At 41.8% G+C, this 1,153,433-nt stretch overlaps 8 protein-coding genes, 1 long non-coding RNA gene and 1 pseudogene across 15 annotated transcripts; 7 read left to right on the forward strand and 3 right to left on the reverse strand.

Moving 5' to 3' along the window:
* Positions 1-828: 828 nt before the first annotated feature.
* Positions 829-78,892, forward strand: ptch1 (patched 1). 2 transcript variants are annotated; one of them, XM_078396161.1, is made up of 24 exons: positions 829-957; positions 10,482-10,674; positions 31,644-31,833; positions 32,959-33,028; positions 33,139-33,230; positions 37,711-37,909; positions 38,161-38,282; positions 39,348-39,495; positions 41,255-41,386; positions 42,424-42,579; positions 45,164-45,262; positions 46,819-46,944; positions 50,338-50,456; positions 51,891-52,302; positions 52,934-53,246; positions 60,206-60,348; positions 61,752-61,935; positions 66,163-66,443; positions 68,540-68,677; positions 70,104-70,246; positions 72,160-72,259; positions 72,531-72,785; positions 73,823-74,347; positions 76,093-78,892. In XM_078396161.1, the coding sequence occupies exons 1-23, from the start codon at positions 955-957 to the stop codon at positions 74,345-74,347; spliced, it is 4,143 nt and encodes a 1,380-aa protein (XP_078252287.1). In that variant the 5' UTR covers positions 829-954; the 3' UTR covers positions 76,093-78,892. The 2 variants fall into 2 exon arrangements, with proteins under 2 accessions (XP_078252287.1, XP_078252286.1); XM_078396160.1 differs by lacking the exon at positions 829-957 and adding an exon at positions 8,836-9,358.
* A 31,002-nt stretch (positions 78,893-109,894) lies between these two features.
* Positions 109,895-228,772, forward strand: fancc (FA complementation group C). Its single transcript, XM_078396157.1, has 14 exons — positions 109,895-110,065; positions 111,454-111,538; positions 115,364-115,458; positions 150,211-150,312; positions 155,706-155,770; positions 164,751-164,915; positions 178,237-178,393; positions 193,270-193,325; positions 202,213-202,312; positions 203,380-203,449; positions 217,420-217,504; positions 225,007-225,178; positions 228,126-228,329; positions 228,408-228,772. The coding sequence occupies exons 1-14, from the start codon at positions 109,895-109,897 to the stop codon at positions 228,576-228,578; spliced, it is 1,698 nt and encodes a 565-aa protein (XP_078252283.1). The 3' UTR covers positions 228,579-228,772.
* aopep (aminopeptidase O (putative)) lies at positions 228,421-397,917 on the reverse strand. Of its 6 annotated transcripts, XM_078396156.1 has the most exons (18): positions 397,671-397,775; positions 395,454-396,090; positions 395,129-395,348; positions 390,209-390,372; positions 372,522-372,681; positions 370,365-370,613; positions 335,762-335,951; positions 330,534-330,640; positions 324,188-324,290; positions 322,187-322,294; positions 321,528-321,571; positions 318,092-318,152; positions 303,303-303,365; positions 302,982-303,071; positions 258,988-259,104; positions 256,666-256,752; positions 251,793-251,952; positions 228,421-229,218 (listed from the first exon to the last, which is right to left on the reverse strand). In XM_078396156.1, the coding sequence occupies exons 2-17, from the start codon at positions 395,956-395,958 to the stop codon at positions 251,812-251,814; spliced, it is 2,409 nt and encodes an 802-aa protein (XP_078252282.1). In that variant the 5' UTR covers positions 395,959-396,090; positions 397,671-397,775; the 3' UTR covers positions 228,421-229,218; positions 251,793-251,811. The 6 variants fall into 6 exon arrangements, with proteins under 6 accessions (XP_078252282.1, XP_078252278.1, XP_078252277.1 ...); XM_078396152.1 differs by lacking the exon at positions 397,671-397,775 and adding an exon at positions 397,874-397,917 and having other exon boundaries at positions 395,129-396,090; XM_078396151.1 differs by lacking the exon at positions 397,671-397,775 and adding an exon at positions 397,841-397,860 and having other exon boundaries at positions 395,129-396,090.
* A 14,046-nt stretch (positions 397,918-411,963) lies between these two features.
* On the forward strand, positions 411,964-428,902 carry LOC144592005 (fructose-1,6-bisphosphatase 1-like). Its single transcript, XM_078396158.1, has 8 exons — positions 411,964-411,982; positions 412,286-412,471; positions 419,818-419,983; positions 420,700-420,792; positions 422,099-422,239; positions 425,116-425,253; positions 425,339-425,458; positions 428,334-428,902. The coding sequence occupies exons 2-8, from the start codon at positions 412,302-412,304 to the stop codon at positions 428,526-428,528; spliced, it is 1,023 nt and encodes a 340-aa protein (XP_078252284.1). The 5' UTR covers positions 411,964-411,982; positions 412,286-412,301; the 3' UTR covers positions 428,529-428,902.
* A 631-nt stretch (positions 428,903-429,533) lies between these two features.
* Positions 429,534-484,514, forward strand: LOC144592409 (fructose-1,6-bisphosphatase isozyme 2-like). The gene is made up of 7 exons (XM_078396980.1): positions 429,534-431,239; positions 440,549-440,711; positions 445,215-445,307; positions 458,904-459,044; positions 463,399-463,536; positions 481,291-481,410; positions 483,515-484,514. The coding sequence occupies exons 1-7, from the start codon at positions 431,070-431,072 to the stop codon at positions 483,707-483,709; spliced, it is 1,020 nt and encodes a 339-aa protein (XP_078253106.1). The 5' UTR covers positions 429,534-431,069; the 3' UTR covers positions 483,710-484,514.
* A 3,282-nt stretch (positions 484,515-487,796) lies between these two features.
* Positions 487,797-497,262, reverse strand: ctsla (cathepsin La). Its single transcript, XM_078396159.1, has 8 exons — positions 497,107-497,262; positions 496,322-496,445; positions 496,121-496,243; positions 495,528-495,683; positions 495,217-495,441; positions 493,661-493,829; positions 488,465-488,582; positions 487,797-488,378 (listed from the first exon to the last, which is right to left on the reverse strand). Exons 2-8 carry the CDS (start codon positions 496,442-496,444, stop codon positions 488,279-488,281), a joined length of 1,014 nt encoding a protein of 337 aa, XP_078252285.1. The 5' UTR covers position 496,445; positions 497,107-497,262; the 3' UTR covers positions 487,797-488,278.
* Positions 497,263-511,177: 13,915 nt separating this feature from the next.
* On the reverse strand, positions 511,178-662,413 carry dapk1 (death-associated protein kinase 1). Its single transcript, XM_078396163.1, has 26 exons — positions 662,044-662,413; positions 660,981-661,155; positions 596,038-596,259; positions 589,543-589,681; positions 584,139-584,268; positions 578,087-578,135; positions 577,973-577,999; positions 576,887-577,039; positions 575,733-575,778; positions 574,784-574,873; positions 572,067-572,159; positions 571,031-571,150; positions 563,814-563,912; positions 563,402-563,500; positions 559,588-559,686; positions 552,940-553,137; positions 549,989-550,186; positions 549,122-549,220; positions 544,394-544,471; positions 540,321-540,543; positions 534,974-535,162; positions 534,371-534,568; positions 527,411-527,549; positions 526,928-527,048; positions 521,602-521,790; positions 511,178-513,363 (listed from the first exon to the last, which is right to left on the reverse strand). The coding sequence occupies exons 2-26, from the start codon at positions 661,040-661,042 to the stop codon at positions 512,125-512,127; spliced, it is 4,299 nt and encodes a 1,432-aa protein (XP_078252289.1). The 5' UTR covers positions 661,043-661,155; positions 662,044-662,413; the 3' UTR covers positions 511,178-512,124.
* On the forward strand, positions 624,142-624,835 carry LOC144611296 (uncharacterized; annotated as a pseudogene).
* LOC144592009 (uncharacterized) lies at positions 661,871-675,769 on the forward strand. The gene is made up of 3 exons (XR_013547057.1): positions 661,871-662,187; positions 669,214-669,315; positions 675,554-675,769. It is a non-coding gene; the product is annotated as an uncharacterized LOC144592009 (long non-coding RNA).
* A 237,988-nt stretch (positions 675,770-913,757) lies between these two features.
* On the forward strand, positions 913,758-917,845 carry gas1a (growth arrest-specific 1a). Its single transcript, XM_078396164.1, has one exon. The coding sequence runs from the start codon at positions 914,058-914,060 to the stop codon at positions 914,889-914,891; it is 834 nt and encodes a 277-aa protein (XP_078252290.1). The 5' UTR covers positions 913,758-914,057; the 3' UTR covers positions 914,892-917,845.
* Positions 917,846-1,153,433: the final 235,588 nt, after the last annotated feature.

Raw genomic sequence — 1,153,433 nt, forward strand, 5'->3', positions numbered from 1 at the left:
CGCTATTCACCCCCCCCCCCTCCCCCGTCATTGCCTTGAATGTTGAGTTCGCATCTTATTCTGTAATTCAACTTCTTTCCACGTCCAGTCCCCACGTTACTAAATACATGAACTTTAAGCAATAAAATAATAAAATATTGAACTTCTGAAACAGTTAAATTGCTTTAAAGAATTGTATCTGAGCGCAGCAAGGACCTTTTCGTTGCAAATGTAGTGTTTGGGTGGAATGTGGCTGCACGTTCACGGTGCCTATCGTACTCTATTATTGATCAGTATTTTGGGGTATTTCAATTGTTTTTTATAGAAGACGAACTAAATGACTCCCTTTGCCAAACGTGACAATGTAAAGTATACAATTATGCAAGTATACAAGTATAAAGTATACAAGTATACAAAGTACGCAAATTCATCTTTGAAACCAGTCGTGTTTATACAACCGTTTCTCCAACCTATATTACCATGTATTTATCAGTTTCCACAAATAATTAGTGCCATTTCAAACAGTGGATAAATAATCTCCTTTTCTAGTTGTCAATATTTCGGAAAGTTTCGTGTGGATTTCACAGCAATTGAGCACAGTACGTGGTTTCTTATGGTCTGCACTGTCGCGAGTGTTTACACAGGACTGATAGCACGCTAGTTTCGTTTATATTTAACTTTAGTTTATTGTGCAGGGGGGCGGCGGTGGTGTTGGGCAGTCACGTGACGGTGACAGGTCCTGCCTATTGAGAGCAGACCACCCACCTCGAAGACCGCGCTGCCTAATAGAAACAGGCATGTAATTGTGAGACCTTCCAGCACACAGCAGAATGACTGCAACCTAGCAGGATTATTACAATCCCTGTTCCTTTAAAACCTTTTTTTTTTAATTTTGTGAAAAATAACATATTTTAGCTCCTGAAAATATCTCGACAAGCAAGACCAGCGCGATCATACGAGGGAGGTTCGGGAAAGATGGTAAGTTACCTTTGATTAGAACACATAGAGACCGCAGAGCTCTTGGAGTGTACGCTTGGCAGATGGCATAAACTCGTTGTGTTACTGATACAGTTATTTTAGCCTCTGCTTCTGTCGCTAATAGTGGGATTATTGTGGTTGGGTGGTGCAACAACGTTGATAAAGATCCGAGGTGATTTTGCTGTTTGATTGTACTCGAAACACCCAGTTTGGTTTAAACTGGTCGCTGAACAGACGGTGGGTTAATGGAAAAGGTGACAGAGCTAGGGGTCCCGAGGATCCCTCGCTCATTTTCACGCTCCAAGAGGTCGCCCCCAGCTTCCGTTCAGCGCAATTCTTATAGAGATGCACCTCTGGGACAAAAAGAAATCTCTGATCGGTGCTGTCTCCAGCAGGGAAAAGGACATCTATATTTTCTTCAGTTGAACTTCTGCAAGTAGCGTGGCTACGATAGAGTATGATTGCTGTTTTCTTTCATCCACCTCCGTTACCAAAGTATTCGCGTATATAGTACTTTATCATTTACTTTGTCCCCAACTATTTAGTACTTTATACTTAAATGTTACTTAAAATACAGTGAGCCGGTTGTTCAAAGTACATTTTATAAAGCGAAATCAATCCTCGTTGAAAAAAAGTTCTCAAATTCATTTATTTCGGATCAAAGACTACAGTATAAAATGAAACCTTGTAATTATATTTAAAGCGTGGCCATTTGAAAAAAAGAACTTCCACTATAAAAATGAGTGGTGGAAATAGGCGCGTGTAAATTAATGCATTAATCTTTTTTTATTTTGGCTGAAATAGTTTTGCCTCTAAGACTTCAGCATCCCCCCCCCCTTTATTTTTTTGCTGGTAATAGTCCTATTGAGTGATGTAGGCGTGAGGTGTAAACCGGATTAGCAGAGTCAAAGGGTGAGTACAATGAGGCGGAATTGTTTTACTTCCTTTCATTTCTCACGCCTATATATCTAATAAATTTGTTGCTACAGCAGTAGGTCAAAGGATCGTGTCGCCAATCGTGTTCGACAAGACGTGATGCTAGGCTGTCAAATGAATGGCCCCTGAAATGATTAAACTTACTTACTGAAAGCAGAATTGTGTGAGTTTGTCGATGTATATATGGCTGTGTGTTCTATTCCTAATTCGGTATCCATGCTCTGGGCAGCATGCAATGCACTGCTCTTTCAGCTCGATCAGGGGTAATTAGTTGCATTATTTTGACAGTTTTTGTGAGTAGTGCTTTTCCCCCCATCGTGTGTGGGAGAAGCAGAGGGGAGGCTTGGCATATTGAAACCAGTTACAAGAAAAACTACCGTGTGCTGTGTTTGAAGATTAAAGCACGTTGGAGCACAACGTCAACTTCTATTGAAAAAATTTGTTAACAGAAATTAGTTCAAAGAAAATTGAAAACATCTTTCACAAATTGACAATTCTTTATTAATTAGTCCGGGCTAAATCAACACCACTGAAAATCTAAACTTTGTTGTAATTTAGAGGTGAATAACGATGATGTGCAATGCATTTTCCTCAGTGCTCCAGAATTAAAGTTAGTCTGAAAGCTAAAGCTACACACTGATGGATCTAAACATTTTATGTAGATATATACATTTTCTTCTTTTTTCCAGCGGTTACAGCATAAAGTCCCAAAGGTACACTTGGTTGGTCTGAAATAATGTAGAAAGCCCTATTTCATTCACATTTATAACAATCGAAAATGGTTTGATTGATTCGTGTCAATCAGAGAGTAACATACTGTTACACGATTGGCGCCATGTCTCCTAGAAATCAATGGAGGCTCCAGACGTAAAGATGAAACACCTGTATTTGGTGGATTCGGATAAGGTTGCTGTGAGATGTGATGCCTGAATGTGCCACTGACGCAAGGTTATTGACACTCTATTTAACAGAAAAAATACTGACATAACTTAAAATCTATAGATTAATGACAGCATGATCAGGAGAGTGGAAAACCAGTGTATGTTAGATGGATGGAGATATCTAAGGGAAAAAGTAACAATATTCATTCTTATTGATAATTTCAACAAACAGGTACAATTACTAAAACATGTTATTGATTAAATCAATAAGATTTAATCCTTCCTGTAAATGTAAATCATAAAACGTGGCAGGGTTCACCAAATCAGATTATGATGTTGAAAACGGGAATACGAAACATTGTAGGGTATTGTATTACATTGTGCCCATCTAACCATGATTTGAAATGAGAAATAACAAAATGACATTTTAAATTTGCATATTGTGGATATCATTTTAATGGTTGGCTCAATATACACCGGACATTTGATGTAAAATAAATTGCCGTTGCACAAGGAAAGGTTCAAACGCAAAAGATGGGAAATGCTCCATAATAGTCAAATGACAAATAAAACTGATTAAATCCATTTGACAAAAAAACCCGATTCTGACCATTATGAGAAGACCCATAATGATTTGTTGAAGTTAACCCAACCGGTCGCCCAACGCCGTTTACATGAACAAGGCATGCATATTAAAGACAACAATGCTTCCAAATGTAAATAAGGCTAGATTGATTACGAACAACATTATCGCTTCGCAATGGAACACTCGCATGCATTAGTAATGAGGCAAATTGGGGGCATCCATAGCTGACCACCCAGGTTGAAAGTTTGAGCTCACACTTCTTCCTTTCTCTGCAGCCATACAGAAGCAAAGCAATTACATGCCAAATGTACTTTATCCATTCCCTATGCCCATGGAGCACAAGTTTAAAATGCACCGCCCTTTTAAACATTCCTTTTTTTAAAATAGAACAACCACTCATTATAAATTGGAAGACGTTTTGACATGGCACCTTTAAAAGAAAGTCAAAGAGAGCCTTTGGACATTTGGTGCCATTTACCATCAACCAAATACCTTGCTTATCGTATTTGTGTGCGCACAATCATTGTGGCTAAAAGTGGGTGCATGGAAGTGAGGTTCGCGGCAGGTTTTGATTGATGCCAGGTGGAACATGATAAAATTTAATTTCTGTCACGTTAGCAAACACATTTCTCAGTTGGTCATCATGGTAATCTTAACCTTAGGTAATAAGAAGTTTCTGATTAACCTTATTTAACTTTAAGTTAACAAAATTTGTTAATACAACTAACCCCTTGCTATTTGTAGACCACCAACAAAGTAAATTGACTTAATTTTTCATCTTTATTATGGAGAAAATTTAATTGTGTAAATTAAAACTCGCCAATAATGCATCCATTTGAAAGAGTGACATTAATTTGACATTTCATAGATCTTTAATGTGAAAATTTATCATTTCATATGAGCTATTTTTCTGACTAGTCTTCTCTTGAATTGAACACAATTTTGTTCTATCACATTTCGTCTGTTGTGATATTTGATATTTATAAATGTTATTGTAAACGGAATACTAAAATGCGCAGAGGGTTATATTATATTTAGATTCGCAAACTCAGAGAACATAAAACCCAATTTGGAACAAAATACAGCTGATGTAATAGTAAATGTTCGTTCAGAATTTAGATTGCATTTTGACTAATTCCTCAATCTTCGTGCTTTGTTGCAATACCACTTGGGACCTCTAAGGGGAGTAATGTAAAATGTACTTTGAGAGCGCGGTTTAATCATATAAACATAGCACAAAAAGTAAGGAAATTTGTGTTTGGTAGATTATTTCTTTGTTGTAACAATGCTTCTTGGCAATAAATCTTATACCGTTGGAAAGCCTGTTTATTTCCCTTTTAGATGGTGCCACGTTTGTAAGGAACATGCATTTGTGGGATGAGCAGCAGAGCTGAGTATATGGGTTGCGCCCATGAAAAATTTGCCAAATCTTCTCTGCCAATGCCAAACAGCTTATTCTGCTGTTGCTATTGACTCTTGTTTTGAGCTTCTGGTACCCCCAGGTGCTGACAATCAGGTACCTGATTGGCACCTGATTGGCAGCATCTGTGAGCATGGGCCCTGCTACAGTGGTCAGTAGGTGTCTGCTCCAAGAATCGGCATGCCACGTTTGACTGATCTGGATAGGGCCCGTGCGATAGGGCAACTTCAAGCTGGTGTTCCGCAAAACCATGTTGTGGCATTATTTGGAGTGAGTCCTAGTACCATCTCCAAAGTGAAGGCCAAGTTCCATATAACGGGGGATGTCAGAGACAGGCCGCAAAGTGGGCATCCCAAGAAGACGACACCCAAAGAAGACCGTTTCCTCACCCTGTCAGCACTTAGGAACCGTAGGCTGTCTTCTACAGATTTGCAGTCAAGGTTTGCAGGACGATATGGCCGACGGCTCTCTGCCCAGACAATTCGGAACAGACTGCACGCAGCCGATCTCCGGTCTCATAGGGCTGCCAGGAGGCCTGCCATGACTGCCCTTCACCGTCAGGCCCGTTTGCGCTGGTGTCGGCAACACGTGCACTGGAACCTGAACATGTGGAGGAACGTTATGTTCAGCGATGAGTCCAGATTCTGCCCACGGCAGTTGGATCATAGGGTCAAAGTGTGGAGAAGACGCGGAGAACGCTATGCTGATTGCTGCACCGATAGAGTAACATCTTTTGGTGGAGGCAGTGTGATGGAGTGGGGCGGCATCTCCCTCACTGGAAAAACGAGGCTTGTCATCATTGGAGGCAATCTCAATGCAGAGAGATATCGAGATGAGATTCTGCAACCAGTGGCAATCCCATATCTCCACAGTCTGGGACCGAACTCTATCCTCCAAGATGACAATGCTCACCCTCACAGAGCAGGGTTTCTCAGAGACTACCTCCAGAATTTGGGAGTGGAGAGGATGGAATGGCCTGCCAGCAGTCCTGACCTCAACCCCATTGAACACTTGTGGGATCAGCTTGGGCGTGCTTTTCGTGCCAGAGTGACCAACACAACCACGTTGGCTGACTTGCGACAAATGCTGGTTGAAGAATGGGATGCCATCCCACAACAGTGTGTGACCAGGCTGGTGACCAGCATGAGGAGGAGGTGCCAGGCTGTTGTGGCTGTGTATGGTTCTTCCACACGCTACTGAGGCTCCTGTTTATTAAATGAATAAATTGTTAAATTGCCAATATGTCTTGTTTCTTCAGACTTCAATCATCCAATCCACCAAACAACACCGAACAAGAGTCAATGGCAGAATAACCTGTTTGGCATTGGCAGAGAAGATTTGGCAGATTTTTCATGGGCGCAACCCACATACTCAGCTCTGCTGCTCATCCCACAAATGCATGTTCCTTACAAATGTGGCACCATTTAAAAGGGAAATAAACAGGCTTTCCAACGGTATAAGATTTATTGCCAAGAAGCATTGTTACAACAAAGAAATAATCTACCAAACACAAATTTCCTTACTTTTTGTGCTATGTTTATATGTATCAATTCTAAGAGTGGTTAGGGTAGACATTGATTACATTTCCCACCAGACAGATGACAATCGACCATATTATCAAGCTAAGATTTGGAGAGCACATTTATAATTATCAGATTTGCTGAAATTAATAATCGAAAACAATGTACATTTCCCAATTATCTGTATAATACAGGAAAATAGGCCGAATTGGATTGAGATAGACAACGATGAAATAACAGTTAATTTATGCTTAAATGATTAAGCTAAGGTTAAATAATTGAAAGTTAATATTTAATTGATGAATGGAAGTTAATTATTGGAAACTTGGATTATGAAATTTAACTTCCCAAAATTAAGGTGTTTGCTTTAATGTGAAGTTGAGAAAGTTGTAGACATTTGTTGTATAGCTTATGTCTATTCATATTTCATACTGTCGTCAAAATAATTTATTGGGAAAAACATGGCTTCAAATCTGAATCTAATTCTGATTTTATGAAGTGACATTCTGGATTAGAGCGGTATATCTCTGCTGATGCGAGAAATCAAGATGCGAGAAATCACGAAAAATCAATTCCGTACACCCAGTCGATACACTGCATGTAACTTATATACTCTAATTTTAGCTATTATATACTGTGCCATTTATGCTCCCACGATTATTTATTACACCTAATGTAAAGATTAATTTGTTATAATATTTTGTGTAACTTTACAGCTTTGGCTTCATAGAGCATAGTAAATGGGATTGCTCTAAATTGGTACATTGTGTCTGCATTGATGTGGTTGGTCGAGGGAGCGGTTTTAGTGTTGACCGTCTTTATGAACCGACATCAATAAGACCATTTTGAGGCCTTGATAAGGTTTGACACCGAATGGTAGAATGATTTTGGAAAGCAGAATCTTCCTGAAGTGGTGTACTGCCCTCCAAACTTTAACTCAGCGAGTTAAAATGTTCAACCGTGTGTGTTGGTTTTGTTGATTGAGTCAGAAAATTGAAATCCCACACGGGATATTTGCGCAAAAATCTGTGCTGATTCGCACTGAAAGGCTACTCCATCAGGGATGCCGTCAATCGGATGAGAAGTTAAAGCGAGTTTCCGTCTGTTCTCCCAAGTGAATGTAAAATACCCCAGGCCAATGTTTCACGGGAAAGCACGAAGAGATGCCTTGTTTCCTGGCCGATGTTTTCGCCTCGTTGACATTCTGGAAAGCAGATTATCCTCATATTATCATGTTTTTGTGCCTGTGGGATCTTGCTGTGTACACGTTGGCCGCTGCGCTTCGTGTGTTGAAACAGCGATCCTTCATTGGCTGCGAACCGCTTTATAACGTTTTGAAACGCGCCATATATAAATGGACGTAGTTCATAGTACAGAATGACGGCGAATGGATAGACCTTGTTTGGAGCTTGCCTCAAATTCTTTACGCACAGGCGCACATGAATGTGAAATTCAACTGAGCAGGTTTCCTTTCCTCATCCTATCCCTCACCACCCCTTTCCCTTCTGGAAATTAACAGAAGTCTGTTAATTATCCATGCAAATCACATTGATCCTGATGGGGTTTGACAGGACCACTGAGGATTTTGTTTTCTTCCTTTGATACTACTGTAATTCAGCCATTCTCACATTGTTGCAGCGCGTCGCCCTGGGTACGCCGGTCACATGACCCCAATGAAACTCCCCACATCTCCCAATGAATAAAATGAAAATGTGTATGGGTGGTTTGTGCGGGGGCGGTGGGAGGGGTGTGTGGGATTTCTACGATTAAAAATAAAAGATATCCCTATTTGTCTGAAAAGTCCCAGATAGGGAACAAAAAATAACGTTTAATCATTTTCCAAAGATTTATATCCACTCGGGTGCCTTTCCTATTTATTGTGGGCGAGTTTTTAAAGTTTGTATTCTTTTCATTCGCGTGATTTGAGAAAGAGCAGCTATTGAAACATTTCGAAAGAGAATGTGCGTGCGCGCACACACACACCTCGTACTTCCAACTGCACGATCCAAGGGCTGTCATTATCCGTGCAAGCCTGCTAATTCAACTGAGACCTCCCAGCATTTGTTACATCTCGATGCCAAGATAAAGAATTTCCATTGAAACAAGAGCAAATGGTTAAAAAACAAACTTCAAAACCATTCGCGAGAACCGGACTCCCTGTAATCTGCAGAACCTGCTGTTACGGGAAAAAATAGCTAAATTGCATCTCCGTCAAAAATATATAAAAGTTTGTTTTACCAAGTGCGTGCAAAGGAGAGAGAAAGAGAAAGACTGTGACGGGAGTGAAAGGCTATGATTTCTTTCAGCCGAACCGCGGCTCCCCTGAAGTGGGGATGGATGCATTCGCAGCCTGGGTGGTCTCTCCACTTTGGTGAGCTGTTGCTAAGCAGCTAATAATAGTCGTGTTTGCTGAGTAATTTCAACCTTCCTCAGCCAATCAGAGCCAAGCAATACAAGCCTTCACCCAGCCATCTGACGGCCCTGGAGGCGGGTTTTTGCTTTCCTTCCCCCCTAAATGGAGAGACAGACTTTTTTTCCCTATTGAATCAAGGCTCACCGAGCTCCGGGGCCTGTTTGCACAGAATGGTTCAAGCGAGTGATCGGTGCGGGTAAACTCCCCGAGTCTCTGCAAGAAGGTGAAAGTTTTCAAGCTGCCCTCTCCGGTCTCCTTTAAAGCGCGCTGTGCCCCCCGTGAATGTAGAATAACTCCAGGATCCCCCAGATCGCGAAATGTGGGAATGGAAGGCGCAAACTTTGACTCGCCATCGCTACGAGGAGTATGAAGTTTGCCAGGCAGCGTCTACTTTGTTGAGGATTAAAGTGCCCGTTTGGTGGAACCTAAGACGGTGTGTGATTATACTGCCCAAGTCCCATCAACAACATGGCCTCGGCTGTTAACATTACGGAGCGCCGAAGGACAGAGGAGGAGGAGGAGGACCATGGTCAGCAAAACAGGAGGAGGATAAGGAGAAACCTGCGGCATCCGACAGCGGTTTTAGATTATCTGGAACGGCCGAGCTATTGCGATGCTGCCTTCGCGCTGGATCAGATCTCAAAGGTGCATTTCCAGCTTGTAAAACCCTCTTTATGTTTGCTTCTCATTTTGTGCATTGGGGGCCTTTTGTGTTCCCTATTCTTATCCATAAGCGGTAGAGTGGGAGCTAATCGCCGCCGCATCGATGCGTGTTATCACTGAGCAGCAAGTAGAAGTGAAAGTTTTAAAACGAGGATAACAAAGCTCAGCTCTCCCAGGCAGGCGGCGTTTCCACAGTCGCTGCAGTCCAAGTAGCACGGAGGGAGCATCGACTCACTTGGATGTGTGTGTGGGATTTCTTGTTTCTTTAACTCGCCATGTTTTTGCGTGGAGTTGCTTTACAGCAATGAGGATTTAGGCTTGCCTTCAAAAGATACAAAAAATCTGCAAAGTCTTAGCTGCATGCTTTAAGTTTTAAAGTAAACAAAAAGCGAAACATTCTTTAAGCGATCGTATCTGTTCAGAGTAGTTATAAGCTGAAATCCATGTGGCTCCCTCTTCCGTTCGCAAATATTGTCGTAACTCTCAGATGGCTGTTTCACTTCCTAATTCAGATCACAGCGTCCTGATACTGCTATGGAAATGAATTACTCCAGCTTATGATGTTACAGCAGAGCAACCACGTGGATGTTCTCTTTGCTACTATGTATTCCATTAGATGTCGATCCAATAAATCCGGCCGTTACATTCACTATGTTAAATACAAAAACTTAACACGTCGATTCTCTCGGGGTTTAACTTTTATGTACACAATATATTTGCGTGCATTTATCCTGTCCTCTTAATTTATTTGTATTTTTTAATGTACCGATTGGATTTCACAGCATGAAATACTGACCTCCTTTTGCAGCAGTGTTTCTGCCCCTGTAAGTCTGTCACCGCTGCAAGTTGGATTGCAATTTCGACGGATGAAGTGACAGTCGCTGCAGAGACTTGCCGTCACTTTTAGTAACATAATACGTAATATGAGATAATCCAATGGGCAGTGTTTAATGGCGCTAGTTTAATTAAAAGCTTTGGGCTTTAAAGCTTTACTTATTCACAAAAAGACAATTGTTGCAACTCGAAATCGTCAATTGAAAGGAGTGCTGTCTCTTTAAGGATGCAATTGTCCCTCAGATTACCAAGTGTCTCTTTTCTCTTTTAGGGAAAGGCGACTGGAAGGAAAGCACCGTTGTGGCTTCGAGCTAAATTTCAGAAACTGTTTTTTAATCTGGGCTGTTACATTCAAAGGAACTGTGGCAAGTTCTTCGTTGTGGGCCTGTTAATATTTGGGGCGTTCGCAGTGGGATTAAGGGCTGCTAATCTTGAAACCGATGTCGAGGAGCTGTGGGTGGAAGGTAAGACCTTTCCCCTCTCGGGGGGAGTTTGTTTTATTTTCACCGAATCCAGGTTTAAAACTAAGAATCAGTGCTACCAAATCACTGTGTGGTGGGGAGGGGAGGGGAGATGAAGAAACATCATACCGGCGGACTGCGATTGTTTATTGTATGTCTGTCTGGCCGAAGGCCAAGTAAAAGTTACAAAGACGTTGCTGTGATCCTTTATAATGAATCTCTACGTTTGTGTAAACCTCACGGCGTCTGGGTGTTGTGTGTGTGGGGGGGGAGAGTGATTTGTGGCACCTTGTTTGGCGGGGTGTTGGTGTGTGTGGGGGATGAAGCTTCTCTTTAAGTGTGGAGCTTGTCAAAGCCGCCATTTTGTGAGCGCCCCCAGCAGCAGCAGTGACCGGTGCGGCCGAGCGGCGGGCCAACGGGCGGGCGGGCGCGCGGAGCGGGCGGGCGGGCGGGCGCGCGGGCGGGCCGACCACTGAGTGACTGAGTCAGTTGAGTGTGTGTGGTCCTGTTTTTGGACTGCTTTCAACTTTTTAAAAAAAACACATTTGTCTCAGGAAAAAAAGTGAAGTCGTACAGACTGGAACGCATGTTTGCAAAGTAGATTAATGTAAACTAGCGGGAGGTGACGTATGTTTAATGTAATTGCAGTTAGTATTACATTTTATATATTAAAAGGATTGTCTATAAGTGGTGTTTTTTTCCGTGGGGAGGGAGCTAAGTTCAAAGATTGAGCTTTGATCTATCTTTATAGTGATTAAAAACACAAAAATGGTGAATTGTTAATCGATGCGTGAGGAGTCTACGAAATGAATTAAAGTTATTCAACTTTTTAATACTGCAAATGAACAGTTTTCATTGTTTGGCAGGGTAAACGAAAACATCGTTTATTTAAATGCTGTCAAATATTTGACTGGGAGTGCTTACTAATTAAAGGGTGGGAGGTTTGTGCATATGTTGGGAAAATATTTTATTTAAAATCTGCATAAATATACAGTTGAAGTAATTTTATTTGTTGAGGTTTTTATATATTTACTATAATTTACAAAACTACCACCTTTCATATTAAGTTATATAACAATTAATATAAAACGTTATAGTATGTATAGCCATTGATGTTTTTCTGACATTAACTTAAAAGCTTTTTTTCTGCCCTCTATGGCAGTGCTTTTTTATGGTTTTTGCCTTCTCATTTGCTTTAGATATTGTCTTTGTCCTTCCGTCTTCCCTCCCCCCTCTCCAAATGGCTGACAGCAGCAGGAATCTTGTAGCTGTGTGTGTTCTCAGTGGAGTGTGTAACTCTTTGGTCACGAACATGGGCACTGCACAAATAAACTAAAAGAGCAGCAGTTGCATATTTCTGTGGTTAAATGTATAAACAGAAGGCAATACAGAGCAAAGAACTGAACAGAGGGGAAGTTATGCAGGTGATGGAAGGGTGTGGGTGGTTGGGTTCTGTAAAATGACCAAGTTAGAATATGAATGGACTGGGAAATATATCAGCAATGACAGTTTACATGTTTCGGTCTATCAAATTTTGATCAAAGAGCTTTGAAGCATTTCACAGTAAAGCTAATTTATCCCACAATGTAAAGTGTTGTCTGCAGATCATCAGGTACTGATGAAATATTGAAAAATATATCTTCTTGATGAGATTGTGTCCTGATTTCATTGAAAACAAAACTCAGTTGATATGAGAATGCAAAATTATTTTAGCCAATTCATTGTTTTGACCAATGAAATTTTATAGCAATTTAGTTCAGAGGTTCAGCATGGGAACAGCGAGGCAACAACTCTCTCAGCTGGGCCACTGTGCTACCCAAATTTCTATAGTCGTTTACTAGATTCTCATATTTTGTGGAAGTTGTGCACGTACCTTTATGTACATATTGGGAAACATGCAATAGTTCCCCTTGTTGAAGACGCCTGAATGAAAACCTTTACTACATTTAATATTCCTACCAAATGCAATAGGCTGCTGGAATATTTCAGTTTTCTCTCAACAAACCAGAGTAATACAGAAGTGTTAAATATATAGGAAAGAACTGCAGATGCTGGTTTAAGTCGAAGGTAGACAAAATGCTGGAGTAACTGGAGAGAAGGAATGGGTGACGTTTCGGGTCGAGACCCTTCTTCAGACTCGATGTTTAATTTATTGAAGATATGAACATGTCAACATTGGTAAAATTTGTTGTGAAAAATATTTCATGTGTTTATGATAATTGACCTTTGGAACAACTTTCTCAGCTTCATCTTCTTTCATAGCCATTGCATCCCATTAATATTTGTATATCATTGTATGTACATTTTGTGAGCATCCAGTTTAATTCAACAACTCTTGAGCCACATGTGGCGTGGTCAACACCAGAAAGAAAAATGTTCGGCCTTGATTGATAGTCACTCTCAATGAGAAACTCGAATGTCATTTGTTACTAGAATTGTCGGAATTATTAAGCTTCTTTTCAAAATAAATTCTGTTGAAGTTTCTTTTTACATGTCAACTGATATGAAGAATAATTAAGCATATTGAATATCACAATTTATATTCACTGCCTGTTACTGCTGCTAACCTTCCAAACAAAAAACCCTTCCATGGACATCTATCTAATTAAAACTATTTTGAACATCTATCTATTGATAGCACCAGTACCCTTGTTAATAAAAAAGAACAAATATTCATGCCATAAAACTGACTGGACATAACCATTTCCAAAGATTTTTTCACTGCTTACCTAGGATATTCAATGGAATTACCATTGCTGTGTCCCCAAAAAATACTCCTAGAGGTCATCGTTGACCAGAAACACTGCTCAAGCAGCCATTGCTAAAGACAATTGCTACAGAAGCAGATCTGAGACTGATGCACTAAAACTTTACCACTTTAGAAGGCACAAATCATGAACAAGTTGGAATACTCTCCCTTTGGATGAGTGGAGGACCCAGCAAAATTTAAAATTGACACTATCCAGGGTGATTGATTGGCCTTTAATCTAGCGTCATAGGATTATTGCTTTTGTTTGTTCTGCCAACAAAACAAAACTGCAGTTACTCTTACAGCATTTCCCAATCTGCAATCTTTAACACCAAGAAGGGTACTGGATGTACAAGAACATCACCTACAGGTTCCTTCCCAAGTTGTGCACCGAAATGAGCTGGAAATGTTTGGCTGTTTGTGCATCATCGCTGGGTCTAAACCCTAGAACTTCTTACCAAATGGCACTGTGGTGTGCATTCACCAGAAGCAACATTTCAAGAACAGGTGGCTCTCCAACACATTCTCAAGAGCAATTAATAATGAGTAATAAAGGGGCTGGCTCGGCAAGTAATGCCCACATTCCTAACAAGAAGAATAAATGTAGATTAAGTTGTTATTTGTTAATTATAGAGAGGGATCTCACTAAATCAATCAAACCCGTGTGCATTTTCATACTAAGATGCATTGTACCCATAATCCTGCATTGTGTAAACTGGTTTATTTTCTTCCACCAGTAGATGTAATTACTTGCTAATTTAAATTGTTTAAAGAATATAGATGACAAACCTCGATCCTTGCACCAAATGGTCAACTTTTGTTTGGTTGTTTTCTGTATTGGTTTACTTATGCTACTTGTGCATCAGACTATTATTATGCTACTATGTACTGATCATAAAATTTCCCCTATAATAGTATTATTTGATCACCATTCTAAAATAGTAAAATGCCCAATTTTGACAAAATGTTTAAACTTGCATCATTAAATTTACCAGACATATAAATTGCACCACCTCTGGAAACAGGTTATGAACAAAGTGAGGAAAGTGACATTGTACCACACATCAGCCCCATGTGATTTAGTCCATAATTAAATAGTTTTTAAAAAGTATTTTCCACGCCACTCTATCCATGAGTTCTGCTTGCATGGTCTCCAAAATCTTCAAAAGCATTCTCGCCTCTCATGTCATTTCTATCTCTATGTAAACATACTATTTGACCAGTTGCAAGATGCTCCCTTTCAAAACATTATGGTGCCTTGTTATAAATTTAATGGTTAGGTTGTCTCAGGAAATTTACTACTTTTGATTTCAAATAGTTTCTTATTGATAATTCCAATAGTTCCAAGATCCCTCTATCAATAACATTTCTGCCACTGTGAAATGAATCTAGCGATTAGCAAGCCTTTCCATTTTTTCGCATATTGCTCTTTATTGAGCTTCCCAGTCTCGTCTGGAACAATCTACCAGGAAGGAAAAACTAAAGATTTACCAGAAGTAACAACTCAAAATCAACAGTAGTGTATCACTAGTAAGTGTACATGACTATGGTTCATTGTGCAAAATAAACCTAATTTATGGTGCCAGCATCATCAAAACTGAATACAATTAATTGAGAGTCTAGTTTCATATAATTAATCCTCAGCATGCAATAAACAGTAACATTCTCTAGTCATATGGGCAGCACTGACATGGCAGTATGTAAACTTTATATACTAGAATGCAGAATAAATTACCTTTTGAACCGTGGGTTTTAAATATTCATCTCTGAACCCATTGTTCAAGGTACAGGCATCCTATCCTTGGAATGTCTTGACAATTCACAACTGCAAATTTTAGAGAATTCTGTTCTCTGAGACAAGTATGTACTGGGTCTCCAGAACTATATAAATTTGAGCAAAATATTTTTGCGTAATCTTAATGCAGCTGATCATGTCAATATATACATGAATTTGTGAACTCCAATTCTATTCCAAATTGCAGGCTGGGAATGCTTTCGTAAGGTGCTGTTTTTGCATACCTGGTGGACTTTGAGAAGTGTCGAGGCCAGGGCAGAGTGGAATTCATCTGCACTTCAGACTTGTTTCAGGCTTTTTTATTTCAAATTGGCACTGCATTCAGAGTACCAATTAAACTCTTCAAATCTATTGAACATTAAAAATGAGCTGCAAATGCTGGAAATCTGAAAAAAAAAGCAGAAATTGCTGAAAACACTGGTATGCATGGCAGGATTCCATGAAAACAGAAACAAAATCTAATGCGTCAATGACCATTCATCACATCTGCTGTTATCTATGTCATGTATTTCTCTTACATTTTGATAATGTGGACCACATTTATTACAATCTTCTCAAATGATACATCATTACTAAGTGGAAGCGATTCCCTTTTGGTTGAGAGAAATGTTACGTATTTCGGCTGCTGATTGTACTCCTACAAATTCTTTTACATCGACTTCAGTGGCAAGAGATTAAACTTACTACTTAAATTTTATGATGCCATTAACTATTTCTCACCACTAAATCCCAAACATAATATTTCTTTCCTAAACTGTTTTCCCAGGGAGGACACCAAAAGTTGTAGACATTACTAAAATGTGCCATTAATTAAATTACATCTGATATATGAAGAGTAGAATATATTGCTTTGCATTGTAATCAAACTCAATGAGATGCAAGGTTAGCATAGTATTTTTTAGCATTGAACTATAAAAGCTTCAGCTTGTGAAGTCAATATTCTAACACAGTACAAAGCAGTTTCCAAAACACCCATTTTTCTAATTACTTAAATCCCATATAGCACCCTTGAAAGCTTTATTTTCTGAAAGATTATACAAAAGCTCTTGCAGGAGGAGTATACTAGTGCTTTTCCTCTTGATTCCCCAGTGGTGTTGATGTTAATGGATGTTGAACTGTTGACAGTTTTTCAATTTTAAAGTTGTATTCATTGATGCTTTCAGTTCTTCAGATCTGTCCTTGGATCAAAAGAAGCTCCTTTGGCCCAGTGAATTATTGGTTGAAATAACGATCAACAGTTCAGTAACCTAATAAACAGGCAGTTCCAAAAACTGAATCTTAGGCTTATGAAGTGCTAGCCTTTCATTGACAAATGTTGTTTATTCTCATTTTTAAAGGTAACTTTTTTTTCTGTAGTTGCTGTGATAAATAATTGGATTAGCATTTACATTGCCACATTGACGTCAGATTATTGGTCTGTGGCCTCGACTTTGTTAATAAAACAAGGCATTTTGCTGTTATATATATATATATATATTGATTTTTTATTTTTTTTACTGTTTTACGTTCTTTAATTTATTGCTGCTTTTTAATCAATTCTGATAACATGACTTCTATAATGAATTTTTAAAAATCATTTTTTGGTTCTTTTTGACTTATTAAAAATAGTTTTGGCTGCCGTACCTGGTCATTCTAATCAAAAGACTGTAACATATACTCATTGCTAGTTTTGAGTTCAAAGTTGAAACATTAATTTTAGATTTTTGAATATGCTCATACATGGGGGCTTTTCCTGCAAGATTATGGTAAAAATTGGAGAATTCGCTCATCAAAAACTGCTTTTATTGTTATCAGTAAACAAGAAATTTAAATATTTGTGTTTCATTCATATCTGTTGCTTTTTGTTTTTTGCTTTCAATCACTGAACATGAATATTGCTGGAAATACTGGCATTTATTGTACATCCCTTATTGAGAAGGCAGTGATGAGTCAAGTCACATGGGCGATCTGGAGCCATCTTATGGCCAGAATGGATACAGTGGAAGATTTCTGTCCCTGAAGGACACTTGCAAACCATAGGAGGCTTTTGCAACAATCTAGTAGTTTCATTATCAATATCAGAAACGAGTTTAAAATTGCAGGTTTATTAAATTACTCAAATTTAGATTTTCCAACTACTCTGGATCAACGTTCCTGAATTGTGGGGGCGAGTCCACTTACTTTACTATTACACTATCATGCTCCATGTTCTGCGTTCTTTTAAAACTGGTTAATGGAGCAGAATTTAAGTTTAACAGAAATGCCATATGTTTGCGGAATCGTAAGAAAACTCCTTGATATTCTGTTATAGTTGAATATCTCACTTTGCAGTATATGCATTTGAATTATTGTCTGACAAATACAAATCCATCCTCAGGATAGCATTGAACAGCCCAGGGCAATGCATGTAGATTAATTTTACAGGACATATGTGTCCAAGCATGTTTTTAAATGACATGTTTTTGTGCACTGGACCAATGTTTAAACTGTACATATCTGTTCTTGAAGACTAAAATAAGACGGCTTCCAGATGTACGAACTGAGTGATCCATTTGTTTAGGTTTTGCTCCACAGCTGATGCCTAGATTAGTGCTGGCTGGACAAAACTATGGGAGATTTGTCTGGTTTCCACGATGCCATGTTTATATTTCATTTGGATTCTGCCTTCAAAGCTGACCTCCCTGTGACCTGCTGATAGACTATGTCCACCAGGGTACTCACTCCATCTTGGCCACAGCTGATCTCCGATTGAAAAACTGAGATTGTGCCTTTTTTTCCCCATTCTGTTTTCATTGTCCTGCTTTGGGATTAACTTTGTTCAGATAAATTTGGACCTTGTGCTGAGATGTTGATAGTTGAAAGGAACTGGTCAATTACATCTTGTTACATTATTGAGAATGTGTTTTGACAACAATTTGGCCTGCTATATGTGTAGATTAAGATGTTTCCGTGTTATGTGTTTATGATTAAATTAGATTAAAAAGCAGTTTAATGCCATTGTTGATGAAATAGAGGGCAAAGTGGTTGATGCTATCGAGCTTAGTGATTAAAAATCCAAATAAATGTCTTCCAAAAAGGAAAATAAAATAAATGGCTAGTGTACAGTTTTTAAAATAGTATTGCTAAAAGACTTTTGGCTGAAGACTCAGGATTCCGGCCCAAAAATGCCATATGTATTACACAATCAAGCACTGAAATGTAAACAGAATACTGTGCCATAGAATCAGGGTGGTCTAAACTTCCATCCCACTACCCCCCACAGCCCCCTTCCCCCCTACCATTTAAAAAAAAATCTCTGCTGTGAAATGACCACAGTAGTTGTAGTGTTATTTCTGTTTTGGCTGCTGAGCCAGATTTTGGAACAAAACTAACAGTGAGCATTTTAATTATTATAAGCCTCTGGACTGCCAAAGAACTGTAACTGAATTTAAAATTGGGTAGAATCTAGGTCAAATGTAATTGTCTCACTGTTTAAAAAGATTATTTGTGAGAAATGTTCAAATTCCAGTACCATAATTTATTTCTGCTCAAAATTTTCTGTAAAGTGAAACTCTTAAGTCTTTTGTATAAAAGAAAAGTGAAAAATAAAGATAAAAATAAAGTTACATCTATTACCATTATAAGCTATTTACTTCATCAACATATACTGCAGATGATTTATATTTAAAGGCCTCACAATGTGTATCATTTTCTCTTTAAGGTACAAGTCTTTCTATTCATAAGAATTCATAAGATGGTTGTGCAAAGTATCTTTAACAAGTACAAAATTATTTTATTGTTGAATGGTATTTAATTTATTCTCTCTGTTATATTGGAAGAGTTGATTTCTCAAGTTTTTCTTACTACCTCTATTGTCTCAATACCTGACACAAGAGAAACAAATGCTCTTCATTTTAGAGATTTTGGGAAGAAATGAGTGGATCTAGTAGTTTTCCTTTTTTTTAAAAGGCAACTGTTTCACATGCCTTGCAAAATATAGCTCTTCGTTTGTTTCCCACACCAATTGATTTATCATTTTGCTTGCAAGCAGACTTAGAATGTTAGGGCAGGAGCACACTCACTTTTTTCTCGTAACTTTTTTGTTGCTGGCCGAAACCAGTTGACTTGAATAAATTTTTCTGCAGTCTGAATGAAGCCAACAACGTGGAAAAATCTTACCATTCAGGGTTGTCTGAATGTACATTTCAGCCACACAGTAAGCTGTATTTGTAAGCAGTGGACTGCTAAATACAACCATTTTTCGCAGTGGAGAGTTAGACAGGTGATTAGCATAATTAGCACAGACCATGCTATACATATGGAAATGTTAAGTGTGTAAATGCCAGCTGCGGTGTAAAATTTATGTCAGAGGGTCGACAGGGCTGTGTGAAAGTATTGTGTTACAGCTGCAGGTCAAAGCCTCCATTGCTTACCCCCTTTCTTTTGATAGTGAATGCACTAAACAGAGAGGAGAAAAAGAACTAGAGAGAAGAGAAAAAAGAAGTATAACAGATAACACTTAGAAACTTTTGGAGAAATCATGTTTTTCAATTTTCTTCAGTAGATTTTCATCTTCCGTGCCTTCCTGCATTTGTCCACTGCTGACCATTTTTCATCAGAATTTCCAAACAGTCTTCTACCTTTTTCAATTTCTAAAAGGCCTCAAGTTTATTTTTGAAAGGAAGCAACTGTTTCAACCTGGAATGAAATGTAACAGCAACTGCTTGTAAACATTTGAAACTTTTGTTTTCTTTAAAATGTTTCTTCAAGCACATTTTTATAAATTAGATGGGGAAAATTGAATGTAAGTTTCATGAAAGCAAATATTAATAATTGCACATTTGAGTAAAATTCATCATCAATTATAAATTATTTGTGCAGTATTGGGTTTTGTATCTATTTTATGACAGACTTGTGCTGGTGGTAGAGAATAGTTAGCATCACACTGATCCCGCAATGAAACTTCCTCATAGCTGCGGGGGGTTCTTATGAGTCAGTCCCTAATCCAACTAATCCTAGTCGCAACAAAATCATGAAAGTGGCCCCCAGTGATGTGTGTTTCCCTGCACAGATGCAGAAGGAAAAGTGTTGGTTATAAATCACTCCAAAATGATCCATACAGACTGGGGAGCTTGTGTGAAGCTGGAGGCAACCATTGTGTTTGCCCATGTGGCCTACAGTGGAAAACCAATGAAAAGAGACTTTGTTGCTGAGAGGTGAGGCCTGTTCAGAACTGATTGGTGATGTCAGCTTCAAAAGAGGCATGGGGTCAATGTGACGCAACAGAAGTGAGTGGATTGACATGAAGTTGCAGCCTTAAACCAGCGGCTGTTTGTTGAGACGCTCGGCAACACTCATTAGATCTAAAAGTGTAGATATTTTAAGTAAATGATTTATTTCCGTTTATAAAATTAAATTTGGGTGTTTTAATGTTGTCAACAAAAACATTTTTTTAAAGGATGAAAAAGATTTTTTATACAAAACATTCATAATTGTAAAAGCATAATTGATAATTTGGCCAAATTCTAAAATTTAATGCTACAAAACCGTCATCTTCAGTTATATTTGCCGCAGTGAGTGAATGCACTGAATGGTGGGGTGCACAGTTGCATAGACCAAGCTTTCAAGTCTGATCTTCGATGCGTTAAGTGTTCCAGTTAAGCAGACCAAATATCTTGCTCATTGGCAGTACTGCTGTTTCACACATGGTGGTACATTAATGTTGTGTAGATGGTAAAGATTAATTGTTTTCAGTTTCACAATGCAATACCTGAAGGAATATGGATCTCAAAACCCGACTCTGATGGAAGTGAGATGCTGATGCACGAGTGAGATGGAACATCGTCCAAAACCTGATACATACTTATTGATAATTGACATAGAATGTGGTAGGGAAAGGATTTTGTTTGCAACAAAATTAATATAAGAATAGCCTGACAAGCAGGGGTTGGTTCCATATTAATTAAAAATGATCTTTAGACTCTCCAGTGAGGAACGGATTGGACTCAGTGATGTGTCCAGTTCTATTTATTAACAAAAAATAGTCCAGGCTTGGTCCCAGCCCAGAATCCCAATCAGAAATGCATTAGTACTACTAATATTTGATCTCAGTCCTAATAACATTTTATTTTCTTGAGCATGGCCAGACCTGCTAGCAGCCCCTTTTACAGTCCATCCTACAGTAGTGTAAACTTGTCAATGAACAGCATCACAATCTGAAAAAAAGCCAACTGATATTCAATCTTACTTTAAACATTGGCAGCAGTAGGAGATGGAATCATGTTATTTTTGGAATGCTGATTGGTATTTTAGCTGTCCATAACAAAGAGGGTAAAGTGGGTATTTTGATTGCCAGTAAGACTGGCTCAGTAAAGCGTCACTTTCTGATTTTAGTTGTATCTTATGTTGGTACTGTGCCATGTATAGTTTTGTGCCATGTAGCATAGGTGAGATTGGGCACTCATTCAATTTATTTAAGAAAACAAGTTATTTTTATGCCTGTGGGTGGCAGCAATCTTGACCTAGTGTTGTTGAAATTATCCAAGTAAAAGGGTAGCGTTTTATTGGGGGGAAAATACTATCTTCGGCCTTAATTCACAAATATAAAAGAGGTTTGTTTGACTGAAGTTTTTTTTCAAACAGCTCTATCATGGTCTACAACAAACATGGAACCATACAGGCAGCGACTAAATCTGTTGTATACATTTGGAAATGTTGATGCCACTTGATCAAGATGGGCAGGGAGTGACTATAAAAAGGAGTTTTGAAGTTTTGTGCCAATGCAAAACAAATTTTTGAGTAAGACCTCACAGCAACAGATGGAGCAAACAACTGGTGGTATTAAATTGTTTCATTGAGCCATAGTCCAGTAGGGGTTTGATTCTGTCAATAAGTAAAATAGCCAAGGCCATATTGCAGTTTAAAATAGAACCACAGCGTTTGTGATTCAAGATCCAATCCCTTCATTCCAATTTATTGAAAAAAATATATTACTCTGCTTACTAAGAAGTTTCTTGAACACGTTATTAATCCATGTTATGAAACAAATGGCGGCTATTTAAGCAGTACCTTGAAGTAATTTGCTGACATTGCTGTTTGTGAAATGACAGATTATAATAGTGCATTAAAATACCTCTTTCTAATGAAGGGCTGATTGATATGAAAATAATTCAGTCCTTTGCCTTTGCTTTTGGGTGTGTACCACAGACATTTGATCAATATTATGATCATTTTGTTATTTTCCCTGAATACATGCTAAGGACATACAGGTGGAAGTTGCCTCTATTTTCATGGTTTGTATGTGGATGAGTATGAAGAAGGAATCTAGTATGAGTCCTAGACAGAACTCCAAAATTGCATGTCATGGGTGTGGGAAAGAAAGCCATTGATGAAAGATATTCTGGTTGCAAATGGATGGATGCGACTGAAACCAAGTTAAACAACAATTCTACAGGGCTTGGGTCTGAGGGAAGCTTAGTAGGTCATTGATTCCAAGAGGTCACAAAATAAGAGAATTGTGGTTTTATTTACTGGTGTAAAAATTGTATTCTAGGGATTCAAACAGGTTTGTGGGAGAAGTGGGATTGCAGCTGTTGATGAGAGAAGGGTCAAGAGTGTAATTTTTGAGGAAGGAATGATGATTTTCAAGTGGAGAACAGTGCCCAGGAACATATACCATTTACAGTATTGACTAGGCTGGGGCAGGCCTGGTAAGTTTTATGTTATCGTTAAATCAGAAGATGAGCTTGAATGTTAAAGATTTTGTGTTCATGGATAGAAATGCGAGTTATCAAAAAAACACTTTAAGCTGAAACCTATGCAATAATCATGAAAGTTAGGTGTAGAATAAAAAGTTCATCCTAAGCTCATTAATAATATTGTAAAGAGATGTGAAGATTATGAAAGCATGAGAGAAAGGAGAGCATTTTGTTTTAACTGAAGGTGGTGTTGATCTTCAATCTCACTTGTTTTAAAACTCTCTAGACGATAAGGCTTATCCATCATGGAGCCTTAGGCTCTTGTGGCAAAATTAAGTGTTGATTAGTTAGTTGGATATTGTAAGTTACCCCAGGTATAGGTGGATGATAGGCAAAGTCAAGCCATGAGAGAAAGTGTAGGTGGGATAACTAAAAATGGGACAATGGAATTGATGGATTTACTGAGCTGAATTACCTCCTGTGTGGTTATGAAATAATCTGGGTCTATTAAAAGTTGTTCCTTTCTAGGAATTGTCAAACTATTACCTTTCTAAAAGTACTATCAGTGATTATGATTTATTGATTAGTATCTATAAACTGGTTTAAGCATGAACACAATTTCACCTCGAGCCTTTGTTATTTGCTCCACCCACATCCCAATCGCAACCCCAGACCCCACCTCTTTTCCAATATTCTTCCTCCTCCATCAGCCCTGAAGAAGTCCTGATCCAAAACATAGTCTGTCCATTCCCTCCACAGATGCTGCCTGACCTGCTGAGTTATTTAAGCATTTTCTGATTACTGGCTGTACCTGGGTAGCTAATGGTTCCATTTTTACAGATGGCCATAAGGCATTGCAGTCCTTATGTGGGAAAATACACACAAATCACTCGCAATGGTGATCATTTGTAATGAATGGTTTCAAAAGCACACTAGACTGATAAGAAAGCATAATGACTAAAAGTTGGGGTGGGGGGGAGGAGAGAAGGAAGAGAAGAAATTAGTCTGCCATTCATAAGAATGTACATATGTAGGTATTTTGAACTTTTGCGTTTAGTAATAACATGGGACCTCGTTAGCATGCAAGGGTGTCCCATAAATCAGACATTTTTCATCTGGGGATGGCCTGTATATTTAAAAATAATTTATTATTTAAAAACAGCACTGATTTTTGTAAAATGAGAGAATGACAGTTCATATGTTTTTCTTTAGGTCTCAAGTTTATGCTATTAACAGTGCCTTGTACCTTGAGTAACAAATGTCTGCAATGTTAAGGGTTTTTCAGTGCAATATTTATAATCTGACCATTTTGGCAGATTATTGTAGATTACGTTAGTAAATACCATAACTGGTGCATTCTGTTGAGGAGTAGATAATCATTGACAGAGACTTCAAAACATCCATGGTTCTTACTAATATATGTGCACATCCAAATTATTTAAAAATGGTGAGCACCAAATGCTTCTCTTTATTCACCATTACAAATTCCAGGTCTGCCAAGTGCATCTGTAAATGGGAAACGTAGAGCATTTAAATTACTGGTTTGGGTTGTGTTCAAGGAGCATCATAAACATGACAGACCATTGATGCTATACTTCAACCTTAAAACACCACAAGCTGCCTACCATTGCCACATATTTTAACAATTTGCTGTCATTCGTTTATTGTTTTAGTCAATGCAAAATTTGATGTCATATGATAGATAAGAGAATCCAGTTTAAAACATCTAAAATTATGAATTTAACACTCTTGATGAATTTAAAATTACTTTCACTTGAAACTCTGAAGAAGGGTCTCGACCCGAAACGTCACCTATTCCTTTTCTCCAGAGATGCTGTCTGACCTGCTGAGTTAGTAGTTTTTTTGTGTCTATCTTAGGATATTTATTAATGTTTTGTACTCGGAAACCATATCTCTGTACATTTTGTAGATAATTACAGCAAAATAATTACAGGGTGCAATCAGATGGGCCAGACATTGGAGATAATTGCATGATTTTTTAATAGTATATTCAAATGGTAGGATTCGGAATTTTTTTTTTCCTGAGTGTGGGGCAATGTCACATAACATTGATCCACAATCCAATCTCTTCAGATCTCTAATGGAATTTGACAGGAGCTTGTTTGTGAAATAATAACTACTGTTGATAGTAAACAGTTAGTCATTTTGAGAAAAGATGAAGAATGACTTGCTTGTCCCGGTCAGGATTTGTCTTTGATGCAAATTAGTGTTAAATTCCATTGATCCCAAAAGGAAATATCATCTCAAGCAAGAATTTGTAATAGAGTACCTTTGGTATTGAATGAAAGGCTGGCTTCTGCAGTTGAAGTTTTTTTTGTCGTGACCCTTCTGGGGATTTAACATCTCTTATTAGGCAATACTTTATCCGTATGGATATCAGGCCCTCTACTGTTTCAGCTTTCAGTTTTTCTTTGATTAGGCTGATGGTGGTGCTGGAAAATATTACAGCAGTACTGATCCTAAGGACTGGTGCAGAGTGTCTTGTTGCTGGATTAATGGAAGCTCTGAGTGATTGTTAATGAATTGTGTAAGTTAATCACTTTGGACTCCCTTTGCAAGATGCTGATTACTATGGCAAAACCTAATTCTTTACAAAAATGGAAAATTAAGGCCGAGAGTAGTAAGAAAACATGCAGTTCAAGTTTCACAATATAGTGATTAATGAGAACCAGGAAGTAATTGTCATGATGGGAAATAATAGCATGTGGTGCACAAAATTACTTTCCAGATCCCTACAGTAATTTAGATTTGAAGTACAGAAAATAATTTATTTTAGTCTATGCTGCATATTTCTTAATTTGTTTTGTTTATGTTAGCTATTTTGTTATGATGATAACACAGCATTTCCTATAATAGTTTGTCAAGTGGGCTTTTAGTAAAAATTGTCTTTAGTGCAGAATTTAGCAATGAAATTTGGGATGTAAAATTGTGATCTAAGTAGTAAACAGCAAATGTGCTATTAGTTTGCAGTTGTATTGGCTCATTTAAAAAAATTGCACACATTCTCTTTTATTGGTGTGCGTGCAAACTCAGTTTTGGTGGTAAGAATAGGAAGGCAGAGTATTATCTGAATGGTGTCAAGTTAGGAACGGGGACGTACATTGAGATCTGGGTGTCTCCTAGTGCATCAGTCACTGAAAGGAAGCATGCAGGTACAGCAGGCAGTGAAGAAAGCCAATGGAATGTTGGCCTTCATAACAAGAGGAGTTGAGTATAGGAGCAAAGAGGTCCTTCTGCAGTTGTACAGGGCCCTAGTGAGACCGCACCTGGAGTACTGTGTGCAGTTTTGGTCTCCAAATTTGATGAAGGATATTCTTGCTATTGAGGGCATGCAGCGTAGGTTTACTAGGTTAATTCCCGGAATGGCTGGACTGTCGTATGTTGAAAGACTGGAGCGACTAGGCTTGTATACACTGGAAATTACAGGATGAGAGGAGATCTTATCGAAACGTATAAGATTATTAAGGGGTTGGACACGTTAGAGGCAGGAAACATGTTCCCAATGTTGGGGGAGTCCAGAACAAGGGGCCATAGTTTAAGAATAAGGGATAGGCCGCTTAGAACTGAGATGAGGAAAAACTTTTTCAGTCAGAGAGTTGTGAATCTGTGGAATTCTCTGCCTCAGAAGGCAGTGGAGGCCAATTCTCTGAATGCATTCAAGAGAGAGCTAGATAGAGCTCTTAAGGATAGCGGAGTCAGGGGGTATGGGGAGAAGGCAGGATCGGGGTACTGATTGAGAATGATCAGCCATGATCACATTGAATGGCGGTGCTGGCTCGAAGGGCCAAATGGCCTCCTCCTGCACCTATTGTCTATTGTTGCAGGTTTGTGCAAGTGCCATAGAAGAAATGTAAAATAATTATCAATACACATTGCATAACTAGTCCATTTAGCATTTTTGAAGATTAGGAGAATTTGTTTTGCATCAAAATTGTGCTGCTTTGGCATTGGATGACAATGGTCCATTTTACAGGAAAAACATTTTGCATGACTTATCAAAATTCTTGACCATTGCTTACTTCCACTGCATTTTCAGGTCACTTAAGAGATGTGACTCACCAGTCATGAGAATTCTGTCATAATTTCATTTGGAACTCAAACTCGCATAAATGATCAGGTAGATGCAGTAATTATTTTTCATAACATTTATGCATTACAAACCCATGTATTATCCGGGCATTCAAAATATTCACTTCTATGTAAATTACCCATTGTAATAATGCTTGATTTAATGTCGCTTATCCTTCCAGTATTCCGTGAACCTTAACTAACACGAATTTTAAATAAAAATACAATGTAGATCTTTTCATACATGGTATTGGTGTGAATTACCCTGTCATTAACACAATGAATAAATTATTTGTCCCTACAGAGTTAATCCTATAATTGTTTCACACCTGTTTTACAGAATACAAAAAATTGGTATTGTCATTTCTCAGTTTTTCTAACCTTTCTATGGATTCTTAATCATTTTTGAGTATGCGCTGGTTTCAAAGATCTTTCATACCAAGTACCAACATGGGTGAAAACATTCATCTTAATATGAGTAAAAAAAACAAACTGCTGGGGGAAATTGGCTGATCAGGCAGCATCTGTGGAGGGAAATGGTTGGAAAATGTTTCGGTTGGAACCATTCTTCAGATTGATGGAGCAGGGAGAGAAGAAAGCTGGAGATGGGGCTGGGGACAAATCTGGCGAGTGATGGGTGGATAAAGGTGAGGGAAGGGAGTGGTGATTGTCACATGGGTGGAGAAAGTGACAAAGGCTAAATGTGAAAAGGAGACAAAGGGGTGTCAGATGAGAAGTGAAGTGTAAAACTGGGGAGAAGGATATATGTGGAAAGGTTGGCATGAGGGGAAAGCAAGGGATAAAAATGTATGGGAGATGACAGTATGGAAGTGAGGAAAGGAGCAGGGTGACTAGGGTGTGGGAGAACTGTGTACTAGAGTTGGGGTGGAGGCAGAGGAAAGGTGGAGGGTGGGTGGGTGCTTTGCTTGAAATTGGAGATTTCAATGTTCATACCGTTGAGTTATAAACTACCCATCTGCTAATCAGCCCCCCTCACCACCAATCACTTCCCATGCTTGGCCCCACCTCATCCCTCGTTTCCATCTACCCCCTCAACTCCATCAGTCTGAAGAAGGGTTCCGGCCCAATACATCATCTGTCCATTCCTTCTGCAGATGCTGCCTGACCCACTGAGTTCCTCCCGCATAAGTGGAGGATATCTGACATCAAAAGCAAAAGATGTCAACATCTGTAGTTTTGTGTGTCTAAGTCCTAATACGAGAATTGATTTTGTTGTGCACCAAAATGTTGATTCCGATCTACAGAATGCATGTTGTACGTGCCTCTTGTAGTAATAATATTGTCAAGTAGAAGACTATTGAATGAATTACAAAGTTTACCATGTGCCATTTAAACAGTATTTTAGAAATATTAGACTCAAAATGAATAGCTACAGTAAAACTGGTTAGATTCCACCCAATGAGCTGTTATGGTTGTAATGTTGGAAATGCAGCAGCCAGTTTTCAAGTGAGTTCCCATAAATAGCAATGAGATAATATTCAGATAATCTGTTCTAGTGATGTTGATTGAATAATCAATGCAAGCAAAGACACAATACATTTTCTTTGGGAATGGTGGCATGGGATCTTTTATTAATTTTTAGTCCACTTGAGTGGGCAGCCCAAATGCTGCATGATTGCTGAACCCTTTTCTGAATCTATCTGACCACATAGTTGCATCTCGCCACTAATCAATTTTCCCATGGGAGTGTTGCTATCCTTCAGAACTAAAGAGAAGCTATTCAGCCTTCAGCAACTACACTTCAAGACCATGGTTGTTATCCTGTGCATGCATTTGCACTTATTTGGAAGCTAAGCTCTAAGCTATCGCTGACTCATTCAGTGAAGTACACGAGAGAATAGACCTTTATATTCAACATCGACAAGACAACAATCCCTTATTGACTTATCCTTGCTCTCCAATGATGTTTCACGTTGAGACCCTGGAAAACGGACAAATTCCCATATCTCAGAAGCTACCTCTCATAGAAGACAATGAGATTTACCATTGCCTTCGATACATCAGCACAGTCTTTCACTGGGAAAAAAGGGTATCTGCAGATCAAGACCTCAGCCCTGGCATCAAAATCTTAGAATACGGGACTGCAGTGATCCGTACCTTCCATGCCCTTCTGAGGCCTGGACTATTTACAATATACATCCACTAATTTTGGACGATCAGCCGTGATCATATTAAATGGAGGTGCTGGCTCAACGGGCTGAATGGCCTATTCCTGCACCTATTTTCTATGTTTCATTGGAAAAATAACACCAAAGCTGCCGCTACAAATTCATTGGAAGTATAAAGTGAATCAATGTCAGTGTCCACTCTTGGGCCAATAACCTCATTATTGAGAAACTTGTCATACTCAATTGGATATATTCAGCAGAGCATGTTATTCACATGCTTGGTACCAGGCTTCCAAATCATACTGGAAACGAAAATAAGGTCACCATCACAAATGACAAGTATCGCTTAAGCAAGGAAGACGTTGAACGCATGGTTCAGGAAGCTGAGGAGTTAGTTTTTCAGGCAGACAAAGGGGAATTGTTCAAGCGTGCTCAAAGACGCTTTGAAGGGAGGCAACACCTCCACCAGCTCCTGGGAACCTCTGCTCTGTGACCACTCAAAGCAGAGGAGCATTTGGAATGGTTTTAAGAAAGAGTTTCAAGTTTATCTGAGGTTACAGAGGCCCTGCATACAGAGATCCTTATCTCAAGCTACCCTTCCACCAGCCCTATATGACCCATCTGTAGAAGAGTCATCTGTTCCCACATTGGCCTCATTAGGCAGCCCATAACCCAGAAATAAGTTGGAACAGTTTATCCTGAATCTTGAGGGATAACCTCAGAAGAAGAAGCTGCCAAATAAGAACCTGAGCTTACCATGCATGTAATAACCATGTTAAACTGAAGGAAGAGAATATTAAAACATCCAACACAACACACAAGAGCATGCTGGTGGTGCTGTTCACAGTCTCATATTTCATACGGAAAGGCATGTTCTTTTGTTGGTATTTATCAGGAATACCGATTAGTAGCAGGCTGAAAGTCTGACATTGTGTTGGAATTCCAGAATTTGGGATTGCTTCAGCATGGGTTAGAAGTACGTACTAGATTGTGTGGTTTCAGGAGGATTCTAACAGGTGTTTGGATCTAGTTGGAAATTGAGAACTGACAACATTTTGGAAAGAAAATAAATCCATTCCCACAAACAAACTTCACTCCCATTTTAAGAAAGTATAACAGCAAAGTTCTTAATTAAGTGCAATTGACCCAAAATAAATCTTTGGGACTTAATCCTCTATTTAGTTTGAAATTCAGTTGAAGCTCCCAAATATTAACAGGGTGACCACATTTTTAATAATTTTCTCTTATTAAATGCTGACAAAGTTTGTAAAATATGTAGATGCATTCGGCCTTCTAGAGGGACGGGAAATATAAAGTTTAAAATAAATTGAATAACAAAGTTAATCGCCTATAAAATTTAAAATTTTGTTTAAACTTTGTGAACACTATAATTTTGTTACTAAGAAAAATATTTTAATATTTTAGATAATTATAATTTGTCAACAAACTGATAGGCAAATATTTAAATTGAAAATGATAGTTCTAAATATTAGGAAAAGTAATTTTTTAATGTGCAAAGATAGCATTGTGAAACTTGAAATGTACACAAGTTTTTCTTGAAAAGAAAAGGAAAATGCAAAACTTAGGAATTTCTTCTTGCATTTTACATATCATGTGATTAGTATCTAAGCTGCAAATATTTAAATAAATCGAGGATATTTGGATGTTTTTTTTAGCTGGTACCAAATTGCCAAACTGAATCTTGAAGTATAATTGAGTCTGTATTAGTGCTAAAGTGCATTACTTAATTTTATGATTTATCAAGAGACACTGGAGTAAACCTTTGTGTATACCATCTGTCTGGATAGAAAGGGGTGGGTGAATTGCCTGTCTATTAGCAAACCTGTCCAGTTTGCTTTGCATTAATCAAAGAGAAGGCTATGCTGATGGCATGCAACCTCATCCAAGTTTAATCTCTCCCATTCTCTCAGGCAATACTTAATGCCCATGGTAGTAGCAATGAAGATGGTAGTAGATTGAAGCACATTTTGTACAACATTTTAAAAAGAATTGTGATGGTTTGAGGGGCAGCACAGGATGATAATCTGGTCATTGAATTTAGTTACATGTGTAAATTAAGATCTGAGAAGTTGACTACTTTCTCCCCAACTAATCTCAATGTGATTGATGCCTCCTGATTTTTAAGTATGCATCTTTCAGAAACAACAATGGAAATGGCGATATGGATATCAGTGTTGTTTTACATGGGAAATGACCAGTTGTTACTTGTGCTTATTTTGTTGCAATGTGTACATAGATATGGGCGTGTCAGTCTGAATCTAATGCCAGAAAGCTCAAAAGTGTTGTAAAATGCATCCAGACTACTTTTTTTATTGATTTTTAAAAATGGAGTAATTTTACTTCTCACACATTTTCTTCATTCATTGCATCAGAAATGCAATAATGTAATTGACATGAAATGCTGATTAAAGTATAAATTTTGAAGTTGTATGTAATTATTTATTGGTAATCATTAATTATGAAATTACATGCAATTTGTACACCAACATTTAAGTCATTTTAGTAATTATTAAAAAATCAATTTTTTTCCTCAGTTGGTGGCAGAGTGAGTCGAGAATTATCATACACACGAGAAAAGTTAGGAGAGGAGGCCATGTTCAATCCACAGATCATGATTCAAACCACACCTGAGGAAGGTGCTAATATTCTAACAGTTGAAGCACTGCAGCAACACCTTAACTCTGCACTAAAAGCCAGCAGAGTGCAGGTTTATTTGTACAACAAGTAAGTTACAATACAATACAATATCTTTATTGTCATTGTACAAGTACAACGAGATTAAGAATGCCACTTCCATATCGATGCTATAAAATAAATAAAACAAAACGAAAATAAAAACAACAAAAGGAGGGGGGAAAAAGGAAACAAGGTAAAGTGCAAAAAAGATTCATGCAGGGTCAGTTGTGCCAGATGACCATGGGGGCAGAGACAGATCATGGGGGGGCTCTCAGCAGGTCCGATTCAAATCAGCTCTAGCTCTAGGAATAAAGCTGTTTCTTAGTCTGGAGGTGCGGGCATAGAAGGCCTTGTAACATCTGCCAGATGGAAGTAGTTCAAACAGTCGGTGGCATGGGTGTATGGAGTCCTTGTTGATGCTGGTGGCTTTCCTGAGGCAGCGTGCGTTGTAGATGTCCTCCAGGGCTGGTAACTATCCCAATGATCCTCTGCGCTCTGCAGATGACCCACTGAAGAGCTCTCCTATCCGCTGCCATGCAGCTGAGATACCACACATAGATGCCGCATGTCAGTATGCTCTGTGGTGCAGCGTTAGAAGGTCATCAGTAATTGTTGTGGCAGACGGCCTTTTTCAGCGTTCTCAGGAAAAACAGCTGTTGCTGTGCTTTCTTGACCAGCGCAGCAGTGTTAGTGGACCATGTGAGGTCCTCTGAAATGTGTGTGCCCAGAAACCTGAAACTGCACACTCTCACCACTCTGTCCCCGTTGATGAAGACTGGAGCATATTCCGCATTCTGTGACCTTCTAAAGTTGATAATTAGCTCCGTGGTCTTAGTTGTGTTTAGGGACAGGTTGTTCTCTGAGCACCAGCTCGCCAGGTTCTGCACCTCCGCTCTGTCGGCTGATTCATCGCCGTTGGAGATCACTGAATTAATCACTTTTCTCAATGTTATTGACCTTGCATGAAGAACATTTTGCCCCAACTCAAAGGAAATCTTTATTTTTCATAGAAATGTGACTTTTCAACTGACAAATACACTACCTTTTTAAGTCTGTGAAGTTGAGTCAAGTCATTTTATCGAATTGCCATCTAATCATCCTGCTTCCACATTTTTAAGTTGTGTGCGGATTTTTAATTATACTCTTTCTAAAACGTTTTCCCTTTTCCTTCAGACCGTGGACTTTAGACCACTTGTGTTATAAATCAGGAGCACTTGTAACAGAAGGGGTTTTGATGGCCCAGGTAAAATTAGAATGTTGTTAAAATTTTAAACTGTTACAAAGTATTGAAGTATTACTTCACTTTTCATCATGACTATCCTTATTAAGCTAATTTTTCTATGTTTTTACCAGTTTATCGAACAATTGTATCCCTGTCTAATAATCACACCATTGGACTGCTTCTGGGAAGGTGCTAAATTACAACTGGGAACTGTCTACCTGCCGTAAGTAAATCTCCATTGCCTTCTATTATAAATGCCAACTTTATATTGCTGGCTAATATCCTCTGAGTTTTCTTGTTCATATTTTATATTCTTGCGAAAGGTATATTTGGATAATTTATAAGGAAAAGCAACCGACAAGGCAAAATGCTGATCGTATATAGGTTCAGCATTTTTGAGTTTCTTCGTAAGGACAACAACCAGAAGACCTTGCTGATACATCAATTTCAACTTTGCCATGTCCAATACTATTACCATTAATAATCAAGGTTATAAATGTCTTGACCTAATATCTTTTAAACAGATAAGGTTAAGAGGACCTTATTGTGCTTGCTTTATGGACAAAAATAGATGCTATGCACCCTAGTTTAAAGCGCTGAGACCTTATGGTCCAAAGACACCTGAAAAGCAACTGAGGCTAAAGAGTCAGAAACAAAGAATTGCAGATGCAGGTTTATACCAAAGCTAGACACAAAGTGCTGGAGTAACTCAGCAGGTCAGCAGCATCCCTGGATCGAGATCCTTTATCGGACTGAAATTAAGTGGGGGGGGGGGGGGGGTTTGAGGAGCTGGAGGTGAGAACAGAACAGGACCAATCAGGGCCTGTTGGGGTATCTTTTAAGCAGAAGGTAGATACAAAATGCTGGAGTAACTCAGCAGGTCAGGCAGCATCTTGGGAGAGAAGGAATGGCTGACGTTTCAGGTCGACACTCTTCATTCTGAAGAAGGGTCTCTTCCCGAAACATCACCCATTCCTTATCTCCCGACCCGCTGAGTCACTCCAACATTTTGTGTCTACCTTCGATTTAAACCAGCATCTGCAGGGTTTTTTTCCCTACTATCCTTTAAGCAGATTGTCTTAGAACCTATGTGCATGTGGGTTTGACACCTGTTTAGGCTGTCATGGAGAAATCAGACATACATCAAGGCAGGGTCGGCACCTGTTCTTCACTGTCTGTTGCCGTTGATCAAGGAGGAATAGCCTGCTTCTCAACTCCATGGTATTCCAAATGGTGCTTGAGAACCCCTCAAACTCAACCCTCCCAACTACCAGGGAGATAAGTGGCCTGGTGTTTATTTCTTCAGCTTGTTCAGCTGCCTGTGCCATCCTGACAAGAACCAGCAGCTCAAGCAATTAACAGGTTCAAGGGCCATTTTTGTCCAAGGCTCAGATCTCCTGGCGGTGCCCAAAGTGGGGCTTGAACAAATATTTACCCTGCAACCTTTCCACTCAGTTCACATAGCTAATACTTTAGTGGCATTAGCCTCTGTTCCACTATCCATTCCCATCAATCAGCAAAGACATTTGGCTGCTGACATCAATTAGCAGAGAGTAGTGAAAACATATTTTCTCACATGTGGCTGTTTATCAGTCAGTTGGATTTAGTGTTTTACTCACAGAATGTATAGATTTACAAAATTCTGATTCCCAATTCAAATCATGTTTTTTTTTCTTTCTGTGGCTGAAAGTTTGTTGGAAAAATAGGCATGGGCAAGGAATTGATAATGTAAAAATTGAATTGTAAATAAGAGTTTTGTGTTTTCTGGTTGGGAGAATTGAAATAATAACTCAAGCCTGGTTAGGCAGATACAATGTGGTTTGAACCACAAAGTAACCCAGCCAAAAGCTTCTCTAATCTGTCAGCAGCAGGAAGAAATTCAAAAGGGGGGGATGTTGGTCGATTGCCAGACTGTCAAAAAGCATAAAGAAGTAAGGTATCATTAGCAGTAATAAAGGTAAGGTACTATGATTGATTCAAGAATAAAAACAGCTTTTATTATTGTAATACAGAAGACATTATGTCATGATCTGTTGATTCAATTGGATTTTTTTAATCCTGTCAATGTGTAAAAATGACAACTTGGTATGATAGAAAGATTATTTTGCGATAAACGGAAAGTGTGTAGGCTGGCAGAACTTGTGTATTCAGAACTAATTTATATCTCTGCATTAACCAGTGTAGCAGTCAGACAAACTTTGGAATTGCTTATCTGGTGAAATAGGAATTATATTAAATAGATTAAACTTTGGGAACAGGAATTATCCCAAAAGTTTTTTGAGGATGATGGCAGCCAAATGTTTGGGGTTTATATAGAAATAACTGATAATTTATTGTACATTTATTTATTGAATTGTTACATTTAATGTCCCTGTTTATGACAATGAAACTCTTGATCTAATTTGAAGAAATGTAGGCACTATAGTAGAAATTATGCTCCACATTCTCATCTTTATATAAATGTTAATATTTTTATCCTCATCCTATTATTGTGACAACATTGATTTTATTGGACTTCTCACCTAAGTTCAGTGCCTGGTAGAGGATGGGATCATAGCCATACATTGCTGCTGGAAGCTGCTAGGAGGTGCTGACGTTCACCTAACTTTCTATCGTTTCTTCTGGGAAACGCATTAGCCTCCCTCTTGATGCAGATCAAAAATGAATGTTAATCAGAAGCCACAGCACCTGCATATCACCTTTTCAACACTTCAATAACTCTGAGGCCTCAAAATTCATTTTAACCCATGGTACACTGAAGAATTTTAGTGCACAGTTTTAAAAAATGTTGTTTGTAAAATGATAGTGAATTATGACATTTTTGAATTCCAGTCCAATCTATTTAAAATAGTGTATTTATGAGAGCAATTTCACAGATGTCCATTGTTAACATTCATTGTTAAGCTTAACAAATATGGTTGAAAATACCAAGTTAAACATATTGCTAAAATTTGCAATATAGTCGGGCCGCTCTCCTAATATGAAAACCTAGCCCACTTCATGTACAATGAAGGTCATTTGAATTAAATTGGTGGATCTGTCAAATGCAGGTTCAGAACAAGCCCCTGAGACAGCAAAAAAACCCACTTCAGTCATGTCCACAAACTTAGCCAAAACTCTCATCTTTCAACAAATTTGAACGGTTCTGAATGTCACCCAAACATTGACATTTCTATAAAATCAATTAACAAATAATAAAATCAATGAAATAATTTTTTTAACATATTATTAAAATGAAATAATGAAAGTACATTGAGGTATTACAAATATTTAAGTAAACTATTGAAAATGTAAATTAATTTATATCATCAGTGCATTACATTTATGCAGGCAGGCTCTGTTAACAATCCATGCGACTTCTGAGGTTCATTTACGCAAATGTGGATGGTCATAACATCCCAAGAGGTCCTAGTCACTGTTAGGCTGCTGCACTCCTTGTGGAGACCAGTGACATAAGCAGACTTCCTGCAGCTTCTCGCAGTTACGCCGGAAAATGTTGGTGCTGGACCTCTTGTCAGGTCAGACCTGGCTCTGGTTCAGCAAATCTCTTCATTTCAGGGAAGAGGGACATCTGTGAGGAACAGAGGAACAGAGTTCTGTGTAATGTAGATATTTTTAAAATTAATTAAGTTAATTTAATTGCCTTGTTTCTCTTTGTTAATAAACTTTTCAATTTTTAGAATTTTAAATTTAAAAATAATTATTTTTAATTCAGTGATTCATTTTATTAAATTGTGAATATTTTGTGACATTTGTGAAGCTCGGGTACATTCATAAAAATTTGAGTTCTTGCATAGTTTACATAGTCGATAAATTGCCTTGTTTAGCTTTCAAAGCATTTCTGTGTTTAGGACTTATCATTTACATCAGCAAGACTTTTGCACTTCACCAGATATCATTGCTGAGAAACCAATCTCAGGAACTTGTGTGTGCAACTTGCTGCTCACTCTGCAGGCTGGGCAGTAAAACATTTGCAGGCCTGAAATTGATCCATGCTGTCATATACGAATTTAGTCTGTCGCTGTCGATCCTCTCCAATAAAATAAATTGGCTTTCTGTTGTGCTAAGTCAAGCTTGGCACAGTTTTAGTGGGAAATACCCTTGCATATCCGTTGTGGGTTTGTGAGAAGTTCAATGAGTACTGGCCCTGTGTATAAATATCTGAATCCATATGGTGTCCTAATGAACAGCTAACTTTTTTGCATCTAGTTTACCGAATAGAAACTCACCATGTGCTGGTATTTATGCTCCATTGAGTCAGTTCATGCAATATCTCCTCACAAGATAGGAAGCCACTCTGCCAATGAATCGATACCTGCTCACAGAGCAATCCCATTTCCCCACTTAACGTGTAACCTATTCTCTCTACATTCCCATCAGCTCCGAGATTCTTTCACTAATTTACAATAACAACAATTTACAATAACAATTAACATAGCAACACTGGCTGTTTTTGAATGTGAGAGGGAAGTAAAGCACCAAGAGGAAACCCATGCATCACGCAGCGAACATGCCAACACCATGCAAGAACATGGGAAGTCAGACTGAATCCGTGTCACTACAACTACTATGCCTCCCAAATAACAACCAGTTATCTAATTTTTGATCTATACTCAAATGATAACAAACAAATTGCCAATGTTTTTCATAAGCAACTACCACTAGTGCACGTTTGCTGAAAGATGCAATTTGTTTCTTGACAGAGGGAAGCCACAGTTGCAATGGACAAATCTTGACCCCATAGAATTCCTGAAGGAGTTAAAGGACCTAAAGTATGATGTGGATATTGGGGAAGAAATGCTGACCAAGGCTGGTGTGGGACATGGTTATATGGATCGCCCTTGCCTGAACCCTGCGGATCCTGACTGCCCGTCTACTGCCCCTAACAAAAACTCAACAACGGTAAGCAGTAATGCCAGATATTCTACTTGTATTTCTGTGCAGTTGTTTTTTTCAAATCAGGGATATTGTGTATATTACTGGATTTTTGTTTTGCAATGGCTTAAATATCATCCTTGGGCATTGCTGTACCAAAGGTAATAAAACTGCTATTAGAATTAAAAATTGTAAATTCTAATGAACTTGCGAGTTATTTATCTAATCATACTCTGGTTATATAATCACATGTCTGATGATGCTTATTATATTTACAGCCTCTTGATATTCCTCGTATATTAAGTGGTGGTTGCCAGGGGCTGTCTAAAAAGTACATGCATTGGCAAGAGGAGCTAATATTAGGCGGAACCACCAAGAACAGCAGTGGGAAGCTTCGCAGGTAAGCAACTGAGCTAGAATGGCAGGGAAACCATGTCAAGTCAAGTCAATTTTATTTGTATAGCACATTTAAAAACAACCCACGTTGACCAAAGTGCTGCACATCTGATTAGGAAAAAAAAAAAAGAAACATACAGTGGCAGGCAGCCAAACACAACGGCGCGGCCATCTTGAACAAAATGTTTAACTAAAGCAGCAACCCAAGTTGCAGCTGATTTCAATGATGGGACTTGTGCAGGATATGGGATTCTCTTGTCTCAGGACCTCATTCTGTAATAGCCACAATAATAGCTCAAATTGTAGACCTTTAATGAACCACAAAAAAATATTTGCTTTTCAGTAAAGGACAAAACTTTGATCCTAACCCTAAAATGGTCAGAATCCAATTATATTCAAAGGAGTTTATAAAATATAAGTTGCAATTATCTACTGATCCATTACTTGGGAGGGTGGATATTGTATTTAAACTGAAAAAGGAGGCAATCAAGTATCTTTATTCATATACCTCTATGGACCAGAGAAGGTGATGCTGAGATGGGATGGGGTAGTATTTTCTACTCTTGCTTGAATTCTATAATTATTTTAATCTGAATATCAAGATGAAAACACTGTTGGTGATAATCATTCCGTCCTTAGTTACGGCTTGCTGCTTTGTAAACATTGTTTATTAACAAAAGAACATAAAGAAACAGATAAACAACAATTACCTTGTCCTTAAAAAGTACACTTTCTAATATGGTTTCAAGTGCCTTTAAACCTCATACTATATTGGTCTTAGTCAACCAACTAATAATAAAATAGGACCATTATATCTCGTACTACATTGAGCTCGGTCAACTAATTAATAATAAATTACCATTTTTTCTGTACTACAAAGAAAAGCTGCAATCATTCATTTGTATATTTATTTACAAGTTACTCAAATTAATGCTTTGTAAAAGTCAGATTTTTAGAGAGTGGAGGAAAGTAGCAAAAACATTTTCTGCTATTCATTTAAGGCTTTGTGAACTGGGTTGATGATGTTTATTTTTGTCCCCATCCCCCATCTCTGCGTGCCTCTATTCAGTGCCCAGGCTTTCCAGACCATGTTTCAGTTAATGACCCCCAAGCAGATGTATGAGAACTTCAAGGATTATTACTACGTTTCGGATATCAACTGGAAGCTGGACAAAGCAGCAGCCATTCTGGAGGCCTGGCAAAGGAAATATGTTGAGGTAAAATGGAAAGAAACATAAAAGTGCTTATTGGTATATGCATGGTCCTGTGTATTGGATCAGAATGTAACAAAACATTTTAGGATTTAAAGGGGCAGCTACCACTATATCTATTTGCTGTACAACATATGAATGTTGGATCTTGCTGTGCGCATTATGACTGCTGTGTTAGCTCTATATAATTGCCAGTCAGTGCCCTTCAGAGAAATATCTGGTGTGTGAAGCATTTTGATACATTTAGCAGAGATTTATACTTTTCCAGCCCTTTTGTACAAAACTGCCCTTTGATAGCTTGCTCTTCAACTGGCCTTTATTTTGATACCCCCCCAATAACACTGAAAACATGCGCAAAGACATACTTCAGGATTCAGTTCTGCTTTTTTTTTTTGTTGCAGCAGTAAATTCTATTTAGCAATATATTTTACATCAAGCATTCATTTTGCATTAGAAATGCAGTTTTCAAACATGCTTAGAGTACATAACAACCACGTTTGTTTATGCTCAATACAGCAGTCTGTAATGTGAACAGATTAGTAAAATGGTGTACAGCAATGGAAGAATTTTGTACAGGGATTATTTATTATAACCTATTTGGTTGTAATTTATGATAGAAACTGAAAGTTAACATGTTGCCTACAGATTTTTAAATAATCCAAGTAACCTGATCTTGCTAAACAAAAACACTCCAGAATATGAATCAACATTTATAAATCTGAAATATTCTGGTCCTTAAAAAAAAATTTTAAAATCCCATTGATGCTTTGGTGCATTTTTTTTATTTTAGTGTGTTGGAAATAAGATGCATTTCAGTTGAGAAAACCTTGCATGTAAGGCTATGTGTAAAAGGAAGGATGTGTCTGTCAAATGGTCAATTTAGCCTCCAGATGTGGCTTCCTGCAGTGAAGCCTGCTTCTGTCTCTTTTTGCTTGCACAGTTTTTTTAATGTCCATGCATGCAGTGCCTGAATTGAGGTAAACCTGTTGGGATTCAGAACGATCAGTATAGTTTTTCTTTACAATACTATCTGTGGAGAATACAGCAGACATTATGCTAAAAATTCAAACATATTTACAATGATATTTCTTAGCATTTACTTGCACAGTATGGAAACAAACAAAGCCAACACTGAACTGAGCAACAGTCGCCCACTACGATTGTTACTCTGTTTATTAAAAAAAGGTGTCTGGAAAACATTAGCTAGGCACAGATTCTTCTCACAGCTGCAGTCCCATTGGTAGGGTCATGTGACATCATCTGGCATTTGTTTCCCGGGCAGTGACCTTTGTAAAGCAGCCTGTGACCCTGTGTGCTAGCCAGCCAATGAAGCGTGAATGAGAAATTCTGAAGATTTTTTTTTGTTTGAGTGAAGAAGAACTTGATGAATTACCTAAGCTGTGACTTTTACTATTGGTCGGGGGGGAAAAAAACAAAGATTGGTTTGCATACAAGCAGAACAGGAGGTTCATTAAATGTCTGTAAATCAGGAATGCAGTTAAACTAAGGTGACAAATATGCAGTAGTTCATCTCACTTTGTAGTATTACTTAACTGGGGTGTACACTTTACAAATTAATGCATAGATAATATGCAAGAACCGTGTTCTGTTTACTTAATCAATTAAATATTTTGTCACAACTTTTTATGTTTGTGCTGCAGGAAAACTATAGAATTTGAACACAATTTTTATGGAAAATGTTTCTTAAATGATCCAATCAGTGATCTCCTTTTCAAGTTTCCTTCATGGTATATTTTTATTGCAGGCTGTTCATGAAAGTGTTGCACAGAACTCGACCCAAAAGGTTCTTTCGTTCTCTACTACTACCCTTGAAGACATCCTCAAGTCATTTTCCAGTGTCAGTGTTATACGAGTCGCTGGTGGCTACCTTTTAATGGCAAGTCATTCTGTGTATCTCATGATGTAGCTATGCAAGTAATAGCACTGCTTATCACTCAAAAATAATGTCTGCTACTTAAGCACTGGTTATGCGCAGCATCATAAAATTATCACAATTTATGGCATTCATGTGTGTTTTGTGTGGACAAATGTATGAATTTATCGTAGTCAATAGACAATAGACAATAGGTGCAGGAGTAGGCCATTCAGCTCTTCGAGCCAGCACCGCCATTCAATGCGATCATGGGGATCACTCTCAATCAGTACCCCGTTCCTGCCTTCTCCCCATACCCCCTCACTCCGCTATCCTTAAGAGCTCTATCCAGCTCTCTCTTGAAAGCATCCAACGAACTGGCCTCCACTGCCTTCTGAGGCAGAGAATTCCACACCTTCACCACTCTCTGACTGAAAAAGTTCTTCCTCATCTCCGTTCTAAATGGCCTACCCCTTATTCTTAAACTGTGGCCCCTTGTTCTGGACTCCCCCAACATTGGGAACATGTTTCCTGCCTCTAATGTGTCCAATCCCCTAATTATCTTATATGTTTCAATAAGATCCCCCCTCATCCTTCTAAATTCCAGTGTATACAAGCCCAATCGCTCCAGCCTTTCAACATACGACAGTCCCGCCATTCCGGGAATTAACCTAGTGAACCTACGCTGCATGCCCTCCATAGCAAGAATATCCTTCCTCAAATTTGGAGACCAAAACTGCACACAGTACTCCAGGTGCGGTCTCACCAGGGCCCGGTACAACTGTAGAAGGACCTCTTTGCTCCTATACTCAACTCCTCTTGTTATGAAGGCCAACATTCCATTGGCTTTCTTCACTGCCTGCTGTACCTGCATGCTTCCTTTCATTGACTGATGCACTAGGACACCCAGATCTCGATGAACTCCCCCTCCCCCTAACTTGACACCATTCAGATACCAGCGGTAGTGATTGATTCAGCGATGAATTTAAGTAACTTTGTGTTTGAAAAGTATCATAATAATTTGGATTTCAATGTTTGTTTCTCCCTTGTTGTGCTTGCAGCTTGCCTATGCCTGTTTAACCATGCTGCGGTGGGACTGTGCCAAGTCCCAGGGTGCTGTTGGGCTAGCAGGTGTCTTGTTGGTTGCACTGTCAGTGGCTGCAGGATTGGGCCTTTGTTCTTTGATTGGAATTTCCTTTAATGCTGCAACAACTCAGGTATAATATAAAGTCAAGTAATTTTAAAAAAAACCTTATCAGTTATATTTACTAACTAGACCAAGTGGACCCATTGGGCCAATTCCTCGTAGAGGGGGGACATGGAAGGGGAGAGGGTGTGAGTGAGTGAGCCCTGGACCCAAAGCCTTTCCTGTATTGTAGCACCCTCAATCCCCCTTATCCCCCCATCTCCCCCCACTGACCCACTCCATCCCCCCTACCCACCCCCACTTGCCCCTCCCCTGCCTCCCCCCACTTGCCCGTCCCCTACCGCCAGTCCCCCCAGCCCTGCCTCCACTCCCATTTCCCCCTCCACACCCCTATTCCCCCCTCCCCTCACCCCCACTCGCTCCCTCCCCCTACCCCCACTCTCCCTGCCCACAACCCACTCTCCCCCCCACCCCCAATCTTCCCTCCTCCCCATCCCCACTCTCCCCCACCCCATTCTTCCCTTCTTCCCACCCCCACCCTGCCCTCCTCCCCACCCCCACTCTCCCCCCACACCCCCACTCTCTCCTCCCCCACCACCTCCCCCATTCTCCCCACTCTCCCCCCCACCCCTACTCTCTCCACCCCCTCCCCACACTCTCTCCTCCCCCACCGCCCCTTCCCCCCCGCATTAGTCAAAGGTCTGGGGGAGGGGGTGGGAGCGCATTAGTTAAAGGTCGGGGGAGGGGAGCACATTAGTTAAAGGTCCGGGGGAGGAGCGCATTAGTTAAATGTATGGGAGGGAGCGTATTAGTTCAAAGTCAGGGGGGGGGGGCGAGAGGGAGCTGATCTCTGGAAGACGTGCGGGTCGCATTGTGACGTCACACGCTGAATACCGGGGGGGGGGGGCACGAGCTCATCTCTCACAGGCGCACGGGTGCCATTGTGACGTCACATGCTGAAGACCTTCAAGAAATTAGTTAGAAAGGAAAATTTTAAACTTTGAAATCTCTCTAGCTTTAAAAATGTAGCTTCAATATGCAGTAACTTTGTGTTTGATTCATTAGATCAAACTCTGAATTTTAGATTTTCCAGTTTAAAAAAAACTTTGAGTTTTAAAAAAAGAACTCATGAAAAATGTCACCAGTATAAAGAGGTAGATATGACCCCAAAATGTCTGCAGAACACATTTACTGCAGATTTTCACTCAGCAGTTGGATTACGCGAACTGCTCCTTGGAGTAACTTAAAATACCATCACTTAAAGATTTTTTTTTTCAGGAAAGGGAATTAAATGGGTTTCTTTCAGAGCTGGGAAGCTAATGTCAGAGTGCTTGCTTTTTATGTAACCTTATCCTGAACAGAATTTGTAAGGATTTTTAATTTCCATATCTGGGCTGTATTTCAAACTGTCAAAATAGAACAAAAACTTGTGTTTTTAAAATCATCTGGGGCATGCAATGTAATAAAATAACATTTTTCAATTTGTGGTATTGCTGCCTTTTTTGATATTTTGTATTGCAAATTGAACATGTGTTTATCTGATGCTTGCTTTGTTTAGATGCCAGGGCAGCAGCATCAATGAGCCAGAATAGGTATTGTTATGTGGTGGCAGAATAGTAAACCTAACTTTCATTGAGCTACCCCAGCTAAAACAGGTTATGGAAGCCACATCATAGACAATCGTCCCCATGGAGAAGACGTGAATAAAAATCAGTATAACCATTGCTCAGAAGAAAATTGTAAAAATAATGATGTTGATCACTGCCATCAAATGAAATCTTTAATGAGTCATAGACTTTGGCTACCTTTTGACCTTGTTGTGTTTTAATTAAAACTGGAGTAAACCAATTAGTACATCACCGGGGTGTGTTTGGAAGAGTTCCTGCTTCACCTTTGGAATTTGGTAGCACATCTCGAAAAGGCCTCAGTAGGAAGTTTGCCAACTAAGAACAATATGAGATTTTGAGAGCTTCAAAATGGTACCAAATCTTTTGCGAGCATTATTATTTTTCATTTGTGATTAAGCTTGAATGTTTCTTTGGAGGTTGAGGATTTGGGAGATTTTTGTGCCACATTGAAAGCTTTGGACATAACCATGTTGAGTTGTTTTGGTTAATCTGTTGCTGGGTCATAGAAACATAGGAAATAGGTGCAGGAGTAGGCCATTCGGCCCTTCGAGCCAGCAACGCCATTCAATGTGATCATGGCTGATCATCCAAAATCAGTACCCTGTTCTGGCTTTTTCTCCCATATCCCTTGATTCCCTTAGCCCTAAGAGCTAAATCAAACTCTCTCTTGAAAACATCGTGGACCACATGTGTTTGTCTGGGTGCCACAGTTGCCTGATCTATCTACATTGGTTCCTGCAGTAATGATAGGGTAGAGAACTTTAGGCACATGCAAAGCTTGCTCTACTTCTGCTAGCAGAGCAGGCCAATCAGACCTTTGATTCCTGAGGTCTGTTGGATTTTGCACTGAATTATTGGGCATTGCAAGCACTTCATGAAATAAAATATACAGTAAAGGTATTCTGTGATGATTTGTCAGTGAAATTTCACTTTATCAGTGAAATTTTTGCCAACTGTAGTAATGATTGATTCAGCCTCTGAAGTTCTTAGTGAAATGAGATGTTACATATGTGTTTTATTCTGCAGGTTTTGCCTTTTCTTGCTCTTGGTGTTGGAGTGGACGATGTATTTCTTTTGGCGCATGCATTCAGTGAAACAGGACATAATAAAAGAATTCCATTTGAGGTAAGTGATAATCATTTTGAAATGTTTTTACTTTTTTATGTTTCTACTCGTACAATAGTATTTTAAAGTAAGTTAATGTCATTTTATTTGCAATCTGTACTTTAAAAAGAAAATAATCATCTGTATTTTAATGTAACAAAGGGCATTTTTACATCTGTATCCTAGGTGTGGGCTTCTACAGCTCCATAATAAAATAATAGTCACAAAGAAGTTTTCTATTCGATTTGCTTATTATCCTCTTCTCTACACCTGCCCCAAACCTGTACATGTCCCAAGATATGAAAACTCCTCAGTTTCTTTGCAAGTGAGTTTGTCATGCTTTGCTTCTGCAATAGCTTTAAAGTGGCTTAGATCAAATAGTAAACAGGTTCTTTGGCAGAAAAACATTGTCCCTTTGGTTTTGAATGGCAAGCTGACTTAAGATGTGATCTGGTATTTTATTGCTGCAAACGTATTTATACACAGGAAGAAAAGGAGTGGCACACGTTTTTAACCCAGCCGATATTCCATCAGCTGGATGCACGGAAGCCTTGGGAATAATTGCATCAAAGACACAAACTGTTTAGCTTTTATGAAAAAAATGAACTCCCTCCTTCCCAGCACAATGGGGTTGGAATGCACTCTTTTCTCAAGGGAAGATTTATCATAGATTATACTGAACTAAAGAGTAGACAATAGACAATAGGTGCAGGAGGAGGCCATTCGGCCCTTCGAGCCAGCCCCACCATTCAATGTGATCATGGCTGATCATTCTCAATCAGTACCCCGTTCCTGCCTTCTCCCCATACCCCCTGACTCAGCTATCCTTAAGAGCTCTATCTAGCTCTCTCTTGAATGCATTCAGAGAATTAGCCTCCACTGCCTTCTGAGGCAGAGAATTCCACAGATTCACAACTCTCTGACTGAAAAAGTTTTTCCTCATCTCAGTTCTAAATGGCCTACCCCTTATTCTTAAACTGTGGCCCCTTGTTCTGGACTCCCCCAACATTGGGAACATGTTTCCTGCCGCTAACGTGTCCAACCCCTTAATAATCTTATACGTTTCGATAAGATCTCCTCTCAGTCCACTGTTTTCATACAATGCAGGAGGTTGAGTCTGGTGCTTTGCATCCACAGAACTTCTGACATTCGAAGAGTTTATGACTACAAAAATGAGGCCCATTTTCTGTTTTGTGAGGTATCGGCCTATAAAACCAAATGGCTAATTGTAGTTTTTCGTAGCAGTATATGAATTTTTGATATGGTGGTCAATGCCTTTGAAGAGTTAAAGTGAATGGTATCTTCAATCAAAGCAAAAATACAATTTTCTAGTTTCTAAATTGGAAAGTTGATTATAATTAGTTTAATATTTGAATAACATTGGCTTCCAAAGCCAGATGACAATCTAAATTGCCTTCATTCACTATTGTTATTTTTTCTGAACAGTACCAGTCCGGAATGCTTTATTCTTGTTTACAGAAAAAGTGCATTGGTTTCAATGTGTTCTGGCATTTAAGGTTTTTTGGGAATAGCCAACATAAATCGCATATTGATTTTTTTCCACTTGTCTCCAACAGGATCGAACAGGAGAATGTTTAAAAAGAACTGGAGCAAGTGTGGCCCTTACCTCGATCAGTAATGTGACTGCCTTTTTCATGGCTGCTTTAATACCGATTCCTGCCCTAAGAGCATTTTCCTTACAAGTATGTGAAAACATTCTATTGAGAACAATTGTATTAAAAGTCATATGCATGATGACTGAGCCAAGTGTTGTGTTGCCTGAAAGTAAAGTAGAGAAACTGAAATTGCATAAAACAAAAGGAATTCTGATTTAATGAAGCAATAATTTGCTCTTGGGTGAATTTCACCTCTATCAAATCTGTCACTCTCATAGGATTAAAACCATCCACCAGTTATCTTTTGATTGAAAAAGTAAAGCTGAAATCCACAATATAGTCAATGAGCTGTCAGAAGAATAACAGAAACCTATACTCGGCATCTTACCATGGTAGATACAAAAGACTGCAGTTGCTAGTATCTTGAGCAAATAACAAAGTGCTGGTGGAACTCAGTGGTCGGGCAGCATCTGTGGAGGGAATGGACAGACATTTCAACAAGGTGAAATGTTGTCTGTCCATTCCCTCTACAGATGCTGCCAACCCGCTGAGTTCCTCCAGCATTTTGCTTTTAGCTAACTATGGTAGTCCTGTCAAAGTGAAATACTTGTACATTTGCTCATGTCATGGAACTGTGATCATGTTTTGCCATTTGAACATGGTCAAAGTTTAATGACATAACAATGCCTTAATTGCCAGAAGTATAAACACTGAGATTAAAATTCTTTATGAATTTAGTTTTATGTTTCCAGTTGTTTTTTACTGCTACGTAGGTTAAATCTAATTCTATTAAAATTAGAATCTAACTTTATCGTTCAAGATATTGTGAAGCAAACTTCCTTCTCTGCTTGTCTGTAAAATATATTTTTTATCAATAACCTGATTGGAAATAAAGTACCAGGATCATTGGGCAAGGAGCCGAATGAATTTGCAATAATCCAAACTAAAAATCAATGTTGTAAAAATGTGTAAGAGCTAAATATAACTTGTTTTTGTTTCAAGTAGTCTCTTATCATGCCAGAAACATCAAAGGTAGATCCTGCCAGTTAGCTGATGCGTTGACATCAGGAGGATTTTATTCATTTTCAAATTTGCTTATTGGAGGCCTAATTTCTTAGCTAAACGGGGAAACATTTTATGAGGTCAGTTAACATTTGCAGTGGAGATTAACTGTACTATTTCAGAAGAGCATTTTTACATTCGTAACCTATGTCCCCGTTCATTTTTCACGCTGTTTGATCTGTAACCTCCTCAGCAGAAGTGAAGGGTAGTAATTATTCTTGATACATGGAATAATATTCAAGCAGCTAAATACAAAGGCACAAAGTTAGTTCTTTGAAAACAAGGATGATAATTTGGCCGTTTGATTACAGTCTTAAAATGATGTGGGGAGGGAGAAAATATTTAGCAGCTTATTTTGAAAAACATCGCATAATATTTACTGCCATAATAGACTGAACAGAAACAAACGCTCACTCTTCTAACTCTTGAAAATATAGATCTGATTTCCCTAACCACGTGTTCAAATCAATTTGTTTGGCTTGCCAAGAGGACATTTAGTAGCACTTGGGAACTTTAAACAGAAAGGAATGTCTTCTCATTTTTGATTTTGATTTCTCCTTTTTTTCCTCTGGTTTAATAATGAGTAGTAATTCCTCCCTTGATTTATTTGGTTATGAAGGGAGTTGACCTTTTCCTTAAGACATTGTGAGATAATTATCAAAGCATCCATGTCTTTTGAGGCCCAGTATCTGTAAAGCAATCCGGTTGTTGAGGGAGAATAAATGGTTTCCTGATTAGCTCTTGCGTATGCAGTCTGCTTTCAGTCTTGCGTGTCAGTGGTTTCTTCTTTCCTTTTTCACTGTGATTTTCTTGGAATGTTTGGTGTAGTTTTCTCGTCTTGCATTGTTGATCATGTAACAAATCTCTGTTTGATCAAGTTATGGTGTCACAGTTGACAAACAGTGTGGTAGTGTATTTTAAGCTAATCAGATCTAACTTGGTAATTTTGTGGAACTTGCACAGGCCTGTAGAGAAGACTGGCTGAAGCACTCTAAAATGCATTTGTACACATTTTTATAGTATGTTTAACATTCATTGGAAAACTTTAGAGTGTATTGAGGTGGGGGGTGGTGGTGGTGGTGAAATCCTTGGCACAATTGTGGCAGATTGAGTAAGTGCAGTGAATGACCTACATAGCCCCCTTCCCCAATTCCTTAACCTTTGTAGACCCCTGCCTTGATTGTATGACAAATAGAATTGCACTCTGAAGAAAAGCTGTTCTAGCAGTTAAGAACAGGGTATTGAAAAGCACAACAAAAGGAGGATCTAACAGAGTTGCAAGCAGGCAGAAGTAAGGTGGGAACTGTGGATGACAGGCCTCATCATCTGCTCATCACCTCTGGCTATGCAGTCTATCCATGCTCTCTGGGTGGTCCACCGGGAAATGGCATATACAGCCTGTACCTTGGAGTGGGCCCCACCAACCAGTCATGCTGGCTTCTCTTTGTGGATCTTGTGCACAGGCTTTCATTCTTTTTAACCTTAGCATGAAGTAACCAGTTCTCTATGAACGGCTTATTGATGATGCATATTTGAGTTGTTTGTTTTATTTGAATTCTAAAAAAGTGAGAACAGCTTCTGTGTTTGAAACCACAGAGACATGAATTTTAAAGCCTAATCCCTATCACTTTCAAGGTTGATATGTTCATTTGGAAAATGCTTTTGAAGGATATCACAAGTTATCTTTTTTTGTTAGAACTACTCGGTCTTATAAGAAGAGAAATAGAATTTTAAGAATTTTACAGGAACAGCATGGATACATGATTTCCCATTTGGGACTGATATGTATTTTAAGAAGCCCAGTAAAAAACACTATTTTATGCTTAACCCGTGAAAGTGCACAATTTTAAATATGGTTATATTCATTGTAGGCAGTCTGTAGCTGGGAAAATTAAATATCTCTGGTTTGTTACTGTTCCCACTAGTGTTGCTCTTTCACTGCCTGTATTTAGTTATAGCACAGAGCACGTTAGTACATGGAGTTTTGACTCCATTCGTTTGTACTTGTTGATAAATGCTGTGTAAGTTGCATTTAATAATGAATTTAAAGATTTGGATAAGATTCACTAAATGTGCAAAAAACACCTGGCAAAAACCAAGTCAATATTTTCCATTTTCAAACATCTTTAGGAGAAAAGGGACTTTTGATTTGATTTTTAGAATCTACTTGTACAATACCTGGCAATCCTTCTCTGAAAAATAATCTTTCATGAATGGTCATGATTTTGCTCATTTGAGTTGTAATAATGAAAACTGCCTCTCAAAGGATAAAGTAAATCTTTTATCCGTAAACCTTTAAAGACAAGACTTTAAAATGTAGAAGTTATGCCTAACTTCATGTGCAGTACATGTGTGGAATTACTTTCATCACAATGGTTGTCTTTTCTCAAATGGACTACCTTTCCATTTTGTTTCCAGGCTGCTGTTGTTGTGGTCTTTAACTTTGCTATGGTTCTGCTCATCTTCCCTGCCATTCTCAGCATGGACCTCTATCGCAGGGAGGAGAGGAGGCTTGACATCCTCTGCTGTTTTACCAGGTATGAAGGAATTAACATTTTAAATTTTGTCTATGGAACTGATGCGCTACAATTCTAAGAACTATATTCTGCACTTTTCAGTGCCTATTGTACTTGATTTTGACTTTATTGTATTTATGTATGGTATATCTAATCCATTTGGATAGCATGCAAAACAAAGCTTTTGTTAGTGCACATGAAAATAATAAACCTAAACCTGAAATGTGAATGGTGGACAGCCATAGCAAAACTAATAATGAGTAGATTATGGAAGAGCATGGCTTTAGCATTGCTGGACCGAGTTATTTCATGAAACCTGAAGGGCCTCCTGCTTGGTTCCTTACCATAACCTTGTAACCTTTTATAAGATAATACGTTTGCTGCAGATTTCTCTCACTGTGGAGGAAAATTTAACAAATATTGTGGGGTCAGGATTAGTAGGACATTAAAATGTAAAATAACATCATCTTGACCTCAACCCATCCATTTCTAATTGTAACCGAGGGGAGATGAGAGACAGATGATTATACATGAGGTGACTAGGATATTTGCATCATATTTAAATTTCATTTTGAACCTCGCATTGAAAAGCTGAGTGTTCATGACCTTGAGAAGTCAGTTTTTAAAGGGAGATGATATCTGCTGGAAGCAGGAGTGAAAAGCTTTTCCATTTACCTGCTTGATCAATTATGCCTGTTTCACCAAACCCTGTGATGAGATACTACTACATCCTGACAGTTCTGATCATGTCCTGACTTTATAATCGGACTACCCTGCTTCCAATTTAGCCTCTGACCTTGCAGTCTCTCTGATGCCCTAACCCCATCCTCCAGTCTGCTTCCATAACTGGTTTACCTCATGGATCTGACCCTAGGACATGTAGTTCTCCAGTGTCCATTGGTACTTGGCCAGAACATCAACATCGTACTGCAACCCCTCCACTAGTGCCCTTTGTCTCCCCAGCCATAGTCATACAGCATAAAAACAGACCTTTTCGACCCAACCTGCCCATGGTGACCAAGATGCCTCATCCATCCCTCCGCTCCATTCAACTCCATTTCCCAACTTTAAACCAACCCCATACCCCTTCACTGTCGCCAGGATAGAAATCTGGATCACTCACAGTTTCTGGGGTTATATAGGTGATGTAACTGGTCTCCAAGAAAAGTGTAAAGAAAATGTTTTGGGGGTCACTTTTTTTAGTGAGCTATTTTCATTAGCACCTCAGCCACCAATAACCACTTACTTGACGTTTTGTGTCAAGATGATTAGATAAATGTTGGAGTTTAATCCTGACTTCTATTGCACCAATAGAAAGTAATTGATGTAATTCGGTGTAAAAGTCCAATGCGTGTTTAGTAATCTCTGGGGTTCCATGAAAAATGTAAATAATACGAGTTGAAGTAACTGATAACTGCACTGTCAACACATTAATTTTTCTCCTCTTTCTTTTAGTCCCTGTGCCAACCGAGTTATTCAGATTGAACCACAAGCTTATCGAGATACAAAAGACAACCATCCTCGCCCACTACCACCACCACCACCATATGTTAATCAAAATTTTACCCATGAGACCCAAATTACCATGCAGTCTACAGTGCAGCTGCGCACAGAATATGATCCTCATACCCAGGTGTATTATACAACTGCAGAGCCTTGCTCTGAGATTTCCGTTCAGCCAGTCACTCCAACTACACAGGATTCACTTACCCCTCAGAGCCCAGATGCTGCCAGTTCAACACGGGACCTTCTCTCCCAGTTTACAGATCCCAGTAATAACTGTGCAGATCCACCCTGCACCAAGTGGACACTATCTTTCTTTGCTGAAAAACATTATGCACCGCTATTGCTCAAACCAACGACAAAGGTGAGTACTAGAGTCAAACCCCTTACTTTTTGTTGAAATTCTGTTTGCTGCCATAATATATTAAGCAATATTACAGTAAAATATTTCCATTCAGTCCACATGGGAAGATAAAATAAGAACTATTGGAAAGCCTGTCTGATTTTCATTCTATTCAGTTTTGTATGGATGTTTAAACTACTTTGAGGCATAATAACAATCTTTGCAGACTATATATGCAGAATCAAGCACAATATTTGGATTGGGCTGGGTGTGGGGGGGGGGGGCAGAGAGAGATGGATGTTTAATATGAACTATATTGCAAGCCACAGACTTGCAAGCCACAGACAAACTAATACATTTGACATATCTCAGTGATGTTATGAAATAGAGCACATTTTGAAAAGAATGAAGGGGTACATTAATTCGAAGGACTTTAAAGTTCAATAGAATGGAGAGATCAGCAAAGGAAATAACACATTTGTTTTTGCTTATGAATATATCACATTCGTTTTTTTAACGTGATTTCCGCTTATCATTGTGTTGATCGTATAATTTATTTGGCCTGTAACCAAGTGCCGCCAGAAGTAGTTTTTGTAGATCCGTTGTGAATTTTGTTCATTTTTAAATTGCCTTTTTTTCCCTTTTACCACAGATTGCGGTCATATTTCTCTTTTTGGGTTTACTTGGGATCAGTCTCTATGGAACTACAACAGTCAGAGATGGACTGGATCTTACAGACATTGTGCCTCGCGACACTCGAGAATATGACTTTATAGCAGCACAGTTTAAATACTTCTCATTCTACAACATGTACATTGTAACTAAACAAGAAACAGACTATCCTAATGCTCAGTATCTGCTGTATGACCTGCACAAAAACTTCAGAAATGTGAAATTCGTTTTATTGGAAGAAAATGGAGATCTTCCAAGAATGTGGCTGCACTATTTTCATGACTGGTTACAAGGTAAGAACAGTATTCATTTCCTCATATTTTAAATTATGGATTGGGGAAGATGAAAGAAATGTTACACTTAAAATCATACAATTATCAAAAAAGCACCTATGAGCAAAAGGAACTTCATGTATATAGCAGTATTTATCCCATTGAAGAGGAATTTACAATCGGCATTTGTATGAACATGCTATTGATTTTTAATTGTTCACGCATATTGATGTTTTTTGTGTTAAAGCACTATGTAAATACATGATGTAAATTATATTTAATTATTACTAGATGAAATTAATTTATCTCAAAATGAAATCAAGGGGAAGGCCTTGTGAGTTCATAGAGATCATCCTTGATCTTTATATAGAAGTCTAATCAAAATTTCAGAAGATCGCTTTGAGTCTATTGGGTCAAATGTGAATTGGGCACATGGGACTAGCTTCAATAGGGCACCCTGATCGTAGAGATGAGTTGAGCCAAGGGACCTGTTTCCATCCTGTAGGACTTTATCTAAAAATCTACAATGAAAGAGCGTGTTTCGTTCTGTGTGCTGGGTGTTTCTTCCATTATTGGATTGACTGGGTTTTGAGGGCCCAGATGACATGCTTATATGCCTCTCAATGCGTGTTCTGTTCTGGAAAAGATGATTCTCGGACATTCACCTTTAGAAAATAATTCTGGAAAGTGCAGTGGGAATGGTCCAATCCCTGCATTAATCTACTTATCACCATCCCTCTGTGGCCACCCCATCCATCACAGTCTGTTCTGTAATCTTTCATTGGTATTCCCTATTAGCAGCCTGAATTTAATCTGGCAAATACTTGTGACACACCAGGACACATAATAAATCCCTTATGAACACTGTAGGACCATAGGTACTTGATGGTCAGTGTAGACCCAGTGAGCCAGCTTCCTGGTGACATGACTCTATGATAACCACTGATCCTGTGTCTTCTTGATATGATTGCCTTGTTTGGAATAGGTAGACACTTTGCATGGTAATCCAGCTAGTTTAGAACATGTTTGGTGTCCAAAACCTACCTGCTCTCACTGTGTGAATGCAAAACTATATAGTTGATCAGGTGACAGAGTACTAGTTTTTCTTCCTTTTCATGTTTTCATGAATGCCTACCTAAGGTGGTAATACCCGCTGTATTTTAAATACTGGAAAGAAATTAGAGTGTTTTGTTATAAGGTGCTTGAAACTAGATATTTTTGCATAGTTGACAAGATTTCCTTCTAATTGTACATGGCAAAATAGTGTAGATGCTGGAAATCTGACATCAAGGCAGAGAGTACAGGCGATATTGAGCAGTTTGGGCATCGTCTTTGGAGAGAGAAAGAGTTAAAGTTTCATGCTGATAACCTCCCAACTAAAAGAGAAATAATTTCTATTGTAAACGTGTTTCTGAAAGATAGGAAGAGAGGCCAGGACGATCTAAATTATCTCTTAAAAAGGTCTAAATTTTCAGACGCCATGAAAGCAAATGGGAATATTTAAATTTGAGAATTGTCGGAATTTTTCTAGAGAAAGAAGAAATGATCAAAAATTGTCTTTTTGGATCAGGGGATCAGGGGGTATGGAGAGAAGGCAGGTACAGGCTACTGAGCTGAATGATCAGCCATGATCATATTGAATGGCGGTGCAGGCTCGAAGGGCCGAATGGCCTACTCCTGCACCTATTTTCTATGTTTCTATGATATATCAAGTGCCTATTCTATTAACTGCTGGGTGTAATTTTGATATAATTGCCAATATTTCCCTACTAAATGCTGAATTATAAAATTTACACCATGAAATGCAGAAACCACTATAAACAAAACCATTTGCAGCTCTGTAGTTGTGACAGATGGCCCTGCATCTCTAATCTGAAAGGAGAAAGATCAGGCAGAAACTGCCTTTGATCAATAGCTAGTGACCCCTGTTGGAAAACATGCATCCATTTGTGCACTCATGCAGATTAACTGGTTAGGATTAATACATTTGTGTTGAGGACCTGCTCGTTTTGCTGTTAAAATCTACAAAGGTCATTTGGTTTAATCAAAATCATGATATTTCTGTTCTCATTGATCCTCACAAATAATTTGGTTCACTCACTGATGTACCACTCCTGGTTTATATTTTAAACTACCTTTTAGTCCTAGCTTTGGATTTTGCTGTGATTTCTGGCTGGAATTTTAATATTGTAATAATATTGCCAGGTTAGCGATTGTTGACCCAGTAAACAGTATCTCTGATTCATAACAACAGTGGTAGGGAGATAACAGAAGACAACAAGATGTTGCTTAATTAATTGCCAGAAGGGGGGGAAGATTGCCATTGCTCACTTCCATGGGTCTTCATTGTGAATGATATTATCGATGTGGAAAATCCAAATTCAACTGGTTGTGGGGGATTTGTAATTAAAAATGGATTTGTAATTGGATGAGCACTGATGTCCATGAATGTCTGACATACCAGTGTGGATCTCTACAACAAGTGCCTAGTCTGGTTTTTCAAATGTCAGCATTTTCATCTGGAGATTATTGCAATATGGTTCATTCCAAATTAAAGATGAATATGCATCACTGTGCGAAAAGTAATAAGTGCTGCAGTGTCCACCTTTGAGGTAAACAATCTTATTATTGGTGGGGCACACATGTTCATTAAATGTTGTGCCGGTGGGTGTTTGTGTTGACGGGATAGAAGATAATCCAGTTGTGCTATTATTATTTAGGGAAACTAAGCTTTGAAAGCATGTATGCAACCCAAGGCCACACTCAGTGGAGTGCTTTGAAATCACCTAGGTGGTATTTACGCATTGGTTCCTCTTCATTCCAAGGCATGTCTGGGAATGTGCATCAAGTTTGGCAGGTGTGCAGTGTGTGCTTTTGAAGCTCTTGCCATTGTTTCAAACCAGTTTGTTTTAGGTTGGAGTCTGCAAGTCTACGTGGGAGTTTTTTTCAATCTGGAATGAGCAAACTCAGCCCTCGGGCAATGGCATTTGTGCCTGGCTTTTTTACCCTTATCTCCTTACAGCTGTAGTTAACCTATCAGATTTGTAATGATGGTTTTGATTACAGCTTCAGTGCAGCTGTGAGGTGGGTCTAAATGTTGGGTATGCGGTTTGTCATCTGCTCACACAGAGGCTCGTTGTATAGGGTTGTGGCTTCCTGTTCCAAATCTGATCCAAATTACCTGCTTGGAACAGCCACTGATCTTCTATGTTTTTTTTAAAAAGGGTGCAGAGGAAAATAGCAGTTCAGAATGAATAGGTGTTGGCTGTGATCTTTACATATGCTGGCAACAGATCTCACGACTTGTATGTGCTGCCCAAGTCAAACAGATGGAATGAATTGAGGACAGTGCTAACTCATGCTGTGCTCGAGGAATGGCTGAGTTCCTTTTTCTTTTTAACTTGGACGTTCATACTGTTTTCGCCCTGTGCTGTACACATTTTCCTCCGGTCTGCTGTGTGAAACTTAGTGTGTATAATTGCTGTTAGAGAAAGTTGCCGTCTATCAGGAACACACAGGTTTGCATTCAGGTTTTTGTTAAAACCCCTGTAACTGAAAACAAGGACCCAAGCAGGAGCTTAGAGACATTAACAAAATTGATTTTAAGCTGGCACGAGATGTTTTAGAGGCTGAAGCTGTTGATGACCCATCTATCTCAATAGGGAGTGAGAGCCAAAGTACAATCCGATTCATTGGAGTAAAGCCATCCATCCTAAGTAAGTTGGAGCCAAAGGTTAATATGCAAAATTAAAATGGAACCAATCTTTTAGGAAGAATGATTCAAGCACTGATGAGGTACATCCGTATGAAATGCAAAGGAAAGACAAACTAATTCACAGACGCCATTTATCAAAGAGATGCAGAGGAAGATGAAGCCAAAAAAACAGCTACTAGTGACACTGTATGGTTGTAAATACCATAGACCAACTGGCTGGTTATAAAAGAATCGGGGGGGGGGGGGGGAGAAAGTGAAAATTAAAATGGGAAGTGAAGTGACCATGTGTGGTATTCTCTGGGCATATAAATGATAATACACAAATTAACGGAATCCATAAAGGACAAAAATGAGAACTTGCACATGAAGGCTGAAAGAGTACTTTGCATTGGTGTTCACCAGGTGCTTCCAAAGTAATCGTGGAACAGGAGGTGGTGCATCATTGGATATGTTAAAATTTGAAGGTAGACACAAAATGCTGGAGTAATTGAGTGGGTCAGCTCCAGTGATGTTGCCTGACCCGCTGAGTTACTCCAGCATTTTGTGTCTACCTTCAATTTAAACCAGGATCTGCAGGTTTTTTTCTTACACATGTTAAAATTTGATTTGGATATGTTAAAAATTGATTGCATGTATATGTTAGAAAAGCTTGATGAACTCAAGTCATCAGAAGTAGTTCGGATCTCCGTAGGATTTTGAGGGATGTGCAGGAAGAAATGATCTTAATTCTCCTCAACTATTTACACACGGGTGGTGTCAAACTGCTGGAGAGAAATAAATAAAAGTTACTCATTCAAAGGAGGGAGCAATGTTATGGTCTACAACTACAGGCCAGTCACTTTTATCACATTGGTGGGAAATCTTTTAGAAACATAGAAGCTTTTAGAAACATTGCAGGGTTAATAGGGACCCGGAGAGAAATGGAGTCATGTGAGCCAACACAGATTTATTCAGAGCAAATTGTGTTTAGTATTTTAATAGGACTCTTTGATGGGGGTAAGGCAGTCAGTATAATGTACATGAATTTAAACCCACATAACGGGTTCATCGGCAAGTTTGAAATACATGGCGTAAAAGGGATATAGATGGGATGGATGTGAAGTTGGCTATGTATTGAACAGTGGAGGCTTGTGGTGAATGATTGATGATTTATCTGACTGGGGAAGGTGAAATAGTTCTCCAGGAATCTGTGTTTGGGATCAATGTTTTAAGAGAGAGAGGCACAAGGGACTGCAGATGTTGGAATCTTAAGTAAAATAAAAAGACTGCTGGAGAAACTCAGCGGGTCAGGCAATATCAGTGGAGGGAAATGGACAGGCGACGTTTTGGGTCAGGACCCTTCAAATTGTTTTCAAGACTTGACACAGAAGTAAAATGCAGAGAAGTTTGATGTGATGCATTTTGGAAAGAAGAATGAGGAGATGCAATATAGACTGAAGGATGCTTTTCTAAAAGGGGTATAGGAATAGAGGATCTTGGCTGTGTGTGCATAAATTATTCCAGATGGTACAACAGGTTGAGAAAACAGTTAATAGGGTGCACCCAATTCTGGACCATCAATTGTGGCATGGAGTACAAGATAATTGAAATGATGCTGAGCTTTATAAAATATTGATTTTGTGTTCAGTTCTAGTCACCACATTAGAGGAAGGAAGTGAAACCATTAGAGAGAGTTCAGAAATTATTTCTGAGAATGATCACTGAGATGAGGGACTACAGATACACAGATAAATTAGAGAGGTTGCAATTGTTTATCTGGGTTTCATTGAAAGTATATAAAATGATGAGGGATCTGGACAGAGTGGATGGTGGGAGGCTGTATCCTTCGGTGGAGGGGTCAAGGGCTGGAGATCACTTTTTAAAAATAACAGGGAAGAGAATTAAGAGTGACATGAGGAAACACATTTTTACACAGCTTGTGGTTGGAATCTGGAATGCACTGCATGGTGGAGATAAGTTCCATTGTAGCCTTAAAAAGGGAATTGGATACACGTATGGCGAAGAAAAATGTCAAGGCAATGGAGAAAAGACCAAATGAATGGAACTCAAGAGCCTCAAGTGGAGAGTGAAACTGACATGACGGGCAGAATGGTCTCCTTTTGTGTTTTAACAATTCTATGATTTCCTGTCATTGTAGATGAGTAGAGGTCAATGAAGAAACTCCCCACTTCCCTCACCCATCCCCACCCCATCCTGTCCAATTCTCTTATATTATTTATATATTAATTATTACAAATCTCTTGTCTGAGACCTGAACTGTGTCTGAAGAAGAGTCCCAACCTGGAATGTCACCTATTCATGTTCAACAATAATGCTGCCTCCAGGCTCCAGCACTTTGTGCCTTTTGTTGTAAATTGCAGTTCTTTGTTTCTACATTCTCATGTAATAATTATTTGCATCTCTTTATTATGGTGATTTATAATTGGTTACAGCTCCAATTGCAAAATGAGACCTCTAGTCTTAGAGTTCTTTTCATGGATGAGTCCAAACAGCGAATTTGCAAACTATTCAAAAAACAAATTCCTGGAAGGACTCGGCAGAGCCAGCAGTTGTTTTTGCTCCAGATTCCAGCATCTGCGGTCTCTTGTGTCTCCTTTTGCAAACTATTCAGTCTCATGGGCAATGCACAACCAAGACTTTTAAATTTTTTGAATCTGTACCAATGTAGTTTTTATCGATCCTTATTGCTGGCAATCAGGAACATCAATTCTGACCAATGTTCTTCTTTAGCCTAACCTGCGTGTTGCGGGGTATCTCCAATTGTTAGCTGTCGATTTCTTATACTTGTGCATATGACCCTCTTGGGAAATATCCAGTTGAATTTCTGGAGTGTAGTGAAATGACATAAAACTTATTGCAGAAATCACTTGTTGCGAAAGTCGTAGTTACTGCATTTCACTGTAAAATAAAATTACATTTTCAATCACACAAATTTCTCAGAGTCCATCTTGAGCTGACTATAGGAATGACTAGTTTACAGATATAAATAACAGGTCTTGCCATTTTCACGAGAATGGACTGACTCCTGCAGCCAAACTGGCCAAACACCACAAAACGTTTTAAAAAAAACATAAGGTTTCCATTCATTTTAAAAAGAAGAGTTATGCAGAAAGTTGAATCACATTTTCATGCATCTTGTTGTGTTTTATGTATGTGATTCTGTGAGTTCATTTCATTGATTTAAATCCCTTATGTGAAAAATGACATGTTTTAGAATTGCAGATTATTTATTGTTTACAAAATATTTTAACTTTTTGATAATCAGATCTGCAAGATACCTTTGACAGGGAATGGAAAGCTGGAAAGATCACCCATAACAATTATAAAAATGGGTCTGATGATGGTGTTCTGGCATACAAGTTGCTAATTCAGACTGGCAATAGGCACAAACCTACTGACTTAAGTCAGGTAAGGGTTTAAGAAAATCAACACCTGCTTTATTGATGAGTGAGAGAATAACTGCATTTTATTTGTGTTTTGAGTTGCTGAGTGTGAACCCAAAATTCCTCAAACATTTTAGTGGCCTCTTTTGTGGTAATACATTAATTCTCCACATGGTTTCTGCACAAAAGGTTACAGAATTGCAATTTTTTATTGTCTGCTTTCATTACAAATGTGACATCTCAGTGGAAATGGTACTCAGCACTGAAAAGTAATTAGATTCTCACTCTAGCCATTTGTCATTTTTGCCTTTTTTTGGCAAAGTACCATCAATAATGTTCTGAGAATAGTTCTGTTTATTCTCTGCTTTCTCTGCCATATTCAATGTGACAGTTTTACAGAGTACATTGTTTAAAATTATTACAGTGTAAAACATGTTGCTTTTCTGCTGGCTACAGCATACCCGTTAACACTGAAAGAATTAAGAAACAAAATACTGATCAAGAGTTGGCCTGAATAAGCATTTACCCTGGTAAGCTCTAAATACAGTAGTTCATTCTTTACCAGGTGTAGCTTGTGGGACCAAATGTTGGGACTGTAACTTCTGATGTAATTTCCTGTGCCTGGGAGGGAGAAAAGTGTGCCATGCCCACAGGGGTTGCAGGCCGCACTGTTTGATTCCGCATACAGCAGAAGACGTACAGTTGTCGAGTATCCTGTGGATTAATTGAATCCAGATCTAGTGTATCACATTTTTTCAGTACCTCTGTCATTCAAATAAAAAACTAAAAGCAGAGCATGACAAGTGCATTTAAAAGTAAAACTATACAGTTTCCATATATTTCATTTAGCTTTTCATTTCTCCTTCCAAAATGTGCAATTTTTGGCAACAAAAGCAGTTCTTTTTGACACTAAAGTCCATGCTGTTTTCTGTCTGAGATGAACATTCAAAAGAAAACTGCTCCACGGGTGATCCAAGCAAGATTCTGCTTCTGTCTGTTTTTTGGCATGGTGCATTATCTGAATATACACAGGTCAGATGAAGCAAGTGCTAGCAAAATTTGTACAGATGTTGGTTTATTTTTATAGCTCTCTCCCATTTGCTGGGTGGCATTTCCTTTGGCGTTAACAACAGAGGTTAACTGCGCACAGACGTGCATGGGGGACTCTTGCCAAATATTCTTTCGTTCCCATTTTAGATTTTTCTAACAAATATATATGTATATGGAATGCTAAATACTGATGTGTTTGTGATATATTTTGAACCTTTAACTGAAGTAAAACTTGGTTTTAATTCATTCCTTGTGACAGCAAGATTGCTTTATGTGAGGATTTAGGTTGTTCTTTTGCTCTGTAGCTGTGAGGTATGTTAATGAAAAAAAAATGAAATAAAAATACTGTGATCTAAGCGGTTTCTCATTGTGTTGCAGTTGACTAAACAGCGATTGGTGAATGCTGATGGAATCATCAATCCCAATGCTTTTTACATCTACCTGACTGCCTGGGTCAGTAATGACCCTGTGGCTTATGCTGCCTCCCAAGCGAACATTCGGCCACCTCCTCCTGAATGGGTTCACGACAAGGCAGACAACAGGCCAGAAACTGCACTTAGAAGTAAGTCTGCTGTTTTCCCTTCCTTTGTTTTGGATCTAACTTCTTAATCTCAAGTATTTTCTCTGAGCTATTGTGCGGTTGTAACCAGAGATCTTTTAAGTTCAGTTTTTTAAAGTGTTTTTAGCATCAATACCAAGTAAAACAAAGGGGAAAACACAGGGACCAAATAAACCAGGATATTCTTGGAGAACATCTTAAAAATAGGCAGGATCATATTAGTCTCCCACTTGACTTGATTTGGCTTTCAAGCTGTCATGAAAGTTGAATTGCACACTTTAATTGATACCAATGCATGGTAATGTCACTTGCTCAATCACTGCAAGATCCCAGAGAGCATGGAGTACCTGTCCTTATGTAACTATTGCCAACGGATGTCGGCAATGCTACAATGATGATAATCTGTGCTGTATTGATTACAGGATGACAAACCTTGGCTCAGAATAATTCCTCTGTTCTTTGAGAAGTGCTCAAGTGGTTTTATTAATTATTCAAAAATGCTTGAATCACAGCAGATCAGGAAGCATCTGTGGAATGAGAAAGATTTCAGGTTGTAGACACCTCGACAGATCACGAAAAGAGAGAAAGCGTTAGTTTTAAGTTGCAGAGAAGGTTGATGAGGAATGGATAGGTTGGAGAGAATATCTCTGGTAGTTTGATGTCATGTTTTTTTATTTTCGTGATAGGTTTTGAAATAGTCTTAAAATCACATCCAAATGATGGAGGTTTGCCAATGCTGCACTCACTCAGATATGCATAAGGCTAACTATTGTATTTCACTGGAGTAGGATTTGAAGTCACTATCATCGAAGTGGGAATGCTGGCAACTAAGTCAACACTGACTCTGAAATAGGGTGAAACACGTGTATCAATCCCACATAGTAGCCAGGAAATTTAAATTCATTAATTAAACATGTGGAATTAAAGTTTCTCTCAGCACCAGTAACCATGATTCAAGGGTAGCGCAGTAGCTCAGCTGGTAGAGCTGTCTCACATCGCCAGAGACCTGGGTTCAACCCTGACCTTGGGTGCAGTCTGTTTGTAATTTGCACGTTCTCCCTTTGACCGCGTGGGTTTCCTCCGGGTACACCTTCCTCCCACATCCTAAACTCGTGCAGGTGTGTAGATTAATTGGTCGATGTATGTAGGGAGAACTGGTGTGTAGAGAGTGAATGGGTAAGTGGAATAACGTAGAATTAGTGCGATGGGCCTGTTTCCATGCTGCATCGTTCAATCAATCGATTTGTTTGGTTTGTTGCAAAAACCCATCTGGGAAGGACTAATGTCCTTCTTCCACATTCCTTTTCTGTTTTGGCCTGTAAATGACAGCAGGCACACCAACATGGTTGAGTCGACTGCTTCCTCATTTCAGGGACTGTTAAGATTGGACAATAAATGTATCTCCAGTAATGCCCACATTCCATGACCAAATATCTAAATTTATCTATATATTTGACTAAAACTCAGATCTTGTATACTTTTGAAATTTTGTTGTGGACATGTGGACCTACAGCCAAAACGGTAAAACATAGCACCACAATTTTAGCACCACCTTAATCACCATTGTCCCGGCAACTGTTAATGAAAAGTTTTATATAAATTGGTCTTATATTTTTAAAGATAGAGAGATTTTAAAGTTTAAAAATTACCATTCAAACCGACTTCTTAAAGGTACTCAGCGTGTGACGTCACAATGGGTCACGTACGTCTTTAATTGCGCTTCCCTCCCCACTCTCCCAAACAAGATGGCCACTGGCAGGAGGGCCGCCCGGGATCAGTGGCTCCTTCTCCCCTTTCCTCTCCCCCCTCGCCCACACCCAGCCCCAGGGGAGACTCCGAGCAGGAGGGAGATGGTCGTCCACCCCGTCCACTGATCCTTCCCTTCCGTCTCCTCGAGCGCCCGCTTCAACCGACGGTGTTGTCGAGTCCCCGCTCCCGCCTGGGCCCAGCTCCCCGCACCATCACCAGAATACAGCCCCCCGCGGCCAGCTTCTTCTCCTCTTCTTCTCGCGTCCCCTCCAGTGGCCGCTGCAACCGATGCAGGAGACTCCAATGATTTAGCGATTTTGCAATCCATCTTTTGATAGGACACCATTGCAAATTTTCTGAAACTTCATGTCACAAACCTTTACACTTTTTGAGAATTTTGCGCTAGGCTGGTTCACGAGCATCCCATTTAAATCAACTCGAACTGCTTTCTCTTGACTGCCTTTGGAGAAGGCTGTAAAAACAAAAGGAATCAAAAGAGTAAAGATGAACTTGTGACTTCACGATATGATATGTAGGCACAGAAATCACAAAGCTGTTGATGTATTGTGATGTTATGACTGTGAAGCTGATGATCTTAACATTACAATAATAGTAAAATCTGGATCTTGTTATCTTATAATGCCCTGGGGAGTTTGGAAATTGTAAATTGGCGCAAGGTGTGGAAAATGACAGGAAAGCTTCTAATCAAGTCCATCACTGTTGTTTTGAAAATGCTGCTTTTCTTATCAATAATATAATAAAGGAATCATTTTTTTTAAATTGCATTCTGGAACTGCTGCTCCTGCATAAATTCTATTTTTGAAAATAACACTATATAAACCCTGTCACTGTTACAATAAGAATGCTGAAGGTCAAATGAGCAAAAGTATTACATGTGCATTTTTGTTTTAGAATTCATTTGATTTCCTGTGGAAAAGACGCATGTTTTACTCCCTCCACAAACTGTAAAGGCTTTTCCATAACCATTAGTCAATGATATGATAGCAGTATGTGGGTTTTTGCACACCTGTGCTTCATCACGATAATTCTGTGTAGTATTGGCCAGGGAGGGGGTCCTTTATGTCTCAAGGAGGGAACTTGGATTGATTTAATTTCCATTCAGGTTTCAGTTATGTGACTGCTTGCAAGTCGAGGTTATTGGTCTGCTGAGTGAGCACTGGGTATGTGATTGGACAAAGACGTTTCACTGTATTCCAAACCCTGGAGCCTAGTGGCAGCCAGCCAAGTCTTGTCTTAATGAAAATTTATAGTTGAGATTATAATAGGGCAAATCATGTTTAGCAAGTCAGTTGAATGACCCTGCAGGGTCTGGAACACACAGCAGCAAAAACTCAATGCTGGTTTTGATGGGGAATTTTTTGGGTAAAAATCATGTATTTAAAAAGAAAGGAAAGGTACTTGGTAAAAACAATATACAGCGAGACCTTCAGATGTAGAGATTTCACATTTTGATTTTTAAACAAAGGCTTAATTGTCACAGTATGATCAAACTTGCTTTCAACAGGTAATTAGGTCTGGATATTGTTTAATTTTTATGCCATTGAGGCCACCCAGATATATATTTATAACCTGAATTTAAATAGTGATTCTGTACATAAGATACAAAACATGATTATATTTTTGGAATTTATTAAATTTCTTTCCAAAAATTTATGTCATTTCCATCATAAATGTGGGTATAGGTAAAATGAATGATTATATTAGCAGGAACCTTTATGCTGTATAATTAGTTTTCCAATGCATTGTGGCTCTTGGAGTGGAGAGGTTAAGCTTAATAAAGCATTGCTTTTAAATTAAGGACCAATTTTACTTTTCATTTTTGGGGCCGTATGGTGTCCTTAGCCAAAACATTTTGCCGCTATGGTTGTAATATTTTACCAAAGAGTAAAATAAAAGTTGCTGCAAAAATGATGCAGCATATTGATTGATGTTATAAAGCTAATTAGAAAGGAATGTTTGGGGGTGATAATGAAATTTGGCTGGGATGCAGTCGCAGAACTGACTGCAGTGGGTTAGTTATTTGCCCATTGTGCATCTGACTTTCCCTCCTATATCAGTTATGACCTGTTTTGTGCCTTAATCAAAGTTCAATTTCTCACTCCAATTCTTAATTATTTATCTTCCTTACCCCGACTCTATTTTCACTCTGTCACAGAGGCTCTAACCTCAGGAGGAAATGCATAATAATCAGAAACAAAACCTTTTCCCTTCAGCCTAGGAGATGGTATAAACTACAGCTCAGCCAAGATTATCAAATTTACAGTCCCATTGCCTGGAGACTGAAGTTAGACCTGATCTGAATTGAAGGGACAGTTATTTCATTATAGGTTTAAGAAGCTATTATTTAATGAGTAATTCTGATTAGCAATAGTATAATAATTCCATTAAAAAATAAATCTCATTTATGCAATGAAAAAAATGAGTTTTTTTTACAAATGTAAACTGGTTTATTTTGTTTAGTTCCAGCAGCTGAGCCCATTGAATATGCCCAGTTTCCTTTCTACCTCAATATACTGCGTGAAACAACGGACTTTGTGGAAGCTATTGAAAAAGTCAGAAATATATGCAGCAACTTCAGTAACCAAGGACTTGCCAGTTATCCGAACGGATACCCGTTTCTCTTCTGGGAACAATACGTTGGGCTCCGACATTGGCTGCTGCTTGCCATCAGCGTGGTCTTGGCTTGTACTTTCCTGGTGTGCGCCCTTTTCCTCTTGAACCCCTGGACGGCTGGGATCATTGTAAGTTTAGAAGGAGCTTTAATACTGCTGAATTCCATTTGGTATAGCTTTTTAGTTGGGAAACGTTTTGTTTATGTCTGGGCCTTTGGTGGGGTATGCCTGTGACATCATTCATGAGATGTTTATTCGGCTGGGAAACATGACGATGGTGAAAATTTAAGCAGTGGAAAGATAAACTTTAGAGTTAGTTTCAAGTTTAGCAAGGAGTGTGTCATCTAAAGGAAGAAATGTGCCCTTGCTTTGACTAATTTAAGGGAAGAGGAAAATTGGTGAAAGCATTAGAGGCTGTTAATAAAACCAGATGTGAGCTAATTAACTGATACTGTCACAAGCTCTGCACGCCAGTATGTTTAATGAAGAGAAATGTTTAGTTACAATATGTTGGATAGAGTGTTCTGTGATTTAGAATATCACCTGTAATTTCACTAAAATTTAAAGCAATGTCACACTAAGCTCTGCAGCTCCCTCAAATAAAATGGTTGGTCAGAACCTAAAGGAAAAATACTTTGCATTTTGATTCTGGCCTCACTACGAAATATCATTGAAATTCTGTGCAAATCTTCTTGTTTCTCTTGGCATACATATTTTGTTTTTTGATAGCTAGATGGGAAGAAAGCATGACTTTGTCTCAAATATAATTGTTGAATTTAAACACAAACCAGACCAATTTATTTTTGTAAGGCAAAGAGGCTCCGGTAATCTGACACTCATCAGCCAATAATAGCATTCTTGTCTTTGGAAGCTTTTAGTCCAACCTGATTCATCTTCACTTACAAAAGCATTTTGCAAAAGTATTTAAAATAATCCAGATTTCTTTCTGAACCTTTGCAATTACGTTTTTGCCCCTGCACGACACTAAAACACACCCTCATCATCTGACCATGGTACTGCCTCCCTCTGTTGCTCCGCCAACTTTGTTCCTGCTTTGACCTAGGTGACCACAGCATCCTCCTTGTTTGCCTCTCTTCAGTTATAGGTTTATACAGTCACCTGGTCCCAACCTCATTTATTCAGTTATAGCCGTATTGTACAAAGATATTACAACAGCTACTGCATGTATTTTGACACCACCATTTTACAAACTATAAAATTCTAAGCTGTGCTGATTTCACGTCCTTTCCATTAAATAAACCGTCAATGTAACATTGTCTTTGTTTCGACCTCGTCTAGCTTTGCTAGATGCAGGAAAAATGTTCCCAATGTTGGGAGAGTCCAGAACCAGGGGCCACAGTCTAAGAATAAAGGGGAGGCCATTTGAAACTGAGGTGAGAAAAAAAAAATTCACCCAGAGAGTTGTGAATTTGTGGAATTCTCTGCCACAGAAGGCAGTGGAGGCCAATTCACTGGATGAATTTAAAAGAGTGTTAGATAGAGCTCTGGGGCTGGTGGAACCAAGGGATATGGGGAGAAGGCAGGCACGGGTTACTGATTGTGAATGATCAGCCATGATCACAATGAATGGCAGTGCTGACTCGAAGGGCCAAATGGCCTCCTCCTGCACCTATTTTCTATGTTTCTATGCATCTGCTTTTGGCACTAAATCAAGTTTTATCATGCTCCAGACTCAACCATTTCAATGCCCTTCGGATAGACCTTTGATTAACCACCTTCCATAACTTCATCTTATCCACAAAGCTGCAATCCACATATTAAATCGTCAACTCTAAGCTCATGGACAAGCGGATTTTTTATCATTCTCCTTAATATCATCTTTGACACAGTCTTTTTTTAATTGATTCACCTTTAATGAATTGACATAAGTTAAATGTGTTCTAAAATGTGTATTTCTTGGTGAATGAGAGCTAAGTACAAATTTGAAATATTTCCAGTATAAAAATAGGGGCATAGTATTTACAAAGTGATGGTCTTGCTTGCCGCCTCATGCAAAGAATGCTCAGAACCTGTCAAACTCAAAAATATGACGCTCTTTGTAGAACAGTTCAAATTACATTTCAAAGTTATTTTTTGTTCATGAAGAAACTAGCAAAAAAACTGTATGTGTCTTCATTTTTGTGAAAAGAGTGATCCAGTCAAATTAAAGAATAACCATAGCAAGCTAATGTATTTTGATTTTTTTTTTTCAAAACCACATTCAGGTATTGGTCCTAGCACTGATGACAGTGGAACTTTTTGGGATGATGGGCCTCATTGGAATAAAACTCAGTGCAGTTCCTGTGGTGATCCTCATTGCCTCTGTTGGAATCGGAGTGGAATTCACTGTACATGTTGCTTTGGTATGTGAAAGGTTCTTCAATTGCGTGTTCATTTTGACAAAACCATGCATACACTTTTTCTACAAATACTTCTGAGCTACTGTGTTCTCAGGATTTAATAGGAATAAAAATGAACTACCTATGGGTAGAAATTCTTAATAGAAAATTAAGTGCTTGTAGTTTGAGACACAAGCAAACCAAAGCAATGTTTTGATTGTTTTTAAGCAACAAATATGATTGTTTAATTTGGATGTGACTGTGAAGTAGGTTAGGATAGAATCTCCATATAAGTAGGGCGGCACGGTGGCGCAGCGGTAGAGTTGCTGCCTTACAGCGAATGCAGCGCCGCAGACCCGGGTTCGATCCCAACTATGGGTGCTGTCTGAACGGAGTTTGTACGTTCTCCCCGTGACCTGCGTGGGTTTTCTCCGAGATCTTCGGTTTCCTCCCACACTCCAAAGACGTACAGGTTTGTAGGTTATTTGGCTTGGTAAATGTAAAAATTGTCCCCAGTGTGTGTCGGATAGTGTTACTGTGCGGGGATCGGTGGTCGGCACAGACCCGGTGGGCAGAAAGAGCCTGTTTCCGCGCTGTATCTCTAAAAACTAAAACTAAATTAGACGAAAACCTGTGCATGTCAGTAATTCTTTGGGAACATTCCTTGAGGAAGTCCACCATTGAAAAAGTTTATAAAAATGACTTGGTAATAAAATAACTCGTGAAATAATGCCCACACGAAATGGAAATTTAAAGATATGGGTTTAAAAAAAATTAAATCATGTCTCTGCTTAAAATATTGGTACAAAAATTGTTATTCCAGGAGTATGTGAGTCGGAGTACATTCAGTGCAGTAGGATCTGACTGCTAAACGCATTTTCTGCATTAGGTTAGACGTGGCTGAGAGCAGCTTTCTAAAAATAATTGCTCCAGTACTCCGTGTAATGCAGACAGCTGGAACATTAAAGTTAAATGCACATAATACATTATTACTCAGAGCGAAATCATAAATAACTATCAATTTTAAATAATGTCTGCTTTATTTTATGGTGAGCAAAGGAAACATTTTAAATGATAGAATTGATGAGTCAGTATCTGGTTGTCATCTTATTTTACTGTTCCAGAATGTCAAATGTACATTATTTTATTGTAACATACAGTTTCTGGGTTGAACAGCCTCCTAACAATTTAACGTAATTACTACAAAAGATCCATAAAAACAATGAAAAGTTCTATCAATTCATCCCTTCTATTTTTAGATTCTTGGGTATCATTTTTAAAAATGGTGTCGATTTTTCTTTTGTAACTTGCTTGGTAAAAAGTACCTGAGGCAATCAGTTTATGAGGCATAATCACAGCAGCTGCTGAACTATTGGGTAGGGCTTTACAAATTTGATGTAATGTCTTCAGTAAGTACCACACCTGAGTGCATTGATTTTATCCCCCACAGGCTTTTTTAACTGCCATTGGGGACAAAAATCGTCGGGCAGTCCTTGCACTGGAGCACATGTTTGCACCTGTGCTGGATGGGGCTGTGTCGACTCTTCTTGGTGTTCTCATGCTTGCTGGGTCTGAATTTGACTTCATTGTAAGGTAAGAAACTATCTTCTTCCCATTCAGTACCAGAAGTTCTGCACTTCATTATCCTTGATCGTTTTGAGCTGCATGGTCATTTCATTTAAAATCTTTGTCAGTGATGTTCCATAGTGAAATATGTTTTGCTATTAAACCTTACTTTCTAATAATTTACTGGCTGTAATATTTTCTAAAATGAAAGTGTAAATAATGGTTCCTGATTGGGATCTATTTTACCACATTTACTGTTTAACGTTTACACCACGTCTGTTGTGATTCTATAATTTCAACAATGGGAAGTGAATGATTGACCCCAACCCACTGGGACTCTGGTTCCTTTGCTTACTTCCAACTCACCAGGGTCCCAATGAGCTGGAAGTACAGGAACCAGAGCCCCAGTAAGTTGAAAAGGAGCACAACAAACATCATTTGGTGAGACAGATGCCAAACCATTGGGAGTTCTGAATAGTCAGATAGTGGATTATCAGAGTTTTGCTGTATCTAGTTAAATTCTGAAACTGGACTTGCTAGGGAGTTGGAGACTATTTTCCAATTATAGATTAAATTGATACTTCAATTATATTTTGTAAGTTTATTTGTTTTAAAGAGAGTATCCTGTTAAGCTTTGGAACTTTGTCTCATTTAGCAACAGCAGAATTTAGCTTGGTCTATGCATGTTTATATAAATGAAATATTAAATAAACACAGGATATAGTTGCAAGGCTGCAAATGGGGCCCAATAACAGCTTCAGCCAGTCGTCAAACTAGGGCAGCCATTAAACCAAATGACAATGTTGGCTTAACATTCGCTATACATTTGAAGTGAACAGATGTAAAATCTCTTTTGCTCCATTGTAAAACAGTGGATCAAAATGCTCTATAACACAATGCTCTTAGTATGATAGGAATACTGACTTGCTTATATTGGGGTTATACTGACAATGTTTGCACTTTGCGAACAAAATCACAAATGGATGACATAATTCGTTTTAAAGCCATGTTGACTGCCACTTGATGTATTCTTAAGTATAGTAATATAACTGTGTTTCTGTACAAGATATTAGATGGATAGTTATCTATGTCCTTTACTCATAAGTATATCCACAAGGCTTCTCCCAGGTAGTAATATATTCACTTTTGGTTAAAAGGTTACCTTTGCATTCCTTGACCTTAAGAAGTTGAATAGATAACCAGTTGCACACTTGCAAAATTGAAATACTTAATGCAAAATAGGATATTCATAGAGGGCAAGTTGTACCTCAGAAAATATATATTTTGCTGTGCAATGATGCTATTGTGAACTGAAATTGTGAAATAATCTTATGAAATACAGTGCCAGACGCTGCTATAGAATTGGTAGCATTTTACATCAGAACCCTGATTCATGCTCAATATTGGATTTAACTATTTGGTAAAACAACAACTCGGCTTCTCTGAGTAGGCAGAAAGGTTTGATTAGTGTTGTGAGATGATACACTATAAATTTAATTAGTAGTGATTCTTTTGTGAGATGCAGCAGTGTTTCACAGTGGATTAGCTGGCTGAGCGTTTGCTTCCCCCGCCTCTAGTCTAAATTGTTTAAATTCTACACTCTTTTGCTGAGGTTAAGGTAATGGGGGCCTCTCGCATTGTGCATGCTGTATGAACCTGTTTAGCCATTCATTCCACATTCCATATTTTTCTGTGTGTATAACAAACTTCATGAATAACAGTCCATACTGTTAGTACAATTAACAAACTAATATAATCTTCTCTTTTTTTGATCAACTAACACTTGTTGTAGGAAATAGCCTCTGATGTGAAAGGTAAATAATTGCTTTGATTTTAAAAAAATGTATACTTACACAAAGGTTTGTTTTTATTTGTGAAAAAGATTTGCATTTTAAGGAGTTTCGTGAAATTAACTGCACTATTCTTTACAATTATTATAGGTACTTCTTTGCTGTCCTTGCCATTTTAACCATTCTGGGTGTTCTCAACGGATTAGTTTTGCTTCCAGTGCTGCTGTCCTACTTTGGACCACTTCCAGAGGTATGTTTATCATGATGAATTTTAATAAAAAGTAGAATTATCTGTATTGCCCATGATGTAAAATCATTGCTTTACAAACTAGAGCATACTTGGTACATAATTGATGTGGCAGTCAATTGTCATGTTTGACTTTATCATGTTAAGCTTGCGATTGTCCTACTCTAACGCCAAGTCAATCCCAAGATTTTTGTTCTGTCACCTTACTGTAACCACTGCAACCAAGTTATGAACTCCCAGTGATATTAATCATTCTTCACACATTTGTCCATAGATCTCGCCTTCTGAAGGAAGAACAAGGTTACCTACTCCATCACCAGATCCACCACCTCGAGTTGTGAGGTTTGCAATTCCAAATGAACAAGGGAATAATGGATCTGATTCTTCAGATTCTGAATTCAGCTCTCAAACTACAGTTTCTGGAATTAGTGAAGAACTTAAGCATTATGAATCTAATCTCAGTTCTACTGCAGCACCCCACCAAATCATGGTGGAAGCAACTGAAAATCCTGTTTTCCCCAGGTCTACAGTAAGTGAAGTAATTATTATTTCTAAATTTTGTTTGGTGGTGCAGGGATACATATTCCAAACTAGTGGATATTACGTCTATTAATATTCCAACACATTTTTAACTCACTTTTGTTCATGTTTACAATACAATACAATATATCTTTATTGTCATTGTACCCAGGGGTACAACGAGATTGGGACATTGCTAAACCATCCAATGAATCCTGTGAGTTTACAAGAAGTACCATATATGGGGATACAGTGAGAGTGATGGGTTTGTGGGATACAGGTTCAAAGTGAGTTTAACGCAAGCATGGGATTCAGAATGGTAGTGAAGTTAAAAAAATACTGGAACTGGTATCCTGGTGAGTTTAAAGGGGCTGCGAGAGACAAATTGCAGTGAGCTGGAAGCTGAATCATAACGATTCCTGAATAATCAGAGTTTTATCGATGTAGGTGAAAATAATCCATGAGTTGCATTATATCCTAGTTATTTGATTTTTACAGCAATAGTTAAGCATTAGCAATTCTAGTGTATTATTTGCTAATGATACTTATAATGTCATTCATTGTGGATAAATCATAGCTACAAATAAAATTTTAACAAATTCTTTACAAATGTAATGTTTTTCATTTGTAAACGATGTTTACATGGACAATGCTTTCCAATTATGATAATTACCACAATTCCTGTCTATGCCCCTCTCCCCAGATGCAGTACCAAATTAAAAAAATATTTATTTGATGTTTGCTGTTGCATAAACCTGATCGATTGACACAAAAATCTAACTGTTTGGGGAGTCTCTATCTTGCTGTGTTACCAAAATCCCTTTAGTAATGCACTGATTTTTTTTTTTACTTGAACCACCTTGTGGTGCCACTTAATGTCTTCCCTGCCTATTTATTTCACTTAAATTTCTTTGGATTCAATTGGCTTTTGTGTGCCGAAGTATTTCCGATGATGCTGTGATTTGTGTGCAGCATAATTGGAATACTATGTTATTGCAAGATTATCGTGGATACTTCTGTATCATTAATGATTTGCTTTAATTTCAGGTTGTTCAGCCGGAATCCAGATTCCATCGACCAAGACCTCGGCCGCCCCCTCCACAGAACATCAAACACCAGCAATCCCGGAGGAATTGCAGGGACCATGGTTTGGAGGCGAGAGAAGGGTTTCGACTGCCTCCTTATAGACCGCGCATGGACGCTTTTGAAAATGCTCACGAAGGGCATTCTAGACTCGGCAATAACGATCAATCGCGTTATCGGTCACATTTTCATAAGACTAAGAATCCAACATTCACTGCCAGTGGTGTTTCTGCACCAACATACTGCCAGCCTATCACTACTGTGACTGCCACAGCCTCTGTTACTGTTGCTGTGCATCCTCCAATCCCCAGCCAAAATGCGTTTGGAGGATGCCCACATCATGAGGAGTACAGTGAAAGTAAGGCGGGACCATTTGTTGATCCTCATGTGCCCTTTGATGCATCTTATAAAAGGGACTCAAAGGTGGAAGTTTTAGAGTTGGAAGACGATGAATGTGAAACACAGAGCAATGGAAACCGAACACATTAGGTAAGTTTCCGAGGGGCATTCTGTGAAAGATGCCACGATGCTTAAAACATTTTTTTTAAACTATTCATCTGCCATCTGATTAGATTAGATTAAATGAAAGCAAAACTATTCCTGATTTGTTCTTTTTTTTAAAATTTATAATTTTTTAAAGCACATGTACAAATAATAATAAACGACAAACTGGTTATAGAGTTCTTACATAGCTTCAATTTTAAATTTTTAAAGAAAAAATAAAGATGAAAAGAGACTGAAAAAAAAGACTATAAACTAATGGAGAGAAAGCAAAGAAAAAAGAGAATTACAAACGTAAAGATTATGGGGATAGATCTGGGAGTTAGTGAGTATAGTTGTACATCCAACCCTAAACTCAAGTTTTAACTTTAGTTTTAAATTTTAGTTTTGTGACAAACCCCATTTACTTTTTTAAAAATTCAATAAATGGAGACCATATTTTAAAAAATAGATCTGGTTTGTCAATTAAGGCAAACCTTATTTTTTCCAAATGCAAGGTCTCGGTCATTTCCGTAATCCACATTTTAATTGTGGGGGTTACTGGTTTTTTCCAAAATTTAAGTATTAATTTTTTCGCAGTTATTAAACTGTAGTCAAGAAAGCGTCTCTGATTTAGTGTAAAGTTTGTAATGTGTTCTGATAATCCTAAAATTATTCATTTTGGATCTAAATCCAGTTGGTTATCGATAACTTTGGAAATGATTTTTAAAATATCGATCCAAAAATTTTGCATATTTGTACAAGTCACAAAAGTGTGAGTTAAATTGGCTTCTTGAAATTGACATTTATCACAAATAGGAGAGATACTTGGGAAGATCCTGTTTAATTTTGTCTTCGAATAATGTAGTCTGTGTAATATTTTAAATTGTATTAATGAGTGTCTAGTGTTTAACGAACATTGATGTATGTGTTGTAAACTTTCGTCCCATATGTCTTGCGTTATGGGTTGAGCCAATTCGTCCTCCCATGCTCGTCTATATGATTCTGATGACGGAATGTCGGTATCTAAAAGAGTGTTATAAATATAAGATATTAATTTATTTGTATTGTAGTGACGGTTCAAGCATTCATCAAGAATTCCTGGGCCTCTAAATCTATATTCTTGCGTATGTGATTTTACATAATCTCTGAGTTGTAAATATCTAAAAAAAATATTAGCATGTAATCCATACTTCTGTTGTAATTCCTGAAAAGAGAGAAAAGTTCCCTTATGATAGAGGTCTCCCACCATTTTAATTCCATAACTTTTCCATTGAATGAATCCTCTATCTGAGACAGATGGTTTGAAAGAAGGGTTATTTGCAATGGGTAGGAAGAAAGATAAATTACTCAATTTTAAAGTGAGTTTTAATTGTTTCCAAATACGGATAACACTATGTATAATCGGATTTCCTCCATATGTTTTTTTATTCAAAGTTATTGGGGCGAATAAGATCGCACCAATGTCAAATGGTAAGCAATCCTCCTTCTCCAACTTTAACCAATCTGGTTGCCGATCAATGTCGTCCAGCCAGAAGGTTATATTTTTAATATTAACCGCCCAGTAATAAAATAGGAAGTTTGGTAAAGCGATTTGTTCTAATAAGTGGAAAATTATTTATTCAAATACCACTCAAGTTAAATTTGTATTAACAAGTAATATTTGGCTTGAGTGTGAAATATGTAGTATATATTTTATGGAATGTAAAACACTGTGATCAACTAATGGCTTTGTTTTCTTTTATTTTATCCAGTTGGAATTTGTGATGTACAGATGGCCAAAGATGGGAAAACAGTTACTTTGTGTAGTCTGATCATCGAAGCTGCAGGCTATGAATACAGGCGATCCTGAATTGTGAAAACAGTTTACTGTAACTGTTAATCTATTGTATTGTTAAATATTGCTTCTCTATAATATTTAAAGGATGTACACATATGTATTATACAAATGTACAATGTAAAATAGTATAATTTTAAGTTGTAAAACTCCTGTGAATGGATTGGGAACAATTTTGTGTGATCCATATGGTATGTACATTGATCTGTTTATCTGTGCCACATTTAAGCTTAATTTAGTCATAAATGTCAGCATATGTTGCTGCTGCTTGAAATATTGTATAATTGTATAATTATTCTATGCAAATATTGTTCAAGTGATAGGATTTTTGTAAAGGTACACATTTTGTTAAAATATTTTAATTTTGTATATCACAGATCTGTGGTAGTATAAAATGTCACTGTTAACTTTCAAACACGCTATGCGTGATTTTTAAAATGACCAGATATGAAGAAAAGCACGTTAATCTTTATGATCTTAATAGTTGTTTGACTCCTTGCAGTGTATTATACATGTCCATGTTGTTTTAATTTAACCCTTAGTGTGTGTGTCTGTATGTGCGTATATTTATTGACACCCTGAAATTCTTTGAATGATAAACTGTATCTGCAATTTCGAACTGTCAGGCCTAACAAAGACAGTTTTTAATTTTTTTAATTTATTATCAATCTATGTTTTGTTTGCAAAAATCCCACCAGTAAGCTCATACACTGTTCTCTTTAGCAAAGATTTGTACATTTGTAAAAATACATCCAGCCAAGTAAACTTGTGAAAGGAGATTCAACTCCAATCCCATCTTTATTTGTAAATATGTAGGGAGGCACGCAGGAACTGTCCCTTCAAAGCACTGGTTTATATTAATGTTAAGCTCATCTACTATTATACATGTTTGGTATCATTGTACTCAATCTAGGTGGGCAGGCAAGGTCATAATTCTTCAATTGCAGCTTCATGTAAATTTTTATTTACACAAACAAAATGTGTCCTATATAAAAATACAAGGCATTCCTACTTTATAACACCAACCGCACTTCAAAAGTATTTCTTTGGCTGTAGCGTTTAGAGGGATCCTTGGTCATGACCAATATTTTTTTTCATTGAATGTTTCATTCCAAAACCAATTTGATAACATAGTTTGAAGCACTAAGGTCAATGACTATCCAGATGCCTCATTTAGGTTTTTTTTTCCGATTTGGTAGTGAAAGACCATTGATAGGATAAAATTGCCTTTCTAATATTTGTAACATATGTCCACATAAAATTAACCTGTTCATAATTTTAATGCATTTATTAATCCATTAACAATAAGCAGAAGGATTCCATACAATTACAAGAATGTTCAATAAAAAATTCAGATGTTCAATATTGGAAAAATTGGGAGTAATTTGTGCCAATAGAATGTAATGGATTTTGGATCTACCCAACGTAGATATATGGAAATGAAGATCAGCAGAGGTCAATAATGAACAGCCAATCTGAGTACTAATGCCAGAAGTAGAAATTGAATTTTGTGTATTTTCAATGGTGCCACTTTGATTGAAGTAACAGATGATGCCAAATTGTGTTTCAGGTAAACTGGGTTTTGTCTTTTCTTTTTAGTGTTAAAATAAGCTACTGCCATTAGCACACTAAGGGTTAACCTTAACTGCCTTTTTTTAAATATTAAAAACATCTCTGGCATAGAAATGTGTGTGATGTTCAACAACAGACTTCAATATGGCACTTTGCAGTGACCCATTATCCAGAATTCACAAAACAAATGCTTGTTGTTAATTGGAACTAACTTCAGTTGCCATAGTGTAAATTTTGTTAGAAGTTCAGAATGACTTCCTACTGCTTTTGCCTTGGTGTATGTCAATTCCCCCCCCCCCCCCCCCCCCCCCCCCCATTTCCCTACTTGTTTAACAGCACAGAATCTATTAAAAGCAGATATATGTTTGTGTACCTTCTCCACACCCTTCTCCACTGTCTGCTGCTTCTGCACAATGTAGACATTTTCTCCTATAGTCTCACTGGCAAAGGGAGAATTTCTCAATGGCTGGCAACTATGTTTTTAAGAAAATATGTATTTTTGTGATATTTATATTTTTGTATCATAAGATTGTTTCTTACAGAATTTGTATGCCAGTTTATAACAAAAATGCAGGGATTTCTTTTGTCTGTTTGAAACGCTATTACAGTAATGTTTTTGTAATGGATTTTTAATCTGTATAAAGTGCTTACTAATGTTAATACTAAATAGGAAAGATATATAACTGTTACATTAAGAACGTAGATTTTAGTATGAGGATGCAAAAGGAAAAATATTCAAACTGGGTCTCATCACCTGCCAGCGTTGGTAGGGGTGAGTTTGTGTCATTTCAGTTACAAAGATAAATGTATGCCATATAATTTATTTATATGAAAATTTATTTTTGTAGTGTACATAGTAGTCATCAAGTCTTTTGACAGAAGTATATTTTTAAAGAGTTTATATGTAATGATACAATTGTGTTGGATCATAACTGAGACAGTTTCAGTGCACACTTTCATTGTAACTTACAATTGGAGATGTTTTACAGTGTTAAAAAGAAAGCAACTATTCAAAATGTTACATAATTTGGTTTCAACTTTCACGGAATACGTGCCTTGTGTATTTTATCTATTTTGCATCATGGGAAATGGATATTGTGCAAGCTTCCTAAATATTAATGTTCAAACACTGATAGAATTTCTAACAAATAAAAATAATATAACTTTTAGTTTGGTGTTCTTGATACTTGGCTTCTGTTTTAAATGTTTTGAATTTACAGTCACATAGTGCATATTGTCGGGGGGGGGGGGGGGGGGGATTTGGGTTTTAAAAAACTGCATCTGCAATGAAAAATAGGTCATGCACTCAACCCAACTGTTATGTGCTCTGAGAATTTCTTTAAGTTGGGTTAGGCAAGCAACAACAAGAATGCCTGGTTGTGGTCTGCAGTTGTAAAAGAAGGATCAGCAAAATGCCAGAGATTACCAGAATTCTGGATCGACTCACATTTGCCCCCCATCTCCCAGAGATAAATATATTGATGAAAATTGCACCCATAAGGCTGTTCTTTACTGATTTCAATGTCAAGCTGACTGAATAAAAAAGATAAAAAAGTAGGATACCCATTTTCCTGAAAAGGGGTTGATTTCCAGTTCTTGCTCCCATCTTCAGAGGATATGTAACGGGGCCTAATCATCTACACAATTGTCCCAGTTTTACCTCTCCATCAGGAACCACTGACTGCACTGATCCTGATTTTTTTTTTGTGGCAGATTATTACATTGAAAATGTTTTCCATTTGCAATTAATGTATTCATAAATTGCACACGAATACAAACTTGGGTGTATCAGTGACCTTGTGCAAATTGTTCAAAGCTACATGCCTGATATAGGGAGTTGACTCTGCATTAAAATTTGATAAGCAAGTCAACGCTGTGGTAAAAGCCAGCTTCTTCCAACTTCGAACCATAGCTAAAATCAAACCTTTCCTCCAATTCGACGACACAGAAAAAATCATTCACGCTTTCATTTCCTCCCGCCTAGACTACTGCAACTCCCTATACACTGGGATCAGCCAATCTTCCCTGTCCCGCCTGCAACTGGTCCAAAACGCGGCAGCGAGACTCCTGACGGGTACCCGTAAAAGGGACCACATCACCCCGATTCTGGCCTCTCTCCACTGGCTCCCTGTACGGTACAGAATCAACTTCAAGCTCCTCCTATTCACGTATAAAGCCCTAAATGGACACTCCCCCCCCCCCCTACATCAAAAATCTTCTAACCCCCCTCTCTAACTCCAGGTCCCTCAGGTCGGCCGACTTGGGGCTACTCACTATCCCGCGGTCTAGGCTTAAGCTCAGGGGTGACCGCGCTTTTGCGGTTGCAGCTCCTAGACTGTGGAACAGCATCCCTCTCCCCATCAGAACTGCCCCCTCCATCGACTCCTTTAAGTCCAGGCTCAAAACCTATTTCTACTCCCTAGCGTTTGAGGCTCATTGAGGAGGCGCTGTGAACTGTTTGCGTGCTACTGTATGTTTCTTTTTTTTTTCCATTGGAACCTAATCAGATGTACAGCACTTTGGTCAACGTGGGTTGTTTTTAAATGTGCTATACAAATAAAATTGACTTGACTTGACTTGATGTGGTCATTTGCTTCAGTCAATTCACACTCCTAATGATCACAGTTTTTTGAGGACCAGGTATCTTTAAAAAAGTTGGAGCTGATCGAGTATAATTATCTAATGATGTGAGAGAAAGAACATATTCTACTGGCCTGCAATTATTTATCTTGCAATTATCAATCATTTAAAGCACATTTTGTATGAAAGATGAGTGATGCTTTAAAAAAAAAAGTATTTATAGGACAGAACGTGGCAAACAACCTCTGTTCCCAGGGGCAGGTATATGCATAGCCAGCTTTCGGAGGGGGATGTATGCAAACCCTTAATGAAATGAATAAGACTAGTGAACAAACAAACGTTTATTTGCACTGCCTCGAGGGTAAATTTTATTAAAGTGAAAACACTCAGTAGGTCAGGTAGCACAAATGGAGAAAGAAAAGGTTAAGGTTCATATTTCAAATTAATCACTCTTATGGTGTGGATTGGTGGGTTAATGACAGTCAAGTTAATGATGATCTCCTAAAGCACCTTTTTATACTTGAGGTTGTGCATTGGATATGCAAGTTCAGATGCCTGATTCAATCAGCAAGTTCATTAACCTATGATGTTTCACAATGTCATGAGGTCTCTTTAACATCCCTGTTATGCTTTTTAAATTTTTTGGATATCCCATACATGGTTAAAGGCTAAAATTAATTATCTTTTTCTTTACTTGCTCTTTTTGTTCTGTGGTTCTTTTAAAATAACTACTGTTGGGATCCCCAGTCTAGGCGTCTAGGGATTTGATTCTTAAATGTGAAGTTGGCAATTCAATTCTTAAACTGAAAGACCTTTTCCTTAGGACGTTCCCAAATCAGCATTATTTTTAGTGTATAACTTATTTTATTTATTCCTGCATTTGTGCATTAAAAGACCCATTTGCAGATTACCTTCTATTACTGTGGCTAACAGCAGCTGCTTCATTTGCAGTAAACAGAATGGAAAGATATTTAGAAAGCAGTCATGAAACTGGATGTGGGGGGAGTCCAGAACCAGGGGTCACAGTTTAAGAATAAGGGGGAGGCCATTTAGGACTGAGATGAGGGAAAACATTTTCACCTAGAGAGTTGTGAATCTGTGGAATTCTCTGCCACAGAAGGCAGTGGAGGCCAATTCACTGGATGTTTTCAAGAGAGAGTTAGAGTTAGATTTAGCTCTTAGGCCTAAAGAAATCAAAGGATATTGTGAAAACGCAGGAACCAGGTACAGATTTTAGATGATCAGCCATGATCATATTGAATGGTGGTGCTGGCTCGAAGGGCCGTATGCTTACTCCACCTATTTTTCTATGTTTCTATTTCAGTTGTCTCGTGCTCACATTTCAGTTGTCTCGTGCTCCAGAGGCTATGTCCTCGGACAAAAGACACTGACTTGATGATGCTGGAAAATAAATTGCTTTACGTTGTGTTTTACACCAATGTCACCTTGACCCCATTCAACAAGCTTAACATGGTGAGCTAGGTCAATAGCGCTCAAAATCACTGCAAAATTATGACTTTGCACAACTAATTTATTTTCAGGCATACTAGAAATGCATTGACACTTAAAATAAGCAACAAGCTTTTTTCCCCCCAAAGATGGTAAGTCTGAACATTTTTACTATGCAAAGTAATCAAAGCAATATCAATACTGAACCATTACCAGATGACAGACTTTCTAAATTGTGTGGCCTTATTAATGGCAATCTTGACTATCATTGCAGATGTCAGTCTGTAGAAATGGGAGCAGAATGATACAAATTAACGTGGGACAGTCTGGTAGCATTTTTATCTTTCACAATTTGCCATACAGGCAGGATGATTGGTCAATCTGAATATTGCAGCTGAAAAGCTCATTCCCCAAATGTCCAGAGATATTCCTCAATCTAATAAATAGAAAATCAGGGACAAATACACATAAATAAAATTTGAAAAAAATACTTGACTGCGAAGAACATTCAATATTAAACCCATAGTTTAATCTCAGTTTCAGGTAATATTTATAAATGCATCTTGCTTCATGGCTTTAAGGTCTGTTACATCCAAATCATAATGTGAAGTTGCTGTACAGTTTGAAATGTTGGAAATGAAATTGGTCTTGCAAATTAGAATGAATCAGATGGGAATGAAATAGTAAACTATTTTACAACCTTTCAATTTTAATTTTCATTGCAACACATCAGCCTGCCCTGGTTGATATGAAATAGATCGGAAAGGATTTGAGGTCCTGCAGAGTGCATCTTGGGAGTTGGGCAAAAGGTTAAAAAGCAGGAGCCCAAGGATAGTGATCTCCGGATTACACCTGGTGCCATGTGCTGGTGAGGGAAGGAAAGGGAAGGCCTGTTTCTGAGCTGTATGAATCTATGACTGACAATGGTGACATTCTGTATTAAAAAATTGTTAATTTTAAGAATAAAGTAATATTTTTAAATAAACGCAGTGCATCTATTTAATCAGATTCCCAGCATGCACACATTGCTTCCAGTTTATAAAATGTTACTTTTGATTAAAAGTTGTCAAAGTATTTGAATGCTCTGTCACTAATGATGCATAACACCAGCACAAATGAATTTTGTGTGGTACTGGACTTTAAAAAAATTAGCTTACTACCTTTCTCACTACAATCCTGAGGGTCTGATATATTAAATAAAAACATCAATTCCATTTGAATTTGACTTCATTGGTAAAGATCAAAAGAACAATTAATTCTATTGGTATCAATCAGTGTTATCACTATCAATGAGCCATATCACAAAAACAAGCATGTAATAATCTCACCAGTGCACAGTATAATATCTGGTTCTTCTACAGCTGTATGGTAATTAATTTCATTTTTATATAGTAACATTTCTCAGACACCATTTATCCCCAACAATAATTGTCAAAACAAAATGCCACATAAATAATGTCTCATTGTAAAATTAGATTAGATCCAATAGGGCGGCACGGTGGCGCAGCGATAGAGTTGCTGCCATACAGCGAATGCAGCGCCGGAGAATCAGGTTCGATCCTGACTACGGGCGTCGTCTGTACGGAGTTTGTACGTTCTCCCCGTGACCTGCGTGGGTTTTCTCCGAGATCTTCGGTTTCCTCCCACACTCCAAAGACGTACAGGTATGTACGTTAATTGACTGGGTAAATGTAAAAATTGTCCTTAATGTGTGTAGGATAGTGTTAATGTGCGGGGATCGCTGGGCGGCGCGGACTCGCTGGGCCGAAGGGCCTGTTTCCACGCTATATATCAATCTAAAAATCTAAATCCATGTTTCCAAAATGTCATTGTTATTGGTCATTTGACACTATATTTACAATGCCAATAGAGATCCAATCCTTGGAATCAAAAAGTTGTTAACTTTTAGGAAGTTTGTTCATCAATTAGCTGAAAAAATAGGTAAAGATGTTCTTTTGCGATAAGAACTTGATTCACATGAATGATCTGAAAAAAAATCATGTTGGTTTGCTGCAGCCTTCTGCGCTTCAGAATATTTTAACATATTGGGTTCCCAAGCAGATGTTGGGTTGCTCAGGTGTTTCTTCATCACATCTTATTTCAATAATGGAAGAACTCAATGGGTCAGATAGCATCTGTGGAGGCAATGGACAGACAGCGTTTCAGGTCGGAGCCCTTCAGAAGGGAGTAACTGAAGGGAAGTTACCTGGAAAAACGAATGGGGGTGGGACAAAGACTGGCAAGTGATAGGTGAACATAGATGAGAGGGTGATCGAGGTGAGGGTGTTGGGGTGTAATGGCAGACAGGTGGAGTAAGTAACAATGGTTAGAAATAAAAAGGAGACAAAAAGATGTCAGATAAGGAAAGAAGAGGATGAAAGGGGACAAGCAAAATATGGGACTCAGGAATGGGAGATGAGCATATGGAGCTGGGGAAAATGTAAAGTAAAATTAAAAACAATCAGGATCAATGATTTTCTGCTGCAATATGCTTCAAGAAATAGTATGAAAATTGAGATGTTAATGAAAATCGTATGACCTGGAATGACATCAAATGTGATACACACAAAAAACTGGAGTAACTCAGCGGGTTAGGCAGCATCTCTAGAAAAAGGAATAGGTGACATTTCGGATCAAGACCCTTCTTCAGATTGCAGAAGGGTCTTGACCCGCAATGTCACCTATTCCTTTTCACCCAAGATGCTGCCTGACCCGCTGAGTTACTCCAACTTTTTTTTGGTTTAAACCAGCATCTCCAGTTCCTACACATAAAATGTGATACTTTTGCTTAAGAGTTAGCAGTTTTATTTCTATGTGAAGGTCTTATGTTCAGCCATGATGTGTGAACTTAAGTCATTATTGAGACTGGAGTTGTAAGTAGGCCAGAGATTCTTCTTTTCAGATGAGGTGTTATAGGCCAAGGCAACCTAAATCCTTTCTAGATGCACATACAATATTCCATGGATCAAAAAAGAGACGTACCTCAAAAGACGTACAGGTTTGTAGGTTAATTGGCTTGGTAAATGTAAACATTGTCCCCAGTGTGTGTAGGTTAGTGGTAATATGCGGGGATCGCTGGTCGGAGTGGACCCGGTGGGCTGAAGGGTCTGTTTCTGCACTTTATCTCTAAACTAAATTAAACTAAAAGAGGGGAATAACGCCATAATTTAGACTAATGTGCGGTTCTTAAGAAATATTATAAATAGAGTTGATGCTATCGTTGTTTAGGCGACCTTACTGGATGAAAATTTGCTCCTCTTCTTTTCAGCATTATAATTCCAATGGTATTTCAAAAGCACTTCATTGCCTCATTGCCTGAAAAGTGGTTTGATATTTCCCAATGTCATGAAATTTCAGATGGCATTCAAGAGTCAACCATATCGCTTTTATTTACTGACACTTTTCATCTTCCAAAAATAGGAAAAGGAGAGAATTGTGTGGATCTGTGAACGTATTCCTGAGGACGAATTATTACAATTTGTTGAGTTCAATGGCGAGAACATACTTCTCATAACATGCGACTTTCAGACCAGTTTGCTGTAACTCACCCTGAGAACTGACTGTGCTTTATGCGCAGAGGTAAAGAGAGCTCGAGGGTATTAACCATGATGCCTGACTTAGTACTTGGGTCAGGATTTTGATGAAAGGCATCAACCTGAAATGTCAACTCTATGTTCTGTTTTATTATAGATCACATTTGTTAGTATGTAGGCATAATGAAATGATATTAGGAACATTTGTTTTCTCTTTAATGCCTTGTTCACACAATAGACATGACCAATCATTATACATCGGAATACAACATGTTGAAATGGTAACCAGAAGGGGGGAAAAAAGGATGAAATTGCCTCTGCTTGCAGTAACAGTCTATTCAGTACTCCCACTGGAGGAAGGAAATTGGTGTCATGTTCCAACAAATTATAGTCCAATATAGCTTTTTATTACAGTTTATGTGTGAAATTTCATGGGAATTGTGAGCTGCTCTGGCAGTCATTACCAACCACATTTTGTTTGGAAATGAGAGCATTCCTACTGTTTTCCACTGTATATTTTCAGAAGACTTGTATTGTTTCGCATACTTTTCAACTATTAGGCAATCTATTATAGGTAAAATAATTATTTGTTCCATCAATATAGGAAGTCAGATGGTACTTGGTTTGTGACTGCTGGTGCATTCTGTGTTACCTTGGCTCAACGTTGTCTCTCATACTAATTTGAGAGATCTCATCACATTATTATGAAACCTTTGCACAAGTTAAATTAATTTTCCTGAAATTGTAACTACTGTCACATGGGCTAAATTTTTAAACTTTGATTGTTGCAAAGCTGTGTATAATGATGTGCCTGCTGTTATTATTCAATACCTAGATCCAAGTAATTGCAAAAATTATTTTGAAAGAATTTGAATGTGTTTGCAAGGCCAATACTTGTGCATTATAGGCAAAATATGTAGAGTAATATGTAGAGTAATAAGTCCCACAAATAGTTACAAGATTTGTGGCCACACAGTTTGATGTGGTGACACTGGCTGGGGGGGGATGAATGGTATTCTGTTGTTGGAAAAAAGGCAATTTTGTTTTCATCCAATTCAAGAGCTCGAAGGTACCATTTATTTATAATTCTATCTGGGAAACATTACCTCCGATAGTGCTTCACAGTCTCAATATTGTACTAAATTTCAACCTTGGTTAAGTGTTGTAGTTCTGGAGTAGAAGGGTGCAAAGGGAGGTTCCAGCCTATATCATCAGCCTATTATATTAAAGTTTTTGCATTTGAAATTTATCCTGTGGCATATGTGCACTTTGGTAGTGAAATTCCATTTCTAAAATTCAGTTCAATTGCTTGCAGTCAAAAGCATAATATGTATGTCGATTATATTATGCTGAGTTCCAACTTTGCTGCAATATTCACAAACAATTCAGAACCATTTGCATCTATGTAGACCCAGTTTGAAAACAAAGGAGTATATAGTACTTGAATCAATCTTGATGTGTTGGTCCAGGAAATGATGTTATGAATATTTTAATTTGTGATAATTTTTTGAGAATACTGGTTATATATCTTCATTTGGGGTGCCAACTATCTCACTCCCAAATAAGAAACAAGGTGATGTCACCGCCCCGCGCTCCACGTGACCTCACCCAGTCAGCGGCCACGTGCTCCCGTTCCACCATTGGCGGCCGCCCGGGCCAGGAGGCGGGTTGCCCAGCAACCTCCATTAGGCGGTGCCCGGACCTCCGGACCTACACTGTCCGGACCTACACTGTCCGGACCTACAGTGTTCGGGCCTATAGCGTCCAGGCCTACAGCATCTGGGCCGACAGCGTCTGGGCCTACAGCATCCCCCCGGGCCTAATACGGAACAAGGGTGGTCCAATACGGGACAATCCAATTTAGCCCAAAATACGGGATGTCCTGGCTGATATGGAACAGTTGGCAACCCTAATCTTTATGTGCAATGCAGATTATTTAATCCAGACCTAAGGATAATAGTACTGAATCATTAAGCCTTTGCAAGATTGAAAAATATCTCACCACAGATGCAACTTACATTGGTCAAAGTTTAAATACAGTAATGGAGATGATTAGGAACCAACGTATAGAACACTTGGTGGAGGCAGAAGGCAAAAAAATCTATAATGTTGCAGTTCTGAAAGTGAGTAGGTTGCCCTGACTAATAGGAATCATCCTTGGATATTGTGGAAATAAAGGTAGAAATTGCAACAGTGCTTCACAATTTACCAATACATCTTAGGTATAACGGTGGAGGGGAATAGATAGTGAATATAATGTGTTTCCAACTGTTCTGATTAACCTACTGCTCTCACCCTATCCGAGATACTCCCCTTTTTTAATCATCCCTCCCCCATCTTGTCTGCTACTGAAAACTCCCTTGTTTCCAGTCTTTCCCAGTTCTGATGAACGGTTGCATATCTGGAATGTTAACTGTGTAGGAAGGAACTACAGATGCTGCTTTACACCTAGGGTTGCTAACTGTCCCGTATTAGCCGGATCATCCCGTATTTTGGGCTAAATTGGTTTGTCCCGTACGGGATCGCCCTTGCCCGTATAAGGCCAGGACAGCACTGTAGGCCCAGACGCTGTAGGCTCGTACACTGTAGGCCCAGACACTGTATGCCCGGACACAGTAGCCCGGGGGCCGCTGCAGTCCCTGGACAGTGCAGGCCTGGAGGCCCGGGCGCCGCCTAATGGAGGTTATGTAGCAATCTGCCTCCCGGCCCGGGTGGCCGCCATTAGTGGAGCGGGAGCACGTGACAGCTGGCTGGGTGAGGTCACGAGGGGTGTCGGGCGGTGACGTCACCGTTTGTCCCTTATTTGGGAGTGAGGAAGTTGGCAACCCTATTTACACCAAAGATAAGACACAAAAAGCTGGCGTAACTCAGCGGGTCAGGCAGCATCTCTGGAGAAAAGGAATAGGAGACGTTTTGGGTCAAGACCCTTCATCAGATGGGTCTCAACCTGAAATGTCACCTATTCCTTTTCTCCAGAGATACTGCCTGACCCACTGAGTGACTCCAGCTTTTTGTGTCTATCTTTGGTATGTTAACTATTGATCTTTCAATGTTCACTGTTTCAAGTTTTCTCTACGACAAAGTTGTTTGTAGGAGTTTCCAGTGTCAGTGTGGAGGAGTCATTTGAATAAGTAACTATGCTTGTTGGAACTCCCAAGTCTGTTTTGTTCACATGATAGAGAACCCAGACACTTCAAAATATTAAAAAGAACCACTTCACCGAACATAATCCTTCCTTCTCTCACCTCTATCCTACCACCTCACACACACAGCCACACAGATCTATAAATATCTAAACACATAAACCCACACACAAGCACATCCACAGCTACGGCACGGTAGCGCAGCGGTAGAGTTGCTGCTTTACAGCGAATGCAGCGACGGAGACTCAGGTTCGATCCTGACTACGGGTGCTGCACTGTAAGGAGTTTGTACCTTCTCCCCGTGACCTGCGTGGGTTTTCTCCGAGATCTTCGGTTTCCTCCCACACTCCAAAGACGTACAGGTATGTAGGTTAATTGGCTGGGTAAATGTAAAAATTGTCCCTAGTGGGTGTAGGATAGTGTTAATGTACGGGGATCACTGGGCGGCACGTCCTTGGAGGGCCGAAAAGGCCTGTTTCCGGCTGTATATATATGATATGATACTCCCACACACAAATACATTAAAGCATTACTTTATAACTAGCACTCTGAAATGAAAGGATGGAGCTCTAAGACATGTTTGACTTGGATCCCGATATGTTATTTAATGAGTTCACCTCAGAGCTCACAGAAGAAGAGATTATGCCATAAAATATTTTTAAAATTTGGAAAATGTATTGAAGCCAACATGTTTATGTATCTGCCAGTAAAAGTATTAGGAAAACAAAAGTTAAAAAGGTACATAATCCGAGTAACTAAGAAATGGAACACATACTCCACAGTGCTGCAACTATGGAAACAGAAATAACTGCTGTATTTCATACCATCCTTTATATTTTGCACCACTGGTAACTAACTACTTCCATTTGTCCAAGAGAACAAAATCAGTTACCAAGTTAATTTTTCATCATTTTACATAGTAGGAGAGGGCTAGTAGAAGTGTGTCAACAATTTAAAGCAGTGAAAGGCTGATCCTAGATCCTCACACTCTTGGAATGGAATGTGTCAACATTAGGCTTTTATCATTCATTCTCATAGCTGTTTGCAGAGATTTTGTATTTAGATCAGCTCCCCGCCACAGGGAAGAGGAAACACCATAATTGGATTAATTAGATTGACAGTGGGGAGAGAAGTTTTAAAGAATGTGTACATGAATTACAACAATCATTCATTCCTAAGATAGACCCAAAAAGCCGGAGTAACTCAGCGGGTCAGGCAGCATCTCTGGAGAAAAGGAATAGGTTATGTTTCAAATCGGGATTCTCTTCAGACTGATTGTGGTAGAGGAGAGAGAAATTCATTCCTGTCTGGCACAAAAATAAGTTGGGAAAGAGGCCTCAAATGCGACTTATTAAGGAAATTAGAGATTGTATTAGATCCAAAGATGAGATGATATAATTGCCATGCAAGACTGCAAGCCTGAAATTTGGGGGCAATTGATAATTCTGCAAAGGTGAACAAGATTTATAAAATGGGCAATGGTGGAATACAAAAGAGGGCATGCAGGGAACATAAAAAACTGGCCTCAGAGATTCTAAGTGCAAAAAAAGTTAGTTAAAACAAATGTAGGTCTCCTACTGTGAGAAATAGGGGAATTTATTGCCAGGAAGAAAGAACTGGCAGAACAATTAAGCACATATTTTGCTTCTATCTTCATAAAGGAGGGCTCAACAAGTAATCTCCCAAACATGTTCAGAAACCTAAGTTCTTGCGAAACAGAGGAACCAAAGGAAATCAGCTATCGTAAATAAAAACTGTTAGGGAAATTAATGAGGCAAAGGACAGACAAATCTTCAGGGGCTGATAATGTATGTCTGAGAGAATAAAAGGAAGTGTCTCTGGAAATTGTGGATGCTACATGATCATCAACATAATTTTCTGGATCAGTTGCTACAGATTGGAGGGTGACAAATATGTCCTTACTATTTCAAAAAGGAGAGAGAAAAATGTGAATTAAAGATCATTGGATTTAAAATCAACTGCGGGGAAAATTGCTAGAATCTATCATAAAAGATGTAATAATGGAACATCTGGAAATCATTAACGGGATTGGATAAGTCAGCATGGGTTTATGAAAGGGAAATCATGCTTAACACAATTACATCCTTTCACAGATTGCACAAGTAGAATAGATACAGGAGAACCAGTTGGAACTGTTATGGGGCATCTGGATATGGAAAATATCATACCATACATAGTACTGTTAGTGAGTTGGTCACACTTCGGGTGCAGAGAGAATGGATACGGATGACCATCAGGAAGGGCAGCGAGTGCAGGAGTCTCCTGTGGTCATTCACTTGTCAAATTGTTATACCATTTTGGATACTGTTAGGGGGAATGGCCTCTCATTGAAAAGAAGCAGCAACAGAATTTGTGGCACTAGGGTAAGCTCTGATGCACAGAATGGGCACAGAAAAATATAGGCCAGCAGTAAAGATGGGGATTCATTAGTAAGGGCACCAGAGAGGCATTTCTGTGGCTGAGATACAGACTAGAATGGCATGTTGCCTCCCTGGCGTCAGGAACAGGGATATCTCAGATTGGGTACAGAATGTTCTCAAGATGAAGGGAGAACTGACAAACGTTATAGTACATGTTGGTACTAATGACATAGGAAGGAGGGAGGAGCTTTTAAACTGAGTTTAGGGAGTTAGGCAGAAGGTTAAAAAGCAGCTGTAACATGACTTCCCAACTCCTGTACTCAATACCCTGATGGGTGAAGGCAAGTGTGCTAAATGTCTTCTTTATTACCCTGTCTACCTGTTCATCACATTCATGGAACTACGTACCTGCACCTCTAGATCTTCCTGATCTACCACTCTTTCAGGTCCTACCATTTACTGTGCACTTCCAGCCCTGGTTTGTCTTTGTCCACCGGGTGGCGCCGCAATGGCAGCCTCGCCTTCAGTCTGTGTCCTTTTCGTCCTTTTTTTGTTATTTTTGGTGAGTTTTAAAAATCTGTGTTAATGTTCTCTGGTTTGTTTTATGTGGGGGGTTGGCGGGGAGGTCGGGGGAAACTTTTCTTCAATCTCTTACCTTGCCGGAGATGCGATTTTCCAGATCGTATCTCCGGTCGCTCTGTGGCCTAACATCATGGAGCTGGAGGCCTTACCCGGGACTGACCTTGAGCCCCACCGCGGGGCGTGGACTTACCATCTGAGCATGCGATTCCTTGCCTGGATCGATGCTCCAACCGCTGCCTGCAGACTTTAAAATCAAGGAGCTCACAGTCTCGGGTTGAGACCCAAGTCGGGAGCTCCAAGCTGCACGAATTTCAACAAGCCCCCACCCGGGGTAGATCGCCCGATGTGGGGGAGTGAGATCCCCCCACCGATGCAGGAGCATGATCGCCCCGACGAGGAAGGCCCGCTGTCGGTCAAGATCGTCCCGTCAATGGAAGGTGAGAGGCCTCCGACTGCTGGAGGACAAAGAAGGGAGAGATTGAACTTTTTTTCGCCTTCCATCACAGTGAGGAATGCGGAGGAGTCACTGTGGTGGATGTTCATGTTAAAATGTACTTTGTGTGTCCTGTTGTTTTTTATTGTTGACCGGCAAATGAAATTCCTCGTATGTTGCAAAACATACTTGGCTTATAAAGTAGGACTGTGATTGTGATTGTGAAAATGCAATACTTCATTAGAATGGATGTCAGAGGCTATGGGGAAAAGGCAGAATGGGGTTAGGAGGGAGAGATAGATTGAATGACAGAGTAGACTTGATGGGCCGAATGGCCTAATTCTGCTCCGATCATTTATGGACTTCATAATTGATCTGAATTAAACTCCATCTGCCATTTCTCAGCTATTTGCTCAGTTGGCCAAAATACCTGAGTAGTTTTAGATAACCTTCTTCACTGTCCACTATACCAATGTGCAAGATACATCTTCTGGATGCACTGGGACGCATCCTCAGTGATGTGACCTGGGGCATCGGGTGTTTCGGGTCTCACAACATCTGACACCCTCGCCCAGGCGACCCAGCCGGGGTTGATCAGGCCCCGACTTGCGAGAACGGCCCACGGATCAGCCCTCTGAACAATTCTAGTGTCATCTGCAAACTTAGTTACAAACTAAATTTATATTCTCATCCTAATCGTTTTTATAACCTGCAGTGGAACCAGCACCTGCAGCTCTGTTTGTTTCAGGTCTCCTGTCTGAAAATAAAATATCCTCTTCCACAACCTTCAGTCGCCTACCTTCAAACCAATTTTGGATCAATTTACTGTTTTAATATCAAATTTCCACATCTGCAGTTTAAAAAAAAAAAATCGGTATTTTAGGTATGTTGCAAGCTTGAATGCCTCATTTGCAAGTTTGAAAGTGATTTCCATAAATCTGGAAATTTGTCCGTCTGCACTAGAGGAAATAAAACTTATGGGCAATCTAATTGTCCTAACTTTCCAGATGGTTCACACCAATACTTTAGGGTGAAGAAGGAACTCACAATACACGCTTCAGAGAGCGATAAATGCGTTATTAATACATGTTTGGTCCATCGGATAACACACTCCAGCAAACTTTTCTGAAAACAGCACCTTTATAAACTCAGCAGCTGTCAATGCTGTGTGATGTGTGTGTGTGCATGTACAGTTTGATCTAAGTTTTCACATTCGGGTTTGTAGTTTGCAATTCGCAGCTGATGGCATTAGCATTATTTTCATGACAATGTTGAGATTTTCAATTACATTTCGAGCTTTTTGCCGAAGCTGAGCAGCTCCCCGGAGCAAAGGGGCGGCCTGGGTTTGCACGATTGGAGCCAGCAGTCGGGCGTCAGTTGTCAATCAGAGCCTGGCGGGAAACTCCAGCAGTTCCGGGTGCAGTGGACCGGCTCGCAGGTCAGTCACATTCACATGCAGTTTTCAAAGTTATAAACAATGCCAAGCACATTTACCTGAATGCAAACTCTTTCCATGTTGTCTCCGAAGTTACGTGTGAGGTTTAGCCCCCTCGTGTTTGTAGCAGCGACTCATTGCGGTCCATCGGATTTATTCAACGTCAGGGTTTCTAAAATCCAAATCAAAAATCATTGCAGAGATTTATAAGCAATTGCAAGTCTTGCACAACAGTAGTATAAGAAGATAACTGCAGATGCAGGTACAAAACGGAGGTATTTATTCACAAAATGCTGGAGTAACTCAGCAGGTCGGGCAGCATCTCAGGAGAGAAGGAATAGGTGACGTTTCGGGTCGAGACCCTTCTTCAGACACTGTTGTACAACAGTAACTTCCATTCATGCAGCGCCTTTGATATTACGGGGGGGAAATCACTCAAAGTTCTACCGTAATTGCAACAAAAAAAAGGCTTCCATCAGGCTAAGGGGAACTTAATCAAAGAGGTAAGTTTTGAGGAATATCTTGAAGGTGAAAGGAGAAATACAAAGGTTGAGAGGTTTGTAGACAAGCGTTCGGGTTGAGATTGTTACTATAGTGTTGTTAGGTGGGTAGCTTAACAGGTGGTGTGCTCCCAATAAATGGTTCTCACTGCATCCCCAATTCTCCATTTCCATTCTGAATTGTCATGGCCCAGGGGTTTGGTACAGATATTGCATCCTTGAATCAATAGACAATAGGAGTAGGCCATTCGGCCCTTCGAGCCAGCCCCACCATTCAATGTGATCATGGCTGATCATTCTCAATCAGTACCCCGTTCCTGCCTTCTCCCCATACCTTTGTTTCCTTCATTGTCTTACTGTGATGGAGTTTGGTATCTCATGTCTGTTTGTGGTTTGTTAGTCTGATATTAGATATGAGAGTGACTTATGAGAGATACTGATTCACTTATCCTTTCTAGGGAGGATTTTACATAATCAGCATTGATATGATGCTTTAAGATGCAATATGTTTATTATACACAAAATGCTGGAGTAACTCAGCGGGTCAGGCAGTATCTCGGGAGAGAAGGAATGGGTGACGTTTCGGGTCGAGACCATTCTTCAGACTGATCATATCATATCATATATATACAGCGCGGAGACAGGCCTTTTCGGCCCACCAAGTCCGCGCCACCCAGCGATCCCCGCACATTAACACTATCCTACACCCACTAGGGACAATTTTTTACATTTACCCAGTCAATTAACCTACATACCTGTACGTCTTTGGAGTGATGTGGAATGAAGAAGGGTCTCGACCCGAAACGTCACCCATTCCTTCTCTCCCGAGATGCTGCCTGACCCGCTGAGTTACTCCAGCATTTTGTGAATAAAAACCTTCGATTTGTACCAGCATCTGCAGTTATCTTCTTATATTATATGTTTATTATAGTTGTGTACTGAGATAGTGAAAACATTTGTTTACATGTTATTGAATCAAAACATTCTAAACATGAGTACAATCAAGCCATACACATTTACAAGGGGTAGTGTGAACAGAAATGTACTCGAGCCTATAATATGCTGTTACAGCGTGGCAGTTACAGAGAAAGTGCAGACTTTTTTTTAAAAGTGCATGGCCACCATGAAGTAGGTTGGGAGATTTGGACTATTTTGGACATCAGCAGCCTGATAACAGCGGGTAGAAGCTGTTCTTGAATCTGGTGGTATGTGCTTCCAAGGTGTCGTATCTTTTGCCGGATGGAAGAGGGGAAAAGAAGAAATGACTAGGCTGCTTTCCTGAGGCATTGTGAAATGTAGTTGAAGTGGATGGGGGAGGGCGGGTGGTTTGTGTCATGATGTGGGCTATATCGAAAACTTTACAATTACTTGCAGTCTTCTGCAGAGCTGTTGCCAAACCCAAGATGCATCCCGCTGCAATGCTTTCTATCGTGCATCTGTAGGAGTTGGTAACTGATTGGAGACATCTTGACCATCTATTTTATGAGGACATAATGGCATCGGTATGCTTTATTATGCATAGCTTTAATGTGGTTGTCCAGGACAGATTGCTGTTGATATTTATACCACAGAACTTAAAACTCTTCACCATATTTACTTTGGCACCATTGATACTGACTGGGTCATGTACAACACCTCCTGAAGTCTGTGGCTAGTTCATTCTCTGAGGGATCCAGGAGGGCAGGGATCGTAGCAGCCGGGTAGACCACGAGCTTTGTGCTAGTTTTGAGGTATTTTCCTTCGATGGTCAAAAACTGAATTGGTGCACTGAATGCAATGGTGAGTTTCACCAGCAATGATGCCTTCATTGAGGAGTCCTGAGTCGTGGAATGTGGTCATGTTTACCAGGGTCTTGCCCTGCACCTTTATCATTGAGGGCAGTGTTGTAAGTTGGTTGGGAGAGGACCTTTTGTTTTACAAATGTCAAAAAACTGTTCTGTTGAATGCTTCATGTATACGTTGACGAGAACTTATGCCGATTAAGGTTGGATTTGGAGAGGTGGCGATATTGGTTAAACATTTTCTCAGTTATCCTGCACATTGTTTTTTCTTCAGCAGGAAGCTTGATGGAGGTGAGGTGCAGTATTGCAGCAGAAAAGATTGTTAAGGTGATATTGCAGCTTGCCTTGACATCGTCTGCACCAAGATTGGGTCTGTTGTGGACCTATTGTTTAAGATCATGAGTTGTTTGCTATCACACAGCAGTTGTAAATGAGGGGCAGTTTTCTGCAGATGCCAAATTTGAAAAGATTGTTCCACAATACCTTTAATGCACTTATCTTGGAGTTGACATTAAAAAAGATTATGTCAATATTTCCTTTAGGTGGACAGCATCCATACTGTGATTCCGGGAACAGCCAATGGGAATAGGCAGTGAAGGTGCTGACTTTCCCAATGAATTATCTCCTTTCTTACAAATGGTCATGCTTATGGGTCGCTAAAGTCACCTGGCACGTTCTCTTCCCCCTGTGGTGGGGGAGATGAGGTTGTGAGTTTGTGCTTACATTTTTCAGTTGGTATATGGCCTTTTAAGTCTGGACCTGGCATTTTGACGTGGGGATAGAAACATAGAAATTAGGTGCAGGAGGAGGCCCTTTGGCCCTTCGAGTCAGCACCGCCATTCATTGTGATCATGGCTGATTGTCCCCAATCAATACCCCTTGCCTGCCTTCACCCCATATCCCTTGATTCCACTAGCCCCATGAGCTCTATCTAACTCTCTCTTAAATCCATCCAATGATTTGGCTTCCACTGCCCTATGTGGCGGAGAATTCCACAAATTCACAACTCTCTGGGTGAAAAAGTTTTTTCTCACCTCAGTTTTAAATGGCCTCCCCTTTATTCTAAGACTGTGGCCCCTGGTTCTGGACTCTCCCAACATTGGGAACATTTTTCCTGCATCTAGCTTGTCCAGTCCTTTTATAATTTTTTATGTCTCTATGATCCCCTCTCATCCTTCTAAACTCCAGTGAATACAAGCCTAGTCTTTTCAATCTTTCCTCATATGTCAGTCCTGCCATCCCAGGGATCAATCTCGCGAACCTTCGCTGCACTACCTCAATTACAAGGATGTCCTTCCTCAAATTAGGAGACCAAAACTGCACACAATACTCCAGATGTGGTCTTACCAGGGCCCTACACAACTGCAGAAGAACCTCTTTACTCCTATACTAAAATCCTCTTGTTATGAAGGCCTTGAGTTAAGGTCAGAGCCACTGTTGTAGAGACTTTCAAAGTGCCCCTTCCAGTGGATTATGTCTGTTCCACTGTCCTCAATAAGTTTGCATATTTCCTTGGGGGGGGGGGGGGGGGGGTTAATTCTGTTCTTGGCCCTTAATAGGGTGTGCCTTGGGGTTTAGACAGTAGATGCTGAATGACAATGTTGAATAATTTGTGCATGTGATGAATTGCTAACCGCCTTCGCTCTTTCCACCCACCATGTTTATTGGTCACAGGTCTTCTTTTGAACCTCAGCTTTTAGGTGAGGATGGAGCTATTTATTTTTCCTTGGGCTTTTGATCCAAGAACATCTTGTGCTCTCATAAATTTAGCTTGTGTGCCTGCTGGCAATTCTCATCACACCAGTCTTGCTATTTGTTGGTGGAAAGGCCAGAAGTTTTTTACTTATAAAGACAGTCCAGGCACTGTGGACATTCTGCGGCTCCTCTTGTTCAGGGTTGTGAGGTCACCTGTGAGGTAAACCTGTGAAAAATTATCTTCTTGAGGCAACATTGCTGTGGTTTTGGGGGCAGATGGTGGAGATAATATAGTAAGTTAACCTGTTATCAGCTTAATGGATGGCGTCACTTGTCATGACACAGCCAACAAAATTGTGCTTAAAATATTCCCGCTTCCTGAATTGGGAATATTGCCTTGAGGTTTTGTTGGGAGGAGTACTCTGTTAATGTTATCTTTCCCCTACTCCCTCCTTGTTGATCTAAACTTTCCGGAGGATTGCATGTGAAACAAAACACTTTGCATGCTCTCCATGTATTCTGAACTAAAAGCAGAAAATGTGGGGAAAAATTCAGCAGGCCAGGCAGGATATGTGCAAAGAGAAACAGTTAATGTTTCAGGTTGGTGACCCTTCATCCGAACAAATAATGGAATACAAGAAACCGTAAGCATGAAACACTAGTCTGAAGTCAAGTCAAGTTTATTTGTCACATACACATACACGATGTGCAGTGAAATGAAAGTGGCAATGACTGCGGATTGTGCACAAAAAATAATTACAGTTACAGCATATAAATAAAGTTAATAAAGTTAATATAGAGAAGACAAAATTTAGTCCCTGGAGTTATAAAAGTTAACAGTCCTGATGGCCTGTGGGAAGAAACTCCGTCTCATCCTCTCCGTTTTCACAGGCGTTTGCCTGACCGTAGCATCTGGAACAGACCGTTGCTGGGGTGGCAGGGGTCCCTCATAATCTTGCTTGCTCTGGATCTGCACCTCCTGATGTATAGGTCCTGCAGGGGGGCGAGTGTAGTTCCCATGGTGCATTCTGCCGAACGCACTACTCTCTGCAGGGCCATCCTGTTCTGGGCAGAGCTGTTCCCAAACCAGACTGTAATGTTGCCGGTCAGGATGCTCTCTACAGCCCCAGAGTAGAAGCAATGAAGGATCCTCAGAGACACTCTGAATTTCCTCAGCTGTCTAAGGTGGTAAAGGCGCTGCTTTGCCTTACCCACCAGTGCAGCAATGTGCGTTGCCCATGTCAGATCCTCTGTGATGTGGACTCCCAAGTATTTAAAACTGCTCACCCTATCCACAGTAGACCCATTTATCTCCAGTGGCGTGTATGTCCTTGGATGTTGAGCCCTTCTAAAGTCCACAATCAGCTCCTTAGTTTTAGTGCCATTCAAGAGGAGGCTATTGTCTTGACACCAGAGTGCCAGATCAGTCACCTCCTCCTGGTAGGCCTTCTCATCGTTGTCGGAGATCCGGCCCACCACCACAGTGTCATCAGCAAACTTGATGATGGAGTTTGAGCTGAACCTAGCCACACAGTCATGTGTGTACAGGGAGTACAGTAGGGGGCTAAGGACGCAACCCTGGGGGGATCCTATGTTCAGGGTGAGGGAGCTAGATGTGTGTTCCCCCATCCTGACCACTTGGGGCCTGGCGGTGAGAAAGTCCAGGACCCAGGCACACAGAGGGGTGCTAAGCCCCAGTTCCAGCAGCTTCTCAACCAGTCTGCTGGGGACTATTGTGTTGAATGCTGAACTAAAGTCAATGAACAGCATCCTCACATAGCCCCCCTGGTTGTCCAGATGAGAGAGAGCGGTGTGTAGAACCTGGGAGACCGCATCATCCGTGGACCTGTTCGGACGGTATGCGAACTGTAGTGGGTCCATGTTGCGAGGAAGGAGGGCACAGATGTGCTTCTTGATTAACCTCTCGAAGCATTTCATGACAACCGAAGTGAGGGCCACCGGTCGGTAGTCATTTAAACACGCTGGAGAGGCATTCTTTGGCACCGGTACAATGATGGATCTTTTGAAGCATGCAGGGACCACGGACTTGGCCAAGGAGAGGTTGAATATTGTGGTGAGCACTGGAGCAAGCTGAGTAGCACAAGACTTTAGTACTCGCCCAGATATACCATCTGGGCCTCCAGCTTTCCTCGTGTTCACACGCATCAGAGCCCACCTCATCTCATGCTCGGACACCGAGAATGTGTGCACATCCCCGGCGGTGGATCCCCCTACAGCCTCGCTAGCCAGCGCCCCGTCGGTGTTGTTTTTAGACGGCGAGTTAGGGGTGATGTTACCCGTCTCGAACCGTGCATAAAAAGAGTTCAGGTCATCAGCTAAGGAGGAGCCGGCACTTCCAGTTGAGGGGGTGCTGGACCTGTAGCTAGTTATAGTCCATAGCCCTTGCCAAAGGTGCCTGGTGTCCTGCTGCTGCTCCATCTGTGATTCCATCCTGTCCCGGTACCTCCTTTTTGCTTCCTTCACTGCCCTTCGCAGTCGGTAGGACTCTACCTTGTAGTCGTCCATGTTGCCGGATGCCAGGCCAGAGTTGTAAGCAGCGGTGCGAGCATTCAAAGCCACGCGAATAGACCTGTCCACCCAGGGTTTTTGGTTAGGAAAGATACTGACCCTTACCGTGGGGACGATGTTATCGGCTACAAGTCCGTAAACCGCTTCCGCAAACTCACTGACGTCTCTGGAACTTGCTTGGAACATGTTCCAGTCGACTTCGCTCAGTGCATCCTGCAGCATGGCCTCTGAATGGTCAGCCCACCGCTTTACGTCCCTTGTCACTGTCGCTTCCCGTACTATCCGTTATTTATACTCCGGCAGCAGGAAAATGGCAGCGTGGTCAGATTTTCCAAAAGGAGGGAGAGAAACGGCCTTGTAGCCTTTCCTGAACGGCGTGTAGCAGTGGTCCAAAGTTATTTCCCCCCTGGTGACACACGTGATGTGTTGGTAGAAGTTGGGCATGACCGTTTTGAGATTTCCCCTATTGAAATCTCCAGCCACCACCACAGCCGCATCAGGGTTCTTGTTTTGGTGTCGACACAACACATTGTGTAGGGTCGACAGTGCCACGTCGGTGTCCGCATGTGGTGGAATATAGACGGCTGTGATGATCACCGAGCTGAACTCCCGGGGAAGGTAGAATGGTCGGCATTGGATAGTCAGACGCTCCAGGTCCGGTGAGCAGGAACGAGAAAGCGTCTTAATATTTCCAGGATTGCACCAGTTATTATTGGTCAAGAAGCAGACTCCTCCGCCCTTGGATTTCCCGGATTCTTCCGTTCTGTCCGCCCGGAAAACAGTGAAGGACTCGGATGGGCAAATCACCTGGTCCGGCACCAGCGGGGTCAGCCATGTCTCAGTCAGACAAAGGATGTTGCAGTTCCTTATGTCCCTCTGGGAATCTGATCCTTGCCCTGAGGTCATCCAGCTTGTTCTCCAGGGACTCGACGTTGGCCAGAAGTATGCTGGGCAGAGGTAGACGTAAGGCTTGGGCTCTCAGCCTGTTCCGAATCCCCCCTCGCTTCCCTCGATGTTTTTTCCGACTTTCCCACGGAGCCGCCCTCCCACTGCTGCTGCTGCTGCTGCTGCGGTGCGTTCCTTTAATGATCTCTATCGGCCACGTTGAATCGGTGAGTATAGTGTTTAATAGTCCTCCGGTTGCGCTAGAGTTTAATTTTACGAGCGTTTCCCGGTCGTACATTGTTTAATGCTAGTGCTAGCGTGTTAGCACTTAGAGATAATTTAAAAATAAACATACTAGTTAAAAAAAACGCACAGTTCCCGCAGAGCTACCACGACGGCGACTGGACTGGACTGCGCCATCTTCCGAGAATGGGGAGAAGAAGGGTCCTGACCCGAAACGTCACCTATCCATGTTTTGCAGACTGAACCGCTGACTTACTCCAGCACTTTGTGTCTTTGTTTATAAACCAGCTTCTGCAGTTCCTTGCTTTTACATCGTGCATGCCTTGCTGCACTCGTACTGCATTTTAGTGTAACTCATACCTAGCCTATTTGCTTTTTTAATTCTGTCACAGTCGGATATTTTCTGTTTTTCTTGCCATTATTCTCTCAGAGAGAATTGAGGATGTCAAAGTGAGAAGAAGTTTGTATTGCTGATTTATTTACATTAGTTTTATTTTTACACATAACTCTGTCGCTCTTCAGCTGGGAACATTTTTATCTCATCGGCGTGGAATGGGCTTGACGCCAGGCCCCAAAAAGTAAAGGTCAATTTTGCTGTGCCTTTCAGTTCCCAAACATGAAGATATTTATGAAGTTAAATGGAGCGTAATGCATCTCTGCTTTTCTAATTGATATAGTTCTGGGTGAGTTTGAACTAAAATTCTAAACCTACATTTCACTGACTTTACAAGAAGGAGGAATGACTTTGTATATACCATTGATAAAGAGCTCATTTACTGTGTTTGCATGAAATAAATCTGGTTAGACTCCCCTCTGCCTTCTAGTTTGTTAATAGATTAGGGCCATTCTTCTAGGCTGTGGCAGTCTGTTTCTAAGGAAATGTGTCATGGATTGATACAGCATAGAAACAGGCCCTTCGGCCCACTGAGTCTGTGCCGACCATCAACCACGCATCCTACATTCCATTTTTATTCTCCCCATATTCTCATCAATTCTCGGATTCAACTACTCGCATATGCTGGGGACAATTTACAGTGATCAATTAAACCAGCAAACTGTAAATCTTTGAGATGTGGGAGGAAACTGGCACATATGGAGGAGATCCAAGCAGCCATTGAGAGAGTCAGCAAACTCCGCCCAGCCTGCAGCCGAGTCTCTTGAGCTGTGAGGCTGTGGGTTTACTGGCTCTGCCACTGGGCCACCCCAGTTTCATTTGTTCCATTGGAGGCAAGCCCTACACTTGTAAGTTCAAGGTTTATTGTGTGACTGATGGCACCATGTCTGTTGCTGTGCTCTGTTACTGGACACCGGGGATTGGTCATTAGAAGGTTTTGTTAAGATTTCCCTGACAATCTCTGATTCTACAGTAGATTAGGTTTGGCCTGCCACCAAAGATCTAATTCATTTCAATGGGGATTCTCAGATTGGGAAACAATGTGCGAGATGGTTTTTTAAAAATCTTTGTTTAATGTTTATAACTCTATTTCATTATTTTAGTTTAATTGTTTAAGTTTTTAATTACTTGCATGAATTTTAAGTTTATAAATGTTCCTGAATGTTAGAAAGATTTAAGAAATATTCAGATAGAGGCTTTGACAGCAGTCACACTGATAAGGTAACAAAGGTCAACAGTGTCCTTCAGAGAAGCAAATCTACTGCCTTGCCCTTTCTGGCCTCTATCTGACAGCAGGCCCATATCTGACAGCAGGCCCACACGTATGAAGAATGCTTCAGTGCTTCTGAGATTATCAATCCATCCCCACAGTTGTACCAAATTGGTAAAAACAGTACAATAAGAATAAAGTAATGGTTATTTCCCCCCCTCCCTCCCCCTTAGCCAGTCTTACGAGTATTCATTCATTGCCCACTTCCAGTCTTCACTGAGGTGGTGGCTGTGTGCCACCTTTATAAGTCACCGCAGGAAGGTTATTTAAACAGAACTAAGAGATTGATCAAGTAGATCTGTAGCAGCCACACATCCAGACAGCTGAATGATATTCCATTACACATTTGTTTTTGGAGTAGGAAAGGAAAGCTATTACAGTATTATATTCATCCTCTGTTGTAGTAACTACAGCATTTCATTTACCAGTGCCTGTTAAATGATGACACACAGAAGAGGGATGCACTAATTGTTAGGCAGCACAATGGTGCAGCTAGTAGAGTATATGTCTCACAGCTCAAGCGGCCTGGGTTAAATTCTAACCCTGGTTTTCTTCAATATTAAAGACCTGCAGGTAAGTAAGCTAACTGACCACTATAAATTGCCCCAAGTGTGTGGGTGAGTAGTAGGGATTCGAGGAGAAAATTACAGGGGGGGAGGAGAGGAAGGGATTGAGCTGTGAGCTGGTTTAGATTTTGATGGGCCAAAATGGCCTTCTGTATCGTCAGTAAATATTGGATTTGGTTGCTGCTTGTGATGGTGACATAAAATGTTCCTGTCTTGAGATTAGTTATGAGGAAATATCATGCAGCACCTTTTACAAGGAAAATGTATCATTTTACATTTTCATTGGCAAAGAAGCTCTTTATTGTGTTGGCACTCTTTTTAGCAATCAGCAATCTCGCGAGGGTTATTATTTCTGTTTTCTTTAGTTGCACTAATCTGCTAACTGCACAGAAAATAAAAGGTACATGAATATCGTACCAACATGATTATTGAGTTTATTAATGAACCTACAGGGCATTTTTTAGTTAGATAGAATGTTTTACTTTAAAAAAAAAAAAAATCAGATCTAATATCCTCTGTGTTTGAAGCTTGCCTTTAACAATAGTTGTTTTGGCAGGGAAGCTACATATTTTCACAAGGAAATTTGGGTGAAAATTGATAAATTATCAATTAAAACAAATTTTGGACTACATAATTTAGATCATTAGAATGCTTCATTTTTGTAATGCATCAGAATCCAGCACAAAAAAGTTTTTGGGATTTTTCATGAAGGACAATGGAAGGCCTGTGAAATCTTCATGCAGTGGGATTTTGGTGGAAGTTTTCTATTATGTCTACTTGGTTTGTGGGAAAATACTCAGCACCGCAGTTACATATCTCTTTCAAAGTTCTATTTTTTGTCTGGAGAGTGTATTTTGTGCTAGTGGAAATGATAGGACATCCATCACTGGCAATTTGAAGATCACACAAGAAGTATATTGACATGGCAGTAAATTGTGTTGCCTTAAGTGATTTTTAGGCTCGCATCCCAGTGTTTTGGTATTACTTCATGAGGAGCTCTTGGGAACAGCATAGCTAATGGGTGCACTGGTTTAAAGTGAATTGACTTTGGGTACTTTGCAACCTGTTTCCTGTGGATGTACTCTCACCGCATAGAGGAGTATATAATTTGGTAATGCTGATGAGTGATCATATTGCTGGTATTAGTTTATTAAGGAGTGGGTCCCTGGTTTGGACTGAAGCATAGTTTTGAATAATGAGATTATAAACCAGGCTACATGGTTTCTAACTTAGAAGTGCTTAATGTTGAATGGAAGTAAACGTATATCCAAATCTAATAACATCCCTTAACAAAAATACAAAATTCATGAAAATATATCAAGGCTGAAAGACTAAGATGTGAATTGGATAAGGATGCTCATTTAAACATGAATTCATAAGTATATTCCTCATTGGCAGGAGGTACTTAAGACCTTGAAAATTAAAAAAATCTGGTGAAACTCTGCAATAAAACCAGAAAATACTGAAAAACGCTCAGCAGGACAGGCAGCATCGTACCGCACGGTAATACACCCTTAGACCCAACTCATCCATGCCTGCTAAGCTGGTCCCATTTGCCTGTGTGGCCCATATCACTCTAAACCTTTCCTATCCATGTACCTGACTAAGTGTCTTTTAAATACTGTTGGCAGCGCGTGCAGACGCAGCGACCCCACACTCTCCCGATTTTTCGAGTGTTTTTAATGTTTTATCAAGTTCGTCATGTTTGTCACTTCAACAACTCTGGACAGTCAGCAGTAGACAGTATAGTCGTGAGTTCTTGCTGGACAAGAAAACAACATCATCAACACTGGACGCTATGCTTGCAGAGGAACTTAGCGGCCTCAGAATACTCTGACTGACCTCGACCTTGGCCTCGAGTGCTGCCCCCCGGCTGGAAAGGAGACACCGCAGGCGGTGTGAGAGGAAGCAGAAGAGGGGTAAGCGCGGAGGCATCCGGGCTAGGCTGGCGGCTAGCCCACACAGACCGGCTATTCCGAGCATGCTAATGGCTAATGTACGCTCACTGGACAATAAAATGGACACTATAAGACTTCTCCGGTCGACCCAGCGTGAGGTGAGGGAATGCTGTGTTTACGTTTTTACGGAAACATGGCTTAATGACAACATCCCGGACTCCGCTGTTCAGCTCGACCGGCTAACATGCTACCGATCGGACAGAGCTACGGTTAGCGGGGGGAAGACTCGTGGCGGCGGTGTGATTGTTTACATCAGTGATGCTTGGTGTCGGGACGCTGTGTTGGTCTACAAACACTGTTCACCGCTGGCGGAGTTTATGGTTGTGAAGTGCCGACCTTTCTACCTCCCGAGGGAGCTAACAGCTATCCTGTTAGTCGCTGTTTACATCCCTCCCAGTTCCAACAACAAGGACAGAGAGGAGGCACTCTGTGATCTGTACCGGGCCATCTCTGAGCAGCAGACAGCACACCCAGATAGCTTTCTCATCGTAGCTGGGGACTTCAACCATGCTAACCTAAAAACTGTCATGCCCAAAGTATACCAGCATGTTGATTTCCCAACACGAGAAAACAACACCTTGGACCTTGTCTACACGACCATCAAAGGAGCATACAAGGCTTCCCCCCTCCCCCACATCGGCCTCTCTGATCACCTCACCGTTCTGCTGAAACCGGCATACAGACCCCGGGTGAAAGTCACCAAACCGGTTTCAAAAGAGGTACGTGTGTGGTCAGAGGACAGCACAGCTGCACTCCAAAACTGCTTTGAGACTACAGACTGGGACATGTTCAAGCAGGCAGCAACATACAACAACACAACCAACATTCAGGAATACACAGAGACAGTTACAGGCTACATCACCAAATGCATTGACGATGTGACCCACACCAGAGCCATCACCATCCGGGCTAACCAGAAGCCATGGCTGACAGGGGAGGTCCATGGGCTGCTGAGGGTCCGCAACGCTGCCTTCAGAGAGGGCAATCCAGCCGGTCTCAGAGCAGCCAGGGCCAACCTTTCCAGTGGCATCAGGAAAGCCAAACAACACTACACCCGGCGCATCACAGCCCACTTCAGTGACAGCAGAGACACACGGAGCCTGTGGAAGGGTATTAGGACTATCACGGACTACAAACCCTTACCACAGACCTGTGACAGTGACACCTCTCTCTTGAACGACCTCAACGGCTTCTTCGCACGCTTTGAAGCACAGAGCAACACACCTGCGCAGAAAACAACTACTCCCCCCAACGACCAGGCTATTTGTCTGTCTCCAGGCAGTGTGAGGAGCACACTGTTAAGGATTAACACCCGGAAAGCTTCTGGACCTGACAACATTCCTGGTCGTGTGCTAAAAGACTGCGCAGCTGAGCTCACAGATGTCCTCACAGACATCTTCAACATCTCCCTGAGCCAGGCTGTTGTTCCCTTGTGCTTCAAAGAAACCACCATCATACCTGTGCCCAAGAAGTCTTCTCCATCCTGCTTCAACGACTACCGCCCTGTAGCGCTGACTTCAACCATCATGAAGTGCTTCGAGAGGCTGGTCATGAAGCAGATCAGATCCAACCTCCCCCCCTCCCTGGACCCGTTTCAGTTTGCATATCGAGCTAAGCGGTCCACTGAGGATGCCATCTCCTCTGCTCTACACCCAGCCCTCACCCACTTGGACACTAAAAACTCATATGTTAGGATGCTGTTCATAGACTTTAGCTCAGCATTTAACACCATCATCCCCCAGCAGCTGGTTTGTAAACTAACAAATCTGGGCCTCAGCCCCCTTCTCTGCAACTGGCTGCTGGACTTCCTCACTGCCAGACTCCAGTCCGTACGGGTCGGCAGCAACACATCGGACACCATCACGCTGAGTACGGGTGCCCCACAAGGATGTGTGCTAAGCCCCCTGCTCTTCACCTTGCTGACCCACGACTGCACACCCACCTACAGCTCCAACCACTTCGTCAAGTTTGCGGATGACACAACAGTGGTGGGTCTCATCAGCAACAACGACGAGACCCACTACAGGAAGGAGGTGGACCAGCTGGCCGCGTGGTGCACAGACAACAATCTCTTCCTGAATGTGGAGAAAACAAAGGAGATTGTTGTCGACTTCAGGAGAACGCACACCCAACACCCCCACCCACTGACCATCAATGGTGCTGCTGTGGAGCAGGTGAGCAGCACCAAATTTCTGGGGGTGAACATCACCGAGGATCTCTCCTGGAGCAACAACATCACGTCCATCGCCAAGAAAGCCCAGCAGCGCCTCTACTTCCTCCGCAAACTGAAGAGAGCGGGAGCCCCCACACCCATCATGTACACTTTTTACCGAGGTGCCATCGAGAGCATCCTCAGCAGCTGCATCACTGTGTGGTTCGGAAGCTGCACAGCCTCCAGCCGTAAGACCCTGCAGCGCATAGTGAACACTGCTGAGAGGATCACTGGCGCCTCACTCCCAACACTCCTGGTCCTTTACACCACCCGCCTCACCCGCAAAGCATTGAGCATTGTGGGTGACCCCTCCCACCCCTCCAACAGCCTCTTCACCCTCCTGCCTTCAGGGAGAAGGTTTCGCAGCCTGAGGTCAAGCACCACCCGACTAAAGAACAGTTTTTTCCACCAGGCTGTCAGGATGCTGAACTCTCTCCCCTCCCTTCCTCCTCTCTCCCCTGCCCCTATGGGACCTGGACTTTAACACCCCACACACACGCACATCCAGCACCAGACACTTTTTTAAAAAAAAATTTGAAGTGACTATATTTTATATTTTATATTTTATGTTGATTGTTGTTTGCTGTGCCTTTTGTTTTATGCACTTTGTTCCTCGGGATTGTGGGAAACGGTATTTCGATTTTCTGTCTGTGTAAACTGGCTGAGGATTGACAATAAAATTGACTTTGACTTGACTTAATGTATTTGCCTCAACTCGTTCCATATACCCACCACCCTCTGAGTGAAAAGGTTGCCCCTCGGGTTTGTAATAAATCTTGCCCCTCTCATCTTAAACCTCTTGTTTTTGATTCCTCTACCCTGAGTAAAAGACTCTGTGTCTTCACCCAATCTATTCCCCTCACGATTTTATTCCCATTTTATAAGATCATCCCTCAGCCTCCTGTACTCCAAGGAATAAAGTCCTGGCCTGCCCAACCTCTCCCTGTAACTCAAGCCCTCAAGTCCTGGCAACATGCTTCTAAACCTTCCCAGCGTAATGATATCCTTCCTTTAGCAGGGTGACCAAAACTGAATACAGTACACCAAGTGTGGCCTTACCCATGTTTTACACAACTGTAACATAGTGCCCCAACTTCTATACTCAGTACCCTGACTAATGAAGGCCAATGCAACAAAAGCCTGAAGAATGGTCCCAACCTAAAAGGTCAACTATCCTCTAGAAATGCAGCCTGACCCGCTGAATTACTCCAGCACTTTGTGTCTATCTTTGGTGCAAAACCTCTTCTTGACTGGCCCTATCATTTACTGTGAAGGTCGTGCCCTGGTTTCATTTCCCAAAATGTAACACCTAGCATTTATCTGCTTTAAACTCCCTTCGTCATTCCTTAGCCTACTTACTTGGCTGATTAAGATCCTGTTGTAATATTAGATAACCATCTTCTCTATCCACGATACCACACACTTTAGCGTCATATGTAAACGTACTAATCGTGCCTTAAAATATTTTGGCCCCAGTGGACCACATGCTTCATAAGGAATAGGTGTATAATTAGGCCATTCGGCCCATCAAGTCTACTCCCCGCCGTTCAATCATGGTTGATCTATCTTTTAGTTTAGAGATACAGTGTGGAAACTGGCCCTTCGGCCCACCGAGTCCGCTCCGACGAGCGATCCCCGCACATTAACACTATCCCATACACACAGAGAGAACATACAAACTCCGTACAGACAACACCCGTTGTCGGGATTGAACTTGGGTCTCCGGCGCTACAATCGCTGTAAGGCAGCAACTCTACTGCTGCGCCACCTCTCTCCCTCCTGACCCAATATAGGAGCCGTGGCACTGCTTGTCTGCCCAACTCTATTCAGTAGGGGATGGGTAATTTTCCCTCCTGCCTTTTCCAGCAGACAATCATAACAAATATTAGGTCTCGATCCTTCGATATTGTAAGGTTTTGCATATTGATCTTGTTAGTGCCACATCGATTTGCTTTGTGTCTCTGTCTAAGCTTATGAAAAGCCAAACCAAAATTATTTTTTCCCAAAGGGGATTCTTCCACTGTTCCCCCCCCCCCCCCCCCCCACCTGTACTATTTAAATTCGTGCCAACAATCTTAACAATTCCAACTAAGTGTTTCATTACCCTATTTAGTCAGACCTTTAATATTTTCAAAGGAAAATTCAAATAAAGCAGCAGATGTCATAAATATGAAATAAAACATCCCTTCTTTTCATTTGGTCTTGACACAATATATAATTGGTTAAGATTCTTGTTTCATTCTTTTTGAAAAGTGTGGTTGTGTTGTTACTTTTCACCAAGCAGTATTTAACTGTTATTGTAATGAAATGCTGGTGACGACAAATTCAGATGGTTAAAACTTTGGGACCCAACTGGGCAACACATTTAAAAGTAACTTTCTTATTGGAGTTATTCCTATTGTTTTGAGACAAAATGTTAATTATATTTACATCTTTGATTTTGTTTTGAAAACTTGCTCACCTTATCGAAAAATATTGAACATTTCTTTCAACTTTTTTTATTAAACAGATTACAGGTTTGGAGGAAGTATCCTTTCCTTTTGGATGACTATTAAACTTGAGTTTTGTAGCTTGTGGTATGACCCAAGCAACTTCCATTCCACCTTCAAGTTTTGGCTTTGAACACTGGTTGAATAAGTCTGTTGAATGGGGCCAGGCCACTACTTTTGAATCCCAGCAAGATGTCTGCTTGCACCTGCCTAAGTTACAGGAGTTCCTGAAGCAGATTTATGGAGCCATACAGCATATGGTAAGCAATTCACAGATGGAATCAATCATTAATGCCAATCTGTTGCACAAATTCGGACAAATAGAAAGTTAGTAGTGGCAAGGAGACTGTTTCAATTTGCTTTTCTGGAACTTGCTACATCTAGTTGGGGAAACAGGCTATGCCTAATGCTAACGAATGTATTTCCTGCAATTGATTTATTATGAAAGGCAACATTCTCTAGATTGGCAAAGATGTTACATGAGACTTTCAAGCCAATCAAGTCATTTAACTCATTGAAATAAACAGTTGTAAGGTTGTGAATTGGGTGACTAGCCGTTTTTTTAAACTTGCAAGTTTGTACTTTGGCCGTGAGTTGTGTCGTGTTGATTTTAAACACTGACCTGGTGACATAAATATTTCAAAGCTGAAGACTATAAATGTATCCAGAATTTAATAGTTATGAGAACTGACTTGCCATTTTGAAATGAAGGGAATTGGTTTAAATATTATAGTGAAGGAAAACCCTGTGTTATGCTGCTTAGGTTACGGAAATTCACCCGTATGAAGAAAACAAATCACGGCCCAAAAATCCTAGATATAGAATAAAATTGGTATGCGCAGAATTTATATGGGGGAATAAATTAAATAAATGAACACCAAATGTGAAAGAAACAACAGTTATTGTCTTTTTTAAGCTCTCATTTCTTGATGCATGTGCGGATAATGTGTCTTTCATTTTAATATAGTAGGTTAATTTTGCTGTTTTGCTTTTTTTCCAAGAATTCTCCATATTATTTACCCTCAATATATTTGAAGCAAGTTTAAATGCAAGTTATAAACATAAATGTTATTGCGAGTTATATCATTAAACACAAAACAAGCAGACAACTTTTTTAAACTCTTACGCCCTCTGACTGTCTCTGTCTTCCTCTCTCTAGCTCCATGGGTTTGTTTCTAATCTTCACTGGTTTTGCTCTTCCCAGTATTGTTCTAATTCTGCTTTATCATTTGTAACAAACATTGGAAAATTTTGCACTTTGTGCAAATTTCATTGGATGATGATAGTTACTGAATAATAAATTGAACCATTAGTGTAGTGTATTTGATTAGTTTATTGTGCAATGAAATTCCTTCTTTACACGAAACTCATAGAATAAACAGTATACATCGTAATGATAAATGCAATAAGTACAATGACGTGACAAGAGTAAACTAATATCTGTTTACATGCATCATATGAGTTCTGTGTCCATCAGATGCTCATGGAAGGTCAGCAATATTGAATTTTATTTTAAGATCATGTGGCTAAATTTCAACCTCGGGTATTTTTTGTGATGCTGGTATATTAATATTAAACAGTTTGTTTTGGTGGCCACATACAGGGTTTGTAGAAATACTGATCCAACACATTTCCTCTCTTATTGCAGAAGACGACTGCGGCATTGAAATCATTTCCAATGATTGGGCAATTGCTGGGCAGACTTTGTTGGAACCCATTTGTTGTAGCACATGGTAAGTTTGCAAGGATGGTGATACAGCTTCATGCATTCAGAAGATGACTGATTTTTTTTCATTTCTAAGATTAATTATTATAATTTGGTTGTTAAGAAAATAATTTTTAGGCATATTTTCACTTAATTTTAAATCGTTTTCTGCATCTGCTCAAAGCAGTGATGATACTTTCATTTAGTCACTGTGTGTGCTTGGGGGGAAAAAGTCCCAATGTTCTGTTCAGTTCAGTTTAGTTTATTGTCACGTGTACCGAGATACAGTGAAAAGCTTTTGTTGCATGCTAACCAGTCAGCAGCAAGACAATACATGATTACAATCGATCCTTTTGCAGTGTATAGATACACGACAAGGGAATAAAGTTTAGTGCTTGGTAAAGCCAGCAAAGTCCGATCAAGGATAGTCTGAGGGTCACTAAAGAGGTAGATAGTTATTCAGCACTGTTCTCGGGTTGTGGTAGAATGATTCAGTTGTCTGATAACAGCTGGGAAGAAACTGTCCCTGTATCTGGATGTGTGGATTTTCACACTTCTATACCTTTTGCCCGTAGGGAGAGGGGAGAAGAGAGTGGCCAAGGTGCGACACGTCCTTGATTATGCTGCTGGCCTTGCCTAGGCAGCGTGAGGTGTAAACGGAGTCAATAGAAGGGAGGTTGATTTGTGCGATGGTCTGGGCTGCGTCTACAATTCGCTGCAATTTTATTGCGGTCTTGGATGGAGCTGTTCCCAAACCAAGCTGCGAGGCATCCTGATAAATTGCTTTCTATGGTGCATCTGTAGAAATTGGTGAGAGTTGTTGGGGACATACCAACTTCCTAAGCCTTCTATGGAAGTAGATGTGTTGGTGTGCTTCTTTGTTTTAACTTTATCAGCTTTAACAATCTGGTATAATCATCACCCATAACACATTAAGACACAAAGACCAATCATACTTTATGCCTAATTCGTCAAGCCTGCAATTTTTAATTTTGGCTCTTGGCTAACTGTCTACAATCATTGATTCTACATGATCTTTAGTTATTTTGGCTTATAGCATATCTAATAAATGATTGATTTCTACAATAATGACAAAATTAAATTTTCATGGAAAGTAGTGTTGCCCATGGAAGCTTTGTCTTGAGATGAGTTTAAAAAATAATTGGAAATACTGAAGATTTCCTGTTTCATGTGGCTGTCAAATTGTTAACATTCAAAATTGAAATCTTGTCTGTAATATAAGTTTTAATAGTGCAGGCTGTTCCAATCCACCTTGATTATTAAGGATGGGCAGGAAATTCCTGCCCATATTTTTAAGAAGAGAGAAATTACGTTAAAAGCTTTATGTAATGGCTTTAATTACAAAGTAGAATCTGGCAGGGTTTTAAAGCGCTTAAGGAATTACTGATGAAGGAAGCAGGAAATAAGCAAGAAGAATAGATGAGATAAAAAAAATTAAATCCCAAGGTGTACGCTTGCATGAGGACTATTTTCAAAGTTAAAATATCTGATTTTTGTCAAGTGTTAATTATTCTAAAATGTTGAGGAAATCACCAATTATTGGATGGATTTTGACATTGGTTCTGTGAAGTGATAGTAACCATTGACGTTTAGGGCCGAGACCCTTCTTCAGAGCGGTTTAAACCAGCATCTGCAGTACCTTCTTACACACATCTTAAAGAAGAACATGGATACAGCACTTAAAGGAAGAGGCGCCTAAGTTCGTGATTGAATCTGTTTAAAATCAGTTGGCCAGAATCAAAGGACCTTGGCTTTCTTCAAAGGTTGTAGGACTGAAGGAGGTTGGTGATAGTGAGGATAAACTGAATTTGTACAATTCAGGAACTGCTTAACTGGGAGACAATGTGGGTCAGCAAACATAGGGGCGATAGGTGAACAGGACTTGGTCTAAACTATTTCTTAGAAATGCTAAGCTAGATGCATATACCCACAATATTGCACCCACAATATTTTGATTCAAGTTTTGATTCAATGCTACAAATTGAGCTGTGACTGATGCACTTTTCTTCGATGTTAAATTGGTTAGCATCCTTGGGACCATTAACATACTAATGGACCTATATTTCTGTTTTTATCGTGCCTAATTGAGCTTGTCTGAATTAACAGCATAAATCTAATATTAAACTACACCATCTTGCTAATCTTCGTACAGAGCTGTTTTGGCTAACACCCTGCTTAATTTACACACCATTCTTCTAAAATCAGGTCAAATCCAATCTGGCTACCACTGCTCATAAAGACTACTTTCTATCACCAACAGTGATTAAAGCCATATTCAACAGTGCTCACATATTGCCTCAATCACATTTTGCCAGGACTACTGGGCTCCAATCCTCATCACAGTCTTGGTTGAATGGTAGAAACAAGGAACTTCTAGGGTGGCACAGTGGTGCAGCAATAGAGTTGCTGCCTTACAGTGCCATATTAACTTTGCATGATGGGATGCTTGGCCATTATGCTTTTGGGGCTTTTATATTGTAAGTGGAGGAATGTTAATTGCTCATAAGGATGTGTCTGGTAGCTGAAACATACAATCCCTGGAAACCACAGAAATAATAAAATGGTAGAATGAATGAACAGGGTGAGCCTGAACTTTGGGTCCTGAATAGCTGATGTTTGTAAAATTGCACCAGGCAGGATGTAACAATGTGATTCCTAAAGCCTCTAGAGCGGTATATCCTGTTATCCCTGGGAAGGATGTCTGGGAAAGACGATGGACAATGCTCTCGCTAAGATTAGGATGTGGTTAACTTGACTATTTGTGGGAGTGTGTAAACAAGACCTTTGTGGTATGATAAGGATCCTTACCTTCGACTAATGACTTATTGTGTGGAATATTTTATGACTGTAGGGTGTCAAATATATTGTGTTCGATACAGTTTGTGATTGATTTGAAGGAAATGTTGTGTTAAACATCCTGGCTGCAAATTCTGTATAAAAATGCTGCGAAAATGCTGTACCTTTGAGTGGAAGCAAGGGGAGTGCTGAGTATGGTCATACACCCTTAACGCTGATCCCCCCACTCCTATCTGACGATAATTAAAGCTTTGCTTGGTTTACCTTTAACTGTTTGTGTTGTTGTCTGTTTTAAGAAATGAACTTTAACACAGAGACTTGGGTTTAATTCTGACTAAGGTGCTGTATGTAAGGTTTCCGACAGGTGCTCTGGTTTTCTCCCACATTACAAAGACGTGCATGTTTGTTTGTAGGTTGGTGCTGGTCGGATCGGACCTGGTAGGCCAAAGGGTCTGTTTCCACGCTGTATTTCTAAATTAAACTTAACCTAAAACTGAACTAAACTGCAGATGCTGATCAACACACAAAAGGACACAAAATGCTGGAGTAACTGAGCAGATTAGGCAGCATTTCTGGAGAACATGGATGGGTGACGTTTTGAGTTGAGCCCTTTTTCAGGCCTTTGTGTTCTCTTTTTGAGAGCTAGATAGAGCTCTTAAGGATAGCGGAGTCAGGGGGTATGGGGAGAAAGCAGGAACGGGGTACTGATTGAGAATGATCAGCCATGATCACATTGAATGGCGGTGCTGGCTCGAAGGGCCGAATGGCCTACTCCTGCACCTATTGTCTATTGTCTATTGTCTATTGTCCAAATGTGATGTGAGAGTGACTGCTTGTGACGTGAAGGCAGCTTTTGACCCAGAATGTCATAAAGGTGCCCTGGTAACGCTGAACTTGATGGGCATCAAAAGGAAAATATTCCACACAGATAAAGTTAGTTGTGGTTACTGGAGGTCAGTCCTTTGGTTTTGGTTGGCTTGCAAAGTACACCACCTCCATATTCTAACTCGGCTGCTATTACCATTTGTTATTGCAGATGAGTGTCATCAGAACCTGTTGGAGTGCGTGTGGTGTCTGTACAGTGCAGAACCTGAGAATGCGGTGGAACAAAAAGCTAATGACTGGATTTGGGTAAGATTATCCAGCACCTGCAACTAGAGCAGGATATTGAAAATGTGTTTCAATTCTCACTTGTAATTTCTGTGGGAGCTCTACTTATTATATTGCATAACTTCAGTGAGTGATCAGTGGCGATACCAGAAATAAATATAACGTGGAAAGGTATAGCCACACGAACTGGCCCTTTGGCCCACAATGTCTAGTGCCGAACATGATGCAAAGATAGGTAGACACAAAATGCTGGAGTAACTCAGCGGGTCAGGCAGCATCTCAGGAGAGAAAGAATGGGTGACGTTTTGGGTCGAGACCCTTCTTCAGACTGATATCAGGGGAGGGGGCGGGACAAAGAGAGGATGTAGTAGGAGACAGGAAGACAGCGGGAGAACTGTGAAGGGGGAGGAGAAAGAGAGGGACAGAGGAACTATGTGAAGTTGGAGAAATCAGTGTTCATACCGCTGGGGTGTAAACTGCCCAAGCGAAATACGAGATGCTGTTCCTCCAATTTGCGCTGGGCCTCACTATGACAATGGAGGAGGCCCATGACAGAAAGGTCAGACTGGGAGTGGGAGGGGGAGTTAAAGTGCTCAGCCACCGGGAGATCAGGTTGGTTAAGGCGGACTGAGCGAAGGTGTTGAGCGAAACGATTGCCAAGCATGCGATTGGTCTCGCCGATGTAGAGAAGTTGACATTTGGAACAGCGGATACAATAGATGAGGTTGGAGGTGCAGGTGAACCTCTGCCTCACCTGGAAAGACTGTTTGGGCCCTTGGATGTAGTCGAGGAGGGAGGTAAAGGGACAAGTGTTGCATCTCCTGTGGTTACAGGAGCAAGTACCTGGGGAGGGTGTGGTTTGGGAGGGAAAGGACGAGTGGACCAGGAAGTTACGGAGGGAACGGTCTCTGCGGAAAGCAGAAAGGAGTGGACATGGGAAGATGTGGCCAGTAGTGGGAGGTGACGGAAATGTTGGAGGATAATTTGTTGTATACGACGGCTGATGGGGTGGAAGGTGAGGACAAGGGGGACTCTATCCTTGTTACAAATGGGGAGAGGGGGAAGGAAGAGTGGAGCTGCGGGATATAGAGGAGACCCTAGTGAGAGCCTCATCTATAATGCAAGAGGGGAACCCTCGTTTCCTGAAGAATGAGGACATCTCTGATGCCCGAGTATGAAACACCTCATCTTGGACGCAGATGCAGCGTAGACAGAGGAATTGGGAGTAAGCGATAGAGTTTTTACAGGAAACGGGATGGGAAGAAGTGTAATCAAGATAGCTGTGGGAGTCAGTAGGTCGGACACTAGTCTGTCTCCTGTGATGGAGATGGTGAGATCCAGAAACGGTAGGGAGATGTCGGAGATGGCCCAAGTATATTTAAGAGCAGGATGGAAATTAGTGATGAAATTTATGAAGTCAGTGAGTTCTGCACGGGTACAAGAGGTAGCACCAATGCAGTCGTCAATGTAGCAGAGATGCTCCAACCAACCCATTATTTATGAAATCATATGCCCTAAAATTTATGGATCTAGTAGACTTTAAAATCCTACAAATAATGTTTAGAGCAAAAGAAAGAACACTTCCTGACTGTATCCAAGGTTTGTTTTCAGTGAGGGAGAGCAGGTATCCACTCAGGGGGAATTATATATTTGAAAAAATGAGGGTAAGAACAAATGTGAAAAATAGATGTGTGACTGTTAAAGGGGTCAATTTATGAAATAGTTGCAACAATGAATTAAAAGAGTGTAATAATATGTGTAAATTCAAGAAAATTTTCAAAAATATTATATTTGAAAGATACAAAATATGTGATCAGCACTGAGAGATGACTAACATGATGGTTCTTGACGATACTTGTGTTTCTTTCTATGTTTTGTTTATCCGCTTCTGACCTATGATGCTGTGTTTTTTTAAAATTATATTTTGTTAAGTATTAAGGGTAGGCATAATAAGCTTCGGCTTCTGCCTACACTTATTTTTTTTCGGGTCAGAAAATGTGTGTGATTATATTGTTTTATTTTTTGATACAATGTTTTTTGCACTATTTAACTTTCACAACTGTATGGTCAATCTGTTGTATTGTATTGAGCGGAAAAAATAATAAATAAATTTATAAAAAAAGAAAAAATGTAGCGGAGTTAGAGTTCGGGGATGGGGCCAGTGTACGCCTGGAACAGGGTGTAACCCTTCCAAATGGGAATAAATCCTATCCCAAAAGATTCTCTCCAATAACTTCTCTACCACTGACATGAGGCTCACTGGCCCATAATTCCCTAGATTTTCTTTACTTCCATTCTTAAACACAGGAATGTTAAGTTTTCTGCTGAATCAAACAGTAAGAAATAGAGAAACCTCTGAAAATTTTAAAATACATTGTATACTTACTGACATTTCACTCTTTTCATTCTGTAAAAGTAAACTTGTTCTTGTTTGGCTATCCTATTTGAGATAGCTCTACTAGTGGTGCCATTCTGCTGCTGTTTAGTGCAAATTGGTCTTGCAGGGCTATGAGTTTATGCTGTTTAATGTGTTTCAATGCAAAATCTCATGGTTAGATGGTGTCTGTCTCTGTCTGTCTCTGTCTGTCTCTGCGTGTCTCTGTCTGTCTCTGCGTGTCTCTGTCTGTCTGCGTGTCTCTGTCTGTCTGCGTGTCTCTGTCTGTCTGTCTGCGTGTCTGTCTGTCTGCGTGTCTGTCTGTCTGCGTGTCTGTCTGCGTGTCTGTCTGTCTGTCCGTCCGTCTGTCTGTCTGTCTGTCTGTCCTTTTGTGGTTTGCACAGCCTAAACGGTACACCATAGCGCCACAATTTCTGGCCCACGTTACTCACCATTATCTTGGGCATAATGTCTAACAATTCTCATTCAAATTGAAGCTACATTTTTAAAGCTAGAGAGATTTTAAAGTTTAAAAATGTCCTTACTGTAATAAAGTGCTTAAGTACACGCTAAGATACGGGATACTGAGTTGGATGATCAGCCATGATCATATTGAATGGCCTACTCCTGCACCTATTTTCTATGTTTCTATGTTTCTATGATACAACGCATCATTTTATTGAAGCACTTACATCATAGGACCTGCAGTACATTACAGCTCCGAGCTGCTACATCTACTGCCTGACGTAAGCGAGTTCGTAATATTATAAAGCAGATACTAGGTGGGGCTACTACTAACCAGCACTACGATTGGCTAGCATGCAATAGCCCATCTACACTTACTAACCCATTTCTTGAAGATCTTCAACGTGTGACGTCACAATGGCACCCGTGCGCCTGTGAGAGATGAGCTCGCGCTCCCCCCCCCCGCCGGTATTCAGCGTGTGACGTCACAATGCGACCCGCACGTCTTCAAGAGATCAGCTCGCTCTCGCCCCTCCCCCTGGACCTTTAACTAATGCGCTTCCCCCCCCCAGACCTTTAACTAATGCGCTCCCCCCCCCCCCCCCCGGACCTTTAACTAATGCGCTCCCGCACCCCCCCCCCCCCCCCATGTGGGGGGAGGGAGGTGGGGGCGAGTGGGGGTGATGGGAGGGGGAAGTGGGAATAGGGGTGGGAAGGGGAAAATGGGGGTGAAGGCAGGGCTAGGGGGAGTTGGGGTAGAGGAAGAGCAAGTGGGGGTGGGGGCAGGGGAGGGGCATGTGGAGGTGGGTAGGGGGGATGGAGTGGGTCAGTGGGGGGAGGAGGGGGGGGATTGAGGAGGGGGGGATAAGGGGGATTGAGTGGGGGGGTTGAGGGTGCTACAATACAGGAGAGGCTTTGGGTCCAGGGCTCACTCACTCACACCCTCTCCCCTTCCCTGTCCTTCCTCTACGCGGAAAGGGCCCAACGGGTCCACTTGGTCTAGTAACGTTTATAATTGAAAAGAGCAAATTTGCCTAATTTGTGTTTAAATTGTGCATCTGCAGTTACAGAGTGTAGATAGCCCTTTTCTTGTTTACCTCAAAACTGGTCCAAGAATAGGTATTCAGTTAACATGCAGAGTGTTTAAATGTCCGTTGATGTCCGTTACCATAAAACTTAATTTAGTAGCTGGTATCGGCATTAAAGTGGAGATATATTCTTACAGCACAAAATAGATGAGCCAGATTGTGTAGTAGTTTTAATTAAAATGCAACATCTGGTGCTTATCGATTGCAATTTTGCTTCTGGAGTCCACAACTCAACTGCAAATAAAACTAAAGGAGACATTTAAAAAAAAACTTGAATGGGTACTGGTGGTGAAACATCAAACAATCCGATATTAATAAAGGCAACTGTTCATCCTCTTTAACATTTGCTGACCTTGCAAGATTTATGACATCATTAACCTGTTGTTTTTATTGAACTGAAGTTACCCCCAATGTTCTTTAATAATCAGAATGTCCTGCTAACTTGCAAGTTTAAATCAAAGTTTAAAATCTGTATGGAATGATTTGTTTTGGTATCGGATGACCCCTTGTGTGGTCTTTCTGCAGGCATGTCACATTTTAAGCAGAAGTAAAGACAACTCTGGCTTTTCCACAAGCCTTTTCATTTTGAACTCTGTTCATGCTTCAATTTCACCTTTTTTTTTAACTGAAAAATAAAAACCTAATTGGCCATGGTTAAATAAAAAATAGTTTGTGCCATTGTTTTAATGCAAGATGGTTTACAAAGCATAAACAACATGTTTTTGTTAACCAAGGAGGATGCAATGATGCTGATGCATGTACGATGATCACAACACTGTCGCCGGGTTCTGAACAGATAATTAATATAGTAACTACATTCTGGATTGGAGAGATTACGACCACTAAATGTTAGTACTGAGACTTTCTTTAATCACCAATTTCCCATTAGTGGGTGACTAAGTACCTATATAAATTTCCAAGTATTCTGTTTCCCATATGAGCAGGGGTATGATGTAGCATGGATGTGAATAGTATAATTCAATGCTTTAATTAGTTCTTTTATCTTAATGTACTGTATTTTGTGGTTGTAAATGAACTCTCATAGATTGTAAAAATCTAATGTCTTATCTACTCATTATATGGTAATCACTTGCTTCCATTCAAATGCATTGTAAATAATCCTCAGACCGTGGATTTTAGTTCCAGTGAGTTTAGGAGCTATAACAAATTACCGATAGGGATGCAAAACGCTGTTAAAAAAAATGGAAACACTTAAATTGGTTGACCTTACGATAAATTTATAAATTTAAATCCTCAATTTTCTGATTTTGGAATATGAATATGTTCTTTGCATTTAAGATTTTGGAGTACTTAATTAAAAAGTCATCAATCAATCCCATTGTGCTACATTGGTTGTCACTCCAAGGTTTTCCATTGCTCTCCGAATACCAGCACCATTTTAGTGTAATTATTGAGATACCGGATAGCTGAGATTAAAACAATACCAACAAGTATCTCTCTGCACTTTTCAAAAGATACATAGGATTATCAAAAACTATTACGTGTCAAACTGTCTAGGTAACCAAAAATTGGATGTGCAGAAAGAGCTTGTTAGAGCAAGTTAGATATGTGGATTGACGCAAGGTTGAAGAGAGTTTAATTTTCATGTGCAGTGGGACTCAAAGCAAAATTCTTGCTTGTTGCAGCTTTATTGGTACATTTACGCAACACGTGACAAATAAATGTAGAATAAACAATAATACAATAAATTAGCAGTTATACTAGGTAATCAGACCATAATAGTTCAAGTTGTAGGTTTCTACAGCCATGTAGTTCGGTGCTGAGGTAGGATTGTGGTTTAGGTTGTGCAGTGTGGTCAGGAGCCTTGGGGTTGATGGCAAGCAGCTATTCTTGAACCTGGAGGTAAGAGCTCTCGGGCTCCTGTACCTTCCTAATGGTAGCAATGAGATGAGAGAGTGGTCAGAATGGTGTGGGTCTTTGATGTTAGTTACCGCCATGAGGCAGTACTTTGGGTGACACAGTGGTGCAGCGGTAGAGCTGCTGCCTCACTGCACCAGAGACCCAGATTCAATACTGACTGTGGGTGCTGTCTGCAGAGTTTGTTCATTCTTGTAATTGCATGGGTTTTCTCTGGATGCCTCGGTCTCCTCCCAAATTCCAAAGACGTCCATGTTTATAGGTGAATTGGCTTCTGTAAATTGGCCTCAGTGTGTAGGATGTGAAACTGGGATAACATAGAACTAGTGCACGAGTGATCGATGGTTGGCATGAGCTCAGTGGACTGTAGGGCCTGTTTCCACGCTGTATCTCAAAACTCTAAACACTCATCTATTTCATTCAGAAAATAGCAATTAAATATTAGTATGCAAAATAAATTGCTACAATTCGTTATTGAAGTTGTTTTCTCCTTCACTTCTGTTCACTAAAAAAAAATTCAATACACAACTGAGACAAAAATTTAATGTTCTTTTGATGCTGTTCTTGCTTAAATTTTTCAAAAAAGAAATGAAATAAAATTTTGGAATTATTCAACTATGCTATGTCAGCCTTTCTGTGATGGTCAGTGCTTTAAGCTAATAAATATGTGCCTGCAACCTCTTCTCATCCTATGGGAAAACGTCCAGATAGTGTACTAAGCAACGCAATGCTGTGACACACCTTGTGGTGCATCTGTACTTAATGATTTGTCAATGCTGTCCCGATAATGTATTGCTTTGATCCCTCTGACCACCTGGAGTTATAAATGTTTTACTGCAAGGTATGTAAACCCAAAGATCATTGGCCTGATAATCCTCGGGGTTGAAAATTGAGCAAAATAATTGAACAGCAGAATCTTACAACTGCTTGAAATTTGAAACAAAAACGGATAATGGTGGACATATTCAAATGGGGTTTAACAATTAACCCGAACTCAATTGCATGGAGTGATCATGCTACCTATCCGGTGAGGAGTGCGTGCAACTCCAGTCATCTAAGGACAGCGTAAACCTGTTATCTTGTATGGCTGTATGCTCAATCTTGTATGGATGTATGCCATTTGTTCCTCCACAGATTATCAACTGGGAGTTGTGTAAATGTTTGGCGGGAAGGAGTCTCATTTCATGAATTTATTTCAACAATTCAAGACTGCTTTTGTAGCCCCCTTGAAAGAGTGTAACATCCCCACTGAGTCGTGGAAATCCTTGGCCCATGACTCAGCAGCCTTCTTAGAACCCACAGAACTGGAGTGCAAGCAAGTTATTCATGATCCCAAGGAACTACCAAAGAAGAAGGAGCTGTGAGAACTCTTTTAGATAAGTAAATTGCTAAGGATTATGCTGCAAATGCAGTGAATGATGACCTCAAAGATTGGGAAAAACAGCAGATGCCTGAATCCTGAACAAAATCAAAGTGCTGGAGGAACTCAGCGAGTCAGACAAGATCTGTGTAGGGAAATGGACAGATGATGTTTTAGTTCTTCTTTAGACTGATTGGAGCAAGGGGGAGAAAGCTGGAAAATAGCAGTGGGGTGGGGAAAAGCCAGGCAAGTGATAGGTGGCCTCTAAGCTAAGATAGGTCTTTAAGATGTTTGTGATCAATTCCAGTGAAAATATAAAGCATGAATCAAAGGAAAAGCTAACCACGACATTGCTACTTACGAGGGGCAAAGAAAACATGTTGCATGATTTGCAAAACATTACAGACTCCTTTTCAGGCGATGACCTCATGTTATAAGTGAGTTCTGAGCATTCATACTTTAAGACAGAGAATGATGGCAGGATGTGGCTGCACATAAAAGCAAATTATTGCTTGACTACCAGACATTTGCGGTCCAAAGCTATAAATAATAAACATGTGTTTTTTTTCCCTATCATGTGTGATGAAGATTTAACAAATAGGCAAAACAAAATTAAATAAGGATTGTAGTTTAGTTCTTTTGTGAAGTTATCTGGACACTGTTTAAGATGATTGGTTTAGTTATAAGCCGATCCTAATGATGATTTGATTTGGTTGTCAAAGATTTTATGCCTACTCTGAATTAGATCATGCTCTTTTGTATTAAAAAAAAGCATTTTGTCATTTCCTGTTTGAATGCAACTTTCAAAGAAACCTTATTTTTCTTCCTTGGTATTTTTTTAACTAAATGGCACCTTGCGTTTTTCTCTGTGTGTAGTCTGCTTTCTGAGCTTTGTTTGCAAGCTCCTGATGATAACAGTAATGTGGTCTTAGTTTAATATGTCTGTACTCTTTGAAGAGAGACACGCTATACTTTAACTTTCCATACCCCATGCAGTTTTTTACTGGGCATTGAGAGATCTGCTGCGATGTTGGTGGGGAGCTGGGGAGGATTGGGAATCAGCTTCATGGCTGAGTTCAGATTACTGGAGTGACCCTTGATATTGATGTACAGCCCTCCTCAACCTGACTCTAAAGCAAAGGTGGCAACAGAAACATTGCTGTAAGAATGAAAGTCTTTGAAGGTCTTAGGAAACAAACAATGGAGCTTTTTGTTATACAACCTATCACAAACAACCAGAGGATATCCTGCGAATGGGAACCACAGAAAATTCACAAGGTATGAATTTCTGTGAAGTCCATCAGATGTAGCACCTCTTCAAGAAATTCTTGGTATTTCTGCCATAACTCACAAAGTCCAGTTTGATGTGAATGGCCAGTACATTGCACTTCATCTGCACCAAGCAGAAGGTCACATTGTTGAGTGCTGGACACCAGCTTCTTCAAACAGACGTACTATGTCATGGAGGGATATAACAAAATGGTTGGAGGAAAAGATTGATAGATGTTTTCAAAGCTTAGAGAATTACTTCTGGAATCTGTGATTCTTGACTGCTCACACAGTAGAGAAGTTGCATTCAGAAAATCCAAACACACCTTATCAGGTCCCCCCTTATCTGTTCTATAGTAATATCCTCAAAGAACTCCTGTTAAATAGTCCAATTTGGTTTCCTTTAACTAATCCAAACTTGACCATAGCCACCCCACGCCCTGGGGCATGTAATATTTTTATCGTGACTTTGATCAAGTTGTTATTGGATTCAGGTTAGGTAGCCAGGTTGAAGGTAGACACAAAAAGCTGGAGTAACTCAGTGGGACAGTCAGCATCTCTGGAGAGAAGGAATGGGTGACATTTCGGGTCGAGATCCTTTTTCAGACTGGTTAAGGATAAGGGAAACGAGAGATATAGACGGTGATGTGGCGAGATGAAGAACAATGAATGAAAGATATGCAAAAAAGTAATGATGATAAAGGAAACAGGCCATTGTTAGCTGTTTGTAGGGTGAAAATTAGAAGCTAGTGTGTCTTAGGTGGGGGAGGGATAGAATTGAATAAATACATTTTATTAGCCAAGTATGTATACATACAAGAAATTTGCCTTGGTGCTTTGCTTGCAAATGACAACACGATATACAGTAAACAATTACGAATAAAACAATTAAGAATAAAACATAAGCCTACTTCTCTCTGAGAACTATCACCTTTGAAGAAGAATGTTTTATTCAAAGACAAGTTTGAATAAAGGGCAAGTGTTCATTGATTCTTAGCAAGTATTCCTGAATGAGGATTTGACTTGCATTAACGTTGGGCATGGATGGGCACACAATCTGTAGTTTTCGCTCTCGGTGGGGCAAACTCCCACCAGTCATAGGTTGCTTGGGACAAGCAACCAGGAGAGCACAAGAACTGACCTGAAGGATGTTCAGTGGATTTCACCCCCACAATAGAAATTCAACTTTTATTTGAATTCACATACGATGTATTCCAGATTATTCCACAATTGCATTTATCCAACCGCCCATACTGAGAGGAGTGCTTCAATAGTTACCCCAGCCCATGCCTCCAATGTGTGTTAGATCACTTTAGCTAGCTGTTATTGGGAAGTGAACTAAATTGTGCACTGGCAGCTACAACACCATTTGGCAACACTGATTTCTGCTTCTTGCAGCCGACTCTGTTTGGTTTACTTCACAGAGTGGTGTATAAAAGTAGGCTGAGGCTTCAATGCACCAGTCACGGATACCAATTTAAGGATGAGAAGTTCAAGTAAAATGTCTGCTCCCTCAGGTGAATGTAAACATTTTCACATCACCATTTAAATTGGAAGGCATTCACCCATATTCTCATGTTTATTCCTCACCCATGCTCTAAATCATATTGTCATCTTATACTGAAAACTCGAAAGTACAGAGTACAACACTAGAACAACCATGCTCAATACATCTTGCAGAATGAAAGAATTGTGATAAATCTCAAATTTATTGGCTGATTTGAATGTGGGAGAGAATTAGATAAGTGCGAGTTCCTTTGAAAGTTTGACAGCTGGCAAAGCTTAAAGGCATTGCTCAGCCAGCTACTATTTTTTTTCAATGTTTCATGGGCAAAGCTTGTCAGGCCCATCAAATAACAACATTGCATCATACAAGGACCTGCCATTTTGGATTGAGTTGGCATTAAGGAATAAGTTGACATGGATGAATTCAGAAAGTTAAGTCTTTGCTTGGTCTGTTTATTGAGTGCAAGCAATTCACTGCTGGCAGCTCTGGCCCCCTTGTAACATTAATTACTTTCTTGGTTTGAACACTTAGGAATGTTACTTTACAGAGTCTTATTGAATCATTACAAAGTCGTATTGAATCATATGTACTGTGCAATATACATTGAATAGAAATATGCTTGAAGTAAATAGTTTCTCATTTCTAAAAATAGCCGTCATAAAAGTTGATTACATTTCGGGTCAAATGTCACAGTCTGGATCATGCAATTTTGCTTGGCTGCAATCAACGGCTGTCTTTGACTGCCTGATGTATCTGTTTTTGTGACATGAAGCTGGCCTTGTTAGTTGGTCTGTTTTTCTACTTCCTTTCCACACAGGCAGTTTGCCCTATGGTTGCTAATGCAGCAGTTATGTTGAGACACTGGCTAAACTTGATTGAGTGCACATACATTTCAAATGCCATTCAAACTGTTTTTCGAAATAGCATTTTCCTATATGTACAGCCAGAGTCCACTTTGTGTTTAAATCTATGAAAGAACCTTTGTATTGTGATTGATGGAATTTATTGAACAACAATCTGTGGATTTGTTCAGCCAAACTAACATGGGGCTGTTTCTTAGAAGCCAGAAGTCAAGTAAATTCTTCTATGTGGAGTCCACTGCTCGGTAATTTGTAGTCGAGGAGTCCAGAAATAGAATAATCGTGAATAGAATATCATGAAGTACGTATTTTCACATTTCTGATCTACTGTCCGACCAAACAACCTAATTTGTTAATGTAAAAAAGAACCAAAAAGACCCCACTCTTTAACACACCACCTTTTTATAAGATAGATGCAAACTCTCAAACTACTTGTATAAGAAGGAGCTGCAGATGCTGGTTTACACCAAAAATAGATACAAAATACTGGGTCTGATGAAGGATCTCGACCCAAAAAGTCAACTATTCCTTTTCTCCAGAGATGCTACCTGACCCGCTGAGTTACTTCAGCATTTTGTGTCTGTCTCAACCTACGTACTGCTTTCAACAAAGTGCCAGTAATTTCTGACTAAGAAATTGCTGCCATGAGTCCCTTGGTTTCACAGTGTACATAGGGTTTACAGCTCTGAAACAGGCCAAATGTCCCAATTTGCCAGTGAGGTCCTGTATCCACACTACCCAATTCATCTCAAGACCATCCGTCTATATTTCCATTCTAATCTTCCTCATGTATTTACCTGGCATCTCTAAATTCTGCAACTTGGAATAAGAAATTCAGTTTCTCATAATATTCTGCCGAGAAAATGTACCTTCTGAGTTCCTTAAGAAATGTACCAGTGTTCATTTTATACTTTTGAAATGTAGTTTGAGACTCTCAATAAATGTAAACATCTGCTCCACCAAAACCTTTTTCATTGCCTTTTTCGTGGTCAAAACTTTGTTGAAAACATGAAAGCATATAGTTTGAGATAGACACAAAATGCTGGAGAAAATTAAGCTGGTCAGGCAGCATTTCTGGAGAAAAGGAATTGGTGACGCTTTGAGTTGAGAGCCTTCATCAGACCCTGCATTTTGTGTCTATCTTCGGTGTAAACCAGCATCTGCAGTTCCTTTTTCATGACCACTGTTCAGTCACACACTTTCCATGCCCTATTTTAAATTTTCAAACTTGTATTGTCCCTTCAGAATGTCGTTTCAAATAGTCAATTACTTCCTTTTCTATTAATTCTGTTGTTTCTACTAATTCTATTTGTAGGAGCCATTTATGTTTTTTGCTATTTTAGCATATATTATTTTGTATCCTGTTGTATTGGGCGGCACGGTAGCACAGCGGCAGAGTTGCTGCTTTACAGCGAATGCAGCGCCGGAGACTCAGGTTCGATCCTGACTACGGGTGCTGCACTGTAAGGAGTTTGTACGTTCTCCCCGTGACCTGCGTGGGTTTTCTCCGAGATCTTCGGTTTCCTCCCACACTCCAAAGACGTACAGGTATGTAGGTTAATTGGCTGGGTAAAATGTAAAAATTGTCTCTAGTGGGTGTAGGATAGTGTTAATGTACGGGGATCGCTGGGCGGCACGGACTTGGAGGGCCGAAAAGGCCTGTTTCCGGCTGTATATATATGATGATGATGATGATTATTTTTGGACGCTTTGGGGTTGTCATTAGATGAGAACAAGGTTTACATATATGGTCATAATGGACATATATCAACTGGGAGGAGCCAGAGGAGGAGTTAGAATGAGTATAATTAAGAATTCACTGACGTAATGCGGCAGATACGAAGAAGCGACGGTGAGATATTAAGTTCTTAACAGAAGTTATATGACGGGAGATATACTAACCTGTTTGTATCACTACTTCAATAAACGACTAACTATGATATGTCGTGAAGATCTTTCTGTTGTTGTTTTGCGTCAAGAAATATCGCTCTACTCCTTCGTCAACAGTAAGCTTAAGGTCTTTATTGGGAAGGACTAAAGTTGCCGCTGTACTATTTTTAACAGCTTTGTAGTTAAGGTGCGCTAAAGATATTGGGATAAAGGGGGTTAAATCCTTGAGTAATCTTTTGACCATGCTTATGACTGTCATCCAGATTTGAAGTATCTGTGGATAAACTTTCCCCACAAGCTGCTTGTAGGTGAGGTTCTGTTGTAATTTAAACCACAAAAAAAGTAGTCATTGCTGAGACTAGTCAAAGTAATTTTTCTTTGCAAAGCTTTTGGCTTCCTCCAGAAAATCATGTGAAACTTACCCTTGGGTCATCTCTAACTGCACCATTGTCCTTGTGTCAAATGGAGAGAAATTTCTCTAATTGTAGATTGTCTGTGTGTCTGAAGACGGGTCTCGACCCGAAACGTCACCCATTCCTTCTCTCCCGAGATACTGCCTGACCTGCTGAGTTACTCCAGCATTTTGTGAATAAAAACCTTCGGTCTGTGTGTCTCACCTTTTTGGTTTCTTTGATTTCTTTATCCACCGAGTCATTTTAACATTAAATTCAGCTGGTATTTATTTGCAGTTCTTCCTTCATCAAGTGCGTTGCATGCCATGTAACTAGTTTCCACTTTTGTTTTGCGATAATTGCTCCTGATTTTCATGATGTCTCACACCTACTATCACGTTTAATGTGTCCTGTCCTTATTGGGACTAATAATCAAAATATGTATTTCCCAATTTAGCTAACGTGGGACAGAGTTAAGCATTCAAGGTGTAAAAATGTGCAGATTATTTTCAATGGAAGGCGGGCAGGAATAAAGATTCATTTTACCAGGTTATCCCTCTATGTTGATGTTGCAATAGAGCGGTGCAAATTGCCAAGGCAAATTGAGTAATAGATCAAACGTTATTGTATGGTCAACAAAGGTGGGATGTCAACTCATATGGGGTCAAAATAATGGGAAGCACTTTGTTTGATATACTCAGTAAGGATTGTAGTTCATAAACCTACACTATCCAAAGATTTCTGTCGGCCAAAGTCAAAAAACTCTGTTCAACCAAATCAAATCAATGGGGTTAGTGAAAATAGTTTTAATTTTTGGACTATTGCATGATACCTAATAAAAATATTGAAAATTATATTTTGCATCCCTATATGTTTTTTTAATATGCATGCCATTAAAGAGTATGTTTAAAACTTCATGCTGGAAGTCTAATGAAATGTTGACTTTCACAGCAAAGGTTTGAATTATAAAAGTAGGAAAGTCTTTTGTTGCAAATTGATAGGGTTCTAATGAGCCTGCATCAAGGGAATTAAGTAGATTTGTGAGTGTTTACTTGAATGCACTGGGTATGAATTAGAGGAATGAAACTCTTTCTTGCTGCTGTTTTACAGACACAGACACAATAACAATGTACAATAAATTGTCCAATAGTCCAAAAACCAAAGTATGTAGGGCAATCCTAGTAATGCAAAAAATTGTCGTGGTTTTATGTGGAGTTTGGGTTATGGTAAGAGTTGTGCAGGGTGCTTGAAGAATCTGATGGTTGATGGGAAGAAGCTGTTTTTGAATCTGGGGATAATAGTTCTCGGGCTCCTGCACTTTCTTCCTGATGGCAACAGCAAGAAGCATCTTTGATGCCTTCTTGAGGGAGCGCTTCCTGTAGATCCTTTCGATGGTCAGTACATGGGATGCACCCACAATGTTCACCACTTTCTACAGCTTCCTTTGTTTTCAAGTGTTCGATTTTTCTGAAAAAATCTGTGGTGCAAACAGCCAGTATGTTCTCTACTTTACACTTGTAGAAGTTCCACAAAATATTGGTTGACATGCCAAAATCTCCTCAAACATTTGAGGAAATATTGGTGAGCTTTCTTTGTGATTGCATCAATGTGTTGGGCCCAGTCAAGGAACTTGAGGCTTTTGAGTCACTACTGCTGTCCTGTGATGAAGGCAGGCACATGGTCCCTCAGCTTCCCTTTCCTGAAGTCAACAATCAGCCCCTCGGTTTTACTAACATTGAGAACAAGACTGTTCTGGCATCACTCAACCAGATTATTAATCTCTCTCCTATACTCTGACTTGTTGTTACCCATTGTTGTCTAATGATGGTAGCATTATCGGTTAATTTGAAGATGTTGCAGCTGTATCTAACTACACAATCCTGGGTATAGAGAGAGTAGAGTAGGGAACTGAGCATGCAGTCAAAGTCAAAGTCAACTTTATTGTCAATTTTCAGTTCGTTTACAGAGACAGAAAATCGAAATACCGTTTCCCACAATCCCGAGGAATAAAGTGCATTAAATTAAGTTAAAATTAAAAAGGCACAGCAAACAACAATCAATATAAAATATAGTCACTTCAATGAAAAAAAAAAGATGAAGATGAATATATTACAATAAAAAAATAATGAACAGTAGTGCAAAGCCTGTCCATAGCAGCGTTAAAAAAAGTGTCTGGTGCTGGATGTGCGTGTGTGTGGGGTGTTAAAGTCCAGGTCCAATGGGGGCAGGGGAGAGAGGAGGAAGGGAGGGGAGAGAGTTCAGCATCCTGACAGCCTGGTGGAAAAAACTGTTCTTTAGTCGGGTGGTGCTCGACCTCAGGCTGCGAAACCTTCTCCCTGAAGGCAGGAGGGTGAAGAGGCTGTTGGAGGGGTGGGAGGGGTCACCCACAATGCTCAATGCTTTGCGGGTGAGGCGGGTGGTGTAAAGGACCAGGAGTGTTGGGAGTGAGGCGCCAGTGATCCTCTCAGCAGTGTTCACTATGCGCTGCAGGGTCTTACGGCTGGAGGCTGTGCAGCTTCCGAACCACACAGTGATGCAGCTGCTGAGGATGCTCTCAATGGCGCCTCGGTAAAAAGTGTACATGATGGGTGTGGGGGCTCCCGCTCTCTTCAGTTTGCGGAGGAAGTAGAGGCGCTGCTGGGCTTTCTTGGCGATGGACGTGGTGTTGTTGCTCCAGGAGAGATCCTCGGTGATGTTCACCCCCAGGAATTTGGTGCTGCTCACCTGCTCCACAGCAGCACCATTGATGGTCAGTGGGTGGGGGTGTTGGGTGTGTGTTCTCCTGAAGTCGACAACAATCTCCTTTGTTTTCTCCACATTCAGGAAGAGATTGTTGTCTGTGCACCACGCGGCCAGCTGGTTCACCTCCTTCCTGTAGTGGGTCTCGTCGTTGTTACTGATGAGACTCACCACGGTTGTGTCATCCGCAAACTTGACGAAGTGGTTGGAGCTGTGGGTGGGTGTGCAGTCGTGGGTCAGCAAGGTGAAGAGCAGGGGGCTTAGCACACATCCTTGTGGGGCCCCCGTACTCAGCGTGATGGTGTCCGATGTGTTGCTGCTGACCCGTACAGACTGGGGTCTGGCAGTGAGGAAGTCCAGCAGCCAGTTGCAGAGAAGGGGGCTGAGGCCCAGATTTGTTAGTTTACAAACCAGCTGCTGGGGGATGATGGTGTTGAATGCTGAGCTAAAGTCTATGAACAGCATCCTAACATATGAGTTTTTAGTGTCCAAGTGGGTGAGGGCTGGGTGTAGAGCAGAGGAGATGGCATCCTCAGTGGACCGCTTAGCTCGATATGCAAACTGAAACGGGTCCAGGGAGGGGGGGAGGTTGGATCTGATCTGCTTCATGACCAGCCTCTCGAAGCACTTCATGATGGTTGAAGTCAGCGCTACAGGGCGGTAGTCGTTGAAGCAGGATGGAGAAGACTTCTTGGGCACAGGTATGATGGTGGTTTCTTTGAAGCACGAGGGAACAACAGCCTGGCTCAGGGAGATGTTGAAGATGTCTGTGAGGACATCTGTGAGCTCAGCTGCGCAGTCTTTTAGCACACGACCAGGAATGTTGTCAGGTCCAGAAGCTTTCCGGGTGTTAATCCTTAACAGTGTGCTCCTCACACTGCCTGGAGACAGACAAATAGCCTGGTCGTTGGGGAGGGGAGTTGTTTTCTGCGCAGGTGTGTTGCTCTGTGCTTCAAAGCGTGCGAAGAAGCCGTTGAGGTCGTTCAGGAGAGAGGTGTCACTGTCACAGGTCTGTGGTAAGAGTTTGTAGTCCGTGATAGTCCTAATACCCTTCCACAGGCTCCGTGTGTCTCTGCTGTCACTGAAGTGGGCTGTGATGCGCCGGGTGTAGTGTTGTTTGGCTTTCCTGATGCCACTGGAAAGGTTGGCCCTGGCTGCTCTGAGACCGGCTGGATTGCCCTCTCTGAAGGCAACGTTGCGGACCCTCAGCAGCCCATGGACCTCCCCTGTCAGCCATGACTTCTGGTTAGCCCGGATGGTGATGGCTCTGGTGTGGGTCACATCATCAATGCACATGCAGGCTTGTGGTGTGCTTGTGTGGGGGAGGAGTTGTTGATAATCTGTACTGTTTGAGGCCTACTGATGAGGAAGTAGAGGACGCATTTGCAGAGGGAGGAGCAGAGACCCTGTTCCATGAGTTTGGAAGGGATGATGGCATTGAATGATGAGCTATAGTCGATGAGAAACAGCCTGACATATGTGCTCCTCTTGTCCATGTGGTCCAACATGGAATAGAGAGCCAGCAAGATTGCATCTGCTGTCCATCTGTTGTGGTGGCAGGCAAATTGAAGTGGGTCCATGTCATTACTAAGCCAGGAATTGATACTCATCATACCAACCTCTCAGCACTTCATTACAATGGATCTGAGTGCCACTGATTGGCTGTTGATGATGCATGTCCCTTTGCTCTTCTTGGGCCCCAGTATTATGATGTCCTTTTAAACCAGATGGGGACTGCGGACTGTAGAAGTGAGAGGTTGAAGATGTCTGAAATCTCCAGCCAATTGGTCTGTGCGTGGTTTGAGAATGCTGCCAGATACACCATCTGGACCAGACACATTCTGAGGATTCACTCATTGATTCATACAGTGCGGAAACTGGCCTTTCGGCCCAGCTTGCCTAGGTCAGTCAACAAGCCCCATCTACACTGGGTGCATGGTGGCGTAGGGGTAGAGCTACTGCCTTACAGCACTAGAGAGCCGGGTTCGATCCTGGCTACGGGTGCTATCTGTATGGAGTTTATAAGTTCTTCGTGTGACATGCATGGATTTACTCCGAGATCTTCAGTTTCCTCCCACGCTCCAAAGACGTACAGGTTTGTAAGTTAATTGACTTGGTAAAATTGTCCCTAGTGTGTGTAGGATAGTGTTGGATCGCTGGTCGATGTGAACTTGGTGGGCCGAAGGGCCTGGTTCCGTGCTGTATCTTTCAACTAAACTAAACTAGTCCTCTTCCTCCGTTTGGCCCATCTCCCTCTAAACCTATCCTATCCATGTACCTGTCTTATGTTTCTTAAATGTTGTGATCGTATCTGCCTCAGCTACCTCCTCCATCTGCCCCGAAGATAGACACAAAATGCTGGAGTAACTCAGCAGGACAGGCAGCATCTCTGGATAGAAGGAATGGGTGATGTTTCGGGTCGAGACCTTTCTTCAGATGAAGAAGGGTCTCGACCCGAAACATCACCCATTCCTTCCATCCAGAGATGCTGCCTGTCCAGCTGAATTACTCCAGCATTTTGTGTCTATCTTCGGTTTAAACCAGCATCTGCAGTTCCTTCCTACAACAATCCTCTGTCTGCTCGTTCCATTAACTTACTATCCTTTGTGTAAAAAAACAAAGTTGCCCCTCAGGTTCCTATTTAATCTTTCCCTTCTCACCTTAAACCTATGACCTCTCCAACTCTGGGTAAAAGACTGTACATTTACCTTATCTATTCCTCTCGTGATCTTATACACCTCGATATGATCCCGCGCTCATCTTCCTGTGCTCCAAGGAGTATAGACCTGCCCTGCTCAACCTCTCCCCATAGCTCGGGCCCTCGAGTCCTGGCAACATCTTAAATCCCTGCACCGATGATGCAGATTGGTGTGCATACTCCAATCTGATTCCTGAAATAGATGACCTGCTCCTTCGCTTTGCAGACATTGAGGGAGAGGTTGTTGTCTTGGCACTATGTTAGTCGGCTCTTTCCTTCTTGAACTCTCTCATATCATTGTTTGAGATCCGGCCTACTGCAGTGGTGTCATCTGCAAACCTGTAAATGGAGTTAGAGCAGGATTTGACCACATAGTTGTGGGGACTTTAGTAATGGGCTGAGAATGAATCCTTGCAGGCACTGGCTTTGAGAATTATCCTGGAGGATGTTTTGTCACCTATCCATGCTGAATGCAGTCTGGGTCAGGAAGTCGAGGAATCAGTTTCAGGTGGTGAGTCCTAGGTCCAAGAATTTGGACATCAGTTTAGTTTAAATTATGGTGTTGAAGGTGGAGCTATTGTCAAGGACTGAGTCTGACAATGATATCCTTGTTATCCAATGTTTCATGGATGAGTGCAGGGCAGGGAGATGGAGTCTGCCATGGACTGGTTGCAATGTCAGGGAAACCAGTGATCTAGGCTGTCTGAGAGGCTGGAGTTGATTTGTAACATGACTAGTCTCTCAAAGCACAGTATGATGGTGGATGTTAGAGCCACTTGGCGATAGTCATTAAGGCAAGCTACCTTCCTTTTCATTGGCGCCAGGATAGTGATAGTGGTCTTCTTAAAGCAGATGGAATCACAAGAATGAGTATGAAGAGGTTAAAGCCGTTGATAAATACTTCTACCAACTGGTTCCCACATGTTCTGAGGATGCGGGCGGATACTCCATCCGGGCCAGTTACTCTCCACACTTCACTCTCAGGTAGGTCAATCATTTCTGTGACAGCGATCATGGGTACGAGTGCTCCCAAGGCTGTCCGGATGAGAGAAGTCATTCTACTGACCCTCCATGTTCCTCTGATTCCTATTAAATTTTCCCCTTCTTACCTTAAACCTATGTCCTCTGGTTCTCGATTCCCTTGCTCTGGGTGAAAGACTGCACGTCTTCTGTGCATGATACACGTCTTCTGTGCATGATACACTTCTATAAGATCACCTCTCATCTACACTGCAAAGAATACAGTTCTAGCCTGCCCAACCTCTCTACAGCTCAGGATATGTTGTTAGTGGTATTTTGGAAACACTCTCTTCAGGTTGGCCTTGTTGAAATCCCTGGTTATGATGAACATGGCCTCAAAGGTACTTTGTTTCAACACTTCTGGTAGTTGTGTACAGGTCATCCTGTGCAAGCTTCATGTCCATATAGGATGGGACATAAACTGCTGTCAGGACAGCAGCAGCAAGCAGAAATGGCACTTCACCGTTCACCAATATTCTTGGTCTCGGGAATAGAAACTTACCAGCACCTCCACATCTGAGCACCATTGGACTATGTCATTGAAAATATTAGTTATCATGGGACCATTTAATTTTAGTAAAATTCTTGAGTTTGGTTCCAAAGTTATTTTGTAACCTAAGAGAAACAGCATACTTGTTTACTTTTTTAAAAGCCCTCACTAATAATTCACCTGGCAGTGTCACCTGGAGTGTCCTTGGGATGAATGTATTGTAAACCAACTGAAACAAGAGTCGAACAGATTTATTGTCACATTACCTTGGTACTGTGAAATTTCATTTTGCATACAGTTCAGTAAAAATATTACTATATGAAGGCACAAGCATACTTAAGTACAAGAGTGTCGCTCGTGGCTTCTGGCACCATCTTGTACCCTTCAAGTTCAGAGTTGTTAAAAATTTAATAGTCTTAACTTGGCCATAATTGCCCATTATTCTGGCGACAGCACTGGGTCGGAGTTGTAGGGAACAGCCTGGGCAGGCGACGTTGTCGGTGTCCTCCACCGCTGCTCTGTCACCCTGAGCCCCTGCATACTGGTGTTCCAACATCATCTATGTAATTGTATGACTTTATACAAAAAAAGGTAAAGCAGTGGATGCGTGAAAGCAGCAATGAAATAATATGGCACTAAACAGGAGTAGGAAGCAATGTGCAACTATCTTTAATATGTATAAGAAAATAACTGCAGATGCTGGTACAAATCGATTTAGTGACGGACATTTATTACAAGCCCACCGACTCGCACAGCTATCTGGACTACACTTCTTCCCACCCGGTCCCCTGCAAAAAGTCTATCCCCTACTCCCAATTCCTCCGTCTACGCCGCATCTGCGCCCGGGATGAGGTGTTTCACACTAGGGCTTCCGAGATGTCCTCGTTTTTCAGAAAACGGGGCTTCCCCTCCTCCATTATAGATGAGGCTCTCACTAGGGTCTCTTCTACATCCCGCAGCTCCGCTCTTGCTCCCCATCCCCACACTCGCAACAAGGACAGGATCCCCCTCGTTCTCACCTTCCACCCCACCAGCCAGCGGATCCAACATATTATCCACCAACATTTCCGTCACCTACAACAGGACCCCACCACCGGCCATATCTTCCCATCCCCTCCCCTCTCTGCGTTCCGCAGAGACCGTTCCCTCCGCAACTCCCTGGTCCACTCGTCCCTTCCTACCCAAACCACCCTAACCCCGGGCACTTTCCCTTGCAACCGCACGAGATGCAACACCTGTCCCTTTACCTCCCCCCTCAACTCCATCAAAGGACCCAAACATTCTTTCCAGGTGAGACAGAGGTTCACCTGCACCTCCTCCAACCTCATCTATTGCATCCGCTGCTCTAGATGTCAACTTATCTATATCGGCGAAACCAAGCGCAGGCTCGGCGATCGCTTCGCTGAACACCTGCGCTCGGTCCGCATTAACGCAACTGATCTTCCGGTGGCCCAGCACTTTAACTCCCCCTCCCATTCCCAGTCTGACCTCTCTGTCATGGGCCTCCTCCAGTGCCATAGTGAGGCCCGCCGGAAATTGGAGGAGCAGCACCTCATATTTCGCCTGGGCAGTTTGCGGCCCGGTGGTATGAACGTCGACTTCTCCAACTTCAGATAGCTCCTCTGTCCCTCCCTTCCCCTCCTCCTTCCCAGATCTCCCTCTATCTTCCTGTCTCCACCTATATCCTTCCTTTGTCCCACCCCCGACATCAGTCTGAAGAAGGGTCTCGACCCGAAACGTCACCCATTCCTTCTCTCCCGAGATGCTGTCCGACCTGCTGAGTTACTCCAGCATTTTGTGAATATATCTTTAATATGTGTTTTCCGTGAGCTTAGGACCGGAGACTTGGAAACTGGAGATTCAGTTTCCTTAATTACTCTAATCTGGTGAATCTGCAAGGACAAATTTCTGCACTAGAGGGTGCTGTAGATAGAGAGTTTGTTCTTGTATTTGTAAGAAATTTTGTTCAGTATTTTCAGTGTACATATGTAATATTCAAATATTTAACTATCACATTTTCCATTTATGGTCTCTTACAAATGTAGCATAGCATCCATATCGTGGGGTTTGATGGTCGACCAAAACAATTGTCCAATTCAACATTAACTTTGCAGGAAACAGGGAAGACTGTGATCGAGCTGTATATGGAGGGGGTTCTTTGAGTTACTGAGAGGTGTTGACATTTGCTTGAAATTCTCATTTCCCTTGTAAAAAGGAACTGCAGATTACAACGTACAAAGTAATTCATAACTACTCGATTTGTAGAATTTCAAAGGTATGAGATTGCAGTTTTGAATGAAACATAAACACACTGATTCAGAAGGTCACGGGTCAAGTCTCATTCCGATGACTTGAGCACATTGTCTGGAATGGCACTTCAGTCGTTTACTGAGTTCAATCTATGTCTGCTCATGCAAGATCCCAAGCAGCTGGCAAGTGTTAGTGGCCTGGGCAATATTTTTATTTTATTTGTTATACTAAATATTGTCTGATCCTTCGTCCTGGTGCTTTTTTAAATGTTGTGCGCATTTTATTTGATGCTCTCCTTATATAGCATCAATGAGGACACCAGCAAAGTACATCTGTTGTCTGAAGTGCACCATATCCTGACTTGTTTCTCTTGATTTCTCGTGAATCTTTGGTGAAATCCTCTTCCAAAGTCTCTCAATTTTTCAGTTTAATGGAACTGTTCTCACTTAGTCCCATTTTTGTTTCCTGATCCAGTAAATTTAATGACGTATTTCCCCCCCCCCCAAATGTCACCTTTGGAGTTCCCCAATTTTAGCCCGCACGCCCTTTGTAAAAAACAAACTGCTGGAGGAACACAATGGGTTGAGCAGCTTCAGTGGAGGCAAAGGGTTAGTCGATTTTCCCCAGCTACTATTTCATGTTGAACTAGAGTAACTGCCCCCCAGTTGAGTTTCCAAAATGTTGAGTACCACAGTAAAAGAATGCTTCTGTTGCATTTGAGGAATTTTGCAAACTGGCTCTGCATCAGCTTGTACAGCTTTCCAGTCTTGTAACTTTCAGATTCAACTACATTCAGTGCTTTATGGCTGGCCTCTCATTTTTCAGGTCATCCAAAATCACTGCCTTTATCCTAATCCAAACTAAGTTCTGGTCCTCATTTTCAAACAACTATTAACTGTTTTTACACTGCATTTCTCTCTTCTTCCTCCCCCCCCCCCCCCCCCCCGTCACTTTATTCTTCATCTCCGACTCATTTGGCAGTCTCTGTAACTTCCATACAACTCTAAAGAAGATGGCATTCCACCAGGGAAGGATTTCTGTGCATTCAAAATTCCTTTTGCTTCACCACTGACAGCAGTACTTTCTCCTGCTTTTATCTAACCACCCCTACATGCATCTATCTCTTCAATCATCCTCGCTGGCACTGTTGAAACTCATCTCAGACAAAGCTAATGATTGCCAGAGCTTGAAACGTCATCTTTGGTTTGGCATTAATGTGTGTTTGATTGTGCTTCTGTCAAAAGCCGTGGGACATTTACTTTATTAATGACATAATATAAATACAAGTTGTTGGTTGTTTGAAAGTTATGCTGAAACGTGATAGTGGATGATAAGTTGCATAGCCGGGTTTCCATGGTTGGACGTTGATATATCGAAGCAGACCGCAGCTTCTGTTCTTGGACAGGAAACTCTTCTGACACTGTAGAATGGTATATATTTTAACTTAAGGGCCTTTTTTGTATTGCGTATCTGGTTAATTTGTGAGAATGTCTAAACAGAATAGATAATACTGTCCATCACTGCCATTCCAGTGCTAAGCAGGGGAAGCACACACAGAGTCCCATTTACTCAGGAGCGTAAGAAGGATGTGCCATAAGGGACGGGCCTTCTCCACCGCTCAGTAAGATCTCAGTTGATCTTTCATCTCAGCGCCATTTTCCTGCACTGTCCTCATATCCCTTGATTCTTTTAATATCCAAAAATCAAATGGTCTCTGTCTTAGATATACGGTGTGACTGACTCTCCAAAGCTGAAGTGTGATCGTGAAAATTATGTCAATGCATCTGAAGACAGAGAATTTATACGATTCGGTATTCGACAAAACCTTTCTCATTTTATTCCTGAATTATTATCCCCTAATTTTGAGGATGTAACCACTATCTAGACATCCCTACCAAGGACAGCGTCATCAATGCAACTTCCTGAAGAAGCTCCATATGATTTTTTTAGTGCTTCAGTGAGATCACCTCACAGATTCCTCAAACTTAGTGGAAACTTAGCCTGCTTACTCTATCCTCACTGGACAGACTCCACTGCCTCCACTCGCTCCTTTCCCTGCCACTGTGCCCCCCCTTCCGGATCTCTGTGCCTCCCCTTCCTGCCTCCGCACCTTCCTGTGTCTTTGAGCCCCTGCCCTCTCTTGGTTTCCTCTCACAGCCCTGTCTCTATCCTAATGCTCCATCTCACTGTGTTATAAACCTGTGTTATAAACCTTTTCATCTATCTGAATACCTCCTCAGATTTCTCTTGTTAGTTACCTGGTGGACTACAATTCCAGTTCGGTCTTAGTTGTAAACAATGTATGAATTTTTAAAAAGGTAGCAATCAGCTCCTAAAGCTTTTCATTGCCTTTTAGTCAGAAGAAATGAATTTACCCTTGGATCAGGCCTGGAAAATGGGCGGAATATGTTATGCACGAACGCACACATGCACACTCTCACACGCACACTCTCACACGCACACTCTCACACGCACACTCTCACACGCACACTCTCACGCACACTCTCACGCACACTCACACGCACACTCTCACACGCACACTCTCACACACACTCACACACACACTTTCACACACACACACACACACATATATAATATAAATAAAAATAATATACATACACACATACATGCATACATATATATGTGCGTGTGTATATATTAAATATATGTATGTATATATATATATATGTGTATATATTTACAGTTTTACATGTTACAGTTTTCAGGCTCCTATACCTTCTCGATGGCATAACGGAAATGAGAGTGTGGCTAGTGGGGTTTGTGTCTTTGATGATGCTACCTGTGATGGACTGGGCAGTGTTCACTACTTTTTGCAACCTTCTTTGTTCAGCGAGGAAATCTTTGTTTAAAGGCACATGGATAATGGACGATTTCAACAATGTTTCTGCAATACATTTTTTTGTTTATATTTCTTAAAGGCTTGTTAAATGCTCTGTATTGTAGTCTTTATCTGTGTATCATATTTTTTACTTTCGTGAGCATTAATATGACCAAACATAAATGACTAAATTGGATAAAAGTAAATTATTAGTAAGGCTTAGACTGTGCAGACATGCAGGGCAAAATAACTTGACAAAAGACACAGTTCCACATATTTAGATAATGCACTGTTTCAACTGAACTGTAGAGGACACTAGTGTACTTTCACCTTTTCTACTATTCATTGTGAAGAGTACTTATTTCTGTAAGATTTTGCCAGTTCAGTGGACTTAATTGTATTCATGGATTCTGCTCCATGAGGGTAAATTAATTTAAAATAGTATTTCTGAAGTAAATTCAGGTCTCATTACATCGCCAAAGAAAATTTAAAAAGATGTATGTGGAAGGATGGAAGGAGAAATTGAGAGGCAAAATTAAAAACTTGGTCAAAGAAATGTGCATTGAGCCTAAAATTTATAAAGCTGCAATTAAAAGGCTAATTTCTGGAACCAAATGTTATACAGGGTGGAGCTCAAGATGCTGGAAATTGCAACTTCCACCGTGAGGCGGCAGGAAAAGCAAGTAGAAGGAATTAAGTGTTCGAGCTGGAGGAGATAATTCAGTATGATGGCAAAAAAAATTAGATTTAAAGTATAGATAGGAAGGTTCATGGTTGTTCACACATTATAGTTGTTTATGGTTTAGAGGGCAGTGAGCAAAATGCAGGCAAATGGAACTATCTCAGTAAACCAATATGGAATAGGTTAGCCAAAGGGAATACTTCCATACTATATAGCTCTATGAACCAGTTCATTCAGTATCCTGAATACTGTGCCACTTCCAGTCAGTTGCAGTATTACCATGCTCTGCAGTGTGATCCACAGCATGGTGCCAGGTTACGTCACCTTGCACTGGATCACAAGGATTGTCTACTCTGATTCAAGTCAAGTTCATTGTCATATTCACAGGTGCTTTGAGGTACAGGTACAATGAAAATCTTGCTTGCAGCAGGCACCTAGAGGTGTACTGCTGGTTTTAAGTTTCTTTTACTTCTTCTCTAGCCACAGGCAAGGTCCTGAAGGACTGGGGAGCACCTAATGTTGTTCCTTCATTTAAGAAGGGAAGTAGAGATAAAACAGGGATTTAAAGGCCGGATGAGTCCCGTGTCACTGGTTGGGAAACTATTGGAGTGGATGTTGTCTGCATGGATTTCAGTAAGACATCTGATAAGGTTAGACAATAGACAATAGGTGCAGGACTAGGCCCTTCGAGCCAGCACCACCATTCAACATGATTATGGCTGATCATTCTCAATCAGTACCCCGTTCCTGCCTTCTCCCCATACCCCATAACTCCACTATCCTCAAGGGCTCTATCTAGCTCTCTCTTGAATGCATTCAGAGAATTGGCCTCCACTGCCTTCTGAGGCAGAGAATTCCACAGATTTACAACTCTCTGACTGAAAAAGTTTTTCCTCTTCCCCGTTCTAAATGGCCTACCCCTTATTCTTAAACTGTGGCCCCTGGTTCTGGACTCTCCCAACATTGGTTATCCACTTTGGCGGCAAGAACAGGAAAGCAGAGTATTCCCTGAATGGTGGCCAATTAGGAAAAGGGGAGATGCAACGTGACCTGGGTGTCATGGTGCACCAGTCATTGAAAGCAAGCGTGCAGGTGCAGCAGGCAGTGAAGAAAGCGAATGGTATGTTAGCATTCATAGCAAGAGGATTTGAGTATAGGAGCAGGGAGGTTCTGCTGCAGTTGTACAGGGCCTTGGTGAGACCGCACCTGGAGTATTGTGTACAGTTTTGGTCTCCTAATCTGAGGAAAGACATTCTAGCCTTGGAGGGAGTACAGAGAAGGTTCACCAGATTGATCCCTGGGATGGCAGGACTTTCATATGAAGAAAGACTGGATAGACTAGGCTTATACTCGCTGGAATTTAGAAGACTGAGGGGGGATCTTATAGAAACATATAAAATTCTTAAGGGGTTGGAGAGGCTAGATGCGGGAAGATTGTTCCCGATGTTGGGGAAGTCCAGAACCAAGGGTCACAGCTTAAGGATAAGGGGGAAGTCTTTTAGGACTGAGATGAGAAAACATTTCTTCACACAGAGAGTGGTGAGTCTGTGGAATTCTCTGCCACAGAAGGTAGTTGAGGCCAGTTCATTGGCTATATTTAAGAGGGAGTTAGATGTGGCCCTAGTGGCTAAAGGGATCAGGGGGTATGGAGAGAAGGCAGGTACAGGTTACTGAGCTGGATGATCAGCCATGATCATATTGGATGGCGGTGCAGGCTCGAAGGGCCGAATGGCCTACTCCTGCACCTATTTTCTATGTTTCTATGTTTCTATTGGGAACATGTTTCCTGCCTCTAACGTGTCCAACCCCTTAATAATCTTATGTTTCGATAAGATCCCCTCTCATCCTTCTAAATTCCAGTGTATACAAGCCTAGTCGCTCCAGTCTTTCAACATATGACAGTCCCGCCATTCCGGGAATTAACCTAGTAAACCTATGCTGCACGCCCTCAATAGCAAGAATATCCTTCCTTAAATTTGGAGACCAAAACTGCACACAGTACTCCAGGTGTGGTCTCACTAGGGTCCTGTACAACTGCAGAAGGACCTCTTTGCTCCTATACTCGACGACTCTTGTTATGAAGGCCAACATTATTATTGGCTTTCTTCACTGCCTACTGTACCTGCATGCTTCCTTTCAGTGACTGATGCACTAGGACACCCAGATCTCGTTGTACGTCCCCTTTTCCTAACTTGACACCATTCAAATAATAATCTGCCTTCCTATTCTTACCACCAAAGTGGATAACCTCACAATTATCCACATTAAACTGCATCTGCCATGCATCCTCCCATTCACACAACCTGTCCAAGTCACCCAGCAACCTCATAGCATCTTCCTCACAGTTCACATCGCCACTCAGATTTGTATCATCTGCAAATTTGCTAATGGTACTTTTAATCCCTTCACCCAAGTCATTAATGTATATTGTAAATAGCTGTGGTCCCAGCACCGAGCCTTGCGGTACCCCACTGGTCACTGCCTGCCATTCTGAAAGGGACGCATTTATCCCCACTCTTTGCTTTCTGTCTGCCAACCAATTTTCTATCCATGTCAGTATTCTACCCCCAATACTCTAATTTTGCCCACTAATCTCTTTTGTGGGACCTTGTCGAATGCTTTCTGAAAGTCGAGGTACACCACATCCACCGGCTCTCCCCTGCCAATTTTCCTAGTTACATCCTCAAAAAATTCCAGAGGTTTGTCAAGCATGATTTCCCCTTCGTAAATCCATGCTGACTCGGAACGATCCTGTTACTGCTATCCAAATGCTCTGTAATTTTGTCTTTTATAATTGATTCCAGCATCTTCCCCACCACTGATGTCAGACTAACTGGTCTATAATTTCCTGTTTTCTCTCTCCCTTCTTTCTTATTTTGGGGTGCTGATTCAGATGATTAAGATGCACAGGATTATTAGTGACTTGGTCACATGGAATTCTTTCTACCCGACTGAACAAAGACAGGGTTGTGGTGGAAGGATAATATTCCGGGTGGAAGGATAATATTCCGGCTGAAAGTCCGAGTTTTGCAAGGATCTGCGCTGGGACCGCTGCTGTTTGTAATGTAAAAAAATGACTTGGACGTAAACATAGACAGGTTAGTCAGGAAATTACTTCTGGACTTTGAGTCATAAGGTCATAAGTGATAGGAGCGGAATTAAGCCATTCGGCTCATCAAGTCTACTCCGCCATTCAATCATGGGTGATCTATCTCTCCCTCCTAACCCCATTCTCCTGCCTTCTCCCCATAATCCCTGATACCCATACTAATCAAGAATCTATCTATCTCTGCCTTAAGAATATTCACTGACTTGGCCTCCACAGCATTCTGTGGCAAAGAATTCCACAGATTCACCACCCTCTGACTAAAGAAATTCCTCCTCATTTCCTTCCTAAAGGAATGTCCTTTAATTCATATGTTAATCCACTCATTCCTGGGATCATTCTTGTAAATCTCCTCTGGATCCTATCCATGGCCAGCACATCCTATCTCAGATATGGTGCCCAAAATTGCTCACAATACTCCAAATGCGGCCTGACCAGCGTCTTATGGAGCCTCAGCATTGCATCTCTGTTTTTGTATTCTAGCCCTCTTTAAATAAATGCTGGCATTGCATTTGCCTTCCTTACTACCGATTTGACTTGCAAATGAACTTTTTGGGAATCCTGTACCAGTACTCCCAAGTCCCTTTGCACCTCCGATTTCTGGATTCTCTCCCCATTTAGAAGATATTCTACACCTTTTATTCCTACTACCAAAATGCACGACTCCACACATTTGCTACAATATATTCCATCTGCCACTCCTCTGCCCCCTCTCCCAGTCCCTGCTTTATCTGCACTACCTGCCCCTCCACCTATTTTTGTATCATTTGCAAACTAGGCCACAAAGCCTTCAATCCACTCATCCAAATCATTGATATACAACGTGAAGAGTAGCGGCCCCAGCACCACCCCCTGGGGAACTCTGCCAGTCATTGGCAGCCAACCAGAAAAAGCCCCCTTTATTGTCACTCTTTGCCTTCTGCCATCCAGCCAACCTGCTATCCATGCTAGTATCTGCCCAAGTGCTCTGCAACATCATCCTTTATAATGTCCATTACACCTATCTTTGAATGTAAAGCTGACTGCGTCAATTGTGTTGGAGTTCTTCTCAATGTTGCACATGGTATTATCGGTCACTTCAATGGGTATCTTGAATCGAGAATGTGCAGTTCTTCCACCAGGCATCAATGTAGCTGCTATACCAGAGGATGCTACAGCAAAAGCAACATCAACTTGACCTCGAACTTTGGAGAGGATCAAATTGGTGAGAATTGTTTTGCCCATTCCTGCTGGTATATCAATGAAAAACATTGAAGGAACATTCCTTTCCAAGCAGCTGCACACATGGTCATACACTGCTCTTTGCTCAGCATTCAGCAGAGGCTCGTTCTCTTCAACAAATCACTATTGTTCCGGTCTATTGTACTGCAGTTCACTCAGCAATTCTGGATTGTCACCATCAAGGTTCATCCTTCCATGTCTTGGTAGTGGCACATGAAAATATCCCAGTGTCTTGTAATTCACAAGCTTGTCTTGAATATACAACAGAGCCTGATCATGATGCCTCTCATCAATCATGATATTTGGATCAGCGATTGTTCTCCGTTCTCTTTGAAGGTAATCTTCAGACATTGAATTCTTGAAGCGATCCCATAATTGTCGAGAAGTGTTGATCTCAGCAATCGTCAGCAATCGTCAGCTTCGGGGAGTCTTGTCCGTTCAGCATCTTCCATCGTCTGTTGCCAATGGTCGTCAGTTTGCAACAAACCTCTTTTTATGCAGACGTCTTTGAAGAATGGAAGAATATGTCCGTCATGTGTTCTCGATGAATCGAAGGATACTGGCCCTTTTACGTGATGGAGAAGCAGTCTCAAGTAGTAGAGGTCACATCTCAAGTAGTAGAGGTGAATCGGACAGTGCCCTAGCTTATGGAAGGACTATTCAGAATCCTGATAACAGATGGGGATCTGCCCAAAAAGAGCAGGGAGAAGAAGGAATGACCAGGGTGAGACAAGTCTCTGATTACGTTGGCTGCTTTTCCGAGGTTGCGTGAAGTGCACATGGAGTCAGAGGCGGAAAGCCTGGTTTGCGTGACGGACTCGGCTATATCCCCACCTCACTGCAATTTCTTGCAGACTTGGATAGTTCCCAAACCAGTAAAACCTTTTAATGACATTGCTAACAGTAAATAGTGTAATAACAAGTAACTGCAGATGCTGATTTACCAAAGAAAGATTTTTTAAAATGCTGAAGTAACCCAGTGAGTCAAGCATCTCAAGAGAATATGGATAGGTGACTTTTCAGATCAACACCCTCATGCAGTAAATAGTGTAGATAGAAAACGGAAAATTGAGAAACGGCATTAACAAATTGGGAGTGATGAAAACGATGACAATGGAGTTCAGCATTGAATGTGGAGTCATCCATTTTGGATTCTAATTAAACACCACAGATTTTTTTTTCCCCAAGAAGACAAGAACTATGGACGAGCAAGAATCTAACTGAAGAGCCCTTTGTGGAAAGGCAAAATATATAAAAAGGTCAAATGGATTTTTGCCACAACATCAAGGATACAACTCTAAAGTTAATGCGTCCACTCTCTTCTAGATTATTCTGTTCAGTGCTGGTAAATAAACCAGGAAGGAAATACGACCTTGGAGTGGCATAAAATGCTAATTAGCAACGATGATTTGGGACTATAGTGGGTAGTTGTGTCGGCTAGGCCTGTATTCCTGAAACTTTAGATAATATCTATATTCAGCATTAAAACTGATTGAAGAACTAACAAACAGAAGCTATCTGCTCTGTCATGGAAGAGCAAAGAATATTGGACGTATCTTTTGATAGCGTTTTATCTGTCTGTGGATGATGTCAGTAAGCACTTATTTCTCTTTATGACAGTGGAAAAGTGCAGTTATCTGCCTTGAGAACAATGGAAGTTTTGTCAGTTGTTTAGTCAGTGAAATTAAGATTTTTGTTAAAAGTAATGAATTTAAGAAATATAGAAAAGAGTTAAAGCACAAGGATAGGTGATAACAAGGGAAGGGGTAGAATGAAAAAAAGGAAATGCATAAAGCCAGAAACATTTGAACAGACATTTATAATAAAAGTTAAAATTTGGTTCGCTTATAATTTTGATTTTTTAAAAAATATATTTAAGTTATATTTTTTGCTAACTATTGAACTTTGAATAACTGAAAAGGTTTTTTAAAGAATACCACTCTTATAAGATTACACTTATTATTGTTTATACTTTTAGTATTATTATAAAGGTTTATACTTTTAGTATTGTTATAAACCACCAAACCCTCCCAAAGTGTGGCAATTATCAGGTGGTGTCTCAAGGGAGCATTTCATCAGTTTGCATCAGCACTTTTTTAAACAAACCAAATCTCAGAACATTGCTCAATCCCAACAGAAATAATTTTGAAAAACTGCCCAATGTTACAAATGTATAGATGAACAGGTGCCCAAGAATGCAAATACATAATTTCTGCAAAGAACACATGTAGCACAAAAAAAAACTAGCCAATCAGTCCTGATGAGGTGCCACGGATGCTGAATTCCTACAATAGTCTGTTTTTTTTCTCTCTAAATTACATCACCCACAGTCTCTTATGATTCCAACTGGCCACTACATTTTAAGTTCGTGAACAGAATTCAGCACTTGCAAAATTTAACTTGGAGCAAATGAAACGATATAGGGTTAGTGAGGGCGAGTTGTAAAGAGATAATATCATGGCTGATCTATCATTGAATTGTAGAGTAGGCAGGAGATGCCAAATTATTATTTTTTAATTGTTCTGTACAAACAAGAAGTGTTCGGGCCTCCAAAGAGAACAAGATGCAATTTATCTTACATCCTCTGCACTCTCCTGCCTAAGTACAGCCAAGGTTAAAAGAAAAACAAAGAGACAAACACAGGGAACTGCAGATGTTGGAAATTTTGAGTTGAGCTTAAAAGTGCTGGACGAACTATGTGGTTTAGGCAGCATTTTTGGAGGGAATTCCTTCCCAACTTCCCACTGAGTTGCCCCAGCACTTTTGTGTTGTATTCAAGGTAAAACAAACGTCACCCTACCTTGAGCTGGAATATGGCATTTGCCCATGGAGAGGAGAGGAGAGGGGAAAGACGTCTCTGCTCACGCCATGCACTTAAACGTGAATGTCCCACTTTCCCCACCCACCCACAGCAAGGTCTCGACTCACCAACCCGCCATCAGTAAAGGAGGTCCGGTGGGGGGAAGGAAAGCAAGAGACAGAGAGAGAGATTGAGAAACGAAGAGGAGGAGGAAAAGGGCACCAGAGGCGTTACAAATGCGTGATGGAAACTTTGCTTTATTTTGTGTAGGAGGATTTGTGGGGGGGGTGGATTTGTTATTTTTAAAGATAATGTCAACCAGTTGCGCGGCCTATGGATGCACGGCCGCGTACAACAAGCACACCAGCTTCCATGGGGAGGGGAGGGGATGGAGGGAGGGACGGGACGGCCTCAGGGGATGGGATGGGAAAGGGAGATGAGAGGAAAACTCATCGGGTGAGTCAGTGTTAACCCGGAGCCTGCGGCCTACAGCGCCGTTGGCATGGGTGCCGCAGCTGCCGGCGGGTTCTCCCCTCCCCCTTCCCCCCCCCCCTGTAAAAAGATGGTGATGATGTTTAACGGGCCAAAAAAGAAAAAAGGGCGGTGTAAGAAAAGAAGGTGAGGGAGTGTGGGAGTGTTATTTTGTGCATTGAAGGAGGGATCAGGCTCGTCCCCCTCGGCGTGGGTGGTCGAGAGACGCCTACATGCGTGCGAGTAATGGACGAAGAGAAGAACACCTGTGTGTGGGGAGAAGGGAGCGTTTTGAGGGCGGCGAGCATTTCCATTGGGGATTGGTGGCAGCGGCGGCAGCGGCGGCAGGTTGTTGGCGCCAACAACCCGCTGCTGCGCCAAATATTTTCATCTTTGATTTCATTTTGTGGAGTTGCTAAGCTTGTCCCATCATCCTTTATTGTCTAAAAGCATTTGAGTTAGAGAGTCATAGAACTATAAGGCACAGAAATAGGTCAGTCCTATGGCTCAACTTGTCCACGGTGATCAACTTGCCTAATTATGCTAGTTCCATATGCACCTGACCCATATCCCTCCAAACCTCCTTTATTAATTTCCTTGTTCAAGTGTGTTTCAAATGTTATAACTGTACAATACAATACAATACAATATATCTTTATTGTCATTGTACCCAGGGGTACAACGAGATTGGGAATGCGCCTCCCATACGATGCAATAATTTAAGTAATTAACAGCAACCCAACAAAACAAAACAATTGTAACAGTTTTTAGACAGGGTAAAGTGCAAGTTGATCTATGCGTTGTGGCCATCCAGCTCAGCAGGACCGGTTCATAGCAGCTATGGCCCTGGGGATGAAGCTGTTCCTGAGTCTTTCTCTGGCAGCTCGTTCCATATACTCATCACCCACTGCGTGAAAAGGTTGCCCTCAGGTCCATTAAAAAAAATTATCTTCTTACCTTAAACATAACTTCCCAACTCCTGTACTCAAAACCCTGACTAATGGAGGCAAGCATTCTACATATTGTCTATATGTTTCTTGGAACTGTGCACCTATTCCTCCTCCTCCTCCTCCTCCTCCCCCCACCCCCCCAGGTTTCAGGTTTCTCTGTTCTGCATAGACCACCAGGGCCCCACCATTTACTGTAGAAGTCCTGCCCTAATTTTTCATACCAAAATGCAATAACTCTCATTTGTCTGAATTAAACTCCAGCTGCCATTCTGCCTGTTGGCCCAGTTGATCAAGATCCTGTTGTAATTGTATATGTCCATATTTGTTCTCCACTGCATCCCAATTTTAATGTCATTTGCAAATAGTTTAGTAACATTTTAAAATACATTAATATTGCATGTTTGCTGTTCATTCTTTTTAATAGAACTTGCTGCAGAGCATGATCAGCGTAGACCAGGAAGATAGAGATTTTATCCAGAGTTTACATTACCCAGAGGAGGAGTATCACCTTAAATTATTGAAAAATGTAAGTAAATTTACAGAAGAAACATTTTAAGAGCTAAATCAGAAATTCATATTGTAATGCATGTGTTTTAAGTAGAAAAGATGGAATCACATTTCATGTCAGTTACGTAGTGAAAGTTGCAATCTTATGTGGCAGTACTTACAAAATAGATTGCATCTGAAATAATTGTTCTGGTCCTTGTACATTTCTTAATTATTCTGTAATTATGGCAAGAGTGGTGAGAAGAATTTCATACAGAATAAGGCTGACAACTAAAATCCTGTGTGGAGATACAAGAGACAGCACGGTGGCACAGCGGGGAGAGTTGCTGCCTTACATCGTCAGAGACCCGGGTTAGATCCTGATTATGACTGCCGTCTGTATGGAGTTTGTACGTTCTCCCCATGACCTCGTGGGTTTTCTCCGGGTGCTCAGGTTTCCTCCCACACTCCAAAGCTGTACAGGTTTGTAGGTTAATTGGCTTTGGTAAAATTGTAAATTGTTCCTAGTGTTAGTGTACGGGGTGATCACTGGTCGGCGCAGACTCGGTGGGCTGAAGGGCCTGCTTCTTCACTGCATCTCTAAACTAAACTAAAGTAAAATTGCAGATGCTGAAATCTGGGACGACAAACAATCTGCTGGAGGCACTCAGCAGTTTGAGCAACACCTGTAATGCCACTGTGGTTATGGGGGATTTCAATATGCAGGTAGACTGGGAAAATCAGGTTGGTTCTGGACCCCAAGAAAGGGAGTTTGTAGAGTGCCTCCGAGATGGATTCTTAGAGCAGTTTGTACTAGAGCCTACCAGAGAGAAGGCAATTCTGGATTTAGTGTTGTCCAATGAACCAGATTTAGTGAGGGAACTCAAGGTAAAGGAACCGCTTGGAGGTAGTGCCCATAATATGATTAGTTTTAATCTGCAATTTGAGAGGGGGAAGGTTAAATTGGAAGTGTCAGTGTTGAAGTTGAACAAAGGGGGCTATGAAGGCATGAGAGAGGAGCTGGCCAAGGTCAAATGGAAAGGGATCCTAGCAGGAATAACAGTGGAACAGCAATGGCAGGAATCTCTGGGCATAATCCAGAAGATGCAGGATCATTTCATTCCAAAGAGGAAGAAAGATTCTAAGGGGAGTAAGAGGCAACCGTGGCTGACAAGGGAAGTTAGAGATGGAATAAAACTAAAAGAAAAGATGTATAAGATAGCAAAGAGTAGCGGGAACCCAGAGGGTTGGGCAACTTTCATAGGACAACAGAAGGTAACAAAAAGGGCAATATGGGCCGAAAGGATGAGGTAAGAAGTGAAGCTGGCCAAGAATATAAAGAAGGACAGTAAAAGCCTCTTTAGGTATGTGAAGAGAAAAAGATTAGTAAAGACAAAGTGGGTCCCTTGAAGACGGAAACAGGTGAAATTATTATGGGTGACAAGGAAATGGTACTTCGGATCTGTCTTCACTAAGGAAGACACAAACAATCTCCCAGATGTCCTAGAGGACATCTACGTCCTATGGGCGGCACGGTAGCGCAGCGGTAGAGTTGCTGCTTTACAGCGAATGCAGCGCCGGAGACTCAGGTTCGATCCTGACTATGGGTGCTGCACTGTAAGGAGTATGTACGTTCTCCCCGTGACCTGCGTGGGTTTTCTCCGAGATCTTCGGTTTCCTCCCACACTCCAAAGACGTACAGGTATGTAGGTTAATTGGCTGGGTAAATGTAAAAATTGTCCCTAGTGGGTGTAGGATAGTGTTAATGTACGGGGATCACTGGGCGGCGCGGACTTGGTGGGCCGAAAAGGCCTGTTTCCGGCTGTATATATATGATATGATAGATATGATAGGACAGAGGATCTAGGGAGATAGTGGAACTGAAAGAAATTTGCATTAGGCGAGAAATAGTCTTGGGTAGACTGATGGGCCTGAAGGCTGATAAATCCCTAGGGCCTGATGGTCTGCATCCCAGGGCACTCAAGGAGGTGGCTCTAGAAATTGTGGATGCATTGGTGATCATTTTCCAATGTTCAATAGATTCAGGATCAGTTCCTGTGGATTGGAGGGTAGCTGATGTTATCCCACTTTTCAAGAAAGGAGCGAGAGAGAAAACGGGGAATTATAGACCAGTTAGCCTGACATCGGTGGTGAAGAAGATGCTGGAGTCAATTATTAAAGAGGTAATAACGGCGCATTTGGATAGCAGTAAAAGGATTGGTCCAAGTCAGCATGGATTTATGAAAGGGAAATCCAGCTTGACTAATCTTTTGGAATTTTTTGAGGACAAGTAAAATGGATGAAGGAGAGCCAGTGGATGTAGTGTATCTAGACTTTCAGAAAGCCTTTGATAAGGTCCCACAAGGGAGATTGGTGAGCAAAATTAGAGCCCATGGTATTGGGGGTAGGGTCTTGACATGGATAGAGAATTGGTTGGCAGACAGGAAGCAAAGAGTAGGAATAAACGAGTACTTTTCAGAATGGCAGACAGTGGCGAGTGGAGTGCCGCAAGGCTCGGTGCTGGGGCCTTAACTATTTACAATATATATGAATGATTTGGATGATGGAATTAGAAGTAACACGAACAGATTTGCTGATGATACAAAGCTGGGTGGCAGTGTGAACTGCGAAGAGGATGTTAGGTGGTTGCAGGGTGACTTGGACAGGTTGAGTGAATGGGCAGATGCATGGCAGATGCAGTATAATGTAGATAAATGTGAGGTTATCCACTTTGGCGGCAAAAACAAGGAGGCAGATTATTATCTCAATGGTGTCAGATTAGGTAAAGGGAAAGCGCAACGAGACCTTGGTGTCCTTGTACACCAGTCACTGAAATTAAGCGTGCAGGTACAGCAGACAGTGAAGAAAGCTAATGGCATGTTGGCCTTCATAACGAGAGGATTTGTGTATAGGAGCAAAGAAGTCCTTCTGTAGTTGTATAGGGCCCTGGTGAGACCACATCTGGAGTATTGTGTACAGTTTTGGGCTCCTAATTTGAGGAAGGACATCCTTGTTATTGAGGTAGTGCAGCGTAGATTCACGAGGTTAATCCCTGGGATGGAGGGACTGTCATATGAGGAAAGATTGGAAAGACTAGGCTTGTATTCACTGGAGTTTAGAAGGATGAGAGGGGATCTTATAGAGACGTATAAAATTATAAAAGGACTGGACAAGCTAGACGCAGGAAAAATGTTCCCAATGTTGGGGGAGTCCAGAACAAGGGGCCACAGTCTAAGAATAAAGGGGAGGCCATTTAAAACTGAGGTGAGAAGAAACTTTTTCACCCAGAGAGTTGTAAATTTGTGGAATTCTCTGCCACAGAAGGCAGTGGAGGCCAATTCACTGAATGAATTTAAAAGAGAGTTAGATAGAGTTCTAGGGGCTAGTGGAATCAAGGGATATGGGGAGAAGGCAGGCATGGGTTACTAATTGTGGATGATCAGCCATGATCACAATGAATGGCGGTGCTGGTTCGAAGGGCCAAATGGCCTCCTCCTGCACCTATTTTTCTGTTTCTATCTATTCAGGGATGGATGGGGGTGGGAAGGAATTGTCAGAGTTTCGGATCGAAACACTTCATCAGGGCCCGGAGTGAAAAAGGAAGATAGCTGATATAAAGAGGAGAGGGGGAGTGGTGAGATGAGGGCCCGTGGGTGATTGCTGGACTGAGGAAGGGTGGAGAATGACCAGCAGATGGAGCTAGGTTGGAGAGGCGGAGGAGGGGTGGAGCTGGGAGACAGTCAGGTGAATGATAGATGGAGGTAGACAAAGTAAAGGCAGATGGAGACAGTAATGGGAGTGGGAGGGGAAAATGGAGATGGAGACAGCTAGGTGGGCAATAAGCAGGAACATAAATAAATACTACCAGCGCTGGAATCTAATAAGCAGGAAATTCAATCATCGGCCCATCTTTAGTTTTTGTTCAAACTATTTCTTTATTTTGCCTATGCTACTTGGAAGAAAATACCAGTTCTACCGTGGGAATGTATGTTTTTCTTAGTTGCAAGAAAGTGATTTTAGAATCTTTGCTTTACCTTCTCATAAGGTTAAGACTTAAGTTTCTGATTTTCTTAGGATCATAACTTGATTAGTTATTTCTTTTTAGTGAGGGCAACAAGCCATTCCCCAAATGCCTTATATATACTGCTAGATTTTCCAGCTATGTTAAACTTTAGAGATACAGCGTGGAAATCTGTCCTTCGGCCCACCGAGTCCGCGCCGACCAGCCTTCATCCCGTACACTAGCACACTCTTGCACACCAGCTACAATTTACAGCAGCCAATTAACCTACAAAACCTGTACGTCATTGGAGTGTGGGAGGAAACCGGAGCACCCAGAGAAAACCCACATGGTCACAGGGAGAACGTACAAACTTCATACAAACAGCACCCGCAGTCGGGATCGAACCCTGGTGTCTGGCAGAATAAGGCAGCGTCTACTTGTTATTTGATCTCCATCAAAGAATATTTTTTGCTCTGATACTTTGGCCATTAAAGACACACAGTTTGGTAGCAAAGTTTACCATCCTAATCCAGATGTTAAGTGCACAACTGTATGATAACAAATCATAGAGCAAATTTGGTGCAGTAAGGCTAGATTACTCACTTTTCCATGCGTACATGTTAGGGACAATTTCCTTAACTATCTTTTATTTGTATGATGCGCTGGTTAGATTACATCTGAGGTACTGCATTGCTTCTGAACACTGCACCTCAGGAGTTGGTCCTGCGGGAGATGCTATGCAAATTCACCAGAGTAATACCAGAGCAGGAAAGGTTAAACACAGGTTGCACACAGCAGGTTTGCATTCCTTTAAGTTTTGAAGGTTGCAGGATGATATACTTGAGTTATTGTGATCAAAGGATTTGAGACGTTTAATGACAAGGGAATTCAAAATGTGGGCGTATCTTTTTCGGTGAGAGCCAGGCCACTCAGGGGTTGCTTCTTAGTTTCGTTTATAGATACAGCGCGGAAACAGGCCCTTCGGCCCACCGGGTGCGAGCCGACTAGCGATACCCGCATATTAACACTATCCGACACACACTAGGGAGAATTTTTACATTTACCAAGACAATTTACCTACATACCTGTATGTCTTTGGAGTGTGGAAGGAAACCGAAGATCTCAGAGAAATCCCATGCGGTCACGGGGAGAACGTACAAACCCCATACAGACAGCACCCATAGTCGGCATCGAACCCGGGTCTCCGGCACTGCAAGCGCTGTAAGGCGACAACTCTACCGCTGCGCCACCGTGCCACCCTTCATTACAAAAAGTAGTAGAAATTACTAAATTGTTTCACAGTTTCAAATTTGAAATCTATCAGATTTGGACTTTTGTTAGGAAAGGGTTTTGAGGAATATGCTCTATTTCTGTTCCTGTTTTGCTTTAGAGTGTATGACTTGCATAATGTATAGTGTTTCCTCTTTCAGATGGTCTCTTCTCTGGTGAATCAACTTCAAGACGATCAGTGTGACAGAAGTTCCATGTTTTTAAGGCAAGTGTCAGGTTTCAAATAGAATATGAAATAATTTAAAACCTCATAAACCATGATTGATGTGAACATTAAAAAGAACAATCAGGCCCTTTTTCACTGTGCTAAATTTTTCTGTCTTAATAAAGGGAGAAATTTATGTACTGAAATTGTGGGTTACATTCTTGCTGCATGTTTAGGTTCATTGTAAATGTAGTTATGTTTAATGTGAAGCACCCTGAAGGGGTAAAACTGCGTGGAATATAAATCCAGTGCCCTGTTGAATCTTGGTTACAGAGTCCCTGTAAGCGCTTTTTAATCCTAACTGCCAATAATTAAAGTCTCTTCAGAGAGCAAATATTCCCCTTTGCACTCACTAACGATTTCAAATGCATCCTTAAAATTGCTTTATTGTGAAGAGAGTCGACTGGTTTATTTTAATTGATTCTTCGATTTAAAGACATAGGTTGTATATTTCTCTCAATGTCCCTTAAATTAATAATCTTTCACAGATGATGGTGTATCATGTTGAAGCACACTTAAATATTCCATCCATTCTGCTCTATAGTTGAATTGTAGAAAGCTTACAAAATGAAGTAAAGAGATATATTTGTTTTGATTACTTTTTTTCCTTTTCCATTTACTTGTTTTCATGTTGTACTTGTATGGTTGTATCTAGAACTTCCGATGCAGATATTCATGCTAAACTGCCTCTTCTCACTTCATAGCACATCTTGTTGCTGCTCCCGAAGCTTATTATAGACACGTTGGATATTACTAAATTAGATTATATGCGGCACAATTTGTTATTCCTTACTTTCCAACTGCCACATCATACCGTTTGAAACGATACTCATCCACAAAGGGAATCCATCGCAGCCATGTTCTATTTGAAGATTTGGACAGGGATAACATTTATTATCTGTCCCCAATTGACCTTAAAAAGATGGTGATAAGTCAATTTAGTGAACCACTGCCACCCTTCTAATGAGGTTACTCCCAGTGCAACTTCAGCTCTTGGAGTGATTTCCCTTTGCCCTTTGACTTCAGTTTACCTGGGTATTTTGATGTTACACTGGGTCAAATGCTACCTTAATGCTAAGGGCTGCTTCTCTTACCTCACTTTTTTTGTTTGAGAATGGAACACAGCTGAAATGATCAAAAGTTGCGCATGACAACCTTCCATCATTTTGCTGATGATTTAAAGTAGGGTAATTTGGTGACAACTAGATTGCATTCTTTTGCTTTTTGTGAACAGAATACATCTGGACAATATTTCACATACTTGGGTAGATAGCATTTCTATAATTGTATTGTCAGAGCTTGGCTAGAGACACAGTTAGGCCTCTGCATGTTCCGATAACTTGTTGCATTCTGTGCTTTTGGCCATTTCATGATACTTTGATGAGTGGATCAAATTGGCTGAAAACTGGCTGTGCATCTAAGGAGAAAGCTGAGAAGGATTACACACCTTCCACTTTGGGTTATACATAAGGGTGAATAATTTGTACTGTTATTTAAGAAGGGCAGCATGGACAAACCAGGGAACTACAGGCTGATGAACCTGAGAATAGCGGTGGGAAATTTACTGGAAGGGATTCTTAGAGACAGGATCTAGCAGCATTTGAACTGGCTTTATATGTGGGGAATCATGTCTCATATGGAGCTTTTTGAGGAGGTCACCAAGAGGATTGATGAGGGCAGGACAGTGTCTACAGAAATGGGCAGAGAAATGGCAAATGGAGTTTAATCCAAGCAAATGTGAGTTGTGTAGGAAGGAACTGCAGATTTACACCGAAGGTAGACACAAAATGCTGGAGTAACTCAGCTGGACAGGAAGCATCTCTGGAGAGAAGGAATGGGTGACTTTTCACGTCAAAACACCTTCAGCATCAGGAGAGAGGGAGACTAGAGATATAGAAGGGTAAGCTATCCACGAAATGTAGAATGGTTGATTGTTAGCTGAGGGGATAGGTGACAACGAGGCATACAGTGAGTAAAATTAATCAGGAAGGCAGTGAAACTAGGGTGGGGGAAGGATGGAGAGAGAGAAAGCGTGAGAGAAATCAATATTCGTACAGCTGGGTTGTAATCTGCCGAAGCGAAATATGAGCTGCTGTTCCTCCAATTCGCGTTGGGCATCACTCTGACTGTGGAGGAGGCCCAGGACAGAAAGGTTAGTATGGGTAGGAAGGAACGGCAGATGCTGGTTTATACCAAAGATTATTCACAAAATGCTGGATTCATTCAGGCAGCATCTCTGGATAGAATGAATGGATGATGTTTTGGGTCGAGACCCTTCTTCAGACCCGTCTCAGGTCAGTATGGGAATGGGAGGAGGGGAAATAAAGTGTTTAAGAACTAGGAGATCACATAGGTCTAGGCGGACTGAGCGGAGGTGTTCAGCGAAATGACCCCTGAGCCGACGTTCGGTCTCGCCGATATAGAGGAGTTTACACCCGGAACAGTGGATACAGTAGATGAGATTTTAGATTTAGAGATACAGAGATACAGCGCAGAAACAGGCCCTTCGGCCCATCGGGTCCGCGCCGCCCAGCGATCCCTGCACATTAACACTATCCTACACCCACTAGGGACAATTTAAAAAAAAAACATTTGCCCAGCCAATTAACCTACAAACCTGTACGTCTTTGGAGTGTGGGAGGAAACCGAAGATCTCGGAGAAAACCCACGCAGGTCACGGGGAGAACGCACAAACTCCGTGCAGTACAGCACCCGTAGTCAGGATCGAACCTGAGTCTCCGGCACTGTATTCGCTGCGCCACCGTGCTGCACTATGAGGTTGGAGGAGGTGCAAGTGAACCTCTGCCTTACCTGAAAGGACTGTTGGGGTCCTTGGACATAGTTGAGGGGGGAGGTATATGGACAGGTGTTGCATCTCCTGCATTTGCAGGAGAAAGTACCTGGGGAGGGGATGGTTTGGGTGGGAAGGGACGAGTTGACCAGGGAGTTGCAAAAGGAACGGTCTCTGCGGAAAGCGGTGGAGATGAAAAGATATGGTTAGTAGTGGGATCCCGTTGGAGGTAATTAATATGTTGCAGGATTATGTGCTGTATGCGATGGCCGATGGGGTGGAAGGTAAGGACAAGGGGGACTCTATCCTGTTGTGACTCGGAGGAGGAGGAGCAAGAGCGGAGCTGCGGGATACTGAGGAGACCCGTGTGAGGGCCTCGTCTATTATGGATGAGGGGAACGCCCTTCCCTAAAGAATGAGGACATTTCAGACGTCCTGCTATGGAACACTTCATCATTGGCGCAGATGTAGCCTAGATGGAGGAATTGGGAGTAGGGGATAGAGTCTTTGCAGGAGGCAGGGTGGGAAGACGTGTAGTCTAGATAACTGTGGGAGTCAGTACGTTTATAATAGACTAGACCAAGTGGGCCTGTTGGGCCCATTCCTCGTAGAGAGGACAGGGAAGGGGAGAGGGTGTAACTGACCATGGCGATGTGCAGTTGATAGTGTATATATCTCCGGTGATGGAGATGGTGAGGTCAAGAAACGGAAGGGAGATGTCGGAGATGGTCCAAGTGAATTTGATTGCGGGATGAAAATTGGTAGAGAAGTTGATGAAGTCAGTGAGTTCTGCATGGGTGCAGGAGGCAGTCCCGATGCAGTCGTCAATGTAGCGGAGATAGAGTTCGGGGATAGGGCCAGTGTATGCCCTGGAACAGGGATTGTTCAAAGTACCCTACAAAGAGGCAGGCATAGCCGGGGCCCACGCGAGTGCCCATGGCTACACCTTGAATATGGAGAATGTGGGAGGGGTTGAAGGAGATGTTGTTGAGAGTTGTACTTGGGGAGGTCGGATGTAAGGGGAACGTATATTATTAATGTATAAGAAAATAACTGCAGATGCTGGTACAAATCGATTTATTCACAAAATGCTGGAGTAACTCAGCAGGTCAGGCAGCATCTCGGGAGAGAAGGAGAGAAGTATATTATTAATGACAAGATCCTCAACAATATTGATGTACAAAGGGTTCTTGGGGTCCATGGTCCACAGCTCCCTGATAGTGGCAAGCAAGTAGAGGGAGTGGTAAAGAATGCATACGGTATGATTGCCTTCATCAGTCAGGGCATTGAGTATAAGTGTCGGGAAGTAATGTTGCAGCTTTAGAAATATTTGTTAAGCCGCATTTTGAGTATTTTGCGTAATTCTGGTTGTCCCATTACAGGGAGAATGTGGAAGCTTTGGAGAAGGTGCAGGCATTATTTTGTAATGTCCATTTTTACTTTGAAATGCACTAAAATAGGCTTGGAAACTGGTAGTTTTGTGTGTAAATTTTCAATATTTTTCCAATTTTTTGACCCCCGCTGTACGCCTTGCGCAAGTGCTCGGCTCTTTTCCTTTTTTTACCTCACACACATGCCTGCTGGAGGAAGTCTAGGAAGTGTAGAACGTTTTGGTATCCTTCTAGTGTAGGTCAAAGGGGATATATTTAAGAGGGGTGACGTTTTCATTCAGTGGGTCGTCTTTATCTGGAATGAGCTGCCGGAAGAAGCTATAGAGGCAGATACAATTACGACTATAAAAGGACATTTGGACAGAAATATAGATAGGACGGGTTTAGAGGGCTACGGGTCAAATGCAGAGAAATTGGACTAGCCCAGTATGCCAATTGGTCGATGTGGACAAAGTGGGCCTGTGTTACATCTTCACTTGGTTGCCACCTTATTTTGGTGCAGCTAATGGTGTACCTTTCTGCATTCCTCATGGAACATGGACTCGATAGTAGTGCTTAAGTGAAGGCTATGCCAGGCCATGAGATTATGGATTCCCCATCCCACTGTTGTTAATAGCCCACAGCACCTCGTTGATGCCCAATTTGAGTTGCCACATTTGTTCTAAGTGTACCTCATTCAACATGATTTGTAGTGTCCCACAGCACAATCAAGTTTGTCCTCTTTGTTAAGAAGCGGCTTTGTTGTTACAAGGACAACGTGATGTAACTTCTACTAATTATATCATGGACATGTGGAACTGACACAGGTAGATCTGTGTCAAAGGGCAAGTAGGTTAATCCTTTATGCTTGGCTCATCCCCTACCATCAGATTCGGTCTGATAGCTTTGCCTGTCAAGACATGGCTTGGTTAGTGATCATATCATCAAGCCACTCTTAATAATAGACTTTGATATTGAAATCCCCAACCAGAATACATTCAATGATCTTGTTACTTTCCATAATTCTTTTCAAGTATTGTTTAATAAAACACTGCATCTTCAGTTGAAAGAGGACTATAGATAGTGATCAAGAGGTTTCATGTCCCACATTTCATCTGCTACCATGAAATTTCAAGGAATCAGAGATCAAATTGAAGACTCCCAGGGCTCCTCTCCTGCCTGTAAACCTCCAGTGTCTCGGTTATCAGGAGGGTGCTGTAGCTATTTTTGGCTGAAGCAGATGTCTTTTGCAGCCATTGCTAATTGTGAATGATTCAAAGAAAAAACACACTCATGTAAAGAATGCTGTATATTACGAGTTGCACCAATTATTTTTTTCATTGCATCTGATTTGGAACATAAACTTAACATGTATTAAAGGGATTGTTCATTGTCTCTTATACTAAAGTTTGGTCTTGAGTGTAATTGGAAGTGTGGTTACAACTGTTTGATGATGTATACCACTTGGAGACATCTGTCCCATTTTAGGGCTAAAGATACCATCAGTATTTACCTCCACTGTTGCTCAAGAGAACATTTAACAGTGCCTGCAGCTACAGGCTTTGCCTTCTCTGCTCCATTCGAATGTTCCAGGAGTGTTAATGCAAAACAAAATCAAGTTGAATAATTGTAACTATCCCACCTGTTTTTTAATATATTAAATTATGGTAATGTGACAACAGACTGCTTTTAAAAAGGGCTTAATTTGTCAACTAGAGCCAAAAATTACTATAATTTTACTATTTCCAATGGCTCCAAACTAGGAGTCATAATTCTTTTGGCAGCATATTTCAAAAACTTCTGTTTGCCAAACAAGTAGTTTTGCTAGCTTGTCATCAGTCTGAAAAAGGGTCTCGGCCGTCACCCATTCCTTCTCTCCAGAGATGCTGCCTGTCCCGGTGAGTTACTCCAGCATTTTGTGTCTACCTTCGATTTAAACAAACATCTGAAGTTCTTTCCTACACAGTTTTGCTAGCTTGACAATTTGATTTATATCACACATGTATTATGTTGAACAGAACAAATTTAATTTTTTTCCACAGAGACAAATTCTGCAAAGTGTTTTTTGGGATCTGGAATTATTTTGGTTTGCTGAAATCTATTGAGGCCATGGAATCGCAAAGCAACTTTAATACAAGCTTTTCCCAATTCTGACCAACCAGAAACATTAGTTATGTTTCCCTCTTCTCAGTGACAGCCTGAGTATTTCCAGCAATTTCTGTGTGTAGTATTTGGAGAGTGTTTGTTTCTCTCTGAGATCCCCTACCATAGAGAAGTTCCTTGAGGATAGGTAGCGGTGACACTGGATAACTTGGAAGCAAGTGTCTCCCATTTTCCAATGTATTCTCCTGGACTGAATCGTATGGAATTTTGGTTCCTGTTGTGTATTTTATTCTACCCAGTAGCTCTTCATTTTCTTTCTTTATAACTGATATATATTTGTCAGGGCTTGAAAAATACTTTGAAGTATTTTATATAAAATCTGAAACAAGCAGTGATTGCATATTCTAAATTAATAATTTAATAATTGCTCACCACAATAAAAGTTATGAGTTCATCTGAAATAGACACTAAGTGCTGGAGTAACTCAGTGGGTCTGGCTGCATCTATGGAGAAAAAGGATAGGGGATCTTTTTGGTCAGGACCCTTCTTCAGACTGCAGTTATGGGTCTGCTAAGTTATTCCAGCACTTTGTGTCTATCTTCGGTATAAATCTTTCTACACACCATGAGTTCACCTGTTCATATTTTGCTCAAATGCTATTTCAAATTATTGAGTGCTAGTTATAATAATAATAATAATAATAATAATAATGCATTTTATTTATATAGCGCTTTTCATATACTCAAAGACGCTTTACAGAGATTTAGAGAACATAGGGAAATGAATAAATAGATAAATAAGTAAATAAGTAAACGAACAGAGAAAGGAGACAGAAGGTGAGGTGATCTTCAGTGGTTGAAGGCAGTACTGAACAGGTGAGACTTCAGCGATGTTTTGAATGTGGTGAGTGAAGTTATGATCTTCGTTGTGCATTCTCACACCCAAGATCACCGAAATTCCTTCAACTTTCAAAGGGTGTTCTTTAAACTGAAATTTTAATAAAGGCGTAAGAAATTAAGAGAGGCTCAGACATGGGAACAGGAAGAATCTAGTTCTTCTGCGGATATGTCAATAACCAGTTTATGGATTTAATTTAATTATATTTTTTTCACCCCAAATGTTTCAGGGCCATAAAACCCACTATTTGAAGGAGTAATGCGCCATTATATTTATGGAGTATGTGGCTAGATCCTTGAAGTAGTGATCTACAGTACAAAGGCCTGGGATATCTGGTTAGCTTAAAAGGCTGATTTTTCTCACTGGTGTAGACACAATGGGATGAGTTCCCTCCTTTTGCTGCAGCATGGTCACAGAAACTGGCTTGGGAGGAGCTGTCATATTTTTAGAATTTAACTATTATGGTATGGTTTTATCTTGTATCCTGATAATATGGTTTACAGTTCTACTCATGAGAAACTAGCATAATTTGAAGATAATACCGAGAATCGCTGACTGTATCTGGATACCATACTTGCTATACTGTTTCAAAGTAACTTTGGTTCCGCAGATAGATACAGGCACACACACCTACAGGTTCTGATTTCCTTCTGTATAGGAGTGAGCAGAGAAAGTTCTAATATTATTAGCTGATATATTTCAATTATATAATAGTGATCTGATAAAAAAATAACAGGTGAGTCCCAATTACAGTCGTGCTATCTGTAGGCTATTTCCGTAAAGTGCTTAAAAATATACAAGTGTTCATGATTTGTTATTGTTATGCTATTGGAATTTGTTCAAATTAAATTTGTATGTTTATATTGGTCTCTGTTATTTAGCTCCCCTCTTGCTGTCTGCTGATCAGCTTTGCATAGGATCCACTCTGAAGGAGAACCATAGGTGGATAAATGGGAAAGTCCAATGTCCGCAATGGGGTAGAGGTGAATCAGACAGTACCCTAGCTTACTGCTCTGAAGCCTGATAAAAGGCGAAGAAGCTTAGTCTGGTAGTACATGTTTTCAAGCTTCTGTACCTGTTGCCGAACAGGAGCAAGGAAGAGAGGGAATGGCTGGGGTGGGACAAGTCTTTGATTATGTTGGCTGCTTTTCTGAGGCAGCATGAGGTGTAGATTGAATCAATGGTGTGGAGTCTGGTCCGTGTGATGGACTGGGATACATCTACAACTCTGCAATTTGTTTTGTCTCGGGCAATCTGTTCCCAAATGAAATTGTGATGCAACCCGACAGTCTGCGTTTGTACGTTTAAATTAACAAAACCATTACTTAATGAAAACAAATTTTGAAATTCATTAACAGATGCATTTTACAATCTGGTATCTGATAGAAACTGTTTAATTTTGTTTAATTTGCCAGCACACAATAAGAGCAATAGATGTAGATTTCAAAATCCAAATCCTTTGACTGTTCCCCAATAACTAGACATTTACATTTTGGACATTTTTTTCTTCCAATGATTCTATATGTTCATCTCTGTTAGTGAGAAGCTTAAAGTTTGACAAATATTTGTTAAAAGATATTTAAAATCTAAAATAAATTTAGAAAATTATAATTGTAACCATAATTGGCAGCATGTTAATAGGTATGAGATCTGAACAAGTATATCCAAGTTCTCACAAGGTGAGTGGAAGTAGATTAACTTCCCTCTTTCCGAATGTGGACATATGTGTATTTCCAACATTTTCTATTCATCTTGTAACTTAGAAAAATACTCATTATTTTTCCATTTATTTTTTAAGTAATGCTGTTTTCTTTTATAGGTTACCCTCAGAACGATGGAGGAACATCTCTATTCTCTGTTTACCTATTATTACTTTACCTGAGGTTGTTCCATTGGTGGAAGGTCTTCTGAGTTGTCGTGACAATGGTTTGGATGAAACTTTCAGCACAGCGTTCCTAGAAACTGTCAGCAATTGCTTTCTGCAGTAAGTAGCCTTTATATTGCAAAAGTGTGCTTACAAATCATGCCAGGTAGCATTAAAACCTTAATTGAAACTGTATCAATATGTTCCAACCAGCTAAAAATTGAACAGGCAGGGGTTATTTTTCTTAAGAAAAAGTTTGACTGCATGTAGTCTGATAGCAAGCAGTGGAGAGATTCTATTTGATGGGGAAGTGTTGGGAATATGTTTCGAGTTATGGAAGGATCCAAAACAAAGACTAAGCATGTAAGTTCATTACTGCAACAACAAAAAACAGGAAAACTGTCTTTACCCAGTGAGTGGTTATGGTGTGGAATTTGGTAATCCATGAAGTAGTTGAAATGAAATGCATTATTGAATTACAGGGGACGCTTCGATAAGGAAAAGAATGAAGGCATCCTGGAGTCTCCTATCACTTTGTGATTCCCTATCACTTCCGTTTGCCTTGATCTATCCTCCGGCTAAAACCAGCCATGTGGCCATAGATCTGGTTGCTGCTGTTGCTTTGCATGCTAAGATCTCCCTCGTCAATGCCTCAAAATATAATACTTCTCGCTCAAAACAGCTCTTCTCAAAATGGCCGTTCCAATGTCTAGCCTGTGGAGATTTTGCCTATTGAAAGCTAGTTCAATAGCCTTTTAAACTAACAATCAGCATAATAATTTGCCTCATAGTTAAATTTCCTCCCAGTTAAAAAAGTCGGAAAGTTATCCATTTTACCCCAGACTCTTGAGAATGCTTTAATTCCCCACAGGGATATTGATGTTCTTTTATGAAGCTATATGCTAAAGTGCTGCATTAAAATTTAATGTTCTATTAATAATAAATGATCTACAGTTATAAAACCATCGCTATTTATTTCTGCTTTACTTCCATTGAAAATTTATTACCACTCTTCAATTTCCTGACAAATTAAATTTTTTAGGTTATGGACATTTAAAAAGTTTTTGAACGCATGTAAATACATTGAAAATTAGCAGAAATACATTATTCATCTTATTTTCTGGTTGTTTCTAGCATGCATGACACTATGGTGCAGGTGTCAGCCTTGGCTCAGTGCCAATGCCCTACTCTGAGTCAGGAGGTTGTGGATTCCAATCTATTTCTGGGATTTAATCCAGGAGAAGTCAGTGTAATGCCATAGACGTGCTGATCTTTTCAAAGTTTCCTTTGATTTGATATTAAACCATCCGTTAAACCTTGAATTGGATGTGAAAATGTCTGGCATAGAAGTCAAGTCAAGTCAAGTCAATTTTATTTGTATAGCACATTTAAAAACAACCTACGTTGACCAAAGTGCTGTACATCTGATTAGGTACTAAGGAAAAAAAATGAAACATACAGTAGCACGCAAACAGTTTACAGCGCCTCCTCAATGAGCCTCAAACGCTAGGGAGTAGAAATAGGTTTTGAGCCTGGACTTAAAGGAGTCGATGGAGGGGGCAGTTCTGATGGGGAGAGGGATGCTGTTCCACAGTCTAGTAGCTGCAACCGCAAAAGCGCGGTCACCCCTGAGCTTAAGCCTAGACCGCGGGATAGTGAGTAGCCCCAAGTCGGCCGACCTGAGGGACCTGGAGTTAGAGAGGGGGGTTAGAAGATTTTTGATGTGGGGGGGGGGAATGTCCATTTAGGGCTTTATACGTGAATAGGAGGAGCTTGAAGTTGATTCTGTACTGTACAGGGAGCCAGTGGAGAGAGGCCAGAATCGGGGTGATGTGGTCCCTTTTACGGGTACCCGTCAGGAGTCTCGCTGCGGCGTTTTGGACCAGTTGCAGGCGGGACAGGGAAGATTGGCTGATCCCAGTGTATAGGGAGTTGCAGTAGTCTAGGCGGGAGGAAATGAAAGCGTGAATGATTTTTTCTGTGTCGTCGAATTGGAGGAAAGGTTTGATTTTAGCTATGGTTCGAAGTTGGAAGAAGCTGGCTTTTACCACAGCGTTGACTTGCTTATCAAATTTTAATGCAGTCAAATATCATGCCGAGGTTTTTGACATGCGGTTTGACTAGGCAGGATAGACTTCCAAGACTGCCTGTTATCGATTTGATGGAGTCGGGGGGGCCGAATAGGATGACCTCAGACATTTAATTGGAGGAAGTTCTGTGCCATCCAACATTTTATGTCCTCAAGGCAGTGTAAGAGGCTGTTTAAATTTGACTGGTTGTTGGGTTTCAGGGGGAGGTAAAGCTGAGTGTCATCGGCATAGCAATGGAAAGAAATGCCGTGCCTTTGAATGATTTGGCCAAAGGGGAGCATGTATAGAGAGAAGAGAATGGGGCCTAGGATGGAGCCTTGTGGAACTCCGCAGGAGAGGCTAGCTGGAGCAGAGGAATAACTGCCTATGTTGATGGCGAAACTCCTATCTTTGAGGTACGAAGCGAACCAGCTCAGGGCAGTGCCATCAATGCCAACCGCGTACCGGAGACGGTCAATAAGGATGGTGTGGTCCACTGTATCGAACGCTGCGCTGAGGTCGAGAAGGAGCAGGATTGCACAGTCGCCGGTGTCGATGGCGAGAAGCAGGTCGTTGTATACCTTCAACAAGGCAGACTCTGTGCTGTGGTGGGCTCTGAAACCTGACTGGAAACTTTCCAGGATGGTGTATTGGTGCAGGTAGGGCACTAATTGGTATAGAATTGCCTTTTCTGGAGGTCCTACATCCCCCACAATTAAGATGTGGATTACAGGAATGTCGGAGACACTTCATCTGGAAAGATTGAGACTTGTACTAGTGGACAGGTTGAATCTTTTCAGAGGAATATGGTCTCCATTTATTGTATATTTAAAGGGTCAAAATGGCTTGGTTCGAGGACATGACCGTGGCCTGAATAATGGAATGGAGGAAGAATTATGAACAATAAATCATGGATATATCTCCAATGATAGATAACTTTTTTAATACTCCATTCATTTCTCCAATTTGGATCTCTTATTTTTATTTTATTTTTCTCTATCTTTTCCTCTCTTAAAAAAAAAGTATAGAAATATGTAGGACATAATTGTTAATATTAATAATATCACGAATGTATGTAATAAGTAAATTTTATTAATATGTATTTATGTTTAATAAAAATATTTATCAAAGAATTGCCTTTTCAAGGACTTTTGACAGGAATGGCAGTTTGGAAATGGGTCTGTAGTTGCTAGGCAAGGTGGGGTCTAGGTTAGGTTTTTTCAGTAGGGGCTGGACCACCGCGTGCTTGAAACTGGTTGGAACAGTGCCAGTGGCCAGAGAACTGTTGACGGCAGCGGCTGACTAGCAGTCTGTCCGTCTTTTTTTTTCCCTTTTTTTGTTGTGTGTCGGTGTTGGGATGGTTTTTATATATTTTTTTTGGTTGTGTATGTGTGGGAGGGGGTGGTGGTGTGGGTGGTGTGGGTGGGTGGGTGTGGGGGAAACTTTTCTCTTCCTCACGGCGCGGGGTGCGGCTCGGCTGCGGGGCCTAACATCGCCCGCTGCGGCTCGGCCGCTGGACTTTACATCACCCGGTGCGGCTTGGCCGCTGGACTTTACATCACCCGGTGCGGCTTGGCCGCTGGACTTTACATCCCGGTGCGGCTTGGCCGCTGGACTTTACATCACCCGGTGCGGCTTGGCCGCTGGACTTTACATCCCGGTGCGGCTTGGCCGCTGGACTTAACAGTGCCCGGTGCAGCTCGGCTGCGGGGCTTAACATCGCCCGGTGCAGCTCGGCTGCGGGACTTTTCACCGCTGGTGCGGCTCGGCTGCGGGACTTAACATCGCCCGGTGCGGCTCGGCCGCGGGGCTTAACATCGCCCGGTGCAGCTCGGCTGCGGGGCTTTTCATCGCTGGTGCGGCTCGGCTGCGGACTGGACATCGCCCGGTGCGGCTCGACCACGGGACTTAGCTGCGCAAGGCTTGGTCGCGGGCCTTTCATCGCCCGGTTCGGCCGCGAGACGTTTCAGCGCCCGGTGCGGGGACTGTGCGGGTCGGTCGGGGACGAGCTGTCTGTCCGTGGGCGTGGGGAAGAGAGTGGAAGTTTTGTTGCCTCCATCACAGTGAGGGGGTGTTTGGAGTCACTGTGATGGACGTTTGTGTTGGGGTTATGTGTCTTGTGTTCTTTTTTTTCTTTTCTATGACTGCTATGTAGTTTCGTTCGGTACTTCGGTACCGAACGACAAATAAAGCTCTGTTATACCTGTTATAATAGAGAGGATGCTGGGACCGGCTATTGCAATGACATCCTTCAGAAGGGCAGTGGGGGCAGGATCAAGGGGGCAGGTTGCAGGTTTCATAGCGGAGACAAGCTTTGCAAGGGAGGATAGAGTGACGGGTTGGAAGCAGTCCAATTTAGATGAACAGACTAGTGAGACAGCTAGGTCACGGGTGGGAGGGGAAATGTTCATTCTAATGTTCTCAACTTTGTTGGTGAAAAATTTAGCGAATTCTTCGCACTTAGCAGGGGACCCAACTAAGCTGGTACTGGGGCGGGACATATGACAGAGGTAATTGTTCTAAATAGGACCTTGGAGTTATGAGAGTTTTTGGAAATAAGGTCGGAGAAGTATTGTGCTCTAGCAGACTTTACTGCTTCCTGGTATTTGAGAAGATTGTTTCTCAGAATTTCGAAGGAAATTTGAAGCTTGTCACATTTCCACCTCCTTTCTGATTTTCTGCACTCCCTTCTTAGGGCTTTGGTGGTGTCATTGAGCCACGGCCGAACTTTGGGCTTAGGCTTTTTCATTTTAGGGGGAGCGATAGAATCCAGGATGGAAGAGCAAGTGATATTAAATAAAGAGGCGAGATCTTCAGTGCTGAGATGGGGGGGAGAGGCCTCACTTGTGCAGATGTTGGGGGCAGCTGTGAGAGCCTCGGAGAATTTACTGGCAGTCAATGAATTTATGTCGCGGGAGTAGCGAACAGGGAGATGAGATTTTGCGGGAGATAAAGGCAGAGATGCGTCAAAAATGATAGCGCTGTGGTCCGATAGACAGGCTTCAGTAGTTTCAATGTTGTTGATTGGGAATCCGGACGATAACACTAGGTCGAGAGTATGGCCTAACTTGTGAGTGGGTCCCGTGGTGTGAAGAGTCAGATTGAAGGACTCAACCAGGTGCATAAATTCACTCACAAGAGGCTTAGTGGGACGGCAAACATGAATATTAAAGTCACCAAGAATCATGATCCGGTCAAATTTGGGCAAAATGCTAGAAATCAGATCAGCAAATTGGGTGATGAAGTCCTTATGCATTTTTGGTGGGCGATACACAAGAACAATTAAGAGGGGATAGGCTAGGCCTACTTTAATTAGTTGCACCTCGAAACTGGAGAAATGATCAGCGTTCAGGAGGCGGCAGTTGAAATGTTTCTTAAACACAGTGGCTAAGCCCCCACCGCGTCCGGAGAGCCTAGGCGAGGTGAAGAAGTTACAGAAAGGTGTAACATTCCTGAAGCAGGGGTGGGGTAGGGGATGAGCAGTTCAACTTTGTGGGGCCTTGCAGGGTGACCAGGCCTTAATGACCAGGGGCAGGGTGGAAGTTAGTTGAGGTGATGATTTGAGGGCTGGTTCAGTTGCTGGAAGGAGACAGGAGTTGCATCACTCCTATGCTAGCCAAAGTGTCCTATTCACTCAAATATATCAACAACTTTTTTTCCTATGAAATATACAGCAACTATCTCTCATCAAAGAGCTCAAAATAAGACATAATATGATAAAAGTATTAGAAATATTTTATAATAAAACTAAAGAATCTTTAATGCTGTTTTTTGTGTATTTGAATAATCATTCTCGTTTGAGGTCCATTCAAATTGAGAAGCTTCTTGTACTTCCTCTGCTCTGTTGTAGTGGAGGCAAATTTGTGAACTTTAGAGTCTGCTGCTTTTGTCTTCTATGTGCTATTGTGAAAAAGTGTGAAATCCATGACCCCAGCTTGTCTGTTGGACTTGTTCCTCTTTTTCTGCATTTTTTGTGTGCCTGCTGCAACAAATGCTGTACCTTCCTGGCCCTTGTGTTCTTCTATTTCAAAAATATATATGAATAATTTAAACCAGATCTATCTGCACCTGAAACCTGGATCCTCCAATAGTGCATGGTGTCCTTCCAACCATTTTCCTTGGTTGCATTGTGAGTTGTACTACTTTGTGTTTCCAACCACAAGGTAGCAGAGTCCCTGACATTAGAAAAACATCTGGTTTAAAAAAAAGAATTAGAGAAATGCTGGGCAAAAATTACAAAGGGATATTACTGGAGGAAGGAATGCAGCAGAGGAACAATGATGGAAGAATAGCATTGTAAAAGCTATAAGAGAAAAGAAAAAAAGAAATGGTTTACTGGAGGCTGGAAGGGTAGTGTGTTGTGGAGAGGGAAATTGTGAAGTGTCTTTACCATCCAGAGCTAGACACATTGGTTCCAGTCTCTGGGACAGTCACTCAGTGGAGGTCATCAAAGCCTCAGAAACCCACCGCACACCAGGATTAACTCCCACTGATGCTGAAGGCCAAACAATGTGTTACTGCTAAATATCAGTTACCTACTGGGACATCTTGTTGTGTTGTGTGGACTATTTGTTAAGGAAAAAAGCAAGAGATTAAAAATATGGATTTGAAGGCTAAAGAAAGTTGTGGCTTGTAACTGATATATGATGCTGCTTTCTCAACACCTAGTTGAGTTACATTGAGAATACCCAGAAAAACCTTATCAAAATATTGATTTCTCAGCATTGTTGCCACACTGTCCCCCTTGAGTGCAGTTACTGCAGTGGACCATTCTCTCTGATTTGGGTAAGTGAAAATCCTTTAGGATTTCCACATTTAATCATAATTTGAAAATCCAGCAGGATGTCTGCATATGTTGATGCTGGGTTGGGTTCAACTCTAATGGTTTTGCTGAACATGCTTTCCAGCACTCTAGACATTATCATTACTTCAGCACAGATTGGTGGTGGCTGAAACTTGAGTATATTGCCCCTACCAAATATTGGCAGTGAGCATGAAAATTGGCAGAAAGAGGAGAGAAAGTGAAATTATTTTATTTTATTTACCTTAAAAAAATTGCTCCATTAAGTAGATTTTTCTCTTAAATCAAGAAATTGTGTGTGTGCATGCATGAGGTACATTAAAAAAATATAATGACATATCAACATTCTTGAACAAAGTATTATTTACAGTAACCCACAAACGTTGGTGGCAAATGCTACATTTACTTTTTGCAACTCCAGCACTTCTTACTTAAAAAGTAAATTGTGGCTTGTGATATGGCATGCATAATTGATAGTCTCCAAGCCCACACAGAAATCATCAGAAGCAAATCCATAAAAGACTGCTTGGTAAAAATATTCCTTCTGTACAGATTCCAAAGATAGCATTGTGGAATGAATTAACATGCCTTATAATGTAAGCGTGTGCCAAATACAATATTGAAAATTAATGTGAAATTGGACGCTGAACTCTTAAGTGAAGTAATCTTCTACGTTTGCGCTGCAATGTTCTGCCACGTTTGAGTTTCCCTGCTTTGATTTGACTGAATAGCACACAAAGAAAAGCTTTTCAATTTATTTTGGTACGTGATAATAAAACAATACCTGTATTCATTATCAGGAATATGTACATTTACTTCCACAGAGAATGCTTTTAATTATGTTGTGATATAATGTTAAATAGTGTGTATTAAAATTGGTAATTTATTGTAAATTTTGAAAATACAGTACAAAATATGATTGTCCAGTACTTATCTTCAAACCATGTCATGCATGTAAAACAGTAATGCAATGAGAAGAGTGAATACTCACAGCTGTAAATAGAACTTTATTTACTTGTGTTTACTGGGGCGACACAGTGGCAAAGAGGTAGAGTTGCTGCCTTCCAGCGCCCAAAACCTGGGTTGAATCCTGAATAGGGTGCTATCTGTACAGAGTTTGTGCATTCTCCCTGTATGGGTTTTCTCCGGGTGCTTCGGTTTCCTCCCACATCCCAAAGATGTGCATGTTTGTAGGTTTATTGGCTTCTGTTAATTGCCCCTAATGTGTAGGATAAAACTGGTGTACAGTTGATTACTGGTTAGCGCTGACACGGTGGGCCAAAGGGTCCGTTTCCATGCTGTATCTCTAAACTGAACTAGACTGAAGTATTTATAAAGTTATTCTAATTATATGGAGGTTGATGCATTGGCTATGAAACATGATATGGGACATAGCATGAAAGTATAATCATGTCAAAATCAATAGTGCCAAAGGATTAATTTTGGAATTTTAATCATTTTTTTTAGTAGATAGAGATCTTTACAACAAAGTCAGTTATAATTCAACACAGATTGACAGTTTCATTTGGTAAAACCACAAAAACGGCTGCTTTGCAAAATGAAAATGCTACATTTTATCTAAGTAAAACTGCTCTTGTACATTTGTTGTCAGACACATTTGTGAGGTGGCACAAAGATGACACGAGTGACTCCAATCATCCAATACATTGTAGTATATTACATTTTTCCGATATTTAACATATTTAATGCTTTAAGCCAAAGCATTAAAGCCCTTTTTTATTTTAGATTCTGGAAGGAGGGCAACAATTCCTAATGTTGATTCAGTCAGCATATTGCTCGTTGACATTGATCTGTAAAGAACAACAGTAGCTGTGACTGGAGTGTTATCTATTCTTTGTTATATTGGTGTTAGTGAGTTGCACAATATGAGGTCTTTGTGCTTGACTGGATCACAAGCTCAAGCTCAACTTCTTTGTCACCGACTCCAATCTCCTTACAGGTCACTTACTGTATACAGCTTCATCTACTAAGCTAACCTTTAAATACCATAATCTTTTCATCAAAATTACCAATTCCATCTCCACTTCATACCCTTCAGTCCTGATTTGGTATTTCTGTTATGGGAACCATTCTGCCCGTATGAAGTTGATAGCTCCATTTTGAACCTCACAGAATAGTGAACTTCAATATCTCCAGGATGCAGTTTAATGCAGATAAGTGTGAGGTTATCCACTTTGGTGGTAAGAATAGGAAAACAGATTATTATCTGAATGGTGTCAAGTTAGGAAAAGGGGACGTACAACGAGACCTGGGTGTCCATCAGTCACTGAAAGGAAGCATGCAGGTTCAGCAGGCAGTGAAGAAGGCCAATGGAATGTTGGCCTTCATAACAAGAGGAGTTGAGTTCTGCAGTTGTACAGGGCCCTGGTGAGACCGCACCTGGAGTACTGCGTGCAGTTTTGGTCTCCAAATTTGAGGAAGGATATTCTTGCTATTGAGGGCGTGCAGCGTAGGTTCACTAGGTTAATTCCCGGAATGGCGGGACTGTCGTATGTTGAAAGGCTGGAGCGATTAGGCTTGTATACACTGGAATTTAGAAGGATGAGGGGGGATCTTATTGAAACATATAAGATTATTAAGGGGTTGGACACGTTAGAGGCAGGAAACATGTTCCCAATGTTGGGGGAGTCCAGAACCAGGGGCCACAGTTTAAGAATAAGGGGTAGGCCATTTAGAACGGAGATGAGGAAAACCCTTTTTCAGTCAGAGAGTTGTAAATCTGTGGAATTCTCCGCCTCAGAAGGCAGTGGAGGCCAATTCTCTGAATGCATTCAAGAGAGAGCTAGATAGAGCCCTTGAGGATAGTGGAGTTAGGGGGTATGGGGAGAAGGCAGGAACGGGGTACTGATTGAGAAAGATCAGCCATGACCACATTGAATGGTGGTGCTGGCTCGAAGGGCCAATCATTTCCCCTACTAAAATCATTTATTACCCCTGAAACTGACACGTCACTTTTCAGTGCCCTTAAACTCGATAGCTTAGCTTTTCTTAATGAGAACCCGTTATCTGTATTATAACTCTCTTCTATTAATCTTCTCTTTTTTACACCCAGAAAACATATCTTACTCGACTAGAGAGTCCTGGAGTCAAACCAGGACAATGCCAGAACCTTAAACAATTCAAAGGGCTGTTTTGTGATTGTTAGACAAAGCCCATCCATGGGGTTATACTGCCCATCCATAGCTTTGCTATAAAAGTTAACAAGATTTTTCTTTTGAAAAGCACTTCAAAAAGAATGTAATTATGAATTATTAAAAAAAAATAAAAATCAGTTTAACATACCTTTAAATCATTACAAATATTAAATTAAGAAAAATGCAACTTGCTATTTCCTTACCATTTCTTTCACAAAGCCTTTTAATTGAATGACTAACCAGCTGCATGATTCATCAGCTGATTCCTCACTAAATACTGAGGAATCTCAGCAAACTCCTGCTCTGATGTCAGACTTCACCAGGAATTCATCTAAAAGCATGGACAGGAAATTGCCAGTGTTTCTTGCCCAATAGATTTGGAACTTTTACATTAAGTGTAGAGATTTGGAACTTTCCTACTTGGTGAAATATGTTTGATATTCTCAATGGTATCAGTCCACTGAGCTCCACTCATCCTGCCCAGAGTGAGGAAAGGGCTTGCTTCTCTTCCACTTCCATCCCACCACCCTCCATATGTAAAGGATAATTGCTGCCACATCCAACAATGTGGCACTACAAGTACATCTTTCCTCCCCTCCTCTTCCAACATTTCAAAGGGTCTGTTCCCTCAGGGACTCCCTGGATTCATACTTGCACTTTAACACCAACTTCCCTCTTCATGCAACCCTTTTATCTTTTCCGTTCGTAATATCCATGGACCTAAACACCTTCTAGGTGAAACAACAGTTTCTATTTATCACATTTTATTCATTTATGACATTCCTTTTTATTTCATCATATTTATCTACTATTCCTTTCACATTTCACTTTTAATTTAAATTTATGCAGCTGTGGTGCATCAATAATGAGTTGATATCAAGATGTAGTGGAGTCTGGACCAATTTACAGTGGAATTGCAACAGTTGTTGAAAACTACACATGTATCCACAGACAATGGAAAGCAGTAATAAAACTCAGCAGCACATTAGGTTGGAGGCCAAATTATTTATTATTAAAGACAAATAGAAATAATGAGGCTGGGCAAATTTCAATCACTAAATTGTCTTGCTGGTAATGTGATGACTGGTAAATTAGTATCTACGGTAAATTTTACAGTCATATTACTTAAATGATCAGCCTGCTGAGTGTAAAGTGAGTGTTTTAAATATCTATTAGCTAGTAAGTAGAGAATTTTTTTAATGGACCCTCTAATATATATAATATTCTCCTACTCCTGCATCTTGTGCCAGCATAAGAAATAGAACGAGGAGGAAGACATTCAAGTCCCGTGCTTGTTCTGCTGATCAATAAGGTTATGCCTCATCCTTTGGTTTAGTGCTACATTGCTGCACTGCAGAATTCCACCATATTATGGTCACAGTTGTTTTATTTTTTCGCCAGACATAGATGACCAATTTTTGGAGTTCATCCATGCGGTCTTTAAATCTTTGCCATTGCATCTCCACCGTCAACCCTTTAAGTATAATTTGCCAGTCTATTCTATTCTTTAAGTATAATTTGCCAGATATTCTGAGACATCTTGGACCCTGGCACCAGGGAGGCAATACACCTTCCTCGGGTCTCACCTGTCGTCACAGAATCTCCTGTCCGCACCTCTAATAATTGAGTCACCCACCAATGTGGCTATGCCTGACGCCAGTCGAGCCTCAGCACCAGGATTCGAGTTACAGACCTGTCTGCCGCTCAGACTGGAAGCGTTGTCTGTCCCGACAGCTCCCAAGAGGGTGTACCTGTTTTAAGAGGCACTTCCGAGGTTTCTTGCACTAGTTTCATCCCCTTCCTTTCCTCTCTAACCGTCGCACCTCTTGTACTTTTGACTTTTATTTTGAAAGAATAATTTCAGTTTCATATTTTTTTGGCCCTTTTGTATGAAGTTGCAATGTGTTAACAAAGTTAAGTTCGGTGCAATGGGGGGAAATCTTTTCTAGATTTGGAAGGCTGATCTTTCTGCCCCAGACAGTCCTGGAGCTGATTGGCAGGCTCTTGGCAACATCACTTGGTGAGATAACCGAGCCAGAACAAATCCCGGCCCTGAAACGCCTCTCGGAAACTTGGACCGTTTTGGCAAAGTCCCACCACAGTTTTGCCATCAGATCCTCTGCCGTTTCGGTCCTGATATAGGATGCGATCCCAAATTGCCCATTTTAGCTGTTGCGGAAACTCAGCAATCCCACTCTGTTGCCCGACTCCATCTCTGAACTTGTATACTAAATTGGGAACCTCATTGTGCAAGTGCTGGAAATTACTGACCCTTACAATAAAAATTGCCTGTGGTTTGGAGACTGTTAGCAAAGGCCAGCAAATGGTCATGTTATATTGAAATGTGTAAGAAGGAACTGCAGATGCTGGTTTAAACCGAAGATAGACACAAAGAGTCTCGACCTGAAACGTCACCCATTCCTTCTCTCCAGAGATGCTGCCTGTCCCGCTGAGTTACTCCAGCTTTTTGTGTCTATCTTCATGTTATATTGAATTTGGTTGTCAGTACTCGTGAAAAGTTTGAATACTAGCCAGGCAACAACAAACACCAAACAGTGAGGGTGAGGTGGAAATGATATTTAAACTTTTGAAAATAGTTGTTTGATTTTAATAAAAGAACAGTTTTGGTTGCAAGACGTTAAATTTAGGATGGGATTTGACAGTTTGCAAGACAGCAGTATTCCGGTTCAGATTAAACAGGAACGTTTCTTCAACTCTGCATTGTCAAGGAGCAAATTGGCTTTTACTCTAGGATTAGTGTTGGAGGACGTGAGGAACGGGGGAAGAATCTGCAAATTGTATTCAATGAACAATTTTCGACATCAGCCATTCTCTGAATCTGATCAGTGGGTTCAATGTGAGTTTTAACTCCGAGGCACGTGTGCCGATTACTGTTGTGAAATTTCCAGGATGCTCCTCATCTTCTCCATAATTTGTAGGAATTTGGAAGAAATGTGGAAATTGTAGTTCTTTTCCCGCTTTGACATCCAGCAAGTTACTGGAAGCGTTGGAAGAATGCCTGAAATTCTTTACCCATATGTTGAAGCTACTGAATTTATGTAAAAAGCTGTAAAACGTTCAGGCATTGTGCATCTAAATATACAGTTTATACAATTTTGCAGAACAATTTAACTTAAAATATATGCTTTATTGAATTTAAGAATAATATCAGTGCATCAGACTGATTAATTTCTTCAGATGATTACCATTTTCTTCAGACATGATTACCATTTTCAGCACACATAAGAAGTAATTCGGAATAAAATCTAAGGTTGTCAATTTTTGGATGAGACAGGTGATTTGAATCTTTTGGATGATGAATTGACAATTTGCAGGTGGGTAATCAGTGAGATTTTAAATCACATCTAAAAAGAATACTAACTCCACCGTTTTTTCCCCTTTTCCCAACTAAATAGAAAAAAAATCCTCCTGGCTGAGTCTGCAGTTATGAACTTGTGGCTGCGTTACCTCCCTAGTCTGGAACAGACTGTTCTGCATCTTATCGAATCTTTGGTATCTCATCCATGTGTTTCTTTAGTGGAACTTGAAGCTATCATCACAGACTCATTACTGGTAGGTCTCCTGATAAGAAGCAAATTATAGATTATCAACAGTGGTTTTGATTGATTTCCCCAGTCAATTTATACTAAATGTTTAGGGAAGAATTTCAAATTGAAAGATTTTGGGAAGAATTGCATTGACAAAGCTGAAGATGGCAATTCTGCAGCGTGAAGATGAAAGGAATTACAAGGCTTTGGGTGAAGGGCAAGAGAGTCTAATGGATAGGTCTTTCAAAAACCTAAGACAATTTGATGTTTCATTCTATAATGTGTGAATCATAGGCTTATATATCAGAGAATGTCTTTCCTGCTTGTGTTGGCACTTTGAAAAAAACGATTGCATTAATCTTGCTCCTCTGTGCATTCCACTTAATCCAGTATATTTCACCATTTCATGATTATATATCAAATTTCCAAGTACATGTCGGGAGTACATATGGTGCAATACGAGTACATTTCGATTTTCTATCGAATCTGCTTCCGTCAACATTTTCAGGCTGTACTTCAGGTCAAATCACAAATTCATCCACTATGGTCCTTTTTGGCAGTTATTTCACATTTGTTCTGTTCGAATACTTCCATTGAATCTCCATTGAATCTCCATTTAACTAAAAAGGACACCAAGTGCTGAAGTAACTCAGCGGTCAGGTAGTATCTCTGGAGAATTTGGATAGGTGGTGTTTCGGATCAGAACCCTTCTTCAGGCTGATTGTGGTGGGGAGGGGGAGAAAGCTGGAGAGAGGGCAGGTGAGAGGTGTTTTTGATTGTGAGACAGTCGGATAAAGGCCAGAGATGAAAAGACAATATGTGTTGAGATAAAGATAGAAGAGGTATGAATTGTGAACCAGGAGTTTGGGTCCCCGCCTCTCTCAGCTTTCTCCACCCCCCCTTTCTCCACCACCCCACCACTACCCCCCCCCCCCCCCCCTCACCACAACCAGTCTGAAGATGGGTCCCGATTCGAAATGTCACGTATTCAAGTTCTCCAGAGACGTTGCCTGACCCGCTGAGTTACTCCAGCATTTTCTTTTTTTGTAAACCAGCATCTGCAGGCCCTTGAGACTCCATTTGACTACTTCTGATCTTATAATGTCCACATAACTGTTTATCCCCCCCCCAATCCCGTTAAATCACCACTGTGCCATCAGACTAGGATAACTGTTAATACTCTGTCGTAGTTTATGTAATAATCTTCCTGATTTATGTTACACTTGTGAGTGTAAGGTATTGGTCAGCCAAGTAGTGACAAGATATGGGGAAAGAACTATCTGAAATATTTAGAGGTTATGTGTCCCACTGTTTTCTGTAATGGGGAGGAAAGCTGGTGTAGGTAAATTTAGGAACGTTTTTTTATGGTGATCTGTGCATTTATGATTTGGTAACTTTTACAGAGGGTCCCACGTACCTCTTTAATCAAATGCTACATTGGGTCAAGGGTAGACATGCAGATTATGCAGAGGTACATTCACTTAATCTCTGGAATTGTCTGCTTTGGGCTGTGTCCGGAATGAAGTGTAAAACCAAGTTGTTCTGACAAAACCCAAACAGAACGACTTTCTACAAGCTGTCAGTGATTATGTGTTGCAAGTAGGATAATCTGCAACATCTTTACTTGTTCTGCTGATGACTGAAAGTGCGCTCATGTGGTAAATTTATCACGATGAAAAGTTTTCACAAGAGCTATCTCTAAGGATTTATTCTGCTAAAACATTTTTTTCTGGTTTACTGAGTGAGGAGAACAATTTATATTTTATGTTGATCAATAATAATTTAAAAGCCTGTGGCTGACATAACTAATAAACTATAAACATTAGTATTCATAAATTTATATTGTAAATCAGAGAGAATCCAAGAGAAACTGTACTGGCTGAAATTGTACCTTGCATAAAAGAAGCTTTCTGGCAATTGACCCAGGACACTGCTACAGAACTGTTTAGGGCAGTATTAAAGGCCCAACCAACTCGGGTGCCTCCTCAATGAGCATATTGCTCATAGGGATGTTTTCTGATTATTACTCAACTCATTCCCCATGCTGCTTATCGGATAATGCAATTTCCCATCTTGCATTCAGCATTTAGGAATGTACTGCTAAGTGGGAAATAATATTTTTGATACACGTGCAGGGAGAGATCACTTCCTATAAGAGTCCAACTATCTCCACTGGACATTCAATAGTGTTCCCATTGTCAAGTCTCTCACAATCAACGTCCATTGGATCACCATTGACTAGATATTTAACTGACTGACCAACTTAATCCTGTTGTTTTAAGAGGGCAGAGACTGGGTAACGCAGCAAATGTCTCACTTCCTGACAAGTGATCTCTTGACCCCATCCATGTGCCGCATCAGGGTTATAGTAGGTTACTCTTCATGTGCCTGAAGCTTCAACAATCTCTGAGAAAACACCTTCTGGGGTAAAGCACGTCTTTTGCTTGTTATTCAATCCTACACCATAGTTGGTCATTCTCCCCATTTCTGGAAGACGTTCCTAAGAGTGTGCCATCTGCAAAATGTACTGCAATTACTTAGAAAAGGTAACAGCCCCTCTGAAAGGGAGGACAGCGTAGCAGTCACTTGGGAACTCCACCACCTGCATGTTCCCTTTAAGTTGCACATTATCATGGTTACACCTGACCCTACCTTCACTGCACACACTCCAACTCAATTTACAAATTCGCGGACAATACCACCGCTGTGGGCCGTATATCAAATAATGATAAGTCAAATACAGAAAGGAGATTGAGAACTTTGTAACCTGGTGTCAAGACAACAACCTTTCTCTCAATGTCAACAAGGCAAAGGAGATGGTGATTGATGTCAGGAAGCGAAGTGGTACACAAACCCTGGTATACATTGAAGGCACCGAAGTAGAGATGGTTGAAAGGTTCAAGTTCCGAGGAGTAAATATCACCATCAACTTATCCTGGACTAGCCATGTCGAAGCAATGATCAAGAAAGCACACCAATGCCTCTACTTCCTGTAGAAGGCTTGGGAAGTTCGACGTTCCCAACAACTCTCACCAACTTCTACAGATGCACTGTAGAAAGTGTTTTATCGGGATGCGTCACAGCATGGTTTGGCAACAGCTCCATCCAAGACCGCAAGAAATTGCAGTGAATTGTGGATGCACCCCGGACCATCATACAAACCAACCTCCCTTTCATTGACTCCATCTACACTTCACGATGCCCTGGCAAAGCCACCACCATAATCAAGGACGAATCTCAGCCCGGTCACTCCCTCTTCTCCCTTCTCCCATCGGATGAAACCTCCAGTTTCAGGGACAGTTTCTTCCCAGCTGTTATCAGGCAACTGAACCATCCTATCACCAACTAGAGAGCGGTCCTGAGCTACCATCTACCCCATTGGAGCAGTCCTGAGCTACCATACTATCCTCAACTTTAATCAGACTTTACTGTATCTTATCTTGCACAAAACATTATTCCCTTTCCCTGTGGACAGCTTGATTGTAATCATCTATAGTCTTTTTGCTGACTGGATTGCACGCAACAAAAAGCTTTTTGCTGTACCTCCGTACACGTGACAATAAACTAATTAAAAACAGTAATAATAATAATAATGCATTTTATTTATATAGCGCTTTTCATATACTCAAATACGCTTTACAGAGATTTAGAGAACATAGCGAAATGAATAAATAGATAAATAAGTAAATAAATAAACGAACAGAGAAAGGAGACAGAGGGTGAGGTGACCTTCAGTGGTTGAAGGCAGTACTGAACAGGTGAGACTTCAGCGATGTTTTGAATGTGGTGAGTGTGGAGGAGTCTCTAACGGTTTGGGGTAGTGAGTTCCATAGGGTGGGAGCAGCGATGGAGAAAGCCCTGTCCCCCCAGGATCTGAGTTTGGTCCGGATGTGGGGGGATAGGAGATTGGCAGCAGCAGAGCGGAGGGTGCAGGTGGGAGTGTGCCTGTGGAGGAGGTCGGTCAGGTAGGATGGGGCCAGGTTCAAGAAGCTGACTAGCTATTACCTTTTAAAGGCATATAGGGATGGACACTAAATTCAAAGCTTCCAGTGACAGCCACATCTGCAAAGGAATTAAATTAAATTAAATTAAGAGAGATGACTCCTAATTTTGGAGACATATTTATTCCCGTACACTGCAGGCTTCATGTGATTTTCCTCTCTCTACAGTACTTTTACTGCATTTTATTTATAGTCACATTTAGTTAACATTCCTGAGAAATTGTGTGTCAATGTTGTTTCACATCGTATGTCAGTGATACTCTAGTTCAGCAGAAACATTTCATGCACTTGTAAAAATAAAAAAGGAACTGAAGGGTGTAATTTACATTGAAATCAGTCTATTTAAATAGCTTACAGATGATGAATGATGTTTTTGCTCTTGCAGTAGCCAATGTTCCCAGTAGCAGGCACTTATTTTCCAATCTTGTATTGTAATGCAAAAACTGTAAGGATATGAATTAAAGCCTCAGAATTAAAGGATGTTCCTTTAAAGAAGGAGATGAGGATGAATTTCTTTATTCAGGGTGGTGAATCTGTGGACTTCAGTGCCACAGAAGGCTGTGGAGGCCACTCTAATGGATATTTTTAAGGCAGAGATAGATAGATTTTTGATTAGTACGGGGGTTAGGGGTTATGGGGACAAGGCAGGAGAATGGGGTTATGAGGGAGGGATAGATCAGCCATGATTGAATGGTAGAGTCCACTTGATGGGCCAAATGGCCAAAATCTGCTCCTATCACTTATGTAGTTGTAGAGTGATTATGGTCTGCACATTGAACTAGCTCAACATGGCAAATCTTTTGTCTTCATTTAAAAAACATTTGCACAAGTACATGGATAGGAAAGGTTCAGAGAGATATGAGCCAAAGACGGACAGGTGCAACTAGTGCAGATTGGGCATCTTAGTTGCCATGCGCAATTTGGGGCAAAAGGCCTGTTTCTGTGTTGTGCGACTCTATGACTAAATATAGTGTTGTACATGACCCACCAGTATCAATGGTGCTGAAAAGGAGATAGGTAGGAGCTTAAAGTTTCTGGTCATACATATATCCATTAATTTGTCCTGCGGCTAAGAAAGCACACAAACTTCTCTACCTCCTCCGAAGATTATGGAAATTCAACATTTTTCCAATGACTCAAACTAATTTCTATAGATGCACTGTAGAAGGCATCCTACGAGGATCCATCACAACTTGGTTTTGCAACTGCTTTGCCCATGACTGCAGGAAAATGCAGAAATGTGCAGCCGCAGCCCATACGATCACACATCCAGCCTTCCCCTCTTCTTTCATGCACGCACGCATACAAGCACGCAGGCACACACACACCTCCAATGTACGTTTTACATGTAACTGTAACACAAAATGCACTAGCACTATATTCTACACTTTTTTCACTTTGCACTATCTGTTGTACTTGTGTTGATTATACATGCATAGCGTGATATGACTGGATAGCATGCAAAACAATGTCTTTCACATCTCAGCAGATGTGACAATAATAATCAATGCCAAATAATTGTTGTACATTTGACCTATCCCCATGGTTGGCTGCATCACATTTTTATTTGTGGTAATTGTCTAAAACTGCTCAGTAATAAATGGTGGTATATTTCCTCCCTGTAGAGTTTGCTGAAGCTTTTTGTGTGACTGTCATATTGCTATCAAACAGACAAACTTATAACAGTAATTCTATAAATTGTGCAGGTAATTGTTTTCATTTATTTCTGCATGCATTAGTCAATCTTGGAACACAGACCAGATGTATTTCAAAATTAGTTGATTATAATTGATGTAAATAGTAATCAGAGGTTACATGTGATCGAAGCCACTCAGAGTCTGAAGCTGATGTACAAGCTGCTTGTACATCAGTCACTGAAAGTAAGCATGCAGGTATAGCAGGCAGTGAAGAAAGCATGTTGTGAGAAGGTTTGAGTTTAGAGGCAAGGAGGTCCTACTGCAGTGTACAGGCACTGGTGAGACCGCACCTGGAGTATTGTGCGCAATTTTGGTCTCCTAATTTGAGGAAGACATTATTGCTATTGAGAGAGTGCAGCGTATGTTCACCTGGTTAATTCCCAGGATGGCAGGATTGACATTCGATGAAAGAATAGGTCGACTGGGCTTGTATTCACTGGAATTTAGAAGGATGAGAGGGGATCTTATAGAAACATATAAAATTCTTAAAGGATTGGACAGGCTAGATGCAGGAAAACTGTTCCAGATGTTGGGGGAGACCAGAACCAGGGGTCACAGTTTAAGAATAAGAGGTAGGCCATTTAGGACTGAGATGAGGAAACATTTTTTCACCCAGAGACTTGTGAATCAGTGGAATTTTCTGTCACAGAAGACGGTGGTGGCCAATTCACTGGATGTTTTCAAGAGAGAGTTAGATTTAGCTGTTGGGGCTAAAGGAATCAAGGGATATGGGGAAAAAGCAGGAACAGGGTACTGATTTTAGATGATCAGCCATGATCATATTGAATGGCGGTGCTGGCTCGAAGGGCCGAATGGCCTACACCTGAACCTATTTTTCTATGTTTCTAGTTGGGGTGGTATGGTTCAGTTGGCTGATAACAGCTGGGACGAAACTGTTCCTGAACCTGGAGGTGTGTGTTTTCACACTTCTATACTTTTGCCTGATGTGAGAGGGGATAAGAGAGAGTGGCTAGGGTGTGACTCATCCTTAATTATGCTGCTGGCAGCGTGAAGTGTAAAGGGAGTCAATGGATGGGAGGTTGGGCTGTGTCCTATGGTCAATTAACTGCTTCATCTGTGTCTTTCTTATCCTTAAGATGGATCTGGGAAAGGCTGCCCATCACAGTATTTATTCCATTTATCAATTCTTCATAATTAAAGAGACAATTTCTGCAGAGCAAGATCTTGACAACATTTGGGCTTGGGATGTTGTGGCAAATGATTTTGACACTGTACGTGGTAGGTAGTGGCAATCACCCAAGAAATGAAAGTCAACCTGTGCTTCTGCATTTTCAACAGCATTACTGTTTAGAATCCTGCATCAACAACATTGGGCAATATATTTTACTGGCTCAACAACAGCTGATCAGAAAATTAATTAGGCTAGAAAGGCAAACATTGATACTACAACAGCAGATCAGAGGCTAGAAAACCTGTAATGGTAGTCTATTTCCTGACTCAACAAAACATTTCTCTCATTTACAAGGCACAGGGCAAGTGTGTGATAAATGATTCTGTTGTAGGATATATATATATAACCTATAAAACTCATCCAGAAGAAATTAGCACCCTATTCAGCAACCAAAGTATTGACTCTGCTCACTGCTGCATGCATTGTGTGCCACCTGCAAGATGTAAGGCAGCAAATTGGCAAAGGTTTTTGACAGGATGTCTTAAACCCATGAATCTATTATGCAGAAGGAAAAATGAATTAACGATGTGGGATATCCAGCACCTGTTAATTCCTCTTTTTTGCATGCCATCTTTCTTCAGGGTTAAAATCCTGTCCTTGACTGAATTAACTGCTTTCTGATTACCACTCAACTGTTTCTGGAAACAGAGAAGGCAATGCATCAAGAGGGTGGTTCACTGTCAGCTTTCTACAGGGAATTAGGAAAGCTATTCATTGTTATCAGTTGTTCTTGCATCCTAGGAGGAAGGTGAGATTAAGATACGGAATGAAATGCAAACAATGTCCCACCAGCACTGTGCATTGATTTTCTGAGTGCCCTCAAGATGGTGGATAGGTTCCACTACTGCTGTAATCCAAAAAGCATTTGCCAAATTTTCACCATTTCCTCCACCTCATCCCTTCCACCACTGGCTTGAAGTAATTCTGTAATCAAGGCCAACCATCACTTTGTTAGTAATTACCAACATTTATTAATGTCAGTTGATCCCTCTGCATTGATAACATCACATGCAGGCTAGAAACCAGTAGCCAAAACAGGAACACGAGGGAAAAAAATATTTATATGATTCAAGTATCAAACAAACACAATATTGCTGTTGTGACCCAAGTACAAGCTTTTGTGTGCATCCTCATTCTTGCAACCTTTGGGCCTCAGCAGGCAGTTAGAATCCCAGTGCTACCCTCGAGGTCCTTCAGTCCCCACTTTTGCATTACTTTTCTCCTCTGTGCCTTTATTGGCCAAATGGTACTTTCCTGCTGACCCGTACTGAGTATGAAAATGGGGTCATCTATCAGTCATCCTGTTTATGGTAAAAATTTGTAATGCATCGTTGAAGAAGTGAATGTTCTTGTGATTGCTGCACCACAAACATTATGGAAAAGACGCATGACATCATGCCGCATGCACTTATGGCTCGGATCTTGCTTCATTTGTCTACAATGCAACTGGAAAACTTGACAATACATTGCAGATTTCCATCTGCACCTCCAAATGTGTCGTGATTGTTGACTAACATATATTCCCCATCTAGCCAAGTAGAGCTTGAATGGTGCCCATTCCCCATTGGCCTATTTAAACTTTTCTTTGCATTACACCTGCTCTTGCTCACTGTTCCCACAGAGATGTGACCAAATGTGCTGCTGCACGGTGTACAGAAGACCTGTGATAGTCCATTCTTAGTAGAGATTATCTCCACAGAGGAACTGCAATTGTCCTGGACCATCACCTGTAGATCGTGTGATGGTCATATGGGGGATGAAAGGCTTGAATGAGTTCTTTCAGGGAAAGAATATTTGACAAAATTAAATATTCTTTCATGAGCGTGTGTTCTTGCTGCTTCTTTATTGTATCCAGCCCCCAACTTTCTTCCATAATTAGAACACAATGAACCCAGTCCAACCTTTATAGCCAGGGGTGTACCAGGGAACCAAGATGGAGCCATTTAACTTCTAGATTTCATTCCAGGGGTGGAATGAAACTCCTTGGAGTTAGAAGTATTTTTGGCTTCAAACTATAAGCTCCAAATGACTGCATGTAGGAAGTGTGTCTTTAAATATTAGTGTTAAAATTGCATTATGCACATCACTAATTGGTCAGAAAAATCAGAAATGATAGCCTATGCAATGTTGGATTTAAAAGCGTCCTTGTGTCCCACATGTTACCGGACTCTGGACCTATCATGTGGCTGACATAACATCAACTATAATTAGTCTGTTCATGGAATGTTGCTTTCCTTTAAATGACGTCCATATTCATTGTATATAAAATACTTTGGTTTTCAAGAGGTTGTTACAAGATGTCTTTATATGTTTGTAAATGCAATTCTAATTTCCCTATTTGAACAGCATGAATTAAGATCCTGGTATGCAGCTGCAGGAATTATGACCAGACACTGGTTGGAATTTTGCATCTATCAAATATAGTATGGATGACATACCACTGAGGAATATCCATTAATGCACATTGCGTATAATTACTTTAAACAATGGTTAGAGTCATACAGCTTGGAAACGGGTCCGTTGGCTTGACACGTTGATGTTGACCAAGATACCCCATCCAAACTTATCCCTCTTGCCTGCACTTGTCCCCTATCCCTCAAAACCTTTCCTTTCCAAGTATTTGGCCAAGTATCTTTGTAATTATATCCGACTTCACCATAAACTCTCGCGGTTTGTTCTATAAACACCATATCATATTGTTTACAATGTTCTATGGTTTACATATTCTGTTGTGCTGCAGTAAGTAAGAATTTCATTGTTCTAACTGGGACATATGACAATAAAACACTCTTGACCCTTTCTTTGAAAAAGTTGCCCCTCGGGTTCCCATTAAATCCTTTCCGTCTCATTTTAAACCAATGCCCTCCAGCTTTTGGTTCCCTTACCCTAGGGGAAAAATGGACTGTGCATTCACTCTATCTATTCCCTTCAAGATTTTATACGTCCATATGATCACCCGTAGGCCTCCTGTGTTCCAAGGAATGAAGTCCTAGCCTGCCCAACCTCTGTCTATTGTTCAGGCTCACAAGTGCTGATTCTTTTTAATGTCCTATGCATGCTTTCCTGGTTTATGAAATTGTTAGTATAACAGGGTAACCAAAACTGAAGACAATACTCCAAGTGTGAACTCACCAACATCCTGTAGAACTGTAACCACGGCTTCTATATTATATTCCTTGACCAATGAAGGCTAGCATACCAAAGGCCTTCCTCATTGCCTTATCTACCTGCAACTTCACTTTCAGGGAGCCATATACTTGGTACTCCTAGATCTCTTGGCCCTACAGCACTCCCCAGGGCCCTACCATTCACCCTGAAGATCCTACCCTGGTTTGACATCCCAAAATGCAACTCTTCACACTATTCTGAATTAAACTCCATTAGTTATTCATTGGGCCACTTGCTCAGCTTAGTTTAGTTTAGAGATACAGCGCAGAAACAGGCCCTTCGGCCCACTGAGTCCGCACCGACCATCGATCCCCGCACATCAATACGACCCTACACACACTAGGGATATTTTCTTACATTTACGCCAATTAACCTACAAACCGTTAAGTCTTTGGAGGAAACCAAAGATCTCAGAGAAAACCCACATGGTCACGGGGAAATTGAACCCGAGTCTCTGGCGCTGTAAGGCAGCAACTCTACCGCTGTGCCACCGTGCCGCCCTGATCAAGGTCTCACTATAATTCTTGATAACCATCCTCACTGTCTGTGATACCACCTATTTCAGTGTCATCTGCAAATTTACTAATTATTCCTTGCGCATTCTCATCCAAATCATTAATATAGATGACAAACCAACACCTATCACTGAGACACACCACTCTCTCCAGGCATATGGTCCAAAATGCAACCACTGTCTGCTTCCTACCATGAAGCCAATTACATATCCAGTTAGCTATTTCTCCCTGGATCCCAGGTGATCTAACCTTCCAGATCAGTCTGCCGTGCCAAACCTTATCAAAGGCCTTGCTGAAGTCCATATAGACTACGTCTATGGCACTGCCTCATCAACCTTCTTAGTTCTTCAAAACACAATCAAATTTGTGAGACGTAATTGCCTTTGCATAAAATCATGCTGTCCTTACTTAATCCCTTTTTCCTATTGCATGGATATCTTATCCCTCAGAATCCTCTCCAGTAACTTGCCTACCACAGATGTTAGGCTCACTGATCTATAGTTGCAAAGTTTTTTTTGCGGCCCTTCCTAAATAGAGGAACAACATTAGCCACCCTCCAGCCTTTTGTCAACTCATGCATGTCTCATGATTATTCTTATATCTCAGTCAGGGCTTGTGTAATTTCTTCCCTAGCATCTCACAGTGTCCTTGGAAAATGCCTGATCAGGCCCGGGAGATTTATCTACTTTTGTATATTTTACATCTGGCACCTCCTCGGCTGTAATATGGACTGTCCTCAAGACATTGCCATTAAATTTCCCAAGTTCCTTGTCTACCTATTCTGCAAATTAAAAAACAGTTATGACAATTATAGTTGGTCCCAGTAGGATTTTAATTTACAGTTCCATCAAAAGCTGATGTGAGGAAAAATCATTCTTAATATCTGAAATAATGTGCTCGTTAATTTGCTCTGGTTAAAGTGTTAAAGTCAGTTTGAAGTCAAAAAACAGCTTACACTTTTAGCTTGTAGAGACTGACGATGACTTTTTAAATGCTAAACTTTGTACCACAATCAAAATACCATTCGAGCTGGAGACCAATGTATGGCAGCAATAAATCGGACAGATGGGACTTTTAATACTAAAATGGGAGAAACCTAGACCCTTGACCTTTTAACAGAGCTGGGGGAGTAAGAGAAAGACTTGCTTCTGGGAGGTCAAGCCTTCTAACGAAGCTGTGTCTCTGAGATTTACACTTTTCTTGGAGACACAAGAATCCGGAGAAGCTGGAATTTTGAGCAAAACACAAAGTGCTGGAGGAACTCAGTGGGTCAGGCAGCATCTGTGGCGGGAATGGACAGGATTATAAATCTGGCACAAACAATAAGAGGATTTCTATATGGAAGTGGTATGTGATTGCCAGCATTGCTTCTGGGTAGTCTGCACTACCTGCAGCACCACATGCAGTTGGATTATCATTCTTGTCCCGACCATTTCCATCTCCCCACACTGCTTTCTCCCATCTCTCTTATCCCTGCCATCAATCTGTCTCCGATCCTGCAACTAAGTCCTTCTCACTATATTTCTGTATTTTCTTTCAGTAGAACATTTTTCCAATTCTGGGCGAGAGCCACTTCTCCGACCTTGCCTCCTCCCAATTGTCTGTGGATCAGGCTGGTATTGCAATAAAGGTTCACCTGGTTGATTTCTTGTGAGGCATAGAGTCATACAGCATGGAAGCAATCCCTTCTGCCCGAGTCATCCATGCTGACTAAGTAGCCTAACTGGCTAGTGGCACTTGTCTGTGTTTGGCCCATATGCCTCTAAATCCATATACCTGTCCAAACGTCTTTTAAGCCCCTTTACCATTTCCTTTGGCCGCTAGTTCCAATACCCACCACCTTCTGTATGGAAAAAAATGTGTCTCGGGCCCCCTTTAAGTTTTTCCCCTTTCATCTTAAATCTATACCCTTGACTTCCCTGTCCTGCCAAAAAAGATCATGACCATTCACCTTATATGTGCTCTCATGGGTTTTATATATCTCTATAAGATCACCCCGTAGCCTCATATGCACCAGGAAAAAAGCCCAAGCCTATCCAATTTCTCCATCTAACTTGAGCCTTTCAGTCCAAGCCATGTCCTCATGAATGTTTCCTTCAGTATAGCAATTAGAACTGTACATGATGTTCTAAATGCTCTGTCACCAATGTCTTGTATATTTGCAACATGACATTCCAACATTTGAACTCTGACCATTAAATGCCTTTTTCACCTGTGTCGCTACTTTCAGTGAATTGTATACTTGTACTCCAATTCCCTCTGTTCTACTGCACTATCCACTTGCACATTTACTGTGCAAAAGTTTTGTCCAAGTTTAACTTGCCAAAGTGGTGTACTTCACCGAAAAATAGAAACTTAGAAACATAGAAAATAGGTGCAGGAGTAGGCCATTCGACCCTTTGAGCCAGCACGTCATGCAATATGTTCATGGCTGATCATCCAGAATCAGTACCCTGTTCCTGCTTTCTCCCCATAGCCCTTGATTCCGTTAGCCCTAAGAACTATATCTAACTCTCTCTTGAATACATCTAGTGAATTGGCCTCCATTGCCTTCTGGAGCAGAGAATTCCACAGATTCACAACTCTCTGGTCGAAAAAGTTTTTCCTCATCACAGTCCGAAATGGCCTGCCCCTTATTCTTAAACTGTGACCCCTTATCCTTAAACGTAAACAAAACTTCGTACTTGTCCGAGAAGAAATTCCACATGCCTTCCTTTGGACTAGTTTCCCTGTTAATCTACATCCTGATATAAATTTAGATAATCTTCTTCACTATCCATTTTGGTGCCATCATCAAATTTACCAATCATACTCATCTGAATAACCAATACAGATGATAAACAACAGTTGGCCCAGAACAGATCCCTGCCACACATCACAGGTCAGAAGCTTCTAACATGGAAAACAATTCTTCCCCAGCTCACCCTGGATCCTCATGATCTTCTGGACCAGCCTACCATGCAATACCTTGCCAAAGGCCTTCTCCTGGGCTAGTCCCCTTTGAGTGGAGATTGGCCTATTAGAAGCAATTAGGCAAACTGGATGTATAATTGCTTTCAAATATAGAAGAATGAGAGGCGATCTGAGGAAACATAACATTTTAATGAACGATAGGATAAAAGCAAGAATAAATCTTTCCAGGACTGGAGAGTCCAGAACAAGTCGTCAGCTTCACTACAGAACGGCTGAACTGAGAAGTAACTCCTTCATGCAGATGGCAGGAAATGTTTAGGATTCTTTGCCCAGGAGGGCTGCGGAGGAACACTTGCTAAGCAATATTCAAGACAAGATTGATGGATTTTTACTTGTTAAGGAAGTCGAGGATAAGAGGCGAATGCAGTAAAGTGATGCATGATCAACCTTGATCTTATTGAACGGCAGAGCAGATACAAGGGATTGAATGATTTATGTTTTATGTTCATCAATGGATTAGAATTGTAGTTAAACCGTGATGTGGGCAGATATGGCAGGCAATTTGCATACAACCAGATCCCCCAATACAGTAATATAGTAACTGGTCAGTTGATTAGTGATGGGTGGTGGGATGTAATTGCTCGGCAGGATTTTGACAGAATGCCAGCCTCTTTTCTGAACTGACAGGTGATGCTTTCTTAACAATGTATTTAAAGTATATCTATTTTGACAATGCAGCCCTTCCTTTTTGTTTTGTGCCAAAGTGATATTCTATTTTGAGGTTTCAAGTCCTGGAGTGGAACTGAAAGCCATTATTTTAACGTGGGAATATAAATATTAAAATCCGAATTAAACTGGCAGACTATAAAATATGATTAAACGGGGAAAATTAATTTATAGATCCTGAGTTTTTATATATTCATGCTCATGTATTTAATATTAATACATAAGAGAAGTCAAACAGCAGTAAAAACTAACTTTTATGGAGAGATATTATAATTTGCATCTTAATTTAAAAGATACGTAAAATATCTTGTTTAAATGTTTGTCAGGTAAATATACATACTTTTATCTCAAAAATGGTTTTGTTAAGGTAACTTACGATAATGATTAACTCGTTAAAAAAAATAAGAATAGCCAGAGAAAGTTTAAATTTAGAATTTTGGATGTACCTGCTGTGTCGGTGAAGAATATTAAACAGAATATTTACAGAACTGTGCAGTGATCGTCATGATGTGCTTTATGCAAAAAACAGCCTATTTTCAGCATGTTAAACTTTTTTCATCTTGCAAATTATTAAATGAAAACCTCATTAATACTGGCTGATCCAGAAGAAATTAAGTGCTCAATTGTGGAAGCAAATAGTACTTTATACAAAAGTAGCACTACATTAAATGTGTTTTTTTTTATTGCAGCCAAAAGTATCAGCCGACCATCCTTCACTATTTAGGGTAATTGATAATTTTTTCAGGTGAGAATAATGTGTTTATTTATTCATATAAATACAAATTGCATAAGGATTGTGTTTCTTCCCATCACTCCTGCATTCACTGTCAGAACTTGCCCAAGATTGCAGATGGCACTCGTGTGTTGTACAGAAAGCAATGTAAATTTGAGCAACCAGTTATGAAGGGTGCAGACAGGCTTAGGAGGCAAAAATGTGGCAAATGGAATTCAATTTGGAAAAGCACAAGGTTGATGATTATCCATGAAAGGCAAATCAGGATAAAATGCTGATTAAAAAATTAACTGTGGTGGAGCCTGGAGATTTTGGAGTTGGAATACGAATAACTAAAGGGTGACAATCAAAGAAAAATATATATATTCTGATTCTCATGGACTAGAATAAAAGAGAGGGAATTATTCTTAACTTATTTAGAGCTTTGTTCAGACCCCAAGTGTCTATTTTCAGTTCTGTGCACATGGAAAGGCAAATAAAGTATAGGAGCAAAGGTAGGCTTTTAGACTCTTTGAGTCTGCTTCATTCATGATCATTGCTGTAAATCTGGTACCATTCTCCCTGTAAACTTTGATAGCCCCAGCCAAAAGAAAAACATCACACACGTTAAATGTGTTTAATAATTTGCCTTGAATTGGTTTCTGTAATGGAAAATTCCATGCTCACCATTCTCTGAGGAAAAAACTTATCGTGTCAATCATAAATGATTTACCCCTTGTAATTATACTCTGATCCCCGTCCGAAATGCTTATTTGACATAATCTCTCTTCGTACATCAATTCCGCTATCCTAGGAATCAATCAGATTCACTAAACTCCTTCCACAGCAGGAACTCGCCTTGCCAATGATCCAGGTTCGATCCTGACCTCGGTGGGCTGTCTGTGTGCAGTTTGCACGTTCTCCCAGTGACTGATTGGGTTTTTTCCAGGTGCTCCAGATTCCTCCCAAATCCCACTGACATGTGGATTTGTAGGTTAATTGGCCTCTGTAAATTGCCCCAAGTGTATAGGAAGTGGATAAGGGTGTGGGTTAACATAGAACTAGTGTGAACGGTGGTTCATGTGGACTCGGTGGGCTGAAGGGCCTGTTTCGATTAACTTACTTCCTTAGATAAGATCAAGTCTGCATAATCTATGTTAAATTCATACATTATGCTATTTGCTTTTTTATTCGTCTGCATGCTATTTTCAGCAAGTAGTGCACAAGGATTCCCAGGTCTCACTGCACCTCATTTCTCAGTCTGTTCTTGTTCAGATAATGATATGCTTTTCTGTACATTACCTTATGAATTATATATATGGAGTGTGTGCAGTGCAGATTCACTGGAGTGATACCAGGGTTTAGTGGGTATGATAGGTTAGGTTCATCAACTGAAAGTAATTGATTGCATAAAGAAAACTGAGGATGAAGTAAAGAGGTGATTAAAATGTCATTGATATTTATGTTTCTTAAGCACAACAGAATTCTTAATTTAATACTACAGCACTGTTTTTGTTTTTAAAGTAATTCTCAATTGCGAATGCTTGAAATTATGTAAAAGAAATGGAAAATCATATCAAAATTCTCTAATGTTTTGAGTCCAGGGAATATGGAAATATTTCCGAGGAACTGCCATGAAATATTTGTTAATGCAAAATCCTTTCATTTATAATGTTCACTGGTCTCGAGCCCTTTTGGTTTCTAGACCAGTGTCGCCTTCACCAAATGAATGGTCGTGCACATTGGCATAGAACCAAAGTAAGCTTATTACATTTGTTTATTCATTGGGATGATCACCAGTTGGAGCTGGTAAACTCAAGTCTGCTGTGCATTAAAAATGATTGGCAGTTCACGTTTTTTTGCTGTTGCTCGTGATAAATTGGTGTTGTGACAGCATGAAGACAAAATAAAGTAGCTCAGTGTAAAGATCTTGTGTCACCTCATTGTAATTATTATGCACAAACAAATTTCTTGTCAGTTTTACAGGTGAAATAAAATGATGGTTTAAAATTATTTCACTATATAATCTTGTTAAATAGCCAAATTGAGTGTGTTGTTTTTGTAAAAGGTCCATCTTTAAATGTCATACATTATTAAAATCCTCATCTCCTACTATGCCTTTCATTGAAAAATCTTGATATTTATCTTCAACCCATCATTTGCATTTTTGCTTGAAATTTCTCCCATCTCTGTCTTTTTTTGCTCCATTTGCCTTCTGCGAAGACAGTGGATAATTTTCATGTTAAATATTGAGAGAGCATTGGTAAAGTCTGGAGAATGTGTCCCAGAAAGCCTTCTTCCGATGCAATATAGTCAGATGTCTTCAGCAGTGAATAGTGAAAGCTGAGCATGGTTTAATTGCTGTGCACAATCACTTCCAGATTTTACTCCTCTTCATTTGCTGGCTGTTAGAAGCCATCAAAAGCTGCCTGTAAAATAGGATGGAACCTCTTTAATGAGTATTAGAATGTAATTTAATTGATTTTCAAAATATTAATCATATACGGATGATTATTCCTTGTGTAGGAATTATTCTTATCCTTACAATTATTATGCTATAAGTTCATGATCATAAGTGATAGGAGCAGAATTAGGCCATTCGGCCCATCAAGTCTACGCTGCCATTCAATCATGACTGATCTATCTTTTCCTCTTAACCTCTTTCTCCTGCCTTCCTCCCCATAACCCCTGACACCTGTACTAATCAAGAATCTATCTATCTCTGCCTTAAAAATATCCATTGATGGCCTCCACAGCCTTCTGTGGCAATGGATTCCACAGATTCACCACCCTCTGACAAAATAAATTCCCCCTCATCTCCTTCCTAAAGAAACGTCCTTTAATTCTGAGACTGTGACCTCTGGTCCTAGACTCTCCCACTAGTGGAAACATTCTCTCCACATCCACTCCATCCAGGTCTCAGGCTTCCAAGCCTATCTTTGCTGAAGGCAGATGTTGCACCTTAAAGATTTGATGACATCAAGTATCTAAGGAAAATACAAATTAAAAAAAACTGCAGATACTGGAAATTTAAAACAAAAACAGAAAATGCTGGAAATACTCAGATCATCAGGCAGCATCTGATGGAAGAGATATAGAATTAAAGTTTCCAGATGAAGATCCTTCATCAGAACTGGGAAGGAGGGAAAAGAGGCTTGTTCAGCAGCACGGATATTAGGAATGTGGGGATGTCTTTGATCAGGTAACACTGGGATGCCGTACAAGTTTAGGTCCTAAATTGGGTGAAGACTGATTTGGGGGGCATCGGGTAGTAACTTTCAAAAGTCTATTTGGGGAGTTTGTTTGCAGGTAATGGATAGCTGGCAAATAGGAGGCTTTTGAAAGTGAATTAGTAAGAGTTCTGGGGCAGCATCTTCCTGATAAGGTGAGCGATATGGCATGCAAGTTTAGGGAACCCTGGTTGATGAGAGATGTTGAAGCATTGGTCAGAAAAAAGGAGGCATACATCAGCTTTGAACAGTCAATATCAAGTGAATCTCTCCTTGAGTAGTTGACTTTCGTAGGGCACAAAAGAGGACATGACATGGAGCTGGGGGTAAAGGGAAATCTTAAGCAGGACGGGGAAAGAATAAGTACTTTTCAGAATCGGCATTGCTGTCTTTGTGCTGAACCAGAACAAATAGATGAATAGTTTTCATTGTTTTTTACTGAGGAGATGATTATGGAAGCAAAGGGATTGAGGTGTTGTGATGTCTTAGATCATATAGAAATTACCAAAGATATTGACAGTTTTAAAGCACATTAAGGTGGATAAATGCCCAGAGATTGACAAAATTCTTCCTCAGACCTTGTGGGAAACTAGGGAGGAAATTCTGGAGACCCTTGCATCATCTTTGTGTAGGAAAATAACTGCAGATGCTGGTGCAAATCGAAGGTATCACAAAATGCTGGAATAACTCAGCGGGTCAGGCAGCATTTCTGGAGAGAAAGAATGAGTCTGAAGAAGGGTCTCGACCCGAAACGACATCCATTCTTTCTCTCCAGAGGTGCTGCCTGACTCGCTGAATTACTCCAGCATTTTGTGATACCTTTGCATCATCTTTACCTACAGATGAAGTTCTAGAAGACAGGGGAGTGGTAATGTTGTTATTTGTAAAGGCTAGCTAGGAACTACAGGCTGGGGAGCTACAAGCCAAGGAACTACAGGCTGGGGAGATGGCACCAGAGTTGGGGAAAGTGGTTGGAGGGTATTCTTAGGGATAGGATCTACCAGCATTAGGAAAGTCACGAACTGTTTCGGGATATTCAGCCAAGTTTTTTGCATGGGAATTTTGTCTCACTAATATGATGAAGAGTTTTTGAAAAGGTCACCGAGGATTGATGAGGACAGAGCAGTGAAAGTGTCTGTATCGGCCTTAGCATGGCCTTAGACAAGGTCCTACAAGGTAGGTCAATTAGAAGGTTAGATCGAAAGGAATCCAAGGTGAGCTAGCCAATTGGATTCAAAATTGGTTTGGAAGCAAGACTCAAAGGGCGGCACGGTAGCGCAGCGGTAGAGTTGCTGCTTTATAGCGAATGCAGCGCCGGAGACTCAGGTTCGATCCTGACTACGGGTGCTGCATTGTAAGGAGTTTGTACGTTCTCCCCGTGACCTGCGTGGGTTTACTCCGAGATCTTCGGTTTCCTCCCACACTCCAAAGACGTACAGGTATGTAGGTTAATTGGCTGGGTAAAATGTTTTAAAAAATTGTCCCTAGTGGGTGTAGGATAGTGTTAATGTACGGGGATCACTGGGCGGCACGGACTTGGAGGGCCGAAAAGGCCTGTTTCCGGCTGTATATATATGATATGATATGAAAGGGTATTTATAAAGAGTTCTTTTTCTGACTGGAGACTTGTGACCACGGAATACTGCAGGGGTCAATGCTGCTGTTTGTTATATACATGAATAATTTGGTTGACCATTTAGTTAACATTGTTAGTACATTTGCAGATGACAACAAATTGGGAGTATTGTTGCCAGTGAGGAAGGATATCAGCATTTACAACAAGATCCTGAACAGTTGGGAAGGTGGGCCAAGAAATGGCAAATGGTATTTTACCCTGACAACTGTGGGGTGTTACACTTTGGTATGTCAAGCCAGGGGCAAGACTTGCACAGTAAGTAGAACCATGGAGAGTGTTGCAAAACAGAGGGATCTGGGAATACAGGTGCAATAGTTCCCTCAGTGGTGAGTCATGTGGACAGTGGTGAAGAAGACACATTTGCCTTCATTGGGAAGAGCATTGAATACAAAAGCTGGTTCATCATGACGCAGCCGTACCACATTTGTGAGACCACACTTGGAATACAGTGTGTGGTTTTGCTTGCCCTGTTGTAGGAAGGATGTTAAGTTGGAAAGGGTGCAAAGGAGATTCACCCCAGGATCATACCTGGACTTGCGTGCGTGGATTATGAAAAGTTGGATAGGCTGGAATTTATTTATTTGGAACGTTGGAGGCTGAGGGGTGACCTTATTGAGATGTACAAGATCGTGAGGGGCATGGATAAAGTGAATGCTCAGTCTTTTTCCCAAGGTAGAGGATTCTAAATCTCGACTTAAGGTGTGTGGGGAAGATGTATGTGTGACCTCGGGCTATTTTTTCACACTGATTGGAATCCTTATCTAGAATTTTATTATTATTGTCATGAGTATTGACATACTGTGAAAAGCTTTTGTTTGTGTGCTATCCAGTCAAATTAAATCATTCTCTACATTAGTACAATCAAGCCATACATAATTCAACTCGTAGTGCAAAGAGAATACCAGAGTGTAGAATATAATTTTACAGCAGTGCAGCATCATAGTTACAGAGAAAAAGTCCATATTGAGATTGATTGGCACATTGGGACTACACCCAAGCTTGTAAGAAGATCATTCAATAGTAGGATAACAGAAGGGAAGAAGCTGTTCATAACTCTGGTGGAACGTGTTGTCAAGCTTTTGTATCATCTTCCTGAAGGAAGACGAGGGGGAAAAAGATCTATGATTATATTGGCTGCATTCCCGAGGCAGCGTGAGGTATGGATGGAGTCTATGGTGGGGAGGCTGGTCTGTGTGATGGACTGGGCTACACTCACGTTTCTCTCCAATTCCTTGCGGTCGGTCTTGGGCAGAGCTGTTCCAAAACTAAGCTGTTTTGCAACTCAATAGTATAGTTTCTATGATGCATCTGTGGAAGTCGGTAAGAGTTGTTGGAAACATGTCAAACTTGGTGTTCTGAGGGCATAGAGTTATTGGTATGTGTTTTTTGTCTATACCTTCAATGTGGTCCTTTGTGGACAAACCCCCTGGACCTTCCTTTGACTTGCTGACATTGAGGGAGAGGTTGTTGTCTTGACATCACGTTACTGAGCTCTCTGAGACATTCGTGTATTCCATCTCGTCATTGCCACAATCTGACCCACTATAGATAATGTCATTTGCAACGTGCATATGGTGTTAGAGTAGAAATTGGCCGCACAGTCGTGTGTACAGAGTGTAAGGGGCAGAGAACACATCCTTGCGGGCACTAATGTCAAGAATTACTGTGGAGGATTTTTAGTCGTCTATCCTCACTGATGTGGTCTCTGGATCAAAAGTCAGGGGTCCAGTGGCAAGGGGGGGGGGGGGGGGGGTGTAGTGCATCATTGTGCTCCCTCAGTCCAAGAGTTTGGAGAAGAGTTGGGTTTGAGTTAAAGTATTGGAGCTATATAAATAGGAGTCTTGCATGGGTGTCCTTATTATCTGGATGTTCCAGAGATGATTGGAGGAGTAGAGATATCTATTATGTTAGTAGATAAACTGCAGTGAATCATGGGTGCCTGGGAGGCTGGAATAAATGACGCACTTCATGATAGTGGATGTTAGAGCGACTGGATGGTAGTCAATAAGGCAAGCCACCCTACATTTGTTTGGCACCGGGATAGTGGTCTTCTGAAAGTAGGTGGGGGCCTCGGAATGGAGCAGTGAGAAGTGAAAGATGTCTGTGAATGCTGTTTCCCGCAGGTTCTGTGGAGGTGGCCGGGGACTCCATCTGGACCAATTGCTTTTCGCAGGTCACTCTCAGGAATACATGGATACAGGTGCATCCCGACGCTGTGGGCGAATGGCATTATTCTACTGACCTGTTCAAAACGAGCACAAAATGCATTGAGCCCATTGGGAAGGGATGTGTTGATGCCAGTGGTACTGCCCAACTTCACTTTGTATTTGCCAGAGGAAGCTCCAGAAGTGGATATAATTATGACTTAAAAAAAAATATTTGGACATTAATACAGATACTGGTTGAGAGGGCTAAGGGTTAAATGCAGACAATTGGGACTAGCCCAGTATGCCAATTTATTCAGCATGTACAAGGTGGGCCGTGGCTGTTTTCTTGCTGGACTGCTCTATGAATTTATGACCATGAAGATACACTGTAAATAAGGTTGTCAAATGCAGAACGGGAGGATATGTCCGGTAGTTTAGGCTGGGTATGTCCTTCACTTCCAGAGATAACAAAAGAAAAAGGACAAACAAGTTGACTAAGATCATGGGCGGATGAATGAAACAGGCAGCGAAACCAAGTCACCTTTAGTTGTAGAATTCAGTAATATGTCTGGTGGTAACTTCTTAAAACATATAATAATAATAATAATAATAATAATAATGCATTACATTTATATAGCGCTTTTCAAACACTCAAAGACGCTTTACAAGGATTTCTAGAACATAGAGAAGTGAATAAATAGATAAATAAGTAAACGAACAGAGAAAGGAGACAGGAGGTGAGGTGATGAACAGTTCTACTTGTAATCCATTTTAGGACTAAAATTATCACAACAACAAGCAATAATGAGTTCTGATATTAGTAAGTTACATTCAATAAAATTTCTACATTAACAATCTCTTTATGAATTTCATTGCGGCTATTTTCTGGAAACAGTTCTGTTTTGAATCACTTACCTTGGTGAAAGGGTAGACTTTTATTTGTCACTTTTATTTTTTTTTAATTTGCATTTTTAAATGAAAATAGAATATCAATTGAAGAACAATTTGCTGTTCCCCATGCATTGGAAGTGCAGCAAGTCAAGATTATCATTGTTGCCACTTTAAGGTACCAGAGCTGCCTGAATGGTTGGGTTTAAATGGTGCTTGCAGCAATAGGAGACAGATTTATTCAAAGGAAATGATTAAACAGGAGCTGTTTTGTTGTAGTGCAAGCTTTATGTAGCAAATCTATTGAAAATGCTGCAAAGATATGTTGATTTCTCCCTCGATTTGTTGTTTGTAAACAGCACATGGCCTCACTTCATTTAAAGACATGGTATCTTGGAAACTCCATTTTTCATGTTGTATATTTTCATGCCTTTAATGATAGAAATATATGTGTTCAACCAAATTATTAGGATAAGATAGAACAGATGCTTAACCAGCTTAATTATGCTTAACCAGCACGTACCAGGAACTGCATGGTTTAATAAGAACAATACCAGTCTCCATTTGCACAACTGTTAGTTGCTCTCATGCAAGAATTATTTATCGTACAAAATAATTTGCATTTAGTTAAATTAATCAGAAAAAGTTATCTGATGTATTCACTTTGTCAAATGCATATTGATTTTGATTTGAAATATACTGAACCATGTAAATTCAAGTTCTCAATTGTATTTTAAAACTTTTACCGCATGAACTGCATGTGACCTATTTTTTTCATTGGGACTAAAAGGCAGGCATTGAGAAAATTCCTTGTCTCTTCATGTAAGCAGCTGAATTTAAAGAGCATGCAGCTGTATTATTTACAACCACATATTATTATTCCTGCTTTTCTACAAACCATGACCCGTTAGCTTTGGACATAAACAGGTTTATTGTTGTGCATGAATGCACTGCTAAAATCTGGATGACTGACATTAATGTGTATTAATTGTGTGATTTTTGTCTCCTTAAATTGTAAGGACCATTCTGCTGGAGACTGATGGGCATCCTAAAATTATAACCATTATACAAGCATTTACTCGGTGTTTTGTTCAAATTCTGCTGCAGGTGCAGACTCAGGTTAGTTGTTTTTCAGTGTCTAAATGAAAAGCACCACTTACTGTTAAAAGCATTTCATTGAGTTATTGACAGGCCTCGTAAATTTAAAATCAATTTAAATCGGTACAGAGGTCATTATGCATGAGTAAGCCTGCACATTGGGTTATAAGACGTTATTCAGCTAAAGGCCCAGTGTAGTCAAGTCCAAGTGTCCCTTTCATTGCATAATTCCACTGGAGGTCTCTGGATTGAGAAAAATACATCCACCTCTACCAGTTATTTATTTTCTGCTTCTTCTCTTCCACCAATTACTAAGTTATACAGTGGCCAAGATCAGCCAAGAGCTGCTGGGAATTATATCTGGCATCTTTCTGATCAGATACTTGCTGGATTTAATTTATTGTCAGAGCATTGACTTTGATATTTCAGTTAAGAAACTGTGAAGACTAGTTTTGTCCACCTGCTAGAACACTTTATCGGAATGTTTATAATCAACTGTATTGGTTGGGACTCGAGCAAGATATTGATTTATTTTCATAATTAAAGAACATTAATGAACTAGTTAGATTTTTGCTTTATTCCAGTGCATTGGGCATTGTATTAACAATGCAGGCAGATGATCTTCCAGTTCTGTTTTATTTTTATTCTTTATTAAATTCCATTTTTAAAAATGAATATTCAGAGGGATTGTATTTGTGTTGCCTCTACAGATATTTTCTGTAATGTCAAGTTCCTGTATTTACCTCCCCATTGAATGTAAATTGTAGAGTTTCGGAAAAAGATCTTATTCGTAACAGGCCAGTTACTTTACTAGGCCAATTGTTCTGGTTTTTCATTCAATTATGAGTACAAAATGAGAAATATACTTTTTGAATCTGTAACAGTATGACGAAGGATCTCGACCCGAAACGTCACCTATCCATGTTCTCCAGAGATTCTGCCTGACCTCCTGAGTTACTCCAGCACTTTGTGTCCTTTTGTGAATTTATAATCTCAGTTTTCAAGCACAGATATACTTGGTAAACATACATTTCAGTATGTTTTTCTTATTCTCTTCCCACTACCATCCCTACACCCACACCATTAAGATGCCGCTGAAACTCTACTTTCCACTTAATCAACAGTCCTTTGTGGTGGCACTATTGACAAATCCATCAGGTAAGTTATTTTTATATTTTTTTAAATTAGTCTTTTTTGCTTTGTCTTTGCAGCTATTATGTCATTCTATATACTCTAAATAAACAGAAGATTTTTTGTCAATTCTAGCATATTTTTTCAATTCTGGCATGTGTTTGGAAAGGATTCAATGGAAAATTACTTAGAGATTAGAGTCATAGAGTGGTACAGTGTGGAGACAGGCCCTTCGGCCCAACTTGCCCACACTGGCCAACATGTCCCAACTACACTAGTCCCACCTGCCTGTGCTTGGTCCATATCCCTCCAAACCTGTCCTATCCATGTACCTGTCTAACTTTCGTAAACGTTGGGACAGTCCCTGCCTCAGCTACTTTTTCTGGCAGCTTGTTCCATACACCCACCACCCTTTGTGTGAAAATGTTACCTCTCAGATTCCTATTAAATCTTTCCCCCATCACCTTGAACCTATGTCCTCTTGTCCTCATGATTTTATACACCTCTACAAGATCACCCCCTCATCCTCCTGTGCTCCAAGGAATAGAGACCCAGCCTACTCAACCTCTCCCTATAGCTCACATCCTCTAGTCCTGGCAACATCCTCATAAATCTTTGCTGAACCCTTTCAAGCTTGACAATATCCTTCCCATAACATGGTGCCCAGAACTGAACACAATATTCTAAATACTGTCACCTGAAAACCTGCCTTCTGACAATTCTTTGCCTGTTACCAAAACTTGCTGTGAATGTTACAGCGTGATTTTTTTATAATCTCTTATTAAAATGTTATTTCCATAATCATATGATCATGTTCATTTCCATGGTTTGTGACATCATAATTATAATCATACTTTATTAGCCAAGTATGTTTTGCAACATACGAGGAATTTGATTTGCCATACAGTCATACCAATAGAAAGCAACAAGACACACAAAATACATTTAAACATAAACATCCACCACAGTGACTCCCCCACGTTCCTCACTGTGATGGAAGTGAAAAAAAAAAGTTCAATCTCTTCCCTTCTTTGTTCTCCCATGGTCGTGGTACTTGAACCTTCCGTTGACGGGACGATCTTGGCTCCCGTAGCCAGTGGTCGGGCCCTCCGCGTCGGGGCGATCAATCTCCCACATCGGGGGGATCTCAGCTCCCCGCGCCGGGAGATTGGACCCCGGGTCGGGGCTGGTTGACCCTTGCGACTTTGGAGCTTCCCGACATCAGTCTCAACCTGAGACTGCGAGCTCCTCGATGTTGAAATCCGCAAGCCGTGGTTGGAGCATCGATCCAAGGAAAGGGATCCCTGGCTTCGATGGCAAGTCCACAGTCCCGCGGTGGGGCTCACAGTCAGTCTCGAGCAAGGCCGCCAGCTCCATGATGTTAGGCCGCAGAGCAACCGGAGATACGATCCGGAAAACAATCGCATCTCCGGCAAGGTAAGAGATTGAAAAAAAGTTTCCCCTGACCCCCTCCCCCACCCCCCACATAAAACAAACCAGAGAACATTAACACATACTTTTAAAAACACACTAAAAGTAACAAAAAAGACAAAAAAACAATCAGACTGTTGGCGAGGCTGCCGGTGCCACCCGGTGGAACATATTCAGTTTAATTTATTATTGTCACATGTACCGAGGTACAATGAAAAGCTTTTGTTTGGGTAATACCCAGTCAAAGAGACTACACATTATTACAATTAAACCATCCACAATGCACAGATAAAGGATACAAGGTACAACATTTAGTGCAAGATATAACATTGAAGTTCGATAAAGTCCGATTAAAAAGAGTTCAATAGTCTCCAATATGGTGAGTGAATGCAACTTCATAATAAAAATCAAATATGTTGGGAAAGGTAGCTTATCTTCAGCTCCTGGCAGTAATTTTGAGCAGGTAATTGCCTGCCCATTATTCAACTCAATCAATTTTCATTGCATTGATTTCAATCTGCTCTCATGTTTACTGCATGAGTAGTAAAGACAAAATACATGTGATTTTCCTCCTCCTTACGAAATCTCACCCTCCTTTCAATTCTTTTATTCTCCTTTTTAGTTAGTTTTTCTATATGGCACATTATAATCAGATAGAGTTGGTACATTCCTCCCCATAATCTGTCAATGTCACTACCAGTTGCGGTCGTGTTCCCAAACCAAGCTGTGATGCATCCTCATGAGGGAAATTATAAGGTGAATGCACATGGTCTTTCCCACAAAAGGAAAATCAAAAACTAGAGAGCATAGATTTATGGTGAGAGGGGAAAGACTTAAATGGGACCTGAGGGACAGCATTTTCACACAGAGGGTGGTGGGTATGTGAAACAAACTGCTATAGAAAATGGTTGAGGCAGGTATAATAACATTTAAAAGACATTTGAGTAGGGAAGGTTTATAGGGCCAAACGCAAATGGGAATAGTTTAAATTGATATCTTGGTTGGCATAGATGAGTTGAGCGAAAATGATTGTTTCCATGATGTATACACTGGAATTTAGAAGGATGAGAGGAGATCTTATCGAAACGTATAAGATTATTAAGGGGTTGGACACGTTAGAGGCAGGAAACATGTTCCCAATGTTGGGGGAAGTCCAGAACAAGGGGCCACAGTTTAAGAATAAGGGGTAGGCCATTTAGAACTGAGATGAGGAAAAACTTTTTCAGTCAGAGAGTTGTGAATCTGGAATTCTCTGCCTCAGAAGGCAGTGGAGGCCAATTCTCTGAATGCATTCAAGAGAGAGCTAGATAGAGCTCTTAAGGATAGCGGAGTCAGGGGGTATGGGGAGAAGGCAGGAACGGGGTACTGATTGAGAATGATCAGCCATGATCACATTGAATGGCGGTGCTGGCTCGAAGGGCCGAATGGCCTCCTCCTGCACCTATTGTCTATTGTCTATAATCTATGACTCTGTGACATACTGTTGATGTAGGCAAGTTATTTTAAATGATTTATGGGTAATTGTATTGATTACTTACCTTGTATGATTAAACTTTGCAGACAAAAATAAGCTGTGGCTGTTCAGTATTTAATAAGAAGTTTGAAAAATTATACATTGCATTTCAGCTTTTTTATATTTATTAATTGTATCTCAATCCAAAATCTGTTAGTGGAAAATATATACTTGTAGTACGAATGTATTAAATCAGAAAGATGTTTGAATTGTTTTGGTGAAATTTACAGCAGTATCACAAGTAAATAGTTACAGGTGGTTAATTCTGATCGTGCATTTTTCTATTTTACTTGCTTTACTGCTGTTATTTTTATTAATTTGACTTATCCATGAAAATCATTAGTAAATTGTACTAAACAATTTGTGCATAAAAATTACCTTACTCTTCATTGAAACTTGCATAGGAGCGCAGGTAGGTTATTAAGACCCTGGAGATCGTTCTTTCAGTCAGTTATAATGTTGCTAATTTATTCAATTTACCTGCCTCTTCAGATTCCTTCCTTAGTAGGAAATACATCAATCTCAAGCTCATGAAGCAATTCAAATATCTTTCAGGTTTATGTCAATGCATATTCTATTTAAACAAGTATTTGGATGTAGGAATGGTGAATTAAAACAAAAAGGTTGAGATGGTTAAATCTCCACAAATTCTCGGTAAGTCAAGTCAAGTCAAGTCAAGTCAAGTCAAGTTTATTTGTCACATACACATACTCGATGTGCAGTGAAATGAAAGTGGCAATGCCTGCGGGTTGTGCACAAAAAGAATTACAGTTACAGCATATAAATAAAGTTAATAAGTTACTAAACATAGCACAAAAAGTGTCGACAAAAATTTAGTCTCTGGGGTTATCAAAGTTGACAGTCCTGATGGCCTGTGGGAAGAAGCTCCGTCTCATCCTCTCCATTTTCACAGCGTGACAGCGGAGGCGTTTGCCTGACCGTAGCATCTGGAACAGTCCGTTACTGGGGTGGCAGGGGTCCCTCATGATCTTGCTTGCTCTGGATCTGCACCTCCTGATGTATAGGTCCTGCAGGGGGACGAGTGTTGTTCCCATGGTGCGTTCTGCCGAACGCACTACTCTCTGCAGGGCCATCCTGTCCTGGGCAGAGCTGTTCCCAAACCAGACTGTAATGTTGCCGGACAGGATGCTCTCTACAGCCCCAGAGTAGAAGCAATGAAGGATCCTCAGCGACACTCTGAATTTCCTCAGTTGTCTAAGGTGGTAAAGGCGCTGCTTAGCCTTACCCACCAGTGCGGCAATGTGCGTTGCCCACGTCAGATCCTCTGCGATGCGGACTCCCAAGTATTTGAAACTGCTCACCCTATCCACAATAGACCCATTTATCTCCAGTGGCGTGTACGTCCTTGGATGTTTAGCCCTTCTGAAGTCCACAATCAGCTCCTTTGTTTTAGTGACATTCAAGAGGAGGCTATTGTCCTGACACCAGAGTGCCAGATCAGCCACCTCCTCCCGGTAGGCCTTCTCATCGTTGTTGGAGATCCGGCCCACCACCACAGTGTCATCAGCAAACTTGATGATGGAGTTTGAGCTGCACCTGGCCCTACAGTCATGTGTGTACAGGGAGTACAGTAGGGGGCTAAGGACGCAGCCCTGGGGGGATCCTATGTTCAGGGTGAGGGAGCTAGATGTGTGTTCCCCCATCCTGACCACTTGGGGCCTAGCAGTGAGAAAGTCCAGGACCCAGGCACACAGAGGGGTGCTAAGCCCCAGTTCCAGCAGCTTCTCAACCAGTCTGCTGGGGACTATTGTGTTGAATGCTGAACTAAAGTCAATGAACAGCATCCTCACATAGCCCCCCTGGCTGTCCAGATGAGAGAGAGCGGTGTGTAGAACCTGGGAGACCGCATCATCCGTGGACCTGTTCGGACGGTATGCGAACTGTAGTGGGTCCATGTTGCGAGGAAGGAGGGCGCAGATGTGCTTCTTGACTAGCCTCTCAAAGCATTTCATGACAACCGAGGTGAGGGCCACCGGTCGGTAGTCATTTAAACACGCTGGAGAGGCATTCTTTGGCACCGGTACAATGATGGATCTTTTGCAGCATGCAGGGACCACGGACTTTGCCAAGAAGAGGTTGAATATTGTGGTGAGCACTGGAGCAAGCTGAGTAGCACAAGACTTTAATACTCGCCCAGATATACCATCTGGGCCTCCAGCTTTCCTCGTGTTCACACGCGTCAGAGCCCACCTCACCTCATGCTCGGACACCGAGAATGTGTGCACATCCCCGGCGGTGGATCCCCCTCCAGCCTCGCTAGCCAGCGCCCCTTCGGTGCTGTTTTTAGACGGCGAGCTGGTGGTGTTACCCGTCTCAAACCGTGCGTAAAGATTCAATTATTCAGTACTTTCCACCTTTTACTGGACAATCTTCCAGATTTCTACCACCAGTTGTGAAAAAGCACTCACTAATTTTACTTCTGAAGGTCCAAGTTCTAATTGTTTTATCTCCTTTCTGTAGTCTCACACCTTGTATGTTTCTGAGAATGTTAGCAATAATGGCAGTTACATTTTTATACCAACCTTTCAGATAAAAGTCTATGTATGGTCAAAAGAATTCAAATATTTTTTTAGATTTGAAGGGAATTTGGGGATATGGATTAATCAAGGGAATTGAGGTGGATGAATAGCTGTGACATCCTTAAATGGCACGTGGCCAAAATATGCGCTCTAGCCTCCATTTCTTATGCTTATTAATCCTTTTAAAAACGGAATGAAAAGGCATGTAGTATTTGGAATGGAAAGGGTAGGCTCCAAATAATTTAAACCATTGCTGCCAAATGAATAATGCCGGGATAAAAAGTCATAGAATGTCAGCTTCAAATTGGAAATGCTGATTGAAACTGCAAAAGTACAGGGAAAAGTTATGGAAAATCCTGTAACATAGATAATGATGTTCGGCTTGTTGCACAGATAGACTGGAATCCATTGAACCTGATGAGTAATGAGGCTGAAGCAGAACTTGTTGACTAGCCACGATCTGTTTGATGGAAAGACGAGGCTTGAGTGGTTGTGTAGAGCATTTTTGTTACATTCTCATGCAATTAAGGAGGATGGGAGGGAAATCCGTGACAATACTCTTAATAGTGAATGCATTATTTTAAGAAGTATACCAAGGTCCTGGGGAGAGAACAATAAGTATTCATGAGAATCAAGGATCAGAGGATTTAGTTATAAGTAATTACAGGACGGTGCTATTCATTAAAGAGTGAATCAAAATTATCTGAGATTTTAATGTGATAAGTAAGAAAAAATTGGTGTTCTTGTCAGAATCAAAGGGTATACTTTTAAGACAAAAGAAGCTTGAAAGCAGGAGTTTTTATTTTAGTGATGGGAAAAATATTGCTCTGGAAATTCCATTCCTACATATTAATGGTGTTATACCAGCATTGTGTTTCAACGCCCTATAATGAGCAATTGTTCAGTTGTGTGGCTCCTAAGGCAGCAGTGTAGCTTTCTTCCTGTGACGATCCACTATCTGTTGCAGCACTGTCTATTATTTTGATCTGTTGTGAGATTCTGCAGCTACTATGAATTTGATTGAGTTTTTTGAGAGGGTAATGATGAGGGTATGTATGGCAGTGAATGTTGTCTACATGGAATTTAGTAAGGTATTCGATAAAGTCCCTCATGGTAGGCTGATCCAGAAGATTAAGATGCATGGGATCCACGGCTACTTGGTCGTTCTGGATTCAGAACTGGTTTACTCACACAAACCTGAGGGTTATGGTGGAAGGTTGTTATGCCGGCTGGATGTCTGTGACTATTTGAGTTCTGCAGGGATCTGTGCTGAGACCTCTGTTGTTTGTGACATATATAAACGACATAAATATAGATGGGTTGATTAGTAAGTTTGCAGGCGACACCAAAACAGGTAGAGTTGCGGACAGTGAGGAAGATTGTCAAACTATTTAGCGGGATGTAGAACAGCAACAAAAATGAGTCAAGAAATAGCAGATGGAATTTAATCCAAGCAAGTGCAATGTGTTGCACTTTGCGTGGTCAAATGTAAGGGGGAAGTATACAGTTAATGGCAAAATCAAGATGTCCAGAAAGCTTTTAATATCCATGTCTATAGCTCCCTGAACGTGGAAACATAAGCAGATAGAATGGTAAATAAGGAGTATGGTATGCTTGCCTTCATCGGTCAGGGCATTTAGTGTAAGATTGCAGCATATTACAGCTTTATAACCTGAAGAAGGGTTTTGACCCGAACCGTCACCCATTCCTTCTCTCCCGAGATGCTGCCTGACCCGCTGAGTTACTCCAGCAATTTGTGTCTATCCACAGCTTTATAGGACTTTAGTTGGGCCATACGTGGAGTCTGGTCGCCCTTTCTGCAGTCTGGTCGCCCCTTCAGGACGTGGAGGCTTTGGAGAGGATGCAGCTTTGCCAGAATGCTCCTTGGATTCGAGGATGTTATCTAAAAGGAGGCATTAGACACACTGGAACACCGGCAGTTGAGAAGAGACCTGATAGAAATATATAAAATGATGAGAGGCATGAACAGGGTAGATGGTCAGGACTTTTTTTTACAGGGTGGAAATGTCAAGGACTAGAGGGCATAGCTTTAAGGTGAGAGGTGCAAAGTTTAAAGGAAAATGTGGGGTAGGTATTTTTACACAAAGTTGTGAGTGCACTGCCAGGTGTGGTGATGGTGGCAGATACGATAGTGGAATCTAAGAGGCTTTCAGAAAGGCACGTGGATATCTATGGAATGGTGCAATATGGATCATGTGCAGGCAGATGAATTTAGTTTAACTTGGCATAATATTTGACACGGACATTGTAGGCCAAAGGCCTGCTCCTGTGCTGTACTGTTCAAAGTACTAGCGCTTGGCCTTACAGCGGCAGCCTCAGGAGTCATCCCCCAATGGGTCATGGCCATAGTAATAGCAATGCTCAAATAGTCACTGGAAAAGGTTGCTTCAAGAATAGAATCCGCTATGATGGGAATTGGGAGGAAGCTGGAAGACTGGTGGGAGCTAGTATCCCCAGGAAACATAATCTTTGTGCATGGGAAGGACAGAGAGCCACTTGGGGCTCCATTCAGGCACAGGTGGAGTTTGCTACATGTTCACCCTGCCTCCTCTTGAGGGTTGATGAAGAGTAGACAAAGTTTCCCCGAGTATGGAACTACCTCCCTACTGTAGTGGTGCACATAAACCTCTCGGATGTGGTAGATATCAGCATCAGTAATCTGCAAACATTCCAAGGCTGCACAGTTGAGAATGACTGGGCCTCTTCAGTAAAACAGTACAGGCAAGTGCGTGAAACTATGCTTGAAGTTGCAGGTATTCACAGGTATCTGAGAACTCTCTTAATGTGGTCTAGCGAGCATAGATGCAGTTCTTCGGAGAAGTCTAGGTTTGAGCATGGATCCATAAATTCTGGATGTCATGGATGATGTACTCTTTCAAGACTTCTCCCATGTGGTACTTGTGCTGTCTCTGATCCCTGTATCCCATCTCCATGCCATCCAGCAAGAGAAGTGTTAGAGGTGAAGATACAGCCCAGAAACAAGCCTTTCGGCCTGTCTATTCCACACCATCAACCACCCCTTAACATTAATGCTACATGAATCCCTTTATCTTTGGCCTCTCCAAAGGGTGCGGAGTGGAATGGCCACTGATTCTGACCACAGATTTCCGACTATAGCACAGGCAGTTCCGATGTAAGGAAGACTCGGTCTTCAGTATGAGCGTGTGCATTGCAAACATTCTGCTGCAAATTGCTATGGAAAAGTCTGGCAAAAATACAGTGTGTGTAGTTTTGTGGGAAACGTGGTTAATAAAAGTTAATTGTTCTGTGATTATACGACATCTGTCTTTTGTAATCACCGAGGTTGAAAATTCTGCTGAAAATTATAACTTTCTGTTGTTGCTGATATAATTTGGGAGAGTTTTACTCTGAAATATTTTTAGTGCTAATACAAAACTAAATGAAAGTGAGCAGTCAAATATCCTGATGGGCTCCAAGAGGCTTAGGTAATACACCACTCAAGGTTAAGGCCCATTTTCTACTGAAAAGACAGTTTTTCTTTGCCTTTGGGTGAATGAACTTCTCCGCCATGGTTCTGTTGTGATTCCCTAAAATAAATCAACTGGAAGTATCCATTAATGTCTGTGAAAGGAAAAAGGTAAATATTTGCAACAATTAAAGGGGAAGACTAGGAAAACCTAGTGGATGTGCATCTGATAGTTGGTAAAGGCAGAGTGGGCTAAATACTCAATGAGTTAGATATAGCTCTTAGGGCTAATGGAATCAAGAGATATGGGGAGAAAGCAGGAACGAGGTACTGATTTTGGATGATTAGCCATGATCATATTGAATGGCGGTGCTGGCTCAAAGGGCCGAATGGCCTACTTCTGCACCTATTTTCTATGTTTAAACAATCAGGTGACAGGAGGCAACGGTAAAACTGGATATAGGTCGGCTCAAATGAGATATGTAGGTGACGATGGAAAGAAGTCCTATACTTTAAAAAAATGGATTGAAAAAAGTTATTTCAAATATAGTGTCAAGGAGAGGCCAAACAGATGGCGTGCATTGAGAGCCCCTGAAGCACATTTGACAACATATTTGTAGCATCTTGCTTGATTATTCATTTATTATCTCCTTTTTTCCCTTTTACCTCAACCCTGCTCTGGAACTTTTGATTTGCTTGAATGTTATATGTCTATGATAATTTGTGGCATGATTATTTTGTTGAGTCTAATTTTCCAAAGTGGCTCCGATCAATAGGAATCAAATATGAGAAATGAAGCTGACTTAACACGAATAATGGAAGTGACTTCACTTGATTGAAATATTGACAATGGTATATAGTTTGGTGATATATTCCAGCAGGATAACTGATTTATTTATTGGTGCCAGCGATAGTACGTTCTTTAAATGTTGTTTTACTTTGTCTCAGTACAGTCCTTTTGCTTGACATGGAAGAATATTCATCCTTGTCATTACATCACCGCACTTATTGTTTCAAATCTTTTGTAGTGAATTCCAAAAGGGAGTTTGATATATGCATGAAAGGAAATAGGTTACTAATCTACAGGGAAAGGTCTTAATTGGAATGTTCCTATAAAATAATAAGATAATGAGGCAAATGGCTTACAACTATTGAGATTCTATATTTATTCATTTTGGAATTAAATGCAACACATAACTATCAATATTAGCCATATAACAACTTCTACTCTTCATCTGTTGTTTTTCCGGAGGATATCCGAAGATCAGCTATTAAATTGTGTAATCTAGCTTCAGCAGTTTACAACATTTCTATTTATTATGCATAGAACAATGAAAGAAGTTGCATCAACCCAGATGAATACTTCTTCATGACAAACTGTACAAAAATGTAGTAAAACATAGTATATAAATGGCATGCTTGCAGCACTATTTGTAGAAATAACTGCAAATGCTGGAAGATGTAGGACAGAGACAGAGATAATGTTTCAGGACAAAGACCTTTTCTCAGAACTGAAAGGGAGAGGAGAAACAATTTTTTTGTTCTCTTTCCAAATTCTGACGAAGTGTCTTTTATCTTAAACATTATTTTTTTCTTTCTCTCCCTATAGGTGCTGTCTGACCAGCTGAGTGTTACTGACATCTTCTGTTGCTTTTTGCACTGCTTATGGCATTGCCTCATCTTCAAAGAACATTGCTATTGTTCAGGACCTGTAGCAGTTAGTGAAACAATTCAAGTGAAAGGTGCTCTTGATCTTATCTTCACCAATCCATCATCAGTCCATGGGTTGGCCGGTCGGAGTAAACATCACATCGTGCATTTCAAAGCAAATTTTGACAACGCTGAGATTACCATTTAAAATAAATCAAAAAGTTCCAGAATTTATAATAAAAGGATGAGATTTATGCAGGCATAAATTGAGTCCAGTCATACTTTAACCAGTAAAGCTCAATTAAATTGCACAAAATCACATCCTGTGATTTTCTAAATTGGCAGTGTAACACTTGATATAAGCCAATAATTCAAAGCAACCTCATGAATTAGGATTGAAATACAGAAAATTCTGGAATCACTAAGCAGATCAGGTAGCACCATTGGAAAGCAAAACAGCATTAATGTTTCAGTTCAGAGATTCTTTGTCTGAACTGTCTGAAAAGAGAAATAAAAAATTGTACAGGGCCCTAGTGATACCACACCTGGAGTACTGTGTACAGTTTTGGTCTCCAAATTTGAGGAAGGACATTCTTGCTATTGAGGGAGTGCAGCGTAGGTTCACTAGGTTAATTCCCGGAATGGCGGGACTGTCGTATGTTGAAAGACTGGAGCGACTGGGCTTGTATACACTGGAATTTAGAAGGATGAGAGGGGATCTTATTGAAACATATAAGATTATTAAGGGATTAGACATGCTAGAGGCAGGAAACATGTTCCCAATGTTGGGGGAGTCCAGAACCAGGGGCCACAGTTTAAGAATACGGGGTAGGCCATTTAGAACGGAGATAAGGAAAAACCTTTTCAGTCAGAGTTGTAAATCTGTAGAATTCTCTGCCTCAGAAGGCAGTGGAGGCCGATTCTCTGGATGCTTTCAAGAGAGAGTTAGATAGAGCTCTTAATGATAGGGGGTATGGGGAGAGGGCAGGAACTGGGTACTGATTGTGAATGATCAGCCATGATCACATTGAATGGTGGTGCTGGCTCGAAGGGCCGAATGGCCTACTCCTGCACCTATTGCCTATTGAAAAGGTGATTTTATTTTGCAGAGACAGTGGCAAGAATAATGGAGAGGACAAAGGATATATCTGTGCTGGGATTTTCTTCTTGCATATGGCGTGCACAGCTTAAAGTTGTAGGTCAAGGGTAGACATCCAGGCCAGGGCAGCATCAGTTGCTGGGTGGATGACCTTTATGCCACCAGGGAAAAGTCTCAGTGAACAGTTATTCACGATGTGTGGGATGGTCTGGTCTGGATATCCACAGTTGCAAGCAGGGCTGTCTGTCATTCCCCCACTTGTGCAGGTGATGGACTGGGATGAATCAGGTCAGATGAGTTAATCAAATCATACTCCACTAAAGAAGCGAGGAAAAACTGAACTAAAATTTAAGACGGGTAACTTGTAGTATATATGGTCAGTTCCTTTTTGACTGAGAAAGCAGGTCACCAGAAGTGACTCAGAGTGGCCCAGACAGAAGATGACATGTAGACAAAATAAACTGCAGATGCTGGAATCTTGAGCAAAAAAATGAAGTGCTGGAGGAACTCAGTGCATCGAGCAGCATCTGTGGAGGGAGTGGACAGATGATGCTTCAGGTCAGGACACTTCTTAAGACAGATTGGAGAAGGGGAGGAGGAACTGGAAAAGAGAGTTGCTGGACAAAGTGTCCAGGAAGTGGAAAGGGATGAATGAACTAAGGAGTTGTGGAGAGAGTAGTCTTTATGGAAAGTGATGGGGACAGAAAAATGAAACTGGTGGTAGGATCATGTGGAAGATGTGGAAATGTCTGAGAATGATTTGCTGGATGCAGTCGAAGGTGTGGTGAAAGGTGAGGACCATGGGAATTCTATTCTTGTTCTGTCTAGAGGGAGGGGGGGGGGGAGTGAGAGCAGAAATGCAAAACACAGAGGAGACATGGGTGAGGGTTCAATCCACAAAAGCATGAGTGAACCCACAAATACTGAATGTGAGCGCACAGTAGCAGAGTTGCTGCCTCACAGCGCCAGAGACCCAGGTTCAATACTGACTGTGTGGAATTTGTAGGTTCTTCCTGTCAAAATGTGGGTTTTCTCCGGGTGCTCCGGTTTCCTCCTACATTCCAAACACGTACAGGTTTGTAGATTGTAGACACAAAATGTAACTCTGCGGGACAGGCAGCATCTCTGGAGAGAAGGAATTGGTGATGTTTCGGGTCGAGACCCTTCTTCATACTCTGAACCTTTGGTTTAAATCAGCATCTGCAGTTCTTTCCTACACAGGTTTGTAGATGAATTGGTTTCTGTAAATTGTCCCTAGTGTGTAGGATAGAACTAGTGTACAGGTGATCACTGGTCGGCATGGACTTGGGCTGACAGGCCTGTTTCCATGCTGTATCTCTAAACTAAACTGTAGAGGAAATCCCAGATGTACCAGAGTGGAAAACCTCATTTTGGGAGCAGGTGCAGCATAGGCAGAGAAATTGAGTAAGAGAATATGTCCTTGCAAGAGGCAGGGTGGGAGTCAGTGGATTTGTAATAGACTTCAATGTATAGTCTAGAGTAAGGGAGATCGAGAAAGGGGAGAGAGGTGTTAGAGATAGTCCAAGTGAATTTGGGGGCTGGGTGAAAGTTATATTATGTCTAATATTTGCATATATGGAAAAGTTGCTAATGCTTATGCAACCTCACCTTCAATCATTACTTACGTCCTCCATGGTTATTTAGCAAGTCACTATTACACAACTTAGCATCTCACATGTTTGATCTACCTTCTGAGGCTTGGTGGTGTGGTCTTACTCATTCCAGAAACCTCTGCCACTTTTGCAACCCTCTAGATTTTGGTTCTGTGCTTCTCCAGATGTCATCCCTTGGCCAGTGGTGGTGGTGCTTTCAGTTGGTGAACCTTCCCCTGTGAAATTCCTTTCTTGCACTTCCAATTTCTAAATGTTCTTGTAACCACTATAACCAACTTCTTGAATTTGATAGCCTTTCATATTAATTCTTCATCCCATGGCTTTGTATTAATTTTTGTTTGATAATGGCCTTGTGGTTTAGATTAAAATTGCAAATTATCTGCTAGTTGTTGTCTAATCCATTTCCTACATTTCTGACTTTGAAGTCTGAAGAAGGGTCTCAACCCGAAACATCACCTCTCCATGTTTTCCAGAGATGTTGCCTGACGTGCTGAGTTATTCCAGCACTTTGTGTCGTTTTTTTAAAATCCTTTTTAGAAACATCACTTCAAAATGTCTTCCAGAGTATTGTTCAATTATATAGTTCGACAGTTACTTAAAATTAAATGAGTTATGTACATTATATAAATTACATAAAAGTCATATTTATTGTGATATAAAACTACTTTTTAAAAATATTCAGATGTTCCACCGGAGGCCTGGTGCCGGCACCTGATTACTATTGTTCAAATGCTGAAAAGGATTGTACAGGATGAAAAAGTCAAAGGGTGAGTTTTTAAATTAGCTATAAATCCTTTCAAAGTGGTTTCAAATAAGTTTTTATTTCTATCCCTTCAATCAATACAAGAGGTTTTTGTTAGTGGTTAAGATGTGTCCAGCTTTAGCAGTTATTTGTGAGGTAACAAGACACTGGTGGTGTTAGGTCACGCTTATTTGTTTCGCAAGCCAGTTTTCTAATCATTCACATCTCTTGTGAGCTCTCCCTGGCTGTGATCTGAGATCTTAATGTATTTGTGTGCTCCCTTTCTTGGAAAATGGCAGAGAAATATATCACATCACAGAACTTGATCCTTTCTGTGCAAAGATTCATTTGTCATCAGTCAGAGCCCAGCACGATATTACAAAGGTGCCAAGTGGCAATTAACTGTTACGTTCTCACAGCGTGCAAGGCAATTATCCAACTTCTCTCTGTACATATGGACTTTAATTAAATGTTTTTCACTGTTTTGTGCAGACTGTCAACTAAGTTTATTATGCATTGTGTTATAATTAGCATCAATGACTGAAAAAGTGATTCTAAAAACTCGGACATAACATTCAGGTGTTCTATTCAGATGGTATCAGAACGGTAATGCAGAATTCAGTGAGATACACATTACGCCAATACACTGTCGATTTGGAGAGAAATCAAATTTACCAACTAGATATTTATGTGGATGACTATCTTACAAAGCATTATAGAGGCAGGTCAATTTATGTGAAGTACTTGAGATGCTCAGAAGCTAAGTGAAATTGAAAGGCAGGTAAAGAACTCGAGGGAGTTTTAGCTTGGGATATTTCAATTATTTATGCGCTGCAATACAAACCTGCAGCTAATGGAGTCCTGAATTAACCACTGCATCTTGAAAGGAATTAGACTATAGCTGCCGTCTTTAGAGCTCCAGTTATAAGGAGTCTAAATTAGACCTTTGTAACCAGAATGTAAGAAATGGAAAAGGAGTAGATGATTTGGCCCCTTGAATGTGCTTTGTGATTCAGTTACATTATGGCAATCTCAAATCTATATTGTTGTTTGAATTGTATATCCCTTGGTTCATTTTTAGTCCAAAAATCTATTCATTTTAGCTTTGAATATATTTAATGACCAATCATTTACAGCCCTCTGGGCTAGAAAATTCTAAACATTCACAACCATTCCAATAAAGAAATTTATCCTCAGCTTGGTCTAATTGACTGTCCTCTTATACCACCCCCATCTAATTACACACTATCAAGCCAGAGGAAAAATCCTGACAAGTCTTGGAAGCTTACATTTACATGAGACCAACTCCAGCGAGTGTAGATCCATCCTACCAGTGTTTCTTTAAGTTCAAGTACTGTGTCTGCAGGTATGTGGTATTACCAAGCTTAAACTACTATTGGTAACTCGTTCAATCTCTCCTCCTAACCTGGATGCTGAAACAGAGAAAGGATCCCATTAAGTCTTTGTCAGTCACAAGTATGATACTCAAGCTGACTGATGCTGGTGAAAGGCAAACACCAGTGAATTCCAGACACAGCACATATATGTCCCAAGTAGAATGCAAAAAGACCATTTACACAATCTGTCTTGATCTGAAATGTTACCCGTTCCTTCTCTCCAGAGATGCTGCCTGTCCCTCTGAGTTACTCCAGCATTTTGTGTCTGCCTTCGATTTAAACCAGCATCTGCAGTTCTTTCCTACTCTATCTTCTTTACATACTGCTTTCCAAACCTAATTCTTTAATATTCAAATTAAGGGTAAATTCCCCTGTCATCAACATCCAAGATTGGGGAATGTATATTTCAGATTTGCTTTCCAGTTTTTTAACTGTCTCTATTGCTGTCGAATGTTGATTAAGATCTAAATCGTTATATCAATTTATTCAGATTTATTTGCATTTCAAATGTATTAATTCAACACCTAATATGTTTTGTTTATACTGTGAATTGTAGACTTAGTCAGGTTTCCAAAGTTGCAGTCAGAAAAAAATGCATTTAGTTTAATCAGGCAACAGAAGGGTTCATACAAATGCACCTGGCTGCTAAGCTATTTGTCAGCTCTACTTTTTTTGCAATTATTGGAATTTGTAACCCTTTAGAGGAATAGGTAATCTTATGTATTTTTTAAACAATATATGGTTACCCATTTAATATGAACGGTAGGGAGACATACTTCCCAACATTGGCTTTCCTGTGTTGACTATGCATAATTGATCCTAGAGGTTGGGTGGAGGAGTTTGAAAAGGTTCTTCCCAAAATGCAGTTCTTAAATTTGGCATTTTTTATTCTCAAATATATGATTTACTAAATATGCTTAGAGATGTTGGGTAATACTGTGATGTCTAAGTTCTACAGTCTAGCTATGCATAAGTGATTTCAGGATACACCATATCTGAGGAAGGATGTGCTGGCTCTGGAGAGGGTCCAGAGGAGATTGACAAGAATGATCCCAGGAATAAGTAGGTTAACCTATGATGAGCATTTGTTGGCACTGGGCCAGAACTCGCTGGAGTTCAGGGGAATGAGAGGGGACCTCATTGAAACATGCAGAATAGTGTAAGGCTTGGATAGAGTGGACGTGGAGAGGATGTTTCCACTAGTGGGAGAGTCAAGGACTGGAGGTCATAGTCTTAGAATTAAAGGATGTTCTTTTAGGATGGAGATGTGGAGAAATTTCTTTAGTCAGAGGGTGGTGAATCTGTGGAATTCTTTGCCACAGAAGGCTACAGAGGCCAAGTCAGTGGATATTTTTATGGCAAAGATAGATAGATTTTTGATTAGTACGGGTGTCAGAGGTTATGGGGAGAAGGCAGGAGAATGGGGTTAAGAGGGAGAGATAGATCCGTTATGATTGAATGGCAGAGTAGATTTGATGGGCCGAATTCTACTATCACCTATGACATACATACAGTGATGGAAGTATATTGTGATGTAGCTACACTGGCAGCTTCTTTAGTGCTCAGAATACCTTATCAGGAACTAGACCACCAGTGGCATCTTTGCAAAAAGGGATCATTACAGATGTGTTACTGACAATGGGAATCAGTTATGAACCCTGCTCTCCCCGGTGCTACTAGTTGCAAACTCAGCCCTACATGGTGCTCCTGCCGCAATGAAATAGTTACGGTGATCTTATTGCTACAAGTCTCAGTACAGCGTGAGCCACCAAAGCAATGGGTAGAGCTGCGAAACACTAAGGGGCAGAAAACGCTAGTGGGAGTTGTGTACAGGCCACCTAACAGCAGTAGTGAAGTTGGGGATGGCATCAAGCAGGAAATTAGAAATGCATGCACCAAAGGTGCAGCAGTTATAATGGGTGACTTCAATCTACATATAGATTGGGTGAACCAAACTGGCAGGGATGCTGAGGAAGAGGATTTCTTGGAATGTTTGCGAGATGGTTTTCTAAACCAACATGTTGAGGAACCAACGAGAGAGCAGGCCATTCTGGACTGGGTATTGAGTAATGAGGAAGGGTTAGTTAGCAGTCTTGTGCGAGGCACCTTGGGCAAGAGTGATCATAATATGGTGGAGTTCTTCATTAGGATGGAGAGTGACAAAGTCAATACAGAAACAAGTGTTCTGAACTTAAAGAAAGGTAACTTTGAGGGTATGAGGCGTGAATTGTCCAAGATAGACTGGCAATTGATGCTGAAAGGGTTGACGGTGGACATGCAATGGAAGGCATTTAAAGGTCGCATGGATGAACTACAACAAGTGTTCATCCCAGTTTGGCAAAAGAACAAACCAGGAAAGGTAGTGCATCCGTGGCTAACAAGGGAAATCAAGGATAGTATTAAAACAAAAGATGAAGCATACAGATTAGCCAGAAAAAGTAGCATACCAGAGGACTGGGAGAAATTCAGAGTCCAGCAGAGGAGGACAAAGGGCTTAATTAGGAAAGGGAAAATAGATTATGAGGGGAAACTGGCAAGGAACATAAAAACTGACTGCAAAAGCTTTTATAGATATGTGAAGAGAAAAAGATTAGTTAAGACAAATGTAGGTCCCTTGCAGTCGGAAACAGGTGAATTGATCATAGGGAACAAGGAGATGGCAGACCAATTGAACAAATACTTTGGTTCTGTCTTCACTAAGGAAGACATAAACCGTCTGCCGGAAATAGCGGGGGACCGGGGGTCTAATGAGATGGAGGAACTGAGGGAAATCCAGGTTAGTCGGGAAGTGGTGGTAGGTAAATTAAATGGATTAAAGGCAGATAAATCCCCAGGGCCAGACAAAGTCAGCATGGATTTACAAAAGGCAAATCATGTCTGACGAATCTTATAGAATTTTTCGAGGATGTAACTAGTAGAGTGGATAAGGGAGAACCAGTCGATGTGTTATATCTGGACTTTCAGAAGGCCTTCGACAAGGTCCCACATAGGAGATTGGTGTACAAACTTAAAGCACACGGTATTGAGGGTTCAGTGTTGAGGTGGATAGAAAATTGGTTGGCGGCAGGAAGCAAAGAGTAGGAATAAACGGGTCCTTTTCGGAATGGCAGGCAGTGACTAGTGGGGTACCGCAAGGCTCAGTGCTGGGACCCCAGTTATTTACAGTGTATATTAATGATTTGGACGAGGGAATTGAATGCAACATCTCTAAATTTGCGGATGACACGAAGCTGGGTGGCAGTGTTAGCTGCGAGGAGGATGCTAGGAGGCTGCAGAATGACTTGGATAGATTAGGCGAGTGGGCAAATGCATGGCAGATGCAATATAATGTGGATAAATGTGAGGTTATCCACTTTGGCGGCAAGAACAGGAAAGCAGAGTATTATCTGAATGGTGAACGATTAGGAGAAGGGGAGATGCAACGTGACCTGGGTGTCATGGTGCACCAGTCATTGAAAGCAAGCGTGCAGGTGCAGCAGGCAGTGAAGAAAGCGAATAGCATGTTGGCATTCATAGCAAGAGGATTTGAGTTTAGGAGCAGGGAGGTTCTACTGCAGTTGTACAGGGCCTTGGTGAGACCACACCTGGAGTATTGTGTGCAGTTTTGGTCTCCTAATCTGAGGAAAGACGTTCTTGCCTTAGAGGGAGTACAGAGAAGGTTCACTAGATTGATCCCTGGGATGGCGGGACTTTCATATGAAGAAAGACTGGATAGACTAGGCTTGTACTCGCTGGAATTTAGAAGACTGAGGGGGGATCTTATAGAAACATATAAAATTCTTAAGGGGTTGGAGAGGCTAGATGCGGGAAGATTGTTCCCGATGTTGGGAGAGTCCAGAACCAGGGGTCACAGCTTAAGGATAAGGGGGAAGTCTTTTAGGACCGAGATGAGAAAACATTTCTTCACACAGAGAGTGGTGAGTCTGTGGAATTCTCTGCCACAGAAGGTAGTTGAGGCCAGTTCATTGGCTATATTTAAGAGGGAGTTAGATGTGGCCCTTTTTGCTAAAGGGATCAGGGGGTATGGAGAGAAGGCAGGTACAGGTTACTGAGCTGGATGATCAGCCATGATCATATTGAATGGCGGTGCAGGCTCGAATGGCCTATTCCTGCACCTATTTTCTATGTTTCTAATCTGTGAGAGTTGGTTTAACGTGGGTTGGCATTAGCAATGTAGTCACTCAGCACTGAGATGCAGAACATAGCTGGGTGGAGATTAGTGCCAGTTGCTTCATAGTTGATGAATTCCGCTTCCTAAGGTCTGTTCCTTGTCTCCGGTTGAATATGGTGTCTCTTTCCTACCCCACTCCCCACCTTCTCTCCCCCGGGAATACCTCTCAGAATCACCATTTCAGTGGTTTACAAGGATTAATTCTAAATAGAAAAAAACCCATTTTGATTAAGGGAATTAAATTAGTTAAGCACAATAAAATTCTGTTAATTTATGTAGGATTTTAAAATGTATTTCTATATTCTCTGCATCTTCAAACTTTGTTTGAACTTAAATCCCAGTAAATTTAAATCTGCTCCTGACAAAATGTGTCGTTAGAGTACCAGAACATTAACTTATCTAGATCATGTCACCGAAGCTTTCATGTCAAACAAACTATGATTAAAAGCAATTGGAGGGAGTTCAATGTGTGAATAGGCTAGATTATTTGTGAGATCCTATCATGTATGGCTTGGTCTATATCTACTGAACACAGTGATCCCTTCCCTCCCACATAATTCTAAGAGCTCGACATGCATCTTAAACCACTTGTGAGATGCCACCAGTGCTTTCCCTCAAAATACCCCAAATCCACCAGAAGGACACATGAATTAAGACCAAGGTTCTTTCACGGACTCACATTCACAGCAGTGGGGCCCCAATTGTTCTGTTGGCCCATATCAGACTCTCAGCACAGATCCCCGACCTATGTAATAGGCGGCTTGTGTAAACTCGCACTCACATAAGCAATTCTTTAAGCCTTCGGCTTCTGAGTTGCGTGTCTTGCCAGCAGTGGGTCACTGCACGCGGCCATTTCCGCAAGCTAGTCAGCTGTTCTCTAGTTTGCTCCCACATAGTCATTGCGTCCAAGCTCCCATGTGGATTCCATATCGAATAGTAAATTTACATGTGCGCAGTAGCACTTTCTTTTCCAATTTGTATAACATCTGAATTTTGCACGGGTCTATAAGAACCGTTACATAAATTTGGGGAGTGTTTCTATTCTATCCTGACTTCTGTAATGGGAAGCAATTATCAGATAACAGAAGATGATATTTAGAGATGTTCTGAAAGCCTATTTTGAAATATTGATGATTCCTTAAAATCCCTGACCCATGATGACTCAAAGTGGAGGAGGAGCATTGAGAACCACCTGTCCTTATTTCAGAAGATAATAGAGGCTTTTCTGCTTATCCCATCATGTACCATGTATCATTGCAAATTGGCTTTTTATTCACCTCAACACACAAGACCACCCCATCCCTGATTATGTGACTGTGAAAGTCAGTATCAAAATCGTCTAAATCACAAAGTTAAGCCGCACGCCAGATACTTCAGCAAAACATGCCTGCACTGATGCTCCATTCTAGTAATATCACTTTTGAGTACGACTGTAAACTGTTTAATTTATTAGGTGCATGAGAAAGCTTGCATAATATTTTGAAAACGACTGGGAAAGTAAAGTCTTTCTAGTTATATTATTTTTCCTGTTGAAGTTCACTCAGCATATCGCTGTCTTCATCTACCTTGATTTACTAGGTATGCAGATTTACAGTTTCACAAGGTGGTTCTTGTGAAAAAAACATTCAACAAATGTCTTCTTCAAACTGTTCTGGACAAATAGCTCTGCACACACGCTACAATGTTGTGACCTGCAAGATTCCGAAGTGATGACTACAGCAACACCAGATGAGCACAGCGGTTCAGCACATTTAATATTTGCAGGAATACTAATGAAAGTTGTACGAGGAATACTTAAAGAAATGGGGGAGAAATGAAGAAATCCAATATTTCGTTTATTGATTAGAAAAGACTAATAAAGACTATAGGAAACACCACCACTCACAAACCTCCAGCCGGAATAACACCCTGATTATTTAATTTACTTTCATACCAACTTTAAACCTTTTTTTTTTGCAGAACCACTGCAAATCTCTTTGAGAACTGGTTTTTGCTGGTTCACTTTGGAGACTGGTTGAATATTGCCTTACAGCAGTTGATGATAGCTGATGATCTCCATGAAGTTCTCCTTTGGCTTTTCATATTCTACCATAAACCACTAATGGAAAAGCAACAAGAGAAACAATTAATGGTAGGTTTCTATCAAGTTTAATGCATTTGATTTTTTAAAAATTACTTTTTAAAGTACCATCCCAGAGGCCTAGAAGATTGAATGTGAATCCTATAAATGGTTATATGGTAGAACTTGCATCAGGAAAAAAAAATCATCAACAACATACCTAAACATCATTAGTTTTATCATCTTTCCTTTCTTTCAATTTTACTTGTTTCTAACCACAATTTTAAAGATAGCTTGTCGAAGGAAAAATCCTGCCTGACCAAACTTGAAATTGTAACGTTCTGTACATTGAGCTGCAAAAATCTTTTGATAAAGTGGTATTAAAATTGAAGGCTCTTGGCTTGTAATGTGAAAGTGGAAGGTTGAAAAATCAAGACAGTAAGACTGGAACAAATTGCAGGAGCAAAATGAAGTAGGGATATAGAGGGATTTGAAATAAGGAAAATCTTAAATATGTGGAATTATATAGAAAGGGTTAGGTCATTCCTGGAGGACTAGAGATGATTTATTTATTTAAGAAGGAAAGTAATCCAGGAATTTATGGGCTGGCGAGAGGATGGGCCAATGGGCTGTGGACGGAATGAACAGTCAGCATTACTTTGAGCAGGGCTGATCGTGTCTTACAAACGATGCTTTGAGGAGGTGACAAAAATGATTGATGAGGGTAGGGCAGTGGATGTTGTCTACATGAAAGGCTTTTCCAGGCGATTGAGATGTACAGGATGTTGGTGATTTGATAGTTCTGATTCAGAATTGGCATACCAACAGAAGACTGAATTGTGGTGGATGGGTGTTATTCCGGTTGGAGGTTTGTGTGTGGTGGTGTTTCATAAGGATCAGTGGGACCTCTGTTGTTTGTGATATATCTAAATTACTTGAATAAAAATGTACGTGATTTGGTTAGTAAGTCTCCAGACAACACAAAAAGTGGTGGAGTTGTGGTCAGTGAAAAATGCTCTCAAAGGATACAGCAGGACATACATCAGTCACAGTAAGGGTAGAAAAGTGGCAGATGTAGTTCAGTCTTGGCGTGTGACTTTGAAAGGTTAAATGTGGGGGGAATATAGTTAATGGCAGGACTCTCAACAGCATTGCTGGACAGAAGGATCTTGGGGTCCAAGTCCATAGCTCCTTAAAAATGGTAACATGGTAAAAAAGGCTTACTATATGCTTAGCCATTCGTCAGGGCATTGAATACAAAAGTCAGGAACCCATGTTGCAGCTTTATAAAACTTTGGTTAGACTGCATTTGGAGTATTCTGTGAAGTTCTGGTCGCCCATTGCAAGAAGGCTGTGGAGACTTTGCAGAAATTTAGAAGAGGTTTACCAGGATGGGGTCTGGATTCTAGGTTATATGCAATATGCTATCAAGAGAGATTGGACAAAGTTGGATTGTTTTCTCTAGTGACTGAGGGGAGACCTGAAAGTTTATAAAATTGAGAAACATAGAATATGTAGAAAATCTGACCCTTTTTCCCAAGATCAAATTGAAATAGTTACAAGAAGGTTTGAAGGAAATGTGTGGGATAAGTTCTTTTACAGAGATTGGTGGGTGGGGGAAGCTGATAAGATAGTGGTTTTTAGATATGAATCATGTATAGGTAAAATTTATTAGTTTAACCTAGTATTGTGTTCGGCACAGACGTAGTGGGCCAAAGGGCCTGTTCCTGTGCTATGCATCCCTAACAATCCATGTCTGTATTAATCATCTTGCCTTGGCACAATGTGATCTAGTTTTCCACTTTCTCCTTAACTTCTCTCAATGATTATTATTTTATACTGACTATCTTTAGTTTTTGTGTCTTAATTTCTTGTCATGTTCACAATGTTCTGCCTTCTTTGATGGATGTAACCTGGCAGTTTACGATACGATAGAACTTTATTTATCCCAGGATGGAAATTAATTTTCCAACAGTCATAAAAATACAAAATACATGAAAATAAAGTGACGTTTGGATATTATCATATTCATAGTGATACAGTGCGAAAACAGGCCCTTCGGCCAACCTGCCCACACCAGCCAGCATGTTCCAGCTACACTAGTCCCACCCGCCTGTGTTTGGTCCATATCCCTCCGTACCTGTCTAACTGTTTCTTAAACGTTAGGATAGTCCCAGCCTCGATTACCTCCTCTGGCAGCTTGTTCCATACACCCACCACCCTTTGTGTGAAAAATTTACCCCTCAGATTCCTATTCAATCTTTTCCCCTTCACCCTAAACCTATGTCGTCTGTCCCTTGATTCACCTACTCTGGGCAAGAGACTCTGTGCATCTACCCGATCTATTCCCCTCATGAGGAATCCTTACAATTTTTAAAATATTTACTTCCACCAGAGTTGTCCAAGTATTGTTTGTTACAATTTAGGATAACTTCTGCTTTTCACCTAGAAACAAACAATTCTGTTTAATCTATGGTTGGTAAGGCCAACGTGGGCTGAAGGGCTTGCTTTTCTGACTGATATTGAAGTGTTTGATCATTTTTGTGATGTTTGCATTTTTACTCTCGGATAATCAGTTAATACCAGCTTGACTGGCAAAAGATCAGTCTCTCAAAGTAAATATTTAATGCTGCCTCTTGCTACTGCCACTGGCAATAGTTTACTTCATCTTTACTACTCAGCTGTTTGCTGGAGGAGTTTTTGCACTTTCCCACAATATAAATGCCGTCCACATCTGTTAAGGGACTTTCATCCCTCCTTTCATGATGGGAAGACAAGATCTGGCACAGTGCCTAATGCTGTGCCAGATTTAGAATCACAGGAAACATAGTCTCTGCATTGGTTGTACATGTGTGTGACTCCATGATGTATTCATAAAGGATGTTTGCTTTTCACAACCTCAAGACAGACCAAAGTGATTAACTTTTGACATTCACTGTTATAATTCATGCTTGAAGTAACTGCATTATTTAGCAGCCTTTGTTTGTCTAATTTTGCTAACCTTTCTGTAAATATTCAGGAGGAGGTGAAATGTGTGTACAATCAACTGAAAATTCTCAGCACCATGGCAAACTTGAAGCCAGAAGATGTACAAACTGCTTTATTCACTAACACAGTAATTGCAAAAAGAGTTCACCTGAAAGTTCTCACCAGTCAGCTACTTGTGAGCTTTATATTGTTTACAGAAGGAGGAAACAGAATAGCAAAGCAGTCTCTCCAACTGGTGAGTAAAGGAGGGGGGGGGGGGGGGGAGGAAAGTTTAAATAAAACCATTGGTGATTTGTGCTATTTACTGTTGCAGTTCACCTTGGGTGGAGACAGCTTGGATGGAGTATCTCAACTGTTGGTTAACACTGCTCATAGATTAAAGAACACAAAATGCAGGCGAGCGGAAGACAGAATGGTGCAAGTCACTGTTGAACTTCTGCAACATCTGCTTCTGGAAAGCAAATGTAACAGTACAATGAAGTGACGTCCTGCATCAAAGAAAAATTATATAGTCAGTCAGTGATTCCTTTAACCATTTTATTGCGGATGTTCAAACAGTTGTACTAATAGATTGGCTTGTAATAAAGTCTGGAAGATGTTATCCATCAACATTAAAATAAAGCAAACCTGGCTATAATTAATCTTGGTAAGTGCAATTCTGAACCCGAGTGGACCTGGCAGCAAAATTGGTCTGAAGCAACTTATAGCTAAATTAATGTCAGATGCTCAGATACAGGGTGTATAAACATCTATTTGAAGTCCATGCTGCTTTCACATTCCTACTGTCTGCCTTGAATAAACTGCAGTTGTTTATATTGCTCACATTTCTATCTTGTACAGTAAAAGGTGACAAGGGACTGACTGAACACTAACATTTCTCATTCCAGCATTAGCCAGGTTGTCTTCATTTTACCAGCAACAGGCACTTCAATTTTTGGAAATGAACAATTTCCTATGCAGCAAGCCTTCCATATGATGTGAAATACAACTATAACTCTGACCTTTGACACAAGTGTGCACTTTTCTACTAACAATTACCAGAGGTTGTGTAATAAATGGCAAAAATATTCTTCTAACGTCGCCTCCTCTTCCTCCTCCGCAGTTTCAATTTATCCAGCGTTAACCTAGTTGCAAAAATGAATATTAAAAGGTTAATAGAAGAGAACAGGTAGTAATATAAAAATATCAAACTTTCCCATTCATCTGTACAAAAGAAAACATCGTACCAAACATTCAAGGTAACTAATAATGAATCAAGGCTTGGAGCTCACTCAGGATACTCTAATCAAGAAAAAATAGAAAAGTAGTGGCACTAAAGATGTTGAAATGCCATGAGCCAAGTACAAATTTGAGGTGGAAACGATAGAAAGTGGCAGGTACTTGAGTCAAGAACCATGCAGCATAGCAGGAGGACATTCATTACAGCCCATCAGCAACTCATTTTCAAATCTTCCTAAAAAAATGATCTACCTGGAGTTTAAAGGGTATATATTTCATGCCAAATCTACTATTTGTGTGTAAGGAAATAATGACAGTGGTAAACAGGAGACAGCCTAAGGAAGTTATTTACATGCACTTTCCCGAGCCCTTTGGGATTGTTCTACCTACTGAATTAATATTTTAAAATCTTAAATTACGTCATTTTAAAGTGTAATAATGAACGTAGGATGATTGGAGTGAGAATACAGATGATCCAAGTGCCTTGAGGTGCTAAATTGCGATTCCATTTCCTCAGAGAAAGAAAAGTTTTGTTTGACTTAAAATATGTTGCCAGTATGAAGCTTTGTCAATCCACTAGACCCTACAGTTTAGGCATGCTGATTGATCTCCAGTAGCATAACCAATTCACAGTTAAGGGCCTGTCCCACTTAGGCAATTTTTTTGGCGACTGCCGGCGACTGTCAAAGTCGTAGCAGATAGCCGAACTTTTCTTTTACCCAACGACAATGACCACGATAATGCCAAGTCAGGTCGAGATTACAGTGTCTTCTGAAACATCGCAAAAATTACCACGCTGTCAATGCTTCTCCGGCGTCCTGGTTTTCGCTGAAATCACTGACAAGTCGGTAAGTACTTGAGAGTTTTGAACTATAACACCTTGTATGGGTTACTTAAAAACCAAGCTTTACTGTAACAAGGAATAAACTGGATTTACTTCCAGTTTATTAATAGCAGTATTAAAAAAAAACATTAAGTGGTTAAGTGGATTTTTGTGAAAAGTTTGTGGGCATTCTTTGAAAATGTAAGGGAGATGTATTGCTGGTTTCTGGGTGTGGAGCCCACCTTAAATTTAATGGCGGAGGCCAAAAACATCGCGAAAATTCCCACGCTTACCTGACCGTCAAACTGTCGCCTCCAATCTACCCGTCAAATGTCCTGACGGTAAATAAATTGGTTAAACACAGGCATTTTATGGTATTTTGAAATGACTTTACTTATTTTAATATTATGTGCTTCTAAATGCATCTTAAGAGAACCTATCAAACCTGGGGACAGCATGCGACAGCGACCACAATAAGCTACGATGCCTGGCGACAAGCCAGCTGTCGCCGAGAGATTTGAAACTGTTTGATTTCTCCAATGATGCGCCGAGATCCACTACGATCATGCCCGCGACACCCCGGCGAACGTTCGGCGACAGCCTAGTCGCCGGCAGTCGCCTTAAAATCGCCTAAGTGCAACAGGCCCTTAAATAGCAGTTCTAAATGCATTAAGATTCAAATAATTTGATATTTCCTTGTAGAGTACTAAAGGACTTACCATTTTCATTTAGTATTTTATTCAGATCAGCAGTGTATAGTTTTCTATTTACAAATCACTATTATCTAACCTGAGGAAGATTATGTAGCCAAGGTAGTTTGGCAGCAAACATACTTGTGGGTTATTACTCAAGTTATCGAGATCCAATCAGCAAGGTTGCTACAAGTGGATATGGAGTTAGAAGCATATTTTCGTAATGATTACTTAGTGATTAAACAGTATCAAATATATGTATTAATCTCCTGCGATGTTCTATTCAAAGATCCACTGCAGTAAGAAGCACTGTACTCTTAGATGGTCGGGTAGCCATTAAGGTTTTGCAATAAAGATCCTATTGTTTTGCACAAGGGTTCCAGTAGCAACAGATACAGCAGACTCAATTTCTATAATCTCTTAATTATACATTCACATTCAGTCATTTGATTACTTTCAGAATCACATAATCCCTCAATGTTTCTGATTCAGCTGGCCCCTTGTACCCAAAATAATTGTTCCCAGCTGTGACAATCATATCATCATCTGTCAACTTTACAGCAACAAAAAAGCAGTGATAAAGGGAATCAATGAAAGACGCTTCATTGCTATAAACCAAGCTCCTGTTTCTCTGCCATGTCAGAAACCGATCATTCATTTCAACGCGCATGTTAAACAGCAGAAAATTAACACTTCTTTTAAGGGTTGCATGCACATGTAACACAGGTAACTATTCTTAATTCTAACTTTAAAGAAAAATCAGACCCCATGGCTTGAATATTGTTACCGTCTCCTCCAAATACATCTGAATGGTGACCCTGCAGCTTTGAATTGCAAGCATCTTACAACCTAGAGATATGGATCTGCATTGTATCCACGAAAAGCTCTTTAAAACACAGAAAATAATTTGTTAAATTCAGTCCTCCTCATTCCAGCTGCAACAGATAAGTAAAAAGTGATATTAAATATGAAATTCCAAAATTCAAAGACCATACATTTAGATTTTGAAAAAACAATAACATATGACCAACTCAACTGTATACTGCTAAATTGATTATTTGTCATTGTTACTCAAAAACTAAATCGCTGAGCTCTCTCATAAAGGACTGCATGCAAATGAGGTCATCTAGACCCCAATTTTCATCACTATTGTAATTGAATTTTGGAATTTAATACCTAAAAACATTACTGGAAGAACAGCAGCAATTCAAGATGCTGCCACATCACTACCTTCTCAAAGGTCCTCATTCTGTAAAATTATGCTTCCAACTTCAAAGATAGATTTTTTTTGAGTTTCAGAACAAGAACTACATTTAAAGACATTAATTAACTTACGCATTAAGTATGGAACATAATTAGACTAGGTGGTTAATTGTTACTTTTTCGTTGGCTTTCCTGTACTGCACACAATACATCCAGAATGTAGTTTAAGGGCCTAACTCCTGTTCCTGCTGAACTGAGCCAGTGTGTGATTTTGTAACTGTTATCAGTTCAGTAGGCACAAGAGATCAGGTCCACTTCTTGGATGGGCCTGAATCGAAAAAGGATACTGAAGGATATCTGAAATGGAATCAGGAAATTATCAAAATACTATAGGAATTGTAAAAAAAAACATTTTCTGTACAATGTACAGAATTAACTTTTTAAAAATCCTTTCAATCTCTGTGGCTCTGCTTTCAGCCATCCTACACAGCTCTACTTTATAGCTGTATTTGTTTGTGTCAAATGCATGCAAAGTTAATTCACCGTGAAATAACCACCCAATACATCATGTGAGAAGCGCATCCACTGGAATCATGGGTACTAACTCCCAATTTCCTGATTTCACAGACCATCAAGGCCAGTGGGGATGCTGCACAGAGGGGATATTACAAGCTTAATACTAATTTGGATACGCATCGGAGCAGACTGGGCTGATATGCGAGATGCTGAAAGTCAAACAACAAAATAAACAAACAGATGCCTCATTTACATTTTCCTTGCCGGTTTGGCATTCAATGGCTGGCAAGAAGTTTGCTAAGGACCCAAATGATGCAATCTCAACTCCAATGTTTCAGAACCAATCCAAAACTAGGATTAGGAGAGAGGGTAGTTAAAAATAAAAGAAAACAAAGTGTAGTTAAGGTTCCCAATGAACAAAGGCTCTGGTGCACTTGCATTGATGCCTTCCACAATTAACTGATGGGCAAGTGCACAGCTAAAGATGGATAACTTTCCCCAGAAACCTGCTACAAATGCCAAGGTGTCGTTGGTGGTAGCCATGGGATCAACAGAGAATTTTGTGGAGAAAGTGCTTTAAATGACTGGGCAAGTCAAAGAAGATGAATGTATTCGGATATTTATCCAAATCTTGCTGTCTGTCACTCTTGTCAAGTACGCTCCATCACATCACCACGAACAAATACTTAAAGCAGATGTATTCTCATCTCTATCATGCAAACGTTAAACTTTTCATTTATCCATCCAAACTAATCCCACCTACAATCATCTTGATCAAATTTCATGCAGTTTCCCAAATACTAGCTGAGCTCATGACATTTTTGCCATCTTCAAGACTTATTTGTTCCCTCCTTGCAGCCAAGAGCACAGAACACAAGGGAAGAACTGGAAAATAGTGGAGTGTTGGCATGCTCAGCTTTCAGTGAGGTGAATATCAGGATTTTGTAGCAACCTGCACTACAGTTGATAGCATGTGCTGTTCAACATTAAGGTTGACAATTTCAATAAAGATTGAAATTTAATTATCTTTATGAGAAATAAGTTGCAACATTCTTTACTCTCCAGAGAATGCACTTGGGTATCAGCAATTAATGGAATGATTCGTTAGATGAGCCAATCCATGTGAGTACATGTAGGGAGGAACTGCAGATTCTGGTTTACACTGAAGATAAGACACAAAATGCTGGAGTAACTCAGTGGGTCAAGCAACATCTCTGGAGAAAAGGAATAGGTGACCCTATTCGAAACCCTTCTTCAGACCAATTATATCACTCCTGTCTACTGTGTACTTGCTCAGGTATTTGCATTTAAATACAGCCAGTCACAGGCTATTGGGTGTACGTACATCTGTTGACCACATTTCACAGGTCAGAAATTATAAAAAGAGAATGGATGCAGAATCAGCTTCCATCGGAATGCTCATTGGGATACAAATGTTGCATCTTGGAGACTTAAAAAGCAAACTATTGAACAGGAGTAGACAAAGAGTGTAGCAATGACAGTTATCCAAGCTCACAGACCATGATATAGGATGGAAGAGTCCACCTCAAAAATGAGTGGATTGATGTAATAGAGACTGACTAAAAGGCATGCTGCTCACATATGACCATCTTGACCAATGCCACAGATTCTAAATGACAATGTCCATCACCAGTGAGGAAGGGTCTTGACCCGAAACATCTCTCCAGAGATGCTGCCTGTCCCGCTGAGTTACTCCAGCTTTTTGTGTCTACCAGGGGATGACTGATTCCTTAAACTTTTCAGGAAGAGGTGACTGGGGTTCAGGGTCAAACGAGAGGACATTTGCACAAATAGTTATTACTATAACTACATATGTTGTTATGCTTAATAAATTATCATACCAGACTGATGGATTTATTTCACAGTAAGTCTCAATGATGTATTCTGTAATCATGCCAACTTGGTCATCATTCCTTCTCTTCAGGTGCAGAACTTAGCCACTGTGAACAAAGCAAAACAGATCACTGTTCACCAATCAGCTAAGCTCTGCACCTTGCCAGAAAGATCAAGCTTGATGGATGAATTAATCCACGGGGATCATTTTGTGGAAGGTGTACTTCTTCCTTCATTGCAAAAAACAACCCTTAGGCATTAAAAATTAAAAAATTAAACTGATGTATTATAAAACTGGTGGCTTCAACAACAGTTGTGAAGGTAGCAACTATGTGGTAATCCCTGGCAATGTGATTTTTTTAACATCTCATGACACAAATCAGAATGCCAGGAACCCACTCAGCCACAACATGAAAGGAGAGTTGCATATTCTCCCTTCCTCCACCCATCCTAAACACATTATGCACAAACTATTTGTAGGAAGTGTTATGCTTTTTTAGGAACCCAGCAATTTAAATTATATCAAATAAAACTACCTCTTAATGCATTAATGGTACTGCTTCCTGCATATCTATAAGCAATCATACCAACTGCATTATTGTTCTGAAATTAGTTTAAAACAGAAACTATCTAATTATTCATAAATTAACAGATATCAATATTTGAACATGAGATAATATTCCAAAATCAATTTATTCTACAAGGTAGCATTACATACATTTTCATCAAAACGAAATTATATTTAGCCATGATGGGATAGGAAATGATACATAGGAAATGAATCTAATTCAATTGTATTTAAAATCAGGAAAGAGACATATACTAAACAAAATACTTCAAGCTAATAATCAGCTTAATACCATCATAGATAACAAATATTGCATAAATAAGTGCATTATTATTAAATTTACTAAAACACAATTTAAATGAGAAAATAGGTCTTACATTTATCATTAAGATTGAAGGCAACAGTTTGAAGTTCAAATTAAGCAGAATTGCAATCCTCATATTTTCCATTTTAAAGATCTAAAAAGAACCATACTGTCCAAAAAGAATCAGGTAATTCACTTCTATTTTTGCTTCCTTTATAAAAAAAAGTAATTTAAAGTCAGAATCAGCAGTGTATACAGACCCATCGGACAATTAAACCATTAATTAATGAACATGATTTCACACAATTTTAGTGTTCACAATCCATGCCGGTGACATTATTTTAAAAGGGCATTTGGAATGGAAATAATATTGGAACTTTATTCTCTTCCAATACAATTAGTAACACTTTCATGTTATAAGGTTTCACATCATTGCCCAAACAGTACTAAGCACCAAAGAATGTGCAACTCCATGCCAAATATGACTTGATTACAATTGCTTGCTGCAAACAATGAATACATAGCTCTACTCCTCTCCCCAAAAAACTTAAAAGCAATCCTTTATCAGAATGTTTGATATAAATATGCTTAGTTCCTGGACTGTCAATACTTTGAGCTCCTTGCTTAGAATCTGATTTATTAAGAATCTCAATGCCGCAAGTTTCAAATACTAGTCTTCAATTTAAATCATAACCTTTAAGTAAAACATTTTAATTTGTGGCATTGCAAATATGTGGCATTGAACACAAAGGAAAGAAAATGGAGTTACATAGTATTAGAAAACAGACAAGTTAACAAGAGTGTTTAAAACATATATACAGATGCTGCAGCACTTTGGTCAATGTGGGTTGTTTTTAAATGTGCTATACAAATAAAATTGACTTGACTTGACAATGTATAAATCAAGAAAAAGAACAGAAGGAAGGAATATTAAACATTTATAAATCACATATTAGGCTTTGAATGGATATTGTTTAACATGAAGGATACCACATTTTAGGAAGGAGATCATGATCTTGAAACACCAGGAACAATGGACTAAAGAAATTGGTGAGTATTTTGTTCAGCTACATCAAACATTTAAGTTATCAGAGGGAATCCAAGGTGGTGGGGGAGGGGGAACACTGTCATGATCCAGTGTTCACTGTCTGAAAGTCTGGCAATACAGTTTCTATACCAATTCCTTTGTAGTTGCTTTTTGTCAGGTGTCTTAAATCTCTATCACAAGAGCATTAGAAGGAGAAATAGACCATTTGGCTTTCAACTCTGCCCACCACAATTAAATAAAGTGACAAGGTGGGATGGTTGAGAGCTTCAAGTTCCTAAAAGTAAATATCATCAACAATTTGATATGGCCAAGAAAGCACACTAATGCCACTAATTCCTCAGAAGACTGGAAATTTGGCTTACCTCCAATGACACTTGCCTATTTCTACAGATACACATTCTTTCAGGATGCATCCCTGCTTGGTATGGCAGCTGCTCTGCCAAAGACTGCAAGAAATTGCAGTTATGAATGCAGCTCAGTTCTAACCCCCCCCCCAACTCCTTCTACACTTCATGCTGCCTCAGGAAAGCAGCCAACATAATAAATGGACCACTCACACCCAGTCATTCTCTCTTCTCCACTCCCACCAGGAAAAGAGAAAAACTTGAAAGGAAGTGCCACCGGGTTCAAGAAAAGCTTCTTCCCTCCCAGACTTAACCAGATCTCTCATTTGTATTACTGATTGTACTACTAGTTGTATGGTATGGACAGTATGCAAAACAGGTTTTCTACAAGTGACAATAATAAACCAATATCAAATACTTTTTTAGTTAAAAAAATGTATCACAATATCACTGAGGGAAATTGCACCACGTCCATCCAGGGCCTTCAAATCACACACAATCCTGATTTGGAAATATTTTACTATTTGTTGTGGCAAAATCTCTCAGCAGCAGCCATTGAAGACTCAATTTCACCATCATCTCCACACAAGCAGACATGATCTTGCCAGCAATGCCAATATCCCTTGAATTAAAGTCTGAGGAAACTCCCTGCTTAATATCAGTTGAATTCTGGATGAAATGTCACATTTCAACAGGGGAATTTACTTTTTTGACTTGAAAATATCAGCCAAATTTAAATACTGTAATAACATACAGTACTTTAAATAGCATAGCATTTTGTATACCACACAACTTCCTGTGAGCTGAGCAACATCAATGGGTACATCCAAACGTATTTCTAATGCATTTTAAAATATCGTACAACTAAAGGTTGAAAATACATCAAGTGAGACAAATGAATGATCAAGGACATTTTCCAACTGTCGACAGTCTATCGGATTACTGGCGAGTTTTAGTTAGTTAGTCCACAATCTCTATTTCTATCCCATTACGGGATCAGAGTTCACATACCAATCGTGAAGACAAGATTGGCTTGATTCATCTCATTCCAAGACCTCTGTAACTGGCCCATCACCAGAAGATGTGCAAGAGCAGCCATGCAACAAGTCACCTCCAGACTTTCTTGCTCACTGCACAACTGGAATTAAAAACTCAGCACGGTGGGAAGATCAAACTTGCAACTCCCTACTATGTGACATTTTAGACATTTCTATGTTTTTCTTTTGTTTTTGATGCACAAAAAGGTGGGACACCATCAAACTCCCAAATTCAGCACACCTGAAACTTTGGCAATGACAGATTTTCCAGACTACTGGATGCTATTTGCATGAATACCTTTAACCCACCTTCAGTTCACTTTTATAATAATTTTTCCAGTAAACAGGTAAGTTTAAAGGGACATGAGGAACTGCAGCTGCTGGAATCTTGGGCAAAACATAAAGAACTGGAGGAACTTTACTGGCCAAGAAAGCCCATCAACCCCTCTACTTTCTTAGAAGGTTTAGGAAGTTTGGCATGTCCCCAACAACCCTCACCAACGTCTACAGATGCGCCGTAGAAAGCATTACATCAGTGTGGTTTGGGAACAGCTCCATCCAAGACTACAAGAAATTACAGAGAGTTGTGGACATAGCCTGGACGATCACGCAAACTAACCTTCCTTCCATTGACTCCATCTACACATCATGCTGCCTTGGCAAGGCCACCAGCATATTCAAGGACCAGTCACTCCCTCTTCTCCCCTCTCCCATCAGGAAAGAGGTACAGAAGTGTGAAAATGCATACCTCCAGTCAGGGACAGTTTCTTCCCAGCTGTAATCAGATAACTGAACGGTTCTCTCATCAGCTAGTGCAGTCCTGTCCACGCATCTACTTCATTGAAGATCTTTGAACTATCATCAACTGGAGTTTATCTTGAACTAAATGTTGTACACTTTATCTGTACACCATGGATGGCTCGATTGTAATCGTGCATAGTTTTTTCTTCGACTGGTAGCACACAAAAGCTTTTCACTGTACCTTGGTACACATGACAATAATAAACAAAATTTTAAAAAACATCAGGTTGGGCAGCATCTGTCCGAAAAAACATCAGGTTAGGCAGCATTTTGCACAAAATGTAAGTGTTTTGCTCAAGTATAAAGGGATTGTGGGAACCAGATTTTCACTGATATCACGAGAACCAAGGTCCCGGTAACCGGGAGAGAACTGTATGAACTGTGGTGCTCGTGGGTGGAATGAGAGGATGAGCGCAGAAGCCACAGAGAATGGAAGTGGAGCACAGAGAACATTTCCTGGCATGCCAGATGCCAACCCATTACAATTTCTGAATCCATGGGGAGCAAATTATTGGAGTTTACTTAGTTTGACAGCAGTACTGGTGCATTTTTTGCTCAATCATCCTATTCATCCCTGATCCTGGGTCTATCAGGTTTGAGTACGTTAAAATCACATAACCACAAGACACATAAAATGCAGAATTAACTGTCCCATGATCTCAAGCCTGAATGTTATAAACCTTTGTGTTCAGTTTCAACACATTGCCATTCTCACAGCTCTCTTTTTTAAAAACGAATCTCTCTGCATCTCACCTCTGGCAACTGGATCCTCGACTTCCTGACCAACAGACCCCAATCAGTGAGGATAGGGGACAAACCATCCTCCACGATAATCCTCAACACTGGTGCTCCGCAAGGATGCATTCTCAGCCCCCTTCTTTACTCCTTGTACACCCACGAATGTGCTGCCATGTACAAATCGAATTCAATTTTCAAATTTGCAGACGACACCGCCAGTATGATAATGATGAGACAAAGTATAGAAAGGAGATTGAGAACCTGATATCCTGGTGTAGAGACAACTACGTTTCCCTCAATTTTAGCAAGACAAAGGAGATACTGATCGACTTCTGGAAGAGAAGCGGTACACACACCCCAGTTTGCATTGACGGTGCCGAAGTAGAGATGGTCAAAAACTTCAAATTCCTCAGGGTCAATATTATCACCAACTTCTCCTGGACCACCCACATTGAAGCAACGACCAAGAAGGCACGCCAATGCCTCTACTTCCTGAGAAGGCTTAGGAAGTTTAGCATGTCCCCTACAACTCTCACCATCTACAGGTGCGCTGTAGAAAGCATTTTATCAGGATGTATCACACCTTGGCTTGGGAACAGCTCCTCCCAGCACCGTACGAAATTACAGCGGATTGTGGACGCAGCCCAGACCATCACACAAACCAACCTCCCTTCTATTGATTCCATTTATACCTCCCATTGCCTCGGCAAGCCCAGCAGCATAATCAGGGATGAGCTGCACCCTGGCCACTCCCTCTTCTCTCCTCTCCCATCAGGCAAAAGATATAGAAGTGTAAACACCACCAGATTCAGCAAGTTTCTTCTCAGTTGTTATCAGGCAACTGAATCATCCTACCACAACCAGGGAGCAGTGCTGAACTCCTACCTACCTCTTTGATGTCCCATGGACTATTCTTGATCGGATTTTGCTGGCTTTAACTTGCACTAAACTTTCTTCCCTTATCACGTATCTATACACTGTAAATGGATTGATTGTAATCATGTATTGTCTTTCTGCTGACTGGTTAGCACGCAACAAAATGCTTTTCTATACCTCGGTACACATGACAAAAAACTAAATTGAAACTTATCCAAGTGGTCTGAAGGAGGATCTGAATTTAAATGCTAACTGTCCAATCCCTCCACAGATTCCCAGATCACTGCATTTGTGCATATGATAATAAACTCAACTTGACATGTGTTTAATATGTGATTGTAAGTACATAGTAACATGATCCAAAGCTTTAGAAATGAAAGCCACTCTCGACATATCAAAACCAATAAAGTTGAAACATAGAGGCAATGATATCAGGAATTGTGTATATTACAGTATTAAACCATTACATCTAAAATATAACACTTCAAAAAATTAAAAATATTTACCACCTTTGATCACCATTTTCCCCTCATCTGTTAGGCCCAATCTGTTTTACCACAGGTTAATCATCACAAAAATAGTTAAACCGTGAATTCATTAGTATTCTAAGGCAATATATTGAACAGCAATATCAAAATATCAGAAAAAAAAGGTTACTCTATAGTGAGTGTGGAAAGTTGTTATCGAAAATAAAATGAGCGGCTCCCAACCCTAACAGTACTGTCTCCCTGTCCTGATGTTTTAGGTCATAAGTGATAGGAGCAGAATTAGGTCATTCAGCCCAACAAGTCTGCACCACCACTCAATCATGACTGATCTATCTCTCCCTCCTAACCCCATTCTCCTGCCTTCTCCCCATGATCCCCGACACCCGTACTAATCAAGCATTTATCTATGCTTTAAAAATATCCATTAACTTTGCCTCCATAGCCTTCAATGGCAAATAATTCCATAGATTCACCATCCTCTCACTAAAGAAATTCCTCCTTGTCTCCTTCCTAAAGGAACGCTCTTTAGTTCTGAGGCTATGATCTCTAGTCCTAGACTCTCCCACTAATGGAAACATCATCTCCACATCCATTCTATCCAAACCTTTCACTAATCAGTAAGGTTCAATGAGGTCCCCCCTTAAACTTCTAAACTCCAACGAGTACAGGCCCAGTGCTGTCAAACACTCATCATATGTTAACCCACTAAATCCTGGAAACATTCTAGTAAACCTCCTCTGGACCCTCTGCAGAGCCAGCAAATCCTTCCTCAGATATAGTGCCTATAATCGCTCACAATACTCCAAAGGCAGCCTGGCCAGTGCCTTATAGGCATTACATCACTGTTTTTCTATTGTAGCCCTCTTGAAATAAATGCTATCAGTGCGTTTGCCTTCCTTACTACCGATTTGACTTGCAAATTAACTTATTGGGAATCCTGCACCAGCATTCCCAAGTCCCTTTGCAGTTCCAATTTCTGGATTCTCTCCCCATTTAGAAAATAGTCTATGCCTTTATTCCGACTACCAAAATGCATGACACCACTCTTTGCTACACTATATTCCATGTCCCCTCTCCCAACCTGTCCAAGTCTTTCTGCAGAGTCCCTACTTTAGACAATAGACAATAGGTGCAGGAGTAGGCCATTCGGCCCTTCGAGCCAGCACCACCATTCAATGTGATCATGGCTGATCATTCTCAATCAGTACCCCGTTCCTGCCTTCTCCACATACCCCCTGACTCCGCTATCCTTAAGAGCTCTATCTAGTTCTCTCTTGAATGCATTCAGAGAATTGGCCTCCACTGCCTTCTGAGGCAGAGAATTCCACAGATTTACAACGCTCTGACTGAAAAAGTTTTTCCTCATCTCCGTTCTAAATGGCCTACCCCTTATTCTTAAACTGTGGCCCCTGGATCTGGACTCCCCCAACATTGGGAACTTGTTTCCTGCCTCTAACGTGTCCAACCCCTTAATAATCTTATATGTTTCGATAAGATCCCCTCTCATCCTTCTAAATTCCAGTGTATACAAGCCTAGTCGCTCCAGTCTTTCAACATATGACAGTCCCGCCATTCCGGGAATTAACCTAGTGAACCTACGCTGCACGCCCTCAAAAGCAAGAATATCCTTCCTCAAATTTGGAGACCAAAACTGCACACAGTACTCCAGGTGCGGTCTCACTAGGGCCCTGTACAACTGCAGAAGGACTTCTTTGCTCCTATACTCAACTCCTCTTGTTATGAAGGCCAACATTCCATTGGCTTTCTTCACTGCCTGCTGTACCTGCATGCTTCCTTTCAGTGACTGATGCACTCGGACACCCAGATCTCGTTGAACGTCCCCTTTTCCTAACTTGACACCATTCAGATAATAATCTGCCTTCCTATTCTTACCACCAAAGTGGATAACCTCATATATCATTAATATACGTGAAGAGTAGCGGCCCCAGCAACGACCCCAGCGGAACTCCGCTAGTCACTGGCAGCCAACCAGAAAAGGCCTCCTGTTATTGCCACTCTTTATCTTCTGCCATCCAGCCAACCTGCTATCCATGCTAGTATCTGCCCTTAGATACCATGGGCTCTCATCTTCCTTAGCAGCCTCATGTATGGCACCTTATCAAAGACTTTCTGAAAATCTAGGTAACCAACATCCACTGACCCTCCTTTGTCTGTCCTGTTACCTATTATTTACTTCTTCAAAGAATTCCAGCAGATTCGTCAGGCAAGATTTCCCCTTCACAAAACCATGCTGACTTTGAGCTATTTTATCATGAAATTTGAAGTACTCTGTAACCTCATCCTTTATAATGGACTCTAAAATCTTACCAACCACCGAAGTCAGACTAGCCGGCCTAAAGTTCTCACTATTCTGCTTTGCTCCTTTCTTGTACAGCGGGGTAATATTGGCAATTTTTTTATTGTCTGGAACCACTCCTGTCTCCAGTGATTCTTGAAATGTCACTATCAATGTCTCCACAATCTCTAAAGCCACCTCTTTCAGAACCCTAGGGTGCAGACCATTTGATCCAGGTGACTTATTCACCTTCAACCCTTTCAGCTTCCTAAGCACCTTCTCCCTGGTAATAGCCACTCCACTAACTTCCACCCCCTGACTCATTGCACATTGCTGGTATCTTCCACTGTGAAGACGGATGCAAAAAGGTTATTAAATTTACCTGCCATTTCTTTATTCCCCATTCTCACTTCTCCAGCAACATTTTCCTACGGTCCAACGACCGCTCTTGCCTCTTTCTTACTCTTTATATATCCGAAGAAACTCTTGCTATCCTCTTCTATACTATTGGCTAGCTTACCTTCGTATTTCATCTATTCTCCCCGTATTGCCTTTTTAGTTACCTTCTGTTGTTCTTTAAAAGCTTCCCAATCCTCTGGCTTCCCATCAACATCAATAAATGTTATATGCCTTCTATTTTAGTTTTATGCCGTCCTTGACTTCCCTTGTCAGCCATGGTCGCCTCATTCTCCCTCTAGAATCTTTCTTCCTCTTTGGAATGAAAAGATCCTGCATCTTCCGAATTATTGCCAGAAATTCCTACCATTGCTGTTTCACCGTCATCCCTGCTGGGGTCCCTTTCCATTCAACTTTGGCCAGCTTCTCCCTCGTGCCTCTGTAGTCTCCTTAGCTCAGCTGTAATACTGACACATCCAATTTCATCTTCTCCCTCTCAAATTTCAAGTTAAATCTTATCATATTGTGGTTGATACCTCTTAGTGGTTCCTTTACATCGAGTTCCCTTTCCAAATCCAGTTCGTTACACAACACGAAAGCCAGAATTGCCTTTTCCCTGGTAGGCTCCACAACAAGCTGCTCTAAGAAACCGTCTCGGAGGCACGCTACAAATTCCCTTTCTTGGGGTCCAGTACCAACCTGATTTTCCCAGTTTACTTGCATATTGAAATCTCCATGACCACCGTAACATTGCCTTTCTTTTTCTACTGATTGTATCACCCGATGTAACTTGTACCCTATATCCTGGAAACTGTTTTTTGTATTATATTGCAATAATTTAGTTGCTAACCACCACATTGGATGTCTTGATGTACAATTTCTTTATTTTCGAGAGAAAAGGCTGGTCGGTGGAGTCAAATTTGAAAAGCGGAATACAATATGCTTCAATATCATATAATTGGGGAATGCAACAGAGAACATATTTTACTTCTGATGTGCAGTTTTTTTACATTTTAAGCTGTTTATGAAATCAGATAGAAAGGAGATATTTATGTCATATATTTAATTTAGTTTCTCAGTAAATAATGTAAAGTTTTTAGAAAAGTATTTTCACTATACCGAATAAATTAGTAAGCTATATTTAAAAATTTCAATAAAGATAATCCAGTAAAGACCTGTAAACAATTGAGACGAGTTTATCTTTATGCTTTCACCAGTGGCTTGGTACTGGATTGATAAATCACGGTGGTGATGTTTAAATGCTGGTCATCCTGCACAATTTATCAGTAAAATGGGAATATTTCAAACAAGTAATAAAAATCAGTTGCATTTGTAATTTAAAAAAGCCTAAAAATTAAATATACAATAGACCGAAAACACACTTTCCAAAACTAGGCAATGAGAAGGAAAATAATTGAAAATCTTCTCACATTGACAATTGCAAAGGCTTGCAAATACTTTCAATAGAAGTGGTTCTCACAATGATAGCGACCTTCTAATAAGTTTGCAGTGCCAAGTGTTCTGGGCCAACACTGTTTATCAATTCTGCATCGACCTGCTTGAAAGCATTGAGAATATTTTTAAATGGTTGAATGAATTTAACAGGAAGTTAGACTAACCTTTGAAGATCAAAAGTACAGGATCACTCATGGCATTGAAAGTCACCATGGGTTACTACATCTGGGTACTTTTTAAACAAAGGATTTCATATTAACTGGCCCCAAAGGTACAGTCAAGTTCATAGCTTAATGTTAATATATTTCTCCCTTCCTTTGAATAACAGGATTTCAAAAAATGCACATTTTGAACTAATTTCTTAAAAGAAGTGCTCAGGGCTCATGTTTTACACACCACTGCCTGTTTAAGTCTCTACCAACCTTAATTAATAATCAGGGAACTACGGGGCTGGGTGAGATTGTATGTTTTTACATGTTGCATTCTGTTTTGGAATTTGAATCCAGTCCAGACTCTTAAAATAAACATTGGGGATGCAACAGGCTTCCAAGTTAATCTAAGGTCATAAGGAATAGGAGTAGAATTAGGCCATTTGGCCCATCAGGTCTACTCCGCCATTCAATCATGGTTGATCTACCTCACCCTCCTAACCCATTCTCCTGCCTTCCCCCCATAACCTCTGACACCCATAGTAATCATAAATCTATCTATCTCTGCCTTAAAAATATCCACTGACTTGTCCTCCACAGCTTTCTGTGGCAAGGAATTCCACAGATTCACCACCATCTGACTAAATAAATTTATCCTCATCTCCTTCCTAAAAGAGCATCCTTTAATTCTATGACCTCTGGTCCTAGACCCTCCCATTAGTGGAAACATCCTCCCCACATCCACTCTATCCAAGCCTTTTACTATTCTGTATGTTTCAATGAGGTCCCCCCCTCATTCATCGAAACTCCAGTGAGTATAGGCCTAATGCCGTCAAATGCTCATCATAGGTTAACCTACTAATTCCTGGATCATTCTTGTAAACCTCCTCTGGACCCTCTCCAGAGCCAGCACTTCCTTCCTCAGATATAGTGCCCAGAATTGCTCACAATATTCCAAATACGGCCTTATCAGCACCCTATTGAGCTTCAACATTACATCCCTGTTTTTGTATACAAGCCCTCTTGAAATAAATGCTAGCATTTAGTTTACTATTTTACTACCGATTTGACTTGTAGATTAACTTTTGGGGAATCCTGCACCAGCACTCCCAAGTCCCTTTGCACCTCTGATTTCTCGATTTTCACCCCATTTAGAAAATAGTCTACGCTTTTATTCCTATTACCAAAATGCATGACTCCACACTTTGCCCTAGTGCATAGATGAGTGGATCAGAAGGGAAGTGATGAAAATGTGTAAGAATAAAATGGATAAACTGCCACAGAAGGTAGTGGAGGCCAATTCACTGGATGTAATCAAGAGTTAGATTTAGCTCTTAGGGCTAACAGAATCAAGGGATATGGGAGAAAACAGGAATGGGGTACTGATTTTGGATGATCAGCCATGATCATATTGAATGGCAGTCCTGGATCGAAGGGCCGAATGGCCTACTCCTGCACCTATTTTCTCTGTTTCTACGTTACACTATATTCCATCTGCCACTTCTCTGTCCACTCTTCCAACCTGTCCAAGATCTTCTGCAGAGTCCCTGCTTTCTCTACACTACCTGCCCCTCCACCTACGTTCATATCATCCACAAACCTGGGCACAAACCCTTCAATCCCCTCGCCCAAATCATTAATATACAACGTGAAGAGTAGCGGTCCCAGAATCGACCCTTGTGGAACTCCACTAGTCACTGGCAGCCAACCAGAAAAAGCCCTCTTTATTGCCACTCTGTCTTCTGCCATCCAGCCAACTTGCTATCCATGCTGGTATCTGCCCTTTTATACCATGGGCTCTCATCTTTCGAAGCAGCCTAACGTGTGGCACCTTATCAAAGGCTTTCTGAAAATCTAAGTAAACAATATCTACTGACTCTCCTTTGTCTGTCCTGCTATTTACTTCTTCAAAGAATTCCAGCAAATTTGTCAAGTAAGATCACCTCTTCACAAAGCCATGCTGACTTCAGCCTATTTTATTGTGAACTTCTAAGTACTCTGTAACCTCATCCTTTATAATGGACTCTAAAATCTTACCAACATGGAATTAAATTATTTTATGCTGTTTAGTTGTGTACACTACACAAAATAAACATGGCGTATTGTCTCAGAGCTTCTATAGAATATCAGGTTAGTGCACGACACTGGGGAAGAACACTTTACGTGCAACCTGCATGGAAAATAAACGGATGGTTTCAAGTAGATTCAGCTATCACAACATATTATTTCAACCACTGCCACATTATCTGCTAATGTTTGTAGGACAGCTATCCATTGTGATTGAATTTAAATAATTTTATATTTAAATAAATCAATGCAATAACAAGGAATTGTGATGAATAAATCAACCCATGAACAAACACACACTTGACATTTTGTTGAGCAAAGTGAAGTGACAGACATAGACGATGCCTAATTATTGGAAGCTGATGTTCTGATATTGGAGATAGACACGAAAAGCTGGAGTAACTCAGCGGGTCAGACAGCATCTCTGGAGAAAAGGAATAGATGACGTTTCGGGTTGAGATCCTTCTTCAGATTCAGACCAATAACCAAGTCTCTTCTGCATTACAATGTTTCCCGTTACTTGTCATCGCGCTAAGTTTAGTTGGCTTTTGTCAAGCCTATCACACACTATCCACTCCGAAGCCTGATGAAGCCTGCTCTCTGCCTCTAACAAGGAGTCTGCTTCCATGGTTCAAATTTGTTACAGTCCTACTCTTCCAACTATTTTAAGAATTTCCTGGATTTACAGGCGTGTAAGCATTTCAATAAGCATGTTTCCATCTTTCTGATTCCATAATGAACTGTTTTCAGTTTGCTACCAAATGAGTACTGTGAGCTTAGTTAATCTGGCACCTCTTGCTTCCAAGTTGGAAGGACTTATGTACAAAATCTAGGCTAATGTTTTGGTGCAATACTGAGGAAGGACTGACCAATGCCACTCTTCAGATGAATTAAAATGTCTAAATAGGGATCATTCTACTCAGATACATATACAAGATTCATGAACACCACACAATATTTTCTTACAGTACATTACTAACTGATCATAACAGTTTGTTGAACCTTCCTGCAAATGAATTGGCTTCCAGGTTTGGCCACACAGAGTTAAATGAACTCAATTAATTAATTGCTCAGGATTACCTGAGAGACCTTCTTCTGTTGACTGCAATTGATTCTGAAAAAGGGATTTAAAAAAATGTTTTCCAACTTCAAAAGGTTGCATGAGTTTCCAACTAGAATACACATCACATGTTGAAGATTGCAAAGTTAATCACTGTTGTGATCAACTCTGAAATGCCTCTGATGTGACCTTCAACCTATTCATTTGTGCCACTACCATTAAACAGAAAAAGAATAAAATACTTGTGTCCTTGCCATCAATCTATTCTCTGAAACCAGACATGCAAAGTTTCTCCCAAGCAGGTCCACAAGCATGTGGAGAAATTATCACAGGGTCTAGTCAAACAACAGAACTATATTTTTCCCAGGAGGGAAATTGATCTGCCAACAGTCATAAAACACCAGATACATGAAATTAAAGTGACGAGTGGAAAGGATTGGGGGGGGGGGGGGACAACAGTCTACCCCATGACAGAAGGGGGAGGAGATGTACAGTTTGATAGCCACAGGGAAGAAAGATCTATGTATGAAGGAACTGCAGATGCTGGTTTAAACCAAAGGTGGACACAAGATGTTGGAGTAACTCAGCGGGACAGGCAGCATCTCTGGAGAGAAGGAATGGGTGACGATTTGGGTCGAATGACTTACTGAATTATACTTTGCAAACAGTATGGCATATTTCTGCATAACAATCCTGATTGCCTTCTGTCCCACTAACAGTACAGACCCATCAGTGGGGGCAATACTCTGGTACACAAGTGGGAAAGAGGCGTATTATGGTCCTCACCTTTGACTTCAGACCACACAAGATGTCATGGTATTAGATCCAACATGTGCAAGGAAACCCCTCCTGATTACCACCTACTGTTATCAGTCTGAAAAAGGGTCTCGACCCGAAACGTCACCCATTCCTTCTCTCCCGAGATGCTGCCTGACCTGCTGAGTTACTCCAGCATTTTGTGAATAAATACCTACTGTTATCTCTCAGCTGATAACTCAGTGCATCTAAACTCGTACTTTAAAAACGTGCTCAGAACACATATAGCAATGGTGTTTCAGAATGATTTATCTGCCCAAATAGTAATTAGTAGTCGTCCATATTGAATAATGCTGGAAGATGCACTGGCTGTATTAAGGGGGCAGGATGTATTCTGGATTTCTCAGTCACTAGGCCCTGAGAGACATGGCCACCAGACTGGGTCTGCAGCAGTAAACACAAAGGAACAGAAGAGCTGAACCTTCTTGACCTTGCTCTCACTAATCTACTTGTGATAGAACTGGTAAAAGTAATTCCTTATAATTGTTATGGAGATAACATCCCATCTTCACACCAAGGACACCCTGCCCAATGTTAATCTGTCCTCAAATGCATGTGCTAAACATACATGTAATTAAGTGATCACACTCTACTCATTTTGTAAAGTTTGGACAAATGACAGCCATAGAGCTAAATTTTTGGTAGAAGTGTACAGTTTGCTCCTTTTGTGTTTAGTGCAATTCTCAAAAGAAATATAGAATTATTTTTCCTGATAGCTGTGGTTACTATCTCTCAGCTAAAGTTCTCAAGGCTGGCACAATGTTTATTTAATGTAAGGGCAATTACCGATATGGATTCTGATTGGTAAGGGGAGCACAGCTTCACATTAGCTAGGACAGATGTTGAAATCAGGCTTAAGGGACTGTGCTTGCTAATTTGCACAATATTCCTTTCAGTAACATATACTGTTTGGCCTCCTCCAAATAGTAACCGGATCAAAATTAAGTCACTTCATAGAGGCTATTTAACAAACGCATACTATATTTACATTTGAGTGCAATTTTTACATTTTAAACATAAACATTTGCTTTATTTTACTTCCTTTGGAGAGATTTTGAGATCTTAAAGAGAAGCAAACAACTTTCAGTTTATAATATGGTGAAGAATACTTTTTTTCCCCCTCCTTCATCCAGGTTCTTGTATAGTCCAGCTAACTCAGTCCTGCCAGTTTAAAACAAAATATTTCTACGTGCCTATTCTACATCTCTACCTTATTCACACATGTTGAGTCTTATTTTTCTATTTTTTCTCTATTACCTCACACTCCATAGTAAAATCATTTCTGCTGCACTTGCATTAAATATGTGTGCATATTTAGATGCTTTACCTTATTTAAGGGCTATTCTCAGTTGTTTCAGCTGTGCCAAAAATATCCTCACTTCAAAGACGACCATTAATTTCAATCAATCAACTGACCTCTCCCAGGCTTTAACTTCACCACACGTAAAAAGGGTTTTCATCTCAAAGTAATAACAATAAAGTGGAAATTATGAAACTTGCCAAACAGCAATGCACACTTCTGACAAACCTTTTCCAATCATCATAAGCAAGACAGACTAATGGCCGACATCTACTACAAACCTACTGACTCCCACAGCTATCTTGACTACACTTCTTCCCACCCTGTTTCCTGTAAAAACTCTATCCCCTACTTCCCTACTCCTAATTCCTCCGTCTACGCCGCATCTGCATCCAGGATGAGGTGTTTCATACTAGGGCATCAGAGATGTCCTCATTCTTTAGGAAACGGCAGTTCCCCTCTTCCATTATAGATGAGGCTCTCACTAGGGTCGCCTCTATATCCCGCAGCTCTGCTCTTGCTCCCCCTCTCCCCATTCGTAACAAGGATAGAGTCCCCCTTGTCCTCACCTTCCACCCCATCAGCCGTCGTATACAACAAATTATCCTCCAACATTTCCGTCACTTCCAACGGGATCCCACCACTGGCCACATCTTCCCATCTCCACCCCTTTCTGCTTTTCGCAGAGACCGTTCCCTCCATAACTCCCTGGTCCACTCGTCCCTTCCCACCCAAACCACCCCCTCCCCAGGTACTTTCCCCAACAACCGCAGGAGATGCAACACCTGTCCCTTTACCTCCCCCCTTAACTCCATCCAAGAACCCAAACAGTCTTTCCAGGTGAGGCAGAGGTTCCTGCACCTCCTCCAACCTCATTTATTGTATCTGCTGTTCCAGATGTCAACTTCTCTACATCGGCGAGACCAAACGCAAGCTCGGTGATCGTTTCGCTCAACACCTTCGCTCAGTCCGCCTTAACCAACCTGATCTCCTGGTGGCTCAGCACTTCAACTCCCCCTCCCACTCCCAGTCTGACCTTTCTGTCATGGGCCTCCTCCATTGCCATAGTGAGGCCCAGCGCTAATTGGAGGAACAGCATTTCATATTTCGCTTGGGCAGTTTACACCCCAGCAGTATGAACGTTGACTTCTCCAACTTCAGATAGTTCCTCTGTCCCTCTCTTTCCCCTCCCTCTTCCCAGTTCTCCCGCTGTCTTCCTGTCTCCTACTACATCCTATCTTTGCCCGCCCCCTCCCCAGAGATCAGTCTGAAGAAGGGTCTCGACCCGAAACGTCACCCATTCCTTCTCTCCTGAGATGCTGCCTGACCCGCTGAGTTACACCAGCATTTTGTGTCTATCTTCAATTTGAACCAGCATCTGCAGTTAATTTCCTACACATCATAAGCAATAACCTCTCTCCTCCCCCCCCACAAACCATTCTCTCACATCTCCTAAATTTCCCACCTTTAGCACCCTACTCTAAATATGGTGTCTCATGATTCTATCAGAGCCATCCACGCTTACTGTGCAGCACCAATGACTCAACCTCCCATTCCCCCTTCAATGGTTTCCCAGTATGAAACTGGAAAACAAGTAACAATAAATATTCTCAACTCAAGGTAAACTGTAGAATATGTCACTGAATTACCTCTTTGGTCCTCACTTGGCTAGAAAAGCATTTCTGCCACTACCTTCAGCATGGATGGATCCATCTCTTCTTTCAGCATGGTGAAGCAACTGTGAGCCAGTTGTTGCTGCCTGGCATCTTCATTAACCATCAACTCACCATAGAGGTAGACTCCCATTGCCTAGGGAAATAATATAGCATTTTACAAAAGCATCACCGTTACTATGTGTAATTTCTAAAGGGTAACATTTGAAACTCTCTGTAAAATAAATCTTTTGCATTCAAAGTAAACCATTTAGTTTCATTTAAACTTGGCAGCATTTTGCAGTGTTATGTAATTAATAATTCAGCATCATGCTCAACATGTTTGAACTCCTATGCTGCAAATTAATGTTTTCCTTTTGATGTTTAGTATCATTAAAATTGTATTGCACAACCTTCAGGATAATAACTACAACTACCTATTCCACAGCACTGAAGGAGGACAGCTTGGACAGGAAACACTTTCACATTCACATGCTGGCAGATCTTCAACTCAAAAGGTTAAATGTTTCTCTAATGCTGGCCGGGCTGCTGAGTGTTTCTGTTGTATTTCAGGCCTCTGAGTGAGACTTTGCTGAGAAAAGTTTGAGAAAGGTAGACAAATGTGTTGGAAGGGACGCCGTGGAGCAGACAAAATGTCTCAGTTGTGTCCCTGTTGCACTTTCACCATAAAGGGGACTTGTAACTCCCTGTGGCTCTCAACTCCCATCATCCCATTCATTCTCTTGTGGAGCAAACGCTGATGTTGTTTCAGTCAGAAAAGCCACCAGGCGTAATGCATGAAGGAGGGCGCATGTCACCAATTTAGTAGGTTCTAATAAATAATCTCCATAGGGTTATCATGAATCAAACAATTTACCTGTGTTACTTTATTGGATTGTGTTTGCTCATAGTCAAACTACAACCAAGAAAGCAACACAAATGTTCTATTTTGATGGGCAAATGCTTCCACTTAACAGTAGAGAAAGAAAAAGAGCCAGCATTTCAGGTGAATGACCTTCCAGCAGAAAATTTATAATCATTCAAATTTACTGAGTAATAAACTCTGACTCCAGATGATTGATGCCCACGTCAAAAGTCTGAAAAGATCATAGCAACACTATTTATATATATATCAACATTAATTGGGGAAAGGGGATTTATGATTAGTTTGCTAAATGAATGTCATAGCAATGGAACAAACATTATTTCAGATTTCCAGCACATGCTGTTTAAAAAAAAATTCAATTGCATGCACCTTGCATTCAGCTCAATAACTCAACAATTAGATTTGAAAACAGCAATGGTGACAGCTGGTAAAGTACCAAAATTATGATCATGTGGGTCGATGATATATAATAAAAACATTAACATATAAATATCCAGAAATTGCTGTGGCACATGTGGATAACCTAAACAAGACCGGTCGGTCATGGCCAATGAAGGCCAATGGCTGTGGCTGGGGAATCTACTGGGACACATAATAACATCCTGCCCAGAGTCAGATTTCAAGGTGATATCCTATAATTACTCTCTGGCAAAGCACTGAACTGGTAATGTGATAAACATAAATGAGAGGTTTTCATGCTAAAGGCATGCAACAAACTAAAAAGTAGTGAAGATATATTAAAACTGTAGAGAACCGTGATTAGACCATATTTAGAAGTATTGTAAACATTTCTGGTCTACATATTATTAAAAGGACAAAGATTTTGCAGGCAACACAAAAATGGTTCATTTGAATATCAGAATTGAGAGATTATACCAATCTGAGGCAATTGAATCTCTGAAAGTGAATTCACACCGTTTAGAGTTCACCTATATTCAAGCATTGACGGAGATTTTTGCCTCCAACACCTTGACAAAAAAATGCAAAAATCTAACAGTCATCCTTTGGCCAAGGTAGATGACTGAGAAACTGAATCTATTAATTTCATCTACTTTAGTTTAGTTTAGAGAAATAGCATGGAAATTGGTAATTGAGCCCTCCAAGTCCTTTTGCCATATGCCAAGTGAGTTATTGAATTTTTTTGGCTCCACAATTTCTTATTACACTTTGTTTACAAGAATATCCGCCCCAATTCTTATCACAGTATCTGCACATTCACAATCGCTGCAAAATACGAAAAATCAATAATATTGACTTCCAACAATCTTGAGTTCACTCATGATGATACAAACAAAGGCCAAGCAGTATGGGGGAGATCAATCATTCCTCTTTATACATTCTTGATTTGGCAAACTAAACCTTTTCATAAATTAGGCCAAGTCACATCGTATTTGTTACCACTTTAACATTTTATGTTCTGGGAATCAATGTTACAGAGAAGTTACAGACAAGAAAAAGGTCTTGTGGACAGATGAGACGAAGTTTAACTTATATCAGAGTGATGGCAAGAGCAAAGTATGGAGGAGAGAAGGCACTGCCCAAGATCCAAAGCATACCACCTCATCTGTGAAACACGGTGGTGGGGATGTTATGGCCTGGGCATGTATGGCTGCTGAAGGTCATGGCTCACTTATCTTCATTGATGATACAACTGCTGATGGTAGTAGCATAATGAATTCTGAAGTGTATAGACACATCTTATCTGCTCAAGTTCAAACAAATGCCTCAAAACTCATTGTCCAGCGGTTCATTCTACAGCAAGACTATGATCCCAAACATACTGCTAAAGCAACAAAGGAGTTTTTCAAAGCTAAAAAATGGTAAATTCTTGAGTGGCCAATTCATTCACCCAATCTCAACCCAATTGAGCATGCCTTTTATATGCTGAAGAGAAATCTGAAGTGGACTAGCCCCCAAAACAAGCATAAGCTAAAGATGGCTGCAATGCAAGCTGGCAGAGCATCACCAGAGAAGACACCCAGCAACTGGTGATGTCCACGAATTGCAGACTTCAAGCAGTCGTTGCATGCAAACGATATGCGACAAAATACTAAACATAACTACTTTCATTTAGAATGACATTGCTGTGTCTCAAACATTATGGTGCCCTGAAATGGGGGGGAGTTTGTATAAACAATGCTGTAATTTCTACATAGTGAAATCAAAATGTATAAAAAATACCCTTTATTCTACAAACTCCCTTTCTTGGAGTCCAGAAGCAACCTGATTTTCCCAGTCTACCTGCATGTTGAAATCCCCCATATCCATACTGGCATTACCTTTGTTACATGCCAGTTTTAACTCCTGCTGCAACTTACACCCGATATCCAGGCTACTGTTTGGGGGGCTGTAGATAATTCCCATTATTGTCTTCTTACCTTTACAATTCCTCAATTCTATCCACAGTGACTCTACATCGTCAGTCCCTATGTCACCCCTTCAGTCCTTATGTGGTTAGCCCTCATGGAATTCAAGGTGAGCCAGCTAACTGGATTCAAAATTGGCTTTGAGGAAGAAGTTAAAGAATAGTTATGGAGGGTTGCTTGTCTGATTGGAAGCTTGTGACCAATTGTGCGCTGCAGGGACTGATGCTGGGTCCGAACTGCTTAATATGTACATTAATGATTTGGATGACAACGTATTTAACATTGTTAGTAAATTTGCAGATAACTCCAAAACAGGTGGTATAGTAGACATTGAGGAAGGCTATCTAACTTTACAACAAGCTCTAGATCAGTTGGGAAGATGGTAAATTAAATTTAATTCTGACAAGTGGAAAGTGTTGCACTTTCTAATGTCAAAGCAGGAAGGACTTGCACAGTAAATGCTAGAGCCTTGAAGTATTGCAGAACAGAGATCCGGGAGTACATTGCATGGATCCCTAAAGGTCGCAACTCAGGTAGACAATGTGGTGAAAAAGGTGTTTATTGGGAAGGCACAAAATGCTGGAGTAACTCAGCGGGATAGGCAGCATCTCTAGATGGGAATGGGTGATGTTTCGGGTCGAGTCCCTTCTTCAGACAGAAAAAAAAGAAGGCCCTTCTGAAGAAGTGTCTATCTTCTGTGTAAACCAGCATCTGCAGTTCCTTCCTACACATATATTGGGAAGGGTATGGAGTACAAAAGTCGGGACATTATGATGTAATGATGCAGCTGCACAAGTCATTGATGAGACAACACTTGGAGTGCTGTGTGCAGTTTTGGTCACCTAGATAATAGGAAAGATGTCATTACATTGAAAAGGGTGCAAAAAGATTAACCAGGATGTTATGTGGGCTTGAGTTATGGGGAAAGGTTGGATAGATTGGAATTTTTTTTAACTGCAAGAGGCTGTGCATTAAACTTATTGAGGTGTACGAGATCACGAGGGGCATGGATAAGGTGAATACTCCTTTTCCTAGGATTCAAAACATGAGGGCATAGGTTTGAGAGAAGGGAGAGATTTAAGAGGGACCCGAGGAACAACTTTTTCACTCGGCAGGTAGTCTACCTGAAATGAGCTGCCATATGAAGTTTTAGAGGTGGATACTATTACTTTTAAAAGGTAATTTGGAATGAAATATAGATAGGAAGGAATTGGAGGGATATGGGCCAAATGAAGACAATGTGGACTTGCCCAATATGCCAAATTATTCGGCACAGACGAAGGACTGGTTTCCATGTTATACAGCTCCATGATTCTATGACTCTAATAGGATTACAAAATGAACAGAAGTGTTCACAAACTTTCATTTCCAAATTTCATTTTCATTTTTACGAATTTACTATTGAGGTAGTACACTATTAAAATATAAAGATAGCCTTGACGTCTAAGCTTTATTGGTTTATTATTAAGTTTAGCATCAAAACTTCAAATATTAAAAAGAAATCCCTAGAAACTGCAAGCTGCTTTTTAAATATGTATTATTCAGCGAGCATTTAACATAATTCTACATAATTATTTCTACATAATTTCTTATTCACAGATAAATTCAAATAGGGTACCTGATCTTGTTTCAAAAAATTAATCAGGTCCCCGTATGCCATGATGTGTTTATGTTTAATAACCAGCTCACACCAACGATGGCGCACCTGGAAAATAAGCAAAAATGTAAGAGAAAGGAAATAGATTCATGAAAGTAAAATGTGGAATTAAAAACTAGTTTTATTAATAGTAAGCACAAAAGTGCTAGATTGTATCTTAAAAGCTTGTATTTTTAAAGTGTAAAAATGTGAATGTAGGGTCTTTTATCCAGAGGAGAGAAGAAAGGTTTAAAGTGAGAGGGGAAGATTTAATAGGAACCTGAGGGGTAACCTTTTCCCACACAGAGGATGGTGGGTACATGGAATGAGCTGCCAGAGGAGGTTGCTGAGGCAGGTACGATAACATAATTTACAAGATATTTGGGCAGGTAGATGGATAGGAAAGGTTTGGAGGATATGGGCCAAACATGGGCAAGTGGGACTATTGCAGATGGGGCAACCTGGTCAGCATGGGAAAGTTGATCAAAGGGCCTGTTTCTATGCTTTAGAACTTTATGACCATTTTGGTAACAAGCAAACGAAAAGCAAAACAAAAATGTTAATTCTTACAGAATCTTTCATGGACAACTCCTTGGCTCACTAAATACTTGCGCTCGGTCCACTGAGGACTACGGGTTCTTCTGGCTGCTAACCATTTCAACTCTCCTTCCTATTGCTATACTGAACTTTCTGTCCTGGGCCCCCTCCATTGCCAGAGTGAGGCCACATGTAAATTGGAGGAACAGCACCTCATTTGTCCTGGTTTTTTCTTGTTTCCAGCTTTCTCCACACCCCCTCCCCCATCCCCAACTTTCAAGCTGAAGAAGGGTCACCTATCCTTTTTCTCCAGTGATACTGCCTGATCCACTGAGTTACTCCAGCACTTTGTGGCCATCTTTAGTACACACCAGCATCTGCAGTTCTTTATTTCCACAGCTCCTCCTTCATCAGAAAAAAAATATGATAAGACGTAGCTCAAAAGGGTACACCAATGTGTAGACTTCAAGTGTCCCAGGTTGCACAATTACATTAAGAGCAAAATAATTGTCCTGAATGTTATTATAATTTTCTTTGGGTGCATCTTTTTTAGATATTCAGTAATTAACAGGAATCCTTTTTTGTAGTTGGTGTGGCCAGAAAATACATAATCAGCAACTCAAGCTCCTTCGAACATTTAATTAGATTATGGCTGACCTGCAATTCAACCATCTGATCCAGGCAAAGTGTGTAAAAAGGAACTGCAGATGCTGGTTTAAACCAATGATAGACACAAAAAGCTGGAGTAACCAGGACACAAAACGTCACCCATTCTTTCTCTCCAGAGATGCTGCCTAACCTGCTGAGTTACTCCAGCTTTTTGTGTTTATCTTTGATCCACATAAAGTGTTCTCCTACTTAATAATATTCTGTGCATCTCAGCACTGAAGATTTTATTTGCTAGAAATATATCAAAAACATGCTTCCTGCATTCTAATTTTAGTCTAATTTTAACTATCTGTTCCCCATGTAGAATATAGCACATGAGAAAAATCAACTCAAATGTCAGCTTTAATTATGATAAATGACATTATCCAACAATAAATGATAAAACTGACAACATATGCATAAGTTTCCTAAATGTTGTTATCAATCACACAATCCCCCTGCAAAGTGTGATGGTAAAGTCTTTAAAGATAGAAATCAGCTGAAATATGAAGTGATGGGAATTTCAACATTTTACGCATTGCTCTCATTATGAAAAACCCTCTGGTGAAAAATCTCTCTGGTTCTGTAGAAAGTCCAATTTCATTCTATGATTGAAAATTATTTTAAGTTTTATTTTTATAAGTTTATGATATTACAGCTTCTGCTCAAATCTAAGCGTGCGTCTTTTGTTACAAAATCTATGAAAAGTTAATAACATTTCCTGGTTTGCTCAAAGGACTCTTTGATGGGATTAGCGGGTAACTACGCTTGATGACACCATCACTGCTGGAACCAGAGATGCTCCTGGAGCTAATACCAGACTGAAATTAAAATCGGCAAAGGAGAAATCTATGCCACAGAGGTTGCTTAACATTGCCACATGCAGTTAAAATTCAGGGAGTTGAAATGTTATAAAATTATTCTGCAGATAAAATAATAATTTTAAAAATAATAAACTCTGCCTCCCTTTAGGTCCAAAAACATGTGAGCATGTTGATTACTTTGGCTTAAATGAACACACAGCTTGTGTAGTAAACTCTGTGATCTTTGCCTATTCCCCCTCTGGCAGAGTTTATCAATTGTTGGCAAAACAGTTCAGTGGGCTAGGAAATGAATTACCTCTGCATCCTGCTCCCTTAGGCAGTATTGCTTCTGTAACGTCTGCAGTGTTTGGGAAGACAAGGACTTCGTCTCCAATAGAAATTCCAGGAGCAAAACCAGTTGGTCTGGCAAAAGCTGAAATAGAGATAAGTATGATTAGAGACGTTATTGCTTAAGGGATAATATCTGTTGATATATAATACATCAATATAATGTGCTTTGTAAATTGCATTTATGGAAAATAAAACATTTAATTTAGCCATTTACATACTGGAACATTTCACAAATCAAACTTCCCATTAATAAAATTTAAATCCAATTGGAATTAGATTAGTTCTTACATTTCTATTCTGTAGATACATAAATTTAGAATAAAATATCCTTGTAAATAATATTTAAAAATTTAAGTTCACTTAAATTCCACTTAGCAATGCAAAATCCTCTCCCCATTGAAAAGGATCATGTTTCAGCCTTACCCGACAGCACTGCTGAGCTTCTTGCCTTAGTTCTCATTCAACTCACATTTGTTTACACGACACTCTAAAGACATGAACAGGTACTCTTGATGTGGCCACAATGAACTAGCTTTGCTCATCACATTCAACATATCCCGATACAAGTCAAGAATAAAGTCGTACTTTCCTTATGTATGTGGATGTACCTATACTGGTGTTGTTGCCAAAAGTAATATTTAACATGGCTAATCGCTACACTTTTAAGGGCTTTGAAGAGTAATTACTATTTTAAACTTGTCCCATTCTACACTGCACCCACAGCCCATACAATAAAAAGTCATACAATATATTTTTTATACTAGTGGAAAAACACTGCAAAATAATTTAATTTTACTGTCTGTATTTCACCAATGCCTATTGTTGCCAAATTATTCCCATTGGGTTATAAAAGTCAAAGACACAAAATTTTGATTTAGTGACAATGAAGAGAGTGATAGATTTCATGACTATAGGCATGCTGCCTTTGTCTTTCACGATGTAGGTCACAGGTACAGAAGAGAATTGCATTTTATAAATGGTAAACACTGCGTCTGTATGTCAATGGTGTTGTTAGTGAATGTACAGGATAGAGAAATGGGTAGCAATCAAGCAAACCTCTTTGTCCTGGACAACATAAGCTAAAGAATTGCTACTGGGTTGCAGATATTCAGTCCTCGACCCAATCTTGAAGCCGTAATATTTATATAACTATTCCAGTAAGATTCAGCTCTTCATCATCCAAGAAGTCGCATACTGAATTAAATATCCAGCAATGACCTGAGAACATCCTCACTTCTGATTCATGTTGAAAGGAAGATCATTGATCAAGCAACTAAAAAAAGCCTGTAACACCAGCAAGGAGAGCATTTGCAACAATGTGTTGAAATGACTGACCTCCAACAATTACAATCTTTTGTGCTGGTCATGATTCTAGAGCGTGGAGATCTTTCCATTAGAATCCAATGAACAAAAATAAGAAGTTTGTCAATACAAGTAATGCTTGGAGTTCCATCTCCCTGGAAAGTTAACCATGAAAATAGTTATCATCTGCAATTTTTTTAGAATTGTTTTAAGTCTATTGTAAATGGCTGACTGATAATTAGCATTGTCCCGGAGGTTTGAAGGTCCCTTTTCTGTGCTAGATGGCTCTATTGCTTTATAATTTTAAATGGCATGTATCAATGCAAAACAAGACAACGAGAAGAGTGGAAAATAGCATCATAAATAGAACACAGAACATTACACACCCTTTGGCGTACAATGGCAATGCCAATTAAAACTGCACATCTACCCGCACATGGCCTACACCCCTCCTAACCCTGCATTCTCGTGTGTCTGTCTAAATGCCGTTTATATGGCACTATCATGCCTGCTTCCATCTTCATCCCTGGCAGAATATTCCAGACATTTACCACATTAGGCAAAAAAAAACTTGCCTCGTAAATGTACTTTAAACTTGCCTCGTAAATGTACTTTAAATTTCCCCCTCTCACCTTAAAGGTATGCATTTCAATCCTGGGAAAAAGACTAACTACTCTATCTTTCATAATTTTATTTAGTTTTTTCAAGTCACCTCATGGCCTGTTTCTGTGCTGCATGCTTCAATGATGCAGCTTCTCAACATCCATCCAATCAATATCTCTATCTTTAAAGCCCCCCAAAAATACTTCAGATTCTGGAAAACTGAAGTTAAAGCAGAAAGTGCTGTGAAAGCAGTTAATCAGGCATCATCTTTGGAGACAGAAGAGATTTAAACGTGCTTTAAGGTGTGGAGAGTGGGTGAAGGAGCAAAGGGATGTATTTCATCATGTGGAAACCAAGACAGACTGAAAGATACATGAAATGGTAGTATCGTCTAGAAGCAGCTGGTGACGACAGGTTGTTCTGGCTGGAGGAGATTCCATGAAAAAAGATGAACGAGGAGGTGAAATGGATAGTTTGGTGCAAACTCCACCTGCCCATTGCTGCATGCAACAATGCTGAGAACATGGCTGGGTGTACCCTCTCCAGTAGGTTGTGTTCCTTAAAATAATCACACAGTACTAGGGTTGCCAACTTCCTCACTCCCAAATACAGGACAAGGTGACGTCACCGTCCCGCTTCCCACATGACCTCACCCAGCTAGCGGCCACATGCTCCCGCTCCACCAATGGCGGCTGCCCGGGCCGGGAGGCGGGTTGCTACGCAACCTCCGTAAGGCGACGCCCAGGCCTCCAGACCTAGACTGTCTGGAGCTAAAATGGCAGAAACCTAGAGTGGCGGAACCTAAACTGTTGGGACCTACAACGTCGGGGCCTACAGCACCCCCGACAGTCTAGGTTTCCGCCATTTTAGCTTCGGACAGTCTAGGTATGGAGACCTGGGCTCCGCCTTACGGAGGTTGCATAGCAACTCGCCTCCCGGCCCGGTCGGCCGCCATTGGTGGAGCGGGAGCACTTGGCCGCTGGCTGGGTGAGGTCACGTGGGGTGCAGGGCAGTGACATCACCCGTTAACCCTTATTTGGGAGTGACAAAGTTGGCAACCCTACTAATAAGGGGCAGGGGCGGTCCCGTAAGGGACAAACTAATTAATGCCAAAATACAGGATGTCCTGGCTAATATGGGACAGTTGGCAACCCTACACAGTACTGCAAGGGAAATGTCTATTATTGTCTATCCCCAATAATTGAATTCAACAAGTTTTAGTTAAACCTTTAAAGTCAAGCCACAGGCCTTCAGCACAAGAGATTGTGTGTAGACCAGAAGCTTTCAAGATTCTACAAAGCACAAGACACTTGCAAAGTTTGAAACAGGTAGCAACAAAAGTTAAAACACTAACCAACTTGGGAGAAGCTGATCTCTTTAAACAGAGATTGTGATGATAATTGGGGCGCCTTTGAGCATGTTCGCCCATAAGGCATAGAGGGCATTAAACAAGGCCCTGAAGGCTTGAAAGCCCAGCCTTCAAATTAGTGTCAAATGCTGATTTACATCATGGTCCACCCGCTCTGCTTACCTCAGTCACTCAATAATTGCAAATATATTAATGCTCTTGCCAATATAGCAAGAGTTTTGATGTGCATCATAAATACAAGTCACACATTAGTGACCATATTAGAGCCAAACAACACTCATAAAACAACATTGATAAGCACAATTCCTGGCCAATGATGGGAAACTGGAACTAAACTGAATACAAATGCAATCAAAAATCCTCAAGTCTTCCATGTTAGCCGATTTAAGTTACATTACAGCAAAGACAAATCAACATTCGGATGCAGCAAATCTTTTAGTGCCAGTGAAGATGGAGGTTTAAACTGACCCTCAACATATGCACATTAAACTTTTCAGTAATGTTTCATTTTTAGAGAAAACAGTTGCCAATCATTCAACCAATACATTAATAAACATTGAAGGACATATTTTGCTTGTTTGACAGTTATAGAAGCTTTAGTAAATGGTCCTTATTACGAACTCCTCTTTCTAGGAGCCAAAAGATACCAAAAGATAGCTACCAAAAGATAGCGATGGCTTTGAGTTCTCTTTAAACACATCTCAACATCTATCCCAAATTTCAGTGCCTGCACACCTTATGAACAAATATTTAACATCTAGGTGTTAAATAATAAGTGGGAAGCAATACATTAAGATCTCCTGAAACTTGCACTATTGTTTAAAAACTGAAATGGAAACATCTATGAACAATCACTAAGATGGATCAAATAGAGAAAAGAACTGTAATCTCTTTCATAAATGGAACAATCACACCAAGATTAGGCAATTAACAAGTTTAATACAAATAAAACTATGTTTAATACACTACAGTTTAAGCATTTCTGTTCAAAGAACAGTAATCAATACAGATTTCTTTTTACAGTATTTTGGTCTTACTGTTAAAAAATTCAAACTCTGGCATTTGCTAATGAAATAACTGGTGGAAAACTTGGCTTGCTTCAAACATCAAAAAACATTCAAATAAGACTCGACTTTGATTATGAAGCAGTGAGACCACATCTGAAACATTAACAGGATAATAGAATTGGCAAGTTAAACTACACTTCAGTTATACGGCCGTACATGGGACTGTGATGCATAAAAACGCCTTCAGTTCCCACACATTTGAAGCTCCACTGCAGCTGCTCCAAGGCAGGCTTGAGCAACCAAGAGTTTAATATCCTGAAACATCAGCACTGTCAGACTATTCAACAATGCTAACTTGGAATTACCACAGCCAGCTAAGTCCATGGTAGTTAACGGGCAGAGATTACTACTGACCTTTCTCTGGCAAAAAACGTGATAGATTTGCATTTAAGTAGCTACAACTGCAGCAGTAACTGCGTCCAGATTCAAGACACAAACCACTGAGCCAATACAGATGGTATTCTGAACATCCAGTTTGTTTGAACCCATGCATCAGTGGAGGCATTAAAAGCCACATCTCAGCAGGAATGTGTACAAACTTTTGCAGTAGGAGCCGACTGACTGCTGGGCGATTTCAATTATTGCTACATTATTCTGGGATCTCTGCCTAAATGCATACTTCTTCCCATGATGTTATTTCCTGATATCTTCATTGTTTAAAATTAGATTGATGGCGCCAATATATACAATACACACAAAATCCATCTCTTTTCTAAATGATTCTCAAATCCTTCAGCTTGTCCTTTCAGTGCAAATAGATTACTCTGAATGTTCTCTGAAAGTTGGTGCATTACATGCTGATTAAACAAAAGAATCAGAACATGGAGGCTGCAGTTGGCAATGCTTCAGAAAAATGTATGAATAAACCATAAAAGAAATCTGACCTTTCAAATTACGAAAGCCATTCAAAACATAATCCCACAATGCAGCTCTAGATTTTGGTAGTAAAATGTCAGTCGCAAAGTCAAAGTATTTCCTTTCATCTGGTGTTAAAATGGTTGCCTAAACAAGTTAGAACCCTTTACATAGCAGTCTGGTCTTAACTATGCATGCCTGCCTCTAGGTCAGAGGCATCCCGTAGCACACACAGGAAAGCATCAGCATGACTTGCCTGAACAGATTTATAGGCTTCACCACATTTCCAACTAGCTTCTGAAAGGAATTCCAACGTGCAGACTTACCCAATGGTTGATTGATTTAACTGTACAATTTACTTTGTTTAAAACAAATGAATTCTAAACACTTTTCTTTCATGAGTATTTCTTGTTCAAAAATACAAAAATGCTTTGCAATTTCTGATGGAAAATTAATTTTTATGTTAAGGGGAGAATCCCAAAGTCTAACCTTCAGTTTGTCTGCTATCCAAAAAAGCAGCACATCTGTTTCCAGTGCAAGAGCGTTTCCAATGCAGAGTTTGAATTACCAGACTTGTAGAGTAGCTGAATGATGATGGTCTTATGCCATGAAGTTCATTCTTTCTCCAGCCTATCATGATTTATACAGTGTGTGTAAGAAGGAACTGCAGGTGCTGGTTTACATTGAAGATGGACACAAAACGCTGGGATAACTAAGTAGGTCATGCAGCATCTCTGTAGAAAAGGAATAGGTGATGTTACGGTTCAAGACCCTTCATCAGACTTAGGTCGAGACCTCCATCATAGGTCTGATGAACGGTCTTGATCCAAAACGTCACCTATTCCTTTTCTCCTAAGATGCTGCCTGACCCGCTGAGTCACTCCAGCATTTTGTGTCTATCTATGATGTATACAGTGTAGCTAAGCACCCAATTGCAGATGATGCAAATGGTTAAGCCAGTGGATTGGGTCCAGTATCTGGGTTGCTTTGATTTGCTTAACACTGAGTATCCATCTTATTGCATTTTGAAACCAATCTTTTATGAATCGAATGAAGTCAAATAGCTTGTTTGCACTTTTGTCATGCTGAAAAAGAGTCCACATCACCAAGCCAAATGAACCAGTAAACAGACTCGACTTCAACTCTAAACCAGCTGATGCTGCCATTTTCTTTTACACCAATGGCAACTCAAGACTTCCTTCCAAGTCAAACAATGGACCATATCATCAATGACTACCTCTCCAATCTCTTCCAGGATACATGTCTCACATTGATCTTGCCCTAATGAAAGCAGAAAAAGTCTAGAAACATTCACTAAGTCAGGCAGCATATTTGAAACGCAAAGCGGTTAATGTTTCAAGTTTCAGAACCTGAACCAGTCCTGATTTGCCAGACCGGAAACATTAACCAACTTTCCTTCCACATTAGCGCACTGACCAGCATTTTCTGTTTTCATTTTCTAGCATCTTCAGTTTTTTTTATTTGCTTTGACAAAGCCATGTCAGATAGCAGAAGCTGGATCCAAAACTTGAATATCATTATATAGGAGTTACAACCAACGCTTTTCATAATGTCTTAAGACACATATCTATGAATCTTCACACAATACCTATCCTAGAGGCCAAGTCAGAAACAAACATTATAGCATAGGTGACAAGTATATGATGCATTACCGGAATACTAAATCCATTCTGGCATCCTATTCAAGTCTCTTCTGCTTTAAAGTTTTATTTTCATGGACATAAGATATTATGTTTCCTCATTAGGCATTTCCCGTGAGTGGATCCTTTCTTATAATTTTTTTTAATTCATCACTTATAAATGCTGACAAGGCAAGCATTTCTAATTACTCTGAAAAGTGTGCCAGGAAGTCATTATTTTGATCAAATGCTGCCTGCCGGTAAAAGTACTTCCATGTTGACATGAAAAATTGAGTTCCTGGATTTTAACTGGGCACTAACGAAGGTCAGGACAGTGAGTGCGCCTGGACCTTTGGAGTCCACATGCATCTGCCTGACCAAGTAGAGAATATTACATCAAACCTTTGGTGTGCCTTTAAGGTGGAGAAAAGACTAAGTTATGAAGTGACTTACTCGGAGCGTACCCTATTGTTGACATGATTTTTAAGGAATTCAATAAATGTCCAGCGAAATGTCAAGGGGAAATTTACTTGCATCATTTATTTTGTGAAAAGCTGTGGAACTACAGATCAATTAGTTCTATATGTTTATGATCCTTCTTCTGAGACATGGCAGTAAATTTTAGGACAATCACAAAAGGAGGTTAGACACAAGGAACAGCAGATGCTGGTTTATATATTTTTTTAAATGACAAAGTGCTGGAGTAACCCAGTGGGTCATGGAGCATCTCTGGAGAACATGGATAGGCGTTGTTTCAGGTTAGAATACTTCTTCATACTGATTGTAGTAGGGGGGAGAAAGTTCTCTTCCCTATTCCCCACCTAGCTGCACTACCATTTCTCGCGATTTCCCCTACTGCTTTCCCCTCCACTGTTCCCTTCCACCTACATCCATCCCCTGTGCTTCACATTTCACTCTTCTCTCCTTATCTTACATCCGAGCTGAGGCTCTATAAGGCGCTGCTAAGGCTGCATTTGGAATATTGTGAGCAATCTTGAGCACCATATCTGAGGATGTGCTGGCTCTAGAGAGGGTCCAGATGAGGTTTACAATAATGATTCCAGGAATGAGTAGGTTAACCTATGATGAGCATTTGTCGGCACTAGGCCTGCACTCGCTGGAGTTTAGAAGAATGAGAGGGTGGGGGTGGGAACCTCATTGAAACATACAGAATAGTGAAAGGCTTGGACATAGTGGATGTGGAGTGGATGTTTCCACTGGTGGGAGAGTCTGGGACCAGAGGTTATAGCCTCAGAATTAAAGGACATTCTTTTAGGAAGGAGATGAGGAGAAATGCCAGAGGGTGTTGAACCTGTGGAATTCTTTGCCACGGAAGGCTGTGGAGGCCGTCAGTGGATATTTTTAAGGCAGAGACAGATAGATTCTTGATTAGTACAGGTGTCAGAGGTTATGAGCAGAAGGCAGGAGAATGGGGTTAGGAGGGAGAGATAGATCAGCCATGATTGAATGGCGGAGTATATTTGATGGCCTGAATGGCCTAATTCTACTCCTATCACTTGACCTCATGATCCTTTTGCACCTTTTCATTTCTAGCCTTTCGTCCACCCATCTGCCAATCTCAACCCCCCTTATCACATCAACCTTTCACTTGCTCGGCTTTGTCCCACCCCCACCGCATTTCCAGCTTCCCCCCCCCCCCACTACAATCCATCTGAAGAAGGGTCCCATCCCAATCGTTACCTATCTATGTCCTCCAGAGATGTTGCGTGTGCCTACCAAGTTACTCGAGAAAATGAATTTAACAGTTAACATGATAGAAAGGAGGGGAACCTAAATCCATTAATAATAACAAAAGGAAAGAGTTCCCATTTGTATCCAGTTAAATATTCATTGCAAGATATTCACTATTATGGTGAAATAAAGGAACCAATTTATATAGTACAGGAACAAGCCCCTCAGCCTCCCATGTCTGTACCAACCACAATGCCAATCTAATCAATCCCATTTGCCTGTACATGGTATTCATCCTATATTTGCTGCCTGATCATGCATCTGGCTATCATATCTTTCTACCACCTACCCTGGGAGCATATTCCAAACCTAACACGAAAAAAAACTTGCCTCGCACAAATATTTTAACTTTTCTCACCTTAAAGCTATGCCCTCTAGTATTTGACATTGACACCCTGGGGAAAAAGACAGACTATCTACCCTGGCTACTAGAGAAAAATTAAACTTGTCCAACCCCCCCAAATAACTAATATTCTCCAATCCAGGCAACATCCTGGTGAACCTCTTCTGCATCATCTACAAAGTCCATTACCCTTCCTATAATGTGACAACCAGAATTTCACACTGTACTACAATTATGGCCTAAGCAAATTTTCATGCAGTTGCAATATGAATTCCCGACTTTTATACTCAACGCCCTGCCCGCTGAATACATATATAGCGCAGGGCATTTTTGTCACCTTATCCACCTGTTTTGGCACATTCAGAAAGCTGTATATATTCACAAAATGCTGGAGTAACTCAGCAGGTCAAGCAGCATCTCAGGAGAGAAGGAATGGGTGACGTTTTGGGTCGAGACCCTTCTTCAGACTGATGTCAGGGGGGCGGGACAAAGGAAGGATATAGGTGGAGACAGGAAGATAGAGGGAGATCTGGGAAGGGGAGGGGAAGAGAGGGACAGAGGAACTATCTAAAGTTGGAGAAGTCGATGTTCATACCACTGGGCTGCAAGCTGCCCAGGCGAAATATGAGGTGCTGTTCCTCCAATTTCCGGTGGGCCTCACTATGGCACTGGAGGAGGCCCATGACAGAAAGGTCAGACTGGGAATGGGAGGGGGAGTTGAAGTGCTCGGCCACCGGGAGATCAGATTGGCCGTTCAATTTAATCTTTTTACCGAAGCCAATTAACCTACGAAGCTAACTTAACCCAATAAACCTCTATGTCTTTGGAGTATGGGTGGAAACGGAGCACCTTGAGAAAATACACACGGCGTCAGGGAGAACGTACAAACTCCGTAAAGGCAGCACCCATAGTCAGGATCAAAACCAAGTGGTGTACAAGGCAGTAAACACAATAGCTTCAATCAAGATTTTTAACATCTGCATGACATCTGATGGCAAACAGGAACATTTTCATTAAAGGCACTTCTTTCTAAATTGGTAGCAGAAGGTGCATAGAAATTACCCTTGTTGTCGACATTGCAACTATTTAGTTGGCAAGCAGCAAAGTGAATTTAAAAGAAATGCAATTGCAGTAACTTTGATATTTTAAATTAGCTGTCATAAAAGGTGCCTCACAACGTAAAGATGACAATTCTCAAAGCATAGAAATCACAGTGTTTAAGATATATTTAAGAGTAAAAGACTTCAAGAAGACGACAAAGACAGAGTAAAGATTATACACTTTTTTAAAATTAGGTGAAAGGAACATTACATTATTGTAACACCTTCGCTCAGCCCGCCTGAAGCAACCTGATCTCCCAGTTGCTGGACACTTTAATTCTCCTTCCCATTCCTACACAGACCTTTCTGTCCTAGGTCTCCATTGTCAGAGTGAGGCTAAACGCAAATTGGAGGAACAACATCTCATATTTCGCTTGGGCAGCTTACAGCCCAGTGGTATGAACATTGATTTCTCTCACTTCAGGTAGTCCCAGCATTCCCTCTCCCTCTATCCCTCCCCCACCCAAGTCGCACTAGCCTCTCATTTTCACACTACAAACAGCTAACAATGGCCTGTTTCCCTTATCATTGTTACTTTTTTGAATATCTTTCATTCATTGTTCTTTATCCATCCAGATCACCGTCTATATCTCTCGTTTCCGTCTGAAGAAGGGTCTCGACCCAAAACGTCACCCATTTTTTCTCTCCAGAGATGCTGCCTGTCCCACTGAGTTATTCCAGCTTTTTGTGTCTATCTTCAGTTTAAACCAGCATCTGCAGTTCCTTTTTACACATTACACTATTGAAGACAGATTTACAAATTGAACTTCAGAGTGCAGACAGATTAGTACCCAAATGATGAATGTTGCACCATTGACAGTAGAATAATATGAATGGTGGTAAACCTTATGTAGATGAACAGTAAATATGAATTGATGTATTTGGAACTACTGTGATCAAAGATTCTCCAAATGCACACTACACCATCCCCATCACCCTGATTTCTACAGTCTTTCCATCCCCCTATGTCAAGGTCTCTCATCCCTGCAGTTAACCCTCTTCAATTAAAATGCCAGTCCCAAATCCCCACTTTCATGACAAATACACTGAATCCCCCCCCCCTCACCCATTTCTTCTCTAGACAACCTTGTTACTCAACTGCTCTCCAATACCCAACTAATCAGCCTTTCATTCCATCTCCACTCTAACCACATCTACCAACATGTAGGTAGGCTGATCTATTTGCCACTCCACCTTCTGAAACACTCACTGGCTCGCCTTCTAAATTAGCTGAAATGCAGGTCCCATTTGACCTTTAGCTGGTAGCCCCCTCCAACTCCTGTTTCTAAAAGTAATGCGAAACAGCATATTTCAGTTCCTAATGTATGAAAGAGAAATTCGGAGAGGAATAAAATTAAGATGCCCAGAATTTCTAATCCTAACATTATCGAGACTTTTCATTTAACAAGACAAACTAAGTCAAACCATGACTTGGTTTTTTTTCTTTACAGAGAACTTACATAGCCTTTGGGCTGGATCTCATTCATTTTGAGTGGAACCACTGGTTTAAACAGCCAGTAACTTGGACCTCTGTACATGCAATGTCAAATAGACATATCCTGTGAGTGCAATATCAAATACACACAAGTCAAAATATTTCAAAAGTTGAATCTGCTAATTTGCTCTGCTGTTAAGAGTCCCCCAAGAATTCAATGTTGAAGTGACATTGCTGAGTTAGCACATTGTCTCAAATTTTGATGTTTTAACTCAAAACTAAAAACAAAACATTGACCATTATTGCAATTTTAATGTTGTTTAGTAATCAGACCACAAAAAAATTGGCCTATTATGTTAGGTTGAATGACTTCATTCAGTGCAGCACAATTCTTTCATTTTCAAGACTGTGAACAAGTCAATTGACAGTTCTATTGGCTAATTCCCAAAAATAGAGAACCGGGAAATGGTTAAGAGGCCCAGAGACCCCTTTCCAGTGAAGAATCAGAAGGACTCAATCAAACCATATGTCTGAGGCAGTTTAGAAAATCTAATGAAGACAACAAAGAGAGCAAGAGTTCTGGTTGTAAGGAAGCAATAATCATGTTCGGAGGAATAACTTGCCCGACAACAGAAATACCCTATTTAGAGAAACAATTGAATTATTTTCCAAGTTACAAGTATTTTGCAAAACAAGAATGGTATGTCAACCAAATGCTGCACCTCGTGCACTGACAAGCTGGTTTAGCCACATTCAGTTTACTGTGTACAGTTCTGTTCGCCTTCTTTTGGAAGGGTAGCATTAAACTGGAAAGAGTGCAAGAGATTCAGGAGGATGTTACCCTATAGGGCTTGTGTTACATAGGTTGGGTCTTTGCCCCTGGAGCATAGGAAGCTAAGGAATGATTTGAGGTTCATAAAATCAGGAGGGGCATAGATGGATAGCTATAATCTTTTCCCCAGTCTAAAACCCGAGGGCTTAGGTTTAAGATGAAGAGTGAAAATTTTTAAAAGGACCCAAACGACAGTATTTTCCACACATATGGTACAAGCTACCAAGGGAAGTGATAGAACAGGTACAATAGGACATTTAAAAGACATTTGGAAAAGACCATGGATAGGAAAGATTTGAAGGGATATGGGCTGGTGCAGGCAAGTGGGCCAAACTCAGTTAGACAACTTGGTTGGCTTGGGCGAGTTGGGCTGAAGGGCCATTTGCTGTACAACTTTATGACTCATTGACACCAATCACATGGTTTACAGTAAGATCATGTTTGTACGAGTTTAAAGATTAAACAGAACACTGCAAAAATATTGGGAAGGGCGAATTAGAATTTCATTTGTCATCCTTAAGAAATTAGCTACATAGAGGACCAGGCCTAAATTAGAAAGCTCTAAGAAATGATTTAATTTCAGTATTTTGGGAAAAAAATGCCACAAACTCACAAAACCATTGAAATGGGGGTGTCTATCATTGTACTTCAACTCCGAAAAGCAAAATAATAAATGCTGACATTTTCTGGAAATTACAGATGTTCATTATGCACAAATGTGGCTGCAAATTTCCTTCAAACTCAGACTTCCTGAAGAAAGAGTATCCCTTGGAACCCCAGGCTTCTGAGACAGACTGTGGCTTATCAAAGCTATTTAGAAAACAACTGAAACCTGCAGGATATGATATTTGTAGTTTGAAGACTCCCTTTATCAGTAGACATTTTTGCTCCGTTAATTGGAATTTCCTTGTGTTTTATGAGTTCTGCTTACTAGCTCTACCATATCCCTTGCCTTTGATTTTTTCCCCCCAGATCCAAATTGCTTATGTTTAATGCTGAACCATGAAATAACAAAAAGAAAGATTGTGAAGCGTCTTAGATACAAGGTATTACATCGCCAGCCACTTCAACTTTTTTTATTATTTATCAGATAATTTTAGATTGATGCAGATTTTGAAAAGCATAATTTCAGTACAACAGAGTGAAATTTTCCATAGAAGCCAAAAGATTTCCAGAGCAAGCTTACATGTCGTGATTAATTAAAATGTTCTCAGCTGTGACATGCTAACTCTTAAACTCATTTCTATTTGAACATAAAATACAAGAACAGGAGTACGCCATTTGGCCATCAAGCTAGTTCCATCATTCATCAGGGTCATGAATGATCTACTTCAACACAATTTTCCTTGACTTGTTTAATATCCAATAATCTATTTATCAGTTTTGAATGCCCTCAATGACTACACCTCCACAAGCTTCCAGGATAGAAAATTTCAAAAAGCACCAGGAGGAAATTTCTCCTCATCCCCATCCAAAAAGCCCTACCCCTCATTCTGAGATAGTGACTCCCGGTTCTACATTCCAAGCCAGAGGAAACATTCTCTCTTGCAAATTTGAACCTTGCAAATTTCAACAAGACAAGACATTCTTCATCCTTCTAAATTCTCGAGAATGTAGGCTAGGTCTAGATTATCTCCCTGAATGTCCAAATGTTGGAATTACACCAAAAGTAACCAATTACAAGCTTCACCAATAAAAGCATAGACAACTCTAGATCTCTGGAATAATGTCACCCGTGCCAACATCTTCATCCACTCATGAGTCACGTTAGATCTGCCATTCCCAAGAGTGAACGTGTGGAAAGTGACTGGCCCGGATGGATTCTCTGGCCACATCCTCATATCCTGTGCAGACCAGCTGGCAGGGGTATTCGCAGATATTTTTAACCTACTCCAATCTGAGCTTCCTACCTGTTTTAAGATGACTGCCCCAGTGCCAAAGAAAAATAAGGTAGCATAACTTAACAAATACTGTCCGTTGGTTCTGACATCCACCATCATGAAGTACTTCGAGAGGCACATTGTGCATATTAACTCCAGCCTCCAAGACAACCTTGCACTGCAATTCCTCTACGACCGCAACAGGTCCACGGCAGTTGCCAACTCCCTGGCCCTACACTCATCGCTGGAACATCAGCTGCAACATAGGCATATACATCAGACTCCTATTTATTAACTGTAGCTCTGCCTTCAACACTAAAATCATCTTCAAAATCTTGAACCCTAGATTCAGCACCTAAAACTGGTTCCCCAACTTTCTGACCCACAGACCATAATCGGTGAGGATTGGTGACAAAACATCCTCCATGATAATTCTCAACACCAGTCCCCACAAGAATGCACTCTCAATCCCGTACAAAATTCCCTATACATACACATCAGCACAGCCACATTATGTTCTAACTCCATTTCAAGCTTGCAGATGACACCAACATAATAGCCTGATTTCAAACAATGATGAGACCAAATACAGGAAGGAGATGGAGAGCTTAGTAGCATGGCATCAAGCCAACAGCCTCCCCTCAAAACCAAGGAGCTAGTCATCCAGCTCAGGAGGTTGGTTAGAGTACATGATCAAATTTGCATCAATGGTGCTGAAGTAGGGACGGTTAAGAGTTTTGGGTTCTTCGGTGTTAACATTGACACCAATTTGCCGTGGTCCAACCACATGGATGCTACTGCCAGAACTGCACCCCAATGCCTCTACTTCCTCAGAAGATTCAGGAAGTTAGGCGTATCTCCAACGACTCCTACCAGTGTCTACAGATGCACCGTACAAAGTAGCCTGCCGGGATGCATCACAGCCTGCCTGGTATGGCATGGCAACTGCTCTGCCCAGCCGGGATGCATCACAGCCTGGTATGGCAACTGCTCTGCCCAACCGGGATGCATCACAGCCTGGTATGGCAACTGCTCTGCCCAACCGGGATGCAATACTGCCTGCCTGGTATGGCATGGCAACTGCTCTGCCCAGCCGGGATGCATCACAGCCTGCCTGGTATGGCAACTGCTCTGCCCAACCGGGATGCATCACAGCCTGGTATGGCAACTGCTCTGCCCAACCGGGATGCATCACAGCCTGCCTGGTATGGCAACTGCTCTGCCCAGCCGGGATGCATCACAGCCTGGTATGGCAACTGCTCTGCCCAGCCGGGATGCATCACAGCCTGCCTGGTATGGCATGGCAACTGCTCTGCCCAACCGGGATGCATCACAGCCTGCCTGGTATGGCAACTGCTCTGCCCAACCGGGATGCATCACAGCCTGGTATGGCAACTGCTCTGCCCAACCGGGATGCATCACAGCCTGGTATGGCAACTGCTCTGCCCAACCGGGATGCATCACAGCCTGCCTGGTATGGCAACTGCTCTGCCCAACCGGGATGCATCACAGCCTGCCTGGTAATGGCAACTGCTCTGCCCAAGTTTGCAAGAAATTTCAAGAGAGTTGTGAGCATCGCCCAGTCAATCTTGCAAACCAGCTCCCGCCTCCCCCATCAATCCCATCTACACTTCACACTGCCTTGGGAAAATAGCCAACATAATTAAGGATCATCCACAGCCTGGTCATTCTCTGTTCTTCCCTCTTCTGTTGGGCAGATAATACAAAAGCTTGAAAGCAGCTTCCAGATCAACTTCTTCTCGGCTCTTATTACTCTTGACCAGACCTCTCATATGCCAAGGATGAATTCCCAATCTTCTAATCTACATTTTATAGCCCTTGCACCTTTGTTTAAATCAGCACTTTCTCTGTAGCTGTAACACTATATTATTTAGTTTATTTCCACTTTTGCACCACCTGATATTCCCATGTATAGTATGATTTGCCTGCACAGCACACAAAACAAAGTTTTCCACTGCATCTCACAACAATAAACAATAACGACCAAGAATGCCAGCACTAACCTCGGCTCAAAATCTCCAGCCACCCCATTGTCGTCTGCAGACTCTGAGCTCCAATACTCTTCCTGTGTTGGTCTTGCATCCTCCACCTTTAGCTCATCGAAAATTCTCTTGCTTTTCTTATTGTCTCAACTATTTAGCACCACTATCCTTGCTGACTACACCATTTCCGCTAAAGTCTCTAGCAAAACACCTGCTGCAGTCCAATTGCTCTGTTTTGACCGCAGTATGTACTGCACGTGTTCCTTTGTTTCATCACCTCAGCTCAATGCTCTTCATTTCTCCTTTCTGCAAATCTTTCTTTATCACCTACTCTTTAGTTGACTCTACTGGTATCTTTTCCTTTGGCTATCAAATAAAGTGTGAACTGAAATTTTTCCTTCAAGAGATTCCAGAAATTTCAAAGGCAAAAACTTTAATTGAGTGACGTGTCTTACCCAGTTTCTCTATTTGAAGATATTTGAACATATAAAACCATTATTAGTAAATGGTTATTTTTTGTTTCCCATGATTTATTTTAAAGCTGCATAATTTAACTAGGTTAACTGTGCGGTCAAAAAATGTAGAGTTTACTATTAATTCTAAAAAAATCTGATGGCTCAGTTTCACTTAAAATGGAGAACTGAAGAGGGATAGCCAATATAGATCTTAATATCTTCTGGAAAGATTTCATGTATTTAACATGTAATTTTTTTTTAAAAGTTGCTATGAATGACAGGAGGGGTAAACAAAACCTTGAAAATTCTTGTGACAAGATCAGACAAAAATGAAGATTAAGCATTTCCAAAAATGGAAATTGTAATTAAGCAACAGCAACTGTTAAATATTCAGCAGATTTAATTATGCAATAATCAGTTCGCAAAACAATTCCTGGAGTTACTTTAAACAGCTTTTCTGAATGAATTTGTTGCTGAGTACCAGAAATATTATAAATACATTGACAAAATAAAATTAACAATTCCATTTTTGTGCACTTGTTTTATCACCAGACCCATGAACTTTATTCCGGAAGTGAGTGATGAAAATCTGTATTTTACTAAAGAGATAAACAGGAGGACTTTACACTTCGATGCCTGAAACCAGTGGACCTCTATAGTATTTAATGGCTGAGCATATTTCAACACCTCTACGATTTAACCAAAAGGAAATTTATCCTTCAGTTGTTTGTTTTACATGCTTTAAAAAAATATGCTGGGATGACAACATGCTCACATTAAAGCACTGAAGTCATAAATTGCTGTTTGTTAGATGAACAATAAGAGAAACCTTGCAGTGAGAGATGTGCCCCATTTGCTAATTTACCAAAAAGAAACTCCTTCAAATAAATTATTGCTAAACAAACTACAAACACATTTAATCGATGTTTAAAAGAATTTTCGAAACATTCAGCTACCAGCCACAAAATTCTAATCACCATTAAGCTTTAAGGAGACAGGTGTTGGCACTGTTTTTAATAAGTGACTGGCAAGAATTACTGTCTGCAGATGGTTCATATTTTTACTACTGCAAAAAAAATTAAGATAAGCTTTGTTTCCCCGGTTCAGCATATTTACCCAGTTGAGCAAACAGATGAGGAAGGCGCAAGGTTGCATTCGTGATCTGTTCACATCATCCAGCTGGAATTGCTAGAGTAATATAAACATCCAGAACCCACTTAATTAAAGGAATAGAAAATCTGGGTAAGATTCCTGCTCCAAACATTACTCAGGGGCCCTGAAAGAAATGAGAACGTTGAATTAGCATTTGGCTGTAATGTCTGAAAGCAGAGTGCCATCAAGTTGTGCACATGCATGCGGTTCACTGAGGCAATGTGCTCACGATAACAAATAATGTCAAGGACTCAACACTTTAGGCAAGAAGAACAGTAGATTTTAAGAACTCCCATCAGCTATACTTAAACACAAACTAAATCTATGAATCATGGATTATTTTTGGTTGCACAAAGAACTTTGGGCTATATAGGGTTATTATTATATAAAAATCAATGAGTTATCTACAGTATGTGTATGATGTTTAAAGGCCTGTAATGCTGCTGCAAGAATTTCATTATGCTGTGGTCAGTACATATGAAAATTAAATACTTCTGACTCCCTATTACGTATATATACATATAAACACACGTGTGTGTGTATATATATATTACATACACATGTTCATTTTAAAGATATCATCATTTCCAAGACTTTCATTCATTTTCAAAACATCGGGTGCCAGACACTGTTGATTCAATCCCAGAGTCAGCCCTTTTCACGCTGCACTGTAACATAGCACAATAATGTCAAGAAGCAAATCCAGTGGTAGCAGATCAAAGGCAATGGTCGACATTGGAAATGGATTCAAGGTGAGGTTTCGATAGCTGTGATCGCCAGTCAGGGAGAATGGGCATGAATCAGTGCAATCGAATTAAAACGTGACTTAACAAATCCATGAATGTTAGAAACATAGAAAATAGGTGCATAAGGAGGCCATTTGGCCCTTCGAGCCAGCAGCGCCATTCATTGTAATTGTAGTTTAGAGATACAGCGTGGAAACAGGCCCTTTGGCCCACCAGGTCCGTGCCAACCAGCGGTCCCCGCACATTAACACCACCCTACACCCGTTAGGGACAATTTTTAAATTTACCAAGCCAATTGACCTACAAACCTGTATGTCTTCGGAGTGGGGAGGAAACCAAAGATCTCGGAGAAAACCCACGCAGATCACGGGGAGAATGTACAAACTCCGTACAGACAGCACCCGTAGTCGGGATCAAACCCGGGTCCCCGGCGCTGTATTAGCTGTAAGGCAGGAACTCTACCGCTGCGCCACTGTACCGTGATCAGCCGTGATTATAGCCATAATAAGCATGGATGATCAGTCATGATTATCATGGCTATAATCATGGCTGATCATCCACAATCAGTGACCCGTGCCTGCCTTCTCCCCATATCCCTTGATTCCGCTAGCCCCTAGAGCTCCATCTAACTCTCTTTTAAATTCATCCAGTGAATTGGACTCTACTGCCTTCTGTGGCAGAGAATTCCACAAATTCACAACTTTCTGGGTGAAAAAGTTTTTTCTCATCTCAATTTTCTCAGATGATTTGTGTTTACATGGTACTGAAAAGGGCAATGCTATGCAAATAATTATTTTGTTCAACTGTTTCTGTGGAGATCAATTCTCTCAGTAATATCCCAACAAAGCACAATTACATTTTCTTTCGCCCCTTCCTCTCTTTTCTGTATATCTTATAATCGGCAAACTGAAAATTCTCCAAACAAAACTAAAAAAGACATAATTAGCAAAAATAAATTTTCATGCCTGTCCTTGTTTTTTCCCTCAAATGTTTAATGTTCAGTAGGTTGTTTTTTTTAAACAGTTAGTGATGCAGCAATTCATAAAAATGATGTGAAGTTATTGTTGTGGCAAACATGGTACAGGTGGTCCTGCCACAACACAATAGATGTGTTCCTATAGAAAATAATGTTATAAAAGTTATTTCCCCCACAGGATTTTCAAAAATAGAAGTCTTTTCAATAGCAAACTTTCAACTGTATTTTTGATCCTACAAGCTGAAAATAATAAAGGCTGTATTTACATTGTTAAGTAGAGAGTCATTGCCCAAGTGTCAACAGAAGCGATTGCTTGTTAAATTTCAATGGCCAGCTGTAGTTTTTTTCATATTTCATATTTCAGATACAGCACGGAAACAGGCCTTTTCGGCCCACCACTTCCGCACCGCCCAGTGATCCCCGCACACTAACACTATTAACACTATCCTACACACACTAGGGACAATTTTTACATTTTACCCAGTCAATTAACCTAGATACCTGTACGTCTTTGGAGTGTGGGAGGAAACCGAAGATCTCGGAGAAAACCCACGCAGGTCACAGGGAGAACGTACAAACTCCGTACAGTACAGCACCCGTAGTCAGGATCGAACCTGAGTCTCCGGCGCGGCATTCGCTGTAAAGCAGCAACTCTACCGCTGCGCTACCGTAGTTAAAGTAGCAGCTTGGATTCTTAAGTAACAATGGTTTCTAATTTCTGCAGGGGGGGTTACATTTAATCTAAAACAGCTATTTCTCTGCTTGTCAATTTCAAAAGCAACTTTTAAGTAGTCCAAAATCACGTTATAACCAATTTGGCCAGCCTATTGCAAATAGCTTTTAGTTTAGTTTAGAGATACAGCGCGGAAACAGGCCCTTCGGCCCACCGGGTCCGCGCCGACCAGCGATCCCCGCATATTAACGCTATCCTACACACACTAGGGACAATTTTTACATTTACCAAGCCAATTAACCTACATACCTGTACGTCTATGGAGTATGGGAGGAAATCGAAGATCTCGGAGAAAACCCACACAGGTTCACAGGGAGAACGTACAAACTCCGTAGTCGAGATCGAATTCGGGTCTCCGGCGCTGCATTCGCTGTAAGGTAGCAACTCTACCACTGCGCCACCGTTCCCTAATTAGTGCCAAATCCAATATGTGTTATGGAAACACAGGTTACAGCAGAACTACCTGTATCCCAATAACTATGGCCAAATGTCAGCAGTGACCAGATCTGCAAGGATGTCTCCCTTTATTGAGGACACAGTGTAGAGATTCTATTGGAATGGCTGGTCCTCCACAAAGCTCTTGGTAAAAGTGTTTGTATGGACATTGCAGTCGGTATCGATGACATTTCCCAGGAACACTGAACACTGTAGCAAATAAGTAGCTTTATCAGACCTCCCAACATTTGATTTTACAAATTCATAATTTTGATGTCCAAAATTCATAACTTTACATCAAAATTCATAATATGGCGCGTAATGCAACTTTTCAGCAAAACAAAGTAAGCACGCCAAATGCGCATACTCGTTGCGCAACATTCGTGTGAAAAACGACTATTATTTCCAACAGTCTGTAGCTCTTGGACTACTTGTACAATGTCAGGCCTACCATGAGTATATTCTGCTATTTATAGAAATGTTATTGAACATAGATACTTTTTGCAACACAAAGAAAAAATTGTTTTGTTTGATCTATTTTGCTTTTTCCTTACACATCCTAATTCTCTTGGTATTGAATAAAAGAACATTGGTCATAAAATGTATGACTAAGTTATGATGAAAGAGTTGATATATGTGATTCGACTAAGCATACGGAAGTACTTGTTGAAGTAAATTTGCACATTAATTGATAATCAGCCCAAAGAGGTGGTAATTGGCTTTTCTGCTATGTTTTATATTTTAACCCTGTCTTAATTAATTAACATAGTTATATGTTAATAGTTACAGTTACAGTTCCACCACTGATTTTCTGGTACTCTTGGTTCCAGAGCTTTGCTGGTTTATCCAGCTGGTCAAGGAAGTCGGCTATAGGGATAGATGTGCTGGCTCCAGCTAGGCTGGAGTTCCAGAGCCCCGGCCGCAGGTTGCAAATTCAACCCACCGATCAGCCATGGAAGTCCAAATGAGGTCGAGATTGGCTGCCTTGCCCAGCCTAGGTTCCACATTTTCGTGGAGACTTCCAGGGCGGGGGGATTTCTCGCGGAACCCCTAGTGACCTCTAGGAGCCAAATTGACAAATTGCAATTACCGACTGTTTTTCAGAAAAATGTGAGGCAAATGGGAATGGCGGAAATGATATAAGAAAGCGGAAACTTTCTGCCAATTCGGAAGGGTTGGGAGGGGTGCTTTAAGATCGTACCATTGTCACAGTAAATGTATTTCATGGACCAGATCAAAGCTATGAGCAGTTGTACCTGAAGAAAAACAAGCATTAATTTTGTTTAAGCATAATTGTATTGCACAACAATATGCTAAGAAAGCGGTTTCCATTAGTACATAAATGTTAAAAGGTATCTTGCAAACAACCAATCTAATGCATTGGAATGTATCATACCAGGAGTAATATAAATAAGCCACATAATGCAAGCTGCAAAATACATCATCTTTAATGTATTCCAAAATGTGCTTTCTACACAAACGTACATAAGAATCACTTTTCTGCAGGCCTTACAAATGCCCATTTTATATGATCAGGTTATGTGCCAGAAAACTATAAGGAAGAGACATATTAGATGTCCATTTAGCAATATGAATGGCATCAGTCATCAGAACAGCATCAGAATCGTTATTTCGCTCCGGCATTTTTTCTTTTTCTTTAAATAACTAAGGAAATTGAGTCCAAAGCTTTTTGTTAATGCTCTTTGAACAATAATAGATTTTATCATTTGTGATAATGACCTCGCCATTTGTTGCCTCTGGCAACGATACTTGTATGTGCTTTCAGCTGAACTGTAATAGAAGGCTGGACTTGTTATAGGCTTGTATCACAAAAATCTAGACATTGGTTTAGGCAGCACCAATCCATGCATATGTATAGTTCTAAGATCATATGTCCTCTCACGTTTGAAGATCTGAATTTTTGGAAATTACTGCTTTTAGCCACATTGCGATGAAAAAAAAATTAAATATGACAAACCTGCAATGCTGCAGATTAATGAAAAGTCAAACTGATTTAAAAACCTATGGGATCCCTAACTGTATCCACCCATGCATCAACATAGACTAAAACATGCATATCCTTAATTTAAATCAAATAGGCGCAGCCACTTCAATAACTCGTGTTTTGATGCTGTGTTGTGGCTTAAGCTGGAGGAAACTATGTGGATCAAATCTTAACAATTTCTAGAACATAACAGAAAGCTATTGATAGTGGCCTTTATAATTATTTTTAATTATCCTAAAGTTGTCCCTCAACAAGATATTCTAATTTATAAACATTTCTCCTCGTGAAATTAATGAATATACATGACACTAACTGTTCCACCGAGTGTGGAATGCTGACCGACCACACAAAAATTTCACGTGGTATTGTTTGCCGGGAGTGGATCTTAAAACATGCTTGTTTTGATCAAACTTCAGAACAAATCAATGAAAGCATTGAACCAAAAATACCCTGCAGCAATTTAATCTCAGTCAAGCAATTTGTTTGGAAGATTTCAAAATGTATAGCTTCATCAAACATTAACTAAAAGGTTACTTGAAGCCAAGTGAAACAATTCTACTTTTATCTGATATGCTAAATAAAAGCTATATGATCTGGCCTCCACCACCCTCAATGGCAGAGAATTCCAGAGATTCACTACTGAGAGAAACTTCCATGTTCCTCAGTTATAAATGACCGGCTTTATTTTTGTAGCTATTCTCTGTTGTTTGTGGCTTCCAATTAACATAAAACTCCCACTAGTGAACACCCATGTAGCAGTAAACCCAAATAAAATTGAACCACAAAATTACAACTGGGGCACTGTCCCATGAATTTCTTCATTTGTTTGAACTGCCTAGTCATTTGCATGCGAGGGTAATGATGAAAAGGAAATATTAAATTTGGCAAAACAAAAAGCATACAAGCTCAATATAAATCACTGAAAACTTACAAATACCAATGTTTAACCACAAAAATTAAACCAAAAAAAAACCAAGCGCATTACTTCAAGTAGCTGTATCAACAGAAAATAATAATGATGCACCTTAAACCTCTTTTACTCAGGGTAGAGGAATCAAAAAACCAAAGGACATAGGTTTAAGGTGAGAGCGGAAAAATTTAATAGGAACCTGAGGGCAACTTTTTCCACTGAGAGGGTGATGGGTGCATGGAATGAGTTGTCAGAGGAGGTAGCTGAGACAGATACAATAACATTTAAAAGACACTTGGACAGGTACAAATGGACAGGAAAGGTTTAGAGGGATATGGGCCAAATGGGACTAGCTTAGATGGAGCATCTTAGTTAACATGGATGTTGGGCTGAAGAGCCAGTTTCCACGCTGCACGACTCTGACTCAACATTGGGAATCATAGTTAAAAAGGTGTTTCAAAATGAAATTAAGTGTGCTGTGTGGTTCCCCAAGTCAAAACAGGTAACCCTAACTATTTGGCAGGAACTTACATATTCAGTTACATTTAAAATAGTAAAACATCACAAAATATGTCATAGGGGTGTAATCAGATAAAACTAACAATGAGCTAAACCAAAACATGTGTAACTTCACCAATTCGGCAGAATGGTAAAATATTTCCCAAGACAAAGTGCTGCAATAACGAGCCAAGAGTGTTTTATTGTCATATGTCCCAAAATGGAACAACATGTCTGGCAGCATCTATGGAGGGATGGCTAAGTGATGTTTCAGGTGGGACACTTCTTCAGATGTATCTTTCTTTCCCCTCTCTTCCCTGTGCCCCACCCAGGTGTGCACCACTTTCTCAAACTATCCCGCCCCCCCCTTTTCCTTTCCACTGGTTTCACATTTCATTCCTCTTCTCCTTAAATCTTTTTCTCTCCTTTTCACCTCTGGCCTTTGTCCACCCATATGACAACCAATGCCTCCCCCCTCATCTGTATCTACCTTTCACTTGCCAGGTTTTGTCCCACACTCAACTCATTTCCTGATTTCTCCTTCAGCCATCTGTAGTTGCTTGAAGATCCAATATTTCCCTGTACTTATCCAAACAGAAATCAAAAACAAATTCTGTTTTGTGCTAACCAGTACAACCAAGATATATATTACTTTTTACCTATACCTATATATTACCCTACTTTTAATATAAAGCAAGAGGCTAATCTTTATGAATAATCCATAAGTTTTATGAGATCATTATACTGGGCTCTCTTGGAGCTTGCATACAAACTGTGTTAACAACCTCAAAGATGTGCAGGTGCTTTTCCATCCTAAAAATAGAGTTCTACAACATATATTCAATGAATATGTCAAATTCAGAAATACTCAAAGGGAACCATACCATATGTTTCACTTATTTTACAGTTCTGCTAAAATGAAAATGTTTGAATAAGCTGTGGCAATGCTGGGAAATGCCAGATTCATAGCAAGCTGCACAACTGTCAAATATCGTGCTTAAGAGCAAGATTGATACAGATCAGCCACCCAGCAGGCCACAGCTGCTGCATAGTTCAAGGCAGCAGGGAGAAAAGAGAAACACTTCAAAAAGACAAATTAAAATGCAACATAATATTTTCATAAATGACAAGGAATGTAAGTGATACCCAAAGGGTATTAGGTTCTATACTTGAGGAAAAAAAGATGCAAACCATGAATAACTTTTTTCGCTACTACTGATATCATGCAAATGGAATTAAAATATATTTGCCATGACTTAATGTCCATACTGGAGTCTGAGAAACAGCAGAGATTTGACATGCTGTTTAAGAATATTCATGCTTAAAACTTTTATAGTTCCTTAATGTTTCATCATAACAGAATTTACAAAGCGGTGCTCATTCAGCTCAAGTTTGTCATGGTCAAAAGCGGGAACATCTGATGTAATCTCACTTTCCCACTCTGGATCTATTGCCCTGTGGGTTCCAGTACATGTCCAAGAATTTATTAAAAGCAGAGGGTCTGCCTCTACCATTCTTTCAAGCAATAATTCTGGATCGCTACTCTCCTATGGGTGAGGAAATGTTTTTCTGATCATCAATTATGTTTGTTATTCCCCCAGCTAATAATCTCATTGGCATACAATACATGCCCTTACACATTCAATTTTATATACAACAATAATATTTCCTCTCTGGAATAAAGGAAGCAAAGAACAAAAACATCAGCCTGTCCCATCCTTCCTCCTTTTAAAGGATCTGCATGGTAGACTGTTCCATAAGTTTAGATCACATGAAATTCAGGGAGAACTAGGCGACTAAATAGAGAATGGACCTGATGGAAGGAAACAGTGGATGAAAGTGGAAGGTTGTTTTCAGATTGGAGGCCTCTGACTGGTGGTGTGCCTCAGGAATTAGTGCTAGCCCACTGCTGATTGTCATCTATATCAACAATTTAGATGAGAATGTACAAGGTACAAATTGTAGATGACACCAGAAAGGTGGTATCGTGGATTGTAAAAATGGTTATCAAGAATTCCAGCAGGATCTTGATCTGTTGGGGAAGTGGGCCAAGGAATGTCAAATTGAATGTAATTCACATAAGTGCGAGGTGTTACATTTTGGGGATTCAAGTGGATTCAAGGGGAGTTCAGTGAATGATATGGCCCTGGGGAGTGCTGCAGAATAGAGTACAAGTGCATAATTCTCTGAATGTGGCATTGCAGGTAATAGGGTGGTGAAGGCAGCGTTTGTCGTGCCAGCCTTTTTCGTATAGGGTATTAAGTGTAGAAGTTAGTACATTATGTTACCGTTGAACAAGATGTTTATGAGGCCGCACTTGGATTATTGTGTTCAATTATGGTCCCCATGCTAAAGGAAAAAGTATTTTCCCCAAGGTAGGGGAATCAAGAGCTAATGGGCATAGGTTTAAGATGAGGGGGAAAAGATATATTAGGAACCCAAGTTTCTGTTCTTCTGAAATCATTCAAATACATTTTTATATCTGCATCAAGTTTAATATGTTTTATGTAATCAATTTCATCTAAACCATTCCCTGTAATGAAACTCTTCACGTGTACTACAAAGAGCACTTACAAAGATGGCAGATCAATATCCAGTAAGCCTGAATCAAATAATTATGTCATTTATTTTTAATGCAAAACTTACCAAACAGATGTTGGATTCTTTCCTTCTGAATTTATTGAGTATTCTACTCTCTGAATCTGTAAAGCTAATTAAAGATCACCAATTTCCATAACATCATCATAGAGTCACACAGCATGGAAACAGGCCCTTCAGCCCAACTTGCCCATGTCAACCAAGAAGCCCCATCTCCGCGAGTGCTTGTGTTTGGCCCATATCCCTCTAAACTTTTCCTATCCATGTACTTGACGAAATGTCTTTTAAATGTTAACTGCCTTAACTACCTCCTCTGGCAGCTTGTTCCAAATGCTAACCACCCGCTGTGTGAAAGAGTTGCCCCTCGGATTCCTATTAAATCTTTTCCATTTCACCTTAAACCTACGTCTTCTGGTTTTAATTCCCCTATAATCGTAAAAAGATTATGTGCATTCACGCTATCTATTCCCCTCATGACCTTAAACACATCTTTATGATCACCCTTCCGCCTCCTGTGCTCCAAAGAATATTATCCTAGCCTGCCCACATCTTCCAACAGCTCAGACCCTCAAGTCCTGGCAATATCCTCATAAATCTTCTCTGCCCTCTTTCAGGCTTAACAACATAATTCCTATAGCAGAGTGACAAAAATTGAACACAATACTCCAAATAAAGCCTCACCAATGTCTCGTCCGGTTTAACTTAATATCATAATAACATAACATAATATCCTGACTTTGATATTCAATATCCTGAGACTAATGCAACTTTTTCATATAGAGGGTGTTTGGTAAATGGAACAAGCCGCCAGAGGACATAGTTGCCGCAGGTACAAAAAACAACATTCAAAAGACATTTGAACAGGTACTTGGATAGGAAAGGTTTAGAGGGATATGGGCCAAACTCGGGCAAGTGGGACAAATGTAGATGGGGTATCTTGATTGGTATGGGGAAGTTGGGCTCTTTTCATACTGTATGGCTCTAATATACCAAAAGCCTTTGTAACTAGCTTATCTACCTGTGACACCACTGAATCTACTTGGAAGTAGAATATGATTGTCATTTATATGTAGGAGAATAAAACATTCTTCTGAGAATACTACCAATATTTTTGGGATTGAAAGATTATGATCCATCATACATGTTGCTCAGAGCACCTTTTATACCAAGATAAAAATAAGGTTTCTTGTTTTTTAAGTTTAATATTTTTTTAATATTTGCAGAACGCTTGAACATGCCAGTAAACCATGTTACCACAAGAGCACCAGTTGGAATGAAAGGGCATTTTTAAAGCGTCTTAGTTCTGTGTGAACTCATTTAATGTTGTCTGCCTTTTCACTTGCCCTGGCCTCTTTAATCTTGATAATATTTTAACACAAATTGCAGCAAATTCAAACTAAAAGTGTTATAATGGATAAATCAAGGTACATATGGAAATCTAAACGACCTGGGTAAATAACTATTTCAATGAGATTATAGCTGTAAAGTAAACAGTGCAATGAGTGAGATGGCAGCGATAATTAACTGTGGATGAAATCAATAATAAATCAGCGCAGGTAGAGAAACATATGATATGAAAAAAGATTAAACTGGGGGGATAGTGGATTTTAAGTTTCAGAGTTTTAAAATATCACTTTACGACTAAGACTAGAAGAAATTAAACTCTACTCTTGTAATCATAAATTTGATGTCAAAGCATGTCATAGGCAGTAATTAACATTGTACACTGTTGAAAGAAAATGGGACAACTGATCCATCTATAATTCAATACATACAATAGCTGAAATAGTGCAATACAGGTTTCTTATACGAGTTTAGACCTGGTCTAATGTTCAAGAGTGAATTAGACTTGCATTTACCACGCAAGCAAAAATACTTCTTCCAGCTCAATGTATTTCAAAAGAGTGCTAGATTGCAAGATGCCATCTGCAGAAAGGTATTAGAGACAAATTCCTCTCCACTGGTGTATAAACAGCAGGTGGTTTTAGTCATGCTAATATCTTACAAATTGTGGCAAATGGCTTCATGAAAAAAATGACAATAAAGTTTTCCAATTATAAGGACAAGTCATTTAGTCACAATATTCAATACAATTAATGCAATTTTGTATTGATTTCATGAATGTTAACTAATTTAGGATATATTTCAGAACACAGAACATACAGCACTGAACAGGCCCTTTAGTCCCTAATGTCTGCGCCAAAACATTATGCAAGTTAAGCTGATCTCATCTGCCTGCACATGATCCATATCCCTCATACCTTGCCATGTACTTATCTAAAAGCCGTTTCAATGACTCTATCACATCTGCCTCCACCACCACCACGGCCAGTGTATTCAAATAAATACTCTAAATAAACTGCCCTGCACACCTTTATACTTCGTCCCTCTCACCTTACAGCTGTGCCCTCTAGACATTTAATATTTCCACCCTGCGAAAGGTTCTGATTGTCCATCTATGCCTCTCAGAATTTTATACACATCTATCAAGTCTTCCCTCAGCCTCCGATGTTCCAGAGGAAAAAAATAATCCAAGTTTATCCAACATCTCCTTATAGCCAATACCCTCTAATCCAGGCAGCATTCTTGTAAACCTCTTTTGCATTATTTCCAAAGCCTCCACGTCTTTCCTGTGCTGGGGCAACCAGAACTGCACGCAATACTCCAAATGCAGCCTAACTAAAGTCCTATATAGCTGTAACATGACTTCCTGACCGTTGTACTCGATGCCCTGACCAGTGATGGCATGCATAACATGCCTTCTTTATCACTCTATCTACTTTAGAGTATCCACTGTACACTTTGAAAACTTTCCTCACTGTCTGCAACTCCATTGATTTTGATATTTTTTGCAAATTTAGTAACCAAACCATCTACATTTAGGTCTACAACATAGATCTCAGCTAGATCCATGTGGAACAGCACTGGCCATACACCTCCTGCCAGAATAACACAACTTTCACCACAACCTTCTGTCTTCTAGGAGTAAGCCAGTTCTGGATACAAACCACTGAGTTATCCCATGCATTGTTTGTTTGCATTGATGAATGACTCATATTTGACTTATTTTATCATCTTAATTGTTCGATGAACTGTTCCCTTGTTCTCAAGTTAATGCTTTACTGGAACAAATATCAGCCATTATTTCCTCAATAATCTTCCAAGCAGCCATTACCATGTGGAAATAATCCTGACTGCCTTTTGCAAATTCCCCTACATTTAAAAAAAACTTGTTTTTTTAGATACGTGGGAAAGCTTCAAAATTAATTCTCACCAAGAGTTCTAAGTGGCTGTGCCGTGGAAAGTAAAACAACCTGTCTGTAATTTGGCACAAAATCAACAAGTTGCTGCTTTGATCCAATTCCAACTTGCAATTTCGCAGCATTAATTATTTCAATCCATTAATCAAATGTTTGAAAAACATTCCCAGTTTAAAGCTTCCTTTCATAATGTAGTTATTGTCATTTGTAACCATGCAGGGCTTTTAAAATGACAAATTAAATCAAGATGTTACGGATCTGAGCTGGATAATTAAAAAACCCATAATCTACTAAAATGCAGACTAAACAAAACTGTCATTGGTGATTAGTGAATTATTATATTTTTATATTTTTAGTTCTTACGAGACCAAGTGGACCCGTTGGGTCCAAGCCTCTTCTGCATTGGTGCAGCACCCCCTCCTCCCCTCCCCATCCCCTTCACCGCTTCCCCATCCATCCCCCCACCCCCTCCCCTTCCCTCCCCCTCCCCTTCAACACTCCCCATCCCCTTCACCCCTCCCCATCATCCCTTCCCATCCTTCTCCCCCTCCCCATCCCCCCTCCCCTCCTCCCCTCCCCCCTCCCCAACCCCTCCCCTTCCCATCCCTTTCACCCCACCCCCCCTCTCCCCTCTCCCCTTCACTTCTTCCCCATCCCTCCCCCTCTCCCTCCCTCCCCATGCCCTCCACTTCACCCCTCCCCCTCCCCTATCCCTCTCCTACCTCTACCCCCCTCCCTTACCCTCTCCCCCCCTCCCTCCCTCCCTCCCCCCCCCTCCTCCTCCTCCAGCCCTCCGCTCCCTCCCCCCTCAGCCGAACCGTGGACCCGTTGTCGGGCGGGGAGTGGCAGGCGGGGGGGGGGGGGGGGGGGGGGGGGGGGGGGGGCAGGGAAAAGGCATTGACCTCGGCCCCATTTCTCCTGCAGGCCGGGCGTGGAGCCGAAGCGTTTCCTGCAGCTCGGCTGCAATCTGCGGCGGGGAATGCCGGCGACTGCATGGACCCGTTGCCGGGCGGGGAGTGTTTCCCGGGGCTGTGGGTGGGCGAGAGTGGACAGGGAGAAGGCACTGACCACGGCCCCATTTCTCCTGCGGGCGTGGAGCCAAAGCTTCTCCTGCAGCTCGACGGGGAGCGGCAAGGACGACCATCTTGTGGATCCTCTGCTGCAACCTCTGCCGCGCGCTGCACCACGGGGAGAAGGTCAGGCATGGGCCAAGCCGGGACGGGTGCCGGTCCTCTTGCTGGTCCTCCGGGGGGGGGGGGGGGGGGGGGGGAAGAGAGAGCGCATTTATTAAAGTTTATTAGGTAAATTGTTTTTAAAAAGTGACAAAAGAGGGTTTATTCAGACCACGGGGAAATGGTGAGTAGGGTGGTCCTAAAATTGTTGCGCTGTCGTGTGAAACAAACCGAGTTTTAGTAATATACACACCAATTGGACCCGTTGGGCCCAAACCTCTCCCGCATTGGTGCAGCACTCTCTCCTCCCCCATTACCCCCTCCTCCCCTCCCCCCTTTCCCCCTCCCTCCCCTTTCCCCTCCCTCCCCTTTCCCCCTCCCTCCCCTCCCCTTCCCCCTCCCTCCACTCCAACACTTCCCCTCCCCCCAACCCCCCCCCGCATCCTCTTCCCCCTCTCCCTCCTTCCCCCTCTCCCTCCTTCCCCCTCTCCCTCCTTCCCCCCCTCCCTCCCCCCCCCCCCCCCCCCCAGGAGATAGATTTAAACTTTAAAATGTGAATAACTTTTAAAATATCACACCAATTTCAACGAAACTTCTTCCATTAGCACCAAAGGAACAACGGTGAGTTAGGTGGACCTAAAATTGTCGCGCTATCATGTACCGTTTTGGCTGTAGTTCAGGAACAAACATACAAACAAACGAGAGTTTTAGTGTATAGATAGATTAAATAAACTAAGTGATCTATTTTGAGGCGCTAGCAAATAAATTCCTTACGGAATTAATGACTTCACAAGTTACCATTGTGAAAAACTTTTTACAATTTAAAATGTTTACTTGGTCGCAACAGAATTCAAAGAGTGAACAAACAAGCTGGTAAAAAATGGGCAGATTCTCAAATACTGAAAATTGTGAAGAGTTACGTTTTAGTGGGTTAAAGATGGAGGTCAATTTTTAAAAGGAACTGCAGATGTTGGTTTAAACTGAGGATAGACACAAAAAGCTGGAGTAACTCAGCGGGACAGGCAGCATCTCTGGAGAGAAGGAATGGGTGACATTGGGTCGGCACCCTTCTCCAGACTGGTTAGGGATAAGGGAAAGGAGAGATATAGACGATGATGTGGAGAGATAAAGAACAATAAGTAAAAGATATATACCATGTTTGCTGTCATAGATGGCAGCGAATAGAAGAGTTGGATTATTATGTTCCAATTTTACAAAACACAGATTAAGCCATACCTGGAGGATTATGTGCTGTTCTGATCACCACAGCAAGGATCTGACTGCGTTGGAGAGACAGTGAAGAGGAGTTTCACCAGAATGTTGCCTGGATTGGAGGCCTTTAGTTGTGGGTAAAGACTGGATATGCTGGACGTTCTTTTGCAGTGAAAGATGTTAAGAGTGATCCGACAAAAAGATATGAGATTAAGAGAGTCTTAAATCAGAGAGATATTTAAAATCCTTTCTCACAATCGGGGTTTTAAGAATAAGAGCGCTTAAATTTAAAGTGAAAGGAGGAGTTTTAAAGGGATCTGAGAGGTAAGATTTTATTTTTTAAGGCTTCAATATCTGGAATGTATTGCTGGAGATGATGGAATCTGATACAACTACTACATTTAAGAGGCATTGAGACATACAAATTCCAAAGTTTCTAAATGCCTTTTTATTTCAAAGGACTAAACTGGTTTGTGGTCCAGGGCTGTATGGTGGTTATAATACGACGATATTAAAACTCAAATCTCAACTTCATCCTTGGATATTTTAATGTAATTTAAAGAGTACATTGGCCACCCAGCCCCTTTCCAAATATAATGCTCAACACTTGGCTGCTTTATATTTCATTTCCCATTGACTGGTTAGGCCTAAATGTTTATACGGAACAAAATTTCAGAAGCAACCTACCAAGGTTTAACCCCACTAACTTTGGATACATTGTGTAGGAAGGAACTGCAGATTCTGGTTTACACCGAAGGTAGACACAAAATGCTGTGGTAACTTAGCAGGACAGGCAACATCTCTGGAGAGAAGGAATGGATGACATTTTGGATAAGAAGAAGGGTCTAGGCCCGAAACGTCACCCATTTCATCTCTCCAGAGATGCTGCCTGTCCCACTGAGTTAGTCCAGCATTTTGTGTTTAACTTTGGATGCATTTCTAGGCTTTAGATTTGGGACTTTTTCCTTGCTTACATTCTCTCGCATTTTGATATAAATTAAGATATTTATATTGATATTCTGATCCAAGTCACTAAGAGAAAAAGTAGTTATCATCATCAGGCAGCACAGTAGAGCAGCAGTAGAGCAGCTACCTTGCAGCACCAGAGACCCGAGTTCGATCCTGACTACGGGTCTGCCTGTACGGACATTGTAAGTTCTCCCCGTGACCTGTGTGGGTTTTCACTGGGATCTCTGGTTTAGACAATAGACAATAGACAATAGGTGCAGGAGTAGGCCATTCAGCCCTTCGAACCAGCACCGCCATTCAATGCGATCATGGCTGATCACTCTCAATCAGTACCCCGTTTCTGCCTTCTCCCCATACCCCCTCACTCCGCTATCCTTAAGAGCTCTATCCAGCTCTCTCTTGAAAGCATCCAACGAACTGGCCTCCACTGCCTTCTGAGGCAGAGAATTCCACACCTTCACCACTCTCTGACTGAAAAAGTTCTTCCTCATCTCCGTTCTAAATGGCCTACCCCTTATTCTTAAACTGTGGCCCCTTGTTCTGGACTCCCCCAACATTGGGAACATGTTTCCTGCCTCTAATGTGTCCAATCCCCTAATTATCTTATATGTTTCAATAAGATCCCCCCTCATCCTTCTAAACTCCAGTGTATACAAGCCTAATTGCTCCAGCCTTTCAACATACGACAGTCCCGCCATTCCGGGAATTAAACTAGTGAACCTACGCTGCACGCCCTCAATAGCAAGAATATCCTTCCTCAAATTTGGAGACCAAAACTGCACACAGTACTCCAGGTGCGGTCTCACCAGGGCCCGGTACAACTGTAGAAGGACCTCTTTGCTCCTATACTCAACTCCTCTTGTTATGTCTTCCCACATTCCAAAGATGTACAGGTTTGTGGGTTAATTGGCATCAGTAAAAAAAAAAATGTAGATTGTCCCTAGTGTGTAGGATAGTGTTAGTGTGCAGGGATCGTTGGTCGGTGCGGACTCGGTGGGGCGAAGGGCCTGTTTCCGCGCTGTATCTCTAAACTAAAAAACGAAACTAATCAGAGCTTGAGGCATTCTAATCAATGCTTGTCCTCAGATCATCCTGTCATGTTATACTGTACCTCAGTCCTGATAACAGAAAATAGATTAGTTGGTTGTCAGTTGCAGGTGTGTTTTGTCTTTTTAAAAAAAATATGAAGTCTAAGTTTCCAATTTCTTCCTCCTCCAGAATGTTCATTACTTCCGTCACAATGATCGCCACAAACTCACAGATCTCTACTCAAACCTTTCTCAACGTTGTAAAATAATCATTAACCCTCAAGATTTAAGAGCTTGAAACTGGTCTGAAAAGTCAATTTCCTTATTTCAAGGACATTATTTTTATCTCACTCCATTTTGTTTGATCATGATAGGTTGCATGCTTTTTCCTTATTAATACTTCAAGGCTACAGCAATTAAAAATAGTTACTTTTGATTGCCGTTGGAAACATCGTGTCCATTAGCAAATTCTAATATCCTCCCATTTCATTCTGCGGTTAGTTTTTTGTTTTATTCAGGACCATTTCCCTTTTAAACACACTTTTAATTAGTTTCTGCATGACACTGTGTTCAGTCAAGAGTACTTCCTATTTTATCCCTGAAAGAGCTGCAATGATATTGTTTCCAAAGAACTCCAGTAAATTTGTCAAATGCAACTTCTCCTTTCCAAAATCATGCTCACTTTGTTAGATTACTTTTAATTTTTCGAAATGACACGATGGAACGTCTTCAATGATGGTTTCTAACATATACACTATGGAAAATTAATCAACCTGTTCTATAGTTGCTGCTTCCCGTCTATCCCTCTTTTTGAAGGACTTACATTTGTTCTTATCCAAGCCAGTGGAATCTGGAGAATTTTGGAAAATCAAAACCAAAGGATCGGCAATGCAACTGGCCGCTCGTTTTCAGACACTACACTGAAGCTCTGCAGGACTGGATGACTTTTCAGCTTACAAATCATATAGTTTGTTCAGTGCCACTTCTTCAGTAATGGTAAATTTTCCCTGAATTTCTCCCTTCTTTCCAATTCATGCAATTATCATTGTTTCTGATTAGCTTTATCTCATTCTCTATTTATTTCCTTCTTACCCTTAGTCATATTTTTTTTTTAATACAAATTCTGTCCAATCTCCAGATCAACTCATATTTTTGCACAGTTATATGCTTTTATATTTACTTTTTTATGCCAATCGTTGAAATATTTTTTCTTTATTGTTGGAAAGATTCCAATCAGTGCATTTTTACAGATCCCCACAAATGTTTGCAGTGGCATCTGGACTAAGCAATCCCATCATTTACTACTTCTCTAGATAGCTCTGCTCTCATGCATTCATAATTCTCTTTTAGAAGTTTAAAAGGCTGATCCCGGACCCATTCTTAACTCTCTCAAACTGAAAGCTTCCTTAGGATGCCTTTACAAAAAAAGCTATTAATTGGTCCCGTTGTCTATTTCCCGTGGTCTATTCTCTGGTTGCTTGAAAATGTGCTCAAATTGAGAGTGATTATTATACCTTTCCAGCAACTTCCCACTATTTCTTCCCTAATATTCTATCATACCATCTGGTCACTGGTAGGGAAGCTATACGCCACTCCAACAAGTGACTTCTTCCCTTTATTATTTATCATCTCTCCCCAAACTGCTTCTATAACCTATTTTTATGAACACAGGTAATTTCTCTCCACTGCATTAGGATATCATATCATATCATATCATATATCATATATATACAGCCGGAAACAGGCCTTTTCGGCCCTCCAAGTCCGTGCCGCCCAGTGATCCCCGTACATTAACACTATCCTACACCCACTAGGGACAATTTTTACATTTACCCAGCCAATTAACCTACATACCTGTACGTCTTTGGAGTGTGGGAGGAAACCGAAGATCTCGGAGAAAACCCACGCAGGTCACGGGGAGAACGTACAAACTCCTTACAGTGCAGCACCCGTAGTCAGGATCGAACCTGAGTCTCCGGCGCTGCATTCGCTGTAAAGCAGCAACTCTACCGCTGCGCTACCGTGCCGCCCACGGATGATCTCTTCTTCCTTTTCCTAGCTTCCTACTGGTCCTAAATGTCAATTATCGTTCAGCATTCAAATCCAGATATACCTCAAATCTGTAACCAAATCTTTGTAATGGCCATCACATCTCAATTGTATTTATTTCTATATGCCACTGCATCAGTAGTACTCCACAGTGTGTCACTCCCTCAGTACTACCGCAGTGTGTCCTAAAAGACTTCTCCCTTATCCTTAAACTGTGACCCCTTGTTCTGGACTTCCCCAACATCGGGAACAATCTTCCTGCATCTAGCCTGTCCAACCCCTTAAGAATTTTGTAAGTTTCTATAAGATCCCCCCTCAATCTTCTAAATTCCAGCGAGTACAAGCCGAGTCTATCCAGTCTTTCTTCATATGAAAGTCCTGCCATCCCAGGAATCAATCTGGTGAACCTTCTCTGTACTCCCTCTATGGCAAGAATGTCTTTCCTCAGATTAGGAGATTAGGAGACTAATCTCAGGGGACTTTAATCAGGGGACTTTAATCAGGTTGACCTACGAGCCGCACTCCGCAAATTCCACCAGCATGTGCAGTGCCTTACCAGGGGCTCAAACATGCTGGATAAAGTGTATACCAACATAAAAGACGCCTTCAGAGCTCTCCCGTGCCCACCTCTGAGACAATCCGATCATCTCTCACTGTTTCTACTGCCCGCATACAAACCCCTCATCCGCGAGACCAAACCTACAATTAAGACGGTCAAAATATGAACCGAGGACGCCACCCTACAACTCCAGGACTGCTTTGATCGCACCGACTGGGACCTGTTTGCACAACAGGTGACCTGTGGTTCAGAGGTAGACTTGGAGGAGTGCACATCCACTGTGCTCTTCTACATCAACTGCTGTGTGGAGAATGTCACAGTGGCCAAGGAAACAAAGATGTTCCCAAACCGGAAACCATGGATGAACAAGGAGGTACAGAATCTGTTGAGGGCACGCAACAATGCCTTTAAATCAGGTGACACTTCAGCACACAGTGTTGCCAGGTCAAACCTGAACAAAGGTATAAAAAGGGTCAAAGACACCCACAGGCAACGGGTGGAAGACCACTTCAACACCACGGACACCAGAAGCATGTGGCAGGGTCAGGGACATCACTGACTACAAGAGGAGCCCTGCCTGCCCCCAGTGATGTCACACTAACCAACGAGCTTAACACCTTCTTTGCCCGCTTCGAAACTGGCAACACCACCTTGAGTGGAAGAACCCCAGCCAAGGCGGAGGGACAGGTCTTAAAATTGAGCACACAGGAAGTACAGCGCGCTCTGCGAAGGGTCAACCCACATAAGGCTGCAGGCCCGGATGGAGTTCAAGGAAGGGTACTTAGGGACTGTGCTGAACAGCTGGCTGAGGTATTCACCAGGATCTTTAACCTGTCGTTATCTCTGGCTACGGTCCCCAAGTGCCTGAAGTCAGCTACCATAGTGCCGGTGCCGAAAAAAGCAAAAATCACCGACCTGAACGACTACCGTCCGGTTGCCCTAACTCCTATTATCATGAAGTGCTTTGAAAGGCTGGTCCTTTCACACATCAAATCCAGCATCCCTGCCTCACTGGACTCGCATCAATTCGCATACAGGGGAAACAGATCCACAGAGGACGCCATCTCTCTGGCTCTTCACACTGTCCTGACTCACCTGGATAGACAGAGCACGTACGTGAGGATGCTATTCATAGATTATAGCTCTGCCTTCAACACGGTCATCCCCACCAAGCTCATCACCAAACTCCACCAGCTAGGCCTCAACTCGTTGTTATGCGACTGGATCCTGAATTTCTTGATGGAGCGACCACAGGCAGTGAGAATGGGCCTGCACCTGTCCTCCACTATCACCCTGAGTACCGGCACACCACAGGGCTGTGTTTTGAGCCCCATGCTCTACTCCCTATTCACACACGACTGTGTTCCTGCATTCGACACCAACACCATTATCAAGTTTGCAGACGACACAACGGTGATCGGGCTGATCACCAACGGTGATGAAACACACTACAGAGCGGAGGTGCAGAACCTGGTGGACTGGTGCTCAGATAACAACCTGTCCCTAAACACCTCTAAGACCAAGGAGCTGATCATCAACTTCCGAAGGTCACATAATGGGAAATAAGCTCCGATCTTTATCAACGGGGACAGTGTGGAGAGAGTGTCCAGCGTCAAGTTTCTGGGCACTCAAATTTCAGAGGACCTCACATGGTCCACTAACACCTGGTCAAGAAGGCGCAGCAATGACTGTTCTACCTGAGAACACTGAAAAAGTCTGGTCTGCCCCAACAGCTGCTGGCGACCTTCTACCGCTGCATCAGAGAGCATCCTAACACATGGCATCCCTGTGTGGTATCTCAGCTGCACGGAGACAGAGAGGAGAGCTCTTCAGCGGGTAGTCTACAGAGCTCAAAAGATTATCGGGACACAGCTGCCAGCCTTGGAGGGCATCTACAACACACGATGCTTCAGGAAAGCCACCAGCATTCATAAAGACTCCTCACACCCCTGCAATAGTCTGTTCAAACCTCTACCATCTGGCAGACACTACAAGGCCTTCTACGCCCGCACCTCCAGACTCAGGAACTGCTTCATCCCCAGGGCTGTAGCTGCTCTGAACCGGTCCTGCTGAGCCGGATGGTCACGTCGCACATCGACCCAGCACAGACCTATTTGCACTTTATACTGTTTTAACTGTTTCTAATTTTGTTTCTCTGGGCTGTCTAAATTTCTGTTGATTAGCTAATTAATTTATTGCATCGTATGGAAGTCGCATTAACAATCTCGTTGTACCCCTGTACAATGACAATAAAGATATATTGTATTGTATTGTATGCAGATATTCTGCATAATCACCCAAGTAAGGACAAAATACTTTGGGCCCAATATCAATGCAGAAATGTTACTATTATTGGAGATAGCAACATAAGAAAGGCAGTTTAATATAACTTATGTTATAATGTTCAGTTCCATTTATACTCATCTCAATCAAGTAAACCATTAATAACATCAATGAATTATGAGCACCCACTTGTTAAATCCTATAAAAAAGTCTATTCAGTGATTGAACAACATCTAATTACATTGCTTTTTTTACACCGAGTCATGCATATTCATTCCATTTGCAAATAGAAGTATGTTTTTTACTACCAACATTCATTTTCCTGGTGTCAATGAACACCATCATACTGATGAATGTTCCATAGCTTTTCACACAAGTTATCTGCAAATAATGAAACAACTGTGTTATATGGACTGAAGCATAGTGACCAAGATGGTCATATTTCTGTCATCATGTACAATATTCAACTTAGATTAATGAAGAGATTAGCTGAAAGAGTCTACTTAGAGTTTAGAAGAAAAGCAGCAAAATACAGTTCTGTAAAAATGGAAAATTCAATATGATGCATTGTGGTTGATCAATAATGCAGCAGAATTGAACAGACCTTTTCAAAATCTAGCTATGTATGTAGAATGTAGTAGTGTCCTCTTTATCACATACTAGACCAAGTGGACCCGTCGGGCCCACAGCTCTCCTGCATTGGTGCAGCACCCTCTCCTCCCCCACTTCCCCCTCTCTTCCCTCCCTCCCCTTTCCCTTCTCCTCAAACCCCCTCCTCCCCCCTCACCCTCTCCCCCCTCCCCTCCATCCCCCTCCCTCCCTGCCCCTCTCCCTCCCTCGGAGATAGATTTAAACTTTAAAATGTGAATAACTTAAAAAATATAACACCACCAATTTCAATTAAACTTCTTCCAACGGTGAGTAAGGTGGGCCTAAAATTGTCGCGCTATTGTGTACCGTTTTGGCTATAGTTCAGGAACAAACAAACAAACAAACGATAGTTTTAGTTTATAGATAGTACCATACGAAAATTGTGGTAAATGCAAGGTCAAGACGTTAATGTATATATAGACCTGAAAAAGCAGACAAGTAATTTAAGGAAAAGACAACTATTACAATTTGCTCTAATGAGAAGAACAAAGATCAAGCAAGATTAGTCAACTGTTATTGCTGGGGCAGCACGTTTTGGGACCTGCATGCTACTAACATGCTTACAGAAAGTTACCCTGGCTTTTCTCATTCCTCAACCTCACTGCCACTCTCCTCCACCACCCCATCCCTCCCTCTACTCAAGCATCTCCTCTAGATGCAGGCAGTTGAACAAGCTGTATCTCCACATCCAGTAAGGCAGAGCAAGCTTCAAAATTCATATCCTGATAATAACTTATGAAACAAAATAAGTATCAACCTGCACCTTCCTTTCTGCAGCGTTGGCAATGCCATTTAAAGCCCCAGGGGTCTCTCCTGTATGTCAGTCACCCTTGCATAAGACCTAAAGCAAGGTGCAAAATGTATCCGAGTTCTTTCCTCGGCATATTATTGATCTGCCGCTGGACTCAATGGTGAATCTAGCAGCCAACAATCAGATATATTGGAATCTGGACTTCCAAATCTTGTCATGCACAACCTCAGTCTGCCAAATTATCAGTTTGGCTGTTATTCAGCATTCCCTGGCTATCTCTCAGCACAACTTAGACCAAAATCATGAAAGTTTCTCCTTTATATTTAATACCAAAGGAATTGCTTGCATTATTTTATACGCAATTCTCATAATGATGACAGATTCCAACCGATAAACCCTAAATGGATGAAACCCAGAGTTCTTACTTTCTTAATGGAATTTACAATTTATTTGTTGCTCCATTTCTAAGAAACCATGTGGATCAAAATGTTTTATAGCTTCTGTGGTTATTTGCATTTTATAACTGTAAACTATTATCTATTTGAGAAAAGCATAATCCAAAAGCAACACTGTACTTTAGTTGTATTGCCGAAAATCTAGTTTCAAACATTCCACCAGATTAAACCTGCAAGGTTCTTCACCATAGAAAGTCAATGGGTTTGGGGATTCTTACAAATAAACTATTCAAGATAACAACTTAAGTTAGAAAAAATGGCACAATGAAAATAAAAATCATTAAATAAAATTGCAAGAAAATGGCTCACAAAATCCCCATGGGTGGAATAAATTTACCACAAAGGAAGTCGTAAATGTTTTTACTCTGAATTAGGCTGCTAATGGATCAAAAGCTTCACTCTTTTTATATATAGGAATCTATCAAAACTCTAAAATAAGTGTACCAATGCAACTTGTTACTTTACAGCATCAACTGAGAAATGGCAACCTTATAAGTTCCCAATAAAATGAATGTTAAATTATATTGAACCCTTCTAATTTATGAGCAAGAATTTCAAAAGATATTTTGTTAATAATAATTTAATCTCTGGACAATGTTATCTGTAAGTAAGTTTTAGAAATTGAATTTAATCTCCATTGCCTCGTTTTATCTTTACAGCCTGATGGGAAATTGCTTGTGATATCCTACTTTCCTGTCATATTTAAAAATACAAATCCCAACCGATAAATGTTGAATTATGCAACAATCATTAACTTTAGTCAGGCAATTGTGGGTTGTTTCCACAGCTTGCCACTGGCTCCACCAAGCTCATCACACATCTATAATTCATCCTAAATAACCGAGCCAAGACTAGTAAACAGCCTTATGATAATTGCTAAGATGTGTACGTTCAAAGGTAAGCTATAAATCTTGACATAACTTGTTTCAACTTGCAATTTTTTTCTACAGATAAGCTGTTTTTATCCTGAAACATAATGCAAATATGTCTACGGATAACACATTTTAATCATTATGAACATCAGATAAAAGGCACTGGAATCCCCAGAATGTATGTGTAATAAATCTGAGCAAAGGCTGTTTTCTTCCTATGAGCAGACTTAAATCTATGTCATATCTTTGTAAACATTAATAATAAAGTGTAATATTACCAAGCTGGCACAGTGTTTTCAAAGAAACATGGACATAATGACAATGTTTTTTTCTTGTGTGCAAAACAATGATCCATAGCCAATTAAATTAATTGGTGTTTTTAAAAAGTTCTCCTTAAAAACTCAGACTGATTAATGCTGACATTTATACAGCATGTTTCAAATTCAACATTTCCCGTTCACTTCCGTGTTTTAATTTAATCATGTACAAGACTTGTGCATGGACAGCGATTGTAACACTTCCAAGTTTGCTGGCAATATAAAGTGGAAAATTAAGCATAATAAGATATAAAGGAAAATAGATGAACAAAATGATGTGGCAAATGGAACACTGATCAGAACAGAATTGGGGAAGTTTGAAGTTTTATTTTTATTTCAGAATTTGCTGTGAGTAGAATTCACAGGTGGCATAAACGAGTACGTTGCTGGTCCTGGACCTGCGATGTTCCACCCATTAAAATAATGGACCAGAAAATCTCACGGTCCAGCGCTGTGGTTTTGCAACATGTCCTTGTTGTATTTTTCACAAGGAGCAACCAAATGCCAAACATCTTTTTGATACATTTGTTCAATTTTGTATCACAAACAAACACACACCAATCACAAAATTGAACTTAACAATGAAAAGAAAGATTTGTTTCATGCAAGGCAGTTCCGAATAAATATGGGCCAATAATGATGATGCAATGGAGACACAAAGAACTGCAGAAGCTGCACTCTTGAGCAAAACAGAAAATGATGGAGGAACTCAGCGGTTCAAGTGGCATCTGTAGAGGAAATGGACAGGTAACATTTTGGGTCGGGATCATTCTTCAGAATCAATAGAAATGTTATATCTGGCAATATCACCGGTGACAAATACATCCTGTAGGAAAAAGTAACATTTCCTTCTATGCAATGTCTCTGAGACTCGTGCCCCTTAACTATTCCTTGGTGACCTGTGTTGGATGCATTGCTCAGAATGAGGTCTAACCAAAGGACTACAATATTAGTTAAAGTATTTATTGAAAGCTACTGCAACGACAAGAATAAAGCTGCAAAATCAAGTTTTAGCATTAACGTAAGCAGCTAGTCCTGGAAAATGTTGCTGCATCTTTGTTGGATGATGACAAAAAAAGACTTAATTATGATGACTGTGCAGTCAGGCTAACATGAAAAGCCAGCAGGGCCTTTACGTAGTGAAGTGATACTTGAAACAGCTTTCAAAACTTTACTTGTCTTTGTAAAGACAAAGGGAAAAGAAAAATGGCAGATCAAAAGAAAATCAAGACAATGCTTTAATAATGGTATAATTAACACTTTTTTAAAAGTTATAACTTTGTTCTTTGCACTCCACATTAAACAAAATATTGATATGAATTTCTATTATCAAAATTAACATGGCTTGCTGAGCGTTTTTCTTTAATCACACTTGTTACAATCCCCCTACATTGCTTTTAAAAAAAAATCTGCTGCGTATCTCTAATTTTTTCAACCAAACGTCCTATTTGTTGATTTTAGGAAAATGCGGTTTCCCTTTAAAATATCAACAATTTTAAATATATTGAAATTTACTATACATATGAAAACATTTCCCAACTGCCCTTAATCTTCCAACGCGTTGATTTTCCTTTGTTTCCAACATTTTTAGAACCTGTCCATGTCTAACCACTCGGAAATGGGCGATAACAGAATTTACTGTACTTTGAGAGGAAGCTTCGGGATATTTCCAAACAATTCTCACACACATACCTCTCCGAAAGTCATCTCGTGCTTGCGGCGGCGCTTTCTTTTACGGGAGCCTTTTCCGAACCTTTGATTGATTCCTGCCCATTTCGTGACCTGATGTTAAGAAGTACGGTTACGAAAATTACAGGTTTGATACATTTCGCTACATGGAATCAGCAGAGGTAGATAGGTGACTTATCGTGTTCCCGACTCCTTTTCCGATGAACAAATCCATTCCGCAACAAAATAAGACATAAAAGGCAACGCGGGCTGCGAGATATTTAAAGAAATTTGACCAATCGCTAATTAGAAGTTTACAATTAATTAATAACCAGCATTTCTCACCTCATCCCGCACTTCACGGACAAGTCGAGTTTCTGTCCACTTCACAGCGTCATCCAAAAGGGGCTAAAGCCAGAGGGGAAAAAAAGTCTGAAATTTCACATTTTTAAAACCCGGCGGGGTAAACTTCATTTTTGTTGTTGTTGTTTTAATGAAATCCTTCCAACTGCGTTGCAGCCCAGACCACCCCCCACCCCCAGTATTAGTGCTCGCGTCGCCGGGGTGCCGCTCCATCTCCCTAGCAGCCCACGGCCGTGGCAGAAGGCTGCGAAGCGAGTTTGCGATGCATAGGCAGCGTTGCAGTAGTCATCTAAAGACGCTCGATTGCCTTGCTCTCTTGGAGCGGCTCCGCTCCGGGCAGGGCAAGGAAGAGCGCGGGAGTCATCTGGCGGCTCCACGTGGCCCGGGCGCGAGGATTCCCCTCCCGCCGACACAACGTTCCACGGGGAGCGAGGCGCGACCAGCTGCACCGCCACGACGCGCTGCCTGCCTGCCTTGCGCAAGCAATTTCCCAAACATCCTTAAAAAGAATAGAAAGCAAACTCCTTCGGATTCTTGCGGAGTCTTAAGAGACAGAAGACCGGCTTCATGCTTTGTATGTGTTTGTTTGGTGTGGTGCCGCCCTATGTGTAGATGGGTGGCGAGTAGGAGCTGGGGAATGTGAAAGTGAACCTGATCCAACATTGATCATTCAGCCAGCAAAAGCCTCATTGTCCTGCGTAACGCGAACGCACTGCCCCTACTAACCGCTGTCAGTCTACACAATAACAGAACACTTGTATTCAGGGCTGCCAACATGGCAAGTTCAGACAAATGGAGCACGTCGCTGATTTTGCATTCTTACGACAGTTTAATCTTAACCACCCAAACGCATCGATGCCTCCACTTGAAAGTTAAAGGGGAACCTACTTACAATGGCATTTCATTTTTAGCTACGATCATGTGTGTAGTTTGACTACCAATTTCACTGTTCGTTTGCAGGCAGAAATAACGCGCTAACAGTACAATTCCCAGATAATCCTTTTGCCAAAAATATTTATAGTCACTCTCAAAATTAACCCAATAGAACAAAAGTTCTTAAAATGCACACTTTACAGTTCTGTGGCTAATCAACCAAATCTCATGCTTCTTGCGATCATTGCAAGGTAAAACTGGACATCAAACCACAACACCTTACACTTATTTGGATGAAACCCAATCTGCCATTTCTCAACCCATTTCTATAGCTGTGTACTTTGACACGTCTTCCCCACGGTCCGCAACTCAATCAATTTTGGTATTGTCTGCAAACTTACGAATCAACCCATCTATATTTACATCCCAAGTCATTTATATATATTTCAAATAACAGTGGTTCCAGCACAGGTGCTTGCAGAATTAAACTGGTCATTGACCTCCAGCCAGAATAATACCCTTCCACCACAACCTGTCTTCTCTGAGAAAGCCAATTCTGGATCCAAATGACCAAATCACCATTGATCCCATGCATCTTAATCTTCTGTATCAGCTGACCATGAGGGACCTTATCAAACACCTTACTAAAACCCATTAGGCAATATTCACAGTTCTACCCTCGTCAATCATCTTCGTAACCCCTTCAAAAACTTGTCAAGCTCATAAAACATGATCTTTGATGAGCAAAGCTATGCTAACTGACCATAATTCGCCCTTCTGAATGTGGGTAAATCCTTTCCTGAAGAATCCTCTCCAACAGCTTCCCTACCACTGACATGAGGCTCATTGGCCTATATTTTCCTAGATTATCTTTACTTCAACAGTCTCCAGTTCTCCGGATCTTGCCTGGCCAGAGAAGATACAAAGTTATTCATTGATTCATTGTGTTCCTCATTAACAGCAATGATGTATAGACGATCCTTGGCGTCCAAGCCCTTAGTTCCTTGAAAGTGGCACGGAGTCCATAACTTCCTGAAAGAAGGTACTAAACTTATTTAGTAACTTTAAAGAAGACGTATGATATGCTTGACTTCATTGGTCTGGACATTGAATACAAGAGATGGGAAGTTATGAAGGAAATGTATAGGGCAATTACAAAAAAATACATAGAGCGATGGATGCTTGAATGCGCTGCCAGGGATGGTGGTGGCAGCAGATATGATTGTGGCAATTAAGAGGTTTTTGGATAGGCAAATGGATATGCAGCGAATGGAGGAATATGGATCGCATGCAGGCAGAGGTGATTAGTTTAACTTAGCATCATGTTTGGCATGGACCTTGTGGGCCAAAGGGCCTGTTCCTGTGTTATACTGTTCTATGTTCATTGTCTCTCTAAGAACACAGCTGCAACTTTAACCACGAGTGACCATTGAAGTCATCAAGCGATTTATTGTTATTGACAATCAATCTATTGTATTGACAATCAATCTATTGTTATTGACAATCAATCTATTGTTATTAATAACTTTGTTATTGCTGGTCTACAATTCTTAGGCCCTAACTCCTTTTATGCAATTGTCTTTATAAAGCAATTTTCTATAACACGAGGTGTTTTAGGAACAAATCAGTGCAGGTAATTCTACTATAATGGGATAGGTGTGTTCCTAAGAAACCTCATGGTATAGAAAATCATGCTATAAATCGATTGTATTAATAGTGGTTAGAATGTTTCAGACTCAATAATAAAGACCTTTCCCCAGCATGATTTTCAAAATTATATATCTTTTTGATAGCCATAAGTTTATTGTTATTAATAGAAACATAGAAAATAGGTGCAGGAGGAGGCCATTTGGCCCTTCGAGCCCTTCGATTCATTGTGATCATGGCTGATCGTCCCCAATCAATACCCCGTGCCTGCCTTCTCCCCATATCCCTTGATTCCACTAGCCCCTCGAGCTCTATCTAACTCTCTTAAATCCATCCAGTGATTTGGCTTCCACTGCCCTCTGTGGCAGAGAATTCCACAAATTCACAACTCTCTGGGTGAAAAAGTTTTTTCTCACCTCAGTTTTAAATGGCCTCCCCTTTATTCTAAGACTGTGGCCCCTGGTTCTGGACTCGCCCAACATTGGGGAAAAAAAATCTGCATCTAGCTTGTCCAGTCCTTTTATAATTTTATATGTTTCGATAAGATCCCCTCTCATCCTTGTAAACTCCAGTGTAAACAAGCCTAGTCTTTTCAATCTTTTCTCATATGTCAGTCCCACCATCCCAGGGATCAATCTCGTGAACCTACACTGCACTGCCTCACTTACAAGGATGTCCTTCCACAAATTAGGAGACCAAAACTGTACACAATACTCCAGATGTGGTCTTACCAGGGCCCTATACAACTGCAGAAGAACCTCTTTACTTCTATACTGAAATACTCTTGTTATGAAGGCCAACATTCCATGAGCTTTCTTCACTGCCTACTGTACCTGCACGCCAACTTTCAGTGATTGGTGTACAAGGACACCCAGGTCTCGCTGCACCTCCCCTTACCTAACCTAACTCCATTGAGATAATAATCCGCCTCCTTGTTTCTGCCGCCAAGGTGCATAACCTCACATTTATCTATATTATACTGCATCTGCCCAACATCTGCCCACTCACTCAACCTGTCCAGATCACCCTGCAACCTCCTAATAATCTCTTCAGTTTACACTGCCACCCAGCTTTGTGTCATCCGCAAACTTGCTAGTGTTGCTTCCAATTCCCTCTTCCAAATCATTGATATATATGGTAAACAGTTGCGGCCCCAACACCGAGCCTTGTGGCACTCCACTCGCCACTGCCTTCCATTCAGAAAAAGATCCGTTTACTCCTACTCTTTGTTTCCTGTCTGCCAACCAATTTCCTATCCATGTCAACACCCTACCCCCAATATCATGTGCTCTAATTTTAGTCACCAATCTCCCGTGCGGGACCTTATCAAAGGCTTTCTGAAAGTCTAGATACACTACATCCACTGGCTCCCCTTCATCCATTTTACTTGTCACGTCCTCAAAAAATTCCAGAAGATGTCAAGCATGATTTCCCTTTCATAAATCAATGCTGATTTGGACATTTCCTTTTACTGCTATCCAAATGCACCGTTATTACCTCTTTAATAATAGACTCCAGCATCTTTCCCACCACCGAAGTCAGGCTAACTGGTCTGTAATTCCCCCTTTTCTCTCTCGCTCCTTTCTTGAAAAGTGGGATAACATTAGCTATCCTCCAATCCACAGGAACCGATCCTGAATCTATTGAATATTGGAAAATGATCACCAATGCGTCCACTCTTTCTAGAGCCACCTCCCCGAGGACCCTGGGATGCAGACCATCAGGCCCAGGGGATTTATCATCCTTCAGTCCCATTAGTCTACCCAATACTATTTCTCGCCTAATGAAAATTTCTTTTAGTTCCTCTACCCCACTAGATCCTCTGTCCTCCAGTACATCTGGGAGATTGTTTGTGTCTTCCTTAGTGAAGACAGATCCGAAGTACCTGTTCAACTCTTCTGCCATTTCCTTGTTACCCATAATAATTTCACCCATGTTTGCCTTCAAGGGACCCACATATGACTTTGCTACTCTTTATCTCTTAACATATCTAAAGCAGCTTTTACTGTCCTTCTTTATATTCTTGGCCAGCTTCCCCTCGTACTTCATCTTTTCAGCCTGTATTGCCTGTTTTGTTACCTTCTGTTGTCCTATGAGTTTCCCAATCCTCTGGCTTCCGGCTACTCTTTGCTGTGTTATACATCTTTTCTTTTAGTTTTATTCCATCCCTAACTTCCCTTGTCAGCCACGGTTGCCTCCTACTCCCCTTAGAATCTTTCTTCATTTTTGGAATAAAATGATCCTGCGCCTTCCGGATTATGCCCAGAAATTCCTGCCATTGCTGTTCCACCATCAATCCTGCTAGGATCCCTTTCCAGTCTACCTTGGCCAGCTCCTTTCTCATGCCTTCATATTCCCCTTTGTTCAACTGCACACTGACACTTCCGATTTAACCTTCTTCTCAAATTGCAGATTAAAACAAATCATATTATGATCACTACCTCCAAACGGTCGGTTCCTTTACCTCGAGGTCTCTTATCAAATCTGGTTCTTTGGACAACACTAAATCCAGAATTGCCTTTTCTCTGGTAGGCTCCATTACAAGCTGCTCTAAGAATCCATCTCGGAGGCACTCTACAACTCTCTTTCTTGGGGTCCAGAACCAACCTGATTTTCCCAGTCTACCTGCATATTGAAATCGCCCATCACCACAGTGGCATTACTTTTCTTACATGCCAGTTTTAACTCCTGCTGCATCTTACACCCTACATCCGGGCTACTATTTGGGCGCGTGTAGATAACACCAATTAGTGTCTTCTTGCCTTTACAATTCCTCAACTCTACCTCTACCCTCAGTGACTCTACCTCGTCAGTCCCTATGTCTTCCCTCGCAAGGGACTGAATTTCATCCCTCACCAGCAGAGCTACCCCACCGCCTCTGCCCACCTGCCTGTCCTTTCTATAGGATGTATAACCCTGAATGTTAAGTTCCCAGGCCCGATCCTCCTGCAGCCACGTCTCTGTAATCCCCACAATGTCATATCTACCAACCTCTAACTGAGCCTCAAGCTCATCTACTTTACTTCTTATACTTCACGCATACATATACAATACTTTTAATTCTTTACTCATCTCACCCTTCACATCGATCCCTATTACACTTGGCCATACTCTCCTATCCCTTTGTGAGCTTTCTTTCCTGTTAATTCTGGGGTCATTAACTATCCCTTTACTCTCTTTCCCTTTAACTCCATCCTTGACTATCCCATTTGACGCTAAAAATACTAAAAGCTGTGATCACTTGTCAATTTCAGTAGACAACTGTGGTGAAACTGACAGACTGCATGTTGTCATGTAAGAGACAATGGGGAGGTTACTGTGGGGAGGTTACATGGTAACATTTTTTCAAAGGAGGCTTTTTTTTTTGCTTGCCATTTTCGAAAGTAATTTGTAAATGGTTCTCTAGATCCCAATTGAAATTGTATTATGACCAATTAGGCCAGTGCAATACCGAGTGTTCCCTAATTCATCGATCGTGTTATTTTCTTTTAGTGTGTGGAGAAACACATTCTGGTAGAAGTACCTGTTGATTTACATCTATACGCAAAATAAAAATAATCTCTAATAATCTGCTTGAAAACCCGTTAATGCACTATAAAACTCAGATTAGAAGTATTTTGATGCACCATTCTGATATTTGGCCCTAAAAAGATCTACCACAACATAACTTCCATTTCCCAACCATCCCCGAATCATTAACCAAGACTTGTAGTAGTAATACTTTGTATATATCGGTCTAGTGTAAAACATCTCTATATTTTCCTATGGGGTTATGGTCTTGCATCCCAGAGATGTAAATTTCCACGCAAGATGCATTTTTGATTTTAGTTAATTGGATTTTGAGTGCCAATGGCCTAACATATTCTACTATATACAACTTTATGATGGAAATATCTTCATCCTCACTTCACTTCACTTCACATCAGTCTGGTGGAATTTCTAAACAAGTGCTCATTGCCCTTCATGTGAAGATGTTTCTCTTATAATTCAGCTTTGCAAAAGATTTGAGAATACTGATACTGATATGTTTGCATAACAAGGCTATTTTGCAACATAACAAATCTCCCCTCCCAGTTACTAGGTCAGTAATATCTCATAGCATCTTGCACCACATCCTCCAATTTAATTACAATCCTCATTTTACTGCGTGCACAGAATAGCATCAGAATAGATATACAATGCAGAGCAAGGCACATAAAGTTCTATGTAGATAAAATTATTTTGACAGAATTGGTCAGCATAACTCACTTTGACTTTGATAAATCCCTTGTTGTTTTAATGTAAATTACTAATTTTGCAACAGCCCTCTGGAAAACAAGCAGCACAATCTCTCCAAATCAATATGAAGGGAAAGATAAGATGCAGTGGTAATTACATCTGCTGCAGAATTTGCAGCAAAATTGGAAGTAGGTCTCAGATCAGCTGATAGGGATGAGTTGGTTCTTGTCAGGTAGGAAGTACAAGAACCTAAAGTCCCACAACACCAGGTTCAGGAATAGCTACTTTCAGACAACTACCAGATTTTTACACTGACCTGCACAACCTGCCAAAGCTCAGTCTTGTATTTTTCTTCTTTGTTGTTTTTAAGTCTGTTGTTAAATGTATGTTTTAGTGTACCTTTAGTTTTGTATTATGTGGGGGGTGGAGGAAGCTTTTAAAATCTCGTTTCTCGACGGAGATGCAATGTTTTTTCGTATCGTATCACCGTCCGCGCTGCGGCCTAACATCGTAGAGCTGGCAGCCTCTTGCTGGGGATCGACTTTGGGAGCTCCAACCGCGGGAGCCTGCAGGCTTAACCGTGGAGCTGACGGTCCCTGATTCGGGACCGACTTCATTTCATTTTTCATTTCATTTCATATATACAGCGCGGAAACAGGCCTTTTCGGCCCACCAAGTCCGCGCCGCCCAGCGATCCCCGCACACTAACACTATTAACACTATCCTACACACACTAGGGACAATTTTTACATTTACCCAGTCAATTAACCTACATACCTGTACGTCTTTGGAGTGTGGGAGGAAACCGAAGATCTCGGAGAAAACCCATGCAGGTCACGGGATACAAACTCCTTACAGTACAGCACCCGTAGTCAGGATCGAACCTGAGTCTCCGGCGCTGCATTCGCTGTAAAGCAGCAACTCTACCGCTGCGCTACCGTGCCCCCCGCCCGACTTCGGGAGCTCCAAGCCGCAGGAGCTTCCACCGCCCTGCCGTGGGAGCATCGAATGCCGGCTGCGGGAGCTTCGATCGCCCTGACTGCGGATGGTTCGACTGCCCCGACTGCGGGAGAAAAGGAGGAAAGAAGATAAGACTTTATTGCCTTCCTGTACAGTGGGGAATATGGTGGAGCCGCTGTGGTGGATGTTTATGTTAATTTTTTAATGTATTTGTGTGGTGCTTTTTTTTAGTATGACTGTATGGCACAATCAAATTCTTTGTATGCTGTAAAACTTACTTGGCTAATAAATTAATTACGATTACGATTACAATTAATCCTACCAGGGCAATGAAACACAACAGAACACTTCCTGCCTTATCAGGATCTGGTTTTCTTATCGTATTTTGCACTAAAGTCTTGTGTTTTTGCACATCCTTCATGGCTGATCCACCTTTTTCTCTCAATCCCGTTCACCCCATAACCTTTGACACCCTTACTATCAAAAACCTGTCAAACTCCACTTCACAAAAGACCTGGCCTCCACAATCATCTGGGGCAATGAATTCCACAGATTCACCACCCTCCGGCTAAAGAAATTCCTCCTCATCTCCTTTCTAACAGGTACGTCCTTTTATTCTGTAACTGTGTCCTCCGGTCCTATACTTTCCCACTAGTGAACAAAAATCCTCTCCACATTCACTTTATTCAGGCCTTTCATTATTTGGTAAGTTTCAATGAGATCCCCCCCTCATCCTTCTAATTTTTTTGTGTGTTGTCTGAGTCTATTTCCCTGTGATGTTGCTGCAAGCAAGATTTGCATTATACATGTACCTCACCGTATTTATACATAACACCCTCCAGCCTCTTTCTCTATCTGTCCGACCAACAATGTTCTCCATTCAAAAGCAACCTACACATTATTTGATCACTGTTCATTTGTGGGACTTTGATTTATGCAAATTGACTGTCACATTTCTACACTGCAAAATACTGAACTTTGCAAATATTTTGTCTGTAACATATTTTTGGATGCTTCAACATCATTAAAGTTGCCAGTTAAATATAAGATTAAAAAAAATATTTGGTCGTATTTGCAACACAACAGTCATTCGCTTGTTTCTTTTCCCTCTGGATTCAATTTTTCTTTCAACATTTTTAAATCTTTCAGTACCATTGGCTTTCTACATTAATATTCCCAATTTAATGACAGATTCTAAATGTGAATTGTGACCTCCATGGCACACAACACCATGTATATTAATAAATTGTTGCAAAACACTATGATCGAAAAACTAAGCAAAAGGAAAATTAATGACACATTGTCAATTTTACTTGTTCAAAGATAATTTTTGGATTTTCTTTGTGTGGATATGTAGCAGCTGTACAAGTGAACATTCTTCACGTGAGGGAGAATATATAATAATATAGGTGCCTCATTTTGCAGGGTTAGCTTTCATATGCAGACCTGATCTTGTCCACAAATGAGACCAGACAAATGTGCCCTTTCCAGCAATGAACAGTGTACATCAATCCAAAGCATTCATGAATGATTCCACAGTTGAGGATGCATCAAGTAAATTATACTAGCAGTGCTACGGTCCACTAAACCAATTCAATTTTGGTCAGGAATCACCTGGGTTAAGTTTGTCTCAGCAGCATGACGAATAACACTTCTACTGATCAAGACACTGGGCCACAGATTTTCACTACAAACAAGTCCATTCTAATGTCTTCAAATCCACAGCATAACTAGAAACAAGGAGGTATCAATACTCAGGTTAAATATAATGAAAATTTACCAAATAATTGTAAATGCAGCAATGTTAAGCATTGCCTTAAGGTGACAAGGGTCATGGGTTTGCAAGGTTAATGTCTGCCATGGGTTTTGCAAATGGTACACAGTGCAGGTATATTATGCCTGTAGTGGAGGGACAGAAATATGAACACATCAAGATATAATCCATTGCTAAAAAATCGTTTATTTATCATTTAAGGTGTTGATGCGATCATATCCAGGGTACTGTGTACAAAGTTGGTTCCTTATTTAAGGTAGAACGTGAAAGTGTTGGAGTAGTTCAGAGAAGGTTTACCAGATTGATACCTCAAAAAGGCTTGTCTTATAAGAAATTGTTGGACAGGCTGTGCTTGTGTTAGCCGGAATTTAGAAGACTAAGAATGGATTTGATTTAAACCCAAGATCTTGAGGGGCGTTGACAGGATGAATATGGAGAGGATTTTTCCACGAGGGAATCTAGAATTAGTTTATATTTATTCTTCTAAACTCCAGGGGCTGAGTGGCCTCCTCATGCTCCCGATTTGTACGTTTGCATAACTATTTGCTTCCATTTCAGAAACCATCAGGAAATTATAACGCATGCACTTACATAAACTGACCGGATATACGCCATAAGTAGAAACTAATCTCACTGCAACCACTTAGGCCTGGCGATACATTTCATGAGCACCCAGTAAAAGGCATAACATACACCGATGAGCCAAATCATTATGACCACCTACTTAATAGGCTATTGGTCCTCCGTGTGCCGCCAAAACAGCGCCGACCCACCAAGGCATGGACTCTACAAGACCCCTGAAGGTGAACTGTGGTATCTGACACCAAAACATCAGCAGCAGATCCTTCAAGTCCTGTAAGTTGCAATTGGATTGAGATCTGGAGAATTTGGAGGCCAGGGCAACACCGTGAACACTTCATCATGTTCCTCAAACCATTCCCGAACAATGTGTGCAGTGTGGCAGGGCGCATTATCCTGCTGAAAGAGGCCACTGCCATCAGCGAATACCATTGCCATGAAGGGGTGTACCTGGTCTGCATCGATGTTTAGGTAGGTGACATGTGTCAAATTGACACCCACATGAATGGCCGCACCCAGGGTTTCCCAGCAGAACATTGCCCAGAGCATCACACTCCCTCGTCGTCTTCCCACAGTCGTTCGGACCAGACGGGATAGCCTTCATTGCCCTCGCGCATTGATGAGCCTTGGGCGTCCAACACCTGTTGCCGGTTTGTGGTTTGTCTCTTCTCGGACCACTGTCAGTAGGTACTCACCACTGCTGACCGGGAGCACCCCACAAGCCTTGCCGTTTCAGAGATGCTCTGACCCAGTCATCTGGCCATAACAATTTGGCCCTTGTCAAAGTCGCTCAGGTGTTTACTCCTGCCCATTTCTCCTGCATCCAACACATCAACTTTAAGAACTGACTGTCCACTTGCTGCTTAATGTATCCCACCCCTTGACAGGTGCCATTGTAACAAGATAACCAATGTTATTCACTTCACCTGTCAGTGGTCATAATGTTTTGGCTGATCGGTGTATCGTTTTTCAATCTCCTTCACTTCCAAAGGCCCAGAAAGGAAACAAATAAAACTGTGTAGATAATTTCCCCAAGTAACAAATTGTTCCGAGAAGATTTTGTGTTTCAAAAAAAACATTTCTTTGTCTGTTTTTTCTCTCTCCCAGTTTGTTTTGTCTCATTTTAGATTGAATTTGACTTGTATGTCACTTCCTCATTTTCTCCTCATGAAATTGTTCAAGGCCAATTAATGGAACTGAAATCCTGTTGCTTATTCACCTCGAATCGGAAGGAAATATAAATCTCTATTTCAGATATTTCAGTTAGAGGTGGAGGCTTTGAGTCATTGCAATGCATGTTTAAACACCAAATTGGCAGGAGTCCAGTGGTCATCATATATCACTGCGCTTAATTTAGTTTAGAGATCCAGCATTAAAACAGGCCCTTCAGCCCATGCCAACCATCGATCACCTATACACACTAGTTCTATGTTATCCCATTTTTGCATCCACTCTCTACATACTAGTGGGCAATTTACAGAGGCCAATTAACCTACAAAACTGCACATCTTTGGTATGTGGGAGGAAACCAGAGCCTCTGGAGGAGAACATGCAAACTCCATACAGAAAGAACCAAAGGTCACGACTGAACCCAGGTCTCTGGCATTGTGAGGCAGCAGCTCCACCAACTATGCCACTGTGCTGCAGTGGTAGTGCTCTGTTGTAGTCAGTCTGGCAACTTTCAGCCTGAACACATTCCAACTCTTATGAGATCAGATAAACCTACCTTTGCTTTGGCATTTGGGAGATAATGGTGGGTGTCAGTAACCCTTGTATATTATCCTCAAACTTTATTGACAATGTTCTTTAATTCCTCCTATTCAACCAAATAGCACAGATGAAAAGGTACTCATAGCAATGCTTTCCTAAATAGAGGTCCTAAAGATGAATTTGAAGGAGAATTCCCTTATTATAGTGTATTGGTAAGGCCTCATCTAATTTGCAGGATTAACATTAAAAAATTAAAAAATTTTGCAATCTGCAAAATCGGTAGGCATATTTGCTGGGTGGGATAGGTTTAACTACATCATTACGTTATATAGTTTTAAAAATATTTTAATATGCCCATGGAGCATTTTATCGTACTAACTTTATTATTATTTTTTTAAGTACACAATCCTTGATTCATCGCAGTTCTCTGCTCTAATTGAGGGATGCAATCAAGTAAAGTAGAGTCTATTTCCACATACACAAGCATACACAAGTAAGGTTTGGTACAGGTACAATTAACATGTTAACTGCAGCAGCATCACAGACTCAGCCAAACACACAAAACAAATTCTACATAAATTGTACCTGAAAATGCGAGGGGAAGAGGGGAGTGCCAGAGAGACCCTAAGAGTCTCTTAGGGGGGGGGGGGGGGATAAGGGGGGTTGAGGGGTGATGAAGTGGGAGGGGCAGGGGTGGAGGGGGGGGGGGGGGGAAAGGGGGATTGAGGGGGGATGAAGTGGGTGAGTGCCATGTCAGTTGGGGGAGGGTTGCCCAGCCCGCAGGAGAGGCCCAGCTAAAGATAGAAACAAAGTGTTGGAGTAACTCAGAGGGTCAGGCAGCATCTCTGGAGAAAAAGGATGGGTAACATTTCGGGTCGGGATCCTTATTCATCCTTTTTGTCCACAGATGCTGCCTAACTTGCTGAGTTACTCCAGCACTTTGTGTTTATCTTTTGTATAAACCAGCATATGCAGTTCTTTGTTTCTACATTTTAGGTATAACAGCTATCAGCTCAGGTCAGCCATATGAACATTGTGACTTCTTTAACAGATTGACATGCAAAAGAACAAACTGCTCAGGTCTCATTTTGTTGACATACTAACCAATACTCCACTAAAATTACACTTCATGGAAGGAATCAATGGCATGACTGAAATTATCGCGATGCACATGCAGCTTCAGATTTTCTTCAAACACACTCAACACTGATTTAAATTTCTGAGGCTAAAATAAATTTGATTTTTGCTTAATCTAGTGTTAGGCAGTGTTTGTGAGTAAAGTGCAGTACTCTTAAACTTTTGTTTAGTTTTCCCCTTCAAGTCAATTTTAATTTATTACTTAACCTTACTGAATAGAATTACACAGACACTAAAGATTTAAAACAGGCTAATTAGCCACGGTCCAAGCTGCTATTTATGATCTGAAAGCGCCTGCTCACACTCGGATTAATTTTTCCAACCCTCCCCCAATATCTGGTTATTTGTTTTGCTTTCAAGAATGCATCGTGCTTCACCTTAGATTTGCTGGGCCCATCTAACTGAACCTGTGGGAGCAAGTTCTATATTCATCCGATGTAAAATGATTCCTCCCATGTTCTTCATTTAATATCTTGGTGTTTTTATTCTTTGATTCTAACCTTTTCTAAAAGTAAAAATGGTTTCTCTATTTCAACCCTATTGGGTCCTCTCTCAGTTTTCTCTTGCAGAACAAAAACAAAGAGTTCTTGCCTCCTGAACCTTTCTGAACAATTACAACCATTCAATCATGATATACAGTATATTACAATTTTATTTTTTACAGTGCTTCAATATGCTTCTTATAGTCTAACATAACATAAATTTACACTTCCCTTTTGCTTCGGTATTGTCCGTTACTAAATTTCCTGAGACACATATTTCTTTTGTAAAGCTTGTTCCACCGGGTGGCGCCGTCAGCGATGGCAGCCTCACCAACAGTGTATGTCTTTTCATCTTTTTTGTTATTTTTAGTGTGTTTTAAAAGTTTGTGTTAATGTTCTCTGGTGTGTTTTATGTCAGGGGTGGGGGAGAAACGTTTTTCTCAATCTCTTATCTTGCCAAAGATGTGATTGTTTTCCGGATCGTATCTCCGGTCGCTCTGCAGACTAACATCATCGAGCTGGAGGCCTTGCTCGAGACTGTCTGAGCCCCACCGCGGGGCCATGGACTTACCATCAGAGCCTGCAATCCCTTGCCTGGGATCGACACTCCAACATCGAGGGGCTTGCAGTCTCGGGTAGAGGCTGATGTCGGGAAGCTCCAAAGTCCCAGGAGGTTCAACTAGCCCCGAATTGGGGTTCGATCGCCCGGTGCGGGGGAGCTGAGATCCCCCCAATGCGGGAGCTTGATCGCCCCGATGCGGAGGGCCCGACCGCCTGCTACGGTAGCCAAGATTGTCCTGTCAACGGAAGGCTCGAGGCCCCCGACCGCGGGAGGACAAAGAAGGGAAGAGATTGAACTTTTTTTTCGCCTTCCATCACAGTGAGGAACGTGGAGGAGTCACTGTGGTGGATGTTCATGTTAAAATGTATTTTGTGTGTTTTGTTGCTTTTTATTGGTATGACTGTATGGCAAATCAAACTCCTCGTATGTTGCAAAATATACTTGGCTAATAAAGTATGATTATGATTATTAAATAATAAAATAACAAAGATGTAGAATTTCAATTTGCATTTAATAGAATTTTATTTTTCATTAAATCTTCTGCCACTAAGTGCAGTGATAGGCACTCAATCTTTGGAAACTCACACATAAATTTGAATACTTGTAAATACAGGATACGTGAATCCATACACAAGAAAATTAGATACTGCTCATTAAAAAGCAAAATAAATCTACAGATGCGAGAGTTCGGAAAAATGTACGGAAAATTTTGGAAATATTCAGGTTACCAATCATCTGTGGAAAGATACTGCCTGGCCCACTGAGTATTTCCAGCATCTTCCATTGTTATTTTAGGAATGTTTAAAGCAAGTCCAAAAATTTTTTTTACCTTTGGCAATCCAGCTACATCTAGCCACATTTCATAAATAGTCTCCGTGGACAGCCCCTGACTGTAGCGAATAAAGCAAAGGAAGAACATTTAGTGAAATATTAAACTTTCTAAATTTAAAAAGTGGGACAAAAACTTTTAAAGTAAATACAAAAGAACAGCATCATCTTCATTATCTTTGCACTTTCATATCAGTAACAAAAGATGCAGGGATGGTTCCAAATCTAGGTAATGATGTCGGCTCAGTGTAATGCATTTAACTGGGCATGATCAGTCCATGTGGTGACTTCAAGAAAAATAGAGAGCAGCACCAACCAGTCTACATGGCCTTCTTTAACCTCACTAAATGTTTTGACTCCAGAGGCACTGTGGAACAACACCCTCAATACATGCAGCACTGGAGAGGGTGTAGGGGAGATTCACCGGGATGTTAAGAAAATAAATTAGTACAACACAGGAGAAGGCCCTTTGGCCCACAATATCTGTGCTGAACATGATGCCAAATTAAGCTAATTCCTTCTGGCTGCATGTGATCCATATCCCTCTATATGCATGTGCCAATCTAAAAGCCACTTTAATCTCACTATTACATGGGACGGAGCGTTTCAGTTAAGAGGAGAGACTGGAGAGGTTAGGTCTGTTTTCCTTGGAGCAGTGGGGTTTAAGAGGAGACATGATTGAGGTCTCAAATAGGGTAGATTACAGATCAGAGGTGGATACAACAAGAGGACATAGATTTAGCGTAGGAGAGATTTAGAGGGAGTCTGAGAGGGAACCTTTGTAATGAGAACCTGGAATACAACGCCTAAGAGAGTGATGGAAGCAGAGTTGTTGACAGCATTTAATAATTGTTGAGCAGAACAGTTTCCTGGGCAGAGAATATTATGGGCCAAGTTAAGTCAAGTTTATTGTCATATGACTAACTACGAGGTGGAAAGGTCCAAGGAAAATCATGCTAGAAGCAGTGTTATGGCCACATAGACACGGACAAGCACACAAAAACAAACTACACAGAAGATTCTGCAAAACAGTAAAAAGAAAAAATACTGTGTAAAAAAAAGACATTAGTAAAACACAATGAGAAAAAACAAGATCTTGGTAGTGCAAGAGGCAGTCTGCTGTGATCTGTTGTCGAGGTAGGATTAGGTAATGTGCTGGAAGAGGAATTAATAACGATGTGTCCACTGGTCAGCTTGGTCATGGATGGCAGAATAGCTTGTTTTCATGGTGTTTGACTCTGACAAGAAATTCAGCTGCCCACAGAAATCAGTCTCCATCATACAAGCCTGATATCAACGAATGTGAATAACAGAACCAATCTCGGTGAAGAGCAGTGTTAAATGTGGCTGCATCTTTGCCAATGCCTTTAGAGCCATGGAGAGATACAGCTTGGAAACTGCCCCCTTGGTCCACTGATTCCACACCAGACCAGAACTCATTTACACTATTCCTAACCTAACCCTTTTTATTCTCCCCACATTTTCTTCTGCCAGAGTCCACAACTCACCCACACAATGGGGGGAAGTTACAGTGGCTAATTAACAAACCATCCTATAGATTTATGGTTAGGAAAAAAACTGCAGATGCTGGTTAAAATCAAAGGTAGACACAAAATGATGGAGTAACTCAGCGGGTCAGGCAGCATCTCTGGGGAGAAGGAATGGGTGACGTTTCAGGTCGAGACCCTTTTTCTGAAGAAGGGTATCAACCCGAAACGTCACCCATTCCTTCTCTCCAGAGATGCTGCCGGTCCCGCTGAGTTACTCCAGCTTTTTGTGTCTACCTGTATATATATGGGATGTGGTTGGAAAGCAATGCACCTGAAAGAAGCCTACACGATTCCAGAGCAAAATGCACAGGGATATCTGGAGTAATACCATAACTATTTTCAGTAGCTGCTCATGATAAAACTTGGGTATATCAATCAGAATTTCCAAACTTGCAATTGAGGCAAACTCAAATTAAACAGCAAAGATCAGCACAAACCTCATAAGCACTAGATGGGGAAGGCAATGAACAAAGACATATCAGATGAACTATGTTGCAGAGAAGTGATTTGTGCATGAAGAATGAGAAGATGAAAATATTATCTAAACAATGTCATACTAATAACCTGGGGATGGATAAATTCAAGATCATGAAGAAGGAAGGATACTTAAGGAGTCTTCAGTAGCAAGTTTCACTAGAGACAGAGAATGCAAAAGATTATGTGCTAAAACTTCAGAAAGACCTGATTAAACCCAGGATAGAACACCGTGGCTGATTTTGGCATCACCCTTTTAGGAAGGATATCAAGTAATCGGAAAGAATGCAGAGATGTAGTATTAGAATGGTACCACAGATGAAAGACACCAGTTATGTGGGGAAAAAATTGATAAAATTGGGAAATTCCTCCCAGAGCACTGTAGAACATATAGAGATTTCATGAGATTCAAAGATCACGAAAGTTTTTTGTTAAGATATAGCTTGGAAACAGGGCCTTTCGCCCACCAAGTCCACACCATCCAACAATCACCTATACATTAGTTCTATCCTACCCGCAAGGGACAATTTATAGATGGCAATTACTCTACAAACCTGCACGTCTTTGGAATGTGGGAGGAAACCAGAGCACCCGGAGAATACCCATATGGTCACAGAGAGAACGTACAAATTCTGTACAGACAGCACCTACAGTCAGGATCGAACCCGGTACTCTGGCCTTGTCAAGCAGCAAACCTACTGTGGAATCTGTGGAATTCTCTGCCTCAGAAGGCAGTGGAGGCCAATTCTCTGAATGCATTCAAGAGAGAGCTAGATAGAGCTCTTAAGGATAGAGGAGTCAGGGGATATGGGGAGAAGGCAGGAACGGGGTACTGATTGAGAATGATCAGCCATGATCACATTGAATGGCAGTGCTGGCTCGAAGGGCCGAATGGCCTCCTCCTGCACCTATTGTCTATTGTCTACCACTGAACCACTGTGTTTTGATCAATTAAATAGAGAAAATGTGTTTCCAATGGTAGAAGGATTGATAACTAAAACGGACTGATTTAGGATAACTAATATTAAAAAAATAGAAGTGGGTATTAATTTTTTTGGACAGGGTTGTTATGATGCAATTCTCTACTGTTCCTTTTTAAAATCATTACTGAATCAATAAAAACTGTCAAATAGAGATGGATGAAGGGGAAAATATATACAGACTCATGGGGAAAGAGCAGCAGATTGGGGCAGAAATTATGGGTCTTTTTCTGGTTGCAACATTTTATTATTTTATGGAAACAATTATTTAAGCATTGAATTTATGATGATACAAGAGGAATCAAACTATTTTGCAGAGAAGATTTATGTGTTGCTTGTCAATCCACTCATGGACATGGCAAATTATTCTTTTGAACGTCTGGAAAGTATAACATATTTTAATTGTGAGAAACAAAACACCTTTTGCACCTACCTTCTCAGTTGTGGAAAATTCTCCATAAACATGTGCAGAAAATCCTAATTTTTGAAATAATAACAATTGTCACAAAACAAAAATTGGAATTCAATTTATATTAAAAAGTATAGATTTAAAAAATAATTCCCATTTCAACCTGTTTTAGCACGGTTAGATTTTACCTCGCCTGATATTCATACTTATCGTAAGCAGTGAGTTATAAGTACAGAACACTGAGTCAAGTGAAAGGAACAAAGTGACTTATAAGCAAAAGTCACAAGATTTTAGTGAAAGGAACACAAGGTGAGATACCCCCCCACCCCCCCCCCCACCTCCTCAATCTTTGCACATCCCCCAAGTCTTTCCACTCGACACTTTAATTTCATGTTTCATGTATTTTGCGTTTTTTTATGACTGTTGGCAGATCAATTCCCCTCCTGGGATAAATAAAGTTCGATCATATCATATCGTATAGTTCATGCCTCAGCAGCACAGTGCCTGGAGTTTTTGGCATGACGATGCAGGATAGAAGCTAGACATTTCCAAGCTGAAACCTACTTTAGTTATTTTTTTTAAATAGAAGTTCTACGGCTGGTGTGCGTTGGTGATAAATGTTGCAGAACTCACATTTACATAATTATAACATATAATCAAACATTCTTCCCAAAGTAACTCACCTGAGAAAGAATTAGTTGCCCATGAAATCTCTCCACAAATAGCCGTAAAAAATTAAGAAAAGCCTTTTGTCCTACTTGGTTCTCGAGGTAATGAAGCAGAAAATAACCCTAAAAAAGACACAATAAGAAAAACAGGAAATTGCGAGATAAAATAACAGACTAAAAATGGACATTCAAAGTGCAGATAAAATGTCAATATATCCAGCAGAATTAACCATTATTATGTTGATACATATCATGTTCACTTGTATAGTCCCACTTGAAGGATGTAATTATTCTTTTGCCAATTAGTTAAAAATAACACCAACACCTACTCAAAACCAAGGCTTTGATCAAACCTGACATGCTCTCAAATCTGTCTTATTTCTTCTCATAATATAAAATATCAAAAGCATGTGTCTCATTCAATCGAATGTGAAGAAATTGCAATTTGTACAAAGACAACTTGATGGAACAAAATCAAATTCCATGGCACAGCAGCCACCTACCATCAAGTAGTACTGAAATATTTGTGAGAAACTTAACCAATTAGTTCAACATGTGTGCTCATGCAAATAGCTGTGTTTTAAAAGTTGAATTATTCAAATAGTTCAAAAATAATGAGCTAAATCATAGTCAATCCGGTGCACTGACTGCAGTCTGCCCCCCTGCACTTCTCCTGTGACCACACTTGCTTTTGTAGCCCTGTGGGTCATGTCCTCCAGAAGGTCTGATCCTGAGACCTTTCCCATGAGGCAAAATAATCAGATATTAGATTCTGAACCTCCTTCCGGAATGTCTTTTGAAAGAAGCTTTTAACAATCCAAACACTAATTTTCAAATAATTGAAATATTTGAATTAAATATTTTTAAATAAAATATCTTACAATACCTTAGCATACTGGAACTAAATTAATAATGTCAAGAAAATGATAACAATACAAACATCGCTCCCAATGTGCCTTTGTAAACTAGTTTGGCATCTCCATTCACGTGAATGGGGTTTGTGTCCCATATGGCAGCTGTGTCAGGATGCAAAAAGGACCCAGCCCACCAGTTGAATCAGGCTGAATCCTGCCACAGAGTAGGAAGACAGATCGCCGCAAAACTGGTAAAATGCAGGTGTCATTCAAGTCAAGAGGACAACCTCAAGCCCGAGATATATCGATGGTGCTTCTTGGTATTGGCAATACAGGATACAGCAAATAAAATTAATTTTCAGCTGTAATGTGAACATTTATTTCAAGGCTCACTTCTGATTATCCATACAGAACCCAATGTTGAACCACCTAAAACCTTGTCCTGAAGGATGGCCTATTGCTATTGATTAGGGCTTATTGATGCAGCGACAATAATTGGGATTTGGGCTTCTGATCATATTGACCAGAGTAGGCCACAGAGATCTATAAGTTTGTTCCGGCTGGCTGATTGGCACTTCAGTTCCATTTAACCACCAATGTTCTGCATCTGTTGATAGCCATTCCAACAGAATTTCTTAATTTCAATTGATTCAGCAAACAATGACCGAGTTTCGCAGTCCAAAGTTGTAAAGTGAATTCACAGGATTGTCAGGTGAGGCTAGAAAAAAAAACTTTGGATGTGATGTGTCCCAACAGTTATCCTTGGTCTCTCTCATAATATTCACTGATTGCATCACAGAGCACAGCAGGTACATCTGACATGTGTACAGGTTACTGTTAGGATTTTATTCGTTTAGCGATACAACACAGAGATAGGCCCTTCAGCCCACCGAGTCCACAATGACCAGTTATCCCGGCATACTAACAATATCCTACATACACTAGGGACAATTTACAATTTGAGCCAGTCAATTAGCCTACGTAAACCTGTACGTCTTTGGATTGTGGGAGGAAACGAGAGATCCCGGAGAAAACCCACGCAGGTTACGGGACGAGCATACAAACTCCGTACAGACAGCACCCGTGGTCAGGATCAAACCTGGTTCTCCACCGCTGCGCCATTGTGCCACCCTAATATGTATGTGTGAAAGGAAGCTCTTGCCTTTAAGTAATGAACTTGCATGAAGATCTTTCCTGGATTTCGACCATGTTTGACAATCGTTGCACCAGTGCTGCTCACTTCACCCGTGTTCTCCTTGTTAGGCCTGTAAAATTAAATAGTCTCAAACATAAAATTGCATATAATTAGCTCAAAATTTCCAATAAAAGCTGGTAGTAATTCTACAAGTCTCAATGTAAGGGCAGCGGAGAGGTACAGCAGTTAGTATTGCTACCACACAACTCCAGCAGCCGAGTTCATTCCTGCCATCGGGAACTGTCTGTGTGGAATTTATACATTTTGCCTGTGACAGGGTGGAATTCCCCAGGATGTTTCTGTTTTCTCCACATCGTAAAGACCTCCTGGTAGATTAATTGGCATTGTAAATTACCCTTAGTGTCGCAGAAAAATTACTAACAGAATATAAGTTACAGGAAAATATGTGGGGGAATTGCAATGTGTCACAATACAGAAGGCCAGGAAACCTATAATTTCTATGACAAACCCTTTCCAGGTTCGCACCAACTATAAATTTAAAATTACTTCCCATAATATTCAATGGTTCAATGGTGCTTTTTTTGTTGCAAAATTGCAGCATAAGTTATTAATAAACATTAAAAAAGAGTAGATACTGAAATCAAGAAAGTAACATCTATGCTGTGATAACCTTTTCATCTTAAAGTCCATAACACATTAACTGCCCTGCTTTTATCTTATCTACCTCACAATCAGTTAATCAAAAACGCTCAATTCAATCATGCAGCCTCAGAAAAGCAGCCAACATAAATCAAAGACTTGAACCACCCCACAATTTACAGTAGCCAAACACAGTGAAACTCATCTGAAACTTGCCGAATTGTGAAAGGTGTGATTAGAGTGGCTGTGAAGAAGATATTTCCATTGGTGGGTGGACAAGAGGACACAACCTCAGAATAAAAGGACGCACCTCTAGAAAAGAGATGCGGAGGAGGAATTTCTTTAGTTACAGGGTAATAAATCTGTGGAATTCATTGCCACAGACGGGTGTGGAGGCCGTTATTGGGTATTTTTAAGGTGAAGATCGATAGATTCTTGATTAGCAAGGGTGTCAAGGGTTATGGGGAAAAGCTAGGACAATGGGGTTGAGAGGAAAGGATAGATCAGCCATAATTGGATGGCAGAGTACACTCGATGGGCCAATGGCCTAATTCTGCTCCTATGACTTATGAACTTATGCTTCGTCCTGCTTCTCCACTCTTCTACCTTTCTTTCTTCCCGCTCCTGCATTCAATCTGAAGAAGGGTCCCGATTAGTCATCTATCCATATTCTCTAGGGATGCTGCCTGACCTGCTGAGTTACTCCAGTATTTTCTGTCTGTCCTTAGTAAAACCAGCATCAGGAGTTCCTTGTTTTTTTGTTTCTAAAGTAGACCTGGCAACATTCCAGTCCAGAAATAATATAAATTTTCACATGCATTGAGAAAATACGAGAAATTTGCTTCCATAATTATTTTATACACAGTTTTAATATTGTGTTGGAAACTGTGACATCAGACATGTGTAGTGAGAAATTGTAATCAAAAATATTGCACACAATGATACGGAAAGTTAATATTTCTATTTATTTATTTTAACTCCTTTCCTTTTCATTCTGCTATTCAATAGCAATCATACCTCCCATTTTACACAGATTAATTTAGACTTATCTGGATAGAAATCAAGAAATCGCAGGAAATAACCTTCCTTTTTCCTCAAAGTAAAATTAGGTTCCGTGTGAAGTGCACCTTAGATGAAGATCTTGCAAAAGCTACCTCCACACAGGACCAATTCAATGAACATGGATTATCGTCAATTCTCATTAATCCCACACCTCATTTAAAAATACTCTCTTTCCAACAATAATGTGTATAACAGATTTTAATAGAACATGAACATGTGCATTAATCCAACAATTCATATTCTAATACCATCATGAATTTCCACACCACATTGTTAATTTAGCATTACATTTCTATTGTTTAACTGACTGCACATTTCAGGCCATATGCCTCCAACTCTTGAATCAACTCCCAGTCAAACAGATAACATGTTTTATAGGCTGTAAACGATCACTTTAGTATTCACTTCACTTTTTATCCATGATTTTTTACGATTATTCAAGTGTTTTAGTTTATATCACATTGAACATAACTGCAACATATTTGTTTAAAGTCAATATAGCTTCCCTGTTGCCTATTCTGAGTCCCACAATATCATCCTCTAGAAAAAGAGCTCTGCCACTTGCTTCCAATTTATATACATTCAAAGGCCCATACCACCTACATACTGCACTCAACTTATCAGTGTGTTCTCATCGCCCTGATTTTCTATTTTAATCATCCTTTCTGGTTCTCTCTGAACAAATTAGAACTTGGCAATATTAACATTACCCATTGTCTACAAGCCTTAATTTTCTCAAGATCCCACTGTGTTCTCTTAAATGATAAAGTCCCACATTTCCCCGATGGCATTTGGTAGGCTGCCATTCACTAGCTTTGCTGATTTTTCTTTCATTCATTTCGTGATTAAGTACTTTCCTCTGCAGTTTCACAATCGACTGGGATCTTTTCAGAGTCAAGGTAATTTTGAAATGTCACAATTTAAACTCCCATATCTCTGCAGCAAATTCTTTCAAGTCTCCCAGCATACGGTTATCTGTTACTTGGCAATGTCAGCCTGTCACCCAGCACGCACCACTCTATTTTAATGATCACTTCAGTTTTCATGTCACTTTTTTATCCATGGTTTTCAATGATTATTGAAGATTTTTGATGTGCTTATTTGGAATCGCGCAGTCATTGTCTGAGGATATAAACTCTGCAGATTGCTTCTTGTTTACATTTAGTATTAGAGACCTGTCAGTCAACATTATGTCAGTTACCTCTGAGATTGTAAAATTTAATACACTAACTTTTGATAATTTGACAAATAGAAGGTGTAACGGATTGTATTGGATTAATGAGAATTGACTATGTCAGTTCCCTATGAATCACATCGTGGGCAGCGTGATGATTCACGAGTATCATTCAATATTCTCACCTCCTGCCATATAGAGAGAGAGGAAAAAATCTCTGACCTCCAATTCCACTTAAGGAGCAGCTAAAGACATCACATTCACTGATCAGAGAAGAAACAAGGAATGGGAAAGATTCGGCCCCGGTTCAGGGCTCTTACCAATTTTCTGATTTTTAAAAAAATGCTCTTTAATATCAGATCAAAGCCCTCACTTTAGAATGATTGCTTGTCAGTCATTCAGTTATCCTCAAAGCGTTTTTCATTGATTTTGCATTGGAACAATGCTCTTCACATTCTCCATCTACCAAATGAAGTTCAATCGGTGGACAAGTCACCAGAGCAAAGCTGCACTTCATAACTCCGATATCCTTTCTCTGAAAAGTAGTATTGCACATACATCTATGACAGGAGAATCAGGAATACAAAGATAAGCAGGGAGCACAGAGGAATTAATCAGCAGCTGAGAATGAACAAGGGCATTGCCACCCAGGTACTGAAATCATTGACGCTCTTCATTTAGACTTAAGGTTTGAAGGAACCAATAGCTGGATAAACCCCACAGATTATATTTTTATGGAGAATGCTAGAATCTGTATTTGTACAATTTCAACCAGAATTAGAAGGTTTTTTTAAAGATGATGATGATTGCAGCAAATCTACAGACATTTACACTGATGCAAAAGAAGACACATTTAGCAGTAACAACCAAGTTAAATTGAAAAATTCATCGGTGGCACTTGTGTCATCAAGAGAAAGCATTAGGTAGTGAGCATGTTCTATGCACACAGTTGAAATGAGATGTAAAAGTTATTCAGTTTTGTTTTTAAGAAATCACCAATGAAATATAAAGTAATGATACAGTAAACCCTCGTTACAATGGACCATGGGGGTGGGTGGGGGTGGGGAGAGATGACTATTATTACCGATTGAGATATTATCAGTGTAGGTAGTTGAAACCAAGAAATGCAGATGCTGGTTAATATACAAAGGACACAAAGTGCTGGAGTAACTCAGTGGGTCAGGCAGCATCTCTGTAGAGCATGGGCAGGTGACGCTGGGGACCTTCTTCAGACTGATCAACAGACCTACTGAAGAAGGCAGGAGAATGAGGTTAAGAGGGAGAGATAGATCAGCCATGATTGAATGGCGGAGTAGATTTGATGGGCCGAATGGCTTAATTCTACCCCTATCACTTATGACATGCTGAGTTATTCCAGTGTTGTTTCACCTTAAAACTAGGTGCCAGTGTCGCTGGTGAGCCCCTCCCCATCGGCTATCCTATCGTCTGGTCAATGCCGCCATTGCCACAGCCAAGCAACAGCTCCTGGTCGTCACCTCCCCCCTCAGGCCGCCGCCCGGCCACCATGGCCCCCCCCCCCCCTTCCCCGCCACAAGGTGGAGTATGTCGGCAAGTTCAGGGAAAGAGGTAGCTGTAACGGCAGGGAAACATGCCGAGTGGACTGAGCGACGGGAAGAGGAGGAAAGGGAGGAGGCGACAGTGGAGAGGGGAACGGATAAAGCGACGGAAACAGTAGCGGCGGGAGGGGGGGGGAAGGGAGCCCCACGGTGACCGAGCTGGTCCTGTCAATGCCCAAAAAAACGCCGTCTCCAGGAGCTACAATGCGAGCTGTAACAACAGCCATGTCAGGCGGACCATGCAGTGGGTGAAAAAGGGCTTGCCGGCACAGCCAGGGCTGGGGAGGTGGTGCAAGCCAGTGTGGCATCAGCAGGTCCGTCCACTATATCTGAAATCCGTTATAAATGGGTTCGTTAAAACAAGAGTATACTGTATTAGCAGAAAGCAATGCATGATAAATTGGATTAAATTGATGTTGCTCAGATTGGGAAAGACCCCTAAGAGATATGATCCAGAGATAGTATTTTCCTGGTACAATACAAGCATATAGAATTTTGACTGGGACCATGTGTTGCAGATGCAAAAGTTTGCCGAACAACACAAACAATGCTGAGTGGTAAAAATCAGCTTTTGGTAATGTGTTAAATTAATGCTATAACAACATATACTCATAATACTTCCTTCCTGATATTTTCACCCAGTGAAGTGAACTGAAACAAATATTGGAAAAATAGTGCATAAGGCAACCAGTAGAACTAGTACTTGCATTACTAGTCCCAAAACATTACAGGAAGATAAAGACTGCCTGGCTGAACAGAAAAACAAGTGAAATGTGCAACTCAATGTGAATACACAGACCTTTTTTTTTTTACACAGGAGCCAAGGGATGAGATGGAAATGAGCAGTACCTTTGGTTTTAAACACTCGGTTTCCCAAAAATGAATGCAGGTGATAGACCTATAATTTTTTGGCCAAGCCAAACTGATACTTGATATATATTTACTTGTTCCAGGCAATAAATTAGGTCAAACTTCTGAAACATATACAAATAAAAACTGGACAATTTCCAGCACAGAATTTTAGTATTGTGTGATTCATGTGCAATTGTGAACTTTGAAGCAGTTAATAGATTTTTCTAATTGGAATTACCGTGACATTAGTGAAATTGTCTGTCAATTATATAGGGAGAGTTTAGATTTTAGTCTTTTGAACTGCAATGATCAAACAGCACTCATAGATAGTGCTCACCTCTTTGAGATGCACACTTTTGGGGTTGGACCATACTGATAGCAAGGTTTGTTATTGTGCAAGGAGGATAAGATGGTATATTGACAGAATTTACAAGTGGCACAATGGCACAGCTAGTAAAGTCACCACATTACAGCACTACCGACTGAAGTTCAATCCTGATCTCGGTCAGGAGCTTTCTGTTCGGAGCATGCACCTTCTCTCTGTGACCATGTTAGTTCCCATGTATGTGCATGTGTATGGTGGAATCTGGAGAGTTGATTGAAGTGTACGGAAAATAAAATGGGATTAACCCAAGAATGGTATAAATGGGAGCTTGATGATTGAGTGGACTCAGTGGGCCAACAAACTTCCTTTCTGAACAGGTCTGACTCCAAAAGAGCAATCCAACCTTTCCAATCATTCCTCAAAACTGAAGTGTTCCAGTGCAGGCAACACCTTGCCTTCTACACCCTCTTGAATACAATCATGTTCTTCCTACAGTGTGGTGACCGGAAATGCATACAATTCTTTAGGCCTAAACAATGTTTTACAAAGCTGTACCTCTGCTGTTATATTCTATGCCCCAGCTATTAAAGGTCAGTATCCCATATGCCTTCTTCACTATCTTACTATGCTGCAATTTTCAGGGCTCCTTGGACCTGTATGCCTAGATCCCTCTTTCCTACCTTTATCGCTCCCAATTCTGATGAGCAATGTGTCTGCATTCACCTGAGTACTTGTAATTCTTCTTCAGAGTTCTGAATTTCATCTCGGAGCCTTCGCCATCGCAGTAAGGACCTTAGCTGCTGTTGTTCCTTTGCTTCTTCCTGTGCAAGCTGGGAAAATTTAGTCAATGAACACTTGATGATTGATACATGCCTTGCAATATTAAACAAAAAAATAAATAGCTGCAGGGATCAACTTCAAAGCAGTGGTATTAGACTACTAAGTGGCATCGTTATCTGCCAATGACAGTATGTAGCATTCTGGTTCTGCTGGTAGACCTGCTGCCTCTCAGCACTGGAGACCCAGGTTCAATCCTGACCAAGTAGAAACAAGGAACTGCAGATGCTGTTTTACACAAAAGGACATGAAGTGCTGGAGTAATTCAGTGGGTCAGACAGAATCTCCGGAAAACATAAATAGGCGACATTTCGGGTCGGTACCCTTCTTCAGACCTTCTCGAGACTGAAGAAGGGTTTCGATCTGAAACGTCATCTATCCACAGTCTCCAGGGATGCTGCCTAACCTGGTGATTTACTCCAGCTCTTTGTCCCTTAATCCTGACAATAGCTGCTGTCTGTATTGAATTTGTACATTCTCCCAGTGACTTAGGTTTCCTTTGGGTACTCCAGTTTCCTCCCATATTTCAAAAAATGTGCAGATTGGGGATTAATTAGCCATTGTAAATTGCCCCTCGTGTGTAGGTTAATGGTAGAATTTGGAGTGCTTTAATGAGAATAAAAATGAGATCAATAGAGGATTACTGCAAACGAGTGGCTGGCAGCCAGCATCAACTTGGTGGATGGAATGCCCTATGTTCGTGCTGTGTGTTTCTGTGACTCGGTCCTTAAATCAGGCATTTACTGTGCGAATGATAACAATCTCACCATTTAGGTGGAATTGGATCTTCATATGTGGGCATACCACCGACATTTTTTTTTTTTTTTTTTAGACAATAGGTGCAGGAGTAGGTCATTCAGCCCTTCGAGCCAGCACCGCCATTCAATGCGATCATGGCTGATCACTCTCAATCAGTACCCCGTTCCTGCCTTCTCCCCATACCCCCTCACTCCGCTATCCTTAAGAGCTCTATCCAGCTCTCTTTTGAAAGCATCCAACGAACTGGCCTCCACTGCCTTCTGAGGCAGAGAATTCCACACCTTCACCACTCTCTGACTGAAAAAGTTCTTCCTCATCTCCGTTCTAAATGGCCTACCCCTTATTCTTAAACTGTGGTTCTCAGACAACTTGTTGGGTTCAGCAAAACAAGCAACATCAGTCTGAATTTCATAGCAACTGATACTTCATTGGTAACTAATTCTTCAATTGTGTGACATCTGTACTTTGTTTGATTTTTTCACTCTTTCATGATACAGGGGATGGTGTCTATATTTTTGGGCATGACGTTTTAGAAGTCTAACACGTTTTGTAAATCTCTTACTTGACCACCACTCCTTTCTGTATGATCCCCAGTATTGCTGTGTGCCTCAGCACACATTCCTGCACTGATATACTTAAGAGGGTAAATTCTAAGAAGCCTGTAAAATCCAGTGTGGAATCAGGTTATTGCTCATGTTCTGCAAGTTGCCTCTTGGAATCTTAGGAACATCCAGGCTTGGATGAGCAAAAGTCTGTTCTTGTTTATGTTTTGGATGTCGGAGGCACTGCCTATAAAATTAGTGTTGAAATTAGGAACTGTGGTGATGGGCTAATGTTAATCATCATTCAAATACTCTTGGGAAATTATTTTTTGGATAATGTTATCAATTATTAATGCAAAATAGGAATTATTTCTGATTACCTTAATCCCTTTGATTTTGAAGAATCACCCATGTTCATCAAGATTTCAAGATCCCACCAAACATTTCATAACAATTCTAAACCTTTCACCAGGCAATAATGATGATAAAATGATATTTGTCCCAACACAACTGACCTGTGATTTGAAGGGAATTTTGGAAGGGATTTTGTCCCTGTTTACCTACCCTTTTACCTAGTGTTGGAAGTTAAATGAAGCGGGTGTTCTGGCAAAAAGGGTGGGAAGATGGACATAGTTTATAATAGCCGTTTATAGATGAGATAAATACTCGGAATTAACTGCCCAGGAAGACAAAGAAAATGGACGGTACAAACACATTCAAAAGAAAATGTTATTAACTTTCTTTGGACTTGTAAAATGGGTCAATCAGATAAATGATTCTACCTTTATAATTTAGTGTAGCTTGAAAGATCACGTAGCCTTTTGCAGTCCTGCAAATATTTATGTGACAACGATACATAAATAACATTTTGGATCCTTTAGAACATTGAATTATATTTGGGGAAAATGTTGCAATGGATTTGATTACACTAACAGCTTTCATGATTAAACTGTGTGAAGTCAGAAGTGGCAAATATATGTGGAGAATGCAAGCACCACTCAGGAGCAAACTAATCACAACATATTTCTTCCCAGATCATAAAATAAATCTATCCAAATTCATTCTGAAATGATTTATGTTCTTTGTTTGTTCTTTCATGTTAATTTTACAGTTCTGGCGTTTCTGTCTCAAGATATTGACTTGCAAATCAATCCCAAAACAATATTTTCTTAGATAGTCTCTCTTCCTATTTCATGACTGGTGTAACTCTAATGATCAAAATGTCTGACTTTTGTGAATAAAAATCACAAGAATCCACCCCCACCCACCCGAAAATCTATCAGTATTTTGTTTCTGGTATTTCAACTATATTCCATCTCAGAGATCCTGATTGATAATCCTAACAAAGTAACATTAATGTTAATGGAAAATGGAAATGAACAGCTTTGGCATGTCAGAATGAACCACAGAAGGAAACGGGAAGAAAATGAATGCTATAAATCTCAGTCTAGTACTAATCTCAGACATCAATCCCGCTGTATGTAAATTGCTCTAGGTTATAGTGGAGGCACAAGAGATTGCAAATGCTAGAGTACAAGGCAAAACAAAACTGCTGGTGGATTTAGTGGGTCAAGCATCACCTGCATCAGGACTGAGTGTATAGCAGGCTGGTACCCAATAAGAGTTGAGAGGGAGAGGTATGATGGGCTGGTAGGTGGAAACAGCTGTGGTGACGATGATTTTAAAATAGAGCCATGTTGAGGGGTGGGAGATAATAAGGGGAATTGAGAGACAATTACTACTTAGCAATAGGTAGAAAAAGTAATGGGGAAAAATGAGGCAGATGGAACCGCAGGGGGGGGGTGGAAGGGGAAGTTGAGATGGAGGGTGGAAGGGGATAAATGGATCCAGATAAGAACAGGATGATGGGCAGATGAAAGCAGATTGGTGGGAGGGGAGTGGTATAGGAAGGCTTGGCCAAGAGGGAAGAAATCCAGGTGGAGAGAGGCATGGGTGATGAGCAGTTGGAAGCAGGTGGGCAAGATAAGTAATCTAAGCAAACCAGAACAGCACATCATATTCCTCTTGAATATCTTACAACTCAATGCTATAAACATTGATTTTTCCAATTTTAGGTAACCCACCATCCCAATATTCTTTACTCACTCCTACTAACCCATCTAGGTCCACCTTGCTAACCCCCCCCCCACACCCCCACACCCCCACCCACCTCCCCTCACTTCACTGCAACTCCTTTCCATCTGCCCATCACCCATGCATGTATCCATTTGGGATATTTTCCCCTTGGCTTTCCCTTCCTATCCCCCTGCCTTCACTCACCCATCATCTGATTCCACCTATGACCTACCAACTCCTGCATCACCCATCCCTTTAGCTTTAAACTGACTACCTTCATCTCTGTGCTCACAATCCTGATGCCGGGTCTCAACTCGAAATGTTGACAATTCCTTTCCACACATGATGCTCGACCCATTGAGTTTCTCCAGCACTTTACTTTTTTGCCTTGTATAATATGAATATATGAATATGAATACGTTTATTTGCCAAGTATGCATATACAAGGAATGTGCCTTGGTGCTCCGCTAACAAATGACAACACAAACATACAGTTAACAATTAAGAATAAAGCATAACCACATCAAAACAATAATGATACACCATTACAGTCTAAACATGTGGGTGAAAATAAACCAGAGCAAAAAAGAGACTACAGACTTTGGTTATTGAGTAGAACTATCACTTGTGGAAAGAAGCTGTTTTTATGTCTGGCTGTGGTTGCTTTGACAGTCCGGAGTCGCCTTCCAGAGGGAAGTGCTTCAAAGAGTTTGTGGCCAGGGTGAGAGGGGTCAGAGATGATCTTGCCCGCTCACTTCCTGGCCCTTGCCAGTTCGTCAATGGGGGGGAAGGTTGCAGCCAATAGTATCTGATGCGAATAAACAACCATCGCTGTTTTGAAAAAAGGTAACACAGATATAACAATGGACATAAGATTTTAGATATAGCGAGATACTAGCATGACATCAAAGGAGATTGGATAAAGTATCCAAAAACATGATGGTCCAATTGAATAAATAAGAAGAAAATGCCAGAAGAACCCAAAAATCAGCGGACAATAATTTTCAGGAAAATCATTATTCTGCCAGCAATGAATCTGAAAATGTGGTGGAAGCAGAATCAGCAACAGATTACAAAAGCGAATTAGATAAATGTTTATGGCTTTGGGGGATGGCCAGTGACTGGAACTAATTGGATAGAAAATTCAGTGGAAAAAATTACCTCTGTTCTACAATTTAATGATTCCAAAATACACAAATGTATAAAGATAGTTTTCTCAGAAACCTGCAACATTTTTCAATTTACATCCTCTTTCATTATATTTATAGCGTATTTAAAAAATATTTAATAATCTCTATTGTAAGAACATATCCAATTCCAATGAAGGACAACGTTCAGAAAATGCATACTCCTGATTCCCTCAAAAGAAACCATCCCACATATACCTGAAATTGAAAGGAGTAGAAGATAGTAAATTTGAAGGCCTCAAAGATCATCTACTCTTATTTTTAGGCTTTGTCTTCCAACCTAATCTCTAAAAACATAATATAAACAATAACTTTGATTATCTGACTAGCAAAGCTCTGTTGGTATTCACATCCATGTTGGCATCAAAGTCAAAAACAGTGCCTGATTCAAGATATAGCGGTGACTTGCCTATATACTCTGAAACTCTTCTCCCATTCTGTCACAAGAAACCTTTATCATTTAAAATAAACACCGTACTACCATAACCACAAATGTATCGAGCCCTGAGCACAAATAGCGTACAGCACAAGGAATAAAAATTCAAAGTACCTTTTGCGCATTTGCCCAAAACACATCCTCCAAATAAGTCGCAAAACCTTCACTTATCCATTCTTCAGTCCAATCACGAGCACCAATTGCCAATCCAAACCAGGCATGGGCTATTTCATGGCTCAGACGCACTCCACAGAGATGGTTTCCTCCGGATAAAACAGATTGCGATAGGAAGATGATATGTGGGCTTTAAAAAGAAAACACTATTAACAGCCTGCATCAACATCTTGCAAGATTCTTCTTCATTTATACATGTGCACATACTGTTTTATGCAAGATTTTCACAAATAGCTTACTTAAAAATTACTAAAGACAGCATCAAATATAATTACATCTTAAGATAATGTAATTAATAACAAACAATTAGATGAAGATTTAATGCTTTTAAATTGTTCCTCAAACAATATAATTGCTTTCCATTGAAGTTCCATCCACACCGAGCCACACAGAGCACCAGCCTATCGCTTACAAACTCATGCAATTAAACCCTCAGAATGATCAGATGTCACAAGGGGGTCCCATTATTTATTTATTTATTCAGAAGTCATTAAATTCAATAAATTTGAATTGCATTTGTTTAAATAAATTCATTAATGGAGACATAAATACTAATCTGTTGACATTGCTGAAAGCAGGTTCATCCTAATTGCTGGTAACTTCACATAATACAACAGACTGCAGTGCAACTCCTGACTGGATTACAGATTTTATATATGCAAGTGGGGATTATCTCAAGTATGGTCTGCATTTCACAATGCCATTTGAATTTCAGGATGCTCAAGCTACTAGTTTGGCAATGCTGTAATGGGACTCAACAAGTATGTCAGTGTCTGGACATACAGTGCTAAAGATGATTGTTCTGAAATTTCTCTCCCCCATTTTTCAAGTAGAGGTGCAGAAGTCTAGTTAAGTTATTGGTCCAACACATTGATCCTGCAACAAAATAGTATGATAGGGAATTGAAATGCGGGTAATTAAGTTAAATTGCATCATGACACTTTGCATCATCCCAAAACAAGTCAGGTTCACTCAACTTTCAGGAAAGGAAGTTTGCCAGCCATATCTGGCATAGTTTGTATACAGCTCCCAATTGCCTCCTCAATTCAGGGTGATTAAGAATAGACAATAAATGCTGGCATTACCCTCACATCTACATCTCAAGAACAAATACATTTTCTGCAACACTTCTTTTAAACTATCTTCCTGAGCAGAACAAGAACATACTTGCCCTTGTTCTTACCTTCCACCTCATCTGCATCCGCATTCAACAAATCATCTTATGCAATTTCCATCAGCACCAACAAGATACCACAATATTGCGGCAAAATTTCTCCCCCTCCCCCATCATTTAATAGAATTGATTCCTTTGCAACTCTCTTGTCCTACTCCTACTATTCCCTGTTGCAGGAAAACTCTCCTGAGTAATCCAAGAATTGCAACATCTGCCCTGTTACCTCCTCCCTGTCACTATCCAGGGCCCCAAATATTCTTTCCAGAAGATGTAGGGATTCACTCGCCCTTGTTCTGATCTAGTTTATTTCTTTTGGCGTTCACAACGTGGCTGCCCCTATGGCCAATCTGTGTTTGGCTTATCCCACCCCCACCTCCACCATCAGGCTGCAGGAATAACATTGTGTATCCAGTTGTCTGCTTCTTTACCACCATCCATTTAGAACGGAGATGAGGAAGAACTTTTTCAGTCAGAGAGTGGTGAAGGTGTGGAATTCTCTGCCTCAGAAGGCAGTGGAGGCCAGTGAGGGGGTATGGGGAGAAGGCAGGAACGGGGTACTGATTGAGAGTGATCAGCCATGATCGCATTGAATGGCGGTGCTGGCTCGAAGGGCTGAATGGCCTACTCCTGCACCTATTGTCTATTGTCTATTGTCTATTATCCCACTCCGATGTCCTGTTCCAATGATACCCATCAAGCTTAGAAACAACACATCTTCCATCGGAGCATATTGCAGTCTTCCATGCTCAGTATCAAATTCTCCAACTTTAGGTTACATGCTCTTTATATCTGTTTATTTAAGAACCACTTCCACTTGCCAAGCCTTTTTGTGAATTGAGGAGGCAATTGGGATTTAATCTGTGTACAATCTGGACTGTATTAACAACAAATTACACAGTCAAGGAGACTTAATTGATCCCAGCTGCCTCATCAATTCATGCTCTGAGAAATTTGCTTTCTTCTACTCATTTGCTTCTCCTATAGTTATTGCACTAGATCAACTCTGTTTTTCTTTTTCTTGGGTCTGATGAAAGGTCCCTCACCTTAATGACCAAGCAGCTTAATGAGCGAGTAATGTTCACCATTAAACCATCTCCACAAACCCTATCACAGACATTTCCTATGTCCTACACATCCCACTCCACCTTCTCGCCCGGTTTCTTCCATCAATTAAAGGAATATTAATATTCTCTATATTTTGCCTGTTGTCACTGTTAACATTTCTTTATACTCAAGTACTTTACACGCATCTTCTTCAGATCTGGGGTGTTTTCTTTTGTCATATCTGCTATAAAAATACAGCTAATTATTGTTATTTGGCTATCTTCACTTTATTGGTGCAGTGTGTTTCCTGCAGGATGTGGGAAGTCAGGGACACCGATAGAGCTTCTGGAAACTACACCTGCAGAAATTGTGTCCAGGTGCAGCTCCTGAATGAACGTGTTGGGGAACTGGAGAAGCAGCTGGATGACCTCAGGGCCATCCGGGAAAACGAGAGTTTCCTGGACAGGACCAACAGTGAAGTTTTCATGCCAAGGATACAGGAAGAGTGAAGGTGGGTGACTGTGAGAAAGGGGAGTAAACGTGGAGTGCAGGTGGCTGTGCCTAATGAAAACAGGTACACCCTCTTGGGAGCTGACGGGGCAGACGATGCTTCCAGTCCGAGCGGCGAACAGGTCGGTGGCTCCAATCCTAGCAATGAGACTCGACCGGCATGAGTCTCAGAGCCACATTGGTGGGTGACTCGATTGTCTGAAGTGCGGACAGGAGATTCTGTGGTGGCGCGCGAGACTCGAGGATGGTCTGTTGCCTCCCTGGTGCCAGGGTTCAAGATGTCTCGGACCGACTTCAGAACATCCTTGAGAGGGAAGGTGAACAGCTGGAAGTAGTTGTGCACGTGGGCACAAACGACGTCGGGAGGAAGAGGAAGACGGTTCTGCAACGTGAGTTTAGAGAGTTAGGAAGAAGACTGAAAAGCAGGACTTCTAGGGTGTTTATCTCTGGATTGCTTCCTGTACCTCGTGCTGATGAGGGCAGGAAGAGGGAGATAGGGGATCTGAATGTATGGCTGAGAGGCTGGTGCAGGGAGCAGGGATTTAGATGTATAAACCACTGGGATCTCTTCTGGGTTGGGGTGACCTGTACAAAAGGGACGGGTTACACCTTAAATGGAGGGGGACCAGTATTCTGGCAGGCAGGTTTGCCAATGCTACATGTGTGGGTTTAAACTAAATAGCGGAAGGGGGGGGGGGGGGGGTTGACAAATTGGGAGCATAAAGATGGAGTTAAAGAGGAAGTGAGTACAGGAAAAGTTACAAAAGATTCCCGAATTAATGGGAAGGATAGTTCAAGAAAGGATAAGAGAGTAAGGTCAGGGGCAATAGTGACCGGTGTGAGAAGGGAGGTGAATACTGAAGTTAAAGTTTTGTATATGAATGCGCGAAGTATAAGAAATAAAGTGGATGAGCTTGGGGCTCAGTTAGGTATTGGCAAGTATGATGTCGTGGAAATTACAGAGACATGGCTGCAAGAGGACCAGGGCTGGGAACTGAATATTCAGGGGTATACGTCCTATCGAAAAGACAGACAGGTGGGCAGAGGGGGTGGGATAGCTCTGTTGGTAAAGAATTAAATTCAGTCCCTTGCAAGGGGTGACATAGAATCAGGAGATGTAATAATAATAATAATAATAATACATTTAATTTATATAGCGCTTTTCAAGAAACTCAAAGACGCTTTCCAGAGCAAACAAGACATAAAAACAAACAAAAGATTTATCTAGACGGAGAAGCGGCGAACAAACAGCGCCAGCGTTCTCTCACGTCAGGGTCCGGCACACAAGACACACAATTACAATTTAACACAGACAACCATCACAGTGATTGCTCCAGGCACACCCTCACTGTGATGGAAGGCAAAGAAAGTCTTATCTCCTCCTCATTCTTCTCCCGCGGTCAGGCAGTCAAACTGCTGCCTCGAGGCGATCGAGGCTCCCGACTTATGAAACCCCCGCCGGGCGATGGAAAGTCCCAGGGCCGAGCCGAGCAGGCCGATGAAGGTCCTAAGCCCCCACCGGGCGATGGAAAGTGCCGCGGCCGAGCCACGCAGGGCGATGAAGGTCCTGCGAGCGGGTCGATCGAGCCTCGCGATTCGGGGCGGTCGAAGCTGCTACGGCTGGAGCTCCCGAAAGCCGGTCGCCAGCCAGGGACCTGCGAACTCCCGATGTTGCGGTCTACAGGGCCCATGGCCGAAGCCTCCGAGATGGTAAGTCCAGGCCCTGCGACCGGAGTCTTCAAGGTCGATCCCAGCTGGAGGCCGCCAACTCCACAGTGTTAGGCCGTAGCGTGAACGAAGATACGACACGGAAAAAGGTCGCATCTTCGTTGAGGAGGAGATTTAGAAAAAAGGTTTCCCCCACCCCCCCCCACATATACAGAGCTAAAAATAGTTCAATACATACATTTAAACGGTAACAATAGACAAAGACAGAAAAAGGCGCAGCCACGCCCCCGGTCCGTAGAGTCAGTATGGACAGAACTGAGGAATTGTAAGGGTAAAAAGACCCTAATGGGAGTTATCTACAGGCCCCCAAACAGTAGCCTGGATATAGGGTGCAAGTTGAATCAAGAGTTAAAATTGGCATGTAGCAAAGATAATGCTACGGTGGACATGGGAGATTTCAACATGCAGGTAGACTGGGAAAATCAGGTTGGTACTGCACCCCAAGGGTGTTTGTGGAATGCCTCCAAGATGGATTCTTAAAGCAGCTTGTGCTGGAGCCGACCAGGGAGAAGGCAATTCTGGATTTAGTGTTGTGTGATGAACTGGATTTGATAAAGGGTACTCGAGGTAAAGGAGCCATTAGGAGGTAGTGACCCATAATATGATGTTTTAATCCACAATTTGAGAGGGAGAAGGGAAAATTGGAAGTGTCAGCTCTGACGAAAGGTCATCAACTTGAAAAATTAATCACTGCTTTCTGCATTTCCCCGATTTACCTTCCAAGCATTTCCAGCACTTTTTGTTTTCATTTCAGATTTACAGCATCTGCAGTTTATGGTTTACAAACCTAGTTTATGGTGAACTGACATATATGGCAAGTACACTTTCTTGTTGGCTATTACAAGTTCTTTAATGTGATTACATGACATGCTTGGCAAAACATTTATATACACTAAAAAGGTAGATTTCAATTAGAAATGATGCTTGCAATTGTGATAAACCAAAGTACATGCTAACCTTGGGTTAAAAATATTACCAAAGTTACACAGTGAAACAAAATATTTAACTTGAGACTGTGCAGCCCACGACTCATAAGACATATCCAGGCTGCAGAGAATAACCTCAGGAATCTTAAATAAATAGGAATCCAGACATACAGCACACAGGATACAACTCATGCATAAACAGAGGTGAAAGCTAAAAAATAATGTATCATGCCTAACTTTAGAACTGTTTAACATTTTTCCCATCCCAAATATTGGCACTGCATACATTCATAGCCAATATCTGCAGTAATATGCAATACTTTTAAACTTGCATTATATCAGGCCACCCACCTCAGGTTTACATATGTCAGAGTCAGACAGGGATAACGCACAGAAAAAGACTCTTCAGCCCACTGAGTCCATGTTGACTGCGAAGCACCCATTTTTACACTAATCTTTAACTGATAGAAACATAGAAAATGGATGCAGGTGTAGGCCATTCGGCCCTTCAAGCCAGTACCGCCATTCAATATGATCATGGCTGATCATCCAAAATCAGTACCCCATTCCTGTTTTCTCTCATATCCCTTGATTCCGTTAGCCCTAAGAGCTAAATCTAACTCACTTGAATACATCCAGCAAATTGGCCTCCACTACATTCTGTGGCAGTTTATCCATTTTATTCTCCCACATTTTCATCACTTCCTTTCCGATTCTACCGCTCATCTACACACTGGGGGCAATTTGCAGAGGCGAATTAACGCACAACCTGCACATTTTTGGGACGTGGATGGAAACAGGTGCACTCATGAAGACACTGCTAGCGAACGCCACAAATTAGTAATTAAACTGGGTCACTGAACTTGTGAAGCATCAGCTCTGTTAGCTGTACCAGTGCTGTCAATTTATGTTAGCATTTGTAAGATGTTTCTCATTAGTGCTATAGTTATATCACTCTTCACCTCCATTGACATTTACTAGCATGCAAATGTTAAGATGGCAGTAAAATTCAGGATGGGATCTATTAAGCACAAAGAAGGTGACAGGCAAAACGAGCTTGTCAAATTGTCAAATAGGACGAGGGCTCACCATAATTCCAATGTTCTTTAGATAGATTCCACAGAATTGGAAACCGTGACATTCTAATTCGAGACAAAAAAAATCACTCGACAAAAAAAAAAAAAAAAGTAACTAGTCAGTTTAACTCGTACGGTTAGGTGTGCTGCAGTTTCCTCCCACATTACAAAAGTTGCTTGGTTAATCAGCTACAGTCAATTACCCCTGGTGTAGCAGTTGGAGAGAGAATCAAGGGTTATTAATGGTCATGTGGAAATGGAATTTCTGTGAGAATCAGCATAGACATTGGCCAATAGAGGCCTCCCTGTCACTTCCAGGTGCGATGCATGCAATCGAGTCTGTCAAGACCATCGGGCGAGTGCAAGAACGCTGAGGCATTTAAACAGTATAAAAGCAGCTTTCTACTGCTGCAGACTTTTAAAAAAAAGTTGAATTGCGAGTATACAAGTGCTCCCCTGCATGCTGCCTGCAAACGTCGCCTCTCCCCAGTATCATCTTGTAAAATAAGAGCAGATAGTCGATGATTTCAATTGTGAATTGGACAGCCACAAGAGAAGTAAACATGCAGGCTACCTGGACAGTGCAGAAGGACAGAAATGTCTGGACTGATCAATCTAGCAGGCCTGCTCACATTCAACGGTCTGATTGGCTGACTCCTGCCATAACAACTTTCTAAATCTCTAAGGCAATGAGATGAGCTTTAAGCCACATTTCCACATAATCAGAATGACTGCCTGTTTACACCCTCCTGTTCCCTGATCAGTTCAATTTCCACCAAAAGACTCAACCATTTGAGTAGAAATTTGTTCTATTCCAGATATACTTTGGTATTAGCTGTAGAGTAATCTGTTCATTTGAGGTTAGGCTTCTTTGAGTTGCAAAATTATACAAACTGAGGCAGATTTTGTCAGAAACATTGTCAGACTGCAAGGTAGTCTGATCCACCTTCAGAAACAACACGTTAAAAGTTCAATAGTATGCTTCATAAGTAATATTGTTTTCTGAGAGGAACCTGTGCTTTGCTTTAATTTGTAACAGCTGCAAAAATGAGCTAGAGCTTTGATCACCTAGAAGTCATCTTGCCTAATTTTGATAGTTATGTTTTGAAAGCAATTTGGCTGCTGCTGAGAAAGGAACCACTCATCCACATGATCCATTGCTGACGGTTGCCATTGTTTTTCTAATCAAGAGACTCGCTAATTTGATGATATTCTTATGTTTTCACTTGTAGAAGGTCAGACTGCATGACAAGTGACATTTTCTTCACCAACGGCCATCTCTGTCTCCAATATAAATTGGGGAAAAAAGTGCAAATTTGAACCCCAAAATTTTCAAAATCTGGCCTCTGAATGAATGCTTTATTGTTTAATGTGACAAGCCACAGTGAAATTCCTTGCTTGAATAACAAAGGTATGCAAGTAGTCACTCAAAAAGGGCGCTTACAAAGTATCTGCGCCAGGTCCCCCATTGCTCTTCCCCCTCCCTCACGGCGGTCCCATCACGCTGGGTCCTCCTTTGTTCCTTCCTTCGGCAGCGGCGTCCTCGCTTCCACATGGTCCATCCTCATCCGTCGGTCGGTGCCATTATCGACCGTCGCACCAACCTCTCCACTATCGCTGCCGGGTCCTCTCCTGACGCCTCCTCTCCTGATGCCTCCGTGGTGCCAAGCCAGGCCCCAGCTGTGGGCTCCGTAGACCTGAGGCTCCAGCCCGCGGGGCCTGGCCCCGGCTTCTCAGCAAGCCTCCGGAAGGCATCCATTCAGTGTCTTCCAATACCAACATAGGATGTAAAGATTCAAAGGCAGAAAACAATATGCTATTCAACTGTTGAAATATTTGCTAAGTTATCCAATTAAAATGAGAGATCAGCAGAAGTAGGAAAGTGAATGAATGAAGCCAAGCATTTCTGAAGACACCTATATCAAAATACACATAATCCAGCTTTACTTCACAATATTTGATTCTTCAGATATGGATAACTCTGATCAAAATGGCCACGGCAGAACTGGAGCTGCAGAGATGGTGTTTGTAAGCACAAGGAAGGTGCGCTTAGGTCTTTGAATTGGACTCCTGGTAGTAGAGGGAGCCAGTGAATGTCTGCCAAAGCCACAAAAGTTTAGTTTAGTTTATTGTCACATGTACCAAGCAAGAAGCAAGTAGAAAAAGTGTCAAATATTTCTGAGCTGAAAGTGGGGCAGCATTGATGCTGAGTTGAGGGCTGGATGGGATAAAGTAGTCGCGGAACAGGCAGCATCTCTGGAGAGAAGGAATGGGTGACGTTTCGGGTCAAAACCCTTCAGCATTCAGCATTTTGTGTCTACCTTCCATTTAAACCAGCATCTGCAGTTCTTTCCTACACATAAAGTAAAGTCTGCTACATGAGCAGATGGAAAGAGGGATGTGATTGAGAACAAAGATAAAGTTTTGGTAAATTTCAGATGCAATTTTCCAAAATACCTCAGCTGTTATACTACATGTCATGTTTTGGGATTTGCACAACTATCAATGACAATTCTTAAATACAAATAAAAATTAATCCAACCTGTTACTATCAAAGCCAATTGAAACATGTCAATGTGGAAAAATCTAACACTCATCTCCCTAAAAGGAAATGATTTTATGCTTCCTCTATTCTTCTTCCAGCCCTCAAGTAACTGAATAAACAGCTGACTTTTGGCACTAACATGTGTTAATATTTACAGGTCATGACTGTTTTACGGCTTCATAAAGTAACAACAGAATTCCTGAACAGAGTGGATTTTACTGGGTAATTTCCTTGCCGATTCCATCTGGTCAACACAGTACTCTAAGGGATTGAGATGATATTGTCTCCATAATTCATATAAAATTATCCTTCACCCACTAAATGTTTTTGACATAATTACCCTATTTTTATTGGGAAAATTTCAGTTTAAGTCATGTTCTTTTTGCCCCCCACTCTTTCAACTATTTGAACCATGTTTATTGTACTACATGCTCTGCCACAGTATTGCAAGTGATACCCGAGTGCATCGGAGAATTAAGATACAAAAGATTCATTTGTTAATCTTTCATTTAAAAGCAAAGAAAAATGACTTTAATCTTGTGTGTATATTTTATGATTTAAAACAGATAGTGCTAAATGCCACACAGGTTGCAATCATGGAACCCCAAATCACCAAAAAGGTCAAGGCCACGATCACACATGGGTTCCTGTTCAAGCCACACCACTCTGACTCCAAAGAGGAAGAAAGATTCTAAGGGAAGTAAGAGGCGATTGTGGCTGACAAGGGAAGTCAAGGACAGTATAAAAATAAACAAGAAGACGTATAACATAGCAAAGATGAGCAAGAAGCCAGAGGATTGGGCAACGTTTAAAGATCAACAGAAGGTAACTAAAAAGGCAATACGGGGAGAAAAGATAAAGTATGAAGGTAAGCTAGCCAAGAATATGAAGGAGGATAGTGTAGATCAGTCACTATATTCCTGATCCATGTCGGGTGTTCCCTCAGACTGTTACTGGAATGTCTTATGTAGCACATGCGTGCTAGGGAGGCTCAGACAGACTTTGGGGAGTGTTCGTATGGAATGTACAGGCTTTGTCTTTGTTCTATAGCCACGTGGTCAATAAAGCACATAATGAAGTTTAACTACTTGTTGTTATTGACACAACTTCATACAGATAGTAAAAGTTTCTTTAGGTATGTGAAGAGGAAAAAACTAGTTAAGACAAATGTCGGTCCCTTGATGCCAGAAACAGGTGAATTTATTATGGGGAACAAGGAAATGGCAGACGAGTTGAACGGGTACTTTGTTTGTGTCTTCCTTAGTGAAGACACCTCAAGGAGGTGGCTCTCGAAATCGTGGACGTATTGGTGAACATTTTCCAATGTTCTATAGATTCTGGATCAGTTCCTGTGGATTGGAGAGTAGCTAATGTTATCCCACTTTTCAAGGAAGGAGGGAGAGAGAAAGCAGGGAATTAGACAAGTTAGCCCGACATCGATGGTGGGGAAGATGCTGGAGTCAATTGTCAAAGACATAATAGGTTTGTAATATGTAATATATCAAAGATGTAATAAATTTAGATAGCAGCAACAAGATGCTGGAGTCAATTATCAAAGACATAATAGGTTTGTAATATGTAATATATCAAAGATGTAATAAATTTAGATAGCATGCAACAAGTCAGCATGGATTTACGAAGGGGAAATCATGCTTGACAAATCTTCTGGAATTTATTGAGGATGTAACAAGTAAAATGGACAAGGGAGTCAGTGGATGTACCTGGACTTTCAGAAAGCCTTTGATAAGGTCCCACACAGGAGATTAGTAGGCAAAATTAGAGCACATGGTATTAGGGGTAGGGTATTGATATGGATAGAAAATTGGTTGGCAGACAGGAAACAAAGAGTAGGGATTAAAAGGTCCCTTTCAGAATGGCAGGCATTCTGAAAGGGACTAGTGGGGTACCGCAAGGTATTTACAATATATATTAATGACTTAGATGAACGGATTAAAAGTAACATTAGCACATTTGCAGATGACACAAAGCTGGGTGGCAGTGTGAACTGTGAAGAGGATGCTATGAGATGCAGAGTGACTTGGACAGGTTGGGTGAGTGGGCAGATGCATGGCAGATGCAATATAATGTGGATAAATGTGAGGTTAACCACTTTAGAGGCAAGAACAGGAAGGCAGATTATTATCTGAATTGTGTCAGGTTAGGAAAAGGGGAAGTACAACGAGACCTGGGTGTCCTTGTACATCAGTCACTGAAAGTAAGCATACAGGTACAACAGGCAGTGAAGAAAGCTAATGGCATGTTGGCCTTCATAACGAGAGGAGTTGAGTGAAGGAGCAAAGAGGTCCTTCTGCAGTTGTACAGGGCCCTAATGAGACCACTCCTGGAGTACTGTGTGCAGTTTTTGGTCCCCTAATTTGAGGAAGAACATTCTTGCTATTGAGGGAGTGCAGCGTAGGTTCACCGGGTTAATTCCCAGGATGGCGGGACTGTCATATGATAAAAGAATGGAGCGACTGGGCTTGTATTCACTGGAATTTAGAAGGATGAGAGGCGAACTTATAGAAACATATAAAATTATTAAGGGATTGGACACGCTAGATGCAGGAAATATGTTCCCGATGTTGGGGAAGTCCAGAACCAGGGGCCACAGTTTAGAACTAAGATGAGGAAAAACTTTTACACACAGAGAGTTGTGAATTTGTGGAATTCTCTGACTCAGAAGGCAGTGGAGGCCGATTTATTGGATGCTCTTAGGGCTAGCGGAATCAAGGGGTATGGGGAGAAGGCAAGAACGGGGTACTGATTGTGGATGATCAGCCATGATCACATTGAATGGCGGTGCTGGCTCGAAGGGCCAAATGACCTACTCCTGCACCTATTGTCTATGTATCTGTATGGACCCCTGCTGCAGCTTGAGCTACACCTCCATTCTAAATTTCAGCCCCCTCCCTCCCTCCCCCCCCCCACCAAATTTTATTGCATTTGGTTCCAGGTTTATGTCTCTATGGGTCTCGCAACTTCTTATCCCATGCTACAACAGACTGAGTATGGCTTCCACTCCCTTGCTAATCACTGGCTGTTGTTCCAGAGCAAAAGTTGTGGGACAGTTGGACATGTGAAGTGGGGACATCAGTCTGAATGAAGCTTGAATTCTGTTGCAAGTTGAAGTTTGGGAGTTTGCACAAGCCAGAAGAAGTGAACATTTCTATTCTGCTGCATTCAACCGAGTAGGGACTGGAGTTTGTTGGGAGAGGTCGGATGGACCTACACATATGGTGATTTTATGCGCAAACATGTGAAATGTCAGTGGAACGTTTAATTGTACAAGTGCAAGGTAAGCTTATGTATTTTGTTACTGGGCGAATGATGTGGGACTGTGGGCACATCGAGCTGTTGCTGGAACATTAAGAGACCAATTCATCGACACTGAACAAGTGCTCAAAGTCATCTTTCAGGCTAAACATCATCTTTCAGGCTAAACAATATAAATAGCAAACAGCATAAAGTTGCCACGTTCCCTTCAGTGGACCAAAGTTAATCCTGCATCACAATCCTTTTATCCAATTTTGGGCTATTAAAATTTAGTTCCCTAATATTCCTTTTAAATCCTATTACTTCCTCATTCTTACATACTATTTCGAATGCTGAAAGGGGAAGACTATGGCCCAAAACTTCCAATATTCATAACTGTGAGGCTGTCGCACCACATTACAGAATGTAACTAATGGCAATCTCTGTACATCCACAGTTAAATACAGAAATAAATTAGATGCTGTCAGCGATATGCTGCAGACTGCCCTGTTGCAGACTGTTAATGGAGTTTGCACATTTATCATTATCATGCCATGAGCATGCTACCTACCCACTCTTCTCCGAGTAAGAACTAATGAAAACATTGGAGATTATGCTATCTGGAATACACTTTAAAAAGAGGTGTTATGGCTGAACTTTAATTCTGAAAGTGTAAAGTCACTGCAAAGAATATTAATGTTGAAGATTTCCATAACAAAATATTTTTGAATTTTGAACTGAGAATATTTTGCACATTATGAGAATTAATTCAATGCATACACACCAATTTTTATTTTGTCTTTTGTACAAAGAATTAAATGTGCTCAGTTAGGAATTTTCAATCTAATCAGAAGAAGAGTCTCCTTCATGCTTTCCTATTTATTCCTGAAACAATTAATAAAATATACTGTTCAAGACAGTTCCATTGACTGCCTGAAGTTCCCCGGTCCTCATGTCTTTCTCCACGGTAAAAACGGGGAAATACTCACCGAGGACCTTGCCCATCTCCTGTGGCTCCACACAGAGTTGACTGCTTTGATTCCTGAGGGGTCCCATTCTCTCTCTGGCTACCCTTTTTCCCTTATGTATTTATAAGATCTCTTAGGATTATCCTTCATATTATCTATCAGAGCTAACGCCTGTCCCCCCTTTGCCCTCCTGATTTCCTTTTTCAGCTTCTCCTCAGTTCCGAAACTCCTCCAGGAATCGCTTGATACTATCTGCCAATACCTATCCCAGGCCTCCTCCTTACTCTTGGACAGAACCTCAATTTCTCTCGTCATCCAAGCTTCCTTACACCCACCTGCCTTGCCCTCCACTCCAACAGAGACATGCATGACTCTTGTCAGCACACTTTTAAATCCATCAAATGTTTCCTGACTTGTCTTTTCCTTGCTTCTTAGTCAGGAGATCATAGACACTAACAGATAATCCAGGCCAATGTTTCATGGCAAAGTGAGGCAATGATACTCTCAGCTCAGAGTCAAAGGCTACAGTTCCCCTTCAAACACAAGAACAAAACAAGATAGGCGTGAAAATCACAAGATTTTGTTGTGAAGGGCAGTCATCTCAGTGTCTTGGTCAATATTTATTTTTGAACCCATAACACTTAAAAATAAATAATGTGGTCCCAGAAGCAGTATTATTTTCCTGGCTCTGATGCTCACACATTGGCTGCCACATTTCCAGCATTATAACAGTTGCTACACTTCAAGTAGCATTTGTGACTTTGACGTACTTTGATAGGACAGTAATTCATGAAAATCACTCGGTAAAGGAACATCTTTCTTTTGAGAGAATCCTCTGCTCTTGGAAGCTTTAGCTTACAGACAAGATAAGTGCTCCCTCAGCATTGCACTGCGAGCCAGCCAAGATGTCATGTTCAAGTCTACAAAGTGGAACTTGAACCAAAATCTTTCTGTCCCTGGATAACAAAGTGGTACTGCTGCACCACTGCTGATGTCATCACCTTAGAAGTCTGCAGTTAGACTTTAAGCAGTCCATGATTTGACTTGAAGAGTAACAGGGACAAGATTCATCTTTCAACCAATATCTTTACCACAAATTATCCTCTCACTAACCTTTATTGCAATCTTTGCAACCTTAAAATGTCTAATTAGCTACTACATCTTGTTTTACCATAGTAGAAACAGGACTTCATTTGTGGTCAAGCTTAACATGTCTTGAGATCAGAAAAGTATTTATGAATGTAATTTGTAATAAACATAGCCAAATGCAAAATGTTTTGGTCTACATTTCAAATAATAATTTTTCTACTTAAAAAACATAACTCAATATATTTCTGCCCCTCCACGGGGTAACTGACAAACTGAAGGAACCAGATGACCGGTGTCCAGCATGCTTCCTACGTTTCCATGCAGTTAATTGGAAACAAACAGGAGGAGCATGACCTAAACCAGAAACTTAAGATATAAATCTGTTCTTTTTTTCAAACCAGCTTGGTAAACACCAATCAATAGGTAGCTAAGTTACATCCTTCTACTTGCCCATAACATTTTCACATGACCTGTTATTGTGATGCTTCCTGTGGGAGAAATTTTTGAAAACAATCTAAAGCACTTCAGTGTGCATTTCCATGTGTCATTGATTATGTAACTGGAAGCATTCATGGCATTAAAATATATCACCAATAATAAAAACCTCTAGTGGAAAATTAAGTACCATACCGTTTAAGATGGGTTCAACTTATACTGTTATAATTCCAGTTTTCTTTATAAATGGTAAAATACATCAGGCCCATCCATGGATGTAAGGTTAGTATTTGCTGCAACCAGTTGTAATGTAAAATACAAGATAAAAGTATCCAATTCCAATAAACTAGGTTAATCCCAGTTAAATTAATGACATACAAATTGTTGTCTAATAAATAATCATCTGCAAACATTCTTTGAAACAACACATATTTTCAAAGTAACAAGAGAAGGCAATTCACTGATCGAACTCATTACCACCATAAAGTTTATATATACCTCATTTAAAAATCTTTTCAATTTAATAAAATTATATATATTTTTTAGAGTGTTTCGCTAACATAACATGCCAATGTTTCAGCACAGGTTGTCTGGTCTAAAACAGCAACTTGAAAGAGTAAACTTGGATTCCTGTCACATCCATAGGATACTTTACATTGCTTCTTTGCAAGTGATGGATGTTAACGCAGATAAATGCAACAGCACACAACAATATTAACACAAATATAAGTGATGCCAGGTTAAGAGGTTTTTCAAGAACTCTCCCCTTCGCTTTGAACAATTCTACTAACATTTTTGTATCTGCCTAAATGGAAATAACTTAACGTCACACATGAAAACAGGTGGCACCTATGTTAATAGAGCTCTCACTCAGTGCTGCACCAATAACCTAGACCATCTACATACTTAAAGCACAGAATGGGAAAAGAAAACTTAAATGACATTCCAAGTTGGAGCTGAACATTCAGAACAATGAGAACAAGGACACTAATTGGTTTAATCTTCCTTAATGTTTCAAAGCATGAAGTGGGGAGATGACAGGAGTTATAAAGATTGATAGAATTGGGTTAGTAATTCTGAAAATTAGCAAGATTGTGATAGTGGTGCAAAAATATTTTAAAGAATATAAATATTTTAAAGAATATTTTAAAGAAAATAAGGGAGATACTCAGTAAATGATTCAGCATCTATGGTAAGAGAGCCAGGTTCAGCGTTTCAGGTCAAAGACACTCCATCAGAACTAGGAAAGAGAGAAATCCCTTTAGTTATAACTTGCAGGGAAAAGAGATAAAATGAATATATTTGATAGGATGAGAGCAGCAGAGCCATAGACATGGAAAGTAGGTGCAGGCGTAGGCCATTCAGCCCCTCGAGCCAGCACTGCCATTCAATATGATCATGGCTGATCATCCAAAATCAGTACCCTGTTCCTGCTTTCCCCCCCCCCATATCCCTTGATTCTTTCAGCCCGAAGAGCTAAATCTAATTCTCTCTTGAAAACATTGAAAGCTGATAGTTTTAAATGGATGAGGTTAAGGAGGGCAATCACAGGCAGGAAAAAAAAGGAACACATAACAGATGTGAGATACAAAGATGCAAGAAATGCCCAACAGCATCTGTGGCGAAATAAAAACAATGTAGTTAATATTACAAATGGATATCCTACAGCAGAACTTGCCAGTTCCGATACAAACAGGGAAAGCTGAGGCTGTTGAATGCAATATTGAGAACAGTAGGCTGCAACATACCATGATGGGAATATGATCTTACATTGAGATTTGATGTAACCATGAAGAAAGAACAGACAAATAGATCAAATGGAGAGCGGGATGCAGAATTAAACTGGCAAAGAATTGGAAGTTTATGATTGCCCTGCAGACTGAACGTAGATGTTCCATAGAAGCAGTCACTGATCTGCATTTGATTTTTATATTTTCAATCTTTTAAAACTTCCATTAAACTAAGTAAATAGATTTGCAGACCTGCTGAGCATTTCCAGAATTTTCTGATTTAAAATCTGATTTACAGTATCTATACTTTTCTTGAAATTTTGTGATGGTGTAGAAATTTTGCACTGTACTACGTCTATTGTCATTGGGAACGAGTGTCTTCACTGCACTTTGGGGAGTGTACCCAGGCCTGTGATCTGGCAGATGCAAGGGGAGTACAATAACCTTTATCACAACATAGAGAAAGGGACTCGGAGGCATGTGCCAGTTCAGGCTTGCAGCCATCTCTTTTTGCTGCTTCCCCAACTGATTGAATGTGTAGCAAGGAACTGCAGATGCTGGTTTAACTCTGGAGCAACTCTGCGGGACAGACAGCATCACTGGAGAGAAGGAGTGGGAAACGTCACCCATTCCTTCTTTCCAGAGGTGCTGCCTTTCCTGCTGAGTTACTCCAGCATTTTGTGTCTATCTTCCTTTTGCTGATTAACTGGTGGTAAGCCAAAACTACAGCAACCCAAAACAGCAAACACACTGAATTGCACAATACAGGTAGCTTTGCTATAATGTGACAATTGGGACCTGAAACATCACCCATTCCTTTTCTCCAGAGATGCTTCCTGTCCTGCTGAGTTACTCCAGCTTTTTGTGTCTATCTCATGTCTTTAAAACAATAGGGTAGATGGGGGAAAGAAGGGTTATGGGCTAGAGCGTTTCAAACTCTCAATAACCAATTCATTTTCCCTGCAGGATTTTAAATGGTTTTTTTTTTGCAGCTTTAAGCACATTTTCTCGCTTAAATGGAGACAGATTACATAAAATAAAACTTGGAATGAGTAAAATTAATACATTTATTTCAAGGTTACCGTGAACAGGGTTGAGTGTCATCAACATTGGATGAAGAACTAGCTGGTAGAACTGCAGATCTGTCATGAACAAAGGACCCACTGGATATATGGCTGCAGTTTTCTTTCTTATTCTTTGCAGTTTTGAGGCTTGAAGGAGGACAGCAAGCTTCTTTTCCCACATCCTAGTTCATAATAGGGTGAAGGAGCAGTTTTTACAGAATGAACCTTCCTGCTGCGCTCAACATTATAATTAGACAATAGACAATAGACAATAGGTGCAGGAGTAGGCCATTCAGCCCTTCGAGCCAGCACCGCCATTCAATGCGATCATGGCTGATCACTCTCAATCAGTACCCCGTTTCTGCCTTCTCCCCATACCCCCTCACTCCGCTATCCTTAAGAGCTCTATCCAGCTCTCTCTTGAAAGCATCCAACGAACTGGCCTCCACTGCCTTCTGAGGCAGAGAATTCCACACCTTCACCACCCTCTGACTGAAAAAGTTCTTCCTCATCTCCGTTCTAAATGGCCTACCCCTTATTCTCAAACTGTGGCCCCTTGTTCTGGACTCCCCCAACATTGGGAACATGTTATCTGCCTCTAATGTGTCCAATCCCCTAATTATCTTATATGTTTCAATAAGATCCCCCCTCATCCTTCTAAATTCCAGTGCATACAAGCCCAATCGCTCCAGCCTTTCAACATACGACAGTCCCGCCATTCCGGGAATTAACCTAGTGAACCTACGCTGCACGCCCTCCATAGCAAGAATATCCTTCCTCAAATTTGGAGACCAAAACTGCACACAGTACTCCAGGTGCGGTCTCACCAGGGCCCGGTACAACTGTAGAAGGACCTCTTTGCTCCTATACTCAACTCCTCTTGTTACGAAGGCCAACATTCCATTGGCTTTCTTCACTGCCTGCTGAACCTGCATGCTTCCTTTCATTGACTGATGCACTAGGACACCCAGATCTCGTTGAACTCCCCCTCCTCCTAACTTGACACCATTCAGATAATAATTTGCCTTTCTATTCTTACTTCCAAAGTGAATAACCTCACACTTATCTACATTAAACTGCATCTGCCATGTATCCGCCCACTCACACAACCTGTCCAAGTCACCCTGCAGCCTTATTGCATCTTCCTCACAATTCACACTACCCCCCAACTTAGTATCATCTGTAAATTTGCTAATGGTACTTTTAATCCCTTCGTCTAAGTCATTAATGTATATCGTAAATAGCTGGGGTCCCAGCACCGAACCTTGCGGTACCCCACTGGTCACTGCCTGCCATTCCGAAAGGGACCCATTTATCCCCACTCTTTGCTTTCTGTCTGTCACCCAATTTTCTATCCATGTCAGTACTCTACCCCCAATACCATGTGCCCTAATTTTGCCCACTAATCTCCTATGTGGGATCTTGTCGAAGGCTTTCTGAAAGTCGAGGTACACCACATCCACTGACTCTCCCTTGTCAATTTTCCTAGTTACATCCTCAAAAAATTCCAGATTTGTCAAGCATGATTTCCCCTTCGTAAATCCATGCTGACTCGGAATGATCCCGTTACTGCTATCCAAATGCTCAGCAATTTCGTCTTTTATAATTGACTCCAGCATCTTCCCCACCACTGATGTCAGACTAACTGGTCTATAATTACCCGTTTTCTCTCTCCCTCCTTTCTTAAAAAGTGGGATAACATTTGCTATCCTCCAATCCACAGGAACTGATCCTGAATCTATAGAACATTGAAAAATGATCTCCAATGCTTCCACTATTTCTAGAGCCACCTCCTTAAGTACTCTGGGATGCAGACCATCAGGCCCTGGGGATTTATCAGCCTTCAGTCCCATCAGTCTACCCAAAACCATTTCCTGCCTAATGTGGATTTCCTTCAGTTCCTCCATCACCCTAGGTTCTCCGGCCCCTAGAACATTTGGGAGATTGTGTGTATCTTCCTCAGTGAAGACAGATCCAAAGTAACGGTTTAACTCGTCTGCCATTTCTTTGTTCCCCATAATAAATTCCCCTGCTTCTGTCTTCAAGGGACCCACATTTGCCTTGACTATTTTTTTCCTCTTCACGTACCTAAAAAAACTTTTGCTATCCTCCTTTATATTATTGGCTAGTTTACCCTCGTACCTCATCTTTTCTCCCCGTATTGCCTTTTTAGTTAACTTTTGTTGCTCTTTAAAAGAGTCCCAATCCTCTGTCTTCCCACTCTTCTTTGCTATGTTATACTTCCTCTCCTTAATTTTTATGCTGTCCCTGACTTCCCTTGTCAGCCACAGGTGTCTCTTACTCCCCTTAGAGTCTTTCCACCTCTTTGGAATAAATTGATCCTGCAACCTCTGCATTATTCCCAGGAATACCTGCCATTGCTGTTCTACCGTCTTCCCTGCTAGGGCCTCCTTCCAATCAATTTTGGCCAGCTCCTGCCTCATGCCTCTGTAATCCCCTTTGCTATACTGTAATACCGACACTTCCGATTTTCCCTTCTGCCTTTCCATTTGCAGAGTAAAACTTATCATGTTGTGATCACTGCCTCCTAATGGCTCTTTTACCTCTAGTCCCCTTATCAGATCAGGATCATTACATAACACTAAATCCAGAATTGCCTTCTCCCTGGTAGGCTCCAGTACAAGCTGTTCTAAGAATCCATCTCGAAGGCACTCTACAAACTCTCTTTCCTGGGGTCCATTTCCAACCTGATTTTCCCAGTCTACCTGCATGTTGAAATCTCCCATAACCACCGTAGCATTACATTTTTGACACGCCAATTTTATCTCCTGATTCAACTTGCACCCTATGTCGAGGCTACTGTTTGGGGGCCTATAGATAACTCCCATTAGGGTCTTTTTACCCGTACAATTTCTCATTTCTATCCATACTGATTCAACATCTCCTGATTCTATGTCACCCCTTGCAAGGGAATGAATATCATTCCTTACCATCAGAGCAACCCCACCCCCTCTGCCCACCTGTCTGTCTTTTCTATACGTTGTGTACCCCTGAATATTCAGTTCCCAGCCCTGGTCCTCTTGTAGCCATGTCTCAGTGATCCCTACAACATCATACTTGCCCATGACTAACTGAGCCTCAAGCTCATCCACTTTATTTTTTATACTACGCGCATTTAAGTACAACACTTTAACTTCTGTATTTACCTCCCCTCTCACATCGTTCACAATTGGCCCTGCCCTTAATTTCTTTTCCGCTCTAGAACTTCTGTTCCCATTCTTCCGAGAGTCTTTTGCAATATCTCCTGTATTCCCTTTTACCTCATCTTCATATTCACAATTTGTTAACCCCTCCCCCCCACTACTTAGTTTAAAGCCACAGGTGTCACACTAGCAAACCTGCCTGCCAGAATGTTTGTCCCCCTGCTGTTAAGATGCAACCCGTCCCTTTTGTACAAGTCACCCCTAGCCCAGAAGAGATCCCAGTGGTCCAGAAATCTAAATCCCTGCTCTCTGCATCAGTCCCTCAGCCATAAATTCATACCCTCTATCTCTCTGTTCCTGGCCTCACCAGCACGAGGTACCGGTAGCAGTCCAGAGATAACTACCTTCGACGTCCTACTTCTCAGTGTTTTTCCCAACTCTCTAAACTCCCGCTGTAGCACCTCCTTCCTCTTCCGCCCGACGTCATTCGTGCCCACGTGCACAACGACTTCAGGTTGATCGCCTTCCCTCACTAGGATTTTCTGAAGCCGGTCTGTGATGTGTTGAACCCTGGCACCAGGGAGGCAACAGACCATCCTCAAGTCCCTCCTGCTGCCACAGAATCTTCTGTCCGTCCCTTGGACTATGGAGTCACCGACCACTACGGCTCTTCCAGACTTCGGTCTCCCCTGTCGAGTATCCTTGCCAACAGGTCCGCCACTCGGACTGGAAACGTCTTCTGCCCCGACAGTTCCCAAGAGGGTATACCTATTTGCAATAGGCACAGCCACTGGGGTCTCCTGTAGTCCACGTCCACGTCCACTCCCCCCTGAAACAGTCTCCCACCTTCGCTCGACCTGGACCCTTGGCATGACAGCCTCACAATAGGTCCTGTCGAGGAAACTCTCGCATTCCCGGATGGCCCTGAGGTCATCCAACTGCCTCTCCAACTCCACCACACGTCCCTTCAGGAGCTGCACCTGGACACAGTTCTTGCAGGTGTAGCTCCCAGAAGCTCCAGCGACGTCCCTGTCTTCCCACATCCTGCAGGAAACACACCGCACCAACTTTTCCGCCATCACCTTGCGCCTATAACCAGCTCTGGCTTAAAACAATTGTATCCTCCTCACCTCAGCCTCGCAGCCAAAGACTCGCACTTCCCTCACTGGGCACTTCCCTCACTGGGCACTTCCCTCACTGGGCACTTCCCTCACTGGGCACTTCCCTCACTGGGCACTTCCCTCACTGGGCACTTCCCTCACTGGGCACTTCCCTCACTGGGCACTTCCCTCACTGGGCACTTCCCTCACTGGGCACTTCCCTCACTGGGCACTTCCCTCACTGGGCACTTCCCTCACTGGGCACTTCCCTCACTGGGCACTTCCCTCACTGGGCACTTCCCTCACTGGGCACTTCCCTCACTGGGCACTTCCCTCACTGGGCACTTCCCTCACTGGGCACTTCCCTCACTGGGCACTTCCCTCACTGGGCACTTCCCTCACTGGGCACTTCCCTCACTGGGCACTTCCCTCACTGGGCACTTCCCTCACTGGGCACTTCCCTCACTGGGCACTTCCCTCACTGGGCACTTCCCTCACTGGGCACTTCCCTCACTGGGCACTTCCCTCACTGGGCACTTCCCTCACTGGGCACTTCCCTCACTGGGCTGCACCTGAACAGGGCTGCACCCTTTTGCAAGTCTTGCTTATATCACCAATTAAATTGCCTGATTGTCCAATTTACCTGACTTCTCACTTAAACTAGCACTTACTTTTCTTCTCAGCCAACGGGCATCCTTGCTCTGCTCCCGGACTTTTCAAATTGACTACTAGCTTCCTTTTGGCGCTCTTTTTAAACTGCCTGTTCATCTGTAATTAGCACTTACTTTACTGCTCAGCCAACGGGCGTCCTTGCTCTGCTCCCGGACTTTTCAAATTGACTACTAGCTTCCTTTTGGCGCTCTTTTTAAACTGCCTGTTCAACTGTGATTAGCACTTACTTTACTGCTCAGCCAACGGGCGTCCTTGCTCTGCTCCCGGACTTTTCAAATTGACCTTAATGTCCTTAAACCATTATCAATTTATTGCAATACAGAAGACATAAGAAAAGTGGTGAGCTATTTAGTAAAGTAAGATCACCCATCATCCTCGCAGGAGGATGAGGGGTGATCTTATAGAGGTGCATAAGATCATGAGGGGAATAATGACATGGTAGATGCACAGAGTCTCTTGCCCAGAGTAGGGGAATTGAGGACCAGAGGACATAGGTTCAAGGTGAAGGGGAAAAGATTTAATGGGAATCTGAGGAGTAACTTTTGCACACATAGGGTGGTGGATGTATGGAACAAGCTGCCAGGGAACAAGCTGCCAGAGGAGGTAGTTGAGGCATGAACTATCCCAACATTTAAAAAGCAGTTAGATAGGAACATGGATAGGACAGGTTTGGAAGGATATGGACCAAACGCAGGCAGGTGGGACTAGTGTAGCTGGGACATGTTGGCCGGTGTGGGCAAGTTGGGCCAAAGGGCCTGTTTCCACACAGTATCACTCTATGACTCTATTGAGGTAGAGCTTCCCAAATATCATCCACATCACCTTCAAAAAACTACTGCCCTCTCAGAAGCCAGCTGTTGCAGATCTTAAGAAAACTCTTCTCTCTAGGAGAAGCTTACAAACACTCCTCGACAACAGCCTAGTCATCTAAAAAGATGTCTGTTGTATGTTTAATGTTGAAGCATTTCCAAAATTCAGCAACATTTGATTTCTCTTCACCGACTGTTGCTTCAAACAACTTCTTGAACATGCGCCTCAAATAGCAGGCATGAATGTCACAATTTCGCCTTGATCAAGCAGTTGTAGGAGAGAGGTGGCATGAGGAGGTGAAAATAGAACTGACATGTTCTGACAGCTCTGCAATTGCAGGTGGATGACTCTGTGCATTACCTACAAATGAGAAGAATTTTAAATTCTATATTCTTCTTCTTGCAGTGACCTTTGAATACTCTCTCACAAGTTTCTAGAATGAGATCGGGAAAAAAATGTCCAGTCATCCAAACTCTTTCTTGATCGGACATAGATACCCAAACTTGACTTGATCATAAACACAAAATGCTGGTGTAACTCAGCAGGATATGCAGCATCGCTGGAGAGAAGGAACGGGTGACGTTTTGGGTCGAGACCCTTCTTCAGACTGCGAGTCGGGGAGAGGGGAATGAGATATGGAAGGATACAAAGAACATACAAGATGTAAGAACAGATCAAAGCAGATGATGCTCAAGCAAATGTACAAAGGTTCATTGTTGGATGAGGGGAAGGTGACAACAAGGCGTACAAACAGTAAAATTAATCAGGAGGACAGTGAAACTAGTAGGAGAGCTAGGGTGGGGGAGGGACAGAAAGAGAGGGAAAGCAAAGACTACTTGAAGTTAGAGAAATCAATATTGATACCGCTGGGTGGTAAACTGCCCAACCGAAATAAGAGATGCTGTTCCTCCAATTTATGTTAGGCTAACAAAGATTCCTTGTACAAGTTTTATCAAAATGTGCAACTGTGTTTCAGGATTAAAGTGGCAATAAAAATTCAATTGGCATATACCAAGGTCTTATTAAAAGTGAGAGCAGGAAGCAGGAAAAATGCAATTTTGCTTTGCTCTATTAATAGGTCCTTTCAGAGACAAAGTTGCATTGTGTTTGTGGTAGAGGAGAGACATTCTTTATGTTGAAAGAATGATTTGTATCATCATTCATTAGTTTTCAAAATTCTAAAGTTATAAGACAAGCCTCTTGTTTTGTACATTTATAAATATTTTTAGTCCTCTTAAAAATAAAACTGTTTCCTTTTAGCAATATCTAAGTGAGGAATTTTCTGGTTCTAGGATTTCCATCCTATTTACAAAAGGTATAAAATGTTAAGATATCATATACAAGATCCCACACGATATAAAATAGAGCTTTGATTTTAATCAAATCTACATGGGAAATAATTCATATTACTCAATAATAATTCACTGAATATTCGGTGAATCTTTCCAAACAGATGAGCATAGTTATAAAACCCCATCTGGATTCCACAGATGCTGCAAAACATCGAACGTTAGCATATCAGTTTCAAAAGCATGGAGAGTACTGTAGTAGATTTGAGCACCATCTATTGGCCTGGTACATCCCTGCACTATCTCCCCTAATTAAAATGGAAATCCCTTGTTAAGGGATATCCAGAACTCCCTTAAGATTCTTCTGATATCTTCGTGCAACTTCAATGGAAGTCTCAACAGGAGTTAACAGTCCTTTATTCCAGTTCCTTGGATTTCAGACCAATTAAGCTGGGAGACCAAAAGGAATGACCAGTTTACCTGAAGATAGAAACGGTATGCTGGAGTAACTCAGGGGGACAGGCACCATCTCTGAATAGAAGGGTGACGAACCGGGTCGAGACCCTTCTTCAGACTGAGAGTCTGGGTAGAGGGAGACACAGAGATATGGAAGGGTAAGGTGTGAAAACGAGACATCAAAGGGGACGAGGTTCAAGGAAAATGTAGAATAGTTCATTGTTAACTAGGGGAAGGTGACAACGAAGATTACAAATATAAAATATAATCAGGAACTAGGATGGGGGAGGGTTGGAGAGAGGGAAAGCAAGGGTTACAAAGTTAGAGAAGTCAATATTCATACAGCTGGGTGTAAACTGCCCAGCGAAATATGAGGTGCTGTTTCTACAATTTATGTTAGGCCTCACTCTGACAGTGGAGACCCAGGGCAGAAATGTCAGTATGGGAATGGGAGGGGGAATTACCAAAGTGTTTAGCAACCAGTAGATCAGGTAGGTTTAGGCAGACTGAGCGGAGGTGTTCAGTGACACAATCACTCGCCGATAAAGAGGAGCCCACACCTGGAACAGGTGATACAGTAGATGAGGTTGGAGGAGGTGCAAGTGAACCTCTGCCTCACCTGAAAGGACTGAAAGTTTATCCAATTGTCTTTAAATGGCCTGTCTTTCTAGATTAGTACAGGTTCAGTCATTATTTTCTCTGGAAGCTTGCTCATTTCTAATGCAAGCATATAGATTTTTGAAGGGCCATTCGTATCCCATTTTTTTAAAGTTGCAATCATCATCTGACATGTCCCAGTATTATTTTAATCATGTGCAAATAAAGAACTTGTACTACATTTTACCTAAATACTTCTATCAGAAATATCCCACAATACTTCATAATGTGCGAAGTGCAAATTAATGTGTGAAAGCAGAGCAATGTCAAAAGATTTGCTAATTATCAGCTACAATTTATGGAGGGTAGAGATATTAAACCTAGAGCCCCATAGATGACCAAGATAAATCACAGCAAGAAAAATAGAGGTACAAAGATGCGAGAGCGAAAACGCAACTGAAAAACATGCTGATTACACAAAGTTCAGCGGTGAAGTGAATGTGGAAATGAGATGCAAAGAAAAAGCTGGGAAAAGGCAGGCAGCAAGCATAAAATCAAATCAAAAATATATTATTGACAATGAAATAGGAAACAGATTGTAAGAGCAGTTATGTGGCTGAACAGCGATCAAAAAGAAAAATTACTCATGGAAGCACAGGGCATGATTGAGATACTTAACATCAATCTTCAAGCTCCCCCCTTGCTCCCTCTCCCCCTGGTCGCAACAAAGACATAGTCCCTTAGTCCTTACCTTCCACCCCATCAGCCGTCGTATACAACACATAATTCTCCGAAATTTCCGCCACCTCCAACGGGATCCCACCACTAACCACATTTTCCCATCTCCACCATTTTTCGCATTCCGCAGAGACCATTCCCTGGCTAACTGATCCCTTCCCACCCAAATCACCTGCTCCCCAAGTACCTTCCCCAGCAACTGCAGAAGATGTCGCTATACCTCCTCCCGCGACTCTGTCTAGGGATCCCGACAGTCCTTTCAAGTTAGGCAGAGGTTCACTTATACCTCCTCCAACCTCATCTACTGTATCTGTTGTTCAAGATGTGGACTTATACAATGGCGAGATTATACCCAGACTGGGCGATCATTTTGCGGAACACCTTTGCTCAGCCCGCCTGAACCTACCTCATCTCCTGGTCGCTGGACATTTTAATTCTCCTTCCCATTCCTACACAGACTTTTCTGTCTAGGTCTCCTCCATTGTCAGAGTGAGGCTAAAAGCAAAAGGGGGTGGGGAGAGGGTGCTGCACCAATGCAGGAGAGGTTTGGGCCCAATGATCCACTTGGTCAAGTCTTTCCTAATTGAGCTGGCTCAATCAGAAATTAACACAATTCTCCAAGCGTAGTTTCACCAATGATTTGTACCGCCGCAACATGTTGTCCTAATTCCTGTACTCAACACCTAGCCAGCCAAGCACCTTCACCACCCTGGCTACCTGTGTTATTACATTCAAAGGAACTATGGACCTGTGCCCCAAGTTCTCTCTGTCCTACAACATTCCCCAGGGCCCTGCCATTTCCTGTGCAAATTCTGCCCTGGTTTAACTCTAAAATGATTCGCCACACACTTGTCCGAGTTAAATTCCATCTATTATTCCTTGTCCACTCACCAGTTTATCTAGGAACTGCTGCAATGTTAGGGCTCGGAATGCAATGCTGGGCATAGGTTTGGAGGCAGATTTAATTGTAGTTAAAAAAGATGTTAGATATGTATCTGAAAGTGAAATAAATACAGGGCTATTGGTAGAGTGAGTAGGAAGGGATTGGAATGGGACTAGTTTTATTGTTCTTTCACAAATCTGATGAAAACAATCAGGACAAAGGGCCTCCTTCCATGCAATATCTGTCAAGCAGAGGGCCTTTCTGACCTGTTAGATTAGGGTGTCAATGGCTGAAACAGATAGTTTGCTGTTGACTGTTGGCAAAGGTGCTGGGGTTGAACAAGTCTTCAAAGTGTTCCTTCCAAAGGGTGCCAACTGACTTTTAGTCCTTTCTACGTTTACCCCTGTTCTTGATCTCAGGGGGTGAGTCTTTGGTTATTTGGACCACATGCCAACTAAAAAACAGACTTCAGTCTGAGTCCCTGCTGAAGTTCTGAAAGCTGACTGTGAGGAACTTCGGTCTCGTAGTCACAAAGTCATCTCCCACATCTGGGAAGTAGGAGCACACTGGAGGAGATCAGAGGCACCAATGATTGTGATCGTCTTCAAGAAAGGCAACGATGAGATTACAGGAATTACTGCGGGATGTCCCATCTGCCACGGTCTCGATCCGAAACATCACCCATTCCTTTTCTCCAGAGATGCTGCCTGACCCGCTGAGTTACTCCAGCATTTTGTGATACCTTGGATTTATACCAAGATTCTCCTCAACTGCCTCCCAGTGGCCAAAAAGCTGAACTGCCGAGCAGATTTCAATCATTTAGTGTAACAGTGGACATTATTTTTACCAGGTGTCATTGCCACTGGAAATACAGGGACCAGCAATGATCACTAAACATAGCCACTTTTGACCTCAATAAAGCTTTTTTATCATCAGTCAACATGGAATATGGAGATCCTCAAATCTGGCAAACCACAGAAATTAATCTCCGTTTTTGCAGTTACTTTATAATGGCATGCAAGCCATATTTATAATCTACGAGTTTATACAAACCCAATCTTTGTGCAGACTAGTGTCTTCTTCCCAGCACCATACATGCTTTTTTCAGTCTTTCTTACTGCAATGGTGCACCTCACCCCCAACAAGCTTCCTGCAAGACTTGGAAATAATCTACAGGGGAAAATGCAAACTATTTAATTTACATCACACACTCCAGAACCAAGGTCATTCCAGCCTCTGTTCTTGGACAACACTTTCAGATTCTGACCTACACTGGGCAGAGCACATAATTCACATGTTTAGCATCAGATTGCTCCGAGTGCTCTGGTTTCCTCCTATATCCCAAATTCGTGCAGAATTGTTGGTTAATTGGTCTCTGTAAATTGCCCCTAGTGTGCAGAGTGTGGATGAGAAGGTGGGTTTACATAGAACTTGCATGATCGGGTGATTAATGGTCAGTGTGGGCTTGGCGGAACGAAGAACCCGTTTCCATACTGTATCTCTAAATTACACTAAATCAGCAGGGGGACAGACACAAATAAATTCAAGAATATTCTCAAAGCCTCCTTGAAAGATGGAACAAACCCACTGGGAATCCCTGGCCTATTTTGGCTCAAATTAGAGGAGGAACATTTGGATGGCATTGGGAGTCCTGGGACTATACACTTGGAGCATGCAGAGAGGAAGGTGGAAAGAGCATTAACTAAACTACCCACCACCTGTTCACCAACCCTGTCAAAATTTCCTGCCCCACCTGTGGCAGAGGTTGTAGCTCCCACATTGGCTTCATCAGTCATTTCAGACCCCACAGAAGGAGAGGAAGCAAATCATCCTTGATCTTGAAGTTGTACTTAAGAATAGTCCTGTCACTCTTCATTTGGTATACAAAACAAAGAACTGCAGAAAACAGATTTAACAATTTAAATGTAGTTTGCAGTGAAGTGCTGCGATATCCACAAAAACCAAAACCTTATGCGAGTAAAGCTGTTTTCACTTCTAACTGCTGATAAACAGCCCTCAGAGAAAGCAGATGGGCCTCTACATAATTCATAAAGTAACATTAGATTATGCCATACACCAGGACAGAATTCATTAGGAGGCTCTCACTGTAACCCCTGAAAGAGAGTACCCTGTTGGTTATTTAAAAAAGAGAAAATTACGCTCTGTAGTGAATTAATATTGTAAATTCAGTTTGTTTTCCGAAGTGAAGTATAACAATATAATGTGCAACTGTTACACAAAGGAAATTAACAATGCAAAGTAGAGCTGCAAGTAGTGCATTATTGATATTTCCTGTCAACATTTTGCCTATCCATTGAGAACAGATGCAAATGTATATAATTTGCAAAAATACATATTTTGTTTTTCAGGGCACCTTAAATACATTGAGCCAGAAATTTTTTTTGGTAAATTGTGAAGAAATATGATTTTGTGCTCAATACATTAGCAAACATTAATCTCATCCCTTTGCCCAAGCTCATATTTTGCGGATCAGTGCTGTAACTGATAACAACTCTGCCTCCACTAACAGACAGCCACCATAGAATCAAAGGCAATGTAACCCACAATACTGCCACAAGGAACATTGAATTTTTCTGAGTAACAGATGAATTCACAGAAAGTAATCCTAAAAATCCTACTAGAAATGTTGAAAATTCTGAGTTTTTCCCCCATAACATTTTGATTGACCTTGTCAGTGTAAATGTCAGAACCTTTCAAATGGATCACCTCTCATGTTCTCAATCAGACCTGCACAATCTCTTCACATAGGTCAATCCATACAATCATTAATGCATTACTTCTCAAGCAAGCACATCCTTCAACAAACAAAAAACAAAGTGCAAGAGGAGCTCAGTGGATCAGGCAGCAGCTGTGGAGGGAATGGACAATGTTTTGGGTCAGATTTGTTATTCAGAACCTGAGGAAGTATCCCGACCCAAAATATCATCTGCCCATTTCCTCCACAGATGCTGCCTGACCTACAAAGTTCCTCCATACCTTTGATTTGTGTTCAAGATTCCAGCATCTGCAGTTTACCATGACTCCAAGTATATCCTTCCTTGGATATGGTGAACTGCACTGTTATCCATCTCTAATTTAATCAAAACTCCTTGAACTTCTATTCCAATAAAAATCATTGCCTTCCAGACAATGTAGAAGCATGTTTAAGCATGTTTAAGCATGTTTACTTACTCCATTTCATGTCCAGTGCTCCCAGATTTACCGATGTCTACCACCTTTTTATCATTTAAAAATATTCTGCTTTTCTATTTTTATTTTGACAAGTGAATCACCTCACCTTATATTTTATCTATTTCTTTCCCACTTTAACCTGCCAATATCGTAATGCAAAATCTGCAAGTTTCTCAGAGCTCAGTTTCCCACCAAGTTCTGCATCAGCAGAAAACCTAGATAAGATGCACTCTTCCTTTTTCCCCCCAGGGTTGAAATGTCAAATACTAAAGGGCACATGTTTAAGATGAGAGGGGAAAGTTTAAGATGAGATACACAGAGCAAAATTTATTTTTCACAAACAATGCTAGGTGCCTGATACACACTGCCAAAAGTGGTGGAAGCAGATACAATTGTGACGTTTAAGAGGCATTCAGATATGAAGAGGAACATGCAGGGAATGGTAGCATATTGACCAACTGCAGGCAGATGGGTTTAGTTTAAATTGGCATCATGGTTGGCACTAATATTATAGGCTGAAGGGCTTGTTCTTGAGTTCTACTGTTCTATACATAACATGGTAATGCTTTGATACTGAGCCTAAATCCTTGCAGTTCATTAACATGAAAATAACTTTTTATTCCAACTGTTTTCAGTCCCTTAAATAATTCCATTATTAATAACTGCTATCATGTACACCTAACCTCCTGAGCCTTTTATAAAAATACAGAAGTAATACATCCATTGGTTCTTTCTCATCTATCCCATTTAGTAAATCTTCAAAAACATTCTTTGATTTATTAATGCCCTTCAATCTATACAATAAAAAAGGAATGAGTTATTCCGTCACCACAAGCCTATTATGGTTATGTCTCGGGAGCACAAAATACATCTCCCTGGACTGGCACCATTCCATCTACCCACTTCAATAAGTGAGGGGGGTTTCACACTTACTTTCAGCTGCAATCTAGTATGCAAAAAACTCTCAAAGGCCCAGCCCCAAAAATGTTTTGACAGGCATTAACCTGCATCTGCATTTTGTTACCAGCTAACGAAACAGGTAAAGAACATTGAACATCTATGAAAATCTCAGAAAACCTGGGAAAGTTATTTACAACTATAAAGGTTTTTAGAATATGATTATAACATTAAAGCACACATATCAATTAACTTCATTTAAGTTAACTCAATTAATCCAAAATTATTTGCAATACGTTGCACATCACAAAATGTTTTGTCTGGTAATTTTAACTTTGGACATAGTTGGTAAAATTTCCAAAGATATTTCAGAAATGGAAATCAAAATTAAACATATACATGTAATCTTCTTTGCAGAAACATTAGTTTGGGACCATACTTGGTATGTCCTTCTGAGAATATACTGCGAGAGATGGAATTGGTTTAGAGGTTAAATATATGTTCCGCAGTGTGTTGGATTACACAAAGCGAGAAGTCTTCAGGTGTACAACATTAACTACGTTAACCAATTTAACCTCACTGTGACAGAAATTATATACAAACATAAGAAAATGGAGTATGAACTGCATAGCACCCTAACAGTTGAGTGAATCTCAAGGGTTACTGATGTTTATATATTTAAATCCTAGTACAGAGGAGACTCCACAGTTAAAACTCGATCATAATCTACAACTGCTGCAAGTACACAAAAGTGAAAAGGATTTTATTATGCCATAAAGCTGGTGGAGTCAAAGCAAGGGGGAAAAGCTGGAACTGCACCTGCAGCCATACAATGCAATAGGTGAAGGGAGTAGCGTGGATATTCTATTACTTCAGCGTGGATATTCTACTTCCGAAATCCTTCTGAAACATTTCCTAGAACTTCACCAATAATTCCCCAAAGCAAAAAGTTGTGACGTGCTTTATTTCAAATTGCTGTAGTCGTGGACAGAGCAGAAAGGGAATGTCCAACAGGTCCCTATCACTCCAGGACAGCAGAACAACAACGCAGAAGAAAATAAAAGATCGGGGTAAAAAAAACTTTGAAAGAGAATTGGGTACATTTTCAAGAAATAACTTTCATTCTGGACATCCCAAAGCACTTCTCACCCAATAAGGTGCAGTACGATGTTATAAATCAAGAAATGAAATGCACTCCCATTTTGTGTAGAAGCTCCTTTAAATGACATTCAGATTAATAATGGGGCAATCAAAAGCCACTTCTTAATGCACAGAAAAAAAAATCCTTTTGCAATTTCTATAACAGAGAATAATTGAATGTTAAATAAAACAGTGAACTTAATCTTTATTATAACAGATGAAAGATTTGAGAACAACTTGCTAATTATTTTATCTTTCCGATTAACTCATCTTCAATTTTCTGTTACCCAAAAGCAGAATGTTATCATTGTGGAACAGGTCATTAAACACTTAAAACACTAACTGAGATCTGAGGGCAGAATTTTCTGGTATTTGAATAGAAGAAATAGTCAAAGATGGTGGTAATATTCTACGAAGGAACCCACATCATTCTTTGTCAATTTTCAGATATAATAGCAGCTTTGGAAATGTGAAGATGTGCTAGTCATTCACAATCAATTTTTTGAAAAGTAACATACTCCTGTGATGAGCTTCTGTAACTAACCATGTAAGCTATTATTTCTCTGCACAAAAAAAACCACAATTTGTTGTCAGCTTTCCTTTACCTCTTTTCACTAAATCTGCATATTACATTCTAATAGGTCAATAATCCATTAAAAACAAATCTACTACCTTTAATTTTTATTGTTATATATATTTTTTTAATCCTCTTATTCTCTCTTCCCAATAGTTTATAGTTATTTTTTTGTTTTGTTTTTTCCTTTCTTCTTTATTTTTTATTTTCTCTCTTTAAAAATTTAAAAATTGAAGCTATGTTAGAACTCTGTAACAAATGTGTCTTTTATTTCTATTTGTACATATGCTTTTCAAAAATTAAAAAAAAAAAAAAAAAAATGAGCAGCAAGTAAATAATTTATGGGAATGAATATAATACAAATAACTGTGGTTTCTTTCACTGCATAGTTATTCTTTCAATAAAGACAGTTGGATGTATCCCAGTCCATCACACAGACCAGACTCCCCACCATGGACTCCATCTACCCTCACGTTGCCGCGGGAAATCAGCCAACCTAATCAAGGGTCTTCCCCCACCCCCGTCATTCCTCCTTCTCCCTGCTCCTGTCAGGCAGAAGATAGAAACTCGAAAGCACATATCACCAGACTCAAGAACAGCTTCTTTCCCTCTGCTATCAGACTTCTGAATGGTCCTTCCATAAACTAGTGGACAACCCTGATTCTTCAGCCTATGTCATTGCGGACTTTGGACTTTTTCCACTGGAACTGTTACACTGCAATGCTGAGGACTATATTCTGCACTCTGGTATGTTTCTGTTCGGTCCATCCTTTGCACTTATGTTTGGCTTGATTGTATTCATGTATGGCATTATCTGATTTGATAGCACACAAACTAAAGCTTTTCACTGTCACACTGCACGTGATGATAATAAACCAAAATCGTAACCCAAATACATCCCATTGCAAACTCAGATTCTTCTCAATGGTTACTTTAACCCTGATTTGTATTATCAACAATCTGTACAGTTGCATAGTCCGTTCATCCATTCAACATTATTGGTAACTAACAGATTCCATCCTGATCCCCATGGAAATCCATTAGTAACAGTGCTCCATTTATCTCTTCTATTTTCTACACGTCAATCAATCCCCTATCCAAGTGACTATATTATTCCAAATCTAGTTATTCTGCTTTCGTACAGGTAAACATTGAAACTGAATGGACAGTCTTTTCAGGACCAGGTTTATTTCATGTGTAACTACTGCCAGAACTCAACACCTTTTTGTAAACACTTTCAGAGATACTGTCATAAGGACTTCTGCAAAGCAGAATTAATAACAATATTTGACAAACCTTATTGAATCGTTATCCAACAACCTAATTTTAGAAGACCTTTAATTTTAAAATAAAACCTACCAAATGTGAGCTGAAATTTGCTTTGGAGATGGCATTCAGAAAACAAATAATTTAAATTGAATTTTATAAAGGCAAAAATAATAGGCAAAGAGCTATGACATAAATATGGTTTATGAATGCAATAAACTTACCTGGCCATTCCCAGACTCGAGAAACTAGCAGGAATGATCAACACATCAACTCTGCCGAAAGGGTGAGTGCCCAGAATACAATGTGCCGCAGAAAGGCACCGAGCTAACAGAGGAAGCAGAAACTCTTGACTACTTAATCTCAGACAATCAGGAGCAAAGACTCGGTAAGGAATACAATCCTGATTTCGGCCAGCAGGATTTCGCAAACGGCAAGGATAGGTTGAATGACCACAGGCTGTCGTGGAGACACTAGAAGTAAAAAAGATGCAAAATGATAGGATGAAATAAATTTAATATAGCAATAATATTGCCACCGAATAATATTAATAAATGATTTATAAGAGCCAAATGATCAATCACGAGACTGTCACATTACTCAAAAAAGGAGTCTTTGTAAGTCAGTAAAGTAAGGTATGCGATTTTAGGTCAGCTGCAGATCAAGCAGAACACAATACCTCCGTGCACACCACTGCATCCGAAACAATCTCCAAGGGAGGGAATGGGAACCAGTGGTAGGATACAGAGTTCGCGATGAGGCCAAAGGCAGGCCATAACATAAGAGACCAGTGAAGAAAATTCCAATGTTGGAAAGACTGTATAACATTAGGTTGTTAATTATGCAGATAAGGAGAGTGGACAAGCAACTGGAAAAAACATGGAAACACACGGCATGCCTCTGGATGTCACCCAGCACCAAATGGATAAAAATGGAAAGAGAAAGAGTACACCTATTGAAACATTGAAATGGATTACAGTCGCATACACTGCTTTTCTTGTACCCATAGATCTGGAGTATTAAACTGGCAATGGGAGTTCTAAACCCATCATGACAATGGGAAAATTTAAAGTAAATCAGTTTGGAATGAAAAGCAAGCAACAATAATGTTCATGAAATTACTGGACTGATGTAAAAATTTAATTGGTTCTGTTACGTCTTTCAGGGAAAGACATCTTGCATTGTAATCCTGCATCTTACATGACACTTGTCCAAGTTGTGTGGTTGATTTTTAACTGCTCTCTGGAATGGCCATCAAGTCACTCAATTCAAACCAGAATCCAAAATGAAAAGGGCCCAAATAGAAAATAGCGAGAGGGATTAAAGCAGAAATGTGAGGTACCATGTTCAGAGACCTGATTATATACCAGGCAAGACATGCAGAATAGCAATGGAAATTAGGATGTTTATCTAATACCATGGCACATTTTCTTTTAAATTCCTACATTGCCCTAAAAATTTAAAAGTTTTAACATTTATTTTTTTAAAGTGTAAATTACTGACATGCTCAGTTATATTATAATTTTTCAATTAATTCCCCCCATAATATATCAAAATACCCAAGTTGATATCTAACCAATAACTCATTAATAAAGAAAGTAGCACATCTGGGAATCTGGGAATAACTGTGCATTGTTCCCTGAAGGTGGAATCTCATGTGGATAGGGTGGTGAAGAAGGCGTTTGGTATGCTTGCCTTTATAAATCAGAGCATCAAATATAGAAGTTGGGATGTAATGTTGAAATTGTACAGGGCATTGGTGAGGCCGAATCTGGAGTATGGTGTGCAGTTCTGGTCGCCAAATTATAGGAAGGATGTCGACAAAATGGAGAGGGTACAGAGGAGATTTACTAGAATGTTGCCTGGGTTTCAGCACTTAAGCTACAGAGAGAGGTTGAACAGGTTGGGTCTTTATTCTTTAGAGCGTAGAAGGTTGAGGGGGGACTTGATAGAGGTTTTTTACATTTTAAGAGGGACGGACAGAGTTGACGTGGGTAGGCTTTTCCCTTTGAGAGTGGGGAAGATTCCAACAAGGGGACATAACTTCAGAATTAAGGGATAAAAGTTTAGGGGTAACATGAGGAGTAACTTCTTTACTCAGAGGGTGGTGGCTGAGTGGAATGAGCTTCCGGTGGAAGTGGTGGAGGCAGGCTCGATTTTATTATTTAAGAGTAAATTGGATAGGTATATGGATAGGAGAGGATTGGAGGGTTATGGTCTGAGAGCAGGTAGATGAGACTAGGTCAGAGAAAGTGGTCGGCGTGGACTGGTAGGGCCGAACGGGCCTGTTTCCGTGCTGTAATTGTTATATGGTTATATGGTTATATCTTTCCATCACAGAGACATGAACGTAATTTCAATGTAGGAAACTAAATACCAACCTGCAGTTTTCTTTTACAAAACTTGAAAATGAGGATGAAGGACTTTGCGACTGGGATTCAAAGACAAATTCATGTTTAACTTCAAACCAGTATCCAACAGCAAGGGTGAAAGTAGATGCTGGCATACACATGGTTACGTAATAAAACCATTTTGAAAGAGCTGGAATGAAAGAAATGATTTATGTTTACATTTACAAATGTACGGGCGGCACGGTAGCGCAGCTGTAGAGTTGCTGCTTTACAGCGAATGCAGCGCCGGAGACTCAGGTTCGATCCTGACTACGGGTGCTGCACTGTAAGGAGTTTGTACGTTCTCCCCGTGAGTTTTCTCCGAGATCTTCGGTTTCCTCCCACACTCCAAAGACGTACAGGTATGTAGGTTAATTGGCTGGGTAAATGTAAAAATTGTCCCTAGTGGGTGTAGGATAGTGTTAATGTACGGGGATCGCTGGGCGGCACGGACTTGGTGGGCCGAAAAGGCCTGTTTCCGGCTGTATATATATGATATGATATGATAAATACATAACATTTACAAACTTCCAATTTCTGTTTTTACTATCTCACTATAATTTGTCAAAAATATACTGCATCGACAAATATCATTGAGGTCAACTCTTTTCAATTCCAATGGAATTCAACTTTTTCTGCTAAGCACCAATAATAATCTTATATTAATGTCAAGGGGCAAATGCTGTTGTAGCTTACAGCTGGCCCATTGCAAAAATGCCCCAGTTGATTAACTAATGCTTTGACATTATTAGGTGTAATGCTCAAGTCTCTATTTAACCCAACAAGGAATGCAGTTTGTAATATTTTATACTCTTGTGATCCATGCATATGCAATTCTTTGCACTCCATTCCTTCAATTTGTGCATGAAATTTAATATGAGAAAATTAAAGAATGATTGGTCCTCAGAGACACAGAGACAACAGCTGCTGGAAAATGTAAGCAGCTGCAAGAACTCAGTGGGTGGAGAGAAATGGATAATCGACGTTTCAGGTTAAAACCTTTCATCTAGACAAAGTAGGGGGGCTATAGCCAGTACAGAGAGGTGAGGGAGAGGGTGGGACAAGGGTTAGGTGGGTCCAGGTGAGGAGTGGTTGATTAGCAAATGTAGTTAGGTGAAGGGTGGGAGAAAATGGCAGAGGGCAAGGGGAGGATGGAGGCATCAAGCGGCTGCAGATTATGGAATGACATAAGAAAAGATGGTGAAGAGTGGAACCGAATTAGGGAGGGATGGTGGGCAGATGGGAAGAGTGGGAGGAGGGAATAGGGGATGTAGCATGAAGTGTGTGCGGATGATGGCAGATGGAGTAGGTGGGGCAAGGCAAAAAAAAGTTAACAAAGTTGTGTGAGAGAGGACCTGGGTAGAACAGCAAAAGGAACGGAAAGGTAGCAGGTTATTTGAAATTGAAGAATACAATATTAATGCTGTTGGGTTGTATGCTACTCTGGTGGAAGATGAGATGTTATTCTGCGAGTTTGCATTTGAGCTCACTCTGGCAGAGAAGGAGGCTGACGTGTGGGAATGGGAAAGAAAAATCAAAATAACTTTCAGCTGGGAGCTCCAGATGGCCATCGTGGACAGAGCACAGGTGCTCAGCAAAGCGGTCACCTAGCCTGCACACGGTCTCACCAATCTCTCTATTATGGGCCAAGAACGTGTAGTAGTTTGTTGTGCAAAATGGCAATGCATGGCGGCGCAGGGGTGGAGTTGCTGCCTTACAGCGCTAACGGCGCCAGAGACCCAGGTTCGATCCCGACTACGGGTGCTGTCTGTATGGAGCTTGTACGTTCTCCCCGTGACCGTGTGTTTTTTCGCTTAGATATGTAGTTTCCTCCTACACTCCAAAGACGTACAGGTTTATAGGTTAATTGGCTTTTATAAATGTAAATTATCCCTTGTGTGTGTTTTAGTTTTAGTTTCAGAAATACAGCGCGGAAGCAGGCCCTTCGGCCCACCGAAGAGATCCCCACACATTAACACTATCCGACACACACTAGGGACAATTTACATTGATACCAAGCCAGTTAACTTACAAACCTGTACGTCTTGGGGAGTGTGGGAGGTAACCGAAGATCTGAGAGAAAACCCACGCAGATCATGGGGAGAACATACAAACTTCGTACAGACAGCACCCGTAGTCAGGATCAAACCCGGGTATCTGGTGCTGTAAGGCAGCAAATCTACCTGCTGCGCCACTGTGCTAATGTGTCAACGTGTGGGGATCACTCGTCGGTTTGGACTCAGTGGACTGTAGGGCCTGGTTCTGCGCTTTATCTCTAAACTAAACTAAAAGGATCACTCAAAAGAGCACATTTCCCTGTACCCTGCTATGCATCCTATAATGTGCAAAATATATATTTTTAGAAAATGCAAACAAGATTAGTTTGACTCAGACACAAATCACTAATTTTTCATAATGCAATATCCATATTCTCAAGAGACAAGAGATTCAAGAGAGTTTAACTGTCATATATGTACCGATAAATTGACAATTAAATTCATACTTGCAGCAGCATAACAAGCCTGTAAGTGCAACATTCATAGATAAATAATTATTAAAATAAACAAAACTCAATGAATTAATAACCTTTAGTATTACCTTTAGTACCATTAGTACTACCTTTATTAAAAGTACATATAATGTTACCTTGTGGTCATATGCAAAATGCCTTCACATTTGGGAATAGGTTCTAATTAATTCTTCTTGTTGCAAGGTGAGGCATTACGAGACAATTTATTAAAATCCCAAGAAACCTACTGCAGTTGTACAGGGCCCTAGTGAGACTGCACCTGGAGTATTGTATGCAGTTTTGGTCTCCTCATTTGAGGAAGGACATTATTGCTATTAAGAGAGTGCAGCGTAGGTTCACCAGGTTAATTCCCGGGATGGCGGGACTGACATATGATGAAAGAATGGGTCGACTCGGCTTGTATTCACTGGAATTTAGAAGGATGAGAGGGGATCTCATAGAAACATATAAAATTCTTGAAGGATTGGACAGGCTAGTTGCAGAAACAATGCTCCCGATGTTGGTGGAGTCCAGAACCAGGGATCACAGTTTAAGAATATGGGATAGGCCATTTAGGACTGAGATGAGGAAAAACTTCTTCACCAGAGAGTTGTGAATCTGTGGAATTCTCTGCCACAGAAGGCAGTGGAGGCTAATTCACTGGATGTTTTCAAGAGAGAGTTAGATTTAGCTCTTAGGGCTAAAGGAATCAAGGGATATAGGGAAAAAAGCAGGAACAGGGTACTAATTTTAGATGATCAGCCATGATCATATTAAATGGCAGTGCTGGCTCGAAGGACCGAATGGCCTACACCTGCTCCTATTTTTCTACGTTACTAAGTACCAAAGAAGCTCATCTCCTTCCATTGAACCATTCAATGGCACAAGCCTTGCAGAAATCGAGTTTTCCCAATAAGAAAATATCTGCCTATTCTCAAACCAACTGGAGTGACAAACACAACATTGGCTGTAGTGGCTCACATGAGAGGCAGGACAAAAACCCCGGCCACTCCCTCTTCTCCCCTCTTCCATCAGGCAAGTGGTATAGAAGTGTGAAAATGCACAAATCCAGATTCAGGGACAGTTTCTTCCCAGTTGTTATCAGGCAACCAAACCATCCAACCTAGAGAGCCAATCCTGAACTGCTATCTTACCTCATCGGAGACCCTTGGACTATATTTGATCAGATGTTGCTGGACTTTATCTTGCACTAAATGCTATTCACATTTTTGCCTTTATCATGTATTTGTACACTATGGATGGCTCGATAGTAATCACGTATTGTCTTTCCGCTGACTGGTTAGCTCGCAACAATAGCTTTTCATTGTACCTCGGTACATGTGACAATAAACTAAATGAGACCATTCAACCACATGCTCCACCAATAAAAATAAGGTGGTGGATAATTATTTAACCTCAGTGCCACTTTGCTGTACTAATCTAATATTCTTTGATTCAATGCATAAAAGAACTATTAATCTTAGCCATGAATTTACTGAGTTACTCAGCGCTCTTCAGAAGAGAATTTCAAAAAGTTCACATTTCTTTGGATGAACAAATTTCTTCTCAGCTCAGTCCTGAAAGGCAATCTCTTTGTTTGAGGCAGTGATCCCTGCTTGATTCCAGACACCTTAGCCAAGGGAAATATCAACTCTTCAACTACCCTGTCAAATACTGCAAGAATTTTGTATACTTCAAAGAGATCAAATATCACTGCACTCTTGACTTGACTCATGGTTGGCAATATTTCCCACACAAGAACTTATTGTGCAAGAAATTCTGACAGCAAAACAGTCTCAATTTGCAAGCTTAACTGCTGCAGTGTTAACAACTATGAGGCTTTTGACACGATAACATACAGCAGAGGAAATTCAATTTCTTCTACTTATTATGACTTCTTGCTGAAGGGGCTTCTATACAGAACATTAAAAGAGCCCCAAAATAATATAGGAGAAATTGCTTTTAATTTTTCCAGTAAATGTGGATCAATGTTTTTCACATTCCATTTCCTGGCTTAGGGCATTTATTGAATCTGGGGATCACATGAACCCTACCTAAAAAGCATTCAAATCATTACTTATTACCACTAAAGTAGTTTCATTTTGAGAATTATTATCATATCATATCATATCATATCATATATATACAGCCGGAAACAGGCCTTTTCGGCCCACCAAGTCCGTGCCGCCCAGCGATCCCCGTACATTAACACTATCCTACACCCACTAGGGACAATTTTTTATTTATTTTTAACATTTACCCAGCCAATTAACCTACAAACCTGTACGTCTTTGGAGTGTGGGAGGAAACCTAAGATCTCGGAGAAAACCCACGCAGGTCACGGGGAGAACGTACAAACTCCTTACAGTGCAGCACCCGTAGTCAGGATCGAACCTGAGTCTCCGGCGCTGCATTCGCTGTAAAGCAGCAACTCTACTGCTGCGCTACCGTGCCCAATTTAATTTTAAGGCTTTCATATGTTCATAAGTCAGAGGAGCAGAATTAGACCATTGGGTCCACTCCATCATTCAATCATGGCTAAACTATCCTTCCCCCTTAACCACACTTTCCACCTTCTCAATGTGGTGAACCCTTGACATCCTTTCTAATAAAAAAATATATCAATCTCCACCTTAGAAATCCCAATAACGGCCTCCACAGCTGTTTGTGGCAACAGATTCCACAGATTCATCACCTTCTGACTAAAGAAATCCCTCCGTCTCCTTTCTAAAGGTACGTCCTTTTATTCTGAGGCTATGCACTGTTTTCCTAGACTCTCCCACTGGTGGAAACATCTGCTCGGCATCCACTCTATCCAGGCTTTTATTCCTCTTGAAATGAATGCTAACATTGCATTTGCCTTCCTTACTACAGATTCAACTCGCAAATTAATCTTTTGGGAATCCTGCACCAGGACTCCCAAGTCCCTTGGCACCTCAGATTTTCTGAATCCTCTCCCCATTTAGAAAATAGTCTACATCTTTATTCCTGCTACCAAAATGCACGACTCCACACATTAATATGCTGTATTCTATCTGCCACTTCTTTGCGCATTCTCCCAACCTGTCCAAGTCCTTCTGCAGAATCCCTGCTTTCTCAACACTACCTGGCCCTCCACCTATCTTCGTACCATCTGCAAACTTGGCCACAAAGCCTTTAATCTCCAAATCATTAGCATACAACGTGAAGAGTAGCGGCCCAAGCACCCACCCACCTCTGCCTCAGAAGGCAGTTGAGGCTAATTCTCTGAATGCATTCAAGAAAGAGCTAGATAGAACTCTTAAGGATAGCAGAGTCAGGGGGTATGGGGAGAAGGCAGGAACGGGGTACTGATTGAGAATGATCAGCCATGATCACATTGAATGGCGGTGCTGGCTCGAAGGGCCATATGGCCTCCTCCTACACCTATTGTCTATTGACTATTGGAACACCGCTAGTCACTGGCAGCCAACCAGTAAAAGCCCCCTTTGTTGCCACTCTTTGCCTTCTGCCATCCAGCCAACCTGCTATCCATGCTAGTATCGTCTCTCTAATACCATGGGCTCATGTCTTCTTTAACTGTCTCAGGTACAGCACTTTATTTGAGAAAGGCTTTCTCAAATAATATCACAAAATCCAATTCATATTCTTCATAAATGTTTTGAAATAAAAAGTTTTCCAGAACGTATTAACTATTTTTCAGCAGGAGTGATTCAAAGAAAGACCAACTGTCATAAAGCACGCCAGCCTCACTGTATAGGGTCAATCCAATTAAAAAAGAGCAAGAGAACATGATTAAAGAATGGTGATAGACACAAAATGCTGGAGTAACTCAGCGGGGCAGGCAGCATCTCTGGAGAGAAAGAATGGATGACACTTCGGGTCGAGACCCTTCTTCAGAAACGTCACCCATTCTTTCTCTCCAGAGATGCTACCCGTCCCGCTCGAGTTACTCCAGCTTTTTGTGTTTATCTTCGGTTTAAACCAGCATCTGCAGTTCCTTCTTACACATTAATGAATGGGGACTTGATTGGAAGGAAACACAAGGTTAAAAGTGGTAGTGGGGGAAAAAAAAGAGCAAACTTAAGGATACTGAATGCAACAAATACAGTTAACTTTAATTTTATTTTTTAATATCATGCTTTCAGTTTGAAATACTCCATGTGTACATCAGAGAAATCACGCCGTTGAATTTCATGAAAAAAAACGAGGCAGGGCAGAATTTTTTAAAATCCACTAAAAAATGACTGCAGTCATCATGTTTACAAGTTATTCTGCAGCACAGTCAATACTCCCAAACCAAGGGAACAGTGTGAGGTTAATAATCATATATTAGTGCGCCAACGAGGGAGACTATTATCAGCATAATATTAAATGGCGAACAGTAAATTGGATGAGATGATGAGTTTGGTGAGGAAAGAGCACGCAGATATAATGGATCTAGCAGGACATTTCTGTTTGTAAATTTCAGTAAGGTGATAAACAGACTGTGGTGAACAACAATTTTTACAAACTGAAAGTCTAAAAAATTGCCCTGACTCAAATTATCATCTATCTATTCCCTCCCGACCCATCGAGTTACTCCCCACTTTATGCTATGCTCAAGTCTGAAGCAATTTTATTTTTTAAATTACAAGGCCACAATTCACAAAACAGTCACATTCACAAACCAGAAATTTCAAGACTGAGATGCCAGATTTTCATTAAATATCAATTTTTAATAATCTATTTAATACAACATATGATGTGGGAGTTCATTCCTAACATTAAAAGTATGAATGGTTAGCCACATGTAGTAAGACTGCCATTTAACTAAAGGGGTCATGAAACATCAGAACATTTTGATTGAATCTCAACTGTTTTTTGGGCATCATCCAAACTTCAGAGTTGAAGGCTCATACTCACCATGCATCTGTGTACAGCTTACACATATAGATGCACAACATATTCATACACAAAAAAACAGATGTTTCATGTCCCTAGGCAATAAGCAAAAGTAGCTTGGATTGATGTGCACTAAAAGTTATTCTCCATAGAAACTACCTCGCCACGGCCAAATTACCCCGTAAACACACTTCCTACACTCTGCTCCAGAGCAACAATAAATTTCAAACCAGTAACACACATCTCAGAGATAAAGTGGTTTTTGTTTTCCAATAGTGGCAGGCACTTCAGCAAACTGATTTTTAGCAGATTTCCATGACAGAGTCCAGTCTCAAATTAAATCTGCTTTGGATCCCCCAAAATCACAAATTCAGAATTCGGCTAAATCTCATTGATCTCTAACTTCATCTGGAGCAACATATCCCTTTTCCATCTCGGCTCCAGTCTCTTCAGTATTTACCATCCCAATTTTACTTTTGGATACGAGTCTTAGGCACTTGGACCCAAGATACTATACTATACCACTTCTTCAACTATACTTCTAAACTATACCACTTCTTCAAGCTTCTCTTCTTTAGCACAAAATTTCTCATTATCCCAAATATCTCCTTCCTAACCCCTCGATTCCCAAAACCCCTCTGGACTCTTCTTTATATGGTAAAATTTCTAATGCATGTGCAAGCTGTTAATATTGTAATCATTTCAACTATTTTGATATATAGGTTTCTTGCATATCATACTACATGGAATACAATAATTTATTTGTCAAATGAGCAGCACGGTGGCATAGCGGTAGAACTACTGCCTTACAGTGCCAGAGATCCGGGTTCGATCCTGACTACGGGTGCTTGTCTGTATGGAGTTTGTACATTCTTCCCGCGACCGTGTGGGTTTTCTACAAGATCTTTGGTTTCCTCCCACTCTCCAAAGACGTCCGGGTTTGTATGTTAATTGGCTTGGTATAAATATATATTGTCCCTGTTGCGTGTAGGATAGTGTTAGTGTGCGGGATCGCTGGTCAGTACAGACTCGGTGGGCCGAAGGGCCTGTGTCTCTAAACTAAACTAAAAATGCAGAGCAAATTCATATGGGAATCCAACAGCTTTTTAGTCTACATCTATAAGCATGCATGCAAAGGTTAAAAGTGTTTCTGATTTGATATTTTAAATGATCTTCTCCCTCTACTACACATAGGCTCCATACATTCTATTCTGTAGGGCAGAGAAGTTACACTCAACCAATGTAGACTACAACTTCGTATTCAACACCATCATCCCTTTCAAACTTATCAAACTCAGAACTGGATCCTTGACTTCCTCATCAGTAGAGCACAATCAGCATGAATTGGCAAAAACACTTCCTCCTTGGTAACCATCAACACAGGAGCACCTCAAAGATCTGTGCTCAGTGTCCTCTTCTACTCTCTCCATATACCATGACGCTGTAGACATGTACAGCTCCAAAGCAGTCTTTAAATTTGATGACAATAACAATGTTGTTGGACCAATAATGGGTAATGAGTCAGAGGACAGGAGAGATTAAAAATCTGATTGAATGGTGGCAAGAACCACCATTCTCTCAATGCCTATCGAGCAAACAGATCTACAGAAGATGCCATCAATACTGCCCTCTGCACTGCACTGAGCCACCTGGAGCGCCCGGGGACCTATGTAAGAATGCTTTTCATAGACTACAGCTCGGCATTCAATACGATCATCCCAGGCATACTAGTGGACAAGCTGTACAATAACCTGGGTTTCTCCCCATCCATCTGCGCCTGGATAAGAGACTTCCTCACAAACCTCCCACAATCTGTTAAGATCGGCCCCCACAGCTCCTCCACCATTACGCTTAGCATTGGCTCCCTGCAGGGCTGTGTGCTGAGCCCCCTCCTCTATGCTCTGTACACACACGACTGCACTCCTATCCACCCCTCCAATTCTATCATCAAATTTGCAGACGACACAACTGTGGTCGGTCTGATCACTGGAGGGGATGAGTCTGCGTTCAGAGACGAGGCCCGTGCTCTGTCCGGATGGTGCGAGGCAAATAATCTAGCACTAAACACTAGCAAGACAAAAGAAATAGTGCTGGACTTCAGGAAACAAAGAGCGGCTTCCACCCCACCATATAACAGAGCTTTATTTGTCATTCGGTACCAAGGTACCGAACGAAACTACATAGCAGTCATACAAAAAAAGAACACAAGACACATAACCCCAACACAAACGTCCATCACAGTGACTCTAAACACCCCCTCACTGTGATGGAGGCAACAAAACTTCCACTCTCTTCCCCACGCCCACGGACAGACAGCTCGTCCCCGACCGACCCGCACAGTCCCCGCAAGGGGATGGAAGTCCCCGCGGCCGAGCCGCACCGGGCGCTGAAACGTCTCGCGGCCGAACCGGGCGAAGGAAGGCCCCGCGACCAAGCCTTGCGCAGCTAAGTCCCGTGGTCGAGCCACACCGGGCGATGTTAAGTCCCGCGGCCGAGCCGCACCAGCGATGAAAAGTCCCGCGGCCGAGCCGCACCAGCGATGTAAAGCCCCGCGGCCGAGCCGCACCGGGCGATGTTAAGTCCCGCGGCCGAGCCGCACCAGTGATGAAAAGTCCCGCGGCCGAGCTGCACCGGGTGATGTAAAGTCCCGCGGCCGAGCCGCACCGGGCGATGTTAGGCTATGCGGCCGAGCTGCACCGGGCACTGTTAAGTCCAGCGGCCGAGCCGCACCAGCGATGTAAAGTCCCGCGGCCAAGCCGCACCGGGCGATGAAAAGTCCCACGGCCGAGCCGCACACTGTTAAGTCCAGCGGCCAAGCCACACCCCGCGCCGTGAGGAAGAGACCTAAAAGAGAAAAGTTTCCCCCACCCCCCCCCCCACCCACACCACCACCCCCCACACATACACAACCAAAAAAATACAAAAACCATCCCAACACCGACACCCAACAAAAAAAAAAGGAAAAAAGACGAACAGACTGCTAGCGAGCCGCAGCCGTTAGGCGCCGCCACTTCCATATAAATGGGGAGGAAGTGGAGAGGGTCTCCACCTTCAAGTTCCTAGGGACCACCATCTCCCAGGACCTCACCTGGACTGCAAATACCAAGGCGGTAATGAAAAAGTCACAGCAGAGACTGCATTTCCTAAGATTACTTCGGAAAAACAGACTGAAGGAGAATCTGCTGGTGACCTTCTACCGCTCCACCATCGAGAGCATACTGGCATACTGCACCACTGTGTGGTATGCTGGCTGCTCGGCTGCAGACCAGAAGGCCCTCCAAAAGGTCATCAGGACAGCAGAGAAAATCATCGGCCAGAGTCATAATCAAGGACAGCACTCACCCGGGACACGAATTGTTTGTTCTCCTGCCCTCTGGGAGGCGCTATAGGAGCCTAAGGGCCAGGACAAATCGACTCAAGAACAGTTTCTTTCCCTGGGCAATAAGAACAGTGAACGGAAGCACATGATTCGGCTACTATCATTTTCAAAAAAGAAACTTTCTTTTAAGAATTTTTAAGTGTTTAACCCACTCATTATTTATTAGGATTTTAAATCGGTTTTTATATGATACTGGCATTTGTTGTGTTGGTTCGTATGTCTGTGCAATTGTCTCTGCACTGTCGCACTGTTATCAGTTGTAGCATTTCTAATTTCGTTGTACCTTGTGTACAATGACAATAAAGGCATATTATTATTATTATTATTATAGCAAGACATTGAGCTGATCATTGACTACAGGAGGGCAAAGCAGAGGATCCACAAGCCTGTCTACACAGCAGTTACCACAGCAACTATGATCGTCTCCCTCCTGTACTACCTCGCCAACAGTCTGTTTGTCCTTTCCTTCTTTGTGCCTGTTTTGTATGTGTTAAATGTTTGTTTTTTAGTGTTCTTTAGCTTGGATTTATGTGGGGGGGTGAGTTGGGGGAAACTTTTTCTAATCTCTTACCTCGATGGAGATGCGATTTTTTCTGTATCGTATCTCTGTCCGCACTGCGGCCCAACATCAAGGAGTCGGCGGCCTTTGCTGGAGATCAACTGGGAGCTTCATCGCGGGACTTCATCATAGAGTTCACAATCCCTGTCGGGGATCGTCTTTGGGGCTCCAACCCTGGGTATCGGCGGACTTTAACATCGCGGAGCCCGCGGTCTCTGGTTAGAGACCTACATCGGGGACACCAAGTCGCAGGAGTTTCGACCGCCCCGATACGGGGGCTTTAACCACCGGCTACAGGAGCTTCGATCCCCCCGACTGCAGATGGTTCAACTGCCCTGACCACGGGAGAATAAAGAGGAAGGAGATTGGACTTTATTGCCTTCCATCACAGTGAGGAATGTGGGGAATCTGCTGTGGTGGATGTTTATGATAACTTTTATGTAGTTGTGTCTTGTTGCTTTTTGTTTAGTATGGAATAGTTTTGTTTACCTTTGTTTAGTAATTCGAATTTCACTGTACCTTAATTGGTACATGTGACAATAAATTGACCTTGAGATTGTGCCTATGGTTGCACTACAGTCTTTGGTTTTGCACTTTTACAGTTGCCTAATATTACATATTAACTGATTGTATTTTTAATGATTATAGGTTATCTGCAATTTATTACTTTTACAAGCTTGTCTAGTTGCAGCAATATAAGAACTTAATTGTTCTCTTGACAGTACATGTGACAATTAAACACTCTAGACTCACTTAAAGTAGATTACTGGCCACGATCACATTGCTGTTTTACTAGGCTGACTCTACACAAATCAGCTGCTGCATTTCCTATGCCACGGCACTGACTACACTTCAAAGGTATTTCATTGATCATTAAGCAGTTAGAACTTCAAAGTTGCAAAAGGTATCACAATCGTGCAATTATTTCCAGTCCAGGTCATTTAATGTTGCCAGTTTAATAATGAGGATTTTTTCCTTTTTACTCACAATGTTCTTTGTTCTATAACCATATAACAATTACAGCACGGAAACAGGCCCGTTCGGCCCTACCAGTCCACGCGGACCACTTTCTCTGACCTAGTCTCATCTACCTGCTCTCAGACCATAACCCTCCAATCCCCTCCCATCCATATACCTATCCAATTTACTCTTAAATAATAAAATCGAGCCTGCCTCCACCACTTCCACCGGAAGCTCATTCCATACAGCCACCACCCTCTGAGTAAAGAAGTTACCCCTCATGTTACCCCTAAACTTTTGTCCCTTAATTCTGAAGTTATGTCCCCTTGTTGGAATCTTCCCCACTCTCAAAGGGAAAAGCCTACCCACGTCAACTCTGCCCGTCCCTCTTAAAATTTTTCAAACCTCTATCAAGTCTCCTCAACCTTCTACGCTCCAAAGAATAAAGACCCAACCTGTTCAACCTCTCTCTGTAGCTTAAGTGCTGAAACCCAGGCAACATTCTAGTAAATCTCCTCTGTACCCTCTCTATTTTGTCGACATCCTTCCCATAATTTGGCAACCATAACTGCACACCATACTCCAGATTCGGCCTCACCAATGCCCTGTACAATTTTAACATTACATCCCAACTTCTATATTCGATGCTCTGATTTATAAAGGCAAGCATACCAAACGCCTTTTTCACCACCCTATCCACATGAGATTCCACCTTCAGGGAACAATGCACAGTTATTCCCAGATCCCTCTGTTCCACTGCATTCCTCAATTCCCTACCATTTACCCTGTACGTCCTATTTTGATTTGTCCTACCAAAATGCAGCACCTCACACTTATCAGCATTAAACTCCATCTGCCATCTTTCAGCCCACCCTTCCAAAAGGCCCAAGTCTCTCTGTAGACTTTGAAAATCTACTTCATTATTAACTACACCACCTATCTTAGTATCATCTGCATACTTACTAATCCAATTTGCCACACCATCATCCAGATCATTAATGTAAATGACAAACAACAGTGAACCCAACACGGTACTCCACTAGACACTGGCCTCCAACCTGACATACAGTTGTCAACCATTACCCTCTGGTATCTCCCATTCAGCCATTGTTGAATCCATCTTGCAACCTCACTATTAATACCCAACGATTTAACCTTCTTAATCAACCTTCCATGTGGAACCTTGTCAAATGCCTTACTGAAGTCCATATAGACAACATCCACAGCCTTACCCTTATCAATTTCCCTGGTAACCTCTTCAAAAAATTCAAGAAGATTAGTCAAACATGACCTTCCAGGCACAAATCCATGTTGACTGTTTCTAATCAGGCCTTGTTTATCCATGTGATTATATATATTGTCCCTAAGTATCTTTTCCATTCATTTTCCCACCACAGACATCAAACTAACAGGTCTATAATTGCTAGGTTTACTTTTAGAACCTTTTTTAAACAAAGGCACAACATGCGCAATGCGCCAATCTTCCGGCACCATCCCCGTTTCTAATGACGTTTGAAATATTTCCGTCATAGCCCCTGCTATTTCTGCACTAACGTCCCTCAATGTCCTAGGGAATATCCTGTCAGGACCTGGAGACTTATCCACTTTTATATTTTTCAAGAGTGTCCGTACCTCCTTTTCTTTGATCCTCATAATTTCCATCACTACTCTACTTGTTTCGCTCACCTCACATAATTCAATATCCTTCTCCTCGGTGAATACCGAAGAAAATAAATTGTTTAATATCTCCCCCATTTCTTCCGGCTCAGCACATAGCTGTCCACTCTGACTCTCTAATGGACCAATTTTATCCCTCGCTATCCTTTTGCTATTGACATATCTGTAGAACCCCTTGGGGTTTACTTTTACATTACTTGCCAAAGCAACCTCATATCTTTTTTTCGCTTTTCTAATTTCCTTCTTAAGATTCCTTTTACATTCTTTATATTCCTCAAGAACCTCATTTACTCCCTGCCGCTTATATTTATTGTATATCTCCCTCTTTTTCCAAACCAAGTGTCCAATTTCCCTGGAAAACCACGGCTCTTTCAAATTATTATTCTTTCCTTTCCACCGAACAGGGACATAAAGACTCTGTACTCTCAAAATTTCACCTTTAAATATCCTCCATTTCTCTATTATATCCTTTTCATAAAACAAAATGTCCCATTTCACTCCTTTTAAATCCTTTCTCATCTCCTCAAAATTAGCCTTTCTCCAATCCAAAATCTCAACCCTTGGTCCAGATTTGACCTTCTCCATAGTTATATTGAAACTAATGGCATTGTGATCACTAGACCCAAAGTGCTCCTCAACACATACCTCCGTCACCTGACCTGTCTCATTTCCTAACAGGAGGTCCAACACTGCCCCTTCTCTGGTAGGTACCTCTACGTATTGCTGCAAAAAACTATCCTGCACACATTTTACAAACTCCAAACCATCCAGCCCTTTAACAGAATGTGATTCCCAGTCTATGTATGGAAAATTGAAATCACCCACAATCACTACTCTGTACTTACTACTAATATCTGCTATCTCCTTACATATTTGCTCTTCCAATTCTCGTTCCCTATTTGGCGGTCTATAATACACCCCTATAAGCCTTTCTCATTTCTGAGTTCCACCCAAACAGCCTCCATAATCGAGCCTTCTAGTCTATCCTGCCAAAGCACTGCTGTGATATCCTCCCTGACAAGCAATGCAACACCCCCACCTCTTGCCCCTCCGATTCTATCACATCTGAAACAATGAAATCCTGGAATATTTAATTGCCAATCGCAACCTTCCTGCAACCATGTTTCACTGATCGCCACAACATCATACTTCCAGATGTCAATCCAGGCTCTAAGCTCATCCACCTTTCTTACAATGCTCCTAGCATTAAAATATACACATTTAAGGGACCCATCATTTCTTATTCTCAGTTTATTTCTTTTCACTTCTTTCTCTCCTACATATTGGGTCTGAGTGTTTCCCTTTTCTGCCTCCTGCCTCACACACTGCCTATTAGCTATCTGTGTTTGAATCCCTCCCCCCAACCGTACTAGTTTAAAGTCTCCGCAATTACCTTAGCAAATCTCCCCGCCAGGATATTGGTTCCCCTCAGGTTCAGATGCAACCCGTCCTTTTTGTACAGGTCATACTTCCCCCAGAAGAGGTCCCAATGATCCAGAAACTTGAATCCCAGCTCCCTGCGCCAGTCCCTCAGCCACGTATTTATCCTCCACCTCACTCCATTCCTATTCTCACTATCGCGTGGCACAGGCAGTAAGCCTGAGATTATCACATCTGAAATTAGAAAAGCGAAAAAAAGATATGAGGCTGCTTTGGCAAGTAATGTAAAAGTAAACCCCAAGGGGTTCTACAGATATGTCAATAGCAAAAGGATAGTGAGGGATAAAATTGGTCCATTAGAGAGTCAGAGTGGACAGCTATGTGCTGAGCCGGAAGAAATGGGGGAGATATTAAACAATTTCTTTTCTTCGGTATTTACCGAGGAGAAGGATATTGAATTATGTGAGGTAAGCGAAACAAGTAGAGTAGTGATGGAAATTAGGAGGATTAAAGAAGAGGAGGTACGGACACTTTTGAAGAATATAAAAGTGGATAAGTCTCCAGGTCCTGATAGGATATTCCCTAGGACATTGAGGGAAGTTAGTGCAGAAATAGCAGGGGCTATGACGGAAATATTTCAAACGTCATTAGAAACAGGGATGGTGCCGGAAGATTGGCGCATTGCGCATGTTGTGCCGTTGTTTAAAAAAGGTTCTAAAAGTAAACCTAGCAATTATAGACCTATTAGTTTGACGTCTGTGGTGGGAAAATTAATGGAAAAGATATTTAGGGACAATATATATAATTATTTGGATAATCAAGGCCTGATTAGAAACAGTCAACATGGATTTGTGCCTGGAAGGTCATGTTTGACTAATCTTCTTGAATTTTTTGAAGAGGTTACCAGGGAAATTGATAAGGGCAAGGCTGTGGATGTTGTCTATATGGACTTCAGTAAGGCATTTGACAGGGTTCCACATGGAAGGTTGATTAAGAAGGTTAAATCGTTGGGTATTAATAGTGAGGTTGCAAGATGGATTCAACAATGGCTGAATGGGAGATACCAGAGGGTAACGGTTGACAATTGTATGTCAGGTTGGAGGCCAGTGTCTAGTGGAGTGCCCCAAGGATCTGTGTTGGGTCCACTGTTGTTTGTCATTTACATTAATGATCTGGATGATGGTGTGGCAAATTGGATTAGTAAATATGCAGATGATACTAAGATAGGTGGAGTAGTTGATAGTGAGGTAGATTTTCAAAGTCTACAGAGAGACTTGGGCCTTTTGGAAGGGTGGGCTGAAAGATGGCAGATGGAGTTTAATGCTGATAAGTGTGAGGTGCTGCATTTTGGTAGGACAAATCAAAATAGGACGTACAGGGTAAATGGTAGGGAATTGAGGAATGCAGTGGAACAGAGGGATCTGGGAATAACTGTGCATTGTTCCCTGAAGGTGGAATCTCATGTGGATAGGGTGGTGAAGAAGGCGTTTGGTATGCTTGCCTTTATAAATCAGAGCATCGAGTATAGAAGTTGGGATGTAATGTTGAAATTGTACAGGGCATTGGTGAGGCCGAATCTGGAGTTTGGTGTGCAGTTCTGGTCGCCAAATTATAGGAAGGATGTCGACAAAATGGAGAGGGTACAGAGGAGATTTACTAGAATGTTGCCTGGGTTTCAGCACTTAGGCTACAGAGAGAGGTTGAACAGGTTGGGTCTTTATTCTTTGGAGCGTAGAAGGTTGAGGGGGGACTTGATAGAGGTTTTTAAAATTTTGAGAGGGACGGACAGAGTTGACGTGGGTAGGCTTTTCCCTTTGAGAGTGGGGAAGATTCCAACAAGGGGACATAGCTTCAGAATTGAGGGACAAGGGTTTAGGGGTAACATGAGGGGGAACGTCTTTACTCAGAGGGTTGTGGCTGTATGGAATGGACTTCCGGTGGAAGTGGTGGAGGCTGGCTCGATTTTATTATTTAAGAGTAAATTGGATAGGTATATGGATAGGAGGGGATTGGAGGGTTATGGTCTGAGTGCAGGTAGATGAGACTAGGTCAGGGAGAATGGTCGGTGTGGACTGGTAGGGCCGGACAGGCCTGTTTCCATGCTGTAGTTGTTATATGTTATATGTTATATGTTATTATCACTTTGGAAGTCCTTATTTTTTAACTCTCTTCCTAGCCCCCTAAATTCTCCTTTCAGGACCTCTTCCCTTATCCTACCTATATTGTTGGTACCTATATGTACCACGGCCTCTGGCTCCTCTCCCTCTCTTTTCAGGATATCTTGGACATTCATTTTTAACATATGGCTCATGTAATGGTGGAATGCAACATCCTTTTAAATTTCCTTTTACCTCCATCCTGGTGGGGTTCAGCACAATTTTCACCGCTCATTAGAACCACAGAATCGTTTGGGGCCCAAATTGAAGCTTGCCAAGTTGCCATAGCCACTGGAGGTTCCTGGCATGGAAATAATGCTCTGTTGTTTATAGGAGATCCTGCTGTATATACACACGGTCTGAAACACAACAAAAATGAACTATTACTATATACTCCTTTTACGTGAGAACTTGTTTTATCACCGTGTCACTTTTTTGGCCTGGGAGCAATAATTGAAAGATTTCAACTATCAGCCAGAGGATTGACGAGGGGGCAAGACAAGTTAGGAGTGAGTACCATGGAGTCAAAGGCATACAGCGCAGAAACAGGCCCCTTTACCCACCAAATCCATGGCAACCATCAAAAACTTTAACACCACAGGGTTGTTGGGGAAGCAAAAAATAATTTTGAAAAAGATGGGGAAAGAGAATCCTATAGAGGTGATAGTGTGTCTTTCCCTGTTCCATAGACAAGGAAGACCATGACCCAACATACTGTTCAGAAGTAGGGAGGGAGGCAGAAAAGCTGGTCAATGTGCCAAGGTGCTGATTGTTGGGCAGCCAACAAGGTGAGCTTGAGCTAGGTTCAACGGTCTCTGTCTATGGTCCCCTTTCTCCAACAATTGGGTTCAGTCAACAAAGAAATTAATTGAGCAAGAAGGTGGCAAAGCCTGAAAGGCATCATGTTGTATTAGGGAAGGCATCATGTTGTATTAGGGAAGAACCGCAGAGGGGGAGCAGTGAGAGTCTGAATCAGTGAGAGTCTGATTCAGAATCAGTCTGAAGAAGGGTCTCGACCCAAAACGTCACCCATTCTTTCTCTCCAGAGATGCTGCCTGACCCGCTGAGTTACTCCAGCATTTTGTGTCTATCGTGTTGTATTAAATAGTTTGAAGAAACACTCAGTACAGGAATCGAAATAGAATTCTGTTTAAGAAGTAAGGGTAGCAGATGAAACAAGAGTTAAATTCACAGTGCTATTCAGGCAAGTAAATGCCAATGACACTGTCCCTCTATTGTCATAGACAAGATTAGTAATGACCAAGGATTAAATCAAGACTTCAACCTTGGCCAACGTGTAAAACTCTTCGTTTGACTCAAAACCTGATGGTTTCTAACCTCATTTCAGCATGTGAGCAAAATTAAAGATGGCACTTGCATGCAGTACATAGTGATTACTGAATTGTTGAAAAAAACACCTTCCAGACAAGTTATTCAATGGTACTTTATTGTCACATGTACCTAGGTACAGTGAACTTTTTCATACAATTCAGTAAAAATCTTACAGTACATAAGGACAATCTATCTATATATATATATATATATATATATATATATCGTATGCATATTTGCTTGAACCTGAAATACAGCCAAAACGGTACACAATAGTGCAAAAATTTTAGGCCCACCTTACTCACTGTTGGCCTGTGGTGTGCTGGAGGAAGTTTTGTTCAAATTGGTGTTATATTTTAAAAGTTATTGGGTTTTTAAACTTTTAATAAATCCCTTTTCCACTTACCCTGCCCGTCAGCTGCATTCAACGGCACAAGGGGAACTCAACGGGTCCGCGCCCGCGCAGTTGGATGAACACTTACGTGTTCATCTTGCGTCACAACAGTAAGATGGCCGCCGGATCCACGCGTGCGCAGTTGGGGAGGGTTGCCATTTGAGATTGCCATTTTGAGATCGCCATTTGATTGGCTCTACCACCTCCCCCCCACCTGGGGTCCGGCGCATCTTAATTGGCTCCTGCCACTCCCCCCCCCACGTGGGGTCGATTGATTGGCTCCGACCTCCCGCTCGACGCCAGATTGGTTGTTGTTCCGGGTCCCATGTTGGGGGAGCGCTGCCGCCTCTGATTGGTCGCCGACGCGTCCTGATTTGCTCCTGCCGCTCACCCCCACCGATCTCCCGCTCAATGCCCGATTGGTCCGGGTCCTACATGGGGGTGCGCTGCCACCGTTCTGATTGGTCGCCGGCTCTTTCCGCTCAAAGTGCGTTGGTTGTCCGCCGGGACTTCTTCCCGCTCAAAGCAACGGCTATCACCATCAAGCTGCCGCTGCTGCTGAATGAGCGGACAGTCTCGAGGATCTCCATGAAAGAATTTTCACAATAAACAACCAAAACGTTAAGATAAGATTTGTCTATTTATTTATTTAATTTTCATTGCGATTTTTTAAAAAAATGTAAACGCCATTTAATTTAAAGAAAAACCGCAATTTTCATTGAGATTAATTTTATTCTAAAAAAAAGTCAATTTTGATCTAATACTCCCGTGTTCATTAATAACTAAAATTATATTTAGGTAATTTTAAAGAAAAAACGCGATTTTCATTGAAATTTATTTTGTGGGTGAGTGGGTAAGGGGGGGGGGGGGAGTGGGGAAGGGGAGGGTGCTAGACCAATGCAGGAGAGGTTTGGGTCCAACGGGTCCAGCCTGACCTAATCTTTCGGTGGGGGCTCGAAGGGCCGAATGGCCTCCTCCTGCACCTATTGTCTATCGTCTATTGTCATACTTAAATACAACATTGTAAGGATAGTAGATTACACTGAAGCAGTATACAAGAGTCGCCACGTTCCCGGCAACATTTTGCATCCTTCAAATTTCAAAGTTCTCCAAAATGTAGAGTCATAATTTGGGCTTAAAGGCCTGTTGCCCTGGTGGCAGCACTGGGTTGGTGTTGCAGGACTCTGCCTGGCCCAGGGATGTTGTCACTGTGCTCCATCGCTCCGTGTTGCTGCAGGAAATCCTGCTCAATCCTTCATCTGATCATACAGAGCCAGATAGTGCTCAAACCAGGCTCACCATCTACATTCACCTTCAACATCACCTGCATGGAACCCCCTCCCACCTTGCCCTTTGCTTGCTGCAGCGCTCATCATTTTCAGCTGCTGTCTCAATCAAGCTCGGGGCCTGGCTGTCGAGGCCATCTTCAAGCAGCAGATCCCAAGCCCCAATCAATCCCTGATGGCCTATTAACAGCTGGCTGCTGTCAAAGGCCTTTAAAAACTGTTTGTGTCATGGATATTTAAGACAAAAACAATACAAAGGATTTGAGTGATGAAACAATGATTTCAAAACAGTTTAAATACTAGAAATCGATTAGAAACCAAGGAAAACAAAGAAAGATAAACAAATATTTTTAAATCAAGGTCAGTGATCTTGATTTACATTAATTAGTAACTGGGTGAATATTTACTTAACCCGAGAATGAGAAGAGCCTGAAGAAATCCAATTAATTTGATAACATAAACACCTTTGCTTGATAATTACTTTTATTAACATCAGCATTACATTCAAACCTTGAGCAATCAACACACGTAAATATTGCTGCTTTGAACTTTTAAAGAGAAACAGTATAACATTTTTCCTTAAATGGAGCAGTAAATTCACAATATAAACATGATGCCCCCAGTGATGTGACCACCTAGGGTCAGTAGCAGAAAAAAAGAGATCTCAATGGCATTCTACTACATTATTCAAAAATATTTCAACCCACGAGTTAATTAGCATATCTACAATATTCATAAAGAATTAGCTCCACTATTTTCATCCTATAATTCAAACTCTCATGATCACTGGTCCCAGAGGAATAGAAAATAGAACAGGATGAGATATTAAATTAACCTGATTCTGTCCGAATGCAGATGATTACGTAATTGAGCACACTGCCAAGCAGTATCAATCTGTGTCATTTATCCTTCAATGCTCAAACACCACACATTCAGCTTTATAGAATATGTACATTAAGCAACTGAACTGTACTGAGGAATAACAGACAATGTAAACATGTTGCTTGAGTCACTTGATTATCACATCATTTGGTAAAATAAATAATCTTACTGTTCACTGTGTCAAAAAGATTGTAATATTTACCATTCAAGCTCAATAATAAAGTTATAATTGCTCAATGAAAGCAACGTATCGAACAATACAAAGCCACAGGGCGAAAGACTAGTCTTTCTTCTTTGAAATAGAGATTATGAATATATTCTTGCTGCCAAGTAGAAGTGCCAAATGTGGAAACCGTGTCAAAAGTCTCAGTCCAGTTTCTAGGCAGCACGCAGCCTATTTGTCTTTAAAATGACAGCTTCACCAAGAATTATCATAAAATAAATGGCATTGATAAGCAAAAAATATGGCATTGTGGAGGGAACAAACCTTGGGCTATGTCACACTTGGGGAGCTTCTCTCTGCTCCTAACCAAGCTAACATTAGCTATACAAAATGGAAAGTGTTATTTTCAATTGCTAACATTCCTCACCTTGAGATACATAAAACTGACAGAAAGCAGAAAACAAAATCATAGGAAAAGTATTCAGAATTCCTCTTCAACAAAATGGAGAACAGTTCCAGTTAATAACTATGGCAAGGTTTTAAACAGAGTTGCATGATGGACATAATTACAACCAGCATTCTAAACTCACACATGCAAGCTCTGAAGAATCAAGGCAGAAAAACATGTTATGTCTCAGCCCATCTGCCATCCAACCAAGCCTGTGAATATAATTGATATTATGAGGAATTTGTGTCAATGTTATACTATAATTGGCAATGCATCAGTACTTGCCAAAGACTGTGACATTAAAAATCCTGTATTATTTGTCAAATAAATTTAAAGAGTTAAGCAACCCATCATATTTTAAAGGCATCTTAATTTAAAAAATCTTAAAGAAAAAGGCAATCTTTTAAAGATTGTTAAAATAAATAGCAATGTGCTGAATGGATAATAAATGCCTTACCTCATTCACACATTATCTTCCGTGTATTTTTTTTAAATACAGCCTGTGCTCTGCATCATTAAGTGATCAATTACAGTACCCAGCAACATCACATGTCACAGACTATAAATCAGTTACAAGTTTTAAAGGATCATGCATTCAAAAGTAACCAACCTGCCATTTTGGTCCTTCGTCCATTTCACTGAACAACCTTCTGGCTTTGTTTCGTACCAGATCCTCAATACTCGAGGAAAGTCTTTAGGACTTTGTATTCCTGGTTTCTTTATTTTCAGGCTCCACAAGTCAGTTTGAAACTGGAGCTCACTATAGCCAGGTGCTTCGCTGCACTGGATGTAATAATTATGTTGCTCCTGCCAGTGTTCTGCTGCTAAACCTAGAATCGCATCCAATATGTTACTCTGGAGATCATTCTGCAGCCCGTGAGAATAAATGCCATCTTCTGGCTTGAGCATGTCTATTCGGATCAATTTGTCAATACCTGCTGTGGCGACAACATCCACTTCCTCCACTTTATTCACCACAAGATCGCAACAATCCAGCACCAGCACAAAATCTTCCCCATCACCGCAGTGCTCCCTTGTACCAGAAATCCCTCCAGCCCACTCATTGTTGCTATGGTTACAACTATTAACATTGGTAACTCTGCCATCACTGTAGTTAGTTACATTGCTCATCTTATCTTCGCATGCACAAGCGAGACTGCATGAAGGTCCTGGTTGCCCAGTTTCAAGCGATCCCTGCAATGAAGGGTGCTGACCTGCTCCCTCAGTGTTGGCTGCCTTGTTGTCCATTTTGCTGGTTTCTAGGAAGAGGACAATGGTACCGTTGATGACTTCCCTGTTGAAATTAACTGCAAGATCTAACACGTAATGTCTGACAAGCATAAGACTAGTATTGGCCATGAGAGGAAGGTCATCTTTGTTGGGGTCAAGAGTTGACTCTGTATTTTCATTCATAGCTAGAAGCAATAGACCATTCAACATTTAAAAATGCAAATACCAGTAATGCTCCAGTGCCATTAGTATTTCCTGATTCTTTTAAAGTAACAAATAAAGGTTCTTGTGAATTGATCCTGTGTTCCAGCTTCATAGGAGCGTGCCGTTTTGTCTTTAAACCTGTGTGCACAAAGAAACCGAAAATTACAAAGCGTGCATCAAAAACACTAATTTCTGAAACGGTCCTTATTGTCATAGAGCGAACTCTATTCTGTTTTCCTCACACTCCATTGTCTTTACATACCCCCTGCCTTTACACCCGTAACTACAAAGATCACCTGTACACACTGGCTCCATGATGGAACACTTTCTCATCCACTCTGTAAGCACTCTGAGCAATTGACCGACAACCCCACATATATTTTGGACGTGGGAGGAGGCCGGAGCACAGGGAGAACGTGCAAACTCCGCACACACAGCCCCCGAGGTTAGAGTCGAACCTGGATCTCACTCTGGCGCTGTGTGGCAATAGCTGCGCCTTTGTGTCGCACGGGTCATTGCGAGGATGGATTTGCTGACTGCTGCAAGGTCGCAAGCGGTCTTTTTCAGGGCCGAGCAGGGTATTTCCCCGAGGATTTGGGAGTTCGGCGGGATGGGAGCAAATACACTTCCCGCGCCTGCTTGCTCTCCTGCCCGCAGCCGTTTCTGTGATCCTCGCCCACAAACTATTTTGGTTCATTTCCGACGGACGGAAAATTGGGGTTACAAACAGTTCTCAAGAATGGAATGTTTCATAACGCAGGGACTGCCTTTATGTTTAAATGGGATCCTGTATTTAGGAGTCAACAAAAGGGCCACGTCATTTCAAGTTAAATAAAAACGTTTAAAATAGTTGAAGGAAATTACGTTAAAATCTAAATGTGCTTGTCCTAAACTGATTAAGTTCAAACTAAAAGTAAAGAAGTAAATAAAATACCAAATCAAATTGGCTAAAACTGTTCAGCAACTGCATTGGGAATGTGGAAATGTTATTTTATCCAGAACTTCTTTTTTTTTTAAACGATTGTCCAGATTAAAGGACAATTCTAAATACAACCATTTTTACTCCCTTTAATTAGGCCAATTAAATAAAACTTCCTGCTAATTGCATTGGGTGTTAACTCTGACAGTTATTAGATCATGGAGAGACAGCAGATGCTGGAGTCTGGAACAACTTTTGGAGGAACTCAGTCAGTCAGAGGGCGGGCAGCACCTGTGGGAAGGTGGACCCTTGGGGCAGTGTCTCGACTATCCTCGACCTCCCCAGATGCTGCCCGACCCGCTGAGTTCCCCCAGTACTGGTATTAGCTCCCATCATTGGATAAGTTAACTGTTACCATAACCTTTTGTAGGGAACAGTGTACTTGCCCGAGACGCAACTACTTTCTGCAGACACTTCCGTGATGTTAGCAACCAAAGCAGCGCCACTTCGTGGCATTGGGGAGGGAGTTCTACCCAGGGCAGGATATATCTTGTATATCCAAGCGGACTTGTTGTGCACGCTAACATTTCAATATTATGTATTTTGTGTGAAATAAACACTACCAGTAGAATACACAATCATCGATTATTAGAGGAAACTGACAATATTTCCAACGAGACATTGCAACGTGAGTGTTGCATTGCTCAAATCCTCACATTTTATTCTTCGTTTTAAAGTTGAAAACAATCCAGCGCTGTTAACAAAACTCTGCGCTGCTAATCCCGATGCGGCCACTGACCTGATTAACGCGGCTGCAACAACAATGAACTACCGCCATCTCCCCCCGCCCATGGGGCGGCCGCTGGGTCCCCCCGCCCACCCGCATACCTGCCCGAAATCCGCCGGGTCCCGCCGCCCACCCGCCTACCTGCCCGGGCATTCGCCGGGTCCCCCCGCCCACCCGTCTACCTGTCCGGGCATCCGCTGGGTCCCCCCGCCCACCTGTCCAGGCATCCGCTGGGTCCCGCTGCCCCTCCACCCCTTTCTCTCTCTCACACTTCCAGCTCCACGCCTCCCCGTCATCACTCCGCGTCCCGACGAGGAAGCCCTTGCGTCGCTTGGTTACCGCTGCCACAGGACACTGGCAGCACAGTATGGAGGAGGAGGGGATAGGTGATGGGACAGTTTGCATTGGAGACGAATGCTACTCCTGTTCACTGGCAATGAAAGCAGAGAACGCTGGAGATGCTCAGCAGGTCAGGTAGCATCGAGGGAGCGAGGGAGGGAGGGAGGGAGGGAGGGAGAGAAAGAAAGAGAGAGAGAGAGAGAGCTAGTTTCATGGCAATCACCCTTCTGTACAGGAGCCCACATCGGGAACAGTAGACGAGGTTAGAGGATGTACAGGTGAACCTCTGTCTCACCTGAAAGGACTTTCGACGTCCCTAGATGGAGTCGAGGGAGAAGGTGTGAGGACAGGTGTTGCACCTCGTGAAGTTGTAGGGGAAAGTACCTGGGGAAGCGGTGGTTTGGGTGAGAAAGGATGAGTGACCCAAGGAATCGTGGATGGAGCAGTCTCTGCGGACGGCAGGGAGGGGTGGAGATGGAAGATGTGATTAGTGGTGGGATCACTTAGGAGCAGACGGAAATGTCGGAGGATAGTGTGTTGGATGCGGAGGCTGGTGGAGTGAAAGGTGAGGACCGGATACTCTGTCCTTGTTGCATCTGGGGGGAGAGAGAGCGAGAACAGGACTATAGGACGCCGAGGAGACATGAGGACCCCATCCATGAGAGAAGGGCGGGAAGCCATGTTCCTTGAAGAATGACAACATCTCGGATGTCCTAGTATGGAACATCTCACATTGGGAGTAAATGTGGTAAAGACGGAGGAATTGAGATCAGGAATGGAATCTTTGCATGAGGCAGAGTGAGAAGAAGGGTAGTCCAGATAACTGGGAGTCTGTAGATTTGTAATGGAGATAGAGTATTCAAGAAAGGGGCGAGATGTGTCCAAGGTAGTCCAGGTTAAGTTGAGGGCCAGGTGGAAGTGGTGAACGTAAAAGTTAATAAATAATAATGGTCTCCATCTCTGGATAGGTTACATTCTGTCAATTGGATTATTACCCAGGCACTCATAGCCAAAACACTGCCCTTCCATCATCACCTTCATTATGCCATTTCATTGAATACAATATAATACTGCCAATGGATTTGAAGAATTTTGCAAAGACAATGTTGCTGGTATTTTTCCAATGTCTTAAGATGCCTGCTGTGGATGGTCCAAGTCTCAGAGGCAGGATGCATTTTGTTGTCTGGCAGATAATATGCTTAGACCAGGTGAGAGGTCTTAATCTTCAAATACCTTTTTCTTCAATCAACCAATGGTTGTGCTGTCAATTTACAGAAATATCAATTCGGAACAAGCCATGGAAGGTACGATAGGACTGATCAAGTGGCAAGAAGTAGGTACAGATAATGTTTTCGCTCGTTCCAGATAAAGTAAGTGTCATATAATGACATTGAGTTCAGAGTTCATTTCTATATATTTTTGCTCACTTTTATGATCTTAATGAAGAGAACATCCCATAGTCTTTGACAGTATAGTACAGAAGAGAAACAAAGAGGTGTGAATTATCGCTTTATTGATTCATTAACCATTTTGAAAGTACTGAAATTGTGGAATTATAATAGAAATATAGAAAATAGGTGCAGGAGTAGGCCATTCGGCCCTTCGAGCCTGCACCGCCATTCAGTATGATCATGGCTGATCAACCAAATCAGTATCCTGTACCTGCCTTCTCTCCATACCCCCTGATCCCTTTAGCCACAAGGGCCACATCTAACTCCCTCTTAAATATAGCCAATGAACTGGCCTCAATTACCTTCTGTGGCAGAGAATTCCCTAGATTCACCACTCTCTGTGTGAAAAAAAACTTTCTCATCTCGGTCCTAAAAGACTTCCCCCTTATCCTTAAATTGTGACCCCTTGTTCTGGACTTCCCCAACAAAGTCCTGCCATCCCAGGAATCAATCTGGTGAACCTTCTCTGTACTTCCTCTATGGCAAGAATGTCTTTCCTCAAATTAGGAGACCAAAACTGTACGCAATACTCCAGGTGTGGTCTCACCAATGCCCTGTACAACTGCAGCAGAACCTCCCTGCTCCTATACTCAAATCCCCTCGCTATGAATGCCAACATACCATTCGCTTTCTTCACTGCCTGCTGCACCTGCATGCCTACTTTCAATGACTGGTGTACCACGACACCCAGGTCCCGTTGCATCTCCCCTTTTCCTAATCGGCCACCATTCAGATAATAGTCTGCTTTCCTGTTCTTGCCACCAAAGTGGATAACCTCACATTTATCCACATTATACTGCATCTGCCATGCATTTGCCCACTCACCTAACCTATCCAGGTCACCTTGCAGCCTCCTAACATCCTCCTCACAGCTAACACTGCCCCCCAGCTTCGTGTCATCCACAAACTTGGAGATGTTGCATTCAATTCCCTCGTCCAAATCATTAATATATATTGTAAATAGCTGGGGTCCCAGCACTAAGCCTTGCGGTACCCCACTAGTCACTACCTGCTATTCTGAAAAGGACCCGTTTATTCCTACTCTTTGCTTCCTGTCTGCCAGCCAGTTCTCTATCCACATCAATACTGAACCCACAATACCGTGTGCTTTAAGTTTGCATACTAATCTGTTATGTGGGACCTTGTCGAAAGCCTTCTGGAAGTCCAGATATAACACATCCACTGGTTCTCCCTTATCCACTCTACTAGTTACATCCTCGAAAAATTCTATAAGATTCATCAGACATGATTTACCTTTCATAAATCCATGCTGACTTTGTCCAATGATTTCACCACTTTCCAAATGTGCTGCTATCCCATCTTTAATAACTGACTCTAGCATTTTCCCCACTACCGATGTTGGACTAACTGGTCTGTAATTCCCCGTTTTCTCTCTCCCTCACTTTTTGAAAAGTGAGGTTACATTAGTTACCCACCAATCCTCGGGAACTACTCCAGAATCTAAAGAGTTTTGAAAAATTATCACTAATGCATCCACTATTTCTGGGGCTACCTCCTTCTGGGATGCAGCCTATCTGGCCCTGGGGATTTATCGGTCTTTAATCCATTCAATTTACCTAACACCACTTCCCGACTAACCTGGATTTCACTCAGTTCCTCCATCTCATTTGACCCCCGGTCCCCTGCTATTTCCGGCAGATTATCTATGTCTTCCTTAATGAAGACAGAACCAAAGTAGTTATTCAATTGGTCTGCCATATCCTTGTTCCCCATGATCAATTCACCTGTTTCTGACTTCAAGGGACCTACATTTGTTTTAACTAATCTTTTTCTCTTCACATATCTACAAAAGCTTTTGCAGTCAGTTTTTATGTTCCCTGCCAGTTTTCTTTCATAATCTATTTTCCCTTTCCTAATTAAGCCCTTTGTCCTCCTCTGCTGGACTCTGAATTTCTCCCAGTCCTCTGGTAGGCTGCTTTTTCTTGCTAATTTGGATGCTTCATCTTTTGTTTTGATACTATCCCTAATTTCCCTTGTTAGCCACGGATGCACCATCTTCCCTGATTTATTCTTTTGCCAAACTGGGATGAACAATTGTTGTAGTTCATCCATACGGTCTTTAAATGCCTTCCATTGCATATCCACCGTCAACCCTTTAAGAATCAATTGCCAGTCTATCTTGGCCAATTCACGTCTCATACCCTCAAAGTTACCTTTAAGTTCAGAACCGTTGTTTCTAAATATACTATGTCACTCTCCATCCTAATGAAGAATGGTTCCTCTACATGTTGGTTTAGAAAACAATCCTGCATACATTCCAATAAATCCTCTTCCTCAGCACCTCTGCCAATTTGATTCACCCAATCTATATGTAGATTGAAGTCACCTATTATAACTGTTTTACCTTTGTTGCACGCATTTCCAATTTCCTGTTTGATGCCATCCCCAACTCTACTACTACTACTGTTAGGTGGCCTGTACACAACTCCCACTAGCGTTTTCTGTCCCTTAGTGTTTCGCAGCTCTACCCATATCGATTCCACATCCTCCAAGCTAATGTCCTTCCTTTCTATTGCGTTAATCTCCTCTCTAACCAGCAACGCTACCCCACCTCCTTTTCCTTTCTGTCTATCCCTCCTGAATATTGAATATCCCTGGATGTTCAGTTCCCAGCCTTGGTCACCCTGGAGCCATGTCTCCGTAATCCCAACTATATCATATTCATTAATAACTATCTGCACATTCAACTCGTCCACCTTATTAGGAATGCTCCTTGCATTGAGACACAAAGCTTTCAGGCTTGTTTTTACAACTTATACAATTATGTTGAAAAGTGGCCCTTTTTGATTTTTGCCCTGGATTTGTCTGCCTGCCGCTTTTACATTTCACCTTGCTACCTATTGCTTCTACCCTCATTTTACACCCCTCTGTCTCTCTGCTCATGCTCCCATCCCCCTGCCACATTAGTTTAAATCCTCCCTGACAGCACTAGCAAACACTCCCCCAAGGACATTGGTTCCATTCCAGCTCAGGTGCAGATAGTTATTAGTGCAGATAGTGTTTGTACTGGTCCCACCTCCCCCAGAACTGGTTCCAATGTCATAGAAATTTGAATCCCTCCCCCTTGCACCATTTTTCAAGCCACGTATTCATCTGAAATATCCTCCTATTTCTACTCTGACTAGCACGTGGCACTGGTAGTAATCCAGAGATTATTACCTTTGAGGTCCTACTTTTAAGTTTATCTCCTAGCTCCCTAAATTCACCTTGTAGGACCTCATCCCGTTTTTTACCTATATCATTGGTGCCAATGTGCACCACGACAACTGACTGTTCTCCCTCCCCCTCCAGAATGTTCTGCAGCCGCTCAGAGACATCCCTGACCCTTGCACCAGGGAGGCAACATACCATCCTGGAGTCTCGTTTGCGGCCGCAGAATCGCCTATCTATTCCCCTTACAATTGAATCCCCTGTCACTATAGCCCTTCCACTCTTTTTCCTCCCCTCCTGTGCTGCGGAGCCACCCACGGTGCCATGAACTTGGCTGCTGCTGCCTTCCTGCACTACCTGCCTACTGCTACGCTGGCTAGTGGCCACCCGTTCCCTTTCTGTCCGCTTAACGTTTACCTGCGGTGTGGTCAACTCACTGTACGTGCTATTCACGACCTTCTCAGCATCGTGGATGCTCCAGTATGAATCCAACCGCAGCTCCAACCGTTCAATGCGGTCTGCCAGGAGCTGCAGCAGGACACACTTCCTGCACACGTAGTCATCAGGGACACCGACAATATCCCTGATCTTCCACATGTTGCAGGATGAGCACTCCACGGGGCCGATCTCAACTGACATGTCTTACCCCCAAATTAAATCAACTCACTCCCACTTTAAAAATCTTAATCCTTAATCTTAAGGATCTTAAATTTTAATCCTCTTAATGACTGAGATGCTCCTGTAACTACATAGAAACTTTTGCTTGGGATAGGGGTTCCATACTAATGGTTAGTTCTATCTTCTATTGGATGGGTTCTTTATCTTGAAAGAATAAACTGATTGCGGAAGTTATAAAAGGGTTGTAATTGTTATGTAAATAGTCTCCTTCTGGAAGATGAGCCAATCAACAGCTGAGAAGGCTGCAGTCAAAATAAGAAAAATCTCTTTCACAATTCCCATTATAGTCACTACTATAATGTGGGAGGTAGAGCAGTCCATTTGATTGGAACCAATTATTTATTTAATGTAAACACTGCAAATTATGGAAAAACTCAGCAGGTCAAGCAGCATCAAAGGACAAAGAACCAGTTAATGTTTCAGGTCCTGGACTCTTCATCAGAAATGTGAAAGACAATAGACAATAGACAATAGGTGCAGGAGTAGGCCATTCAGCCCTTCGAGCCAGCACCGCCATTCAATGCGATCATAGCTGATCACTCTCAATCAGTACCCCGTTCCTGCCTTCTCCCCATACCCCCTCACTCCGCTATCCTTAAGAGCTCTATCCAGCTCTCTCTTGAAAGCATCCAACGAACTGGCCTCCACTGCCTTCTGAGGCAGAGAATTCCACACTTTCACCACTCTTACTGAAAAAGTTCTTCCTCATCTCCGTTCTAAATGGCCTACCCCTTATTCTTAAACTGTGGCCCCTTGTTCTGGACTCCCCCAACATTGGGAACATGTTTCCTGCCTCTAATGTGTCCAATCCCCTAATTATCTTATATGTTTCAATAAGATCCCCCCTCATCCTTCTAAATTCCAGTGTATACAAGCCTAATTGCTCCAGCCTTTCAACATACGACAGTCCTGCCATTCAGGGAATTAACCTAGTGAACCTACGCTGCACGCCCTCAATAGCAAGAATATCCTTCCTCAAATTTGGAGACCAAAACTGCACACAGTACTCCAGGTGCGGTCTCACCAGGGCCCGGTACAACTGTAGAAGGACCTCTTTGCTCCTATACTCAACTCCTCTTGTTACGAAGGCCAACATTCCATTGGCTTTCTTCACTGCCTGCTGTACCTGCATGCTTCCTTTCAGTGAGAAATAATATAATAATAATAATAATAATATATTCCTTTATTTGTCCCACACCGGGGAAATTTGCAGTGTTACAGCAGCAAAGTGGATAGCAAGAGACATTCATTATAAATAAAAATAAAGATAAGGATAATTGTCATCATTTACTGTGTTTTTTTAAATTGTTACTGTTAATTGGTCTGTTGACTGGTCTACTGGGAGCAGCGCTGGTTGTGCAATCTCACGGCAGCGGGAAGGAAGGACCTCCGATATCTCTCCTTCACACACTTGGGGTGAAGGAGTCTGTCACTGAAGGAGCTACTCAGTGCAGTGACAGTGTCCTGCATGGAGTGGGAGTCGTTGTCCAGCAGCGATGTTATCTTTGCCAGCATCCTCCTCTCTCCCACTCCAAATGAGTGTAGGTAGCAGAGAAGCATAATTTTCTTAGTTTGTTTTGATCATATTGCCTGAGTACTGGGCCAGGGAATGCCACGTTATCGTGTACCACCTGACCACTTCCTGGAAGTGAAATGCCTTTTTTGTAGCTACGGTTTAAACCAGAATCTGCATTTCCTTCCGACACATTTCCAACAGTAAATCATTTTACTACTGGTATAGGAAGGAACCAGATGCTGGTTTAAACTGAAGATAGACACAAAATGCTGGAATAACTCAGAGGGTACTGCTGGGTTTGAGTGTCAATCTAAATGGAACGATTATCAACTCTAAATCTTCTTTAACTGAGTCTTATCGTTTTAAAGTTGTCTTTGAAACTCTAGAATGTCTGCTTTCAATGAACATAGATAGCCACGTGATTGCGTTATAAAGGCTGAGTCATTCCCAAATTATCACAATGTGTTCATTATCAAATATAAGTGGAATTTGCAACATCTCATGAGACTCAAGGCACCCAATTCAAAGAATGCTTTTCAGCCACAGTTCAAATTACTTTATATTCCCATTAATCTGATATACTCTTGGTAAAATTCCAGATTTTATGAATCTCAGCAGTTAACTTTGTCTCAAATTGCAATTAATCACCTGCACCCATTTTTTGATATGTTGAAGAACTTGTTTGTACTGTAACACCACTTCCCTTGCCTCTGGAGCAGTGCCCAATATGATGACAAGGCTTTGTGTAGGAAGGAACTGCTGATGCTAGTTTAAATTGAAGATAGACACAAAATGCTGGATTAACTCAGTGGGACAGGCAGCATTTCTGGAGAGAACAAACGGGTGACATTTTGAATAGAGACCCTTCTTCAGACTGATTTGAAGAAGGGTCTCTACCCGAAACATCACCCATTCCTGCTCTCTATGATGATGATAAAGTTTACAGATATATCCTATTTCTGTATTGTTTGGCCAATGATGCTAGATTAGTTTTTTTAATGTTAAAATGTATTCCCCGGCAGCAACAGTCACTATGTCTCATAGGAATAGATAATTGCAATAAGCTTTTTCTCATTTAAGCACGATATTAAAATAGGTTGTGTTGGAATTCTTTAATATGTTTTGATGTAAGCAAAAAAAATGTTTTGAAGCAAATAATATTGTCAGCAAGTGAATTATATTGTCCAATCATTTCACTTCTTCAGTGAAGGATTAGACCTGCTGGATTCCTAATACAGTAAATCTCTGATAATCTGGAATTCTTGGGACTTTGGTTTTGCTAGGTTTGCAGATTTTTCATACTATTGGAAGTTACTCCTATTAATACCAACATATTTCTAATTCCCTTTTTTATCATGATACGCAATGTATAATAAACTCTCAGATGAACCTAGTGCATTTAAAGGGAATGTGAAATGCACAAGAACTCCAGACCCTGAATTCAGTTACCCATGTTCCTAACCTCTGATGGTCCAGACTCCAACCCTGCATCTGCCTCCACATCCAACTTGTACCCTGGACCTCGCAGCTCATGTTCTGGTCTAGGAATGAACCAGATGCCAGACCATCCAGAAAACTGAACAAATGGACACCTGATTCTCAGAGTTTTACTTAAAATGCAGTCCTGAAGGAGTGTTGCAGCCAGAAGTGGAATCTTTTGGTTGAAGAATTAACAAGAGGCCTCATCCTCACTCTCAGAATATAAAAGATTCCTGAGCATTATTTTTGCAATGTTTGTCCTAATGGTTCACTGGAACTTTATTCTTACATGTACCTAGATACAGTGAAATTCCATTTTTGTATAGTACAGTAAAAAAATCTTACTACACATAGGCACAATCATACTTACATACAAGAATGTAATAATATGAACTATTATAACTAGAAGTCAAAAGAAACTTGACCGATTAGAAAGAAATAAAGAGAATTCCGGGTTGGACATGAAATGAACAGGAAAATGGCGGACGGTGCGGATCATGGATTTGCAGCTCCTGGTTTTAACCACCGGCCTCGAGAAAAACCTACAATCTACAAAACTGTTGACGACCAAGTTATTGTAGAGGATGAGTTCCTTAATTTCCTTGCGGTTAAAATTAGGACAATGATCCAGGACGAACTAGTCCTTGTATCCTCGAACACATTTGGCTCTGAGTGGATTGAGTCTTCTAAAAAGGTGTTGTTTGATCTTTGTCCTGATACTAAACAACGGTACGTGGTCTCCAAAGGCAACCATAAGGACGCGAACAATGTTAAAAGCTGCTTAAAACTGCTGAATGAGTGTGGAGAAAATATCCCCCGTTTTGTTTCCCATTACTTGGACGAGCTGCCACCTGTGAAGTTTAACAACCTGGATGTCTCAAACCTGCTCAGCAAGATGGAGCGGCTGTACAGTGAGGTTTGCGTGCTAAGGCATGCCGTTAAACTACAGGCGGCTGTCGGCGAGGACCTGCGTTCTGCGGCTGTGACCATGGGCTGCAGAGTTGCTGCTGTTGAGAGCCGGCTGGAACCGAGTAGTGGTGGAGGGCTGGTTGTCTCAACTGATGCTGGAATGACCTTCGGGAGCGCACTGCGCGATCCCCCGGCTGGGGGGAATGGCGTGGTGCTGGCTAATATGAGTGCCCCTGGCTCTTCTGATGGTGGTGATTCCAACTGTGGGTCCCTGGCTCCTGCATCATCTCGCACGGAGTTGATCCTGGGTGTTTCTGTCGGGGCAGGTGCGGCGAGTGGGGCTGGGCATGTTGGTCTGACTCCTGGAGGAACTGTGGAAAACTCCACGAAATGGAGCCATGTGGTGAAACATGGCCAAGTTCGAAAGAATCATGCCGAGGGCCAGCCTGCCTTGTCCAAACAGCGTGCTGGAAAACCTGTACGGAGGGTGTCCAAGCCTATTGTTTGTACTCGTGCGCAAGGGAATATAAGAGTGGTTCAAACAAAGTTGGTGAGTGTTTTTGCTACCAGATTCTCACCAGACCTTGATGCAGAGCCGTTGTCTATCTACTTGGCTGCTCAACTTGGCCGTGTCGTTAGATGAGAACGTATTGTCACTGCGAGCACCAGATATAGCTCGTTTAAAGTGTGTGCTGAGTGCAATGAAGTTGCGGACATGTATAACCCATAACTCTGGCCTGAAGGCTCTGTTGTGAGGCGATATTATGAACCACGTAAAGCGGGAGAGACGGGAGCAAGAGTGCTGAATGGGGCTGCCACCCTGCCCAGTTAAACTTTATGCGGGTTGGATCATACAACTGCCGCGGGCTATGCCTGGGTAACAACGCAGGAGACAGAGCCCGACGTATAGTAGTTGACAACCTGCTGAAAAGCTGTGACATTTTATGTTTACAAGAAACGTTTTTATCGAAACAGGACTTGGGGAAATTGAACTCTTTTAATGACGATTTCCACGGGGCTGGTGATTCCACTACTGACCTATCTATGGGAATAGTGAGAGGAAGGATAGCAGGGGGAGTGGCCATCCTTTGGCAGAAAAGGATGGACTCTGCTATTAATGTCATTAGGCTAGAAGTTGAATGGTGTATTGCTATACAGATAAAAATGAATAACAAAGAGGTTACTATCCTCAATGTATACACACCGTATGAGTCACAACAAAATGAAGACGAATACCTGATTAGATTAGCTTTTATAAATTCTTTTATTTCTGATAATCATTCCACAAGTATCTATGTAATGGGTGACATGAATGCTGACCTATCAGACAAAAGTTCCTTGTTTGCAAAGCATATGCTGCAGTTTTGTGTCAATAACACTCTTATATTATCCAGCCAAAAGCTCCTACCTGCAGATAGTTATTCTTACATAAATGAGGCCTGGCACTCTACATCATGGCTTGACCACTGCATTAGCACTGCTGATGCTCATGATATTCTAAGATCTATGGAGATTGTGTATGAGGCATCTATGTCTGATCATGTTCCTTTTGTTATGGCACTCGATTGGGGCAGTCTCCCGGAGATGTCTCAGGAGGTTAATAGTGCCTGTAAGGCTAAACTGGATTGGTCTAAGCTCTCAGATGAGGATGTGATGTTATACTATGGGAGAACTGATGTCCTTCTAAGTAATGTATATCTACCCAGAGATGCGATTATGTGTACTGATGTGAATTGTAATAACAGCGCTCACTGTAAGGACCTCTGTGCTATGTATAATTGTATTGTGGGTGCTGTGTATGAAGCTAGTAGGCCATGCTTTACTCACTCTGATAAAAGACACAGCATTAAGCCAGGGTGGAATAAACATGTGGCTGCTCATCATGCTGAAGCTAAGGATGCCTTTAAGGCTTGGGTCCTGGCAGGTAGGCCCAGAGAGGGGCCTGTCCTGGATCACAAAAAGCTTAGTAATGCTCAGTATAAATATGCAGTTCGTTATATCAGCAAACACGAACAATTAATGAGAGCAGACTCTATGGCTGATAAGCTCCTTGGTAACGATGTTACTGGCTTCTGGAAGGAGGTGAGAGCTCTGAACAGAGGCAGTACATCGTTACCATGTACCATAGAAGGAGTCTCAGGAGCCGACAACATAGCTGATTTGTGGAGGCAACATTACTCTGAGCTATTCAATTGTATTAAAAGTGATCCCTACAAAGTGGGCAACATTGCCAACAGTGACAAAGTGGGAATCACAGCCAATAAGGTCTATCAAGCAATCACACAGCTAGCTGATAACAAAGCTAGCGGCTTAGATCAGATCACTGCAGAGCACCTCAAACTTGCAAGCCCGAGGGTTGCTGCCCTTCTTGCAATCTGTTTTACTGGCCTTATGAATCATGGTCTGTTACCGGACTCCATGTTGTCCGTTACTCTGGTGCCTGTCATCAAGGACAAAGCGGGCAAGGTGGGGAGCTTGGATAATTACAGACCGATTGCTCTAGCCAGTGTGTTATTCAAAGTCCTGGAAATAATTTTATTAGATAGATTATGTTTTTATTTGGGTACTACAGACAACCAGTTTGGCTTCAAGGCTAAGCATGGTACTGATTTATGTATCTATGCCCTGAAGGAAATGGTTGAAATGTATAGAAGGCAGAATTCCTCTGTGTTAATTGGTTTTATTGATGCCTCTAAAGCTTTTGATCGAGTCAACCATCATAAGCTGTTCCAAAAACTGAGTCAAAGAGGAGTGCCTAACAGTATAATTAGGGTCCTGGCATATTGGTACGCCAACCAGAGCATGCAGGTCAAATGGGGTAATGCAGTCTCTGTACCATTTGGTGTTGGTAATGGGGTTCGCCAGGGGGGGCTACTTTCACCAGCCCTCTTTAATGTGTACATGAATGATTTATCTGACCAGCTTGGAGGCTGTAAAACAGGATGTATGATTGGTAACACCCTGGTAAACCATCTTATGTATGCCGATGATCTGGCGGTTTTTTCTCCTAGCAGTGCTGGGTTTCAGCAGATGTTGAATATATGCTCTGAGTATGGTGTCCAATTTGACGTGAAATACAATGCTAAAAACAGCGTTGTCATGATTTGTAAAGTAAAAGGGGACAAAGATCTAGTCTTCCCATCATTTTACCTGTCAGGGCAGGTTCTATCTGTCTGCTGTAAAGCTAAGTATCTGGGACATGTCATCACAGATCAAATGTCTGATGATGAGGACATGTATAGACAGCGCCGCATGTTGTATGCACAAGCTAACTTGTTGGTTAGGAAATTCCACTGGTGCTCAGGAAATGTCAAGATAAACCTGTTTAGAGCGTACTGTACTCCTCTTTACACTGCTCCTTTGTGGATAAAGTTTAATAAGTCAAGCATCCATAAACTTAAGGTTGTCTATAATGACTGCATGCGCATATTGCTTAGAAAGCCAAGGTGGTGCAGTGCAAGTGAACTGTTTTGTAGTGCAGGAGTCAATACGTTTCATGCCCTGTTGAGGAATCTCATGTTTAAATTTATATGCCGATTGAATGGTTCTCAGAATTCCATCATTGTGCTGCTGGTAAATCCTGGTTTCAGTGCTGTGAGATACCTGTCACCTATGTGGAAACATTGGTATTGTTGCCTTTTCTAATTTAATTTAATTTTATATGTATATACTGTGTACTGTATGTGTATTCTAATGGACCATGAGTCTGCTTAATAAAAATTTATTATTATAATCATAATAGATTGCATTGAGGCAGCACACTAGAGCTGCCATGTTTCCAGTGTCATTTAGTGTGATTCAAGTCCAAAATTGATAAAAATGTAATCTTAACTTTGCCATAAAGGCCTGTTCTGGCTGTGGCATTGGGTCGGAATTGCAAATTGGTCTTGCATTTGTATGGGCAGATGGCGTTGCTTAAATGGAGAATCTTGGTAGGCATTGACAAGTTGAGCTGAAGGTCCTCTTTCTGTGTTTATGTTGACCAAATAGGACTATATGGGCATTATTACAGTGCTTTTCTGAAATCTGTTATCTGGATGTCCAGATCCAAAATTACAGTTCATGACAATTCTTCAGAGAGCACTTCATTGGTGCTGAGGGATGTCCCAAGAGTGAAAGTCACTTTATAAATGACAATAATTGTAAAGTTACAAACTGGAAATTGTGGAATGTTGGAGGTACACATTAGATCAGGCAGCATCAGTGAAAAGAGAGATAGAGTTATCCTTTCAGATCAATGGCCCATCCCTGTACTCCATTCTGAAGAAGGGCCATTGACTTGAAACTTTACCTCTGTTTCTTTCTCCACAGAACTGCCTGATGTGCTGGCAGATCACACATTTCAGGTCACTCCATATTTTCTTCAGTTTTTATTCGATGCAAATGCCAGATTTTATTTTCTTCTTTTTTCTGTTTGGCCATGATTTTTCGTCCTCCGAATTTGACAAATCAGTCCAACCACAAAGTTCAATGGACCACATCCTATGGACAGGAAAACACTTTAATTCACTTTGGAAACCCTGTGTTACAGTTGAACGAGTGTGGTCGTTGGAAAAGCAAGATGCCATCATCACCTTAGGAGATTACCTCTCGGTCGGGGTTGGGCACGTGTCAGACTGAGGTTTAAAGTAAACTGTCGGCAGTTCCAGGTTCCAGCTCGATTAGAAAATCATACTTCGCAGTCTAAATGTAATTGCCAGAGTGCAGTTATCCCCATTTCCAAAATGATAGCAGATACTAACGACCTGTATTTAATTGCATCAACTCATCGCAGAAATATGGTTAGACGTGTTTTAAAGTCATAAGAGATCCTTTCAGCAAGGATATTTTCCAGGGTGGGAGGATTAGCTGCAGCCTCACTGATTTGTTGCCATTTCTGCAGGCATTTCACCCAAATGTTTTCCAGCGAGTCTGCCTTGAGTACTCAGTGAAGGGAGCTCCTCCTCTTTCCTGGGCTGGCTTTACAGGCGATTGGCTGGCTGCGAATCTTTGAGCCTTCCCTCCTGAAGTTTGTGGTGTGTGAGAGTCAGCTTGGTGTGTATATCTGCCTCTCCTCCTTTTACCGTGCACCTTTCTCGTTGCAGGACTGAACCAAGCAGCATGGCAGACCGGGCTCCCTTTGACACCAACTTGATCACTGTGACCCGCTTCGTGCTGGAGGAGGGCAGAAAGGCGAAAGGCACCGGGGAATTGAACCAGCTTCTCAGCGCTCTCTGCACTGCTGTCAAGGCGATCTCGTCGGCAGTCAGGAAAGCGGGCATCGCCAACCTGTAGGTATTCGCCGTCCAGCAGTTCTTCCACTAAACAGTCAGGGCGTTTGGAGTCACGTTATTGTTTCATTGCCTAATGCACCCACTTTGTTTCTTTGGAGCAGTTTTAGTAAACTTTACAGCATGTTTTCAGTTTGCTTTTGGACGTCCTCCACAGTTTGAACGATTCCCATCCTTACTGCAGAGTTACTTTATCGTAAAGGATGAGCAAACTTTTGCTTAAAGCTGTTAAATAGAGTGATGCAGTGTGGAAACGGGCCCTTCGGCCCAACTCGCCCACACCGGCTAACAATGTCCCAGCTACACTAGTCCCACTTGCCCGGAGTGGAAAAGTGTAAAAGCGATACATAGTATCAATAGTTGCATATTTTAAAACAGAGTTAAACAGACATATCTGAAATTTCAAACTTTTAATGATTTTAGAAGAAGGGCGAGTAGTTATAGATTGGAGATGGATACTCAGAAAATCAGGAAGTTTTCTGTCTAATAATAGCGCGATGTAAGCATGAGATGGCACTTCCTGATGCATCAGTGCGTCCACCGATTGGAAGGTCTGCATAACACACCTCCAATAGTTAAAACTACTGGAAAGGGACAAATTCTTAACTTTAAAAAAATTATGTTCTTTTTAACCCGCACTTACATTGAAACAATTATTTTAAAAATGTCTCTAAGTATTTCCTCGTACAACAAAACTGTAAAATACATAGAAACGTAGAAACAAAGTCATAAATATATAACACTGAAATATATAGCATTGAAGTACAAGCAGCCTTGGGTCCACATCTAACGTGGAGGGTTTCAATATGCTGGTCAATCCCTGCAATTTCCTCGCAGCACCGACCTGACATTGATCATTGTTAATTCTTTCACCCATTCACATATAAGGTGTGGTATGGTAAGATAATGTCCACTGAAACCCTGTTGAATTTTTTTTTAGAAAATAAGTTGTTTATCAGATAATCTTATCTCTCAATGGTGAAATATCCTATTCGTCATTTTCAATGTGATTCTTTCAATACAATACAATACAATATCCTTTATTGTCATTGTACAAGTACAACGAGATTTTGATTGTCGCTTCCATATCGATGCTATCAAATCAAATATTTAAATAAATCACGGCGAACATGTAAACAACAAGAAGGGGGGGAAGGAAAAAGAAAAAGGGGGAACGAGGTAAAGTGCAAAAACGGTTGATGCAGGGGTCAGTTGTGCCAGATGACCCTGGGGGCAGAGACAGATCATGGCGGGCTTCAAATGTTGAAGTGTGTTATAACTGCACCAAGAAATGATTAGCTGGTGTCTTCACCAGGCTGCTAAAATATATCAAGATCCAGTAATTCCATTGGGAATTGTGCAACTTAGTTCAAGAGAATCATTCCTGCCTTGTTCCCACTGCACTTTTCTGCTCTGTGTTTTACTCATATTTTCCTGGCCTATTTACCTCCCAACGGAAACACACTCTATCTGCAAGATATACACTTTTAAGTTCTGGTCTAGTACAATTGTGCATTAATAGGTGAGCTATTCCTAAATGGTTGCACTGCATATGCAGCATACCAGCATCATTGCAACCAGAAGTTTGAAGCTTCGTCTGATGTAGACTCTCAATAAACAATCCCCTTGAAATGGGGCTGTTCATTTCTTTATTTCATAAAAATGAACAAAAGCAGGAAAGAACGCAGGAATATTGGATGAGACTAGAGGCAGACTGGGTTCATCTGCCATTGTGCCATTAAATGTATCCACAAACCAAGATGAGGCAAGGAAGCACAATGATTGCCATCTTCCACTGGAAAATCTAAAGCCAAACCAATTATGGTAAAAATGGCCAGAAACGCAGCCTTTACGTTTTTAATTCTTTCAAGCTACCTTTGGAAACGTCTGCAGCATCTGCTTTTGGATGTATTCAAATGTTACTAATAGCGATATGAACACGTTCATCACTTTTCCCCCCCATAGAACATTGATAGGTGACGTTATTGGATTTCTCAAATTATAGAGGACCTTCAGTACCTATCTATACATTAATAATGAACAGAAGATATTTCCACCCCTATGTGTCCAGTGCCTTGTTATAAAATAAAGTGCAGATTGTTGCTATCTACCAAACATTTGTTCTTGTTATTTCATACGAAGGGCTAGTAAATTTATCATCAATGCCCTAAGTACATATTTCTCAAATACAGCTGCCAGGGTCAATAAAGAGCTTACTGTTGACTTGCTGGAGCAAAGATTCGGATTTTTCATATGTCGGGATCCTATAGAACTCCTCTTCCAATGATTCCAAATTCTTGAGAGCTAAAATGCTGCAGTTTAACAACTAAGAATTGCTTAATTAAGGACATGAAGGAGGTCATTGTTCGTCAAAACTGACCAGAGATGCTAACAATAGCGACTTTGGAATGGGAGCCCTAGTGTAGAATGAAGTCTGGTGTGCAATATGCTTCAGATAGTTTGGCTGTGTCCCTTTAAAGCAATCTGGTTTGGTATGATATCGAAAAAGTCTCTCCAAATACTTTAGGTACTACTGTCCCAGCACATCCTTAAAAAAGATGACAACATCTGTACTGCTTCATTTCCCCTCTGAAGTTCTGTGAGCAAAATTCAGTTTATTACTCTGCTTTATGTATTTTGAAATTGGTATCCTTTTCCACAGTGCTTCCCCTTAAGTCGGTAGATTGCATGTGACTTGCAGTTACTAACTTGAGATTTCTAAATAAGGTGAGGCTACTGAGTTTCATTCAACAACATATACTGGGCTGTCACATTTTCCTATTTTGGAGAATCCCATTCAAGATTTCATATCTTAAACGTGCAAAGTACTTTTTAATAAGGTTGCAAAATCTAGACCACTAAAATACTTTGCAGACAAACTTGGTCGGTGTGAATTAGATCAATAGATCATTCACTAAATGAGTCTGACTTCATTCAACTTTAAACAAAACCCTACCTTCCCTTAAAAGGTTTACTGGGAGGCTTTTTTCTGCAAGTTCGTCTGAAGGGGCATTGAAACTGAGCTTGATTTGGCCATTTATTTTCTTTTGTTTATGGAATTCAAAATACAGTGTTCAAGTATGGTTGGGGATGGGGGTGAGGGTAAAGGACACGCATTCCCCTGCTTGCGGTCTTGCTGGAAACACCATTGAGTATGTTATTGTGTCTTGGATAACTAATGATTTCTGGTCTGTGGTATCCTGAAGTATATAAATAATGTGACAAACCCTTAATTCCTTGCAGAGCTACAGCATGTAGCTCTATGTTCTTGATTGCACTTTTTTTTTGCTGACTATACTCTGGAGTACACAGAACTCTTATCACCTAAACTTGTAATATGTTGCAACAACGATAGAAAATATTTGCTATGCAATTAATTATTAGCTAATTTCAAAATCTCAGCAGTAAACATCTGAAACTATAGTATTCTAACTACTTTAACAAAATGTTTTTGGCCAAAGAATTTCACAAGTAAAATAATGCTAGCATGAGTTTAATTTAACACGTCTCATAAAATTCTTTGAATATGTAACAGAAATTAGCAAGTTAAATCGAGTAAATCTGGATTGTTGAAAGAGTTTTCAATGCGGTCCCTTTAATCGATTAATTAATAAAGTAAGAAATGTTGACTCAGAGGACAGAGCTCTTCGGCAAGTGGAGCAATCCATGCCCACACCCAGTAAGACCCAGACAACAGGCAAGGACAAATGAATGGCAAGTTACATTTGTACAACCAAGAGAGATTCTTACTACTTATCTTTCATGTTCATTTGTGTTATCATTGCTGCATCCTCTGCCACGAACTTCAAAGGGGTTATTGGTGACCAGAAATGCCATTGCAGCAGCCACCCAAATACTGTGTCTCTAAGAACAGACCAGAGGCTGGGCATCCGTTGGTGACACACTCAAGCCTTCCCACCATCTACAATGGCACAAAATCAGAGCTGTGATGAAATACTTGCCGCTTAGCTGGATGAGTACAGCTCCAACAATATTTTGGAAGCTTGATAACATCCAGAACAAAACAGGCTGCTTAATTTTCATCCTATACACAGGCCTAAATAGTCATTTACCCACAAAAGTGTTCAAAGGCTGCAGGGTGTACCATCTACGAAATACACCACAATTGTTCATCTAGGCTACCCCAACATTACCTCACAAACCTCAGAGCTCTACCACCCTGAGTGACCAGGGCTTCAGGTGTACAGGGACACCAGTATCTGCATGTTCCCCTCCAGGTCACACACAATCCTGACTTGGAAATGAATCGCAGTTTCTTCATCATCGCTGGGTCTAAATCCTTGGAGTACCTTCACCGAAGGCCTGTAATGGTTCGGGAAGATGGCTCTTGTCAAGGGCAATAATACTGGCCTTGTCAGCGATGCCTAGATCCTAAAAATAAATAATGAAGAGAATGTTAAAAATATGGAACTTGATAGGACATGGCTGGTTGAGGTGACTACAGATGCTGTTAAATGGAAACTAAATAAACAAGGGAGAAGGAAATAGAGGGTGGTGTTCTTAGGGATAGAAGAATGGGGAAAGGCTGAAGAGAAGCAATAAATGCCAGCATGGAATGGTTAAACTGTATGAATGATTTCTGTGCCAACTAATTTATGCAAGAAGGTGTTTTGATTTTATAAGCATACAATTAGTTAGGGAGGTCAGGACCAGGATCCGCAGTAAACTCATGTTTTGAACAGTTGGTGACGGTTTCCACCATTTATCAATAACTCGCTCAAAGAGAAACAATGGCCATATTGTTTAGGGAGTGAGGGGGTATGGGGAGAAGGCAGGAACGGGGTACTGATTGAGAGTGATCAGCCATGATCGCATTGAATGGCGGTGCTGGCTCGAAGGGCTGAATGGCCTACTCCTGCACCTATTGTCTATTGTTACTTACATTCACTTGCATTTTTCCAAATTAATTTGTGAAAGTTAATATGGATTCCGTTTTCACGATTTCTCTTTGGATAAAAAATTTCTTTAGCAATTCTAAGTATATTCTACACCATTTTTGATAACTTATCTTGATTTTATTTGTTCATCTACTGATTGGTAAATCGTTGATCCTCAAGGCAATAACACAATTAAAATTTCATTCTAACAGATGACGGAGGTGATAAACAAGAATCCCAGGAAAGAAAGTGTCATAGTCTTGTTTGAAATCAGACACTTATTGTGACGTATCTCATTGTTATTGCATTTTACCTTTATCGGTATAATAGACAATAGGTGCAGGAGATGGCCATTCGGCCCTTCGAGCCAGCACCACCATTCAATGTGATCATGGCTGATCATTCACAATCAGTACCCCGTTCCTGCCTTCTCCCCATACCCCCTGACTCCGCTATCTTTAAGAGCTCTATCTAGCTCTCTCCTAAAAGCGTCACAGAGAATTGGCCTCCACGGGTTTCTGAGGCAGAGAATTCCACAGATTTACAACTCTGAGTGAAAAAGTTTTTCCTCATCTCCGTTCTAAATGGCCTACCCCTTATTCTTAAACTGTGACCCCTGGTTCTGGACTCCCAACATTGGGAACATGTTTGATGCCTCTAACTTGTCCACTCCCTTAATAATCATATGTTACTTTGGGGAAAGATGACTGTAGTGAAATTTATGATAATTTCCTGAGCGTGATGGAAAACAAAACTAACCAGAATGTCAAGTCAGAGCTATTAAATCAAAAGAGCTTAATCTTTGCTGCCATGCAGGATTATCTTCTAAATTGCCAAATGTGCCAGAGGGGATAGACAAATCTGATGCTGTTGGACTCACAAAGTCAGAAAATGTAAAACATTTCTGTCAACTTTTAATGATTATGAAATGATCTACATACCTCTTTATAGCCCTGCTCACCTCTGATATCTGTTTATCGTTTACACAGTTCTGAGTTTTACACAGTTTTTATAGATTTGCTCGGTTTAAAAGTCTGTTTTCAGTTATTTCGTTTTGCTGACAATTATTCTTTAGAATTCAAACTTCAGTACAAGGAACACATGGGTTATTTTTGTTCTGGGCTTGCAGCAGTGCAAGCTGTATAGAATATTGTTGTTGACTTCCAAGGCCCATTATCTGAAAAGGAAGCAGAAAATTGCAAAAGCTGGTATAAGATATGCACCAAACCTAGCAAATAACATCTGCAGCAGTCTCAAAGATATCTTTAGTTGGTTAAATGTAATTTTTAAATCCCATTCAGTCAGCTTGTTATAATGAGGCAAGTGAGACAATGTCGATGGCCTAACATACACTTGCGATTTTCTCTTCAGAGGAATATTACTGCTTACCCTCGTGTTCTGTTCTTACCTGCCCGAACATCCCCCATTATCAGCCCAATGAAAGGTTTCTGCCCAGCTAGCTGCAATACCTTGAAATATAAACAATTATACTGAGTTAGGACAGGAGCCTTAAAGTAATCCAACAGATAGGAGTATTTTGTGTGACAATTTTCTACAGAGAGGAAAAAAATCAATTTATCACCACCTGCTTTGTGCATAACATTAACTTTCAACCTTCAAATTGTCATATTTCATGTGCTTTGGAAATTGAGTGGAATTTTGTTTGTCTAGATGAATTGTTTGGCAATCCAGATCATGACCTGAGGAAAACATCTTTAACTGTGCAAATTAGGATCCCAGGTTGGTCGTAGGACCCAAAATGTAAAGTGACGGTGCAGCCTGTATTTACCATCAACTGCTGAGACCAGTGCAGCACAACTAACAGGACTGCTGGAAGCAATGCAAAAGAAATATATATATATTTTTTAAATTACTGTTGAGCCCAAAATGAAACTCTGGAGACAGGAATCAGTCACTCAGCACCTTGAGCCTGCCCCACTAATAAAATCACAGGCAATCAAAGTGCCTCAAGCACTTTGCCAGTTGACTCCCTAGTTCCTCTGATTTTTTTAATGTCCGAAATTGTCAAATTCAGCCTTGAATGTGCTCCATGACCGAACATCTCCCATTCCGTAAGCAGGAGAATTCCAAAGAATCACAACCCTCTGTGTTTTGCAATCTCAATTCCAAGTAACTGTCCCGTTTCACTGAGATTATGTTCCCCAGGTCAGCATGCGGAAACAACATAAGATCAAGAAATTCCAGCAAGGCAGGGTACCACCACTGGACTCCACAAAAGCCCTCAGCTTACAATGGGTTAATGCAAGTCCAAGTGGTGCAAGTGGATGCAAATTGAAGCTTCTCTCTGGGATAGCATATGACACTATATGACACAATATGAAAACCTATGAATTAGATTAACATCAATTTTCTCTATGCACAACAAATATTTCAATTTATCCAAGGAAAAGTATGTATACTGGCATTAATACCCAACTAATTTTCCAGATATGGACTTTCCGGAAGCAAAGTTAATGTAACAGGAGATGAGGTGAAGAAGCTCGATATACTTTCTAACGACATGGTAATAAACATGTTGAAGTCCTCCTTCAGTACATGCGTCCTTGTATCTGAAGAAGAAAAAAATGCCATCATTGTGGATCCAGACAGACGGGTCAGTTTAAAGGAATTCCTTTTACTTTGTAAAACTGAAGAAATGGCAATCATATTTGGATAAAGCCTACTGTACAAATTTATCATTTTAAATTGTCTTTTAATACAGCATGCATTTAAAATAATTTGCTGTTTGAACCATCTAATTGTAAATAATTTGCTGCTTTTGTGTGGTTTTGCAACATGTTCATTGTGCTGTCCAGTAGCACGTTATTGTCAGCTGGTGTTAAAAAAATTATTTGTTTCAGATGAATAAAGTGTTTAATACAATCTATCACATACCTCTTTTAAATCTGGATGCTAATGCAGTAATGCCCTGTGTAAATTACTGGTGTTTTTAGGCTAGGGCATTTAGCCTCATGAATGGTGTGTGGGAAATTGCACCAGTTGGGAATTATATTATTTTCTTCTCTGTTGTCTTTGCTCATCTCAGTCATGGTGCCTGTTGATCCTATTGCAACGAGGTTAGGCATGTGGAAAGTCAGTGATAGCTCAAGGGGTGTGCGTCATTCTTTTGAATGTGGAAGTTGCTGGCAAGACCAGCATTTCTTGCTCACCCCAATTTGCTCTTGAGAAGGTGTTGGAGGAACTCTCCAGGGCATAATGTGGCATAACGTCAAAACCATAGCATAATTTAAATAATATTTTTTTTGCTATGCGAAGAAATTTGGGAGGGAATGACATTGGAGCATTAACAAATATATTCTTACTTTACAGGGAAAGTACATTGTCTGCTTTGATCCACTAGATGGCTCTTCCAATATTGACTGTCTTGGTTCCATTGGAACAATTTTTGCTATTTATAGAAAGGTATGTTTTTTATAACCATAACTTGAATTCTTTCGTATTGTCTTTTCAATAAAAAGTCATATGTGAGCAAAATTAGTTTTTTAAAAATTAATATATTCACTTCAGCAGTGTCAGATGTGATTGCCACTAGGCCATTCCAGACATATTACTGACTTGAGATACAAGGAACTGCATATTCTGGTTTACAAATAACACACAAAGTGCTGGAATAACTGCCGGCAGATCTGGAGAACATGGATAGGTGATATTTCAAACTGGGACCCTCCTTCAGATTGGTCATAGTGGGAAAGCAGGGAGAAAGCTGGAAGAGAGGCGGAGCAGGACAAAGCCTGGTGAGCCTGGTTTTAAAGAGATGCTGCCTGACCTGCTGAGTTACTCCAGGGCTTTGTGTCTTTTTTTTATTGTTGACTGGGATATATCTTATGGTTTATGGAGATATGGTTTATGCATTAGGTTGGCATGGTATTGGGGCGGAAGTTATTTAAGGGTGGTCAATCTACAATGATGCCAATCCCGGAAAACCATTTCATCAGCTGTGCAATAACAAATGTAAAAACTCACCAGGTCCATTTGCATTTTGGATACAAAGCAAAACTAGATTGATGTAAAAAATTCCACTTCCAAGCAGTTAATGGGAGCCTAGATAATTTTTACATCATGGCCTATTTGTTTAGATGGGTTTCTTGAGCAACAATGCTTCATATTGTGAGATTGTTAAAAAAAAAACTCAAATTCCCTGGATTTATTACATTATTAGCCAAGACACAGGGAGAGCCAAAAATAAAAATACTGAATTGCATATTGAAATACATGTAATTACAATTACACACGATACTTATATAACCATGTAAAATTGGAGCATTAAGTAAATTTATCAAAATGAGCCGATTAGAAAATAAATTTGACGTGGCATCTTCGAAAGTGTATGTTCTCTCAGTCCTCATTGTTTAAATCTGATTATGGCCAGTGGGTCCAATAAACAAGGCAAATGTTTGCCTCTGTTCAAACCATTGATTGTTTTAGGGTAGACATTCCAATTACCAATATCTAAATAGAGGGAAATATAGATGTACAGGTTTATAGGTTAATTGGCTTGGTAAAATTGTAAATTGTCCCTAGTGAGTTTAGGATAGTGTTATTGTGCAGGAATCACTGGTCATTGCGGACTCGTGGACCGAAGGGCCTGTTTCTGGGCTGTATCCCTAAACTAAGCTAAACTAAACTCTAACGCACTTTTATTAGAATGCATTGTGTACTTTCCCTTCATGGATGAAGCTGGTAAATTCTGTCCTTTTTGTATATTTAGACCACTGATTGCCAACCAAATGAGAAAGATGCTTTGCAGTCCGGTCGTAACATCGTGGCAGCGGGTTATGCATTGTATGGCAGTGCCACCATGCTGGTGTTTTCAGCCGGAAATGGGGTGAACTGCTTCATGCTGGATCCAGTAAGTACTTATAACCTGCCTTTTGTATTGAAAGCAACAATAGTAAAACAAACTATTCCATCAAATCTATTTGTGATTCATAAATCTATTAATTTAAATTGAGGTCACCCCTCTCCCCATACCATGTAATTATATTTGGATTCATTTTCCATCCATGGATAAGAACAATTCAATGGCAATCCACTAACTAGAATAAAATTAATTAGATACAGAAGAAGATAATTCAGCCCATTGGGTTTGTACTGGCTACTTGTAGTGCAATCCTGTCAATCCTATTCTTTGACTCATTTCTAGAAGTTCGGTTTGGTTTGGTTTATTATCATCACTTGCACCGAGATACAGTGAAAAGCATTTGTTTATGTGTTATTCAATCAAATCAGATAATACTATACAATCAAGCCCTACACAGGTAGAGAATGAAAATGTTCCAGAGTGCGGAATATAGTTGTTCAGCAGTGAGGTGTTACAGTTCCAGAGAAAAATTTAAATGTCCCAATTAGGAAGGTTGGAAAATTGGAACTGTAGCTTATGGAAGGAGTATTCATAAGTCTGATAACAGTGTGGAAGAAACTGTTCCTGAGTTTGGTGGTATGTGCTTTCAAGCTTTTGTATCTACTGTCTGATGGAAGTGGGGAAAAGAAGGAATGACCAAGGTGAAAAAAATCTTTGATTATGTTCGCCGCTTTCCCGAGGCAGCGGCAGTGTAGATGGAGTTAATGGTAACAAGTCTGGTCTGTGTGATGGACTGGGCCACAATCACAACTCCCTGCGGTTTCTTGCGGTCTTGGGCAGGGTAGTTCCCAAACCAAGCTGTGATGCAACCCAATGGTATGCTTTCTACGATGTATATGTCGAAATTGGTAAGAGTCATTGAGGAAGTAAAGGTGTTGGTGTGTTTTTATTGGCCGTGGCTTCAATGAAGTTGGTCCAGCATAGGTTGTTGATAATATTTACACCTAGGAGCTTGAAGCTCTCAATCATTTCCACTTTGGCAATATTGATGCTGATTGGGCGATGTATTCCACCAAGCTTCCTGAAGTCAGTAACTTGGTCCTTTGTCTTAGTGACACTGGGGGAGTAATTGTTGTCTTGACACCATGCTACTAAGATCTCGATCTTCTTCCTGCACTAAGTCTCTTCATTGTTCAAGATTCAAGATCTGGGCCACTAAATCTGCAAACTTGTAGATGGAGAGAGAGCAAAATTTGGCCACAGAGTTGTGAGTATTCAGGGAATATAGTAATATATAATACATCCTGAGCACCAATGTTGAGAATTATTGTGAAGGAGATATTATCGCCAAACATCACTGATTGTGGTCTATGGGCCAGAAAGTTGAAGATCCAGTGGCAGAGGGGGGTGCTGACCTCTAGGTCCAGAAGTTTGGAGATGAATTTAGATGGGATTATGGCACTGAAGGTGGAACTATCGTCAATAAATAGGAGTCTGACGTTGGTGTCCTTGTTATCTAGGTGGAGTGTAGGGCCAGGCATAGGGCATCTGTTGTGGACTTGCTGCAAAGGTAGGCAAACTGCAGTGGATCAAGGCCATCTAGGCTGGAGTTAAATGTGCACCATCAACAGTCTCCTGAAGTGCTCGCAGTCTCACAAATTAACTTCCCTTACAAATATCTTAATCAATCTTATTTCCTGAATTCCTCCAGGCATTGGGTTCCAGACTATAACCCCTTACAATGTAAAACAAAATTCCTCATTCAATTCTTTGCAAGGTTTTACTGAATGATTAATCAGTGCCAATAATTTTTTTCGGACTGTAATCCAGGCTATAGTTGTGATATTAATCTTTTCCATTTATGGGAAGATTTTAAATGGTCATCGATTGCAGACCTGCAATTAGCTAGCCGCCAGAAAATCCTTGGATCACTGTTAATTTTTGATGAAGTCAGCCATTTCTGTCTCCATGTGAATGATTACCTAGAGTAAATGAACGATTGGGCTAAAGTTCAGTTTGCTCCTCCAGGAGGACGTGTGAACTGAAGATGACACAAGTGCCACCTAAACCATTTTCTTACACGACAGCATATTTTTATTTGTCCCTTTATTGATGGGATGTAAGGAGTTTGTACTGTGCTGCACTGTAAGGAGTTTGTACGTTCTCCCCGTGACCTGCGTGGGTTTTCTCCGAGATCTTCGGTTTCCTCCCACACTCCAAAGACGTACAGGTATGTAGGTTAATTGGCTGGGTAAATGTAAAAATTGTCCCTAGTGGGTGTAGGATAGTGTTAATGTACGGGGATCACTGGGCGGCACGGACTTGGAGGGCCGAAAAGGCCTGTTTCCGGCTGTATATATATGATATGATATGATATGATATGTCTATTCTACCTTGAAAATTACAATTCTAATTCTTGCAACTAAAACTTTTATAGTCAGGCCAATCATCCATCATTGCTGCCTGTCCTAGCTACATATATGTTTAGGAATGCTGCCTGTTGGACTTTACTCATAGCATCTATAATACTAAAACTCTTGTTTGTTTGTTTGTTTGTTCCTAAACTACAGCCAAAACTGTACACGATAGCGCAACAATTTTACGGCCCACCTTACACTGTTGTCTCTTTGGTACTAATGGAGAAGTTTCATTGAAATCGGTGTTATATTTTTTGTTATTCACATTTTAAAGTTTAAATCTATCTCCGAGGGAGGGAGGGAAGGAGGGGGAGGGGGAGGGGGGAGGGGGGGCAGAGAGGGGAAGGGGGCAGGAGAGGGTGCTACACCAATGCAGGAGAGGTTTGGGCTCAACGGGTCCATTTGGTCTAGTATTGATTAAAATGCTTTATAATGGCTTTACTGAGTCTCCTGATGTCAGTCCATCCTTCTAACTATTGTAACTGACTTTAATACCCGTGAAACTAGGCTATTGGTGAATTCATTTTGGTCGACAAGAATGTGACCATGAAGAAGAAAGGGAAAATTTACAGCATTAACGAAGGCTACTCAAAGTACTTCGATCCTGCAGTTATAGAGTACATCAAGAAAAAGAAATTTCCACAGGTATGGCGAAGAACATTGCAGTTATTTACAAAGAGTGTTCAGTCTCTTTCATCTTGAAGCCACTATACCTATCTTTAACCCACAGGATGGTAGTGCTCCCTACAGTGCAAGATATATTGGCTCCATGGTAGCAGATGTTCATAGGACTCTGATGTATGGAGGAATCTTTTTGTACCCAGCCAATACAAAAAGTCCCAAAGGAAAGGTAAGACTGGAACCAAGCAAACTGTGGCTCTGCAAAGGTAACCTGAGCATGCTCAAAGTTCACTTGAAAATACTGTTTATATGACCTTCGACACAAGTCGGTTAGTGATCTGAATACTTAATGTGTTTCTTATAAAGCATGTCTTGTGAGCAACATTTTGCTACGTTTTTCTTTAATGAGTTCTTAACAGAAATATGCATTGTATGCACAGAATTTGAATAAAGATAGAGTTAGTACTGGATTTTAGGACAGACAAGTATGCTGTTCTATGTAATAAATAGGAGTGTAGGCCTATAGATCCCTGAGGTAGTAGGCCAGCTAAACACAATGATAAAGAAGGTAAGTAGTATATTGTCTGTATTGACTGCATGCATAAAATGCAAGAGCAGGGATGTCAAGCTCAAACTGTATAAAACATGAGGACACAACTAGAGTATTGCATTTGGGTATTTTTCATTAAATCCAATCTTAATCTCTATTTTCTGTCATCAACTGATTTAACATTGAAGTCACAGTTCCTACTGACAGTCCTGTCAACTTCAATGCTGTTTATTTCATGATTTTTCAGTTTTGTTCTGGAGATGCACTGTTATTTTCCCTGTCTTCATTGGTTCCGGATGTCCTGTAGAGGGCCCCATACCATCATTTCCACCTCCTACTAACGGCAATCTCCAGTGCAAAATCTCATGGAAAATTAAACAAGCAAGTACAACAAATATCAGAAAGAAATCCTATCGGGCCCACATTTTTCCCGCCCCACCGTTCCAAATCTAACTACCTAACCACAAGCCAACATGGCCCGACTCCACGTGTCGGATTGAGATTGAGTCTACTTTGAAAGAATTTGTAAGTCCTCAAACTTAGGTCAACAAATAATTGCACTTGTCTTCAATTGTTAGTGACAAAGGTTTAAAATTGGGCACATGAACATCGAGGGAGGGTTCCTGCAGGATTAAATGAATGAGTTGTGTGTTCATGGGCCAGGATTCTTGCCAACAGTCGTGCTGAATTTGATAGCAAAAAAATACAGATCTACTGGCTCGGGTCAAATTTATCCAGCTGTAATTTGTGACTTTACTTTGGAGTATCCTACCACTTACCACTTTGCACCCAAAGTAAATGAAGAAAATGAAAGAGATATAAAGGGGCAGAAGAGAACAAAAATGCATTGAGGCAGAAGCAGTAAAGCAGCACCACTGACATCCCAGCACTCCCAATGCAAACATAGTCCCCAACCTGAAATATATAATGCAACAGAAATGTAATTAAGTCTGCTTCCTTGATGCAGTAAGGTAGTCCATCCACCATCGTAAACCTGCATTCCCTCCATAATCAGCACTGCGGTTCCTGTACATACAATCTACAAAATGCACTGTGGTTACTCGGCCAGGCCACTCTGTCGGTATCTCCCAAGAGTGCATGTTTTTCCACCAAGTAAGACCAGGGGTTCAAGGATAGAGAATCACCAGCACCTACTTGTCCTTTCCATGTCACAGACCATCCTGACTTGGAAACGTATTGCCGTTCCTTCGTCATCACTGGGTCTAAATCCTGGATCTTACTTCCCAACAACTATGGAAGTACTTTCACCTAATGGACTGCAGCAGTTCAAGAAGTTACTCAATGCCTCCTTCTCAAGGATAATAAATGTTGACTTTGTCAGCAATAGTCAAATCCTGGATTTTATTATTTTTAAATCCAACACATTCCAATGTTAAGGAGAAAACAAAGTGCTGGAGGAGCTCAATGGGTCAGGCAGCATCTGTGGAGGAAAATGGACTAACAACATTTTGTGTCGAGAGACTTCTTCAGATGAATGGAGTAGTGGGGAGAAAGCTGGAAAATTAGAGGAGGATGGGGTAAAGCCCGGCAAATGATAGGTGGAAACAGATGAGGAAGGGTGAATGGCAGATGTGTGGAAAGGCTAGAAGTGAAATGGAGACAAAAGGGTGGCAGAAAAGGAAGGAAGAAGTTGAGTGAAATGTAAATCAGGAGGGAGAGATGGGAAAGGGGAAGGATAAGTGGGAATTGGGGACTCGGAGAAGGAAGGGGTAGGAGATGAATGGAAGGAAGAGGGAAAAGGAACGTTGGCAGGAGTGGTAGGAGAAAGATGTGTGCACCACAGGGCTGGGAGTGAAAAGGAGGGTCAGAGAGGGTCATATTGGAAAATTCCTTGTTCATACCACTAGGTTGTAGACTACCCAAGCAGAATATGATGTGTTGTTCTTCCAGTTTGCCTCACTCTAGCAATGCAGGTGGCCAAGCACAGAAAGATCAATATGGGAAAGGGAAGGGGAAATAAAAATGGTAAGCAACTGGGAGCCTGTCAGCCTGTCTTCAGTCAGAAGAAGAGTTCCAACCTGAAATGTCGTCTATCCATTTCTCCATAGATGCTTCTCCATAGAGACTCACTAAAATACTTCCAGCGCACGTGTTTTGTTTAAGATTTCAGCATCAGCAGTCCCTAGTTCCGTTTGGATATTACTCCACTCTACTGTAGTGAAGTTCTCTAACCAACATATCTCGTCTCCGCAATGTTAACTGGTCAAGCGACAGAGCCAAGATACTGAACTTATGAGGAGAAAAATCAGCCAGACAGACAGCTCAGTGACCAATGTTGGAAAAGTAGAAACGAGGAACTGCAGATGCTGGTTTACCAAGGAAAGACACAAAATGTTGCAGTAACTCAGCAGGTCAGGCAGCATCCCTGGAGGACATGGAGAGGTGATGTTTCAGATCAGGGTCCTTCAGATCAGATCATGAATAGGGCTATCCTAATACTTGGGTCTTGTTCCTGATGAGTGGGAGGAGAAATAATTTTTTTTTAAAGAAACGCTTTTGCTTCTTAAACTAATTCCTGAATGCTCTATTTTAGCTTCGACTTTTGTACGAGGGCAATCCCATGGCGTACATCATAGAGCAAGCAGGAGGTATGGCCACCACAGGTACGAAGAATGTGCTGGACATTGTACCTGAATCCATTCACCAGAGGGAACCAATTGTATTGGGATCCAGAGATGACGTTCAAGAGTACCTCGACCATGTAAAACAATTTTCTCAATGTGCCTAGAGGCATATAATAATGAATCGCAAACTATGAAGAAAAACCTGGACCAAAGATTGTTAATTTCTTCTGTGCAAAGTAACATTCCAACTTGATGATTCAAATCATATAATTAATAAAGTGATTCCAATCTGGTGCGTTATCAATCTGGTGCGTTTGGGTCAGCCTAGTTTCAGCCTGATTTATGTAACAAATGGTGCACAACATCTGTGCACCATATCAAAGGTATTTATTCACAAAATGCTGGAGTAACTCAGCAGGTCAGGCAGCATCTCAGGAGAGAAGGAATGGGTGACGTTTCGGGTCAAAACTCTTCTTCAGACTGATCACCTGTGCACCATAGATCAATGAAGGGTTAAAAATAAATTCCTAATCACTTACCTCTCCAGTCCACTTCTCTTTATTTCTTATTTCTGTAGTTTGAGTGAAAATATATATTTCCTTTTTTAATTGAGTGGAGAAAATTTCAGGATAACAGATAGTAATGCAGAATTTTAAGTTTACTGTTCAATATTCCAACACAGTAAGATGCATGCTAACTTCCAGCAGTTACAAACTTTTTAATAAGTTTTTTAGTATGTTTTGGTAAGTGCATACTGTGGAGTTTGGTTTGTGTTATAAAGTATGATCACCACAAAACTGCAGGTGCTGGAAATTTGAAATAAAAACAAAGATCTGGCAGTAGTCAACAAGTCAGGTAACATCTGTGATGGAGCAAAACGTCCATTATTTCAGGTCAAAGACCCTTTCCTTTATCTCACACCACAAGTGGGCGGCACGGTAGCGCAGCGGTAGAGTTGCTGCTTTACAGCGAATGCAGCGCTGGAGACTCAGGTTCGATCCTGACTACGGGTGCTGCACTGTAAGGAGTTTGTACGTTCTCCCCGTGACCTGCGTGGGTTTTCTCCGAGATCTTCGGTTTCCTCCCACACTCCAAAGACGTACAGGTATGTAGGTTAATTGGCTGGGTAAATGTAAAAATTGTCCCTAGTGGGTGTAGGATAGTGTTAATGTACGGGGATCACTGGGCGGCACGGACTTGGAGGGCCGAAAAGGCCTGTTTCCGGCTGTATATATATGATATGATGTGATAAGTGCAATGTTCCCAGCATTCTTGGAGATCATGCCAAGGCTACAAGTAATCGACACTTAATATTGCCTTGGGAAAGTAGCTAACATAATCAAGAACTATTTTCACCCTTAAATCTTTCCTCTTCTCCACTCTCCTGTCAGGCAGACGATACAAAAGTTTGAAAGCACGTATCACCAGATCTAAAAACAGCTTGTTCCTTGCTGTTATCGGACTATTGAAAAGCCCTCCCATAAACAAGTCTAGGCCTAATCTTCCAGCCTCCCTCTCTGCAGACCTTGCACTTTTTCAACATATAGAACTGGAGTAACTCAGCAGGTCAGTCAGCATCTCTAGATCACCCATCCTTTTTTCTCCAGAGATGCTGCCTGACCCACTGAGTTACTCTAGAACTTTGTGTCTATCTTTGGTATAAACCAGCATCTGCTGTTCTTTGTTCCTAGCTACATATACTATTTGATGGTTGCTGACAGTTATAACTATATATTCATTGTTCCCCTCAGAACAGGAAAATGACCTCAGGTAAATTATAATCACTGAGAAGATATCTGTCACTGCCATACTTAAAATGGAAATCCAAGGTCAATAATTGAATGCACAAAATGAGATGATGTAATCTCTCCTGGGGGAGTTTCCTTGCACATGGTCCAATATCCAGGAGGCCCATGGATGATAAGAGATGGCGCTTGGCTGTGTTGTGGGTGGAGCCTGATTGGAAGCCACTGCTCACACATTGGGCTCCACCTACAGTGACTATTGATCCACTCCCCAGAGGGAGGTGGGAGGACACTCTACTTTCCAGCTCCCATACAGATTTCAGCCTGGGTTCTTCGGTAGCTCTATGGTGATTGCATATCACTTACCTAAATATTTTCCCCAGATACAGTTACAGTGAAAAGTTTTCCAGTCTGTCACTGTAGAACTCTGGCATTTTCACTCAGGATGATTTCCTTTCACATGCCAGGTTAACTTCTGCACTCATGACAGTAAAAAAAAAATCACGACCTTTCAAAGCATACCATCATGGTCTGTAGTCTTTCAATGATCTCACCCCTGGAGCAGCTTCTGACTCTTGGAACTGTCCTGCTCAAAGGACCATATATTTGAGCTTGCGTTGACTCTTGCCGCACATCAAAACAAAGATATGTTATTTATGCACACTTGTAAATTCAACATCTACATAATGAACAATACCGGATTTCAGTGAAAGATCCAGAATCAATATCAAATTTGACAATGTCTAAAACCTTTCTCTTTTCTCAATCATTTGCATGCGCCATGTCTGTCTAAATAGCATGCTTGTTCCCGACATCTGACTGACTTCAGTCTTGAACAGTTCAGACAGCTGTTCCACTTACTTGGCCCACCGAGTGTCCTTTAAATAGATACTCCACTTAGATACCTCCACTCTGCTTCACCACTCCTGCAACTGTGGAGGAGAAAGGAATACAGCCACAATGTCGGACCAGTTGCCTTTTGACATCGATGTCGAAACAATGACTCGATTTGTAATGGAACAGGGAAGGAAAGCAAAAGGGACGGGGGAATTCACACAGCTTCTGAATTCTCTGCTGACGGCAATCAAGGCTATCTCCTGCGCTGTGAGGAAGGCCGGCCTTGTCCACTTGTGAGTCCTTGGTATTTGTTTAGCTTACACTCCACAAATGCAATGTGTTGCAAAGTAAGCAATTGCATGCAATTTGTTTAATCATGCTTGGATGATTTTAATCTGTGTGCAGAGAGAAATAATTTTAACAGTTTTTCCTGTTCACATACTAATATTTTTGAGGTTATCTTCAACGTTACTGTTTTTAAGTAAGGCTATTTACTGTGAATTTCTATACAACGGAATGCTTCCTGCTGCTGAAAGCTGCGGTTGTGTTAAATAAAAAAAATCTTTGAATCCAGGGTGAATGGATCTACAGTCTGTGCAGCTCTACGAGGTTCACCTGAGCATCAAACATGTAGAGTCAGGAGTGGTAGCCCTGGCTGATATCCCCACTCCTCCCTTGCCATTCCCAGGGTTCTGCTGAGGAAGCTGTCCTAATATTGCAACATCTGAGTGAACAGCCCAGTGAACAGTAACATTGGACTTCTAGCTGATTCAGTGAGCTACATCAGCAGTGTTTACTCTTGGTTGAGACAAGGGTTGACCATAAACCTGAAGACTGGAGAAATTGTGTATTTTTACATTCTTACAATTGCAACCTTGCAATTAGAATTGTTATTACAAAAGTCATCATTGCAACACTGATTAGGTGTGAATAAATATTCTATATACTTAAATATTCAAAATTATAGTAAAAAAATATTTTTATTAAAACATAATTAAGCCATCTTCTCAGTGCAGTTTATGCCAGTTTAAGTAGGTGCATTGAGGGTATTCTACTTGTGCTGGATATGAAGCAGAGAATCTCCCTAATTGTTCTCACACATTGCATTCTTTCCTCAGGTAATAAATATAAAGGGCACCAGCTCAATTTCTGTTGCCATATTTGAGGTTTGTGGATCTGTCTTGTGTAATCCTTTGATTTGCAGCTGTTTCCTCAAGCTCTCAGTAAATTCATCGTCTCTTTGAAGCCCAGAATTTACAGGCTCTCAACTGCCTCTCAGACTAGGTGCCAAAAAAACCAATTTTGCTTCTTCCCAATTCATGATCAAAGATTTTGAACCTGAAACATTATCATACTTTTTTTCCTAGGGATACAGCTATCAAATGTTTTGTTTTAATTTCTGATCTCCAGCATCTGCAACATTTTGCTTTTCTATCACCAGTCAGCAACCCGTAAAAAAAAATGGCACCGACTGAAAACTGTGATTATTGTTCAGTCCTAAATATTCTACCCATTCACCTGCTTAAATCACTCTATTTCTAATCGTTGCACTGAAGTCCTTCAATGCCTCAGATACTAAATTCCCCCACTAAGATCTCTTAAAAGGCTACTACGTACTCCTTATTGAAAGCTTGCGTACCTTTGGCTAAATCTAATCTATACTTTCATCGCCTCTGTAATCTTGTGGACCAACTGTTCCAATGCTCTTCTTCACTTTCATGCTAAGTTTATTCTCCAGTTCTTCCCTCACTTTGAACCTCAACTTTACTCTGAATTCACAGGCTCAAGTCTTCTGCGCAAAATTTCATATCTCCGTCATCTCTTTGCTCATCAAACTCCACTTCCACCATATGTCCTATTAGCCCTAGTCCTATTGGTCCTATTTCCACAACGGTAGGTTTGCTCTACTCTACCCCAAAAAGCCAGTGCAGTAAAACCTCATCCACACCAGCAACCAACTCTTCACCGAAACCAAATAACTCCTCGTGTCCACTCATTCTGTCTTGCACTGTGTCCTGTCCTCCGGAATTCTATCATGGTCACAACTGTGGCTAATCCACCCTGAATTTATCAGCTTCCTATTACCCTTTGCATCTGCCTCTACCACCTTTTAAAATCTATGTTTAAAAATCTTCCTTATTTTCATTTTTTCTCTTCAAGGACTCAAACGTTTTACTTCCTTATAAAGAGGAGATAGGGTAAGGCTATATAAATGTTGCAGGTACTGAACTGTTTCACTGGCAGCAATATCTTACATTTGGTTCTATTTTGCAGAAAAATATTAATTCATAATTAAATTCACCAATATATTTACTGCACTGCACAACATTGAATATCGAAATATCCATTTGATGACATATTTCTGTTCTTTTATCGTTTCTTTGTCAATTAGCTTAACTTTCAACTCGTATTTCAACTGATTCGACGCCTTGTTGGGTAAAAGCTATGAATAAGACAAACCATGAATAAAATAGATGCCAGAAATAAACTGAAAAATGAACAACAGGAACAACCAGTGAAATCATGACATTCCCACCCAGCAAGGTGTTTAACCGTCCAGTAGATGGCACCAATGAACATTAGAATCTGTAGTTTTACCACAAGGGAAATTCTTGGAATTGGAATAGGTTTTCATTATGTATTTGGCCTGATATAATTATTGCTCCATTTGCACTCGGAAGGCAGAATTTCCATCATGAACTAGTATTGGATGGCAGGAAGCAAAGAGTGGAAATAAAGGGGGGGAGGGGTTCTGGTCGGCTGCCGGTAATTAGTGGTGTTCCACAGGGGTCGATGTTAGCTCTGCTATTCTTCACCTTGCATATTAATGATTTGGATGATGGAATTGATGGCTTTGAGGCCAAGTTTGAAGATGATAGCTAGATAGTGTAGAGGAAGCAGGGAGTCTGCAAAAGGACCTAGACAGTTTGGGAGAGTGGGTAAGGTAGTGGCAGATGGAATACAGCATAGCAAAGTATGTAGCCATGCATTTTGGTAGTAGGAATAAAGGTGTAGACTATAATCTAAATGGAGAGAAGATTCAAAAATCAGAGGTGTTGGAAGGTGCCCAGAAGAGGTTTAGGAGAATAATCTCAGGGATGATTGGGTTAACGTATGATGAGCGTTTGACGGCACTGGGCCTGTACACGCTGGACTTGGGAAGGATCTCAGTGAAACTTACAGAATAATGTAAGGCCTAGATAGAATGGATGTGGAGATGCTTCCACTAGTGGGAGAGTCTAGGATCAAAGGGCACAGCCTCAGAACAAAAGGTCGGACTTTTTAGGACAAAAGCAGATGAGGAGGAATTTCTTTAGCCAGAGGGTAGTGAATGTGTGGAATTCATTGCCACAGATGGCTGTGAAGGCCAAGTCTTTGGGTATTTTTAAACCAGAGATTGATAGAATCTTGATTAGTAAGGGCATGGAAGGTTATAGGGAGAAGGCAGGAGAATGGGGTTGAGAGGGAAAGATAGATCAGCCATGAGTGAATGGCAGAACTGACTCGATGGGTCAAATGGCCTAATTTTGCTTTTATGTCTTATGAACTGATAAATAAGATAAAAAAACAATGAACATAGCAAGCCAGACAGTGTCTTTGATGAGGGAAAAATAATTTAAATTTCAGTTCCATGACCAGAAATGTTAAAGTCGTTTCTCCACAAGTAATTCCTCACCTGCTAAGTATTTCCAATTTTTTCTTTCAATTCAGATTTCCAGCATTTTGTTTTAATTTCAAAGACCAATATGGACCATTTAGACCAGACTTGGCTGAGTGGTTGGAAGCAAAGGGTGGTGGTGGAAGGTTGTTTTTGGACTGAAGGCCAGTGTTCCTCAGGGATCAGTGGTGTGCCCAGTGCTGTTTATCATCTACATCAATAATTTGGATGAGAATGTACAAGGCATAATTAGTATGCTTTGTACAAGGCATGATTAGTAAGTTTATCGTAGACAGTAAAGATGGTTTTCAAGAATTACAGCAGGATCTTGATCAGCTGGGCAAGTGGACTGGGGAGTGGCTAATGGAGTTTAGTACAGATAAGTGTGAGGTGTTGCATTTTGGGAAGTCAAACTAGAGTAGGACCTTCACAATGAAAGGCAGGGATCTGGAAGGTGTTGTTGACCAGAATGATCTCAGAGTACATATACCTAATGCCCCAAAGAAGGTGGTGAAGAAGGCTTTGGATACATTGGCTTTCATCAGTAAGGGAATTGAATACAGAGGTTGTGATGTTATGTTACAGTTGTACAAGATGCTGGTAAGGCGGCACTTGGAGTAATGTTCAGTTTTGGTCACCATGGTAAAGAAAAGATGCTATTAAGTTGGAAAGACTGCAGAGAAGATTTACGAGGATGTTCCTTGGACTCAAGGTTCTGAGCTATAGAGAGAGGTTGGGCAGGCTAAGACAATTCTTAGCATGCATGAGGTTGAAGGGGTGATATAGAGGTGTACAATATCATGAGGGGACAGCTCAATGCACGGAGTCTCTTTTCCATGGTAGGGGAATCAAGAACTAGAAGACATAGGTTTAACAGGTAAGAGGGGTTAGATTTAAGGGAACCTGAGGGGCAACATTTTCACACAAAGGGTAGTGGGTGTGGGTGGTTGGTGTATGGAACAATCAACAAGGGGAAGTAATTGAGGCAGGTACAATAACAGCATTTAAAACACATTTTGGCAGGTACATAAACATAGCACAAAAAGTAAGGAAATTTGTGTTTGGTAGATTATTTCTTTGTTGTAACAATGCTTCTTGGCAATAAATCTTATACCGTTGGAAAGCCTGTTTATTTCCCTTTTAATTGGCGCCACATTTGTAAGGAACATGCATTTGTGGGATGAGCAGCAGAGCTGAGTATGTGGGTTGCGCCCATGAAAAATCTGCCAAATCTTCTCTGCCAATGCCAAACAGCTTATTCTGCCATTGATTCTTGTTCGGTGTTGTTTGGTGGATTGGATGATTGAAGTCTGAAGAAACAAGACATATTGGCAATTTAACAATTTATTCATTTAATAAACAGGAGCCTCAGTAGCGTGTGGAAGAACCATACACAGCCACAACAGCCTGGCACCCCCTCCTCATGCTGGTCACCAGCCTGGTCACACACTGTTGTGGGATGGCATCCCATTCTTCAACCAGCATTTGTCGCAAGTCAGCCAACGTGGTTGTGTTGGTCACTCTGGCACAAACAGCACGCCCAAGCTGATCCCACAAGTGATCAATGGGGTTGAGGTCAGGACTGCTGGCAGGCCATTCCATCCTCTCCACTCCCAAATTCTGGAGGTAGTCTCTGAGAAACCCTGCTCTGTGGGGGCGAGCATTGTCATCTTGGAGGATAGAGTTCGGTCCCGGACTGTGGTGATATGGGATTGCCACTGGTTGCAGAATCTCATCTCGATATCTCTCTGCATTGAGATTGCCTCCAATGATGACAAGCCTCGTTTTTCCAGTGAGGGAGATGCCGCCCCACACCATCACACTGCCTCCACCAAAAGATGTTACTCTATCGGTGCAGCAATCAGCATAGCGTTCTCCGCGTCTTCTCCACACTTTGACCCTATGATCCAACTGCCGTAGGCAGAATCTGGACTCATTGCTGAACATAACGTTCCTCCACATGTTCAAGTTCCAGTGCACGTGTTGCCGACACCAGCGCAAACGGGCCTGACGGTGAAGGGCAGTCATGGCAGGCCTCCTGGCAGCCCTATGAGGCCGGAGATCGGTTGCGTGCAGTCTGTTCCGAATTGTCTGGGCAGAGAGCCGTCGGCCATATCGTCCTGCAAACCTTGACTGCAAATCTGTAGAAGACAGCCTACGGTTCCTAAGTGCTGACAGGGTGAGGAAACGGTCTTCTTCTGGTGTCGTCTTCTTGGGACGCCCACTTCGCGGCCTGTCTCTGACATCCCCCATTATATGGAACTTGGCCTTCACTTTGGAGATGGTACTAGGGCTCACTCCAAATAATGCCGCAACTTGGTTTTGCGGAACACCAGCTTGAAGTTGCCCTATCGCACAGGCCCTATCTAGATCAGTCAAACGTGGCATGCCGATTCTTGGAGCAGACACCTAATGACCACTGTAGCAGGGCCCATGCTCACAGATGGTGCCAATCGGGCACCTGATTGTCAGCACCTGGGGGTACCAGAAGCTCAAAACAAGAGTCAATAGCAACAGCAGAATAAGCTGTTTGGCATTGGCAGAGAAGATTTGGCAAATTTTTCATGGGCGCAACCCATATACTCAGCTCTGCTGCTCATCCCACAAATGCATGTTCCTTACAAATGTGGCACCATTTAAAAGGGAAATAAACAGGCTTTCCAACGGTATAAGATTTATTGCCAAGAAGCATTGTTACAACAAAGAAATAATCTACCAAACACAAATGTCCTTACTTTTTGTGCTATGTTTTAGATAGGAAAAAAATAGTGAGATATGGGCCAAACGTGGACAAGCGGGATAAGCTTAGATGGGGCATTCTGGTCAACAAGGACGAGTTGAGCTCAAGGGGCTGTTTCTACGCTGTACATTTCTATGGTTCGATGACTTGAATACGAAAACAAAGATGTCTTACTTCCTTGGTGAGGTCGCATCTTCAGTATTGTGTATAGTTCAGGACTCCTACCTTGAATATATCAAAGTTGCCAGGAAAGAAATGCACAAAGACTGGTTCCTGGAATGATGGATTTTGGCGCATGTGGAATGTTCAAATAGACAAGACCTGTAAATATGTTCCTTCAATCGGTAATTAATCCTTGGGATTCACTCACATGGAGGGTAGAGACTCAATCACTGAGTTCATTCAAACCAGAGCATCCACAAATTTCTGTATATTAAGGGATCAAAAAATCTGGTAAAAGATCTGCCATGACTTTGATGAATGATAGAGCAGGCTTGAAGAGTCAGGTTGCCTACTGCTGCATTTAATCCTTGTGTTCTTAAACTAAGGGAACACAGTAGCCAGCTGGTGGAGCTGCTGCCTCACAGCGCCAGAAACCGGATTCGATCCTGACCTTGGGTGTTGTCTGTGTGGAGTTTGTACGTTCTCCCCTTGACCACGTGGGTTTCCTCCAGGTGCACTAATTTCCTCTTTTATATGTTAATTGGGCACTGTAAATTACCCCAAATGTGTAGGGAGTGAATGAGAAAGTGGGATAACATAAAAGTAGTGTGAATGGGTGATCTATGGTTAATGTGGACCAGTAGGCCAACGAGCCTGATTCCTTGCTGTCTATCTAAACTAAACAAAACCAGAAAGATCCCAGGTTTAATCAGAAAATTATAGTGAACTCGAAATCTATTTCAGCCGCATTGGTAATACGAACACTCCAAGTGACCACAGTTACCTGTTCCGCGAAATTAGCTACTTCCTTTTCCTGATTGAGCTCTCTGCTGATATCTTCACCTGACTGAAGATAATGTCTTATATCTTAGTTTAGTTTATTGTCACGCGTATACATATAAACTTAGTGGTGGGTCACAATAGACAATAGACAATAGGTGCAGGAGTAGGCCATTCAGCCCTTCGAGCCAGCACCGCCATTCATTGCGATCATGGCTGATCACTCTCAATCAGTACCCCGTTCCTGCCTTCTCCCCATACCCCCTCACTCCGCTATCCTTAAGAGCTCTATCCAGCTCTCTCTTGAAAGCATCCAACGAACTGGCCTCCACTGCCTTCTGAGGCAGAGAATTCCACACCTTCACCACCCTCTGACTGAAAAAGTTCTTCCTCATCTCCGTTCTAAATGGCCTACCCCTTATTCTTAAACTGTGGCCCCTTGTTCTGGACTCCCCCAACATTGGGAACATGTTATCTGCCTCTAATGTGTCCAATCCCCTAATTATCTTATATGTTTCAATAAGATCCCCCCTCATCCTTCTAAATTCCAGTGTATACAAGCCCAATCGCTCCAGCCTTTCAACATACGACAGTCCCGCCATTCCGGGAATTAACCTAGTGAACCTACGCTGCACGCCCTCCATAGCAAGAATATCCTTCCTCAAATTTGGAGACCAAAACTGCACACAGTACTCCAGGTGCGGTCTCACCAGGGCCCGGTACAACTGTAGAAGGACCTCTTTGCTCCTATACTCAACTCCTCTTGTTACGAAGGCCAACATTCCATTGGCTTTCTTCACTGCCTGCTGTACCTGCATGCTTCCTTTCATTGACTGATGCACTAGGACACCCAGATCTCGTTGAACTCCCCCTCCTCCTAACTTGACACCATTCAGATAATAATCTGCCTTTCTATTCTTACTTCCAAAGTGAATAACCTCACACTTATCTACATTAAACTGCATCTGCCATGTATCCGCCCACTCACACAACCTGTCCAAGTCACCCTGCAGCCTTATTGCATCTTCCTCACAATTCACACTTCCCCCCAACTTAGTATCATCTGCAAATTTGCTAATGGTACTTTTAATCCCTTCGTCTAAGTCACCATAGGATATGCTTCGCAATCCTGTGCTGATCAGTTGGTACACTGAATATTTCAACACTATCTGGTCTTGAAAATGGAGATTGATCAATTGCACTTGATGATCTCCTTGGTTTTACTTGCTTTGTCTTCTATTAAATATAGGGAAATTCAGCAGAATGACATGCCGTTAAAAGATTATATCTTAAATCTACAGCCTCTATTGTGTTTACTGAATGTTGAGAATTCTAAACTTTTCATTTCTTAGGTGCTCCTTTGTAGCTGTAACAATATATGCAGAACTCTTTTTCCTTACTCTTTTTGCATTACCTGTTGTACCCATGCTTGCTTTGATTGTACTCAGGTATGGTTTGATTTGCCAGGATAGCACGCAAAACAATGTTTTTCATTGTATCTTGGTACATGTGACAATTATAAACCAATACCAATATAGAAAAGGGACAAAATAATGAAGATAAGGAAGTGCATAGGAAAGAGAGAAAGGGAACATAAGCAGTGAATAAAAAATAAATTAAGTGGATTCCCTGGTACAAGCAGGTCATTTAGGGTATTGTTCACAGTAGTTTGTAGGGTAGATTACCTCATGAATATAACATGATAAAAATTACATGATTAGATGTTTTCAATGCAATCTAGAAACAGAAATGTTGCTATCCTCCATCTGCTCAATGTTGCAGAAATATTACACCACTCTCTTCCAATACCACCCACCAATGAATTCTCACTGGCCAAAAGCTATATTCATTTAATCAACAAACTTTTGGTTGGAAATCTTTCATTACTGCTCAGAAAGGTTATTTGCAAACAAATGTGGAAAGAGCTCAGCAAAACCCTCATTCAGTAAGGAAGGCTACCTTTGTGTGGAATATTCAAAGCTTTCACCATTATGCGAATTAATGAATTGCCTCACTGTGGAGACCATTGAAAGCTTTGCGGCTTGCAGGCTTCTTGCCATTTGGACTCTTAGTCTGGAGAGAATGTCAAGAGGTAACATGAGAGGATTTTGAATCATAAGTGTTTACCATTTAAAAGGGCTGTGTGGTCAGTTTTCAAAACAGCTCAGAAAACTAAATTGTTACTGTTTGGTGTTGTATGCTATATTTAAGTGAACGCTGCTTGACAAATACTTAAAGATCCTTCCAAATTGTTTTATTTAGGTATGGAATGGCAGGGTCTGTGAATGTGACTGGAGATGAAGTCAAGAAACTGGATATCCTGTCCAATGATCTGGTCATAAATATGCTAAAGTCATCCTTCAGTACATGTATTCTAGTGTCAGAGGAGAATAAAGAAGCAATAATCGTGGAACCTGAGAAGAGGGTGAGTGTTTCCTGAATGTAATGGGTGGGCAATGTAATGACAGCAAGGCATTCAACAAGTTTCCACATGTTAGGCTGCTCTGGAAGGTTAGAGCACATGCGATCCCAGGAGAGGCATCTTAATGGATAGAAAAGTGACTTCATGGATGGAAGCAGAGTGTGATAGTGGAAGGTTGCTTTTCATAGTGAAGACCTGTGATTAGCGGTGTGCCTCAGGGTTCGGTGCTGGGCCCATTGCTATTTATCATTTATATCAATTGTTTGGATGAGAACGTACATGGCATGATTAGCAAGTTTACTATTGGTAGATTGTGAAAATGGTTGTCAAAATTTGGAGCAGGATCTTGAGATAGAGATAGAGATCACCACCCAAGAAATAACTCAGATGTCCCACAGGTGTCAGCACTCGGTGCAGAACCTGCCAAGCAAAGGACGAAGCTGCACGGAGCACGAAGAGCGGGTGCCGGTTGCGCAGCCCCACCCACGAGGTTGCCCTCCGTCCACGTTACCCCCTCCAGTGTCTACTGCATCCCCTCCACGTGTCGGTCGGTCGCCGGTCCCTGCGCCGGGCGTGGTGCGTACCCGGGCTGGTTGCCTCGGGCGCCCTCTTGTCCACTTCGTACCTCCGGTTCTTAGTGGGGGGGGGTCCTGTGACGGTCCCTGGGTATCAGGTCACTCCTAGGGTCAGTCCCCTCGGCACTTGACGGACAGGCTACGGGGTAAACACTCAGGCTGTTTGGGGGAGCGGTTCATCCCTGCGGTGGAACTCATTGTGAGTGGATGCTCACAACCGGAATAAAGAACTTTCTAAACCTGCCTGGTGTCCAGCCTTTTTCTGGCCTCGTCCAGGCCACTACAATGGAATTGAATACAGAGAAATGTGATATTTTGCGTTTTGGGAAGACTAACATGGGCAGGACCTACACAGTGAATGGGAAGGCTCTTGGGTGTGTTTTGTAGAGCAGAGGGATCTGGGAATGCAGGCACATAGTTCATTGAAAGTGGTGCCACAGGTAGATAGGGTGCTCAAAAAGGCTTTTGGCACATTAGCCTTTCATCAGTCAGAGTATTGAGTATAGAAGTTGGGAGGTCATGTTGCAGTTGTATAAGATGTTGGTGAGGCTGCATTTAGAGTATTGTTTTCAGTTTTGAGCACCATGTTATAGGAAAGATGTCAAGCTGGAATAGTGCAGAGATGTTTTACAGGAATTTAGCCAGGACATGAGGGGCTGAGCTGTAGGGAGAGGTTGTGCAGGCTAAGACTCTTTTCCATGGAGCACAGCAGGATGAGGGGTGTACAAAATCATGAGAGTCTCTTGCCCAGAGTAGGGAATTGAAAACTAGAGGACATCAGTTTAAGGTTAGAGGGGAATGATGTAATAGGACCCTGAGGGGTGACCTTTTTAAACAAAGGGTGGTGGATGATATGAAATAAGCTGCTGGAAGAGGTAGGTACCATGCAAAGTTTAAGAAACATTTGGACAGACACATGGTTAGGATAGGTTAAGAGGGATATGGGCCAAATGCAGGCAGGTGGGACTTGTGTGGATGGGACAGGTTGGTCGGTGTGGGCAAGTTGGCCCGATGGGCCTGTTTCCACAATGTATGACTCTATGACAGTACTGTCCTCTCCAAATCCATGCCGACCCTTCAGAAAAGTTAGTTGAAAATTATGGTGTTAGCGCAAGTGACAGAGGTACATTGCTGATAAAAAAGCAGAGCAAAAATTATCTCCTTATAACCTAGGATCATGAAATGCAAGAGAAACACCTTAGTCTTCCTAAAGCAAAAAAAAGTGAAGATTTAGCACGCACAGGCATCTTCACACATTTTAAGTATGTTCAATTATGTATTTTGGAAATAAATCGTTTGTTCCTTTAATACCAAAGTGTGATTTACAAACTTGTATTTTCGGAATAATGCGCTCAAATGGACTGCTGACAGCATAGTCGTGTATATGTTTAATTCACACGTTTTTGAATTACATGTCACCTTTCAAGCACGTATCCCCTGTGTAAATCACGAGGTGCTTGTAATCCATAATTAAATCCTATGTCTGGGATCGTGCCCTCCCAGCAAGTGCTGTTTATGAGGGCACCTTAATTATAATTAATCACAACAAAATAAAATGGATTGAAATCAAAGGTTCAAAGATCACTTTATTGTCACGTGTACCAATTAAGGTACAGATGCTCCCCCAATTACGATGCTTCAACTTGTGATATTTCGACTTTGCGATGATGCAAATGGCAATGACCCACAGCGAGCCGCAGCTCCCTTCCGGCCACGTGATCAGGTGAATTAAATGCATTTCGACATACGATATTTTCGGTTTGTGATGGGTTTCTCGGAACCTAACCCCATCATAAGTTGAGGAGCACCTGTACAGTGAAACGCAAATTACCATACAGCCATACTAAAATAAAGCAACAACCCACAACTACATAAAAGTTAACATAAACATCCACCACAGCAGATTCCCCACATTCCTCACTGTGATGGAAGGTAATAAAGTCTAAACTTCTTCCTCTTTATTCTCCCGTGGTCGGGCAGTCGAACGATCCGCAGTTGGGGCAATCGAAGTCCCGCATCGGGGCGGTCGAAGTTCCTGTGGCTTGGAGCTCCTAAAGTCAATCTCTCGCCAGGGACCGCGAGCTCCATGATGTTAAAGTCCACAGGCTCCCGTGGTTGGTGCTCCGAGGTCGATCCCTGACTGGGACCGCCAGCTCCACGATGTTAAGTCCTGCAGACTCCCGCGGTTGGAGCTCCCGAAGTCGGTCTCCAGCAGAGGCCGCCAGCTCCATGATGTTAGGCCGCAGTGCAGACGGAGATACGAAACAGGAAAAAAATCACATCTCCGTCGACGTAAGAAATTAAAAAAAGTTTCCACTAACTTCCCACCCCCCACATAAAACAAGTTAAAGAACACTAAAACATACATTTAACACATACAAAAAAACAACAAAGAAGGAAGGGATGAGGCAGACTGTTGGCGAGGCGGCCACTGTGGGCGCCACCCCGTGGTCATTTCTATATCACAGTAAACATTTGAAGGACGAATGGAATGTGGGCATTGTGGTGAAGACCAGAGTTTCACAAAGAAAATCTCAAAATAGATTCTAAAACATCCACCGAGATTTGCAAAAACCTGAAGACAGATCAGAAAGACAATGAACACTCACCATTACGATGTAGGATATCTGACCTTATTTGCAGAGTACACCGACAGCCATTGTTGTCTGGAGAGTCAATAAAGGACCATTGAAGTCCTAAAGCTGTTATCAATGGTTCACGGCTTTCCTCGTGGGGCATGGTTTTGCAGCTCTTTTTCATTGCAATTGGCAGTAATCAGTAAACTGATTTCAGCATCAAAAAAAGGAAGTGTTATCCCTTGCTGTATAAAATATAACAGAATATTTTGTTATAATTACTCATTAACAAACTCCCTGACTCCCCAAAGTAATTTTAGATGTGTGATTCTCACTCCTTACATTCTGTGCATTTTTAATATCATAACTTTGCTTTTGATATTTCTACTATTTTGTTCCAACCATTATCCAGTGTTCTGAAAATTGTTTAGAAGGAGGTGAATATTGTGCTTCTTTCAGCCTGAATTCAATAAAATGATTGTCAATTTGCCCGGATTGATAACATCACCGAAGGTAGATCCCAGGGATCTCTGTGGTGTGACATCTTGTTACAAACAGGGGAAAGGAAAAAGAGAGATTCCTGTCAGAGAGATTATTACGTTTCATGGCAGTTTGCTTCACAAACCCTACGAGTATCATCACTTCACTGCTGTTAACACAACCATTTTGTCTGTAGTTTACACAGACAGTGGTAGGGACCTGGCACTCACTGCCAAGGCTGGTGTTGGGGACAGATACCATTGTGAATGAACAAATGATACTTTATTGTCACATGTGACAAGTCACAGTGATATTCTTTGTTTTACACACCCAAGGTATGCAAAGAGTCGCCACATAAAGGGCGCCGACAAAGTTACAAAAGTATCCCGTGTCAGGTCCTCCTTTGATCTCCTCTTGCCGGTTACCCCATGCCGTTTAAGAAGCTTTTAGATAGGCATGGAGAGGTGCAAGGAATAGATGGATATGGATAATGTGCAGGCAGATGAGATCAGTTTAATTTGGTATCATTTTTAGCACAAACATTGTGGGCCAAAGGGCCCGTTTCTGTGCGGCGCTGTTCTTTGGTGTCACTGGGTAGGATCATTCCCCAAAATAATCAGCATGACATTGTTAAGTAATTATTAGTTTCACCTGCCACATCTGAAGCATTATAAGTCATTATAACACAACAGAAATTTACATCTTCTATATGCCTCACGGCGCACTTAAAATTGATAAACATAAAATTGAGCAGCAGATAATTGGGAACACAAGAGGGAACCAGAGGCATTTCTGAAGAGGACTTTGAAGGTTTTCTTTAAAGGATCACATATGCATAGAACAATCGCAATTTAACATATAATTGTCTGTTCCAGGGTAAATATCTGGTGTGCTTTGACCCATTGGATGGTTCTTCAAACATCGATTGCCTGTCTGCTATTGGAACCATTTTTGGTATCTACAAGAAGGTAAGACAAAGTGTCTTTTGTCTAATTCAATCAAATTGATTAGTGGTGTAAGGTTAAACCAAATCAAGCCAATGATTAAAATATAACTTTTTCTTTTTTAAACCATGAAATAATGTACTTTTTATTTCACATTTACATTAGTGTTCTGGTTGAGAATCAATTTTCATTCTTTACTGCAGCTTCTCTGTAAATATTTATCATATTGCACATGAAAATAATATAAGTTGATTTTCTACAAGTTTCCCTATATCACATTCTCGACCCAAAGAATCCTCCTGACTTAACTGGGGCACTATGTGACCCAGTGTGTGAATACTTCCTCTTTATCCAACACCTTTCAAAAGCTGGGATACAAGTCCATGACTGCAACAGGCTCTCCAAGTGAAGCTTAGCTAACAAGAAACTACAGATGCTGGAATATTAAGCAAATAAAATGCTGGAGGAACTCAGCAGGTCAGGCGGCACGGCACCTGTGGAGGGAATGGACAGGTGACATTTCGGGTTTGGACCCTTCTTCACTCATTGCCATCACAGATGCTGCCTGGCCTGCTGAGTTCCTCCAGTACTGTGTTATTTGCTTAGCTAACCTTGGATGATTAGAACTCACCCCCAGCTGTATTTTCACTAGGTATGCATACATAAATTACTAACTTCGCATAAACCAGTCAATGAATATTAGATCCAAACTGCTCTGAAAGCTCAGAGTTGTGAAGGACTGAAATATATATTTAATACCCCATTGTTACCATTCAGTCCAGTTTTCATGGTGCTATGTTATTAATAAATTATTTTTTGCAGGAAATGCCATGTACGACAATATAAATAAAGTGGTTCTGATAGTTTCATACATTTAAGATACAATGCAGAATGTCATAAGTTTGAAATACAGTAATAAACTGACCTTTTGAGTAACTGAAGAGCTATAACATACAAATCAACAGAACAAGAGCTGGGGAGGCAGATTAACTGTAAATTAATTTGGCCGGCTGGACAGTAAAGGTCAAATGCTTGCTTCAGAGTCATAAATGTCTACAGCTCTGCTGATGGACTAAATGGCTTAATTGAGTGCCACAACTCTCATTCTAACATTCACGATTTGACTTTTACTTCAGCTTTCATCAATTCAAAGTTTATTTAGATTTTCACCAAAAAATCTTCTTTGAGCCGGGAGGTTTTGTAACCTGCACGTATTTTGAATTTGTTGCTCATTTGCGGACAGCAAAGGAGAAGTGCAGCTGCATTGCATTTAGGCTGCATAAAAGAGTGTTTCATTAGATACCTCCCAGGAGGCTGCAGAGAAGGCCAGGCGGTGGAGCCTCATGGGTGGGCGGTGCCGGCCTGAGGACATGACGTCGGGAACAAAGGAGGACCCGGCGTGGGGGGGAGGGGGGGAACAAAGGACCCGGCGTGAGGGGAGGAGGGGGGGGGCAGAACAAAGGAGGACCCGGCGTGGGGGGGAGGGGGGGAACAAAGGAGGACCCGGCGTGAGGGGAGGAGGGGGGGGCAGAACAAAGGAGGACCCGGCGTGGGGGGGAGGGGGGGAACAAAGGAGGACCCGGCGTGAGGGGAGGAGGGGGGGGGCAGAACAAAGGAGGACCCGGCGTGGGGGGGAGGGGGTAACAAAGGAGGACCCGGCGTGAGGGGAGGAGGGGGGGGGGGCAGAACAAAGGAGGACCTGGTGTGGGGGGGAGGGGGTAACAAAGGAGGACCCAGCGTGAGGGGAGGAGGGGGGGCAGAACAAAGGAGGACCCGGTGAGATACTTTGTAAATTTGTCTGCGCCATTTATGTGGCAACACTTTGCATACCTTGGGTATGCAAAACATAGAATTTTACCGTGACGCATCACATGTGACAATAAAGTATTCATTCATTCATTCTCCCAGTGAAAAGCAGTGTTTCTGTAAACAGATTCAGTCATCAACACGTTGTTATAGGGCCGCTTAGATTTGATCACTTATCTGGAATGAAATGTTTGGTACAAATTATCACAGGTTTATTGTTACCGTTGAAATGTTTTTCTGATATCTTGGTAAAATCAAGAGCCTGTTGTCCCTCTTCATGTGCACAAAGTTTAATATTTTTAAAAGGATAAATCACGAGAGGACTTAAGCTGTATGGTATCGATATTTCCACAACAAGATGTTTGTGTAATTCATGTTCCATCATGTTCCAAGATTTTTAATTATTTGCACACAAATGTATAAATTAGGAAAACTCAGCTCTTGGGTTAGTTCCACTATTTAAAAAGATCATGGCTGATATAATTGTAACCTCAATTCCTCAATCGTGTTTACACACTGTAATCATTATTCCCCCTTGTTTATCAGCTATCTGTTTACCTTTGCCTTGAAAACATCAATAGATTCAACTTCCACTGCCCTCTGAGGAAAATAAATTACAGAGACTCTTGCATTCTGGGAGAAAAAATTCTCACCCCCTCTCACTCTTAACTTGCAAAAACCCTGAATTTAGATTCTCCCACAAGAGGAAACATTCTCTGTATATCAACCTTATAAAAATCCCTCAGGATCTTGTATGTATCATTCAAGTCACACCTCACTGTTCTAAATTACAATGGATACAAGCCCAGTCTGACTAATCTTTCCTCATAGGGCAATCTACTCAATCCAGGTATTAATCTAGAAGCCTTCTCGAAACTTCATCCAAGGCATTAACATCCTTCCTTAAATAAGGAGGCCAATATTGTACATAGTGCTAAAAATTTGGTTTCTTTCACCGAAGAGGTCTGAAGAATTTTAGATAAATTATATTCAGATGTTATTATTGGATTAACGTTTAGTGCAGATAATGCTAAAACAGTTCTTTTTGCTGCACGAAGAAGAGATAATCAGACCAAGTTGTTTCTTTAAGGACTGCTGGAAGGTATCACACTAGCACAGCAGTAGAGCTGTCTTACAACACTCGATCCTGACTACGGGTGCTGTCTGTGTGGAGTTTGTATGTTCTTCCAGTGACAGCATGGGTTTTCTCCGGGTACTCCGGTTTCCCCCCACATTGAAAAGACGTGCAGGTTTGTAGGTTAATTGGCTTCTGTAAAAAATCTCGAATGTGCAGGATAGAACTAGTTGGTAGGCATGGACTCAGTGGGCCGAAGGGCCTGTTTCCATGTTGTAGCTCTAAACTAAACTAAATACATGTTTAAAGTAACCACCAGATGGTGCTGTAAAGCTTTTATTGAAATATCATTGCCCCTTCAGGTAAATCCCAATCATATTCTGAAGCCAGGCGGGATCCAGGCTGAGAGTCTTTTTTGCTCAGACCATTCATCAGAACTATGGGCCTACAATGAGTTTTACATTCATCATAAAATTATTTGTCACCATCTGTGTGCTGCTAATGTATAAAACATTTTGAGCATATAATTTGTAACACCACGGCCACAAAGCAAGATCTGAAAACTGTCTGATTTTGGTACATATCAATATACACACAGATGTGACCACTGTGGTGGCCAAAGTTAAATCAGATATGGATCCAAGAGGTCCCAATGAATCTTACTATGAGTGCAGTTGTAAGCAAGTAAACGTTCCATATACCCACCACCCTCTTTCTCACATAGAGGTTGGGTGGTGGGTATATGGAACGAGCTGCCAGAGAAGGTAGTTGAGGCAGGTACAATAACAGCATCTTTGTGTGTCTTTGTGATATTAAATAATATGTGATACCAATACACAGAGTAGGAATATCATCCATTATCCAAAGCATTAATGTGGATTGGGAACATCTGATGCCCAGGCCCCATCCCCCCCCCCCCCCCCCCCCCCCATGATGAAAATTATCCCTTATTCTTACTCTGTATATTGGTATCAAATATTATTTAATATCACAAAGACGGACACCACATTGGCCCCACTCTCTTCTCATTGCTACCATGGGGAAAGGAGCCTGAGAACCATTGCCTTCAGGCTCAAGAACAGCTTCTTCCCATCAACCAACCACCTGCACAATCCTACCTCAGCACCGAACCACTGAGGCCCTTGTACTAAGTGGTTCGGTGCTGAGGTAGGGTTGTGCAGAGTGGTCCAACGCCTGATGGTTGATGGGAAGAAGCTGTTCTTGAGGACCCGGTGGAATACTTGACATAGTTCCGTTTTTGCACTTTCATGGAAAGAGTTAACTTAACTGATAACTCTGGGAAGTTATCTGAACTGAAATAACTGATAACTTTGTATATTGTTGCATCTAATGTGCTTGTTAAGCTGCAGCATACAAGAATGATATTGTTCCGGTTCATATCCAATGCATTAAACATTCTCACCCTGAGCCTCTTGTGACCATTTCCTAAAAAATGGATTCTAGCAATTGTAGCTTCTGATGTCAGGATGACTGGTGAGTAGTTTCCCCACTTCCATCCTTCGTAAATAGTGGGGACTAAAGTCAAAATACAAGGCTTTAGAAAGCTGCAGTAAAATCAGAAACTTTAGTAGAAATAGATGTGGAGGGAGAAATGGCAGTAATAGACAATAGACAATAGACAATAGGTGCAGGAGTAGGCCATTCAGCCCTTCGAGCCAGCACCGCCATTCAATGCGATCATGGCTGATCACTCTCAATCAGTACGCCATTCCTGTCTTCTCCCCATACCCCCTCACTCCGCTATCCTTAAGAGCTCTATCCAGCTCTCTCTTGAAGTAATGTTTCAGGAGGATCATCTTTATTGGAGCTGAATAATGAAAACCTCCGAAGAAGGGTGCCAACCCGAAACGTTGCCTGTCCATTCCCTCCACAGATAGATTCATACAACACAGAAATAGATCCTTTGGCCCAACTTGCCCATGCCAACTAAGATGCCCCATGTGGCCCGTGTCCCTCTAAGCATTTTCTATCCATATTGCCTAACTGACTCGCTGAGTTCCTCCAGCACTTTGTGTTTTGCTAATGAAAATCTCTACTGTAATGTTCCCCTTGGTCAACCTGGTGCTACTGAGGTCAACCATTGCACAATTTCTGAAATGACCAGCAGAAGTTACCTTTCAAATTAGGGTTTAGACCTGATACTTTCTGCTTTTTAATTCATTAAAGCATTGAGGAAACTTGAGTTTCAGGTTTATCCTGAGGATTCTGTCCATAGTAACAGTGGCCTCATTGCCCTAACTGCTCATCCAGGTCAAACATTCCCTCCTGTAAAGATAATATGGGGAAATCCTACTCACAATAGGAGAACTGAGGTATTATTGGATGTTTAAAGAAAGATTTGATGTAAATGTTCTTTGTCTATCTTGATCGGATTTAATAAAGCCTTGTTGTGTTCTTAGCATATGTACGAAATAATTTTTTTGTTAATTAGATTTCAGAAAAGTGCTTTAATTTTTAATTCAATTAGAAAATGTGTGTCCTGCCTTTGTTTGCATGTCCCAACACTCCCATTACTCAGTTTATAAATGTGCAAATAGTTCATGCATGACTAATCCATGGAGTCAACTAAGATTTAGTCTGTGCTGTGTTATTGATGTTTTCATGCTGCTTTGTGGTACCATTTCCAGAATCACGAGTCTCATGTTGGCAGCAAAGTACTCTAGCTTCCCCCCATATCCCAAACACATGCAGGTTTGTAAGTTAATTGGTCTCTGTAAAACTGCCCTTCGTGTGAAAAGCTCTGTAAAACTGCACTTTAGAGTCATCTGCAAACTTACTAATCATGCCTTTTATATTCTCATCCAAATCGTTGATATAGACCATAAGCAGCAATGGGCCCACCCCCCATCCCTGAGGCACACCACTAGTCACAGGTCTCCAGTCTGAAAAACAAGTTTCCACCATCACCCTCTGCTTCCTTCCATGAAGTCAATTCACTATCCTGTCTCTAGCTAGCTCTCCCTAGATCCCATACAATCTAACCTTTCTGAGCAGCTACTATGCAGAACCTTTTCATTATAGTTTTACATAATGACCGATAGCCAATCTATAGGTCATGAGAGCTTGAGAAGTTTTCTTTTCCCAAAGTTTCATTCCTTCATGCTGCAATAGGGTGTGTGCTAATAAAATATTTGCATGGACGTATGTGCAGCATGTGATGATGAGGTGTACGCATGTGACTCAGCATATTATCCAATGAGTAATTCTAGTCAAGTAGTAGCATTTTACTCATTTTTGGCAGATGTTTTGGTCTCAAGCGAAACTGGGTGTCTTCTGACAAAATGAGGCCTCTCTACAAGAGGCAAGTCAGAGAATAATGGAATATTATGTTAAATTAGAGATACATCATGGAAACAGACCCTTTGGCCCACCGAGTACGCGTCGACCATCAATTGACCCATTCACACTAGTTATCACACTTTATCATCCACACTAGGAACGATTTCAGAGGCCAATTACTCTACAAACCTGTATGTCTTTGGGATGTAGGGGGAAATCGTAGCTCCCTGCGGTCACAGAAACAGCGTGCAAACTCCACATAGGAAGCATCCAAGATCTGGATCGAACCCGGGTCTCTGGCGCTGTGGATGAATGTAGCTCTCACAACTCTCAGGAAGCTTCACAGCACCCGGGACAAAGCGACCCACTTGACCAACAACCCATCAACCACCTTAAGCTCCTGGTTCCTCCATCTCCTGTGTGCACTAGCTTCAGGTTTACCATCAAGAAAACACTCTGCCATTACTCTCCCAGGTTATTCTGACAGCAGATTCTTCACCAAGAATCTCTGACCAGGAAAGATAAGAACCGTGGACAAGTGGAAGCACTACCACCTGCAGGACCACCTCCAAGTCTCCAAGTCGCAGTACATTCTGATTTAGAAATACATAACCGGACCTTGATCGGTACCAGGTCTAAATCCTGGAACTCTACCTAATACCATTATGGAACCAAAACACAAAGGATTGGACAAACTCAGTGGGTCAGGCAGCATCTCTGGAGTGAATGGACAAACGATGTTTTGGGTTCACACCCTTCTTCAGTCTAATGGTTGTCGGTCCTTTCCCTCCACAGATGCTACTTGACTCATTGAGTCACTACAGCACAGTGTGTTTTGCTCAAGATTCCAACATCTGCAGTGTCTTGTGTCATCATTATAGGAGCACCTTCGTAAGCATGACTATGATGTTTCAAGGAGGTGGCCCACCGAATATATCTCAAGGGCAATTGGCGAGGATCAGTAAGCATTGGCCTTGTGTGCCTGTGATGCCTGGAGCATGAAAATGCATAAATAAGAAAGGGAATTGCAAAATTGAGATATCCTCATTTTAACTAAACCCCTATGATAGTTTTCTCCCTGTGCAATCTTCAGAAGCTTGAGCTCACTATTGCTGCCTCATTCATGTGCTGCTTATTGCGAAGGGATCAGAGCCACTGAAGAGCTATCCTCATGGCAGTCTCTTGTTTCCATGGAGAATGGGGAAAACAGAATGGAAGGGAGTCAGAGATGGATGGTGGAAATTGGAAAAGGGAAAGGTTTAAAGCCACTATGTTAGTTAATGAATTTTATACTTCCCTGCTCAGATGTCCAACTCTAGAGGACATAGATGTAAGGTGAGAGCATCAATGTTTAAAAGAGATGTGCAGGGCAGGTTTTTTTACACAGAGTAGTGAGTGCCTGGAATGTGCTGCCAGGGGGTGGCGGTGGAGGCAGAGCAAAGAGGTCCTTCTACAGTTGTACCGGGCCCTGGTGAGACCGCACCTGGAGTACTGTGTGCAGTTTTGGTCTCCAAATTTGAGGAAGGATATTCTTGCTATGGAGGGCGTGCAGCGTAGGTTCACTAGGTTAATTCCCGGAATGACGAGACTGTCGTATGTTGAAAGGCTGGAGCGATTGGGCTTGTATACACTGGAATTTAGAAGGATGAGGGGGGATCTTATTGAAACATATAAGATAATTAGGGGATTGGACACATTAGAGGCAGGAAACATGTTCCCAATGTTGGGGGAGTCCAGAACAAGGGGCCACAGTTTAAGAATAAGGGGTAGGCCATTTAGAACGGAGATGAGGAAGAACTTTTTCAGTCAGAGAGTGGTGAAGGTGTGGAATTCTCTGCCTCAGAAGGCAGTGGGGGCCAGTTCGTTGGATGCTTTCAAGAGAGAGCTGGATAGAGCTCTTAAGGATAGCGGAGTGAGGGGGTATGGGGAGAAGGCAGGAACGGGGTACTGATTGAGAGTGATCAGCCATGATCGCATTGAATGGCGGTGCTGGCTCGAAGGGCTGAATGGCCTACTCCTGCACCTATTGTCTTTTGTCTATTGTCTATAATAATGGCAATTGAGAGGCTTTTGGATAGGCACATTGGTATGCAAGGAATGGTATTCTATAGATCTGATACAGGGAGAGGAGTTTAGTTTAACTTGGCATCTAGTTCAGTGCTGACATTATGGGCTGAATGGCCTGTTCCTGTGCTGTACTGTTCTGCTCTATGGTCCCAACTTCAAGCCACAACTACAGTGGTCTTGGTCAATGCTGCCTGTGGACAAACAGTCAGAAGTTTAAGTCAATGCACGGTTCCCACCTCTCTGGATGATATTTACGTCTCCCTAAACAGCGAGTGAACAATGACAGTGGCGGGTCACAAGTTTTTGAGGAACATGTAGCACTTGGGCGAAACCCACGCAGTCACAGAGAGAATGTGCAAACTCTACACAGACAGCACCCGAGGTCAGAATTGAACCCAGGTCTCTGGAGCTGTGGGGCAGCAGTTCTACCAGCTACTCCATGGTGCTGCCCATTTCCATTGGATTATATCTTTTTGAGTCTAACACTAAGTCTGCCACTGGGCAGAGGCATTTTGCAGAAAACCCATTCATTGCAGCAGAGGAGAAAATACTGCAGCAGTGATTTTGCTCTGTCGCTATTGCAGATCCTCCCAGCTGAACGGCGGTCGCAGAAGCCTGAAAGGTGGTTTGTTATCTGCCTGATACCACGGAACGTATTTGAAATGGGAAGATTTAACGAGAAGAAAAAGCTAAACAAAAGGCTCATTTCAGCAAAATAAAGATGAAATTATTGGAGGAATTGATTGGAAGAATGGCCTTTCTTTGCATGTTGTGTTTCATAGAAGAAGCTGCCCAATTGTGTCACACAGTGGGATAATTTGGTATTTGAAAGGCATGCAGAATTTTCGAGACAGCAGGCCTTAACAAAAACATGTTCTATGATTTGAAAATAGATTATGAGTTGCAAAGAAAATCTGAGATTGTGAAACACTGCAAAGATCAGTAAAAATGAGCAGCGTCCGAAAAGATCAAATAATAAAAATCTCAGGCCCATTTCAGGAAGATCAATGAAAGCTGATTTTCAATTGATAATTAGCAAAAGAAAGACATATTTATTCTACATAGTATCTACAAGAGTAGATTTATTCTACAAGAGTATCTCTGAGAAAGTTTGCAGAGAAACACCGTATTTCCTCTTTTAGAGCATTATAAAATGACAACAAATTCGGTGGGCAGCCCTTAGTGTGAAAAGCTCTGTAAAACATACTTTAGAGTCATCTGCAAACTTACTAATCATGCCTTTTATATTCTCATCCAAATCGTTGATATAGACCATAAGCAGCAATGGGCCCAGCCCCGATCCCTGAGGCACACCACTAGTCACAGGTCTCCAGTCTGAAAAACAAGTTTCCACCATCACCCTCGGCTTCCTTCCATGAAGTCAATTCACTATCCTGTCTCTAGCTAGCTCTCCCTAGATCCCATACAATCTAACCTTTCTGAGCAGCTACTATGCAGAACCTTTTCATTATAGTTTACATAATGACCGATAGCCAATCTATAGGTCATGAAAGCTTGAGAAGTTTTCTTTTCCCAAAGTTTCATTCCTTCATGCAGCAATAGGGCGTGTGCTAATAAAATATTTGCATGGACGTATGTGCAGCATGTGATGATGAGGTGTACGCATGTGACTCAGCATATTATCCAGTGAGTAATTCTAGTCAAGTAGTAGCATTTTACTCATTTTTGACAGATGTTTTGGTCTCAAGCGAAACTGGGTGTCTCCTGACAAAATGAGGCCTCTCTACAAGAGGCAAGTCAGAGAATAATGGAATATTATGTTAAATTAGAGATACATCATGGAAACAGACGCTTTGGCCCACCGAGTACGCGTCGACCATCAATTGACCCATTCACACTAGTTATCACACTTTATCATCCACACTAGGAACAATTTCAGAGGCCAATTACTCTACAAACCTATATGTCTTTGGGATGTAGGGGGAAATCGTAGCTCCCTGCGGTCACAGAAACAGCGTGCAAACTCCACATAGGAAGCATCCAAGATCTGGATCGAACCCGGGTCTCTGGCGCTGTGGATGAATGTAGCTCTCACAACTCTCAGGAAGCTTCACAGCACCCGGGACAAAGCGGCCCCCTTGACCAACAACCCATCAACCACCTTAAGCTCCTGGTTCCTCCATCTCCTGTGTGCACTAGCTTCAGGTTTACCATCAAGAAAACACTCTGCCATTACTCTCCCAGGTTATTCTGACAGCAGATTCTTCATCAAGAATCTCTGACCAGGAAGGATAAGAACCGTGGACAAGTGGAAGCACTACCACCTGCAGGACCACCTCCAAGTCTCCAAGTCGCAGTACATTCTGATTTAGAAATACATAGCCGGACTTTGATCGGTACCAGGTCTAAATCCTGGAACTCTACCTAATACCATTATGGAAACAAAACACAAAGGATTGGACAAACTCAGTGGGTCAGGCAGCGTCTCTGGAGTGAATGGACAAACGATGTTTTGGGTTCACACCCTTCTTCAGTCTAATGGTTGTCGGTCCTTTCCCTCCACAGATGCTACTTGACTCATTGAGTCACTACAGCACTGTGTGTTTTGCTCAAGATTCCAACATCTGCAGTGTCTTGTGTCACCATTATGGGAGCACCTTCGCAAGCATGTTTCAAGGGGGTGGCCCACCGAAAATATCTCAAGGGCAATTGGCGAGGATCAGTAAGCATTGGCCATGTGTGCCTGTGATGCCTGGAGCATGAAAATGCATAAATAAGAAAGGAAATTGCTAAATTGAGATATCCTCATTTTAACTAAACCCCTATGATTGTTTTCTCCCTGTGCAATCTTCAGAAGCTTGAGCTCACTGTTGCTGCCTCATTCATGTGCTGCTTATTGCGAAGGGATCAGAGCCACTGAAGAGCTATCCTCATGGCAGTCTCTTGTTTCCATGGAGAATAGGGAAAACAGAATGGAAGGGAGTCAGAGATGGATGGTGGAAATTGGAAAAGAGAAAGGTTTAAAGCCACTATGTTAGTTAATGAATTTTATACTTCCCTGCTCAGATGTCCAACTCTAGAGGACATAGATGTAAGGTGAGAGCATCAATGTTTAAAAGAGATGTGCAGGGCAGGTTTTTTTACACAGAGTAGTGAGTGCCTGGAATGTGCTGCCAGGGGGTGGCGGTGGAGGCAGAGCAAAGAGGTCCTTCTACAGTTGTACCGGGCCCTGGTGAGACCGCACCTGGAGTACTGTGTGCAGTTTTGGTCTCCAAATTTGAGGAAGGATATTCTTGCTATGGAGGGCGTGCAGCGTAGGTTCACTAGGTTAATTCCCGGAATGACGAGACTGTCGTATGTTGAAAGGCTGGAGCGATTGGGCTTGTATACACTGGAATTTAGAAGGATGAGGGGGGATCTTATTGAAACATATAAGATAATTAGGGGATTGGACACATTAGAGGCAGGAAACATGTTCCCAATGTTGGGGGAGTCCAGAACAAGGGGCCACAGTTTAAGAATAAGGGGTAGGCCATTTAGAACGGAGATGAGGAAGAACTTTTTCAGTCAGAGAGTGGTGAAGGTGTGGAATTCTCTGCCTCAGAAGGCAGTGGGGGCCAGTTCGTTGGATGCTTTCAAGAGAGAGCTGGATAGAGCTCTTAAGGATAGCGGAGTGAGGGGGTATGGGGAGAAGGCAGGAACGGGGTACTGATTGAGAGTGATCAGCCATGATCGCATTGAATGGCGGTGCTGGCTCGAAGGGCTGAATGGCCTACTCCTGCACCTATTGTCTTTTGTCTATTGTCTATAATAATGGCAATTGAGAGGCTTTTGGATAGGCACATTGGTATGCAAGGAATGGTATTCTATAGATCTGATACAGGGAGAGGAGTTTAGTTTAACTTGGCATCTAGTTCAGTGCTGACATTATGGGCTGAATGGCCTGTTCCTGTGCTGTACTGTTCTGCTCTATGGTCCCAACTTCAAGCCACAACAACAGTGGTCTTGGTCAATGCTGCCTGTTGACAAACAGTCAGAAGTTTAAGTCAATGCACGGTTCCCACCTCTCTGGATGATATTTACGTCTCCCTAAACAGCGAGTGAACAATGACAGTGGCGGGTCACAAGTTTTTGAGGAACATGTAGCACTTGGGCGAAACCCACGCAGTCACAGAGAGAATGTGCAAACTCCACACAGACAGCACCCGAGGTCAGAATTGAACCCAGGTCTCTGGAGCTGTGGGGCAGCAGTTCTACCAGCTACTCCATGGTGCTGCCCATTTCCATTGGATTATATCTTTTTGAGTCTAACACTAAGTCTGCCACTGGGCAGAGGCATTTTGCAGAAAACCCATTCATTGCAGCAGAGGAGAAAATCTGCAGCAGTGATTTTGCTCTGTCACTATTGCAGATCCTCCCAGCTGAACGGCGGTCGCAGAAGCCTGAAAGGTGGTTTGTTATCTGCCTGATACCACGGAACGTATTTGAAATGGGAAGATTTAACGAGAAGAAAAAGCTAAACAAAAGGCTCATTTCAGCAAAATAAAGATGAAATTATTGGAGGAATTGATTGGAAGAATGGCCTTTCTTTGCATGTTGTGTTTCATAGAAGAAGCTGCCCAATTGTGTCACACAGTGGGATAATTTGGTATTTGAAAGGCATGCAGAATTTTCGAGACAGCAGGCCTTAACAAAAACATGTTCTATGATTTGAAAATAGATTATGAGTTGCAAAGAAAATCTGAGATTGTGAAACACTGCAAAGATCAGTAAAAATGAGCAGCGTCCGAAAAGATCAAATAATAAAAATCTCAGGCCCATTTCAGGAAGATCAATGAAAGCTAATTTTCAATAGATAATTAGCAAAAGAAAGACATATTTATTCTACATAGTATCTACAAGAGTAGATTTATTCTACAAGAGTATCTCTGAGAAAGTTTGCAGAGAAACACCGTATTTCCTCTTTTAGAGCATTATAAAATGACAACAAATTCGGTGGGCAGAGACAGAGAAGTTGGACTGTTTAAAAGTTAACACCGTCTAGACGCGGCCTGCAGTGGCAGAGCAGCAATGGAGGACATTGACATCATCACCTGGCCGGGCTGATCCCTGCAACTAAAATCTGGGGACAGCAGCAGAACTACGGGCCATTGTGCAAAGATTAAGACGAAAGTTTTAAAACTTTGAACTTGAAGGGTACTACATGGTGCCAGAAACATAGCGACTCTTGTGTACTGCCCAGGTGTAATCCACTATTCTTATACTCTTGTACTTAAGCATGATTGTGCCTATGTATAGTAAGAATTTTACTGAAATGTATGCAAAAAAAAGGAATTTCACTGTACATGTGACAGTAAAGTACCATTGAACCACTGAAGCGGGATAACTGATCATTTCTTTCACTGTGGCAGGATTGCACGGATTCGCTGACTGAGGGTGATGCCCTTGAACCGGGACGAAACATGGTGGCTGCTGGATATGCCCTCTATGGCAGCGCCACCCTAATAGCGCTATCCACGGGACAAGGTGTCAACTTCTTCATGTTAGACCCAGTATGTAGCTGATAGAGTTATCACCATTTCTGATCTCATACACAATCCAAATGTTTGTGCAATAGACTGTTTGAAAATGCAGCCTTACACTGGAGTTGCCTTTGCTTTCCACTGAGAAGGGGTGAGTTGGGAGAGCATGGAGGGATGAGTGGAGGTTTGGGAAGGTAAATAAATGAATATCAGTTGTTGGGGAAATCAGAACTTCAATTCATTTTGTGTCATTGTCGGCAAAGGCTCATTTCTACAGATGGAGATAGACATAAGATTGGCAAGCAAGGTAGACAGGTGATTGAAGATAAGTAGTCTCCTGCCCAATATGGTTGAAGTTTGGAACTCACTCTTCCCCTGCTTGGAAAATTAGTCTGACTAAAGTAATTGCAAAAGCTCTGATCTGAAGTGTCCAAATAAGGTCGTATGGTCATAAGGACCAAAATTAAGCCATTCTGCCCACCATTCAATTATGGCTGATCTATCTCTTCCTCCTAACCCCAGTCTCCTGCCTTCTCCCCATAACCCCTGACACCTGTTCTAATCAAGAATCTATCTCTGCCTTAAAAATATCCATTGACTTGACCTCCACAGCCTTCTGTAGCAAAGAATTCTATAGATTCATCATCCTCTAACTAAAGAAATTCCTCCTCATCTCCTTCCTCAAGGAACGTCCTTTAATTCTGAGGCTATCACCTCGAGTCCAAGAGTCTCCCACTAGTGGAAACATCCTCTCCACATCCACTCTATCCAAGCCTTTCACTATTCGGTAAGTTTCAATGAGGTCCCCTCTCATCCATCTAAACTCCAGCGAGCACAGGTCCAGTGCCATCAAACATTCATCATATGTTAACCCACTCATTCCTGGAATTATTCTTGTAAACAACCTCCGGACCCTCTCCAGAACCAGCACATCCTTCCTCAGATATGGTGCCTAAAATTGCTCACAATACTCCCTATGCGACCTGACCAGCGCCTTATAGAGCCTCAGCATTACATCCCTGTTTTTGCATTCTGGCCCACTTGAAATAAATGCTAGCATTGCATTTGCCTTCCTTACTACCAATTCGACTTGCAAATTAACTTTTTGGGAATCCTGCACCAGCAGTCCCAAGTCCCTTTGCACCTCCAATTTCTGGATTCTCTCCACATTTAGAATATAGTCTAAGCCTTTATTCCTACTACCAAAATGCATGACTCTGCACTTTGCTACACTATTTTCCTTCTGCACTTCTCTGCACACTCTCCCAACCTGTCCAAGACCTTCTGCAGAGTCCCTGCTTTCTCTACACTACCTGCCCCTCAATCTATTTTTGTATCATCCACAAACTTGGCCACAAAGCCTTCAATCCCCTCTTCCAAATCATTTAATATACAACATGAAGAGTAGCGGCCCCAGCACTGAGCCCTGCAGAAGTCCGCTAGTCACTGACAGACAACCAGAAAAAGCCCCCTTTATTGCTCGGTTCCAAGTCCCCTAAGGTTCCAGAGAAGAAGTGTGCATGGAAGAGAATCAACATCTTTGGAAGAAAAATTGGTCAAAAACAGAAACAAATATTAAAAACACACATGTGGCTGCTTCTGCATTTGACACACCCTATACATTGTGGTTTTCTGTACAAGCTTTCGACATAAAGGCATTCTGACACTACAAGCCATACATCACCTCTCTTTTCTTGACTCGTCATTCCAACCTGAATTACAATGATAAGAGTCATTAAATTATTTCTTTAAAGGAAGTCCAATAATTACAATGTGCAGAATCTTGATAACAATTTACTCTTTAAATTGTAACATTAAGTGAGTGAAAAATTAGTATTCAGTCAAGAAATAGGTTGTAGCGGTTGGAGAAAGGGGGTCTGAGAAAAGGTGGGAAAGGGTTGGGTGGCAGCAGGGATTCAGAGATGGGAGGACCAAAAGTGAGAAGGGTCATGAGGAAGGTGTCTGTGGAGGAAGCAGGTAGAGGATAGTGGGTAAGGGTATCTATGCCTGAGCACGTGCGTGTGCTCGTGTGTGCGCACACACACGCACCAATGCTTGTCTATCTATATGCCCTGCTGGTGTGAGAGTTAATGCAGCTGAGCATGATCTATAGTCACCTTGGATCCACTTTGAAACCTTGCTCCTTGTGGTAACCGGTGACTATCCCTCATCGAAAGATTAGCCACTTCCACTCCACAACATGGAGTTCAGAATCTGGAAAGTCATGGCCTTCACGGGCAGCTTTAACAGCAACAGACTTGAACATCGCTTGATTATCCTAGCCTGGGAATTGACATACTTTGTCAATGACACTGCTGCATTGAGTGAGCAAGATATTTTTCTAAGAACAAGATGGTGGGTGCTCCACCTTCTGGGTTGGGTTTCTCTGTCAGGAAGTAGAAGGTCTAACTTCTTCCTGATGGGATAAGTGAACCACTCATGACCCTCAACTACACTCTAACATCGAACCAACATAACGTCATTAATGCAACCATGGAAACTGCTGATGTTTGTAAGGAAGACTTCTAGCCTGACCTTGAAGAAGCCTTGGCTTGCATCCTAGAGGGATGTAAATTTATGCTTTTGGGCAACTTCCCTACATGGTGTGAAGAAGAACGATCAGTGTATAGGGAGTAGGGAAAGCGCATTCCATTGAGTCCAAAATGCTTGGAGCACAGTATTGTCATTATTAACACTGTTCACCAGAGAATCAAGGTCTAGACCACATAACAACATTCCCAATTCAGGCATTGAACAATGGCCAAATGAGAAGGTTCCAGAGAAGAAGTGTGCATGGAAGGTTATCATAATAAGAAGTATCGTAACCTTCTGTTAAATAGCATCAGAGCATCCGATATAAGAGCTGGAATAGGCACTTTGGATCAAGGCCAATTTTCCAGATAAATAATCTCCTACATTATTCACATACCCCTTGATTCTTTCAATATCCAGAAATCTATTGATTTTGTTTGAAATGAACTCAATGATTGAACCTCCACAACCTTCTCTGATGGAGAATTACAATGATTCCACATCATCTGAATGAAGAACCCTCTTCTCATCCGAGTCCCAAATGGTTTTCTTCTTAATTTGAGATTGCTCCCTCTGATTCTAGACTCCTCAGTCAGGGTACAGATTCTCACCCTATCAAGATTACAGCTCGATCCAAGCATGAGATCACAGGGATGTTTGCATTGTCCATGAGAAATATTTTGCTTGACTACAGCCTAATCTCCTTTAGTTTAAACCCAAAATAATGGTGACAGTAATAACCTTGCTACCAGAAAATGAGTGTTAAAAACGAGCAGCTCTTCTCAGCGAATGCCTCGCAGATAACCCACCAAATACCAACTAACGGGAATCACAAAAATTCCACTATGCCTAGACAGATCTGAATCCCACAATAGTTTGCACGTGAAGAGGCTATTTACTCATCTACCCAGATACACCAGAAAGGCTTTAATAAAAATGACCAGAAGATCCAGAAGCTAATAAACAGACATTCTTGGATTGGATGTATTGCCATCTCTGGTGTACAGGCACCTGCTGGCAGAAATCCAACAGAAAATCAATGATCTAGAGTACAGATGGTAGATGGAAAGAGCACAGGAGATCCACAAACTTGCTGGTAATCATGTTATGGACCATTCTTCAGTATTATCAAAGCCAACTATGGCCCTAACACCCAAAGGTTGACTCAGTGAAAGTCAAAATCAGAGGCAAAATTATCACCAACAGGGAATCAGTCAAGGCCTTCTAAACAAAAACACTTTAAAGAACTACTTGATCACATTGTGTAGAAAGGAACTGCAAATGCTGATTTATACCAAGGATAGACCCAAACTTCTTCTTGAGTTTGAAGAAGGGTTCCAAACCAAAACGGCACACATCCTTTTTCACCCTAGATGCTGCCTGACCCTCTGAGTTACTCCAGCCCTTTGTGCTATCTACTTGATCATATTTCTGATCAAGAGCACCATCTCTGAGTGACTAAAGTTGAGAAGGACATATTCCTGGTCAAATGCAACATGTCTCCTGGAGCATGTGGTCCCTCCACTGGTGATCTATGGCTTCTGCATTAGTATATGCATCATGCTGAGAACACACAGATCTGGAGTGGAAGCAACATCCAAAAAGGAGAAAAAATAATTTATAGGAAACAAATATGACTGCTAGCTGATACCCACAACTATTTAAATGCCAAAATCAGACAATTTTCTTCTTGGTCTGTTTCAGATTAATAGTTATTCGAATGCAAATGAACCACGTTGGCCTCAGTTATAGTAAATATAGCGACAATTAGTGCTGAACTCCTGGACTATAATTTTAACAATTTAACTTTTGTTTTGCTTGACCATTTCAATCATTCTCTTTCCTCTTTCAGTCTTTAGGTGAATTTATTCTTGTGGAACAGGACGTAAAGATAAAGAAGAAAGGAACTATATATAGTCTGAATGAGGGCTATGCCAAATACTTTTATCCTCCACTCACGGAATACATCCAGCAGAAAAAATTTCCTGAGGTATGTGGACATTAATGCAATAAAAAGAAACTCTGCTCATCCTTTTTAAAATTCATTTCACATAACTTCCAGTAAGAGATTAAAATGGATACAGAATGGCTCCCAAGAGATTGAAAATTTATTTGGTTTTGATTTTTATCTTTTTTGTGAGGTAATATGCTGATTGAAATGAGAACTTTGTGGAATTGAGGAACAAACAGACCATACTTCAAGCATCCAAAACCAGAGAGCTATCCAGGTGTCATGTGCACTGGCAAAGAGTTCCCTCCTTCTCCAGAGGAAGCAGAAGGACGATCCTTACTGCTTAATGCATAGCTTGGGGCATGAAAATAACATATTGGAAATGTAGATTGCACTTTCCAGGATATGTATTGCTCTTCTGCAGAAAATGTAACTTCATGGTGGCAGACTCCACCCTGAAGCTAATATTTAACCCATTTATGTCCAGTTAACAGATTATTATTATTATTATTTCAGTGGGAATGTTCCAATCTATGTCACTAATGCCCTCATTTCTTGCTCCTATAGGGTCAGATATAGTGATGTGGTTGACATTCATTAACCAAGATTATGTGGACAAATTCCTCCAGACACCAGATATAATTAAACATTTTGTTAAAATTGACCATTAGTAATGCAGGGACAAGAAATAAAAATAGTGTTAAACTGGTGAGGAAATGTTAAAACCAGCACTGTTTTTTCAGTGAAGAGATGGCACAACAGAACACCTAGAAGAGTTGCTGCTTCACAGCACCAGAGACCTAGGTGTACTCCTGCACTCTGGTGCTGTCTGTGTGGCGTTTGCATGCTCTGCCTGTGGTAGCATGTGTTCCCTGCAGTTTCCTACCACATTCCAAAGATGTGCAATTAAATGGAAACTAATGGAACTGCGGTTGCTGAAATCTTGAGCAAAAAATAAAGTGCTGAAGGAGCAAGTAGGTCAGGCAACATCTGTAGAGGGAAATGGTTGAGTCTGAATAAGGGACCTGGTCCCAAACATCATCTGAAAATTTCCTTCCACTGATGCTGCCTGATCAGTTGAGTTCTTCCAGCCCCTTTTGTTTTTGACAAAGATGTGCAGGCTGCTGTAAATTATCTCAAAAAAGTGTCAGAAGTGGTCAAATCTGGGGTGAATTGATGAGAATGTGACATGAATGGAGGATTAGTGCAAGTAGGTGGTTGATGGTTGGTGAAAGGGCCGAAGGACCTGTTTCTGTGCATGCATTTCTATTATTTGATTACTCTGTAGGAGACTTGCATGTGTTTGCAGGGTAAGTATTGATATTGAAGATTTTGTGACTGAGATTGTGAGTAATGGCTCAGCTCAGAACATCGCAAAGTGCTTTGGAACAAACATTTTCATGTGTGGTACTGCTACAGTGAGGAAACATCCATGATTGCAAGTGACTGCCAAAAAAGACAGGAAACATAGCAGTCCAACTACCATGTCCAGCATGGTGCTAAGGTCGCAGAATCTGCTGAGGAAGTTAATTGTTTAGTTTAGTTTAGTATAGTTAGTTTATTGTTATATGTACCAAGGTACAATGAAAAACTTTTTGTTGCATGCTATCCAGTCAGCAGAAAGACTGTGCATCAAGCCAACCACAGTGTACAGATACACGATAAAGGGAATAACGTTTGCAAGATAAAGTCCAGTAAAGTCTGATTAAAGATTGTCCAAAGATCTCCAATGAGGTAGGTGGTAGCTCAGGACCGCTCTCTACTTGGTGGTAGGATGGTTCAGTTGCTTGATAGCAACTGGGAAGAAATTTCCCTGAATCTGCAGGGGTGCATTTTCAATCACCCACCAGCCCATCTCACCCCTTCCTCTCACCTTTTTATACTGGCTATCTTTCTCCACACTCTCAATCCTGATGCATGGTCATGAACCGAAACATCCTCCATTCCTTTGCCTCCAGGGTAGTGTGTTGCCTCACTGGTGCCAGAGTCCAGGATGTCTCAGGACATTCTCAAGGGGGAAGGTGAGCAGCCAGAGGTTGTTGTACACGTCACTCCTAATGATAAAGGTACGAAAAGGGATGAGGTTCTGCAGAATGAATATAGCATGGAAAATTCTAAAACTAGAGGGAATAGGCTTAAAGTGGAGGTGTGAGATTTAAGAGGAACTTCAGGGGCAATCTTTTCACTGAGATGGTAGTTTGTACCTGGAATTAGCTGCCAGAGGATGTAATAAAAGTAATTATAATTTCTACTTTTCAAAAATGCTTGGATGGATATTTGGACAGGAAGAAGTCTTTGGGCCAAATGCAAGCAAATGGGACTAGCCCAGGATGCTAACTTAGTCGGCATGGATAATATGGGCCGATGAGGCCTATTTCCATACAAGCAGTATTCTTCCTACACAAATTCCTCCAACAGTTTTTTTTTGTGATTGCATGAGTATGCCTTGTAATTTGACCTGGCAGTTCTTGCACAAATTAACTTCAATTTTTTTTTGAGTATAATGAGAATGAAGGAAAGCTCAGAGTTAGCCAGAGGGGGAATTTCAAATAAATAACAGTTCAGATCATTGGGATGGATCCTGCTGGCTCCTCCAATTAGTCATATTACAATCAAACTTACCTGACATTTCTGCCTGTTGTGTCCTGCTGGTTTGAAGACTCCCAACAGTGAAGCCCCAGCGCAAAGCTTCCCCGAAGGTTTTGATAGCAAAATCCTCTCTGCAGCTTTGCAAACTGTCAAAATTGAGAGTTTTACTTTTTTTTTTTTAAGGTCTCTGGCATTCAGAAATATTTAAATATATTGGTCAGGATACCAATAGATGATATGAGTGCAAAAGATGGTAAACCTGCAAGTTATTTAGGCAGGAAGAGTGCAAGTCCATAAAGAAAGTGACCACCAGCAAAGGCAATAAGAGGAAACGGTTGCAGGGATAAAGGGAAGTAGGAAGAGTGAGAATGGGATTGTTTTCACTCAGAGCCAACACAGCCCTGATGGGTTGAATGGCCTCTTTCTATGTCATAATAAGCTCCAGGTATGAGCATGCCCCCAACAGAGTCAGAGCGTTAGCTGACACATAACACCCAGTTAATACAAGCACAGGCCTAACACCAACGTTTTTATTTTATAGCAACTTGGGAACAAACAAATATTCAGAGCACTGCCAGATCATTCATTTAGCACATGATTTTCAGAGAGTCTGATCTCTGAACAGTCTGAATGTGCAATCCGTTTGTTTGGGGATGTTTCTCAACAAGTTGTTTTACTGGTTGCTCTCCAGATTAGATATGATTTTGAATGTTTTCAATTCACAAGCAGGAACAGTCTTGTGACATGGTTTTGCTCTGATCTGTACTCCTCAGAGGGCCTTGACCTTTTTCCTGAATCATGATGTGCAGTTTGTCCTCCAGTACCTTACCTAAGTAGCAGTTGTCCATTTGTGACCTGAAGCAACCAATGTCAGCAGGCTCGGCGATCATTTCGCTGAACACCTCCACTCAGTCTGCCTTAACCTACCTGATCTCTAGGCTGCTCAGCACTTTAACTCCCCCTCCCATTCCCAATCTGACCTTTCTGTCCTGGGCCTCATCCATTGTCAGAGTTGGACCCAGCGCAAATTGGAGGACAGCACCTCATATTTTGCTTGGGTAGCTTACACCCCAGTGGTATGAACATGAACTTCTCTAACTTCAAATAGCCCTTGCTATCCCTCTCTCTCCATCCCCTTCCCCTTCACAGTTCTCCCACCAGTCTTACCATCTCCGACTACATTCTATCTTTGTCCTGCCCACTCCCCTGACATCAGTCTGAAGAAGGGTCTCGACCCGAAACTTCATCCATTCCTTCTCTCCAGAGATGCTGCCTGTCCTGCTGAGCGACTCCAGCATTTTGTGTCTACCTTCAGTAGGTTAAATGTCTATAATGGACATCAAATACAAGTCTGATCCCTTGCTTATTGAAAGTCAATCTTTCATGATGGAGGAATCTTCAGCAATGTTTTCTTATCTAAACTTGTTTAACATTCACCTTCCAATTTCCTAATGATGTAGAAGGCCGCTCAGCCAATTGAATATTTTCCAGCTGTTAGAGCAATCCCATTTTCCCACTATTTCCCTGAAATCTTTTTATTCAGCCATGCCCATACACAATCCTCTGATACCCCCAGTCACCCACCATAAGGATAATCAATGGTGATTTATTTAATGATGCTTAATTAGTCACACATGCAATTGCACAGCAAAATTCTTTTTGCATATATTACACATGTTGGCGTCACCACTTTTGGCACCATTATATCATCTCGGGGCCAATTATATTGTTGCATGGCAGAAAAATAGAGGACATAGGGGAAACCCATCACAGGAAGAACATGCAAACTCTGCTCTGACAGCACTGGAGGTTAGATTAAACCAGAATGGTTTGAGCTGTGGGATAACTGCACCACTTGCATCACCACTGCGCTAAATTGCTGCAAATAAACAATTTGCTTTACTGCCGCACTGCTGGAGATCAGCACGGACTGTTATTTGTCAGTTCTCAGGTGACATGACACCGTTGAGATCACCAAACAAGAATACTAGGAAAACTAGAGAGTTTTATTGCACAGGTAGGAGACGTTTTTTTTTTCGTAGTTATGGAAATTATAAAAATGCAGAGAGATTACAGCTGACAGATAGTTCAGTGTCGTTGGATAGGAAACAGAAAACAAACACAACATGCTGAGTGGATTGTCAAGCTAGAGTTAACTACACAATCAGTTGAAATGGATCTGAATGAGTCACGAGAGTCAAGAGCATTTTATTGCCATCTGTACCAGGAATGGAACAACGACATTCTTACTTGCTGCATCTTTACAGGCCCATTAACGCAATAACCTACAACTAAAAATATAATAATTAATAATATAATAAATGAATAACCAGTAATTCTAGGTAACCAAAACATAATAGTGCAAAACTCGAGTACATGATGCAAACAAAACAAAGTCCATAGTAGGATTATGACCTGGAGGTCACGGTTTGCAGGCACCTCTACCTTCTTCCTGAAGGTAGTAGTGAGATGAGAGCATGACCTGTGTGGTGTGGGTCTTTGATTATATTAGCTGCCTTTTTAAGGCACGGTGGGGCGGTCAGTACCTGCGATGGACTGGGCAATATCTACTACTTTCTGCAGCCTCCTTTGTTCCTGAGCATTCAAGTTACCAAACCAGACAGTGATGCAACCAGTCGAAAATGAGAAAACTAGGAATAGCTTTTATGCAATTTGCTGGAGCATAAAGAGCTTGATATAAGTTGAAGATAAGATAGAACTTGGTCACAGAGTTTTGCATCAACTAAAGTTTAGGATGGGTAGTAATTGAAGGACCACTGGTATTCAAGGACATAATGTTGCAAAAGTGGAAGAGTATGGCATTTATTTCAAACAGGACTTGGAACTAAAAAAGCTACCTCATGGTTAAATAGAATCCGAGCAATACATGCTCTTCTTGTTAAGTCACTTTTTACATGTTATTGAGCTTTGAAATAAAGTTTGAATAGAAACTCACTACTGAACAATGGGAACAATCTCCAGGTTAGCAGCTGGCTATGACGTGATTAGTTACGCAGAAATGACAATATTAAGATTAATGCAATTGGATGAGAATCTGAAGTGGATCTGATGAATAAATGCCATTTTTCAACTACTTCTACATCATTTATTGCAATAAACCTTGCTACCTGGTCACAGTCAACATGTGTATGGTTAACATCCATTTTAATGTAATATTCATGTCCTGCATCTACAAAGTGTCCAAGCAAGTTACATGCTTCTTTTGTGATAGCACATATATACTGACCTTTTAGAGTGGCATGGTGGCACAGTGGTAAGAGTTTCTGCCTTACAGTGCCAGCGACCCGAGTTTGATCCTGACTACGGGTGATGTCTCTAGGAATTTGACTGTTCTTGCTGTGACCGCGTGGGTTTTCCCCAGGTGCTCCGGTTTTCTCCCACACTCCAAATACGTATGGGTTTGTAGGGTAATTGGCGTCTGAAAAAATTATAAATTGTCCCTAGTGTGCAGTGTGTGCTAGTGTAACGGGATCGCAGGTCAGCACGGACTCGGTGGACCGAAGGGCCTATTTCTGCGCTATACCTCTAACCTATACTAAAGTTGCCAGGTCATGCTGGATCCATCTACTCACCATTTGTGGGGCCCCTCCCATCCCCAAATTTCCTTTTGGTAGATGCAGTGGCAGAATAAAACGGACGCAAGCAACATCAGCCATGATCACAATGAATGGTGGTGCTGGCTCGAAGGGCTGAATGGCCTCCTCCTGCACCTATTTTCTATGTTTCTATGTTTCTATTATACAAGGTGGATCTGCTCTAATCTGCTGGTAGACTCTGAGCAGTGTATATTGGGGCCCAATCTAGAGTGTCATTAACAGCCAAATGCTGTTAAGGCCATTGCCATTACATCCCGGCTAAAGGTACAATAAAGTTTACTCACATGCATTTAAACATCAGTCAGAGTAGAGTATAGAAGCCGGCCTTCTGAGTATTGAGTATAGAAGTTGGGAGGTCATGTTGCAGTTGTATGAGATGCTGGTGAGACCACATTTAGAATATTGTGTTCAGTTCTGGGCACCATGTTATAGGAAAGATATTGTCAAGCTTGAAAGGGTTCAGAAAAGATTTACGAGGATGTTGCCAGGACTAGAGGGTGTGAGCTATAGAGAGAGGTTGAGTAGACTAGGTCTCTATCCCATGGAGTGCAGGAGGATGAGGGGTGATCTTATAGAGGTATACAAAATCATGAGAAGAATAGATCAAGTAGATGCACAGACTCTCTTGCCCAGAGTAGGGGAATCGAAGATGAGAACATAGATTCAAGGTGAAAAGATTTAATAGGAATCTGAGGGGTAACTTTTCACACAAAAGGTAGTGGGTATATGGAACAAGCTGCCAGAGGAGGTAGTTGAGGCTGGGACTATCCCATCATTTAAGAAACAGTTAGACAGGTATATGGATAGGACAGGTTTGCAGGGATATGAACCAAGCGCAGGCAAGTGGGACTAGTGTGGCTGGGACATTGTTGGCCAGTGTGGGCAAGTTGGGCCGAAGGGCCTGTTTCCACACTCTATGACTCAGACAACACACAAAAACAAAAAACATTCCTTTTGATTAAAATTACACATACATTTTACAATCCAGATACCAGACCAGTGGAAAAAAGACGTGCAAAAAAAGGACATTAGTGCAAAAAGACACAATTTGAAAACAAGCCCCGGGTTGTACAAGAAGCGGGCTTGGCATTTTGTTGTCGAGTTTGAATTAAGGTTGTGCAGATTGGTTCAAGAACCTTGAAGCTGTAGGAAAGTTACTGTTCCTGAACCTGGTGATGTGGGATTTAAGGTATCGCCCCACTAATGAAAATGGACATGGTCTCCCACTTTCTGAAGTCAATGATGAGTTCCTTGGTTTTGTTTAGTTTAGTTTAGAGATACAGCGTCGGAACAGGCCATTCGGCCCACTAAGTCCATGCCAACCAACAATCACCCGTACACTCTTTCTATCCACACACTAGGGGCAATTTACAGAAGACAATTAATCAACAAACCTGCATGTCTTTGGAATGTGGGAGGAAACTGGAGCACCAGGAGAAAACCCATGGAGAACACAGGAAGAACGTGCAAACTCTGTACAGACACTACCCGAGGTCAGGATCGAACTCGGGTCTCTGGCGCTGCAAGGTAGCATCTCTACCATTGCCCCACCCTGGTTGCAGGAAGATGGTAACTGAGAGGTAGTTGCTGTGATACCATTCTAACATGTGTTCTATCACTCTTCTGTACTCTGACTCTCATCACCCGTGATTCCACCAACAACAAGGGTGTCGTCCATAAATTTATAGGGGGCACTGAAGCTGTGCTCAGCTACTTGGTCAGGGGTATAAAGAGAATAGAGCAGGAGGTTTAGCACGCAGCCCCGAGGTGCACCTGCGTTGATGGTCAGTGAGGAGGAGATGTTGTTACTGATCCACACTGATTGAGGTCTGCCGATGAAGATGCCAAGCATTCAGTTGCAAAGGGAGGTGCAGAGGCCCAGGTCTTGGACCTTGGTGATGAGTTTGGATGGGAAGAGAGTGTTGAACGTCGAGCTGTAGTCGATGAACATCAATCTTACGTATCTGTTCCTGTTAACCAGATGGCTCAGTGCAGAGTGGAGAGTCAGTGAGATTGCATCTGCTGCTGACCTGTTCTTGTGATATTCATATTGAAGTGGAACCAGATCACTTCTGAGGCAGTTGATTTGCATCATAACTATCTTCTCAAAGCACTTTATTACAGTGGATGCAAGTGCTACTGGACAGTCGTCGGTCCGTCAAGTTACTGAACTCTTCTTAAGCATCAGTCCGATAAATGCCCTTTCAGAGCAGGTGTGAGGAAGAGCAGGTTTAGACCGGACAAAGGTAAAGGTTAAAGATATCTTTGAATACTCCAGCCAATTGGTCTGCAAAGTTAAGCCATCTAGGCCAGAGGTTATGTGTGGATTCACCCTCTGATGATGCTCTGATGTCAGCTGCAGTTACTCCAGTACTTTGGTCAATCTTCAGTATAAACCAGCATCTGCAGTTCCTGAGATCAGTTGTCGGGGCTGTGGGTGGCTTATGCAGATGTGTTGTCGTTCTTCCTATTAAAGTGTGCATAAAAAGCATTGAGCTCATCTTAAAGTGATGCTTTGTTGCCACTTTTGATACCCAGTTTCGCCTTGTAGGAGGCGATAGCGGGCAAACCCCGCCACAACTGACGAGGACTGGTTACACTGTAGTCCAGCATTCTTGAACGAGAAATGGGTTCGCAGGCTTTAGTTTATCCCGCAAATGATGTGTTCTGTGACTGACAAAAGGAAAATGAACTATGTTCAGTGAAAAAGAAACATACTTACAAAGGACAAATTTATAACATTGCAACACACAGCACAGAGGGATTCTCTCTCCCATGTATCAACATCTACAGGGAAGTGGTGGGAGCAGGCAAAGAGAATACCATGATGAGGGAAAAATGGAGACGTTAATGAATGATTATAAAGAAATAAGAAAATACAGCACTCTGTATCCTCAGTGATTCCAGCTCTGTCTTAGATGTCGGTTTTGATGCAAATAGAAAAAGAACAGAAATCGATTTGTTTAAAGAAATAAAATGTTTTAAAATATTATTTAAATATTTTAGCATGATTAGAATTAGTAAAAATCCTAGCATGTGTTAAGCCAGCTCAGGAAATGCTGAAGAAATGCTGAAGTCTCAAGAAGGGTCTTGACCCAAAACATAACCCATTCCTTCTCTCCAGAGATGCTGCCTGTCCCACTGAGCTAACCCAACATTTTGTGTCTATCTTCAGTGTAAACCAGCATCTACAGTTCTCTCCTACACATTTTGTCTGCTCCATCAGGAAATGGCTTTTCACTTGTATAATATGTGCAACAATAGGTTTATTTATGAATAGAATTACTGACATAAACAAAAAGAAGATATTAAAATTAGGATCTATAATAGCAGTATAGGGTCAGGTCATTAATTTACTTGCAAGTGCACCTACTACCACCATTTTGGAAGGGCGATGGAAATCCCATTTCAATACATAAAATATTTTCCATCACAATTCTAGTAAAGTAAAGTAATGGTGACAGGTTATGAACAAGTCAAATTAAATTCCTAGCCTCATCCTTTGTAAAATACTGTTCGAATCTAGCTGATCAACTTTTATCACCATACTTTAGGAGTGCATTTCTAGAATTGTATCAGGGATGAATGTCTACCGCTTCCTGGAGAACTTAGAGACATTAGGCTTGCATTTTATTAGAACAGGGAAGGTAGGGGGAGATTTGACAGATGTTCAAACGATAAAACTGATCAATTTGGAGTTTCTCTGAATGGGTGGCATGGAGAGGACACAGATTTAAAACAAATGAGTAAACAAGAAGGAAGAGGAAGAAAATCAGATAAGTAGTGGGTTGTTACAATCTGGAATGCACTGCTTGAAATGAAGTTGAAGATTGTGGAAGCAGATTAAACTTGCCAAATTCTGCAGGGACATTCTGCATGGAATTTATGGCAACTTCCTGTCTAAATACCATCACCTTCCAGAATCACAGAGGGACACGCAGACTGCAGCATGCTCAAAGCTGGTGATGTTCCAATTGTGCTCCAACATGAGATTCCTCATGTAACCCGACCACAAAACATGCAGTTTCAGCACATTCTCAGTTTGTACTCTGGGGAATTCACCCGCAGGGCCTGGTCTAGATTAGTCACGTGAATGTTAAAGACTGTTAGAGAGTTTCAGATACCTGTGATAGTATTGATATCTGGTTAAACTGCAGCTTGCTTAGCCACTTGTGAAACTTTGTGGCGGGGCCCTGTTGCGGCTCCACAATAGGATAAGATTTATACATGCAAGGTGCAAGTATTGTGGACTGAACAGCATGTTAACTCCATGAGGTCTGCAAAAGCCAAGTTTGAACAGATTTCCGTAGGTCAGTAGTCAGTATAAAAGAATCATTTCACAGTTAATTCATACCCAATAGTAACTGGCTTGGATATGAGTAAATAACTGGTTAAAAAATGCTGGATTATGGGGAAAAAAAACAAGGAAAATTTATTAATTACATAACTCTTTCAAAGTGTCAAATATTAATATTTCTGTATTGTGTAATTTTATGTTAAGCAAACAGACCATGTTTAGTTTAGAGATGCAGCATGGAAACAGGCCTTTTGTTCCACCGTGTCCACACCAACCAGCGATCCCAGCACATTAACACAAGCTCACACACACTAGGGACAATTTACACTTATACCAAGTACACAAACCCAAGCCAATTAACCTACAAACCTGTACATCTTCGGAGTGTGGGAGGAAAGTGAAGATCTCGGAGAAAACTCACACGGTCACGGGGAGAAGGTACAAACTCCGGTCAGACAGCACCCGTAGTCGGGATTGAACCCGGGTTTCTTGCGCTGCAAGTGCTTTAAGGCAGCAACTTTACCACTACACCACCCTGCCGCTACAATTCATGTAGACAAATTAATTTTAATGAATTGAATTAATTTGAACCCATGCTCATTAAAAATCTGTTTAAATCGAGAAGTAAAATTAAGAACAATGAATCAAAATATATTATTTATTCCAAGCTCCTGTGTTGTTAATGAGCTAAAAATCATTCTCAAATATTATATTAATTTTGGGATTTTCTTTACTAATGCTACAAAAGTCACAAATTATATTTAGAATTGCATATTCAATTGTCTCTGAATCAGTTGTAGCTTCCAGGAAAGCCGTATGTAAGTTAAAAACTCATTCTTTGCAGCTTTTTAAGTCTTTGAATTAGTCTTACTGCTCTTTAGTTAAGTCCCACAATATTTACTGTTAAACATGAGCACAAGACTGATGACCTAAAGGTTATTTTGACATGACCTAATTCCTTATTCACCCCTCTTACTTGGCAAAAAATCTGATTAAAATCTAAATTATCCCAAATATTTCCTGATGCCAAACCATTGGAGTAGATTTTAACGCAATCAGAATATTTATAGGTACAATTGTCAAAATAGTGGATAGTTTTTAGGTTTCTTTATCTTTTCCCCAATGGTAGTAGTGAGAAGAGAGTTTTGTCAGGGTGTGGGTCTCAGATGACATTAGTTGCTTTCTTGAGGCATCACTTCCTGTAGGTCTCTTACAAGCTGGGGAAATTGTTCTTGAGCATTTGAATTTCTGAACCTGGCTATGACCCAAGCAGTCAATATGCTCTCCACCATACACTTGGAGAGTCATAGAGTCATAGAGTGGTATAATGTCGGCCCAACTTGCCCACACCGGCCAACATGTCCCAGCTGCACTAGTCCCACCTGCCTGCGCCTGGTCCATATCCCTCCAAACCTGTCCTATCTACCTGTCTGTTTCTTAAACGTTGGGATAGTCCCAGCCTCCAGAGGTTTGATAGAGTATTCAGTGGCATGCTAAACCTCCTCAAACATCTGAGGAATTTGAGGCAATGGCAAGCTTTCTTTCTGATTGCATCAATGAGCTGGCCCCAGGATAGATCATCAGAGATGTGCCCGCCCAGGAACGTGAAGCTGTTGACTCTCTCTACTACTGTCCCACCAACATGGTCCCTCAGCTTTCCTTTCCTGAAGTCAACAACCAGTTCATTGGTCTTGGTAACATTGGGACAAGACTGTTGTTCTGGCACCATTCCATCTTTATTGATCCTGTAATCTGAGTTGTCGTTTCCGGTCGTTACTGTGCAAGCAGCTTGAGGTGCCCCCTGTACTGCTGATCAGTGAGGAGATGTTGTTGCCGATCTGTACTGATTGAGGTCTGCCAATGAGGCAGGATGTCGAGGATCCAGGTACATAGGGAGGAAAAAGACCCATGTCCCGACCTGAAATGCCACCCATCCTTTTTCTCTAGAGATGCTGCCTAGCCTGCTGAGTTACTCGATCATTTTGTGTCTATTCCAAGTTCCTTGAGTTTGACAATGAATTTGAATGGTTAACAATGATCTGCAGCCGATCAACAACTGCCTGCCATATGTGTTCCTATTGGCCAAGTGTTCCAACGCAGAGTGACGGTCCAGTGAGATCACATCCACTGTCGATCTGTTGCAGTGGTAGATGAATTGAAGTGGGTCTTGGTCAATATTGAGGCTGGAGTTGATTTTCATCATAATTAACTTATCTCACTTTATCACAGTGTACATGTGTGCCACTTCTTGGTGGCCATTGAGGCAAGTCACCTTGTTATTCGAGGGTGCCGGTATTATCAATGTCCTTTTAGAGCAAGTGAGAACCTCAGACTGTCGAAGTGAAAGGTTGAAGATATCAACAGTCCAGTCAGTTGGTTTGAGAACACAGCCAGGTGCACCATCAGTTCCAGTTGAGGGGAGCGGGAGTTAAACAAGACCGCCACATGCAAGCACGACAATAAGTTTACCACAAGGCAGACCTCGCTATCACTCCCTTTTCCCAAATAAGCCATCCAGTCAATGTGATGAATCAAGAAACCTTCAGGCAGGAGGGTCGAGTCTGGTGAGTCATGTCTCTGAAATAGATACACAGCATTCCTTGATGTCCCATTGGTAAAGCAATCTTGCTTGTATGTCCTGAATCTTAACATATTGGCATTTTTACTGATGACCCAGTCCAGTTGCATTTTATATTCGACATGTTGGAACTTGATAGTGAAACTGTGGAATAAACTTGCAAAGAGCTTTCCATTCCCCGAAGTAATGTTCCAGAGTCCACCACTACAAATGTAATTTTATATTTCAGAACAATGGTCTTGTCTGTAAGTGATCTGTGTAGGAACAGACTGCAGGGAATGAGTTACTCCTCAAAAGCCCTGATCTATTATGATTCCTATCTATTGTGTAGGAAGGAACTGCAGATGCTGGTTTTAAACCAAAGATAGATACAAAATGCTGAAGTAATTCAGCGGGTCAGACTGCATCTCTGGAGAAAAGGCTCTGAAGAAGGGTCTCGATCTGAAAAGTCACCTATTCCTTTTCTCCAGAGATGTCTGACCTGCGGAATTACTCCAGCTTTTTATGTCTATCTATGATTCATATTTATTCAAGTTGGATACAAAGGATGTTTAAAATGTCAAGCTTCTATGAAAAAGGAAACTGCTGAATGTTATATAAGAAAATAACTGCAGATGCTGGTACAAATCGATTTATTCACAAAATGCTGGAGTAACTCAGCAGGTCTCTCCCGAGATGCTGCCTGACCTGCTGACAGCATTTTGTGAATAAACTGCTGAATGTTTTCAATTATAATCTGTTCCAACAGCTATTGCATATTGTTGATGTTTTATTAGGTTGAGCCATCTGCAAAACAAGATTAAACTGTGGTCGGCCAAATATTCTGCATTCCACAATTTAGACACATAATTCTCACAACACCAGATCATTGTTATAAATATAGAGTGTACCTAGGCAAATAAATTAAATATACAAAATAGATTTAATTAGTTTCCATTAGGCAGGGAATTACTATTTTTTTAATTGATTGCATTACATGATGCTAAAAGACATTGCCTTAAAAAATCCAAGATACAATATTTTGTCTGTGTTAAATTAGTGCTGGATGAGGTACTACAATTACTGTCAGCATCAATGATTCATTGGATAAAGAGGCTGGAAAGATTCTGTCACCATCATCCGATGAGCACTGCTGCTCAAGTGAACTTTAACTTGTTTGAGCATTGGGCTCAAATATGACATCATGAATGAATGGCTGGGCAAGATTTAAAGCAGATTTCCTTGCTTTAACCAATGCTGGATTAATTTAGGAGTGGCTATAAAAGAACAAGCTCACGACAAAGTTCCATGTGCTGTTTAAGCAGCATTTGGGAACATGAGAACTGTGATAACATACTGAATTGTCAGGATTTAACATGCACTGCTGGAATAGCAGGTTGTTTCTGTAGTAACTTTCAAAAGAGAATTGGAAATCTTTTGAAAAATAAAAGCAGGGTAGTGTGATTAATTGCCTTTCAAAACAGCCAGAAAATGGCAGGATTTGCAGCATTTGCCAATCGCCTTTCTATGGCATTTGATGCTCTGAAATCCATTCCTGTCTGTATTCAGGCAAAAGACTAGAAAAGGGAGTTTCCTGGATTTACCTACCCCTTATTTTCTGGGAGCCCTACAATCTGTCACTGATTGAGCAGAAGTAAGGGTTTGTTAGAGATACTGCAAATCCTATTCACAGATTCTTGCTATTTCAAAATACTCTTTCAACGTGGATAGGCCCACCTCTATTATTGTCAGGTCACCCACTCCCACCGACAGCATAACTATGAATCATTGCAGTTGGCCCCAGTACATATTATGATGAGGAAAAGTAGTGCAGATTGATGGATTGACATGCACCACATTTTACATGTTTGCCCATAATTAGTGCTGTGTAGTTGACAGCACAATTTTGCCATGGTAGTCCCAAAGAATTTACTTATTTTAAAGGGAACTGGTCAAGACCTGAACAGTTTGTACCAAGGAAATCAGCAAGACACTCAGAAGATAGAAGCCCCCAGACATAACTCCTAAGTACAGATCTATGAATCAGAAGCATCACCTGTAAAATAACATGGGGCACCTACATGAACATCAGGCAAGGTTCATCTTCCTGCTTTGTTCACCCAGAGAAAAGTGATGACTTTTGTTTCGGGAACCTTCGGGGACATTTGCTGTGCTGTTTACATGGATTTTAGTAAGGCATTTGATAAAGTCTGCCATGGTAGGCTGATCCAGAAGATAAAGATGCAGGGATTTCAGTGACTTGGTTGTATGGATTCAGAACAGGTTTACTGATAGAAGACAGAGAGTTGTGGTGGAAGGCTGGAGGTCTGTGATCAGTTGAGTTCTACAGCGATCTGTGCTGGTACATCTGTTGTGTGTCATATACCTTAATAACATGGACATAAACATAGATGCGTTGGTTAGTAAGTTTGCAGACGACACCAAGACTGCTGGGCTTGCAGACTATGAGGAAGGCTATCAAAGTATACATCAGAATATACCGAAGATCAACTACAGAAAGCAGTGCAGAAATGGCACGTGGAGTTTAATCCAAGCAAATGTGTTTCGTTTTGGGATGTCAAATGCACGAGGAAAATATACAATTAATGACATAACAGCATTGATGTTCATAAATGTCTAAGTCATAACTCCCTGTAAGTAATATCACAAGTAGGTAGAGTAGAAGCATATCATGGCATGCTTGTCTTCATTGGTCAGGGCATTGAGTATAAGTCAGGCGTCATTATACAGCTTTATAGGACTGGTTAGGTTGCATTTGAAGCATCTTGCGCAGTTCTGGTTGCCCCAATTCGGGAAGATGTGAAGGCTTTGGTGCAAATATGGTTTACCAGAATGGTGCCTGGATGAGAGGGTATTAGTATTAGTATTAGGTTAATGCTGGGAGCATTGCTAAATACATTAGATTGCTATACCAGAGGAGGCCACTTCCTGAGTTTCAGTTTCAGATTCACAGCCACACTGCAGAAAGTAAGAGCCACAAAGTAATTCTGTGGTTGCCAGCTTCCCCAAGTGATAAGAAACTGTTAGCGGTATTCTCTGGTGGCATTACACGATAAATGATCTTGCAGGAAGACAGAATAACTGAAATTAAGTCTAATTGATAAGGAGTGTGGAGAGGAAACTTAGAGATATAGTGTTTAAGAACATTGAAGTGCCATTAGAGCTGGACATGTATGCGATCTTCGACGGTAGCTGGGGAACTGACCGTGCAAGATGGCATTGGATTTCTATTAACTGAAGTGTATTGTGATAGGTTAATTGAGCAGGTGTTGCTGGAAGAGGATAAAGTCTATACTTCGTGCCTTGGATGAACAAGGAAGAACTAATTGCATTTAAGAAAAAATGAACTTAAAAAAACTTGCAGATGCTGAGAATGTGAAATGAAAGCAGAAAATGCAAGAACATTTGGCAGGCCAGGCAGCACCTGTGGAAAGGGAAACGGTGCCAAAGTTTCAATAGACAATAGACAAAAGGTGCAGGAGGAGGCCATTCGGCCCTTCGAGCCAGCACCGCCATTCAATGCGATCATGGCTGATCATTCTCAATCAGTACCCCGTTCCAGCCTTCTCCCCATACCCCCTGACTCCGCTATCCTTAAGAGCTCTATCTAGCTCTCTCTTGAATGCATTCAGAGAATTGGCCTCCACTGCCTTCGGAGGCAGAGAATTCCAGATTCACAACTCTCTGACTGAAAAAGTTTTTCCTCATCTCAGTTCTAAATGGCCTACCCCTTATTCTTAAACTGTGGCCCCTTGTTCTGGACTCCCCCAACATTGGGAACATGTTTCCTGCCTCTAACGTGTCCAACCCCTTAATAATCTTATACGTTTCGATAAAATCTCCCCTCATCCTTCTAAATTTCAGTGTATACAAGCCCAGTCGCTCCAGTCTTTTAACATATGATAGTCCCACCATTCCGGGAATTAACCTGGTTTCAGGTTGAAGACTCTACGTCTGCCTGCTGCCTGTTCTACATAGGCTGACTAAAGGCTTTGGACGTGAAACGTTATCTTTATTTCACTTTCCACAGATGCTGCCTCACTTGCTGAGTGCTTCCAAGTTTCTTTGGGTTTTTTAATTTACAAAACACCTTTAACAAAATCCACTTCTCACAGATACAAACATAAGACCTTAAAAATCACAAGTTTACCGTGTGAATTTCATACCTGCTCTGCTGAGAATCTGGTGCTTCATGCAATGGCGTTTTACAGTGTTTAGTTGAGAAAGCTGGCTGTCATTCTCATTGGTACATGAGTAACAATTCTGGGAAATCTGGTATCAGTCAGGCCCAGGAATCTCTATTTCAAACCTTCAGAGACTCCCAAGACTCTTCAGGTCGCCAAAGAGCTCTGAGTAATTGGAGTATCACCTGCTGCCCTTTCGATAAAGACTATTGCAATAAAAATTGTTGACATGCAGAAAAATAATTTGAAAGTTTGAAAGAGAAACGTAAATGTTCTCGTCCAAGCCTGTGAATGCTCCCCATTACTATTACAGCCCCATCTACTAATGTTCTACATTATTTAAATTGCATTTAAGAGATTATACAGAAGTTTCTTTTAATCTGAAGTGATAAAACAAAATGCGAACCATTGCTTTTGGATGAAAATTATATATTTAAAATATTTATTTATGGAATGGATATATATGGTGGAATTTGCAGTTTACCGTTTGATAGAATGGAATCTAAATTGTAATTATTCTCTATGCAGGATGGCAGTGCTCCATACAGTGCAAGATATGTTGGGTCGATGGTGGCTGATGTCCATCGTACCTTGAAGTATGGGGGAATCTTCATGTATCCCGCCAATAAGAAAACTCCAAAAGGAAAGGTAGGTTTCCACTTGTGTGCGGACAACCAAGTTTCCAGTATATAAACACATTTACAACTAAACAGAAATATGCATTTCATGCTCGTCAATGTGATAAAACAGAGATTTCCCTGTAGCTCAGCTGGCAAATGATTTGCACAGAAAGAAGATTAATTTCAATTTCTGGTTCATGCCAAGGTGTTTGGTCTGTGCCAGGGTAATATTATCCTCCAGTGGTCAGCCAGAATCTGGCTGGCATTTTCCTCTCTAGCCAGAGCACTGGGCTCTTATCAGTTCATGAACCTGTACCCTTTCCAGGTATTCCTGACCGTTTCAGGATATTTGTATTCACCAACCGAGTCAAGGAGCCAATTAACAATGTTATTACAATGCCCTTTTAAAATGCCTCTGATAACATTTTCAATTTTTCCAACAGCCTTTTAATATAAACTGGACCAAGTGGACCCGTTGGGTCCATTCCTCGTAGAGGGGGAACAGGGAAGGGGAGAGGGTGTGTCTGAGTGAGCCCTGGGCCCAAAGCCTCTCCTGTATTGGTGTAGCACCCTCAATTCCCCCCCCCACTCAATCCTCCTTATCCCCCTCCTCCCCCCATTGACCCACTCCAGGCCCTACCCCACTCACACAGACCTGCCTCCACCCCCATTCCCCCCCCTCCCTCCCCCCCCTTCCTCACCCCCACCTCCCTCCCCTCCCCCCCTATTCCCCCCTCCTCACCCCCACCTCCCTCCCCTCCCCCCTATTCCCCCCTCCTCACCCCCACCTCCCTCCCCTCCCCCCTATTCCCCCCTCCTCACCCCCACCTCCCTCCCCTCCCCCCCTATTCACCCCCCCTATTCACCCCCCCTATTCACCCCCCCTATTCACCCCCCCTATTCACCCCCCCCTATTCACCCCCCCCTATTCACCCCCCCCTATTCACCCCCCCCTATTCACCCCCCCTATTCACCCCCCCTATTCACCCCCCCTATTCACCCCCCCTATTCACCCCCCCTATTCACCCCCCCTATTCACCCCCCCTCACCCCCCCTCCTCTCACCCCCACCTCCCTCCCTCCCCCCAACCCCACTCTCCCCCACCTCCACTTTCCCCCTTCCCCACAACCCCCTCTCTTCCCCCCACCCCCACTGTCCCCCTTCCCCCCACTCTCCCCTCATCTCCCCGACCCCCTCCCCCCCACTCAAATTTGAGGAACAGCACCTCATATTTCACTTGAACAGCTTACACCCCAGCTGTATGAACATTGACATCTCTAACTTCAAGTAACCCTTGCTTTCCCTCTCTCTCCACCCCTTCCCCTTCTCCGACTACATTTTATCTGTTTGCTTTGTTGTTAGCTTCTCCCAACTAACAATGATCTATTCTACATTTTCCTTGATCTACATTCCCTTTGTCCTGTTTTCACACCTTACACTTCCTTATCTATTTACTTCCTTATCTATATTCCGTCTACTCCCCTGGCATCAATCTGAAGAAGGGTCTTGACCCGAAACATCACCCATTCCTTCTCTCCAGAGATGCTGCCTGTCCCACTGAGTGACTACAGCATTTTGTGTCTATCTTCGAGATACAGTAAAATCTGTTTGGTGTACTAATCAGGTATATTGTACCATATTTGAGCACAATCAAACCATGAAACAATGCTACAGGTAGTTCAAAATGGAGTACAGAATATAGAGTGACACCTATAAAGTACAGACAAAGAAGTGCAAGGGCTGCAATGCAGTAGGTTGGCAGATCAGAACTACATTCCTGAACTTATGAGAGGTGTGTTCAATAGTTCAACAGCAGGGAAGAAACTGGTGATACACGCTTTAGAGCATTTGTATCTTCTGCTTGATAAGAAACGAGAGAAAAGAGAATGACCGGGTTGTAAACGGTCCTTGATTATGTTGGCTGCTTTCCTGAGACAGTGTGAAATGTAGATGGATTCGACTGGAAAATGGGTGGGGCAAAGAGGGACTGGTTTATTGATGGGCTGGGCTATTTCCACAACCCTGCAATTTCCTACAGACTTGGGCATAGCAATTACCAAACCAAGTGGTGATACTTCCCGATAGCTTGCAGCTGGATAATGCAATTAATGTTATTTGTTCTTCAACCACAGCTTCGCCTGCTGTATGAATGCAACCCCATGGCCTTTATCATGGAGCAGGCTGGCGGAGTAGCCACGACAGGAACCCAGCCAATACTTGATGTGAAGCCAGAGTCTATTCATCAGCGAGTTCCACTCATCATGGGATCACCTGATGATGTTGAGGAATACCTTTCCCTTGTAAAGAAGCATCAAACCACTGGATGAACTGTCAAATTAGTTACAAGATTATAAAACTGATATTACGGGCTGGGTGTATGCTATTTAAGTAGAGGATTGTATTTAAGACAAGAGTGTAAAATGTCAACATATGGAAATTATTTTTTAAGAACAAACAAGTGCTTCTTACATAATATTTACTACTCGCTATCAGATTTGGAATGTCACTTTCTTACATCTGTCCTGAAAGGAATAAATATGCTGGAATCTAGAAAATAAAAAATGAGATAACGGTCAGATGCTAACTTTCAAACTTATGTCAGACATATGGAAATGTAGAGCACAGGAGCAGATTGTGCCACTCATGATAAGAAGATAAAGAAACAACAGCAGGATTTGGAAGACATTTCTTCTGTCTAATTTTCATGCAATCAGATCGTGGCTGTCCCACCTACACCTCAACATTACTTCCTGTTCTCTTCCCATATCCCTCGTCATTCTTTGCTGTGGAGAATTTCAAAGAGTTATATGCCCGAGAGAACAAATTATTTCCACCTTAAACGAGCAACCTAATATTCTGTTAGAATGTCCCCCAGTTAGACGCACCCACGAGGGGAGGTATCTTCTTCCCCCATGTCCAATACCCAGCGATTGTGACTAAGCCAAACATGATGCCAAGAAAAAACTAATCTCCTCTGCCTGCACATGATCAACATGTTCCATTCGCTGCATATCCACATGCCTATCTAAAAGTCTCTTGAACCCCACTTGTATCTGCTTCTACCACCACCACCACCCCTGGCAACAGAGTCCAAACCCTCACCACCCACTCTGTTAAAAAAAAAAAAATTACCCCGCACATTACCATTAAACTTTGGTTCTTTCACATTAAAGTTGTGTCTTCTAGTCTTCCTTAATATATTATTTTTTGTCATCATTTGCTGGTTTCCAAAGATTTCCTAACCATCTACCATACCATTAATATTTGCAATGCTATGTATTTTCTCTTTCCATCCTTAACTTCCTTAGCCACGGATGGCTTGTCCTTCTCATTGAGCCACTCTTTCTTGCTGTAAGATTTACCAAATATGTCCCTGCATGAATGCCACTACAATTGCCATTATTCATGTTTAAAAAAAACTGTCAGTCATAAGCTTCTCAACACCGAACTGAATTTGAAATTCTACTTTGCTAAGATCACTCTATCCTAGGCAATTCATTATGATGCGGTAATTAAAAACTTGTCCTTTCATGGATGTGCTGACTCAAAAATAAAAGCAAACCAGCCTAAAATCAAAACTGTAGTGATGACTGAACTAATCTAGTTACAACATTAACATCCACCTTCCAGATGAAAAATTGCCCAGTTGTGAACTGTTCACAAATCTAACGTACGTACTGCCTAACCAGTCAAAATGACTGAAGGTGTTGACCAGACTATGAAGCAGCACAAACTCATCATTAGAGCACAAAGTGCTGCAATAACTCAAGTCAGGCAGCATCCTGAGAGAATATGTTTAGGTGACGGGTCAAAACCTTTCTTCAATCTTCTTTCTCCTGTGAAGTCCCTCAGGATCGAGAATAAATTGCTTCCACAACAGCAAGTTCTATCACAAATGGGGCAGGTGGATGATGGATAGTTTATGAGCTGATGAGTTCCTTCCACTGCTCACACAGGACTTCTGGTATTCCCAATACCTGCCCCTGTGGTTCTCAGTGCCACTCTGAATACTTCTCCACTTTGAACAATCATGAGCCAGAGGCTTCCACAAGCCACTGGGAACATTGCACTTCAAAAAAACAAAGCACATCCTCGAATCTTCTCCAAGAAGAGCACAGAATAGTGGTCTGTATAAGTGGTCTGTTCTTGGGGAAGCCTGCGATGTGACCTACCCAGTGTGGCTAACTGGGAGTAACCAGGGCCCTAAAGCTGGCATATTGGCCTGGGAAAGGATACTGATGTTGGGTTACTCATCCTTGCCGTGAATTACATCGAAGGCAATTATGAATTTCAGCACAATATGAAAAAGGTTTATGCTGTACACGGTTTTGCCATGCATCATTTATGGCAGAGGGTAGTGCGGTGCAGATTGGGAGAACACATAGGTCTTGTGGATTTTGAGTGCATGGCCTATCCTCTCATATGCTTCAGTGAATAACTTGACAATATCTTGGAGCTTTGTCACTAAGCATGCGCAAACTTATGCATCATCTGCTACTGTGATTGTGGTGCCCTTGGCTATGAAGATTAGTTCCACTACCATAGTATATTTGGTGCAGGGGAGATGAGAAAGTGCAATGATACAGCCTTGACACCATTCTTCTCTGAAATTGGGACTATTGAGGCCCATTCATAAGTATGATGGCCTGCATGCCGTTATGGAGTACACATAGGATCGTCACATTTTCTATGTACAGCCAAATTTCAGAAGGATGTTCCAAAGACCTAATCAATAGAATCACATACCTTGCATCTTTTTGTCATCATGAAGAAATCCAACTGTCATTTGACAGGCAGAATCTATACTGTGATTGGAGAGCAGCTGATTTGTTTTAACTAAACTGTATGCAAAAAGAAATTTCACTGCACCTAGATATGTATATCAACCAAGTACCATTGGCACATAGTACTGGAGACCCAGGTTCAGTCCTGACCTTTGGTGCTGTGTGTGGAGTTTGCACGTTCACCCCATGACCTCTTCCAGATGTTTCTGTTTCCTTCTACATCACAAAGGCATGCAGTTTTGTAGGTCAATTTGCCTCTGAAAATTGCCACTAATGGGTTGGGAGTGGAGGAGAAAGTGGAATAACATAGAATTGGTGATCAATTGTCGCATGGACTCAGTCGCATGGTTGAGGGGTCTGTTTCCACACTATCATTAAACTAAGCTCTTTGGTTACTGGGAGGTGGTTGAAGACAATGTCACCGTTGCTGCAGAACACACCAACACATGGATACCAGTTTGTGTTTCTGGGAAGAGATGAGGTGGCAAAAAGAATAGAGGAAGTGCAGCACACTGCAGAGAATTCCATTTGCACTTTCAGTCAGAAGTATCTTGGCACATTAGCAGAGGACCGCCAGAGTCCCAATACTGGTTACAAACTTACCAATGGAGTATTACTGCTGACAAGCTCTCCTGCAGACAATAACAGTAGGGTGGAGTTGTTTGAAGAAAGGATCTCAAATGCAGAAGAGGCAGTGAATCTCTTCCAAGCATCCAGGTGCTCAATACTGGCATCACAGGTGGCTGCCTGCACTGCTACTCGCAAGTGACTTACTCAAATATATTCTGACATGAAGTGTGCCTCCATTACATAAAACCCTAGCCAATCACGATGAGCCAAGTCTATTAGCAGATGGCAAACAGCAACAGTTGAAGCAACAAATATGCACTTTCACAGGAAGGAGGTTGGCTTTAAAACACTCGTTGTAGTCCACATTACTCGCACAAATTAGGCTCATACCTGGACACTGCCCAGATGCAAAAAGCAGTTCAAGCAGGATGAACTTGAAGTGGGTTTAAGCAGGTGATATCTAGATCAGCCTCCACAATTTCAGGTTACCAACACCACACTAGTGCTCAAAAATAGTGCTGCACAAATCACTTTCCTGTATTAAACAGTGATAGGAAGAAAGGCCCAGAATTAAATGATACAACTGTAAGAAATGAATCGTGCTAAATGACATTATTGATTTGTTAAAAATATAGAATTCTACAATGCCATTTAAAGGCATGAGGGAAATACCAGCACATCTAGCAGAGATAAAACAATCTAGAACTTTGAGGAAAAAAATCAAGGGAATCATTTCAGATGCTAGCCCCCGATAGCCTGAATGGCACATTGCACTGTGCCATTCTATGCATACATAATTTGTTCTTACCACCAAGAACATTTAACAGTTCCTTTGGTTTCTCCCCTTCAACCAAGTGGAGCACAAAATGAAAGACAAACTCAATGCCAGGCAGCTCAAGAAGTACAAACTACTCACCAGGTAAGAACATTGTATCCTGGACTACTGTTTGCAGAGCAGTGCAGAACCAATGCTTACTCAAGAAACTGCTTGTTTGACCAAACAATCATTATTTGTTACTCATGGTCTACGTGCATGAACAGCAAACCATTCAAATGATGCAAGTGTTGAGTATTTTTTTAATTTCCAATTACAAACAAAAATGCATTAAGAGGAACACATTCAGATTGTGCATTGCACAGCAATTACACAGTTAGAACCAGTCGAGCAGTGCACAATAAGTAGAACCAATTATTAATATATATGTGGAAATGAACTGGTACCAATTTCCTCATTAAAAACAGCTTTCTGGGACTATGTATATCTTAAAATATTGAAGATACAAATGAGTTTACAACAAGATTAACCACAAATCATCACAACTTCAATTTCTTGGCTATTCAGCCCAGTGATGAGCTGCAATGCAGCTAATCTTTCATCCAAACCGAAGCAGATTCACAGAAAGCAAAGGTAAAGTCCGACTTGCAAGAAGAAAAACCATCAGACAATTTCATCTTTCGGCAGTCTGCTTACTGATCAGGTGTAGGCCACAGTTTCCAAGTCTTTGTACATGTCATGTTCTTTTGAATACAGCAGTATAATATTTATACCAGAGGGTAGCTGGCAGCAGTAGCTATTCCACAGTTGTTTTTTCTGTCTCTGGCCATCATTACATATCCCCCATCACCCCACTGTTCACTCCAGCTAAAATAAACAGAAAGCCACGTTTAACATTCACATAAAAGACATTTAACAATTTATAGTTTGAAAATTTGATAAGTGTACAGTACCTGTTTTTAACAATCCAGTATCTTTTTCCATCAGTATCTTCTTTCTCGAAGCTATAACCTACGACTAATACACCATGATCCAGATCTGTGGAGCTGCAGTCTTCCTCAAAGTAAATACCTGTCAACCAACACTTCGATTTAAACTCGTGCATAATCACAGTAAACAGGTTCAGAGATTTATTAATTCAGGTTCATTGTATTCTTTTGTATACCAAAACCAGGTCGGTTTTGCTTATCTTAAAGGGGATACAGCACTGGCAGTTCACTGGTCTTGTCTTTTTAAATTAAGACCAAACCAGATTATTTTGGGGGGGGGGGAATGAAGAGTTGGTGCCAGTACGTTGAATGATTATTATCAGATATGAAACTCGCCCAAATGTGTTACAAAAGGCTGCAAAAGTATCCAACCTTCATCTCAGCAAGATCCATATGATGTTTAGCAAGACATTTGGCGGCAACAAATTAGCCATTCAATTTTGCAGAATTATTGAATGACATGCTTGCAGAATGATAAGCAAGATGAGCTGGGGGCAAACGTTTGTGGTATCAAGATGAATTACACCCTCAACAAAAGGAAGAGAAAATCTACGACCATTCTGGATTTAGTTTAAATTTAACAAACACAATTTACAAGCCATTCTTACCAATTGTAACCAATAACTCTTTTTACACCCAGGTCTTTTTGAAATGTGAAAAAATCTAGCTTAATTGGAAATGTGGGTAAAAAAAGATTTAGTATAGAGTAACTGCTCTCTTTCGCAAATCATGGGCATGAATCATGGAATGAATACATTCAAGAGAGAGCTAGATAGAGCTCTTAAGGATAGCGGAGTCAGGGGGTATGGGGAGAAGGCAGGAATGGGGTACTGATTGAGAATGATCAGCCATGATCACATTGAATGGCGGTGCTGGCTCGAAGGGCCGAATGGCCTCCTCCTGCACCTATTGTCTATTGACAATGCCAACACATGAAATATCAAAGTAACGAGTGTCAATGGTTATTCACTATCCTGCTGACTTACCACTCCACCTCCTCCCCCCTTATCTTTTGCCCATATCCTCTGGCTTTACATTTCACTCCTCTCTTTATCCAACTCCCCATTGTCTCCTTTTCATCTCTAGCCTTTATCCTCCCAACTGCCGAGCAAACCCCCTTCACACCTATCACGTACGTATCAATGCTCTGTCCAACCCCCCACCTATTTTCCAGCTTATTTGCTGTTTAATGCTATAGGAAAAGATCTCCAATTACCAAACAAGCCACCTTGGAAAAAGCACTCGATATAAAAATAAAACAGTAAGAGTCGGCCACTAAGCCCCACATACCTGCTTATGCCACTTAATAGGATCACATAATAGAATGGCGGTGCTGGCTCGAAGGGCCGAATGGCCTACTCCTGCACCTATTGTCTATTATCATTGCAGAGTCCATACCCCTCTAAACCTGTCCTATCCATGTACCGGTCTAAAAGTTTCTTAAACACTGCGATACTGTTCAAACATGGGCGGCGGAGTGCCCGGGGACCTGCGTGGGCCCGATCCACCCGCCGAAACCCAGTAGGCCTAACTTGCCCCACAGGCTCCCAGGGAACTGCGGAGAAGCCGGGCGGCAAAGGCCTGTCTGGGCCAAAGGAGCCTCAGCTGTTGCGATGGAGATGGGAGCCTCGGCATCAGCAGGTTGAGCCTCAACGGCAACAGGATCCTCGGCAGTGATGGGGCCTCGACAGCAAGAATATGGGTGGAGGTGGAGCGTGGGGGAGGAAGATAATGGGGACCCGGCCTGGGGGGGACCGCCGTGAACAACAGTGGAGGACCTGGTGTGGGGGGACTGCCGTGAGGGAACACAGGAGGCACTCTAATTTAGAATCCTCTGCCCAGGTGATAAGCCGGTGTTCATTTATTTGTTTGTTCATTTGATCCGGTGAAGGCACAGTGCACACGGCAGCCAGCCAACAATGGCTTGTCCTTATCTTTTTTTCCACTTTTAATTTCAAGTTTTTGTGTACTTTATATGTTGTGACTGTTGGCGGACCAATTTATCGTATCGTAAGTACCTGTCGGAACCACATCCTCCGGCAACTCATTCTATACACCCACCATCCATTTGTGTAAAAAGAATTACTTCTCAGGTTCCTATTAACATTTTTTATTCTCTGCTCTCCAACTCTGGGCAAATGTGTGATTAGTCGATCTATTCATCTCATGATTTTGTACACTTCCATGAGAACACCTCTCATCTTCCTGCAGTAACATTCTGTAAATTTTCACTGCACCCTTTCCAGCTTGACAACATGTTTCCTTTAACATGGTGCCCAGAACTGAACACAATACTTTAAATGTGGCCTTACCGACATCTTTTATAACTGCAACATTCTCTCTTCACCCCCCCCCCCCACATCCAACTATATACTGACTGATGAAGGCAACCTGTCATTTGCTTCAATTACCAGTTTCACCTGCCTGCAAACTTTTGTTATTCATCTCACTCTCCATTCTGCCTTTTGATTCTTCTCAAAGTACATGCCCTCACACGCGCCACATTCAACTCTATTTGCCAGGTTTTCATGCAATCACCCAATGTACATCCAGTCGCAAAATCATAATGTGGCATACATACCCTTCCACTTATTTTTTATCATTAGTAAATTTTGAATTTCTATTTTGTGCCTTTCTACAAATAATGAACAACTGAAGGACACAAACAATCGCTAGATAGACCACTAGTTATAATCCTCCAACCCAAGGACTAATTCATTCCATTGTTACCTTAGGAATTTTCGTAGTGCCCTCCATGGTGAAGACTGATGCACAAAAAATGTAACTGCTATCTGTTTTGTTACTAATTCACCAGTCCTGTTCTTCAGAGGGCTCATACCTACCTTGTTATTTGTACATCAATAGAAATATACTGCTTTTGATGTCATGCACACTCTCTCACAAATAAGCTTCGTCTTTCACATCTGGATCCCAAAAACATCAGTCCTCTAGTCCATCATCAGCCCTTGCAACTTCGTAGTTGCTACTTTTCAATTTAACATCAGCCTCGATCGACCTTTATCAGCCTGTTTATGCCCCTTTGTGGAATCCTTTCTAACTGGGATAAAATCCAGCTGTTTGAATATCTCCCATAATTCAGCTACTGAGGGTTTCTTAGTTCACTTTCCCACGAGACAATTCACCATTCACACCTTAATTTTTATCACAGAACTACAGAATGATGGTTGATCAAAAAAACGTAAAATGCTGGAGTAACTCAGCGGGTCACTCAGTCTGAGTGACCTTATAGGTAACAGCTCTTATGCTGCACCACTGTGGAAGAATAATTACTGAAGTATCGGGAATTACTTCTTGGAGCACTAGAAACATAGAAAACAGGTGCAGGAGGCCATTTGGCCCTTTGAGCCAGCACCGTCATTCATTGTGATCATGGCTGATCATCCACAATCAGTAACCTGTGCCTGCCTTCTCCCCATATATATCCCTTGATTCCGCTAGCCCCTAGAGCTCTATCTAACACTCTTTTAAATTCATCCAGTCAATTGGCCTCAACTGCCTTTTGTGGCAGAGAATTCCACAAATTCACAAAGTTTTTTCTCACCTCAGATTGAAATTACCTCCCCTTTATTCGTAGACTGTGGCCCCTGGTTCTGTACTCCCCAACATTGGGAACATTTTTCCTGCATCTAGCTTGTCCAGTCTTTTTATAATTTTATACATTTCTATAGGATCCCCTCTCATCCGTCTAAATTCCAGTGAATACAAGCCCAGTCTTTCCACATATGACAGTCCCACCATCCTGGGGATTAACCTCGTGAACCTGCGCTGTACTGCCTCAATAGCAAGTATGTCCTTCCTCAAATTAGGAGACCAAAACTGCACACAATACTCCAGATGTGGTCTCACCAGGGCTCTGTACAACTGCAGAAGGACCTCTTTACTCCTATACTCAAATCCTCTCGTTATGAAGGCAAACATGTCATTAGCCTTCTTCACTGCCTACTGTACCTGCATGTTTACTTTCAGTGACTGATGTACAAGGACACTCAAGTCTCGTTGCACTTCCCTTTTCCCTAATCTTATGTTGTTGATCCTACCATTTCAGATTTGACTGCATAATGCAGAAGAGTTAATAAGTAGTCTTGTGGTTAAAGACTTCCTGTATGAGATTGTGACCACACTGATAAATCTAGATGCAGTTTGCGGGTGAATACCACAAGATCAAACCACTGTGTTTTCATAGAAAAAAAGCAATTATGTTTTTCTTTTTTAAACACAAGTGCTGGAGTAACTCAGCAGCTCAGGCAGCACCTTTGGAAGAAATGGATAGGTGACATCTTGCATCAGAATCCTTCCTCAGACTGCACCACTGAGGTGGTGCACCACTGCCCCAGAGATCCGGGTCCAACCCGGACTACTGGTGCTATCTGTATGGAATGTGACTGCATGGGTTTTCTCTGGATCCTCCAGCCTCCTCCCACATTCCAAAGAATTGCAGGTTTATAGGTTAATTAACTTCTTTGTATGGGGATCACTGGTCAGCACAGGCTCAGTGGGCTGAAGGGTCTGTTTCCATGTTGTATCTCAAAATCCATGGCAATTTGGTTCTTCCAATTAATAGATTAGAATCTCAAGACCATTGTAATTCTCTTCAAAACATGCTCAAGAAATTTCCAAATTTTACTCCATCTTATCCCTACATTACCCACTGCTTTTAATCACAACTCATTGATCCATTACTTTCTTCAGTTAACAATGCTACTCCACCTCCCTTTGAGCCTATAATCGGAAATATTGAGCACCCAGTCCGAATCATTCTGCAACCATATCTCCATTATAATGATCACACGGATAGTTATCTCCGCTGTGATCTCATCTTATTGCAAACACTACATGTACTTTAATAAAGTCCTATACACTTTGATTTTACTTGAACATTTTCACTAATTCTAGATTTGCTCTGCACTGCAAATTTGTCTTTATATTGTCAATCTGCCATATTATCCTGTGCCACCATGCTCTCAATGCCTCTCTATTTGGAACTTTTGAAGTTAAATGTTGCTCGGGTGGCAATGGGTGCACAACTGAAAACCTATGGAATGGTTGTGCCATCAGGCAGACCGACTTGACCAGGTCCCTACTGTTTAGATGTAAAATTTATTGTAATCTGATCTGCTTTGACACAATTATTATTCTTACCAGATTCATAGAACTGGAATGAATGATGACTGGCATCAATGGCAACAGAAACTGGCCCAACAGAGGCAACAGCTTTCTTCAGGGCTCTTTCTTTACCACTTGGAACATCCACAAATCCAGTATCATTTGCAGAATTGTATGATGGATCATAGTGGCAAGGACTATCATCCTGATGAAGAAAACAAAGTTATGCCATCATTAACTTATGATCATGCAACCTGGATCAACTTTAATACACCTGCAGATGGTTTTCTCACAAATGTTAGGTTAATTGGCTGTGTGAACTAGCCCTTAGTTCAGGTTGGTGACTAAAAAAAATCCTAATGGAATGGATGAACATATCTGCGAACACAAATTGCAGGGTAAAAAACTAAACTTACCATCCTGCCTCTTACATTTCATGTATGCTTGCAACAAAACTACTTGGGGAAACTTTACCATAGTTCATTGACTGAATACAGAGCCAAAAATCACAAGCATTAATAATAATCCTTTATTTGTCCCATAACGGGGAAATTTGCAGGGTTATAGCAGTAAAGTGGATAGCAAAAATAAAATAATGGTAATTATCTTTATTTACTGGTCAGCTGGGAGCAGTGCTGATTGTGCAGTCTGACAGCAGCAGGAAGGAAGGACCTTCGATATCTCTCCTTCACACACTTGGGGTGAAGTAGTCTGTCATTGAAGGAGCTGCTCAGCACCGTGACAGAGTCCTGCATGGGGTGGGAGTCGTTGTCCAGCAGTGATGATAGCTTTGCCATCATCCTCCTCTCTCCCACCGCCTGCACTGTCAAGGGGGCATCCCAGGACAGAGCTGGCCTGCTTGATCAGTTTATCAAGTTTCTTCCCATCAGCAGCTGAGATGCTGCTGCTCGAGCAGACCACTCCATAGAAAATGGCTGATGCCACTAGTGTCATGGGACAAAAATACTGTTGTGCTAAATCCACAGAATATGGAATCTTATATGGGTGAGTCTCTAATCCAAATATTCAGTAATACTTAAAATTCCAATGTACTAGCCTTTTCTCAATGACAGAGGCTCATGCATGTCTGAATTTAAGATATTGTGGGGTCAATCATCTCCAGTTTAATGTTCAAACATTGGGAATTAATACTTTAAAGATGTTCAGGAACATCTACTGTTGCTCAAGCTGTGTGACTCACATATTCCACAGCCTGCCAATTGATCAATCTGAGTTGTAGAATTTATTTCATTATACATTGGAGATTACTGGAATGTGTTTGTGTTTCTGGAAAATGGCTATTAAATATTAATTCACATCACTAAATAGTATGAAGCCATGGCACGAGCATCAGGAGATGAAATGAAAAAAGTCCACCATCTTCCCCACAAATTCTTTGTGCATTTTTTTCATATTTCATTTTCGATTTTTGGTAGCATTTGTGAATTCTGCAGGGTGGATTGCAGTAACCTTACAGCTATAATGTGGTAGTGAGGCAATTTTTTTTTTTTAAGCAATTGAGAGAAGAGCAAGTGAGCTCAAAACCAGCATAAAGTGTCAGAACAAAACTATAAGTTACTACTTTCCATTACCGTGCCAGTATAAGGATAAGAATCTTCCGAGTCAATTCCACCATTGTCTTCCACATATTGGAATGCTTGATCCATCAGTCCCCCATTGCATCCTTCATTTCCCTCAGGTGTTGAGCAGTCTACAAGGTTTTGTTCACTGAGAGAGACAAGCTTGCCAGATTTTCTAAAGTGTTGACCTTCAAGAGCTCCAGTGGTACTAAAAGCCCAACACGAGCCACATTGTCCCTGCGGAGAAAATTGATGAGCATTATTAAACTGTTTTGTTTAGACTGTTCTGATGTTATATAGACGTGTCATTGATAAACATTTACCTGGTCTTTAACTGGAGTAACATATCCATGCTCACGCCAATCCACCATCTTGGGCACTTCCAGGAAATTGGGCTCCAAGAAGAGAGACCCTCGAGCTTTCTTACTTGATTCTGTACCTTTGTAGCCATTCATGATCTGTCGGAATTCTTCATTCGTCTACAAGGCCAAAATAATGTAATTATGTTTCAAGGCATTTTTAGCAAAGCATCTCAACATGGGTTTGAAGGCCAAAACATTTTGTCTCATTAGATTTATCATACCGAATGCAATTTCGATAACTGCCAGATGAAAAATAGCTAATCCAACCTAATCCACTTTTCAGAACTTGAACTTGGCCCAGCAGGTCACTGCTCATCAAGTACACATACAGACCTTTGAAATCTGGCAAGTATTCCTGGCTGCAGCACTCTTTCAAGAAAATTAATTAAAAAGGGGGGTTTCACAAAGCAATTGATGCAAAACTTAATTCTTATTCTAAGCATAAACATAAATGATTGAACAAAGTTGAGATTTTTTTTAAATACAGGCCATACATGTATTATAATAAAACAGATTATGAAAAATTCTTATTAGAAGTACATTTATCTACCCACCATGTCTCCAAAGTGGTTCATTCCTAGCCTGAATGAATGTTTTCCAAGTGAATGCTCCAAGTTGTGTAGTTGAATTATTCTAAGGTTCTTTTCCCACACCATTCGCCTCCAACCTTCTTCCTTCTGAAAAGAAAAACAAATCTTCAAAATCTGAGCCTTTCAGCAAGAGACATTTCAATAAGTAGAAGTTAGCCACATTACTTGTTCATAGTTCCTGTGGTGCCAACTTTTCCATTGTTGCCAAGGCTCATCCAGTTGAGGGTCCAAGCTTGGGGCCGCTAAGATTCCAGTCAGACATAAAAAAAGCACACAGTAGATCTTCATCCTACGGAACCAAAAAAATCGCCATTTATAATATTAACTTTATATTGACACAAATTTTGGTACGTTGAATCAGTTTTTAAAAAATCACACCCTTGGAAGCAAAATATTTAATTAACTTCAAAAACCCAGGACATTACATTGCTTGCAGACCAACACCAATTTCGAATCACAAATTTCAAATTAATCAAAGGGATCGTAGATAATTTATTGGCAGTAAATCGCGCAGGTCCACTTATTATTAAATTACTTATACGCCTGTTGAAGTAACGGCTTCTAATTTCCCGTCAGGACCCAGTCACAAGACTGTTCCACACCCGGTCACAAGACTCAACATTCCATGAAATCGGCAAGTTGGCCTGGAAACGGAAAGATGAAACATCATGATTCCCTGGAAATCCGCCCAAACCAGAGTCGTCTTTGCATTGTTCCAAATCAACGGAACGGATCGTTCAAAAAATGGGATAGGGAAGCGCAAATTAAGGATAACGCTTAATTTAAAAATTAAAATCTGGCCGCATCAAATGCGAAAATACTCGCGTAAATGATATCAAGAAAATCCTTACAAATCCAGCCCTATCCAAAGCAAATCCCGAGCGTAAAGCATCGAGCAAGCAATGATTCACAACAATTGAAGAAAGAGCAGTAACTGGGCGCTGGCTCACCTTCTCCACTGAAGTGTGAACAGTAAACAATGTAAATAAAGAGCTGCTGCTGGAGGAGGCGGCGGGAGTGACCGGAGCTCGCGATCCGGGACCAGATTCTACTCAAGCCGCGAGCTCGGCCGCCTTTTAATAGATACGTCATCGGGCCCGATACAGTCTCTCCGGCGATTGGTGCATTCCGCCCCGGCACGTGATGCCACGCCACGCCCGTCACCAGCTGCGGAGCCCGGGCGGAGCCCGGTCACTCGCGTGACCGCCAGGGGCCGGGGCCGAGGCCGAGGCTGCGGTGGGCGACGATGTTGTCCCAGGCTCAGAGGGGAGCGCCATGTTCACCCTGTCCAAACCCGAAAACGTACATTGCTTTTGTTTTAAACTCACGGGTTTCATGCAACAACAAAAAAAACACAATTACTCCTGCAGCAAGAAGCTAGCCAGTCAACGTTTTTGACCAATGCTAGGAATAGGTGGAGCTGTAAAACAATGTTATGTAAATACAAAAGCAAGGGGAAAAAAAGAGGAAAAAAACCCCGAAATAGTTGTGAAAAGCGAGAAGCAGGATAGATTCCGACAATGTTGTTTTTTGGTAATACCACAGACATTTCCACAGAGTCATCGATCTTATGATCTTATGAAACGAGATGATTTTTTGGGGGTTGTTTACTTTATTCTGGCTTAAGGCGATGTATGCAAAACAGTTATTCCCGGAGCTAGCTCGGCAGCATTTTTAATCAATGACAGGGATAACTGGGAGCTGTAAAACAGCTCTATGCAAATTACAAAAGCAAGAAGAAAAGGAGGACAAATAAAATGTTTGTGGAAGGGTAACATAGAACAGGACAGGGCCGAAGAAGGGTCTGGACCCAAAACGTCACCCATTCCTTCTCTCCAGAGATGTTGCCTGCTCCGCTGAGTTACTCCAGCATTGTGTGTCTATAAAACAGGACTGCACTTTGGCCCATAATGTCTCATGCCAAGACCATCACTTACTTACCTGCACAAAATCCATATCCCTCCTTTCCATGCATACCCATATGCCTAGCCATAAGCCTCTTACATGCCACGATTCATAAGGAATAGAGTAGAATTCGGCCATTCAGCCCATCGTCGTCTCTGCCATTCAATCATGGTTAATCTATCTCTCCCTCCTAACCCCAGTCTCCTCCCTTCTCCCCATAACTATTGTATCTGTCACAATCACTGGTAGTGCGTTCCAGGCACTCAAAACCTTCTGTATTAAAAAAAGTTGTCCTGTACATCTTTAAAACATTCACCCCTTTGAGCCAGCACCGCCATTCAATATGATAATGGCTGATCATTGGGGTTGCCAACTTCCTCACTCCCAAATACGGGACAAGGTGACGTCACCGCCATGCACCCCACGTGATCTCACCCAGCCAGCGGCCACGTGCTCCCGCTCCACCAACGGTGGCCACCCGGGCCGGGAGATGGTTTGCTATGTAACCTCGGCCGCGTTCGAATCAAGCCATCAGTGGATCGTGCATAGGCTGATGGACGCAAAATGAGCCTGTGAAAGCAAACGCCCAGTGATTTTTCTAAAACAAATCATAGGGAGGCCAGTGGTTGTTAAGCTGAACTCGAGTGTGGTTTACCGAGGTGTTTTAGCTTGTTTGGATTGGGAGGGGAGGGGAGGGGGAGGGGGGGGGGGAGGGGGGGGGAGGGGGAGGGGGGGGGGGAGGGGGGGGGAGGGGGGGGGGGGGAGGGGGGGGAGGGGGGGAGGGAGGGGGGGAGGGAGGGGGGGAGGGAGGGGGGGGGAGGGGGGGGGAGGGGGAGGGGGGGGGGGAGGGGGGGGAGGGGGAGGGGGAGGGGGGGGGGGGGAGGGAGGGGGGGGGGGGAGGGAGGGGGGGGGGAGGGGGGGGGGGAGGGGGGGGGGAGGGGGGGGGGAGGGGGGGGAGGGGGGGGGGAGGGGGGGGAGGGGGGAGGGGGGGGGGGGGAGGGGGGGGAGGGGGGGGGGAGGGGGGGGGAGGGGGGGAGGGGGGGGGGGGGGGGGGAGGAGGGGGGGAGGAGGGGGGGGAGGGGGGGGGGGAGGAGGGGGGGAGGGGGGGAGGAGGGGGGGAGGGGGGGGGGGAGGGGGGGGGGAGGAGGGGGGGAGGGGGGGGGGGGAGGAGGGGGGGAGGGGGGGAGGGGGGGAGGGGGGGAGGGGGGGAGGGGGGGAGGGGGGGAGGGGGGGAGGGGGGGGGGGTGCACAGGGGTACTGCATTCCCCTAGTTTTCAATTTCCTGCTCGGGTTTAATGAGTACTGCAGAAAGATTCGAGTCGTTTATCACTTTATTCAACTCAGATGAAAACGATTTGTTTTACAGCCATTGTTAGCACTTGTTAACAGCCAGTAGTTAACCGGTAGTGGTTATACGATGTGTCATCAATACATCGATCCACATTCCTCAGTAAATGTAATTGTGTTTTGACCATGTATTAATGACACCGCGTTCCTTTGAATAAAATTCAAGGGAGAATTTCTTAAACTCACTGTCAGGGCTACCAGACCGCGAGCACGGGCTCAGGTAAAGTCACGTTATTTTATTATTCAACGTTATTTTATTTGCCACTCTGTCGCTGTGCCTCAGTTGTTTCAGTTAAATTAGAATGGATGGGGAGAAAATTAAATAAGTAGTACCAATAGTTTTTTCCAGCTTAAATCATGAGTGGTGAATATTTTATTGTGGGCGGTTTTATTTAGCAAAACAACTGGAAGACCGTTGGCTGAGAGCAAAGTAAGTGTTAATTGCTGTGTGTAAAGGCAGTTTAAAAAGAGCGCCAAGAGACCGTTAATAGTCAGTCAGAAAAGTGCATAACTCCAAGCTCAGGAAGGCAGGATAGAAGTGAGTACCTGGATTGGTTGATCAATTAAAGTAGAAGTTTGGTAAATTGGGCATTTAAGTAATTTAGTGACTGATATAAGCAAGACTTGCACAAGGGGTGCAGCCCTGTTGAGAAAAGTGCGAGTCTTTGGCTGCGAGTCTTCGGCGAGGAGGCTGAGGTGAGGAGGTGACGCTTGTTTTTGCGCCTGAATTGTTTTTGACTTCACTAAAGTAATGGCGGGCAAGTTGGTGCAGTGTGTTTCCTGCAGGATGTGGGAAGGTAGGGACACCGCTGGAGCTTCTGGGAGCTACACCTGCAAGAACCGTGTCCAGGTGCGGCTCCTGAATGGACGTGTGGCAGAGTTGGAAAGGCAACTGGAAGACCTCAGGGCCATCCGGGAATGTGAGTTTCCTGGACAGAACCTACTGTGAGGCTGTCACACCAAGGGTCCAGGTCGAGCGAAGGTGGGAGACCGTTTCAGGGGGGAGCAAACGTGGACTACAGGAGACCCCGGTGGCTGTGCCTATTGCAAACAGCTACACCCTCTTGGGAACTGTTGGGGCAGAAGACGCTTCCGGTCTGAGCGGCGGACGTGTTGGCACATCTAACCCAGGCAAGGAAACTCTACCGGGGAGACCGAAGTCGGGAAGAGCCATAGTAGTGGGTGACTCCATTGTCCGAGGTACAGACAATAGATTCTGTGGCGGCAGGCGGGACTCGAGGATGGTCTGTTGCCTTCCTGGTGCCAGGGTTCAAGACATCATGGAGCTGCTTCAGAACATCTTAGCGAGGGAAGGCGATCAACCGGAAGTAGTTGTGCATGTGGGCACGAACGACGCGGGAGGAAGAGGAAGGAGATACTGTGACGTGAGTTTAGAGAGTTAGGAAGAAGACTGAGAAGTAGGACGTCAAAGGTGGTTGTCTCTAGACTGCTACCTATACCTCGTGCTGGTGAGGGCAGGAATAGAGAGATCGGGGATATGAATGTATGGCTGAGGGGCTGGTGCAGGGAGCAGGGATTTAGATTTCTAGACCACTGGGATCTCTTCTGGAGTAGGGGTGACCTGTACAAAAGGGACGGGTTACACCTTAACAGCAGGGGGACCAACATTCTGGCAGGTAGGTTTGCTAGTGCTACAAGTGTGGATTTAAACTAAGTAGTGGGGGGGGAGGGGTTGACAAACTGGGAATATGGAGATAGAGTTAAAGGGGAAGCGAATACAGGAGACATTGCAAAGGACTCTCGAATGAATGAGGAGGGAAGTTCTAGAAGGGATAAGAGGGTAAGGTCAGGGTCAATTATGAGGGGAGGCGAATACCGAAATTAAAGTGTTGTATTTAAATGCGCGAAGTATAAGAAATAAAGTGGATGAGCGAGGCTCAGTTAGACATTGGCAAGTATGATGTTGCTACAAGAGGACCAGGGCTGGGAACTGAATATTCAGGGGTACACAACATAAAGAAAAGACAGACAGGTGGGCAGAGGGGGTGGGGCCGCTCTGTTGGTGAGGAATGATATTCACTCCCTTGCAAGGGGTGATATAGAATCAGGAGATGTAGAATCAGTATGTATAGAAGTGAGGAATTGTAAGGGTAAAAAGACCCTAATGGGAGTTATCTACAGGCCCCCAAACAGTAGCCTCGACATAGGGTGCAAGTTGAATGAGGAGCTAAAATTGGCATGTCGCAAATGTAATGCTACGGTGGTTATGGGAGATTTCAACATGCAGGTAGACTGGGAAAATCAGGTTGGTAATGAACCCCAGGAAAGAGAGTTTGTGGAGTGTCTCCGAGATGGATTCTTAGAACAGCTTGTACTGGAGCCTACTAGGGAGAAGGCAATTCTGGATTTAGTGTTGTGTAATGAACCTGATCTGATAAGGGAACTCGAGGTAAAAGAACAATTAGGATGCAGTGATCACAATATGATAAGTTTTACTCTACAAATTGAGAGGGAGAAGGGAAAATCGGAAGTGTCAGTATTACAGTATAGCAAAGGGGATTACAGAGGCACGAGGCAGGAGCTGGCCAGAATTGACTGGAAGGAGGACCTAGCAGGGAAGACGGTGGGACAGCAATGGCAGGTATTCCTGGGAATAATGCAGAAGTTGCAGGATCAATTTATCCCAAAGAGGAGGAAAGATTCCAAGGGGAGTAAGAGGCACCCGTAGCTGTCAAGGGAAGTCAAGGACAGCATAAAAATAAAAGAGCAGAAGTACAACAAAGCAAAGAAGAGTGGGAAGCCAGAGGATTGGGACTCTTTTAAAGAGCAACAGAAGATGACTAAGAAGGCAATACGGGGAGAAAAGATGAGGTACGAGGGTAAACTAGCTAATAATATAAAGGAGGATAGTAAAAGCTTTTTTAGGTATGTAAAGAGGAAAAAAAATAGTCAAGGCAAATGTGGGTCCCTTGAAGACAGAAGCGGGGGAATTTATTATGGGGAACAAGGAAATGGCAGACGAGTTGAACCGGTACTTTGGATCTGTCTTCACTAAGGAAGATACAAGCAATCTCCCAGATGTTCGAGTGGCCAGAGATCCTAGGGTGACGGAGGAACTGAAGGAAATCCACATTAGGCAGGAAATGGTGTTGGGTAGACTGATGGGACTGAAGGCTGATAAATCCCCAGGGCCTGATGGTTTGCATCCCAGAGTACTTAAGGAGGTGGCGCTAGAAATTGTGGACGCATTGGTGATCATTTTCCAATGTTCTATAGATTCAGGATCAGTTCCTGTGGATTGGAGGATAGCAAATGTTATCCCACTTTTTAAGAAAGGAGGGAGAGAAAAAACGGGAATCCTTACGGTCGCACCCACACGTGACCTTGCTGGCCAATCTGAGGGTTCGACACCTAGGACCACTCTCTATGGTCGCTACAAAATTATAGACCAGTTAGTCTGACATCAGTGGTGGGGAAGATGCTGGAGTCAATTATAAAAGACGAAATTGCGGAGCATTTGGATAGTAGTAACAGGATTGTTCCGAGTCAGCATGGATTTACGAAGGGGAAATCATGCTTGACTAATCTTCTGGAATTCTTTGAGGATGTAACTAGGAAAATTGACAGTGGTGAGCCGGTGGATGTGGTGTACCTTGACTTTCAGAAAGCCTTTGACAAGGTTCCACATAGGAGATTAGTGGGCAAAATTAGAGCACATGGTATTGGAGGTAGGGTACTGACATGGATAGAAAAATGGTTGACAGACAGAAAGCAAAGAGTGGGGATAAATGGGTCCCTTTCAGAATGGCAGGCAGTAACTAGTGGGGTACCGCAAGGCTCGGTGCTGGGACCGCAGCTATTTACAATATACATTAATGACTTGGATGAAGGGATTAAAAGTACCATTAGCAAATTTGCAGATGATACAAAGCTGGGTGGTAGTGTGAACTGTGAGGAAGATGCTATGAGGTTGCAGGGTGACTTGCACAGGTTGTGTGAGTGGGCGGATGCATGGCAGATCCAGTTTAATGTGGATAAGTATGAGGTTATCCACTTTGGTGGTAAGAATAGGAAGGCAGAGTATTATCTGAATTTAGAACTGAGTTGAGGAAAAACTTTTTCAGTCAGAGAGTTGTGAATCTGTGGAATTCTCTGCCTCAGAAGGCAGTGGAGGCCAATTCTCTGAATGCATTCAAGAGAGAGCTAGATAGAGCTTTTAAGAATAGCGGAGTGAGGGGGTATGGGAAGAAGGCAGGAACGGGGTACTGATTGAGAATGATCAGCCATGATCACATTGAATGGCGGTGCTGGCCCGAGGGGCCGAATGGCCTCCTCATGCACCTATTGTTTATTGTCTATTGTCTATAACAATAGTGCAAGCGGAAATATTTTATTATATATCACTATCAAATTTTATTATATATCACTATCAAATCACTATCAAATATCTATAAATTTCAGATTTGTGTACCCCAGTGAAAATGAGCATACTGAGATACTTTGAAAGACAGCGTCTTCAGATCGATGAAGAAATAAATGATAATGAAAACACCTAGCCAGAAAAGAAGGAAAAATTACTTGAAAATGATAATGTAACTGATGCAGCTGTTTCGCCTGATGCTGCATGTGAAGAAATTTCAAAAGATATTGAAAAATATGATCTTCCAGTCTGTTGGACACAAGAAATGTACTTAAAGAAAAAGAAAGAATATCCCTGCGTCTATGCCTTCTAGTGGTCAGGTACATATTGCTCCAGACTACTAGTAAATGAGGATGAGGAAATGGGATCATGCTGTAATACGAGTTTTGCGTGAACAGTTCACGGCTGATAGCACAGTGGCCGGTAGCACTATGTTTAAAGGCTGATAGCACAGTGGCCGGTAGCACAGTGGCCGGTAGCACAGTGGCCGGTAGCACAGTGGCCGGTAGCACAGTGGCCGGTAGCAGAGTGGCCGGTAGCACAGTGGCCGGTAGCACAGTGGCCGGTAGCACAGTGGCCGGTAGCACAGTGGCCGGTAGCACAGTGGCCGGTAGCACAGTGGCCGGTAGCACAGTGGCCGGTAGCACAGTGGCCGGTAGCACAGTGGCCGGTAGCACAGTGGCCGGTAGCACTATGTTTAAAGGCTGATAGCACTGTGGCTTCATTTGTCAATCAACCCCTCCTTATCTGTTTCCACCTATTACTAGTCAGCTCTTGCCCCACAATATGCCCTCCGTCCTCTCAATCTTTTTTTACCAGTTATCTCCCCCCTTCAGCATCATTCTGAACAATAGACAATAGGTGCAGGAGGAGGCCATTCAGCCCTTCGAGCCAGCACCGCCATTCAATGTGATCATGGCTGATCATTCTCAGTCAGTACCCCGTTCCTGCCTTCTCCCCATACCCCCTGACTCCGCTATCCTTAAGAGCTCTATCTAGCTCTCTCTTGAATGCATAGAGAATTGGCCTCCACTGCCTTCTGAGGCAGAGAATTCCACAGATTCACAACTCTCTGACTGAAAAAGTTTTTCCTCATCTCAGTTCTAATTGGCCTACCCCTTATTCTTAAACTGTGTCACTCGGATATTTTTCTAATAATTCATCTATCATTGATATTAGGATGAATGATCCTGTCCTTCACCTTTCTTCCTTTTACAAACCGTGATACATCACAACTTTGGCGTGTGTGAGGCAAAGCTTGTGCGGCAAACTAATGCAAGTTCCTGCACTGTTCTCAAAGTCATGGTCACCCTCACTCGCAGAAATCTTGCCCAAGGATCCATACAGGCATCTCTGCTGGGTATCCAATGTATGGGACTTAGATGCTTGCTGCAAAAGTCAAGAAAAACAACTGGTAAAGTGGGAAAGTTTCCTTTTCGGTGAATAGGATTTTTGCATTCATGTTCAAACTCTGTCAGAATGGCCCTTTGCGATAAGAAACTGTCTACTATACACAGAATTCTTTACTCATCGGCAAAGCTTCCTCTGTCCCACCCACTCTTCATCTGCCCTCCACTCTTCCATCCCCTTCCCAACATTGCAGCATGCATTGATTCTTTGCCAACACTCCCCGCTGGCTGAAAGACTGCTGGTTAAATTATTCATTCTTTAAGACATAATTCCTACGGTCAAAATTGTAAAGATACTACAACATGGGATATTCAACACCTAACACCCCTATTTTCCCTGTAACAGAATAGCATTAGAAAGAACCAAAGTATATTTTTGGCACAAAGGAATTTACCTTTTTTTTTTGAATCGCTTAAACCAGGAAGATTGCTAATGCTAGAAAATACTGCATATAAATTTATTCGCCAAAGTCCCATCTTCACACAGAGAAGAGTCTCCATTGTGTTGTGTGACGTTGTCATCAAGTGTGTTTTATTGTCATATGTCCTTGTAGCAGCACAACAGATATGCTAAATAGAATAGAATTTTTAATGGGAAGCTCAAAACAGGACATCTAAAGGTGAGATGAACCTTCAGCACCAGATGAACTTCACTGCCTGGCACATTGCTTTCCTCAACAATTAATATTAGGTCATGAGACCAGGCTTGCTTTCATGAGCAGTGCACAATAGTTCACTGGCAGCAGCACCAGGCATACTTACCAATTAAGTACAAACTCAGTGAAGCAACTTCACATGACTACACCCGAGCTGAACAGCAAAATCAGCTGACAGATGAATCACAGCAAAAAGTTCCTCAGTCCTACCATGTCCAGTTGTTAAAAGTGATGGGGGAGTTAGTAGCCAAGTGCTGCAGCAGGCTCTCTAACATATGCATATTCAATAGTGACAGAACAACACGAGTCCAAGATGTTTTCAAGCCTCTTCTGCTAGAAATGCTGAACGGATGATCCCTCTTGCTCTCCTTGCTAAAAGTCCACTAGAAATTCGTCTTCAGAAAGATTCGTTAGACTTTAGAGATACAGCATGGAAACAGGCCCTTCAGCCCAATGAGTCCACACTGACCAGCGATCACCCAGTACACTAACACTATCCTGCACACTATGGACAATTTTACAACTTACCGAAGCCAATTAACCTACAAACCCGTAAGGTCTTTTGAGTGTGGGAGGAAACCAGAGCACCCGAGTAAACCCACGTGGTCACAGGGAGAACGTACAAACTCCAGAAAGGATGGAACCCATAGTCAGGGTCGAACCGGGTCTCAGATGCTGTACCGCTGCACCACTGTGCCACCCCTATTCATTCTATGCAATATCCGAAAGAAAATAGCTGAGTTCACTGGGCATAGCGAAAGCTATTTCATATTTTTCCATAACATACAAGGAGGCTACTCAGCCCATTGAATCTACCCCGTCCCTTAGAAAATTACTATCAGTTCCATTTCCCATTTATTTTCTTGCAATCAATTCTATGTCACATGGCCATTGACTTGAAATCCCTTTCAGGTTGCACATAATTCTACCTGGAAAACACGTCACTGCTCCTTTATTGCCAATGGGTAAATACCTCTCACCTTTTAGCATTGTGGAAATGCCTTGACATAGAACTACAGCAGTTGAGAGGTGTCACACTCTCATTTTCAAGTACAATCAGGGATGGATGGTACTTGTTAGTTAGCCTTGTTCATAATGCCCACTTTCATCAATGAATAAAAAAGAATAATTGGGCTCATTTCCATCTGAACCTTGATGTGAACTAATATCATTTTAAGGTTGAATTTCCGAAGATTCCCTATGTCTTTCAGTGCATCTGAGGAAAAACCATCCAGTCCCTTGTTCGTGAAAATAAACAGCACTATAATGTTCGAATACGAGGATCAGAAAATTCCATGAAAGTGCATTGATTGCATTATTTAGATTGCGCCTGATGTAGTTAAAGCTGGGAAATTAAAGTTAGTGCAAGGACAGGGGAAGAATTTCTCTTACTCAGCTAAGATTCCCAAACTTACTGGCTGTGCAGCTGATATGTCACATGATTCTTTATTAATCGTGAGTAAATTGCTGAAGTTGCTGCCAGGAATGATTGTTCATGTTTCCCAACTCATGCAAGTAGCTGTGACTTTTGAACATGCTGATTTTTCACATCAATTTTTTACTTTCAGTTGACTGTTAAAAAATGTCCATTTCTGTGATACCAGTGAGCAACTATTACCTATGAATGTCAGAGATTATCTTCCTTTCTTCCATACACGGTTCAGAAATAAATAATTTCAACGGTAGAGTTGCTGTCTCACAGCGTGAGAGACCCGGGTTCGATCCAGACTACGGGTGCAGTCTGCGTGGAATTTGCACTTTCTCCCTGTGACCATGTGGGTTTTCTCCAGGTGCTCCGGTTTCTTCCCTCATTCGAAAGATGTGCAGGTTTGTAGGTTAATTGGCGCCTGTAAATTACCCCCAGTGTGTAGAATGCAAAAATGGGATAACGTGGAACTAGTGTATGGATGATCGATGGTCGACCTGTGCTCGGTGGGCCAAAACTAGGCTAAAACTAAAATCTAAAACTAAAGCAAGACAAAGTTACCTACGAAATACAAGAACACTGTTATAAAAGTGACAGAATTTTTAATGTAATTTATTTATACCTCCAAAATTTAAAAAGTAGTTTGCTTCAATTTTTTTTTGCTACTTCTTCACACACCCAGTTTCCCCTTCAGACTAGCTGCAGGAGCTTCAATCCAATGTTTTCAATCGTCTTGAACACGGCCTATTGTCGGGACTCACTGCCTGTGGCACTGGCTACTTCCTGCAGATGCAGACAGCAGGATTAGCAGCCACTTCGCACTCAGCTGATGTCCACCAAAGTGGAGCAGGCTGTGAATGGCGAGTCAATCTCAGGACTGTATCCTGAAACCCCACCCTACAACACCAGGACAGCCGTTGACTCATTATTGCTTGTCAAAACGTTTTTGGAGGACTCTGATGGAGTTAAAAATACATTCCAATTAATTTAAACATTAAAAATAATTAAAATGCAGCAAAATAAATTCCATTGCCGACCCTCCCTGATATAAAGTTGAGGGCTGTTCATAATTCATACGTTCTAGGAGCAGAACTAGGCCATTTGGCCCATCAAGTCTACTCCGCCATTCAATCATGGCTGATCTGTCTTTCCCTCTCAACCCACATTAGACAATAGGTGCAGGAGTAGGCCATTCGGCCCTTCGAACCAGCACCACCATTCAATGTGATCATGGCTGATCATTCTCAATCAGTACCCCATTCCAGCCTTCTCCCCATACCCCCTGACTCCGTTATCCTTAAGAGCTCTATCTAGGTCTCTCTTGAATGCATTCAGAGAATTGGCCTCCACTGCCTTCTGAGGCAGAGAATTCCACAGATTTACAACTCTCTGACTGAAAAGGTTTTTCCTTACCTCCGTTCTAAATGGCCTACCCCTTATTCTTAAACTGTGGCCCCTGGTTCTGGACTCCCCCAACATTGGAAACTTGTTTTCTGCCTCTAACGTGTCCAACCCCTTAATAATCTTATGTTTCGATAAGATCCCCTCTCATCCTTCTAAATTCCAGTGTATATAAGCCTAGTCGCTCCAGTCTTTCAACATATGACAGTCCGCCATTCCGGGAATTAACCTAGTAAACCTACGCTGCACGCCCTCAATAGCAAGAATATCCTTCCTCAAATTTGGAGACCACTGTGCATCTGATGAATAAAGGACTAATTCAGAAAATATGAAAGAATATTTAACACAACTTGGTGACAAACTGCTGGTGGAACTCGTGGGTCAGGCAGCATCTGTGGAGGGAAATAGACAGATGATGTTTCAGGTCAAGACCATCTGTACTGCTGATCTGGTGCAGATGAGCGGTCCCAACCCGATACGCCGTTTCCCTCATAAGATGCTGCCTGACCCCCTGGGTTCCTCCAGCAGTTTGTATTATCCTCCAGGCTTCAGCATCTATAATCTCCTGTCTCTCCTTGGTGACAAATTACTTTGACTTGCATCTTATGAAGGAACATTCGCTGATACGGAATTCTGAGTGTAAGGAAAACAGCTGTTATCATTCCATGGATGGATGCGAGAACATATACTATCTAGCATTTAAAATGTTGGCAAATAATTTGTTATTACTCCAAACAAACTAATAAAATTACCTGTGAGTTTGGGTGTGGTATGTCAGCTCATGGCAGTGGTAATCTGCTCACCTTTAATACCCATCCTGGTTATGAGGAATCACTTACCTGCTATCTGCTTAATGAATACACATGTTTGCATGTGCCTGCTGCCCAAATGAAAAGCAGCTTATAAATTCATATGTTCTAGGAGCAGAATTCGGCAATTCGGCCCATCAAATCTACTTCACCAGTCAATCATGGCTGATCTATCTTTCCCTCTCAACCCCTTTCTCCTGCCTTCTCCCCATAACCCCTGACACCCTTACTAATCAAATATACTGAAATATCTTGCTTAACGCAAGAAACCATCGCATGGCCTCATAAAATGGTTGCTGAATCTAAAAGCATGGCCAACGCAGATGACATGTGAGCAGAACTTGACATGAGTGAGCAGTCTGGCAAGAGTCTTGTGCAGCTCTTGTTTAGAGGATCAAGATGAGAAACAAAATAGTTAATTCTATAACAACTGAGAACTGATCAAAGATCAATCTACATTCTTAAATTTGTTCCTATCCACAAATGTCGCCCCATCTATTAAATTTTAGCATTTTGTTTTACTTCAGAATTCCAGTCTCTGCAATACTTTACTTTCACCTCTGTGAAAACTCGGCCTGAGTTTTTATCATCGGCTCTAAATATCCAATATCAATGTCTCATAATGCCTACCTAAAACACACTGGGACATCTCCCTACAAAACATTACACTAACACAGGACCTGTGCATATTGAAAATGTGAATTCTTTATTAGATTTTTGGAATGATGCATTACATCAGAATTGAACCATAAATTATCCGTGAAGTACCTCATGTAAAATCAACTCTTAGAATTAGCTTTTCCACTGATTGCGCTCAGGTACAAAAAGTGCCCATCTGGAGTAGTCCTGCTTATAGAGCTACCTGCATAAACCATCATCTTCAAGCCAAATTTAACACATTTTTAAAGGAATGCTTTTATGTTTAACCTCCATGATAACACAAGAATTTTATTCAAAAGCCCATTGAGAAGTGAAGCTATTGTTGTGCATTAATTACACAGAGGTGTAGGTAGGAACTGCAGATGCTGGTGTACACCGAAGATACAGACGCAAAATGTTGGAGTAACTCAGCGGGATAAACAGCATCTCTGGAGAGAAGGAATGGGTGATGTTTCGGGGCGAGACCCTTCTTCAGACTGAATGGATCAGACCTAGGGGTAGAGAGGATGCAGTGGGGAAATAGGAGAATGCAGAGATCCAATTTCCAATACTGCTTCGCTTTCAAGATTTGATAATAATGGAAACTTAAGTGCTGCTGTAGACTGCTTCCACACCAGTTGTATTAGTTGAGGTTTTTATTGACACTGGATGGAAAGGAATAAGTAGTGGCACAACTAAAGCAAAATGGTGCCAGAATCTATGCAACTTAACCCTGTAGAGGCTAAATGTCTCCAAGTGTGGAAAAACTTACCCCTCAGATTTCCTGAGCTTGTAACAACTACTCACACTGCCCCCAAGAACTTGTTTGGTTGTTCCACTCATTCCATTCATCACTTTATTTCCCTTCAGGTAAAAGTTTTAGATGCTAGATGATACAATAAGCAAATGTGCCTCTCCCATAATAGTGAAGGCTCCACTGCTTCTTCTGTGCTCAAAACAGAGCGTTATTGAATCTAAAGACCAGAGAAATCCTGCAGCAGGAAAACGAACATAACTTTAAAAATACAACTTGTTTTTTTCCGTCCATTTTTCATAAGGAAATTGTTTATTAAAAATACTGCAGGTCATAATACTATTACTAAAAAGCTAATAAGAATGCAACTGTAGAGATGTAGCATTAAAACAGCATGCTCCCCTATAACTGCAAATATATATAGATCAAAAAACCAGAAAGATTTTCCACAATTAAATTTCACTGTACATCACTATTTTATTATCAATGCACATGAAACTACCACAAGTCTTGTTCCCTTTTAAACAATGGATAACCCACATCAATATGAATAGAAGTTGGCCTGAAATGAAAATTGTACACAAGAAATCACAAATGCCATTCATAGTAAATGATATGCATGCTCCTCAGTGAAGAGTAATGGGGAGGTAGAAAATTCATTTTTAAAAGCTTTAACTACTTCTGTCAGGAAACCCTGAAAAAGGCACTCGCATTTGGTTGTTGACTCGTGTAACAAATTTAATATCGTCAAAAACAAACATTCACCTATTCCCCCAAGTTCATTGAAAATAAAGAGAGTATGGGTGAGATGAAAAACTTGCAATAAAATTCACGTTCTTGTAGAGGGTTTCTGCTAAACTCACTTTTGTTAACATAATTTTGTGAAGACTTATGCACAATAAAGATATTCCTTACAAATCAGACATCTTACATATGGCAAATTCATGAAGCCTATCTGCATGAATGACAAATCTATTTCCATTCCATTTATTTTTTTTAGTTAAAAACAGCCTGCCTTTTTTTAAAAGATTAGATTTGAGTTGATAACTCATTTAAACAGCAGGTACCAATGAACCGTGGTTTATTGTGTAGGAGTAAACATGTTCAGTGAATTTCACTGCTATCTCCTTGTTAAAGGAAGCAAGTTACTGTTTCAGGACAATATCTGTACACAAAGAATACACTTCATAAAGTGAGAACTTAGTTAAAATTGCACCTCTCACTGGTTTTCCAGAATATTCTTATCTTGAAACCACTGAACTGATTGAATTATATGATGTTCCTCCATTGCAATTGGATATGGAGTTCTCATGCCCATTGGTATCTAAATTAACTTTGAAAACAGCTGAGGCCTTTAAAAGAAAGTCTGCAGCATCCCGACGACCCAGTCCTCTTAGTTTAGACATTAATAGCCCCACGGTATTTTCTGGTGAAAGTGCCCACTCGGTCAGTACAGCATTGGTTGGACTGGTGGGAAATTTCCCATTTGCTGAAATTCCATTCTGAGTGTTGAGTTTCGCAACAAGTTCAACAAGTCCTAAGTTTATAGCCAAGAGGCACCAGTCTTTACCCATGGGGTCGGGGGGATCCAGTAGGCGGCTAAGTTTGCGCCTCGTAAGTAGATTTAGTTCTGATACAGGTATGTCCATTCCTAGGTTCCCTTGGGAATAAACGTCGAGACAACCAAAGCAAAGAATGCTGCTAAAATTCTCCTTGTAGCCACCCATAGTATTGGTGAGTGAAGTCTCTCTCTGAGTTTGAGCTCTGAAGAAGTCTCTAGGCTGGTAAACCATTACAGGTTCACTGTGTTCCCTGAGCTGCTGGGGACTCAAGTAATGCTTGACAGTCAGGAGTCCGGGTAAAGTAGTCACTATTAGATTGTCAATAATACTACAAATGGAATCCAGAAACAAACAACACCTTACTTTTTCTGTTTCCGGGCCCCTTACTTGTACTTCCAAACCCTGTCCGTGGTTGACCAGAAGGACCATAACTTCAGTCCCTTTGTTGGATATTTTTAATCCATTGGTCCATAACCTGACATCCAGCTCTCCTTCAGAGTTTTGCTGATGCACCCATCGACAAAGGTTCACCTGCACCTTGTGGAAAATACCACATGGATATGGGGCAAGATGTTCAACAGGCACAAAGCGGACACCTCCATAAACCAAAGTTTCATCCTCTTCATCAGTCCAGGATCTGTGCAGACTTTCCACTTTAATCAGCGCTGGAATATCCACCATTGATCCACTGGTTAAATCCCGTGCACAAATGTCCATTGCATCCAGAATTTGCACCAACTCCTCTACGTCATTCTCTGATACCAAGTGTAGAATGTCGTCTATTGTGTAACGACCTCTATAGTGGTGCAATGCCTTTTGATTTTCATTGGACAGCAGCCGTCCAAGAACATTGGTGCACAGCCACCGAGGATCCAGGAGCACCACATCTTGGATGGTTTCACTTTGTAAAATGTTAATCTGACAAAAGCAGAGAAAATTGAGGGAAGGTTATTAATCGATTCAAAATAATTAACTTGAATAAAGAATTAATCATAATTAGTTTGGTCGCAGTTATTTCCAATGGAATTCCATTACAAAAGAACACACATCTTAGCTAAATTGACACCGTGATATGCACAATACATACCCCTCCCCCCAGGCACAACAAGGACAGAGTTCCCCTGGTCCTTACCTTTCACCCCACCAGCCTCAGCATCCAACATATTATCTCCAATATTTCCGTTACCTCCTATGGGATCCCACCATGAATCACATCTCCCTTTCTCTACCCCTTTCCACCTACCGCAGAGACCACTCCTTCTGCAGCTTGGTTCACTCATTCCTTCCCTCCCAAACCACCACATCCCCAGGTACTTTCCCCTGCAACCGCAGGAGATGCAATATCTGTCCTTAATTCCTTCAATTCAATTCCATCCAGGGAAATCGATAGTCCTTTCAGGTGAGATAGAGGTTCACATGTACCTTGTCTAACCTCATCTACTGTAGCCAGTGTTCCCTATGTGGGCTCCTGTACATCAGCAAGACCAAACTTGGACTGTTTCGCTGAACACTTGTGCTCTGTCTGCTGAGGCCTATGGGATCTCCCGGTTGCCAATCATTTCAACTCCCCTTCCCATACTGACCTTCCTGCCCAAGGCCTCCTCCATTGCCAGAGCAAGGTCACACGCAAATTGGAGGGACAACATTGGGTAGCTTACAACCCAGCGGCATGAATGTTGAATTCTCCAATTTTAAGTAACTTCTACCTTCACTCCCCTCCCCCTTCCTCCACACTAGCTGTTTAACCAGTTCCAAGGTTCACCACATTGTATCCCTCTTGAAATCACACCTTCCCTAACCAACAATGGGCCTACCAGGGCATCACCTTGCCCGAGGCCATTTGTGGTCAGCCCTAATTGGTCCTGTTCTTTTCTTGCCTCCAGCTCTTCACCCCACCCCCTACTTTCAGCATGAAGAAGGGTTCTGACCCAAAACGTCACCCATTTTTTTTCTCCAGAGATGCTGTCTGACCAGCTGAGATACTCCAGTACTTTGTATCTATGCTTGCTAACAAAATGGACAATTTTGTTTTATCAATATTATATCCCACTTGGTTGTTTGCCTACTTACTTAACCTAACTCTATCCCTTCGTAGCCTCCTTATGTCTTTGTTACAACATATTTCTTAATTTTGTGTCATGAACAAATTTAGCAAACATCCTATCAATTACATAGTTGATAAAAGTAGAGACCTCTCTACCAATCGCATTGGCACACCACTCACTGTATCTTGTCAGTCATACAGCGCGGAAACAGGCTCTTCGGCCCATCTTGCCTATGCTGACCCCTTACACTAGTCCCACCTGCCCGTGTTTGGCTCATATCCTCTAAACCTTTCATATCCATGCACCTGTGGAAATGTCTTTTAAATGCTGTTAAAGTACTTGCCTCAACTGCCTTCTCTCGCAGCTCGTTCCATGTGAGATAAAGTCGCCCCTCTTTTCCCTCACCATAAACCTGTGTTCTCTGGTTCTTGATTCCCCTACTTTGGATAAAAGACTCCCTGCATTCATCTTATCTATTCGCCTCATGATCTTATACATCCCTATAAGACTGTATGATAACCCCTCATACTCCTGCACAGAAGGATAAAATGCATGCTGACTTTTCCTGATAACCTTGCGTTTAAAAAAAAGTGCCAGGCTACAATGTCTTTTATAATAGCTTTGCATACTTAGCCTCTGACAGAAATTAAATCAAACTGACCTGTTATTTCCTGCTATCTGCTCTTTTTGAATAAAAGAGTTACCATTGCTATTTTCTAATCTAATGAAACCATCCCTGAATGTGGGGAATTTTGGAAATTAAAAATCATTGCATTAGCTGTATCACTAGCCACTTCTTTTACCAACCAATGAAGACATCCTGTTAGTCCACAGCTCCAACAATTTGCTCGCACCACTATCCTGGCAATTGTAGTTTTCCCAAATTACTCCATTCCTTTTCCTTCCTGTTTCATGCCATTAATTCAATTATTGTTTCAGAGAGACTTTGAAATGAACTGATTCCATTTCACAAGATGCAAGAATCGGTAGACCCTTGCAAAATGTCCACCCAGTAGACTACATTGAGGTGAACATGCACTGAGGTATAGCAGTTAGATACATGTTATGTGTGTCTGCCTCAAATATCAGAAAAACATTCCTTTTGTGAATTACTACCACATAGGTTGCTGAATGTCTATTTGACTTGATTACGCCTCTTCAACTATTTGGAATTCTTTCTACAGAAGTGGATTTAATTAGATCACTGTCAGATAGAATAAAAGGCCATACTTTGAGTTAGACTTTGACTGAGAAGTGTAATAACAAATCAGCATTCTTGCTTACACCCCTCTCAGTTTTTAAATCAATGACCTGGAGAAGATAACTGGGCATTAAAAAGTTACTGTCAAATCTGGAAAGAAATCAGAAATAAAACTTGATGGTCCTTGGAAGGATGCAAGGTACCATCATATTGTGGTCTTGTTTTCAATGCTGGCTGCAAATTTATTTCCTCACACCCCGATTCCAAATATTTGTGCATCAACTTGCCTAATGGTCCCTTGCAAGTGCAAATGTTATAACTGAGACTTGAAAGTCTGATTTGTCACTAAAATATCTCCAGAACCTCACAGTGCGAGCCAAGTATCACACGATACACCTGCAAACTCAAACAGCTGCAATTTATCAAAGTAAATTCATGACATTTCTAAGTAGTTGCGGTTTATTATTTGGGTCACACCCACGAAGTACAATATTCAATTTAACTGTTTTATTTAACAGCACAAAACAGGAAGATAGATACATAACCAAGAACCTTTTGTTCACAACAGTGAAAACATCACACAACTTTGTCTGTGTCTGCAAATTTTACATATGCAAAATGGATGGATGAATTTTATTACTGGCGAGACATCTCATTGATACCCTTAAAACTGAAAAGATTATGTAGAGTCCCAGGATTAAATTTACTTCTGTGCCGTTATTCTTTGGATTCAGAGGCAGTTTGTTAAATGATTAAGAGTCAGGATGCTAGATCTGAAGACAAATGCAACAGATGGAACTGCAGATGCTGGTTTACAACTTGTTGGTCTGTGTGGCGTTCTGTTGCTAGGTCAACAGTTTTTCAAAAAATACCTTAGATGGAGGCAGAAGCCACTAGTTACAGAAAGAAAATGGACTGCAGCTATATAGCAACTTGCACAACCTTAAGATGAATCAATAATCTTCATGTTTGAAATGTAGTTACTATTACAATGAATGAAAACACAGCAGCCATTCAAAAATTCCATGCATAAACATTTGTTTGTGTTGGTTGAGGCACAAATGTTGACCATAGGACTGGGATTTATACACAGATATAACCTTTAGTTTAATGTATCTCCTGAAAATCAATATCTGAAATCACAGCATCATCCTAATAATCTACTCAAGTGAAAACCCAGATTGTATACACATCTTCGGTTTCTAAGCGGAGAATTTCAGTGTGGCCTGAATTGACACTTTGTTGTGTGACAGTTCATTTTCCACTGGAGTCAGGATTTGGATGAACTCAACTATACAAATGAGTCACTTCTTCCCCAGAATTTGATATCATGTTTATGGAGATATTTGTAATGACAAATGTAAATGCCCTTATTTAACTTGAATGATTGCAAAAGACTATGCCTAGTGTTAAATTATGAATTGTTCATCTACAATTATCTTCCCTATTGAAAGAACTGATAACTTTACTGATAAACTTGCCAACCACTACCATCACTGAGTAACAATTTACATCAATAGATAGAGAATAACACCATGCATATTACTAACTCCTGCCAGATGGTGGAATCAAGCACACACTTCAGTCTGAAGAAGGGTCTCGACCCGAAACGTCACCCTTCCCTTCTCTCCAGAGATGCTGCCTGTCGCGCTGAGTTACTCAAGCATTTTGCGTCGACACAATTCTATTCTGTCCTCATTAGTCCTGTGTTATAAGAGGGGGTCACACTAGGTTTTAGACAGTATGCCACTGTAGACAGAGTATTACCGATCCTAGTAATGCTATAAATCTTAAAAAACAGAAAATGTTGGCAGGTTAGGCAGCATCTGTGGAGAGAGAAACAGTCAACATTTCAGGTAGTTCCCGATCTAATAGCATTGTGGGAGTACTTTTCCCAGAGGGACTACAGCCGTGTAACAAAGTGGCTCACAGTCTTCTAATGGGCAACAAATGCTGGAGCTGCCAATGAAACCCAAATTTAAAAAAGGATAAATTGTTAAAATAATGACTGTTCAATATATTGCAGTTTTACATTAACAAAGACATATTAGGTTGGCTTGAGAAAGCAGGGGAGCTGCAACCTCCCATTTATCTTGGTGTAATCATTGGCAACAAATGTTTGATGGCAATTTGTTATTCCTTACCACATTTTTTGTGTGCATTTCCAGTAGTTAAAATGTTTCTGTAAGTACAACAGGGGCCACTGCAAAGTCGTGATCCAGCTACAAATAATTCTTAAATCCATTATCCTTTGCCCCATCTTTTCATTCTATTGTATTTGTAAGTCATAACAAGGGTATGCTGTAGCCTGCATGTGTGCAGCAAGAAACCTGTTTGTATTTCAACACATATGCAGCATAAACCGATGATGATTTAAATATTTGGGTTCCTGGAGGTTTCCAAATTAATTTAAATTTATAAAGTGCCATCAGTAAACGGGTGAGTAATAGCAATTCAAAATGCTTCTAATGTTTCAGTGTTTGACCCTTTCAAAAGTGACCTAACAAACCAGTGTTGAACTCCTCTCTGACAACAATATTTTACTGTAAAACTAGTTTTCTGACATAGGATAATATGGAACTAGATTTTACTTTAACTTTTAAATGCACAAACTTGTCAATGGAGCAGTCAAACTGTATTGGTGTTTATGCGTTACATAAACAATTCTAATCAAGTTTATCCATTCTGCTCCCAATCAATTAAGAGTTTGTTATCATTTTGCTTTTGTAATTTATAATGGTCACAAGCACATGATTGATGTGTTGCCAGATGCCCTTAAAACACAATGTGTTTATCAGAGATTGAATAAAGATAAATTAATTAACGGCAGAACTACTTCAATAACATAATTTTCCTTTAAACAAGAGGAAACAGGATTACATGTACACTCCATTGTCTGGATACTGATTGCTGCTGAGTGTCAATGGTTGTGACACTTAATTCCTCAGCTCATAAAAGTGACACAATTATCTCAATTTCCCTCCACAGCTGTGTCCTACATATTTAACAGACTAGTTCATTGATGTTCCCCCTGTACAATGAAGTATTACTAACTAGAATTTTTTTATCAGCAAAGATGCATTCCACTTTTGCTGTACATGTTTCCTTTATCGGCAGTCCCTTGGATTAAGACACAAGCAATTACAGATGCTAGAATCTTGTGCAAAACACAAAGTGCTGGAGGAACTCTGAGGGTGGGGCAGGAATTTTGAACTTAAAGGTGGAGGGTTCAAATTTCAATTGCAGACTTCAGCATGCTTTTTTAAAACCAGTGAAGTTTTAAACGTTGTAAGGAATGAGAGATAAAATGTGGCCTTGAAGTCAAAATTCAATTATGGTGACTTTTTCAGGCTAATCAAGCTGTTAAAATTTGTTTTTACTTGGTTAAAGTAAGAATAGTTTTAATTAGATCCAGTCTAAATTGAAAGGAATGGTTTTATTGTTTTATTGTTTATTTTGATTATACATTTAAACATTGCTTGATTCTATTTCTGCAATAAGCTTGTACTGAGGAACGGTTCTCAGAACCTGTATGGTTACTTAGCAATAACATATTGTGAAATGGTTAATGTGACAGGAAAGAGGAAAACAATGCTTAAATCATCAGGTTTGATTGCAAAGCCCATGGGGAGGCTGATTTTAAAACAAACTAGTTAGATACTCAGATTTACACTCTACAGACTGATGACAGGACAGACTTTGACTACGGAAGCGCTGCTCATAAATCATGAAGCAAAGAGGGAGCATGGGGTATTCCATATTGTTTTACAACTTGTTTTGAGAAGGCTGATGGAAGTGTCACGTTTCTGCTGGCATTGGCCTGGAGAAATGCTGAGATTGCTCCTCCCAAGAGGAGGAACTCGTGGACTAGGACTGGAGACACACAAATTGACAGAAGCAGACCCATCACACTGCTTCAGCCACTGCCACTCACATAAAGATTCAAGAAAAATGCCTCCGCAGGAGATGCAACAATGCAGGAGAGGTATATAGAAGATATATACCTCAATCCCAGAACTCCAGCCGCCCTTCCAGATGAGACAGAGGTGTACATGCTTCTCTTCAGCCCTCATCTGCATTCGGTGCTCCCTTTGTGGCCCCTTTTACATCAGCAAGACCAAGTGTAGACAAAGAGATCATTTCACCAAACACTTGTTCTCGGCTCGCCAAGGCCTGCTGGATCTCTCGGTTGCTAACTCAACTTCTCATTCCAATTCTAACCTGGGCGAGGTCACACTCAACTAGAGGAACGGTACCAATTTCCGCTTGGGTAGCTTATAATCCAATAGTATGAACAGCGAATTCTCCAATTTTAAGTAATACCCCCAACCTCCTCTCTCTTTCCTGTGCCCACCCACCCACCCCAAAATTGTAGATTTAACCTGGAAAGGTGCGTTGTTGGTAAAATGTGGGTCCAAATTGATTAAGAATGATTGAGAGCTATTTGAGCATAATCGCCTAATCAAATTGTGACATGCGGATTGACCCAAGCAAAAGACCCAGCACCTGTCATGTTCATGAGAGGTGGTTGTTTGGCCAAATAAGACAAAACCTTGAGTGGAGAGACAAAGTCCTGGCTGGATTAATTATAATTAGTCTGGTTTACAATCCTGGGAATCCAAATGCACTTATGCTGAAGAACCTAATCTGGGTTTAGTTATCAAGAAACAGTTGTGCGACTCATGACATTCAGTACACGAGTAAGAAGGATCTCCCATTATTCCAGTATGAGGTGAATAACATTCCGGCCACGAGAGAGGATCAGTACATTCATCAGAGACATTGCTTGAAAGGGATGTCACGGTACAGAGAATTTCTCTGATGGAATATAGACAGACTGGGTCCCATATCTGCCCACACCAGTGTTGAGTAGAGTGTGAGTTGAGTTTATTGTCACGTGTACCGAGGTACAGTGAAAAGCTTTTGTTGTGTGCTAACCAGTCAAGTGGGAAACAGGAGGCTGGTTTATGTGGCTTCAAGTGGACCACTGTGTATAGTGAAGATCAGTCCATGCAAATCAGAACTGATTCACACCTTCTAAAAGAGAGATGGAGAAAATTGTGCCACTACTCGAGGAATTCAATTTTTATATGGTGGAATGACATGTCAGAAAGAGAGTGCATTTCTGCCCTACAAATTTTTTTGTAGCTGATCCACATGCTTCACCCGTATAGAGAAGGAACAAGCAATAATAGATATGCTTTTGTTTTACCTGATAATAGAAACATAGAAAATAGGTGCAGGAGTAGGCCATTCGGCCCTTCGAGCCTGATCATTCAATATGATCATGGCTGATCATCCAACTCAGTATCCTGTACCTGCCTTCTCTCCATACCCCCTGATCCCTTTAGCCACAAGGGCCACATCTAACTCCCTCTTAAATATAGCCAATGAACTGGCCTCAACTACCTTCTGTGGCAGAGAATTCCACAGATTCACCACTCTTTGTGTGAAAAAAACCTTTCTCATCTCGGCCCTAAAAGACTTCCCCCTTATCCTTAAACTGTGACCCCTTGTTCTGGACTTCCCCAACATCGGGAACAATCTTTCTGCATCTAGCCTGTCCAACCCCTTAAGAATTTTGTAAGTTTCTATAAGATCCCCATCAATCTTCTAAATTCCAGCAAGTACAAGCCGAGTCTATCCAGTCTTTCTTCATATGAACCAGCAATTTGTTATTTTGTCCTACACAAAGATTATAGTTAAATTCATTTAAAATGGCAACATGAACCACTTTCTTAGATTTAATTTCACAGGTAGTTCATACAATAAATGGCTATCACATGGTCAATTTTGTTTGCAATGATGGGAAAGGTAAGTTTATTCAGTACAAGCCATTTTCAAACCGTTAATAAACCATAACGTTGGCAGTTTCTGGACTTGACACAACTATAAGCAGGACACACTTACTTCTCCCAAACTGTGCAGCTGTTGGGCGATCTCCCTCAGATCCTCTTCACTGACTAAAGGATTAATTTGGTCCTGAACATCGTATACAAATTGTTGCCATGACATAAATTGGTTCGGCCCATTTTGCTTCCTCCAAGAAGGAAGAGTAGAGATGATTTTCTCACAAAGGAATGTCATGGGCAGACAATCCTAAAAGAAAGGTTCAATACACAGTGTCTTATTAATGTTTACTAGCATTATAGAACATTTAAGCAAATTTCAAAATGAATATCGTAATTTTACCCATATTTCAACTTCTACCTAAATGCAAACAGATATCAATGTAAACCATACGGTTTTTCAGCCCCCTCGTTTGGAGGTGGTAGCTTGTATTGAGCCACCACTTAATGCTTTGATTTGGACCATGGAGAATGTAGGCAGCGTATTCACTCACATTTAGTCCATGTGGCATTGCATTAGTGTTCCATCTGGTATCACATGCTGCCATCGCTTGTACTTTCTCAGCAAAAAACATTTAGCAGCTGAAAATTTATTTTTTTAATCCCTTACTGCATGTGGGCTTCTTTACAATGGTGAGACTGAGCACAAATTAGGCGAGCGTTTCGCCAAACACTTGTACTCTGTTCGCCAAGGTCTGCTGGATCTCCTGTTTGCTCACTATTTTAACTCCCCTTCTCATTTCCATACTTCTGTCCTTGCCTTCTCCATTGCTTGATTGAGGCCACAGGCAAATTGGAGAAACATCACTTCATATTCTATTTATGTAGCTTACAGCCCAATGGTATGAACACTGAATTCTGTGGTCCTCCGTGTGCTGCCAAAACAGCGCCGACTCTAGGTAGGTACTCACCACTGCTGACCGGGAGCACCCCACAAGCCTTGCCGTTTCAAAGACGTTCTGACCCAGTCATCTGGCCATTATAATTTGGTTCTTGTCAAAATCACTCAGGTCTTTACTCCTGCCCATTTCTCCTGCATCCAACCCATCAACTTCAAGAACTGACTGTTCACTTGCTGCTTAATATATCCCACCCGTTGACAGGTGCCATGGTAACAAGAGCTCTAGGGGCTGGTGGAATCAAGGGATATGGGGAGAAGGCAGGCACAGGTTACTGATTGTAGATGATCAGCCATGATCACAATGAATGGCGGTGCTGGCTCGAAGGGCTAAATGGCTTCCTCCTGCACCCATTTTCTATGTTTAAGATAACCAATGTTATCCACTTCACCTGTCAGTGGTCATAATGTTTTGGTTGATCGGTGTATATGTGTGTGTACTTGTATGTGTATCTACTGTATATACACTGAACTTTTTTTTCTCTCTTTCGTTTGTCATATTTTGTTTATAGTGTAGCGCGTCGATAAAGGCAAGGAGCCAGGTACTTCGGGAAGGTATATTTTATTGTATCGTGGGTCTCAGACGGGTCTAGTCTGCCGGAATGGCTTGGCGCCCAAACCTTGTCCTTATATACCTGAGTCCAGGACCGCCTCCCGGGACTGGTCCATTCCCGTGCCGAGGGGTCGGTAGTAGTATGGCCCGACCCTTGGGAGCCGCCACAGTACCCCCCCCCAGATCCGGAGGCACGAAACGCACTGGTGGTCGCACAACCCGACCGGACCGCGTACGGTAATCGGTCGACAGAGGGGCCGGCGGAGGCACAGTTGGAGGGACAGGCGGTGGGACCCGCAAAGGGGGGCGACCTCGTGGCCGAGGCTGGGCCACCCGCACCGGTTGGTCGATGTCTAAATGGGCCGGCTTCAGGCGGTCAATTGACACGGCCTCCAGCCGGCCCCCCATGTCCAAAACAAAGGTTGTCTGTCCGTGCTCCAGCACCCGGTACGGGCCTTCATACGGCCTCTGGAGTGGCGCCTGGTGGGCGTCACGGCGCAGGAACACAAAGGCGCAGTCCTGGAGGGCCGATGGCACGTAAGGGCGGAATGTCCCATGGCGGGACGTCGGCACGGGTGCGAGCTTGCCAACTCGCTCTCGGAGGCGATGTAGGGTGGATGAGGGCGGTTCCTCTCGCCCCGGCAACGAGGGCACGAACTCCCCGGGCACCGTGAGCGGTGACCCGTATACGAGCTCCGCTGAGGATGAAGCCAGGTCTTCCTTGGGGGCAGTCCGGATGCCCAGCAAAACCCATGGTAGCTCGTCCATCCAGTCGGGGCCGGCGAGTCGCGCCTTCAGCGCTGCCTTCAGCTGCCGGTGGAACCTCTCCACCAAGCCGTTTGCCTGCGGGTGATAGGCCGTGGTGTGGTGCAGCCGCACGCCCAACAGGTGGGCCATGGCCGACCACAGCTCGGAGGTGAACTGTGGCCCCCGGTCCGATGAGATGACCACCGGCACACCAAAGCGAGCAATCCAGTGCGCGGCCAACGCACGAGCGCATGTGGCTGTAGACGTATCAGCCAGTGGTATGGCCTCCGGCCACCGCGTGAAGCGGTCCACCACCGTGAAGAGGTGGGTGATGCCCCGGGACGGCGGGAGCGGGCCCACAATGTCCACGTGCAGGTGGTCGAAACGGCGGCAGGGTAGACCGATCCCTTGGAGTGGCGCCCGGACGTGGCGTTGAATTTTTGACGTCTGGCACGGAATGCAGGTGCGGGCCCATTGGCCAACCTGCTTGCGCAGACCATGCCACATGAACCGCGCAGCTACCAATGAGATCGTTGCCCGGATGGATGGGTGAGCCAGCCCGTGGACCACGTCGAACACCCTCCTGCGCCACGCGGCCGGGACGATGGGGCGCGGCTGACCTGCCGACACATCGCAAAGTATCGTCGTCGCTCCGGGGCCGAGGGGAACATCCTCAAGGTGGAGGCCAGAGATGGCAGTCCGGTAGGCGGGCATCTCCCCGTCCGTTAGTTGGGCCTCCGCCAGGGCAGAATAATCAATGCCGGGTGCCACTTCTAACACGGCATTGATGGCGGGGCGAGACAATGCGTCGGCCACCCGGTTTTCCTTCCCCTCGATAAAGCGGATGGAGGTGGTGAATTCTGATATGTAGGCCAACTGGCGCTGCTGTCGGGCGGACCATGGGTCGGAGACCTTTGCCAGGGCGAAAGTGAGCGGCTTGTGGTCCGTGTAAGCGGTGAACGGGCGGCCCTCCAGAAAATAGCGGAAGTGACGAACGGCCAGGTACAGGGCGAGGAGCTCGCGGTCGAAAGCGCTGTACTTCTTCTGGGCGTTGTCGAGGTGCCGGCTGAAGAAGGCCAGGGGGCGCCAACCCCCGTCCGTGAGTTGCTCCAGTACGGCACCAACCGCCAACTCTGAGGCGTCCACCGTAAGGGCTGTCGGGGCATCCTCCCGTGGGTGAACAAGCAGCACAGCCCGAGCCAGGGCCTCCTTCGCGCCGTCAAAGGCTGTTACGGCCTCGTCGGTCCACACGACGGTCTTACGCTTGCCCGCCAGATCAGAAGGGTGCGTGTTCATCACGTCGGGGTCACCAATGTAGCGCGTCGATAAAGGCAAGGAGCCAGGTATTTCGGGAAGGTATATTTTATTGTATCGTGGGTCTCAGACGGGTCTAGTCTGCCGGAATGGCTTGGCGCCCAAACCTTGTCCTTATATACCTGAGTCCAGGACCGCCTCCCGGGACTGGTCCATTCCCGTGCCGAGGGGTCGGTAGTAGTATGGCCCGACCCTTGGGAGCCGCCACAATAGTGTACAATGTTCACATATTCTGTTGTGCTGCAGCAAGTAAGAATTTCATTGTTCTATCTGGGACATGACAATAAAACACTTGACTGCTTCTCTCATTCCCATGATGAAGACATCACAACTCCTGTGCCTCAATTCCTTAGTTTCCATGACCTTCTCAGTAAAAACAGAAGCATTCATTTATGTCTCCACCACCTCGTGCCTGTTCATACAGATGGTCATGCTGATTTTTCTGGGGAGCTATTATTTCCTTAGCCATCCTTTTAATCTGAATATACCCTGAGAATCGCTTAGGATTTTCTTTTACTTTTCCTACCAGCTCCATGTCCTCTTTTTGCTCTCCTGATTGTCTTCTTAAGTGTCCCCATACACCTCTTGGCCTCAGAGGGATTCTTTCAATTCCAACTGCCTAAATCTGATGTCCCTTTTTTTTCCTGACCAGAGCATCAATAGCTCATCAACCAGGGTTACCTAAACTTGTCAGCCTTGCTTTTCACCCCGATAGGAACTTGCTGCCCCTGTACTCTTGCTATCTTACTTTTGAAAGCCTCCCATTTGCCAGCTGTCTCCTTAACCGCAAACAGATTCTCCCAATAGACCTGTGCAAGTTCCTGCCTCATGCCTCTAAAATCAGTCTTACCCAAATTCAGGACCGTAACTTGTTGTCCAATCCTATCCTTCGCCAAAACAACTTTAAAAAACTAACAGAATTATGGTCACTGGTCCTAAAGTGCTCCCCCACTAACACTTCAGTCACTTGACCTATCTTGTTCCCTTATGGGGAGCTCCAGTGTTATGCTCTCTCTATTAGGTCCTTCTATATATTGATCAAGCAATGATATGGAAGTGGAAATGGTTGAGAGCTTCAGGTTCTTTGGCATTATTACCAATGATCTGTTATGAACCAACCACATTGATGCGACAGCCAAGAAAGAATGCATTGCCAAGCAGATATAATAGTGGCATTAAAGAGGTTTTTAGATAGGCGAAGGTGCAGAAATCATGGCCAAAGGGCCTGTACCTGCACTGTTCTATGTTGTCTAATTAATCACGCTGGAGAATTTCAGAAACAAATCACATGTTGGAACAGGATAGGCGTTTTGGTTTGAATGTGCTGCAAAAGTCAAATTGCTTCCTCACACATGCTGTACAGGCATGGAGAATTCCTGACAACAATTCTCAAAAGTTGCTGATCTTTGTGAATAAACTGGGCACAGCCGGCTAACTGATTGCATCACATTAAGTAGAATCATGACACATATACTTTGTTAAGTGCTCATGCTCAACACATGATGAACTGCAACTCTGACTAATACTTCCCTTCCCTATCTCAAGGGCACTGAACCCACGTGCCAGTCTTGAAGTCCAGCTAACTCTACACTAGCACTTGTGCACAATGAAAATTGCACAAAGCAGGAATCAGCACCCTTTGGAAAGGGAAAAAAATGCAGACTTAAGTGAGACACTGAATCTAAAGGTATAATTGTGCATGAGTTAACCATAATTGTTTGGCTTACTTTTCATAGGACCAAGAAAGATAAGGGTTATATACTAGAAAACTAAACTACCCAAGGCGTATCATGACACTGAATTTCTTCCTTGGTTACGTTAAAACTTTTCCTCGATTGACCAATTTATTTATACCATATGGTGGAGGATACTTACAGAAAGGATCCTATTCCTCAATTCTAGCAGGTGATTTCGCAGCAGCTTCATGTCTTTAGATCCAGAAGCACCAGCATCAAGAACAAATAGTCGATCAGATATTTGCATATCGTTTCCAAATCTGAGATGCAAAAAGGTAATTATAGAATTTTTAAAATCTGCCCTATGGAATATAATTTAACAAATGTTTTAGAAACATACCCCGTACTGTTGGCAATGAAAGTATAAATAAGATCCTCTCTCATATCTAGGAAAATGATAACAAATATTTTATAGCTGGGCAGAGGCAAACTTAAGGTGTTTGAGCGAAAAGAGTTTACAATCAACAATAACACAAATGAACAATTATTTTTTTGAGCTGTGATTTATCAGGACCAAACCATTAGGAGAAATCTTTGTGAATATTTGTTCAAACGGTGCCATAGAGCCAAATGGTGGAAGTGAGAGGAATATTAATGCGCTGAAAACATTTTGGCAACGTACCTGCTTTTCAATTCCTTTAGAAGTGATAGACCTTTGTCATAAACAAATTCCCCTCCAAATGAACGAGGACAGTTTACAATGTCTGCATGTGTGGCAACAAGGACAATCTGCAAAGCATTTTTCAGCTTCCCACCAAAAGCTGTAAAGAAAATAATTTATTTTCACTACAGTCATTGATCATTATTGATTGATCATTATTTTGATATGAATAGAGTATCCATTCATTTAATGTTCGGAGTGTTGGCTATAATTCATTTCTTCAGCTATAATGTAGGACTATAATTCCCAACTGGAAACTAAATTTAAATTGAGATATGAACTTAAAATTTTAAAGCATGGCTTCACAGAAAACAGAAGTTGGAGTCTATTTATTCCCTGCATCCATTTTGCCCTCTAATAAGATAATTGGTGTTTTTTAACCTCAATTCCACTTTCTGTATTAATCCCATTTCTCATGACACCCTCAAAATCAAGAATAATGAGTTAACGACAAAGCTTCCTGAGAACTCAATAGATTTCACGACTCCTTGAGTGAATAAATGTCCCTTTAGTTCAGTCATAAATGACCCATCTCCTTTTTTGAGAACGTGACTTCTCCTTCTAGACTTCTTGGAAGGGCAACTACCTTCTCAATCTCCCCTTGTAGAAAAGACCTTCTATCCTAAAAAAACACTCCAGTTAATTGTTGTTGCCCTTCGCAAGAACAACTATATCCATTTTTTGGGCAAGGAGATCAAAATTGTACACAATACTCCAAGGGTCTTTATTGTTTTGGGAAGACATCATTACTCTTGTACTCAAATTCTCTCTTGGTGATGCCTTTCTAAGCGCAAGGTACACATGCTTTTAACAACCTGTGTACAAAGACGCTCTAATCTCTGAACACTTCCCAATCACTCACCATTTGACAAATACTCAACATTTCTATTTTCTCTCCCAATGGATAACTTTACATTTCCAAATTATTATCCATCTGCCATATATTTGTATATCCTCGAGGTCTTAATGTCTCCTCATTGTTAATCACATTCGCACTAAGTATTGTGTCAGCGGCAAATTTAGAAATTACGTCTGGCCCCTTCGGCCATACTGTCAATGAAGATTGTCAATGAAGATTGTGAGCAGTTGTGACCCAAGCACCGAATGGAAGAGAAAAGATATTGACAGGTGAGAAATATGAGAAAGTAATTGGAGACTCTGAGGAGCTGCAAATTAACATAGAAAATAGGTGCAGGGGGCCATTCGGCCCTTCGAGCCAGCACCATCATTCATTGTGATCATCAGTAAACTGTGCCCAACTTCTCCCCATATCCCTTGATTCCATTAGCCCCCAGAGCTCTATCTAACTCTCTCTTAAATTCAATAGACAATAGACAATAGGTGCAGGAGTAGGCCATTCAGCCCTTCGAGCCAGCACCGCCATTCAATGCGATCATGGCTGATCACTCTCAATCAGTACCCCGTTCCTGCCTTCTCCCCATACCCCCTCACTCCGCTATCCTTAAGAGCTCTATCCAGCTCTCTCTTGAAAGCATCCAACGAACTGGCCTCCACTGCCTTCTGAGGCAGAGAATTCCACACCTTCACCACTCTCTGACTGAAAAAGTTCTTCCTCATCTCCGTTCTAATTGGCCTACCCCTTCATCCAGTGATTCAGCCTCCACTGCCCTCTGTGGCAGAGAATTCCACAAATTCACAACTCTCTGGGTGAAAAGGGCCCTAGTGAGACCGCACCTGGAGTACTGTGTGCAGTTTTGGTCTCCAAATTTGAGGAAGGATATTCTTGCTATTGAGGGCGTGCAGCGTAGGTTTACTAGGTTAATTCCCGGATTGGCGAAAGACTGGAGCGACTAGGCTTGTATACACTGGAATTTAGAAGGATGAGAGGAGATCTTATTGAAACGTATAAGATTATTAAGGGGTTGGACACGTTAGAGGCAGGAAACATGTTCCCAATGTTGGGGGAGTCCAGAACAAGGGGCCACAGTTTAAGAATAAGGGGTAGGCCATTTAGAACTGAGATGAGGAAAAACTTTTTCAGTCAGAGAGTTGTGAATCTGTGGAATTCTCTGCCTCAGAAGGCAGTGGAGGCCAATTCTCTGAATGCATTCAAGAGAGAGCTAGATAGATCTCTTAAGGATAGTGGAGTCAGGGGGTATGGGGAGAAGGCAGGAATGGGGTACTGATTGAGAATGATCAGCCATGATCACATTGAATGGCGGTGCTGGCTCGAAGGGCCGAATGGCCTCCTCCTGCATCTATTGTCTATTGTCTATTGAAAAAGGCCTCCCCTTTATTCTAAAACTGTGGCCCCTGGTTCTGGACTCCCCCAACATTGGGAACATTTTTCCTGCATCTAGCTCGTCCAGTCCTTTTATAATTTTATGTCTCTATAAGATCCCCTCTCATCCTCCTAAACTCCAGTGAATACAAGCCTAGTCTCAATCTTTCCTCATATGACAGTCCCGCCATCCCAGGGATCAATGTCGTGAACCTACGCTGCACTGCCTCAATTACAAGGATGTCCTTCCCCAAATTAGGAGACCAAAACTGCACACAATACTCCAGATGTGGTCTTACCAGAAGAACCTCTTTACTCCTATACTGAATTCCTCTCGTTATGAAGGTCAACATGCCATTAGCTTTCTTCACTGCCTGCTGTACCTGCACGCCAACTTTCATTGAATGGTGTACAAGGACACCCAGGTCTCCCTGCACTTCCCCCTTACCTAACCTGACGCCATTGAGATAATAAGCTGCCTCCTTGTTTTTGCCGCAAAAGTGGATAACCTCACATTTATCTATATTATTATACTGCATCTGCCACGCATCTGCCCACTCACTCAACCTGTCCAGGTCACCCTGCAACCTCCTAACATCCTCTTCGCAGTTCACACTACCACCCAGCTTTGTGTCATCCACAAACTTGCTAGTGTTACTTCTAATTCCTTCATCCAAATCATTAATATATATGGTAAACAGTTGCGGTCCCAACACCGAGCCTTGCGGTACTCCACTCATCACTGCCTGCCATTCTGAAAAGGAACCGTTTACTCCTACTCTTTGCTTCCTGTCTGACAACCAATTCTCTATCCACGTCAACACCCTACCCCCAATACCATGTGCTCTAATTTTGCTCACCAATCTCCCGTGTGGGACCTTATCAAAGGCTTTCTGAAAGTCTAGATACACGACATCCACTGGCTCTCCTTCATCCATTGTGGAACAATTACATTCAGACAAATCAGATGTGGAGGAAGACCGTTACCTCAAAGGGTTATAGGTAGGAGGTGGAAACAAAGATGGAGAAGGCACAGGCCTTGGAGAATTTAAAAACAAAGTCGAGAATATTTAAAATTAGGTGCTGCTTAATCAAGACTCAACAGTGGTTAAGTATGGTGGAAATGGAACTTGGATCGTACTTATGTACATAGGAAGCAACATGTTGATGTTCACAAGGGTATGTGATAACTTCAATGAATGAGGGTGGCCATAATTGAAATAGTTAAATACTGGGAATAGAACAGTCTGGATGAAGATTTCAGCATCACTTGGAATGGAAAAGTGCTGGAAAACTGGCTACACCATGAGATGGAAGTGGGAGACAGAGTGATGTAATTTGATTTTAACACATCTTAGTGGCAACTATGACACCAACATTGCAAACAACCTGGACCAGTTTCAAACGATTACCAGGAAGAGAAATGGAGTCCACGGGAAAAAATATATAATTCTGACGAGGATGCAAGACAGTGATTTTAGTTTTCGCTAAATTTAGTTGGAGGAAATTGTGCCCCTCTGGCGAGGAAGAGCCAGGCAAGCTGCAAATTTAGTGACAGGAAAAGGATGGAGCAAGAACACGTTGAGATAATGCTGGCTGTCATAAATATCTATCTGGCAATCCATGCAGTGTTTTCAGAAGATAATTTTGAAATGAAGCAAATAATTGAGGAATAGGAAGCAGTCAGAATAGATCATTGGGGGACAACTGATAATAATGTGGGTGCAGGAAGATTTTTCTGTCCGTGCTTGGGTTGATATGAACGAAGCAGTAAAAACTGCAGATGTATAATTAAGGATTAAAGAGGCATAGATTAGTTGTCACAATCACAGAGGATGCTCTCAGTAATTTAGTTTAGAGTTTTTCTGGTCATGTAGCATACACTGAAACCTGAGTGGAGGAATTCAAAGATGAAGTTCACGGAGAGTTAAGTGCAGGTTTGACAGACATCCAATTCAGAGACTGCAGAGATGTCCAGGGAGTTTGGTTTATGACATCAGCATATACACAGAAGCAGTAGTTATAATTTTGAGTGATTTTTATAGAAGCAGCTGACTAGATGTTCATGCTTTCAGTGACAAGTCAGTCACAAGCTACTTGCACTTGTTAACGGAGTTGAATCAATACTTAAACAGCAATAGCATTTTGGTGACTGGCTTTTAACATTTAAAAAATGTTTCTCACGGAGGCTTAAACATAATAGGAACCAGGACTCAAGTATCCTTGGGCCGTTTCAAAATTTCTTAGTTAGAATACTTTCTGACATTAAAGCAAAGGCCAAATCCTTAAAACCAGTGATGCATAAAGGAGCAGTGAACAGCTTTATTACATTTCTAGATACTTACAGCGACCTAGCATAGATATCTGTACTAATACAGGATATAATTAATACACATGATTGCATTTTCACTCAATCTTAATTGAAAACTTTATATCAACTTGACAATAGAAAGATATAGCATGGAATGAGGCCCTTCAACCCACCAATGTTTACTAGAACACATAGTGTAGCAGTAGTGTTACTCGAGCTCTGTATGGCCAATGCTGGCCTTGCTAGTTACACCCATACCACAAAATATATATATATTTTAAATCCCATGCAATTTAGTTGCATCCCTTAGCCAGGAATTTGTTCTATTTCAAATTCAATGGCTTTATGCAGAATTGGACATGAAAGTTCTCGGAGCTTTTCCTTATTGGTAGATAAATGTTAAGTGAACCATCTGTAACCATCGGTAATAAAATTGGAACTTGGTCCACAGTTGCAAGCAGCTCGGACATGGATTTCCTGAATGGCTCTTTGGTGCCACCTGCAGGAGGAAGTAGTTTGATGGACCAATCCCAATGTAGTTTCCAACTTGGCTGCTTATATTTCAGATATTTAAAATTGTTTCTCCCTCTCCCCTCATTTTTCACTTCTAGAAAAGGCCTGTGGGAATGCTGTCTTCTGTTGAGCTGCCACACCTGCACGAGTTACAACTTAATATGATTCATACTGACAAGATATCATTCAAATTGCAACATACAGTGGATTCCCTATTCTATCCATCCAATTCCATTTGTAATCCATTATTAAAAACCAGATATTTCCACATTCGTGAGATTGTCTGTCTCTACGCTGCCACCACCAGTGCTGGTGAAATCAATGTTCTCCCAGCTCTCTTCTTCCAAATGATTCCTTAGAAATTTGCCTTACATAAAATTTATTTGAAACTATACCGCAAACATCTTGGTGCATGGCAAGATATATTCTCCCTCAATTCTGGACTACCTCCACTACTTTCAATACCTGACTACCATTCAAAATGTTTGTTGTCATTTACAAATCCCTCCAGCTTTGTCTCTTCCTCCTTCAGTACAACTTTCTTCCACCTGTGTGACCCGATGACACAGAAATTATCATGTCATGAGGTCATACAAGTAGAACGTTAGGAATAGTATAGTGGTGATCACTTGGCTGGTGATATACTATAGACCTCCCAATAATCAGCTAGAATTAGAGGACCAGATACTCAGATCAGGGTGCATCTGTAGAAAGAGAAAGTTATCAGGTTGAAGACCCTTTGTAAGAACTGAGAAGGCAAAAGGAGACACTGTCTCCCTATCAAAAATACCCCTCACCTAAAGCCACCTATCATTTGCCAGGCTACATCCTGCTCCTTCTCTTGTCCAGCTCACTTTCCCCTCCCCGTCCCCATAATTAGTCTGAAGATGGGTTCTGACCCAAAACGTCACCTATTCACGTTATCCGGAGATGCTGCCTGACCCGTTGAATTACTTCAGCACTTTGTAAACCAGCACCTGCAGTTCCTTATTTGTAAATGAATACTTTTCATCTGTATTTACTAAGGAGAAGGATACAGAGGATAGCGAGTTTAGGGAGGGATATGATGATCGTCTGGAGCATGTCAGTTTTAAGGAGGAGGAAGTTTTTGATGCCAAAGATTGCTTTGATACTTTAAAAAAACAACTTCCCACGGTATAACAGATTCCTGTGGAAGTCTTACTCAGAACTGCCAAGAAAAATATTCTGAAAGCTTTCATTTGTTTCCAATCTGCACCTCGCAGTCATTTGAACCATTTAATTGTTAGACAAATAGGCTTGTTCCTTGGACCAGGCTTTGGTGCTTTTTAAATCTGCACAAGTCCAACAGCTTACTCACACACTTGCATAACTTCAGTAATCTTTGATGTCTTTCCTGAGTGTAATGTTTCTGCTGTCGGTTTCCAACCCAAATGTTCACATGGGAATATGCATTATCTGCCCTCGGGGTTCCGATACGTCTTTAACCATTTGATATATCTCTACAGTTTAACCCATCTTCCTCTGCATAATTAGCTATTACATACGGAGAAGATAAAACAAAAGCTTTTATCAGAGATATTATAGAGGATAGATCTTCCTCCTTCAGCCACTGATTAGGAGCCTGAGTTCCCACTCAGTTAATTGCTTGAAAGCCATCAGATCCAAGTGAACCAGCGAATGCTGGCTGGTTCACTGAGATCTGATGGCTTTCAAGCACTGAACTGAGTGGAAACTTGGCCCCCCAATCAGTGGCTGAAGCGATGGCTGGCTGGCGTGACAGCTGAGTACCAGTCCCTGTGCCTCTGGACTTCTGTAAATTCAAATAATCGGCAGATGTGCCTGCTCAGTAAATAGTGCGTGGATTGAATCTTACCTATAGGGTTTTCCACTGGGATAAGTGCTTTGAGGAAATTGAGCCAAAACATCACCTGGTTCAATTGCATTTCATAAGGTTCCTCTATACTGAAAAGCACCAAGTGGAGAGCAGTCGGGTCATTTGCTGCAAAGTAATCGTAACTGCAGTAGTAGGCGGGATTGCCAGAGAATTCCCAGATATTCAAATCACCAACACCTAAAAAGAGAGATGAATGCTTCAATAACATGGGGAGGCTCAATAATATTTTAAAAACTTAGGACACAAAATAACAGTTGCATATATTATATTTAAAGCTGCTGCGCAGTTTAAGTAAAGTATTGATAACAATTTAAGCAACAGTCAAATAAATCTATACATTACTATGAAAGTATCAGAGGTGCTCAAATGCCAGCCATTCAGCTACTGAAAATTAAAATTAACTAGATTATTGACACAGTTCATCTAACCCTATTCCTATCAAGCAGTTTGCCAGCTATCCAACGTCACTGCCAATTCCCTGTTTCCAGAAAATGCATTTGAATTCACAATTGTAAGCACATTGCAGCTACATCTCAGTAGTTCCAAATTTTTCTCTGCTGTATTAAAGGAGATATTTCTTACCATTAACATTAGCATGTTGAATGTCGATTGCTTTAGTGCTCTGGTCATCAATTGCATAGTTTAGATTGTTCGAAGGTGAAACAAATGCTTGGAGCACGCCTTTGGTTAGGCTGGGTTCAAACATCATGCTTCGGCTCCTTACACTGACGTTCTCACAGCCAGGGTACAGATTGGAAATACTCACTGAAACTTAAAGAGACAGGGCAATCAAATACTGTAGTTTATATATTTAACTGATGAACTATTATCTAATAAAATATGTAAGCTTGTTTGAAATTAATAAAGTAGGGAGGAGATATTGGTTAGCAATTGGATTACAGGGCACAACAGAACACAGTACTGTTTGATGTGGCCACATTTTGTCAGCTTTTCCGGTTTTAATTCCAGATCTGATGCAGAGAATCACAATCATCTTGACTCTGTCCAATGCATTAGATAACTAGGTAATTGTTTCCACGGATCTTTTAAAATTCTTTCCGCATTCTGATGTAAAAATCAAGTCAGTCATTCTGTTTTATTTTGCAGGCAATTGCATTAGGATGAATATGCAGGCAATTGCATTAGAGTTTCCTTGTTTTATCTTCTTTTGCCCTTTATTTCCAGTCTATTTACACGTGAATTTGAACAGAAAAAGATGAAACAAAGAGGTTTAATAACATTTTCTTGTTGTACTTTGCACATTACCTTATGTTCTGTGAGATGTTTTCCAATTGTTTCCAATTTCTAATACTTTTATCATAAGAACTTTTGTAATTAGGTCTTGGTCTTGAAACCCCATCCAAGGCAACCTAATGTAGTCTCCTTGTCTTGCAACCAACATTGACAACTACTCTATCTAAACCAACTGACTCGTTTTCCCTGAGCTACGTTGTATCTTGATGAAGCCTGGGGTGGCACTGACATAGTGGTAGAGTTGCTGCCTTACATCACCAGGGACCTGGGTTCGATCCTGACTGTGGGTGCTATCTGCATGGAATTTGTACGTTCTCCCTGTGATAGTGCAGGTTTCCTCCGGGTGCTCTGATTTCCTCCCACATTCCAAAGACGTGTGAGTTTGTAGGTTAATTAACTTCTGTGAATTGTCCCTAGTGTGTAGGATGAAAAACTGAGATAAATTAGAACTCATGTGCAGGTGATTGATGATTGGTGTGGAATTAGTGGTCCGAAGGGCCTGTTTCCACACTGTCTCTAAATTAAACTACAATCCCAAGTTCCACTTTAATAAGACAGCATATTAATTTCACTATAAAACTCATTATAAAGTGTAGTTGCAGCAATAGGTTAAATCTACAATTGAGCATGGTACTGATGATTTATTTGGTAAAATACAACAACTTTGACGAACATATTTATGCAGATTAAGCTAGAAACAATAAGATGGAAATACTGGGCTGGTGAATTGCACTTTTAAAAATGAACAAGAATAGTAGACCATTTAACCCTTCAAGCTTGCATCATCATTCAACAAGTAGATGGCTGGTCATCTATATACTAAAACTCTAGTTTGTTTGTTTGTTCCTGAACTACAGGCAAAACGGTACACAATTTCAGGCCCACCTTACTCACCGTCGCCCCTTTGGTGCTAATGGAAGATGTTTAATTGAAATCGGTGTCATATTTTTCAAGTTATTCACATTTTAAAGTTTAAATCTATCTGCTGGGGAGGGAGGGAAGGGGTGGAGGGAGTTGGGGGGGGGGGGGGGGGAAGGGGGAGGGGGGGAAGAGGAGAGGGGGAGGAGAAGGTGCTGCACTAATGCAGGAGAGGTTTGGGCCCAACGGGTCCATTTGGTCTAGTCTATCTTAATACTATATTCTCGTTCCATACATGTCTTAATGCTTTTAATATTATCTTTCTTTAAAAATATTCAGTGACTTTCTCTTCACAGCTTCCATGGCAGTGAATTTCACAGATTCACCATCCTATGCATGATGTAAGTTCTTCTCTTATTCGCAAATCTCTTGCCTTGGAACCTGAGGACTTAAATCATCTTGCAGTCAAAGGCAATTATCCACAATTTGGAAGACATTTATATAGTGAAATTGGAGATAGAATTAGAGGTTTACAAGCAATGTTTCAGTCACCAGGACCATTGCTGACGCGGTGGTGGGTGTGGGAGAATAGGCAGGATGAATAGCAAGTTGGAATTGAACAATTAGATTGTTCAGGATGGGAGGTAGGATTAGAAGAAGGAGGAAGTCCTTAGAGGTAGAACAGAGAAAAGGAGGGGTGTGATTAATGATCAAGGATAAGGATCTTAAATTTAAACACAAGGGATGGGAGCAAATGAAGGATAGGGGACATGTCATCTCACATGGACAAGCCTTGATTATTTTATAACGTTTTATGTAACTGAGTCACTTATATTGGAAAGCAGACAACAACCCTGCTAGTTTACACGGCTGATTTGGCTGCAATAAGTGTGACAAATCACACAGTTCCAAAATTACATTTGCAATATTGGATTTCAGCCATGATGAAGCCCCAAAATGACAAACAATAATTTATTCATGCTATCATCAAGTCAAGTCAAGTCAAGTCAAATTTATTTGTCACATACACATACACGATGTGCAGTGAAATGAAAGTGGCAATGCCTGCGGGTTGTGCACAAAAAAGAATTACAGTTACAGCATATAAATAAAGTTAATAAGTTACTATTAGTGTCGACAAAAATTTAGTCTCTGGGGTTATAAAAGTTGACAGTCCTGATGGCCTGTGGGAAGAAGCTCCGTCTCATCTTCTCCGTTTTCGCAGCGTGACAGCGGAGGCGTTTGCCTGATCGTAGCATCTGGAACAGTCTGTTACTGGGGTGGCAGGGGTCCCTCATGATCTTGCTTGCTCTGGATCTGCACCTCCTGATGTATTGGTCCTGCAGGGGGACGAGTGTAGTTCCCATGGTGCGTTCTGCCGAACGCACTACTCTCTGCAGGGCCATCCTGTCCTGGGCAGAGCTGTTCCCAAACCAGACTGTGATGTTGCCGGACAGGATGCTCTCTACTGCCCCAGAGTAGAAGCAATGAAGGATCCTCAGAGACACACTGAATTTCCTCAGTTGTCTAAGGTGGTAAAGGCGCTGCTTAGCCTTACCCACCAGTGCGGCAATGTGCGTTGCCCACGTCAGATCCTCTGTGATGCGGACTCCCAAGTATTTAAAACTGCTCACCCTATCCACAATAGACCCATTTTGGACTGCCTATTTTTAAAAGTGATTCTGTCGCTCATGCTGTAAGCACAGAACATATCTATATTGACCAGATCACTTTGTGAGTCCAGGACACCACTGTCCAAGATGATTCTTGGCATTTACTTCAGTATATTTGACTATATTATACCAGTGTCAGAATGCAGTGATGCATATTTAGGAACTCAATAATGTATGTTTTTGAGACATGAAATTAAGAGAAAAAAAGATAAAAGAAAATATCTGCCTCAATAATGACTTCATAATGGGTCTTGATTGACTACATTTAGTGAGACTGGTGACTGAGTGGACCCTAGTAGTTAAGTCATTAAATCGATCTCTATTAATGGATTTCAAACTCTTCAATTATGATAAGAAATTCAGAATACAAGTTTGACAACAAGTGCCTGGCAACTGTATCGGTTGCTATCTTTTAGCAGATTTAACTATTGTGCTTGGTTATACGGCATTTGCATCAATTAATTCATCATGCCTGCCTTCTGCAAATTGGCATGATGTATTGGATAAAAGATAGTTGAAGAGCCAAAGGTAGACACAAAATGCTGGAGTAACTCAGCAGGGCAGGCAGCAAGAGCCCTTTTGCTCATGTTGGCTCTTTGAGTTTATACAGAGAAAACTATGAAGATTCTTAGTTCAATGTTCACTGCCAAATTTGTTAATTTAAGTTCGTGTTACAAATGGCTTTGATGTCTCAAGAGGACAAAAATAAATGACTGTTTTCTTCCTTTCCTGCAACTCTATGCAAGTGGACATGTTTGGGCCCGATTGTGAAGCCTGCTGCTGCAAATGAACCTGTTATAATCACTGACCAATAAGCCTTGCTTGTGGAAAGTGACCTCGTAGTGAGCAACCAGTGGGACTAGAGACCAAAATCCATTTCCCCCCAAAAAGATCAGGAATTTTCTTTGGAAGAGAAAAATGAAAGAATTAACAGGAAAAACACATTTGTAAAAAAGCAGAATTTAAGTATTGGAGAGTGTAATCAGAATTTGTTTTTTAAATAGCCTGATGCTCCCCAGTTTCTGTTAGATCTGTAAATAGCTGTACATAAATGAACAATTATTTCATATGGCAGTTTAAGAATATTTCTTAAGAAACTAAAATACCAAGTCCAATTATAAACCACTTCGAAAGGGGCTTATGACCGAATCTCACTTATTTTTGTGAGATCGCACAGAATACCAGCTATACTAAAAAACAATGTGCAGAGCACAATTTCAAGTCACCATCATGCTGATTGAAATCAATTTGCGTTAATTATAGTTATCTCTGCCTTCATGCCCATCAAGAATAATGGATACCTCACTGCCTCAAACATTTTTAGTTTCAAACAATGCAGAAAGTTACAAATTTTGAACTGTGTCAAACTGCGAGTCAAATAGTATTCTGCATAATTATAAGCAAGCAATATCTACAGAGCCAGACGAATCCATATTTTTCCAACATTCACACAAAATGCCACATTAAGGTAGTTGATCTTGACTAGGTCTTGGAGGGTAACATATAATTGCTGGAAAGCTGACACATCAATGAACATTGAGTGGATTTCTTCTTTGTACGTTGTCCTGTTTATTGAGTGCGTCCTGAGATACTGGGTAAGGTGTACAATATGGATGGCCATGAAATGCAAAACCACGCATGCAATATGGAGGAGACCAAGAAAATCCACACAAGGTAATTGAATGGTTAAATCCATATGGATGAATTCACAAATTCGAAATGTGAAAGTTCCATTAGCATCAAGTGCACCATTACATGACACTAATCTTAAATGCTTAGCTACAAAATACAACAGTCTTCCTTGGATTATCAGAGGAATTAAAAACTGTAATAAGACTATATTCATTATCTGTCTGAAGAAGGGTCCCAACCCAAAGCATCACTTATCCATGTTCTCCAGTGATGCTAAAGGACCTGCTGAGTTACTCCAACAATTTGTGTCTTTTTTGGGGTAAACCAACATCACAGTTCCTTGTATCAATAGTCATTTTTGACTTGTCATATAATAAATTTCAAAGCAGTTCCTTTAATGTTATTATTTCAAAATGATAATGGTAAAGTGAGGCAGATTGTGCCTTTACTGCAGGGAAAATTGTTGTTGTAATGTCAACCTTCAGATTACGGTTTAGGTTGGTTAAAGATACCTGTTGGTTTTGATGAAGATGGGGAAGGAGGATAACGAGTTGAGTTAGTGGACGATAGCCTTGGTCTGCGTCTCCTGAAGAAACTTCGCAGAAGCCCACATTTAAGAGACTCTACAAGTGCTGATTTTCCTGAACCTGAATGTCCAAACAGCTTCAGCTTTATTCGGACTTGAGAATTCTGAGAAGGCCTCAACTGTTGAATGAAGATTCCTCTGTGTGCATCCTAGAGCAAAAGCAACACAATTAATAAAGATCCATTGGCAATCTTCACAGGGATGGGAGAGAGACATCAGAGACTGCAACAAAGAGATTTTAATAACTGCCTCATCTGTTCATTTTAGATTCTGGTATGCATCATTTGAAGAAAGTCAATAACACTGTTGAAATAGCAAAGAGGTGTTAGAAACATCAAAGCTAGCAAACTAAAAAATTCCAAAATACAAATATAGACCACGAGTTAAACGCTTTTTGAAATCATGAAATCATACGTCCAAAGACGTACAGGTATGTAGGTTAATTGGCTGGGTAAATGTAAATGTAAAAATTGTCCCTAGTGGGTGTAGGATAGTGTTAATGTACGGGGATCGCTGGGCGGCACGGACTTGGTGGGCCGAAAAGGTCTGTTTCCGGCTGTGTATATATATATATGATATGTAGTGGATGGAACAGTGTTCCACTTCCCTGATGCAAATGCACCCTATATAAATTCTACCACTAGAGGGAGTTCATTCTCTCTTCTGGCCACAAGTGGGCAGATTTGCATCAAAAATCTGAGTATTTATTGTCCAGTGCATACCAATTGCTGGAAGAGATTCTCACGCAAGATGATATGAATCAGGAGTTCCTGTATGGTGTATAGAGAATAGAGAATCAAAGACCCACCTGCATGCGCAGGTGAAGTAAAATATTCCGCAACACCCATTTTGAAGAACTGCTAGTGCTTTGGCCAACATTCATGCCTGGAAACAAATTAAGTGGCCAAATTTTCTAATGGCTATTTATGGGACATTACTGTGGAAAAATGGCTGGAGTAGCTGCCTACACTACAGAACCACACTACCCACTGTTTAAAATCATTTGAATAACCTGAACTGTTTTGAGTGGTCATTCAGCTATTACAAAATATTGCCCAAGCAGGTACTTTTCTTTAGTATGGTGCAATTCATACTATAGACTAATATGGATTTAACCAGCTGCAATGTGAGCCAAAGACAAAATAGGAAAAAAAATTGCCTCATAATAAATATAAAACAACTTGCCCTGGTGCAACCACATTGATGCTATTCACAAGAAAGCACATCAACACCTCTCGTTGCTCGGAATTCCAAGGAAATTTAGCATATCTCCACTGACTCAGACACCATAGATAACATTCCACTTGGATGCATCACAGTTTGGCATGGCAGCTGCTCTGCCCAAGACCACAAGACATTTCAACTTATGAACACAGCCCAGTGTATCATGCAAACCAATCTCTTCCCCATATTGACCCCATCTACCTTTATCCTGTCGCGGAAAAGCAGCCAACATAAACAAGGACCACTCGCACCCCAGTACCCCGGTCATTCTTTCTTCTTTCCTCTTACGTCATGGAGAAGGCAGAAAATCATGAAAGCATGTAATTCCACATTCAAAAACAGATTCTTCCCCTGTTGTTAGAAGTCTCTTGAACAGACCTATCATAAGACTAGGATGAATGTCCGATCTCCCAATCTATCTAGTTCTGGCCCTTGCACTTTTTAAAATGCACTTTCTCTGTCACATTCTCTGTCGAATGTTGAACGTAATTCAACATTGGGTTTCTTTTACTTTATGCAGGGGTTGCTTTTGTCGGGATGGCAGCAAAACAATTTTTCACGGTACACGTGACAGCACAGCACATAGAACAGTATGGCACAGGAACACAACCCTTGGCCTACAATGTCCGTGCCAAACTAATGCCAAGACCAACTCTAATCTGCCTGCCATTAATTCATATCCCTCCATTCTTTGCATATCCACATGTCTATCCAAAAGTCTCCTAAATGCCAACAATAAACCAATACCATACGTATCCCTATTTTTGAATGGTTTAGTCACTAGTTTTTAAAATGTTTCTGTTATTTATTTGAAATTATGGACTAGGAAGACAAAACTTTATCTTGTATCTAGGTGACGAATAATAACACTGGTGAGTGTTTACAGTACAATTATCATCTTCTCTTGTAGTCCCTCAGGATTGGGAATAACTTGCTTCTACATTTCCAAGAGGAAAATGTCTTTGCACATATTCGTTTAATGCGGTATGGCGTTGCACATATCTTACTGGTATGTCAGACCAGCTCATTTTCATCTCTGTCTCCCCCTTTTCTAACTAGTCCATCTTATGTTCATCCTCTTCACATCCCCATTTCTGCAGATGCCGAGTGATTTTGATGTACCATGTATCACAAGACAATCTGAAGGGCTCTTAGATTTCCTAGTACTGTAAATTTTACCTGCGACAACAATCGATAGCTTTGTACAAATTGTGGTACAGAAACACTTCATGGTTTGAAATGCAACAAACCTCCCAATAAGGGTGATGGCAAAATGAAGAGGGATGCTCCGTCTGATTAGTATCTCTGGCCCATTCTGTTGGTAAAGGTGCTCAATCTAACTTGAAATTAGAGTTAATTTCCAATAGAAAAGAAGGAAATTTCCTACTATGATCCTATCCTAATGCAGCTTTTGTTTTAGTTACGGTAGTTATAGTTACAGATACTGCAGTCAAATCTTCCAATGTATTAATTGCTTCTACATTGGCAGAACAAAGTCCCATGCGAGAAAGGGAGGAAGAATTATTCAGTCAAGTATGCATCATTATTGCATTTTACACAAAATAAATAATGATTTTATGAAGCTTGGAAAACTCTCCTTGTGCGCTGCCACGCAGTAACCAAATAAACCTGTGGAGTTTTCTAGGTGGGCATTTGGCCAGCAACAGTTCTTATCACTTGATAAGATAATCTTGTAAATGCACAGTGGGCAACTAATCACAATTAAGGAAGCCCACAGCACATTGCCTAGAGGTAGGCAAGATGAATCATGTTACTGCAACATTTATATTGCAAACCACTTCGAACTATAATCCTGCAATTTCATTGAGTAAATATTACACCCCGATGTTTTATTGGTTAGTTCTGACACTTTAGTCTGATTATTATTTGAACAATGATGATATATAGGTAAACAGTTAAAATCATAAATAATCATTTCCTGAACATTTTCCAATGAAAAATATGTGCTGGCTAATTGGATTACCCATTTTGGACAAATTTGTGTTATGAATGGAATCCAAGTTTGCAGTTGACTTTGACTATGAAAAGACAATGTTGGAGTAACTCAGCAGGTCAGGCAGCATCACTGGAGAACACGGATAAGTAACTTTTCAGGTTGAGTCCAGGGTCTTAAGAAGGGTCTCGCCCCAAAAAGTCACCAATCCATGTTCTCCAGTGATGCCTGACCCATTAAATTACTCCGGCATTTGTGCCTTTCTTTGGTCAACCAGCATCTGCAGTTCCTTGTTTCTACATCTATCTCTTGCAATTGACTATGGTGGTAGCACATAAGAAACCAAAATGCCATTTCATCTATCTTGGCTCATGCTAGCCACATGTTTTTTTTCCTGAGGTAAGTTAAATCAATGAATGTGAAACTAGGTGTATAAATATAAGTGAGGTGATAGCTGCAACCTACTTAATACCAGAAAGGGTCTAAGTACTCAAAAAGCCTACTAGTGCACAGAGCTGGCAGCATAAACCTGGTGCCATTTACATTACTGTTCGGCTCAGGAGAAGCAGTGAAGTCCTGAGGTCACATCTGAAGGTCTGCTAACTTATAAAGTAATAATACAATCCCCCTGTAAATAGCCACAAGGATGCACTGTTTACTTTTCAACTTGAACTTCTAGCTTAATTGCCTGAACATTTCATAGGAACCAGTGTACGGATATATCACTGTGGAAAAAGTCAATACAAGCTGCCACATGGTCTTTGAAAGGTATACTAACACATGCCCGTTGTCAATATCCTCGGCTCATACACGCAGGTTACCTTTTTAAGCCTGGCAAGCAAGTTGGCAACTTGTTCATGTTGTTCAGCTTTAGCAAGATCTTCAGCAGTTCTTCCATCCTGTTAAGCAATCAATCCAATTAGCATGATTTCACTTAATATCATATTTAACCCGTGAAAAGTTGCTCTGCAATCTGTGAATTTTACATTCACACTCTTGGGTTGGAATATGAAAGATGCCAAACTGTGCAACCAGACTGAGCCAAGAGCTGCTTAGCAATTTATTTGCACATATTTTGAAATGAACCAGATTTACTGCATTGACTGCATAGCAATTAGTTCCTGCTCTTACCACATTTAAACATAGCATTTCAGCGTGAATGCACAATCTAAGTACATGCCTGTTGAAAACAAAGAAAAAAGACTTCACAAAATATCTCCCCACATTACTAATTAACAGGAATAATAGCATTTTTAGCTGGAATACTGGTGATGTTGGATGAAAGGTTTTGTTAGGTTTCAAAGTCGCTTTTAAATCATTTGGTACAGTTCTAACAAACAAATGCTATGGCCGACATTTAAAAAATAAAACACCTCCTCCTCCTCCTCTCACTTGTATGCCCCCCTACCCCCACTTCACCACACACCCCAAAACCTCCCAAATCATACAGTGCAGATTTGACCATTGCACAAGTACCGATGTTTGTGATGAGTCACCAATTACTCCCCTTCACATGGTCTTCCCCAAAGCCCTGCAAACCCTCACAATCCCATTCTCTCTTGCACCACGTCATTCTTAGCGACTCTTTTGGGGATCGCTGGTCAGCGCGGACCCGGTGGGCCAAAAGGGCCTGTTTCCGCGCTGTATCTCTAAACTTTAAACTCCTAAACTTTTCTCATTTCCTTCAAGGTTTCACATTTGTTTGTGTTAAATTTCATGTGCTATGTGTCAAACAATTCCATCTGCCTATATTCTGTTAGGATACAGTTTCAGGACTATAAAGTGTCATTCTGTACAGAGAACACTTTACAAGGCTGGCTGGTGCTCAAAAATGATAAGCAGAAGATTTGCATTACAAAACCAACAATTTGGCTCTCCTCGCCCAATGCGTTCTGTCTTAATATCACTTGGGTGGCTCAAGGAGCCTCTTGACACTTCAATTGGAATCATCACAAGAGCAATCTCTGAACCATACATCCTGCTAATTGTTTTGCAAGAACACCATGACTTGCAGCAGGCCATACGGCCACCATGGGAACATGTACTTAACTGTGCATTTCATCACTAAAAATTAATTAGTCCCATTTCAAAGCTCTGCTGTGTCTCAGCAATTATTCCACTTAAAAAAACTGCCAATGAGTAGTTTAGCAGCTGCAATGATCTCATAAACTGATATTTTTGCTAGAAATTAGAAATGTATCATGCACATCATACCCTCTCTCCTCACCACCCAAACACATCTTTGCTCATAGAGCTTTCACATTTGATTATACTGCTTCTGATGTTCAGCCGCTCGCTTTTGGCTGGAGAAAATGTAAAATGAAGAGGCTGAAGCAGGACAAAATCTAATGAGGATCAAAATCTGCAATTAAGATTTTAACTGCACCACATACTTCATAGTTTACAGGTGATTGTTATTTGCTCTTTAAATTAAAGATGAACAAATTTCTGATTTCTACAAATTTTAATGCAGGACGTATTCTAAACGGAATTTTCTAAATGGAGATGTGTCTTCCAGCCACACCACAAATTTATGGTAAATTTACTGCTTTGATATTCTAGTTGACAAAATAAACGTAAACTGAATTCAGGGTGGCATGCCCATAGTAAGGGACAGCAAACAATCAAGATGGCAAATGGTATGTTGACCATGGCTGTGAGAGGGGAATTAAGTGTATGATTAGGGATGCCTTATTCAAATTATAGACTACCACTCTGACACTGCATTTGGAATATTGACTGGAGGGGGAGGGAGCAAGAATGGAACTACGGGATACAGAGAATCCCAAACTAGGGATCTCCCTACTCAAGGAAAAATATTCACCATCCTGGTTGCTGGGTCTGATATACAGAGCGAGAATAAACACACTGTTTAAATTCTCATGAGTTTCGAAGAATGAGGAATTATCTAATTAAAATGACCAACATTCTTCTGGCCGCATCTGCTCCCACGATGAGGTGTTCCACATTAGGCCATCTGAGATGTCCTCATTCTTTCAGTAACGTTGGATCCCCCTTCCATCATTAATGAGGCCCTCGTACATGTCTCCTCTGTATCCCATAGTTCAGCTCTTGCTCCTCCACCCCCTAGTCACAACAGGGACAGAATCCCCCTAGTCCTCACCTTTCACCCCTTCGGCCACCAGTTTATTTGTCACCTCCAACGGGATCCCCCATTAACCTCATCTTCCCATCTCCACCTCTTATTTCTGGCGGAGACCAACTTCCTGGATCACTCATCCCTTCCCACCTAAACCACCCCTCCCCAAGGACTTTCCCCAACAACCGCAGGAGATGCAACACCTGTCCCTATACCTCGACTCCAACCAGGGACCCCCGACAGTCCTTTCAGGTGAGGCAGAGGTTTACTTGCACCTCCTCCAACCTCAGCTACCATGTCCGTTGCCCCCCCCCCCTTTCAATCTGAACAAGGGTTCCAACCCAAAACGTCACCTATTATTTTTCTGCAGAGATGCTGCCTGACCTGTTGAATTACTCCAGCATTTTGTGTCAATCTTATGGACTTGATGAGGTGGGTGCAAATGTGATGGTCCCAATGCCTGAGGCGTCTGAATTCAGGGGTCAATGTCTCAGAATAAGGGAGTCACCTGTTCAAGACAGAGATAAGACAAAACTTCTTCACAGGTAGCAAAATTTGGGAGTACTTTATCCAATACTGCAGGAAAGGAGCTCTGTGCTGGAAGGTCAGCCATAATCGTATCCAAGGTGGAATGGGAACGGGGCGGGGGAGGGGGAAATAATGGTCTTTTGCTGCCTCGTAAAATGCTGGTGGACCTGCTGAGTAAGTTTTATTTGTCCTTTGTAATCCCAGGAGGTCACGCCAATTCGACACCTCATTACTAGCTAGCTGACATCAGCTCCTCTCACAGAAAGTGGGAAATGAACCTGGGAATTTCACGCTCGGCTCTATTTACATCAGTAACTTAACGCTGACATTTTCTGCCAGGGTACTCACTGATCTATTCGGTTTGGGCTGAATTTTGTTTTTACCATCTTTATAACCTATTTTCACACATTTTTCATTGCTTGTGCCTTTCCTATGTTGCTTCACTTTCCAATGTTATTTTCACACCTTTTCATAACCTTAATTTCACTCTTGACTTTTGTAACGTTCTATAAAGTGGCTGGAAGGTACTTTAACCTTTTTATCTCCTGCTTCTCTCCTGTCTTTTAAAAAAAATTATCTTACAAATTCTGCAGTCCTCAAGGCGCGTTACCCACCAGAAACATCAATGCCTCATTTATCTTTGTTGGCTGATGCTGATAATTATTTGCAACCTATCTTGCACCTAAAAAAACTGTTCTGTGTCACATCTATCAAGAAAAATGAAAGCAAGTGCTATAAGTCTCAGCATATAATTAACAGTCTCACGTAATATATGCAAGTATATCTTTATGATAAAAAATGATCAGTGCTGGAAATAATCAAAAGATATGGCAGAATTTGTGGAGAGCAAAGTGTAGTTTATTCTGAAATGTTGGACCAGGATCACCGGAAATTTAAGCTTTCTTTGTGATTCCAGCGATGATCCTGATCAGTTGAATCCATTTCTTTCTGTTTTAAATCAGACTTCTAAAATCAATATTATTTGCTTTCAAAAGAACCAATGTGTTTGCATTATTACAGGAGCTTATAAAATGCCTTTGAGAAATAAAGATTAAAATGAGAACATTATTTAAGTAATTACCATTTAAGTACATCAAAGATTTATAATCCCAATATAATTTGCGCAAGAACTAGGATAATATTTTGAACACAGCATAATCCATCCTAGCATCCACACAGCATTTACAACGGGCTTTGTCAATCATGCAGCACGCTTCATCTCAATACAAACATAATGGGTGACAATAAAGGCCTTTTTTAAAAAACAGTAAATCAGTTAAGTGACAATTGGTTAAATGAAGCTCAAAATCTCCAGTTTGGTTGAATTGTCTGATCTATCAGGGAACTCCTAGTTTCATCATCCTTAGTTACCCTGGAAAAAAAAAAAAAAAAATAGCCAAGCTTCGTAGTCCAGTTCACTACCGAAAGAGAGCAAGGAATTTGACATAGACAATGTATATTGCGTACTTAGTGAAGGGGCAATGAGCGATATTACAGGATCCTGCTGCTGAACTCGTTCTCACGATTTGCCACTTTCAGTAGAAAAACGGCAAAGGAGAGAAAAACAAAATCAGGATGATTTTAACTTGCATTCATGCACCTGTTGCATCAAAAAGATTAGGATAATGCACTGCCTTTGTATGACCCGCATACATATTTTTTCATTGAAATGAGAGACAGAAGTTCAAATCAGCTTGCTCTCTCTGTACAAAATTAAGGCAGGCTAGATTCTTTGTTTCTTCCTTCAGTGTCTGGAGTCAATTCAAAAAATTCATAGTTAACATTGAAGATAATTCAAACATCACCCTGACCTCACTCATTTTAAGCAAATTTCTTTGATTTGAGCCAAGGCTGCTAAAAGTTAACACAATTAATTAGAATTACTAGAGCTTCAAGAAAAACAATCATCCGATCAACTTACCAAGCTAACAGCTTCCACGTTGACACCAGCAAGGCAGAGGTGGCGGACAACATCCAGACTCCCTGCATTGGCAGCTAGGTGCAAAGGTGTTCTTCCATACTGTATTGAGAAGCAAGCATTAATAATGCACAAAAGGACAAAGTGACCACATCTAAAATGGAAAGGGAAACACCCTACTTGCTGCCCCAGCTCTCATGAGATCACAAAAGATTTGGCTTCAGTTGAGTTGAGTGGAGTTTAGTTTATTGTCACGTGTACCAAGATACAGTGAAAAACTTTTGTTGATCCGTGACCCTCAGGCAGGAAGTAGGGCTGACACTTACATAAGCCTAAATGCATCGGGAGAGGTTGGCTGAGGTGATCTCCATGATCCCACAGTCCTGCACTAATGTTTGGCTTTAGCACTCACTTTACCATACTGACAAAAACACATAACATGTATCTGCCCCATCTTCAGCAATCAGCCCGCCCAGGGAAGGAGGAGTCGGACGGAAGGTTGGTAAGCAGACCAGTGGCAGAGGCAGGAAACTGCCTCGACAATGGAATGAGCTGCTGGAGGCCCTGCAACAGCCTGGGGCTCGGCTGGATTTGATGCTAATCCAAGAGGCCGAGCACGTGGACCGGACGCGGCCTACAGTGGTGGAGCAGCGTTTGGCCAGGCCAGGTCTCTGATCTTGATGAAATGGCACCAAACATGGCCGTGCTGGCATTATATGCAAAATGAACTTCACCATGTAATGTTTAATTGCATATGTGACAATAAAAATCCATTGAACCTTGATTACTAATATAATGTAAGCTTAAGAAATTCAAATACACAACAAATCATGACAAAACAAAAACAATATTTATGAATAATGGCATTACCTTGTTAGTTATATCAAGGTTGCAGTTTGCATCACAAAGAGCCATAACAATAGCTACGTTGCCATCTTTGCAGGCTATGTGCAGAGCTGAATTACCGTGCAGATCTTGTACGTCCACAAAGCATCCTTGACCTAGCAGGTACTTCACCACCTCTATTTGACATCTTCGTACTGCAAGGTGCAGAGCTGTATGACCGTCCTGAAAATAAATTAAGCCCTTTAACATTTCTGGAACAAAACACAAAGTGGATATTGCTGCCTGTCTTTCTAAACAGCTGTGAAATAGACTCTGTGCACTAACTTGGCAGTGAGATAGTTTACAGCCAATCTGCCCAGACATCAAATGGCCAAATCCATGGTGCCCATTTTCTTGTTTTCTCAGAGAAAACCAAAGTGGGCATTGGATGCCGTGAATAAACATTAGATGTTTCACAGCTGTTAAAATACACATTTTGACAAATTTTTCATTTCTTGAATATGATAGTTTAGTTTAGTGATACAGCACAGAAACAGGCCCTTCGGCCCACCGGGTCCACGCCGACCAGCGATCCCTGCACATTAACACTATCCCACTAGGGCCAATTTTTACATTTACCAAGCCAATTAACCTACAAACCTGTACGTCTTTGGAATGTGGGAGGAAACCGAAGATCTCGGAGAAAACCCACGCAAGTCACAGGGAGAAGGTACAAACTCCGTACAGACAGCGCCCGTAGTCGGGATCGAACCCGGGTCTCCGGCACTGCATTCACTGTAAGGCAGAAACTCTACCGCTGCACCACCGTGACCGGATTTTTCACCATAGGAGACAGGCCTTTTCACCAAGTATTCTTTGCAATTCCAAGTCAAAAGCTGATGCATTATATTTTCAAATGACTCTTAACTCAACAGAAATTAACACTGCATGACACATGTTCCAATTCATTAGCTAGAAGCAGGCCTGGGCTAATTACTGGCCATTATGTGATAAAAAATGTAAAAAGAGCAGAAATGACATAGAAAGGTGACTCTTATACAAGAAAGAATTAGATTATCTAAAATTTAAAAGCAAATGGTGGGCTACATCATCCCAACCCAATTCTGACTTTCAAATAATTATCTTTGTTGATGCACTTGGTGATGTTTGGCCATTTCACAGTCCCAAGAATGTCCTGAGCATAGCAGATGAAAGATTGCATCCTTTCCAGATCAATGATATCCTTCCTACAGCAAGGCCACCAGAATTGTATATGGTACTCTAAATGAAGTCTTACCAATGTCTATTATACAACTGTTGTATAATATCCTAAAATGTACTTGATATCTGACCGATGAAGGCATGTGTACCAAATGCCTTCAAGATCCAGTCGACCTGTGTTGCCACCTTCATGGAAATATATACCATAAAATGGTTGCTAACCACGTTAACCCCTTCCCATTCCTGTAATCTTTCACTCCTTAACCTCTTCCATCACCAGAGTGAAGCCATGTGCAAACTGGAAGAACAGTACCTCACATTCTGCTTGGGTAGCATTTCCTACGCAGCTATCCTCGAGACCCACACCTCCCTCTTATTCCCCTCCTTTCCTTTCCCCTGTATCCCTCCCACCGGCTTTACATTTTTACTCATCCACTTATTTTCTAATCTGATACTCTTTTGCCTCCGTTTTAACCACGACTCTGTCACTTATTTTACCCATCTGACAATCAGATTCCCCCCTCGCCTTTTCCACCTTTCACTTGTCAGGCTTTATCCCACCCACGTCTTGTGTGTACATGTGTGGGTGGGTGTATGCATGTGTGCACATCTGTAGAAATGTTGAAACGTGTTAAGGGCCAACTACAAAAAAAAAAATCCCTACTTTTATAAGGAGACACAATAGACTGCGGGTGTTGGAATCTGGTGCAAAATAAGAGTGCTGAAGGAATTCAGGCCAGGCTTCATTTATTGAGGGGAAAGGACATGATGTTTTGAGTTGACTTTCAGACCTACTTTCATTAGGGTTTCACTTGTTTGCTCTATTTCCTGAAAATCTGGCTCACTCACTCATTGTGCATAGGTTTTGCACAGATGTTTGGCAATATCAGCAAAGACTATAATTAAAATATGTGCTCACAATAGCAATTATTCACGCAGAGAATGGTTGAATTTGACATTTATGCGCCACTCCCAATCCTGCCCATCTCTTCCCAGCAGAACTTATTTTGTGTTTTACACAGTTGCTTCCAGGATGAGTCAGTTCAATGACATACATGTGAGATGCCTGTACATAGTTGTTGGGCTCTAATGATTTCAACTCAAGAAGTGTCCTTAAAGGAAGTGCTCATCATCCTGGACACCAGCGTTATTGCAGGAAATAATCCGTAAGCGCAATCTGGGAAGAAAGGGTTTGTTCCCACAAAATGTTTTTCAAAAGGAGAAGTGACTCATTGATAAACCATGTGCTCTATGTGTCGAGTATGTGCAATGCAGTAATATCACCATTGCAAGAACAAACAAAGAACATAGGTATTGCAACAATGGATTGGAGAAATAAAATGTGTTGTCACCTTCAGAGGGTTTACTTCTAAAATAACAATGACTGTATGTAGCTTGCACCTTCTCCCCGCGAGTTTTCTCCGAGATCTTCGGTTTCCTCCCACACCCCAAGGACGTACAGGTTTGTAGGTTAATTGGCTTGGTATAAATGTAAATTGTCCTTAGTGTGTGTAGGATAGTGTTTGTGTGCGGGGATCACTGGTTGGTGTGGACTCGGTCGGCCGAAGGGCCTGTTTCTGCGCTGTATCTCTAAACTAAACTAAAAGTGACATGTAAATAAGAATCTAATCAAATGGTTCTATGGCTAGCACTGAAGCTCAAAGGATAACACACTAACCACAGTGTGGATGGGATAATCAATCATCTCCTCATGATTGGCAACATTATGAAGTGATATAATCAAACACTAATCAACTAATGTGCTCAAAACTGACCGTGTCAATTTCATCCATATCTGCACAATGCTCCATCAGACATTCCACGATATCCACATAGCCTCTTGCAGCTGCAGTCAAGAGGGGAGTCTCTCTTTCTTTATTTTTAATGTGAACATCACAGTCAGCTTCACAGAGTGCTTTGGCCACAGCATAGTAGCCATGCCACGCTGCGCAGTGCAAAGGGGTTTCTTGTTCCTGGTGCAAAGAAAAATTCAGTGGAGTTAAAATTTTAATAACAGTGAATAAATCAGGTACAATTGCAATCAAATCAGACTCAAACCGAGCTCTCTTTGCTCTAGAATCATATCATGCATTTGACAATTCGTACACCCTTGGACTGTGTGTTTTCTGTTTTGAAAAAAGAAACCAACATTTAGACATTGACACAGATGAGCAGTCAGAAGCCCACAGTTGACCCACTGTAAAATTTTCCTTTTGCCACACCTATCCGTTCAATGATCAGGTTTTTACGTGGAAATCCATTGAATGCGTTGATTACTTTTTGTGAGGAGAAACCTCCTGATATCCATTTCTAACATTTTTAAGTGATGCATAAAGTATAATTTTTGAAAATGCTGAGTTTGTCTCATGACCATTACAGCAATTTTTATAATTAAACTAACTAGGTATGGTAGGATAGAATGTGTGAATCATTTTGTTCATTGAAATTGAATGTAAACATGGTGAGGTCGTGCTTCAGTTATGGAGGGCAATGATAGGACTACATTTAGAATACCGTGGACAGTATCGGGCTCCTTGTTTAAGGAAAGGTTTTAATGCATTGGAAACTGTTCAAAGGTTTACTAGATTAATACCTGAAATAATTGAGTTGTCTCATGAGGAGAGAGTAGATGGGCTAGATTTGTATCTGCAGGACTTTAGAAAAATAAGATACAAGGTCATATCGTATCTTGAAAGGGTGGATTTGGAGAAGATGATTACACGAGTGAATCTAGAAGTAAGGGCCGCTGTTTAAAAATGAAGGGAAGTCAATTTTTAAAACTGATATGGATCAAGGAAATGTATGTCTCTCCTTCTTATCTCTATTTGTCAGCTCTTGATAAAGCACAATTTGAATAGGACAGAACTGCACTTTGGTGTTTTGTAATCTGAAGGTTAAAAACTTGCTGACTGCTATCTAGGGATTCCAAAAATTAGCTACTCCGACAAGTACCATACCTCAGCACAAGAAATTAGGAAAGGAAAAGGCAGCTAACAAGAACATTTAGTCATATTGAATATATATTTCACTGAAAACTTTAAGATAATAAATTTGCCTTTGAAAGCCATGAAAACAATTTATGAAAGGGAGAATTGTGAATTTGGAATCTGAAAGTATAAAGTACACAGCATTATATTGTGCATATAGTCTATAAATGTCAAGTGTCTTTGGTAACATTTACGTTTCTTTATTGCCCCTTCAATTAAACCACCAAAGCAATAAATCTGTGTTCTTAAAACTTGGAGTCAGTACTAGAGAGAAATTACATTTGATACATCATTTTTTGGAGTCATAAGTGCTGAAGATTTGCTGCCTGTGCTTTAATAGGATTGCTTGATATAGTTTATACATGCATAAATCACCAACTATGCAGTCTGAACTATAACGATGCATTCTATTTTATATATTTGTATTCCATCTTCAATCAATCAGATATGCAGTCTCATTTTATACTGTTTTACTTGCTGCTGATGGAAATTTCTGGTTGAGAGAACTCTGCCAGAGGTGCAGAAGCTGACTATTGAAAAATGTACAAGAAACTCCTAGGATTTCGTTCATTTGTCCTTGCAGGGAAACTACAGGTCTGTGGTATTATCCCTCTCTTGTTATATGACATACATGGGACATGTCATCATACTTTATTAGCTAACTATGTTTTGCAACATAGGATGAATTTGATTTGCCATACAGTCATACCGAATAAAAAGCAACAAGACACACAAAATACATTTTAACATAAACATCCAACACAGTGACTCCTCCACATTGCTCAGTGTGATGGAAGACAAAAAAAAAGTTCAATCTCTTCCCTTCTTTGTTCAGGGGACTTGCGCTTTCCATTGACGAGATGATCTTGGCTCCCGTAGCCGGCCGTTGGAACCTCCGCATTGGGGCGACGAAGCTCCCGCATCGGGGGGATCTCAGCTCCCCCGCGCCGGGTGATCAGACCCCGGGTCGGGGCTAGTCAAACCTCTTGCGACTTTGGAGCTTCCAGACGTCGGTCTCTACCCGAGACTGCGAGCTCCTCGATGTTGGAATCCACAGGTCACAGTTGGAGCGTCAATCCCAGGCAAGGGATCACAGGCTCCAATGGCAAGTCCACGGCCCCACAGTGGTGCTCAAAGTCAGTCTCGAGCAAGGCCGCCAGCTCCATGATGTTAGGCCGCAGAGTGACCGGAGATACAATCCGGAAAATAATCGCATCTTCGGCAAGGTAAGAGATTGAAAAAATGTTTCCCCCGACTTCCTCCCCACCCCCCCCACAACTAATCTCCTCTGCTTGCATGTGATCCATAATCCTCCACTCCCTGCACATCCATGTGCCTATCTAGAAGTGTCTGAAGTGCCATTGTTGTATGTGCATCCACTACCACCACTGACAGGGGATCCATCACTTGGTGCAAAATACTTGCCCCATAAATCTCCTTTAAACCTTTCATCTTAAAGCTATGCCTTCTAGTCTTTGAGATTTCTACCCTGGGACCGATTGTCTATAATATCTATACCTCACATAATTTTATATACTTCTATCAGGTCTCCCCTCAGCCTCCAACTCTCTGGAGAAAACAATCCATGTTTGTCCAACCTCTCCTTATACCTTCTAATCCAGGTAACATTCTGGTAAACCTCTTCTGCACCCTCGACAAAGCTTGCACATTCCTTCTGTAATGCGGCAAACAGAACTGCCGTAATACTTCAAATGCAGCCGAACCGAAGTCCGATAAAGCTGCAACACGAGTTTCCGACTCTTACATTCAATGCTGCAACCGTTGAAGGAAAGCACGCCATACACCTTCTTTACCACTCTAACTACTTGTGTTGCCACTGTCAGGGAGCTTTGGACTTGGATCTCAAGATCCCTCTGTACATCAATGCTGTTAAGGGTCTTGCCATTAACTGTACACTTTTCCCCTGTGTAACTACTTCCCCTCGCTCAGATGAAACTCTTTTTGCATCCATTTCTGTAAAGGACGTATATCCTGCTATATCCTTTGACAGCCTCCCCACTGTCTGCAACTCCACCAATTTTGGCAAGTTCTACAAACTTAATCCTGGCCTACCAATAAGAGAAAACTAATCAGAATTACCTCTGGCTGCAGCAAATTCTGACTCCTTGATCAATATTACAAACTATCTGTCCATTATGACATTGGGCATTCACAGTGCAGAGAATTGGATTTTGCATTTCCTGCAGCGACTAAACTTCCAAACGTTTAGTAGGTTTGTCAAGGGCGTGGGAACAAGGGGTATTGAGAACGGAGAGAAATAAAGCTACAAGGTGAAGTTACAATGTAATCAGCAAAAAAAGTTGACAACAGAAACAAAAGGCAGGCAGGAAATAGGTCACGGGGCAGAAAATTTGACATTGTTGAACTGAAAATATCAATGGTGCACAGAATTCACAATAAGGCGGATGAAATAATTGCACAAATAGAAGTGAATGGGTGTTATCTAATTGACATTACAGAAATTTGGCTACAAAGTTGAGCTCTGAATGTTTAATCACAAAATGCCGGAGTAACTCAGCAGGTCAGGCAGCATCTCAAGAGAGAAGGAATGGGCGACGTTTCGGGTCGAGACCCTTCTTCAGGGTAATTTGACATTTCAGATGGACAGGCAGAAAGGAAAAGAAGGTGCGTATGCAATTATTAAGGGAGGAGATCAGTGCAGTGGTAAGAAATTACCGTGGCTCAGCAATGCATCATGTGGAACCACATTCAATTTGCAAAGAGCTAAGAAATAACGAAGGGGAGAAAATGTTACAAGTGTTACTTGTAGGCCAGCAAATAGAAATTGTAATATTGAGCACATGTCAAGAAATCTGATTGCATGCAATAGGGATATAACAGGAATCATGATAAATCCGATTTTATGAATGTCTGGACATGCCTTGATATTCACAGTAAAGGGAAGGAAGACAAATTCATGGAAGCCATATGCGATGGTTTTCTAGATCAATATGTTGAGGCACTACCTGGAGAAAAAGCCATTCCAGTGCAATGAAACAGAGAGAGGGTGTGTGTGTGTGTGTGTGTGTGTGTGTGTGTGTGTGTGTGTGTGTGTGTGTGTGTGTGTGTTGGGGGGGGGGGAGAGAGTGACCACAGTACTATGGAATTCTTCATTATGATGGGAAATTAACTGGTTCAGTCTGAAACTGGATAAAGGTGAAGCTGTCTATTTTGGCAGGATATACTGTGAGATTTCGAGACTGAGATATGTTTATGTTAGAAGGGATTTGGGTGTTCTTGTACATCTATCACTGACAGTAAACATGTAAGGAGGCAAGCAGTGAAGGTGGCAAAGAGCATGCTATCATTCATTGTAAGAGGTTTTGTGTACACAAGCAGGATGTCTCTCTACAATGATACAGGGACTAGGTGAAATCACACCTACAGTATTGCGTGCAGCTTTTGAATCCTTAACTAAGGGGAGAATAACCTCCCACGGAGGGAATGCTACATCAGACTGAGGCCTGAAATTGTGGTACTGTCGTATAATGGTAGATTATATACAAAGGGTGGTGGGTGTGTGGAACAAGCTGCCAGAGGAGGTAGTTGAGGCTGGGGCTATCCCAATGTTTAAGAAACAGTTAGACAGGTACATGGATAGGACAAGTTTGGAGGGATATGGACCAAGCGCAGGCAGGTAGGACTAGTCCAGCTGGGACATGTTGGCCGGTGTGGGCAAGTTGGGCCGAAGGGCCTGTTTCCACACTGTATTACTCTATTAGGTTGAGTAAGCCATTTTTTACAAGAGTTTAGAAAAATGATAAGTTTTGATCATTGAAATCTGGATCATTGAAATCCAAAGATTCTGACGAGCCTTAATTGTTTGGAGGCAGGGGGGATAGTTCCCCTGGCTTTGAAGGTCTGGGGATGTTGAGAACCAGGGTAATTGTATCATTCAGCGGAATGCATTTAGGACAGAAATTATGAACATTTCTATCAATTGATGAGTGGTGACTTTGCTGTGGAAGCCAAACTACTGAATATATTTAAGGAGATAGATAAATTTCTGGACATAAAAGGCATCAGGTGAAACAGGGAGAGTGCTGGGGTATGATCTGAGAAGGAGGATCAGCCATGATTGTACTGAATGGTGAAGCAGGCTCAAAGGAACAAAAGGAGTACTCCTGCTCCAGTTATTCTCCAGTTGTAAAGCACATCAGTCATTGTAAATGCATTAGATGTGAAAGGGATTATAACATTTTCTTGAGGTAAAGATCAGGTTTGCAAATAATGTTTTCACCATTCAGGGTACATGTTCTGACCAGCTGCCTTAAACGTTATCTGATAGAAAGTTGCAGCTACATCCAATTAAGGTGCACATAAAAAGATGCAGCTTTTGAAGCTATTAAGTAGCTTTTGCAAAAATCAAAAAACAAATTCATATTCTACACTGGTCACGATTCATTTCCTGTAAATAGACTTCAATTTCCTGAGGGAGAAAGTTGGTAATTAAACGGTGTCCTCTCACAGGGATCAAAAGTAGTATTACCATAGGTCAGGAAACAATTAGAACAGTCTAGTTCCTTGGTTGGTGAATGGCTTGTCGTGGAGGAAAAGAAAGGTAATTTTTTCTTTTTTAAATAGTATACAGCATTATGAATAATCTTCAGATGGCACAGAAATATTATCTTGCCTTCAAATATTGACAACAATATAACGATATCCATCATGAGGTCTATTACTAATCCATGTGAACTGGTCCGGTTTTGTAGAATGTTTCACTTCTATAGTACTATTTAACTGTGTCCCAAACAGTCAATAGAGGTGGAGCAAATTTAATGAATAAAGTAGTTTCAGGTATAGTCCTCCGATCAAGTAGTGACACGTTGAGCCAAAGGGCCTGTTTCCACGCTTACATAGGCCTACATACTTTGAAATGTTCAGATGTTACTACTTTGGAGGACGTTAGTTCCACCAACATCTCTCATACGTACATACACATCGTTATCTCCACCACTGAGTCAATCACTGACACGTACACGGATAGGATATGTTTAGAAGGATATGGGCCATATGCAGGCAGATGAAACTAGTGTAGATGGGGCATGTTGGTCAGCATGGGAAAGTTGGGCTCAAGGGCTTGTTTCCACGCTTCATGACTTTAGGTCTTCATGTTTTAACAGAGGATTCTACATATCTTTTATTGATTCAATTGGAACATTGGGGCAATTTCCATTGTTGTAACACAAACTATCAAATACAATTTCTTATCAATCTCCTTGGTAGGGAATTGGGCAGAGTGAAAGACAATATTGAATTACATTCCCACATAGAATTCTATTTCAGTTTCCTGCCACATTTATTACCTAATAATTAACCAGCCAATTACATGCACACTTTGATACCAATTTTTTTTTTGAAAGTTGAACAGAAATGTAACTGATAGGGCAGCAAAGTTATGTTATATGCTCTTACCCTGTCTTGAAGATCTGGATTAACACCAATTTTGCAGAGGTATTGTACCACTTCAACATTACCATAACGAGCTGCCACATGGAGGGCAGTTTCACCAGACTGCAGTAACAGATAAACAAATATAAAAGTTAAAACTTTGATTGAACCAGATTTAAAATCCACTTTATTGTTCAAGCTCCTTTTACAAAGACCCATTTCATATGGACATTTGCTATGGAATTTTCTGAATACAAAGCATTTAAAAATGCATCAATGCTTGGCTGCCTCACTCGAAGCTTCTAAATGACTACAGTTGAAGTAATAATTCCAAATCTGCAGTCTTACGGAAATGTACGCAAAGGAAATCAAAATAAAGACCAGAATATCTAAATTTGATAGCGAGAGGAGGTGGGGTAAAGAGTGGGAAGATGAAGGAAGTGAAGAGCAAAAGAGCGTAAGTTCAATAGACCTAATAAGATTAGTCAACATGACTATAATTAGAATACAATCTTGTCAGGAAAAGTAAAATAAACACAGCCATACAAGTAAATGTCAGTCTGCAGTACTGTAGAAATAATTTTATCGTTGAATCATCAGTAATTGTTTTAGATTGCAATCACATATTGGAAATTTTCAATGAATTTTCTGCAGTTTGCACTACTTACATATTGATCTTTACTTTAGCATCTGACTGAAGGATCTTCAACTACATTACAAAACATGGCACTGGCGCCAAGGATGTCAGTAAAGACTCCACTGAAAGACTTCAACTCAAATACCAAATACTAAAATAGTAATTTATACAATAATATAATTTATCAACATTTTATGTTTGTTTCAACATTTCTGATGTGTTTCAATGTTTTCTCTTTGTGTACATTTTTTCCTAATTGTTTAAATATATATTTTTTAAGAATTTAATTTTCATGGATGCCTTTGGCGTGATAAACAAAACATTTTGCTATTTTTTCCTCAAAAAGTAAATAAGACGAAAAAAACATGATGACATCCAATATTAGGTATTATTGTTATCCTGCATTAATAATCCAGATGGAAAATATAAATTTGCATGTGGGCTGAAGAACTTGAATTAAGAAAATGAACTGGAAATTAAAGGGCCATTTTAACTAAAGCAGCTTGATAATTATAAAATCACAACTGGTTTAAGAGAAGGAAGCCAGGCGTCCTTAAACACTGATATTTATTTAACCCCATTCCCAAAAAAACTCAATTACCCTCTGAAGCAGAACGAGTTTTAAAAATGGAAACACTGAATACTTTTTCCACTTTACCTCCGCCAACATGATCTCACATTGCAGACTGCTCCTGCAGGCTTGCACTCCATCACTTGCCTTGTCACTTTGGGCTATCTTCATAACTAACAGCAGTACTGCCCCCTTCAATGCTATACCACCCATCCTATTTGTTTGTAGCATAATGCCTAAAATAAACTAGGCCGCCTTTCTGTAAGCTTTCCCAGTCTGTGCAGCTAATAACCTGCTTTATACATTCCACTAAAGGTGGTAAAAAATCTCAAAAAATAGTTATCAAGCAGAATTTGACAGTAGAACACTTGAGAAGTATTTGGGAAGAGAGCCAAAAGCATAGCAGAGCAGAGGGTTTTAAGAAAATATTTAAAGTAAAAATGTAGGAATGGAGTAGGTGAGAATTCCAAATTACTGGGAACTGAAATCTTGCCTCCTAATAGGTACACGGATGAGTTAGAACATATATCATAGAACAGTACAGCACAGTAACAGGCCCTTCAGCCAACAAAGATTATGCCAAACATGATGCCGAGTTAAACTAGTTTCCTCTGCCTGCCCTGATCCATGTCCCTCAATTCCTTGCATATGCATCTGCCAATCCAAAAGCATCTAAATGCCACTATCGTATATGACTCCACCACCCCCAGTAGCCATTGTATGTTCCCACCATGTGTAAAAAAACTTGGCCCGTACTTCTCTTCTAAACATTGCCCTCTCCCCCTCAAGTTTTTGACATTTCCACCGTGGGGGAAAAGGGTTCTGACTATCCACCCAATCTATGCCTCTCACAATTTTATATATTTCTATGAGTTGAGGCACAGATGTTCATGTGCCCAGGATTGCGGGTGCATAGATACCTCAATGGATTGCATGGGCATAGAAGATATTGCAAAGCAATGAACGGTAATTCTCTTGGAAGGATTTGAAAATTGGTGAATTTTAAAATTTGAAATGCTGTTAAACTGTAAATGAGCAAGCACGGTGTTGCTGATTGCAAATGTGTTGATTAAGATTTAGGGAGTATTTTGGCACGTCTCATCTTTGCTGAAGGTAGAATGAAAGTGACCATCCAGGCAAGAATGAGAATGTTTTCCTCTCCCCATTGACGCTGCCTGACCCGAATGATTATTTTGAGCATTTTCTGTTTTTACTGCTGAATCATCCAGTATAATTTCATCTCACCTGGATTCTAGCAACACAGTTAATTGAGGAAATGAAATCTCCCAACCTTGTCAAGGCGACAATGCAGATAGGTATTCAGAGGAACAGGATGATTAGAGGAGAAGGGATGGAAATTTACAGTTATAGGAAAACTGCACAATGACACTTCAGGGATGTTTAAAAAGCAGCTTGAAAAATTTAGTTCAACCTGTTCGCAATAAGGAAATCAACATTAAGCAACCAGTACAGGGATGACTTGCATAAGTAATCATGCGTTAAAACATGACTGTTTTGGGTAAACAGCTTTTTATAACCAAAAATAGAGGTGTGGTGGAATAACTGAATCTGGTGGGTGACAAATTTGTAAATATGATCTGTAGTGCATGGAACCAATGAAGAAATAAGGTTAAATAATACAATAGAGGTGAACCATTTTTCTGATGATGAGGGTACAAGCAGGTTGGAGGCAAACAAGATGAGATCCAAATGCATAGGCACGTCACCACCTGCAAGTTCCCCTTTAAGTCATACAGTATCTTGCCTTGGAAATATGTCACTGTTCCTTTATTGTAACTGAAACAAAATCCTGCAATCTGGAAAATGAACAAATGTTAGAAGGATGCTAAAGCGACTGATTCATTCTGCATGATAGGCTGGGATGGGAATCACTAGCAAAGGAGCAAGTGTGGGTGGAGTCAGAAATCAATGCAGCAAGATAGACATAAAATGTTGGAGTAACTCAGCGGGTGAGGCAACATCTCTGGAGAACATAGATATGTGATGTTTCGCATCGGGACCCTTCTGCAGGCCTGAAACGTCACCTGTTCATTTTCTCCTGCCTGACCAGCTGAGTTACTCCAGTATTCTGCATTTGTATTTGGTACAACGCAGCATCTGTTACATATTATCAATGGAGCAAGTCTTTGTAAAGATTAGTTGGAACAGTTAAGCCTCTTCCCATGGACCCACACATGGAGTACGAGAGAAACAAAGTGGACAGGTAAAGCTGGGTGACTTGGATTTGAATGATACTCTGTGCATCATGGGTAGCTTCATGAGGAATGTCAAAGCAGGTGGTAAAGGATGGGGAAAAGTTATCACAATAACATTGCAACCACGCAGAAGATGCAATTGTTTGCCAATAATTTTTAAAATTTGTGATTATAATGTCTCATTGCAAAAAAATGCTGATTAATTTATTAATTTTCTGAAATTCCATTTAGTACCTTCGGTGAATTTTATTAACTTCTAAAAAAGTCTGCAAGATAGACAGCAACTATAACACACTGTTCCATCAATTCATTCATAACAAATTTCACTTCAATTTTACATAATAGATTATTATAAAAGTAAAAGTGTGATTTAAGTGTGTTTACTTTTATAAGGGTGACTTGTTTTTTTTTTACCTTATCTTGAACATTCAGAGGACATTCTTGTTGATGCAGAAAGCTTAATGTTTCAGTATGACCGTGTCTTGCAGCCCAGTACAGTGCAGTGGACCCGGACTGGAAGAAATTCAGATCAATATTTTAAAGAAAATAATCTAGAATGTTTAAATCCTAAAAATGGCAATTTCCTTTTTTGGTGAATTTTATTAATCTCATTCATAAAATTATGAATGTCTAATCAATTAAACACAATTGCAATTAAAAATATAAAATATCACATTAAAGTTGTTAAAAATAATCATTTTTCTCTATACTGCAATACAAAATGAGACAATACAAAACTGCTTTAAAAAACATATGATAATTAATGTGATAACAAAGAGTAATTTTTCTGACAAAACAGCAAATTTTGAAAAGATCCATTACAAACCTTATCCTGGACATCAATCTTCGCTCCCTTCTGTATGAGCAAGTTAAGAATTTGAATGTTTCCACAACCTGCTGCAACCAATAATGGAGGGGTTCCAAGCTGTACAAAGAATAAATAAATAATAATGAGGTGGGGTAGAAATTGAAGTGTCTAATTTTCCTCTGTTGCTTAATCTAAATGCTCAGTGAAGAATGATCATCGTGTATCTCCAGGGCACAGTTGCAACCCTTGGACTGCAACTAATCCAACACAACATGCTGCCACATTTTTCATTATATTTTTCAAGTCTCCTGCACTTTACCCTGTCTTCTGAATCCTTGAGATTGTCTTGCAAGCTCACCCCAGCATCCAACTGTTAAGAGATTTTTTTAAATATCAAGTTTCTTCAAAATAAAGCTGCACACAAGGAAATCTTTAAAACTTCATAAGGTAATGTGTGGAGGAGTGTGTTCCCTCCAAAACTAGACGAGGGTTCCTGAAGCTTTGGATGAACAGGAGGTCCGCAATTACTGATGACCAGATCTCAGGCATTCGTCTGATGATATAGGAGATACTGGTGATAAGAAGTTCATTCATGACCTGGATAATGCCATTGGGAAAGCCAAGGGACTCTTTGTTAGTCTAAACTTGTGGATCACACAGATTGTTCTGAAGGTTTGAAATCCTCAACAGCTTTAAAAGGAAAACCAGAATGCTGGTGCCCATGGAGTCAAAGGCGACATGCCTCAATGACAACTGACCAGTGGTTCTTACTCACACCCACGGTGATTAAGTACTTTGAGGGGTTTGTTACGGCGCATATCAACTTCTATCTTAGCAAGGATCTGGACCCAATATAATTTGCCTACCATCACAATAAATCAAGATGGGATGTGATCTTACTGGCTCTTACTTACATTAGACCAGTTAGACAATATGTCAGGCTGTTGTTCACCGACTACTGCCTGATGCTGAACCCAATCAGTGTCTCAAAGCCTATCAAACTCAGAGAACAGGGTCTCTGATCGTCCCTTTGCAACTAAATCCTTGACTTTCTCATCAGCAGACCACAGTCAGAACATATTTGCAACAATACTCCTCCTTGATAACTGTCAACACTGAAGCATCCCAAGGCTGTGTGTTCAGTTCCCTGCTCCACTCTCGATACCCATGTTTGCATAGCCAGACACAACCCCAACACCATTTTTAAATTCGCTGACAGTACTATTGCCATTTGATGAAAAATCTGAAACAATGAGTCAGAGTACAGGAGAGAGATTGATAATCTGGTTGAATCTTATTCTCAACGTTAGCAATACCAAAGAGCTTATTGTTAACTTCGCAAGTGGAAAGCCAGGAATTCATCAACTTGTCTTTATTGATGGGGTTGCAATGGAGAGAGTTTACAGCTTCAAATTCCTGAGCGTGTATACCTCTGAATATCTCTGTCCTGGGCGCAGCACATTGACGCAATCATATAGAGAGCTCATCTACTTCCTTAGATTTGGTATTTTGCTGAATACTCACTCCAACTTCTACAGGTACATGGCAGTGTCATGGCCTGGCTCAGTAACTCGAACATTCAGGATCAAAGGAGGTTGCAGAAAGTGGTAGATATTGCCTAGTCCATAACAGGTGTTGGTATTGGTACAGGTATTTACCTCCCCACTGTCAAAGGGATCTACAGGCCTCAAAAAGGCAGCAAATATAATCAAAGATCCACACCACCCTGATCACGCTCACCCACACCACCGGGAAGAAGATACAGGAGCCCAAAATCCATGACCTATAGATTCAAGAACAGTTCTTCCCAGCAACCATGAGCTTCTTGAATACTGTATAACACTAACCACTACCTCAGCAACTATGATTTACTGTGGACTTTGTTTTGGTTGCAACACAGACTGTAATTTTGCATGGATATGGTCTGTTTATCTTTTATAACTGATTATTTTTTTATAATTGATTATTATATATTTGTTTGTGTGATTTGAATTGATGAACCTGTAGAGTTGCAGCATATGAACACCATTGTTCCATTACCAGTACATACTGTATGACAAGTAAACACTATTGACATATATTGAAAACATATGTTGAAAATTTAAAGTATGTTTGATCTAGTAAACAAAAGGCTATTTTCAGCCACTTTCCAGCTATCCTCTTGTCTTTATGCGTGAAACAGAAAAAAAGGATAACATTCAGGGTGGAGCATGCACTGTGCTAATTAGCTGGGTGCTCCAATTGATCTTGCAGAGCCAAGGACATGCAAGTAAAAATAAATGCAGTAAATAACCCTTCCTGAAAATTCACTGTGTGAACATTATTTCAACATAATTCAACACATCTGGGAACTAATTGTTCAAGCGGTTTTGATTGCAACATGCGCCTTAATTTAGTTCAACAAAGAAACTGACAAGTTACTAAAGAACTTATTCACATCTTATCGACTGTAGTTTCCAGATGTGCAAAAATGACTCCTAGTTCCAGGTGAACACTCAGAAGATCAAAATCTTTGCCTTTGACCATAGCATTTATTTCTTTTCTTTTACTTCAGACGAACCATAAAAGTTTCCTTGTGGGAATCGCACTGTATCTCTGCTCTTAGCAACAGGGAGATGCAATGTTAGCAAAGCCATACTGGAGACACAGGGCACTCAGTCACTGGTAAATACATGTCAGTAACTAAAGATGGAGGAATACCAGTTGTCATAGGAACAGCATTTGCAGAAAATGGGCTTCACAAGGAAGCTATTGTTGAGTCATCCTGCATGTTGTAACCTGTCTTAATGCCTACTTCAGCCATAGGCACACTGCTGCCACTTTTTACACAAGTCACAAATATCCTAAAACTTAATTATTCACTGTGATGCTCTCAGGGGTTTAAATGTGTGGGCTTAATAATCTTGCATTATATTATTTTACGGAATGATTATTGGAGGGTCTTGCCCCTCCTTACCTTTGCAGTTATCCCTGAGGTTCCAAGGCCATTTCATCTCTCCGACATTACAATTATTAGCCACACGGGACATAGATATATTTATGAAGTCACGGCATGCATGCAAAATACTATGGTTTAAGAACTTCCTTCTTTAATATGATCACCAAGTACAACAGTAAAGAATTGCATCCTCTCAGCCAACTGCTTCCCCATAACTAAATGCACTCCTAGTCACAAATGACTAGTTTAATTCTTAGTGCTACCGCAATGGCTATATTAATCCCTATATAAAGTTATCCAAAGCAGGTTCTTCTTTCATTCTCAAGTGTCTTTTCCATGGACTAAATTGAGCATTCATCTGACACAGGGACTATCCCAATATTTAAGAAACAGTTGGACAGGTATATGGATAGGACAGGTTTGGAGGGATATGGACCAAGCGCAGGCAAGTGGGACTAGTGTAGCTGGGACTTGTTGGGACTGGGACGTGTGGGCAAGTTGGGCCGAAGGGCCTGTATTCACACTATATCACTCTAAGACTCTATGGTAACAATGAGCCAATTGCACGTAGCACAGTGAAGGGTGTCCTCAGCACAAAGATGATCTTTGTGGACTGTTTATTCGCGAATCTTGGGACTGAAGTTCATAATTTTCTGGTTCAATGATCTAAGCCAAATAAGTCACCATCAGAAGTATTAAGTAGCAATAGTATGGAGTTAGAAGCAAATATGTAGTCACAACCTATCTTCACCGGTCAATAATTCTGTTTCACCTTTGCACAAACTCGTATTTAATCTTTACTTTGTGCTACCATTGATCTGTTAAATCTACATAATTATAAAACAAGATGCAAATTTTCCATATGATCATTAAACTGGCTCAAACATTAACAGGCTTTGAAATCTGGATCGTGTACTGGGTGGCTTTGTTGATTTTATCTTGAAAGACAGTTTAAAGTTGCAAACCTGGCAATCATCAGCTTTCATAAAAAAAATATTTTACCAACCAAAACACACAATACAATACAATATATCTTTATTGTCATTGTACAGGGGTACAACGAGATTGGGAATGTGCCTCCCATACGATGCAATAAATTAATTAGCTAGTCAGTATTAATTTAAACAACCCAATGAAACAAATTAGAACAGTTTTAAAACAGAATCAAGTGCAAGTAGATCTGTGCCGGTTCACTGTGCGATGTGATCATCCGGCTCAGCAGGACCGGTTCATAGTAGCTATAGTACTGTACTTAAACACAAAAAGCTGGAGTACCTCAGTGGGACAGGCAACATCTCTGGAGAGAAGGAATGGGTGACGTATTGGGTCAAGACCCTTGTTAGAGACATTTGGTTGGTAATGCCATATATGAATCCCAAAGCAATGTAACTGTGGACGAGGGCACCTCCTACTCCAAGTTCCCAAACTACTCATCATATTGAAAGTCAAATAGATTTGATAGATTTGGGAAAAAGTTATGAATTAAGAGAGGTAACAATTGTGTCGGAAAATAACTGCAGATGCTGGTACAAATTGAAGGTATCACAAAACGCTGGAGTAACTCAGCGGGTCAGGCAGCATCTTAGGAGAGAAGGAATGGGTGATGTTTCGGGTCGAGACCCTTCTTCTGAAGAAAGGTCTCGACCCGAAACGTCACCCATTCCTCTCCTGAGATGCTGCCTGACTCGCTGAGTTACTCCAGCTTTTTGTGATACCTTCGAGGTAACAATTGTGGTTGGTTTTATGAAACTATTGTAAAATAATGCAAAAAAATATTTGTTTGAATGAAAAGTGACCTGGTAAATTATTTAACACTGGAAATCCAATATAAACTACACATCTAGAGCAAGTGACACTTCTTCATATTAATGCAAACTTTCTTGGATGCAAAGTATCCAAGTTCAAAATTATTGAAGAGGTTTCGACTTTTTTACATAACTCCAATTACCTTCATAATGTTAATGGCTGTTATGTTAGGCAAGTCATAGTCATACAGCACAGAAGCAGATCCATTGGTCTAACTCGTCCATGCTGACCAAGATGCCCTTCTAAGTTAGCCCCATTTGCCCACATTTGGCCACATCCCTCTAAATGTTTCCTGTCCATGTACCTGTCCAAATGCCTTTTAAATCCTGTTATAATACCTGCCTCAACCCAGCACCCTCAGACTCCAGTGATCAAAGGAATAAAGTCCTTTACTGAACCAGCTTTCATTAAACAGTGCCCTCCATAATGTTTGGAACAAAGACCCATCATTTATTTATTTGCCTCTGTACTGAACAATTTGAGATTTGTAATAGAAAAAAATCACATGTGGTTAAAGTACACATTGTCAGATTTTAATAAAGGCCATTTTTATACATTTTGGTTTCACCATGTAGAAATTACAGCAGTGTTTATACATAGTCCCCCCATTTCAGGGCACCATAATGTTTGGGACACAACAATGTCAAGTAAATGAAAATAGTCATGTTTAGTATTTTAGTTGCTTACCCTTTTCATGCAATGACTGCTTGAAGTCTGTGATTCATGGACATCACCAGTTGCTGGGTGTCTTCTCTGGTGATGCTTTGCCAGGCCTGTATTGCAGCCATCTTTAGCCACACTTCAGAATTCATTTTGCTTCTACCATCAGCAGTTGCATCATCAATAAAGATAAGCGAGCCAGTACCTTCAGCAGCCATACATGCCCAGGCCATAAAACCACCACCACCACCGTGTTTCACAGATGAGGTGGTATGCTTTGGATCTTGGGCAGTTCCTTCTCTCCTCCATTCTTTGCTCTTGCCATTACTCTGATATGTTAATCTTCGTCTCATCTGTCCACAAGACCTTTTTTCCGGAACTGTGGTTCTCTTTTAAGTACTTCTTGGCAAACTGTAACCTGGCCATTCCTATAGTTGCGGCTAACCAGTGGTTTGCATCTTGTAGTGTAGCCTCTGTATTTCTGTTCATGAAGTCTTCTGCGAACAGTGGTCATTGACAAATCCGCACCTGACTCCTGAAGAGTGTTTCTGATCTGTCGGAGAGGTGTTTGCGATTTTTCTTTATTACAGAGAGAATTCTTCTGTCATCAGCTGTGGAGGTCTTCCTTGACCTACCAGTCCCTTTGCGATTAGTAAGCTCACCAGTGCTCTCTTTCTTCTTAATGGTGTTCCAAACAGTTGATTTTGGTAAGCCTAAGGTTTGGCTGATGTCTCTAACAATTTTATTCGTGTTTCTCAGTCTCATAATGGCTTTGTTGACTTTCATTGGCGCAACTTTGGTCTTCATGTTGATAAACAGCAATAAAAGTTTCCAAAGGTTATGGAAAGACTGAAGGAAAGACTAGGCGCTGAGAGCTCTATGATACCTGCATTAAGGAGGCATTTAAACACACCTGAGCAATTACAAACACCTGTGAAGCCATGTTTCCCAAACATTATGAAGCCCTGAAATGGGGGGACGATGTATAAACACAGCTGTAATTTTTGCATGGTGAAACCAAAATGTATAAAAAATGGCCTTTAATAAAATCTGACAATGTGCACTTTAACCACATGTGATTTTTTTCTATTACAAATCTCAAATTGTGGAGTACAGGGGCAAATAAATAAATGATGGGACTTTGTCCCAAACATTATGGAGGGCACTGTAGCTCAGCCACTCGAGCCCTGGCAACATCTTCATAAACCTTCTCTGCACTTTTTGCAGCATAATGACTTCCTTCCTATAGCAGGATGACCAAAATTGAATACAATATTCCGAATGTGGCCTCACCAATGTCTTGTGCAATTCTAACATAACATCCCATCTTCTACACTCAGTATCCTGATTGATGAAAACCAATGTGCTAAAGCCTGCTTTACCATCCTATCTACCTGGGAAAAGTATTTTTAGGGAACTATGCACCCGTACTCCTAGATCATTCTGTTCTGCAACACTCCCAGTTCCCTATCATTCACTCCCAGTTCCCTATCATCAAATTAGTAATTGTTTAAACCAGGTTCTGTTCTGGTTTGACTCCTCAAAATGCAACACTTCACACTTATCTCCGTTAAACTCTAGTTACGCTACAGAAACAAAATATTTAATTTTTTAAGCATACACAATGTGGCAAATTTGGTTTTGTATCATCTTAGATTCTATGTTCACATTAAGTTACAAATCAAAGTTCTACAAGTGCTTTATAAAATATAACACTACTTTTAAAGTTGTTTAATTATGTGCTTAGCACTAAAGTAATGCGCTATTCCCAAAACTGGAAAGAAAATCATTCTTGAGGCATTAACAAGATATATCAAAGGATGTAAGTTACCTTGTTGGCCTGGTTTATGTCATAGTTGGCAAGGGATCCAAGGAGATGTTGTAGGCCTGGAACATTATCATCATTGATGGCATGAATAATTGCTTTCATCACAAAAGAATCCTCTTCATCCTTATCAGGAGAGAAACAAACAATCACTTTTGGAAGTCAACCAGTCTACTGAACATATGGGGGAGGAAACAAGAATGTTTATGCTATTTTCAAAAGCAACATAATTTATACATAATGTGTAGGAAGGAACTGCAGATGCTATTTTAAACTGAAGACACAAAAAGTTGGAGTAACTCAGTGGGTGAGACAGCATCACTGGAGAAAAGGAATAGGTGATGTAGCGGGTCAACCCGATACGTCACGTATTCCTTTTCTCCAGAGATGATGTCTCACCCGCAGAGTTACTCCAGCTTTTTGTGTCTATCTATAATTTATACATAGCTCTGCCAACAATTCAGAATCATGGAAATCAAACCTGTAATTACACTTTAAAATCAATACTTTTTAAGCGAGACTGGTGGAATCGTGTCCAGCCTCAGTTCTTCAGCGTGACATGGTCAAAATTCATGTACCTCCCAGCTTTATCAGCATGTTAATCTGTTGTGCAATTAAACAGTACAGGCTTCAATGAACCTAGGTTGAACCTGATCTGTTCTGTACTAACAGGTATTGTGATGAGCAGAGGTTTGAAGACCGAATGGTTTGGATACACCAATCTATGTTTAGCAATGGTAAAAAAAACAACAAGCAGCATCAAAGGAGTCAATATTGCAATAGCGATGCTTTTTCAATGATAGGGAAACAAAATGGAAGAAAATTAAAAGCATAGTTGTTGTTTGTTTATTTCTATCCCTTTTTACTGGATGATAGAGTCTTGGGCTGTATGGGTACAGTGAACCATGAATAAGCCAGAGAGAAACAGCAGACTGCCCCAAACTATAGCTAGAATACAAATACCCAATTCTTATTATTTCTCAGCATCACAAAAAGAAACAAAGTCCTCAGCTGCTGAATTGATTTTTGTTCAGGTACTTACCAAAGTGTCCTCACTCCTAGCAACACTCATGTTGCTCCGAGAAAGGAATGATCTTGACAGCCGTTGGCACAGTGATATTAGCCTAACTGATTGCTAAAGAAACAACAATTTAACAAAATAACTTAGCAGCAAAGTTTCAATTGAACATATTGAAAACTTTCACTTCACACAAATAATTGAGAGCTTGGACAGGACATGGAACGACTTCTAAATAGATGGAATATTACAGGCAGCTTTAAATTTACAGGCCTTATTTTGGTCATAAGGGTTAAAAGCTTAAGGAAAAATACACAATTATTTTGAGATGCAACTGTACCTAAAATTGGGGCACATCATTTCATTACAAATACAAAATCATTTTTGCCAACAGATTGGTAAGAATTATCTGAGAATGGCAGGTATGATTTCCAATAAGATACTAGTCATTTAAACTAAGATTCTTCACCAACTTCATCATTTGATCTCTAATTTCATAGCAAATTAGTCATTATTTAAAACCGAGTTCAAATTTTTCTTAATAAGACCAGTTTAAAAGATGAAATCCAGAAATCCTTTATTTCATTTGCAATAAGGGAATGGATAACAATTCCTCCAAAATTAAAGCACCATATTTATTTTTTTTAATTTGGGATTGAGCCAAAGTGAAATAAAGTTTAAATCAGAATTGAAAAGTGACACCTACTTTTGCATCATTATATTTTCATATCAGATCAGATTGGATGGATAATTAAAACAGTATATTTATATTGATTTTTGTTTATCTCAACAAAGGTTGTCAGGGATTATGGGGAGAAGGCGGGAGAATGGGGTTGAGAGGGAAAGATAGATCAGCCGTAATTGAATGGTGGAGCAGACTTGATGGGCCAAGTGGCCTAATTCTTCTCCTAGAACTTATGTAACAGTTTTCATTAAGCATCATGTGCAGTTACATTTCACTTAGCAGATTTATGCACTGAATCAGTAATTGCAATCACTTCCTCAACAAGCATTGAGATGCTCCCATTACTAACCAAGGTACAATATATTTTAAAACATCTGACAGAGAACGTGACAACAGAGCAAGTGATAAAACAAGAAAATAATTTCCAACTGTTAAATATTCCAACTTCACAAAAATATAATTTCCTGAAGTGGTTAATTGGTCCGTCGGATTTATAGAAACATAGAAAAATAGATGCAGGAGTTGGCCATTCGGCCCTTCGAGCCAGCACCGCCATTCAATATGATCATAGCTGATCATCTAAAATCAGTACCCTGTTCCTGCTTTTTCCCCGTATGTCTTGATTCCTTTAACCCTAAGACTTAAATCTAACTCTTAAAAACATCCAGTGAATTGGCCTCCACTGCTTTCTGTGGCAGAGAATTCCACATATTTACAACTCTCCGGTTGAAGTTTTTCCTCATCTCAGTCCTAAATGGCCTACTCCTTACTCTTAAACTGTGACCCCCTAGTTCTGGTCTCCCCCAACATCGGGAACATTTTTCCTGCATCTAGCCTATCCAATCCTTTAAGAATTTAAATGTTTCAATAAGATCCCCTCTCATCCTTCTAAATTCCAGTGAATACAAGCCCAGTCGACCTATTCTTTCACATGTCAGTCCCACCATCCCTGGACTAACCTGGTGAACGTACGCTGCACTCCTTCACTAGCAATAATGTCCTTCCTCAAATTAGGAGACCAAAATTGCACACAATGCTCCAGGTGCGGTCTCACCAGGGCCCTGTACAACTGCAGTAGGACATCCTTGCTCTTAAACTCAAATTCTCTCACAATGGCCAACATGCCATTAGCTTTCTTCACTGCCTGCTATACCTGCATGTTTACTTTCAGCGATTGATGTACAAGCACACCCAGGTCTTGTTGTACCTCCCCTTTTCCTAATCTGACACCATTCACATAATAATCCGCCTTCCTGTTCTTGCCACCAAAGTGGATAACCTCACATTTATCCACATTATACTGCATCTGTCATGCATCTGCCCACTCACCGAACCTATCCAAGTCACCCTGCAGCCTCATAGCATCCTCATCGCAGCTCACACTGACACTAAGTATACAACATATATCCATTAGTTTATAAAGCGGCACCTCATTACACTATTATATCTTATCAGTGAAACTCATTTATTAATCAACACATCACTTTTTTTCATTTATTGCTGTTCTATTCATTTGAGCAGTCAACTTCACATGTCAATTGCTTGCTAAAAATGATTTTCATGAATATTTAACTTGTTTTTGCTGATCTTAATTTCAATGATCTTTCGAGTTTTGTTTTTAAATTAGCAAAGAGGAATTCATATTGTGCAAGCTCTATGCAAGGTTACATTTTCATATCAAATTAACCTATTTATTGTCAAGATAATAGGTCCAAATGCCTAGCCTCAAGCTACACTTCAAAACTTTATTGATCTTAGACACACTTGGAGATATTAAGTGCACTATATAAATGAGTTTGCTCTTTCTTGTATTAAAAATATTGAATATTGTTTGACCATTGAATTTTGAGACAAAACTCCATTTTGAAATAACTTTCCCTTTATCCCCATCCAATGTCTGTCTGTTCATAGCCTTCCTTGTACCTTTCCCTTTATTACTATAAAAAGAATGGGCAAAATGACCTGATCTAAATTCCTTTGTCAATTTGTATTCGGTTCTGAATGGAGTGACTGAATATGGTTCTGTAAATATTAAATATTAGTAAAATCCACATACCTTCCATTTCCTGCGGGCTGCAAACTTTTTGAACTTCTCCATATTTACAGCAGACGCTTTTCTGCTGAGAGCCTGCTGACTGTCCTTTGGCTGAAATGTCATGAATAAAAGTAAATTAAATCCTAGCTTTCCATGTCTTTCTTCCTCTTAACATATCCAAGCTTGCTTGGAAGGTTCAAGACCTGATGAGAACTAATGCACCCAACTCCAATCAAGGTATACCTATCCCACAAACCTATTGCTGCAGCATGCACATGCCAGGCTTGGCTAAACAGAAAGAATCCATGCTAAAAATACCAACATTCAATTTGATTTTTTGGAAATCCTGGCCAAACAGTATTGCTTCTTTATAATTTATTTCCATACACACAATTTTAATATTTCTATTGATATTATGATCTTGCAATCTTGCTTTGAAACATGTGAAATAAGCTGTTGATATTGCACAATTAGTATTTTAGATGGACATCGTTTCTAATGCAACAGAAAGGCCCGAAACTCTTGTTCCAACATTTAGTGTTCTAAAATAAATATTGCTGGAACATTTTTTAGAAATGTACCACTGAATTTGGTTAGTTATCTTCCCAGCTTACTCTTGCATGATAGAAGGCAATAATTTTGCTGGATTAAATGCAGAGTAGGTGAGAAAGGTGTAACCTAAATTTTGATTTTGGAAGTAATTTAAGATAGTTCTAATAATACCAATAAAATATATATATTTTTAAATCACACATCAGTTCCACTGGAAAAATAATTAATTCCAAATTTTAAATCACCTTTTCTCTTAAAAGAGAATTGCTCTGGTTTTATTTAGAAAATAGATACTTTCCAATCATTTACTTTAAACTTAGGTATAATAATTTATTGAAAACATTGATTTAAGATGTGTTATGTATTCTCTCCTTTTGTGAGTTAAGCCAAAGTCTTAAATACTTATAGAAAAGCACACCTTGATCCATGGGTGCTGCAAGCTATCTTGTATTGTCATTCTTTTCCTGTTTGAGACAAAGGTAGAAAGCAGAATTGTTGAAAATACTGCAACAATCTTATGAAAACAAATCCTACTACTCAAACTAACCTTTCAACCCAATGTCTTTGCCAGACTCCTGTGAGTATTTTAGTCTTTTTTGTTCAAAACAGTACTTCAAATGTCATAATACACAAAAATGATCCTTAATATAGCAATAAATAAAAAATAATTAGCATGTGGTGCATGGTGTGACTATGGAAATATTTGTTATTCTTCCCTTCACCCAATTTTAGATAGTTCTTTCTGTACTTAGGGGTGGAGCAAGTATGGAAACAGATTTTTATTAAACTTGGCACAGCTTGGCTCTGAATGTTAAAATGGAATCACCTGGTTAAACTGTGTTATGACTACAAATAAGCAGTTAAGAATACCCTTGGCGATCGTTGGCATAGGTGAACATGAGAACAACGACAAAGAGTTCAGTTTAGCAAAATCATCATAGAAGTGAAAGCTTCGTTAAGTCTTAAAAAAAAATTGTGGCGCATGGTTTTGACACTGAAATGCAATTGTGAAATATAGTGAAACATGGGGAGAATTGGTCTTCCCTCAATAATTTGTACATCTATATTGAGCATTGTGGTTAATCTCACTTTCTTTTGCAAGCATGAGAATTTTAACCTATGATGCTCATTTGACATCTATTACTTCTTCACTGACATAAAACTGGGTAATTATTCTACCATAGTCCCCATTTATTCCATAAAAATAATAATGGGGAAAACTGAAAGATGGATCAGACTTGTTTTTCAATGATTGATAGACTAGGGTATCGGTAGGTCAGCCATACAGAATTTTACAACTGATCTTACCAAACCATGCAATGAACTGCAGTAAGAAACAGAAACCAGGAGAGATATTTCCCCCTCAAACTCAGAGAATGAGAGGACAATTTCAGGTCCAACAGAGATCAACTACTTTGGTAGACAGCAACTTTCACAGCTCTTATACTCAAAGTGGCAGAGTATCATCAAATGACTATACAGTTAGTAACTTCAATGTTAATATGTGTTTAACATGCAAAGAATATTAAAGTTAACTGAAGTAACATTTTGGAAAGGGTATTGAAGACATACTTGGGATCTTTCACAAGAAGTTTCCGGATAAAGTCTTTCGCCAAGCCACTAGTATTCTTGAAAAATTCCTCATCAAATTCATAGTTCACAGCAGAAACATTGGCTAATGTTTCTTGTTTGCTGTCACCCAAGAATGGTGATGCACCACTCAAGCTAATTAAACGAAAGAAACTTCAGAACAATGTCATATGCACAATATAGCTGTTCAAAAAAAAAGTTCCAAGGTTAACTAAGTTCACATAAAACAAATACCTGACGATTGTGCCCAATACCACTAGGACTACAAACAGAAATCCCCCCCTGCATCGACTTGACACATGCCAATGGAAACATCTAAATTGCTTATGAAAATAACATTATGGTAAATTGTTAATCCCTTATCAGTGGAATTAATTTTAGCCTCCTTGTGTTAATAAAACCATTATTTTTGGAAATTCCCACAATCAGCTTTTAATTAAGGTGATTTGATTTTATCTTTGAAATGTTCTCTGAATTTTTTTTACCAATTGATTCTTGTACGTTCCACACTTCTGATACAAAATTCAAGTAGCCTTTCCACTGTGTTGGCATGTCTCACTATCCAACTCTCCCTCGTTCCCCCAAATAACAAAGTAAAACTATAGCACACAAAATGGACTGATTTGTTAGGGGATACCCATAACCTACAACTTACATGAAAGAGAAACTGGGTCATTATTTGTGCTCCCTGACCATAAATCTCCACGACTTAGTGCAACTTAAAAAAAGAATTATAATTGATTTAAGATTGAATTATTCTTGGAGCAATCCCATTGATTTAGGACTCTAAGCAATTACCTATAAGAAAACAAAATCTCAGCACCCCAAAAGCAATTTGTATTGTCTTTTTTCAGATTTAAATTCAACACTTCAGAAAAACTATACCTCAGGAATGTATAGTAAAACGAGGCATATTTCAGCTGCACTGGGTACTAATGTCGTGATAACACCAAACAAGCTACTGTTCCTGCAAATGAAAGCCAACATGACAAGTACTTGACAAGACTACCAGAATAATATACTTCCAACCATGAGAAAATGAACAATTGTTAAAATTGGAATACTTACAGAATGTAAGTTATGACTCCAATACTCCTGAAATACAAGAAAACAGTGCAGTTATATTTCTACAAATGTGTGCTTGAACAATCTATTCAATGGCTCAGTTTATATTTCACTCACCACATATCAGCATCCAGGCCAAGAGGTTCATAGTTTACAATTTCTGGAGCTACAACACAAAATTAAATAATTAGTCTCACAAGATCTAAAGTCTTGCTTGTATAGCCAAAGGAATTGATTTCCCCCCATTTAAAATATTTTGCTGCGAGATCATTCCATTACCTCCTCTGGCTATGATAATCAACATGGATCAGTTTTTCTTAACACCTATTGCCAAAGACTGGATGTCAAGTATCCCAACAGACTTTGGGAGTATACTTCGAGCAAGAGAAACAGAGCAAAATGCTGGAGCCAGGAGAACAAAGGAGCACAGAGAAAACAGTCACGTGATTGACATCTGCTGGGAGCAGAGCAGAAGGTAACTTCATGGCTATGCAGTGTGGCCATGAGAAGCTGGGTGCGTGAGACAGACATTTTGCAAAATAACGATAATGAGGAGATACAGTGCCCTCCATAATGTTTGGGACAAAGACCCATCAATTATTTATTTGCCTCTGTGCTCCACAATTTGAGATTTGTAATAGAAATCTATTAACCCCCCCCCCCATTTCAGGGCACCATAATGTTTGGGACACAGCAATGTCATGTAAATGAAAGTAGTCATGTTTCGTATTTTGTTGCTTATCCTTTGCATGCAATAACTGCTTGAAGTCTGCAATTCATGGACATCACCAGTTGCTGAGTGTCTTCTCTGGTGATGCTCTGCCAGGCCTGTATTGCAGCCATCTTTAGCTTATGCTTGCTTTGGGGGCTAGTCCCCTTCAGTTTTCTCTTCAGCATATAAAAGGCATGCTCAATTGGGTTCAGATCGGGTGATTGACTTGGCCACTCAAGAATTGGCCATTTTTTTATCTTTGAAAAACTCCTTTGTTGCTTTACCAGTATGTTTGGGATCATTATCTTGCTGTAGAATGAACTGCCAGCCAATGAGTTTTGAATAATTTGCTTGAACTCGAGCAGATAGGATGTGTCCCTACACTTCAGAATTCATTATGCTACTCCCATCCAGCGGTTGTATCATCAATGAAGATAATTGAGCCAGTACCTTCAGCAGCCATGCATGCCCAGGCCATAACACCCCCACCACCTTGTTTCACAGATGAAGTGGTATGCTTTGGATCTTGGGCAGTTCCTTCTCTCCTCCATTCTTTGCTCTTGCCATACAATAGAATACAATACAATACAATATATCTTTATTGTCATTGTACCCAGGGGTACAACGAGATTGGGAATGTGCCTCCCATATGATGCAATAATTTAAGTAATTAACAGCAACCCAACGAAACGAAACAATTGTAACAGTTTTTAGACAGGGTAAAGTGCAAGTTGATCTATGCGTTGTGGCCATCCGGCTCAGCAGGACCGGTTCATAGCAGCTATGGCCCTGGGGATGAAGCTGTTCCTGAGTCTGGAGGTGCGGGCGTAGAAGGCCTTGTATCGTCTGCCCGATGGAAGGAGTTCGAATAGACTGTTGCAGGGGTGTGAAGAGTCTTTGTGGATGCTGGTGGCTTTTCTGAGGCATCGTGTGTTGTAGATGCCCTCCAAGTCTGGTAGCTGTGTTCCGATGGCCCTCTGAGCTCTATGGACTACCCGCTGTAGAGCTTTCCTTTCTGCCTCCGTGCAGCTGAGGTACCACACAGGGATGCCATACGTTAGGATGCTCTCTATGGTGCAGCGGTAGAAGGTCGTCAGCAGCTGTTGGGGTAGACCAGACTTTTTCAGTGTTCTTAAGTAGAACAGTCTTTGTTGTGCCTTCTTGACCAGCGCAGCAGTGTTATTGGACCATGTTAGATCCTCCGAAATGTGAGTGCCCAGAAACTTGAAGCTGGACACTCTCTCCACACTGTCCCCGTTGATAGAGATCGGGGCATATTCCCCGTTATGTGACCTACGGAAGTTGATGATCAGCTCCTTGGTCGGTGGTATTTAGGGACAGGTTGTTATCCGAGCACCAGTCCGCCAGGTTCTGCACCTCCGCTCTATAGTTTGTTTCATCCCCGTTGGTGATAAGCCCGATCACCGTTGTGACGTCTGCAAACTTGACAATGGTGTTGGTGTCGAATGCAGGAACACAGTCGTGTGTGAAGAGGGAGTAGAGCATGGGGCTCAGAACACAGCCCTGTGGTGTGCCGGTATAGTGGAGGACAGGTGCGGGCCCATTCTCACTGCCTGCGGTCGTTCCAGCAGGAAGTCCAGGATCCAGTCACATAATGACGAGCTGAGGCCTAGCTGGTGGAGTTTGGTGATGAGCTTGGTGGGGATGACCGTGTTGAAGGCGGAGCTATAGTCTATGAATAGCATCCTCACGTACGTGCCCTGTCTCTCTAGGTGAGTCAGAACAGTGTGAAGAGCCAGAGAGATGGCGTCCTCTGTGGATCTATTTGCCCTGTATGCAAATTGATGTGGGTCCAGTGAGTCAGGGATGCTGGATTTGATGTGTGAGAGGACCAGCCTCTCAAAGCACTTCACCGTTTCAGTGCCCGGTGCGGCTCGGCCGCTGGACTTAACATCGCCCGGTGCGGCCGCGGGACGTTTCAGTGCCCGGTGCGGCTCGGCCGCGGGACGTTTCAGTGCCCGGTGCGGCTCGGCCGCTGGACTTAACATCGCCCGGTGTGGCCGCGGGACGTTTCAGTGCCCGGTGCGGCTTGGCCGCTGGACTTAACATCGTCAGCGCTGTTCGGCCGCGGGACGTTTCAGTGCCCGGTGCGGCTCGGCCGTTGGACTTAACATCGCCCGGTGTGGCCGCGGGACGTTTCGGTGCCCGGGGCGGCTCGGCCGGGGGGCCTTCCATCCCCTTGCGGGGGCTGTGCGTGTCGTTTGCCTCGGTAGGGGTCGAGCTGCCTGTCCGTGGGTGCGGGGGGAAGAGAGGGGAAGTTTTGTTGCCTCCATCACAGTGAGGGGGTGTTTGGAGTCACTGTGATGGATGTTTGTGTTGGGGTCGGGTGTCCTGTGTTCTTTTCTTTTTGCTGTATTTTGTGTGACTGCTGAAATTTCGCTCGGTGTTGTGCCGAGTGACAATAAAGTGTTGTTATGTTATGTTATGTTATGTTATGACTATCGGCGTTAGGGCAACCGGGCGGTAGTCGTTCAGGTTGGAGATCTTTGCTTTTTTCCTCTGATATAAGTTAATCTTTGTCTCATCTGTCAATAAGACCTTTTTCCAGAACTGTGGTTGCTCTTTTAAATACTTCTGGGCCAACTGTAACCTGGCCATCCTATTTTTGGGGCTAACTGGTGGTTTGCATCTTGCAGTGTAGCCTCTGTATTTCTGTCCATGAAGTCTTCTGCGGACAGTGGTCATTGACAAATCCACACCTGACTCCTGATGAGCGTTTCTGATCTGTCGGACAAGTGTTTGGGGATTTTTCTTCATTATAGAGAGAAATTTTCTGTCATCAGCTGTGGAGGTCTTCCTTGGCCTGCCAGTCCCTTTGCGATTAGTACGTTCACCAGTGCTCTCTTCTTAATGATGTTCCAAACAGTTGATTTTGGTAAGCCTAAGGTTTGGCTGATGTCTCTAACAGTTTCATTCCTGTTTCTCAGTCTCATAATGGCTTCTTTGACTTTCATTGGCACAGCTTTGGTACTCATGTTGATAAACAGCAATAAAAGTTTCCAAAGGTAATGGAAAGACTGGAGGAAAGACTAGGTGCTGAGATCTCGCATACCTGCATGAAGGAGGCAATTGAATACACCTGAGCCATTACAAACGCCTGTGAAGCCATGTGTCCCAAACATTATGGTGCCCTGAAATGGGGGGACTATGTATAAACACAGCTGTAATTTCTACATTGTGAAACCAAAATGCATAAAAATGGCTTTTATTAATATCTGACAATGTGCACTTTAACCACATGTAATTTTTTTTCTATTGTGGATTGTGGAGTACAGAGGCAAATAAATAAATGATGGGTCTTTGTCCCAAACATTATGGAGGGCACCGTATGAGCAGGCAATGCAATTAAGTACTCTCTAGCCTGATTAGGAACAAAGATGTGATTTCTTTATTTAGCCCTTGGAGGAGTGACGACTTGAAATGATTGATTTCATAGTCATGCGAGCCTTGGTTTAGAACAAAAACTTCCTTTCAAAGATTAAAGGAAAAATAGTATTAAAAAAAGGGCAGTCCGAGACATCAGCAATGATGACGCGGGAACAACCACCGCAAGAAGAAGGGACCCGATTTAGAAATTCAGAGAAGTTTATCCCCTACCAACGGAGTGAATCTGGCCAATTTATTCATATGGATAATATCGGAGTCCAAGTCATGTGTTTTGTGATTTAGTTTAAGAAGTGTTAAGTCGAAATAGTAAAATAAATGAGAAGTTATTAGAGGTCAATGGTTTCCCTGCATGTTTAAGTTACTCTAGTGTTAATAAAGATAAAATTGTTTGTTCGGTACATCAGTTGATACCCTATAGCGGTTAATAGGGTCAACACGCCCTAACTCAAGAACAATTGGAATTTACTCTTGATGCAATGTTTTTGTTTTACAGCTACTTCAAAGTTAGAGGAATTTAAATATCGTTTTAGTGCAGCTGTTGTGATTGTTCCACTGTTATTGCTTCATGCTCATTGATTTCTTTCAATTTGAAATTATTTAGATTGCATGAAACAAACTTAAATTTAATGCCCTTTTACAGCTGTTATTCTGAACATACAAGAACATTTTAAACCAAATGCAAAGCCACCTATTTTCCATTTAGATCCGGATCATTTCAATTAGGGGAACCAATTGACTTTACGTTTAAAAAGATATCAAAATAGCACAACACTTTGGTTCTAAACTAAAGCAACCGTGCACCAATGCATGCCCTGAACTCGCCTGATGTTTTAAAGGCATCCCGTTTCCCCGTACATTCCTTTGCTCACAAACAACCTCCTCCAAACAACCTGAGCAAGTTCCTGTTTAATTCTATCAAAATATGCCTTACCCCAATTCAGAATTTTAACTTGTGGGATTGCCCGGTCTTTATCCATAACTTTTGAAAAACTAATAGAACAGTGGTCTTGAGTCAAAACAAGAGGTGGTCTCGAGGATTGACGCGGGCAGGATGGAAGATATTGTCTACGGCCTTGCTGTGGTGCATGTATACAATGTCCCATATGGAAAGCTGGGCTGAAATCACATTGATTTCAGGATAAACCAGCCAACTGGATATAAAATTTGCTTGATGGTAGGATCAGAGGGTGGTCATTGAAGGGTTGTTTTTCAGACGAGAAGCCTGTGACCAGCAGTGTGCTACAGGGATTGGTGCACCCCTGTCCGTCAAGGGCACATCATTTTGTTATTTTAGTAGATTACAGGATGAAACGATAGGGGAGAAACTTAAACTCATGGTGTTTCTGAATAAAAATGCAATCAGCTTTAAACACCAGACAGCAGAATGTGGAAGAGTGGCCAGGTACCCTGTCACGATTAATCTTCCAACAGAATGTGCAAGGCTAAATTTATAATAATAAATTGAGCAACCCTGCATTTCAGAAATGGCTGACATTATTCTATTTGTCTGAGTGATCAAAATTGAAGGGATCTGGTTTTGAACGTATATTCATGGCAGAAGTTAGGAAGGCCATAGCCCCAGATCTTTAAAACTTGAGGCTTGGCACAACTTTTGCTGCCAAGTACAAAACAAGTGTATTCCCCCAATATGATTCAGGAGTATGAGTGGAAAAAGATAGTATAAATCAGAACTGACACTATTTCTGAAACTTGATTTCTGCAATCTTAATTGCTCCCCTGCTCTTTACACTCAATTCTTCATAATTGCTAATTTTGATATCACCCTAATTTAGTGAATCCCAGGCAATGTTATTCTGTTCCATACTATTTTGCAAATCCTCATTTATGGGGTTATTTTCAGCATGCACACACATACCATCAACTCCACTTGCCCATTCACACCTTCTGCAAACACAAAATGGAGGAATAGCCATACAATAATTTTACAAAATAAATGTGTCGATCTCAAAGTATTGAAAAATAAATGTTATCACGATAACCAGAGAAAAGATCAAGCTGGTTTCAGATCAGCCTTTAAAAGATACCTACCGACAAACTCTGGAGTTCCAAAGATGTTTTTAAATTCATGCCCCAAATCGATTTCATGTGCCAAACCAAAGTCAATGAGCTTAATCCGAGGTTTGGGTGACTTTTTATCCAGCAACATAATATTTTCAGGCTATAAAAAAGAAAAAGGTTCCACTAATGAACAGAACAAGAGCAGCATCTGGGATTAAAATAATGCCTGCAATTATTTAGATAATATTGCTATTTTGCATAAAAATAACTTGCTTCAAAAATTAACCGTATAATTGAATGTAAAGAGAACGATTTAGTTCATTGCTTTACATTATAGTTCTCTACTACTCTAAGATTGCGTGTTTAGTGGCACAAGGTATAATTTGTACAACTCTTAGAAGGATTGCTATTGCTGTATGTGTCCAGTTATAAAATCCAGAGTGACTACCATGTATAAAGCATGCCGAGCATTTTTTGCCTTACTGATCTTCTCTCACCCACATTAAACATTGGAACCGTAGCAAGAATATGGTTCCAGTGAAGGTGAAGCACCTCCCACAAACCACCATCTTTGAATGAACAAATAGGAAATAATAATTAATGCCAAGAAAATGCAATGCAGCATAGATCACTGAATAGCAAGTAAGACAACGCTGGCCTTCACTCATCAATCCCAATTCAAATGTCAAACTGAGTGAAACCCAATCAACACAGACTGAACATATATCTCCTAAGTACTGCTTAGCTCAGGAACAATGCTCGACAATATACTTTTACTTAAATCAGGATTAAACAAACTGATGAAAAATTACCATGTGGCAATCCTATTTTATCCCTTCGTTTTTATTACCAGTCAAGTGGGAACACTGGAACAGGAAACCTCTGTTAAGCCTGTGCTGCCAATCAGTAACTAGATCACTGTCACTGCTTTCTTATGTACTTTTTGATGGAACTTTTGATTTATTCTGCCGAATACATTTAATCAAATACTATATGCTTATCCATCTTTCATCTAGAATGTCTGATAAATGTAATTGAATTGTTCATATTAATCATTTTGATAGTTACTGCATGTACAGTTTCCTGGTCATCAGAGACAAAACTGGATGCAATGAGGATCCATTTACTCCCCTTGACAAAATCTCAAAAGCTTTAATGAGATGCCAGTATTTTGTAGAAGCTATGTTTGCACTTACTGCCTTTGTTTAATAATTACTTGCCTACACTGGGTGCATAAAACATCTCACAACCTCACAGGAGAGTGGTTGTCAGATGGTAACATGGTTACCAAGCAAGTTTTGGGTTCCCAATTAGTTAAGAAGACCACTTTTTCCCAAAGCAATTTGTAAAGCTAATATAAAGCAGAAGTCAGAAAATACCTTTTGCAGTCCCTAGATGTTTAATGTCAGGACATATCATCTGACTACTGGAAAAACAAACATTTGCAGAGTTACAGTTCCCTATTGATTTAGGTGATTTGGCTGCAGTTCAAAACACACAAACAAATCCCATGCAATATCCTTTTAAGCACATGCGTCTTCTAATGCACGTGCTTTATTCCTCATAAATCTCTACAATGGTATCAGGTGCTCAATCACCTGCATTATATTCTTGCACCAATTACATTTTTACTCTGGACTTGGTTTTAATTTCATATTATTAGCAATTGGCAGATATCCCAAATATAAAAGTTCCACCTAACTGAACAACTATGTAAAATATGCTTTATAAAAATGAGACAAATCAGATTCTGGTATTTTTCAACATTGTTCAAACCACAATATTAGTTAAATCATAATTTGTTCATAAATAAAAAAAGAGATTGAATAAAAATTGAAACAAATTATCCAAGCTCCCATTTCTTTGCATATGTTGAATCGGCTGTCGACATTATTTTTCACAGGAGAAATAAAAGGCCAGTATCTCGAGTGAAGAGTGACAGTGGAGTTTGGGTTAACCTTAGAGATTTTAAACTCGAGTTGACACCTTTCCTAAATGGAGTCTAAGAGTTGGGGAAGGCCAGGCCACATCCACATCACTGAACTGTGGTCGATATTACACCGTTGTATTCCCTAGAAAAGGTGATTAATTCACTCAATTCAACATTTCCAACTTTTACATTAATACAACATTTTATTGTCTGAAAGTAGGGCAAGGAGGGTAAAGGACCTGTCCCACTTAGGCGATTTTTTTGGCGACTGCCGGCGACTGTCAAAGTCGTAGCAGATCGCCGAAACTTTCTTTTCCCGACGACAATGCCGAGGCAGGTCGAGATTACACCGTCTTCAGAAACATCGTGAAATTCCCATGCTGTCGAATACTTCTCCGACTTCTCCCATACTTCACTGACAAATCGGTAAGTACTTGAAAGTTTTGAACTATAACATCTTGTATGGGTTACTTAAAAACCAAGCTCAGTCCGCCTAAACCTACCTGATCTCCCGGATGCTAAATACTTTAACTCCCCCTCCCATACTGACCTTTCTGTCCTGGGCCTCCTACATTGTCAGAGTGAGGCCCAGCACAAATTGGAGGAACAGCACCTCATATTTCGCTTGGGCAGCTTACGACCAGCAGTATGATCATTGACTTCTCTAACTTCAAGTAACCCTTGCTTTCCCTCTCTCTCCATCCCTCCCCCTTCCCAGTTCTCCGACCAGTCTTACTGTCTCCGACTACATTTTATCTCTGTTTGCTTTGTTGTTACCTTCTCCCAGCTAACAATGATCTATTCTACATTTTCCTTGATCTCCTGTCCCTTTGTCCTGTTATCACACCTTATACTTCCTTATCTATATATCTCCCTCTCCCCTGACATCACTGAAGAAGGGTCTCGATCCGAAACGTTGTCCATTCCTTCTTTCCAGAGATGCTGCCTGAGTTACTCCAGCATTTTGTGTCTTCTCAATCCTTTTTCTCTACAACACTCCACAGGGCCCTTCCGTTCACTGTGAAGCCCCTGGCCTGGTTTAAATTCCCAAAATTCAACATCTTACATTTATCTGCACTAAAATGCATTAGTCATTTCTCAGTCCACTTGTCCAGCTGATCAAGATCCTGCTGTAATTTTTGATAACTGTCTTCACTGTCTATGATGCAACCTACTTTAATGTCACCTGTAAACTAAGTAGTCATGGTCACTACATTCCCATCCAAATTGTTGATATAAACTACAAACAGCAATTGTCCCAGATCTGATCCCTGAGGCACATTCGTAGTCACAAGCCTCCGGTCCAAAAAACAACCTTCCATCACCACCCTCTGCTTCCTTCCATGAGGGCAATTCTGTATCCAGTCAGCTAGCTCTCCGTGGATCCCAAGGGATCTTACTTTGCACACAGCCTACCAGGTGGAAACTTATCAAAGGCCTTGCTCAAGTCTATATAGGCAAACTCCATGTCCTTATACTCATCAGTCTTCTTGGTTAATTCTTCAAAAAAACTCACTCAAATTTGTGAGACACATACAAACCATGCTAACTATTCCCAATCAGCCTGTGTCTATCCAATTGCATCTATATTTTATTCCTCAGAATCCTCTCAAGTACCTGGCTTTACACAAATGTTAGGCTCGCTGGTCTATTGTTCCTGGGGTTTTCCTTGCAGCTCTATTAAATTGAGGAACCACATTTGTCACCCTCCAGTCATCTCGCACCTCATCCATGTCTAATTAACAAAATAATAATAATAATAATAATAATAATAATAATAATCATTTATTTTATATAGCGCCTTTCCAGAAGCTCAAAGCGCTTTACATAAACAATCATAACATAAAAACAAACAGACAAACTATCCTAACGGAGAAGCGGCGAATAAACAACGCCAGCGTCCTCTCACGTCAGGGTCCGGCAGTAGACAACAAAAAGCACAGGACACACAGATACAATTTTTACACAAACAGCCATCACAGTGATTGCTCTAGGCATACCCTCACTGTGATGGAAGGCAAAGTCTTATCTCCTCCTCATTTCTTCTCCCGTGGTGCCACGAGGTGATCGAGGCTCCCAACTTTTTGAAGCCCCCACCGGGCAATGGTAAGTCCCAGGGCCGAGCCAAGCAGGCCGATGAAGGTCCTGAGCCCCCACCGGGCGATGGAAAGTCCCAGGGCCGAGCCAAGCAGGCCGATGAAGGTCCTGAGCCCCCACCGGGCGATGGAAAGTGCCGCGGCCAGGCCACGCAGGGCGATGAAGAGCCTGCGAGCGGGTCGATCGTACCTTGCGCTTCGGGGCGGTTGAAGCTGCTACGGCTGGAGCTCCCAAAAACCGGTCGCCAGCCAGGGACCTGCGAGCTCCCGATGTTGCGGTCTGCAGGGCCCACGGCCGAAGCCTCCGAGATGGTAAGTCCAGGCCCTGCGACCGGAGTCTTCAAGGTCGATCCCAGCTGGAGGCCGCCGACTCCACGATGTTAGGCCGTAGCGCGAACGGAGATACGACACGGTAAAGGTCGCATCTCCGTTGAGGAGGAGATTTGAAAGAAGGTTTCCCCCACCCCCCCACCACCCCCCACATACACAGAGTTAAAAATAAAACAAAACGTACATTAAACGATGACAATAGACAAAAAAACAAAAAAAAGACAGAGAGACTGCCGGTGAGCCGCAGCTGCAGAACACAGCCACGCCCCTTTTTCAATTAAAACAATTAGTTTGTGTTTACCTTAAAACACTTTCTCAAAGACACCCATGAGCAACATTGTTTTAGAAAAGGAATTTGATTCTCAAAATCAATTAATTTTACTTGGAACATATGTAAGCATTTTGTTCTTTATTGGAGGTTTTCCAACTGCCATCTCAAAGCGAGTCAGAATAGAACAAAACCCACCTACAACTGGAATGTGTGACAAGTGATACGTCTGTTCTTAATTCTTTACAGTTAAAATCAAAGTTAAAGCTAATGAGTAAGTGAGTGAGAGTGTGCGAGTGAGTGTGTGCGAGTGAGTGTGCACGTGTGCATATATTTTACACAGTGGATAAATTGTGGGTTAATTGTGATAATCCATCCAACAGGATTTTATTATGCATTAGTACGGTGTGTAAATATAAAACTAGGTGATATAAAACTGCAGCTCCCAGCGTTCAGAGCTTCAAGGAAAGACCAGCTAAGACAGAATCAGGAACCACTTACCTTCCTAGCTTTTAAAACAAGTGGACGAAAGGTGGTAAGAAGGAAAGTAAAATACCCCGCATCAATTTTCAGTTATTGGGATCAGAAATGCATAACAGTTTTCAGTGCATCAATTTAACTACTTAAGTCTTACATGGCGTGACTAATTTATCTCAAAGTCAAGAGCATTTAAATGGATATTTGTTAGTTTATGCATGACTATTTTTCACTTTGGGCATTTAAAAAAAAAGAAAACGCTCAACAATTTCACACTGGACTTCGGTACTTGTGACGATAAACTAAATTGGGACAAATTCACACTGGACTTACCTTAAGGTCAAAATGGGCAATGCACTTGGAATGGAGATATTGGACACCATTAAGAATCTGCTTGAGAAATTCTGTTGCCTCCTCTTCTGTCAAGGACTCTTTCTCTGCCAGAAAATCAAACAGTTCTCCACCGGACACACTGAATTAAAAAAAAAAAGTAATTTCACAATATTGTTTCCAATGTGTTTAAAATAATTGCTCAAATAAATCAATTTTAAGATCCCTCAAATAAAATGCCCAATTTAAGATTGTGATGTTAATGCTCCTCTCCATAAGTGATACGGGAAATGGCCATACCACCGGCTGACAGCCTCATGGAATTTGTCCTCTAAAACAAGCTGACATTGCCCTTTATTTTCAGTACCATAATAATTTTCGATGCCTCAAATGAATTTCACCACTGCATCTTCTACATGAAAGGAAACGGAAGCTCCTGACCATTCTTCAAATATATAATTGTCTATTCCTACCAATGATGTCTACAGGTTCCTTTGTACCCTGTCCAGTACAATTGTATCCTTCTCTGCAAAGTTGTGATGAAAACTGCATACAGTATTCAAGCTGTGGTCTAGCTGATGTTGTATAAAGTTCCATTATAACCTTCTTTCTGTTATATTCTAAATCTCAGAAATTAAGACAAATTTACTTATGTCTTACCTATGTGCCATTTTATCACTGACCTGTCCTGCTTTCTTGAAAAATCTGTTTATGTATATTCCCGTACCTCATTGGAACTCCCAAATGCCTTGCCTTATTTCTCTAAATTCCATTTGCTAATATTTGCCTGTTAACCAGACCATCCATATCTTCCTACAACCTGATTATTTCCTCATTTTTCTCAACCACAAGGCCAATTGTTGAGATCTGAATTTTCTCTTATTATTAATCTATACAATTTATTATTCTTCCTGTAGCTTAACCTAATCTTGTGGATATTTCACCTCTTTAATTATATAATTTAACTAGTTTTTGATAGACAACTTGACAAATATATTTCGACCAAAAGAGGCTCAATATCTTCTACAGGAATTAGAAAAGAAACACAAAAATAACAAGGAAAATGTGTTCAGTGCTAAACATATAGAACAATGAGATCAAATGATAGCTCGTGTCTACACTAAAAATTATCAAAGAATGGCAGAACCATCTCAAAACAAATGCATAACTTGATTTAGACACAAGGAACTGCAGGTGCTGGTTTCTAAAAAAAAAGGCAAACTGTTGGAGTAACTTGACGTTTCAGGTTGCGAACCTTCTTCAGAAGGAGGGTCCCAATCAAATCGTCACCTATCCATGTTCGCCAGAGATGTTCCCTGACCCGCTGAGTTACTTCAGCACTGTGTGTCATCATTTGATTTACCATGGGGAACACCATACAGTAAAACTTCATTAATCTACCATGCATAGCATGGAACCTCGGTTGGATTGGTGCAAGCATTGGTAACAAAACCCCAAGGAGTTTGAAGGGAGCATGTGAAGCAAGCTCATGCTATGGTCTAAGGGGGTATTAAGGGGGTGAGTTTAAGGGGGAGTATCAGAAATGGAGCCTGTAAATTTCAAAGAAACAGGGCCTCTGCCACCCAGTGAGCTAGATGCCAAACATGCAACATTTCCAAATAATTGTATTCCAGTTTTATATAGTTTTGCTGTAAAAAACCTCAGCAGATTTTCTTTGGCATTACTCAAATCTAACAGGTTAATCTGCTTTCGGCCACGGAGGCATGAGAAAAATGGAAAATCTTATCCATTGATTCGCTCTCTGGATACAGTTACCACTTCAAGACCAGCATTTATTGTTCATCCCAATTGCTCCAGAACTGAATTGTTTGTCAGGTAATTTCCAAAGACTATTTGCAGAGTCAACTGCATTGCCACTGGGTTTTTGATTCAGCCAGGAGAGCAAATTTCCTTCTCTGAAGGACATCAATGAACCAGATAGTTTTTAACCACTAAGCCAGCGATTTCAGTCACCATTAATGATATTAACTTTTTATTTCAGATTTACTTAATTGAATGTAAATTCCCCAGGCTACAAAGGTCGAATTGAATTTTCCAATCATCAGGCCTGACCTTCGGATATCGACCTGGTGAAGTGGTTATTAAGCTCTTACATTTGCATAGATATGGAAATAGGAGAAATATTGTGTCATAAATTAATCTTATGACAACATAAACAAGGTCATTTTTATCTTAAGTGTAAATCTAGATCATTCCTGTTTGTTAATAGTTGCTTAAAGGACAGCTATTTAATACTATTTTCTGTGGAAGAAATCTAGTTTTGTGTGGGCAACGGTGAGAAATACAAAATCTAAATGAGTTTAATGTGAATTTGACGACAATAAAGTTCTGTGGTGAGATCAAGTATTTTCAAATCTCACAAATGATACCAAACAAATGATTATAGCAACAAAGCTTGAAATGAAAAGCAATCAGAAGTGATCGTTTATCATGCGCAGATACTAAGTTGTGTTAAAACAGTTGACGTTAGACAAGCAGCAAATGATAAATGATTCTAAACTACGTAGAAACCAGAAGAATCTTGGAGTGCAGCTATAGAGATCGTTAATTGTGACGGAGTGTTTGGGGCAGCGGAAAGGGAGGGATGGGAAGCTATTTTAGTTTTAGAGATATATGGCATGAAAACAGGCCCATCGGCCCACACCAACTAATGATCCCTGTACACTAGCAATATCCTGCACACTTGGGACAATTTATAATTTTTACTGAAGCCAATAAACCTACAAACCTGTACATCTTTGGAGTGTGCGAGGAAACCGGACCACCTTGGGAAAACCCACATAGTCATGGGGAGATCATACCAACTCTGTACAGACAGCACCCGCAGTTAGGATCAAACCCAGATCTCTGGCACTGTAAGGCAGCAACTCTACTGCTGTGCCCCTTATTACTTTGAAAGGTTACATTTTTTTTAAGTTCTGGTTTTCCAACAGCTTGCACAATTTTATGTACTCCCAGTGATTCAATGACTGGCCAAAAATAATCCTTAACATCGTGGCCCAAAATGACCTAAAAGAACAAAGCATATTTTGAAGTAGACCATGTAAATTAAGCATTACACTCCACGTAGATTTACCATTTTGTGTATTACTTAATTATATGGCTCTCAAACGATTTGCACAATTAAATTATGCTTGTTTGGATAGTAAAATGTCGTTTGAATAACAATGGTCCATGACATTGGATAATAATTTCCTCCTATGTAGAATACTCTGGGTTAGAAGGCAGGGCACAATGTCAACTCTCAACCAAAAGGCTTCAGAATGTATCAGGTGTCATAGCAAGTCCATCTCCTGCTTAATCATTCCAATGCAGTTTTGAATTCTTCTAATTTTGCAAAGATTGATAGATAAATGATAAATGATAATTTTTGCACTGTTGAATGATGCTTGCTTACTATGCGATTAAGTGGGGAAAAAAATCAAAAAAGGAAGAACATTTTACTACTTTTGTTGAGTAGCAGGGTGAAAAAGAAATCAAACAAGCACATTCTGACTAAAGGTACATTGCAATGCAGAATGCAGCCTATTCCCATTGTAATTTAGAAATAATTAGAGTCATAGAGTCATAGAGTGATACAGTGTGGAAACAGGCCCTTCGGCCCACCTCGCCCACACCAGCCAACAATGTCCAACTACACTAATCCCACTTGCCTGTGCTTTGTCTATATCCCTCCAAACCTGTCCTATCCATGTACCTGTCTAACTGTTTCTTAAACGATGGGACAACCCCAGCCTCAACTACCTCCTCTGGCAGCTTGTTCCATACACCTATCACCCTTTGTGTGAAAAAGTTACCCCTCAGATTTCTATTTAATCTTTACCCCTTCACCTTGAACCTATGTCCTCTGGTTCTCAATTCCCCTACTCTGGGCAAAAGACTCTGGTATCTACCTGATCTATTCCTCTCATGATTTTATACACCTCTATAAGATCTACCTTCATCTTCCTGTGCTCCATGGAATTGAGACTCAGCCTACTCACCGCTCCCTTTAGCTCACACAATTATACTCAATGATTTCTTAAGAAGCTCATGCATATATCTTCCAGTTAAAGTACCCGCATGGTTGGAACATTTAGCAATGACTTACAAAGTTATATTGAGCCATACTAAAATCCACTAAACCATTCAAAATATCACATGTAAGTAATAAGAACGTGCATCACAAAAAGCGAATCACCGTGTTGACTTTACAGTGTCTAATTTGCATGGAGGTAAAGAAACAGATTTTACAAAAATAGCATAAACACGAACAAGGTACCGTGAATGAAGAAAGATGCAAGTGGAAAATTAAGTAAAAGGACATACACCAAAGAGAGGAGAAAATAGAATTAATGCAAATATAATATATATATATTTTTTTAATAACTCAGAAGGCAAAGAGAAAAGAAAGCGTAAATTCAGGAAACATGAAATATAAAAAGACATCAGAATTGGCCTCTAGAGCAAAGGTCAGGATTAAAAAACAAAATTCTGCATCAACAAGGAGGCAAAAAAAAATCATAGAGTATGGAAATAGGCCCTTTCGACTCATAGAAACAGAAAATAGGTGCAGGAGTCAGCCATTCGGTCCTTCGAGCCAGCACCGCCATCCAATATGATCATGGCTGATCATCCAAAATCAGTATCCCGCTCCTGCTTTCTCCCCTTATTCCTTGATTCCGTTGGCCCCAAGAGCTATATCTAACTCTCTCTTGAAAACATCCAGTGAATTGGCCTCAACTGCCTTCTGCGGCAGAAAATTGCACAGATTCACAACTCTCTGGGTGAAAACGTTTTTCTTCATCTCAGTCCTAAATGGCCTACCCCTTTTTCTTATACTGTGACCCCTGGTTCTGGACTCCCCCAACATCGGGAACATTTTTCCTGCATCTAGCCTGTCCAATCCCTTAAGAATTTTATATGTTTCTATAAGATCCCCTCTCATCCTTTTATCACCCATGGCAACCAAGATGCCCCATATACAATAGTCCTATCGACCCGCTTTGACCCATATATATCCTTCTAAAGCTCTCCTATCCACATACCCATCCAAATGTTTTTTAAATGCTGTTATAGTATCTGCCTCAACTAGCTCCTCTGGCAGCTTGTTCCATATACCCACCACCTTCTGTGTGAAAAAGTTGCCCCTCAGGTTCCTATTAGATTTTCCCCCTCTCGGCTTAAACCTCTATCCTCTGGTTCTGCATTCCCTTAATCTGTGTGAAAGACTTTACGCATTCACGCTCTTTATTCCCCTCATTATTGTATTCATCTCCATAAGATCATCCTTCAGCCGCCTATGCTCAGTGGAATAAAGTCCTAGCCTGCCCAACCTCTACCTGTTTCTCAGGCCCTGGCAACATCCTTGTAAATCTTCTCTACATTCTCTCCAGTTTAATAACATCCTTTTGATAGCAGGGTGGCCAAAAGGGAACACAATACTCCAAATGCAGACTCACCAATGTGTTGTACATCTGTACCACAACATCCAAAATCTGTACTCTGTACCTTGACTGATGAAGGCCAATATATTCCAAAACCATTATCTACCTGTAGCACAACTTTCAGGGAACTATGTATCTGCACACACCAGGGCCCTGCCATTCACTGTGAAGGTCCTAAAGTGAAGGTTTGTTTTCCCAAAATGTAACACCTTGCCTCCATTAACCATTCGTCGGCCCAATTGCCCAGCTGATCAAGATTCTGCTGTCATTTTTGACAACCATCTTCAATATCTATAATAGCACCCACTTTAGTATCTGCAAAGTTATGAATCATGCCTTGCACATTCTCATCCAAATCGTTGATATAACCTACAAACAGCAATGTGCCCAGCACCGATCCTTAGTCCGAAAATCAACCTTCCATCACCACCCTCTGCTTCCTCTCATTAAGCAAATTCTCTATCAAGTCAGATAGCTCTCCCTGGATCCCATACAATTTAACCTTCCAGAGCAGCATACCATGAGGAACCTTATCAAATGTGTCGCATAAGTCCATATGGACAATGTCTATGGTTTTGCCCCCATTCTTTTTGTTTACTTTTTTAAAAATTCACTTAATATTTATCAGGGAAATAGTCAAGATGACATGACATGAGAAGATGAGGCTGTAAACTATATACTCCCATTTAAAGTAAACAGGTGAAATATTAACTACACAAACAAATGAGGATAAACATGAGCCAACACATTGAATCACAAAGGAGAAAATGGGATGAATGAATAAAGACAGTTTCTCAGGTAAGCACGAGGTTTGGAAGTGGAATCCTGCAAAGATCAGATCACTGTTCATTGAGGATTTAGACTTTTGGATCAAAATCAAATTTTTTATATTTTAGAGTGACATAATTTTGAAAATGTAGATGGTTTTCTCATTGCATCTTTGGTATTGCTGCTCACAATACTGCCAGAATGAATTCACTCACTCAAATAAAATATTCTTTTTTTCATGCATTTATATAATGAAGGCAAATCAATTTAAAGATTTACTTACAGTTCAAGAATAAGGATCACATCAGTTTTATTCTCATAAACATCATAGAGAGTTATAATGTTTGGGTGCTCTATCCCCTTTAAGATGTTCACTTCTCGTTCAATGTCTTCACGACTCACACCACGGCGGCTTGACTTCGAGCGCCGCTTTTTGATAAACTTCGCTGCATATCCTATCCCAGAACTTTTTGCTGCGCATTTTTTCACAATTGCAAACTGTCCACTGAAAAATATGATCAAAAAAGAAAATTGACACAGTTGTTACCACAAACCTATTAATTATCAATAACAAAGTATTAAAATTGCTGCATTAGGTTTTACAATGTTATTTCTGAATGTATTTGATTGTTTTTGTAGTTCACCAAGTTTCTCTCCTGTCTTACTACATGGAAGTGTCCATGGATATAGTCACCTTCAGAACCTGATAACAAACTAACCGTAAATGGATGGCAGTGCAATGCACAACAGCAGTCCACAGAAATTAGAATATACCCTTTTATATTTGTTTTTCAGGGTCCCCTGAAAAACAAAATACAATTTTGGCCAAAGGTTTGCTCAAAGCACAGATTTGATTCAAAATTCAAAAATTCTTCACTAGGCAGGACCCTTGCAACCTAGAATTGAACCACATTGAATTTAGCATTGCTGGAACCATTTTGCTTGCAAAAGTACCAAAAGAATGTCATATCTTATGACACTCCACATAACAGCCAGAGTACAGTACATACAGGTACTCCGTGATTTATGTATGGGGTACGTTTTGTGAACTTTACGCTAGTCAGATTTTACCAAGTCGGAATCACTAACGCTGTGTCTGTTTCCATCCCCTGCCCAATCTGAGAATATTGATTGGAATCCAGCAGAAATCCCTCTCTGCAAGCTCACCAAATCCTTGTCTCTCTTCTCGCTCAAACCGTGTGTCAATACTACTGGGCTAAAACTCGCTGTTTCGGTGGAGTCCACCTGCGACTCAGCAGCAGCTAATAACTCAGAACCTCGCCACAGCATCTGTGGAGGAAATGTACACCCATGTCCGCTAGAGTTGCCTGACTGCTGAGTTACTCCAGTACTTTGTGTTTTGATCAAGTTACTTGTAAACTTGAGTTCCATTTTGCCGTGGTGGCACTTTCTGCAGCATGCGGCCTTCTTGGTATGCACTGCTGCTATTGCTGGTGATGAAAACTTGAGCGATCTTACAGTGTTGTGGAAATCACAATCTGTATTGATTGTACTAGGGACTGAGTACACCATTGTTTATGTAAATCGCCTATTGTGTAAATCAATGAGTGTCTGTATCCAGTGTCTGCCCAAGGTTAGAGAATCTTGCAGAGGAGAGAAGAGAAAGACGAAGCACGAAAAGTCATTGAAAGAGACACAAATCTCTTAAATGAAACATATGCACTTCGAGTTGTAATGCAAGTGTCTGAAAGGAGGCTGTAAGTTGCATCTAAAACTTCAATTTTTTGTTGGTAAGAGTGTAGGCTAATGTCGGGAAAACGTCACATGCACCAAGGTGAACTGTGCACAGAAATAACTGGTCCAAATTCCAGGTGGCTGCAATTTTAAATGGAAATTTTTGGAAATGCTAAATTGCTTTTGTATGTGATGTGCATAAATGTGAGTAGTCAAATATTCAAATTCTTGAGTCTTCAAGGTATTGTGATCAGAAACGAAGTTAAAATTTTCCTCGTTAACATTGGAATGCTGCAATTTACTGATGAGATTAAAGATTCATCGCAGATGGTTTCAAGCCAGTAAACCAATGTCCATAGGACTAAATAAGTGGATATATTCATAATGAGAGATCATTGAGTAATTATCTTTGCTGTTCCTTGATAATATGTACCGTGTTCAATTTTAAATGCAGGACATCTGGTGTTGTGTAGCTTTATGCAATGGTGCCACACATGGCGGCGACACTGGCATTATTATATGCAAAATGAATTTCACTGTGTAATGTTTCATTGCATATGTGAGAATAAAAATCCACTGACCAACTGCTGAAATGAAGCGTGTGCAATTAAGTTGAAGCAGACAAAAATATCTTTATATTACAACAGCTTTATGGAAAGAGCAGAACAGACGACAAAAGACCCTTTCAACAGTTACATTGAGCAGGTGTTGTTGGCAGACTAGAGTGATGGGTATAAAATAAAGACACAAAGTGCTGGAGTAACCCAGTGGGTCAGGTTGGGTGTAAACAATGTTCTGCCCAAACCATAACTTCTCAGGAGAGCTGCATCGTGAATAGTTTGTTGCCAGTGCCTTCCTTACAGGAGCTGAGTACTGCCTGAAGTCAGATTGAACTGAAAACCCGGCTTATGTCTATTGGACAAAATAAATGTCATTGACAAAATAAAAACAAAATTTTACTTTTGATCCTTAAAATTTCCCCAAATAGTAAATAATAGTGACCTAAATTTTAACACAACAAGGCACACTAGAATGTATAATTGTAACTACCCAGTATGTACAAAATCCGTCAGCCATTTTGCACTGTAGCACTATAGTTAGACAAGTAAAATTTAAATTTGTATTGAATCCTTCCATATAAGGTCATAAATTTAATTGACTTTACTTCCCCCTCTTCAGATCATGTTCGGCACAAGCATTGCGGGCCGAAGGGGTCCATTCCTGTTCTGTACTGTTCTACTGTATGTTCCCTGACTGTGGCCTATCTCCCTCCCTGGTGAACCATAAAATTTATGAAATTATTTCATAAAATCTGGAGGCTTATTTTACATCGAATGAGATGCCACAATCTGTCAATAAAACATGCCGGATGGAGATTTCTCAGCCACAATGCTTAAAATACATAAGTGCTCAGTTGAGACAACACAGCAAGGGTTAGGTTACATTCTGAACAATTAATATCATTGCAGGCTTCCACCAATGAAACAGGAGCAAAGTGAAGCAGATGCCGAAAATTGCATCGTTTCAGAAGACAAGAAACACTCGGCAGGGTTGAGCAGTTCACGTTGAAGAAAAATCCCAAGAAAACTGGTGCTTTGGCTACAGAATTCGTTTAAAAAAAAGCAATAGACATAAAGGAAGCAGGAAGCACAAAAAACTCAGGAAATTAAAAATACACCGGAAATGAAAATGAATGACTGAGAATTTCTGAGTGAAGATGATTAATGACTGACGTTATAATAATACAGATGTCAAAAAGCTGTATCACTTCAAATAAAAAATACATAGAAAACATGAAAAGCTCATGAGTTGGGGGATGAAAAACAAATTATTTCTCCAGTGCACCACAACTTCTGCCCAAGAAAACAAAATAGTAAATCTTTCACAGTACACAGTGGCCTATGGGCTGTGACTCGGACAACAGGATGTGTCCATCCAGCCTGCACTTCTCATTGCTCATCCAATAATCCTGGGGCTTGATCCTGATCCTGATCCTGGGGCTTTCATGATACTGAGCCAGGATAGAGTGGAAGATACCCAGGCTCATGTAGAGCCTGGTCAAATATCTTTGATTGAGTCCAGATCCATGTCATTGCTTGGATGGGATATCCGTGTTGACATGGCTGCGTCGGGCCGAAAAATGTGTTTGCGTGCTGTACGACTTTTATAAACAACATCAAGATTTGTTAATAAAATTTGTTTCTCATGCATTTCATTCTTTCCTCCTTCAAAAATTAAAAACAAAAATTCAGCTGCTGAACTATTGATTACAACCAAAGTCCTCTAAATCTATCATATGCCAAGTGAGTTTCAGTTCTCCAAGAAAATCTGACCAAGTTGTGGAATGGAAATTCAGAACCACAATTAAAATCCTGAAACTCAAAACCATCCATTATCAAATAATTATGGCCATAATTATTTGTGTTTGTTTTAGATTTGCAGGGTAAGAGTAGCTGTTGTTTTGTTGTATTTTAATTTAATGAACAGGCCATCATCTTGCAAGCTTCAATGCTTGGTAGATGCAGATTGGCCACTTCATATTATACTTTCAAAAAAAGAGTTTTTCTCTACGATCGCTGAAGGTTCTCTGGAAAGAAGATTTTGATGAAGTAATGCACCATAATTGTCACTCTCACAATAAATTCACAGATAAATTCTGGACGATTTCCCCATTTCAGACAACCAGATGTTCCTTATGAAGAGATCACCTCTTTTGAAAAAAACAAAACCCAAGCCACACAACAAGCCTTTTCACACTTCCTTAAAATAAGTTTAAAAGGGAAGTACAACCATGGTTTATGACCAGCAATGCACATTCTACCCTTGTACCCTGGTATATGATCAAAGTTAACACCTCCTATGCAAATATTATACACTGTGAATGGTCAAATCTGGATACTTAACATGAGGGAGAGAGGGGGGGGAAGAGAGAGAGGGGGGAAGAGAGAGGGGGGGGGAGAGGAGAGAGAGGGGGGGGGAGAGAGAGGAGGGAGAGAGGGGGTGGAGAGGGGGGGGGAGAGAAGGGGGGAGAGAGGGGGGGAGAGAGAGGGGGGGAGAGAGAGGGGGGGAGAGAGGGGGGGAGAGAGGGGGGGAGAGAGGGGGGGAGAGAGGGGGGGAGAGAGGGGGGGAGAGAGGGGGGGAGAGAGGGGGGGAGAGAGGGGGGGAGAGAGGGGGGGAGAGAGGGGGGGAGAGAGGGGGGGAGAGAGGGGGGGAGAGAGGGGGGGAGAGAGGGGGGGAGAGAAGGGGGGGAGAGAAGGGGGGGAGAGAAGGGGGGGAGAGAAGGGGGGGAGAGAAGGGGGGGAGAGAAGGGGGGGAGAGAAGGGGGGGAGAGAAGGGGGGGAGAGAGGGGGGGGGGGAGAGGGGGGGGGGGAGAGGGGGGGAGAGAGGGGGGGAGAGAGGGGGGGGAGAGAGGGGGGGGATAGAGGGGGGGGATAGAGGGGGGGGGAGAGAGGTGGGAGAGGGAGAGAGCTGGCTGGCAGTCTTGATGAATCCAAACAACATCAACCACACTCAGTCTGAAGAAGGGTCTCGACCCGAAACGTCACCCATTCCTTCTCTCCCGAGATGCTGCCTGACCTGCTGAGTTACTCCAGCACTTTGTGAATAAATACTTTCGATTTGTACCAGCATCTGCAGTTATTTTCTTATATCACTAGAACTGTTATGGTTTCTCCAACCCCTTCAAATTCCCAACCTTTCACAACTCCTCCAGTTTTGCTTTACACATCCTTGTGTACACAATTAATCCTTTTACTTCTTTCAGCTATATTGTTGAAATTCTGCAGCAGGGATAGCAAAATAAGGAACTAGCCACACTCATAATTTAAACATTTCCTGTTGTTTTAAAAAGACAGACCATGAAAAATTGGAATCGCCAGGATTTAGAATTACGATTTATAGTTAAAAAATGGTTGGGAATACAGTGGTGGTGAGCAGGGTAAATTAATGGAGCAGTCATATTTAATTTTAAATATCTGTAAATTAAAAAGACACACTAAGTTATTTTTGGTGACAAAACTATATATTTATAACCATTGATGTCCTTCAGTTTACCTACAGCTGTTGACACCAAGAAATGCAGATGCTGGAATCTAGATGCAGGCAACATCTCTGGAGTACGTGGGGAGGCGACATTTCGGGCTGGGACCCTACTTCAGTCTGATTGTAGAGGAGAGAAAGCTGGGAAAATAGGTGGGGCAGGACAAAGGCTGGCAAGTGATAGGTTGATACAGGCGAGTGGGGGTTTTGATTGGCAGAGGGAAGGATATAGATGGAAGGGAACCGGGGGGGGGGGGGGGGGATAAGGATTGTGGATAGTGGGAGAAATGGGTGCACACAATAAAGGGGGGGTGGGGGGGGGGAGGAGGTTAAAAAGAGGAAAGAAGAAAAAAAAATAGGGGGGGGGGAATTCCCCACATGAAAAAAAACTACATTTCCTTTACATCGGCGTGAACCTCCTCCAACCCCATCTACCATATCCGATGTGGCCTCCTTTATATTGGTGAGACCTAGAGCAAACTAGGCGACCGTTTCGTTGAACACTTGGGCTCGGTCCATTGAAGCCTGCTAGATTTCCTGGTTGCCCCTTCCCATTCCCACGTTGACCTTTCTGTCCTGGTTCTCCACCTTTGCCAGAGTGAGGCCACATGCACACTGGAGGAACAGTGCCTCATTTTCCACTTCGGTAGTTTACAACCAAATGGTATGAACATTGAATTCCCCAATTTTAGGTTAACCCTACTTTTTCATCTTCTCTCCCTCCCCCACTTCCCTCGTCTTTTTCTTATAGCCAACTCCCCCAACCCTTGTGCATACACCCATTTCTCCCACTCCTCTATCCCCCCTCCCTCTCACCTATATCGCTCCCTCTGGCTTTAAATTTCACTCCTCTTCTCATCTGACACACCTCTTTTTGTCCCTTTTTCAAATCTAGCTTTTGTACACCCAACTACCAATCAAACCCCCCTCCTCATCTGTATCCACCTATCACTTGCCATGCTGTCCTGCGCCCAGCTCTTTTTCAGCTTTCTCCCGATAGAATCAGTCTGAAGAAGGTCTCAACCTGAAATGTCACCGATCTACAGCCACTGGAGATACTGACTGACCTGTTAAATTACTCCTGCACTGTGTGTTTTGCTTACTCAAACTGGCCTCTACGTGAATCCTGCAATTTTTGTTAACTTGTTAATGTCCTCTGAAATGGTCCAACAAATCACTCATTAACCAAAGCAGATAGACAAGGCCGCCAGGCAACCAGGCATTTTCTCAAACCCCAAATTCAGAAACTAATCCATGCAATATCGCCGACTCCACCTCACTATGGTGAATAGTATCCGAGCAAATGCCTGATATAGTCATTCTCAAAGAATCGTTCTACACAATGTGCCAGGCAAATCTATTCCAAACCCTGTCCATGGGCAGGGCAGAGTTACTGGAGGTAATTATGCAGCGATATACAAGCAGCATAGAATAATCTTTCGGGCTCTGGACATTCACTGCAAATCCTTTGCTTTTTCAATGCATCAGGCCAAATAAGGACAAAGAAACCATTGATTACCATCATATTTCAGTTGATAAGATAGTGCTCCTCCACAATGAACATTTTTAAGAGAAGCAATGAAAATACTAAGGGCACAGAACAAACTCTAGGTTGAGCAACATCAATATCTATCACCAGAATTGGTTTGGTAGCACCACCATGATCAAACCAACCATGGACTTATGGACCCAGCTGTCAGATTAGTTGTGTGGCAGATAGTAAGCAAATCAACACGCGACGTAAATCTATTAGATCTTGACAACAAACTACCCGTTGAAGTTGCATCAGTCCATGGTAGCATAGTGCTTATGGAGACAAAGTCCATCTTTACATCAATGGCACTCTTCATTGTGTGACGTGACACAATGCAGATGTACCAGAAGATTCAGAATAAATGTGGCAAGTAAAACTGGGGCAGCCACGAGGCTCTGTGGATGGACAACAGCAGCGTACACCACCACAAGTCAGTAATTCCATGGCCCTCACTCAATCATCACCGCAAGGTCTGGAGATCAATTCTTTTTCATAGGAAGTGCAGCGTAGGGTCAAAAACAAATGAAATGTTACTGATATCAAATGGGTTGTTAAGCCATTAAGTCTGTAAAGAGCTATAAATTGAGGATTGCAATCATAAAAAAAATTCTCAGGCTGGAATTTATAGTTCATATTGTTTAACATCTGCCAAAATGAGAATTAACTGACAATTATATACAGAAGCAAACTGCTTTAAATTTGGGGGTTTGCAAGTACAAATAAACTAGGAAGTGTAGGTGCGGGTGGAACAAGGAATAAACATCATGAAATATATAGATCAATTGAGCATTTAATGTAAAGTTATACTGGATTCAAGAATACATATCAAACTAAATGAAGCATGTCTTCTCTCAAAACTTAACATATGCTGACTCAGAATTTAGCATAAATGCAAAAAACCAGTTGACAATGCTTTAAAATTGCCCTATTAATTGGGACATACAGAAGATGTGAAAAGTGTTGCACCTTGGACTAGATTTCAATGGCAGAATTTTTGTCAGCAAACCTTTTGGAATTGATGTCTCTTGATTGAAAATCTATTTTATAAAAGAGAGATTGATATATATATGCAACACTTTTCACATCTTCTGTATATCCCAATTAATAGGGCAACAGCTGAATTGAAGTTCCCAGCCTTAGGAGGTGACCAAGAAGCACCTTGGACTAGATTTCAATGGCAGAATTTTTGCCAGCAAACCTTTTGGAATTGATGTCTCTTGATTGAAAATCTATTTTATAAAAGAGAGATTGATTGATATATATATATCAAGGTGCTTCTTGGTCACCTCCTAAGGCTGGAAACTTCAATTCAGCTGTTGTGTGAAAAAAAACAGGCAAGTGCTTGTAGGGTGGCTTCTGCCATGTAGGTATCTAAGCCTGCCAGGCTGAAAAATAGAAATAATAAGTCTGACATGAAACTAGTGAAACAAGTCTGTGGGCTGAAAGCTATTATTACCGTGGGAGTATGTTTGTTTTTAAATTGAAATGTGCTTACAATGGAATATTCATTACACAGTTCATGAAATACAAAGAACTGTTCTGATAGGGTTGATTCTAAAAGGAAGCTAAACAACTCTAGGAACTAGAAAGTGTTAATTATATCAGTGCCCACATCCATATTTATTTTTAAAATGGGCAAAACTAGCCTAAAGCCTTGAGTTAAAAGGGAATCTACTAACAGCATTATAAAGTTCCTTGGCCATTACACAACAGTAACCACACATTGGAAGATAGACAGGCAGCATCTCTGGAGAGAAGTTATGGGTGACGTTTTGGGTCGAGACCCTTCTTCAGACTGGTTAGGGAAAAGGGAAACGAGAGATATAGACGGTGATGTGGAGAGATAGAACAATGAATGAAAGATATGCAAAACAGTAATGATGATAAAGGAAACAGGCCATTGTTAGCTGTTTGTTGGGTGAAAATGAGAGGCTAGTGCGACTTGGGTGGGGGAGGGATAGAGAGAGAGAGAGAGAGAGGGAATGATGGGGCTACCTGAAGTGAGAGAAATCAATATTTATACCACTGGGCTGTAAGCTGCCCAAGCAAAATATGAGATGCTGTTCCTCCAATTTGCATTTAGCCTCACTCTGACAATGGAGGAGGCTGAGGACAGAAAGGTCTGTGTAGGAATGGGAAGGAGAATTAAAGTGTCCAGCAAACGGGAGATCAGGTAGGCTCAGCAGGGCTGAGCAAAAGGTGTTCCGCGAAACGATCGACCAGTTTGCGTTTGGTCTCGCCGATGTATGAGTCCACATATTGAACAACGGATACAGTAGATGAGGTTGGAGGAGGTGCAAGTGAACCTCTGCCGAACCTGAAAGGACTGTCAGGGTTACTTGACAGAGTCGAGGAGGAGGTATAGCGACAGGTGTTGCATCTTCTGCGGCTGCACGGGAAGGTACTTGGGGAGGGGGTGGTTTGTGTGGGAAGGGATGAGTTAACCAGGGAGTTGCGGAGGGAACGGTCTCTGCGGAAGGCGGAAAGGGATGGAGATGGGAAAATGTGGCTGGTGGTGGGATCCCATTGGAGGTGGTGGAAATTTCGGAGGATTATTTGTTGTACGCGACGGTTGATAGGGTATAAGGTAAGGACTTGGGGTGGATTGTCTCTGTTGTGATTAGGGGGAGGGCGAGCAACGGCGGAGCTGCGGGGTACCGAGGAGACATGAGTGAGGGTCTCATCTGTGATGGGAGAGGGGAACCCCCGTTCCCTAAAGAATGAGGACATCTCGGATGTTCTAGTACGGAACACCTCATCTTGGGCGCAGATGCGGCGTAGACGGAGGAATTGGGAGTAGAGGATAGAGTTTTTGCAGGAAGCAGGGTGGGAAGAAGTGTAGTCGAGATAGTTGTGGGAGTCAGTGGGTGTCAATAGACGTCAGTCAATAGTTTTTCTTGTGATGGAGACGGAGATCAAGAAAAGGGAGGGAGGTGTCGGAGATGGTACAAATAAATTTGAGTGCAGGATGAAAATTGGTGGTGAAGTTGATACATTGGAAGTATCTTTTCTGAAAATGCCTTGACAAAACATTTCATGTTCTCTGATTTAAGGTCAATTGATGCACACAGGAATATTTAATGCTGCATCTTATGCCAAAAGCATACACTGAATTTCAATAGATTATTTATTAAACAGGAATTGTGGCTCTAGAATTAATTGTGAAGCAACTATGGTACGTGTCATTAGTCATAGGCCTTTCGTAATTGTAACTTTATCATGATCCAGCAGTGCTTTCCAAAAAAAATTACTATCTGACAAAATATAACAAATGTATGCCAAAAATCAGAAAGCAAAAAAAAAGCTAGAAATCTGAAATTAAACCAGAAAAATGTTCAGGAAATATTTCATTTTCCGGCATCTCCAAAATTTCCCCCCTTACTGTTCAATATTTAATTTACTGACACTTCTCTTCAGGAATGTCCACCTTGACAATGTCCTCCCTGCTCCTCTACTTGATGGAAATTCCCATTTCCTTTCTCTTTTGTTTGTTACTGAGTATTCCCAACACATTGTTTATGTTACATAGGTCAGTTGGCCTTTCCACAAGTTGAACACAAGTGTGATGTGACTGCAGGGAAATTAATAAATAGGTAAACCTAGATTTCCATGTCCACATAATAAACCAATACAATGACTGCCTTCATCTAAACTATTTAAAAAATCTAAGTGCAACATGCACACGATGTCACTAGTTTCCAGTTAAAAAGTTAATTGTTTTGACTGCCAAACTTAACTGTATTTGTTCTTTAGTTTTAAAAAATGTTTTCCCCATAGACAATTAAATTCCATTATGTGTCAAAGACACGTTAATGTACCCTTTTTAACTATAAATGCAAGTAATTTTACCAAATGCAGTTCATCTATATACTAAAACTCTCATTTGTTTGTTTGTTTGTTCCTGAACTACAGCCAAATGTGGTACACGATAGCGTGACAATTTTAGGCACACCTTACTCACCGTCATCCCTTTCGTGCAAATGGAAGAGGTTTCATTGAAATCGGTGTTATATTTTTAGTTATTCACATTTTAAAGTTTAAATCTATCTCCTAGGGAGGGAGGGAGGGGGTAGGGAGGGGGTAGGGAGGGAGGAAGAGGAGAAGGGGGGTTGATGGGTGGATGGAGTGAGGGGGGAGGGGAAGGGGGGAGGAGAAGGGGAGGGGATGGGGGAGAGAGGGGAGAGGGGGGGAGGGGAAGGGGAGAGGGGGGGAGGGGAGGAGGGGAGGAGGGGAGGAGAGGGTGCTGCACCAATGCAGGAGAGGTTTGGGCCCAACGGGTCCACTTGGTCTAGTAGATTTATAAAATACTGTGTGGGTTGCAAATCCGGCATCTGGTCTACAGAGATTTATCTGGTCAGGACAGTCGCAAAAAAATAAGACGACGCATACAAAGTATAATTTTCCAATCATTTCATATTAATTCAGAGAAAACGATGGAAATTCATAGCCTGAAAAGATTAGCCTACATCAGAATACAAACGATTTTTGTTGAAAATATAGACTATGAAATAGCATGGTTTATAACTTTTTTTCTTGAGAAATACAGAAAAATGACTGATATTAGTCATGTTAATACGAACAATAATTTTTCAAGGTATTATATGCAGCAGCTCTCTTCTGTGATATATGTTAAGCTGATTTTCTGAGCATAAATTGGATACTGTCATGTTTTGTAAAACTATTCCCATCATTTTCTCTACTTAGATAGGGCCGAGATTAAAAGTAAACAAAAAAGGAAATGATTTAAATAATTCCGAAGGCAGAGGCAGAAAACCTTTCAACATTTAAAGAGAAACTGGATGTTCATTTGCAAGACAATAAACCAAAAGCTGGATTATTCCTAATAATTCTTTAGTCACATTGCATTGACACAACAGACCAAATGAACATATACTGTGCCATAAAATCCAATGAATAAACCGGAAACTATCATATCTTTTCTTCTGGTCCACTTTTACCCAATTGCTCAGTAACCTGCTCATGTTTTAGCAGCTCAGAACATTAAAACAGTCGAATGCACAAAATACCAGATGCCTGTGGATTGTTGGAAACAGTTGACAGGAGTGATGAGCAAGAGAGATAGAAAACCCCCCAACTTATTTTAGTCTTTTCTTTCTTAAATCATGGATGCTCAGACTCGTTTGGGATTGTACAACCTCATCTACACTCCAGAATCTAGGTGGTTTAAAAGACTTTGTATAGATCGCGATATCATAGGCACCTTCATACACATTAATTTTAGTTTACGTATACAGCGCAGAAACAGGCCCATCGGCCCACCGAGTCTGTGCCGACCAGAGATCACCCCGTACATTAGCATTATCCTACACACTAGGGCCAATTTACAATTTACCAAAGCCAATTAACCTACAAACCTGTACGTCTTTGGAGTGTGCGAGGAAACTGGAGCACCTGGGGAAAGCCCACGTGGCATGGGGAGAATGTACAAACTCCCTACAGGCACCCATAGTCAGTTTCTTCTCAATGGCAAAAGAAAATTTAAAACAATTAATGCCAGTGGGGGGTAAACCATAGTTAATTTGGTTTAAAATAATCCACAAAATTATCGAGTATATTTGACGAGTTGTCATAAGAAACCTGGCTTAAAAAGAAAACTATAATTTAAACTTCTTCAAGGATTTTAAAATGTTCTTTTGAGCTTGAAGACCTGTCAAAATTGCTGCAAATGTATAGCAAGATACATCGAGCACTGCAGCAAGACAACAGGTTTATCTGTGCCATTGTTTAGCTTTTATCCAACAGATGGCAGTCAAATTTAATTTGCTGAATATGAATCTATATCAAGCAACATTGAAAAACACATTTCAAGACAAAACCTGAACAATCTACCTTCCTTATTGAAATTTACCATCTGGTAATCACGTATCACAGAAACAAGGTTTGACCCCTTTGAATGATTTTCCAAATTATCTTGAATAGAGTCATAGAGTCATAGAGTCCTACAGCACAGAAAGAGGCCCTTCGGCCCATCGTGTCCGCGCCGCCCGTTACCAAACACAGTCTAATTGTTAATCCCATTTTCTCGCATTTGGACCGTAACCCTGAATGTTGTAGCATTTCAAGTGCCCATCCAAATGCCTCTCAAACGTTGTGAGTGTTCCCGCCTCCACCACCACCCCAGGCAGTGAGTTCCAGACTCCAACCACCCTCTGGGTGAAAAAGTTCTTTCTCACATCCCCCCGAAACCTCCCTCCCCTTACCGTGTATCTATGTCCCCTCATTGTTGAACCTTCCACCAGTGGAAGAAGTTCCCCGCCTTCTACCTTATCTATGCCCCTCATGATCTTGTACACCTCGATCATGTCCCCTCTCAGCCTTCTCTGCTCCAGGGAAAACAACCCCAGTCTGCTCAGTCTCTCCTCATAGCCGAGGCCCTTCATCCCTGGCAGCATCCTGGTGAATCTCCTCTGCACCCTCTCCAAAGCTATCACATCCTTTCTATAAAATGCAATCTTATATCTAATGAATAATCATGATTTCTCCATGACCTTAAATGACTATCGCCCCAAGATCAAACTATTTTGTGAACAAAAAAAATGTTAATCTTTTGTAAATCAATTGGATGTTGAAGGCCAATAGTTTCTTAAACAACTCCCAGCTGAGCACAGCTTTCAAGAAAGCATCATTTCAGTGGCCATAACATCTAGTTAAATTACGTGAACAGACAGCTGAAAGTGTAAGATTTTTGTAAATAATTTCAAGAAGTCATCTGGAAAGCTCAAGTAAAGCATTAACAAGAGTATGGACCAGTTGGCTAAGTGGTCCGTTCCTCCACTACACATCACATGCAATAGAATGATCTAACTTCTGGCAACTCAGATGATGAATGTATCAATGTGAATACTTGCATTTAAGTGAATGTTAGCACAAATGCTGCAACGGTTAAACTTCCAATGTTAAATGAACTCGGATGAGCTGGATGTGGATGTGGCCTGCTACCCAGATTCATCACCTGCTCTCACCTGGGTCTGATACAGAGGGCCAAACAAGACCTTCTAAGGCCCAAACCAGGGCTCGGGTGGTATTGTCCTGAAGCCCTGCCCTGAATTACTTTCACAGGAAGCATTAATGGGGATGAAACCTTGCCTTCTGTAAAACCTATCAGAAAGAGAGGCAGATACTAGTCATTTGGCTCCTTGCACTTGCTTTGCATTCAATAGGATCACAGCTAATCTTATACTGCCTGGTCCTTTACCTGCACAAACCCAATATTTTCTGGACTTCTATCAATCAGTTTCTGACTTGAATATATTTTGTCTCCACACATGTACATCTCACTTGTGTGAAAAATTCCAAAGATTCAACATCCTCTGGGTGACAACATCTCCTCTCATCTCTGTCCTGAAATAAACCATTGGATTGACACATCAACTTCACATCTAACCAGTCAGGTCCCTAAGAAATGTTTTCATTTCAATAAAATCACCTTTCACACTTCTGAAATCAGGAGGGCAGAGGCACAGCCTGTTCAATGTCCCTTAGATAAACCTGCCACTCCAGGAATCAATCTGGCACAACTTCACTGCAATCCTTCTGCACCATGTATTTCCTTCGGGTGGAAGTCAGACCCCTCGGTAGTATTTGATATATGGCCTTACCGGGGCTCGATATATTTAAATGTCTGTGCTCTTAAACTCAAATCCTTTTGCAATGGTCAACACACCACATATCTTCCTCAATGTTTGTGTGCCTGTCGGTTAACTGTTAGTGAATTGCATACAATGACACACAGTTCCCTCTGAATATCTACCCCTTTTTAACACACATCATTTAAAAAAAATTACAACTTTCTACTTTTTCTATCATAGTAGATGCTCTCAAAATTTCCCAGGTATTGATCAGAAAGAATATATCAGTAGATCTGTAACTCCTGCCTCCATCACTGATTCTACACAAAGCAGTTCTTGCTCTTCACTTCTCATGCTCTGCTGTCAATCACCTTCTCCCCCCCCCCCCCCCCCCCCCCCACCCACCCACAATGATCTTGCTAGTGCCTGCTCAGTCAGTTTGATAGTCATATCCAACATTAGGCACAGTGAACATCTACCAGCAATACTGGACAGAGACGAGCAGAAGAACATTGCTTCCATTCTCTTTCCTAAAAACACCATGGGGATTTTGGAGCCAACAGGTCAATGAGATGTAATGGTGGAAGCAGGACATTTTCAGAGTTGTTCAGTTGGGCAACTCAATTGATAATAAATTGAAAAGCTCTGCAAAATCATTAGGCTAATTTTGCATTTGACATTTTTTTAAAAAGAATAAGCCTTCAAGGTTTTACTCAATTTTAAACTTTAGATCCATTCATCCAAATAAATGTTATTTGGAAACAGTTTTATTTTGCTGTTTTCACTTTCAGTCTGAAGAAGGGTCTCGACCCAAAACGTCACCCATTGCTTCTATCCAGAGATGCTGCCTGTCCCGCTGAGTTACTCCAGCATTGTGTCTATCTTGCATCTTTTACCTTTGCTCCAACCACCAGCAGAGAGGTAAATTGGTTTAGAGGCTAACTGTAATATTTCATTCCAGTTTGAGAAAGGATCCAATCTCACCAACTGTACAAATACATTGACAAAGATCAATAGAAATCACTTCAAACAAAAAAAACGCAAAAGCCATTGCAGCAAGATGTTGTCCCTCTACATTCATTCGTACATACGTTAATGAAATAAAATACCAGGAATTAATATCCACTTGAGATCTTAACATTTATTTACATTAGGACATCTTAACATTCGGAGAAAAATCCTCCTGTCTAACTCATTGCGAATAAATATGTCAGCTTCGAAGAAGGTTAACTATTCTCTCTTCACTGTCCCACTATATCGTATTACATTTATATAGTCAACGCCAGTTCCTCAGGAAGTGATAACATTTACTATTTTCTCTTTTGCATAAAAATGTGGAACAGCAAGAAAAAGCTGTACACAATGCAAGATACTGCCTCTTATCAAAAAGGAATTGTATTTGAATTTGGCTCGGCAATGCCATTATTTGTTTGTGTCAATTGATATGCACGTTGTTCACAGCTGTTACCAAAAGAGAACAAAAACACCCAGCGCAGTACTGAACTGTAGCTAACCCCTGTTACAGGCGTATGATTAATGACAAGCAGTCAACATACTTGAATTTTCTTTACCTTTTGCTTGACTGCTTAAAACAGTTTCTGTGCATTAGAAAATTAGTGAATCAAATTTAAGGCAAATTAATAAAACTGTTAGATTTTATTTCTGGTGTGTTTAATCTATTTAAAGTTGAAAAAAGCTGTACACGTAGAAACATTTTCACTATTGGCTGGAAGACAGGGCAGTTTCCTCTTCCCATGTCTCCAATGAAAAAGGAGAGGTTGTGTCATATTTTATTGGTTTATGGACGTTACTTCTCGAAAAAGAAAAATCAGCTTCCACTCTGCTTTCAATGCACCTCAGTCAGAAATTTATGCTAATATCACTGAAAGAAAGTGGTCTGTCGGGTAGATGTAATTGTAGATTTTGTCAATTATTCCCCAGCATGCAAAATACCAGTTTTTGATTTTAGTACTACCACGATGAAAGTCTGAAAGTCATAATATTCAGGTTAACTAGTTTCAAGCCAAATCTCGGCTAAACGCAAGTCGACAGTACAGACAGTCAATTGCACAAATGTCATTTTATTAACAGATCAATAGGTGAAGATAAAGATTGCACATGACATAATGAGGTGTCTGGAGTTCAAAACTGAGATGTTTTATCCTGTAAAACAAGCTTAAACTGACCCATTCAGTTCACTGCCGCACGGTAGCGCAGCGGTAGAGTTTCTGCTTTACAGCGAATGCAGCGCCGGAGACTCAGGTTCGATCCTGACTACGGGTGCTGCACTGTAAGGAGTTTGTACGTTCTCCCCGTGACCTGCGTGGGTTTTCTCCGAGATCTTCGGTTTCCTCCCACACTCCAAAGACGTACAGGTATGTAGGTTAATTGGCTGGGTAAATGTAAAAATTGTCCCTAGTGGGTGTAGGATAGTGTTAATGTACGGGGATCACTGGGCGGCACGGACTTGGAGGGCCGAAAAGGCCTGTTTCCGGCTGTATATATATGATATGATATATGATACCTATTCTTCATTTTGATTAACATAACATCTGAAGAATGGGTGCACAAGAGTAAAGAATGTCATTTCCTGCTAATCTCATATTGAAACGCACCACTGGCATCAATCATAAGCAAAACAATTGCAATTTTTAGTTAAAATGCTTGCTCCGATGGGAAAGATGGAGAAATTTAAAAATGTTATGCATTATCGATTTCATGAAATGAGTATATGAAAACCATGCAAATAACTAGAATTAAAGGTATTTTTCTAGCACGCCACGAACCAGATAATGCATTTTATTTCTAAAAGTCTTGTAGGAAGCACTTGACTATCTCCTCACTCTTCAGCTTGACCGACTTCCATGTCTACATTTGAAAGCATGTCGAATGGCAGAGGCAGGTGGGAGGTAGGACGGAATTGGATCTGCTATCCTAGTTCTTTGCTCGTTCAAGCAATGAGAAATATCTGAAAAGCAGTCTTTCTTGTGTGTGCTGGAGCTGGCCAATTCTAATGCAAGGCCGTGTACCTGCGACATCAACTCGGGTTTAGACCAAAATGCTGGAGTAACTAAGCGGGACAGGCAGCATCTCTGGAGAGAAGGAATGGGTGACCTTTTGAGTTGAGACCTTCTTCAGATGAGAGTCTGCAACATCCTCTCTCGCTGCTCCCCCTCCGTGTTCCTTCCTATTCAATTCAGGTTTTCTCTCTTCACAGATGCTGCTTGAGCAGCTGGATATGCTCAGTGTTCTCTTTTGTGTCAAATTTTCAGAAATTGCTATATTTGTTTTCCTGGTCTCTACCTGCCCTAATTCATCTATTAACCCGACGACGGAAAATGCAGTGTGTTGTCTGGATAACTTAGATTCACCTATTACAGACATTCCCTCCGTTCTCACCATCCTTTCCTCTCTCTGAAAATCAAAACATGCTTGTTTTCTAGTCTTCCATGTCTCAAGAGTTTCTGACTCCAAACATTGACGTTGCATGATTCCAGCATTTTCTGATTTTATTGAAAGAAATGTTTTTCGATTGTTCAAATTATTTCTTTACATTAGTGGAAGGCACCGTGGTGCAGCGGTAGGGTTGCTGCCTTACAGCTCCAGAGACCAGGGTTTGATCCTGACTACTGGTGCTGTCTGTGTAGAGTTTGTATGTTCTCCCTGTGACCTGCGTGGGTTTTCTCCAAGATCTTCGGTTTCCAAAGAGATACTGTTTGGTAGGTTAATTGGCTTGGTATAAATGTAAATTATCCCTAGTAACATAGAAACATAGAAAATAGGTGCAGGAGGAGGCCATTCGGCCCTTCGAGCCAGCAGCGCCATTCATTGTGATCATGGCTGATCGTCCCCAATCAACACCCCGTGCCCGCCTTCTCCCCATATCTCTTGATTCCACTAGCCCCTAGAGCTCTATCTAACTCTCTCTTAAATCCATCCAGTGATTTGGCTTCCACTGCCCTCTGTGGCAGAGAATTCCACAAATTCACAACTCTTTGGGTGAAAAAGTTCCTTCTCACCTCAGTTTTAAATGGCCTCCCCTTTATTCTAACACTGTGGCCCCTGGCTCTGGACTCGCCCAACATTGGGAACATTTTTCCTGTATCTAGCTTGTCCAGTCCTTTTATAATTTTATATGTTTCTATAAGATCCCCTCTCATCCTTCTGAACTCCTTTGAATACAAGCCTAGTCTTTTCAATCCTTCCTCATATGACAGTCCTGCCATCCAGGGATCAATCTCGTGATCCTACGCTGCACTGCCTCAATTACAAGGATGTCCTTCCTCAAATTAGGAGACCAAAACTGTACACAATACTCCAGATGTGGTCTCACCAGGGCCCTATACAACTGCAGAAGAACCTCTTTATCCTATACTGAAATCCTCTCGTTATGAAGGCCAACATTTTTTTTTTTTCATATTTCAGATACAGCGCGGAAACAGGCCTTTTCGGCCCACCAAGTCCGCACCGCCCAGTGATTCCCGCACACTAACACTATCCTATAACATGCTATTAGCTTTCTTCACTGCCTGCTGTACCTGCATGCCAACTTTCAGTGCCAATAGAAAGTTGGTTGGCAGACAGGAAGCAAAGAGTAGGAGTAAACGGGTCCTTTTCAGAATGGCAGGCAGTGGCGAGTGGAGTGCCGCAAGGCTCGGTGTTGGGGCCGCAAATGTTTACCATATATATTAATGATTTGGAAGAGGGAATTAGAAACAACACTAACAAGTTTGTGGATGACACAAAGCTGGGTGGCAGTGTGAACTGTGAAGAGGATGTTAGGAGGTTGCAGGGTGACCTGGACAGGTTGAGTGAGTGGGCAGATGCGTGGCAGATGCAGTATTATATAGATAAATGTGAGGTTATCCTCTTTGGCAGCAAAAACAAGGAGGCAGATTATTATCTCAATGGTGTTAGATTAGGTAAGGGGGAGGTGCAGCGAGACCTGGGTGTCCTTGTACACCAGTCACTGAAAGTTGGCGTGCAGGTACAGCAGGCAGTGAAGAAAGCTAATGGCATGTTGGCCTTCATAACGAGAGGATTTCAGTATAGGAGTAAAGAGGTTCTTCTGCAGTTGTATAGGGCCCTGGTAAGACCACATCTGGAAGATTGTGTACAGTTTTGGTCTCCTGATTTGAGGAAGGACATCCTTGTAATTGAGGCAATGCAGCGTAGGTTCACGAGATTGATCCCTGGGATGGCGGGACTGTCATATGAGGAAAGATTTGAAAAGACTAGGCTTGTATTCACTAGAGTTTAGAAGGATGAGAGGGGATTTTATAGAGACATATAAAATTATAAAAGGACTGAACAAGCTAGATGCAGGAAAAATGTTCCCAATGTTGGGCGAGTCCAGAACCAGGGGCCACAGTCTTAGAATAAAACTGAGGTGAGAAGGAACTTTTCACCCCGAGAGTTGTGAATTTGTGGAATTCTCTGCCACAGAGGGCAGTGGAAGCCAAATCACTGGATGGATTTAAGAGAGAGTTAGATAGAACTCTCGGGGCTAGTGGAATCAAAGGATATGGGGAGAAGGCAGGCACGGGTTATTGATTGTGGATGATCAGCCATGATCACAATGAATGGCGGTGCTGGCTCGAATGGCCTCCTCCTGCACCTATTTTCTATGTTTCTATAATTTGCACATGAAAGGACTCCTTCCTCCAAATTACAATATGGAGTAATTGCCAAGGTGCATGGAAAAAGCCATTATGAAAATGAAACTATATTTCGTCAAAAATGAAAAAACTTAACTGATGAAAATAGACCAGCTGTATTAAAAGCTACACATCATTTAACACACAATGGAAAAGTAATTCAGGTAAAATATTGGTATAATGATGGAGAACAAAATTAAAAATAGGAATTTGGTGACAAACAATCCATTTGCAGTGCCACTTATTTTGTTTTTGGAAATACTCTCGAACAACGGGATATTTAACAGGAACAACTGATAGTTAAAACCAGCATATAGAATAAAGTCAGTTGAAACATTTTCCTTTACCAATTATTGAAATACTGCTATTGAGTTTCATGGACCATTGAGAAATCTCTCTGATATTCAAGAAGACATGCAGCTACTGTGGCTACAATGTCTATGATGTTAGAATACGAATTAAGCTATCCATCAACCCTCGGTTAGCTGATGAGGAACATGACTGAAAGTGACCAAAGGTGGACACCTCGCGCCATTTGCTTTCATCCTGTGTGGCAATGCACAAGATTTTGCTTTCCCTGTTCTGTACAGTTGGGATCAGGAATTCAATAAACTATCGAATAGATGCTTGTAATACCCCAATTTAACAAAATAAACATTCTTCTGATTAAAAAGTCTAAGAATTACTGATTGACTATTCTGCTGCTGGCACTCTTCAGCCATGATTCTGACTTTGATCATGAGAGGTAAACACGATGAATTTTTCATGCTGCACCTCAGGAATACCGAAGGTAGCTGTCCTATCCTCAGGGCAGACTTGGCTGAAATTAAACAAGGCAGCACAAACAAGGAAACAGCATGCGAGGCTGGGAAAGCACATATCGGACCCACAGACCCTCAGCATTGGAGCACCGCAAGGCTGCGTACTCTCCCCTCTCCTTTACTCTCTCTACACCAACGACTGCACCTCCACAGACTCCTCTGTCAGGCTCCTCAAGTTTGCGGATGACACAACCATGATTGGACTGATCCAGGAAGGGGAGGAATCTGCCTACAGATGGGAAGTGACACAGCTGGTGTGCTGGTGCCACAGCAACAACCTGGAGCTCAGTGCTCTTAAGACAGTGGAACTAATTGTAGACTTTCGAAATGCTCCCCCTCCCCTCACTCACCATCAACAACACCACTGTCACATCTGTGGAGTAATTTAAGTTCCTTGGAACCATCATCTCCAGGGACCTTAAATGGGGAGCCACCATCGACTCCACAGTCAAAAAGGCCCAACAGAGGATGTACTTCCTGCGGCAGCTGAGAAAACACAATCTGCCACAGGAAATGATGGTCCAATTCTATACTGCTATCATTGAGTCCATCCTCACCTTCTCCATCATGGTCTGGTTTGGCTCAGCCACCAAGCATGACATCCGGAGGCTGCAATGGATCGTTCGATCAGCTGAGAAGGTTGTTGGCTGCAACCTTCCCCCCATTGACAAACTGTACACTGCAAGGGCCAGGAAGCGAGCGGGCAAGATCATCTCTGACTCCTCTCACCCTGGCCACAAAATCTTTGAAACACTTCCCTCTGGAAGGTGACTCCGAATTTCAAAGCAGCAGCAGCCAGACATAAAAACAGCTTTTTTCCACGAGTAGTAGTTCTACTCAATAACCAAAGTCTGTAGTCTCTTTTTTGCTCTGGTTTATTTTCACCCACATGTTTATACCGTAATGATGTATCCTTATTGCTTTGATGTGGTTATGCTTTATTCTTAATTGTTAACTGTATGTTTGTGTTGTCATTTGTAAGCGGAGCACCAAAGCACATTCCTTGTATAGGCACATACTTGGCCAATAAACTTATTCATTCATTCATTCAAACCAAAGACAAATTCCTGATGCAGCCAATTGAGCATCGGCACTATTTTTTTCAGTTAAAAATGGATATTTTCTGGCTGCACCTCACAAAAATTTGAGGTAAAGTGTTTAATAAATTAATCAGAAAGTAGATAAATACATAGTATAGTCCAAAATAAAAGTGAAAAATATATATTCAAATTTGTCATAAGATAAATTTATAACTGTGAGAAAGAGAACTTTAGATGTACTGTATCTTTAGAAAGATGAAAGGAATTTCTTTAGCCAGAGAATGGTGAATCTGTGGAATCCATTGCCAGACAGCTGTCAAGGCCAAATATTTTTAAAGTGGAGATTGACAGGTTCTTGATTAATAGGATGTCAAAGGTTACAGGGTGGAGGCAGGAGAATGGGGTTGAGAAGGAAAGATAGACCAGCAATGGCAAAGTAGACTCAATAGGCCGAATGGTGTAATTCTGCTCCTATGACTTTTGAACATATGAATACATTGAACATTATTCCCTGCCCATAGTTACAAGTCATTAGCAGGAAAGCCACTTAGCCTTGGGCGGCACGGTTGTGCAGTGGTAGAGTTGCTGTCTTACAGCACCAGAGATCCCAGTTTAATCCTGACTACGGGTGCTGTCCGTACGGAGTTTGTACGTTCTCCCCGTGACCTGCATGGGTTTTCTCCAGGATTCTCCAGTTTCTTCCCATGCTCCAGAAGTACAGCTCTGTAGGTTAATTGGCTTGGTATAATTTTAAATTATCCCTAGTGTGTGTAGGATAGTGTAAGTGCGCAGGGATCATTGATTGGAGCGGACTCGGTGGGCAGAAGGGCCTGTCTAAATTAAACTAAAAGAAAGAAAAACGTGCATTCATGAACATCAAGTTTATATCCTGTTGAGCAAATGAACAATTGTCTTATTGTTTTGAAAACTAATTTCAAATTTTAAAAAAGTATCGTTTTTCAGGTTGACCTGAAGCAGTTAGCATTAGTAACTGGTATAAGTGGACTGACAATGTGTCCTCAGACACAAGGACCTTGGTGAAAATGAACGAAGGAAATTATCTGTTTATCTATAAAATATTTGGGAGGCATGTATATTTTAGCTTCATATCCAAATAAATTGAATAGTAAAATTATCTTGCTTTTCTGGCCAAACAGAGTTGGCTTTATTATCATGATGAGGAAGATTGAAACATATAAGATAATTAGGGGATTGAACACATTAGAGGCAGGAAACATGTTCCCAATGTTGGGGGAGTCCAGAACAAGGGGCCACAGTTTAAGAATAAGGGGTAGGCCATTTAGAATGGAGATGAGGAAGAAGTGGAAGGTGTGGAATTCTCTGCCTCAGAAGGCAGTGGAGGCCAGTTCGTTGGATGCTTTCAAGAGAGAGCTGGATAGAGCTCTTAAGGATAGCGGAGTGAGGGGGTTTGGGGAGAAGGCAGGAACGGGGTACTGATTGAGAGTGATCAGCCATGATCGCATTGAATGGCGGTGCTGGCTCGAAGGGCTGAATAATAATAATAATAATAATGCATTTTATTTATATAGCGCTTTTCATATACTCAAAGACGCTTTACAGAGATTTTGAGAACATAGGGAAATGAATAAATAGATAAATAAGTAAATAAATAAATGAACAGAGAAAGGAGACAGAAGGTGAGGTGACCTTCAGTGGTTGAAGGCAGTACTGAACAGGTGAGACTTCAGCGATGTTTTGAATGTGGTGAGTGTGGAGGAGTCTCTAATGGTTTGGGGTAGTGAGTTCCATAGGGTGGGAGCAGCGATGGAGAAAGCCCTGTCCCCCCAGGATCTGAGTTTGGTCCGGATGTGGGGGGATAGGAGATTGGCAGCGGCAGAGCGGAGGGTGCAGGTGGGAGTGTGCCTGTGGAGGAGGTTGGTCAGGTAGGATGGGGCCAGGTTATGGAGGGCTTTGTAGGTTATGAGGAGGATTTTGTACTGGATTCTCTGGGGGATGGGGAGCCAGTGGAGTTTATAAAGGACGGGGGTGATATGGTCACGGATCGAGGTGTGTGTGAGTAGACGGGCAGCGGAGTTTTGAATGTATTGAAGTTTATTGATGATTTTTGAGGGTGCGCCATAGAGGAGGCTGTTGCAGTAGTCCAGACGGGAGGTGATGAAGGCGTGGATGAGGGTTTCTGCAGCTGTGGAGGAGAGGGATGGACGGAGACGGGCAATGTTTTTGAGGTGGAAGAAGGCTGTCTTTGTGATGTGTTTGATGTGTTTGTCGAAGGAGAGGGTTTGATCAAGGATGATTCCAAGATTCCGGATGTGAGGTGAGGTGGATACTGGGAGACCATCAATGTTGAGGATGAAGTTTTGGGTGGATTTGGTGAGCGTTTTTGGACCAATGATGATGATTTCAGATTTGTTGCAATTGAGTTTGAGGAAGTTTGATTGAAGCCAAGATTTTATTTCAGTGATGCAGTTTGTCAGTGTAGAGTGTGTGGTGGGGGAGATTGACTTGGTGGAGATGAGGAGCTGGATATCATCGGCGAAGCAGTGGAAGTTGAGACCATGACGGCGGATTAATTGACCAAGGGGGAACAGGTAGAGGATGAACAGGAGGGGGCCAAGGACTGAGCCTGGGGGGACACCTTGGGGGAGGGGAGCGGTGGGGGATTTACAGTTGTTAATGGAGATGAACTGGTGTCTGTCAGAGAGGTAAGATTTGAACCAGGATAGGGCTGTGCCGGTGATGTTAAGGGTGGTTTCAAGTCGGGTGAGGAGAATGGAGTGATTTATGGTGTCAAAGGCGGCGCTGAGGTCAAGTAGGATGAGGATGTTGAGGTTGCCAGCGTCGGAGGAGAGGAGAATGTCGTTTGTGATTTTGAGGAGCGCTGTTTCAGTACAGTGGTTTGAGCGGAATCCGGATTGGAAAGTTTCATACAGGTTATTGGTAGAGAGGTGGTATTTGAGTTGGGAAGCTACAGCACGTTCCAAAACTTTGGACAGAAAGGGTAGGTTGGAGATTGGTCTGAAGTTGTTTGGGGTGTCAGGGTTTAGACCAGGTTTTTTCAGAATGGGGGTGACCGCAGCGATTTTGAGGGATGGCGGGACGATGCCAGTGGACAGGGAGAAGTTTATTGTTGCAGTGATAAGTGGAGAGAGAGCAGGAAGGCAGGCCTTGACAAAGCTGGAGGGGATGGGGTCCAGAGAGCAGGTGGCAGTTTTTATTCCTGTGAAGAGGTCAGAGAGGTCGGTGGTGGAGATTGGGGAGAACTGAGGCAGGGGCTGACAGGATAAGGGGGGGCAGGTGGTTTGAGGGGGAGCAGGTGCGTTGGTGGTTAAGGTGCTGTAGATGTTGTCTATTTTGCTTTGGAAGAATGAAAGGAAAGTGGTGCATTTGTCAACTGTGAATGATTGGGAGATGGTGTCCAGGGGGCTGAGGAGTTTGTTTATTGTAGAGAAGAGTGTTTTGGGGTTTCCGGAGCCAGAGTGAATTATTTGAGAGTAATGGCCTACTCCTGCACCTATTGTCTATTGTCTATTGTTCTACTTGAAGTATGTAAATAACTGCCTCTCCTAAGTTTCAACTGTATCTTAGCCAACTGCACTTCAAATTTAAACAATTTTCAAATCCGATGGTGGTGGGTTCGTCAAATCTCACACCAATGATTAATGAAGTAAAGCTCTGAGATAAATCATTTACCCAAGACCCCATGTGCATACAGAGATGGGTGATCTCCAGGCATGGGAGTTATGTGCAACAGTCTGGCTAACATTTAGAAAAATAAATAAATTGTGTGCCAAGTTAAGCGCTGAAGCTGGGTGTAGCCACTGTACAGGCACCAAGGGCATGGGAAGGTCGACAGTTTAGGTCCCTCTTGCTGCTGCACACATTTTATGTTAAAACCCCTCAAACTATTTGCTTTGGCATTGTTAATGAATGATAATATGTTAATATTAAATAAAGAGTGTAAAATGTTAACTTGCATGTTCTGTATTACATCCATTTTTTTTTAATGCTTTAACATTTTTATTTCAATAGTATTTTAAGATTATCTGGTCATTTTCAGATGCTGCAATAACTGGGAGGTACATTTCCTATATTACAAAAGTGACTCTACTTCAATTAATATCTTCACTTTAATTGGTGCAGTTGGTAAAGCTGCTGCCTCACAGTACACCAACAAGAAGTGGTGGAATATTAAAATAAGTCCAGAAAGTCTGCTAACCTGGCACCAATGTCATGAGGGTGCAAGATTGATAACGTTTTGCTGTAAGTTCAACATTGAATTGTGCATGCCTCTGTGTAAGATGAGGTACTGTTTAAGCTTTGATGGAGAAGAAAGGCCTGAACCAGAAATTCAAAGTAAGTGCTGAGCATCTAATTGACTGATCAAATAATATTTCAGTGTCGCACATGCAGACTGAACAGAGGTATTTGGCACAGTGCACACCTACTTTACATCATATTTAACTGGGTGCAATGCCATTTTGACAGCCTGGGGTCAAGACTATGTACAAAAGGAATCTTTTTAATTTTCCTAATTCCATGCCTCACCTAATTACTTACCTTACACCTATAATTCATATGCAATTAAGTTTATTGTTAGCACAAAGGTCAGGCTCATTCTAGCACTCACCAGCAATTTACTGACTTTATACAAAAATATGCACCCATTCCACTTGATGGTTTAAATAAACAAAAACATACGTATTACAATTCCAGCCGAGGCAGATTTGTCAATTAAAATTCATCTTGCTGTTATTTTGAATGCCTTTTGCAACCAGACTATTTCGTAGTTTCCTACTACAGCCACAAAGGCAAGATCACGGCAGTCAGACTTAACCTTCAAAACCAGAGTAATAAAAGCTTGCACATTAAAAAAAATGGAATCTTCCACAAATTTAAAAGATATCATTGCATAGGGGCCACAATTTTCTTCTATATTGTTTCTATTTCAGTTTAGTTTAGTTTTGTTTATTGTCATGTATACTGACGTACAGTGAAAAGCTTTTGTTGCGCGCTATCCAGTCAGCAGAAAGACAATACCTGATTACAATTGAGCCATTTACAGTGTACAGATGTGTGACAAATGCAAGGTAAAGCCAGCAAAGTCTGATCAAGGATAGGCCGAGTGTCACCAAGAGGTAGATAGTAGTTCAGGGGTTTTCTCTGGTCGTGGTAGGATAAATCATTTACCTGAACTGTTTGCCTGAAATTTAGCACATGTGGTGCCAAGGCCACACTGAGGAGAAAGCTCTGGCTACTGAGCAACTAGAACTTGCACAACAACATTAAGTACTATAAAATAAATACAATGTCCTTGAACAACATAATGAGTGCAGGCTCTAAGTGGGTGTTGGTAGAATTCCATTGGGAAGATGCAGAAGCCAATAATGTATTTTAGAAAATGCAAGGTGCTATAGAATGGGGAAGGGGTAAAACTATGGAGCTTAAGAGAGAGGATGTGCTCTTTTGTCCTCCAATCCCTCTATTGCACAGGCTTGTGCAGGATGCATCACACAAGTGCCATTGTTGGTGACGATTCCTGAAAGACACTTCAAGACCTATCCTGGCATCCAAAATGAATCCTCAAAATTTTAATGGCCTATTTGATGACATGCCTATTTAGTATATGGATAGGAAAGGTTTGGTACATGGATAGAAAATGTTTAGCGGGATATGGGCCAACTGCAGGACTAGCTTAGATGGGGCACCTTATTCAATTGAATGTCCTGTTTCCGTACATCTTAACATAGAAAATAGGCGCAGGAGTAGGCCATTCGACTCTTTGAGCTAGCACCACCATTCAATATGATCATGGCTGATCATGGCTATCCCATATTAGCCAGGACATCCTGCATTTTGGGCGAAATTGGCTTGTCCTTTACGTATTAGGCCCGGGGTGGGCGCTGTAGACCCAGACGCCGCCAAACGAATGATGCGTAGCAACCCGCCTCCCAGCCTGGGTAGCCGCCGTTGGTGAAGCGGGGCGGGGGGGGGGGGGGGGGGGAAAAGAGTCCTGTCCCGTCCTGGTGCGGGGATGTTCAGTGCGGTGGGTAGACAGTGGTGGCTCGGGTCTCCCACGGACGTCCCTCAGGTAGATGTCGCTGGACTCTTTCCACCCTCCCCGCCTCCCGGCCCGAACGGCCACCGATGCCGCTGGACTCTGGGCGGCGCGGGGAAGGTGCTGAGCTGGCCGGGGAGAGGAAGGGGGACGTAGGAGCCGAGGGCAGGCCCAGGCCTCCACCAACTCCCGGCCTCACAGCCGCTGCCGCCTTTCCCCTTGGGTCACCGCAGGCTCACAGTTACCTGGTCACATCTAGGCCCAGGCCCAAGCTCTGGCTCTGGCTGCTTCCCCCGGCAGCAGGCCTGGCTCTCCCCCGCCACTACGGAGCCGGCAAACCCGTCCCCAAGAGACAAGCAGCCGAGCCCCGCTCGTACCCAAGGGCCGAGAGGAGGGCGAGGAGAGAGCGGCGGCCGGTGCCGGGTCTCCAGAACTGTATGAAAATCCATGGACAATTCCAAACTTACTCTGTACGGCAAGGATTGCCTTGTCACCATATTTGGGTTACCAATTAGTAGAAGAATTAAACCTAGCCCTTGGACTTTTTACCTTGGCGGGCATTACTGATCCGTTGGACGGCTACATTGCACAAAACTGGGCAAATCAGAAATTGATTAAAATAATGCAGATAAATATGGAATTTTATTTCCTACAAAAGATACGAATTTAATAATAAACGTTAAAAAATTTGAAGAAAAAAATGTGGTGGATCGGGAGCACATGGCCGCTGGCTGGGTGAGATCACCTTGTCCCTTATTTGGGAGTGAGACAGTTGCCATCCTAACCGCCAACCCCAAGACACAGACCCTCACCCCCCCTACACACACCCAGAGGGACGGAGACCAGCAGCAAGACAGAGACAGGCAGCGGCAGCAAGACAGAGACAGGCAGCGGCAGCAAGACAGAGACAGGCAGCGGCACAGAGGTGAGAGACCGGGGTAGACTGTGTGGAGCACCTAGGGTTGCCAACTGTCCCGTATTAGCCGGGATATCCCGTATTTTGGGCAAAATGAGTTTGTCCTGTATTAGGCCCACTGTAGGCCCCGACACTGTAGGCCGGGACAGTGTTCGGGGAGCAGGGCCGAGTGTGTTCAGGGAGCGGGGCCGAGTGCGTTCGCCTCCCGGAGGTTGCAACCCGCCTCCCGGCCCGGATGGCCGTCATTGGTGGAGCGGGAGCATGTGGCCGCTGGCTGGGTGAGGCCATGTGGGGCGCGGGCAGTGACGCCCCACACAAGCTTAATCCGGCCCTGCATAGAACTGGTTAAAGGTCTTTAACCAGAAATATTAACGCTGTTTCTCTTCTCAACTTAAAATGAACCCAGGTGTCTGGCTATATTTTAATGATCACCGACCGACCACCCCCCCAATCATCCAATTTGTGAGCATTTAGGAGTCAACTTGCTGTGGCTTGCAAATTATCATTCAATCTTCAGGCCAAACAATTATTGCACGTTACAAAATATGTTTATCAAATCCCAAATGTAACAAATCAGGAGCGTGGGTAAGACTGACCTACTGAGTATTTCCACAAGTTTCTGATTTAAAATAATTCCAGTATCGGTAGTTTAAAAAAAATAAATTACTGTCAGTCCGCAACCAGCTGACAAGACCATTAAATCTTGTGGAAGAGCTGTTTTATCCAATAGACAATAGGTGCAGGAGTAGGCCATTCGGCCCTTCGAGCCAGCACCACCATTCAATGTGATCATGGCTGATCATTCTCAATCAGTACCCCGTTCCTGCCTTCTCCCCCTACCCCCCTACTCCGCTATCCTTAAGAGCTCTATCTAGCTCTCTCTTGAATGCATTCAGAGAATTGGCCTCCACTGCCTTCTGAGGCAGTGAATTCCACAGATCCAAACAATCAAACCAGCTGAACTTGTTCTTGTAAAACCTGTGAGATGGGTTATGGATTTCACAACCTTGTCACTGCTATTCTACACATTCTGCAAGTGCACCAATGCCCAGAGCATGGGGTTTGGAGCTCTGACTCGGTATAAAATCAAAACCGAATGGGTCCAATTCAAACTAAATCCAAGTCGGAGAGTTACAACATTTTGACTCCAGACGGAGATGCAGGCTTGCCAAGCTGCATCAGAGTTAGACTTTACCTTCCAACGTGCCAGGTTTTGAATAAACCTCTTGTTGCTTTTGTCATCATGAAAGCGTCAAGCTTAGAAAAAAAACAAATTCATGCAAACATGGTTTCCCAGAGGGAACAAAGTCACCAAGTGAGCTTTTGTTCAGGTGAGTCAATCGTGAGTTATAAAATACCCACATGAAAGCTTAATCTCACTCCTACTTTACTGGTCAGTTTATTGAACAGCAGGAAACATGTTGAATAAAATCTCAAACAAAAATAAATGTTAAAAAAATACTCCATCAATGTCTCATTTGGTTATTAAGTACTGCAATTAAAACCAGTCTGCATTAATTAAGCTTTCCACAGCAGCAAGACGGACCTTTCACCTATTTATAAATGCGACCATAATTAAAGATGTAGATATTGGAGCTGGGCTGGAGGTATTTAAAATTCTGTTAGGCTGAATCCCACAGGGACCATGTTCCTGAAAAACCCAAATTTAAAACCACGTAACTCGAAACGTTAAGTCTATGCAAAATAGAAGCTAGGGATCCGGCACTAAGATCCAATAATCTTACTTTTTGATACTGAATATTTAAATATAAATAATGGAATTAACTGTCTATTAAAATCTTTATCCACAGCAATAGTTGCTGGCTATCAATCTTGATACTATAGAGAAATCTCAAACTGCAGGGAGGTGTGCAGCCAAAGAGAAGGAAAGATAGCACATCCAAGTGATGAGAGGCTGCGGGTTCCGGCTAGTTTGTCAACACATGCATCAGCTGGTGTCAGTCCTCAATGCTCCAGGGTGAAGAGCTGTGCTTTATGGTCACACTACTCACCCCTGTCTTCCCAGGCAGCTTCTACACACTGAGCCATTCATTGTTGCGGGAGCGCCAGTGGAGGATTGGAATTTGCATTAGGCTATCGACACTGAAGTGGGAGAAATGTTATTCTGCGCTGGTCCGAGGAAACAGATGAAACCCTTCGCGACTGCTTTGAGCTGGTTGTCCGATCCATATTCAAGGGATCTGTTGCTAACCTCGATGAATATGCCACTTCTGTCACAGACTTCATCAGCAGGTGTGTAGAGGACTGTGTACCAAACACAACGTCACATGTATTCCCTAACTGGAAACAATGGATGAACCACGAGGACAACTCCCAGGTGAAGTTCAAGTCTGCGGCATTCAAGTCAAACAATCAAGTGGTACAAGAAAGCTATCTTCGACTTTCACAGAGCCATTAAGAATGCCAAGAGGGACTTTCAGTAAAAGCTGGAGTCTTGAGCCAATGACATTTATTACCTGTCGGTTGTGGCAAGGCTTGCACGCTGTAATGGGCTAAATAGTGAAGGCCTGCAGCATGGACGGCAACAGTGGGTCCCTACTGAGTGATCTCAATGCATTCTATGCCCACTTTGAACCGAAGGTCAGTGGTGGAATGCCACGCACCCTCCCAGTCTCTGGTGCACTGGTACCAATGGTTACTGAGGAAGGTGAGAGATCAGCTTTCCTGAAAGTGAATCCACGAAAACCAACTGGTCCAGTTGAAGTCCCTGGCCGCGTCTTCAGGATCTGTGCAAATCAACTGGCAGATGTATTCAGATACAGTGCATTCAGAACGTATTCAGACCCCTTCACTTTTTCCATATTTTGTTAAGTTACAGCCTTATTTTAAAATGGATTAAATTCATTTTTTTAATCATCTATCTACACACAATACCCCAGAATGAAGAAGCGAAAACAGGCGTTTAGAAATTTTTGCAAAGTAATTAAAAAGAAATAACTGAAATATTACATTTACATAAGTATTCATACCCTTTGTTATGACACTCAAAATTGAGCTTTGGTTCATCCCGTTTCCATTGATTATCCTTGAGATGTTTCTACAACTTGATTGGAGTCCACCAGTGGTAAATTAAATTGATTGGACATGCTTTGGAAAGGCACACACCTATCTATATAAGGTCCCACAGTTGACAATGCATGTCAGAGCAAAAACCAAGCCATGAAGATGAAGGAATTGTCCGTGGACCGCCGAGACAGGATTATGTCGAGACACAGATCTGGGAAAGGATATAAACCAATTTCTGCAGCATTGCAGGTCCCGAAAAGCACAGTGGCCTCCGTCATTCTTAAATGGAAGAACTTTGGAACCACTAGGACTCCTCATATAGCTTGCCGCCATACCAAACTGAGCAATCGGGGGAGAAGGGCCTTGGTCAGGGAGGTGACCAAGAACCCGATGGTCACTCTGACAGAGCTCCAGAGTTCCTCTGTGGAGATGGGAAAACCTTCCAGAAGGACAACTATATCTGCAGCACTCCACAAATCAGGCCTTTATGGTAGAGTGGCCAGACGGAAGCCACTCCTCAGTAAAAGGCACATGACAGCCTGCTTGGAGTTTGCCAAAAGGCACCTAAAGGACTCTCAGACCATGAGAAACAAGATTCTCTGGTCTGAAGAAACCAAGATTTAACTCTTTGGCCTGAATGCCAAGCGTCACGTCTGGAGGAAACCAGCCACCGCTTATCACCTGGCCAATACCATACCTACAGTGAAGCATGGTGGTGGCAGCATCATGCTGTGGGGATGCTTATTAGCGGCAGGAACTTGGAGACTAGTCAGGATCGAGGGAAAGATGAACGGAGCAAAGTACAGAGAGATCCTTGATGAAAACCTGCTCTAGAGCGTTCTGGACCTCAGACTGGGGCGGAGGTTCACCTTCCAACACCCTAAGCATACAGCCAAGACCATGCAGGAGTGGCTTCATGACAAGTCTGTGAATGTCCTTGAGTGACCCAGCCAGAGCCCGGACTTGAACCCGATCGAATATGATGTGGAATGATCAGCCATGATCACATTGAATGGTGGTGCTGGCTTGAAGGGCCGACTGGCCTCCTCCTGCACCTATTGTCTATTTCTGAAGGGACCTGAAAATAGCTGTGCATCGACGCTCCCCATCCAACCTGACAGAGCTTGAGAGAAGAATGGGAGAAATTACCCAAATACAGGTGTGCCAAGCTTGTAGCGTCATACCCAAGAAGACTTGAGGCTGTAATCACTGCCAAAGGTGCCTCAACAAAGTACTGAGTAGAGGGTCTGAATACTTATGTAAATGTGATATCTGTTATTTCTTTTTAATGACCGCAAAAAAATTGAAACACCTGTTTTTGCTTTTTTATTATGGGGTATTGTGTGCAGATTGATGATAAAAAAAAGAATTTAATCCATTTTAAAATAAGGCTGTAACGTAACAAAACGTGGAAAAAGTGAAGAGGTCTAAATACTTTCTGAATGCACTGTATCTTTAATCTCTTACTACTCCATTCTGGGATCCTCAACTGCTTCAAAAAGCACCATCATCCCTCGTCAATGAAAAGTAAGGAAGTAGGGTGTAATGACTACTGTCTAGTAGTTCTGACATCGCAGACGACTCCACTGTGGAGGCCCAAATCACAAACAATAATGAGACAAAGTATAGCAAGGAGATGGAGAACTTAATTGCATGGTGTCAGGATAATGAACTCTCCGTCAATGTCAGCAAGATAAAGGAGCTAGTTATTGGCATCAGGAAGCATGGTGGAGTAAATGCCCCAGTCAGCATCAATGGTGCGTGCGGATGTGGAAATGGTTGAAAACTTCAAGTTCCTTGGTGTTAATATTACCATTGATGTGTCATGAACCAACCACATTGATTCAACAGCCAAGGCGGCACACCAATGCCTCTACTTCCCCAGAAGATTGAGAAAATTGGGCTTGAGTCCAATGACTTAAACTTCTCCAGATGCACCACAGAAAGCATATTGTCAGGTTCCATCACAACTTGGTTTGGGAATAGCTCTGCCCAAGTCTGCAAGAAACTGCAGAGTTGTGGATGCAGCCAAAGTCCATCACACACACCTGACTTCTCACCACTGACTCCATCTGCACTTCTCGCTGCCACGGAAAAGCGGCAAAAATACCAAAGACTTGTCGCATCCTGTCCATTCCTTCTTCCCCCTGTCTCCATTCGGTGGAGGATACAGAACTTGAAATTGCACACTACCAGACTCAGGAACAGCTTCCCTTCCATTATCAGGCTTCTCAACAGTCCTTCCATAAGCCAAGGTACTGTTTGATTCACCCCTACCCATTGGACTTTGTCTAAGGAACTGTTGCGCCACAATACTAAGAACTATATTCTACACTCTGTATCTTGTCCTCTGGTCTATCTATTGTACTTGAGTGTGACTTGATTGTATCTATGTACTAGACCAAGTGGACCCGTTGGGCCCAAACCTATCCTGCATTGGTGCAGCACCCTCTCTTACCCCCTTCCCTCTCCCCCGCTCTATTCCCCCTCAACCCTCCTTATCCCCCTCAACCCCCCTTATCCTCCCTCCTCCCTCCCCCCATCCTCCCTCCTCCCTCCCCCCATCCTCCCTAGGAGATAGATTTAAACTTTAAAATGTGAATAACTTAAAATATATAACACCGATTTCAATTAAACTTCTTCCATTAGCACCAAAAGGACGACGGTGAGTAAGGTGGGCCTAAAATTGTCGCGCTATCGTGTACCGTTTTGGCTGTAGTTCAGGAACAAACAAACAAAAGTTTTAGTATATAGATGGTATATTGACCTTAGTTTAGCTTAGAGATACAGCATAGAAACAGGCCCTTGGGCCCACTGAGTCAGCGCAGACAAACAATTATCCATACACTAGTTCCATCCTACACATTAGGGACAATTTTACAGAAGCCAATTAACCTACAAATCTGCATGAAACCAGAGTACCCGGTGAAAACACAGTCACAGGGAGTCACAGGGAGAACGTACAAATGCTGTACAGACAGCATCCATGGTCTGGATTGAACCCAAGTCTCTGGCGCTGTAAAGCAGCAATTCTACATGCAAAACAAAGCTTTTCACTGTACCTTGGTACATGTGACAATAATGAACCCAAACACAGCAGCGTACAGTAGTGGGGTGAGTGGGTATTCGTGCCAGAATAAATGTTCAGCAAGTTACTGCACTAGTTTGGAATATTGGTCAGGTTAGGCAATGTTTACATGAATTATTGCAACTTGAAACTAACCAAATACAGCTGGCTGTATTTTACTGTCACCACCTAACTAACTGCCCCACCCCCTACCCACCCACCCCATCCCAATTCCCAAATCATCAAATTCTTGATCATTATGAGTCAACGTGCAGTGACATTTCAAACTAACATGCAATACTCAAGCCAAAAAATAACTTCATGTTACAAAATGGATTTATCACTAATCCCAATGTACAAATCAGGAGCAAGAGTAACTCACACAGCCGATCCTTTCAGCCTGCCCCACCATTCAATAATTTCTTGGCTGATTTCATTGTGACCTCAATTCTGCATTCTGCCCATCTATTCTCATCTTTTACTCCCTTATCAAGAATCTCCCTATCTCCACCATTCCTTGAGGAAGTAAGTTCAAAAGTAGCTCTGGTATTGGTGTTGCCTCAGCTCAGGGATTCTCGTTTCATCCTGAGCTCAGGAGCCTTCAGCGCAGAGTTTGCATGTTAATTCTGTGGCAACGTAGAGTTACATTGGGTGCCCCGGTTTCCTCCCACATACAAATGTTACTTTGGAAAGTTAACTGGCTACTCTGGTTAGCCATACTCCACCATTCAATCATGGCTGATCTCTCTTTCCCTCTCAACCCCATTCTCCTGCCTTTTTTCCCCCATAACCTTTGACACCCTTACTAATCAAGAGTTTCTCAATCTCTGCCGTAAACATATCCAAATGACTTGGCCTCCATAGCTGTCTGTGGCAGTGAATTCCATAGATTCACCACCCTCTGACTGGGGAAATTCCTCCTCGTCTCCTTCCTAAATGTGTTTTTTTATTCTGAGGCTGTGCTCTCTGGTCCTAGACTCTTCTACTAGTGGAAACATCCTCTCCACATCAACTCCATCCAGGCCTGGTCTCTGGTGTTGTAATAAGTGCATAAAGACTCAACTCCATAAGATCCTCCTCCTTTTCTTCAATGGCCCACTAAAATACTGCAACTGCAACGTATGCTTTTCAGTTGAGAAGATCTTTTTCAGAAGTATTTAATCATATTGGAGCACGTAAAAGTACTCTTCAAGCTCCAGATGCAATGTACTGAACATGGCTGTGCTACCTTCAGTCATCTAGCTTAGCAGCAATTGCGTATTGAACAGGAAGCCATCTGCAGAACTCTGCAGACTTGGATTTTCAGTATAGAAAGGGGCTATTTAACATTATTTTTTTGGAATGATCTAACAAAATGTCACCAGACTTGCTGAAGCATTTGTTTGCACGAGTCAGTACAAATTGTCACAGATTCAGCATCTGTGAGGTCTCCCAATTTATCCTCCTCCCCACAGTTGTGGGTGATGAGATTATGAACTTGTGACAAACCTCTTTAACCGCAGAGTTTTAGAACTTCAGCAGGAATTTCATCCTCCCATCGCCTTGCTGCACATGGCCTTTTGGCTCTTTGACAGAATCAGGACTGGATTGACTTCTGTGAAATGGAATCAAGGGCTCTCATGATAATAGCAAAATTGCTGTTGGGATGTTCACAATGTTCCTTTCAAGAGGTATTGATTACTTTCCTTCCCTTAATAAATTCACCACATGTTGGCTGATGTGGGTAGCAGTCTTTGCTTAACATAGGAAAAGAGTGAAGATCAAGACTACAAACCCAGCATAACATTGCTCACCTCTGCACTTAGTTTATCAGGCCTGCCTCCAGGTTCTGGACCACACACAGGAGGCAATCCAAGACTCTGAAAAGAATACTGTCAATGCTGCGATCACAAAATCTTCCAAATCTACTGGAAGAACAGGCAAACAACATCGGCATCCTTTCCGAGATAACATCTCCAGCAATTGGAGACATTAAATACAATCAATTGGTTCCAATGGGCAGACTACGTTGTCCACATACCTGATTGGAGTCCCAAAATGGATACACCACTCCCATTCTGGACTCATCAGCCACTTCAGAACTAGATTGGAGGCAAGTCATTCTTGATCCCAAACAACAGCCCAAGAAGAATCACCACTGCTGAAGGTTACATTGCTCACATCGTTTTCTTGTAGGGATGAACATTTTTATTCTGATAATTAGTTATTTCCAATAATTCCAAAATAGATTTTACAAATCTTATTCCAGCATGAACACAACTTTCATGTCTTTGTTTTTCAGCAAAGACTACCAAATATCCTTTTAATACTCCTGGTCTTGCACAAACCTCACAACTCTAAACTTGGTATTGGTATCAGTTTACTTAATTATTGGTGTGTTTACCAAGATGCATCTTGCCCGGGTTAATTTTAAAAGTGGTTAAATGGATTTTTGTGCAGAGTGTGGGCATTCTATGAAAATGTACGGGAGATGCATATCTGGTTTCTGGGTTGCATATGTGGGTTGGGAGCCTACTTTAAATGTAATCGCTGATGGCCATAAACATCGTGAAAATTCCCACGCTTACCTGACCGACAAACTGTCGCCTCCAATGTCCTGACAGTAAATAAATTGGTTAAACACAAGTATTTTATGGTATCTTCAAATGACTTTACTTAATTTAATATTACGTGCTTCTAAATGCATCTAAGACAACCCAGCAAACCTGGGGACAGCATACGACAGCGCCCGCAATAAGCAACGATACCTGGCGACAAGCCAGCTGTTGCCGAGAAATTTCATACCGGTTGATATCTCAGCGACGCGCCGAGATCCACTACGATTCTTTGAAGACTCCTCACGATCATGCCCGCGACACCCCGGCAACAGCCTAGTCGCCAGCAGTCGCCTTAAAATCGCCTAAGTGGGACAGGCCCTTTTTGGGCCAAAATGCTTCAATAGAGCTACGACTTTGGCATCTGCTTGACAACACGGCAAAGTGCTCAAACACATTTTCCTTATACAAAAAAAGCAATTCAATCAATTACCAGCGCATCAGAATGTTCTGAATTAACAGCAATGTAATGGATGATGTTTCTGACATTGCAAACAAATAGCACTTGTGACACAGTGACACTTTATATGTGTTCTGCTGAGTTGCTTTGCTCCAAAACTACTTCTTGCTTTGAAATAGGTGGAGTGGTGGATGGACAGCAGAATGGCTCTGCGTGTAGTGCTACTGTCTCACAGTATAACAGAACAGAGTTTGATCCTGAATTTAGGTGCTGTCAGTGTGAAGTTTTCATGTACTGGCCATCATTTCTGCCTTGTATAACTTTTCAATATACACTTTGCTATTTAAAAAATCTCTTGGCTCAGATCCTTGCTTTGTGTTCCTGAACTTACTTGTGTCAGGATGTGAAAAAGTATACATTACTCTCTGTACAAGGCCATTTGTTTATCTTACTACATATATTTGATTGGATCAAAAGATTTTACTGTTCTTTCAGGTTACTCTTTTAACCCAATTTGAGGTGGACAGCACTCGAGCATGAGAATTTGCACGAAGGAACGAACGACTGGGCCTTGTTGCTTGATGATCTAGTCTGGAAAACATAGCTGACCAATGCACTTCCTCCAATATTTTTAACCTAATTTCAAGCCTCTTGTTTTCATCATCATCTTAGAAAATTTCCTTCTGTGCCCTTCCTAAATCACCAATCTCCTAACTAATATTTCTATTGTCATCAATTTTCGTTTGGGTTTAAAATAAATTTGAGGCATATATCTCTTAATTCTATTGACTTAGTATTGCACTGATCATTGTTTTGGGCTTGCGTCCAGAGACACAAGCACTGATCAGGCTTATTCTACTTTATCCCTGGTAATTCAATTACAGTACATTCTATTCTATTAGTGCTTATTGTCGAGCAGAAAAGCTTGAAAGCCACCTCCATGTGGCACATAGTGGTTTCAGTGTGGTGCCATTCTTGCTTTTTACCCACCAGTGAAGCAGATTGGTCAGTGTTATAAGGTAACAGGCGAGAGGGGTTACTGGTCCTGTAAGCAGCACTGTTGGAGCTGGGGGAGGGGTCTGTATTCTAGGGCTTTCAACTAATGTTGCTGACACCAGGCCCTCAATTACAATGAGGTAGAAACACACTCTGTTTTATGCAGCAACTCCTCACCCCATCAACTTAATATTAGCGGTAGAGGGCAAATGGTATTTCTGACACTCAAGGAACAGTCGAGAGTGATAATTTCAGGAAAAAGCTCAGGGAACAGAAAACATTTGACCTGCTGCCACTTCGCTTTGAGATGCCAGCTCCCGTCTTGACTCCCTGTTGCTCTTCATCGTGAAATTAGAGTCAAACAGAGTGGAAAAAGGCCCTTTGGCCCAACTTGTCCATTTATAACTGTGCTAGTCCCATTTGCCTGCATTTGGCCCACATCCCTCTAAACCGTTCCTATCTATGTACCATGTAGGAAAGAACTACAGACTCTGGTTTATATCGAAGTAACTCAGCAGAACAGGTAGCATCTCTGGAGAAAAGGAATGGGTGACGTTTCGGGTCGAGACCCTTCTTCAGACTCAGTAGTTGGGGTCCGTTGCAGGTGTGGTTGAGTGAGGCCCGGGGCTGTGGGAGAGTCAGAGCAAGGGCCTGCTGGTGCCGGCACATCGCAGCCAGTGTAGAACACAGGGTTCTATCTATGTACCTGTCTTCATCCGGAAACTGGTTCCATATAGGCACAACCCACTGAGTGAAGCAATTGCTCAAGTCTCTTTTAAATCTTTCCCCTCTCCCCTCTCATTCAGACTGTTCTTCCCTGGGGAAAGGACCGTGACCATTCACCTTACGTATACGTCTCATGATATTGCATGCCTCCATAAGGTCAGCCTCCTGTGTTCAGGAGAAACAAAAAATACCACTCACCACCTTTCAGTGTCCAAAACAGCTCCTCCAGGTGAGGCAGAGATTCACACGCACCTCCTCCAAACTCGCCTGCTGCACTGGGTGTTCCTAATGCGGCCTTCTGTGCCCCAATGAGACATAGAAAACATAGAAAATAGGTGCAGGAGTAGGCCATTTGGCCCTTCGAGCCAGCACCGCCATTCAATATGATCATGGCTAATCATCCAAAATCAGTACTCCGTTCTGGCTTTTCCCCCATATCCCTCGATTCCCTTAGCCCCAAGATCTAAATGTAACTCTCTCTTGAACACATCCGGTGAATTGGCATCCACTGCCTTCTGGGGCAGAGAATTCCATAGATTCACAACTCTCTGGGTGAAAAGGCTTTTCCTCATCTCAGTGACCAAGCACAGACTAGGCGATCACTTTGCCAAATACCTGTGCTAAGATAGCCATGGTCACCTGTAGCTCCCAGTTGCTAGTTTCTATTTCCCACCCCATTCCCACACCGACCTGTCTGTCCTCGGCCTCCTCCTCTGCTAGAGCGAGGCCACACGCAGACTGGAGGAAGCACTTCACACTCCACCTCGGTGGTTTACAACCCAATGACATGAACATTAAATAATCTCATTTCAAGTAACCAACTATACAACCAGATCATCTCACAGATACCCTTCTTTCCAACAACATCACGCCTCTTCTCTCATCTCCTATTAGTATGAAGAATGGTCTCGACCCGAAATGTCACCCATTCCTTCTATCCAGAGATGTTGCCTGTCCCGCTGAGTTACTCCAGCATTTTGTGTCTACCTTTAGTGAAGGGACTGACTGGTTGGAAGGATTGAGCAAGTAATGTCAGAAATTAAGGTGGTCAGAAGTTAATGTAGAAACTGAAAAACTAGAAAAGGATTAAGAAGTCTTTTTTGAAATTATGTAGTTTCTTGTTTAAGTAATTGCTAATATTGTGTGAAGTTCATTCCTACCACACGTTTTCAAAAAACTGTTTCCATTTGAAATAATCACTTCTGATATTACTCACTCCTTCCTTCCACCCAATTGCCTGCCCTGTTCCTTCCCCAGCATCAATTAGTCCTCTCACCCATCCTCTCATCCACCCAACCCCACCAATTATTGGAGGAAAAAAAAGAAATAGGCCAAAATCTTAGTGGGACAACTGCAGAAATAGCTAGTTTTGATATAGACAGAAAGAACAAGCGAGTTACCTAAAGTTGGAGAATTGAACTGTCCGAAAGGCTACAATATGTCAGCTGAAAGACATTGTGTTGTTTGTCAAACTTGCACTTGACTTTATTGTAAAAGTGGAGGAGGTCACCGACAGTTAGGATAAAGTGAGAATGAGATAGAGAATTAAAGTGCAGACGATGGCCAGTTCAGGGTATCTCCTGCAGACGGAGTATAAACATACTGCAAAGTGATCATCACATCTGCATCTGTTTTTTTTCGATATAGAGCAGACCACACAGAATAGAGTATACACGATTGGAAGTACAAGCAAGTTGTTAGGGCACCTGTAACCCCGCATGGTGAAAGAGCAGGTATTGCATCTCTTGCAGATGCAAGCGAACATGCTACCAGACAGTGACACAAGAGACTGCAAATGCTCAAAACTTGACCAAAAAACAAAGTACACAACAAACTCAACAGGTTTGCAAGCATCTGTGGAGGGTATTGGACAGATGACACTCCTGGCAAAAGCACTTTCCCATACATTTCCTACACAGATGGGTTTTTCCAGTATTGTGTTTTTTATGCTACAAGCCAGAGATTGATGGGGACAGAAGAGTGAACAAGGGGGTTGCGAGAAGAGCGAATCTTTTGAAACATAAGAGGGGAGGGGAAAACATGCCTGGTGGTCGAATCTTGCTGGAATGATGCGAATTGTGTAGTATAATCAGTTGAATGCAGAGGTTGGTAGGGTGGAAGCAAGGCCCAAGCAACACTATTCATGTGCCATCCAGGAGGAAAGGGCGAGCACAGCACAGGAGTGAGAATAAATCAGACTCCGATGAATTCCTCCTCCATTTTCTCTACAACTGAATTTCCCAATTCTGATAAAGCATCTTTGAACTGAAATTTTAACTTTCACTCCCCGCATATGCTGCATGATCACGTGTGGCTGCGCCTAACGGCTGCGGCTCTCTGGCAGTCTGTTTGTCTTTTTTTCTTTTTTTTGTTTGTGTCGGTGTTGGGATGGTTTTTGTTTCTGTTTTTGGCTGTGTATGTGTGGGTGTGGGGGGGGAAACCTTTCTTTTATTAGGTCTCTTCCCCGGGGCGCAGCTCGGCCGCGGGACCTTCCATCGGCCGCGGGGCCTTACATCGCCCGGCGCGGCTTGGCCGCTGGACTTAACATCGCCGGCGCGGCTCAGCCGCGGGCCCTAACAGTGCCCGGCGCGGCTCGGCTGCGGGGCCTTCCATCGCACGGTACGGCCGCGGGACGGTTCAGCACTCGGTGCGGCTCGGCCGCAGGGCCTTCCATCGCCCGGTGCGGCTCGGCCGCGGAACGGTTCAGCGCCCGGCGCGGCCGCGGGGCCTTCCATCGCCCGGCGCGGCTCGGCTGCGGGACTTAACATCGCCGGCGCGGCTCGGCCGCGGGACATTTCAGTGCCCGGTGCGGCTCGGCCGCGGGACGTTTCAGTGCCCGGTGCGGCTCGGCCGCGGGACTTAGCAGCGGCCGCGGGGCCTTCCATCGCCCGGCGCAGCTCGGCCGCTGGACTTAACATCGCCCGGTGCGGCCGCGGGACGTTTCGGTGCCCGGGGCGGCTCGGCCGCGGGGCCTTCCATCCCCTTGCGGGGGCTGTGCGTGTCGTTTGTCTCGGTAGGGGTCGAGCTGCCTGTCTGTGGGTGCGGGGGGAAGAGAGTGGAAGTTTTGTTGCCTTCCATCACAGTGAGGGAGTGTTTGGAGTCACTGTGATGGATGTTTGTGTTGGGGTCGTGTGTCCTGTGTTCTTTTCTTTTTTTGCTGTGTCTTGTGACTGCTGAAATTTCGTTCGGTATTTATACCGAATGACAATAAAGTTCTGTTATGTTATGTTATGTTATGTGTTGAGGTTTTTTTTTCAGTGTTTCCTCTATTTCCTCTATGTCTTGGCTTTTTGAAAAGTTAACCAAGTATGACATCAAACAAAAAAAGACAACTGCTGATGGTCATGCGCTATTAGTAATAAAATATCACTTCCACAAATACATAAAATCAAAAAGCTGAAAAATATTATCTTGCTTAAAGTGCCACCGTCTCATAAAATAGGTTTGACAAATTTGCTTGAATTTTTTTTGCATCCATTTAACTATGATATTACCCATTCCGACTCACCAAGATTTTCAGAAGATAGGCAAATTTATAATGCAATTCATTCATAGATCACTATTATTGAATTATATGGCACAGAAAAAGGCCTTTTGAAAAAGGCCCTCCATGCTGGCAAAGAGGTCCATCTAAGCTAGTCCTATGTCTTTCTAAACCTTTATCGATGTAAATTTCCAAATATCTTTTAGATGTTGCAAGTGTATCTGCTCCACAGCTTCCTCTAGCAGCTTGTTCACATACATATTCCTCAGATCACTTTCAAATATTTTCTCTCTTACCTTAAATCTATGCCCTCTAGTTTTAGACATCCCTGCCCTCAGAAAAAGATTGTGAGTATCCACCTTATTTATGTGCATGATTTTATGTAGCGTTATAAAAAGCGTATCCTCAACCCACTATGCTCCACAGAAGAAGAAAAAACAGCCAGCCCATCTCTTCTCATAACCCTTACCTTCCGGTCCTGATAATATCTTCATGAATCTTTTCTGCACCCTTCCCTGCTTAATTATATCTATCCTATAGCAGCCTTCTTTACCACTATCTATCTAGGTCGGCATTTTCAGAGAACTATGTACCAAGACCGTTGATCATTCCGCAACACATTCCAGGATCCTACCATTTACTGTCCATATCCTGCCCTAATTTACCAAAAAGCAAAACATCTCACACAACTCCAAGTAAATTGCATTTGCCATTCCTTGTTCCACTTTCTCAGTTGACTTAATTCCTGTTGGATGTTGGACAATATTTACTGCCCACTACACAAGCAATTTTGGTGTCATCCGCAAACTTACTCACTATGTTATCCAGATTATTAATATAGAGGTTAAACAACAGTGGACCCAGCACGAATCCCTGCAATACACCCTTAGTCAGAGGCCTACAATCTGAATAACAATCTCACTCTACTACCCTTAGTCTCCATCCACCATGCCAATTTTGTACCCGAATGGCTGGCTCACCTTGGACCCCATGTGATCTAAACTTCCAGACTAACCTACCATGCTAGATCAAGGCCTTGCCTAAGTTCATGTTGACAACATCTACCGCCCTGCCCTCATCAATCCTCTTCATTGCCTCTTTCAAAGTCAGTCATAACTATAGATCATGGTAAGAAATCATTTGGCCTAACTTATCTATGCCGACCAAGTTATCTAACGAAGCTCGTTCCAATTGCCTGCATAATTTTAAAATTATATGAATCTTTCTGCAAAAATCAAAAGAAAACTTGCCAAACCTGGACCGGTGGAAGAAAAGCTACCCAGCCACCTCCAGCATGAGATCCATTGTACTCAGATACATGTCAACATGTCTTAACTTGTACTTGGATATGCAGTTTAAACATTATGAGGGCAACTGCTTCCACTACCATTCGGGATAATGGGCTCAAGATCTCCGACACCCCCTGGATGAAGAATATTTTCCTTACCTCTTGTATAATTCTTTCATAAATTGATTTCAATCTATGCCCCCTTTCTTCAATTTCTTATTCTCGTCAGTTCTTCCAAAGTACACTGTTTGACACCACTCCATATTGAACTGTATCTTTCCTGTTCCTATCATCCATGTTCATCAGTATGCTTTGTAACAGTCACAAACATAATTCTGTTCTTACACCAAAACCTGAACAAAGTGTAAAGTCGAAGGTATTTATTCACAAAATGCTGGAGTAACTCAGCAGGTCAGGTCAGGCAGCATCTCAGGAGAGAAGGAATTGGTGACGTTTCGGGTCGAGACCCATCTTCAGACTGATGTCAGGGGGGCGGGACAAAGGAAGGATATAGTTGGAGACAGGAAGATAGAGGGAGATCTGGGAAGGGGAAGAGAGGGACAGAGGAACTATCTAAAGTTGGAGAAGTCGATGTTCATACCACTGGGCTGCAAGCTGCCCAGGCGAAATACGAGGTGCTGTTCCTCCAATTTCCGGTGGGCCTCACTATGGCACTGGAGGAGGCCCATGACAGAAAGGTCAGACTGGGAATGGGAGGGGGAGTTGAAGTGCTCGGCCACCGGGGGACCAGTTTGGCCAATGCGGACCGAGCACAAAAGTAATCTTTTCAAACTGAACTCCTTAGGGCAGGCGCTTCACTGCAAACAAGCCCCCCTGTCAATTGTTGCAGCACCAAATTTGCACACAATGGTACAGGCTCCCATTTTACTTCGCGATTTTCTTGCCTGGTATTTTCTTGTGTCTTCAATTCTTTCAAAAAAGTACAGAAAAATCTATTTGCAAGGGATTTATAGCTGCAATAATATTAATTCACAAAGGAAATTTAAACTGTTTCACCCAAAGACATCTTTTAAAATGAGCTGATAGTTTTCATTTTTGAAAGACTTATCCCTGTAATGAAAGCTGTATGAAGAAACCTCATCCATTTGTAATCTCATTAAAAGCTCAAAGACAAAGACAACTAGCTTTAAATATAGTTCGGACGGATCAATTTTGCAGTCTAAATTTTGCAGTCTAAACAAGATTAATGCACCATTGTGCAACATAACATGGTGGTTTGGGCTAATCAGTGCAAAGCAGCATTCAAGCCACAAAATGACCACTGTACCAAAGAGTGAATGTGACCTGTTACCTTAGATATTCAATAGTATTACTCAAGATCAAATCCATTACAATCAACATCCTGGGATAATATTTACCACAAATTCAACTAGAGCAGCTGTATATCTGCTCCTGAGAGCAGGTCAGATGCTCAGTTTTCTTCAGCTAAAAATGTATCACTCAAAAGTCCAAATGCTCTCCACCCCACAAACAGGTGGATTGCAATATTCCCAATATGGTTGGACAAATTCAACAAATTGAAACCAAGTTAAATGCAGTTTGGTTGAATGAGTATTTAATCACCACCTTAATTATCTGCTCCCTCCACATGTGCGAATATGTGTCTTCTGCGTGCATATAACACAGTCAAGGTTTATGACAACATATCCAAAAAATTTAACATCTAACACCTCAATTCCAGTACCTTCAATTCCAGGAGCCCCTCAATTTCTCACCAGAGTTTCCATTGATATTTCAAGAATATTTAACAAAGTGAGCACTGGTCCTATACAAACTGGGGATTTAATAATGGAAAACAAGATGGCAAGTAGGTGAATTATAAGTATTTTTAATGAACATTTAATAAAATCAGGAAAAATCACATGTACCTTGGAAGTGATACAGAGCAAACTGTTGGAGCTGATGAACTTTGTTCTTGAGTCTGAAAAGAAGTGGCTATTGGGAAAGATGAAGTGGTTTTAATATTTAATAATTCCCCAGTTGTGTGTAGGTACCATTAGACTGGAACAAAGCAAATGTTACTCCTTTATTGAAAAGGGTCAGAAGATGGAATGCAGGATACTATAGGCCAATTAGTTTCACTTCTGCCTTTGGGAAAATATTAGAAGCCATAATTCAAGATGTTGTAGCAAGACACTTATGAATACTCAAACTAGTTGGTAAAGTCAGCATGGCTTTGTGAAAGGTCTATCATGTTTGACCAATTTAGTAGAGCTCTTTAACATATCTTTAAAAGGGAAGTAAGTAAACACCCAATTAAGGTGCCACAAATAATATTGCATAAAGTAAAAGCTCATGGAAGTATTGACATGGACAGAAGATTGGGTGTCTTAGAAAACAAAGAATAGGCATGATATGGGTCTTTTCTATTTAGCAAGATCTAACAAATGGTGCACCAGAGGGATTGGTGCTGGCAGTTTCAACAAGTTATATAAATGATTTGGATGAAGCACCAATGATATCTTTGCTATATTTGGTGATGACACAAAGATGGGAAGGAAAATAAATTTTGAAGAGGGCAGGGATAGGAATACAAGCGAGTAGGCAAACATCCTGCAAATGAACTACCCACTGACTAGAACTACCCACTGACTGAGGGCACTTGATTGTAGTTGGGGATCTGCCTTTAATTATGTTTTACTTTTATTTATTTACTTATTTTTGTTTACACAATTGCCGATTACCTCACAGGATGGCTGATGCATAATGAACGAGAGAATCCTGAACCATCTGACATGTTGTAGATATGTATGGGCCTGCGCCTTGGAAGAATGTAGAGGTTTTGCTGTCAAATTGTGCATTTGTATTTGTGATATGATGTATTGTGAACACATCAGCTGCAAAGGGGTGTCCAGGGAGGGTGGGTGAGGGTTATTTTTGTTGTTATATATAAAGAACAAAATGGAGGGGAATGTAATGCATTACTTTTTTTCGTATTGTATCTTTCCTTCAATAAAAAAAAAAAAAGAAAAAAAAATGGAATATTATGTGGGGAAAATGTGATACCATCCATTTTGGCAGGAAAACAAAAGCACATTAGTTAAATGATGGGAGATTGCAGAAAGATCTGGATGTCCCAGTGTATGACTCGCAAAAGGCTGATATACTATAGACAATAGGTGCAGGAGTAGGCCATTCGGCCCTTCAAGCCAGCACCGCCATTCAATGTGATCATAGCTGATCATTCATAATCAGTACCCCGATCCTGCCTTCTCCCCATACCCCATACCCAAATGACTCCGCTATCTTTAAGAGCTCTATCTAGCTCTCTCTTGAAAGCATCCAGAGAATTTGCCACCTCTGCCTTCCACAGATTTACAACTCTCTGACTGAAAAAGTATTTCCTCATCTCAGTTCTAAATGGCATACCCCCCATTCTTAAACTGTGGCCCCTGGTTCTGGACTCCCCCAACATCGGGAACATGTTTCCTGCCTCTAATGTGTCCAATCCCTTAATAATCTTATATGTTTCAATAAGATCCCCTCTCATCCTTCTAAATTCCAGTGTATACAAGCCTAGTCGCTTCAGTCTTTCAACATACGACAGTCCCGCCATTCCGGGAATTAACCTAGTGAACCTACACTGCACGCCCTCAATAGCAAGAATATCCTTCCTCAAATTTGGAGACCAAAACTGGACACAGTACTCCAGGTGCAGTCTCACTAGGGCCCTGTACAACTGCAGAAGGACCTCTTTGCTCCTATACTCAACTCCTCTTGTCAAAAAGGCCAACATGCCATTAGCTTTCTTCACTGCCTGCATGCTAACTTTAAGTGACTGATGAACAAGGACACCCAGATTTCTTTGCACTTCCCCCTTTCCTAACTTGACACCATTCAGATAATAATCTGCCTTCCTGTTCTTTCCACAAAAGTGGATAACCTCACATTTATCCACATTAAACTGCATCTGCCCACTCACACAACCTGTCCAAGTCACCCTGCATCCTCATAGCATCCTCCTCACAGTTCACATTTCCACCCAGCTTTGTGTCATCCGCAAATTCGCTAATGTTACTTTTAATCCCTTCATCCAAGTCATTAATGTATATTGTAAATAGCTGCGGTCCCAGCACTGAGCCTTGCGGTACCCCACTAGTCACTGCTTGCCATTCTGAAAGGGACCCATTAATCCCTACTCTTTGTTTCCTGTCTGCCAACCAATTTTCTATCCATGTCAGCACCCTACCCCCTATACCATGTGCTCTAATCTTGCCCACTAATTTCCTATGTGGGACCTTATCAAAGGCTTTCTGAAAGTCCAGGTACACTACATCCACTGGCTCTCCCTTGTCCATTTTCTTAGTTATATCTTCCAAAAATTCCAGAAGATTAGTCAAGATTCGTAAATCCATGCTGACTCGGAATGATTCTGTTACCACTATCCAAATGTTCCGCAATTTCTTCTTTTATAATTGACTCCAGCATCTTCCCCACCACTGATGTCAGGCTAACTGGTCTATAATTTCCCGTTTTCTTTCTCCCTCCTTCCTTAAAAAGTGGGATAACATTAGCTACCCTCCAATCCACAGGAACTGATCCTGAATCTATAGAACATTGGAAAATGATCACCAATACGTCCACGATTTCTAGAGCCACTTCCTTAAGTACCCTGGGATGCAGACCATCAGGCCCTGGGGATTTATCAGCCTTCAGTCCCAGCAGTCTACCCAACATTTCCTGCCTAATGTGAATTTCCTTCCTACTGATCCAAAAAATAACTGGGAAAATTAATGTTATTATTTATTTCTAGGGAAATTTAACAGAAAAGTAGGATATTATGCTTCCATTATATATACAGCACTTGGAGTACTGTGTACAATATTGGTGTCCTGATTTATGATTGCCAATGGTTTGGAGATAGCTCAGAGAGCACTATTGGTCCAATACCTGAAATGACAGGTTGCACTATGAGGAAGGTTGGAGAGACCAAGCTTCAATCCATTGAAGTTCGGAAGAGTGATTGATATATGCAAGGTCCTGAAGAGTCCAACAGTGGGTGCGGACAGAATGTTTCCTCGGGAGAGAACCAGCAACAAGAGTTAATGTTTAAAATTAAGGTGTTGCCCATTTTTGACAATAAGGTAACATTTTATTCTTCCAGTGGGACCTGATCCTTGGGACTCTCTTCCTCAAAAAGCCATTCAATCAGACTCTTTGAAAGAAGTAGATAGATATTTGGTAAGCAAGAAGGTTTTGGTTTAGTTTAGAAATACATCATGAAAACAGGCCCTTCGACTTTCTGTCCATGCCAACTATTGCTCACCCATTCACACTAATCCTATGTTCCGCTTTCTCATCCACTCCCCACATACTAAGGCCAATAATTTAACCCTTAAGTCATGTTGTCACAGGGAGGATGTGCAAATACCCAAAAGGGTGAAAAGGTATCACCGGTAGACTGGAATGTAAAAGGAGGTTACAATCAGGACTGCATGATCATATTAAATGGCAGAACAGGTTTGAGGGCTTGAATGGTCCACTCCTGCTCCCAATTCACATGTTCATATCAACACATTATCCAAATCCCAATACACAAAAAAATGGCACCTGCAACTTTGTAACTGTATATTCACTATTTATAGCAGTTTACCATTACTTCCAACAAGGAATCATTGGAAGTACTGCCTTTGTCAGTATTGCCACACTAAATGATTAAGTACTTTAAATTATGAAATACAAATACATAAAAATGAATACAGGTCAAGTTCCCTATAAATCAAAAAATGATTTTTTCCCTTTTAATGACATAATTTACTCCAGCAAGCAAATTGCTACAAAGCCATTATTCAAATTCAACATGAGGAATCAATGTCTGATGGTCAATTTGCACAGTGGCCAGCAAAAGTTTAATTAAAACAAAGTGGGAATATAAAGCATGGTGCTAGAAATTCTACTGCAATAAAATAACTATGGGAAACCAATCTGCGAGGCATGATGAGGCAATGAAAGCAGGAACAGCTCAGACCCCTCTTCCCTTCCTGCTCTTCCACATACATGACATTGCTATTCCACAGAAGCACCCAGACATGCACACCAATGTCCAATGATGCACAATATCTGAAAACCAACAAATTTAATTGGTATGTAAATGAAGCAGCGGGGTGGCACGGCGGTAGAGTTGCTGCTCTACAGTGCTTGCAGCACCGGAGACCTGGGTTTGATCCTGACTACAGGTGTCTATATGGAGTTTGTACGTTCCCCCCGTGACAGCGAGGGTTTTCTCCGAGATCTTCGGTTTCTTCCCACACGCCAAAGACCTACAGGTTTGTAGGTTAATTGGCTTGGTAAATGTAAAAGTTGTCCCTAGTGGATGTAGGATCGTGTTAATATGCGGGGATCGTAGGTCGCGTGGACCCGATGGGCTGAAGGGCCTGTTTCCGTGCTGTATCTCTAGAACGAAAACGTCTGATTTAAAGGGCATCTTCCGAAACAGGACCAAATCCAAGATGTCTGGTGCTGGGAACTAGCTTCAACTTGATGTACCAAATATCATCACTGGTCAAAACTACCACATCCCTACTCATTGATGCTACTTGCTCAACCCACAAGTCAAAAACAAGCCCCACCTTAGTCCTGAGGGTCTGATCTTCCCTCATCCACTCCATCGGTAGGTGAAACTCCTGCACTCTGCACAATCCGTCTCCTCACCTAATCCAATCACACAAACGTTTTTTGTCCACTTGTGGAGTGAGTGGAGACCTTTCAACCGCGTATCTAATATAATTTTATGGTATTAGAAGCTCAAAAAAAATGTATTGATCTGAGCAATTAATGTGCCTTTCAGAGTGCTGAAGAGTTGCTAGGCCAAAACAATTTTTGTCATGGGTTTTATTACAATAAAGTTACTTTACAATGGAAAACTTTCCAAATTAACAGCGACACAATAACGTACAATTTAATTAGAGACTAGAAATAAATTGAAAGCAAATCAGTTGAATAGTAACTTGATGTTCATTTTTCTTTCTCCTTAGTGCTGAATTATGGTAATGTGGGTCAGTAGTCACCCTTTAAAACCTAATACAAACGACATTTTTTCACTTTTCAGATTGAAAGCAGGTGCTAACAAGCTATTTGACCAACCACTTCCAAGGATATCATATGGTAATCAAATGCAGTAGTGCTGCAGGCAGACTTAAACTACTAGAAAACCTTGCATACCCATTTCACTGCGGTTAGTCAATAGCAATCAGGAGCAACAATGCTGGTCGATTTTCTTCTCTCCCTGAAGTTGGGCAGCAAAGGCAGATGCGGCACCATTAATATTGGCACAACTGAGATCAATTAACTCAGCAGAGACAAAGGCACAGCTTCTTAGTTATAACCAGCTGAGATGCAGCTATGTCTGAAGGGCTTTAGCCTCATGAAAATGCCTTAAATTAATCTCATTAATGAAAAGATTTGCTTATTAATTTTCAAGCTCAATCAGAACAAATGCAGAATTAGGCAAAGAACAGATTTATTTCATCTGAAAAGCCATCTTTCATTTCTTAAAATTACTTTTTGGACAGGTTTTACTAAGGTAACCACTCTAAAAATGGATTGCATTGCAACAACAATTGTACGAGTTTAAAACTCTGGCAACAGATATTTTCAGGCCTTCAATTTCTCTTAGTCCCAGTGGCATCAACACCTTTAAAAAATAATCTTGCACCATCAGAAAACTTCTCCCACTTTTAATCTAACAAAGATCACAAGTGTACAATGTTGTTTGGTATGAGCCAATGGAAAATCATGATACTCAATAACTATAAATAATGCAAATCCTTCTGTAATCTCTGTATGACAGCTGTACAGTGGGAAGCTGTATGACCTCAATATTGCATTCAGTTGGCCATGGTGCTAATGGTGTGTCTCATTATTCTTCTGCAAATGTTACAATTTCAGACGAGTGATTAAAATTCACATATTACAAAGTTGCTGTCAGACTTTGTCTCAATGTAGTATCTCAGATAGTATCTCAATGTCTGTGTCACTTTCAATGCAGGGAAATTACTGTATTCATATGAATTATGAAATAACTCAGCACTAACGTCTTGTCCATTTTCTTCTAGGTATACTTTCAACAATCTGATGTTTCAAATAGTTTAAATTTAATCCATATTTTTCAGCATTCTTAATCTAATTGTCCTCCTCTTCCTGAATTTGATATTAAAATCTTATGGTATATTTCCTTCTCAAACTTTTCAATATTAATCTCACAGCCCTATAATCTAATTGGTTAAGACGACACGTTGTGTTGCCTATTCAGTCAAATCTAGCTTTCATAAAGAGACCTTTTCAGCAATTTGCCACATGAAAATTTTAAATCCTAAAATGTGGAAGATAGTTAGATATCATGATGGTAAAAATTATAGGGAATCACCCGCTTAGATCACTTGTTTGCGTGAAGCTTGCTCTAAAAATGCGGATAAAATAGTTTCAATAAACAACTATGGCGAAATCAATTATATAGTTTTATACCCCCTCCCATTCCCAGTCTGACCTTTCTGTCATGGGCCTCCTCCAGTGCCATAGTGAGGCCCACCGGAAATTGGAGGAACAGCACCTCATATTTCGCCTGGGCAGCTTGCAGCCCAGCGGTATGAACATCGACTTCTCCAACTTTAGATAGTTCTTCTGTCCCTCTCTTCCCCTTCCCAGATCTCCCTCTATCTTCCTGTCTCCACCTATATCCTTCCTTTGTCCCGCCCCCCTGACATCAGTCTGAAGAAGGGTCTCGGCCCGAAAAGTCGCCCATTCCTTCTCTCCCAAGATGCTGCCTGACCTGCTGAGTTACTCCAGCATTTTGTGAATATATACTTTTATACTGTTGACATTAGAAACGAGATACCTACATGACAAGATTTCAAATAGGTTTTGGGATGAGACAATTACATTGAAAAAACTGAGATGGTTGCTGCTTATTAACTGACCTGAATAGATGCCTTTAATGAAGAACATTTAATTTCTAGTGAGTTATGGGTCTTTCCTGGTTAAATGCAGTATGATCCTATTTTATACACTCCATTTATGTAACAATTTAGCAGGTTCTATCCGTCATCCTTAACAATTGATCACCAAATCAAACAAGTGCAAGAGACAGAACACCAGTCAGTCTCACCAGTCAGTCCAAAAGACAAACACACCTTCTAACAGAAACAATGCACTCTTTCCATTTTGGTATAATCTTATTTTCTGCTTATAACATTGTCTCCAACATATGTTTGAGACCAAACAAAGATAACATGATGGAGACATAAGAAACTGCAGATGCTGGAATCTTGAACAAAACACAAAGTGTTGGAGGGGTTTCATGGGGAAAGAATGGATAGGTGATATTACAGGTCAGTACCTTTTTTCGGAAAGTTAAGATGATCATTCCGAAAAAAAATGTACTCAGCCCACAAGCTTGGTTCCGAGCGTTTCTTAGGCAGAGGAGATTCACCTGGATGTTTCCAGAATGGGATTACTTTAGTTATGGGAAAGATGATATAGGCTGGGCTTGTGTTCCCTGGAGCAAATGAGGCCGAGTGATAACCTGGTGGAAGTATAAAAGAGAAGCGTAAGTATGGTAGATAATAAAAATCCTTTTACTATGGCGGAGGTATCAAACACAAGTGGGCATGGGTTTGAATCAAGCTGAAGCAGTTTTCAAAGAGATTTGCAGAGAATATATCTTGCTTTTAAACATAGAGAGTAGCTGATAGCAGGAACAAGTTGTCAGAGGTAGTGGTGGAATCAGATACAATTACTACATTTAAGAGGCATTTATTCAGATACTTAGATAGACAAGGCGTAGAAAGATATGGACCTAATGTAGGAAAATTAGTTCAATGCAGATGGGCAAAAAAGTTAGCATACTCTTAGTGGGTCCCGTTTCCATGCGGTATGGCAGCAAGAAACAGCTTCCTTCAGAAGTGAAGACAATACTAATTTCAATAATTTAGACATGCAGCATATGTGTGATATGAATGAACTGTATGGATTATTGGGAGTGAAATGTGGCTGCTCTTAAATGGCACAACAGCTACTCAGATGAACAACGACGATTAGACATGGACTACAAATCCTGGCCTTGCTAATGACATCCAGATCCTCAAAAAAGAAAAAGTCAGAAAAGATTGAGGCTCAATTGAACACATGCAAGCCAGAATAAAATTCTTCAGATTCTGTACCATAGAAATATAAAATATAAAAAATGCACAAGTCATGCAACATTTGTGGAAAGGAAAGCATAATTAATAGTTTAAGGTTGTTTGCCTTTCTTCAATCAACACAAATTGTGATCAAAACTCATTCATCCATGATATCAACTCTAATTCTTTCTATCTAATACATCAATTATTGCCAGTATTTTGGTATCCCTCCAGTTTGTGAGGATTCTACCTAGGTCTAACTCCCAGAATCCAATGAGTAGCTGCAAACCTCTAACTAGCATACCTCTTGCATTGTCAGATCAAGAAATGTATAATTCATTCCATACAATCAATGCCCACCACTTAGAGCAACATTGCTGTTGCCATCTTTCATACACAGTGCAAGATAAAACCAAGTAACCAACAAACATTTATCAATTACATCTTCATCTCATCAGCGGTTACAAATTCTTCATTGAGATATTACATTTTAATGAGGTGTGAACAACTACTGCAGTACAAACTTGGTAAAATTTACACCTACTTTGAAATCAATCAATACAAAGCATTAACAGGAGAAGCAAGCAAACATGACTGAAAATTCAACAATAGACTTTAAAATGGGTACACATTTATTGAATGTAAGCAACAGTACATTATAAATAGCACCTTTATTACAGACCCTTAAATTACTTGCAAATAATCATCAACCACCCAAATAAATGCCAAGGCCTGGCAATTTAATTGGTCAGGAATGCAACAGTTCTATAAAATATCGTGGGAGGTAAAGAATTTTTTAACATTTCAGAGATAAGAAAAATACTTAGAGAAAACAAAAATCACACGTGTCTCTTCTACAAGTGAAAACTCAATCGATAAGGAGGATGAGGAAAGGGTGCAAAAGAGGCTTTACTAAATTATTAGATTATAGCAAATTAAATATAAGGAGACTTTGGGCAAACTTGGATGTTTAAGAGGCTTTTGGATAGGCACATGGATATGCAAGGAATGGAGGAATATGGATTAGAGACGATTAGTTTAATTTAACACCTCATTCAGCATAGATATTGTGGGCCGAAGTGCTTGTTCTGGTACTATTCCTTGTCTTGTTCTATGAACCAAATGCAGCCCCTTATATTTACGTGGTGTCTTTCGTACAATCATTTCCAGAGAGAAGAGTTGACAAAGCGTAGGAATTAGGCGAAAATCTAGGAAAGGTGTATAAATACTGGAATGGATGAGTGGTTGCAGAGAAGCATGGGTAGTAAATAACAGATTATAAAAAGGAATGTAAATAATTGAGAACTATATAATGATCTCATGTGCAAATAACGATTAATATAGCAATTGCACGTTCTACTTGCTTTACTCATTTTAGCTGAAAAGGCATTTATCTGTTGCAATTGCCTCAAACCTACAAATGCCACAAGAATCAAGACTTAAATAACTTCATGAAATCATCCCTGATTCGCAATTGTAAGCACACTGTACTCTTGGCCACTAGGAAACAAAAAAACTCTCAGAATTTTCCTGATTACATGGTTCATGCCCCAGAGTCAAAATGCTGTGGGTTCAAAAGTCAGAACCCAGACTTTCAATAAATAATTTAGGTGGATATTTCAATCTCTATACATAGGAAATAATGCATTATTCAAGAGGTATCTTACAGATATGACAATAAATTCCGGTCGCTTGCCTGTTCAGACGGAATAAAGGATTCTAATATTCAAAGAGCTTGGGGACACTCTGCATCTCAGCCAACATTTATTATTGAACTGCAAAAGCCTGTATAGTTTTTAACTCACTGTTATTTGCTTTACACCAAATGGCTTTATAAGGCCAAATTACCACAATTACCAAACTTCAAATTTATTGGCTGTATAACTGCAAACTCTTTCGTTTTTGTCAAATGTATTGTGAAATTCTAGATTATAGGAAATGAAAATAATGGTGCTTTTTCATATTATGCTTGTGATTACGTAAACAATTTAAAATTCTTAACCAGCAGATAGATGTGTTTTGGTGGCAAGGCCAGCATTCAACACCAATCTCCAATTGCCCAAGACCTGAATTGAACTTAAACTGTCCACTTCTATGGTGGACTATGAACACATATCCCCAGGTCTGTAATCAGGCCTGATGCAAAATAACCTAACCATCACTCAACCGTGCTCTTATTTTAAATATTGAAGATAGAACTACATAAATCAAATGAAACAAACTAAACAAAACTTCAATTTTGAAATGTAATGGACATTCTTTGGAAATAGTCCACAGACAGCGTTTGTTCATCCTGTATCCTTTCAAAGCACTGACCACTATGTATTTAGGATAGATACAAAATGCTGGAGCTACTCAGCGGGACAGGCAGCATCTCTGGATAGAAGGAATGAGTGACGTTTCAGGTCGAGACCCTTCTTCCAGTCGAAGAAGGATTTCGTCCCAAAACGTCACCCATTCTTTCTATCCAGAGATGCTGCATGTCCCGCTGAGTTTCTTCAGCATTTTGTGTCTATCTTCGATATAAACCAGCATCTGCAATTCCTTCCTACGCACGACCATTATGTATTATTGTTTTAAGGATGATAGGCAAGTTGATGAAAGGGTGCCAATTAATTTCTTCTTAAAATAGTTTAATTTACATTAAGCTTTTCAGTTAAAGAATACACCATCCAGTCTCAAACCTCATCTTAAATCCACATGAAGCTTCAATCAATTTCCCCTTGTCATCCAGCACCTGATTCGACAATGTGGCACAGATCACACCTTAGTTCAGTTCAGATTATGCATTCTGCCATTATGGAAGTTCCACCTACTTCGCAGTTTACACAAATTCAGACAACTAATATTTTAAAATGATGGCGTTTGGTTTACAGAAATGTTTTCTCAATATCGTAATTGAAAATAATTCGGGCATGCAAGCAAGACAATTTCTACATGCTGAAACTCATTATAAACTTACACGGAAATCACAATTTATTACTTTTACATTGCAGGAAATCTGAAATCAAAACAGGAAATGGTAGAACTATCCAACAGGTTAGGCAGCATTTGCAGAGAAAGAAATATGCTCAATCCTTTAGGTCAATGGATCTATTTATTTTCTCTCTCCACAGATGCTGTCCTACATGCTTCCAGCAACTTTATTTTCAATTGAGTAAAAGCTAGGTTATAAATTGGAGACCTCTTTATCTGAAATGCAATTGGCATTTGTTAACAACATCCTCAATATGTTCCTTAATTTTTACAATAACTAAGATACGCTATGACCATAAAAAGCATTAGTAAAATTGGGGTTCTAGGCCCCTCATGTGAATTGCTATTCAATAAATTTATGGCTTATCTTTTGCCTCAGGCTTGATACTGATCTCATATCCCTTTGTTCCCTGAATAATCAAAAATCTATTAAACTCTTGTCTTAATAAAGTCAGAGAATGAGCCACCACATACATCCCCTTTTCCAAAGAATTTCAAACACTGATCACCATCTGTATAAATTTGTCTGTATAAATTTATTCTCAGCTCAGCCTTGAATAACTAACCACGTTTGTGGATTGAGACCCTTGGTTTTAGGAACACCAGCCAGTGAAAATATCATACCTCACACTACCCAACACTTTTATGAACTTTAGGTACATGTCAATTTTCTCTCGAGAAAAGATTAGTGTGGTGACCTAATAGATTTTGATAAAATTATGAGATTTTGTTGATGGATTGTACATGAAGAAAATGGTTTTTTTCCCATGTGGAAAAGGACATAACGAGGGACTATTGAAATAAGAACTATTACGAACTCTGAAGAAACTTCTCTACCAAGAGTCATGAAAATATGGAACTCTAAACAAAATAGAATGGTTGAAGCGAATAGTAGAGATATAGTACAGATGCTGGTTTATACAGAAGATAGACACAAAGTGCTGGAGTAACTCAGTGGGCCAGGCTTCATCTCTGGAGAAAAAGGATGGGTGACATTTTGGTTGGAACCTTCAGAGTGCCAGCAGTCTAAAGAAGGGTTCTGACACAAAAACGCCACCCATCCTTTTTCTCGAGAGATGCTGCCTGACCCACTGAGCTACTCCACCACTTTTGTGTCTATATTCTGTATAAACCATCATCTGCAATTCCTTCCTACACAAGAAAATCCCAGTTTTAATTCAAAATGAAAATATGCAGAAGCTGGAAATCTGAATTAAAACAGAAAGTGGGGGAACTGGCTAGGAACTCGGGAGGAATCTTTGGAGAATCAACTCAAAACATTGATTCCGTCTCCACAGATGCTGCCTGATCAGTTGCACATCTTCAGAATCTTCTGTTTTATTTCCTGATTTTAATCAATATTCTCTGCCATTTTAGCCACCAGACTGAAAATAGTCAATATAGTTAAGTGAAAATAACCTGGCCAAAGATGAGCAGCAGATGCAAGAGGTGGTTAAAAAAAACTGTCGCTCTCCCTAAATGCGCTCATCTGTTTCCTCTTCCTAAACATGCTCATCTGTTTCCTCTCACAACTTTCAGGAAAAAGATTCCACTGATACCATAATGGAAGAAAGTTAGGTGATAATGTTTGATAGCTCTCTGCTGAAGTCTCTTGAAACGGGTAATGTAATTCAATGGTTAAAAAATACTTCCAGCCACAAGGTACAAGATGCCCAATGGAGTGTAACTAATGTATAATACTAATGGAAAACAGTGCAATGTACATTGCCTGAACTCAGAACCAAGGTCACCCCAACCTGAGTCATTGAGTGGCTGTGTGCAGACAATGCTCGGGAACACATGCAACATAGCCGAGTTCCAAGCCAACGTCAACCTCTTCACCAAAGTATATGAGAGGATGAGTCTTACACTCAACATTTACAAAACCATCACACAAGATCACCTCCTGCCAATAAAAGTCCACACAAGACTCAGAAAATATGGTGCCCTCCCCTTATATTGGGTAGCATATATTTGTGCAGGCAGTCACTTGCTAATGAATGCAACACCCCCCTCAGTGCAACAGTATACCATTTGGTCATCTGAAATGACGATTGAAGATTAAGACAAGATTGAAGACATGATCTAGTGGGCAGAGACCCTAGATGCTTGAGATTCAGACCACCTAAAGCAGGCATCTCAAAACACTAGAGAGGTACTATTAATGCCGACTCTACAAAATCCAGAGTGAGTATTAGTGCTTTCTGAAGTCAACATCTCCAGCATTGAGACTCTACATACACTCAGCTAGTATTAGTGGACAGACTATGCCATTCCTATGCCCGATGCCAGACTTCAGAAATATTTCATTCCAAATGCTATCGCATGAATAAATTACCAGGAAGCCAAAGGAAAAGATTCAAGGATGTCCTTGAAAAATGCCACATTCTCGCCAGTTCCTGGGAATTCCTGGCCTGGCATTGCTCAATGTGGAAAGGGAGCATTTGGGATAGCAACAAGAATCTCGAGTCCAGGTGTCAAGAGCACACATAAGCCTGGAAGGAATGGTAATAGGAACACACCATCGCCAAAATAACCTACCCGCTCTCCAGGTCAAGCAACGCCTGCCCCACTCATGGCAAAACCTGTAAAGTACTTTCCCACACTAGCCTCAGTCACTTCAGAACTGGAGTGATGACAATGTGTCAAGGACAAGACCACAGCTTTTCATGTTCCATCCCACAGAGTCTTACACCAAAAAAGGAAATGTACTGTTTGTCATATAGTAAAAGTGCCAGTTAATTTACACACAATTATGTGGGAGATGTAAATCCTACAATGAGTTTTTTCATTTTCAGTTACTTGACCTGCAAAAATGGAACACTTCTCCTTGGATTCTTGAGCTCATAAAAACGTAGTTATAGAAAAATATTGCTACTCAACACTATGCACAATTAAGTAGCAAAGAAAAAGATGAACTTGCAGTTTTCAAAAATTAAATGTTATCACTGTCCATTAATTGTTTTTTGAAATGTAGTCACTAATGTGATGATGCAAGGAAATGTAGCAGCCAATCTACCCACAGTAAGATTCTATCAACAATAATGGAGATAATTGATCATATAATGTAATTTAGTGATGTCGGTTAAGGAATGAATATTGAGCAAGAACCAAAGACTTAACTATTATTTATTTACTGACAGGGTAAATGGCCAGAATAGTGGCCTAAAACCTGAAAGTGAAGGTACATGTAGGATTGGTGGACCGACTAATGTTTGATGAGAGTCCAATTTAAGGAAAAAGAAAATCAGATTCATTCCAATATATTGTGATGTTTCTTGGCTTGTAACAAGAGCAAGATTCTGTTCAGAGAAATCAGTGAAACTAATTAGCGTTACATACCGAGATATAATTTGAGCTCCGAGACAGATTATTCCTTGGCAACTTCACATGCAGAGGTCAGAAGAGCTCGGAGGTCACAGCAATGTTACACCACTTGATTTCACTAAACAGTTATCCAAGACAACGAGCTTTAATGTATTCCCATACATTTACTTTCATTAAATGATAAAATCAATTGGAATGAGTTAGCCTTTAAAACAAATATTGATTTGTATCATACAATGTCAAAATAAGCAATGAGTTTGGATTTCAATCATATTTTTAAAGAGTATGCTTTTGCAGTTCAATTGAACATTGAAATTAAAAACTATCATGTGGGTGAAAATAGGAGACTGACATAAACAAACTATGTATTTAAACACTGCATCCCAGAAAGATGAACATAAAACACCCAAGTATGTCTTTCACATCTTAGGCCTAGCTCTGCAGCTAATAGGGAAAGGACATTATGTAAGTTTTCTTGCAATCTATACTTCACCCATCTGATACCCTTCCAATCACAAATACATCTTCATGCAGGATCTGGAAAATCAGACATCAATTCCCTGCTCAAAATCTTTAAAGTCCACCTTAAAATGAAAAATGAGAAGGACAATCACAAACAGATGAGAGATGTGAACCAGGGAACCCTATCGAGGACCTGGGGGAGAAGAAGTGGAGGAAATGTCCTGTCAATTACAGCACAGGAAAACTTTGGTTAAGTAAAAAGACATCAGAAGTATTAATAAGAAAAGTGACATCATTAGAACAGGGGCAACAGAGGGAAGAAGAGGAAATAGAATGGCTTCCTCAAAGAACGCAAGGTAGGGCAGAAGCGTAATTATCAGGCATAGTTCAACTTAATTCATTAAAAAAAGTTTGTCTGTCCTAAAACCATTCTTTCAGAATTTAGGGTCATCCTTTTATGCAAGTTCTTCATACAATTTTAAATTTGTCTCTAATATGACAAACTTTTCTCTCAGCCCATTTACTCTTTCCCACTTTAGTCTTTGAAGGGACCCACATTTGCCTTGACTATTTTTTTCCTCTTTACATACCTAGGACATGCAAGGACATAAATCAATCAACAGGCACAACCCTCCAACATGGCCCAAAACAAAGACTAAAATAAAGAAGTTTCCATTCTGTACTCGGTTTTTTGTCTAGATCTGCATTGCTTTATTTTATACAGAGGGGAAGTGAAATAAAGTATTTTGGCACAGGAAGAACACAAATGTCAAGATTCAAGTAATACGAGCATAAAAGCACACATAGACTGCTGTTAATTAAAGACCTCTACCTTCCGCTTCTGCCACTTCTGCTTCTGCCACAGACCAATTCTAGGCTTCTGTTCCCTTGCCTGTAATTATATTACCATATTTTACTTGCACTGTCATACCTTCTGTCTTCCAGTCTCTCCTGATTTCTGTTCTTCCATACATTTGAGGATTTTGGTTTTTTAATTTCAGACTCAACATTTGCAATTTATTTTACATTAGTTTTATTTGACTTTCATGTCCACAATGCACTGTTTCCTGATGAAGCTGCAATTTACTTGCATCTTGTATACCATATTCACTCCTCTGAGTTGGGAGACAGAAGGAACAACAGCTTTGCACAGCACCTGTATTCAGTCTGGAAGCAGGACTCCAACATTTCAAAATCACCCACCATTCAAATTCTCAATCTTGTTCCCACGTTCATTTCAAGTTCTGCCTCATACTCAATGTTAGTATAGTTCAACACATAGTGGAAAAACAACTCAACCTCTCTTTAAACATAAAGCAACCTTACAAACAAAATGTAATTCTATTGAACATGCTATTTTACATGTTCAGCATTAAAAAAGATTTCTAGCAATCACTATTTTCTTTGTTAATTTCAGATGACTCAATTTCTCTCACTTTTACTAGCTCGAGACCTCTGTTCCGTTATTGCACGTCACTGTATTACCATTTTTTATTGCACTATTGCCTCTTTTGTCTTCCAGTTTCTCTGGATTTCTGCACACAAGGATTTTCTGACATTTCTATTTCTAACTTCCCAAAATCTGCAATTTTTACACATTAGTTTATGTTTTGTGCTGTGCCTTTACTAAATCTTTCTTGGCCAAGGAGGAAGGGAGAGAACCCATTCCAGGACTCAACTGTTTTATTCCCAGGAAGTATAAACAACCCTCTCTTCTAAACAGGAAGGCCTAAGCCTTAATTCTATAACTACGTTCAAGAACATGGATGGGAATGAGGAACTTGATACCAGTGCTCTGCAGTAACACAGTGCACCGATGTTAAATTAAATTTCATGTTGAAGTATGATGTGACAATTCATTGCAAACTCAGATATGAAAGGTCACTTTAAGAGACCTCAAGGCAATAAAAATATCACGTGGATAAATACAGAGAAGCTCTCATTTACACACATAGTTCATTGGTTAAAGGGCATGGTCACTCCATGGTAAAAAAAAAGCACGGGCATGCAAGAGAAACCTTTTATGCACCAGTTATCATCTGCATCTCGCAGTCTATAAGAATGGTAAAAACAAAGTTAATCAGGCCTTTCAAAAGGGAATTGGGACAATCCAGAGGCAAAACAATCTCTAGATCTGTGGAGAAGTGTTGGGAAATAGGAATGCCTGGATTACTCTACAAGAGCTGTCACTGACATTGTAGGGCGTATAGTCGCCTTCTGTGACATAACAATTCTTATGATCCCATGGTTCTGATCGTCAGACCATCGGGAATATAACAATGGTTAAACTTCGTTTTAAAGAAAATAACTATAATGCAGTAGTTGTGGAATTTCAATCATTTCAACAGATTGTAATTTTAAACAATTGTGTACAGTGCAAGAAAACATGGCTGTCCAATAAGATATATGTAATACTGATCTCCTCAAAACGACTGAGGTTATTGTATTTTACACAGGTTTTTTCTAATCACAACCTAAGAGTTAAAATTACAAGTTTTTAATCACAAATTCAAACCTATGGAGAATGACTTACACATTCCAAAGTAATATTTTATATATGTCCAAGTAGCTTATGATATACTAAATAAGTACAATATGTTAACAAACTCCAGCTTTCTGTTTAAAATATGATACTATCAGGTGCGCAGACTATTTTAAAAAGAGTGCAATTCGAGCTTTGCCCTGCTGTACAAGACATTTTCTTATGTATATGACAGGTTACAACTATTGTCCATTTCAATCCACTGAACCACTTGACAATTTCATATTTAACAACACCATGCGAACAATGAAACTGTACCACAAGTGCAAATCAACTGGTTACAGCACATGCTTGCACTACTAATTTTTAGTTTGTTAATAGTTCCTTGGTAACCAAGATATGGCCCAACGCCATAAAGCTTGCAAACGCTAATACAGTTCTCAAATTTATATAATCTTCCACAAATGTTTACTCCTACTATATTCAAGGTTAGCTGGCTCCTTCCCAGAGAAACGTAATTGCAAACAAATTAGACCACAGTGAACATTATCATTCCCACTGGATTATCTAGATAAAAGAAAAATAAATGAACTGAATGAGGATTAAAGACATAAACCATATACAAGACACCTTGTTTGCCCACTCTGAAACCGTTGACATCTTCCATTTAAGGCAACATATAGCACATTCTGAGAAGCAGATTTATTGCGAATTAACTTGAAAAATATGCACCTGGCTTCCACATGCATGGCTGCAAGTGATGTTGGGTGGTGGAGGGTAGATGAAATTAAACCAAGCACAATTTCAGGCACACTTCTCCACCTCCTACACATACCTGTCAGAACACGCGGTAAATAGAAAGCTTCTCATCCGTTGTTCCCGCCGCTCTCACAAGATCCTTATCGGAACACTCGGTCTCCTAAACACTCACCTGCCCAGGTCTTCACCGATCTGGTAATAATCTTCCACATTTGCTTGGTTAAAAACGGTCATGGTAGCTGGCTACTGCATCCCAGCGTACAACCGGCCGTGTAAAGGTGACCAATTTCAGCGTCCAGCAGGAAGAGCCTTCCTCTCTTGCGCCCGCAGTTTTAAATGCATTCTGCCTGTGTAAAAGAAGTTAAAATTATATTTATGCACAAAATTGCTTTTCTTAAGAAATAAAAAAGTGAATACCATGGGCGTTTCTCGACAAAAGAAATACATTTCTTCGATTCAGCTATACGACAATAAAGCAATCAGCAGCATTCTTCACAATGCAAATCCAGACAATTGGATTAATATAATAAAAGAAACAAAAACATCTATATTTAAAATCACACCCATTGTTGCCCCCACATAAAGTCAGCGACACCCATATCTTTGAAATTGAACTGACTAGCGTGAACTAGTCAATACTAACTAGGTAGCCACACGGGGCTGGACACCCAACAGCGGGGGCATGGAAATATGACCATTTAAAAAACAATACACAAAAGGGCTCGAATTGTTTTCCAACCAGCAACCATTCGCTTCCCTGCACAAATTCGATCCGAAACCAATCCGGATTTTAAAGCATAGACACCTCGCACTTGGTGAATTAAAACCTTACAACACGGGAGTCCCGCGAGCAGAGCCCAGGTCGGAGGTGTCCGTCTCCGTCCCCGCCGTGCGCTCGGCGCCTGCTTTGCCTTCGGCCTCCAACCCCAAGCAACCCCAGGAGTAACAGGAGGAAATACCAGCCCACTCCCGGTGGACCATTTGCACCGTGAGCGAAGAAATGCAACGCGCGTACCACCCCGAGCTGAAAAGCAGAGAGAGAGAGAGAGAGAGAGAGGAGGTTGCAGGTTGCAGCTAGCACCTAGCAGCTAGCAGTGCTCGGCTGCAAGCCGGCGCCGGCAGCTCGTGAGGAAGCGGCCCGGAGCCCAGCGTCAACTGCCCCGGGTCCACGCGCCCAGAGCGGCGGCCCAGCCTATGACAGCCCAGCCCGGCCCCGCGGGCAGCTGCATACTCACTCTGCTCGCTCTCTGGCGCCTGGGGGGAATATCCAGCTCCCACACCCGGCTTTGTGTTTATTTTCCGTGTATAATGCGACTCCCCGATTACCAGGCCACCGACTTGCTGCTCCTTCTGCAAATTACCAACCGCTGGGAAATAAGGTGTGTTCACCCGAGGTGCCAGCGGCGGAATGGAAGTTACAGAAAAGAGCTCGCCACTTCCCTCTCGCACTGGCGTCTGTCTGCACGTTTCCTTCCACAAGATGGGATCTTTCTATGCAGTGTCGTTTATTTCTCCTGTTCCTGCCTTTGCTTTCACAGCGTAGGGGTGTTGTCTCCGAGTAAGCCTGTAGCAAAGATGGGCAAATCCATTGTGAATCGTACACTTGCAGAAAGCGGAGCAAATTGTTCTTTGAGGTAGGATGCTGACACTTGCCACCGGAGTCCTTATAATTTTAAAGAACAAGATTCGAATGATAATGTTACACTGAAAATAATAACATCGGAAAATGTTGGTGACACTTCGCGGATCAGGCAGCATCTCTGGAAAGAGAAGCAAAGTTAATGTCTCAGGTCAAAGATAAACATTCATTGCGGTTGTCCAGCCACATATACTGCCTGACCCACTGAAGGACCGGCCCTTAATACAATTTCAAATAACTATTTTAAAGAGTTAATATCAGCACACAGTAGGCACACTTGAATTACCATCACTGCCTCAGCCCTTCTGCTAAATTTTACTCTCAGTGGAGATAATATGTAAACTTAGTGCAAAGTAAAGTGTTCTTTGACAATGAAATGTACCCAGCCTCATGACTTACGTTTGGAGTTTACCTCTGAATACAATAGTCCACACTTTAAGGACTGTAATGATTTTTTAAAAAATCCAATTTCAATGATAGGTTTCATCTGGCAGATTTCATGTTATGTTTTCCTTTTCTCTCTTTCATTTAGTGAAGATAATTTCACACCTTGTCCATAGTTACAAAAGACAGTTTGGCCCTTTGAACTTTGTTAACTTGGATCCAACAAACGCTACCCATGGTTGGGTGTAGGGATACTTTCAATGTTCTCTTTTCCTAGGACTTGGCAAATTTTAAATCTGGGAATGGTGGGGATGCACGATGTTTTCCATGACAAAAGGAAACAGATGGAAGGTAATTAGCACAAGGCCTTGAAACAACCTGAGCAAGACTCTACCAAAATTGTAGGATGAATGTCAAAAAATTGATTCGAAGTTGCATAAAAGGGAATATAAGTTGCAGAAAACTAAGGTTTTCTTTCTATTACTAATTTACAAAATCCAGAAGAAAGGGAAGCCAGAATCCCCATGCGCATCCAACAGGCGTGAAACATGGGAAGTGATGGATTACCTGGGAGTTTTCAAAGCTCAGGGGCAGCTGCTCCCATGATCCATATTGCAGTAGTCATGTGATATTATCTGATCTGCAATTTTCATAGGTCAGGACTTAAGTAGGGCACGAAACATTCGGGCTGTACAAAATCATGAAAGGAATAAATCGGGTAGACTCACAGAGTCTCTTGCCCAGAGTATGGGGAGTTGAGAACCAGGGGCCATTGGTTTGAGGTGAGGGGGGGAAGATTTAATAGGAACCTGAGGAACTGCAAAGGGTGGTGGGTATATGGAACGAGCTGCTGGATGAAGTAGTTGAGGCAGGTACTATCACAACTTTTAAGAAACATTTAGACAGGTACATGGGTAGGACAGGTTTAGAGGGATATGTGCCAAATGCAGGCAGGTGTAGATGAGACATGTTGGTCGGTGTGGGCAAGTTGGGCCGAAGGGCCTGTTTCCACACTGTATGACTGTATAAGGAGAATATGTTTTACACAGTGAGTTATGACTGGGTAAGCATTGAATGAATGAAGGAATGAATACTTTATTGTCACATGTGACAAGACACAGTGAAATTCTTTGCTTGCATACCCAAGGTATGCAAATAGTCACCCATAAAGGGCGCTGTCAAAGTTACAGAGTATCTACGCCAGGTCTCCCCTTTGTTCTCCCCCCTCCCCCTCTCTCACAGCAGTCCCCCCACACCGGGTTGATACGATAATGAAACAAGAAGGGTCTCGACCCGAAACGTCACCTATTCCTTCTCTCCAGAGATGCTGCCTGACCCACTGAGTTACTCCAGCATTTTGTGTCTACCTTCGATAATAATAATAATAATAATAAGCATTTATTTTATATAGCGCTTTACCAGGTGCTCAAAGCGCTTTACAAAAACAGTCATAACATAAAAACAAACAGACAAACTATCCTGACGGAGAAGCGGCGAACAAACAGCGCCAGCGTCCTCTCATGTCAGGGTCCGGCAGTAGACAACAAAAAGCACAGGACACACAGATACAGTTTTAACACAAACAGCCATCACAGTGATTGCTCCAGGCACACCCTCACTGTGATGGAAGGCAAAGAAAAGTCTATCTGAATGAAACACATTCATTCATAAGGCTGGATATTCTGGATGTTTTGGTCATATTCTGCCTATCGTTTTCAGATAAGACTGGTGCCAGGTGACGGGGTATTGCAAATGTAAAAAGTGAATCAAATAATTACTTTTTAGGTTGATGCCAAAAGAATAGGAGGACGGAGATAATTATATAGCTGTTTCAAATATATGACACAAGTACAAATGGGTGAAATCAGCTTCTTTTCTGCAGTCTCTTTCAATGACTTCATGACGTGCAAAGTTATGCATGTTGCTTCTAATGAATTGTGCATTGAGTTCTGATAATGGAAGCGTAATCATGAAGATGAATAAAGACTGTGATTGAATTTGCTTGAGATTTTATGGGCAGTCATTGCCCATAGTAGTTGCTCTAATTCCTCTATTTCATAAGACACAAAGTAACTCTCTTTTCTAGTTGTGAAGTGGAATATCTGGCAAAATGTAAGCAAACAATTTAGATTAGCATTTATTTAAAATGTCAATGAAGGGACAGTCGAATATGGTGAGTTACTGAAGTAACCAAATTTGCTGTTGGCATCTGGTATGTAAGCAATTAACAATAGCTGCTCAAAGAACAAATATGCAGTTACATGGAGTATTCACACGCAGAGGACATTCTACGTGTCACAGCCAATTAAGTATTTCTTAAGTATAATATGGTTGCTAAGTTGTAAGACTCTAAAAATAACAATCTGAATCTGTTCTAAAAAAAGCCAGAGAGAGAGGACTGAGAGTTTAGTTTATTGTTTCTTTTGAAAGATTACACCTCCAACATTGCAGAACCCACTCGGTACTTTAGTGAAGTGTTAGCCAATGTTGGATATTCAAATTCTTGAGTGAGCATGACCCAGGCGACTAAGAGATGAGCCATAATTTCCGGAGATGGCAGGTACTGGTCTTTTGCAAAGATTTTTTTTCATCTCATTGGATACAAAGTAAGACATTCTGATCATTGTAAATGTTTCTAATGACAAAATGCATTCGAGCACCAATACACCGCATATATGTTTTTTTCACCTAGCCCAGTTATTAATCTCCTTTTGGAGAAAGAAAAAGGAAAGAAGGCATTGTTCCTTGGATAATATTGCATCATTTACAGACAGCATTAATGGAAGGCTGAGAGCAAGTTAGCATCCATTGTGATCAACTAAGATTTGTCATCATAAAAGAAGAAAAATGAATGACTTAATGTCCTTGTCCTTCTGATAATCTTAAAAAATAATGTAAGATAGTATTAAAAATCCACTTTATGTATCCAAATTCAAATGGAAATCTCTCCTTTCTGATTCTCTTTCTTTCAATTACAAAGTTTTTAATTGAAATTGAAAACTAGTCACTTGCAGCCTAGTACATTCTTGCATTCTCCAGGCACGCCTCCATGGAGAAGCTTTTGAGCATCCGTGTTATGAACAATTCTATGGATCATTAATGGTGTGTGTTGACTTCTGGTCATGAAGATGTGGCCTTGACCTCACCCTGTAATCCAGCCACGTACATTTTTGTTGATTTTTGTTGGAAAAAGATAAAAGTTTTCAAAGGTTATAAGATCATGTGATAGGAGCAGAATTGGGCTATTCGGCCCATCAAATCTACTCCGCCATTCAATCATGGGCTCATCCATCTCTCCCTCCTAACCCCATTTCCTGCCTGCTCCCTATTTGTTTAATTTTGTTTAATTTCTCATGTGATTAATCTTGGATAACATTATTCACATCCATAATATAGATGTGAAAATTGTACACTGCCAGATTCCCACTGCAGGAGATCTGGACAAGAATATTTCACTATCCCAAACCATTAAAACATGGCCAACATTCAGGGGTTTGATTTGTGAGTTATTGGCAGTACTGTCTGTCTCCATAGCTACATTTATTTCCATTTATTCATTAGCATACAATGGTCACGTTTAGTTCAGCAGTTAGATTTTTAGACGTAAAATCCTTTACAATAGCTCTAAAGTATGTTGTGATGAACCCATCCTCCCCGTGGGTAGTCCCTTTGGGGTCAAGGATAACTTTACTTCCACTCCAGACTCAAAAGAACTGCAAAAAAAGACATAAAGTAACTCAGCAGATCTGGCAGCATCGCTGGAGAACATGGACAGGAGATGTTTCAGGTTGGGACCCTTTTTCAGTCTGAACTGAAACTTCATCTATTTATCTTCTCCAGAGATGCTGCCTGACCTGCTGAGTTACCCCAGCACTTTGTTTCTTACTTCGTTCATAAGTTCATAAGTGATAGGAGTAGAATTAGGCCATTCGGCCCATCATGTCTACTCCGCCATTCAATCATGGGCTCATCCATCTCTCCCTCCTAACCCCATTTCCTGCCTGCTCCCTATTTGTTTAATTTTGTTTAATTTCTCATGTGATTAATCTTGGATAACATTATTCGCATCCATAATATAGATGTGAAAATTGTACACTGCCAGATTCCCACTGCAGGAGATCTGGACAAGAATATTTCACTATCCCAAACCATTAAAACATGGCCAACATTCAGGGGTTTGATTTGTGAGTTATTGGCAGTACTGTCTGTCTCCATAGCTACATTTATTTCCATTTATTCATTAGCATACAATGGTCACGTTTAGTTCAGCAGTTAGATTTTTAGACGTAAAATCCTTTACAATAGCTCTAAAGTATGTTGTGATGAACCCATCCTCCCCGTGGGTAGTCTCTTTGGGGTCAAGGATAACTTACTTCCACTCTAGACTCAAAAGAACTGCAAAAAAAGACATAAAGTAACTCAGCAGATCTGGCAGCATCGCTGGAGAACATGGACAGGAGATGTTTCAGGTTGGGACCCTTTTTCAGTCTGAACTGAAACTTCATCTATTTATCTTCTCCAGAGATGCTGCCTGACCTGCTGAGTTACCCCAGCACTTTGTTTCTTACTTCGTTCATAAGTTCATAAGTGATAGGAGTAGAATTAGGCCAATCGGCCCATCATGTCTACTCCGCCATTCAATCATGGCTGATCCATTTCTCCCTCTTAACCCCATTCTCCTGCCTTCTCCCCATAACCTCTGACACCCGTAATTCCACTCTAGTTCTGTGGGTTCTGAGGAGAATGAAGAATTCAAGAGAGATCCACTAACTCTGCCACAGGTGCAGTAGGTGGTGTTCTTTGCAGTGGGTTATTTGTGAACTTGGGTTGCTCAGTTTCAACTCAGATTCTCTTTCTCCTTCTGAGTGATCATGAACCAGGGACTTTCATATTATTTTTCATATTTCATATTTCAGATTTCTCGAGTTAATGGAGATATTACACTGCCTCCAGGAGAGTTTGAGAATATCCTTGAAATATTTCCCTTGGAGAATCCCATCCTAAGACAGAGCTCAGAGTTCGGTGCTTGCTTTGAAAGTCTGGTGACAGGTATGAGCACAGTACTTTGGAGTGTAGTCAGAACCTTGCAGCTGGGAAGAGGTTGCAAGAGATGCTGATGGTGATTTGCTACACTCAGCAATGGATTTGGAGGATTTTGCAGAAGTAGCATTGGTGATATTTCTTCAGTGCTTTGAGGTGCTTGCCAAAGGTTGTCGATTACTCTTAAGTATACAGGAGACTGAGGATCACTCTTTCTAGTAGACCATGTGTGCATTACTGGTCTGGTGTTCTGATTTCATGCACTTTTCCTCACCCAACTATCCGTATGATGAATTTTGTCAAAATGTCAGATTTTGGGAGGATCTTGGCAAGATGTCAAAAATAATCCATGTTTTCCAGGGCTTTGATTGCCTAAGGGCAGTGTTGTGTGGTGGGGACATTGGTTGAGGACCTTTGCCTTTCAGGTGATTGGTGTCAGGTCTTTAATGGGAGTACTGCAGACAAGAAGATTGTGATAGGGTTCATGTGAGGATATACCCTCAAACCTTGTCTGCACTGGCATTGGACTGAAGTGGATTTGCTAGGTATGATCATGACTTGCATAACATCGTGCAATAGGTAATGCATGTTAATGAAGTTCTGAAGAATGATATATCAGAACGTTTAAAAATTGTAAAATTGCTCTTATGTTACTATGAGGAGAAACAAATTATGTTGTGCAATTCCTACAGACCAAGAGCTATGAAATATGGATAAATAGTTGCATAATAATAAATCTGCTAAGACATTGTATTACAATGACAGACGCAGACACAAAGAACTGCAGATGCCGGTGTACAAGAAAAGACCTGAAGTATTGGAGTAACTCAGTGGTCAGGCAGCATTTCTGGAGAACATGGATAGGTGGCAACTCGGGTTGCCTATCCATGATCCTGACCTCAAATAACTGAAGAAGGGTCCAGATGTGAAACATTGCCTTTCCATGTTCTTCAGAGATACTACCTGACCCACTCAGTTACACCGGCATTTTGTAATATGTTGACCTTGTATTGGTCCTACCCTGAGGCTTATCCTGGTATGACAAAATTAACCGGGTTAGTTCTGTATGTGAAATAGACAGGAGTCTATTTGCTTGTCAAATATGCAGTGTAAACAAGATTCTCTGATCCTTTAATATGTTTTTTGGTTTCTTAAATATAGTTCATTTCATCGCTCACACAGGTTTTCATGAAAGATGGTCCAAAGGCTGGATAATTGTTTCCAAAATATTTTTCGTCTGTGGTGTTCTTTGTATAATAATTTCTTATAGCATTTACAGCAACTGCAATAATGTAATATTCTGGATTTCTGCACCTTCAATGTTTCGTTCATTATTTTTTAGGAGACAAACTGTGGTGTCGCGGTTGACGCCAGGATCGGCAGTGACCACACTGACACTCGCAATAGGATGCACTCACGTGATATATTTTATTTACAGTGACAAGTAAGTCCAGGACCGTGTTGGGTCCATCATGCATTAGTAAATTGTGAGAAAGAGTGGAAAATACTCTGAGAAGACACAAAGTGCTGGAGAAATTCTTCTTCTTCTTGCGTTTGAGGCAGCAGAGGTTATGTAACACCCTCCAGGCGCTGTAGCCAGTTCAACGTGTTGTTGTCGAGGGCCGTAAGGTCTACCCCTCCACCAGAGGGGCGGAGGACAGCGCAGTCGAAATTCTGTAGGTCAGGCAGTATTTCTGGAGAGCATGGATAGGTGTCGTTTTGGATCGGGACCCTTCAGTTGTGACATCTGATTGGGGGGGGGGGGGGAAGAAAGCTGGAAGAGAGGAGGGTCAGGACAAAGTCTGGCAGGTAATAGGGCAACACAGATGAGCAAAGTTTTCAGGTAGGCAGACGGTTGGACAAAGGTCAGTGATGAAAAGACAGAAGGTGTGAGACAAAAGGATTGAACAGTGCAAATTGTGATGCTAGGGGAAGGATCGTAGGCGGAAGGGAAAGGGAAGAAATAATTCTGAGTCCAGATGGGGTATGAGGGGGGGAAGAAGAGGAGGTTATATAGGGGAAATAAGGGTGAGGGGGAGGGTTATGTACTTACCTAAAATTAGAGAATACAATGTTCATAACATTGGGTTGTAAGCTAGCCAAGTTCTCAGTTTTAAGTTACCCAATACTGAATAGGGAGTTCACCCTCCCTTTCCCCTTCCCTGGGTTTTGTAAGACTGTTTCACCTCCACTCGTCCCCACCTCTCACTGCTTTTCTGCTGTAGAACACAGGCTAAAGGTACCTGTAAAGAGTTATTTAAAGCTGTGTTGGTTACTTAATATAGTACAACTTCCACTATCACGACCAACTGTAGAAAAAACATACTTTATTGCCTTTGCCAAAAGTTAGTGCTTCCTGCACCTGTTATCTGCTTAGCATTTACACTTGCCTTATGTAAATTTATCAAAGATTTAAATCACCTAAAGTAGAGGGTTGCACCGGAATTCTGAAGTTTGTCAGCAAATAAGTGCTTGAGGTTTAGATTGGTCATCGGAGTTTGCAACTGTAATATATGAGGCAATCATTTGCATGCTGACATATCAATCATTTACTAGTTTTCATTTACAAACTATAGTAGGATGGAAATTATGAGGTTCCAGCCCAGTGAAACTGTAAACCTGGACTATGTGCAAGCTTTACATGTTGGATCACAGGGAACCCAAGGTGAGCTAGCCAGATTAATTCAACGTTGGCTTGGAGGAAGGAATCAAAGGATATCGTAGAAGGTTGTTTTCAAGTGGTGTGCCATATGGGGCAGCACTGGGTCCACTGGTGTTTAATTCAACGTTAATAATTTGGACGGCATCAAAATTGGCGGTAAAGTGAATAGCAAGGAAGGATATCCATGTTCAAACTTGATCTACCAGTCTACCAAACGGCCTTGACCCACTGCAGTTCACCTACCACAACAGGTCCATGGATGATGCCATCTCCCTGGCCCTACACTCATCCCAGGAACAACTGGAAAAGAGAGACACCTACATCAGACTCCTATTCATAGACTACAACTCTGCCTTTATCACCATTATACCATCCAAGCTCATCTCTAAACTTGCATGACTTGGAGTCAGCACTCATCTCTGCAACTGGGTCTGCGACTTCCTGACCAACAAACCCCGATCAGTGAGGATAGTGGACAAATCATCCTCTAAGATAATCCTCAACACTGGTGCTCCGCAAGGATGCATTCTCAGCCCCCTTCTTTACTCCTGGTACACCCATAGCTGTGCTGCTAGGTACAAATCTAATTCAATTTACAGACGACACCACCATTGTGGGCCGGATATCAAATAATGACGAGTCGGAGTACAGGAAGGTGATTGAGAATCTCGTGTCCTGGTGTCAAAGGAGAGGTGATTGACTTCAGGAAGCAAAGCGGTACACATACCCCAGTTTACGTTGACGGTTCCAAAGAATAGATTGTTGAAAACTTCAAATTCCTAGGAGTAAATTTTGCCAACGACTTCTCCTGGACCATCCATATTGAAGTAATAACCAAGAAAGCACACCAATGCCTCTACTTCCTCAGAAGGCTTAGGAATTTTGGCATGTCCCCAACAACTCTCACCAACCTCTACAGAAAGCATTTTATCGGGATCCATCACAGCTTTGTTTGGGAAGACCGCAAGAAATTGCAGCGAATTGTGGACGCAGCCCTGACCTTCACACAAACCAACCTCCCTTCCATTGATTCCATTTATACCTCACGCTGCCTTGGCAAGGCCAGCAGCATAATCAGGGATGAGTCGCACCCTGGCCTCTCCCTCTTCTCCTCTCTCCCATCAGGCGAAAGGTATAGAAGTGTGAAAACGCAAACCACCAGATTCAGGGACAGTTTCTTCCCAGCTGTTATCAGGCAACTGAGCCATCCTACCGCAACTATCGAGCAGTCCTGAACTACTATCTACCTCATCCGGGACCCTTGGACTATCTTTGATTGGACTTTACTAGCTTTACCTTGCACTAAGCGTTATTCCCTATCACGTGTCTGTACACTGTGAATGGCTAGCTTGCAATCATGTATTGCCTTTCCACTGACTGGTTAGTACATATCAAAAGCTTTTCACTGCACCTTGGTACATGTGGTTATAAACTAAAACTAAAACTGATATACATCGTCAGGGAAGTTGGGCCAAGGAGTGACAAATAGAATTTAACTCTTGCAAATATGAGATGTTGTTCTTTGGAATGGCAAACCAGGATAGGTTTACATATTAAATAGCCCTGTAAATAGCTCACAGTAAGGAGCCCTGCAGAACAGAAAGATTTAGGACTACAGTGTATGGTTCCCCGTGAGTAAAAGCTCGGCGTTCAATACCATCATCTCCTCCAAGCTGGTTACCAAGCTCACGGAACTGGGTCTCTGTGCATCCCTCTGCAATTGGATCCTCGACTTCCTCATCCACAGACCACAGTCTGTTCGAATTGGCAGAGAAACGTCTTCCTCATTGACAATCAGTATGGGAGCACCTCAAGGCTGCCTGCTCAGCCCCCTGCTCTACCCACTCTATACTGTGTAGTCGGACACAGTGCGAACTCCATCTTCAAGTTTGCCGATGACACCACCGTTGTTCGACAAATTACAGATGGTGATGAGTCAGAGTATAGAAGTGAGATTGACCGATTGACCAAATGGTGCCAGCACAACAACCTGGCTCTCAATATCAGTAAAACCAATGAACTGATTGTGGACTTTGGAAGAGGTAAGGATGAGGACCCACAATCCTGTTTATATCAACAGGTGGAGAGAATCAAAAATGTCAAATTCCTGGGCGAGCATATTTCCGAAGATCTTTCCAGGACCCAGCACACTGATGCAATTATAAATAAAGCACAGGAGATTCGGTATGTCAAAGAGGATTCTCTTGAACATCTACAGGTGTACAGTAGAGAGCATATTGACTGGTTGTATCATGCCCTGGTTCGGCAACTTGAACATTCAGGAGCGGAAAAGACTGCAAAAGGTTGTGAACATTGCCCAGTCCATCACTGGCTCTGACCTCCCCACCATTGATCTTCCATGTCTATAATAATCTTTCTCATTTTGTAACTTCAGTTAGATTTCAGCCTCTCTATATTATTTAACATGTAAAGAAATGTAAAGATAAAACTTTATTTAACCCGCACATGTATGCAGGGATTTACAGTGGGATTTCTGCAGCCGCAGGCTTGACAAAAGCCAATCAAGAGGTTATGTGGTTCCCATTATACTTATATATTCTGCAGTAAAAGCTGCAAGGACATGAAGGCCTGAGCTATAGGGAGAAGTTGAGCAGGCTGTCTTTATTCTTTGGACCACAGGAGGATGTGGGGTGATCTTATAGAGGTGTTCACAATCATGAGAGGTATAGATCGGGTAAATGCACAGAATCTCTTGCCCAGAGTAGACAATAGACAATAGGTGCAGGAGTAGGCCATTCAGCCCTTCGAGCCAGCACCGCCATTCAATGCGATCATGGCTGATCACTCTCAATCAGTACCCCGTTCCTGCCTTCTACCCATACCCCCTCACTCCGCTACCCTTAAGAGCTCTATCCAACTCTCTCTTGAAAGCATCCAACGAACTGGCCTCCACTGCCTTCTGAGGCAGAGAATTCCACACCTTCACCACCCTCTGACTGAAAAAGTTCTTCCTCATCTCCGTTCTAAATGGCCTACCCCTTATTCTTAAACTGTGGCCCCTTGTTCTGGACTCCCCCAACATTGGGAACATGTTATCTGCCTCTAATGTGTCCAGTCCCCTAATTATCTTATATGTTTCAATAAGATCCCCCCTCATCCTTCTAAATTCCAGTGTATACAAGCCCAATCGCTCCAGCCTTTCAACATACGACAGTCCCGCCATTCCGGGAATTAACCTAGTGAACCTACGCTGCACGCCCTCCATAGCAAGAATATCCTTCCTCAAATTTGGAGACCAAAACTGCACACAGTACTCCAGGTGCGGTCTCACCAGGGCCCGGTACAACTGTAGAAGGACCTCTTTGCTCCTATACTCAACTCCTCTTGTTACGAAGGCCAACATTCCATTGGCTTTCTTCACTGCCTGCTGTACCTGCATGCTTCCTTTCATTGACTGATGCACTAGGACACCCAGATCTCGTTGAACTCCCCCTCCTCCTAACTTGACACCATTCAGATAATAATCTGCCTTTCTATTCTTACTTCCAAAGTGAATAACCTCACACTTATCTACATTAAACTGCATCTGCCATGTATCCGCCCACTCACACAACCTGTCCAAGTCACCCTGCAGCCTTATTGCATCTTCCTCACAATTCACACTACCCCCCAACTTAGTATCATCTGCAAATTTGCTAATGGTACTTTTAATCCCTTCGTCTAAGTCATTAATGTATATTCCCTTCGTCTAAGTCATTAATGTATATCTAAGTCATTAACTAAGTAGGGGAATCAAGAATCGTAGGTTTAAGGTGAGGGGGGGAAAGATTTAATAGGAACATGAGGGGTAACTTTTTTTACACAAAGGGTGGTGGGTGTATGAAAAGATCTGTCGGAGGAGGTAGTTGAGGCAGGTAGCGCAACGTTTAATAAACATTTAGACAGGTACATGGATAGGATAGGGTTAGAGGGATATGGACCAAATTCAAACAGGTGGGACAAGTGTAGACGGACATATTGGTCGATGTGGACGTTGGGCCAAAGGGCTTGTTTCCACTCTGTATGACTCTATAACCCTATGATTATTTATTAAATTGTGTACACAATATACTGTATATCCTATATGCCATGGTGGGTAAATAATTTCCATTCAATAAAGACGATCTGTTCACGGATTTTGTAGAAAGAGAAAGTTTAACGGATATTGTAGAAACTAATGCCAGAAAAAAGCCCAAACTGTACGATAATATTGGCAGGTTTTGCAATTAAATTAACATGTTTGACTCCAATCCACCTTCCACTAGTGTTCCAATTTTCTTCAAGGAATTTCAATTACTTGATCTTTGTTTTCTGAAGGAGAGAAGATCTAATGGGGTGCATGTTTAATATGTAAATATTATATTTCAACAAGTCTGGGCATGAAGAGTACAAGATAGATTGTAAGGGTATGAAGGTGGCAGAAGGAGACATAATGACGTTACAAATGAAATGTCGCATTCACAATATGAAACCCTCATTTTGAATAAGCATCCTTATCCGTGTGTACTGATTCTTCTTTGGAAATCCTGTGAAACTAACCTCCAGTTGCTTTCTTCGAAGATCCTATCCCCAATCATACTGTTGCACCTTTCATTTCCAAAGATCAGTTACCGAGCCATTTCAGTGCCAAGAAACTTGTTACATCATCGGCATGTAGTGCACCAAAACTACACACTTTGAGCCACAATTTGAGGTCATTCAGAATAAAGGTTCAATATCCCACAGCCACAGGCTTGACAAACAACAATAAAGCAATTTTATGTGTTAAAGGATCCTGACCCAAAGCGTCCATGTTTTCTAGAGATGTTGCCTGACCTGCTGAATTACTCCAGCACTTTGTGTCCTTTTGTGTCCCACCAAGGATTTTCTGTAGATGAATACCATGCATTGAATAAAACCATCCTATAATGCTGATGTAAGCTGTAGAGAAGTGAAGAATGGCCACTTCCTCTGGTGAAGCAGAGGCTATAAATCATTGACAAAACATCTATTAAGAAATGTGAATATTTTTTCCATTCAGTGTTGTTGGAATAAAGGGTGCTCCGTCTGAAAATGGTGGTGGGGAACTGATTCCACAAAAGAGGAATGCAGAAAATTACTTGATGAGGAACTTGAAGGATTTCAGTGAAAAAACAGCCAGCAAATTCATCCCTATACCTGCGAATGGTCAGCTGAGCAGCTCAAAACACATTCAGCTGCATAGTTAGTCTCTGGCCACATTGGCCAACCAAATCAATTGATTCACCGATCATCAATAAAGTTGGGGAAGCTTAACTTGTTAAAAACATTGTTTAAAAATTCATCAGAAAATGTTTGCAATCGAAAATTTGCAAGTCAAGGCTGATGTAACCTGGGGACTCCGTGGACAGTTTATACAGTAGATTTGAAATATTTTTTTGGAGTACTCATACGAATGTGTTAATTCTCAAGCTCACTTTGGTCTGTCTGATCCATGCTTATAATTGCATATGCTGTACAAAGTGGAAAATTCACTGTGTTGTCTGAAGATGACTTAATGGTAAGGCCTCACGTATAAATCTACTTCAATATGTTCTCATCAATAAAAATATCATTTTTAATTCTGCGAGGTTCTAATTTATTTTTCACTGCATTCATTATGTTAACCTTTTCCCCCTGAAATGGAAAATGTAAGTATGACAATTTCTAATTTCACAAATTATATGACTTTTTTCAATCCATTTTTCTTTACTAAAGCTTGTAAAATTTTCCAATTGCAAAGATTTTACAGTACATTTCCCTGAGAGCCTGACCTGGGCAACCCTTAGAGTTCAGCTGACATGTGAGAGGCAGACACATTTGTTTTTTCCTCCCTCAAGCCATTTCATGGTTTGTAAAACTGCAGGCATGGGCGTCTCCTTGACCAAGGTTGGACTAAGGGAGACTGGTCACATCAGGCTGCTCACAGATTCTCTTGCAACCTCACTGTTCCACAGAGAACAACCTCAGTCTGTTACATAACCAAAGTCTCTTATTCCTGGAATCTTTATTGCACTCTCTCGAAAGCTCTTCCATCTTTGCTGAAGAATTGGACCCAAAATTCCAGCTGTATTGAACCAGTGTTTTACAAAGGTTCTTTGTACTTCCTTGTCGTATATTTTCGGCAGCTATAAAGCCCAGGAAATGTATGCTTTTTTAAAATTAAATTCTTTGTGGAGTGAAAAAGGCAAAGACAAACAAAAGACTGGGAATGATCCTTCCAACCTTATATCTGTAAGAAAGCTAAGCTTACTCGAACACAATCAGTAAAATTGCTTGTCAGCAGCAGGAAATCAGGAGGAGAGGAATTGCTAGTCGGAACAAATCTCTGCCCACTTTTTCCCCAAAAGTGATGAAAAGAAAAGACTTCTCATTGGCCTTCCTCTTTTCTCACTGCTGAAAGTTAGTTTAACTGGTTAGAAAGCATCCCATCTCCTTAATGATTAGTAATATACTTGTATTTCATAAAGTGGTACAACAGATGTGGTACATAACATAAATGTGCTCTAGGCTGTCAGCAAATCACTGAGAGGCTATTATATTTAATCTATCGGTGTAGATAAATGATAGAATGATACATGTAGACCATTTGACTCGTTTTGTCTTCAGAATGACTTTAGTCAAGAGTCAAGAGTGTTTTATTGTCATATGTCCCAGATGGAACAATGAAATTCTTACTTACTGCAGCACAACAGAATATGTAAACATAGTACACTAATAATAATAATAATAATAATAATAATAATAATCTATTGTAATTCAGAGTTTATTTGAGGTTGTACTGATTAATAGCCTGATGGCTGTAGGGAAGAAGCTGTTCCTGAACCTGGACGTGACAGTTTTCAGGCTCCTGTACCTTCTTCCCGATGGCAGTGGTGAAATGAGTGTGTGGCCAGGATGGTGTGGGTCTCTGATGATGCTGGCTGCCTTTTTGAGGCAGCTACTCCAATAAATCCCTTTGTCAGATCGACGAAGGTCACGAACAGGTCGCTGTGCTGCTCTTGGCATTTTTCCCGGAGTTGGCGTGCAGCAAATATCATGTCGACAGTTCCACGTCCAGCACGGAAACCGCACAGGTTTTCTGGAAGGAGACCCTGCTCAAGGTGTTGAATGAGACGGTTGAGCAGGTTGCGAGCCAAGATCTTCCCAGCTATGGACCGGAGGGAGATGCCTCGATGATTGTCGCAAGGCTGGCGGTTGCCTTTCATCTTGTAGATGTGGATTATGCTGGCATCTTTCAGCTGTTGTGGGACCTTCCCTTCATTCCACATGGACTGGAAGAGTTCAGTCAGCTTCTGCATCATGACAGGGCCTCCTGCTTTGTACACTTCAGCAGGAATTGCATCTGATCTTGGTGCTTTGCCACAGGAAAGTTGCTTGATGGCCTTTGTGACTTCTTCTTCTGTCGGGAGGTTGTCAAGGCCCTGGTTGATCTCCATCTGAGGTAAGCGAGTGATGGCCTCGTCGTTGATATTAGCAGGGCGATTGAGGACCTGGTTGAAATGTTCAGCCCATCTCTCCAGAATCTGCTTCTTCTTGTCAGCAATTGGGTCCCGTCTGCACTGAGGAGGGGAGAGGAGCCAGAGGACTGGGGTCCATACACAGCCTTCAATGCGTCGTAGAAACGCTTGGTGTCGTGACTGTCTGCGTAGCCCTGGATTTCATTGGCCTTCTTGCTATACCATTTGTCCTGCATCTCACGGAGTTTCTTCTGTACTTTTTGTTTTGCGCTGGCAAGGGCATCTTTCTTCACTTGTGACATGAGGTCGTTCTGGTGTGCTCTGAACGGTTGGTGTTTCTCTGATCGCAGTGCCTGTATCTCTTCATCAATTATGAGAGGCATAGATAGGGTACACAGTCAAAACCTTTTTCCTAGTATGGAAATGTCAAAGGCTAGTGGGCATAGTTTTAAGGTAAGAGGAGCAACGTTTAAAAGAGATGCGCAGGGCAAGTTTTTTACTCAGAGAAAGATAGGTGCTTGGAACCTACTGTCAGGGGTGGTACTGGAAGCAGATATGATAGTGATGTTTAGGAGGTTTTTACATAAGCATGGCAAATCTGAAGAAAATGGAGCGATATGGATAGCCTACAGGCAGAGGAGGTTAATTTAACTTGGAATCATGTTCGCCACAGACATTATGTGCCTAAGGACCTGTTCCTGCACTGTACTGTTTAATATTCTGTGAGATTCAACCAGATTTAGAAGTATAAATCAGATTTAGAAATCTTGGGAGAGGAAACAAAGACCTAATATACCCGATTCACCAGCCTATTTTGACCCTTTGATTTAATGCTTTGTTGATTATTTGCATTTTGAGAATCTCCGTCCCAGGACAGCTGCAGCAGTCTGTGGGACTATATCTCCATCTACAGGTGAAGCTCACCAGTGCATCACACCTATACAAGACGACGAAAGCAAAGACGGTATAAATGCAGCATATCAATATCTAAACGCAGGGCATCTGTTCAGTGCTGCGATTGTTGATGCCATTCTTGTGTCTGAATCAGAAGGTTTTGGTTTGAAATTGTACTCGGGAGACTGGACATAAACATCTAGATATTTTCAAGCAAGAGTTAGATTTAGCTCTTAGAGCTAACGAAATCAAGGGATATAGGGAAAAAGCAGGAACTGATTCTGGATGATCAGCCATGATCATATTAAATGGTGGTGCTGGCTCGAAGGGCCGAATGGCCTATTCCTGCACCTCTTTTCGATGTTTCTATGTTTCATAATCATCATAATCCTAATCATAATCATAATCATACTTTATGTTTTGCAACATACAAGGAATTTCATTTGCCATACAGTCATACCAATAAAAAGCAACAGAACACACAAAATACATTTTAACATGAATATCCACCACAGTGACTCCTCTGCATTCCGCACTGTGATGGAAGGTGAAAAAAAGTCCAATCTCTTCCCTTCTTTGTCCTCCAGCGGTTGGGGGTCTCTAACCTTCCTTTGATGGGATGATCTTACTCCCGTAATTGGCGGCGGACCTTCCTCGTCCTCGATGCAGGAGCGATCAATCTCCTGCATCGGGGGGGGAGGGGGGAATCTCAGCTCTCCCACACCGAGCGATCGGACCCCAGGTCAGAGCTTGTCGAACGTCGTGCGGCTTTTGGAGCTTCCCAACATCGGTCCCAACCCGAGACTGCGAGCTCCTTGATGTTAAAGTCCTCAGTCCTGGAGCGTCGATCCAGGCAAGGAATCGGTTCCGATGGTAAGTCCACGCCCCGCGGTGAGGCTCAAAGTCAGTCCCGAGCAAGGCCTCCAGCTGCACGATGTTAGGCTGCAGAGAGACCGGAGATACGATCCGGAAAACAATCACATCTCCGGCAAGGTAAGAGATTGAAGAAAAGATTCCCCCAACCCCGCCGCCAACCCCCACAGAAAACAAACCAGAGAACATCAACACATACGTTTAAAACTCACTAAAAATAACGAACAAAGACGAAAAGGGACAGACAAACTGTAGGCGAGGCTGGCATCGAAGCGCCACCTGGTGGACCGAGGGACTGCTGTACTATTAAAGGTGGATGCAGAAGAACCCATGATCCTCTGATGAAGAAGACTAGTGGAATCATCCCTGACATTCCAACCAGAATTTATCCTCTTTTAACAACATTAAAATAGATTATCTTTTCAGCTTGCAGGAGTTTCATGAGTATAAAATTGCTGCTGTGTTTCACTCAGTCACTGCATCTCAAAAATACTTCATTGGCTTATAAAGAAACTTTGGGGCATTCTTAAAGTGAAGTGACAGATGCTGAAAAATGACACAATTGCCTGAAAATTAAAAAGACTGTAGATGCTGGAAATCTGAAACAAAACCAGAAAATGCCAAAAAGCTTAGCAGCTTAGGCAGAATCTGTGGAAAGAGAAACAGTTAATGTTTCAAGTCTGCACTAAATTCTGACGAAGGATCACAGACCAGATATATTGACTGTTTCACTTTGCACAGATGCTGCCTGACTTGCTGAGTTTTGTTTTAGCTTTTTTGTTTTGTTTTTGTTGTACAACATTTTTTTGCTCTTATTACTGTCACTTATATCACCCTTCTGTTCCTTTAGCTTAGATCCTGCCGCTGCCCCCCACCTACCCATCTCCACCTCCCTAACCACCATTCATTTATTTTGTCATTTTCCTCCAGCTGGTCATCTGACCTCATCGATTCTATCCTCCAGAAAATGGCTCACAATTTCCTCTATACACCTTCTCTACCAGTTCCAAACCCAAAGGCCCCTTTCCAGTTTCATGCGATTGTGCCTGGCAATCTGTTCATGGAATGATTTATTGACAGGAACTTGTTCATACCTACAGGTCACACAATGACCAGCTGCTCAGTGATACATTTCCTACTTCCCCCTCTGGTGCTTAGATGAGTACATTACATCCTTTTCTTCCGTTAGAAAAGACCAGTAAAAATTAAACTTGGAATTTTTAAATCGTCACAACAAGCATGACCACTGACAAAAATTCCCAAATTACTGTTAGTGATGTGGCATTATTATGCAGGCTTCCCATCAGTATTAAAGGAAATCCCTCTGACTGACTTTCTCAGCAGTTCTGCTAAAATCTTAAGCTTCTTTTTATGAGGTCTAAGTCATTTTATAGTAGTATACTTAATAATAATTGATGCCCAACTGCCATGCAGAAAAATACAACTTGATCAAACAAATAATTTTAATTGATGTGACAGTCAGAAAAGATCTCCTAAGTGCTTAAAATTTCTTAAATACTGTATCTATGTCCTGTTAAAATAGCCTTGTGGATTGTGGAAAGATTTTGGGAAGAGTGATGATCAGTTACTTTAATCAATACATTTCTGAAAAATCTCATTGGTCTACGTGTGTTTGGAAAAGAATAATCATAATAACCTCCCCTACCAGAGAGGTTCAAGAGTAATGTAGATCTTTATTTATATTGACTTGACAAAGGAATGCAGCACTGTAGCTAGAGAAAGACTGGGAATTTGGTGGGAACCAAAAGAGATAAAAGCTTCATACCAAGCATTGAACAGTGTAAAGTAGGAGTCCATGAGTGGGACTTTGAGTTACAGAATCATTGAGCATGGAAACGGGTCCTTTGTCCCACCATATCTGTCCTGGCTATGAAGTGCTCGTCTGTGCTAATCCCATTTACCAGAACTCGCTTGCTCCTATGCTTGCTGAAGATAACAATATCCATAAAAAAGTTATACTGAGGTCACCTCCTGGATGAGGCTTGTTTCATTTCTGAGGTAAACTCCATCTGAGGAATTTAGAAGAGTTTAGAAGGTTGAAACTTACAGAATAATGAAAAGCATAGATAGAGTGGATGTGGAAAGGATGTTTCCACTGGTGGGAGAGTCTAGGACCAGAGGTAATAGTCTCAGAATTAAAAGGCGCTCATTTAGAAAGGATGTGAGGAGGAACTTCTTTAGTCAGAGGGTAGTTAATCTGTGGAACTCGTTGCCACAGAGGGCTGTGGAGGCCAAGTCAGTGGATATTTTTAAGGCAGAGATAGACAAATTCTTGATTAGAACGGGTGTCAAGGGTTATGGGGAAAAGGCAAGAAAATGGGATTAGGAGGCAGAGATCAGCCATGATTGAATGGCGGAGTGGACTCGATGGGCCGAATAGCCTAATTCTACTCCTATAACTTGTGAACATGTGAATTCTGGAGTACATCCAAAATTCAGCGATCACTCTTTAGATGGTCATTCTATTTAAAATCTGTGTCTCCCTCTCCCTTGACTTTCAGCCTGAAGAAGGGTCTCAACCCGAAACGTTACCCATTCTTTCTATCCAGAGATGCTGCCTGTCCCGCTGAGTTACTCCAGCATTTTGTGACTATCTTCAGTGTAAACCAGCATCTGCAGTTCCTTCCTACATAAAAAATAGATTCATTGCTATTGAAATATCTGACTGTATAAAATTAAATTATACCTGGTGTTAAAGGGTAATTGAATAGAATGAATGCAACAGTTCCAAAGGGAGAATTTGATTTTTAAATGTGAGAAATGATTTGGATAATGGACTCAAGAATAAAAATAACATCAAAGAACAATGAGAAAAAAAAATCTTGCAGTGCAAATGTAGCTGGGAATGGGTCCACCATCCACCCCACAGTTTAGCTGGGGGTGGATGATGTCATTGGAAATGTTTCCAAAAAAATGAATGCCCAGGTAGTGATATTACCACTGAGTTATGAGACTTGAGATAATTCAATGTATAGCAAAATATGAGGTGCTGTTCCTCCAATTTGTGTTTTCCTCACTCTGACAGTGGAGAAGGCCAGGGACAGAAAGGTCAGTGTGGGAATGGGAGGGGACGTTAAAGTGTTTGGCAGCTGAGACATCGCATGGGTCAAGGCGGACTGAGTGGAGGTGTTCAGCGAAACAATCCCTCAACCTGCGCTTGGTCCAGCCGATATACAAAAGACCACGCTGAGAACACAGGATACAGAAGATGAGATTGGAGGAGGTGCAAGTGAACCTGCTTCACCTGAGGGGACTGTTGAAATCCTTGGACGGAGTCGAAGGAGGTGGTATAGGGGACTTAGTACTTAGGGGAGGAGGCGGTTTGGGTGGGAAGGGATGAGTTAAGTAGGGAATTGTGGGGGGAATGGTCTCCGTGGAAAGCGAAAAAGGGTGGAGATGGCTAATGGTGGGATCCCGTTGTAGGTGGCGAAAATGCCGGGGGATTATATGCTGTATGCGATGGCTAATGGGGTGAAAGGTGGGGACCAGGGAGACTCTGTCCCTATTGCATCTGAGGGTTGGGAAAGCAAAGGCAGAGCTGCGGGATTCCGAGGAGACCAATGTAAGGGCCTCATCTATGATGGAAGAGGGGAACCCCCATTCCCTAAAGAATTAGGTCATCTCAGATATCCTGGTATGGAACACCTCATCTTGGGCGCAGATGTGGCGTAGACGGAGGAATTGGGAGTAGGGGTTAGAGTCTTTTCAGGCGGCAGGGTGGGAAGAAGTCTAGTCTAGATATCTATTGGAGTCAGTAAGTTCATAATTGATGAACCACGCGGACTTGAAGAAAATGCTCCCCAAATTCTATCAGCATGTTAAATGTGCTACAAGAGGAGCTAACACACTGGACAAGGTCTACTCCAACATCAAGCTGGGCTACAGGGCTAGACAACTACCACACCTGGGTCAGTCGGACCATATGTCCCTGTTTTTAATTCCTGCATATGCCCCCCTCAGGAAAACCGCTCCTACCATCACAAAGACCATCACAACTTGGCCTGATGGTGCATCTCAGCAGCTGCAGGACTGCTTCGACAGGACCAACTGGGATGTGTTTGAACACCGGGACCTGGAGGTGTTCACAGACAGTGTACTATGTTACATTAAAAACTGCATGGACACTGTCACAGTGGACAAACGCATCCGGGTCTACCCCAACCAGAAGCCCTGGATGACCCGGGAGGTCCAGCGGCTGTTAAAAGAGAGGAACACTGCTTTTAGGTCTGGCGATAGGGCTTTATACAGCATGGCCCGAGCTAACCTGAAGAGAGGCATCAGAGAGGCCAAATTAGACTACAGGAGGAAGATAGAGGACCACCTGGACAGTAACAACAGCAGGCAGGTGTGGCAGGGGATCCAGTATCTAACCAACTATAAGACCAACCTTGGAGCTGCTGAAGGTGACGCCTCGTTGGCAGAGGAGCTGAACCTCTTCTTTGCTCGCTTTGAAGTGGAGCCACCCGAGACAGCCATATCACACCACATGGTCCACAGCAGCCTAACCCTCAAGATAGAGGAGCATGAGGTGAGGCGCACGCTGCGGGCCATCAATCCAAGGAAGGCTACTGGACCCGACGGCGTCTCTGGACGCGTGCTGAAGGACTGCGCTGACCAGCTGGCTGGAGTCTGTACGAGGATTTTCAACCAGTCTCTGGCCCAGTCCACTGTTCCATCCTGTCTGAAGTCCGCAATCATAGTCCCCTTGCCCAAAAAACCCCACATTTCCAGCCTCAACGACTACCGGCCAGTCGCACTCACACCAGTGGTGATGAAGTGTTTTGAAAAACTGGTCCGGGGTCATATCACATCACTCCTGCCCCGAAGCTTTGACCCCCACCAGTTTGCGTACAGAGCGAATAGATCCACAGAGGACGCTATAGCCACAGCCCTCCATGCTGCACTGTTCCACCTGGAGCAGCCGGGGAGCTACGTGCGGATGCTCTTTGTGGACTACAGCTCTGCCTTTAATACAATCCTTCCCCATAAACTGGTGGACAAACTGGGGGACTTGGGACTTCCACACTCCACCTGCATGTGGATAAATAGCTTCCTGTCAGCTCGCAGCCAGAGAGTCAGAGTGGGCCATCACACATCCACGGCCCTCAGCCTCAGTACCGGCTCTCCACAGGGCTGCGTGCTGAGCCCCCTGCTCTACACCATCTATACACATGACTGCACCCCCGCCCACCACAGCAACACCATTGTCAAATTTGCGGATGACACTACGGTGGTGGGACTCATCACCGGGGGGGACGAGTACGCCTACCGGGATGAGGCGGAGCAGCTGACAGTGTGGTGTGGAGAAAATAACCTGCTCCTCAACACCTTAAAGACAAAGGAAATAATAATAGACTTCAGAAAGAATAAAACGGACATGGTACCATTAACTATCAGAGGGGACTGTGTGGAGAGGGTGGCGGATTTCCGCTTCCTGGGAATCCATATTGAGGAGGACCTGACGTGGAGCGTGAACACCTCTGCGCTGCTGAAAAAGGTCCAGCAGAGACTGCACTTCCTGAGGGTGCTCAGGAAGAATAACATCACTCAGAGACTGCTGTTGTCCTTTTATCGGTGCTACATTGAGAGCATCCTAACATACTGTGTATGCGTATGGTACACCAGCTGCACAGCGGCTCAGAGGAAAGCGCTCCAGAGGGCCATTGACAACGCCCAGAGGATTGTCGGCTGCCCTCTACTTACCTTGGAGGACTTACACAGTTCCCACTGCATCAAAAAATCCCAGAGTATTATAAAGGACATTTCCCACCCCGGACACTCCCTGTTTGAACTGTTACCGTCAGGCAGACGGTACAGATCTACAAGGACAAGGACAAACAGACTTAAAAATAGTTTTTACCCCACTGCTATAAAGGCACTAAATGTAGCCGCCAAGGAACGCAGGGGCGATACATAATAAGAGACTGTGAAATCGACAGAAGGATGTAGGGTTGGGTGTTTATGCGTGCTATTTTCATGATATTTATTTTAGTTGTTTATCTTTTTTAAAATATTTTACCTTGTATGTATCGTTAGCTTTTAGAAATGTTTGAATGGTGCACTGACTGGCTGACATTTTACAATTTCGTTGTACATGGCTCATGTTACAATGACAATAAAGGAACTATTCTATTCTATGTCAGTCTCCTCGTTTAGTTTGTTTAGTTTAGAGCTACAACATGGAAACAGGCCCTTCAGGCCATCGACTGTGCCAACCAACAATCACCTGTACACTACTTCCATCCTACACAATAGGGACAATTATACAGAAGCCAATTAGCCTACAAACATGCACATCTTTGGAATGTGGGGGGAAACTGGAGCACCTGGAGAAGATCAACATGGTCACAGGGAGAATACAAAACTCCCCAGAGGTAGCATGCATGGTCAGGATTGAACCCGGATCTCTCATGCTGTAAGGCAGCAACTCTACTGCTGCACCACTTTACTACCCTCCTAGTAATACATTTTCGAAGAGATCCCCCTCCCCTCCTCCCACTCACCATCATCAACACCAAAGTCACATCTGTGGAGTCATTTAAGTTCCTTGGAACCATCATCTACAGGGACCTTAAATGGGGGCCCACCATCGACTCCACAGTCAAAAAGGCCCAACAGAGGATGTACTTCCTGCGGCAACTGAAGAAACACAATCTGCCACAGGCAATGATGGTCCAATTCTATAGTGCTATCATTGAGTCCGTCCTCACCTTCTCCATCATGGTCCACCAAGCACGACATCCGGAGTCGCTTGCAACGACATGCAACGGGTCGTTTGCACAGCTGAGAAGGTTGTTGGCTCCAACCTTCCCCCATTAACAAACTGTACACTGCAAGGGCCAGGAAGCGAATGGGCAAGATCATCTCTGACCCCTCACACCCTGGCCACAAACTCTTCGAAGCACTTCCCTCTGGAAGGTGACTCCGGACTGTCAAAGCAGCCACAGCCAGACATAAAAACAGCTTTTTTCCATGAGTGATAGTCCTACTCAATAACCAAAGTCTGTAGTATCTTTTTTGCTCTGGTTTATTTTCACCCACATGTTTAGACCGTAATGTTGTATCCTTATTGTTTTGATGTGGTTATGCTTTATTCTTAATTGTTAACTGTATGTTTGTGTTGTCATTTGTGAGCGGAGCACCAAGGCACATTCCTTGTATATGCATACTTGGCCAATAAACTTATTCATTCATTCATTCATTCATTCATTCATTCATTCATTTGCAGTTGCATTGAGCTGCAAAAGTAAGGTAGAATGAGACAACCATGTTGAACCAAGTACTGTGTGGGCAGAACTGAATGGGGCAGTTACTATAAGCAGAAACACAGACTCAAAGCAAATTTTCATCATGAAGTGGGCCAAGGTACCAGATAATTACTAGAGCATCCATTACCAACTCAACCAAAAGTCATTTTTTAATAAAACACTCAATCAGTCATCTATTAATTTTCACAATGTATTTGTAGGTGGCAATAAAAATAAAATTATATGCATTTATGTGCAGAACAGACAGTGTTGGACCAGGCAGCATCTGGGAAAGGAATCTTTAATGAACAGATGACCTTTTTGGGTCGGGACTCGTCAAGGACTGAGTCTGAAGAAGGGTCTCCACCCAAAATGTTGTCTGTCCATTCCCTCTCCAGATGCTGCCTGACCTTCTGTTCCTCCAGCACTTTGTGTTTTGCGTGTGTGTGCGCGTGCGTGTGTGTGCGCATGTGTGCGTGTGCGTGCATGTGTGTGTCATATGCAGAGAGTTGGAGATGGGGATCTTGCCAGGACTCATGGGGTTGAGCTATATGGTGAGGTTGGATAGGCTAGGAGTTTATTCCTTGGAGCTAGGAGGCTGACGGGTGATCTTTTAGAAGGTTTATAAAATCATGAGGAGAATAGATAGGGTGAATACAGAGTCTTTTACCCAGAGAAGGGGAATCCAGAACCAGATGACATAGGTTTCACCAGGGTTTACACTACATTATTTATCATAGACTCAATCCACATCCACAGGCCAGTACTCAGCTTCATCACCAACAGGGACGTATCTTTTCAGGTGCAAATTTTGACATAAATCATCAACCTGACAGTCTAACAGAAAATAGCCTGGATGAAGACTAGATCAAACTCTCCAGGTGGGAAAGTTGTGTCCCACTGAATCAAATTCCTTGTGTACTTAGTTCTGTTCTGAAGTGCCATTGTCCATTTTGAGAGGCCACGGGGAAATCTGCAGGCCAGTACTCAGCAAGTTTAAGGTGCAAGGCGAAAGATTTAACAGGAACCCAAGGGGCAACTTTTTCACACAGATGGTGGATATATGAAATGAGCTGCCAGACGTGTGGGCAAGTTGGAACGAAGGGCCTGTTTGCATGCTGTCAGATGCTAGGAGGTATTTGAGGCAGGTACTATAACAACATTTAAAAGATATTTGGACAGGTAAGTGGAGAGGAAAGGTTTAGAGGGATATGGGCCAAACACATGCAGGTGGAATTAGAGGGGCGTTTAGTCAGGCTGATTGGAGGAGAGAAAGCTGGAAAAGAGAGGTGGGGCAGAACAAAACTTGGCAAGTCGGTGGATACAGACGAGGGGTGTGATTGTGTATTGTTAGATGGGATGGAGTACGTGACAAAGGTTTGTGGTGAGAAGGAGACAAATGGGTGTCGGTTGAGAGGATAGGATTGAACTGTATAGAAATGTATAGGATGTGGTTATCCTATATAGGATATAGGGATGTGGGTTGAGGTGGACTGGTATGTGGGAAAAGAAGGTAAAAAAGGGCAAATAAGGATTTGGGATGGGAGATGAATGTACGTAGAAGGGGAGAGGAGAGCATGACTTGGGGGGGGGGGTCGAGGGGGTTGGAGAAATGGATGCTCACCAATGTGTTGTATTTTTAGTCATTTAATTACTGTCAAATTCACTGCCAATTCTCTTTGGGAATTCCAATATTGATAAAGCTCAGCTCTTCTTTCCAACCGGATTTCAACCTGCGCCTTGTTCACCCTCGGTGGTTTCTGTTTGCCTTCTTGTCTCACGGATGCTGCTTGACATGCTTAGAGTTTCAACACTTGCTGTTCATATTTTTTGAGCAGAAACTGGATCACCTACATAAATACTGTGGTTAGAAGAGCAAGTCAGGCGTTGGGTATCTGTGGTTTGTGGCTCTCCTCCTGCCATTCAAAAGCCTTTCCACATCAACAGAGTTCAGGTTTAGAGAAACCTGATATTTGAAACCAAGTCAACATGATTTCATGTAGAAATGTGTGAGGTTATGTACTTTGTGGTTCGAGGAATCTAAAGTCAGATTATTAACTAAATGGAGGAAATCTATAGATAAACAAAGCATAGAGGGATTGAAGTTTTGTGTGCCTGAATTGCAAAAGGTTAGCAGGCAGCAAGTGGCTAGGAAGGCAATTGGCACATTGGTCTTTATAGCAAGAGGGATGTAGTTTAGAAATACATAAGTATTGCTGCAACTGTTCAGGGTGTTGGTGAGGCCACAGGTGGAATACTGTGCGCAGTTTGGATCAACTTATTAAAGAAATGATAGACTGAATTTGAAGCAGAGATTCCCTTGGCCAGTTCCTATCGATAAACAGGATAACCGATCAGGAGTGGCTAAAGAAGTTAGATCTACATTCAATAGAGTTTAGTAGAATGAAAAATGTAAGATTCTGAGGGGCGGAATTACATAAATTACATAAAGACAATAGACAATAGACAATAGACAATAGACAATAGGTGCAGGAGTAGGCCATTCAGCCCTTCGAGCCAGCACCGCCATTCAATGCGATCATGGCTGATCATTCTCAATCAGTACCCCGTTCCTGCCTTCTCCCCATACCCCCTAACTCCGCTATCCTTAAGAGCTCTATCCAGCTCTCTCTTGAAAGCATCCAACGAACTGGCCTCCACTGCCTTCTGAGGCAGAGAATTCCACACCTTCACCACCCTCTGACTGAAAAAGTTCTTCCTCATCTCCGTTCTAAATGGCCTACCCCTTATTCTTAAACTGTGGCCCCTTGTTCTGGACTCCCCCAACATTGGGAACATGTTATCTGCCTCTAATGTGTCCAATCCCCTAATTATCTTATATGTTTCAATAAGATCCCCCCTCATCCTTCTAAATTCCAGTGTATACAAGCCCAATCGCTCCAGCCTTTCAACATACGACAGTCCCGCCATTCCGGGAATTAACCTAGTGAACCTACGCTGCACGCCCTCCATAGCAAGAATATCCTTCCTCAAATTTGGAGACCAAAACTGCACACAGTACTCCAGGTGCGGTCTCACCAGGGCCCGGTACAACTGTAGAAGGACCTCTTTGCTCCTATACTCAACTCCTCTTGTTACGAAGGCCAACATTCCATTGGCTTTCTTCACTGCCTGCTGTACCTGCATGCTTCCTTTCATTGACTGATGCACTAGGACACCCAGATCTCGTTGAACTCCCCCTCCTCCTAACTTGACACCATTCAGATAATAATCTGCCTTTCTATTCTTGCTTCCAAAGTGAATAACCTCACACTTATCTACATTAAACTGCATCTGCCATGTATCCGCCCACTCACACAACCTGTCCAAGTCACCCTGCAGCCTTATTGCATCTTCCTCACAATTCACACTACCCCCCAACTTAGTATCATCTGCAAATTTGCTAATGGTACTTTTAATCCCTTCGTCTAAGTCATTAATGTATATCGTAAATAGCTGGGGTCCCAGCACCGAACCTTGCGGTACCCCACTGGTCACTGCCTGCCATTCCGAAAGGGACCCATTTATCCCCACTCTTTGCTTTCTGTCTGTCAACCAATTTTCTATCCATGTCAGTACCCTACCCCCAATACCATGTGCCCTAATTTTGCCCACTAATCTCCTATGTGGGACCTTGTCGAAGGCTTTCTGAAAGTCGAGGTACACCACATCCACTGACTCTCCCTTGTCAATTTTCCTAGTTACATCCTCAAAAAATTCCAGTAGATTTGTCAAGCATGATTTCCCCTTCGTAAATCCATGCTGACTCGGAATGATCCCGTTACTGCTATCCAAATGCTCAGCAATTTCGTCTTTTATAATTGACTCCAGCATCTTCCCCACCACTGATGTCAGACTAACTGGTCTATAATTACCCGTTTTCTCTCTCCCTCCTTTCTTAGAACATGACAAGTGTACAATAATTGTACAAATCACTGTATATATTGATTTGAAATAATTGATTGACTGTTCTGAAGAAATAATGTAACTTTATTTGCATTTGACAATTTGGATGGCTCATTATAAAATATGTGAATATAATGTGATGTTCAAACAAATTATGGGAAACCAACTCCCTTGAGGGTATCTAGGAAGTAAGTGTCTGTGCAGACCATGAGATAACCAGACTTTACCTGCAGTGTGCGTAGCAATTGCAGAATTTATAAGTGTTGAGGTTTGATGCTTCACCATCGGTCAAATGTTTTGCTTCTGCTTGTGATTCAGTTGCCATTCCAGCAGTTTTCAATCTGAGTTGTCCATCCCACCATGAGCAACGGGCACTCGAGGCCAGGATGGGTAGAACCATTATAAGGATCATGGAGGGTGATTTGCTGTTTTAGCTAGAATTGTGTAAACGGTTGTGTGCAGCTGTGTGCTGTTGGCAGTACTGATCACAAGATTGCCGTCCGCAATTAAAAAAATAACATTCTGATGTAAATTATGATTAGCCGGCTAACAAGGAACAATAATTTCTGGAGTAATATGCACCATAATAATGTTTTATTTTCTCTCATTCAGAAATATCACCTTACATTCTTTTACTGACAAATGTAATTTTATTTGGCATCAGAATAGATGATCTTGCCTTGCTGTAAATCAGTCCTCAAAGTAAAACACCAGTGAATACAACAGAACTACTAATTGTAAAATATTACACTTCCATATTTATCCTTGTCTGCTGATCTTCTTTGCCTTTTCCAAAGTTGTTGCTCAATATTTAAACCTGCTAAAAGATAATTACTTTGAAGCAGGAATTAAAACTGGAGAAAGTCATTGGATATCTTGAGATATAAGTGTACATTGCACTCCTCAACATGGAATCTGGCAAATGTAATAGTCTGAAGAAGGGTCTCGATCCGAAACGTCACCCATTCCTTCTCTCCCGAGATGCTGCCTGACCTGCTGAGTTACTCCAGCATTTTGTGAATAAATGTAATAACATGTCTGAAATTGGGTCCCAACACAAAATGTCACCTATCCATGTTCTCCAGAGATGCTGCCTGACCCGCTGAGTTTCTCCAGAATTTTGTGTCCATTGATGTGTTCTGTATTGTTTAAATGCAATTCCTTAATCATTTCCTCTCGATGCAGATTAAAATTAGAAATCTTCTCAAAGGCATAAGCAAAGAGAATCCAGAAGGACTAAATCGAAGGTATTTATTCACAAAATGCTGGAGTAACTCAGCAGGTCAGGCAGCATCTCAGGAGAGAAGGAATGGGTAACATTTCGGGTCGAGACCCTTCTTCAGACTAAAGAAGGACTAAATTGCTCTCTTAACATCCCTATGTCCCCTCAAATTATTACATAAGCAATAGCACCCTCTTGTGTTTTTAACTGGAAATTCATATCTTTCCACACACCTCATATTATATGTTCATAAACAATGTGCTAATAGCTCTGCCAATGAAATCTAAAAGTATCAGCAATTTTTATTCATCTACTCAACCTTCCATTCATTAGTGGCATCATATCTCTTATGAATTGAGATTTGAATTTAAATTTACAGTAATTTGTAGATACAAGCACACTTATAGATCCAATTGTAAAAAGGCCTATCATAATTGAATTGATGTTCCCAGCTAGGCAGTCAGTCGCAACAGCCTGTTACAGCTGGAATAACGTCTAGCAGGGTTGATGTGCAAGAATATGTGGCAATAGGGTGTATTACCATGTAAAAAAGAATAACAGTGACTTTATTTACCAAAACAATTTTGCATCGCTGAAGTTCTTAATCTGGGCAGAGTAGTTTGTCTAATTGTTTCAGATGCATGGAGCTTGCATCAAAAATTCAATAAGAAGACATTCTGGTTACTGCTCCCCAAGACAGGGGAAATACATTGACACACCTTGCTGTACAATGTAATTATTAAAAAAACAATTGTCGTGCCCCATTTTTAAAGGAAATATCCTTGCTTTAGAAGTGCATTCTTTAGTGATTTCTGATATAGCACACATAAGTGTACTACCAGAAAAGCCCAGGGGTGAAGTGAAGTAAAGACCTGTAATTTGCATAACAAGTGCACATATTCTGGACTTGATATGGAGTGGTCTGCTGGAGTGGTCACATTTACAATTAATGCCCCATCAACCATTTCTTATCTGGTGAATTTAGAAATGCATCTACATATGAATTCTTGTTCAAGTTCTGAATCAGTCAATGATCTTAGCACCCTGCCCAAATATTGTAGAAAGTGCAGAATGAATATTATCAAGTGGTTTATACAAGGCACCGAAGGGCCTATTTCCATGTTGTATCTTTCAACCAGTAATTCAAACAAACAATGTGGACCCTGCACTGACTCTGTTGCACGCCACTGGTTGTAGGCCTCCTATCAGAAGAGCAACCCTCCACAATGACCTTTTGACTCCTTCCTCCAAGTCAATTAAGAATCCAATCGGCCCTCTCATCTTGGATTCCATGCGATCCTTTTAAAAACCTATGGAATTTCTATTAAGCAATGGAGAAAATTGACATCAGTCATAATTATTTTAAAATAATTCAGTTTTTGCGAGTTTTAATGATGAAGAAAGTTCATAAAAAGTTGAAGTTCCTGTCAATTCGGTGGCTTCATAAAAGTGCAAGAACTACCTCAGGAGAAACGAGGTGTCAGAAGCAGCAACTCCAGGTAATCCAGATTTATGTAGGTGCAGATGCTGTCAGTTTCACTGTGTAATCATTGTGAAAGCTGACAATTTACTGTCATTATAAACAAAATAGCCAAGCTAATGGCTTCTCACTGATCATGTTCTTCCTCCTGAAGCAATAAATTAAAATATCATGGATGGCAGTCTTCCCAGTTACAACATGGGCGTGCCAGTCTTTAAAGCTGTAAGGGGTTTCTGCGCCGAGCTTTCGCCCGACCTAAGGTCCCCGTGCCTTGCTCTGATCCCTTGACCAGGCCGTGCAAACTGGTTCCCCGTGAAGGGTTCGACCCACTCACCCCCTACGGTTCTAGACACTGGACTTAGATGCAGGAGCGTTTATTGTGCAGAAAAATTCAACCAGACCAGATTTGAAAACCAGGGTTTAAATGGAAAAGGCTTTTATTTAGCGCTTGGGACTATTGTCCATGAATACTTATACATTTCTATACGACATATCTATAAAACACATATTGAATCACATGAATACCTTTGACTTATGAATCATAAAACGCACAGTTCTACACGAATACCTTATTCTCTGAATTCTTAAACACACAGTTCTACAAGACATATACACAACTGTAAGATGGGGAACGTACGACACATCGCAAAATTGACCAACACATATTTCTTTACACACCCAACGTTTATTCAAACCACCCTCCCCTCTACACTAAACTATGTCCAGGATATGCAAGATCTGGGTACATGCTCACCATGGGGCTATTACTGGGGTTACTGGCTGTTCGTTTTGCAGTATTTCTCCTCGAGTTGCGTGCCTGTTCCTCTCTCTTGCATCCGTTCTTCTTGCCTGTCTTTTCTTCCTCCTGCATTCGTTTTCTTGCCTGCTTGCGTTCCTTGCAGGTTTTCTTCTAGCTTCAGCTTCTTCTTCCAGTATTTCTTCTTGAGTTTAAAACCCAAAAGTCGTGGCCAGTTATACTATTCTGACCCATCCTATCTCCCGCCAGATCTTGGAATCTCTTTGTTTAAAAAGATATGTATGAGTTCTTTTCTGATCTGCGCTTATGTCCGGGGATACCGGGGATGGCCAGACGGTGTTAATTGGTATTTCGTTGCGAGGTGATGGGTTTAACTGGTTTCCCATCACCTACCAGCAAGTTTTCTATGGGCTATTGTGCCCCCTTAACGAGATGAACTGTTTAGGTTGGCTTGGGGCATTGTGAGTATGCTGATGTCAGCGCCCCAGTGTCTGGACTTCGACCTGGTTTCGCAGGTTTCTGCATGGCCAATACCCACCCATTGTTCTGGCCGTGGCTTTGCAGAAACCTAGAGACTGGGTTGTAAGGTTTTTACTTTTTGTGGCTGGTCACGAGGTCCTGCGGCCATTTTAGGACCCACGGATTGTGACATCCTTTGGTAATCTGACCGCAGCCTTTCTCCGCTATCAGCCCCAGTCTCCCGTTTAAAATGTCCAAACTGCAGCTCTTTGGTTTGGTGTTGCTTTCCAAATGAGGGAAAACTTCTCAAATCTTACAAAGCCCATGCAAATCATGCAGCTTGCTGTTTTTAATTGTATTTACATTGACGCAGCTAAGACACGCCACTGAAAATCTTCACATCTCATTTTGCCAGCCTCATTATGGAAACACTCCCTATCCTCTCAGATATTAATTAAAATAGAAGATTCCATTATTGCATTTAAATTCTAAAATACACATGATTGTTAAAGAAGCTGTATCTCTAAACTAAACTAATAGGTTCTGTATAGGGAAGAACTGCAGATGCTGGTTTAAACTGAAGATAGACACAAAAAGCTGGAGTAACTCAGCGGGACATGCAGCATCTCTGGAGAGAAGGAATGGGTGACGTTTCGGGTCTGAAAAAGTGTCTCGAGCCAAAACATCACCTATTCCTTCTCTCCATAGATGCTGTTTGCCCCACTGAGTTACTCCAGCTTTTTTTTTGCCTTTAATAGGTTTGGTAGATGGAATGCTATTTCTGGGTTCAGTAGATATCTATATGTTCAGTTGTCCAAGGTTTCAATCTAAGACTGCAGTTGTGTGTTATAGCACATCAATTGTGAGCCAAATATGTTTGGTTATAAATTGTGAAAACAATTTTAGATTCACATTTAAGTAAATGCATGTAACTACAATAAAACATTTTAAATGCCAGTTAAACTTTACTCTCATAGTATTTACCTGGCAAGTCTATAATTCAGAATATTAGAGTGTAATTTCAAAAATCTATTCCAATTTTTTTCTTCAATTTAGTTTTGCTAGTCTATATTTTGATTTTACTTTTCATCTACACATTTAATTAATTATGTTGACCAATTTGATCTCTCAAAAAAACGTTTTAAATGTTTTGATTTTGGATTCTCTGCAGGTGCAAGTTTGGAAAAACTGGAATGTCTCTGGTTGAAAATCTGCTCGGCATGCTGACCTCATTAGAAACAGTTACAACCAATCGGCAGCAGCTCAATCAATGTCAGAACCTGACAGCAGTGGTATGAGCCACATCATCCACAGTGATTGAATGCTCAAACAAAATACGTCAACCTAACATATGCCAGACTCCCTTGACACATTGGTAAGTCAATGCAATGAACAATCTTGTGATGGCTGCATAAATAAGAGGTTCTCAGATTGATCCATTCTGCTGAAGTGACTGAACATAGAACAATACAGCACAGGAACGGGCCCTTCGGCCCACAAAGTTAATGCTTTGGTAGGCAATTGTAGACCTTTTCCTATCTGACTTATCTTTGGAGACCACAGTTTAATATCTAACGCAAATCGTTCATCCTTGTGAGAAAAAGTGAACAGACCGGGACTGATAATGTTCTACCTTCATCGGCATCAAGACAGGGGTATTTATTATTTGTAAACTTTAAACTTGATACACATAGAAACTTAATTGCACAACAGTCATAAATACAAAGTTATTCAACTAAAAATTCAAGAAGAACTTCAACCTTTGTACATGGCATTCATCGACCTCACTAAGGCCTTTGACTCTGTAGGAAAATAACTGTAGATGCTGGTTCAAATTGAAGGTAGACACAAAATGCTGGAGTAACTCAGCGGGTCAGGCAGCATCTCAGGGGAGAAGGAATGGGTGACGTTTCGGGTCGAGACTTTCCTTCAGACTGATGTCAGGGGAGGGGGCGGGACAAAGATAGGATGTTGTAGAGTTGGAGGGCAGGAGGAATCACAGAGGGGGAGCAGTGAGAGAGCAATCGTCACCAACTGGGACAAATCAGAAAGAACTGTCAATTCAACTTGGTGAAACAACCCTGGAAAATGTGGATCAATTTCCGTACCTTGGAAGTCATCTCTCCTCCAATGTCGACCCTGATGCCAAGATCCAACATTGTCTTAAGTGTGCTGAAATAGCTTTTGGACGTCTTTGAACAAGAGTCTTTCAAAATCGTGACATCCGAACAGACCCCAAAATGTTAGTGTACAAAGCAGTGGTGATTCCAACGCTCCTGTATGCATCAGAAACCTGGACAACATATCGACGCCATCTGAAAACACTTGAAAAGTTCCATCGACTATGTCTTCGAAGCAGCTTAAATATCAGCTGGGAAGATAGAAGAACCAACGTCAGCGTGCTGAATGAAGCAAAAACATCAAGCATCGAAGCACTTCCTACCTAACAAGGTTGGATTAAGGTCTTTGCAAGATATAGTCTTGCCTTACCTCTTGTGCTCTTCCCTCACAAAGCCAACCCCATAGATCTCACACTCAATATCCTTTATCTCAATGCCCCAACAAGCTGATCTTCTGCTTCCCAATTCTTAAAGTCTTTCTGTTCACCATCCACCTCCCCAAGCTCTCCAGACAATCTAATGTTCATCCATTGAATGTCCTGGCTCTGCAATATGCAAGAACCCCAACCCCTCAGAGCATTTTGAGAACAATGATTACAACTCCATAATTTTTTAGATAGTTAAGCCAGGACTGAAGAGGAAAGCACTAAATTTGAGGAAGGCAGATTATGACATTAATAGGCAGGAGTTTGGGAGAGTAAATTGGCAGCAGTTGTTACTGGGTAAACCCACGTCTGACATGTGGGAGCTGTTTAAAGACCAGCTGATCAGAGTTCAGCACTGGCACGATCCCGTAAGGAAGTGAGACAAGGTTGGCAAGGTAAAGGAGGACCCTTTGATGACCAAAGATGATGGTCAAAAATAAAAATAAAGCATTTCTAAGATTTAGGAAGATGAAATATGTCAGGGCCTTTTAGGAATATAAAATAAGTGGGAAGGAACTCAAGCAGGCAGTTACAGGCGATATGAACATTGTTTTCTCTAACTACAAGTAACATTCACTCTCTCTCTGTCCCTCCCCCATCCTAGTCATCATACTGGTTTAACAGTCGGCCTGTTGAGTTCCTGTCTGTATACTCATTGTCACCTATCCCATAGCCAACAACGGCCTATTGCGTGCCTAACATTTCCTTGATTTTCATGCTTTTTGCATATCTTCTATTCATTTCTCCTAAGTACCATCCATATCTCTTGTTCCCCTTTCCCCTGACTCTCAGTCTGAAGAATGGCTTGACCCGAAACATCACCTATTCCTTTTCTCCAGAGATGCTGTCTGACCCACTGAGTTACTCCAGCCTTTTGTATCTGTCTTCAGTTTAAACCAACATCTGCAGTTCCTCCCTACACCACTCCCAATTTTCATGTTGTACTTCATTAAATGTCTTTTCAAAATCTGTATCAACAAAGTGAAATGCTACTTTGTTTAACTGTGATGTCATGCTCAATGTGCTGACAAGTTTGTGGTCATTTGAGTGCCAGAGAATGATAATCCAAAGCAAGATGGGGCATAGCTTTGTCCAATCTTCAATAGCAGCAGCTTCATTATGTGTCCACTAACAATGATACACAAAGTGCTGGAGTCTCTTTTTCTCTTTTGTTTCAGTATCTGCAGTTCATTGTGTCTCAAAAAACATTCTGGGAATCATCTTTGCCAAAAGTTTCTCTGTTCTAGCTTTCTCCCCCTTATTACCATCAGTCTGAAGAAGGGTCCTGACCCAAAGCATTGCCTATCCATTTTCTCCAGAGATACTGCCTGATCCACTGAATTACTCCATCACTTAGTGTCTTTTTTGTTTGTAAACCAGCACCTGCAGTTCCTTGTGCGTACATTGACCAGAAGTTTGACAGAAGCAGGTGTATCATCATCACGGTGACTAGAAATGCCTTTCTGGCAAGTAGAGCTGGATACCATTATAAAAGCATTTTTTTTTCTTATTGAACAGACAAAAAAACACCAGCGTGCACTGCCAAAAAGCTTACATGGCTGTGTGCTTTAGGATATGGATCTCAATGCCTTTAAAGTTTGTGGAAGAGGAGTTAATCAGGCCATTCAAAAAGGACTTAGATTGGCACATGAAGGAAATTAATATGCAAGGCCTTTGGAACTGAGTGAATTGTTAGAACAATTTTAGTTTAATAGTGACAACAAAGTTAATGTAATGGATTTCAAAGATAAAGTACAATATGTTATTGTTGCAAAAACACATACTTTACCTACACACAATGAATATCTTGGCACAGGGATATTCGGAAGAAAGGATCACCTCCAGAACTGCAGGTTCTGTGATAGAATTCTGTACCATCATAATTGGACAAGGATATGAGAAACTATTCCTCACACTAGGATATGTGCAGTGTGGCAACACTTCTGCTATAGTCTGCTATTGTCCTGGACAAAATAGTCTAATGGCAAATTTCTCTATTACCAACACATTGCATTGACCAGTACCTGCAATACTACAACTCATCAAAACTATTCCGACAGCACATTTCAGGTCCAAATCTCTCTCACTGCAGAGATCAATTGCAACAATGTCAGAAGGAAAACATCATTGTCCAATTCACTTGTTAACCTGACTTGGGCAGATGCCATTATTTATTTGTTGTTGTTGGGGTTTCAAGGGGAAATCCCACCACCATCTCCTCCAGATCAGATTGGAGATCTGGGATATAGCCAACCATCCATGGTCCAATGTTCTCTGGCATGTGTAATTCTGCAAATTAACCTGTCTACATTTAAAATTATAAAGCTAATTATATAATTATAATCATAGTTTGCTCCTAATTTATACATTACTAGTTATTATTAATAATAGATGAATGTGTTACTGTCTGAAGTAATCTTTTGAAATCCAATGACTTCCTTTAGTTTGTTACAGACTTATAACATAGTGGTTGAATTAAATTAAATTAATTCAATACATATTAAGTGTGCACAATCCAGACTTTAGAGGGAATGGACCCCCACCTCCTTGACTTCTAAGAGGAGAATGTGGCGTTCCAGGGAGAGCAGGATGTGGACATAAATGCTTAGACATGCGGTGGGTGGCAGGGGGCGAAGGAATGTGTCCTTGAGAAGACCTGGGCCTTGCTATGAAATATATCTGTAAGCAGCAGGCTGCTCATGCTTTTGAGAAATTTTGCTCTTGCAACATTGGACATCAAATTTATATTTCAGTAATAAATGTGTGTAAATTTGCATAAATAATCTGTTCAAATGATTCCATTTGATATTAATATATACCCTCTACTGATTGTATTCTGTAATATTAATAATTCTGCATTATATTTTAAATCAACATGTAATAATCCTATCAGTGGACTTTGCCGACTATTTATTATTTAAGATTAACCATCATGGGTGTAACATTCTTCAGATCAGAATCAATGTAATGTATCCACAATTACTTTGTTAAATGGCTATTTTTAAAATTTCATTTGTGTTAATCCTACTTCAATTTTGTTTGGTGAATTTAACTTTGATTCATTAATACGTGGGAATGATGTTATAATTTGCCATTCCATGTTGTTTAGTTGCCAGCTCTTCTGTGGGTGGTCGCAGCAAATGCTTGTTACGTGATTTCAATTATTCCCGAAAGCACAACAGAAACACCTGTTCATGCTTTGCTTAACCTTTGCACCAGAAGCCTTTTCACGGTTGCAAGTGTTCAATGGTTATTTGTCCACCACTACCTCCAGTTTGCTCAGTGGTCAGAGAACTGATGGTCACAGAGGGGGATATCATTGTACAATGATTATGAAGTAGGTTAGGTCAGTTCAATGTATTAGTTCCAAATGATCTCTAATTTCCTTTCATCAAATTATATATTAAAAATTAAGAGACCAACACATGTAGAGACCGTTGGCTGAAAGTCCTTCTTGTAGTATCCTCACATGTGCATGGATATTTTGTTAAGCTCTGACTCTCAAGTAATTGGTTTATAGTTTTGGCTATTTCAGTACTCGTCGAACTTGCATTCATTCTCTGCACTCTGCTTCAAAATAATTCTACAAATCATTAGACATCTACCCCACTAACCAACTACTGATATATAGTCTCCCATTAAAGCTGCAATCATTCTCTTTTTCAATCATACTCTCTCCTGACTCCTCTCTGATTGTCTCAAATTATGGTTTCTGTTATGCCACAGTCTGTTCATACTAAATAGCAGTATGAGCTTTTCCCTCTTCAGGTTATTCAGAGTATATTAACACCCTTCAGATCACATTTGCCTTCCGCATTTAAATATTTAAGTCCTCTTATGTTACGATGATTGAATCATGACAATAGATCACTTTTAAACCCCATCCAAAAACCTAAAGCAAAAATGAGCATGTAAATCCTAATATTCTAAAACCTTCGGCAGAGTAATGGCATACTCATATCAATAAATATGCACAGAAAACAATATAAAAATGTAATAAAAATTGCATTTTATGACACAATATCTCAATACAATATAACTGAAAATTCTGGAAATAATCAAAAGATTCTTGAAACACTCTCTTTCATCAATCTGAAAGATTAGTTCAAGCTTGTCTCTCTGTTGACATATTGATTTTACTTCAGATTTTTAACATCTGCATTTTCATTTGCTTTTTAGATTAAAATGATGATGGTTTTCCATACATTTAACCTCAAACGTCCAGAATGCCTATCTTAATTTCTAATCGTTTACTTCTTGGTAACCAAAAAGATGGGACATTTTCCCTTAGAGAGAATGAAAGGGATATGGGGAGAAAGTAGGAACAGGGTACTGATTCTGGGTGATCAGCCAGATTCAGCTGGCTCGAAGGGCCGAACGACCTACTCCTGTACCTATTTTCTATGTTTCTATGTTCTACTTAAGAAGTATTGTGCAGGCAATATCCAGCCAATGTTCATTTGCCAGCCTTTGCTCAGTGTGCCTAATTATACAACAGCCATACAAATTTCAATGAAGTCACAAAACCTGTATTTATTGCTGAGATTCTAAATGCCATTTTACATCCTTCAGTACAGTTCAAGAATAACATAGTGGCTTCTCTTTGCCTGTGTTTCTTTCCACTTTATTAATCTTTGTTTGTCACTTTTGGAGGATTCCTATAGTGGGAGGTGGTGATGATTGCTATTTCAAATCTAATTTGCTATTTTACATAGAACAATTCAGCTCAACAACAGGCCCTTTAGCGCATAATGTTTGTGCCAAACATTAGGCCATGACCATCACATATCTACCTGCACATAATGTATATCACTCCATTAAAAGTCTATTAAATGTTCCTAATCTATCTGCTTCAACCACCACCATCGGTAGCACTTTCATCTGTGTCAAAGAAAAACGAGCCCTGCACATCTTGTTTAAACTTTGCCCCTCTCAGCTTAAAGCAATGTCCTCTAGTATTTGATTTTTCATCCTTGGAAAAAATATTCTGACTGTCCACCCTATTTATGCCTCTCATGATCAGGTCTCCTAGCAACCCTTCGGCCTTCCACAGAAAACAATTCAAGTTTGTCCTGCCTTTTCTAGTAGCTAATACCCTCTAGCCCAGCCATCCTTTTGGTAAACCTCATCTGCATGCTTTCCAAAGCCTCCCCTTCATTCCTGAAATGGGGTGATCAGAACTGCACACAATATTCCAAATGCAACCTAACTAAAGTCCTATAAAGCTGCATCAGCAGATGTACGGTTTTAACCTAAAGCATGGAGCTGCATCAGATGAGATATATACATTTAAAAATATTATTGCTTTTTGGCAAGGCGATGAGAACACCTTTGGCTTTCTTATTCTGTCCTTTCCTACCTCAACTGATCTCAGTCATTTTTGTACAATCGTGATAGACACAAAATGCAGGAGAAATTCAAAAGGTCAGGCAGCATCTCTGGAGAAAAGGAATAGGGAATGTTTTGGGTCGAGACTCTTCTTCAGATTAAGACTCAGAGAAGAGGGAAACTAGACATATGAAAAGGTTCAAAACAAATCTGGCACCGATGTCCAAGGAACCAGCCCACAATGGTCCATTGTTGGTTGTGGAAAAGGTGACAATCAAGGGATATGGACAGTGAAACTAGCAGGATGACTAGGGTGGAGAGAGGGAATGCCAGGGTTACTTGAAATTAAAGAAATCATTATTCATACCACTGGATTGTATGCTGCCCAAGTGAAATATGAGGTGCTGTTCCTCCAATTTGCGTGTGGCCTCACTCTGACAATGGTGGAGGTCCAGGACAGAAAAGTCAGTGTGGGAACTGGAAATGGAGTTAAAATGTTTGGCAACTGGGAGATCGTATAGGCCAAGGTGGACTGAGTAAAGGTGTCAGAAACGATCGCCCAGTCTGCGTTTGGTCTTGCCGATATAAGGGAATCCACACCTAGAACAGCGGATACAGTAGATGAGGTTGGTCGTGTTTCTCTATCCATCTGCCCTTTGCTCTCTTCCCATGGGTTTTTGTCAGAAGTCACTGCCACCTAAATTGTGGTTTCTGCATGATGACCAGGTAGTGACGTCTGGAGGAGTAGTGCACAAATCTGTGCCTGGAATAGAAATAAGAACAGATTCCCAACCTTTCTAGGCCTCATTGTTCAAGTTTGTCTTTTGCCTAAGCAATGTGTTGTCGCACAGTGCAACAAAAATTTGAAACTGGTATTGGCTTTTTGACATTAATTTCCGTGATTAAATCAATGTTGCATATGTGTGATAATCATATTTTTTAAATTGTATCACAGTTTTGTTGGCTGCAGTGCCTTTACTTGCCAGTTTCCTAGTAGTTTGAATTTACTACGTAAACCTCTTTTCCTCTCCTTCATCCATTAAATTGAAAAAGTACAGAGGAAGCATGTTCCCCTAAAGTTTAAGGGTGGAACGAACAAGTCCAAAGAACCTTGGATGTCGAACGATATAGTAGGATTGATTAAAAAAAAGGGGGCTTTTGGAAGGCATAAAGAACTTAAGGCACAGACATCATTAGAGGAATACAGAAGGTGTAGGGCGGTTCTTAAAAAAGAAATTAGGAGAGCAAAAAGGGGCCATGAGATAGCACTAGCGGGCAAAATAAAAGAAAATCCCAAAGTGTTCTATAAGTATATCAAGGGTAAGAGGATAACGAGGGAAAGAGTGGGGCCCATCAGGGACCATAGTGGAAAGCTGTGTGTGGAGCCAGAGGATGTAGGAGATGTTTTAAATGATTTTTTTGCATCTGTTTTTACGAGGGAGGAGGGCGATGCGGACTTAGAAATGGAGCAGGAGGGTTGTGATGTTCTTGAGCATATTGCTATTGACAGGGAGGCGGTGCTGGAGGCTCTGGCAGGCTTAAAAGTGGATAAGTCTCCGGGCCCTGACGAGATGTATCCCAGGATGCTGAGAGAGGCAAGGGAGGAGATTGCGGGGGCTCTGGCACAGATTTTCAGAGCCTCTCTTGCAACAGGGGATGTACCGGAGGACTGGAGGATAGCTAATGTGGTGCCATTATTTAAAAAGGGCAGTAGGGATAAACCTGGGAACTACAGGCCGGTGAGTCTGACATCGGTGGTGGGGAAGCTGCTAGAAAAGATTCTGAGGGACAGAATCAGTCTTCACTTGGAGGATCGAGGGTTAATTAAGGATAGTCAACATGGCTTTGTTAAGGGAAGGTCGTGTCTGACTAACTTGATTGAATTTTTTGAAGGGGTGACCAAGGAGGTAGATGGGGGTAGTGCAGTGGATGTGGTATACATGGATTTCAGTAAGGCTTTTGACAAGGTCCCACACAGGAGACTAGTCAAGAAGGTAAGAGCCCATGGGATCCAGGGCACCTTGGCAAAATGGATAAAAAACTGGCTTAGTGACAGAAGGCAGAGGGTGATGGTAGAAGGGTGCTTCTGTGACTGGAGGCCGGTGTCCAGTGGGGTGCCGCAGGGATCGGTGTTGGGTCCCTTACTGTTTGTAATCTACATAAATGATCTGGATGTTAACGTACAGGGCATGATCAGCAAGTTTGCAGATGACACAAAGGTAGGGGGGGTGGTGAATAGCGAGGAAGGGATCTGCAAGCTGCAGGAAGATATAGATGAGATGGTCAGATGGGCGGAGCAGTGGCAGATGGAATTTAATCCTGAAAAGTGCGAGGTGATGCACTTTGGCAGAAATAACTTGGAGAGGGAGTACACCATGAATGGAAGGACCCTAGGGAAGACAGGGGTACAGAGGGACCTTGGAGTACAGGTACACAAGTCCTTGAAGGCAGCAGGACAGGTGGACAGGGTGGTCAAAAAGGCATATGGGTTACTGGCCTTCATTAGCCGGGGCATCGAATATAAAAGTAGGGGGGTAATGATGGAATTGTACAGAACACTGGTGAGGCCACAGCTGGAGTATTGTGTACAGTTCTGGTCACCACATTATAGAAAGGATGTGATAGCTTTGGAGAGGGTGCAGAGGAGATTCACCAGGATGTTGCCAGGGATGAAGGGCCTCGGCTATGAGGAGAGACTGAGCAGACTGGGGTTGTTTTCCCTGGAGCAGAGAAGGCTGAGAGGGGACATGATCGAGGTGTACAAGATCATGAGGGGCATAGATAAGGTAGATGGCGGGGAACTTCTTCCACTGGTGGAAGGTTCAACAACGAGGGGACATAGATACAGGGTAAGGGGAGGGAGGTTTCGGGGGGATGTGAGAAAGAACTTTTTCACCCAGAGGGTGGTTGGAGTCTGCAACTCACTGCCTGGGGTGGTGGTGGAGGCGGGAACACTCACAACGTTTAAGAGGCATTTGGATGGGCACTTGAAATGCTACAACATTCAGGGCTACGGTCCAAATGCGGGAAAATGGGATTAAAATTAGACTGTGTTTGGTAACGGGCGGCGCGGACACGATGGGCCGAAGGGCCTCTTTCTGTGCTGTAGGACTCTATGACTCTAAGCTCCATCTTATAAGCTACTGCTTTGTCCAAGCGTTTGATCCTGTGCCCTAATATCTCTTCATGTGGCTTGCCATTAATTTTAGTTTGATAATGCCTCTGTAAAGCATTTTTGGTCATTTTTGTTGCGGTGAAAGGCAATATAAATGGAAGCTGTCACTGTTTTACATATCCAGTGTCAAATATTGGACATAGACTTACAGTGACATTATGGAGTGAATAAATTAAACACTTAGAAATATTTATCTGGTGAAACTCCATAACAGTGCAAGTTTTCTGCTTTCACTTCCTTAATCCTTTAGCAAATGGATATGTACTGGTGTCCTGTGCTCTGTCTTACAATATCTTTTCAAATGGAATGATGCAAATAAACAAAATGAATAAATCATAGTTAATTTTCCATCAGAGTAAACCAGTTGAATCTTGTTTGCAATGAGGAGGCAGGCCCAGTGGGGAGCATGAGCCATCAGTGAGGGATTTATATCTATTAAAGTGACTCCTTCTTTAACCCAAATATCATTAATCTTAGTCATCTGTCTTGCTGTGTTTTCACAAAAGTTGTGATGTAATCGGAGATACCTTTGATGTATTGACCAAATAATTTATTGCCAAATGTCAGGGTTCTTACAGTATGAAAATTGAGAAGACTAGCTATTGCTAGAGTAGCTTGAAGAGCTACAGATTCTCAGAGATAAAGCTCTATTAATGCTGCACAGTATGAGGTATGTAAATTTTGAACACTATCAATATATGGTTTACAGGCAATGACAATTTGCAAAGTAAAAATAAAGCAGCGTTCAATTCTAATGATTCAATTAGTGTCAAATACATTGAGAGTGATTTCAACCGATTAGAAGATTAAAGTGCAATTGTAATGTCAGGTACTGCAATCCATTATTATTTAAAATGCCAACAGATCTTTTGTGACATTGCTGCAGATTCGAAGGAGATGATATGGTTCATATCATATCATAGGGGCGTGGCTGTGTTCTGCAGCTGCGGCTCACCGGCAGTCTCTCCGTTTTTTGTTGTTGTTTTTTTGTCATTGTCGTTGTTAAATGTACGTTTTGTTTTATTTTTAATTCTGTGTATGTAGGGGGGTGGCGGGGGGGTTGGGGGAAACCTTTTTTTCAAATCTCCTCCTCAACGGAGATGCGACCTTTACCGTGTCGTATCTCCGTTCGCGCTACGGCCTAACATCGTGGAGTCGGCGGCCTCCAGCTGGGATCGACCTCAAAGACTCCGGTCGCAGGGCCTGGACTTACCATCTCGGAGGCTTCGGCCGTGGGCCCTGCAGACTGCAACATCGGGAGCTCGCAGGTCCCTGGCTGGCGACCGGCTTTTGGGAGCTCCAGCCGTAGCAGCTTCGACCGCCCCGAAGCGCGAGGTACGATCGACCCGCCCGCAGGCCCTTCATCGCCCTGCGTGGCTCGGCCGCAGCACTTTACATCGCCCGGTGGGGGCTCAGGACTTTCATCGGCCTGCTCGGCTCGGCTCGGCCCTGGGACTTTCCATCGCCCGGTGGGGGCTTCAAAAAAGTTGGGAGCCTCGATCACCTCGTGGCACCACGGGAGAAGAATGAGGAGGAGATAAGACTTTGCCTTCCATCACAGTGAGGGTATGCCTAGAGCAATCACTGTGATGGCTGTTTTGTGTAAAAAATTATATCTGTGTGTCTTGTGCTTTTTAATGTCTACTGCCGGACCCTGACGTGAGAGGACGCTGGCGTTGAGTATTCGCCGCTTTTCCGTCAGGATAGTTTGTCTGTTTGTTTCTATGTTAATTGTTTTTGTAAAGCGCTTTGAGCATGTGATAAGGTGCTATATAAAATAAATGGATTATTATTATTATTATATAAAATATAATATAAGAACCGCTCACTTCTGCTAATTGAATTAATGATGATATTTTGTCTCATTTCACTTACCAGTGGTTTATTCACAAAATGCTGGAGTAACTCAGCAGGTCAGGCAGCATCTCGGGAGAGAAGGAATGGGTGACGTTTCGGGTCGAGACCCTTCTTCAGACTGATGTCGGGGGTGGGACAAAGGAAGGATATAGGTGGAGACAGGAAGATAGAGGGAGATCTGGGAAGGAGGAGGGGAAGGGAGGGACAGAGGATAGCTGTAGCTTCAGATAGCTCCTCTGTCCCTCCCTTCCCCTCCTCCTTCCCAGATCTCCCTCTATCTTCCTGTCTCCACCTATATCCTTCCTTTGTCCCACCCCCGACATCAGTCTGAAGAAGGGTCTCGACCCGAAACGTCACCCATTCCTTCTCTCCCGAGATGCTGCCTGACCTGCTGAGTTACTCCAGCATTTTGTGAATAAATCGATTTGTACCAGCATCTGCAGTTATTTTCTTTCACTTACCAGTGGTATTTTCTTCCTCAAGATAAATGATCATATTTTGCACTACAAAAAGTTTTGAAGTTGCGGTCTCCTTTAACAATGGGTGGAATATTTTTTGGCACTGCAATGGGGTAATTGAATTTCATTCCCTGGAAGTGATGGATTGCCTCTGTTAGATAGGAAGCAGACACTGACACTGGCTCCGACAAACATGCGTACCTTGCATGATTGGACACAATGGGTGGAATCTCTGACTCAGTCCACACCAAGTGTGCACAGGAGCCAGATGCTAATGAGCGTGTACTTAATGGAACAGAGATAAGAATCAAAACCTGGATAGTGCATAGATCATAAAAGCTATGAATTGGTTCTTTCAAAGAATGTTAACATATTGACTGGAACTACACAAGAGCTTGCACACCACAGGGTTGGAGGTTGTATTCCTAGTTTTCTGTATAATTCTGTCAGGCAGCAATCAAGGTGCCACAATCGATCTTCTGACATTTCGGTTGGAAAGACTGGAGATCAGAAAAAGCAGCCAAAGTCCCAATGGTATCCTTGAATGTCTAACTTAGATAAAATACCAAAGGAAATCAATGACTTCAAAGCCCAAGGGGTTTCCATTTATTCAGAAAAGATGAAAAGTTGAAAGGACCATGTATTCACAAAAGGCTTTAAAAGTTAAATACATTCCTGTAATTTTAAAGTGTACATATATTTAGGAGTTTCATATATTTTGTGTAAACATACACATAGCTAATTGTACTCAGAGGTGCATTTAATAAAAAATGAATGCTGGCTATATTTTAATTCCTCATTTCATACACAAAAAGGTCCAGAATCATACACCATCTTTCATGTCCAGCTCTGCACATCCACAAATGCTTACAGCCAATAAAGTGTACTCACTGTTACACAGTGGGAAATACAGTGGCTATTAAGCTTCCAGAACAATAACATGATAATGATCAGATCAGATCAGATCATATTTTTTAACAATTTTGTTCTAGGGGCAAATATTGGTCAGTACACCATGGGCAGCAGGGAAGCATTACACCTGAGCCTTAATTTTCTGAAAACTGACACTCCTCCTGCAATAGTTCACTAGATTGATGGCCTAAATTCTTTTAAAGTCGCCGCTATGGGGAAAGGTCTGAAATTACAATTTACTGACACAGTGGTGTGAATGCTACCAAATTAAACACGGAATAGATACTATTGCTTAGTCAACCACTGTAAAAAAAGAAACATAGAAACATAGAAAATAGGTGCAGGAGGAGGCTATTCGGCCCTTCGAGCCAGCACCGCCATTCATTGTGATCATGGCTGATCATCCACAATCAGTAACCTGTGCCCAACTTCTCCCCATATCCCTTGATTCCACAGCTCTATCTAACTCTCTCTTAAATTCATCCAGTGATTTGGCCTCCACTGCCCTCTATGGCAGAGAATTCCACAAATTCACAACTCTCTGGGTGAAAAAGTTCCTTCTCACAAGGACACCCAGATCTTGCTGTACCTCCCCCTTACTTAACCTGGCACCCTTGAGATAATAATCTGCCTCCTTGTTTTTGCCGCCAAAGTGGATAATCTCACATTTATCTATATTATACTGCATCTGCCACGCATCTGCCCACTCACTCAACCTGTCCAGGTCACCCTGCAACCTCCTAACATCCACTTCACAGTTTACACTGCCACCCAGCTTTGTGTCATCCGTAATCTTGCTAGTGTTGCTTCTAATTCCCTCTTCCAAATCATTAATATATATGGTAAACAGTTGCGGCCCCAACACCGAGCCTTGCGGCACTCCACTCGCCACTGCCTGCCATTCTGAAAAGGACCCGTTTACTCCTACTCTTTGCTTCCTGTCTGCCAACCAATTTTCTATCCATGTCAACACCCTACCCCCAATACCATGTGCTCTAATTTTACTCACCAATCTCCCATGTGGGACCTTATCAAAAGCTTTCTGAAAGTCTAGATACACTACATCCACTGGCTCCCCTTCATCCATTAGACTTGTCACATCCTCAAAAAATTCCAGAAGATTAGTCAAGCATGATTTCCCTTTCATAAATCCATGCTGACTTGGACATATCCTTTTACTGCGATCCAAATGCACCGTTATTACTTCTTTAATAATTGACTCCAGCATCTTTCCCACCACCGAAGTCAGGCTAACTGGTCTGTAATTCCCCGTTTTCTCTCGCGCTTCTTTCTTGAAAAGTGGGATAACATTAGCTATCCTCCAATCCACAGGAACTGATCCTGAATCTATTGAACATTGTAAAATGATCACCAATGCGTCCACTATTTCTAGAGCCACCTCCCCGAGGACCCTGGGAATGCAGACCATCAGGCCCAGGGGATTTATCATCCTTCAGTCCCATTAATCTATCCGATACTATTTCTTGCCTAATGCAAATTTCTTTCAGTTCCTCTACCCCCCTAGATCCTCTATCCTCTAGTACATCTGGAAGGTTGTGTCTTCCTCAGTGAAGACAGATCCGAAGTACCTGTTCAACTCTTCTGTCATTTCCTTGTTACCCATAATAATTTCACCCATGTCTGTTTTCAAGGGACCCACATTTGACTTTGCTACTCTTTTTCTCTTAACATATCTAAAAAAGCTTTTACTGATCTTCTTTATATTCTTGGCCAGCTTCCCCTCGTACTTTATCTTTTCAGCCTGTATTGCCCGTTTTGTTACCTTCTGGTGTCCTTTGAAAGTTTCCCAAACCTCTGGCTTCCCGGTACTCTTTGCTGTGTTATACATCTTTACTTTTAGTTTTATTCCATCCCTAACTTCCCTTGTCAGCCACGGTTGCCTCCTACTCCCCTTAGAATCTTTCTTCCTCTTTGGAATGAACTGATCCTGTGTCTTCCGGATTATGCCCAGAAATTCCTGCCATTGCTGTTCCATCGTCAATCCTGCTAGGATCCCTTTCCAGTCGACCTTGGCCAGCTCCTCTCTCATGCCTTCAAAGTCCCCTTTGTTTAACTTCAACACTGACACTTCCGATTTAACCTTCTCCTTCTCAAATTGCAGATTAAAACTAATCATATTATCATCACTACCTCCAAGTGGTTCCTTTACCTCAAGTTCTCTTATCAAATCTGGTTCATTGGACAACATTAAATCCAGAATTGCATTTTCTCTGGTAGGCTCCATTACAAGCTGCTCTAAGAATCCACCTCAGAGGCACTCTACAAACTCTCTTTCTTGGGGTCCAGAACCAACCTGATTTTCCCAGTCTACCTGCATATTGAAATCCCTCATCACCACAGTGGCATTACCTTTGTTACATGCCAGTTTTAACTCCTGCTGCAACTTACACCCTACATCTGGGCTACTATTTGGGGGTCTGTAGATAACACCAATTAGTGTCTTCTTACCTTTACAATTCCTCAACTCAATCCACAGTGAAAGAGAGAGGGGATGAAGAACATTGCAGCGAATGCAAGTGGTTGGAACATTCTACCGGAAATAATGGTGGAAACAGGATCGATAAAGCTTTTAAAAGTGACTAAATATTTGTAAACAAAAGTTTACATGAAAAAACAGAGTAATTAGATTAAGGAATAGAAATATATCTGCACAATGGCAAAATAATTATGTTTTGAAGTTAAAAGATAAGTTAATGCTCAGTTAAGCAATTTTATCCATTTTTTAATCTTAGTGCCAGTCACTATAACCCTCTGTTCATTTCCTGGCAAGATGTTCGTGTTTGCGAATATTTCTTCCAGGATGAAACTCAACCAAATGTAATCAACAGTGCAGTTGTGCCCAAATTCCATTGCTGGCAAGATTTTCAACAATACTGGTCTGAGAAATGACACTAACTGTTCAACACAGAAGGACTATCTTTTATCAGTGGCAAAGGTAAGGGAACTTTTTTCCAGTTTTCTTCTCTCTCCCATCCCCCCTTCCCCCCCCCCCCCCCCTTATTCCAAGCATGCTGGCCTCTCCCAGCACAGCTGTCTCTCATCTTTCAAAGTGCCATGCGCATTAGAAGAACGGGTTTTGGCAGACAAGGGCAATTGTTGGCTCAAATGGCTGTTCACTGCTCAGAGCTCCAAGCACACCAGCAGATCCTTTTTATAATGAAAGCCATGTCAATCCTGGGAGCTGAGTGGAGATCACATCAAGGCTGTTAAATATATAGTTTCGCAAACTGCTGGTGCTCTATAGTATTAAACAGATGGAATCTCTGCAATATTTGGCCATCAGATAAGCTCAGTCATTGTCTGTCAAATGGAGCATGGAACAGAAGAACCAGCGTGAACAATCACAACAGTGGGTGGCACAACGATAAGCTGCTGCCTCCCAGCTCCAGATCAATCCTGACCTCAGTTGCTGCCTGTGTGCAGTTTGCACACTTTTTCTGTGACTACATCACTACGTTCTCTGGTTTCCTCCCACTTCTAAATGTTGTGGGTTGTTAGGTTAATTGGGTATCGTAAATTGTTCCAAGGGTATAGAGTCTGGGGGCAATTGATGGGAGAGTAAAATGGGATGAGTAAACGTGCAGTTGATGGTTAATGTGAACTAATTTCTGTGCAGTCTGACTCCATGACTGGCTGACCAGAACGAACTGCAGGAAGCTGGCAAAGTTGAGGGTAAAGAGCCATACGGTCTTGACTCTCAGATACCAAAGGCCTGCAGCAGGCTTCCCAAATGGGAATACAATTCCGAAGGTACTTGAGACTGGGTTTGATTGATTGAAAGATGCAGCATATAAACTTGCTCTTCACCCCACTGAGTCCATGCTGACTATTGATCACCTGTTCACACTAGTTTTATGTTATCCCACTTTTGCATCCACTCCCTACACTCTAGGGGCAATCTGTGGAGTCCAATCAGCCTACAAACCTGTACCTCCTTGGGATGTGAGAAGAAACTGAGCCTCCGGAGGAAAACCAAGTGGTCACAAGCAATCTCCACACAGACAGCACTTGGGGTTAAGATTGAACCTGGGTCTCTGACGCTGTGAGGCAGCAGGTCTACTAGTTGCTGCACTGTTACCGCTAATGTTTACATAAGCTCATAACACCCATCCTATGCATTCATGTCACATACTTGCAGCTCTTTAAGCTGCTATTGTACCATATAAATAATTTTCAATTGAGGTGCTCCAATCGATTACTTCCATTGTTCACTACGGATACACTGCAACTATAATTGACTTCCAGAGGTTACAGCCTAAAATGGGCACAGGCTATTTTCTCCCATAAACTACTTCATCTCTCAACTAGACATTCCATTGGGGGCCATCTTGGAACCCAAAATCAGTCTCTTTATTATTGTCATCCAGCCTCGTAAAAATATGCATGTTATGTTTACTCTGTCTTCACATTTCTAGTCGAACATCTGTTGCATTTTGAATTAATCTTAGAAGCTGAATACTTATATGCAAGCAGGAATTCCAGTTTACAAATCTTACAGGTGCATAACAAATGGCCCACTTTAGAACAGTTGGAGTCAAATACACTAATGGATATTTACAATTGAACATAAAGTACTAGTGTTTCACAATGAACTCTTCAGGGCACTTAATAATCTTCTCTTGATTCAACGGAACATTTAGGCAGCAGCTGCAAATGGTCATTGTCTCAATTGATCAAGAAATAAACCGAGCAAACCGAGTAAATGTACTCATTTGAAATCCCAGCCAAATCTCTAACAACGCAGCCCATGTGGCATATCAATGTATTCAGTTACAGCCTGGTTGACAGCCACAATCTCATAAAGCCTCTGTGAAAGAAAAATGAGATTGCAGTAGTGTAACATTGTGCTTCAAACAGAAGTATCTATCTCTACCCATCTATGATTCTTCAAACAACAATGACAGATATTTCTTATGATGCTGAGGGTTTTGACTTCCTCATTTAGAATGTAGCTACGAAATCTACAGCCTTGCCTTTAGTATTTACTTGCTCGGCCCCACCATGGCTGTTGGGAATATTCTTAGAGCCTTCCCCTTCCTTTAACTGTTTAATTGTCCACCACTAGACCTGGTGGGACTGCACTGCATTTAGGGTTGCTTAATTCTGTTATTCTAATATTTTCCACTCTTCAGCACATATGTGATGCTACTTCATCAGCTTGGTACTGCAATTTTCTGTGAGCCTTGTGTTCGATTCTACAATGCCCTTCTCCACTCCCCTCTGAACCCTGGTCAATCCCTGGCTTGATTGTAATAGTGGTGATTATATTTCTGCTGCTGCTGCTGGTCCCTAGCACATCATGGATGTCCAGTTTTGAGCTGGCCGATCTGTTCTGAGTCTTTAGACCCAGGAAACAGACCCAGAAGCTGGAATCTTGAGCAAAAAAAAGTGCTGGAGGAACTCAGTGGGTCAGGCAAGGTTAGTGGAAGTATTGAACAGACAGTGTTTCGATCAGGATCCTTCTTCAGACTAGTTCTGTGTCTATCCCATTTAGTCTGGTGCCTGTGCCACAAAAAGTGAGGGAGGATGTACCAATGTGAAGAAGGGAGTTTTTTTTCCCCCCAGGACTGTATGTGGTGGTAACAATGCGATCAAGGTCACGGACATCCACTTAGGTAGTTTGATGAAGATGCGGTCAAACCTCATGCTGGAGTAACTCAGCGGGACAGGCAGCATCTCTGGAATGGAGGAATGGGTGACGTTTCGGGTCTTCTTCAGACTCAGCAGAGGCCTCACTTTTGTTCCCCTCCATCCCCACCTCAACGTGTTCACACGATGAAGAGCTTTTCTTCCGTCCCCTTCGCCTCTGTGCCTTTTTCAATGAGAAGGAGTCCTCACGCCTACCTGGTCAAACGTTAATTTGGTTTGTTCTTAAAACAACATTAGGGAGACATTTATATGGCAGAAAAGATCTGCAGACCCATTTCTAGATTAATTCTTTTAGAGGACTGGCAAAGAATCTATTAACTGAATAATCTTCTTTACTATTGTCCCCGAAAATAGAAAAATAAAGTAGAAGAAAATAAAGAAGCAAACAGTAAAATAAATACATGATGAGTTACAAAACAATACTGAATCCAGAAAGTTGCCAATATGTTTTAAATGGGAAGCCTTGGAAAAGAGGGAAACAAAAATATGCCTGCAACATTCAAAATATTGTTAACAGAATTTCTTTCAAGTTAGCAACTAGATTTGCTCAGAATCAATTTTAATTGAAATGTCTATGTCATAATGGATTATTTTTAATCTATAGGCATTTTTAGGCACAGCAATTATTTCCGGCCCAATAAGAAGTTATCCGTCCGTAGTTAATAGCACACTGCCTATCGTTTAACTGCTTCCTTCCAGGAAATACATTGTGGTAGATTTAGACTTTGTGTGATGATGTGAAAGAAGTGAATTAATTGGTCATTTTCCTTCACTCCCCATTTGTATTTTACTTTGGAGTTGCTAGAAATAAAAGTCAGTAAAGATGTAAAACAGGTAGCTGATACTTTGTCAATTCCTTTACAGAATCATCCACAAGTAAAAGGAGTCCAATTGAGCATCTGTAAATCCACTGATATTGCTTGCCTCAAAGTTTTCTCTGGTTAATCTGTGAAATAACATTGTACTGTACTCTTCTTACAATTAAGTTGTTGCTTTTTACACATATGTCTTCTGTTATTTGAACCCTTCAGAATTTTCCTATATTATTCCACCATAGAATAATGTATAGTTAAAATGAACCATTTGTAAATCTGTACTGAAACTAATTGAGAGAACAAATGAAATGTATAAATAAGACTGCCCTTAGAACATCCCTTGGACCTTTGGTTGACAATTGTTTGTAAAATCTGATGCACTTCTGGTTTTGATTTATTAATGAGCCATATATAATTCACGTGAAAAATTGACAAAACACATTATGGGGGTCAAGTGGGAATGAATTAATTTCTCACATTTTTCTTATGCTCAAACATCTTGGAAGACTGCATTTGCCACATCTGATGCCAATGTGCCTGGAATGTTCTAAATTGGGATCACACCATTTATATATTTCAAATTCAGTGTATGAGTTAATGGCACGCACATTGGCATTATCAACATCATTATACTGGAACTACAGAAAACTCTTCTTTAGTAAAGGGGGATCAGGTTTAGAGGGAATGCTCATTGAGTTAATAATGCTACGCAGTTATTTTTCATCTTCAAAGACATGCTGCATATAGTACATTTCAGATTAGAGATCAAACACTTTCTTACTGAAGCATTGACCTTCAGGTTAAAGTTCACAGAACTTAACTTTTTTTCTCAGAGAGAACTCTGCTGGAATACTGCTTAAAGCTCATTGACTTACTATGCTCCAAATCATTGGCATTTCCCACTTTCAATATGTCTGCTAAATTATACACAACTGATAAATCAGAACCCGCTTTGACAACTATAATGCAATCAAACTGTTTAGTCAAATGCATCATTAAACTGTCTCTTAGCATTAGTGAGCTTTAAAACAGGTAAACTGAAACCTAGCAGTCTGAACTAGTTTTCATCTAGTACAGAGATATTTTGGCCAATGCATTTGTCTCTAAGTACTTAAACAATCGAATTGCTTTACTTTAAAGTGTGTTTACTTCATTTTGAATTGAATATTGAAGAATAGAAAAACTGATGCTGTAACCATGGTTCTTACATGTTCATAGAAAATTCCTAAGTTTCAGCTATCTTTTGTCAACTATACTTTTGCCATTTTAATTACTTGCATTGGAAGTGTTAAAGTTTAATTATCAAGAAAATCAGGAAGTTCTGTTGTGAAGATACTGTGAAAGAATTATTGAGTATCTATGGAGAGTGTACTGTTGAATTAGTAGGCAAATTGTAGAAATGAACATACATATGGCTTTTATAAAGTGGATTCTAAACTAAACATGAATTTTAAATGGTGGTGTTGAAGCACCTGGACTTTGTTTCAACATATACACTGGCATCTTCCTATGTGTGCTTCTTTAGGTCATTTGGGCTGTAACTGGTCTATTATTGTCCAAGGTACAACCTGAAATTTACTGCAGTTAATTTCACTCATGTGTGTCACTATCATTGAGATAATATTATTGAAATTTTACAAAAGCAAGCATCGTAGGCTGAGGGGAGACCTTAGACAGTATACAATGTTACAAATACAAAAAAGGGCGGCACGGTGGCTCAGCGGTAAAGTTGCTGCCTTACAGTGCTTGCAGCACTGGAGACCCGGGTTCGATTCTCAAGTCAAGTCAAGTCAATTTTATTTGTATAGCACATTTAAAAACAACCCACGTTGACCAAAGTGCTGTACATCTGATTAGGAAAAAAAAAAAGAAACATACAGTGGCAGGCAGCCAAACACAACGGCACGGCCATCTTGAACAAAATGTTTAACTAAAGCAGATTCTGATTAAGGATGCTGTGTTTACGGAGTTTGTACGTTCTCCCCATGACCGTGTGGGTTTCCTCCCACACTCCAAAGACTTATAGGTTTGTAGGTTAATTGACTTGGTATTAGTGTAAATTGTAAATTGTCCCTAGTGTGTGTAGGATAGTGTTAATGTGCTGGGATCGCTGGTCGGTGCGGACTTGGTGGGCTGAAGGGCCTGTTTCCGCGCTGTATCTTTAAACTAAACAAAACTAAACTAATAAACAATGAATTAGTAAAATTATGATTGGAACTTAGTTTTAAGTTTTGTAACTTGCTACACATTGCCTTCATGAGTATGTAAGGATAGGGCAATCCTAATTTCAAGACATCACTAAATAACAGCTTCAAGAAGTTAAAGGAATATGCAAAAGAGGTTCATCATTAAGATGAATTCTATTTCTGAAAACATAAAAATTTGGAAAATTTGGAAAAGTGGTAACGCACCCAAAATACATGAACTTTGAAAGATGTTGGTCAATGATACAATTTTATCAAAATAACATTAATGACGTGAAGATATTAGAGAAATACCTCCAACCCTAGAAATCCTGACACACAGAAAATGATTGCTTAACTAATTGCCTTGGAGTCCCAGGAGGGTTTTGTATGCCAGGAACAATGACTCAGGTAAACATAGCAAATCACCTAGAAATAACAAAATACCTTGGTCAAAAGATACCAAGTAATCTGATAGTTTTTTAAAAGATGTGTTGGCTGAGGTAAGAATGTTGGGAAGGCTTTGGGAAAGTATAACTGTACTGAATTTCAATAATAGATTCCATGCTCACATCTTAGAATGTGTCTTAAGACCTCTAATTCAGGTGTAACAGTAATATCAGTGGGCCAGGATTGTTACAAAAAAAGACTGGGAATAAAGAAACATGCACTGTTACTATTATGGACCTGATCCACTTCGGCGATTTTTAAGGCGACTGCCAGCGACTGTCAAAGTCGCAGCAGATCGTCCAAAAACCGGCGACATTTTTCCCCCTACGACAATGTCTACGACAATGTCTACAACAAGCTACGACAACCTACCACCTAGTCGACGGCATGCTACCGACAACCGGCGACCCAGTCGTCGCGACCTAGGACGTCCACCTATGACAGTGACTACGACAAGCTACGACAACCGAAGTAAACCTACCTCCACCCTCGACAAGCTACGACCCTGTCAGGTCACAACTGATGACAACCGTAGCCATTTCATGTAATTTTGGCACAAAAATGGGTTTGGATAGGGTCTCCGATCATTCTGCATCATGACTGTCAGGAAGCAACATATGATCGCATTGCTCTTACATCAAATGCAAGCCCTGCTGCTTGCAGCAGCCCCCATGCTTAAAATTCTGCAAGACAGAAGGACAAGAAGAATGGGGAAGAAGAAGCCCAAGAAGAGGTCTGTGTGGTTGAAGCCCTTGTCCCTGAATGAAAAGAGTTTGTTTTTCAATGCAGTGCAATGCTTGTGTTTGTGTTTGTTTTATTGGTCAAAATAAATGAAATTAAAATATTTGAAAGAGATACCATGAGAAACTACTCTGAAATTCAATAACACCAAACATCAATCTTTGGTCAAAATGGCCAAAAATTACTTTATTCAAACAAACAAAATTCTTATAAAAGGTGGAACAGCACCGGCGACAACCAAAGTCACCTGGCGACAACCTGGCGACAACCTACGACAGCGCCCATGACAGGAGACGACAAGCTACGATCATTGGCGTCAAGCCAGCAGTCGCCGAAAATTTTCGAACAGGGAGATAACTCCGCGGCGACCAGAAAAAAGCTACAACTTTTTGGCGACTACTCACGACCATGCCCGTGACACCCTGCGACACACCAGCGACCGTGTGGCGACAGCCTAGTCGCCTGTAGTCGCCTTAAAAATCGCCAAAGTGGGATAGGCCCTTTACAAACCAGTTTCTGAGTTTTCATTCTGTTCTTCTCTCTTGCCCTGAAGGCTAATATTACGACCAGCCTATTATTTGCTCAGTCAATTTGATCTTTTTTTTCACCTTGTCAAAAGACCTTATTAGCTAGTGTATAGAACAGAACATTACCAGCAAAAGCATTCAATTATAAGTTTTATAGTTGGTAATAAAATGACTGATTGTGTTTAGCTCTGGTGAAAGTTAGATTAAATGAAAACTTGTTCAATGTACTCAGGCCTATATATACCTATATATAAATTAGAAATTAAACATTTTGCAATATAATGCTGTGGCTAATGTGTCCCACCTGTGATCATTATTGTTTAAAAATCCTGACATATTTAAAATAGGAGCAATCAAAAGCAGTTCTAAATGTCACCGGCCATGTGTGATGCATTCTTAAGTGAATTTATGTACCCAACTGCTACTTTTAGCTCAGAACATTAGGCAAATATAGTTCTCTGGCAGAGAACTATGCAAGAAATATAGGCTGCAAAATTTGGCTCCCGAAGAACTATGTGTCAATTGATTCCATAAGGGTGTACTATGATGTCAATCGTATGTGGGTGATTTGATGACGGTGCTACCAATGCTGTCAAGGACATGGACATTCACGCAGGTTCAAGCTTTAGTTTTTAAAATTTAGATCAAAATAAACTTTATTCAGAATAATAAATATGTACAAAACAAGAAGTACAAAAAAAATCCTCCGACATTCTCCATGGCTACACTTACAGGTCCAAGCTTTAGTTGCTAACCTTGCTTAGCTGAACATGACTTTGAATGCTTCCTCTTTCACCATCAGCACTATTTAAATGGATGAGCAAATATTTGCAAATTAGCTACCGGAGATTTGGTGACTGTTCTTTAAACTTGCTGGTCTACAAGAAGTGTGGGCCAGGTCTTCAAGCTCTTTTTTTCCCATTCCAAGGACTTTATTCAACACATACATAATACAGTGTGCCAAAAAGTAAATAAACGCTCAATGGTCACAATACATCAATCAATCCTTACAGTACAATGGTGCAATCTCTATTTACAATAGCCTCGACCCCCTGCGGCGACCAGCGTTCACGGAAGGCCTCCAGTGTCCCCGTGGATACCGCATGTTCCCTCTACCGGGACACATGAGCACAGACATAGGCCCTGAAGAAGGGTAGGCAGCCGACTCTGGTGTGACCATCGACCGCCCGCAGCCTGGACCCACGAATGGCCATCTTGGCCAGGCCCAGGAGCAAACCGACAGGGGGATTCCACCCTCTCGATTGCCCTCCCCACTCCCTGCCCTGTGCCCAAACACTAGGATTGTGGGACTAAAATGCAACCAAAACTTGAGGAGCAGATATTCATACAGAGGCAGCAACCTCACACAAAATTCCTATACACGTGGAACACGGACTCTTCCTCGCTGCAGAAAAGCTCTCTCTCTCTCTCTCTCTCTCCCTCTCTTCCTCTCTCTCTCTCCCCCTCCCCCCCTCCCCCCTATTCTGGCTTCAAATTCTAACATTCCCAACCATCTTTTGAAGAAAGGTCAGACAAGCTCGGCTTGTATCTACTGAAATGTACAAGACCCTAAGTGGACTGAATGTTTCTCCTTGTGAAAATTGTACAACATTTTAAAATGTAAGGGATTGCTCAGTTAAGGCTGGGCAGATGTGATTTCTTTTTTCTCTCAGAGGATTGTATCTTTGGAACTCTCATCGTCAAAAGCAGTGGTAAGAGGAAAGGTTTATAAATTCTTGATAAACAAGAGGGTGGGAGAAACATAGAAACAGAAACATAGAAACATAGAAAATAGATGCAGGAGGAGGCCATTCGGCCCTTCAAGCCAGCACTGCCATTCATTGTGATCATGGCTGATCGTCCACAATCAATAACCCATGCCTGCCCTCTCCCCATATCCCTTGATTCCACTAGCCCCTAGAACTCTATCTAACTTAAATCCATCCAGTGATTTGGCTTCCACTGCCCTCTGTGGCAGAGAATTCCACAAATTCACAAGTCTCTGGGTGAAAATGTTCCTTCTCACAACAGTTTTAAATGGCCTCCCCTTTATTCTAAGACTGTGGCCCCTGATTCTGGACTCCCCCAACATTGGGAACATTTTTCCTGTATCTAGCTTGTCCAGTCCTTTTATAATTTAATATGTTTGTATAAGATCCCCTCTCATCCTTCTAAACTCCAGTGAATACAAGCCTAGTTTTTTCAATCTATTATTTTTTGAATCTGGAATTTTTTGAGGATGTGACAAGTAAAATGGATGAAGGGAAGCCAGTGGATATAGTGTATCTAGATTTTCAGAAAGCCTGAGAAAGATCCCACACGGGAGATTGGTGAGCAAAATTAGAGCACATGGTAATGGGGATAGGTTGTTGACATGGATAGAGAATTGGTTGGCAGACAGGAAGCAAAACGTAGGAGTAAACGGGTCCTTTTCAGAATGGCAGGCAATGGCGAGTGGAGTGCTGCAAGGCTCGGTGTTGGGGCCGCAACTGTTTACCATATATATTAATGATTTGGATGAAGGAATTAGAAGTAACACTGGCAAGTTTGCAGATGACACAAAGCTGGGTGGCAGTGTGAACTACGAAAAGGATGTTAGGAGGTTGCAGGGTGACCTGGACAGGTTGAGTGAGTGGGCAGATGCATGGCCGATGCAGTATAATGTAGATAAATGTGAGGTTATCCACTTTGGCGGCAAAAACAAGGAGGCATATTATTATCTCAATGGTGCCAGGTTAGGTAAGGGGGAAGTGCAGCGAGACTTGGGTGTCCTTGTACACCAGTCACTGAAAGTTGGCGTGCAGGTACAACAGAAGTTGAAGAAAGCTAATGGCATGTTGGCCTTCATAACGAGAGGATTTCAGTATAGGAGTAAAGAGGTTCTTCTGCAGTTGTATAGGGCCCTGGTAAGACCACATCTGGAGTATTGTGTACAGTTTTGCTCTCCTAATTTGAGGAAGGACATCCTTGTAATTGAGGCAGTGCAACGTAGGCTCACGAGATTGATCCCTGGGATGGCGGGACTGTCATATGAGGAAAGATTGAAAAGACTAGGCTTGTATTCACTGGAGTTTAGAAGGATGAGAGGAGATCTTATAGAGACATATAAAATTATAAAAGGACTGGACAAGCTAGATGCAGGAAAAATGTTCCCAATGTTGGGGGAGTCCAGAACCAGGGCCCACAAAATAAAGGGGAGGCCTTTTTAAACTGAGGTGAGAAGGAACTTTTTCACCCAGAGAGTTGTGAATTTGTGGAATTCTCTGCCACAGAGGGCAGTGGAGGCCAAATCACTGGATGAATTTAAGAGAGAGTTAGATAGAGCTGTGGGGTCTAGTGGAATCAAGGGATATGGGGAGAAGCTGGGCACAGGTTACTGATTGTGGATGATCAGCCATGATCACAATGAATGGCGGTGCTGGCTCGAAGGGCCGAATAGCCTCCTCCTGCACCTATTTTCTATGTTTCTATGTTTCTAAAAGTGCTGGATGTCCAATTCTGTAAGGAGCAAACATGAGCTAAAGCCGAATGTCCTAAACGTGTGGAGACATATTTTGACACTGCAATCCGTGTCGTTCTCCTCTTGGATAAACAAGAACTCCAAGCTAGAGGAGCAACTCAGCGGGTCAGGCAACATCTCGGAAGGACATGGATAGGTAACATTTCAGGTCGGGACCATTCTTCAGCACTTTGTACTCTGGAGATGCTGCCTGACCCATTGAGTTATTCCAGCAGTTTGTGTTCAATGCAATATTCCAGTATCTGCTGGATTTCCTGTATCTTCAGTTTGATCAATTTGCCTAAGACATGTCAAAAAGACCTCATATTCCTGTACAACATCAGTTGCAAATACGTCCACATCCCTTCTTAAATTTCTGGTGGATTCTGATAGTATGGTCCATACCTCAACAACCCTCAACATTAAAAGATTAACCTTACTGCACAAAGATAATTGTGACTAACTTTCCCTTTGAAAAAATAATTCTATAACATAACAGAAATACATTGTTATCAAATTAAATTGTCTTATTTAAGAACAAAAATATGAAATTTTGCTCCTCGTCGAACTTCTCGGTTGCGAACCATTTTAACTCCTCTTCCCATTTCCACACTGACCTTTCTGTCTTGGGTGTCCTCCATTGCCAGCGTGAAGCCACACACAAGCTGGGGGAACAACTCATATTCCACTTGCATAACCTATAACCCAATAGTATGAACATTGATTTCTCCAATTTTATGTAAATACAAAACCTGCACCCCTCCCTGCTCCCCCCCCCCCCACTTCTTTCCACCGTCTTCCTCCCTGCCCCACCTGGACTTTCCACCGTCTCCCTCTCTGCCCCACCTGGACTTTCCACCGTCTCCCTCTCTGCCCCATCTGGACTCACACCTATTTCTTCCTCCCCCTCCCCTTCCATCTACATTCCTTACTCCAGCTTCACAATTGCCATCTCTTCAACTCTTTTGTCTCACACCTTCTGTCTTTTCATCTCTGTCCTTTGTCCGACCATCTGCCTATTAAAAATTCTATCTCATGGATATGGATAGTTTGGCTCTACCTAATGAATGGACTTTTCTCCATGGGGATGATCCTTGCAATGATTAATAAAGCTTTAGAAATAATAGTTGGACAATACAGGTTTAAACCCATGTCTCAATTCGTGAGGCAAAAAAATAGATCCAGTGCATTAAATTAAAACAGCAGCCTCAGGCTCAATATAGTTAATACTTTTAATTTTAGAGCATGGAAACAGGCCCTTCGGCCCACCGAGGCTGTGCCAACCAGCCAGCGATCACCCATACCTACAGAAGCCAATTAGCCTGCAAACCTGCACGTCTTTGGAATGTGGGAAGAAACTGGAGCACCCAGGGGAAACCCATGCAGTCACAGGGAGAACATGCAAACTCCATACGGTCAACACTTGTAGTCAGGATCAAACCCAGGTCTCTGGCGCTGTAAGGCAGCAACTCTACCGGTGCGCTGCCGTGCCGCCCCAATTTCTTATGATGAAAAAGCTATTTTTGATTAAAAAAACATAGTCTTGTATTATAAGCTTGTTGCTCTTAAAACCAATGTGCAAGTTCTCATCAGCAAATATGATAGCAAATTTTTCAAGGTTTGGCATTTGAACAAAGATTCTCGAATGCCATTCTATTTGGTTAAATAATTGATACTCTCTGCGGTGTGCTGATTTATAGCAGTGAAGGTCTGTCATAATCAAATTGCAATAAATTGTTTGTGCATGACAGTAAGGAGTTAGGAAAAATAAATGGTTCTTGCATTTGATACTCAAAACAAGAAAAGAAAATGTGCACATGCCATTTATCACCTCATTCTCTCTGGTGGCAGGGCTGACAGCAGCTGCATTCGTACAGTATTTTGCTTGGAAATTTATGGTTGGAATCTTAGTCTGTAAAATGTTCATATCTCAATTGGAATGAAGATAAAGTGCTGGAATATGCCTCAGAAGCTCTGGGATAAAGTCAGAATTCCCATTTTGATGACCTCCCTCTCCATCCCTTCTGCCCGTGATTATCCATTGTTGGAAGCTGACAAATAAAATTAGAAATTGCTGGGAATGATGAACAGGGTAGCACCTGTGGAAGGAGATTTAGCATCTCTGGTCAAAATTCCTCCATCAGAACTGTAAAGAGAGGAAACAATTTAGTTTTCAGTGGCAGAGAAAGTGGAGGAGGGATGGTTAGTACAAAGGAAATATCCCTGATAGGGTGAGATCAAATCAATAAATATAACAGTTAGAGTGGCAGTTAGAATCAGATTATATCTCTCTTTGTCTCTATTACGTATTGTCAATAGCAAGTTTGAGAGGCATTTCCAGCAGGTCAGCCTATACTGACTGAGAAAGAAAGAAACTGTGAAGGTTATGGCAGAAATACTGGCTCCGATTCTGATAAGTGCAAAAAAAGGAATGAATCATGTAATGTTGGAGTATTCAGCATTGAATAATTGAGTCCAGAAGGCTGCAATTTGCCCAGATGGAAGATGTGGTGCTGTTCCTCTATATTGAATTGCGTTGTGCTGTAACAGTGTGCAATACCATGGACAAATAGCTCACAGTGGTAGTGGGGTGGAGAATTAAGGTGGCCGTCAGATGTAAGCTCAGGAGGAGACTCAATGCAGGAGCTCCATGAAGCGATCACCCAACATGCATCTGGCTTCTTCAGTGTAGAAGAGGCCACATTATGAGCAACAAAAGCAGAGCATCAGATTGCAAAAAAGTTCAATTAAAAAATTGCTTCTTCATATGGAGAGATGCTTGGGACCCGAGATGATGGGAGGGGAAGAGGTAAAAGGACAGGTGGTGTATCTCCTGTGGTTGCTTGGCAAAGTTCAATGAGATGGGAAGTGGTTGATGAGGATGGGACAGCCAGCCGAGGAGTCACAAAGGGGGTGTCCGCTGTGAAATGCTGTAAGGGGAGGGGAAGATGTGTCTGGTGGCAGAATCTTGTTGAAGCTGGTGAAATTGCCAAGGATGATCTGTAATGAAGGCTGACACAAAATGCTGGAGTAACTCAGTGGGACAGGCAGCATCTCTGTATAGAAGGGATGGTTGATGTTTTGGGTTGAGACCCTTCTTCAGACTGAAGGAGAAGAAGAAGACTCTGAAGACTCTGAAGTTATGAAGGCTGATGGGGTGGAGGGTGGGAATTGTGTGTGTTCTGTTCTGTTTTTGGTCTGTTCAGGGAGAGAATGGGTGAGAGCAGAGTATGGGAAATATATGAGATGCAGTTAAGGCCTCTGTCCACCATTGCATGGGGGAAGCCAGTGTTACGGAAGGAAGATATAATGAGGTCTTATCCCCAGAGCAAATACGACAGAGACAATGGGGATCCTCACTGAAGGCAGGGAAGGAGGAAGCTCTATTAGTTGTGATACACCTCATGGTTTATGCTTGTGTACTCCTATTTTCTTGGATAATGTATCAGGGATTGCTTTCAGGGGATTATGATGAAGTGGGGTAAACACCACATTGTCCCAGTTCCTGAGAAGAATCATTGAAAATAGAATAGAAAGTTTCTTTATGGTTTCAGGATAGGGACAATGCTTCTTTAGTTAATAAGAGATTCATGTGACTCAGTGCTTCTTTGTACATTGGATGAACATAAGCTTAAGGAGTCATTTTGTTCTGCCTTTTAAGACGAATTTGTCTTTATTAATAAACATTGATGTGTAATGACACTCTCACTAAATAGGTTGAACGCTGCACAAAAAAATTGCTTATTATAAAATAATATTGGCAGCTCCTGATATTTACGTACTTAATTAAGCTTTAACTTCAGAGAAAGTCTATTATGACAATCCTTTTTAAGTGAATTTGACTAAAAACAAGACATTTTCTTTAGTTACCTTTGAGCATTTTCACACCTGTGTGCAGTGAAAGTGGTAAAAATTCCTTTGACCGTTTCATTTTTCACTTCTATCATCTCTTTAGCAGACATGCTTGGTCAGAATCAGTTAAGCCTGTCCTATCCATCATCAAGGACTGTAATGAGGCCAAAAACAGATATACTAAGAACAGAGGGCTGGAATGTTTGTTTCAATTAAGTGACACCGCAGAATACACATTAAGAAACTGAATACAATAACTGTATCTCCACAGTGAAAGGGTATAGAATTCCAGGGTGAATTAAGCTGTACACAACACTTTGCATTGGAATTCAAATGATCTAATGAGTAAAGTAAGAGCATGTGTTGCATTGGTCATGTTTATTTCAACTACATTGCAAACACAGGCATTACATGTATGGGTAAGAAATTGCAACAAGGGAATGAATTTGGAATGCATCCAATTAAAAGAATGAAAAAACAGATTAAAACAGCTCTTTTCATTATTCGAAGATGTCTTGATGATTGCATTTAATTAAGTACTGTTGAAATATATTCAACAGTCAGAACATAGGAAATGTGACAGTCAATTTAGAAATAGCAATGGTTTCACATAGCAATAGCTGAGGGACAGATATTGGCCACAACACCAGGGACACTGTAAAATACTGAATTATTAATTCATTTTGGCATTTATCAATCAATGGAGAAGAAGAAGCTGATTCATTCTGGTTTCCTGAATATTGTTCACAAATGTAATTATTGTACAGAAGCTGCAGTTTTTTGAGATAATTATAAAATACAAAAACAACCGATACAGTATTTTTTGAAGTGTAATCATGGATACAATATAGAAAACACAATTTGCAAAAAGCAAGCACCCGTATCCAGCTGTGTTATTAAGGTCAGATGTTATTAATGAGACATTTTAACTAGAATAGCAGAATTGCTTTTTTTTTTTCTAAAATAGGGCCATGAAATCCATCTGAGAGAGCAGATATGACTTGAGTTAATATATCATTTTAAAGAATGCATCTCAACAGTGTTCAGACTAAATTTCTTGGTTGTTTCTGAAGCAGAACACACTCCACAACACTCTTGACTCAAAGGGGATAATGCTACAAACTGAGCCACTGCTACAGAGACAAAACTCTTTACAGACTAACTGGCTCATATGGGACCGTGGCGTGCCCTGTACCTGGGGTGGCTTCTGATAAATCCTCCTGCAGGCTGTTAAGCTTTCTTTGCTTGAGTGCTTCCATCTTTCCCCTTGGTGTAATTCTATCTCGCTGCCCATTCCTTTGAGGATTTGGCAATTCTGGGAATTTTTTCCCCCAATCAGTCAGATCTTTAAATTATATTGTCTTTTGTGAACAGTTTATTTATTTACAAGAGGGGAATGCATTAAGTTAATTGTAAATATATGGCAATTTTTATTTTTGGCTTTGGGTCTGAATTTAACCATAACGTTCCAAATCCCTTACATTTTTTAAGCAAATGGCAATCTCCAAAAATAACTTAAACTTGAATGAGTAATACACCATGCTTGCAATATGTAATTTTCAGTTTCAGAAAGATTGACTGCCAGTAATTGACATTTAGCACTTTGTTATAGAAACATAGAAACATAGAAAATAGGTGCAGGAGTAGGCCATTTGGCCCTTCGAGCCTACACCGCCATTCAATATGATCATGGCTGATCATCCAACTCAGTATCCTGTACCTGCCTTCTCTCCATAATGGTTTATAATGGTTTTAGAATTAAAATTATTTGATTTGATTTAACTTTTGGTAAGAAGCTTACTAAATGTTGAGGATGCAGGCACTTCATGATGCTCAATGTATTTGAATAAGGCCCCAGTCAATAAAATGCTGATTTCGCAAAGCTAAAGGTGATGCAATAAATGTCTGACTGCAGCTTTTTCATTTCCATGTTCACTCGTACATCCCTCATCACCCAAAGATACTGTGGTATTTCTATCCAGATAACACCAAACACTGTTAGCCTCACTGACACCTCATGCTTCAACGCTGTAGAAACCTAAATAGAATGGCCACATAACTTCTGTGGTTACAAGTTATGATGCATTGAGTGGCAAATCTTCAGACTTCCCATATTGGATAAGTGCCTCTGCACCAACAGTCCAGGAGCTCAGCATCAACTGATTGTTGCCCCATCCACTATTTAACTGTGGACTCCCTCCGCTACTCTGGCATACAATATGCATTGTATGGATATCATCTATAAGATGCATTGCTACCTCCAAAACCTGCCAATTTATTTTAGTTTAGTTTAGAGATACAGCGCGGAAACAGGCCCTTCGGTCCGTCGAGTCCGCACTGACCAGCGATCCCCGCACATTAACACTACCTTACACACACTAAAAACAATTTAGATTTATATCAAGCTAAGTAATCTACAAACCTGCACGTCTTTGGAGTGTGGGGGGAAACCAAAGATCTCAGGGAAAACCCATGCACATCACAGGGAGCACATACAAACTCCATACAGACAAGCACCCGCAGCCAGGATCAAACACGGGTCTCTGGCGCTACGCCACGTGCCGCCCTACCCGGAAGAAGGACAATTCCACTACTAGTTCAGATTGATAGGAACAACACCATTTGCAATTTCTCATTCAGACTTGCACCATCCTCATGTGAAACTTTATTGCTGGTTTTTCAAAATTCTGGATCTGCATTACTAACTGTGGGAGTAACTCCACATTGAATAACCACAGCAGTTCAAAGGCAATCAGCCTTGGCATTAAAATCTGGCCTTGCCAGTTACATTCACATCCTGTAATGCATACAAAAAAATGGTGATTTACTTTAAGTTTTGCACTGTGGTACGGAACATTGCATTCTTAGAATTTCCTTTCACTGCTTCCCTGCGGGTGATCAGCCTCCACAATAAATGTCAGTGGGGAATCTGACCTCAGGGAACATCCCAACCAAGCATAATCCTGCTCTTTTCTGATATTTGACATTTGTTGCAACATTGCAAGGATTAAGCGACAAAATATAAAAAAATATTCTTCATATTACTGATAAAGATCATTTGTCCTTCATTTAAAATGTTAATCGGGGAATTTTTAATGCGATAATATCCCTCAGTTTTGCCTTACCAAACAATTACCAACAAAACATTCAAGCATTTATTATTTGAAGTTATCGTAGGCAGTAATGACAAAGGGTTACTACTATTAAAGCAAATATTGTTCAGGTGCAAACTTAAACAATTTTTCAACTATTTCTATGCTGAATAAATAACATTAGATTTTTAGTCATTTCTCAGACCAATCACAACATTTTGGTTTAGTTGCTGCTATAATTTGTGCTGTAACAATGATCTCATATCTCTGGCTGGAAGGGATGTAAGGTGTTATAGGTTTAAGCTGATAATTATCACAGCAATGTTTCTGTAAAGGCTGAGATGAAGACTATTGAGGACACACTGACGATATGGTGCAGAATATCTGGCACGGGCTCATTTATGTGTAAACCTTCTCGACAGGACATATTGTGTGAATAATGACTGTTTTAGCAGAGGAGGCTAAAGCTTGGGGCAAAAACTACCTCTTGTGTCAAAGGTTGATGGCTGAAGATTAAGTTTGATAAGAGGATTTGTAACACCTGGCTTGAGAAATATGGAGTATTTGATGTCAGATTATAGGCTGTAAGACAGCAGTGATCTGGGATAAGACACAAAAACAAGCACAACATATCTATTCTGGTTTTAATATAGAATTATATTTAATCAATGTAGACGGAAGAATATGAATATGTCTTAAGATTGCTAAAGTAACAGTTAACTACCAAACACTTCCTTTTTGAATAAGGATGGTAAAACAGTAATAATAGATGGAGGTAGCCTGAGGAAACTTATTTTGGTGTCTTATGTTTGTCGCTGCCTAGTGCGTTGAATGTGTGCTATGACCCTTGGCGTTTGAATAGCTGAAGATTGTTTCTCTCCTTAATCACCTTGAAGGCAGGTTAAGTGGGTTGTTTTAGTGCTCCTTTGTGCTCTAAGCTCATGATATCATTGAGTGCAGCTGGCTCATTTGAAAAGGTTAGCTTCGGTTCAAGCTGCACATGAGAAAGACTAATAGTTTCTGTGATAATTTATATGCAAGTTCAATCATGGCTTTACTTCACAGTACCTGTATTTAATGGTAAAGGTATTGCCTGGTGCGATCACTTGAATGATGTCTCAAGAGATGAAATAATTGATTTCAATTAGTTTAAAGGATGAGAAAGAGATATATTTTTGAAGTTCCCATGCAACAAGGCAGATTATTTAAGTCTCAAACCTCTCATCTCGCTGCTGAAGGTGCTGCCTTGAGTTGCCACAGCCACAAACACTTTTTTGATACTTTATCCAAATGAACATTCTTCCTGTGGGAGCCCTGAGGATGAAAATGAGACCATTTCATCCTGGAGAGCATCGCATCCAAAATTGACTGTCCTTTCGTTGCAATCTGAGATGGGATTTCTAGCAGAGGTTGTTAGTTAACAATCAGGACTACTTGATGATTTTCCCCAGAGGATCAAGTAACTTTCCAGACTGTGATTAACTAACAATACCCATCAAGGATACAGTCTGGGATCTTGTTGCTTTCTATGTAAGTTAATGTATCAATCCAGACACTTGAAGACAAAAAAACTTATCAAAATGAAGTTGGGTCCCAACCCAAAATGTTGCCTGTCCATTCCCTCTGCAAATGCTGCTGTCCCTCTGAGCTCCTTCAGTACTTTGTGTTTTGCTAAGATTCCAGCATCTGCAGTTCCTTTATTCCTCCATGTAACCTGATACTTTGGTGTATTCCTTCAAGTGTGCAACATTGTCAAAAAAGATCAGGGGAATAATGTTTATTGTCCCGGCAAAAGGTTGTCCCTCATACAACAACACCAAAATCAGTTTATTTGCTCATTATCATGTTGTTGGCTGCCACATTTCTTATACAACGAAAGTGATTACCCTTCAAAGGAAGGGCAGCATGGTGGCGCAGCGGTAGAGTTGCTGCCTCACAGCGCTTGCAGCACTGGTGACCCGGGTTTTGATCCCGACTACCGGTGCTGTCTGTACAGAGTTCGTACGTTCTCCCTTGATCTGCGTGGGTTTTCTCCGAGATCTTCGGTTTCCTCCCACACTCCAAAGACATACAGGTATGTAGGTAAATTGGCTTGGTATAAATGTAAATTGTCCCTAGTGTGTGTAGGATTGTGTTAATGTGTAGGAGTCGGTGCAGACTCGGTGGACCAAAGGGGCTGTTTCCATGCTGTATCTCTAAACTAAACTAAAGTAAACTAAAGTACTTTGGCTGAAAGGTGCATTTTAACATACTGCAAGAAAATCATTCTTTCTCTCCTCTCTTGTTCTCACTGCGGAATTAGACTCAGCATTCATCAATCAGTGAAGCTTTGTTTACAGAACTTCCAACTAGAAATTCAAAACCAGCACACGATAAACAATGCCATATTTCACATTACACACAAGCGTATGTCAGTGAGCAATGTGAGTGAATTTGAATGAGGTTTTCTACCGCAGGTCAATCCTGATTATTCCGGGAATGCAGTCCCACTATAAAACTTAATTCCAACTTTTTCTTGAAAAGGGAATTTTATCTGCCTTCCAAATGGAAACTTAATAATGTTTTCTATGCTAATTGTTCATTTCAAAGTAAATAAATGCTAGGTTAGAAAATTACTGCCATTTTGGACTTTTATTTTGGTTGACGATTGCTTATTTTGAAATGCTCTCAGCTGTAAGATGTTAAACAAATTTTTGTCCAGCCATTCATTTGTGGTATAGCGGAAAAGAGATAGTCCCAAGAATGTGCAACTAGATCATTAGATAGTAAAATGGCAGTGAAACTTTGAACGAAAATTAGGATAAGTTCTTCGCTGCATGCAATCATGACTGACTATTCTTTTTTTATTAGTGGATCAATGATCATCATGGTGATAACAAAATATGGACATGACTACCATTCCAATCATTTACAACTATGATATTGTACAGCAGCACAAAAATGTAAGAAAATTAATGACACTCAGTTTATTGAAAACATTCAAACATGAAAATTAATTCACAGAGTAGCATATATACATACTGCTTATAATATATTCATACTGCTTATAATACAGTAAAATGTCCCACAATACTTTAGAAAAGCATATTAAGGAACATGTGATATTGAGTCAAGTAAAGAAATATAAGTTGTGGGAAGGAACTGCTGATGCTGATTGAAACCAAAGATAGACACAAAATGCTGGAGTAAAGCAGCAGGGCAGGCAGCATCTCTGGATAGAAGGAATGGGTGATGTTTTGGGTCGAGACCCTTCTTCAGACTCATTAGTTTGGATTTCAAAGTACCATTGAACCATTGATCAATTCCTTAACATGGTGGGCATTAATAAGCATGCTAAGGAGGGGGGGGGGGCAGACTTGAAGTTGAGAGATTTAGGGCAGGAATTGAAAGTTATGGCCTTGGCAGCTGAATAGAAGGCCAGAAATGGCAGAAACATTGTGACTGGAAGTGCTCAAGATCCTAAAATTAGGGAGGGATGAGAAAGGGAGGGCGGGATATGAAAACATGGATGTTAAAACTGTGATGTTGCTGAACCAGAGGTCATCCTAGACAAACAAGAAGAGGATGATGGGTGAATGGGAAACGGTACAAGCTGTGGTTGCCAGTGTAGTGAATAGCCAGCTATGAGTGCACTGGAAAACTAAAGCATGTTGTGTTTTAGCATGCTGTGTTTTTTGGTAAACCAGCATCTGTAGTTCCTTGTATCTCCACTTCACTTCTCCATTGCAAAACTCCTCAAAGTATGCACATTTTAAAGAAGACCTCCTCCTCGCTCTGACAGGAGTTCTGTGAGCCCCTCCAGCTTTCCTCCCCCTACTGTAATAAAGGATAGGTGATGCAGTAGATAAGATGATGCAGGGGCAGGGTTGGATTATGCTATAGATGTGGAAATAAATGATGCAAAGATATGGTCCAAAGTTCGTCATATAATCCCCAAGAAGGAGCACAGTCTAGTTCAGTGACAAGCTGTTGCCAGGAAGTGGACTGGAATCAGTGGCTGGGGTGCAGAGGCTAGAACTAAATTTGCCTTCCCATTATTTGGTTGAAGGAAATGTTTTGTTTTTCCAGAACTGGATTTTGATTATGCTGTTTGAGAATGTTGAAAGAGTGGAGAGGTAGGAGAGTTGGCAGGGAGGGTTTTGTCGGATTATGTGAAAATTAGATTCCAAGTTTTCAGATGATATTACTGAGGAGCAACATGCCGCTGATGAACGAAGAGAGATCTGAGATGCACATTAGATATAATATGTGTGAGAAAGAGGTGATTTCTTACCTTCAATAATAAATTAAGAAACTTACCATATTATTGGATACATTATCTACACATCAAAGTACCAGCCCCCACCCACGAACATACATTAATTGGGAATTAAAATAACTTGGGGGTTCTGCAATGTGTATTTTTTTCTTCAAGGGGAAAACAAAGGGTCACCGCCTTTGTTTCAGAGAAAAGCATAAGTAATCATTCTGAAATATCTGCAGTATATATAGTTCACATTTCTCCTAATTGTTGTAAAAACACAAGCAATCTGATCCGCGCTGGCTTTGAGGAAATTTTCCACATTCCAGGCATTACTGAGGTTTCCTGAGTTCAGGCATTTTGCAACTTATCAACATGCCTCCTCCCCCTGCACGTCTGTACTCTGCACAAGAGATGGATTGTTTTTGTTTATGAGCTGAAAATCAGATCCTATCCAATTCAGTACATTGACCTTAACGCAGCTCAAGAACAGTAAGAGGGGAAATGAACCTCTCGTATAATGTGTCGGAAGACCTGAGCCATAGTTATTGCTCTTACAAAGGCTAAAGCTGACAGCTATAACTCAGTGGTGGCAGTCATGTCTGAGTCAGAATGTTGATGGGAAAGCTGGACCAAGGTCAGCATCCTCTCCCAGTCCACATCCCCAACATCAAGGCCCTGATCACCCTCGACCATCTCTGGGAACAGGTCACATATTACATGCCTGACACTAGACTCCCAGTGCAAACACTCTGAGCATTGTCACAGGAAGAGAATTACTTCCTAAGAAAGAAAATACATCCTGACAAAGTCTCAGGGGAATCCCTTGCCTGTGACATCTCAAAATGGAGAAGAAACATCCATGAAGGCACTGAGCAACTTCCTGAGATTTTGACAAATGGGGCACGCAGAGGTTGTGGAAGGAGTGCACCAAATCCCAAATCCACCCTCACTGTCTGAAGAAGGGTCTCGACCCGAAACGTCACCCATTCCTTCTCTCCTGAGATGTTGCCTGACCTGCTGAGTTACTCCAGCATTTTGTGAATAAATACCTTCGATTTGTACCAGCATCTGCAGTTATTTTCTTGTACTCACTGTCGGGCATCGCCTGTTTCCTCCCACTGAGTATTCCCCAGCCACCCGACCTCAGAGCCCAAAGAGCTGCAGTGAAAGCATTGGGTGCGACTGATTGGAAAGATGAAGCATGAGCTGAGCCAAGGCTGCTGGTCTTACAAAGGTTAAAGGTGACAGTTATAACTCAATGGTGGCAGTCTCATCTCCCCAAGTCAAAAGGTCACGAGTTCAAATCCCACGGCATTTAAAATCTAACTTGACATTTCAATGCAGTATTGAAAGAACTATTTCATCTTTTGTACAAGAGATCAGACTATATAATCTTTAGGTACATATAAAGGAACCTATTATTCAAGAAGAACAGGTGAGTTGTCCCCAGCATCCTGACCAAATGTTACACCTCAGCCAACAAGCCAAGCAATAAATGAAAAAGTGTTCTTTTGAGTCTTTACAGAAATACAACCCAAAAACCTGAGGAGATTAGTGAATGTTTTCAATGAACTTCTGAGTGTCTTGTCGAGATTTTCAGTCCAGTTCGACACACTCAGCAACACAGTGTTAGTTGCACACTGCAAAGGGGTGTGCTATCCGCTCAGCCCAGAATCCACTCCAACAAGAAATATTGGTCTTATGGCCAGAGTGGGGGATTTTGGGGGGAAAGAAAGTTGTTCTTGCATTTGTGGCGGGGAAGATCAGAGTAGCACTATCCCACATTGATGTTGTGGAGACTGGATGAGCACTCTAGTTTCACCTGGCCAAAATAAACACAGGAATTTAGCTTTTCAATTGTCATCTGCTTTTTCTCTTTCTTTAATGACATATTTCAAAGTGCTACCAAGCTGGTGGGAAGCAACCTTCCAAATGGGACATTGCACCAGGTTGGAAATATTGAGACAGTCATTAGGGTTGTAATTTTACAGTTGAAAATATCAGAGGAGAAAAATATCTTATGCAACAATCCCACATTTTTTTTCTGAGATGTTTCAATCCATTTTAAATTGAAGGGCGATGATGTAAAATGTACAATATTCAGTGGACAAAGAAATATCAGTTGAATACTGTAGAAACAAGGAACTGCAAATGCTGGTTTAGACAAAAGGACACAAAGTGCTGGAGTAACTCAATGGGTCAGGCAGCATCTGTGGAGAGCATGTGCCCTTTTTCATTTGATTACTTTATGTTTCAATTTTCTATTCTAACCAGTGTAAATCCAAGTTTTCTATATCAACAACGACTTAATTTAAAAAATGAGCAAAAGCATTTCTTAAAGCAGACTACCTAGGACAATAGACAATAGAAATAGACAATAGGTGCAGGAGTAGGCCATTCGGCCCTTCAAGCCAGCACCGCTATTCACTGTGATCATGGCTGATCATCCACAATCAGTACCCTGTCCCTCGAGCCTCTTCTACCATTTAGGGAAATCAATTCTGATCTCGGATTATCTCCACATATATTCACTTTTTCTGCATATTAATCTTCTCAAAATGTCCATGAGTAATTTAGTTAAAAATCCAGTCATCTCAGATTCAAACTTGAATGAACTAGCATTAAAAAGCAATAAGAAATCAAACTTCAAATTTCTTCCACCTCTGCATGTAATTTTCCCCCGAGAGATTTGGCTTCCATTTTTCATTGCATCGTTATGTCCTGGACATCTAATGCACAAGTGCCATAACAATCACCTAGTATTATCATGTTTAAATGTAATCCTGCACTATGCCATGAACACTGAGGACATTGAATGTGTGAATATTATTGTAATATTTCTGATTATACACACCCCAGTAACCTTTACTTAAGCACAACTATTTACATCTGAGCCAAAATGAATAGTTGCAAAACATGTCTTCTGTAAAATTACCATTCTATTGCCATTCAATCATCTAGATCATTCACTCTAACATCATCCCATTGTCAGCTAATTTTAATGCAATAAATTTTAATTCTGTGTCCGCACATAGCTTTAAGATAAGCCTGGCATGCTAATTTAATTTAGTTTAGAGATACAGCATGGAAACAGGCCCTTCGGCCCACCAGGTCCTCGCTGACCAGTGATCCCCGCATATTAACACTATCCTACACGAATGTTAGACAAGGGAGCATTTGTAAAATATCATCAATGGTATTGTTAGAGCTGATTCTGAGCAACCTTTCTTGATGAGAAAAGAATGATGTGCTCCCATTATAATGGAGTGTGATAGACTGCCACAGCTGCTGAACATGCATCTATCACTGGGTGCCCAGTACTCTTCTTAGTTAGGCAGTGGGACCTATTAATAAGCAAACTATGCAACAATGTCGGACTGCTGTTTTACATGTTGACTGCAGCCCTCATTCTGCACAGTTCCAGCCAAATGGAGCCCAGCAGGTGAGTTTTCATTTATTTTTCTGGGGCGGGAAGCAACAAGTATGGTGCAAGGCACCACAAATAACTGCCTGTGTTGCTACCAAATCAAATCTCCTCCCAACTCTGCCAAGAGTGACTCATTCAAACTGGGGCCTATCTTTCTCTGGACAGGATGGGCAGCAGCCCAGACTTAGAAAGATGTACTGGGGTGGCTGTTTGCAGGCCTTCGGTTGGATCTGGTCTCCTGCCAAATCCTTTGGATAACTGCAAAATATCAGTGAAAGCTTAATATTAACAATTCAAAATTATGCAGCTTAACTCCGGGAAACGTATTCACAGAGCTGAAGATGATGCATGTTACTAAGGCTGGCTTTAACAAATCAAAGGGCACAGAACTGTTGGAAATTCTTTCCTAAAGAGTACCACATTAGTGCTGCCAGTGATTGTTTGTGAGATGCTGATTACTGCTGGCTTCCGTGGCGCCACTTCTCAACTTCTGTGTAGTGCATCCAAAAATATGCTAGCATGGTTGGATAAGTAATCAACCATAAACGTTCGGTCTTTTTGTCTGAGGGAAGAGAAAAACATTCAGCTTAGAATTTACAGTAGTGTTGTAGTAAAACAAAGGCGGCCCTGCCTGCCTTTGCTGCATTATTTGCTTTATGCCAAGTTGTGCATTTCAGTAAATAAACATGACCAGAATCGGAGTAATTCAACGACTTATGGAATTGAAGAAAAGATTCACCATTAGGGGTCATTTTTGAAGAAAGGTTTCTAAGAATTAGTATATGCCGGTGGTAAACCTATTATGAGGGACAGATTTTATTAATATTTTGGTGTGAGTTGCTTCCTCGGCGTGGATGAACCCAGGCTGCTCGCCAGCTCGAGACGTCATAGAGTCAAACAGCAGGAGAACAGGCCCTTCTGGCCACTGCATTCACAATGACCATTAAACACACACTTCATTAATTCAATTTATTCTCTCCATATTCCCATCAACTCCCCCTGATTCTATCTACACACTTGAAACAATTGACAGTGGTCAATTGACAGTCAAGGGAGAGTCAAAATAGTTTTATTTTTTAATGTCCCCAAATGGAACAATGAAGTTCTTACTTTCAGTAGCACAACTGAGATGTAAACATAGGACACTGTAAATACCATAGTAAACAACAAAATAGTTTGTATATATACATATACTGTATATATATGTTCCGGTTTCCTCCCACACTCCAGGACGTGCGGGTTTGTAGGTTAATTGGTCCTAGTGTGTAGTAAGATATTGCTAGTGTACAGGGATTGCTGGTCAGTGTAGACTCGGGGCTGACGGGCCTGTTTCCGAGCTACATCTCTAACTACATGTGTGGATGCGCCTAACGGCTGCGGCTCTCTGGCAGTCTGTTTGTCTTTTTTCCCTTTTTTTTTGTTTGTGTCGGTGTTGCGATGGTTTTCGTTTCTGTTTTTTGGCTGTGTATGTGTGGGGGGTGGGGTGGGGTGGGGCGGCAGGTGGGGTGGGGGAAACCTTTCTTTTATTAGGTCTCTTCCCTGGGACGCAGCTCGCCCGCGGGGCCTTCCATCGTCCGCGGGGCCTTCCATCGCCCGCGGGGCCTTCCATCGCCCGCGGGCCTTCCATCGCCCGGCGTGGCTCGGCCGCTGGACTTAACATCGACGGTGCGGCTCGGCCACGGGACTTAACAGTGCCTGGCGCGGCTCGGCCGCGGGGCCTTCCATCGCCTGGTACGGCCGCGGGACGGTTCAGCGCTCGGTGCGGCTCGGCCGCGGGGCCTTCCATCGCCCGGCGCGGCTCCATCGCGGGACTTAACATCGCCGGCGCGGCTCGGCCGCGGGACGTTTCAGTGCCCGGTGCTGCTCGGCCGCGGGACTTAGCAGCGCCCGGTGCGGCCGCGGGGCCTTCCATCGCCCGGCGCAGCTCGGCCGCGGGACTTAGCAGCGCCTGGTGCGGCTCGGCCGCGGGGCCTTCCATCGCCCGGCGCGGCTCGGCCGCTGGACTTAACATTGCCGGCGCGGCTCGGCCGCAGGACGTTTCAGTGCCCGGTGCGGCTCGGCCGCGGGGCCTTCCATCCCCTTGCGGTGGCTGTGCGTGTCGGTCGCCTCGGTAGGGGTCGAGCTGCCTGTCCGTGGGTGCGGGGGGAAGAGAGTGGAAGTTTTGTTGCCTTCCATCACAGTGAGGTGGTGTTTGGAGTCACTGTGATGGATGTTTGTGTTGGGGTCGTGTGTCCTGTGTTCTTTTCTTTTTTGCTGTGTTTTGTGACTGCTGAAATTTTGTTCGGTATTTATACCGAATGACAATAAAGTTCTGTTATACTGTTATAAACTAAACTAAACTAAACATACACAGGTTGAACACCGATTTTCCGGCAACTGGTGCTCCGCCGCCTTGTGTAATCTGGACAAAATTACAAGAGCTCAGTTGAAATTCCCTGAACGGCTACATATGGTATTGCAAATTGAATGTGAATGGAGTGACTTGCCCCCTACATCTCCCTTCGCTGCGTCCAGTTGGCCCCTTCCCCGCTCCACTGCTGCTGCCTCCTCCTTCATCCCCGGAGTTGCCAACATACTCCATCTTGGAGACAACAGCAGGCGAGAGGGGAGGAAGCCCATTGTGCAGATGACCCAAAGTACTTCAATGTTAAGAGGCAAGGCTGAACTTTTAAAATTAAGCACTTCTCTTCTATCAACAATTGATGTTGCTTCATAACATGGAGTAATCATAGCATAATTAAAACATTGAGTTGTTGGAGGAATATTTTATGCAGTCTAACTTGGAACGGATGGAAGGAATCACTATGTGAAAGAATGGTGGAAGCAGATTCGGCCAGAACATTCTAAAAGATTCAGAGTAATACTCGAGAGAGGAGAAACAGCAATACTATGAGGAAAGAGAGGGATTGGACTAGCACAGATATGATGGGCCGAAATACCTCCTTCTTGGTTGCATGATTTTCAATGATTAACCTTTGTGTATTGGCAGACTGAGTTTGAGTCACAGACAAGTCCAAACTTCATGTCCAGACCACACAGTATATTTCCAGTGATCTGTGTGAGTTCCTAATCAGGACCAGGAGACACAGATGATTTATTTCGAATCTTGAATCAAACCCAAAAACTAATGATGTACTTGAGTCAAGAAAGAGATTGGGAACATATTAGTAAACTAGTCTGGATCCTATGAATGTACTCCCCAGCTTTTCTGATAAACTGTTCTTTCAAACTTAGCTGCAGTTCCAATAAATAATTCTCTGATTAATGTGGCATGGGCAGCCTTGCATGGTCTGTTAACATGATTCATAGATCATGTGGTGAATGTAACAAAATATTTTTTGAGGATGGCTAAAAAGTTGTGCAAACTTGAAAAAACATATTAATCTTGTGCAGGGCACCCATGCCAGTATCTTGTGAAGCTCGGTTGGATCAATTACTTCTATGCATCCTGTATACAAACATTGGCTTACTGATAGAAAACATGGGGTTGTGGTGGAAGGACACTATTCAAACTGAAGATCTGTGACCAGTGGAGTTCCGCAGGGATCTGTGCTGCCATCTCTGCTGTTTGTGATATACATTAATGACTTGGACATATACATAGCTCGGTTGCTCAGCAAGTTTGCAGATGACACCAACTGGGGTGGCGGACTGTGAGGAGGACTGTCAAAGTATACAGTGGAATATAGGTCAGCTACAGAAATGGCTAGAGAAATGGCAGATGGAATTTAATCCGTCAAATGTAAGGGGAAAATATACAAGAAATGGCATGAACTTTAACAGCATTGATGTACAGAGGGATCTTACAGACAACGCCCATAATTCCCTGAATGTGCTTGAGTTAGTAATCAGGAGCAGGAGCCTCAGTTGATTTATTTTAAATCTTGAATCAAACCCAAAAACTAATGATGTATTTGAGTCAAGAACACAAGTCGATAGTAATGAAGAAGGAATATGGTATACTTGCCTTCATTGGCCAAGGCAATGAGTATAAGTCAGGATGTCTTTATAGGACTTTGGCTAGGCTGCATTTGGAGTATTGCCTGCTGTTCTGGTCGTCCCATTACAGGAAGGATGTAGGGGCTTTGGAAAGGGTTCAGAGGAGGTTTATCAGACTGATGCCTGGATTGTGACATTAACTACAGGGAGAGGTTGGAAAGACTTGGGTTGTTTTCTCATGAATGCTGGAGGCCGCGGGGAGACCTGACAGAAGCATATAAAATTATGAGAGGCACTGGTAGGGTAAACCTTTTTCCCAGAATGGAAAATTCAAATACTAGAGGGCATAGATTTTAAGGTGAGAGGGTCAAAGTTTAAAGGAGATGTGCAGGGCAAATTTTTTTACACAGTACGTGGCACATGATGCTGGAGGCATGGTTGTGACAGATACAATAGTGGAATGTCAGAGACTTTTGGATGGACATATGGATATGCAGGGAATGGAGGTGTATGAATTATGTTCAGGCAGTTACGACATGGTCTTGGCATCATTGTTCGACACAGACATCGTGAGTAGATAGGCCTGTACCTGTGATGTACTGTTCTATGTTACATATTCTATGTGCCTTGGCTTACTGTGTGGTTCTATGGAGAAGCCATGCTTTAGTTGCAAGGTTGAGTGGTCAGGGCATCCATCCAACATTCAAGGAAAGAAAAAGGACATGCAGGTGACTCTGGCACTATTGGCGAGGGTTCTGGGTCAATGTGACTGGTGGACCCCCAAGCGGTAACTCAAGTAAAGTAGAATTTAACTTACGTTGGAGCAGACCTTCTTCCTCTGGTGAACAACTGCTGCTCACTCAGCTATCTCTGTGCCCATGTGAGGCGCATGGATGGAGAACCATGGAGACCCACATGTACTTGGATGTCCCAAACACCCATGCTGAATTTATTGTGTAATGCAAAAATGTTGGGCAATATGATGGAATTCCAAGATCCAAACATTCCCTACATTTATTTCATTTTTTTATGAACACAAGATCAATTTAGTCTGGGTTTTAACAGACAAAGGAAAATCAACCTTGAACATTAGCCACATGGAAATGTAGCTGTACTGTCAGTGTGAAATCAAATTGCTACTGGATGGAGGATTCTGGCATTCACCCAAGATCCCATACCAAGTGCCTTGATCCGTCTCTTGTTCTATAGCAACTGACAAATGTTCTGAACAGGGATACATAAACAGTGACAAGGTGGATGCACTGTAGCTAACATTAAGTGAGCAAGATGTTTGGATAAGTTTACTCATTCTCCGTTTATTTTAACTTCACAGGTTTAGTTTGGATTTAACTCTGTCCGAGTTATGAAGATCTTACCGCACTGTGTTAACATTCGTGGTTTGTGAGTCTTACGCCAGCTGATCTTGGGTAAACAGTTTCTCCAGCCATTTCCAGCAGAAAGGTATGCGATGTCACATTTTACCCTAATGCATCAATCTAAGTTATCGTAACAGAACTCAAACAGTTCCACATGATCTCCATCTCACTTCCCTTCCCTCATTTCCTCAATGCTAGTAATTTGTATAGTTGTTTGCAGACAGCGGTTTATCAGTCACAGGGGTACTTAGTTACTTTTTCAGACTAACACAGAGCAGGCCAATTAGCCCCTTGAGCCTGTTTTGCTGTTTAAAAAGATAATTTCCGATCTGTGACCTAACTCCAGTGACCTCGCCTTAGCCTCAAATCTCAAAATATCAGTGGTCACCAAAAATCTGCCAACCTCAGATTAAAAAATCCCAAGTAAACATACATCAATCGGCATTTTTATTAAAGAGATCCAAACTTCTACCTGCTTGAGCAAATTTCCTTTAACCAACAGTGATCCAACCTCATGATCATTGAGAAGAACAACTGCCCCATGAGTGGCCCTTGCCGTCTATGGGCCAAACATGCTGGGGACCAGATCTAGTAGTTACCATGCAGACTTGCATCCTCTTACTGGGATGATGTCACAGTGTTTGCTTGTGCTCCCTCGTGTGTTAGGGTGACAGGTGCAAAGAAATACTACATGTGACTTTGCAGTAAGGCACCAAGTTTTCACTGTAATTTTCTCATATTCAAATAATATATTTGTGGCACAGTGGCATAGTGGTAAAGCTGCTGTCATACAGCGCCAGAGACCCGGGTTCAATCCTGACTATGTTTGCTGTCTGTATGGAGTTTGTAAGTTCTCCCTGTGATCGCATGGGTTTTCTCCGGGTAATCCGGTTTCCTCCCACACTCTAAAGACATACAGATCTGTAGGTTAATTGGCTTCAGTAAAATTGTAAATTGTCCTTAGTGCGTTGGATAGTACTAGTGTATGGGGTGGTCGCTGGTCACTGGGCCCAAGGGCCTGTTTCTGCGCTGTATCTCTAAAGTCTAAAGTAAAGTCTAAAAGTAAATTTTATGACATAGCACAGCTAAACATTGTTTTAGCTGGGAAAATTTCTCGGCCACTGGCTGTAAAACTAGTGGAATTTGACCAGAAAATTCCCTTCCTCCACCAGTGATTCATTCATCATTTCAACAATTCAGCAAATTATTCTTTGTAGCTGTCCAGGAGGGCATTTTGTGAAGCTAAATTGTTTTTTCAGATGCAAGCAGAACAAGTAATATATTGCATGGATTAGAGAGAATGGACAAATATCCTTTTGAATAATGGTACAGATTTACTGTAAGGAAACTGGGATCATTATTATCATACCATCGTTATTAGATAAATGATTTTTAATGTTTGGATAAAGATGGCCTTAATGAGATCTACAATCATTTTGAGGGGGAACCTTTGGAGTGTGAGTAGATTAAGGCTAAGACAACTATATATGGCATAAGTAAACACAGTATAATGAGCAGCATATGTTTGTATACATGAATGAGCATTTACAAAAAGAATTTCCTGATGCAAGTAAAACTTCAATGTTTATGTGTGTGGTCAGCTCCACACAAAGACACAACCCAGTCACGGCTTTAACCCTATCAAACACATACACTTCTGCTTAAAGATAAAACATATGTTCAGAATAGTCAAATTCAACATTAGCTCAGCATTAAACATGCTTCAAAACTGGCAGATTTACTGATGATGAAATAGTTCATTTTGTGTCAAATAAACTTGTCAACTCTGAAATATAAAGATATATTTATTTAAACATTTTAACCTTTCTTTCATTTTAAATGCTACTTATAATATTTTAAAAAATAATTTGGTGCATTTTTTGGTATAGTTGTGAATTGAGGCTTGTTAATTGTATGAAATAAGACAATGGTTTGAGTGCGTCTTCCAACAGTCCCATATCTGGGAAAGAGATGTTCTTCATCAATCAAGCTCCCCTTTCCTGAAGGTATTGACCCCCGATAAAGTTAGAAGCATTGAGCACTCTTTGGCCTCTCACAAAATTGAATAATACTCATAGAAAAACAGAATAATGCTATTCAGCCCTTCGTTCGTGTTTCACCATTCAATTAGGTCGTTGATCATCAATTCAAAAGTTTATTTTGCCCTGTCCCTTCTTCTTGTAATCCCTAATTCCCCCACTTATCCATCTCAATTTTCAACTCCTCAATTGATCCAGCCTCTGCTTCGTAAAAGAGCAAAGTTTCAGATTTCCACTAAGCATGCATGGAAGAGTCTCTGCTTTCATGGTCACCCTCATTTTAAGGTTATGATGCCTTATATTGCACACCATTGCAACACAGCGGCTCAGCTGGTAGAGCTGCTGCCTTGCAGCACCAGAGACCGGAGTTCAATCCTGAGCTCGGCCGCTGTCTGTATGGAGTTTGCATGTTTTTTTGTGTGGCCGTGTTAGTCTCCTTCAAGTGCTCTGGTTTCCTTCCACTTCCCAAAGAAATGCGGGTTTGTAGGTTAATTGGCCTCTGTAAAATTGCCCGTAATGAGCGTGGAGTGGAGGAGAAAGTGAGAACTAATGTGAGCAGGTGATCAATAGTTGTCGTGGACTCTGCGTTGAAGGGTCTGTTCCATTATTCAATGATTCAATTATACATTATTGTTACATGTACCACATGCTTTCTTTCACATACAACTTGGCAAAATCATATAGCAGACCTCACCCAAACAGTACACAAGTGTTGCCACGTTTTTGGCACCGACAAAGTTACAAAAGTTCACCGAATAGTCCAATCTTCCCTCCCTCCTTTGCTGTATCTCTGAAATTAAGACACCAACAGTCGATGGTTATTTTCCCTGTAACCAATCTGTCACCATCTTTAATCATTCAAAAAGCTTGATTAGATCATTTTGAATCATGTACAAGCCTTTGATAACCCTATGCAACTTGTTTTTATACTTTAACCATCCAGTATGAGGTCCTTCACATTGCATATTGGAGAGATTTTCCTTCACACGATAAAACTTCAGTAATTGCGGGGAAGTATGCAGTTTCCCATTTTTAACACAGAGTAATCAAGGGCAAAGGCAGCATCACCATTAAGAGGCAGAGCTTTTTCCAATTTTTAGAAACGATATGCTATGATACGATAGAACTTTATTTATCCCAGGAAATTGATTTGCCAACGGTTAGTGGTGTTGCAGATAGTGAAGATGGTTGTGAACGATTGCAGCAGAATCTGGATCGATTGGCCAGGTGGGCAGAGGAATACAGGAATACAGAGCTTTATTTGTCATTCGGTACCGAGGTACCAAACGAAATTACATTGCAGTCACACACAAAAAAAAAGAACAAAAAAAAAGAAAAAAAAGAACACAAGACACATGACCCCAACACAAACATCCATCACAGTGACTCCAAACACCCCCTTACTGTGATGGAGGCAACAAAACTTCCACTCCAGGAATGATTGATGGAATTTAATACAGAGAAGTGTGAGATGTTGCATTTTGGAATGTCGAACAAGGACAGGACCTACACAGTAAATGGTAGGCCTCTGGGTAGTGTCATAGAGCGAAGGGATCTAGGAGTACAGGTGCATGGTCAACCTGAAGGTTGAGTTGCAGGTAGATAAGGTGGTCAAAAAGGTTTTGGGCACTTTGGTCTTCATCAGTCAGAGTATTGAGTATAGTAGTTGGGAGGTCATGTTTTAGTTGTATAAGACGTTGGTGAGACCGCATTTAGAATATTGTGTCAAGCTTGAATGGGTTCAGAAAAGATTTACAAGGATGTTGCCAGGACTAGAGGGTGTGAGCTATAGGGAGAGGTTGAGTAGGCTGGGTCTCTATTCCATGGAGTGCAGGAGGATGAGGGAAGATCTCATAGAAGTGTACAAAAGCATGAGAGGAATAGATTGGGTAGATGCACAGACTCTTTAGCCCAGAGTAGGGAATCGAGGACCAGAGGACATAGGTTTAAGATGAAGGGGAAAAGATTTAATAGGAATCCGAAGGGTAACTTTTTCACACAAAGGGCGGTGGGTGTATGGAACAAACTGCCAGAGGAGGTAGTTGAGGCTGGGACTATGCCATTATTTAAGAAACAGTTTGACAGGTATATAGATAGGACAGGTTTGCTGGGATATGGACCAAGCGCAGGCAAGTGGGACTAGTGTAGCTGGGACATTGTTGGCCAGTGTGTGCGAGGTGGGTCAAAGGGCCTTTTCCAAACTGTATCACTCTATGATTCTATGACACTAACAGTCATAAAACACAAGACACATGAAGCATGAAATTAAAGTGATGAGTGGAAAGGATTGGGAATGTGGAAAACATTTTTTTTTGGTGGGGGAGGGGAGTCAGTCTACCCCATGACAGAAGGGGAGGATATCTGCTTTGGCCATGACAGAAGGGAAGGAGTTGTACAGTTTAATAGCCACAGGGAAGAAGGATCTCCTGTGGCATTCTGTACCATTGATGTAAGACTGTTGACCATTGATGTAAGGTGGGGATAGGAATTCCAAATGGCAAATATACTGGACCAGAGCCTCCTTCAGGAAAGAGTGGCTAATCATTGAGATGAAGCATATCAGCTCTCGGGGTGGCTATTTTGTGGGCTTGTGATTGAAGCCGTTTTTCTCTTGCTGACTTTTATGGGACTCATAAAGCAGCAGCAGCATGACATTTCTCTCCGTATATCATACCCCAAATGGCTCATCCCTCTTCAGCTGTACAGTGGTGGATCTCCAGATGTACCTCCTGCTCATTATAGGCATATCACAAGAATGTGGTGCTGGTTTAAACCAAAGATAAACACAAAAAGCTGGAGTAACGCAATGGGTCAGACAGCATCTTTGGAGAAAAGGAATAGGTGATGTTTTGGGTCGAGACTCTTCTTCAGACTATTTTATATCTGCTTTGGTCATAACATTGTTTTAAGAAGTTTCTCCTGTTGGTAAGTTCGAAGATGCACCTGACCTGAATTGGGGCTAAAATTATTTCCCTTTAGCAAATTTTGCTCAGTACCCGAACTGAGAATACTGTGTAAAAATGTTATTTGTTTAACACCAATAACAATTGGCCTTCTCCAGTGAATGCTAAGTTCGTTCTAAATCTAATAAAGGGAAAATATACAAAGAAGTGACCTCACGATAAAATAAATATAATTTGCTGCAAGTAGAACGGAGATGAGGAAGAACTTTTTCAGTCAGATTAGAACGGAGATGAGGAAGAACTTTTTCAGTCAGAGGGTGGTGAAGGTGTGGAATTCTCTGCCTCAGAAGGCAGTGGAGGCCAGTTCGTTGGATGCTTTCAAGAGAGAGCTGGATAGAGCTCTTAAGGATAGCGGAGTGAGGGGGTATGGGGAGAAGGCAGGAGCGGGGTACTGATTGAGAGTGATCAGCCATGATCGCATTGAATGGCGGTGCTGGCTCGAAGGGCTGAATGGCCTACTCCTGCACCTATTGTCTATTGTCTATTGTCTATAGGTTAGATCTCAAGCTTCATGACTGACAATTTGGGAAGCAAAAGTCCTGAAGAGAAAGAGCTGATAATTGCCAATTACAAATCCCACCATTGACAGCTGGACAGCCAGGAGGAGCCATCCAGCTACATGAACATGCAAACCAACATTATAGACAGCTATTTTGTTACAGTCATTGTATGTTATGTTGTGTAAGCAGCTTGAAAGTAGTAGTTTAGTGCAAAATCCCATCTGATGATTTATTATCTGATGGCACAATACTATATCTTTTTAGACACTTCAATGATTGGGCTGCAAACGGCTGCTGACATATACTCAAACACTAACTGCAGTTTTCCAGGTGGTGCTGTATTTATATACACTTCCACTGACAAACAGGGGTTTTGTAAAAACAACCAAAGTACATCCCAGGTGATTAATAAGGCACGGCACGTGAACGTTTGTTCACTTTATTCCAGTTTCTCAAATCTGTCCGATTTCACACAAAATATAATTTGCCTTCTCCACCTTGTTGATCGGGCATGCAAAAGGTAGGGAATCATTTCTGTTTTGTTGGTGAATTTTAATGCCAGCAATAGAATAAATTTTACTTTCCGTACATAATATCTATACATAATGTCCATGCCTGGTTATTTTGCATGAATGGCACCTGCTATTGATGTGGAGACACATGGGATTGTAGATGGAGACACAAGAAACTGCAGATGCTGGAATCTTGGTCAAACAAAGGTGTTGAAGGAATTCAGTGGGTTAGGTAGCATTTGTGGAACGAATGGAAGGCAATGTTTTGAGTTGGGACCTTGCTTGAGATTGATTAGATGCTGGAATCTGAAGCATAAACAAGCTGCTGGAGGAACCCAATGGGTCAGGCAGTAGTCCAGATGAAGGTTCCCAACCTGATAAATCGATTATTCATTTCCCTCCACAAATGCTGCCTGACCTGTTGAGTTCATCCAGCAACTTATTTTTTGGTTTTCTTACATCAGTTTTCTTCAGTTTGGTGAACAAGTAACAATCTTAAATAATGTTATCTTTTTCTCACAAAATAAGACAGAAAGTGCTGGAGTAACTCAGCAGGTAGGGCATCATCACGAGAGAATATAAATAAGTAACATTTCAGGTTGGAACACAACTTCAAACCTATTGTAGTGGGGAAGAAAGCTGGAAGAGAGGTAGGCGGTGGGATAAAACCTGCCAAGTGATAGGTGGATACAGGTGAGTGGGATTTTGATTAGCAAATGGTTGGACAGAGATAAAAAAAAGACAAAAGGTAGTGAGATAAGTAGAGAAGAGGCGTGATATGTGAAGGGAGGGGAAGGAATATAGGTGGAAGGAGACAGGGGAAGGGGAAAGAGAGAAATGGGTGTGCATTCAGGTAGGGGGCGGGAAAAAGAGGGGAGGAAAAGAGAGAGGGTTATGTCTGCTCACTGTTGCTGTTTCTCCTCGTCTTGCTCTTGCCAGAATAAGGCAACAAAATGTAAGTCCTAACCAGATGATTGACAGCCGGCAGTTCACAACGTGCCAGTATCAACACTTGACTGTTGGCACTCAAGCAGCAACCCTATTCATTTGAATGATGTTGATACCATGGGAAAGGATAAGAGTAAGTAAGTGTTCAATTTAGTTTATTTGAATGTTTTTTAAACATATTTGTCATTGTTTTACCTATTTGAATGATCTTTAAATGTTGTTGACCATCAGTGACACATAAAAACAGCTCAAAACTCTGACAGCAGCAAGCTATCAAGGGGGATTAGGATCATCCAAAGGGCAAGTCTCAGCAGACAGGTGCCCGAGGCTTCCTTGTCTCTAGCTGGATGCTTCCTGGGTGCAAAGAGTGCAGTCACTAAGCCCTCCAGATGTGAAGGCAGGTGTGCGCAGGTGGGCACTGAGGATGGCACATCCAGGCTGGGGACTTGATCCAACACAACCCAACTCAATGCGCAGCACCAATTTAGGATTTGTGAGACAACAAAACCAAGGTGGCAAGAATTAAAGTTTCTTAAGGCTCCTCAAACACCGCAAGGGATTTATATGGGACAGATTCTGATTCACAGGTTTCAATTTCTATTAGCTTTCAAGGGCAGTACAGTGGTGTAGAGCTGTTGCCTTACAGCACTAGAGACCTAGGTTTCATCCTGACTATGGTGCTGTCTGTATGGAGTTTGTACCTTCTCCCTGTGACCACGTAGATTTTCTCCGGGTGCTCCGGTTTCCTCCCACATTCTAAAAGCATGTCCTTCTACAGTTGTACCGGGCCCTGGTGAGACCGCACCTGGAGTACTGTGTGCAGTTTTGGTCTCCAAATTTGAGGAAGGATATTCTTGCTATGGAGGGCGTGCAGCGTAGGTTCACTAGGTTAATTCCCGGAATGGCGGGACTGTCGTATGTTGAAAGGCTGGAGCGATTGGGCTTGTATACACTGGAATTTAGAAGGATGAGGGGGGATCTTATTGAAACATAAGATAATTAGGGGATTGGACACATTAGAGGCAGGAAACATGTTCCCAATGTTGGGGGAGTCCAGAACAAGGGGCCACAGTTTAAGAATAAGGGGTAGGCCATTTAGAACAGAGATGAGGAAGAACTTTTTCAGTCAGAGAGTGGTGAAGGTGTGGAATTCTCTGCCTCAGAAGGCAGTGGAGGCCAGTTCGTTGGATGCTTTCAAGAGAGAGCTGGATAGAGCTCTTAAGGATAGCGGAGTGAGGGGGTATGGGGAGAAGGCAGGAACGGGGTACTGATTGAGAGTGATCAGCCATGATCGCATTGAATGGCGGTGCTGGCTCGAAGGGCTGAATGGCCTACTCCTGCACCTATTGTCTATTGTCTATCTATTGTCTATTGTCTATTGTCATGCAGGTTTTTTGGTTAACTGGCTTAAATATCCCTAGTGTTTAGGGTAGCTGGTCGGCATGTTTCCAAGCTGTATCTCCAAACTAATCTAGTTTCTTTGCATTTATTTGGCGCGGATTAAAATGTTTTACACACTTCTAATGAAATGGCACAGCAAGCTTTAGAGACTGAATTTTGAAAAAAAAACTGATGAGGAATGAAGGTTTGGAGGGATACGGGCAAATGGGACTAGCTTGTTTGCAGCATCTTGGTTGGCATGGAAAGGTTGGACCTAGTTGCCTATTTCAGTGCTGTAGGACTGTATAACTCAATGACCATTATGGAAGTAATATTTATTCAGAGGGAATTATGATGCAATTCGATGCACCTTTAACTTTTAAGGCTTCTTTATATTTTGATATCATGTGTTACTTTGAGTGCTCCATCATAAAAATAAAAACAAGCCAAGCTGTATAAAACGAAAGAAAATAAATTATGTGGTTATAAATAGTTTTCAGCTCAGTGATTAAAGTCCATACAATGACAACTTAAAGGACGGAAGTTGTTTCAGTATTTAAAAAAAATCATTATAAATTATATGATTGAGTTTCTGGGTTAATTAATCTTTATAGTATTGAATAAACAGGTTTGACATTGTAATGACTATCATTTGTAATGATTAAATTGAACAGTTAAAAAAAAATACTCCATGAGAAAGAACAAGTTAATTATTTGTGGTCATAACTGTCTTGAAATCTTCACTAAAAATTAATGCTGTTTAACAAATCTATAATCAGTTCAGCACCAATGGGCAACTCAGAAACAACTGCCACATGTCAAAGTAAATGCAGACAGCTACAAAGAAACGGAGGCACAAGAGAAGTGTTAGATTGCCTGAGGCATTCTCTGCTGTTAGCCATTTAAAGAATTTATTTTAAACAAGGGTGCCCATGTCCTGCATTTATACTAGCTGGGCCAACCATCGCATTAGGAATGACCTTTTCTTTCCTTCTCCTCCTCTTTCAACCCCTCTGACACTGAGTGTGCTTGATGTAGTTCTCCATAAATTCTAGCACTACTTTGGTATACATGCAGCCATTGTTCAAATAAGTGCACCCAGGCAATTATCAGCATTCAGAAAGCTCACAGGTTTAATATTGATCTATTTGATCTTTCCTTTGCATTTCTGTTACCTTATTCATCCTGTTCAGGATTTTTCCCGGCTGCTACGGTTTCCTCCCACACTCCAAAGACATAGAGGTTTGTAAGTTAGACACAAGATGCTAGAGTAACTCAGCAGGACAGGCAGCATCTCTGGATGGAAGGAATGGATGATGTCTCGGGTCAAGACCCTTTTTCAGTCTGAAGAAGGGTCTCGACCTGAGACGTCACCCATTCCTTCTATCCAGAGGTGCTGCCTGTCCCGGTGAGTTACTGCAGCATTTTGTGTCTATCTTCGGTGTAAACCAGCATCTGCAGTTATTTCCTACAGGTTTGTAGGTTAATTGGCTTTGGTAAGTTTACAAATTGTCCCTCGTGTGTCGAATAGTCCTGGTGTACAGGGATTGCTGGTCGGCATGGACTGTGGGCTGAAGGGCCTATTTCCGCGCTGTATCTCTAAACTAAACTAATCTAAAGGAGATAAATTTTCCCCCTGCCAACTAGTCTTCTCTGAGCACCAGCCCAAGAAAGCCAATGGAATGTTGGCCTTCATAACAAGAGGAGTTGTATAGGAGAAAAGAGGTCCTTCTACAGTTGTACCGGGCCCTGGTGAGACCGCACCTGGAGTACTGTGTGCAGTTTTGGTCTCCAAATTTGAGGAAGGATATTCTTGCTATGGAGGGCGTGCAGCGTAGGTTCACTAGGTTAATTCCCGGAATGGCGGGACTGTCGTATGTTGAAAGGCTGGAGCGATTGGGCTTGTATACACTGGAATTTAGAAGGATGAGGGGGGATCTTATTGAAACATATAAGATAATTAGGGGATTGGACACATTAGAGGCAGGAAACATGTTCCCAATGTTGGGGGAGTCCAGAACAAGGGGCCACAGTTTAAGAATAAGGGGTAGGCCATTTAGAACAGAGATGAGGAAGAACTTTTTCAGTCAGAGAGTGGTGAAGGTGTGGAATTCTCTGCCTCAGAAGGCAGTGGAGGCCAGTTCGTTGGATGCTTTCAAGAGAGAGCTGGATAGAGCTCTTAAGGATAGCGGAGTGAGGGGGTATGGGGAGAAGGCAGGAACGGGGTACTGATTGAGAGTGATCAGCCATGATCGCATTGAATGGCGGTGCTGGCTCGAAGGGCTGAATGGCCTACTCCTGCACCTATTGTCTATTGTCTATTGTCTATTGTCTATGTCAGTCTGAAGAAGGGTCTCGACCCGAAACGTCACCCATTCCTTCTCTCTTGAGATGCTGCCTGACACTGAGTTACTCCAGTATTTTGTCTCTACCTTCGATTTAAACCAGCATCTGCAGTTATTTTCCTATACACCAGAACATTGTCTGTTGGTGTCACTCACCTCTAATATTTATTTCAAATGAAGTTAATATGTATTTGGTTCCTAAAATAATGGATCGATCTATTAATTATTGACGAAATTTAATATGTAATTCCATTCATGCATTTTATGCAAGTCAACCTGAAGTAGTTTAATGTCATGAGTGAGATAAATCTCTTAATGGTTTAATTCAGGAAGGGTGTACTGTATGTTCTACTTCAGTATTTCTAACAAGCATCAATAATGCACAATCTTGGGTGATTTAAGTTTACTTATAACTAATAAGTTAAGGTGAAATAATTTCATATTTTCTAAATTAAACAAATCAAATAAACCTTGGTTATTGAATATGCCAAGTCTCCTATATCTCAACTCCATGTTCAGTAGGTTTCAGAGCAAGTCATTTTATTTTATTAACAATATCAATTTTATAAAAAATTGTGATATCAGGTCCAATGCAAAACTCTTACACTTTTCACGAACTCTTCTGATTTCTATCTCCAAGTAGCAACTCTCTTCACCTATGGCATAATCTCGTGCTCCCACATTTGAAAACCCGATTCTAGCAGCTGTGATCTCCGTGCATTAGATCCCCTTTTACCTTGTTTCCAATAGTATTGGCCTCAATGATCTGCCTCCACTGCACCTTTTCTGATAAGATTTATCTTGGTGCCTGATCCCCCTTGCCCCTTTTCCAAAAGGTCTGAATAATTACCCTTCTTGACCTCCTTTCCAACTGTGACTTGCTTCACCAATAACTCTCGCCTCTCCTGCTTCTCTCCTTATTTGGGTAGGTCTACAGCGTTTGATATTTGAACCAGTTCCTTTCCGTAATGATCTCTAAATCTCTTTCTCTCTTATCCCCTTTTGCAGATGTTCCAAAAGTATTTAACTTTACCAGCAATTGGGGGTGAAATCTTTATTGCATCCATTATTCTCTTCCTCCCCCACTATTTACTGCCGCCATTTATCTGCTTGACAATAGTACATTCCAGTCAAAGGGAAACATACTTAACTTTTCATGGAAGCTGGCTGTACAGTATTCCCGAGAGAACGGTAATACAGCAAATCACTTCTCATTTAAACCCATTACATAAAATTATCAAAAATGGATGATGTACAAATCCTCATTATATCCCAACCCTTTATGGTAAAGAGAAGCAAAAGATATATAAAATAGACATCATAGAACATCATTAATATTTCGGAATATTATTATTGATAACAACAGAGTGAAATGAATTAATTTCCCATGGTTTTAGCTATTTCTTGGCTGAGGGTAAAGCAAATTAGTCTGTAATATAACTGCACTACACAGCCATTAGTCATATTTTAGTGACAACCTTCTCCCAGCTGCACAAAACACATTCACTGCTACAGACTTGGTACTGATTACTCACAGCACCACATCTGGAATTCATCCACTCTATAATGAAATGTGAACCATTTTGAACTATGGCCTGCAGACAGAATTCAATAATACCCCCTCCCACCGTCACACTATGTTAATGGAGATGGCAAGATAATGAGAATATTAGTGAGTGAGTGAAAATGTTTCTGCATTTATGTGACCACAGCTGTATTCTGATACCTACAAGTGTCACTTACTGTGTTTTGGAATTCTTATGGTGTCAAATATAATAGTTAATTGGGTCCAACATTTGGAAAGAACGTTCCAAAGTAGGGTGTAGCTGCAATTCATTACCCGGTTTGACGTCAACAAAATACATTTTGATTGTTTATTCAAAAATATATACTTTATGCTAAAATCTCAGAATTTGTAGCTTTCTTTTTAATCCACTTCATAATTTGTAAGTGTATTTCCATAAGTTATTTTAGCAATGTTATTTTCCAGAACCAGCTACATGAATCAAGTTGATTCCAAACATTAGATTACACATGCCAGACAACATAAACCACAGAATGTCGACTGAAGTCTAGACTCCAGGGCATCAGGTAAATTGGGTTAATATTGCATATTAATCTTTAAACATGAGGAGAAATTAGTGGCAGAAATCTGAAACATGGAGTTAGAGGAATCTTTGCAGTAATCTTCAATAAGCTGCCCTATTAGGAAATTGAGTTGTGCCAGTTTAAATGAAGCCATTTTTTTAGTTATGAATCTTTGCTGGCAAACCAGCTTGAAATCCTGACAAACTAATAAGTTTGAGATGAAGAAACACAGAACTGCAGATGTGGTTTAATACACAAAAGGACACAAAGTGAAGGAGTAAATCAGCTGGTCAGGCAGCATCTCAGGAGAACATGGATAAATTATGTTTCAAGGGTCTTGCCTGACTTGCTGCTCCAGCACTTCATGCCCTTTTGAAGATTGAGATGACATCAGTTACTAAAGCTTTATCATGGCAGCTCCTGAATAGGCAGCTTAAGAATACCTGTGCTTATGAAGAATACACTTTTCTGTTTTGGATGAGGACACGATTGGCTTCATGAGTGAACTTCCATGACTGAGTGATCATTGATTATCGCTGGCAATACTTAAACAGGAATGTCTGCTCGAAAAAGTTGTAGAGGACCTCTGCTATCCTTTGGAACAATAAAGGGAGGGACTGGAACATAAGGAATCAAAAAAAAATATTTGAGGTGACGTATCTTTATTGCCTATCCTGCCCTTCTGCCTGCTGTAAAATTCCTCAGAAAAGTCCCCGACATAACAGTGGATAGGCATCTGTCAATGAAATGCTTCATTGTGAGGTGGAAGGAGCGAGCTCTGTAAATGGGACAAGTCATAGGTCCTTGACAGCCACCAGCGATGTTGTCCATGAAGATTTGAAGATTGAGTTATGGTGGCAGCAGGTGATCTAGTCTCGTCGACTCACTAAAAACACCAGGGAAACTGCTTCTCATTGAAGTTCAGGTACAAAAGGAGCTACTTGACCACTTTCAGAGTTTATGGCCACTTTCTTGATGCTTGCCTTCTTCCTCTTATCCCATCTATTCTGGTACTTGGTTGTTCCTCAGCCCCAAAGGCATCCTGACCAGTTATAGAGTCATAGAGTCATATAGCATGGAAACAGGCCCCTCATCCCAACTTGCCCACACTGACCACGTCTGCACTCGTACCACCTATCCAAGTTAAGCTAAACTAAAGCAACTGATCCATTTAGAACAGATGAACCCTTGAACAGGCACTGCCAAGAGCTTCTCACAGCAACTCTGTGAATTGTTGAGCAAGCTTATTGCACTAATCGTGCCTGGAAGAGAACAATTTCACAAGTTTCCAAAATATGTGTGTTCATCAATTAAAAATCTATCTGACAGTTATAAATATTTCCAATGCCTGGGCAGGAGTGTGATCTAATATGCTGAGCAGCACACCTCTGCACCATGTCCAATGCCAGACAGGCAGTTCAGCCATATATCAGGCGTAGTCATAGCTCTAGTTAGGGTGTGGATCAGTGTCCCTAAATGTGGGGCTGCCACTGGCAAATTCAGTTATACTCGAGCACCAGAGCATCATTGAACTGGCCCTGGACTCTCTATGCTCTGATTCTCTTGCTGTGCTCCATCATTCACCTCTATCTCCATGGTGATGAATTGCATTATTCCTACCCTTCTTCCCAATTCCTATCCAAATATCCCTGTTCCAAATCCTACAGCTGTGAATATTCATCAGCCAATTGAGCTTCATCCTCTATCATGGCAACTTGAGCTTATTCGTTAAGCTTCTAGTTGACTAGTTTTAGTCCTTACAATTTATGTGTTTGTGCCCGCAAAGTTTAATGGAATATCTGTCCTCATTTCATCCAAGTGTGCAATATTTTGTTGCCCTGTGTTTGAGAAATTCAATTGCATTGGGCATTGAGTATCACATGTTTTTATGTGCTACACAATTGAATTAAAGTTTAAATTCAATTGCTCACATATTTGACAGCATGTAGCACACATTACATGCATTTCAAACTCAAAGTGCACATTTCTGTGCATATAGTCATAGAGTCTTACATGGTGGAAACAAGCATTTCAGCCCAACTTGTGTTTCCTAAACGTTACGATAGTTCCCCCCAACATCCTCAACTGCCTCCTCCAGCAGCTCATTACATACACCCACTACCCTTTGTGTGAAAAAGTCACCTCTCAGGTTCCTATTAAAATTTCCCCCCCTCACCTTAAACCAATGTCCTCTGGTTCTCGATTTCCCTACTCTGGGCAAGATACTTTGTGAGTCATATGGATTTCAATGGAGATGCCACAATGACATCAATTGTTTTGCAGCCTTCTTATGATCTATTGCTTCAACACTGCGATGTAGACACACAACCATGAAACACCAGGACCATAACCAGGAAAAAAGCTCTGACCAAAGGAAGGAAATGTAGGTGCACCTTAAAAGGATAATCTTCACCTGTACTACCTTTTGGGGAATTATTCTTGGTCGATGAAAGGGGATACTCCAAGAGTTCAAATGTCTTTGTTTTTCTACTTTCTTTAGGGAATTAGGAGCCCCATCTGCTCCCATCCTCATCTCAGCTCCTAAGATATCCAACCAAATGTCAGAGAAGTGGGGATCCTAATCCTCTACGTGTTCCTGCTATCTTTTTGCTTTATTTATTCAAGGAGTATGGGCTTTGCATGCTGAGCCAGCATTTCATTGCAAATCCTTAATTGCTCGAGAGGATGTTGGGGGGGAACTGCAGTCTTTGAGGTTCATAAGGCAAAGGAGCAGAAATAGGCCATTTGGGCCATCGAGTCTACGCACAAGGAGGTGAGGGCATATCCATCATGTTGTTAGGGAGGGAATTGCAGGGTTTTGATCCAGTGTATATCGGTACATTTCCAAGACAGGATGGCGTGTGGCTTGGATGGCAACTTCCAGGTGGTACTTTTCCTGTACTTTTGCTGCCCTTGTCCTTCCAGCTGGTTGAAGTTATTGGGTTTGGAATGTGCTGTCTATGGAGTCTTGGTGAGTTTCTGCTGTGAATCCTGTAGATGGTACATACTGATGTAAGTGTGTGTCAGTGGGGCAATGAGTGAATGTGTGTTGATGGGGGCTGCTCTGTCCTGTATGGTGTTGAACCTCTTGTATATTTAGGCCACTTGATCCACACATGACCTTCAGCGATGTGCATCCAGTCTGAAGAAGGGTCTCGACCCAAAATGTCACCTATTCCTTTTCTCTAGTGATGCTGCCTGACCTGCTGAGTTACTCCAGCTTTTTATATCTATCTTCGATGTACCCACTCCAAGTACCTGTGTCACCATCCATTCCCTGTTCCTTTTCTCACTATCCACTATTTTGTTCACATCACAGACACCTTTCTATTCCTGTTCTGTTGGCCAACAGTCACTCATTCTGAAAAATGGACATAAAAATGCTGGAGTAACTCAACGGGTCAGGCAGCATTTCTGAAGAACATAGGTAGGTGACGTTTCAGGTCAGGACCCTTCTACGGAGTAGGGGAGAGAATGCTGGAAGAGAAGATGTGGGTGAGACAAAGCCTGGCAAGTGATTTAGATTTAGATATACAGCGCAGAAACAGGCCCTTCGGCCCACTGGGTCCACGCCGCCCAGCGATCCCCGCACACTAACACTATCCTACACCCACTAGGGACAATTTTTTAAAAACATTTGCCCAGCCAATTAACCTACATACCTGTATGTCTTTGGAGTGTGGGAGGAAACCGAAGATCTCGGAGAAAACCCACGCAGGTCACAGGGAGAACGTACAAATTCCGTACAGACGGCGCCCGTAGTCAGGATCGAACCTGAATCTCCGGCGCTGCATTCGCTGTAAGGCAGCAACTCTACCGCTGCGCCCGTAATAGGTGGATTCATTGACCTCTCTACGCCTAACATCTGTTGAGTTGGCCTGGTCTGAAAATAATAATGTAAAAATTTTCCAACACCTAACTGGTGCAGAGTTTGTCCAGATAACTCCCAAAACGACAATGTTCTGCTAAAGGTCAGTAACCATTGTACACTTCAGATGTAGTTATTCATGCTTGGTGCCTGGACCCTGGCAGTACACATTTTGCACGCACCACTTTTGGCTCTGATCCTACCACCAGATTTATTTATTTAACCCACTGAAAATTCATGAAGGTTTTTGCTTATTTAATTATTTCCATTTGCTCATTCTAACTTATTATTTTTACTTAATGGCTCAGGTTATGCTGGATCCAGACAACCTGCAGCACATTGATTAGCTGGATTGCAATTATATTTTTGTTTTTTAAGATAAATATCCATAAGATCTGCTGGAAGTGCCAGCTGATAGCAGCAAACTAGGACAAACAGGCATCTGGGACATTAAATAATGGGGGCAAAAGTCTGCAGAGAATTTAACCTGCAATTACTAGTGGGACTGTAAAATGAGTTAATTTTAGGTCCTGATTGCAATTCAGCACAAACCTGCCCATTTCTGAGTTTAATGGGCATGAGCCCGATACTTAAAAAATGTCGGCAGGAGGTGAGGAGAGAAACTGTGGTATTCGGGTGGTCTGCCAATGCAGGGAGGTGCATCCAGTCCCCAGCAAAGAACTGCACTCACCAGTTTGCCAGAGTGCAGATTTCAGACCTGCACCACAGTACTAGGTGCCATACCTGGTCCATACGCTGTGGCCCACTCATATGTTCATAAGGCCCATCAGGTCTACTCTGCCATTCAATCATGGCTGATCTATCTTTCCTTCCTAACCCCACTCTCCTCCCTCCTCCCCATAATCCCTGACACCCATACTAATCAAGAATCTATCTATCTCTGCCTTAAAAATATCCATTGACTTGGCCTCCACAGCCTTCTGTAGCAAATAATTCCACAGATTCACCACCCTCCCACCTCTGGTCCTAGACTCTACTCTATCAGATCAATCTCCTCACTTAGAATCACACAACATGGAAAAGGCTCTTTGGCCCAACTTGCCCACAACGACCAACATGCTCCATCTACACTACCCACCTGCCTGCTTTTGGCCCATACACCCTCTAAACCTATCCTATCCATGCACCAGTTTAAATGTTTCTTAAGCATTATGATAATTCTGTAGACAATTTATTAATGAGGGAGGGTCAGGGGTTCATCACAGGTTCCCGGCAAGGCTGCACAAGCAGATGTCTTTCTAACAGTACGGGGTATGTCACTTGTGAATGTACAGAGGGACTAAGGGCACTATGACACAGTGGTGCTCAGCTGGTCAGTGCTATGTGGGGTATCGATGCATATAACTCAAGGCAGGATCGCACTTTGAACACAGATTGTGTGGAAATCCAATTCTGGTTTATTCTTTTGCTATTGGTTTCCAGGATCTGCCAGAATGCTTCAGTAAAATATACTTTTGCACAGTGGTGTGAAAGCTAATGATTAACAGTCTGGTTTTGCAGCAGCTAGAATAGAAAGTTCAAATTATATATTCATCATCCCAGCAGGATGTATTTGAATAATTGCGTTCACTCCCCTGTGAGTGCTTATAATCTCCATCATCAATATAAAGACAAAAAAAACAGAATGGCCTGAAAGAGAGTGACTGAGATAAATAGAGTGCACAGAGGAGAATAGCACATAATATAGGAAGTGAAACTTGGCCTTGGCTGGACCCAAATTTTCCAGTTATCCTAATTCACCATATACCTTCAAATTAGAAATAGTTTATAGTTTCTTTGTTGAGCTGTGTAAAAATTACCCGTGTTTGTTATTTTTAGTCACATTATAATTCAGACAAAGTAGTTAGAAAAACAGTTCAAATGGGAGACAGCCCTGCGCATGTATATTTGAACTTGAATTTATATTTTCTTAAAAATCTTAAACAATTCTTTTTAAGTCTGTTTCTTTTCTGGTTGATGGCCAGTCCAAATTGTTATGCTATCATAACAAACGCACTTCCTGTATTTGAAATTTCTGGTGTACAAAAACCTACTTCTGCCACTGACAAAGTTTAGAGGCTGCTTTCTGTCAGACCATGAACCCCATTTGAAGGCAGACTTACCAGATGTGGGTTCATTGAACAAATTATTGGTTATTTCTGCACATGTCGTTCTTGCAGTTAAGTGTTTCCAGCTTCCCAGGATTCCACAGGAATAACATCACATATTTCTTTAACCATTAGTTATCACAATTTTTTCCTTTAATTACTGCTCTAGAAATAATCGTCATCATTGGTACCAGCTCAAATAATCCCAAGAAACCCACAGAAAACTAATATTATAAGTTTTATAACCTTCAATGATTTTCAATAATATTATTGATCTTCAGAAAGGTGGAAATAATTGATTTCCTACTGCAAAGATCTCAGACAGACTAAATCCTGATTTGATTTTTGATCTGTGCTGAGTTATTTAATCTTAGCCACGATTCTAATGGGTGTACTGCGATTAGTTTCACCATCCATGAGATAAGTAGAAGGAAGAATCAGAGTAGAGTTCAGATATAATTGGTATCCAGTAATTCCTACTGAACTGACCGAAGCTAATATTGAGCGGACTAGCTTTGTTATGTAGCCCAGGGATGCCAGTCACCTGGTCAAGCTGCCACTTTTAGGAAGAAAGATCAAAGGAATGCTTGTTTCCATGGATAATACCCCATCATGAATCATGGTCTCAAGATATAAAAAGGCCTTTAAAAATCCTGCCCACTTTCTAATGCAATGTTGCCAAATTTGTAATGTTTTATCTGCAATTTCTCTTGAGGTCAGTAAAAAAGAAACGTTGAGCTTTCTTTAGATGATATGATTTTGGAAATGTTGGTGCTATTGGGTGTATCTGCACATGCCACTGAAAGCAAACAGCAGGTGAGGCAGGCAAATGGTACATTGGTCTTCATTTCAAGAGGATGTGAATGAAAGAACAATGACATCTTGCTACAATTATATGAGGGCTGTACGAAAATGGTGCTGTGTAGAATGTCATCCATGATCTAGTTGATTGGTGAAGTAGGCTTATGGTGCTGAATACCTTCTCTTGATCCTATTTCTCGTATTTCTAGATATTTGTTAGTGCCTGGAAGAAACATGGTCTTTAGTGAAGACCATGCTCTTTATGTCTACCAAACCATTTCGCTTTGGATAGTGGAGGACATCACGAGAAGCTACATATCATGTAATCTCCAAACTTGCAACCCCTAACTAATGTTCAATGCACAACAATCAGGAACTTTGGCACATTTCCCTTTCCCAGCTAGAGGTACCAAATCTAATTGCTTGAAGTTGAGTCTATAATAACATCTACGCAATTATTATTGGCCTGCATGCACTTAACAGTTAAGCACATTCTCTGGTACATTTTTGACTAAATTGGTATCAGCAAGATATTTTTCATGTCATTTCACAGATATCCCAAGAGAATGCCATTGATGCATAACTGGTCAATATGGCAGCTGTTAGAAACAATTAATAGAACATGATTTATTAAAGTGCCATTATACTATTTTGCTTAACAATGGCATTATATTTAATGAAAAAAAAAATTCAGTCAGGACATTCATTGTGGCAAACATGTAAAGAATGACTTGTATTACAATCAAGTAATTTTGTCTTGTTGCCAGTATGTCTTCTAAAAAACATGAACTCTGGCAAAAGTTCAGCATAACATTGATTTAAAATTCTGCTAATCCGAGAAAAGTCATGCAACAAAACACAGGCTCCAGCAGAAGATACTGGTCAAAAATATTCCTGAAAGATTACAAATCATTCAAATATGCATTTTGTGATGTAATGTTCCTGCATTAAGAAAGACAATGCAGAATTCTGTCCACATACATATAAATCCTTTCACCTGCAAGAGATTTCCTTGTCTATATTTGATTTGATATCATGAGACTTCATGCTATTTACGACCAATATTCAGAACTCACATCGTCACTCCCAGTGTACGGAGAATAACTGAATCTGTGGATGGCAATGGACATTCACTGAAATATATCAAGTCAAGTCAAGTCAATTTTATTTGTATAGCACATTTAAAAACAACCCACGTTGACCAAAGTGCTGTACATCAGTTCAGGTACTAAGAAACGAACATACAATGGCACACAAACATAACAGCACATACATAAACAGTTCACAGCACCCCCTCAGAGGGCCTCAAACGCTAGGGAGTAGAAATAGGTTTTGAGCCTGGACTTAAAGGAGTCGATGGAGGGGCAATTCTGATGGGAGAGGGATGCTGTTCCACAGTCTTGGAGCTGCAACCGCAAAAGCGCGGTCACCCCTGAGCTAAAGCCTAGACCGCGGGATAGTGAGTAGCCCCAAATCGGCCGACCTGAGGGACCTGGAGATAGAGTGGTGGGTTAGAAGATTTTTGATATGGGGGTGGGCAAGCCCGTTTAGGGCTTTGTATGTGAATAGGAGGAGCTTGAAATTGATTCTGTACCATACTAGGAGCCAGCGGAGAGAGGCCAGAATCGGGGTGATGTGGTCCCTTTTTACGGGTTCCACATCACATTACGGGTTTACGGTAATATGATTCCACATACGATAATGCATTGATGCTATTTGACTGATCTATAAAACACTTCTATCAACTTTGGTACCAGTCAGCACATACCAAAGAGACCTGCAGAGTTGGTTGTAATTAATATCCACTATCTCAGTACATTCCAAGTCTACTTCCCTGTTTCATACTTCCTATCCTTGTTGAAAATGACCGCACTTTTAGAAAGTAAACGTTATTTTTCAAATCTCAAAATATTAAAATATTTTCTTCTCTATAGGCAAAATGTTTCTCCCTCAATAGAAGGAGAAATAGATCAGAAATCTATTTCTGATATTTTGACCGAGCTTGCTGCCTCCCAGTAAGTGTTCAGGTATAAAGTTGTTCTCAGTCATCTTCAACAGTAGCAGCAACACGACTAGAATTCATACCTCCCTTTTGTGAAGTAACAAAGACCTGCTACAAATCCTCTTTGATTTGGAGCGTTAACATCAAATTGATGGCAGGTTGCCAGCATCATCCCAACCACAGAAAAGAGACATTGATACTAGGAGACACGATTTGAATCTCATGTGCCTAAAGAAGTGTTGGAAAGCCTGGACATAGATGTCATTATCTCTTCACAGAGTGGAAATGGCAATGAAATAACATTCTTTCGATATCTGAAAGACTTTCTTGGAGGGTTAATGATTGGGAAAGGAGTGACATCGGCAGCACCAATGGTGGTTGACTGGCTAAGAAGTATTTACAGAAGGAGAGAATTAGTGGCCAATAAATATATTTTTGTGCCTACTTGGAAGGAAGGGGCAGGAATGGCACAGTGGTGCAGTGGTAGAGTTGCTGCCTTACAGCATCAGAGACCCAGGTTCAATCCTGACTAGGGTGCTTGTCTGCATATAGTTTGTATGTTCTCCCTGTGACCGCGTGGGTTTTCTCCGGAAGCTCCGGTTTCCTCCCAAACTCCAAAACCGACAGGTTTGTAGGTTAATTGGTTTTGTAAGAATTGTAAATTGTCACTAGTGTGTAGGATTGTGCTGGTGTACAGGGATTGATGGTCAGCGCGGACCTGGTGGGCCGAAAGGCCTGTTTCCACACTGTATCTCTAAACCAATCTAAACTAAACGAAACTAAACGAAACTAAACTAAGAAGTACCTAATCTGCATTTATCTTATACTATTTATAAGTTTAAAATTTAAGTAATTCCCAGTGAGCAGCTGGAAATTTAGACTGGAAAGCAGTAGTTGAGACTGAGCTGTGGAAATGTTCTAAAATGAATGATGAAAGATCTCCAGGCAAACAAAGGACCACCAACTTTTAATGGCAGCACATAAAATGCCTGGTCAGTGCAATAATTGTTTCACCAAAAGCCATATCTTCTATTTCTGTTGTCACTTTATATTTCTGGCTTCTCATTGAGAAGTACTTAAACTTTAAGTTGAATACGTTGAAGATAAATACTGGGAAGATGCAGAATGGCAGTTATTTCTTCCTTGCATGTAGACACACAAAACATATTTGTTGTTTATTTATCTTTCCCTCTGCTTCACAGCCTCACAGTCATGCTTAGTGCTAGAAATCGGGCTGGCACAGTAGCCCAGAAATAGAGTTGCTGCCTTACAGTGCCAGAGACCCAGGTTCAATCCTGACTATGGATGCTGTCTGTACTGAGTTTGTACATTTGTCCCTGTGACCACGTGAGCTTTCTCCAAGTGCTCCGGTTTCCTCCCACACTCCAAAGATGAACAGGTTTATAGGTTAATTGGCTTGGTAGAAATTGTAAATTGTTCCTAGTGTGCAGGATAATGTTAGCCTACTGGGTGATTGCTGATCAACGTGGACTCGGTGGGCCGATGGGCCTGTTTCAGCACTGTATCCCTAAACTAAACAAAACTAAATTACTCGAGCCAAGCTTTGGGTGGAAATTGAGGCACAAGGGATGGAAGTTTTTCTGCGACTGTTTGAATTGAAACTCAGAAACCAGAAAAGGCCATTTGACCCCTCGTGTTATTCTATGAAATCATGCCTGAACTTTACCTCAACTTCACTTCCCTGCGCTCAGTCTGCATTAACCAATCTGATCTCCCGGTGGCTGAGCACTTCAACTCCCCCTCCCATTCCCAGTCTGACCTTTCTGTCATGGGCCTCCTCCAGTGCCATAGTGAGTCCCACCGAAAATTGGAGGAACAGCACCTCATATTTCGCCTGGGCAGCTTGCAGCCCAGTGGTATGAACATTGACCTCTCCAACTTTAGATAGTTCCTCTGTCCCTCTCTTCCCTTCCCCTTCCCAGATCCCCCACTGTCTTCCTGTCTCCACCTATATCCTTCCTTTGTCCCGCCCCACTGACATCAATCTGAAGAAGGGTCTTGACCCGAAACGTCACCCATTCCTTCTCTCCTGAGATGCTGCCTGACCTGCTGAGTTACTCCAGCATTTTGTGAATAAATACCTTGAAATATATTGAGTGACTGAGACTTTGCAGCCTCTTGGATATGGAATTCCAAAGATTTACCATCTTCCGCATGAAGACATTTCTCCTCATCTCCATACAGCATGGCTGACTCCTTATTTTAAGCCTATGATCATTTGTTCATGACACGCCAGCTAGAAGAAATATTATCCTACCCTGTCTACCCTGCCGTGTCTTGGAACAATTTAATACCTAAAGGACATAAAGTCATTGGAGTAAGTCATTGGGTCAGGCAGCATCTCTGGAGAATATGGAGAGGTGATATTTCAGGTCAGGGTCCTTCTTCAAACTGATTGAAGGGGGGGAGGTGGGAAGAAAGCTGGGAGAGAGGAGAGGCAGAATTAAGGAGAAAGGTAATACATGGTCACAGATGAGATGGATGGTTGAAAAGCAGATGGTTGGAAAAAAGGCCAGAGATTAAAGCAGGTGTGAGATTGAAGCAAATTGTGAATCCATAGGAAGGAATGTAGGAGGTGGTGAGGAGGGGGGGGGGGGGGAGAGGACAGGTGTGAGTCCAGGTAAGGCACAGGGGGGGGTGGGGAGAGAAAGGGGAGGTGGTGAGGGGGGGGGGACAGAAATAGGTGTGAGTCCAGGTAAGGCACAGGGGGGTGGGGAGAGAAAGGGGAGGTGTGGGGGAATGTTGTACCCTTCAATCAGATGACCTCATGTTCAGGACCTGAGGTAGACAAATCTCCAGGGCCTGATCAGATATATCCGAGAACATTGCGGGAAAATAGAGAGGAAATTGCGGGAGTCCTGATTGAAATTTACGAGTTGACCTTAAAACAGGATAGGTGCCGGAAGACTGGAGGGTGGCAAATGTTGTGCCTCTTTTCAAGAAGGGCTGCAGGGAAAATGCTGGGAACTATAGGCCGGTTAGTTTAAAATCTGTAGTTGGAAAGTTACTAGAGGGTATTCTGAGGGATAGATTACACAGGCATTTGGATGGGCAAAGGCTGATTAGGGATAGTCAGCATGGTTTTGTACGTGGGAGTTCTTGTCTCACAAATCTGATAGATTTTTTTGAAGACGTGACCAAAAAGGTTGATGAGGGCAGAGCTGTAGATGTTATGTACATGGATTTCAGGAAGGCATTTGACAAAGTTCCCCATGGTAGGCTGCTCTGGAAGGTTAGATCGCATGGGATTCAAGGAGAGATAGCTGAATGGATAGCAAATTGGCTCCATGGAAGGAAGCAGAGGGTGATGGTGGAAGATTGCTTCTCGGAATGGAGGCCTGTGACTAGTGGTGTGTCTTAGGATTCAGTGCTGAGCCCGTTACTGTTTGTCATCTACATCAATGATTTGGATGAGAACATACAGGGCAAGATTAGCAAAGGTGAGTGGTTTTGCAGATAGTGAAGATGGTTGTGAAAGATTGCAACAGGATCTGGATCGATTGGCCAGGTGAGCGGAGGAATGGTTGATGGAATTTAATACAGAGAAGTGTGAGGTATTGCATTTTGGGATGTCGAACAAGGGCAGGACCTACACTGTAAATGGTAGGCCTCTGGGTAGTGTTGTGCAGCAGAGGGATCTAGGAGTACAGGTATATGGTTCCTTGAAGGTCGAGTCGCAGGTGGATAAGGTGGCCAAGAAGACTTTTGGCACTTTGGCCTTCATCAGTCAGAGTATTGAGTATAGAAGTTGGGAGGTCATGTTGCAGATGTTGGTGAGACCACATTTAGAATATTGTGTTCAGTTCTGAGCACCATGTTATAGGAAAGATATTGTCAAGCTTGAAAGGGTTCAGAAAAGATTTACAAGAATGTTGCCAGGACTAGAGGGTGTGAGTTATAGGGAGAGGTTGAGTAGGCTGGGTCTCTATTCCATGGAGCGCAGGAAGCTGTGGGGTGATCTTATAGAATTGTACAAAATCATGAGCGGAATAGATCAGGTAGATGCACTGAGTCTCTTGCCCAGAGTAGAGGAATCGAGGCCCAGAGGACATAGGTTCAAGGTGAAGGGGAAAAGATTTAATAGGAATCCGAGGGGTAACTTTTTCAAACAAAGGGTGGTAGGTGTATGGAACAAACTGCCAGAGGAGGTAGTTGAGGTTGGGACGATCCCATTGTTTAAGAAACAGTTAGACAGGTACATGGATAGGACAGGTTTGCAGGGATATGGACCAAGTACAGGCAAGTGGGACTGGTGTAGCTGGGACATTGATGGCCAGTGTGGGCAAGTTGGGGCTTAGGGCTTGTTTCCACACTGTAACACTCCATGACTATGACTATCTGACTCTATGTTCTTCAAAACTCAAAGGAATGCAAGCCCAACCTCCAGGATAAACAGCACCATCCCAGTAATGAAACAAGTGAGCATTCATTCCACCCCTGCTATCATAACTACATTGTTGCTTTAAATAAGTGACCAGACCCATAAATAAGAATTCAAATGTGGCCTCACCTGTTGGGCTGAAAAGGCCTGTTTCTGTGCTGCATGACTAATATATTCCATTTGTCATGTCCTTGTCCGTCCATCTCCCTGACGCCTCTCTGCAACCTCCTTACAGTTTACACTGATATCCAATGCTGTATCAGCAAATCTGGATATTTTACATTTGGTAACCAAAATTACATTTATTACATAAATTACATTTAACCAAAATGATAGTTTGTCAACAGCTGAAGTTCCAGGATTGATCCCTGTGGCACCCCATTAGTCACAGCCTCCCAACCTAAAAATGACCTGTGTATTCCTACTTTCCGGTTTTTGTTCATTATCCTCAATTCACACCAATTACCGGCAATCCCAAGTGCTCTAATTTTATTTAATAACCTCATGTAGCACCTTCTCAAGGGACCTCTAAAACTCCAAATATGCCAAATCGGCTGGTCCGCCCTTATCTACTCTGCCAGTTACAACCCTGAAACAAATTGTTCAAACGTCACTATGTTTTTGGAAGAAAATGAAAACTTGGTAGCTCTTGGTGCAGGTTTAATATTTAGCATAAGAACGCATCAGTTTTAGGTGAAAGTCTTCAGGAACACGTTTTACATAGTTTTTAAATAGAAAAATATACCCTTCAGCAAATCGATCCTTTCTCGGTTTTCATCTCTGCTAGTTCCTGCCCATTGCAGTACTATCACCATTAACCCTGAAGGGATTCAGAACAGTGTTTGAAGGCAATGTTTTCATCAGCCAGGTAAACGGCCCACTGACATGCTATGGGTAGATTCACAAACAACATATCGCTACTTGGGATTAGAGGATGACTTGCTTATTAAAACAAAAATTTAGCTAGGGTCATACCTTTGAGAGAAGTGGCTTAATAAAGAACCACACCCATAAGAAGCTTTTAAAAAAAGACTGACTGCTAAAGTTCAACTTATAATTTTTCTTCCTGTGAATAATTGCGTGGCCTCACTTGGCAACCATCCACAATGACATGATTGAAACTGTGTGGAGAATCCCAGGCACAGACCTGCATCTCATCAATCTTTTCCAGAGAGTGGTGTACGAGCAAGACTTTGGCTGGGCCTGTGTCTCTCAGCAAAAGCTTTTAGTAATACTGTTATAAATAGCATGCAGTTCATAACACCAGAGTAACAAAGACCTATTGTGCTCATACATTTGTGTAAAAACAAAGTTTGGAATGTATTAGTATGATCTACTTTCCTCTTCCCTCCCCCTCTGCATTTTGAAACTGTGGGGCAGTATAATAAAATCGAACTGCTGCTGGTGTTTGCACAGCCAGTTGAATAGGCCCCTTAAATGGCAACAGATTGGCTTCAGATTGAATGCCCACTGACTGTTAGATGAAATTTTATGACCTGCTACCACAAGGGACAATCCTTAAATAAGCAAAGTTTACTAAATTGCTTGGGAGAAAGTTAGAACATTTATCAAGTACAATGCCACTTTTCAAGATTAATTTATTCACAGGTCAAAATTAGCCATCCACAGATGGCCAGATGCTGTTCCCCTGAAGAGGGTAATTCTGCAGCATTTACCTTTTGGGTAACTGTTAATGTTTTATAAATGTAAAACAAACAAGCTTTAAAACATGAGAAGTGAACAATCATTTAGATATGGGGTTAAATCCTTGAACAAATTAGCTTCGGAATTTTTTTTTAAAGTTCCATAATAACAGGGGCTGTAATTATGAGAAGCTTTGTGATATAAGTGGGTGCCTTTGATTTTAATCATCTTTTGACTCTGTGAATCGAGCAAGTAGATCATTTGTGTAAGGAAACGTGTCTATTTTATTGCTGTATGTGTCCAAGTTCCTCTGTAAAATCTGCTTTGTTCCACAAAACATGCTTTCATTAAAGAGGAAAAAGGTTAGTTTAAATGCCATCTGTTCAAATTGGGACTGAATCAGAATCTTAAATTAAGTGAAGTTGACACAATTGCATTAATTTAAACCAAAATCATTCTAAGTTTGACAATGAATAGAGTGTTTGTCAATCCACATCCTTTGAAATGTCATTTTGATCTATTTAATATATATATTTTGGTCAGTTTCTCCCCCCCAAATCAATATGAAGCTTGTGACTTTTATTGTGAAAGATGTCAGTAGTTGTGTATGGAACTTCCAAAAAATAGTCTTTGCTTTGGGGAGAAACATAATGCTATCTTTAATATAATATTGGTATTAGAGGAAGTGCAAAGAAATGTAAAAATAGGATAATGCTTTGGGATGTCCAAACAAATCTTGGGATAGACCACAAAATGCTGGAGTAACAGGCAGCATCTCTGGATAGAAGGAATGGGTGATGTTTTGGATAAAGACCTTCAGACTGAGAGTCAGGGGAGAGGGAGAATCACAGAGGGGGAGCAGTGAGAGAGAGTGTTGCAGCACTCTCGTCGGAGAGAGGAGGAGAGCTTCTTCAAAGTAGGCATACCTTGAGGAGATTTTGCGGTGTAGCTGTCGAAATGTGTAAGAAGGAACTCATTACTTTGTATTTATATAACGGAGTTTCAGGTGCTGGATATGTGCCTTCAAGGCTGAATATAGCAAACCTTCCAGGTCATGGGATATGTTTTAAATTGCATGTAAATGCCAGAATTCCAGTCAAGGCACATAGAAAGAAATGACAATGTGGTGGTGAGATAGGTGCAATGGAAAGAGGGGAGTGGGGGAATGGAAGGTCAGGATGGAAGATCATTGCCATCTCATTAGAGGAGATTAATTTAACCGGCATCATGATCAGCACAGATATTGTGTACTAAAGGTCCTGTTCCTACGTTGTACTGCTGTACAGTTATATCTTCTATGTTCTAAGGGATTCTCATAATCACTTGAACAGAAATGCAGAGTCATGCCAGAAACCCCCTTAATAACCTCCAAATCAGTTGCATGCGTCCCCTGTTGAAATGATACATAGGTTCCTCCAATTATTTCTCCGGCCATAATGAGCCTTGATTCTAGCTATGCCAATGCTGATTGCCGTCTCTGGTGTGGATGGCAAACTACTGAAAACACTCTGGTGCCTCAAGGGGATATGACTAACTGCCATATGTCATCCTGACAAAATTAAAGAATGGCCACAGGTTTTCAGGCCAACATTCAATTGAGAAGAGTAGCCTCTATTCAAGCAAGCTGAATGTGCCAACTTGTACATCACCCATCCAGTTTGTCTTTTTCAGGACCATTGCCAATTTGGGCAACTGTACTGTCAGCATTCTTGGCCCACCAAGTCCTGACAGCCCCATGCTATAGTAGGAAATGCTCTTCCAAGGGTGGGGCGAAATGGATTTTTTGGTGTTTTTTCAGAGCTTTACTTTACAGCAATATGAACTGAGAACTATCTCCTGTGAAATTAAACACGTTTAATAATTGCTGATATTACCAAAGAGATTGAAGATCTTTAACTTTATATGGGCAAGAGCAACTTCTGCAGCAGATTGGAGAAACAATTTATATAATAAGAAGAGACTAACTCTGAGGAGTTGCTGTCCTCTTTGATGTAATGATTAAATACCAACCATCTGCTCGGGATTCTGCTTATAGTTAAGTATATTCGGTGAGTAAGTTAAGTAAGCAACCAGGCAATACTGGTTCAATCCCTACTACCCAGGAAAGCTGCTTGCATTCATGGTAAGAATGGATGTCTGTAACTGATTTCAACACAGAGGATCAGGAAGAGAAAAATGGTTCAGGGAAGGCTACTGATCCAATTACATTTCCTTTATTAGTATATTAATGACTTGTTGTACTTGATGAACCTTGCACTTTTGATGTCTGCAGTGATAACAGTCACCCTGCACACTTTTATGTGTAAGGATGAACTGCAGATTCGGGTTAAAACCGAAGATAGGCACAAAATGCTGGAGTAACTCAGTGGGACAGGCAGCATCTCTGGAGAAAAGGAATGGGTGACATTTCAGGTCGAGACCCTTCTTCAGACTGGTTAGGGATAAGGGAAAAGAGAAATATAGACGGTGATGTGGAGAGATAAAGAACAATGAATGGATATGCAAAAAAGTAATGATGATAAAGAAAACAGGCCATTATAATCTGAGTTAAGCAGGGAGTTGCGGAAAGGGGTGGAGATGGGAAAATGTGGCTCATGGTGGGATCCCTTTGGAGGTGGCGGAAATTTTGGAGGATTATGTGTTGTATACATTGGCTGATGGGGTGGAAGGTAAGGACTAGGGGAACTCTGTTGTGACTAAGGGGAGGGGAGCAAGGGAGGGGCTGCAGGGTACTGAGGGAACACGAGTGACTGCCTCAATTATGATGGGAAAGGGGAACCCCTGTTCCCTAAAGAATGAAGGCATCTCAGATGTTCTAGTATGGAACACCTCATCTTGGGCACAGATGTGGCGTAGACGGAGGAATTGGGAGTAGGAGATAGTGTCTGCATGAAGCAGGGTGGGAAGAAGTGTAGTCGATAGTTGTGGGAGTCAGTGGGTTTGTAATAGACATCAGTCAATAGTCTATTTCTTGTGATGGAGACTGAGATCAAGAAAGGGGAGGGAGGTGTCGGAGATGGTCCAATTAAATTTGAGTGCAGGATGAAAATTGGTGGTGAAGTTAATGAAGTCCATGAGTTTTGCAAGGGTGCAGGAGGTAGCACCAATGCAATCATCAATGTAGCAGAGTTAGAGTTCGGGGATAGGGCCAATGTACTAGTCGGAGTAAAGTGTTAGTAGAGGGAAATTGAATGGTTCTGTGGTCGAGGAAGAAACTGAGGGCTTTGAGGCCTTCCTGGTGGGGGATGGAGGTATAGAGTGACTGAACGTCCATAGTAAAGATGAGGGAGTGGGGACTCAGAAAGCAGAAGTCATTAAAGAGACAAAGGGCATTCGAGGTATCATAGACAGGTTGGGGGAGATTGGACCAGGGGGGATAGGATGGAGTTGAGGTACGTGGAAATCATTTCCGTGGGTCAGGAGCAGGCAGAAACAATGGGTCTGCCAGGGGAGTTGTGTTTGTGGATTTTGGGGAGAAGGTAAAAACGGGCTGTGCGGGGCTGCAAAACGATAAGGTTGGTGGCTGTGGAAGGCAGACAGACAGAAGTGATGAAATCAGTAATAGTGTTTCAGATTAAGGACTGGTGCTCATCTGAGGGATCATGGTCCAAGGATCAGTAAGAGGAGATGGCTGAGAGTTGTCGCCTGGCCTCAGCCCGGTGCACCAGAGTACATTCCTTGTCGGTGGGTTTGATTATAATGTCAGGGTTGCTGCAGAGTGAGCGGAGGGCTGTACGTTCAGAGGGGGTGAGGTTGGAGTAAGGGAGGGGAGTGGAGAAGTTGAGACGGTTGATGTCATGCCGGCAGTTAGAAATAAAGAGGTCTAGAGAGGGTAGAAGGCCGTTCTGGTGAGTCCAAAAGGAGGGGGACCGGTGGAGATGGGAGAAGGGGTCATCACTGGTTGGTGAGGACTCCTTCCCATAGAAAAAGGAATGGAGGTGGAGGCAATGGAAGAAAAGCTCTTCGTCATGGTGAGCTGATCGAACATAGAATATCTATAGTCATAGACCTCCATCCAAAATAAGACTATTCCACCACTGCCCTCTGTCTTCCATGGCTAAGCAGATCTGATCTTAATCTTCTGGATCAGGGACCTTGTCAAATGCCTTATTAAAGTCCATATCATTAGCATCTGCTGCTCTACCCTCATAAATCACCTTCATTACCTCTTCAAAACCTCAAACATGTTGAAAAAGGTAACCTGCCCCCACAAAGACATGCTGACAGCTCCCAATTCTCTTCTAAATGCAACTAAATCCTATCACTAAAAATCCTCTCCAGGATCCTCCCCTCTCACTGTTGTAAGGCTCACTAGCCTTACCTGGATAATTTCCTGGAATAACCCTATTTTCAATTTTAAACAAAGAAATAACATTGGCTGACACAAGGAACTACAGACATTTGAATCTTGAACAAAACACTAAATGTTGGAGTAAAAAAGTGCTGGAAACTGAAACGTCACCTATCTTTTCTCTCCACAGATGCTGCCTGATCCCTTGAGTTACTCCAGCACTTTGTGCCTTGAGTAACATTGGCCACTTTCCAGTCCTCCAGAAGAAATAAAGATCTTAGTTAAGATCTCATTGATCTCCTCTCTTCCCTCTCTCAGTAACTTGGGGTAGATCCCATGAAACCCTTGATACTCTTCAAGAGACCCAATGCTATCTTCTTCATGATCTCAAAATTCACTCATACATTAGTATGCCCCACATTCATTCCCCTTGGTGAATACCAATGCAATGTACTTGTTTAATACCATGCCTACATCCTCTGACTCCAAGCATAAATTATCTCCTTTATCGAGATTTCCAGATTTACAACTTCACTTATCGTCCAAGGTTCCCTGACTTTGCCATCCTTGTCTCTCCACTTTACTGGACATGCTGGTCCTAAACGCTGATCGTCTGGTCTTTAAACAACTCCCACATGTCAGATGTGGACTTATCCCAGAACAGCCACTCCCAATTTACTCTCCCTAGTTCCTGCCAAATAATGTTGTAATGTTTTTGGCCCCAATTCAGTGCTTTCCCCCAAGTCCAGATTTATCCTTATTCATAACTATCTTATCAGTGTTCCCAAAATGCTCTTCCATTGAAACACCAGTCACCTGGCCAAACTTTCCCAATACAAGGTCCAGTACAGTTCCTCCCATATCCACATACTGTTTCAAGAAACCCACTTAGACAAATTCTGCCCCGTCTAAGCCTCTTTCACTAAAGAAGTCTATTCAATATTGGGGAGTTAAAGTCACCCATAATAACAACCTTGTTGCTTTTACATCTTCCCATAATATATCTGCATATCTATTCCTTAATCTTGTGCTGGCTTTTGGGAGGCCTATAGTAAAATCCCACCAGCGTGGTTGCACCTTTCTTATTTTTGAACTCCATCCATATTGCCTCAGTGGATGATCCCTCCAGTATCTCCTCTCTGAGTGCAGCTATCACATTGCCCGCTGAGTAACAATGGTACTGCTCCACTTCTTTTACATCCCTCTCTATCACATCGAAACATTGAAACCCTAGAATGTTGAGCTGCCAGTCGTGTCCGTCTCGCAACCAAGTCTCTGCAATAGCCACAACGTCATAAACCCAAGCATTGATCCAGGCACAAAGTTCATCTGCTTTACGGTATAAATACACCGTGCATTGAAATAAACACTTGCAGCCTTTCAGTCTCACTATGTTCATTCAACTGTCCCTGCAGTCAGTGGATAGATGCTGGAGTAACTCAGCAGATGCTGGAGGTCAGGCAGCATCTCTGAAGAAAAGGAATAAGCGATGTTTCGGGTCAAGACCCTTCATCACACTGCCCGTGCAGTCAGTGGCATGGCCGCTGTCAGTTTTACCTCTGTCACCAGGAAGGGAGGGGAGGGTGAGACTCTTGTTATGGTTACACATGCAGCAGCTCCATCCAGTGCCTCACCTAAGTAGCTACTTTCTACACCTAATTACCTCCAGTCAAAGTCATAGCAGATTGTTTAATCATAGGGAGATAATCCTATCATTGGTTAATTGTAAGAAGCTTTTAATGTACAGTTAAGAAATACAGAGAAATGTAGGAATAGGATGATGCTCTGGGATCACAGTTGAAAATTTATGCAGCTGAATATTTGTGATTAGGTTTGTGCCCTCAATGAGCTCCACCGATGAATTTAGCAAATCTGCTGGGTCAGGAGAGGTAGCTTGAATTTCTTGCAAGTCGTCGAAATCCACCTAAAGTGTACACCTTTTAAAAGGAGGCTCCAAGCCATTCTAACATCACATCCATGCAAACTACAGCAAAGACAGAAGGATAAGTATTATGAAATGAATCTGTTCTTGACATGAGCTCTGTACAATTCTTGCAACCGGGCATGTAATTATTTGGAAACTATTTATCCATGTTCAGTTGTATGAGAAAAGAACTAAAAAATGTCTGAACATTGTTGGAGTTTGTGAACTTGAGTAATCACACCGAACCGAGAATGGAATCTATGCATAATTTAAAAAATAAGGCCTGTTAGAGTCTTCGTGTCATACAGCACAGAAACATGCTCTTCGGCCTACCTCCTCCATGCTGACCAAGAGGCCCAATCTAAGCTAGTCCCATTTGCCTGCATTTTATCCATATCTCTCTAAACCTTTCTAATCCATGTACCTGTCCAAATGTATTTGAAATGTTGTTACTGTCCCTGCCTCAACCACCTCCTCTGGCATCTCATACCATATACTCACTACCCTCTGAGTGAAAAAGTTGTCCCTCGGGTTCCTATTAAATCTTTCTCCTCTCACCTTATTCCTATGTCCTCTGGTTCTTGATTCCCCCTACTCTGAGTAAAAGACCCTGTGCATACACCCTATCTATTCCCCTCATGATTTTATATACCTCTATAAGATCACCCCTGAGCATCCTGCACTCCAAGGAATAAAGTTCTAGCCTGCCTTATCTCTCCCAATAGCTCATGCCCTCGAATCATGGCAACATCATCGTAAATCTTCTCTGCACACCTTCCAACATTGCTTAAGTTCTGGTGATGAAAGGGTTAAGGAAAAGATTAGAATGACTGCAAAAAAATTACTGTTATGTAAAATAAATCACAAAAAAATCCAACTTAAGTGAGGCACAGTCATACTTTAACCTCTCCAGTTTAATGATACTTCCCAAGAGGTCCACTGTGCTGCTTACGACTTAATTGCCAGATCATTAGTGTATGACTAATAAATAGGACTCATGCTGTGATGTGGTTTCTTCAAAAACGACCAAATTTACAGATTACACTGTGTAAATAATATCCTTAACTATGGGATTCTGAACCTTTGACTAGTCTGAACAGAAATCCTATCAAAGCAATCTTCTTGTTCACATGAACAAATGATAGCAAGTCTTTCAACTGGACTTCCCCAGTCATGAGCAAAAACACCTCCCCTTACGCAGCTACTTTTATTGAGTAGGTAGTGGTCAATATATGTAGAATGTATTAGTTCACAATTTAAATATTCTCATTTGTTGAGTGTTGAGGAAGTGATAGTGGCAATCACAGTGTTTAGAAGTATATTCATTCTTTTTTTTTGTTTGCAAAAAGCTTTTGGCATCTAACAGATTGGGTTAGGTGTTAGCGGAAGTCAAACATGCCCAATCTGCAGGATGTTTCAATTTGGGTTCTACTGTAACATGGGCTTGTTGTCAGTCATTCCCCTGAGGAGTCTGGTTGCCCACTTTTTATATGTGCAGAGGTCAACTGCCATTGCTTTTCATCTGCCAGCACTCTTGTGAGATCAGGAATATGTAATTCCATTGTGCTTTGACTAAAATTGTGAATTGTAAGCACATGTGCTCATTTAATTTTCCCAAAAGCAGGTCAGGCAAATAGGTGAGAGAATATTTGATTCAGTATGTAAACTATTTTTCTCCACACCTTCCTTCTTGGTAGCCTCTCGAGAGTGAGGACGACTGGCTCAGAAGTAGAAAATGTGCGCTGGAAACAAGGACTATTCCATGTAACTGACAAAAGGACAGGAATAGCTGGGGCCCGTGCGAGTGCCCATGGCTGCACCTTTAACGACAACAACAACTACTCCCTAGACCTCACCCTCAATAACCTGTCTTTTGACTTCTCTCACTTTCTCCAAGTTAAAGGTGTAGCCATGGGCACTCGTGTGGACCCCAGCTATGCCTACCTTTTTATCGGTTATGTTGAACAGTCCTTGTTTCAGGCCTACACTGGCCCTATCCCCTAACTCTTCTCCACTACATTGACGACTGCATCGGGGCTGCCTCCTGTGCGAACCCGTGCAGATATGAAAGGTATGCAAAAAAGTAACAAAGATAAAGGATCATTGTTTATCATTGATACTTTTTTGCATATCTTTCATTCATTTGTTCTATATCTCTCTACATCATCGTCTCTATCTCTCGTTTCCCTTTCCCATGACTTTCAGTCTGAAGAAGGGTTTCGACCCTTCTCTCCAGAGATGCTGCCTGTCCCGCTGAGTTACTCCAGCATTTTGTGTCTATCTTTGGTATAAACCAGCTTCTGCAGTTCCTTCCTACACATTTTCTCTTGCTGTATTGGAACCCTTTTCTCGTCACTTTACCTGTGCTGATTTTACCTGTTGTCCATTCAGACTACTGCTTGATACACAGCCTTAAGGATGTGACTGGTAAATCAGAACAGAGGAACGAGAGGATACAATGTATTTGAATTGGCAGAAAATGGAGACGAGGGGTTTGGATGGATGATTGGAGGGTGAGTAATGAGTGGGAGAGGGGGTGGTGGGGTGTGCGAGTGATCAACAGAAGTGATGAGGTCAGGTGATGAACAATTACACTCAAGCAGATAATGGACCAGAGTGTTGGGCAGATGATGAATGGTTGGATAGATGATGGGGATGGGGATGGGGCCGCAGACATCAGCAGTGAAAGGAATGTGGTGATGGCAATAAATAACAAACAACCAATCAGCCAGGAGTAAGATTGATGCCTCGGGCTCTCTGGCAGTGACTCGGGTAAATTAGGATCCCTTAACTCATACTGAAATAGGCCTTTTCATGTAAGATGTGCTTAATAGTTCTCACAATCCTTGTCTGCACATTAAATCAGAAATGTTAAATTAGCATTTCATGTTATATAACTTGGTTGGATGTGGCTAGTGGCACCATGGCAGCAATAACATTTTAGCCTACTCTTTTCTGTAGTAACCTGAAAAGACTCAAGGAAATGAAAAGCTTCTCTTTCCTGCTGTCAGCCTTCCATAAGCTGAATTAATCACATTGTGCAGAATTGGCCCATTCAAACTAAAATGTTCTCAACTGTGAGTTTGTTACAGTGGCAAATAACCTGTTCTTTTTCACACAAAGAGTGGTGGGTGTATGGAACAAGCTGCCAGAGGAGGCAGGGACTATCCCATGGTTTAAGAAGCAGTTAGACAGGTACACGGATAGGACGTTTAGAGGGATATGGGCCAAATGCAGGCAGGTGGGACTTGTGTTGCTGGGACATGTTGGCCGGTGTGGGCAAGTTGGGCTGAAAGGCCTGTTTCCACACTGTATCACTTTATGACTCTATGACTTTCAGGCAGAGTAGACAATAGTGCTCTAGTTGTTCAGCATCACCTGAGTTTTATTACAGGCACAATCATTAGTACTTTTGAAGAATGTAGTAAAAGGAGTTGAGTGCCAATAATGTTATCCCTCCAATTATACGATGCCCTGGTGAAACGAGATTACATTGGGCATATTATAGGTTGTTGCAGTCTCCCAACCAAGGGAACTGATTACTTGCAATAGAAACATTAGCAAAGGTTCACTAAATTGGAGGGTAGGATTGTCAAATGAGGAGAGATTGAGTAGACTGGATCCATCCTTTCCAGAGCTCAGAGAACTAGAGGTAATCTTCAGAGATGTGGGGATCACTTTGCCCCTGACTGAACCAAACATCACAGACTCAGAATAAAGGCTCATTTTTTCCTGACAGAGATGAAAAGAAATTCTTTCACCAAGTGACAAGTGAAAGTTTTGGATTTTTATGGCAAGACAGTTGTGGCAGTCATTGACTATGTTGAAGACACAGATTGATAGATTTTTCAATATTTAAGGAACCATGGGATATGGTGGTAGTGCTATAATGTGTTACTTAAGGGATGACACAGTGTCTTGACTGGTAGGGTTGCTGCCTTACTGCACCATAGACCCAGGATAGATCCTGACCTCGAATGCTATCTGTGTGGAGTTTGCATGTTTTCCCTGTGACTGCATGCGTTTCCTCCAGGTGCTCAGGTTTTCTCAAACATCCCAAAGACAAGCGGGCTTTGAGGTTAATTGGCATCTGTAAATTGGCCCCGAGAGTGTAGGTAGTGGATGTAAAAGTGGGATAACATAGAACTAGTGTGAAAGGGGTATTGATGTTCAGCACGGACTTGGTGGGCCGAATGACCTGTTTCCACGCTGTATCTATCGAACAATCAATCAAGTGTCACTTAAGTTAATGATCCATGATCTTATTGAATGGCAGAGCAGGATGGATGGGTCAAGTGATCTATTCCCACTTCTATTTCTTATGTTCTATTCAGTAATTCCGATGTCGCATCAAAATCGCTAGTATCACTGACATCGAGTCATGAGAAGATCAGACCAAAGTATAATTTAATCCTTGTAGAGTATATACCAATAATAACTGAGTGTACCATGTGGCAGGACATATATGTGATTTAATCACTCACAGTGGGTAAGCTTAGAGTTTACTGTCAGCATTGAAACTGATCCTGTGATTGTTGTGGGAGGGTCTGCCTGTCAAGGATAGGCCCAGTCAGCTATAGCAGGAAATGCAACCACAGATGAAACATTCCCCTCTCCAAACAGGAGAACATCAAAGCTGCACCATCATCTCTCGCAGATGAACGGATGCTAACTATGAAGAATGTCCGTGATAGATCCACTATCGTTATTTGCCTCTGAATGCAGGAGAACTATAGAGCTTACAGCCACTGCACTAGTGCTAAGTTTGGGAAGTTGCTGTTGTGGGAGTGGCAAGACAGTGACCAGTGTGATGGAAATGGAGAACAAGGTTCTCTTGCTGGAGCAGTGATGTGAATGTGGGAATTTGTGGGGTGAGCTAAAGAGATAAAGTGGACTTAGCCACCTGTCCTTTGAATGGGATCAGTGGAATTGTCCATGGAGGTGAATGATGCTGTTGAGATCCCAAGTAAGGACAGAGAGCAGAGCATCAGGAGAAGGTACATTATTGCTGATGACAATGGTAATATTGGTAGGGCCAGTGATGTATGTGGTGTTGATGAGTCTATTTCTGCCATGAACTATAGACAAGATTTCAGATGAAGGCATGGTGAAAATTAAAGCTACATTTTAATCTAGCACTAACAGAGAGCCAAACATTTGACAATGTGTAACCCTTGTTCTTCTGAGGTGGTTATGTGAATTGATGTTAGGTGGAGGAAATCAGATTTGAGTCAGATCACCTACAAAAGGTGCTACGAGCTCTTTGTGAGTCAAGGTTGCATGAAGTGGGGACACACAGTGGTGATTGCAAAGGTACTACAGAATAATTTCCATGCTTAGCAAATGGAAATTGTCTACATGAAGAAGGAGGCCAAGGGTAATCTATACAGGCCTGTTTTTGCATTCTTGGAGAACTTCTACTCAGATGAAAGACCACAGGTGCTCGCATCTCGGCGTAAATGTGGTGGTCCCTTCCAAGTAGTGGGGGTTGTCTTTCAGTTGGCAGATGAATATTTCCTCTTACCAGTTGATAGCCACTCAAAGAGTTACTGTTTGGATTGAAGGTATTTATTCACAAAATGCTGGAGTAACTCAGCAGGTCAGGCAGCATCTCGGGAGAGAAGGAATGGGTGACGTTTCGGGTCGAGACCCTTCTTCAGACTGCTGTCAGGGGGGCGGGACAAAGGAAGGATATAGGTGGAGACAGGAAGATAGAGGGAGATCTGGGAAGGAGAAGGGGACGGGAGGGACAGAGGGACTATCTAAAGTTGGAGAAGTCGATGTTCATACCACTGGGCTGCAAACTGCCCAGGCGAAAAATGAGGTGCTGTTCCTCCAATTTCCGGTGGGCCTCACTATGGCACTGGAGGAGGCCCATGACAGAAAGGTCAGACTGGGAATGGGAGGGGGAGTTGAAGTGCTCGGCCACCGGGAGATCAGTTTGGTTAATGCGGACCGAGCGCAGGTGTTCAGCGAAGCGATCGCCGAGCCTGCACTTGGTTTCGCCGATGTAAATAAGTTGACATCTAGAGCAGCGGATGCAATAGATGAGGTTGGAGGAGGTGCAGGTGAACCTTTGTCTCACCTGGAAAGACTGTTTGGGTCCTTGGATGGAGATGAGGGGGGAGGTAAAAGGACAGGTGTTGCATCTTGTGCGGTTGCAGGGGAAAGTGCCCCGGGTTGGGGTGGTTTGAGTAGGAAGGGACGAGTGGACCAGGGAGTTACGGAGGGAACGGTCTCTGTGGAATGCAGAGAGGGGAGGGGATGGGAAGATATGGCCAGTGGTGGGGTCCCGTTGTAGGTGACGGAAATGTTGGTGGATGATTTGTTGGATCCGCTGGCTGGTGGGGTGGAAGGTGAGAACGAGGGGGATTCTGTCCTTGTTGCGAGTGGGGGGAGGGGGAGCAAGAGCGGAGCTGTGGAATGTAGAAGAGACCCTAGTGAGAGCCTCATCTATAATGGAGGAGGGGAAACCCCGTTTCCTGAAGAACGAGGACATCTATGAAGCCCAAGTGTGAAACACCTCATCCCGGGCGCAGATGCGGCGTAGGCGGAGGAATTGGGAGTAGGGGAAAGACTTTTTGCAGGGGACCGGGTGGGAAGAAGTGTAGTCCAGATAGCTGTGCGAGTCAGTGGGTTTATAGTAAATGTCCGTCACTAGTCTGTCTCCTGTGATGGAGATGGTGAGGTCCAGAAACGGGAGGGAGATGTCGGAAGTAGTCCAGGTATATTTAAGAGCAGGATGGAAATTGCAGGTGAAGTGTATGAAGTTAGTGAGTTCTGCATGGGTACAAGAGGTAGCACCAATGCAGTCGTCAATGTAGCGGAGGTAGAGTTCGGGGATGGGGCCGGTGTACGCCCGGAACAGGGATTGTTCGACATACCCGACAAAGAGGCAGGCATAGCTAGGGCCCATGCGAGTGCCCATAGCTACGCCTCTGGTTTGGAGGAAGTGGGAGGAGTCAAAGGAGAAGTTGTTGAGGGAGAAGTGATGGGGAAGATGCTGGCATCAATTATTTAAAAAGTGATAACAGCGCATTTGGATAGCAGAAAAGGATTGGTCCAAGTCAGCATGGATTCATGAAGGGGAAATCCTGCTTGACTAACTTCTGGAATTTTTTGAGGATGTGACAAGTAAAATGGATGAAGGGGAGCCAGTGGATGTAGTGTATCTGGACTTTCAGAACGCCTCTAAGAAGGTCCCACACAGATTAGTGGGCAAAATTAGAGCACATGGTATTGGGGGTCCGGTATTGACATGGATGGAGAATTGGTTGGCAGACAGGAAACAAAGAGTAGGAATAAACAGGTCCCTGTCAGAATGGCAGGCAGTGGCGAGTGGAGTGCCGCAAGGCTCGGTGCTGGGGCTGCAACTATTTACAATATATATTAATGATTTAGATGATGGGATTAAAGGTAACACTAGCAAATTTGCAGATGACTCCTGGCAACTCATGGACTATTGACTGGCTTTGATTCTTCCAATGTACAGCACCATCCCACACCACAACACAAGGGCAATCAGCAGCTGAGATACCAATAGGTCGTGTTTGCAAGCACGGCTAAGTTGGTGTAAAGTAACATAGAAAGACAGGTAGAGGCAAAGAGGAGGAGCCAAAAAGGTGGGCATGAGCACAAGGTCAGGAGACAGTTTAAGCAGCTGGATATAACATGGGTCAGGGAGCCACAGGAGAACTGGAACTGGAACTGAAGGGATGCACATGGCCACTGGAGGAGGTCATAGTCATACAGTGTGGAAATGGACTCTTTGGCCCAACTTACCCACTCTGACTAACATACCCCATCTACACTAGTCCCACTTGCCTGCACTTGGCCTCTAAACCTATCCTATCCTATCCATGATAGACACAAAAAGCTGGAATAACTCAGCGGGACAGACAGCATCTCTGGAGAGATGGAATGGGTGACGTTTCGGGTCGAGACCCTTCTTCAGGCTGGTTTGGGATAAGGGAAACGTGAGATATAGACAATGATTCCCCTACTCTGGGTAAAAGACTCCTATCCTATCTATTCTGCTCATGATCTTGTACATCTCTAGAAGATCACCCTTCATCTCCTGCGCTCCAAGGACTAAAGTCCTAGCCTGCTCAACCTCTCCCTACAGCTCAGCCCCTCGAGTCCTGGCAACATCCTCATAAATTTCCATTGAACCACCAGTATTGAGGTCACCTAGAGTGGACACTTCAAGGCTCAGAAATGTGCCTTCCCAGTTGAGCAGATCTCAGAGGTCAAACAGAGTGGACCACCGGAATTCATAATCGGTTGAATTAATAACAGTATGTAAGTAAATATTTTGCGCATAAATTTGTGTGCAAATAGATGACGATTTCTATAAGCTTATTTAAAGGGCACCTTTAAAACTGAGCGTACCCCTAGGCTGACTGTAACCCAGTGTTACACCAGACGGTTGCTCAGCTCTGAGACGACTACCTTCCATGAAAGACTTTGGACTTTAGAGATACTGCGTGGAAGCAGGCCCTTTGGCTCACTGAGTCCATGCCAACCAGCAATCACCCCCAACACTGGCCTATCCTACACACTAGGAACAATTTTCAATTTTTACTGAAACAAGTTAACCTACAAACCTGTACGTCTTTTGGTGTATGGGAGGAAACCAGAGCATCCAGAGAAAACCCACGTGGTCACAGGGAGAACATACAAACTCTGTAAAGACAGCCAGATCTATAAGGATCAAACCCGGGACTCTGGCGCTGTAAGACAGCGACACTACCGCTGCACCACTGTGCCACCCAAGGACATTCTGTTGGTATGCCTACCTCCTTTCTTACAGCACTAACTCCTACCTCCTTTCTGAAAGCACTAACAGTGAAATTCCTACGGACACTACACCCCTCATCTGAATAACTTACTGGTATTCAGACCTGTATGTGAACAAAGGCTATTTGATAAAGGTTTTGGACCACTGCCTGAGGAAGTGGATCCGTGGACAATCCACACAGAGGATAGAAAAGAGAATGCAGAAAGGAATTTGATTTAAAGTAGTTCACTTTCTGCAACTAACCATAGTCTTCTAACTTTCTTTTGACCATGAATGTGTTAAAAAATCTTTCGACCTGACAGCATTTAGATGCAAAAACATAAATTCTGTTTGCATCAGAAGAAGACAAAATAACTCATCTGATAGCATCTACCACAGTACCGTGAATACAGTATCTAAACATGGAAAATGTAAATATTCCGCATTTATTTTTATTTATGTCAGAAAACTTGGCTCTACCCGCAGCCTGAACTACACCTGTACCTGGAGGGGAACTGGAGAGATTTCACTGAGGAATGGTAAAGATGATGCTTGTTGCCAGCTTGACAAGCAGGGACTAAAAGCCTGATTGCCAAAGAATGTGCGTGTAGGAAATAGCAGTCTGTCACACAGCCCTGACACACTAGCCTGTGCCAACAATGCTCACTCTGTCTGATTCCCTTCCTACTCTAACTCGGTAACACTCCCTCCCTCCCCCCCCCCCCCCCCCCCCCTCCTCCCTGACAGGTATTTCCTGAGGGAGGGATTGATGGCAGCTGAGGAGGATCACATTACTTAGGTACCCCCACCCCCCTTCCCATCCCATCCCATCTTATCCCATCCCATCCCAGTGTTGGTCCTGTGGAACCCATACAGGATAATGATTGAACATACAATCATTGATAATGATTGATGACTACATAGACATTCTCCAGTCTGGGGGTCATATCATACAATCTAGGATGTTGCAGCGCAGTCAGAGATTCCTGCAGCTTGCTGGCTTGCTGGCCAGCTGCAAGGATTCTTGCAAGAGGCAGTCACTGAGGAAGGCTGAGTGCCTTCAATACGGGTTAACAGCTGCCGCTCGGATGATGTTACATCTTTCCCAAATGGAAGGCTTCTGAAGGTATTATGACTGACAGCTGCTTGTCCCATTAACCTGCTCCTTTCATGTGAGGAAGCAAACAAAGAAGCCTCCCCGGCTGTTGTCTCCTGATGGGACATAAAAAGCTGGAGTAACTCAGCATCTCTGACGAGAAGGAATGGGTAGAGACCCTTCTTCAGACCGCTGCCTCCTGTGGTAACCCATGCAGATATGAAAGATATGCAAAAAGGTAGCTTGCGCCACGGGGCCCAGGTCAGTGACACCCTCTCTCTCCCCTGTCCCTCCTCTACGAGGAATGGGCCCAACGGGTCCACTTGGTCTAGTCATTGTCTATATCTCTCGTTTCCCTTTCCTGTGACTTTCAGTCTGAAGAAGGATCTCAACCTGATCAATCATCCATTCCTTCTCTCCAGAGATGCTGCCTGTCCCGCTGGGTCACTCCAGCTTTTTGTGTCTATCGCTGGTTTAAACCAGCATTTTGTGTCCTGATGGGATGCCAGTTCACTGGCTAATTAATCTGGATTAGTCAATTGATTAATAGTTTCTGTTAATAGATTCTGACATTTACTTTATGGCATTAGAAAAGAATGGACTAATTGCACTCTAAATTTAACAATGTGCCTCTCTAACATGAAATGTAATGAATGCTTTCATAGATTTATTGTAATTATTTATACAGTAACATTTTTTTCGTTCCTTTATGTAACCAAGCATGGAATCTTTATTTACATGTACAAGTTACCAAAACGCAATCTCAACTTCAGCCAAAGCAATGAGTTGACAAGTGATCTTGATGGCTCTGCGACAAAATGTCTGCTCTGGAACTGAGGTCATGCTGATCAGGAAGCCAAGGATTAGTGGGTTGAATTCCTCCATCCACATTGCCCAGCCTGAGCCAGGGGGAGGGGGGAAGGGTGGGCATGGAGATGATTGTACAACTAACTGTATTCTCCATCACAGTGAAGATAACAGGGGCAACACAAGTTCAGTTCAGTTCATAGACACAAAAATGCTGGAGTAATTCAGCGGGACAGGCAGCATCACTGGATAGAAGGAAGGGGTAATGTTTTGAGTCGAGACCCTTCTTCGGACTGAAGAAGGGCCTCAACCCAAAACGTTTCCTATTCTTTCTCTTCAGAGATGCTGCCCGACCCGCTGAGATACTCCAGCATTTTTGTGTCTATCTTCGGTTTAAACCAGCATCTACAGTTCCTTCCAACACATTCAGTTCAGTTCAGTTTAGTTTATTGTCACGTGTGCCGAGGTACAGTGAAAAGCTTTTGTTGTGTGCTAACTAGTCAGCAGAAAGACAATACATGATTACAATCGATGCATTTACAGTGTATAGATACATGATAAGGGAATTATGTTTCGTGCAAGGTAAAGACAGCATCGTCCAATCAAGTATAGTGCGAGGGTCACCAAAGAGGTAGATAGTAGTTCAGCACTGCTCTCTGGTTGTGGCAGGATGATTCAGTGGCCTGATAACAGCTGGGAAGAAACTGTCCCTGAATCTGGTGGTTTGCGTTTTCACACTTCTACACCTTTTGCCTGAACTTCCTAAGCCTTCTAATGAAGGTTGGTGTGCTTTCTTGGTCGTTGCTTCAATATAGCTGGTCCAGGAGAAGGTGGTGATATTGACTCCTAGGAATTTGAAGTTTTCAACCATTTCTACTTCACCACGGTCAAGGCAAACTGGGGTATGTGTACCACTTTGTTTCTAGTAGTACATCAGGTTGCATGTTAACTCGGCCCCATTTCATCAGAGGTAGTTAAATAATTTACTTATCTTTACTGTCTGGGTTCACACTTGAACTTAGGTGACCCAAGGCTCAATTCTGGAACAAATTATCTTTCATGAGAGAATGGAAGCAATTGGAGAGATGGAGCATAGCAAAAAGCTTGGTACTTGAAATGTTTTTACAGACTCAACCCCATTTGACACATCGTGTAGCTGTGGAGTATTGGAAGTTGTGACTGGAACGTCATCATAAAGGAAGTGTTAGAGAGATATTCTTTCATAAAGAGGATTGTTTGGCCTTGCAGTGTCGAAGCAAAATCTGCAATACCTCTGAGCAGTGGAGCTGGGAGAGTTGTTGCTTTGCAGCTCCAGTAATGCAGAGAACGTAGAACAGTTCAGTAACAGGCCCTTCGGCCCACCATGTCCATGCTGATCATAATGCCAAGTTAAACTAATCTCCTCTACCTGCACATCATCCATATCTCTCCATTCCCTGCATATCCTGGTGCTGTTTTTAAATGACAAAAATCTGCCAATACCATTCAGGTTTGCAAAGAAATTAATAAATGCTTATCATATTTTCCTGTGCTCAGATTGTCCATTTCATTCAGGATGGCTTTGGATATGGTACACAGCTCTGGGATAGCGAGGGCAAAGGTGCTAACAATCTCGCGGAGGACCCAATTGAAAAGTATGTTTCATTGAGGGCAGTGTTGGAGCAGGCTGTGACAGTTTCCACAGTTGAATTACCAAACTACAAAATGTATTTGATTGGGGGGAAATAAGCTGCAGGATTATTGTCTGCACCTCTGGAATTGTCCTCAGGGAAAAGTTAAAAGAATGGGAAAATAAAGGGGAAGGTTTACACTGAATATGCCTCAACATCATTGTTTCCAAGTGTTCCCTTAATTGTGATTAAATTTATTACTAGATGTTTATGTAAGGCAAGCCAATAGACACTATTAGTAATTGAACTCTATGCCTGCCATCATTTTTGGTCGCATTGAATAGACATTGTTTACAGCATGGAATTTGTGGACTGTAAGTAAAGAATTACTCAATGTACACAAACCGCCCTGAAAAGTGTGAGCTTTCTGGCCCTGTAGCATGGACCAAAATATGTCATGATCCTCATATCTGAGGAGAGGCTCTGTAAAGAGGTCTAGGTTTATAGGTTAATTGGATGGTATAAGTGTAAATTCTGCTTGTGTTTATAGTCCCGTGTGTGTTAATGTGCGGGGATCATTAGTCGGTGCGGACTCAGTGGGCCAAAGGGCCTGTTTCCACACTGAATCTCTAAACTAAACTAAACTAAAAGTACTAAATTATAATTTGTGGCTTTGGTAATATTTTAACCTAAAAAAAGAAGCTGCAGAATAACAACTTGCATCTCTATAGCACCTTTCAAATATCGGGTGGAATTTTCAATGTGGACACCGACCAGAGCTCCGTGCTGACATTTGCAGTCCATTCCAATCTTCTCCAAATCGAATGACTTTATCAAACTTTGACCCCATAGTGTGTGCATCTAAGCGCCCTGAAATATATAAAAGTGATTTGCTGCATCCACTCTGCAGAGCAGCAAATTACAACATTGCATTAGATGAATGAATGAACGAATAAGTTTATTGGCCAAGTATGTGCATATACAAGGAACGTGCCTTGGTGCTCCGCTCACAAATGACAACACAAACATACAGTTAACAATTAAGAATAAAGCATAAACACATCAAAACAATAAGGATACAACATTACGGTCTAAACATGTGGGTGAAAATAAACCAGAGCAAAAAAGAGACTACAGACTTTGGTTATTGAGTGGAACTACTACTCGTGGAAAAAAGCTGATTTTATGTCAGGTTGTGGCTGCTTTGACAGTTCGGAGTCACCTTCCAGAGGGAAGTGCTTCAAAGATTTTGTGGCCAGTGTGAGAGGGGTCAGAGATGATCTTGCCCGCTTGCTTCCTGGTCCTTGCAGTGTACAGTTCGTCAATGGAGGGAAGATTGCAGCCAACAACCAACAACCAGATCTATGCATGTCTTTGTTCGAGACAATACCCATTGTTGTGCAGAGAATTAGCATTCATTGTGCCAGTCGAGATTGAGCAGCAGAACATTGTTGCTTCACGACCCACTCCATGGATCTGACCATCTGGACCAGCAGGAAGGCAATGCTGCATTTTGGAGTAGACGTCAAAGCAATGCTACTGCTATTCACTCAGGTAGTGGCAAAATATCCCATGCCTTTATTTTGAAGAAATGCAAGGGAGTTATGTCTTACATTTTAGAGAATATTTACCCTCATCAATATCATTATGATAAATTGATCTGGTATGTAGGCGGAGTATGCCAATAGTGGAGGGGTTGAATGTTTCAGCAATTAATAGACAATAGACAATAGAAAATAGCAGGAGAAGGCCATTCGGCCCTTCGAGCCAGCACCGCCATTCAATGTGATCATGGCTGATCATTCTCAATCAGTACCCCGTTCCTGCCTTCTCCCCATACCCCCTGACTCCGCTATCCTTAAGAGCTCTATCTAGCTCTCTCTTGAATGTATTCAGAGAATTGGCCTCCACTGCCTTCTGAGGCAGAGAATTCCACAGATTCACAACTCTCTGACTAAAAAAGTTTTTCCTCATCTCTGTTCTAAATGGCCTACCCCTTATTCTTAAACTGTGGCCCCTGGTTCTGGACTCCCCCAACATTGGGAACATGTTTCCTGCCTCTAACGTGTCCAACCCCTTAATAATTTTATACGTTTCGATAAGATCCCCTCTCATCCTTCTAAATTCCAGTGTATACAAACCTAGTCGCTCCAGTCTTTCAACATATGACAGTCCCGCCATTCTGGGAATTAACCTAGTAAACCTACGCTGCACGCCCTCAATAGCAAGAATATCCTTCCTCAAATTTGGAGACCAAAACTGCACACAGTACTCCAGGTGCGGTCTCACTAGGGCCCTGTACAACTGCAGAAGGACCTCTTTGCTCCTATACTCAACGGGGCAAGTGGAGAATATTGCATCGTGCGAAAAGACACAAAATGCTGGAGTAACTCAGTGTAACTTCATTCTGAAGAAGGAACCTGAAACGTCACCTGTCCATGTTCTCCAGAGATACTACCTGGTCCGCTGAGTTACTCTAATACTTTGTATCTTTCTTTGTAGAACAGCATCTGCAGTTCCTTGTTTCTCTATTCCACCATGCACCTGATTTGTGTTTGGTAGATAGTGGAAAGGCCTTGGGGAAGTCATTCACCACAGGATACCCAACGTCTCACCTGCATTTGAACCACAGAACCTATGCGACTGGGCCAGTTGGGTTTCTCTTCAGTGGTGTCCTTCAGGATATTGATGATGGAGGCATCAACAATGGTAATGCCTCTTAATGTCAAGGGGAGGTAGTTAGATTCCCCCTTGGAGAAGATCATCTTTGATTGGCACTTCAGTATCATGAATGTTACGCCATTTGCAGATCATGCCTGAATAGTGCCTAGGTTCTGGTGCTTATTACGACAAAAAATATAATCCTCAAAAGGTTGTCTCAGCACAGTACCAATTGCACCATGGTCAGCTGGATTTCTATGTTTTTGTATGAACTCCCTTGTTGCAAACATAACAACTGCATGAATAAACACATCAAATATCAAAACTAAGATGACAATATTGATACGCTTGGGAATTACTTATAAATTGCCCAGTTGTAAATGTCTATTCCTTTAAAACAAAGGTAATAAATGTTTATTTTGATTTTCACAGAGTTCAGGAAGATCTCCATATTTGGCTATGGTTTCTGATTATAGTCCCATAACTCTTAAAATGTACAGTCTGTTTATTTTAGTCAGTGAAGCTGCTATTGTTGGATCGCTTGGAGTTCCAGAAACCATGTGAAATACTTCTTTCTAAACCTTTTCAAATAATATGAGGGATTTTTTTTTCTCAACAACTGAATGAATCATCTTCACCATTTGCCGTTCACTTGCTAGGAGGTTCGCCTGTTGAAAAATGGGTACCTTGGATTTGACAAGAGCATTAGTCTCATTTCTAAATGAGTAGCCACATTATTTCTCTATATTTAGCTCTTTCATCACCTTGCCTAATTTTTGACCTTCTTCGTGCATTAAAACATCAGAAGACATCTCTATTGTGGGTAGACAAAGGGGACCATAGAACAGTTCCGCCCTTTGTAATTAAGGTGCATCTCTAAAAGTCAGATAATATATGAAATCTGGGAACATCATTGAACTCTCCCGGAACCTGGAGAAGAAAAGAGCCACTATGCCTATACACTGATACAAATCTACTTTGACAGATGATCTTTCCAAATTGGCAGAAACTGAGTAGAAAAATGGCTTTCAATTCTCATGATATTCAATAAAAATGTTCATCAGGCTTATTGTTCCAAAATGATAATGTTCTAACAAAATACTAAAGGTTATAAAATATTGTATTTTTAGTTAAGCTTTATATTTAATGTAACATTTAATCATTTCGGATGAAAACTTAAAAATTTACTTAATTAAATTTCTAACTGTATCCCACTTGAAAAAATTACTTATAACTTAAGGAACAAATATGATACTTTTTTAAATATCTGGCATCCTTATCTACAAAAGAGGGGCCTATATATATAGAAGAATTGTTCATATTCTCAATGGTTCTTTTGGGAGAGATGTACATAGATATATACAGTTTATTCTGTTTGGAATTCCATGGGGCGTGTGCAGGACCCCCAACACCCAGGCAATCTTTAATCTTTTTTTCTTTTCTTCTTTTTTCTTATTTGGGGTTAGTATAAGGGGGGGTGGGTGGGGGGAAGGGTGGGAGGGCTTGTTTTCTAAAAAGTTCTGTAAAAATAAATAAAAATAAAAAATAAAAAAATTTAAAAACTTAAAAATTTTCTCCAATCTGTGTGAATTTAAAAAATGATTCATCCTGGCAATTTTAGTTTAGAGATACAGAAATAAAGCGCGGAAACAAGCCCTTCGGCCCACAATGTCCATGCCGACCAGCAATTTCTGCACATTAACACTATCCTACACACTAGGGACAATTTTGCAGATATCAAGCCAATTAACCTAGAAACCTGTACATCTTTGAGTGTGGGAGGAAACCGATCTTGGAGAAAACCCACGCAGGTCAAGGGGAGAACGTACAAACTCTGTACAAACAAGCACTCGTAGTCAGGATCAAACCCGGGTCTCTGGCACTGTAAGGTAGTAACTCTATCGCTGTCCACTTTAGATAGTAAGTAAACAGCCAACTGCTCATCATTAATGATTGAAAGGCATATGCCTGTTAAAGAGCAGCTTTAAATGTAATATGAATGTGAACAACCACTTATACAGTGAGTTGCATAATGTTTGAATGAAATAAAAATATGAAAATGGGACTGAACTTCCACCAAACACTCTTATTATATGAGTCATTAACCTAAAGTCAAAAACTGCTGATTTTGACTTAATACTTAATATAATTTCTTACATATCAACAAAGATGCTCATTATGGGTTAAATGTACCAAATCTGAGGAGAGTGCTCCATCATCCCATTTGGCAGATGGAGTCAAAGTCTTTAGTGAGGTTAAGAAAGGCCATGTATGATGATTGGCGCTGCTCCTTGTATTTCTGGGAGTTATTGTGCAGTGAAGAACATGTCCACTCATACCTTGGAAGCCACCTTCCTGCAAAGGTAATCACAATGGTGAAGTTCACAATGCCTTTCAACCCTTTTCACTCGGTCATTCTTTCTCCCCTCTCTCATTGGGTAGAAAGTACAAAAGCTTGAAAGCACTTACCACCAGATTCAAGAACAACTTCTTCCCCACTGTTATTCGGCTACTGAACAGTCTCCTATAAGCAAGGGTTCAATCCCAATCTTCCAACCCACCTCATTGCAGAAGAATTTGGTTCCTGTATTGTCCTCATCAGTCGTCTCTGCATCCACAAAACCAGAATGGAAGCAAGTGATCTTTAATCCTGATTGCCTGAGAAGGGCAGCAGGAGGGACTTGAGGATGGTCTGTTGCCTCCCTGGTGCCAGGGTTCAACACATCACAGACCGGCTTCAGAAAATCCTAGCGAGGGAAGGCGATCAACCTGAAGTCGTTGTGCACGTGGGCACGAATGACGTCGGGCGGAAGAGGAAGGAGGTGCTACAGCGGGAGTTTACAGAGTTGGGAAAAACGCTGAGAAGTAGGACGTCGAAGGTAGTTATCTCTGGACTGCTACCGGTACCTCGTGCTGGTGAGGCCAGGAACAGAGAGATAGAGGGTATGAATTTATGGCTGAGGGACTGGTGCAGAGAGCAGGGATTTAGATTTCTGGACCACTGGGATCTCTTCTGGGCTAGGGGTGACTTGTACAAAAGGGACGGGTTGCATCTTAACAGCAGGGGGACAAACATTCTGGCAGGCAGGTTTGCTAGTGTGACACCTGTGGCTTTAAACTAAGTAGTGGGGGGGAGGGGTTAACAAATTGTGAATATGAAGATGAGGTAAAAGGGAATACAGGAGATATTGCAAAAGACTTTCGGAAGAATGGGAACAGAAGTTCTAGAGCGGAAAAGAAATTAAGGGCAGGGCCAATTGTGAACGATGTGAGAGGGGAGGTAAATACAGAAGTTAAAGTGTTGTACTTAAATGCGCGTAGTATAAAAAATAAAGTGGATGAGCTTGAGGCTCAGTTAGTCATGGGCAAGTATGATGTTGTAGGGATCACTGAGACATGGCTACAAGAGGACCAGGGCTGGGAACTGAATATTCAGGGGTACACAACGTATAGAAAAGACAGACAGGTGGGCAGAGGGGGTGGGGTTGCTCTGATGGTAAGGAATGATATTCATTCCCTTGCAAGGGGTGACATAGAATCAGGAGATGTTGAATCAGTATGGATAGAAATGAGAAATTGTAAGGGTAAAAAGACCCTAATGGGAGTTATCTATAGGCCCCCAAACAGTAGCCTCGACTTAGGGTGCAAGTTAAATCAGGAGATAAAATTGGCGTGTCAAAAATGTAATGCTACGGTGGTTATGGAAATTTCAACATGCAGGTAGACTGGGAAAATCAGGTTGGAAATGGACCCCAGGAAAGAGAGTTTGTAGAGTGCCTTCGAGATGGATTCTTAGAACAGCTTGTACTGGAGCCTACCAGGGAGAAGGCAATTCTGGATTTAGTGTTGTGTAATGATCCTGATCTGATAAGGGGACTAGAGTAGAGGTAAAAGAGCCATTAGGAGGCAGTGATCACAACATGATAAGTTTTACTCTGCAAATGGAAAGGCAGAAGGGAAAATCGGAAGTGTCGGTATTACAGTATAGCAAAGGGGATTACAGAGGCATGAGGCGGGAGCTGGCCAAAATTGATTGGAAGGAGGCCCTAGCAGGGAAGACGGTAGAACAGCAATGGCAGGTATTCCTGGGAATAATGCAGAGGTTGCAGGATCAATTTATTCCAAAGAGGTGGAAAGACTCTAAGGGGAGTAAGAGACACCTGTGGCTGACAAGGGAAGTCAGGGACAGCATAAAAATTAAGGAGAGGAAGTATAACATAGCAAAGAAGAGTGGGAAGACAGAGGATTGGGACTCTTTTAAAGAGCAACAAAAGTTAACTAAAAAGGCAATACGAGGAGAAAAGATGAGGTACGAGGGTAAACTAGCCAATAATATAAAGGAGGATAGCAAAAGTTTTTTTAGGTACGTGAAGAGGAAAAAAATAGTCAAGGCAAATGTGGGTCCCTTGAAGACAGAAGCAGGGGAATTTATTATGGGGAACAAAGAAATGGCAGATGAGTTAAACCGTTACTTTGGATCTGTCTTCACTGAGGAAGATACACACAATCTCCCAAATGTTCTAGGGGCTGGAGAACCTAGGGTGATGGAGGAACTGAAGGAAATCCACATTAGGCAGGAAATGGTTTTGGGTAGACTGATGGGACTGAAGGCTGATAAATCCCCAGGGCCTGATGGTCTGCATCCCAGAGTACTTAAGGAGGTGGCTCTAGAAATAGTGGAAGCATTGGAGATCATTTTTCAATGTTCTATAGATTCAGGATCAGTTCCTGTGGATTGGAGGATAGCAAATGTTATCCCACTTTTTAAGAAAGGAGGGAGAGAGAAAACGGGTAATTATAGACCAGTTAGTCTGACATCAGTGGTGGGGAAAATGCTGGAGTCAATTATAAAAGACGAAATTGCTGAGCATTTGGATAGCAGTAACGGGATCGTTCCGAGTCAGCATGGATTTACGAAGGGGAAATCATGCTTGACAAATCTACTGGAATTTTTTGAGGATGTAACTAGGAAAATTGACAAGGGAGAGTCAGTGGATGTGGTGTACCTCGACTTTCAGAAAGCCTTCGACAAGGTCCCACATAGGAGATTAGTGGGCAAAATTAGGGCACATGGTATTGGGGGTAGGGTACTGACATGGATAGAAAATTGGTTAACAGACAGAAAGCAAAGAGTGGGGATAAATGGGTCCCTTTCGGAATGGCAGGTAGTGACCAGTGGGGTACCGCAAGGTTCGGTGCTGGGACCCCAGCTATTTACGATATACATTAATGACTTAGACGGAGGGATTAAAAGTACCATTAGCAAATTTGCAGATGATACTAAGTTGGGGGGTAGTGTGAATTGTGAGGAAGATGCAATAAGGCTGCAGGGTGACCTGGACAGGTTGTGTGAGTGGGCGGATACATGGCAGATGCAGTTTAATGTAGATAAGTGTGAGGTTATTCACTTTGGAAGTAAGAATAGAAAGGCAGATTATTATCTGAATGGTGTCAAGTTAGGAGGAGGGGGAGTTCAACGAGATCTGGGTGTCCTAGTGCATCAGTCAATGAAAGGAAGCATGCAGGTTCAGCAGGCAGTGAAGAAAGCCAATGGAATGTTGGCCTTCGTAACAAGAGGAGTTGAGTATAGGAGCAAAGAGGTCCTTCTACAGTTGTACCGGGCCCTGGTGAGACCGCACCTGGAGTACTGTGTGCAGTTTTGGTCTCCAAATTTGAGGAAGGATATTCTTGCTATGGAGGGCGTGCAGCGTAGGTTCACTAGATTAATTCCCGGAATGGCGGGACTGTCGTATGTTGAAAGGCTGGAGCGATTGGGCTTGTATACACTGGAATTTAGAAGGATGAGGGGGGATCTTATTGAAACATATAAGATAATTAGGGGATTGGACACATTAGAGGCAGATAACATGTTCCCAATGTTGGGGGAGTCCAGAACAAGGGGCCACAGTTTGAGAATAAGGGGTAGGCCATTTAGAACGGAGATGAGGAAGAACTTTTTCAGTCAGAGGGTGGTGAAGGTGTGGAATTCTCTGCCTCAGAAGGCAGTGGAGGCCAGTTCGTTGGATGCTTTCAAGAGAGAGCTGGATAGAGCTCTTAAGGATAGCGGAGTGAGGGGGTATGGGGAGAAGGCAGGAACGGGGTACTGATTGATAGTGATCAGCCATGATCGCATTGAATGGCGGTGCTGGCTCGAAGGGCTGAATGGCCTACTCCTGCACCTATTGTCTATTGTCTATTGTCTATTGTCTATTGTAAAGAAAAAGAAATAAGGATATGAGACATCACATCCATGTGCCTGAAACAAACACTGTGCCATTTTCGGAGAAATCTACTACATTCTCTTTAATTATTGGTTAGATCGTATATGGGATGTGTTTTTGTGAATGCTCCCAAATAAAAACAGTTGTAGCTTCATTCAGAGAAGCCCAATTTTTGGAAGAAAAGCATTCAATGAGTATTAGGCGACCTTCCTGCATTCACAATGACCTGAAATTGTAATCCTCTTCACCATCATATGGCTGGGAAGACTTAAGCTGACAATTACCATTTGGTGGAATGGTGCAAGCATAAATCAAAAGAATAGTTGTCCGAAATGGGATTGTTTATTTCAATGATACAAGAATTATGTTAGCCATTTCCTGAAGTGAAATGTGAGAAAGAACATTTCTGGGTTAAGTCAACCAGGCACTTTTGGGCACAAATCGCAGTAGAACATGCGATTTTGCTTCTGTGTCAGACAAGAATCAAGTTTAGTTTAGTTTATTATTGTCATGTGTACCGATGTAAAGTAAAAAGCTTTCAGTCAGTGAAAAGAATATACATGATTACAATCAAGCCATCCACAGTGTACAGATACAGGATAAAGGTTATAACATTTAGTGCAAGATAAAGTCCAATAACGTCCGATTAAAGATAGTTCGAAGGTGTCCAATGAGGTGGATGGAAGTTCAGGAGGCAATGATGCTTTTGTGGCATTACAGGGAAACTGAACCCATATTGCTCCAGGAAACGACGGTTAGTAATCACTCCTGGAATTACTGAGTTTTAATGGTACTGCTGAGGACAGGGATGTTGCCCGCTGATGCTCCCAAAACTTACCTTTCATCCTTCAGCTTCCCATATTCTGCTGACTCCCTGCTCTTCCCCATCAAGCCAACTGGACTCCATTTTCTGATGACTAAATTTCCTCTGGTCCCTGTCATTTGAAAAGTGAAACCACCTCACCCTTGCCCTGATCTTCTATTGGCTAAAGTCACCTCCTAGCCAAATGCTGGGCCTCTCCCCTCCTCACTCCCATTTTTCCCCAGACCAGTATGCAATATAGTCACTTATGCTGTCACAGACATTTACTCTGTAATACCATAACCTCTAAGCCAGGATTAGGTGTTCCTTGTGTCCACCCGATCCAGCACAGTATCATTCCAGCAGGCTGGCACAAACTAATTCCTAAGCCAACATTTTACATTTCTTCTCTGCTTCCCATATTTATCACAGTCAGTTCTCTCAAGGGCATCCAGATTGAAAAATCCGAACTGAGTAAAATATCTGATGCAAATTAATCTTTACTTATGACACAGTAAAACCTGTAGCAAATAAAAAAAGAGATTTCTGAGCACATATTTATTTTTGGGAAAGGCTATTCTAAAATTGTAACTTAAGTCAGTGAGAGCTTCTGACATCCACATTATAACTTTCTGAATATACTCTTTTGGATTCTGCAAAAAAATGCTTTAAATGAGCAAAAATACAGTTGTAGTTGGTTATTGTTTCGACATTAAATGCTATTTGTTTACTTCAGCAAACTCAGCACAGCTTTTCAATAAGTTTTATTTTAATTTTTTTCTGTATATTTCCAATTTCTGGAGTTGTTGACCCTCGTGTACTTTGTATGTATGAGGCAAGGGTGTGATGTGTAAACCACACCAGCTGCAGGATTCCATACATGTTCTCTGTGCAACTGGCCCCCAAAAAATCAGTCTGAAGAAGGGTCTCGACCCAAAACATCACCCATTCCTTCTCTCCAGGGATGCTGTTTGTCCCGCAAAGTCACTCCAGCATTTTGTGTCTATCTTCAGTTTAAACCAGCATTTGCAGTTCCTTCCTACACAGAATATGAAGATTGTAGTGTTAATTGTGTTGGAGGAGATTCTCAGCAGTTGCCAAGTGTCTGGCTAGGGTGTACCTACAAACGTTTCTGCACGACTTGCTGCCTCAAACCACCTACCCTACTGTCATGGGTCAGAGTGGACTGAATATATGAACCAGGAACCCCCAGATCTGAGGTCCTCATGATGAACAGTTGGCTATGATGGGCAGGTCATCACATTCACATGCCCAACATCAGACTCCTGAAATAGATACTCGAGGTGTGCAATAATTTTTAAAAAACAATATAATGGAAAATATAAACCAAGCCCATAGTCCCGAGTGCAAGGGATGCAGTCTAGTTGGAGTTCATAGTGTTCAATAACCTGATGGTTGTCGGGAAGAAGCTGTTCCTGAACCTTGATGTTACAATTTTCAGACTCCTATACTTATTTTCCAATGGCAGTAATGAAATGAGAGCATGGTCAGGGTGGTGTGGATCTTTGATGATGCTGGCTGCCTTTTTGAGACAGCACTTCCTATAGATGCCTTCGATGGTGAGGAGATCAGTACCCGTGGTGGACTGGTCATAAGGTGATAAGGTCATACGTGATAGGAGCATAATCAGGCCATTTAGCTCATCAAGTCCACTCCGCCATTCAATCATGGCCGATCTATTTCTCCCTCCTTTCCATTCTCCTATCTAGAATTTATCTATCTCTCCCTTAAAAATATCAATTGACGGCCTCAATAGCCTTCTGTGGCAAAGAATTCCACAGATTCACCGCCCTCTGAATAAAGAAATTCCTCCTCATCTCCTTCCTAAAGGAACATCCTTTAATTCTGAGGCTATGACCTCTGGTCCTAGACTCTCCCACCAGTGGAAACATCCTCTCCACATCCATTTTATCTAGGACTGGGTAGTGTTCACCACTTAGTATAATCTCCTTTGTTCCTGTTGCTGAACCAGGCCATTCAAGTTGCCGAACCAGGACGTGATGTAACCAGTTAATACGCTCTCTACTGTACACCTGTAGAAGTTCAAGCGAGTATTCCTTGGCATACCGAACCTCCTCAATCTTCTAAGGAAGTAAAGGTGATTATTTACTGCCTTGCATTGCTTTCTTCTTGTGCCATTATTTGAAATGGCACTAAATGGACATTTGACAATAAAACATTCCTCCGAGAAGGCAAACAAGCTGAGTGATTCCAGACTTTTGCACTTGAAGAAATCCCAGACATGGTCTTCAGATTCTGGCGCTATTAACTCTCATTCTGTGTTTAAGTCCACAGACCTCAGGTACTCAGCTTGAACTAACATAGCGGATCTGGTGTGTCAGTTCTGAAAAGTTAAGAACCAGCCTCACCGTGAGCAGAACGGTGCAGGCTTTCAACTTTCTTGGATCAGACTACTGGATCAGTTATTTACACATAAAAAAGCCAATTTCGAAGAGTCTAAGAAGATGAGAAATGATGGGAGGAGACGTCTGTGTGAAAATGTAATTAAAATGAGTGGTCTGGAAATGTCCTGTTCCCTGCTGTAAATTCATTGACAATACTGGAATTTCATACTGGCTGCAGATATTGAAGGGATGGCTCAAAATTACCCATTAAATTCTGCAGCGTTTAGTGAGTTATTAGAAATATTACACGTGGGTCGAGAGGAGTAATTTGCCATTGAATTCTTTTTTTGTTTTTTTACATAATAGACAATATACAATAGACAATAGACAATAGGTGCAGGAGTAGGCCATTCGGCCCTTTGAGCCAGCACCACCATTCAATGTGATCATAGCTGATCATTCTCAATCAGTACCCCGTTCCTGCCTTCTCCCCATACCCCTTGACTCCGCTATCCTTAAGAGCTCTATCTCGCTCTCTCTTGAATGTATTCAAAGAATTGGCCTCCACTGCCTTCTGAGGCAGAGAATTCCACAGATTCACAACTCTCTGACTGAAAAAGTTTTTCCTCATCTCCTTTCTAAATGGCCTACCCCTTATTCTTAAACTGTGGCCCCTTGTTCTGGACTCCCCCAACATTGGGAACATGTTTCCTGCCTCTAACATGTCCAACATTAAATGAAGTACATAGGTCAAGTAACAGGAGTGGAAAATGGAGTTTGGGAATCAGTAAAATAGAAATGCTTCAATCAAACTTGCATCCTGCTCAAAAAGATAGGAGAAATTGCCTTCCTTCAAGTCTGGCATTAGACCGATCTCCCAGTCTTCAGTGCAGATAAATGTTATGCATCCTCGCTGAATAGTAATCTTTTCTTCAGCCGAGGTGACTATTGATTTCATGGTAGGGATAAGATGAACAAGATTGTTATAATCGAGTGTGAAAATTATCAGATAGAAAGATAATTCAAATTTTCTGTCCCATTCGTTGTAATTTGGGAGAGGAAAATAAAACTGGCTGATTTTAATTATTACTAGACTAAGTGGACCCGTTGGGCTCAAACCTCTCCTGCAGTGGTGCAAAACCCTCTCCTCCCCCACTATCCCTCCCCTCTCCCCTCCACTCCCCACTCCCCTCTCCCCCTCCCCCTCCCCCTCCCCCCTCCCCCCCTCTTTCCCTCCCCCCTTCTGCTTTCACATATGCAATCAATTTAAAAAAATTAAAACAAGAACTGAGGACTTCATTCCAAATCAAGGTTATGTTTAAGAGTCCAAATAATTTTTATAGCATTTCAAAAATAGGGAAGAATCTACATATTGTGGCTATATGGACTCTTGTAGGACATACTCTCACTCAGGTTTGGACTGAGTATTCTAGTTTACTCGCCTATTTCTTTCAGGGAAGAAAGCCTGCTTTCTGTTTCCAGTCTGCCCAATATGTGGTTCCTGACCGGAGTGGTACCATAACCCTTATGTGCAAAACAGGAAAAGGATAGATTGGGACAACATGATCTGGCTTTGAGCTAGGCTTTTCATCAAGACACTGGAAAGTCACTCCCAGTCCAATCAATTTTGCATATCTTCATATAAGAAAATAACTGCAGATGCTTGTACAAATCAAAGGTATTTATTCACAAAATGCTGGAGTTACTCAGCAGGTCAGGCAGTCCGAAGAAGGGTCTAGACCCGAAACGTCGCCCATTCCTTCTCTCCCGAGATGCTGCCTGACCTGCTGAGTTACTCCAGCATTTTGTGAATTGCATATCTTCATGATCATCTGGGATCTAAACTGGGAAATCTGCCCGAAAGACTGGTCAAGCAAAAGCCTGTTGCAGCTGTGCACTCACGATTAAAGCTTTCTCTCCCCCTTTTACAATTAGACTGAAGGAGGGTCCTAACTTGAAATGTCGCCTATCCATGCTTTCCAGAGACGCTGCCTGACCCACTTAGTTACTCCGGCACGTGGTGTCTTTTTTTGTAAACCAACATCTGCAGTTCCTTACGTCTACATCTTAGAGACAACTTACTGACTCCTTCTTCAAATCCCTGGGATTGTTTTACCAAAGCAGCAGGACAGACATATTCCAGAGGAGTTCATAGGTTGAAGGTAGTTCAGGGAGTCCTCAATTTAACAATTTACTCAGAATGATTACAACAAGGAAGAAAGCTCGTTACAGTAGCTATTGTGCGTAGTAGCACAACTCACAAGCTATCCCGCAGGTGCTGCACTCTCTGCTGCACTTTCCTCACGGTCCCACAAATTCAGCAATCTTTTCAACATTATAACAAAATCGGCCTCTGTCACTATTGCTGGCAATGCATATCAGAACTGTACTAAATAAAACATCTCACCACGTCACATTTGCTTCTTCAGCAAATCATCTTTGTTAAGTTTTCTATTTGTTAATCACTTTGCAAATTGGATCAGTTTTTATCTTTCTATTGTCTATACCTTTTGTCATTTTAAATAGCTCCATCAGATCTCCTTGCAGCCTCTTCCACTTCGAGGAGTATTAATAACCCCAGCTCCACAATTCCATCATAATTAAAAGTCCCTCATCCCACCAATCATTTTGATTAATCTCTTTTCTGTTTCTAAATGCGTGTTCCCCAGAACTGTACACAATACTCCAGTTGTGGCTAAATCATTGTACAGAAAGACTTGTTATTTCCTTGGTCTTGTATTGTACTTTTTAAATGGGGAAATTATCCTGCACTCTGAAGAAAGCACAACCTAAATTACCAATTAAGATCAGTATTTTGATACTCAGTTCTAGTGGTTCTGCAAATATAATTCAATATTATCAATCACAGAATACATAGTACATACCAACAGTTCATATATTTCTGAAATCCTAATGTGTTCCTTACTCTCTGTACAGAATATTTTTTGTTATATTTCTTCAAATATATAATGTGTTTTCTGGTTAATAGATTCACCAGTCATCTTACATTGTGCTCCACAAGCTTACACAAGTTTCATTTTTAAATATAGAAGTACAACCAGGAATGAGACAAGTCAATTTGCCATCACAGTATGCAATTTCCATAGTCTTGTTATTTATTCTCCTGCACACGAATTAGACCTTGTGTCATTTTATGTGCAGAAAACAGACAGCACGAGGACTGATTTATAGGAAAAAGCCCTCAATCATTGCTCAGGATATAAATACCTCTACATTAATATAGGGGTGTCTAAATACCTATGGTAAATGGAATTTAAGTATAGAATCTAATACCTCTTTCCAGTTGCCTGTATTGATTAATAGAACAGGCAGTAGCTCCTCTCAAGTTTGTTCTGTGATCCCTGTGGAATAAACTCCGATAACCGCCACTAAGATTGCATAGTGGTAAAGCAGATCAGGCAACACCTCTGTAGAATATGGATATGTGACTGGGTCGAGCCCCGAATCATCATCCATCCATGTTCTCCAGAGATACTGTCTGACCTGCTCAGTTACTCCAGCACCTTGGGTCGTTTTGCATATTAACCAGCATCTGCAGTTCTTTGTTTCTGCACTTTGTGTGTTAATTAATCTTTTTTTTTTCCTGAATGAAAAAAGGAAGATACTGCATGTATTGCAAACTGCACTGACACATTTTTGACATTTATGACAATGGTTAAGTGGCTTCTTGGAAAGCATTGCATAAACATAACTTCCGTCATATGATTTCATCCAAGGATCTAAAAAAACAAAATAAAACGTTTTCTGCCAGAACTTAATACAATTGTCATCTTCTACTTGTTGTTCATTTGGAGCCAGGTTTTTCTTTTCCAGTTTGATGGTACTGTGACTGCGTTCTTTAGATAATTAAGTACTGAGATGGGAATGAGCACCACTCTATCACACATTATGGCATGAACATTACAGTATTATTAATACTTTGCCAATAGGTTGCTACTTTCAATATCCTTTAGTGACAATGTTCACCAAATACCATTTAGAGCCAAAGTCTCTGAAGTCTGAACACTTCTTAGAGTCTAAAGCAGGGTCTCGAGCCGAAACGCCACCAGAGATGCTGCCTGACTGCTGAGCTATTCCAGCACTTTGTGTCTATCTTTGGTATAATTTGGCATCTGTAGTTTCTCTCTAGGCACCATTCAGAGCCATTTGTTTGTAGCCTACAAACTCTAGAAAGATCAACTGGCAGATGAGTTGGCCCTAGTTCCTTTCTGGTATTTACAATTACCTTAGTGTCAGAGAAATCACTAAACGGAACTATTTAGTAGCTCTAGGAACTAACTAAGGAGAATTATCTGTTTCCTACCTTGCAAATTTGGACACTAACATAGATTTCATAGAACCTCTGTATACAGTACCTCTAATTGTGAAATATGGAATATTGGGATAGTTTCTTATTTTATATGTTTCCTGGTTTTTATTTCCACACCTCCAAGGGAAATTATGTTTTTTTTAACATTTATTAGTATAACAAACCTTTATGGCAATAATTCTTCCTCTAATTTCCTCGCTACCTATATCATATAAACAATGAAAGGCATAGATAGGGTAGTCACAACCTTTGTTTCCGAGGGTGGAAATGTCCAACACAGCATAGGTATATGGTGAGAGGGGGAAAGTGGAATGGAGATTTGTTGGCAAGTTTCTTTACACAGAGAGTGGAACACGTTGCCAGGGGTGGTGGTGGAGGCAGATACCCTAGGGGCATTTAAGAGGCTTTTAATAGGCATTTGGAAGTGCAAGGAATAGAGGGAGATGGATCATGTACAGGCAGATGAGATCAATCTTACTTGGCATCATGTTCTACGCAAATAATAATGAGTTTCTTGTGAGGAACGTTTGAGATTTTTTGGAAAATTAAGATGAGAAATGATGCAGGTATACTAACAAGGTCAAGCTCCGCCACATATACAAAAAAGTAGCATCTGATCATGAAATACAGGCAAGTGTATATCTACCTGACCTTGGCAAAGAAGTAGCACATATGTAGTTATATATCCCCAAAGAAAATTAGGACAAAAAAAAAATCAAAAAACACAAAGAAACGTGAACATAATACAGGAAGGTGCACTGGAGCCAGCCAATCATAATGTACCCACACTTCACATGGTAACAGTATAAACATGTTGTGATCATTCTAATGAATCACTCCTGAAAAAATATGCAGATCTTAATGCATCTTAGTTGCAACAATGGTTTGAAACAGCCCAAAGCAATGTGCATTTCCCTGCTGGGACAGTACAGAGTTTGACTTTAACCAATTTTACTTCAGGTTAATTGGTGTGAGAACATCCCTAAAATGGGGCTGCTGATACTTCCAGAGATTAACGTCAGGAAGTCGTTCTGAAAACAGCCAAAGGCCAGGTGTTTGTGGAATATACCCAATTGAAGCCCAGGAATCTCTCATGTAATTTAGACCCTACTGCCAGGTTGGTAGGGATTTAAAGAATTGTCTTTTCATGTGAAACATTATGTGCATTTTGGATGTTTAGAATTATTTCTGATTGCAGCATAATCCAAAATAACCCTTGTTCTTTCTGGACATTTATGCTTAAATATTGAACTTGTTCGGCTGGTATGGGAAGAACATATAATTTAATCATCTGAATGGGTATAGCCTTTCACTGGAATGTTGCAGCAGTATGATGGAAGTATTGCTTTTTATCTTGTAATGAGGAGGGATTTGGTTTGCTTATGACTCACTGAATATAAACATCTTTCTCAACTGCCTTGCTCTCTGTGTCAAAAAGCGGTAAAACAATGAGAACAAGAATGAATCAAGCTCAAGTACGATAAATACAAACCAGAACCCTAATTTTAGTCACTATAAACCTCGTAAGAATACGCTTTTGCAAATTTTTAGCCACAACAATCTCCTTTTCTGTTACCAATTTAGTGTAGAACCACAAAGGAATGCTGATCATCAAAATGAAGCAGGTTTTTTCTATTTCCCAGCACAAAGGGAAAGCATTAGTGCACAGCATTTCATAAAACTTTAGCAAGATATGACGCCAAACATCTTTCAAGTGACCTTTTAATGCACTTCTTATATGATTGAATGAGCGAATACTGAGGCTCCCTTTCTTCTACACCCATCGCCTGTATCTTGGGCTCTCATCAAATGTTCAGGCTCTCCAACTAATCCAAATCCATTTGTTTTCTTTCACTTGGACAAGGAGCTGCATTTTGATGGGGCCTTGTGCTGATAAATGCAGGATGGACGGCAGTCTCATCTCCCGGCCATAGAGGACTGCAATAGGAATAACTGTTCGGTTGGTGCCTTTTCAGGTAGTCCCATGAAGATCAGAGGCAAATAATGAATCCTGCTCTGCCAAAGGTGGAGCAGCTGGCATGTGATGTGTGTTGGTTGTTTGAATTTTTGGTTGCTCCTTCCACTGTTTGCCTCCTTGTGATCTCTCAGCCTCAAAGTGCTCAGTGCCTTCCTGGACACTACTCTGTCAATTTGAGTGGCCTTGGGCAGGGACTCCCAAGAGTCAGTTAAACCACTATATGACCTCAAAAAATCTTCGAGGATATCCTCGAAGCATTGTCATTATTCTCTACAGAACCTATTGCCACAACTGAGTTTTGAAACGGAGTGCATGATTCAGGACGTTGGTGTGACATAGGATGGCACGATGGCACAGCGGTAGAGTTGCTGCCTTACAGCGCTAAAGAAGGGTTCAATCCTGACTATGGGTGCTAGGTTTACAGAGTTTGAACGTCCTCTCCATGACCACATGGGTTTTCTCCAGGTAATCCGGTTTCCTCCCACACTCCAAAGACGAACAGGTTTATAGATTAATTTGCTTTGGTAAAAATGTCAATTGTTCCTTGTGTGCAGGAAAATGCTAGTGTACATGGATTGCTGGTCAGTGCAGACTCGGTGGGCCGAGGGACCTGTTTCCGTGCTGTATCTCTAAACTAAACTGAACATCGATGATGTGGCTTTCTGCTGGAACTGGTGTTCAGTCTTGATGTTGGAAATGATAGTGTAGGAGAGGACATTACGCTGCCGTTGGTTGTGGGGAGCTCTGGATTCTGGAGAGGGGGTATGTCTCTAGTACTTTGAAATAGCTTACTCGAAAATGTTTATTCTCTGATATAATCAGGAGTGCAGAGTTCCTTGCTCCTTGGTGAACCATGGGCTTGATGCAGGGGTTGAGATCTTGGTCTTAAAAAATTCTTTTGCACAGGGGGATCAGTGCTGCACTTGTGGATTGTATCAACAGTGCCCCCTCACTGAAACATGTCTCTTGAAATATGGGACGTGATCCATGTTTATTTGGATGACAAACCAACATCTTTTATCTTTTTAGGCAGGAGTGGTGTTAAGCAGAGTGGACAGTTTGGTGAAGGACCTCTGAAGTCTTGTTGTTTGGTTTATGGTCTATCTTTTTATACATTTTGGTAAAAGGACAAATTGACGCTCAAATTCTGGTTGCGTGCATCAGAATACAAAACAAATAGGAACGTGTGTAGGCCACTCAATCCTTACACCTGTCCCCCCATTCAATATAGATTTGCGGAAGAGTTACTGCCTTACAGCGCCAGAGACCTGGGTTCAATTCTGACTACAGGTGCTGTCTGTGTGGAGTTTGTACATTCTCCCTGTGACCGCGTGGGTTTTCTCCAGGTCCTCGGGTTTCCTCCCAAATTGCAAAGATGTATAGGTGTGTAGGTTAATTGGTTTCTATAAATTCCCCTAGGTGTGTAAAATAGACCAGGTTTATGGGTGATCACTGGTCAGCTTGGACTCGGTGGGCCGAAGTGCCTGTTTCCACACTATCTCTAAAGACCTCTCAACCTCTAGGAGCAGTGCAGTCAGGAAGGGGTCCAGGTATGTCTCCAGCAGACGTTGACAGGTGGGCCACTCAAACAAGGACTGCAAGAAAGAGTGGCTGGAGCTCTGCCTCACTGGATCATCAACAGATTGACCTCCCCCCGAATGGATGAGACCATATACAGGTGTCTGTTTGCAGAAAAGAAAAGAGAAAAGAAAAGCTGCCCTAGTAACAGCTGTTTAGGTCATTATAATCTCTCTAAATCAAGGTATTTCATCACAAAGTTCTGTCTTATTTGGCATTTTTGAAAATAAAATTGTATGCAGGACATCTCTGCACAGCTACATTCAATTACCAACTTGTCATAAACACCGGTAGTCAGAGAGAGACACCAATTCTAAACCATCGATGGGCAGAATCAATGTTCAACTTTGGAAGCTCTTTGACCATCAAGAGGAGGCAACTGAGGAAGATTCGTGCAATGACTCCCTCTTTAGAGGACAGAGGGAGGAAGCTCCTATATAGATACCACAACAAACCTTGGCTCCTTTCATGAAAACAGTCATGACCATGCCATCTCCTGGACCCTCTGGCATGCGCTCCTCTTCCCAGAATGTAGTGGCAACTTCGGTCCTTCCCACTGAAGTCCTCTCCACTTGACACCACTTCACGGAGGAGTGGAATGAATGATCCTGACGCAAATCAACAACAGAGAGATCTTCACGACTTCCAGTTTAATTAGTCGTTTATTGAAGTAGTGATACAAACAGATTTGTATTTCTCCCGTCGTAAGTCTGGTAAGAACTGTATCTCGCCATAGCTTCTCCGGGTCTGACGCCTCATGTCTCTGCATTCCCAGATAGTACTGAGTTCTGGCTCCTCCCAGTACGCTATGCCCATATATGCCCATTATGTCCACATATGTACTCATCTCACGACAACCCCCAAGTGTCCAAAAATAATACAACAAGATACAAAATAATATAATATGCTCAGACAGCTAGTACAAACACAAATGGCTCCTGCACAGATAAAGCTTGTGTATTTGTGTTGGGACATTCACGTCAATGACAGCATATTGCTATTTTCAGTAAACACCGACATCTGAGCAACAGATGGCCTTGGTGGCATTTACCGGGTCAAACATGTCACGGCTGTTGACTAATTGCTGGGCCTTCTGCCCCTTTTCCCACCTGTTCTCAGTTCTTGAGATCACAAATGTTTCATTGTAACTCAACCTTCATTGATATCAGTTTTCTTATGGCAGCATTTGTCATCAAGGCTGTTTTGAATCCAGGTTGATGGAAATTACAGCATAAATAAGATATGGATAGTCCAGCAGCCCTCAGAGATCACCACAGCATGTGATCCTTAAGCCATCACATCGATGATGATGTCATTTCAAATGCCGATGCCTGGATTGAGGGCATTATCATGAGGCCTTGTTGTTCTCTTGACTAGGATGAGTCATGGAGTCATCTGTAGCTAGGTTTCCATGATGGCTGTAATGCCCCAGTCTCACGCTCTGAATTCATACACTCATATGTCAGGCCTCTTGTACTGCAATTTAATCAGACAATTTTTCCTCACTCCCAGCTGTTCCTGCCGATCCTCTCTACTGAACCTGCTGTCATTGACTTCTGTACCAACTTCCAGCCTCCTACTTGCCTCAGTACTGAATTGGATCCTGTCCTCCTGCCAATCTAGTTTAAACCCTTCCGAAAAGCACTAGAGAAGTTGCCTGCCAGAATTTAGTCCCCCTCTAGTTCATGTGCTACCTGTCCTCTTGCGTAGGTCACCTCTGCCCCAGAAGAGATCCCAATGGTCCAAAGATCCGAATTCCTGCACCCTGCACCAGCTCCTCAGCCACGTATTCATCTGCCCTATCTTCCTATTCCTACTCTCACTAGCATGTGGCACCGGGAGCAATCAAGAGATCACTACCCTTGAGTAAACCTTTTAACCTTTGGTAAGATTAAGGCAGGTAGGAGTGAGAAACCCTGGATGACAACAGAAATTGAGGTTCTGGTCAGAATAGAGGAGGAGGCATGTGTCAAGATGTCGGTAATAACAGGATCACATTCCATGAGTTTCAATGTGGTGGAGAACTCTGGTGGAGTTAGCTTTTCCTCCTCCTTCTCTGCCTGTTTTATAAACATCTGTCCTTTCTTATTAAGACATTGCTATTGCCAAGGAGAATCATCTGCTGGAACTTGGGTCATATTTCTTAAGTTTGGAATGCAATTCCTCATTGGCCTCATATGTAACTATAGCTTGGTAGTTCTGTATGAAACTGGATGACAAGGTTTCATTTATTCCAGCAGAAGAATCATTAAGATGCCAGGCAGTTCATACAAGAATGCAAAACCAATCCTATGGAGATGGTTTTTCTTCTGGTTTATCCTACCAGAAAATGTTCCCACCAATGTTTGTCTTGAAATGGCCAGCTCCTGCCTTTCATATTTCACTGAGGACAATAGTTTCAATATTGAAGATAGGCACAAAAGGCTGGAGTATCTCAGCGGGACAGGCAGCATCCCAGGTGACGTTTTGGGTCGAGACTCTTCTTCTGAAACATCACCCATTCCTTCTCTCCTGAGATGTTGCCTGTCCCACTGAGTTACTCCAGCATTTTGTGTCTAACTTTGATTTAAACGAGCATCTGCACCTACACAAATTTCAATATTGAAGTCACTGTGTTCCTGGACTATGAAAGCAGAGCAATGATCCAGTCACAACTCGAACTGTCCTTGGGCCACTGATGTTCCAGGTCCCAAAGTTACTTTCAGAAAGTGGAATTTGCCTGTGCATGAATTCTGGAGTGGCTTTTGCACACTAGCTATCCCACAGTCTCAACAGTAGTACTTCAATGACAAACAGATTTCTCATGCACCACTGTTGCAGGGACTCAGTTGAGGGTCGGAGTGGCCCAGTGTGAATGAAGGCTGGTGGTTGGAGTGGCCCTCATTTTGGGAGACAGCAAGTGGCCAGTAGCTAGATTGTGGGGGAGAATCTGATGGAGTGCTAGTCTGTGTATGCTTGGGTGGAATGTGCTGGCACATATTTGGAGTGTGAGTTGCCATCTGTATGTATATAAACCCAGAAATTCCCAGGCCTTCCTGCCTGTTTATCCATTTTTTAGAAGAAATGGCTTATTATTATCCAATTCGAAGGTATTTATTCACAGTGCTGGAGTAACTCAGCAGGTCGGGCAGCATCTCGGGAGAGAAGGAATGGGTGACGTTTCGGGTCGAGATCCTTCTTCTGACTTCTGAAAAACCATCTCCATTCCTTCTCTCCCGAGATGCTGCCCGACCTGCTGAGTTACTCCAGCACTTTGTGAATAAATACCTTCGATTTGTACCAGCATCTGCAGTTATTTTCTTATACTTATTATTATCCAATATCATTTAGCAGCCAACCTTGGCATGTTGAAAAGTGACACCACTTTTGGCAATTTCATTGAGCATTTTATGTACGATCAATACGTACATGCACTTCACATATACATAATTAGTACGGTGTACTAATCGATCTGCAATTAAAGAAAGTAGCAGCAATCACAAAATACTACTATTCATCTTCTAAAAAATACACAAGATTGGAATACATGCAAGTCTGTTACGATTTTTAAAATTTCCTGTACAGAAATCCATTGATCACATCTGGATTTACAATTTGCTACATATGTTGAGTGGCTGACCTGCTGGGCAACACAAGGTTACGAGGAAGCACTGTTGACGCCCATCTGGCATGCTACTGGGAAATGGGAAAGGAAGCCAAACTTTGTTCTCCAGTCTGCGCTTACTTGAAACTTAATCAATCTGCAGCAATCCTTTGGAAACGTAAAGGGGCAAAAACGCTCGCAAGATTCACAACTCTTCCTTTAACTTTTAACGTGTTAACTGATCAGTGACCATTGCAGTAGTGCTAACCTAGAGTCATAGAGTCATACAGCGTGGAAACAGGCCCTTTGGCCCAACTTACCCACACATAGAAACATAGAAAATAGGTGCAGGAGTAGGCAATTTGGCCCTTCGAGCCAGCACCGCCATTCAATATGATCATGGCTGATCATCCAAAATCAGTACCCCGTTCTTGCTTTTTCCCCATATGCCTTGATTCCATTAGCCCTAAGAGCTATATCTTGAAAACTCTCTCTTGAAAACATCCAGAGAATTGGCCTCCACTGCCTTCTGTGGCAGAGAATTCCACAGATTCACAACTCTCTTGCTGAAAAGGTTTTTCCTCATCTCAGTCCTTAAACTGTGTCCCCTGGTTCTGGACTCCTCCAATATCAGGAACATTTTTCCTGCACCTAGTTTGTCCAATCCTTTGAGAATTTTATATGTTTCTATAAGACCCCTTCTCATCCTTCTAAATTCCAGTGAATATAAGCCCAGTCGACCCATTCGTTCATCATATGTCAGTTCCGCCATCCCGGGAATTAACCTGGTGAACGTACGCTGCACTCCCTCAATAACAAGAATGTCCTTTCTCAAATTAGGAGACCAAAACTGCACACCAAGTGTGGTCTCACAAGGGCCCTGTACAACTGCAGTAGGACCTCCTTGCTCCTATACTCAAATCCTCTCGCTATGAAGGCCAACATGCCATTAGCTTTCTTTACTGCCTGTTGTCCTTGTTTGCTTACTTTCAGTGACTGATGTACAAGGACACCCAGGTCTCGTTGCACCTCCCCTTTTCCTAATCTGGCACCATTCATATAATAAGCTACCTTCTTGTTCTTACCACCAAAGTGAATAACCTCACATTTATCCATATTATACTGCATCTGCCATGCATCTGCCCACTCACCCAACCCATCCAAGTCTCCCTGCAGCCTTATCGCATCCTCCTCGCAGCTCATGCTGCCACCCACCTTTGTGTCATCTGCAAACTTGGAGATGTTACAATTAATTCCTTTGTCTAAATCGTTAATATATATTATAAGTAACTGGAGTCCCAACACTGAGCCTTGCGGCACCCCACTGGCCAACATGTCCCATCTACACCAGTCCCACCTGCCTGAGTTTGGGCTATACCCCTCTAAACTTGTCCTATCCATGTACCTGTCCAAATGTTTCCTCAACATTGCAATAGTACCTGTCTCAACTACCTCATTCCATACACCCACCACCCTTTGTATGAAAAAGTTACCCCTTAGCTTCCTTTTAAATCTTTCCCTCCTCACCTTAAACCCATGTCCTCTGGTTCTCGATTCCCCTATTCTGGGCAAGAGACTTTGTGTGTCTATCCGATCTATTCCTCTCATGATTTTGTACAACTCTATAAGATCACCCCTCATGCTCCTCTGCTCCAAGTCCTAGTGCTAACCTGAGTGGAGGTAAAATGCACAGAGGCTGAAGATGAGCCGTCAGTTTCAACATTATTGACCAGCCTGAGGTCGAACTCCTACTATGTGTAGCAAGGCCAATGTTGCCACCCTACTGAATCTGAAAAGAAAATTTCGGGTTAGATGTGTCTGGGTCTCTATTCACTTTTCAATAGATAAATGTATAGAGAACCTAGCACATCTAAGTGTGAGAGACATTGATTTAAAAGCCCAAGAATCCACAAGAAACCTTTCTTATTGTCATAACGTCATAGTCATATAGTTTGAGTATAGACCCTTCAGCCAAACTCGTCCATGCTGACTAATATGCCCCATCTAAGCTAGCCCCAGTTGAATGTTGTTATTGTACCTGCCTCAATTACTCCACCTGCACCTTTTCCATGTATCCAACACCTTCTGTGTGTGAAAGTTGTATCGCAGGTTGCCATTAAATCTTTCCCCTCTCACCTAAAATCCATGCCCTCTAGTTCTTGATTTCGCTACTCTTGGGAAAAAAGCAATTCTCCAAGTGCGGCCTCACCAGTGATTATTACAACTGTAACACAACATTCCGTACTCAATATCCTGACTGATGAAGGCCAATGTGATAAAAGCCTTCTTTATCATCCTATCTACCTGTGACATCTCTTTCGGAAAAAAATGTATTTGTACTCCTTGACCCTTTTGCTCCACACCACTACCCAGAGTGCTACCATTCACTGTGAAGGTCCTGCCCTGGTTCGACATCTCAAAGCCCAACACCTTACACTTATCTACATTAAATCCATTAGCCATTCCTTGGCCTGCTTTTCCAGCAGATCAAGATCCCATTGTAATTTTTAATAACCATCGTCACTGTCTACAATACCACCTGCAAACTTACTAATTATGCCTTGTAAATTTTCAACCAAATCACTGACATAGAATACAAACAGCAATGGGCCCAGGTCCAATCCATGAGGCACACAACCATTCACAGGCCTCCAGTCCGAAAAACAACCTTCCACCTCCACCCTCTGCTTCCTACCATGAAGCTAATTCTGTATCCAGTAAGCTAACTCTCCCTCCCTCTCCGCCTTAAGAATGTTCTGCAGCTACTCCGAGACATCCTGTCCCCTGGCACGAGGGCAGAAACACATCCCCGGAGTCTTGTTTATTGCTGCAGAATCTCCTGACTGTTCCCCCAGCCATTGAGCCATCACTGCATTCCTGTCTGATTTCACCCTCCCCCTCCATGCCGCAGAGCCAGGCCTGGGGACACAGATCTGGCTGCTGCTCTCCTCTGAACGGTCATCCCCCAAAAATATCGCACAGAGTATATTTCTGGGTGGAGAAACAACAGAGGGAGTTTAAACTGAGCAAGTGTGAGGTTTCTTCAGTCAGAGGGTGGTGAATCTATGGAATTCATTGCCACAGACGGCTGTGGAGGGCAGGTCATTTGGGTTTTTTAAGGTGGAGATTGACAGATTCTTGATTAGTACGGGTGTCTGGGATTATGGGGAAAAGGCAGGAGAATGGGGTTCAGAGGGAACGATAGATCAGTCACGATTAAATGACGGAGTAGACTTGATGGGCCAAATGGCCTAATTCTGCTCCTCTACTGATGAATTTATATTTCTCTGGCTGCTCCGGTTTCCTCCCACATTCCAAAGACGTGCAAGTTTGTAAATTAATTGGCTTTTGTAAAATTTCCCCTAGTGTGTAAGATGCGAAATTGGGATAACATAGAACTAGTGTATGGGTGGACATTGGTTGGCGCAGATTTAGTGGGCCGAAAGGGTCTGTTTCCACCTATAACTCTAAACTAAACTGACTGCCGAAAAGAAGTTGAGCTGAAAATCATGTAACACTTTGTTATGCACTGAACAAAATCATGATGACAAAGTTCACTTGAAGCACAGTGAGATACTTTTAAAATATTTTAAAACTTCATATCACAAAATGGTTGCACGCTGGCTGGCCTGTGTTGAAACAGCAAGTGCAAATGTCGAGGTGATAATGCCTCTGACATCTCTCCCTCCATCGTCGTCCTGGGCACACAATAATGACCACTGTGGTAGTGCAATGAAATGTGGATAAAGATTCATGGATTTGATCATCATGAATGTAGAGACATTCAGAAATAGTAAGAAGGATAAATAAGAAAAAGTAAAAGAGGGAAGTTGTAGGTGTCAGCGTGTTTCATCACCGAGCCATTATCAGCAATAATTGAATCTATTCTTTAAAGAAAGGACACAAAGTGCTGGAGTAATTCAATGGGTCAGGCAACATCTCTGGAGAACATGGATTATGTGACATTTCGGATCAGAAACCTTCTTCAGACTGATTATGAGGTGGGGGAAGAAAAGACATTGTAAAGGTGAGTGGGAGGGGGGGGGTCTTCCTCCTCCCAGCCCCACCCCCACCCACCCCACCACAATCAGTCTGAAGAATGGGCCTTACTTGAAACATCAACTATCCATGTTCTCCAGAGGTGTTGTCCGACCTGCTGAGTTACTCCAGCGCTTTGTGTCCTTTTATGTAAGCCAGCATCCTTGTTTCTACATTTTTATTCTATTCCTGCTTAGTTATGGCATATTCTTTATCTTAATTTTATTCCAGGCAACTTAAAAACCATATACACTTTAAAAAAATAATCCTGAAGGTTATTGACATTTACATCCAATGACTTTCTAACCCATCGTGCTGTAATTGCATAAAAAGAGCACATTAAAGGAAAAGGATAAATCACCGCAGGATGAGGATAGCAAAGCCACACTTTCCTTCTAACCTGCCACAGAATGAAATAGGATGGGAGCAAGCCATACATGATATTGGTTTACTTACTGACACTTATCAAAATAAACACTGAACAGTATTTGACTTGGCCGAAGAGAAATTGTGTTCAATTTTTATTTTGTTCAATAGTTTGGAAAGAGATGTTTAATGTCAATGTGATGGAACATTTGGGACAGATAAACTCGACATGTCTGGTTTGCAAAGCTCTGCTGCTGATCTCATTATTTTCCAATAATATGGCTGCTCTTTCAGCGTCTGACCTGCTAGCCTTTTACATGTGCCATAATCAGTATTCTTTGAAGGGCTGCTAGCTGTTAATTGTGTGTCAAGTACGTTACTGTCATGAAGGTGGGGCACTGAGTGAGCAGCAGCAAGCTGTTGAGGGCAAATGGTACGTTGACCTTCATAACAAGAGGATTTGAATGTAGGGGCAAGGATATCTTGCTCACAGTACTCCAAATGCGGCCTGACCAGTGCCTTTTAGTGGCCTCAGTCCTCTTGATAAAAATGCTAGCATTGAATTTGCCTTCCTTACTACCGATTCAACTTGCAAATTAACTTTTTGGGTGTCCTGCACCAGCACTCCCAAGTTCCCTTGCACCTCCGATTTCTGGATTCTCTCTCCATTTAGAAAATTGTTTTGTTGATAAATTTGAGAAGACACCAAAATAGGCGGTGTAGTAGATACTGAGGAAGGTTATCTAAGTTGTTAACGGGATCTAGATCAGTTGGGAACGTGGGCCAGAAAAGGGCATGTGGAATTTAACTCTGTTAAAAGTGAGGTGTTGCACTTTGGTTGCTCCATACTAGGGAAGGACATACAAAGTAAATAGTAGAGTCCTGGAGCATGTTGCAGAACAGACACATCTTGGAGTTTAGGTGTAATGTTCCCTAAAAGCGGTGTGACGGGTGGACAATGTGATGAAGAAGGCATTTGATGGGCTTGCCTTCATTGGAGAGTGTTTTGAGTATAAAAGTTGGAACATTGTAATAAAGCTGCACAAGATGTGGTGAGTCCACACTTGGACAATTCTGTGCAGTTCTACAGAAAGGATGACATTAAATTGGAAAGGGTGCAAAAGGGATTCACCAAGATGTTACCCTGGCAAGCAGACTTGGGTTATCGGGAGAGGTTGGATAGCCTGGGACCTTTTTCTTTAGAGCTTCAGAGGCTGAGGGCTGAGCTTTTTGAGATGTACAAGATCATGAGGGGTATGGATAAAGTTCATGCTCACTGTTTTTCCACAGGTTAGTGGATTTCAAAACTGGTGGGTATAGGCTTATGGTGAGAGGGTAAAGATTTAAGAGGGACCTCAAGGGCAACTTTTCCACTCAGAGGATAGTCTGCACCTGGAATGAGCTACCAGAAGAAGCTATAGAAGTGGATACAATTATGATTTTTAAAAGGCATTTAGACATAAATGTGGACAGGAAGGGTTTAGATGGATATGGGATAAATGCAGATAAATTGGCCAGCCCATAATGCATGAAAAAGAGGCCGAAAGGCCTGTTTTCATGCTTTGCAACAGTATGACTATTTAGGAAAAAGTTAAGGTGAAATTTCATCATTCAGAGAACTGGTGAACCCATGGAATTTGCTGCAACAGAGTGACTGTAGATATCATGTTGCTGATCAGATGAAAGAGGGGGATAGGTACATTTCCAGTGTGTTTGGGATGAGTCAAGAATATGAAGATAACCAGCCATAATGAGATTGAATGACAGAGCAGATACAATGGGCTGAATGGCCTTATTATCCACATATCTATGACAGATGGCACAGTCCTGCCCTTATTATCCACATATCTATGACAGATGGCACCAGGAAGCAACTCATATTTGAAGTCGGAGTTGTGCACCAGACTGTTGCTTCATGAGTTCAGCACACAAATTGTGGGAAGCTCTCCAGTGCCTTCAATCTTCAACTAAATTATGTACAGCCTCTTTCAGTAAGAGGGAAAAATGAGAGGGAAAGTAACTCAGTGGATCAAATGGTCTGTTTCCACGCTGTATCTCTCTAAACTAAGCTGAACTCTTTGCTAAACAAATCACATAAGTAAAATACAAACAAATTCACCATTGTTTGTATAAGGCAAGTAAAAGCTTCATTGTTCCATTGTCAGTACATAAGACACTTAAGCACTCTTGATTTGAGATCATCAATAATTTGTGTGTGTGTGTGTGTGTGTGTGTGTGTGTGTGTGTGTGTGTGTGTGTGTGTGTGTGAGTGTGTGTGTGAGTGTGTGTGTGTGTGTGTGTGTGTGTGTGTGTTAAACCATAAGTTAATTTGTGCTATAGTTGTAAAATCATGTACTCCAATTACTTAATAAAAATTGAAACAGTGGTTTCCATCAGTTTTTGTATTTGTCGTATTAGAATCCATATTTGACATGCTGTTCAGCCTGAGTTATTCTTGTTCTACATGATTGTGACTACTTGATACTCCAGCAAAGAACAAGCTGTTAGTAAGGGCACTTTCTGGTTTAGAACTGACCTATTGCAGATAAAAAGTCAAAGTTTCAGCCCCGGCTGATCTCACTTGGAAGGTGAAAATGAGTTTAGGTCTAGTTGAGGTTTGGAAAGAGAAAATTCAATCTGGTTGTAGATCTGAGATTCAGACAGACAATCCCATTGTTTTCAAATTATCTGAGGTGAGTGAGGATTATCCTGAGCTATATGCCTTTAAAATATAAAATGAGGCATGACATGTATGTTTCTCTTTCTGTGCTGGTATAAAAGTCCATGGTTTGTCTGTTCTTCAACTGAGCAAAACTGCATCTTGTTCAATGGTAAATTATGTGGTAAATTATTATCTGAAGAATCGATTCATCAACTTAACAAAGCAGAAATATAACCAAAGATAGACACAAAAAGCTGGAGTGACTCGGTGGGTCAGGCAGCATCTCTGGAGAAAAGGAATCGATGATGTTTCGGATCGAGACCCTTCTTCAGACCATGTGTTTTTCAGCCTCACTGGGATTATTTGACGAACCCCAATTTTCATGATCCCCTCAGCTCTCTGTGTATGTATAATGGATTATTGCACACCAGACCAATGATTTGTGACAATGATTTCTGAAACCTTTGGTCCGTGTCGACCAACTCGTACGCTAGTTCTATCATGCACACTCGGGACAATCTATAGAAGCTAATTAACCTACAAACCCGCACGTCTTTGGAATGTGGGAGGAAACCAGAACACCTGGAGAAAACCCACGCCACAGGGAGAACATACAAACCCCATACAGACAGCACCTGTAGTGAGGATCAAACTCAGGTCTCTAGCACTGTAAGTGAGCAACTCTACTGGTGCAACACTGTGATGTCCATCTGAATTGTATATTTATTTAATTCAGTACTGTCAGTTATTATAAGCAACATTTTTTATTAGAGCTTCTTTACATATCTATATACTAAAACTCTTGTTTGTTTGTTTGTTTGTTCCTGAACTACAGCCAAAACGGTACACGGTAGCGTGACAATTTTAGGCCCACCTTACTCACCGTTGTCCCTTTGGTGCTAATGGAAGAAGTTTCATTGAAATCAATGTTATATTTTTAAAGTTATTCACATTTTAAAGTTTAAATCTATCTCCTAGGGATGGAGGGGGAGGGGAGGGGGTGGAGGGAGGGAGGAGAGGAGGAGGGAGGGAGGAGGGGGGGAGGAGAGGGTGCTGCACCAATGCAGGAGAGGTTTGGGCCCCACGGGTCCACTTGGTCTAGTTGAAAATAAAACCTCATGCAGGTTTCCCGTTTCTAAACCGTGTCATAATTTCAATACAATTTCATTGAAAAGTCAAAAATAATTGTAGACATTGCGCAAGATGCATTGAGTCAATGGTTTTCAGTCTGGGATCATGTCTGTACACAAATGCTCAGCAGACTGTGGAAAAGGCAAGGGAAACCAAAGGCTTGCAATGCCTGACTGAATGGCACTTCCATGATTTTTATGCAAACGTGTGACCTGCACGATCTACAAATAATTCCTCACTGCACCTGTGAGGATGGCTTCAGGTTGACTTCAAGGACAAACGACCAGGTACTAGGCCAGTGAGAGAAAATCAAACACTGGTAAGTCCACTTCAAGAGAAATACTTAACTGGTTTTTATTTGGGTCGGGCACCCCTAACCCCTGGCTTGTCCAACATACCCAGCAGAGGAGCACCTTGCACTGGACTCCAGGTACTTGTCTTTGTTTCTCTTTTATTACTTACACTCTCAAGAATGGTGTATGTCTTGCAGCTTAGGCATAATGTTGGAGCTTGGAAGAGTTCAGCTGTTAAGGCAGATAACGTAAGCTTCCCAAACACGTTGATGTGGGATCGTAGTTTAAACTATTATACTGTATGTATGCTCAGTAGATTTTCAACATAACTTTTGATGTATTTTTTTAAGAACATATAGACTTACAAGGGTGTGTAATTTGCTCAAGGGCTCTTTTAGACCATCTCTGGAATTTTCAACAAAGCTGTGTTTCCAATCAAGAGAGTAGTTAGTCACTTGACTCGACCTTAAATGGTGGACAGTCTGAAAGTAACAAATATTTTCTTCATTCTTTTTTTAAAAACGTGTTTGATACCATTGCAGCATTGGAGCTGAAGTGCAAACAAAACTCTGAAATAAACCCTTGTTTATTTCAAATACAGCATTCCACAAAAATGCATTGTTTTTTCATAAGTGCTTTTCTCTCTGTCTTTTCCCTGTGCTTTTTATGGTAGAGAAGAGACAAGACAAAACCTAAGAAGCTAATTGCATCGGATACTCTATCCATGCTGTGCAGCAATGTACATCTGGAAAAGCACACTGAACAACATCTCATGGGAGTCACAAAGATTATGAAGGCTCTGAGAATTCCATGGTATGTCAAGCTTGTCAATTTTCAGATAAAAATCAGTGATAGAAAGTTTCAAAATTGGTAAAAACAGATGAAGAAGCTCATTGATCATTAACCATCTTGATAATATCTTTAAAATGCTTTTTCTTTGCTTTCAGGTTTTTTTTCAGTTTTAATTGAAATAAATCTCTTGATAATAAATAACTTTTGACTTTTTCCAACTCCCCTACATTCCAAAACGATGAATAAAAGTCCTGCAGTGCTAGAACAAAGAGAAAGCTGTTGAAATTAAAAATGTAATTATTGAGTTAGTGTCCAGTTGCTTGATTCAACTCATAAATAGATTCACCTCCAAGAGTCAGGAGCTAACTCAGTGGAATATGAGCCAACACTCCCAGAGCAGTTTTGTGCAGTTTTTTAAAAAAACCTCACATCGAGGAACAATCTTGTTTACATATACTGAGGCTTAAATAAATCAAATGTTCATGCCATTGAAGTTGAAGTCACCTCCCATTGCATTATTCTCTGTGCACAGAAGATCTCTGCACCTGAAATGGCAAACTCAGTTCTCATGGGAGCACATTGGAGCTAAGTATCATATTACTAACGTAGAGCACAACAATCATTAATTCACAATACATTTGTGCCAATCAGTCTTAGACTTACACAAATTTCTAAGTACAATATTTACAACTCTAATTTGTTTTGTCACCAGCTGTATTTCGAGAAAAGAAAGCAAGTTGCACAAAATATGTTGTTATGTTTAAGATGGTTGAAGGGGTCCCTTAATATAGTTTTCAGGTGTCAGCACAAACAGCATCTGTATAATTGGTTTGCCAGGCTGCCGACAAAACATTCCTATTCTGTATAGTTCCCATGAACTGAAGCCCAAGGAAAACATTCAAGGTCTGAATGTGGTGCAGCTGGCCTCCAATGTCACAGGAATTAAAGTTCAGAATAGAACTTCAACCTTGAGAAAAGACAAATGAGAGGGATGTCAACAATAACATGAAAGATAGGGAGGCTATTCGTCAACTTACACCCTCGCCAATTATTGGCGCAAATGGCCAGGAGGAGGATTAAAATCACAGAAAGGAAGTTATCAATTGCTGCCAGGAACTTGGATGTGAGAATTGTCCATCAGGCTCTAATTTAAATGGTCAAGGCTTTTGCCTGAATCCTCAGGGCCTAACTGATAAACATTTAAGTATGGATGCATGCTATTCACATTAATTAAGCCTGTCTAATCTCCCTTCCCTCTCAGCTACTTTCAGTTGGAAGATCTCCAAGCAGTTGTTAGTAGGATTCAGATGGGGCATGAACCTAAATGTTCCGATCTGATGAATCACATTTCTTGTGCAATAACAAGAAATGGTTGGTCCAATTCCCGAACATGTGGCGTGTCTGCGTTTGCATTGGAATTGAAAAGTCATGTGGAGTGCCACTCTCTGGAGAGACCACTTACAGTGAGAGAGACCTTTCACCTGCTTTCTGCTATATCACCTTCATTCAGGATGTTCCCCATACCAACTCCCCTTTAATCCTCCTTCAACAGCATCATTTGGACCCTAGATATTTAATGATATGCTTTTCTGGTTGTATTTCTGTGACATTGGTTGCAAACCACCTTTTCCTTTGGAGGGAAAGAATTTACTCAGAATAAATGGCTTGCTGAGTCTCCTTTCACCTAATCAGTGTGTGCATGCTCTGGGAAGGAGGCATGGAAGTGGAAATTCATTATGCATACAAACCAATGGACACAATAACAAGATGTGTGCAATCCTGAGCAAGGAAGGTGCTTGCGTGTTTTCAGAGGTTGCTTCCTGCATTACTGAAATCCCTTGAAACCCTGATGGCTTTGTGGAAAGTGTATGAATGAAAGTATATGGGTGAAACAAGTTGTATGTTGACATGAATGCCTTGACTTGTGCCAGTCAATCTTGTGAAATAGAACATAGAACAGTACAGCACAGGAATGGGCCCTGCAGCGCACAATAATGCCATGTTATACTGATCTCATCTGCCTGTTCATTATCTATTTCCCTCTATTGCCTGCTTCCATGTGTTATCTAAAAGCCTCCTGAACGTCACTCCCATATCTGCCACCATCACTAACCCTGCAATGTATTCCAGGCCTCCACTACACTTTGTGTGTAAGTAAGCATATCTCCATTAAACTTTTCCCCTCTCACTTTATATCTATGTCCTCTAGTGCTGGACATTTCCAACCTGTGGAAAAAATCATTAAGCTACTTCTGGAGAGCCCTTTTCCAGCTTTCTTCTTCCTCCCCCTACAATCTGTCTGAAGAAGAGTCTCGACCCAAAATGTAACTCCATGTTCTCCAGATGAATAAGACGAGCACTTTGTGTCCTTTCCACAGTCCTTGGCTGGTTTTGAGTGGTGACATGAACTTATCATATGAACCAAGCAGTTCTGAAAATACTTTTTATTCCTAACTAATTCATAACACAGAAGTGGGGAGAATAAAAAGGAAATCGTGTAGCATTCTTGTAAAAAGACACAATCCAGGTAAGCCAAAAGGGCCTGTTATGTGCTGTGTCACTCCATTGTTTGCATGGGATCGACAGTAAATTTGGAGTAGAGACGATAATGTCTTTATATATTTTAATTGTGGTAAAAATAAATTCAACTGGAATCTTTCATTAGCCTGAACTAGAATGCACCAACTCTTTTTTATTGTGATATTTTGAGTTGCAATTATTGCGAGGAAACATGAAAAAAATTGCATTTGAAGCAATCTTGGAATCTTCTTTTAAATTCATCTATTTTAATATGTTCTGGGTACAAGATGAACCAAAACAGAACATTATAACAGTAAATCACTTTGATATAAATATGTATACTGATCATGATAATTGTGTTTCTTTGATCTGGTGCAGTACAAAATATAGCAGCTGCTTAAATGAATCACATTGCAATTTTTGTTTCATTTGTTCAAACTGGGAAAATGCATATAAAACAATTATTTTCACTTATTTGGTGACTTTACAGTACACTGTCATAAAAACACCCTTCCCTTTCATGTCTGCCTCTAGTTTTCATACATTCTGTTAATACTATCTTTTAAAAATTAAAATATACTTTCAGCTATATACTTGGCAACAAGAGTTATCACACTGATGAGAAATGAAGACTGTTACTATTCTAAAAATAGTGTTGATGGCAGGGCCGGATTAACATAGCAGCGAAAGTAGCATTTGCTACGGGTCCTGCACTTTTGAGGGCCCTGCATTTTCGAGGGCCCCGCACTAAATGCTTGAAATCGGCATCCCTCTGAAGGGCGCGGTGTTGCGCGCGTTGCTCCCCAACCGCCACGGTTTGAATGTGTTGGCAGCGGGGCTGTGCTGACCAATGGGCAGCCGGCTCGTCACTGCCCAACCGCCAACCCCGAGACGGCCAACCCCAATCCAACTTGTCCTTTGCACCGAGTTGGCCCAAGCCTGTGCATTTGAACCCTGGATTTTGGAACCTCACTGATTGTTGCTGCATTTTGTTGCGATTTCTGGGAGCTCCTAACGGAGATTCCGTTGCAACCCGCCTTCTGGCCCAGGCAGCCGCCATTGGTGGAGCGGGGGCATGTGGCCGCTGGCTGGGTGAGGTCACGTGCGGCGCGGGAGGTGACGTCACCTTGTCCCGTATTTAAGGCCCCTTTATAACATATGCTACACTAGCTTAATCTGGCCCTGATTGATGGGTGAATAGTCACAGTTTCATAGTCTTAGTTTCAGTTTAGTTTATTGTCACGTGGTACAGTGACAAGCTTTTGTTGCATGCTAACCAGCCAGCGGAAAAACAAAACATGATTACGATCAAGCTATTCACAGTGTACAGCTGTATAAGGGAATAGCATTTAGTGTAAGGTAAAGCCAGTAAAGTCTGATCAAAGATAGTCCGAGGGTCCCCGATGAGATAAATAGTGGTTCAGGACTTCAGGTCTATAGATGACTATAATGAGCCACTGTTCCCTTTTTGTATATGGCAGGTCTTGAGATGACTTTTCTTACAATTTCACAGTAGCAATCAATATAACACGTGGGCATCATTTGTGAAACAATTCATGCTCAGTTATTTTGTGTTTTTCAAGTGGATTATTTTTTACCATCACAAATTTATTTTCTATCTTCCTGAAGATTTCCAGTCATTCTTTAAAGAGCTGACAATGGGAGCAATTTGCACCACCACTGAGTAAAAAGTCAACAGAAGCTTTGTTTCTTAAGCCTTTGGTAGGTTATTGGAGACATGCTGAACTTGGTGTGCCGTCTTGACCATAGCTTCAATGTGGTTGGTCCAGGATACATTGTTGGTGATATTTATGCCTCAGCATTTGAAGCTCTTGACTATCCCCACTTCAGCACCAATGATGCTGACTGGGATGTTTACTCCATCTTGCTTCCCTAAGTTGTGGTTGTCTTGACACCATGTTTCTAAGTTCTCTATCTCCTTCCTCTACTCTGTCCCATCATTGCTTGATATCAGACCCACTAAAGTAGTGGCATCTGCATACTTGTATATAGAGTTCTGGTATAATTTGGCTGCACAGTCTTGATCGTACAGGGAGTATAGTAGGGGTTGAGAACATAACTCTGCGGGGCACCAGTGTTGAAAACAATGTTAATTGTGTTAATATTGGATCAAGCCCAATAACAAAATTGACGTGTCAGTAATGTGAAAAGGTAACAATTAGCTTCTGGCTCACTATTATTTTCTAGAGTCCAATTGGATAAGAGGTTGAACTCATAATCTGTGCTATTAAACCTTCACAGACAAAATACATTTCTCAAAACCGTCTTTATATTCCTGCAAAACTTTGAGCAAGGTACAGTAAATGGTGCAGAAAGTAAATAGCCAAGGTCGGCAGCTCAGAAGTTACCACATTGTTTTTTGAAGCAGTGCCCCAACTAATTTCAGCCCCAATAACCTAGGCATATGTTTCTAATCGTTACTTAGATTTCTGATCCCTGATGAGTATAGGAAATCATTACATAAATTCTGACGCGAGGTTTCATGAGTCAGACTGGTTAAAGTTGCTTTTCAGAGCTGAGATCATGTTAGGCTAATTGACAAGTGCAGACTATACTTAAAATGCTGGTAAATGAAGTTTGCCTTGGAGAGTTAAAGCATTATCTTGGCATTCATGAGATTTCGATTCATAGAACTGCAACGCTATATTTTAATTGCAACTTACAGGAATTAAAATTGTGAGAAATTTTAAAAGAAATATATTGAATTTCAAATGTGACCAATGTGGAGGTGGGGGAGTTTAATTTCACATTAGGTCTTTAACATAGAAACAGACTGCTGCCTCGCCAACAACAGGGAAAGTGGAGAACCGAGTTCACTTTCATGTTACCTCTGCATGAACTAGACCAAAATGGCTACGGGTTTGTTTTTAGCCATAGAGTGCGATTTTAAATCACTTCTTGATAGATTACCTGCTGGTGACCTCTGGGCAAAGTGCGATTAATTTTACCAAAGACATCTGAGAGCCCCGTCAACGGCCTAAAATTATGACCTTGGCATTGTTGCCTGAAACCAGACACTGTGGAACTGTGCTGCAACATACCAGCATGGAGGCGTTTGTTTAAGATTCTAAGCAAGTTTTAAATTAGGCAGGACTGGAAAAAGTGACTCATTTGTCGGGATTTTTTCTCTCTTTTTTTTTGGAAAGATTAATCCAGTTTGCTTTAAGGGAAGACATCTTGCTTTCAGAACAGGAGGAATCAATTAATTCAGTAATGAATTGCAAATGCAATAGATGTGATTTGTATTTCACTAGAAGTAAAATTTATAATCTTGTGATGGAAGTTTGATTTTTGAAATGATTGTAGTTAGTTCTTACCTCACCACCGTGACAACATTCCAGCAAAATCAAGGTTTACTTTCTTTCACTTATAAAGAAAAGGATTAAACCTAATTGACCCCTGCTGCTCTCGCAGGTGTCAGCATGTTCTGGCAATCTGAAGGGCTCTCATTTTTCTTTCAATCTGGGTCAAATCATGCTGAGACAAATAAAAACTAAAACCTTCCAGAATTAAATCTCTTATTCCCCTCTTTCCTTTTGTCTGAAACAGCAGCAGGAGCTGAAGATTTGAACGTCAGCAAATCAAATTCATCTGAACTATTCAGTTCCGATCCAGAAGTCGAGTTTGGCTCGGCTTGTAAATCGGTTATTGTGTTTAGCACTCATTACTAGAAGCGCGTTAGCCTGGGTTTTATTTCGTTTTCTTTTGACATTGAAATCCGAGACGTGGTTCCAATGCTTTTATGGGCAGGCCTCGTAATTCCATTTATGATCAGGTGGAACTCTGCTGGATGCTGAACACAATGTTTCCTGCAATCCATTAGAGTAGACTTTGCTGTTGTGAATACATGATCATAGACTTTTTTTAAAAGCATTCCCACACTCTCAACATATGCAATCATTTAATGATTTATTTTTATTTGAAAACTGTTTAGCCCAAAATGTTTAAGCTTCTACTACTTTTGTTATTGCCATCAGAATCTAGCCACATTGCTGGGAAAACAATTCTTTATATCCTTTTTTAAACTTTTCATCAAAGAACACAAGAAATATGTGCAGGAGTAGGCCATTTGCCCCCTTCGAGCCTGCTCTATCATTCCTACATCCTAGCTGATCTTTTATCACAACAGCATTTTCCTTCCCTCTCTACATATCCCTTGATTCCTCTGTTAACTAAACATTTATTGACCAGTGTACGAAAAAAAACTGCAGATGCTGGTTTAAATCGAAGGTAGACACAAAATGCTGGAGTAACTCAACGGGTCAGGCAGCTTCTCTGGAGAGAAGGAATGGGTGACGTTTCAGATTGAGACCCTTCTTCAAACTATGTCAACTTGTAATGACATAGAAGTCGGCCATTTAGCCCACTGGGTCCATGCTGGTTTTCTGGAGAGCACACCTGCAATGCCAGGATAGCCTAATTCTGCTCCTATCTTTTATGATCTTATGATTTTTAGTAGTGCCCACTACTCAAGAGACTGCCAACCCAAGGAGTAATTTATTCTTTAGACTTTAGAGATACAGCGTGGAAACGGACCTTTTGGCCCACCGAGTCCACGCCAACCAACAATCATCCCATACACTAGCACTATCCTACACACTAGTGACAATTTACAATTTTACCAAAACCAATTAACCTACAAACCTGTATGTCTTTGGAGTGTGAGAGGAAACCGGAGCACCGAGAATAAACCCACTTGGTCACAGGGATAATGTACAAAACTCCGTGCACAGAGCACCCACAGTCAGGATTGAACCCGGGTCTCTGGCGCTGTAAGGCAGCAGCTCTACTGTGGTGCCACTGTGCTGCCCTTTTCCTACATCTCATTTCCGATTGTTAAGCAGATTTCAATCCATGATCCGGTATGGTTCCCAATTCCGAGTCCTCTGGCTTTGGTTAGCAACTTTCCTGTGTGATCTAATCTCAAACCTTCTGAAAATCTAAATACCGCACATCCATTGGTTTCCTCTCATCTACTCTACAAGAGCATCCTCAAAGAACACTAATACAAACATACCACAGTGAAATATAATCCACCCCTCTCGATTCAAATTCTACAAATGTTTGCTTGATTTCCCAGAACTCAAGTTCCCTGCAGCTCCTCCAGCTTTCTGCAAGGTGGATAATTTCATCCCACTCTTGCAAAACAAATTAGACAACACCATTGCAATTAAATCACACTTTACTCATATTTGCTCCCTTGGGGTTTGGCTCCTTTATATCTTTGTCTAAGCATCCCAGCTGATCTAATCCAGACGAGAGAGAACACATTGCTGGAAGTCAGTCAGATGAAAATGAGCATTTTGGCAGATAAATTTTTCATAATTTTGATCCTGTTGATCTAAAATTGGAGATGGTCTGGCACAGTGAAAACAAGATATAAAATGAAAAGCCATCATTAATCCTTGGAAATAGGATCAACATTTAAATCTCTCATTGTGGAAAATAGAGCACAGTAAATAACAAAAATCAAAACATTGAGATGTATGAACAGGAAAATGTAGAGATATAATGTATTCTTGTTAGATATATCTTGGAGAATAGGAGTTAATCCTATTACGTGGCTTTTTGTTTTGCTCATTGGGCAGAGTCTTGGGGAACACTTTGTATTGGGAATGCAAAGCAACATAGAAACAAGAGAAAGCCAATTAGCTTTTGTTCTCCATTCCAGTAAGTTAACTCAAATACATCTGCTCTTCCACTATGTCCATTAAAATCTCTTACCAAAACTGAATCACCTCAGATATTATAAACATTCATCCACGCAACATTAGTTTTCACTTGAAACAAGAAAATAACAAATTACCACCACCGTTTATCTGCTGAAGTGTTTCTGAACTACTCCTAAAATGGCTCCCTTTGATTTTTAGATTTCACTCCCTAGTCCTAGATTTCCTAACAAGTAGGAATGATTTTGTTTTTGCCCCCTTTTACATTTTTACTTTACTTTAGAGATGTTTTATCCCATTCCTGACGTGATATAGATGATGAAAAGACTGGCAAGATTTGGGATGAATCATTTTATCCAAGTGTCCAGCCTTTGTTGTACTCAGTATTTATGCAGCTGGTCTTATTAAACCTCTGGTGATCTCATGATGTCAAGGATGGGTGAATTGTCACTGTTCGTGCCCTGAAACTTTTAAGGGATGTGGTAAGATTTTCTCTTGTTGGAAGTGGTCATTATTTTGGACTTAAACAAAAAAAATTTTTTTTGGAGGAACTTGGCAGGTTGAGCAACCTCTGTGAGTGGGGGTGGGGGGAAGGAATTGTTACCATAACCCATGCAGTCACTGGGACAATGTGCAAACTCCACACAGAGAGTACTGGAGGTCAGGAATGAACCAGAGTTTTCTGATGCTGTGAGGTGCAGCAACAGCAGCTGTGCCATCAATGCTTCCCCCTTAAGAAATACTGCCTGGTGTTAATTTTTGTTTTAATTCAGATTTTTAGCATCCATGGTATTTTGTTTTCATACTTGCTTCATATTATTGGAGTGGAACCCCTTGTAGTTGACAAATTATTTCAGTAAGGGTGCTTAGATTGTCACAAGTATGCTGTTGAAAAGGACCTTCAACTCTTGGACACCAGCAACCCTTGCAAACCTGTACCCATAGATTCTGGGAGGTGTGACAAGAAGCAAAGGTCATAATATTGCTGGACAAATTGTCCAGAAGTCACCAACCTATGTATTTGTGGATTACAGCCAGAGTTCCTGGAAATGGTTTTAACAGAGGATCTGGAAGCAAAATAGCTGAGAACGGAAATCATTGTAATAACCACAAGTAAGCAGTGCTTAAGAGGCAAAACACGGTGTTTTGGAGGCTGTGGATGTTAACCTCCACTTAATTTGATGACATGAGATGCCGAAGCACTGGTGATCCACACGTCAAACAGACTCGCACTCTGTTTACATCCTGTGTCATGAGTCATATCACTTGCAAGCTGCTTCCTTCTGCTGCTCCTCTCTCTTGGGTACAACTCCACACGTCTTAATGCAGCCTTTCCTAGCACTGCTGCTACTGATGGTCACAAAGCTCTTTGTCTGAGATCCAGTCCCAGGCAGTCATGGCACCAGCCATCCTGAAGTGATTCAGGAAGCAGTCAAAGAATACTCTCAGTAAATGTGAAAGCAGCTGTGAGTTCTCAGTATTTGTTTTAGTAGCTCCAAAGCACCCTTAGTTGCCAATGTATTTATTCCTTGGTTTCAATGGTGAGCTTCAGGAAGTCCAGGAAAGCCAAGGACATGACATTAAAAGGCAACCTAGCTCTCCCAAGGGTGTTGCTTGCCCATTGCCGAATGCAGTTGAGCTAAAGGAGGAAGTCAACTGGCTTCCTTGGATTTTGCTAATTTAAAGTCCATCTGCACTCAGTCCCCATGAGCATTACCAGGTTAAAATACTCCTCAAAAAATAAATGATTGGAGAGGCAAATGTTCTTTTTTTCAGTAGCTCTGGCCTTATTTAGCAGGCTAAAACTGTATTATTCTGTGGATGCCTGATTTTGATTAAATATTGGCTATATCTAGAAGTGTGTTCCAATGTTGCATGTTCTAACAATATCCAAAGCAAACTGTTAGTTATGGAGCAAAGCAGACTCTTGCGTTATTATTTAAAAATATATATTTTATCTAAATGGATTAACATTAGTATCTTGCTTGAGAAACAATTTTAAGTGTTGATTGAAGTGGTGTTGTTGATTGTGAGCAGTTTTGGGACCCATATCTGAGGAGGCATGTGGCACTGCGGCAGTTCCAGAGGAGGTCACAAGAATGATCCCGGGGATAATTGGGTTAATGTTTGATGAAACAGGCACTGGGCCTGTACTCGCTAGAGTTTAGAAGAATGAAGGGGGACCTCATTGAAACTTACCGGATAGTGAAAGGCCTCGATAGTGTGAATGTGGAGAGGATGTTTGCACTAGTCGGAGAATCTAGCACCAGAGGCCACAGCCTCAGAATAAAAGGATGTACCTTTAGAAAAGAGATGAGGAGGAATTTCTTTAGCCAGAGGGTAGTAAATCTGTGGAATTCATTGCCACAGCCAGTTGTGGACGCCATGTCTTTGGATATTTTGAAAACAGAGATTGACAGGTTATTGATTAGTAAGGATGTCAAAGGTTGCAGGGACAAGACAGGAGAATGGGGTTAGTGGGAGAAATAGATCAGCCATGATTGAATGGCGGAATAGACTCGATAGGCCAAATGGCCTAATTCTGCTCCTATAACCAGACTAAACCAGTTTCTGGCATCTAGACGACTTTTACAGTGGCATCGAATGCAGCTTTTTTTTCTGTTGAACATAAATTAAGGAAATGTATTAAGAAATCATTTTGATCTCAAAGGGAGGGAATTTGACAATGTACTAAATGATAAAGAAATGAAGGAGAAGGTTGTGGGGAAAGAGTGAAGGGGAGGGAGGGATGAAGACGAAGGGAGGCTGTTAGAGAAGGAGGAACCGGGGGAGGGAGAACATTATGATTGAGGGTGGGGAACCAAAAAAGTGGATGTGAACAGGAGCATTTGTTTTGGTGTGTGCCTGAATCAGTTCATGAGCCTGCTTGCCGAGTCTGTGCAGCAGAGCTGGTCTAGGTTCATCTTGATCCCCTTGCCATTGGTCAAGACCTTGCTCTGTCTGACCCATGTGGTAACTGATGTGCAATCACTACCTTGATTTGGAATAATTGACCTGCAGGCATCTTTCATTCCTCAGAACTATAGTGGAAGCAAATTTACCTCAATGCCTAGGGATTGCTCAGAGGAGGAGAAATGACAAGAAATTACTACGATTGTTTATTTCTTTGGATGGGGAGGAACAGAAGTTGGCATCACTAGGAGAGTTTAAACCTCCCAGCCCCGCCTTCTTAAGCACCATCCTACTATGTGATTAACCCAAGTACCAGACACTTTACTTAACTTCACTTTTCAGTGGCCAACCTCCTACCTAACTTTTGCCCTCGCCTATTGGTGAAGGTTATCTTAATTGGTGAAGGTTATCTCACTAAGACCAAGAAAGTGGATGACACCACTCCAGTTCTGAGGTCTTTACACTGGCTTCCAGTCTATCAAATAATTGATTTCAAAATACTACTGTTGGTTTCTATAGCACCGAATGGTTTGGGCCAAAATACATTTCTGGTCTTCTGCTACATCATGAACCATCCAGACCTCTCAGGTCATCTGGGACAGACAGGTTTGCTCTCTGTCCCCAGAGTCAGAACTAAACACGGAGAAGCATTGTTTAGTTTTTATGCACCACATATATGGAATAAACTCCCAGAAAACTGCGGGTCCGCTGCAACTCTCAGCTCTTTTAAATTGAGGCTGAAGACTTTTCTGTTTGACGCTGCCTTTTATTAAATCAAATAATTATTCATTTCTTATACTGCACTGTAAATTTTATTATTATATTTTATACCTGTCATTCCATTTTAGCTTGTTTTTATTTTCTATTCTCTTTAATGACTGTTTTTAATTGCTTTTAATTGCTCTTTAATGTTTTATGTAAAGCACTTTGAATTGCCTTGTTGCTGAAATGTGTTATATAAATAACCTTACCTTGCCTTACCTTGCCTAATGGGGCCCTGAGATGAAACTTGCTGTTGGCCGCTGCTCCTGGCTGTTTGGTCACGGTCTGATAATCTGAGAAAAATGCATGTTGATAAAGGTTCCATGTTTCCTATTTCCTGAGAGTAAATATGCTCTAAAAGACAGTTGATAGGTATTGACATTTGTGGTGTGCTGATAACGGGGATTTTAACTTTGTGCACACCAGAGTATACAGGGTTGACATATCATGAAGACTGATAGTGGCTTGGGCCTAGACCTGCAAAAGATTACTTAAATGGGAGGCAATCTCATTGAAATTTACAAAGTGTGTATCAGCTACATGGGGTTGGATGCAAAGATGTTGTTTCTCCTGCTTCTCCTGTATAAAACCAGGGATCACGATCACAAAATCAGGGCTCAGCATTGTAGCATAGCCATGAAAATAAATATCTTCACCCAGAATATAGGGCAGCACAGTGGCGCAGTGGTAGAGTTACTACCCAACAGTGACCCGGGTCACATATCTCTCCATCCTGCATGTGCTGAAAGCCTCTTAAAGCCACTTTTGTATCTGCTGGCATCACACCTATTCCAAGTACTCACTGTCTAAAAGAAACTTGCCACATACTTCTCCTTTACACATAACTCCTCATGCTGTTAATCTTTGTAATTCCCTATCCCTATCCAATAAAGCTGTAGAACATATTTTCCTATTTGAGTATATTCAGGTCAGAAATCAATTCATATGTTGATAGGGAATCAAGGGATTCCAGGTTGGTAATGAACGAGAGGAAAATTAAGCTATGATTTTTTTCTGTGGTAGAGCAGGTGTAAAGGGCTAAATAACTTCCTCCTGCTTCTATTTCTTCTATTGGTTTATGTTGATGCAATGCTGCCATTTTTGGAGATCAATGCACACTTCATCAACACAGCCAATCATGCATTCAGCAGTAGGAACGGGTACCTCCAACAATGTTATTAAATGTGATCATAAACCACTAGCATGTTAACTGCTAATTAGTTTTTACTGCCTGATGCTAAGATCCTACAGATATTTTTAATCATTCTTGAGCTCTTTAATGTTGTTATAGTTTACAGGAAATTATGTTTCAGAAGTTAAAGGAGTTTGTCTTATTATTGCATATTATTATTCCTTCAGGAAACCGCGCTGAAAGCCAAAAAGGAGGTGAACATGTGAAGAACGGAGAGGCAGTCAATATTCTCTGAAACCAACATCTAGAAGACACTATCCTTGATGTAAGCACCTTACATCCATTCTAGAGTAAACAGTTAGCTCCAACCTCACCAACATTCCTGACCAACAAGAACTTAGTTCGGTTTAGTTTAGAGATACAGCGCAGAAACAGACCTTCAGCCCACCGAGTTCGCACTGACCAGCGATCCCAGCACACTAGCCCTATCCTCTTGATACCAGGGACAATTTTACAATTTTACCAATCCAATTAACCTACAAACAAAGTGTGGGTGGAAAGCGGAGCTCCCAGAGAAAACCCATGCAGGTCACAGATCACGTACAAACTCGGTACAGACAAACCCGGGTCTTTATTACTGTAAGGCAGCTCTACAGCTGTGCAATGTGCTGCCCCCTGTGCCACTATGCCTACCCCTAACTTGAAAATGCCATATGCTGAAAGGCTGGAGCGATTGGGCTTGTATACACTGGAATTTAGAAGGATGAGGGGGGATCTTATTGAAACATATAAGATAATTAGGGGATTGGACACATTAGAGGCAGATAACATGTTCCCAATGTTGGGGGAGTCCAGAACAAGGGGCCACAGTTTAAGAATAAGGGGTAGGCCATTTAGAACGGAGATGAGGAAGAACTTTTTCAGTCAGAGGGTGGTGAAGGTGTGGAATTCTCTGCCTCAGAAGGCAGTGGAGGCCAGTTCGTTGGATGCTTTCAAGAGAGAGCTGGATAGAGCTCTTAAGGATAGCGGAGTGAGGGGGTATGGGGAGAAGGCAGGAACGGGGTACTGATTGAGAGTGATCAGCCATGATCGCATTGAATGGCGGTGCTGGCTCGAAGGGCTGAATGGCCTACTCCTGCACCTATTGTCTATTGTCTATTGTCTATTGTCTATTGAAAACAACAAGGTCCCGGGAGCAGATGATATCCTTGCTAAAGAACTCAAATTCAGTAGTGAGGAATTTCAGTTGCAAATTCACAACCTCATTTCCCACATCTAGCAAGAGACAGACTTACCAGGTGACCTCAGATGTTTTGTAATCATGACCATTTAAACATAAGATGAGAAAACTACAAAGAGGACCTTGCCATCTGTCAGAGGGAAAGTTATTGCCATGGTCCTCTTAAATGCTTCCTCCGATGAGCTGATGCTCATCGCACTGTGGATGCAATCTCTAATGCACTTCAAGATTCAAGAGATTCAAGATTCAAGATAGCTTTATTTGTCATCCAAAAAAGTTTTTTTGACGAAATTCAGTCACCCACAGTCCAACAATAAAAGCACTAAAATAGGCAAATTACACAATAAAGCATTAAAATAGGCAAATTACACAACCCCAAAAACACACAAAAAAAGAAACATCCATCACAGTGAGTCTCCTCCAGTCCTCTCCTCACTGTGATGGAAGGCCACAAATGTCTTTAGCTCCAAGAGAAATGCTGGCAGCATCAACCATTGTCTTGGCCCTTTTTGACATCATAAATGTCTTTGACTCCTTTAAGTGAGAGGGACAGTGGAGAGTTCTTTTCAAATTTGTCTTCCTGCTGAAATTTGTCTCCTTTTTACATCTGGAGAGGTACTACTAACTCTGTCTCCATAAAATCCTCCAAATCAATTTCCAAATCAATTGGGAGTATAAGCGAAACAATATGATGTTCTCTTCCAGGCCAACATTCCCACAATTGATGCCCACATTCCACTGCATTGTATAGCTCTGTCCGTTGCACCTCTGACACATGTCTACTACGATAGTCACTTGGCACGGGCGGCGATAGCGGTAGAGTTGCTGCCTTACAGCGCTTGCAGCGCCAGAGACCCGGGTTTGATCCCGTCTATGGATGCTGTCTGTATGGAGTTTGTACATTCTCTCTGTGACTACGTGGGTTTTCTCCAAGATCTTCGGTTTCCTCCCGCACTCCAAAGACGTACAGGTTTGTACGTTAATTGGCTTGGGTTTGTATACTTGTTATGTGTAAATTGTCCCTAGTGTGTGTAGGATAGTATTAGCGTGCGGGGATCGCAGGTCGGTGTGGACTCGGTGGGTTGAAGGGCCTGTTTCCGCATTGTATCTCTAAACGAATTATGAGTCCTGTCCTGGCAAGAGATTACCAGACCAAGTGCCATAGAACAGCACAGAAACAGGCTCATTGCCCCACAATGTCCATGCCGAACAAGACATGAAGTTAATCTCCTCTGCCTGCACATCATCCATATCCCTCCATTCCCTATGCATCCATGTTCCCATCTAAATGATTTTTAAACACCACTGTCATATATGCTTCCACCACCACCCCTGGCAGCACATTCTAGGAACCCATCAACCTCTATGTAAAACAATTTGCCCTGCACATCTATATACCAAAACTCTTGTTTGTTTGTTTGTTTGTTTGTTCTTGAACTACAGCCAAAACGGTACACGATAGTGCGACAATTTAAGGCCCACCTTAGGGGAAGGAGGGAGGAGGAGGGAGAGGGAAGGGGGAGGGGAGGGGGAGGGAGGGGGAGGGGAGGGGGAGGGAGGGGGAGGGAGGGGGGAGTGGAGGAAGGGAAGGGAGGGAAGGAGGGAGGGAAGGGAGGGAGAGGAGAGGGGAGGGGGAATGGGGGAGGAGGGGGAGTGCAGGAGAGGTTTGGGCCCAATGGGTCCACGGTCTAGTCATCTTTAAAACTTTACCTGTCTGATTTTAAAGATATGCCCTCGAGTCTTTGATATTTTGACCCTGGGGAAAGAAGGTTCTGACTGTCTACCCTATCTACGCCTGTAATAAATTTACATACCTCCATCAGATCTCCCATCAACCTCCCAAGCTAGTTTCAACATATATATAATTATTTGATTTAGGTTGGACTGGACATTGCTTCTAAGGATGTTTTTAAAATTTCCTTGAAAAAGTGTAACATCTCTGGCTCATGTCTACTCAAAATGAAAAAGGAACAAATGGAATATATTGAGAACCTGATGGCATTCATTCATACATAGTGGGAGGAGTGCACTACATCATAAACTGTGCATCCATCCCAATGAGTGCCTCCTGCCTCACCTCTGGCAGAATCTTTACTTTTGGAATGGAATACTTTATTGTCACATGTGACAAGGCCCAGTGAAATTCTTTGCTTGCATACACAAGGTATGCAAAGAGTCACCACATAAATGGCGCTGACAAAGTTACAAAGTACCCCCACCGGCTCCTCCTTTGTTCTTCCCCCCCCCACCCCCCCCCCCCCTCACGACGGTCTCCCCACACCGGACCCTCCATTGGTTCTTCCCCCTCGCCCCCTCTTGCTGGTTGCCCTGCACCCTCATCGACCGCGGGCCGACCTGCGAGGCTTCACCGCCGCCACCGAGGCTCCGTTGACCGGGAGGCTCCTTTGCCGCTGCCGAGGCTCCACCGCTGCCGCCGAGGCCTCTTCGGCCGTGAGGCTACACTGCCGCTGTTAAGCTCCACCGCCAGTGCTGAGGCTCCGTCAGCCGCGAGGCTCCTCCACCACCGCCAAGGCTCCGTTGGTCGTGAGGCTCCACCACCGCTGCCGAGGCTCCACCGTCGCCGCCGAGGCTCCACCATCGCTGCCACGGCTCCACGGCTGTCACGAGGCTCCACCGTTGTTGCGAGGCTTCACTGCTGCCGTGAGGCTTCTCCGTCGCTGCCGAGGCTCCATCAGTCCAGGCAAGCTTTGCCACTCGGCTGCTCCAAGACTAGCAATTGCGGGCTGAGTCAGTTCCCCATGGATTGGTTTGGGACTGTGCTGCGGGTGTGGGATCTCCCTGTTTCTGACTCCCCTGACGTGATATTCCTGGCTTCTTGAGCCACTTCAGAACCCCCTGGCATGGGTCGGAGAGCCATGTCCCCTTAATGCATTAACATAAAGGTCCAGAGGGACCACGAGAAGATGACATCAGTAGAGTTTCTACCTGGTGAACAAGTGACAGCATGTGTGAAGCCAGGCACACAATGCAGGATGCTTTCATGGAAATGGAAAGTGTTTAGTTTAGTTTAGAGATACAGCGTGGCCCATCGAGTCCGCGCCGACCAATGATCACACGTACACTGGTTCTATCCTGCACACTAGGGACAATTTACAGAGCTAATTAACCTACAAACAGCTTGTCTTTGTGAAAAAGAAGGGTGTCTAAGGAAGTTGTCCGCATTGAAATTGAACATCTGCTGGAAATGAACTGTGGCATACCGCTTGAGTTACTGTAGAAATATCCAGAGACATGGAATATTGTTCCAGAGATGTGAATTAAAATGCAACAAAGCAGCTGGGATTTTAAATATATAATTAAATAAATCTGGAATTTTAAAGCAAGTTTCAGAAATAGCGACCGTGAGAGCACTGGATTGTTATAAAATCCCATCTGGTTTCCGTGATCTGCTCAGCTGACCATGGCCAATCTGAATTTATTCAAAGGTGTTGAATGCTTTTGATAGCCCTAATTTATCATGAATAGTCTGTTTTTGACAAGCTTTGATCCTGATTCATTTATAAAGAGATAGCGTTTCCAATCCAACCTAAATCTAGGTTTTTTTTTAAACACCCCTGACCCAAACTGAAGACATTTACTTAGATCCCATCAGGTTTAGGTTAAGTAGCCCTAGGCTCTTAACTTCAGTTTGTTTCGCCAATGTTCTGTGGGAAATCTGTTGACCATATCCAATCTCGACTTTTCATGATATTAGACCAAGGACAATCCGGTTAATTCCTAACCATTTCATGAAATGTTGTAGTAACTCACTCAGTTAAAGTGAAATTGGGGGTGGGTAATAAATGTTGAAACTTACCAATGACATCTTTGGCTGTTTTCCTTTCAATATTACACTCTGTTAATAGAACATTTAAGAGTTAAACATGGTCAGATATTGAAATAATGTGAACTTGAAAAATTCTTCAGCAGACTAAATAACTTTGATGTAATGCTTCAAGATCATGTACACACTAGTCAGTTATAAACACTTTCTGAGGGAAACCTTGTGACCTGGTGTCAAGCAACTACCTTTTTCTCAATGTCAGCTGGACAAAGGATATAGTCATCTTCTTGTGGAAGCAAAGCAGTCACATAGATTGACAGCACCAACGTAGAGATGCTTGAAAACCTCATGTTCCTAGGAGTAAATAACCCCAGCAACTTGTCCTGGTCTAGCCATATTGAAGCAATGTCCAAGAAAGTACACCAACTTCCTTAGAAGTCTTAGGACGTTCAGCATGTCGCCAACAACTTTCACCAACTGCTACAGACGTGCTGTAAAAAGCATTTTATCGGGATGCATCAGAGTATGGTTTGGGAACAGCTCCATCCAAGATCACAAGAAATTGCAGAGAATTGTGGACGCAGCCCAAACCATCACACAAAGCATCCTCCCTTCTATTGGCTCCATCTATACTTCACACTGCCTTGGGAAGACCGGCAGCAAAATCAGGGATGAGTTTCACACTGGTTACTCCCTCTTCTCCCCTCTCCCATCAGGCAAGAGGTGCATAAGTGTGAAAATGCACACCTCCAGATTCAGAGACCATTTCTTCCCAGCTGTTATCAGGCAACTGAACCATCCCAACAACAACTAGTGAGCGGTCCTGAGCTACTACCCACCTCATTGAAGACCCTCGGACTATCTTTAATCGGACTTTACTGGACTTTATCTTGCACTAAACGTTATTCCCTTTATCGTGTATCTATATACTGTGGAAGCTTTGTTGAAATCATGTATAGTCTTCCCGCTGACTGGTTAGAATGCAACAAAAAGCTTTTCACTGTATCTCGGTACACGTGACAATATACTAAACTAAACTAAAAATTATTTCCATTTAGGTTTTTTGTTATTGAACTGCAGAATGTTTTCCTTGCTCTTGAATTGGCTTGTATCAATTGGTGATAAATCAATAGAAATCCTTCAAAAGGATCACAGATAAGGCAAAGGAGACAGTACTGAGTAGACTAATGATATCTGTTGCAGGTGCATCACAACATGTATTCTTGTCTCCCTGTGCATGGGAAATGGAAACACAGATCAGCCGCAAATTCTCCAATCCTCCTACTGGCCTTTATTCATCAAGATGAAACTTATGCACAATCTTCTCTTCTACGAGGTAGTCAAACATTTCAATATTCACAGCATATGGTCAGTCAAGAAGAATAAAGGAATGGACAATGAGGATGAGAGATGCCCATGGAATCATACCCCAACAAGATCCTACACCTTTAGGTAAAGCGATAGGAAAGAGAGAAAGTTGCCAAGAGATTGCAGAGAAAACGAAATCCACAGTACATTGCAGTCTCTCAGGACACGTACATTATAAACACAAGACAGGAGTGGTGAATTGCTCGGAAAGAAAACATTTTGTTCAACCATAGTTACTCAACTCTTGGCAGGAACCATTTGTTTTCCTCAAAACAAATAGAAAATAATATGGTGCTGCACAATGGCAGTATGGTGCAGACTATCATTAACCAAATAGTTGTGGTAATCTCTGAAGATTTAATGCCCTTTCCCAGGCCTCCACACCCCAACCACGACCAGGGGTGGGAGCAGTTTTTATTACTTTCAGACAAAGGAGCAACAATAACCTGGACCATGTATTTTAATTTCTGATATCCCGGTAGCTGAGCAGTATAGCTGAAAAGAAAGACATTTAGTTAGACTTTTATTGTAATCCTTTGCTGACAATATTTGAAATGCAAGATGCCAAAATTACAAGCTGAGGGCAACAGGGCATGTGGATCGCTGGTGAACAGTGAGAGCAACAGTGTATTCCCCTGGTCAACTCAATTAAAGGTCTGAGAAAGAAACAGAGGAATAGAGATATTGAGGCAAAGCAGATACTTTAAAAGAAATAAACAATGTGAAAGAGATTAGATTTTTAAAAAGTAAAAGGAAATAGAAAGGAAATATGAGAACAAAATCAATTTTAATTTTAATAATTTCTTACATTAACTGCATGCAGGACAATTTACATGGCTTTTCTTTTGGACCAGCTTGTTAGTTGATTTTCCATGATTTTTTTTTATCAGATTATTGATAAGCTGTTACAACACAGTTAAGTTGTAGCCTCAACCTTCTGTGAGAAGTTTAGAGGATGATTAGTGCACAAATATTTAATACAATGGAGAGTAAAATGTATTTTGCATGAAGCAGATAGTAGAGCCACATAAATCAAATATGTTCTCTAGATGTGAACCAATGACATTATCTCTTGATGTCCAGGAAATGCTGACCTACTTGGATCTTTACTTGTAGCAAACATTATTAACATGTTGATATTTTGCCAGGAAGTTTTGACATTACATAAATAACAGAAAAACAAATGCTGGAAATCTGTAATTAAAGAGAAAATTGTGGAAACTCTCAACAGCACAGGTAGCATCTTTGGAAAGAGAAACAGAGCTAACATTCAATAGTCAATCAATAGTCGTTTATTTGTCACATACACATAAATGTGTAGTGAAATGAAAAATTACCCGCAGTTAAACAATAAGACCAATAAGAATAATCAATAAAAATGCAATAACACATACAATCACAACTAACACCAAACAAAAAGAAACATCCATCACAGTGAGTCTCCTCCAGTCCCTTCTCACTGTGATGGAAGGCCAAAAATGTCTTTTTCTCTTCCCCTGCCGTCTTCTCCCGCGGTCAGGCTGTTGGAGTTGCCAAGTCGGGGCGGTCGGGGCTCCCGATATTGAAGCCCCCGCCGGACGGTGAAAGGTCCACGGTGGGCCGACCCAAGCCCCGCGATTCGGGGCGGGCGAACACGCTGCCTCTGCCGCTGCCGCAGCTCCCGATGTCGGCCCCCACCCAGGGGCCTGCGGGCTTCCGACGTCCACGCGGCCCGCGCCGGAGCCTCCGGAGACGAATCGCAGCCGCTCCCGCAGCATCCGCAGGCAGCCAGCGCCGCAGGTGGTGAGTCCGGGCTGCGGGCTCTGCGAACCACAGCCCCAGGTGGTCCCAGGTGCATGGCCGGTGGTAGGCCGCAACGGGAACGGAGACACGACACAGAACAAAGGTCGCGTCTCCGTTCAGGAGAGAGAATGTTACAGTTCCCGTTCCCTCCCCCCCCCCCCAAACATAACATACAACACTACACCATATTAAAACTACAATTCATACAAAAACAACAAAAAACACAAAAGACAGACGGACTGCAGGCAAGCCGCAAACATTGGTGACGTTTCAGGTTGAGACCCGAAACGTCACCAATTCCTTCTGTCCAGAGATGCTGGCTGTCCCGCTGAGTTACTCCAGCATTTTGTGTCTATCTTCGGTGTAAACCAACATCTGCAGTTACCTCCTACACAGAGTAAACATTTCAAGTTGAAGATCCTTTATCAATTTTATAATTTATATAATTTTAACAAACTCTGTTTTTCTTTGTAAAGATGCTGCTAGATTTGGCATTCCTTTTGAATGTAAGGGATAGTTCTTGTTTAGTTCCTTTATCTGGCACACAGCGTGTCGGGAGAATCCGCAGCAAGGAAAACAATGGTCTCTTTATATAAAAAAGCCTTCAGATACTTATCTACTTTAAATCTCCTGCCATTTTCACTATATTTTTTGTTTGGCACCTCGTCAAACTTTAAAAAAATGAAAATCAACAAATACAATGTTGATGGGGCCATCTTGATTTGGAAGCCCAGTTACCTGAAAACATGTATAAATAACTTTGGTGTTGGCTTGACTTTTAGGATAACTCTTTATTGTGACATCTGTAAATGTTCTTAAGTATCCAGATAGACACTGCTTTCTCCAAAGATTCTGTGGATCTTTCACACAACTCACCACAGGCCTCTAATAATGCGAGGCCATAGTTACCGAGGAAATAAATTGTTGAGGTCATCTGATTGAAGGTGAATGGGGATAGTTAGATGGAGAAAATGAACAAAAACTAAGAGTTAAAGGTAATTAGAGAGTGGGACTGTAAAAGAGGAACACGGAAAGCAGTAAATGAGGCATGTAGAACATTCCAGGCAGGTAATACTATACAAAAGACGAAGGAAAATGTAACCAAAATCACAGGTGGATGAATTGTTGCATTTTGCTCTCTGGGCCGGTACAAAATTAGATGGCGCAATGGTCCCCCATCAGTCTGAGGTAGACCCAGAGGAAAAAAATAGCAGTTGAAGGGAATGTTAGCATAAGCTTACTAACTCAAGTCGACTCCTGCTATCACTGTAAAAATATAATAAGAAACATCTTTTGGCAGCTTTTTGATATATTTAAAATCTTTGGTTACCCTAGTCAGATAAGACAAATGGATTAATGAAATGCGGTGAATGATTTGCCATATATCCCTTAGTTCTGCCTCCAGCCTGCTTATGATTTAGGTTGGTAGCAAGGTGGCACAGCCAGCAGAGCTGTTAGCTCAGAGCTCCAGTGACTCTGACCTCTACGGCACTGTCTGTATAGAATTCACACATTCTCTCTGTGACTGTATGGGGTTCTTCCAGTACTCTAGTTTCCCCCCATATCCCAGAGAAGTGCAAGCTGAGAAGTTAATTGGAAACAATAAATTGCCCTACTGTGAGTGGTAGAATCTGAGTTGCAGGGAATATGGAAGAATATAAATGGGATTAGTGCAGGATTGGTGTCAATGGATGCTTGATGGGCAATGCAAACTCACTGGGCCGAAACGCCTGTTTCTGTCCTTTTTGACTCCATGACAAGCTTGCACAATGAACAAACGTACTGCCCAAAACAGGAAGGTGCCCACAGGTAGTCCTATTCCAATGTAGCCGGTCACCACATATGTTTATTCATAATCCTGTTAATGGCAAGTTAAGTTCCTGCAATCCTTTAGGTTCAACGTGTTTTTCTAAAATGAAAAGGATGGCTATTTTGTCAGTTCACGGACTTCAGGATTCCAAAATGTATTAACCATTGTTTGAGATATGGCCCAGTACAGCACTTCAGAGGTGGTGGTCAGTCCTAGAGGCTGGAGTTTGCAGATGAGTTTGGTTGAAATTATAGTGTTGAAGGTGGAGGTTAATAAATATGAGTATGACGCACGTGCCCCTGATATCCAGATGGTGCAGGGATAAGTGTACGGCCGTGGAGATGTCATCTGCAGTGGACCTGTTGTAGTGGTGCGTGAATTGCAGTGGATCAAAGCTGTCTGGGAGGCTGGAGTTGATGTGCACCATCATGGTGGTGGATGTCAGAGCCTACAGATGATATTCATGAAGTCCGGCTCAGCCAGTGGCACCTAGGAATAGACTGGGTGACAACCAAGAATAGTTTGGTGACTACTGGAGAGACAGTTGATGGCACGGAAAGACGGCACCCGGTACAGGGTGGGTTGGCACCCCAGTCTGTGTCTTTCGTGAGAAAGAAACCCAATAAGCTACGGAAAGGCCTTATGCCATCAGGCAAGAATGAAATGCTCGGAGAAGGAGAAAGAGGTGCAGCGCACAGGCCTTGAACCTGGTGAGACGCAGGAGGAGCCCGGCCAGGACTCACCCCACAGAGCCCAGTCCCTCCACGCACCAGGGTCTCCCAACCCCTGCAGAGTAGTTATTAACAGGGCTGATCCGTGGGCGGTTGCTGCTGGGACGCAAGTCGGGGCCTGATCAACCCCGGCTGGGTCGCCTGGGCGAGGGTGTCAGATGTTGTGTGACCCGAAACACCCCATGACCCCAGGTCACATCACTGAGGATGCTTTCCAGCGCATCCAGAAGATGTATCTTTCACATTAAGGCATGCTACCTTGGTTTTTTTGGGCATTGGGATGATAGTGGTCTCCTTAAAGCAAGGATGGTGGTGTGAGGATGATGTGAATATTGAGAAAAGGAACGGCATGGAGCAGTACAAATGCATTGTATTTGTGACCAGATGCACTTCGCTTTTGGCACTTCAATTTGATTACTGGCATAGGTTGCAGACATCCATTCATTTGAATGAAGTTGCTAATATTGATTGTAAATATGTGAAGATAAATGGTTTGTACATTTTTCTTGACCATAAAATGTCTTTTGCAACCTAACCCCATGCACTTTGCAACCTGTATATTTGCCCATGCACTTGAAATAGTTACTGACAGTACATGAGCAAATATCGCATCAGTTTGAATCAACAAGCTCACACTAACAACAATGAAATACAGGAACAAGTAGTCAACTTTGTGATGTGATTGAACCTTAAATGTTGACCTAGATAGCTCCTATGACATACCCAAATCCCACTGAGGGCCTTTCAGTTCAAAATATGAGTTGATAATATCTTCCACAGTGGCACAGTGGTTGAGTTGCTGCCTACAACAACAGAGACCCAAAATCAATCTGGACTATGGCTGCTGTCTGTACAGAGTTTGTACATTCTCCCTGTGATTGCATGGGTTTCCTCCGGGTGCTCCGGTTTCCTGCCATGCTCCAAAGATGCACAGGTTTGTAGGTTAATTGTAGGCTAATTGGCTTCTGTAAATCAATAATTGTCCATAGTGTGTAGGATAGAACTAGTGATTGCTGGTCTGCAAGGACTCAGTGGGCCAAAGGGCCTGTTTCCACGCTGTATCACTAAAGTCTGAAGATAGACAATAGACAATAGACAATAGACAATAGGTGCAGGAGTAGGCCATTCAGCCCTTCGAGCCAGCACCGCCATTCAATGCGATCATGGCTGATCACTCTCAATCAGTACCCCGTTCCTGCCTTCTCCCCATACCCCCTCACTCCGCTATCCTTAAGAGCTCTATCCAGCTCTCTCTTGAAAGCATCCAACGAACTGGCCTCCACTGCCTTCTGAGGCACAGAATTCCACACCTTCACCACTCTCTGACTGAAAAAGTTCTTCCTCATCTCCGTTCTAAATGGCCTACCCCTTATTCTCAAACTGTGGCCCCTTGTTCTGGACTCCCCCAACATTGGGAACATGTTATCTGCCTCTAATGTGTCCAATCCCCTAATTATCTTATATGTTTCAATAAGATCCCCCCTCATCCTTCTAAATTCCAGTGTATACAAGCCCAATCGCTCCAGCCTTTCAACATACAACAGTCCCGCCATTCCGGGAATTAACCTAGTGAACCTACGCTGCACGCCCTCCATAGCAAGAATATCCTTCCTCAAATTTGGAGACCAAAACTGCACACAGTACTCCAGGTGCGGTCTCACCAGGGCCCGGTACAACTGTAGAAGGACCTCTTTGCTCCTATACTCAACTCCTCTTGTTACGAAGGCCAACATTCCATTGGCTTTCTTCACTGCCTGCTGTACCTGCATGCTTCCTTTCATTGACTGATGCACTAGGACACCCAGATCTCGTTGAACTCCCCCTCCTCCTAACTTGACACCATTCAGATAATAATCTGCCTTTCTATTCTTACTTCCAAAGTGAATTTTCAAAGATCAATTCAACTAATGAAGAAAAACCTTCCCTGCTCAGTGACGCAGGAGAAAAGTACGGAGATTTTGAGACTGGGTTCCTCACTAGCCTTTAGATTTATCTATGATGCAGCGCATGCGTTTCAATAGCTCACAATTTCCAAGGCATCACATTATGTGTCAGGTTCAGATGTTTTAATAGCAGCTACTTTTGGTGAACGAAGCAATGAAATGTCCATAAATCATGGAAGCTGTCATCACTTTTACAAGATTCCAAAAATTCACTTTCTGATCCAAACGCTACAGGCAGCCAGTCCCTCGAGAGGGCCTGTGAAATTCTGTTATGGCAACTTAATTTTCTCCACAGCAGTTGTGTGCTATTACGCAATTTGAAAAGCTTGGGCTTGATCTTTCCGAAATCACAATATCAACCAGTTCTTCCTAAACACTGGCACCTCCAAAGATAGGCTGCCCTCAAATCCAAGGCATTCCCTCAACATGACCTTTGCCGTGCTGGGTTTCCAAGTGTGGCAGTAAATAGAGCTCCAGCAATATGAAACAGGGTAAACCCAATGCAGATCCAAAGTTAGCTTTCACAGTTAATTGGCTGGGTGTATATAATCCACAATAACATCATCAGAAAACCATTCATGCATAATGCTCCACAAAAATTGGGGACGACGTTTACTCTTCTTGATCTGCTGTAGTCCTTCTGGTGGAGTTACATCCATCTTACTGTTGAGCAAACACAGCGATGATGGAGGGAGCAGAAATGTATTCCCCGGTGTGTGAGTAGAAGGGGATCATGTGGGGCATGGTGTCCACATAGAAACATAGAAAATAGGTGCAGGAGTAGGCCATTCGGCCCTTCGAGCCTGCACCGCCGTTCAATATGATCATGGCTGATCATCCAACTCAGTATCCCATACCTGCCTTCTCTCCATACCCCCTGATCCCTTTAGCCACAAGGGCCACATCTAACTCCCTCTTAAATATAGCCAATGAACTGGCCTCAACTCCCTTCTGTGGCAGAGAATTCCACAGATTCACCACTCTCTGTGTGAAAAAAAACGTTCTCATCTCGGTCCTAAAAGACTTCCCCCTTATCCTTAAACTGTGACCTCTTGTTCTGGACTTCCCCAACATCGGGAACAATCTTCCTGCATCTAGCCTGTCCAACCGCTTAAGAATTTTGTAAGTTTCTATAAGATCCCCCCTCAATTCTAAATTCCAGCGAGTACAAGCCGAGTCTATCCAGTCTTTCTTCAGATGAAAGTCCTGCCATCCCAGGAATCAATCTGGTGAACCTTCTCTGTACTCCCTCTATGGCAAGAATGTCTTTCCTCAGATTAGGAGACCAAAACTGTACGCTATACTCCAGGTGTGGTCTCACCAATGCCCTGTACAACTGCAGCAGAACCTCCCTGCTCCTATACTCAAATCCCCTTGCTATGAATGCCAACATACCATTCGCTTTCTTCACTGCCTGCTGCACCTGCATGCCTACTTTTAATGACTGGTGTACCACGACACCCAGGTCTCGTTGCATCTCCCCTTCTCCTAATCGGCCACCATTCAGATAATAGTCTGCTTTCCTGTTCTTGCCACCAAAGTGTAACAGTATAACATGCATCTGCTGTGCCTGACCATCGCATCTCCTCATGACAGCTCAGTCCAGCTATTCCCACTCCACTGCTGCTGTCACCAAGGGATATAGAACCAGCTTGCCCATGCACTGGAATCTTGCAATTTAAATATAAGCTTCAGAATTGTGTGAAAATTGTGCTTGTGATTGAAGCTAAAATGATAATGAAAAGCTGATGATTTGGATTAATGGTGTAGAAAGGAACTGCAGATGCTGGGTTATACCGAAGATCGATACAAAGTGCTGGAGTAACTCAGCGGGTCAGGCAGCATCTCGGGAGAAAAAGGATGGGTGACGATTTGGGTCGGGAAGAAGGGTCCCTACATGAAACGTCACCCATCCTTTTTCTCCAGAGAAGCTGCCTGACCCGCTGAGTTACTCCAGCACTTTGTGTCTATCGTCAATTTGGATTATATTGCCCCAATTTTAAAATACTAATAAGATCGTTGGACACGTTAGAGGCAGGAAACATGTTCCTAATGTTGGGAGAGTCCAGAACAAGGGGCCACAGTTTAAGAATAAGGGGTAGGCCATTTAGAACTGAGATGAGGAAAAACTTTTTCAGTCAGAGAGTTGTGAATCTGTGGAATTCTCTGCCTCAGAAGGCAGTGGAGGCCAATTCTCTGAATGCATTCAAGAGAGCGCTGGATAGAGCTCTTAAGGATAGCGGAGTCAGGGGGTATGGGGAGAAGGCAGGAACGGGGTACTGATTGAGAATGATCAGCCATGATCACATTGAATGGCGGTGCTGGCTCGAAGGGCCGAATGGCCTCCTCCTGCACCTATTGTCTATTGCCTATTGTCTATCGAGAGATGTTCATCCTTCTGCTCTGTGGATTGGTTGCAGCTTGTTCTTTGACTTGTTCACTCTCAGTTGAATGTTTATGAAGGTAAGGTTCACCGGAGAGCTGACAAAGTAACTACACCCCTGATAAGTACCTCAGATCCATTCCAAACCTTCCAAAACACTGGACTACCTGGGAATTAAATGCACTTCATGAGCCTTTAGCTCACCTCTGCTTCATCCTTTTAGAATGATAAAGCAAGCTAATGACTTTTCGAAGATCAGTTTACATCCAAAATGTAATTGTACATTATACACTGAAAAAGAAATGATATCCGCTCAGCACATACATTGTTAACAATGTGCCTTGTTCACCTCAGTCTCTACAAAGGGTAACTTGAGCTGTACTTCAATAATTTAAAAGTACTTAAGATTATTAAGCCTGAAATTGCTGTATAAATTCTATTTTCTTTATTGTCTGCTTATGTTCTGTGGATAGAAAGGTTCTGAGACCAAAAATAAAATTTGTGTTGCTTCACAGCAGTAAATCTGTGTCTTGAAGATATCAGAAAACACTTTGTATTCAGAGTAGGACAGCTAGCATTTGCTGCCGCTCACTCGACATTGCTGCCCTCTTGGGAAAAGTCCAGTCGCATTCCTGCTCCCGAGGCCAGCATGACAGATCAAGGTCCCACAGCTGAGCTTGAAATCTTGATCGCGCTCTTAATCTTTCACTCTGCTAAAATGGCGCGTCCCTTTTGCAAAAATCACCAGCGCTTGTGAGTGGTGCCAATGCAAATGTGACCATCCATGGTGCAGGGACAAATGAAGGAGGTTGAAAGTTGTGAGCAGTTTCCCAGCTGCTGATCATGGCATCTCTCTGCAAAAAGTGTCAAAGGATGAAGACATAACACAAAATCGAACCCATTTTAAGCACTTAACACTCGAATTGCATGATTACTAATTGTGATAATCTTTTCCTTGCAATCAGTCATAATAGCAAAACTAATTGGGTTCGCTGTCTGAGTTCTTGCCAATTTGAATCAAAAGTATAGTTCACAAAGTCAGAAACGTATGCTGTAACAATGGTAGAAACATTGTAGCAAAATCTATTCTTGGACGTTTTACTGTTTTAAATTTGGAAACATTGTCAAATGAATCCAAGTAAAGCAAAGCCTCGGCACACCCCTGCATTTTGCACATGTGCTCAGAAATACAATAAGGTTGTTTTCAATGAGCATAAACTGTGTGCTCAAATGAAGCAAAGTTTTACTAACTTTAGCTCCGGGAGAAACATTTGAATCACCCAACAACACAATGGGCTCTGTTCAAGAAAACAAAATTAAAAAAAAGGCTTTTGAAACTCTCCAGAAACTGGGGAACACTCTCCACAGCTGCCGTTCATAACAACCTGCCCACTATATTGGCTGCTGCAGTGAGATGTTATCAGCCAAATAGTTAAGCCCCATAATTGCGTTTCATTCCTGACTCCTGAAAAATAATGAACAGATCTCCCATGGCTTGAGCTCGGCATATGCAGAGGAAATAGCACTGCCTTCAGAAAATTCTATCCAGATGATAGCAAGCATTTCTCAGAAAAAGTACAAAACGCACTTTATAAATGTGTGGACACACGTCAAAAAATGAAAGGATGTCTTTTGTGGAGCTGAGTGCCCCGACAGGTTACTAATGGGCAAAAAGTCTGATCCAATATATCAAAAGTGTCAGCTTCTACAAACCCATTGTCATTTTGAACTCACTCCCAACACAAATTCTAGTGGAGACTGTGTGGAGCTTCCTCTTGAGGGGGCTGAATGTGCAGATCAGTTTGCATTCCTGCCAGTGATATTTTACATCTGTGCAGCATTCCTAACACATACAAAACTCACACAGAGAGGACAACGCTGAAAAAGTATGGTAACATGTTTTTATAAAAGTCTGATGAAGATAAAATGCACACATAAGAAAACCACATCCATTGTGTGGATTTTGTTTTACAAAACTGCTGAGAACCATGAAGGTGTTAAAAGGTGAGTGGTATTGCAGTTCTATCAAGCAAAGTGAAACAGTACGTCGTGATAATGATGGATACAAGAATAGATACAACAGCAGAATGGTCCAAAGATTGTAGTGCAACAATAATTACTGTAAAATGAAAATTGAATAATCTGGACAGTAAGTCCAAACCAGGACAGTACATATCCGTGAATGTATTGGCTCAAAACAATCAAGGCGGAAAGGGGAAGAGATAGAAAGATGTGACTGCTGATGGGATCACACTGGAGTTGATGGAAATGTCAGAGGTTGATGTATTGGATGCAGAGGCTGGTGGGGTGAAAATTGAGGATCAGGGGAACTCTACCTGTGTTCCATCCGGGGTGAAGGGGAGCAAGAGCAGAACCACGGGGCACAAAGGAGACTTGCGTGAGGGATCCATCTATGACAGAAAGGGGGAGACCACATTTACCAAAGAAAGAGGACATCTCAGATGTCCTAGAATGGAAAGCCCCATCTGGGAAAGGATGGTGTGGAGATGGAGGAATTGAGAGTCAGGAATAGTGTCTTTGCAAGAAGTAGGACTGGAAGAAGTGCAGTCAAGATAAATCTGGGAGTTGGTAGGTTTATAGTAGATGTCAGTCAATAGTCTGAAGATAGACACAGAAACCAGGAGTAACTCAACGGGGCCGGCAGCATCTCTGGAGAGAAGGAATGGGTGACATTTCAGGTCGAGACCCTTCTTCAAAGTTTATCCAGCTGAGTTACTCCAGCTTTTTGTGTCTATCATGGGTTTAAACCAACATCTGCTGTTCCCTCCTACACAGTCTGTCTTCTCTGATGAACACTAACCTTTCTGTGTTGGACCTCCATTGTCAGAGCGAGGCCTCACGCAAACTGGAGGAATAACACTTCATATTTGAACCCAGTTCTATTTGCAGCTGGGATTTATCGTTCTTCAATGATTAAGAATAAACTGCATTAAAAAAGTTACTCTATTGGTAAAGTAATTATACCAAGCACCACAGGGAAAATAACAAACTGTTGCTTTGCATTGCACAGGATATTAGGTGGAGGTGGACAGTAATCAGAAAAACATTTCCATGAGTGAGCCAGCCTAATAGCTCTAGAGGGACAATACTTTGAGTGAGATATCAAATGATGCTAGGAGTGGGAATTACACTCCTCCTTCACTGTATTAAATTTTATAAAAATCATGTTTTGTTTTTTTTTAAAGCATGGAACTTGATTTTAAATGTGAATATGGTGCATCAAATAAAGCAGAGGGTGCAGCTTGGCGTTCTGGTAAAATCCTCTTTGCCAGGCTGACAGACATCACATTAAATACAGGGTGGGGAGTTAAAATGGATGCAAACTCAACACTAGGTAAGTTGAGCAAATGCTGAATGACATTTGCCAGTAGAAGTCAACTGGCTAGTAGAATAGGTAGAATAGGTAGGTCATGGAACACCCACGGGAAACTTTTGCTTCTGTTAACTGTTTTTTTAGCAGATACAAGTGTGCATATTCTAGCCTGTGAAGCAGAAAGTTGGAGTACAGGAAGGAGATAGAGAGCCAGGGCAGCAACCTCTTCCTTAATATCAGCAAAATGAAGGAGCTTGTTATTGAATTCAGGAAGTGGGTGCAGCACATGTTCCAATCTGTACCAATGGTGCTGAAGTGGAGATGGTCGAGGGCTTCCAGTTCCGATGTATAAATATCACCAAAAACCTGTCCAGGGCTAAACACATTGGTGCAATTGGCCAAGAAAGCATATCAACATGTCAAACAACATTGACACTATGGCCAAGAAAGCACGTTCCTCAGAAGGCTGAAGAAATTCAGCATTTCTCCAATGACTCTAATCAATTTTTACACGCACCATTGAATGCATCCAATCTGACTGCATCACAGGTTGGTATGGCAACTACCCTGACCAAAACTGCAAAACACTGCAGAAAGTTGTGAATGCAGCCTGGTCCCCATTAAATGAATTAGCCTCAATCCCCAACGACTCCATCTATACTCAAGCTGCCTCGGGAAAGTAGCCATCATAATCAAGGACCACTCATATCTCAGTCATTCTCTATTTATCCCTTCCCTATCAAATAGAAGATACAAAAGCTTTAAAGCACATACCACCAAATTCAAGAACAGCCTCTTCCTTTCTGTTAGACTCTTTCAAATGTTGGGGATGAATTCTCGATCTTCTAATTTACTTAATTGTTGCCCTTGCACTTCTTTTCATCTACACTTTCTTTGTAGTTGTGATACTTTATTCTGCACACAGTTTATTATCTCTTTTGCATTGGCTGATTTACTCACATTTGACATGATTTGCTTGGACAGCGAGCAACACAAAGTTTTTTTGTCGTATCTTGGTACAGATGACAACAATAAATAATTTCCAATTCCTTGCTTCCCGTCACCTCACACTCATTACATATATTGTTTGTATTTCCCAATTACTTCTTCAAAATCCCATTCCACCATAAAGGATGTTAGCCCCGTCAGTTCTCTGGCCTGCTCCTACCCTATCGCTTCTCCAGTATTCCTCAACTTAATTTTGCCACCGATCTGTAATGTTCTGACCCACTGCTGACTCAATGTGTGTCCCTGCCTACATGGGGGGCTTTCCCCTCCACACTCATGTCACTGCAACCTGTGACCCCATATGTTTTCCTCCACACTGGCAGATCCTTAAAAGGTGTGCTCTAACCATGAGTACCAGTCATCTCCAAAGCTCCTGACTGAGGGCCTTGATGTCTAATTCATCCCCAGCCTGAGCTTTCAACCCTACATACATTCGAGTGCAAAAGCTGCCTATTTCTACATCCAAGTTTTATGCACAGCAGAATCTCATAAGTGGATCTTTTTAAAGATGTTTTTGAGTCTCTTTAATACGGTGATGGTCTTCTTTGCGTTCCGGTTGAGCAAATAGCACAGTTTTCACATATTGCTAGTGTATCATTTGTACATTTAGTGATTCTTCGAGGATCACTAATTATGTTATAACATCTGGTATTCCACTGTCTCAAAAGTAAACATTATTTTTTCTGCTGTACAATTCATGGATAATTACAGGCAATGGCATTTACAGCTCAATAAATAAGCTATTACATATATTACCATCCAAACCTGCCACTCAGTGTATTTCATTCCCTTCAATTTAGACCAATTCCGTATCATAGACATTTGACACACATTTTACTATTGAAATAGCAGCATGTTTGGCCTGGAATATAGCCCTCCTTTGAAATATCACCAGAATAGGGGCAGCACAGTGGCACAGCTGTAGAGACCCGGGTTCGATCCTGACTGCAGGTGCTTGTCCGGATGGAGCTTGTACGTTTTCCCCGTGACCTGCGTGAGCTTTCTCCAGGATCTTCTGTGTCCTCCCACACTCCAAAGACGTATAGGTTTGTAGGTTAATTGGCTTGGTATAAATTGTCCCTAGTGTGTGTGAGATAGCGATAATGTGTGGGGATTGCTGGTCGGTGCGGACTATGTGTGCAGAAGGGCCTGTTTCCGTTTCTCTGTATCTGTATCTCTAAACTAAACTAAAACTAAATATCAACAATTCCAAGAGAATAGAGTAGCACATTTTTTCAGTAGCTGAAAGAGTTTCTCATACTGTTTCGATATTTTTAAAATTCTGATAAAATCATGATGGAATTTAAGCTTTCCCATCATTAGTGTAATCCCACTAAGAAGCTAAACATGCTTTGGATTTTATGAACTACTAGATCAAGTGGACCCGTTGGGCTCAAACCTCTCCTGCATTGGTGCAGCACCCTCTCCTCCCCCCTCCCCTCTCCCCCTCCCCCCTCCCCACTCCCCCTCCCCCTCCCTCCCCACCCCTGCCCCCCTCCCTCCCCCTCCCCTCCTCCTCCCCTCCCCTTCCCCTTCCCCTCCGCCCACTCCACCCCCCTCAACCTCCCTCATCCTCCCTCCTTCCCCCTCCCTCCCTCCTCCCTCCCCCCCTCCCTCCCCTCTCCCTCTCTAGGAGATAGATTTAAACTTTAAAATATGAATAACTTAAAAAATATAACACCTTCCATTAGCACCAACGGGATGACGGTGAGTAAGGTGGGCCTAAAATTGTCATGCTATCGTGTACCATTTTGGCTGTAGTTCAGGAACAAACAAACAAACAAGAGTTTTAGTTTATAGATGATAATAATTAAAAATAATAATCCAATAAACTAGAAAGACAGTTTAGGGATCATTTCACTTTATGCATTTCATCATATCATATCATATCATCATATATATACAGCCGGAAACAGGCCTTTTCGGCCCTCCAAGTCCGTGCCGCCCAGCGATCCCCGCACATTAACACTATCCTACACCCACTAGGGACAATTTTTTTTTTTTACATTTACCCAGCCAATTAACCTACATACCTGTACGTCTTTGGAGTGTGGGAGGAAACCGAAGATCTCGGAGAAAACCCACGCAGGTGACGGGGAGAACGTACAAACTCCTTACAGTGCAGCACCCGTAGTCAGGATCGAACCTGAGTCTCCGGCGCTGCATTCGCTGTAAAGCAGCAACTCTACCGCTGCGCTACCGTGCCATCCTTTTTGCCTGGATCACTAGTGCCATAGGCTGAAATTTTTCCTTGTGCAATTTGAAGAACCCAAATCAAAAGGATTAGTAGAATTGTCAGATAAAAATTCTCACTGGCAGAAGATGACCAGCAGATTGATTCAGATTCAGAATCATTTATGGCCTTGGACACCAGGGTGCAATGAAATTTCTTGTTCTCATTAAACTCATGGAGCACATACCATACATGGTCATGAGAGATACCATAGAAGCAAGGATGATGACAAAGCAGCAGAATTGTGCATACATTCTGCAATCTGAAAAAATGTTATTAAAGTGCAAAAACCGAATAATCGAATGAGGTAGAGTTGAGACTAAAATCACATGGCGGCACCTCTGCGAAGTGGGTGTGAAGGGGTGATTTTTAAAGGGGTCTGTTAGCTGTGGGGAAGAAGCTGTTCTCTAGTCTGGAAGTCTGGTTTTCAAGCTCCTGTGTCTTCTCCCAGAAGATATGGGAAAAAAAGGGAAAGGAGAGTACGGGAGGAATTCGTGAGAATATTTCCAGTCTAATCCAACACATGAAAATGGACTGGATGGAGGGGGACTGGATGGAGGGAAATGATGGACGTGTGATGGACTGGGCTGTTTTCACCACTCACTGCAGGTTGAGGTGGTCAAGTGCAGAGCAGTTGCCATCCCAGGCTGAGATGCATCCTGTCAGAATACTTTCTCTAGTGCATCAGTAGAAGTTCAAAAGAAAGCATGTGGACATGCTGAATCTTCTCAGTCATCTAAGTAAAGATGCCGATGCACTCCCTTGGTCTCTGCAGCAGTTCAGTTTAGTTTCAGTTTAGTTCAGTTCAGTTTATTGTCACGTGTACCGAAGTACAGCGAAAAGCTTTTGTTGCGTGCTAACCTGACAGTGGAAAGACAACATATGATTACAATCGAGCCATTTTCATGGAGCCATTTACATTTACATAGTGTAAGAAAATAACTGCAGATGCTGGTACAAATCAAAGGTATTTATTCACAAAATGCTTTAGTAACTCAGCAGGTCAGGCAGCATCTCAGGAGAGAAGGTCCTTCTCTCCTGAGATGCTGCCTGGCCTGCTGAGTTACTCCAGCATTTTGTGAATATTTACATTTACATGATCAGTGCGAAGGGAACAGGTTAGGTTGATGTCAGAGGATCTGACGTGGGCAACGCACATTGCCGCACTGGTGGGTAAGGCAAAGCAGTGCCTTTACCACCTTAGACAGCTGAGGAAATTCAGAGTGTCTCTGAGGATCCTTCATTGCTTCTACTCTTGTGCTGTAAAGAGCATCCTGTCCGGCAACATTACAGTCTGGTTTGGGAACAGCTCTGCCCAGGACAGGATGGCCCTGCAGAGAGTAGTGCGTTTGGCAGAACGCACCATGGCAACTACACGCGTCCCCCTGCAGGACCTATACATCAGGAGGTGCAGATCCAGAGCAAGCAAGATCATGAGGGACCCCTGCCACCCCAGTAACGGACTGTTCCAGATGCTACGGTCAGGCAAACGCCTCCGCTGTCACGCTGTGAAAACGGAGAGGGTGAGACAGAGTTTCATCCCACAGGCCATCAGGACTGTCAACTTTTATAACTCCAGAGACTAAATTTTTGTCTACACTATGGTAACTTATTAACTTTATTTATATGCTGTAACTGTAATTCTTTTTTGTGCACAATCCGCAGGCATTGCCACTTTCATTTCACTGCACATCGTGTATAAATAAACTTGACTTGACTTAATGATATGGATGCCAAGGAATGCAAAACTGTCGACCATTACTATAGCAGCTCCTTTGATGAGAACAGGTTTGTGTTTCCCTCCTCCACCTTCCACCCCCACTTAAATTAATAATCAAACTGTTCATCTTGCTAATATTAAGGGCTGGATTGTTGTTGTGATATCACAACACAAGGTTCCTGATGACTTTCCTGTAGGACCAGTTTAGTTTAGAGATACAGCATGGAAATCAGTCCCTTCAACCCACAGAGTCCGCGCTGACTAGCAATCACCTGTATGCTAGTTCTATCCTACAGACGAGACAATTTACTAAAGCCAATTAACCTACAAACCTGCGTATCTTTGGAATATGGGAGGAAACTGGAGCACCTGAAGAAAACCCATGGGATCATAGGGAGAACATACAAACTCCATACAGATTGCACTCATAGTCAGGATCAAACCCAGGTCTCTGGTGCTGCACCACTCATATCATATCATATCATATATAATACAGCCGGAAACAGGCCTTTTCGGCCCTCCAAGTCCATGCGCCCAGCGATCCCCGTACATTAACACTATCCTACACAATTTAGGGACAATTTTTACATTTACCCAGCCAATTAACCTACATACCTGTACGTCTTTGGAGTGTGGGAGGAAACCGAAGATCTCGGAGAAAACCCACGCAGGTCACGGGGAGAACGTACAAACTCCTTACAGTGCAGCACCCATAGTCAGGATCGAACCTGAGTCTCCGGCGCTGCATTCGCTGTAAAGCAGCAACTCTACCGCTGCGCTACCGTGCCGCCCGTACCGTGCACTGTGCTGTCTTAATTACTAGTTATTTTCCAGTTAGAGAATTCTTCCTCCAGATGGAAGCTGCAGGCTGGATTTCAGCTGGGGGACATGCCCAAAACTGATCCACAACCTTACAGTATTTCAAATAGTTCATTTGCATCTTGCCAGCATTAGAATAACAGAGACCATCAATGGCTATATATATATATATATACTCTCCTCAGTTAAAAGGGAGGCAATTTTACACCTTAAAATATTTCTGAAGTCACTCCATGGATCATTTTTCATCGATTGAGGAACTCTAATTAGTTGCTCATATCGTCATTAAACAAAGGGATATTAATGATTACTGGTGCTGCATGCAAACTTTGATGCAAGACTTTGTTTCATGGTAAAGCCACACTTCGAGAGTCTTACATTTCAAGGTACCTTAAAGAAAGACACAAAATGCTGCAGTAACTCAACGGAACAGGCAGCATCTCTGGATAGAAGGAATGGGTGACATTTCGGGGTCGAGGTATCACATTCTTTAACACAATTTATGATGTTGTTCTCATTTGCAAGCAAGATTAGTTTTCTGAAAATGCTTTCGTAAATACAGTGTCACTTTAGATATTAAGAATTTAATGCTAAGGCTTGTGGAATATGACATTAACATTCCCTGGCAAGCAATACATTCCAGACAAGTTTAAGAGTGAATCTGCAGAATAAACAGAACATTGGACTATTAATGGGGCGTTACAGGCATTCTTTCACTTAGAAACATAGAAAATAGGTGCAGGGGTAGGCCATTCGGCCCTTCGAGTCATTCATTATGATCAATGGCTGATCATCCAAAATCAGTTCCCCGTTCCGGCTTTTTCGACTTGTATAAAAGAACACCATGCTTGTGATTGATGGCTGTTCACGTTTGCCAAAAAGCTACTTAGCAGATCCGGAAAATACCGACGATGGGAGAAAGGAACTTGAAACAAAACAAAAGGGAAATCTAAAGAAAATGAGAAAGCAACAGATGCACTGTAGGAACGAGGAGAAAGCAGAAAGAAAGATAGAAGTGGAAGTGCTTTCAAAGAGAAAGAAACAATCAAATTAACAGTTAGAGTATTCACATGCTAATAAAGCAATTCACACTTGGCAAAGTGTCAGAGGTTCAACTTGGCCTGTTTGTCATGCCCTTGTTCAGTTCTCAATTGGATGAGGAATAGCTGTAGACCAAACACATTTGTGTTTTCTTGTTTCCCAAAGGAACAGGTACATTCACCACCAGTTTATTGCTCCCTGTCCCTTCTGAGCCTTTTCTCACATCTCTAAATCCACCATCTCAAGGTGTCCAGACCGGGAGCAGTGACCTCGACACTGTACCCCAGCTACAGGAGACGGAGGGGGCGGTGCGCCCAGAAGAGGGTGGAACAAGGAGGGCCCCTCCGGCAACAACTCCAGCTTCGCCAGAGAATACCCCTTTCCCTGAGGATGACAGCGCCCAGTACCTGAACCCCGAAACCGTGCTGCAATTCACCAAAGCGGTGGGCAGAATAACGGTCAGTGACTCCAACAGGCAATGGAGATAAAACTGGCATCTTTAAACGTGCGCAGTGTGAAGAACACTGCGCGATATGTAAACGCCTTACAGTACCTGGCCAAGGTCAAGGCTGACGTGAGTTTTCTGCAGGAGTGTGGGCTGCCATACCTCCGCTGCTATCGGAGGTGGTCGTGATGGTGGCCCCACGGACTGTTGGTATGGTTGGGGGGCAATGACTGTCGCGCTTTCAGTCTGGGGATCTTGCTGCAGTGAGGGAGCTTTGCCATCTCCTGGTGGTGGATGTAATGTACCGTGGCTCTCCGCTCAGGCTGATTAATGTGTTCGCCTCACCCGTTCGGAGCGAGCGGTTGGCCGTTCTCCAGCAGCTCCCACCGCTGCTGGCCACGACCCGGCCGCTCGTTCTGGCCGGTGACTTCAACTGCATCATGGATGCGGCTGGATGATCCAGCAGTGGCGATCACAGACTAGACAGCACCTCCAAGACTGTCAAAGAAGCAAAGCAGCGCGACACCTTCAGCGACCCTGCAGGCGGGTCCCAGCCACGGTTCACCTCGTCGAGACCGGACGGTTCAGCCCGGTCCCAGATAGACTTCCTCTTCACGTCCAAGGCCGTCACGGTCAGACACACCGACCTCATGCCAGTGTTCTTCTCTGACCACTGCCTCCTTCAGGCCTCCTGTCCCCAACAGGAGGACCGGAAGGCGGGCAGAGGGACGTGGATGTTAAATGTGGAGCTGTTGACCCCAGACAACATTGAGGAGCAAAGGAGGGACTACGCATGTTGGAGAACTGTGAGGCCCCTCTTTGATTCCCTGACACTCTGGTCGGAAGCAACCAAGGAGAACATCAAGAGGTTCTTCCTCTTCAAAGGGGTTCAGAGAGCAAGACAGAGTAAGAGGGAATTGTGTCAACTCCAGAGAGATTTGCAGCAACTACTTCTGCAGTCGAGAGGGGTGGATGTGAGGGAGGAACTTAGAGAGTTGAAGGGCCGGCAAGCTCGGCTCTTTACCTCTGAATCCTCCAAGATCATCTTCCGGTCCAGGGTCCGCCACGTGGAGCAGGATGAGACGTGCGCACACTTCTGGTCATCAGGTGAGAGGTGCTCTCGGGGCTGCTGTACTTGGTGCAAGTGTGGCCTGACCCTCCCTCCTACACCACAGGGATCACCCGGGCCATCTTCCGCTTCATCTGGGGGTCGAGGATAGACCGGTTGCGACAGGCCACAATGCACAAGTCGGCAGACAATGGGGGTAAAAGCGTGCCCAACGTCGCCCTCATCCTGATGGCCACCTTCGTGTGTGGCTGCATCAGGCGGAGCGTAGAGCCAAGGCATGTGGGCACCAAGTGCCACTATCTGCTGAGGTTCTACCTGTCGTCAATGTTGCGAAGGATGGGCCTGGCGCAGATGCCACGCAATGTGCCAGTCAGCTGGACATTGCCGCACCATCTGTTGCTCGTGGAAAGGTTCTTCCGGATCAACACCTTTGACCACAAGTTCATCAGGCAGTGGTTAGCACGGAACGTCCTGCAGGCACTGCAGGGGAATGACTCCATGGATCCTGTGGCGTGGTTCCCAGAGCAGACTGCCCAGCTTGTCTGGTGAAATGCCTCATCAACAGAACTCACCAACAAGCACCAAGACCTGGCTTGGCTGGCGGTGAGGGGAGCCCTCCCAGTCAGATCCTTCCTGCACCGCCAGAACCTCGCTACCAGCGCACGCTGCCCTTGGGACGGCTGCTATGGAGAGGAGACGGTTGCCCACCTCTTTGCAGAGTGTGGATTTGCAAGGAGAGTCTGGAGAGGTTTGCAAGGGTCCCTGCCATGATTTATTCTGAACAGTTCCATCACAGAGGACTCTGTGATTTACGGACTGTTCCCAGGGACGCATTCAGAGACTGACATCGAGTGCTGCTGGAAGGTCATCAACTCGGTGAAAGACGCTCTTTGGTCTGCCCGAGCTTTGTTGACCGTCGGGGAATGTTGCCGACTGGCCCGCTGCAGACTGCAGGAGTACGTGCTGAGGGACGCACTGAAGCTTGGTGCAGCCAACGCCAAGGCTCTGTGGGGGAGGACCACAGTCTAGGGCCCTTCCGCTGCTGGACATGGGGGGCAGGGTGTGGTGGAGACGCCCCTCCAAATAAGGGAAGGGATTCCACGCCAGTGAGCCACATGAGTGGCAAGGGTGGGGGGTGATTTTGTGTAATTGGTGTATTGAATATATGCATTGAATGTATGTATAGCCTCCGAGAATGTCGGATGGAGTTTTGGAAGGAACATGTTTCGTTTATACTTATTTCTTGAATAAAGTATTTTTTGATTTTAAAAAAAGTGTTTCTGAGGGAATGGTCACGTGCAGGGTAGAGGTGACCCTTGTCTTTGGGCCCATACAACCAGTAGCACCTGCAGGAGAGACGATAAAGGAATAGAAGGTCAAATTCAATTGCACGTCCAAATACCAGGTTCCCATTATGTGTAGGACGGAACTGCATCTGTTGGTTTAAACCGAAGATAGGCACAAAAAACTGGAGTAACTCAGTGGGTCAGACAGCATCTCTGCAGAAAAGGAATAGGTGACATTTCGGGTCGAGACCCTTCTTCAGACTGAGAGTCAGGGGAAAGAGAAACGAGAGATAAAGCCGGTTCCCACTATTTCTCTGCATTACAGGCCGTATGTGCCCACACTGCCAACAACAATTGCACTTTTCCAAACTTAAGTGCAAACATTCCAAGGTATTACAAGATCAAATAAAAATTGTGCACACAAGAAACGGCAGGTGCTGGAAATCTGTGCAAGAGAAAATCAAATTGCTGGAAAATCTCAATGGGTCAGATAGAACATATGGGGGGAATGAACAGACTGCATTTTGGGTTGGGCCCCTTCTTCAGACTCATTAGAATAGGGTGGAGAATAGGCTGGAGAAGAGAGGGAGGGATGGGGCAAAGCCTCGCAAGTGGATGCAGGTGAGGGGGCGGCAGGGGGGTTGGTGATTGGCAGATGGATGGAACAAGTGACAAAGACTGAATGTGAAAAGGAGCAAAAGGGTGGCAGATAAGAAAAGAAGAATATATTTCAGATGTAGAGTTAAATAATTATTGTTCCTCCTTCAACCTAATCTATTGCATTTGGTGCCTCCTTTACATTGGCAAAACCAAGCATTTCACCAAACACGTGCTCTGCTGGAGGCCTGCTGGAGCTCTTGCCATGACCTTCGCCATTGCCAGAGTGAGGCCACACACAAACTAGAACAGCACTTCAAAATCCACTGGGGTAGCTTGTAACCCAATTGTATGAACAATGAATTCTCCAATTACAAATTTAAGGACCAGATATATCGCTCCTCCCCCCCCATGCCCCCCCCCCCCCCCCTTCCCACCAACCCAGGTGCATTTCTCCCAGCATCTCCCACCATGCTCCTCGTCACTAAGCTCATCTCTCATTCCTGAATCTCATATTTCCCTTTTATGCTCCCTCTTTCCCCCATCTCTCTGCCCACTTTCATTCTTATCACTCACTCCAGCTTTACAATTTATTCCTCCTCTTCTATCCTTATCTGCCACCCTTTTGTCTTCTCTTCACCTCCTGCCTGTTATTTACTCCAACCATCTGCCAATCCCTCCTCTCTTCTGTACCACCTATCAATTGTTAGGCTTTGCTCCACTCTACGTCTCTTTACCAGCTTTCTTCCGCCTTATTCTGAGTCTGAAGATCTCGACCTGAAACGTCATCTGTCCATTCCATCCACAGATGCTGCCTGACAAACTGAGTTCCTCCAGCACTTTCTTTGCTCAAACTACAGTTGTATTAAGCAGCATAAGGAGATATAAAGATTAAATTTAAACTGGAAGAATATAAAATTACTACTTAAATCAGAAGGTCAAAGCATTATTTAAAAGGTGAATGATTAGGAAATGTTGATGTGCTAATCCTCAGCAAGCCCAGCAGCATAATCAAGGACGAGTCACACCCTGGCCACTCCCTCTTCTCCCATCTCCCATCAGGCAATAGGTGTAGAAGTGTGAAAACGCACAACACCAGATTAGGGGACAGTTTCTTCCCAGCTGTTATCAGGCAACTGAATCATCCTACCACAACCAGAGAGCAGTGCTGAACTACTATCTACCTCATTCGTGACGCTTGGACTATCCTTGAATGGACTTTGCTGGGTTTACCTTGCACACGTATCTATGCACTGTAAATGGATCAATTGTAATCATGTATTGCCTTTCTGCTGACTGGCTAGCACGCAACAAAAGCTTTTTGCTGTACCTCGGTACACGTGACAATAAACTAAACTGAAACTGATGTTGATGTGGAAATATTGATGGCTCTGAGTGGTGAGGCCAATATGAAAACTGTAGACTCTTTCGAGAGATGGAGCAGGCGGATTTATGTAAGAAAATAACTGCAGATGCTGGTACAAATCGAAGGTATTTATTCACAAAATGCTGGAGTAACTCAGCAGGTCAGGCAGCATCTCAGGAGAGAAGGAACGGGCGACGTTTCGGGTCGGGTCAGTCTGAAGAAGGGTCTCGACCCGAAACGTCGCCCATTCCTTCTCTCTTGAGATGCTGCCTGACCTGCTGAGTTACTCCAGCATTTTGTGAATAAATAGGTGGATTTATGTGATGGTTTAGCCTTTCAGCCATTTCTGCAAAGGTTCTCAGTGCTTCAGCTGCATGAACGTAGGAATATTGTTCTCAATATAATTGCAAACGGTCCTTCTCCCCTTTGAGCTGTCATGTGTCAAGGATTCCCATGGACATTGAAAATGGGTTTTTTTCCAAAGAGGCTTTGAGCTTAATCTTGAAAGGATATAAGAAGGGTCTCGACCCGAAACATCTCAACATGCTGCCTGGCCCACTAAGTTACTCCTGCATTTTATGTCTATCTTTGGTTTAAACCAGCATCTGCAGTTCCTTCCTGCACATATAGATAAGTAATAAATGGTCATCTCTTCCCATGAAGGAGCTCCAAATAATGTGGCTGTTTCAGGAGTCTGCTGTTGGGTCGAGGAAAGAAAATAATAATAATATATTCCTTTATTCGTCCCACACCGGGGAAATTTACAAAGGCTTGTCCATTGTGCTGATTGTGTGCATGTAGAGTAATGGGGCTGTTGGCCTAGGAGAAGATGCTGATTTTGGTTCACTTATTCCTTCCAGCGAATTTGGAGGATATTGCAGAGGAAACTACTTGACTGGAACCACCCCTTCTAACTTCAAGCATCCTTCTCAACGAACCTTGCAGCCAAACCTATCCAACCAATCTTCACACTTCCCAAACCTCTACTCACTGGTCTGATTCTTCTTCCTCACCTCCATCCTCTTATGCCATATACAGATGGATTTTCAAACAGTAGGCCCAGAAACAAAAGCTTTAATGGCCCACCACAGAGCATCTGTTTAACATGGTTCTGCAAATTATACTTATGTTTCTCATTAAAACAGTGGATGGTTGTCCTGTGAACAAAGACGTACAGGTATGTAGGTTAATTGGCTGGGTAAATGTAAAAATTGTCCCTAGTGGGTGTAGGATAGTGTTAATGTGCGGGGATCGCTGGGCGGCGCGGACTTGGTGGGCCGAAAAGGCCTTCCGCGCTGTATATATATATATATGATATGATATGATATGATATACAGTAATGCTGCAGCATGCTTAAGTCATGTTTATTTGAATTTTGCACGAGTTCCTTCAAAATCGAAACAGGCTCTATTTTGCATGTACAATAAGCCTGATTGCCTACTTCAGACTCACACCATGGAATCCCACAAAGCAACCTATACCAATATGGCAGCTTCCCTCTGTTGCAGAATCCGTGTGCACGCACATCACACCCCGTACACCTGGGTGCATGTTTTCACCCGCAACATGAGGATGACACATCCCAATGTGTAGACCAGGGCTTCTTATCACATTTGTGAAGACGTTTTGGCGGTATGTAGAATTAGGAAATTCCCCCACTGAACCCTCATGAAGAACCTCAACAATAACCTATTGATCATGCAACTGATGCAGTTTGTACAAAATCTGATCAAAGTCTTGGTGATAAATGATGGGAAAATACAGGAAATAAATGGAAAGCAAGAAAATTCGAGCCACAGGACAAAACAATTACAATAACAGAAATAAAATTAAGAAATAGGTTTAATTAATCTGATATGATTACATTAAAATAGGGGAAGCACATGAAATTTTTTTTAAACTTCAATGATTGCTGTAAGCAAAAGCTTCCAATTCAATACACCTGTATTTCAAATATAAAGTCAAAAATTATTGTGCAAGAGATTTGGACAGCATGAGACTGCTCTTTGTTTACAGATGAACTATTTTCCATTTGATTTCTATATTAGCATTGATAGTTATTTAATTTTTAAGTGATAAATCAACAGCTGATCAATACGTGCAATCGTGTGAATACTTTTGCATTCATTTTCCTCAGATATCAACCGTAACATGAAGCCTGGGAATGGTCACACGGACTGTTTGGGATTTGCATGGGATAGCGTGACCATGGAAGGAGAGCAGTCCATCCAAATGTTTCTGTTCAGTGTGTTTTTATAGAGTGGTGAAAACAGAAGGGCATTATGACATTAAGGCCAGTTATCTGGACATATTCAGCTTGAGCTGGTCTCAACTACTTGCAGCAATCAATTTAAATACTATTTAAAAGACTATCTTGCACTTTGAGGTATGTTGGCACACAGATGTTCCAGACTGATGATATGAACTATCGATTTTCACATTCTGCAGACAATTCTTGATATGAAAATAAAAGTTAGTTATGTGGCAATCAAAGGGGAAAAGAAGGCTTCTTCAACTTTGACTGTAAGTGACAGTATGTGGTAATGTTTTCTATATGTAATTTATGTAATGTTTTCCAACTTCTCTACTGCAGGCCAAAAAATAGGTATTTACAAGACTTTAATTTATCCATCATGTTCAGTTCATTCCAGGATCCACAGAATTTAATATAATATGGTTTAACCTTCTTTAACATTATTCTAAACATTTGGCATGGACTCCAAAATGCCCCAGGCACATGATTGGCATGGTGCATCCCAGGCAATGGCACAGGTTTAAGATGTACCCGTGAAGGAGCAAATTGAGGTAAATGGGACTTTTTTTTCAAGTGAGCAAAGGCGTTGATGCAACTAAAAGTGCTGTAGGTTCAATTCTCTATAGTACAGCTTTTGTCAGCTTTTACCGCTCTGTCCAAGGAGAACACATGGGACTATCTCAATGCACTTCCTTTGCAGAATTGTCATTGATATGGCTTGTTTTTACCTTTATTTATCAAGTCAACTCTTGGCTTCATGATGCTAAAAAGGTTTTATGTTCATTCTGTGTGGGAAGGAAAAGCAGATGCTGGTTTAAACAAAAGATAGACACAAAGTACTGGAATAACTCAGCGGGACAGGCAGCATCTCTGGAGAGAAGGAATGGGTGACGTTTCAGTTCGAGCAAGGGTCTGAAGAAGGGTTTTGACCTGAAACATCGCCCATTTCTTCTATCCAAAGATGCTGCCTGTCCCGCTGAGTTACTCCAGAACTTTGTGACTATGTTCTATACGTTCATTCTGAAGGGTATCACAAAACTTTTCAAACTGAACTATAGATTTTGATTAAAATGAAAAGAAATCCCAGATAAATGTCGTTAGTATTTATCTCAAATGACGTGTCCAAATTTCCAAATATTCTGTACAGACCATGATATATGTATGTGATCATGCATTTAACCAGAAGCAATGTTTTTTTCCAGCTAAATCAACAGCGGAAACCATGGAGAATTCCAATATTTTATGGTTCAATCGAAGATAGACACAAATCTGGATGCTGCCTGTCCTGCTGAGTTACTCCATCATTTTGTGTCTATCTTTGATTTAAACCAGCATCTGCAGTTCCTTCCACCACACAATGGTTCAATTGACCTCTGGTTTGGGATCGCAGTTTTGAAAATGCAGCTGCCTTTTATCTGCTTGAAAGCCAGACTGAATGTTGGGATTAGAAATGAAAATCTTGGTTGGAGGTTGGAATTGTCTTCAAAACATGGGAATGGGCCTTTACCATCTCCTGACCCATGTAAATGCCACTGGCAGCCCAGCCCTGGGACCTTTTCAAGCTTTGTTGAGAATATGGAGATGAATTTGTATTTGTATCGGGCATTTGTATATGAATCATCCAATTTATTATATTGAGAGAGATTTAATCAGCCGCACTGTGATGCAACTAATAGAGCTGCTTCCTTGCAGCGCCAGAGAACTGGGTTCAAACATGACATCGGGTGCTGTCTGCGTGGAGTTTGCATGTTTTCCCTGTGGCCATGTAGGTTTCCTCTGCATCCATCAGTTTGCTTCTACAACCCAAAACCTGCAGGTCGCTAGGTTAGTTTGCCACTGTACATTGCTGCTAATGTAGATGGGTGGTGGAATTTCAGGAGAGGTGATGAGAAATTTGGGAGAATAAAATTTGGAATTAATGTAGGATTAGTAGGTGGTTTATGGTCAGCATGGACTCTGAGCCAAAGTGCACAGCGCTATGATTCTGTGAGTTAATCCTAGACACAATTTTTTTTATCATGCAGACTTAATGACTATTATAATCATAAAATGTAAAATTAATATCCAATCCAGAGGTAATTGTAGGCATAATGAGAGCAACAGGTGTTTTTCCTGACTTCCATTGGGGGTTAATTAATATTGATTCCAATGATTACTTCACAACTCTATCCTGGTAGTTTCAGGCAACAATCTGGATGTTGAAAAGTGAACTACATGGATGTTAGCCATCTCTTGTATATCCGTTGCTATGTTCCAATGCCTTGATGTGTTTATTTTGTCAAACTACCAAATTGTTGGCAGCCTATTTTCCCCCTCCACACAGTTAAATCTTTTCCTGCTATGGTTTTAAGGAATTTCCATTATTTTCCGTGGGAATTTGCCAGTTGATTTTGGCTCGGGAAATGGTTGAATATGGGCAATTCAATAAGAGGTCTGTAAAAAAAATCATTCAAGCTATCGAGCAGCAGTTATTTCCCAATTGAGCTCTATACTTACATTGCCACAGTTCCTGAAAAAATATGATAAATCACCTTTTATACTCAACATTTAGAAAGTGAAAAATGAATGAAGTTCTCAGTGTGTTTTTTCAGTTCTGCTTTTCATCAGAGTATAAAATAGTTTAGGACAATATTTTAGAACGGATTAAGTGTGACAAAGGCCAGGAAAATAGTTCTGAGAAAGCTAATTTTAAAGGGGTGAGAATAGGCAAAATAAAATGAAGAACAATAGGATACAAAGTGCTGGAGTAATTCAGCAGGACAGGCAGAATCTCTGGAGAAAATGGAGAAATTACATTTCGAATTGAGATCCTTTAGTTTAGTTTTGATATACAGCGTGGAAACAGGCCCTTCGGCCCACTAAGTCCACGCCGACCAGCAATCCCTGCAAATTAACACTATCCTACACACACCAGGGACAATTTACAATTATACCAAGCCAATGAACCTACAAACCTGTGCGTCTCTGGAGTGTGGGAGGAAACTGGAGCTCTTGGGGAAAACCCATGCAGGTCATGGGGAGAACGTATAAACTACGTACAGACAAGCATCCTTCTTCGTACTAATTTTTTTTTTGTGGGGGGAGCAGAAAACTGGAAAAGGGGAGAGGCAGGATGAAGTGTGGCAGGTAATAGGTAGACACAGGTGAGGTGGTGTTTTGACAGGTAGATGGTTGGAACAAAGGCTAGAGTTAAGAACAGAAGGTAAGAGACAGTTGGAAGAGTTCTAGATTATGAAACCAGGGGGATGAAAGTAGCAGAATGGGGAGGGGTTGGGGGGGGTGGAGGGGAGATATAGGTGGGAGTCCAGGTGGGGCACACGGGCCTCACTCTGGCAAGGGAGGATGCCCAGAACAGAAAAGTCAGTGTGGGATGGGAAGGGGAGTTAAAATGGTCAAGAACCAGGAGATCCAGTGGACCTTGGCGGACTTACCTCCAACTCTGTCCATTGCATTCAGTTCTCTTGATGTGGCCTCCTCCACATTGCACCAAGCACACACAAAGAAACCACTTTCTGGCTGAATGGAGCTCCCAGATGCTAGCTATTTTGATTCTGTTTCCCACTTCCACAAATACCTGCTTGTTCTCAGCCTCCTTCCCAGCCAGGGTGAGGCCAAAGGTGAACTAGAGGACCAGCTCCCCTATTCTGCCTGGGTACAACCCAATGGCATTACAGTGAATTCCACAATTTTAGGTAAACTGCACCTGAGTTCCTTTCTCTCTCCTTCTGATCCAACCTGATCCTCTCTCACACCTTCTTCTTTCCAACCCCCCCCCCCCTCTTCCCTAGTCACCTGCTACTCAGCTTCTTTCCCCTTTCTCACCTGGTTCCATCTGACTGTCATGCCCACGCTCAACGCATTGAGACTCTTATCCTTTCCAATCCCGCCTCCCCCTCAGTTCCCATCTGCCGACCATCCTGCTCTTATTTGTTTCCACTCATCATCTTCATTTCTTATCTACAGTATTTATCGGAAGTATCAGATGAATATAGGGTCAGGTGATGAATTAGAAATATTATATGATATATTAATTAAAATAATCAAATGAAACAACAATAAACTTGGTTGGCATGGATGAGTTGAGCTGAATGGCCTGTTTCTGTGCTAGATGGCTTGGACTCTGTAACAGGCATGAATTATGAAAACAATTGAAGATAGGATGTCAGAGGCAGGATTAGTTAAGTATTTGAAAACTTGGTGGTGTCAGGGAATTGGTAGATGGCTGATGCTAAGAAAAGAGACAGAAAAACTCCATTGTACCAGAGTTGTGGTGATAGGAAAGGTAATAGAATCTTTGCTGAATGAGAATATAGAAATGCATATTGCAATAAAAACCATTATAGGCAATGGTCCGGGAGGATTTTAAAAGTTATTGTTAAAGTTGGCCAATCTCATTGATTTGAAGAGATAATAGTGATTGACATAGAAAATGTAACATATATCCTCATAAATTCATTATGGGGATAAATAACAGAATGGATAGCTAGTTGGCTGCAGAGAGCACGGGTAAAAGGGTAGGTATCTCAAATAGCAGAATTTGAGAGAGATTGTGGGGTGGGGTCATTGTTCAGAACTCAAATGGACCATCTGTGTAAATACTACGGCAATAAGAGTGTGTTAAATATTTGTTACGTCATGGCAAGTAACTCATCTCCCAATATCTCGTTCTTTCCATCATCAACACAGCCTGATACCATCAGTGTGATGGAATACTCTCCAATTGTCCGGATGAGGGCAGATCTAAAGTGCTCCCAAACTCGACTCTATCAATGGCAAATGTAGCCCACTTGACTGGTAACTCATCAACCAATCTAAATATTAAGTCTCTCCACCATCAGTGCACAGTGGCTGCAATGTGTACCACCTGCAAAATGCACTGCAGTTACTTACTAGACCATTCTGAAACAACCTCTGAAATCCACACCAAAAGGAATAAGAGCTTTAGACACCTGGGGACATCACTATCTGCAGGTTCCCCTCCTTGGTTGCACAACAACCTGACTTGAAAATATATCACTGTTTCTTCACACCTAGAGGTGGCACAGTGGCACAGCTGGTAGAGCTGCTGCCCCACAGCGCCAGACCCCTGGGTTCAATCCTGACCTTGGGAGCTGACGGTGTAGAGTCTGCACATTCTACCTGCAACTGTTTGGGTTTTCTTTGGGTGTTCTGGTGCCCTCCCACACATAAAGATGTGAGGATTTGTAAGTTCATTGGTCTCTGTAAATTGCTCCTATTGTGCAGGGAGTGGACACAAAATTAGGATAACATCGAACTAGTGTAAATGATCAATGGTCGGCATGCACCAGCAATTCAAAAAGATGGATTGCCAACATCATTCCAAGAACAATAGGATGGACGATAAATGCTGACAGTGTTACCCAGATTCAGAACAATAAATTAATAAAAACTCAAAAGCCAGGATGACACCCGTGGTTTTGTTTTACCCTATCCATATTGGAAATGTTATTATTCCAGTACTCTGGAACTGATTTATGATGCCACTGCCAAGCTACACATACGGATGCCAAATTCCTAGGCATCACCTACAAGGTTTATATTTTGAAAGAGTGATGGGTTCCAGGTCTTTTTGAAAGACTGTGACGACAGCTCCTTTCTCAGAACTAATCCTACCCTGGTGGTTGCCACACACAAAGAGAGCAGACATAGTAATATGCCAATTAGAATGACCAGAATACTTGTATCTTGAAATATTGGTTGAGATGTCTAGACAGGAGTCCATAGATTACAGTCTATCCTCACCAACACCTCCACTACCTCACCACCTCCAACTCCTGCTCCCACCATTACTCTTTCCTTGTCATGGTTGGTATCCATGGTCACCATTACCGTTTCTTTGGTATAATGGGGTGTGGTAATTGGTATTCCTCTTAACATGGTTCAATTCTACAGCAGGGGGAAGGAACAATTTATTTCCAAGCATTACTCTGGCACACCAACATTTCCATTTAAAAAATGTTGGTTTGGGACTTGAGGGCATAAACAGTTCCAGTGGAGGTCTAAGTTCGAACAATAGTGTTACATGAATTATCTTCTCGGGTTGTATATTAAGCAGAGGAGTTCATTGGAAAGGAACATGGTATCTTTGCTCACACCAGCCATTCAGTTAACACTGCCAAGACAGAATAATTGGTCATTATCACATTGCTTGACTACATCTTTTCCCGCCCTGCCTCTAGCAAGGATGTCATTCCTCACTCTCAATTTCTCTGTCACTGCCACATCTACTCCCAACCTGAGGCTTTCCATTCCAGGAAATCCAATATGTCCTTTCTTCTGTAAACGTGGTTTCCTCCCCATGTTTTGTGGATGGAGCCCCCACCTCTGTCTCCTCTTTGTTCGGTATTTCTGCTCTCACACCCTCTCCCCACATTTGGTAGGATAGAGATCCCATGGTCTTCACCTTTCATCCCACCAGCCTCTGCATCCAACACATAATTTCCCGACATTTCCACCTTCAACGTGATTCCACCACCAATCATTTCTTCCTGTCCCCATTCCTTTCCACTGTTCGTAGAGACCAGACCCTCCACAACCTTTTGGTTCACTCATCCCTTTGAACCCAAATGGACCCCTCCCAGGCATTTTCCCCTGCAACCACAGGAGATGTTACGACTGTCCCGATACCTTCTCGCTCACTTCCATCCAGGGACCCCAGTAGTCCAGGTGAGACAGAATTCAGGCACAAATCTTGTCCACAGGAATCAGTGCTCCCACTGCAGCTTCCTTTACATCAGTGGGACCAAACATAGACTAGGTGACTGTTTTGCTGAATACTTGCACTCAGTACATCAAAGCCTACTGGATCTTCCAGTCACTAATCATTTAAACTGTCCTTCCTATTCACCCTTCTGTCCTTCCTGACCTTACCGCCCTTGGCCTTCTCCACTGCCAGAATGAGGCCACAGCATCTCATATTCCGCTTGGATGGCGTACGATCCAATGATATGAACATTAGATAGACACAAAATGCCATAGTATCTCAGCGCAACAGGCAGCATCTCTGGAGAGAAGGAATGGGTGATGTTTTCTGACGTGACTCATTAGATTCTCCAATTCCCCCAACTCCCCTCTTTCCCTTGCTCCCCTCACTCCGATGTGCACACATTTCATCCCCTTCAGCATCTCCTACCACCCAAGTCATCCTGCTCTTTTCCCCTCCTCCGAATGTGCATCTCCCATCAGAGAGTCCCGCGTTTCCCTTTTGTCCCCCTTTATCCCCTCTCTACTGTCCCCTTCCATCCATATCCTTCCCTCCGGCTTCACAATTCACTCTTCCTTTTCTTTCCTTATTTGACTTCCTTTTGTCCCTTGTTCAACTTGTCTTTGTTAATTACTCTACATATCTGGTAAACACCTACCCCTGTTACTGGTATCCACCTATCACTTGCTAGACTTTGACCCATCCCATCTCTTTTCCAGCTTTCACTCCCCTACTCCATTCAGTCCAAAGAAGGGTGACAACCTGAAAAGTCTCCTGTTGATTTCCATCCATAGATGCTGTCCGAACCGCTGAATTCTTCTTGTACTTTGTTTTTTTGCTCCTGATTCTAGCATCTGCAGTTCAATGATCACATTGCTGTTTGCTATGCCTTATTTGGCTTTCACGTTTCCTCATTAAACCATGCTTAATTCCAAAAGTAATTGCTGCTCATGTGATAAGCAGGATAGAAAGTATGATGTTACCTTCTCATCTATATGCTTCATAAATGGGAGTGAAAGGCAGTGAGGAGAACATCAATGCAGAATCAAGTCAAGAAGATAATTCCCAAAACATTATGGCTGCTCAGAAGTCTGGTGCTTTGGGTCTTCATTCTGTATATACTTAGCTAAACAATTCTCTTCTCAATGTTGTACACGTTCAATCACATGAAATATCCACAACACAAACACATCCACAATTTCTGGACTACCCGATGCATACACAAGAAAAATCTTGGAACAAAGTTCAAATCTGGTGCAAACAATTTTCTTTATGTCACGTGAAAGCGCAGTGCTTTCCCTTCATGCTGGTGAAAGTTGTGTTCTGCCTAGCTTTAACCCTTGCGGTTATAGCTAAAAATAATACTAGGATGTTATTGAAAACTCAGCAATTTGTCAGAAATGTTTTAGCCACTCAAAGTTTAACCCTCAGAAAGTACATAGCCAGTGATTCCTTGACTTTTTCAATTTATTCACAAAATGCTGGAGTAACTCAGCAGATCAGGCAGCATCTCGGGAGAGAAGGAATGGGTGACGTTTTGGGTCGAGACCCTTCTTCAGACTGATGTCAGGGGGGCGGGACAAAGGAAGGATATAGGTGGAGACAGGAAGATAGAGGGAGATCTGGGAAGGAGGAGGGGAAGGGAGGGACAGAGGAACTATCTAAAGTTGGAGAAGTCGATGTTCATGCCACTGGGCTGCAAACTGCCCAGGCGAAATATGAGGGGCTGTTCCTCCAATTTCCGGTGGGCCTCACTATGGCACTGGAGGAGGCCCATGACAGAAAGGTCAGACTGGGAATGGGAGGGGGATTTGAAGTCCTCGGCCACCGGGAGATCAGTTTGGTTAATGCGGACCGAGCGCAGGTGTTCAGCGAAGCGATCGCCGAGCCTGCGCTTGGTTTCGCCGATGTAAATAAGTTGACATCTAGAGCAGCGGATGCAATAGATGAGGTTGGAGGAGGTGCAGGTGAACCTTTGTTTCACCTGGAAAGACTGTTTGGGTCCTTGGATGGAGTTGAGGGGGGAGGTAAAGGGACAGGTGTTGCATCTCGTGCGGTTGCAGGGGAAAGTGCCCGGGGTTGGGGTGGTTTGGGTATGACTTCCTTGACTTTGTTGCCTGTTACAGGAATTAACCATCGTAGTACTAATGGAGAGACCTATGGCAGTCAACTCAAATATTAGAATTCACATTTTGGAACAGATTGAGAAATTATATTGGTTAGGGAACATTTTCAGATGTCAAACAAAAATAATCTTCTGCAAAACTTGTGAACATAAACTCTTCCACAAGCCAGACCAGTTGGTCAGTGTAATGAAACAATTTCCGGAGGTATTAATAATGATATTCAATTCCCTTAACAATAAATGAAAACAATTTATTCACTTTCCTAATGACTTTCTGAATCCATACTTTAGTCTTTTATAAATCATCCAGATCCCTCTACATCCTGGAGCCCTGCTATTATTCACAATTTAGGCATTATATTGCATTCTTTACTTTTCCTGCAAAAATGCCCACATAATACTCCATTTGCTACATCTTTGCTCACTCCCTTAGACTACCAATCTCTCTCTAAAACCTTCCGATGTCCTCTGCAAAATATACTTCCTTATCTGTCATTGGCAAATTTTGCAACTATGTCTTCCATTCTTTCACCCAAGTTATTTCCATAAATTGGGAAGCGGAGGTCCCAGCACTGATCCCAATGGTACACCACTCATTACATCCCATCAAGCTGATAAAGACCCATTTATGCTGCTTCTGTTTCCTTTCCACCAGCCAATTTTCTATTTGCGCCAAATGTTACCTCCAACACCAATAACTTTAAATTTCCATGGAAACATTTAATGTGGTTCTTATCCATTGCCTTTGGGAAATAGAACTACAGTATATCTATCCGGTTCCCCTTAAGGTTTCTCTTTGAGAAATATAACTACAGCTCCAGTATATTCGTCAAATATGATTTCCATTTCAGAAAACCACATTGACTTTACCTGATTAACTGGAAATATTCTAAATGATCTCCTATAATTCCTTTAATAATAGCTTCTACCATTTTCCTTATGATGCATGTTAAACAAACTAACCTGTAGTTTCCTACTTTCTGCCTCTCTCCCTCTTTCAGTAAACAAGTTACAGTTGTTATTTTCCAATCAAATGGAACCATCCCTGAATTAATGGAACTTTTGAAATTTGAAACCAAGCATCACTTAGTTCACTATTAAGATCACAGGATGAAATCCATCAGGACTCAGAGACTTGCCAGCTCACAGTTTCAAAATTTGGTCTTTGCCACTGTTTTAAGTTTCTTTCTCCATTCCAATTCCTGATTTATAGTAATTTCTGCAATGTGACTTGTTTCCTCTGTGGCGAACACTAATGCAGAACACCTGGTTAATAAACACCTCACGTGCTCTCCATCTCCTCGATATCTTCCGGTTTCCAGGCCCCCACTCCCTCATCTTTACCATGGATGTCCAGTCACTCTACACTTCCATCCCCCACAGGATGGTCTTGAAGCCCTCCGTTTCTTCCTCGACCGTAGAACCAGCCAATCCCCATCTACTAACACTCTCCTCTGCCTAGCAGAGCTGGTTCTTACCCTTAACAACTTCTCCTTTGACTCCTCCCACTTCCTCCAAACCAGAGGCGTAGCTATGGGCACTTGCATGAGCCCTAGCTATGCCTGCCTCTTTGTCGGGTACATCGAACAATCCCTGTTCCGGACGTACACTGGCCCCATCCCCGAACTCTACCTCCGCTACATCGACGACTGCATTGGTGCTACCAATGCTACCTGCATTGGTGCTACCAATGCTACCTGCATTGGTGCTACCTACATTGACGACTGCATTGGTACCCATGCAGAACTCACTGACTTCATACACTTCACTTCCAATTTCCATCCTGCTCTTAACTATACTTGGACTATCTCCGACATCTCCCTCCCATTTCTCGACCTCACCATCTCCATCACAGGAGACAGACTAGTGACTGACATCTACTATAAACCCACTGACTCCCACGGCTATCTGGACTACACTTCTTCCCACCCTGTCTCCTGCAAAAAGTCTCTCCCCTACTCCCAATTCCTCCGTCTACGCCGCATCTACGCCCGGGATGAGGTGTTTCACACTAGGGCATCAGAGATGTCCTCATTCTTCAGGAAACGGGGCTTCCCCTCTTCCATTATAGATGAGGCTCTCACTAGGGCCTCTTCTACATCCCGCAGCTCCGCTCTTGCTCCCCCTCCCCCATTCGTAACAAGGACAGAATCCCCCTCGTTCTCACCTTGCACCCCATCAGCCAGAGTATCCAACAAATCACCCTCCAACATTTCCGTCACCTACAATGGGACCCCACTACTAGCCACATCTTCCCATCCCCTCCCCTTTCTACGTTCCGCATGGACCATTCCCTCTGTAACTCCCTGGTCCACTTGTCCCTTCCTACCCAAACCACCCCATCCCCGGGCACTTTCCCCTGCAACACCTTCGCTCAGTCCGCCTTAACCAACCTGATCTCCTGGTGGCTGAACACTTCAACTCCCCCTCCCACTCCCAGTCTGACCTTTCTGTCATGGGCCTCCTCCAGTGCCATAGTGAGGCCCACCGGAAATTTGAGGAACAGCACCTCATATTTCGCTTGGGCAGCTTGCAGCCCAGCGGTATGAACATTGACTTCTCAAACTTTAGATAGTTCCTCTGCCCCTCTCTTCCCCTCCCCCTTCCCAGTTCTCCCTCTCTCTTCCCGTCTCCACCTATATCCTTCCTTTGTCCCGCCACCTGACATCAGTCTGAAGAAGGGTCTCGACCCGAAACGTCACCCATTCCTTCTCTCCTGAGATGCTGCCTGACCTGCTGAGTTACTCCAGCATTTTGTGAAATAAACACCTGGTTAATACATCGGCCATCTCCTGGTTTCCCATTATCAATTCCCCCGACTAATTTTCTACGGGACCTATGCTTATGCTGTTAACTCATTTCCTTTCCAAAATCCCTGGAGAAGTTCCTACTATATGTTTTATATTTATGTTTCGCTATGCCTTGTACTCTATTTTCCCTCTTGTATTCATCTTTTAGTCATTCATTTTGCTTTTTATAGTCTGCGTACCATCTATCGTGGTACAATTATATGTTTTTCTTGAATCCTTCCACCATTTCAATTTCTTTCAGTTAACAACAGATGTCATCCCCTTGGAATTTTTTCTTCCTCACTGGAATGTGTCCATTTTATGTATTTGCAGAGATCTCTTGAAATGTCTGTCCACTGCGTCAGGACTGATTCCTTAATTTAATTTGCCAACTCCCTTAAGCTATTTCTCCTCTTATGGCCTGATAATGTTTAAAATACTAAACTTGGATCTTAAGTTGAATGAAAAATTCAGTCATGTTATGATCATTGGTACTGTGTGGTGCCTTCACAATTAAGTTATTAACTAATCAAATCCCCCCTTGCACAATACCAGGTGCCCATAAGTTGCTCGCAGAATGTTAGCAGGGTAGTTTAGTGATATTAACCTGATAACCCTATAAGAACTCTTCACCCAGGCTAGCTTTGCCCATCTAATTTTTCCAATCTATATATAAATTATCCATGCTTATCAGTTTACATTCAGCTTTCTGATAATCTCCCATTATTTCTTCCTTCATACTGTGTCCTATGTGGTTATTGTTAAAAGGGCTGTTCGCCACCTCTACAAGTGCCAAGTTGACTTACTATTTCTCATCCAGATTTTACATACGCAAACAACCCTCTCTAATGTGCGACAACCATCATTAATTAACAGAACTATTCTTCCACCTTTTCCTGGGTTTCGGTCCTTCCGAAATATCACATATCTTTCAATAGTGAAGTCCCAGTCTGCCTCCATATGCAGCCATATCTCTCCAGTGGCTATCAGATCAAATTCACATTTCTGTTTATTAAAACAAGAGTGAACCATTTAGGTTTATTGGTAAACTCAATATTGTTTTTAATGTAAATTCTCTGACATTTACCTGTTCCTGCCAGTGCTTCTGAGAAATCAAACAGAATATGGAATTTCAGCCTGGGTTGTTGGGATAGTTTATACAGCAGAGCTAATCCATATAAATTGAATCTTAAAGTAAGATAAAAGGCACCAAATTCATGAACGGCTGCAGTAAAATTCATCATGCTGAAAATATGTAAGCTTTTCCATGACTTTGATCATGTCTACTAAAATTGTGCTGATCATAACATAAATCACTCAAATCTCCAAAAAGGAATAGACAATACATGAATGAACCTGTAACATTGTTTTCTAGTGTTGACAAAACTGAAAAATATTGTCTATACTCGTAGTAAATTTATATTCAATTCTTCTACAATAGCAGGCATCCTAACCAGAGAAGATATGTTGACCAACATCACAAAAGCATGAAACATATCAGTTCATTAACAAATCGGCTGGTTACTTGCAGATTTGCGACAGGAAAAAAACTGCACAAAGATTATGATAGTCTTGTCAGGGGTAAAAAAAAAAGTGACAAATAGAATTTAATAGAGAGAAGTTTATGTTAATGGGTTCGAGGAATAGGCATGAGAATACATAAATAAATGGCAGGATACAGGGAACCTCTGATAATCCACCACTGGACTTATGAACGTACTATGGAGCTGGAGGTGAATTTTCTGGATTATAGCATGTCATTTTTATTAATAGCGCAACAGAATTTTTGTTGATTTTTTTTCGATATTATGCAGTATTATAATAAACGTTCTAGTGAATCAGGTATGTTTGAGGGGGAGCAAGGGGAAGCAAGGCTCTGATGGGTGGAAAGGGAACCGGAGCTCTGGTGAGTGGAAAACGTTACCTCATAGCCAGATGCTGAATTATATGGATTTCCAGATTGTCAGACAACAGATGTAATTTTACAACATTCCAATCAACAAAGGAGTCACTAACACTTAAACATAGTAAGATCATTAAAAGCCAAACTTTGGAACTCAACTAGAGTAGGTCCCATTACGCATTTTAGTTGTTAAAGTCCAACCTTCTCTGTGGTACTCAACTCTCCCTCCACAAGGTCATAATTTTGGTCATTAGGTCATGTGATAGGAGAAAAAATAGGTCATTCGGCCCATCTGCTACTCCGCCATTCAATCATAGCTGATCTATCTCTCCCTCCTAACCCCATTCTCCTGCCTCTCCCCATAACCTCTGACACCTGTACTAATCAAGAATCTATCTATCTCTGCCTTAAAAATACCCACTGACGGCCTCCACGGTCTTCTGTGGCAAATAATTCCACAAATTGACTACCCTTTAACTAAATAAATTTCTCCTCAACTTCTTCCTAAAAGAACATCCTTTCATTCTGAAACTATGACCTCTAGTCCTAGACTCTCCCACTAGTGGAAACATGCTCTCCACATCCACTCTATCCAAGCATTTCACTATTCTGTATGTTTCAATGATGTCCCCCCTCATTCTTCTAAACTCCAGTGAGTGTAGGCCCACTGCTGACAAATGCTCATCATGGATTTTCACCCATCTTGGACTCCCACCCCACCCATTGATCAAATTATCCTCCAAACTTAAGACTCTTTATTTTCCCTCCTCTATCCCTAACCAATGATTGCTTGGTTCTTCCTGCAATCCCTTCCACACCCAATCTTCCACCCATTCTCCACTACCACAGACCATTGCTTGGTTCTTCCTGCAATCCCTTCCACGCCCAATCTTTCACCCATTCTCCACTACCACAGACCATTCAGCAGAAAACTCTCAAACTAACTACCCCTTCTGATCCATAATCACCTCCCCCCCCCCCCTCCCACCACCAAGACCCCGAAGACCATCCACCAAACTTCCTGGGACTACACCCATGGACATCGATTTGCTTCATGTTGCACAAAGTGCCTCCCGATATAAGATTGACACACAAGTGCCAAACTCCTTCGGCCTGGGTATTACTGATTTTTTTATCAAGCAGGCTATAAAGCGACTGTTTGATAACCTCTTCAGAAGCCAAGGACACGCTCTTTCTCAAAACCACCCCAATTGTTTTTTTTGTTATAATTGCCCTTTTTGAAAATGTGCTAAACATCAATTTGAATATAAACAGAAAATAAATACTAAAGAGGACACAAAGTGCTGGAGTAACTCAGCAGGTCAGGTAGCATTTAGACTTTAGAGATACAACACGGAAACAGACCCTTTGGCCCAGTGAGTCACCGTGCTGACTAGTGATCACCCCATACACTATCACGGGCACTATTCTACACACTAAGGACAATTTACAATTTTACCAAAGTCAATTGACCTACAAACCTGTACGGCTTTCGAACGTGGGAGGAAACCGGAGCACCCGAGAAAAAACCAAGCGGTCACAGGGAGAACATACAAACACGGTATAGACAGCACCCGGAGTCAGGATCAAACTCAGGTATCTGGTGCTGTTAGGCAGCAACACTACCACTGCGCAACTGTGCCACTCTTTCTAGAGAACATGGATAGGTGACGTTTCAGGTTGAAACTCTTCTTCAGACTAAATAAATACTAAGTGTTGGAGACACCTAATTGCTGGCCAAGGCACATTTTTTTCCATTATAAAGTTGCATATGTTTTCCGATCCCGCCATCCCGGGAATTAACCTGGGGAACCCATGCTGCACTCTCTCAATAGCAATAATGTCCTTCCTCAACTGTACAACTGCAATAGGACCTCTTTGCTCCTCAACTCAAATCCTCTCACAATGAAGGCCAACATGCCATTAGATTTCTTCACTGCCTGCTGTACCTGCACGCTTACTTTCAGTGACTGATGTACAAGGACACCCAGGTCTCGTTGCACCTCCCCTTCTCCTTATCTGACACCAAACTTTCCGACCTTGGATTTTCCCTAACCATCTGCAAATGGATCAAGGACTTCCTGACCAACCGCCCCCAGACAGTCAAAATAGGCCCTCACCTCTCCTCCACCATTACACTGAGCACCGGCTCACCACAGGGCTGTGTGTTGAGCCCCATCCTTTACTCCCTCTACACTCACGACTGCGCCCCCACCCATCCCACCAACACCATCATCAAGTTCGCGGATGACACGACTGTGGTTGGACTTATCTCAGAAGGAGATGAGACAGCCTATAGGGATGAAATCCAAAGGCTGGCAGCATGGTGTTCAGTGAACAATCTGGTCCTGAACTCCTCCAAAACAAAGGAACTTATAATTGACTTTAGAAAAACCAGTGGAGATTACGACCCACTCTACATCAATGGGGTCTGCGTGGAAAGGGTACCAGCTTTCAGGTTCCTGGGTACGCACATCGCAGAGGATCTCACCTGGTCTACCAACACCATCACCACAGTAAAGAAGGCACAGCAGAGACTCCACTTCCTGAGGATCCTCAGGAAAACCAACCTGCAGGAGAAGCTCATGTTGTCCTTCTATCGCTGCTCCATCGAGAGTGTGCTGGCATACTGTATAACCACATGGTATGCCAGCTGCTCAGAAAAGGACAGGAAGGCCCTTCAGAGGGTCATCACGACGGCCCAGAAAATCATCGGCTGCTCACTGCCCTCCCTGGAGCACCTGTTCAGCCTGCGCTGCCTCAGTAGAGCAGGCAAAATAATAAAAGATCCATCCCACCCCGGCCACCGTCTGTTTGTTCATCTGCCCTCTGGTCGACGTTTCAGGTCAATCAAATCCCGAACAAACAGACTTAAGAACAGTTTTTACCCCAGGGCCATACGAGAACTGAACACTACCTGTGCACTAGGCAACACCGTTAAAAAATCTTGTACTTAATTTAATTGTATTTATGTATTTATTTGTTTTTGCATTTATTGCATATATGTTTGTACGCACCATCAGGATTGGCTGTTTTTTAATTTCGTTGTACTCGTTGCAATGACAATAAATGAATATTATTATTATTATTATTCAGATAATAATCAGCTTTCCTGTTCTTGCCACCAAAGTGGATAACCTCACATTTATCCACATTATACTGCAATTGCCATGCATCTTCCCACTCACCCAATCTATCCAAGTCACCCTGCAGCCTCATAGCATCCTCATAGCACCCTCATCGCAGCTCACACTGCCTTGCACCGAGCCTTGCGGCACCCCACTAGTCACTGCCTGCCACTCTGAAAAGGATCTGTTAATTCCTACTCTTTGCTTCCTGTCTGCCAAGCAGTTCTCTATCCATGTCAATACCCTACCCCCAATACCATGCGCTCTAATTTTGCACACTAATCTCTTGTGTAGGACCTTGTCAAAGGCTTTTTGAATGTCGAGAAACACCACATCCACTGGCTCTCCCTTCTCCATTCTAATTGTTACATCCTCAAGAAATTCCAGAAGATTAGTCAAGCATGATTTCCCCATCATAAATCCATGCTGACTTTGACCGATCCTCTCACTGCTTTCCAAATGCACTGCTAGAACATCTTTAATGATCGACTGAAGCATCTTCCCCACTACCAATGTAAAGCTAACTGGTCTATAATTCCCCATTTTCTCTCTCCCTCCTTTCTTAAAAAGTAGAGTTACATTGGCTACCCTCCGGTCCACAGGAACTGATCCAGAGTCGAGAGAACATTGGAAAATGATCACAATGCACCCACGATTGCTAGGGCCACCTGCTAGTGTACTCTGGGATGCAGACCATCAGGCCCTAGGGATTTATCTGCCTTCAGTCCCAACAGTTTACCTAACACCATTTCCTGACTAATGTGGATTCCAGTTGCTCCCTCCCGCTAGATCCTTGGTCCCCCAGTATTTCTGGGAGATTATTTGTGTCTTCCTTAGTGAACACAGAACCAAAGTACTCGTTTAACTGTTCTGCTGTTTTCCGTTTCCATTATAAATTCACCTGTCCCTGTTTGTAAGAGACAGATGGATAATATTTGGTGCACTCTTTTTTTGCAAGATCCAAATGATTTCCCTAGAGGTACATTTCAGAAGATTAATCAACAGCCCTTCTGTACACTGACTTTACCTCATCCATTACTGATGTAGCCATCCTTAAATGCTGAAAGCACTTTCATGTTTGAACATGCATTGTATCAATTTACTGCTTATGCAAGCTTGCTATCATTTGAGTCAACTTGCAAAAAAATAAGGAAGATTGCCATAAAATGACACATAACTTCGCGAATGTCAAAACTAAACAATGCTTGCTTTGTGTGGTGAGATCTCATTACTGTATAGAGAATAATATTTAAATGTATCTTGTTCATCATCTAGACCGAATGCATCATGATAATATGAGCAGAAAAGAGACAATACTTTTAAATAAGGCAATAATCCAACAAGCATCTGTTTTGTATCTGATTATTTTTTTAAAAATCAATGAGAAATTAACAGTTATACCATGGGATATGTTCAAACTACAGTATACGAGTATTGTAGCTTTTTGGATCGATGAGGAATTTGTAGAAGATTGATTGAAAAACCTTTGAATCTATTTTGTGAATGACTTGGATACCTAGTTGTCCAAAGCAAATCTATTTCTGATGGACATTTATTTTTATGAACATTTCACCCATTCATTGTCCAACATTTCCTTGGGCTTTTTTTTGCAATTTGGTCATCCATTTAAAAAAAGATTCTCTCCTCTTCTGAAACACAGACATTTTGAGGTATAGTTTTGTGATACTGACAATCTTCCAATAAAATATTCAAGTGGCCACCTTCATACATCAGTTGCAAAAACTGAATACTAACAAGCTGCTGAATATGAAGAGTATCACGTACCACTACGACTCAGTTGGTAGCACTCAACTCTCAAAGAAAACACTGAATTTGAGCTTTACATCATTCAAAACATCCATACTGATATTCCAGTGGAGCGCTGAGGGAGTGTTGTATTGCTGCAGATGAAAATGAAAATGAAAATGATGCACACTGTTAAAAACTAACTTTTGATTAAAGACTAGATTACTGTAGTACCGAGACTTGGGCTATGGTGTCTCAGTTAGAGAATCCTGGATTTGGATCAATTGGGAATGTGCGTGAATGGAGTGTTCTGCAAGTCCCACAATAGAGAATGGATAATCTGAAGGTTGGCAACTAAGTCAATTGAAATTGGAAGTGAGAGCAGTAGTCAGCAGGTCTCCAGATGGAAAGTAGATAAGTAATGTGACTTATGGACAGTGAAGGTTGTCTAAGACAATGGATGGAGATCATCTGGGAAAGTGAGCAAAAGAACGGCAGCTGGAACTTAACTCAGACAAGCATGAAGTGTTGCATTTTGGGAATTCAAACCAAGGATTTACATAGTAAATGGGAGGGCCCTTTGAAGAACTGAGAGACCAAGGAGTACAGGTACATAATCCCTGGAAGAGGCATCACAGATAGACAAGGTGGTGAAGAAGGCATTCGGTACTCCTGCCTTCATCGGTCAGGAAACTGCCTATAATAATTGAGATTTCACATTACAGCTGTACAAGATGTTAGTGAGATTGCACTTAGAGTACTGCGTGCAGTTCTCAAATTGAATTACCTCATTACAACACCCTAAGTTGAACATTTTGCCTTCAAAATTAAACGTTGACTCTTTTAAGGTTGTTGTCCTAAAATTCTGTCCAAGTAGATCAGGGACTCTTCTTCGGAACTGTTTGCTATTGGGAATAATGAATGTTCAGAAAGGATTTTCTTTACTAAGAAAAAGTTGAATCGCCATCCAATTGATGCCTTCGGCTCCCGCCGCTCATACCTAAGTGACCTTCACTCTGTCACCTTAACCTGGTCTAACTCTCAGGCCAGATTGTGGCTTTGTTTTGCAAACATATGAACAGTCTACAACTACAAATCTGTGATAGACTCAAAAAGCTGGAGTAACTCAGCAGGACAGACAGCATCTCTGGAGAGAGGGAATGGGTGACATCGAGACCCGAAACGTCACCCATTCCTTCTCTCCAGAGATGCTGCCTGTTCCGCTGAGTTACCCCAGTTTTTTGTGTCTATCTTCAGTTTAAACCAGCATCTGCAGCTTCTTCCTATACAAGTCTGTGAGTTCTGAAGAATACTCTTAATATTCCCTTTAAATCATAGAAGGTCTCTTCACTGCTAATATTGCGAGCTTACATTCCAAACCCACTTCTGGGGATATCATACACCCACTCATGTGATTTCACCACATCCTTTCACACTAGATCTGTTTCGCATCCAACCTTTGCACACATTGATGTAACTTTTGATTATCTGCTCCCAGGAGGGCTTTGTGACCAGCTGCCCAACTCGTTTTATAGCCCAAGCTTTATACTCCTTTCCATTTCACAAATCCCATCTGTGATGGTGCTGTTGTGTAGCGACCCACACACTGATCATAACATCTGCCTTTGTAGAGACCTACCCGATATTTGCTGTATACTTTTCCTCTCTGACCCAAGTAATCCCTCTTTTTCCTTGACTAATTCATTGGAGCTCCAAACCATAACTGGGTTTGAACAATGTCTATGAGGTTTGGACTTGGGCAACTCCCAGACCTACCTGACTGATGTGCAGATGCTGGTTTACACCGAAGATAAATACAAAAAGCTGGAGTAACTCAGCGGGTCAGGCAGCATCTCTGGAGAAAAAGAATAGGTGATGCTTCAGGTCGAGACCTTTCTTCAGACTGAACAAGGGTCTCGACCCGAAGCGTCACCTATTCCTTTTCTCCAGAGATGCTGCCTGACCCGCTGAGGTACTCCAGCTTTTTGTGTCTATCTACCTGACCAGTGATCTGATTGGGTAGAGCTAGTGTACTCTAGAGCAGAATGGCACATGGATCTCTTCACTGCCCAACACAATGTTCCTTTCAAACACACAGTCCTTCAATCCAAGAGTCTCAAGCTAATCTATGCCCATGAACATTGCTGCAAAACTACCAGCCCATAATCACTTCTGGCAGCTGTCTCCATTGACAATCAAGCTGTCCAGCTCTCCCATAACTTGGAGAGTCTTTATTACAAAGGTGAGAGATATTATTTAGACCTCCCTCAATTGAAGGTAGTTGAGTTATATCTGAATTGAATTGAATATTTTATTGTCATGTGACAAGTCACAGTAAAATTCTTTGCTTGCATACCCAAGGTATGCAAATAGTTGCCCATAAAGGGCACTTATAAAGTTACAAATTCCCCCCTCCCCACGTCATGTCCCCCTTTGTTCTTCCCCCCTTCCTCATGGCAGTCCCCCCACACCAGGTCCTTCATTGCCCATTGTTCTTCCACATCCCTCATGGTGGTCCTCCCACACTGGGTCTCCATTGCTCTTCCCCCTCCCTCATGGCAGTCCCCCTATGCTAGGTCCTCCTTGTTTCTTCCCTTGGCAGTGGCATTCTCACTTCCATGTGTCCGTCCTCGTCTGTCGGTTGGTACCATCATCGACCGCCGCACCTACCTCTCCAACACGGTAGCGCAGCGGTAGAGTTGCTGCTTTACAGCGAATGCAGCGCCGGAGACTCAGGTTCGATCCTGACTACGGGTGCTGCACTGTAAGGAGTTTGTACGTTCTCCCCGTGACCTGCGTGGGTTTTCTCCGAGATCTTCGGTTTCCTCCCACACTCCAAAGACGTACAGGTATGTAGGTTAATTGGCTGGGTAAAAAAAAATGTAAAAAATTGTCCCTAGTGGGTGTAGGATAGTGTTAATGTACGGGGATCGCTGGGCGGCACGGACTTGGAGGGCCGAAAAGGCCTGTTTCCGGCTGTATTTATATGATATGATATGATAATAACGCTCTCTGGACGCCTCCGTGGCGCCGACCCAGGCCCCAGCTGTGGGCTCCGCAGACGCAGGCTCCATCGGCCGCGGGCTTCGCCGACTTGCAAGGCACCTCCGGAAGGCACACATCCTGACCTTTAATTGACCAACCAGTCATATCAACGGACATGTTTATCACTGTTTTCTTAATCAGTATGGAGATCTACAGCATCGGCAGCATCTACAGATGCACCATAGAAAGTATTTTATCAGGATGCACCACAGCATGGATTGGGAATAGCTCCATCCAAGACCGCAAGAAATTGCAGTGAAGTAGACAATAGACAATAGACAATAGGTGCAGCAGGAGGCCATTCGGCCCTTCGAGCCAGCACCGCCATTCAATGTGATCATGGCTGATCATTCTCAATCAGTACCCCGTTCCTGCCTTCTCCCCATACCCCCTGACTCTGCTATCCTTAGGTGCTCTATCTAGCTCTCTCTTGAATGCATTCAGAGAATTGGCCTCCACTGCCTTCTGAGGCACAGAATTCCACAGATTCACAAATCTCTGACTGAAAAAGTTTTTCCTCATCTCAGTTCTAAATGGCCTACCCCTTATTCTTAAACTGTGGACCCTGGTTCTGGACTCCCCCAACATTGGGAACATGTTTCCTGCCTCTAACGTGTCCAACCCCTTAATAATCTTATACGTTTCGATAAGATCTCCTCTCATCCTTCTAAATTCCAGTGTACACAAGCCTAGTCGCTCCAGTCTTTCAACATATGACAGTCCCGCCATTACGGGAATTAACATAGTAATCCTACGCTGCACGCCCTCAATAGCAAGAATATCCTTCCTCAAATTTGGAGACCAAAACTGCACACAGTACTCCAGGTGCAGTCTCACTAGGGCCCTGTACAACTGCAGAAGGACCTCTTTGCTCCTTTACTCAACTCCTCTTGTTATGAAGGCCAACATTCCATTGGCTTTCTTCACTGCCTGCTGTACCTGCATGCTTCCTTTCAGTGACTGATGCACTAGGACACCCAGATCACGTTGTACGCCCCCTTTTCCTAACTTGACACCATTCAGATAATACTCTGCCTTCCTATTCTTACCACCAAAGTGGATAACCTCACACTTATCCACATTAAACTGCATCTGCCATGCATCCGCCCACTCACACAACCTGTCCAAGTCACCCTGCAACCTCATAGCATCTTCCTCACAGTTGCAAATTTGCTAATGGTACTTTTAATCCCTTCATCCAATTGTGGACACAGCCCAGACCATCACACAAATCAACATCTCTTCCATTGACTCCATTTATACCTCACGCTGCCTCGGCAAGGCAAACAGCATAATCAAGGATGAGTCGCACCCTGGCCACTCCCTCTTCTCTCATTGGGGGAAAAGGTATAGAAGTGTGAAAACTAACACCTCCAGATTCAGGGACAGTTTCATCCCAGCTGTTATCAGGCCACTGAACTATCCTATCATAACTAGAGAGCTATCCTGAACTACTATCTGCCTCATTGGAGACCCTCAGACTATCTTTGATCGGATTTTATTGGCTTTATAGTATCTTGCGTTATTCACGTTATTCCCTTTATCATGCATCTGTACACTGTGAATAGCTCGATTATAATAAATTATTGTCTTTCTGCTACCTGGTTAACATGCAACAAAAGCTTTTAATTGTACCTCGGTACATGTGACAATAAACTAAACTAACTGGAGGCTTAAATGCACTGTATACATCATCGTCCTCAGCTGTGTGACAGATGCTATTTGATATTTTTGTTTCCCACTCCTTGTATTCCATTTCTACCATGTGTATTGTGCAACAGAAGGACCATTTTATGCCCTTGTCCCTCGTCCTTTGTGCTGAACATGGATACCATCTTTCGCACAGTTATATTCCACAGCCCACACAAAATACCCAAGCCACTGACAATTAGAGAACTAGGAACAAGCACTGTGAGGTGGGTGGCATGGTCTCCCAATTTTTCACACCTACTTGACTTGCAGTGTTTCATTCACATGACTGACTGGTTTCTGACCAAACACACTCTTAACATCCAGGGGACTTTGACAGAGAAGAAGAAAACCATGCCACTATTATTCTGTGGGTTTGTTTGCTTGTGCCTTGGAATTATGCCCCGTCTGAAAATGCCTCATCTTTAAAATGCAATCTCTATACTCACAGCTGCTCTGCACATTGTCTCTTCAATATAGAGTCTAGGGCATGGTTTCCCTGGATTCCTTAATTTGCCAGTCCCCACATGAAGCTATTAGACTGTGCCATTTTGAAAGAGCTAGAGTTTGCACCTTTTTTTAGCAGTCTGGTCTGACCACCCGTTTATCAACCGTTTCCTTTGATCCCAAGTTGTATAACTCTAATTTGTAACTCTTGAAAAGCCCTTCTAGGTTTTTGTAACATCCTCATTTGGGAGCTCATCCAAGATTTGTGGCATATATAGATTCATGATCCTCAAATGTTTTCAACCTTACTACCAGTGCTGCTATTTACCAAAGCAAATAGGATAGATAGAGCAACCAACAAAATATTCTTTATTGAATATGTCCAAAACGTTTGAAATTTTAATGGTTTTAAAAGATGCCTTTGTCTCAGTTCAAATTTTCTGAAGTTAAATAAAATAATCACAAATGATTCTTGTAAATTACTGAGATAGTGTGGTTTTGCACACGGAGCTTTGGCGTGATGTGTAACATGTGTAAAAGCCTGCCTATTTAAACACACAAAAGGAATGGAAATATAAACAAATTAAAAATGTACACTTGCGAGAATGGTATCCAAGTTAAATACGCCAAATCCACCACCAGTAATTTAGTATTGAACATAAAAACTTCACTTCAGCTCCTTCAAATGGATTAGTGAGTAAACTGTTCTGTATCTCTGGGTAATACAAGAAATACCCAAAGAAGGATGTTAGCTGGCCTTGCTGGTAATATGGCATATTAGCTGTCCCCTTAGCTCTGAAGGGGGAAGTTACAGCCATGGTGTCTGCTTCTGGTCACCATACACTAATGGCAGCTGCATACTGGCATGTGTGTGATCATTGGACGAGGTTTGTATTTCACCAATACACATACTTAAAAAATAATTTTCAATGGAGTACTATACTGCTGTGATGCCAGATCTGGAATGAGAAATGTGGGAAGAGTGAGCATTCTGCAGCTGTGCTTTTCCACCCAGCTGTGGTCTTATCCCATTTCGAAGAAAGTGCATTGTTCAGCACCATAATCAACAAATCTAATAACCAACCTGCCACTGCAGACAACTTTCAGATACGTATTCTAGCACACAATATTATGAAGAGTAAAATATTAGTTTAAAAATACTTTGCAGAGGTTTGTGAACTTGTTACTTCCATGCAGAAGAAAATGTCGAGATAAACATTTACTAAATAACAGTGGAGATTCTCGAAATGTTCTCATTTTGTTTCATCTAATTTGCATCTCATGTTTGCATTCTCACCATTCTCTCCACAATGGCTAGACTCTCTTGCTTTCTCTGTTTAATCTTAACATCTGCCAGACCAATTTCTAACATTTGAGTTCTTTAAATTTAATATAGTTACAAATTACATCTCCAACTCATTTCCTTTGTGAGGGTCCATTGCCTCTTCAAATCCTGTCTCATTTGTTCATCACACTCACTTCTGACTCCTTCATATGGTGGACACCAAACATAGATTAGGTTCAGATGCTGTCCTTAATGCATCTGTGGCTCATTGCTTTAAATCCTCGTCCATTCCCAATCTGACCTGTCGGTCTTTGACTTTCTTCTTTGTCCCAATCAAGCACAGTACAGATATTAAAAACAACATATCACCTTCCTCCTGGGCATTCTGGAACACATTGATCTGGATATTTTCTATGTCATTCCCTGTCAGATTCATCCCTTCTTATTTCACTCCAATATTCTTAATTGCAAGAATCGTTAATTAATCTTACATCTTTTTAATTCATTTTTGTTGTCTTGATGGGGTCATCTTAAGAATCAAGAGTGTTTAATTGCCAGATGCACCAGGAACAAAACAACAAAAATCATATTTGCTGCAGTTTTATAAGACTATTAACGCAATGACACAACAAATAAATATACAATAATCAATAATGCAATAAATTACCAACAATTCAAGGTACTTCAAGTTCCTTTCTTGCCAATATTACCAATGATTTGTCGCGGACCAACTACATTGATACGACAGCCAAGAAGACACATAAATATCTCTACTTCCTGAGGAGACTGAGGAAATACCACATGTCTCCAAGGACTCTTACAAACTTCTACAGATGCACCTTAGAAAGCATACTGTTGGGTTGCATCACAGCTTTGTTTGGGAACAGCTCTGCCCAAGACCGTAAGAAATTGCAGAGATGTAGATGTAGCCTGGTCCATCGCACAGACCAAACTTCCCACCACTGACTCCATCCACACTTCACGCTCCCTCGGAAAAGCAGCCAACATATTCAAAGACTTGTCCCTATCCGTTATTCCTTCTCTTCCCTGATCCCTTCTGGCAGCAGATACAGAACCTTGAAATGTGCACCACCAAAGCCAGGAACCGCTTCTTCCTCTAGTTATCAGGCTATTGAACAGTCCTTCCATATGCTAGGGCAATGTCAGATTCACCTCTACCCCAGTGTGGAAATTGGACTTTGTCAATGGTCTCATGTGCTACAATCTGAGAACTACAGTATACACTGCATTCTATATCTTCCCCTTTGATCAATCTATTGATTTTAACTTGATTGCATTTATGTTTTGTATATCTGATCTGTTTGGGTAGCGTGCAAAGCAAAACTTTTCAACGTACCACTGTACATCTGATAATAATAAAGCTAAACCTAAGCAGACCATAATGAATGATCCAATAATTTTCATTTGCTGCAAGGTTACTTAAGCAGAACTTGCAACATTAGGTTAAATATTTGTGGGCTTAACTTCACCTGGCTTTATTTTAACATTTTGATACATGTATGTGCTGTTTGTTCAAATGCAGCTCTAGCTGGCTATCAAATGCTTCTCACAAGGGGCATGACAAGTGAAGCATCAATCCTCGAACATATAGAAATGCTGATGCAGAAGACCATCAATCAAAGCACAAATTGGACCTTCAAAAGTAAAGGGGAATTGGTATTAAAACAGAGGCAACATGGAAACATGGTGTTGCACTAAACTGGTCCATATCAACATTTAACTTCCACCTCAGTGACTGCTTCCGATTGCCTTTCATACACAATTTCAATAACCCTGTAATGCTGCGATCTCTTCATTGAAATTTTCTTCATCCAGTTATTCAAGCTAATGTTCAATTTGCAACCACAAACCCAGAAAGTGAACTTTGCAGCCATGCAACCCTCTGGGGGAAGAGATAACACATAACTTATGTTCTAAATCAGTCACTATGGAAATTTTACTTCTAATAATGCATCCATGATCATGAGTCATTGACATTGGGACAAGTTATTTAAATTCTGACATTCAGTCTCTCGGGTCCCTTACTTAAACCGTTGGTGACAGCTGTATGTGGGTGGCTGCCAAGATGTATCTGAGGGCAGCAACAGATGATTTGTGCTTGGTTCAAATTATTTTGAAACCAGTGTCTCCATCAACAAGAATTGCCATAAACAGAAATCTCTGTTTCTGATCCAAAGGCTGCAACTTCATGCTTTTTGTTGATTGTGGGGCATTCTTTGCGTCAGGGTTGAATAAACATGAACAAATTCTTAAACAGAGTAAAATTTATAAATGTTTATGAATGCAGAAGAAATGTCCATGCTTTGTTTTTGAAACATAATTTTAATGTATTGTTGGGCAAGTAGGATGTTTGCAGACAAATGTTTGCATCTGAGTTTCCTTCTTGTTCACTAGCAACGTGCCTCGCATAAGGTAGATACACTTTTGGCAGGGTGTGCAAACTCACCAGCAGGAGATGCTTGCTTTAACTTTGGAGTTTATCCCTTCGACAAACTAGACATCTTCCTTATACAAAAACACAGTGTTGAAGTCACTCAGTGGGTCAGGCAGCATTTGTGCAAGGAATGACTAGGATGACATTTCAGGTTGGGACTTTCTTCACTTCGAAGTAGAGTCCTGACCTGAAGTGTCACTTATCCATTCCCTCCACAGATTATTTCTCACTCACTGAATTACTCTAGCACTTTGTGAATTACTCAAAATTCCAGCATCTTTGTGTCTCCATCTCCCTTGCACCACTGGGATATGGTACTCTGTGAACGAGAACCAAATATGCTAAAAATGCAGCTGTCCTAAAAGGTAGCAATACATTAGAAATAATCTATTGTTGTTTTACTGGATCTCGGGTACAATTCCCTTTGATTGTTCCAAGGAAAATAAGATTTGTTTTATAAAATGCCTTTCACCACCTCTAGATCCCTCAAACCAATTACAACCAATTATTTACTTTTTTTCATAAATGGGAAGAATGGCAACCAATTTGCACAGAGAAGGCCTCACAAGCAGAGAAATTCTAAGATTGTGGGTGTTAGTTAAGGTATAAATATTATTCAGAACTACTTCTCAAAATGTTGCCATGTATCTTTTGCAATAATCTTAATTTAATGCCTTGTCTGCAAGGCAGCACTCCTGACAGTGTAAGTTCTTCATTTCTGTGCACGAGTGTTAGCCTAGATTTTGTGCTGAAGCCCTAGAGGTAAGTGCACTGCCACTGATCAAGTTGCTTGCTGAGTAAATCAGGTGATCCTTGGGAGACAGCAATAGAATCATGTTTGGCAGAGATTAGAATCCTGGCTACAGCCACCAGAGCTGCAATCTTTCATTCTTTGGAGAATGCAGTATCAATTGCATCCTTCCATGATGTGCGTTTTCTGCAGAATTTTGCACTTCTCGCACTTCCATAACACAACATCATGTAGAAGGCCTTCAGATCTGTTTCCGTGAAAATGTGATGCTGCTGCAAGCAAGACGTTTTTATTGTACCTAGACCTGCACCTAGGCACGCTTGAACTTATGACAATAGACTTGACCTCTACCGGATGAACTCATGCTATTTACGCCCATTTGAACAGACAAACAAAGCTCCACAAAAACTTGTCTCCCCATCCCCTGCTGGCACTTTCCCATACATCTTGGTGACAATAGTCAGATATGCTTTAAAGAGGGTAAACTCTCAGAAAGCAGTGAGCTTGGAAGTGTTCTGAAATTATGCGTCAATCAAATGGCCACAGTCTTCACTGACATCTTCAATCTCTCACAGGTACAACCACCTTCGACGTCCTACTTCTCAGTCTTCTTCCTAACTCTCTAAACTCACGTTGCAGTATCTCCTTCCTCTTTCTCCCGATGTCGTTCGTACCCACGTGCACAACTACTTCCGGTTGATAGCCTTCCCTCACTAGGATGTTCTGAAGCCGGTCCATGATGTCTTAAACCCTGGCACCAGGGAGGTAATTTGAATCGTCTCTCATGAATTTGACTGAATTTGAAGAAGTAACCAAGATGGTTGACGAGGATAATGCCATAGATGCAGTCTACAATTACTTCAACAATTTGATAATGATCCCCATGCTAAGGTCCTCTGGAAGATTAGATCACCTGGGATCCAGGAAGAGCTGGCTAACTGGAAGCAGAATTGACTTTGTCGTACGAATGGGTGAGAATGTACAAGGCAGGATTAGTAAATTTGCAGATTACTCTAAAATAGGTGATATTACAAACATAGAAACATAGAAAATAGGTGCAGGAGGAGGTCATTCGGCCCTTCGAGCCAGCACTGCCATTTATTGTGATCATGGCTGATCGTCCCCAATCAACACCCCGTGCCTGCCTTCTCCCCATATCCCTTGATTCCACTAGCACCTAGAGCTCTATCTAACTCTCTCTTAAATCCATCCAGTGATTTAGCTTCTACTGCCCTCTGTGGCAGAGAATTCCACAAATTCACAACTCTGGGGGAAAAAGCTTTTTCTCACCTCAGTTTTAAATGGCCTCCCCTTTATTCTAAGACAATGCCCCCTGGTTCTGGACTCGCCCAACATTGGGAACATTTTTCCAGCATCTAGCTTGTCCAGTCCTTTTATAATTTTATATGTTTCTATAAGATCCCCTCTCATCCTTCTAAACTCTAGTGAATACAAGCAGAGTCTTTTCAATCTTTCCTCATATGTCAGTCCCGCCATCCCAGGGATTAATCTCGTGAACCTACACTGCACTGCCTCACTTACAAGGATGTCCTTCCTCAAATTAGGAGACCAAAACTGTACACAATACTCCAGATGTGGTCTTACCAGGGCCCTATACAACTGCAGAAGAACCTCTTTACTCCTATACTGAAATCCTCTTGTTATGAAGGCCAACATTCCATTAGCTTTCTTCACTGCCTGTTGTACCTGCATGCCAACTTTCAGTGATTGGTGTACAAGGACACCCAGGTCTCGCTGCACCTCCCCCTTACCTAACCTAACTCCATTGATAATAATCTGCTTCCTTGTTTCTGCCGCCAAAGTGGATAACCTCACATTTATCTATATTATACTGCATCTGCCACGTATCTGCCCACTCACTCAAACTGTCCAGGTCACCCTGCAACCTCCTAATATCGACTTCACAGTTTACACTGCCACCCAGCTTTGTGTCATCCGCAAACTTGCTCGTGTTGCTTCTAATTCCCTCTTCCAAATCATTTATATGGTAAATAGTTGCGGCCCCAACACCGAGCCTTGCGGCACTCCACTCGCCACTGTCTGCCATTCTGAAAAGAACTCGTTTACTCCTACTCTTTGCTTCCTGTCTGCCAACCAATTTTCTATCCATGTCAACACCCTACCCCCAATACCATGAGCTCTAATTTTGGTCACCAATCTCCCATGTGGGACCTTATCAAAGGCTTTCTGGAAGTCTAGATACACTACATCCACTGGCTCCCCTTTATCCATTTTACTTGTCACGTCCTCAAAAAATTCCAGAAGATTAGTCAAACATGATTTACCTTTCATAAATCCATGCTGAATTGGAACAATCCTTATACTGTTATCCAAATGCACCGTTATTACCTCTTTAATAATTGACTCCAGCATCTTTCCCACCACCGAAGTCAAGCTAACTGGTCTGTAATTTCCATTTTCTCTCTCGCTCCTTTCTTGAAAGGTAGGATAACATTAGCTATCCTCCAATCCACAGGAACTGATCCTGAATCTTTTGAACTGGAAAATGATGACCAATGTGTCCACTATTTCTAGAGCCACCTCCCTGAGGACCCTGGGATGCAGACCATCAGGTCCAGGGGATTTATCAACCTTTAGTCCCATTAGTGTCCCCAATATTATTTCTTGCCTAATGAAAATTTCTTTCAGTTCCTCTACCCCACTAGATCCTCTGTCCTCCAGTATATCTGGGAGATTGTTTGTGTCTTCCTTAGTGAAGACAGATCCGAAGTACCTGTTCAACTCTTCTGCCATTTCCTTGTTACCCATAATAATTTCACCCGTGTCTGCCTTCAAGGGACCCACATTTGACTTTGCTACTCTTTTTCTCTTAACATACCTAAAGAAGCTTTTACTGTCCTTCTTTATATTCTTGGCCAGCTTCCCCTCGTACTTCATCTTTTCAGCCCGTATTGCCCGTTTTGTTATCTTCTGTTGTCCTATGAGTTTCCCAATCCTCTGGCTTCCGGCTACTCTTTAGCTGTGTTATACATCTTTTCTTTTCGTTTTATTCAATCCCTAACTTCCCTTGTCAGCCACGGTTGCCTCCTACTCCCCTTAGAATCTTTCTTCCTTTTTGGAATGAAATGATCCTGCATATTCCGGATTATGCTCAGAAATTCCTGCCATTGCTGTTCCACCATCAATCCTGCTTGGATCCCTTTCCAGTCTACCTTGGCCAGCTCCTCTCTCATGCCTTCATAGTCCCCTTTGTTCAACTGCAACACTGACACTTCCGATCTAACCTTCTCCTTCTCAAATTGCAGATTAAAACTAATCATATTATGATCACTACCTCCAAGTGGTTCCTTTACCTCGAGTTCTCTTTATCAAATCTGGTTCATTGGACAACACTAAATTCAGAATTGCCTTTTCTCTGGTAGGCTCCATTACAAGCTGCTCTAAGAATCCATCTTGGAGGCACTCCACAAACTCTCTTTCTTAGGGTCCAGAACCAACCTGATTTTCCCAGTCTACCTGCATATTGAAATCGCCCATCACCACAGTGGCATGACCTTTCTTACATGCCAGTTTTAACTCCTGCTGCATCTTACACCCTACATCTGGGCTACTATTTGGGGGTCTGTAGATAACACCAATTAGTGTCTTCTTGCCTTTACAATTCCTCAACTCAATCCATAGTGACTCTACCTCATCAGTCCCTATGTCTTTCCTCGCAAGGGACTGAATTTCATCCCTCACCAGCAGAGATACCCCACTGCCTCTGCCCACCTGCCTGTCCTTTCTATAGGATGTATAACCCTGAATATTAAGTTCCCAGGCCCGATCCTCCTGCAGCCACGTCTCTGTAATCCCCACAATGTCATATCTACCAACCTCTAACTGAGCCTCAAGCTCATCTACTTTACTTCATCTACTTCGCACATTCATATACTATACTTTTAATTCCTTACTCATCTCACCCTTCACATCAATCCCTATTGCACTTGGCCATACTCTCCTATCCGTTTGTGAGTTTTCTTTCCTGTTAATTCTGGGGTCATTAACTATCCCTTTACTCTCTTTCCCTTTAACTCCATCCATGACTATCACATTTGACCCACCCCCCCCTTAGTTTAAATCCACCCGTGTAGCAGCGACAAACCTGCCCGCCAGAATGCTGGTCCGCCACCTGTTAAGGTGCAATCCGTCCCTTTTGTACAATTTCCCCCTTACCCCAAAACAGATCTCAGTGATCTAAAAATCTAATTCCCTGCCCCCTGCACCATTTCCTCAGCCAAACATTCAGGTCCTGTATCTCCCTGTTCCTGCTCTCGCCAGCACGAGGAACTGGAAGTAAACCGGAGATAACCACCCTGGAGGTCCTGCATTTCAGCATTTTTCCGAGCTCTCTAAAGTCACGCTGCAGAATATTCATCCCCTTCTTTCCGACATCGTTTGTGCCAACATGCACTACCACCTCCGGCTGTTCACCTTCGCCCTTGAGGATTTCCTGCACTCTGTCCGTGACATCCTGGATCCTGGCACCAGGGAGGCAGCACACCATCCTCGAATCCCGTCTGTTGCCGCAGAAACCCCTGTCCGTATCTCTCACAATGGAGTCTCCTACTACCACAGCGTTGCCTGACGTCGGCCTCTTTGGTTTTGGCTCAACAGCACTTTTTGCTTCGCAAGCCAGTCTGCCAGTGTGGCAACGTCTTCTTCCCCGACAGCTTCCAAGTGGGTGAACCTGTTCTCAAGAGGTACAACACCCAGGGGCCTTTGCATTCCATGTTTCCTTCCATTTCTCACCATCACCCACCTTCTCTCTTCCAGTACTTTCGATGTAACAATCTCACAGTAAGACTTGTCGAGGAACGACTCAGTTTCTCGGACGAACCTGAGGTCTTCCACTTGCTTCTCCAGTTCCCCAACACGGTCCTTCAGGAGCTGTACCTGGGTACACTTCTCGCACTTGTAGCAGCCAGAGGCACCAGCAGTGTCCTTGACCTCCCACATCCTGCAAGCATCACACTGAATCAGCTTGCATGACATTTCCTTCTTTCATCTCTCCCTCTCTGGCGTTTGGTGTGGCGTCCTCCCTCAGCCTCCTCGCCGAAGACTCGCAGCCAAAGACTCGCACTTTACTCACAGGGCACTTCCCTCGACAGGGCTGCACCCCTTGAGCAAGCCTTGCTTATATTGCAGACAGTGAAGACGGTTATCAAGAATTATCAAAGTTATCAATAACGTGGCTGATTACCACTTATTTTAAGGTCTGTGTAAATTTGGGAAAGAGCCTGTGATTAGGTAGAGCAGATTTTATAACGTGAAATCTGTTGAATGGGTATTAAAACTATCACATGAACATGTAATATAAGAAAATAACTGCAGATGCTGGTACAAATCGATTTATTCACAAAATGCTGGAGTAACTCAGCAGGTCAGGCAGCATCTCGGGAGAGAAGGAATGGGTGACGTTTCGGGTCGAGACCCTTCTTCAGACTGAAGAAGGGTCTCGACCCGAAACGTCACCCATTCCTTCTCTCCCGAGATGCTGCCTGACCTGCTGAGTTACTCCAGCATTTTGTGAATAAATCGACATGAACATGTAACATCAGTACATATATTAAGGGAGCTCATCTTGGCTGAATGCACCCTAGCAAAATTGTAAAACATATGTCTGTTTTACATTGTAATTTCTGATTCTTAAATGCATTCAATTTGAGATTCATAATCATTTTGTTGGATGGTGTTTGAGTTTATTACTGCATTCCTTTATTTGCTGTAGGTTACTCATTTAGTTATGTACAGAGAGATTGGAGTCCATTGTGTGTTTATATTTCCTGGCCCACTGCCATGTTCTGGCCAAATCATTCCTGCATCTCAAGTTTGATATCTACTTTGTGGACTTCACATCTAAAATGATATGTACTGTGCTTTAGTAAAATATTTCCATAAGGATACATTATTGTGGTTTAAAAAAAAGTATTTCTTGGTGAATTCTTAATCATACCTCTGAAATTTCCAGTCAATAAAGTGCGATTAGATGTGTTCAAGGGGCAGGGCCAGGAAACTCATCACCTGCTTGTTAAAATTCTTTGCTGTGATCTTCGTAGTTCAGTTCTGAGTGTTCTGTTAAATACAGTGAGCAACTTGTATCCTGAGGCTGATTGAGGGAAACTTCAGACTTTGTGTCGACTGATAATTTACCTTGCATGACCAATTCCACTGTTATGGTAACTGAAGCCATAATAGGAGGTTCCGCAAATAGATCTGTCACGCTTTCCACCGCAAATTTTTTTTAAAAGGTATAGCCAGCAATGAGCATCAGAAAGCACTGTCACCTATGATTGCTTACATAGCCTACCTTTCACCAATGATTATGGACACAAAATGCTGGAGTAACTCAGCGGGATAGGCAGCATCTCTGGAGAGAAGGAATGGGTGACGTTTCGGATCGAGACTCTTTTTCAGACTCACCAATGACATGTCTTCACTCTGATTTTCCATTTTGGTTGTACTTTATCTACCTTTCACATCTCTTTTTTGGTCCTAGTGTGTTTCAAGAGATTCAAGATTCAAGATAGCTTTATTTGTCATCCAATATTGGACGAAATTCAGTCACCCACAGTCCAACAATAAAAGCATTAAATAGGCATTAAAATTACACAACCCCAAAAACCCAGTCCAACAATAAAAGCATTAAATAGGCATTAAAATTACACAACCCCAAAAACACACAAAAAAAGAAACATCCATCAAAGAAACATCCATCACAGTGAGTCTCCTCCAGTCCTCTCCTCACTGTGATGGAAGGCCACAATGTCTTTCCCTTCTCCTGCCGTCTTCTCCCGCAGTCAGGTTGTTGTGGTTGCAGGCCGCGCCGGACGGTCCGCAGCGGCCGGAGCCTAAGGCGAGTCCCAGCCGCTCCCGCAGCATCCGAAGACGGCCGGCTCCGCCGATGATAAGTCCGATCCGGGGCAGGCGAACACGCTGTTGCTGCACGTCGGGGCGGTCGTGGCTCCCGACATTGAAGCCCCCGCCCAGCAGAGAAATATCCCGCGGCATATCTTAGGCCGCGCCGGACGGTGAAATGTCCGCGACCCAAGCCCCGCGATCCGGGGCGGGCGAACCCGCTGCCGCTGCCGGAGCTCCCGATGTCGGCATCCACGCGGCCCGAGCCTAAGGCAAGTCGCAGCCGCTCCCGCAGCCTCCGAGGACGGCCGGCTCCGGTGATGGTAAGTCCGATCCGCGGGCTCTGCGAACCAGAGCCCTGGAGGCAGCCAGCTCCAGGAGTTGGGCCGATGGTAGGCCGCGGCAGGAACGGAGACACGGCCCAGTAAACAAAGGTCGGGTCTCCGTTCGGAAGGGACACCTATTTACAATTTTACAGTTCCCCCCTCCCCCCCACATACACACATAGTACACAAACACAAAAACACCACATCACAACTACAATTAAGACAAAAAAACAACAAAAACACAAAGACAAATGGACCGCAGGTAAGCCGCAACTGCTATGGCAGCGCCGCCATTTTAATGCATAATGAATGATTTTCTGGATTTGTATGATTATTACAAGACTGGCTTTGAATTCATGTCAATTCTGATACTAAAATGTAGTACTACTACTTTTAACTGCACACAACCTCACAAGCTGAACCAGCAGGATGAAAATTGGGGAAAAAATGCATTTGTTGGAAATCTAAAACCAAAACAGAAAATGCTGGAAATATTCAGCAGATCAGATTGCATCTATGGGAAGAGAAACAGTGTCAACATTTTGGGTTGGAGACCCTTTGTCATAACAGAAGAGTTCTGATGACTAAAATACATTATGCTGCCGAAAGCAATATAATTAACTAGTCTACATTTGAAATCATTTCACATTTTACTCCCAGGATGGAACATAAGAAACAAGAGCAGAGAGGGGAATAGGTCAATTGTTTCCTAGACCTGCTTCATCATTGAATAGTATCATAGTTTGGCCTTAATATCGCATTCCCATTCTTGTCATGTACCCCTTACTCCCTGGTAGTTGAAACATCTGTCAACTTCCACCTTAAATATATTCGACGACTCCCCCTGTACAGCATTCTGCAGTAAAGATTTCCGAACAGTCCCTCTGAGAGAATGCGTTACATCTCAGCTTTTTAAAGGGGTGATTCCACATTCTGAAACTACACGGCATCCATGGGTTAGGAACACCAGACTTCTAGACATACCTCACAAACAAACGAGTGTTTGGAAGACCAGCGGGATGGATGAGGATGGATTTACTAGATGCTGGGCAGTTTCAGACATCTTTCTCCTGGTGGGAATGCGCCAAATCCTCTCTCCCACTGTCAACACCCCCCTCCTGTCCTCTCCCACCCCCATCCCCTGAGCCACACCAATCAGTAACAATCAGGGGCTGAGCAGAAGTGAGAGTGTTTGCTGAGCTGACTCACTTGCTCACTCACTGAGTCAGTGAGGCCAGCTGACTGCCACTCTTCCAGTGTCACCATGCCCTTCCGTCACAACTGTTTCTGCAATTCCCTGCTACACATATTTTCTTAATTTCTAACTTATGAACAGTTTGGGATACAGGAAGAAACCAAATTGTATCCAGCACTCCAGGTGAAAACTCACCAACACCCGATACATTTGCATCAAAACAATGCGAAAATATCAAAAATATGAGATGTTGTTCCTCCAATTTGAGCCCCATACAAATTGGAGGAACAGCACCTCACATTTCGCTTGGGCAGCTTACACCCCAGTTGTATGAACATTGACTTCTCTAACTTCAAGTAGCCCTTACCTTCCCTCTCTCCATCCCTCCCCCTTCCCAGTTCTCCGATCAATCTTACTGTCTCTGACTACATTTTATCTGTTTGCTTTATTGTTACCTTCCCTCAACTAACAATCTATTCTACATTTTCCTTGATCATTCCCTTTGTCCTGCTTTCACACCTTCACACTTCCTTATCACCCTCCCCTCTGACGTCAGTCTGAAGAAAGGTCTCAACCCGAAATATCACCTATTCCTTCTCTCCAGAGATGCTGCCTGTCCTGCTGAGTTACTCCAGCATGTTGTGTCTATCTAGGGTCAAAGAGGGAGCCAACTCCAGCTGGAATGGAAGTTCACTCTTCAACAATTAATCTAACATTGACTCCGTCTCAAAGCAACCTAGTCCGTCAAACCTTGCCACTAGTGTTGACTGGCAAGAAACTGAAAAGGCCATGTACCATCTAAAAAACAACTGGATAACAGGGATTTTCGCACCTCACTAATGTTTTAAAGCTTGGCAATGAGAAATGGCCATAATGAATTCGCATTATCCACACCTGGAAACAGGGAGATAAATAAGGGGACCTCAGAAATGTGATAATTTTGATACCTGTTTAGTTTTACATTTTAAGAATAATATTCCCTGTAATATCAGCTTGCCATTTCTTGCTTAAAAGCCAAATCATTCCTCCATCATTTTATGCCTTTCTTTCATTATTGCTGATGACAGTTTTCTAACACGCACTGTAGTAAGTCCTCAATCACTTCCAAAATTAAGGAGGCTCCATATCCAGACTGATAAAGAGACATATATAACTTGTATTTAAAATTATCTTTATACCACAATAAATTATACTTATTGACATTGATTCAATTCTCCTGGCCATTTTTTCAGCTGTAACATGGCTGTGAGAATCTTTTGTCATTCAGATTAATTTGGAGCTTATCCACAAGATTACCCTTCCCAAGGAACATCTTTGGCTTATTTTCTTCATTTATCATGGCCTCTATGCCTCTGAAATCTTCAACTGTGTTCAGCATTTACAGCCTCCCTTTCTCCAATGTCCAAGTCTCCATTCATTAACTTACCCAAAATTGATTTGCCTGCATCTTGTTACACATCAATCCCAATTGTCCATTATCCTTTCACTCTTACACACATCCTAAATTTATCATCCTTATCATCACAAAGTCCACACAGCCTTCTTATTCATTACTACAATTCCCCTTGACTTGCTTGTTCTTCCCCTTACAGTTGATCAGAGAGCCTTCAGGTTCCTCAGCACATTTTTTGGAATTTAATGCCAAACATAGTGCAAGTCAGTTCACCTCTCCCCATTTTTTAATTTTAATATTCAAAATGTGCTAATCTTTAGAAGAGCAATCTGATCTTTACTGGAGACTTACTGCCCATTCAACTAACTATTTTCAGTTCTGTTGAATTTGTTTTTTAACAGAAATGCTGAAAATATGTTTTCTGCCCAAGAAGTGTGAGTGAGCTTAATACTGAAACAACTGCATACCCAGCATTGTACAAAATGGCAGGCAAGACAGAGAATGGGAAAAATGGGCAAATTAATGTTTCGGGTGAAAGTCCCTGTTTTCGGCACATATACTGACTTGCTGTGTTTTGCATAAGGTCCTATAATCTCCTAGATCTTTACATCCTTTAACTTGCTTGGAATACTACAGTAATAGTTAAAAATAGATTCCTGGATTCCATAGATTCCTTGGTTAACATCAATATTCATCTCCTTTCACCTGCTTTAAGTTACATGAAACCAATTATTGTAGAGTCCGTTTGGACTCAAAAGTGCATTGTTTTATATTTTCATGTCACCATCAACATGCAATGTACTTATACAGTTTCTCTAAAATTTCAAAATCCCAAGTGACGACCACTGCAGCCAAATCACCACAGGAAGTTCATTCTAAACTATTTAGCAAGAGAAGAACTTTGGATCTTTGCCTGTTAGTAAATGCATGGCATCAAATTACATACATCCGCTTCTGTTTCTTTTGCGTATTTAATCAACTGTGATGTTTAAATAAAGAAACAGAGTGTACTTATTATTTTCACAGAAGTAAAATGCAATTCAAAATTAAGCTCACAATTTAGCATCTTGCTGCTCTTTGTGAACTAAGCGCTAGACATTCATTATGTAAGCATATATTACAGTATGCTACATGAGACAGGTGTTCTGTCATGATAGCTGTTAATTTTGGTTAACCATTTATTAGGGTGACAGTATGATTGCTTATTTTCCTGCAATTGTACCTGACTTGCTTTGAAATGTTACTTTGAAAATGTGAATTGAGGGTGTGTGTGAAAAGCACACTAATTAGTTGAACCATGTACTTTAAGTCTAGTTATCAATAAATGTATTTATTACAGAACATGATAGATTGTTTGTGTCCAAAAGCATCTAACTATAACAACCGTATTTTGGCTCCATCCATTTAAAAAAAAATCATACTTAGAGTAGCTATTTTAAAATTGCAGCAAAATCATTTACTTGCTTTTCAATGTACTTCAGATTTTATGCATTGGGATGCATTTTCTCATTTAGGGAAAGTAACCTTTACATCATTTTCTGATAAGAACATGGCACAAATTCTTAAGAATGTTTTGTTAAATTTTTTAATTTCCGTTCTTCCCAAACAACACATACAAGGCCACACAACTTGTCCCGAATTTTGTGAATTAAAAACCTTTGAAGGTACCAAGTGACATGATAAACACGCAAGGCCGTTTCTATGGATGTTAATTTACTTGTGGTTGGACAACAAGAATAAAGGCAAATTTAAAAAGGGAAAGGGAAATAAAGTGAGGGCTGCAACAAACGGAATGTGAAATGAGACAAGGCATCCTGGCCCGAATTAGAAAAAAAATGACGAGAAGATCAAAGAGCTAGCAAATTACATTCAAAGTTTCCAAATCAGAGTTTCCAAATCATGTAAAGGAAGGAACTGCAGATGCTGGTTTACACTGAAGATAGACACAACATGCTGGAGTAACTCAGCGGGCCAGGCAGCATCTCTGGAAAGAAGGAATGGGAAGAAGTTATTCCAAATTATTTCCCAAATTATTTCCACTTTCTAAATAGATAGCATTCAGTGCCTTCCATAATGTTTGGGACAAAGACCCATCATTTATTTATTTGCTGCTGTACTCCACAATTTAAGATTTGTTATAGAAAAAAATCACATGTGGTTAAAGTGCACATGGTCAGATTTTAATAAAGGCCATTTTTATACATTTTAGTTTCACCATGTAGAAATTATAGCAGTGTTTATACATAGTCCCCCCATTTCAAGGCACCACAATGTTTGGGACACAGCAATGCCATACAAATTAAAGTAGTCATGTTTAGTATTTTTTGCATATCTTTTGCATGCAATGACTGCTTGAAGTCTGCGATTCATGGACATCACCATTTGCTGGGTGTCTTCCCTGGTGACGCTCTGCCAGGCCTGTATTGCAGCCATCTTTAGTTTATGCTTGTTTTTGGGGGCTAGTCCCCTTCAATTTTCTCTTCAGCAAAAAAAAGGCATGCTCAATTGGGTTCAGATCGGGTGATTGACTTGGCCACTCAAGAATTGACCATTTTTTAAGCTTTGAAAAACTCCTTTGTTGCTTTAGCAGTATGTTTGGGATCATTGGCTTGCTGTAGAATGACCTGCCGGCCAATGAGTTTTGAGGCATTTGTTTGAACTTGAGCAGATAGGATGTGTCTATAAACTTCAGAATTCATTATGCTACTACCATCAGCAGTTACATAGAAACATAGAAACAGAGAAAATAGGTGCAGGAGGAGGCCATTAGGCCCTTCGAGCCAGAACCGCCATTCATTGTGATCATGGCTGATCATCCACAATCAGTAACCTGTGCCTGGCTCTCCCCATATCCCTTGATTCCACTAGCCCCATGAGCTCTATCTAACTCTCTTTTAATTTCATCCAGTGAATTGGCCTCCGCTGCCTTCTGTGGCAGAGAATTCCACAAATTCACAACACTCTGGGTGGAAAAGTTTCTTCTCACCTCAGTTTTAAATGGCCTCCCCTTTATTCTAAGACTGTGGCCCCTGGTTCTGGACTCCCCCAACATTGGGAACATTTTTCCTGCATCTAGCATGTCCAGTCCTTTTTATAATTTTATACGTCTCTATAAGATCCCCTCTCATCCTTTTGAAATTCAGTGAATACAAGCCCAGTCTTTCCAATCTTTCCACATATGACAGTCCCGCCATCCCAGGGATTAACCTTGTGAATCTACGCTGCACAGCCTCAATAGCAAGGATGTCCTTCCTCAAATTAGGAGACCAAAACTGCACATATTACTCCAGATGTGGTCTCACCAGGGCCCTATACAACTGCAGAAGGACCTCATTGCTCCTATACTCAAATCCTCTCATTATGAAGGCCAACATGCCATTAGCTTTCTTCACTGCCTGCTGTACCTGCGCGCTTACTTTCAGTAACTGGTGTACAAGGACACCCAGGTCTTGTTGCACTTCCCCTTTACCAAATCTGGCACCATTGAGATAATTATCTGCCTCTTTGTTTTTGCCGCCAAAGTGGATAACCTCACATTTATTTACATTATACTGCATCTGCCATGCATCTGCCCACTCACTCAACCTGTCCAGGTCACCCTGCAACCTCCTAACATCCACTTCACAGTTCACACTGCTACCCAGCTTTGTGTCATCTGCAAACTTGCAAGTGGCACTTCTAAATCCTTCATCCGAATCATTAATATATATTGTAAATAGTTGCGGCCCCAGCACCGAGCCTTGCGGCACTCCACTCGCCACTGCCTGCCATTCTGAAAAGGATCCATTTATTCCTACTCTTTGCTTCCTGTCTGCCAACCAATTCTCTATCCATGTCAATACCCTACACCCAATACCATGTGCTCTAATTTTGCTCACCAATCTCCCATGGGGGACCTTATCAAAGGTTTTCTGAAAGTCTAGATACACGACATCCACTGGCTCCCCTTAATCCATTTTACTTGTCACATCCTCAAAAAATTCCAGAAGGTTAGTCAAGCAGGATTTAGACAATAGACAATAGGTGCAGGAGTAGGCCATTCAGCCCTTCGAGCCAGCACCGCCATTCAATGCGATCATGGCTGATCACTCTCAATCAGTACCCCGTTCCTGCCTTCCCCCCATACCCCCTCACTCCGCTATCCTTAAGAGCTATATCCAGCTCTCTCTTGAAAGCATCCAACGAACTGGCCTCCACTGCCTTCTGAGGCAGAGAATTCCACACCTTCACCACTCTCTGACTGAAAAAGTTCTTCCTCATCTCTGTTCTAAATGGCCTACCCCTTATTCTTAAACTGTGGCCCCTTGTTCTGGACTCCCCCAACATTGGGAACATGTTTCCTGCCTCTAATGTGTCCAATCCCCTAATTATCTTATGTTTCAATAAGATCCCCCCTCATCCTTCTATATTCCCCTTCATAAATCCATGCTGACTTGGACCAATCCTTTTAACTGCTATCCAAATGCGCCATTATTACCTCTTTAATAATTGACCAGCTTCTTCCCCACCACCGATGTCAGGCTAACTGGTCTATAATTCCCCGTTTTCTCTCTCGCTCCCTTCTTGAAAAGTGGAATAACATTAGCTACCCTCCAATCCACAGTAACTGATCCTGAAACAATTGAACATTGGAAAATGATCACCAATGCTTCCAGGATTTCTAGAGCCACCTCCTTGAGTACCCTGGGATGCCGACCATCAAGCCCTGGGGATTCATCAGCCTTCAGTCCCATCAGTCTACCCAATACTATTTCTCGCCTAATGCAAATTTCTCCGTCCTCTAGTACATCTGGGAGATTGTTTGTGTCTTCCTCAGTGAAGACAGATCTGAAGTACCTGTTCAACTCTTCTACCATTTCCTTGTTACCCATAATAATTTCACCCGTTTCTACCTTGAAGCGACCCACATTTGCGACCATGAAGCGACCCACTAATCTTTTTCTCTTAACATACCTAAAGAAGCTTTTACTGTCCTTTATATTCTTGGCCAGCTTCCCCTCGCACTTCATCTTTTCAGCCCATATTGCCCGTTTTGTTACCTTCTGTTGTCTTTTGAAAGTTACCCAATTCTCTGGCTTCCTGCTGCTCTTTGCTCTGTTATACATCTTTTCTTTTAGTTTAATTCCATCCCTAACTTCCCTTGTCAGCCACGGTTGCCTCTTACTCCCCTTAGAATCTTTCTTAACCATATAACCATATAACTACAGCATGGAAACAGGCCTGTCCGGCCCTACCAGTCCACGCCGACCACTCTCCCTGACCTAGTCTCATCTACCTGCACTCAGACCATAACCCTCTAATCCCCTCTTATCCATATACCTATCCAATTTACTCTTAAATAATAAAATCGAGCCAGCCTCCACCACTTCCACCGGAAGCCCATTCCATACAGCCACCACCCTCTGAGTAAAGAAGTTACCCCTCATGTTACCCCTAAACTTTTGTCCCTCAATTCTGAAGCTATGTCCCCTTGTTGGAATCTTCCCCACTCTCAAAGGGAAAAGCCTACCCACGTCAACTCTGTCCGTCCCTCTCAAAATTTTAAAAACCTCTATCAAGTCCCCCCTCAACCTTCTACGCTCCAAAGAATAAAGACCCAACCTGTTCAACCTCTCTCTGTAGCCTAAGTGCTGAAACCCAGGCAACATTCTAGTAAATCTCCTCTGTACCCTCTCCATTTTGTCTACATCCTTCCTATAATTTGGCGACCAGAACTGCACACCATACTCCAGATTCGGCCTCACCAATGCCCTGTACAATTTTAACATTACATCCCAACTTCTATACTCGATGCTCTGATTTATAAAGGCAAGCATACCAAACGCCTTCTTCACCACCCTATCCACATGAGATTCCACCTTCAGGGAACAATGCACAGTTATTCCCAGATCCCTCTGTTCCACTGCATTCCTCAATTCCCTACCATTTACCCTGTACGTCCTATTTTGATTTGTCCTACCAAAATGCAGCACCTCACACTTATCAGCATTAAACTCCATCTGCCATCTTTCAGCCCACCCTTCCAAAAGGCCCAAGTCTCTCTGTAGACTTTGAAACTCTACTTCATTATTAACTACACCACCTATCTTAGTATCATCTGCATATTTACTAATCCAATTTGCCACACCATCATCCAGATCATTAATGTAAATGACAAACAACAGTGGACCCAACATAGATCCTTGGGGTACTCCACTAGACACTGGCCTCCAACCTGACATACAATTTTCAACCATTACCCTCTGGTATCTCCCATTCAGCCATTGTTGAATCCATCTTGCAACCTCACTATTAATACCCAACGATTTAACCTTCTTAATCAACCTTCCATGTGGAACCTTATCAAATGCCTTACTGAAGTCCATATAGACAACATCCACAGCCTTGCCCTTATCAATTTCCCTGGTAACCTCTTCAAAAAATTCAAGAAGATTAGTCAAACATGACCTTCCAGGCACAAATCCATGTTGACTGTTTCTAATCAGGCCTTGTTTATCCAAATAATTATATATATTGTCCCTAAGTATCTTTTCCATTAATTTTCCCACCACAGACGTCAAACTAACAGGTCTATAATTGCTAGGTTTACTTTTAGAACCTTTTTTAAACAAAGGCACAACATGCGCAATGCACCAATCTTCCGGCACCATCCCCGTTTCTAATGACGTTTGAAATATTTCCGTTATAGCCCCTGCTATTTCTGCACTAACTTCCCTCAATGTCCTAGGGAATATCCTATCAGGACCTGGAGACTTATCCACTTTTATATTTTTCAAAAGTGTCCGTACCTCCTCTTCTTTAATCCTCATAATTCCCATCACTACTCTACTAGTATAAGGGGTAAGAGAGTTGTAAAAACAAGCCTGAAGGCTTTGTGTCTCAATGCAAGGAGTATACGTAATAAGGTGGATGAATTAAATGTGGAGATAGTTATTAATGATTATGATATAGTTGGGATTACGGAGACATGGCTCCAGGGTGACCAAGGCTGGGACCTCTGGAATGAAATGATCCTGCATCTTCTGGATATGTTCAGAAATTCTTGCCATTGCTGTTCCACCATCATTCCTGCTAGGTTTCTTTCCCAGTCGACCTTGGCCAGCTCCTCTCTCATGCCTTCATAGTCCCCTTTGTTCAACTGCAACACTGACACTTCTAATTTAACCTTCTCCCTCTCAAATTGCAGATTAAATCTAATGATATTATGGTCACTACCACCAAGTGGTTCATTTGCCTTGAGTTCCCTTATCATTGGACAACAATAATTCCGGAATTGCCTTCTCTCTGGTAGGCTCCAGTACAAGCTGCTCTAAGAATACATCTCGGAGGCACTCTACAAACCCCCTTTCTTGGGGTCCAGAACCAACCTGATTTTCCCAGTCTACCTGCATATTGAAATCCCCCATAACCACAGTGGCATTACCTTTGTTACATGCCAGTTTTAACTCCTGGTGAAGCTAACATCCTATATCCGGGCTACTGTTTGAGGGCCTGTAGATAACTCCCACCTCTTCGGATCGTTCACCTTGTTGTGGTGAAGAGGCTTGCGTGCCCCCATGATTCCAAGAGGCATGCCGTCGGAAGCACTAGCTCTGATAGGGCTATCCATGGCGGTAAGGTCGAGGATGAGGGTCCAGAATAAAAACGATCGAACCTACAAGACCTCAACGGCGGACCAGGTGGACAAAGTTATCTTGAACTCAACGGCTGTGAAGGCGGATGAAGGCTGCAACAGATCTATCAGCTCCAATCATCTCCCTTGGTTCCCTTGCCATTGGAATTAGTTGATTGATTTGTGAAGGACCGTGTGCTTCTTGGAGTGCAACATCAAGTACATGTTAAACAAACACATGCATGGGCGTCTTCGTTCTTCGGAATATAGGCCATCATCTTCGACCTCAAGGGATGGCCATGACAATGATAACACTCATTAGTGTCTTCTTACCTTTACAATTCCTCAACTCTATCCACAGTGACTCAACATCATCAGTCCCTATGTCACCCCTCGCAAGGGACTGAATTTCATCCCTTACCAACAGAGCTACCCCATCTCCTCTGCCCACCTCTGCCCTCCTCTGCCCATTGTATTATCAATGAAGATAAGTGAGCCAGTATCTTCAGCAGCCATACATGACCGGGCCATAACATCCCCACCACCGTGTTTCACAGATGCTTTGGATCTTGGGCAGTTCCTTCTCTCCTCCATAGTTTGCTCTTGCCATCACTCTGATACAAGTTCATCTTCGTCTCATCTGTCCACAAGACCTTTTTTCCAGAACGGTGGTTGCTCTTTTAAGTACTTCTTGGCAAACTGTAATCTTCAAGGGGTAGATGTTGTGATGATGATGATGATGTTGATGATGATGATGATGAGGGAAGCGGAGGCGCAGCGCCCGCTGCCGGGCGGCCGCTGCTTCCGGTGGAGACGCCGTGGAGGGGGCGGGACCAGACGCTGCCGCGGCCTCAGGATCCAGGGCTGTGATTGGCTGAAGGAGCCGTCATTCACACGCTGCAGCTTGCAGTGAGAGGATGCTTGGATTGCACCTTATGGTGGGAGTATTCATGGCGGGGCAGGAGCTGTCATCCGGCAACAGCGGGCGGGGTAACCCGGCGGGAGGGAGGGACAACCCTGAGCCTCTACAACCTCGCAACATGAGCATAGATATCAACCAATAACAGCCGGCGTCTCAAGTGAACGGGGCGGGATCTGCGACTCTCGGCCAATGGGTGGTGGCGACACAAAGAGTGGAGGCGGCGCCCGGAGCCGGGATAGGTCGCGGCTGCCCCGCTGTTGGTTTGCAGCTTGTTGCATATATTGGGAACCGCTGGCCAAGGCATTAGAGCACGTTGGGGGTTTTGTGTGTGTTGGGAGGAGGGAAGTCTGCTGCAAAAAGAAACGGAGTCCAAACTCTTCGAAGCATTGCATGCAGTGTGTTGACGGAAAGGCAGGCGAGGAGAACGCAGTTAGACGTTCTGGGGGCAAATACCGAGAAAGAAGAAACTTTTCGCTTCGGTCGCAGAGGACTTTTGAATGGATGCGTGACATAAGCCTCCCCTATGCAAAGAAATAGCAAACTCCAAACCTTTCAGACACCAAGACGATGGCAAGTCTCTCTGGCTTGATCCGATTCGGGGGGCACCTTCTCGTCTGTTTGCTGATCGTTTTCAGCAGCTCTGGCGTGCTGGCCCGGCGGATTTGCTGGCAAGCTATCCTGCAGTGCCAGGTCGAGCCCGATTGCAGCTTTGCCTACGAGCAGTACACTGAGGCTTGCAGGTCAGTGTTAAACCTGGAGACCAGGCGGTGTCCCAGCCACTGCATGTCGGCTCTCATCCACCTCAACCAAACGCAGAACGGACCCATGCTGGAGAACTGCGACTGCGTTCATGACGAGCTGTGCAAAAGCACCAAGCGTGCCATCGAGCCCTGCTTGCCGAGGACCAGAAACCGGGACGGGGTAATGGGCTGCACCGAAGCCCGCCTGCAATGCGAGATGGAGTCACAGTGCAACAACGCCATGCGCCGCTACCTCCAGAACTGCGGCAAACTTTTCAACGGCGTCAAATGCACAGATCAGTGCCGGGGAGTAATCGAGAGCATGCTGGTTATCCCGAAAGCTTTGCTTCTCAAGGAATGCATCTGCGATGGAGCCGATCGCCCCATTTGCGAGGCGATTAAGGACAACATGGCCAGACTTTGTTTTTTTGGACCCGAGCATAGCTCTGGCAGTAGTGGCTCGGACATGGAGCCGGATGAATACTGGGACTATGAAGATGAGGCAGCAGACAACGTTATCGGCTATGATGATGATAATAATAATAGAGGCACGAAAAAGTACGCTTCAAGCGCTAGAAACTCCTCCACCGTTCAAGTGCCTAATGTTTTGACTTTGATGGCATCCATTTTACTACTACTACTACTGATCGCCCGATTATAATTGAAAAATGCAACTTTTATATTCTTGAAAGAAGCGCTGCACTGCCATCTACAATATTAAAAAAAGACAATTTATAGACTTTTTATATAAATTTTAATTCTGGTAAGATTTGTTTGTATTTCGTTTGCATCAGAGATATGAAATTATTCTCTGGTGCAACTAGTATAAATCTTATATGACTGGTGTTTTTTAACCAGTAGTTGTGTGCTTGTGTATAAAGTTACATTTGGAGAATAATTTATTGAAATATAGACTTAACCACATGGCTTTGGTTTTGCATCGAGAAGTAAGTGAATGCATTGATTTCACCGGCTCTGGTGCAAAATTTCAATACTTTTTACTAAAGGGAAATTGATTTATATTGAAAGATCGACGTTACCAATTGAACAATATAAGATGCGACATATAGATTTGACAAATCTTTAAATATGTATTTTTGGAAAGCGAAAGATATAAAAATTGGCTTTGATAGAAATTGTTCTTTTAAAATATTTTGTAAGGTTGCCATTAACGTTGTATTCTCATAGAAGCCATAAAGAGTCATCTAGTTTAAAACAATGCCCTAAGACTCTGTGCGTGTGTTGGGTGGACGTGAAAACGTTGGCGTTTCGCTGTTAATATTAATAAGGTGTTTCGCGAACTTTGTTTGAGTGTATAACTCTCCCAGGGACTTCGAGTTTGCTGTTTTTACAGCTGACAGCTGGGTCGAGTTTTGACTTTCGGATAATTGGATTTCTTCTGCCTTTCATACTTTTATTGCAAGTTGCTGTAGAAATCATTCGAACAACCACCTTATTGAAAAATAAAATTCTAATGCAAGGAGAGGCGCAACACTGCAATTGCTCAGTAAGCAATATTGACGGACATACTGAGTCCATACTGGATGTTTTGTATCAAGTTTCCAACGAACCATTTAATTTTCTTGTGATTATATTTTGGGAGATTTATCTTTTAGTTGCTGCAAAATGCAACTAAAAGCAGAGTTATCTACACATTTCCAGTGTTCATACCTCTGAGCATAATGTGTAAGAAAATTTGTTATAATTCACTTTTTAACAAAAAAACGAATGTGTTATGGAATGCAGCCGGTCCACTTGTTTGACCCGTGTGCATCCACGAGATGTCTACTTAGTTCCACGGCAGTAAGGGAAAAGGGTCAAGGATGAGGATCATCACAAAAAAGGCAAAATACATCGGAGAAACCATGCATATAAATGTAACGTCTTCTACTCTGAGTGGCTTTGAGGGCATTCAGGCTGGGCTCCTGCCAGGGTTCCTGATCCTCGCTCAAACGCCCTTAGATAAATAATTACACTCTTAAGCACCCGTCGAGTGCTGGTATACTTGACCTTGTAAATAAGAGTGTTTGCAGTAAGAATAAGCTCCATCGCTTGAAATCTTTAAACATTTAACACAAAGCAGGCCCAGTCCTCTGGGGGATTGCCCGTGCCTCCTCAAGTAAGTCGCGCCACATCAGCCTTGCAGAACAAGTTTATTTATCTTTTCTCTTGCTGTTTATTTTATTCTTCAATGTTGCGGTTGGAAGCCCAGTCAAAAGTTTAACTGCGCCCACAAATAAACTTACTTTGGTTGACGGATTTGTTTAACGACCGCAACCCTATTATGCGGATTTTACATAAAGGGAAACCTGTATGCTTACATTTGTAACCGCTGTAAGTAGCTGTTTGCACACCTCTTTATATGTACTTTAAAGTGGGTACGGTCTTCCCGGAAGCATCTTTCCTCACCTCGCATACACACTGAAGTAAATTTACGTTTTAATATTTTGCAGATATCGTTTGTTTTCACAACATGATTCGATTTAAATTGGTATTTATTTTATTCGCGTCTCCAATGACTAATCGTAAATATAGACTTTGTCAGACTTGCCATTTTGTAAATATCAATTAGGATAAACGAAGGACCATAAAATAGAATCGTAGAATACTTTGTCAGCTACCTGTTATTTTGACAGACCTGGTAAATATATTACGTTTTAAAAGATGACCTGTTGACCCGAAGTGAAATCGTTGTTTGCTAACTACTGTCCAGGCGCTTTTAGTTTCTACTATGTACATAGTTGAACTAATGGCTCTTTAGGTCAGTCGAAAGTAGATTGAACATTCCCTCTTTCAATTGAAAAGACATTTTGGTACACGAAACACAGTGAGATTTCTCCAGCAAGGAGTGAAGACATTAGCACTGCAAAGCCTGGGGTCCAGCAGCTGGAGTGACAATTAACCCAGAGGATAAATAGGGACTGGTTTACAAGCGCCTGTCAATAGCATCTGCCTGAAATAAATCATCGGCCAAAACGCTTGGTAAAGAACCGGGTTACCGTTGCATATAACAACACTGCTTCGAGAGTGCCAACAGGCATAACAAATGTGAACCGGGGCTGTCAGACACAGGAGAAGCGATCATCTTTATGTTTCACTTCGCTTCAATAACTAATCTCTTATATTCTAAATTATGTTAATACATTGTAGTTTTAACTCGGATGTTTATTGCTGTATCCACTACCCTGGACTCTCGGGGGTGACAACAGTGACAAACATTTATTTTCAAAACACGCACCAAATAAAAGAATCCAGTTAACATGGTGATACTTGTCTAAACGATCAGCGAGCCTACCCTTGTATCTTCCCTGGTACCAAGCAATGTACGTAACTATTTGCAGTTGTTGGGCCAGGGATCTGTGGAAATAATATCGGTTGCACACAAGAAAAACCGGACTGACTAACGATCAATTGAGTGAGTACTGCCTGGAGTTATGGTAAAATGATCAACTCCGGTGGACGCCGGCATATAGAACAGAAAGAATCCAGAGGTACCACGTTGAGAGGGTGCAGGGACTTTTTCCTCTCTCTCATTCTCGTTCTCTGTGACAAAATGTTTAAGGGACTCCTGAACAATACAAGAGAACAAGGAGCAGTTCATTTAATTGACAGTGACCATACAGTATATGGAGAGAGGGTCGCTTGGTCCACTGCTCAGCCGGGCAGACAGCAGACCTTTTGTATACAAGACACAATAGAGAAAAACATAGTACTTGGTGTTTATGAAACCATCGTGACAACAACATTGACTATCCAATCAGCTAACCCGCGGTGGCCATTCTCCCACGAGTAACCAGGGCTCCAAATAAATTATTTCAACAATGTTTATTACGGGACCACAAGAGCCCTTCAGCTGCATTAATCGGGGAAGTCGAGTGGCACTTTTGTTATGTAAATGTTAAGCACATAATAGTTCAGTCAAACAATGAGGAGGCACTTCATTCTAGCATGCTACACGTCCAGGAAACTGCAGGGAATTATGTGGGAAATATCTACACACTGGCAACCCCCAGCCTCTAGTGCATCATAAATGTATGGGCTTCAGATATTGTTATTGTGGAAGGAATCCTTTCAGCGAGCAAATGTTGAGGTGACCCTTTATAAAACCAATACAGTGACACTGCTTGAGGATTATCCGCACAGTGGCAGTCCGCGGTCCCTATTATATCATAAACGTGTAGGAATAAGATTTGCTTATTGTGGAAATGTTTTATTTGGAGACAAAAGGTGCGGGTGTGAGTGAAAAATGACTAAAGGACAAAGTGCAAGAATAATGCACTTGACAAGACACTGCAAGTAATGACGTGGGAAACGTCGCTACCTTGACAGGCGTTCTGCAAAGTTCGCGCTCCACTTAAATTTACGGGATCTTTCATTTTAGTTGTGCAAGAGATTGTTGGTATCCCAAAGTATATGTTATATCGAAAGGGAAGTGTGACCTCAAGGGATAAGTGAGGATTTGTTTGGAATATCAATTCAGTGACAGACTCAAGCCTTCACTTTAATAACGATTCGATGGTGTTACCGGATAAATATAATAATGTACTGACTGAAAATAAAAATATGAATAATGTGCATTCTAAATCTAATAAATCAGCAGGGCTATCAACCTGACTAGAGGGAATAGATTTAAGGTGAGAGGGGCAAAGTTTAAAGGAGATGCACGGGACAAGTTTTTTTTACACAGAGAATGGTGGGTGCCTGGATTGTACAGCCGGGAGAGTTGGTTGAAGCAGACACTTTAGTGGCATTTAAAAGACTTTGGGATGGGCATATGGATATGCAGGGGGTCATGGGTTATATGCGGGTAGATAAGTGAAGTATGCATCATGTTGGGCCAAAAGGCCCTGTACAAATGTTCTGTATAGGACAAATATGGTAGAAAACATTTATCTTTAAACAAATCGTAAAATGTGGCTGGTAGATCACATTATATTTAGATTAGAGATAAACGCGGAAAAAAATAGGCTCTCAGCCCACCGAGTTCGAGAGTATCCCACATTTTTCATTCACTCCCTGCCTACACACTAGGAACACTGAGTGGTTAATCAACCTGCACGTCTTTGGGATGTGGGAGCAAATCGGAGTACCCAAAGGAAACCCACGCGTTCACAGGATGAACGTGCAAACTCCACACATACAGCATCCGTGGTCAGGATCGAATCCAGGTCACTGGCGCTGTGAGGCAGCAGCTCTACCTGCTGCACCACTGTCCTGCCCAAATGTGTGGTTGAAGGATGGTGGGTTTGGAGATGGAGAAGTTCAGATGATTATATACAATATCTAAATTGTGTGAACCTTTATTGCCTCAATGTCTAATGCAAATACTATTGTAGCTTAATGGTGAAATTAATAGACAAACCCTAAACGTTTTAACAGGGTCCTAAAAGTGAAATATCTTTATCAAAATATTCTAGAACTTTGGAAAGTAAAATAAATCACGGATGGCAAGCGAAAGGCAATGAATAATGAACTAAAATTAATTGGATGAACAATTTTGTGTGGGTATGTTGTTCTGTGTTAGACTAGGTGCATCAATCTTAAAGGGAATTTTTGCCATTTTAAAGCTAAAAGAAGTACCAACAGAAGCAATTTGGCTTACTTAACTTGGACATTCTTACGAATTATATGCGAAGTGGAATAGGAAATTCTTGGGAATTGAAACTTAGTACTCAAGCATCAACAGTCAAGAGTAATTAATTGATATATGTAGCAACAACACAACAGTTAAATTCTTACTTGCTGCAGCTTCACTGCCCCCTAAATGTAATATAATATATAATAATCAAAAATACATTCATACAACCCATAATACTAGGTGATCATAATAGTGCAAGATACCCAAAGTCCGTAGTGCAACCAAAGACACGGTCTGTAGAAGAGTCATAGTTCCTGAAGTTAGTGCTGTGATCAGTAGCCTGATGGCTGTTGGGTAAAAGCTGTTCGTGGACCTGGTGGTCACGATTTTCCTTTAAAGCATTGCCAGGGTGCAGTGGCTCTCTAATGACATTGGCAGCCTTGTTAAGGCTGTATCTCCTATATTGATGGGGGAGGTTGTTGATGGGGGAGGTTAGTACCTGTGTTGGACCAAGTTTTCAAGAGAGAGTTAGCTCTTAGGGCTAAAGAAATCAAGGGATATGGGGGAAAAAGCAGGAACTGATTTTAGATGATCAGCCATGATCATATTGAATGGCGGTGCTGGCTCGAAGGGCCGAATGGCCTACTCCTGCACCTATATTTCTATGTTTATATGTTTTCTAAGTGTACCATTCTCAGTAGTTTCCTTCGTTCCGATATGTTTAAGTATCCAAACCAGGCCATGATGCAACCAGTCAATGTGCTCTCACTGTACATCTGTAAAAGTTCAATAGAATATTTGTCAACGTACTAAATCTCTTCAACCTTTTAAGGAAGTAGATGTGTTGATGAGCTTTCTTTATGATTGTGTCAGTGTGCAGACCTGGGACTGATCTTCAGAGATATGCATTCACAGGTACTTGAAGCTGTTGACTCTCAGCACCGCCATCCCATCGATGGAGACAGGGTTATGAATTATTGGCTTTCCCCTCCTAAGGTCAACAATCAATTCCTTATTCTTGTTAATGTACCAGACTGTTGTTCTGGTACTATTCAATCAGATTTTCAATCTCCCTCCTACACCCTGACATTGTTACCTAGTATATGTCCAACAATGGTAGTAGCATCAGCATATTTAAAGATGGCTTTGGAGCTGTGTCTGACTACAAGATCATGAGTAGAGAGAATGTAGAGCAGGGACTGAACACACAGCCTTGAGGAGCTCTTGTGTTAATAGTTATCGAGAACAAAGTGATGTTTCCAATTTGCATCAATGAGGAAGTCAAGGATCCAATTACATAGGAACGAGCAGAGACCCAGTTCTCTGAAGATAGACACAAAATGCTGGAGTAACTCAGCGGTGAGGCAGCATCTCTGGAGAAAAGAACTAGCTGTCATTTTGGGTCAAGACCCTTCAGACCGTATCACCCATCCTTTTTCTCCAATGATGCTGCCTGACCCACTGAGTTACCCCCAGCATTTTGTGTCTATCTTCAGTGTAAACCAGCATCTTCAGTTCCTTCCTATCCAGTTCTCTAAGATCTGGATAGGATGATAGCGTTGAATGCTGAGCGATAGTTGATGAACAACAGCCTAATGTAAGGGTTCTTGTTATCAAAGTGATCCACTGCAGATTGGAGACCCAGCAACATCACGTCCCCTAATGAGCTATTGTAGCTGTAAGCGAATTGTAACGGGTCCAGGTCCTTACTAAGGCAAGAGTTGATATGCGTCGTAACCAACCTCTCAAAGCATTTCATCACCACAGATGTTAGTGCCACCAATCAGTAGTCATTGAGACATGTCACCTTACTCTTCTTGTCACTGGTATCACTGATGTGGTCTTACAGAAGATGGAAACCACCGACTTTAGTAATGAGAGGTTGAAGAAGCCTGGAAAAACTCCAGCCAGATGGTCCAAGCAGGTTTTAACTACATGGCCAGGTATACCTTATCAGGGCTGGATGCATTCTGAGGGTTCACGCTCAGGAAGGATCTTCCGACCCGATGATTGAGATCACCATGCCATAAGGAGCTTTGGGGGTCGGAGAAGGTACATCAACATTCTCCCTATCAAAAGGAGGATGGAAAGTATTGAGCCCGTCTGGGAGTGAATTTCCATTTTGTTTCACCGTGGAGGAACTGATGGCACATAAGCCCTGCACAGCTGTCGAACGTCCATCTCATCCTCCAGATTAAAGTGTTTTTTCGATTCTGATGGACATCAAGGTTGTTCCTGGACTTCCTATATGACTCTGTTTCGCAAAGCCTGAATGTCGGTGATCTGTCTCGCAGTAGATTGTGGATCTCCTGGTTCATCCAAGACTTCTTGTTAGGGAACATTTGGAAGATCTTGGTTGGAATGCATCCCTCTACATATTTCCGTATGAAGTCAGTAACAACTGTGGTCGATCCATTCAGGCTTTTTGCCAAGTCCTTAAACACAGCCAATCTACGGACACCAAGCAGCCATGGAATAGTTTTCCCACATCCCTTACCAGCTCTGAGCAATTTTCACCGCTGGAACTGTGCTCCTTAGTTGCTGCCCACATACAGGAAGAAAGAGAACAGCAAGTGGTATAATTTTCCAAAATGAAGCCAGGGGATGAGCAATAGCATTTTTGACTGAATTATTTTGCTCCAGTGTTAACTCACAAACATTTACTGAACAAAACAACAATGGTGTTTAATGATTACACAAAATATCACAATAAACATACATGCTATTCATGAATATTCCTTGACATTAGAGTCTCATAGAATTTTCTAATCATCTCAATGTGTTCTAAAGAATTCATTTTGGCTATATAACTGGTCTGAGGTGGGTAGCTGGAATGTGCATTAATGCTGCAGTGGACTGAAACCAAAGTAAACAGAGGTAAAGTCCTTTGAGGAAAGACATTGCGGAGTTGTAATGGAAATGTATCCTAAGTGTAATTCGCAGCTGGTGACATCTGGCCACCCAGGCTCAGGACTCGAGCCTGGGCACCAGGATAGAGCTCTGTGCAGGCACCAGGATAGAGCTCTGTGCAGGCAAGCTTCATATCCACAAACAGAATTTATTCCATCCATTAGGTGGGATCTTAAATACTTTTTGAAAATCACAGCTTATACTTCAGCTTATAAAATTATAATAGTTTGCCTCATAAAATGTCTTACTGGCAAGATTTTGGATTTATACTTTGTGAAGTCAAATACAAGACTCCCAATAAAATCCCTAGAATCAATGTACTCTGGAATAGGTTGAGAAAATTGCCCTGCATTAGTCTCAAATTGTCCAGTCAGTCCCAGTCCCCAAGTTTTACCTAGCTGCAGGGTGGTGCAGCGGTAGAGTTGCTGCATTACAGCGCTTGCAGCGCCAGAGACCTGGGTTAGATCCCAACTACAGGTGCTGTCTGTACAGAGTTTGTACGTTTTCCCCGTGAACTGCGTGGGTTATCTCCGAGATCTTCGGTTTTCTCCCATACTACAAAGACGTACAGGTTTGGAGATTAATTGGCTTGGTATAAGTGTAAATTGTCCCGGGGCGGGGGAAAGGATAGTGTTAATGTGTGGGGATCGCTGATCGGTGTGGACTTGGTGGGCCGAAGGGCCTGTTTCTATGCGGTATCTCTAAACTAAACTAAATCTAAATTAAACTCTACAAATTATCTTCCAACACATGCCTGTTGAATTCCCTGTTGAAAACCTGGTTGGTACTGCTTGTAATATAATTTGATGCAGTGAGCTCTATATCATATTCACAGTCAGCATAAATAATAAAATCCCCATCTCTGCCCCCACCCCCTATCTTTCATTCATCACTGAATATTTGTCCCCGGGTCAGCCCCTCAAGTCAAGTCAAGTTTATTTGTCACATACATATACAAGATGTGCATTGAAATGAAAGTGGCACATTTACTGAAGGCATCCTCGACTTCCTGACCAACAGAGGAGTGAGGATTGGGGACAAATCCTCCTCCACAATAATCCTCTACACAGGGACTCTGCAAGGATACGTTCTCAGCCCCCTTCTTTACTCCTTGTACACCCACGACTGCGCAGCTGTCTACTAATCTAATTCAATTTTCAAATTCGCAGACGACACCACCATTGTGGGCCGGATATCAAATAATGATGAGACGTAGTACAGGAAGGACATTGAGAACCTTGTGTCCTGGTGTCGAGACAACAACCTTTCCTTCAATGTCAGCAAGACAAAGGAGATAGTGATCGACATCAGGAAGCAAAGCGGTACACATACCACAGTTTGCATTGACATTGCCGAAGTAGAGATGGTAAAAAACTTCAAATTCCTCGGAGTCAATATCACCAACAACTTCTACAGGACCTCCCATATCGAAGCAACGACCAAGAAGGCACACCAACACACCAACACCTCTACTTCCTGAGAAGGCTTAGGAAGTTTGGCATGTCCTCTACAACCCTCACCAACCTCTACAGATGCACCATAGAAAGCATTTTATCAGCATGCATCACAGCTTGGTTTGGGAACAGCTCCACCCAGGACCATAAGAAATTGCAGCGAATTGTGGACGCAGCCCAGACCATCACACAAACCAACCTCCCTTCTATTGATTCCATTTATACCTCCCTCTGCCTCGGCAAGCCCTGCAGCATAATTAAGGACGAGTCGCATTCTGGCCACTCCCTCTTCTCCTCTCTCCCATCAGGCAAAAGATATTGAAGTGTGAAAACACACACCACCAGATTCTGGGATAGTTTCTTCCCAGCTGTTATCAGGCAACTGAATCATTCTCTTTTGATCTCCCTCGGACTATCCTTGAGCGGACTTTGCTGGCTTTACCTTGCACTAAACGGTATTCCCTTATCATGTATCTATGCACTGTAAATGGATTGATTGTAATCATATATTGTCTTTCTGCTGACTGGCTAGCACGCAACAAAAGCTTCCCACTGTACCTTGGTACACGTGACAATAAACTAAACTGAAACTGAAAGGTTCAATGTTTCTTCAAATCAGGTTTGAATTTTTTCTACCATTCTGCGAACAACATAAGAATTTTGAACAACAGGCCAATAAATTGAAGTGAACATTGAAGTTTAAGATAATGTGCAGCGTCAGAAATAGAGAGATGGGATTTTCCTTCAGAAAATAGGAATCTGAATGGAATGGGCTTGGTTATGTGGAGATGTGTATGAGCACATCGTAAAAAGCAGCTGTCCAGTGCAAAGAACCACGCAATATGATAACAGAACACTGGGAATGAAGTAGAATTCAAAGCAGTGAAGTTACATTAGATAGTGACATTAAAGTTACATTGAAGCAACATTAAATAGTGAAGTTACATATCCTTTGTACCTTATTCACAAAATGCTGGAGTAACTCAGCAGGTCAGGCAGCATCTCACAAGAGAAGGAATGGGTGACGTTTCGGGTCGAGACCCTTCCTCAGACTGAGAAGGGTCTCGACCCAAAAAGTCATCCATTCCTTCTCTCGTGAGATGCTGCCTGACCTGCTGAGTTACTCCAGCATTTTGTGAATAAATACCTTCGATTTGTACCAGCATCTGCAGTTATTTTCCTACACTATCCTTTGTACCTTGGTCAGGCCAGTCTTGGAAGTGGTATAAAAAGGAACTGCAGATGCTGGTTTATACCAAAGATAGATACAAAATGCTGGACTAACTCAGCAGCTCAGGCAGCATATCTGGAGGAAATCGATAGGTGATGTTTCGGGTCAGGACCCTTCAGTTCTGGTCTCCATACCATTAAAGACTGGATAGAAGGAGAAAACAAGATACCAATGCAAGAATGGTCTTAACTGAGAGACGACAACCATTGGGAAAGATTAAAGTTTGTGGCATTTTTCTTTAGAATAGGGAAACCTGAAAAGACCTATATTTTTATATTATAATAATATTATAAATGGGTTGAACAGAGGAGCTGTAATAAGAATATTTCCACTAATGGAAGAATTAACAGCATAGAATTATTAATAACCATGGTTAAAATATGTTTAGTTTAGTTTAGTTTAGAAGTACAGCATTGAAAGAGAAACTTCAACAAACTGAGTCCATGCTGATTATCGATCACCCATTCACACTAGTTCTATGTTATCCCATTTTCTCATCCACTCCCTACAAACTGGGGGCAATTTGCAGAGGCGGATTATCTACAAAATCACATGTCTTTGGGATGTGGGAGGAAACCAGAGCACCCGAAGGAAACCTGTGCTGTCACAGGGAGAATGTTCAAACTTCACACAGTCAATCACCCATTTATACATTCTGTATTATCCTGCTTTTTCATCCACTCCCTACACACTAGGTGCAATTTACAGAGGTCAATCAACCTGCAAACCCGCACGTCTTTGGGATTGGGGAAGAAGCCGAAGCACCCGGAGGAAACCCAGGTGGCTATAGGGAGAACGTTCAAACTCCACAAAGACAGCAGCCAAGGTCATGATCAAATCCAAGCTCTGGTGCTGTGAGTCACCAGCTCTACAAGCTGTGCCACTGTGCAGCTCATGCTACTTGCTATCCTAGGAAGCAGCTGAGACAAGGAGTTTAGATACTTTCAAAGGGAAATTAGGTAAGTACCAAGGAGAAAAGGAATAAAAAGATATGCTTAAAGACTGAGATAGATGAAATGGCAGAAGTGCATACTTCTTACTTTCTGATGGGGTCCCTTTGTATGGAAGATGCAAAGTATAAACACTAAATAAAATTAGTGGGGTCGAAAATCCCATTTTTCTAGTAAAATAGAATTTACATAACTCTAATTAAACAGACAAGAGATGATATCAGTGTTTATTTCTAAACCCTTTGCCTAATTTCAGAAAAATAATTGGTAAGAGATAATGATTCATCTTATGAATCAGTCTGAAGAAGGGTCTCGATCCGAAACGTCACCCATTCCTTCTCTCCAGAGATGCTGCCTGACCTGCTGAGTTACTCCAACATGCCATGTGATACCATGATTCATCTTATGATGGAATCTAAACTGTATTCAAGTAGCTCTGTAAGCTTTTTCTGAATTTATGATAAGGAAAGATGACAATAAGAAAATGCTACTCCAGGTACAGCTTGCAGGTATCTTTTATTTTTGGAAGAATGCGTTCATGTTCATGACATATGTGTTCATGTTGTTCGCACCAGCAACTGGACAAATGTAATTTCTGAGAACTGGACAAATGTAATTTCTGAGAACTGGACAAGTTATTTGACAGTCATTCTGTCATTTCACCAGGAACTGGGCTTGTGTCACATCTGGACATTTCTAATACATGCAGACAAGCACATTCTGATTTTATTGGAATTACTTACATCATTAGGAATAGTTTGATACTTTTGCTCTGACTAGTTTGGTGAATATATTAGCGTCCTTAACAAATTAAAGAGTGTAATCCATAATCTTAATTAATGATCAAGTTAATGCAATTAAAACACAAAACACAAAAAATAATATCATTTGAAAAGCACAGACATAACAATTATTTTATTTGTCTATTTCATCAACAGTAGAGGTATGAATTTTGTGTTCAGGATAATTTATTGATACAGGAAAAAAAAAGTCCATGTGAATACCTAAGATAATGCAGTAAGGTGCTGACACCAAGTGCAAAAGAAAATTCTCGTATTGCATTGATAAACAGAAAACAATGTAGCAGTTTTAATATATTTACTGTTTCTAGTAACTTTATTTTGTTTTTAAAGACATTAATAGTTGGGAGTTTAATTTTGGAGCAAATATTCATAACTTTACCTCGCTAATTGCTGATACGCAATGCATCATGGTTTTAACTTGGCCATATATATAGACGCTCCAGAATGTATCTTGACACTTCACGATACATTCTAGGTGATGGTGTCGAGACACTAATTATTAGGAGTTTGGAGCAATATTGAATAAAATCAATGATATTTGGCAATTTCGTTAGTGTAATAAATTTCTGTAGATCATTCTGCCGAACAGATGATGTTTTCAGGATATAGCTCTTCGGACTAACGGAATCAAGGGATGTGGGGAGAAAGCAGGAACGGGGTATTGATTTTGGATGATCAGCTATGATCATATTGAATGGCATTTCTGGCTCGAAGGGCCGAATGGCCTACTCCTGCACCTATTTTCTATGTTTCTATGTGCTTCAATTCATACTAAGTGGGTGAGATTGTTTTATCCATAAAACTTAACAATTGATAAGAATGGTGTTATTGCTAAGTAGTACAGCGTGGAAACAGGCCCTTCGGCCCACCAAGTCCGCTCCGACCAGCGATCACCCTGTACACTGATTCTATCGTACATACTAGGGGCAATTTACAGAAGCCAATTAACCTACATGTCTTTGGAGTGTGGGAGGAAACCGGAGCATCCAGAGAAAACCCATGTGATCCTGTAGTCAGGATCGAAACCGGTTCTCTGGCGCTCTAAGGCAGCAACTCTACTGGTCTGCCACTGTGCCACCCTATTTTACAGGCACACCCTAATAAATGGTAATATTCTCTACCAAAATTCCTCCATTGCACATACCACCTGAGCTCAATTGGGATAGTCGTCGCTATAACTTTGCATAACTTGAAAAAAATCTAAGAAGTTGATCAAGCATCCATAAGGGGATAAGCCTGTGTTTGTTTGTTTGTTTCTTCATTTGTTCCGGTGAAGGCGCTGTGCACACGGCAGCTAGCTAACAGTCGCTTGTTTTGTTCTTTTTGTTTTCACTTTTAAGTTCAAGTTTTTGTGTACCTTGTGTGTTGAGACTGTTGGCAGACCAATTTCCCTCCGGGGATGAATAAGGTTTTATCGTATCGTATCGTATCGTATAAACAAAATGTTGCCACATGTGTATTCCAGGAAATTGTGGGTACTCTATGTATAATTTGTGCCTTGGCTCGGAGGAATGAAGGAAGTTGGAAAAGTTCACAGATGCATGGGACAAATAGGGAAGCATGTTTTCCTTTTCTGCAGTCAATGGCATTCTTGATGATTTAATTGGTACATTAGTCAATCCCTGACAATGATAAACAGAAATTGGCAAGAATTGTTAAATTCACCAACAAGACTGATCCTTATTCCCAAGTGGATAAAAGTTAGTGACCTTAAATTCCAACACTGGCTCAGGAAACAAAAATAGAGAATGGAACTTGTATATGCGATATGGCATTTCATATGTCCAGTCTTCCATATTCAATATGCCATTCATGGTAAACGTCACCAACATTTTCAGATTCTACACTGCAGTCACTTTCCATAGGAGAAATTCATGTCATCAGCTGGATTGACATATACTGTTGCAAAAAGAAATGAGGCAGCCAACCTCTTTTAAATGCAAATACCTATGTATACTTTTGCATCGTAATCACGTAATCACAAAAGGTGCCGATGGATGCTTCTTAATTATAATCCCTAGGTCATGAAAATTCATCAGCTATCTATTTTATGAATATCAACAATAGACAATAGGTGTAGGAGTAGGCCATTCGGCCCTTCGAGCCAGCACCACCATTCAATGTGATCATGGCTGATCATTCTCAATCAGTACCCTGTTCCAGCCTTCTCCCCATACCCCCTGACTTCGCTATCCTTAAGAGCTCTATCTGGCTCTCTCTTGAATGCATTCAGAGAACTGGCCCCCACTGCCTTCTGAGGCAGAGAATTCCACAGATTTACAACACTCTGACTGAAAAAGATTTTCCTCATCTCCGTTCTAAATGGCCCACCTCTTATTCTCAAACTGTGGCCCCTGAACTCAACCACATAGTTTTTTAACTGTAAAGTTTTGTAGGCAAGCAAATAATTTGCAACAAGTAAAGATCATGCATTTTGTGGGAGTGAACACTATTTATATATTCCAATACAATTCAGGCTCTAATTCTTTTTTTTGAAGAGCCAAGGCTGAAGGGAAAAGAACATCAGCCAAGTGGGATATTTTTAAAAGTGTGCTGACATAAGCTCAGGATATGCACATCCCTGTTAGAGTGAAGGGCAAACTTAAGGAAGCTTGGATGACGAGGGAAATTGAGGCATTGGTCAAGAATAAGAAGGATGCATGGGACAGGTATAGGCAGCTGGGAGTGTATCCCTGGAAGAGTTTCGGGAACTAAGGAGCAAACTAAAAAAGGTGATCAGAAGGGCAAAAATGGGCCAGGAGATAGCTATGGCAGATAGCATTAAGGACATTCTTATGAGATGTTATAATTACATAAAAGGAAAAAGGGTAACTAGAGAGAGAGTGGGATCCCTCAGGAATCAAAGTGGTCAATTCTGTGTGGAGCCACAGAAGATGGCCAAGGTCCTCAATGAGTGCTTTTACTGTGGAGAAAGGCAGGAGGATGAAGGAACTAGGGGCAGTCAATAGAAGTGTTGAGAGCAGTTAGTATTACGGTCGAAGATGCCTCAATTTCCCTCGTCATCCAAGCTTCCTTAAGTTTGCCCTTCACTCTAACAGGGATGTGCATATCCTGAGCTTATGTCAGCACACTTTTAAAAATATCCCACTTGGCTGATGTTCTTTTCCCTTCAGCCTTGGCTCTTCAAAAAAAGAATTAGAGCCTGAATTGTATTGGAATATATAAATAGTGTTCACTCCCACAAAATGCATGATCTTTACTTATTGCAAATTATTTGCTTGCCTACAAAACTTTACAGTTAAAAAACTATGTGGTTGAGTTCAGGGGCCACAGTTTGAGAATAAGAGGTGGGCCATTTAGAACGGAGATGAGGAAATCTTTTTCAGTCAGAGTGTTGTAAATCTGTATGAGGTACTATCATGTATGAAGGTAGACAAATCACCTGGACCTATCAAATATATCCAAGGACATTGTGGGAAACTAGAGAGGAAAATGTGGGATCCCTGGTTGAAATTTATGAGTTGTCATTAAATACAGGAGAGGTGCCAGAAGACTGGAGGGCAGTAAATATTGTGCTTCTATTCAAGAATGGCTGCAGGGAAAATGCTGGTAACTATAGATCAGTGAGCTTAAAATCTGTAGTTGGAAAGTTACTAGAGAGTATTCTGTGGGATAGGATATACATGCATTTAGATGGACAAGGGCTGAGTAGGGATAGTCAGCGTGGGTTTGTACATGGGAGGTCGTGTCTCACAAATCTGATTGAGTTTTTTGAAGATGTGACCAAAAAGGTTGATGAGGGCAAAGCTGTAGATGTTGTATATATGGACTTCTGCAAAGTATTCGACAAGGTTCCAAATGGTAGGCTGCTCTGGAAGGTTAGATTGCATGGGATCCAAGGAGAGATAGCTAAATGGATTGAAAATTGGCTTCATGGAAGGAAGCAGAGGGTGATGGTGAAAGGTTGATTCTGGGACAGGAGGCCTGTGTCTAGTGGTGTGCCTCAGGGTTTGGTGCTGGGGCCAGTACTGTTTGTCATCTACATCAATGATTTGGATGAGAACATACATGGCAAGATTAGTTTGCAGATGTTTATGTGGGTGGTATTACAGATAGTGAAGATGGTTGTGAAAAATTGCAGCAGGATCTTGATCGGTTGGCCAGGTGGTCTGAGGAATAATGGAATTTAATACAGGGAAATGTGAGGTGTTGCATGTTGTGAAGTCTAACATGGGCATTCCATTACCATTACAATATCTCCATCGAGGTCCCAGGTAGCAAGTGACATGGTGGTGCAGTGATTGGTGCTACTACCTCAGAGCTCCATGGATCTGGGTTCATTCCTGACGATGGGTGCTGTCTGTAAATTGTTTGCACATGCTCAATGTGTCTATGTTCTTTTCTGCCAGGTCATCTGGTTTCCTTTCTTATTCCAAAGCTGTGCTGGTAACTCAACTGCCTGGTATAAATTACCCCTTAGTATAATTAATTGGAGAATTGAGTAATGGGAGCTGGCATGGACCAAATGTATTGTAATAAGTAGCAAACCCATTTATAGCTGAACTCAACCACACCCACACCGCAAAATAATCCATTACAATTATGTGCAGGAAGGAACTGCAGATGCTGGTTTGAACCGAAGACAGACACAAAAAGCTGGAGTAACTCAGCGGGACAGGCAGCATCTCTGGAGAGAAGGAATGGGTGACGTTTCAGGTCAAGACCCTTCTTTCTAATACAATTAAGAATTCCTTTGTTACTTTCAGAGTTGATTATTTTATTGCCCCCCTCGTGAGCATCCCACCTTGTATCCTCCAGAAGTTTAAACTCATCCAAAACACTGCACATGTTCAATCTCACACAAAGTCTTATAATCCCTCTGTTTGTTGGCCTATATTGGCTCTTGATCCAACAATGCTTCCTTTTAAAGTTTACATCCTTTCACAGATCCTTCTACCAACTTACTCCAGTATTACTACCTGATGTGGTATCCATTCTCCTGTGCTTCTGGTTTCTTGCTTATTCCTGACTTTTATCACTTTATCATTGATATCCAGCTAACTTAGGAATTTTCTTCCAAAACCTTCCATCTCTCTATTTCTCTCTCTACCTTTAAAATACCCGTCAAAAACTAACTCTTTGATGATGTTCCTGATCGTCTAACCTAAAATATTATAAAGTGGTTCAATACCAATTTTTTAAATAACATTCCATTAAGGAGCCTCTTGATATTTTACTGCATTTAAAGTGTTAAAGAAAAGCAAGCTATTGTTGTTGCCTCTTCCAGGCAGCTCTGCAGTGCAACAAAACTTAACTATTAAAAGTACATTGCTCAGACATTTATGCAGAGGCATTTTGAATGCTTAAAGTGTGGTTGAGGTGTTTGAGCTGTTCTTTAATGGTTTTGCAATGCATTTTCCAAATATATCTTCAATAACCCCACACCATCTCTCTCCACCCCATGCTGAGTATGGACAATCTTTTTGCAAATAGACATTGTACCATAGGTGAAAGTACAGCAACGGATTTGAGCTAGTATGGCATATCAATATGAAAGAGGCTGGCACAATGTTCAAATGAGTTAAATCAACAATGTTAGTGATACACCTATACCAGTATTAAATGTAAGGAACTTCCACCTCTTGGTACGACATAATTACCATGGGCTAGCAATGAAAGGTTTGAAAACTGCAAGCCTAAGCAACAAACAAAATATAAAACTTTAATCTATACATTCTTTCAATGTTGAACATTGTGCTTGGCCTTCATGATATTTGGCAGAAAAAATGTCCTCACCCATACACATACTGGCTGGGAATCTCTCCCTCACCCTTAGCATATGCATATATGTTTTGACTGCAATGTTGAGGTAATGTTGTAATGTGAGTTGAGGTTCTGATCTGTTGCATACTGTTCTTCATGTATGTATTTCTTGATTTGAATGATATGCTTTTCCTTTCCCATTTTGATGGAGTGTTACATAGTTTGTGGTTCCAACATTGAGATGCCACTACCACTGGTTACATTCTTCTATATTGTTGATTAATGTTTCTCAACACATGATCACAACTGTTCTTGTCACTCTTGCGCATTGTGATTATTGCTTCACCAGCATTTTCTTCTTAGGCAACACAGCCATAAACATCCAACGTCTTCTGGAGCAATTGGACATCAGGAGATCTTTGTTTTCCAGAGCATTGCCTAAATTTTGTTTAAAAGGGTAAGTTTCCCATGCAAGGAAAACAACACTTTGTATTGTTTATGAGCACAATATACATTGACTGTTGTAGTCCACTATACAATTTTTGTTTCATTATATAAGGTCAATTCCTTTTGTATCATTTGCAAGTTGCATCTATACGACTTTATTTTGTACATTTTTAATATCAATGCGATAGCTATTTTTCTTTGATTTATATATTTCTCACAATGCTATTGTGCTATGTGTGTTTTTCGTTTATCTAGATATTAATACCCATGGCATTATTTTACATGGGACAATTTCTTAGCTTTTTCTTAGATTAACTCAATATTTTCTGAGTTTTGTTATTTAAGTATATATCTGCCATTTAAAAAGTTTGAAGTGTTGATTACCAAACTTACTGGATTTTCAGTTGAATATCGCTTCTCTACATCCTGTTATAGCTACCTTTCTTTAATCCAAATATAGCCTATGCATTGACGGGATTAATAATACAATTGTTCCCCTCAGATACTCGTTTATCGATCTGGTGGTGTGAAAATTATACTAGTTGTGCTCTCCAACTTAACAAATATTTCAAAGGGATATTTTGTGAGAAAGGCTTTTATTTAACCTAATTTCTGTGATTAAAAAATCTTTACATTTGGATCATGAAAAATACCAGCTAAGTGATTCATTAACTTGTCCCAATACTGCCAATGTTTTAAGTGTGTTACATCACACCAATTTTATACTTCATATTTCCCCACAACAACAAAGAATGTCATTCAGCCCATCAAGTCAATTGCCAGCCCCCCAGAATAATCAGATCAACCTCAATCCCCTACTTGTTTCCCCGAAAACATCTTTCTCTTATATACTCAGTAATTCACCTGCCACCCACCTACACCAGGGACAATTTCAGCAGCCATTTAATATACCAGCAGGTCTTTGAGATGTGGAAGGAAATAGTGAATGTGATGTAACAATTCCAGGATCCCATAAATCCTATCAGTACTGATACTAAAAATTCAGAAATGACATTGTTCAGGTACAACTGGTGTGTCGATCAGAATAGAATCGATCATACGTGATAAATCAGGAGTATTTAGTACTGGAAACTAAACCAGTCACTTCAATCTCGAAGTCCAGCAGATTTGTCAAAGATATGAAGAAAAAAATAGCACAGAGTTGAATGTTATTTGCTTCCAAGAGAATTCTGTTATTACATATTTAAATGCTCAGTAATCATATCATATCATATCATATCATATATATACAGCCGGAAACAGGCCTTTTCGGCCCACCAAGTCCGTGCCGCCCAGCGATCCCCGTACATTAACACCATCCTACACCCACTAGGGACAATTTTTACATTTACCCAGCCAATTAACCTACATACCTGTACGTCTTTGGAGTGTGGGAGGAAACCGAAGATCTCGGAGAAAACCCACGCAGGTCACGGGGAGAACGTACAAACTCCTTACAGTGCAGCACCCGTAGTCAGGATCGAACCTGAGTCTCCGGCGCTGCATTCGCTGTAAAGCAGCAACTCTACCGCTGCGCTACCGTGCCGCCAAATAATATTTATCTCAGATGTCAGAATAAGGCACTATCACAATGTTTGAGAAGCATTTTGATAGGTACATGGATAAAATAAATTTAGAGGGATATGGGCCAAATGCAAGCAGGTGGGATTTGTGTAGATGGGGCATGTTGGTTGGCGTGGGCAAGTTGGACCAAAGGGCCTGTTTCCACGCTGTATGACTCTATGACTCTAATGTATTAGCTACTGGTGGAGAAACATTTTCCTATTGGTATTCCTCTTCTGAGAGAATGAATGTGCAACTTTTTGAGCGTTAATCAAATTCGCAAGCCTCAAATTCTATGGGTTAGAAAGTCTGATGCACAGAAAGTCACATTGATGTATTAGTGTGCAAAGAACACTTTGTGAGAGACTTTAACTATTGTGCACAATATATTGTGCATACACACTTTGCACAGGGAAATACCTGTCATTTATGCGAAAATAAACAATGAGACTGTAGCAAAAAGACAAGGCTCTGGCCAGGTTTTGGCCATTGGCAAATCATCTACACTAGCCACTGATGTATATTCCAATAGCATATACCGAAGTAATTCACATCTAACAGCTTGAACATATTAACCAAGTTTGACCAAATCACGAATGGTAAAGGTCCAACACCAAAGGTCCACATGGTTGGACCTTTACCTTTCGTGATTTGGTCAAACTTGGCTATTGGAATATACATCAGTGGCTAGTGTAGATGATGGGAGAGGGTGGAATTGGAGTGGGACCTTTTCACTGGTCGAAAAAAAACAACAAATGGATTCAAAAATATTAAAATTAATTGAAAACAAAATCAATAAAAATCAAACAGGTCAACATAAAAATTAGAAGTGAAAACCAAATTTAAAACATGTAAAAACACACGAGACTTAAAACACCTGAACACATTTAACAAAAACACACTAGGCAGACTCCCCAGTGTAACTGTGATGGAAATGCTACAAAATTTACACTTCACTACTGAACTCCATAAGGAATCCAATGTTTGAGCACAGTCAGGAAATTAAAAATAATGCGTGGGCAGCTAATGTAAACTTGGTGAGAAATATGCTAGAGGATGCAAGGAAAAGCCAGTATTTTTCACAAACGCTGAACCAATTTCTTAATATAATCTTGATTGGGAGACAACTATTGGCTAAAAGAGCTTCCTTTATGTCCACATGAGAGGAGAGATGGATTCTCAGTGTAACATTACATTGAACAGACTTCCTTTGTGACAATGAAACCAATCTTAGAACTACAGGGAAGTACTGGCCTGGACGTTTGTGCTGGAGTCCCTGGAAGTGAGGTACCATGAAAGGACAATACTCCAGCTGAGAACTAACCAATGATTTATGATTTCCCATACTTCTCTCGCGCCTACGTCTTATATATAAATCCCATATGATTTGTCCGCACCTTTCTCAACATTTCTGCTATCTTAAAGTATTTTATTTGAGTCAGTAGATCCATGATTAAACCATTTATTTCATATTGCTTCTCGCTATTCCTTCCAAAATGTGGCACGTCATACTGCTCTGCAAATAATATAACCCATTTGTGGTGAGGATGATGTCAGGGCCGACAAGTCATAGAATCTTAGAGTCATACAGCATGGAAACAGGCCATTTGGTCCAGCTCATCTATGCTGACCAAGATGCTGATCTAAGCTAGTCCCATTTGCCCACATTTGGCCAATATCCCCCAAAACCTTTTTTATCCATTTATTTATCCCAGTGCAGTTTAAATGTTGTTATAGTACCTGTCTCAAATACCTTGTCTCGCCATTCCATATACCTACCACCCTCTGCGTGAAAAAATTGCCACCCAAGTTCCTATTAAATCTTTCCCACTCAATTTAAACCTATGTTCTCTGGTTCCTGATCCCCTTACCCTGGGGACAAAGACTCTGTGCATTCAGCTTATCAATTCCCCTTATGATTTTATACATGTCCATAAGATCTCCCCTTAATCTCCTGCGCTCCAAGGAATAAAGTCCTAGCTTGCCCAATCTCCCCCTATAGCTCAGGGCCTGACAACATCCTTGTAAATCTTCTCTGCACTCCAGCGTAATGACACCCTCCTATAGCAAGGTGACCAAAACAGAACACAATACTCCAAATGCGGCTTCACCAAAATCCTGTATGACTGTCACATAATATCCCATCTTCTATATTCAATACCCGACCGATGAAGACCAAAGTACTAAAATACTTCCTCAACACCCTATCTACCCGTGATGCCACTTTCAGGGAACTATGAACATATACTCCGACATCCCTGTGCTCCACAACACTCCCCAAGAACCTGCCATTCACTATGAAGGTCCTGGCCTGGTTTGACTATCCAAAATGCAGCACCTCATATTGCCCGCATTAAATTCCATTAGCCATTCCTCAGCCCACTTGCCCTGCTGATCAAGATCCTGCTGTAATTTTTTAGAACAATCTACATAGTTTACAATACCACTTACATACCACCTCATCTGCACACTTACTAATCGTGCCTTGTAAATTTTTTCTAAGTCATTGATACAAAAAACAAACAACAATGGGCCCAGCCCTGATCCCTGAGGCACACCACTACTCATGGGTCTCCAGTCTGATAAACCTTCCAACACCACCCTCTGCTTCCTTTCATGAAGCCAATTCTGCATCCATGCAGCTATCTCTCCTTGGATGCCACGTGATCTAATCTTCCCGAGCAGCCTACCATGCGGAATCTTTTCAAAGTCCTTGCTGAGGTTCATATAGAGAATACCTATGGCCTTGCCTTCATCAACCTTTTTGGTTACTTTTTTAAACAACTCCATCAGATTCGTGAGACAAGATCTCCCACCTACAAAACCATTCTGACTATTCGTAATCAGCCTCTGAGTATCCAAATGCATATATATCTTGTACCTCAGAATCTACCACAGATATTAAGCTCACTGGTTTATAGTTCCCAAGCTTTACCTTGCAGCTCTTATTAAATTGAGGCACAACGTGAGCCACGCTCCAGTCATTTCACCTCACTTGTGTCTAACAACGATTCATATATTTCAGCTCTCTTCAATTTCTTCTCCAGCTTCCCACCATGTCCTTGGATAAACTGATCAGGGAAATTTAGACTGTTCAGTTTAGTTTATTGTTAAGTGTACTGAGGTACAGTGAAAAGCTTTTGATGCATACTATCCAGTCAACAAATATACAATACATGATTACAATCGAGCCATTTACAGTGTATAGAATTATGATATGGGAATAACGTTTAATGCAAGGTAAAGCCAGCAAAGTCCGATCAAGGATAGTCCGAGGGTCACCAAAGAGGTAGATAGTAGTTCAGCACTGCTCTCTGGTTGTGGTAAGATGATTCAGTTGCCTGATAACAGCTGGGAAGCTACTTTTACAGGCCTTTGGAAGTCCAGAACCTCCTCCACTGTAATATGGACTGTCCTCAAGACATCTCCATTATCTGTTCCAAATAATGTCTTTCTCCAAAGCAAGAGCACAGGAGAAATGTTCATGCAGTGTACACTACCAGTGATACAGGAAAACAGGAACAGGGGTAGGCCATTCATCCCTTTAAGCCTGCTCCACCATTCATAGCTTATTTTCTGTACATAATAACATAATTCCTGAACTTTTGATGCCTTACATGATGCTGTACCAACTATTAATGCACGTGCAATTACTCACCTTGGTTATTTAAATAGCACTTCAATTCATGACAATTCATGAAATCCAAGAAGAAGAAGTGCAGCATGCATTTGGGAGCATCACCCCATTTGCAGCCACAACCCACTCTCTCCCCAAGTCACACACCGTCCAGAACTTGAAAAGGTATGGCTTGTCCATTATGGTCATTGTATCCTGACATCCATCCCAAATAGCGTGATGAAAGCACTTTCACTAGAAGGAATGCAGCAGTGCAACTCGGTTATGCACCAAGACCACCAAGGGCAATTAGAATGGGCTCATTATTGTGTTCAGTTCTGGGCACCATGTTATAGGAAAAATGTTGTCAAGCTGGAAAGGGTACAGAGAATATTTATAAGGATGTTGCCAGGACGAGAGGGTCTGAGCTATAGGCAGAGGTTGAGTAGGCTGGGACTCTATTCCTTGGAGCGCAGGAGGATGAGGGGTGATCTTATGGAGGTGTATGAAATCATGAGAGGAATAGATCGGGTAGCGGAACGGTAGCGCAGCGGTAGAGTTGCTGCTTTACAGCGAATGCAGCGCCGGAGACTCAGGTTCGATCCTGACTACGGGTGCTGCACTGTAAGGAGTTTGTACGTTCTCCCCGTGACCTGCGTGGGTTTTCTCCGAGATCTTCGGTTTCCTCCCACACTCCAAAAAGACGTACAGGTATGTAGGTTAATTGGCTGGGTAAATGTAAAAATTGTCCCTAGTGGGTGTAGGATAGTGTTAATGTGCGGGGATCACTGGGCGGCACGGACTTGGAGGGCCGAAAAGGCCTGTTTCCGGCTGTATATATATGATACAGTCTCTTGCCCAGAGTAGATGAATCAAGGGCCAGAGGACATAGGTTTTAGGGGAAGGGGAAAATATTTAATAGGAATCTGAGGGGTAACATTTTCACACAAAGGATGGTGGGTGTATGGAACAAGCTGCGAGAGTAGGTAGTTGAGACTGGGACTATCCCAACATTTAAGCAGTAGTTAGAGAGGTTCATGGAAAGGACAGATTTGGAGGGATATGGACCAAATGCTGGCAGGTGCAACTAGTGTAGCTGGGACATGTTGGCCGGTGTGGGCAAGTTAGGCCGAAGGGCCTGTTTTCACACAGTATCACTCTATGACTATGACTCTATAAACGGTGGACTGATGCCCAGATTTAATATAAATATAAGATCAGTTTAACGAGGCATCATGTTGGGCATAGACATTGTGGGCCAAAGGGCCCATCCCTGTGCAGTACTGTTCTGTGTTCTGTTCTATGCATATATATTTTTTTACATTTCCCAATTTGGCTGGGGATGGGGAGGAAGTGGAAAATGCATATGGTCAAAGAAAAATGAAATTGTAACTAAATGAGACCAAGTCATAGGGCCAATTTCTTATGCTCTATTTTCTATTCCACAGCACAATTACATGCAGTATGGTTTATATTGCTTCCTTGTAATAAACAAAATAGGAGAACCGCTTATCAAAATTCCAGCTTAATTGTCAAGATACTCAACACTCGGTTTGTGATTATTCTCGCTGATGAACACATTGAGTAAATAACCTTGCTCCCTCTTTCAATAGCTTACCGGGTTAAAAACTGCTCCTTTATGAAATCAAGGCTCACTTTGTGTGCGGTTGTGTGGCTGATGTCCTAAGTCTTATACGGGACAAGAATTCAACTCCAAATTGCATTTTCAATGCGCACCCCCAATCTGACTTTCCTTTAAATGTTTTCAATTAACGTTTGGCAACGGCAGGAGAGAACCAAACGTTTCCCAGGCTGAAATATGGAAAACCGGCAGGGAAGATCTCAGCAGGAGAGGAATTTCATTTAAAAAGCGCATAATAATTCAACGACTTCTATCCAGCCTTTAAGTCCTTTATTGATTGCTGGGATGAAGCGACTCTTGGGGATTTGCAATGACTAATGATTTGATGAGATATGTACAAAGTTTGTTTTGGCCGGAACATTCAGTGATTAACTGCTTGTCACTGACAATAATCGAACTTTTGGAATTTCAATGGCTATGACTATTAATACCCTTGATACCGTTAGATTCATATAGTTCCTTTCTTATTGTTTTGAACGGCCAAGAACTTTTTTCAATGTCAAAATTTATTAACGCTTTATCTCCCTCAAAGTCTCCCTTGGGGCATGTTGGATTACTCAAATTACCATATATAGTCAGTTAACCAAGGAGATATAAAGAAATAGCAAGATGTTTGTAAAGGAGTGTTCTCTGACACACTGTAACCTTTACTGGTAGTTTATTATAGCACATGGCACACACGTCCCAGCACTGACTGCATCCAGCCTTCAGACGTACCGGGACCTAAGAGGGTGGAACAAAGGGAGGAGACTACAGTTGTACTAATAGGATGGGGCGTGGTTAGTGGTGATAAGGTAGCTACAGTATAGGTTGCATGCATAACCATCTACATCCTTCCCCTTACAATTCAAACAAGTTACTACAGTAGCAGGATTATTATACAGTACCTGCAAAGCTAGACATATTCTCCGTAGCGAGCCGGAGGTTTTACAATCCGACCCGAGCGAGTGCGCACAGCACCTTCACCCTCCCCGCCCGAAAGAGTAGGAGGGGGGACAAGAACAGAAACAGGAGGAGAGAAGCTGGGTGGAGAACCCAGCTTGCAGGGGGAACGGAGAGACACAGGAGAGCCAGGCGAAAATGAAGGGGTAGAACGAGTTGAAGTTGGAGAGAGAGAAGATTTTGCAGGGGACAACAGAGCCTGGGGAGCAAGCCCGGGAGGAACAGGGGGGGCTACCCGAGGCAAAAGGACCGACCGTGGCATGCAGGGAGCAGAGGGTACGTTAGTGGAGGAAGGCTCGACACGCGATGGAGGGGTATACGGAACCGCAGGAGGTGGTTTGGGCTCGTTAACCGCCAACAGGTGCTGGCGGCTGCGTCTGTAGACAGTCCCTTCGAAATCCACGAGGTAGGAACGTGGCGCGGTGTCAAACCCGACGACGGTGGCAAGTCGGGAATAGCCGGTGGACGTCTGCAAACGGACGACCTGTCCCGGCATCAGTGGAGAAAGAGGGCGGCAGGATTTATCATGCGACCGTCGCTGGATCTCGTGTTTTTGGGCAATACGTTTCTGGACATCAGCAGGCTGCAGGACTTTGGGCATCAGGGACTGCTGGGCAATAGGCATCGGAGGGCGGACAACTCGGGACATGAGTCGCTGGGCAGGGGATCCCATGGAAATGTCTCGAGAAATGTTGCGAAGGTTCAGGAGACACTGATAGAAATCCCCGTTCGAGAGGCGGGTTTGTTCAAGCAGGTGCTTAGCGCTCCGGACCGCCCGTTCCGCTAGACCATTGCTTTGAGGGTACTCCGGGCTGCTAGTGAAATGATTAAAGTTCCACTTTGTGGCAAACGCTCGAAACTCAGCGCTGGTGAACTGGCGACCGTTGTCTGTCTGCAGCCGGACAGGGGAACCAAACGTGGCAAAGTGGCGGCGAAGCTTGCTGATCACCATCTCGGAGGTGATGGCAGGGAGGAAGTCCACCTCGAACCAATTCGAGTAAGAGTCTACTAGCACAAGGTATTGCTTACCACGCCAGTCGAAAATGTCGGCAGCCAGAGAAGTCCAGGGCATTTCAGGTGCAGGCTGCTGCAAAAGTGGCTGTCTTTGCTGATGCGGGGCAAGCGAGTGACAGTCCGGACAGGAATCGACTCGGGCTTGGATGTATTTAGCCATGGCCGGCCAGTAGTACTGGTCCTGGGCATGTGAGATGGTGGCATCTGCACCGGGATGTCCCATGTGGGCGGCATCAAAATACAAGCCACGCAGTGATTCCGGGATGACAACCTTGTGCCCTTTGATAATAATACCATCCCGGAGGACTAACTCATCGCGGACCAAAAAATAGGGGTGGACGCTGGCAGGCAACGAATTCCGCTTGGTGGGCCACCCGCGCTTGATGACAGCAGCAAGCTGCTGCAGGTCGGGGTCGTTTGCGGTGTGTTCAACCAGGCATTTCAGCTGGTGAGAAGGGACGAAGTTGACGTTCAGTACCTGTAAGTCCGACTGCTCGAAGGGGTGCTGGTCGCAGGAGGTCCGGGGGGCCCGGGACAGTGCATCAGCAACATGCATCTCGGTGCCCCTCTTATATACGATCTTAAAGTCAAAGCGCTGTAGCTGCAGCATCATCCGCTGTAGTCTGGCAGGAGCGCAGTGTATCGGTTTATTAAGTATTGTCACCAGTGGCTGGTGATCCGTTTCAATGGTGAACCTGGTGCCGAATAGGAAGTCTCTAAACTTCGAACACGCGAAAACCACCGCCAGCAGCTCCTTCTCTATCTGAGCATAGCGTTGCTCTGTGGCCGTCATTGTCCTAGAGGCATAGGAGATAGGCTGCAGCGAGTCGTCAGCGTGGAGTTGCAGGCAGGCAGCACCCAGTCCAAATCGGGAGGCGTCGCAGGTGACCACGATTGGAAGCAGCAGATCAAAAAACCTTAGTGTTGGTGTGCTGACCAGCCTCGTCTTCAGCAGGTCGAACGCCTGCTGGTGGTGTGGAAACCATGCCCAGGCAATGTCCTTCTTTGTGAGTTGTCTCAGGGGTGCGCTCAACTCGCTGAGGTCGGGGATAAACTTCCCCAGGTAGTTCACCATGCCCAGGAAGCGCTGCAGACTGACAGCGTCAGTCGGGGCCGGCAGCTCAGAGATGGCGCTGGTCTTTTGCGGGTCTGGCTTTAACCCTTGGGCTGTGAAGATGTGTCCGACGTATGTGACCTCAGGCACCCGGAACTTGCACTTTGACCGATTGAGCTTCAAATTTATCTGCCGGGCACGGTCCAAAATCCGCCGGAGGTTGTGGTCATGTTCGGCCACGTCCCTCCCATAGACCAGAATGTCATCCACAATAATCGCGCAGGGCAGACCTGCAAATAGTTGTTCCATAGAACGCTGAAATACCTCGCTGGCAGAGTTGATGCCGAACGGCATCCGTAAAAACTTAAACCTGCCGAAGGGCGTGCTGAACGTGGTCAGATCCGTGGAGCGTTTGTCCAGGGGTATCTGCCAAAACGAGCTCCTTGCATCGAGGACGGAGAACACAGTAGCTTGTCCCACCTGGGCGGCAACATCTTCGACAGTCCTCATGGGGTAGTGGGGCCGTTTAATTGCCATATTTAAGTCCTTGGGGTTAATGCACACCCGTATCTCATTTTTTCCTTTCTTCAACGTGGCGACCATGGTGGAGACCCATACGGTTGGATCGCTGACAGCCTCCAGCACTCCCATGTTGACCATGTCCTTGAGCATATTCTCCACTTTGCCCTTCATGGCAAAAGACACCCTGTGGGGTGGACGGATCACGGGCTCCACAGATGGGTCTGTCGCGATCTTGTACACCACCGGCAGCTTCCCCAGCTTGTCGTCAAACAGGTCTGGGTACTCACATAGTGGATCCATCACAGGTTGCACCTTGTGGACCGTATGGTTAAACGACACCAGCCCAAGATCCTGGCATGCCCGGTTGCTAAGCAACGTCACACAGTCACTGTCCAGAATGAAGAAAGACAGGTCCTGGGAACCTTCCTGCAGCACGCAGTGGAAGGTCGCCCTCCCCACAGGTGTTAGTTCCTCTCCCCCATAGGCACGCAAAACAGAGCGGTCGGCAATCAGCAGCTCATTATTCCTTATCCGGTGGAACAGCTTTGTTGACATTACGTTCACCTTCGCCCCCGTGTCAAGTTTAGCAGAGAAACACTTATTGTTGACAGTTATGTTCACAGAAGGATCGGGGAGGCGAGATCGGCTGTGGAGGAGAGTGTAAATACTTACATCTCCCGTGGAAAAGCTGGGCTCAGAGTCCATCTCGCTATCAACCTGCAAAAGATTGTCTAGGAGTTGTCTGGGAGCTGAGGGAACTTTCCCACGGGATCGGCAGGCAGCTGCAAAATGGTTTCTTCTCCCGCAGAAATTGCATGTCTTCCCAAGGGCTGGGCACTGTGATTCTGAGGAGTGTACGTAGCTGCAGTTAGGACACTTGTTAGATCTTGGGTCCCGGGGTGTGCGAACGGGCCGCTGTGGAGGGCGAAAGTTCTCCCTCATCCGTCGTTGTCCAGCAACTCCAGTTAAATTTACGGCTCGGTTGTCAGACCCCCTCTGTCCGTGAGGATGGTGGACCACTTCGGCAATGCGGCACGCATGCATTGCTTGAGTCAGGGTTAGGTCAGGCCGTTGCAGCAGGTCGGCACGCAGCTTCTGATCGACCATACCGGTAACGAGAATGTCTCTGACGAGCTGGTCGCGCATGGTTTCGAATCGGCACCGCTGGGCAAGGTGTTGCAGGTCGGCAATGAAGCATTCAACAGGTTCATCCGGCTGTTGCTTGCGTGAGAAGAACCTGGCCCGCTCCAGTATACGGTTGGAGGGCAGGTCGCATAGCTCCGCGAATTTGCGCAAAAGACATACCGGGTCGTCGGCCGATTCAGCTGGCTCGACCGGCTGGTCGTTGTCATCCAGGACCGCTGGTGCATAGACAAAGGCTTGAGCTCTCTTCATTGCGTCGGGACCGGCCAGGTTGAGCAAAAGTGATGCTTTGACCGCGGCTGGGTCGTTCCGGTTCGCAATATTGACGTAGTGAGTGTAGTCCATCACAAAAGTCGACCATCGTTCCGCAATGTCGGCATCGAAGACAAGGGGAGATGGCTTTCGGCATGAGGACGCCATATCGAGGGAAACCCGAAACTGGGCACTAACGGGAACAAAATAAATGAAAACCGGTAAACGGGAAACGCTCGCATCCCACTTCTGACACCATGTAAAGGAGTGTTCTCTGACACACTGTAACCTTTACTGGTAGTTTATTATAGCACATGGCACACACGTCCCAGCACTGACTGCATCCAGCCTTCAGACGTACCGGGACCTAAGAGGGTGGAACAAAGGGAGGAGACTACAGTTGTACTAATAGGATGGGGCGTGGTTAGTGGTGATAAGGTAGCTACAGTATAGGTTGCATGCATAACCATCTACAATGTTAAAAAAAAACCATAGGATTAATCTTTATTAACTTCCGAAACTTAATCTATTGCAATTAGCGCAGATTTACAAGATTACTGTTAATAATCTAAAATTCACATGTTGAAACATTAGGCCGTGGGGAAACATTTCCTTCACTGTCTTTGCCCAAGTCTCTCCTTCCCCTTTCATTTCTCTCCGTCCAACTCTAAAACTAAACTTATCAACAATGTATCCTTGTTTTTGTGGTCGTATAAAACACGGTCGCCATTTCTTGGAAGAGGCAACGAATCCGGACTGGTCAAGACAGCATACTCCCAGGTCGGGAAAAGTACAGATGGAATATTTGGGACCTCGGGTCATTTATATTGCTTCCAGGTGGCGAGATTGCAAGATCGTCAACTGCTTAATTTGCAATGAAGATTTCTCTCCGTGTTACTCTTTTTTTAAAAGTCGTAAGTAAATTTATGTTAGGCATTGAAATGCTACCAGTTCTTTTAAAAAGAAATCATAACATATACATTTGCTCTACTGACTCGAAAATGTCCTCTTCTGAATCAATTTTTTAAAAGTCAAAGCTGCCACTTTGATTCAATCACATCCAAAACATGTTGAGATCAAACCTTTGAAACGAGAAAAGGTTTTATAATCCAGTTAGAATGGTTGGTGTCCGGCTCCCCGTGTCCTGGGAGCATTCCACTTTCTGGAGCAAGAGAGTTAGTGGCGTGGGTGGGGGTTGGGGTGAGGGGATTATAGATTATCTAAAGAAACGTTTCATTTCAAGTTTTAACAATGATTTGGAATCCGAGAATAACATCGGCGTATCACTGTTATGGACATGTGTTCGTCATAAACCTAATCAAACATTGTTTGATGAAGCTTATGATGAACATGTTCTTTTGGATATTTGCCAATGGACAGATCTACGTGAAGCAGAGGTGAAATAGTACCGATACTTCAGATCCGATTGCTCTCGGCCATTTCCTTGGTCTTATGTGTTTCCGTGGGTCTTTCACTTGCTCACGTCTGTGTTATTGTTCATTGTGTTTTCTGTAATTGATTTTCGTCACCGCTTTACAACTATTTTGACAGACGAGTAAACGTCCTCGTTATATATATTCACAGTCACTACCGTCAGAGCAATCGTAAATCGCAGAGCGCCTTATACAGAGCTGTATAAATCTAATCAAATATAGTCGTCTGGGCGGTTAATTGCCAAGTTATTTCAATGATCTTATTTTGAACACTGGTGGTTTCATAATCCCCTTTCATGGCATCGAATTCCAATTATTTTTTCAAATTCTCAACACAGGCACGAAGCCTCAACTACCATTCTCGTTTTTGTCACAATTACACAAACGTATCACAAAATGTAACCAATAGTTCGCGATTTGTTTCCCAATATGCTGATTTACAGAAAACAGGTTAACAAACACGTCCATGTTTCTAACAGCACTGATAAACATTTTAATTTCGTGACCCAGGAGGTTAGAGATCTCTGGTGCATCAAATTATTGAGCACATTTCGATCCCCAACACTTCTTAAATTGGTCATTTTGCTGCTCTGTGACCTGTGAAATGGGTTCAGGGGGCAAGCAGACAGGTATTATGTGCTATAAATTCCGGGCCAAGCTTTCGCTTATTGAGCTTCTTTCCCAAATATGTTGATCCAGTTGTTCTCCTGGGAGGAGAAGACGTCAAGGTTGAAGGAGGGGGAGATTTATTTGGGACTCCCTGTCCTTGTACCTCTCTGTTTGTTTATCTTTAAGTGATGATAAATGATGGTCATTTGACAGCACGAAGCACCTAATGAATTTTCTCCAGTAATAGGGGTTTCAGGGCTGGCTTTATTTTGAAACGGTCTGCTCCAGTTTGCACAGCGTTGTGTTTCTGAACTGTTCAAACTGGACCAGAAAACTGGACCAATAGGGCGGGAGAGACTTTGAAACAACATATTAATTACAGCTTGCCCGCTGAAAACGTAAACATACTTGAACACCACCAACGTTTTTTTACACAAAGTGGCACCGGATTTGCATTTAAAGAGATTTACATGTTCACTGGATGTAAACTGTCTGGAGACAGGAGAGCTGAGAAAATACCCTTTTAGCTCGTTGCAAGAAAGAAGGGAACTGATAGCAGTTCTGTAACGATTAACATGGTTCTCCAGAGGTGTTCTTGGTATTTGGCGTCCGGGATCTTTGATTAATAAAACATTGTTTCATCCATGCACAAAACAATGATTTCACAGCCTGGCTACTTTGACATTGCTGTGCTTTGACATTCTCCATTGTGGGGTGTTGTTTAGGGTTATTGGACTGAAGCAATCCGATGACTGAGCAAGGACTGCAATCAAACAGGAGACGCAAAAAATACAACTTTCAGAAACTTGGATCTTTTTTCTTGGTCAAGTTCCTCTGCCGGAACATGCTCCCCCCCACCCCCACCCCCGCCTCCACCCACAAACAACTGTATAGCTACTGTTACAAAGATCCCAGTCACACGCACAAATGTACCCGGAGACACACACGCACCGGCCTAACAAAATGACCTTGATGCTGGTTTTCATAACACAAGCTATACATTGAAATACATTGAAAAGATTTGGTCTCCAAAAAAAGGGGAAACTTGTAATGAATAAGGAGAGTTTAAGTAGGGGGAGTGCTTTGAGGCAGAAATCATGACCAGCGGGCAAGTCTGAAAATGCAGCTGGATGTGAAGAGCCCAGATTCAGTGCGATTGTTCCCTGGAGTGCATAGTGGCTTGAGGATGGAGTGAAGTGTTTTAATAAAGAGGCTGGGTCTATAGGAGAGAGTCTATGGGGTGAGACCCCTGTGTGAGAGCAGAACAAAGAGCACATTTCTCTCAGATTCCCCCATCATCTCCATTGCTGACAGTGAGTTAGCACTCAGAGCGCTGACTCCACTCCTGGATGCGCACTTCTCAGCGCTTTGCCAATAAAAACTTGCTGACACGGGGCATAACTTAATTTTCACGGTGCCGGGACAGCTGTATCGTGTAATCTGCCGTGGCATGCCATTAAAACTTCAATGCCTTTAGTGACCCAGAAGCGAAACTAGACCATGGAGAGCTTTTGAAAGGGACTCAATCTCCACGATTTATGAGCCGGCATCAAAAAAACAAAACACAGAATCTTGCAACAATCTCCCAGTTCCTTTTACAGATGTGATCGTAATAATTTTGCCTGGACGCGGATGAAAGTAAACAAGATCCAGAATGATCAACCTACGCCGATGATCTCTTGTTTTTTAATAGTCTCTCATGCACTCAATGGGCTGAGGCGAGACTCTATTAAAGTGACCCCCCAGGGCCATGGGGCAAATTGCGCCAGTTGTTTCTCGAAGGTATTCATTATTCACACATTCATTTCCTTCTTTATGTGTCTTCTTTCATCATTTACGCCGCGCCGGGGTCCTCGGGTCCGGAGAACAATCGCGGTACAGTCTCCAAGAAAAGAAAGAAAAACGGGGTCATAAATATGTTAAATTGGTGCGCAGTTTAAGTGGCTTTGTAAACTACATAAATAGACCCTTAGAGTAATTAATGAATAAGAAACAGAGCAAGGCAAGGAGTCCAAAAGGGGGGAAAAGGTAGTTCTCTCTTTTGTAAGAAATGTTTAGCATCCTGAAGTGAGTGCACATGCAACTATTGAAATCACACAGTCACTGCGGGATGGGAAATGGTAAACCTTTAAACACAATGCCAAAAGCTTCCAAATTAGTCCAGTGATCACCTGGGTTATTGAATTATTAGTGTGGTGACTTGCTAGCGGGGTATTGAAATTTCAATAGAGACCAGGAAAACTGTTTTGGATGTTTTTTTTATTATAATATAAAGACTGCTTCAAAAGTTGCGTTCGATTAACTCAAGACAACAGCTCCCAAAGTCTTCCCTCAGATACCCTGTTAAATTCTAATAGCGTGATGTAAAATAGCACATTCTGGGAAACACTTACAACTGTTTGTCAGCAGGCCACGAATCCTCTGCATAAGACTAGTGCCATTTATTGACAACAGTTTAAACATATAAAATAATAAAAAGTAGCATTTTTAATGTCAACTTCCTGTGTTGGAAACACAGTTGCCCAATAAAGACATTAGTAGTGATAATAACAGCATTAAAACCAGGCCTGACCCTTCACAGGCACACCATAAATCAAGTGTAAAAGTCATGGTGTTAAGTTTAGAAAGGGTCACTGGGTTGGGATCAGGGTCAGAAATAGGGGAGAAAGAGGATTGGAAAAAAGAATGACAGGAGAGTGGTGAGCAGGTGAAAGAGAAATGATAAAACATGGGGGGGAAACTACCACACAATGCCTAACCAGATCTTCAAAAACAAAACTTTAATATTGACTGCCTTAGAATGTGGCTAGAATTACAAGGGCATGATGTAAGTTATTTGCTGGACTCATTGGGTACAAACCACTTGTGAGAAACCTACATATTAAAAACATTATCATTGAGAACTGTTAGTTGTATTCACCATATCAGACTGATGTTTAAAATCTGTATTTCATGAATTGTTCTTCTTATTAAAATGGGAAAACATTACATCTCTTTTCTTAAATGCTTATAGAATCAAATTGTTCAGACAGAAAATATGAGGAAATATTCTGATTTAAAATTGTATGATGAAATTTTGAAAAAAGGACAAAGGTAAAATGTCAAGAAAATTATGTTATGATCAGATTGTTGTTATGATTAGATTGGGCATTAATCTAATCTATACTCTTAATCACAAGAATAACTGTACAGAACAACAGCGTTCAATCAACCTATTGTTGCAAATTCAAAGAAGCACCATGTGAATGAGTAACAGAGTGATATAGAGTCATAGAGTCATTGAGTGATACAGTGTGGAAACAGGCCCTTCTACCCAACTTGCCCATGCCGGCCAACAATGTCCCAGCTACACTAGTCCCACTTGCCTGCGCTTGGTCCATATCCCTGCAAACCTGCCCTATCCATGTACCCGTCTAACTGTTTCTTAAACGATGGGATAATCCCAGCCTCAAGTACCTCCTCTGGCAGCTTGTTCCATACACCCACCACCCTTTGTGTGAAAAAGATACCCCTCAGATTCCGATTAAATCTTTTCCCTTTCACCTTGAACCTATGTCCTCTGGACCTTGATTCCCCTACTCTGGGCAAGAGACTCTGTGCATCTACCCAATCTATTCCTCTCATGATTTTGGACATCTCTATATTATCACCCCTCATCCTCCTGCGCTCCAAGGAATAGAGACCCACTCTACTCAACTTCTCCCTGCAGCTCACACCCTCTAGTCCTGGCAAAATTTCAGTCCTAAATGGCCTACCCCTTATTCTTGTGACCCCTGCTTCTGGACTCCCCCAAGATCGGGACTTTTTGCCTACATCTAGCCTGTCCAATTGCTTAAGAATTTTATATTTTTCTATAAGAACCCCTCTCATCCTTTTAAATTCCAGTGAATATAAGCCCAGTCAATCCATTCTTTCATCACATGTCAGTCCCGTCATCCCGGGAATTAACCTGGTGAACCTACGCTGCACTCCCTCAACAGCAATAATGTCCTTCCTCAAATTAGGAGACTAAAACTGAACACAATACTCCAGGTGCGGTCTCACCAGGGCCCTGTACAACTGCATTAGGACTTCCTTGCTCCTAAACTCAAATCCTCTCGCTATAAAGGCCAGCGTATCATATCATATCGTAAAATGCCCGAGGCGTAGTGTGATAAAAGTATGATCATGACCCAGTGAAGATGAAGGAATGGCAATGCAATACCAACTGGAGAACTGTGACTTACAGATAGACTTGGAGGTCACGGTGCATTGTTAGTCACACAATAAAAAGTTTGAAGTAAATGTTTGTCTCACAGCCTTGGTAATAATTTAGCTTATACAACTTAACCCTCAATCCTAGCACTCTCCACATGCAATCCAAACATAATTTAGGCCACACTAATCCCCAATTCCAGCTAATCTTCAATTTTTAACAAAAATCAATACATTTCTCACCACCACAGCCCCTAAACCACTTCCCACTATCATCTCCCAAAAATGAGCAGAAATACACTTATTCTTTTCCATTCAGACATCTTGCGGTGCTGGAAGACTAACAACCTTTGGTCAGATCAAAGCGCATCTTTCACCAAATTGATGGTCTTCCAGCTGCACTATCCATCTCCAAGTGAGTTAAGCAGAGAGTCCTCTGTTATTGAGGTGCTCGGGAAGAACCATGACATCTTTCTCCAGATCCTCTTATCAGATCTACACTCTGCAAAGACATGGGCAACTGACTCCTTTCCAGAGTAGCTATTCTGATGGCAGCATGCATTGGGAATAAGACTCCATCAATACAGGAAAGATCGGACTGGGAGGGCCCCTCTCACTGCCAGCTCAGCCAGTGCTTCTTGGTGAGTTCTGGCAATGAGGCAAGTCATCTGATAATCTGGACAGTCTGCACAGGGAACAAATGCACTGGATCCATCGATTCCTTCCCTTGGAGTGCCTGGAGGATGTTCTATTGCCTGATGGGTTTGTAGTCAAAGGTCTTGATCTAGAGGAACTTTTCCACAAAGGATGGTGGTGCGGCTATGTCGAGCTGATTGGTCCATTGTGCAGCAGAGGCCAATCCTTTGCAATACCAGGAACAGGTAGAACCTCAGCTGATAGTAACTCTTGGAAACCAAGTGCTTTGGGTCAATGCGCAGTCTGATGCAGCCACAGTTGTGGGAAATAGACAGTCACTGCTTTGGGTCAGGATCCTTCTTAATGACTGGAATAGAGGGGAAAAAGCTGGTACAAAGAAAGTGAGGGTAGGGTTACAGCAAAAGCTGGCATGCGATAGTTAGATCCATATAAGGAGGGATTGAATTGTGGATGAGTCAAGGGGTGGGAGAAGGGCGGAGATAGCCACAAAGACTGGGAAAAACAAGTGGAGACAACAAAGGGCTGCATATGGTTGAATCTGATACAGGAAGGCAAGGAGAAAAATATAGAATAAGAGAGAGGGATGGTGGGTAGATGGAAACGTGGTGGGAGAATAGGGGGGCCAGAAGGGGTGTGGGTGGGTAATGAGGAGGAGAAGAGGAGGTGGGTTGGGGGGGGGGGGGGGGGGAGAAGGAACTGGCTGACAGGGGCCAGGAGGTGTGGAAAGAAAGGTCTGCATCATATGTAGGAAGGAACTGCAGATGGTGGTTTAAAACAAATATAGACACATAAAGCTAGAGTAACTCAGCGGGTCAGGCAGCATCTCTGAAGAAAAGGAGTTGGTGACGTTTCCGGTCGAGACCCTTCTTCAGAATCTGTCTGAAGAAGGGTCCCGACCCGAAACATCACCTATTCCTTTTCTCCGGAGATGTTGCCTGACCCGCTGAGTTACTCCAGCATTTTGTGTCTATCCTTAGTATCATCGACGTTTCTGGCTTTGAAGGAGCTCATTCAACCTACTAGGTCTACATTAGTCAAAAAGAGCAAGTTAGATTATCCTTCTTCCCAGATGTTCTTCAGGAGCTGTTGATTTCATTACTTAATGGTACTTTTAAAATATAATGTGGGTTTCTACCTGCACACCCTTCCAGTCTGTAGGTTTGAGATCCTTACTGCTCTTTGGATGAAATCTCTTTTTCCTCAGCTAATCCTTTTAGCAATTGTATAATTCTAAGAACTTGGAGATGAATGGCTTCAAAGATGTAAAAATCTTGTTTAAATCATAAAATGCTAATTGAATGTACGTTGACGATGCAGTGAAATTCAATCTTCATTTACTTTTTTTAATTTTCTGAAAGGAATTGAGTATTTGTAAATGGATTGTTGTTTTTGGCACTTGTGTTTTTCTCTTATGTGGAAGGTTGCATAAGTATCATTATTATTCAGATCGGCTTCAATCAGACTAAATATTTGTAATTTATTAGATGTTCACCATTTCAAATTATTAGATCCTTTAATAATACCAAGACTGGAAGTTATACAACATTTCAACAGCTGCAGTCACAGTACTTCTGCCTTGCTCTTTAAAGTACATCATACAGAGAGAGAGAAAAAGTTGTCATGGTTACATCCTTTGCCACAGCTTTGCTTTAGTAATGGTGTCAGCTTTCAGCTTCAGACAGTTTCCATTATACGTCCAAGATCAGGCTCAACTCACTGTCCTTCATTGTGAGATCTGTTGAAGGATAGAAAATCAGAGGCAATTATTAGGTCTGTGACTGGCTTCCTAAGATTCACTTGATGAGAGAACTGGAAAATTAGGACAAGGTAGAACTATTTTAATCAAGGTATTAGAAACCTCACAACCTTGTTTATCTCCACTCAAAACCAGTTTTATGCCAGGTGTCTTTTTCTTCTACACTCAAACAAATTATTGTGGTCATTTATTGAAGGGTATCACATTTCTTCAAGAACTTTAAGGCCTTTGCACAGTATCATGTAGCAAATTCTTTAATGTTTAGCATTTCTAAGGAATTTCTGGTTTGGATTGCAGATTTACTTGAATTTGTACCTTTGGATCAACCGTAAACTTTCGACGTTAGTCAAGTCAAATTGTGTTAATTGTTATATATACAAGTACGATGAGATACAGGTATAATGAAATACCTGCTTGCAGCAGTGTCATAGGCACATAGACCTAAACACATAAAACATAATTTATATATAAAGTACATACTGTATATGTTGCAGTGAAAAGGAAAGCAAATACAAGATAAGACATTAGTGAAAAAGACAATTAGAAAACAATTCCATGGTGGTGCAAGAGGTGGTCCATAGTGTTCCATTGCTGAAGTAGGATTAGGGTTGTGCAGGGTGGTTCAAGAATCTAAGATAGATACAAAGTACTGGAGTAAATCAACGGGTCAGGTAGCAACTTTGTAGAAAATGGATGGTGATGTTTCGGGTCGGGACCCTTTTCCGGATGGGTGAAGAGGTGGAGGCAAGGAAAGACCAGGACCAATCAGGGCCAGCCACAAATGACCTCAGGTAAGATGATGCCCTGGTAGGCCCATTGTTGGCTAGGGAAAGTGTGATCTCAAGAGGAATACAATGTGGGGAACTATGGAACTAGTTAAACAATTAGGATGGAGGAAGGGGCAAAGGAGAGGGGGGGAGGGAAGGGGAATGTAAGCAGAAGTTACTTAAAATCAGAGAATTCAACGTTCATACCGCCGGGTTGTAAGCTACCCAAGCAGAATATGAGGTGCTATTCCTTCCATTTACATTTGGCCTCACTCTGGCAATGAAGGAAGCCCAGGATGGAAAGGTCAGTATGGGAATGGGAAGGAGAGTTGAAATGCTTGGCAACTGGGAGATCATGTCGGCCTCGGTGGACCGAGCGTAAGTGTTGAGTGAAATTGTCCTGTAGGCCTCAGCAGACCCAACCCGAAAGGTCACCCATCCTTTTTCCCCAGAGATGCTACCTGACCTGCTGTGTGACTCCAACACTTTGTGTTTATCTTTGGTATAAATCAGGATCTGCAGTTCTTTGTTTCTACATTCTGGCTCACTTCACTGTGAAATCTTCTCAAGGCATGCCTACTTTGAAGAAGTTCGCTTCCTCTCTCTGACTCCTGACCCGGAACGTCACCCATTCATTTTCTCCAGAGATGCCGCCTGACCCGCTGAGATATTCCAGCATTTTGTGTCTATCTTTTCTATAAACTAACATCTGCAGTTCTTTGTTTCTCCGGTTCAAGAACCCGATGGTTGTGGGTAAGTAGCTGTCTTAAACATGGTGGGGTGGGGGGCTTTACCTTCTGTACCCCCTGTCCAGTGATAGCACCAAGCAGAGCGCATGGCAAGGGGGGAGGCTTGGATATCCTTAATGATAAACCATAGACTGTAGACATAGACCATAAAAAAGTACAGCATATGAATAGGCTCTTCAGCCAATAATTCATATCCCAAACAAAATGCAGGATAAAGTAAGCTCCTCTTTCTGCTCATGATCCATACCACTCCCTTTCCAGTGCCTAACTAAATGCCTCTTAAATGCCACTATCATATCTGCTTCCCCTGCCACCCATGGCAACGCATTCCAAGTACCCACCACCCTCAGTTTAAAAAACTTGCCCCACTCATCTCTTTAAAATGTTTCCCTTCTCAACTTAAAGCTGTGCCCTCTAGTATTTGACATTTCCAACCTGGGATAAAGGTTCTGACTCTCTATTTATCAATGGCTCTCATAATTTTATATACCTGTCAGATCTCCCTTCAACTTTCTGCATTCTAGAGAAAACAATCCAAGTTTGTCCAACCTTTCCTTGTAGCTAATATTCCCTAATCCAGGCATCATCTGGTCAACTTGCCACCTTCATGAAAAAATACCTCAAGTAGACGTTTTTGACGGTGGGGAGGGCTGTGTCCAGATTTTTATCTGGTTTAGTCCATGACTCTCTGCTAAATTCAACAATTATATTGACGAATGTTGAAGATGTTAACACTTTTTTGTTCATTTTTTTTTTTTTCTACAATTTCTTGTTCTCCAGAATATTTTAGTTCTGGGACTGTTAATGAATTCCCCAGTGCCATGCTGGGTTGGTGTATTGGATCTTATTCTCCCCATTCTACAAGCATACATTCTTCCCATATTTGCGGTCCATGTTCTGCCCATTGGGCTGGTCCATATTCTCTCTATACTCCTGGCCTATATTTTACCTATTGTCCTGGCCTATATTCTCCCATCCTGATGTCCAATATTCACTCCGTTGCCTTGACCTATGGTCTTTCCATTCTCCTGGTTAATGTTTTATTCCTTGCTTAGACCTACATTCTTCCTATTTTCCTGGCAAACGATGTCCCAATCATGCTGGCCATTGTGCTCTCCATTGACCATGCATTGCCAAGCCCCGAAGCATCCCATATTTTTGGCCAATACTTGCCCCTTTTTCTTTGGCAAAACCCTGTTGTTTGTCCTACCTACATGCTATATGGGCTTCAGCCCACAAAGATAGTCTGTGGTTCTCTAATGAGGTAGGTAGTAGTTCAGGATTGCTCTACGATCCTGACTACAGATGCTGTCTGTACAGAGTTTGTACATTCTCCCTGTGGCCGTGTGGGTTTTGCAGATTTACATATTCTCACCATGGTCTTGGCTCAAATTATTTCCCTTGCCCTGTTGTATCTTCTCCCAATTGCCTCGGTCAATTTTCCCCCCATTGTCTTGACTGCAATATTTTCTCCTCAAATAAAAACACTGAATAAGAACCAGTTATTTGGTCATTATCATGTCATAATATGTTTAGATTTTTCTTTTTTAGATTTAGAGATGCAGCGCAGAAACAGGCCCTTCGGCCCACCGGGTCCGTGCCGACCAGCGATCCCCGCACATTAACACTATCCTACACCCACTAGGGATGATTAAAAATTTTTTTTTTTTTTAAACGTTTGCCCAGCCAATTAACCTACAAACCTGTACGTCTTTGGAGTGTGGGAGGAAACCGAAGATCTCGGAGAAAACCCACGCAGGTCACGGGGAGAACGTACAAACTCCGTACAGTACAGCACCCGTAGTCAGGATCGAACATGAGTCTCCGGCGCTGCGTTCGCTGTAAGGCAGCAACTCTACCGCTGCGCCACCGTACCGCCCATATGTTGGAGCTTGCTGCATCTTCTTTGGCTGACATGTTTGCTATATATTTTTGGAACATTTAAAATAAAAACAGGAATAGGTTGTTTAGCTCCTTGTTTGGCCATTCAATAAGATCATGGGTGATGTTTCACCTCATCACCATTTCCCTGCTTTAATCTTATGCCCCTAAACATAATGACTTTAGACTTTAGACTTTGGAGATACAGCGCGGAAATAGGCCCTTCAGCCCACTGAGTCTGCGCCGACCAGCAATCACCCCATACTAGCACTATCCTACACACTAGGGACAATTTACAATTTTATCAAAGCCATTTAAGCTACAAACTTGTATGTCTTTGGAGTGTAGAAGGAAACCGGAGCATCTGGAGAAAACCCACACGGCCACAGGGAGAATGTACAAACTCTGTACAGACAGCATCTGTAGTCAGGATCGTAGAGCAATCCTGAACTACTACCTACCTCATTAGAGAACCACAGACTATCTTTGTTTGGTCTTTGCTGGCTTTAAAATGCTCTAAATGTTAGTCACGATATTCCCTTTATCAAATATCTATACACTGTACAATCAATGGCTCGATTGCAATGTATTGTCTTGCCACTGACTGGTTAGCACGCAACAAAACCTTTTCATTGTACCTCGGTACACGTGACAATAAATCGATGACGAATGACTTATGAGCCTGGGTCACTGGTGCAGTAAGGCAGCAACTCTACAACTGCACCACTGTGCCACCCAAAAATCTATTACCTTGTCCCCCAAATCTGTTAATCTCTATCTTAAATATACTGGAGTGGAGAAATGTTTCCCCATTTTTTGTCCTGATTGGCCATCTTCGTACTTTGAGACTGGGAACACCACACATCTCACTTCACTATCCACCTCCTACCACCATGCATAAAACTGTAAGCAATGATAATTTGGAAGAAGAGGCCAAATATATAATGTCTACGTTTGCAGTGTAGTTTTGACGCAATTGGTTTGACATCACGGTTCAGCAATGTTGAGTGGCAGTGCAGGCTTGAATTGCTGAAGAGCCTATTCTATTCTTCAATGTTTCTATAGATTTATGCACCCTAACCAGGAGAACCATCTATTTGGTATCCACCCTGTAAAATTCCTTAATAAATATATATATTTCAATGAGATCAGATCTTCTAAATTCTAGAGATTCCAGGGTCAGTCTCCTTATGTAATAAACCCAACACCCCCGGAATCAACTGGTGAACTATTCCTGTACTCCCACTGTCAGAGATATGTGCATCTTGGACAATACAGTTCACCTCCTCCATGACACATTGGTCAACCTGAGGAGTACCTTCAGCAACAGACTGGTTCTACCAAGATACAGTACAGAACACCACAGGAGATCCTTCTTCCCTGTGGCTTTCAAACTGTACAACTCCTTTCCCTTCTGGCGTGGGGTTGATTGACTCCCCCACCCCCAATCTTTGCACATCCCCAATCCTTTCCACTCGTCACTTTAATTTCATGTTTCATGTATTTTTGTGTTTTATGGCTGTTGGCAGATCAATTTCCCTCCTGGGATAAATAATGATCTATCGTATAGTATCGTATCTTTAGGTAGAGAGACTGGAGTGTGCACAATATTGTAGTTGATTGGATATAATACTGGAGAAGAGATGTCCACACTTGTATCAAATCCTCATATAACTGAAGCCAGCAGATAGTTTGCCTTCCTAATTGCTTGCTGTACAACCCTATTAACCTGCAGAGATTCATGTGCAAGGACACAATAACTACATTTCAAAATGACCGTAAAACACTTTGGATTATCCTAAATCACGAAAGGTAGTATATAAATACAAATCTTTCTATCTTAACATCTCATAAATAGTCACACATAAAATAATGTGGGACCACTTTGATAACTTCCATGTAGTGTGCATAAAGTGAATATTTTCTTTAAAAATATTATTTCAGTACTGGAAAAGTAATTCGTAATAATAGTGGAATGCTGCTAGTGTTCTGAAAGCTGATATATTGCAAAACAAAGCTCTTTGACAATCCACAAGGAACTTAACAACTATGTAGAAAGGAATTGCAGATGCTGGTTTATACCAAAGATTAACACAAGGTGTTGGAGTAACTCAGCGGGTCAGGCAGCATCGCTGGAGAAAAAGGATGGGTGATGTTAGAAGGGTCCTGACCCGAAATATCACCCATTCTTTTTCTCTAGAGATGCTGCCTGATCTGCTGAAGTACTCCAGCACTTTGTGTCAGTCTTCTTTTACAACTATGGTACTGTAATAAGGAAACAATTGTAAAAACAAGTCCTTTTGTTTGTTTCCTAAGTGAGTCCTTTTTATTTATAATCTTAGATAACGAGAATCGAATTATTTGTCTTGGGTGGAACTGCAGAAATGTGACTGACGTTCGCAAGTGCATTCTGCAGTGTGAGTGCCGATGCTCTGCAGTGTGCTAGGGGTCTCTCGTTGGTAACTACTCCCTTTCCAGCCCAGAGGCACCGGCCACCTGTTGGTTTCTGCCTTTGTTCCATTGCGATCACCTCTCCCAGTACAGAGCAAGGATCAGACTTGGAATAGTTAATCATTATGGCTCAGTTACAGACTGGTTTGTGTTTCATCAATCAGACCACTGTGTTAACTAAGTCGGATTGTTGCTATTGAAGTAGTTGAACAATTTCTGCACTTTTCCATCAGACCCAAATGTATACAGCACAAGTGAGAACTGGAAAGAACTTGCTGTACCCAGGTTTTTCAAACAATTGTCAAGTAATGAATGCAATTCGGACAGAGTAATTGGAATTGTTCACAGGTATTGTTCAGAAGTTGTTGGCAGACAGCTATTGCATTTATACTGAATCTACTTAACATCCAAAAAGCTGTTTCCTTCTCGAGAACTTCTAAGTCTTTTGCCTTTCAGAGTGTATTTTTGGCATGCTGTTTTGGCAATCTCTGTTGCAAGTTAAAGGATAAACAAGCCACAAGATGCAGCTCAAAAAAGATATACCCTGGATTCGTACACATCTTATCAATCCATGACTTTTCTTCAGTGATGTTACATTTTTTTCTTAGTGATCATCTATAAAAATCTGAGATATTTTCTGGCTTAGTATTTTGTGAGTGCACTTGTGTATTTTGGTACAATTTAATACATGCTCTTGATGGACATGGGGTATAATTGTGTCTTAATGCAATAGAGTAAAACTAAAAATTGCAAACTGACAGTCCATCTTAGCTCTCTCTCACTTTTTTTCCCCATTGATTTCAATTTAACAGGAGAAATTCAGTCCCAAACATTTTATGTTGCGTTAAAAATCATAATCTATCCCACAGAGCTCAAATCAAATTAACTTTTTTTGTTAAGAATATTGCATAGTAGGTTTTACTTTGATCTTGGTAGGGGCAGCACAGTGGCACAGCGGGTCGAGCTGCTGCCTCACAGCACCAGAGACCTGGGTTCGATTCTGACCTCAGATGCTGTCTGTGTGGAGTTTGCAAGTTCTCACTGTGGCCACATATGTTTCCTTCAGGTGCTCTGGATTCTTCCAATATTCCAAAGATGTGTGGGTCTGTAGGTTAGTGGGCCTCTGTAAATTTCCCCTATCGTGTAGGGAATGGATGCAAAAGTGGAATAACATAGAACTAGTGTTTAGAATTGAAATTAAGAGAAATATCTTACTCAGAGAATTATAAATCTTTGTGATTCTCTATCATGTGGAGCTGGTTGCAGAGTACATTCATGGTTGAGATCTATAGGTTTTTGGTCATTGAAGGTATCCGAGGCAAAGGAAATCTGGCAGAAGAGTAAACTTGAGGAATGAGATCAGCCAAAATCCCAGTAAATGGTGGAGAAAAACTGTTTCTGTCTCTTGTGTTCTTCCGTTCCTGATTTTAGACTTCCTTTGTTGACTGGATGTTGCACAGGTGAATCCCTTTTTCTGATTAAGTTGTTGAACTGTGATTTTATCTGCTTCATCTGATTAAAAAAATGTTAGGCAGCCAATCCCAAGAAGTAATAACAATGAAGCATGACTTCCTCTGGTCGTAATATAGTGTGACCTTGCAACTGTTTATTTTAAGAATTACTTCCCAGGGACAATAGTGAAATTGTAAAGACTGTGGGACAACGCTGAGCTTGTGCATGGTGCTATATAAAGGGAAGTCTTTCTCTAGTTAAGTCATAAATGTTTCTTCCATAATGAGGGATCTTGCCACCTCAGCCACCTCAGTGGCAGCAATCTGGCACAGTGTGTGATCTGACTCTTGGAGGAGTAGTTTGGTTTGCATTCCAATGTTTTCTACTAGATCAAAAATATTACAATGGCTGAACAATTCACACCAACATCTTATTGTCCTTGAGGTGGCGGAAGTGAAAATGGTTCCTGTAGCATTAAATGGCATTTTATGTAGCCTGCGATAAATAAATAATGGCCAACTTCCAAAATCCATTTGTCAACAATACTTGCTCTTCTGTGTATCAGTGGGAGATGGCATATCATGGCCTCCTGCCATTTTGTGATCTTGCCTGTCAAGGGTTTTCAGCAGAGCTGGTGAGAGCCTTGAGCAGAGCGAGGTTGCAGCCTTTTCCAGGCTCTCTGGCTCCATCTGTCCCTCTCGGGGTAAAGGGGTGGGGGGTTGAATTCATTAACCATTGTTCTTATAATAGAGGGGTCAGTACCGGTGAGTGGCAAGTGGATGTCATGTTCATTATAATGTAATAATGTCTTATGCCTGAATGTTTTATTCACACGAATGTTGTTAAAACACCCAATGTTTTATGCCTGAATATGGGTTCAATCTTGAGATTTTACCATGCCAGAGATAAGCAGACAAATGCAACTATCAATGTGAGGTGAAGCTTGGTGGGAAGGCATGATGTGATGAGGTTATTAGGACTGTAGCTGGATATACTAAGGTTGAATGAGTGGGCAAAACCTTAGCAAATGGAGTTAAATGTGGCAAAGAGTGAAGTCATGCATTTCAGCACAAAGAATCCAAAGGCAGACTGCTAACTTAACAGAGGAAGACCAGGTGCTCAAGAACACCTAACGGAATTTGGGGGCTATGGGGAACTGGAACAGAAGAGGGGAAGCACCATGATCGTATTGAATGGAGGAAGTTGAGTTTGAGTTTAGTTTATTGTCACGTGTACCGAGGTACAGTGGAAAGCTTTTGGTTGTGTGCTAACCAGTCAGCAGAAAGACAATACATGATTACAATTGAGCCATTCACAGTGTACAGATGCATGATAAAGGAAATAGCATGAATAAAGTTTAGTGCAAGATAAAGTCCAGTTAAGTCCAATTAAAGATAGTCCGAGGGTCTCCAATGAGGTAAATAGAAGCCCAGGACTGCTCTCTAGTTGAAGCCTGTAGAACAAGCCTGAGGGGATGACTGGCCTATTCCATCTTCTATTTTCTTATGTTCATGTGTTCTTTTTGAACTTCGGAACTATAAAATCTGTTAAACAAATTATAGGTTTCAGTAGAACTATTAAATCATGCATACATGATTTGATGGGAAAGCCATGATCTTCATGGGGAACTGAGAACAGCAATTAGAATTCAGACATTAACTGATCGGAGTCCTACCCAGCCAGCTCCAATGGGCTGGACACATCATCTGCCTGCACAACAGCACACACATGTACCCCACTCTCAACTCCATCACACCAGCTTTCCAAAAGGTCATGGCTTTGCTCCTCTTCTCAAAGCTTCCTTCAAGAAATGCAGTCTGATAAATGCCTTTTCAAGCCTCCTTCCTTGCCTTCTAGTCCTCTTGAAATGAATGCTAATATTGCATTTGCATTCCTTACTACTGATTCAACCTCCAAATTAACCTTTTGGAAATCCTGCACCAGCACTTCCTTTGCATTTCCAATTTCTAAATTCTCTCCCCATTTAGAAAATAGTGTACTCCTTTATTCCTATTACCAAAGTGCATTACTCCACACTTTGCTACACGATATTCCTTCTGCCACTTTTTTGCCCACTCTCCTAAACTGTCCAAGTCCTTCTGCAGTCTCCCTGCATCCTCTTCACTATCTGCCCCTCCATCAATCTTCGTGTCATTCGTGGCACGGCAGTGGCAGAAAGCTCCCGGGGATGCGTCGTGGAGCTGAACAAGAATGGGCCTGGCATGCCTGCGTGAACCAAGACCGGCGGCTGCTGTGAATAAAGAGCCGGCAGACTGCCATCAGCCACGTGTGGCGGTGGATCTGGTTTGTCAATGTGAAGAAGGACTCGGTAGACTGCTGCCTGCAGGGGAAGCTCAGAAGCCGCCGAGCTCAGTCCCGAAGACCAGTGAGCCAAGGAGGAGGGAGCCGCTGACAATGACAGATGTGCAGTGGGCCGGTAGGAGAGGGACCAGGGAATTGCCTCCAGTGCCTTCAAGGTCAGCTATAGGTGGCGCCCCCCTGGGCACAGAGGCAGTAATGCGAGGAGGGGGACGTCGGTTGGTGGGCTGAGCTGGTCGAGGGCTATGGAAATGGAGGTGGCCCTGCAGCAGCTTACCTGGTCTTACCTGGATTGGGGACGCTTTTCACAAGAATTTCATACATGACAATGCAGAACGATTGAACCATTGAACCATTTATTGTCGCATTTTTCAACACCATGTATACTATTTACTTTGTGACCTTTATGCGAACAAGGAATTTCATTGTACTCTGGTGTATATGACAATACACTAATCATCACAATAGATGGGTAAAATTAAATTTAGTCACGGTTCATTCCTTTGCACCCGTAACCATTGCTGTATACGCTGTCAATCCACCGCAGTGCTATTTACCATATCACAATTAATCCATTGACATGCACATTACTGAGATATCTTTCCATGAAACTCTGGGAAAAGAACAGAAGAAAATGGAAACAAGGAGAAGGAGAAGATGGTAAAGGACGAGGATGTGTTCTGGACATCGATATGTAAAACAGTACAGCAGAACCATGTGATTCATAATTAGATCTATTTCAGCAGGCTCTATTTTTCAAACTGCAGGATGAGAAAACTTAAGTAAATATTTTGTTCCATGTATAGTAACATTTTAAGTCATTGACAGACAAGCTGAGGATGAAATATTAGTTACATGCCTCAGTGCCTGATAACAATACATTCAGTATATTTTTACTCTTTGCCAGCAGCTAAAAAGGATAGTTATGAAGGGTTAAAATAAAGTGGTTTTACTTTGAATCAAATGCCCTTGAGATATATTCTCTACTAGATTACTTTTGTTGTTGACAGCTTCATAATAACTGACTGCTTTGCAAAGAATGCCTAATAATCACACTCAAATCCATTTATTTTTCCATCTTACAACCAGACACAATTGATGTGTACACGATTCATATGTTTCCTGTTTCGTGGCATGACTATGTTTATCAATGTTAAGATCTATTCCTTGGAACATTTACTTGGTTTGCCCAGTTTCTTTGAATGCAATCAATTCTCCTGGGTCAGTTGTGTCCGCAGATAGATTAAATTAAATACATTAGAAATATCTACTCAATTTATTTTTTTATGAAGAAACATAAAAGGTTTGTCTAAATCTGTAGTAATCATGTCTCTGACTTAGATTATAAAAATCTAACTGAAATTTTGCATGAGTACTGCACTGTTAAAAGTTCAGTCTTTTGCATAAGACTTTAAACCAAAATTCCATCTATCCTCTCAGGTGGCTGTAACAGATCCCAGGATATGACTTAGAAGCAAAGGAATTGGCCCTAGTATCCCGGCTCATATTTATTTCTTCATTAAAATCATAAAAAATATATTATTTTGTCATTTTCACAATGCTTTTGCTGAGTGCTTGCTGCGTGCATTTTGGCTGCAAACAGAATGAGAGATAATTCACTGTGAAAATACTTCATTGCCCATAAATGTGTCTTGCCCTGGCTCGGTATGAAGCCTTCTGCACCGTATGTTTTCTTCTTCCTTCTAACAAGGTTCCAAGTTCATAACCTTTTCATTCATCACCAGATTGTGAAACCAGTTTTCATTTAAGATGTGAACATTTATTTTCACAAAATAAATATTTTTGCTAAAGAAAATGTGCTCTGGTTTCCTCCCACACTCTAAAGACATAGAGTTTTGCATGTTAATTGGTTTCAGTAAAAAATATTGTAAATTGTTCCTAGTGTGTAGGACAGTGCTCATAAATACGGTGATTCCTGGTCAGCACAGACTCCGTGTGCCAAAGGGCCTGTTTCTGCACTGTATCTCCAAAGCCTCAAGTCTAACCTATCAGTCCGATATTAGTCCTGTGGGAGCTGAATGGGCAATTAATGCAGAAGATTATTAGCCTAACCTGTACCAAACCCACTGTGTTCCATTATGGTCATTACATATTCTACTGGAAATATTCAGCAGTCAGACAGCATCTGTGAAGAGAGAAACAAAGTATTGAAACAACTTTTTATATTTTTATTTAATATTCTTGTTTTGGATTGGAATTTCTATAAATCCCTCATTTCATCTCCCTCTCCTGCTTATCACAAGGCATTGGCTCCCTTTCCACCCATGTCTTTTGGCTCCAACCCCCTATTCAAGACCATCGAGGCCCAACACATCTCTCTCCTCCCCTACCTTCTCACAGAGCTCTTCAACAGCCATTCTCCAACCCTGCCCTCCAGCCTCATAACATTCTGATATTGTGTTCCTCAATACTCCTCAGGATGTAGCTCAGACTACTGAATGAAAGATCTTTGCATTGTTTCAGTGACACTCTATATTGCTGAAGCATAACATCATTTTGTAGTAACGTGATGCCTTGAAATTCAAAGTGCAGAACATCTTGAGGAACGGGAAACAGGATAAATGTATATTCCTGTTGTCTTTTGATTGAAAGGCTATGACTCGAGCCCCCTGATCCTCTTTGAAGACTCTCCACTCCTCCAAGCCAGTTAAATTCCTCAGTAATCAATCCCAAGCTCTCTTCCTTGGCCTCTGGCCCTCCTTTCCTCCCAAATCTACAGATCAGTGTTTGGTCCTGAGAGGCTGTGTGAAAAGCAATTCCTTTTCCAATGCTATTGAAAATTGTAGCTTAGGTCATAAACTGAGGTTTTAGCACAACAGGGGTTGTGGTCAAAGTGAACTCTGCCCCCACCAGTGCCAAGACATTTTATATAATTTGTGTTTGATGAATTTGTTTAGTTCTATTTCAGTCCATATCTTTTGTCCATTGAGTCATTTTATATATCAATGGACTTTGCATTATTAAATTCCTTTAAATAAAACATTATTCATTAATTCACATTAACACTGGGAAGCTTAATGGCAATCTTGGTCATTAATGTTCTTGTATCGGAAGGAATTGCACCAAACACCGAAGATAGACACAAAATGCTAGAGTAACTCAACGGGTCAGGCAGCATCTCTGGAGAAAAGGAATAGATGATGTTTTAGGGCGATACCCTTCTTCAGACCCAAGTCTCGACCCAAAACATCACCTATTCCTTTTCTCCAGAGATGCTGCCTGACTCGCTGAGTTACTTCAGCATTTTGTGTCTATCTTCAATAATGTTCTTGTTGGCTAGAATCATGCACAATGTGCAATACATTGCAAAAATGCACCAAGAGTCTTGAAAAAACCCAGCGGTGATTCAATGTTTCATGTTTCCCTTGAGAAACAATTGTAAAAAGGGAATTTTACAACTTGAAGGTCAACACGTTCAGCTTTCAGAAACAATTTCTGATCTTTGTTCCAAGAATGTCTTCCATTCCTTTGTCTGCTTCTGATCCATTTGGTGACCTTAATCTTCACTGCTAATAACTGTTCAGAAGAGAAGGACAATAAGATCAGTGTTGATGAGTTTGGCTAGAGGGCCAATGGCCCCTAACATTAGTACATCTCCCCCAGCCAACAATGGACCACTATGAACTCCACCTTTCCTGAGGTCAACTGTTACCGGCCCTGATTTGTTTTGGTCTTCTCTATCTTTCAGTCTGAAGAAGGGTTCCGAACCTGACCCGCTGAGTTACTCCAGTATTTTGTATCCATCTTCAGCATAAATCAGCATCCGCAGTTCCTTCCTACACATTTTGTGAGCAAAACCTAGTTGTACTTTGAGTATTTCAGTGTTCAGACCAGGGAGGTAAAAAAAACCATCACACTGAGGTAAAGTTTGTGTGTATTTGAAGTAAGTGGGGTTGAGTGGGATCAGTGAGATCGGCCACTCATTACACATCTCTCCTAATGTGTATCTTGAAAATGAAAATTAAACTGGGAACGGAGAATAATAGCAACTGATCTGACAATATTCATATCTTAAATACTCCCAATGATTCAGCTTCCTCACCACTCCAGGGTAGAGAATTTCAGGGATTCTGTGAAAATAAATTCCTATAGACCTCAGTTTTAAATGGCTGCCTCCTTATCTTGTACCTACACCCCTCTTCCACTCATGGTAACATCTCAAACTCCATCCTGTCATGGCACCTTAAAACCTTATGTTTCAATCCCCATTTCTCTAAGGAATATAGAACGAATCTCTTTGACTTCTTAGGGGTGACACGGTGGTGCAGCAGTAGAGTTGCTGCCTTGCAGCGCTTACAGCTTCGTAGAGTTGCTGCCTTACAGCGCTTACAGCTTCGATCCTGACTACGGGTGCTCTCTGTACGTTCTCCCCATGACCTGCGTGGGTTTTCTCCGAGATCTTCAGTTTCCTCCCACACTCTAAGGACGTGCAGATTTGTAGGTTAATTGGCTTGGTATAAATGTAAATTGTCCCTAGTGTGTGTGGAATAGTGTTAATGTGCGGGGATCGTTGGTCATTGTGCCTCGATGGGCCGAAGGGCCTGTTTCCACGCTGTATCTCTAAACTATACTAAACTAGACTAGGCTTGATATGATAATTCTCTCAAACCAGGGATGAGCCTTATCAATCTCTTTTTGTGTGGTATCCGAGTCTATGTCCCTGTCGTACTGCTACAAGCAAGATTTTCATTGTGCCTGTGCCTCATCAGACTTGTGCATGTGACAATAAACTCGATTTGATGAGAAATGTCCGCACGTTTCTGAAATATATGTGCATAAATTACTTGCTTCAAGAGATGAAATATATTCCAGGTTATTAAAGAAGCAAGAGAGGAAACAACAGTGGCTCTTACTAAAATCTTTCAGCCTTCTTTGGTTACAGGAATGGTGCCAGAGAATTGGTGGACTGGTAATGTTGTGTTGCTGTTAAAAAAGGGAGGAAGGGATAAACCAAGTAACTGAAGTTAGTTCACCGTTAATGATGGAAAAATGTTTAAAATTCATTCCAGTAGTCAGTATAATGAATTATACTATGATGACTAGTCAGTATACTATTCATTTGAAAAGGCACAAATGAATTGGAGCAGATTCTTAAGCATAGCTGAGTGGATCAATAATGTGGTTCCAGAGGCATACAGGATGCATTAGCTGAGGTGGAATGGAGGAGCAGTGTTTACACTAAAATTGTATATAACGTTAATTAGGCAACAGCATGAAAATGTGGTTGGACTGCAAAAGGGTGCAGAGGAGATTCACAAAGATGTTGCCAGGACTGGAAAATGTTAATTCTAAGAAAAGATTGTATAAGCTAGGGTTGTTTTCTTAAGAATAGACGAGGCTGAAGGGATGTGTATAACATTCTGTGGGGCCTAGATAGTTTAAATAGGAATGAGCAATTTCCTTCAGCAGAGAGGCCAAAAACATTGACTGAATGTGATTAATGTAAGGATCCAGAGGTTTTCTCCAGAGGGTGATAAGAGGGTAAAACATTGCAAGAAAGCATTGGAGAAGCAGAAATACTCATTGCATTTAAACAATGGAATATTGTGTTCAGTTCTGGGCACCATGTTATAGGAAAGATATTGTCAAGCTTGAAAGGGTTCAGAAAAGATTTACAAGGATATTGCCAGGACTGGAGGGTGTGAGCTAAAAGGGAGATGTTGAGGAGGCTGGATCTCTATTCCATGGATCGTAGGAGGATGTGGGGTCTTATAGAGGTGTACAAAATCATGAGAGGAATAGATTGGGTAGATGCACAGAGTCTCTTGCCCAGAGTAGGGGAATCGAGGACCAGAGGACACAGGTTCAAGGTGAAGGGGAAAAGATTTGATAGGAATCTGAGGGTTAACTTTTTTCACACAAAAGGTGGTGGGTGTATGGAATAAGCTGCCAGAGGAGGTAGTTAAGACTGGAACTATCCCAACATTTAAGAAGCAGTTAGACAGGTACATGGACAGGACAGTTTTGGAGGGATATGGACCAAGTGCAGGCAAGTGGGACTAGTGTAGCTGGTACATGTTGGCCGGTGTGGGCAGGTTGGGCCAAAGCGCCTGTTTCCACACTGTATCACTCTCTGACTATGATTAATTCTTGCATGTATACTCGAATAGCTGTGTCCTACAGGTCTATGGATCGAGCTCCAAACGAGGGATAAAGCTGAGCGGTTCTGTCTTGACTGGCACGTTTGTGATGGACTGAGTGGCCTCCTTCTGTGTCATAAATTTTGTGTTCCTTTGATTCTGTGATTCTGGAAGTAGGATGGTTCAATGGTTCAATGGTCTTTTATTGTCACGTGTACCATTAAAGGTACAGTGAAATTTGATTTACCATATAGTCATACCAGAAAAAAAAGCAACAAGACACACGACTATATAAAAGTTAACATAAACATCCATCACAGCGGCTCCCCCACATCCCTCACTGTGATGGGAGGCAATAAAGTCTTATCTTCTTTCCTGCTTATTCTCCCACGGACGGGGCAATCAAACCATCCACAGTCGGGACGATCGAATTTCCCGCAGCCGGCGATTGAAGCTCCCGCGATCGGGGCAGTCGAAGCTCCTGTGGCTTGGAGCTCTCGAAGTCGGTCCCTAACCAAGGGACCACCAGCTCCACGATGTTAAGTCTGCAGGCTCCCATGATTGGAGCTCCAAAATTCGATCCCTAGCAAGAGGCCACCAGTTCCTCGATGTTAGGCTGCAGCGTGGACGAAGATACGATAAGCAAAAAATATCGCATCTCCGTCGAGGAGATTTTAGTGTTCTTTAGCTTGCTTTATGTGTGGGGGGGGGGGGGGGGGGGGGAGGGGGTGAGTTGGGGAAACTTTTTCTAATCTCTTACCTCGACAGAGAAGCGATTTTTTCCATATCGTATATCTGTCCACACTGCGGCCTAACATCGTGGAGTAGGCAGCCTTTGCTGGAGATTGACCGGGCTGACTTACCATCACTGTGTTTGCAATCCCTGTCATGGGTCGTCTTTGCGGCTCCAACAGTGAGAGCCTGTGGGACTTTAACATCACGGAGCCCACAGTCTCTAGCTAGAGATCGACACCGGGGACTCCAAGCCATTGGTTTCGACCGCTCCGAAGCGGGAATTTCGATCACCCCGACGTTGGGGTTTCTATCGCCCGAATGTGAGAGTTTCGATCGCCCCAACGTGGGTGCTTCGACCGCCGGCTGCGGATGGTTCAACTGCCCCGACTGCGGGAGATTATAGAGGAAGGAGATTAGACCTTATTGCCCTCCATCACAGTGAGGTACGTGGGGAATCAGCTGTGGTGGATGTTTATGTTAACTTTTATGTAGTTGTGTGTCAAGTTGCTTCTTTTTAGTATGGCAGTATGGTAATTCGAATTTCACTCTACCTTAATTGGTACATGTGACAATAAATTGATCTTGAAACTTTGAAACCCTTGAAAGAGATTTTTAAAAGTTTCCCCTAACTGTGGAAGCTTTGAAGAGAGAGCATAGGAGGCTCACTTGGATGTTGCCTGGATTGGAGTGTATTAATCATAAGAAGAGGTTAGATAGCATGAATAGCTTTCTCAGGAGTATCGGAGGCTGAGGAGCAATCTAATAGAAGTATATTATCAGAGGCATATGTAGAGTAGATAGTCAGAGTCTTTATTGCAGGGTGGAAATGTCAGTGCTGGAGGCCTTAGATCTAAGGGGAGATTTAATTAAATTAATTAGTTAAATCGTTGAAAACATTAGCAACGCAGTGGTGCTGGTTTTCGACGGGCACGGTGACAGAAGCACCACACATCTCTGTCCTCCATACAGCTGGCAAGCTCCTCTTTTGTCTCTATATATGCGTCTTCCATCATCGTCTTGTTTGGTCGTCCCGTTTCCGTGTTCCATGGGTGGGTTACCACAGCACAAACTAGTTTGCTGGTATTTCTGGATGGCGCTGGCAATGACCAACAAGCCTCATCCTTCTCGATCTGATCTTCTCGGTCAGAGGTGCAATCTCCCCAGAGAGCTGCGCGTGTGTGGTGTGGTCTCTCCAACGGACATTTTGAACTTTTCTGAGCATTCGGGTGTAGATACCATCGAGAGATGGATAATTTAAAGGCAAGTTTTTTTTACATAGAGGGTGTTAGGTGCCTGGAACAGTGTAGGTGGTAGACACAGATACAACAACGACATTTAACAGAAATTTGGACAGACATATGAACAGACAGGGAATTGTGGAATATGGACAATGTGTAACTAAATTGGATTAGGTCAGATTTACATTATGGTTGGCATTGACATGGTGAGCCCAAGGATCTGATCCTGTGCTGTACTGTTCTATATTCTATATACTGTTAGGTTTGTGAGGTTGTATGGGCAGGGACATATATTGGAGCATTAAAGCTGGAACATTGGGCAGCCAGTGTGCAAACCTTTTAATTTCAGGAACCCACTCCTCCTGTGCTCCTTTCTCACTCCAACCAGACCACATGTGTTCACTCTCCCTGGTGTGTGGGAAGGAACTGCAGAGGCTGGTTTACTGAAGATAGACACAAAGTACTGGAGTAACTCAGCAGGACTGGCAGCAACTCTGGAGAGAAAGAATGGAGCACAGTAATTGTGACAGCAAGAGTCCCCATGAAGGGAATAGTTATGGGGCATTCCTTATCTCCAGAGAGGCAACATCACAAACGGAATGGGCAGGCAGCAAGTGGCTGGAAAGTGCATGAGAGTGAGAGAACTTTGAGGGAGAAGGTAGACTGAGAGAAGCAGTTAAGGGAATACTATCAGAGGCAGGCCTGAGGGAGGAGATCAGGGTGATGTGATTGCTATGGAGAAACTCTAGAAAAAAACATTTTTTCTGATGAAGGGACCATAAATGTTCAGTTTCTCTCTCCACAGATATTGCCTGGTCCGCTGAATATTACCAGCACCATCTATTTTTATTTCCCATAGGCTGTATTAAGCTTTCGGTAATTTCCGACAGGAAGTTCTCCTGTCCTTGATTGTAATTCTCTTGTCAGAACCTCCCACCAAATCATTGGGAGTGTGTTACAATGCCTTAGATTTCTGATACTGGAGCATTGAGTGCTTGGTGTGAAGGGGATGGTGACCAGGAAGGAGTAACTGTAAGGGCAATAAACTTCAGCCAGACTAACCAGGGGGCAAATAACTGCAGGGAAGTGATTTTAACTATGAGAGCAGAAACACCACACCAAAGAGTTGTGAGCGCAATAGTTTGCTTGATAGTACTGTAACTGTGAGGACTCTAACTATGGGAGCAATTGCTGGAACTGCAGTAATTGAGAACTGTAGCGGTAAGCACAATAAAGTTAGGCAGTGGGTTCAGTAACTGTCGCTGTAATTGTGAAAGCAAGAATTGTTAAGGCAAGATTCACCATGAGGGGAATAGATGTGGAGCAACAATGTTGGGATAGAAGCTGAGGGCAGGGTCGGGCCTTGAGGATGTGAGTGTAAGCAGAGGGAGCTATGATTGGAAGAAAGGCAAAGGAAGTGAGTTGGGAATGACTGCTGGTGTTGACTTTAAAAAGGCACGGCTCCACTGAATGTAAGTTACCTGTTTAGGAACCCGGTGACACAGCTGAGGTCATCAGATCATAAGTAATAGGACTAGAATTAGGCCATTCGTCCCATCAAGTCTACTCCGCCATTCAATCATGGCTGATCTATCTCTCCCTCCTAATCCCATTATCTTGCCTTCTCCCCATAACCTCTGACACCTGTACAAATCAAGAATCTATCTATCTATGCCTTAAATATATAAGGTCATCAGGTTACTTTTTGCACAACTCAGTCAGGGAGCCATATTGTTTGTGTTGATTTGTTCCATTGCATTGCTCTTTTACTGTTGACTTGTCTATCTCAGTAGAACACAAGTGCTGGAGTAACTCAGAGGGTCAGGCAGCATCTCTTGAGCACATGGATAAATGACATTTTGAGTCCCGGAATGTTGCCTTTCTATGTCCTCCAGAGATGCTGCCTAACCCGCAGAGTTACTCCAGTACTTTGTATTGTACACAAGATTCCAGCATCTGCAGTTCCTTTCATCTACGATTTGTCTTTCTCAGAAGTTGATGTTTTCAGTACGAAAGGACAACAGCTCCATCCTTCTGTTCACAGGCTTTGATATGGCTTTTTTCACAGCTGCACAGAATCTGGGAACGAAGTGATAGGAGGGTGTGATGGTGGGGGAGGGGGAAGGGGGAGGTAGGAGGGGAGGGGAGGGGGTAGATGGGTGGGGGGAGGGAGGGAGGGAGGGAGGTGAGGGAAGTGTGGGATGGGGACCAGTCCCTGGATACAGTCCTGCTGCAGAACATTTCTCTCAAAAGGTGGAGCCATCTTTAAACATCAGCCACCTTAACAGATGTCCTGCTTCTCAAACAGAGAACACCAATTAGGATCATGGTTGTTCGTGGGTGTTCAGGGGCTATTTTGATGAAAATGACTCGGGCTTTATGCCAATTTCAAAGGCAAGTGGAGCCAACCTCAGCCTGTCCCATATCAAATTCAACCCCAAACTGTTTTTGGAGAACAATATTGTAAAATGCTCTCTGATTTGAATTCAAACTTACTTCTGTCCATTATTATACGTCACTGGCCCTGGAAGGAGTGGCACCCAGCAAATGCCCTTAGCCCAGGGCTTCACATGGAGCTAGTTATCACACCTACTGTAATTCTCCTATTTTCCTGGCTGTTTAAATGCTTTCTAACATTCTCAATTATTTGGGAATTTCTTTCTGGTGTGAAGAAGCCAATCGCACATATGTTTCCTTGCTCTCTTTAGAGGTTCATTTGTTTCTAAAGGCAAATGGAAGTGGCCAAATGTGGAGGAGGAGCACTGGCTTGGAAAATCTGGTGTATTCGCATCCGCTGCTGCCTTGATAGCCCTCTCACAACATTGTAATCTTGGCAGAAACGACTGGTAATTGAAAAGTAAAAACAAAAAGATTCCAAAGGTTGTCCCACTTATCATTTGTACTGCAGTCTTAGAAAAGGCCTCATGTTATGAAATGCAACCTGAGTAGCTGGAGGTATTTACTGTAGATACTCAACAATAACCTGTCTATGCTTCATCAAGACGATGTGAATCCAATAAGATTAGTTGGAGTGCACGATGCCAGAGGATAAGCAACACAAAAACTGGTGTCAGATGCACATATATAGTCTTCTTCTTTTGTGTCCATTATTCAAATGTTACATCACTGTCATCCTCCGTCCTGAAAAGGGCGCAAGCTTCCGGCAACAATCAGTGGGAGCCATCACTTGTACAGTAGACGATGGTGGTAGCAGAATTAGCTCAGGACACTTCCAGTATCCAGCCCCGCAACGTGGACGCTTCTGCTATGGGGCCACATATATAGTGACTTTATAAAATATATTATCAGTGAAAATGATGCGATGCGATAGGTAATTGTTCCACATTGAAATTTATTCATTTTAATAAATCATTAGCCTCATTGTTTCATTTGATTTTTCTTTTATGAATAACCCAAAGTTCCATAACACCTTTTAAACCATACGACCTCACTGAAGCAAGAACCGTCCTTCTGAGAACAAGATGTCAGTTTAAATAATATATTTCTATCTCTCGTTAGGGAAATAAACAGAATTGCTCCAATGCATAATCATTAATCCGCAGCAACAAGCTAAACACACCACCCTGACCACACTCTCGTTTTGCTCTTACCATTGAGATGAAGGTACAGGAGCCTGAAAACCACGACCACCAGGTTCAAGAACAGCTTCTTCCCAACAACCAACAGACTCTTAAACATGATGCATAACTAACCTCACCAACCATGCATTTCTTTGGTTGCACTAAGGACTTTGAGGTTTTTTTGCAAGAGTATTATTTGGATTTATTGGATTTAAAAATATATATTTGATTTTATCAGTGTGCATTGCATTCACAGGCTTATTAAGCTGCTGCAAGTAAGAGTTAATTGTTGTCAGTGCATATGACAATTAAACATTCTTGAATCTTATCATAGACCTATGTTGATCAGACAGTGGTGTGAAATGAAGAATGAGCAGTAAAATAGAGGCACCAGGGACTGCAGATGCTGGAATCTCGAGCAATGAACAAACCCACTGAGTTCCTTCAAAGAATGAGCAGTGCTTGTTTTCATTCTATATATTCTAACACACACAGCTGTCCGGAGCAACGTACATGAGGCTATTTCTTATAAGATGTAATTTGGTAAAGAGCACAGACTCTAAACTAATCTTATAAGACTTTCTGGCTCTGACCGATCTGTGGAGTTAACGGAAACTCTCCAAATTGGGTGCATTTCCAGATCTGTGATATGTAAGACTGGAACATTTTTGCATTCTATTCAGAGAGTTGGGCAGTTTTGTGCCTGTCAGGATATACTGCCATCTGCACCAGCTGGGATTCATGTTCTCCTTCACGTCATGCTTTCTGAAAAAAAGACCTTTTTAACTGATCTTTTGGAAAAGGGAACTGAAACAGACTGCTTGTAAGAATATATTCCCCATTGACCTTAATTTGAGAGGCTGGAGAAGATCTGCAACGCATTACATGGTCTGGGAGCTAATGCTGACTGGTCAGCTGCCAAAAGTTTTATGTAGTTCTGATAAACTTCAAAGCTCTGAACATGTGGAACATTCGAAGAGCACCGCTATGCACGCATATGGCAGACGTTAGATTAATGTATCCATATCCTTTATTAAATGCCAACATTTTATTTCTTCGAGAATACAAAATAATTTTTTTTTAAAGATGGCCTTTGAATTCAGTTGGCTTGAACTTCTATGAAACAAATTTGCTTCATCTCTTTGAAGATCATTTCCAAGTGATGAGGTAAAATAACCAAAAGCAGCATGTCACTGTAGATATTTACTCCACATATCACAACTAAAGAATTGGAGATTATGGCTGTTATGGCAAAGTCCCAGCAAAATGGAAAACCACAAATACCTCTATTTAAAAAAGGGGACAGAATGCAGGAAATTCCAGGCCAGTTAGACTACCATCTGTCATGAGGAGAACATTGGATTTATTAATAATCATTGGATATCTGGAAAATAATAGCACATTCATGCAGACACAGAGTGATTTTATAAAAGAGGATTAGTGTGTAACAAATTTATTAAATTACTTTGGAGATGCAAAAAATAGTATACAGTAGATAAAAGGAAACTTAAGTTCAGGGATGTGAGGGTCCTAGGCCAAAGAGCCCTGAAAGTGGCAACAGAAGTAGTAACTGAATGGTAAAGAAGGTTGAAAGTATGCTTGCTTTCATCGGTCAGGGCATTGAGTATAAGAGTCAGGAAGTCATATTGCAGCTTTATACAACTTTTGTTAGGCTACATTTGGAGTATTGTATACAGTTCTAGTATGTTCATGTTTCAGGAAAGTTGTGGAGACTCAATGGGTCAATGGAACTTTATTTGTCACATGTACAGAGGTACAATGAAATTCATTATAATGAAGAACCCTTCTTCAGACTGATGGAATTGGGTTATTGATTGGGGACGATCAGCCATGATCACAATGAATGGCAGTGCTGGCTCGAAGAGCCAAATGGCCTCCTCCTGCACCTATTTTCTATGTTTCTATGTAAAAGCTTTCTTCAGCAACCTATCTATCTGCGCTACCACTTTCAGGGAATTATGTTCTTGTACTTCTAGATCCCTGTGCTCTACAACACTCCCCGGGGCCCTATTATTCACTGTGAAGACCCTGACCTGGTTTGACTGTCCAAAAATGTAACACCTCATACTTACCTGAATTAAACTTCATCAGCCATTAGCCATCCACATGCCCAGCTAATCAAGATGGTGCTGCGATTGTTGATGACAATCTTCACTGTCTATGATATCACGTATTTTAATGTCATCTGCAAACTTGTTCATTATGCCTGTGCATTCTCATCCAAATCGTCGATATAGGTTATAAACACCAATGGGCCCAGTACTGATCTCTGAAGCACAGCTCTAGTCAAAGGCCTTCACTCTGATAAACAACTTTCTACCACCACCCTCTGCTTTCTGCAATGAAGCCCTCTGTATCCAGATATTTTGGCTCTCCACGGATCCCATATGAGCAGCCTACCATGAGGAACCTTACCAAACTCCTTGCTGTAGTCCAATTGGACTATGTCTGTGGCCCTGCCCTCATCAACCTCCCAAGTGTTTCTTTGCAGCTCTTCTTAAATAGAAGCATAAAATTATTCATATATCTCAACCAGGGCACCTGAAATTTCTTCTCTTGCTTCTCACAGTGTACTTGGATATATCTGATCAGACCAGGGAGATTTTTATACCTTTGTACATAATGGTTCATCCAGCACCTCCTTGACTGTACTACATACAGTATGTACTCAGGACATCTCCATTAACTTTACCAAATCATGTCTTTCTCTGGGACAAACACATAGAAGAAATATTCATTGAGGACCTTGCCCGACTCCTGTGCCTCCACATGTAGATGACCATCTGGTTTTTGAGGGGCCCTATTTTCTCTCCAGTTACCATTTTTTCACCTTAATGTACATATACAATCTCTTTGAATTCTCATCATTCTTTTCTGCCCGAGCTATCTCCTGTCCTGCCCCCTTTTTGCCCTCCTGATTTCATTCTTAAAAATGCATCTCAATCCCCTATACTCCTCCACGGATACATTCGATCCTAGCTGCCTAGACCTGATGCATGCTTCCTTTTTCTGACCAGAGCCTTAATTTCTCTTGTCATCCAGGATTACTTAGTCCTACTTACCTTGCCCTTCACTCTAACAATAACATGCATGCCTTGAAGTCTCACTATCACACTTTTAAAAGCATCCCACATTCTGGACATCCCATTGCCTGCAAACAACCTACTCCAATCAACTTTTGCAAGCTCTAGTCAAATACCAGAGTTGGTCTTGCCCCAATTCAGAAATTTAAATTGTGGACCAGCCCTGTCCTTAGCCATAACTATTTTAAAGTTAATAGAATTGTGGTCACTGCTCCCTAACTGCTTGCCCATAGACACTTCAGCCATTTGCCCTGCCCAGTTCCCTAAAAGTAGATCAAGCTTTGCCCTTTCCCTTGTAGGGCCTTCTACATATTGCCTAAGGAGGATTTTCCTGAACACACTGAACAAGTTCATCCCCATCTAAGCCCTGGGCACTAAGGCAGTCTCAGCCTATATGGGAAAGTTAAAATCCCTTACTATGTCAACCATCTTGGACCTGCTGCAATCTTCTGGCACATTTGTAAACTGTTAGCATGTGGTAATTGCTAAGTCAAATGGAATGTCGAACTGGCAAATGGGATGGAGTATAAAATTAGGGAAGTCCAGCGACAACTGTTGAGGAAGTGGTGAAACCACACTTGGAAAGCAGCATAAAATATTTGCCCTCTTAATTCAGGAGAGATATCTTTACCACCAGAGGCAAATCAGTGAAAGTTCACTTGGTTGGTTCCTGGGATGAAAGGTTTACTTTATGAAGTAGGGTTGACCAAGATGGGCCTTTATTACCTGGAGTATGGAAGAATGAGGGGCGATCGAGTTGAAACATATGAGATTTTTAGAGGATGGGGATGAGTAGAAATCCAGAACTCGGGATTGCAGTTTCAAAACAAGGGAATGCCTGTTTAAGGAGGGGATGATAAATCATTTCTGCTTTTGAGGAGGTCTGCAATTCTCTCCCCTTAGATGGACAGAATATTGTACAAAAGGAAAGTCAAGGATTATGATGAACAGGCAAAAAACTGGAGTTGGCGCCAACAAAGGATCAGCTATGTTCTTATTAAAAGGCAGAGCAGGCAAGAGGGAGCATGCGACTTACTCCTGCTCCTATTTCTTATGTTTTTATTATACTTTGGAATCATATTCTGCCAGAGTTAAATCTTAAAGGCCCTTTTGTTACAAATTTGAAAGTAAACCTTTCTAGCCGTTTCTTTCGTATTAGGTATTATAATGTCTTGTCTGATTCTAAATCAGTATCTCATCTAAGTATAAAAATACCAGAAAATCAGTTTCCTGCTTGAGAGGAAGACAGTCCTCCCACTGATTTTTTTTGAAGAGTTTTGCAACAACGACAAGGAGATTTATTAAAGTGAAGATGCATAAATTAGGAACAATGTATTACTTAGTCGGACTACATGCTGAAATGGTAAATGTAAATGGTAAAATGCAGTTTTGAAGTAAAATGTTCATTTACTATGAGTGAGGCTGGCCAAAGACTGGTTTGGCAGTATTGTTTGTTCAGACCCAGAATTAACTGGTAAAAATAAAAGCAAAAGCCTTGCTGGAAAATGAAGTTAAAATGAAATTACAATGCATAATTAGACATCCGATTGCCTCAGATGTTGAATGATATCATAAGCCAAAAATCAAAGTGCTGGAGAAACTCAACTGGTCAGGCAGCATCTGTGGGGATGACCCTTCTACTTTGAAGTGTCTCAAAGTAATTTATTCAGTCAGAGGGCGGTGAATCTGTGGAATTCTTTGCCACAGAAGGCAGTGGAGGCCAAGTCAGGGATATTTTTAAGGCAGAGGTAGATAGATTCTTGATTAGTACAGGTGTAAGAGGTTATGGAGAGAAGGCAAGAGAATGGGGTTAGGAGGGAAAGATAGATCAGCCATGAATGGCGAAGTAGACGATGGGCCGAATGGCTTAATTCTACTCCTATTCCTTATGATCTTATGTCCCTATAAAGTAGACACTTTGAAAACTTTGTTTTTTGCTCAAGATTCGAGCATCTGCAGTCTCTTGTGTCTCCATTGTATTATATGTTCCTTTTGAATATAGCCCAAAGTGGACCAGTTAAATTTAACATCAAGGTGTTCCAACTGGCTGATTTATTTATTTTTTGCCACACAACTTTAAATTTTCTGTGCACTTTGCTTGGATAGTGTTGCACAGCGCATGCTAATTTTCTGCTGTTCTATTGTTTCTGCATGTCTCATATGATAAAGGGCTACGACAATGCTATGCCTGGGTCAGTTACTGGAAGTTGCAGATTGACGGGCATTATCTAGGAATTCCTCTCTTGTCATCATGAAAATACCTCGTACCCATTTTAAGTGTTCTGCTCATCGCCAGCACACCATCACATCATGTAAAATGACGTGCATGCCCAATTTCTCCATGGCAACCCACACGTCATTTTGATCTGTGCATTCCCATCCATTTATCATCTCACTCTTCCACATTTTTGACTCCTATATCTGCACCACTTGTGTTTTCAAATGTTCTGCTCCTGAAAGTGCTAGAAGACAATTGATTGACTGGTTCCTGTACCTTATACAATAAATAAACCTCCTCCACTCAATGCCTGAGCAATGTCTCCAACAACTATTCTACCAAGTGGGTTGGAAGAATAGCTAATCCTGTTCTATCCATTTAAACATGCATGCATTTCATGCTGCTAGTTGAGGGGAGAGGGGTGGGGATGGCTGGGCTTCAGGTGACCACAGTCTGGAGTTGTAATCGTTGAGATTTCACATGTGCAACCACATTTGTTGTCAGATTATGATATTAATCTCACAACCTCACAGCGCCAGAGAGCCGTGTTCGTTCCTGACCTCGGGTGCTGTCTGTGTGAACTTTGCACATTCTCCCTGTGACCAACTCTGGTTTCCTCCCACATCTCAAATCCGTGCGGGTTTGTAGGTTAATTATCCTCTGTAAAAATTGCCCATCGTGTGTAAGGAGTGGATGAGAAAGTGGGATAACATAGAACTAATGTGCCACGGTGATCTCCGGTCGGCACGGAATCGGTGGGCCAAAGAGCCTGCTTCCATGCTGCATCACTAAAACTAATTTTGCATTTGTTGATTCGTTTGCTGGAGAGTTTCTATTCTGAATCTCAGGATCATGGAATTGTTACACCACTGAGTCTCCGAGTGCATTTCCATTGCACACTTCCAATAGTCCAGCAAATACTTCCCTTTGAGGTACATATCTAACTCCCCTTTGAATGTTTGGTACAAATAAATGTACCTCCATAACTATCCCTGACAGTGCATTCTAACACCTACTGTGTGAAAAACAAATCCTCATGTAATTTTTGAGTTGTTTTGCCAGTTGGCTTCATTCCTTGTCTCCTACGTAGAGTATAAAACCTCACTCAGTACAGCACAGGAACAGGCCCTTCAGCCCACAATGTCTGTGCCGAACATGATGCCAAGACCAACTAATCTGGCTGCAGGGAATCTATATCTCTCCATTCCCTGCATATTCATGTATCCATCCAAAAGTCTCTTAAATGTCACTATCGTATCTGCCTCCACCACACCTCAGGCAGTGCATTGTAGGTACTCACCACCTCTGTAACAACTTGCTCCACACATCTCCTTTAAGCTCAGCCCCTCTCATTTTTAAGCTATACCTTCAACTATTTTATATTTCCATTCAGGTAAAAAGGTTCTGACTGTCTACCTTATCTATGCCTCTCATAATTTTATATACTTTTAGTAGGTCTCCCCTCGACCTCTGGTATTCCAGAGAAAACTATTTAAGTCTGTCCAACCTCTCCTTTAACTAATTCACCATATCAGTAAACTTCCCCTGAATTCTTTCCAAAGCCTTCACATCCTTCCTGTTTGGGATGAAAAGAACCGCACACCATGCTCCTACTTCTTGCCTCCTCGACAAATGCAAACTGTTTCACTTTATCTGGTCTATCCGCACTGTTATTGAGTAAAAAACAAACTCACAAACATCACAAACATGGGCTAAAACAGAATCGAGTTTACTCACCTGCAGAAAAGAGAAGTCCTGCTCACCATCTGGCACATTCTCCTCAATGTACAGGCAGCCTTTTATATGCTGTGCTTACTGTATGCATTAAATCTATGTTGTTGGTTCGCCATTGAGCCACCGCCGCCTCAAGGGGGGTTGAGGGGGGATGGAGTGGGTGAGTGGGAGGGGGAGGGGAGGAAGTGGAGATAAAGAGGGTTGAGGGGGGATGGAGTGGGTGAGTGGGTGAGTGGGTGAAGGGAGGAAGGAGGAGGGGAGATGGGGAGGATAAGGGGGGTTGAGGTTGGATGGAGTGGGTGAGTGGGTGAGTGGGGGGAGGGGAAGGGGGGAGGGAGGGAGTGGGGGGAGGGGAAGGGGGGGGAGGGTGCTAGACCAATGCAGGAGAGGTTTGGGCCCAACGGGTCCACCCTTTTCTAGTCTATTATTAAAATTCACCATGTCTCCAGGTTTTATACATTTGTGCCCTGCAAGCCCAACTCCAAATCATTAAAACATATTACAGAAAGCAGTGTCCTGGTATGAATTTCTGGGAAATTCCAATTTTATCCAGACTGATAAGTGATAACCAATCTTCACATTTACCTTCTGTTTCCTATCTATGCTCCTACAGATCCCTTTGTTCCATGGCCTTCAGACTTGGTGACAATCTTATTATGTGCCATAATATGTAACATATTAGAGATCAAAGTGCTGGAGGAACTCAGCAGGTCAAGCAGCATCTGTGCAGGGAATGAACAGGCATTTCGGGTTGGTACCCTTCTTCAGACCTGAATCTGAAGAAGAGCCTGAAGAAACGTTGTCTGTTCATTACCTCCACAGATGCTGCCTGACCCATTGAATTCCTTCTGCACTTTGTGTTTTGATCAGGATTCCAGCATCTGCAGTTTTTTTGGGTCAATATATTGGAGATTAATTTTCCCTAACAAGTCGTTATTAACCAACTGGCAATGCCAAGATTTTCTGGGCATAATCCAGAAGATGCAGGATCATTTCATTCCAAAGCGGAAGATTCTAATGGGAGGAGGAGGCAACCGTGGCTGAAAAAGGAGGTTAGGGATGGAATAAAACTAAAAGAAAAGATGTATAACACTGCAAAGAGTAGCAGGATTGTGTGCAGTTTTGGTCTCCTAATCTGAGGAAAGACATTCTAGCCTTAGAGGGAGTACAGAGAAGGTTCACCAGATTGATCCCTGGGATGGCAGGACTTTCATATGAAGAAAGACTGGATAGGCTAGGCTTATACTCGCTGGAATTTAGAAGACTGAGGGGGGATCTTATTGAAACATATAAAATTCTTAAGGGGTTGGAGAGGCTAGATGAGGGAAGATTGTTCCCGATGTTGGGGAAGTCCAGAACCAGGGGTCACAGCTTAAGGATAAGGGGGAAGTCTTTTAGGACCGAGATGAGAAAACATTTCTTCACACAGAGAGTGGTGAGTCTGTGGAATTCTCTGCCACAGAAGGTAGTTGAGGCCAGTTCATTGGCTATATTTAAGAGGGAGTTAGATGTGGCCCTTGTGGCTAAAGAGATCAGGGGGTATGGAGAGAAGGCAGGTACAGGTTACAGAGCTGGATGATCAGCCATGATCATATTGAATGGCGGTGCAGGCTCGAATGGCCTACTCCTACACCTATTTTCTATGTTTCTATGTTTCTAGGAAGCCTGAGGATTGGGAAACTTTCAAAGGACAACAGAAGGTAACAAAATGGGCAATACGGGCTGAAAAGATGAAGTACGAGGGGAAGCTGGCCAAGAATATTAAAAAAGGACAGTAAAAGCTTCTTTAGATATGTTAAGAGAAAAAGATTAGCAAAGACAAATGTGGGTCCCTTGAAGGCAGACATGGGTGAAATTATTATGGGTAACAAGGAAATGGCAGAAGAGTTGAATAGGTACTTTGGATCTGTCTTCACTAAGGAAGACACAAACAATCTCCCAGATGTACTAGAGGACAGAGGATCTAGGGGGATAGAGGAACTGAAAGAAATTTGCATTAGCCAAGAAATAGTATTGGGTAGACTGATGGGACTGAAGGTTGATAAATTCCTAGGGCCTGATGGTCTGCAACCCAGGGTACTCAGGGAGGTGGCTCTAGAAACAGTGGACGTATTGGTGATCATTTTCCAATGTTCAATAGACTCAGGATTAGTTCCTGTGGATTGGAGGATAGCTAATGTTATCCCACTTTTCAAGAAAGGAGTGAGAGAGAAAACGGGGAATTACAGACCAGTGTGCCTGACATCGTTGGTGGGGAAGATGCTGGAGTCAATTATTAAAGAGGTAATAACGGTGCATTTGGATAGCAGTAAAAGAATATCTCCAAGTCAGCATGGATTTATGAAAGGGAAATCATGTTTGACTAATCTTCTGGAATGTTTTGAGGACGTGACAAGTAAAATGGATGAAGGGGAGCCAGTGGATGTAGTGTATCTAGACTTTCAGAAAGCCTTTGATAAGGTCCCACACGGGAGATTAGTGAGCAAAAAATTAGAGCACATGGTATTGGGGGTAGGGTGTTGACATGGATAGAGAATTGGTTGGCAGACAGGAAGTAAAGAGTAGGAGTAAACGAGTCCTTTTCAGAATGGCAGACAGTGGCGAGTGGAGTGCCGCAAGGCTCGGTGTTGGGGCCGCAACTGTTTACCATATATATTAATAATTTGGACGAAGGAATTAGAAGTAACACTAGCAAGTTTGCAGATGACACAAAGCTGGGTGGCAGATGCATGGCAGATGCAGTATAATATAGATAAATGTGAGGTTATCCACTTTGGTGGCAAAAACAAGGAGGCAGATTATTATCTCAATGGTGTCAGGTTAGGTAAGGGGGAGGTGCAGCGAGACCTGGGTGTCCTTGTACACCGGTCACTGAAAGTTGGAGTGCAGGTACAGCAGGCAGTGAAGAAAGCTAATGGCATGTTGGCCTTCATAACGAGAGGATTTCAGTATAGGAGTAAAGAGGTTCTTCTGCAGTTGTATAGGGTCCTGGTAAGACCACATCTGGAGTATTGTGTACAGTTTTGGTCTCCTAATTTGAGGAAGGACATCCTTGTAATTGAGGCAGTGCAGCGTAGGTTCACGAAATTAATCCCTGGGATGGTGGGACTGACATATGAGGAAAGATTGAAAAGACTAGGCTTGTATTCACTGGAGTTTAGAAGGATGAGAGGGGATCTTATAGAAACATATAAAATTATAAAAGGACTGGACAAGCTAGATGCAGGAAACATGTTCCCAATGTTGGGGGAGTCCAGAACCAGGGGCCACAGTCTATGAATAAAGGGGAGGCCATTTAAAACTAAGGTGAGAAGGAACTGTTTCACCCAGAGAGTTGTGAATTTGTGGAATTCTCTGCCACAGAAGGCAGTGGAGGCCAATTCACTGGATTAATTTAAAAGAGAGTTAGATAGAGCTCTAGGGGCTAGTGGAATCAAGGGATATGGGGAGAAGGCAGGTACGGGTTACTGATTGTGGATGATCAGCCATGATCACAGTGAATGGCAGTGCTGGCTCGAAGGGCCGAATGGCCTCCTCCTGCACCTATTTGCTATGTTTCAATGTTTCTATCTCTAATCAATCCATATTTATTCATGGATTCTACCCCTGATTATTGCTTCTGCACCTGTGTTAAACTAACTGGCACCTAGTTACTGAATCTGTACAGGATAAACGATCATGGAAGGGTAGCAAAAATGTATTATCATGTCATCAACATCATTTTAGTTGACCTTTCCATGCTAAAGAAATAAAATAAAATGTATACATCTCCTCATTACATTTCTCTGCAAGGCCAAAAACAACTTCACGTTCATTATTTTGTAATATGGTGACTTTTAAAAATAATCGTGGGTGCCAATTTGTATAAATACTAACTGAGTTCTTTCTCCCACCTGATCTTTGAGTCACATTGTAATCATTTCTCCCTCACAGTTTATTAAAAGTAAGGTGGCCTGCTACCATCAGTAACCAATATGAACATGTGTTCCTCATCCTCAACAGGCTAGGCTTTTAGTAGTTGATTGTTTCTAAACTCCACTCACTGTGCCTGATGTTATGACATACGCAATGAATCTGTCAGTTCCATGGTGTTTGTGCAGTAACCTATTGCGCTGCGTATTGCTTGCATTCTTCTGCTGTTTCTACCCGTATAAAGGAAGTGTTTGGATGTGGTCTGTGAAAATGGTAAACAGTGCCTGAATTGCTTTTTTTATTGTTGTTGCAGTGAATGAATATAAGTTTATATATTTACTAGCTGCCCACTTTTCACACAGCTTTCTCGGTTTTATTATGATATCCAAATAAACCAGAACTGCAGTTTCAATGCAATCTCATTCCAATCAAACCAGGTGAAGTACCTCAGCAATAGCTGCTCCATGTTATAAAAGGTAACAGTATTGTCATTATTTTGACATATCCACAGATGTTTGCAAAAGCTCTTGACTACAACAAATGGGACATGAATGTGTTTATATATAAGTATGATGACGTTTCATCCATGCTGCATTGCAGATATTGCACTATTCTGATGCCAATGCAGATTTATTCAAGGAAAAATAAATGATAATTTTTCCACGTAGCAGTTTTTTTCCAAAGAATAGTGAACAATCTTGCATTATTTTGAGAGTGTGCTGCTTCCTGTCATAATGCTGACAGTTTTTGTAAAAGACGTACCAACCTAATGAAAAATTTGAAGGGGGATGACATGAGGGAAGTCAAATGTCAGAGTATACTATGATGTTTTTTGGTATACAGATGAAGCCAAAACATTTCTTGTCCTTGAGAAGGATGGATAATATTAATTTTCCATATACTATGTGCTACATGGTTTAACTTGTCCTTCAGATTTTGTTGGAACAGGTTTTCCTTTTTGACAATCACAGTAGAGTTTCCAAGATTAATATATTATACTCATGTGGATATGCAAATGTGTTGATGCATGTGCATACATGTTCAGTACTGAGCGTATGAGTAAGAGAGGAAAGTGAAACCTGCCATTTGGAATGCAATGAACAGCAAATGCTGTCTGTTAAACAGACCGGATAATCTTGCAAGTATTGGATATGTTCCAATTAACAAAGCCCTTTGGCAAATGATTTTTTGTTTTTGCAAATTTCAAAAGATAGAGATTAACAATAGAGATTAGTTTGAAATGCCTTTAGGATGAGCTGCTCCATTTCTGGCTTCAAAGTACAATGAACAGTCAAACATCCTTCAAACCAAATGTGACCCTTATTGATCTAAAAGTTAGTGAATTGTGCCTGCAAGGTGTCATGGTGGCTTGATTACCTGACGCAGAGTTCTCCACACCCCAATTCCTTGCCCAAAGCAGTGTGATCATACAATTTAACCTTTATCTATTCCTTAACCAGGTCCCAGCAAATAACCTCTCCTACTGGGGTGGGAGCTGCTTTACGTCCTCGTCGTCCACCCTGGGTAGTTCTACGGAACTGGCAACATTTGCAGCAAAGCATCAACTCCAAAGACGTGCAGGTTTGTAGGTTAATTGACTGGGTAAATGTAAAAATTGTCCCTGGTGTGTGTAGGATAGTGTTAATGTGCGGGGATCACTGGGCGGCGCGGACTTGGTGGGCCGAAAGGGCCTGTTTCCGCGCTGTAGAATCTAAATCTAAAAAAATCTAAAAATCTAAACTACGGTACTCTGAAGCACCAATTGCCACTTTTGATTGTTGTAGTTGGCATACGAAAGAGAAGACTTCTCCTATCGTCGCTTGAATGCACCACTCCCTCTCAACCCAATTCAGTGCAACCTTTCTCCCATTTATTCTCACTGATCTTATCAATCCTACTTTCCAAATATGAGACTCATTTTTCGGAAGTTATTTACCACCTCCCTCAATTACTCTGTCTGAATACTTACACACCCTAATAGTCCTATTGCCTGTCTGCGTAAAGTCCTAAGGGTAGAAATTCATCCACAAGTAAAAACGTGCACTAAAATGCTGGAGTGGGAGATTCTTGTATCAATTTGGTTCATGCACTGTTTGAGGTGGATTTTAATTTGTTTCCCCTGTGTAGACTCTGTGTTCCCTGTGTGTTCCCTGTGGTTTTCCCAATGGAAAGGTTGGGCAGGCTAGGACTTTGTACACTGGATCCCGAGAGGCTCAGGAATGTTCTTACAAAGGTGTATAAAATCAAAAGGGGAATAGATAGGGTGAATATACAGAGTCATTTACCAGGGTAGGGGAATCATAAACCAGAGGAAATAGGTTTAAGGTGAGTGGGGTCAAGATTTAATAGGAACCTAAGGAGCAATTTTTTCACTCAGATGGGTATATGAAATGAGCAGCCAGAGGTGATAGTTGAGGTAGGTACTATAATAGGAATTAAAAAATATTTGGACAGGTACATGGATAGGAAAGGTTTAAAGGGATATGGGTCAAACATTGCCACATAGAACTAGCTTAGATGGGATATCTTGGCCAATGTTGTTGAGATGGGCTAAAGGGCCTGTTTCCGTGTTATATGACTCAATGATTCTATGACTTGGAAGTACCATTCACAATATTTTCTTTTGTGCAAGTTTACTGCACGTACTTATTTGTGTTGTATGCACTGCAATAAACAATGCTGCATAATTTGATGTCATTCCTTTAAATGGTGGTGCTCGTGTAATTTTGATGTGTAAATTTGTAAAAGTGATGAGATGGACAGGGCAGTGCCAACCTGGTTTACCATTGTTGACCTGAAGATCATGCTGGAAGACCTAGATGCCTTCCCAGAGCAAATGTCAATGCATTGCAAGCCCCCACGAAGCAAAAGGAAGATATTACCCGAATAATTAGCAGAAATCTGTTCCACGTTGCATTCCATTTGATCCCAGTGATGTTAGCTGATGGTGCAAAAGAAAAATACAAATATCGATAAACATAAGAAGACAAGAACAAAATGAGCAGGAGTAGGTCACCTGGCCCTTCACACCTGCTCTGCCATTCAATAAACTCATGGCTGGTCTGCCCTGGCCCTGTCTCCTCTTCTAAACTAGCACATAGCACAAAACTTCCCCAGTCTTAACCAAATTTCTAGCTCCTCTTTAAACACTATATTGATCTAGCCTCTACAACCCCCTGAGGCAAGGAATTCCAGAAATTCATCAACTGAAAGAAGTAGTTTTAAATGATTCCCTTCCCTTGTCTTGTAACGATGTATCGTCATTTGAGATCCTTCCACTTGTTAAAATATTTCAACATCTGCCTGTAAAATCCCTTTAGGATCTTGACGTTTCGGTAACATCTTCCCTCATTCTTCTAAACTCCAAAGAAAATTGATCCAATTTCTTCACCATTCATTCTCAAAGAGAGTAGAATTATGATATTGAAACAGATGATTAGCTTGGATCATATTGAGTAGCAGCTTCACGGGGCTGAATGGCCTACCTTTTCTCCTGTTTTTGAGTCCATTATTTTGACCGACTCAAGATGGCGGTGGCGACGGACACAGGGAAAGAACGGGGCCGGTAAGCGGGTGGGTGGTCTTATTTCCCACACACTCGGAGGTGCTCTATGTTCCGAGGTCAGCTGCGGGAAGTGCCCCAGTGCACGGAGGCTGAGCGGTGGCCGTGTGAGACGAGGGATGTCGCATGTGTGGGTTCGTGGGTTGATGCGTCCAGTTCGAGGTGTCGGTGGAGTGGGCCACTAGAGGCCCTGCGGAAGCCTGGGGCTCAAGTGGATCAGGTGCCACTCCAAGAGGCTGAGTGCGTGGAACAAACATGGCCTGCAGTGGCATGGAGCAGCAGAGCAGCAGTGGAGGACTTTGACTTTGACAACATTGACTGGATAGGCCGACACTTCCAACTGCCACCAAGTGCTACCGCCAAGTCAATGAGCCTCTATGGCCAAGTTAAGACTCTACATCTTTCACATCATTGACTTGAACCATGTAAAATGGTGCTGGAAATGCGGCAACTCTTGAGTAAAGTCTTACTATTCCTACCCTCTTGTACTTAAGTTTAATTATTTGTATAGTAAGATTTTTACTGAACTGCATGTAAAAAAGGAATTTCACTGTACCTAGGTACATGTGACAATGAAGCACCATTGAACCATTGGCACTAACCTAGATTGAATTGATTCTGACTTGGGCAGACTTTTGATGAATTTGCTTATCATTCCTGCTCATTATGATGGGCATGGCTCTATCTATGCCTCTTTTCTGTATCTATCTGCTCTCTCCAGAGATGATTACACTACTGAAACAGGCCATTTGGCTCAACGCATCCACTTCAACCAAGTTGCCAAACTGAGTTGGTCTCATTTGCCTGTGCCTGGTCCATATCCCTCCAAACCTTTTCCATCTATGTACACGTGCAAGAGACTGTTAATGGTCGGAAAATAAAATAATGTTGTATTTTGCCGTTGAGAATGCAGGCGGCATGCTTAGTAAGTTTTCTCGATCACCACATCAGTGTGATAGGACCAGGTTATGTTGCTGCTATGGATGCTTAGAAACCTGAAGCTACAAGCCAACTTTACAACTGCTCCATTGATAAGGACAGTTTGTGTTCATCCCCTCACTTCCTTAGCTTAACAACCCAACTCTCATCTTGTTAGTGTTAAGGGCTGGGTCATTGTTCTGACACCATGACCCAAGGTTCCTGATTTTTGCCTTGCACTCAGTCCCGTCATTGTTGATGGTGTAATTTAAACTGGAAATTTACGAGGATGTTGCGAGGACTGGAGGGTTTGAATTATAAGGAGAGGCAGGTTATACTAGGACTTCTTTTCACAAAGTGCAGGAGGCTGAGGGGTGATCTTATAGAGATTCACAAAGATATTCATGGCATAGATAGGGTGAATAGCCAGTCTTTTCCCCAGTGAAGGTAACTCTAAAAGTAGACAGGCATGGGTTTAAGGTAAGATGGGAACCTGAGGGGCAATGTTTTCTCACAGAGGATGGTACTTATATAGAACGAATTGCCAGGTGAAGCAGAGAGGTGGATACAATTAAAAGATACTTGGATAGGTACAGGGATATCAAAGGTTTGCAGGTGTACGTGGCAGGTGCAGGTAAGTGACCATAACTCAGTGTGGCAACTTGGGGTAGTCATGGATGAGTTGGCCCAAAGGGCCTGCTTTGTTCTGTATAGCTCAGACTCTATGACAAGTGTGATAGCACAAATGATAGTTTTAGTTGAACTGAAAATTCTAACTCAACGAGGAAATCTTGGCTATATCTTAAATTGCTCAGGCTGTGTATACAGTTGCTTCAAAGTGAAGGAACAAGAGAAGCTGGAAGTGCTGGAAATAGACAGTGGGGTTAATCAGCATGTGTGTAAAGAATAAACAAGACATGGACCATTTCTACACCCAAAACATCATCGGTTTTGCTTACACCATAGTCGCTGATTGATAATGCTGCATGTTTAAGCATGTTTTATTTTTTTTGTTTCACATTTCCATCATATGTTTTTCACTTGATTTCTTAGAGAGATTAATCTTTGTCAGTGTGTGCATAACCCCTTTTAATCTGAAAACAATTACAGCAGGTAAAAAAAATCCACGATTTTTGTTCTTCCTCTGCAGAAATGTTCCTGACTTTGTAATTTTGCCAATTTTACTTTTTGTGCAGCAAGTCTCATTGTCTGGCCAAGTGTAATGTTACAGGCATTGGTAATATTATTTCAGAAATTACATGGAATTTCACAATTTTAAGAAAGCCTCTCCTTTTATTCCTTTTTAACAGAACAGAACAGTCTGTGAGCCTGTTGCTTTTCAGGAGGATGTCAGCTGGTGTGAAGCATATATAACATATAACAACTACAGCATGGAAACAGGCCCGTCCGGCCCTACCAGTCCACGCCGACCATTCTCCCTGACCTAGTCTCATCTACCTGCACTCAGACCATAACCCTCTAATCCCCTCTTATCCATATACCTATCCAATTTACTCTTAAATAATAAAATCGAGCCAGCCTCCACCACTTCCACCGGAAGCCCATTCCATACAGCCACCACCCTCTGAGTAAAGAAGTTCCCCCTCATGTTACCCCTAAACCTTTGTCCCTCAATTCTGAAGCTATGTCCCCTTGTTGGAATCTTCCCCACTCTCAAAGGGAAAAGCCTACCCACTTCAACTCTGTCCGTCCCTCTCAAAATTTTAAAAACCTCTATCAAGTCCCCCCTCAACCTTCTACGCTCCAAAGAATAAAGACCCAACCTGTTCAACCTCTCTCTGTAGCCTAAGTGCTGAAACCCAGGCAACATTCTAGTAAATCTCCTCTGTACCCTCTCCATTTTGTCGACATCCTTCCTATAATTTGGCGACCAGAACTGCACACCATACTCCAGATTTGGCCTCACCAATGCCCTGTACAATTTCAACATTACATCCCAACTTCTATACTCGATGCTCTGATTTATAAAGGCAAGCATACCAAACGCCTTCTTCACCACCCTATCCACATGAGATTCCACCTTCAGGGAACAATGCACAGTTATTCCCAGATCCCTCTGTTCCACTGCATTCCTCAATTCCCTACCATTTACCCTGTACGTCGTATTTTGATTTGTCCTACCAAAATGCAGCACCTCACACTTATCAGCATTAAACTCCATCTGCCATCTTTCAGCCCACCCTTCCAAAAGGCCCAAGTCTCTCTGTAGACTTTGAAAATCTACCTCACTATCAACTACTCCACCTATCTTAGTATCATCTGCATATTTACTAATCCAATTTGCCACACCATCATCCAGATCATTAATGTAAATGACAAACAACAGTGGACACAACACAGATCCTTGGGGCACTCCACTAGACACTGGCCTCCAACCTGACATACAATTGTCAACCGTTACCCTCTGGTATCTCCCATTCAGCCATTGTTGAATCCATCTTGCAACCTCACTATTAATACCCAACGATTTAACCTTCTTAATCAACCTTCCATGTGGAACCTTGTCAAATGCCTTACTGAAGTCCATATAGACAACATCCACAGCCTTGCCCTTATCAATTTCCCTGGTAACCTCTTCAAAAAATTCAAGAAGATTAGTCAAACATGACCTTCCAGGCACAAATCCATGTTGACTGTTTCTAATCAGACCTTGATTATCCAAATAATTATATATATTGTCCCTAAGTATCTTTTCCATTAATTTTCCCACCACAGACGTCAAACTAATAGGTCTATAATTGCTAGGTTTACTTTTAGAACCTTTTTTAAACAAAGGCACAACATGCGCAATGCGCCAATCTTCCGGCACCATCCCTGTTTCTAATGACGTTTGAAATATTTCCGTCATAGCCCCTGCTATTTCTGCACTAACTTCCCTCAATGTCCTAGGTAATATCCTATCAGGACCTGGAGACTTATCCACTTTTATATTCTTCAAAAGTGTCCGTACCTCCTCTTCTTTAATCCTCCTAATTTCCATCACTACTCTACTTGTTTCGCTTACCTCACATAATTCAATATCCTTCTCCTCGGTAAATACCGAAGAAAAGAAATTGTTTAATATCTCCCCCATTTCTTCCGGCTCAGCACATAGCTGTCCACTCTGACTCTCTAATGGACCAATTTTATCTCTCACTATCCTTTTGCTATTGACATATCTGTAGAACCCCTTGGGGTTTACTTTTACATTACTTGCCAAAGCAGCCTCATATCTTTTTTTCGCTTTTCTAATTTCCTTTTTAAGATTCCTTTTACATTCTTTATATTCCTCAAGAACCTCATTTACTCCCTGCCACTTATATTTATTGTATATCTCCCTCTTTTTCCGAACCAAGTGTCCAATTTCCCTGGAAAACCACGGCTCTTTCAAATTATTATTCTTTCCTTTCCACCGAACAGGGACATAAAGACTCTGTACTCTCAAAATTTCACCTTTAAATATCCTCCATTTCTCTATTATATCCTTTTCATAAAACAACAATTTCCATTTCACTCCTTTTAAATCCTTTCTCATCTCCTCAAAATTAGCCTTTCTCCAATCCAAAATCTCAACCCTTGGTCCAGATTTGACCTTCTCCATAATGATATTGAAACTAATGGCATTATGATCACTAGACCCAAAGCTGCAACTAATTTTTGTTCAAATCCATTGCTGTCTATTGGCGTGTAAGGTTTTCTTTCTATTGGTAGCAAGAAGTCAGTCTGTAGCCCACCCAGGAGGCCAGGTTGGCAATAACCCTCCATGGCTAATTGGTATCAGGTGCTGGCTTTCGTCTCTTCTTTTTACCATTGTCCTATTCGTGAGAACTTCAGGTGCTAATATCTGTAACATTAATTCTCACGCAAACTGCACAGTAGTCAGTATCAGCTGTGGGTACAAACTTATTGCAACCACTAAGACTACTTTCACAGAGCTGCTTGATTCCAGAAATAAATATTAGTGACTGTCATGGCAAAGATCAAACGATCCTCTCTCAACCCGTAAAAATGTGGTGCTACAAAATTATAAAACCATTTGTATCTGTCATAGAACAGATTCTTCTCATTAAGACTGCAGTTTTATGCTGAGGGTCAACTGTAGAATTCTTACGCGTTTCAGATTCCTGATCACCCACAAATATTTGCCACACAAATTTTACTTGTCTTAATGTTGCTTCTAAAAATCTTAAATCTATATCAGTATGGGGTGATGTCCTACAATACTGATCACACAGTAGCTGTGACCAGATTCTCTGTAATGCTGATGTTTTTCACTGCTTGAACAAAACTTGTCACTGAACCTCGGTACACGTGACAATAATAAACCTAAACCTAATACATGGCAAAAAACATATTGATGGATTAACCATTGATAGGGTATTACTGGAGACTTGTTAAGAAATACCAGGAAACTTTGATATTGATTAATGTGTGTACATTACATATTTAACCAGTTTGTTTTTGATTTGGGCTCTTTGTATTCAAAACCTGACACAAAAATCGGTAGTGGAAGATTTATTGTCAATTGTTCCATTCATTTCATGACTTATCAGCCATTCTATAAGTGCTAGACAGGACACCATGCTACACACAAAGTGTATCCAATCTCCCACCCACACATATACATCATATGGAGTCGAGAATGGAGTGAACCCGACCCAACTTTACTTTCTAAATCAGTGGATAGGAACTGGACTCCGGTTTTCGCAGCACATGTGGGAAGCCTGGGGTTTGTAGTCCTTTTTGTTCCAATCAGAAAAGTATCGGCAAAACTCGGCACAACACCATTGTCTACCTGCGAGCAATTGGGACACCTGTTTGCATGGTGTGCTTTGTAAACCTCCAACGTTACGACAGTGGTTGCACTTCACTTGTGCTCAGGGGCACCAAAGTGTATTGGAGCATCTTGGTGTCCCCCAAGGTCAGGCAGCATCCTTGGGGAATATGGACAGGTGGCATATTGGGTCAGGACCCTTCTTCAGTCTGAAGAAAAGTCATCTATCCATGCTCTCCAGCACTTTGTGTCTTTTTTTTTGTGTGTCTGCATCTGTAATTCTTTGTTTCTACGAATAATATAAATTTTATTTTATTATTATATATATATTTATTTATTTGTTTGTTTATTTGGTTTTTGTTTTTTTAAATCCGGTCAATACAATACAACAGATTGCCCATACAGTTTTGAGTTAAATAGTGCAAACAAACACTGCATCAAAAAAATAATACAATATAATCACACATATTTTCTGACCGAAAAAAAAATAAAGGTGTAGGCAGAAGCCTACCCTTAATACTTAACAAAAAATATATTAAAAAAAACACAACATCATAGGTCAGAAGCAGATAAATAAAACAGAAAGAAACACACATATAGTCAAGAACCATCATTTCTATCATGTCAGTCATTTCTCAGTGCGGATCACATATTTTGTATCTTTCAAATATAATATTTTTGAACATTTTCTTGAATTTACACATATTACTACATTCTTTTAATTCATTGTTGCAACTATACCATAAATTGACCCCTTTAACAGTCACACATCTATTTTTCACATTTGTTCTTACCCTAATTTTTTCAAATATATAATTCCCCCTGAGTGGATACCTGCTCTCCCTCACTGAAAACAAATCTTGGATACAGTCAGGAAGTGTTCTTTCTTTTGCTCTAAACATTATTTGTCGAGTTTTAAAGTCTACTAGGTCCATAATTTTTAGGGCATATGATTTCATAAATAATGGGATGGTTGGGTCATTACAACCAGCCTTATTGACAATTCTTATAGCTCTTTTTTGCAATATGAAGATTGAATTTGTGCTAGTTTTGTAGGTGTTTCCCCATACTTCTACACAGTATGTACTATATGGAATAATGAGTGAGCAATATAACTTAAAAAGTGAATTTTGATTCAAGATGGCCTTAGTTTTGTGCAGTATTGCGATGGATTTAGACAGTTTTGATTTGATATGTTTTATGTGAGGTTTCCATCAGAGTTTATGATCTATTATCACTCTCAAGAATTTATTTTCATACACTCTTTCAATTTCTACATCATTAATCATAAGTGTTACCTCTGAATTTATTTTTCGATTCCAAACACAATTGTTTTACTTAGATTTAATGACAATTTATTAGTATCAAACCACTTCTTTAGGGTTTCCAATTCCCCTTTAATTGTGTCCAAAAGATGCTTCATGTTTTTCCCTGAACAAAATAAATTAGTGTCATCTGCAAATATAACTAAATGTAACAATTTTGACACCATACAAATATCATTTATATAGAGTATAAAGAGCTTTGGGCCCAGCACCGAGCCTTGCGGAACTCCACAGGTAACCTTCACAAGTTCGGCATAAAAATTATTTACTTGAACATACTGATATCTGTTTTCAAGGTAGCTTCTTAACCAGGAGTATGTTACTACTCTAATACCATATTTTTCTAGCTTATTCATCAGTAAACCATGATCTATGGTATCAAACGCTTTTTTGAGATCTATAAATACTCCCACAATATATTCTTTATTATCAATTGCAGTTGAAATATTCTCTACTAGTTCCATTAGCGCGAGTGAGGTCGACCTTTTAGCTCGAAATCCATACTGGCGATCACTTAGTAGGTTATACTTATGAATAAAGATTTCAAGTCTTTGTACAAATAATTTTTCTAATATTTTTGAGAATTGAGGAAGCAGAGATATCGTCTGTAATTTGAAAATAAATGTCTGTCTCCATTCTTGTAGACAGGAATGACTTTCGCTATATATGAGTTACTACATTGAAATCATGCTTTATATAATGACATCTATCATATTTGTCCCATTTTAATTCCAAATCAATGACAGTTCTGATTGATTGGAATGGAAAATTTGCAGGATCACATTCATACTAGAAGTCGGTGAGGTAGCTTTATGTTACCCCAAAGCTATGTCCACTCAGGCCACATTTTGAAACCGCTTCTTCTGCAAAGACAACCAAAATTCAGAGACAGTAGCTAAGGCATTGATTGACCCTTTGTATTTGATGGGGGCAGCATGGATAATGCCAATGGCTACAATCGTGTTATGCATATCAGGTTTCAATTCATGCAATTTTGGCCCATGATTTAGACTTGCATTTTCATATTGTACTGAGAGGGCGCTGCTTTATTAATGGTGACTAAACATATTAATGGTGACCCTAAGCAGAGGTTCCGCCTACCTATTCAATTGGCAATAGATCTTATGGCACCACTTGAGGAAAAGGAAGGAATTCTCCTGGTATCATGACCCACAAGCATCCTTCAACCAATTACTGACATCAATAGACAATAGACAATAGACAATAGGTGCAGGAGTAGGCCATTCAGCCCTTCGAGCCAGCACCGCCATTCAATGCGATCATGGCTGATCACTCTCAATCAGTACCCCGTTCCTGCCTTCTCCCCATACCCCCTTACTCCGCTATCCTTAAGAGCTCTATCCAGCTCTCTCTTGAAAGCATCCAACGAACTGGCCTCCACTGCCTTCTGAGGCAGAGAATTCCACACCTTCACCACCCTCTGACTGAAAAAGTTCTTCCTCATCTCCGTTCGAAATGGCCTACCCCTTATTCTCAAACTGTGGCCCCTTGTTCTGGACTCCCCCAACATTGGGAACATGTTATCTGCCTCTAATGTGTCCAATCCCCTAATTATCTTATATGTTTCAATAAGATCCCCCCTCATCCTTCTAAATTCCAGTGTATACAAGCCCAATCGCTCCAGCCTTTCAACATACGACAGTCCCGCCATTCCGGGAATTAACCTAGTGAACCTACGCTGCACACCCTCCATAGCAAGAACATCCTTCCTCAAATTTGGAGACCAAAACTGCACACAGTACTCCAGGTGCGGTCTCACCAGGGCCCGGTACAACTGTAGAAGGACCTCTTTGCTCCTATACTCAACTCCTCTTGTTACGAAGGCCAACATTCCATTGGCTTTCTTCACTGCCTGCTGAACCTGCATGCTTCCTTTCATTGACTGATGCACTAGGACACCCAGATCTCGTTGAACTCCCCCTCCTCCTAACTTGACACCATTCAGATAATAATCTGCCTTTCTATTCTTACTTCCAAAGTGAATAACCTCACACTTATCTACATTAAACTGCATCTGCCATGTATCCGCCCACTCACACAACCTGTCCAAGTCACCCTGCAGCCTTATTGCATCTTCCTCACAATTCACACTACTTCCTCACAATTCACACTACTGTAGCTCTTCTTGATGGCCATATTGTGTCTTGTAAAGGGAGTCACTCAGAGGCACTGAAGTTGTAGACATTAAGTCTTTATTCATCAGGAGAAGCAGGCATTCTCTTAGAGATCATCTCAGCCGAACCTCCAATCTAAAACAACATTGAGTTTATTTTTGTAAGCACAAAGACAACAATAAACAATTAATGTGTAGGAAGGAACTGCAGATGCTGGTTTAAGCACAAAAAGCTGGAGTAACTCAACGGGACAGGCAGCATCTCTGCAGAGAAGGAATGGGTGATGTTTCAGGTCGAGACTCTTCTTCAGACTGGTTAGGGATAAGGAGAGATATAGGTAATGATGCAGAGAGACAAAGAACAATGAATGAAAGATATGCAAAAAAGTAACGATAATAAAGGTAACAGGCCATTGTTAGCTGTTTGTTAGGTAAAAACTAGAAGCTAGTGTGACTTGGGTGGGGGAGGGATAGAGAGAGAGGGAATGCCGGGGCTACCTGAAGTTAGAGAAATCAATATTCATACCACTGGGCTATAAGCTGCCCAAACAAAATATGAGATGCTGTTCCTCCAATTTGCGCTTAGCCTCACTCTGACCTAGGCCAGAAAGGAATGGGAAAAATAATTAAAGTGTTTATCAACCGGGAGATCATGTAGGTGTTCAGCAAAACGATCGCCCAGTCTACGTTTGGTCTCGCCGATGTTTGAGTCCACATCTGAAACAATGGATAAAGTAGATGAGGTTGGAAGAGGTGCAAGTAAACCTCTGACTAACCTGAAAGGACTGTCGGGGTCCCTGAACAGAGTCGCGGGAGGAGGTATAAGGACAGCTGTTGCATCTTCTGTAGTTCCAGGGGAAGGTACCTGGGGAGGGCATGGTTTGGGTGGGAAGGGATGAGTTAATCAGGGAGTTGCAGAGGGAATGGTCTCAGTGGAAGGCAGAAAGGGGTGGAGATGGGAAAATGTGGCTAGTAGTGAGATCCCGTTGGAGGTGGTGGAAATTCCAGAGGATTACGCATTGTATGCGACGGCTGATGGGGTGAAAGGTAAGGACTAGGGGGACTCCTGTTTCCTTTATCATGGTTACTTTTTTGCATATCTTTCATTCATTATCTCTCTACATCATCGCCTATATCTCTCATTTCCATTATCCCTCCCTAACCAGTCTGAAGAAGGGTCTCGACCCGAAACGTCACCCATTCCTTCTCTCCAGAGATGCTGCCTGTCCCGCTGAGTTACTCTGATAAACAATTAACTACAGTTTCAATGGGTATAATTTCCTACGACAGACACAAAATGCTGGAGTAACTCCATGGGTCAGGCAGCATCTCTGGAGAAAATGGGTAAGTAAAGTTTCGGGTCGGGACCCTTCCTTAGGTCACATCCATATTCTCCAGAGATGCCTGCCTGACCTGCTGAGTTACTCCAGAATTTTGTGTCTATCTTTGGCATAAACCAGCATCTGTAGCTCCATTTTATTTGGTATAATTACCTACTTAGTTTTAACATTTGAGTGTAGAAAGGTAACTTTTCAGAATTACATATTTACAATGAGTACATTGTAGCTGCCAAGACATCTCTGAATATGCAAACACCTTTGCTGGATGAAGTAGTTCATGTGGATAGTCTTAAAGCATCCCAGAAGAGAGGGCAGACACCCAAAATATATCTATTTTTTACAATGTTGAGGGATGGCTCTCTGGATACACAAACAGCAGAATATTAAGCAACAAGACAGACTGTGCATTGAGTGGCAGGGATTTGCCTTTAATGATCTGATAATACATGATATGGCAATTAAATGTGAACATTCATTTAATGATACAAAGTGTTGGAGTAACTCAGCGGGTCAGGCAGCACCTCTGGAGAACATGGATAGATTAGACATGATTGAATGCTGGAGTAGACGATGGACCGAATGGCCTAATTCTGCTCCTATCACATGACCTTATGACCTTATAGGTGATGTTTTGGGTCTGGACACCTGTTCAGACATTTAATGTCTTCAAAGGTACAGTATCAGAATGTCTCACATTCAATGATTGATTTTGATAGTCTTAAAGTATCCTTGCAAGTTAAATTGTGAACATGTTGCTTTGCTATTTTGCCAATTGGTTCGTATTTTAACAAATATCTCATATTCACATCATTCTATAAACCCTGAAGGCCAATTGCATGGATTTGATGGACTGAAGGGTCTTCTCCAATGCTATAATGACCCGATGATTCAATCATTTTGGCCTCGCTGTGCATAATTATTTATTAATTTTCTAGCAATAGTGACCAATTAATTTGTTAGAAATTAAGTGCTTACAAATAGCTTTGTAATATCTTATATGAAGATAAGATCTTTTCTATTTTCTGTTTTCTATTCAGTCATATGCAAATAACACTTTAAAAATATTTATTTATTTAATATGATTTTGTTTATTTCTAATTTTCTACTTATCCCTCTCACACATTACAGACTTCTCTGGTGCTAAGGCACAAGGTTCTAGACATCCTTTACGGTGGCACTGGAGAGTGCTGACATGTTATGCGAAGCACATTTTGGATCAGTTAAAACAATCTTCCACGACCGTCTTTTCCTTATTATCTATTCATTTCAGAGCAGAGAAAGCCATTTGATCCAATGCTGCAAGTCTCCTGTCAGTCTTCGCTAAATCAAGGCAACTTTCGGAAATACTAATCTTTATGAGACCCGGTGCTACCGATTCAGCTGTGAGTAAAAAACAAATGATGGAAGCTTGGCTGTTAGTGTGCGTGCTCCAGGTGTGGCTAGAATATCAGGGATCCAAGTGCCCTCCACTCCAGCATACTTCCTATCACTGGAGCACAAGCTTGAAGAGCTTAGAGCAAGACTGCTGGTTCAAAGCAAGATCAGGGACTCCTGTGTTCTTTGTTTCACTGAAACCTGGCTCACACTTGACCCAACTGACCCCACTGTACAACCTGAGGGTTCCTCCATTTATTGTGTACAGAATCCTCAGGCAAGGGTTAAAGGGCCTGTCCCACTTAGGCGATTTTTTTGGCGACTGCTGGCGATTGTTAAAGTCGTAGCAGATCGCCAAAATTTTCTTTTACCTGACGATAATGACCACAACAAACCCGAGTCAGGTCGAGATTACACCGTCTTCGGAAACTTCGTGAAAATTCCCATGCTGTCAATGCTTCTCCAGCATCCTGACTTTCGCTGAAATCACTAACAAGTCGGTAAGTACTTGAGAGTTTTGAACTATAACACCTTGTATGGGTTACGTAAAAACCAAGCTTCAGTGTAACAAGGAATAAACTGGATTTAATTCCAGTTTACTAACAGCTGTATTAAAAATATATATTTTAAATGGTTAAGTGGATTTTTGTGAAAAGTGTGTAGGCATTCTTTGAAAATGTAAGGGAGATGTATATCTGGTTTCTGGGTTGCATATCTGGGTTTGGAGCCCGCTTTAAATGTAATGGCTGAGGGCATAAACATCGCAAAAATTCCCATGCTTACCTGACCGTCAAACTGTCGCCTCCAATCTACCTGTCAAATGTCCTGACGGTAAATAAATTGGTTAAACACAAGCATTTTATGGTATTTTGAAATGACTTTACTTATTTTAATATTATGTGCTTCTAAATGCATCTAAGAGAACATATCAAACCTGGGGACCGCATGCGACAGCGACCGCAATAAGCAACGGTCGCTATCTCTATGAGTTTCTTGCGAACAAGGGATTTCATTGCACCCTGGTGTATATGACAATAAACTAATCTGCATCAGTTCTCTTGGTATAGATTACAGTCTTGTACAAGATTTTCCCATCTGACCATTATCCATTTGTGAGTCATGACAGAGAGTGCCAGCAAGTTGTCTGTCTGTGGGAGCTTATGCAGAATCCCAGGGCCAGCTCCAGTAGAGTCTCTCTCTCCTCTTGTTCCCTGCAAGAAACACAGAATGGGTGGCCTGTTAATCTAGAGGGAAATGCATTTCTAAAATATCAAATATTTTCCATGTTAAATAACAAATTCTGGCTCATTCTCAAGCACACTGAAGGAAAATAAATTAATATATTTATAAATTGCAAGTTATTTGCTCTATGGTGAACTCTTCGCTTGCCACTTAAAATAGTGGTGATATTGGAGTCCTCCTGAGTGAGACAGGTAAGAGGTACAGCTCATACTACACTTGTGGATGCATATTATACTTTTCTTTTTCTCACCCTATCTCTTTCGTTTAATTTCTTTCTCTTAGTTTCATTTTCTATTTTTATTATATTTATCAGAAAAGTGTAGTTCCCATGGTGTGTTCTGCCGAACGCACTACTCTCTGCAGGGCCTTCCTGTCCTGGGCAGAGCTGTTCCCAAACCAGACTGTGATGTTGCCGGACAGGATGCTCTCTGCAGCCCCAGAGTAGCATTGAAGGATCCTCAGAGACACTCTGAATTTCCTCAACTGTCTGAGGTGGTAAAGGCGCTGCCTTGTCTTACCCACCAGTGCGGCAATGTGTGTTGTCCATGTCAGATCCTCTTTGATGTGGACTCCCAGGTATTTAAAGCTGCTCACCCTATCCACAGTAGACCCATTTATTTCCAGTGGCGTGTACGTCCTTGGGTGTTGAGCCCTTCTAAAGTCCACAATCAGCTCTTTCTGTGCTTTTAATAATCTCTCTCATCATCTTTCAGTGTGCTTTTTGGTTATTCTAACCGCTCACACCTCCCGGTAACTGCAGCACAAAAACATACATTAATATTAACTTTCAACACAAAAAAGACATCACAAACATCTAATCAATCAAAATCAAACATTGTTTTACACCAAAGAAGGAGGCGATTCAGCTCATTGGGTCTAAGCCAATTCTCAGAGCAAACCCATCAATCTCATTCTTTCAATTTTATCCCTCTAACTCATTGTTCTGCACTGTGCTCATTCTCCCAGCAGCACTTCAAGCGGGGGGGGGGGTTAAGTTACAGTAGCCAATTAACCTAACAAACAGCATGTCTTTAGGAAACTGAAACCAGAGTACCCAGATGAAAGGAGAATGTGCAAACTCCCCACAGTGAGCACCGGAGATCAGTTTTGAACTTGCGTGGCTAGAGTTATGAGCCAGCTACACTTCCTACAACAAAACTCTTTCACGACTTGCTAGTAACGAGCTCATAAGGTAATATTGAGAGAGCCAAGGTTCAGTTGCTAACCATCTCAACTCCCCTTGCCATTCCCACACTGACCTTTCTGTCTTTGGCCTCTTCCATTGTCAGAGTGAGACCACACGCAAATTGGAGAAACAGCTCCTCATATTTTGCTTGGGTTGCGGTATGAACGTTGAATTTTCTAATTTTAAATAACTTCTACTAACACTCCCCTCCCCCCTTGCCCCCCACTATTCCTCTACCCAGTTGGTTAACCAGTTCATTTGCTCACACAGTGTATCCCTCTTGAGATCACATGTTCATTAACCATCATGACCCCTCAGACCCACTGCATCTTTGAACCCCCAGATGAATGTTGAATGGTGGAGGAGCGGGTGACAGGTCACACTTGCACCAAGTACAGCAGCTCTGAGAGCACCTCACATCTGATGATCAAATGTTTCTTGGTTATTGAGAGGGAGAGCTGCTTCCACAAACCCTTGCTTCACCTTGGCTATTCACTCCAGCCAATTCTTGTCACACGCCTCGGCCCCACCTTATACCTGATACCAAACATCTTCAAGAAGTCAGACCTGGTGGTAAAGGGAACGGAAGATGGGTTGGGCCAGTTACCGGAGAGCATAGCCTTGCTCTTCCTCTGGTTGACTCTGGCTCCCGATGCCAACTCAAATTTGTCACAGATTTGGTACGATACGATAAGTTACGATAAAACTTTATTCATCCCCCGTAGGAAAATTGGTCTGTCAACAGTCACAACACACAAGGTACACGAAAACTTGAAATTAAAATTAAATTAAAAGCGAGGAAAAAAAGAAAAAGACAAGCGACTGTTGGCTGGTTGCCGTGTGCACAGCGCATCTAGTCAAGTCAAGTCAAGTCAAGTTTATTTGTCACATACACGATGTGCAGTGAAATGAAAGTGGCAATGCCTGCGGATTGTGCACAAAAAAGAATTACAGTTACAGCATATAAATAAAGTTAATGTTACTATAGTGTAGACAAAAATGTAGTCTCTGGAGTTATAAAAGTTGACAGTCCTGATGGCCTGTGGGAAGAAACTCCGTCTCATCCTCTCCGTTTTCACAGCGTGACAGCGGAGGCGTTTGCCTGACCGTAGCATCTGGAACAGTCCGTTACTGGGGTGGCAGGGGTCCCTCATGATCTTGCTTGCTCTGGATCTGCACCTCCTGATGTATAGGTCCTGCAGGGGGACGAGTGTAGTTCCCATGGTGCGTTCTGCCGAACGCACTACTCTCTGCAGGGCCATCCTGTCATATCATATCATATCATATCATATCATATCATATCATATCATATCATATATATATATATATCATGTCCTGGGCAGAGCTGTTCCCAAACCAGACTGTAATGTTGCCGGACAGGATGCTCTCTACAGCCCCAGAGTAGAAGCAATGAAGGATCCTCAGAGACACTCTGAGGTCACAGATTCACCGGAATGAACAAACAAACAAACAAACGAACGCAGGCTTATCCCCTGGGCAGAGGATTCTAAAACTAGAGTGCCCACCCCCCCACACCGGTCCCCTCTTTGTTCTCCCACTGTCCCTCACGATGGTCCCCCACGCCAGGACCCCATTGTTGATCAATCTGCGGACTGACCGTGGATCCGAGCAAAAGGTCGTTGGCTTTCTGAATTAGATTCATCCTTCAATGAGGAGAGACTGCTGGCATCAGTCTGTGACAAGAATCTTTTTTTGCAGCTGCTGTTTTCCTCACCTGCTCTTTGCTTCTTAGGTAATGGCACAAGATGTTTTTTTCCTTTTCACCACTCTAATGCTTCTCCTTGTTCTTCCCCGAATCCCTCTTCCATTGACTCTCCCTTCTGGCAGGAGTCTGAATGTACCTGTCTGCAATTGGGGGCTTAACGTGGTTGGGCTAACCTTACTCCACCTGGTCTCGGTTTCTGCTTGGGTCTCAGTGGTGGTAGGGGTTGTGTCGCCATTCCTGGGGCTGTTGGCAACTGCCCCTCATCACCTGTGCATAGGTAGAGTCAAAGAGTGATAAAGTGCAGAAACAGGCCCTTCGGCCCAACTTGCCCACATCAGCCAACATGTTCCAGCTAACCTAGTCCCACCTGCCAGCGTTTGAAAACGTTACCCCTCAGATTCCTATTAACTCTTTTCCCCTTGACCTTAAAGGTGCAGGCTAGTTTAGTGCAGGCCCTGTAGAGAGGGCCGGTTGCAGTTCCTGCTTTCCCTGCAGTCCATGGTCTCGTGGCCTTCCTGCCTGCAGTTCTTACAGATGACTGCGCTGCATTAGGCCGCAGAGTGTCTGGGGTTGTTACACTAGCGACACACCCTGGGCTGTCCTACATGTATCAAGAACCCTTGGTGCCCTGCGCTAGTGAACAACGAGGGAGGGTGGATGATGGTTCCGTTGTCATCCACCCTCAGCTTCACCTTCACCCACCACTTGCTTGTCCAGATCCCAAACATATTCTTCACCTCGACACAACTTCCTGCTCCCTCGACATGACCGGCAGTGGTAGAGTTGCTGCCTTACAGCGCCAGGGAACCGGGTTCAATACTGACAGTGGGTGCTGTTTATACGGAGTTTGTACATCCTCCCCGTGACCAGCGTAGGTTTTCTCTGCGATCTCCGGTTTCCTTCCACGTACAGGTTAGAGACAAAATGCTGGAGTAACTCAGCGAGACAGGCAGCATCTCTGGAGAGAAGGAATTGGTAACGTTTCGGGTCGTGACCCTTATTCAGACTTGTAGGTTAATTGGCTCGGTATAATTGTAAAATTGTCCCTAATATGTGTAGGTCTAGCGTTAGTATGTGGTGATCGGGACTTGAAGGGCCGAAGGGCTTGTTTCCGCGCTGAATATCCAAGCTAAACTAAAATGTGGGTTGAACATGTGCGCTGTAACCGCGTGTCCCTTCTGGGTGGGATGGGTGAAGAGTGGCTGCACCTTCAGCAGCGACAGTGGAGTTTCATTCCCCTTCTCACGGATGTCGTGGAGCAGCTCCTGTCATCCCGCCGGGTGCTTGAAGGTAACATCAAAGTATCCGTTACCCGGGAAGTCCTGGAGGCAGTAGATGTCCTCGGCCTCACATTTGCACGTCTCGAGCAGGAGCTTCTTGATGAAGCGATGGTTGCGAAGGGCATCCCCTCGCTGAGGTCATTCACCGTCACTCTCAGAGTGTTCTGAATCCCCTGTCCTCCTGCAGTACTCGGGGCTGAAGCCATCCTGGTCCAAGTGCAAATTTCAACTGGAAAGAGGTGTTGTTGTTCCTCCAACCAGCATGGATGCACCTCCGACTCAGCAAACTGATGAGAATAGAAGCGTCTCAACATGAACTGTCACCTATTACTTTTCTCCAGAGATGCTGCCTGACCCGCTGAGTTACTCCAGCACTTTGTGTCTATCTTCGATGTAAATCAGCATCTGCAGTTCCTTCCAACATAAGAATAGGTCGTATACCTGATCAAAGTTAAAAGGCCGTCATGACCACTAATTCTCCATTGCATTTAGCACAAATACCTCTGAACTCAGTTCAACCTCAATGAATCACATTGCAACTTACTACAGTAAAGAAATCTTGGAACATAATCCCAGAATTGGCTCAGCTGCTGGTGGCATACAATGGTTATTTCACACCCTAAATCATTTCTCACCATTTGTTTTAACTGGGCTTTGCTGCAGATTTCTGAAATGAGGATTAATTTGTCTTGATAAATAAACCACCACTTTTTTCATGATGCTGTGATGCAAAGTTATTTTTAACTGCCCAGGGAGACTGAAACCTCATTTAAAAGGTTTGTCAAATCGGACTTAACCGTAACATTAAGGTTTTGCCCTTTCATCTATGTCACTTGGGCATGAGAGCAGCCCAAAATGATGTGCTGAAGATAGACACAAATGCTGGAGTAACTCAGCGGGACAGGCAGCATCTCAGGATAGAAGGATAACTTTTCGGGTCAAGACCCTTTTTCAGACTCAGATGTGCTGAAGGTTTCCTCTCCGTTAGGTTCAAAAGATCTGATGGAAGAAGAGTTTAACATGACAAGATAAAGTGGGCATCACAAAGCTGTGAATTCAAAGGACAAATGTGCCTACAATTTGGTGCTGACTTGTATGAAATTTGACAGCTAGAGAAGGTTTAATGATGTTTGGGTGTGAGAAGCAAATGTCAAAGGAGCAGCTCTCTACATTTAGCTGTCGGGCAGGATAGAGGCACCTTGTTTACGAGACCATTATTCCTGGCTTTGGAGACTTTTGTTACAATGTTATATAATAATGCCACAGTTGTAATGTTGCAGTTGTGCAAGATGTTGGTGAGGCCACACGTTTTTTAAATAAAAGTACGTTTATCATAGGTACAAAATTACAACTAAAACATTCTTCAAAGGAGACATCCATACATAAAATTTTATCATCCTTACATTTTTGCATATCTTTAATTCATTGTTCTTTATCTCTACATCATCGTCTATATCGAAGGTATCACAAAATGCTGGAGTATGCAAAATACTCCAGCATTTTGTAACCTGCTCAGTTACTCCAGCATTTTGTAACCTGCTGAGTTACTCCATCATTTTGTGACCTGCTGAGTTACTCCAGCATTTTGTGATACCTTCGATTTGTACCAGCATCTGCAGTTATTTTCCTACACTCATCGTCTATATCTCTCGTTTCCCTTTCCTTTGACTTTCCGTATGAAGAAGGGTCTCAACCCGAAACGCACCCATTCCTTCTCTCCAGAGATGCTGCCTGTCCTGCTGAATTACAGCTCCAGCTTTTTGTGTCTATCATACATAAAAGAATATACATATAAGCAAATATCAAAGCAATTCATTAATATTTTTATCTCAAGTCCTTGCAGCACCCACAGGTCCTAGAAAGAGTCCGCATTTGCACTACTGTGTGCAGTTTTGCTTGCCCTGCTGTAGGAAAGATGTCATTAAGCTGGAAAGATTTATGAGGATGTTGAGAGGGCTCGAGGGCCTAAGCGAAAGAGCAGGCTAGGACTTTATTCCTTGGAGCACAGTGATCTTACAGAAGTACATAAAATCACGAGGGGAATAGATAGGATGAATGCACAGAGACATTTTTCCAGGGTAGGGGAACCAAGCACCAGAGGACGTAGCTTTAAGGTAAGAGGAAAAAGGTTTAATAGTACCCCGAGGGGAACTTTTTCACTGATATGGTGGTGAATTTATGGAATGAGATGCCAGAGTAGGTAGTTGAGGGAGGTACTATAACACAGCATTTAAAAGGCATTTGGATGAGTACATGATCAGTCTGAAGAAGGGTCTCGACCCGAAAAGTCACCCATTCCTCCTCTCCTGAGATGCTGCCTGACCTGCTGAGTTACTCCAGCATTTTGTGACATAAATACCTTGGATCAGTACATGGATCTTTGACCGCCTCCATCAGCAGCTTAAAGGTGCTGTTCAGTCTGGTGGAAACCTGAGGAGCAACTTTACACACAGAGGATGGCGAGTATATGGACTGAGTTGCCAGAGAAAGTAGTTCAGGCAGGAACAATAGTAACATTTAAAAGACATTTGGTTAGGAAATGTTTAGAAAAATATGGATTAGTGAAGACAAATGTAGATCCCTTACAATCAGAGACGGGTACATTTATAATGAGAAACAAAGAAATGGCAGAATAGTTAAACGAGTACTTTGGCTCTGTCTTCACTAAGGAAGACACAAACAATCTCCCAGACATACTAGGGGACCGAGGATCTAGTGGGAGGGAGGTAAACTGTTGGGACTGAAGGCAGATAAATCCCCAGGGCCTGATGGTCTGCATCCCAGAGTACTCAAGGAGGCGGCCCTAGAAATCGTGGATGCATTGGTGATCATTTTCCAATGTTCTCTCAACTCTGGATCAGGTCCTGTGGACTGGAGAGTAGCCAATGTAACTCCACTTTTTAAGAAAGGAGGGGGAGAGAAAACAGGGGTTATGGACCAGTTAGCCTTACATCGGTAGTGGGGAAGATGCTGGAGTTGATTATTAAAGATGTTATAGCAGAGCATTTGGAAAGCAGTGACAGGATTGGTCAAAGTCAGCATGGATTTATGAAGGGGAAATCATATCATATCATATATATACAGCCGGAAACAGGCCTTTTTCGGCCCACCAAGTCCGTGCCGCCCAGCGATCCCCGTACATTAACACTATCCTACACCCACTAGGGACAATTTTTACATTTACCCAGCCAATTAACCTACATACCTGTACGTCTTTGGAGTGTGGGAGGAAACCGAAGATCTCGGAGAAAACCCATGCTTGACTAATCTTCTGGAATTTTTTGAGGATGTAACAAGTCAAATGGATAAGGGAGAGCCACTGGATGTGGTGTATCTGGACTTTCAAAAAGACTTTGACAAGGTCCCACACAAGAGATTAGTGTGCAAAATTATAGCACATGGTATTGGGGGTAGGCTATTGACATGGATAGAGAACTGGAGGCAGAAAGGAAGCAAAGAGTAGGAATTAATGGGTCCTTTTCAGAATTGCAGGCAGTGACTAGTGGGGTGCCGCAAGGCTTGGTGCTGGGACCCCAGTTATGTACAATATATTAACGATTTAGACGAGGGAATTAACTGTGACCTCTCCAAGTTTGCAGATGACACAAAACTGAGTGGCAGTGTGAGCTGCGATGAGGATGCTATGAGGCTGCAGGGTGACTTGGATAGGTTGGGTGGTTGGGCAGATGCATGGCAAGTGCAGTATAATGTGGATAAATGTGAGGTTATCCACTTTGGTGGCAAGAACTGGAAGGCAGATTATTGTCCGAATGGGTCTCAACCCGAAACGTCACCCTTTCCTTCTCTCCAGAGATGCTGCCTGTCCCGCTGAGTTACTCCAGATGTTTGTGTCTATCGTCGGTTTAAACCAGCATCTGCAGTTTCTTCTAACACATTATCTGAATGGTGTCAGAGTAGGAAAAGGGGAGGTGCAACGAGACCTGGGTGTGCTTGTACATCAGTCACTGAAAGTAAGCATGTATGTACAGCAGGCAATGAAAAAAGCTAATGGCATGTTGGCCTTCATTGCGAGAGGATTTGAAAGAGGTCCTACTGCAGTTGTACAGAGCCCTGGTGATATCACATCTAGAGTATTGTATGCAATTTTGGTTTCCTAATTTGAGGAAGGACATTATTGCTATTGAGGGAGTGCAGCGTAGGTTCACCAGGTTAATTCGCGGGGTGGCAGGACTGACATATGATGAAAGAATGGTCAACTGGGCTTGTATTCAATGGAATTTAGGATGAGGGGGGATCTTATAGAAACATGTAAAATTCTTAAAGGATTGGACAGGCTAGATGCAGGAAAAATGTTCCCGATGTTGGGGGAGTCCAGAACCAGGGGTCACAGTTTAAGAATAAGGGGTAGGCCATTTAGGACGGAGATGAGGAAAACAATTTTCACCCAGAGAGTTGTGAATCTGTGGAATTCTCTGCCACAGAAGGCAGTGGAGGTCAATTCACTGGATGTTTTCAAGGGAGAGTTAGATTTAGCTCTATGGGCTAAAGGAATCAAGGGATATGGGGAAAAAGCAGGAACGGGGTACTGATTTTAGATGATCAGCCATGATCTTATTGAATGGCGGTGCTGGCTCGAAGGGCCGAATGGCCTATTCCTGCACCTATTTTTCTATATTTCCATGGGTTTTTTTCTATGGATCAGGTGTAGGTAAATAGGACCAGGTTGGTTGAGGCATCTTGGATGAGTTGGGCCACAGGGTCTGTTTCCAATCCGAATGTCTCCATGACTCTGACAATTATATACTGCGATATAATGCAAAAACCATAAGCAGGATTTTGTTTGTGTCAAAGCAGCTAGGGAAAATAGCAGTGCTTGTTTTTTTTTAACTTCTTAAAAATGCAGCTGTTTGGGGTTAGTTGGTAGAGAGGCCGACAGCTCTGTTGTCAATTGTTTTTCGATATGTGTTACCGCACGTCTGGCCCTGTTGCCAAGCATTCCTAGCAGCTGAAGACCCACTGGAGGCTCATTTAACTGAGATGCAGACTTTACCTCACCTACTTCTTGGTCATTTTATTTTATATGAAGAACGGTGCAGAGCAACAAGGATATTGCTGTCTGCTAATTTGAAATATTTGTTAACTTGATTATTTTACAAGAAGCTCTTCACTTGAAAGAATTTTGTGTGAAATAATCAAACAAATCACTATTATCAGGATCGATGTAATCCCCTGCCATTAACAATAGATTGATCAAAGGGTTGCTGGGGACAAAGATTTAGATTTCTGCTATTGCATTGGCCTCAAAGGGGCAAGGCAAGCAAACTAGTGGAGGCACAAGGAACTGCAGATGTTGGAATCTTGTGCTGGAAGAACTCAGCGAGTCAAATCATGAAATATTAATATGGGCGGCAAGGTGGCACAGCAGTAGAGCTGCCGCCTTACATCGCCGGAGACCCGGGTTCGATCCTGACTATGGGTGCTTGGCTGTACAGAGTTTGTACGTTCTCCCCATGATCTGCATGGGTTTTCTCCGGGATCTCTGGTTTCCTCCCACACCAAAGATGCACAGGTTTGTAGGTTAATTGTCTTGGTAAAATTGTAAATTTTTCCTCTTGTGAGTAGGATAGTGTTTGTGTGTGGAGATTGCTGGCCGGGGCAGACTCGATGGGCCGATGGGCCTGTTTCCGCGCTGTATGTCTAAACTGAAAAATCTATGGAGGAAATGGACAGAGTAGTGCTGAGAGCCTCCAGAAGCAGAGTCATATTAATTTACCTCACGGGTGAACAACATAGAATTTACCGGATAAGATGCTGCAAAGTAAAGACTGTAATGTTACTCACTCGTTTGGTTGAATCCATTGTAAATAGTGTCAAAATCTTAAAAAAATTATCCTAAACTTGGAAAGTTCGGAACATTTTGCTTATCCTCAATAGAGGCTTCAAAGGGTTATGTACACACACTCTATCAGTATATCACCAACTGCCTCGAACCACTCTTTCCCAGATCAGTCGTTTGATCAGCCACATGTTGAAGCCATTAGCAAAAAAAAGGATTCCATTAAAAATAACAAGTAAAACATCATTTTTACATACTGCTGTTGCTTTTCACATTTTTTATTGTTATGCTTGGTGATATATTAACAGCATAAGGATGGCTTTAAACATCAAATAATGTTTCCATGGTCAACAACCTCACTCCCAGGATTTTTCATTTCTGTGTTACGGATGTGAGCAATGCTGGAGCAGTAATATTTATTGCTCATCTTGATATGACCTGAAGGCATTCGGAGTCAGTCTTGTAGGACGGACCAGGTAGGATCTGAAGGATATTAGTAAATGACTTGGGCTTTTACTAACCATCCAGCAACTTTATCATCATGTTACCTGGTGCCAGTTCACAAACTCCCAGAGTTCTAGGTAGGAAACAAGGAACTGCAGATGTTGGTTTACACAAATTGCTGTAGTACCTCAGCGGGTCAGGCAATATCCCTGGAGAACATGGATAGGTGATGTTGCAAGCTGGGACCCTTCTTCATACACTTCTTGTGGTGGGGAAGGGGGGAGGCTGCAAGAGAAAAGGGGCAGGCCAAAGCCTGGCAAATAATAGGTGGATACAGGTGAGGGATGCTTTTGGTAGGCAAAGGTCAGACAAAGGTCAGGCAAAGGTCAGACAAAGGTCAGAAAAGGCAGAAGGCGTGAGCCAAAAGGATTGAAGAGGTGCGAATTGTGAAGCAAGAGAAAGGAATGTCGATGGAAGGGGAGGGAGAGACGAGAAATAGGTATGTGTGCAGGTGGAGCACAGGAGAGAAAGGGCAGGAAAATAAAGGGGTGGCAGAAGGGAGGGGGTTTGATAGTTACCTAAACTTGGAGAATTGAATGTTCATACCACTGGGTTGCAAAGTACCCAAGCGGAATATGAGGTGCTGTTCCTCCAGTTTGTGTGTGGCCTCACTCTGGTAATGGAGGAAGCCCAGGACAGAAAGGTCACTATGGGAATGAGAAGAGGACTTAAAATCATTAGCAACCAGGAGATCCAGTAGGTCTTGGTGGACTGATTGCAAGTGTTCGGCGAAATGGTCGCCGAGACTATGCTTGGTCTTGCTCTTGGTCCAGCACTTGGTCCAGTACTTGTGTCTCTTTTTACGAGTTTTAGTTTTAGTTACAGATATTTCATGGAAACAGGCCCTATGGATTACCAAGTCCATGCTGACCATTGATCACTCGTTCACACTAGTTCTATATTATCCCATTTTCTCATCTACTCACTACACATTACCAACAATTCTACAGAGGGCAATTAACCTACAAGCCAGCATGTATTTGGATTGTAGGAGAAAACCAAAGCACCCAGAGGAAACTCACATGGTCAAAGGGAGAATATGCAAACTCCACACAGATGGCACATGCAATCGGGATTGAACCTGGTTATTGAAGTCGCATACCTAATGCTACGAACAGAAGCTTAGTGTCAGCAGTATAATTGATCTTGTACGTCATTTCTCTATTCTGTTACACTTTACTCTTCTGGTTGTTGAATAATTCTTGATTTGTTGTAATATTCAAGCTTGGAGTTTATAAAGAAATGGATGGGAATTTGACACCCGCAGGCTGAAGCTGGGCTGGGGGTGGTCACTGGGTGTACACATGGCAGTAGATATTTGTTGTTATGGCAAAGGCATCGCCTCAGCAGTTCAACTCGAGGTGCAACAGAACAACTTCATTGTAATTAGTCCTGCTCAGCCAGAGAGGAGGGCTGAAGAGGTAGACAGAAGGAACTGCAGATGCCGGTTTATAAAAGGAAAACACAAAGTGCTGAAGTAACTCAATGGATCAGGCAGCATCTCTGGAGAACATGGAGAGATGATGTTTGGGGTTGGGAAGGTAGATTGAGTCAGTGACAACAATTCAAACTTTATGCTTTGAGTCAAAGCTGACTCGAGAAAGAAATTATCTTTCATCACATGAGTATTGGCAGCTGGAGCTATTCTCCTCAACACATTCAATTCCATTGACTTCAACAGAGCTGAATGCACAGAGAGATGCCATTGTAGTTGACAGCCATTTCTCAAACATAAGACCAGAGGTGCACTTCTTCAATGATGGTGACTTTCCCAATCTTAAACAAGAGAAAGTTATCATTCTTCTTAGTCTCGACAAATAGTCTGACAAACAGAGGCCATTGATTGATAGATAGATGTGGAATCCAAACCATGTTGGATTTAACATGGTATTGTTTAAAGGCATCAATTAAATAAGGAAATGGAGTCATCTAGTATCGGAACTTTATGTATAACTTTAAACCCGTACAATATGTATAAGTATTGGTTTATTGAGTATAGAAGTTGGGAGGTCATGTGCAGTTGTATAAGACATTGGTGAGGCTGCATTTAGAGTATTGTGTTCAGTTCTGGGCACCATGTTATAGAAAAGATGTTGGCAAGCTGGAAAGGGTACAGAGAAGATTTTCAAGGATGTTGCCAAGACTAGAGGGTGTGAGCTATAGGGGGTAGGCTGGGACTCTATTCCTTGGAGTGCAGGAGGATGAGGAGTGATCTTATTGAGGTATAAAATCATGAGAGGAATAGATTAGGTAGATGCAGAGTCTCTTGCCCAGAGTAGGTGAATCGAGGACCAGAGGTCATAGGTGTAAGGTGAAGGGGAAAAGATTTAATAGGAATATGAGGGGTAACTTTTTCACACAAAGGATGGTGGGTGTATGGAACAAGTTGTCAGAGGAGGTAGCTGAGGCAGGGACTATCCCAACATTTAAGAGACAGTTAGACAGGTACATTAATAGGGGGGGTTTGGAGGGAAATGGACCAAATGCGGGCAAGTGGGACTAGTGTAGTTGGGACATGTTGGCCGGTGTGGGCAAGTTGGGCACTGTTTTCATGCTGTATGATTCTATGACTTTATTATTGTAAGGAATAGGAGTAGAATTAGGCCATTCAGTCCATCAAGTCTACTCCTCCATCGTCTACATGGCTAATCTATCTCTCCCTCCTAACCCCATTCTCCTGCCTTCTCCCCATAACGTCTGACACCCATACTAATCAAGAATCTATCTATCTCTGCCTTGGCAAATGTCCACTGATGGCCTCCACAGCCTTCTATGGCAAAGAAATCCACAGATTCATATTATTGTCATGTGTACTGAGATACAGTATAAAATTTGATTTTGTATGTTATACAGACAAATCATACCGAACATTAGTACAGCAGGTAATGCAAATGAAAAAAGTATACAGAATATAGCCCTGCAGGTACAGGGAACGTGCAGTTAAAAAATAATGCAAGGGACGCAATGAGGTAGATTAGAAGATTTTGAAGTTCTCCCAAAGAAAGATAAGGGTCACATTTGTTTCTTTCAACTGTGTAACTGAGATTTTTTGTGTTTTTCTCCAAAACATTTTTTTTTATGACATTGTTTGCAAAGCATATATTTTCATGTGTAGCTTTATGCACAAATATGAACACAGAGGCAGAGTGAGGTGAAATCAATCTTAGTCAGGGATAGAAAAATGTTGATTGTGAATTCCACGGAAAAGAAAATCCAGTGCAGTGTAAAACGGACTGCTGATTAGCTCTTAACATTTTTAAATGCCTGTCTCATTCCTCATGTTGAGACAAGTATTTTATCCAAATCATATGGGTTAAGAAATATTAGTTCCCAGCTTCTCGCATAAAAGTGGAGATGCAATTAGGTGAACCAGTGTAGAATAGAACTCGTTTACAGGGTGATCACTGGTTTGCGCGGAATCGTTGGGCCGAAGGGCCTGTTTCCGCGCTGTATCTCTAAAGCCTAGAGTCTAAAGATAAAGCTGTTGAACATTATGTTCTGTTTCTGAAATTCAGTTCCAGTACCTTCAACGGAAATGAAATTTGGAAGTGAGCACAATATGCAGTTGCTACTTTGCACAGGTTGCTATTGACTAATTCTATCTATCCACCTTTGCACCCTTGAAAGCCTTACCCGAAAATACCCTTAACTGACAGAACATTTGATACCAAATCCATCAAATGTAATCATTAGATTTGGATCTTGACCCTAAAACATTGCTTGTTTTGTCTTCCATAGATTATGTTTGTTGTTTCCAGCATTTTCCTCTTCTGTTTTATATTAGTAACAATTATGTTTTCCGTCAGTATTTCATGGCAATAAAAATGCTGAAAGAACCACTACTCGTTGAGATATACTAAAACACTAAACATACACAGCAGATCTGTTAATTGTAGAGCATGAACAAATATCCTATGAAAACCTAGTTATGCTTCTTTAATAAAACAGATAAAAGGTCTGCAGAAGAATACATACCTCATATTTTTCTCTGTCAATGCAAGTTGTGTTTTTGCAATAGACCTTTCCTTTTGTTTTTTGCAGATCTTTGAAAGTGTCCTTTAACCACTGATTGCCCAATTGGTCTAATTCACTCATGAAGGCTGGAGAGGTGTACTGAGATGACTGAAACCTTTGCCTCTCGGCTCCAGGTTACTCTGAACTCCAAAGGTCCAGCAGGTAGGGTCCTCCTTGCTGGCAAGCAACCGGAAGCAGCTTCAGTAAACTCTGTGGCTTGGTTTCTCACATTCCAACCATACTCAGATGGCTCTTTGTATTTCATTACATAATGCAGGTAAGTAGGATGTGTGCATAGGCATAAAGTATATACTCGGGTCTGGAAACCCCCCAGAAAATGCTGAAAATGCTCAACAGGCCTTGCAGCGTCTGCGAAAGAAGAACAGTTAAAGTTGCAAATTGATGTCCTTTCACTAGAGTTTTGCTTTTCCAGTTTATTGGTTTAGAGACTGTTGCTTTGGTTTGTGTTCCTGCACACCAACTGCCCTTCATGACAGTCTGGACTTCTCCCTGTGTCTCTAGGTTACGCTGCAATATTTTGGCAAATTCTGCATGATCAAATAGACCATCCACTGCTTTTTGAGACAGTCTTTCCTCAGGATTCCCATTCCATAAAATATTATCTTACTTTTGGCAAACACTTGAGATGCTAAATCAAATTCTTAGAATCACCTGAGTCCAGTTCTCCTCCTAATTATGAAAAAAAGCACTTCACATTTTACTCCTCAACTCTCCTTATCTGACAGTAGCACAATGGTGCAGAGGTCGAGTTGCTGCGTTACAGCGCCAGAGACCCAGGTTTGATCCTGATTGCTGTCCATACAAAGTTTGAGCATTCTCCCTGTGACTACATGGGTTTTTGTCCAGGTGCTCCGGTTTCAAGCCCACACTCCAAAGACGAACATTTTTGTAGGTTAATTGGCTTCTGTAAATTGTAAATTGTCCCTTATGTATGGGATAGTGCTGGTGTACGGAATGATCGCTGGTTGGCCCAGATTCGATGGGCCGAAGAGCCTGCTTCCACACTGTATCTCTAAAGTCTAAAGACAACCTTTTACCTTCTTTGTAATTGACTCCACCCCTCTGCCAATGGAACCCCCTTCATCTGTATCCATCTCTCATTTACCAGGCTTTGTCCTGTCCATACGTCTCTTTTCCAGTTTTCTCCGCCCTACTACAATCAGTCTAAAGCAGGATCCAAACCCGAAACATCATCTGACTATTCCCTTTACAGTTGCTGCCTGACCTGACTGCTGAGTTCTTCCAGTGCTTTGTGTTTTGCTCAAGATTCCATCATCTGCAGCTTTTTGAATCTCTGACACCATCTTTTCCCCCGTTTAACTAAGACGAGGAGGAATTTCTTTAGCCAGAGGGTGAAACTGGAATTCTTTGCACAGATGGCTGTTGAGGACAAGTTTTGGCGTATTTTTAAAGCGGAGGTTGATACATTCTTGATTAGTAAAGGTGTTAAAGGTTACAGAGAGAAGGCAGCAGAAGGGGATGGAGGGGGGGAAATAGATCAGCCATGAATAAATGGCAGAGCAGTGTGTCTGGCCTAATTCTTCTCTTATGTCTTATAGTCTTATAATCTTCTGAGAGGTTTATCAGCTCACACCCCAAGCAATGAGAAACAAAAGAATCATTGGAGGGTGGAGCAGTATCTTCTACAGGTCAACAGAGCTGAGCCTGGAGGTCACATACATTAAATTAGCACTATTGCATTTGTAATTTATTGAATGCACCCTACTCATCCAGTTTACCAATACCTAGTTTAACATAGCACAGTACAGCACTGGAATAAGCCCTTTGGCCCACAATGTGTGTGCCAAACATGATGCTAAGACTAAATCTTATCTTCCGGTTTATAATCCATACCTCTCCATATTTGCCTATCCAAGTCCCTTAAATGTCACTATCGTATCTGCCTCAACCACCAGCATCAGCCAGCAGCACATTTCAGGCACTCACCCTCTTCTGTGTAAAAAAAACTTGCCCCACACATCTCCTTTAAACTTTGCCCATCATAACAATGCCCTCTAATATTTGATTTTTATTTTAACCTGGGAAAAATGGTTCTGCCTGTCTACCCTATCTATGCCTCTCATAATTTTATGCACTTCTATCAGATGTCCCTGCAACCACCAGAGTTCCGGAAAAAATAATCCAAGTCTGTCCAACCTCTCTTGTAGTTAATACCCCCTAATCCAGGCATCATTCCGGTAAATCTGTTCTGCACCCTTTCCAAATCCTGCACATCCTTCCTGTAATGGGGCTACCAGATCAGCATGCAATATTCCAAATACGACATAATTAAAGTCCTGCCAACCTCAAGTCAAGTCAAGTCAAGTCTATTTGTCACATACACATACACGATGTGCAGTGAAATGAAAGTGGCAATGCCTGCGGATTGTGCACAAAAAATAATTACAGTTGCAGCATATAAATAAAGTTAATAAGTTACTATAGTGTAGACAAAAATTTAGTCTCTGGAGTTATAAAAGTTGACAGTCCTGATGGCCTGTGGGAAGAAACTCCATCTCATCCTCTCCGTTTTCACAGCGTGACAGCGGAGGCGTTTGCCTGATCGTAGCATCTGGAACAGTCCGTTACTGGGGTGGCAGGGGTTCCTCATGATCTTGCTTGCTCTGGATCTGCACCTCCTGATGTATAGGTCCTGCAGGGGGACGAGTGCAGTTCCCATGGTGTGTTCTGCCAAACGCACTACTCTCTGCAGGGCCATCCTGTCCTGGGCAGCCTGCTTCATGCCTTCCTAGCTCTTATATTCAATGCCCCAACCAACGAAGGTAAGCAACCATATGCCTTCCTTATCACTCTATCTACTTGTGTTGCCACTTTCAGGGAGTTATGAACTTGGACCCCAAGATCTCTTTGTACAATGCTGTTAAGGGTCATGCCATTAATTGTACATTTTCCATTTAGATTCAACCTCCTAAAGTGCAACACCACATTTGCTCTGATATAAACTTCATTTGTCATTTCTCCACTCATTTCTGTAGCTGATCTATATCCTGCTTTGTACTTTGACATCCTCCTCACAGTCCATGACCCCAGGAATCTCGGTGTCATCTACAAATTTATTAACCAACCCGTCTACATTTACATCCAAGTCATTAATATATATCACAAACAATAGATGTCTTAACACAGATCTCTGTGGAACTTCTATCAGTAAGCCAATTCTGAATCCATATGACTAGGCCACTTTAAATCCAGTGCATCATAATCTTCTGGGTCATCCTACCATGCGGGAATTTATCAAATGCCTTATTAAAATCTATGTTGACCATATCCACTGCCCTAGGACTTCCCCTGTGGCTGGAGAAGATACAAAGATCTTTGTCAAGACTCCCGCAATCTCCTCTCTTGCATCTCTCTGTAACCCTGGATAGATCCCATCAGGTCCTTGAGATTTATTTGCCTGAACGCTCTGCCAGGACTTCAACACCACCTCCTTCTTAATCTCCTTCTGCCCTTGCATATTAATATTCTCCACACTGATTTCATGTCATTCTCCTTGGAGAAAACAGATATAAAGTATTAATTTAGTACCTCGTCTACGTACCCTGACACCAAGTACAATTTCCCTGCTTTAACCTTGAGTGATCCTTCCTTCTCCGGTTACTCTTGCTTTTAATGCAACTGTAAAAAACTGGGCTTTAATTTAAACCCATTTTGTGGCCACTTTTGGCCCTTCTGATTGTCTGATTTAGTTCTTTCATTCGTTCCTGGTATTCCTCAAAGGTCCTGTCTGATTCCATCGTCTTAAACCTTGCATGTGCTTCCTTTTCTTTTTGACCATCTATATACTAAAACTCTCGTTTGTTTGTTTGTTCCTGAACTACAGCCAAAACTGTACACGATAGCGCGACACGTTTAGGCCCACCTCACTCAGCGTCATGCTAATGGAAGAAGTTTCATTGAAATCGGTGTTATATTTTGAAAGTTATTCACATTTTAAAGTTTAAATCTATCTCCTAGGGAGGGAGGGGGAGGAGGGAGGATAACGGGGATGGAGTGGGGAGGAGGGGAAGGGGGGAGGGGAAGGGGGCTAGGGGAAGGGGGAGGAAAAGCAGTGGGGAGTGGGGGTGGAGAGAGGGGGGGCAGAAGGGAGGGAGGGGGAGAAGGGGGAGGGGAGGGGGGAGGTGAGGGTGCTGCACCAATGCAGGAGAGGTTTGGGCCCAACAGGTCCACGGTCTTATATTGCTAAAACTCTCATCTTGTATATTTGTTTGTATATTTGTTTGTTCCCAAAAGACAGCCAAAATGGTACACGATAGCACAACAATTTTAGGCCCACCCTACTTACTATTCATCTGCGGTGTGCATTGATCAAGTTTTGTCACATCTTAAAGCAATTAACTTAATAAACTTTAATAAACGTGCTCACCCCCCCCCCCCCCCCCCCGGCGGGAGGGCTAGTGCCCGTCCCGGCGTGCCCCGCGCCTGACCTTCCTCCCACGGTGCAGCACAGCAGCAGAGGGTCAAAGAAGATGGCCGCCGGCAGGACGAACATGCGGCAGCACCTTGTGGCTGCTCTCCTACTGCTGGCCGCCCGGGGCTGTGGTGAGTAGCTCCCTCTCCCCTTCCCTATCCCGCATCGTCTGCCCCCGGCCCCGGGGGAGACTCCCCGGCTGCCACAGCATCGGATATACCCTGGGATCTTGCTGTGTGCTTTTGGAGTGGGACAGGGGAGGGTGCGAGACCAATGCAGGAGAGATTTGGACCCAAATCGTCTAGTATTTATAACATCTTTGGCCATCCAAGGTCCCTATACTTTGCTATCTTTATCCCTCCTCCATACCAGAACATGCGATCCTGAACTTCAATCTAGTGGCCTTTAAACATCTCCCACACATTAGATATGGACTTGCCCAATAACAACTGCTTTCAGTTTACCTTCCTGAGCTCTCGCCTAAGAATGTTATAATTCACTTTACTCCAATTTAGTATCTTTCAGTAAGGTCCAGCTTTCTCCCTATTCAAAATAATCTTAAAACTTATGGAGCTGTGATCACTAACCCAACATGCTTTTCTACCGTAACACCAGTCACCTATCCAGGCTCTTTTCCCAACACATAGTCCAGTATGTTCCCCTCCTGGGTTGTGCTATCCAGACACTGTTTCAAACCCTCTTGGATACATAGAACGTAGAACATAGAGCAGTATAGCACAGGAACGGGCCCTTCTGCCCACAATGTTTGTGCCAAACATGATACCTAGCTGAACTGATCTAATTTGCTTGCACATGATCTATATTCCTCCATACCTTGCACTTCCAATGTTTCTATCTAAAAGTCTCTTAAATGGCACTATTCAATCTGACCACCACCACCCACCATCCCTGGCAATGCCTTCCAGTCCACCCCCCCCCCCCCCCCCCCCCATTACCTTCTGTGTAAAAACAAAATGTCCCACACATATACATTAGACTTTCCCCCTCTCTCCTTATAGCTGTACCCTAACAATTCTGCCCCATTTAAGCCTTTGGTACTGAGCAAGACGCAGTTAACGTGAATTTGAACTTTAAAAAAATGTCTAATATGTCCCCATCTCTTTTTCATCCTGAAAAGTGAAATACCATTAAAGAATGTTGTCATTATGGTTATGATTTTACCATGGCTATTATTAAAGGCCAATTCATATGACTCCCTGTAGACACGAAATGCTAGAGTAACTCAGCTGGTCAGGCAGCATCTCGGGAGAGAAGGAGTGGGTGCCGTTTCAGGTGGAGACTCTTCTTCAGAATGCTCCCCCTCATATGACTCCCTTATGGGTTTACACCACTTCTTTCCAAAACAATAATTCAAATGCCTCACCTTTGCACGACGTGAAACTAGAACCATTGTCTATCATTTTAAATATGTCATGTAAGGGCTGCATAATTCAATTTTGCTCTTTCTACTTCATTCATTTGGTGGTTAGAAAGTAGAAATAGGGAGAAATAAATCAGCTGAGGACATATAATTAAATGTACTCTCTTCCTGACTGCTGCAAGACTTCCTGACTGTCTGGACACTCAGTTGGAAGCAGAATGCCAGATTCAACGCATGGGCTCTGAATCTATCTCAAACAATTCAATCCAGACACAGGCAACTCATTTCACTTGTGAAATGTTTTTTCTTTTAATAAATGGTTTGTGGCAGGAAAATATTACAGCAGATGTGATGATGAAGTATGTGCCCTTAAAGCCAATTTGTTGCCAACCATTTATAGCAAACGCAATGTGCAGACATGATGCTGTCTGCAGCACCGAGCGCAGATATTTAGGCATTGAGTGAATGTCTGTTGGTAATGTTTGATTTTAACAGTAAAATGTATCACACTGACAGACATATTATGACATGGAGGTCACATAATGACCACTAACGGAATGATTAATAAATCCAAAGGATCCAAGGGAACTCTTTGATGGGAAATTTGGGAACACCATCCATCCCACCTATTCAAGCTACAAGCGCCAGCCATAAAATGCTTTCCATGGAAAAGTGAGCTGAACCACCTGGTATAAGTACTAACATGGTGTAAATGCTGGCACATTGTAAGTGTTGGGGAAATGTACACAAGACCACCCACTGCCAACTCCATCTAAGCACTGTACTGGAATTTAAATTTGATCTCTTTTGGAGAAACGCAATAACAAACATATTCCATGTGCAAATGCTTATATTGCAGTGTTGAATGATTATGGGGATATATCTGTCAGATCCCCATGCCAATGCCACCAACCCCACTGGTCAAAAGAATCTGTAGGGCCATAAACAAGGGCTGCACAAAATGTTCAAACCAAACTCTCAAACCTATCTCTTCATTCACAATTGGATTAAGGCATGTATGCTTAACTACTACAACAGGTAAACCTGAGTACAAAGCAGGAAAATAAAATGGTAATGAAGACCCACCATAAGGAAATGCCCAGAACCAGCAATCTTCTGATCAAGATCTAAGCTTTATTCATTCCTTGAAGACCTGGACCTTCGGTGAACACACTTCTACCAGCGAGGTTGTCAGTATTCTCATTTTCTTCTGGCATAATGATGAATGCTGGAAGATGAATCATCTGCTGACCATTGGAATATATTTCTCCATTGTTCTTGTTCATTTAACAGGGAAGGTCCTATTTGAAAAAGGTGGAACTTCAATAGCAAACAAAGGCCTTTGGAAACTGACAATATAGGAATTCAATGTAATATCAATTTAAAGCTTTCCTATTTGAATAATGGCTGTAGTTAATTGAAAGATAGTGGAAATTAATGGTCCATTTTCATTTCATTAACGTTTATTGGAAAAAATCGTTAATAAATGCAAATATAAGAGAGTTGCCAGCTCTCAGTGTCACTCAGCTTTTTGACATGCCCAGACCATCCCAAAGCTTTCAATTTCTGATCATTTTCCTTTGTGTCCCACCAAATGAAAACATCTTCCTTCTTTACAAACAGTAGCAGTTGTGGATTTTTTTTCATCTCAATGCAATTTGATCCAAGTCAAGTCAATTTTTATTTGTCACATGCACATACACGATGTGCAGTGAAATGAAAGTGGCAATGCCTGCAGATTGTGCACAAAAAAGAATTACAGTTACAGCATATAAATATAGTTAATACAGAGAAGACAAGATTTAGTCCCTGGAGTTATAAAAGTTAACAGTCCTGATGGCCTGTGGGAAGAAACTCCGTCTCATCCTCTCCGTTTTCACAGCGTGACAGCGGAGGCGTTTGCCTGACCGTAGCATCTGGAACAGTCCGTTGCTGGGGTGGCAGGGGTCCCTCATAATCTTGCTTGCTCTCGATCTACACCTCCTGATGTATAGGTCCTGCATGTATATCCAAGTGATAAACCAATTCCTCTTTAATAAGAAGGAATCCTCTGGGGGTACTTCCACAGAGCTGAATGCATCCCAGAATTTTGCTTTATATAATCTAGAGCCTTCCTCCAAGGCTCCACCAAGATTTTTGTATGGGTCTCCAACTAATGTTTGGGTCTCCATACATCTCTAATGTGGTGAGAGATTTGTGCCTTCTGATCTTTTCTATGTTCACCTACAGTTTCAGCAGCTGTAGGGATTATGGTGGTCTCGAGTATATGTCTTGTAATTAATCTAAGAAGAATTGGTTAGTTTGAATTTTATAAATATTTATTGCATGAATTTGATTGACAGTTTGAAAGCATGGAATGGATGTGTCAAAAGGAAGGATGTTAAATTTACACATCAGTAAATTCCAGTGCACAATAAAGTTAATGTTCAGATTTTTAATTTAACGCTGTGAATTCAATAGATTTTGAATAAACCTGGGGGGAAAAAGCAGAACTAAAGCAAAAGATGCCCCTTTCCATCACATTGGCATCGATTCTAACTTCACCCCAACCAGCAGCTCCTGTGCCACTGAAGACAGAACATTTCAAAAGGCAGGAGGCCCTGTTGCCGATATCGGGGAAATGGTGCATTTTTCCAACTTCCCACTGAAAGCAGACCACTGATATCATTGTAGTAAAATTGTAGTAAAATTGGACATCTGGCATCAGTTTGTACAAAGAAAACAGAACGTGGCTGACAGAGAGAACTGGCAGTGGGCAGTCTGTTCAGAGGCAAGGAATATGCCCACTGAATACTCCCAGAGAGATGCTTTGAATACCATTGGAAGTAATAGTGATATCAAGGAATGTACATTCAATTGTACCCATGCCATGGATGGCAACACAACAAAATCTTGCAGAAAGTTCACACCTACCCTTGAAAACAGGACATTGACACAAAATGCCAGAGTAACTTGGCAGGACAGGCAGCATCTCTGTGGAGAAGGAATGGGGGATGTTTCGAGTCGAGACCCTTCTTCAGACAGAAAGTCACGGGAAAGGGGACCGAGAGATGTAGGTGATGATGATGTAGAGAGATATAGAACAAATGAATGAAAGATATGCAAAAAAAGTAACAATGATAAAGGAAACAGCCCATTGTCAGCTGTAGCTAGGTGAGAATGAAAGCTGGTGTGAACTTGGGTGGGGGAGGGATAGAGAGAGAGGGAAAGTTAGAGAAATCAATATTCAGACCCCTGGAGGGCAGGACTTTGAGTTAAGTGTGGAGACTGCTGAGGACTGCTCAACAATGGGGTGTGATATCCGCAGGCATCACTTCTGACTATTAAAGGTAAGGTCATATACACATATGGCAGAAATAAGTGCCCAGGGTCCAAGATTTTCAAGAGGTGGAGCTACCAATACTTGCAGCAGGCTATACTTAGAGGCTGACAGTATTACCAATAGATTGTAGAAACAAGGAACAGCAGTTGCTGGTTTACAAAAAAAGACCCAAAGTGCTGGAGCAACATCCAGTAGACACCAGTTAAATTTGATAATAAGATGAACGTAGGGAATGAACTTAAGATTTGGAATTGGAGATCAATCCATGGTTGTTCACTTTGAGGACAGTGCTGTTGCATGAAAAACATGGAGACATGGCAAGATTTGAAGATACTTATTACAGATGAGATATCAGGTTCTCATGCAGATCTAAGCCTTGTGAGTGGTTATGATGGAATGGCATTTATGAAGGCACAAGACATGGAATATGCTGATGCTGGAATATAAATAAAAAATGTGAGTAGAACACGCCGAGCCACAAGCAAGGATACCAAGAAACATTGTTGGGCTTGATTGGAAGCAAGTCAGGATTCCCAATGTTGAGATGATGAGGAGGCAAGCCAGAGCAAAAATATGAAGCGTGATGGTTGCCAAAATGAGCAGAGAATTTGATGAAAACCACTAGTGTGGCATGAGGCCAGTTTAAAACCTATGTGGGCTCCAGGAATGAAGGCAATGTTGCAACGAGCAGCACAGACAAGATGGAGAGGAAGAGAACATTCTGAAGCCAGAGCACAGCCAGAGTTTGACAACAAGGCACGGTGGAAACACAAATCATGAAGAATTAAGCAGTCTGAATGGAACAAGTTCTCTGCCTCCTCTCATTCAGACTATTTGGCTTGTTTACCTAAGGAACTGCAGATGCTGGTTTACAAGGAAAGGCACAAAGTGCTGGAGTAATTCAATGGGTCAGGAAATATCTCTGGAGAATATGGATAGATGACTTTTTGGGTCGGGACTCTTCTTCAATCTTCAGTCAGTCTGAAGAAGGGCCCCAACCCGAAACGCCGCCCCTCCATATTCTCCAGAGATGCTGCCTGACCCATTTCCCATAAAGCGCTCATACTCCTGCACTTTGTGTCTTTATTCGTCATATGTCTGATCAGTGTCTCCCAGAGAATTTTCCATCAAATCAAGAAGCAGCAGGCAAAATAGAAACCTAGCAGATTTCTTCATAATCTAATTTATAGGAAACCTGGCCTCTGGTAATATGGTTTTGTCAATATGTTGCTACTGAAGCAAGGCATAATAAGGTGTTTGGTGAAGGAGGTGGCCAAAGGAAAGCTTTTGAGTATGGGAGCACTGTTGAAGTCTGCAAGTCAAAGTCTCAAACGGGAAGCAGAGAAAAAGAGCTGCATAGGAACCAGGGAATTCATAAGGTCATGTTCATAAGGTCATGTTCATAAGGTCATGTTCATAAGGTCATGTTCATAAGGTCATGTTCATAAGGTCATGTTCATAAGGTCATGTTCATAAGGTCATGTTCATAAGGTCATGTTCATAAGGTCATGTTCATAAGGTCATGTTCATAAGGTCATGTTCATAAGGTCATGTTCATAAGGTCATGTTCATAAGGTCATGTTCATAAGTGATAGGAGCACAATCAGGCCATTCAGCCCATCAAGTCTACTCGGCCATTCTATCATGGCTGATTTATCTTCCCTTCTTAAGCCCATTCTCCTGCCTTCTCCCCTTAATCCCTGGCACCCGTACTAACCAAGAATCTATCTAACAGCCTTAAAACTAACCATTGACTTGGCCTCCACAGCCTTCTGTGACAATAAATTCCACAGATTCACCAGACTTTGACTAAAGAAACTCCTCCTCATCTCCTTCCTAAAGCAATGTCCTTTAATTCTGAGGCTATGACCTCTGGTCCTAGACTCTCCCAGTAGTGGAAACATCCTCTCCACACCCACTTTATCCAGGCCTTTCACTTTTCGGTAAGTTTCAATGAGGTCTCCCCTCAACCTTCTCAACTTCAGCGAGTAGAGGCCCAGTGCTGTCAAACTCTCATCATATGTTAACCACACATTCCTGGGATCATTCTCGTAAACCTCTTCTGAACCCTCTCCAGCACCAGCATATCCTTCCTCAGATATGGGGCCCAAAATCGCTGGAATTGCTGGAGTGTGGAATTATGAATGTGAATATGGAACAAGGTCCAGTGAACACAGAAATTGTCCACAAGTCAGGAAGAGTGACGCAAATAGACAATAGGTGCAGGAGGAGGCCATTCGGCCCTTCGAGCCAGCACCGCCATTCAATGTGATCATGGCTGATCATTCTCAATCAGTACCCCGTTGCTGCCTTCTCCCCATACCCCCTGATGAAGTGGGTGTGCCAAATTCTCCTCAAATATCCACAGTGATGTGTTTGCAAAGATGACAATCAGCTCGTAATGGATGTGGACTAGGATCACAATCTACTGCATATTCCAGAGCACACTGGAGATGTATAGGCACAGGGATGCCCCAAGAGGGTCTCTGGATATCAGGAACCTGATAATTATTTAAAAGTGCTGCTGTGTCCATATAATCCTTTGGAGATTTCTCAAAGTGTGCAAGTTAAAATTGAAATTGATAATTAATCTGTGTTAATAATCATGCATATAAGCATCCAGGTTTTTTTTGTGTATCCCAATTAGCTATTGTGGTTGCTTATGATTGCTAAATTGGTTGCCACTTCCTTAAGTGTCCTTGCTACTTGGTTGTATACAAATGAAAATGCTCCCCTTTTATACTTCTCAAATTTAGCCAATGGGCCTCGAAGTTGCAACCTGGCCACAAAAAGTAAGCAAACCTTCTGAACTATTAATTGCTGGATTAGCAGAATGCTCCAAGTCACTGCTATTCAAGGCGCATGTTCTCTCTGTTCACCTTCCTCCTACACAGACAACCTTCCGGAGCAGTTCGTGTCAGAGCTGTCTGAACATTGTAGCCCAACAAGCTGCAGTGAAACTCTCACCTTACTACTTGATGGAGAGGTGGAAAAAGCCCAATTTGCAGTGAACGTACAGGCTGACAATTTCAGACCCACATTGAAACACACATAATGCAGAAACTTGGAACTGCAGATGCTGGTTTATACCAACGATAGAGCTGGTTTATACCAAAGATAGAGTTGAAGAGCTAGAGGCAACACCATTGGTCCTGGTCTTTTCTCGTCTCCACCTCTTCAACAGCCTCACCCCCACCCTCTACTTTCAGTCTGAAGAAGGATCCCAACCTAAGTCATCAACCGTCCTTTTTCTCCAGGGATGCTGCCTGTCCCGCTGAGTTACTCCAGCAATTTGTGTCTACCTTTAAACACATATTCCCCTCCAAACATCTGAAAACGGAAAAGCAAAATATTAAGGTCAGATAAGAAAAGGATTATAAAGTAACCCCAAACCTGGTGAACAAATGGAAAATATGCATTGTTCATACTTAATAACAGATGAGCAATGAATTTTGCCTACTGAGGAATTGTTGTTTTTTTGCCAAAATCTGATTTAGTTCAGGTATTCATTTCACGGTAATTAAATGAGATTACATGTGTGTGCACAGTGTTACTAGCCACAGTAAACTGAAAGCCATATTCTTTGTGACCAATCCCTTAAAGCAGCAGGCTTTAACACATTACCCATTTCAAAGAGCGTTTGTTTACTGAGCTCCTACAGTTAGTGTAAAACCAGGTGGAATGGATTATGCGACTTTCTCATTCTGACGAAATGGTGCAGAAACATGAAAGGATTCACGCGCACCTCAACAGAGTACCCTGAAGTAATAGATCAATCCATACCTGTTGTAACATTCTGCAGGAGGGTTCCTGAAAGTGTTAAACATTTTGGATTAAACAGAGGAAGACAATATTGTCTGGAGGAGAAGAAATGTTGTTTTTTGGAATCCAATGATGCCCAAGGCCTCTGGCACTTGAAAGCACATTAGCAAAAAAGCAGTATTGTATGGAAAAAATGAATCTTTAATCCTTTGTGATTTTCATTTAAACCCATGCCATGGGAAATTGAGAAGGTCGTATTCAATATATATAATCCTTTAAGTGACTGTCACAAATAATATATCAAAATGTTTTTGCATGGTATTTTTGTGGTGTTATGGCCTCTTCCCATTTACTGTAGTTAAGAGATACAGCATTGTTCCCCTATAACAACAGCAGCCCAGTGGAAACAGTCAAGGAAGTTTGCTAGAGTCACATAGCTCTAGAAAAACACATAGTGCTGGAGGAACTCAGCAGGCCAAGCAGCATCTGTGGAAGAAATGGACAGACGTGTTTTAGGGGTTAGGACCCTTCTTCAGATTGAAAGGAGTTTGCTATCCTGCTGATCAGTAAGGTTTTCATGTTTAGCAATGTGCTACGTGGGTGAAGTATGAGCAGCTTGCACTTTCAGTCTGTCCTGTATCATTGGCACTTAACAGGAGGAAAAGCAATTAGAATATTAACCCATTTAATTTCCCTCGATCAAAACTAATCCCTTTGTTCTACCCATCTACCCCCACCTTCTCTGTAGCTGAAAACTAAATTGTTTTCTCTCTTTTCCTGTTCTGGCAAAGTGTCTCAGACTTGAAACATTAACTCTGTTTCTTTTTCCACAGATGTTGCCTGACCTGCTCAGTGTTGCCAGCACGTTTTTTTTGGTTTATATTTCTGATTTGCAATATTTACAGTTTTTATTTGTCATTTAGAATATTTGGTCCTTTCAGAAGCAAAGATGCCAAGCGTCATATGTGCCCATGTGCCAACGAGAACAAAGAAGGCCCCGGTGTGGAGGGGCCCCTGATGGAACAAGGAGGGACCCGGGAGGGGGGGGGGGGGGGGGCTGCCAAGAAGGATCACTTTAGTAACTTTGTTGGCTCCTTTTCGTGGCAACGTTTTGCCTACTAGTGTGTTGTATGCAAAACAAAGAATTTCACTGTACCAAGTACATGTGACAATAAAGGATCAACCACACAAAGAAGGTAGACACAAAATGTTGGAGTAACTCAGCAGGTCAGGCAGCATCTCGGGAGAGAAGGAATGGGTGATGTTTCGGGTCTAGACCCTTCTTCAAACTGAAGAAGAATTTATCAGTCTGAAGAAGGGTCTCGACCCGAAACGTCACCCATTCCTTCTCTCCCGAGATGCTGCCTGACCTGTTGAGTTACTCCAGCTTTTTGTGCTTTTCTTCTGAGCTGAGGTCTGGTTTATTTCGAAATAAACCAGCATCTGCAGTTTTTTTCCTAACCACACAAAGAAGGTGGCTGGGATTAGGTTAACCAACATTGGGGTCATTGGTTTTAAATGCAAGACTGCAAAAACATAGATCACTGTACATCATCAGCCAAAAATACTTTGGATTGCACAATTTCTTCCCAGAATTTGAAATGTACATTTCTGCACACATGGCCTCAAAAGATTGAAAGCTTGAAACTGATGCAGATGGACGGGTGCCAGATAATGGGCCATTCTATCCCATCCCATCCTAATGGTTCCCTCTCCTCTACAATCCCTTTTTAAACAGTAAAATGGCAATTTGTTGCATGTGGGTTAATTCCCGGAACGGCGGGACTGTCGTATGTTGAAAGGCTGGAGCGATTGGGCTTGTATACACTGGAATTTAGAAGGATGAGGGGGGATCTTATTGAAACATATAAGATAATTAGGGGATTGGACACATTAGAGGCAGGAAACATGTTCCCAATGTTGGGGGAGTCCAGAACAAGGGGCCACAGTTTAAGAATAAGGGGTAGGCCATTTAGAACGGAGATGAGGAAGAACTTTTTCAGTCAGAGAGTGGTGAAGGTGTGGAATTCTCTGCCTCAGAAGGCAGTGGAGGCCAATTCGTTGGATGCTTTCAAGAGAGAGCTGGATAGAGCTCTTAAGGATAGCGGAGTGAGGGGGTATGGGGAGAAGGCAGGAACGGGGTACTGATTGAGAGTGATCAGCCATGATCACATTGAATGGCGGTGCTGGCTCGAAGGGCTGAATGGCCTACTCCTGCACCTATTGTCTATTGTCTATTGTCTATTGTCTAAGTGTGAGATGGTTCAGAGATTAAATCCCTGTTTGAGCTACAGGAAGAATTTCAGTGGAAATTATTTGCTCGACAGGCTAAGAGATATTGAAACATCCATATTCAAGAGGCACAGGAAGTGAGATGTATGAGCTATCCACAGTCATTGTCACAGAATTGCTCACTGCCGGGGAGGTGGGAAATAATTCAATGTGATGCATAAATAGAAAAGAAGAATAGCAGGCCAGCATGCAGATCATTTGGTCTTTCTTAAATACTGGGTAAATAATGGAATGAACCATCGGGAGTACATTTGAATTACCCAATGAAAATAATCAATATGGATTAAGAGGCCCCTCTGCCACACCTGCTGTGTCTCCATTGGCCTACAGGTAGAATTATCAACCATCCAGGTTCAAAAGGATTTTCAAAGCACTGCTTACAAAACAGGAAAGGATGTAAGGGTAATAAAATGTTGTATAAATTTAATAGGGCGGCACGGTGGCGCTGCGGTAGACTTACTGCCTTACAGTGCTTGCAGCGCCGGAGACCCGGTTTCGGCTTGGTAAATGTATAAAAATTGTCCCTAGTGTGTGTAGGATAGTATTAATATGCGGGGATCGCTGGTCAGTGCAGACTTGGTGGGCCGAAGGGCCTGTTTCCACGCTGTATCTCTAAACTAAATTAAACTAAGCAGATAACATGAGAAGCACCACAATGATCATTCTACCTTATGATCTGCTGAGAAAGGATCACTTTATACTTACAATGAAACAAAAAAGCCCTTACAACCCATCCCATGGGAGCAACCTCACGATACCATTCTCCTTTCCCTTATTTGTCTGTATCCCTGGAATTAATATTCTCAGGTGTGCCCATCTACAACTCCCCTTTAATCCATTCACCCGCACTAAAGGTTTACCTTACAGTAGCGAATTAACCTACCAGCACTTCCAGTAGAGGAAAAGTAGAGCCCCCATACATACCCCATGCACCCACAGAGAAAAGGTGCAAATACCTCATAGACAGCACCCACGTACAGGATTGAACCTGTGTTTCAAGAGTTGTGAGCAAGAAATCTTTCTGTCCTGGGCCTCCTCTATTGTCAGAGTGAGGCCACATGTAAACTGGTGGAACAACACCTTATAATCCGCTTGAGTAGTTTACCACTGAATGGTTTAAACTTTGAATTCTCCAATCCCAGCTACTCACATTTCTTCCCCAACTCCTCCTTTCATCCACCTCCCCTTTCCCCTGTACCCTACTTGAATTTACATTCATTTCTCCCCTCCTCCTCCCCTTCCACTTACACTTCTTCCTCTACCTTCACAATTTGCAACTTTTCAATCCTTTTGTCTCACACCTTCTGCCTTTTAATCTTTTACCTTTGTTCATCCATCTGCCTATCAAAACCCCCTCTAACCTGTATCCAGCTATTACCTGCCAGGCTTTGTCCTGCTCCCCCTCTCTTCCAGGTTTCTTCCCCTACTCCCCCATCCCTGCCCCCCCCCCCATCCTGCCCCCACTATCAGTCTGAAGAAGGGCCTCAACCTGAAACGTCACCCATTCCTTCTCTCCAGAGATGCTGCCTGACCCACTGAGTTACTCCAGCATTTTGTGTCTACCTTCAAGAAGTGTTATTACAGGTACTCAACTGTTGTTGCACACGGATTGTGTGTTAAATGGGAAGTACGGGAAAATAGAGGCAATTTGTGTGAATACTGGATTATTTCCAGTACAGATATTCTTCAATCAGCATTATTTGGACTTTAATGTGTCACCGCTCAGAAAGATGCAATGATTTCAATGTGAGCGGCTTAGTATTCTGGAAACCTTTCCTACTCAATCCAGTTTGCCAAATAAAATCAAAACCTAGCCAAGATTGAAAAGTTTTGTCTGAAAGCAGAATGGTTACTTATTTTGGCAGGCACTGACTAATAGTCTCGGCTGCTCGCTTGTCAATAACAAGTCTAGAACTGCCATTCAAAATAATCACCACAGAGGATTTGAATAGTTGATATGTTTGCCACAAAATCAGCCACAATTCAGCTGGAAAACTAGAGCTGAAAGGGCAATTAGAAATGTGCTGTGGTGTGAATGTGCCTGAGGCACCTCTTTTTTTCACGTGAAATATTGATTTTGTTTATCAGTTTGATTGCTTCGATCGCTCCGTGCCTCTTTCTCACTCAGCTGAGAAGCAGACTGCTTTATCCTCTTGCCTCTGCTAATATCAGTCCCCAAATGGAGGCAGATAAAAGCAGGCAGCAGAAGCTCTCTTTAGATATTTTCTTCATTCCCTTTGGGACTTATTTCGTTTCAACTTGGTCTCTCTATGTACGTTAGTGCTAGGATCAGACACTCATCTTTAAAGAGCTTCAGGCACTATTATATCCCATTATGCCCTGGTCCAATGTTCCTAGTAATTTCACTGGGATTGAATTGACAAATATCCTGTTTGTAGAGTTAATGGAATGTCACTTTATATGAAAGGGATCGGAAATCACCTGGAGTACAATAGTTTTACAACAAATAAGTTTGAATAGTTTTACAGTGGAAAATTGTAAAGTTTGAGGAAGAGCTGAAAGTTCAGTTTGTGAGAACTTCTGTTCCTTTTTGTGCACTTCTGCATTTGTTGGATTATGACCTGCTCAATGCTCTTAAGACAGTGGAATTGATTGTAGACTTTAGGAGAGCTTCCCCTCCCCTCCCCCCACTCACCATCAACAACACCACAGTCACATCTGTGGAGTCATTTAAGTTCCTTGGAACCATCATCTCCAGGGACCTTAAATGGGAGGCCACCATCGACTCCACAGTCAAAAAGGCCCAACCGAGGATGTACTTCCTGCGGCAGCTGAGAAAACACAATCTGCCACAAGCAATGATTGTCCAGTTTTATACTGCCATCATAGAGTCTGTCCTCTTCTTCTCCATCATGGTCTGGTTTGGCTCAGCCACCAAGCACGATATCCGGAGGCTGCAGCACATTGTTCGATCAGCTGAGAAGGTTGTTGGCTGCAACCTTCCCCCCCATTGACGAACTGTACACTGAAAGGGTTAAGAAGCGAGCGGGTAAGATAATCTCTGACCCCTCTCACCCTGGCCACAAACTCTTTGAAGCACTTCCCTCTGAAAGGCAACTCCGGACTGACAAAGTCGCCACAGCCAGTCATAAAAACAGCTATTTTCCACAACCAAAAGTCTGTAGCCTCCTTTTGCTCTGGTATTTTATTTCATTCTTAACATGTTTAAATTATAATGTTTTATTCTTAATTGTTTACTGTATATCGTGTTGTTACTTGCGAGCAAAGCACCTTGTATGTATTGATACTTGGCTAATAAAATTTATTCAATTCAATTCAATTCTGACATCTACTCAGCAATTCCTCAGAAGTCCCTATTGTAAAATTCCTTTTGAAAGCTTTGGATGGAGTAGGAACAAATCTACAAAGCAGATTGAATTCAGTTGAGTTGAGTTTAGTTTATTGTCATGTGTACTGAAATACATTGAAAACGTTTTGCATGGTGCTAGCCAGTCAGTGGAAAGATAATACATGATTACAATCGAGCCATTCGCAGTGTACAGATACACGATAAAGGGAATAACGTGAATAATGTTTAGTGCAAGATTAAGTCCAGTAAAGTCCGATCAAAGATAGTTCGGGGGTCTCCATTGAGAAGGTCTACTTCAGATTGATAAGGGATTAAGGGTGGCTCCAATCAGATTATTTTATTGTACTAACTATCCTTCAGCTTAATATTTGAATCACAAGATGAATGTCACAGGGTGGATTCTCAGGCCAAGGAAAGTCCATTTTGTCATTTGCTTTCTTGCAATGTGATGGGTGAGCTGAGAGATGTATCTAAATCATTGGGGTCCTCCCTGCTCCTAAAATTAAGCATTAAAAAGGGAAGCACAGAATTGGATCCAACAGAGGAGGACAACAACTTAGAGCCCATTGGCATAGATCCCATGTAATCCTTGGTCTGCCTTGGTTTAACAGCTTGACCAACACGAGAGGATGATCAAGAAGACGAAGACCACTGTAGCTCCTGACTTAAAACAGAGCTATTCCTCAGCTCCTTAGTTACATTATTCCCTTTGCTTCCGGTCATACTCCATTTTATCCAATTGTATTTTGATGCTCTCAGTAGCAATTACCTCACTGTGAGATAGATAATTAAGCCATTATGCAGTCCTGTCCAGATCATCTGTATTGAGATAAATTCAAAATCCTACAAGATCTATTTTCCCCCAAATTTGGAAAACCCAATAAACCCTGCATAAGAGCTTGAGAGGGAATGGGCAAATGGTCTCCCAAACCTGGTTACACAGTTTAGTTTAGTTTAGTTTAGTTTATTGTCACGTGTATCGGGGATCAGTGAAAAGCTTTTGCTGTCTGCTATCCAGTCAGTGGAAAGATAATACATTATTACAATTGAACCATTTGCAGTGTATAGATACGTGATAAGGGAATAACGTTTAGTACGAGGGAAAACCAACAAAGTCCGATCAAGGATAGTCCAAGGGTCACCAACGAGGTAGGTAGTAGTTCAGCACTGCTCTCTGGCTGTGGTGGGATGATTCAGTTTTTCTGCTAACAGCTGGGAAGAAACTGTCCCTGAATATGAAGGTGTGCATTTTCCCACTTCTATACCTTTTGCATGATGGGAGTGGGGAGAAGAGGGAGTGGCCAGGGTGCAACTCATCCTTGATTATACTGCTGGCCTTGCCGAGACAGTGTGAGGTACAAATGGAGTCAATGGAAGGGAGGTTAGTTCGCGTGATGGTCTGGGCTGCGTCCACAATTCACTGCAAGACCAAGATCAAGACCAAGCCATACATGGTAGCATTTCACAAATAATCTAGCCTATTCAAACATTAACAGCTGGGAGGAAACTGTCCCTGAATCTGGAGTTGTGCGTTTTCACACTTCTATACCTTTTGCCTGATGGGAGAGGGAAGGAGAGGGTGTGTCCACAGTATGGTAAGATCATGGCTGACCCACTATTGATCTCAACATACCTTTCGTGTGTTCTTCCCATGCCTTTTGCCTCCCTGGTAGTTCAAAAGTCTGTCAATCTCAACCTCGAATATATTCAATAACTCCACCTCCAAAGCTCTCGGAGGCTTATATGAAGACAAAAAGACAAGTGTAACCCTGCAAGTGCCCTATAAAATTGCATCAAAACTTCCCTCCTTTTATTGTCACATCACTTGCAATGAAGGTCAACGATCTATTAAAGTCCGTAATCATGAGCTCTACCTAAATTGTTTAAATTAATGGTGCAGAGGATGTCCATTCATGGAAGTTTCTTCCATGCCCATTGAAAACACGCTCGTCTATCTACAGCTTTGCAGATTACAGCACATACTAATTAAATGTGATGAGGTTTTCTTGTTAAATTCGTATCTCAACTTACCTCTAATTCTGTCAATTACTAGAAATCTATGTCTCATAGTTAGCATCTGGTGCAGCTGGTAGAGCTGTTGCCTCACAGTGTCAAAGACCCGGGTTTGATCCTGACCTCAAGTGGTGCCTGTGTGGAATTTGCACATTCTCTCTGTGATCAAGTGGGTTTCCTCCAAGTACTCCAGTTTCCACCCACATCCCAAAGCTATGCAGGCTTGTAGATTAATTGGCCTTTGTACATTGCCCCTAGTGTGTAGGGAGTGGATGCAAAACTGGGATAACATAGAGCTAGTGTACATGGGTGTTTGATGGTCGGCCTGGACTCGATGGGCTGAAGGATCTGTTTCCATGCCGTATCTTTCAATCATTCAATCAATGGAAAGAGGTTCTTCTAATCAACGTATACACCTCAGCCTCCTTTGTTCAGAAGAAAACCATCTTAGTCCAGCTGGCCTTTCCTCATAATTAAATCTCCAGCCCTGGCAGTATCTTATTGAACCCCCCTTTGGATTGTCACAAGGGCTGTCACATCCTTTTCATCCAAATCATCAATCCACGTGGTCTAATTACTGCTTCTTACAGTTCTAATGTAGCCTCCTAGATCTTTAATTCTATGTCTCAAATAATATAGAAATGTATTTCACATGTGTAAAACCATCTTATCTACATGTCTGCCACCCTCAGGGATCTATGAATGTGTACTCCATGATCTATCTGTTGCTGTGTTTTGCTAAATACCCTCTTATTTAATGTACATTCTCTCACTCTGTTTGGTTAGATAAACGCATTACCACCAGCTCCTCCAGACTGAATTATGTTTGTAATTTTCCTGTTCACTTCGTCATTCCGTTAATTTCTTTCTACCGTTGACAGATTTCTTCCACATTATTAATCACAGGGCCAATATTTACATCATCTGCAAATTTCTTTATTATGGCTCCAAGACTTAAGTCATTGACATGGGCAAGAAAACAAAGGGACCCATCACTGTGCCCAGCAGAATCACAAACTTCCTTTTTAGCCACTAAAGCAGCTGTGAATAATTAATTATCGTACCTTTTTTCCCAATGAGTCAGTTTTGGATCCAACTTGTCACTTTTCCATGGACATGATGAGATTTTATTTTTCTGATTGGTCTGCTCATGATACTTCAAACGGCTTGTTAAATTTCTAATAGATTGCGACAAAATTCCTACCCTTATTGACCATTGATGTTAACTCCTCAGAAATTTCAAATTAGTTCGACATGGCAGTTCCTTAATAAATCAACGCCATCCCAGTCAAAATAGCTGGATGAAATTTTTCTACATCCATTGAGATTAAAATCAAAATGAACTGCGGATGCTGGAAACGAGATGAAGGGCCTCTGACTTAAGCAACTGACTATTTCTTTTTCCACAGATGCTGTCTGACCTGCTGAGTGTCTCCATCATTTTCGGTGTTTATTCATCGGGGAAGATTATTTCACCATTGATATGAAAATCTTTCTACATTGTTTCCTTAATGCTTCCCATGACCATTCTTTTTTATTATTTCTATTGTGCTCACAAATACAACAACCTAGCCACTCTGCCCTTTTCAAATTCATAATGGACTGTGAGGAACTCTAAAGTGTCAATTTCTGTACCTGAGCATTTAATAACATTTTCCTGAATGCTTTTGTTTTGCGCTTTGTGAGAGGCCAAACATGCGTGTGGCCCATAATAAATTGTTTCTGTTTCACAACTTGTTCCTGTTTGGAAATTCATTACTGAATAGACCCCCAAATTTTGATCCGTACACAACCAGTTACATATTTTTTAGCACAGCCTGCAAATGTGCAGAACCAATCTTAGGCATTCTTGGGTGCTGAGGAATTCACGTAAGTCACAGGGATTTTCATCCTTGCCATTGCCAGGATGAAAAGGGTAGGAGAGAGAGAGAGAGAGAGAGAGAGAGAGAGAGAGAGAGAGAGAGAGAGAGAGAGAGAGAGAGAGAGAGAGAGAGAGAGAGAGAGAGAGAGAGAGAGAGGAGGGAGGGAGGGAGGGAGGGAGGGAGGGAGGGAGGGAGGGAGGGAGAGAGGAGAGAGAGAGAGAGAGAGAGAGAGAGAGAGAGAGAGAGAGAGAGAGAGAGAGAGAGAGAGAGAGAGAGAGAGAGAGAGAGAGAGAGAGAGAGAGAGAGAGAGAGAGAGAGAGAGAGAGAGAGAGAGAGAGAGAGAGAGGAAATAGTGGCCCCCTTGCATGCTAAGAATGATTTTGATTTTTTTTCTGAATCTGTTGGTAACGCACATTACGCTTGATGGAGAGAAGATTGTACCCCCTGCTCTGCTGGTTGTAAAGCTCGTGAACATGTGGAATTCTTTACACTCAGTGTAGTAGGCATTTCAAGGGCAGTGCTGTAATAATCAATCATCTGTTTCACATTTTCCCTGCTTTGTCTAATGAAGACCACTTTTTCGAATCTTGAACAACTGCCTGTCTCGGTCTTTGAAGTCAGAAAATTACCGGGAGATGCTGGTCATGTGTCAAAATCATTACCTGAACTTTTTACTCAGGCCTTTCTTACTTTCCACCACAACTCAAGTCAAATTAAGGGACAGCATTTAATTTTTGTGATCCCCCCTAATTGTTTCTTTAGGGAACTCAAGAAGCAAATGTCCATAAAAAAGGCAATGATCGAACTATTAATATATTGACCCATAATTGACTATAAATCAAGATTAATTAGAGTAAGCTGTAATCCTTGCCGCTGCTGGTCACCTGAAGAATCAGCTTTTATTGGTACCAGATGCTTTTAACTACATAGTCTTTAATAATAATGGCAGTTAAATACAAAATCCCTATAATTTGTATTGTTCTGGGAAATAATAGAAGTAAAAGATATACTTAACATACAAACCTGATGGAAGTAAAGATTATCTGAGGAAGTCAGTCTCCATTAGGTGCGAAGTGTCCACTAAATGTTGAACTAATTTATTGTCAAGAAATGCAATAAATGTACGAAACAATATCTTTTTGCTGCCCCGAGTCTAATCCCATGGCCTCTCAAGATGGTCTTCATTTTGATGCTATGTTGTGTGAATCTTTTGAGATTTAAGGTCACAAGGTCCAAACCTGCCTCTCTATCAACTGGGCTAACTTGTTTTGTCCCCATTGGTCGCATCCCTGTAGTATATACAGTCGAAGTATAGATACAGAAGTATTTTGACTATTTTAGAAGCTTTTGTTTGGTTCACAGCCTGGAAATATGTGGTTATTGTGTTTATACAAATTGTTTGCTGGTTTAACAGAAAGCATTAATTCAAGGTAGGTTAATCTTTCTGTTGACCGAACAAAGAATTTTCATTCAAATGTCTTGACTATGTTGATACATTTTTAAGCTATTGTATTAAATGAACACAGCGTAAAATTTCTTTACATTTGCTTAGCAACTTCAAAAGAGATCCCGATCCCTGTGATTCTTCATGCTTTTCAAAATCATGAAAAGTTCATGATTAGGTCATGAATCATAGAATTATACAGCATGAAAACAAGCCCTTTGACTCAACTTGTCCATACAATCTAGTTGCCTACACAATCCAGTCCCATATGTCTATAGTTGGACCCATATCATCTCCAAACCTTTCCTATCCATGTATCTATCCAATTGTCTTTTAAATGTCATAATTCTATCCGTTTCAACTACTTCCTCTGGCACCATGTACCCACCACCCTCTAGGAGAAAAAGCTGTCCCTCAGGTCAGCATGGACTCAGTGGGCCGAAGGGCCTGTTTCCATACTTTATCTTTCGATCAAGATGTTTCCCTTTACAAAGGAAGAAATAGTACATTGAAAAGAAACACACGGATAAGAGAGAGAAGGAAGAAATCAGAAGGAAAGAGAAAATGTTGTATTGGTGAAAGATTCTTATTCCACTGAGTGACACAGACAAATAGATGAGACAAAAAAAGGTTTTAATGTCACCGGTAGACTCAAATTGAGCTGTCATCAGTCCCACATACACATTTTATTACGAGGTAGCAAATTTTAGGGAGTTAAGTGAGATATGTTTCTTGGCTGGTTAAAGAAAAGGTTCTGGCAGAGATTTTCACAAGTAACATGAGAATGTGAGAACCATTTTACTGAATTCTTCCCTGCCATTATCCCTGATTAATAACCTGTATTCCTGTACCTGTATTCCTGCCGCCGTGACATTTTAAACAGTCTTATGACTCTGAACACAAAAGGTTGTCCATTGTCACTGGGCAATGAATGGTGAACTCTGCCGTGCCATAAATCATACGAGATTGCTTCTGAAAGGGAGTTCGCACCAAGTGTGAAGGAGGGGGACACTGTCTTAGTGTTGTGCATATGTGGTTTCCTGTGGAATTTCTGAGGTTTCCACAGCAGAGCTGCTAACACCTGCCCTTATGCTTTGGTGACAATGAGTATTTTTGTTGACACATAATTCCTCATCCCCAACACATCACCTGAGGCAGTGGCTTTAAACCACAATTATCATAATATTCAAACAAGGTCTTAAAGACAGAAATCATGTTGTTCAAAGGCAGCTTGCATGCTAGTTCTGTCATTAAGCTAAACAAAAATGTTTCAACCTGTCAACATGTGGTGATCATGTTGAAGATACACTACCAACACTCCAATTAGGGATCCTTCAGGGAACAGGGAATAAATAGGCCTAGAAATCAGGTTGTGAGTATTTTTGGAAGTGCATACATGCTGGGAGAAGTGCGTTTTGAGCTGTTTCAGGACTCACCTGCGAAGAAAAGTCCAGGATTTTCATGAAGCACATTTCATATTTCCATATAATAAAATGAGTTCTATCAGCTCCTTTGGTCCGTACCAGCACACTGAACAATCCTACTCTCCACTAACTTTTCTGTAACATATTCTTCCCACATTATCAGCATCTCCTCCCAGATTCTACTATTAGCTACTTACAGTGATTAATTAACTCTTCAAAGTGCATGAATTAGGGAGGTGAGAGGTTATGGGGAGACAGAGAAACCTGACACAGACAGCACCCAAAGTCAGGATCGAACCCCCAAGTCATTGGAGATGTGAGGCAGCAGATCTACTAGCTGCTGTCATAGAAGCTGCCCGTGGATAAATGCTGTCTGCATTTGGCCTGCGGCCCACTCATTGAGAGTGAGATGAATGCATTGGTCAAAGCTGGGGCCCAGGTCCCACTGTAGGGTCGAAGGCCAGGGCTTGGGTCAGAAGTTAGCAGATGGATCAGAAATCGGGAGCCGAGGCCTGGGTCAGGGATCAGGATTGAGTCATGTTTCACAGTGATTGTGGGGTCACATGGATCAACAAAAATGGATTTCTTGTGTTTTGTTATTTCTCAATTTTGACGGTAAAGTATGTCCGGCTGAAAATATGTTCCCCACATTCCTGCCTACTGTCCTGCAGTCTTGGTATTTTCACATGTAATCACTAAACAGACAACATAATAGTAATTTCTGGTGCAGAAGGCCTCACAAAATCTTGACTGAGAGAAACACTGAGTCAAACAGAAACACCCAGTGTAAAGAAGGGTTCCAATTCAAATCATTGTCTGTTTGTTCCCTCCATCGATGCTGCCCGACCAACTGAGTCCCTCAGGCACTTTGTTTTTTGCTTAAGATCTTAGTATCTGCAGTTTCTTGCATCTCCCAAACACTGAGTCAGCTGTGCCACTGCTTCAGAGCTGAACTTATTTTTCTTCTATTTGCAGTTTGTGGAGAAATGTTCCCAATGTTGGGGGAGTCCAGAACCAGGGGCCACAGTCTAAGAATAAAGGGGAGGCCATTTAAAACTGAGATGAAAAAATCTTTTTTTAACCAGAGAGTTGTGAATTTGTGGAATTCTCTGCCACAGAAGGCAGTGGAGGCCAATTCACTGGATGAATTTAAAAGAGAGTTAAATAGAGCTCCAGGGGCTAGTGGAATCAAGAGATATGGAGAGGAGGCAGGGACAGGTTACTGATTGTGGATGATCAGCCATGATCACATTGAATGGCGGTGCTGGCTCGAAGGGCCAAATGGCCTCCTCCTGCACCTATTTTCTATGTTTCTATTATGAGAAGAAAATTTGGGCACAGGTGGCAGATACTGAAAGAAGAGTTGTAATGAGGAATGGCAGCTTGTTTACAATCTGCTCATGGAACTCCAAAGAACCTGGTAAGTCAAGTTTATTGTTATATGCAAATGTACAGAGACGTACAGGTACAAACAATCTTGTTTGCAGCCACATTGTGATTTTAGCCCATTGCCATCTACACACAGACAGGAAAGACAGAACCTAACAGATATTTAATGTTCCCACATCCACGATGTGACAGCCTACACTGGCTTTGGATGTTTGCCACTTGGTGCTATTAGACTGGACTGGTCACCTGTTTTATTTAGTAATGGACCAGTCTTCTTCTTTCGTATCCATCATCTATGTTTCAAATGTTACATCACTGGCATCGTCCGTCCTGAAAAGGACGCAAGCTTCCGGCGACAATCAGTGGGAGCCATCACTTGTACAATAGACGATGGTGGTAGCAGAATTTGCTCAGGACACTTCCAGTTTCCAGCCCCGCGACGTGGACGCTTCTGCTATGGGGCCAATGGGCCAGTGAAGAGTAGTGAGAGCATGCAGGACATGTAGGTCGCAAAAACATAACAGCATTCAGGAAAAGTACCATCATTTCATAAACTTCTTCTGCAACCTGGAGCACTTGTTATGTTTTAAAGTGCTTTTTCAGGATGCAACATTGGTGCAGTAGGGTGGCAGTAGTTGCTGCCTTACAAAGCCAGAGACACGGGTTCAAAGCTGACTAAGGGTGCTGGCTGTACGGAGTTTGTATATTCTCCCTGACACCACTTGGGTTTTCTCTGGGTGCTCCGGTTTCCTCCCACATTCCTAAGACGTGCAGGTTTTTAGGTTAATTGACTTCTGTAAATTGCCCCTCGTGTGTAGGACATGGAAGTGGGATAACAGAACTAGTGTTCAGGTGATCGCTGGTCGGTGCAGACTCGGTGGGCCGAAGGGCTTGTTTCCACGCTGTGTCTCCAAACTAATCTATAAATGCACTTTGATATTGTTGTGTTGGATCAATAGAATGTGGTGGTGTAAAACAAGTGTAGGCAAACTGGGAACATACTTACATTCTCTTCGTTTTTGTTTCCATCAGGGAAAATGGATTACTCATTCACACACCTGAGAGTAACTTAAGAAGATTACCAGAGCTCGAGTGGAGTGGATTAAACTCTGGGTTAGTACAGGTGGAAGGTTAGTACAGGTGGAAGGTTAGTACAGGTGGAAGGTTAGTACAGGTGGAAGGTTCTTCTCCCACCTGGAAGCTGCAGCTCTGTGCCTGTCATGTTGGCCTGAAAGGTTACAGGGTTAGCTAGTCACTAACGTTCTCAAATTCGCCAACCCTCAGACTATCTTTGATTGGACTTTACTGGCTTTACTGAACATTATTCCCTTAGCATGTATCTGTACACTGTAAATGGTTCGATTGTAATCATGTGTTATCTTTCTGCTGACTGGATAGCATGCAACAAAAGCTTTTCACTATCCCTCGGTACACGTGACAATAAACGAAACTAAACATTTATACCCTCCCACATAGATACAGTTGCCTCCAAGATTGAATGAAGTGAGGCAAAATTCAGGTCAATTGTAATGTAATCCCATTACATGCGAGTCATTTGTGGGTATCTGCTATCCACGTACTTCTAATGCTAACATTCATCCTCCATTTATGGTCATCCATTCTGCTTAAGGATGATGAATTCCTCAGCTGTCAGTTCACACAGAGTTCAGCCATACCTCAGATGAATGGCAGTACATTTGTGTTATAAGTATTATTACAGAAATACGTGAATGACAAGAATTTATGAAAGCCAGACGTGGAAAGAAGCAAGGTTGGTTCATCAGCTGAAACTTCATTCATTTCCACATGTGGCTGTCATCAGGGCTGACCTGCAGACTGTATGGGTACTTAATAGTGAAAGTGGCTGGGCAGGAGGAGAATGTGGTTAATACAGAGAACAGGATCCCTGGGCTTTACAAATCTCAGTGACATGGACTGCAAGAACAAGGATGTCACCATGAATCATTATAAAACACTGGATTTGGCCACAACTGGAGTATTGGATTCAATTCTGGATGCCAAACTTTAAGAAGGGTGTAAAAGTTGTAGAAAGTGCACTGAAGAGGATTAGCAAAATGATTCTTAGGTAAGGGATTTAAGTTATATGGATAGACTGGAAAAGGTGAGACTGTTCTAAGAATAGAAGAAGTTATGAAGGGGGATCTGACAGAAATATTTAAAAGAAACAAATAATGTAGACAGAGAAACTGTTTGCTAAACGTTGTTGGGAAGGAACAGAGGGACAAGAATGAAGGTGACTGCCAAAAGAACTGAGGCTATTATTTTTGCACAGGGAGTGGTGAGAGTACTGAAAGCCCTGCCATTCCTAATAGTGGCGGGAGATTGAATTGTAGCATTCAATCGGTAAGTATCTGAATGGAGAGCATTTTCTGGTGTGTGGGGAGAGTGCAGAGGACTACAACAGTCTTGATCAGTGCTACATATAGAACCATTATGGACAAGGCAGGATACAGGATCGGCTTGCAGGCTGAAACCATCCCGTGATTCTGTAATTCTATGCATTAACATTGAGGCTTAATATAAATCTTATAGAAGGGTATATATGCCCAGAGGATATGGGCATCACTGGCAAGCTGGCACTTCCAAGCCTGCACATTGCATCTAATATGGCCATTAAGACAGCCATGTGGATGGGTCTCAAGTCACATATGGACCACACTGAAAAGGATAACAGATTTACTTCCCTGGAAAACATTATTGAAGCAGTTGGATTTTCATGACAATCCTACAGTTTCACAGTCAGCATGTTGAAATGAACTTCCATGATGGGATATAACTCATGTTGCCAGATCAATCACCCTGTTCTCTGGACACTAGCTTGGTAACGCAACCACTCCAGTACTTTCACATATAACTAGTTCTGATAGAATTGAAGTTACATGGAGGGGAGAAATGAGGACTCTCAGCAAGAGACATCTGATACATGTTATAAGAGAATTTGGAAGAAGATTGCATAGTTCAGGCACATCCGTGGAATATATTTATTTTGTAGTGAAATACTGGCAGTTCTAACAAGTGGAAGTCACCAAGTTTGGGTTTTCACTGCATGTTTGTGTGCACATTACAGAGTCCAGAGGCAGAACATCAAGTGGCAACAATTCTCCAACACTTATTTGGTGATTTGTTCAATGAACCTGTGCTCGTGACATTCTCCATTGATTTCGGTAGAGAGGAACAATGTTAAGGATTTTAGATTGTTTTAATTGTTTATGTTTATTTTAGTGTTTTAAAAAACTTGCCTGTGTTGAATTGTTACAGTATTTCGCTAAATATTAAATAATTTCTGACTTGTTTTAATAGTCCAATTATTTTTTTTAAAGTTTTGGTATGTTTCTGATGTTCAGAAGCAATCATGGTGTTTTGACAGCTTTTACTGTGGTCAGGTCGTATGTGGAGTATTGTGTTCACTTTTGATCACCCTGCTATAGGAAGGATGTTGTTAAGCTGGAAAGAGTGCAGAGAAGATTTACCTGGATGTTGCCAGGACTTCAGGGGCTGAACAATAGGGAGAGGTTGGCAGGTAAGGACTATATTCCTTAGAGTGCAGAAGGATGAGGGGTGATATAATAGAGGTGTATCAAATCATGAGGGGTATAGATAGAGTGAATGTACAAGTCCTTTACCCAGAGTAGGGAAATCAAGAACCAAAGGACATAGGTTTAAGGTGAGAGGGCAAAAACTTAGTAGGAACCTGAGGGGCAACGTTTTCACACAGAGATAGTGGCTATATGGAACAAACAGCCAGATGAGGTAGTTGACGCAGGTACTATAAGAAAATTTAAAAGACATTTGGACAGGAACATGGATAGGAAAGGTTTAGAGGAATATGGGCCAAACACAGACAGGTGGGACTAGTGTAGATGGGGCATCTTGGTCAGCATGGGTATGTTGGGCTGAAGGGCTTGTTTCCGTGCTGAATTACGTTATGGTTCTATGACTAACTTAATTCTCTGTTAAAGGGTTTTATCATTGGTTTTGTGAGTGAGGCTTGTTTGTCCTCATCCCAAAAATGTTTTGTCATGAGCTTCTTACCCCATTTTCCTCTTCACCACCAAGAGGCCCAAACTGTCCTATTGCCAACACTCCATCTCACCTCATCTGTTATCAAAACTCTCCTTCAATACTCTGGCACCATGAGACCCAATATTCCAGTTCTCATAAGCCTGGCCTCTCGACTTACACTTGCCCTAAATTCATAATCGTAATCATAATCATACTTTATTAGCCAAGTATGTTTTGCAATATATGAGGAATTTGATTTGCCAACAGTCATACCAATAAAAAGCAACAAAACACACAAAATACATTTTAACATAAACATCCACCACTGTAACTCCTCCACATTCCTCACTGTGATGGAAGTCGAAAAAAAAGTTCAATCTCTTCCCTTCTTTGTCCAACGGGGGCTGTTGTTGGGGCGATCTTGGCTCCCCTAACCGGCGATCGGACCCCGGGTCAGGGCTAGTTGAACCTCCTGCGACTTTGGAGCTTCCCGACATCAGCCTCTGCCCGAGCCTGCGAGCTCCTCGATGGTGAAATCCGCAGGCCACGGTTGGAGCGTCGATCCGAGGCAAGGGATCGCAGGCTCCGATGGTAAGTCCACAGCCCTGCGGTGGGGCTCAAAGTCAGTCTCGATCAAGGCCGCCAGCTCCATGATGTTAGGCTGCAGAGCGCCCAGAGATACGATCCAGAAAACAATATCATCTCCGGCAAGGTAAGAGATTGAAAAAAAGTTTCCCCCACCTCCCTCCCCCACACCCCACATAAAACAAACCAGAGAACATTAACATATACTTTTAAAATACACTAAAAATAACAAAAAAGACGAAAAGTCAGACAGACCGTTGGCAAGGCTGCCATCGCTGACGGCATCACCCGGTGGAATTCACCTGCCCATATCATATTTGAACATGTCCTGATCATCAAATATCCTTGATTGATTGATTGATTGATTGATTGATTGATTGATTGCAAGATGCAGCATGGAAACAGGCCCTTCAGCCCACCAAATACATGTTGACCATTGTTCACCCGTTTACACCAGTTCTATGTTATTCCACTTTCTCATCCGTTCTCTACACACTAGATGCGATTACAATAGCCAATTAAGCTACCAACTTGCACATCTTTGGTATGTGGGAGGAATATTGATTAATATAGGTGTCAGGGGTTATGGAGCAAAGGTGAATGGGGGTGAGAGGGAAAGATAGATCAGTCATGTATCCTTGATGGCCTGAATGGCATAACTCTGCTCCAAGAACATCTTAACTTATGCACTTATGAAACCAGAGCACCCAGAGAAAATCAACATGGTCACAGAGAGAATGTGCAAACCCCAACACAGACAGTAGTCTTCTTCTTCTTGATTATTTATATGGTTCCCAATCAAATAATTCTTTAACTTTACATTTGTCACACTTATTTTCAAATCCTTTTGACCATCCCTCTCTCATCACCTCCAGCTCTTCAAGCTCCAGGTTGAATATGCCTCCACTTCAACTCCCGTCTGTTTAAAATGTTTCTTTGCCTGGACCTTTAATCTTCCACACATATCAGATTTCCATTCCTTTCCTAGCCTATTAATCAGATTTGAGACACAGTACTCTGGGAAAGTTCATAGACATAACACTGTAGATTCTCCTTCACCAAAAGGTAAGCAAGAAACTTTAAAGAGGCAGAATAATGATGAAAAAAGGTGGGAGTCATGATTCTGAAAGCTTTGGCAGATGCTAATGCTAACAAGAATAATTCTTGAAGACGAAACGAAGGAAAAAGGAGGCATCTACTGACCCTTACATTCCAACTATGCATATCTCCTTAGCTACAAGGCCAACCATATTTCCCCAGACAGTCATGGGAACAATAGTAATGGATTCTAGGAAAACCCTTTGGGAATATGGGATTTATTCCCTGTCAGTAACTGCGTACAATGATGAGGAATAGGCAATAAGCAGCAATGCTGGGGCAGGAAGTGGAATCAGTGATGAAACTTGCCAGACCTCTTTGCTGCTTTTGCTAAAACTAATAGTTTAGTTTAATTTAGTTTAGAGATACAGCGTGGAAACAGGCCTTTTGGCCCACCAACTCCGCACCAACCTGCGATTCCCGCATGTAGATACAGAGATACATAGACAATAGGTGCAGGAGTAGGCCATTCAGCCCTTCGAGCCTACACCACCATTCTATGTGATCATGGCTGATCATCCACAATCAGTACCCCGCTCCTGCCTTTTCCCCATACCCCTTGATTCCGCTAGTCCTAAGTGCTCTCTCTAACTCTCTTTTGAATGCATCCAGTGAATCGGCCTCCACTTTCCTCATCACACTAACACTATCCTACATGCACATGGGACAATTTATAATTTTACCAAGCCAATTAACCTACAAACCTGTACATCTTTGGACTGTGGGAGGAAACCGGAAAATTCGGAGAGAACCCATGCAGGTCACGGGGATAACGTACAAACTCCGTACAGACAGCACCCGTAGTCAGGATCGAACCTGGATCTCTGGCGCGGTGAGACAGCAACTCTGCCGCTGCGCCACCGTGCCGCCCTTACTATATTGCTGGGTTGTAAGCGGAATAATGAAGCAAACTCTGCCTGGCACCTGTCACTATTTTCCACTCACACTCTGTTTTCCATAATTGCCTTAGGATCTGTGCAGATGAATGGTAGTCGGTTGGTTTTAGCTTTGTGGATTGAAGGTTCTGTTACATATATAAATTATATTAAATGTAATAGTTATTGCTGAGCCCATCCCCACCCCTTTGGGGTACAGACACAATAACGGGCCATGTTGGTTTTCCATTCTGTTCAATTTTACTTTCCATTGAAGTGAACTGGCTGGAGCACAAAATAAGCCGGCATCCTACCCAATCCCCTGCGTCTCCCGCCCGGGAAGATCAAATTTACTAGTCTGGTGAAGGGTCTCAACCCAAAACATCACCTACTCTTTTTCTCCAGAGATGCTGCCTGACCCGCTGAGTTACTCCAGCATTTTGTGTCTATCTTTGGTGTGAACCAGCATTGGCAGTTCCTTCTTACAGATAAAATTTGCGCCTCATCTCATGTGCAAAACAGGTTTTCTTAACTATGCGTGAGAGTCTAAAAATACATCCTATTTTGAAGAAAATATGGGCTTCTACTTTTTAATTTGAAAACCTCAAGGGCAGGGATTCTTTAATGCCTCAGTGGATGTGTGGTGTGGAGCTGAGATGCACATCCAGTAAGCTGTCAGCATGCATATCGACGTGCCAATTAACTTCACCAAGCCCCAACTTTCCCCGGATTCCTGTTTCTAATTACTGTGCAGATGTGTGGACATGACAAGATAATTGAGTTTGGGTGGTTACCCTGCTCTCCCCCAAGAATAAATCTTGTCCAGTCAGGTACATGACCTGGCAACATGAAGGTTGGCCACTTACCAAGTTGGCCACTTGGTAAGGAGATGAGGAGAAATTTCCTCAATCAGAGGAATTCTTTGCCATAGAAGGGAGTGGAGGCCAAGTCCGTGGATATTTTTAAGGCAGAGATAGATAGGTTCCTGATTAGTACGGGTGTCAGAGGTTATGGGGAGAAGGCAGGAGAATGGGGTTAGTAGGGAGAGATAGGCGGAGTAGACTTGATGGGCCGAATGGTCTAATTCTACTCCTATTCCTGTGACTTTATGATCCAGAGCCCAGTGCAGGCCTTCACATGCAGGGAGACAAAAATGGTGGAACAATGCAGAGAAAAGAAATAGATTACTTAGGAATGAGTTTCATCAATATGCCAGTCCTGTGAGTTTTATTTCATTTCCAATCTGGTTTTCTATTACAGAGCAGTGCCAAATTGTTAGTTGTCATTCGTAATAAAGAGATATAGATAATTCTCTTCACATTTTCAGCCCTTTGCACCCCCACTCTTCCAAAAAGCAATCATTGTGACAAATCCCATTTAAGAGTTGCCGTTTGTGGTTAATGGACATTGTCCCTCCTAATACCATTAAAAGACAATTTTTTTAAACGCTTCTGATGGGATTAAGCTCTCGTTATTGACAGGTAAAAAGAGAAGAAATCCTTGTTGTCTACAGTCTTCCTGAAAAGCAAATCAAGCTGTTTATCTTCACTGATGTAATTAGAATCAAATTGACATTGCCATTTAATTACTGGTAGATAAAAGACACTTTAAAACTGCACAAAATAGGAATGGCAGCTGATTATAATTATACTTTAAATGGGACCACTTAAGGTCTCCTTCCAGAACAAAGAAATTGGTTTTATCAGCCGGCTACCTGGAAAGGGGACTGGATCTAATACGACAAGAATTAGTTTTCACCTATTAACTCTCAGTAACAGCATGGAACACCATAAAATCAAATTAATCATCATCAAGATGCAGTAGTCTGATATTAAACTGAAAACATTATAAATATTCAGCAAGTTAGTGAACAGCAGTTTAACAACATATTTTGATGTTTCAAGTGCGTCGACTTTCTGCTCTTAGATAAACAATGCTTAACTGTAACCTTCAAACCTATACTTTGCAAATGTTGATAGGCATGTTGCATATACCCAGCATTTTCTGTTTCTAAAATAAATGTTTGGGATAATATTTGATGATTAATTTTAGACGATTTTTAAAAAAAATCATATGGGAACATTAACCACTTTACCCACATTCCATGTCTGTGCACTGTTCTAGAGATGCTAAATCCTAAAGGACTATTAGCAAAACACAAGTTGCTGGAGTAACTCAGTGGGTCAGGCAGCATCTATGGAGGGAATGGACAGATGACATTAGAGGTTGGGACTCCTCTTCAGACTTTAATCTACTAGTATAGATGTGGGATAATAGGCAGCTGATATCCACCAGATCAAACAATGAATTTGCATGTGGGTTGTGTAAACTGTATTTTAATTATGCTATGTGAAGGATTATTTTTCATTCTTAAAATGAAGCAGTGAAATAAGAGAATGGTACAAAATATCTCATGGCAGTATATAACATTATAACACGTGGCTCATTTAAAACTAGAAGTACTCAGGAACAACTGACCAGGATTATTGGGAAATAATGGTTGTTCTAAAGAGCTCACAGTATAATAGTATAGTGCAAAGATTAAAACATATCTAAGATGAACTCGAATTTTTATAAAGTCATGTTTGATATTCAAAATCTGGAAGATAAAAAAGCAAAGAAACGGACCACTGGAGGAACTCAGAGGATTGAGCAGCAGCCTAGGGGCCCTTGCATCAAGGGGAGGGAGGATAGTCAGTAGCTGGAGAAGGAGGATAGTTGGTAATGGAGGGAGAGGGAGAGGGAGAGAGGATGAGGGAGAGAGGGATAAAGGGAGAGACATTTGCAATAAAGCTGCAGCATCTACTCTCAAGATTTTTAGGTAACCTTTTTCCTCTATTCTCCGCTCTCTCCCTTTCCACTCCATAAGGATGGGGCGGGAGGGTTGAGGAAGGAAGGGGAAGATGGGGGGTGAGATGCTAGGGGAACTCGGTGGGTTAGGCAGCATCAGTGGTGAAAAATGAGCAGACACGTTTCCGGTCGGCCCCCTTCTTCAGACTGATGGAGTAGAGGGGAAAAAGCTGGTAAAGAAAGATGAGGCGAGAAGCTTCATCTTATCTACATTCCTTTAGTTTTTTTACTTTGTTTTCATTAATATGCTTCTTTCACACTGATGTTTCACGTTTTTATTTACTACTAGATGGGCATGGACCCGTTAGGTCCAAATCTCTCCTGCAGTCCTGGCAACCCTCCCCCAACTGATGACACTCACCCACTCCATTCTCCCTCAACCCCCCCTTAAAACTCATCCGGAGCCGGGGGCAGGCGAGAGGGGAGAGGAAAGGGGAGAGGGAGGCACTCACCGCAGTCCCGGTGCAGCCATCGCTGCGGCCAGCAGCAGGAGAGCTCTCCACACAAACCCCCCCCCCCATTGGCCGCCATTCCTGTCCCTCGGGCGGATCGCATCCCCCCGAGTGGCAACCCTCCCCCAACTGCACACGCGCGGATGTGGAGGCCATCTTACGTAAGTATTAGATCAACGGGCCCCAACTGCGCAGGCGTAGACGCGTTGGGTTCCCATTGTAGCGTCGAACACGGAGGTAGCCAATCAGGACGCGCCGGACCCCACGTGGGGTTCCCATTGTGTCAAACACGGAGGTAGCCAATCAGGACACGTCAGACCCCACGTGAGGGGGAGGTAGTAGAGCGAATCAAATTAAATAAATTTAAAAAAGGGATTTTTTAAAGTTTAAAAAATGAATAACGTTTCAAATGTAACAACCATTTTAACCGCAGGCCAATGGTGAGTTTGGTGGGCTTAAAATTGTTGTGCTATCGTGTGCCGTTTTGGCTGTATTTGGGGTACATACGACCAAACAAACAAGATGAGAGTTTTAGTAATATATAGATAGATGGAATCAAACGTCCACCTACATTTGTGTTACAATCACATTTGTTTAGCGTCCGTCACTTCTCCACACTGAGTATAGGTGGTATTATGTATCGAGTGCTAATACGTGGAGCAAGTGCTTTTCCTGAATGGTTCATTGCAGAGGGCAGATTTGAACAATGTACATCCATCATCATCAAAACTTTTTTTTTCTCAAGATCACATTTATAGACATTTTGCCCCCGTGTCTTGTGATCCAATTCACCAACTGGAAGTTTTATTTTGGATTTGCCATCAGTGACTCTAATGTTGATCTGTGATTTGTATCCAACCATCATGAATGCAAGCAACAACTGTTTGCTCATGTCAGACTTTTCAGAGTACCGGTTCAACTTTAAAAAGAATGTGGGCGTAATGGTTGAGGTCTGAAAGCCTCAGAAGTACTGCCAGTGATGTCAAGGTCACATATACACTATTTCCAGTGCCTGAGTATTGTGGGGTAACATCTGTGCTCTGATGTGTGATTTGCAGGCAGCGCTTAACAGAATTGAAGGATCACTGAACTCCATTCAATTTTTTCCAAGCTGTTTAAAATTGTGCTTTGAGAGGTTCCTTTGATTAAATCTTTATGTAGCTGCTTCAGTCTACTTTCCTATTGAATGAGGAAGCAGGGAAGCACCAATTATTTTCCTAAAAACCAGGACTTGACTTCCAACTTCAGAACTTGACTTTCAATTGTCGTTAATAGCTGAAGAATCCTGGAAGTTTAATCCAATCTTAGGCAGAAATTGTTGTAGTCCTTCAGTCTCCTAAGTTATGTAATAATAGGGTGAAAAGCACTCCTCCACAAAATAACCCGATCCAACATGGAATAGATCTGGCCTCAATAATCTAGCTAATGAAAGTTAGTAATGTGCACTGAAATGGTATCTGTTCAAGCAGTATTCTATAGCCACACTAACAGTCAGCAAGATGCATGTTTGTTATCAGTGGGAGCCGTTGCAGACCAGAAGACTTGACACCAACATTTATTGCCCATCCCCATTTCCCTTGAGAAAGTTTTAAAGAGCTAGTTTCTGGAACGGCCTTATCCATGTGCTGAATTTTTCTTCCTGAAGGATGCTGGAAAAAAATTCCACGATTCAATACAACAGTGATGCTTGTCCTGCTGAGTTATTCCAGCATTTTGTGTCTATCATCAGACTATTTCAAAGTCTCCATGTTGTGTGACTTCAAAGGAGGTGATTCTCCCCAAGTTGCCGTTTGTCTTTTCTTCTAGATCGTGGAAATCTAGGAAATGGTGAACATAGCCCAGTCTATCTCAGGCTGATCACTTCCTTCCATCCAATCCATCTTCATGGTGTGTTGCATCAGGAAGGCTGGAAGTATCGGCAAAGATGCCTGCCACACTGGCCATTCCCTTTTCTCTCTCTGGCTTTCTGGGAGAAGATACAGGATCTTGAAAGCCTGAACAACCAGATTCAAGAATAGCTTCTTCCCCATGGGGTCTCAGACTCCTGAACCAATCACCTCTTTCAAGCATCCATCCCAGAGGTATGTCAACATACTCTTGTGAAGGAAAGGAACTGCAGATGCTGGTTTAAACCGAAGATAGACACAAAAAGCTGGAATAACTCTACTGGACAGGCAGCATCTCTGGAGAGAAGGAATGGGTGACATTTCAGGTCGAGAAACATCACCCATTCCTGGGTGATGTTTCTTCTTCAGACATGAAGTCTCAACCCGAAACATCACCCATTCCTTTTCTCCAGAGATGTTGCCTACCCCGCTGAGTTACTCCAGCTTTTTGTATCTATCTAGATACTCTTATTCTTAAATCTATCGCATTCAATCAATCTGTAACTGGACTTCAATTTTTGTTTGCATTGCATCAACATGCACAACAATCTTTGCACCATTCTGCTGTTTTGCACTCATTTTTGTATTTATTGTTATATCTGTCATTACCATATATACTATTTATATTCTGAGCTTTATGTGAATGATGAATTTCATTGCACCCTGGTGTACATGACAATAAATTAATCTGAACCTGCATTTGGAGTTCTTTTTCCTGCTGAATCTGGTTGCAGGTTATACCTGGTGTTGCTGCTGTGTTCCAGAAATGGACTCAGTGAAGTGACTGGGAATAACATGTCATGCAACATCAGGAATTTCCCCCCTGCGGCAGAGTTCAACACTAGAATGAAGGAAACATCTCGGGTATGAGTAGTCTCCAGTCCTGAGGAAGAACAAAGACTGTCTCTGTAAACTGAGCCCTGGAGAAGGGGGTATTGAACATGGAGATGTCTCTGAGGGACTAAAATGGGACATTGTATCCGTAAATTGGACAGAAGTGTGTAGAATGCGAAATTTTGACTTTTGAGATGACTACAACGAACTGATTCTGGACAAGTCTTCCGTTATATAGTTCCTCTATATTTTAACTTCTGTGGATGCCAATAAAAACCAAGAGAGGCAGAGAATAGGTAGTCTAAAATGAATAATTTTGCGCAATTGCCAAAATTTAAAATGATCCTCAATGTCTCTGTGTACTTGAGAAGTTAGGGAATGAGTTTTAAATGCCAGAAACAGGTGAGTCAGGATTATGTTCAGGGTTAAAATTCAAAACATCTGAGACTAGAACCCAATATATTTGCTTCTAGTTTTATCAGAAATACCACAATAAATGGAAACCCAATCCACTTTAGAAGGAGCAGACAGCATAATTAAATGTTGTAATGAGTCTGCAAATCTTCATTTTCACATTCCATTTTTTTAAAGTCATAGGAAGTCAAACCGGGGCAGGACATTTATAGTGAATAATGGAGTGTTGTAGAGCAGAAGGATCTAGGATACATGTGTAAGAAAATAACTGCAGATGCTGGTACAAATCGAAGGTATTTATTCACAAAATGCTGGAGTAACTCAGCAGGTCAGGCAGCATTTCAGGAGAGAAGGAATGGGTGATGTTTCGGGTCGAGACCCTTCTTCAGACTGATGTCAGGGGGGCGGGACAAAGGAAGGATATAGGTGGAGACAGGAAGACAGTGGGAGATCTGGGAAGGGGGAGTGGAAGAGAGGGACACAGGAACTATCTAAAGTTGGAGAAGTCAATGTTCATACCACTGGGCTGCAAGCTGCCCAGGCGAAATATGAGGTGCTGTTCCTCCAATTTCCGGTGGGGCTCACTATGGCACTGGAGGATGGCACTATGGCATCTAGGATACATTGTTCCTTTAAAGAGGTGTCAAAGATAGATAGGAACCTGAGGGGTAACTTTTTCACTCAGAGGGTGGTGACTATATGGAACAAGCTGCCAGAGGAGACATTGAGGAAGGTACTATGACAAAATTTAAAAGGCACTTGGACAGGTACAAATATAAAGGTTTCGAGGGATATGGGCCAAATGTGGGCAAATGGAGCATCTTGGTCAGCATGGAGTTGAGCTAAACAGTCTGTTTTCGTATATACAGTGTGACAGGGTTTTGAAGGGCTTAGAGGCCTAGGTGGTAAATGGAAGGAGGGCTGAGAATATGTCCTTTTGCAGAGCACCTGGTGGATCAGGATGAATGCTATCCCCATCCGAGGAAATCTGACTGTGACCTGACTGTTCATGCTTGACCACCATGGATTTAGATTTAGATTTTTAGATTTAGATTTTAGATTTAGAGATACAGCGCGGAAACAGGCCCCTTTGGCCCACCAAGTCCGCGCCGCCCAGCGATCCCCGCACATTAACACTATCCTACACACACTAGGGACAATTTTTACATTTACCCAGTCAATTAACCTACATACCTGTACGTCTTTGGAGTGTGGGAGGAAACCGAAGATCTCGGAGAAAACCCACGCAGGTCACGGGGAGAACGTACAAACTCCATACAGATGGCGCCCGTAGTCAGGATCGAACCTGAGGCTCCTGGCGCTGCATTCGCTGTAAGGCAGCAACTCTACCGCTGCGCCATTCTTACACATTTCTCCCAACAGCCACCATTTGTTTACCTGTCTCTCACGCCGACACAACCATCATCAGAGCCCTAACAACCACAATTGACTGTCCGAATAATCTTTAACACTCCACCACTAAACCAATTGTCATCACTAGAAATAGATTATCTGGTCATTATTCGTCTCTGTTAATTGTCCATGACATTCCCTCCACTGCCACAGCAAACACATTTCAAAATTATATTGGGCACATTATTGGATTATACTATCTATATCAATGCAAGTTGTTGTGGGTGTACTTAGACTTGAGTGGCTTGAAGCCAGTCACCAGCCCTTCTCTCCAGAGATGCTTCCTGTCCTGTTGAGTTACTCCAGCAGTTTGTGTCTATCAGCCAGCCGGATGAAAACCACTTTAAATGGTATTTCTTATATAATGGTTATCACAATTCATATTCAATTCAAGTAATTCATGGCTGTTACTCTCTTAAATCGGGATACAATGTTGGCCATCAAGTCCTATGTCCTCAATTCTTGCAGTGCTAGATTCCTGAATAGCGCTTGAGCGAGTCATGGTAGAGCCCATGCTGGTTCTGCTGGTGCTTGGGACTGAGTTATTGCTGTCTGTAGAGTCTGCGGGTCCATGCTGATCAGCAAACAGAGATAACAGGAATCCTTAAGAAAATGTAATGCTTATATTGCTACATATATCATCAAAGATTATTGGCCATACTGTATATCACCCATAAAAATGGTATTGGGTGGCTAACATTTATTTTGTTCCCTTTAGGGCATGTGCTTTGCTTGTTTGTACACATTTATAGATACCTGGAGTTGTCTCTCTTAATCAGTAATGCCATGATAACTCTGGGCCACAACTCCCTTTGCCGATTCCAACATTAGATGATCTTTTCCAGCTCCACAAGCATCTATGTGGGTTTTGTCAGCCGGCATTACCAGCTGCCTAAGAAGAATGTGAACATTCAGAAGAAAGCCTGTTCTGGATTTTTGCACCAGTTACATACCGAGCAGTTCTTGCACAAGAATGCAGACAATTCAATATCAATGCAAACTAGTCCAAAGTAATTCCCTGGAGGAATTCTGCAACAAATCCGTTTGTACTTTCTGGAAACCATGTCTTATTTTTTCCACTACCTCCATAAACATTTAACAAGGCTCTGGCAAATTAATCTATGTTTACTATGTTGAAGCATCTGTGACTTCTTCACACTGAAAGCTGCAGACTGCTGTTTGTTTGTCAAATACGAGGATTGATTTCCAAAAAGTTCTATATTTTGGTGTATTGATAGATGTCCTGATGCTGTAGTCACAGCAGAGCAATGTTGAACTGCACGCACCTGTACTAAATTATAAAATAACCTAGTGCCAAAAGACTGATGTCATGCATCACTGATATCAGCCTGCTTGTATTAGGCTCACTCAGCTACAGAAAAACCTGGCAGCGAGTAGACTGGAGTCTACAGGAGACATTTACACTGGCTTCACTCCAATGTAACCAGCTTGAAATCCATGGCTGAATGTTAAACTGGCCTTCAGCTCTGGAGTTATTACTTCAATTGTCATATACACTATCTTTATTCAAGAGTCGATTCTGTGGCAAATTCCCTATCTCACTGAAAACAAAGGATTCAGGCAAAGTTCTGGTGTACTTGAGTGGCTGTTGCTGAAGATGATGAATGACTAGTCACAGGCAGTAAAAGTACTGAAGAGTTTCTCATGACATCATAAATTATGAAAGGAGTTTTGACTGTTCCCAGAGGCTCCCCTCACCCTGAAGGTCTAATTACTGCTGCAAAAGATCTGCCAAGAATGTTTAAGTCTTTCCTATATGTTCATGTTTTTCTTGTTTTCCTCATCCACCTGAAGGTTATGACTCATTCCCAAATTAATGAATTCTTTGCTCAAGCAGGGATGGTTGTTGGGAATTACACGGGCTTATAAAAACCACACCTACAGAGTGCTGTGCAAAAAGAGCATGCGTTCTCCCCCATCTTACAATGGTACAAATCAAACTCCCACCCGGTAGTGTCAACCTACAGCAAAAGAAAGCCTATACAAAGTACTTCAGTTTCCTCAACAATTGAGGTTGAAACAATATAATTCCATCGTGGTTCAAATGCTTCTGTGCATGTTGTGGCTGCACCAAAGATTCGTACTGGAGATCCAGCACCCAGCCAGTACACAATGGAAAATCATGTTCAGAAGATTGTCAGAACATCAGACAATAGAACAGCTTAGGTCACACGGACACACAAGACTGGTCCACCACTTGTTCTCTTAGGCAGTCCTTCGTGATCGAGAATGACTTGAATCCACTCCAGATGCACAGAATCTCTTGCCCAGAGTCGGGGAATCGAGGACCAGAGGACATAGGTTCAAGGTGAAGGGGAAAAGATTTACTTGGAATCTGATGGGTAACCTTTTCACACAAAGGGTGGTGAGTGTATGGAACAAGCTGCCAGAGGAGGTAGTTGAGGCTGGGACTATCCCAACGTTTAGACAGGTACATGGATAGGACAGGCTTGGAGGGATATGGACCAAGCGCAGGCAGGTGGGACTAGTGTAGCTGGGACATGTTGGCCGGTGTGGGCAAGTTTGGCCGAAGGGCCTGTTTCCACACTATATCACTCTAAGACTCCTTCCGCCATGGCTAATGAGCTCAATGAAAGATCTGCATTGCTCTGCTGTGACTACAGCATCAGGGCAGCTATCATTATAACAAAGTATTAACCTTTCTGGAAATTACTCCCTTGTATTTGACAAACAAACAGCAGTGTGCAGCTTCCAGTGTGATGAAGTCGCAGATGCTTCTACATAGTAAAGATCAGTGAGGCAGAAGGTACATCATGGGGTAGGCATGACGGGGCAGCTTAGAAAGTGATGCAGTCGCTCCACTGTTTACAATGAGTTTCTGTGTGCTCCTGACAAACATACTCAAGATTCTCAATCACATCCTGAATAATCCATTTCCATTTTGAATCCTTATGGGCCAGGGATTCTCACAGATTAACGGGAATCTTACATTATTTCAAGCAAACTTTGATAATATCAAAACTCGGGTATTGCAAAAGTTTCATATGAAAAATAAAATACCACAGATGGTGGAAATCTGAAATAAACATCCTCTGGAAATATTCACTGAATTAGGCAACATGTCAGAACAGAGAAACAGACCTAACAATTTGGGTCAATATAACTGAGAAATGTTGTCGACCTGAAATGTTCATTCTGTTTTTGGCTCCTTAGATGCCACCTGATCTGCTGACATGAGTCATAGAAACAGGCCCTTCGGCCCAACTTGCCCATGCCAACCAAGATGCCCCATCTACAATAGTTCTACCTGTCCATTTTAGCCAATATCCTTCTTTCTCTAGATCTTTTTTTATTTGGTTTTGCTGCTTCTTTATAAGAATTCTTCTAGTAACCTCATCTGTCCACTTGATAAAGACAGTGGATGCTTTGTTTATGTCCTAACTGTACCTGTTATGCATGAAGGATGAGTCAATATTGATATTACTGAAACTCCTGAATAGGAATACTAGTACTTAGTATATTTTATGTGCCACCCAGGTCGTTTTGAATAGAAAACCTGAGCCAAGTCTTTGATGGAATGATTCTGGTTTACTATTCAATTTATATTGCATTTGGGAGGCATAACTTTTCATCACTTGCCTTTACAGTTGCTTATGTTTGATACACCTTAGATTTTCCATTTATTACGGTGACTTTTGATTGAGAGGTTTGATATCGATTTCCATTTAAATTTCATGGTTCATAATTTAGTTTAGTTTATTGTCACATGTACCGAGGTACAGTGAAAAGCTTTTGTTATATGCTAACCAGTCGGCAGACAAACAACGCATGATTACAATAGACCAATTCACAGTGTAGAGCTACATGATGAGGGAATAACGTTTAGGTCATTAGGTCACAAGGTCACATGAGATAGGAGTATAATTAGGCTATTCGGCCCATCAAGTCCACTCCGCCATTCAATCATGGCTGATCTATCTCTCTCTCCTCACCTCATTGTGCAAGATAAAGCCAGTAAACATTAAAACATAGAAAATAGGTGCAAGAGTAGGCCTTCAGCCTTCGAGCCAGCACTGCCATTCAACATGATCACGGCTGATCATCCAAAATCAGTACCCCATTCCTGCTTTCTCCCCATATCCCTTGATTCCGTTAGTCCTCAGAGCTATATCTAACTCTCTCTTGATTACATCCAGCGAATTGGCCTCCACTGCCTTCTGTGGCAGAGAATTCCAAGTCCGATCAAAGATAGTCCAAGGGTCACCAATGAAGTAGGTAATAGATCATGAACTATCATGACTTCATCATGCATGCTCTGTCATCAGAAAATTAATGAAATAATGTAAGGATATCCTGTAGTGATGTATGGGTAAAAAATACGGATAATCAGTACATATTGAGTCTCCATTCTGCCTAATATATACCTCTTTTGGAGGATTATATTACCTCAGGATTATTTTAAACAGCAATATAACTGCACAGTGTACATAAACCAATGAAGAATTCAATTTGTATCGGTTTGCCTTGTAATGAGGACTTCTGAACTTTAACACATTACCTAGCTTTGCCAGTGCAACAGATTGCTTGGTTCATATTACCCCATAACTAATACCACTTTGTTCACAAATGAGGGCGCATAAAGTTAAATAAAGGCTGCTCAGAAGGTATCAGTACCTAAAATAATGGCAGCTAAAATGAAATATTAATATGAGGTTTATTTACACTTTCAATAATTCGTAGAGGCACTATCCTTTAAATCTGTAGGATTTTTAGCATTGCTAACCTTAATTCCTTCTAGTTGCTTCATCGAGTAAATAATAAATATTCAAGTATGCTTCTTTTATAGACAGCTATGCTATATGATGTATATTTGCCAGAAGTCTGATTGAATCCATTTTTTCCAGCTCATTTTATTTATAATACATGCAACATCAAACCCAAAGGGACGGATCAGGTTTTTCAGACCAGTTTTGTTCCTGTGAAACCATAAACCTCTGCTAAAGTTAATGCCAGCAGCCTTGCTTCTCTGTCATGCCAGAAAACAGACAGAACCTGATGAATTACAGGGCTAAAAAAACAACAGGGATCAGGCATGTTAAAACAGCTTATTCTGATTGATTTGCAATGACACAACTTGAGAAATGTCTGCAAAATAACACAGGGTTCGTAATGGATTATGTGGATTAAAAAAATCTCACTTCTAACACAGCGGGCCATTTATTATGATCAAAATAACACTAAACAGTGCCTGGCTCTCCCTAAAAAAGAAATTACATAATTTTTATCCTTCTACCTTGAAGGAGATGACTCATGGTGAAGTTCCATGGTGTCAGTTGTACACCATTTCCAACCCTCATGATCTCACTGGGACTGAGTTCATCAACATTTGGTGAGATCAGGCCACTGCACAAATTCTGCATGACTCTGTCTGCCTCACACAACACTGGCCATTGCCTTTATCCCATGAGTGGACAACCGGATTTGATTTGTACTTTCGCACATTTTTACATTCATAATGTGTAGGAAGGAACTGCAGATGCTGGTTTATACTGAAGATAGACACAAATATGCCGGAGTAACTCAGCGGGCAATGCAGCATCTCTGGATAGATGGAAAGGGTAACGTTTCGGGTCGAGACCCTTCTTTATATATAATGTTTAGGGACAAAAGGACATTTACAAATTTTTAAAAATCAGGACCCTGAAATATATATTTTTAATTGCATAAAATGATGTGAAGAACTATAAACTCTAAAGTTTACAGTCATCTAGAACTTACAAATCAAAGTACTCCGATAGGATTTTTTGTGTAATGAACTAAATTGAAGTTAATTGGATAGACATATTGATGTAAGAATGGCAAATGGAGTTCTCTAAAAAATACCAAAGTTCACAATTCTATTTTGCTACTTTTAATTCCCATTTGCCTTACTTTTCTAACTTCTACCATGCATTAGTCAGCACTAGATTATCAGCAATAGTGTGTCTTTGTTAACAAAGTCTTCCCTTCTCATTACGAGATTCAAAGTTCGCCTCCCATCAGACCACAACAAGGGCTGTGGGCTACAGACTCCACTGTCGGCAGTACTTTCTCAACACGGCAACATGATTCCAATTAACAATTCAGCTCTATTCCTGCACACAACCTTTTTGCTTCCAGTCATATCTTATTTGCTGACTGACTAAATCCAGATTAATGCCTGTCTAAATTATGAGAAGTGAGTTTCTGAAGCAGATTCCCAGTGACTTTAATCTCTGGAATGCTGACTCCCTCCAAGAGTCCAATGTCCAGTAATTGGACATTTTTACGTTTCACCACAGCAGTTTTCCCTAACTAGTCCCAATCTAATTTGCAGTATCAATACTACTCGCCAAAATTCTTGCAAATGCTAATCATGGATAACTTAGCTTTTAATACCTTAACCAAATGTTAATACTAAATTGGATGTTCATGTGTACAATAACAAAATCTACAAATATTAACAATGACCATTGTTAGAGATTGCTAACCAGAATACATCAATGTTGGTCTTTTTAACATAAAGCTGAATCATGCACTTTAACCACATAATATCTCAATAGGAAATCCTGCTGCCTAGTTCCAAAAAACCCCCACAAAGTGCTGGAGGCAGGCTGGGCCTGGGCCTGGGCAAAATGGACAGGGCAGTATTTGGAGTTTTTAAGCCTCAGAATAAAGTGTTTGAGCATCAAAAATAGTGGCTTGTTACACGCTGCCCTACATTCCACTGCACATGCTGCATCAATGGGCACCATGGCAACAAGCTCTTGACCACATGTCCTTAAATTAAATAGATGGCTCGTAATTTCACTCAGATTTTTATGGGACCAGCATGAACATTCAATAAAAAATGTGCTACCAGTTACACAGTTGTGATTTTCTCATGGTACATTCTTCTGCTCTTCCTCCCCACCCACTTATTTTGTCATCTCCTAGTTCCAGCTTGGTTCTGTGGAGAGATGACCACATTTCCCAGTCCACCAGTCAGCAACAGAACAGTATTCACAACTGAATGTGTAGGAAGGAACTGCAGATGCTGGTTTTACACCAAAGATAGACGCAAAATGCTGGAGTAACTCAGCGGGCACATCTCTGGATAGAAGGTGACGTTTCGGCTCGAGAAGAAGGGTCTCGACACGAAACGTTACCTATTCCTTCTATCCAAAACACGATGAAGTTATGTAAATGAGATTGCACAGGGTGGCACAGTGGCGGAGCGGTGGAGTTGCTGCCTTACATCGCCTGAGACCCGGGCTCGATCCTGACTGCGGGTGCCATCTGTTCAGTTTGTACATTCCCCTTGTGACCTTGTGGGTTTTCTTCAGGTGCTCCAGTGTCCTCCCACACTCCAAAGATGTACAGGTTTGTAGGTTAATTGGCTTCTGTCAATTGTAAATTGTCCTTAGTGTGTAGGATAGTGCTAGTGTATGTGGTGATCGCTGGTAGGTGCAGACTCAGGGGGCCGATGGGCATGCTTCCACGCTGAATCTCTAAAATCTACAGTCTAATATCTAAAGGTAACAGTATCTGAACATTCACCACCAACCTGATGTCCATTTAAATTAAAAATCACTCCTTTTGAATTCTAAACAAAACAGTGGGTTCAAGTGGAAGAATTGGGGAAGGGGGAATCTCCTGTATGTCAATTTGGCAAGTAATTGGGTAGAAAATAAGCTATAATTAGTGCACAGGACTGGAGTAGAATTGTTAACTGGAATCATAATGGTCTATGGAGGAAATCATGAGCCATAGAGACGGAATTGGTCAGATATTTGTGGTGTGCCTGAGAGAGCAGGTGTTTGTCCTACTATGCCCCTGGGATTTCAGAGCAACCGCAGTTTGGCTCAGTTGGAGTATGTTGAGGCCATTATTTATGTATTACTTCAATGCAGAAGAACATATAAGAGCATTGGTGCATTCACCAAGATGTTGTCCATTGGTATTCATTCCAGTCTCTGGATGTACCAGACCATTGGTACAGTACAGCATCCACTTCACCACCTGGGAAACCATTCATTATAGGCAATGCCAGGCAGTATGCCAGAGACTACAGGAATGAGTGATGGCATTTTACCAGCTTTAACTAATCAGGTTACCATGATACATGATCACCCTGGCATATCTTGCCGCACACAGTGTCACCAAAGGCAAGGCAGATTCTGATTAAGATTCCAATTGACTTAGCATTCACATATCTCAGGAATGCCATCGGTTTGTTGCGCTGCCTTTATTTGACAATAGGCATACAGAATGTATTCATCATTTGCCAGCTTTAGATTACAGATGTATGGAATACAAGTTGTTTCAACACTCTTCATTGCTCCTCCCAAACCCAGTAGTTGCAAGTCTCCTTATTGATAGTAGATTCATGTATCCCATGTTTTGGATAATTGTTCAAATGAGGAATCCATTTTATCTTTATTGTTATGAAGTTGGTAGAGGATGCCCGTCATTTTATGAAGAGAACAATACATAATGCACTGTTCATTTAGTCAGTGTGCTGGAGGAGAAAAGGCCTTGAGGGGAGTCTTTTTAATCTGACATCGTGTCACAGCCCCTGAATAGCTGTCACTGAGAACTTTGCTACAGACTAATGACTTCTGAGGTCAGTCTGGAGAGGTTTCCAGTGTTTGCAGTCATAATCCTGTGCCAGAGGCTGGTGTGCTCCACTAGACCCTTCCACACAGCTCAGAGCAGCCTGCAATTAAACCCATTCTAATCAGGTTTTTCAATACACTGAACCATGAGGTTAATTTAGATGCTTTCTATGGACTTTCTGTTCTCAATAGAAATTCTTTCTTGCATGCTCTTCCATACTTCACCTCCCCCTTAATTAGTACTTTAAATGTGCGTTATCAAGTCACCTTCCTAGATTTGTTTTTAAATTGTTTAGTTTGTTTCACTACTGCAGCCTCTTGAAAGAAGCCATCACTTGGGAAAGAAGATATCTTTTACTCGTTCAATGTTATAATCAACTTTAGACCAGAATATGAAAAGGGTGAAAGGAGTTAAAATGGTTATAAAAGTTAAAATTTAACTCAATTCAAAAAAATACATCGGTACAGTACCACAATGTAATAGGAAGAACAACTCATTGAAAGAAGATGGGGAATCATAGAGTTACACAATTGTGTGCTTAGATGGGGGCATATTAAATAAAATTGGTATTGGCTTACAGAATAAAAGGCAGTAATGAGAGGTGTTAGCAACTCAGCCTGCTACCCTGTGCCCAGAACACTGTACTCTCTCCTGGCTCAGCATCACCACATTACATTCTTGGCAGGGAGAAAACTCCCTCTCTTGACCAGTGAAGCATTGACAAAGGAAAGAGAAGAGGCTGGTTGCTTGGCAGTCTTTGTGGCAAGCATTTTAAGCCAATGAAATTTCTGAAAATTGTGTATTTGAGTTAAGGATTATGTGCCTTAAATATGCTTCACCAAATCTAATACAACGTAATCAACTGAGAGGCACCTTGAATTAGTGAGAGCCCAGTATCCTGCAGTACCTTGAGCAACAAGCGGACTACTGGAGGAACTCAAGATAGACACAAGTATTGGAGTAAACTCAGAGGGTCAACCAGCATCTCTGAAGAAAAAGGATGGGTGACATTGCTGTAGTTGTTTGTTTCTACTGGAGGAACTCAACAGTCTCCAGTATCTCGTCATTCAGGTTAACGGTTCTTCTGAGTCTCTTTTTTACTGCCAATGGCTTTCGGTTACTTTACATTGTCCTTTTATGTGTGCCTTATTTTACAGAGATGTCACCAACATGCAATATGTTGATATGGCTTTGTATTTATAATGCATTCTGTGGCAAAAGGGTTTCACAACTGCAGAGTCTGTTATCCACTTATAGAGAACGCAAACTTCTCTGAGTCTGGGTTTATGTTCCTGTAGACTGTGGAAGAACATCTTCTGCTCCCTCTGGATCTGGGAGCACAGGTGCACGGTTCGCTACAAATGGCTAGACAGATGGACAGTGCGGTGAAAAAGATGTTTGGCTTGCTTGCCTTCATTGGGAAGGCTAATGAGTACAAAGGCTTTTCCCTTTGAGAGTGGGGAAGATTCCAACAAGGGGACATAACTTCAGAATTAAGGGACAAAAGTTTAGGGGTAACATGAGGGGTAACTTCTTTACTCAGAGGGTGGTGGCTGTGAGGAATGAGCTTCCGGTGGAAGTGGTGGAGGCAGGCTCGATTTTATTATTTAAGAGTAAATTGGATAGGTATATGGATAGGAGGGGATTGGAGGGTTATGGTCTGAGAGCAGGTAGATGAGACTAGGTCAGAGAAAGTGGTCGGCGTGGACTGGTAGGGCCGAACAGGCCTGTTTCCGTGCTGTAATTGTTATATGGTTATATGGTTATAAAAGTTGGGACATCAAAATGCAGCTGTGCAAGTCATTAGTGAGACCATAATTAGAGTAATGTGTACAGTTCTACTCACCCCGCTACAGGAACGATGTCATTAATTTTGAAAGGATGCAAAAGAGAGTCACCCGGATGATAACTGGGCTTGTGAGCATGAATTATAGGAGAGGTTGTATAAGCTGGGACTTGTTTCCTTTGGAGCATAGGAGGCTGAGAGCTGACCTTATTGACGTGTACAAGATCATGAGCGGCATGGATAAAGGGAACACTCATACTCCCTTTCCCAGGGAAGACTCTAAAACTAAGGGGCATAGACTTAAGGTGAGAGGACAAAGATTTAAGAGGGACAGTGGGGGTGGGGGTGGGGGGGCAAGTTTATCTTTGAGAATAATCGATATTTGGAATGAACTGCTAGAGGAAGCTACAGAATTGACTTTTCAAAGACGTTTGGATAGATACATGGATGAGAAAGGTTTGGAGGGCTATGGGCCAGATGCAGGCAAATGGGACTAGCCCAATATGCCAACTTCGTCAGTGTGGACAAGGTTGCCGAAAGGGCCCGTTTGTGTGCTTTACAGCTCTATAACTGTGAGTCAACTAGTGTCAAACAGGACTGTTGAAATGACGTAGCAGGTTTTAACATTACTTGGCATAAATTCAAGTGTATGACCATATTATGAAGCTGTTTAGTCCGGATTACAACAGACCCAGTTTGTTTCTGAAGCAAGTTTGGCCTCTTGATGAAATAAATTCTTAGGGTAAGGAGATCAGAAGTGAGATTTCCTTCTTCCATGGTCTTCCTTTTTCATTTTTGTAAAATTACTGCCCAAGCTGGATATTTGCCTGACTTTCTCTTCTAGTTGATTCAATGGTTGAATTTATTGCAATGCTTAACATTAAAAGAATATATTCAGTCTATACAAAATTAATCTCACCATCCTGCAGTGCCAGCAACTATCAGTAGGAGATTGTGCATTAAAGAGAAAGGTGCAATATTCTAGCACCTTTTGTGACTTCAAGATGCCTCGAAGCACATCACAACTAATGAAGTGTTGTCACAATTGTAATGTAGGAAAAGCACACTTCTTGTCTCCTGGAAAAAATTATTACCACATGTGGCATTAATTAAATGGAGCAAAGTTCAGTTCTGTGTGCATACTGGGATAACTGGAGTGGTGATGGATCCAGTCCAATTGGTCTCGTCAGCTCCAGGCTGAGAAAGTTATATATTTAAAAAAATCAACTGCAGTTTCTAATTATTGCCCAGTGGCCCTCCCCCACATCAAAATGGGAGCTCTTTTGCTTCCCCTCACCCATATTCTTTCCGTAAAAGATTTCCTCTCCCATTTGACTTTTCAAATTTTCTTCAGCCTGTCGCTTTACCCTGTATTCAGCAGCTTTTGATCACTCATCCTGCAGGTGAGAAATCAGAGTGTATTCCCCCAGGTACAAACATCACCTCTGCTCCGTTCTGTCCATCAGTTCCTGGACTGGTTTTTTTCTTTACTGCAAACCTTCTTCTTAAATGCTTCTCTCCTATGTCCTCCTTGTTCATATTTATTCACATATTTTATTACGATATAGAAGGATCGGTGTTGGGTCCCTTACTGTTTGTAATCTACATAAATGATCTGGATGTCAACGTACAGGGCATGATCAGCAAGTTTGCAGATGACACAAAGGTAGGGGGGGTGGTGAATAGCGAAGAATTGATCTGCAAGCTGCAGGAAGATATAGATGAGATGGTCAGATGGGCAGAGCAGTGGCAGATGGAATTTAATCCTGAAAAGTGCGAGGTGATGCACTTTGACAGAAATAACTTGGAGAGGGAGTACATCGAGTGTATACTTGCTCGCAGAGCAATCCCCAAAGGCCCATGTCCCCCCTACTTCCATGCAACCTATTATCTCTCACATATCACCAAATCCACCCTGCATTTCTGACCATTAACCTATGCCAGGGGGTAATTGCTTACCTGCAATAGCCTACAAGGCCCACGGACATCTTTGTCAATAATGCAATAATCAATAGGGTGGCATGGTGGCGTGGTGGTAGAATTACTGCCTTACAGCGCCAGAGACTCGGGTTCAATCCTGACTACAAGTGATTGTCTGTACAGAGTTCTCCCGTGCCCTCGGTAGATTTTCTCCGAGATCTTCAGTATCCTCCACACTCCAAAGACGTACAGGTTGTAGGTTAATTGGATTGGTATAAATGTAAAATTGTCCCTAGTGTGTGTAGGGTAGTGGTAATGTGCAGGGATAGCTGGTTGGCATGGACTCAGTGGGCCAAAAGGCCTGTTTCCATGCTGTATCTCTAAACTAAACTAATAAGATTGGTACTATTCAGCTTCTCCGCGAACTGTTAGCCTATGAGTCCAAACTTCTAAAATTCACCCTGCAGATATACCTGATCTCAGATTCCAGAGTCAGACAGCCTGTGGCCACCATGTCCATGCTGACCATCTAAGCTAATCCCATTTATCAGCACTTGGTCTATAGTCTACTATGCTTTGACAATTAAATTGTTTGTCTCGATACAAGAGACTTCTACAAACCACTCAGGCAAATTGTTCCAGATTCCAAAAATCTCATGCTGTGAAAATCCTTTCTCAAATTCCCTCTAAATTCATTTCCCTTACCCTAAACGAATGTTCTTTAGTTTTATGACAGCTTTGCTATGGGGCATGAAGAAGGGTCTCGACCTGAAACGTCACCTATTCCTTTTCTCCAGAGATGCTGTCTGATCCGCTGAGTTACTCCAGCTTTTTGTGTCTCTCTGCAATGGGGAAATGTCTCCTTCTACCTACTCTATCTCATAATGCCCTCATAATGTTGTATGCCTCAGTCAGTTCCTCCCTCTGCCTCTGCAGATTCATCTCACCCGTTTCATAGCAGTTCCTGTGGATAAGTCTAGAGAATGCCCCTCGTTTTCATTTTTTTAAAGCAAATATTAACCCCACTGTGGGCAGGGTTGATGGTTTAGGAAAGCCTTGCAGGGTGTGCCTGGGCCAATTAATCAGTCTGGGGAACTGAACCCAGACACTACCCTGAGGTAGTTACATTTTTTTAATCTGCAGGAACAGGGAAATTCAACCTTTGTAATCATAAATTACGGGAAAAAAAAACTTTTAAACTGTGGAGGAGGGAGATTACTAGATTGTTTATTTTGGCAATTTATTCCAAAGGTAATCTCTGTGAGCAATGCAAATATCTCCCACGAGCTTGCTGCTCAATAAAAAAGAACATCCTCAGAAAAGTAAATAAGAGCTTTCTGCAAGATTTTCAAGAGACACATGTTTTCAGTATTGTCTTGCAAGTTCGCTAACAACTTCAGAAAATTAACCGTATGGCTATTTTGCAGCATTAATTGCATTGTTCACATTACCACTGATGCTGTGTTGCCATGCTATCAGAGTGGCTAATTACAGTCTGTTGAAAAAGACCAGATATGAGATGCCAGGACAGTAGTTTCAGGGATGAAGGATGAAAATTAGGTAAAGGAATAGCTATCAAATCTCTCACATCATTAGTGCTACTCCGGTTTATAAATTGCAGAAAATAATCTAATCTGTTTGAAGATTTTCTTACTGCAGTCCTCTTTGCAATCAGGTGCATAGATCCATCATTTAAAACTGGTGCTGATAAGTCCTCAGTAAACTTTACAACGAGGTTGAAATTCCCCAGATAGAAGGGGAAAGAAAGTAATCAAATCCATTACCTTTCTTTCCTTTTGTAAAACCTAATGGAAGAGCTGGAAGAATAGAAGCTTTCTTTTGTAATTTATACCAGCAGAACTTTCCAAGTAGAAATTAGAACTTTTGCAATATATTGAAGAGAAGGCAACAAAACAATGGGCTCACTTTTCATCAGCCAGCAGCTTTCAAAGTGTGCTGCACTCTGCCTGTAGCATTCCACTATCAGTTTTCTCAACTGTTTACAGAAAAAATATATGCACCAGCGATTAAAGACCCAATACATTGTTGTGATCTCCACTCTACATTTGGAAGTTGAAAGTGAAAACCATTGCAAGCCAAACTATTTAAAGCACTGAAATGGCACTCAAGTATGATACAATATCAAATCAGTTAATATTTAAAGATAGTAGAGAATCTCTTCTTTGTTATCTTTGATCATATTAAATCATACTAACTAGAAGATAAAAAGCAGGAGTCGACCATTCAATCCCTCATACCTGTGCTGCCATTCAAGAAGATTTTGTCTAATTTTCTGTCTCAGCATTTTCCTGCACAAATTCCATACCCATTTATTGCAAATATTGCAAGCATCCTTGAAATGTTTGGAGAGCTGAATTGGATGGACTCAGGAACAGGCACGGGGTTTGGGGTTTCCAACTAACCTTTGCTAACATCAAGCTGCCCCGATAATCTGCATGGTTGTTAAGTGCAGGTAACATTAATCATGTTGTGTACAAGCATGAGCAAAGCACCAATATTATGAATGATTGGCACTACTTTAAGCTAAAGAGCTAAACTTAGAGCCAACCAACATCACTTAAAGTGAAAGAGTACCTTGGTGATAGCAACTCGTGGAAATCCTTGTAGATATAATTCTGAGATTTAAAAAAATAATGGGTCTCCATGGGAGAAAGCAGGCTCTTGAGAATGTGATGGTGAGCCACCTTCTTGAAGCATTGCAGTCTTTTTTCCCAAGGTGCGAGTGGAGAGGGATCTCTGGGATTTAGATACAGCAACAAAGACAAAGGATATATTTAGTCTTATGATACAGAGGGAATCCTGATATACCAGTTTGCTTGTCCTTCTTGATGATAGAGGTCTTGGATTTAGAAGGCGTTGTCAGAGTAGTCTAGTCCCGTATTTACAGCACATTTTCTGGCATGCGTACACTGCAGCGACTGAAAAGATGTATAAGGTAGCAAAGTGTAGTGGGAAGCCAGAGGATTGGAAAACTTTCAAAGGACAACAGAAGGTAACAAAAAGGGCAATACGGGCTGAAAAGATGAAGTACGAGGGGAAGCTGGCCAAGAATATAAAGAAGGATAGTAAAAGCTTCTTTAGGTATGTTAAGAGAAAAAGATTAGTAAAGACAAATGTGGGTCCCTTGAAAGCAGAAACTGGTGAAATTATTATGGATACCAAGGAGATGGCAGAAGAGTTGAACAGGTACTTTGGATCTGTCTTCACTAAGGAAGACACAAACAATCTCCCAGATGTACTAGAGGACAGAGGATCTAGGGAGAGAGAGGAACTGAAAGAAATTTGTATTGGGCGAGAAATAGTATTGGGTAGACTGATGGGACTGAAGGGTAATAAATCCCCAAGGCCTGATGGTCTGCATCCCAGGGTACTCAAGGAGGTGGCTTTAGAAATCGTGGATGCATTGGTGATCATTTTACAATGTTCAATAGATTCAAGATCAGTTCCTGTGGATTGGAGGGTAGTTAATGTTATCCCACTTTTCAAGAAAGGAACGTGAGCGAAAATGGGGAATTATAGACCAATTAGCCTGACATCAGTGGTGGGGAAGATGCTGGAGTCAATTAATAAAGAGGTGATAATGACACATTTGGATCGCAGTAAAAGGATTGGTCCAAGTCAGCATGGATTTATGAAGTGGAAATCCTGCTTGACTAATCTTCTGGAATTTTTTGAGGATGTGACAAGTAAACTGGATGAAGGAGAGCCAGTGGATGTAGTGTATGTAGACTTTCAGAAAACCTTTGATAAGGTCCCACAGGGGAGGTTCGTGAGCAAAATTAAAGCACATGTTATGGGGGTAGGATATTGACATGGATAGAAAATTGGTTGGCAGACAGGAAGCAAAGAGTAGGAATAAACGGGTTATTTTCAGAATGGCAGGTAGTGGCGAGTGGAGTGCCGCAAGGCTCGGTGCTGGTATATTTACTATATATATTAATGATTTGGATGATGGAATTGGAAGTAACACAAGCATGTTTGCAGATTACACAAAGCTGGGTGGCAGTGTGAACTGCGAAGAGGATGTTAGGAGGTTGCAGGGTGACTTGGACAGGTTGAGTGAGAGGGCAGATGCATGGCAGATGCAGTATAATGTAGCTAAATATGAGGTTATCCACTTTGGTGGCAAAAACAAGGAGGCAGATTATTATCTCAATGGTGTCAGATTAGGTAAAGGGGAAGTGCAATGAGACCTGGGTGTCCTTGTACTCCAGTCACTGAAAGTAAGCGTGCAGGTACAGCAGGCAGTGAAGAAAGCTAATGGCGTGTTGGCCTTCATAACGAGAGGATTTGAGTATAGGAGCAAAGAGGTCCTCCTGCAGTTGTATAGGGCCCTGGTGAGACCACATCTGGCGCATTGTGTGCAGTTTGGGTCTCCTAATCTGAGGAAGGACGTTCTTGCTATTGAGGCAGTGCAGCGGAAGTTCACGGGGTTAATCCCTGGGATGGCGGGACTGTCATATGAGGAAAGATTGCAAAGACTGGGCTTGTATTCACTAGAGTTTAGAAGGATGAGAGGAGATCTTATAGAAACGTCTAAAATTATAAAAGGACTGGACAACTAGATGCAGGAAAAATGTTCCCAATGTTGGGGGAGTCCAGAACTAGGGACCACAGTCTAAGAATAAAGGGGAGGCCATTTAAAACTGAGGTGAGAAGAAACATTTTCACCCAGAGAGTTGTGAATTTGTGGAATTGTCTGCCACAGAAGGCAGTAAAGCACAATTCACTGGATGAATTTAAAAGAGAGTTAGATAGAGCTTTAGGGGCTAGTGGAATCAAGGGATATAGGGAGAAGACAGGCACAGGTTACTGATTGTGGATGATCAGCCATGATCACAATGAATGGCGGTGCTGGCACGAAAGGCCAAATGGACTCCTCCTGCACCTATTTTCTATTAAACAATGGCAAGACAGAAGTAGAACTCCCTGGGTCCTCTTTGATAACGGCATTGTATGTTTTATCTCACAATGGTTGGTTGATGAGGACTCCTGTGCTTCTGGCACCACAACAATACCGTCCTGAAATTTGAACCAACAATTTTGCTGAAGTCATAGAATTTGGCCTTAAATCTTCTAACACCTGGTAAATAGAAGATTACAAGAAAGCCAATGCTGAGAGTAAGCGTATTCAGATATTCAGATCGTTATATATATATATATATAAGGCTGAAACAACAGACATTTCACCTTTAACTGGTAAATTTAGTCATCCTATGCAGATGAGCACAAAAACCTGGTCTGACATTCTGTGCGTATTGAAGGAGCACTGCACAGTAAAAGATGATGTCTTTCAGATGGTGTCCCTGTCTGCTTACTTAATTAGTAGTAAAATTCCCATGGGACCATTTTGACAAAACCAGAGCATTTATCTCTGGTGCTCTGTCCAATATGTATCCATCAATCAACATTTCTAAGACAAATTATCTGGTCATTATCACATTGGTGCTGTGGGAGCTTACTATGCACTAAGTATATAGTCTTTCCTGCTCTTCTAGCAGTTACCTCATTATCTTTAAAGCTCTATTGATGTTCTGAAAGGGTAAAGAAAGGTTATATTGGCTATATTTTAAAGTGTCTTTATTTCTTTGTTCTTGTAATAGATAAGGACAGCCAGTTTATCATCGTTCATGATACATGTTTAGGTGCCTTCATTTTTGCTTAGATTTGACTTCTATCATACCAAAAAGAATGCTTTGCAATGAAAGATTTTTCTGAGGCAAAGCAGTTGAAACAGATAACTAATGTTTCAAGTTCAAAAGTCATGCTTTTGAAGAGCAAACACAGCAGCATTCACATAACTTGGAGCTGCACTAGTCCAGCATCCGCTCAACGCAGCTACAAAATCAAAACACCCACAAAGCCAGTGTCTTCGGTGGACATTTGGAAGAGAAAACATATATCCTTCTTTATGCCATTATCATCATAAAATTACACTGCACATAATTCATTCAGTATACTGCTTGTAAAGCAGTCTGACCTTTAAAGCCAAACAGTTAGAGCCCAGCAGCTTCCCCCAGCTGCATCTCCCAACAATTATGTGACTTTTAAATCAAACAGAATGGAGCAAAGAATAGGAAGAGGAATAGAAATAGGAATTTATTGTTCGTACAAGAGAAGTTTTAACCTACTTCATTTACTCATTTTTCACAAATAAAATTTCATCCCATATTGTCTTTGGCCATTTAGTGGCACAGGAGAACCAATAGCCAGTGATTGAAAAGTTTCAATAATGTCACATAAAGGTGAGTAGCTTTACAGATTTCAGACCACAAATTCTTCAGCATTACAAGCAAAGCAATTTCAGCCTTTGAGGAGAAAGGAAATAATGGTCAAAGCAGAGTGATAAATATTCACATCCTACATGCACTGTCAGCTAAAATCCTAACAAGATATTTGCATGCCAAGTGTTGTCTATGTGAGCTTCGCTGTGCCTAGTCACATGTGACAATAAAGGGCCAAGCTTTTCCATAGCTCCATCCCCTACGAGCTTTTAAGTCTCCCTTGTATGTCATGTAGTTTCTGTTTAATATTGACATCAACACTGAAAGAAAAGGGTGGAAGGCGGCTGTGGAACTTTGAAGGTTGTGCCACATCAGGATTATGTAATTTAGCTGAAGTCCAAGATGATGTGATTAGAATTTAAATTCTTTGTTAGAAGGGGTGGGAGGGAGGTGCTGGTGGTGGTGGTGGTGGGGGGGGGGGAGGGTTGGTTTAATGCAAAGCAGCCACACTGGAGAATAGAAACACAATCTGCTCCATAACTAGACAATATGGATTCCTGATTGTTTAGCACAGGGTTAGATCAGCACATTTACAAGTAGCCGCACTGTGAGGAAAGCAATGTCTGTGCCAGGACTCTGAGCATATTGTTCTTGCATTGCCCCATGTGTGTAGCCAGGCATCACAGCCTAACCAAGTAACCCTTGCATCCCCTCTCTCTCCATCCCTCCCCCACCCGTCTTTGCACTAGTTTTAAAGTCGTCATGTTGAGTCTCATTGTAACTCATTTTCACCTAGCCCACAGATAACAATGGCCTGTTTCCTTTATCATCATTTCTTTTTTGCAAATAGCTCCCTAAAAATCGTAACTCAGGCGGATAGAGTAGTGCAGAAGGCTTGTCATCATAGAGAGGGTATTGAGGACAAGAGTTTGGACATGTCCAAATCCCATGATTTTTAGGGAGCTATTGTGCTTGCATGCCAAGGTCCTCTGAACATCAATGCTTCTAAAGTCCCTGATATTTATTGCATATGTTAGACCAGTAATAGATGACCCGAAATCAATCATCTCACATTTGTCTGGATTAAATTACACTGCAACCTCTCCACCCAATCTTCCAGCTGATTGGTCTTTTTCTGTAGATACACACTGTTCATCAGTCATTGAAAGTAATCATGCAGGTAGAGCAGGGAGTGAAGAACGCTAATGGCATGTTGGCCTTCATGACAAGAGGAGTTGAGTATAGGAGCAAAGAGGTCCTTCTGCAGTTGTACAGGGCCCTAGTGAGACCGCACCTGGAGTACTGTGTGCAGTTTTGGTCTCCAAATTTGAGGAAGGATATTCTTGCTATTGAGGGAGTGCAGCGTAGGTTCACTAGGTCAATTCCCGGAATGGCGGGACTGTCGTATGTTGAAAGACTGGAGCGACTGGGCTTGTGTACGCTGGAATTTAGAAGGATGAGAGGGGATCTTATCGAAACGTATAAGATTATTAAGGGGTTGGACATGTTAGAGGCAGGAAACGTGTTCCCAATGTTGGGGGTGTCCAGAACCAGGGGCCACAGTTTAAGAATAAGGGGTAGGCCATTTAGAACGGAGATGAGGAAAAACTTTTTCACTCAGAGAATTGTAAATCTGTGGAATTCTCTGCCTTAGAAGGCAGTGGAGGCCAATTCTCTGGATGATTTCAAGAGTGAGCAAGATAGAGCTCTTAAGGATAGGGGGTATGGGGAGAAAGCAGGAATGGGGTACTGATTGAGAATGATCAGCCATGATCACATTGAATGGCGGTGCTGGCTCGAAGGGCCGAATGGCCTACTCCTGCACCTATTGTCCATTGTCTATTGTCTATTGTTTAAAAAGCTGGAATAACTCAGAGGGACAGGCAGCATCTCTGGAAAGAAGGAATGGATGACGTTTTGTGTTGAGACCCTTCTTCAGACTGTAAGAAAATAACTGCAGATGCTGGTACAAATCGAAGGTATTTATTCACAAAATGCTGGAGTAACTCAGCAGGTCAGGCACCATCTCAGGAGAGAAGGAATGGGTGATGTTTCGGGTCGAGACCCTTCTTCAGACTGATGTCAGGGGGGCGGGACAAAGGAAGGATATAGGTGGAGACGGGAAGATAGAGGGAGAACTGGGAAGGGGAGGGGAAGAAAGGGACAGAGGAACTATCTAAAGTTGGAGAAGTCAATGTTCATACCGCTGGGCTGCAGAATGCCCAAGCAAAATATGAGGTGCTGTTCTTCCAATTTCCAGTGGGCCTCACTATGGCACTGGAGGAGGCCCATGACAGAAAGGTCAGACTGGGAGTGAGAGGGGGAGTTGAAGCGCTCAGCCACTGGGAGATCAGGTTGGTTAAGGCGGACTGAGCGAAGGTGTTCAGCGAAACGATTGCCGAGCCTTCGTTTTGTTTCGCCGATGTAAAGAAGTTTACATCTAGAGCAGCGGATGCAATAGATGAGGTTGGAGGAGGTGCAGGTGAACCTTTGTCTCACCTGGAAAGACTGTTTGGGTCCTTGGATGGAGTTGAGGGGGGTGGTAAAGAGACAGGTGTTGCATCTCCTGTGGTTGCAGGGGAAAGTGCCCAGGAATGGGGTGGTTTGGACGAGTGGACGAGTGGACCAGGGAGTTACGGAGGGAGCGGTCTCTGCGGAATGCAGAAAGGGGAGGGGATTGGGAGATGTGGCCAATGGTGGGGTCCCGATGTAGGTGACGGAAATGTTGGCGGATGATTTGTTGGATACGGTGGCTGATGGGGTGGAAGGTGAAAACGAGGGGGATTCTGTCGTTACGAATGGGGGAGGGGGAGCAAGAGCGGAGCTGCGGGATGTAGAAGAGGCCCTAGTGAGAGCCTCATCTATAATGGAAGAGTCGAAGCCCGGTTTCCTGAAGAATGAGGACATCCCTGATGCCCTAATGTGAAACACCTCATCCCGGGCGCAGATGCGGCGTAGACGAAGGAATTGGGAGTAGGGGATAGACTTTTTGCAGGAGACATGATGGGAAGAAGTGTAGTCCAGATAGCTGTGCGAGTCAGTGGGTTTATAGGAGATGTCAATCACTAGTCTGTCTCCTGTGATGGAGATGGTGAGGTCTAGAAACGGGAAGGAGATGTCGGAGATAGTCCAGGTATATTTAAGGGCAGGATGGAAATTGGATGTGAAGTGTATGAAGTCAGTGAGTTCTGCATGGGTACAAGAGGTAGCACCAATGCAGTCGTCGATGTAGTGGAGGTAGAGTTCATGGATGGGGCCAGTGTACGTCCGGAACAGGGATTGTTCGACGTACCAGACAAAGAGGCAGGCATAGCTAGGGCCCATGCGAGTGCCCATAGCTACGCCTCTGGTTTGGAGGAAGTGGGAGGTGTCAAAGGAGATGTTGTTAAGGGTAAGAACCAGCTCTGCTAGGCGGAGGAGGGTGTTAGTAGATGGGGATTGGCTGGTTCTAAGGTCGAGGAAGAAACGGAGGGCTTCGAGGCCATCCTTGTGGGGATGGAAGTGTAGAGTGACTGGATATCCATGGTAAAGATGAGGGAGTGGGGGCCTGGAAACCAGACGTTATCGAGGAGATGGAGAGCATGTGAGGTGTCTTGGACGTAGGTGGGGAGGGATTTGACATGGGGAGATAGGATGGAGTCGAGGTAGGTGGAAATAAGTTCGGTGGGACATGAAGAACCTTCTTCAGACTGGTTAGGGATAAGGGAAACGAGAGATATAGACAGTGATGTGGAGAGATAAAGAACAATGAATGAAAGATATGCAAAAAAGAAACGATGATACAGGAAACAAGCCATTATAAGCTGTTTGTAGGGTAAAAATGAGAAGCTAGTGCGATTTGGATGGGGGAGGGATTGAAAGAGAGGGAATGCCGGGGCTACCTGAAGTGAGAGAAATCAATATTCATACCACTGGGCTGTAAGCTGCCTGAGCGATATATGAGATGCTGTTCTTCCAATTTGCGTTTAGTCTCACTCTGACAATGGAGAAGACCGAGGAAAGAAGGGTCTGTGTAAGAAAGGGAAGGAGAATTAAAGTGTCCAGTAACCGAGAGATCAGGTTGGTTCAGGCGGGCTGAGTGAAGGTGTTCCGCGAAACAATCGCCAGTTCTTCCCAATCCTACACAGGCCTTTCTATCCTAGGTCTCCTCCATTGTTGGAGTGAGGCTAAATGCAAATTGGAGGAACAGCATCTCATATTTCCCTTGGGCAGCTTACAGCCCAGAAGGTATGATTATTGATTTCTCTCACTTCAGGTAGCCCTGGCATTCCCTCTCCCTCTATCCCTCCCCCACCCAAGTCGCACTAGCTTCTCATTTTCACCCTACAAACAGCTTACAATGGTTTGTTTCCTTTATCATCGTTAATATTTTGCATATCTTTCATTTATTGTTGTTTATCTCGCCACATCACCATCTATATCTCTCGTTTCCCTTATTCCCAACCAATCTGAGAAAGGGTCTTGACCCGAAATGTCACCCATTCCTTCTCTCCAGAGATGCTGCCTGTCCCGCTGAGTTACTCCAGCTTTTTGTGTCTATCTTCAGTTTAAACCAGCATCTGCAGTTCCTTCTTACACATGTTTTTCTGGATCCTTGCAATCGCCCTTGCTGTCTGCAACTCCACCAATCTTTGTGTCTTCAGCAAACCTACTTATCGGAATACATACATTCAAAACATTATCATTTATATATACGACAAGCAAAAGATGTTCTTATCAGAAGAGCCACATTCTACCACAACCTTCTGCCTCCCATCACCAAGCCAATTCTGGGACCAGTTTCCCAAAACATCTCAGACCTCATATGCCCAGGAGCAGCCTGCTGTTTGTTTGTCAAGAACCTTCCTAAGGTCCATGTAAACCACATCTACTGCCTTGCATTCATCTACAGGTACAGATGAATGCTGCCTCTCCGTCACCTGTCCCTGACTTTCTAAGTGATCATAAATCTAATCTAAAATTCTTTTTCCAATAGTTTCCCTGCTACTGATGTAAGGCTCACCAGCCTGCAGTTCCCTAGCTTATTCCTACTGCTCTTCTTGAATATGAGGACAATGTTAGCTACCCTCCAGGACCTCATCCGTGGCTGAAGAGAAGTTTTCAAGAGAGAGTTAAATTTTGCTCTTAGGGCTAAGGGAATCAAGGGATATGGGGCAAAAGCCGGAACAGGGTACTGATTTTGGATGATCAGCCATGATCATATTGAATGGCGGTGCTGGCTCGAAGGGCCGAAGGGCCTACTCCTGCACCTATTTTCCATGTTTCTATGTTTCTAAAGTTGCTGCAAGAATCTCTATCAGAGCCACAGCAATATTCCCCCCATAGCTTCTCTTAACAGCTTGGTTTAGATTTCATCAGGGCCTGGGGAATAAAATCCACCTTTCCATTACTGTCTGGAGATTTGTGCTGGATGAGGAAACTTTGGCCCAAACCTCCAGGCTAACTCAGACTCAGACTACCACATAGAAACTACAGCACAGAAGAAGGTTTTTCAGTCATGTGCCTGTATTTACTTCATCATATCCTATCCTATCATCACTCAACCACGCAATCAACAATGAAGTCAAACATTCTGTTGGCCTTTACAGTAAAGGGCAAAGATGTCCAACGGCAAATATTGCTTGAGAATGCACCTGGAGTATCGTTTACAATTTTGGTCTTTCCTTAAAAAATAGATATATTTACCTTAGCGAGAAATCAATGAAGATTCATTGAACTGGCTCCAGGTATGGTGTATTTGATGCATGCAAAGAGATTGAGTAGATTAAGGCAGTACTCTCTAGAGTGTAGATGGGGAGTTCCCATGGAATGTTACAAAGTTCTTACAGGTATTGAGAGGCTCTGTGGTGGGAAGATGTTTTTTTCTGGTTGAGGAGTTTAAAACGTGCTAGTCAGTCTAAGGCATAGGCAGGTGGGAGCGGAGGTGAGGATAAATTCTTCCTGCAGATCAATGTGAATCTTTGCAATTCTCCACTTTGGAAGGCTGTCATTTACTTCATTCAAAGCACAGATCAATAGCTTTCTGGATGTTAAAGGAATCGAGGGATAGGGAAATGGAAAAGGAAAGTGACATTGAGAGAGAAAATTAGCCATGAACTGGACAAATTACAGAGCAGGATCAAAGGGCCAAGTTACCAAATTCCTGCTCCTATTTCCTACATTCTTCTGCTCTTATTACTAACTGCCATATGTACTAATCTAGCTTCCTCTTTATTGGTGACAACATCACAATTTTGCTTTTATTCAAGTCAATGTTATAAATTATTGCATATCGGGCCTTCACACACATAGCAGGTTTTAACAACCTGAGCGCAGACTTCCCAAGGGAAAGGAATCATAAAGAAATTATATTTTTTATTATAGGTGGGAAAACTCTGTGTGCAGTGGCAAACTGTAACCAGCTGGCCGAGGCAGAGCAACTGAAAGCAGACTTGAACATAAGAAAGAAAGAGAAGTCAAACTAAATTCCCATGAAAAAGTGTGTGAGAGAAATGTGCACAAATGAAAAACAGGGAACCAAAGCTGGAGGTGGTGTGAGAAAGTATTTATTTCTGTTGAAATTAGGTGATTCGTTTGGTGGGTGGGGTACTATTTGCAGAAACTGATTGCTGCTTAATCCTTTAAAGAGTAGAGGCATTCTTAGTTTTTCAGTGCAGAAATGTCCTTTGGTGTTACACCAAATATGAGGGGATCCGACTTCAGACAGTTTCTGCCAGCTTTAAACAAACATTTTAGCAACACAAAAAAGCAACACAAAGGGTTAACCACAAATGGGGAGGAAGAGAAGTTTACGGCCATTCATCATTAACTAAACTAAAGGGTAAGCAAACAAGGCCATGGCATGACAGGTGCCTAAAGGCACTGTAAGCTATTCATAGTATATAGTTGGTTCATTTAATTCAGAGTAGGTTTATTGAGTTATACTTAAAAGTATTTTAATTGTCATTTAGGTAGAAAATTATATGTAATCTTCTAGGACCGACAAATTTCCCCAGCAATTATTGCAAAATTAGGGCTGCATTTTAGACTAACCACACCATTGAATACCAGATGCAAAATGTCAAAATATTTTGTGAAAACATTTCTCTGTTAAAGACATGTGTGAAAGATAACTGAGCAGACCATTTGGGGATCTAGGGGGGCATTTTAAGCCTTAGGATAAATAATAGTAACTTTGACTGTTGGTAAACACAATCTTTACTTTGAGTAGAATTCCTGTTGTGAATTGCCTTTATCCATCATTGGTGAGTAGACCAAATTAACTATCAGGGTTGTTTTGAGCCCATGAGCTTCCCGGCTCTATTTGTTTATGATTCCTATTTTATTCTGCTTTTCATTAAAATACAGTTTTGTAACAGGTCAGATGTAAGCTCCTCAGTACAATTTCCCTAATTATTTAGGTTGGAAAATGTTACTTCTTAAGTATTTTTTAGCGATACAGCATGGAAACAGATCCTCCGGCCTACTGAGTCCACACCAACCAGATATCCCTGTACACTAGTTTTATCCTACAGATGAGGGGGAGAGTTCGATCAGACATGATTGAATGGTGGAGTAGACTAGATGGGCCGAATGGCCTATTCTGCTACTATCATTTATGAACTTATGGACATATTAAATATCCTTGGGCACCAACCATGTCCTGCATCAGGACATTTGATTGGCAGTCGCTGTTGGCCAGTGTTATATAGATGAAGCCTAAGACCCAATTTGTAGCAGGTCTTGCTACAGTCCTCGTCCTCAGGAGTATGTTCCAGGCACTGGACCAATCTCCTCCTTCAGATTCCACATCAAGAACTGAATCGATTTGACAAATGAGATTTAAAAAAATAAATATAGGACAATTTCCGCTTTCAACATCACTACCAAGGCCAACCATAAATTCAAAGCTTAAATGATTTTCATGTGATGTTTATCTGGCACATTTCTCGAGTTCATGTGTAGGAACTGGGTTAAACTGAAGATAGACGCAAAAAGCTGGAGTAACTCACGGGACAGGCAGCATCTCTAGAGAGAAGGAATGGGTGAAGTTTTGGGTCGAGACCCTTCTTCAGACTGAGTCTAAAGAAGGGTCTTGACCCGAAACCTCACCCATTCCTTCTCTCCAGAGATGCTGCCTTGTCCTGCTGAGTTACTCCAGCTTTTTGTGTCTATCAGTTTGGTTTGATTTGAGAGGGGCAAACTGATTTGAAAGAGAAGGAGGTGCTTGCTCTAATAACCAACTGTTTACATTGCTGGCCCATGCAATCTAAGCAGACTGCAGGGTCTCCATGCATTATCTCTTGACAGCAGGAGGAAGCTGCAGCTACATAGCCTGAAGGGAAAGCTTAATGGCAAGCAAAACAAAGAAACAAACAGGCAACAGACCCAAGGGATTGGAACTCTGCAGACATCACAACACGAAGAGTTTGAGATAAGCAAATCCTTGCCCAGGTTGTTTTCCTCTGAGTCTGGATGTTAAAGTCTGGCTCATTATTGACTCAGTAGGATATCGAACTTCCAGTTTCCAGGCCCCCACTCCCTCATCTTTACCATGGATGTCCAGTCACTCTACACTTCCATCCCCCACAAGGATGGTCTCGAAGCCCTCCATTTCTTCCTCGACCATAGAACCAGCCAATCCCCATCTACTAACACTCTCCTCTGCCTAGCAGAGCTGGTTCTTACCCTTAACAACTTCTCCTTTGACTCCTCCCACTTCCTCCAAACCAGAGGCACTCGCATGGGCCCTAGCTACGCCTGCCTCTTTGTCGGGTACGTCGAACAATCCCTGTTCCGGACGTACACTGGCCCCATCCATGAACTCTACCTCCGCTACATCGACGACTGCATTGGTGCTAACTCTTGTACCCATGCAGAACTCACTGACTTCATACACTTCACTACCAATTTCCATCCTGCTCTTAAATATACTTGGACTATCTCCAACATCTCCCTACTGTTTCAGGACCTCACCATCTCCATCACAGGAGACAGACTAGTGACTGACATCTACTATAAACCCACTGACTCGCACAGCTATCTGGACTACACTTCTTCCCACCCTGTCTCCTGCAAAAGGTCTATCCCCTACTCCCAATTCCTCCGTCTACGCCGCATCTGCACCCGGGATGAGGTGTTTCACACTAGGGCATCAGAGATGTCCTCATTCTTCAGGAAACGGGTCTTCCCCTCTTCCATTATAGATGAGGCTCTCACTAGGATCTCTTCTACATCCCGCAGCTCTGCTCTTGCTCCCCCTCCACCCACTCGTAACAAGGACAGAATCCACCTCGTTCTCACCTTCCACCCCATCAGCCAGCGTATCCAACAAATCATCCTCCAACATTTCCGTCACCTACAAAGGGACCCCACTACTGACCACATCTTCCCATCCCCTCCCCTTTCTGCGTTCCTCAGAGACCATTCCCTCCGTAACTCCCTGGTCCACACGTCCCTTCCTACCCAAACCACCCCATCTCCGGGCACTTCCCCCTGCAACCGCAGGAGATGCAACACCTGTCCCTTTATCTCCCCCCTCAACTCCATCCAAGGACCCAAACAGTCTTTCCAGGTGAGACAGAGGTTCACCTGCACCTCCTCCAACCTCATCTATTGTATCCGCTGCTCTAGATGTCAACTTCTTTACATCGGCGAAACCAAACGCAGGCTCGGCGATCGTTTCGCTCAACACCTTAGCTCAGTCCGCCTTAACCAACCTGATCTCTCGGTGGCTGAGCACTTCAACTCCCCCTCCCACTCCCAGTCTAACCTTTCTGTCATGGGCCTCCTCCAGTGCCATAGTGAGGCCCACCGGAAATTGGAGGAACAGCACCTCATATTTCGCTTGGGCAGCTTGCAGCCCAGCGGTATGAACATTGACTTCTCCAACTTTAGATAGTTCCTCTGTCCCTCTCTTCCCCTCCTCCTTCCCAGTTCTCCCTCTATCTTCCCGTCTCCACCTATATCCTTTCTTTGTTCCGCCCCCCTGACATCAGTCTGAAGAAGGGTCTCGACCCGAAACGTATATTTAAAAAAAGATTTAAAAAAAGATACCCATTCCTTCTCTCCTGAGATGCTGCCTGACCTGCTGTTACTCCAGCATTTTGTGAATAAATACCTTCGATTTGTACCAGCATCTGCAGTTATTTTCCTACAAAGACAAGATGATATATTTGTTGTACAACCTCTATCAGGACTGGAGCAGCTTTGTGAGTACATTCATCAGGTACTTATCTCCCATATCTTCAGAGCAAAAGTTGCTGAAGCCCTGGAGAAACTGTAAATGGTTACGGGGCAATTTTAACCTGCCCTCTGCCCTCATGTAGCTGATAGGTATTGTTGTGGGCAGTACAGCTTCTTTTTCAGAAGCTAGTATCCACCAGCTTCCTGAGGTGCATCTACTTTGCAGTCATCTCACCTGAAGCATTGTTGGAGCCATGTTAATATGCATAGGTCCGGGTCCCGTACAATTTGTGGGTGATTTTCCAGTGCGAACAGACAGAGCATGCATCAAACAGACTCTGCCTGTGAAGTGTGTAGGAAGGAACTGTCGATGCTGGTTTAAACCAAAGACAGACAAAAAAAGCTGGAGTTGTGAAGGTATAGGGAATTCAGGGGGTTAATGCACAGTTAGCTTCGGGAGATTAATGCATACTCAGCTAAAGTTAGACGGTTGAGACATGGCGTAATTCGGCCGTTAACCACAAGAGCTTGTAAGGCTTATCTATAACCATTGAGACATGGTGTAATCAGACCGTCAACCGCAAAACTTCCATGGCTTATCTCATGTTGCTAATGATTGGCTAACACAAGGCACCGTTAACCACAGAGGGATAGCAGATGGACAAGGGATGGGGAACTGGTACCAAAAAGGGGAATTCACACAGGGGTCCATACCTAAAACGGGCCATATCTATGGTAAATGATGAATATGCAAATAACTGATCTTGTGACTAGATACAGTATCGATTGTATTAGGTAATTATTGGCCAATCAACAGGCCATTTGTTGGACCGTTGGTGTTGGGATAGTGATCCCGTGATGACATGTAAGGCTCCTTTGCGGCGTATAAAAATGCTGCTGAAACGCTCTGTAAGTGAGTGGGGTAACGAGGGGCTATTAGTATGCAAGCCCCACTCCCGCATGCGTAATAAAGTATCTCCTCCTGACTAATGTGTACTGTTGTCTTTCAGGGAACTTTAACAGAGTAACCAATGTTGGGGGAGTCCAGAACCAGGGGCCACAGTTTAAGAATAAGGGGTAGGCCATTTAGAACGGAGATGAGGAAAAACTTTTTCAGTCAGAGAGTTGTGAATCTGTGGAATTCTCTGCCTCAGAAGGCAGTGGAGGCCAATTCTCTGAGTGCTTTCAAGAGAGAGCTAGATAGAGCTCTTAAGGATAGCAGAGTCAGGGGGTATGGGGAGAAGGCAGGAACGGGGTACTGATTGGGAATGATCAGCCATGATCACATTGAATGGCGGTGCTGGCTCGAAGGGCCGAATGGCCTCCTCCTGCACCTATTGTCTATGGTCTATTGTCTAACTCAGCGGGACAGGCAGCATCTCTGGAGAGAAGGAATGGGTAACGTTTCAGGTCAGTCTGAAGAAGGGTCTCAACCCGAAACGTCACCCATTCCTTCTCTCCAGAGATGCTGCCTGACCTGCTGACTTACTCCAGCTTTTTGCGTCTATCTCTGCCTGTGAAGACTGGATATTCAAGACTTCAAATCTGGAAAACATCTTGAAAGGACACTGATTTTAACAGCGATGATTTTTGTGGATTCCTGAGGAGTATGATTGCTCCTTTTTGCTCCACTGGGATCTTCCCACCAATTTCCACTTATATAGTTGCCTCTTGTCCCCATTTTTGTGGGAAGTACATTCCCCTCCTCCTGAAAAAAATACCTGTGCTTCATCTTGGCAATGGAATGGTCAGATTTCCCCCCCTTGAGATTTGCAGGCTGCCACTCTGCCCTTGCTGAGTACCAGTGGTTCACCTGTGCTGTTAAGGCCATAGAACACAGAACTGTACAGCACGGGGACAGACCCTTCAGCCCACAATGTCTGTGCCGAACATGATGCCAAATTAAACAAGTCTCCTCTGCCTGCACGTGTTCTATATCACTCTATCCCCTGCATATCCATGTGCCTAACTAAAAGTCTCTTAAACACATCAATCGTATGTGCCCTGGCAATGCATTCCAGGCACTCAGCATCCTCTATCTAACAAACCCTGCACATCTCCTTTAAAGCTTGCCCCTCTTACCTCAAACCATTGACATTTCTTCCCTGGGGAAAAGAATTCCGACTGTCTACCTTATCTATGTCTCTCATAATTCTGGTTACTTCCAGAAGTAGTTTGGGTTTTGCACTGATGGTGCAGCAGATGCAAAGTTCTGCGCAACCCCCTCCAAACATACAATAATTGACTGTGCTTTGAATGAAAGAACAATGTAGCAGATATGAACATTTATGAACCTAACATTCATAAAGCAAAGACATAAACTAAGGGAGGATTACAAAAGCACATACATACTGGGGCATATATAAGAGGATAACAAAAGCACCTATATACTGCACCCAAGAAGTCATTCCCTGTAAGCATGATACTGCTGGGTATCATACCAGCTCGACATCAAATAAGAAGGTATATATAATGTGAGAGCATTGTGCTGAAACAAAGATATGCAAATTTCATTTATAGTAAAAGTTCAATAACCCACTCTATGATTATTCAGTAATCCTGAAAATATCCAGAGCCCGGGACAAATGGACAGTCTTAGATTTCAGATCAGCAGTAATCTCACCGAATAGTAGAATAGGCATGAGAGGTCGAATTGCCCAGAAATATAGAAAATGTGCAATACAGTTTAGTTTAGTTTAGTTTAGTTTAGAGATACAGCGTGGAAATAGGCCCTTCGGCCCACTGAGTCTGCTCCAACCAGCGATCCCTGCATATTAAAACAATCTTACACACACTAGGGACAATTTACCCAAACACCAAGCCAATTAACCTACAAACCTGTAAGTCTTTGGAGTGTGGGAGGAAACCAATCTCGGAGAAAACCCATGAGGCACGGGGAGAACGTACAAACTCCACACTGACAGCACCCATAGTCGGGATCAAACCCGGGTCTCCGGCGCTGCAAGCGCTGTAAGGCAGTAACTTTACCACTGTGCCACCATGGCCTTATTTGTGTCATCTTCCCTTCCAGCACCAGGTATGTGAGCCTGGGTCATGGCTCTTCACGTGCAAAGGGCTCACTGGGTACTTTAAAAAAAAAAAATTTAAAAAAACTTTATTCCAGTAATAAATATTTACAAAACATTTTCCTTTCAAAACTCCGACATTCCCGGAGGTTATACATTCAATACAGATATTCATTGCCAAATTTGTACAAATTTATACAGAATCACTTCCCTTATTTTGAGGGGCGTCTGCACCACACCCTTCCCCCCATGTCCAGCTGCGGAAGGACCCTAGACTGTGGTCCTCCCCCACAGAGCCTTGGCGTTGGCTGCACCAAGCTTCAGTGCGTCCCTCAGCACGTACTCCTGCAGTCTGCAGCGGGCCAGTCGGCAACATTCCCCGACAGGCAACTCGTTCCGCTGGGAGGTCAACAAAGTTCGGGCAGACCAAAGGGCGTCTTTCACTGAGTTGATGACCTTCCAGCAGCACTCGATGTCAGTCTCTGAATGCGTCCCTGGGAACAGTCCGTAGATCACAGTGTCCTCTGTGACGTAGCTGCTCGGAATAAATCGTGACAAGGACCCCTGCAAACCTCTCCAGACTCTCTTGGCAAATCCACACTCTGTGAAGAGGTGGGCAACCGTCTCCTCTCCATAGCAGCCGTCCCGAGGGCAGCGTGCGCTGGTAGCGAGGTTCTGGCGGTGCAGGAAGGATCTGACTGGGAGTGCTCCTCTCACCGCCAGCCAAGCCAGGTCTTGGTGCTTGTTGGTGAGTTCTGACGATGAGGCATTTTGCAAGACAAGCTGGGCAGTCTGCTCTGGGAACCACGCCACAGGATCCATGGAGTCATTCCCCTGCAGTGCCTGCAGGACGTTCCGTGCTGACCACTGCCTGATGAACTTGTGGTCAAAGGTGTTGGGCCGGAAGAACCTTTCCACGAGCGACAGATGGTGCGGCAATGTCCAGCTGACTGGCACATTGCGTGGCATCTGCGCCAGGCCCATCCTTCGCAACACCGGGGACAGGTAGAACCTCAGCAGGTAGTGACACTTGGTGCCCACGTGCCTTGGCTCTACGCTCCGCCCGATGCAGCCACACACGAAGGTGGCCATCAGGATGAGGGCGACGTTGGGCACGCTTTTACCCCCGTTGTCTGCCGACTTGTGCATTGTGGCCTGTCGCAACCGGTCTATCCTCGACCCCCAGATGAAGTGGAAGATGGCCCGGGTGATCCCTGTGGTGTAGGAGGGAGGGTCAGGCCACACTTGCACCAAGTACAGCAGCCCCGAGAGCACCTCACACCTGATGACCAGATTCTTCCCCGTGATGGAGTGGGAGCGCTGCTTCTACAGTTCCAGTTTCTTCCCCACTTTGGCTATCCGCTTCCAGCCAATTCTTGTTACACGCCTCAGCCCCCCCGAACCAGATCCCCAGCACCTTCGAGAAGTCAGGCTTGATGGTGAAGGGGATGGAAGATCGTTCGGGCCATTTGCCAAAGAGCATGGCCTCGCTCTTCCTGCGGTTTACCCTGGCCCCCGAGGCCGACCCAAACTGGTCGCAGACGCTAATCAGTCTGCGGACCGACCCTGGATCCGAGCAGAAGATGGCGACATCGTCCATGTACAGTGAGGCCTTGACCTGAGTGCCCCCACTGCCTGGCAATGTCACTCCTCTTATGCGCGCATCTTTCCCGATGGACTCGGCAAAGGGCTCACTACAACAGACGGACAAGACTGGGGAGAGAGGGCAACCCTGCCTGACTCCAGACCTGACGGGGAAGCTGTCTGATCCCCACCCATTAATTTGGACTGCACTAACGATATCGGTGTAGAGCAGTTGGATCCAATTCCTGATTTCCTCCCCAAAGCCCATTTTGGAGAGCACGTCCCTCATGTACGTGTGCGATATCCTGTCGAAGGCCTTCTCCTGGTCCAAGCTGACCAGGCAGGCATCCACCCATCTGTCCTGCACGTAGGCGATTATATCTCTCAGCAGCACCAGGCTGTCTGAGATTTTCCTGCCAGGTACAGCACAGGTTTGGTCCAGGTGGATCACCTGTCCCAGAGTAGACTTGACCCGGTTGGCGATGGCCTTAGACAGGATCTTGTAATCTACATTCAACAATGTGATGGGTCTCCAATTCCTTATATCATTCATCTTGCCCTTCTGCTTGTAGATTAGGGTGATGCTGCCCTTCCTCATAGTGTCTGACATGCTGCCGGCTAGAAGTATGTGGTTGTACACTTCCAGCAGGTCCGGGCCCACCCAGTCCCACAGAGCCCAATACAACTCTGCCGGTAAGCCGTCGCTTCCGGGAGTTTTACTCGAGTCAAAGGAACAGATGGAGCCAGTCAGGTCCTCCAGGGTCAGTGGTTGGTCCAGACTCTCCCGCTTGCTGTCGTCCAAGACTTCCGTGATGGAGGACAGGAAGTTCTGGGAGGCGGTGCTGTCTGTGGTCTTTATGTCGTACAAATCCTTATAAAAGGATCTGCAGATCCTCAGCATGTCTGTCTGCAAGGATGTTACCGAGCCGTCCTCCTCCCTAAGGCTGTTGATCACAGAGCTCCCCCTGTGAACCTTATGGAAGAAGATGCATGAGCACGTCTCATCCTGCTCCAGGTGGCCTGCCTCCCCGTACAGGTTGCAGCTCTTGCTCTCCTTACAGTCCTTAGTCTCGTGGCCTTCCGGTTTGCAGTTCTTGCAAACGACTGTCTTGCATTCTGCCGCCACATGCCCAGGGTTGTTGCATTTCCTGCACACCCTGGGTTGCCCCGCGTCGGACATGCAGCCTTGGTTCCCTCCGATGGCGAACACCGAGGGTGGGTGCATGATGGCTCCCTTCCCGTCCACCCTCAGCTTCACCTTGACTTGCCGCTTGCTTGTCCAGATCACGAACAAGTCCTTCAAGTCCACCCAGTTCCCTGCCCCTTCGACATAGCGAGCAAGGAAGGTGAAGACATCCACGACGGGCACAGGCGGGTTGAACAAGTGCACCGTGATCAACCGTTCCTTCTGGGTGGGGAGGGTGAAGAGCGGCTGCACCTTCAGCAGCGACAGCGGGGCTTCGTTCCCCTTCTCCCGGAAGTCTTGCAGCATCCTCTGCCATCCCGCCGGGTGCTTGATTCCCATGCTCCGTTTAACAGACTGAGTCGCTGGTTCCTACACTCCCTTTAAGATCACTGGGCCCCCACTTCTTGCACTCACTTTAAAGTCATGATGGCATTCTCTTTAAAGTTATCAGGTCCCAGTTCCTGCCCTCCCTTTAAAGTCACTGAGGCCCCAGTTTACACACTCTCTTTCATCTCACTGGGGCCTCAGTTCCCGCATGCCTTTTAAATGCACCTGGTTCTATTTCCTGTGCTTCCTTGATGCTGAGTGGGAGCTTGTTTCCGTTGGTCCATTTGAACCTACCAGGTTTGAATGGAATATATATTACTTCGCGGAATGACATCTAAAAACATGGATGACAAGAATGTATTAATATGAATTACATTCAATATTCCAGAAAAGCCGAGTCTGAAGAAGGGTCTCAACCCAAAACATCACCTATCCATGTTCTCCAGAGATGGTGCCTGACCTGCTGATTTCCTCCAGCACTTTGTGTCCTTTTGTGTATTAACCATCAGTTTCATGTTTTTACAGAAAATCTACTCGTCTAGCACCACCAAATTCCTTAGTGTACCGGTTTAATAGAGTTTTACTTTATGTTGAAAGTGCAGATGTAATTTTCAAAGTGTTTGATCAAAGTTCAAAACTCATCTTGCCGAGATCTGTCTTCATGGGCAGGAAAATTCATCTCAATATCCCACAGCTTGAGGATGGAACATCCTAACTGTTATTGGGTGACCTCTGCTGGTTGTCCAGAGTTTGGATGTTTATGAAGGCTCTTTTCTAAAGACTTCATCTTCAGATATTTGCTGCTCGGGTTCAAAGAGAGCCGTCAGAATTCTCAGCTCTTCAACTCAGTGTCACTTCCCTTTCCTGTGGGAAGAGGGATGAGGACGGCACATTAAATGAAGCACTGGGGGCAGAAAGAATGGAAAAAACAAGGAGAATTGTTCGAGGAACTCAGAGTCTGGCAGCAACCGTGATCGCTCTCCTTCCCTCGATCCAGTTTCCAGCATCTGCAGTCTCTTGTGCTGCGATGTCTGAATGTATGTTTGAGCGCTTTTGGGGATCAACTGGAGCAGACATTACATAATAAATGTTTTATAGACATGAGGTGAGAAAATTTGGCCTTTGGTTGCTGGAGCTAATTACATGCAAAGGTTCGTGAACTCACCTCTGCGTAATTATTTCCAAGACTTTATTTCAGCTCACTGAGTCTAGGCCAATCATTAACCATCCATTTACACTGATCCTACATGAATCTTTTCTTATATTCTCCCCACATTTTCATTGTCACGCCAGATTCTACCACTCAATTACACAATAGGGGAAATTTACAGTGGCCAATTAATTTACCATTCCACACATTTCTGGGATGTGGGAGGAAGTCAGAATATGCAAATGAAACCCTGGCAGCCATAGGGAGAATGTGGAAGCTCTACACAGACCGGAGCAGAGGTCAGGATTAAACCCAGGTCTGTGTGCTGTGAGGCTGCACACATACCTCTAACTACCCAGAAAAATCGCACATTGATTAGGAGCATGATAAGACAGATGATGAATATCAGTAGGAAAGAACTGCAGATGCTGGTTTAAATCGAAGGTAGACCACAAAATGCTGGAATAACTCCATGGGACTGGCAGCATCTCTGGAGAGGAAGAATGGGTGACGCTTTGGGTCTGAAGAAGGGTCTCGATCCGAAAAGTCACCCATTCCTTCTCTCCAGAGATGTTGCCTGTCCTGCTGAGTTAATCCAGCATTTTGTGTCTACCTTTGATGAATATCAGTGATATCTCTGCCTTTTTAATTTTTAGTAAATAATTTAAATAATTTATGATATCATAAATACAAAAATTAGTAGGCACTGATACTCAATGTCTTGCTTTCTGTTGTTTAACGGGTTTATAAAAGCTTGTTGGAATATTTCAATGAAGAGACAAAATTACTCTAGTGGAGACAAAGTTGTATTTTGATAAGTTGGAGAGATTGATGAGGTGTGCATACATGCAAGGTTAGCAAAGACATCAAGAGGCTTTCGCTTCCCTGGAGGATCATTGATTTTGGGAATGGGCTGTCAGCTCACACAGTGAGTGCAGATTCAATGCAGATGTTTAAAAGTGAGCCAAGTAAGTTTCTGGAGGAATGTGTAGGAAGGAACTGCAGTGGCTGGTTTAAACCGAAGGTAGACACAAAATGCTGGAGTACCTCAGCGGGACAGGCAGCATCTCTGGAGAGAAGGAATGGGTTCCTTCTCTCCAGAGATGCTGCCTGTCCCGGAGTTACTCCAGCATTTTGTGTTATCTTGGGTTTCAGGAGGATATCATTTACATACAAAGTGCACGGGACATGAGTCGTGGGTCAGTACAGTCTCCCGGAACGGAATTGTGCAGATGCAGATTGTTGATTAGTAAGGATGTCAAAGATTATGGGTGAAAGCAGGAGAATGGGGTTGGCCAGGAGAGATAGATCAGCCACTATTGAATGCCAGAGTAAATGTCAAGTCAAGTCGAGTCAAGTCAATTTTATTTGTATAGCACATTTAAAAACAACCCACGTTGACCAAAGTGCTGTACATCTGATTAGGTGATGGGCTACATGGCCTAATTCTGCTCCTGTGATTTATGAACATGAACATTTTTTTTCTTGTGGAAATTTACCTACCAATAAACTCAATACTGGGAGCATGGAAAATTGAAAATATATTTCTGGTACCTGATGATTAGAACCAAGCGCAATGCTTTATTTCTGTTCTAATCTCTTTTGACTTTATCCTTCCAATATGATGAAGTTAAGCATCCTACAGTTTACCTGTTTATGGTTCCTGATGGCCACAATTAACGAAAACCAAAGTTTTTGCAGCATTTTCTGCTTTTATTTTATATTTACAGCACCTGCAGTTTTTTGATGTTCATTTACTATTGCACTTCACTTTGTTTGAACATTTAAGCAATAACTCTTCTCTATCCAAGAGTTACTATAACTCCTACTGGAGATGAACTTGGCAAAGCAATGAATTACTGAGTAGTGTACTTCTACTGAAAAGGCACATTCAAGGAACCTCAGAAGAAAATTGAAGCAATGTACAAATGATATGTCATTGTTTTAAATGATATCCTTCATCTGAATGTTTTATTGGGCTCCATAATCGCAAAATTATTGTATTGTATAAATAGGAAAATGTGAGAGAATTTGTACTCAAACTAATATCCTTTAATGAAGGATTTTTTCCGTTCTCACCCACACTTACCTGCATGTAACTTCCCCCCACCTCAGCAACCTTGTACAAATGTGACTGAATCGTAATGACCTTCTCAATTAGGTTGGCAATTCATCAAAAGCATTAAAAGAAGCTATTGCAGAAAATATGTCTGGAATGATTCGAGAAGAGGCCACAAACAGGCTTCCGAGACTGAGGAATTGGTAATAAATATCAGCTAAGCCACCATCCCATGTATGAATGAAAAACAATTCAAATGATACAGTGGGAAAATAATGCTAATTAAACTGCCTGAAAAAAAAAAGACATTTGAAGTTGCTATAAGTTTAAAATCAAATTGATTTTGAATTGAGTTTTAAAGAACTGAACTATGTTGGATATCAATACCGATGGTTTTTTAGTGATTACTTGCACATTACAATGAACAATTCAGCTCATGCGTGTACAGTCCGCCCAGATTTAATTATCAAATGGCACTCTTGTAGTGGTGGATCAACTGTGGTGGATGTTTATTTTAATTTTTATGTAGTTGTGTGTCTTGTTGCTTTTTTAGTATGGCTGTATGGTAATTCACATATCACTGTACCTTAATTGGTACACGTGACAATAAAAGACGTTTGAAACCTTTGAAACCTTTGAAACATACATATTAATAGTCCATCAAATTTAATGGTATGTATCAGTTTTAACGAAACTTGTAATGCAATTTATTATCACTCACACCAACCTGATTTTATACAAAATGCAAGGGCGTAATATAATCTAAATTGCAGTAAATTCAAACTTGAGTTGTCATTTAATTTGATTTGCTACATTTCTTAAATTGCTCTTTTCTCAACCCCTTTTGTGAACTATGTATCACAACAAAAAGAGCAGAGAAGCCTGATATGAATCGCAAGAAAAATCAGTAAAATTATGAAAAAATGTAGAATTATAGTATTTTTAAGCAGGTGCAGCAACAGGTAGACTTGAGTAGGTGCGGGACAAATTGAGAAGTTTCTGAGAAAAAACAGATTTTTTTTTCATCCTGGAGCTTCATTAAGATAAAAGTGAAATTAGTGCAGACCTAAATGATGCGGACTATAAATTTTATCTTCAAATTTAATCAAGAAAGCTTGTTATTCTGGGTAGGGAGGGAAATAACTGGTTATAAGCAGATTAGCTATGGAAAAAAAACAAGCTCTACCTCATCTAGAATTTAACTTACAGTTCATCATTTCCCCAGTACCCCTACCAACACCACCAGCCCCGCTCTCCACTTTTGTGATGGGTATGTGATCCATCTACCACCCACCCAAGCACTGAATCTAAAGTTTGCTCCCATTTTACATCTCAACTGAACAGTTATACCATTAACCATTATTCACTCATGATTAAGCATTGACCCACCGCCCATAATTTAGGCCAACTATGCTCTCGAATGAAGCAACAGTCCTTATCAACAGCCACAAATCAGCTCCACTATCTGTGTCTTTGACACATTCCTCAGAAAGACAGAGCCAATAAATATTGCTGGGATCTGCCAGCCTTGAGAGAAGAGTATCTTGTCACACAATATATCTCAGAGCTCGTGTGAAATGATCCATGCCTCCTCGCGTGTCTGCAAAGAATCTGAGAAAAATTCGACCCGTTAGCAGAAACCACAAAATGTTAACAAAGAGCAAAGGATAAAGAATGTCTGCTATACAACATTAACAGGTTACATTTATAAAACACCTTCAACCTAATAAAACTATCAACGGCATTTCAGAGATGTACTATCAGAAAAGAAATTGACATTCAGCATTGCCAACTCAAAAAATCAGTTTGTTTTATGCACTCATATGTGCAAATGAAACTCCTTACTCTGAACTGCTTCATGGATTTAATGAGAGCATAAAACCACTTTCCAAGTTTAGAAAAAGAAAACTGTCTGACTTAGAAACTGTTTTAATTGACAGTTTGAAAATTGTATCCGCAAAATATTAATTTTGAGTCGATTTTAAAATGGCCAAGAGTGGAAAGTTTTTACTTTGCTAGATTTCAATTAAATGTGAATGCTGATATATTTTGGGGGGTAAAAAAATGTGTTTTTTTCCAAAATCATTTCAACATTTTTCAAAAACAACAAGCCTATATACAGGGACGTAATATAATTCTCCTCAAATAACTTTTTCAAATTCTTATTCAGATACTATATGCCAGATTCGGAGAGACAACCTATATGTGTTTGGAAAGGCAAGTACTGATTAGGGATATTCAGCATGGCTTTGGGTGTAGGAAACCATGTTTCATGAATTTGACTGGGTTTTTTGAAAATGTGATCAAGAATGTCAATGAGGGCAGTGTGGTTGATGTTGTCTACATGGAGGTTAGTAAGGCCTTTGATAAGTTGTGTAGAAAGGAACTGCAGATGCTGGTTTACAGTATACTGAAGAAAGACACAAAATGCTGGAGTAACTCAGCAGGTCAGGTAGCATCTCTGGAGAAAAGGAATAGGTGATGTTTCGGGTCGGAACCCTTCTTCAGACTCACTTTGACAAGTCACTATATGGTAGACTGGTCTGCACGGTTAGATCCCATGGAATCCAGCTAGCCAATTGGATACAAAATTGGCTTGAAGGTAGGAATCAGAAGATGAAGAGGGTGATGTTAAAGGAATGTTTTTCATACTTGAGGCCTGTAACAAATGGTGTGCCACAGGGAGCCATGCTGATTCCCCTGTTTGTTATTTATATTGATGATTTGGGTGTGAATATAAATAGCATAATTAGAAATTAGATGACACCAAAATATTTAGTAGAGTGAACAGTGAAGAAGGTTAGCTGAGACTGAGCTAAGATCTTGATTACCTGGACCAATGGGCAGAGGAACAGTAGATGGAGTTTTATTCAGATAAATGCGAGGTGCTGTGTTTTAGTAAGACAGGCAGGATTTACATAGTACATAGTAGGGCCCTGGGGAATGTTGTAGAACAGAGACACCAATGGACACAGGCACATAGTCCCACGAAAGTGGCAACAAAGGTGTTTGGCAAGCTTGCTTCCATGTCAGGGTACTGAGTTGGGATGCCATGTTACAGCTGTACAAGATGTTAGTAAAGCCTTGCCATGGGAAGAATGACATTAAAGTAGAAAGGGTACAACAAAATTGTACAAAAGGGTGCAATAAAAGATTTACAAGGATGGTCATTGTTCTGGAGGGCTTGAGTTATAGGAGAGGCTAGATAGGTTGGGTATTTTTTCCCTGGAGAAAAGGAGGCTGAAGGGTGATCAAATCTTGAGGAGATTTATAAAATTATGACAATCATAAATAAGGTGAAAAGCCACAATCTTTTCCCCAGGGTAGAAAAGATCAAAACTAGAGGGCATAAGTTTAAAGAGAGTGAGGAAAGATTTGAAAAAGACTTGAGGGGAAACTTCTTCACGCAGAGCTTAGTGCACCTATGCTGCCCGGTGAAATGGGTGCAAATACAACATTTAAAAGACACTTGGACACATACATGTCTAGGAAAGATTTAGTGAGATATGGGCATGGGGCAGAAAGTGGGACTAGCCCAGTTAAACAATTTAGTCAGCATGAACAGGTTGGGTTGAAGGGCCTGTTTCCATGCTGAATAGCTCTGTGACTCCGTCTCTCTAAATCTGTTTTCTTCATTTAACTTCATCGCAGGAACTTTGCAGTTTTTAAATATAACTCCATGTTCCCATTTTAACATTTTTCAGAACATTAAAAAAATAAAATTAATTTTATGAACAATTATTTTCTTTGTTCCTCTTAGCCAAAGAGTGAAGCCAATAATCTAATATGTGAGGGTGGAACTATGAACCATATTTCAATTGTGCTTTTTTCAAATAATTACACATATGCCACCTTACATTTTAAATTGACCTTTATCTACTCAATATAATGTTTTTAGAGTAAGGTCTCCTATGTATAACCAGGCACTATGTAAACCATTTTCCATTTATGCTAATATTTTAGCTACATCTCCAGAACAGGATCCATTCCTATAATTTCCATTGATTTTTCCTTTGGTCTCCTCTCTGATCCATGCCCATCTATCTTGGTTCTAAGTATTATCTTCATTTTTTCTCTCTATCACTTCCTTCTCCTCATGATCCATACCATAACACAACAGTATTTTGCCACACTCCCACACTCCTGCTCATACTCCAAGGTGGAATCCTCTGTTTATCTCACAACTAACATCTTTACTTCAGAAGGGAGACACAAAATGCAGGGGTAACTCAGTGGGGCAGGCAGCCTCACTGAGTTCCATTCCTTCATTCCTTCCTTCTCATCCATTCCTTCTCTCCAGAGCTGCTGCCTGTCTCACTGAGTTACTCCAGCATTTTGTGTCTCTCTCTTAAACCAACATCTGCAGTTCCTTCCTACACAGCTTTACTTCAGATGTCATTCTCTGAAAGCTCCTTACTAGCAGTGATCTTGATAAAATCTGCTTCCTCTGTCACTGACCTTCCAGCCCAGCACATTGGCTAGGGTGGAGACATATGCAACTGCAGATGCTGGAATCAGTCTGAAGAAGGGTCTAAACCCTAAAAGGTTGTCTATCCATTCCCACCACAGATGCTATCTGACCCTTTGCATTATTCCAGCACTTTGTCTTTTACAATGGCTACTACCTATTTCCAGTTTCACTGCTCCCTGCAAAACAATCAAACCCATGGACAATGCCTGCAAATTAAACAGAGCAACACATAGCATTGTTTTTCAGATGGAAGATAGACACAACAAGCTGGAGTAACTCAGCAGGACAGGCAGCATCTGTGGAGAGAAGGTTCCTTCTCTCCAGAGATGCTGCCTTTCCCGCTGAGATACTGCAGCTTTTTGTGTCTATCTTCAGTTTAAACCAGCATCTGCAGTTCCTTCTTCCACATTGTTTTTCAGACTGTCTGTTCACTTGTAGACAAAACATTTCTCATTCACAAACGCAAAGATAAAATCGAAGCAATAGTGAGTTTGAGAATGGTAGAGATGAATTGATGCATCCATGTGTGTGGATGACATGCTGCTTTTGATTATTGTCCCTGAGAGATAACATGTAGTCATAGGAGGCAGGGTCAGCAACAGAAACTTAGAGTATGTCTGAAGATGATGGTATGGGAGTCGCAAAAAACACATGACTTCTCTTTTCTGATTTGACAGAAAGGAATAGAACCAATTTCCCATCGTCACATAGTCCAAGGTATGTAGACTCGAATATATCTGGCACACAGTTCGTTTGGCAGTCCTTTGCCAGATGTGGCTGAACCACATCAACCACTTTAGGGCCTCTGCCAACCAGGGGTTTGGCTCCAGCACATGAGAGCCTGATTTAGCAACTTAAATACTGAGAACCAACTCCACACACCGCCTCAAGAATTCAAACTAAAATAGTGCCGTTTAAAATAACATGCTGGGCTAGAATGCTTTGATTGTTGATGAGAATCTTCAATTAATTCCATTTTAGATTATTATTAAATGTAACGAAGATATTATTAATGGTCAATCATGTTTTAATTGACCAAATGTCAGCTAATTGTGTACACTTTTTTAATCTCACTTTCACTTTTTTCTTATTGCAGAATATTTTTCTCGAAGAAGACTTTCATTGACATTATTTGATTGCAATTTTTATAAATCATGTAATTTCCATTTTGGTTGCAACCATCAATAATAAAATAGATTAGCTGTGATATTCAATTGGACAGAGAAAAATTTGTGCCCGTTCATTCACGTTAACTTGAGGATTGGAAGGGTTTCCCACAACATAATCTGTCCCGGGTCGGGACACTTCTTCCGTCTCAAGAAGGGACCTGATCCGAAACATCACCTGTCCATTTTCTCCAGAGATGCTGCCTGACCCGTTGAGTTACTCCAACATTTTGTGTCTGTCTTTAGTATAAGCCAGCATCTGCAATTCCCTTTTATAGCATAATCTGTCTACCAACGATATCTGAATATTACACAAGGTCAACAATAGCGATGTAGTATCTCACTGGATTTTGTTTTAACTAGAAAATAAATCTGATGCAAACAACCCTGATATGAGTATCTTTTGCCATCAGTTTCTGAGGCAAATTCTGAATTGATAAGATTTCATTGTGCCACTTGCAATGTTCTCCTGCTGAAAGACAGTGGTCACTAGTCACAGTATCCAAGGTCATTGTTCGCCATCCTTGCCGGCCTAACACACACTCCTCTGGTTCCCAGTTCATTCAGGGAAGAGGAGGTGGGTAGAATGGGAGATCGATCAGCTTGCACAATCCCATCAGACATCCTAACTTCAACGGGGTTGACAGCTTTTCCAGCTGTCCCCATTCTTTGCAGACATTCAAGTATTTTCAGAACAAATCCTATTTTCTGCTCCTACCCTATGGTGTTCCACCCGCATTACCATGGCATTCCATTCTACAACCCTGAGAACTTTCCTGCCAGTTGACTGGAGAAAAACCTGATGAACCCAGCTGATTTCCCAACTGTGAGATCATTGCCCTATCCCTCACTCAAATGTTACTGGTGATCAGACTCTCTCTTTCCACCTTTACTCTTTTTCTTTCTTTCTCGCTCTGACACACTCGTACGCACAACTTCTAAGTGATGCCTGAGCTCAAAAAAGTATGGTATGGTATGGTACTTCATTTGTCACATGTACCGAAGTACTTTTTTTACATTGTCACTAAATTGTAGCTTTTTGTCATTTGACTTCTTGCAATGAGTTTCATGTTATATTCTTCCTAAACCTGCCTGATTTGTCAACCGTTTTTGTATCCAGTTCAGTACAAGTTTAACTATACATAAGCACTGAAAGAAAGATATGCTTTCTTTCTTTTCATGATGTTTTTCATGAGCCCTTACGTCTCACAATCTTGTTTTGTGCCTGGATTTCTGCTGGGAGAGGGCTGAAAAGTGTTTATTAAAAGCTGAGAAATAATTTGATGAGAAAGCAAAGAGTTAACTCCAAATATGACTTTGCTGCTATTCGTACAAGAGGCTCCAAACCAACTCTCCCATCTGCATGGGTGGTCCCACGTAGATTTTATGCAGCAATGTTTTACTGGCATCTAGCTGCAATTTATTCAGCTGTCAGACTGCCTTCATCAGCTCCATGCAGCAAGTGATCTGTGGGCACCATCGGCCACACAAACCTCCTACATCGCGGCTAAAATAAACGGCTCCAGAAGGAAATGAAAACATCGCATGTTACCACCCACCCATCTTCAGAATTTCACCAAAAGTTTGCCCGCACAACTGTCCCCTTACCTTATAAAGGGCAGAACATGACGTTCCACGCTGCATGCCTGTAGAATTACTTAACCTTTACAACAATTCAATAAAAATAATCAAAACAGTCATTCGAACTTGAGGGAATACATGGCTTGGCTGCATTTTTAATGTACTGGAGCATATGTTATCCTTCTTCATTAGGTTATGCTAGTATATTGTACTTTGCTCATGGATATCGCACAACACTTTGTGTTGACAACTATCTGATTACACCACTCAACCAAATGATATTAAACCAAAAGTCCTGATGATTAACAGATAAATTATAAGAAAGCTAAATGGGAACGAGAAGCTGGAGTTTGATTTGGGAAGTTTTGCTAGGTTCATTATTGTTCAAATAATCATTTTGCTGAACCTATGATGCCTGACATTTTTGTGAGTTGCTGGTAGATAAATTAGGCAGTTTTGGGAAGAATGTAACAAAAAAACTAATTGCAAGCAGTCAAATGATGAAAAGCTGCAATTTAGTGACAATGTAAAAAAAATTAGATCTATTTCTTTCAGAATGCCAACAGATGACGTAATAATATGATTATCATGAGCAGAAAATATGATCTGAGCAAATTTCAAGAAAGATCTTTTAGGCATTTGGTTGTGTGTGTGTATGTGTGTGTGTGTGTGTGTGTGTGTGTGTGTGTGTGTGTGTGTGTGTGTGTGTGTGTGTGTGTGTGTGTGTGTGTGTGTGTGTGTTTGTGTGTGTGTGTGTGTGTGTGCGTGCGTGCGTGTGTGTGTGTGTGTGTGTGTGTGTGTTTGTGTGTGTGTGTGTGTGTGTGTGCGTGTGTGTGTGTGCGCGGTCGCGCGCATGTGAGTGTGTGTGCGCGTGTGAGTGTGTGTATGTTTGTGTGTGTGTGCACGCGTGTGTATTTGTGTGTATGTATGTGCGTGTGTGCATGCGTGCATGTGTTTGCATGAGTACCTGCATGCTATCGCACATAAAAGAGAAATAGAGATAAAGGAACGGAGTTATTCAGTAAGAGAGAGAATGATGCCTCAGTACAGAGTTCTACCATTTTCTCTGGTTTATCTTCAGCATTACAAAAATTCATATTTTGAACACAAGCTTCCAAACTTCTTTAATTTGGTGCAGAGCTGGGTTTTGTTGTAACAATCTCCCTGGTTTCACCAGAGAGTTCTCCTGCTTATGCCAGGAATCTGTTGTCTACCATCCCAGTTTCATAATAGTCTGCTCTCGTTGGTGAGTCTTTACTTGGACATCAAGAGGACGAAATTCCTTCTCTGAAAGAAACTGGTGCTGTGCAGTAGAAAATAGGATTAACCCAGGAGACCAAAATCACACCCATTTCTTGGCATTTTAGCATCAGGCTGGAAATTCAGGCGCCAACTTTCTGTTGAACTTTTTACTGACACCAGAGGCATGAAATCCATCCAAATCATCCATTCTTTCCCTTTAATGCAATTTAGAAGTCACTGATCTGAAAACAACAATTCTTGATTTAACACGAAAATAAACCTAGCTTTTGGTAATGCCATTTTTCTTGAAACCATGGAACTTAAAGGGCTAATCACACACAATGTAAATTTTTAACCAGGCTACTCCACAGAATTTTGCAACTTCACTGCTCACTTTAGAAAGAGTTCACACATAAGACTGAGCCAATCTACATGTAACACTGCTTCCTTGTATTACATCTCAATGGATATCGTTTACACCAAATACTTGCCTTGCTGGCTAGCATGACGAAGGCCCAGAGGTTTCAGAAGGACTAAAGGGAGCCACAGAGACAATGTGGCAGGAGGCATTAAACAATTCCTCACTCAAGCATATCTCAGTAGGACTTAAAGAGATCCAAGCTCTTATCAAGACTTGATTGTAGAACAATGTCCACATTGGGTATGCTTCACTAAGACAGTCCACATGGAGGTCTGTGCTATTGTATCACCTCTTGCATTTACCTGGACTGATCTCATTACAAAACCCATGAATACCTTTATTCTCAAACTTCATAGACATAGGATCATTCCAGGCAATTGTCACTGTATATCACCACATTTCACAGTTTGCCACATTGCTGTATAAGGGAAGTCACCGACGTTAAATATCGAAGGAGGGAAGACTTCACCTTCTTTTTCTTCAGTGCACATGATAAAGCAGCTCTGGCATGAGGAATTGCAAGTATTGAAGGCTTATCAGAATTATAGGAACTCATAAAACTAGCTTCCAATTTATGTAGTAATTTCCTAAATGTTGCTCCTGCTCAAATGTTTTATATTTGCCAAGTGGTTTATTTACAATGTTGAGCATTTTGAAGTATTTCTAAAGATATATATCTAAATGTAGGAATAAATGTAAGTATTCTACGGTGTACCATTATTGCAGATAACAATTGATAAAGCATATCTCAGTAGGACTTAAAGAGATCCAAGCTCTTATCAAGAATTGCTTGTAGAACAATGTCCACATTGGGTATGGATTGTAGAACAACGTCCACATTGGAGTTCCAGTTAAATGTTTTTACCCATGTTGTGGAAAAACAAATATTTAATCTATAAAGCATGTATTTCAGTTTAACGCTTGTATAAATTACAAATATCATTTGTACAACATTTTAACATCAAAAGTTGTCTGGTATTCTTCAGGGGTAAAAATGGATACCAACAAAGAAGGAAAGATTAAGAAAATGTGGTCAAAACCATAGATGAAGAGATGGGTTTAGAAAAACCAAAGAGATGGGTTGATGTACAAATGAAGTTCATGAACATGGATCCAAGGAAGTGAAGGCACAGCCCCAGTTAGAATGGTGAAAACAAGCAGGGTGAAGAATGTTTGGGCAAAGAGTTGTCAAGCCACAGAAGGAATGAGAGACTGGGAGAATCAAGGCCAATAATTAACATTATAAATATGTGGTCTTTGGTCAGTAAACTGAGATCCACTACAATCAGCAAAAATAAGGGGAAAGAACAAGTAGGACTTGCCAGATAGTTGAAATCTACCTCGCCCAGAGGAAGTTGACAAGTTTTAGTCTGCCACTTATTTTACACTTCATAACTCGGAACCATTCTTTCTTGGGATTGGAAGGGTAGGGTTTAAACTAACTTTATGGCATGAAAAAGGATATACATGCAGAGTTCTTGTTGTCGATGCAGAGAGTGGAGAGCTGCAGGCCACCCAGCAGACAATTGAAATGGCCAACTCTGGAAGTACAAAGGCATGATTAAGAGTCTTTTTGGCAGAAGTCATGATATGGACACAGTGCTGGGAGAAGTAATATGAGCAGAAATCAGCAGTCTTTCTGATAAAAGAGATAATCTGAACAAGTCTTTTTTGGGATTCCATGCCTGTACTGTTTTAGTGCAGATTGTTATAAGGTCATTACGGCTTTTTATTCTTTAAATCAATATTTGCACAACTGATGTTTAAGAAATGTTATGAGTTGACAATAATCCAGTGGTTTAATGTAAGGTCGCCCAAGGTTGCCGATATAGCTTTTAAATTCCAGGAGGGAACATCTATCTTCACGAAGGGACAGGTTGTACCGCAACAGGCAGGGGACCAGCATTCTGGCAGGCAGTTTCAAATGAGATAGACAAGGATGAAATTAAAGGGAAACAGAGTAGAGGAAAAATTTAGAAACACCCCAGAATTAACGGGACAGAAAGCTCACGAAGGAATAGGAGAGAATGGCCAAGTGTAATAGGAATCGATGTGGAAGCTGAGATGAGCAAAGGATTATATATGAATGCGCGAAGTATAAATAAAGTGGATGAGCTTGAGGCTTAGTTAGAGATTGGTAGGTTTGACATTGTGGGGATTACAAAGACATGGCTGCAAAAGGATCAGGACTGGGAACTGAATATTCAGGGTTATACGTCCTATAGAGAGGACAGGCAGGCGGGCAGAGGAGGTGGGATAGCTCTGTTGGTGAGGGATGGAATTCAGTCCCTTGCGAGGGGTGACATTGGGACTGACGATGTAGAGTCACTGTGGATAGAGTTGAGGAATTGTAAAGGTAAGTAGACACTAATGGGAGTTATCTACAGACCCCTAAACAGTAGCCTGGATATAGGGTGCAGTTGCACCAGGAGTTAAAACTGGCATGTAACAAAGGTAATGCCACTGTGGTAATGGGGGGTTTCAATATGCAGGTAGACTGGGAAAATCAGGTTGGTTCTGGACCTCAAGAAAGGGAGTTTGTAGAGTGCCTCCAAGATGGATTCTTAGAGCAGCTTGTACTGGAGTCCACCAGAGAAAAGGCAATTCTGGATTTAGTGTTGTCCAATGAACCAGATTTAATATGGGAACTCAAGGTAAAAGAACCGCTTGGAGGTAGTGACCATAATATGATTACTGTAAGAAAATAATTGCAGATGCTGGTACAAATCGAAGATATTTATTCACAAAATGCTGGAGTAACTCAGCAGGTCAGGCAGCATCTCAGGAGAGAAAGAACGGGTCGACTAATGTCAGGGGGGCGGGACAAAGGAAGGATTTCGGTGGAGACAGGAAGATAGAGGGAGAACTGGGAAGGGGGAGGGGAAGAGAGGGCCAGAGGAACTATTTAAATTTGGAGAAGTCAATGTTCATACCGCTGGGCTGCCGGCTGCCCAAGTGAAATATGAGGTGCTGTTCCTCCAATTTCCGGTGGGCCTCACTATGGCACTGGAGGAGGCCCATGACAGAAAGGTCAGACTGGGAGTGGGAGGGGGAGTTGAAGTGCTCAGCCACCGGGAGATCAGGTTGGTTAAGGCGGACTGAGCGAAGGTGTTGAGCGAAACAATCGCCGAGCCTGCGTTTGGTTTCGCCGATGTAACGAAGTTGACATCTAGAGCAGCGGATGCAATAGATGAGGTTGGAGGAGGTGCAGGTGAACCTCTGTCTCACCTGGAAAGACTGTTTGGGTCCTTAGATGCAGTTGAGGGGGGAGGTAAAAGGACAGGTGTTGCATCTCCTGCGGTTGCTGGGGAAAGTGCCCGGGGATGAGGTGGTTTGGGTAGGAAGGAACGAGTGGACCAGGGAGTTACGGTCTCTGCGGAACGCAGAAAAGGGAGGGGATGGGAAGATGTGGCCAGTGGTGGGGTCCCGTTGTAGGTGACGGAAATGTTGGCGGATGATTTGTTGGATACGCTGGCTGGTGGGGTGGAAGGTGAGAACGAGGGGGATTCTGTCTTTGTTACGAATGGGGGGAGGGGGAGCAAGAGCGGAGCTGCGGGATGTAGGAGACCCTAGTGAGAGCCTCATCTATAATGGAAGAAATTGAATAATATGATTACTTTTAATCTGCAATTTGAGAAGGAGAAGGTTAAACCAGGAATATCAGTGTGGCAGTTGAACAAAGGGGACTATGAAGGCATGAGAGAGGAGCTGGCCAAATTCGAATGGAAAAGGATCCTGGCAGGAATGATGGTGGAACGGCAATAGCAGGAATTTCTGGGCATTATCCAGATGCTGGGTCATTTGGTGGGTCAAAGAGGAAGAAAGATTCTGAAGGGAGTAAGAGGCAACCGTGGCTGACAAGGGATGGAATAAAACTAAAAGAAAAGATGTATAAGATAGCAAAGAGTAGTGGGAAGCCAGAGGATTGGGCAACTTTCAAAGGACAACAGAAGATAGCAAAAAGGGCAAAAAATTGGCTTGGTATAATTGTAAATTGACCCTAGCGTGTGTAGGATAATGTAAGTGGTCCGCATGGACTTGGTGGGCCGAAGGGCCTGTTTCTGTGCTGTATCTCTAACTTAAACTAAACTATTCTATGAAGTTGAAGAAAACCAGCAGAGATATTCTTTGGCATTCATTCCATTTAATGTTATGACATACACGCAGATCTGAACCACCTGCCTTTAATGTACATGTCCCTGAGTTCAAAGATATTTTTCAGAGGTGTGAACTTGAAATCAGTTTCATCTAAGAAGTGCAACAATCTGTCATATTCAGAGAAACCCCATAACGCTCTACAGATCCATAAACAGCCTTGACTAAATCAACCTCCATTAAACAATGAGACAAATTATTACCATAAATAGAAACCTGTTGCTCTGGGACAAGGAATCCTAATCCAAACTTGATATAAGTAAACCCTTACATCTTTGTCAAGTCACAATTGTTTCCTGATTTATTTGGGGTAGCAGGAAATGTACCATGTCGCATATATTTTTAATCAGTTCAAAAATCGTACATTAATTTTTTTTTAAACAAATGCAGAAAATAGATGATCCTTGAAATCTGAACTAAAAAACTGAAATACTGGAAACAGCTGCTAAAGAGTTCTGCCATTTTCTGTTTAACTTCAGAGGAAGAAACCTCATACTAATCTGAATTGTTCACTATTCCTTTCTCCCTGCTGATATTGCCTAAGTGCTGAGAATTTTCAGCATTCACTGATTTTAGAAATTTTTGAGAGTTGTGATGAAACTATTTTGTACAGGGCAGGACATTTGCACAGCAGGAAGAGCTGCTGCCTTGGAGCACAAGGATTCTGACCTTGGATAGACACAACATGCTGGAGTAACTCAGCATGTCAGGCAGCATCTCTGGAGAAAGGGAGTAGGTGAGGTTTCGGGTTGAGGCCCTTCTTCAGACTGAGAGTCAGGGGAAAGGAAACGATGGATATAGACGGTGATATAGAGAGATATAGAACAAATGAATGAAAGATATGCAAAAGAGTAACGATGCTAAAGGAAACAGGCCATTGTTAGCTATTGCTAGGTGAGAACGAGTACAGACAATGAGACTCAGCAAGTCGACTTTGAAGCAGGTGCGACCTGGGTGGGGGAGGGTCGGAGAGAGAGGGGATGCAGGGGTTACTTGAAGTTAGAGAACTCAATATTCATACCACTGGAATGTCAGCAGCCCAAGCGAGATGCTGTTCCTCCAATTTGCATTTAGCCTCACTGACAATGGAGGAGGCCTAGGGCAGAAAGGTCAATGTGGGAATGGGAAGGGGTTAAAGTGACATTGGGTGTCATCTGAATGGAGTTTGGGTGTTCTCCCTATGACCGGGCCACTCTTCTCCGAGTGCTCCTACTTCCTCTCACATTCCAAAGATATGCAGATTAGAAGATTACGTGGCTGCTGTAAATTGCCTGAAGTTTAAAGATGACTGATGTGAAGATGAGTGGCAGAACATGAAGAGAGTTGCTGAGAATGTGGAAATATATATATTTTAAATGGGATTAATGGAGGATTAGTGTTGATGGTCAGGCCAGAGACCTATTTCTGTGCTGTATCTCTCTATGGCTCCAGTGCCTTTCCAAAGGTGCCTCACAGCTAATGCAGAGCTACTTCATGTCCTGTATTTGCCCTCCTGATTTCCCTCTTAAGTGCACTCCTACATCCCTTACACTCCTCAAGGGATTTGCTTGATCCTAGCTGCCTCTACGTGACATACTGTATGCCCGCTTCTTAGTCCTGACAAGAGCCTCAGTATCTCTCGCCAACTTTGGTTCCCTAATCCTGCCAACCTTACCCATCACACGAACAAACAATAACACTCAGTCCCTGAACTCTCCTTAACTCTTTTAAAAACTTTCCACCTGCCAGATGTCCCTTTACCTACAAACCGCCGCTCCTAATCTTCTCCCAAGTTCCTGTTTAAAGCCATAAAATTAACCTTTCCCCAATTTAGGAGTTTAAATTGTCGACCAGTCCTATCTTTTTCTGTAACAATTATAATCCAAATAGAATTACGATCACTGGTCTCAAAGTACATCCCCACTGACAGTTCAGTCACTCACCCTGCATCTTCCAGATATTGATTGAGGAATCCTTCCTGGACGCACTTACCAAATTTGAGCAAAAACATGCTAAAAAAAACAGGCTGGAGTAACCTCATCTCTGGATAGAAGGAATGGGTGATGTTTCAGGTCATTCCCTGCAGGACTTTATCCATGTACGTCCAATCTGTTACAATGTTACCTCTGCTTGTGTTCCTGGTATGAGTTGGGTAAATATTCACCTCTTGAATCTGTGTTTGATTTCAGTTTTGACTAATGAGAAGAAGTTCTTGTGTATTCCTTGTGACATTGATCAATTTATTTTGTATCTCTAATAAATGGGGTTTTTTTCAAAGATATTTGGGAGGAATCACTAATTTAATTGCTTTGTGTCTATGGCTGTGATATAATAATGGAAAATTTCGCAGCAGAAATTTGCTGCTCAAAGTGCACTGAACCTTGGTCAAGTCATCCTCCGCGATGGAGCAAATTCCATTGAAGCATTCAGGTGAAGTCTCTCCCTGTAAGCAACAGGACACTTTGCCTGACAGAAGAATGGACCACATATACAATCCCATAACAATTTCAAGTTCAATGCGCTCCAACCCCAATCAAACTGTGACTGAAATTCAGATGAACACAGCACTCAACTTCCTTGCCTTTCTCTTTTGCAGTATCTTTCCAATTGGATCCAGCAGGATCAGGACATGTACACAGATGTGAGCTACCCACTGGGGCAGTCCATTGGCAATCATCTGGATCAATTGCAATAAGACTCCTTACAGCTTGCAATCCCTTAAGTTACTCGCAAAATCGCTCGTATATGGCCAGTGTGGAAATATATCTGTGCAATTTTTAATAAGATTGTTTCTTTTTTGTGGCACATACTGATAGTCAGACTAATTATTTGTTCCTCCAATTTTTCTCACCTCCTCTTCTGAAAATGCTGACATGCTGGGGAATGGCAGATGACAGTAAACATTGGCAAGCACTAACTAGTTATTCATGGAGGAAAGTGCAACTAAATCGATCTTGACTTCATCTTATATCCTCATATATTAATCTGGGGAAAAAGGAACTCCGAGCGGATTTTACACTTGGCCAATTAATATTATTATTGCTTTTAGATAATACAGCGAACAGTTGATGTTAGCATTATAGGATGAATTGAGCATTGCTTGTTTAATGGGAGTTGCCCACATCTTCGGTGACATCCAACATAATACCTGATGGCTGATCCTCCTTTGTTGTTCTACATCGCTGCATTACTGCCCTGTGACTGATTCAACTTTCAATGGATTTATGGAGAATTTTCAAGGCAGATTAAAGCGGTGGTTGAAATGTAAACATATTATTCGCTTTATTAGCATTCATCATTCACTGCAACAGAGAGCATGTAATTTATCATTAATCTCATTTCTGTAAGATTTTACCAAAGGGTTCTATCCTTTCTACCACCTCAAAGTGTTTGGGTCTGGAGATGAAATGCCTCTTGGTAACCAATACTTATTCCATCCAATGCGTGTTGAATTAAGAATGCACTTAGTCCCATTTATAAAGATATTTTAGTTTATATAAACTGTACAATATTTTACAGCAATATAAATAATGTACAAACTCCTCTAGGAATAAGCCACATGTTTAGTGTTTCACCTGCATGCTAGGGTTGATTCCAAGCAATAGATTACTGAAATATTTTAGAAATCAGGAACAATTATTTTTGTAATCAATCGTCTATTCAGCCAATAATTTATGGTGCCGTCATTTAAACAGATAATGCTTCTGTTGTTTCAGCTAATCTGGTTCAGTGTGTCAATCCAGTTTCGGAAGATGAATGAGTATTTGTTGCTCTTTCAGTAGTGCCCTGATGTAGTAGCCTTATCTGATTGCAGTGGTTTTTGATGATGATGTTACCAAGAGGCCAGACCCCTCGGGATCAAATGAATCATTTTGGCCATTGAAAGGTCACTGTGACCTAGACATGAGTTCACGGTGCCATTCAGCATGCCATCAGTGTTGGAATTTCCATCATCTGCAGGCATGGGTTCAGCTTCTGTCTGTTTGCTGATGACTCTGCTGAGGCCTCCTTCACTCCCCTTGATTCAGCATCTATTTCTACACCATTGGACTATTTGTGCAACATCAGGTGTTGGATGAATCTCCTTCATCAGCAAACCTAAAGTCATTGTTTTTAGCTCAACCATAAATTGCTCACTCCTGTCACCCAGGCAGTCTCATTACCTCCCGAATCAAAGATTTGCTGCAGCACAAAAGGGGCTTTATAGAGAAATCCACTCAGTCCCCATCCCCCCAGTCTGTCCTGAAAATCTTTCAGCGATCCAGTAATTTACCTCAGCTAAATCTGCATCCACCACATGTCACATGAAAGATTTGGATGGCACTGTGGTGTAGCGATAGGGTTGTTGCCTTACAACACCAGAGACCCAGGTTCGATCCTGACTTCGGGTGCTGACTGTACGGAGTTTGTACGTTCACCCTATGAGCATGTGGATTTTCCCAGGTACTTCAGTTTCCTCCCACATTGCAAAGACCTGCAGGATTGTAGGTTAATTGGCTTCTGTAAATTGTTCCTCGTGTGTAAGATAGAGTTAGTGTACAAGTGATCGCTGGTCAGCGTGGATTCGGTGGGCCGAAGAGCCTGTTTCCACACTGGATCTCAACAATGTCTAGGTAGTTCATTCTATTTCCGAACAACTTATTGCATGAAGATATTTATCCCTTGGTCATCTGGCTGCTGAAATCCACAATCAGAACCAGGTCGTCCGCTACTATCCCCAAAGACTCTGACATGAATTGGTACCTGTTCTCCATACTAGTTCATAACAAAAAGGGTTGGAGCAATTTGTGTGTTAAAAGCGATGCATACATTGTTCTGGTTGTTGAAGTGTTTGCATACAAGAGATCTCTATCAGTGACTTCAGTGTTATCGGTGATCCAGTCTGATGAAGGGTTCCAATCCCAAATGTCACCTATTCCTTTTCTCCCGAGATGCTGCCTAGCCTGTTGTGTTACTCCAGCTTTTAGTGTCTATCTATCTATCTATCTATCTATCTATCTATCAGTGATTTGTCACATTTGTATTTTTGGGTCCACCCAGAGTGTGATCCCTTTCCCAGTTCATCTCTGTAGAATCCGGACATTTACTCTCTTCCAGGTCTACGGAGGGTGAATGGCAAGATTTAAATAGAAAAAAAAAAGGGTTAGGGGTAATTCCCTGAGGAAATAAGGATCTCATGACCCTGAGGAAAGCAAACCAGTGATGCCAGAGCCAGGTGGCAGTGGATGTATTCCAGAGAGATAAGAAGGCTGGGTATTGCCAAGGACAAATAGCGAGCTTAGTTCTCAGCGGGGAAGGGCAGCAGTTGTTCTGAACATGAACGTAGAAGGATACAACATTTCTGACACCACAAACGTTTATGCAGGTCACTCACTTTTAATCCTAGTGCCATGTTATAATTCAGTCATTATTTCATAAAATTACTGTTCCGATGGTTCTAGTTTGCCACTATAGGGCAATCCCCAGGACGTGCAAGGGTTCTGTCCCTGGGTATTGCCCATCAGCTGTTTTTTCCATAAGTCAGAAACATCTGGTTTCTATAGCAACCCATACTTCACATACACTTGTTATAGTTCTTTTACTTCATTGAACAATCCCTCTAACACCATCTATAATTAAACTAATGGATTATATACTATATCTACTCATTAATAAATACCATGCAACACTTTATTATTTTTACAGGCTTGAAAAATAAGCTATAAAAATATATGTGTAGGAAGGAACTGCAGATGCTGGTTTAAATCGAAGATAGGCACAAAATGCTGGAGAACTCAGCAGCACAGGCAGCATCTCTGGAGAGAAGGAATGGGTGACGTTTCGGGTTGAGACCCTTCTTCAGACTGATATATGTATGGGAGAACTTGGAAAAGTTGGTTTGTGCAAGTCTGGTCATTTGTGACCCAGGGTGCACCTGTGTTAAACATTGGAGTGAAGCCCCATTGCCTGGACACTGCCCAACCTGAGCACTGCCACCTGTTTTCACTTTTGCTATGTGGTTAGTTTCCTGTTAGAATTGCAATATCCAGCGTGATGAAAACTGGTGTTGAGAGACAATGGTGATTAAAGTCAGGACTTGGTATCAACAGGGAATAGGATGTGGACCTAAGAATTTAAACCTGCAGTGAAGCCATAAGGATGGATTGCCGTTGTGCATCGCATGAGGCTAGGAACACATTTCTGAGATTCCCTAACAACCTGATTAATAATGGAGAGGAATTTTGACAACCAAAATAAACTTTATTCAGTGTATAAAATATATACAAAATAAAAACTGTGCAGATACTCTCCATACATTCTCAGTGTCTATACATTCAATTGTGTCATACTCAGTGGTGTTTGCACCTATCTTTAACAGAGCACTCATGCCACCCATGTTACCCTCTAAGGTGATATCCCTTCCCTTGTTTGAGAGGTGTCCCCACTGGATTATGCCCCTCAATGTCCAACAGCAAAATGACTCTAGAATATGGTCCTTCCCCCAAAACCCTTCGTGTTTTCTGCACCAATCTTCAGTGCGTCCCTCACCACGTAATGTGGGGAAAGCAGTCTTCGTCCACCTTAGAGTGAAGTCCCATTGCCCTGTTGCTCCCCAACCTGAGCACTGGTTTCACTTCTGTTTTGTGGAGAATAGCAGAACAAATCCAATCCAAATAATGACCACCCGATAGGGATCCACTGGATCAGTGATGGGAGGTGACATAGACAGCACCTTCAGAATCTAAACATCTGCTCACTGATGTCCAGGAAGGAAGTCTTGAAACACCTTGTCGTGGCCCAAACATGGATGAAGGAGCTGGGTTCTGGAAGAGGTGAAAGTGACTAGCTTTGATATCAAGGCAGCATTTGACCATGTGTGCCATCCAGGAAACCTGCTAAAACTGAACTCGGTGATTATTAACGGGGAAATATTCCTTTGGTTGCAGTTGTACCTTACTCAAAGGAAAACAGTTGTGGTATTGGAAATCAATATTCCGAGTCATCAAGACAGAGAGTCATAGAGTCATACAGCACAGACAGAGGTCGTTTGGCCCAACATGCCCATGGTGACCAAGCTAGTCCCAAATGGCCTGCATTTGACCCATCTCCCTCTAAACCTTTTCGTTTGCAAGTCATTTCCACCAACAATACGGGTAAATAAATATGCATTCATTTCAGAAAGTATTGAATCAGATGACGTTCATTTACATACCAATTTTTAAACAAGTGGCATTCTGGCATATCCAAAGATTGCTATGCTGCATTGAGCCATCAGGGGAATTCATGGAGGTAGGAAGTTTGACACCCTTCACGACACCTGGCACCCAAGATACACGTCTATCTTGGGTGAAATTTATGCTGACCAAAATTACCATAGTGCTCTGAATGAATGAAATTGTGCCATTTAGTTGAAGACCATTATAGTTTTAAACCATATGTTAAAACATATTTTAAAATCTATGGCTGCTGTGGACTCATTGGGTCCAAACCACTCCTGCATTCGTGTAGCACCCTCCCCTCCCCCACTCCCTCCTCCCACTCCCCCCCTACTCACCCACTCACCCACTTCATCCTCCCCTCAACCCCCCTTATCCCCCCTCCTCCCCCCCTCACCCACTCACCCACTTCATCCTCCCCTCAACCCCCCTTATCCCCCCTCCTCCCACCTTCACCCACTCACCCACTTCATCACCCCCTCAACCCCCCTTATCCCCCCTCCTCCCACCTTCACTCACACCCAATCACCCACTCCATCCCCCCTCAACCCCCCTTATCACCCCTCCTCACCCACTCACTCACTCCATCCCCCCTCAACCCCCCTTGAGGCCGGTGGTGGCTCTACGATGATTGTCCCCTCATTCAGCAGCAGTGGCAGCGGTGGCTCAACGGCGACGGCTGTTGTTTTGAGCGGGAAGAAGCCCCGGCGGACAACCAGCGCGCTTTGAGCTAGAAGAGCCGGCGACCAATCGGAGCGGCGGCAGCTCTCCCCCCACGTGGGACCCGGAACAGCGACCAATCGGGCATTGAGCGGGAGGTCGGGGCCAATCAATCGACCCCATGTGGGGGGGGGGAGTGGCAGGAGCCAATCAAGACGCGCCAGACCCCACGTGGGGGGGGAGGTGGTAGAGCCAATCAAATGGCAATCTCAAAATGGCGATCTCAAAATGGCAACCCTTCCCCAAATGTGCACTCGCAGATCCGGCGGCCATCTTACCGTTGTGACGCAAGATAAACACGTAAGTATTAGATTAACGGGCCCCAACTGCGCAGGCGCGGATCCATTGGGTTCCCATCGTGAAGTCAAACACGGAAGTATTACTGCGCAGGCGCGGCTGACGGGCAAGTCAAGTGGGAGCGATTTATTACATTTTAAAAAGTGATTTATTAAAGTTTAAAAAGTGAATAACTTAAAAAATATAACAACCATTTGAACCGCAGGCCAATGGTGAGTAAGGTGGGCCTAAAATTGTTGCGCTATCATTTACCGTTTTGGCTGTATTTCGGGAATATATTTACAAAAAAAAACAAACATACAAGATGAGAGTTTTAGGTGATATAATTTATATAGATGTTTACAACCTTCGAACATGTCTGAGGAGCAATCACAAGCAATTCAGAATCATGAGTCAACAATACAAAGTTCAAAAGACTTTCAATATTCAATCTTGATTTCGGAAATGTTCATTGTTTTGCACTAACTCCTTTATTATTTGCATGCAAATACATGCAACTTGATATCTCTCGAACAATTCACTTTGTAGGATGACCCTTTGTCTTTGGGTGCAAATTCGATTGTGCACTGATTTCTATTCTCTTTTATTTTGTAGATTATGAACAAATTAATATTAAGATCTCCTGATTTTAAAGACATAAAAAGCTAGAGTAACTCAGCGGGACAGGCAGCATCACTGGAGAGAAGGAATGGGTGACGTTTTAGGTCGAGACCCTTCTTCAGACTTATGGCGAAAAAAGCATATAATTAATCAACGAGGTGTAACCTTAAAAAAACATTTTTGTTACACCCCATCAGGATTAAACTGAATTTTTTAATTCTCCAATCACACTAAAATATTTGAGTCAAACAAATAGAAAGATTTAAACAGATTTCCATTTACGCCAAAAATTACAGACTGCTTCAAAGTTCCTAAACTGTGCAATGTTGAATCACAGTGTGTGCAAATAAATCTTCAAGATAATCAGAAATGTCTTATGCAGGAAATATTTCTGGGAGATCTGTGATTCAGTATGGTATGGATTTCAATATGATTTGTTGACCATACAAACAATGGAGAAGGTCTTGCTGGAGTCAGATCTTGAATTTGATTTAAATGTTTTAATTATTGCCTGCAGATTCATTATGATTGTTCTGAATGAAACAAATTTGTACTTAATTATTTGCACGATAGTGAGATTGCTACTTAATATGGAATGAATGAAATAAACCAAAACAATATTATACTGTCACAATGTTTATTTTCTAATTATTGTAACAGGAGAATTTCTGAATTACTTCCTTTGACATGTCACTTATGAAAACTTCAATCTATGAATAAAAGAGTGATATGATTTAGCGTTGTTATTTGGGAATCACAAGAACTAGATACATAAAGAAACATTTTTTTCTGCTGTATGCGACCACATCATTACAGAGGAGCTGAGTGACAATCCATGTGGGAGACAAAGAAGAGAATGAATATTTCTGACAGATATCTGAAAGATTTATATAGATCTCTGGAACAGAATGAGAGTCTGTGCAAGCTGCAAAGCCACAAAGAAATGAATAATCTGTCATTACTGTGGCATCTGTGGTTATTTTGAATTTGGCAACTGAGTTCCTGAGTTTGCAAATTAATGGTAAATAAGTTGAATCATGTGAGTCAATAGGTGGCTTTTAACATCTGGACAGAGGTGTGGTTGTCTGTCATGGCAGATGGGTTTCTGTGACTCCATTCTGCTAGAGGTTTGCTGGAAGTCAACCGGGCTTGCAGTGAACTGACCAGAATAAAGTATTATATGACAGATGTGCTTCAGTGAAAGCTCTGGAAGATTGTTTTTAAAATTATCCAGGATTCAGAAACAAGACTATTGTCAGGATGTGCAAGAGACTGCAGATACTGGAATCTTGAGCAAAAATCCAATTGCTGGAGGAACTCAGTGGGCCAGGCAACAAATATGGAGGGAGATGGACACATGAGACTACGTATGCCGGAAGGATCCTGACGGAAATGTCATTTCACTCCACAGATGCTGTTTGACCCATTTAATTCCATTCGCAAGTTATTTATTGTTAGGATGCATGCGTGGGAATGGAAAGACAGATGTGATGAAGCATTTCACCTGATTTATTAATCTGCCATCACTTACAACCTCAAATTATATTGACTGAGGAGCCTCAGTGATAGAAATTGGAAAGCTGAGCCTTCCTGCAAACACCTGATACCCTGTCAGTCTCAACTTGTGGTAAAAAAACTAACCAACTTTCAGGAGGCGCATTATCTGAGTACAAATTGAAAAAGTTCATTGAATCGCCCTCTGTAGAATTGCACATCTTTTCATGATGAGGAGACTCAGGTCCTTTGGAGTGCAGGGGGCACTCCTAAGGACCTTCTACAACACGGTGGTTGCATCGGCCATTTTCTATGGAGTGGCCTGCTGGAGCAGCAGCGTCTCAGCGGCAGAAGGGAAGAGACTCGACAAGCTGGTCAGGAAGGCCAGCTCTGTCCTGGGTTGCCTCCTCGACTCAGTGCAGGTGGTGGGAGAGCGGAGGATGATGGCAAAGCTAACCGCTGCTGGACAACGACTCTCACCCCATGCAGGACACTGTCACTGCACTGAGTAGCTCCTTCAGTGACAGACTCCTTCACCCCACGTGCGTGAAGGAGAGATATAGGAGGTCCTTCCTTCCCGCTGCTGAGAGACTGCACAACCAGCACTGCTCCCAGAAGACAAGTCAACAATAACAGCTAAGAACACACGGAAAACTGATGACAATTTATGTATTTTCTATTTATAATGAATGATCTCTTGCTCTCTTGCTATCCACTTTGCTGCTGTAACACTGTAAATTTCCCCGGTGTGAGACGAATAGAGGAATATATTATTATTATTATTATGACTGCCATCACCTTGTTCTTGCTACAAGGAGGTGCAGCCCCAATTCTGCACAAATTCCCCTTTTGGACATTAATTTTCTGGACTCACTAAAGGAGCACGTCCATAGTGGTGCAGGGAGACCACTAATTATTTGTGAATGTTTTACTGCACGATCTTTCACTTTGAATAGACTTTCCCGCGCACTCCTGCTATAAATTACAAAATGGCCATTCAAGTGGCACACTGTCGTTCCACTTCAAGCCAGTAGGTTTTTCATAAGCCAATTGCCTAATTCCTATTTGTCAGTCAAACAGCCTCAGTGTCCTCTCTCTGAGTTCCCATAACCAGTGAACCAAATGCAAAGCAAATGCAAAGCAACAGAATATATGGTTTGAATATGGTCATGTTCTATTCTCCCTTGTTGCATTTAGCAGTGGCCAGAAATTGAACAACTAATCCTTGAAGACTCAGGTCAATGATGGAGGCTGATGAACCCGGAGACGTGGATTTTTCACAAAGAAGCGACAATATCTAACTCTCGAGCATAAAGTAACATCAAAGTTGTATCTGTCTAAAGAATGGACCTGACCTGAAACATCACCACTCAATCCATCACCAGATTCTGACTGATCCATTGAGTCCCTCCAGCATTTGGTTCAAGATTCCATGTTCTGCCTGACTTTACCTTTTATTACTTTACCCTTCCACTCTGCACCTCAGGGCCTGGCCTGATGCTACAGACCAAACTGCTGCTGCTGCTGCTGCCACCAGCCGAACGATCATCCCCTCAACAGTATCCAAATGGGTACATGTGTTTTCAAGGGAATTGGCCAATGGGGTGTCCTCCACTCTCTGCCTACTCTTTTTCTTGGCAGTCATCCATTTACAGTACTTTCTACCTATTCCTTAGGTGTGACCACCTCACTGTAACTCCGATCTTTGACATTCTCTTTCTCCAGGATCACCCTGTGGTCGGTCAGCTGCAGCTCCACTTCCCTTAAGTCCACTTCCCTTCCAGTGAGGAGTTGCAGCTGGCCACACTTCCCACAGATGTAATCCCGGAGGTTTCCCCGATCTCCCCCACATCCTGCAGGAGGATCAGACCCCTGCCCCAACTGCCTGCCCGACTAAGGAGGAGTTGGCGAGAAAATAGACCTTAAAAGACCTTACCTTATCTTACCTACTGTCTCCATTCAGCCTCCTAGTTGCAATTCTTCAGACAAAATAGTCATAGAGTGATACAGTGTGGAAACAGGCCCTTCGGCCCAATTTTCCCACACCAGCCAGCATGTCCCAGCTAGACTAGTCCCACCTGCCTGTGCTTGGTCCATACCCTCCAAACCTGTCCTATCCATGTACCTGTCTAACTGTTTATTAAACATTGGGATAGTCCCAGCCTCAACTACCTCCTCTGGCAGCTTGTTCCATACACCCACCACCCTTGGTATGAAAATGTTAACCCTCAGATTCCTAGTAAATCTTTTCCCTTTCACCTTGAACCTATGTCCTCTGTTCTTCGATTCCCCTACTTTGGGCAAGACTCTGTGCATCCACCTGATCTATTTCTCTCAGCGCTTCCCCTCAAACACGGCACTTCACCACATAACACAGCCTCTCCCAAAACAAAAGCATCTGAATGGCCACTCTGGTACTGCCTGCCTTCCTTTTATACGCCATTGGGAGCAGACACTCCCAGACACTAACAGCTGCTTTTCAAGCTGATGATGAATTTCTAGATGAAAACTGAAGCAATCAAAAGTGTGTGCAAATTCACTCCAGGCTAATGAGACATTAACAGCACAACATTTACTTTGGAGTTTTGTGGGCAAATTTCTACTCGCTTTACATTTAGTCACAAAATTATTGATTGCTGTCAATAATTAGTTTTCAATAAAACAAGCACCCTTTGGACCTATTCATTGTGAGGATATGCAAGTTATACAGTGAATCTTAATTGAAATAATAGGCAGCTTTTGAACTCTGACCACTGTGCTTCCCTCCATGACTCTGTTAATCACACAGCAAGAAACTAGGAACAAAGAGTAGACATCAGCCCCCCAGCCATTCAAACTGTGCAATCTTAAAATTGAATACACCGTAAAAATTTAATTATCTTCATAGAAGATACTGCTGATAGGGCAATTCTAACATTTTTTGGGAGTGAATTCATTTTAGGTGGTGTCGCTGAAGTTTCTTTGAAGTCAGATGTAGCACCATAGAAAAGCTCTAGACAAAGGGAAAAGTGTTAGAGGTGCCGATTAAATATATGGTTGGAAAGAAAATTCTTGACGAGTGTTTGGAACCCATAGGCATCAAGAGAAATGTGGTGCCTCATAGATCAATGAGAAAATTCACCCAGTGTCCAAGCAACAAAGAAAATTGTGGGGTAGAGGAGGATACAGAGATTTGTAGATGTATGAAAATTTGAGATTTGTGCTTAAGGACAGGGAAGTTAGATAGATTGGCATGATTGCGGCAATGAGTCTGTGGAACACGAGGAAAAATAAATTGGTACACAGAGCTCTGTATCAATTAAGGATGTATGAAGCTCTTTACGTGTAATAACAAAATAAATCATATTTGAATGATTGTCACTTGATGCTGAGAGTAAAACTACCCAACAATGTGAAAACCCTTAACAAATAAACACCTCTCACTAAACTTGCGATGATTCTACTGCACTTTGTGTTAACTGTAAAAATGCTAATTTTGCATTAATTGAACTTCTATCTAAACAATATTTTATTTCCATGAGAAGCCAGACAAAGTAGTGCACAGGGAAGAAGATTACAATGGGATCTAAATGAACTGGGAAAATGGGCTAAGGAATGGCAGATGAAATTTAACTCAGCCAAGTGTGAGATGTGTCATGTTTGTAAGTTAAACCAGGGGAGGACTTAACCTGTTAATGGTGGGGCTGTGAAGAATGTTGTATAACACGAGCATGGGCAGCACAGTGGTGCAGCGGTAGAGTTGCTACCTTAAATTGCTTTCAGTGCCAGAGATTTAGGTTTGATCCCGACTACGAGTGCTGTCTGTATGGAGTTTGTATGTTCTCCCCGTGACCACATGGGTTTTCTCTGAAATCTTTGGTTCCTCCCACATTCCAAAGACGTACAGGTATGTAGGTAAATTGGCTTGGTAAAAGTAAAAGAATTCTCCGTCGTTTGTGTCGGATAGTGTTAATGTGCGGGGAGAGCTGGTCGGTGCGGATGGTGGGCCAAAGGGCCTGTTTCCGCACTGTATCTCTAAACTAAACTAAACTAAACTAACAGTGAAAGGGTGGCTGCCTTGCCAATAGTTTGTCTGTTCTTTCTTCTTTTATTAGTATGTGCTATTTTTAGTATGTGTTAAAAAGTATGATTTAGTGTTCCTTGGTTTGTTTTATGTGCGGGGCGTGGGGGGGCGTGGGGGGGGGGGGGCTGGCGGGAACTTTTTTTCAATCTCTTACCTCGACGGAGATGCGATTTTTTTCCCTATTGTATCTCTGTCCCCACTGCGGCCTAACATCGTGGAATTGGTGGCCTTTCCTGGAGACTGAACCGGCGCTCCAAGCTGCAGGAGTCTGCAGGACTTTAACATCACGGAGCTTGCAATCCCTTTGCCGGGGATCGAAGCTCCAACCGCGGGGTCTGTACACTTTAACATTGTGACACCTACGGTCTCTGGTAAGAAGAGGCCGACTCGGGAGCTCCATGCCGTGGAGGGAGTTTCAAATGCCCCAATGCGGGAGTTTCGATCATCCCGACACGACAGCTTCGGATCATCGGCTGCGGGGGCTTTGATCACCCCGACTGCGGATGGTTCGACTGCCCCGATCACGGTAGAACAAGGGGAAGAAGATTGAACTTTATTGCCTTCCATCACAGTGAGGAATGTGAAATCCACTGTGATGGATGTTCACGTCAACTTTTATGTGGTTGTGTGCCTTGTCGCTTTTCACTTAGTATGGCTGCGTGGTAACTCAAATTTCACTGTACCTTAATTGGTACATGTAACAATAAACTGACCTTGAAACCTTTGGTATTTATTCACAAAATGCTGGAGTAACTCAGCAGGTCAGGCAGCATCTCGGGAGAGAAGGAATGGGCGACGTTTCGGGTCGAGACCCTTCTTCAGACTGATGTCAGGGGGGCGGGACAAAGGAAGGATATAGGTGGAGACAGGAAGATAGAGGGAGATCTGGGAAGGGGGAGTCGAAGAGAGGGACAGAGGAACTATCTAAAGTTGTACCAGCATCTGCAGTTATTTTCTTATACGACCTTGAAACCTTGAAACATAGAGATACAGGGACCTTTCCAGGTGAGGCAGAGGTTCACCTGCACCTCCTCCAACCTCATCTATTGTATCCGCTGTTCCAGATGTTAACCTCTCTACATCGGTGAGACCAAACACAGGCTCGGCGATCGTTTTGCTCAACACCTTCGCTCAGTCCGCTTTAACCAACCTGATCTCCCGGTGGCTCAGCACATCAACTCCCCTTCCCATTCCCAGTCTGACCTTTCTGTCATGGGCCTCCTCCATTGTCATAGTGAGGCCTAGCACAAATTGGAGGAAAAGCATCTCATATTTCGCTTGGGCAGTTTACACCCCAGTGGTACGGCCATTGACTTCTCCAACTTCAAATAGTTCCTCTGTCCCTCTCTTTCTCCCAGTTCCCAGTTCCCCCACCAGTCTTCCTGTCTCCTCCTACATCCTATCTTTGTCCCGCCCCCTCCCCTGACAGCAGTCTGAAGAAGGGTCTAGACCCGAAATGTCATCCATTCCTTCTCTCCCGAGATGCTGCCTGACCCGCTGAGTTACTCCAGCATTTTGTGTCTACCTTCGATTTAAACCGGCATCTGCAATTTTTTTCCTACACATCCTGAAACAACACAGGTTGACAGGGTTGTGAAGTAGGTGTTTGGTGTGTTTGCCTACATCGGCCAAGCCAATAGAGCACAGGAGCTGGATAATTGTAACCGTTGCAACTGCACCAGTTATTGGTGAGACCACACTTGGAGTGTGTACACATCATGCACAGTTCTGGTCACCCATCTATAGGAAGGATGTCATTATGCTGGAATGAGTGAAGAAGAAATTCATGAGAATGTTACCTGCACTGCAGAGCTTGAGTTATGAGGCGAGGCTGGATAGACTAGGACTTTTCTCCTGGAAGTACGATGACTGCGATGACCTTACAAAGACGTAGAAAATTATAAGGGATGGAGATAAAGTGGATGGTCACAGTTCTTTTCTCAGTGTCTAAAATTAGAGGGCATAGGTTTAAGATGGGAGAGGAAAGATTTAAAAGAGACCCGAGGAGCAACTTTTAAAAAAAGGGTGATGGGTATATGGAACAATCTGCAGAGGAACCTACAATGGCGGGTACAATGACAATGTTTAAAAGATGTCCTTGAGTCCTGGCAACATCTTTGTAAAATCTTCCCTGCCCTCTTTCCAGCTTCATTTTGTACTTTGCCATTCCTCGCCAGACTGTGAACTTCAAAGATTAAAAAGGCTGGAATGCAATTTTAAAGAAGAATAAATAGAGCAAAAATAAGATTAAAAATATGAACGGAATACATATATAAACAGCCAAGTGTAGGCATTGAAGGGGCCTACAGTCTGGAAGTATACGGGAAAGGAGAGAATTATCTTTACACTTTTGAAATATTGTGCCTGAGCAAAAATAACATTTTTTACCTCATGACTGGCGAGTGCAAATCAAGAAAAAAATCAAAAAAAATCATTGAAAGGAATGTAAGGCATGAAAATAATCAGTGAAATTTTTCTGAGAGTTATGAAGCAATGTAACTCTACCTGGGAGTAATGGGTTTGTCTCCACGGGAGTGGCTCTGTGATGGATACAATTTAAAAAATAAAAGCCCATTCAAGTGTCATCAAAAGACATAACAGATGGTGATCATTAGGGAGGGAGCAAATACAAAGCAAATCTATTGCATTTTCTAGTCAATTTTGCTTGCAGTTATATATAGTACAATTTTTAAATGATCATTCTCTTAACTGGTAGCTATTAACTTGCATTTCTCAGTAAAGTTCCCAGCTGCTTTACATCTTCTTTGTGGTTTTCATAATCTTTATTGCTCTCTTTCTTTCTCTACAGATTTGTAATATTGTCTCCTTAATTTTCCTGTTTCTGTAATCTTTAATAATTTAGTCTTTCTACTTCAGGGAGATGCGAATCAAAATCAAGCCTTTGAATCCATCAAGATCTGAGGAGGAGAGACATATTTTCACATATCCCTACCAGCGGTATAAGCACTGTTTTGAGTTAAGGAGTGCAATGCCAGTACATGTACCTCGTGTGTTTGATATATGCATTTTTGAAAGAACTAATACCAAAATCTAATTTACGCGCTGTATTTTTAAAATAACGCACTCAAATTAACGCCTGTTTGGATGCATGTTTAATTCACATGATTTTTAATGTGCTCCTTTTCGGGAATGTAACCCCTACATAACATGTGAGGTGCCTATCCTGCTTTGGGAACAGCTGACAAGAGATACTCTGGCTTCAGTCACATCATCTGCAGTGCAAGTAATTCGTTCCATAACGTAATGCCAAAATACTAGTTCAAGTTACCATGGGGATCATTACAAGCAGCTGCCAGATACAGTTTGTGTAGGAAAGAAATGCCAGGCTTCTCGTGAAATCAAAATAGTGAATAGAATTCTGGACTTGCTATTACTTGGGATAGTTAGACTGGAGTAGAATTTTTTTTGTATTACTTGCATGCTAAACCAGTTTGCTGACTTTGTATAGGAAAAGAAAAGGAAGACTTCAGTCTGTGTGGAGAATACGAACATTTGGGAATGGAGTAAAATGGGTCACAATATATTTTTAAAACTGTGGTTCAGGGCCACAGAGCTACCTGAAGTATTATACATATGAATGAGGTTATTGGGCATACTCAGCTGAAGGCCACAAACCTTCACATCATTGCCACAGCAAACCCTGGTTTATATTTGAGCCAGAGAGAAATACAGCATGGATACAGGTTCTGTAGGAAAGAACTGCAGATGCTGGTTTAAATTGAAGGTAGACACAAAATACTGGAGTAACTCAATGTGACAGGCAGCATCTCTGGAGAGAAGGAATGGGTGATGTTTTGGGTCGAAACCCTTCTTCAGACCTTTTTCTTCAGACAGGATACAGGTTCCTTGGCTTGTGTGAGACCCTATCAAACACCAAGCATCATTTGCACTAGTCCTACGTTAATGCCATTTTTCTTATTCTCCCCATGTTCCCATCAATTCCCTCCCAGAATATCCCACTCACCCACATGGTAAGAGCCATTCATGGTGGCCAATTCGCCCACCAATCCGCACGTCTTTGGGACATGGAAAGAAGTTGGAGCACCCAGCAGTAAACATGCAGACACAGAGGGAACGTGCACGCACAGGGAGAATGTGCAAACTCCACGCTGACGACAAATTAAATCCAGGTCTCGGACAATACGAGGCAGCGGTTCTACTTGCTGCACTAAATTCAGAGTTCATTGGATTTTTAAGATTTTTTAAACTGCTATACAAATAATATGAAAAATCATAGTTTATCCTGTTAAACATAAAACAATAATCAGTGTGGGCTTTTGAAAATATGTGAGATTGGGGACTGGCTCAGTGAGATTGTCAGGTCAGCACAAAAGAACAGTAAGGATTGCCAAAGTCAATGCTACGTAGACTGCCTAAAATGCTTACCCTGTTCTAAATTTCTGCACAAAAGAAAACGCGACGCAAAAATGAAAACTACTGAATTGTCCGCACCCTTTCAATGCTGAAAATATTACAATCAAAATAATCACAACATATAGGAATAAAGGAATATATTATTATTATATCCTACAAGTAAATCATTGTTATGTGTTCATTTTACTGCACAGCCCATACATTACAGTTTCATCAATTTACTATAACAATATTGCAGACAATTTGTAGACATGCCTTTACTGCTTTTGAACGTACCCTGATCATTTCAGCTGATGACTCTTGTGGTTCAGCGGTAATACTCTTTCCTCCTGTCAACTGATACAATAAATCAGTGCCTGTATGTCCTTTAAGATTGTGGGAAAAATATCTCCAGGAATGTCTGAAGAATCATAAGGGAACTCATTTTGGTGTCCTGGCCAATATTCATCATTCAAGCACCATCAATGAAATAAATAGTTTTTATCTCATTGCTGTTAATGGGATGTGCTTTGTAAAAATAATGGTCAAATTTCCTACATTACAAAAAGGTCTTCCTTACTAAAGTAGTCCAATGGTGCATGAGGACACAAAAGGCACTACACAAATGCAAGTTTTATTCTTGCAATATCTACATACCTAATCCAAATGTGGAATTCCATCATAACAACCCATTTCCTGTACAATCTTATTCACAGTCCCAATTGTGCACGCGTCTTGATCCAAGTAAAATATTTAAATAGAAAATCCTGATTCAAATATAACATATTCCATCATTAAAATGTAGTTTCAAAAATGCTCAACAGACATTTTTCTCCTCTTTTAGTTACTCAGTTGGGGAATATTGTTAGAAGTTCTGCAGAAAAGGCTGATTTGTACCTGGATGAAGCTATAGCTCAAACATTACCTGCAACATATCAGTTGAAGCATACACACCGATAGCCAAAACATTATGACCACTGACAGGCGAAGTGAATGACATTGATTATCTTGTTACAATGGCACCTGTCAAGGGGTGGGATATATTAGGCAGCAAGTTTTTATTTATTTGTGTCATCACACAACTGTTTGCCAATAGCGTGCAAATTTTAGTGCCACGTCGTTGGCCTCTGCAAGATCCTTTATAGTGCATGTGTCATGCAGCATGTCACAGCTCAGGAGATATTCCATAGTCTGGAGGCCCCGTCTGCACTCGCAGTCTGCCGCATCTTCAGTATATCCCCACATCAGCATGTTCAATTTGCTCCTCCCCATGCCTGTCCGCAGTCTGTTGAGACTGTGCAAGGTTATCCACGGTTGGTCGGAACCTGGTGGGAGTTTCTCAGAGGGATCGATTGCCATGTGAGTTTCTTCTGGAGATTTCTCTAGTCTCTCTTCCCAGAGTTTGAGCCTTCTGGACGATGCACTGCAGTCCAGGGGATGGACAGAAGAGAGGAAACTTCTGCGTGATTTCAAACGCTGAGGTATAGCAGGAGCGTTCTCGTCGCAGTCCCTGTCGATTCTACAAGTATCTGCGAATCCTGCTACCACACCACACACTGTATCCATCGCTACCAACTACTATTCCCCGATCCAGAGGCAATGTTACCTCAAGAACAAGACAGAAGGTCCTTTTCAGGACCAGCAATCATAGTTCTGTCTTTCAATGTTGAAGCAATTTCAGCAGCTAAACAGGCAGCAAGTGAACAGTCAGTTCTTGAAGTTGATGTGTTGGATGCAGGAGAAATGGGCAGGTAAAGACCTGAGCGACTGACAAGGGCCAAATTGTTATGGCCAGACGGCTGGGTCAGAACATCTCTAAAACAGCAAGGCTTGTGGGGTGCTCCCGGTCAGCAGTGGTGAGTACCTCGACAGTGGTCCGAGGAGGGACAAACCACAAACCTGCGACGGGGTGTAGGGCGCCCAAGGCTCATCGATGCGCAAGGGCAACGAAGGCTATCCCATCTGGTCCAAACCGACAGAAGGTCTACTGTGGCACAAGTCACAGCCCCTGCTGCTTATGGGGCTGCACACGGAGGACCAACAGTATATTAGGCAGGTGGTTATAATGTTTTGGCTCATCAGGTCATAATGTTTTGGCTGATCAGTGTATGTTACCTGTTGCTGCAAAGGGGGGGTGGGGGGGAGGTGTAAGCTCTCCTGGACCATTTCAGGAGTTATGAATGGAGCTAACTATTGTGGAATCCTCAATGAACAGCATGCTCCCACTCTTTCAAGGGAGAGAACACTGCTGGTTTTACATAGAACAGTACAGCACGGGAACCACAACCTCTTAGCTGCTATCTTCAAATTACAAGCAGAGTGCAAATAATGTATTTGATACTGCTGCGCAAAGAAACTTTTACTATTTCAATGTGTTTGCTTTGGCTTTAGGTAGAATTAGAAATGCTTTGGACTTTGAGAGGGAAGACCTGCCACTGGTAGGTCAGCACTCAGATTTGGAATTTTGTATATCTTCACGGATGCTGCCTGACCTGCTGAGTTCCTCCAGCACTTTGTGATTTGCTCAAGATTCCAGCATCTGCAGTTAATTGTGTCTCTTTTTTCACTCAATTTCAGTTTGTGTGTCCAATACAACATTTGAATGATAAAATCAAATAACTGCTATGATTAGGTGGTAAAATATTAAGGACCAAAAAACCCCCCATAAAAAGTAACCAAAAGGCATTTCTAAAGAATGCAAGTACATTCTGTCCCGACAATTGAGTTGGTTAGTAACCAGATGGTACAAACTTCAGATAACTGGTAAATGAACCAGAGGGAAAATCAATCAGCCTGTCCTGCTGTTACTCCAGCATTTTGCATCTAATCCCATTAGTCCTATTCCCGCTCTTCCTATTTTCCTGTTCATCTGCAATTATATTCTCTCCCACACACCCGTTTACTCCCTTTTGATTCCTTTTACCATAAACCTACATGAGAGGAGCTGGAGATGCTATGTGCTAATTATTTTAATTCTCCTTCCCATTCCCAAACCAACTTCTCTGTCCGTGGCTCCTCCATTGCCAGAATGAGGTCGCACCCAAACTGGAGGAACATCACCTCATATTCCACTTCGGTAGCTTAAAAAGCAATGGCATGAACATTGGGTTCTCCAATTTCAAGTAATACCCCCCACCCCCAAACATCTCTATTTCCTCTGCCCTCATCCCACACTGCTGTGCACACATTTCTCCCAATATCTCCCACCACCCGATTCACCCTGCTCCTTTCCCGTCCACTATACACTTATTTCCTAGCCCAGAGTCCCATATTTCCCTTTTATCCCCTCTCTTTCCCCTCCTTCTGGCCCATTCCACCCACATCTCTCCCTGCGGCTACACATTTCACACCTCTTTTTCTTATCTGTCACCCTTTTATCTCCTCTTCATCGTTACCCTTTGTCATTTACTCTACCCATCTGCCAATCATCCACCTCAACTGTATCCATCTATCACTTGCCAAGCTTTGCCCCAAACCTACCTTACTTTCCAGCTTACCATCACCACTACCCCCCACCCCCTCCAATTCATCTGTCTGGTCCCATCCCAAAACGTTGTGTGTCCATTCCTTCCACAGAGGCAGCCTGACCCACTGAGTTACTCCAGCACTTTGTGCTTTACATTGGCTAGGGTGATCTACCCTACCTATTTCTAGTCTCACTGACCCCCCACTCCCCCACCCCCCCCCCCCCCCGACACCCCCTCCCCACCCACAATACACAATATCCATTCAGTTCCTCCAGCAGTGTTTTTTTAAACTTTATCAAGATTCCAGCATCTGCAGTTTCTTGTGCTTTCAAACTTATGCAGATTGTGTGTTTGCAGAAGGGGGAAAAATAACCCCCAAAAAAGGTGCAACAGGGAAGAATTAAAATAATTACCGATCTATATCTTGTTTGGGTATACAAGTTATGATTATGCGTATGTGCTTGCCACACACAAAGAAATTGGCCAGTAGTTGTGAATGTAGATTCCTAAGGTTAATTATCTTAACCAAGTGTAATAAATATGTGTGAACATATTTTGAATTGACTTGCAGTTTACTTCTTGCTCCTGAATCCATTCCTGGCAATTTTCTTCTTCTTAATGGTTTATGTTTAAACACCATTTTGCGCAATATCGCGCGATGCCACTGTAAAATAATTTGCAGCAGTTTCTCCTTTTAGGGACTTTGTTTTGGATTCTGTAATGAAAACAAGTTTACAAGAGGCAACAAGTGCAGATGCAACTACATCTGAGGGATTATGTTTGAGCTCACATTAACAGACCCTCAATGTCATTCCTGGACATTTTATAAAAAATCTGCCTCTGCATCACTAAAGCCCACCTTTGCAACGTGGAAGGCACTGTAACTTTAACTTAAAATGTAATCTTTGCCGTTTGATTCCAACATGCAAAGGTACAAATTGCCCTACTACTTTCTTTAAAGAACATTACAAAATGGGGACATTTATTTATATATTTTATGGTGATCGATTGTTTCTGTACTGGCTCAAAGGGCCAAATGGCCTCCTCCTACACCTATTTTCTATGTTTCTATTTTATATGTAACTCCAATGCATTTCTTGCTCATTTATTAATTTTTGTTATCTATATTACTGTAAATAACTGACCGAGCTCCCATGATGAATGTTGGCTCCCACAATAGCATGTGGCTTGTTGGAATTGTACATAGAACAGGACACTGATCAAACAAGTCAGAGCAGCACAGTGATGCAGTGGTAGAGTTGCTGCTTTACAGACCCGGGTTCAATCCAGACGACGGATGCTGTCTATATGGAGTTTGTACGTTCTCCCTGTGACCATGTGGCCTTTCTCCAGGTGCTCCAGTTTGCTCCCACACTCCAAAGACGTACAGGTTTGTAGGTTAATTGGCTTCGGTAAAATTGTAAATTGTCCCTAGTGTGTTGGATAGTGCTAGTGTATGGGAATTGCTGGTCAGCACAGACTTGGTGGGCTGAAGGGTCTGTTTCTGCACTGTATCTCTAAACAAATCTAAACTTAAATAAATTAAACTAACTTACACAGTATGAAGGACAAACGAGCCCCTTAAAATTAAAATCCATTATAATTCACAGAACAAGCAGTAAAAAGTAATGTATGCGAAATGGGGAATCTGGAATGAGTTCAAACATGCAATTTTTAAACTATTTATCAATATATTTAAACTGCCGGAGGGAAAGTGTTTTATGATGTTGCCACCTTGTGGTGCTCTAGTAAATGATTCTCACAAAAGAGGCTTAGAGCAATTTTGCTTCCCTTTCGGTTCATTTGTTTAACAGTCCATGGGTATGTTGAAGATATTTTAATTTAAGTTCTTAATTTTACATTAATCACATTTGAAGGTGGTTGTTCTGCCAATTCTGCTGAACATCCGTTCTAAAGGTCCTTTTGTCCTTTAGTGCAGGCCTGCCAGGTTTGACAGGTGCCCAATTTATGTGAGAACCTACCAGTTTACATTTGAGTGCAGTGGACAACTGTCACCTTGGGAGTACAGATAGTCAAGCCTGTTTTCCAGCAGTGACTGTTTTTTTTATAAGGGCTTAACGATGTCCCTTTATTGGATTTTTAATTCCAGCTAAGTCAAACAAAGAAAATAAATGTTTACATTCAGTTAAGAGATTTGTTGACCGTGTCAGAATATTAACCAATTCACGTCTGTCACACCATTTAGGGAATGCATGAAATTAGAAAGCTTGTTAGTTAACATCTGTCACTATTAATTTACTAACTAACCGCTGGGATTTGCTGACATCATGAATAAATAAATGTGCAAATAGTTATGTTACGTCAGCAAGTTCAGGGGGCCAATTACTTTTAAGAAATCATGAGCAAATAAAAACACACATTAAGTTCTTGCTGACCAGAGAATGAATAGCGAGGTCACAGTTAATGAGCTAGCAGTTAAATCATAAAACCATGACAGTGATAAATTGTGTGTGTTCCTCATACAGAGAGGAAAGAGAGTGGATCACTGTATATCATAATTCATTAAAGGTAGTCTGCAAATATTTGTATTTGGGACAAAACTACAGTTGAAACAGAAAGGTTTTGAGGAAACATTTGTAAGATCGGAGGATTTATAGATGGAGTTCCAAGTGGATGAGAATGCAATAACTGCAAAACTGAGCTGTCTTTATATCAGAATACTGAGATTTTAAATTTATAATTATGGTGAAATGGTAAGTTCCAAACACAGATTCCGATAGGACCCCACTGGTCACATCTAATGAATGTTCCTTGGCACAAGGTAAATAAACATTTATCACTGGCTGACTTGAGCTTTAATCCCACTTAAATATACACTCAAATGCAAGAGTGTCACCCATTCCTTCTCTCCTGAGATGCTGCCTGACCTGCTGAGTTACTCCAGCATTTTGTGAAATAAATACCTTCGATTTACACTCAAATGCAAGAGTGGGTTTAACTTCACAAGCTCTGCTCCATGTAACAATTTCCTAAGTAAATCAGTGAAATTAGCGGGATCAAGGGATATGGGGAGAAGGCAGGCACGGGTTATTAATTGTGGACAAACAGCCATGATCACAATAATTGGCGGTGCTGTCTCGAAGGGCCGAATGGCCTCCTCCTGCACCTATTTTCTATGTTTCTATGTTTCTATGCCTTAAATTTCATTTTTACTGTTAACAATTTCAAATGTTACTTTTATCTACTTATTGGGAACTTCTTCAAATTCTTCGAAGTCTACATAGCTGCCGTCCATGCATCTTCATCTGCTGGGCATCTTGCAATTTGACTGGTTGGAGAAGTGGAAGGAAAAAGAGTTCCTTAATTGTACCTCATGTAGACACAAAATGCTGGAGTAACTCAGTGGGACAGGCAGCATCTCTGGAGAGAAGGAATGGGTGACGTTTCGGGTCGAGGCCCTTCTTCAGACTGATGTCAGGGGAGTGGGCGGGACAGAGATAGAATGTAGTAGGAGACAGTAAGACTGGTGGGAGAACTGGAAAGGGGGAGGGGATGGAGAGAGAGGGAAAGCAAGGGCTATTTGAAGTTAGTGAAGTCAATGTTCATACCGCTGGGGTGTGAGCTACCCAAGCGAAATCTGAGGTGCTGTTCCTCCAATTTGTGCTCGGCCTCACTCTGACAATGGATGAGGCCCAGGACAGAAAGGTCAGATTGGGAATGGGAGAGGGAGTTAAAGTGCTGAGCAACTGGGAGATCAGGTAGGTTAAGACGGTCTGAGAGGAGGTGTTAAAGAAATGATCGCCAAACCTGCGCTTGGTCTCAATGATATACAGGATTTGACACCTGGAACAGCGGATACAGTAGATGAGGTTAGAGAAGGTTCAAGTGAACCTCTGCCTCACGCGAAAAGACTGCCGGGGTCCTTGGATGGAGTCGAGTGGGGAGGTAAAGGAACAGGTGTTGCATCTCCTGCGGTTGCATGGGAAAGTACCCGGGGAGGGGGTGGTTTGGGTGGAAAGGGATGAGTTTGTGGAGGACTTGATTGTACCTCTGGGTTTCACTGAACAGAGAGACGGAAAATCCCCTCAGGTATGAGTGTCATTTAAGACTGGAGTTAATATTCAGCTCAGCCGTTTGTAAAACGTCTCCCTTGGTTGCCCTTGCATTTTCCACTATTTTCCCTTGGTTTGTCTCAGTCATTTAACTATCTCTGAAAAACATACCAAAAGTATGCAACAGTCAAACTGTGAATATTGGCTACCGTGAACTTTGCCACGACTATTGTTAACTTCTCTCAGACCCCAGGTTTAAATTATAACCACAGACATATCTTGTGAAGGATACGTGTGGGGAGGCTTGGCAATAAAACTGGGACTAAAGGAATTCCATATGTTCAGCAGTGACAGGTTACAATAGAAAGACCTCAATTAACCACTGACGGCTTTATATGCCATATATATAGTCTGTGTCACTCATGAAGTGACAGTTAGACACCATAAATAAATTGACTCTCTACTTTGGTTACACCCTTGGTGTTATTTTAAAATTTAAATCAGCTTTCTCTTCCCGAGGTGGCTGTGTGAATGCCAAACACTCCAAATAATTAACTAATGCCCCCCTCTGTTTGTTTCATTTTTGCCATTAGGCGTAACATCTCTCTAAGAAAAACCTTTTTATAAATAAAATGTTAAAATGGTAATCATTTATTCATTAGCACCATATTTTCTAATTGTTCTGTATAAATTGTGGAGTAATTCACTGTGCCAAGCTAATACTCCTGACAGCCTTTCCCTACTCTGTCACCAAGGAAAATTACATTTAAAATATATCTGGTTTATCCACGTAAAAGGACATAATGCAAAACATTAATCTGAATGTTAATTTGTTGAATATGAGTATTTTAATCTATTCTTTTGAAAATGTATTTAACACAGACAGTGTAATTTATATAGGAGTATTTTGTACATTCTCAATGCAACAACCCTCAATGCCTCAGGACATTGATACAATTAGGCCATTTTAAAGTTAAATTAAAATATTTGTATTTACAGTATATTACATGGATATGCAGGGAATGGCTCACATGCTGCCGATGGACTTTAGTTTAACCCAGCATCATGTTCGGCATGGATATTATGGGCCAAAGGGCCTGTTCCTATGCTGTACAGTTTTATGTTCTATCGTCTTTATAGTCCATTGGATGTCTAAAAACACATTTATAGTAAATGAACTGCTTTTGAACTGGAGTCAAAACTGCTTTGTAAAGAAATGAAGCAACCAATGTCCACACCATGAAATCCCACTAAGATAAATGACTCGGTAATGTGATTTAGCAATGTCAATAAAGGGATCTGTGTTGGACCTGGTACCAGAGGAGCTCTCTGCCTTCCTCCGATACTGGCATGGGACTATTTGTGATCTGATCAGGCAGATGGGACATCAGTTAAAAGTCTCATCTAAAATGGCTTCAAAATGGCAACCATGAAATGACTGGATTGCTGTCAAACACACCAAGATTACTCATCTCCTCCAAAAAAGGAATTCTGCAGCACTCCCAGACAGCAGAAGATGACTGCAGCCCCCCAGTAGTCGACAAATCCAATCCGCTGGTCTCCCTGCTGCCCATTCGTATATAGAGGCTGTACTTATGTCAGGCATTCATCACCTGGGGAGGACCTGTAACCACAAGGTGATTCTTCCTCTTACTGTTCTTGTGGTTCCTGCGCCAAAACACTGCATTCATAGAGTCCTAGAGTAACATAGCATGGGAACAGGCCCTTTGGCCCAACTTGCCATGCCGATCAAGATGCTCCATCTACACTAGTCCCACCTGCCCATATCCTAATTCATGTAGTTGTCCAAATGTCTTTTGAATATTTGAATATTGTTATAGTACCTGCCTCAACTACCTCTTCTGGCAGCTCGTTCCACACACCCGCCACTTTCTGTGTCGTAATGTCCCTGCCTGCCCAACCTCTCCCCATAACTCAGACCCTGAAGTCCTGGCAGCATCCTTGTATATCTTCTCTGTGCTCTTTCCAGCTTAACCTCGTAAATCTTCTCTGCACTCTTTCCAGCAAACGTGTTGACAAAAATGTCTATTCATTGGGAGTACCTGCCCCAGGCAAGGTTTGAGCAGGTTATGCTCCAGTCCAGGTATCCTGAGATCTGAGATTACAGAGACATGGCTACAAGAGGACCAGGGCTGGGAACTGAAAATTCAGGGGTACACAATGTATAGAAAAGACAGACAGGTGAGCAGAGGGGGTGGGGTCGCTCTGTTGGTAAGGAATGATATTCACTCCCTTGCAGAGAGGGAGAAGGGAAAATCGGAAGTGTCAGTATTACAGTATAGCAAAGGGGATTACAGAGGCATGAGGCAGGAGTTGGCCAGATTTGACTAAAAGGAGGACCTAGCAGGGAAGACGGTAGAACAGCAATGGCAGGTATTCCTGGGAATAATGCAGAAGTTGCAGGATCAATTTATCTCAAAGAGGAGGAAAGATTCTAAGGGGAGTAAGAGGCACCCGTGGCTGACAAGGGAAGTCAAGGACAGCATAAAAATAAAAGAGGAGAAGTATAACATAGCAAAGAAGAGTGGGAAGCCAGAGGATTGGGACTTTTTTAAAGAGCAACAGAAGATAACTAAAAAGGCAATACTGGGAGAAAAGATGAACCGGTACTTTGGATCTGTCTTCACAAAGGAAGATACAAACAATCTCCCAGATGTTCTAGTGGCCAGAGATCCTAGGGTGACGGAGGAACTGAAGGAAATTCACAATGGTGTTGGGTAGACTGATGGGGCTGAAGGCTGATAAATCCCCAGGGCCTAATGGTCTGCATCCCACGGTACTTAATGTGGTGGCTCTAGAAATTGTGGACGCATTTGTGATCATTTTCCAATGTTCTATAGATTCAGGATCAGTTCCTGTGGATTGGAGGGTCGCTAATGTTATCCTACTTTTTAAGAAAGGAGGGAAAGAGAAAACGGGAAATTATAGACCAGTTAGTCTGACATCAGTGGTGAGGAAGATGCTGGAGTCAATTATAAAAGACGAAATTACGGAACATTTGGATAGCAGTAACAGGATCGTTCCGAATCAGCATGGATTTATGAAGAGGAAATCATGCTTGACTAATCTTCTGGAATTCTTTGAGGTTGTAACTAGGTATATTGACAGGGAGAGCCAGTGGATGTGGTGTACCTCGACTTTCAGAAAGCCTTCGACAAGGTCCCACATAGGAGATTAGTGGGCAAAATTAGAGCACATGGTATTGGGGATAGGGTACTGACATGGATAGAAATTGGTTGGCAGACAGAAAGCAAATAGTGGGGATAAATGGGTCCCTTTCAGAATGGCAGGCAGTGACTAGTGGGGTACTGCAAGGCTCGGTGCTAGGACCGCAGCTATTTACAATGTACATTAATGACTTGGATGAAGGGATTAAAAGTACCATTAGCAAATTTGCAGATGATACAAAGCTGGGTGGTAGTGTGAACTGTGAGGAAGATGCTATGAGGATGCAGGGTGACTTGGACAGGTTGTGTGAGTGGGCGGATGCATGGCAGATGCAGTTTAATGTGGATAAGTGCGAGGTTATCCACTTTGGTGGTAAGAATAGGAAGGCAGATTATGGTCTGAATGGTGTCAAGTTAGGAAAAGGGGACGTACAACGAGATCTGGGTGTCCTAGTGCATCAGTCACTGAAAGGAAGCATGCAAGTACAGCAGGCAGTGAAGAAAGCCAATGGAATGCTGGCCTTCATAACAAGAGGAGTTGAGTATAGGATCAAAGAGGTCCTTCTGCAGTTGTACAGGGCCCTAGTGAGACCGCACCTGGAGTACTGTGTGCAGTTTTGGTCTCCAAATTTGAGGAAGGATATTCTTGCTATTGAGGGCATGCAGCGTAGGTTTACTAGGTTAATTCCCGGAATGGCGGGACTGTCATATGTTGAAAGACTGGAGCGACTCAGCTTGTATACACTGGAATTTAGAAGGATGAGGGGAGGATCTTATCGAAACATATAAGATTGTTAAGGGGTTGGACACATTAGAGGCAGAAAACATGTTCCCAATGTTGGGGGAGTCCAGAACCAGGGGCCACAGTTTAAGAATAAGTGGTAGGCCATTTAGAACAGAGATGAGGAAAAACATTTTCAGTCAGAGAGTTGTAAATCTGTGGAATTCTCTGCCTCAGAAGGCAGTGGAGGCCAATTCTCTGAATGCATTCAAGAGAGAGCTAGATAGAGCTCTTAAGGATAGTGGAGTCAGGGGGTATGGGGAGAAGGCAGGAACGGGGTACTGATTGAGAATGGTCAGCCATGATCACATTGAATGGCGGTGCTGGCTCGAAGGGCCAAATGGCCTACTCCTGCACCTATTGTCTATTGTCTATCTTGCCAGAAGCAATTGGAAACTTAATCATTTGGATTCTAACAGTTCAGACTCTCATGACATTTTTTTATCCCTTCTCACTTAATTGCTGATCCCACCCATCAGACATGTTCTGTACATATAAGAAGACAGTTATTTTTATTACTCATTAAAAACAGATCTTCAAACACAGGCAGGGAAAGCTTAATGTAGCTTTGGCACTCATTTTTACTGCAGTCTCCTTCTGGGATTTAAGCCATTAAGGCATCCACATTTAATGACTTTGCTGCTGTACTTATGCAGAAATGTCAGCTGCCGACATTGTTTCCTTTTAGTTCTCTGTTTCCAATCTTCCCTTTAAAGAAATGCTGCAAAACCTTCGCATTAAGCCCTGCCAGTTCAGCTTCCCCGAGTCCGGATGTTCAAGTCGGCTTTTAGGGAATGCAGTTTTGTTCCGACAAACTCATCAACAATTATCATGAGATCACTGAACCAAAATGAATTGCTTGATTTTAAAACTAACTGGTCAAAAAAAAAGTAAGCCTGCATTTCAGACATTTGCAAGTGGATTAGGGTTCCCCCAAACAGATGCACGGAGCCCACAATGATAATTATCATCACTATCTGAAAAAATACAAAGATACTGAGATACAAATACCATACCCTCATGGAAAATCGGTACTTTAAATTGATTGTTTCTTGGAAGTGACTCTGCTCCATCCTGTCTATACTTTCACGTTATAAACCTCTGGTGGTTGCTGAAATAGCCGCACTGTAAAGTCACTTAATTGCCCATCTACAAATCTTTCCCTATGCCAGAGGTTTATTTGGGAAGGTTGCCATGGTTCTCACTGTGACTATGCAGCTTGAAGGAGTAAGGGGCATGGCAGGCTGTAATTAGATTTGGAGCATGCCATAAACTGGGAAATGAGAACAGCCTTTATTATTCCTCATGTTTAAATCTGCTTCTTCAAACGTCAATTAAAAAGGACTCAGCTGAAGCAAACTGAATTTTGAGAGTGGAAATATAAAAATAATTGGGTTGCAAATTATGATTTGTTCTGACTCTTCTTACATCACTCTGAATATTTGCAGTTGCACTTGCTATTGATTACTGGTGTCACTGTGTCCCCAGGGTGAGATTTTGTCTTTCACTGCTGAAAAAGTGAAGCCTATCAACCAAGCAATTCATCATTCTATAGGAGTCAGTGTTTATTTATATTTGCTATAGCTTCCTGTAACATCTTATTATCCTTATAACATTAATATATGATTCTGACTTCCAGATGAATAAAACGCACAAAGATTACAAAATGATGGAGATTATCAATAAAATCCGAGCTCATCCATTCTGGAAGACAAGGATATTTTTTGTTATTTTTCTCACTCCTGGTTTCCAATGACTTCACTTTCACTGTTTTCAGATTTAAATTACTTATTTAGAACACTCTTTGAGAGAAAGAAATTTCCCCAAAAGTTTGAGGTTCATTTGTTACTGATATGAGCATCTGCTTCTACTTGCTCGGTGTAGTTTGAAGTAATTTTGCTGATCAATCTCCCCAAAGTCTTTGCATTGTTATATCTTTGTTAACTCTTTCAAAATGGAAAACACAGTGCTTCTCCCATTTCCCTCACACCCCATCCCTCCAACATAAGGGATTAATCTCCTGGTTCCCTCTTAACTGCATTCCGTGTCTGAAATTCCCTCGTGTCTTTTGTGATCAGAGGGCACCCAGTAATTGAAGTGTAGTGTGAACAGGAACTGCAGATTGAGCAAAATTTCCTGTGATAAGATTCTTTTTTTCACATATTCCACAATTCTAGCATCCACAATTATATTCATTTTATTGATCACTATTAGAAAAAAACACCAAAGTTCCTGGTGCAATCTTAGTGGGTGGGCATTACAAATTAATGGCTGCAAATCAGATGGTTCTTATCACTTTCAATTTCACTTTAATCTGCTCTTATATGTCAGCAGTAAAGGCATCATCTGAAAGCAGAGGTGTTAACTTTTGATATGTGGTCTGATGGAGGTGAAGACAGCAGGAAGAGCCTGTGGGACCAGTAAAGGTGATTTAGGGTGAGAGTTTGTGTGCCGTGAGCAGCAGAAATGATTCCCTAAGGCTCACAACAATTCAGACTTCTCCTCTCCTGAACCTCTCTTCATGCACCAAAAGACTTGATCTCTGTTCAAATCTACTCTCCCCCCTTCCCCATCCCCCCCCCCCCTCCCCCTCCCCTCTTTCTCCCCCCCTCTTTCTTCCCCCCTCTCCCCTCCCCCCCTCTCTCTCCCCCCCTCTCTCTCCCCCCCCTCTCTCTCCCCCCCCTCTCTCTCCCCCCCTCTCTCTCTCCCCCCCTCTCTCTCTCCCCCCCCTCTCTCTCCCCCCCCTCTCTCTCCCCCCCCTCTCTCTCCCCCCCTCTCTCCCCCCCTCTCTCCCCCCCTCTCTCCCCCCCTCTCTCCTCCCCCCCTCTTCCCCCCCTCTCTCTCTTCCCCCCCCCTCTTCCCCCCCTCCCTCTTCCCCCCCCTCTCTCCCCCCCTCTCTCCCCCCCCTCTCTTCCCCCCCCTCTCTTCCCCCCCTCTCTTCCCCCCCCTCTCTTCCCCCCCCTCTCTTCCCCCCCCTCTCTTCCCCCCCCTCTCTTCCCCCCCCTCTCTTCCCCCCCCCTCTCCCCCCCTCTCTCTTCCCCCCTCTCTCTTCCCCCCTCTCTTCCCCCCCCTCTCTCCCCCCCCTCTCTTCCCCCCCCTCTCTTCCCCCCCCCTCTCTTCCCCCCCTCTCTTCCCCCCCCTCTCTTCCCCCCCCTCTCTTCCCCCCCCTCTCTTCCCCCCCTCTCTTCCCCCCCCCTCTCTTCCCCCCCCTCTCTTCCCCCCCCTCTCTTCCCCCCCTCTCTTCCCCCCCTCTCTTCCCCCCCCTCTCTTCCCCCCCTCTCTTCCCCCCCCCTCTGTTCCCCCCCTCTCTTCCCCCCCTCTCTCCCCTCCCCCCCTCTCTCCCCCCCCTTTCTCCCCCCCTCTCTCTCCCCCCCCTCTCTCTCCCCCCCCTCTCTCTCCCCCCCTCTCTCTCCCCCCCTCCCCCTCTCTCTCCCCCCCTCCCCCTCTCCAGCTGCTATTCACCACTACTTTCAATGGCCAATTTATCAGGGAGCACTTGATGCCCAGATTGCTTGGGCCTCATGCTGCCATGATTGGGGAGGCTTGCCATTCAACACCCCCCACCCACACAAGATTGTCTGACTCCTGCCCATGTTAAAGCTAATTCAACATTTAAAGATACTTACACCTTCCAGTTCGATTTCACTTTAATCTGCTCTTATATGTCAGCAGTAAAGGCATCATCTGAAAGCAGAGGTGTTAACTTTTGATATGTGGTCTGATGGAGGTGAAGACAGCAGGAAGAGCCTGTGGGACCAGCCATGATCACATTGAATGGCGGTGCTGGCTCGAAGGGCCGAATGGCCTCCTCCTGCACCTATTGTCTATTGATTTCTGACCTTTAACATTAATAGATGAGCATAGAACAGTACATCATGGGAACTAGCCATTTGGCCCACAATGTCTGTGCTGAATATAATGCCAAGACTAACACTTATCTGCCTGCGCATAATCTACATCCCTCCATTCCCTGCATATCCATGTGCCTGGTGAAAAGTCTCTTAAAAGTCTCTATTGAATCTACCTCTTCTGCCACCACCCCTGGCAACGCATTCCAAGCACTCACCACCCTCTGTGTAAGAAACTTGCACTGCATATCTCCTTTAATCTTCTCTCACTTTAAATCTACTCCCTTTAGTATTTCATATTTCCATACTGGGAAAAATGGTTTCTACTGTCTACCCTACCTATGCCAAGTACAAGAGCAAGAAAATGATGTAAGCTTTTATAATTCACATCTTTACTCTCAGCAGGAGCACTCACTGCAACATACTCATTAGGAAGATCTGGGGAAGCTGTGGAGAAATTTTAAGATTTAAAAAGTGCACTCGCATCAGAACAATTAAATTCTTATGTGCTGCAGCTTTCCAGGTGCATTAAACACATCATTGCAACAAAACAATATACAACAGATGTCAGTTATTCTAGGTAAACCAAGAAGTGCAAGCCAAAGTTTTACTGCAACCTTTACTGGAACGATACCATGGATATGGAATTTAAGCTACATTGTAGAAATAGAGATCTTCAGTCATTCTCTTTAAAGCAGAGAAAATTAGCTTATTAGTTTAGTTTATTATTGTCACGTGTACTGAGGTACAGTGAAAAGCTTTTTTGTTGCCTGCTATCCAGTCAGCAAAATGACTGTGCATGTTTACAATCAAGTGTCCATGGTGTAGGGATTTTGAAAAAGTGTCCAAAATCAAGGAAACATTTGATCAAATATATTGGAAGAAATTATTTCTAAAGTAGGAGGGTCGGTTAACAGCAAATTGACAATTTTAGAAGATGGGGAGCATTTTTCTTTGTGTACCATTTGATTTGTTTGTACTTGATTCTTGTTTTACCAAATTAATTGTTGAATGCAGCTCATCTTCCAGCACTTGAAGCATAACTCAAGTGCCTGCCAAGAATTCTGTCTCACCTACCTGTTGTTCTTTTGTAACATTATCTGCCAGAAGGGAGGCAGCTTCACAGAGTATACACAGGTTAGCTCCATTAATTTTCTTCATCTACTCCAGCATTGCCCTGTCAGACTGCATATCTGTCATGCAGTCATTGATGAATTAAAATTCCCCCCCAACATTGCAAACGCAAAACCTAAAATAATAACAGAACATTCTGGAAATAATAAGCCAGAGAAGCTGCATCTTTTAAAAGGGAGAGTTAGCTTCAGAAGCCCTCAGAACTCAAAACCTCTGTACAGCAAGAATTTAAGAACATGAAACAAATCTGGAGTTCCCCTTGACCTCTTGGTCCTGTTCTGCCATTCAATAAGATCATGGCTGATCTTTTACCTCAGCACCAATTTCCTACACTTACTGGCAATTCCTTGGTTCTTTGACTATACAAAAATCTATTGATCGTGATTGCAAATATACTCTGCAACTGAACCTCCGCAGTTACGTTGGGTAGAGAATATTATAAATTAATTCCCTTTTAGTGAAGAAATGTCTTTGTATCTCTAACCGGAATGGCTATTCATTTATTGTGATGATGAAGCCTGGTTCAAGATACCACAGCCAAGGGAACTATCATCAATGAAACGTCCTCAAACTGACAAGTTAACTGCTTTTCTAACCAACAATGCTGCCAGAAATACTGAGTAATACCAGCAGCTTGTGTTTCTATTTCTATTCAGTCCGAAGAAGGGTCCTGACCCAAAATGTCATCTAGCAATGTTCTCCACAGAAGGTGCCTGACCTGCTGGGCTACTCCAGTAATGTGTGTTTATTCCAGTAGAAATGTTGGATGTTTCAATGAGGTCACCTCTCATTCTTCAAAATTTCGGAATATTTAATCCCAGTTCACTTGCTCTTTCCCCGTGGATGATTGTGCACAAAGGACATCTGCTTCCAATGATTTCTACTGTTTCTCGGCTCCAAAGGACCGTCGGTCCGTGGCTATCCCTGGCAGCAGGCCTGGCTCACCCTCCACGGAACCTGAAGAGGAAAGCCACTGAGACCCGCATCTGCTCTTCCCCGAAGACCGGAGAGGAGGGTGGTGGGAGTCGGCGATGGCAGGCATAAGAGCAAAGTGGATCCGGGGTCTTACCTTTTACGCCCTCAAGGTCAGCTGCGGAGGCGCCCCAGGGGCACAAAGGCTGAAGGTGGCTGGGCATGCAGAGGGATGATGGTCTGCCGGCCGATCCGGATGGAGGCGAAGGCTGGGGGCCTTGCAGCCAGGACAACATACCTTTATGGCCAGCTGCAGCCTGGACTTTGAAATTTGCGCCTAATCCTGGCGACTCTTGTATATGGTCTCAGTGGGACATTTCTATACACTTTGTACTTAATCTGGAATTGTGCTCATGCATAGTAATAATTTACTGAACTGTATGCCAAAAAAGCATTTCACTGGACCTTGATACACGTAATAATAAAGAACCATTGACCATTGACAAATTAATTCCGCTTCTTGATTTTCCATCCTAACTAAGCCTTTATCTCTCCAGCCTTAGTCCCATCCTTTATTATCATGGATACACTTTCTTCTCTTCCATTTGATGGTTCATTTGATATTCCTCTGCAATAACATCCGCCTTTGCAAATGGCTCAGTGTTTCTACCCGAACAAAGTTTTATTTCCTCCTGCATATTTCTGACTGACTGACCATTCTCTCTGCTCAATGACTGCAACTCATCCAATACTCAGATGCACAAATTCCAAAATTCCTGCCATCCTGCCAACCAATTATTGCTGCACTTATTAACCCATCTTGTTCTTGGAGCGCAAATGGATTAAATTAAAAATCCACATGATTGACTTTCATTCTCTTTGTGGCCTCACCTTTCCCTGTCTTTATAAATAACATGCCAGTACTCTCCACTCATTGGGACTGGCTTCATGTGCCCACCTTTTCCCCCAACCATCAGATGCCACTGCAAAATATCCCTTGTTTCCTACACTTTTAAACCTCTATCTTCAGAGGACTCACCTTACAACCCAACTCTTTGACCAGCATCTTTAGGGTCTTGACCCAAAACGTCACCCATTCCTTCTCTCCAGAGATGCTGCCTTTCCCGCTGAGTTACTCTAGCATTTTGTGTCTATCTTTTGTGTAAGCCATCATCTGCATTTCCTTCCTATACATCTTTAATATAACATTTGCTTCAGTGTCTGTTTTTAAAATTATTTTTCTGTTAATAACTTATGGGGTGTATTTTGAAGTTAAAAGTATATGAAAAGGTATTTTAAACACTACCTAAAAGCCCAAAACTCAAAGAGTGGGGAATCAGTGTGCTGCACTTTATGTATTTGTATTTACTGCCATCTAGTGGGTAACATCAGAATTTGTACATGTGAGGAAAATAATTCCACCTAGAAATTGGACCCATTTGTGCATGTTTCGTTTATGCGTAGTTTGAACATAAAAGTCAAGGATCATCTTCAGTCACAGGTAAAGTTCCAAAAGACTAGAGGCTAATATGGTGTTATTATATAAGAAGTGCAGCAAGGAGAAACTAGGGAACTACAGGCCAGTGAGCTGGACATCAATGGTGGGTAGGTTATTGGAGGAGATATTGTGGGACAGGATCTACCAGCATTTGGATAGACAAGATTAGGGATGATCTGCACAGAATGCTTGCGGGGGGCTGTGCGTGTCGGTTGCCTCGGTAGGGGTCGAGCTGTCTGTCCGTGGGTGCGGGGGGAGGAGAGGGGAAGTTTTGTTGCCTCCATCACAGTGAGGGGGTGTTTGGAGTCACTGTGATGGATGTTTGTGTTGGGGTCGTGTGTCCTGTGTTCTTTTCTTTTTTTGCTGTGACTGCTGAAATTTCGTTCGGTGTTGTGCCGAGTGACAATAAAGTTTTGTTGTTATGTTATGTTGTGGGAAATTGTGTCTCATAAATCAGATTTTTTTTTTGACGCACAATCTTCCCTTATATCTTTGGCAGCCTTTTATGATGAGACTTCCTGACCAACAGACCACAATCAGTGAGGATCGGGGACAATTGATCCTCTACAATAATCATCAACACCGGTGCTTCGCAAGGATGTGTCAATAGTCAATAGTCAATAGTCAATAGTCGTTTATTTGTCACATACACATAAATGTGTAGTGAAATGAAACATTACCCGCAGTTAAACAATAAGACCAATAAGAATAATCAATAAAAATGCAATAACACATACAATCACAACTAACACCAAACAAAAAGAAACATCCATCACAGTGAGTCTCCTCCAGTCCCCTCCTCACTGTGATGGAAGGCCAAAAATGTATTTTTCTCTTCCCTGCCGTCTTCTCCCGCGGTCAGGCTGTTGGATTTGCCACGTCGGGGCGGTCGGGGCTCCCGATATTGAAGCCGCCGCTGGGCGGTGAAAGGTCCACGGCCTATTTCAGGCCGCGCCGGACGGTGAAAGGCCCCCTTCTATACGCCTTACATACCAATGTCTGTGCAACCAAGTAGAAAGCCAATTCAATCAACAAATTAATCAATAAATATCAAATAATGATGAGACGGAGCACAGGAAGGAGTTTGAGAACCTTGCGACCAGGTGTCAAGACAACAACATTTTTGTCAATTTCAAAAAGACAAAGGAGAAAGTGATCGACATGAGGAAGCAAAGCGTTTCACACACCAGTCGGTATATGCATTGACTGTACCAAAGTACCTGGGAGTAAATATCACCAGCAACTTGTCCAGGAAGACCCTCCTATTGAAGTAATGGCCAAGAAAACAAACCTGAAGAAGAGTCTCGACCCGAAACGTCACCCATTCCTTCTCTCCAGAGATGCTGCCTGTCCCGTTGATTTACTCCAGCATTTTGTGTCTCCCTTCCATTGAAGACAGACAAAAAGTGCTGGAGTAACTCAGTGGTGGGTCAGGCTGCATCTCTTGAGAAAAAGGATGGCTGACATTTCTGGTCGTGACGCTACTTCAGAGGGCCATCGGAACACAGCTACCAGACTTGGAGGGCATCTACAACACACGATGCCTCAGAAAAGCCACCAGCATCCACAAAGACTCTTCACACCCCTGCCACAGTCTATTCGAACTCCTTCCATCGGGCAGACGATACAAGGCCTTCTACGCCCGCACCTCCAGACTCAGGAATAGCTTCATCCCCAGGGCCATAGCTGCTATGAACCGGTCCTGCTGAGCCGGATGGCCACAATGCATAGATCAACTTGCACTTTACCCTGTCTAAAAACTGTTACAATTGTTTCGTTTCGTTGGGTTGCTGTTAATTACTTAAATTATTGCATCGAATGGGAGGTGCATTCCCAATCTCGTTGTACCCCTGGGTACAATGACAATAAAGATATATTGTATTGTATTGTATTGTATTGTACTTCAGTCTGAAGGAGGGTCCAGACCCGAAATGTCATCTATCCTTTTTCTCCCGAGATGCTGCCTGACCCGCCACTGAGTTACTCCACCACTTTGTGTCAATCTTCAGTATAAACCAGCATCTGCAGTTCCTTTCTACTCCCTTCCATTGGCTCCATTTACACTTCATCCTGCCTCGGCAAGCCCACCAGCATATTCAAGTAACCCATGCACCCCCTCTCTCTCTGCCCCCCCCCCCCTCCGGTTGTCGTACTAGTTTCACCATCATCCTGTTGAGTTTCACTGTCTGTATAACTCGTTATCACTTACCCCACAGACAACAATTGACCATTGTGGGCTTCACCTATCATTGATCATCGTTGCTTTTTGCATATCTTTCATTCATTTGTTCTATATCTCTCTCTATATCACCATCTATATCTCTGGTTTCCCTTTCCCCTCAGTCTGAAGAAGGGTCTCAACCCGAAACATCATCTATTCCTTTTCTGCAGAGATGCTGCCTGACCCGCTGAGCTACTCCAGCTTTTTGTGTTCATCTACAGTTTCTTCCCAGTTGTTAACAAGCAACTGAACCACCCAGCTAGAGAGCAGTCCTGGCTGCTATCTATCTCATTGGAGACCCTTGGATTATCTTTAATTGGACTTTACTGGACTTTATCTTGCACTAAACGTTATTCCCTTTGCCATGTATCTGTACACTGTGGATGGCTCGATTGTAATCATGTATTGTCTTTCTGCTGACTGGTTGGCATGCAACAAAATCTGTACCTCAGTATATGTGATAATAAACTCAACTCAACTAAACTAAATTATGACCAGCGCGGAGAATATTTCTTAATGTGCTGATTCACTTCCCAAAGGTCAGTGCATCAACGACTTAGAAAGTGTGAACTCTGCAGGAAGCCACAATTGGGAAACATGTAGATGACATTTTTGCTTGGGAGTCATAATTATTTCAAAAAAACAAACTGCTGGAGGAACTCAGCAACATCTGTGGAGAGGAAGAAAGAATTGGCGACATTTCATCAACATCAACAATTCCTTTCCATCCACAGATGCTGTTCGACCCATTGATTTCCTCGTGCAGTTTTTTTAATTTTTTGCTTTAGCTTCCAGCATCTACAGGCTCTTCTGTTTCATTTTGACTGGGTTTTCCACCAACTTCTCAACTTTGTGTGGGATATATATAGCATCCATTTTAGCTCATCAATAAAGAATGAAGTGTACTGCTCCATTGCAAAATCTCAAGACCTGGTGACTTTGAACAAGTTTCATGCCTCTCTTCGATGGGAGTTCTGAGAGGCCTTCTCTCACTGTTGCCCCTCTGTAGTTTCTCCTGCTCCCCTACTCCTTGATCGTGTTCTTGCTCTCCGATTAGCCCGTCTCACCTCTCCTCTTCTCTGCTCTTTTGTGGCTGCTTTCCCTCTCCATTCTCAGTACTGATGCAGGACTTTGATCCGAAGCATTGACAATTCCTTTTGCCGCCACAGATGCTGCTCAACCCACTGTCTTTCTCCAGCATTTTAATTTTTAATTGTGCATTCCAGCACCTACAATTTCTTGTGTCTTGTGACTATTTCAGTTGGGTTTTCCACCAACACCCCAATTTTCTTGTGGGTTAGTTACTGTGGCACCCATTTTAGCTCATTGTAAAAGAATTAACTCCAATTTCAAGGCATTCAAGTGCTGCCAATCCAAAGCGAAAGCAAAAATGATGAGATATAAAGAGAACTTGTGACTTCTGTATTCTTAGCAGCATGTTAGCGTTTCCAAAAATTTAGAGTGATCATTAGTCATACTTAACAGTAGGAAAATGTGACTTCTCTGAAATTCAAAGTATTGCCCTGGTCATCCAGCAATCTGCAGCGGAGACAGGTGGTTTAAAAATGCATCTCTCTTCTAACCTAGAGACTAGATTTTACATTAAGTATGTAATGTTTACTTCTCCCCTCTCCCATCAGTTAAGGGGTACAGAGGTTTGAAAACATATACCTCCAGATTCAGGACCAATTTTGTCTCAGCTGTTATCAGGCAACTGACGATCCTCACATCAGCTGGAGTGTGGTCTTGATCTCCCATCTACCTCAGTGGAGACCTTTGAACTATCTTTCATCGGACTTTATAACCATATAACCATATAACAACTACAGCACGGAAACAGGCCCGTTCGGCCCTTCCAGTCCACGCCGACCACTCTCCCTGACCTAGTCTCATCGACCTGCACACAGACCATAACCCTCTAATCCCCTCTTATCCATATACCTATCCAATTTACTCTTAAATAATAAAATCGAGCCAGCCTCCACCACTTCCACCGGAAGCCCATTCCATACAGCCACCACCCTCTGAGTAAAGAAGTTACCCCTCATGTTACCCCTAAACTTTTGTCCCTCAATTCTGAAGCTATGTCCCCTTGTTGGAATCTTCCCCACTCTCAAAGGGAAAAGCCTACCCACGTCAACTCTGTCCGTCCCTCTCAAATTTTTAAAAACCTCTATCAAGTCCCCCCTCAACCTTCTACGCTCCAAAGAATAAAGACCCAACCTGTTCAACCTCTCTCTGTAGCTTAAGTGCTGAAACCCAGGCAACATTCTAGTAAATCTCCTCTGTACCCTCTCCATTTTGTCGACATCTTTCCTATAATTTGGCGACTAGAACTGCACACCATACTCCAGATTCGGCCTCACCAATGCCCTGTACAATTTTAACATTACATCCCAACTTCTATACTCGATGCTCTGATTTATAAAGGCAAGCATACCAAATGCCTTCTTCACCACCCTATCCACATGAGATTCCACCTTCAGGGAACAATGCACAGTTATTCCCAGATCCCTCTGTTCCACTGCATTCCTCAATTCCCTACCATTTACCCTGTACGTCCTATTTTGATTTGTCCTACCAAAATGCAACACCTCACACTTATCAGCATTAAACTCCATCTGCCATTTTTCAGCCCACCCTTCCAAAAGGCCCAAGTCTCTCTGTAGACTTTGAAACTACTTCATTACTAACTACACCACCTATCTTAGTATCATCTGCATATTTACTAATCCAATTTGCCACACCATCATCCAGATCATTAATGTAAATGACAAACAACAGTGGACCCAACACAGATCCCTGGGGCACTCCACTAGACACTGGCCTCCAACCTGACATACAATTGTCAACCATTACCCTCTGGTATCTCCCATTCAGCCATTGTTGAATCCATCTTGCAACCTCACTATTAATACCCAACGATTTAACCTTCTTAATCAACCTTCCATGTGGAACCTTGTCAAATGCCTTACTGAAGTCCATATAGACAACATCCACAGCCTTGCCCTTATCAATTTCCCTGGTAACCTCTTCAAAAAATTCAAGAAGATTAGTCAAACATGACCTTCCAGGCACAAATCCATGTTGACTGTTTCTAATCAGACCTTGTTTGTCCAAATAATTATATATATTGTCCCTAAGTATCTTTTCCATTAATTTTCCCACCACAGACGTCAAACTAATAGGTCTATAATTGCTAGGTTTACTTTTAGAACCTTTTTTAAACAAAAGCACAACATGCGCAATGCGCCAATCTTCCGGCACCATCCCCGTTTCTAATGACGTTTGAAATATTTCCGTCATAGCCCCTGCTATTTCTGCACTAACTTCCCTCAATGTCCTAGGGAATATCCTATCAGGACCTGGAGACTTATCCACTTTTATATTTTTCAAAAGTGTCCGTACCTCCTCTTCTTTAATCCTCATAATTTCCATCACTACTCTACTTGTTTCGCTTACCTCACATAATTCAATATCCTTCTCCTCGGTGAATACCGAAGAAAAGAAATTGTTTAATATCTCCCCCATTTCTTCCGGCTCAGCACATAGCTGTCCACTCTGACTCTCTAATGGACCAATTTTATCCCTCACTATCCTTTTGCTATTGACATATCTATAGGACCCCTTGGGGTTTACTTTTACATTACTTGCCAAAGCAGCCTCATATCTTTTTTTCGCTTTTCTAATTTCCTTCTTAAGATTCCTTTTACATTCTTTATATTCCTCAAGAACCTTATTTATAAGCTCTTGGTGAGGCTGCATTTAGAGTATTGTGTTCTGTTCTGGGAACCATGTTATAGAAAATATGTTGTCACGCTGGAAAAGGTACAAGGATGTTGCCAGCGCTAGAGGGTCTGAGCTATAGGGAGAAGTTGATTAGGCTGGGACTCTATTCCTTGGAGCGCAGGAGGATGTGGGGTGATCTTATTGAGGTGTATAAAATCATGAGAGGAATAGATCGGGTAGATGCACAGAGTCTCTTGCCCAAAGTAGGTGAATTGAGGACCAGAAGGCATAGGTTTAAGGTGAAGGGGAAATGATTTAATAGGAATCTGAGGGGTAACTTTTTCACACAAAGGGTGGTGGGTGCATGGAACAAGCTGCTGGAGGAGGAAGTTGAGGCTGAGACTATCCCAACATTTAAGAAACAATTAGACAGGTACATGGATAGGACAGGTTTGGAGGGAGATGGACCAAGCGCAGGCAGGTGGGACTAGTGTAGCTGGGACATGTTGGCCGGTGTGGGCAAGTTTGACCGAAGGGCCTATTTCCACACTGTATGATCTATAACTCTATGACACTCCCAGCGAGCAGCGGGC

The sequence above is a fragment of the Rhinoraja longicauda genome, chromosome 3 (assembly GCF_053455715.1).
Source record: "Rhinoraja longicauda isolate Sanriku21f chromosome 3, sRhiLon1.1, whole genome shotgun sequence".
In the NCBI taxonomy this organism is placed as follows: domain Eukaryota; kingdom Metazoa; phylum Chordata; class Chondrichthyes; order Rajiformes; family Arhynchobatidae; genus Rhinoraja; species Rhinoraja longicauda.

Coding starts and splice junctions, on each gene's coding strand:
- ptch1 (XM_078396160.1), top strand. CDS start 9,182: ATGGCCTCGGCTGTTAACATTACGGAGCGCCGAAGGACAGAGGAGGAG. Junction 41,387..42,423: donor CTGGTGGCTACCTTTTAATG/GCAAGTCATTCT, acceptor TTGTGCTTGCAG/CTTGCCTATGCCTGTTTAAC. Junction 53,247..60,205: donor TTTTCATGACTGGTTACAAG/GTAAGAACAGTA, acceptor TTTGATAATCAG/ATCTGCAAGATACCTTTGAC.
- fancc (XM_078396157.1), top strand. CDS start 109,895: ATGACCCAAGCAACTTCCATTCCACCTTCAAGTTTTGGCTTTGAACAC. Junction 115,459..150,210: donor AAGCTAATGACTGGATTTGG/GTAAGATTATCC, acceptor TCTTTTTAATAG/AACTTGCTGCAGAGCATGAT. Junction 150,313..155,705: donor ACCTTAAATTATTGAAAAAT/GTAAGTAAATTT, acceptor TTCCTCTTTCAG/ATGGTCTCTTCTCTGGTGAA.
- aopep (XM_078396152.1), bottom strand. CDS start 395,958: ATGTTGAATGGTCTATTGCTTCTAGCTATGAATGAAAATACAGAGTCA. Junction 335,952..370,364: donor TCGAGTCTGGGAATGGCCAG/GTAAGTTTATTG, acceptor TTCTTTTTAAAG/CCCACATATCATCTTCCTAT. Junction 303,072..303,302: donor TCCGTGAAGTGCGGGATGAG/GTGAGAAATGCT, acceptor TCTTAACATCAG/GTCACGAAATGGGCAGGAAT.
- LOC144592005 (XM_078396158.1), top strand. CDS start 412,302: ATGGCAGACCGGGCTCCCTTTGACACCAACTTGATCACTGTGACCCGC. Junction 422,240..425,115: donor ACTGCTTCATGCTGGATCCA/GTAAGTACTTAT, acceptor CCGTGAAACTAG/GCTATTGGTGAATTCATTTT. Junction 425,254..425,338: donor AGAAAAAGAAATTTCCACAG/GTATGGCGAAGA, acceptor TTTAACCCACAG/GATGGTAGTGCTCCCTACAG.
- LOC144592409 (XM_078396980.1), top strand. CDS start 431,070: ATGTCGGACCAGTTGCCTTTTGACATCGATGTCGAAACAATGACTCGA. Junction 463,537..481,290: donor AGCAGAAAAAATTTCCTGAG/GTATGTGGACAT, acceptor TTCTCTATGCAG/GATGGCAGTGCTCCATACAG. Junction 481,411..483,514: donor AGAAAACTCCAAAAGGAAAG/GTAGGTTTCCAC, acceptor CTTCAACCACAG/CTTCGCCTGCTGTATGAATG.
- ctsla (XM_078396159.1), bottom strand. CDS start 496,444: ATGAAGATCTACTGTGTGCTTTTTTTATGTCTGACTGGAATCTTAGCG. Junction 495,442..495,527: donor TTACTCCAGTTAAAGACCAG/GTAAATGTTTAT, acceptor TTTTCTCCGCAG/GGACAATGTGGCTCGTGTTG. Junction 488,379..488,464: donor TACTGGATTGTTAAAAACAG/GTACTGTACACT, acceptor TGTTTATTTTAG/CTGGAGTGAACAGTGGGGTG.
- dapk1 (XM_078396163.1), bottom strand. CDS start 661,042: ATGACCGTTTTTAACCAAGCAAATGTGGAAGATTATTACCAGATCGGT. Junction 553,138..559,587: donor ATCCAGATCTTCAAGACAGG/GTAAGAGCATAT, acceptor TCTTTGCACCAG/GAACAAGAAACCCCTTTGCA. Junction 527,049..527,410: donor CTAAAGGAATTGAAAAGCAG/GTACGTTGCCAA, acceptor TTTGCATCTCAG/ATTTGGAAACGATATGCAAA.
- gas1a (XM_078396164.1), top strand. CDS start 914,058: ATGGCAAGTCTCTCTGGCTTGATCCGATTCGGGGGGCACCTTCTCGTC.